This window comes from Eleginops maclovinus, chromosome 3 (genome assembly GCF_036324505.1).
Source record: "Eleginops maclovinus isolate JMC-PN-2008 ecotype Puerto Natales chromosome 3, JC_Emac_rtc_rv5, whole genome shotgun sequence".
Lineage (NCBI taxonomy): Eukaryota > Metazoa > Chordata > Actinopteri > Perciformes > Eleginopidae > Eleginops > Eleginops maclovinus.
The window spans coordinates 7,521,905-8,604,482 of record NC_086351.1 but is presented as its reverse complement, the minus strand read 5'-3'; the positions used below and the strand labels follow the sequence as shown (position 1 = coordinate 8,604,482).

At 40.0% G+C, this 1,082,578-nt stretch overlaps 50 protein-coding genes, 5 long non-coding RNA genes and 1 other non-coding gene across 86 annotated transcripts in view; 34 read left to right on the top strand and 22 right to left on the bottom strand.

Moving 5' to 3' along the window:
- The first annotated feature begins 42,764 nt into the window (after positions 1-42,764).
- LOC134861410 (uncharacterized) lies at positions 42,765-97,492 on the top strand. The gene is made up of 4 exons (XR_010165407.1): positions 42,765-42,825; positions 50,326-50,438; positions 77,513-77,666; positions 97,265-97,492. It is a non-coding gene; the product is annotated as an uncharacterized LOC134861410 (long non-coding RNA).
- Positions 97,493-107,778: 10,286 nt separating this feature from the next.
- Positions 107,779-141,169, bottom strand: LOC134861832 (inactive phospholipase C-like protein 2). Its single transcript, XM_063879366.1, has 7 exons — positions 140,868-141,169; positions 139,972-140,413; positions 123,000-125,483; positions 121,730-121,933; positions 118,079-118,154; positions 112,988-113,097; positions 107,779-111,460 (listed from the first exon to the last, which is right to left on the bottom strand). Exons 2-7 carry the CDS (start codon positions 140,218-140,220, stop codon positions 111,257-111,259), a joined length of 3,327 nt encoding a protein of 1,108 aa, XP_063735436.1. The 5' UTR covers positions 140,221-140,413; positions 140,868-141,169; the 3' UTR covers positions 107,779-111,256.
- A 4,382-nt stretch (positions 141,170-145,551) lies between these two features.
- Positions 145,552-148,280, bottom strand: LOC134862157 (cysteine-rich venom protein pseudecin). Its single transcript, XM_063879898.1, has 6 exons — positions 148,175-148,280; positions 147,903-147,993; positions 147,425-147,567; positions 146,459-146,547; positions 146,213-146,295; positions 145,552-146,100 (listed from the first exon to the last, which is right to left on the bottom strand). The coding sequence occupies exons 1-6, from the start codon at positions 148,184-148,186 to the stop codon at positions 145,964-145,966; spliced, it is 555 nt and encodes a 184-aa protein (XP_063735968.1). The 5' UTR covers positions 148,187-148,280; the 3' UTR covers positions 145,552-145,963.
- A 6,379-nt stretch (positions 148,281-154,659) lies between these two features.
- LOC134861893 (raftlin-like) lies at positions 154,660-241,739 on the top strand. Of its 2 annotated transcripts, none has more exons than XM_063879477.1 (10): positions 154,660-155,106; positions 165,119-165,291; positions 191,462-191,639; positions 200,009-200,117; positions 203,377-203,854; positions 210,261-210,464; positions 218,095-218,213; positions 231,571-231,674; positions 235,951-236,026; positions 236,780-241,739. In XM_063879477.1, the coding sequence occupies exons 2-10, from the start codon at positions 165,153-165,155 to the stop codon at positions 237,443-237,445; spliced, it is 2,073 nt and encodes a 690-aa protein (XP_063735547.1). In that variant the 5' UTR covers positions 154,660-155,106; positions 165,119-165,152; the 3' UTR covers positions 237,446-241,739. The 2 variants fall into 2 exon arrangements, with proteins under 2 accessions (XP_063735547.1, XP_063735546.1); XM_063879476.1 differs by having other exon boundaries at positions 154,661-155,106; positions 165,119-165,300.
- A 3,525-nt stretch (positions 241,740-245,264) lies between these two features.
- On the bottom strand, positions 245,265-248,920 carry LOC134861986 (vitelline membrane outer layer protein 1 homolog). Its single transcript, XM_063879632.1, has 4 exons — positions 248,680-248,920; positions 248,144-248,256; positions 247,263-247,569; positions 245,265-245,359 (listed from the first exon to the last, which is right to left on the bottom strand). The coding sequence occupies exons 1-4, from the start codon at positions 248,887-248,889 to the stop codon at positions 245,357-245,359; spliced, it is 633 nt and encodes a 210-aa protein (XP_063735702.1). The 5' UTR covers positions 248,890-248,920; the 3' UTR covers positions 245,265-245,356.
- Positions 248,921-252,017: 3,097 nt separating this feature from the next.
- On the bottom strand, positions 252,018-264,322 carry brd2b (bromodomain containing 2b). Of its 4 annotated transcripts, none has more exons than XM_063878745.1 (12): positions 264,194-264,322; positions 260,742-261,030; positions 260,451-260,600; positions 259,419-259,563; positions 259,090-259,250; positions 258,332-258,829; positions 257,738-257,866; positions 257,353-257,598; positions 256,985-257,244; positions 256,476-256,792; positions 255,053-255,187; positions 252,018-254,876 (listed from the first exon to the last, which is right to left on the bottom strand). In XM_063878745.1, exons 1-12 carry the CDS (start codon positions 264,223-264,225, stop codon positions 254,746-254,748), a joined length of 2,493 nt encoding a protein of 830 aa, XP_063734815.1. In that variant the 5' UTR covers positions 264,226-264,322; the 3' UTR covers positions 252,018-254,745. The 4 variants fall into 4 exon arrangements, with proteins under 4 accessions (XP_063734815.1, XP_063734817.1, XP_063734816.1 ...); XM_063878747.1 differs by having other exon boundaries at positions 257,365-257,598; XM_063878746.1 differs by having other exon boundaries at positions 260,463-260,600.
- A 282-nt stretch (positions 264,323-264,604) lies between these two features.
- On the bottom strand, positions 264,605-272,991 carry tap1 (transporter 1, ATP-binding cassette, sub-family B (MDR/TAP)). Of its 2 annotated transcripts, none has more exons than XM_063878750.1 (13): positions 272,585-272,991; positions 271,730-272,062; positions 270,662-270,890; positions 270,240-270,354; positions 269,977-270,107; positions 268,618-268,823; positions 268,316-268,513; positions 267,886-268,014; positions 267,604-267,798; positions 267,326-267,499; positions 266,536-266,695; positions 265,752-265,888; positions 264,605-265,662 (listed from the first exon to the last, which is right to left on the bottom strand). In XM_063878750.1, the coding sequence occupies exons 2-13, from the start codon at positions 272,048-272,050 to the stop codon at positions 265,453-265,455; spliced, it is 2,205 nt and encodes a 734-aa protein (XP_063734820.1). In that variant the 5' UTR covers positions 272,051-272,062; positions 272,585-272,991; the 3' UTR covers positions 264,605-265,452. The 2 variants fall into 2 exon arrangements, with proteins under 2 accessions (XP_063734820.1, XP_063734819.1); XM_063878749.1 differs by having other exon boundaries at positions 272,652-272,990.
- Positions 272,992-274,508: 1,517 nt separating this feature from the next.
- notchl (notch receptor, like) lies at positions 274,509-289,492 on the top strand. Its single transcript, XM_063880187.1, has 16 exons — positions 274,509-274,734; positions 275,118-275,219; positions 275,302-275,442; positions 275,989-276,607; positions 276,946-277,859; positions 278,260-278,619; positions 279,816-279,960; positions 280,608-280,940; positions 281,643-281,863; positions 282,131-282,455; positions 283,234-283,409; positions 284,125-284,186; positions 284,412-284,535; positions 285,737-285,834; positions 286,305-286,636; positions 287,185-289,492. The coding sequence occupies exons 6-16, from the start codon at positions 278,568-278,570 to the stop codon at positions 287,687-287,689; spliced, it is 2,373 nt and encodes a 790-aa protein (XP_063736257.1). The 5' UTR covers positions 274,509-274,734; positions 275,118-275,219; positions 275,302-275,442; positions 275,989-276,607; positions 276,946-277,859; positions 278,260-278,567; the 3' UTR covers positions 287,690-289,492.
- Positions 289,390-290,623, bottom strand: her7 (hairy and enhancer of split related-7). The gene is made up of 3 exons (XM_063880188.1): positions 290,516-290,623; positions 290,310-290,396; positions 289,390-290,198 (listed from the first exon to the last, which is right to left on the bottom strand). Exons 1-3 carry the CDS (start codon positions 290,558-290,560, stop codon positions 289,674-289,676), a joined length of 657 nt encoding a protein of 218 aa, XP_063736258.1. The 5' UTR covers positions 290,561-290,623; the 3' UTR covers positions 289,390-289,673.
- A 4,416-nt stretch (positions 290,624-295,039) lies between these two features.
- LOC134861619 (transcription factor HES-2-like) lies at positions 295,040-297,099 on the bottom strand. Its single transcript, XM_063878950.1, has 3 exons — positions 296,732-297,099; positions 296,443-296,538; positions 295,040-296,155 (listed from the first exon to the last, which is right to left on the bottom strand). The coding sequence occupies exons 1-3, from the start codon at positions 296,774-296,776 to the stop codon at positions 295,628-295,630; spliced, it is 669 nt and encodes a 222-aa protein (XP_063735020.1). The 5' UTR covers positions 296,777-297,099; the 3' UTR covers positions 295,040-295,627.
- Positions 297,100-298,969: 1,870 nt separating this feature from the next.
- Positions 298,970-305,664, bottom strand: pbx2 (pre-B-cell leukemia homeobox 2). Of its 2 annotated transcripts, XM_063878945.1 has the most exons (8): positions 305,158-305,660; positions 304,429-304,502; positions 302,952-303,196; positions 302,186-302,376; positions 301,548-301,683; positions 301,117-301,258; positions 300,460-300,554; positions 298,970-299,743 (listed from the first exon to the last, which is right to left on the bottom strand). In XM_063878945.1, the coding sequence occupies exons 1-8, from the start codon at positions 305,391-305,393 to the stop codon at positions 299,663-299,665; spliced, it is 1,200 nt and encodes a 399-aa protein (XP_063735015.1). In that variant the 5' UTR covers positions 305,394-305,660; the 3' UTR covers positions 298,970-299,662. The 2 variants fall into 2 exon arrangements, with proteins under 2 accessions (XP_063735015.1, XP_063735016.1); XM_063878946.1 differs by lacking the exon at positions 300,460-300,554 and having other exon boundaries at positions 305,158-305,664.
- A 213-nt stretch (positions 305,665-305,877) lies between these two features.
- Positions 305,878-308,818, top strand: LOC134861618 (G-protein-signaling modulator 1). Of its 2 annotated transcripts, none has more exons than XM_063878949.1 (5): positions 305,878-306,289; positions 306,597-307,148; positions 307,409-307,574; positions 307,762-308,003; positions 308,159-308,818. In XM_063878949.1, exons 2-5 carry the CDS (start codon positions 306,705-306,707, stop codon positions 308,297-308,299), a joined length of 993 nt encoding a protein of 330 aa, XP_063735019.1. In that variant the 5' UTR covers positions 305,878-306,289; positions 306,597-306,704; the 3' UTR covers positions 308,300-308,818. The 2 variants fall into 2 exon arrangements, with proteins under 2 accessions (XP_063735019.1, XP_063735018.1); XM_063878948.1 differs by having other exon boundaries at positions 305,879-306,289; positions 306,660-307,148.
- A 1,742-nt stretch (positions 308,819-310,560) lies between these two features.
- dnase2 (deoxyribonuclease II, lysosomal) lies at positions 310,561-317,452 on the top strand. The gene is made up of 7 exons (XM_063878645.1): positions 310,561-310,701; positions 311,444-311,541; positions 311,682-311,853; positions 312,700-312,802; positions 313,254-313,418; positions 315,680-315,898; positions 316,107-317,452. Exons 1-7 carry the CDS (start codon positions 310,672-310,674, stop codon positions 316,475-316,477), a joined length of 1,158 nt encoding a protein of 385 aa, XP_063734715.1. The 5' UTR covers positions 310,561-310,671; the 3' UTR covers positions 316,478-317,452.
- A 174-nt stretch (positions 317,453-317,626) lies between these two features.
- Positions 317,627-344,348, bottom strand: rgl2 (ral guanine nucleotide dissociation stimulator-like 2). 2 transcript variants are annotated; one of them, XM_063878639.1, is made up of 20 exons: positions 344,116-344,348; positions 342,154-342,320; positions 332,189-332,236; positions 331,677-331,760; positions 331,432-331,598; positions 329,958-330,014; positions 328,800-328,996; positions 328,041-328,150; positions 327,145-327,360; positions 326,045-326,148; positions 325,009-325,093; positions 323,155-323,214; positions 322,164-322,250; positions 322,018-322,050; positions 321,510-321,631; positions 321,317-321,403; positions 321,060-321,153; positions 320,695-320,919; positions 320,365-320,479; positions 317,627-319,676 (listed from the first exon to the last, which is right to left on the bottom strand). In XM_063878639.1, exons 2-20 carry the CDS (start codon positions 342,310-342,312, stop codon positions 319,495-319,497), a joined length of 2,232 nt encoding a protein of 743 aa, XP_063734709.1. In that variant the 5' UTR covers positions 342,313-342,320; positions 344,116-344,348; the 3' UTR covers positions 317,627-319,494. The 2 variants fall into 2 exon arrangements, with proteins under 2 accessions (XP_063734709.1, XP_063734710.1); XM_063878640.1 differs by lacking the exons at positions 342,154-342,320; positions 344,116-344,348 and adding an exon at positions 335,488-335,717.
- On the top strand, positions 331,059-362,905 carry phf1 (PHD finger protein 1). Of its 3 annotated transcripts, none has more exons than XM_063878641.1 (15): positions 331,059-331,618; positions 348,665-348,743; positions 348,884-348,965; positions 349,598-349,684; positions 350,583-350,677; positions 351,202-351,350; positions 351,876-351,971; positions 353,594-353,662; positions 354,000-354,123; positions 354,651-354,718; positions 355,216-355,347; positions 357,062-357,140; positions 358,679-358,794; positions 359,375-359,461; positions 359,894-362,905. In XM_063878641.1, exons 2-15 carry the CDS (start codon positions 348,666-348,668, stop codon positions 360,321-360,323), a joined length of 1,692 nt encoding a protein of 563 aa, XP_063734711.1. In that variant the 5' UTR covers positions 331,059-331,618; position 348,665; the 3' UTR covers positions 360,324-362,905. The 3 variants fall into 3 exon arrangements, with proteins under 3 accessions (XP_063734711.1, XP_063734713.1, XP_063734714.1); XM_063878643.1 differs by having other exon boundaries at positions 359,375-359,474; positions 359,894-360,136; XM_063878644.1 differs by lacking the exon at positions 359,894-362,905 and having other exon boundaries at positions 359,375-359,789.
- Positions 362,906-365,842: 2,937 nt separating this feature from the next.
- On the top strand, positions 365,843-483,041 carry syngap1b (synaptic Ras GTPase activating protein 1b). The gene is made up of 22 exons (XM_063879613.1): positions 365,843-365,949; positions 366,800-366,905; positions 396,284-396,624; positions 409,891-409,996; positions 444,723-445,207; positions 448,436-448,557; positions 453,399-453,552; positions 453,852-453,950; positions 456,017-456,256; positions 457,439-457,774; positions 457,898-458,042; positions 458,671-458,815; positions 458,962-459,198; positions 459,639-459,840; positions 460,601-460,803; positions 461,009-461,210; positions 461,589-462,182; positions 462,346-462,777; positions 463,096-463,269; positions 463,635-463,846; positions 469,004-469,076; positions 477,565-483,041. Exons 2-22 carry the CDS (start codon positions 366,884-366,886, stop codon positions 477,907-477,909), a joined length of 4,869 nt encoding a protein of 1,622 aa, XP_063735683.1. The 5' UTR covers positions 365,843-365,949; positions 366,800-366,883; the 3' UTR covers positions 477,910-483,041.
- A 1,608-nt stretch (positions 483,042-484,649) lies between these two features.
- On the top strand, positions 484,650-505,166 carry smg5 (SMG5 nonsense mediated mRNA decay factor). Its single transcript, XM_063879826.1, has 22 exons — positions 484,650-485,056; positions 485,717-485,815; positions 490,429-490,552; positions 491,555-491,711; positions 492,616-492,705; positions 493,005-493,094; positions 495,838-495,916; positions 495,994-496,119; positions 496,865-496,933; positions 497,360-497,586; positions 497,682-497,819; positions 498,089-498,997; positions 499,098-499,267; positions 499,350-499,425; positions 499,975-500,150; positions 500,676-500,834; positions 501,532-501,591; positions 502,070-502,229; positions 502,875-502,965; positions 503,130-503,204; positions 503,319-503,457; positions 503,789-505,166. The coding sequence occupies exons 1-22, from the start codon at positions 484,992-484,994 to the stop codon at positions 503,870-503,872; spliced, it is 3,363 nt and encodes a 1,120-aa protein (XP_063735896.1). The 5' UTR covers positions 484,650-484,991; the 3' UTR covers positions 503,873-505,166.
- A 540-nt stretch (positions 505,167-505,706) lies between these two features.
- paqr6 (progestin and adipoQ receptor family member VI) lies at positions 505,707-525,068 on the top strand. 3 transcript variants are annotated; one of them, XM_063879492.1, is made up of 8 exons: positions 505,707-505,921; positions 514,083-514,354; positions 515,968-516,095; positions 516,824-517,029; positions 518,719-518,845; positions 519,317-519,413; positions 519,728-519,872; positions 522,068-525,068. In XM_063879492.1, exons 1-8 carry the CDS (start codon positions 505,861-505,863, stop codon positions 522,331-522,333), a joined length of 1,302 nt encoding a protein of 433 aa, XP_063735562.1. In that variant the 5' UTR covers positions 505,707-505,860; the 3' UTR covers positions 522,334-525,068. The 3 variants fall into 3 exon arrangements, with proteins under 3 accessions (XP_063735562.1, XP_063735565.1, XP_063735564.1); XM_063879495.1 differs by lacking the exon at positions 505,707-505,921 and adding an exon at positions 506,226-506,395; XM_063879494.1 differs by lacking the exon at positions 505,707-505,921 and adding an exon at positions 508,250-508,420.
- A 3,132-nt stretch (positions 525,069-528,200) lies between these two features.
- Positions 528,201-553,617, bottom strand: ntrk1 (neurotrophic tyrosine kinase, receptor, type 1). Of its 2 annotated transcripts, none has more exons than XM_063879491.1 (17): positions 553,427-553,617; positions 549,037-549,111; positions 547,989-548,060; positions 544,966-545,034; positions 544,018-544,172; positions 543,332-543,477; positions 542,438-542,576; positions 539,665-539,997; positions 539,408-539,422; positions 539,056-539,114; positions 538,860-538,962; positions 537,498-537,653; positions 537,091-537,221; positions 536,273-536,445; positions 531,550-531,790; positions 531,063-531,221; positions 528,201-528,386 (listed from the first exon to the last, which is right to left on the bottom strand). In XM_063879491.1, the coding sequence occupies exons 1-17, from the start codon at positions 553,615-553,617 to the stop codon at positions 528,201-528,203; spliced, it is 2,403 nt and encodes an 800-aa protein (XP_063735561.1). The 2 variants fall into 2 exon arrangements, with proteins under 2 accessions (XP_063735561.1, XP_063735560.1); XM_063879490.1 differs by lacking the exon at positions 539,408-539,422 and adding an exon at positions 539,219-539,236.
- Positions 553,618-564,731: 11,114 nt separating this feature from the next.
- On the top strand, positions 564,732-564,803 carry trnae-uuc (transfer RNA glutamic acid (anticodon UUC)). The gene has a single exon. It is a non-coding gene; the product is annotated as a tRNA-Glu (tRNA).
- A 14,046-nt stretch (positions 564,804-578,849) lies between these two features.
- On the bottom strand, positions 578,850-581,139 carry LOC134861924 (uncharacterized). The gene is made up of 3 exons (XR_010165446.1): positions 581,118-581,139; positions 580,307-580,933; positions 578,850-579,551 (listed from the first exon to the last, which is right to left on the bottom strand). It is a non-coding gene; the product is annotated as an uncharacterized LOC134861924 (long non-coding RNA).
- A 4,036-nt stretch (positions 581,140-585,175) lies between these two features.
- Positions 585,176-589,379, top strand: rbm8a (RNA binding motif protein 8A). Its single transcript, XM_063879534.1, is given in 7 exon segments — positions 585,176-585,332; positions 585,879-585,938; positions 586,408-586,485; positions 586,912-587,048; positions 588,314-588,431; positions 588,434-588,450; positions 588,914-589,379. Coding segments are annotated over 7 exon segments (576 nt in total). The 5' UTR covers positions 585,176-585,265; the 3' UTR covers positions 589,013-589,379.
- Positions 589,380-589,721: 342 nt separating this feature from the next.
- On the top strand, positions 589,722-625,199 carry otud7b (OTU deubiquitinase 7B). Of its 2 annotated transcripts, none has more exons than XM_063879458.1 (12): positions 589,722-589,939; positions 607,919-608,163; positions 609,248-609,418; positions 610,175-610,405; positions 610,740-610,841; positions 611,580-611,707; positions 614,053-614,159; positions 614,634-614,761; positions 616,021-616,176; positions 616,910-617,024; positions 618,386-618,464; positions 619,704-625,199. In XM_063879458.1, the coding sequence occupies exons 2-12, from the start codon at positions 608,079-608,081 to the stop codon at positions 621,204-621,206; spliced, it is 2,805 nt and encodes a 934-aa protein (XP_063735528.1). In that variant the 5' UTR covers positions 589,722-589,939; positions 607,919-608,078; the 3' UTR covers positions 621,207-625,199. The 2 variants fall into 2 exon arrangements, with proteins under 2 accessions (XP_063735528.1, XP_063735527.1); XM_063879457.1 differs by having other exon boundaries at positions 616,907-617,024.
- A 2,042-nt stretch (positions 625,200-627,241) lies between these two features.
- On the top strand, positions 627,242-658,524 carry mtmr11 (myotubularin related protein 11). Its single transcript, XM_063879795.1, has 17 exons — positions 627,242-627,731; positions 635,887-635,956; positions 641,396-641,532; positions 641,640-641,709; positions 642,807-642,946; positions 643,569-643,653; positions 645,760-645,907; positions 646,424-646,511; positions 647,325-647,413; positions 648,527-648,654; positions 649,834-649,912; positions 650,249-650,319; positions 652,492-652,664; positions 652,890-653,060; positions 653,284-653,502; positions 654,391-654,708; positions 656,434-658,524. Exons 1-17 carry the CDS (start codon positions 627,675-627,677, stop codon positions 656,899-656,901), a joined length of 2,511 nt encoding a protein of 836 aa, XP_063735865.1. The 5' UTR covers positions 627,242-627,674; the 3' UTR covers positions 656,902-658,524.
- LOC134862095 (uncharacterized) lies at positions 652,205-653,470 on the bottom strand. Its single transcript, XR_010165465.1, has 3 exons — positions 653,306-653,470; positions 652,863-653,071; positions 652,205-652,636 (listed from the first exon to the last, which is right to left on the bottom strand). It is a non-coding gene; the product is annotated as an uncharacterized LOC134862095 (long non-coding RNA).
- Positions 658,525-665,262: 6,738 nt separating the features above from the next.
- Positions 665,263-711,627, top strand: sv2a (synaptic vesicle glycoprotein 2A). Its single transcript, XM_063880192.1, has 13 exons — positions 665,263-665,408; positions 690,705-691,491; positions 698,900-699,080; positions 699,877-700,028; positions 700,613-700,746; positions 701,312-701,401; positions 701,969-702,076; positions 702,317-702,405; positions 702,970-703,134; positions 703,511-703,644; positions 706,094-706,300; positions 706,793-706,952; positions 707,844-711,627. The coding sequence occupies exons 2-13, from the start codon at positions 690,882-690,884 to the stop codon at positions 708,025-708,027; spliced, it is 2,214 nt and encodes a 737-aa protein (XP_063736262.1). The 5' UTR covers positions 665,263-665,408; positions 690,705-690,881; the 3' UTR covers positions 708,028-711,627.
- An 83-nt stretch (positions 711,628-711,710) lies between these two features.
- Positions 711,711-740,985, top strand: bola1 (bolA family member 1). Of its 4 annotated transcripts, none has more exons than XM_063880435.1 (3): positions 711,711-711,821; positions 712,868-713,406; positions 740,965-740,985. In XM_063880435.1, exon 2 carries the CDS (start codon positions 712,891-712,893, stop codon positions 713,389-713,391), a length of 501 nt encoding a protein of 166 aa, XP_063736505.1. In that variant the 5' UTR covers positions 711,711-711,821; positions 712,868-712,890; the 3' UTR covers positions 713,392-713,406; positions 740,965-740,985. The 4 variants fall into 4 exon arrangements, with proteins under 4 accessions (XP_063736505.1, XP_063736503.1, XP_063736504.1 ...); XM_063880433.1 differs by lacking the exon at positions 740,965-740,985 and adding an exon at positions 716,023-716,278; XM_063880434.1 differs by lacking the exon at positions 740,965-740,985 and adding an exon at positions 716,010-716,032.
- Positions 740,986-746,292: 5,307 nt separating this feature from the next.
- On the top strand, positions 746,293-766,071 carry nr2f5 (nuclear receptor subfamily 2, group F, member 5). Of its 2 annotated transcripts, none has more exons than XM_063879276.1 (4): positions 746,293-747,457; positions 758,006-758,286; positions 759,584-759,830; positions 763,771-766,071. In XM_063879276.1, exons 1-4 carry the CDS (start codon positions 747,094-747,096, stop codon positions 764,088-764,090), a joined length of 1,212 nt encoding a protein of 403 aa, XP_063735346.1. In that variant the 5' UTR covers positions 746,293-747,093; the 3' UTR covers positions 764,091-766,071. The 2 variants fall into 2 exon arrangements, with proteins under 2 accessions (XP_063735346.1, XP_063735345.1); XM_063879275.1 differs by having other exon boundaries at positions 746,293-747,469.
- Positions 766,072-796,173: 30,102 nt separating this feature from the next.
- il21r.1 (interleukin 21 receptor, tandem duplicate 1) lies at positions 796,174-804,583 on the top strand. Its single transcript, XM_063879274.1, has 9 exons — positions 796,174-796,578; positions 796,918-797,034; positions 797,292-797,400; positions 797,928-798,112; positions 798,658-798,791; positions 798,904-799,093; positions 799,236-799,314; positions 800,167-800,260; positions 803,033-804,583. The coding sequence occupies exons 2-9, from the start codon at positions 796,974-796,976 to the stop codon at positions 803,774-803,776; spliced, it is 1,596 nt and encodes a 531-aa protein (XP_063735344.1). The 5' UTR covers positions 796,174-796,578; positions 796,918-796,973; the 3' UTR covers positions 803,777-804,583.
- A 2,772-nt stretch (positions 804,584-807,355) lies between these two features.
- LOC134861510 (interleukin-4 receptor subunit alpha-like) lies at positions 807,356-812,051 on the top strand. The gene is made up of 9 exons (XM_063878771.1): positions 807,356-807,435; positions 807,925-808,018; positions 808,519-808,639; positions 808,751-808,923; positions 809,150-809,301; positions 809,385-809,553; positions 809,805-809,913; positions 810,049-810,121; positions 810,932-812,051. Exons 2-9 carry the CDS (start codon positions 807,949-807,951, stop codon positions 811,406-811,408), a joined length of 1,344 nt encoding a protein of 447 aa, XP_063734841.1. The 5' UTR covers positions 807,356-807,435; positions 807,925-807,948; the 3' UTR covers positions 811,409-812,051.
- A 176-nt stretch (positions 812,052-812,227) lies between these two features.
- Positions 812,228-815,558, top strand: LOC134861511 (uncharacterized). The gene is made up of 4 exons (XM_063878772.1): positions 812,228-812,809; positions 813,235-813,534; positions 813,936-814,026; positions 814,653-815,558. The coding sequence occupies exons 1-4, from the start codon at positions 812,437-812,439 to the stop codon at positions 815,134-815,136; spliced, it is 1,248 nt and encodes a 415-aa protein (XP_063734842.1). The 5' UTR covers positions 812,228-812,436; the 3' UTR covers positions 815,137-815,558.
- A 120-nt stretch (positions 815,559-815,678) lies between these two features.
- Positions 815,679-826,014, bottom strand: LOC134861513 (uncharacterized). Its single transcript, XR_010165418.1, has 4 exons — positions 825,804-826,014; positions 819,632-819,699; positions 818,672-818,803; positions 815,679-816,644 (listed from the first exon to the last, which is right to left on the bottom strand). It is a non-coding gene; the product is annotated as an uncharacterized LOC134861513 (long non-coding RNA).
- LOC134861512 (protein rapunzel-like) lies at positions 817,419-824,010 on the top strand. Of its 2 annotated transcripts, XM_063878773.1 has the most exons (4): positions 817,419-817,434; positions 818,318-818,396; positions 821,038-821,129; positions 821,688-824,010. In XM_063878773.1, the coding sequence occupies exon 4, from the start codon at positions 821,734-821,736 to the stop codon at positions 822,415-822,417; it is 684 nt and encodes a 227-aa protein (XP_063734843.1). In that variant the 5' UTR covers positions 817,419-817,434; positions 818,318-818,396; positions 821,038-821,129; positions 821,688-821,733; the 3' UTR covers positions 822,418-824,010. The 2 variants fall into 2 exon arrangements, with proteins under 2 accessions (XP_063734843.1, XP_063734844.1); XM_063878774.1 differs by lacking the exon at positions 817,419-817,434 and having other exon boundaries at positions 818,199-818,396; positions 821,704-824,010.
- Positions 826,015-826,150: 136 nt separating the features above from the next.
- On the top strand, positions 826,151-830,277 carry LOC134861486 (protein rapunzel-like). 3 transcript variants are annotated; one of them, XM_063878720.1, is made up of 3 exons: positions 826,151-826,326; positions 827,556-828,052; positions 828,178-830,277. In XM_063878720.1, exons 2-3 carry the CDS (start codon positions 827,559-827,561, stop codon positions 828,866-828,868), a joined length of 1,185 nt encoding a protein of 394 aa, XP_063734790.1. In that variant the 5' UTR covers positions 826,151-826,326; positions 827,556-827,558; the 3' UTR covers positions 828,869-830,277. The 3 variants fall into 3 exon arrangements, with proteins under 3 accessions (XP_063734790.1, XP_063734789.1, XP_063734791.1); XM_063878719.1 differs by having other exon boundaries at positions 826,169-826,326; positions 827,515-828,052; XM_063878721.1 differs by lacking the exon at positions 826,151-826,326 and adding an exon at positions 826,346-826,930 and having other exon boundaries at positions 827,515-828,052.
- LOC134861487 (uncharacterized) lies at positions 828,114-833,488 on the bottom strand. The gene is made up of 3 exons (XR_010165414.1): positions 833,374-833,488; positions 828,542-828,822; positions 828,114-828,418 (listed from the first exon to the last, which is right to left on the bottom strand). It is a non-coding gene; the product is annotated as an uncharacterized LOC134861487 (long non-coding RNA).
- A 7,630-nt stretch (positions 833,489-841,118) lies between these two features.
- Positions 841,119-845,437, top strand: rpz5 (rapunzel 5). Its single transcript, XM_063880363.1, has 2 exons — positions 841,119-841,219; positions 842,865-845,437. The coding sequence occupies exon 2, from the start codon at positions 842,932-842,934 to the stop codon at positions 844,111-844,113; it is 1,182 nt and encodes a 393-aa protein (XP_063736433.1). The 5' UTR covers positions 841,119-841,219; positions 842,865-842,931; the 3' UTR covers positions 844,114-845,437.
- Positions 845,438-845,639: 202 nt separating this feature from the next.
- On the top strand, positions 845,640-851,676 carry rpz4 (rapunzel 4). Its single transcript, XM_063880364.1, has 3 exons — positions 845,640-845,799; positions 848,871-848,933; positions 849,108-851,676. The coding sequence occupies exon 3, from the start codon at positions 849,125-849,127 to the stop codon at positions 850,298-850,300; it is 1,176 nt and encodes a 391-aa protein (XP_063736434.1). The 5' UTR covers positions 845,640-845,799; positions 848,871-848,933; positions 849,108-849,124; the 3' UTR covers positions 850,301-851,676.
- A 5,349-nt stretch (positions 851,677-857,025) lies between these two features.
- LOC134861834 (membrane-spanning 4-domains subfamily A member 5-like) lies at positions 857,026-862,454 on the bottom strand. Of its 2 annotated transcripts, none has more exons than XM_063879369.1 (7): positions 862,237-862,454; positions 861,293-861,487; positions 859,315-859,419; positions 858,777-858,833; positions 858,315-858,512; positions 857,663-857,785; positions 857,026-857,491 (listed from the first exon to the last, which is right to left on the bottom strand). In XM_063879369.1, exons 2-7 carry the CDS (start codon positions 861,467-861,469, stop codon positions 857,429-857,431), a joined length of 723 nt encoding a protein of 240 aa, XP_063735439.1. In that variant the 5' UTR covers positions 861,470-861,487; positions 862,237-862,454; the 3' UTR covers positions 857,026-857,428. The 2 variants fall into 2 exon arrangements, with proteins under 2 accessions (XP_063735439.1, XP_063735440.1); XM_063879370.1 differs by having other exon boundaries at positions 857,672-857,785.
- A 656-nt stretch (positions 862,455-863,110) lies between these two features.
- LOC134861833 (1-phosphatidylinositol phosphodiesterase-like) lies at positions 863,111-864,594 on the bottom strand. Its single transcript, XM_063879368.1, has 3 exons — positions 864,469-864,594; positions 864,252-864,312; positions 863,111-864,144 (listed from the first exon to the last, which is right to left on the bottom strand). The coding sequence occupies exons 2-3, from the start codon at positions 864,293-864,295 to the stop codon at positions 863,298-863,300; spliced, it is 891 nt and encodes a 296-aa protein (XP_063735438.1). The 5' UTR covers positions 864,296-864,312; positions 864,469-864,594; the 3' UTR covers positions 863,111-863,297.
- Positions 864,595-865,636: 1,042 nt separating this feature from the next.
- ubqln4 (ubiquilin 4) lies at positions 865,637-870,402 on the top strand. Its single transcript, XM_063879097.1, has 7 exons — positions 865,637-865,840; positions 866,746-866,897; positions 866,974-867,116; positions 867,275-867,537; positions 868,250-868,365; positions 868,655-868,808; positions 869,261-870,402. The coding sequence occupies exons 1-7, from the start codon at positions 865,637-865,639 to the stop codon at positions 869,399-869,401; spliced, it is 1,173 nt and encodes a 390-aa protein (XP_063735167.1). The 3' UTR covers positions 869,402-870,402.
- A 545-nt stretch (positions 870,403-870,947) lies between these two features.
- Positions 870,948-873,435, top strand: lamtor2 (late endosomal/lysosomal adaptor, MAPK and MTOR activator 2). Its single transcript, XM_063879315.1, has 4 exons — positions 870,948-871,176; positions 871,897-872,059; positions 872,136-872,225; positions 872,860-873,435. The coding sequence occupies exons 1-4, from the start codon at positions 871,109-871,111 to the stop codon at positions 872,914-872,916; spliced, it is 378 nt and encodes a 125-aa protein (XP_063735385.1). The 5' UTR covers positions 870,948-871,108; the 3' UTR covers positions 872,917-873,435.
- Positions 873,436-874,657: 1,222 nt separating this feature from the next.
- Positions 874,658-884,517, top strand: rab25b (RAB25, member RAS oncogene family b). The gene is made up of 5 exons (XM_063879406.1): positions 874,658-874,968; positions 880,840-881,035; positions 882,554-882,747; positions 883,112-883,192; positions 883,697-884,517. Exons 1-5 carry the CDS (start codon positions 874,932-874,934, stop codon positions 883,813-883,815), a joined length of 627 nt encoding a protein of 208 aa, XP_063735476.1. The 5' UTR covers positions 874,658-874,931; the 3' UTR covers positions 883,816-884,517.
- Positions 884,518-886,330: 1,813 nt separating this feature from the next.
- rab11al (RAB11a, member RAS oncogene family, like) lies at positions 886,331-896,134 on the top strand. Its single transcript, XM_063879679.1, has 5 exons — positions 886,331-886,668; positions 890,164-890,359; positions 891,147-891,340; positions 892,684-892,764; positions 894,386-896,134. The coding sequence occupies exons 1-5, from the start codon at positions 886,629-886,631 to the stop codon at positions 894,523-894,525; spliced, it is 651 nt and encodes a 216-aa protein (XP_063735749.1). The 5' UTR covers positions 886,331-886,628; the 3' UTR covers positions 894,526-896,134.
- A 262-nt stretch (positions 896,135-896,396) lies between these two features.
- On the bottom strand, positions 896,397-908,484 carry mex3a (mex-3 RNA binding family member A). The gene is made up of 2 exons (XM_063879678.1): positions 908,056-908,484; positions 896,397-905,020 (listed from the first exon to the last, which is right to left on the bottom strand). Exons 1-2 carry the CDS (start codon positions 908,474-908,476, stop codon positions 903,873-903,875), a joined length of 1,569 nt encoding a protein of 522 aa, XP_063735748.1. The 5' UTR covers positions 908,477-908,484; the 3' UTR covers positions 896,397-903,872.
- Positions 908,485-918,861: 10,377 nt separating this feature from the next.
- On the top strand, positions 918,862-945,510 carry LOC134861350 (lamin-A-like). Its single transcript, XM_063878477.1, is given in 15 exon segments — positions 918,862-919,007; positions 919,499-919,624; positions 921,415-921,793; positions 937,706-937,862; positions 938,808-938,933; positions 939,526-939,696; positions 939,966-940,091; positions 940,336-940,556; positions 940,980-941,103; positions 941,105-941,308; positions 941,621-941,728; positions 942,092-942,211; positions 942,301-942,360; positions 942,449-942,619; positions 943,263-945,510. Coding segments are annotated over 13 exon segments (1,959 nt in total). The 5' UTR covers positions 918,862-919,007; positions 919,499-919,624; positions 921,415-921,458; the 3' UTR covers positions 943,299-945,510.
- Positions 945,511-945,565: 55 nt separating this feature from the next.
- pear1 (platelet endothelial aggregation receptor 1) lies at positions 945,566-986,237 on the bottom strand. Its single transcript, XM_063878476.1, has 23 exons — positions 986,052-986,237; positions 966,992-967,102; positions 966,062-966,163; positions 965,863-965,963; positions 962,368-962,460; positions 958,013-958,259; positions 956,804-956,906; positions 956,306-956,442; positions 955,500-955,712; positions 954,974-955,148; positions 954,697-954,817; positions 954,373-954,536; positions 953,563-953,665; positions 952,471-952,623; positions 951,871-952,002; positions 951,605-951,736; positions 950,922-951,044; positions 950,491-950,709; positions 950,103-950,212; positions 949,729-949,855; positions 948,951-949,013; positions 948,485-948,676; positions 945,566-946,968 (listed from the first exon to the last, which is right to left on the bottom strand). The coding sequence occupies exons 2-23, from the start codon at positions 967,096-967,098 to the stop codon at positions 946,829-946,831; spliced, it is 3,057 nt and encodes a 1,018-aa protein (XP_063734546.1). The 5' UTR covers positions 967,099-967,102; positions 986,052-986,237; the 3' UTR covers positions 945,566-946,828.
- A 3,238-nt stretch (positions 986,238-989,475) lies between these two features.
- Positions 989,476-993,503, top strand: gpatch4 (G patch domain containing 4). Its single transcript, XM_063879178.1, is given in 9 exon segments — positions 989,476-989,658; positions 990,403-990,478; positions 990,566-990,639; positions 990,756-990,848; positions 991,215-991,331; positions 991,630-991,757; positions 991,953-992,003; positions 992,116-992,698; positions 992,700-993,503. Coding segments are annotated over 8 exon segments (1,305 nt in total). The 5' UTR covers positions 989,476-989,658; the 3' UTR covers positions 992,883-993,503.
- Positions 993,504-993,598: 95 nt separating this feature from the next.
- Positions 993,599-998,190, bottom strand: LOC134861744 (early activation antigen CD69-like). 2 transcript variants are annotated; one of them, XM_063879182.1, is made up of 7 exons: positions 998,036-998,190; positions 997,517-997,582; positions 997,073-997,174; positions 996,271-996,465; positions 995,721-995,875; positions 995,420-995,538; positions 993,599-994,905 (listed from the first exon to the last, which is right to left on the bottom strand). In XM_063879182.1, the coding sequence occupies exons 1-7, from the start codon at positions 998,094-998,096 to the stop codon at positions 994,758-994,760; spliced, it is 846 nt and encodes a 281-aa protein (XP_063735252.1). In that variant the 5' UTR covers positions 998,097-998,190; the 3' UTR covers positions 993,599-994,757. The 2 variants fall into 2 exon arrangements, with proteins under 2 accessions (XP_063735252.1, XP_063735253.1); XM_063879183.1 differs by having other exon boundaries at positions 997,073-997,171; positions 998,036-998,181.
- A 1,706-nt stretch (positions 998,191-999,896) lies between these two features.
- Positions 999,897-1,003,398, bottom strand: LOC134861743 (CD209 antigen-like). 2 transcript variants are annotated; one of them, XM_063879180.1, is made up of 7 exons: positions 1,003,245-1,003,398; positions 1,002,901-1,002,984; positions 1,002,715-1,002,819; positions 1,002,439-1,002,633; positions 1,001,302-1,001,462; positions 1,000,871-1,000,983; positions 999,897-1,000,276 (listed from the first exon to the last, which is right to left on the bottom strand). In XM_063879180.1, the coding sequence occupies exons 1-7, from the start codon at positions 1,003,303-1,003,305 to the stop codon at positions 1,000,138-1,000,140; spliced, it is 858 nt and encodes a 285-aa protein (XP_063735250.1). In that variant the 5' UTR covers positions 1,003,306-1,003,398; the 3' UTR covers positions 999,897-1,000,137. The 2 variants fall into 2 exon arrangements, with proteins under 2 accessions (XP_063735250.1, XP_063735251.1); XM_063879181.1 differs by lacking the exon at positions 1,002,901-1,002,984 and having other exon boundaries at positions 1,003,245-1,003,390.
- Positions 1,003,399-1,004,727: 1,329 nt separating this feature from the next.
- On the top strand, positions 1,004,728-1,008,906 carry LOC134861745 (tetraspanin-13-like). The gene is made up of 6 exons (XM_063879184.1): positions 1,004,728-1,004,974; positions 1,006,695-1,006,862; positions 1,007,037-1,007,117; positions 1,007,332-1,007,445; positions 1,007,543-1,007,659; positions 1,007,792-1,008,906. The coding sequence occupies exons 1-6, from the start codon at positions 1,004,912-1,004,914 to the stop codon at positions 1,007,864-1,007,866; spliced, it is 618 nt and encodes a 205-aa protein (XP_063735254.1). The 5' UTR covers positions 1,004,728-1,004,911; the 3' UTR covers positions 1,007,867-1,008,906.
- A 1,610-nt stretch (positions 1,008,907-1,010,516) lies between these two features.
- On the bottom strand, positions 1,010,517-1,023,943 carry bag6 (BCL2 associated athanogene 6). 5 transcript variants are annotated; one of them, XM_063879175.1, is made up of 25 exons: positions 1,023,195-1,023,943; positions 1,021,849-1,021,936; positions 1,021,633-1,021,750; positions 1,021,238-1,021,452; positions 1,020,716-1,020,787; positions 1,020,514-1,020,636; positions 1,020,234-1,020,430; positions 1,019,875-1,020,007; positions 1,019,160-1,019,360; positions 1,018,855-1,019,077; positions 1,018,532-1,018,582; positions 1,017,944-1,018,296; positions 1,017,783-1,017,855; positions 1,016,938-1,017,194; positions 1,014,461-1,014,722; positions 1,014,185-1,014,354; positions 1,013,908-1,013,961; positions 1,013,513-1,013,621; positions 1,013,162-1,013,286; positions 1,012,813-1,012,947; positions 1,012,485-1,012,541; positions 1,012,150-1,012,374; positions 1,011,475-1,011,582; positions 1,011,237-1,011,383; positions 1,010,517-1,011,096 (listed from the first exon to the last, which is right to left on the bottom strand). In XM_063879175.1, the coding sequence occupies exons 1-25, from the start codon at positions 1,023,203-1,023,205 to the stop codon at positions 1,011,001-1,011,003; spliced, it is 3,603 nt and encodes a 1,200-aa protein (XP_063735245.1). In that variant the 5' UTR covers positions 1,023,206-1,023,943; the 3' UTR covers positions 1,010,517-1,011,000. The 5 variants fall into 5 exon arrangements, with proteins under 5 accessions (XP_063735245.1, XP_063735247.1, XP_063735242.1 ...); XM_063879177.1 differs by having other exon boundaries at positions 1,016,938-1,017,275; positions 1,018,987-1,019,077; XM_063879172.1 differs by having other exon boundaries at positions 1,016,938-1,017,275; positions 1,023,195-1,023,942.
- Positions 1,023,351-1,025,017, top strand: glrx3 (glutaredoxin 3). Its single transcript, XM_063879179.1, is given in 2 exon segments — positions 1,023,351-1,023,808; positions 1,023,810-1,025,017. Coding segments are annotated over 2 exon segments (978 nt in total). The 5' UTR covers positions 1,023,351-1,023,406; the 3' UTR covers positions 1,024,386-1,025,017.
- A 1,733-nt stretch (positions 1,025,018-1,026,750) lies between these two features.
- Positions 1,026,751-1,030,095, top strand: apom (apolipoprotein M). The gene is given in 8 exon segments (XM_063878671.1): positions 1,026,751-1,026,955; positions 1,027,577-1,027,621; positions 1,027,623-1,027,717; positions 1,028,077-1,028,147; positions 1,029,091-1,029,225; positions 1,029,683-1,029,781; positions 1,029,876-1,029,902; positions 1,030,008-1,030,095. Coding segments are annotated over 7 exon segments (573 nt in total). The 5' UTR covers positions 1,026,751-1,026,841; the 3' UTR covers positions 1,029,890-1,029,902; positions 1,030,008-1,030,095.
- A 7,832-nt stretch (positions 1,030,096-1,037,927) lies between these two features.
- Positions 1,037,928-1,043,620, top strand: LOC134862129 (uncharacterized). Its single transcript, XM_063879863.1, has 6 exons — positions 1,037,928-1,038,070; positions 1,039,714-1,039,831; positions 1,040,624-1,040,675; positions 1,040,828-1,040,860; positions 1,041,000-1,041,032; positions 1,042,692-1,043,620. The coding sequence occupies exons 1-6, from the start codon at positions 1,038,036-1,038,038 to the stop codon at positions 1,043,051-1,043,053; spliced, it is 633 nt and encodes a 210-aa protein (XP_063735933.1). The 5' UTR covers positions 1,037,928-1,038,035; the 3' UTR covers positions 1,043,054-1,043,620.
- A 14,119-nt stretch (positions 1,043,621-1,057,739) lies between these two features.
- On the top strand, positions 1,057,740-1,059,598 carry tnfb (tumor necrosis factor b (TNF superfamily, member 2)). The gene is made up of 4 exons (XM_063878538.1): positions 1,057,740-1,058,026; positions 1,058,142-1,058,196; positions 1,058,311-1,058,370; positions 1,058,663-1,059,598. The coding sequence occupies exons 1-4, from the start codon at positions 1,057,838-1,057,840 to the stop codon at positions 1,059,118-1,059,120; spliced, it is 762 nt and encodes a 253-aa protein (XP_063734608.1). The 5' UTR covers positions 1,057,740-1,057,837; the 3' UTR covers positions 1,059,121-1,059,598.
- Positions 1,059,599-1,060,694: 1,096 nt separating this feature from the next.
- The window catches only part of gabbr1a (gamma-aminobutyric acid (GABA) B receptor, 1a), a 61,397-nt gene continuing 39,513 nt past the window's right edge, over positions 1,060,695-1,082,578 (bottom strand). For all 3 annotated transcript variants that reach the window (XM_063878234.1, XM_063878233.1, XM_063878235.1), the window contains 10 exons: positions 1,082,090-1,082,167; positions 1,077,172-1,077,322; positions 1,074,026-1,074,158; positions 1,072,123-1,072,239; positions 1,070,608-1,070,718; positions 1,068,220-1,068,313; positions 1,066,568-1,066,695; positions 1,064,421-1,064,549; positions 1,063,259-1,063,402; positions 1,060,695-1,062,755 (listed from right to left, as the gene is read on the bottom strand). In XM_063878234.1, the coding sequence (XP_063734304.1) occupies positions 1,062,471-1,062,755; positions 1,063,259-1,063,402; positions 1,064,421-1,064,549; positions 1,066,568-1,066,695; positions 1,068,220-1,068,313; positions 1,070,608-1,070,718; positions 1,072,123-1,072,239; positions 1,074,026-1,074,158; positions 1,077,172-1,077,322; positions 1,082,090-1,082,167 (1,370 nt within the window). In that variant the 3' untranslated portion in view covers positions 1,060,695-1,062,470. The remainder of the gene's footprint in view (positions 1,062,756-1,063,258; positions 1,063,403-1,064,420; positions 1,064,550-1,066,567; positions 1,066,696-1,068,219; positions 1,068,314-1,070,607; positions 1,070,719-1,072,122; positions 1,072,240-1,074,025; positions 1,074,159-1,077,171; positions 1,077,323-1,082,089; positions 1,082,168-1,082,578) is intronic.

Sequence of the window (1,082,578 nt, the reverse complement as noted above, 5' to 3'; positions counted from 1 at the left end):
ACAATAAAACATTTCCTGCAGCTGTGATGCAGGACAGATGTAGGACCTCTGCAGCAGTGGCTGCTTCTCTACTGATATTGTGAGAGTTGTGAATTGTTCGTTGCTGCATAAAACCACACAAGGTCAGAGTTTCAGTTATGATCATGGATTAATTGTTCTATTTATAAAGAGAAAACGAATGACCTTGCTTCACTGTATATCAACAGCATCAGCGATGGCTCTGGCTCCTGCTTTGACGTATGTTAAACTGGGAGGCATGACACACTGAAGATAAAACATACGCATCTATGTAACTGTTTCCAAGCAATACTAAAGCCTCCATATCAGGGGTCTGTCTGTGTCTTTGGCCCGGCTGTTCTCGTTCCCCGCACAATGAAATTACGCCATGGCAAACATCGTCTCATGGAGGCAGATTCAAGGCCCATTTATTTGAGATAGCTTTTAGTGTAATTCAATAAAGACTTTTTTACTCATTTATTTCCATGGTGAAATTCATGCTGAGGAAAACCAGGGCTGTATTTCCCTCATTAGCAGTAATAATAACCATAATAACAATAATGGCATTAAAAAGCAATCATTTGAAAGATCCTGCCGTCAATGTCAGTCTCAGAGAAAATATAGATGGGTGCTGGACATTATTTTTTGGTACTTACGGGATGCAATTTAGCAAAAGCTTTATTATTAAAGCACCCATTAATGAATTACACATATCAGACAAAGTACTCTGCGTATCAGAAGCTGTATCAAAACAAGATTTTTACATTTTGCTAAAACATTTTGTTTTGTTCGGGTTTCACAGGTTTGAAGTTTTGCCAAGATAAGAAATTAGAGAGAAAAACTGGAGTGAAATAAAGGACCTAATAACGGCACATGAAGAGGAGAGGTAGTGTAGTTATGAAAAGGAGGTAAGCAGGAGTGAGGAGAAAGGGGATTGAGTAGACAGCGGAGATCCACTTTCACATCCATTTTCCACCACTGGAGGCCAACAGGCTATCAAGATGGCGCTGCAGCTTACAGACGAAAACTTGGTTCTCCTTCTGATCTGCGGAGCAAGCACAGCCTCCCCGAATGCCCTGCAAAAATAAATATTTGAATATTCTCCGGCACTGCTAAACCAGCTTAAATTGGATCATTTTATTTTGCCGCTTGCCCTTGCCAAAATGCCAAAAGAGTGTGGGTCTTGGCGAGCCTTTCGCGCCCAGGCATGCCACCCCCCCCAGGCCCTGCCCACCCTCTGCACTATCAGCTGACACAGAGTCTGCCCCCGGGCCACCTCCTTTCTCCTCGGCCACACTCCTGCTGTGTGAGCTGGCACACCGAGCCCACACAGACACCGGTCTGAACCGGCCATGCGTCCAGAGCGTACCAGCATCATCAGCATCAGGTGACTCTGTCATCTTGGCCATCAAAAAAGAAAAAAAGGGGAGGATGTGCTGCGTCCTCATCTGGCCTGAAAAAGAGTTTCAACACTGGTTACTGAGGGTGGACTAATGTGATGAAGATGCTTGAGTGTCTAAAGAGTGATGTAAAAAAATTGCCATTTTCCTGAAAAGGGGGAATTTAACACTTCCTCAATTCAAACAAACTTGCTTAATATATATATATATATATATATATATATATATATATATATATATATATATATATATATATATATATAAATAAATAGTGTTTGTCACCTTAGACCAAAAAAATTCCACAAAAATCACAAGAAATGTGCTAGGCTCAGATATTTTAAGAACACTGTGAAAACATTTACTTTTCTTGAAAACAGGTAAGAAAATTCACCTTTTTTAAAGAAAAACTTAGTCCGTTTATTTTCTATCCTTGGACTAAAACCAAAAATGAATTCCAATGTGTAGGGGTCTGTTTATCCAATGTAAGCCAAACTGTTGCACTACGGGACTTGAAGCTTCATTACTACAAACACACACTCCGTCACATTGTAATCTTTCAAAGATTCCCACACACACCGTCCTGCTTCTGTGCATTCTCACTATGCATTCTGTATTGATCCACATCTGAAAATAATCCCCAGTAAATGCACACTTTCCTCCCGTTTGAGCAACATCTTAAAGAAACTACAGTGACCAACTGCTTTGGGAAATGTATTTTTCCTTTTTCTAACGTTACATTTTAAAGATATATACGTCTTCAGTAGAAACAACTTGTTTTTAATTGGATTTGTTCACCATTCCACTCAGTCCTTGATTTCCATTCATTTCTCTACATTATGCACATTTTGAAAACCATCAAAGTGAATGTAATGTTTGCTTTGTCTTTTTTTCACAAACAATGATTTCACGATCCCAATGTTTAAAAAAAAAAAAAAATCCACAACATTTTTGAAGAGTCTATTTGATGAATACAATAAAGGGAAACTAACAGATGCCAGGGATTGAGGAAATTGTTTAAGCGTTGCACAAAGTTGAAAGTTAGTTGTGGTGAAAGATATACAAATGACAAATCATGCATTACCCCCTGGTGTGATGGTTTGTTTTTAATTGATTCTTAAAGTGAAAACTTTGACTCATTCAAACTCTCTTGCTGAGTTCAGAGTCTGTCGGAGCCCGGCTGGCCTTCGGGCAGATCTTCAACAATCAGCAGCTCACTGTCTGCCCTGAGCACTGAACGTATTTGCTGTACTGCTGCAAGTGTAAATTAGGTATCGGAGCCGAAACTGTTTTACTGAAGCTCTCGTCTCAGTCGCTGCATTTCAGAGTGGATTACAGCTCTGCACACAGTGAGAAGTGCTCAGACTGAGATGAGAAAAATGCTCAAAGTGAAACAACTGGCTGCTGTATTGTTACTTTGCTCCGACATTACATTTGTAAGTTAATTCACTCTTATTTTTATTCTGAAGTTTGCCCACAACTTCTGGGAAATGTGTGGCCTGCACCTGCATGATTAATATTTAATGTGGCTGATTTGGAAGTAAAAATCGCCATGCCCTTTAATTACTTGGGTCAGTTCAAACTTATATTTATTGCTGCTTTTTTCCAGATATTCACTCTTTTTTGTGTACAACTCATCAAACTGCTTTCATCAGTTGTCTATAATTGCCTCATTAGAGATCTCGTAATTATAGTGATCAAGGACTCTTCCATACATATCAGAACAAGAAAAAACAAACATTTTCTCCACTTTGCAAAGGCGGTTTACTAGATTAATGGCGCTCTTCAGCTCATACAGTGTACATACAGTACTGTGATGTATGTAGCCGGTGCTCATCTCCTTTAAAAGGCTGTGTGTTGAACAACTCTAACCTTGTGAGCCATCTGGCTTCATTAGGCTCAAATGTCTTTCTTCTTCCGATCTAGCAATCCTTTTTGAAACTGAATAGAGCTTCCAAGATCCTGATGGCTGGTGAGGTTACAACACGTCTGATGTGGTCTGGATGTACGATACAAGTCTTTCTTCACAACCTCGAGGTGTTGGATTTAGACTGGCCATCAATTAGGGCCACACAGTTTAAAGTGTGAATTGAATGATAGTGTCCCATTTTTTAGAAAACCAGATTCACATAAATTGACAGCTGAACATAATTTATGCAAATATTTGATTATTTAATTTTGTTTCATGTTTGTATTCCTTGCCGCTTGTGATTTACACTATTTCTTATCTGATCCAGACAGTTTTTGGAATTTGGATGAGACAACCAATTTACTTAGACCTTTTACATAGTTGTAGTATATTAATTACAATATGTATTGTCAGGAGATTGGGTCATTTCATCAAAAACAAATTACCCAGCTTGATAAAATGAAAAAGCATCTTAGAATTTTTAACCTTAACAGGTTTCTTCATGCTGTTTGAATACCCAATGCAAGGGACTGTTTGTAGGTTTGTGGAGTGACTCTGGTTCGTGTAGACTTTGGTGCTGGCAATGACCTGGCTAACAAAGATTCAGTGTTAAAATTGAAGTCGCCAGCACAGACTGTAACATGATCTTTGTTTTCTAACCTACAGCATAGTCTTAAAAGTAAAGTAACATAAGGTAAGGTTGATCACCTCGTTGGTTAGCATTGCTAGCATCGTTGCTAATAACGGTTACAGTACACTGTGGATTGCAGAAGAGCTTTGGCAATTTTTCCTCAAAAATAGAAGCATTTCCTCAGGTAATAGACTGTATGATTTGACTGTACAAAAATACATGTATTGTTTTAATTTGTGATAATATCTTGCACTGTAAAGAGTAAGAGGTGTTGTGATGAAAACCAATATTTTACAGTGCGGGATATGAATACTGGGTAATTTCAATGTCATAAAACAGGGGGGAGTGGGAGGTAATGAATATTACACCGTCTGCTCTGTCCAGCCCCAACCCCCTTCTGTCCCTCTCTCTCTCCCTCTCTCTCGCAGCTGTAGTTTCCTCGGGGCAACTGGCTAACCAGATCAGGTGCTAAATTCACTAATTGAATAATTTCACTGGGCTCCACAATGGGCCCCTTTGAAAAGCGCCTGCTCTTTGTGTCTGTCCTCGAGTGACTGAAAGTGGTACAGCCTTTTAAATGGAAGAGTAATGTAGCGCTGCTGCAGTGAAGTAAATGCACTGCGATGAAGCTTTCTGTTGCAGTGTTTTTTAACAGGACCAGCCGCAAAGTATCCTCACCCTCAAGTGTATTGGATATCAATGAGAATCCTTTCACAGCACAGTGTGTTAAAGCTGATCTGTTGAGATTGGATATTTGCCTTTTGTAATCCCTGGATTGACTTAAAAAGTCTGTAATACACTGAAAACGAAACGTTGATTTTAATTAAATGAATTATTTCAACAGATTTCACATAACTGTATTGGGTTGAAGTTGAAAGCAATATTAACAATTGAATCTTATATTTTTGTATTTAAACCTAATATAATTTTTTTCAACTTACCTAATACAGTTATCTGAAATCTAATTTTAAGCTTATTCGTCTTAAAAAAATCACCTATAGAGTTGATTATGATGATAATATACAACAAAATATCACCAGACTTTTTCTTAATCGTTAGGATTGACCTCATGACCTTGATTCTTCGAATACAGATGACCCCAACACACGTTTCTGCAATACTATATTCACTTTATTGGAACATGTGACCACTCAAGACAGCCATTTTGCAAACAGTATTTCAGCTCTACATACTGTATATCCCTGCCTTAGTTTTAATTTTCAGTATTGTACTCTCATTAAATTAACCCCTGTTAGCTACATGTGAGGGTTAAGAATAGACAAAACTATATGACATGGTCATGTCAAAAACGTTATTGTTTATTATTCATCTCACTTTGGATTTGAAATCCACTCACACCCATATTCCCTCCACAACCTTCTGCTGCTCTATCCAATCCATTCCTCCTGTGATGCTTTTACACTGTAACAGATATAACCTGAGGCTAAGAGGACAACAGGAAATGCTTTTTCTGATCCTATAGTTAGCTAAGATCACTAAGATTCACACCTAAATGTCTTGGTGTGCATACACAGTAACGGTTCTGACAGCCTGATGCACCAGGACATAGAAACAAACTAGTGTCTATGGTCATCTTTTAAAATCTGCTAGACATTGCCACCTATTGCCACATTTCTGGATAACTCGTGGTTATTTTACACAGGACAAATATCTTTCTTTTGAACTTTTTCAGCAATTATTGGCAGAAATGTGAAGTTTCCTTGAACTTTGACACTTTAACATTCATCGTCCTCTGGAGACATATAGAACTTGTGAGTTAAGAGGCAAACATTTTTTCAAATTCATATAAATTAATTGCAGAAGTTTAAAATCCTCCCAAGTGTTCTCAGGAGTTAATCGCAGGAAGTCAGTTTTCGCTGAACGCTGCTTGCCCTGCTGAATTCTTGTCTGAGATGCATCCAAAACTCTGAGCTCCTTCATAACTTTCTGTCTACTTCTAACTTATCTTTTGCAAATTTGCAGCCGAAGAGACTCGTGGTCATAGATCTCTTCATACAATCCATCTAAAACATGTATCGGTCTTTGGCACCCTGCTGGCCACTACTCACACAGATTTGTTTTTCCCCAATTCCCAAAGTTTAGCACGTCCCTTACTGCTCCAACCAGACCGGTTGAAATTAAATGTCTCTTCTCTTCTATTTTCTCAACTTGGGACAATATTTTGCTACTTTAGATTGACCTCTTTGATCCCTTCCTTTGTGTTGGAACCAAGATTATAGGAGCGGGGCGATGAAGGGGAAGAGAAGCTGCCAAGTGACTGTCTGACGTGCTGCCTTTCCTGGGCTGCTCAAGCCTGAAAACTCGCCGTGCCATCCCCACTTCGGCCCAAGCCAGTCTATATGACTTATGGAGTTTGGGCCCCTCCACTGCCAATCCCACTTAGAGTGCAGTTTTCTGATAAACAAAAGCACATTCAAGCTTTAGCTTCTCATTTCACACTATGTGCTTTGGCTGGAGGCAATGCTTTCCTGGAGCCCCTGGCCTAGAGTCCAAAGAACGGCTCCAGTTGGCTTTCCTTTTTTTTTTAAGGGGGGGGGGTGGGGGGCAAGACGCCACATGTGGAGGATTAGGCCCAATTTTTCATCCTCCACGCTCTCTGCTCGCCCTCTACAACCAGAGCCATCACTGTTCCCGGTGAGCTGGTGAACCAGGCCCATGGACATGTTCATGTGTACGTAAGCTTTTTATTTCTACCTCCAACACGCACCTGACTCTCTCTCGATCTCTGTCCCACCCCATATCCCCCCCTCCGGCTCTTTTAGCCGTGCACAGGGATTGCAAACATGAACACACAATCTCCCTCTTTCTGTCCGCTCTCTCTTTCGCAGCTCGGATTTAAACTTTTAGTTTTGCGGGGGCGCGAATATCCCCGGCTATTGTCGGAGGAAGTGCTCCTGACTTTGACAAAAGCTGTACAGTTGTGGTTCTGAATATTCCTACAGTAAAGTTTGCGGGGTAAGCTGAAACCGTGACACAGTTTTAATTCCATAAATTGTCCTCATTGTGTATTTGTAGATTTTCACAAACACCCGTGCTTCTGAAATCTGGCAACCATATCATACATCAGCAGTGTACATATGGTGCTTCAATGGAGGAACCTGAGCCATTGACTGCAAATGTATTCCATTTCAGAAGTGTATAGCTTGAATACACTTAACCTGTTAAATGTGAAGGGTGCAGCAGATGGATCGAAGGATGAGAATAAGGTAAACATGATACTTAATGCTCTTTCTAATAGAATTGTCTGGGATCAGATCTGAAGGCGAGTGGCACCCATCAAGGCCCTTTGTCTCCAGCTCAGCAGAGATACCAGAGCGGTTATTAGTGATGCGTGTGAAACGCTAGCCGAGGCGCGTGATGACCCAGGGGCCTTGCCTGTTTCAGGGAACAGATGTGCCACCCACTCGCAACAGTTGTACCCTATACCACAACGGCCTTGTGGGAGACAGCGGGCTTGCTGCGGACTGAAGATGATACCTCACTTAACTAGCTCCCATGTTGGCTGCAGGGGAGGGTGCATCTCTCTGAGACGAGGGAGAGGGAGAGGAAGGGAAAACAGGGAGGGGGTGAACAGCACACATATTTACAAGATCAATATTTACCCAAAATTCTTCTCCGGAGCCAACACCTGCTGCATCTTTGTGTAAAGTCGAGAAGTTTCCGAAATGAAATCGGCTGATCTCTCTTGAAGATTTCATTAACTCCCCTCCCAATATGAACTTGGAAACTTGATCAAGTTATCAAGGCATTAAAGTCTGCGGTAGATTTTTCTCCCAGCTTGTAATTTTTTACTCAGACAGCTCATTAAAGCAAATACAGCTAATAATGAACATTTTAAAGGCTCCTAGTACAGACTAATTTTCTTTATTATTTCTTAATCCTTAATGAAGAGTTTCATTTACACCATGCTTATAGAGAAATCATGCATTTCAATGTACTGGAAGTTAATTCATTCCCTTGTAATGCAATAGTTAGTTTTAATTGCTTTTTAATGTATTCGGTTGACTGTAATATTGCAGAAAACAAACTTTGTGTTGCATTCATTTCATTTCCATTTTGGATTCCCCGACATTATTTCATAATCTTTAATGGCTCACTATGATATGCTTCATATATGCTGGCTTCCCTTCGCAGTTTACTGCTCCCTATTTAAAGAGCAGAGCGACGGAAACACGCTGCATTATGATAATTCTGTAAAACTCTGAAATATTATTCTTTAATAAAAGGATGTTTTAACTCACAGCTTGCTGTCAGATCAAGGCAGAGATATGTGTTGTGAGTGTTGGCACTGACAGGAATGAACTGTGACACCTAAATCAACAACTCGCAGAAGGACTTTGCCCCCAAATTCATTTGTCAATAGATTGAGTCAATATGGGTTGATCTGTGTGCAGCTCCTCAGCCTTCTGTCTATCCGTCAACACACAGAGGACAGTGTCTGGCTAGACGTCTGGCCATTAACTGCATTATCTGTGCGTCTGTTGTGTAAATGCATCAAAAATCAGCTGCAGTTTTTAAAATATTTTTCCTTGCCTATCTTGATGAAACCAGCGTCCCACTTGTTTGAGTGAATGAAACCCAATACGACATAAATGGCGTCCAAATTCAGTCTTTATAAGTGAGGTCTCGACTGATTTAATTATACTAAGTGGTAGGAAGCCACATGCGCCATCAAATATTAAAGTGGTAATCTGTGACAGTGTTGTTTTTGTTTTCACTCCGTCTCTAGTGTGGCATTCGCTGCTGCACAAACTTTACCTGTCAATCGAACATAGGAGGGGCGTTGACGTTATTTAACTGTGGATGTTATATTAAGGTCAGATTTGCCGCCAGAGGTGCTTTATTTTTTCTGTGACGGCAAAGCCAGTCCATCCACGTTCTGCGTAGCTGGTCACCTTTGAAACTTCCCCAGCCATTTGACGGGATGTTTCACCCTTTTGTCCCCTTCATGTAGCAACGTGTGGAGGTGTTTTTGCAGGTGATTTTTCATCTTTTCTTCTAAGTGCAAGACATGAGATTGACACCAAGAGCTGTGCCATCGGTCTTGTTCTTCTTTGAGGTTTGCAGTACACGAAATGGGCTGGAACCACAACTTTTGTTCCTGAAAACATAATGAATGACTTTCTTGCATGACATAAAGTATACTTGCACCGCACTCTGCCTTTGCCAGTGTCTGCACTAGGAACTGTGCCCTACCTCCCAGAGAACTAAGAACAAATGTACTTTTTTTTTTTTTTTACCTCTATCCTACAGCGGTATGGCCGTTCGTAAGTGCAATCTAGAGTTTCAAACAATTGCAATCTTGCCTAGTGGTTTTTGTTAGGTTAGGGTTGCTCAGGCGCTTTCAAAAATAATCATACTCAAATACTGATTGTACAAACAGTTTTTTCATTGACTTAAATAATGAGGTTTTTTTATTGGCAATTATATTTGTTTACTGTAAATACATCACAGGCTATAAATTAAAGGTGAGTTATATTTAGAAATGTATAGAACTAATTGTAGTCCTATACTTCCTTTAGATGTTATTATTAGCTATTTATTTGCAATTTAGTAATTTATCCAATAATCTATTGAGAGAGAATTATTTGGCACTAGTTATTGTGATTTTCAAGCAAAAACTGGCAACATGTTCCAGTTAATAACTCGTCTGTATTTGCTCCCTTTTATTTAACTAAAATGACTAAGTATGTTTGACTTTTATATAGTTGGTTAAACAAAATAATTAATGGAATCATTTTGTATTTGATGTTATTGTGAGAGTTTTTGTGATTTTTGCCAATTTTCTTCACCTTTTAACATTTTTGCCAACTTTTTATTCCAAAAAAACATCTAAGCATAATATAGTGACTAAAATGCCCCAGTTTTTTTGTGTCTTACCTACACGGTACACATAGTACCGTGTTCAAGCAATGGTGAATCTCACAGATATAAAGCCAGGCCACTGAAAAGACGATAAACTGGATGTTTTGAACGACAAGCACCACCAAAACACCGTTCACATTTGAGACAATAAATCATTAGTAACAACCATGGCATCTCTTTCCCTCTCATCCTTTCCGCTCCCCCCCTACCCTCTTAATGCCAATCAGAGCAAGATGGGAAGATTCTTTCCAACTCTTGAGATCCAGCATGTGTTTCTCCCAGAGGGGAAAAATTAATTCCTCCTCCTCCTCGGCATCCTCCTCCTCCCTTTTCTCCGCCAAGGTGCAGCGTGCTCCCTCTCTTTTTCTCTCCCCATCTGAAAGAATACAAGAGAATGAGAACCTCTCCTGAGGGGATCCAGCTTATATAGTATTTCATCCGCATTTAAATCCTCTGATAAATGCGAATGTGAATGCTTTAGTGGGGAACTTGCGAAATAAAGAGAGATTATTTTCTGGAGATACTAATATTAGTCTTTTGGCATGGGGTAGAGTGAATACGACACCCGAGCGTGGGGAAGTCTATTGATGGTGATTTAATCTAGTGTAAGCATTGCTCGTTGTCAAAAGACTGGAATAAAACGAAGAGGAATCTGGGTTGTTTTTTTATTTACATACCTGTGAGAATGATGATCCATTCAAATAGATGACTTATCAGGCCAGAACAGAACCTCCCTCTCCCCACAGGCGATGAAGAGGAAGAAAAATAAGTTAAGTCTTGCATTATTCTGCCTGAGAGCCGTTATATTGCGAGCTTTTGTTGGCAGGATGTCTATATATCTCCATATACTGCACAGCACAACTTTTTAACTACCTTTAGTTGGCGTTTCGTAACAAGTATCCCATTGTTCCATCCTGTTGTACTGTAAGTTTTAAGTTCTTCAGGAATCTATGTCTCCTGTTTTCTGATCATCCAGGTACCGAGCATCACTTTTTCTTTCCTACTCCCATGCGAGGAAAAGCAGCAAACTAATCCTTAAGACACCCATAATAATCTATGTACTTATTATGTGCTCATTGTTCCCCAGGACTGACATTTCTAGCAGCTTCTGTACGAAGAGACGTGCAGGTTTTCGTCACAAATATTCCTTTCAGGATCCGTTAGGCCTTGCTTGTCATGTGGATGAAAAGGAATCGCGGGGATTTTTGTGCTTGCCCTTAATCCCCCTAACTGATGCTGGGAGTGCAAATCAAATCCAATTATAGGCAATGTGGGCCTTCAGCCTCTTTGAGGAACGATATTGGAGACTCTGATGGTTATCTAATGTTTTTTTTCCCCCTCTACTTTGAAATAACCTGCAGTCAGTGAGGTCATGGGAGTAGATCTGATATCTCACAGGACCCCACTTGAGATGTTTTATCATTTTCCACTTCCTGCCATTTGTTTCTCTTTTTATATAAAGAGTATTAGACCACCAAAGGGTTTTCCATGACAAAAGAAGCACTCCTATAGTAAATAAAAGGTTCTTCTTCTTCACATTCACATATCATCATTTTCATCATTTTTCACTTGCAGGTTATTTTCTAAGTTGGTGGTTTAAGCGGACAGTGGTGGAAAAAGTATTCAACTTGTAAACCTAAGTAAAAGTAACAATACAACATGGTGAAAATACTCAATTGCTAGATAACTAAGTATCATTTGGATCAATATTGTGAATGTATAAAGCTGTACTTTAGTGTTGTAGTAACTTCATGGGTAGTTTAATATAAAAAAGAATCCCATTTTTAATCTGGTATGTTTGAAATTAATGTAATCTAAAAAGCTAGAGCTGTTAAAAACGATTGTTTAAAAAATGTACAAGAAGACATACTTTTATTTATTATAGGGGAGTGAAGTACCTCAACATTGTAGATGTGCTTCCCACTTCTGGTTGCCAAGATGTTAAATATGCTCATTTGTGATTGGACTTTTGTTGATTTCAGTCTATTTAATCACTTCAACCATATCATACAACAATCAAACCAGAGATTATCCATTCATCTGCCAGGGCCATGAACAAGAGACTGTGTCGTGTTGTATGAGTCACTGGGCAGCATCCTGCAGGTTTGTGAAACCAGCAGCGAGTAAATCAGGGTGTCACTGAATATTGAACAACCTTAACCTTGAAGAATTAAGGTCAAAAATCAAACTACAACTTGATCTAAAAAGAAGAAATCTTTAGGGTGAAAAGTCCCGATAGGGCCTGAAATAATGTTTTTGGATTCACACAAACTCCTATCTTTCTTAATCCTAGCTTTGGAGAGCATGGTAAGAAGGTCCCTGTTGAAACAAATCTACACAATTACAAAATATCTCAAACTAAATAAACTAAGATTATTCAAATCCCTTGTGGTGTAATCGCACCCAAGTGCCACCATGTAATCTCAACTGAACGTGTTGTGCATTCATCTGCCTCTTTCTCACCGTGTCTCCCAGACATCATGTAAATAACCCTTCCTGTGGTGTGGAACGGTGTAAACTTCAGAATTTGCTGCTTATTTTTGTTCATTAAAATATTAATCACAGATTAAGCCCCTTAATACCCAATGGATTGCCATTTTAGAAAACAAATACAATAGTTCCCCCACTCTTTTCTTTGCAGAAACCTCCTGGCATCTCAGGAATCAGCCGCATGTTTCGGTGCTGAAAGAAAGACAGGAAAGGATAGAACTGTAATCCCTATCAATGCACTTTAGAAACCACCTTCTTGCTAAAATGTGTGACTAATGGGCACAAATCTGCGGCTTTAGAAGCTGTCAGCGAGGACTGCCTAGGCCGTTGTTCCACTATTCACCGCATAAACGTAATAAACCAGTCCCGTTTGTTTTTGCCATTGCTCAAGCCTTTTTGTCTCTGCTCAGAGCAAATGTACCTTGAGGTCTTGTGTAGGGTTTCTCTTTTCAAGCTACAGCTCTTCTTTTTTTGCTTTCCTCCTCCCGCCCGGTCTGTGTGCTGCTTCGTGGTGCCGTAATGACATTAAAACACGAACACTTAAAGGGCTTTTGGTGAGAGCGGCATTGTCTGCTGTGAAGGCTTCCAAAAAGAGGCTTTTATTTTGTGGTGGGATTTAATGCCAGTGTGTGTTACCTGATAACATTAAGGCAGTGCAGGGAAGCAGGAATATTCCCTGACTGGCAAAGCTTCAAGAATATTGACCACCAACAGAATTGCAGCTGATGTGGCCATGTATATTCATGTGCTCAGAACGGCCTGATTATAGCTATTACAGAATTACATCCGAGACAGCAAAATTCATTAGCCTTGATTTTTCTTTATCTAGTGTCAGTGTGCAGGGGTGACTTACAGGAGCTGTGCTAGAAGGTGTAGCTGTATTTTCTCAGCCCGGTGCACAAGGAAAGTGTGAAAACACATGTCAATTTCTCGGTTTCTTACAGCTTCTTCTTTGCAATAGAATAATATGTATTTTGTGATAGCTTTAGTGTACGACTTGTAAACGGTGAGGCCTCAAACACCAATACTGAATAAATCCCAAAAGTTCCTCCAAAGTATATCCAGTTTTTTTTTTTGTTCCCGGCAGGTGAGATTTTGTGGATCCAAATCAATTTATGTTGTTGTTCTCGCAATGGCGGTTAAATACACTTTGGGAAATGAAGTGAATGAAACCTATAAAATGAAGTTTGCTTCCAGCTGAATAGTTAATTCAGTGCATCCAGAAAAAAAAAAAAATCTCTTTTTCCCTCCCCTCGCTGCCGTATGTGAGGGAGAAATAATGACAGTGTTTCGGCGTTGTTTGATCATCCTTAGCAAATTTGAATGCCAAATTTGTTTTGCAGGTGTTGCTCATGGAATAATTGAGCTGCATAATGTGGATAAGGTGTTGCTACCATACTACACTTAATACGCATTTTAAGCACCAAAACAGCTCCAGCCGGTACAGGAGCCTGAAGTCATTACAAGTTTAGTTTTGGAGGCAAAAAATTGATTTTACTAGGGACAAAGTTTGTCTTTATAAGAGAAAACAAGACTTTGATATGACCTATCTAAACTTAGTAGCCTAACCTCTTTTATAAAACATGACATTGTAACTAAGAACATTGTCTTCTATATCACACATTTTGCAGTAGAATAATCAGCATAACTTAGCGATTTTTTGTTTATATCATAAAGGATGAAATACTCACATTATCCACAACAGGAAGTCAGAAAAATTAGCTTGAACACACTTTCACTTCCTTCTCTGTGACTGACAGCCTACCTGAACCTATCAGAACAACTGTTACGTGATAAACCCCACCCATCGTGTACACCAGGGAAATAAAATAAATGCAAAAAAAAAATCCAGTCTCTTTCTGAACAAGGTCTGGCTTGCAGTGTGAACATAGCTAGTAGACTGCTGAGTGACTTCACCACAGCTTACAGTAGTATAGGTATAGTGGAGATATGTACACAGCAGAATCAGTCTGCTCCGGTGTCTTGGGTGCACTGTGCTCCTCCTCTTGTCTTCCCAGGCAGAAGCTCTATAAACACACTGAGCCACATGTAAATACACACAAGTGCACATGCACGCACACACTCAAGACAATAGCTATTACCATGCACACCTGGGTTCCCGCCTGCGCCATCCTCCTAATATCTTTTAAATCTTCACATAAGGTATGCCTTCCATAGGGCTTACAATACCATTTGCTCTAATAAATTCTTTTGGCAGCGCTGAGTGCAAGCTGCTTCTCCAAGGCCCCAGGAGGAACATGGAGAAGAGCAGGAAGGGAGAGGCAGTGCAAAATATGAGGATAAATAGTGGGGAATCCTCCAGGACCCCAGCCCTGGTAATCAACATTCTTCCAACTGGAAACATTTTCCAATTCTTCATCTTCATTTAGCTTCCTTACCTAGTAATTCTAAGCAGCGGGCAGCAATAATTTGCACTGACGCCTGAATCGAAAAAGCAGGAAGGTTCCAAATTGAAGGTTTTTGGAAGGATAAAAGGGAGTAGAGGTACATAAAAAAAGACACAAGGAAAAGAGCGATTGTGATAAGCAAATGAAATTAATGACAGCGAGTGTTTGTCTAGTCAAGAAGGGAAGGAGCACGGTGTCGGGTACCATGTTAAACACTCCTCACATGGTAAAGTAGCTAATCCAGGCTCCCTCCATCTCAAGCCTCTGTGTGATTACAGCGAACAGTCTCCTCATCGTGAACGCCGTAGAGCAGAGCGGCGGCCCTAGTTACCTCTCCAACAAGAGGCTCATTAAGAGCAAGAGAGAGTCAGGCAAAGAGAGAGAGAGAGATAGAGAAGAAGGGAGGGGAGGAAAAAACGATTTTTAAGTGTTGACTAATAGAAGAGCTCCAAGGTATTTATTTCTTATTGTTTCACTGCAAAGTCATTATGCCACACTGGAGGTTCTTCTTTCTGCTCCCCAGCAGAGAGCAAAAGTGAAGTACAGAGGGTGTGTGTGTGTGTGTGTGTGTGTGTGTGTGTGTGTGTGTGTGTGTGTGTGTGTGTGTGTGTGTGTGTGTGTTTCACCCTCCTTCACTCCTACTCTACTTAAAGAGAGGAGGCGATGGCTTGAGGCGAGCCTGGATTTCCAACTCTGAGATGCACTTCTATTGTGGCTCTTTGCTGCTGCAGCACATGAACTGTCACTTGCTACGTTAAATTATAGATTGCCTCTTCTAATTCCCAGCCTGATATTTTTGGCAATGGGCAGGAACATGCGGACAGGCAGCATCTGTTAGAACCACCGATGAAGGCCAAAAAATCTCTTTCTCTGCACCCCTTCGTCACCTGCTCTGACAATGGCCGCTTCACCTGATGTCCTGCAACCCTCAGAGGAAACTGCATATTATCTTTCTCAAACACAAAAATTAATTCCTGAAGGAGAGAATAGTTTTATCTTCGTTAAAAAAGCAATTTAAAGAAACATTTTTTATCGTTTTTTTTTTTACCAACTTTGACATTTCATTATTCTCTAACTTAACACCAGCTGCCTGATTGAGCTTCAGCTCCCCTGCTGAAAATATTTCCAGGTTAAATAGTTTAATGGTAATTATAGTAAAGCAACACCATCAAATCTAATATTACATCGACTAAATACAGTTTTATCAGTTCTCAATTGTCTTAACAATAGTTTAATTGTTAGCTCGGCCGCCCACACACTAGTTGGGCAAAGACAAAACCCACTAATGGCTCAGCAAAGAAGAAGATGAATAAAATTAAAAGACACCTGCACACCTCTTCTTCTCTATTTGAATAGATTGCTTTGTTAATTTTGGAAGCAAGTTCAGTCATTACAGAGAACACCTACTGTCCCCTAAGCTTCAGTTTAAAGCATTTAAACATTTATCAGCACAATAGCCTATTCAATTACACTGATAACAAATGCAAAGTAGTGCATCTGTTGCTTCAAACTTTTGAAATATCTTATTCCTTGCTCAAAAAAATGAAACTTGACATTATGGAAGGAATGCTGAAACTTAATCTGAATTAATTTCCTTCAGTATAAGCCTGAGTCTGCTGTCATTAATCAGTCTGTTAATAGTGTGTGCAGTTAATTGTGGAGAGGCGCCCTCGACTGCAATAATCACTTTGACTTTTTAGAGCATCGAAGCCAAAGGTCAAAGGTGTGTCTGAGGATAAACATAGCGAGGGGTTTGGGAAAGACGTGAATACTCAGAGAAAACAGCATCGTGATGCATGATGGGAAAGGGTTGCCTATAGTTACAATATTCTTTTTGACTTGAATATATTTGAATATATCAAATACAAACAACAAGTCGTTTATGTCATCCCAATTAAAACAGGGTCAAAGTTGATTCTTAAAAGTGCAAAAAATGTGCCATATTTCACAGTGTTCTACTTATTTTGTACATTCAATATTTACACACACTTTTAATTCTTACAAAGATACACTTTTAATTAAATTCCACAAAAATGTCAGCTGTATTTTTACTTTCATACAAGTCAAAGCACTTCAAATAATTCCCCAGTTTACTTTAATTTGCTTAACGTACCTGATGGGTGGAGTTAACCAAGACGATATGGAACTTTGATGATCTCTGCCGTGTAGCTGCAGCCGAGAAACAAGAATTAAGGAGGGGGAAAAAAACTGAAAAATAAAATAAAACAGGAGTCAGGACAAATGCGTGCAGCCGCTAAATTCAAGGCATGTTTAGTAGAAGGGATATGTGGGAAGACTGGGTGACAGCATGAATAACTTACATGCATGGATTGACTTACAGTTGCTGTTACATATGGTACAATATTCATTGCTCACTAAAATATACATTACTAAATGTAAAGAGGTGTATTACATTTTTAATGCACAATAACGATTAAGAAATGTCCTTTAAAAAGTGCATTAAAAACCATTAGCAAAAAAATGATGTTTGAATTTAATTGAAAGTGAGTTTTAAATACAGAAAAAAATGTGCCACTTGTCTTTTTGCACTCAATTTTGCACTTGTCCTCTACACATTTTGGCTCTTAGAATATGTCCTGCTTCTCCATAAAGAGAAAACTGGTTTACACAGACTGTCTCGCTGAGTTTCAGGAGATATTCGTTTGCCTCCTTCCTCTGAGCATAATAAATCTGTGCATCCTCTGGTTTGTTACACGACACCTCCTGGTAGAGACCGAGGGTGCAGCTCAGAGTCACACACTCACACGGTATGAGCTGCTGTGTGTGCATGTGTGCTTGTATTTGTGAATGTGTGAGGGTCCATGTGTGTACATATGCTGGCAATGTCTGTTTGTATCTTTAAGAGGGATAGAACAAGGCAGTGTGTGTTTGAAGAAGCGTGTGTGAGTGTGTGTGCATACATACATACCCCCACTTAGGAAAGCCAACCACCCTCAGTGTCTCCAATGGCTTAGGGCCCTTTTTCTCTCTCCCATGGGGGCCTTCGATTGAAGCCAGAATTCCTCCACGTGTGTGTGTGTGTGTGTCTGTGTTTGTTTGCGTGCGCGAGAGTGTCGGCCTCGCTAGGATTGCATTAGACAAAAGAGACGCACTTGCCAGCAGCTGTGGTGAAGACAGCAGCATCCCCACCCCACCTAAAGCCCCCCATTGGTTCTTCCTTCCACTCCCAGCCTCCCTCGGTCCATATAGGCAACTGGATCGGCGATGGCGTTCGCTCAGGAGAAGAAAGGCCCCTCGGGAGGCTGGAAAGTGAATAAAGGAACACGCAGAAAGGGAAAATAAGCGTTTTTCATGCTTTTTTGTGTTTAATGCCATTTCCAAAAATAATGTGGGCCTCAGAAAACAGAAGGTAAAGATTTATAAGAAAAAACACACATACACATACGTGTCCGCACGCAGATACACACAGCACATACACAAAATGCCAGTTTGGGGTGGGTTGTTGTGAATACCTGATTCTTCCCCCTCTTTTTTTTCTCCTCATCTCCCTTTAAAAATCTGCAAATCCATTTGCTAAACAGCTGCACCTCTGTAGTGCACAGATAACAACCTGGGCCAGACTGGCTTTGCGGCAGCGAGTGGAGGCAGATAGGCCCAAATCTCTGGCCCTTTTTTCAAAAATGCTAATGACGAAGGAACCACTTCCCTGGCCAAAAAAAAAAAAAAAAAAGAAGAGAGATGGAAAGAGAGGGAGTGAGGCAGAGAGAAGGCTCTTGTAGATCTGTCAATTGCTATTTTGACAGATATTTGCTTGTAAGTACACACAACACTTGTTCCCTGTGTCTTATCTGGTGCTGTGCAGAACACTGACCTACATTACATCAAGCACAATATGATGCACAAACATGCTCTGTTCAATAGCCTGCTTTTTTTCTGTTGTTGTTGTTTGTTTTATTTTTCTCACTCCCCCTTCTCTCTCTTTTTCACCTTAAAAACAGATGGATTCAAATGAAATGGCTGCAAATCCTATGAACAGAAGGTATTCTTTCTCAAATAAAACCTTGTGGCTTAAAGGGAGAATCTTCAGACCATCTCCGGATGTTTGATTGCTCCTCAAAGGCCTCAGCAACTGCACTCAGTGGAGGAGAGTAAATATTGGAAATATTGCCACAGCTGCTCGTTCACTCCGTCTCTATCTCTCCCTCTCTGCCTCCAAACATTCTCATTGACACACACTCACCCAACACATGCAAACAATGGCACAGAATGCATCCTGGATAGATAATTATTTTATTACCACGTTACAGGTAATTATTTTTTTCAGACCAGCTTCTTCCAGAGGGGTCAGAGGTCAGCAGCCCTGGAGCTGGAAGAACTTAAGTGTCTCACTGAAACACAATTCAGTAAAATGGACGATTTCCAACATTTTAAATGTAGGTGCATTAGTTGACAGATTGGCAATCTAATCACCAGGGGCTGCATTATATAAACTACGCATTTCTTTATTTGTTTGGCAACCATGGAAGTGTGAGTTATTACATGATTTAAAACTTTATAATTATTCAAGAATTGAGACTTTGAAGAAAACAAAGCAATACAAGGTCCAACTTACTTTTTGTTTATAAAGCTCTCAACAACATCCTTGTGACTTCGTCAGCCAATGGCATCACTGAGCGGTTACCACATTATGTGACGTATAGAAATACAGTTACTGCGTTGAGACGTTGGAAGCTTTAAATGAACCCTCACGCTTAAGAAATCTGCAGATGCCAGTCTACAATAGTAGATGTTAAAATGTTATCCAGAGAGAAAAATCTGATTGCTAGTCTTTAATTGTCATTAACTAAAGCAGTGGTTCTCAACTGGCCTCAGGACCAACCTTTTCCTTCGTCAATAAATCACGACCAAAAGTTTTGAACCACTGCAGTATAGCACATATTTTATGTATGAAATAAAAAGACAGACATGGAGCCAACACAGACAGACAGCAGTGCTCAAAATCGTTTCTGGTCTCCAACATTTCCAGTAGAACGGCTACTGCACGCGCAGCATTAGGCATTTTGGCCTTTAAAATAAAAGTTTGACCTTTTCCGTGACTTCTCTTTTGTTTTTCACTTGCATAACTGCGACCCACTCAAAATAGTTTGGGTCGCGACCCACCAGTTGAGAAGCACTGAACTAAAGCATACAAATCTGAGAGGATGACTTGACCTATGAATACTTAACAGATGCCCTTTTAGATTTATTTTTTATCTCATGAGGCTGTTTCAACTTCCTTGGATTGGCCTCAGGTTGATTAGCTTGATTTGTAACACCTGTGCCAGTTGGTATAAATGGCGCCCATGTGACTGTTGTTTTTATCCTGAAGAAAGCTGTTGGCGGAAATGGCAATCTTCACAAGTTGAAATGATTGAATCAGAGCTATGAGTCTTTCTTCAGGCACAGCGTTGTGTTGGACTTGAAGAATGGATTACATATTTGACAGGTCTGACCACTACAAACATTTTGAAGTTGACCATAAAGTCAATATATGACCAGATAAAGGCCGACTTATCAATTCTCCAATTCCATTTCTATCTTAAAACAGTTGATTGATCTGACCAAAATGTCACAAGCCAGTTAGGATTTGACATGGTATTATTAAATTGCAAGTATATCTGGTCAAGTCTGTTGTTTTAACAGCAGCGGGATGCAAGAAGATTTAATGTCTCTCAAGAAAAATTAGCATTTTCGTCTTTAGGTGCATTACTACCACCTTCTCGTGTTAAATGATGGCAATGTTGCTGATTAGTGAGTATCAGTTTATATGAAATGATCAAATGAAAAGGTACATGGTAAAAGTGTGTGTTTTTTCAATTAAAACTCCTAAATGTTCTTACAAAAAATAACACGAAACAGAAATCAAAGAGGACTCAAATATGTATCTTGTTGTACTAATAGTTAACTTTTGCATCAAGGAATAAAACATGTTAGCCAAGTAAAGCCACTGAACAGAAAACCAATAATTTACTATTTATAAATTGAACAAATAACTCGCTTGGAAGATTAATAACAATGTGACCACGCGATCATCCATAACCAGCTATTATTTCCCATCAGTTGAAGTTTTAATCCTCGAAAAGATAATAACATGTTCTCTTTTCACTGTAATTGTCATTTCACTTAATTGTGTTTTGATATATTGTAGAATGTATAGCTTATTCACGCCCCCCGATCCATCTTGCATAATTAGATTATTTGTCTTTCTTTAGATTCGAAGGCCTTTGGGATTTGACCCTACTTTATTTTGATTGGCAGGTGTGTTTCAAGGCAGCAGAAGTGGGAGGTTCGCCCCTGCAAGGCCCCAAGAAAGGTGTGTGTTTGTGTCTATATCAGAGTGTGCATGCAAGTCTGCTTAGGTTTCATATAAAGTTTGTTTAGAGGCTTAAAGGTGAAAACAGGAAGCATTTTAAACTCACTGAGTATGAAAACTTCAGTAAAATTAGCCCTTATAGCACCTCCCTAGGGAGGCGCCCAGGTGGCATCCTCCCTAGGTGCCCGAACCACCTCAACTGGCTCCTTTCAACGCGAAGGAGCAGCGGTTCTACTCCGAGTCCCTCCCGGATGACTGAACTTCTCACCTTATCCCTAAGGGAGATGCCAGCCAATCCCATTTCGGCCGCTTGTATCCGCGATCTCGTTCTTTCGGTCATGACCCATCCTTCATGACCATAGGTGAGGGTAGGAACGAAGATGGCCCGGTAGACAGAGAGCTTTGCCTTCTGGCTCAGCTCTCTTTTTGTCACAACGGTGCGGTAAAGCGACTGCAGTACCGCTCCCGCTGCTCCGATTCTCCGGCCCATCTCACGCTCCATTGTTCCCTCACTCGAGAACAAGACCCCGAGATACTTGAACTCCTTCACTTGGGGTAAGGCTTCATTCCCTACCTGGAGTGGACAATCCATCGGTTTCCTGCTGAGAACCATGGCCTCAGATTTGGAGGTGCTGATCCTCATCCCAGCCGCTTCACACTCGGCCGCGAACCGATCCAGTAGTGCTGAAGGTCACAGACCGATGAAGTCATTAGGACCACATCATCTGCAAAAAGCAGTGGTGCAATCCTTAGCCCACCAAACTGCAAACCCCCTCCCCCCCTATCACAAACAGGATTGGTGACAAAGCACAGCCCTGGCGGAGGCCAACCCTCACCTGAAATCGGTCCGACGTGCTGCCGAGAACCCGGACACAGCTCTCGCTTTGAGAGTACAGAGATTGGATGGCCCTGAGCAGAGACCCCCTCACCCCATACTCCCGCAGCACCTCCCACAGTATCTCCCTGGGAACCCGGTCATACGCCTTCTCCAAATCCACAAAGCACATGAACGGATGAGCGTACTCCCAGGCCCCCTCTACGATCCTTGTGAGAGTGAAAAGCTGGTCCGTCGTTCCACGAGCAGGACGAAAACCGCATTGTTCCTCTTCAATCTGAGGTTCGACAATCGGCCGGACCCTCCTTTCCAGCACCTTAGAGTAAACTTTCCCGGGGATGCTGAGTAATGTGATGCCTCTGTAATTGGCACACACCCTCTGATCCCCCTTTTTAAAGAGAGGAACCACCACCCCGGTCTGCCACTCCTTCGGTACTGTTTCCGACTTCCACGCAATGTTGATGAGACGTGTCAACCATGACAGTCCCTCAACACCCAGAGCCTTCAGAATTTCTGGGCGGATCTCATCCACCCCCGGGGCTTTGCCACTGTGGAGCTGTTTAACTACCTCAGTGACTTCCCCCCGTGAGATTGGAATTGATCCCCCTTCATACTCCAGCTCCGCCTCTAACATAGAGTGCGGAGTTGTCGGATTCAGGAGTTCCTCAAAGTGTTCCTTCCACCGCCCTAACACACTATCAGTTGAGGTCAACAGCGCCCCATCCTTACTGTACACAGCTTGGATGATACCCTGCTTCCCCCTCCTGATGTGTCGGACGGTTTTCCAGAACAACTTTGGTGCCGACCGAAAGTCCTTCTCCATGGCTTCTCCGAACTTCTCCCACACCCGCTGCTTTGCCTCGGCCACGGCTGAGGCTGCTGCCCTTCGGGCCTGTCGATACCTTGCAACTGCGTCAGGAGTACCCAGGGATAACATATCCCGGAAGGCCTCCTTCTTCAGTCGGACGGCTTCCCTGACCACCGGTGTCCACCACGAGGTTCGAGGGTTACCGCCCCTTGAGGCACCTAAGACCTTGAGACCACAGCTCCCTGCCGCAGCTTCGGCAATAGAGGCTTTGAACACCGCCCACTCTGGTTCAATGTCCCCAGCCTCCACAGGGATGCCTGAAAAGCTCCGCCGGAGGTGTGAGTTGAAGGCCTCCTGGACATGGGACTCCTCCAGACGTTCCCAGTTCACCCGCACTACACGTTTGGGCTTACCAGGTCTGTCCAGAGGCTTCCCCCGCCACTCAACCCAACTCACCACCAGATGGTGATCAGTTGACAACTCCGCCCCTCTCTTCACCCGAGTGTCCAAAACATGCGGCCTCAGGTCCGATGATACGATAACAAAATCGATCATGGACCTTCTGCCTAGGGTGCTCTGGTACCACGTACACTTATGAGCATCCTTATGTTCGAACATGGTGTTTGTTATGGCCAATCCATGACTAGCACAGAAGTCCAGTAGCAAACCACCACTCCGGTTCAGATCAGGGGGGCCGTTCCTCCCAATCACGCCCCTCCAAGTGTCTCCATCATTGCCTACGTGTGCGTTGAAGTCTCCCAGCAAGACTAAGGAGTCCCCTTCAGGAGCCCCATACAGGACTTCTTTCAGGGTCTCCAAGAAGGCCGAATACTCTGAACTGCTGTTTGGTGCATAAGCACACACAACAGTCAGAGTTTTCCCCCCCATGACCCGCAGGCGTAGGGAGGCGACCCTCTCGTCCACTGGGGTAAACTCCAACAAAGCGGCACTCAACCGGGGGCTTGTGAGTATCCCCACACCCGCTCGGCGCCTCACACCTTGGGCAACTCCGGAGAAGAATAGAGTCCAACCTCTATCCAGAAGTAAGGTTCCAGAGCCGACGCTGTGCGTAGAGGTGAGCCCCACCAGATCCAACTGGTAACGCTCCACCTCCCGCACAAGCTCCGGCTCCTTCCCCCCCAGAGAGGTGACATTCCACGTCCCCAAAGCCAGCTTCTGTCGCCTGAGTCTGGTCCGTCGAGACCCTCTGCTTTCACTGCCACCCTTCTGGCAGCGCACCCGACCCCATCGTTGTTTCCCGTAGGTGGGGGGCCCGTGGGACGGAGAAGCGGAGGTGTTGCCCACGTTGCTTTTTCGGGCTGTGCCCGGCCGGGCTCCGTGGCAAGCCCGGCCACCAGACGCTCGCTGACGAGTCCTCCTTCTGGGCCTGGCTCCAGAAGGGGACCCCGGGCTTCCTCCGGGCCGGGTATCCGACCGGGAGTCTTTTTGAACTCTTCTCTTTGCCAACCCTCAAAAGGAATAAAAATGTTAATAGGAAAGTAGTGTTAACTTGGACTGAGTCTTAATGTAGCCTAAGTGCACTTTTTCACCCAAAACTTGCAGAATATGCTGTATGATTGTACAATATTACCTCCTTTTCTGTTTTAAATGTTTATATGAATCAGCCTTATCACGTAATCCACAAAAGAACATGTAAAAAAGCGCGGTGCTGGCTTCATTCAGTACAATAGGCCTTAATGCTGCATTCTAGAGAGGCCGTTGCCGTGTGCAGCCCAGAGAAAGCAGGCAAGACAGAGTAAACAGTTTGTTCCTGTGAACAGCTCGATGCCAATCAGCGATTAATGAGGCGATGCTGGAACCACCGGCTGAGAGAAGTTAAACTGAGCTGAATTAAGGAGCAATATCATCCCTCATGCAGGTGCTCGCCGAACGAATAACTGCTTTAATTACTGTTATTCAATCATTTGCTTTTTTTCCTGCCGCATCCAAATACCACTCTGGTATTATCTCTTTTTCTTGTCAATTTACAAATGCCTATCAGAGACATCCTACCTACATGTTTTGCTCACAGCGCTCAAGCATATGTGACCCCTCAGAGAAAAAAAAAAAAGCAAGCATCTCGCCGTCTTGAAGTGCGTATTGTAGAAGAAAGAAAAGCTGAATAGCAAGGTGCAGTTTGCAGAGTCCCTCTGTTTGAATGGGTCCTTATCTTGGTTTACATACTCAGGGTGGAGAGGTTTGTGGGTGCCTTTGATGGGAAACATCTGTGTGTGATATGGGGGCTCGTCAGAGATGGGGGAGGAAAAAGTAGGCGTCTTTGCACCTGCTTCGGTACACTGCTCCACAATGCTTATTATTTCTGCTGGTGGTGCCTCACGTTGTTTGTGCCGCCACAGACTGTCAACATGAGGTGTATTATATACTTTACACGGAGAATACAATGCTTGTCAACTTTAATGGCATGTGTAAATAGTATATCAATGTCAAAGTCAGTTCTAAATGGTAAATGTACTGCATATATATACTGTAGCAGGTAAAGAGTTTGATGAGCTTTGAAAGTTATTCAGCATACAGCATATCTTTATCTATTTATGTGTGCATATGTAACAGTATCCACCTATTGCTCAAGTAACACATTTGCACTTTGTAAATACCAAGAAAACATCTTCTTTAATTCAGCATCTGCTCAGTCCAGCTGATGATCACCAAGGTGTGAAAACCATGCAAGATTGACAGTTTAGTAATACATACAGTACGCCAATACCAATCTGAGCTATTATTAAACGTCACTGTCGATACATTAAACCAAAGCTGCTAATTGACCATACTTGTACTGACATACTGTAACCTTGCATCTTTTGCCCCATCAAAACTGCCATCATTTGTATTCTTTCCTGGGAGAAAAAGCTTTGAAACACCATTAAATCATTGTTATTGTCATCAAATCTGTTAGTAAATTGAAAAAAAGGGACAAAGTTGGTCATAGAAAGAAATTCATTGTGGCGATGTAGATGTATAATTTCAGCTTCTCTAAACTGGTAGGGGGCAGGTCTAGTAATTTTATACTGGTAATTAAAGTTATAATTACCAGTAAGAATTTTAATATTTATACAATGATTAATAATAACAGAAAAAATATTCTGGTGCAGAAGCTCAACATTTATTCACAATTGTTAAAACAATTATTTGGTACATAAAATAATTTAATTACATTTACATCAAATTACCTCGATCGGGGCACCAACCTGAACGCGGGAACGACAGCACAATAATGTAAATTATCCTAGCCTGTCAATTTGGAACATTTATTAATAATTGAATTAATAAATCTGAACATTACACAGACCTTATTTTTATTCCGAGGATAACAGATGCGAAATCACAATATTTACAATATCGAAATAGAGTTAGCTTTGTTTGCTTTGCAGGCAAGTCCCTTGGTTATAGATCAGCTACGATGTTAAGAGTGTTGATGCTGTAATGCTTTGTGTAGCCGCTGCATGCACAATATTTGTTCGTATAGACTCATAGTCCATTCAGTAGGCTGTAAAGACCTCTCATATCCCAAACATACACAACCGGCATCAAATCGCTAACAGATAAAGTTAGCATGTCGCTAATGAACATACTGAAGAATTTTTGCCATAGAGCTTAAAGGAGAATGGCAGGAGGACTTGTCTCTTTCAAGTGGCCAGGAACTTTTTGCCCATTTATCTTAACAACTTTACAAGGTGATAATATGTCATTATATCTATAGCTTGTTGTGCTTCCCCCAAGTGGCCAAAAAATGTATTAAAACAGCTTTGAAAAGATAATCGGGCTGAGTCAAAGAATGCTACAACCACAGCTATCAACCAAAGAAATGAGAACGGGAAAGCTTAAAACGTTCCTCCGTTTTTCGCTTTTGGTTGATTTGGTCAATAGTTTGTGCTTTAAAGGGTTTGGGATATACATTTTCTTATATGAATTGTGAACCCAGCAGTCCCAGTGTTTCTATGGTTACTCACAGCCTTGAGCACTGATTTATAAGAGCAATTTTAGCATGCTTTAACTGTCAGGTTTAACCCAATTAAGGTATTAGGACACAAACAACTTTATGTCAACCAATTAGAAGCAAGTGTTGTGGATGGCAAAGTTATTTATTTAAGACTGAAGTAGTTACTGCTTAGCCTTATGTAAACAATGTGAGCAAACTCTTTATCTCTGTGTTAATACGTTGACCTTTTTGACGTGGAGAGAAAATTAATGCGGCCTGCAGTCTCTGGGGAGAGCAGGGGAGGCAGCCGGAGCACAATGGCACTGTAGGATTTGAGGGGATTGACACAAAACAAACGAGGTGATTTCCCTTAGAGTCAGAGGAGGGATCTGTCTCTGTAGAGCTGCACACTGACAAGTGCCGGTCCCCGGGGACGACAAATAGAGATGTTACCGCTCCACAGGGAAACAGGCGGCATCCCTTCTTTCATGTTACTAAACATTCGACACATTGAGCAAAGGAAGGATGAATCTGAATAAACTGAAAGGCATATTTTATTTTGTGTTCAACATGGTGTCATAAAAAAAAAAAAAGATTTCAGATTGACAATTACATCAGATACAAAGTTGTTGAAGGTGTATTTTTCAGTTGGAGGGAAATATTGATTATACAATTTGTTTTGAATATTTTTTAATTATTTATCCAATATTTACCAAATTTTTACCCAGGCTTTAATGGGGCAACTTCATTGGTTCTTCATCATAGGGCTGTAAGTGGCATGAAATTAAAAGACACCATATACACCACATATATTTTCGGAGGTTATTTCTGTGAAAATGTCACAACGATCAATTTGTTAAGGCCGCATTTGTGTGATGTATTCACCAAACTGCAGCCAGAGGAAACTATGTAAATGTTTAATCCCAAGAAATCATGCACTGTGACATTATGACATGGCAGACAGCATGCCCATGATTGTTTACTTGGCTTGTGATGCCTCATAAGGAGAACAAACATCATGGTTTCATTGGACAGAACTCGCCTCTTTAGTTTGTTCAGTCACTTCCTGAAGGTAGGAAGTTTAATATATCCAACACCAAAATGTAATCTAGTTAAAAAGAGAAATCATTAGTGACTCAGCTGGTTGACGATGCTCTCCTTTGCCGGTGCCCCACTCTGCACTTTAAACTGATACATTTAAAGCTGGTGAATTTGTGCCTTCAGCATCCATCAGCATCCATCAATTCAACACTTGATTGACGCAGTCTGGATCTAACTGGTTTCCTCCTGAGCTGGCAACAGAGTCGTTCTCTGTGACGTGATCTGTCTTTTTGAGACCCTGCCGATTTTCCTTTTGGCCTCCAGCCCAACAACACACCCTCCCAAGTGGGCAGGTGACACGCCCAGCTCTCTCACCAGGGCGTCAACGTGACTCTGAGAAACAAAGCCCTCTGACTCCTTTATCCCCCCCGGAGAATATCTTTCTGTTTCTCTTCTCTGTAGCTGAGCACCTTCCTGTGTGATCCACAGACAATCAGACAATGGCTTCCCCTGATGTTGTCAGTACATCTTGTTCTGTCTTGGCAACATCCATCTGTAGACATTTTTCATTGTTGCTTTCTTCTATTGTTTAAGGTCAATTTTGCAAAATGAATGTTTATTCTTTTCCTTACTGAAAATTGAAAAACTATTTATTGCCTCATTTTGTAACTTTTTTATGATGATGGCTTGTTTGTTGAAAATAATTTAAATGTACAATGAAGAGTCTTTTTTTCTCAAATCATAAATGCTATTTAGAAAATGTCATCTTTTCTTTAATGCTTCGTTGGATGACTTGATGGCTGGTGCTTGAATTTAGCAAGTCTCTTGGCAACAATGCTTAATCTTGACAACTTCCAATGAACGCAAATGTGTATTTAACAGAATCTTTGTCGAGAACAAAACATCACTAATATTCTGGGAAAACAAACATGTTTGATCTGAGCATGAAGTTGCAGTTCACTTTTTAAATATCAACTTTCTAAAGTCTCCTTCTGTTTGTTTGAGCTTTACTTTTTTACCATTATATCTGTGCAGACTTTGACACGGGGCAAAGTTTCTTGTGCTCTCCTTAAATCTTAGTTTAAGACACGTACAGTACCTCAAGCATGACTTTGTCATATCAAAGTAGTTTGGAAGATCATCGTAGTCCAATATGCAAGTTCCACGTGATTGGAGACGTAAAAACATCCTGGTACACTTCAATATAGTGTGAACATGTGTGTGTCCAACAGTTAAGATTGGTTATTTAACCTTTTTGTGGAGAACATATATATGACACATACAGTATATGAATGTACTAATTAATTACTTGATGCAAAGAAAAAACTGAAACAGACAGCTATTACTTTGAATCATTAAAGAGACACACACTCCCACAGTTGCCCATCGGACAAAGACAGGGTTTTTCCACCAAGGCATTTCTACGGTCAGTTTAAGAGCGTTTCTAAACCATTTTTGTTGATCCTCTGCAGAAGCGCTGGCACTCGGCTTGGTTCAAATTGGGCACTAACTTTTTGCCAGGCCAGCACCAATAGCCCCCACATACAGCATATCCAGCCCCATTGGTCTTCAACCTTCCAAAGTTATCCCACAAAGTAAGCTTCAACACAGTGCTGCTGTGCTGCGAATGCATTGGGCTGGTCGATCATCACTCTGTATTGGACAGTCATCTCTCTATGCCTGCGAGTAGTACCCTCTACAATAGGAGAATTTGCAGCAGCATTTGTGGAAAGGCAGCGATGTATGCCAGATATTGACATCATTCATGTTTTTTTCGGTGCTATACAAGTTAAACCAACTCAAGAACCACACAAGCACAAGTTGGGAATTTTAATGGACATATTTTAAGTGAAAAAGGGTCAGGAGAGGGACAATTTTAGAACCACTGTGAGAAAATTAGGTTGATTTTACTTTGATATAAAAGTGTTACAGTTCATCCCACAAAAACTGTTTCAAATTATTTGCCAGGGAAGCAGCTGTGGGTTTTGTCTATTGGTGAAAGTCCAGATTAAAGCTTTTGTTTTGCGGTTTTGTAGCTCAGTGGCTCAGGGAGAGGATTATTCATTTCATCAATAGTGAGTGAACCTTTTCAGATCACAAACATTATTGTAGATTTTCTTATTTTAGGGTTAGTGTTTTTGTTCCAAAATGAAATCCAACCAGTCGCTTAAATAATCTGTCTTTAATTCATTTTACATTTATGCTTTATTTTGCCAATTATGTTTATAGTTTTTTAGAAAAAAATGTTTTTTTTATTCATCCGGAAAGCTTGTATTAATCGGTACGTGCCTGTGGGTTTACTGACCATGTTTATACTGTAGTCTTTGACCATTTACTTGACCAAATGAAATATTAAAATGTAAACATTATTATTTAGACGAGTGTAAACAATCAATGTACTGCACTTGTAGCCATCAAATTCAAATCCTATTGACTCTTATATTGTATTTTATATATTTTTTACAGAAATGTATTTGTCTTCCAGTCATTTACATCAATAAAACATTGGAATAATTTGATACCAAATGGCTGCTACCCTTATCAAATAGGAATTAGACAGTCTTGCAGCATCTGGAATCCTTATTGTTGCGTTTTTACTGTCCGTGTGCTGCAGACTAATGGTTCCATAGCACAAGGCATCGCTGCTGCTCGAGCATCAGCGTTGAGCAGAGTAATGGGTCCATAGGAGGACAGGAATGAGTCCGGGCCACTGCATGCTGGAGGCCCAGCAGTCTTCCTCATTCTGAAGAGCAGTGTTGCACAAGCCTGCTGAGAGTACAGTGCCATTACAGCTCCCACAAACATGTGGAGACAGGGGCTCCTCATTTAGCCAAACGATCACTTAGCTCCAAAGCTGCAATGAGACGCCGCAGCCCGTGGAGAGCAAGAAGTGTTTGAGGAGTTATTCAAACATTTGCAAAGCCAATAACTCCACCAAATCTACCAGGATGCCTCATATTTACATTCAATTCTCCAAACCCTCCCCCACAAAAACAATAACATGGCATTTAAAAAAAAAATTAGCCCTAAATAACGTAATGGCATCCTCTTTGAATCTCGGTTGGTGTCAGGTTCACACATTAAGCAGAGTGGGTTATAGATGGAACTTTATTAAATGTAATTGTGCTGATGATGGAAAAAGTGTTTGGCAGGCATTATGGAGTAAAATGCAGAGATTATGAACTGAAAAATGTCTATTAAATATGAGAACCCATGGAGCAGTCGATCACCCACAGGAGGTAATCTGTAGATGTTCTTCAAGTGCCTGTTTTGATTAACTCTCAACAGAGACCACTGGTTCTGTCATTATATCTTTAATTAAACATACTTGGATTCTTTTGTCCTGTCATGTGATTGTGAACAAAAAGATAACAACACAAATACTGCTGCAATGAGCTTCACATAGTAAAATACCAAACAGAATCACCAGGAAGCTTAAGATAACTGATGCCATAACAGTATAATTGGCTGTTATATGGCTGATTAGAATTGTTTCCCATTACAAATCCTTAGTTGTTTTTAAAGAAACAGATATTAAAACAAACATGGTAGACATTAATCTGATTACAGAAGATGCAGCATGTCAAAAAATGCACAATAACTTAATTTCCATGTCAAAAGAACTGAGCTTCCAATGTTTAATAATAAATCCTCCTGGAAATGACTCAGTTTCAGTTACAGTTTCCCCACTAGATGATGACGCAAAAGTGAACTATTCGAAAAATATGCCGCAATATTATGATTGTGGTCTACACTTAAAGGAAGAATCTGTTGAGGACAAATGCAAAAATAATATGATGAGACAGGAAATTATGCTTTATTTAAGTCGTACTTACTTAATTAATGACTTTTGCCTCTTGACTTATTTTGTAATAAGTTGCAGTGGTATGTAATACATTGTATAATGTCAAAAAACATATTCATTATATCAACAAAGCAACATTTTTGCTAATAACATTTAATGGATTTTGTCTTTTAAGATAAAACTTGGGTCATAGATTTAGAAACCTCTCTGTTAAACTGAAATTAACTTGTCCCAGTGTTGTTGAATATTTGACATTTGCTTTGGTTCTCTGTGCTCACAGGTTATTTTTGTCTTACATTATTTTCCCACATTGTTGTGTTTTTTTTAAACCTTACTGTGACACCTCAAATGAATTTTTCTGTGGCCTAGATTTCCCAATTGGGATACTGTGCAGGAAAATACTATTTATACTACATGTGTTTCTAAAATAATCTCTTAGAAAGACAGGAGGACATGTTTTTGTTCCTAAATGGATACGCTTTTGAAGATGTGCTACCAGCAGATCTTACGTATGTTGAAATATTTCTGGAATTAAATTGTGATTTGTTTTCCATTGTGGGCTCTGTGATTCATACAATAAATGTATATTTGTTTCCTTTAAATAACATGTTTTCTTGATTTGTTTGTGTTCTACAGTAGAATAATATTATGCTATGGTATCATGAGTCTTATTTAAGGAGGGCTTGGGTAGGGCACTCTAGGGTGAGGGATAGGGTTAGGTCTAGTGTCGATTTTGGACTTGGCTCATTATAAAGCATAATGCATGCCAAAGCCCCAGCCAGTGAAAATTAGTCAAACTTGACTATTGTGGTAGCCATAGTTGATTGTAAAACATAAACATGTTATTTGTTGTGATTCGCATGGTGTGTTTAGGTGTTTCCATCAATGCCAAACATGTAAATGTGGTCTGTCCGAACTTCTTATACTTTTCTGTTAAAACTGGTTGGCAATACGTTGATATTGGTCTTGTTTGGATTGCTGAGGAAACGTTGTAACAGCTTTTATAACTGACAGAAAGGGTGCATAAAAAAACTAAGATATACACTGGTAGAAGCAGCCAGTATGTATTACACCGTAAAAAAAAAATCCATCCTGCAAATTCTCACCAGTGTGAGTGTGTGTTTGGAAAGCATGGAAGTGTGCAAAGGAGGTAGGGTTGGGTCTCCAGCAGTATTGAACCAGCGCATCAAAAAGAGTACCAAACAGCTGGGAAGTCTCAGCAACTAAACAAGATCACTTGTGTACGAGAGTAAAAACAGACAGTGAGTACTGCATCCAAAGGCACCATCATAATGAAGCTTCCCAAAATGGCGGCTGTGAGGCGACCAGAAGCAGAGTAAAAAAACATCTATTAGGCTAGTAATTGCAGCACGATTAGCAGACGTTCTGTTTGGCATGGTTTTAGGTTTTTCTGCAGAGTTTGGAAGAAATATACCTACTGGTGCCTCCTGATACAATAGAGCTGCCTGGGCGGCCATACATCCTGCATGTCTTACTCCCTCTTCCCCTCTTTTTCTCTCTCTCTCCACCCACCCCCTTGGGTCGCTCCCTCTATCAATCCTTCCCCCTCCTCTGCCTGTCTGGACTGGGACCAGCTGGCTTCATTAGGGGCCTCCTCCATTCCACATTGCCTGGTTTTGTCTGTTGCACATTTTTCGACTGTTTTATCTTAAGCGCTGTCCATCCCTGGACCCTCACACATATTTTCTTGGCATTTCTGCAGCCGCACAACTGGCTTCTAATGAAACAATCCATGTGTCCGTTGTACAGCTTTTCTTTTTTTAATTAATCTTTGTGTCTGCCACCTCTTTTTTCATTTTTTGGATCCTCATTGTTTGCAATCATTGGGAGTGAATGAATTTTAATGGCTTGAGAGAACTGCTCTTGGATTGTGAGGCCTTAGTTTAAAAGAACATCCAAAGACTAACATTACCTGTGCATTTTTAACTTTGATGTCCAATACAGTCAAAAGATGCAGTTAAAATATAATTATTATATATAATTATCCCAAAATACTATAAAACTGTTTAAAAGGCATTTCTATATCTACAAGCCTTTATAAAAATATCTCTAAATCCACAAAAGTCTCTTAAAAGCTCCCATTCTAGGATGAGAAGCCAAAGCCAGTATTTTCTGTCACTGTGTTTCTGTTTGACTGAGCTCTCTGGTTGGATGAAACCCTTCCTTGATAGATACAGTGACTTACTCACCCTGCTTTTTCCAGTTTGTCATTATTTGGTTTGGAGGGATAACAGGACTGGTGACTAGACTGCAGATGGTTCTGTTGATTGTTTCTTGATAGGGTAAGGTTGATAGGCAGATGGCATGAGGAATAGGCTAAGTTTTCATTGTTTAAGCCTTAAGTATAATTTTCTTGTAAAACTCTTGCTGACAAAATAAACACCAACAGGACTCAAGAACACTTGGATGCTCTCCTGCCCTTAGGCCTCCCTAAACACAGACTTTTCCTCATAAATGATTACTGATAAGCTGATGCTCTTTTGACATCATTACATCTGGACATTTATTTGCACTTAGTTGATGCAAGTGAGGCCAAATGATGTATCCACCAGGGTTTTTGGGCAGAACTCCTGTGATTAGCCAGTGCAACAGTAGTATAGATTTGACAAGCATATATTCAAAAAATGATATGTTCTAGGTTTAGCAATCAAGCCGCTATAGTCCATTTTCTAATCAACATCCCTTAACAATGGATCACAAGACTACTGGTGTGTGAAAGTTGTCGCTTGTAACAAACCGAAGATAATTATCACATGGCTTTCAGTTCATATTTTAATAACATGACCCATAACTTTTCAGTGAAAAAGCTCTTATAAACAGACCTTACACCTACATGGTCCAGCATTTAGCAGCTGAAGAAACCAATATTTTTTTGAGTTTGTTGAGACCATAACCATATCTAGAATGAAAAATGGACGTACAACTGCAGGTGGCAATAAAAACACTTGCCACACAAACCTAAAAGGTGATAATATGTCTGTTGTTTTACAGTATCGCCCAAAATTGTGTTTTTGCAGGTTTAAAATGGAGAGTTTAGATTCAAAGTTGGAAATGGTTGTGTATGGACATGTTTCTTGATTTAGCATAGCACCCTATCCTCTTCTTTTGCAGACTCTGTTTTAATTCCCATAACTTCTAGAGATCTTTCTCATTTGAACGTAAACATACAAAGTTGTGTGGGAGGTTAAGAATGTATTTATAACTATAGGAGGTTGCTGTTGGCTTAATGTTAGGATCAGGGTAGAAAGCGGTTTATAACTCCTTGTTAAAATTGGCCTGGCGATGGAGCGTACATGCAGACAACATTTTTACAACCTAGGCCAAATAACAAAAAAAGAAATACATACAATAAATATGTGGTTTAATGCTGAATAACCATGATCTTAACATCAAAAAGCTAATGTGTTCAATGTTTGTGTGGTGATTACCAGAACAAACATCTGATGCAGGTCAAACAAAAAACAAATGAACAACACATTTACCTTATAATGGACACAGCTTTCTCTCTGGATCTATTTTTGTTTGCTTTGCTTCTTGCATGAGGCTTCTTGGTGGAAAGATTTAATCTGATTCTTTATTTATGGTGTGTCATTATTTATTTATTTGATTATTTTGTAAATTATTTATCTATTGAATTATTAATTCTTCTTCATGACTTTTCCTTCCATTATTCATGACTTAATTTGAGATTATTGCATCAAGATGCGGCATTGTTGCAGTGTTGGGTCGCCTTTTCACATCAAGTCAGACAAGGATATTAAATCTACCTCTCAGGCTATTTTACATTGAAGTGAAAGAAGTAGAAAAATGATCCTGAAAGCTTGCTATTAACATACAAACTGTCGTCACGCTAGAAATAGGAGGAAGGATTAGTTCCATGACAAACACTGAAACACCCTTTGATTGAACTTCTTAAGACAAGAGCTGTAGCAGAAACATCAGTATGTTCTACAGTGGATACAGAAATGGGAAACAAATGTGGAGGAAGCTTGTTTTAGTGTAGAGGTGTCAAACATATGGCTCAAGGGTCAGAAACAACTCGGTAGAGGTTCCAATCTGGCCGCCTACATGACTTTGCAAAGTGTGAAAATTGGACTTTTCCTATTTTTCAATATGGGGTTGCACTGTCCTAATAAGAGTAGCAGGCCCTTTGCTGGATACACTATTATAGATCCCAAGTACTCATCAGCCTTTGGGACATAAAACGTGTAGAGGTTACTGTTAATGCGGGAGTGGCCAGTGGTAAAGCTTGGACGCAGATTGGGGGGTTATGTCATCACAGCTAAACTGGTGGTCGTCATAGTAATTGCGTCAACAAAACTGGTTCTGGTTCCTTGAGTTTTTGCTAATTGCATCAAACTTTCATTAGACTCCTTTGATAAACTATGCAGGCTTCAGTTATGATCTTAAACCCTTATGAATGAGCCATCCTGGATTGAGATCAAACATGTCATAAATATGATGATCTTATCAGAGATTCACTGCATTTATTCACTCGGTATGTACATCCATTAACTCTTTGCTTCTGCTCTATTTTTATGTAAATCTCTAATCTTTGTGAACCACAACATTACCACGCAGTATAAATAGATTCTATTCAGCAGATTTTTAATCCACAGATGAAACAGAGAGAAGAATGAAGTCATCTGGGTGCTTTATACGCTATTGTGGGAGCATTATTTTAATAGGGACATAGAAACTTTTCACACTTACTCTTAGTTCTATTAGTTGCTCTACAGTAAATCTTCACAATATGGAGGCGTATGTCAGTGTTGCACACACAAGTGAGTTTTGAGAAAAGCGTTGACAAAAAAGACCTTTAAAATGTAAATAAAAGAGTGTGTGCTTTTACGAAAGCAAATCGATTTTCTTGCTTCTTATGTAAATGTAAATAATCAAAATGTTGTGGGCTCTGTTGCTTTATCAATCAGTTCTTGAATAGCGCTCTGAAAAGACATCCTGAACACTGATAACATAATCTCTGTATCAAAGAATACATTTATTCTTTGGGAGCTCGTACATTTTAAAAGCCCAGTGTTTTGCTGTGCGAGTTATTGACAGTTCAATTCATATCAGTCGACATCTCCTAAGCGCTTCATGCCGGATCAAGACTGCCGTGTTATCTGAATTGGAAGTGGGAAACTAAAGGAACCTGTCATGTTGCATTCAGAGGGAAGAGGTGTGTGCATCAGTGTCTGAGGTATGTGCTGCAGAGATAACAGTCCCATAGCGGCACACTAGGGCAACAGGAATATTCCTCTTCATCACTGCAGCTCTGCCACTAGTACTGTGACACAGATAATAACTGTTTGTGTGCAGCACATCTCAAAGCAGCATCATCCTCTTAAAAGCTCTCAGGAGCCGGTCTGTTCTCCTGCATTACTGTGTGTGGGATATAAGGTTGTCAAGTATGTTTTTATCAGAAAGTTCAACAAACAACAGTTTACCTACTTCAGGGCAAAGGTTAAGTAAAAGGATGAATCCTAAAAACTAAAAATACACAATACAAATTAGAAAAAATAAATTCATTCTATGAACTGCAAGCTTATACATTTCTTTCTCTTACTAAGTTTATAAATTAGACAAATAGTTTGAAAGTTAGATCTGAGTTAATAAAGAAGTTGTTTTAGTCATAACAAAATACAGAGAGCATGCACCATATACAACCAACATACAACCAATTCAATTTACAAATGTAATCCAATAAAACTACTTTGAATCTACTTCAGTCCTTTCTTTTTGCACTTGGTATTTGCGTTTATAAAGTCTTTTGTGTAAAATGTCAAAAAATGCTACCATCAAGTTGTGGTTTTTAAAATCGCGCTATAAAAAAGTAGCTTTTTATTGTAGCGATAATATAAATGATTGCTGATATTAAAGTAAGGGAGTATTATGAATTCAAGCTTGTTTATTCTCCTTGGTGATAGGTTACAAAAATGCAGAACATTTAGGTTTTTATCTAAAGTCATTATATTGACAATACATTTCTTAGGAATAATGCACTATCTGTAGTGTAACATGGAATTGTGCCTATTCAAAAACGGTTGTGCACATAATGTTTTTAACCCATTTGATAGGCAGTAGTGCATCAGGAGTATTGATAAAGAGGTGTGGGTTTTGCATTTTGTGTCTAAGAAATATAACCCTTGACAATACTGTTTCAAATAAGGAAATTGTTACCTTGTGTAAATTAAACTGAAATAAGCTTTTTTATGTCCAAAATTTAGATTTCCTATTGTAGCGCCCCCATAAGGCTAATTAAGACCATATTTTTAATGGGGAAATGATTTAACATTCATATGGCAAACAATGTTTCAAACATCTCCATCTTCAAGGAATTGTGCATTCAATGTAAAAAGAGATCCTACCTCTGTTAATAAATGCAGCACAGGTAGACTGACACACTTGTTCTCAAGGGGCTCTTTATGAGTGACAGGGGACTCAGGCTCTGGGGTCCAAACACCCCTCACACCCACTTCACATACGAGCCTCATGTGCTTTGTATGAATGCATGTCATTTCACAAACATCTGCCTTAATGAGGCTTCCCCCACACTTCTCCCCTCAAACTTGTGATTGACTTGACTATAAAAAGTAGATGAAACTGTAAATCATGAGATGTATTGTAAAATGTACTTCTGTCTTCCCGTGCGCCGTAATGAAGCAGTCATTATGATTATTTTATAGGACTGAAGTTTTTAAAAACTACAAGAATGCATTACTCTGCATAATGAACAGATGTTGTGGCAACAAGCACATACATTATGCATAAAAAATTATTTCAATTTTGATTGTAGACGCTGATTTATTGAGACAAGTCTAGCTTACAACAGTAATGGATTTAGGATGTGCTTTTGTTGTGTTATTTCCATAATTAATAATAGGGAGGCACAACATTATATATGCTTTGTATTCATAAAGATGAGAGGGCTTGAGTTATAACAGATAAAATACTGCTTGCTGAACTTTAAAACGACACCAGATTAATTATACATAAAAACTAAACTCTTTTGAATGAAAAATAAGAGAAAATTCCCGTAATGCCATCCTGCTTGTTGTCTGTGTCTTGATATGTTGAAAAGAAAGAGAATAACTCATGCAGATAAAATAAAACGAAGTAAGGAAGATAATTACCACGGCATGATGCACTGTACTGCACAATGACTCAAAAGGAAGCCAGGCTGGTTCATGTACTATATCTTTATACTTCCCTGTCAACATAAGGAAACACTTGACTGAATGGAAATACAGTGAGAGAGCAGATGTATCCTACTCTGGCTAAGTGTAGGTTGAATATTTTCAAATGCTTAGATGTTAAGATTTAGACATAAACTGTATGTAGTCTTTGTGTTGGCCGTTAACAGAAGTCATCTACATGTGGACTACCCTGTCTGTATCCTCTGTATATGGTAATTAACTATTTGGTCACTGATCTTTTATAAGAATATAGATTAGTAGTTTATTTTGAGTTCATTTCACAAACTGTAAAACTTAAAGTAGTCTCTTTATTATGTATATATGAAAGCTGGAAATAAAAAGCATTATTTACTGCTGCTCAGTAAGTAAAATAAATATAGCATATAGTTCTTATCTATTTTAGGAAATCACTTTTTTTGATGTTGGTACCTCTTCTTATGTAATATAAACGTCCTCAGTAGGATAAAATAACAGTTGATGAGAGTATGTTAGGGGCTTGGCCTGGGAACTGGAAGGTCACCAGTTCAAGTCCCCGAAAGACCAAGTGCCACCGTGGTGTCCCTGAGCAAGACACTGGTTACCTACACTGCTCCCCGGGCGCCTTACATAATGGCAGCCCACTGCTCCTAACACTAGGATGGGTCAAATGCAGAGACCGCATTTCGTTGTCCTAGTAGGCTACCTTTACTCTGTGCAATGACAATAAAGTTGAATCTTTTATCTATAACGCAGCATACACACGGTTCCGTTGCGTTGACGCTTGCCGGTGGGCGTGTCTGGCGCTTGGGGTTAACGCGACCAACAACCAATCACATTAATCTCCCGCCCCGGAAACACAAACACGCGCTTTGATTGGCTAGCGCTTGTGCTGGGATATTTGCATACGCGGGTTTGATTGGGTGTCGCTTCCGTCGACGCTTGAAAAAGTTGAACTTTTCTCGACTTTCTCTGTGCCCGATCCGTTCCCCCCCCCGGTTGCACATGCGTGTAATGACGTAAGCAGAAACTCAACGTTTTCCTGCCCAATTCGTACCACGCATGTCTACATTTTACGGTACTTGACGGCAGCCAGTTAATTTACCTAACCGGAAACATCTGGTAGTTCATAGAAACTGTCTGGATATAGAGTTTATTGCTTGATATTGGCGATCGAAAACAGTTTGTTAATGATACAGTGAAAACACATGGGCTTAGTAATATTACATGCAATATTGATCTGATGGGAGTATGTGTGCCAGTTTAAAATGACATGGTAATTAATGCAGAAATTAAAGGAATATGGATCCAGCCCGTTTGTTTTTTCAAGTTATTTAATTTTTTTAATTGGCTACTGCGTGGCAAGCTCAATCGAACGGTGTCTGTCTACAGGAAATCAACTTGATTCCGATGATGTTCCACATAAAGCGTTGCAACCTGGTGGTCGTAGCGGGTGATGATGCTGTACTCACGCGAGAATAAGCAACGTAAAAAAACTTGCATGCGTGGAACGGATCGGGTATTGTCGTAAAAGAGGTTCATATCTACGCATGCGCTGTTTTCGCGCATGTGCAGCCGGGGGGGAACGGATCGGGCACTAGTGAGCACCGGAGCCAAAGCGAAGCAACGGAACCACAATGCAGTTCGGCAACGCTTGACGTCACCCCATTCAAATTGAATGGGAAGGTGCGTCAAGCGTCAACACAACGGAACCGTGTGGACGGGCCGTAAGGGAGTTTTGAAAGTTTTGAGAAATATTGAAATACAGCTAGGAAGATGATGCCTTATAGTGTTGGACAGCATCGGCTTGATTTGATAAAAGCTTATGCTCTTTTATGATCGAAATTGTTATACCAAAACATTCCTTTACTAGTTTCTTCTCTGAATCAACATTTTTGACCAACAGTGCTGAATTTCTAAATGCTAAGAATATTCAATCCACATTTAAAATCTTAATTAAAAACACGAATTTAAGCATTGTATCTATCAACTGAGAGGGGACAGCGATGACTGGCTAGTATCCAATTTTGAATGGAAGTGATATCAGGCTGATAAATAATGCTTAAATGTGCTTTAAATGATGATATCTGATGTTCCTGAGCTTTTAATATGTGGTGCACAAATGATGAATTGCATTATTTGAATGGCACAACTGTAATAGGGGAACAACTTGCCTTACTATAATGTTTATTTATTTATTTTTTTAAACATTTCAGTTGTCACTGCATCGCTGCTGGACACTCAGATGCAGATGTCTTCCAGACGGAGCATAACCTGGTGGAACAAGTCCAAGGTCTGGTACGCAAGAAGGTACATGAAGTGGGACCGCGTTTGGCTCCACACAGTAGAATTAATGATTTGAAGACACATAGTTGGTGAATAATTGATTCCAGCCCCGAGGATGGTTAGGAGCTGAATAAAAGACTAATAAATCATTTGTGGTGCTGCCAGTTGTCACTTTCAATTATTTCTGGGTTTGTGATAAACTGCTGCACCTGCCAGCTGCTGGTCCCACGATTCCTTGGAGCAGAAAGTGACGACTTTACCCAAACTTTGCTCTGCTATACCTCATACAAACATCTACCCTTAAGCAGGCACAGTGTGAAAAAAGAATGGCTGAAATAGAGCGTAAGGTATACTAATCAAAACCCATTTTTACAATGGCATAATAGGGCATGGTATTAAAATGGGCGCTATATTAATCTCACTTTCAGGTTCATATTTGTATTTTTTTTAAACATATTTTTGACTTGACTCGAGTGATCACTTTTTTCTGTCCATAATTGTGTTTCTGATTAGCCTCTTATTATTTGAAAAACATTCCCCTGTAGCAGCTGCATTTAAACACTTTTCAAAAGTATTCGTAATAAAGATGTTTAGAAGATTTTATGTGCCATTGACAGAATTGGAGAATTTAAGTATATGCAAAACTGGATGAGATAAGAAAATAAGGCACAATAGTTTCACATTTCACATGTTGTGATGTTGTCGTTCCTTTTCTCTGTCTGTCCTTCTTGATTGATTGACTGACTGGCAGATGGATGGAAGCAGATTGATTGATTGATTGAGCGGTTTTAAGAGCTTGCTGTAATGAAAATGTGATAATCTTTTAAATAAATAAATAAAATCAGGTCTGTCAAACCCTCCCACATTTGACAAGTATAAATCTCACTGATTAACACCGTTGTACATTCACATTTCACTTGCTGTTTATTTGAATATAACAGATTGCACATTGTAGCATTATGAGAATGTGTCTCAAGGTGTAAAGATGTCTTTTTAATTCGCTGCTGCTGCAACACATTGCCATTGTTAACATATGTGGGTCTTGTAAAAAATGCTTGTGTTTTGTCACTTGTTTAAATGAGCCTAATGCACAATGTACTACATGGAAGACCTTGTCAAGTGAATAATTACAGTTACGGATCACAAGCTATTGCGGTCCTTCTCCCGGGAGCGAGGCTTGTCGAGGTAAACTAGGTGTAGAGCTGTTCATGCTGTTTGAATGAGGACTTTTAAAAAACCCTCAATTGTGCAAACAAATGTTTCTATCCTGAAAGTAATTTGATCAACGCTAGTCTCTAATACTTATTCCACATGTGGCTAGTGCAATCTGGGAACAATCAGTGATTTATAATTACAATCAGTGGTTAGGGATTTTATTCTTACTCGCTTTTGAACAAACTTTTGATTCAAACTCATTCCTCGAAATACTGTGTGAAATACTCTCAGACTATACGTTTTATTTCACTGTAGTAAATAAATGTGTCAGTGCTTCCACATTGAAATATAACTATACATATAGGTTAACCTGCACAACTAAAGAATAAAACTGCCCTGTCATAAAGCCTATAATGTACGGTTCCTTATTGTCATGAAGGTTTTAATTACTTTTTATGTTTCAATGTTAGTGTCATAGTAAGTACAAGTAGCATTAAACTATCAATGTAATTCAGTGCATAGTATTGTTTTATGGAGATATAGAGTTACAAAATCGATGTACATTTTGTGAAGTTGAGCTCCTTAGCTCTAATGTTGGGAGGTGAGTCTTTCAGCCAGGCATATCTGAGGACACCTTTCTCACTGGAAATAGCCACTTGTTACACCTGCAGGCAAAGAACTGATTGGCACTTCCTTGTTTGTGACAGCGTTAAAAGACCAAGCCCTGAAGCTAGGTGAGTCATAGCTGAACTGTTTGTACATTTTCTGTGCTGTAAATATAAACTGAAAGTGAAGTGCTATTTACTGCTTTGCAAAATATTTCTCTTTAGGTTTTTTTTTTTTAAGTATTTTTTCCCCCCTTTACACTAATTGTTAAGATATGATCAACAAATCCCATGTTGAGTAATCCTAAAAAAATTGTAATTTGTGTCTCAACTTTAATATTCACCCAACTTAAAACACCAACAAGCCATACAGTTAGACTAGGGTTTGGTGTTACTTAATTACATTGAACTTTAGTGTTGTTATTTACTTGTTAAGTAAACCACACTAAAAAATATCCTCCTGCTAAATAAGATACCCTCACCAATGCAGCAATTGTGTATAAATCTTCAGGTACAGTAAAAGTCCACCCCAGAAAAAGCACCTTTTCTTCCAATTTGTGTTTCCTCCTATCATAAGTGTTAGTGTCTAGCGGTTTTAACAACTTATCTCTTTTAGTTATATGAAAAAAACGCATATATGACTTTGGACTTAGTGCATAACAAGGAAGTCAGACTATGTTAAGAGATGGACTGTCATCATTATATATAATTTCAGGGGATTGTTGATATACAGACTACTGTAAATGGAACATGTCTAGAGAAAACACCAGATTTATCTTATATGAATTATACGCTCTGTTTCGTCAACATGTGGCAAAAAATATGTGTGTGCAACTACTCTCCTTTCAGCATTTGTGGTGAAGCTCCTGTTGAGTAATTGCTATTTTGGTTGTATAGCGAAGTGATAGCATTGCATTTGACAGTTGATAGAGAGCAGGGAAGCGTTAAGTAGACAGTGGTGGAGTGTGGTCCATCTGTGAGGGGGAACAGAGAGCTGAGGCAGAGTGTGAGGCAGCCCCTCAGGGCCTCCAGGCAACTCAAACAGCATTAGGAAGAGGTGTCCCTGCCTTTACTGCAGCTTTCACGCCTCACTCCTCTTCCAACGCAAATCAGAGGCAACACAAGTTATCCATTTGGGATACTGAGTCGATATGGAGATAAAGCCTGCACTTATGAGCCATGGTCATCAAAAAGATCAGCAAGGGACCCACTGCCTGTTTATCTGTCTCTAACATTAATGTGAGCAGTTGTCGCTGCAGGTAGCATGAAATATTAAAAGGATAACCTCGTTTTGCTAACTGACCAGAGCAAAGTTGTCACATGTGTCCTCAGGTTGTGTAAGGCCTCTGACTTATTGATTGTCTTCTCTTTGAATGTTTACAGTCTGGATATATGATTCAAAATCTCCGCTACGGGTCTTGTTTCTCAACTTAATAACGTAGTTAAGCTCTTTATATCGTTTGTTTAAGGATGGATTTTTTATTTTTAGCAACTGCACATCAGCAGTTTATGAGGTTTTGTTTTTTAAGTATTAGGTTTTAATTGTTTGTGCTGTTTCTCACGTGTGCAAGTAACCAGTGACTCAGCCTGTCCCCATGAAAGCACAGTTTTAGTCAATGTAGATAAATAGAGGGACGGATAGCGCTAATGTAAAAGTAAGAACATTGAATATATTTAAAATGATTTGTTGACATTTTGGGATATACACTTTTTTGCCAAAGGTTAAAAGTATTACCACTCTCTTGTTTGTTCACTAAATATGACGCTTAAGCAATAAGATGGTAGCTTAGCTTATCATAGAATTGAAAGCATGGGGAAATGTCAAACTTGATTTAAAGGATTTTAAAAAATAGAACCTCCAAAGTTTATTAATAAACATAGTATATGTTTTTCCTTTTGATCAGAAAACCAAAGTCTAAAATGTCGAACTGTTCCTTTTAAAGAACTTTAAAGAACCTGTACGATATTTATTTCGAATAGGCCCCAAAATCTAATGTAGAAATAAAAAAAGAAAATAATAATTTAAATGTACGTTCAACCAGAACAAATGCACTATGTGACCTTAGAGACAAATGCAGAGGGTAATGATATGACATCAGTAATACATAACAGTAAACCTTACAGCACCGAGGGGTACAGAAAGAAATGAGGTTGCAGGATGTTGTATTTGTTGATATTGTCAGATTGTGAATATGGCTCAAAATGCTGATGGTAGATTTGATATATACCACGGGTTTACATGGCAGGCTAAAAAGCCAAACCTTTTTGAAGGGCACTTTCTTACCCTCTGTAGAAGTTGGAGGCACGTGATGTGATTCACAGCGTTCACTGCTGGCAGAAGATCATCAGCGCTTCGAGCTGCCAGCCACGTGACTGGCTGGGAAGCGTTGACGGGGCTGATGGTTTTGGAGTGAGTGGCAGCTGAGGCAGGTAAGATGGAGGGGCTGTGAGTAGAGTAAGCAAAATGGGGGGGGGGGGGGGTGTTTTGGGGGAGGCGTTGGTGGGCAGTGGTTTGGGATGTGTGAGGAACAACAGCGTTGCTCCTGTGCGTCTGCTCCCTGACACTTCCCTAATCTGATAACGGATGAGGACAGGTTGCCTTCGCTGTACCTGGCAAGTACCTTCCCCAACCTGCACAGGCGGATTTCGGCGGATAAGGCCAGGCTTGGCAAATGCTAGCATCCTCTGGAGAATAGTTAAAGGGTGATTAATCATTGTTTAGGCGAGGAATGTGCGGGGAAGAATGGGAAAGCGGCGTTTCACACCTCTGAAGCAATTAATCCCTGTGATCTCTACCAGGTTTGTCTTGTAGATAAGTCAGGATACAAAACTGTTCCTAATTTATCAACCCACTCATGGCATCCAGCATAAAACACACAATTTATTTCCAATCATTTATAGTCAAATTTTAAAAAGAGTGACTTTGCCACATCCAAGAGTGCCTTATATTAGCTTCATATAAACTAAGTACCCCAGATTACAATGGGAATCTTGTTTTATTGTGCACATCTGGTGGAGTCACAATGCATTTTCACATTCGCTGTCTGAATTTTTGAGTGATTGTGGCATAAATCATTTTGCTAATCAGAAACATAAGTGACATGAAGGCATCTCCCCTCTTGGAACAAAGGAACAACATATGGCTCTAAAAGCACTCAGGTCTTTTATTTCCAAGGTATATAACCTGTGCATAAACCAATATTATTGAACTAATTTGCATTTTTCTTTCATTCTGGGCTCTTTTTCAGAACTCATATCTTTGCAGATGACTTCAATAATGGATAAAAAAAAGCATTTCTTCCTCGTTATATATTTGATGCTCAACTTGAGTGCAGTTAAGCAAAACATAAGACTCGGCTCAATGGTTTGTTGCAAGGTGAATTATGGCAACGTACTCTGTGATTTGAAGTAAACATAGACCAGCGCAGGCATGATAGCTTTATGTAAATATGTGAGCCACCACGAGAAGTAGAGTTCCTCCCTCTAATAAACTGCATTAACAGATGAACCAAAAACGACACTGATATGACAAGATGAATTCCTTTATTATGAGTGGGTTCTCTCTGGATATCTCTGCATTGCTTCCAAATCGTATTTGCCTCCTAAAACGGGAGGGGGGGGGGGGAACACATTCCTGCCAATAATAGTAAAATGGCTCCTGTTTTAATTGCATCATTACGTACCCAATATCAGCAGCCTGCCTGCCAATATCAATATTGCCATAACATGGGTGGAATATAGATGACCCAGGGTATGCGTGGGTCTTCCATGAGTGCCTCCATGCCAGACTCATCCCAATGCCCGCTGTGCAGGGAATGGGAATGTAGGCCGGATAGCAGCTCGTCTTTCTAATGTCCCCCCGTATTCCCTTAATTGCTGACGGATCTTGTTTGTATTTTGATGGCGGCTTGGAATCTGTGGTTGCTACACATAGGAATTGATAGGCCTTGAGGGAAACATCATGTTACCCACTATGTGTGTGTGTGTATGTCTGCGTGTCCGTATCTATCTGTGTGTCTACATCTGTTGGTCTGCACGTGCAAAGATCAAGTCTATTGTAAAATCAAGAGGCGGAGGGCTTTGCATAATATATTCGTACATTAGGATGATGTAACTAATATAAATGGTGGTCAGGTGGGTCAAGTAGGCTGCATGACTATACACTGAGCAGATGTTTAACTGATGGTGGGAACACACAGGTTTTTCTAAACATGCTTTTATTCGCGTGCAGAAACAGCAAACACTTCTATAGACCTGAGTAAAAATAAAGGCTGTTTTGCATTTCTAATCCAGCAACACTGCACATATGGCACGGCAGAAAACTTAACAATTAGTTACTGCTTTGATGAAGGAAAATTACATCTTGTAGGTCCCACTTCGAATGCACTTCACATATTCATATTAATGCATTCAGGACTGGAGAGTGAAAGATAATTTTCCTGTTTAAATATTTTATTCTAGTTTAAAACTTAACCCGTAATTAGAGCTCCCTAATGGCAAGAGCATCCAGTTTGTCCGTTTTAATTAGATTGTTGTTATGTATCTTTGTGTCATATAGTTTTGATGCTACCAGATGGTGCAATGGTTGGTGTCTGGGCAGGAATGGGTGATGATTTATTTACCTGCACTCTGTTAGTAAGATCCGTTCTTACATTATTCTTCCTCTGTAGCTTATGACAGAATGTGACATGGTAAGATGTTCAATAGATACATGAAGCTTTCTGTAAGCATAGAACAATTATTTTCATTATTAAGGATTTTCCCACTCAAATATTTCAAATATTGTAAAATTGAAATAGTATAAAAAAAACTGAAAATGGTCTTATTGAAAAAGACGAATTGTGTATTCTTGCTTGAAATATTCTTTAAACTTTTAAATATCAAAACCATTACAGATTTGTTAACCATAATAATTTTAGCTCTAAAAATGTATTCAAGACCTAACATATTATATATATATATATATATATATATATGTATATATATATATATGTATATATATATTCATCCTGCAATCCCTGTGTGCTTTAACGCAGCATGGTGTTCAATGTGGTTGCAACTGGCAGGATGCCCCCTCTGAAGCAACACTGCACAGTGAGGTGCAGTTTTTGGATTAATTAAAAATGAGGGCTGTTAACGTGGTTCTAAGACTTGAAAACAAAGAAAAAATGTCTTGATTGATATAAAATACTAAATAAATAGTAAACACTATTATCTTAAGTTCTTTTTTAATTTAAATTCAACTTTATATCTATATATTGTAACTAAAACAGAGACCCACTCATAGAAACATTGCAACATCATAGTACTGGAGGTCAAAACTCATCAGGGTACATAATGTACTGAATAACTGGCTGAGCAGCATTCTGATGTTTCTTTGGTATTACCTTTGATACATATAACAAGAGTCATATAAAACTATTTATTGGTGTAACAAAGTTTATTTGAAATGGTACACTCTCACAATATCATAATGAAGATAACTACATGGTGCAGCTTTTGTTTCCTTTGGGGTGGGGGGGGGGGGGGGGATTTGTAACAAACATATTAACATTTGAAGCTTTCACAAAGCAGTGATTTATTTTTGCAGCATGAGTGACCTGAGCGAGAGTCAAACTCAACCTGGCAGCGTTGATGTGATGCTCTACTAGGAAGGGCACATACACTTCACGCACTGCTGAACTTTTGACCTTTTTAACACTCTGTCAACAACTACATGAGACGTGAGTTTTCATTCAAAGTTTAGTCATGTTTGCATTTGTGTCGGGCTGTTTTGTTGCACCGGTTTGACTCTGGGCTGTATATTTGGCTGGCTGTTATTTGTTTTGTCTCCTGATGATGGGGGCCTGTGATTGATGGACGAGGTCCAGGACATCTCCGATCGACAGCTGTTGATAGCTCTGAAATCGAGAGCAGCAGTCGGAGCGTAACAATGAGCTCATTGCGCTCTTGGCTTGGTCGCCAGCCCAGCAAACCCCAGCACTAGGGGGACTTCATGAATTTCAACTGGGGCCACAAATGTGAGTGCAAATGAAAATTGTGCTGGGGTGAAGGGAAAGGGACTAAACGAGGAATACAGCCCTGATTATCTAGAATTAAAAGAAAGAATAAAAATTCAATACGTCACGTGAGCAGCACATTTTCCTTGAACACAAACATAATTGTGTTTCTTGCATGTTATAAAGCTTAAAGGACAATTTCCACTGAAAGACTTGGTACTTAAATTCAGGAAAACTATAAGCTTAAAAATGGGAGTACACTTAAGTGTTTCCTCATCAAATCAAAAGGTCCATAGCTTTCAGTGATAATTTGTGTGTGGGGCTTGCTCTGGTCTGTAGTGAAACAGGTGATGGTTGTGACTGTCGTGGGAAGGCCTGTTAGCAGTGACATGCAAGGAAGGAGTTTTATTAAAGAAATTCCTCACGTTGATGGAAAGCCTCATTCTAGTGACACGAGCACATTGTCAATCACAACTCAACAATAACATGCATACAGGCTGCAGTGATTCTGATTTATTAATTTGGTGGCTATTGTTGGAATTTGTCCTGTTTGCAGCGATGAAACCGAAAGAAAGTAGCTCGCAGCAGATAGTGTGTTATCCAATGTATGCACTGTAGGTTAATGGAAAAGGTGAAGGAGTAAATGTAAGAATTAAGTATTGCTCCATATTGTGTTTTGTCTTATAGCCACCCATACTTCATTTTAATTGGGCAGCATCATGCTGTAATAAGCTGTGGTTGCATGGGTTTGATGCCCGAGCCCTCTGAGGTTACCAAAGCACCGGCACCACATCTGAGCTCAAATTAGCATTCTGGGCAAGCATAACTCCCCAAGCTTAATTAAGGTAAATTCAACATTGTAGTTCATCATCGGGTTTTATACAATCTTAAAACCAGTTGCGCTTGTTTGGCAGCTGTTTATTTCTTATATTAAAAAAGAAAACATTACACTGTAGATGATTTGGCATCACAGGATTTTGAATTTGAGCCCTCTATTATGGGAAATCTGGGTTTGTGCAATGATTAAATGCTTAATAAAAAATTCATTGTTGTTGCCAACATCTGTATTGTACGGGCTAACGGCTCACTGGAGTGTGCGAGACTTGTAAAGTTTCCAAACGCGCTGCCGAGAACCCTGGAAAGTTCACCTAAGAGTTTGCCTTCCTCATTACCAAGCTACTTCTGTGTCTGCGATTAGACTGAGAACATCTTTAATTGCTTTAAAATCTGAATGCATGATAAGAATGGATTAATTTGATTTTGCTGTTCCTACAAGTAGCAGATGGTTTATGTCTTCAGAATGCTCATGTTGTAAAATGAGATCCCCAGCTTGTCTCTGATTGGTCACTGTTAATGAAGCATGCTGGGCTGATTATTGATTTAGAAAATGAGGACGACACAAGTATAGTGTGTGTTGCTGTGATAAATTAAAGACAAGCTTTGTTTTATGGTTGACAGACAGACACGTACCTTAAATAACACAAAATATTTGATTTTCCATTCAGGTGTTCTCTGGCCCGTCAAAGTAATTTTATTGTTTATTTTAAAACAGGCACTTTTATAGTTGCCACTAACAAGCAGATGGTCGACTTGACTTATTTGTGTTTTGTGTTTCTGAATGACCGATCAGATGCATGATGGGAAATGCAATGAGCTGCTTGTCAGGGAAGAGACAATTCACGGGAGAGGCCCCACGAAAGCTGTATACATTCCCAATTTACTCGCATCTCTGCGGTTTTTAAGGTTAGTAATTTTTTTTGTATTATTATTGGCTGTTGCGAGAGCAGCTGTTCCCCAGCCTCTTCCCGAATTACCATCCACACACTGACAGACAGGCAGCTGATGGGGAAACTCACTGCGTGCATGAGGTGATCCAATTCAGCAATGAAACTAATGTGCTGCATCAAGGGGGATATGTGGCGGCCCTGGAGGAAGAGGAGGAGTCAAAGGTTCAAACACAGTCTCGGGAGGAGCTTGGACTGATGAACATGGATGTAGTTTTGTTGTGCCAGTTCCTGCCTTTATTATCTATCTATCTATCTATCTATCTATCTATCTATCTATCTATCTATCTATCTATCTATCTATCTATCTATCTATCTATCTATCTATCTATCTATCTATCTATCTATCTATCTATCTATCTATCTATCTATCCATCCCCCATCCCCCATCCCCCATCACCCGTCACCCGTCACCCGTCACCCGTCACCCATCACCCATCACCCATCACCCATCCACCATCCACCATCCATCCAGCCATCCATCCATCCATTACATTATGTATTCATTTTGCCACACTACCTTCTTGTTTTTGCAGCAGATTCCAAACTTTCAGTCTTCCGCTCTGTGGAGTTTTAAGAAAAAAAAAACACACAAATACATTTTTTTATGTTTGTAGGAAATATGAAGGGCGGGTACAAAATAATGGACACATCTCATTACTATAACACAAAAAATAAGTATTTTGTTATGTTAGGGGGTCATCAGCTATTAAACATAATTATAGACAGTCTATGTGGACCATGAGGGTATTTTGGCATTGAGGGTCTGAGGGAGTACAAGCAATGGAGAAGTAAGCCAAAATCAATTAAACACTAACAATACATTCCTGACAAGTAAATGTACACATCCATCCAATATTGTTCTGTATTAATTTTAAAGGAGCCCTACAGTCATGTACTGTTGTCATAAAGTGACACAGCTTGAACATATTTGCTGTTATAACTGTAACTGCATCTATCCTGTGATCCTGATCAGCCACTGGTGGAAGAGGTTATCTAATACTAAAGTGAACTGAGGAAGGAGGATGATTTGAGTACTTGCATTATTCACAAAGTAGCATCAGTGGATTCCATTCAAAATCTCCCACTGTGCTCCGTTTCCAGACATGCAGGCCTGAAGTTTGTCCAGCGCAGTGAGCTCCTTTGAGCATAACAACAAAGTGGTCATTGCTTATTTGCTGCTGAGGTCTTATGTTCATGTCTACTTCTATTGACATGCAGTGCAAACATTTATAATTACCTTTAGCTCTTTGATATCAGCCTGCCTTGAATAACCTGCTGTGGCGTTTTACCACCTGTTACTAATCGCTCTGTGAATTCGTCACGGCACCGGCAATGATTCAAACCAACACTGGGCTCCCCACAAGACACTCCAGGAAACGTAGCAACCGGCGGCAGTGCAGCATTCAGACAGCCAGGGGAGCGACTTCATGGATTTTTTGCATCATTAACTATTTATGAGTTGCCACTTCATGTTATTTACACTGGACTGATGGTAATGCTGTTCAGAGCTCAAACGCCATGCAGGGTCCCCGTTGGGGTGGAGGGTGCGGGGGGAGGCGAAGGCATGTGCGATCTGTTAAATATTGTACGGAAACGCCACCTGCAGCTGCGAACGAGGCGCAGGGTAAAAAGGGCGACTTGGGGGCAACTCTTGGGGGACAATGAAACTCAGCAGACTGCAGTGCATGCAGACAGGGCACATTGTGACTATATAATGTATAAGTCAAAGCCCTACCACAAGCCACAAGGAATATTCAGTTGACCTGGTTTATCTTTAGCTTTAACCCACAAGAGCTGATTGCATCACCATTTGCAGTAAATGTGTCATAGCTGAAGATAGATTATGCATCATCTACTTCTGCACTTGAAGTAAGATTCAAGTCTGGGGAGCTGCTAGTTTTCTATCTAATCTATCTATCTATTTGAATGTCAGACAAAGAATGGTTAGGATCTCGCATATCTGTTTTTAATGGCGTATGTACCTGACTGGATATTCATGTCTCTCCCTTACTCTCTCTTTGAAATTGAAAGGCAAATAAACAATATGTGCAAATGTATCAACAATATACGTGTCAAAATCGGTTTTGCAACATGGCATGCAAACTGTAAATAAAACACTTGGAATGTCCAATCAGACAAACAGCTGTCACACACTCAGTGCAGATGCTCAAAGAGAAACGACTGGACCTGTCAGAGCTAAATGTAGGTACTGAAGTTGAGTTATTCTTCAACCACTTCAAAGAAAAGTCAAGCAGCACGTACAAAAAACAAAAACACTACATTTCAGTTGATATGATGAGCAACGGCGTCCTTGGATTTGTGTCAAAACTGTTGCTTCGAACACTGAGGGACTTCTTGTTGCCAGGAAACATTTGATATGATTTTTTCAATTTTGTGATAACTGCTGGGAGTGTTGCCCATCTACAATGTTTTAGTTTATCAGCACCCCGAGGCTTTTATATAGTTTGCCAGGAGGGATATCATCTTTGTTACTGTAGGAGTTTCATTAGGTCCCTGTATGTGGTTGTCTGGTTTGTCTCTTGCTTTAGTTTTAATCAACAATTTTCTGCTCATTCGCTTCCCATTTGTTACCATAGTTGTATTGGATGATAACTTTAACTTTTCAAATTCCTCCAAAAGATAGAAATGTGTTTGGTTGTTTAATAACATATCTGATCTTGTTGTTTTACTGGGGTTCAATTTGAATTTTTAATTTTTGTTGTCCGTATTCACACACAAACTCAGTATTTTTCATAATGGTCATTACTGAAAACCATCAGCTAGCTATGCAAATATAACTGTAGTTAAAGACTGAATTGTGAATATTTTGTGGGCATTATTACATTCATGTGACAGTAAATATCAACCCATATTTATACAATTGAAGATCATATTGGATGTTGCATTATATATCTGATACCAAGGTTCAATCCAGGAGGTAATGCTCCCTTTAAATCTGACTCTTAATCAGCTACATGCTCCTCTATGTTTACCAGCTCGTCTTTAATTGTGTCTGTCTTCTGTTTGGTACACAATTAGGTAGTTTACAGTTGGTTTCAGAGCATTTTGGCTGAAAAAAAACAACTCACTACTGTGGGCAATAACATCTCTATGAGAGCTGTACTCAAACACTGTGAAGGTGCAGGCCGGACAGATTAACAATGAGTTGAAACTCACTGAGCTTTTTAAAGCCGAGGGGAGCTGCAGATGCGGATAATAATCCTCTGAAGGATTATCACCAGGAGCAAACCCTGTCACATCGTCATTTGATACAATGTTATCATAAAAATATTGATTGCAGCTGCTTTTATTAAAATAGATATTCCCGTTTTGTCCAGTCTCTACAAATACAAAAACCAGTAAGCTGTAGCCTTATAAACGTCTCAATAGCTGTACCCAACACCAAGATCATCAGGCTTTTTTAATGGTGCGCAAGTGTGTAGACTGAGTCTTTTTAAAATGGGTTTCTGTTTGCAGAGGAATTAGTGTTTTCTTTAAAACGACATATTGTAATTTCACAAGTCCAGGTTTTGCTGGAGGGTGAATTTGTTCCACGCATAAATGTGTTGCTTATTAAAAAGATACACAGCATCCTCAATGATCAGCAGCGTCATGCTAGGTCTGAGTCACTTCCCATCAAATTTATAGAGATGAATGCAGAACACGGTGTCTTCTATCCAAACATCCCATGCTTGTATCCACTCGTACTCACCTGCATCCTCTTGATAATGTTGCCTTCACTGCCTATGAGGGCCTTGATGTTGGCTCATTAAATACCCTTTTCAGCCAGTTATTTATCCTCCTTTAGCTCACAGTTTGGAGCCATGCATGAATACTGCCTGGGTCTCACCCATGGAGCTAAAGCAGCGTAGAGTTGTTCATGATCCCCTCATTTCCCCATTGCTATCATCTAAATAACATAAAACAGGCTGTAATTTGACCAGTGTGATTTGGGCTGGTGCTCTTTTGCAACAAAAACCCAGAGCCATTGTAGTGTGATGTTGACCGCCTAATCCAGCGCCACACAGAATTCCCTTTGAACTTGTCTGATTGCGAGTCTAATTTTTATTAAGTAAGAGCACACCATAAACAGTCTTTGGAGCACACATTATTTGTGGCAGTCACTGAAGCTTCAAGGAGTCGTTGTGACTAGCGGAGCCCAAGGGCTCAAATTACAAACTCTTTCCACTAGCACGGCTATAATTAGCCCGAAATTAACAAGAAATGTGTGCTTTAGTTTAATTATTCAAAACAATTATTTCGCTTGTAAAGCTTAGATCAAATTGTTGTTTTAAATGCACTTTTAAAAAAATGTTCAATGTCAAATGGAGAGGCTTTTGATCTTTCGGTTGCTTTTGACTGAAAGGACCTGAAATACGTTCAGACTCAAAATAAGTGCTGAACGTCTTGTGAGGAGAAACTGTTACACTGCAGTGTTAAGGTGTTATTGAACGGAAAGCAAATTGCCTGGTGACATTAGGCATAGTTATGGAGCAAGCACACACTGGACAAATGTGTGTAGAGTTTTTTGAACCTCGTCAAGATGCGCCTTGGCAATCAGTTATGTATTTACACATCCAGCAAACACAAAGCAGCGTAAGCATTATTAATGTTTGTTTTTCTTCTTTCAAAGACTACTTTGGTCTGCTTTGGACCGCTAAAAATACAAGTCTTTAATAAGTGCTCTCTTCTTCTGGGACGTTTGTGTCAGGGTACTCTTTTGAGTAGTTTTGCATTTTAATTCCTAATAAAATCTAATTAAATCCTATTGTAGTTGTCATCTACTGATGAAAATGGGCCTTCTGTGAGGTACAAAGAGTGAGCCAAATCACTCTATGAGCTAATAATGAACACTAATATTACTTATTTCCCATTAGAGTTGTTGTGGCTGTCTGCTGAGTTTTTGTCATTGTTGGTGAATAAAATGATTCATGGTGACTAATGTGCTAAGTGTCAAATCCAATGCATTGATTGCAAGGGGAATAATCAAACACGACATTGTGTATTTGGCGAGGGCATATTTGTGGAAGTTCACCATTTATTAACAACATGAAGGACCCGAGGCAATGAGGTAATCTGTTTTTTTGCACTCTAAATGCAGAATGTGTGTTAAATCCATTTTTAAATAAAAACAAGGCGGGGGAGAGAACAGCGCCCAGATTCTAATGCGACTAGATTGACAGACAGATAAAAGGGATACAGTAATACAATGACGGCATGACAATCTTGCTACGCATTTTATGGTGACGAATAATCAAAAATCCTTTTATCAATGACACATCAAGGAGTATTTAGTTTATGCTTCAGTTAATCCTATTGACTATTTTGTGATTTCTCTCCCTCTTACTTGTTCCAATGTGCTATATTTATCTCATAAATACTGGGTATTTTGGCTTGACAAATTGCTATACAGGCACAATCCTATTAAGGGATGCGGTGTTGTGTTCCCTGCCAGTGACATTCTGTTAGGGTGTTGCATTAGACACTATGACTACTGTACTATGTTGTCATTAGTGGATAATAACAGCATTTTGTATTTTTAGATAGTTCTTTCACCATATCACTATTTTTCATTATCCCCTAACAAAAGCCCGATGCAGACTTTTGTTGTTCTAATGTGCCACCAGATCCCTTTCATCAATCAATCAATTAATTAATCTTTATTTATCCAGCACTTTACTGAAACAAGGCATCTAAGCCGTGGCAGAGTCTCTTACAAGAGACAAATGAGCAGTGAAAACCGTACATTTAAATCAAAGAAGACACGTGTATCAAAGAGCCAGTTAGACTCAATTAATAATCCTTAATTAGAAGGAAATGCTTAACAGTTTTAAATAGATGGTGTGCAAAAAGCACATTTGAAACCCTAAAAACATCATCAGACCAACGTGCCACCTGCATTTCACTTCCAGCTCCCTCCCTCATGTTTAAATTGGTCACAGAAAGTGGAAGGATGCAGCTGCAGGTGGTTTTGAAGTTGTTGTGGGTAGAAATAAACATCTTGTAAGCTTAAAAACCAGCCCTGTTGTCCTTGTTATGGCCGATCCAGTCTTTGAGAACAATGTTTGACTTGTGACTCACTTGTTTTTTTCGGGGAAACAGTGTTAAAAGGGGGAGACCAAGGGGAGGATAATGCCTAATAGATCTGCAAGCTGGAGTCTAACCTGCGTACTGGGCAGCGCATGCCAAAAATGGGCCACCAGCTCACTGCATCACTTGATTTAGACCTATCCGGGTAATGTCTTTTGTAAAGTGCACATATTTGTCCCCTCATATGTTCGGTTCACAGAATTCCTCCGTATTGATAATTCATTTTTTAGACCTTTTTGATTCAAACTCTTTTGCCTTGTTGTTTGTCTCGACTGCACCCCTTACAGTTAATATGAATGAACACAATGAGCCATTTGTTGTTTTATTGTTGTATTTATATTGTCACTACCTTGACAGGCGGTAGCCTCTGCCTGGCAAGAGGCGCAAAGGAAGTCCTGGAGAGCATTACTGAGTGACGTGAATTGTGATAAATTATCGGTCAATAATTCAGCATGTGTGTCAGATAGAGTATATTAACACGACCACCTGGCGTTGCCTGAATAGAGTTTTCACTATAGGGAGTAAATAAATAATACCGTTTTTTTTTTTACCCTGCGATTTAATACCATTAAATATTCAGCTATTTGGATGATCAAATTTGCTGCTAAATTACAGCTCTCCTGTTGATAGGACTGGGAGGAGAGGTGGCCAACGGGTGCTGCAGTGGGAACCCAGCCAGAGAGAGAAACATCACACACACACACACACACACACACACACACTATCAGACACCCATAAGCACGTCTGTGTGAGCTAAAGTGACGCACACATACATACGCAATTTGTATAGTTACACACTCGCACAAGCAGAGGCTCACAAACACATAAACACACACAGCCCCAGGTGGCACATGCTGGCATACACCGCCTTACCTGATGATGCTGTATGCATCAATGAGCGCATCTGAAATAATGCAATGTTTACCCGAAGAGGGATGGTTGGAGTTTAGATTCTGTCTGAATTTTTAACATAGAGAGAGAGGATTATTTGATAAATAATATATGTAAATACATTCACAACCATCATGTGTTTTCCCATTATACAATATAATACAGTGCTGTGACAAGTCTCATTTCTCCAGGATCTGCCCTCTGACAGACTGGTGCAGTTATTACTATTAACCACTGTTGGAGTCATCAGCAAAAAAAAAAAATTGGCATCCCTAAGCTTGATATGAGAATTGGTAAGCAAAATGAGAAATGAAGCAATTAGAGAGGTTCACATACATTATTTAGCGCTCATTAGCTTCCTGTGACACTGTAGGCTCCACACCAATGAAAAGTGTTGGCCGGGCTCAGGCAATTAGTAAAATTAGTGGCACAGGATTTGGCGTTGATTCAGGCCACATGGCCCAGAAGATACCAGACTGGTGTCAGTCGTGTAATTTATAACTTTGCACATGAAATAATAGGTTTGAAAAATCACTGGGGCTACCAGTGTGTCAACCTGTATTATCCAGGCAACAAGGGTTGTCCGTTGGACAGAGTGAACAGCAGAAGCTTCCTCTGATTTCTAGGGGAGTGCACGGTGCAGTCGGCCATTTTGTGTCTCTTTGAGAAAAATAGGGGACAGAGGTCCAAGCGGATGGTAATTAGCAGTCTGGGTTGTGTTTGTTTTCATTTTGTGCATGTTTGTGCTGATAAAGTTTGACTTGCCAAAAATCCCAGTCCCGTGCTGGATTCCGCTCAAGCTGTTCCCCAGCATCCTTCAGGAACGATGGGAAATCTTGTACACTGCCACTGGTCACAGCACAAACAGACGGTGGTAATCAGTGATTAGTGGACATGTTACAGTATACAGAGATAAGCCCACACCCCAACCCTTCAATCTGAATCAATAGCAGCACATGAAATACATAAAATGTACATGTTTGGGGGCAGATATTCTGCGATTAACTGGCAAAATAAGCACTTAGGGTTTGTGGAAATCTATTTATGTAACTTAAATTGTGCAAGAAAATTAGCATAAACATCAAAAGGAATACAACATAAATAAATGGTTTTACTGGTCGGAACACACTGTGCTGAAGAAGTAGAAAGCCAATGTTGTTAAAACAGGCAATTTAACAACACAGTTTTGATCCCTTTTGGTTTTGAGCTTAAGGTCTGCAGCCAGCTTCAAATGACTGAAGGTCCACATCAACACCAGAGCAAAGCTAAATAACATTTTGCAGCCTCTTTACCATTACGGGGAAAAAAGGAAGGCAGAGAACAAGCAAACCAAATAAACAGGTGTTGTGTGCTTTAGAAAAAGCTAATGCTAACGTGTTCTGGAATAGAGAGGCATAATTATACTGTGCTGGATTATGGAAAACATTGTGCATGTTAATTACACCAGGTATGCTCATTGATTTTCTGTTATAATACTTAAATGTGTCATTAATAATTCATTTTCCTGCCAGCCCATTCCATTTTTCATGCACCTGTGTTGTTGATGTGAATGACGCTGTGTCATTGCTGATGATGGCTCTGTAGTTCATCACAGAAAGTAATTTTCTGCACTGACACCTACTTATTTGTCTTTTATGAGCCACTGACAATGTCCATATTGTAAGGAACGATTCTCCACTCACACACAGACCATGAACCGTTTTTTTTTTTTACTGTCTGAAGAGGCTTTTATTTGTCTTTTGCGCTAATAGGGTAGTTGTTGAAGATTAGGGTATGGATAAATAGAATAGGGGATTGTCATTGTCAATAAAACTATAAAACATTTGCCAGTTCTTGTGAATCTCTCTGGCCAAAAGGCGTTAATTTAAGGGTTGAGTTCCCTGAGCTGCTGCTGCTTCCACAACTCTGGACCTGATTCTTTGCTTACTGATTCTCTCTAAGCTCAGCGTTTCATGAAAACTAATTCCCTTGTTCTCGTCTTTTAAGAGCACCCGTCCCTCTCCTGTCATTTTAAAGCAACGCATTCCTCAAGGAGTGAATCTGTCAAACAATAGTAGAGCGATGAGCACGACAAGCAAACAAACCCAGAAACAACAACAGCAGCGGCCACAGGCACAATCAAGTTTGTCCTTGAATTTCCACACCTGTGAGCGCTGAACGTGGCAGGGCCATTTGTGAATTGGAGGGAACGCGACATGTTTGTCCAGCATCAACTCGGCAGCGTGTTTATCCCCTCGTTTTTCCAGCATTGTTTGTCTTTTCTTTGTGGCGCTGAAATGCTCAAATTGAATTTTTCAGATGTTGGTTCCCTGGAGGTGTGCGCTTCTCGGCAGGTGTCTGCGGGAAAAGCGAAAAGGGAAGGGGAGAGGAAGAGGGACTGGAAGAAAGATAAAGAGGGAAAAAAAAAGGCAGAAAGAGAAGATAGAGCACGAGCAAGAGAGATCTCCCACTCATTCTCCGATGTGGATTTGAATTTATGCCGAAGTGCTTCATCTACCATATATGCTCTTTAGCAATGTAAATGCATGCTGATGAACTTGGATCTTGCAACAATATGGCACATGTTTCTTATGCCGCATAAACTTTTTCACAATTAGTTGTTTGGCAGAAGATGATAAACTATACAGAACTCCTGTGAGCAACATCCAAGTTACGGAAGTTTAGAACAAACACGCTTTTTTTTTCACTCCCTGAGGTACTTCACTCTGACAAGCTAAATCCTGCTAAAAAGCATGACACAAAGTGCTGTTTCCCTGGAATAATAATTCCATTTTCCTTATTTTATTTTCAAATCAATTAGCTAACCTTGAGATGAGCTTTACTGCTGATAAGTGCTGTACAGTAATACTCAATCCCCCCTCTGCTTTGAAAGAGGCTTCCTCTCCAGGCACTGAATAGCATATAATAGATATTGAACTGTAAATTTGAATTGAAAGCTCGGGTCATTGTGCCTCATTGACTTTCGACCACAAAAACCAAATGATGTCTTAGTTGAGAGAAATATATCAAAGGATATCAACAATTACGAGTCATAAACACGCCTGGAGACGTGCCTGGCGGGCGTATAGCAGCGGGAATTAGCATGTTGAGCTGATAAATATGCATGTAAAGACGCTCCCAGGGGAATAACACGCATGTGATTGATAGCTTTAGAATTGAAGGATGTGTAAATTCCTTTTATTCTGGGGGTTGTGCTGTTGTACCGCCGAAATACATAGCACTTGTTAAAAGTTTTACCAACTTTATAATCCTTAATGCCACATCTGTTTGCTGTCTTTATAGCGCCTGTAAAACGTCATTAAATTATTACCACCAGCTGGCCTCATTGCACAATAACCTCACTTATCTGTTATTCTCTGGGAATACTTTTGATTTATAGACCCTCTTAGAATAAATGATATTTTATACATATGTATATATAAATAAACAAGCGGAAATGTGTTCTCTTAAATAATTCATGAGTTGTACTTTGAATAAGTTACTTAGTAGAAGTTTTTTTTTCTTTCCCAGCATGTATAAAAGAGTTGTTTGTGGCAGATACAGAATGAAAGACAAGGCTGGACAGGTTTATCTACTGGGAATAATCTAAACCTAAAATAGTATACCTAATCACATGTTGGTGCCTATGTACAAGATTTTTAAGAATGATGAACACGGTTTGCACATTTTAAAATTCTGTATGTAATTAATTCTCATTATCACCATATTATTTTGGGTGTAACTAAACATGTAGTCAAACAGCTTTTCTGAAGTTGTTGAATCTTTAGTGAAATTATAACTCTGATAAAAACTGTTTTAAATAAAAGAAAAACACAGAAATAAACAGTCAGTTTTCAATACTGCTTCAAATCAACGCCTCATAACTCAACTCTAAAGAATTCCAGCACCCCCTAATGTCAATGTGAAGCTACTGAAATTACACCTCCAAAAATGGACAAACTGACAGGCATCATTTCAGCACACAAGTTCTCAGAGAAAAGCAGAAAAATCTGAAATAATATCCACACAAACAAATGCAGCTCAGGTAGAGGGGTGATCTCTGTGGCTATGCTGGTGCTTATAAATAGCACTCGCCCTGGAGTAGCAATAAAGGCTGTTTGCGTAGCTGCTATATGTTTAGTATGTAATGATATATTATTGCTCTAGGTAGTGGGAGCATGTCCTATGTGCTCGGTCCTCTTGGGTATAATTGCTTCAGAAGAGATAAACTGAGCAGAAAGGGGGGAGGAGGGGTTGAAAGACTGGGGAAAAAGACAAGATATTAAAGATTAATAAGGTGTGTGTGTGTGTGTGTGCGTGCGTGCGTGTGTGTGTGTGTGTGTGTGTGTGTGTGTGTGCGTGTGCGTGTGCGTGTGCGCGTAAAGCTGTAACTCTCAAGAGTGATTCTTTTCATTTAGCTAGTTTTTTATTTCCCATTGTACTTATTTTTTGTTCATTTTGAATTTCAGACTATTTGTAGAGACCCTCAAAGGCCTTGTTGGTGCCGCTGTGTGACCGTGCTTTTTTAACCGATTTCAAGTTATACCTGTCAATCAACACAGACGAACTGCAGGACGCAATGGTACATTTATTTTGTGTGTTTCCATTGCTTGATTGCATTGCATTGAGACCATTAATAATAAGTTGTCATGAAAACATACATTTAATATTTCCCATCTTTTTTTACGATTGAATAAGAACTATTTTTTTTTTTTTTATCAGAATGGTGTGATTTCTATAGAAAACTGGGGAAAAAAGTTGCACAATTTAACGAAGGGACAAACCTCTAACTGCTTTACTCTTGACAATTAGCTGACTTTGTGCTTGTACTGTGGCTAATTGCAATGAAACACACATATTAAGTAATCTAACACTCCAAATGTCCACAAGCATTGTCTCTCAGATGTTATAAATGAGCTACACTTTTGTTGTTTTTATAACAGATTTACTTTAAGTCTAGCTTGAAGTTACTTTTTTATATGCATATTTACAAATATAACCATTTTCAATGCAAGAAAATATTGTGTGGATGAGCTTTATGGAAGCTTATTGCTTTAAACTCTAATTAAAAAAGTAAAATAAAACATATAGGATATTCACATGCACACACACAGACATACACATACACACACACACACACACACACACATACACACACACACACACACACACACACACACACACACACACACACACACACACACACACACACACACACACACACTGAGAGTATCAGTGTGAAGCTCAGAATAAAGGATTCTGTGAATTTGGCCAGGTTTCCGTGTCAGAAGCAGTCTGTATGTACGTTTGTGTTCGCAGGCTTTAGAAGGCTCTTTTTTCACACCCTGCTGTTTTCCCCTGATAATTTAATGTCCATATTCTTCTCTTCAGGCATTAAAACCCTCTGAAGTTCATTCTCTCTTTGTTCTCTATGAGGCTGCACAGTGGGGCTGGGAAACACACACCACACTCCGTAGGTCCTCTGTTGTAATGCCTACTGAGTAACCAACCAATTACCAAGTTCAAACACGCAGCTATCACTCTGTTTTGCTGCTATCCTCTGATTTGGCCAGTGTTTGTACCAGACTTTTTTCCTCATTCTTTTCAAAATGAGCTTCTAATGGAGATGGATGTTGATGACGGCATGTTACTTGTTCTCAGAAATGATGATGCAAATCTTCAAACTTTAAATTCCTACTTGAATATTGACAGCAAATGTATGTTGACAGCATAGTGGAATTGTCGAATAGAGTAAAACTTGACTTCTGTAAGCCACAAATGCTCTATAGTGTGTATGCAGGACTGTGGGACTTGCTTACATAGATATAGATGAAATACAAAAAGATAGAGCACATGTTCCAAACGACTTTCCACTAAAGAAAATCTTTTGAGCATGTGGCTTTACATGAATGTGTCTCTCTTCTTCACAAAAATCACGTACATTAATGTTAAAAACTAAATCCGGTTGGACTGTTCTTAGATTCAAAGGCCTTTTATTTGCAGTGTGCTACACAACACCGAAGAAAACCATGAGAGAAAACCTTTTTGAAGTATGCACTTGATGACTACCATCATAATGGAATAAATTGGCAGCATCTTGATGTCCATTTCTCACAATTCACCCAATAGCTGGAAAATTGTAGTGTGGCTGATAACATGTTTCACACAGGGAATTTAAATAAAGGTCAGGTCAACAACATTTTCAGTACAGAGAGCTTAAGTTGTTCAAAAAAGAATGCTGATCCCCAGATAGTTCAGTCCATTGTCCCCTTCAACGCGTTCACTTGCTCAACAACAACACAGGCCTTTCCCTGAGTGCAGCAGGTTTTTTCTTCTTCTTCTGTGTGGTGAAAATGTGCATTTTGTGTGAGAAGGCGGCTCATGATTTCCCTAGTGAACCCGTATGGCCTGTAGAGATCTACCTGTCAGCACACCTGAGCACCTCAGCACAACCCAGCCTTTCTTGCTGACTTCGCCGCCTCTGTTTACAGAGACGAGACATGAAAAATGCAACAGAGGTCTTCGTCATCCGGTGTGTTGGGGTCAGGGGAAATCACCTTAGCCAAGACTGTGTAGTGCCAGCATCTTTGACAGGGTAATGTTATTTTTAAAAATGGCTTCCTCACACAGTGAATGATTTGTCTCAGGAAGTACATTTGACTATTTTTTTATGCAGAAAGCGCAAAAGATGGATTACAGGAAAATCAGGCAGCACTGAATAGACCATTGATTTGATAAAGCCGGGTTTGAGTGCTTATAAAACTATGTTGACAGCCCCAGGGAGTGTGACAGCATCTTCAATTAACAATTGATGGTTATAAGAACATCCGTCTGTAAGTTATTCATGATTTCTTATGCCAGTTGTTGTCATAAATCCATATGTATGCCAGTTAATAGATTTCCGCTGCTGTATGACAAGATGTTTCCTTCTCAATCTGACCCTACCATATGCCAAAAAATGTCTCTTTTGTCCATATTCACTGTCTAATTACTGCATATCCAGGCTGGTTTTCTTTTGTTTAGAAGAACCTGTGAAGAAAAATGACCATGAATTGATCGCAGAAAATATTAACTACCTTCAAAGCTTACATGAGTTGAAAATATTAGAAGATTATGAGATAAGTACTACAGTAGCTATAGTAATATTGTGTGGGACTTGGGTTTATGAAACCATTAAAAAAATCATAGAGACATTTACATAGCTATGTTTTAGCTAAGAACTGGGATATCGTGTTAAATGTACACTGTCCCTCATCCACAGCTAGCTTCTGTCCTTTGTCATAATAACATTGATATAATAAAGCCATAAGCCAAAGTGTGCCCGTAGCACAAAGTACAAGGATGCTGAACTCAACTAGGATCTTTAAATAAATGGATCACTCTGTAATTGTACTTTGACCACATGATTTATATTTACACACATTATTGCATATACTTCTACAACGTATCACTCACTCATAGATGGATAATAAGTAGTTTTCTTGACTGTTTCTCAGTTATTAGTATACATTAGTGTTAATATTTTGAATAAAACTGGATTTGATCTGAAAAATCTTCTCTGCCGGAATAGCTGATCTATCACGTTTTGACCTATTCATTTTGAGGTGACTAAGGTGTGAGAAAAGATAAAATGGCAAACAATTGAACTGGAAATGGAGCAAGCTAATTCCACTCAGTGAAATGGATTTGTGATTGCAACAAGACCAAAGCAAACTTTCTCTTAAAATGGACTTTGTAGCATATATCAGGTTGTTTTCTTTAGTGTTAGTCTTTGTATGGTCAGCTACTGGTGACCCTTGGGATAAGATTTGTTGTACCTTTATCCAGTGGTTTTGCTGCAATCTTAGTATTTTTGACTAAGATTCTGAAAGTGTAATTCAGATGCAAGTTTCCCACCACCATGACACAAAGAAGATCATATTTATCTCTCACTGGAACCTGAAGAGACAAACGAGCCGTGCCAAGTGAAACACAGATTAACATGCTGTCGTGTTTGCAAGTTCATACGATGACAGAAGGGTGGACGCATTTGATGCCCCCCATCCTTCACTACACCCACCGAGCCGCATATTAACTACATCTCCTGCCACTGCCAGCGTATTGATTCATCACCCCCCACCTCTTTTTCTCTATTCTTAGGGACAAAATGTCACAACATGAGCATTTTACTATTTAGTGTGAAATAATAAGGAATAAACCACAGTCACCTCGCACGTTATTAAAGCATCAAGTTCACATATTTCAGTTTACACTTTATTAACTTGAAAACTGTGATGTGTGGCGGACAGGTGTGAATATTAAAACAAAGGAAAAATGAGTGAATAAGTAGATGTGTGGCTTTGTTGCTATACTGAGCTGTAATGTAAATCAACACAGAGTAGGAATTATGCTCTTTCAAAATTATAAACAGATCTACAATTGTCATGGATTTCCGACATGTTTCCAGTTCATTATATTACATTTATATAACACCTTTATCCAAAGCAATGTAAAATGATTACATTCAATCATGAAGAAACAAACTCATAACCTGAATAGCAAAAGTTAAGTGAGAATAGAATATTATAATTCAAGAAAAGACCTCTGTTGAAAATACCATGTGAGGTCAATACAAATGTTCCGGTAATGCGTTGGATAGGATTTTTAAAAAACTTTTCCTACATCAAAAAAACTAACTAAAGGCAGAGTCAAAAAATGTACTATAAATGATGAACAGCATGCCGTTAACCTTGCCATGAAACCTATAGTGTCCCCCACCGACATTCTGTACAAACTCCTTACTCCAAATTAAAATGGCAATGGATACAAATTTTGTTTAAACTGAAAATGGATAATTGTTTTCAAAGTCTTCATTGAGGAAAATAGATCTGGTTTTCCTCGTGACAGCGGCACCAACAATAATACACCTCGTTGGGAGATGTTGAAAAGTCATCTCTCTCCACGTTTAGCTTTTTTTTTGTTGCTAAAAAGACCTATGAGGAATTTGAAGAAAACGAAACCTCATTAACTATGTCTGAAAATATTTTAAAAATCAGACAGCATTTTACCTAGCTTAAATTAGTGAAAGCTAATACCCTCAGATAGCAACGGTTGTCATTTCAACCTCTAATATCGACAGTTGCCAGCAAGATATTAGAAGTCTCTACATTTTATCTTTATTTTGTTAAACCAAAAAGCGATTGTAAAAAAATGACTTAAGCCGCCTTTGACATGATCAGCAGTAAATCCATACATTTTTTCCTATTGAAGCTATATCTTTAGCACCTCTCAATATGGCTACCAAGTGCTGCGCTCCAATTTCAATGTATTGAACTTTCCCGCGATGTATCCTCAAGCGGCACAGGCAAGAAGGGCAGTTAACCATTAAACACAGCAGTCTAGCTGCTTTCACCGCAAGGCTTCGGCCCTTACTTAACGGTGATAAAAAAAACTTTCAACGGTAAATAAAGTAAAGTGCATCATTATGTGAGAATGTAAGGCTCAACAGTAGCAGTAGGCTTAGTGTTTCATTCAATGTCTAATTTGTATCCACACAAAAACGTTTTCAATCAGAGTCTTTAAATGTGTGAATCGTTGAACAACAGAAACGTTTTTCTTTCCATGTCTTTATTGTGAATTGATTTAACCTTTTGTAAAAGAATATCAACTAATACATGTAATTGAGATGTCTTGCCTTGTGTTCAAGTATTTCACGTGGATTTTTGCTTTGAACAAATATGATCTAAAAAGACTAGAATTGGAGGCATTTAGTGTTATATGACAGGTCACATGCTGGTGATTACCCTCATCAGATCATATGAAATGGACCTTCCCACAGTCTGTTATGATATTATCCCATGTCAGCTCCACTTATCTTCAACTAACAGTCATATTATTGCTTGCATGAGGACTCAGTAGTTGTGACAGGCAGAGGTCATGGAGATGTTTACAGTAAAGTTTTCTAAACCGTCTGAAATATCACTTAATACAATACAAAAGTATTTACTTCAAAGCTGAAGTTTATTGTCTGCATTTATACAAACATCCCTTTTAAAATTATTTAGTTAGCAAGTTACCTGGCCTAACAAACAGGCTTTATTGCACCAGGAAGCTTTTTTCTCTCTGAGAGAAGCAGCATTACCAACTTTCCAAACCGGGTGTAAAAACTAGAGCATGACAGCTGCATTTAAATATGAAATAGCTGCAGATTTGGTTTCAGACACCTTGTACTGTGTGCAAACAAAGCCACCGTTTCCACCAGAGAAAAGAGAATGCATTTAAAGCACCTCTTTGTCGTTGTTCAGAACTGTGTTCCCTTTGTTTCCATTTGTCTCTTTTTAGGGGGAAAGAATGGGATGAAATATTTTTAAACGGTAATTACCTGGCTGGGATCCGACATGCAGGGATTAATGGGTGACTGCGGAGCACCAGGTTCGGCAGTGTGTTGGAAGGTAAGGGGGTGTGTGGGTGTGTGTGATGGAGTAGCGGTGGTGGTGGTTGTGGCAGTGGCAGGGGGGTGCCGAATACGGAGAACCAAAGACTGGCAGAATTCTGCTGCAAGTGTCTTTTCTTTATCCAAGCTCAAGTCACTGCTTCACGCCAAGTCCGTCACAAATGAACAAGACAGATTTAGCTCTCCCGCCTCATCCCACTCCCTCCAAATCCATTTGCTAAACGTCTGTTTTCATGCCTCCTGAAACAATATTGTTACATGTTTGGGGTTATTTTTACCTTCTTCGCTCTGGCCCACTCTGTCGCACAAGTCGAATTTCTACAGAGGAGTTAAGCAAATCTGTAATCGTGCATTGTTCCAAACCCTTGTTTGGCATGTAATTGACAATCGCAAGCAATTTCTGATCAATTCATATCACCACAAAGCACTCGAAACTGCCTCCTAGGCCAAGCTCACATCGCTGAAGTCAAAGAATGATGCAGTGCACTTTGTGCTCAGAACTCAATTAAGCATGTCCTTGGAGTACAATATCTCTGGATTCTTTAAGTCGTTTGGATAGCGCAGAGAGGCGATGAGGTGCTCTTACAGATGGTGTGCGACTCAGACTGTAATTAAACAGATCAGTGTTTAATACACAGTCTGATATCCAGCAGCAGTGCAGCCAAATCTCTGTGGGAAGAACTTCCTGAGGTTCTCGGGAGGTTCTCAAGGTCGCTGAAGTCACTGCAGTTGCTACAGAAGTTATTTGCTCTTTGCTCTGAGGAGCCACAGCTACGTTACTTGAAAGTAATGTTGTTTGTTACAGCCGTGAGTTGGGTGAACCAAGAAATGTAATATTTATTGTATCAACTGTGTTCGAGCATCCTGATTCCAGTGTGTTTTGACATTACTGTCATTCAAAATCTAAATCTAAATCTCTGTGGTTTGTACAATAACCTTGTGGAGATTTGTTTTGTGGAATGCAGAGCCATATATCTGCAATAACCTTTTTAAATAAAGGTTGCAAAGGTTAGAAAAAATGTTTCTGTTTAATGGGGCGAAGCCTGCGAGCTAGTTCAGGCAGTCAACTCGAGCACCAATGATACCTTCGCACACAACGCCCCCTGCCGCTCTTAAAACCAACCAAATACAGCGTCCTTTATTAGCCACACTATTTAAGCTACCAGATCTGCCTCCATCCGCATGGCTCATGCTGCTCTGCTGCTACTTTACGTTGCTGCCGTTTACCTGCCCCACCACCACCTCAGTGAGCCACCTCTGGTGTGACACCTTAAAGCTGATAGGCAGAGACACAAAAAGATGTATGGGTACACAGCACTTCAGTTAAATACTGAAAAGTTGAAAGGTGCCGATTAATGAGAAAGATTGTGTTTACTTATCAAATCAAAGTGTATCACTTTTAAATATTAATGGATTTCTTTTAAGATATAAAGAAGATATGACTAAAGTCAAAGTCCAAGTTTGGTACAGCTTTAAATCTAAGGTTGACGTCTTTCAATTTAAAAGTTGTTTTGTCTGTCAAAGGTGAATTAGATCATGAGGGATGTTAGTTCGAGTAAAAACTGATAAAAGCATTTTCCGGTAAATGCCTATAGAGTGAAAGATGCACTTAAAAAATCAAGGCTGTAGCTAAATGTCTTTTTCTCTTTTATTCCAAGCTAATGAATCAAAGTCGTTAATAATTTTACGATGTTTTTTTATCATTTTTGCTTGGATTTTTGGTTTTCTTGGCAGAGTTTGAAAAGACCAGACAAAGCTGCTGAACAGAAGGAAATCAAAGCACATTTGGTTGGACCGTTAAGACGTGTGAAATTGTCATTTGAACAGAGTCCAGGAGAAGTTTCAAGGTTCCTGAATTCTTCGTTAAATCTTTTGAATGCAACTGTTCAGTGGTTTTTATATATCAGTTGCATTTAATAGTTCATCATGTGTTCCTTTTACTTAATCAAAATATATTTGTTAGTGCTTAATAACCTCCAAGGGCCAAAAAGCAGGTTTTAGTAATACAAAGTAGTGCAAGTTTTTATTTTCTTTGTCAATAAAAACTACTGTTGTTCATCACAGAAGCAGGATAAATATTCTGGATTTATATCGGGTGATAAAGCAGCAAGTCTCATAACATGCTCCAATAACCTACCTGCTCTAATTACAACAGCAATCATAAAATGTCAGAAGGAAAAGCAATATAAACAAAGCATAACATTCAAGGCAACAACATTGCACTGATTAATATAGCAGCAATGATGTTTGTAGTCATTCCTGTATTAAGTGTAGATGCCCTAGTAAGAAAAACAACATAAAAAAGTTGTACACTAAATTTCCAAAGTGTTTTTACTTCCTGTATCAATCTATACAATTTGAAACACGACGCTTCGTTAATGACAACAAACAACTAATGACAAAGTGATTAATTCCGACAATGGAAAAGACTGTTACAATAGAGGAGACACATTTTCTTGTGAGCAGATTATGTTGTTATCTGACAGTCTGGATGATAAGATCACACTGTAGCCTTAAGAAATAATATGTTTCAGGCAGGGTGAACAAGATCAGCATTTATGTGATCGGTGCCAATTGCCAGAATGAATCTAATAGGCTGATAATCCCGCGTCTCACTGCTGGCGAAACCAATCTTTTTGCGATAAGGAGCTCACATTTAGGGCTGATCAGCTGCATCGTCACATTGGACCAGAACGTGAAAATATCTCCCATTAAGATCTGAAAACAACAAGGAGAAGCCAGGAAACCGAAGAGAACACGGGAGATGTGCTGATACACTCGAGGAGTGATAACATCTACGCCTGCTTTGAGCTGTTAAGGCACTTTTTTTGTCACGTCTTACTGTCAACATGATGTTTTGTCAACATGAATTTTAAAAAAGTGGTTGAAAAAGCATTCAGATTGGTACTTGTGTAAAAGTGCAAGTACCACTCTATAAAAATACAGAATTTCAAGTAAAAGTACTGCATCAACAATGGTACTTAAGTCAACGTAAAAAAGTATTTATATTTATTGAACTGTATGCTTTCCTGTACAAAAACCAAATGAACAAATGAATTAATTTGATTTTTTTTAACTTGACTCACTTTTTGTAAAGCAGGATTTGACCTAAAATTCACCCTAAACTGTGAAATCCTTTTGATAAATTCAAAATGAAACCAGCCACTAGACTGGGACTTGCTGGTTTTCAGTCTAACAACCGGTAATTCTTTCCTCCAATTTAATTGTGTGCATTTCCTTTTACAGTATTTATATAATATGTCCTACTGTATTGTACATTATACTGGAGTATACTGTATTATTATTCCCTGGTAAGATGTTTATTAGTTGGTTTTATATTTTGTATTATTAATCTATATCTGAAAAGTAGCTAGTAACTAAAGATATCAAGTAAGTTGGAAATACTCACGTGAAGTACAAGTACCTGAAAATTGTGCTGGAGTACAGTACTTAAGCCAGGTAAATGTACTTATAGTTACCTTCCACCACTGTAAAATGGTGTATACTATATAGTATCATATTCTATCAAGGCACTGCTGCGGTTTAATTCAACTTGATAAACAACACATTAATCACATTTATAGATTCATGTTTTCTCTTCCCTTGGTATCTTCAGGTTCACTTTCACATGTGTTTACATTGCTGACCCTTATTTGACATTTTCTTTGATATGATCAAACAGAGCAGCTTCCTCCTTCCCTTTCTCCTTCTCCATTATGGAAAAAATTATTAACATCTGCTGCACAGACATCAGGAGAAGTCATGCATGCCTTAATGGCCCCTTGTTTAGTCATTTATGGGTAAGCATGTCATTATTTCAGGATTTATGATCAAACAGATAGAGAATGCATTCTCCCGGAGTTTCACCTAGCAATTATTTATTTTGATTTTTATGGCAACAAAGTTTCCTATCCTCCCTCACTATCCAATTAATGCTGATGATCAAGCATGTCTTAGTGCTTTAGCTTTTGTTTTTATCTGCGTTTATGTCCTTTGATGGAATGATGGATCATTTTGTGATGAGCCTGTTATGGAAAAAGCTTAAAGGGAAATATACAGTATATCCAAGGACAGCCAAATAAGTAAGTGATGAACTTAAATCAAACCATGTTTAAGTATATTTCAAGGTCTTGTTTTATGCTTAATTTAAAAGTTTACTCCAGTGACTAAAAAGCATTATTTTCTCTTTAACTCTTAGTGTTTGTTTTTCTTTGTTATATCTGCAACCTAAACTGTATTTATTATTCATCTTAAAACAACCAGGTATTTTTTTATTTTCTTGACCTCTAACTGCAGAAACAATATGCAATAAATATTAGTATATACTATGTAGTATTAGCACAAAGTATGGGTTTTGTAGTTTGTTTACTTCAGTCATTTACAGGCACTTATTCAAAGGTGCCAAATTCATATTTAAAAATTACTAAATATACAGCATGAAGAGAGGCCATCCTGAGGTGACATTAGCAAGCAGCAGGTTAGTGATATGTACCTTTCTCCTCACACACATGCATGCCCATACTTACACCCACGCACACTCACCACACTAGCACAAATTCCTGCAGTCACGGCATCTTGCACAAACTATTCCTGACATTTTGCCCCTCTGCCTGGAGCAGCCCCGAGGAGCCTTCCTCAGATCAAGGTCATCACATCACTCAGCGTCCCTGAAGCTGCAGCTAGAACAGTCAATGAATGTTGTAAGGCCTACAAAAACAGCCCTTACATCTACATATGACAAGTTTCGCTCCAAAATGAGAGCTGACATGAAGTGCACCTGCTGCTTCATGATGATCGATAGCACAACATCTAAAACAAATGACTCTAGGTTTTCTCAGTGGACGAAATAGGACTATTTTCATACATTTTGTCTGCAGATCTGTTGGCTCTAATCATTAACGTGTTTATTTCTGATTCCAAAATTCACCCAGAATTTTTGAAATGCCTTCCTCAAATTTTCTTTGGCAAGTTTCAAAGCAGAAAGCCTCTCTCTGACTCTTACTGAAATGAGGATGCACAGAGGGTGTGTGGGGGGTTTCGTCGCAAAAGCCACCATCTGGTGTCAGCGCGTGGTGTTGCTCACCATGACCAATTGTGTCATTAGATTATTGAATAATTAGAGGAGGGATCATGTCTACCCAGAGAACATGGCTTTCAAGAGTATTAGTGTGTGTTTGTGTGACTGAGGTCTTGATCAGAAAGAGCGGCATTATATCTGCACAAATATGTTGGGGGGTGTTAAACTCTGAGGAAAGTTTGAGAGGAACAGACACATGCAGCATTCATTAACTCAAAATGACACAATTTGTTAGAGTAGGTGTAATGCTTTTTTTTTTTAGAACATTTATGTGGTATAACCCTTAATATGAGAATCTAAATCCCAGTTTCCCTGTATAGTCCTCTTATATCTCAGTGAATACAGTGTCCCTGTTAAGTCGACGGAGGACTTTCAATGAGTCTTACGTTGCTCTGGGCGGTAAGGACTATTTTATTAATGAAGGCTGCACTTTGTCTCAGGTAAAATCGTCTCCAAAACGTCAAGGGAATGCATTTGAAGCCACCCACTGCTACAACACCAGGCTGAGTGGGTTTTCACCCACTTTAGATCATACATTTAATTGTTTAACTTTAGGAAACTCTGGTTTTGGATTTGTCTTTGTAGCCAGGTGGGACAGCATGATGAGAAACAGGATATGTATGAAAGCCAAAACTATTCCAAAGAACATTAGAATAGCCTAGGTAGGAGGTTCTCAGATTTAACTGAGTCAGCCACAGATTTAGGATCAAAGAGACACCAAAATCAGATATCCGCCATCTAAAAAAAAGTGACATCTTTAGCAGCTTGATGAAATGCATGTTGGAATTAAAATAAAGCACATTATGGTCTACTATTAATGTTACGTGTGGTCCTTGGACAATCGGTTTCCACATATTAAAATCTGCAGGCTTGTGGGAACCGGGCTGAACTGGAATATTAATTTGGGCCTGGAAATAACATCTGTGACTTGTGTTTACACATCCCCCAAGCAAGCATCAGGTTAAAAGAAAGCATCAGTTTGTATTCAAATTGAATCCTATCAGTAAACACTACAACACTGAGTTTTTAAAACAGTTAGTTTCAATAACTATACACAGTATGCAGTTCTTAATATTGTACTACTTTTTAACCAGTCCAAGTAGATACAAAATAAAAACATAGATGCATCAGACTTGCTCAAAGCAATTATTCTAATTCTTATTCATAAAAACATTTCAATAGGCTGCATCCTTTTTCTTTGGTCACCCATAGGGATCTCCATACCAGGAGTGGGGGTTAATTTCGCAAACAAAGATGGCGGACGGAAAAAACCAGCAGAAGCTTGGCAACCGTTCACAACGCTCCTGACATCGATATTGTGAATTTGTGTATCTTCACTAAGAAGTGGAGACATTTATCTCTGAACACCAGCTGAGGTACACATCATTGCACCTGCACATTTTATCAACCGCTCCCTTTATATTTAGCGTGCTACCATTAATGTTTTGACCTGGAATCAAGAGATAAAACATCGGGATGAAACCTTCACAACTTTCATTGCATTTGCATGGATTTGAGCTGAGACTTGAGAGGCAAGCTGCAACTGTTTGGGAAAGTGCTAGCTAAGTTACCTGATGGATGGATGAGCTGCTAGACAGACTTGAGGTATGTTAACTGAACATTGTATTTATTAAATCAAAGAACAACTTCAGAAAATGCAAAGTCTCTCCTAGTGTCAGCTTATGTTAATCAGATGATAATGTTCACCTGGCTGTCAAATGTTAATATAGTCTAATAAAAATCGCCTCGCCAAACCTGTATGTTGTTCACAAAGTGTTTTTTGCTGATGCTGTTTTAGAGAGGTGTTGATTCATTTTAAGTTTATTAGAGGCTGTTACATAATCTGTGGTTTTATTGAAATTTGCTGCTTCATACAGCTACCTTAATAATTAGTATACATTAGTATTGCTGAAGTTAGTGGAAGCACCTCCCAATATACAATAATGCAATATGAAACGAATGCTGAACGAAATACTAATGCTGGGTGTACGCTAATACTCAGTCTGCCATATACTTGAGAAGTTCTTTAAATGGTTTATAATTGGCTGTTATTGGCACTGTGGCTGGTACTAATGTAACTGTTTGCTTCTATAACTATCACTACATATGGTTACACAAGTCAGGATAACAATAGTCATCTTTTATGTAGTAATGTAGTAATGTAGTAATGATTTTGTTATAATAGCCGTTATTATGAAAAATGTACATCGAGAAGAGAAGAACATCATACTGAATGTATGGTTGTAACACTCAAGCATATTTAGGCTTGAATGAAAACTTGGAAAACGAAATAGAAAAGATAGCCATATTGCCTTGTGATGGCTCAGTGCACTAGTTTGAAAGTTTTTTCTGCTCGGATTTTAAATTCACAGTTGACAGTTGGTGGTTTTTGTTGTTATCGTTGATGTTTTGTTGCACCTGCCAATCAGGAAATAATGCAGACAACGCAGTGACCTTTTTGTTTATTTCTGATGTGGTTTTTAGCAAAAGCAGCGCACAAGACCCGGTTTATACTGAGAAGAATTCAAACACCCTGCCATTCATTGGACAGGAAGTCTCACAGTTCATCATCTGTGTTGTTACCTCAGGGTTTGGTGTATTTGTGAGGTTTTGCCCTTCACTATTTCTGTTTGAACAAGTACAACAACATTTACTACAAATTTCTCCTTAAAGTTCAAAATTAAACAAAAACAACACGCATGTTTGTATTGTGTCGTGTCATTCATGTCTTGCAGCCTTGGATAGTGACATTCCTGTCATGTGCTCAGCTTTTTTTTTTATCACACCAGTTTATTTAAAATAGTGAATTGAAGTGGCAGGTCCAATGTCTGTTATTTTGTCATCCGTGCCGCCCTGAGAAGCATTTGACAGGCTCTCTGACTCCTAGTCACACGGGTTTTATGGCGTTTCAAGCCTCTCGTTGAAATGATTTATGTGGCTGGCACAGATGTTGCTCAGATCCTGATTTTTCATTCAATTACCGAATCTATCTTGCTGTTTTAATTATGGCTATGAAAAGTCCCATATCCCTCCTCTTCAGCTGCACTCCTCAGCCCGTATTAAGGCCCTGAGATAATGTGGCCATCCATGCTGCTGTCAGGCACTCCTTCCTCTTCCCTTTATTCTTTCTGTTGGTTATTCTTTAGGGAAGAGGTAGTTGTGAGGTTGTGCTGATTAGATTATGGGTCACACATGCAATACCAAAATGTGATATAGTAATATATTGCATTTCAGACAGAGCTTTCAATGTTGTGTATCTGTCGTTTTGGGAAAGTTTTAATGCCACATGAATTCAATTATGAACAGAGGAATGTCCACTTACTGTTGTGATGTCTTTCCCAAAAAAGAAACATTGAAACAACTATTTCCAATTTTTTTTCCTGCTATTTTGTTGTGTATTTTACAGCAAGTCAAACATTTAGAAAGTTAACTAAACTGGTGACAAAGCTGATTTAGTGCAGCATTATTAACGATTATTAATTGTTATTAATATTACCTTATATTGTACAGTACACAGACATTTGACATTCTTTAATGTTGTGTAAGTAATTGAAAAACACGTTGTAGCATTTTCTTTTTAAATTGGAAAAGTGTAGGCCAAGTTGTATAGAAAAAATATGCTAAGGTACTGTAGTAGTTTCTTAATATTGGGCAATGTTTGCCCTTGAATTTCACACCTGATTTATTACACCAAGCTTTATGTATATTGAATATGCAAACAGACATAACAGCATTTAGAAAAATGTACTTGTACTCTGGAAGATTGGGGATTGTTCAGCAAAATCATATTGTCAGTATTCATCTCTAATATTTAAGTGTCACTCATTTTGTTTTTAAATTATGTGTTACTTTCTCCAGACAGAGGCAAATTAATTTAGATGCAAATCTCATTTATTTCTTTTCGAAGTTCGTAACACTGCACCCTGTGTCATTTTCGCTTTTGCTTCTTTGAAATGATATTCAAACGTCCACAGAGCATTGCTCTTGACAGTCAAATGCCAGCTTGTGTGGCATAACAAGATCTTAAACTGACTTAAGTTAACTTATCTTAAGTTGATAAGATGGTTAACAAGATGCACATCCTCAGTTCTCGGAAGTGCACACCAGCAGCCGTAGTGGTGCTGCACTCTTCTGAAGCTCTCCTGGGTCCTCGGGGTATCAGCTTGGAGACACACTCTACCTGTTTTGTTTTTTTCTCTGAGGTTTTGTTTTTCCTGCTTAAGTGGCTGAGCTCTTTTCCACGCTTCCAGCAGACCTCATGCATTTTTATTGCCATCTGGAGAATACCAACAGGTCTTAACAAGGGGGCCCTTGTTGTAAAAACTGCTTACCGTGGAGACCGACTCAACTCCACTCATTTGACTGGCTCTGACCTAGTGTGTGTTTGATGTCACTCTGTTAATGTGTTCATTTTTATTTTAGTTTTATTAGCAGAAAGAACAGAGAGAAAGAGTGATTGTTAATATATGCATTATTACATTTTGTTTGTGTATGAATAAAAAGCAAGAACGAATAATTCTTGTCTCGTGCCTCCTCCCTCCCCTCCCCTTCCCTTTCCCAGGAGCTACAGAGTTTGATGGGCCGTCCCAGACGCCGGTTGACATTTTGTCCCCAGTCCGACCGGATGCCGCATAAAAAATTCAATCAGGCGAGAAGCCAGGAGGAATACCGTCTCCCCCCACCCTCAGCGAGTGCCTCTCAGCGGGGAGTGCAAGGTGAGCAGAACTTGAGCTTGTCATGGCTGCACGCCTCTGACAAACATAAGTAGATGCTAATGGCAAAATCGTGACAGAGCAGAGTCCCACCACCATATGGCTAATTGCCACAACAATATCTTCTGTGTTATTAATCACGTTTTCATAGTGTGCCATGATAATTGGAATAATTAGGAGGGGAACAGGCACTGGGATGCGTCTGCAACATCCGCCGCCTGGTTAAAAAGAAAAATACAAACCCTGCAAAACTGTGTCTCCTTCCCTGCCTTGTCCCCAATGTTTGGTCCTCCCTTCTGCCCCTAAGCACTCTAATTCACCTTCTTCCCCTTTCTTTTGCCTCATGCTTCGACGTTTTATTCGTCTCTTCTTACTCTCTCAGTCCCTCAGCCTTCTTTACCTCACTAATCGCTCTCCAGCTCCCCATCTCCCCATCTTGTTTACAGTTTTGCGGTGAAAAATGAAGTTTATAATTAATGAATACAGTGACGTGGGGACCTTGGCTGTGAGTAGTTGTGGGGGCATTTCAGGGAGCTGAATGAGGCCACATGCCCCACTGAGTCTGAACAATGAGTGTTTGGGGTTAACCCTTTGTGGGCTAGGCCGTTGCTTTGTCAGCAGTTTTTGTACAGTAGTGTTAGTTGTAACTTTGTGAACCAGTTTGCTGCTTTGTCTTTAAATGTAGTGGAAAGTATTGTAGAGCGAGTCATATCGAAGAGCTTTATTGGATAGAAATGTGTGTGCAAATGTTACTTAATGAGCTAAAAAATATTTCAAAATAGAGAAATTGTATGAAATCACACTGGTTCTGTAGTCAGATATCAGACCTTCAAAATATAATGAGCACTCCTCGAGCACTTCTTTATTAAGTCCTGTGGGCTCTGATTTACCATTCAGCAATCCTCTCTGCTGTTCAGCCTATAAATCTCCCTGTTTATCCAGGAGCAACCTTAACGGCTCAGCGAAAGCCCAGGCATTTTGAAAAACTATCTTTATTGATTCCGACAGCGAGTCAATCAATAGGACATCTGTAGCATTAGTGGGCTAGTTCAGATGTCTGGGATCCCTCTGCCAAAACAGTCAATGAGAGTGATCCAACTTTTCTGGCAAGTCCTAATGACGATGTCTTTCCTTGACCTCCATCTGAAAAATAATGAGCAGACAGAGAGGTACAGAGACAGAGATCATCAGTAGGAGTAGGAAGGAGTAATCATAGATGAGCAAAGGGAGTCAATAAGGTTAAATGTATCCTGCATGAGTGATCATGGCAGTGAACTATGATCTCACTATTTTATATTAGTTTCACCTAATGGGAAGAAATAGGTGCATCCCCTCGAGTTTATAAGCACCACAGTCGTCTATGGCTCTGTTCCCAAACTAACTCAAACATGGGGCGGCGTGCACTAGATCTTTTCTCACCCACGTCTGTCGGAAAGCATTGATTAGAGAAATGAATAGTCACAGGCATGTGATTTGCACCTTTGGGCTGTACTTGACTAATAACCAGTTTATTGTAAGAGCGCAGTCACTTAAAATCACCTTGATAATAAAGGGGATTGTGGGGAAATATTCGTATCACTTACTTACTACTTGTGAAATTCCTTTTTTACTAAAGAGCAGTCTTGAAAGTATTTTTTGGGAAAGTTAGACAAGGTTCACAGAATCACTTGTTCTATATTAACATTTCAATGTTTTCTCTAATCACTCCAAGGGTCTCCATAATGACTAGACTTTCCATTTAAGCAATTATCCTCTCTAGGGCACCCTGTTAACACCATTCACACCTCCCTCAGTATCGCTTATCAACACTTTATATGACACTGCCAAAGACCAAGCTATTTTTTCACTCCCCACTTCCCACTCATTCAGTTCTCTTTTTCACAGTTCGTCCTCTTTCTACAGCACTCTCTCCCTCTGTCATACTTCTACATGTAGCTTACATGCATGCAAACATACTCATTCGCATGCACATTTAGGCACAGATGCTCGACCCTCACCAGTCTCTGTTCTAAACATACTTTCCTGTCCATATTCCAAGCTTATCAATATCTACCACAGCATTGGATGATAACATTTGAATATCTCCTCATAACTGAACTATGAAACATCAACAGCTTCCCTGAGGCTCCTAATGGGTAACACTGATCATAGGACATGTTTATTGGATGCTAACGAATGATCATTGTTCCCTTTATTCAGATTTGTCTTCTTTCATCTCTTCAAAGATAATCAGAACAAAATCACTGAATTCTTCTGAATAATAAAACAATGCTACAGCTTTCAGTCATGACTACCAGTTTAAATTATTTCAAATTCTCGTAAGCCCTGCAGCAATGTTCCATGTACACGTTTTATGTAAAGGGAAATGCATTCTGCACATTTGTTATAGCTCAAGGATCATCACAATGAGTAACACCTGTAAAAATGACATGTGTTTATAGACAAGGAAACTCCACGGTACACTTTTAAGCTGTAGAATATATGATCAGTTTTTAAGAAGGGTTATCTTGCTATGAACCTTGACACACAGTATGAGGACTCAAATGCACAACCCAGAGGCAAAATGTTGGTAAAGAAAAATAATATTTACTGAAAAAATCACTATATCAGAGGATACAAAAAAGGTCTAAAGAAAAGCACTTACATGGAGGGGAACAAACTGAGTCTATAGTCTACAAGAAAAACTAATTTCTATAACAAGAGAGCTTGGTACACTTGGCTTCATGCGGACAAACAAGACAAACTATCAACTATCAACAATTTATACATGAGGTAAGTGGGCACAGGTGGAAACAATCAGGGGCGGGGCAGACGCTGACGATGATCGGAGGAGACACAAAGGCAGGAAGTAAAGGGGCCTGAAATGGGAGGTTAGGTAGGTACAAAATAAAACAGGAAGTGGATGAACATGAATAACTAAACTAACATGAAACAAGAACATGACAATCACAAACATGACTAGCACAATTGACGGGACACTACATATCTTTAGCCTGTTAATAGCAGTGCGTGTTACCTCATTTTCAGATGCCGTTACTTGTGAGCTGAATACAAGTTAAGTTAAGTTCCGGCTAAAACCAAACTTTTGGATATTAAACTTCTGAATTGGATTTAGTTTCCCCACTTTGTTACCTGTTGAACTTTAGTTTTTTGTCCCTCATTCTTAGGTTCAGCAAACTCAGGTTATCTAAAACAACCTAATTATTTGAGCCTCTTCAGCATCTGCTTGCAAGAAATGTTTATGGCCTGACTGCAACTCCAATCTGTCACACGGACATCAAATACTCTGTGACGTTATCTGTTTATAGTTGTCTTACAGACGTGTGTGATATATGCTGAATAGGCGAGAAAGAATTATGGTTCTCGCGTAGAATCAGGAGGAGGAGCCCAGGTCGCTCTTCTACCCCCCACGTTGTCATTTCAGACAGTTATGGACCCAGAAACGGCAAAAAGCATCTGCTCCTCTGACCATAAAGCCCTGAGCCGAGCCCTTAATTGTTCCTGTGCAGAGAGGGAATTATCTCTACCCAGGCCCTTTGACGGGGGGACGAGATGAGGAAGGAAGAGGAGGGGCATGAGGGGATGTGTGGATGGACACAAAATGGCAGTATGGATGGCGAGGTGTGGGCAGATTTTGGCACTGCTACCTGAGGGAGTGGGCGGCAGGTTGAGAAGTCTCCCTCATCACAGCTTCTCCGAAAGCAGAAGACTTCAGACTGAAACTGGGTCATGACTAAAATCAGGGGGCTGTGTATGGATTTCAACGTGTTGTGTGTAGGCTGGCACTTTGCAGATTTATATTTTTATATTTTAAAACCTTAGCTTATTCAGGATATTGCTATTTAGATTAGCATCGTTAGACTAGAATAGCTCCGTGTCTTGGCCATGGAAGATGCTTTTTTTTTGTGATTGGTTGTGAGGTTGTATATCAGGAAACCTTAAACAAGTTTTCGGTTATTCGGATTTAAATATTTGGTGATTTATTTTATCAAACAACCGACGTTTTAGTGCTTATCGGGATTCAATTTTCACTCCTCCCTAAAACTTTTAAATTACCACTAATACTCACCAATACAATACCATTGGAATTTCTACCAATGATTTTGTTACTACTGCTATCACCACTGTTAAAACTGTAGAGACTGCTGCTAGAGCTGCTGCTGTAACTGCTACTGCTTGTCAAGGCTGAAACGAGCACTGTTCTCTTATCTTAAACAACTTGGTGCAAGCCCTTTCCATCAAAGGCATCCAAAAGACGCCAAGACCGAGTGTCTGTGTGTCCCCCTCTCTCTCTCTCATCTCTAGAGGTGAGCTCTAGGTTGCTCCCCATATTAGTTTGCTTTCCACTTAATGAGGCGGTGAAGCATGAAGGTCCAAGCACTCCTAAATGCCGCGTTCATTAAACCAATGGTGCTTAATGATGACGGCAAAGGCACCCGCAACCCGGCGGCTCCTACTGAGGGCAGCCATTAGCGTTAGAGGCAGCCAGCTGGGGGGAGACAGTCGCACGGGGGGAGGGAACTGTCAGATGTCAACAACACTGTAACAAGGACGCCTAGCCCCCGGTAAATGGCAGCAGCAGAGACAGTGAAAGATACAAAAACTTCTATAAAGTTTGGTGATACAGTATATGATCAGTTAAAGTGAAACATACAGACATGATGATAAAGATGGATACCTTAAACTTTGTCAGTACTGTGTTCAAATCAGGCTTGATTGATTTACTCACTCATGAATACAATTGCTTTGCAACAATATCCTGCACACGTTGTACCAAAGTTTCATTACTTTGTTGTTGTTTTATTAGATTATCTGTTCCAATGTGTCTTGATGGACATTTGAAAAGTAATGGCTCCACTAAAAATCCATTATTTGTAGAGCTGCAACATTTAAGATGCCAATTATTTTCATAAATGATTTAATAATTCTTAAAGCTATAACATGTCAGATAATAAAGAGAATCCATCACTAGTGAACAGAATTAATGTCATTCTGAATCAATTCTTTTACTTTATATAGTATTTTTTAGTAAATAAGTGAAGCTAAGTATATTTACATTTTTGTGATATTTAAATGTTGGTATTTTAATATGCCACATTTTCTCAGCTTTTGCTCTGTTACATTACCAGTCCGACTCCCTTATTGCTGCAGTTGCCTCTTTTCTCTTTTTCAGACAGAGATTTAGTGCTGAAGTACTCCATCAAAGGTACTTCATGAGGTTTTTAACAAAAGCCTTCTGGAAAGGAGAAGTCCACTCTTCAGTCCAATGCTCCGCTCTGTCTTCTGCTCAACACTGTGTGTGGCTATTTCACTGCATAAATAAAGCAAGCATGCACGCACACACAAATGAGTGCATGCGCTCATGTGAACACACACACATACACAAATAAACTGCCTGTGATTTCCATGCAGCCCTCAGAGGACACACTAATGTATCCAAATATATTTACAACAGATGTTGCATTTTATTTTTCATGATAAAAACCCATTTCAGAAAATTTACTTCATAATGGGCAGAGCAAGAGTTTCTCTTCTCTCTCTCTTTCTTTTCTATCTTCTTCTGAGGCCTCTCTTATGTAAAGTGAGAGAAGTGCACCACCTAATGGTGGCAAATGTCTCCCCTGTCAAACTTTCATTTTGCAGAATACAGTTTTAGGAGATAGTGAGTATTCTTCCACTTAAACTGACATTTGCACCATATGATTCATCTATTGAAAATCCTGTGTGCAGTTCAAAAGCCATCTCTTGACTCAGACTGCTGCAATGACTGCATGCTTTGTGCACTGAATGCTGTTGATTGACAGCTTACAGAAAAAGGAGTTGAGTAGTCGTCACTGTGCAGAAAAGTAAAAAATATGCTTTAAAAAAAGTCACATTTTTGATTCATTATCATTTGTCCTGTGGATTAAGAAGTATGAAAGTGGAAATTGTTCATCTTGAGCCTCAGGGCTCATACACACATCCTCTGATGTCTTGAACAACAGCACCCAGATATATACACATTAAAAAAAAAACTAAAACATGTAAAAGCAAATGATTGATTATCAATAAATTATTGATTTACATAAGTTGTTGTCAAATGGATATTTTGTGGATTGACTTATTGAATAAATATTTCATCTACTACACATAAAAAGTTCATTAACATGTTGCCTATATTGTCTCTCTACAAACAGACATATTCTGAAGCATCTTGACCCAATAACAAGCTTTCTTCACATTTTGGAGAAACTATAAAACATACGTTTATTATTTTAATGGCGAAAAGGTTGAAATTCCCAGTTGTATCTGTGAATATATAACATTTTCATTTAAATCGTTTCAAAGTTGTCTTTAATATTCCTTAACTTTGGGCAGATTTCACATGGAATATTGTGTATCCTATTAAAGGGAAATGAAAATGTGTAAAACAGGACTCTTACTCACTGTTAACTATGCTACTTCATAGTTTCTAGCACTTGAGTGGGAGGCTGGTGAGAGGGGAAGATGGAGAACCAGAGGGAAAGAAATGGGCGCAACTGTGGAGGACAAATGGGGAAAAAACTTGAGAGGGCTTGAGCATAAGAAGAGGAGGAGATGAGGAGGATTAGGTGAGGCAGGGGACAAGAGGCGCTCTCCCTCTCAGCCAGCCGGATAGATGGGGAGCAAAAGAGTGACGAGAGAAAAAGCAAGAGGAGGAGGGAGGGCGTAGCAAAAGAGCTGGAGAGACTGTGAGTGTGTGTGAGGGCTAAGTGAGGCCTTTATAAATGAAAGCAGATGCCTGGCATTATGAACTTGTCGGGTCGCAGATGGGGATGGCGATGATGGAGCACTTGACTCCCCGGATGGTTATCACTCACTCTCCTCCTCTTGCCTCTCAACTGCCTTCCCTAGTGCTCCGAGGGTTAGAGGGAGAAAAAAAGGGAGAAACAAAATAAGATATAAAGAAGAAAGAGAGAATATCTGTAGAGTGCAAGAAATAAGAGGACAAGAAGGTGGACTTTACAGTGAGTGATGAGTAGGCCTATTTAAATAAAGACTATAAATACAGTATAAAGAGAAAAGCTTCAAGTATTTCTCCTTCCTTTTCCTTCTTTGATTGATCTCAGCGTCGGTGTGCTGTGATTGATTAGATTGCCTGCGGAACATCATCCCGCTAACTAGTCGCTGCGAGAAGGGTGTTTGTCACTGCCATTGATCTTCTTGTAAATGAAGTGTTCCATTTCCAGTGCATTTTATTGTTAAATGCAGTTCATTAGCTACTCTGAGATTTATGGCCGTGTCTCCTCTCTTAGGGCAGGAAGAAGAGGAGAGAGGCTGGAAAGAGACAAGGGGGGGGGGGAGAGATGAGAGAGTTGAAGGGGAGCAGGGCAGAGACGAGTGTTGATGCTATAAAGCTGCTGCAGACTTGATAAATATGATCTAAGTTTGCCAAGAGATGAGAGATAATGACGGTGAAGAGGAACTGACACACTGAGCTTCCTGCTATACTGTAGTTATCTTTCTTGTCATCACTGTGGGGAACTTTGGCACAAGCCTTTATAAATAGGCTACTCTTAGTTCTCACAAGTTTGTATTAGTAGTTTTAGAAAAAGAGGACATATCTATGATGTATATATTTGCTAATACGTTGATCTTTTTCTTAACAGGGTTGGATGAAATATGGAAAAAGATTTTGCAGTAGTGTGGTTAGTTTTATGGTGGCCAAACTGTTTGCCATGAATCACATTGCCGTCCTGCTGAAGATTGTCGGTTGAAAATGAACGTAGTGAGGTGTTTTTTTAGTAGAAAATTAGGGGGATAATGCTGCTCTGTCACTCTGAAACAGAATTGAACAACCATGACAGACCAAACATGTTTCTGAGGTCCCCAAATAACTTTAAAACATTTTGCTTTCACAAAGGTCCTGCTAGTGGAAAATGTGGATCTCTGGAAGATGATGTGGAGCGCTGTTTGCCTCTAAAGACTGCTTTCAGTATTAAACGTTTTACTTAATTTAAATGACTGGGAAAAATTAAGAGCTGTTATTTCTTGCAATAGGGGAGACTCATCAATCTTATAAGGTTTAAGAACAAGCACAATCCATCTCTCCAAGTTGAGCAGTAAAAAGAATCTATACCAAGGCCGTTAAGAAGACATATCCCCTGAGCACTAGCAACGTTATGTCCTGTAGGCCATTTCAAAGAACTCACTGCAACCCCTTTACACTCAAATACCCCAAAAATATGTGTGATCTGTAGCTTGCTGGTTCAGATCCCTTGACCAGTAGCGCAGATCAGAGCAGGCAAAGTAAATGAGCAACCCTCCGCTCTCAGCAATTATCCCACACGTGCCATTGATCAAGGCACTTACTCGAAAGCTCAAGGCTCCAATCACTTCCGCTGAGCTGCTGAGCAGCCAGCAGAAGAGGCTGTGGCTGCACTGGGCAGCTCCCAGGTGTGAAGCCGGGCATCTCTCTGAAATGACCAATCTTCGGCTAATATTTGCTGATCAGAAAGGTTGATCTTGCCTAAACCAATATTTGCTTATGAAGAATCAACTTGACTTAACTTCGTGGGTTATATAATAGGGCTTCAACAGAGAGCACAATGTGTTTCTCACCTGTTTCTCTTTTCCCACATGTGAAGGATTACATCAGAATTTGAAGTAGTTTGTAATGGATAGTGATGAGTCTTGAAACACAGTGAAAATAGCAACATTTTTGTTTGAAATTGACTCATCTCCATTGCTCAGTTGGTCATTTTTCTCTGCATCCCCTATATTGTATCTCTCGTAACAGAACATTAGAAAGGTTTTTACTTGTGCTTTGCTCTTGACGTAGAATTTGCAGTTCGACTGGGCCTTGTTTCTGGTTAATCTCTGCTTGTTAGAGTTTCTGGAGAGCCAGACCACACCACTGTTTGCCTGTCAAACAGTCTGCAAGAGCAAGGCAATTACAAAAGCAAACTTTGCTCACTCTCTTTGGTCATAGTGGAAAAGAAGCAGTCTGTGTATGTGCACTTGTGTGTTTGGTCCTGTACAAACCACTGAGTGAAATGTGATCAAGTCTGCAATAGGCCGCGTTGTTTGTTCTATACTTTAATCTAATACAACATCATCGTGCGTAATTCCTTACTGACTTTCACTACCACGCAGGTCAGGGGTTTTTCTAGAAAAATATATTATTAGGGCGCTGATCTTGTATACAAGATATATCAATTTTCGCGAGAGCATGACGCCAGTATACAAGATGGGGCCACTGACGTAAACAACAACGTGACGTCGGAGCTCCGTAAAAACAAATCTGTCTTTGCCGTCTGGCGGTTAATTTGACACTTTTTGATTTTCATATTTTTGGAGTCATTTTACAGTTTTTGATGAACAGAAATATTGTTCTTTGGCATCACTTAAATAAATTGTCATGTTGGAATGGGGGCTCATGCCGAAAGTAGGCTACGAGGGCGCAGCGCCCCTGCTACACGGTTTAGGTGCAGGTGTACTGGTGGAACCTCTTATTTGTGAAGACTTTTGAACCTTTTTTTAAATTACAATTAGTCAATAATGGCCCTAAGTAACGTATCTAGATTCAAAACATGCAGATGTAGCCGGAGCAGCAGGGATTGTATCAGTTAGACACCTTATGACATTCAGGAGTTGTTGCTTGTTGCTTTACAGTGGTTTTGATTTTTTATTCCATCCTTTTCTTTTATACAGTTTATTAGATACATTTTATAAAAAGCTGTTGTATACCATTGGTAGAAGCAGGCTGTTGTATGTCAACACTAATGGTTTGTTTTAACTTAATGCTTAGGTTCTTGTCATTTTTCCTGCAAAATACTTTGTCAAAAGTAGTGCCCTATTGTAACCATTAAGAGTCACAGGAGTACCTAACATGACATTTGTTTACTGATTTATTGACTCCATAAGCCACCAGAAGGACTGCTTAGTATATTAAAATTCAAAAGAATAACTGCATTTGATAATAAATGCCAAGGCGACACTACTTTCAGCAGCGTCAACTTTACTTTAAACATTAATCGACTGGAAACAAAGGGTTGTTTTTGTCTTTTTAAGAGGTGGTATTAGGCACAGTGGTGCAGTTTCTCAAGACAAGCTGACAGCGCTAAGGTTAGCCCGGCATTTTCATGAGTTATGATGCTTTTTGTGGGCTGTTGACAAAACCAGGAGGGACAATAGATCAACCGAAATGGCAAAGATATCTCAGGAATGATAACAAGAGAACATTTCTGAGAATAGTAACTACCTTAAAGGGAAAGAAGACATAGCCCAATAAGAACAATTTAGATACTGTGTATGTGAAACATTCATATTTCAGATTATTTCACAAATAAAACATAGGGTGTGTTACAGGGGAAATATATTTATATAGATGTTGTTGTCTAAGTACAAACACGAGTGAGCATCATCAGTGAATGATTTGCATTTTAGAGCAAGACTTTGTTCACTCTGCTCACAGATCAGAATGAAACCATCAACAGGAAAGGTTCCTTTCTTATTGCATAAATGGCCTTGAGCAAGGCAGTGCATTTTGAATTACTCTTGTAACCATTATCAATACGAATTCAGGCTTTGGGTTGACACAGCAATTACCAGAGACCAAAACTGATAAACATGTAGAAGATATATATGTATTGACCTTTATATATTTTACAATCAACACCTGAACATAAAGTGAACAGTGAATATTAGAACCCAATAGCATTATCAACACCTTTTGTCTCACCTGAAGAAGTAACTCACAAGACTTGTGTTTGTTTTTGGTTGCAAGCTACAAGGTGTTGGGGCTAGGTGTTGATTGCTGTCATGTTTTTGCACTGCAGTTCCCCAGATATAACCTGTCAGTCAAAGAGTTAGGTGTGCTGATTGTTAGAGGTCTGCTGGCATACTGTGGGAAAGACAAAGCGTTCATGAACTGGCTTTAACAAAAGGCAGAAGAAAATAACGATACAATCTGTATGATAATGCATTCTTGCACGCATATTATTTGCTTAAATTGGGAGATGCTTCCTTCCTGAGTTAAGATTATTTAAAGTCTAGATAACAATGACAAAACATCTGAAAGAAAGTCAAATATTGAACTCCTGAGTCTGGCAAAATGTCACGTCATACTATTTCAATGATCCAATCATTTCCCTGGCTGATAAAGTGGTAAAAAAATAGTTAAACTACATGTTCAGTAAAAAATATACAATAGGTATCTTTCTAGTTGAAGATAATCCTACATTGCGAACAACAAATAAGTTACTGTAACCAAATTCATCTGAGTTATAACAATACTTTTTTCTTGGTAATACTTATTTCTGGTACAACCTAAACTGAAAACTGAAAAGAAAAACTAGAAGGTCGAACTCACTGAGTTTTATCTTCATTAAGCGAAATCTTTGTCAGTTTTGCAGAGTTGGTTTCTTCAACTCCATTTCCTCTCTGATAACAAATGAGCTTACAGCGTCACAGTGTAAACCTGCTACCAGTGGCGACGCCAGGACCCTGAGTTGTTTCTCATCCATATTCAATCCCTCTGAATTGGGGACTGTGACATATGGTTGGTACTCACGCTACATCTCCCCCTCCTCTGTACGAGAGATACAAATTCAGAATTGGATTTAACACTTCAATTCCCCACTGACCAACAAGGCTAACACAATTACTATGCTGGATGTGAATCACACACACACACACACACACACACACACACACACACACACACACACACACACACACACACACACACACACACACACACACACACACACACACACACACACACACACACACACAAATGTACACATGCACATTGGTGTAATCCAATTAGAACACAGCTAGTGTTTATGCTGGTTCGTGCAGAACAGCATGTGTGTTAGTGGCAGTTTATCAGAATTCAAATCTTAACCTAAACTATATTTAACACAAGGACAATTAAATTAGACTTAGAATGACTAAACTGAAATCCAGAAAAGGGTAGATTTACACAATTATTGACACTTTGCAACTTACTACATATCTAACAATTTCAGGATTAGTGGTCAATAGCCAAACTTGACCTCTGACCTTTCTCTCATGGTATTGCCGTAGACTGTTCATATAAAGGGTATTAAACAATTATAAACAGGGACTGGAAGTAAACTTTATGTAGCTTTATATTTTTAGTAGCTTAGATTGTACTGTCATTTATTTAGTCCAGTCTTCCACTGACATAGCCCTAGCCTCATTGTATTCCCAGTTTGTTTAGATCCATTAAAGTTTTAGCAGATTTCTCCTCTGCAGCATAAGTAATATCAATAAAAAACAAGCTCAAGTCTTGGATGCTAACAAGATATACGGGCTACTTTTACACGAGACAACAATATGCATGTCTTAACTATTAATTATGAACAGATGTTATGCAGTTTGTGCATCACAGTTCTCTTTATGTCCTCGAGGAGGTTGATGGAAACCTGCATGTGGTTAGAAGCATTTTTCCCCTCAGAGATAATCAGTGAGGGATACCAGAAGGATCGATATTGTCTAAAAATCGATCTTTGGAAGTTGGTGTCCATGAGGCAACAGCGAACAGGGATCGACATAAACAGAGAATGTGCTGATTTAGTGCATTTAACTGCCTGTGCTGTTTATATTCTCTTCAGTTCATCTTATGTTAATCCCCTTGGCAGCAATTGTTTTACAGGAGAATATAGCACCAAATCTACCGGGAAAGTGTAAAATGACAAACTTCCCATTGCACACACAGTTTAATAGCCTAGGCTGTTTGATGTATGGCCAGTAAAAAGTGCGTCCAGTTCAGTTCCCTGCTGAGTAATAAAAGTCACACTTAATTCATGCCTAAAAGTCACTGCGGAGCATCAGCGAGGACGCTGTTTAGGAAATCTGCCACCGAAGCATCAGCTTAGGTTTCACAACATTACATCACCTGTCGTAATTGATCCGCTTGTTTGGGCTCATTTCATACCTGCATGGAAGTGCTGATGAAGACGCCCTCCCCCCCAGGTGTGTGTGTGTGTGTGTGTGTGTGTGTGTGTGTGTGTGTGTGTGTGTGTGTGTGTGTGTGTGTGTGTGTGTGTGTGTGTGTGTGTGTGTGTGTGTGTGTGTGTGTGTGTGTGTGTGTGTGTGTGTGTGTGTGTGTGTGTGTGTGTGTGTGTGTGTGTGTGTGTGTGTGTGTGTGTGTGTAGGGAAGCAGGTATTAGCCCTGACAGATCGCACTGTTAATTGCTAATTGTGTTTCTCATTAGGCGCAGGGGTGACAGGTGTTGTTAAAGTGTTGTGAGTTCTTTCGGCACTCTCCCATGAATTGTGCTTGCTCCCTGCGCACCATATTGCCGATCCGCTTGCTAATGGTTCCCCCGAGAACTCCCATCAGCCCCTGGGCTCGGTGCAGCTAGGGGTCGCTTTTAGATACTGTGTATCAGCAACAGCCGCATTGGGAGGTCTCCAAACAGAGAGCTTTGACAACTAACACGTCCTTTCATCAGTCAGTATAATACTGTGTATGCACCTACGATATAAGTGTATTTGTTCTATATGTATTAACGTACCAAGCACACAAAGTTACATAAATCAGGAATATCTTTGTGTCATGGGTGTGGTCTTGGATCTAGAAAGGTCAAATACAGTAAGTCAGCTGAATCTGTGTGCGTTAGAGCCAACAATTAAATATGTCTCAGGCTAACGGAAAAAACCTAAACCAATGTCTGCATACACTTTTCTGTTTGAACCAAGGTTGGTAGATGTAGAGCTGCCACGATTACCCATATTATTAATTGGTTAAATAATCGCAAAATATTTTGATAATCAATCAATCAATCGTCTGAGTCATTTTCATTCAGAAATTGGAGAAAATGCTTGTTTCAGCATCTCAAATATGGAGCGTTCCTGCTTTGTTTTTTCTACATAGTATTAAAGTGAAAGTCTTTGCTCTTTGGACTGACAAACACCTTGGACGTTGAGGAAATTTGGCTGACATTTTTCACTCTTTTCTGACAATGTATAGACCAAAGATAAATAATCTGAAAAGAATTGCTTTTTTAACTTATAATTGACTAAAATAAACATTTGTTGCAGCCCTAGTTAGATGTTCATAATATACCCGAATATGGCAGCAATACATTAAATAAATAAATAGGACCTACATTAAAATTGCTGTGTCACAGTGGAAGATGTACTTGTTTGTACAGGTTATTTGTCTGAATTTGGAGAATTGAGATAATAATATTCAGACAGCTTTTGTGGGATTAAAGCAGACTTAAAATAACACTCCGGGTCACTTCCATTTCCTGTGTACTTTTGTTTAAAACATGTTGGATGTCCTTTAGACAACATTTACTTCCACAGTACAAGACAGAGAGGATTTTAATGTAAGACGTGTCGCATTCATATTTAAAACTACACTCAGCCAGTTGAGCACAGCAGGTCAATAATCCCAGAGCCGAGTCGTGAACGCACTGGGGACACTGAAATATGAAAACGTGTGCTGTTTTATTGTATGTGGTAATTGCATGTTAGACCATCAGTGAGGACACAAATGGTGCCTTGGTAAAAGGGCTGATCTGTATTTTGAGGAAGGATAATGGGCTTCGGCCTCATTTTTGCTAGATTGCTGTAAAAACATTTGCACTTGCAATTTCTGCGTTCATCAGTGGGGAAAAAAAGGTATTTAGCCCAAAAGAACAAACAATGAGTTGATTGGATGTCTCTCTCTCTCTTTCTTGTATCCATTCACATACAGCAGCTTATGCCTGATTCACTCATTTCAACAATTGGGCATGAATGGACTATAGTCATCATTCACCTTTTCCCACCTGAGCAGTGTCACTTGCTCAGGGATTAAGTATCTTGTCCAGGATACATCAACATGTTGACTGTACGGACTGGGATTGAACCCACAACCTTCTGGTTGAAAGACAGCCACACTCCTTCGCAGCCACAGTCACCCTTTGGAGGGTGTATTGCTCTGATGATGTTTGGTTCAAATTATTTATCAATGTGGGGGGCTAACAAAGCCAGTGTTAAACCTTCCAACAGTTTGCAGACATTTAAAAGCTGTTAGATATTTAGGAGGTCTCTCGATGATTAGGTCAGTATTTTTCTGAGCCTGACCACAATAGCCAGTGAAAGAGATGAGTCAGAGCAGCTGACAGAGACATTCTGGCCTTTGAAGCTAATGTTTGTCAGCATGCAGCTATAATATTTTATCTCAACTCCAGTTCCCACTGAAGAAAAGACAACCCCTGTTGACCAATCCAGATTTGTTTGGCCTTCTTCCTTAGTTTTTTGTCAATGCAAAGCTTTACATGAAGTTGTTGCATCACATCAATCCGTTCTGCTTTCCTATTGGATCAAGGAAAACATTTGCCCCCCCAATAACGGTAATATTAATAATGCAGTATGTGATGTGCCATTATTTTGCCAATTTTCTAATATGATCATATTTTAGATTTAAAAAAAAATACTGAATAGTTAGCTTAGGCCTTTTAACAAAATCCCCATCACTTACATGGTGTGACTTGCTTGAAGTGAATATATCTGCACTTTCCTTGTCGTTTGGAGTTTGATTGTCTACGTTTTTTTCACTTATTGTAAGTCGCTTTAGATAGAAGCATCAGCCAAATGAAGCATCTGTGAAGTTTCTCAGGGTGTGCCTTGTTCAACCAGAGTTCAAAGTCAGAGCCCAGTTTACAGTGTTTGTATCATGTGAATTCAACAACACGTTACTTAAATATAAAACAATATCAACTGTGACATATGTATAATTGGTAGACTCTGGCCTTTTTATTTCTCAGAAACTTTCCAATTAAAAATAATAATCCTACAAGAATTACCAATTTACACAATAATGCTTTACACAGTGATGACAATTTCCAAATATATTACAAATATATGAATACTTTCATTATACTTTGGCAACTGTGTTACTAAAAAACTTATATAGAGACCAGCATATGTTTATATTAGTTTATGTAATACAATATTCAGCACTGGGGGTTAAACGTTTCGGTAATTATTATTGCAAAGACCCTTGTGTACCTGCTTGGCATGCTGCTTTTCCGTGTTGTCACTGGCTACTAATTACAGCGTAGGCCTCTGGACAGCCGATTTTGAGAGCGACACGTCCCCATGGTGGCACCTGTCTGTCCCTCACCGCTGCTATTAGCTCAGCGTAAGCTCCACTTGGCAGCCATTATTAGCCTGGGTATTAACGTGGAGCTGACGCACACTGATACCTGCATGAGACTGATGCCCTAATGAGCACCTGTCACAGCACCCATGTGTACGTTCGTTGTCCTGGAGGCTTGTGGGGACGTGCTGCAGCCCAGAGGGCTAATGATAATAATTCCTCCTCCAAAGACTGTTGGGTCCCTGCTCATGCAGCCATGTTTACAGTCAACTACCTTTGGGTTCCTGAGCCCTGTTAGGGGTGCTCAAGGGACAGGTGACATTTACAGTGGAGTTCAAAATATAACAAAAAACACAAGACTACATTTTATACAAATTAAAGTCAGATAAAATTGTATTCAGTTTTCTAAAATACACTCAAACATAAACTTTTCTTGTCAGTAAGCTTTTTAATGACCTTTAAAGGGTCAAATTCTACATATAAGTGTTGTAATGTTTACAACCCAGTGTCCCAAATGTGCCCTCTGCCCCATCATTCTGCATCCTCTTTATATTTTCCTCTCAGTCATCTTCCTGTTCCTTTAACCTTTCCCTTTGACCTTTGCTAATGTGTCTGTTTCACGTGTCTTCTTTTCCGCTACATTAGCAACTGCACCATTGAGAGCACACACACAACGCCCCACCATCTCCCAACTGGAGGTGAGCTCACGTCTCTGGGGATCTTTTTATTTTCCAGCACACACAGCAGATCCGTCCAGCTCCAATTAGCTCATTATCTACGCTAACAACTTCACCAACAACCTATGCACTGGTTGACTGACTGAGTGACGTGCAGCCAAGCTTTATTTTTTAAACTCAATCCAAGCGGAGGCTACGAGGGACGTCACATGGGAGCAGCTGGTCTCTTTAGTGCCTGGCTTTATGAATGAGTATTCACTTAAATACACCAGTATCTGCCGACAAAGTTAGAACATTAGAGTATAAATCCACACGATGAAGAAATATAAAAATAACTGCCTGATGTGAATATAACATACCATCTGCTTTATCTAATAGATTTTTTTTCTTATTAACTCTCTAGGTTAATAACCTGCTAATTCCACACTGTCTTAGTGTATTCAATTATAATTACAAGATATGATGAACATATGTGAAATGAAACACCTCGATATGAAGTTTGAGTATAGGGGCCTTAACATAAAGTTTTGACTTTATATATACAGTGGGGCAAAAAAGTATTTAGTCAGCCACCAATTGTGCAAGTTCTCCCATTTAAAAAGATGAGAGAGGCCTGTAGTTGTTATCATAGGTATACCTCAACTATGAGAGACAGAATGAGAAAAAAAAATCCAGGAAATCACATTGTAGGATTTTTAATGAATATATTTTCAAATGATTGTGGAAAATAAGTATTTGGTCAATAACAAAAGTGCATCTCAATACTTTGTTATATACCCTTTGTTGGCAATGACAGAGGTCAAACGTTTTCTGTAAGTGTTCACAAGGTTTCCACACACTGTTGCTGGTATTTTGGCCCATTCCTCCATGCAGATCTCCTCTAAAGCAGTGATGTTTTGGGGCTGTCGCTGGGCAACACGGACTTTCAACTCCCTCCAAAGATTTTCTATGGGGTTGAGATCTGGAGACTGGCTAGGCCACTCCAGGACCTTGAAATGCTTCTTACGAAGCCACTCCTTCGTTGCCCTGGCGGTGTGTTTGGGGTCATTGTCATGCTGAAAGACCCAGCCACGCTTCATCTTCAGTGCCCTTGCTGATGGAAGGAGGTTTTCACTCAAAATCTCACGATACATGGCCCCATTCATTCTTTCCTTTACACGGATCAGTCGTCCTGGTCCCTTTGCAGAAAAACAGCCCCAAAGCATGATGTTTCCACCCCCATGCTTCACAGTAGGTATGGTGTTCTTTGGATGCCACTCTGCATTCTTTCTCCTCCAAACACGACGAGTTGAGTTTTTACCAAAAAGTTCGATTTTGGTTTCATCTGACCATATGACATTCTCCCAATCCTCTTCTGGATCATCCAAATGCCCTCTAGCAAACTTCAGACGGGCCTGGACATGTACTGGCTTAAGCAGGGGGACACGTCTGGAACTGCAGGATTTAAGTCCCTGGCGGCGTAGTGTGTTACTGATGGTAGCCTCTGTTACTTTGGTCCCAGCTCTCTGCAGGGCATTCACTAGGTCCCCCCGTGTGGTTCTGGGATTTTTGCTCACCGTTCTTGTGATCATTTTGACCCCACGGGGTGAGATCTTGCGTGGAGCCCCAGATCGAGGGAGATTAGCAGTGGTCTTGTATGTCTTCCATTTTCTAATAATTGCTCCCACAGTTGATTTCTTCACACCAAGCTGCTTACCTATTGCAGATTCAGTTTTCCCAGCCTGGTGCAGGTCTCCAATTTTGTCTCTGGTCTCCTTTAACAGCTCTTTGGTCTTGGCCATAGTGGAGTTTGGAGTATGACTGTTTGAGGTTGTGGACAGGTGTCTTTTGTACTGATAACGAGTTCAAAAAGGTGCCATTAATACAGGTAACGAGTGGAGGACAGAGGAGCCTCTTAAAGAAGAAGTTACAGGTCTGTGAGAGCCAGAAATCTTGCTTGTTTGTAGGTGACCAAATACTTATTTTACCGAGGAATTTACCAATTAATTCATTAAAAATCCTACAATGTGATTTCCTGGATTTTTTTTTCTCATTCTGTCTCTCATAGTTGAGGTATACCTATGATAAAAATTACAGGCCTCTCTCATCTTTTTAAATGGGAGAACTTGCACAATTGGTGGCTGACTAAATACTTTTTTGCCCCACTGTAATTCACACATCTAACATTTTAGAGACTTCATGTATTATACAGACAATTTACAAGCTAAACACCACCTATCACTAACCAAATGTCCTAAAAACTAAACTAGTCAAACCCTAACTACTAAATGGTCCAAAACATGTATTTCATCAGTCTAAACATTGGTTTAAAATACTTAAGACATAACAAAACAAGGCATATTTATTTTAAAAAAAGACAAACACATTTTTATATTGATTCCATATCTTGTCTGGCACAGGGGAATCAATCTCTCATAAACATTAACACTATCCATTGTGCAATATATTTAAAACACAGACTATGATAACAGATTTGAATATCATTTGCCAAGGACAATTATAAACATTTGAGATGAAGTACTTAAAATAGTAATCTTTCATTAAAAGCATCAGAAAATAATGTTAAACACACAGCACATGCCTCTTAAAGTAAAATACAAATGTGTAGAAAACTATTTCGAAAAATGGCCCATGTCAAAAATGAAACCATGTCCTTTTGCATAGACAAAATTTCCCAAAAAACTGTGCTGATGCAGCTTCCGTTTTGTAGTTTTTGTCTTGTGTCTTTTCTCCTTACCTTGACCTGTCAATGAATTGTCATAACAGTCTCAGAACGGGATTCAGAAACAATGTTAATGTTTAAGCTTTTAAATAATACTAGATTTTTTACTTTGCAGAGGCAGTAGTGGTGACACTGATCCTGACATGAGCACCGCTGTTGTCCTGTACAAGGTTTGCTCCCCCCCTCAGTGTCATGAGCCCTCAGAGAGCAGTGGCTGGTGTGAATGCAGCGCTCTCATGATGGCATGTGACAGCAGATCCCTGAGCAAAGGCTGAAGTGTCCACACACATCGTTGCCCCTGTCATACACACAAGAGAGCAGTTACACCACACAACCAGTCAGCTGGGAGTGTGTTTGTGTGTGTGTGTGTGTGTGTGTGTGTGTGTGTGTGTGTGTGTGTGTGTGTGTGTGTGTGTGTGTGTGTGTGTGTGTGTGTGTGCGCCTTACTAGAGGCTTGAAGTTTCACAATTTAAATGAACTTGACGTGCATATTATGCTCACTAATACCACAATAATGCTCAAACTGTTGACAAGGCAGCGTCCCTTGCCAACAGCCTGTTAATTTTTGTATCCATTGACAGAACATCGATTCACAGTAATTCTAATAACTGCATAATTGATATTTATGAAGCAAAATGCAACAAAAAAGATGCTACATTTCTGTGTTGTATTTGTTTATAGATTGCCATGTAAATACCTCCGCGGTTTAGGATTGCGGTGTGGTAAGAAAAGCTATTCAAAGTTCATTTTTTACCTTTTTGAGACACTACATTAATTGCTTTTTGAAAAAATAATAAACCAATGAATCAATAATGCCAAACTCATGATATACTTCATGGATATACAGTATACTGTAATCCAGATTTGACTCAATGTCAAACGCTTTACTGGTTATTTGATGAACTGCAGTTGGACTTGAACTGAACTATTTCCATTTTTCAATACCAATTTTATAAAAATCCATTTGAACAAAAGAAATGACAATAGTACACAATGCGGTACAAATCTATTTATTTTGAACTCCTTAAAAAACACACACCTAAGCCCCATCTCTGGGAGTAAAGCAGGGTTTTTCCTGAATGCTTATCCAACAACATCCAATATTATAATATCTACAAGCATGCTGCATTTCTATTGGCTAAATTACTTAATTTGTATTCAAAGTTGGCATTTGAATGCATTTTTTTAACATTTTATATAAAGAAAGCAACTAGTTTGATGTTTAAATGTATTGAAGTTCAGTACCCAGCCATCATTTGCAAGGCCATAGATTCATTCTGTCAAAGGTGCATGTAAATCTTGCTGTATTTCACAAATAAGTTCATTTTGCAATATTTATTGACCTTTATAACAGTTAAACCCATGATGAGATGCAAATAAGACAGTAATAAGTGTTGTTGCACATCATTTTATATGTGCTTGAAACATAATGTAGAAAACATAGATGCAGCATCTGTGATGTCCCAGATAATCGGGGAGGTTTTGAAGTCTGGATTTGCGATCATCACTTGCTGCCATCTTGGCAGTTACTGAAGCCAGTAAATTCAAATGTTGGCAAAAAGCAGGAAGCCATGATGGAGCTGAGGGGGATGAGCAAGTGGAAACTATCACAACTGAGTATCATAGGCTGAGAGACATGTCAATCAAGCAAACACACTATTGTACTTATTATTATTATTACACCTCAGTAAATACCTAAACCTGTGTGTACTACTATGTTATATGTTGTGTGTCAATTTTTACTTGCACATTTGGAGTATGGGGATACGCAATTTCAATCATCTGTGTAATTACTTGCACTAATTGCATGGTCTGATCGACAATAAAGTTCACTTTGACTTTGACTTTGAAACTCATCCCTCCTTGAATTTCTATATTTTTTTATCAGAGATTTTTTTAAATTGACACCTGGACACATCTGGAATTAACCATTGGCATAATGTTGTCAATACAAATAAATGAATTACATGGACCAATTCATATTATTCAAATCAGAAATGTTACTTATGTATATATTTAACAGTTCGATGAATTGCTGGATGAACATTTTATATTGGTTCCCAGAAGATGATTCAAAATGCCTGATGTGTTTCTCTGAATGTTCCTTAAGCGCCACCTTGAGGTTGACATTTAATGGTTTTATTGAAAGAGATTTTAACAAAGCTACTGGATGGATTCATTTTATATTAAGTTCAAACAACCATGTTCCCCTCAGGGTGAACTTATGGAATATAAATAGTACAATCCTTAAGTTCTACTAGTTGTGTTCATAAAGATGTTAACAAAATGCATTGCTGTAGACTCATAGTCTGGTTGACTTTTAAGTAAAAGTCAATCAATTTTGACACTTCCTGAAGGCAGTTTGGTTTAAACATCTGCCGGTACAATTAAGTAATTTGCTTTCATTTATGTGTTTGTCTCTGAAATGTTTAATGCCGACAGCACCAAGTTTGTCTTTTCACTTTGTAAGGCCTACAATCACTACCAACATAGTTCTGACACTAATCAGCTCTTTCTAAATGATGGTTTGTGCAGAGATGTTCTGGTTTCTAATGTTTCCTCCTCCTTGTTTTTTTTCTGACCTCACGTGCCATTCATCACATCAGTCCACAGCTAGCTGAGGTTTCCTCCTCCTCTGCCCGCCACCAAACAACAGTCCATCTAGATTCAATTCCTCTCCTTCCAGCAAACACTGTTTAAACAACCTGGTAAACATGTCTGTCTTCATTCATTACCCTGCTTCTCATCATGATCAAGCCTCCCGATTTAATGAGGCAAATAGATATTTCTGTGGTGATTGTCTCGCTCTCCCACAAAGTATTAAGACTATTAAATGGACACATCTGTTTTTAATTAGGAGCTAAAGTCACCTCGACGCTGCCTTCCATGTTAATGGACTCAGAGTCCATCAAGGCTCCCTCAGCCTGACAAACAATGCTGCACAGTGTGGTTAGTAGTAAACAAAGGGCCAATGATGAGATACATGAGCTATCTCCACTCCAGACAAAAGATGAGATACAACCTTCAAGTATTAACGTAATTTAAAATATCTATTTGTCATATTTATGGATGATATTCAATAACACAGTATCTAGTTGTTTTAGTAGAAATAAGGTTGTAGGAGGCTGAAGATTTGTGAGATTTGACACCACAGCAGCAGATGTTCCTGAATCAGTCATGAAATCTGCAGTGAGGCTGTCCAATCAGAGCACTATTATTGCCCTTCTACCTCTGGAGACTTTAATTCATTCAATAAATACACTCGAAGCTGAAATACTTTAGCAGGGTTTGACTGAAAAGATAATCAACAAATTCCTCTCTTGTGGATAAAGATTTATACAAGACAAAAGATCTCATATTTTTTGTTTTAGTCAAACTAATTACAAGAATTGCACATTGTAGTAAAAGATCATCTCTCAGAGGAGTGATGGTTGAAGAGTTTCACAGTAAAAAGTTGCAATTCCCAGTTTATGCATGTTTGCATAATGAAAACCAGCATGTTTAAAATGTCTAAAGGTGTCACTGAGCTGCGGGAGCTTCAACATGTTTTACTCCCCACATGCCTCACTACTTCTCAGTATTTAAATTCAGCATTTCATAGTAAAGCCTCATTCCTGACTTGTGTAGTTTATTTATTTATTTTAAGAAAGTGCCATATGCTCATAACGCCACTATAGTTTTTCCACACGGAGGGGAGCTGCAGTGCATTGTGGGAGCAGGTTACTGAGTTCCCATGGCATGGTGGAAAAAGGAAGTGGGCAGGTGTGATACTCCTGGCAGATCCCAGCAGAATAAGTCATGATTAGATGGAAAACTCATGAGGACCTTCAGGGGACGAAGACTGAGGTGTGGAGTATCTGAGCTCGCCCTGCCATCTAGTGGAAAACATAAATATGTTCGCCTTTAAATGCAGATCATATAGTTTATTCAGTTCTTATTACAGTTATTTTTATAGGCCTTTTTTGGCTCCCATTAGACCCACAGATGAAGCATATTCTCTTTGAGGACACTGTTCCATAGGCCATGAGAAACATTTTAGATTGAAATATAAGATGATATGACTCTGTCATTATGTGTTCCTTTTTCTCTGTCATATCTTTCTGTCATGTCTGTGTGAAGTTTTACATTGTGTGGCTGACCCTTTCTTGGGAGTGGTAGAGAGTTGCACCTCATGTTGTGTCGATGTTCCCTTAGACCAGGAACATAACAAAGATAACTTTGAGAAATTAATATAAAGGTATTATGATGATCCGTACTGTAGGCTACCTGTACTGCAGACATGTGACTGCATCTGAAATGTGCTGACGATAGTCCTTGCTTGCGTGGATACCGCAAACATTAAACATTAAAGCAGTTCATGGCTTTATTTAGAATAGGAAATGCTGTGTGGACAGGGCGTAGTTGATGTGAGCAGCTATGCAGGAGCATCTGAGACACCCTCTTTCACCACCAGGTGGCAGTATATGACCACTTTAAAATAAATACTTCAATAAATGAAAATCTGCTGTACTGGAGGGTATATATAGTATATACATATATACGTGTCTCTACGATAACACAATACTGTTCTTTGTTTATGATGATATTAAGTAGAAGTTTTGAAGTAAAAACTTTGAATATCTTGATCATAACTACATAAATAAATCCCTTATCATGACTGACATGTCATTCTCATGATTCATTGCTAAATCACTGCACCTTACAAAGCTCTATGATTGCAATGCTTAACAGGTAAAAATGCTTGTGTTTACAGTTAATATGAGTACACAAAATACATCTTTGTTCTTGGTTCTTTGGATTAGAATTATCAGCGACAGAAAGCTCAAAAAGTGTGATTAGTACACCGTTGAGTATGCGGTTGAGATAATGGCTGATGGGCCTTCAGCCATATTGTTTGTCTTTTGTGCAAACACAATTTTGTAAATTTCCCCTTTTTCTCTCTCTTTACAAATGGTTATTGTATCACACTGTTTCCCTTCTCTTCCTGATTCCCCTCTCTGTTTTTTCCCTTCAAAACAATGGATCATAACTCAGACAGGAACCAGCTGCTTTGGCAATTACATTAATATCTGTCCCAGACTGTATTGGTTGGCCGACCACTCTAATCAAGTCAAAGGAAGCGAGGCTATCCCTCTTCGTAACGGATAGCTCACCCTTAATATGCTTTGAATCAGAATGGATGTCATTCCTTTGCCATTAGCGCTATAGTGTACAATGCTCCTCTTAACCATTGCATCCTGGAAAGGCAAGCATTATGGTTTCAGAAAAGTCAACAGTTCAGGCACTGCCAACGTGTCCCTGAGCAAGCGTTACATCAGCTGCTGTCACTTCACGTACTTTAGTGACTTTATTGTTTGAGAAAAAGGCACCATTGTGGTAGAGAGAAGTATAGTCGGAGTTTGTTTGGGGAGCTGGCGAGGGGAAGCAAAATTCTAACTGAGCAGTTATGGCATGACTCCAAACAGATCCACACTGTTCAATGGCAAGAACAAGTCGTTATTGTGTCACACTCTGAGAAATACAGCGAGCTGCAGTGTGACATTGTCCGTGACACCAGGTCATTCAGCACTACTTCCTTCATGAAACCCCTGCCAGCTTTTTTAACAGCAGCACTGTTCAGATGCATGGTGATTATTCCAAAGCAACAATTCCATAGGAAAGTTTGGGATTTATTTTTGGACAAAAGACATCAAACTATCCCAAATGTAAAGATAAAATCTCATTCATTCTTTTCCCAAGATTGATATAAGAAGATACATATCAGTTTTGTTGTTGCATTGAGAACAAAGCTGAAGCGTTTGGGTCTTTTGCCTTGTTTTGTATAAAGCTGGGCGTGATGGCTAGCCTGGCTATCGCTAAAGTTAGAAAAGTATGGCCACAGTATCAGCACATTTCAATAACACAAATATACATGCTCTATTTCTAATGTTTGATCCTTACACAGACTAATTGTGGATTTAAGTTATGATCTGTACCTATTTATTGGTAGGACCAATGAAAAAACATTAAAGATTTACTGGGATCAGCTTCTTAAATATGGTCTTTCACATCGTCATTACATTTTCTTTTTTTCTTTGGACTGACAAAACATTTAAAATCTCATGGCAGATTTGGGAATTTATACCTGATATTTTTCTGTATTTTCTGCCATTTATACTAAACTCTTGGAGTCAACGGACTAATGATGAAAATAAAGCTGAAACAAACAGTCAATTGTATTATTGTTTATTTGACTGATATTGGTGAAATAAGTATGACAAATGTGTCCAATTAGATATCTTCAAGTCCTTTTTTTGTAGAGCTAATAACGTGAAACCCAAAGATTTTAATATTTCTTTGTAGAGAACTGCCCATATAAGCTTGAAAAAATAATCGATTATCACAGTTTCTGTTGATTAACTAATCAAACAACTCTTTCACAAATTCTGATAATATCAATAAGAAACATAATCTGCATTGATCCATTTAAAATGCTTTATCTAAAATCATTAAATTTCAGTTTAAACTCTGAACCTCTCTCTAAAGACCATGGCTATAACCAAATACTGTAAAAACCATAAAACTGTGGCAGATAAATATGTAACCGTCTGCTAATTTAGTGTTTACAACCTGAAACATTGGTCGGTCAAACTGAAGCTGTTCAATGTCCATTGACAACATTATATATAACCCTCCTGCTCCAGCACAAGTTGCCTTGTTAAACACTTCATGGTTTAACAAGTCAACTTGTAAAACAGAGTGCCCTGATGGCTATTGGCGATATAAATGTTCCTTTCAAGTATCTCTTATGGTAAGCGTGCCAAACAGTATCTCATCCTTCCATCCGAGAGGAAAGCGTGTTATTGGCTGCTTTGTTATCCACGCCGGCTGCCCAATTTCTAACACATTCCTTGTTTGCTCAGAAAGAAAAAGAGGTCTGTCTTTGAGCTTTAAGAAGAGCCCTACATCTGCATTTAGCTATGCTCCTCTGAGCACTGCCGTTATGCCTCTGCAGTCTCTCCTTTATTGCTGAGTGGGGCTCATGACTCGGTCATGATCATGGCAACGCTCAACCTGCGGAAACGGCTCTAAGTGCTGCTGAAGAGCAACCACTTGCTTTCCACAAAGGCGAAAGACGGTGCTCTGGGACAGGCAGTTTAGTGACTAGCGGTGCATGAAATATTTGCAAAGAAAATATATGAAGGATAGTAGAAAAGGTAACTCTGCAACAGTGTGTGTTGATGTAGGCCAGGCCTGGATGCCTCAAGGTGAAGATACTCAAGCAGAAGGCAGCGTAGAGATGTAGAATTATGCCATATTCTTTGGTTACTTGGTTGGTGTGATGTCCAGTGAAAGACTCGGTTGGATGACTTTTGGCTCAATGCTTCCGATAAAAAACCTTTTCCCCACTGATCGGAAAAATAATTTTGGACTATAAACCATAATACATTGATTCACTTAACCATTTGACAGCGGCATTAATTCTTGACTGAACCTAAGGATTGGTTCCTTGATGTGAGTTTTTGATTTATCACTTGAATTATAAGAGGCCAAATGCCAATCACAATTTCAACAGTCCCAAATCCAAATCTTTTCAGTTTACAGTCATGCAAGTTACAGCTGCATATCATCATATTTGCTGAATCCAGCAAATATTAACTATTAAAGTATTTGTGTTTTGTCATCTTAAGGCTTTGGACTGATTGTTGGGTAAAACATTTTTTGGGGGGATTCCACGTGTAGGCCGTGGGATCATGTGGTCATATTTCCTTAATAAGTGACTAGACACAATCTTCAGTTTACAACACTGAAAATATAATGTCCGGAGCTGCCTTCATTCATGGGGAGATGTAGCTCATGCTATATTTTTCCATTGTTTTGACTGTAAACCTTGCAGGGCACCAACAACACTGTACACTTTCACACACACACACACACACACACACACACACACACACACACACACACACACACGCGCACACACACTATGGGCTCGGATGTAATTTCAAACTCGATTGAGGAGGCCAGGTGCTGGGCCACATTTCTGAAATGAGAGTGATGCGTTCTGTGTAAGGAACCAAGGGTGGATCAATAACCTGAGCAAACGAGTTAAGAAGAGGAGAAGAGGAACCAAGGTGTTACAGACAAAGTAATGTAGGTTGAGTGTGATGCATTCACTAACCTTTACTCCATTTGGGACCTCATTTGTAAAAGGTATCTGGAGGCTGCCATGGTGTGTAGACTCTGTTTGGCTGCAGTGAACTCAACCAGCAGCGGTGACCCACACTGTGCTGCCAGCGCTGGAGTTACCACAGGAGGCTCTGACATCGGCTTGGATGATCTGAACAGAAAGCATCTTCACTGAGGGCATGCGCTGCACAGCCTTCTGTTTTACACGCTGTCCAAACATTTCCTGCACAGCTAGTCTGAGTGCCACCGCTCTGCTGTAAACACGAAGATGATGATTTAAGTTCAGACACGACGCTCACGACCAGACTCATCCATCCGTCCATCCATTCATCGTCTGCGCACTGCCGCTGTTTACTTCTGGGAAACTGTGCCGAAGAGGAGGCCTGTCTGCTGTCTGCTGTCTGTGACGGCTGATTCATTCCAGACGATGTTTACTGTCAAAGCACCCCAGAATAAATCTCGTACTTTTTGCAAGCCCGACTCCTCTACAAGTGTAGAACTCAAGCCTTTAAGCTGTCTACCTTCCTGCATTACAAACGTTTTACTTAAGTGTATGTTTTCAAATTTTAACAGCCACTTAAATTATACCTTAGATTTTAAACAAAGATCAGGGGAACAACCTCCCTGAAAGAGATTAACAGTTTGGCTTTTCATTTAATTCAGTTTTATGTTATTCAATCCCATGTTTTTATAGTTCTGTTGTTATTTAGGTCAAAGCTAATTCCTTGTATGTGTAAACTTACTTGGTAATAAAACTGGTTATGTTTTGTGATTGTGATTTGTTTATCACAAATTCTCTCTGTCTGTAGATTGAAATAGAATATTGGTTGTTTATTATTTGTTACATATATATATGTACCTTTATTTCACTTACAGTTTACTAAACTAAACCTGCCCTTTTGCCATGTCCCCGACAAGTGTTTGGACAAATCCATTTCAGTTTTTCTGTAGTCTTGATGGTGGTCTGGTAACATTAGAAAGACACCTGCAGTAATGACATTATAGAACAGTGTTTAATGATTTGTGACAAGAGCAATCTATAGCATGAAAGGTGCAAACAGAAACCCTTTAATTCAAACTCAGCTAGTAAAATCCATTTCAGTAAATCCACAGTCCCCTTACAGTATGGCTTGTAAAAAAGCTCTTTAAAGAGAGCATTAGAGGGCCATTCTGGTCAGTTTACATGTTCTCTACACGCATTTAGCTAATTGCCGAGCCGTCTGTTGAGGCAGTAGAGCAGCAGGAACAGTCTTATGTTTTATGTTTGCATGGCTTATCAGTGAGGGATAGGACAGGTAGGCTTTTAACTTTTGATAAAGAGAGTTCATAAAGGTTATCTTTTTTATTGAATACTTCGCCTGCCATTCGATTACAAAAATGTATTTGAAGAATTCAATTATTATTTTAAAAAACTCTTTTTATTCATAGGTTATTATTTTTATGTACAAATCCATAATCTTAGATCCACAGTCAAATCTTTGAAACGTAAATCTGGATAAAAATGAAATGATGATCGAGCATTTGAAGGCCCTTAAACGAAATGTACTCCGCGTCTCGTTGTGCAAAAAAAGTGTATGCATGCTGGCCAGTAACTACACAGCTGGCATATTCATAAAACGGTGCCTGCTTTTGCCTGTTACCTCTGCGTGTTGGTGAGTGTGTTGGAGTGTGTGCGTGCTGGAGGCTGATCCAGCTGAACAAGCTAAAGCCTTATTTCCCCAGGCTCTCTGCTCTACTCAACACACAGGGAGCTGATCAATACTGATGCATGCACTCCTCCAGCATTGGAAACACTGCTGAGAGAAAGGAATAGGTTTATTGTATTTATCCTTAGAAATAAATAAGAATTATTCAAGTGTCCGTGCAGCAAACGTGACTAATACATACATATCCTACAGTATTCTCCAGTCCATGCTACTATCCTTGGGCAACATTTAGCATTTTTTTGCACTGCGCTGCAATGTATAATTTGAGAGAGACCTGGAATAAAAGCTGCAGAAGATTGAGCTTTAATTTTCTGCATTATGTGCACATATAAGCCAATGTTAGATATGGCCTCCTGGAGGGAAAGAACCATGATGAAATATTGCATTGAGCTAAGATTGACATTTAACCCAAGAGTGATTTTGTTCTTTCAGGAAGAGCAAGTGAATAGGAAATAAAGTGCTGCAGTGAATCACTTTTCATAGCTGCCTACAATGGGGAAGTACAGTATATGAATGTCCAGTGCTGAGGGAGGTCAGTCCAACACGTAGACTATAGGGTCCAACATGGTGCAGCCTGGAGGAGCCTCGAGGTCCGGTAGAGCATCGACCGAAGCAGGGAGGATTTCACGGACTCAACTATTTCTCAGTAAAAACCTCTTCCAATTCAGTAGAGCAACATCTGATTGGTCAGCACAAGCTGTAAATACACAAACAGCATTCATGATAAACAGTTGAATTAGAAAAGACACACATATCTATCCAACATTGTTTATTTCGAAGGTTCTATTTTTCAGACTTTATGGATGAAGATGTGAGACTGGATTACAGTTGAAATGCTTTGATCCTCTCATCAACAAGTAGAAATAAGTTGAGTGGCACAGCACGGACAGTCAGAGATAACATTTGTCGCCTTCTCAGTGGTCATGTGACCTGTAGGTGGGGACGGATTAAAACCAAAAAGCATTGTGAGCACTAAGGGGCAAAATAAGAAGTATAAAATATGGTTGGGTTTCATTTAACAGTCATAATGCTGATTATTATTGTCCTTTTGGATATTCAAAAGTGAACTCAGGTTGTTGATTTCTTGCTGGTGATCAATATGTTGACTTCAGTCATGTTAAGCACACGCCCACCAATATCTATGGAAATATTTAAGGCAACACTTGGACTCAAGTTATCCTAAAAAATTACGTTTTAATGCTAGACTTAAAGTAGGCTTTAAACTGAGTATTTACTAGCATGTTATTGTGTTAAGTGTTAAAGCTTAGGGCGGATGTTTTTATATTGCAACAAATTAAACTTCGAATGCATTATTACAAACAACCTAATCTAACCACCTACGTATCACTAGTTCAGGCAGCTACAGTGCACATCTGTCAATAACAAAATGCCATTTGGATTAGTTTTCAATTAAATACATACTACGTACAAACACAGGCTTTACATTATTTTACAGAAAGTCACTTTAATTTAAAGCTGCAAAAATGGCCCTCATATTATTCCCTATCTCTTTGTCCTGGTTTTGCAAAACCACATACCTTCAGTTCCCAGTTTATTAGGAACATCTGTCTAGAAATAATATATTCTTATACAACAGCCCTACAATAAATCCTCCAAGAAGATTATGGTTTGAAGTATTTCTCCAAACTGTTTCAGAAATATGTTGAATTAAATTTATGAATATTTTGGAGGACATAGTTTGTTGTCCATGACATTTTTTAGGGCTTATAAGTGAAGATTCTAATATTTTGCCTGCCTTCATTGATATGTACGTGGACCAAATATTGGAAACACCTTTTCAGTAAAATGATTAACTAGCTGCACAACCAATAAGAATTACAATCTGATGGTAGCACGTTTTTTCTTTGTCAGAAGAAATGTATACCTTTTAGTAGGCATCATTTTCTTGAGATTTGAAATAAAAGACAGACTTCTGGACTGTTTAATAAATAGCAAGCAAGAGCACTAATGAAGCAACATTTAAGTAAACCCTTAACTCTCCCTTCATACTGAGGAACTGATGCAGACGTTTAGTTAGCATTAATGTGGCTCACAGGGTGTGTCAGATAGTATTTTGTCCCAAGGAATGGATATGAAGCTATTATTACTCTGAAGTTCATATCCTTCTAAACCATCTTCAACAAACCTGAGTTAACATTCTCACAAAGGGTTAAAGTGTTGCAAGTCAGACAGGAACCACTTCCGATCCGCACTAACAACAAGATGAAAGGTAGCGAAGCAAGACATCTGGATTGACATTTTTAAATGCACAATTAAAGTTGTGTGTACAGTAGCTCCCGTTCAGTGGCCATGTAGACAAATGAAAATGTGAAAACACATTTACCATTATGATCTTAATGATTACAAGTGATCAAGGGAATTTGTTGGTTTTTTAACCTGATTTCCTGGTTTGGGGTTTTAAATGATAAATGTTGGGAGCACACCTTTTATAGTTTGCACACTTCCAAAAGTACATGTTTTGACATAATACTGAGGGGCAAATATGTATTGCAGCTGCTCATAGCACTATTGCACATTATTTTATTTGCACCTGCAAGTGTCTTAAGTTCCAAATTAAAATCAACAGAGAAGTCTTGTGGCAATAAAGAAGAAATCATTTACACCTTATTGAACTTTTAGATGTAATTTCAAAGATGACATATAGGGGAGCTCTATTCATTTCTTTTTCATTAAAACAGCTGTCATTGCCTCCTGTTAATGCATCCCAGAATAAATGAGTTTAAGCTTGGCTACAAACACTTAGTGGAAAGTCTGGGAGTGACTACCACCGTGTCTCTGAAGACAATGGTCATTTTAATTTAGCTGTGAGATGTAGATTTGTGCTAAAGTCTGCATATTACCTGTGAACACATGCATATAGCACCAGAGCAACCCAAAAGCTACTTGTTTGGCTGCGCAGTTTGTGCAGATGCAAGCCAGGCAATCCTTTCGTTAATTCCCCCCCCTTCAAAACATTTGAGTTGATTTTTTCTCAAACTCTTTCAGTTTTGTGAAATGGGAGGACCGTGGCCGAAAAATAAAGGCCAAATAATTAAAGACGATAAAAGGCTGAAGTAGGAAAATGTGTCAGGGTCCAAACTGTTTTCGGGTCCATGTTATCATCACCCAGTCGTGGTTCCTCTTCATGCAGTCGCTGGTTGATGACACTTCGCTGTTTGCACCTAGCAGAAGAAGCTGAGGTCACTTTTCTTCAGTGACAACCCTCGTTATGTACACACCGATTAATGTCTTCTTTTTCCACAGACAAATTCATATATCTTTTATAAAATAAATCTTATATTTCCAAGTATACAATAATAAAATGACGCACTGCAGAAACAAATGGGAACAGGAAACTATATATATACACATAAATGTGACTATTTTGGCAGACAGGAACATGGACAGTATTGTAAACAGCTCTTTACTCTCATTCACAACGTTTGCGTCCACTTTTGTCCTTAACTACTTTCGCTCCCTTTGTCCTTTTACATTCATATTTCCAAAAAAATTGTGCTTTAAGAAATCTCTTATAGTTATCCAACGGCTCTTTTCTTTTTTTGTTTCCTCGGGTAACACCCTGGTCCGTTGAGTAGAAGTGCAGTCTCTGAACAGTAGGTCAAAGTCTTGAATGGTCACGTAGCTGGTAGTTTATTCGCCTTCCCAGGAAATGTGAGTCAGTGACAGAGAAATGACGGGAGCGCAACAAACTAATGAATCAGGGCTTTAGATGAAGAAGTTGGTGAGTCTGGGGTGGAGTTAAGATATTTGTCTGGCACTATGATCATCCTCAGCATTTCTACACGTGTCCCTTTCCACATCTCCCCAGTATCGGGTTTTTGCTGGATCTTTTGGTATCTATATGCTTTTGCACTTAATGGCTAGGCAGCATCACATGTTTCATACTTTTCCAGCTTTCAGGACAGCTCCCTCACATATTAAGACGTAGAAATAATCACAGTCATTTTTCAAACCTGTCCAAACCTTCTGTGATCTGAACTTGGGAAGGATTTTTGTCCTGGAGCAGTTGTGGCATTTTATTGATGATTACAAGGCTGAGAAGTTACAGCTGTGCTTGCGATACAGGAATGTACAAGATGGAATGTGGAAAAAACACTGTTGTTTGTAGAGCGATGATGCTGCAGAATGCTAACAGAGAGAGCAAGAGCTTTGGGTTTGGAGCTCAGGAGGCAGGAACAGTAGAAGTCTGAGCAGAACAGGATTGTGGGTCTTTAGCTTTCCCCATCAGTGAGCTCCTGCTCTGCCGTGGCCTTCTCAGGAATGGCCTCCAGGCTGCGTCTGCTCTTGGACTCGGAGCCGGAGGAGCCTCCCGCCGGTGCGCCTTTACTCAGGTTACAGGTGAGTGCAGAGTAGTGGATCTGCCGCAGGTTCTCCTGGACTTCACTCTGGGCGTGCTTCAGGAGGTCTGCCTGACCCTGGTGGGTGGGGATCACAGATCAAAGAGTTAGAGCAGCTTTTCAAAGTAACCCTAACACTCGAATTTCCCCACAGGGATTAATAAAGCTACATCTGATCTTGTACACATGTTTGTAGCTGCTCGTCCTGAAGATAAAAATGTCATAAAGGATTCCATATTTACTGACATAATACTCTCGTTCTTATGTATGTATAAACACCTACATCTATATTTTGGCAGAATTAAATGCCTTCACACTGACGTGAAGGTCATAGCAGCACAAGGTACGTACAGTGAGAGGTCATACATCTCTCAATCATTACTGTCATGCAAAAATCTGTTATCAATAAACCATAAACAACAAACCAGTTCCTATTTTCTGAGGGGATTATTCTCATTCTAGATCAGTATATAAAAAAGTTTAAACAAAAACAGAGAAGGAACACTCACAACACAACCATTATGGGATCAGCCTCTCATAAAAGAAATTATGAATATCACGCAAAGTACTTAACCTGAAGCATCGAAGCAAATACTAATTAAAAACAGTCCAAATGTCTTATCATCCTATGCTTGTGCTCTGTCATTAGAAAAAGAGCAGCAGATTTTTGATCTAGAATTGCTGAAAACCTTATCACTGAATTCCCAGGCAATTTATTTCTGTGTTTCTAACCAGGTGCCAAATATCACAAGCGCTGTGGATATTCCAGGCACACCTGCATGAAGGCATAATGAGCATCTACACAATGGACACCTCGATCTGAATCACAAGAAGCTCGTTGAAGCCGGCCTTGTTGTGTAGCTCATACATGAAAATGGTCTTTGAACTCTTTTTGTATTGAGTTTAAAGCTTTGATGGATAGCTGCCGTTTTGTAAGCTTCAAGAGCTTCAGTCAATAACCTAATGTACTTTTAGTAGTCAAGAAAAATCTCAAGTCTTTAAGTAGTATGGCTGCCAACAATAAGATCCATATAAGCAAAGCACCAGATTACACATTGACAGAAAATGCAGCATGCACAAAGAATAACACGTACTTGCCTGACTCAACTCAATTGCCCGGGGACAAAGTATAAATTATAGCTGAGCTACTCGTGTGGTAATCTTAATTAACACGTGCAAATGCCATATATAAATATGCAGGAGGTCATTCATCAATAATTACCCCTTGTGTTGGCTGTGGAGGTTGAAACAATTGGTGTGGTGTTTCAGAGCGGCTTAGACTAGGGACTCACCAGTCCTAAAAGAGAGGCGTAATATTGCCTCCCGATAGAAATAATTACAATATTTATGAATTTGATAAGTTATCATGATCTTTTTTGTGTGGCACTAATGTGTGTGTGTGAAGCTTACATAAGTGTCTTAAAGTACATTTTAAACATTTGTTTAAGACACTTATCTTACATTTAAAACACCTTTTTGGACTAAAACGCCACATGTACATAGATATGTAGCATTTCAAAGAGAATGGCAGCTAGTAGCAGTAAAACCCAGACTACACAAGGTTGGGGTCTTTAGTGTCCTGCCTGCTGCGGAGGAGAATCTCACCTTTAGCACGGTGATGTTCCAGGTGAAGCTCTCCACCGCCTTGTGCAGCTTCCTGCCCTTCAGCCCCTCCTTCACAGCTAAGTCATGGAGGTTCTCGTGAAACTCCATCGCTGCGAGAAAGAGACAGATGAGAACGAGTCAGACTTTTTGTGGCAGTTTTGTGAAACAGAAGAGCAGCCTGAAGTCTGGGAGCTATGACTGGGTGCTAGGCCTGTTGTCACTGTGAGGAAACACATTAGAGCTAAAGTCAGTCGCATTGCTGTCACCATTTCACAGTGTGCTGCCGCAGCAGAAGGGTAAGAGTATGTGGAAGTACAGTATAGAGATCCTCTGGCTGTGGAGGAGGATTCCTCTCGTTACAGTACAGCTGCAGGGTGATAAAGGATCGCGGTGTGCATCTTAGCTCCGACTGAAGTGCACATTTCTGAACAATTTGAGGAGGAAACCTGAGGATTGGAAGGACGACATAAAGAAATAAAACTGTACAAGCACCTGCTATCAAAATCTTAATATTTTTTTAAGCAACCCTTAAAAAAACAGGCAGAGGAAGTGGGCAAGTGACAGTTATAAGATAGCTTACAAAGTACCGCACATCCTGTTTCTCTCAGGACTCCTATGTGCTTTTTTGTTGCATTAATTTTCATTGCCTTGTCACTGATAACCAGGAACAGTTTGGCGAGCATGTGTGACCTCTGTCAGTAACACCTCACTTCAACATCATAACTCTATATCCCAGAGTGGAATGTTACTGGATGGTAGGCAGAGTAGCACATCCCAGCGAGGTGTTGATGGGATTTTAAGGGACAGGAGTGAATTGGTAAAAAAAAAAAGAAAGATAGCAAAAAGGCATGATAAAACAAAGGCAGAGAACAAAAGACTAGTTGAAGGAAGCAGGCAGGCAGGATGAGAGGGAAAAGAAAGCGCCCCGGAAACCCAGAGGAGCGCTGCAGCGTAGGCAGACAGACATGACGTTCTTTCACTGTGGATTAGCATCAAGGCATGGAACAGAGGACGGATTTGTCTCCTGAGGAGTTTTCCCACCTCCTGTCTCCGCCTCTGCATGACTGAGTCTAAGTAAGGACATCTTTAATGTTGAGTTGGCCTTTACAGTGCAGCGCTGACACTGCAGCAACAGGCAAGCAGCCTGTGAGGTAAATAAAGCGGAGAGGAGTCCCTACTACACACACCACCCCATCACTGCGTAATGACAGAAATTCCAAGCAAGAATGCCTACATCACCGCCCAAAGCGCTTGTATCAGCTGGAGTCAGCCCTGGCCCCTGTCCTGTTGCCATGGAAACGCAGCGTGCACATAACCCCCCCTCGTGTGGAGTCGCCATTATAGGCGTGGGGTTGGGCTGCCTACGAGCCCCTCAGCTGAGTCTGCCGGCAGAGCTCAGGCGTGAATACAACCTCCAACACCTGATACAAATCTACTGACACATCCATCAGCTTCTGACATCACACCCGCACTCCGTCCACTTCCTGTGCTCCAAACAACATGCCACACTTCTCTCCTCAATTTCAGGCTGCCATCCCTGTAACGAAAGAGCTGCCGCTGCTGCTGTGCACATGGACCATGACTGTGCTGTAGAAGGTGCACACACACGCACGCACGCACGCACGCACACACACACACACACACACGTTGCCAAGCAACATTTTATGGAGTCTGGCAGGCAAGAAAGAAAGAAAGAAATGGGGAAGCTCATTCTCAGCAAGCATTTCAGATTCTGATCTCTGAAGTAATGCTGCAAGATGACAACTGTACATAGAGGCAGCGCTCACAACATGAAACAGCTACAGTATAAAGAGGAGGGGGGTGACCTGAATTATCAGATATAGAATACTGAGGGGAGAGATAGATAGATTATTTAAAAAATAACACCTATGGCTTTGTCTTAATGATTTTAATGATAAACTAGTATGTTGGTTATTTTTCCAATTAACCAGTCATTTAGTCTATGAAACGTATGTTTTTTTTAAGTAGTGCTAAACCTAAAAACCTTCAATTTCGATTCAACAACTCATTGACTAAAGGAACACAATCGATCCTGATGTGCAATAAAGGGACATTATATGCTCTGTAATTAACATACAGTCTATGTTACTGACTTTTTCAAATGAACCTAACCTGTATGTATTGATACATAAATGCCGGTCCTTAACAAACAAGAGTTTACTTTTTTGACATTTTTATGATGATGTTTACATCTTATGACTTTTGGGTTTGCTTACCAGTTAAAGTTTGTGATGCATACCATTTACATATTTATATTTCTGTCCTTGTGTACATTTGGTTATCTAACATTATGATAGATATTAGAGAGATATTTTATTGCTTGTATTTTGCTTGTTCCTCGTTATACTACCACCACTGCAGAATAATTTCCATCGGTATGAATAGAGTTCTAAGTCCTTTATCGCTCTTATTTTGTTCAAGATCATATACTGTACAATACAGCAAGAGAAGAAACCCTTACATTGCGAAGCTGAAACCAGCTAACCAACTACAACTAGATTAATATTAAATCGGTTGTTCAATAGTCTCAGTCATTATGTTAACCATAATATAAAGCACCATCCAGGTGGCGAGTTAGCCCAAAGTGTTTCACCAAACAGAATGAAACCAAAAAGTTAAATCCACTTTAAAGGGTACTTTAACATATCTGACACAGTATTGGCCCTTTGCTTTGTCCTCTGCAGAATGTCACTGAAAAGCCACACCATTATTTTGCAGTTGGCATTTAAGAACATCTTCTGTACTGATCGTGTTAGTCTGCAGCAGGTTCAGCCCTCCATCTGCCATGAATGCTAATTGGGACTTAAAGTGAAAGTCGGGGGTGGGAAGTGACATCCATCTTTAAGCAGCAAACACCTGACTGTGATCTCTGACTCTATCTTTGTGTCAGTGTATTTTCTGAGGGCAACATATCCGAGCTGCAGAGATGGGTTACTCACAACTTTAAAAGCTGCTTCTGCGAATGTTCCACTTGCTGTAAAGAGGGAATTGGGTTTGCACTGACCCAGTTCTACACAACAGACGAACAGGAAACCATGATTGCACTGAAATACCAACAAACAAGAGCAAGCGAACACACACACACACACACACACACACACACACACACACACACACACACACACACACACACACACACACACACACACACACACACACACACACACACACACACACACACACACACACACACACACACACACACACACACACACACACACACACACACACACACACACACACACACACACACACACACAGTCTATTGGTATGGGAAATATATCAATGAAGAAGTCCATCAGTTGTGTCCCAGTTTGCAATTGTTGTTGACGGTTCTCCTCCTGATATTATATCATCGTATATAAATGCTGCTTTGAGACCAAACCCCCACAATGCTTCTGTGGAAGTTTTCAAAACTATTTTTTTCACAATAAGGAATCATTCCCTTCGACAAGATGTTTATCAATCCGGGCTAGGACTCACTGTGTAAAAGTACTGTTACATAAACTCCTGTTGGGTAAAATGCACTCATGAACTCATGAACTCATTAAAACGACATCATCTGTCCTCAAACAGGACATTACTGACAATGAAAGGCCATTTTGATAAGGACAATTTCAGATAACGAGGAAGGACGTAGAAAAAGACGGCAGAATGTCTGGCAGACCTTTACTTAAGGTTTATATACTATTTTAAGAGTGACTTGTACAAGTACCATGGAGGATGAGCAACAGGCAGCACAAGAGGTGGCAATAACAACATGCGCATGTGCTCTATAAATCAAGCAATGTGTAATATTTATATGTTGTGCCAACACATTTGCACACTGCATATTTGAAACTGGTGGCACAACAGCTGGTTTTCTTTAAAATAGAATGAGAAAAATGCTGACAAAGGCTGTAAAGATGAACATGGGGAATGTTGTAAGACTAGTACAAGGCACTCATTTCATACACAAGCCATTTCAAATTGCCCACACTACAGCCAAATCTAAACCAAAAAGAATATGGTTCAAATATAATCCCAGTGGCAAAGATGTGAGCAGAGCTTTTTGGGATCTTCCTGTTGCCAGGAAGCCCTACATCACAGAACATGTTTTCCCAAACCACTGGCTGGTAATTGTTAAGGGGTGGAAGGTGAAAACACAGAGGAAAAAACAGCTCAACGCCTTTGAACCATTGCATTGGTTAGAAGACACAGTCCTCCTCTCTGATGTGCCAGGACAATAGAAACTGAATATTTTATAAGTCCATCCATCAGGAAAACAATAAAGCAGAGCCGTGGTAATGATGGTCCGTCTTTCCCCCGCTCCAACCTCACTTAGCTCTCCCAGCCGGCTCACTCAGGGATAAATTAGCTTTCAATGCTACATTTTTGGAATTCAAGTCCAGACAGTGCTGCATTAAAAATAGAATTAATGTCAACAAAGAAATTCTTCTCATTAACAGGTTCAACCCATAGATCTGTAAAGACAGCAAAACCTGTTACATAGTAAAAATATTGCAAAATAAAGACAACATTAGCACAGCACACGTGTCTGTTATTTGACCGCATCATATGCTAATGTATATCCTCTAAACACTGTCTGTATATATATTTTTTTATCTAGCATTGCTTTATCTGATGAGCTGCCAACCTAACTCCGGGTGCATTAAGTCATTTGGTTACAATCGGCTAGAAAGCTAGGTCTGTATAAACACATTAAAAACACTTAGAGGAGTATAGAAGGACTGCCATCTGGTCGCCTTGATGTTGTCCAGATCCCATCTCTGAGCCCTAAACACACCTTGTAATTAGAATACAGCACAGAGGCTGTTACTGGTGTGAATTAAACACCCCTGTCTAAACCGCAGCTTTTCAAAGAGAAGCAGTGACAGGACCACGTACTTGAACCCGATTCAAATGGTAATTCCACTCTTGTGCAAATAAGCAAAATCAGTTCTATCAGATTTCACTGAGTGATCTGTGTGGTGTGGCTTCAGAGAGATGGGTGGGGCCATTATGCAACGTTCAGGAGTGTTCTAATGTCAAAGGAGATAAACATCTTAAAGGTTACTGCACATCTCTTACCTGCTTTTTGGGTTTGTAGAATTCTGTCATACAGCCCCTCAAAATTCTCCAGCAGAGTCTTGCTGGTCTGGATCACCTGAAAGGAGACAAGATATATTGTTTTACTTTGCCTTTTTATTTCCACATCAGAAAAAACTGGCATCCCACAAGACAGCAGGGAGCAGTCTCCGTCTGGTGGCCGGGTGTTTCTCTCCAGGGAGGGCCCAGGAAAACAAGCTGTTATTACAGGCTCGTCAGTGGGCGGGGTCGCTGAATTGCATTTTTTAGAACCAAAATTAGAGGGACGGAGACATAAGCAATTAGGGTGTTTTTCAAAAGTCACTCATTTTTTCAACGCTTGTCTCGTTTTCAGGACATAAGAATGTCATTTACGGCGACATTTAAAAAAATATCTCTTTAATAAAAAAGGCAGATCATCAAGGTCATATGAAGAGAAGGTGAAGGTAAACATGAAGCAGGACACCACCGTGTTATCTGTGAAATTGCAGCTATGAAAGATGCAAAGTTTAGCTCCTGTGGTAGGCCCAGCTTTAATTGAGTACACACACTCTGCTGACCTGCAGATTGTTAAAAGTCTCAGGGTGGCCTTTAAGGCAGACTCGAAGATTTTTGGAATTAATTTCCATATTAAAATGCCAACACCACACCTGCCCCACACAACAGCTCAGCAGTGTTTCACAAGGTTAATGATGCTTATGTAGAGTGTCACAGACAGAGGTAAATAAGTGTAAGGTATAAGGAGAGTCTGACCGACCATCTGGGTCTTTCCCTTACTATCTTTAAAAAAAAGTGTTATGTTATTTTGTGCATGTTGGGCACTGGGGCCTAAGTGTATCCAGGGCTGCTGTACTTGTAGGCTCCCTAAGTGACTTAAGTGCACATCGTGGTCATGTCATAAAGCAAGGCAGCTCTGCTCCCCTGACAAGACAGAGAAAGAATGGAAAGAAAACACAGCTTAGTTTAACAAAGTCCCTCTGGAAAAAAGAGCAGTGACCAACATCTTGCCCCTGAGATCGATCACTGGAGCTAGCCAGCGAGAGGAAATAGAGAGAGTGGGGTGATAGATGGGGGTGTCAGGAACAGAAGAAAGGTGGAATACTATTTTAGAAAGAAAGATGAACACGTTTTATTAAGAAACGCCCTCAGCATTAATCCTCTAGACCATTTAGTTTAAATAAACACCTGGTGATGTATAAGTTTTGTCATTATTTGAATAAGACTGAAACCAACAATTATAGTGTGTATACCCTAATATAGCTCAGTTCTCATTGCCATAGAGCTCCATAGTTATTTAAAAACTATTAAATGAGCCCCAGTGTTGCACTGGTTTACGTGTTCCTTCATTACCATTAGCATTGGTACTGTGGTTTATTTTGAGACAATCCCAGAAACTCTATCCTGCTGCTGGTGATAGTCACAGAGCACCTAACACACACACTAGCTATCCCTATTTGAAAGGAACAACGCACAGCTGTTGAAAATGAATTACTGAGTGTTTTTCATTTGTGCCAAAGCCAGGGTGAGGAAACTACGAAATCTGATACAGATTTGTTGTTGTGCTTTAAATGTTTCCTGCAGTAAGTTCATATGATAACCTCCACCACTACATTACTATATATCTGTTTATGTTCTTAAGACAAAAATAAACAAGCAGCCTTTTTTTGGCATTATCACAAGTATTCCATCCCATTATCATGTGCTGTAGGGAGAACAGAGTTTCTAAAAAAACCCATGTAGTAAATCACCATGTGACAGTGAAGGCAGTACTGACTTAATTATTCTGGCTATTTTGTGTCACTCCGCAGCTGCAGTTGCGGCACTTAGAGCTGTCGCACACGCTGTGATTACTTCCCCCATGGGAGAAGAAATTACCATCTTGGTGGCAGAGACAGCATCACAGAAGTATTTAAAGACCCGGTCTAAAGGTAGGTGTGTGGACTGTGCACACCCCCTCTGCACACTAAAGCCCATCATCTGTTAGTGCTACATTATGTTTATTTCTATTATTATATTTATTACTTCCCACATTTTGCATAGATGCAAATGGTCATTTGATTTAAAAGGTGAGGTAAGTTTAGCAATCCAGTTATGCAAATGATGATAACACATAGTTATGTTAAGTTTTAATATATCCACAAGGTTCATAGAAAAAATGATATCCCCTTCCTTTCAGATAAAACCAAGACTAACACACAGGCTTTATATTCCCTCGGTTCAGTTTTTAAGAGACAGTGCATGCGCAACTCATCTCTATTTACAGGCTGTGCCCTCAGTTCATCTGCTGTGAACAAAAACAGAAATCAGAGCATATTATCTAAGACCACAAGCTGGCATCATGCTCATCCCTCTACTTTTTTTCCCGAAGCACACAAATGAGCAGGGATTGAGACCTAGATTCTATTTTTGCCAACTAGGAAGCAAAAGCCTGGTTACTCCCAGTGGTGAATTTTGACACAGAGCCTGGATTCCTAATTGCACTGTTCCATACATTATTTGCAACTCTTTGGCTCTCCTCCTTTGGATTCATGCCTCTGTATTTTCCTCCCCCCCTGCAGCTGTGCAACTTCCTACTCCGTCTCCTTACGGTCAGGGCCTGCAGTTTCACATCAATTAAGCCCTTGTTTTTAATTTATTAGATTTTGTTCCCCAAACACTCGTCATTTTCTCCTTTCTTCTCTCTAACTTAATTTTCCTGGCAATCTTTCCATCAGCCCCAATTAACTAGCCCTCTAATCTCAAGTCTGAGTCCAGCAGAGGGGTTACTTTAATATGTCTGCGTAATTTTCGGGATATTTATCTCTCAGTCCAAAGGGGTGTGCTATAAGAACTAACACAGTTGGGGGCAGATAGCACTTTATCCATGCATTGTTTCCATTACAATGTCAATTTCATGTGAAATTTCTATCAATTGTTTTCACTTCTGTTTTTTACTTTGACTATAAAACTGAATAGCATCTGTTTACAATTAGAAAACTACATAGACTTTTGTAATTAGCTCCACCGTAATTGAATCTAAACATTTGAAGCCTCACTCAGAACTCGCACTTGGAGCTTAGGTTCCACATATGTGCATACATCTACAAATTGTGGACTCACACTGTGGCCCTTGTATATCAATGGTTCAGTACCAATAAACACTAAACCAGGGCTTAATAAATATTCTCAGAGCATAATGTTACAGCCAAAAAGATGGAGATCCATCTGATAAAATATTCTCTTGTTACTGGAAGCAAAATTAATCAAAAGGAGTTCACTTGTTGCTCTACTTATGCCACTGGATTTTTCCAGGTCATGTAAGCCTTGAGCTTGAAATAATGATGTGAAGTCTTGCTAATAATGTGCTGAAAATCAATGGAAAACAACAGGATGTGTTCAGGGAAATGCTGTTGTCTCAGAATAGCCTCAATTGCAGGTTGTATAACTTGTGAACATTGATTTTATTACTTAACAGAGCACCCCCCCCCCCCCCCCCATTAGGGCCAGTAAAGCCAAGGCATTGATTTAATAGAAGTTGGAACTTGTTTTCTAGGCAAGTCTTTTTTTGCTTTAAATATGAAGCACAAAAGGGGGGACTAAATCCATTGACAAATGTTCAGCCTACTTCTTCCCCCTTCAACACTTTAAGAACAATTTCGTCAGGCAACTACTCACCATGTCATAGGTAGTGACAACTTTCTTGAGAACCTCTGGTAGCAGACCTTGGGGCTCCAAGTTGGGGTATTGTTCAGCGAGGTTGAACAACAGAATGGGGCTGTTGTCGGTTCCAGTGAGTCGAGGGGAAAGGGCCAAGATGCACTGCTTCAGGTTAGCCACCGCTGAAAGGCCACACAGCTCTTTAAAGGACACAATGGCATTCTGCACAAAGAAGAGAAAAATGAAAGGCTTGCCAATATACTGATTAATAATACTGGCATGCCAAGCAACACATACTTCTGATTATATAACGTTAAGTTAAGGTAAGGAGTTAATATTCCACATTGTTCAAATCTGGTATTGATCTGTGTTAAAGGTGTAACCCAAGAGTAGCCAGAGGAAGTGCCACTCATTACCTGTGAGAACTTTTATGTTGGCACTTGTGAGTTACTCATAAACACTCAATCCTTTTGGACTGTATCACACGGAAGTCTCAACCTTCCTGTGAAAGCACACATTTAAATCCTGCATAAACAACCGCAGGGACCAACTGGGACAGTGCAGTCAAAATGTGCTACAGCCTCAAGGCCAGTGGCTTGTTATGACACAATGACTGCAATGTAAACACAGCTACTAAAATAAATCCTAATACAGCCTGAAGAAACACAACATGGGACCAACCACAGAGTGTTACGACACTCCAGTACAGCATTTTCAGTACAAGTTTTTTCAGATTCTTCAAATGCTAATTCAAGACAACAAATATGACTTGTGACACCGTTTTCAGGATCCCTGTCTTGGCAAAGAAAGACAAAAAAAAAAGGGTTGGGATAATATTTGTGAAGATTAGAAGCTATTTAAAAAACAGAAGGTGCTTTATTTAAAACATATCACCAGCTTGTGGTATTTCAAAATCATACCAGACTCTACCATTCAAAAAGGATGATCATAATTGTCCCTCAACGTTCGCCCTGCATTTGTTTTTACTATTGGCTAAAGCATAAGGATTAAATCACGTCTGACTCAGTCAAGCTTGGTGGTTTTCTTGTTTTTCTTTCCAGAGTGGGTTCCATTTTTAGATGTTCAAGACTCTTTGTAGTTGGTCTGGTTATAATCTATTCTTGACTTGGGGTTACATTTCCTTCAGTCTACCCTTGACCACAAAAAACAAACCCATGCTGGAAGATGGACGGAAAAAAATACAATAACTGTTAGCTCACTGGTGCCAATTCAGAGGACACTAGAGAATATAATTGGCATTTAATGGAGTTTGCTTTTAATTTCTTACCTGCATGTTTTCTCTGAGATCTGTTGCCTCCCTTAGAGGCAGCATGACTGTTTTGAAGACATCATCCAGAGCCTTGATCAATAGCACTCTCATGCTGGCATACTCTCTACTCTTCTTGCCCTTTCGTACAGACAGTCCCCTTTTGTGTGGTTTGCCGCCTCCTCTTCGATTGGTTATGGCCACATGAACAAACAACAAGGTGTGTTGCAAAACCTCCCCTGTCAGAGACTGCAGAGGTACATGGCGAAAACCTGGCTGGAGACACTCAAAGGGGATGGTGTATTGGCCGATAAATTCATCACCAATATAGTCGTCATCTAGCACCACAAAGCGCACCATTGCGAGCTCAGGGAGATTTATCTGAAACTCAAAGCTTTCATCAAACAGAGGGTTGTCCCCATTCTGATTGACCGTTTTAGTCCTTTGTTCAGCACAGTCAGCAGGAATGCCGTGTATTTCCACATACACATAGGGGTCCACTACATCTCCTTTGGCACCTGAGCCTTTGGGTTTAGGGAAGTTTTGTCCACTGATGATCTTGATGTGCAAGAGCTGTGGAGAAACACCAGGCACTGAATCTTTAGTGTTGGCACTAAAATATGACACATGCTCTCTCATGATGGCTGGACGCAGCACATAGCCACAGTTCCCATTCTGACGGAACCAGCCTATGTTTAAATCCATCATCAGTCCAGGAGTCTGGTAGTTCATTGCCACAATCTGGCAACCACACTTCCAGAAATCCTGTGGATTCATGTTGCTGGAGTCAATCCGCATTGGGCTAGGGTAAACTCGTGCAAGATACTTCTTGTTGTAGTTAACAAAGTCGCCAGGGAGGTCACTGGCGCAGCGACTGGCAAAGACTTCATTGAAAGAGCAAAGCTCCCATTGCTTCTGGTTCTGGAAAGATGTTGGGAAGTCCTTGAACTCCACAGACTTACACAAAGTCACCAGATCAGAGAGGTCCTTTGACAGCTGGAAATGTTTGGGTGCAATAGTCTGTTGTTCTGCAGACTCTATGCTTATTCTTTGAGACATCTCTGCACCCTCGTCCTCATCTGTGACCTCACCTTCTGAAGCAGTGCAGTTCGTGCTCAACTTTTTACCCTTCAGCAGGATCTTACCCTTCAGTTCTGATGGAGAGGGAAGGTAACAGTCCTCAGGTTTTGGAGGGTCTAGGTGGATCTTGTCACCAAGAATCTTCTTTAGGTGCTGAAACATGACTCTCTGCTGCTTTAAGGAGCAATGGTTTTCTAAACACAGTAGCAGTGGAAACTCAGATGCAACAAAGGCATACTTGTTGATGACGTCAACGACACTGCGAAAAACGATCTGTGAAGTCATTGTGTGACCAGTGTAAATAACAGGTTCGTTATCAGGCCCGTCCCACACATCCAGCTCTACACTGCGGCAGCCCATCTTGAGGGCACGGATGTACCCTGTCACATCAGAAGGACCTCTGAACTGATCTTCTATCAGATACGTGTTGTGGGATGCATTAATGTAATAGTGGGACAGAGGCTGTTTCATGTCTTGGCACACTGTTTTCTGTTCAGGGTCAAATAGATGGCACTCTGGAGACATAAGATAGTTGGTAAACCCATCAAGAGAAAGCCAACCCTTGAGCTGGCCTTCTTTGGACGGTTCATATTTCTGAATTACCTCTAAGCTGGTGTCTTCACTGACTTGTGCCATACCCTGCTCAGCCTCCAGAAATATCATTAGGTCTTTGGTATCCAGAAATTCTTTGTTACTAGAGAACTGAACAAAGAGAAAATAAATTTCTGGTCTGGTGCAAAGATCATGAAAGACCTCAATGAACTCGTCTTTTGTCACATCAGAACCTGCTTTGTCCTTAGCTTTATGAAGCTCCTTGAACTTCAGTTCTATTTTCAAATTTTTAAGTCCCGGGCTTAACTTTTTGACTAACTGCAGAGCAGCACATATCGTTATATGTTTGCTGTTGTTACTGCCTGCCTCATCAAAAAGTTCACCGAGCCAAGATGAGCGCATGTTGTTCTGACTGCTCTCTATCATATTTAAGGTGTGTTTCCCATAGGAGATCAGGTACCGCAGCCCTGTTACCCAAATGTTGGCTACATCTGCAGTGTTTGCCACCAAGTCCAGTGACTCATAGTTCTCCCCAAAAATAATTGAGAAGGCACAGTCCTCTGAAATCTGATCATAGGTTCCATTAGTTCTAAAAGTGTCTGTATTTTTTCCCGTTCGCACTTCTTTGATGGATTTTACATCAATTTTGGCCTTTTCTGATTCTTTCTTCGAGGGCTCCCATCTCAAAGACTGCATGTCAGCATCAAGGAGAAAGTAGCGGTGGTAGATGCGGGAATTGGAACGCACTTTCTTTAGCTCAGAGCCATCCACCATTGCGTTGATGCAGTCGCTAGCACTGCTAATTTTCTTCTCTGTGGGCATGCTGCTGAATGATACAGTCTTCTTTCTTTCTTTACGTTGTTTTGAGCCATCCTGCAGAGAAGCAGAACAAGGGGCATAAATACAAAGACTTCTGTAGATACTGAACGATAAAACAGAATATTGATTTTAAAAAAACAAGCACTACTAACAAGAAATACATTGAGTAAAAACCTAGAAAACTAGTATTTTACACTCCAAAGTAAAGAAACATAATGCATATCTGTTCAACTGTATAGAGGCATATATGTATTGCTTGCTTAAAATTAAACAAGGTGAAGAAGAGTTTTCCCCCCCAACAGTCCAACATTTAGAATTAACAATAATGTTTTTTGTTACGTTCAAACACATCCTGAAGGTGGAAATTGCACTATAATAAGAATGTATATTTACTCCGGTACTGAACTACTACATAAGTGCATTAAGATGCTTATTATTTTATTAGCCAATGAGCCAGAAATAGTATTCTTTCTTCCTGGTTCCTCTTTAAATAGTTCCTGAGCAGAATCACAGCAACACAATTGTAAGGTGACTTAAGGTACCTGTCACAGTACATTATGGAGATACAACACAAAATCTCCCTCAGGAAAGTTTTGCCAACACTAATCCAGTCATCTATTCCACAGCCTCTACATTTCTAATTTGCTTTATGAACACTGCAATTTTCTGCAACCGGTTCTTCAGCACAAGAACATAATTTTCTATTTTCACCAGTGAAAACCAAACCAATGCGTATCATCGTGTTGGAGTTTAGTGGCACTACTTGATCTTACATTTCCTGTCGGGTTTAATGAAACCACAAAACCATCCCAACCTCTTCTGTAATCAAACTGAGATGTGCACACCTCACATACAGAACAAACTCTTGAACATGGTGAAGGAAAGATGGGCATATAAATCAAATTCGATCTAATAATAGGAATGAGGGGTTATGTGTGGGATTGATGTGTCTTTATCTTCATGTCTATAAATGCACATAGAAGCACACCTCCTCCATCTAACGTCTCTCCATCTTCCTCCGTGTACTTCTCCCATTTAGCTTACAATGTTATTAAGAAACTCCTACTGATGTGACAGTGTGGCTGTCATTTTTCACAGGACCAGCATTTTTTAAATTTAAAGCAGTTTCATCATAATAGATTGTGTTTTTGCTCTTGCGTGTATGCTTACGGTTTACTCTATTGTCCCAAACTTCCATGGCTCAGCAGTTGCTCTTAGACACACACACGGGGATTAACAGAGCTTCATCATGTATAAATTTGTTTGTAATTGGACAAGATGTAGCATAATATAATTTATATAGACCCAAAGTCAGCAGCAGAAGCCTGTCAATGGGCAACACTTAGATTACAAAAGACCAAACAATATTACGTATGATTTCTATAAAATAGTGAGTCATAATAAATCCCATCTGTGCGCTAGAGAATTAAAAAAAACACAGACTGGCACATTTACTCTGATTGGTAGGATCTTCCACAATCTCTTAGGAGAGTTCATTATAAAAAAGGGAAGCATTAATGCGTGACTGCAGATAATCCTTATGATCTGAGGAAGAATGTGAACATATGTTGGCTCACTGATAGTCTGTTTCCGGCTGTATTTATTACAAGGGCCGCCATGCCAGGCATTTGCCTCAGGATTTCCCTTTGCTCCCTTAACCTAAACTAGAAAACAATGCTGTCCACACCCGTCTCTGTGTTAGCATGTGTTATTATTTCCTTAGGACATGTTTCTTATGCAATAGTCCCTTCCTGTCTCTGGAGGAAGCCAGACAGTCCAGGGTGTTCTTCTTCTATTGTGTATTTCATTAGTCCTTAAATGGTTCTTTAAAAGATGCGATCCCCATCATAAGGTTTTCTATTTTTAGTTTGATCAGATATTTCCTTTAAAAGGTTAGGCTTAGCTACATATTCTACCAGACATAAATATTACAAATCTCAGTTCATCTGTGTTTCTTGATATCCAACAATAAACAATATCTTCAAAGCGAAACATCATCAAGATGTTTTGTATTAGCGAGTCCATAGCACAGGACACAAAAGGGAATACCAGGTAATGGCAGGTAGCACAGCGTCAATTGAGAAATGCATCTTTGATACAAGGTTGCTGTATTCTAGCAATATTAGGGGTGATTATTTTCAATGATTTATGGAACTGCCTTGCAAAGGGTCAGGAACTTTGCAAGGAAAGATAAGCTTGGATCTCAATTTGAATGTTAATGTGTGCTTTATGTAGTGAACGTCCTAGGGGGAAGTGACATTCAACCTCAATACTTGTGCATAAGCCTATTTAATTGAATTCTAACCAGGCTTTATTTCTTTTCTTTTTTTTATTCCCTTTATTTTCACTTAAGTTCCGTACCTTTTCGCTAATCTTCATACAAATTTTCCACCTTGAATATTATAGAAAATCTTTTAAATAAAATTCCAAAAGCCAAAAATTACAGCAACAGTAAGTAGAGGCAAAATCATTGATATTCCTAAACACTCTATCTAATTCCCACTTGATTTGTCACCACCATTTTATGTTAACAATGAATTTAACTAGTGATATTTTTTATACAATGTTTGGGGTAAAAGCGTATTTCTTTGGATGTTGAGACTGTGGCTTTTTCATTCCCTATTATATTTTTATTTTTAGTAAAATTCAGAAAAGAAAACACAAATTGTAAGCAGAATATGTCAGTCAGAATAACTTCAAAATAAAAGGAAACTGTTTCTTAGTAGAGAGATAATAACAAGGCTTTTCCCATTAATACATGTATGCCCTTATACAATTATGCAAAGGATGCTTGGTGTTGGGGTGATTGAATGAGTAAATGAGACAGAAGGTGAGTCAGAGAGAAGCAAACAAAAGAAGAGACAATGCAAAAGCAAGAGAGTAAGTATGACAGAGTGTGTCCAACTGCTCACAGATCCCATAGGAATCTTAATCCCCTAATGGACTAAATCCCATATTTCTTTCTGGCTCAGTGAGCAGTTATGGATTGTCTGTACAACTGAGAATATCAGAAGGGCCCCATTACGCTCTGCTCCACTGTTCTACATCCCCAACATAAAGAAACAATCACCTACAGACCAGCATTGGCTTCAGTTCATAATAACCTGAATCTATTCAATGAGAATAATTGAATTAGAAAGCAGATGTAATAAAGGAATCAGGCTAGTAGACGCTATTGTTAGCCTAACATACATTTCTATTGTTTGTAGGCCTACTGCCACTACTGGTGTTTCTGAACACCTATTATTGATAAATTATTAAGGCCTGTTGGAGGACATGCTACATCCATGTTATACAACTATTCTGCAAGGCAAATGTTATTTTTGGAATAGGAAACAAACACAGGATTTACCATATCCTGTTGCATAAACTAAACACTGATATGAAGAGTCAGATGCTGAATCATTTTCTCTGGATAACGCTGGATTAGACCCAAGAGTGCATGAAAGTCTCCTCCACTACCCACCAAGCAAGCTGAGGCAACAGCATGGTTACCTAAGCAGCTCATACATATCCCACAGCTCTAACAGTGGGATGTGTACCTTTTTTTAGGACTCGAGTTCACCTAAGAAACTCAAAAGGACTGACAAAGCTAGTCAACATTACAAATCTGTTGGCCTGAAGATGTTCTCATACATTAAACCTGTAATGCATATTTAACACTGACAGAAACTGCAGCATGTTTGATAAGGTTTTCATACTGATACAGTTGTTGATGGTTAACCAACACCTTTACTTATAATAATACAAATAAAACATACCACAATGTGTCAAATTACAGTACGTCATCTTGTATTGTTACAATTACATAGAAGATTTGGAGGCTTAATTGCATTTTTTACAAAACATATTCAATTAATGTACTTTTATTCTGTTTGAAAGGGTAAATGCTTAATAAAGGTTCATGCATAAATCAGTCAGAACCTTACAGTGAAATAATCCAAAATAAAACATGTGGCTATAAATGATTGATCCATTGATTAAAAACTAGCCAACATGTTACAATTTGGATCAAGCACTTGGAACGTATTATTTTCTTTGTGTATAAGAATAAATACGAAGGATTTGGCCTACAATGTTCAGTCTACCTATGCCTTTCATTTGTCATGATTACTATCAGCTTCAAATTAATTGTCAGGTAGATCCAAAACAGGCGCTACTCATTTCTTCCCTAGTTGCATCATCATTAAACAATAATGTGTTAATACAACCTGATGTGTTCAACAGGCCGAGGAGGCTGAGATGAAAATACATTGAATGTGTGTCGAAAAAAGGAGTTAGGGTAACACAGTGACAGGACGAGCTGTGGGGGAACAACTAAAGCTAGAAGAAAATGAGTCAAAAGTGAAAAAATGTTTGTTTTTTAAATGGTGACAGATAGGAAGAGGAAATAAATGATTTGAAAGCTTGCCCTCTAGAAAATGCTTTTCAGATATGAGATAAGGGTCACATTCTGTTGTGTAAACTCTTCAAATAATGTGACAGTCACTTTGCAGACACTGCAACAACGGTAACACCACTAAACCACAATAGCAAAAATAACTGCAAAACTATTTGAATTTCTCATATTAACTGTTTTTTCGCTTTCTGTATCTTGAATTAGTACTGTAAAAGTCCTTTTATGACCTGGGATGGGTTCTTTTTTATGAAGTGAGGATACTATTAAAATAACAGCCAAAGCAGTCAAAATACTGTATCAAGTCATTGTTCAAATAGCCTTAGATATTCCAGTTAAAAGCTCAGTGTTTGGTTCAAATAAGCCTAGGGAGACTTTTTGGTCACTGTCAGCAATGCAGAGTCAGGAGCTTACACCTGGTGAAGGCTCAGCTGCTTCTGTTCTGCTCCATATGAGGTCAGTCGTTGGTCAAATGAAGTGTGAAGAAGGTGACTACCTTGGGACTCAAATTTTAAAGCTCTACCATTTCTTGAACAAACATAAATGCAAGTCACATGTCTTTTTTTGGTACATTGTGGTTGTGATTTAAAGTCATCTGCCAATAGGTTTCAATGAAGCGACCGATGATGTTTTCCCTACAGGTTTTGACTTAACATTGTTTTGGGTTTATTATCTGGATATAATGTTTTTTATTCTTACTTACTCTTGTATAATTCTAATGGTAATTGGTGTTCAGAGCATGTGTTAAATGTGAGTTAGCTTGATGTAGATTGATGTAACGGACAAATGGACTCATCACTTTTTATGTTTTAGGAGGAAACGCAACCAAAAATGAGAAATGTAACATTTCAAGTCAGCTCCAAGGCAAGACAATTAAAACATGTAGGTCTATGTTATTTTTTATTCAATTAATTTGGTCGAGTATATGCCTGTAATGAAACGCTCACAGGGAGTCTCTATCAATCAACGAACACACGGTTTAAACGTGTAATACACATATCCAGCTGGACATTTTTTGGATTTAAACAGCTGTTAATGCAGATACTGCTTCACTTAACATGACAAAATAGACCAAAAGCTTCAAAACAGGCAGAGTCTCTGTGGGATGAAGGCTCATTTAAAAGCATGGAAGTGAAGCTGTTCTGTAGATGTCCAAAAAGCCTCTAAAATGCTCCCACTGGGAGTTAGTAGTAGGCTACAGCTGCATTAAAAAAAAAAATTGCTGCCTTCAGTGACTGGATTGTCTGACCTCTAAATAACATTTCCTAAAGCTGGAAACCAAAGACTTAACTGAGAGGAGCAGAAAGTATTTCTGCTAAATTATAACTTCAACAAGCATTTCTGTCAGTATTTAAGCTCTGATAAATGACACCATTACCCAGAGTACAATCACCTTAGTTGTTCTCAGTTCATTGTTCACCATCATTTTCTCTCTGGAGCTATTCTGAGATTTACATCATCAGCACTTAGTTTTTAGGCTCTAGGATTTGGGAGAGAGACTAATGTTTTCAAGTCATGATTGTGCCATTATCCACAGCTACACAAATCAATTGGTCCAAAAAGTACCGTATTTTCCGGACTACAAGGCGCACCTGAATATTAGCCGCACAAGCTAAAATTAGGGGGAAATCCTGTTTCGTTCATACATTAGCTGCACCGGACTATAAGCCGCAGGGTTCAAAGCTTGTGCAAAAAGTAGCGGCTTATAGTCCGGAAATGACGGTACTCGTCTTGCTCTTGCTAATCTAGTCTCTTTTTCAAACTAACTCGTACGGCACTACTTTGCCTGGCGGACGGACATGTGACCAACATACCACTCTTTTCCCCTGTGACTGTGTGTCTGATCACATGCCCTTCCGCCAGGCAAATTAGTGCCGTACAACAGTGGAACAAACCAAAACAAAACCTCTTACGATATCACAAAAATCATGAAAAATCCATAGAAAAGCCGCACCGGACTATAAGCCGCAGGGTTCAAAATTACGGTAATATGAACAGAACATTTCTACAGGGGTGAGGCTTTTCTTAAGTTGCCGACTGTGACATATGCCTGAAAAGCATAAAGCCCAGCATTGTATGTTATTATGAGGACAGGCTGAGCTATCTATGGAATTACATAACACGTACCCAGACAACATGTTAATTACCACTGCTAAAAGGTCATGTTTGTCTTGGTTTGTCTGTCGGTCTGTCTGTAGAAAGATTACAGAAAAACTATTGGAAGGTTTTTCATAAAACTTGGTAAAAGGGGGAAATTATGGACCTTTTGAAAATTGTGAAATCTCTGTGAAGTTAACACAATTAACCTTGCAGATGTAGTCTTTGAGAAATTGTACACGTCCAGATTGGTGTATTAATCTGCTCTCAGATTGACAGGGACAAATCAAACGAAGGTCTTTGTCTCATTCATAAACTGCAGAAGGGCACAGAAAGGAACAATAATAACTCACACATCTTCTAATTAACACAGCATTAAAGTGTTTGCACACTACAACACTCACACACACAAAATCAATCAAACTGAACTTCGATAAACATAAATAGGAACGGTTTACCCACTTATTGATAGGTGCAATGTAACAGCGGTGAGGCACAGTGACCACTAATTAATTATTTAATCCGGTCAGACTGCATTGAATGCATTTACAAATGAAACTGCAATTGATGAAAAATGATCGTAATCACATTCAGATCAGATCTCAGATCTCAAAATGAGAATCAGAATCTGATGAAGGCAGAGAGAACACTGGCATGCATCCAAAGCTCTGCCTGCACTCTGAGTCAAATTAATATTAGCTGCCAATTTCGTCAGGATTTTCCCAGCCAACATAGTTACAGTGACAACACAGCGTTGCTGAAACATTCTAGGAGTCTCTTCAAGTTAAAAAGACATGCAAGACAATGCTGAGGCAGTCTTGCCTTGCTGACAGACAACACAATACCAATTCGAATGATAATACACAGCCCCAATTTAGTTGCAGTTACATTTTATCACATTAGGGGCGGTGGTGGCGAAGTCCATAGGGGCTTGGCCTGGGAACTGGAAGGTCACCAGTTCAAGTCCCCGAAAGACCAAGTGCCACCGTGGTGTCCCTGAGCAAGACACTGGTTACCTACACTGCTCCCCGGGCGCCGTACATAATGGCAGCCCACTGCTCCTAACACTAGGATGGGTCAAATGCAGAGACCGCATTTCGTTGTCCTAGTACTTGTACTCTGTGCAATGACAATAAAGTTGAATCTTCTTCATCTTCATCTTCATTACTTGCAAACAAAACTACATTTTTGCCTGACGTCAGTCTGTGTTTCTTCCATCCAACAAAGCATTTGTAAAGTCAATAACAGTTAAATTACAACAAAAAAAGTGCAGTATTTTTAATAAACATGCATTTGAGGAGTTACATTAAGACTTGCATTGCCTCTATAATATAACTATATTCACATCTCATCAGGAGCAGCCTCGATTTGAATGTTTTTATGATGAACACTTTTTCTTTGATTTATTGATTATTACAATACAATTTTAATTAAACTCCTTTCCAGAGGCATGGAGCCACCTCTCCCATTAATGCGGCAGAACTGTAATCACTGCCAAGTCATTGGAGCTACTCTTGAAATACCTGGGTGAGGCAAGCAGCACCTAAATCACTGACTGAACAAGCAGTTAGTCGTGTTGATCACTGCTCCTGTGAATCGCCTTCCTTAAACACATAAAGCCAAGAAGAGTGAACCTGAGACAGCAACAGGACACTGCACCACAGATGGCTGTAAAAAATATCCATAATAAATAACCACATCAACTGTAGTGGTGGTATTGGGTTGGGCAACTTGATAACACATATGCATGCACGATTCATTGCTCAAAGATAGTTTTGGTTAAGCAACTATTTGTGGTTGGTAGGCTAAATGAGGGTTGGGAAGTCCATAACTATGCTTAAGTGGCGGTTTGTAGAGTGACATTATGAATGATTAATATGACAATGCTTGGCAAGATCAACATTTCCATTACCACTTTCTAAATTCCCTCTCACTTCCATTAAAGACAGTGTGCAGTACACGTGAAGAGAGACGCTAAGTCTGAGTACTATACCATATAATAGATTTTCCTAGCTTTAATTGTATATTTTTTTAAACAAGACATGCAATGGTTCCATTTTTTTCAATTAGAGTAGGTTCTTACATGTACTACAAATGTACCGTATCATATAAAAGGAAAGTCGTTTTTTTTTTTTACCACTATGCAAACCTTCTAAAATATGACATAGAATGTACAAATGGCTTATAATCTGAAAAAGGTAAACAGTTAAAAAGAGAGTCAATGTTTCTTCAAGGCAAAGTTACCAAAAGAACTAACGACAGTTTTTCGCTTATAACAAATACACAATGACTTTTAATATAGCTTTGCTCCTCATCAGCAGTACAGGGGTTCATCTCTTAAAAAACAATTAAAAGGTTGAATTGGACTTAAAAATACTGCTGTACTAACAGGCATGTTTCACATAATTAACATCTGATGCAAATTCAGTGTAAACTTCCACTTACCTCAACAGATAGGCCTAAAAGGCTGCTACCGTTTTCTGGATAGCACAAACCAAGCTCGTCTATATAATTCTCACAGAAATCACACTTTGCATGCTGAACAGTTACTGAGTCTGACTAAATGTTATGATACAATATAATGATTCCCAAGGAGAAACTTGTCTTGGACTTGCGGCACTGCTGGTCCACCATAATTAACACCATATGGTTTTTTTTCCTTTTAACAGGGTGATATCACTAAGTGAGTGTGTTTCCCTCTGTGGCTCTGTGTAACAAGTGTTATTTACCGAGCAATGAAAAGATCCTCTTTCTTCGAAAGGATCTGAGGTGAGACCTGAAGTGGAAAGAATTGTAGCCATTGGCTCATTATTTTTTCGCCCACTTGACACCCACTTCAGCATGGTAACAACTCACTGGTGGAGGCAGAGTTTTAAATAAGTAAACCCCTTAGTCCTAATTTCTCAGTTCTGCAACATTTTCTATTGTTATCCATGGGCTCGGCATGTCCCAAAAAGTCATTACTTTGCCAAAGTAAAGAACTTCAATACATTAGGGGGTGAAAGGCAAAGACGCAGTGAATTTGGGGATATATTTAAAATAACAAGGGTTTGAAATATTCTATGTAAAGAGGTTTGGTAGGGTGTGTGCAGATTTTGGGTGGAGTATCACATTAAGTTCCCTATTCAGAAACCATGAAATTTAAAGATCTGCAAAAGTGCTATTTTGCCAACCATGGACTGCAAGCTTCACTTTTTTTTTTGCAACAGTGCACATAGTTTTTCTGTTTCGACCTGCTAGTTTCAAGTTGCCAATAGCTTGTACCAACTCACCACAAACATAGTCCTAAAACACTCCCGTCACTAAATATGTTCAACAGACATGTTCAAAGAAGCCAGGTTAATGTTCACTGTTATTAAGGCTGTCACTATGAGAATGTGGTTGGTGTTGCCCCGACCACATCCTCCCATCTTTTTTGTAGAGAAGCAGTTAAACAAGAACTGAGGGCTCTGACTGACAGTATGAAACATGATGCCTTGTTAACACTGGTCCAACCCGTCACATCCCCACAGCCCAACATTCAATCACTTATAGCTGTCAAAAGTTTTAAAAAAAACAACTGCATGCAGACAAGGGCAAGTCTGGCTGCATACTTGATTTCCCTGATAGCAGTCGGAAAGGAAAGAGTACAGACTCTGTCGGGAGGAGGGCCTGAAGGACGGACGGTGGTGGTTGCTAGGTTCTAACTAACGACTCGGAAGAAGCTTGACTAGAGCGAGTGAAGCTAAAACATCTAAAACTTATAATTTTCATTCAGAGTGGGAGGAGGATTATTTTTTCGTGTATTCGAATGCCAAGTCCATCTGTCTTATCTGCAATGCAAATGTGGCTTTACCAAAGAAAGGACATTTGGAGCGGCATTTCAAGACGGTCCACAAGAGCTACGATACAAACTTCCCAGCTAAATCACCACTGCGCGCCCGAAAAGTCAAGGAATTGAAAAGTCAGCTAGCAGCACAACAGTCCATTTTTACCAGGCCCAATACCACGAGTAAGGCTGCAACCATAGCTTCTTATCGTGTATGTCGTGTTCTTGCAAAAGGAAAGAAATCTTTCAAGGATGGTGAAATTGTGAAGCGTTCATGGAAGCCGCAGATGCGCTTTTTGCCGATTAAAAAAATCGAAAGGAGATTGTGTCTGCTATTCAGGATGTGCAGCTATCAAGAAATTCTGCTACACGGCGATGCGAGGGAATGGCAGAGGATGTTGAACAGCAATTGAGGAATGATATTGACACATGTGAGTGTTTTTCTCTGCAATTCGATGAATCCACTGATGCTGTGGATGTGGCTCAGGTTTGTGTGTTCATTAGAATGGTTTTCGGCAATATGAGTGTAAAAGAAGAGCTGCTGACCATTTTGCCTCTGAAAGGGCACACAAGAGGCACAGATTTTTTTCAGGTTTTTATGGAATTCGTTCGTAAGAGCAAGTTGCCCCTCTTCAAACTCATCTCCATTACAACCGATGGGGCTATCAGCAATGATTGGACGTACTGCTGGGTTCATTGGATTGTGCAAACAGTCTGAATCTTTCCCGGATTTCCTGAATTACCATTGTATAATTCACCAGCAAGGGTTGTGCGGGAAGATTGTAAATTTGAAAGACGTGATGGATGTGGCTAACAAGATTGCCTGTTCGGGCCAGGAGTCTGCAGAGGCGATTATTCTGTGCGGAACTGGGGGAGACCGGTGCACAGAACTGCTGCTGCACACAGACGAAAGGTGGCTCAGCAGAGGTACATTTCTGGAATGGTTTTCTGAATTGTTGCCCGAAATTAAAGAATTTCTGAAACGTTCAAACCATGCTGAATATGCACAGCTAGAAGACAGTCAGTGGCTCTTGGATTTAGCCTTTCTTACTGATCTGACTGACAAGCTCAATAACTTGAATCTAGAGCTGCAGGGTAAGAACAAACACATCATCAACATGATCAGCTCCGTGAACACCTTTAAAAGCAAGTTACAGCTGCTATCAAGCAGGTTGCAACAGTGTGATCTGCGGAACTTTCTACACATGGACACAGAACTTCAGGGCAAAGACTGTGCAGAGCTTGAGAGTGCACGTTATGATGATCAAGTGCAAAGCATCTTGTCAGAATTTGACAGGCGCTTTACTGACTTTGCATCCATTGAGCCTGTTGTCAGTTTTCTCAGTTTTCCATTTGGGGAAAATATAGATGTGGATTGTATAACGTCCAAAGTGGCATCACTCTTCAACCTGGATAGCGGTGCCATTGAGCATGAGATCCTCACACTAAATAATGACATTGAGCTCAAATCAAGAGCTACACCTGACACAAATGTCCAATTCTGGAATCTAATGCAGAAAGAGAAGTACCCCAACCTCAGACCAACTGCAAAGAATTTGACTGCACTTTTTGGATCAACATATTTGTGTGAGTCTGCCTTTTCACATAACAAATCATTAAGTCAAAATACAGATCCACCATGACTGATGACCACCTTGCGGCCTGCTTACGGCTGGCACTCAGCTCCTACTGTCCGGACTATGAGAGACTAGTTTCCTCCTCTCAGTGCCAGAAGTCCCACTGAAGTAGATAACCACTTTTCCAACTTAAATTAGGCATTGTATTAATTGGGTTGTATGTTGTTGTGTTGTTACGGGCCAGTCCTAGGCCTACAACGTACATTTACTTCAATAAATGTATTATTATTGTTAAAACTTGATCTTTGTGTCAGAAAATTGTGTTATTATATAGGTGCACAATTAATTGTGGCTACGCTATGGCTTTCGATATGGCTTAGTAGATCTCGACACACTATCAACTTTAAAAGTAGATCTTGGTTCAAAAAAGGTTGGGCACCCCTGTCTTAGAGTTAACTTAACATGACATTAATTTATGGCTTCAACCAATCGGAAGTCTCTGCTGTGACTCACTTGCTGTGTATTTGTGTGTGCTGTGTTGCTAAAGAAACCCCAGAAAATCCTTTAAAGCTGACTTGTGCACTTCACTTTTTTCTAATGTCCTGTCATAAAGGCTTTGATTGTCGTAATATGGCACTTATTTAAATCTAAATCATTGGGCATTTTAAAATGAGTTCTTGCCTGCATGGATACCCGGGCACTAGACAACCATGAAAGGGTTTTCGTGTTTTATAAAGAAGCCTTTCGTTGTTTCCTCTTTCAAAAAAAAATGATTTGAGTTTAATCCCAAATGTCCTCAAAAAGGAGAGAACAATCTAAATCTATTGTTCAAATAAGCCTTCACATGTTTCCACAGTCTATTGCTCACAGAAGTGAACACATCATTGAAACAAATCACACTCAAATGGCCTGGGAACTGAGACAGCTTCTTGTGTATCGAGGGATTACTTGGAACGTTACAAGATAGAAATGTCAATATAACCCCATCAATCTCCAGGCAGAGGGCACATCTAAGTTCAGCACCTACAAGGTGCCAAGAATGTGTTGCCAGTAATACCTGCTGATGAAACGGTGTGCAGCTGAGCCCCGTCCACTGCCAGAGACTGTACCAAAAGCTGGCAAATCTCTCTAAAACATCAATACCTAATAATCGTCTTGATTGCGCACATGGTAAATTATTAAAGCCACCAACTTCCCTTAAACACACCAGACTTTGCATATTGAAAAGTGCTACTCGAGAAATTCCTTACGCTCATGCATTTAAATTTTAACTGGGCCTAAAGGGAATAAAATTCCTGAGTCTGACTACTAATTTACTGACCTCTAAACGCCAAATGCAAACAACATCAAATAAGAGGTGTCCACTTCTGACATCTCTTTCAGGATAGGATTGCTATACTACGGTTATGTTCTGTGGGGAGAGACTAGAGTAATGGTGAAGATAATTTAAAGATTAATCTTTAGTTTAGTCAAACAAAGACACTTCTCTTCACCTTTTTCAAACGTATTCCTTTACAAGTACATGGCTGACATGACAGCCAAAGCAGTAGAGGCTGTGACCGTATAGTATAGTGTTGCTGACATGATCTACAGACGGTGTTTCAAAGGCTTTCAACATACAGTAGATCGATGCAATGCAAGGAAGTGTCGTCATCTTTGTAAAACCTCAAGCAGTACAGCCAACGTTCCCACCAGTGAGAGGAGTAAAGTAAAGTGCATATTCACAAATCAGACTAACCAAATAGTCTAAAAACATTAACCTGTTAAAAGGTGTGTTGGTTATTTGTATACTCCTCTGAAACAGTTATGCAAAACACCCAGGATCAGCACCTGGAGCAGGTTAAGCCTGGAGTGGCTGTCAGGGATATTCTTTAGTTTGCTAGGTTTCTTTTTTTATGTTACAAATTAGATTTGTATCACGCTAACAGTATGCAACACAAACAATGTTAAGGCAGACCCTATCAATAAATCTGTGCAAATGTTAAGTCAAGATACAGAACATTTAGGAGCCCTGCATAATCATGTATTACCAGTAGTCAGTGTCAGTATCATGCTACATTGCTGCAGTACTGAACAGACTGAACTGTAAGTTTACAGATATGGTATGGTATTCACTGTCTTTGCTGTTGAATTGTCTTTGAAAACATTATTCGTGTGTGCAGTCTTTATTTAAAAATATATCTGAAAAATGTCTGTTTTAGCATCTGTATTATTGCTATAATTGACATTTAAACCACATGCTTCTTACTGTCTTCTCACTGCATTACTATTCTACATCTCTGCTGCTACTACATTTCTCCCTTCTGGAAACAATAAAGAGAATCCCATCTTATCCTGTCTTTACAGGCATGTACACAAAGCTACATTACTGGCATCATATACGAAGAAGTTCTGCTGTACTTCTGTGCAAAATATTGACACAAAGTACAGGATGTGCTTCTGGTGTTCACATTACCGGCCTCTATTGTGAAAACCACATTGAACTGAAATGTAACGTGTAACCATGTTATAGGCGAGGTTAATAACAAGCAGCAAAAGAAGATTAATTGAAATAGAGCAAGGGGGTTTGGATTGTCTCTCCCAACATACATGTCCGGTGTAGATGTGCAAGCTAGCTTACCATAATGAATGACAAAACCCGGAGACTTAAACTTCAATGTTTACCTTGATAATGCTGCTCCTGCGTGGTATTTCTGATTTGCCATCCAATCCCACAGAGGTGTTGGCGGTTTCCCCGGCTTGGTTGCCAGGTGCGACGATGGATCCTGAACCGACCATATTTTCTGATATCCCACAATCTCCATTCAAGACGGACACTTCGCAATGCGTCTTCCCAGCTGCTTCGTCGCTGGGCACGGCCGTATCCTCAAGATTCAATGGAGGCAGGCGGCCGTCCTCCCCAAACTCCGCCATAGGCACTTCGAGCACACACACAGGCACACAAGCTGCTGGGTAGCAAAGCCTTATGATTCGCTTTACTCCAATTTCCTGCGTTGCGTATTGCCCTGTTTTAACATTTGCACGCGATTATTCTGCCATATCATCTCTCGGTGCTCATATCTGTCAGGTTCCTACAGACAGAGGGGCTTGCTCCGTGCACTGTGCTCTGTAAAGAGAAACCCCGGTGATTAGCATAATTAAGCAGCATGACATTAGTAACAGAAGATATTCACAGCAATTCAGCGCTGTGAAGCCATACGAAGGAGAAGCGTTCACATGTTGTGTTCACTGAAAGCGGATGTAAACTTGAGTCAGTGAACGATGTCAATGTAAATGCAGCACGATACAACGCATACACCCGACGTGCTTTACTATGTGTTCAGGCTTTGAAGCATTTTTCAATAAGTTTCCCGTTTGTAGCACACTTCAACCGTGTTCACTCCACAGAGCAATCCATTGTTTTGCTTTAAACCGTTGTAAACCCAACCTCTTCAGTATGGCAGCAATCCGTAACGTTAAGAAAAATAATATTAAAAGCATGTTAAGTTATCAGTTCAGTCAACTCTGCAACACAACTCACGATTAGCCTACTGTAACACACGGAATATGTTTGTACTTGCCTTGTTTCTCCATGGGCTGGACGGTCTTCATAAGTTGTTGCAGCAACTAAGCAAACAGACTGACTGCCGTTTGCTGTCTATGTGCTGAGCTAGGAAGCTAACTCGCTAGCTAGCTCTGTGAAGTTAGTTTTCCAAGCCAAAATATAAGTCCATTCAAAACAACCCTGTGTTGTTACCCTGGTTTCGCAAACGGAGTAATTCCCTCCCCCATCAGTCAATCTCAACAGTGAAAAAGAAAAACGACACTTTGCATAATACGTTACATCTCCATAAACTAAACCGTCGCTTAGAGACTCGTAACTAAGGAACACAGTTGTGTATGTCTCGTGAACGCGCGGCGCAACACCCAAAACAGGCTGTGTTGTCAATCAAACCTAATTTTTTTTTTTTGCCGACTGACAAGAAACGCCCCTTTACTTTCTGCAATACAAATAAACCCGGATACCGAGTTCAACATTTCGCGTGCATTCATTGTGGTATCTTAATATATACCTGTAACTGTGTTAATATACATTTTGATCGTATTGGCATAGGGAAGGTGGTGTAAAGTAGCTAAGTAGATTTACTCAAGTACTGTGTTTAAGCACAGTTTTGAGGGACTTGTACTTTACTTCAGTATTTAAATGTGTTGCTTTCTATACTAAAAATCAGAGTAAATCGTGTACTTTTACTTGACTACATGTATACGTTAAATTACTTTGCAGATTTGGATTAATGATGTGAAATACAAACACTTACATAAGACTTAAATTGCACCTGGAATACAATGCACAGGCTACTCTGCAGCATACAAAGTGGGTAAAACTAGCTTCAAGGTTTCAAGGTTTCAAGGTTTTATTTGTCATATGCACAGCAGATACAGCGTATATGTTGGCAATGAAAATCTTATGTCGCGTGCTCCTCCAACAACTCCACATACATGGTGCAAATAAGATAAATAAAATAGTGCAAAAAGAGAGAAGAATATTTACAATAACAACAATAAAGATTTGAGGATGTGAAATATATACATATGTGGAATACATTGAAAGTATTTAAACACTTTACACTGTTGAATGAGGAGGTATGGGCAGATGCATATATTGTGTATAGCAGATGTATATGGCAGATATGTATAATATATAGATATGTGTACTATAAACAGATATGTATGGCAGATGTGTATAATATATATATATATATATATATATGTATGTGTGTACTATAAAAAGATGTGAGTAGACATTCACACAGCTCAGGAGTTCAGCAGTCTTATAGCCTGTGGTATAAAACTGTCTCTGAGTCTGGTGGTCTTGGTCCGGATGCTGCGGTACCGTCTGCCAGACGGCAGCAGACAGAACAGATTGTTGCTGGGGTGATTGGGGTCCTTTAATATCCTACCGGCCTTCTTCCTACACCGCTGGGTGTAGAGGTCCTCCATGGATGGCAGCTCCGTCCTGGTGATGTGCTGAGCAGTTTTCACCACCCTCTGTAGAGTCTTACGGTTGAGGGCGGTGCAACTGCCATGCCAGGCGGTGATGCAGCCAGTCAGGATACTCTCGATGGTGCACCTGTAGAAGTTGCAGAGTATCCTGGAGTCCATGTTGAACTTCCGCAGCCTGCAGAGGAAGAAGGGCCGCTGTCGAGCCGTCTTGGATATGACCCTGGTGTGATGTGTCCATGTCAGGTCCTCACTGATGTTTACCCCGAGGAACCTGAAGCTGCTGACTCTCTCCACAGGAGTCCCGTCGATGGTGATGGGTGTGTGTGCCTCTCTCTGCCTCTTCCTGTAGTCCACAATCAGCTCCTTTGTTTTGCTGACGTTGAGATGGAGGTTGTTGTCCTGGCAACAAGATGTCAGGGCTCTGACCTCCTCTCTGTACGCCGTCTCGTCGCCGTCTGTGATCAGGCCGATGACGGTCGTGTCGTCAGCAAACTTGATGATGGTGTTGGAGCTGTGTGTGGCCACGCAGTCGTGCGTGAACAGGGAGTAGAGGAGAGGGCTGAGCACACAACCCTGAGGGGCTCCGGTGTTGAGGGTCAAGGTGGAGGATGTGATGTTCAGGTGGAGGATGTGATGTTCCTTTGCTGCACCTTTACCAGCTTTGATAACACTTTAATGCATCAATAATTATAAACAAAATATATAATACTCTGAAAAGGGCACATTTGAATAATGACTACTTTTAGTTTTGGTACTTTAAGTTTATGTTGATGCTAATACTGTTGTACATCCTACACATAGTTTTACATAAGTACAAGATCTGAGTACTTCTTCCATTGGGGTTTCTTGATAGGTGTGTGTTTCTTTGTATACATTTTGATCATATAGGGACAGGTGGCTTTAGCATATGAACCAATACCATAGCATTCAGTTAAAAATAGTTTGCAATCCGTGTTAGTGGGACTTTTAAATGCATAGGCTACATCAAAAAAATAAAAATCATACAGCACACAACTAAAAAGAAAAACTTCAAAACAGTCTTAACGTGAATACATGTTACAAACAGCAAAGAAGTCAACAAGAAAATGCATTCAAAACAACACAAAAGTCAACATGAAGAGGAATATACATAAAAAAATATCACATTATCCAATAAGAACAACATTTCAAAACATAAAAGATGTTTATTTTGAAACATTTCTGAATATGCTCAAAATTAAAGCCTAATTGACAATAGTTATATTAGTAAAAGGCAGATCACAGAAAAAAGATCTTCTTCTTGCTCTTGAACAGAACAAGAAGGAAAGTTATACTGAAAGCGCTAATGGGTTAAAACGCAGACCTCACTGGGTCTAAACCATGGGGGTAAACCAATATACGGCCTAATTAAAGGCTTTATATACAACTTTACTTCTTTTCTGCATTTAGTGGCTGTAGAACATCTCCTTTTTTGTATTATTAATAGTGTTGCTTTTGATGTAAGCTTTACTTAGAGCCTACTTATGACATCTCTCAAGGACAGCCTTTATCTCTTAGAAGGGCTCATGTGACATTTCAGTTTCCAGTCACATTGTGTCAGGTCTTCCTCTTTATGTAGAAAGTGCTTTGAGATGATTTACCAACATCCATGGTGGAGTAATATCCTTCTCTTAAAAACTGCCTCTTGTGCTCTTTTTGTGCACATTAACCTATGTGACCGAAAAGAGTTATAACATCAAGTATCAATTCTTAAAGATGGCTTTGAAGTATTAGCCACACATGGTAGAACACATATCCTAGATGTAGTTCATATAGCCTATACTATATCCTCTTGTATTGGAGACAGAGAGAGTTAGTGATGAGGCATAACATTGTTCTACATGATTTAATGCATGTTATTCATAGACCACTGGTTCAGATGAAGGCAGATACACTAAACACTAAGGAGGGGAAAAAGCAGGATGTATGGGGAGCTGTACAACAGAGCCATCTGCTGGTCTACAAGTGGTGTTGATGCTTTTTTGTTTTTGAACAGTGCAACTATTCCTAAAAGGATGTGTATATCCTTTTTGAAAAAATAACTGCCAAAGTTGATCTTTTTAGCCAAATGTCATTATCTAGGCCTTTTCATCATTAAGCATTGTCCAATTTTGACAGTTGGCCTATGTCGTTGTTAAAATGTAAACTAGAGTGATTTTCTGAGGCCCGAAGAAGTTTGCTTAACCAATAATTCTCTAGAAAAAAAGGCACATTTGTTTTTGCTGTTCCTGTTTCTCCAGTCCTGTTAGCTATATTGCAACCCAACAGATGTACTGTGTCATACAAAGCGTTGCAGAGTTCGTGGCCCCCAGGCTTTTGACCATGAGACCATTAATTTATTCAACGTTAATATTTAAAGAAATCACATTTCAGTCTTGACAAAACAAAAATGCTGCAAAAGTTGCAGTGCTGTGATGATAGTTTCCCCTCTTGCATTCATGCATAAGTAATGTGTATTATATCAACATGTATGAAACTAGCTGTATAACTTTGTTTCATACTGAAGCCAATAGCACAGAATATCAACAACATTTATCATTTTAGTTGTTGAATTGAAATTCTTCCAAGGGGGCAGAATAAGCCATCTTGAAAATGTAAGATGGCAAAACATTTAGAGATTTCAATCCATGTCTCTTGCTCCAGAATGTCTTATCTTTGGTGTCACTTATTATAATGTTCAAAATGGGATATAGTACAGAAGTAGTGTGTGTGATTAGGGCCCAAGAAATGTCTTTGCAGTAGTTTGAAAGTGCAAAATGTATATATAATATCATTTGATATGGGAATATCACTCTTGACATTCATATCAACCAACTGTCAATTGTCTGTTGAACTTCACTGAGCAACTTCACCATTAAAAATATGTTACTGTTGGCTGCTGCAAAAGTGAATAGGCAACTTTACCACAGCACTGGTTGCCCTAACCTAATCCCTGTTAGAGCATTGCTGTTGTTCGGATCAGCAGATGTATGTTTTTCTTTGGCCACTTGGTGGCAGTGCAACAATCTTTAACATTAAGTTATTGTCAGTTTATAAAGTTGACTTGTTAAACATGATCCCAAGTAATTGTCTATTTACACAATCAGCTCACAAGGAGAAGCATGAGCAGTCATTGCAAATCGTGAAGCTTTTTGGACTGACACTGTTGATGTAACTATAAACTAAATTGTCAACTAAATCATTTATAGGTTTCACTTTAATTAACCAGAACGAACAACATACATTGACTTAAATAGCCTTTATTGTATGATTATTTGTATGATTCATATTCTTGATACATATTATCTTGAGCTTGGGTGGATTAATAGTTAAATTATATTTTCTGCTTGAGCTGACACATTTTTGCAAATTTTAATGTTAACACCAAAGTACAAGATATGACAAACTTCAAGGTTGTGGAGGTTAATTAAAATACAACAAAAGAATAGTTTGGATACTTCTGATAAAGAATCTGTAGGCGTTATATTTTAAACCCCTCCTAAAACAATCTCAAACTTAATGCAATCAGAGCAAACTATATTTTTTCTTGTGTCATTAATATATCATCATAAGCTTGAATGGATTATACGTAAAGTAGAATGCTTTGTAGACAGATAATCAATAAAGATGTAATTGATCTGAACATTTTGAGGACTGCAGATTCAAGGGCTGATCTTTAGGCGATTGGAATGATTTCAGTGGTACATTCGCATGCAGCTGGACACCAGGCTTTCACCAACACATTGGTGCATCCAAACAATTTTTTCAAGGTTGGACAGTTGATGTATTTGTTGATGAAAGGGCATGGGTTGGCTGTAATGAAACAATTATATGTTAGCTCATTGTCTTCTTTTTTTTTTTAGTAGATGATATTTTTTATACAAAGAACCCAGAGTGTATATTTGTCATAGCATGTTTTACTTACTGCAGAGTTTGTCTACACAGTCATTGGGACAGGAATCACACGTGGGTCCCTCTTTATAAGGTGACCAAGTCCTGAAGTTTCCTCTGTTGAACAAATGATTAACAGTTGTTTACCCAACTTCAAGCCATTCAGTAATACATAGACATTTAGTCTTTTTTTCCACCACCGTTAAGCTCTCTCCAGAAATCACATGCATAGCAAAGTCTAGAGTTTTATGGGTATGAAAGGTAAATGAGGATTACATACGCTCGGTAATAATGGCAAGCATAGAAATAGATGCTGTTGCGGCACAATTTCACGCCACAGCCAATTTTGTAGGAGCTGCTCCACACCACCTGACAACAAAAATAAAAAAAGGGACTGTCTTCAGTGGCACTCTAATAAGGAAAATCTTAAACAGTGATGCCTATTGTTTGTTCAAACAGGGCAATGACTTGTTTTGTATAATTTTGATTTTGATTTTTATTGTTGTGTGGTTGTATTTATCGTGACAGTTTAAAATTGGACATGAAAGAAAATGGCTATTTGTTTTTAGCTGAAATACAAACATACATTTTCTGTCAATGGTGGAACACAACAAAATGCTATCTTTAATTTGAGGGGTGAAACCAGAATTGGTCACATTTATTTGTACAGATAATTCACCATAAAATGTTTATTGTTTAAGGAACAAAAAAAGACTCTTCAAAAGCTATGATCCAAAAGAAACGGTCAATCTGTCATGAATCCTTATTGAGCCCTTAATCTATCAAACTTCTTTCCTATTCTCTCAGATTTGGTCTCTACCAACTCCTCAGGCAAAGGTCTAGATTTTCAGCTGCAAAATTCTCTAATTTGGTGAATTGCCTTTTTCTCTAAAAGCAGCTCCCTCTTTTCTAGCTACAAATGACACATAAGATGTCTGAGAATCTAACGAAACTGTACAATTGTGGGATGAAAAAACTAAAAAAAAAGTGGGCAGAAAGACTCTAAAACTCTTTCCTGAGCTCATGGGAACTACAAAGTCTGAGGATAATTCTCTCAAGATAAATCAATATTACATTAAACTTTAACAATGGGTATTACTCCAATATTAAAAATAATGAATTAAAAGTAGTCATCCAATAACAAAGTAGCATCATTAAAAGTGATGGCATTGCTGCTGACACAAGGTCACAATGTAGGCCTACTTTATCATCTGCTATTAGCTTTGTCAACACATTGCTGTGTTACCTGTGTGTAGTGACCAACAGTTTTGCCGTTGGTGGAGCCATGTGGATACAGGTAGCGTGAAACTTCAGAATGCCAGGCTTTGATGACGTCAGTCCACGGGTAAGGTTTGGAAGCATAGTACAGATTCTCACCTAATTCATATCCTGCTCGTTGGTGGGAACACATGGCAGCACTGATTAATGGGTGTATGCAAACACACAGTTTTAATTTCCACGTCCCAGTAGATGAAGAAATGTATGTAAAACAGGGTTCATTAAAAGACCTATTGATGATAACATATCCTATTCCAGATAGTTCGTTATTAAAAGAAAGACGGCAGATAGCATAATGTTCACTGTGATTGATAATCAATCACAAGGTCATTTGGGTCAAAGAGAACCTTTAAACGGATGCACATCTGAGGTATTATTTAAGGTCCTGGCATATGTGGAGCAAGATAAGAAGAAACACTTAAAGAATAAAGGAAGAAAAAATATACCATTAATCATGCGGGTGCTGGGTGCTCCATGAGCCAGATCACATTGGTCAACCCATGCCTGAGCACTGGCTGCTACCTGGTCATCATAGCTCTGTATGAGAGAAAAAAAACAAGATCAATATTTTAGTTTCAGGACACCCACAAACATAATTGTGCTGAAGAACTCACCTATTTTTTTTTCATTCACACAAACAAGGGAAAACAAAAGCTTAGATTTATTAGCGAATATTATCTGAGACACTTTGATTGTGTGAGAACAAAGAGGGACTGACCATTTGCAGCATGTCAGAAGCAGTAGGCTCAACTGCTCTCCTTAATTGATTGTGATAGTTAACGATCTCAGCCTGAACTGCTGTGTTGTCTGGGCAAATGTCTGCACACACAGAGAGACACATATACTGAAAACCAATGTGTAAACAACAGATTAACGATAATACATTGGTATTTACTCTGTTTGCTTAATATCTAGGCTATGACTCACACATATCCTGGTTTAATGATTCTGAAATGGCTTGACATTACAAAAGAATAGAGAGGGTTTTACCAAATCCTTTAATCGTATTGGGAGACTTATTGGCATGGTCTCGGTTTATACTGGAAAATGAAATAGCTCTTCAAACACGCCTGATGGTGTTTACATTGTGCTTACCTTGCTGTGGATGCACCACGGTACAGAAAGGTTCATTTGGAAAGGGGAAAAAAAGGAGATAAAGAAAGAAGAATTGAGAAGAAAAAGTCAGATCCTTTTGTGAATCACAATTTGAATTAACTCATGAAGGGCAAAGAAGGGCACTGGAATGTATTATATTAACTTAATCAAAACTTTACTTTACCTAAATGTATAGCTTCAAAAAACAATCAGAGCCATGGAGTTTGAAGTGCAGTGTCAATCACCACTTATGCACTCAAATCAAACTGTCAAACAGCAGCACTGATCAAACAGGAACCAATATTCCGTCACTGTATTGCCAATTTCTCTCCTCAACTGATTTCAGAAATAAATATACTGTAGGTGTACCATTTATGTGTAAAAAAAAAAGAAGTGTCATCCAGACAGCGGGCAGGGTTATCAACTTTGGTAGGCGCCTCAAAGTAGTTTCTTATTATATGTTCATGTAAAAGCTTATTCTGAAAACTACACCACAATATGTGTGTCTAAAATATACTCAAGAAACTACTCCAGTTGAGTTTTAGCACTTAAAAACTGTTGTACTGAAGTACTGTACCTGAGTAAATCATCTGCATTACATAATGTAGAACCATTCTCTATAACGTTCATACTTATTATATTTACCACTTACATTCACATTGCATGCTGAGTGCACTGCAGAGTGCGTCACGGTCAAGGTGTAAATCAGGAACACAAACATTTTCCTAGGAAAAAGAAAGATTTAGTAAGATAAAGTAGGATTGCAGAAAAATACTTCCTGTCACATGTTTAGGAAAAACAGTTTTATTATGTATTATAAAATTAGAATAAATTACTTTTTAAAGTTTAATTGATTCCACTTTGAAACAGAATAATAGTTATTATTATACGAAGAAAAACAACTAAAATAAAGTTTACACAAATATCATGATGTGTAAATGACAGGTTCTTCCCTTTATTGCTTGATATTTTGAAGATAAAAATCAATTTTTATCTTCAAAAGTTAGAAAAAAAGGCTGAAAGATATGTTACCTTCGAAGTGTGGACCTTACCTGCTCTTGGGTATTCATGAGATGGAGGTGAGTTTACACTTTCCTCTCCCTCCTTTTATATATCCAGCTTGGTTGCCAACTATAGTCTTAGATATAACACATTCCCCTCTGGCTGCTAATGATGCAGGAGTACCAGGGCTTTACACAATTGATGCTGGACAAAAACAAGTCTTTCATGCAGGACTGAAGAGGCTTTTTCTTTAAACTAGTGCAACACACAGAGTAAACAAGGAATTGTTTATCCCAAGGGTGTAGTACAGTGGTTCAAGTTTGCACTGCATAGAACAGAAAAGTGTCTGAGGTAAAGGTAAATAAAAGAAAAGGAGCATTTGTAGATTACAAAAAAAAGATCCGTGTGGTCCTGTATGTACATGGATTAAAGTCATACGGCTCATATGGGCTAGAGACGCACCCATTATTTGCTTTGGCACAAAATGCAGTATATCAAAAAGGTATAAGACTGTAAAAACGTTTCAAATCATGATATGCCAACTTAGACTTATCTTGAAGGAGATTTATAAGGTAACATCGGATAAAGAAAAAAAAAGGTTTTCATGATTTGTGATTGCCATTATGGGTTATAATAACCTTTAATAACATCCAAAGAAATAAAGACTTAACTGCAGTCCACAAAATATGATTATCACCAGGAGAGCAAAGAGCACTGATTATATTAATAAACAATATCTCAAAGATGATGTGTTCTGAATTAAGCGGATAATACTGCACTGGAAGACTACAATAAAGAGATTGTGTATCGCGTTCATCTAAATTACAGTCATCCAAAAAATTTGTAATACCCATTTTGGAATTCAAAAGTCATTACAGTGCATGCAGAATTAATTAATTATTGTATTTTATAGCATTTCCAGGAAGTTTAAGGTGTTGGTGTAGTTTATCTGTAGATTCATTTGTAAAAAATGACCTGTGATGCTCACATTGGTAGAAACTGTGCGAACAAAGCCATTTTGTTATCTTTGGCGAAACCTTGCACATTCATATCTGTTGACTCTTGGTTAATTGTCTTAATACACACTAACCATTATAATGCTATCACCTCTTTGCTTAATGCATACTTGTGTCATTAGACAGTACAATGGGCAGCTGGAGTCAAACAGTCTCCGTGGTCAAAAACAAGTTTTACTTGGAGCACGCTTACCTTTGAAGTCTTAATTTAATAGAGAGATTCCTTTGAAACATATTAGGTTAATTGTCTTCCACCAACGATAGCATGCCATTCCTTTATGAAGATGTTTTGTATGGATCAATAAAAACACTGACTAGGTGCTGGAGATGGAGACAATGAACTGTACATAACTGCATGGCAACAGGCATAAAAATAGAAATTGCCACTTCTCGAGACAAATGGCAAACATGGCTTAGAATGAAGATTTTTGATAAAGCTACAAGGTTTGAGAAGTGAGCTCCACATAAGCCGTAAACTAACATTACAATAGAAAAGGCAAACCACAGTCAATTTGTCCTGAAGTGTCAACAGTGTCAAATGTCTGCAGTGATCGATCTCATGGGTGTAGTTCTTCATGTACCACTGGCATTGTATACATTTGGATATGTTTTTCCTTGAACTATAACTCTTCCCATTAGGTGAGAATAAAGGCAGACCATTTGGAGTAATAGCCGCCATTATAGAGCAGAATGCTAGAGAACCCTGAGTGCAGTTACAGGCGGACACCCCGTGCTGAACACTGACAGCCTAATGTACGTGGCTCTGTGGAAATTATGCGAGAAAGGTTGAAGTCTTTTGTTGGAAATATGTTCTCGTTCGCCCCTGTTGCTTTACTCAGATGTCTAATCAGCGGATAAAAGAAAAAAACTTCTGAATGAATGCCCACTGCCAAAAAGTCCATACGGCCGTCTGGTTCTATTGAAAAGCATTCGAATGGTACAAGAAGTGCATACACTTGTACTGAAATTTTAAAGTAGCTTTAGTAGCTTCATTCTTTAATTATAAGTATGTAAGGTAGTATTTTTTATAACACATAAGACTATAAGACTTGGCACTTCAGCACAGAAAGCTATTGAGCTTTATTAGTTTTTTTCCATTATTCAGGCATTTCGGGCAAATACATATAAATATTTGTAATTTCGAATGTTCGTTTATTCAACAGAGCCAGGAATTACAAAATTAAACCAAAAGGGTATTTATTTTTTCTGTAGACCCTGGACACAAGTTACTGTACATACCGTCATTATCTCAAATGATTACTGTAAACTCAAAAGGTATTGAAATATGATAGACTATATAAGGATACAAGCAATTAGAAAACAGGGACTTTAACATTAAGTACCGTATAGGACGTTATCTGGTTCTAAATCCAATAGAAGTACATTTACTTCTGAGTGGACTATTTACACTACACTGGATCTATGGAACAATAAAGCAAAGCCACAAAGGAAGATTCTCGCCATTTAAAGACTTACTTTCCATTACAAACACTGGGGGGCACTGTCACATCTCTAGTCACCACGAAGACAGCTGAGGTCCAATGACAGAACCCATCTGTGATCTTTGTATAACATTTTAAATATAAAGATGCTGTGATTGAACAATGTAAACAATGTTTACAGCAGATCCAGGAGCATCATTTTGGGATGTGCCTTGTTCCAATCACACTCCCGTCCAAACAGCTGTCTTTCTGCAGCCTCAGACACTTATGAAAGACTGATCATTCAACAAACACAGAATGCACAACCACTATGCATGGCTTTCCATATTTACATTTGTCTCACATTATTTGTCACATTGTCCACCAAGTCACAAAACATTAAAAAAACACCTTATTTGGCCATAAACAAAAACGTGTTGAAGTGTGAGATTTGAGGATGACATCACGTCTGTCATTTTACAACATTTGCATGTTGTATACAATTTGGCATGTTTTTATAACTACTGGCATATCGGCAATTGTACTGTGGGTGATCATTAGTGTCATTCAGGCCTCAGCTCCGGGACGGCATCAGCATCTGTTAAATCTCGCTCTGTTTAAAGGGATGGAAAAGCAGTCAAGCAACCCGGTACCAATTTCACTTTCTTCTACTCTTTAAAACTGACACTGAGGTCTCTCCACGGGTGTTTCAAAGATATTATTTGCCAGAACTACCCTTTTTCATGTTAAGGTGATCTAATGCTAAAATATGCCCTTCCAAAATCTGATGGAAATTGCCCAGATCTAGATACACGTGGGCAGTTTCCACTTATGCTTCCAGAAAGAGTGATTAAAGCTTAATGGGGCTCCTGATGTGACAGCAAACAGAATTAAGAAATATCCGTCTTAAAAGAGACCTATCATTAATTTGGGGCCTGGAGATTCACATAGCAACATCTGAGCGACACAATAAGGGCTCTCCTTGAAAAGGCAGTTATGACTGTGGCAAATGAGCAAGTGAATCCCCCACTAGGCTAAAAAAGGTTTTGAGAAGAGCCCAATGTCATGAGTACATTTGTGTAAAAGACTAATAATTCTGATGACAGTATGTGAGGCACTTTATCAGTAATTATGGAAAACTCATCAAAAGACAAGTCCCCCCTTGTCTCTCTTGTTATTCAGCTGCATTACTCATATGTGTTGTTTCGTAAACAAAACAGTTTCTCAATAGCTAGCAAGGCTAAAAGAGTCACACTGTAAAAGATGCTCATTCAGCACCTTTAACTTACCAAAACAAAAACATCTTCATCATTTTGTCGTTGTAACAAAAAGGCTAAAAAAAAAAGCTGCATCATGATAAGATTCAAACTAGATGTGTTGCGTTCAGTACTCAAATTAAGGTACAACTGTTCAGTTAACTTCTGTTAGATGGACTAGCAAATAATCTCCACTATGTTCACTAGCTGGTTGCTAAGTTTAATAGTCAGAAAGGTGGTTCTTGTCAGGTGGTTTACGTTGTATTTATCAGACCTTTTCTGCTGAAAACGGCTGCCTTCATGTGGCTTACAACAAAACCAAAACTAACTAAAACTAAACCAAAACAATAACCTGAAAGACAGTAAAACCCCAGATTTGGGTTATAAATTTGACTATACGCCATCCCTTTTCGATTCATGTAGTCTTGTGATCCATTCTTAATATAAAAATATTGATTGTAGCTGTAGAAAGGCTGATACATATTCAACAATCAAAACAGTCATTGAATTCTGTGCAACACAGTCAGCACTAAACACCCAACCTGGGTCAAACCATAAAGTATTTTAGTGTGTCCATCAATAGATTCTAAGCATTGCAAAGAGTTAATGACAGTGACCGGATTTCAGCAGTGATGCGGATGTGTGCTTGCCTCGAGCGAGGATGCTCTGTAAGGACATGGATCTCAGCTGTTGTTGTCTTAAGCAGTAGTAGTTGTTGAGTAGGAAATCACAGTTTGTGTAACAGAAAACTCACCAGAGTGGTGGTCCCTCGTACAAACTGGCTTAAATAATAAATACAGAGCTATAGGGGGTCCTGACCTGGACATTTTAAATATGTATTACCACGACAGAGCAGTGAAATACAGAGGATTACACACACAAAACACACCCACACACATCTGTAACTCTTTACTCTTTTCATCACCAGGTTCGAAAAACACCATTCACAAAGCATGCACGTGTGTGTGTGTGTGTGTGTGTGTGTGTGTGTGTGTGTGTGTGTGTGTGTGTGTGTGTGTGTGTGTGTGTGTGTGTGTGTGTAGTGTTCATTGACTATGTGGCACAGCATTCTTCTGCTTTCTTTCTACTTCTCTCTATTTCTCTCTCAAACAAACTATTGATTTGTATTTCTGTCCGCCCCATCTTTCTTTAAGTCCTTCACTCCCTAAACAACACCCGTCACCCTTCCTCCCCTCCTCCTCCTTCTACCTCCTCTCTGTAACTCTGGTATTTCCCAGCGAAGCCCCCTCCTCACCTCCCCTCTTTTCTACCCCCTCCTCTCCTCAGATGGATTCTTCAGTCAGCCGAGTGGAACTGGTGCGGCTGCTGGAGAGATAGGCAGAGAGGCAGAGAGGCTGTGCTGAACAGACGCTGGGTCAGAGCGCTCAGTTGCTTCAGACAATCACAGGGGAGCGACAGAAAGACACAGGAAAAGACCGAGACCACATAGAAAGACAGATTTAAAAGAGAGAAAAGGGAGGGAGACAGGGGAGGGAGGTAAATATGTGACAGGATGTGGTTTCCCTGAGCTTGCAGAACATCGGTACACAGGCATACTTTGAGCATGACCTAAACACACCGAGCTTACAAGTGTGTTTTAGCTCCGTTTGCTGGCGAGGGGGAAGAAGAAGAAAACCGATGGAATTGCTGCTGCTGTGCCTGTAGACACTCTGGTTTGTCTGCTGTGTGCCGGAGGATTGTGTTTCCTTAAAGCCATTCAGCTCCACAGCAGTCAGCTCATCTGACAGGATCTGAACCAATTCTCCCTCCAAGTAGAATGCGTTTCTCTGCTGGAAGCTCTCCTCAAGTTGCTGTCTTCGTTCCCAAGCAGTGAACTTTTCAACAAGATTTGTGAAACAGGTAAGTTTGCTTCCTGTTTGTCAGAGCCTTAAACATGTGTATGAATTTGAACTTGGGGACAGATGTGTAACCGTACGCTCGCTTGACTCTCTGGACAGCAGCCACTATAAACTTTGAGTGCATGTTGGCAATTGTTTACCACAGAGAGTTGAGTTTATTAGAAGATGCCGCAAGCCACATGTAATGCTTCTGAGCCGTGAGTTAGAATACAAGCCCGCAATCCACTGCTAACACACAGACACACAGACACCACACAGACACACACACACACACACACACACACACACACACACACACACACACACACACACACACACACACACACACACACACACACACACACACACACACACACACACACACACACACACACACACACACACACACACACACACACACACATTCACGTGCTCCCAAGCAATCTCTGGCTATTCATCATGCACATCAGTAGGTCTGCTTGTTTTGAAGTCACATGCGTGATGGACGGTGCAGAGTGGGGCAGAGAATGCCAAAAATGTCTACCTGGATCCAATCATAGACCCTGACATTGTTTCAATATGTGTCCGGCTTACAGTATCACACCACTCCCACTGGTGAGGAGAGAGCGAGGGGAGTGTGTGATTTGTACTGTAGCTACTGTACTGTACTGTACTGAAGCGTATGGGTTTTCCTGTGTGTGTTTGAATGTGTACAGCATGTGTGCTTTATCCGTGTCTGTCTGTAGTGGATGTTTACATGCTGGGACTCCAGTGCATGAGTTCACCCAAGCATGCGTGCATTAACGAGAGAAGGAGGTTTAAAGGGAAAAACAAGTTGAGCGATGGCAGGAGGTGAAGGAAGGGCGGGGGAATGTCAGGGAGGAGGAAGACGAGGGCATGAGAGAGAGGAAAAGCCTGGGGAAGAGGGTAAAATGTGTGTGTGTGTGTGTGTGTGTGTGTGTGTGTGTGTGTGTGTGTGTGTGTGTGTGTGTGTGTGTGTGTGTGTGTGTGTGTGTGTGTGTGTGTGTGTGTGTGTGTGTGTGTGTGTGAGAGAGAGAAAGTGAGTGAGTGAGCCCAGTCTGACTGAACCACTGTTAATTAGTTCCAGCTGGTGAGCTGTGGAGCGTCGGGCTGCGATAACTCTGCTGTGGTGTTGGGTCAGGAGTTGCCTCTGTTTCAGTTTGTCTGCTGTCTCACACACAAACACATACACCCACATGTACAATTTATATGTACATGCACACACAAACACACATATACATAAAAATAAATATACAGAGATAAACACACATCCAGAGACATTACAAAAGGTTACCTAAAAGGCAAACAGCATATGGGCAGCAACACAAACACTGATACATGATTTGCTCAAACTCCCGCACACACAAAGAAAAGCATAACATTAACAAAAAAACACACATTTATGGAGGCTCACAAACATGTTAAACAAAAAGTCACCAGCAAAACATACAAGATGCAAATAAAAACACAACCACACAATATTAGAGTCAACACGTCGCTGACAAAAGCCTACTGTTAACACATTGCTAAGGGGAAAACAGCCCTGTGCTGTAAATGTGAATATGTGTAACATGGAGTTAACACATGCATAACCACACGTGAGTATGCATACATGCTACATATTCACATGACATGAGCGGACACAAGCACGCACGCACGCACGCACACACACACACACACACACACACACACACACACACACACACACACACACACACACACACACACACACACACACACACACACACACACACACACACACACACACACACACACACACAGGCACACACTCAACCCCACATAGCTGTATCCTACACTGGCTGCTTGAAATGTGGAAGTGATTGTGGTTTGGCCTCGCTACGCTCCAGAGTCATGTCGAAAAGGGAATCATAACACAGGGCAAAGGGTTAAGAAACCATTACCTTAAAGGGCAAATTCACTCATTTTCTCAGTCCTATGTTGCCATTGAACTATTTTGGGTTTTATTTGCTCTGGTTTGAGATAGTGTTATTGGAGATGTATAATGGCAACCAAATTCAATAGGGGTTAATGGAATTTCACTTCCATCAGTCAACCTCAGAAAAAGGCCTGCTAGGCATAGTGACCAAAATCAATTTATAATAAGTTATTAACCTTTACAAATGTAGACCTAGTGTGCTAAGCCTTTACGTTATGGTTTATTAATAATAAGAAGGGAAAATTACTTCCTAATGTTTGGTGGGAAGCTCATGTACCTTTATTAAGGATGTACTAGCATTTACAGAGATATTACAGTGACTCATTGCTGGGCTTGTAATAGGTTGGGGGGCCTACCACAAACCTGAAGCAACAGAGGGAAAAATATCTTGACTTTTAGTCTGTAGGATGCTTTGAGCTACACAATCACTACTACCTACACACCCCATGATGCAACTCAATGGCATCTTGGGTCTTTCTGACTCAAAAACACCCATTCATTCAAGTCACAGACATCTGGTTTCTTAACAATTGTTTTTGCAGGCTGAGTAATCTTTATGACTATTAAACTGAATTATTTGTACTCCTTTACTGGAGATTAATTACTAATTACAACTACAGTAGGCAATGCTTTATTTTTTTCATAGTTATAGCTACTGTACGAAGTGTCTGAAAACAGCCTGACTCATTTTCGTTTCGATTTTCCTTTTTTTCGGTTTATCTTTATACGCAGCTTGTGTTGATTTTCTTTCGCTCCAGTCTTTTAGCAAACACGTATTTTAATCAACTTGTGTTTGCTATCTGATCTGAGCCCAGAGAATCCCCCTGTGAGGTGTGAAATTTGATTAAGGTAATTGGCAAGCGTTCGATGGTGTAAACCATAAAGTGTACTCTTCACTGAGGATGTACAGACACCCAAAGACAGACACACAAAATATCAAAACATTTTAGGGTGCATCTAATTGAAAGGTAGTTATTTTTAAACCATCTTAATCTCATTCTACTCTCATTTGGTGCAGTGCCTGCTGGATACCGGAGAAACATTTGTACATGCTTCTCATTTGGGACATGAAATACAAACATATTAAGAGTTATATTTTGAAATAACATGCTTTAGGTTGACTTAAGTTAAGGTGGTTTTTCCACCGAAAATCGTAACAAAAAGTACAAACATTAGATAATGACAAAATATATGTCTTTGGTTAGCAGAAATGTCTGTATTTAAGAGATATACAGGGTTTAACTTCAGGTTCTTTATATAGTTTGGTGCCTATTGGATAGAAAATCCAGATTTTGGAGTGAAAAACTTTTGTTTTGGCATCATTATTGGCAGTAATATCAACTGTGGGCAGTAAACATGGCTGAATGACACTGTAGATAAGGCGTGAGTTTTGCAGTTCTCATGACAGGGTGTCATCATGAGTCCAGCCTTCGCTGAAAGTCTCACATCTTTTCCCTCTATAATTTTCAGTTATAAGATGTCCCGCAAAGACTATTTCCTCTCAATCCCGTGCTAGGTGACAGTTATCATGCTTTTGAAAATACTTAGTGATTCAAGCCTCTGGCAATGCCCTAGAATTAAGACGGCATATTAGGAGAAATGTTCCGGGCAAGACAGAAAACAAAAGAGCCGATATTCAGCAGGTTGTGTAGTAGCTTAGCAAAGAAAAGAACCCCCCCCCCCGTGATATTTCTATAAGGCAAATTGACTCCTGTTGTAATGGGTGGTCAGGAAAATTGCAGCAGTATTGATTTGGTAATGTTCAACACGGACATGTCGATAGGGTGTCTGAAAACCGAGGAACTTGGCTTTGGCTGGCTTTAATAAAAAGTGACCTGCCTGGAGCAAATTCACAGAATGCAATGAGTCACTCACAGAAAATCTCTTGATATCCCTCAGTGTTTAAAGAAGAATTACAAAAAGGGCAATCACTTGCTTTCCTAAATGTTTTTCTTTGTGTTTTTTTGGCTGTAGCTTGAAAACATCCAACACCATCTTTGTGCAAGTCGGGTTGAGATCATGTTTTGCTTTTCACTTGTGACAAATCCAAGCTTGGATAGATTTTGCATAACAAATCAGACTCAGGACAGTCAAAGACATGCATAGAGGAGAGGAGGTGAACAGGATGACACGAATGTTTGCTCCTGCACATGGAGGAGGAGAAAAGAGAAGCATGTCCTGGTGATGAGGAAGGGTGTGATCTTATAGTGACCAGAAAGGGAGAAAAAAATGGAGAAACTGACAATGAAAGAGGGAGACGTCGAGAAAGATTGGTGCTTATTATTCTCCCCAGAAAGGAATAGTCATAGAGGGGTTGGTTCCCATGGCAATAGCTCTGTCGATGTGTGTATGTGTGTGTATGGACTGTAATCGGCCTTGAGACTACATGGAGATGAGGTTGGCCGAGGCCATTGCGAAGCGCCGAGCCACCCGGAGCCTTGAAACGGCGGAGAATCTCAGACAGATATTATTGTTTACTCGCCTGTTCTCTCCAACTCACACATCACAACCTCATCTTCAATTCTTTTTGCACTTACATATCGTCCTTGGGCATTCAAAGCAACAACAAAAAAATTCAGCGAGTTGAAAAAGCAATTCCACCTTTGCACCAGTGGCCTCCTTGTTGGCAGCATGCATGATGTGGGGACGTCTCCCAAAAACTAATGTTAAGCTTTTCTGTGGCACCTTCAATGTTTCAGGGCCCCTCACATAATGTATTCACATATGTTAATGAAAGCTTTGTGTCATAAAGTTTTCTACAGAATGGTATTAATTGAAGATATTGATCAGTGTACAAAGATGTAAAAACTTAACTTAAGATCTTAAGATCAGCTACTTATTGCATGGTATAGTAGTGCAATTACTCTTTATAAGTTAGAGAAATTATTAAAACAATGATGCTACAGTTCCCATGCTTGTTTATTACCCAACCTTCTATTGGGGGTGTACTGTTATCACATAGAGACTTAAAGGACAACTCCTCTAAGATAAAATGCTTCCTGCACAGCAGCATGTTAAAACAAGACACTGCATATAATGTGAAGAATAAAGAGTAGAAAATAAAATTCCCATTCATTCTCTCCCTATGATATGGAGGCTCTGGAAAGTTTGTAGTTTCCCCCGTTGTGGAAGACTGATAGACATAGTCAGCACCCATTCATACATGCTGAGGATTTCAACAGTGACCCAGTTTCATAGGGAAAGTCCACCTAAAATGCATTGTCATCATGTGTTTGAGGGGGAGCACATTTTGTCCTGAATTATATAACTATATAACATTGATTTTTTTAGGGCATTATATCTTAACAACAGATTGCATAAAAGGGAAATGTAAAGGACACACGAAATACAATTTATATACCTTTACATACCCATAGGTACGTCTCTTTAAACGACTGGGTTATCACTAAAGGTTACAGCATTAACATCCTGCCTAAGTGTCCATTGTTTTTCTCCCTCTCTTGGGTCCCTCTTTTTTCCATCCTCTCTGTCCCACTTAGACAAGGATTCAAGTTGTTAAGGCTGAGGGGAGGACAAAGGGAACAGTGGGGGATTTCCAATATTTCAGAGGGTTAGTGAGGATATTTGGAACAGTCATCACGCTACTGTATATATTGGCTTTGTTTCCATTGACAATACCTCAAAATAGGTTGTTTGTGCTTTTTACAGGAAACAACACGTGAGCATTTTATGATCTGTAAGCTACATGTGATGTTTAGCCTGTATTAACGCAAGGTAAAGTAAGCACGTTGGTAAGCATGTTGATGCCTACGTGTATCACCAGTGCAGATATTGCCCCCAATAGACTAAAAAGTTAAAAATCCTTGTCTGTGTGTTTTGCTTGTATCCGTGAAACGTAGCATCCATATATCTGTACTTTTTATACATAATATAATATGTGACGTCCATGATCAATTATTTCTGAGTGAGCTGATTAAAGAAGATAAGGTTCAGTAATGTGAAAGGCCCATATAGTGATGGCTGATTAATCACATTGGAAGTTACTAAAACTGTCACATTAGTTACATGTCAGTACATGTTTTAAAACAGTTCTTACTTGGTTTATAAAAAAAGCAGACGGAACACAGAAGATCCATTTAGTCTGAAATAATCTTAGCTTTGAGCGCCCTTTATTCCTCACAACAGTAGAAGGATATTGAACCAGCAGTATCCACCACCAAGCGCAGCCTTGCTTGCACACCACTTTACATGTCAGATTAAAAAGATCAAAAGTCAGAAAAGGGAAAAGAGGGTGAGGGGAGATAAAGCATGAGAGGGAGAGAGCGGGCTTAAAAGGGAGACTATATGGAGAAGAACACAAGAACACAGTGTCCTAATTAATGTCCTCCTCCATTAATCCACTCTGAAGCTTCCCATGCTGCTGGGTTTGATCTCAGCAATGTTGCTATCAAAGCCTTTTAACATGGCCTTGTAATATGGGGGAGATCTCAGTCAGACAGCATTACAATCATTCAGTGCAGTTGCTCCTTGTTGTCGATGCTGTGATGTCTGTATGTGCAAATATCAGGAAGGGTTTTGTAAATGATCATTTACAATAAAAAGGCACCAAAGGTCCATTTTCTCATTTGAATAATATTATTCGCATGACCACATAATGTGAAGGCTATCAAGTGTAGCGAAGTCTGCAGAACTACATGGCCTTTTAGTGTCCTTTAGCTCACTATTCTGGTTGGAATAAGGAAGGGAAATGTGCTCTTACCAATAAAAAAAAACTAATTCACACCGCTTTCATTAAGTCGTTTGTGGCAGCAACTGGGGCCTGTTTCCAGAGAGAAAAGCTCAGTTGAACAGACTACATGCTAACTGTCTTGCACAAAACCAGCTTAGTCAGAAACTAGCTAGTGTAGATTTGGCTTCTAAATAGTCTAGCATTTCCCTCACGAGCTGATGGAGACCAAAATAGAGCTAATGTTTCCTAACGTTGTTCAATTTCTTCTGGAGATGTAAATTACCAACTTTTAGTCATAGCAAAGGTTGCAATAGCAACTTCATAAAGTAAAAATATGGCCTGTTGTTGTGATTTGCAGCTAGCAGAATTTTCTTTCTGCTTGGATTGGACAAAAAACAATTGTTTCTGTTTTAATGTTTTACATTTCCTGGAATGATCCTGATCATTGGACATTCAAATTTTTGCTGACTGACAGATAGAAAATATGGCCCTCCCTTCTGTTGCTGTTCACATTCAGCAAAAAAAAAACAAAGTGCTGTGGGATGTTTTGGTTGCAAGGGCCAAAGCTAAGTGCATCCAAGCTACAACAAAGCATTTAAAAGTCAATCTCGGCTCAGATGAGAGAATCCTATCGAATAAAACCTCTTATCAAATAAAAAGCTCAAAATACCATTAGCTAGAGACAAAAGATAGAACAAAACGGTAGGAAGATCGTTGCTAATTCAGCAAAAGGGAAATCAATGGTTCCCTTCCTGTTTTTTTTGTCTGTCTACCCTGTCAATGATCCCTGACTCCCTGCCTGTCAATCTCCAAAAGAAAAGGGTGTACAGGAAGTGAGGTGTGGGGGCTTTAACTGCCCAAGGCTCCTACCTCGAAGGAGAGGTTTTGAGGCAAGAAACAGCGACTCAAAAAATCATAAACACCTCACATTTCCTCTGTCAGTTTAGGTCTAAAAATACTCTGGTTCGCCTTCGCCTCACATCTCCTCCTTCCTGGTCTCAAGGAGCTATGCAAATACAAGCCCCCCCCCCCCCATTTTTTTCCTCATCCACTTTGTTTTCTTTCCATACCCCCTCCCTCATAGCCCCTGAATCCTATTGTTCTGACTACATCTCCTCTAGCTCTTGCAGCCTACATGACAGAGCCTCGTCTTCCCTTGTGTTGTTCCTTCTCTCTCCAGGGTAAGGGGAAAACGATAAAAGCTATTTACAAGTAACTGTAGGCAACAGTGGGAAACCAAGACTTGGAAAAATTCAAGCTTCTTTCTTGCCCTGTTTTCTTTGATGGCAGAGCCATTTGTGATGCTGTGCGATGAACTGCAGCACAGCGCGCAACAGTCCTGAGTGACAATTTAAGGGGGGACTATAGAGCTTTTAGGGACTTCGAATATGCCATCTTCTGCAGATTACGTTTAGCTTTTTTGCTATGAAAACAAAAGTAAGACATCAGTCATGCTCGGCACATGCAGAGAGGCAAAGACACAACCCGTCAGCACATCTCATAAACATGTATAAACCATTTAGTAGGCTTCAGAAGTTTAAAACAGAGAGGTTTGAAGCACACAGGACTCACAGTGTGTTCTGGTATTAATCACAAGTCCATCAGCCTCTTGGTCCATTTCAGGGAGCTGTTCTGAGGCTTGTAGAGATATGATTGTGATACACTTTCAGATTCATAAAGCCCAACAAAGACATCCATGTAAGTGCCACTGGAAACACCAGCTTTCATGACAACCGTAATAAATCTCCTGCCTCATCTTTCTCTCTCCGTTCTCCCTCGGCGTGTGTTGATCACCCATTTTCTATTCAACTGACTCTAATTGCGAGCTCCTTTTTTCTCTCCAGACTCTACTTGCCATGCATTACCCACTGCCCCCCCCCCCCCCACCCTTTTTTCCGCCATACAATCTCCAACCCGGCCACCCTTATTTCCTCTCCCTCCCTTGATTGATTCTCACCTTTCCCATTCTTGCCGTTCACCTCATTAACAGAGCCCCCGTCTGCTCGTTTCCTATTTCGTCCCTGACTCCTTCCTATAACCCAACCCCCCGCCTCTCTTCACTTCCTGTCCTGTCTCTGAAGCGAAGGCCGGCTCGGATTCATAGTTTGCAGCCAAGGCCATGTGATGTTCTGTAATTAGTAGAGAGCATAATAGAGAGTGTTCCTCATCAGTTGAGGTGGAAGGGGGAGGGGAGGGGAGGGCACCACCGCCATCTATCAATCCATCCATCCACCCATGCTTGAGTTTAATCAGTGGCACACAATAGGATGTCACCTGCTCCTGGATGCAGTTGCTAGAGAGGGGCAGTGATGCTGTCACAAACCATTTGGGGTGAAGCGGCGTCCATGGCACCGGCTCTTTAAGGCCTCCTCTTCCTCCACGGTTGTCTTTGCTCATTTGGTCTCCCTGGGAACGAGGGAACCTGTGAAATCAAGCTCATTTATTTGTGTTTATTTATTTATTAAAATACGTTCATCCAGCATGTTCTTCTTTATTGGTTTTCCGTCTAAGTCCCTGAGGAATCATGGATAATAAAGTGCTTGAATGTTTGCTTTCCTATGTGTGTGTTTGTGTGTGTATGTGTGTGCACAGTATGTCCCAAAGAGGTTAATCTTGCCCTCAAACAGTCATACCCAGTGGAGGAACGTAAATAAGCTTTTAGTCTCTAGTTGTGAGACACTTGTCCCTTCAATTATTGTTTTTTTTACATTTTCTATTTATTTATTTTTCCTTCACTTTCATACATTTATTTTACATCTTTAGATACTTGTCACTTTGACAAAAATACAAGACTTGACATAAAGACATCAGATCCATTGCAACAAGCAGCCTACTTTTTGTTTTATTTAACCCCAGAATTGCTCTCATTAAAATGTCTACAGTATTGAAGTGTGTGGGGGACGTTTTGGATAAGAGTGTCTGCTAAAAGATATAATGTAATATAACATTCTCTTTCAATTATTGGCTTTCATTCATTTTGGGACATGGTATTATTGATAAAAATTGAATATCATGGTTCAGACGACGATGATTATTAAGATTATTCTATAAAGTTTGGTTATTATGCTCTTGGTCAATACTAATGCAATGCAGATTTGTTGTTTACTGTGAAGATTGACACACCTCAAGCTTCAATACTCTGTTCATTTTCCTAACATAAAGATGTGAATGGAGACCTTTGGTTGCAAGGGATTGAAAAAAAAAAAAGAAAAAGCATTCATGCATCTCCAAAAAAGTACTTATTTCTATTATCTTTGTTAAGCCAAACAGACACCCTAATGCATGTGCACTTTTCCGCTCTGCTACACACAAAGACACACAAGTGACAATGAAACACTGTCTCAGTCTGTTGTGTCTGGTTGGCAGGGTCCGTGCAGAGAGAGACACACACAGTGGAGTCATGGGCTGCGGACTGCGAAAGATGAAGCCAATGTCGGAGGAGAACAGTCCTGGGAAGATTTATTCCACACTGAAGAGACCACAGGTGGAGACTAAGGTGGGCGTGGCCTATACCTACCGCTACCTGGACTTCCTCATTGGTAAAGACGGTAAGACTTGGATTTTTATCTATTGCTTGAAACTGACCTCTGGTTATGACAGGAAATGCAGCAAATTTATATATTGATATCTTTCACCATGAATCTTTAAAACACTTTTTAATTTCTATTACACATAAAGTATAACCAACCCCGACTCCTCAAAAAATTACAACTAAACTGCAATTTTAATTATGTATCAAAGGAAGCTTTGGTTTTTTCCGGATTGCAAACATTTTTATTTTGGTTTTAAACAGAAAACAAACACCAAACTTCCTGGTTGAAAGTCCTGGGTTTTTTAACCCATCAAACCCAACCCCCTCCATGCTCATGCTATCTAACGCTTTGAATGTAATGTAACCCAGGAGAAATAACATATCCCCTGAAATGTACAAGCTTTGTTGTATGAGAATGAATTTTTCAGGAGCCCATGTTTGTAAAGTTCAGCACTACAAGCCTGAAATCTCGGCACAGCAATAGTAGCTACTGATCAGTGATCCCCACAGCGTCATTTTGCAGATATGTTATGGCCGTTTTGTCCTGGGAAGTCATAAAAATCTAAAATATGGCTTGTTCTGAAATGATACGTATAGCTCAAGGCTTCTGCCATTTTGCAGCATCATGCCTCAGCCTGATAAAAAGGCAGCACGCCTCACAAGTTTTCCAAGGGGCTGATCTGCACTGCGGTCTCCAACTTTCTGTGCTGTGTGTAGTATTTTACTGGATAATGCTACCTCCAGGGTGATTAATCTCTGTACACTCCCTCCTGAAAATGCCATTATACCTGTGTGTCCCCAGTATAAAACCATTAAACAGATGCAGAGGAAATCTATCACTCATGTATATGGAACAACAGCACGCAAGCTGAAACTTTCATAAGGATTTTCTTGTCATGATGGAGTGTTAATTAGCGCCTCCCTGTATACAAGACACGGTTGCAATTTATTTTCTCACAATTAGTCAGTCATGCCTTCACATTGTGCTAATTATATAGAAATGTGCAGCTTAATCCAAGGCAAACATCATGACGCTGGCCATAAATTATGTATAGCACCAAATCGAACCAACTAGCAGGAGAGGCAAATACATTTAAGGGTGGCCTGCTACGTAGAGAGTGTTCCTTCATGGTTACAGGTTTGATCTTTAATGTTTTAGCTTGTTTCAGTGTGTGTCGGGTTGCGGAAGTACTGACCAGCCTGGTGAGCTGAAAACATGTAAACAAGTTGTATTAACTATAAAAATATGGCTAAATGAATCTAAGGTTGCCTGTGCTTCACATGAAAATATGGAAGTGAATCACTTTCCTTATGAAGATAGCATCCCTTCACTAGCACACACACGCACAAAAACAAACTGACCCGGTAGAGCCACCCCCCTTTTTTCCTTTACTCATATGAGGTGTTTATGAGATGAGAGGTGATTGTTGTTTCCTGAGATACAAAGACCCAAAGTAATGGTTCATGGTCTTTGTGTGTGTGTGTGTGTGTGTGTGTGTGTGTGTGTGTGTGTGTGTGTGTGTGTGTGTGTGTGTGTGTGTGTGTGTGTGTGTGTGTGTGTGTGTGTTGGGGGGGTTGTTTTTTGATGTTCTCTCTTAGATTTAGACATCTGAAGAGGTGGTTAAGTTACATTAGGTTACAAACGGATTTCCAAAACTTTTGAAACTACTTGTAAAAAGGTCATTGTTGAGGTCACTGCTTGTTTCTGCAGCCCCTGAGTTTCCCAATTGTAGGTTCAAGATATGTAAGCAATGTGCATGTACTCACACGTAAATTTGGGAAAATGTGCATGGCTGACATGTTCTACTTAGCTAGCCCGCTTATGAAGAAGACTCTCTTTGTCTTCTTCCACTGCTGGGCATACCACTCGTTTTTCGCACACGTCACTGCTTTAAGTTTGCTCCCATGACATTTTGCAGCTTGAAATTCATTACCAAAACAAAGAAAGAGAAAAAAACAAGTCATATTTAAAGAGTAATCCAATTCTATTATTTGACAATTAGAAAGATAACGTTCTGTTTGCAATAATCAGAAATATTGTGCTTACACTGATTATAATCAAATTACTGACTGCCTGTAAGCCGTCCTTCTCAGCAGGACATTGTCAAATATATTGATTTACAAAGAAGAGGGTAACGTCCTCAGCGACTTCTACACATATTTTGCAGCTTAGCCGACAGACATTAGCATCGGGGTTAGGGTCAAGGTAAATGTAAGGTCAGATGTAGAGTTAGGATTAGATTAAGGATAAATATATAATGGAGGTCATTAGGGTGAGCAAATGGGGAATTAATGAGCTCAGGGACGACCCTGTGTGTGTTTGTGTGTGCGCTCTAGGAGTCAGGGTGCTATATATAGTCATCACTCTGTTATTTCTGCTTATGACAGTTATAGCTGCAATGATGGTGGTTGGGTGGGGATTTGGTGGTGGTGGGAGGGTGCTGTGGGGGAGGAAGGGGGATGGTACTGGAAGCCGGGAGATGTAGTGCGCGCCGTGTTCGCCCTGACAGTTGATTAGTCTCCATTAGTTTGTCAGGCTGACTAGACTGGATGGATGAAGGAGCCGGGGAACGTGGGCGTCTGGGGGCCAGGCTTTTCCTTCCTCCCTCGTATGGGACAGTGTACGGATGCCTCCCTTTTGTCTAAGTGTGTGTGTGTGTGTGTGTGTGTGTGTGTGTGTGTGTGTGTGTGTGTGTGTGTGTGTGTGTGTGTGTGTCTGGCTCACAGCCACATTATTATCTTCAAGTATTTTCTATAATGTTGGGGGTGGTACTTACTGTAATCAGTTTCCTCTTACTGTCTCTCTGTCACTGTCAGTACGCCTTTGTCTATGATTTTCTGTTGTTCATCTCGTAAAATATGTGCATTTGTGTGTGTGTGTGTGTGTGTGTGTGTGTGTGTGTGTGTGTGTGTGTGTGTGTGTGTGTGTGTGTGTGTGTGTGTGTGTGTGTGTGTGTGTGTGTGTGTGTGTGTGTGTGTGTGTGTGTGTTTCCCATAGGAGCACATTAAGTTTGAGAAATCTGGAGTCTAGTCATTGCAGCCCCAGTGGCTTAATAATTTCACTGCATCAGCAGATTTTTTAGGTTAAAGGTTAGCGTGTTACTCATGGCTGTAATTACCTTGTACCAGGTATGTAAGTGTAGGTAATGATTCATGTGCCTGGCCTTTTTCTACAGGAAACATATCAAATATTTAAGACACAGTCAAGGATTATGAATATGAAAATAGTCTCTGGTAGAACTGTTGGTGGTGCACATAAATTGAGATATTTAGAGTGCTCCCAAAATCAGGGATAAGCGTTTCCTTGGGAAATGACTTGCTTCTACAACTGGAAAAGTACAGATACTTACTTACAGACAAAAATAGTGAACTGCGTTAGTAAAAAAATGACCTTTTTCCTCAAATCATTCCTTAAAAGCTTTACTTCTAATCAGAAAACTTATTTTCAATTGTGGTTCTTCACCAACCAATTACTGTCAATTCCACATGTAGAACCAGCAGCGGGCAGAAATCACTCTTTTCTTTGGCTGTTCAGCTTAAACGAGTCAGTGCTAGTTGGGTTGGTGTGACTCTGACTTTCAACTAGCTTTTTTTCTTCTCCTTCACCTGTCAATCAGGAATAATGCAGGAATGTGTGTGTGATGCATGTCCTAATGTTAAAAAAATCTAATAACTGATCAAAATGTTACAACATAGTGCTACTAGTGGTCAGAAATCCACTTTGTACCTAAAAATAGAGACTTTTCAAGTTACTTAAAAAAATAACAACATTTTTGTCTTACAAATAAACAGAAATATTGATAAAAACTAAACTAAATACCCTATGGAAAACCAACTCGGTATAATATTACTCATGGTGGCTTTTGTTTTATCTTCATGACCTTGTTTTTATCGACCTTGCTTTTAACTTTCTTATCCTATATTGTATATTGCTTTCATGTCTTGACAATCAGATAAGGCACAAGCCATCTTCATATCACATTCAATAGAATTATTGTCACATTAAATCATATTAAAAAGGAACAAGTAATAGAAATAGATTTGTCAATTACTTTGTACAGTGATGAGACACGCTAAAAGACAGGTGTTTGTTTGAACCTGTTTTCCTGTAGGCATCATCAAGAACAATTACACTGTCATATGAAAACAGAAGAAAGGAAATTGTTTTTTGCTAATACAGGAATCATAACTGTCACTTTCCAATCTTGCATAAGAAAAGAAAATCTTTCTTAAAAAAGTTAATGTAGCAGCAGGAAAATGTTCTGCCTCAGCGTTTTAAACTGGGAACAAATGAAGGCTGACTTCATGCTTCCCCTTCACCTTTCTCTTCTTGAGAAATAAGCCCTCATGATGTTGAGTTCACTTCAGCATGACTACTGCACTGTGAATAATGTTTGTAATAATTTCTTGCCATAGTGTTGGATCATAGCTTTCTGCAACTGCCACCTCAATGGACCTGCAGGCTATTATAACCAGCCAACGAATGTACAAAAATAACAGCTTTCACTGCAGAAATAGTGATGAAAGGCAGAGTAAATCGGTTCAAAGCTGTTGGTAATAAACCTCCTCTGCACCTAATATCAGCATCAGCCCACCAATGAGTTGTTTCCTTATGTTACCGTATCATTGTGAAACACACAGTTAGCTTCATGGTCACTCTGCTACCATTTATCCAGCTCTAAAAGGACTGCAGAAAAATAAAACCGAGAGTCTGTTTGGTATTGAGATCATGACCCTACAGGGAGCTGAGAGAGCACCTTACTGTTGCTGTGTTAGATGGTGTGGGAAAAAGTAATTTTGTCGTAAACACAGCCACAACAGACTCTGGGATGTATGGCATGAATCTTATTTACCAAAATGTGATTTTAAAATGTTAAAATAGTCACAAGAAATTAAAAATGTGCTTATTGCATCATGTCTTCCCTAGCGAGCAGATTTGGGAATACTGGAAATATAAAGATCTCGCCCTTTAAATGAAAGCTGGTGAGCTGACATGTAAAGCCTCCACACACACACTGAGGCCCAGACACACACCGTTTGATATCATCTCAGGAGCTAGACACATCATTTATATGCAAAACCCCCAGAGCCCCAAGTCCCCTTGTTAATATGAGCTGTAGCAGTGGCAGGCAGGTGAGTGACACGCAGGAGCAGCCTTTCCCCCGTCACTCCACTCAGATACAAGACCGAGCTGCAGGAGAGGTCAGCAAGAACGCCGCACGCTGGAGTGGCTTTCTGAGGCAAGATTAGTCCTTGGATGGCGGGGGAGCCGGGATTTATCCCCTGGCTACTCAGCTTGAGAGGTGGAATTGAATCGCAGTTATTGAAGGGGAGAATGACATTGAAGACTGAATTCACGGTCATCTGGTTTTTACATTATATTTCCATTATATTCCTGCTGCCCAGGGTGTGGCTGCGCAGCTCAAATCACAACATGATTGTAAATTAGATGCAGACAGAAGTGAGTTGAATTGGAAATGTGTTTCTGATGGTGTGAGAAATCAAAAATGGGCAAGCGGTGATTATATATTGGAAAATAGTGAATTAATAACCCAGACCTCCTTGGAACAGGCAGGTCTTTGCAAACAGATAAAGGTTTTCAATGTGATTACCATTACATTGTGGGGTATTTAAGAAATGTGCATGAAATATGCATCAGCAGCCATACAGGCTTGTGTTGAGGCTTCTTGTTTCTGCATCTTCCTCTATACACGGCTGGAGGCATACTAAGTGGATGCTACTTGTATTGTTTTGAGGCAGTCAGGCAGCAAAATGCCAAGCCATCGTTTGCTGAGACAAAGATGTCAGAGCAGCATTTTAGGCGTGTGACAGAGCAAGGGCTCAGCAGGTTCCATTCGTTAAGCTTCAAACGGCTGCAAATGCTGACAAAGTTTTCAGAAACAGGAAACGCAGATTTCTGCTTGGTTCCTTCCTCTTTCTTCCTCACTGCCTGTCTCTCACTCTGCAGTATGTTTAAGACGAGCTCTCCTTGTAATGCTTCACACTCAATACAGACTATTTCCTGTGTCTGAAGGCTTTGTTATTGCAGTTAACTGAACTCAGTTTCCAGTATGCGGTATGTGTGTGTTTATTTTTATGGTGTTGCGGCAAATGCAATTTCCCTAGCTTTAGAAAAATATTCCCCTTATGATTTGATTCAGGCTCTTCAGGCCTGCACGATGAGTTTGTAAAAGGGGATGTGGGAAATATGAGATGGAGGGTCAGAGGGTGAGAAAAACAAAAATATAAATAAAGCAAACTAAAAAAATAGATTCGGGAAATTTTAAAGTTTGCCAAGGGCCCTTCGATTTTAATCTAGGATCTTAAAGAATCCTGAAATTACAGTCATGGCTGATCTCTCTGCACGACCTTGTCATCAAACATCTCACTGCTTTGACAAAATAACACATCAGAAGGCTCTATGGGTTTTATTTTTGAGATATGGATTCTGCATGTGGGTGGGGAAGCTGCGCGCGTCATTAGATGAGTAAGTGTGAGTGTCTTGAAGAGAGAGGAAATGAAGGGAGAAAGATAGAAACCAAGATAGAGCTAGGGCTTGTATGTACACATGTATTTTGATGAAATGTCTTTTAAGTCTCAGACCTCTGTGTCTGCGTGTGTGTTGGTTTGTCTTGTGTTTAAGTGCGTTTGTCCACTGCTGCGTTTTATCCAGCCTGCCTGCTTATTGCCTCTTCTAACGTGGCCTCTGCTATTTTCCTGCCTGCCTGACAGACAATACGCCCAAGCGCCCCCTCAAAGCTTTATTGGCTCTTATTGCCATCTCACTCGATCCAATATGCCAGTATTGATTGTGTTGAAATGCAATCAGGGTCTCCACAGCAGAGGAGCAAACAATCTAAATTTAACAAAACACCTCCGCTGGCCTTCATCCCGGCCCTGATGGCACCTCCCGAAGAGGATCAAATGTATTTATGTGTGTATAGAAAATAGAGGATCCTCCACGCGATCACAGCTATTGTTAGATGCTCTCTTAAGAGGCCTGTGAGGCCGCACAAGCAGAATGTGCAGGAAGTGACCTCATCTTTGACCTAACTTCCTGGCAAGTGGGCGTTTACAGCCTGTTGTCAATGCAAAATATGTTTTGGGATTCAAAGTCAGATCTCAGAAGTCAGTGAGCAGACAAAGTCATAGGCTTAAACTTATGCTAAACTAACCAGTGAAAACTCAAATACAGTGCTGATGTTTGTTGACCATGAAAAGGCTTGATTTGAGCTTAAGGAAAATGCATACTTAGCATTTATTAAGCTGTTGGGAACTTATTTTTTCACAGCACATAGAGGAACAATGTGATCTTTCAAATCATCAAAAGTTGAGTTATGAGTTTTCTCCCAATAGCGATAAGTATTTTAGCACAATGACATTCTCAATATTTTCATACTTATTCTTGAGGGACAGAATGCTGCGAACACCGTGAATAAAAACTATTGTTTGTCAGCTTGATAATGAAATTCAGAGCTGCTTCCTCACCGCTCAAAGTCTTGTATTGCACATTCTGTAAAACTCAGTGTTCTTTTCAAATCAATTTACACACAGGTAAGAGAAGCTACATTTTTTCATAAAGTGAAAGAGATTTTTTTTAAATGCCATGAATTCATTTTGGGGAAACATGTCGCTACCTGAGACTCAGCAATTACCAAAAAAACAAAAATGTTCTGTCCTCAAAAAACAGCAGCCTTGTAAGCAAGGATGAATGATAATATTATTATTAACCAGTTTGCTTTCCACTTTGTTTTAAAGGTCTCATCAATCATTATGTTAGAAAAGGTGTCATTTTTGGGAAGCAATTAACTGAAAAAAAAATGAAAGTCTTCAGTTTTCCAGTATAATAGACTCTGACAACAAGACAAAGGTTTGCCTTGATGAGGTTTAGTGCATGCGCAGGAGCGTTTCCATTAAGACTGGAGATAACACAACACTGCTTATGTGTGGTATTGGCTTTGCAGGCTGTAGCCTCAGTAGGGACCACTACATATTTAATAGAGGAGTTGGATAAAAATGTAATTAAGAGGCACTGCGTTCTGCATCTCTCAAATTGGCACTTAATGATAACTAGTGAATGATTCCTGTATTGATTGGAGATCCAAAGCAGAATTTGCAACCTCTTTCACTTAATTATCTTTTTTCTCCTTTTAAAATGTTGGCCCCTTCAGTCTAAGTTGTGTTGGACCTCCTTCTCAGATGAGAGACCATCCAGTCCTATATCCAGTCCTTTTGCAGACAGTTTGGTTGTGTTTTTCCTCTTTCCAAATCTATTCCCACTCCCATTAAACAGCTCCAGAGGAGACGTCCAGAGCTTCTGAAGTTATCTGAAACCCTCCCACCACTCTGGACATGTTAGAGAGTTAAGAAATAAGGCATTCTTGAAACACACATTTGAAGTTTAATCTTGTTAGTTAAAAAAAAGACAGAATCAGTGTTCCTCCTTCTGCTGGAAAATTTCCCCGACCAAGAAAGCACATTTTCAGTGAAGCCCACAGAACTCACTGTGCCTATAGGTTACATTTTTGGTTTATTTAGGTTTATTTGACAGATGGGGTAAGAAATTTGTGGAAACAACAAAGTCTGTTGAGCAAAGTTGAATTGACTCTCTCGGAAGGTCGGTTGATGAAAGCAGCATCTTCAGGCAGCACTGCGAGTCATGCTTCAGCAGGCTGTGTATACTGTGGCCCTGCAGACCTTTAATGTGATTTCATTCATGGGAGCATGGACTAACAATCTGCCCGAAGCCATCATAAAAAAAAACAGGAATGGAGACGCTTCAAACCTGCTTGTGTTTTCAACCCATCACATCAAGGGGTAGCATTCAAAAAATAGCGTGCTGATTGGGGTCAATTTGTGTGCACGTTACAGTTTGATTGCACTTGCACCCACGTGGGATGCAGAGAGCGGTTTGTCGGCGTGATGAATTTGCAGTTGTGGCGGGGTGGTGAGGTGAATATCTAGAGTATTAAAGTTTAATAAAAAGGGGGACCGACAACGCCACCTGGGGACTTGCACCCCAAGATATAAACCTTCAAAGATGTGGGCATAAGTTCGTACTGAGGGGCAGAGACGTGTTTTGTACAGAAAATAAACTTCTATTAATTATGAATAAAACAACAAAAGGAGCTAAGGAAGAGGATGCTAAAAAGAGAAAATACAAAGTCATCACGTTGTAAACAATAGTACAGTTTAATATCTTTATTACTAACAAAAGGTTTTAAAATCTTTATGTAAAAGCTGACATTTAAATCAAAACAGAAAAATAAACTAAACCTCGGTGAGATGAGGCCAGTTAACGGGGTCGCATACTACTTTGTGACACTCGGGTGCAACCAAATACTCACAGGTGCAGTCACAGCAAACCAGTCACAGCAAGTAGGTCACTCATTCGTGCTCCCCGGTGATCTCCACCACAGCAAACAGTGATACGGACTAGCCCTCCCCATATACTGGCACTCAGCTTGAATAGCAAACTAAGACTAAAAACTAAACCTAAACAAACAAGAAAATCCCAGCTGGCAAAAGGAACTAAACTAAACAAAACCAAAGTAACTATACAAAACTAAACTAAACAGCAATGAATAAAACAGCAATAAACAAAACAGCAATAAACAAAACAGCAGCAGGTAAACCACCATAGGAAGTCAGCAGACAACTGTAAGGAAATATAAGCAAGTCAGTACAAAGAGACAATAACTTGTTGTCAACATGTGGTCAAAGACAGCCTACCTGCACCACCGACCATGAGGACAGGGCCATGGGGAAGGATGATTGCAGCAGGTGCCATTTATACTCTCTCTAATTAGGGGGAGTGGTTCGGGGAGGAGTCAGGCCCTGAGCTGCTTTTCCCAGCACCCAGCTACACAGTCGTGGAAGAGAGATGAAGGGAAAGCAATCAGAGTTCACCGTCCCCCGCTGCAACGTGATGGCATAATTCTCTATTGTTCTGTGACGAGAAGTGATGGCTCCCTGATAGGTAGAGTTTATACTCTGTGATGATACAGTATGTGTAAACACACTGTGCAGAAATCTGTCACCTGCTGAGCAATTAAAGTGCACTGGTCACTTACATGCAGAGTAGCATATTTGAGAAAATGTGCGTGGGAATAAAAGCTAAACTCTGCCACGTCAAATGACCAGAATTCTAAAAAATTTAAAATGCAAAATAATGACTTTTGAGTCTGCTTTATAAACCAGTTTGCAGTTGTAGTCCTGCTGCTGAAAACAAAACATGATGGCTTTCTAAATTAGGCAGTCAGTGCCTTCTTTCTTGTTCTATTGTTATAAACATAGACAGAATACTGAGGCAGGTGTTAGGGAGGCACAGTAGGGAGTTAATGATGAAATAGATACCGCGCATGTGCACCCCCTCCGTCATGATTACGCATCAGTCTCATATTTCCCTCAGATGTCTGGCTCTCTTAGGATCCACCATTGTTTCCAAAGAGTCAAATGACAGTTATGTGATGGAGGTTTGTATGAACAGAGGCCACCTGTTGCTCTGCAGGGTCTCCCATCTGCTGAGAGATTAAGGTTGCGGGTGCGGAGGCCGTCTCTAATTTTACTTAATTACTTCTGAAGAGACTGGGTGATGAATTAACATTGTATCTATTATCATGCGTTCAGTCTCCTATTCCCTATGCCTCTCTAGTGCCCCCCAGAGCAACTCTCAACTTTCTAAAAGCATCCATCCATTCTCTTCAACTTCAAAGTCGGAATCAGGATTAGATGATGCATTGTTGTGCTTGTACCTAAGCCTAAATCGATTTATTTCTTAAAAGTATGGCCATTAGCTTATGATGCTGACTTGATTCTTAGTTAAAACCTTGAGTCCTCGCAACCTTTTTGTTTCAAATGGGAGGAAACCGCCACATCTTTGTGTTTCATTCTCAATTCCAAAGCGTTAAGTGTCAAACATCTGGATAGAGAATTTAATCTGACAAAACTGGATTCTTTAAATTCCGTGTCTCGTTATAAACAAAGAAGAACCCGATTTGTAATAGGACGGCATGTTTTTGCAGTAACATTACCACATGTTTTAATGAGGAACAGCTATCGTATTTGTTGGCATATCAAAAGACCATCTGCTGGTTGATTTCTACATCAACTGCTGCACACTACAAGAGCATTTGGCTAGTTTGCAACATAAATGTAATGCAATAATGGATTTGGGTTAGTCTAAATAACAGGGAAACCCACAATATGTCATGGTCAAAGCCTAGTCTGCAAGCTTGAAGATGTGGAATAAAAGTAGAAGATAATCCTTCCTGAGCTTAGTCTTGGCTGCTGTTTAGTGACTTCAGGCAGAACAGGCCCAGATCCTTCACTTGAAACTGCTCTGCAACAAACAGGTCACCAGAGCCCTTCCACAGTTTCACAGTCAAGAGCAATTTGCAAGCCTGAAACCATTTCACGCTTTGTTGTTATTTTTAGGTCGACGCTTCATCTTGTAAGTGTAAGTGTGGAACAGGCTGGCTAACAGTTGGTTGGTGAAACATATTAAGTGTTACATTGAGGGTTGAGGGCTTTGATATCATTTTCTTTGGCGCTTTTTAGTACTCTAAGTAGGTCTGAAGTATTTGTAAAACATACATATTTATGCATATTTAGACTGATATTGTTATTGTTAATGATATAGGAGGGAATAAGTATGTTAGCTTTTTTTTTTTAGCTATCATCTTTAGATTTTTTGCAAGGATTCGTGCCACACGTCAATTTTCTGTAGAATCCAGTTTTACATCTCAGCAGCACAACAATACTTTATTTAAAATATTTGGAGACATATTTTGCGCTTACTAAAAATATTGTTCCTCGTGCAATATTAATATTACACAACCCCTTATTCAAATTTTAATTAAATCAATATAAATTGTTCATAATAAACACTCTGCTCCCTTTCCCCTAGCAGTCTATCAATGGTTGTTTTACTTTAAGGATGCATTGTTCAGTCTTGAGATGTCCAGTTGTTACTGCCAAAATGTCACCAGGTTTTGGCACAACCCAGGTATCTCATCATTTATTTGACAGAAATAACATGGACCGTTAATAAACTCCTATTTCTAATTCCACATCATTCTTTCTAAGGAAACTATTTTTTTTAAGTCTCAGTATCCCAATGCCGTAAAGTCTGGAAAAGAAAGGAATGTGACAGGTGAGCTCCTACTTGAACATGTCCCCAAATGTTTCCTTGAATCTAGATCACAACACATCCAGCTGTTGATGTCCCAAAGCTACCTTTGACACTCCCGATCACAACCACGCTCGCCTTCACTCGACACTGTCAGTGAACTTCTCCGACCTAGATAGTTTGGACAAGCTTCCTGCTAGCAGGGTATCAGAAGTGACATCCCGGGTCCTTCTCCCGTCAGGGTTCCAGGAGTTATTGAAGAGGCAAGCATAGCTCTCACTGAAGGCTTTTCAAAAGGCAAACTGGAGGAATGTCAAGGGCTTTGGGTTGAGTGGTTTTAAGCATGTGTATGTGTACAGATCTGCATTGCTTAGTTTTTTTTTCGTGCCTGTGTTGGCTTTAAGCACATATGCAAACCCTAATATGCACACGATTACATTACTGTACAGGAACACAGTGATGATGACAGTTACCATACAGTTAATGGACTACAGTAATGGACTTAAACAGATCTGAGTATGTGTAATTTACTTTTATGCTGCATTATACATCCACTCCACAACATTTATGTCAGCTATAGTTACTGCTCATGCTCTCCCCATGGAGACACACATTTCTAGGCTACGTCTTCCTGATAATACCCAAGTACTTATAACGTACTTTCAGACAGACAGACATTGTTTCAAGTGTAAACAAACACAATGGCACCAGTGCTACTAAGGACAGCAAGGTTGAGGAGAGAAACGATGCCATGAATGTTAACAGCTGATTGTTTGTAAGTTGATAATGGATTAACATTTTTTAATTAGCCACTCATGTCTGGTGAGACGAAAAAACACGCAGGTGTTAATGTCAGTGATTTCTCAGTTTGATTTTCTGGTATTCGCCAAAACAGTTTATGATGTTGCTGAGCTGAAGTTGCTGTTATTTTGCTCACCATTTCATCTAAAGCTACAAGTTTGTCTATTTAGCTATGTGACGACTTGAAAGTAGGATAGAAGCAACATGTGGTCTGAAGCACGGGTTAATAGTAGGACTGAAGGAAAGTGCCTCTGTCTAAAAGCCTCTTTATTTGTAATGGATGAGATTTACATTTTGGTTTACCACTTTCATTATAGACCTAAATATTTCTTGCTAACAGGCACACCTGCCATAAGCACCGCCATTTTAAATAATCAGGTATAGCATTTTACAGTGACATTTTATAAAGCTCTCTGATTAGATTTTTCAGACACTGGTTGCTGTCTTCAGGGTAGAGCAAATTATGCACCACGATCACGGCACAAAGCATGTAATAGCAGACCTACGGTGCCACCAAAACATCCGAAGTCTGTCAGATCTGAATCATCGCACAACCCCATGTTTGAAAATTCAAATGTGTGCTCTTCTGCTATGCTAATGGTGGAACCCCAACCCCACCCCCACCCCCCCCCCCCCCCACCCCAATCAAGCCGACATGTCTCGGCAATAAACGCTTCAAAAGTGATTTCAAACCGGAGGCTAATGTCAGGGTGTACTGTATGGAAAAAGCCTGCAACTTGTTGTTAGCAGAGAACAGGAAGTTAAAGTGGTGTGCGGCGACTGAGAAAGCGCTGTTGGAACGCAGCAGTGGAGCCATCGTGGGCTTTGATCAACAACCTGCTCATTTACCACAGCTTGTCTCTCAAGCGGCGTCTCCAGGCAACTGAGGGCTGTCAGCGGAGGAGGTGGCGTCGAGGACAAAACGCACTCTGGGGGCCTCCTGTCAGCCTGAAGACTGGTGATGGAGCCACACTTTAATGCCTGAGAGAAAGCGAGAGAGAGAAAGAAAAACTGGAATAAATATTTGGACCTTTTCTTTTTTATTGTATATATAAACCTTCTTTCTGGCTGATCAAATTACCAGTAGTTTTCCCCTATCGAGTCATTTGGTGCCTTTTGATTTAACCATTCGCCTTCAAAATGCAGCGCCCCATTCATTTAGTGAGGGGAGCAATAGATGAATTTGGTTTACTTTCCTCCCCATCTCCACTAAAAGCTTCCGCCGGGGCTCTGGACACAGATTAAGAGATGCATATGAATTTAGAGGCAGCCTTAAATGCTCTGTCTAGACAAAAATAACTAATTGAATTAGCATTTCGCTGGCCATCCAGGCTATTTGTTTTTATCTTTATTTGCCCAGAAAAAACACTCTGCTTAGTACTTCTATTCAGGAACGCCCTTCACACTAGCTCAGTTACGGACATTAAGACCTGGTAGATGCCCAATGCAACCACAGTCTGGTGCCAGTCAGCAGCTCCATCTGAGCCGTCGGCCGTTAAGCACCTTGCTCAAGGGCATCTTAACAGGAGTTGTTGAAGGAGCAAAGAAGTGTGTCTGATTCGCTTCCCGCGTCCAGATTTTCTTCGGTCCTACGGTCACGAGTTTGCTTTTTGAAATTTTGCCTCAGGCCAGATGCTACACCAATTTTCCAGTTCCCATTTCCCTCCTGTTTTTTCCACTCTCAACCAGTCCTTTTGTGCCCATTACCCTAATGGTAAGCTGAGAGTGTAAATGTCAAACACTGCAAAAGTAGGGATTTAGAGAGGGAGAGCAAATTTTGATGTAGTCTTTACACATTTGTCAAGTAGTTTATGTCACATTTACACCAGAACACATCTGAGAAATTAGAGGCCTGCTCTCTAAAAGGAAATCATAATTATATCCAGTTTTAAGAGAAACACTTCAGAGTATATTAAAAGGTCATATATATCTATCCACAGCTCAATTTCTTCATTCTGTCAATGATTTGTTCTAAATCAGGGGTCCTTTTCTTGAATGTCAGACTCATATTAAAATCAATACTATGCCTACTCTGAAAACATGATTATTTTTATGTTTGTTGTTTAGTGACGCTCAGGGTTGAAGCTGTTTATTAAAAGCACTGGGATTCAACCCCTGGCAGCACTTCAGTCCAACATTATTAGCGCAGCAAGTGTCAACATGTCCGCTCGCAGCATCTGGGAAATGTACAGGAGCAGACTGTTCTGCTCTACATGCAGGTGTGATCCCATCGGTCTCAGTGTTACCGTGAGAAATTGAGGTGGGAGAGCGCAGGAGGTGTGAAGGCACAGAGCAAGTGTGTATGAGAAACCTTGCTCTATAATATCATTTCACTGTATAACTGTACTCAAATGTACATTATTTGTTTTGTTGATATTATGCATCCAAATGTTTCTCTACATGGTAGAGATGAGGGATAAGCAAGATACAGCAATACAAAGAAGGGGAAAGAAATTGAGCGATCTATACACTTAGATGTGTGTCCAAAAACAGCCCTGTGCTGCATGGGCGTTTCAAGGCAGTGAAATATAATCCAGTAATGCTTTTTGGGTAATAAGAGAACTTGAAAGCATACTGTTCCACAAAGCACTGCACAGGGGTTTATGGGTTTAAGAGGCATGTCTTTAAAACTATGGAAAGTTATCACAGTGACACCTTTATCATCTGTTTTCGATGATAGAGTATGAAACTGAATAAATACCCTGTTAAATAATACATTTAAACTCTTTTGCAGGAAACTCTGCATACAGTTTAAACATGGCCAGTGTGAGTGATTTAGTGAGTGAGTGTAGTCATATCTTATCTAACGGCTTGTTGGGTAATTCAGTCTCTGTCTAAAGTATGTCCGGAGGAGCAGATACATTTTTATTTCTATCAATATATCGTTCCATAGAGACTGCTTAGTGTCTCATATATCACGTGTTCAACATGTGTATATGCTACCCGAAGCACATTTAAGCATAAATGTCAGTATATTCTGTCCCTTGATACAGGAGTTGATATTAAACAGTGTGCCTTGTTAACAGGAAACCAGCTGTTTAAAGAAGAGGTTATCACAGAGAGGGCAGAGGTTCATGCAGCTGAAAATCAGAAGAGTAACTGTGCTGTCTGTCCATCTCTTGACCATATGGTAACTGTGATGCAGTTTGTGAAATGAAGAAGCTTAACATTTTTGCTACAGTAACTCTTAAATTGTTTCAATGTGGACATGGATCTTTTTAAAAACCCTGTGGATACATCCATTTCATACATAAAGAGATTTGCCAGATTTATCAGGCTTAGTGTGAATGTAGACTGAGGAACCAAACAAGAAACTGAGTGAGTGAGTAAGTACAACTGTTAGGTGGATGTGGCAAGTCCAAGTGTGTGCGCATCAATGAGTGAACGAGTAATTAACATATAGGTCAAAGGGAATGAAGTGAATACAGTGTGTGTGTGTGTGTGTGTGTGTGTGTGTGTGTGTGTGTGTGTGTGTGTGTGTGTGTGTGTGTGTGTGTGTGTGTGTGTGTGTGTGTGTGTGTGTGTGTGTGTGTGTGTGTGTGTGTGTGAGTGAGAGTGAGAGTGAGAGAAAAGGAGGGAGGCACCAGCAGGCCCAGTGACTTCCCAGTGACTCATTAGGTGGGTAATTAAGGCACAAAGCTTCGGCCCTAGGGCTCCACCGAGCTGCACTCTGAGCCCCGACTGCTAATGACGCCGTCCTGCACCCTCAGAGAGATGGAGGCAGGGGAGGGAGAGTGAAACAAAGATATAGGCGGAGAGACATAGATTAGTCCACAGAGTAAGTGCTCCGACTGCTCCTCGCAGAGACTTGAAAAGACGAAGGGGTCGATACTGTTCACACCCTGCTGGGAAATAATGGACAGTAAACTCTGTTTCTATTTGCAGTAATGTAGAGTTCACTCGCTTTTGTAACCTAAACAACAATGGTTACAAAGAGATGCTGATAGATGTTTGAGGTTATCTAAGTGTGTAAACTAAATGACATACACTGGATTGTCTTACCTGTTAGTGAAATAATTTAAAAACTCCGTTTGTCTGGCTCACCAAGTGCTAATTCCTAACTGGTCTTTTTTCCTTAAACATAGCTATCATTATATAATAATGACATACATGATAAAAAAATATACATTTATAATAAATAACAAAAGCAATTGTTTTGATAATGACTTTACTACCCAGTGGATTTCAGCCTTGCGACTAACTTGCCATAACATTATGATATCTGAATAATCAGAATCAGGATGTGAAAAGTTATGACTTTCCCATCAGCCTCAGCTTTGTGTTTTACACTGATTGGAAAATGTTAGCATCCTAACGTTATAAACATAAAGAGTAAACATACCAAACAATACTATTTGAGCATTATCGTTGTGAGCATGTTAGCATTATAGTCAAAGCATTACCATCCCTATAGCCTTATTAAGTATGGATGTAAACGTATACTCTTGTTACACTTTGAACTACTTGGGATTTAGTTTTTGTAGGTTAAACGACTTTGACTCTTGGCAGAAGAAAAACAACTATTATTAAACAAAAGTAACTCAATAACCACATATCCTTTTAACCATTATAGCACATTTTTGACCAACGGATATCTTGGCTGACTCGTTTTTTTTTTCTTTTGACCATCACACCAGCACAAACACCTTGTCCTTGCATGTCCACTGTCTTGACACTGAGGAGAAGAGATTAGAGAAAAATACAGAAAATGACTCTCACATGTAGAGGCAGAGAAAGAGGTTCAAAGCACAGGAGACCCTTAAAAGATTTTGCTCTTCCTTACACAGTGCAGGGAATAAATGGAGGGGTTTTTTTTTGGAGGGGGTTGGCGGTAGCAGAGAGCAGTAGTGGTAAAAGTGAGACCGAGAGAAGGAGAGTTGAAGAGAGGAGGGCAGATTCCCCGCAGAGAGCAGAGGCAGAAAAGAGGCTAAATGTGCTGAGGAGCTGAGCAGAGAAACTTCCCCTTCCTGTGGCAAAGGGGTGAGAGGAGCTGAGGGAAAAGAGAGGAGAAAAATAAAGGAGATGATGGGAGGACAGAGGAGTTACTGGCATTTCCATTTTGAGCCTGTATGAAGGCTAATGACTTGAGGCGTGCTGCTGAGACCGAGCGAGGGTCCTGCAGGTGGTCCTCACAGGAGTGGAGAGCTCCTGAGGAGACTAAGGCCATTTTAATTGGACACTGAATAACGATATGACTACTTCACAGAGAGAATACAGGGGTGGTGCTTTCAATTCCAAAAGGCCAATTACAGCATATTCATGTTGCATTGCTTTTATCAAGACCTTAGGAAGGTGCACAGGCTTGTGTTTGGTTTTCATTCCTGATGGGTTTAAATATAATTTTTTCTATGGGATATACTTTGTGGCTTTGCAGAGTGATCACATAGGGAAACAAAACAATTACAAGGTATTAATTTAGGGATTATAAAGAGCCATCAACAATTGGCGTGGGTCTAATGCTCCAATGTGTTGCTATAACCAGGGGCATCATAGGTAAAGGGAAAGGAGGACTGACTACCCAGCCACCAATGAAGAGCTGTGTAGAACTCAATTAAATCGGCTAAATACATATCTTTGAAAACATTTTTGAATGAATATTTTAGATCAAACTAAATGTTGAGAGTCTTTGGGCTCCGTCTCACCCCTTCAAGCAGACACAAAATGGTGTAGTCTGCCCCCTGAGTCGAGTGACTGGTGAGGCTGCCTGGAGCAATAACCTTGTACACTTTTTATGTCTTTCCCAAAGGAAGGGAAATCTGATTTTTGGTCTACCACTAGAAGTCATTGCAGAAGCAATCATTTGACATTAAGGTCTCGCAGTAAAGACAGTTCAACTTTGGGGAATCTTTGCCAGTAAGCTAGCATGACCGATCTGCCGATTTACCTCAATCTCCAGATTCTACAACATTTGTGTTCCTCTCTTAAAAAACTATTTGAGATTGCAAACCTCTTCAAAAGACAGTAAGGACTAGGTCCTAGGTTCAAGTCTCTGAGCGGAGGACCCAGGTTCGAATCGGACCTGGGTCGTAGTGAAGATGTTGGCCGGAAACGGATACAATGAGCTAACAACGCTGAAACGCTGTATAGAGCTGAGGGGTACTGGGGAATTGTTTATGAAGAAATATTGATCAGAACTTATAAGTGAAGCTAAACATTGCTGTATCTCAAAATTATAATTAAGTACAATTAAGGATTTGACTAAATCTACATTTTTCATTTCAAGTTCTCTTCTGCCGTACCAAAGATACATTCCTTCTGTCTCCAGTGGCCCAGCAGCAGCTTCTTACTACGTATGTGAAGGGAACTAAAAACACTTTGTCCTGTACGATGCTGTGCACCAGAACACGTTGACTGTTAATTGAGCCATTAGCAAGAACAAACAATACTTAATTACAATAAGGTGAGGCAATATCACTGACAGAGATGTGGTGGATAGGAGCAGCAGAATCAGAAATCACTTGCAGCGGGTGGGTAATATATGCCGGGGCTATTTTCTACTCAATGCAAATGTGGTCGAACCATTTCTCCCAGAGGCGGTGCATGGCGCGTGTGTGTGCAGAGCCTTGGCGCTCCAATCTTTCAGCTTATTAATTTCATATTTACTCATTTATTTTTAAATGTGTTGAGTGATGGAAATGCGGTAGACTGCAGCTCAGAGGTGCTTACATGGCAGATGGGTTTAAAAGGGGAAGTGAGCTAGTGTCAGAGGCAAGATTTTCAATTCAAAGTTGAGGGATATTTTTCTTTTATTATTCATGGGGAGTGGGAATTATCCAAAGAAGGTTGACTCAAATGGCGTCCTACTGTGCTCCTAATACAATACAAACTCTACCCTAGATCAGTTTGGGCAGAAATGGCCTTCTTACCAGTATACTGACATCATTAAGACAGGAGACTTGAATGGCAAAAACTTGCTTCCGAATTTTTTCTTGATGCATAGCTACCTCAAATGCCCAACAGTTCGGGATTTGAGATGCATCCTACAGTAGGTGACGTTACAGTGACTTTTGCCGTCAAGTTATTTCAACTTAAGGCATTCAAGGCCCACAACCGCAAAGCACTCTGCAATGCAAACGCAGCGAGAAAAATGCTTCAATCTCACAGCCATAATAATGAAAATAAATGCCGCCTCCAGCTGCTAAAACGCACTCTGTCTGATCGGGCCCGGAGGAAGAATTGTTCCTGAGGTGGTTTAGGGAGCACTACAGCCAGATGCAAAGTACATTTAGATGCAAGTCAGTAAGTAAGGCACATACAGGGTTTAGATCATAACCCATTCACGCAAGTCATCTGTGTCAGTTGCTGGCTAAGTCTATAAATGTTAGAGAAAAGTCATCCAAAATGACAAAATGACTCTTCTTCTGTTTGTGTTCCTTATTCTTCTTCTACTTTATCTCCTTGCTTTCCTGTTTTCTTATTCTACCAAATAGTATAACTATTATTATTCAATATGAATCATTATCTTGATTTCCTGCTCTCTGTGTCTATTGAATAATATTTGGATTCCACCCAGATATGAGACACATGAAGTGAGAGAGACGCTTTTAATTCCCAGTGCTGAGTCAGATAGATATGTGTGCCCATGCGTGGAAGGTCAGCATTACAGAAACTGAACGGGTGGTTGTTATTTATTCTGCTCCTTAGATGAACTCTTTCATGCATGCATATTCAATTTTCGTGTTTACATCTTCACTCTGAATCAAATGCAAATCTGGGCAAGGATTGTTCCCACACACACCCTCCCTCCTTCTGCCCTGAAACACACACACACACACACACACACAACCACAATCTGTCTGTCCCTACTGTTTTCCCACTGCATATGTAGACCATGTAAATTGCCTTACTTAACAAATAAATTACCTGGTTTTCCCCAAAAAACATTTTTTAGTTTCGGGGTATTACACAACTATATTCTTATCTATATTATTAAAGTTTTGCAGCTACTTAATGAAATGGTTAAATCTGATGATCCATTGTTAAGAAAACATCTTACCACAAGCTCCATGTAGTAGCTTTTCACAGTATATTCGTCAAAAGTTTTGAGTTTGCTTAGTTTAATGAAATTGTAAATCTTCAAATGTTAATCTTTCCTCCCAGAGCACTTCAAGCACTTCGAGTCCATGTTGGCTTCAAAGCTTAGATTCCCTCTTGACCTTGAAGACATCCCCATTTTCTGACGAAGATCATGTTATTTGATCAAAAGCTTCACAACGGCTGTTGAAAAGACCTTGTGTTGAGATTGTTTTTCTGTTTCCAAAGTCAGTGAACATTAAACCTTAATCTAAATGTTGATCTGATAAATAAATCCACAAAGAAGCAGACAATGGATGTTTTTAGAGTGAAAAAGGCAGAACACTTTTGTCACATTTGAGAGTCAAGGGGACTAAAAAGACATCACTCTACTGTATCTCAACAGCAATCAGCATTTTATCTAAATTTATAGAAGGTTGTGTTGTTTACTTTAAATGGTACTAACTGTAAAATGACCAGGCTTTGAATTTAAAAAGAGATGCTTGAAATTTATACAGCTTAAAAGTTATTCTGACCCCTGTCTTGTCATGCAGCATGGACAGAAAGCATCTGATGTTTCCATTAACCCCAGACTAAGCCATCACTCCCACATCATTTCATACAACCATACCACACTTTTGTTTCCCCCTCTGTGTTTAATGGCAATGTCTGTTTGACAGCTCTGAACAATTTTCCATAAACCAATTTGTTAGTTGTCAGAAGCAACCTTTTTTTCCTCATTATTTGTCAAGAAGTGTTTTGTTTCTGGGGGTTTAGGGACCTTCTCTGTAGATATGAGAAAGCATTCTCTTCCATGGTAAACAAAAAGACAGAGTGAAGTAATTGGCTGCCAGTTTGCCATGTAAGGTTTCCCAGATTGCCTGTGTGATTGACCACTGACTCCTTCAAAGGGTTTAATATTTGCAGTATGAAACATCAACCCTGACGCATGCATACAGCAGTTATATGGCAGCTCATTTGCTCTCATCCACGCAAACAAAGAGATTCTTTGTGGACTATGACCCTGTATTGCAGGGCATAGTTAACATTCGAACAACAGAACGAGATTTACAAAAACCAAGCACTGGGCAACACTTGCTTGGGGATAGTATGATAAATAAAACGTGGTCTGATCTAATAAATGTAGACCCTGTGTATTTAAAGGCCTCTGGATGAGATTATTAGCTGCTCACACAGCGATTAAAGCCAACTTAAGAAGTCGCCAGCGGCTGTGTTCCCACTGCCTAATTGAAACCATTCCTTATTTACTCATCTCCACTAAGGGGATCAGAGAGCAAGCAAAGACAGTTTCATTTTCCATTTAATATTTACCGCCTTGTGAACTAGCGCACATGCAATATGATCCCTCTGGGGGGAGGACAGGGTGTTCATGTCGCACCAAAAGGAAGGGGGAAGGAAATAAAAAACAAATTGCAGATCACAGAGGGATTAATTCCATTTCTAAAGGCAGCCAGCGGTGGAGGAAGGGGGGGAAATGAGGAAGGAGGAGCTGGGGGGGGGGGGGCTATTTCTTTGTGTCAATTCCTCCACGCCTTTTAACTTCTAAAGCTCCAGCATTGTGGTGCAGTAGGACAGAGTGTGATTGAGAAATTTGGAGGAGTATTTTTAGCCAAAGCACTCCCTTGCCCCGAGGGGACAGTATATGATTTTTTCCCTTCTCTTGCTTCTTTCGTGGTTTCACAATGAACCTCTGGATTTGAGCCCGGGAGGAAGAGTTGGGATCCGAACTGAATCAGTTCTCGAGCTACATCACAGAAGCTTCCTTCTGATTGGCGCTAGCAGGCTTTTTCCAGAAATCCCTTCTGCAGTCCTGATGATGTGGTGAAGCACACTGAAAGCACACCACATCATTGTGTTGTACAGCCTGCAAGGGATGGCTGAACAATGTCACACATGTGAGCTTTAGTCAAATCTGTCTACCAGAGGAAGTGCGGCTTGTTGAGGTGTAAAGGAGTGACAGATTCAATGCAAATGGATTAAAGTAATCTCATTCTGAAAGAATGACAGTGGTAATCAATTATGGATATTGAAAAGACAGAAATCTGATTAAATATAAAACCTGAAGTTTCCTTTTTTTACATCTCAAGGACATTTGAAGAGAAGTCTGTATATACGCAGTAGGCAATATACGCATTGACGCTATACTGTATGTACAGAGTATGCTTGCACTGTGTTTGTGCAACAGCTCAGTATCTGATTTTAAAACTCTATGAACTCCAATTTGTTCAGTTTTGGTTCTTTTAGAAACTCAACATTTTCCTTTATTTCTATTTGTTTATTTCTTTGGGTTATAGAGCATCACATTATTCAATTTTGTAGCTCCAGCTGAAATGTTCAACACACAAAATGTATGATGCCAATTTGCATATGTTCATTCCACGTGCATACAAGCATTGACTTTAACTATAATCATGCTACCTCTGGAAATAGAGCCCTGAATTGGATTTGATGGAAATGCAATATTTTCTTGGATTCCAGCTGTCTTGAGGCTGATATGCTGCATATGATAATGCTTCCAATACAACAAATTCAAATGTATAATGTATTTTGGCACATCCGCAATCATACCGAGTACATGTGCAAAAATGCGCTTGGCTTCTTAGATAAATAATGTATGGGATGCGACTATGAATGTAAAGACATGAAGCAAAATCCACATTAGAGCCTCAAAAAGCATGTGGAATTATACATTAGCAGCACATTATGCGCTGTTCAATAAATCACTCATTATTATATTAGAACAACAGATCCACACATGACTATCACAGTAACACAAGAGCTTGTTAGCTTTGTGTGCAGTGGCCAATGGTAATAAATGCAGCAGATGTTATGCAGAGCTCCTTTACACATTTTAACACGACTTTGACATCAAACAAGCAAGCAGTGTGTGAGAGCATGCTGTTGGTGTCAGGAGTTTAAATGTCTGTGACTGACCTCAATTTAGCCTCTTTTGCCCTCGTGTTCGCATCGTGGGAAAAACAAACTGATGTGTGTATGGAATGAAAAACACTATTTTACAGTACTCATAATTATGATCTTTTTTTAAAACAGTACAATGACAGTCCCATATCCAATAAGAACATGGAAGTTGGAGTCATGACCTGCAGAATAAATAGGAAACAGATATCATACACATAGTATGCACTTCATTTGGATTTTAAATATTGAGTATTCTGTATCCAAATACACATAAATATATCATTCCAGCCTTGTCATGCACAATACTGCTATGATTAGAAAATCTTGTTAGTTTCGCCGACTCTACCTGAGACCATACAAGCAGCTCTCTCTCTCCCTCTCCAATTGAACTTGTGTACCCTGACTTTTCCCATGGATTTAAATGTTGCGTTCTGTATAGTCTCATTGACTCTAATTAGCCATAGCGGCGTTTCCCACGTCTTGTGACAGCTCGTTCCGACAACCAGACCTCCGCTCCCACTCTCCCTCCCTCCTCTGCTGTCCTCTCCCTAGTCTCTCGTTTTGCATCCAGCTCTTTGTGTTGGCGCTCTCCCACATGCCCCAGCTGTTTGGCCTGTAGTAAATGTCGCTGTGTACAGCGCACTGCTGGGATCCCAGCCGTCATGCATCCGGGGTCAGGCACCATCTCTCAGCTGTCCCTCTGTTTGGACCTCTCTGTTGTTCCTTCCTCTATATTTCCTATCCATCCTCCTCTCCTTCCCGCTATCAACCTCTCCATTTACTAATCTAATTGCTCCTACTCCTGAACTTGAACCACTCTTCCCTCCCGAACTCATTACCATTCATCCTGATTGGCCGATGTTGCCTGACAGAAGCTGCGTGTGGCTTTTTGTAACGCAGCTGGTTGCTCCATGAAAAGCAGTCACCAGCGGCCGTCTGCTGCAGGTTTTCTTCCCTCAGGGAGGTGCAGGGAGGTGGCAAGGAGAAAATAATGCTGAGAAAGAGCTTTGTGCAGCACTATGTCCAAAACTTCATTTTTATTAAACAGCTGGCCACTCACTGATAGCACTGTATTAATGTCATGTCCCTGTCTGCTGCTCATGGACAGTTACGTTGAGCTGATAGGGAATCAAAGCAAGTGTCAGAATACAGAGAGCTGCCGTGATACTGAAGCAATCAGCTCTGATTGGATTTTGAGCCACTCTTATTAACTCCCAGATTGAGGGGATGGAGCGAAAACGTGATACTAATTGCCAAAACAAATTGCGACTGAATCGGTGTTGGTATCTGAATTGCAAATCTTCGTGGCCTTTGTATTGTTTTTGATTTTTTGTGAAGCAGTTTTCCTTTAGTTTTCTGTTTTTGTGCAGTTTGGGAACATGTCAAGCTGTAAGAGGTCCTTTCTCCAAAAATAAAGAAATCCAACATTAATTAAATGGTACAAATCAAAAAGAGGCTAACTGCTGTGAAAAATAACTACCATTTAGGTAATTGCATAGAGTGGCAGAAATAGTCCAGATACTAAGAACTGCAGGGGAACAGTTTTTTCCTTTCATCAGTTTACTTTAGAGTTACCTGAATTTATTCAATGCATTTCATATTTCTTGCATAGCTGTATGAAAAATGGAACAACTTAATAGGTGCTAAATTGTTGTCAATTTTTTTTTTGTAAATTTCACATTACAGGTGCAACAGGGAAGGAATACATTACATACACCGACAGGACAGAATTAAAGCCTTCAATAGAGCCTATAGTGCAAAAGTTACTTGGATACAAGAAGGCAGGAGAGTGGCTGGTATATACCGTATATACCGTAGTAGGAATGGCTGATTGGCAAATGGATGAAAAGAATTAGGGCATCGGGTTGACAGGTGGGGATTGAGAAGGTGTAGAAAGGCCTATGTTCGGGCAGGGGGTAGAGGGAGGTTGTGAGGATGAAGAGGAAGAAAAGCTGACAGGGAAAGAGACATTACATTGACAAGAGAAATGACATTCATTTTAAAAAACTAACTTTGCCAGTTACCAGGGATTTGTACTGCTTTTAAACATAAATGTGTCTTTTTCCTGCAAAATATCTTCTGTTTTAACCAAGGTGATTGTTTTGGTGTCTCTGCAGTGATTTGTTTGGAATAAAATAATAGTAAGAACATGTATAAGATTGAGCATTACCACCAAAATCAGAAGGCGAGGAACTGCCAATTGGACTTACAGCAATCAGCACCTAGCAGCAAAGATGTTTCAACGTACAAATTATTTTGTCTAACGTATTCGTTGCCCTTCGTTTTCTTTCAGGTGGGACGTCCACACTTCGTCTTTCTTCGGTGAGGGAGTTGCCAGGTCAGCTGCAGGAGCTTTACCAGCAGGGCTTTGTTCTTGCATCCGTTCACCCGTTCATCCACCCCTGTGGTCCAGAGTCCAACAGCCCCCAGCACCAGCTCTACAGGGCCATACTGATACGACTCAACGACGGGTAAGAGCCACATGAGAGGGATTTTCTTTACCATTAAATGTGTAATTATCTGACATGGGAAATAAGGGTCAAAGGGGTCAAAACATCAGCCTTAGCTAACGGAAACTCAAAAATCCACTTACAGTTTCTGCAGAAAATGTAGTTGTTCAAGGTTTGAAATAATGAGTAATGCATAGCATTATAAGAAAAGCCTTTCCGTTACGCTGCCAGCTCAAAGAAGATTAAAGCCACGTAAAGTAGTCCATATACTAGTACTTTAGGCTAATTATTTTTGTCCTTTACAGGAATATACTGAAAAGTACTGTTATATTTAAAAAAGGTGAAGATAAATGTCCTCTTCCACAAGTTAAAATAAAAGCTGTCTTCTACATTTTTAGGCCTCACTATCACCAGTGGGATGAAAGGTTGAGACAATTTAAGTTAAAAGGCACTGATGTTTTTTACTAAACAAATACGTGGGCTGGCCCGGAGGAAATCATCTTTCAGAGGCGTCACACTTCTTAGCTACACCTCTTTTATCACAAAATAATGCAGCCATTATAGTCACTTAAGAAAAAATGTTAAGATTGCTAATGCACCTTAATTGCTGTAATTATGCAGAAAAACACTTGATGGGAATCAGATTTTTCTTTGTTCTCATGTGATGAATGGTACAAAATTGGTAGGTGGTAAATGACATAAGGGTTTATATCATTATACATGTTTACGGCTCCTGTTTTATGTCTTTTTTGTTCGGGGTGTGGGATACATTCATGCAGAAAGATTTCCATGATGGCAACCAACTAAAAGCAAACAGTGTAGTTGCATTTATTATCAGTTGTACAACCGTTCTGTGTTGCTTCAGTATCGACACCAGAGCATCACAACATCTGTTTGTGGCTCGGCGAGCTGTCCTGTGGGCATCTGAGTTTGGACTTGAGTCAGCAATAATCTCAATCCTCCATCTCCAGTCCTTTTAATGTTGAAGCCAAAACCGGTTGCATGGCCCAAAATCACCACCACCCCCTACATCTGCCCTCCAGCCCTGTTTACGAGCCCCTCTGTCCTGGGAAATATGGGGGTGGGCGCACGTTATAGTCAGGGCATGACGCCAGAGAGCAGCTCCAAGGGTGGTTGAAGGGCATATAGGAGGAGTGATGGACGTTGGAGGTGGCTTTTGTCTGGCCAAAATCCTTTAAACATCTTTTTTTAAATCTCTGTATGTAAGCAGAAAAACTGTTGTATCTTTGGGGAAAATCCATCCTTTGTTTTAAATAGGTCCGAAAGCCCCAGGGGTCATGAAACCTGAACATCGTATTCACACCCACATACCGTAAAGTCAAAAACATGACAATCAAAAAGGTGGAAGCTAGGTGAAGAATTTCTTGAAATATTTTCCCTGGCAGGAGTGACATGCAGGAGGGAGTCCCAGTGGCTACTCTGTCTGGTTCTGAAGTCCAGCGAAGATCCAGGCCTGTTTACCAAAACACTGCAGGGCATAGATGTGTCTGAATGTGTCTGAGGTTGTGTGTGTGCTGTGTGTGAGTGTTTTATGAGCTACACATACTAACTCTTTATGGGCTTACATTTGTCTATGTGCATATAGTGTGTAGCTTTATTGTTCAGGATAAATCTCCTCACTCTCTGCTGTTCTTGAGCAGAATCCACCACAGATTCCTCTCAGTTTAAAATACATTTCTGAAAGCTGACAAACCATTTGAGTCATTTTTTCACTGCTGAGCTAAAGCACAACACCGCTGGTACTAATCTACATTGACATTTGAGTCATTAAGCTAACGCTTTCACCCACAGCGACAACATAATAACTGCAGAAAAACCAATACCCCGATATAACATGCAACCAAGAGTAAGGAGTGTAATAATCAGAGCCGCTGTGCCCTGACAGTTCTGCTGCAACCGCATACTGATCAGTTAAGAAAAACGAAACCGGGGACCAAATCTGAAGCACAGATACTAAAGGATAAGTCCTTGTCGCAGAGGCTCTTCTCTTCTGGTCTCTCTCCAGCTGTCTAATGCAATAAACCTGAATAATATATAACTAAAAACTAAAGAGACTTACTCTGCAAGAGCTTTGTTGTTCTTGTCTTCAGAAACAATCATGAATAGAGGATCAATAATATAATTGGGAATGGAGAAGGAGAATGACAAATGGGACTCCAGTGAAAAAATGGATTTAAGATACATTTAACAGTAAACAATTATCTACAGAAAACCATCAAGGTGACAAAATACATGTACAAATAATACAATCCAAGAAAAACAAATTGGAAGCCAAGTCATTAATTGGTTTGTGCAAATGTATGCTGATGATAATTTAAATTTGTAAGTGCGGTGAGAGGCTCCAAAAATGTTGTCCTGAGGAAAAACTGCTTTGAGGTTGGTGCCAACTGTTTAACGTGCCTCTTTCTTTCCCCTCATCCCTCTTTGTGTTTGTTGGAGATATCAGGACTTGTTTTCCTCCCTCCCGATGAAAGCATTCACAGATTTTTCTTGTCATACAGTATGTGAAACATCATCCACTGTCTGAGATAATTCATCACAGCAAACATGACAATTTAATTTGAGTTTGTGAAACTTTGTTTTATCATTTTACTGTTATTTTGTGCAGTGGTGCAAGGGGTTATGATAAGCCTTGCTTACTGAAAATCACCTGACAGCCGCACACGCCAACTGCTAACACAATTTGTCAAACTTATTGCTGTACAGTCCTACTCCTCAAATAGATCCTCACATCTGAATCCTCTTTGTTTATCAAGGTTGTGTTTATTTCAAAAATAAATGTTTCACTAAAAAGACAAATGTTACAAGGTCGTCAGTAAGAAGTCATGTTTCCATTAAGATAACGACAAAAAAATGTTTGTCAGTTCCTTCCTTAACACAAAAATGCTTTCCTTTGCTCACTTTGGTTAAGGTATGGTGTAGTTAAGGCAAATTAAATTGCTTGGTTAAGGTTAGGGGAAAGATTTTAATCATGTTTTAATTGTTAATCAGAAAATGTACCCATAATCGGAAACTGCTAAATATTTTATCAGCTCAGCATTAGTGGCGCATGCAAATGTGTTTTAAAGTCAGATAACTCTTACTGAAACACCCCCCTGGGAGCTGTCGTTGACTTATTATCAAAGAAGCTGATGTTATTAACGCAGTTGTTCATCCTTTATACTACTGATTCAATCAGGTTGGTTTGAAGCCCATCCATGCCTTTGAACAGCCAGTAACATACCAATGTCTGTTCGTGACTTGCTGCCGGACATAACTCCTATTAAGTTGCACACATATTTCTTAAATGCCCATAAAAACAAGCAACCTTAAGTCATGTACTGTGGGGTGAAAACATGGCAACCGGCCACGTTTTAGAAGGTCATTTATTTAAAATGCATGGCATCTTATCTGCCCTCCCTTCCTGCAGATTGTGGCCATTAGTAATCACCTCCCATGCTGTTGTGCAAAACACCTCAGGTTCACTTTCTGCATGCGCAGACATTCAGTCCAGCAGCACTTCTCTGCTGCAAATCTGCACAACGGATATATTGATTCAGTATGAAAAGGTGACAGCTGAATGGACTGCATCTCTCTTTAAAAAAAAAGCATGCCTGATTTGATCTGGAGAAAAGACACCATGAGGGGGGAGAAAGGAAGAAAGGAAATTCACAGCTGGAGCGTAAAAGAAGTAAAGAGAGAAAGACAGAAAGAGACTGAATGGGACAAAAAGAGGGATATTGAGTCAAAAGGGCAGAGTTTTCTACCATCCTTTGATGGCCCTGGCCGAAAGCGGGGCCTGGGCTTTATCTCCAGCGCCTGTCACCGTGGAGACAGCTGCTCACATCAGCACCAGCCCAGGGGAATCCAAATCTCCACCGGGGGAAATGAAGGAAGTGAAAAATGAGAAACCAAAAAAGCAGAGCATCTCTTTTCCAGTTTCCTTTACTGTCAGACCCAGAATCAAAAGAAGAAGAAGACAGGGAGGGTGTTGGATGGGAATACAGTGAATGGGATTGAAAAGCATGACAGCGAGCAGCCATTCATCCGTCGCTCCAAAGAGAACAGCTTTTTCAGCTGCTCTGAAAACAAAGCAAAAGTCAAGGTAGAGGAACCAGTGGCGAACATCAGCTGTATAGGCGTCTTTATAAAGCATGCTCAGTATAGCTGAGGACACAATCACAGTCATGTCTCTGCAGCATTAGCCTCAGTGTGAAAAGCTCAGCTAACAAGGCTCTGCACATGGAAGAGGTGACGCAGCAATAACCCAGCGCACAGTCAGGAAGTACACAGAGGTTGTGTACATACAGCGTGTCATCTGTAAATGTCTGCTTAAGTGGGTTATAACTTTAGAAAATGTGAAGGCAATTTGTCACCGGCAGAAACCACATCCCAGCTACAACCTGCTGCGGGAAACAAAAAGAAAAAAAACCCTGCAATGCAGACAGGATGGATTGGACCGTTTGGAAATTTAAAATGTCAACTGTCAAATTTGCCCGTGTTCAATTTGATTGCAATGAAATAGGGTTACAGTTCAGCAGACAATGTCTGATGGGATATATTCATCATTATTGGGTAATTGCAAGAAGCTACCGTGTGCTCAGGCAGAGAAAGAGGGATTGAAAGAGGGAGAGGGGTTGAGACGGGGGAGAAAGGTGGAGAGTGTGAGAGGGAGGTGGAGGTAGAGGAAAATAAAGAGGTACGGCCTAAAAACCATTAGAGGGGATTCGCTCCGGTGCAACTATTCACAAATGTGTGAAAATTTGACATTCGGAGAGGTGTGCTCCATTATTAAAGCTCTGCGGCGACACAGTGCTAAACATGGGTTCAGTTGCTCCCTGACTGTGTCGTCATAGCAATAGATGGGCGGCGGGTGATGGAGGTAGGTTATTCAACTGTGCTCCTGAAGCAGAAAGAACGGGAGTGATTTCACATTTTCACTGAATACTATGTGGAAATGGTTTTATTCAGCCTTGACTTTCTTTCTGTAGAAAGCTTTTATTGTATACAGCCATTCAAATCCTCTCAAGCAATTTCCTAAAAGAGGCGGCATTAAAGTAATACCTTAGAAATATTTTACTTAATGCATACTTTGCTGCTCTCTTTCAAGGATCATTTTTAAGCAATTTGTAACCTGGATTCTAGTTTTTGGAAAAACAGTCCTGTGCTCAATAAAGGATGGATTTATGATTTAAAGTCCAATGCAAGTTATTAAAGCCTCAAAATGCGGACAATGCAGTGTTAATTGTGTTTTAGCAACACAAAATGATGTGGATCTATGGATAGCGATTGGTCGATCCACTACTCTGATCCAGACCCTCATATCTCAAAGACTTCAGAATGGATGACCATTACATTTCATCAATTTCCATTTTTGATTGAAATATCATGACAACTATTGCAATAATTGACTAGCTGGTGGCAGTCAACCAAGTTGTTTACCCTGGATATATGTAGCAATTTCCCAGCAATAAATGCAATAGTTTTCGCTTATTAAGTTAAATATCTCCACAACTACTAAAAGCATTGGTGCAGCTTTTCATTATCTCCAGATGATGCATCCGAATGACTTTGGTTATCCCTCGATTTTTCAATGTGCATAATCAGCTGGCCGAAAATATACTTTGTTAAGTATTTTAGTTTATGATCAACAACCATAAACAGTAAAACTAATGACAATCCCATCAGCCTCTCTTTACTTAGTATTTGCAGGTAAAAATGTTAACATGCTAAACCAAAACTAGTGAACATGATTAGTATTACAAGTTCAAATTGAATTGGCGTTTAGCGTTGGTGTTGCTTGTGTGGCTGTAGACCCAAAACTGGATATTGTTTTTTATTTAATATCTCAAGTAAGTCGGGTCCTAATTGTTGCAGTTAAAGTCTCAGTATCTTCCATAAAGTTGGTATAGTAAGTTTTAATAGTGGCTATGCCTGAGCAGACAAATTAAAAGAGCTAAAACTTACAGAACCACCAAAGAAATAAAACGTTAATTGCCACAAATGGGGACCATCTCTAATTAAAAAGTAGGTTAATTGTTCCTCAGTGTGCAAGCTTGTGAGGTATCACTGTTAAACAAACAAAGGCTAAAGTTATTGTCAACATTTTTTACCGTTTGACTTCCACTGGAAAACAACAAAATGTCAACACAACCCCTTTTCATACCCCAGTGAACACTGCATAATTGGAAACCGCACATACAAATGTTGTAGCCACTATCCTGCTGAAACAACTCCCAAAGCAAGCCGTTAACAGGTAATTCACAATTAGCTAACATGTGACCATTCAGCTCCGGTGGGAGAAATTAGTCCAACACAAGATGTTCCACAGCGAAACAAAGCATGTGACCCATCTGTGGGGCAGACAAGGGAAAGGAAGGGGGAGGGGGTTTAGCAGGTGTATTTACCCAGTAGGGAGCTCCAGGTAGGTGGGCAAGCAGGCAGGCAGGCGTTTGACACCCATCTAACCACGTGAGACCTCAGAGGTTGACAGCCAGTGCTGCACGCTGCATGAAAAGTCATTGCTTCCCACAGAGAAGATGGACTGCAGGTGATGCAGCTGCTATTTTTAACCAGAGGCCTCCCTCCAGGACTGAGTGCAGCGTATGAATTGTTGGTCCCTCTCTGCTGCTATAACTGCAGTATAGTCTGTTTGTATTCAGGGCTTTTGACAGCCCAAATTAAATCAAATCACAGTGCTTAAGGGTCAGTCCTTGATTTCTCATTTTGGTGATTTGTGGTTACCTTTAATTATCACCATAAAAACAAGGTATATCATTCCTTTAATCTGCCTCTCAACACACAAGAGCAGCAGCGCTTAGTACAGTATCCAAAACATGTTGTGTAAGGTCTATCATGCAGGAATAATCATTTATAATGTAAGAAAGAAAAGCAAATAGTTTGCTCTTAAGAACTCTACATATATCATGTTGGCTGTCTGTATCGCTCTGTGTTGTTCACTGAAGATTTCCCTGGAGCACAAAACTGGTAGGTTGTGATCTCTGTCGCAACCAATGAGGGATATCCACCTTTTTTGACAGTGCCACCAGGCTTCTGCCATCGTGCCTTTGAATGTTATGACGCTGGGAAAAAAAGAGAGGCAGCTCTCAGCACGTTGTAATAAATGTTTCACAGAGCGTGTGAAGTTTGTGCTTAACGAGTCAGTCGGCCCAGTTTCTGCTCCCCTGTGTGCTGCGACAGCGATATGTGCAATAGTGACGGGTGTCAGTGACAGTAGAGCAGACGTGTTGTGTTTATTTGGATGACATAAGCGGGGTGCATTGGTTATGCGATGTAGTCTTACAGAAATACTAAGGCTGGGGCCTAGCCTACAGCTTGTTGGCTTAGCTTAGCAAAAAGGATGGAAAAAAGGTGGTTAACAGCAAGCTAGGCCCTGCAATGTACAAAAATAGAAACATTAAAAAAAATACCCCAAACTATATTGTGTAAAGTGCAACATATGAACTGGTTTGCTACTAACTTCCCTAACGTTACTTATAATTGATACATTAGACAGCTCAATCTGCATCCAATGGGGGGCATGTCAGAAACATTTCTGTGGTAAAGCATTACGGACACACAGAGGCACGGACACGCACACAGTGACATATATCTGCACTCAGAGGGAAGTCTTTTGCATGAACTGTGACAGCCTTTAACACACACAGCAGCATGCACGCATGCATCTTTTACCCTCCAGAACATCAGGAGTCCTTGTAGAGCCAGAGCCCTGGCAGAGCACACACACAACCACACACACACCTACTGTATATGCACAAGACTCTGAAGCACACTGAGGAAAAGGGCGTGTGTAGCGTCTTTCCCTTGTGAACAGGATGAGAAGCAGGGAGGTGGGAGCCGGGGTATTTGTCTCCTCAGGGCTGACTCTGGGATTTCCTCCAGAGGACAGAATAGGAAAATACAACATTTTATAAATAGATTCTCCCCCTCTCAAAATACAGATATGGCCTCAGCAGGGAGGTCTGGGGGGGGGGGGGGGGGGGGGGGGCGAGATTTGCATTGAATCTCCTGATTTCTGTGCTCTGCATGTGTTCTCTTTCATCCATGAGGATCTTTGTCTCACTTACTCTAAGTGTTTTATTGTATTTTTCTTTGCCTCCCACAGGGAAACAAAACCATTAACAAAGCTTCTGGATGCTTTGTAATTTGTTGATAGGGGGTTATTTTTGTATTATAGATTTGGTGTCAGCCAGTGGATGTTTGATAGCTGTAATATTTTAACACAGTTTTCTGTGTATGAGCATGTGAGTGAATGCATGGGTACCCTTATGTGTCGTTGTCCAGCAGGCTGGCTGTCTGAAAGGCTGAAACTCATTGTCCTCTCACCCCCCCCCCCACCCCCCCCCCCACCCCCACTGTGGCTCCTGCAGGGTGGAAAGGAGCCAGCCTGTCTGCCCACCATACAAACTACAGCTGGAAGAGTGTCTATCCGCGGAGCAGGTGCCCACCCCAGAGCTCATCCAGGGCTACGTCAAGAAGGTAGGGATGCTTTACAAATGCCAAGCTGAACGGTTTGTCTGGTGGTGCCCAGCTGGAAGAAGGGATGCAGCGAGGAAGGGAGGGAGCACGAGATAGGGAGGGATGAATAAAGATGCATAAACCAGCATCAAATACTCAGTCAGAGATCCAAGGCACACTTAAGTGCATGTGAAGAAAATCCAAAAACCAGAATATAAACTCAGTCTACTACCAAATGAATTTGTTCAGCCCGTCACGGTGTGTGAAGGTTCAGAGAACACAATGTTTGTATGTTTACAACCGTACTTTAGTGAATAAACCACGTGGCTCAACCTGCTTGCGAGCATGCGGCTGTCGGGCTGGAGGCTTTAAACTGCAGCCTGTCACACAATGCTTTGAGGCAGTTGCCAATGAAGAACACGATGTTGGAGGAGGGACAATAAAAGAGATGTATTTTTTCCAACGTAATTGCAGCTTCAAGCGATAACAAAGGAAACACAGGGGTGGTGCTGATGTGTGTACTTCAGGATTTGTCAGGTATGAATTAGTGGGAACTTTAAAACTTTGATTATAATGCAGTTGCTCTATTATGAGTCATGTCAACAGGCTTCCACGACTACTGCACGTTTATGCTACTTCTCATATCCAAAGACACCAAGAAACAGATAATTTTGCAATGCTGCAGTTTACCATGAGTCTTATTCAGGATGTAAGCAATACACTAAAATCCATGTTTTCTTGGTTCAAGGCTGATGTTAATTAGCAAACCAAATAGCGTAACATTTCTGCAGTCTCTATACTGTAAATGAAAGCAGCCAACAGGAGCAGGAATCACATTCACTGATCTGATAATGAATTGGCTCTCCAGCTGTTATGAATGCGCTGCTGTACAAAGCGTGCTTGAAATAGCACTTCAGATGATATATACGAACACACCCGGGTCTTTTGTGAGCTGGTAATGCTGCGTCATCGTGATTCAAATCAACCCCCCTGCTTAATCTGTATATTACCGACCGTTGTAGGCCTTTGAAGTCTTGATCCTGAACCTTTCTGTACATTTTGCCCTTCGATTAGTCATGCAGCCGGAGTCCTGTAGGACCTCATTACTGTTGGTTATCATTTTAATCTTTCGAGCCGCTACAGGCTTGCTGAAGCAGGAGGTGGAGGATGCCATGCTAGAAATCTATTAAAAAGGGAAGTGGACATGGATGAGCGGTAGAGGATTGAGCAGAGAAGTCCATTCCCTTCATCCCCTTTGTTTGCTACTATGTTCCCCCCTCTTCATCTCTTTCTCTTATTTCTACCTTTTCGTCTACTCATTGTCTCAATCTCTGTTGTTATCCCTCTGCCTCCCTTTCCCTCATCTCCCCTCGATCTATCTCTCTCTAGGCTTTTCATCTTGACCTTCAGACACCTCCTCCTGGTGCCACTTTAATAACTTACTGGGGAAAGAGGAAATGTGGTCTCAAGTCAAAATTGAAATGGGTTTTTCACTGCAGGCTGTTGATATTCTGGTGGCAGAATAGGGGAAGCTGCTCCCAGAATATTTTTCATTAAGTTTGCACTCTGCATCTTTTCTGTTAATGAAGAGAAACGATGCGAGGCAAAGTTTCCGTTTTGACCTCAAAACCTCATTTTCTTGACCTGAGGTGGTCTCATCTAAACCAGTAGGACGTCTGTTCGTTTAGATTAAGAGGTTTAGTGGAATTTTGCGTTGGCAGTAGAATTTAGTTGATTTTGTCACATATTCTGAATTAATACTGCCCTTTTATTGTTCAGTTAGCTAGAAACTCAGATATATAGTTAAATACAGTGCAGTATGTATTCAGTTATTTTATGGCAGCTCTATTATTTGTTCAATAGATGATTAAAGCAATTGTTGAATTAATAATCTCAAGACTAACTCATTTATCCAGCAGGTTATTTACTGAATTCTTCTCAAAATCAAATTGTCTCTTTTGACTCCGGGTTTACATATTCTGTGATTCATTCCCATGTGTAACTCTTATATAATACAGTACTTTTGTGGTTTATCTGAAGTCTTTTTATGATATTGGACTGTTGAAAATATGAAAAAGGAGATCTAATCTGATGGTTCTACTTTGTCAAACATAGGATTTGATAAAATTATAATGATAGTGGTACTAAAAATCTATTCAATCATTACGACGCACTATGGGAATCTACTTTGCGATCAACAGCAGCAACATTAGACAGTCAGAGCCATTCATCTCTCACTCTGACTGCCTGCATAACCATTAAATGAGATACAACAGTTCCCTTTTATCTCAGCAATTCCATTTCAACATATTGGTACGGAGAATATGATGTGGAAGCACCCAGAGAGCGTTCACTGATATTAAACAATATGGCTGGAAACAATGTGACTGTTTTCCAATTTAATTTCATAGTGAATAACCTGCGATTTGATTTGATTCTCTTCCTCACTGTGGCTCGAGACAGAGACGGGCACCGCCTTTGCTTGGGGGGGTGGGGGGGCTGGCGTGTGGAGGGCTGCAGAAATGGAGAATGGCATCATTAACATTGTCTGACAGTTAGTTAAAGTTTCAATCTCGCTCCGTGGCAGAATCCCAATATTGGTATAAAATGCCAGATGACAAAAAAGAGACAGAAAGAAAGTGGAGTGCTGGATTTGTGATGTGGCCCGTGCCTGACTAGGGTTGTGCCCGCTCCAATTTAATCAACAACAGAATGATTGGAGAAGCTGCTTGGACGAAAAGAATCAGAGGATGGTTAACAAAAAAAAAAGATCCAAAGGATGCCAATGACTATGACAACTATTGTGGGGCGAAAACAATTCATTTTTAGATAAATACTCTCAAACTAATTCTGAAAGTCTGGTTTCAGTTTGGGTCTTGGGAAATAACTTGTTGTATATGTTCTGCTCCATGCTGTTCTTGTTTCACAAACAAAATCTCCAATAGTACATGCATTTAAGTCAAAGGACGCAAGTAATGAATAGTTTATTCATTGGTTGGTCCGACGGTGACGATCATTATTGCAGATCATTAGTCATTTAGTTTGTACATTTTTTGCCCATCACAGCCTCTCAGAGCACATGGTGACATGTTCAAATAGCTTTTGTTTCCAGGGAACAGTCCTAAACCCATTATAATCAATTGACTATCAAACTGTACAGCATACATACATCCAATAGGTGTTTCATCTCTCATGAAATCAGGAATCAGTGAATGCCAAGCAGCAGCATTGACATACCTTCATCATCCTAACTCTAGTTTTTTGTTCATGCTTCCAACAGCAGATCCATGATGCTGCTGACCAAGGGGTGATGTTCGTAGGATTTGTCCAGGAACCGTATGGGGCCCCATGTACCAGGATCCGAGAACCAGACACCCCGTCCCTTTCCCTGCACTCAAGCCCCAGCTCTGTGCTCGGTTCCCTGGGCAGCCGCAGCCTTTCAAACCCCTCAAGCCCCAGAAACCACACAGCACCTGGAGCTCAAGCTGACAAAGAGGGAAATGAGGAGGCTTCATGCAAAGCTGTGGAAGGAGCTCCAAGTGGGGAGAAGATTCAAAGTGACAACACTCGGAACCATTCAGGGAGCGGGGTGGAGGGCAGTCAGGGCGAGGTCTCCTCTGTGGCGTCTCCAGTATCAGAGGGAGATCTGGAGCACAGTGAGGAGCTGACGGTGGAGGAGTCGCCGTGTCACAATAATAACCAAGATGCTGTCAGAGAAGCAAAGGAGCGGCTGAGATATCGCCAACGGAGAGGCAATGGTAAGTGTCTCTGTGGTTGCCATCATACAATCAAACTATAGAGGTAAATGATGTGTTAAGCAAGAAAAACGTAGATTAGGACCATAAAGCTCTGAGAAAAATGAATTATTCCGGGCAAAGAGCGCGGTAACAGTAGGTGAAGGACATAATGAGGTATGTGTGGATTCTTTATCTTGTATGGGGTGATAGAAAGCCATGGAAACATGTTATCTGCTGAAGTTCCACTGAATGTTGAAGAAATAAAGATACAAAGTATCGGGAGACAAATATGAAGAAAATACGTACCTACATATACAAGGATATAGACATATACAAGTACCGGTAATACTTTATTACACAAATTCAGCACCATGACAAAGGTTATTTGTTCTTCCTTTTTTGCTATTCAAAAAGCCATTGCGCATATTAATATTTACTGTCCACTGAAAAAATAACAATTGCAGCAATTGTACATTGCAAACATCGAACTGTCCCATTTCTCAATTTGTGGCCATATAAAACCCAAAGCATTGGTATAGCTAAATATGACATGGGAGTAAATAAATCTGCTACCTTGTTACTTGGGGGAACAGATCTTTTAAAAGAATATTAAACTAATAAGCCCAACAAGGGCCCTGTAATTAAATGTTGACATTTAAAAACTTTACAAAGCTTTTAAACTCGACAAGACTCTTGAGTGCAGATGACACAGACCTGCTGCACAGCGATCCCTACAAATTGCACAGGAAGGCCCGATGAGGGATGATAATTAAAGGTCAAACTGTGAAAGGCTCAATGTTAATGAAGGAGCCTGGTTTCTGCAACATTTATGGACATAAGCTAAATGTGGTTTTAGCATGTACATTAGTTGGTGCAAATTAGTTAGTTTTTGTGTCATGTTGCTCGCTAATCACAACGCATCTGATACAAGAGCAGCAGAAGCAGTCTGGGGTTAAATCCTCCTTTGATAACTGTAGTCTCACATTCACAGCTATTTAAACTGACAGCTTGTAATCTTTAGCCAATATCTCTCTAGATGTGTGTAGATTTTTAGTGTTGGTTTCATTTGGAGCCATAGCTTTTGGCTGTTTAACTAAAGCACAGCGTGGCACCGTAGATCCCTCTTGAAACACTTGGCAACTGCGGAGGTGTCATTTTTTGCTTTTACCTCAACAATGTGCTGCCTTGGGATATAATCCCCTATATCCGTTACACAAAAAGGAATCGTCTTATAGCTGTGATGCATACAAATTCACACTTAGCCGATGAAGCTTAATCTGTGAAATTCACCACAACAGTTTGGCGGGTTTTTTCGGAAACTGCACATCTCATGCGTAGTTACACTTCACCGAGTCATTTTTCTGCAGGAACACTGGCAAAATTAGGATAGACACTTGGATTGACAGATGGAGACACCCACCACTAACACCTCCCTCCTACTGTCTCTCCTCCTCTCACCAAACCTATTTGTGATACGTGTCAGTGCAATGTGCAAACTGTGCATTAGACACACATCCCAGTGGGAGTGTTAACATTTGTGTGTTTCTGTGTACATACTGTATATTTCTATGTACAGTGTACAAAGTGATTAGGTTCAGAGCACCTAAGACTGTGTGTTGCATAATTAATGTACTCTTTGGTGTGCAGAGCACATACTTCGATTAAGTATGTGTCTTTATGTATATGTGTGCAGTACCACAAACTTGGCATCACAGCAGACCACAGCCCACTGGTCCATCTGGGCCTCCCTACAGTACATTTTGCAGTGAGATAATCCCCCACTGCCTCGTCCTCTACCTCCCTCAGATTCACAGCTCTCTCTCTACCCCCACCTTCATCCCCCTGAATCCCTGCGACAACGCCAGCAGCACTGGTGTAGCAGCCAGAAGGGGTGGTAGGGGAGCCTGCCAAGCTCCCATGTCCCTCTCTACTAATGCCCAGTCTGCCACGAAGGCCCAAGAGTCTCAGCTACTGCTGGCTTGTCCTCGCTAATCCTCAGATCTCGAGGTGAGCGCCATGCAAGTGTTGGCGGTAGAGCTGGCGAAAGTCTGTGGCTTTATGATGGAAAGATGATCACCATCCCAGAGTCTGGAGCTCCGGATAGAAACTGAGCCTATAAGTTTAAAGACTCAAATGCTTGGAAGGTTTAAAGAAAAGGGATTCTGCTTCAAGACAGAACGGAAAGTATAACACGGTAGCGACAGCTGTACTATTATGTCTGGATAAGAGGAAATACGGCTAATTTGCATGAGCAAAAACGTTTTGTAGGGAATTAAATGCCACCTGGAATGTTTTTTATGAGCATAGGGGTGAAAAATAATATTTTATCATAATTAATTTCTTTCCCAGCCTTACCCTTTCCCAGTGATTTCTATGCATTACATGAAAGTCACATGATCAAACTGAAAAAAAGAGAATATTGATGCGTAATCAACATTTTAGCAAGCCTATGTTCAATTGCCTAAGATAAGATATCCACTTCTGATTGGTTGAGGTTCTTGTCATTATATTTGTTTATCAAAGCTATGAACAAAGATAACAAGCTTTAAAGGGAACATCAAAAACTGAAGCAAAGAGAATGAATTAAGAGCTTTATTGCAGGTGTAATCCTAATGAGATTTCAGACTGAAATCATCTCGTCAATGTCCAGAGGGAGTCATAAGAGTGGCTCGGTTTTCCCCTGAGATCAGTGTTATCTTTGCTCTGATGGGATCAGTGTCCAGCTTCTCAGATTAGAGAAACAGACGTTGAATTGATGACAAATCATGTTTGAAAACCACACTGCTAAGATCTGTTAGAGGGTTAATGTCGCCAACCGCCGGCATCAGATAAGCCTTTGACACAAAATGCCTTCAATGTCTTCACCACACTCATGCGCCCACATGCTTTTTACCTGGACTGCTAGCAACAACAAGTCGTATTGCTTCAGAGACTTTATGAATGGCTTAGATTATTTGAGTGAAACTTTTTGGTGTGCCTGTGTCTGTAATGCGCAAGTATAGCTATAAATGTTACATTATTAAAGTAAATGACCAAGACTCTTTCTGGCTTTTAAAATGTGTAAGCTGTCAACACAGTCAACAAAAACAAAAGAGACTGCAGTATTATTACCACTGTTTGTTAAAATATCACCTCATCATCACAAAGCAAATCTCTGTTTTGTGTAATTAATACAAGAGTGTTGGCTTGTGTCTTTCACACTGTACCTTAAGGGGACACATCTTGGTGAGACATTTTAAATATTGAAAGAAGTTAAAACAGTTCTTAAAGATAACAGATAACCTAATTGTAATATCCTTATACACAGGTAGTATCCCCTTCTGCAGTCTGCACTGATTCTCTCGTGGGAATTATGAGATGTGTTGAAGTATCTCAAGCTTGTCAGAGTCACAGTGAACATGCGACTGTGGGTCACTGGTTTAAGTCCTGGCTGGTTAATCATAGCAAGGAAGTGATGAGGCATGCAATTCATTCATGAATTCTGAGCATTCTCATTTTGTATGATGCAATGTTTTATTGAAGCTTTGCAGAAACAAGTCAATCACAGCCCACCCTCACAGAAAACAGCATGTATCTGAATGCGCTGACTTCACATTGAGTCAGTTTGCTATAGGGCTGTACCTGAATCAAGATTTGTAAAATACTGCAGCAAAAGGAAAGGAAGGAAGAAAAAAAAAACAGGCAGTGGTTTGATTGACAAATGTGAGTCGACTCGAGTGCTTCTCGACTGACTATTTGAATCATACACGTTTAGAGGGCAGCCCTACAGATTTCTATCAAAATGATTTCTGAAATACTTGAGAATGCCGAGTGAAAGCACGACTCCAGTTTGACTGTTATCCTGCAGTCCAGAGTAATGGATATCAGCAAGACAGAATTTTTCATGACTACCTAAAAATATCATAAGATGGTCCTCCGATCTTTTGGTACTACCCTCTACCATTTTGCCCCGCATGCTGAAGTTCCCCTAAGGAAAGGTACTTAATCCCGCTGATGCTTCAGTATACAGTATCTCCTGTGAACAGAGTGCAACTGAAAAGATGATTGCACACCCAGAGAGTCTTTACTGAGCAAATAAAGGTTGGAATATTATCTACCTACCGCTCCATCTGAATTACAGTTGCCTCGGTGCCATAATCATAGCATAATTACACTTGAATGAAATATGATGCATGGAAAAATCTTAGAAAGACATGTAATATTGTGAGAGAAACAGGGGCTAAGCAGCATGTTTATGGCTTGTGGCTGTCATTTTATGTCAAGCTGTTATAAATGTGACCTCTCTCCATAACAGTCCCATCAGCATCAATGTAATCATCATTCTCAAATATGGTTTGATGTTGTTATTTATCTAATTACACAGTGATTACATGAAGATGCAGATTTGCTGTATTTTTAAACCTGTGATTATACATGGCAATTTTTGAAAAAGCTTTTTTTTTCTTTATGACCTGCCTGTAGCTCACCGACACAGAAAGGATTCATGAGTCAAACCATTGAGATATATCATTCTAGGCTTGTGCACATAAACTGTAAACCACTTTATACGATAAAGATTGCAAGTTAATCATTCACAGTGAGGAAACATGTTGTTTTGGCAAGTCGGAGGCATGTTGAATGGGAAGCCATTTTGATGTTGTGTGTTGTCCAAGAATAGTTTGGCATATTGTGTTCGCTGTAACATGGGTAACATAGGGATGGAAAAAGGGAGCGTGTGTGAATATTGTGCATCGATTCAACTTTTCTCAAGAGTGACAAATGACAAGATTTGGGGAATTTTGAGGCCAGCTGTCACATCAGTCAGACGAGACGGATAAGAAATGCTTCTAAATGATTCATTCTTCCTGGGTGTCTGCCCGATGGATGGCTGGACGGAAGGACCAAAGCGATTGGGCCATGACTCCCCCTACCACCACACACACGTCAAAGTGTGTGGGTGTGTTGTGTGTGTGTGTGTGTGTGTGTAGGTTGATGGGTGGGTGAAAGTGCCGCGCATTCTGCTCGTCCATCTGGCTCACTTGTGGAATGACCGTCCGACATTTGCATTCTAAAGAAAGGGGAAAACATGAGCTGACTTGATTTAATTTGCTTTCTGCCCAACATCGAACTCTGCTCACATCTCACGTTTTTTCAAAGGCAAGTCTGAGCAAATATTTCACTCACTCACATCCCAACAAATAAAACTCTTTTCACTTTGATCGTACGATAGGAGCAGTGACACGCATACTATTGGCAACTTTCCAAGCCTGTTTCCCCCTCATGAGACCCACTGCATTATGTATATTTCTGCTTGATGTAAACAACAGCTAGCTGGAGAGCTTTTAATGCATTATTCAAGGTTATACTATAAAGTAACTCAGTCACAATGAAATGGTCCCTTTTAGGGTCTGCAACAGCACTGCAGGAAAACAAAAGGAATACGAGGATTACTTGTAGAATTAATATATTCAAATTGCTTTTAAATCCCTTCACGTTTGTTGTTTTAAAAAGAACCAAGTGAAACAAATGAGTCGCAGCCTTGGAAAAAGATGTTCAAGGTATTGTCAGTCCAGCTCAGGGCAACAAAAGGCCAGGTTGAACTGTTGACCGTTGCATGATAATGATGTTGAGGTTTGTATCATAGCACCTTTTTTTCCTGCACTCATGGGCATAGAATACTTTGGAAATTAAAATGTTGAAAACTGTTGAATCCAACACATACATCAATAAATTATACAAGTCCTTTAACAGAGTTTACCCATACATTAGTTTGTTGCTATCAGTTTAAGCAATTTAAGTGTCTTGCAGTGTATAATGTCAATGGAAATGCTGCTTTTTTTAAGGCCACTTTCTTTAGCTCATTTCAGTTACTAAGGGTCCTTGGATAGGAAGAGAAAATCAAACTGGTTGGATACCAGAAAACACAAAATGTGTGTTTTGCTGTTAACTAAGAACCGCGTGGCCAACTTTTCTTGGCCAAAAAGCCTTTTGACTGTCCTCACATTGGCTGAGTTTGTTGGTTTGCTCCTCTCAAAGGAAATAAATGTCCTTCCAGTTGGTTTTGACCAGTTAGATCAAAATGTGGTTAGGATTTTAAAAAGAACAAGAAAGTAAGTTATCCCAAATCAACACGTTTTAAAGAAGTAGTTCATAACTAAATACTGCAGATGGTTGTTTGCATGGCAACAAAAGTTATATATTTCAAACCCGAACCCGGTCTCAGCCAACCGTTTACTGGGCTATTTCTTATATCTTCTGGCAGCTGCAGAGGGAAATTGCTCCAGCAGACGTTGCCAAATTGCACTTTGGATTGGGGCCAAAAGATGGCAGTAATTCAATAATCATGTAGTAAAATGTGGGACTTCCACAGAGGTTACATCTGTATTGTCACAACCTATACTGAGTAAAATGAATGTAAGAGTTTTTATTTTCTGTTGTGTCTTAACAGGGGTGGAACTGCTGGCTCTGTATAACCACCCGCCGGTCAGAGAGGGCCAGCTGAAGTACTACACTGTCAAGGTGCCACTGCGGGTGCAAAACTGTGATGAGGGGATCAAAGGCGTGGAGGCGAACTGGCTGGACCACATGACGCAGCACTTCAACAATGGAGCCTCACTGGTCGATGGATACTTCCACCTGGGCAATACAAATGGTAAGCCGCATGACTCAATGTTACTGCATATCATAGACTTTTCAGTGGAAAAATATGTGGGACAAAATATCTCAGGAGGAATAAACTAAAAGTGCAATTTTAATATCCTCACATGCTGTTGTAGGTTCCACTTCACACACTATCCAGAAACATTAGAATAAGACGTTTGTTACGTTCAAACAAAACAAATAACACAATGTAGTTTAAGTAGTTCAATTAATATTTAAAAAGTGCCATAACCTTTGGTTTTGGTTTGTTACATTTTCTACAATTGTTCCTCTACAGGTACTCTTTTTAGTGAAAACCTTCAACATCGAGCAGAGACCAAATTAATGCCAACATCTATTAGATAAAAAGTATTTGGCAGGTAACGATGCACCTTGGCCAATGTGGCATTAATTATGCATTAGCTGGTATTTATCTTCCACCGGGGAAACAATCTGATCATATTTTACAAACATCTACAGGATAGCAGGATTATGAGTTTGAGTTTAGGCTTTAAATTAAACGAATGAAAAAGCCAGCAGATAGGACACCATGGCATTCATGTTTATGACAGATAAACTGGAACGCTAGAGACATAAGCCGGAACAAATGCTCTGCTGCATTGCAGTTATTAAAAGATCGGATGAAGGTAACTTCTTATATGTTGCCAACGTCAAAAATATGTTTTTCAAAATGTCTTTACATACTACATCGACTGTTGTAATTTCTTGGGTCCTAAACGAAAATTAGAAAACGTTCAAAAGAGTGGTTTTCATCAGTCTGCTGTGCAGCCTTTCTGTGTATAGGATCCTTTAGAAGCTGGAGTTCATGGAGCTGTCTGTTAGTCATTCTTAAACTATTTCTCGTTTGGGTTTCCGTCTTCCATCAGACCCCGGCGGCTCTGTGCTTCTCTCTGACACTGGAGAAATCAGCCATCCAGAGTAAATAAGAGTCATAATTCATTAATCTGGGAAACTGAACGCCTCAGCAACTCTGAAACACAGATAATTAACCTGATAACAAATTAGTGCCTCCTTGCATATTTTATGTCCTGAGAATAGAGTGATGAAGTGTATTATTATGATTCAATTTTATTCTGTCCTATATGCTGCTAAGATATGAGTCTCTTGAACAGTAAAATGACTGAGTAGGATTGAAAGCTGCATTATAAACTGCTTCTGCCTTCCCTAACTTAAAGGACTGAACTCAGCCCTCAGCTTTAGCTCAGACACTTTAGAAAACAGACAACTTTACCGAGGTGAATGCTGTACTTTGTGGATTTTTGGTCTCTTGTGAGTAGCTGGCAGTATGACATCAAAGCAGCATCCCGTTTGTTGTTAGCAGCTAATTACATCAAACAGTCGCGCAGCTTGGGTTTAGAATCAGTATCCATTCTTGCCGTTTCCATATTTAGCAGCTTCTTTGAGACAAGCTTCTGAATTCATGATGAGACACTCGACACGATACAGGAGACCATCTCAACCTCATAAACATCAAGGACATGTTTGACAGAAAAACAGCACGCTAAAGGGAACGGACTGACAGAAACACACGCATGCAGTCAGATGGATGATCGCAGTGACAGTGTCAGCATTGTTTTTAGATACAGAGCAAAGCAGCGCGCTTCAGCTTTCATCTACTGACGGATACACACGCAGTCTAATGAGTACACTGATTGTTTTTTTCGAAGACTGACCTCCTTCTGCCTTATTTTTCTAAAAAACCTTTATCCTGTTGGACTTGTACTGTTTTTAAACCATTTATCCATGAGTCAGGCAGGCAGAAGCAGTGTTTCATAATAGATGATAACTGTCTTTCGGAGAGTCGGTCAGTCCACCACTTTGGTCCACACTTAAATATCTCAATGGCTGTCATGCCATGAAGTTCAGTGCAGATATAAATTGTGTCAAAAGGGTGAATCCGACTGACTTTGGTCGTCCTCTGACATTTTGAACGCACCACTAGGGTGTTGACATTCTGGGATGGAGTTAAATGTCTCTACATCTATTGGATCGATAGCCATGAAACTCAGTACAGATATTCACATTGCCCTCAAGGAAAAATGTTATATCTTTTTTTATCAGAACATCACTTTTTGTATTGATAAAACATCAACCAAATATCTGCAAAAGTCATGAAATTACTGCCAAGTAGGTTCACACACACAAGGAATTCTCTTTGGTGTGTATGGTGCAGTATCGCAGCCTTAGTTGTGCGTTTTATTTAGTGCAAATGTTAGCTAATGTTAGCATGCTAACTTTCTAACATAAAATGATGAACATGGCAAAAATGTACCTGTAAAACATCAGCATTTTGGCATCGTCAATGGGAGTATGTTCAAATGCTGACGTGCGCATTTAACTCGAAGCATCATCTTCAAAGCTAAAGTGCAGCTTCACTGATCTGGTAGCATGGCTGTAGACTCTTAGTCTTGTCACCTGATGTGTTGCTTCAATTTTTATTATATCTGGGAGTTGGCAGGTACAGCTTCAAACCTCTAACAAAAACAGTCTCTGAAGTGCCTTGTTCACAGCAAAATTGCCTCAAGGATGACAGATCTAAGAAATGCATGTCCTTGTTGAAACCCCAGACTCAAGTAAAAATCCTGCAAACCTGCCTGATGGGAAAGATTTAAGCCGTTTTAATGCTTTGTAATCTGAGATGGGTTATAACATTTTAAATACAGATTTACCATCAGTGATCCACCCATAAAGAGCAAAGATATACTGTATAGTCCATTGCATTGCACTGTGATTCAACAACAACCATTAAAGAAATCCATAAACAAATACCCATAAGTGTATTGTTATCCAAAGTCAATCATCATTATGTAGTTAATTGAAATTAATTTCCCATGTAGCTCTGTGCATCTTATGCCTCGATTCCAAATAGTCACATGATTTATAGTTAACTTGGCAGCACTCAAAGAGCAGCTTGCACTGCATTATGGAAGGGAGAAGGGAGAATGTGACTGACTGGCCAATATATAGAATTCCTTTCTTTTAAACGGGCAATATTTTATTATAAGTCGTGATATATCAGTAAATTAGCCTCATATAAATTGGTTTATTGTCCTGAATTGTTTTCTGCTTCGGCATAATTTTATTTCGCTAATCTTTATGCTCTCGGACATTGTAATTGGATTAGTTGGCAACATTAAGTGGATTTGTTCACCTTTTGAAGACTTTTTAAGCCCTAAATATCCCATTGCATGTATTGCAAGTAGCATGAAACTGATTTGAAAAAAAGATATGATTATTACTCTGATAGAAGAATAATACATCTGAGTTTTGATTTTGTCCAGAGAGATGCAAATTAAAAAATGCACCATGTCCCCATGCTCCTTCTAAAGATGGGTTTCCGTGATGAAGCTGAATGATCACACTGTTTGCATACATGTGTTTGGACACTTACATGTTGTAAGTCCTTTTCTCACCAGGCAGGTTTGTTGCAGTGAGTGGAGATTGCGCCCGAGCCACAGGGTAGCTTATTACAGCAATATTGAATTTACAGATCCTAAGGTGCACACAGGCCCCAGTGTCATAAGACACACATTAAACATTCATACAAGCCGTGGCACTGCCAGCAAACACGCACAACAGGCGTACATGCAGCCCTACTTACTTTTGAAAAAAGGTTCACACATACACCCATTTTCAACACTAAAATACACACAAGTTCACACTGCCTCCCTGGAGTTGGGAGCAGGGTGGGGGGTTGAGTTTGTTTACTGAAAAACTGACAGTAATGGTGTTGACGGGTAGTTTGCTTTTGTTACTGGTATAGCTTAAGCTATCTCCAGAGCCACAATGAGGATTTGAAGCCCAGTTGTGAGACATTGAGCTATTCATATGCACGGCAGTCAGCCTTCACTGCTTTCTAAATTTGGGAAATGCCAATGGAGGGAGAAAAAGAGGGAGAGAGAGAGAGAGCAAGAGAGATACAGCGCATATGAAATATTTTTTCTGTGAAGAAAAAATAAACCAGAGAAGGGAAAACATGAGACAAAAGTTGATGAGAGGGGGAATTAAAACGCATTTTTGTATAGTTGCAGTTAGGTGTATACAGGTTTTGAAATGACAGCATGTGTCTCTTACACCTCTCAGTTGCAGTCAAAAGACAGGTTCTCCTAGCACTGGGAGCTCAAAACCATGCAGTTTAGTGTATTTGGGCACATGAGCAAATGCATTCAGGTGGTTACACTTCTCATGAGCTTGGAAAATGTTGTTGTGGTTTCAGCCAGATCAACTACAGGACTCACTGGTGGGGCTAAAAATGAGCATCCATTAACACACAAATGTGTTAAATAGCAAAGTAGATCATGATCGCAGGCTTTAATGAAGCCATGAAGTAATTTTCACTGTGGAGTGAAAAGGTGCCATTTATTTATTTATTGGGTTTGTTTATAAGCACCGGGATAATCATTACACATCAGTACCTCAGCAGGCACAAGTCCAACAAAGGTTTTTTTTTAAACTGAAAGACAGTCATCTAGGGAAGGAACTCTTTAGACAAGAAACATTTTCTTTAAAAACTTCAATGCTTGATTCCCAGTGCATGTGCTTTGAGGTTGGATGGAGGATAAATCCCTCTCCCTCAACTTCACAGAGCGTCTTGGTGTAACTTAGTATAGAACGGAAATTAATGAATTATTAAAATCTATTAAAATGCTTGCCCAGCTGAAGTTTGCCAACCCTCTGTATTTAGAATAAAGCAAAAAAATGAAACATAACCGATCCTTCATTCCTTCTATACCAGCTAAAGTCTGCCCGGTAACCCACAGGTACCACCTGCCAGCTGCTAAACCTTTGGCTCTGCTGGGAAGAGCCACATCCAATCCAAAGACACACAGACACACGTTAGACATCCTCGTCTCTTTTTCTCTCTGTCCCTCCGTCTGGATGTCCACTCACCCAGTTTGAAATATAGATGAGCTGTCAGCAGCCTGTCTCAAGCTTGGCACACATGTTTAAATCATGTCAGCAGTCATGACCTTGGGCAGGGTCACTTTCGGGCCTCGGCAGCAGGCAGCTCGACTTAAACACACATACAGTGAATGGTGAGAGCGCATGGACATATATGTTTTGTTTCTGAAACTCAAAAGATATATGTCATGTCCAAGACCAGAAACACAAAGCACTAGAACGATGCCAAAAATAATATTATAAAATATCAGTGCAGAATTCCTTTTCCTTCTTGTCCTTTTGTATTTTTTCTTTACAGTACAATTCCTAACTACAAAAAGTGTGTCATGGTAACACAAACTCAATGGTTGTTAAAAGGACCACAGCATTGTTTTTGCGAGCTTTTATTAGCTTCTGTTGGGATGATCAATTAATGTTGAAGTCATCTTTCTAAAATTTGATTTCATGATGGGTTTGGGACACCTTGAGCTTTTGAAAAACATGATGATTTTCATTTAGTTTCAAAGAAAAATAATCTGTAGATTTATTGATCATGAAAAAAATGAGTTGCAACTCAAGTTGTTTTAACATGTAATTCTGAGGCCACAGTGACTTTAAACACTTATACACAGCTTGAAGAGAACAACTTCCTATATACTTTCTCTGCCATTTCCATGAATATCAGGAAGAAAATGATTCCAAACTTACTTGATATGTGCAGCCAGAGCTACATTTGACATCCAAACACCCACACACTAAAGACTACCACCAAAGCAACACTTTAAGTTTCAGTCTCTGTCTGTCAGCACTGTTGTTGATCCCCTCTTCTGTCATTTGAGTGCTGATTTCAGCTGCTGGGTGTCACTGGGTGTCACCGGGTGTCATTAGCTGTCACCCTGCAACTCCAGCTATCTCTCCCCCTCCGTTTGCTTCGGTGGCTTTCATTCCCATCGCTGTCACTTTTAGAGTAACTTTATTTGCATGCTTTGCCCTTTGACCTTGAGTGCGTGAGTCACGGGGGATGAAGAGCAATTTTACTGAGGGCGCGCAGTGGTTTTTGCAAGTGTAAACAACTTATTCTCAGTCGGCCCGCTGGCTGCTCGACTCAGCTCTCAGTCAATAGGCGCAAGATAATGTTTATTCGTGCACGCAACCGGTGCATTCCCCTGATGCACTCAACGCCCCCAGCAACCAACTCCTCATCCACTCCCCTCGTTCTCCCTCTTTCACTCTCCTCCGCTCAGCCTCTGTCTGCATTATCACCAGAGACAAGCTGCTCCCTCTAGAGCAGCGAGACAGAAACCCTGTGTCGATCTCACCTGAATGATCCCTGTGGCGCCGACACAGAACCGATGGTGGGCCTATGCGCCTCACATTTTCCGTAAAGACTTCTTTCCAATTATATGCGACGGGCTGACGAATGAGACCAAGACGCATTGGACTCCAGGAGGATGAGGGTGGTGGAGGGAGCAGAGAAAGAGAAAGGCAAGCAGGTGGTTGGGCTGAACAACGACAATGTCTGTATTTGAGAGAGTACATGTCTTCATTTGGGCATGCACAGGTCCTAAATAGGTTTTCAGGGAGGGGGAATAAAAAGGGGCCCGTCGTCCCCACATTCTATCTTTCCTACTGTCTTGCTCACTCCCTTCCTACCTTTCCATCTTTCTCCATCGAGCTCTCCAGCTGCCTCTCATCCCCCTGTTATTAGGGTCCAGTAATGAAATGTGGAGTGTCTCGTATTGGTGCCTGGGCCCCGGCAAACTGCATTAGTGTGTAAACGGTGTGGGAGTAATGAGAAAGCACTCAGGCCAGCCGGGAAGACTGGACCACGGTATTGTGTGTGTGTGTGTGTGTGTGTGTGTGTGTGTGTGTGTGTGTGTGTGTGTGTGTGAGTGTGTGTGTGTGTGTGTGTGTGTGTGTGTGTGTGTGTGTGTGTGTGTGTGTGTGTGTGTGTGTGTGTGTGTGTGTGTGTGTGTGTGTGTGTGTGTGTGTGTGTGTGTGTGTGTGTGTGCATCAAATGAATAACAAGAGACGTTTGGTGGAGCGGGAGCCCGGCTCATGGGGGCCGGAGCGGTGTTTCTGTTTCGGATGCCAATCCTGCGATTGTTAGCTTCGAACAGAAGAGAAGCTTAGAAAATCTATTTTGTCAGGAGCACACAATCTCACTAGCGGCCTCAAGCATCAACGTCAATGTCCTGATGTGGCTAACTTAATTCAAACCTTTTTAAGGTGAGTTATGCGGGCTTAGCAAAAGGAGTTATGCTTTAATGCCTTACGGACAGACTTCATTAAATCAGTGGCTACATTTTTCCATCGCTAAATCATTTTTTTAAAGCGGTCTCAGTCCGGCCCCCCTCGATTCTATCAGCAATTGCATTCACCTTGCTTCCCAGCTGTAATTAGCCTTTGTTTAGCTGTCAAGCATGAAAACCAGCAGAGCTCTGAAAACCACTGAGGAAGAGCATAATGTCTCCTCTTCTTCTTTACCATCCCAGAAGGGGAATACCTACTCCTTTTTTAACAATCTCTCCTTACATAATATATAAGTGCACATTGCTCATACAAATGGGCCACACTACTGGCTATGTAATAAAGGGTTGTGTGTGAATGTGGCTGAGTTATTTCATTCCATTTCCTCTGGCCTGAAGGGCATAAAAAGGAGCCGCAGATACAACACAGACACGCTCCATCCAGTAAATACTCTTTTCACGGATTGATTATTTTTTTCTTTGTCTCTGCAGATATGCTGCCTAAGGCTGTGGAAAGTGTCTTCATTTTCCAGGAGGCGAGCGAGAGCGAACCAAACTCGACCACCCAGACATTCGATGCCATCGTGGTGGAGCAGTGGACCGTCATTAACGTGAGTGGAGAATGTTTCTCTTCCTTTAAGTGTCACAGGTTTTGTGCTTATGTTTTAAAAGGTTGCATAACACCAAATTAATGTTTCCAAGCTATCTTTGCTAAGAAGCTTAATATCCACGAAACAAAATATAGCACGATTATACACTTTTAGGTCATGGTTTTACGTCAAATGTCAATGTATCGTTTCAATACATGCATGCATTTTACTTATTCGATGAAAGGGAGGAAAGTATGGAAAGAAGAATAACGAGTGCAGATTTTAACATTTTAACACTAAATGGTTTGATGAGAATCAAAATGACCACAGGCTGTGCCCTTGCAGTCATGACATCCAAACCAAAATGAACACGAACATGGTAGATTTAGAAATGATGTGTCGAACAGCACTCTTCAACATATAAAAAAAAACAAATGAGGGAATATATTTTAGGGAAATGAAGGTTTATTCCTCAAACAGAGATGCAGAGGATTAGTTAATAGATACCAAGGGCCCTTGAAGGTGTTATGACATTTTGTACTAGGCTTTTTCTTTAATTCATCACCATTCAAAATCATATTGATATTGTGGCATTCAACAATATATTAAATCCACATTGACCAGCCCTGTTTAGGGCACAAAGCTTCTGAAAAAGCCTGATCCTCTGGCGTTGAAATCAGTTGTCACTCAGATATTGTGCCCTACACCCCCTCCTCACTCTACAGCCAACCTTTTCTCCAACAACCCCAAAGGCAAATCTGACAAATCTCAATTTATGGGACATGTGTCGCGGTCGCTTGTCTTATCAGGAGCAAACAAGCCCTTATCTGCCCGCCGATTAGTGTCTCTCCTCAGCATAAGTTCCAAGTTGAAAATTGATTTCTGTCTAGAGTTGAAGGGTTTGCAGCCATTTCTGTGCCTTTCATCTGTGTGTGTGTGTGTGTGTGTGTGTGTGTGTGTGTGTGTGTGTGTGTGTGTGTGTGTGTGTGTGTGTGTGTGTGTGTGTGTGTGTGTGTGTGTGTGTGTGTGTGTGTGTATACATGTGTGTGTGTATGCAGCTGTATGTGCTTGTGTGGGTGAGTTTGGATTTGTTGGTATGTATGTGTTTGCAGATGCTATCTCTGTAATTGAATTTAGACTTTTTTGAGGCCTGTGGCTGTCCAAGTGTGAAAGGAGACTTTTGTCCCCCAAATGTTGCTCTCTGATTGTCCAGCCCAGTGCTGATGGCCGCGTATACCAATAAAAACACTCCTGCAGCCATCACCCGGCAGCAGAGCCTACCCTCCTCTGAGATGAAGTGTAATACAGTTACAGCTTAATGGATTTCAAGGCTTCCTCAGAATAGTCAACAGTGAACAACACCGAACCTAAACCCAGTGTTCCAGGAGATCCAATCAACTCTTCCACTGGGACTTTATCAGAAACTGTTTCACCAAAGCAATCAGCACCATGCCAAATCAGATTGACAACCCACTCTTTCACAAAGGGCCATCAGGGCCTCACATCATCCCCATTCATTGTCATGACTGCCTAAAATTGATATGCAAAGTGTCTTCACTGCTCATTATTGTCTCAGTGCCAGGATAATTAGAATGAAAAATAAGGCAGGATATTGATTGTGGGTAAGGGTGTATTCTTCTTCTTTATATACGTCATCTTCTTTTCCCCCTAGTGCTTATTGTTTTATTTTTCCAAACATCTGACAGGCGATTGGATGAATGAAGCTCAGAGAAGAAGAGGAACACAAGCCGTTTCACTCAGGGCAAGCAATCATTTATATTGTCATTAAGTAGAAGTGTATCATCTCAGTGATGGCGTCTGTTCATCACTGAAGGATAACTTCTTTTTTTTTTTAATTGTTCCATTTATAAATGAGGAACAACTAATCAGAGGATTTGCATGTAAAAAAGCTTTCGAGTTTCTAATGGCATCAGATCTACAGGTGTTCACAAAACAGCAGAGTGGTGATGAGATGCAGCGTATCAGATTACTACTGAATATGGATGCATATGACTATTTCAAATACTGATTTCTAAAGTTATTCAACTATTTTACATAATATGTGGCATGTGGAAGCTAGAGAAGTTTGAAAAGGCATCTTATACTGAGTGGCGGAGTCATGAAAAAGAATTTAACTCAATTTTTGCTTTTTGATGAGTTGTAGGAGTCGGATAATTCATTACATTTTCCAAGTAAATAGTGAGGTCGAAAATAAGAAGCTTCCATAAAAAAAATAGGTAATTTAGAGTTTTAGTTCATTATTTTCAGTTGTACTGTGATAGGAGACAGAAATCATTTTTTAAAGTATAATGATAAATAGCCAACAAATGTGAAATGAGTAAAAAGCACACAAAAGGTGAGAAAAATGTGAAAGATAAAAACAACTCAAATAATATTGTGAAACTGACAAACTAAGATGCAAGTTCTATGGAAATGCTTTGTACTAAATGACAGCAGAGCACAGCACAAAAACCAAATGACGAGCAACAGAGACAGTTTAAGTACAGGAGGTTCAATTTGTAAAAAGCCTGCAAAATATTCTGCATAAAAATGCCATCAGTGCCAAAGAGCCGAAATAGACATTACATGTAGCTGTATCATAAAAAAATGACATATTTTTAACAGATGTTCTGAAAACATCCGAAAGTGCAGCCTGTGCCTGAACATGACAATGACCTGAATAGGAGCAACCATATGGATGGTGGTGAAGTGCTCCAAATGAATAACTCATCGAGGGTCTCTGCTATGAAACAGCAATTAGGACCAGCTTCATGTCTCTCGTGTCCTGTGGGAAAATCAATACAGGAGCTGCCGTGAAACTAATGTACTGAGAGCCCTCTTTCCTATCGCAGAGTTTTAAAAGGAGTAATAAACAAACAAAGCATGTCCTCCTTCAGACCTCAGCTAGGGTTGGTCTTAAAATGTTTGTTTGCCATGTGCTGCTGCTGCAGGATTCTTTATTTATCAGGAGGCGCAAAGTGCATTAGCAGGACGGTTTGTTTCAGTTTCTATGTATCTAGATAAAATAGCAAAGGAGCATAAACTTCCATGTGCGTTTTATTAAAAGATGAACTGATATTCACCTGAGCACAGCTGACGTCTATGAGGAGTCTGATGCTTCTAGGAAGCTTCTCTTCCTCTCTTTTCTACCTTCCATATTTTGTGTATAAAAAGGTAACCATTATCCACTTAAACACTGCCAGACGCAGTAGTTATGGCAAATCAATGTTGTGCAACAAGCGGTATTTCTAATTCTCAAGATCATAATAAAATATTATATATTATATACATGTCATGCTTAAAAGGGGGTTTGATTTTGCACAGGCATAGAGAATGGACTTCACACACATCCTGTACTATCCATCCATCCATCCATCTTCTCCCGCTTTTCCGTCAGGGTCGCGGAGGTAACAGCTCCAGCAGAGAGCCCCAAACTTTCCTTTCCCTGGCCACATCAACCAGCTCTGACTGGGGGATTCCAAGGCGCTCCCAGGCCAGCGAGGAGATATAATCCCTCCACCTAGTCCTAGGTCTACCCCTCGGTCTCTTCCCAGCTGGACGTGCCTGGAACACCTCCCTAGGGAGGCGCCCAGGTGGCATCCTCACTAGGTGCCCGAACCACCTCAACTGGCTCCTTTCAACGCGAAGGAGCAGCGGTTCTACTCCGAGTCCCTCCCGGATGACTGAACTTCTCACCTTATCCCTAAGGGAGATGCCAGCCACCCTGCGGAGAAATCCCATTTCGGACGCTTGTATCCGCGATCTCGTTCTTTCGGTCATGACCCATCCTTCATGACCATAGGTGAGGGTAGGAACAAAGATGGCCCGGTAGACAGAGAGCTTTGCCTTCTGGCTCAGCTCTCTTTTCGTCACAACGGTGCGGTAAAGCGACTGCAGTACCGCTCCCGCTGCTCCGATTCTCCGGCCCATCTCACGCTCCATTGTTCCCTCACTCGAGAACAAGACCCAGAGATACTTGAACTCCTTCACTTGGGGTAAGGCTTCATTCCCTACCTCGACTGGACAGTCCATCGGTTTCCTGCTGAGAACCATGGCCTCAGATTTGGAGGTGCTGATCCTCATCCCAGCCGCTTCACACTCGGCCGCGAACCGATCCAGTGAGTGCTGAAGGTCACAGACCGATGAAGCCATTATGACCACATCATCTGCAAAAAGCAGTGGTGCAATCCTTAGCCCACCGAACTGCAAACCCCCTCCCCCACGACTACGCCTCGAAATCCTGTCCATGAATATCACAAACAGGATTGGTGACAAAGCGCAGCCCTGGCGGAGGCCAACCCTCACCGGAAATCGGTCCGACGTGCTGCCGAGGACCCGGACACAGCTCTCGCTTTGAGAGTACAGAGATTGGATGGCCCTGAGCAGAGACCCCCTCACCCTATACTCCCGCAGCACCTCCCACAGTATCTCCCTGGGAACCCGGTCATACGCCTTCTCCAAATCCACAAAGCACATGTAGACCGGATGAGCATACTCCCAGGCCCCCTCCAGGATCCTTGCGAGAGTGAAAAGATGGTCCGTCGTTCCACGACCAGGACGAAAACCGCATTGTTCCTCTTGAATCTGAGGTTCGACAATCGGCCGGACCCTCCTTTCCAGCACCTTAGAGTAAACCTTCCCGGGGAGGCTGAGTAATGTGAAGCCTCTGTAATTGGCACACACCCTCTGATCCCCCTTTTTAAAGAGAGGCACCACCCCGGTCTGCCACTCCTTCGGTACTGTTTCCGACTTCCACGCAATGTTGATGAGACGTGTCAACCATGACAGTCCCTCAACACCCAGAGCCTTCAGCATTTCTGGGCGGATCTCATCCACCCCTGGGGCTTTGCCACTGTGGAGCTGTTTAACTACCTCAGTGACTTCCCCCCGTGAGATTGGAATTGATCCCCCTTCATACTCCAGCTCCGCCTCTAGCATAGAGTGCGGAGTTGTCGGATTCAGGAGTTCCTCAAAGTGTTCCTTCCACCGCCCTAACACACTATCAGTTGAGGTCAACAGCGCCCCATCCTTACTGTACACAGCTTGGATGGTACCCTGCTTCCCCCTCCTGAGGTGTCGGACGGTTTTCCAGAACAACTTTGGTGCCGACCGAAAGTCCTTCTCCATGGCTTCTCCGAACTTCTCCCACACCCGCTGCTTTGCCTCGGCCACGGCTGAGGCTGCTGCCCTTCGGGCCTGTCGATACCTTGCACCTGCGTCAGGAGTACCCAGGGATAACATATCCCGGAAGGCCTCCTTCTTCAGTTGGACGGCTTCCCTGACCACCGGTGTCCACCACGAGGTTCGAGGGTTACCGCCCCTTGAGGCACCTAAGACCTTGAGACCACAGCTCCCTGCCGCAGCTTCGGCAATAGAGGCTTTGAACACCGCCCACTCTGGTTCAATGTCCCCAGCCTCCACAGGGATGCCTGAAAAGCTCCGCCGGAGGTGTGAGTTGAAGGCCTCCTGGACATGGGACTCCTCCAGACGTTCCCAGTTCACCCGCACTACACGTTTGGGCTTACCAGGTCTGTCCAGAGGCTTCCACCACGCCACTCGACCCAACTCACCACCAGATGGTGATCAGTTGACAACTCCGCCCCTCTCTTCACCCGAGTGTCCAAAACATGCGGCCTCAGGTCCGATGATACAATAACAAAATCGATCATGGACCTTCTGCCTAGGGTGCTCTGGTACCACGTACACTTATGAGCATCCTTATGTTCGAACATGGTGTTTGTTATGGCCAATCCATGACTAGCACAGAAGTCCAGTAGCAAACCACCACTCCGGTTCAGATCAGGGGGGCCGTTCCTCCCAATCACGCCCCTCCAAGTGTCTCCATCATTGCCCACGTGTGCGTTGAAGTCTCCCAGCAAGACTAAGGAGTCCCCTTCAGGAGCCCCATACAGGACTTCTTTCAGGGTCTCCAAGAAGGCCGAATACTCTGAACTGCTGTTTGGTGCATAAGCACACACAACAGTCAGAGTTTTCCCCCCCATGACCCGCAGGCGTAGGGAGGCGACCCTCTCGTCCACTGGGGTAAACTCCAACAAAGCGGCACTCAACCGGGGGCTTGTGAGTATCCCCACACCCGCTCGGCGCCTTACACCTTGGGCAACTCCGGAGAAGAATATAGTCCAACCCTTATCCAGAGGTAAGGTTCCAGAGCCGACGCTGTGCGTAGAGGTGAGCCCCACCAGATCCAACTGGTAACGCTCCACCTCCCGCACAAGCTCCGGCTCCTTCCCCCCCAGAGAGGTGACATTCCACGTCCCCAAAGCCAGCTTCTGTCGCCTGAGTCTGGTCCGTCGAGACCCCCTGCTTTCACTGCCACCCTTCTGGCCGCGCACCCGACCCCATCGTTGTTTCCCGTAGGTGGTGGGCCCGCGGGACGGAGAAGCGGAGGTGTTGCCCACGTTGCTTTTTCGGGCTGTGCCCGGCCGGGCTCCGTGGCAAGCCCGGCCACCAGACGCTCGCTGACGAGTCCTCCTTCTGGGCCTGGCTCCAGAAGGGGACCCCGGGCTTCCTCCGGGCCGGGTATCCTCGCTTCGAATTGTGTTATTATTGAGAAAAAAATCGTAGGTATTTTTTGAGGAACAATTAATCTGTTAATGATATGTAGCTATTTAATTGTTGTTTTTTTCCTGTCCTTATATTGTAATCATCCTGTACTAATGAACATATAATTAATGAATTAATTAATATATATTTATAAAATAACTGCAAGAAAAGGATTGAAGTACTATTTGCATACAGAAACTCCCTGGTAACCACAAGAAAAGCATTGTTTAGGGGCAGAGTCATAAGAGTTTATGCTCACTAAATGATTTAAAGTTGAACTAACTGCTTAAATTTGTGTGATGAATAGGACCTAAAGGTAGCTTACTAATAAGCTTTTAATGCTTCCCAACTTTTACAACTTTTTGAGCATTGAGTCAGGCTTGCTCACGCCTTGATCTTGACAACTTGTAACCCAAAACACCAACCAGAAAATTCAAAAGGAGAGTTTAGAGAGTGTGTGTCAACTCCTGCCAAAAGACACCCTGCAAGTAAATGTCGGTGGAGTTCAAATTTAAGAAATGGCAGTCCAAAGTCAAAGCAAGTGGAAAGGAGCTTAACAGCGCTGACATTGTTGTCACTCATTCCAAGAATTCACTTGCATGCGTGGCTTTGAAGAGCGGCACGTCACAGTCGACCAGAAACTAAAGAAATGGGATTAAGACCTCACATCTCAGCATTGGTATGGCAGGGAGGACGCTTTGAAGAAATAGTTTAAGACACATACAAGAACACCTCCGCTCCATCACACACACGTGAACACCTCCTGTCCTGAAATCAAGTTCACACAAAAGCTACCTGGTCTTCCTCTAGCTTCACCAGAATCACTTCAGGGGTTGATGCAGAGAACACAGGAAGTAGATTTGTAGATTTTTTGTAACTGACATCAAGCGTGCATTATCCATAACGTACAGTATATTTTTTCTCATGTGCTCTGTGCCTGGGCATGCAGCGGCCTGCTTGTTGTGCAGAGAGCTGATCGTTAAAGTTTATCGCCTGTCCATGATATCTCTATCTTCTCTGACTGAGGTGAAAGGAGAGGTGACCTAGAAAGGAGAGCAATTTGCACTGTCTCACCGCAAGTGAGAGATCACGCCCACTCTATCAGACAATGTGACGATGGGGCAATGATAGATCCGGGGGGGAGGAAGTGGCTTTGGTTTGTAGGGTGTAGTTGTTTTTGTAGTAGAGTTTGAGGAACAAATAATTACATGTATGTTACAGAATAGAGGATAAACAGTTGTAGTTGTGTTTTTTGTAAAACTTTGAGTATTTTAATTTTATGCTCCTACTTTAAACTTCGCTACAGAGGGAAATATTACCCTACATTCATAAACTGCTCTTTTTCTTCAAAAAAGGTTTTCAAGATTTTACATTATAAAAAACTATTATAAGAAACGCTAATGATTGATCACCTTTTGGCTTTTGACCCATAACAGAGAAGCAATGTCCAGTTCGGGGTATTAGTGATATTATAGAAGGTAGCTGTGATGTTCTGATGTTTATCTGGGGAAAGGGAGACCCCTAGTGGTGACTCCTAACGTAATGTTTATCTTATACTATCAGTCTTGCCGTAGTTTGATGATGCATGGTGAAGCAAATGGTCACATATTTTTGTCTTTTGACCTTGGTTGGCCAGAAAACACGTTTGCCTGTAGGTACGGACTCATACAGTTATGTTGACATTGAGTTTAAAGATTACCAGTAATGAAAACCTTTGTTAATGAAAGTTTGTTCGATTTTGATCGTATATGCAAACCTCTAGCATCGTAATGGAATTTCCCATATAAGCTAACAAATATGTTGCTTTACGGTTTAAACAGTCAATACAACAATATTGTTCTTGAACAACGTCTGTAAGCGAATGAAATACTGAGAGGTGTATTCTTTTATCTTTTTTAGTTTTACAGTGCTTCCTGGGTAAAGTTTGGAAAGGATACAAGCAAATTAAAGTAGTAGCTAAGTAAATTATAGTTGAAGCATTAAAAAAGGTTTGAGATCTTTCAGTAAAAAAATAAGCACAGATTATATTAATACACATTTCTAGCATTTTCTCTGGGGGACGGTAGAAGACGGCATATACTTCAAAAACAATATCATAATTTAAAACAATTTATTTGAGTTAAAGTGCCAATTTTCTGCAGCAGAAGTGCTTTCACTTTAAATGCTTTGAGTGCATTTGGATGATTATACTAATGTACTTGTTTTGGTAGTTTTTATTAATAGAGTATCAGATTGCGGTAATGCTGCTCAAACGTAAGTAAAAGGCCTGAGTTAACTCTTCCAACACTGCCTAGCATTAGTGTCATTGAGGTCCTCAGTTAAAGGCTTGAAATACGAACCAGGCTAAAGAGACATAAACAAAAAAACAGTGTGACGACAACCAAACAAACTGTCTAAGGAGGCAGATGTGAGACCAAAATGAGGCTAACATGACAGAGAAACTGGCTTGTCTTAATCTATTGTTCCTCTCTTCTCTAAAGTAGGTTGTGGTTAAAAGTCAGCTCACTAGCTGTCAGGCTAATTTAACAAAGCCATAAAAAAAAAACAGAGAAGCAGAGAGAAACTCTGGGCTCTCCTGACAGAATTTAGCTCTGGGCTTTTTGTTTTTATAAATAAATTGTGCTGCTTCTTTAAAATGTGTCTTCTCCAAAACCCCCATTTTGAGTCATCAGTTTCCATCATCAAATACTAACATTTTTCTTCTCCTTGCAAAAGCACATGATAACAGCCACAGTAATATCGGCATGACTGACTACCCCATCATGTGTTATCAGGCTGCATAGTTTATTCTCGACTCAAAAGCAAATTACTACTTTGAAAAGTCTAAAGTTTGTAAGCACTTTGCATGGCTTTATTTGCTGTATTACTTTTGCACCAATGCAACTTCAAGCAGAGAAAAGGTCCCTTGATGGTGCATAGCTGTCCTCTGGATGGTATTTTTAGAACCTGTGAAACAAAGAACACCTCTGGAACAGCTACAAATTGGATCGTATGGGGGGATTTCTCTCACTTACACCTACAAATTCAGTTTCAAAGGTTGAAGAATGAACTTACAGTCTACATTCTTACCAGCTCACATGGACAAGAAGTCCTCATGGTACCCATAACATTTTTCATTTGACCACCTGGAATTAAAACCATGTGGTTTCGATTGCAAGCTCCAGAACAGTTACCAAATGAACCTTGGACTGGGATTGTTTGGTCAAGCTGGTTATCCTTTTGTTTGAGCCAATATTAGATGTGAGGCATTGCTCATTTCTTGTCAGATGTTACATTTATGAAATTGTGCAAGTTTTATTATTTTCTATCTCGAATGAAACAGCCAGTCCCACTTAGAAAAAGGTTATATTGCAATGCTTTAAAAAAGATTGAATGAAGAGTTTCTGTTGCTGTGACAACGCTCCAGGTTGAGCGAGGCCGTCAGGAACAGTATCTGAACACCATTTTTTAAAAGGTATTTGCTTCATCATTACTGGGCTCTGTCTGCAAAATCTGTTGACCCCTGTCGTCTGCAAAACCACAGATATATTCAGAGAAGGTGCAGAACAGATGTATGGTTTGTTATGTCTACCTTTCAGATTCCTAGGAGTGGGTTTAAAGAAAAACAATATACTGCTGTTATTATTAAACTAACTCTCTAAATGCAATCTGAACTCCAGTTGACCTGCAGCTGCCAAACACTGGATAACATATTTCCATCTGTGTGAGTGGCTTAGCATCAACATCTCAGAGATAAGAAGTGGGTTATTGCCTGAGCAGTTGTAGTTGCAGCTACAATCAACAGCAGGGAAAATACTTACAGTGAAAGTCACTGACATGTTCTCCTCTTCCTGCTGAGATGCCTTCAATCAAGGTGTTTAGAGCTCGCTGAGCCAAGGTACAAATGTGTTCATCAGTGTGACGAAATGATCTCCACTAAAACCTGGTTTCAATTTATAGTAGCTTTACCTGAACTGGTTACACTACACCTTTACTCTCTCTTCTTACCGTGTGAGCCTTCTTTATAGTCACACAGATAACATCGAAGACAAAGATGGCGCTGAGATTACTTTGTTTTTTAGGCTCAGAGGTTGCCGCAATAGTGCCGATGCAGCGAGGTGGCCCTGCATAATAAGTCAGGGAGAGAGGGGAGCGAGACTCCGGGGACTGTGATTAACTCTCACCTACCCCAAAGAACAGCAAGCCATTACAGAAAAATTATTTCTCAATTTTCTTTCCGGGCAGGCTTTGAAACAGAGCCTGTATCTGGGAGTGGTTCCAACATAAACCTAAGAAAATTGTAGATGCGCCGCTCCCTGTAGGAACTTACAAAGTAATGCTTGTGTAAATAATGTCTGGAGCAGTGTCTCGTATTCTAACGATTAGCTCTTTGCAACCTACAACTTGATACGTGACTGCTTCTGGTCAGTTTGTGCACGTTTTGTCCTCCTGGTCAATAAGGATCTGTGGAAGAAAAACGAGGCGTTGTGCGGTGAAGTGGGTTTAAGTGTTTTCACTTGACGTCTGTCTCATGGCAGACAATGAGCACTGCATGCTGATCAGTCTCTCTTTCTCAGAAATGCTCTGCCTGTATGACTACCCACTGGACCCTGATGCACACTTAGTAGAGGTAATATTAGTAGGAGAGTACTGTAGTCATGGTGTTATTCATAGCTGTAGAAGTGGATCTCAAGGGAAAGAAGTAGATGCCGTTTTACTTTTTTGCATCTTGCAGGAGAATTGTCTGTCAGTCATTTAAATGGTAGCAGTTGTAGTGGCATGTGCAGAAGTAGTTTTTGTCACGACGCTACTGCTATGTAGATTTAGAATCTAGCAGTTAAAACGAAGTGGGGCTGAGAACAACCTTTTTTTTCCCCCTCAGTTAGCCAATTAGTTATTTAATTAAAATAAATGTCAATTGGTGTTTCCCGAAGCCCTAAAAGACATACTTAGATGTGCTGTTTTGTCCAAAACTCAAAAGGTAAAAGTCTACTGTCCTGAGCAACACAACAAATAACAAACACTCCGATTAAAGAAGCTAGATCAGGGATTTTTGTCAAATAATTAGCAATGATTTAAGTAACAACTAATGGATTAATCTTTGAGGCTCTAAAATAAAGGTATTAGTATAAGAAGGAGTTGTTTTATTCGTGGTAGTGACAGTTGTAACCGTTATCTATACTGTAATACGCTGACTGTAGTACAAGTTGAATAAGCATTACCTTATGAACATCGTGGTAGAAGCAATATTACTTGTAGTATTAGTAGCAGTAGTGTAGTAATATAGTTGTCAATGTAGCAGTACATATTTTTGTAATTTAACTGGTCATATTGTCTGAATTGCAGTACTCATAGAAGTGGTTGCTTATGCCAGTAGATACTGATACTTGATACAGTTGTGGTAGTAGTTATAAACATGTTCTAAATAAATTCATACAGAAAAATCTTTAGGAAAGCTACTACTTATGTTCAGTGGTTACCGGAGCATGAAGAAATGTATGTTGAAACCTTTTCTTCAGAACTGGTAAGATAACGCACAAACAAACAACCTGATTACCACAACAATAGCTTTTCTGGGCTTTTATGTTTCCTACACAAAGAGATAAAAAGAGGTCATGGTCCTACTTTGCTTTTGTATTTCACTCTGAAGTCTTTATGCGTCACCTGATTTTTACGACTCTGGTGGTGTGGCTCCTTCAGGGACAAAAGGAAACTGTGATAGAGGCTAATAAAAGCGGGTGTAAAGTATATTCACATGAATACCTCGCCTGGTGAGACTTTAATTAGACTACATTTTCGCAGTTCACAGTACAGTGAAGGCTAACGTGGCATGTGTAGGTTTGATGTATTCTCAATTCTCTGTTCTTGTACAGTTGATCAGTGCACTATGAATAGTCTTTGTGAAGTTCTGTATTCACGTTCACTGCCTCCCTGACTCATATCACTACTCAAACTGCATATCATAACGTCTTCAATTTATGTAAAAAAGGTAACGGCCCAAATGCTGAGAGTTTTATTCACTCTTTCAAATGACACAGTCCATAGGTTTCAGGGAACGTTCTGGAGAACATTGAGCCGTCCCTCGAGTGAGGTATTTCATTAACTGGAAGCTCAGCTGTGTGTGAGTGCAAGTGCATATGTTTTTGTAGATGAGTGCAATCTGACTGGCACGCGTTGAGGTTTCTCATTTTTGACAGGTGCATTACATGGTGTGAATGTCAAACCACACGCACACAAACAGGGTGTGCGTTCGTGTGTGTTCTCTTACTCATATGTGTATTTCAGTTTGAATTACTAACAGGCTCATTGTCCCCAAGTCAAAATAAGCATATTCATGTTTGTATTTCGTCCCTTCGTGATTAAACGCTTTTAAATGGTTACTACAAAATGAGCAGTTTCACATGAGCAGTCTATTTGCTCAAGGAATTACTGTGCTGACAAATGTCTGTCATGAATAGAGATGGCTGCCGTGCAGAGTCATGGCAACAAGGGAGTTTCGGCAGCAGTTGATTTATGTCTCAGTTTTTAATCTTTCCTGTGTACATTGCTTATGAAATATCCTCTCCATCTGCACACATTCAAAGCATTAAAGCAATCACATCTGAGAGGCAAGTTTTTTTTAAAGATGAGATTTAAAGTGAAGCTGACAGCGACTGATTACATCTCATACCTTGTTGCATCACCGCTGTAATCAGAGTAGCGAATGCTCTCTGCTACATAACATGCATACGTACTGTTCATTATGCAGCATACGTGGTGTTTAAAGGGATAAGCGTGTGGATTATGTACAGGTTTCAGATTGCGTGTTGTAATGGACATATTGTTTTCTCCACAGGGTTTGCAGGTGAAGGCAGATTATGTTCCTCTGCTACAGTCCCTGGCCTCGTATGGATGGAGGCTCACCTGTGTGCTGCCAACTCCTGTTATCAAGACCAACAGGTATTGACACTTATCGGACTAATAAATGGGGCATTAGGTAATCTATGACCTTTAACGACCCTTGTTGGCATTCAGAAGAAACTGCTTTGACATCCACCACAAGCCTTTGCGTTAGCTTTCTGTAATTTAACAGTAAAAAGTATTCGGAACACACAGCTGATCTCCATTTAGCTAATCATGTGATTTATTAAACCAATTAGCTGCGCCACTGATGATTTATGCGTCTCCTAGGGACTGAATACTAATGTACAAATGTACAAATGTACTTGGTATTTTTTTATCTGTGACTAATTAAGATAATCTTATTTATAAAACTGTCCAACCTGGTTATATCTTATATAGCGTATCATACTTATTCTGTCAATAGTGACTATATTATACTGTCTATACACCTCTTAAGTATATCCAATATTTATACTTCTGTTTAAAGTGTGAATACGCATTATTACGGTTCATACTGTATATATCTAGCATATTTATACCTCATTGCACCCATACTTTACATATATGACACTGCACTTTGCTGAGTCTCTTGCACCTCTGGTTAGATGCTAACTGCACTTCTTTGTCCCAGTTCTTGTACTTCAATATAATTAAGTTGAATCCAAATTGATCTAAACTTAAAATAAACATGTAAATATGATTTTAAATGTAAAGAAAAAAGGAAATGTAAATCAATAATAGATTACAGTGAGAGATTCAGTTCTCCTTGCAGTTGTATTTATTGTAGGTCTACAGTCGTTGAGTAAATGTGTTTTATAATGTTCGAGCTCTGCTCCTGAATAATTTAAAAACCCACTGGAGGATCCCAAAAGTGCACTGTCACCAAGCTTAAAAAACAAGACAATTCTGAGTTCATAAAAATTGTTTCTGTGACACAGGTTTGTAACATCTCTCCATCACTGCAGTGTTAACAAATAATGCACATAGTTTGTTGTTGTTTGGTTGTTGGGAGATAGCTCTGAGATTCTCACAAGTTCTATAAAGTTTTTCTTAAGAAATGTGCAGCTGAAAACTCTGCCTTTTGTGAAAAGTTATCATAAAACTTGAGATCCAGGGATTTTATAAACTTTAAGAAGACGCTAGGAACTGTATATGCCACAGTATGAAAAAAAATGTGTATTCGTTATGAAAAGACACGTTATCTGTTGAAGTTATTGTTCAAAGAAATACGGCTTCTAGAAGAAATTGACCTAAATCTGTGCCAATTTAGGCTAATCTGTGAGCCGAGCAGCAGCAGCAGCTGCGAGGGTTTAAAAGCAGCAGCTCTGACTGTTGGTGGAAAAATCTCTTGCTTCAAATGTAACGGTTCCTCAGCTTAGCCTGTGCTGACTCATCACTCATGGCTGCTAAATGAGTGTACATCCGCTTTTGGTCAAAGGCTTTGCGTGTTCTTCAGGTTCCCCGCAGAGCTTGACTTCAAGACACAATTTATTCTTCATGTTGATAATGTACCGCACAAGTCAAATAGCTCATCCCAGTACGCTTAAGTCTCATCAAACCAGTCTTAGGAAAAGACTGAAATACCTTCTTAACTTATAAGCAATCTATTCTAATATAAGTTTTTCAAGCAAGTAAAGCCAAACACACACAATCAGCCAAACAGTTACTCAGCATGTTGTAAAAGCAACACATTAGCCCAAGGTAGCTCACTGCTAGCTTAGTTAGTACAGTAGTAAACAACTAATAATATTGAATTCCACTAAAAAAATTAACTAACAGCTTTTTTATTAAATGGTTCATGTAGATAATACACCAGCAAGAACATGTGGGGTTGAGAAAAAAGACTACAAGTGACAACACTTGCTTGTTCACAGATCCAACAACATGTCTGACCGCAGGAGGCCAATCGTGCACAAATTGGACCATTTGTAAATTCTGAGCGCTTTTGTAAAATGCTGTTCAATTATTTGGAGAGAGTCACAATCTCAGAGCAGCAGAACATTTTGCACTTTGTTGAGGAAGACAATAAAAGAGAATATTTGAAAGATTCTTTTAGCTAGCTAAAGTAATGAGATTACATTTTAAAGTACTCCTACCGTAAGCTTTAGCCTTTGTTTTCTAATTGATTTTCCTTGGTATATTGTTACAGTAGATTTATAGTTGTGTCAAACTGACAAAGTATTCGCATCTGACCAAATACTGTTTGGTCGGCTCCCACCTCAGCTGGTCATGTTTGCTGCTCTTTCATAGCATAGCTGATTAATTACCTCTCTATTTTCATCCTTTGTTTCCTTTTCTACTTCCCCCTTCCATTTTCTCTCAAAATGGCAAAACACAACATCACAACATTGCTAATTAATCAGAGTCGGCCTAGATATAGTACAAGACGGAGCTTATTTCTCTGCCTTCGAAACATTTTGTGGCAAAATAATTGTTGATGATCTATTTCAGATTAGCAAAACTCATTACACTTGTTTTTGTGCTGTTGATTCCTTCAATTTTTTAAATAGCAAATCTGCAAATGCACGCTTTTTGTAGTCTGAGGGGTTTGCAGACGGCACTTCATCTGGAGGGGTCGGATAAGTGTCAGTGATCTCAGCCGCGTCTGAAATTAATGCTAACTGGTTCTCAGCGGCTTCTCTCCATAACATTAATTCATGTAGTTGTCTTCGAGCATTCATTTCGGTTCACCGCATTCAATTAATGAAGATGGTAATTACATTTTAGAGCCATTAACTACAGTAACTGTGAATTTCTCTACATTATTGTCGAACAGGAGAACATACAACATGTAAACAACCAGGTTTGCACATTAGTTCATTGTGCAGACCTGTGTCTAAAGACTATAACAGGGATCAGCATCTACATTACAGAGTCTTAATCTTAGTCTTTCTTGAAGAATGGTGGGCATTTTCGAGCACAGTATTTGATTTTACAGGTTTTTTTTATTATAAACTAGTCAGTTTGCAGTAAACTTCTCCCTAAAGATGGATGCCAACAGGTACACTTATTCATAAATAGACACAGGCCATTTCTGTTCCATAAGGCTTCAATGTTATAATAGTGCGGCTGACAATGACATCCCAAAGTAGATTCAGTAAAGGACTGTAATTTTCGAAGACATCCACTCTTCTCTAGCTTAATGGGCTTGGGCTTTTGCCGGGAACTCCAGTTAGCTTTTAAGGAAGCCGTCCAGCATTCTTGACAGCCTAGAAAATAGCTTATGGATAAATGGTAGAAGGAAGGAGGTAATGGAAAAAAGAAGTTGAGGTGGGCTTTGGATGGTTAAGATAGTAAGCCCTTCTGCTAGAGGAGTCTCAAGTCCATTTGATGTTGAGAAAGGGAAGATTTGTAGCAGGCTTTTAAGGTTCTGCAGCGATCATAAAGCTGCCATCTGTCCTCATGTGCAGGGCTGAGCTGGCAGCTTAACTTTAGACAGCACCTAACCTTTTGTGAGTATGTGTCTTTGCACGCGTGTGCATGTGTTATTGAACTTGTGTCAGATAACAGCACAGGACAACATATCTCATTTTAAGCCATGTCCAATAATGGCAAGAGATAAATAGAAGGAATGAAGCAGAAACAAACAATAAAACTGTCAAAAATCCCAGGAGATGAAAGCTGAGAGGCAAAAGTAAGCAGCTAGTTTGAGAGAGAAAACTGAAATATTAAAGAGGTTGTGAATGACAAAGATACAGACATAGGAGTAGGAGAGAGAGCGTGAGAGACAGGAAGCCCGCTCAGAAATGAATCTGCATCCTGCCACAATTAATCTGTCAGTGTGAGTACTTGTGCAGATTATTCTCCTCTGAACACAGAAATGTGACATGTTCATAGGATGGAGGATTATCTTTGGGGAATTGAAGAAAAGAGAAGAAATACATGTTCTAAGAAGTTCAAGGTTTTCACAAATTGCACTCAGACATTCGAGCGAACTTCTAAATACGCCTCAGTGCATGTGAAAAATCCATTTCCTTGCAAGACTGAAACATAAGGGGGGAAAAGACACTGACTGATGATAGCAGTGAAGAGGTTGGGCCACAAATGTGAGCCTTTATCCTAAACTGTCAGATAGGAGTGTGACGCATGAATGGTTGCCAGCATCATTTGGCTATCTTGATGGAGGACAGAAAGAGTGTTGATCAATCTATGTTATTTTGGGATTTAAGCCTAACTCAAATGATTTATGCATATTTATCTTGGAGTTCTGCAACATTTTTTAACCAAAGCATCTCATAAATTATGAAGTGTTTTGTCAGACGTGAGAAAAGCTCATTTAAAATAATATGGGTAAAGCTAACATTCCCTTTCTGTCTCTGTCCTAATCTTTCAGTGATGGAAGTCTGTCCACCAAACAGATCGTGTTTCTGCAGAGACCCGTCTTGGGCCGAAAGAGGAGGGAACCCAAGGTACACAACCTCACATTCCTCTCTGTATTTCTTTGCTAATGTGTATACAGGGTCTCCCACCACCAGTCTTTCTGTCACGTGCTTAAAATACATCCAAGGCCTTTTATTACTTTGGATAACACAGTTGTTTTTGGTTTTAAGTTTCCAAATACACAAAACAAACTCCGACTCCCTTTCTGTTTGAGATACTGAGAACACCTCAGCAACAGCGGATGTGTTGTTTGTAGATAATACTTTCTTCACGACTCTGAATAGTGATGATAAACTCTAAAGTTGACCTTTTTTCCACTGCGAAATAAACCCATGTTGAAGCTTTCTGTGACCCGAATTTAAACTGCCATCACAAAAACAAATTAAAAAGGCCTTTAGACTCAGGGAATTGCTAGCGTTAACCAGATTTTCTTGTCCGTTTCTTTTTTGCACTCTATCTCAGTACTCTATGTCCCTGCAGTGTGTTGAACCCTGCAGAAGTTGTTAGAGTAATTGAGGATATATTGCATTACATTTTTTCTTGGTTTGTTTGGTCAGATTGAAGGCCTGGGGGCCACAATAACTCCCCTAAAAATGGCCTCAATTTCCTTCCCGGCATCAATGAGACTCATTTGAATTAGCTCGTTGTCCCAGTGCAATATTAGATTCACGTTGATCTATTCTTAATTAAGCTTTGTGCCCAAAAGCATGTTTAAGAGTTGCAAGTCATTCCACTGACATGCTAATACGTCACATACGTTAATATTGTTTTGCTTGTTTCAGAAATTGATCTTCAAGCCTCGAAGCAAGTCCAACAAGAACTGCATCAAAGAAACAGCAAAGAATAAGAAGAAGAAGAAAACTAAAACCGAAAAAGATGCAGAGGATCCCAAGATACTTGATAACACAGAAAATGTGGAGAAAGAGGAACAAAGCAGTAGGGAGGAAACAGAGAACGCAGCAGATGTAGAGGCAGCAAGAGAAAGCGAGACATCGAAAGAAAGGGAGGTGAGGATTGAGGAAGATGAAATGATCGATGGGATTGAAATCAGCATAGAGACTTTTGAAAACAAAGCTGGAGGAGCAGAGACAGAGGACAAAGATGGACAAAACATCACAGAAGAAGAGGGAGAAGAAAAAATAGCACTGGATGGAGAGGGATCAAATGAGAAGGGAGAGCCTTTAGAAGAGAGAGAGATCCATGAAGTGACGGAAAGCGTTGCGACTGTTGAAACAAAGAGCGAGACCAAAGAAAAGGTGGATGCGAGCGTAGCAGAAGTTGTGATTGAAAATGGGGTGGAGACGGATGAGGAGAAAGACGAGGGCCAAGAGATAGTGATGAAACATAAGACAGAGGAACCAGCAGGCATGGATGTCATTGCCAAGGAAATTGTGGCAGATTCAATGGCCACACCATCTAATCAAAGCTCAGAGGAGACTCAAGAGTAGCCCCAAGTAGTCCAAGTCAAGGTTTTTCCCCACCCTACCTCTTAACTTCTACATCTTAAGGACTGGTTCACAGTGTTGTCCCTGATCCATGTAAAAGGGGCTTCGATCCCCATCGCTGCATCATTCTCCAAACCATCTTTATTAGACAATTCCCCGCAACCTGCCATAGTGTAGCTACAGAGCAGATATCAGCTCTACTGTATAACCACACATACTGAATGTACATAATACAGGAGATGTTGGTGCAGTATAGTGAACGTAGAGTCAATGTAATACCTAGCAGAAGAATCAACAGTTTGATCAGTTTTGACACGTTTTCCTGCAACCAAAGAAAAATGAGAAATTGTTTAAATGCCTGGTCGCATCAGAATCTGAAAAAGCAAAATGGATTTCCTTTCAATGAAATCACGTTTAGCTAGTTGGTTTGTTTGTCAAGAAGAACAACAAATTGTTGGATTTATCCCCTTCAACACAATGTTGACCAATAGTAAGCTCTCCTAACACTGTTCAACTTTAAGGGAACAGAGACTTGGAGACTATAAATAAATAATAAAAGAAAGAAAAGAGCAGTCAGATCAAAAAAAAAAGATAGGAGAGTTATTGAAACGTATATTAGTCCTGCCAGTAGTCCTACAGACCCACACATTTTGCAAAGTTATGTGGATAAATTAGACTGACACTTTCTGATGTGGCCAGCGCTTGAGGGGAGTAGGGAAAGTTACATGATTCTCATTGTTATGTAAAATGCAGAGTTGGACACAGACCGGTCTAATAAAGGGTTTAATATACAAACCTAAAGAAGATCAATGATTGTGGATAGAGAAAAGTTCTCTGGCAGTAAAACATAAAGTCAAATAGTTGTACAAAGATATAGCACCTGTTACAAGAGGTACATGTACTGAGCAGCTTTCTCGCAGTTTGTGAAGAAAAGTCAGCTCCGAAATCTATGAGACAGAATATTGACAGGTCACAAAGTCCCAAATCCACAGGACTGACCGTTTGAAAGAAGGTCTGCTCAGAAAAGCATCCTTATGCAACCATATACTGCACCACCATTTCCATTTCCTTAGTTCTGTGCAGCATAGTAAGTTGTTGGAGGGAACTTGTAGGAGAGCGCTGGTAGAGGTGATGGGAAAGGCATTTGTTGCGAAAGGCAATCCAAAGTAGGGTGAAGAGATAATTGTTTACGCTAAGCTCAAAGCCGTCAAGTGCTTCAAAGAGAGCCGATAATCACTCTTTGGTGTGGTGCGCTAAGCTCACCTTGCATACAGAATGTTCCATATTCAACGCCGAGTCAGATAAGGATGTGAAATTCAGCTGAATGTTTGCAGCTCGGGGGCAGAACTCATATTTTGATGCACCTAGTTGGCTTTCATATACAGGAAGTTGCATTTGTTACATTACATTTCCAGCCAATGACCACAAACAAAAGCTCTTGTCAGTAGGGAGACATGGTTCAAATGTTTGGTCAGCACAGAGCATAGCCTTGTTGTTCACTGAGACCAAAACTGAAGATTGAGAGGGAAATTGAGACAGACGTTGAGAGCCTAATATAAAGACCTGAGTATAAGAGAGTCAAATAAAAGAAATGTATAGGCTCATCTAAAGTAACGGCTGTTTGCGTTCCACATTCCCCGTTGAGATTTCCTTTATTATTTTCACCCCCAACTCTTTAAGCACCTCTTTCCAGACATAATTTCTGACAATAACCAAGTCATAATGTGCTGTTTCATGGCATCGTGTAGCTTTCCATTTTAAAAAGAGGATGGGGCGATGTGAAAAGGAGGGAGGAAGGTGTGGCGCAGAGCTCTCATTAGCTCACTAATGGATTTAGTCAGTGGGGTATCTATCAGGAATCATGAATTTATAATTGAGGTCACTTATTGGGGGATGTATTGACAGCAAAACACCTCAACATGTCAAACAAATAGCCTTCAGATTTAATGGTGATGTCATAGGGAATCATTTGCACTGAAGGGGAGGAATTTTTGTTAAAAAATGTCAAATTTTGCAAAGAAATTACACACTTTAACTACCTGCTGTCCAGCTTCACACAGACTATATTTGTCATCATTTGGATTTTTTGTCTTATGAGAAGAGTTGATACTTCGGACAAGAAAAATGTCTCCCTTTTGGAGATAAAACTCTTCAATTACACACAAGTAAGATTGATTACGCTGAATAAGTGCTCTCTTCAATAAATCCAACCGCCGCTGAGATTTTCTTCAATGTAAAATGGCAAGTGATTTTGTGTAGAATAGAATATAAAAACTGTGACCAGCTTAGCCTTATTACTACACTGTAAATGCCCCACAATCTGCTTTTTAGATATGTCTTTTAGAGGCACAATGGTGACTTAAGTGTTATATGTTGGTTATAGTCAAACAGGAAAGATTTGCTACCGTCAGTGTTGGTATTTTGAAGCCGTTGTTCCCTCTTTTATTACTGGAATTCAGAATGAGGGGATAAAAGATTTGAAGTGTTTGTCTATATGAAGGTAATATGTTTTGGAGTTATTTTTAAGATGTTTTGAACTCTTTTTTATAATTGTGAATGTTCTTTTTTGAGTCTAGAGATTTTATTGTAGGCTTTGTGTTGCCTCTGCTGTTGCGCTAAAGCTTGCTAAAATGTATTACTGGCTGACGCTCTGAGCTACCTCCTGAGGGCTGTGGTTTGTGTTAAAACCAAGGGGTCGCCGTGTGCGTAACCCACAGAAACATATGCTCCTTGTCCTCTCGCCCTCCACTATGACGGAGTCCAGACCCATGAGTGAGATCGCTAATAGCAGCAAAGTCAAGGGCCATATGTGAGCCAGAATGGATCTTTCCACATCTGTACACAGGAGTTTGCACGAACACATGACAAATAACCACTCTGATAATATTGAAATATATCAAGTCATACTATAATATCCTCTGTGGTATTTTTCTTTTCTTTTTTACTTAATTCTCCAAGCTGCTTTTAGCTTTCGGCTGTTTCAGCTTTAATACGCACTTATTGTATTCAAGAAAATATGTTATGCTCCCTCTTGCAACAGAGCTAATGGGGAGCAAATAAGACTCAGCTCAAATTGTGACAAAAATGAATTATGAAAGGCAATACCAAAAGACGCCTTTTGATAGCTGTCGAGATCATTATGAATAACATTATCTTAGAAATATCCCCAGTGAATCCTGGTCAACTTATTCTATCAGATTTAATACATTTCTTCATTTCGCCCAGCGTCAAGATAGACATTTTTACTGTCATCTATCTGTTTTAAAGATATGAATTACTTTCAGTATTCTCGCCTTGCCACTTTATTTTTTCAAATCGTAAAACTGTGACATGTATTCCCCTTTGGTATTCGGTGAAAACAGACAAATCATATTCCACTTCATCTACAAGAACAGGGTTTGGAAAATCAGTTAAGCGGCGAGGTGATCTCATGTGACATGACTGTGTTTTTAACTCCCACGACATTCCGGTTGGACATCCGAAAACACGGATGATCGTAACCTTGACAAAAGTTACAACCGATCCTGTATCCGCCTGTCCTACCTGAGGCTGCAGCCTTCAGGGCCCCTTGTCTGCCTGATAAGGGCTGATTGGTGGCAGTTCAGTCTAACCTCTGACATGAGTACACTCCAGGGACTGTGGGTAATAGTGATTTTTTTTTCTTGGTATAGAGGAAAACACAGATAGGGAGAGAAAAGCGAGGCAGGATCTTACACTCCATCAGTTAAATGATGCTGAACCATGTTAAAGTTGGCCGTCCGTGAAAAGAGGGAGACCTTTGACTAATGTTAGACTTTAAAATACATTTGCAGCTCTCTGCCCATTTGTGTAAAAGAAAAAAAAAAGTGATATACAGTTTCCTGTCTTCTATCAGCATAATTGTCTCTGAGCCTCAATAGTGCCGCGGGTGCAATCGTTCTTGGTAACGCTGTTTAGAAAAAATACAACGTAATGGTTCATTTCCTGTGTGCTACTATGATGTGAAAATGGCAAAGTAGAAATGACAGAACATGATACAATAGGATGCCGTCATTTTTTTCCCTGTGTTGTCACGTTAGCTTGCTCACAGCCTCTGGAAAATGTATTCTTAGGTTTTTGTCTCTGATGTGTTTTTATCACCTCGCTGCCATCTTGAATGTTGAGTATCTTTGATCATGTGCTGTTGTCACTTGCATAGCAGTGTTTGCTATCAAGGAAGAAAAAAGTATTCTTTATCTTTGCTATCCTGAGTATGTCCACATTCCTATTGTTCATGACATCTGTACAATTTGTATATTATAAAATGATTTATATTTAATGTGTACAAGTGTCTTTGTTTCTTTGTGTCAAAGGGAATACAGGTTATGCCTGTTGAAGCACCTAATTGAGGCACAGCAAAGCATTTTAAGGAAAGATTTGACTTGTGAACTCATAACCATTTCATTTTTCCAGTTAGAGGTCAAACATTAAACGCATTCCTCCTGCAATCAGCATTAAAGTCACATCCATTCAATTCAGTCAAAGTGTAATAATCAATATCAGGTAAAAAAAAATAGAACTTACTTCAATTACTTTGGAGTAGATTATTCTTGCAGAAAACTTTGATACTTTTCCTACATCTGGAATTAGGATGCTTGTTTGCTACACAGTCAGGTAAAACAAAATAAGTATTATCTGTTCTTGTACGTAACATTAAATAATTCATATTGTTCTATTTTTTATCTAAACTGACTACATAGCTGACTTCTCAGTCTGGGGGATACTCACAATACAGCGACTTATATTACAGAAAATAAACATCTGAAAACAAAGAGGATTTCAGACTTTGAGAATCTGCAGAATCAAGAAACCTGTGTAATTAACCATCAAAAAAATAGGTTATCTGTTCCAGCTGCACACAAGGACAGCAAATGCTGCCCTTGGATAAATACTTAAAGATGAAATGAAGACTTCAATACACTGAAAACAATGAAAGTACAAAATGGCCAAGATGATTGTTTGAATCTGCTTTTTTACCTTCATTATTGTGGGAACCTTAACGTAGATCAACTTTATAGTTATTACACCCAAACATGACAGCAATACCATTACCAAACTGTCACTCATGCATCAATATTTCACATAAAAACCGTAGCCATGATAACAACCCTACGGTGTTTTATAAACAGAAGTGTATTTACTGTTGAGTCAACACAGCCGGTGTTATCTATAAGTCATGAGCTGGCAGCCCAGGCGAGCTTTAGGTCATTAAAGTAGAGCTTTGCCTTCAACCAAAGCCACACACACCGAATCCATTCTGGTCACTACATGAAGCGTTAATTGCTCTGGAGGCAGATTGTAGACCATTGGCGAGATGCTACGATGGTCAGAAACCCATTGAGCCTGTAGTTGATCATGACCCGGGGCGTTACATCCATGAGGTTCCACACTGGGAACCAGATGCAAAGGTAGGCTACAACTTGCTGAGGTTGCAGCGTGTTTTGAATTATAAAGTTCATATTGAGAGTCAAAGAAATGTGGTTTTCATGATTGTGGTACAGGATGCCATAACAGCATTTATTGATGCTGATTGAATGCAGGTCTTAGCCTTCATGCCCAGAGGGCCACTGTGGTTCACTGAGAGGTGGAGCTGCAAGGCTGTGCCAGGTGTTCAACGTAGAATTAATTGATCCAGAATGCAAAACACACACAAAATCCATCTAAGATTTGTTGTATTGGATGTGTGCCGTCATAACAAGTATTTTTAGTGAGTTGTGGGTAAAAACTCCATTTGACGCAGCACTGCCATCTAGTGACTGACCTCATATGTAGGGAAATAGACCTCAGAATACACAGGACTCTTATAAATCCAATCTATAATTTATCAAATAAAATGCCCAAAAAGTTTAAATGGGACATTTGGGAGTAAAAAGTACATTTAGCCTACAAATGTTTTGCTCATGTAATCCTAGCACGAGGTTAACTTCCCAAACCAATAATACAATCAATATCCGATAATGAAGCAAATGCACAGGCTTGGAACTTACGATCAATTATGAACACACAAGCGCCTTCTCAAGAAGGCCTATAGCTTTAACCAGAAAAGACACAAAACAGCAATCATTATCGGGCTAAATAAATAATGATCAGTAAAATAAAATCAGCTGAGACAGCACAGAGATGAATGCTAAACAAGCGCCACAGTGACTGCATTCAGAAACAACATGAGCACACAGTTTGTGCACAATGCTGCAACAAACACACAATGCTACGTTTCAAGCAACGCAGTGGCTTTCCACTCACCACCGTCTGAACGTCATTCCGCGGGTCATGTACACTACGAAGTCCAGTTAAACTTCGCTGCTCCTTCATTTTAATCCACAGTTTCAACTCTGCAGGTAGCCATCTGGGTTATTGCAACAAACAACATGCATGTTAGAATGTAGCATGTAAGCTAGGCCCAGGATGCACCTGTGTGGGTGTGTTCGGTATCCTGCTCGGATAATGCATTGAACCAGTGATAAATACAAAATCTAACTTTTTTTTGACTATGCAAAATGTACAATTATGCTAACCTTAACTCATATTGACACACTTTTTAAAAATATTGAATTATTTTGTTTCACTCATACAGTGGCCTGACTGTTTGGGGTTATACTCGGTAACTGTTGTGACTTATAATTAAACAAATTATTATTATTATTATTATTATTATTATTATTATTATTATTATTATTATTATTATTATTATGAGAAATACTTAAGAAAAATGTGCCCAGTATTTTTAAATTGTATATATTATATTCGATGCCTTGGGCTTTACTTAATGCACATAATCCGCCTGACATAAAAAGCCTGACATTTGTGATATCTTTGGAAAATGTCTGATTTCCCTCCAATTTAAATCAAAGTTTGTCGTCTTTAAATACGTTTTAGATCGACCAAATGTGTTTGTAATGACACCAATGAATTGATGAAGTTGTTTTTTTTTCAAGAACAATCAAACGATTTGAAGATGACACTTAGAGCTCAACATGCCTTTCTCTGTTCTTTTTAGCAAAAACAATGATTGTGAGATGCATTTTTATTTGTATCTTCTAACACAGCTGTTTTTCTTGTCAATCCTCCTCCTGCTGATATTCGTACATCTGTTTTTTCCAAGCAGACAAACGAAAGCACTTGAACATCTAACTCCAATAAGTACACTTTGAACTTAAATATGAGGTCAGCATGAGTGTATTCATTACCATAACAGAGAGACTCTCTGTGTCAAAGACTATAATCACTGCGTGACTTGCAGAATCTTATGAAAACCATTACCAGTGTTTGATAACGTCCTCCAGTTCCCTCCCCACACACTCTGTGGTAGCAGATTAACTACCCACCGATTAATTAACACAATTACCTCTGTGTGTGCCAATCGTTGTCTTATCAACCTTTCTCAGGCCTTCAACTGTAAATTAATTAATATCCCCTCTCTTGTCATTTCTTAATTACCCAAGTTCCAGCAGGAATTATGGGAAAGGCCTGTGTCAGCGGCTCTGTTTTGTGTTCATGCTTATAATGACTTTGCTGTGAGCTCATTGGTTCATTAGACAGGATATGAAAACATGCTGATGAGAGGTGATCAGTGGATGACATGATGTATAAAGAGGCTCTTCTGAGGAGGGGTTAAATTGAAGCAGAACTCCTTAATCTTTCTGTTGTTCCTGCTGAAGGTGACACTGGACTTCGTTTAGAGCTGGATGTTAAATAACAAATAACTCTCAGTTTATCAAATAACATCCTAAACTTTGATCTCAGACTTATTTGAGTGTTTAAAAAAGAAGTAACTGACATTTAATCATTAAAGAGACAGCAGCAATTCCAATAAACGTTTTATTATTCATCAGCTTTGAGGGCGTTGGAGACGGACTGGATCAAACTGCTCCAACCTGCTTGATGTTAATTTGCTGTTCACTGTCAACAAAAAACACACAACACAAGTTCATGAACAGCAATAAAACAATTCTTACAATTCAATCATTTCATATAAGACCTTAACCTCACAAATGCCAAAATAATCTAATACCGATCATTAAGTAGCCTTTCGGTACCTTTAAGCCAACATTGCATCTCAAAACACATTAGGGTTAAGGTACTGTGTTAAGAGTATAGGGTTATACTTCTTGGTTGCAGAACCTCCAAAACATTCAGGTAATTTAGGTGTGGTTTAGTGTCATTCATTATCTGGAAAAAATAGTTTCACTTGCAAAAGTAAACCAGAATAATTTCACATAAAATCCTTCTGTACACTCTATGTATGCGTCATTAACCACTCAGTCTTTTAATTTGTTTTAACCCTTTGATAGACAAGCTATGTTCTAAGGGACAACATGGGTCAAAAATGACCCGTATTGACATACAATGTACGGCTGAGGGTTTCTTTGCCATATTTTTAGAAATCAATGTATTTAATCATTTACTATTACAAGTATTCATTAAATATCTTGTTTTTGATTAATATAAGTCATTATTTCCATTCTCCCTTTCTCAATTTATGAACTAAAACCGTTTTTGTATCACTACATCAGGTTTACACACATGGGTCAAAAATGGCCCATGTATGCCAAGTGTGATAAAAATGAAAAATAACATGCTATAATAATAATTTGTTAAACATAATTGATTGAGCAGTGATTTGGACAAAGAACCTTTGATTTGTAAATGTTTTCAGTTAGGAACATGTTTACTGTGGAATGCTTTTACTGGCATGACAAGCCTGATGAATAGATGCCATGCATTGTACCCATGAAATCAGGGTATTGTGTTGTCAAGTTGGTGTAAGCATGGAATGTGGTAACATCCAGCACATTGGGCCACCTCCGTGTACTCCACGTACATGTGTAGGTGCAAACCAACTGATCCATTGTGCCTACTCCTGATTTTGTTTTGTTTTAGAACTGGATCACTTCTGGTTTCTTCTTCACACTGTTGTCATCTGCCAATGCTCTGTCATCATGCATGGTGCTCAGGAGGCCTTCCCTTTCTTCGGCACATAGCTCACTATGGTCATGTTGCCACTGAACCCATATTCTGAGCTATGCTTCTCCCTCTATTTGGAGGGTCAAGAAATCAAAATATTATGTACAGTTATCTTTCACAAGATATTAAATAGATTGTTAAGATAAAAGTAGTACAAAATAACACTTTACAGAGTAAAATGTGCAAACGCATCCTGTTGAGTTGTGACATGTAAAAAGTAGACCAAAATAAACATGTTCCTAACTGCAAACATTTACAAATCAAATGTTTTTGGTCCAAATCACTGCTCAATTATGTTTAACAAATGTATTATTATAGTATGTATTTTTTTCATTTTTATCACACTTGGCACACATGGGTCATCTTTGACCCATGTGTGTAAACCTGATGTAGTAATACAAAAACAGTTTTAGTTCATAAATTAAAAAAGGGAGAATGAAAGTAATGATTTATGTTAATCAAAAACAAGATATTCAATGAATAATTGTAATATTACATGATTAAATACATTGATTTCCAAAAATATAGCAAAGAAACCCTCAGCATTTATGAAACAACATTGTAGGTCATAGGGTCATTTTGACCCAACGTTGTCCCTAGGTAGTGATACAAAAGTGATTTTTATTGAAAAAGTAAGAAATGGAAAATGAAAATAAAACTTTGTGATGATCAAAAACAAGTTAACTTAGGAATACCTGGAATTCTGAATTATTAAAGTAATTAGTTGCAAAGATATTTACAATTAAAACTCACTCGGGTCACTTTTGACCCATGTTGTGTATCAAAGGATTAATGTACATTAAAGCAATTTTATGTATATTAATATATAAAGAATTACCTGCTGAGGCTTGGCACAGCAATGGAAGCGCACGTCATTGAGGCTGGAGTCATCCAGGCCATACTGGTATTCCTCCATCTTGGTCTCGATGCCACAGATTCCTCCCTCGCGACACTCGTCGCTCCAGGAACCGTACTCTCCCCAGTCCATGCCCATGCCCTCCAGCAGTGGGTTGCTGCTGCAGCGGAACTTGATGTTATTGATAGCCGTGTCGTCACCAAACAGACCCTGGTGGGGCTCCACGCGGATCTGGAAAGACATGAGCATGCCCTTGGGGCAGTACTGGGGAGGGGACCAGTCACCAAAGCTGTGCAGGAGAGGAGAAAATATAAGACAAGGATGGGGGGAACATGCCAGGACGAGATCCAATGTGAAGACTGGAAACTCTGGAGGAAAGTGGAGACATCTGAACATAATTTGGAGTCCTGGAAAAAATGCTTTTTATTTCCACTGTGAACATGATGGGTTACTGCCAGCTGCAGTCTACTTTATTTATCTAATTCCTATTTAAACTTTGTAATACAGCCAGGTTACTCCTACTTAGATCAAACATCTCTTTTACAAGATGGATCTGGCCCCAGAGTTAATAAGTAATGAACTAAAACATAAGGCAGTAGGAATGAGGCATTTTTTTTATCTAATCCCCAAAGACTTTGTTTTCTTTTTCTTTTCTTTTTTTTGGGGGGGGGGGGGGTGTTGGTCTAATGTAATAATTTGCTGGATTATGTATAATTAAGGTGCAAATTTATTTTTCCTTTGTAAATGAATTTGTACTATGTTTTAATGTGACGCATTTAGACGAAATCTATAAACCAGCAATGTATTAACACAACAGCAGATTTGTAAATAATTGCATTATTAAATGATTTCCAGTTACTCACTAGCCAGTGTGGGATTCGATAGAGTACAGGAAGCTTCGGTTCTCGTCTTGGGCGCAGATGAGACGGATCCCATTCAGAGCGGTGTCATCAGCAACGTACTGATTAGACTCCACCTGAGGAAACAGAAACAGTTCCCATCTCTTGATAAACCTGCTGGTTCAGGTGACACAGCTGCCAAATCTCGTGGAAAAGTTCATGTCAGGTAAAGGTGTAGATTATTTTGTAGTCTATGTAGATAAGTGGTGGTTAGTATCTGAAGTATCAGATTCTTTCCCCCTTAAGGGATACGTTTACATCAAGTATTAATCTTAAAAATATGTGTACATGCCCATTGGTATTTTTATGCTGTGTTTATTATCTTGTGCTTGCTGTGAAAATATATTTTCTTAATGCAACGCCAATCAGAGATAGGCAGCGAAGATGCATGTTTCTTTCAATGTCCTTTTAGATGTTCTCTCTTTGACCTCAGCCTGTAGTGTACAATGATCCACAGTTTGTTTCTTTGCCTTTCTACTTAAATGTAAGAGTGTCTTTACCCTGAGACTGAAGCCGACTGCGAAGAACTTCTCAGGACACATCTCGGGCCAGGTCCAGTTTCCAAACTGCTCTCCGTTGGGCACCACCAGCAGAGACCTGTACTGTCTGCCGGTAAAGGCCGTGCCAGCTCGCTGCAGGAAGTTCTTCTCCTCACAAAACCCACTGGACAACATAGCCAGCATGGCCACGATGGTGAAAAGACTTGCCATGTTGACAGCAATGATTTAGTGTTTCACTCTGAAATGCCAACTAACAAGTACCGAGGGTTCAGGCTCAAAGCTCTTATAGCTCCCCAGTGATTTCTAAAATAGACCACTCGTATCAGGTTGAATCATTTACCGAGTGGCGTGGGATTGAACAGCTGGTGTTGGAGAAAGAAGTTTTTTTTCTCACTGTTAGTTCAAAGACAGTCTCTGCTGGGCTCCTAGGAATTCATTCAACTTTTACATTTCAACATGCAGTGAATTCAATGGGAGTTTGACATTAAAACGCCACAAAAACCTTTAACAAAAGTGATCCCTGGTGTAAGGTTCAGCAGCAACAGAACCTTTTAAAGTTAAAAAAAAAAAGTATATCAATTGATGTTACAATGACTATTGTCCAAAAAAAATCATAGTTTATAGCTTGAGAAGAGCAGTAACAGTAAATAAAAAATAATAAGACAGGTTTATTTTGTCTTGCAGGGATACATGCAGATATCAAACCTTATCTGAGATATCGATTTTCACAGAAATAAAGAAAACAGTCTTATTCTGGGTTTTGCTATGTCACGGTAAAACGTAAGTGGTAAAGTACAAGACAATGAGTGTTTGTTCAAGGTGAAACGGTTATTCTAAGCGACAGGTCTGACATCTTTATCCTTATCATAACACAATGTTGGAGCAATTTGTGGCGTTTTATTTTCAAAGGACAACATGTCAGATTAGTCCTTGGTTAATAAAAATGATAATGGAGGAGCTCTGCCATGTTCAGTCATAAACAATTGCGTGTCATCTTCCCACAATGCAATCTTTTCTCCTTCAACAGTTAGGTCAGGCTTTTTGAGAGGAACTATTTTGTACGCTGAAGGTGTCACAAGCTTTAATTATTAAGGTTGCAACAAAGTGAGAAGAGAGAGAACTTTATTACGTGTTACTTTGTTACACACTGTTTAATAATTCTGAGGGATGACTTGGAACTGTTTGTCCTTGGTTGCCACAGTGGAAACTTGCAAAACCATCAAAAAAGAGAGGGTTTTGCAAGTTTCCACTGTCTAGCAGGGAAAACAATGAACAAGGTACAAAAGAAGAGCTAAGGGTTTCATAATATGAACACTAACACCAACACACCTCTTCTTCCAAGCCCCAGTAAGCTGCTCCACCAGGGGCTGCAGTGAAGCCGATAAAGAAGAAGATGATCCCCACAGTCATCTTCATGTCTTTAGGATCCAGTGAAACTGTGTCTAAGTGAAACAATGACAATAAGCACTTTTAGTCAGCGATCCTGGGCCAGGAATCAAATATTGTAAAGTAACAGGAAGCTAAAGTAAGCCCAATCTAAAAGCCAATATACTTTTAGAGTGAGAGGTGTGATTTTAAGTAAGTTTAGATTCTCAAGCCTTTGCTTTCCCATACTGTCACACTTTTCCATCCATTAAAAAATCTCAGATGTCGGCTGTTTACTGAAGCTCTTAAAACTTATGTGACTCAGACTGAGTAATGGATCTGGTAGTAGAAATGTGGACTCAAAGGCATTCTCTGGGAAAGAGAGACACAAGGTAAAGAAGTCGCCAACAGTCAGCCAATCAGCAAAGGCAAACAATTCCAAAAAGGGGGAGCAGGGAAAAGAACAGGCAAGCAGCCAAACAAAAACAGCAGCTGGAACACTACGGCTTCACAGGGCACAATAGACAACCTGGCAGAGAGTAGGTGCTGCCTGGCTGGCATTAAGGACTACTGATGGTATGAGTAGTGAAGAATGAATGGATGAGTAGTAGCTGAGCAGATGGGTGGTGAGGTCAGGTGATGTGGAAATATAGGAATGACACACCAGAGACAGCTGGACAGGAAAACAACAGCAGATATTGAAAGTAACATTTGCACAGGGGGGAATGTCTGAGGCTGAAGGGAGGCAGAGACCTCAAGACAACTAACCAAATGATCACCATCACAGCCATCATGCTGTGTTCATGTTATATCAGTTATCATAATTATTAGTTTCCCAATTACATATATTGATATATTTTCAGCTAAATTAATCTTTAACTTACTTTATTACAGGTTTGGTCTCCTTTTGGAAATTCATTCCACTCATTTGCGTGTGGGACATTGAAAAAACGAGTTGAAAATGAACCTTACTGTTTTTACGGTAACAGCATCTACATTTCATCACTTTCAGAGCATATTTTTTCTTCCTGACTAATCCTTACCCCACTCCTCCTCCACCTCCAGGTTCTCTCTCAGGCCGCTGTATTCCCCCTTCAGCTCTCCTCTCTTCTGGGTATGAGCTTTAGGTAAGAGTGAACCTGGAAGCTCCAGTCCCTGTTGGCCAGGATCTGTAGATGACACATCTGTGGTGACCTCGACCTGGTCTCTCAGCCAGATCACCCTCACTTCCTGAAGAAAAAAACACACAATGCATTCACCGCCTCCCGCAATCTGCTGGCTCGGTCTTGATGGACCTTGACAACCGTAAGGCACTGGAGTGTAGAAGTGATTACAGAAAAAAATTAGCTGAATGACCTGCTGGGTGTAGAGCGAGTCAGGGGCTCAACAGTTTTCTTTAAGCCATTTAATTAAAGAATAGGGGGTATTATTTCAATAAAGCTAATTAAGCCCATAAAGTGGCGATGCTGGGCCTTTAATATCCTACTTAAAAACCTCCTTCAGTAGAAACAAAGAGTAGAGAGTTGAAATAATAATAATAGTGATACAAATAATACTTCATTTCTTCCATTTCCCAACCCTGACTGTTATAATGGGCCGAGTTGATTATGCCTAATACTCCAAATCTAAGGTACTTTCCAACCCGAGCAGATGTCATATATGGTGAAAAGCTTCTGGTTAAATAGGTTTTTTACCATGTAGACCACAGACAGTCTGTGATGTTGTCACCGTACTCACACTCAGATAACACCTGATATAAATAGCTCCCTGTTTAGAGAGGCAAGTGTGACTCTTTACTGGTGGCTTTTGTCAGCTCCAGAGACAGAATTATTTGGATCATTCTTCAAAAACGTACCTTGAATACATTTTGGAAGACAAATAACCAGCTGCACTGTGTACAGTTTTATTGCCATGTTGCATTTCATATTGTCTGCACAGCAAAATCAGCAGGTTTCACTGCCTGCCAAAATGACACCACTGTGAGATGATTTCCTGTTCAAACAAACCCGATCACTGCCTTTAACTCCTCGAAAACACTGAAGACACATGCGACTCCAATTTTGACATGAGTGACTGCTGACACCTAGTGGACGAAAATCGTAACTAGAATACGTGTGCCCCTGTCAGGAGAAATGGGACACACCTTTTTCACCTAAAATACCAAGTTTACAGGGGTTCACTTGCCTTTTAAAAGCTATGGAAGGCCCTAATAGATCTATATCATATCGTACTTCAGTATAATCCTCTGTCTTTAGATGAAATTGTGAAGCAGTAATGTAGTTAAAAAGAACAACATTTTTTTTTTAAATGAGGGGTTGTGTGCTCGTGACTTTCATTAATGCTCAATGTGGTTAAATGAATCGCTTCTGTAATAGCTTTGTTGCTTATTTAATCCGAACAACAGTTATTGAAGGATATAAAATATACATTATAAAACATTCTGGTAATCTTCACAAATGAGAAATTTAAAATAAATAATGATCACCTCTATTGATTCCCGGAAAAAGTCAGTGTTTTTTCTACAGAAGAGAATGTTTTAATAAACACACTTGTCAAAGGAAAGGTATGCTTCTGAGAGGCAGCGATGCTCCTGTGAACTCTCTTCAGTAAACAACTAAGACTGGAATGAGAAATAACAGTGTGTAAAAAGGAAACAACATAACTGAAAAGAAAACAAGGACAGAACAGCAGAAATACAGTAAGTTGTGCAACAGCAAATACAGTTTAAGTATATACAAGCATATATTCTTTTAGTGGACATTCAACAACAGCTTCAACTATGCATGGGGCTTTAAGGACTTTGATGTCTCTTTATAGGAAACGTGTGCCGTTACTTATTCAACAACACTGGTTCCAGTAAGTGCTGAGTAGCCAAAAGATTTATTTAAGAAACTCTCACTGAGCGTTTAAGTGCTACAGATGTCTTCTGGAAACAGCAATGCAATACTTCACATGTTCAGGAGACTCATGTGGAAATTAGAAACCTGCACTACAATCAGATAACATTCAGGAGCCTGTGTTCAGCTATTAGGAAATAGATACACACTTAGTGCTGCGTACCTGGACTCACATTCAGGTTCAGGTCCGGACTCAAGTCCAGATGTTCAGGTTCAGGTCCGGACTTATTGAACCCATGGCTTGTGTGAGTAACTAAAGTGAACTTATTGTATTCTAACCCTTACACTTCGCAGTATCTAGCGGCAGTTTCGTCACATGATCCCACACCTTACTGGATTTAAAGCCCCGCGGCATTGTGTTTACATGACCCGTGGCGCCGTAGACCAAACAAATGAGTTAGACACTACCAAATATCTAATATGGCGACCACAGCAGCCCACGCTGTCCACTATGTCTAAGCCAACCACATCGCTAGCTTCCCTTGACGTCACACAGATCTGGCGAGCAGTTGCGATATTTTGCAAGACTTCGTGAGTTCAGTAATGGCCGCCATATCTGAAGCCGACACAATGTTTTTCGTCTTTTCTCAGCGCAAATTTCTCGATCTATGGAAGGTTTTAGATGGTTTAGAATAAAAAGGATAATATAAGTGCTAGTTTTTCTGCGAGTCCAAGTACCGGTTTCCGACATTCCGGTTTTAACCGGACTTGAACCGAAACTTTTTACAAGTCCAGTACCAGTTCGGAGTACCGGTACGCAGCACTATACACACTTCAATTACAGTTTGACATAATGAAGAGCAATGTGGAGAACAGTGAAGAGCTGATTTCAAATACTGAAGACAGGATCAACTAGTTCTATATTAAGACTAGTCATTCCTACCATGGCTGGAGGACTATCAGATTGTTAGTGCTGCAATCAAAATCATTACCAACTGAATGAGTATGTTACGTTATTGCAAACTTTGAAACTACAGTTAAGTTAATTCCTTTCTATCCTGTAACATGAACCCAATTTACTTTCAAAAACATGAACATGCATAAAAACATACAGCAGCTAAAAGCTCAATGTCAAACTGATGTTTAACTTCAAGAGCAATGTGTGTAAACACAAGAGTAATGATTCAGAACTCAAACCAGAATCATACTTTGTCCTGAAAATGTCAGATACAAGAGGTTTGTTTTTCCTTACGAGCTCCCGAGAAGGAATCTTAGAGCTCCTTAATAATATATTATTTTATCCAAATAATGGAAGTATTATAAACAACCTAGATGACTAGGGATTGCTATTAAAATCAAGTGGAACAGAAGGCCAGATGTTAGAAAAGCAAGGTTTGAGACCAAAAAGATTGCTTGTTCAAATTCCAGTAATGTCTCAGGAAATGGGGGTCAAGAAAACAAATAAATAAACAAACACTCTTCCTTTCCCTCTTCACAGAGGACACAGCGAAAGGACAGCCAAAGCAGATTTGGAGTAAGGCCAATCTTTCCACATCGTCTTTTTTAATCTATTTCCCTCTTTGGGGGATCACCATAAAATTCTTCTTTATAAAAGAAACATACATTTGTACAAATATTTACAAAGGGTAGGAGGGGGAAACCAAGGCATTTAGAGTCTGGGTTCTACGATTATCCACAGAGACGTTGTTCCTCATCCCTCATTCCCACATTCAAAGTCACTCAGAGTGTTTTTCTATGGTGTTTAATATCTCAGCCCACTACCATTTCAGGGTTTGTAGTGACCTGGGCCAGCCCAAGTCCCTGAGTTATTAGCATTTTTCTCTGTTAGCCAGTGCCAAGGATCTCAACCAGAGTCTGAATCACTGGTGTCTGAGGATGAGGAGGAGGAGGAAGAGGAGGAGGAGTCAGAGCTGGAGCTGCTGCCGCTGAGGCGTGCGGGCTGAGTGTTGGTCTCCACAGCGCTGGGCTTCTCCACTGAGGACAGAACAATAAGTAGGAGTTAATAAATACTGATGGACCAGGTAGAGCTTTTAATGTAGCCTCTAAAATATCTAATGAAAACACACAATGATCAAGAAACAGATTACATCTCACATAAACATGTACTTCTAGAAGACAGTCACACACAGAGTATGGATGGGAGTGCTCACCTTTAGGTTTTGTTGGTTTCTTGACAGAGTTGAGTTGCCCACTGACGTCCTGCAGCCTCCTCTCCAGCTCCCTCCTCTTCTCCAGAGTCAGCTCCTCTTTAGACATGGCAACACCTCCTTTCTTTCCTGTTGAAACTGAAAAGAAAAGACGACAACGTTGTGACAGACCTGTGAGAAATGCAGAGTATTGGTGTAAAGAGTGTTAGTGGAAGCAGAGAAGTCTTGGAAGGAACTCTATGTTAAAGTCAAAGAAAGATAAGTAATGGAAAAAATCAAAACGTGTTCTACCTTAACGCTAACCCTTGATATCGGGTTTATTAGTCTGTGAGAAGATGAGCATTCTGCATGCTCTGCATTGTACATTTTTTGCGATGAATGTAGCCTGCTTGAATCTTTTTTCATCTTTTGTTTAGCTGCTTCATGCTCATGCCTGCCAACTCAGGTTATATTTAAAAATTGTAAAAATTGGTTTTCTTTTATTGGTTGTTTAAATGGATAATCTTCAATCATGAGTGGTTGCTAACTCAAGTGCGACACCCAATTTGAGAATTAACAGGTACGGTGTAAAACTTAAAGGTCCCCTATTATGCAAAATGCACGTCAAAAATATGTGTGTGTGTCCGGTGTGTAAGGAGACTCACAAAGTGTCAGAAAATAAAACCCTCTCTCTTTTCCTCCTTACCCACATCTCTAAAAACGGGGGTACAAACGAGCTGATCCAGATTTGCTTCGGTTATGACATCGTATCGGAAATGCAGGCTGGCTTAACATTGAACTCCTGGGAATGTGCTCCTGGAATAATGCTTGATGTGGTTTAGAACATAATATGGGGTTTAATCACGGCAGCGTTTAGCTGAGTTTCTCCGTTAGAAACTTCTCTCTTCAGACAGAGAGATCATGCATGATGCTGCAAAGGGGCGTGACCAGCTACAGCTCAAATTTGGAGCAACAGTCACAGAACCAGCACTTCAGGAACAGGGCTGAAATAGAGGGGTATGAGGCATGCTACAATGGGTGCTCTATTTGGTATTTTGAGCAAAAAACCTCACAGACAAGTTTTCTATAGATATTATCCTACATTATAGTGTTGAAATATAGCATAATAGGAGACCTTTAATATAAAACTGTTTGAATATTTTAATGCTCAGCCATGGTCAGTTATTATGGACTGGCTTACAGCTATGCCTTACAAAGCTGCATTGATTCATAGGAGTGATGTAGCTAACCAATCACATTATTCTAGAAGTTTATTTATGTCCCAGTATTTTTCCTTTGCATCACTTTGAAATCATTTTGACAGCTGCATCATGCGCTACATATTGATTAACTCTGGTGGTAACACGTACTGCTAATAACTTATCAAAGCTAAATATAAGACATTGCTGAAAAAAAGACATTCTGTTATTTGATTGGCTTCCTTTACCTAGTTCACCGTAAGGCTTACGGGGCTTCTTCCTCAGACAGGTCATGACGTAGCGCTCCAGCTCCTTCAGTGTCGACGGCTTCAGTGTTTCAAAGTCTATCTCGATCTCCTCGGGGTTGGTGTCCCTCAGGGAAGGCTCCCTGGACTGAATGATGTGGACCACACGACCCAGCTTCTCTCCTGGCAGCTTGTTGATGTCGAGGCTCAGCTGGCGCTTCTCGTCGTAGGACATGGGCACAAACTCCTCCTCTTCCTCAGAGTCGTAGTGCGGCAGCATGGATGTGGGCGGTGGGGGGTAGAAGGGCTTCTTTGTGGGCCTGCAGAATGAAGAGAGGCATACAGTACAGTCAGGACAAAAGCCCATTATTATGAGCTGCTTGACTTTCTGAATACGTAATGAAATATAAAAGATCGCCTGTTTATAACAGTAGCTTAAAAACAGTTTGAAGTGAAAATGTGATACAGATTGATGGCTTTTCTATAGGACGGGTCATTATTTTACTACTGACTTGCTATTCTTGTTACTCTTCTTCCCCTGGCTCTTCTTTGGCTGGGAGCCACCTGTTTTGGCAGACTTGCTTTTCAGGATCTTGCCAGGCATTTTCCATTCCTCAGAGCCAGCTCTGCTTCTTTCAGTTCGACTTCTCTTCTCCAGCTTCTTCTTTTTCTTCTTCTCCTTCTCCTTCTTTTCTTTCTTCTCTTTCTTCTTCTTGGCCTTAATGATGGGGCCTTGAGAGAGGGCGGCGAGCTGCTCGTGCATGGCTCTGAGCTGAAACATCATTAGAGACAATCATCATCAATGGGAACCAGTTTGTTTCCACATACAATATGTTGTAGTAGAGAGACCTGGGTCACTAACCAATACTAGAGGACTTACTTGTGTGCACACCTGATTCTGTAACTCAGCCAAGCGATGTGCTCGCACTTCTTCACAGTCGGAATTGGGGCTGCTCTCGCTCTCTTCACTCTCACTGCTGGGCTCGCTCTCTGAAGTGGACGATGATGAGGACGAGGAGGAAGAAGAAGAGGACGACGACGATGTTGGATTGCCACTGATTGACATGGCTGAGTGATCCATATGTGGTACATCTGGCATCTTGGCAAATCGGAACTCAAACACATCCTGGAGCACACAAACAAAAAAAGGATAAGAAAGGGCTGGAAATAAACAATCAACCGTCAAAGAGGAGGGGTTTTCAGTCTGCTGCACTTTTAGTTCAGGTCTGATTATTTGAAAAGTAGAATTGGACAGATAAGCTCACCTGCAGTTTCCGTGCCATGCCTACAACATCATGGTCGGGGGGGTTGTACTTGTAGCAGTTGGAGAACATGAGTCGTACATCGCTAGCAAACTGTTGAGCGTCTCTGTATTCCCGACAGTCCATCTTCCGCTGATGAAGAGACAGACAGTTTTAGAGCTTCCACCATATCTTTAGGATGTTTTTCCAGATGTTATCAGTTTATTATTTCTTAAAAATAATTGCCAATTTACAAAACATAACACATTTTTTTATTGAAAGATCTGACACGACATACATTTATTGTAGGAGCTTTACTGATGTTTTTATTTGTAAGGCTGTTCTTATACAACATCCTACAGAAAGTACAGGAAGTTAAACTTGTTCTGTGCACAGGACTTTTTCAAACAAAGGGCCCCTTTAGTCCCTACTAGTCTTATAAAAAAATGTTTTCATATGTTGAAATTCAGTGATTGTATGCTTTGTTTAGTATTTAGTCATTTTGTCGGTAGCCATGTTAATTTAAGTGCTTCCTGGTCTTCAGACAGACAGATTTTGAATCTCTATGAGTGTTTATCTTCTGGTAAAGTAAAAGTGAAATGCCTGTTTGGAAGTCACCTTGATGGAGCTGAGGTCCATGGGACACTTAATGATGTCATGATAGTCATGAAGTCCCAGTGCAGCTGCGTCCACAGGGGTGTAGAAAGGCCAGGCGTACGCTGCATGTTTCTTAGACAAGATGTCCTTCAGCAGCCCGCTGCAGTACCTCAGCTGGGGGCTCAGCTTGCCCTTCTTCAAGGGCTGAGCCTGAACAGAATCGGGCAGGTCCTTCTTGGGGGGTTTGATGGGGCGTCCACTGCCCACTCTGCGTCCACTGCCTGCCATCATTGGCTGCAGCAGGACGGGACCTCCAGGGCTCCTGACCAGGCCCATCCCAGGCGGGGTCTCCAGGCTCATGCCCCCCATGGAGGAGATGGAGTGCATGGAGGTGTCGTGGACCTGGCCCCCGTGGCCTCCTTTCCCCAAACCCACCATGTGTGTTGCTCCCGACATGCCCACAGTCAATCCCATGGTGGAGGGGGTGGTGGTGTCTGCCTTACGTTTGACACCTTTTTTCTAGGAATAAATATGGGGAAGTCACAATCCTGAGGTTTAAGTCCATCTTCATCGAGTGCCTTTTAAGTTACCTATACAACATGTCCCAGCAGCCCCGTCAGCAACCCCTCCCTACACATTTGTGTTTTTTCTAGACAACGTAAACTGAATATGCAAAACCCAGACTTCCTGGTCTCGGTTGTCACTCATTGTGTCATGTAGAGAAAACCAGTTCATTGACTTTCAGCAATAACTAAGCTCATTAACAGAGTTTATTGTACCTTGGTTGTGGGCTGTGTTAGCGGCAGGCTCATGATGTTGGCAGGGGGGAGGCTTTTGGGTAGCACAGTCTGGGGAGAATTGGCCAGCATGGACTCCCCAGTGTCCGACGAAGAAGGGGAGTAGGCTGACTGGGACACTGCCGGGACCTGCTGAGCCCTCGCTGGTAAGAGACAAACATTCAACTTTAGTGATGGGACCCAGAATGAAAAGGTATGTCCAAACAGTTCAGAGAAAGCCCAATATCACTGGGGACATACATGATCCTAATGTTGCTTCTTATATGAATGCTACGAAAGAAACTGTTTCAAAATCTGCGTTAGAAACTCACAGTTAGATTTGCGACCTCCTCCCCGGCTGTTCTTGCTCCGAGGGGTTGGAGGAGGCAGCTCAACCTCTTCCTCGGGCATCTGGGCCACCTTCTGGAGGAAGATCTTCTCTAAGGGCTGGGCCATCAGCACAATGTCGTCTGTCGGCTACCCAAGGAAACAATATATAAAAACATTAGCACACTAAAAAGAAGCCTTCACAGTGAAAAAAACAGTTTTTTATTTCTTGGAACAGGTTTTTGTAATGATGTACAATTCCTTTACAGACTGAAAACCAAAACTCAACACCAAAAATACCAAACATTTGCTTGGAAAATGTCCTATTTTCTTGCAACTTATTCTGGAATTTGACATAGTTTCTTATACGTAATTGAATAACAAAGGTAAAAACTGTGATATATGGATGAAAAAGATCTGTTTAAATGATCTGAATCAACCCTAGCTGCAAAGAAAGTATCAACTGCTCTTTTGGATTAGTTACAACAACAATTATTACAACCAAAGGACGGATAGTTTACTCTATATGGAAGCTTTATTAAAGAAAAAACAATCAACATCGTAAATAAATATCTCTGGTGTTCATCTGGGGTTTAGTACATCTCAAGAAAAGTTGTCTTATTTGTAAAAAAAACAAGTAGAGGATCTCCACTAAATCTTAAGAGGCAGCAACATGAGGATGCTGATGTCATTAGTTTCTTTGTCAACTTAGCATTTTCATTTTCATTGCATAACAAGTTACATGCAGTATATGCAGGTCAGCACAGGTAACGTTATGACATAGGATAGCGTCCGAGACAAGTTTCTGTTTGCAAAGTGTTGAACTTTTCTCATGGGACATAAAGAGGTGTGAAATGGCTCTCTCAGAATCTTAAGTAATTATCCGGGTCTGCTCCTGGACCTGGATCATCAAAAAATAAAGGTTTTCTTTGGTCCGTTGAAACTAGGATATGTTACAACTTCTTTGAGTTTATCTACAATCCTTTAGTATCCCTGGTCTGGGTAAGGTTCACATGTAATATAATATGTGTTTTTACCTTATAACCTACCTTGTTGTAGATGTAGCAGTTGGTGAACATTGTGTTGAAGTCCTGTATGCACTCACTAGCACTGCGATAGTAATTGTTCTCCAGGCGCTTTTTGATAGTTCCCATATCCATGGGTTGTTTGATAATTTTATGGTAATCCTTAAAAAGCATAATGACAAAGAAATGTTATTAAACAAAAATGATGGAGCATTTGAACATGGGCTATTTGACCAAATCAGAGACATCAATAAAACTTGACAAATAGAAAGTGAATTTCGGATGGGCTTGGATTCAACTCACTGGCAGGTTAAGCCTGAAGGCATCCACCGGCTCGTGGAAAGGCCAAGCAAACTGATGCCTCCACAGTGACTTCATCAGGGTCTTCTGGAGAAACTGCAGCTGGTTGGTCATGCGGCTTGGCCGGCTAGGATCCTTCACTGGAGGCTGTGGGGGGGCAGGAGGACCTTGGGGCATCGTGTGCGGCAAAGACGGGCTCTCAAAGTCTTCGTACAGCAGGGAGGGCTTACGAATGCGTTTGCCCGAACTACTGTGTTGGTCCATCCCGCCGCCGGACAACCCAACCAGGGAGCTGCAGGGGGGGGGACACACAAAGAGGATGGGGAAAAGATGGAACAACCGAAAAAAAACCTGCAAGACCTAAGATGCTACCTCACATCAAAGTTAGATTGCAATTACAAACATCATATCACAAAAAAAGGAGAACAGTGAAAACATATTTAAGAGGAAAGAAAAAGATATAGGTCAAAAGCAAGAATGTTCAGCTAGTGAAAGAAATTGCACTTTTAAGTTCAAAGTACGACTTTTGTTAACTTCATTGATTCACAGTCCCCCTCTCCCATGAATGCATACGCTCATGGAAAAAGTGCATTGTCAAAAAGTGCAGCCTTTAAATGCTTTATTCCAATGAGCCATGACAACTGAATATGGCTCTGTCCTCCCAGTCAGCGATCTGTCATCTAGGAAACTAAGATTCTATCGATAGGCTGCTACTATTAGCACAGACATGGGAACAACCAAAGCATGGCCCCTCACTCAAAACGTCCTTTTTTTGGCTCTTAAATACATAAATCATGGGGAAATTATGGGATTTAGCACAGTATTCGAAACAAACAATAGGTAGGGAGTCACATCTTTGTTAGTCCCTGGCTTTCATGCTCTGTGAGATTAGGCCTATTTTTCTTTTTATTATTTGTAAACTGCAATGATGCACAAGGTTACTGCACGACCACAACTAAATACTAATGTCAATAAAAATTCAAAAAAAGCTAATAAATAATTAATATCTAACACACAAATGCTTAAGATACTTCTTTAAAACATGGCCTAATAAGCAGGGCACTTTGGGTTCAAATCTCAACCCTGCTCTTTACGGCATAATCCTTTTTTTCCTCCTATTTACAAAAGAATGAATGTCAGGGATACTCAAGCCAATGCCCTTGATGTGAGGCACTACAGCCCAATCCAGCTGCTCAGTACTCGCACAGTTAGCATTAAGAATGTGTAGAATTTAAAAAGGACATGTTTCCCAAAAAGAATTAAAGAATTTAAGTTATAGAAATGAGACTCAAAAGCTCTACTAATCAGTTATCTTCAGACTTAGCTGTGGTTCAACACAACTACACGATATATTCCAAATAGACACAAAAAGTCTCTCTGTCTATGAAGTTAGATGAGGCCACCATAAACCCTATTGTTCCATTTTTCTTCTTCCTCTTTCCAGAGCACATGAACCAGATTTAGACAAAGTTAAATCTCACACAGAGTTCAGGACACACACTTGCCCCACTGACACACAAGCTGTGGCAAAGCCTGCGAGTGGATTTTCTACATCATTCAGAATGTCAGCAACACAAGGAAAGGCTGCACCTGCATTAGCATTTAGAAAACCATGAGCCACTGTGTTTTGAAAACATAAAATATAAACTTTCAGTCAAACATTCATTTATTTAAGCTTTTCAGATTAGTTATCAAGTATTATGTAATTGTGACTTAATCTAAATAATAGTGATTTATTCGTTTTTCCTTGATATTTTACTGGAATGGCGTATAAAATCTTAATCACTGTAATAATTAAACTGTAGCTATATTTGGCTCTTTTTTTTATAGGTGTTACAGGTAAACATGTTTTGACTCTTCTGTGTCTGCACAGTAAAGATAATAGCTCTTCAAAATAATTGTTTTACATATAACTTACAACAAAATAAAAGCTCAATAACGTGGCTTGGATACCAACAAAAAGTATATACTTGATTATTTAAAAAAAAGGTCTGGCAAACATGTGTCAGTGTTAAATCACACACACATGATACTAAGTAAGTAAACATTTGCAATTACTAAAAATAAATTTAAATTAAGTTATTGCTGTAGAAAATGATTGTTCCATGGGAATTCACTTTAGAGGCAGATCTTTTGCACACTTTATGTTTGGTAGTTGTGCACTGCATGAGCAGGACCTTGTAGATGTTCTTGACTCCTACTGGAAACACACAACAATGTTTCCCGCCTTCAGGGTGTTGTGGTTATACAGAAGGGTTGGCTGAGCAAATGCAATGTTATTTGTGTTATAAAAAACGTATATAGTCTGTTAATGACAACTGAGCCACGTGACAGTTGACCTGAAATACAATTTTTCCACATCAATAATCCTCTTTGGTCATCAAATCTAATAATGATAAGTAAATAGCTGTTCACTTTTTTGATTTCCTTTATAAATGCAGTCTATAACATCATGCGTTGAAAATAACCGTACTGCATGAATCCAAACGTCTTAATATATGATATAAACTACGTTTTTCTTATTAATTACTTAACATTTACAGATGCAGGTGACTAATGTGGCTTTGTGTTTTCAAACTGCATTGCATGAACGTATATGTTTACTTAAATTCCTTATTCATCTCACAATAGAGCTAAAAAGCATCGTTGTTTTAAATCAAAACAAAGAAATGTCAGACACTTGGTTTTACGATTCAACAGCTGGTGATCGCGTGGTTCGGACGCCCCGCCCTCACTGTTTGTAAACACTGCCTCACAATGACAGAAACGAATAATGGGAAGAGGTTTAATGTCAAATCAAGAACACGAGAGCTTTATAATGCTCTAGGAAAGGTTACATTGTTATTCTCTCAGTCGATCCCACTCATTTCTCCACAGCATACATACGTTATAGCACCGGCACAGGAGCTATGAAGCTAACCAAACAGCACTGCCTGACAAATCGGTCCATATGGGGCTGCTACATTTTGTAATAGTATAATATATATCTAGTAAGCATTTGGTAGACAGTATATAGTTCCAGTTATGTTGTGAGATAGTCACATGAGCTGTGGGATTAGCTTTTGCAGGGTGTCTGAGAGATGAATGACCCAACTGACAGAAAGCCGGGCGGGGAACCAGCCGGTGGGGCTGCAGCTGTCACCTGCTTTCCTTTATGCGAGCTCACTATAGAATATAAAAGCTAGAAGATAAAGGCTGCACGTAAAGCGCATACACATTTAGTTGCAATTACGTAAAGAAGTCATGTTTTGATAGTCTGCTATTAAAGCTAGCTAAACAAGGCAGCCTACTGAGGCAACCGTTTGCTGACAAGCTAGCGTTCTTATCGAGAGGCTAACGGTAATTAACGTAGCTAATGTTAAATGATGCACTCAAAGCTAACGTAACGTATCTTTCAAGACGTTTATATCGTTTGATTTCACAAAGGTGTGGACAACAATTACAGCACGCTTTACCTGTCGTGATGCGGGTTGACGGCCGCTTCCATTGGCCTGTAGGCGGGTGTTATTACAGTCCAATTTTTCCACCACTGTTTACGCTGCACTTCCACTGATACACCACTAAACAACGCCGCAATGAAATGGCGACCTATCGCTTCCGCTTGAACCTATATAAACCCTCCGCGTGGCAGTGTTGCGTATTTCCTGTCACGTTACGAGTGCTTCTGCACTCCTATTGGCTGTAATCAGACGTCTATCAAACAACACACGCCCTGCTTCTTCATAGTCGGTACATCTTGTACTCCGTCATTTTTGAAGCGTTGAAAACAAAGCAGCGTGAATCCATTCAGGTTATACATTATGGCTTCAAAGTGTTTACGATTACGATTTTACTTATACAAATGAACGTCCTTTAGTCTGCAGGGATTGGTGAAATCATAATTTATTTTTTTTACAATTTATCACATACTATCATGTTTGCATTAGGACCAACAGGATCAGATGAACTTACAAAGAAACAGAAACAGAAATAAAGTTAACGTTCTAGCCATACTTTGGAAATCATTTTCTTCAATTTTGCATATCATTAAACTTTTGTTGCATTTTTGCCATTGCCCATGACTAGTCCATAAAGAATTTCCTTAAAATGTTTTTTTAAAATAACATATCTTAAAGTTATGTCAAGTCATAAAGCTTCAGAATAAATACAAAATAAAAATAAAATCAGCAGTAGTTTGAGGGCCATATACAAAATAAGCCCTTTTAGCCATGTATTATAATGTTAGAAACAAAAAAGTTCAAGCTGTAATAATTCATTCTGATAGTAATGCAGGAAAAGCTATCAAACACTTTGATAAAAAAAACAAAAAACAAGGAGGAATATAAAAAACATAAACATTAAAATCCCATCATTTAGAAACACACCATCTTAAATCTCTATGATCTAATCTATTTGATCTGTTCTACATCTATTTGCAGCAAGAAAAAAAGTGTGTGTGAAGCAAACTAGTGTGTAATTGTCATAAACTATCTTCAAGATGATTCCCATTTACACCCATATTGGCATATAGCAACTTCACCTTCAAAAGTGCATGAAGTAGGGAAATATCCCTAATAGGCAAATACTCACAACACTTGTATGTATGGATGTAATCAATTTTGACTCTTCGTGTCTGGATTTTTAACCAGCAACTTTCAGGTAACACATCTGCTTTTTCTGAATTGAGGCCAACCCCTGCACGCACGTATCACTGAGCATCATTCTTCACCTCTTCTTAACGGTGAAAGCCCATATTCTGCTTTCTCAACAGTTCAGCATAGAGGCCGCCTTTTCCCACCAGCTCATCATGACTGCCCTCCTCCTTCAGCTTACCATTGTCCAGGACAAATATATGATTGGCCTTCTCTACAACACTCATCCTGTTGGATATCAACAGCACAGTGCAGTTGTCGGTTTGGTTTAAAGACTCAACAGCTTTCTTCACCTGTTGAGTACAATAATGACTTTGTGTTACATGAAGAACGCTGGTTAATATGAGCAAAATGAATGAAACTCAGAGTAAGAATTTCCAACCTGATGTTCATTCTCTGTGTCCAAGTCACTGGTGGCGTTGTCCAGGATCAGGATTTTGGGACGTCTGATTAAAGCTCTGGCAATCGCAATGCGTTGCTTCTGTCCTCCAGAAACCTGGCCTCCCTTCTCCCCAGCATCTGTGCAACACAAGGGCATGCTGTTATTGTGTTTATGTACATCGTTGGGGAGCAGTGCATTTTTTATTGCATGGGGGAAAACCAAGTTGTACTGTTGGTTAAATGATCACTTTCTCATTTTCAGATTCATACTTGTTTCGGGTCTCTAATAGAGCATGTTTACATGCTTAAGTGCTAAAACATACTCTTACAGTATGTCTGAATATACCTTTATTATCCTTTACTTTTGAACCACGTTTTCTAATTATTTCCAGTAGTATATATCAATAACAGAAAATAAATGGATGCATTACCTGATTTAAATTTGAAACGGATTTAAGTTATTATGAGTTTTTGCCAAACTTGATACAGTGATCTAGCTACATACTGCAGCTGTCAGTAATAATGTTAATGAAATTGAAAACCTTTTGTTAATATCCAAGCTCGTTTTTGAAGGCAACCTAATTATAGGTGTTCAATACCTGCAGATAATCTGGTACCAAGACAACTTGTTAGTTAAAAAAAAATGTTTTCTACTACTAAGAAGCTATAGATCATTCTATAAAAAAATATATATATTTGTTTTTAATTCCAGGAAGTAAAGAGAACAAATTGGAAGAGTTACCCCTCAGGATTTCATGCTAATGGTTTATATTTGTGGCTCTGACCTGTGTCGTATCCACTTGACAGCTCCGTGATGAAGTCGTGGGCACTGGCCAGCTTGGCCGCTCTGTACATATCCTCATCAGAGGCATCCTCGTAGCCATACTTGATGTTCTCCCGCACAGAGCGGGCAAACAGCACACAATCTTGGCTCACCACAGCAATCTATAAACAAAAAGGATGCAAAGGAAACGTCAGTGGTTATGTAGCTATTGCAGAGTGATTTACAATGAGCATAACAAAAATGTGACAAAAAAAAGGCAAAAAGTGCTACCAAGTGCTCTTATGATATTCCTGTTACAAAAATACCAAGGTGCAAAGCAGTGAATGTGAAGAGACATTTGGAAGAATCTGAGGAAAAACTTTAGCTGATCCAATTATGTATTGTAATCTTGAATTTTTGTTTCAGCTTCCAGGCTGTATCTAATTATGTCCTTTTTCAATTAATGTCCATTAAAAAAGTGCAGTAATTACGCTTATTGACTTTCTTTAGAATGTGGATATTTCTGCAAACATCCCTAAATATCCCCAAAGGAAGTTCTCAAAAGACTTAATTACTGAATGCAGTCTTTACTGTTTGAATATGGTGTTTGTGAAAAAAAGACATCTCAACGCATTCCGCAAACTACATAGGAATAGGTTCTAAGAAACATTGATCCATAGCGTCCCTGGATGAAACACATCAGGGTTCCTGTAAGTTTTCTGTTATTGAGCTCACTGTATGTCAAATTAGACAATTTCAGCTATGTACTTAAAATATTCTAATACAAATTGGTCCTTCCTGTGGCAACCCACGTTGTCATGTAGGTACTGGTCTTTGTAGTTTGTCAGTGGTTTCCCATCCAATAGGATCTCCCCTGCTTGGGGCTGGTAGAATCTCTCCAACAGCTTGACGCAAGTGGACTTCCCCGATCTGTTGAGCCCAACGATGGCAGTGACTTTGCCTGGCTTTATATCCAGAGAAACTTCCTGGTAGATGAGAGGAATAGGATGAATTTCAAAAGGCTAGTATCCAGTATGTAATTGTAGTCAATGTAAAAATAAATGCACAAGAGTTAAACATACATACATACCTTGAGCACAGGATTGCCATTGTCTGTACTCCCGGGATAGGAAAATGTGACTTTTTTGAACTGAATGTGTCCCTGAAGATCTTCAGGGCTCAAAGTGCCATTTGGTGGTAATTGAGGGTTGCGATCTAAATATTCAAAGATTTTCTCAGATGCACCAATGGCCTTCCTCACTGCCGGGTAATAATGCATGACAGCCTGAAAGAGAGGTGGTAGAATGAGGCACTTTTTAATTGAAAAGTCATTTACATTTTCATTCAAGCTTTATGTTGGCCTGTAGCTTACCTCTACAGCAGAGGCAAACTGCAGCTCATAGAGGACGTACGACACCAAGTCTCCACTGCTGACGTCCCCCTTGGTCACAAGGATCCCTCCATAGTACAGAATGCACACCTTCAGGGCCAGGGTCGTCATCTGGGAGAACATTTCAAATTGATCACACATTTAAGGTACTGCACTTAATTGTAATTAATATACTTCAATGAAGACAAAGCTCAAAATCACTAGCCATTGCATGATAAAAATGTCTAAACTAGTGGAGGTTCAAAGAATATTTATCAGTTTTCTTCCAAAGGTTCTTCGTGTTTTCATTGCAATTTTAGCATATGAGCATGGTATCATATTTTGCTACATTCTAAATTAACCCACCCTCTACTAACAGACAAATTTGTGCTCAGAAATTGTTGTACACAACCCATATCAGAATTCAACTCACACTATTAGCCCAGGTAGAGGTTGCATAGGCCACTGCTTCCTTTTTGTTGAGGGAGTAGGTATCCTCTAGCCGCTGTCTGTACCTCTCTGTCTCTCCATCTTCATTGGCAAAGCTCCTCACCGTCTTCATGTTGGAGAAAGTCTCAGTGGCAACCTGGTTGGCCTTAGCAAGTGACTCCTGAACCTGTGCAGCAATAGTCTGTAACATGGATAAATCAAAATGACACGTTAAGTATTTATACATCAAAACAGTGGACTAATTGTTGCAGCTCTAATTGAGACATATCAGGAAGTCGGCTTTACCTGGTGAAAGTGTCCAGTGAGTTTGGGTATGACCCAGATGATAGGCAGTCCCATACAGGTAAGCAGAGACATTTTCCATGACTGGCTCACCATGAAGAACATGAGGAAGCCAAAACGCGCCGTGTACCACATTACAAGACTTAGTTTCTCGCTCAGTGCCTCGCTCATGTCGTTTGTATCAGTGGTAACCCGGGACACTAGTTCACCTGAGAAAATAATGTATTATTGATTCTACCCAGCCAGCGCAAATTTAGTCAAGTATATCTATAAGGAAATTCATTACAAAAAAAAAAAATGGGCTTGGCTTCGATAAAAAAAAAAAGTGTGTAGCATAAGTGAAATAAATAGATTAATTAATTATGACTGATTGTATACAGAACTTTTTCCTTAAAGGTCCCCTATAATGCTTTTCTGGTTATAACCGATTTTTCTTGTGTTATGTAGCATTTTCGCCTTTTTCCATTTTTTTCTTCCGGGGGCGACATTGACGACACTACATCTGGAGACCAATTGGCAAGTTGGCACGCCCATATCTACAGACCAATAGGCACACCCTCTGCCAACCGACCATTTACTGTTGGAAGGCTGAAATGTCAAGAAAGTACAATGCCCTGAATGTGAGGGGAAACGTCATCTGCTTGCCTTACCAAAGGCAGTACCACGAAAAAGTCAGTGGTTGAAATGTATTTTTAACACTGTTCCTTCAACTGTCCAACATACTGTACTGTGTGCCCGGAATTTCACGGACGACAGCTTCAAAAACCTTGCACAGGTTGATGCCGATATGCAAAGCGTGCAGTACTGAAGGACGAGGCTGTTCCTACTTTGTTTCAGTTCTAACATTAAATCTGAAATGTAAGAGCGACATAAAAAATTAAAACTTTCCAGTGTGAAACCGCCTGCTCCAATATACTTTGGGACGGTGGATCAGGTCCATCACGTTGGTCTGTGTCACTTTCAGGATCAGACTCCGGTTCAAACAGTATATGGCTGTACCGCCGTCATAAACTGATGCTCAGCTGTAACGGGAAGGCTGGGAAAGCACTCTGCCTCTCTGGTTGTTGACCAATCAGAACAGAGTGTGCAAGTTGACCAATCAGAACACACTAGGCTCATAGGGGGGGGGGGGGGGGGGGGGGCAGGAGCTCCGACAAGGTGTTAGGACAGAGAGTGAATAGAGATGCTATACAGAGATGCTGTATGAGAAAATCAATGTGTTTTTGGAACATTGACCAATGTACATCTATTCTAGCACATCTCAACAATGGAAATATGACCAGTAAAAACGGCTGCAATATGGGACCTTTAAAGATTACTTTCTGCTGAGTTAGCCATATATACAGGACTCGCATGATTTACCTGTTGAAGTTGCCTCAAAGAAAGCAATATCCTGTTTCAGCACAGCCTTGAAGACGGCCCCCTGCACTGAGGTGTGTATGAGGCTCATGGTGACGTTGTACATGAGGTCACATACAAACTCAAGCACAGCACTGAAACATAGTACAGACAAAATATACAATAGTACTTAATACCTCTGCTTTCACAAAAAAATCTAAATCATGTTCAGGTACTACACAAACTTGGAACTGGTAAAAAATAATGTGGTAAAAAGATTGCATTACCTGACAATAGTCATAAGTGTCATGACTGTGATGGCCTCTGTGAATGCATCCGGTAATTCTTCATTTATGATCCAGTCCGCCACACGACCAGTGTATTTAGGGATTGCCATCTCACCTGCGGATAGAAATTCACATCAAATAAGTTTAATTTAACTTATAGACAAAACTTTCAATCTGAAATATGTAAGTAATGTCATTCCAAGTTTCACAATTTTAATTGAAAAACACGAATGCCTTAATAGCTGTTCTTATAAAATGCCTCGATGCTGAACTAATTGCTTTTCGACGACTTTGTCTCTAAATAGTGAGTGAATCTTCAAAAAACTCAAGAAAACTAAAGGACATAATTCTGAATGTTGCAGTTGTATGAGAACACTTCATATAAATGATCAACGACAAGCACTTCATTTAAAGTGTCCTACCATAAGAAGAGAGGACCACAAGAATCAGCACAGAAACAAAGCGCCTGAGATAGGGACGCATGTATCCAATCAGCCTCTTCAGAGGGTCAGAGGTGTCTTCTTTTGGCTTCTCAGATGGCGCCTTCTTCATCAGAGAGGAGATGGATTGACCACATGAGAGCAAAAGTGATGACACATATCGACTCCAGTAAAGCCATGCCACTGCCGTCACAAGATAACCCTGTAACACCTGCAAAATTAAATACAGGTTCAATACACAAACCAGAAAAGTATTTGTGGAAATACAATACCTTTTAATGCCTCAAATGAATCTGACAGAAATTGGGATAAAGCAAAAACAACATTTATAGAATCGAGGATTTATCATTCTCTTCAGACTTGTTTGGTTTTGGTTTCAGTCTTGTAGCTGCTGACATGGTTGTAACAGAAGGATGGCAGGTAACAATAGAGGAAGGGACAAGTTTATTAAGGAGAAAAGAATAAGCAACTAACCCTAACTTTTACAACATTTATTATAGCTATACACATCATTTGATGAGATTATCACATTTATCTACAATCCTAATCTGCAAAGTACCCATTTTATATAGCTATCAGACACATGCATTAGAGCAAACAGTACAATATTTCCCTCTAAAATACTGTTGAGTAGAAGTATACATTTACATAAAATAGAAATATTCAGGTAAAGTACAGATAGCTCACAGTAGTGCTTAGTCACATCGCAACAAAAGCATCTACCCACTCGCCATCTCTGCCAAGTGGCCTTGAGTAAAGCACTTGAACCACCTTCATATAGTCAATTTTAAGACATCCATGTTTGTATTTTGTTCAAGTTTAAATTGGGTTACAAAACCCTTAGCTGCTTATCTGAAAGTCTAGAGAGTTGTCTATCAGCCCGCCAACACACACACAGTGGCTAGGGAGCAATGCATCATGGGCCCTGCACTAGGATTGTCACCCCCGCAGCAACATAAGGTATTAAGAAGTGCCTGCTATTATATGGATGTTATCCCTCCTGCAACAAACACATCAACATAACAAAAACAGCTAAATACAGCTACCCACCCTTTCCCAGGAGTGCCACCCCCACACTTCCTCCAAGGTAGGCTGATCTAGAGCCCAGAGAAGAGTGATGTACACAGGGAAGTGGAAGCAAAGGACCGCTAAGCTCTGAATCCCCTCGAAGCTCCACATCCACGCCAGGCTTCCAGGGGAGGTAAGGGTGAAGAGGGCGAGGAGGCAAGCCCTGGCCAACCCTCCTCCCCACAGGGTGATCAACGGATGGGAGAGCAGGGGAGATGACAAATGGGCCAAGCGGATGGCGTGCACCACACACACATCCAGGCACAAGAAGAGTGCAGGGGTGAAGTAGCTCATTTTTTGCATAACGCACAGGTTCTGAAAATAAAACGGACAGAGGGGAGGGTTAGTTACTGTGTATTCATGCTGTCAGGTTTCCCTAGTGGGACAGAAGTCACACAAAAAACATTCACAAATACACAGCAACAAAATGACATGTGTAGACACTATGTGCTGGATGGAGGGTGCTGAAATGCATGGAATTAATAATTGTATTTAATGTGTTTTGTACATGAGGTAGCTCGATTAGGCAGTAATAAAGCATTCTTGTTTTCATATTGACAGTTAAGATCATGCTGTGTTTAATTGCTGACATTTCAGCCATTCCAACCATTTGATAAAGTATAAAAACTAAGACAAAAAAGGTATCTTGTATGTCCTTCGTAGTAAGAATCTACTTCCGTTTGGCAGCAGCTAGTGTGCTGCATAAAGTCACTTTCGTTTTCATTCACACTGCGGATTTCTTTGAAACGATTCAGCAGTAACCCCAAGTCAAACCAATCCTCATAACTACAACATTGCTATGTAGTATTATTAAGTCAAACTGTAAAGTATGCTTACTTGGATATGGCAACGCTTGATAGCTCAGTTTAGCTGCTAGCATTACAGCTGTTTATATTCTACTTACATTCCCTTTCGACCAACCAAGTTTGATGTCACGGTTAGATATTATCCTGAGGACGGAACCCGATATTTATCTAACAAACTAAGGTTAGTTTGGAGTAAGACTCAACAGCCTGCTACTCCAAACTTCGACCGAGCTGATCTGTGTTTAACTGAAACCGAAAGTAACAACTTATATCGTTTTACAGCGGAAAGTCCCTTGTATGTCTGCCAAAGTCACGGACGACGATAACCACTGACAACATGTCCTTTGCTTATATGACGTTTGGTATTTATTCCAAGCCATGTCTTCAAAAACTGTAGTAAAAAGCAGCAATGTGTGTAGCACGCTGTACAGTGTAATAGTTACATGATACGCTTGGTGTGAACCCTGAATATGTGCTATCACAAACAGTCCAGCAGCGATACCATGTGGCAAGAATATGTAACTGCCACAGCTTTACAAATTTGGTCCTGGAATATGTGTTATTACACCACATTTCAAAAGTTTAAATTGAATAGCCTTCTAAAATGAATTGATTCATTGGTTTAGGAATAACACTTTGATTTTGAGTGTCTTTTTTAAGGTTCATTTTCATGTTGCCTTGATGCAAAAGAATGTGTTCAATGGAATAATAAAGATGTAACATTAAGTTTACAGAGTGCTATAAAAGTTGTGTTAATAGATATCCCATTTATTTCACTTGTCTATTTATTGCAATACAGTTTTGTGTGCTTATGTAAACGTATACTTAATGTCAAACTTTCCATATACATTTGGTTTAAATTAAAATATGATTATTCGCCCATCCAATGTAATAAGGGCTAGTTGACTTTCTATTTGATGCTGTTAGCCTCACTTGTTTTCCCGGACATGTATTTTAAGGTTTTATAAAGCTACATATATCTGTCTGCCTATGGTTATTATACGAACATTTATCAAGATTTTTGGGACACATTTAACTGATTTATGTGCAATAATTTAAACTACAAAAAAACTATTGACGGGATTTAGACCTGAGACTTTTGCTGTCCCTGCGGCTGTGTGTCTGAGGACAGTTGCTTGCTTTGTCTGGTTGGTTATTCTTGTCATGTTTTGTAACCCATTAAGACAACTGAGGGGAATGAAGCCCCAGCAGAAACTTTGAACTTCCTGATAGCTTCCTTCCTTCCTTCTGCTTTCATGTTCGAAAGATAGGATGAGCAAAGCTATGTATACAATCACTTTTTTAGGCTGCCTGTCTAAAACCCCTATAAATCACTTACATGTTTCCTTTCATGTATTTTTAAAACCCAATTTACATTTTTGACAGTTCCTTTCTGAGAGGAAAACTATTTTACTTACATAGATCATTTAAATGTAAGTTCTCTTATATGAGCTGTTAGTGGTTCCAAATTGCAGGACCTTACCTTTAGACTAATGGAGTATTTTTGGAGTAGTTGATTTTTGATTTTTACATAAACAATCTGCATAATTCATACTTTTCATACTTCTTATTTACTTGGGATACTAAGATAAGACAAAATAAGATAAGACAAGATAAGATAAAATAAGATAAGATAAGAAAAGATAGGGAATTGTTGTTCCAGAGTTACAAAAATATAATAAACACAGCAGCATTATAATAAAACTGCACACTAACAGTGCAGTAAAAAAAAAAGGCTAATTAAATAACTACATAAACATGGACGGTACAATAATTAATGACTAAAACACTGCCTTACTCTTGAATAAATAAGAAACATTATTATTAATAATAATATTATGATTATTATACAATTGCTGTTTTTGTGGTTATTGTGTTTTATTTTTTACATTTTATTTTACGTTTTGTATGTTGCTCAATGAGTGAATTAAATAACTTGTATTTACACCGAAAGCCAGTGCGCATGCTCGGACATGGCAGCTGCCATTGGGAAGCTCCACAGAGCTCCCAGTAATGATACTACTTATTTAGAGAAATAAAACGTGCGTTTGCTGAACTGACAGATGTCGTGTTTCACTGTCAGAACCATGAAGGAGTAAAACCTCGGCAGCGGGAGAGATTGTGATCTAATCTGGATGGAACCGACGGGTCTACGAGACGTTTTCAAATGTATAAACATATGTAAGCAAAGCCGATAATGTGTCATTTTTAAAGTACTGTCTGTAGTTTGGCATGCAAGCAGAGTTGCTAGGATTTAGCTGCGCATTAAGTTAGCTAAACATGTACTATGAACATTATTACAGGCGTTTCGACTTACCTTTCGAGGAATCAGGCCTGCAACGCCTACTTCTACGTACTACTAAAACATCTGGATTAAGACACATGGCTTTGTTGTCAACAGTAAAACATGCACAAGCAGTGTTTTTAAATTGCTTTAAGGAGTCTCAATGTATAAGCAGGTTAATGCTAATTACTGATGGTGGATTGTAGGAGCAGGACACGTTTTTTTAAAAATGTTTTGCTTAACCAATAAAACTCCCAACATCCTTTTTCTTGTGTTTTAGCCATTGCAGCAATGGAGGATATTGGTTTCCATCCCAAAGCCATCAGTGATGTCCCTGTTACCAGAGTCACTGAGACTTTTGGGCTGCACCACATCCCAGCAGGTCAGTACTAGCTCAGAATAGGAAGCAAAGCAGTGAATTGCATGTCTTAAGTAGATTTATGTGCATGTTCTGTTTCATCAAGATCGTCTGCACATCACGGATGCTCGCAGGAAATCTGACGCCTACAAAGATGGTTCATCCAGAAAAAGGTCCCACTCAGTAATGAAAGCAGAGCCACAGATGATCCCACAGTTTCCTCTACAGATTGTGGTTGCTGACACTAGTAAGTAACAGTATGGGGAAGTTGTGTTTGCAGTGGGTTTTTCCAGTCTGCAGATGTATAAAAAGGATGATTCAATCTTGTTTAAGTTGTCAGCATTCATCTGTAAATTGTAGCCATGTGTATTTGGAAGCAGAGTTGTTTATGCAAGTTGCTCTGATATTTGCTATATAATGGTACTCATCCTAACTGATGACCCCTTTTATATTAGTATTTGTAATACTGTTAACATGATTTTATCCTTGTACTGTATGTTTTGGTTTTGCTCTCACTATTTTGAGTTCCTGTAAAGTGGTTAACTCCAATTTATTAACAGAAACCAATGTCAAAAAACTGGAATATATACTGTTTGTTTATCTGGAATATATAAATATTATCAAGCTTATAAAAAACATGCTCACAAGCTCACAAAACCATCTCACTTGCAATGATATTGTCAATTTTGTGATGATAAACCAACGAAAACATTTCCAACTGAAGTTAATTTACAATCTCAACTTTCAACAAATAACCTTTTTTTATTGCATTTTTCATTACTCCTTACTGCAGCCAAAAAAGGAAACACTAGTATGGATAAGTCAAAAGCCAGGCAGGCGAAAGCTCAATACCAAATTTTCTGATCCATCCAAGTGGAAGCAAAACGAGCAGAAACAGCTGAGGATGGAGGGTAAATCATATGTGAGCAAACGCAAAAAAGATGGCGAGTTCGTAATAAAACAGCCAAGATCAATCGGACCACGATGCACCTCAAATGCATGTAAAAAGGCATCAAATCGACTTTGTAATGAAATCAACGAGGAAGCCAGGAAGAAAGTGTTTGACAAATTCTGGCAGCACATGAACTGGGCTCAGAGAAAACTGTATGTAACAGAACAAGTGGACCGCGACCCCGTGGAAAGATCTCGGGCCGTTGGAATGCAGTCGAGAAGATCAGTTTCTCTGCGTTACCACTTGATGTTGGATGGAAAAAGGCAACAAGTGTGTAAAAACATGTTCCTGTCCACTCTGGGGATAGGCGAGTGGTCTGTGCTCAACTGGACACAGAAAGAAGAACTAACAAACAATGAATCAAATGAAGAGAAATTAGAGAAGAGCCAGACTGTCCCTCAGTGCCCACAACAGAACCTTGCTCCTCCTGCAGTCAATAATTCTGCAGAAGTTTCCCAGGGTGAGTAATTGTTCTCGCTTTTTAGCTACTTTCTAAAGACAATTGTAGGTCTGAATCATTTAGTGAGTTACCGATTAGGCAACTAACACAATATCGATGCATCAAATAAAGCCAAAATGCTAAAGATTTGCTGCTTCCTGTTTTTCAAATGTTAGGATTTTCTCTGATATATATCATTGTCATACTCATAAACCGATAATTACAATAATTGTAATAATTCACACTGCCCTACTGAGAAAAATATAAGTAAGTAAGTGCTATTAAAAGTTTTTAGTGAGCACTGTAGTTTATCACAGTATAACCTCACGCTGTTAACAACATTTCTCTGTTTTTTGCAGAACAAGTGAATGCCGCTGACAGAGACAGGCAGCCAGAACCAGAGGGGTCAGACAGAAAGAAATCCAGAGTTGCAAAGCCGCTAACGTGGAAGCAGAATCGACAGAAGCAACTCAGGATGGAGGGCAAACCGTACATCAGCAAACGAAAGAAAGACGGCACCACCATAACTAAAGGTCAGAGGACAATAGGATCGAGATGCTCGTCCACTGCGTGCAAAAGGGCATCCAACCGCTTCTGTGCTGACTTCAGTGAAGAAGGGAGGAACCAGCTGTTCACTAGTTTTTGGCAGTGTATGACGTGGCCTCAGAGAAAGGTCTATGTGTCCAGGTTAGTCGACTGCGACCCGGTGGAAAGAACACGAGCACCGTGGACTCAGTCGAGAAGGTCTGTCTCGATGCGATATCATTTGATATCCGACGGCGACAGAAAACAAGTTTGCAAAAAGATGTTCCTCTCCACTTTGGGGATTGGAGAGTGGTCAGTGCTTAACTGGGCACATCATATAGCCCAACAGGACAATTCAGAGCAAATAACTAAGCAACAAACTCAAAGGAAATCCCGTAAAGCGTCTGAGCATATAATCCTGAATGAGTTCCTTCAGAGTTTACCAAAAGTTCCCTCATACTGTTGTGGGACGTCTGTCTCCAAACTGTATCTGGAGCCGGTTTTCTCAAACATGTCTGAGGTGTACAGGCACTATTACAACCACTGCTCAGAGAGGAAGACCACAGCGCTCTCTCGGCAGGTGTTCTGCGCTGTATTTAAAAAGATGGATTTGAGGTTGTGTGAATCCAAAAGGGATCAAGGCTGTTCGTTCGGTGCGACTGGTAATTTGTTTAATGAGCTCTGGGAGGAATACTGCTTGGAGAGAGGAGGGCCACATCCAGAGAAAGCTTGTGATCCAGTAGAGAAGGTACATTAATATACAGATATACACATTTTGGGAAGAGCAATACCAAGACTTTGCCAAAATGACTTGACTGATCTCACATTTTATCAAATCATTATGAGCATAGACTGTTGTTGCTTTTTCAAAGCCCAATCCAGTCTCCATGCAGCTGAGCCGTTGTTTCACTGTTTCAATTCAAATTATTTGTTTTATTTATTTCACTCTATGCTTCAGACATAAAGAGTAGTTAAACATAAAAAAATGTGTAGCCCTGTAGCTTCTACTCATTGAAATAACGGCTCCTCTGACAGCTCACATACCCTGTAGTGTGTGTTTTTTTTCAAGTTGAAACACAGTAAGAGCTACAAATCTCATGCATACACATACACGTACGGTCATCAACCTCCTATTCTTCTCCACACAGTGGCAGGAAGTTGTCCAGATATCCGCAGGGCCTCTGAAAAAAAGGCGAGTGAACAAAGTGGGCTGGGTGGTGGTGTTGGAAGGTGTTGGTGGTGGCGGCTGTGATGGGAATGAGCAGCTTTACTCCGAGTTAACTGTTGGTTGTGAACAGCAGGACTGCAGCTACACCACAGAGCTACAGATTAACAACAGTGTAAAACGCTGCGGGTCAGAGGAAGAAGATCAGAGGCAGGTTAGCAAACAGCTGGACTGGACTGCTGGTTCTCTGAGCGGAGGAGAAAAGGCCCGCAGCTGCTGAACAACCTGAAGATGTTTGTCCTGAGGACGTTTGTTCTGCTGGGACTGAGCTGGATATCTCAAGGTGAGTTTGCCACCCTATTCTCAACTAACTCCATACTCAAAAGTCTCACCTGTTCAAAGTTGTTTACCGATACCTAATCTGGTGGATGAAGTGTGCAGGTAGAAGTCTGATGACCAATGACTGATTCAACAAAAATGTCGTAGACTCTCTGAACTGGATTTCATAAATTTTATTGAGAATTTTGCATCTTAAGCTCATGTGATTTACAATACAATATAAAGCCCTTTATTTGTAAAATACTGATATAAAACTTAAGTAATCATCTTTCCCCAGATGCATTGTTATTATTATTACTAATAATAATAATAATTATTATTAGTTTTATCATTATTATTATTATCATTATTATTATTATTATTATTATGTATTAGTTTTATATTATTAATGTAGAAAATGATTTGAATTTACTTTCAGATTATTCTTATAGGTTGTTCTGAAGGACTATTTAAAAAGTATCTTTATAATAACTTATTTTTCTATTCCTCCCACACCGGGAAAGCTCTCTTTGATAGTCAAGTGGAACAAAAGTGTTAAACACTCAACGTGTCTAATTTCAGCTCTATTGTTTGTACTTTTTTTTCTGCTATGATTTTCTGCTCCCGCACACACCTGCCAGCCCATTGTCCAACTCCATCACATTCCTCATTGCCACAGTAACAACCTTTAACCTTTATCAAGTCCCGGCCCACTCCATTTCCTGTTGCTATTCGCTTCTCCTTGAAACTTCCTGTTTATGTCGGGCCCATTTCCTGTTTCCTTTAACGGTCCATATCAGGACCCACCTCTCATGGCTTGACCTGCATTGTTTTGAGTAGTGGCTAATGCTCTGAGACAATGTGTTTCTTAATGTGTGGGTCAGCTGGTCCTGCGATAAAACACTTAGCGATAACAGTTTGTGTCGTTAAATGAAACTGCAAGACCTCACGATATCATCTAAAAAAAAATATTTGCCAAGTGTGCACATCTGTGATTATGGGAGTTATGTTGTTTGCTTTCGACATATCTAAAAATACTCTCCTGCATTTAAAAAAAGACATGTTTGTTTAATTAAATGACAAGACACTGAAAACAGTCATAGTTAGTCATCTACAAATACATCTTATTTTAATTTCTATCCCCTATTGAAAGATAAGAACGATCATGATTATTGTACAACATTGTTGACTCTTGCTACTCATCAGTGTTTGTCTCCACAGCTGCGTCTGGTGATCCGTGGGGTCAGTGTCCTGTCAACAGAAAGTGTAAAGACAAGTTTGGAGACGGGTCATGTGACAGAGAGTGTATGGAGCCTGAGTGTCTCAAAGACGGCTTCGACTGCCTGAAGGATCGTGGACACTGCAAGTAAAACATGTTTGTTGTCATTATTACTGTTAGAGAACCATCAAAACGCTTTTTACTGGGAATGTTATAAGTTACAAAATGTTCAGTTTTCATTTGCTTATTGGTGCCATCTATGGCTGTCCTTTACAATGATTATTTGTTGGTTTATGCAATGTATATTCAGTCTCTTTTTCCTAGCTTTTATCATTATATGAGACCTTTTTTCACATAAATCATGTTTAAGGATCTTTTTTATTCAATAAGGACTCAACTCGATCATTTTTTTTACAATGATTATTATTATCAATAGTAGCCTAATATTAATTCCGTTGTGTTTATGGTCCTGATCAGTTCACTTGTGAAAATACAAAAGGAAATGGTTAATCAATAAATCAGTTTATTTTGGTACAATTATTCAAAATAGCAACTTAAAACAAACATTAGTAAAAGAAACATGTGACCATTATGAGTCACTTATTCCCTGTTCTGGCTTTTTTTGTTCTTGAGAACTACATTTAATTCTTTATCTAGGAATAGTTAACAGCCAAATCTTACAGACTTTGTTGAAGCTGCCAAGTTGTCAAATATTTTGTCAAATCTCTCACTGGGTCTTTTTAAATATTAATAATAAACTTAATTTCTTTATCCCTCCTTATAATGGTTTTCAGTCCGGGTCATATCCAGTACTGTCGCGATCACTACGCCAACTCCCACTGCGAGCAGGGCTGTGACAGCGCCCCCTGTGGATGGGATGGCAGCGACTGCTTCAAACACGAGAGATCTTTGTGGGCCAAAGGCACCGTGGTCCTTCACGCCAACTTCCCACAACAACGTGGGGCCTTCTCCAACAGCTCCCTGCTCTGGGCGCTCAGTGTCCTCCTCCAGTCGCCATTAACACTGAGAGGGTCCGCCCCCCTCGCTGCTAACAGGAACTTGTTTGACATTGACCCTAATAAGCTCTCCAACCTACTGACTCAGGCTCCTGTGGCTGATGCTGATGGGTAGGTACCAAATTAACTGTCAAAAATTGTGAGTTTGATTGTGTTTTAACCAGTGGAAACATTGACATGGCCAAGACAGCGTTAAACAATACAAATTCAAGGGTTTCAAGGTTTTATTTGTCATATGCACAGCATATACAATGTATATTTTGGCAATGAAAATATTATATCCCTCGCTCCTCCAACAACTCAACATACATGGTGCAAATAAGATAAATAAAATAGTGCAAAAAGAGAGAAGAATGGAATTCAGGTGGAAAATAGAGGAATAATAATTAACAAGTTTACAATTACATTAATAAAAGCAACAAACAAAACAAAAATAAAAGTGGCCCAAGCAAAGAACCTTGGGGAACACCGTTGAACCATCCTATATTTATTTATACTGTGTGAATCCATTTTGCAAGAAATTATATGAGCATTACTTCTGATTGATTATTCTAATCATTTTTGGAAGGAGAGTGTAGCGATTTCTCAAATGGTAAACGTCTTTCAAATCATTATTTTAATGTTAGTACAACTACGAGATAAAAAAAGAAGTTTTCAGCGAAAACAGAACACAAAAAAAGACTCAATCCGTTGGAAAAGACATCAGTGTGCAAAACATCAGATACTATAGGTTTAAATTTGTAATGGTTATATAACTATCAACAAAGCTATTGTCTTGAACCTGCTCTTTCCTTTTCTCTCACTCTTTCCTAGCTCCCTCCTTTTCCTCCAAGTGGACAACAGGCCATGCTCCCGTCTGTCCTCTACCTGTTTCCCCTATGCCACAGAGGCAGCCAGTTTCCTGCGTGCCGTAATGTTGCGAAAGCCGAGCTTGTTCCCCACCCTACCAGAGCTGAAAGCCGTCATCAGTATAAGAGGTGTCCAAGAGGAAATAGGAAGCAGAGAGAAGAAAGTGGTTAAAGAGGAAGTCAAAGGTAGGCTCACGGGTCCTGTCCTCCCCACACACACGCACACCCATCAAGCTTTGAATGTCATCCAAAAAAAACACTATAAACAACTTTCCGTTTCCAGTGCGTAATTGTGATGAGTGTGTTCTTTGGAAAATGTAGGATCACTGTGAGAATATGACTTCCTACCAGATGTTATTAAGTATTATGGTTAGTAGGATCACAAACTGATATTTAAGTATTCAGTATCTTGATGTATTTTGCTGCTTTGTTTTCAATTTTTTCTTCTCAAAGAGCCGACCCCGACATGGCTGTGGGCTGTAATTGCTGTAGCGATTGGCCTGCTGCTGGTGCTGGCCCTAGCGTTGTTTCTGGTGGTGAGGAAGGTGAGGCAGCGCCGAGCGGAGAGGGAAGGCGGTAACAGGGTAACACACCGGTCGACACTCACAGACAATGACCAAAAACCCAAGGCCTTGTCCCCGCATGGATCCCACCAGGAGCAGAGGTTGAGATCCAGCAGAGAGAAAGAGAAGGTCAGCTTGAGGAAGAAGAAGAAAGCGAAGGAAGCTGAGAAAAAAAGAAGGAGGGAGCCGCTGGGGGAGGATGCCATTCGAATGCGGTAAGACAAACTGCTTTGAAAATATCAGAGGAAGTTTTGTCTGCTGGAGGGATGATGTCATGTAGACAAATACGGTGAAGTCTAAAACAAGTAGGAGGTCATCCTGTGTTGAAAATGCCGAATACCCGTTTTCCTGCTAATCAGTTAGAAATCACCTTCATCCTGTAATTATTGCTTAACACTTCACATGGTATTCACAGCAATTGGTTTCCATCCCAATTTGCTGAAACAATTAGTCAATTAATCAATTATTCGTTTAATCGTAAACAGGTTTAAGAGCATTTTGTTTATGACTGCTGGTCATACAAACCAAGGATGAGGATGTTATCTTGGATGTCAGCGTATGGGCAATTTTGTTCTATTAGTTCATCCAAAAAATAATGAACTGATTAGTTGAGCCAGAAACCTATTGCAAGTTATAACCCCTTCTCTCGGTTTCTTTCCTGTATGCTTTATTCATTTAAACAATGGCAACAATTGCAAAAAATAATATTTTAAAAGAAAATACATTTTTGGGCCCCATTCTCTCAGGGTCATGGAACAATAGCTCTCTGTAATTCCTGCTGTACTCCAGAGTCCATTTCCTCAAAGGCTATCAATCAACACATGCATGTTGTATGAAAACATACCCTGAAATGGCAAGACTCTATTGTACTTTGGGTTTTTTTCAGAGCTTATGGGTGACTCATAATCAGAATAATAAGAAAAGAAAAAAACACAGTTTTGCTGTTAGCATTTTTTAAATGTCATTTATCATAATTGTACTTTTGGTTTCCAGACCTCTCAAAAGGGACCAGGATATAGGAAGTGACACAGATTTTACCCAGAGCTCCATGGAAGACATCAACGCGAGATGCTCCAGGCGACAGGAAGACGCCCCCATCTATGACCATAGGAGCCAGGAGCAGAAACACTACCGGCCGGGAACATCGCAGCCCCGCAGACCTGTGCAACGTAAAGTTTAACCTCAATTGGTTTAAAACAGTTAGTCCTGGCCCCGGCCGTGGCGCAACTGCCTGGGGCACCTGCACCGTAGGCCGGCGAACACATAGTCCTTCATTCTTACTTTTACACATCTGGGAATGTGATTTTATTATTTGCCAACATTGTATATCCCATACCACGATATACTTACATGGAGGAAGAGACACTCCACTACTTCTAATTCTTTGCCTGCACTTCCTTTATTCTGTTTTCTACATTCAAATATCTTTTCATGCATTATTCATTATTTGTTATTTTCTGGCTTTTGATTTTGGATTGGTTTCACTTGTATAATAAGGGCTGTGTAAATAACACCTCTTTATTTACCTCTTTATTATACCTGTGTATTGTTATTTGCCTACTTGAAAATGAGCTGCGGTACATACCAGAAACAGTAATCATTAATAATTATTTGCAGCACTCTTAACTAATTATTAAATCTCACTATTTTGTCACCACAGTTAACGCTGTATTTCAGCATAAATTAAGTGTCAAACTCTGACTTGCTTTGTTCAACACATTTTGATAAATAAATCCACAGGAGTAAACTAGGGAGTCAATGTAGACATTATATTCCCAACCACGTGGTGTAGGGCTTTGTAAGTAGAACAGGACTTATACTGCCACATCCTTCAACTTATCAGAGTTGGAGATCCACCTTTAATAATTCTTTGTTCTCCCTCAGCTCCACCTAGAGGATGGGAGAGAAACGCCATCCCTCCCCCTCTGCTCAGTCCTCCTCAGCAGGTTTGTTTTAACCTTTCATTCAATTGATTTTATCCATATCACGAGGAGTCCAATGGTTATTTGGGACTTTAGCTATTGGTGATGTACTTGTTTAATCTCCTTTGCACATCTTAATGTAAGTCCAGACTATTAAGTGTAGGCATATGTGACATATACATTATGTGTATACTGTACCAATTATATAATATATATAATATAACAATCATGGTTCTGTTGTGTTGGCAGTCTGCAGAATGGTGTGGTCCGGACGGTTCGGTTGTTCTGATCCGAGCGGTGCGTAGCGGGCTGGACAGAGTCGTTCTGGAGCTGCTGCGAGCAGGAGTGCCCGTAAACAACACTGATCATACCGGTAATGCATCTGTGTCACAAATACTCATACTAATTTACATGAACTCACCCCAAAATGTCAAAGAGCATTTGCATGTAGTTTTTTGTACCCTGTTTAAACCTTATTGGAGTAGGAGCAATATAAAGCATAAATGTTCACTTATTCTGTCGAAGTTACAGTTTACAGGGAAATTAACATCATTCACCTTAAAAGAAAAGGATTAAAGGACAATAAATATGTGCAAATACAATTCAATGTTCCTGTTTTATCATTATCCACAATGTTATGTCGTCACATTTAGTAGCCTAGATTGAATAATTCTATCAGTAGTATTTAGATGTTTCTCGACCTTTTATTTCATAATCTCATGGGGTCAATCTAACTATAATCAAAAACAGTCCACCTTGTGCCTGGGGACCTGATAACAATTGAATGTTTTGTATGGAGACAAATGTCTACACAGCCGTTAAAGCCATGAGAGCCATGATCACTAAAAAACAGAAATTGCTACTCATGGTGAAAGGTATACTGGAAGGTAGAACCATTAATCTTCTTATGACATTGAAAATACATTTTGAGAAGTTCACATTCAAATTAAATGTTGAAATCGTTATGTCTGGACCAAAGACTGAAAAAATATACCAACCGTTATTGCAAAATGTAGACACCGCTAGCTTGGCTAATAAACGGACCTGTCCACCTGCGATATAATGGATCCAATGCATGAATGGGTTTATACATGTAGAGCTCTTGAGCAGGCCATTATTTTCTGACACCTGTTCACTGAGGGGCTGAGTAACTGGTGTAACTTACCCCGTCTCTCTCACATCCTCTCTTTGTGTCCCTCCTCTCCCGTCCTGTGCTCATCTCTCCACGGCTTCCATCTCTTCCTTCTCCAGATCCCCTTCTGCCCTCTGACTCTGAACAAAGTTAACGTACTCGAGTGCTAAAACTCGGGTTGATGGACGTATTAACTTTGTTGCTGATCTTGCTTTTGCAGTCTCTTTGTTTCTCTGTCTTGCGCTGTCTTACTTACCTGTCTTTCTTCCCGTCTCTGTCATCTATATCTCACTTCAGCTAAGATCATTTCTTTCTACACCCCTCCATTCTGCCTCTCCTCACCATCTCGGGCTCGACTCTGTTGTGTAATGGTTGTTCATTGGCTGACTTACTCCCTCCCTTCTTCCCCCTGACTCCCCTCCGCTCACACTGTCTCTCTCAGGGAGATCAGCCCTGCACTGGGCGTGCTCAGTGAACCACCTCTCCCTCACAAGGACCCTCATCCGTTACGGGTCCGCTGTGGACCTGCAAGACAACAAGGTGAGTTCTGATTTTCTTGATCAGAGGTTATCAAAGAAGAAGAAGAGAAGATGAACCTTTATTAAAGAGGAATCATCCATTTGTAGCAAACACATCTGTTTATAGACCACATATGCAAATATTTATACTGCATTTTATTCTACTTCACAGTTTACATTCTGTTTTAAATCACTTATTTGTAATTTACATATATATATTTGACTCATTTTACGTGCACCCTTTTGTCACTTGCACTATTTTTACTCGACTATTTTATTTCTTTTGATTTCATAGGTATACATATTTGAAGGAGCCTGGGTTTTAAACTTTCTTTTTTCCAGAAACAACAATGTAACTGTTGTGCATATGACAATAAAGCCTTTAAATCCTTTGAATCTGACATCTTTAAAACCCTATAAGTGGACTGTGTTTGATTTATTTCCTCCAAACATAAAAGAAATATCTTGTTTTTGTGATTATATCTCATGTAGGGCGAGACGGCGCTCTTCCTCTCTGCCATCCATGGTTGCTATGATACGGCCAGACTCCTCCTCCTACACGGTGCCAACCTTGAGCTGCGCGATCGTAGAGGGCGTCGTCCGATCGACGTGGCCAGAGAGGGCATTCATCACCAGGTCCTGGAGCTCCTATTGGCTCACCAGATTCAAAGAGGGCCTGTTCCTGTGGACGCGACTAATGAAATGCTGTGGGAGGAGCGCACTCTGATGTACTCGCCGTGGGTCGGATCACAGGGCATACCTGGAAGAAGTGCTTCCTTCTCCGGGATCATAGCGCATCGAGATATGACCCCACCTCCACAGAAGTAAGGTTTCCATCTGAAATGCTTTTGATAATGTTCCACCACATAAGCCAGTGAGAAATGTACCATTAGAGCTAAATGACAAGTGGATTAATCAACTAGTCCATAAACAGAAATATGTTTAGCAGCTATAAGATTATCAGTTTTTGCAAATATTAGCCAAATACTGTACCTAAACATCACATAATACCTTTTATTTGCTGTTGGCATTAAATAGATATTGCACACTTGTGTTTGAAATAAGGTGTGTGGGTATCAAGTACTATAACAAAATAAGTGACAAATCAGATAAACTTCAGTTCACAAAAACTTCCTAATTACTTAAGAGAAATAATTCTGTAAAGTGCAAATTTAGGTTTTATACAGAGTTGGAATATTGTCCTAATGCAGTCACTGTTCTGGAAATGCTTAAATGGTGGTGAGTACAAGTTGAAAATGTTTACCCTTTCTTCTCGAGACAGACCCTGAACAGAAAATCAGTCTTTTACCATCTAAACTTCTCTTTGACTGTGTGGCGGTGTAACTTTGTGATGGTTTTCTTGTCTTGCCAGTGATTGGTCGATGGGCCGGGTGCAGTACCCCTCTCCTCAGCACTGGCGACCACAGCTCAATCAATCAGCAACAGCGCTGGTCCCTCCAAGAATCATGGGCCGCTCTCCTCGGCCAATCAGCACCTTACAAGAGGTGACCTCAGAAGACGAGGATCGTGATAGGAACCAGGAAGTCCCCAGAGCTGCAACACCTCACTTCCTGTCACCCCAGCCTGCGCCTCGGCAACGTTCCTTTTCCTGCACGCAGCATGCATTGCAGCGTCGCTCCAGTGGCCACCAGCCAGAGCCCAATTACATTATCGTTACAGACAGAACAGCCAATGAGCCCGTAGAAAGAGTTGTTGTTTCACCACCCACAAATGTTGCCAACCAATCAGATCGCCCGCCCGTAAACGGTGACAATCCCAGAAGAGCAGAGCAACCAGCGGTAGGTTCAACAAATCCAGAGCAGAAATCCAGAGGTGAGAGGTTAAACAACGCTGACTCCACACAAACAGCCTTGTAGACAACCCAGATACACATCCTGCTGCCTTTCCATTCAGCCCCTTAGAAAAGCATTGAAGATAATGACAATGAAGTAGTATTGACAAAGAGGCACTGAGTTTTAGTTTGGTATTTGGTGTATTTTGTGCCATCAAGGAGACCTGGAAGAGACCGCAATCTGCAGGGAGTCCAACCTTTATTTACTCTTGTAAATTTATGACTTTATTATCCAATATGCAACTGTTGGGTATCGTCTGAATGATTTGCTTGTTCGATTACTTTTCATTCCTGTCAAACTAATACACAGCAGCACTTCTTACTTAAATCACCACCCCAGTTTTCACTCGGCCTTGTTTAAATTATTATTATTACATTTTTTACTAGGGAGGAGGACTTTGTTTTTTGTAAATATTATGTTACAAGAGCTGTCAAATAGGTAATAAAAACATTTCTGAGATGAAAACCAGTCAAACGCAATGAACATCAATGAGAATGCAACTTCTTGGGAATCTTGCTGACAAATGTTGTAATATGTACATATTGTCTTTACATCAAACAGGTTGTATTTTTATTATTGCAAAGATAGTCAAAAAGAATCATGGGCGTGGTTGCACAAGAATGTGAGACCTATGCTGATGCATGCAATAAAGACTTTCCATGCACATTTAAAAAAAAATTGTTGTCAGAACGTAATTTAACTTTAATCATACAGTTATCATCTAACCCTTAGCCAACCCTTACTCAGCCTAAGTGTTTTTCTCAGTTTGAATGACATTAGCAACTCATTTTTTGAAATAACTTATACATTCATACATAACCTTAGGGTTAAACATTTGGTACGTAGGGAAAAAAGTTTTTTTAATTCATTTTTTGTTTACACGTTTTTCATTTAAAATATACTAAGTGGTGATGTATATATATATTAAGTTCGATAATATATAGAACAAGAGACAAACGGGACCTAAAAATGATTAAACAGCAAATTATATAAGGCTGTAATTGGACCAGACCTTTGTACCAAATGTTTTAGATAAAGAGACGTCAAACTCTTTCCCGTGGGAAAAGAGGAAACGGCACTGCGTTTACAGCTTTACTACGTGTTAAAACTGATACATGTCTGCAGAGGGTTGCACATAGAGGAGACACTTCCCACGTTCCCACGCGCATTGACGTTTGAAATGCAAATGAGTTTGAACCCGAATGAAAACTTCGTTGTATGAAAAACTAAAAACTGCTTTACGCATGCTAAAATACCTCCATTTTTACGCCGTCAATAGCAACTCCGGCCAGAAAAGTGATTTATATTCTAAATTAAACCTCTATTTAAACGTTCAAAACATTTTGAGCACTAACTGTGTATTTTCAAGCTAGAAATATGACATTAGGCACGGGAATGTCCCATTTTACGCAATATGTCAATTCCTTTACCTTTAATGAAAAATGTTTTTAGCTATAATTTTAAGATATACATATAATTTTAATGGAATGGAAGGCTTTATTATCTTACATGTATGCATTTCATTTTCATAATGTTTGACGACGTGTATGCATATTAGTTTTTTTCAAAGTAAAGGATCGAGGATCGAACTTATTACATTGTGTGAAACGTCACCGCATGGCGCCTTTCACCGTCACGTGTGGCAGCATCAGTCCACACTTATGCTTATGCTCCTCAGGGCACGTGCCAGCAAAATCAATTCACACATACGCATTGTTTAATGATTTTTTTTGTTTATTCGCAAATGACAAATAAAATAAATTAAGGTGCAAAAACGCTTATCAATATGACACAGTTATTAGCCTCAAAGACTATAGCAGCACTTGGTGTGATAACAATACATGTACAGTACATATTGCCAGACATAACAGATTGCAGGATTTCGTGTTGGATACATTGCACTGAAAACTTCCTTAGAAGTCGAATTAACAACACTTGTTCTTTTATAAATATTAACCGGCCTGTTAGAGTCATTTAAAGTTCAGTTTTTGGAGTGACTTCTTGTGGATCAGGGCCAGGGCCTCCACAGTGACTGGCTGGCTGTGATGCTCTGAGACGGGCTCTGTTTGCTCGCTGGACTCGCCACTTTGCGGGGCTGATGGGGAGTCGTTGGAGAGCAATGTGATTCTCCGAGGGTCTGAACACAACTGAGCACAGTGGGGGCAGTTGTGCGCATCCTGTGCCCGGACCTGTGTATCAGCATGCGAAGAATAGACGTCGAGGAGTTTCTGAGAGAGTTGGACGAGCAGCAGACTTCGGTTCTTCTTGGGACGCCTGTAGAATCAGAGTCTAAACTGGAAACGCGAGCAGCAAGAGATGCATCCAGTGCTGCTCCAAGCCAACGCCCTTTCCCATCAGGTCCAAGGAAACGAGAAGCTGTCTGTAGGCAGGCGGAGAAACCGTCCTGGTAGGAGTGTTTCTGGCCTCCGGCAACATCTCCAACTCTCGTCTTTTCTCTTTCAGCAGTGTTCTGGAGAAACAGCACCGTGTGCTCGAGTATCTCAGCTTTCTCTACTCTGCGCTGAGATGCTTCCTTGGAAAGAAAAAAAAAAACCAAGTTAATAAACAGTCTCTCAGACACTTTGAAAATGCATTTAATCCCAAAAAAGAGAAAAAAGTGTTCCGGACAGTTTGTGGGTCTTACCTGTTGTTGCAGTAAAAGTGTCTTCAGGCTCTCCAGACTGCGGTTCATTCTCTCTCTTCGACGTCTTTCCACCTGAGGTTTGAGATTCTGAGAAGCAAAAAACAGATACAATTGATCAATGAATGAAATACAACTGATAGTTAAAATACTTACAAATAGAGCTTGGAGATTACATTTTTCTTTAAAAAGCATGAAAGATTAAGTACCTTTCTGTCGAACTTCGCGTCCTCTGATTCGTGAATCAATTTCATGATGGTAGGTTATTCCACGATCTGGTTACAGGAGTTCGATCGATGTTTCAGTCAAAGCGGAATGTGCCCACTGACCCACAGCTCGAGCTTTTATGCCATATGATATGTGGGCGTGGCTTTAGGCTCCACCCACCATATTTGGTCACAGACTATTTCCCCCCCAGTTTTTTACACCTTAACGAAGCCACTACACTACATTTTACAAAGTCGTTAATGTCTGTAAAAACATTCCCCTTTAAAAGTGAAAGACTAATTTTGTTGTGACTCTTTTTGCTGTAGTTTGACAGTGTGCTTCAGTTCAATTAAAAGTTATGAGCTGGAAATATCAGTGGAAAAAGCTATGCTATTATTGTTAAAACATCAAAATAATATGTTAAATGTTTTTAGTTATGTTCTACTTTAAACATTTATGTATTATTTGTGTTAATACATTTTGATATGTCTCTTAAAATGACTGCAGAATGAACAGGCGCCTAAAGACTCTTCACACAGACTCACTTCACAGGCACGTGCAGCTATACCCCGCTGTGAGCGCCACGCGCATGTGTAAGGTGTTACCAGCTCGTGTGACACATTTAACATATATGTGTGAAGGCAACAAGCATCCGCCAGAACAGCGTGAAGCCCAGACAAACGACTGTGGGTGACTTCTCACGCCCTTATTATGGACAGCCAAACGAGACATGTCCCCAGGCCTATACTGTCAGAAACAAATCCAAAAATATAGGGAGTAATCGAAAACTTTCTGGATAAGGGCTCTTTAAGGACTCACTAATGATTGAAGTTCTCATAAATTCTCTAAAGCTTCACCAGGAAATGTTTGATGGCGTGCGTAAAATCCTCTCGTTTATGCATTGCTTTCTGTAACAGTTAATTCTTGGTTGTGTATTAAAAAATGTCAAATATTGCAGTTCAAAGTTAAATATATCTTACTGTATTCAAAATATGTTTGAAAAATATGCAAACATCCCCAAGTCGCCTGAAAATAGCGTCTACGTATTGTGCGTAAAGGTGCCTTTTACGCACGGCTGGCTCTACAAATACGTGTGAAATAATACGATTAAAACCAAATGGTACATTTGATGATCACATTCTGAGAAGCAACTCGTGGGAACCCGAAAGCCACTTCTCCCCCAGGCACGCTTTGTTATGATGTATCGATTCTCACACGTAATAAAGTAAGAATACAGCACCGTGCCCAAGTTTCCCATGAGAGGGAGCTAAAGGAGCTTTTCTCACCATTTATAAAATTATTGAAAGTGTGTCGGTGTGGACAGTCTACCACAAACAGTAAACACAAAATAATCATGTCCTTGTGTCATCAGTTGTTGTATCGTCTAAGAACTGATGTATTTTCAAGTAAATTACATGTTGTCCATTGAGCTCAAGAGACAACCACAGTATGCGTAAACTACAGACTTTACGTATATTCCAATTAATGTAATTGATTACGACACACGACAAAACCATTTTTGACTCCTGTCAGATACTTTAACAGTTATTCAGATCGTCCCGTGTGCTTGTGGGAAACTGAATGTCACCTCTCTTCCAGCACACTCTGCGAATGAGGTATCAGTTTTAACAGGTAATAAAGTTAACATTTGAGAAAGATTTGGGGACATTTTCCCACCGCCACACTTATCCAACATTTGCGTCTGAGTGTTGACTTGTGGAAAAAAGGACATTCGTATTTATTATGACTTGGTGTGAGGCACATGTGCCCATTTGCCTAACTCTCCCTACAGCAAGATAATGTTTGTCTTCAAGCACATTGCAATAGCAGGCAATATTGCAGCGATGGCACCACGATCCTTAATTTAAGAAAAAATACCACAACGACAAGATAAATATACTCCATTACAGGTAAAATACCTGCATTCCAAACAATACTCAAGTAGAAGTATAAAGACATCAGAAAATGGACCCAAATTATAGAAAGTAGAAGCACTCGTTCAGTAGTTCCCATTGTGACTCATATTATATAAGACATAAGAGATCTTTTATAATAATGCAGTAATTTGAAAGCAACATTTAACTGTTGAATTTGCTCGAAATGTAAAGCTGCTCTTAATTTGAGGTCCAGTAACTTTCAGCATGGAGTAATAAGTACAAATTAATTCAATAAAGCTATTATATCGTAAGTAAAACAAATGCCTATTCAAGTAGAGCCTCAAACCATGTGCCTTTGTTATTTAGTGAACTTTGCCATTCATTAAACCCTTTTGAAACACACAGCAAGCAGCGAGAGCAACACGCGACCACTTCACACTTATTCGAACACGCGCCAGCTGAAAAAAACAGCTCACTGAATGCCTTACCAACACAACTGTAACAGGCTACAACAATTTCTAAAAATGTATATATAAGTTTGTACATTACAGAACATCTCAGTAGTTTGTCCCGTCAACATAAAAAGACAAAAATAATCAAGAAATATGTTTGTGTTTTCTAAACTCAATATACGATGCTCCTGAGGTGGGACGTTATCAGCTTCAATATGTCTGACACGTGCCTTCATTCAGAAAGACAGACGAATATACATTTCGATTAAACTTAAAAATATCCTTGTGATAAATCACTGAAATAACACAATAAAAAAACGACCATTAAGGGCACAAACCAATATAATCTGTAATCCTCACTAAACGTCACAATTGAACTCAGCAGTGGACTCCTGCTGCCTTTTATTGTAATCATTGAGTCAAAATGCGTAAATGTAGCGCCATAAATTGTCTTTGTTAATGGAAAGCAACAGTTACCTTTGTTCACAAGAAACCACTACACCATGTTATTGTTACAGCAAATAGAGGTCAGCTGAAAAGAGGCATAAAACATTATAGTGAAATAACTACAAAATGAGTGCTATTCACTGAAACTGAGGCAGAGCTCGGCTAAAATCAGCTCAATTTATAGGTGTGAAAGATGTAAAATCACAGGGCAACGTTACTGCGTAATTTGCATTTGAGTGACCAGCGTGTGTAAGCGTGTGCCTGGGAACCTAAAAGCTCGCAGAACTCCACACACTTATTTAATGATGTACTTATACTAACAGATAATAAAAGTGCAAATGGGCGCCCTCTTTCTTCCCATGAGAAGAAGCGTGGAAAGTGTCTCCCACGCTGACTTACATCGGATCAGTGACACCAAGCAAGTAAAACGTGGCCATAAAATAATAATAACACTCACAGAAATGAATCAAAGTGCATTTTCAGTTCGCTTTGTTAACTTAAAGAACCAATAAAACCTCCTCTAAAATTTGTATTTGTGTCAAGATCTCCCATCAGTTTAACCAAGTAAAAAAGACGGGTTTTTTTTTTTCTTTCGCCATTTAACATAAATGCTGGACTACCACAGGAATGCTCAACAGACAAGTGATACATTTATCTGCGTAACCGGGTATTCGACCAATTTCTCTCTCGCTCATTTTCTTTATTTTTCAGGGGAAAATCAACCAGACAAATGTTTCCTGATTGTGACATAACTTCAAAGGGTCGCAGGAGGTGTTAAGACACGTTTTGTTTCCTGTGATGTGACACCAGACACGCGTAGGAAACAAATGTCCTCTGAGCAGCTGGGGACGAAGTAGGTGCGAAAATGAATGCTAATTACAATGAAAACAAGCGTGGACGTGGGCTGGGGGGATTCCCAGATAATTTGACTTAATCTGGTAAAGACTATGCTAACGAAGTTCAGTTTAAACTAAGACTGTAGTAGTAGTGCTTGATGGGAAGCAGTGGAATTTAGTGCTGTAGCTCAGGGACTCTGAATGTACAGCCAATGGCATATAGTTATAGTATATGTCATTATATAAGAATTTATATAACAACTAACTGTACTTTAAGGAGCAGATAAGCAGTTAAATCAGACTTCTTCAAGAACAGTTTATATACTGAGGTACACAGAATTAGCCAATCTTGTTTGGGGGTTGTAGAGTAAAGTGAGTTATGAATACTACTGGGATTTTCAATCATTTAACCTCATTCTAACACTATAGAAACAAATTCCCAAATTGGCATCAATAAAGTAATTTTATCTATCTATATCTATAGGAATGTAATGTAAATAGATGAAGACTCCTTGCTGGAAAAGCAGCAAAAGTGTTTCTGTAGCGTTATTAATCAGTATGACAGAGACTTTGCAGTTACATGCAATGTTTTATAATAGGTTACATCTTTTTATATTCTTTCTGGTGGCAAATCTTTAACACGGACTGGCTATATTAGCTTTTTTTATTCATGGATTTAATCCTATAAAGGCTTAAAACTAAGTGAATGGTGTGTGAGCAGGGCTATCGTTTGATGTCTTTGAAGTGAAAACTGCTACTGAAGTTGATCACCTCTTGGCCAGACTTCACACCTGGGGGATGTAGCTCTGCAGGAGGCCACGCTTCACACCTCCAGCCGACTAAAAAGGGCTGTCAATGTCAGCACAAACAAAGGGCCTTCAGTAGCTTTGGAAAAAAATCTGACACCATTTTTATATTTTAAGAGACGTTTTTTTATTATAAAAAGAAATACTGCTCACCATAGGGAGGCATCCACAATAAATTAGTGTGCAAAATAGGCAAGTCATATATTAAACAGAATATAAGTTATGTTGTTGACATGTTTCCTTAATGTCAGCAGACTTCATGGCACACAGGTGAGTGTGAGGGGTTACATTGCCTCGAACCCTGGGGTTCCACATCTGGAAATGTAGAGGATGGACATTCGATCCTTATCCACTGTCTGAAATCTGGACAGTGGCTGCATCAGAGGATTTGAGGGTATGAAGGAGGGCAGATGCATAATGATACTCACATCTGAACATTGTCTTCACCACAGCAGGTTTCTGATAAAGCTCAGGTGTGTTCCATTCTGAGAAAATCAGTGTGCCTGCCCACTGACTAATACAGCACATGCATTAATGAGTATTCACTTTTTTTTTAAAGGCTTTTCGCTTTTAGTTAAACACCAACAACGCAATCAGATGACTAGAGGCCAGTGTTCACAACATTACAATGCAAATGTTCTTTCAATAGCACTATAGTTTACAGCTGACAGAGTTTCAGAGTCCACTGCTTGTTGGTCAGGGCCATGGTCTCCACAAACTCTGGCTGAGAGGGCTGCTCTGGGACAAGTTATGTTTGCCAGCTTGACTCTCCATGCTGATCTCAAGCTGATTTAGTCTCTGAGCCTGTTGGGGAAACCTCTGCTGGACTGGAAGTAGGTATGGATGAGTAACACTGTGGCATTGTGTATGCAGTCTGTGCTTAGACTTTTGTTTCAGCATCTTAAGAATGGTCTTTGTGTGCGGTAGAGAGCTGGAGCAGCAGGCTTCAGTTGTCCTTTGAACACCTGCAGAATCAGAGTCTGAGTGGCAAAAACAAGCAGCAAGAGATGCATCCGGTGCTGCTCCAAGCAACAGGCCTTTCCCTTCAGGTCCCAGGAACAGAGCTGCATTCTGCAGGCAGGTAGAAAAGCCTTCTTGGAAGGACTGTTTCTGGCCACCTCCAGCAGCAGTAGCTTTCGTCTTGTTTCTTCGGGTGGTGTTCTGGAGGAAAAGCACTGAGTGCTCGAGTATCTCAGCTTTCTCAACTCTGCGCTGAATCCCATCCTGCAAGAAAAAATACGAGTTAGTCTTTTGTCAGTAAGAGGCCTGAACAGTACAATGTTGCAACAATTCAACCCTTTTTTCTCAACCTAAATAAATATATTTTTAACAGTATACAAATGTTGAAATGTGCCCGGATCCCTTTAATACATCCTCACATTTGACCAGTTACTTTTTCTGATTGTTTAAGATCCATACAATGAATGCTACATTTTTTTATAAAAAGGAGACCAAATTATCTCTTTTCACAAGCTATAAAAGTTCACTCAGAAGTTTTATGGATTTCTTACTGGTTGTGGTTGGTCTTGAAGCAACATGGTCCTCAGATGCTCCAGACTGCTGTTCATTCTCTCCCTTCGGCGTTTCTCCACTTGAGATTTTATCACCTAAAAGAAAAAAAGTGGGGATTAACCAAATGTACATTTTTGGAAGATTCAGTTTCAAATAGTTTTCTTGTCAGCTTTTCAATGACAATTCTGTAGTTTTAACCACATTAATATATGAGTGTGACTTTTACAAAGTGGGCCAACTCGTTTTTAGAAACAGGATTTATAACATGCATTGAGATGTATTTCTTACCTTTCTTTCGTGTGGTGTATCCATCGTTTCCTGAAGTAGTTTCATAATAGCCAGTGGTCCAGTGAGCTCTTGTTATCCTGTGCTGTCAGTTCTTCAACTGATCAGGCAATGTGGCCGGTGTCGTGTCCTACCGCTTTTTAACCTTCTCATCCCTCAGGCTCCTCCCTCTACCGTAACACATTTTTACAACCCAACCCCTCCCCTCAACTCCTCGATCTCACCCTTTTATTGCCAGTAGGCCCACTCTAATTTGAATAAATTGGACTTTTCTTACATGTTCATATTTGGAAAAAAATCAGTCTGTGCAAAAACAAGACACACGGCTATGAACCGTTACACACGCTCAGAACCGTGCGTAAGAAGCTATGCGTAAAATCACTATCAGAAATCCTTTAATCATCCCAAAACGGAGACATTTACAAAATTAGCAGATCTTAGATTGTTCATTGAAACATGTAATGTAACAGAACATGTAAATTAATATTTTTTTCTGGGCTGGTAAGGATGTTTCCTGTAACCATTTATTGTTAGTGTAGAGTTTGTAGCTGTTGTACTTTAATTTCAAACCCCTTAAACAATATGTCCATGGATTGTTCTTGTAATATTACTAGCCAAATACGAAGAGACTTGGAAGCAGCTGCGCGTAAAAGGGAGCGTGTAAACCATTTGTGTACCATATGAGGTGCGAGTGACTGGATAAGTTGGCACTTCTATCCATCTGTTCATCTGGTGTATTAATGTACCCAAAGCTGCAACCTTTTCTGAGCAAGACGACTGATGGCATATTAAACAATGATAGTCTACATCATTTGTGTAAATCATTAATTACACGTGGCTCACAAACATCACTTTTAAGGTGTTTTGTTCCTGCTGAAAAAGTCGTGTCTTTATTTCTTTCTTCCTTATTGTTCCCTTCTACGAACTGTGCGCTCACTTACGGCGAGTGCCAACACCTTTCCATTCACACTTGACGCCTTTGCATTTGTTAGTCAGACTGCAGGCTGAAGGTGTAACAATGGTGATCATTTTGCATTCACACCGCCATGTTACAATAGACCACGCGTGCCATTTGGGCAGCCGTCTCGTGCTGGTGCAACTTTTAGCGCCACAGTTGTTCCACATTTGCTCGAGGAAACTCTTTGAAGATGACAATGCGACCGTGGGAAAGATGAAAGGGGGTGACGACGCACACGTGGCACTTCTTGATTAAGTGGTGTGAGCCCGGGAGATGTAGATGAATTAACAGCTTTGATTGCATTATAGCTTGGGGCACATGAGTCCTGCAGTAACTCAACACGCAGCCCAAACACACCCCATCTGAGCTTCACCGTTAAAGTTTCAGGTTTTTCTCTTAACTAATTTATAATAAGCTGTTGCCTATATGTAATGCGCCTGTATTACTTTCTGCAATATGTAGTATGTTTTATTTGTCAGATGGTCAACTCTGAATATAAAAATATTCTTTTATTTATAAAATAGTTTATTTTCCACTTTTTGTTGTATTTCTAATAACGTGGAATACTTTGTTTGCTGCTGCAACGAAAACATTACCCAATTTGGGATTAATAAAGTATATCTTAACTTGTGTGTTTATTTTTATGGTATTTTATCATATTTTTAGGTGTGGCTTTAGGTCTTACCAGGGAAAACCAAAGTGTTTTTTAACTCATTTACACTTCTTTATTGTGTTGAACACTACCCTTGTTAAATAAACAAACAAAAAGTACATTACTTAAGGACTGTGCACCATATCAGCACATTCTACACTGTTAAAATGAATGTTTGACTCAATCTGATCTGACAGTGCAGGAATATTAGGCAATCATGCACTTGGCTGATTTTGTACATAAGTGATACAAATTCCACAATAGTTTTAGGAAATGTAATTAGTATCTTAGTCATTTGGGCAGTTACCCGCTTTACCCAGGTGATGGTACAACCTTGAGGCAATAAACTGGACAATACAATAACATGTTGTGCAGTTTTCGTTTTACCTACCTCGTAAATATAACGCAACTTTCAGAGAAAACTGTCCATGAGATCTGAGGATTATACAATCTATTCACCTCCAATGTATTTGGGGAAACATTTTTTTAAAACTGGGAAAATCAAACCAAAACGGTTGGCATTACTGGATACATCTAGGAGGAAACATTAGGTCTCTATGAGTCAACCAACCTTTTGTACTGGCCTTGAAGCTTTTTGACTCCAAATATCTCTGGACCAATCACCATCTGGTTGTGAATACAGAGAGTCTTTATTGTAAAAGAGGTAGAGAGAATACAGGTGTTTCACTGTACAGAAAAAAGACAGCACTGCTGATATACCCATTCAAACAATTGATATGGAGTCACACACGCCTCACTCATTTTACAGGGACACATAAGCCCGGTAGAAAACAAACAAACAAAACAGAGAAACAAACACACTAAATCTTTGGATTTTTCTCTATTGTCCTCTCATTCACTAAATGCATTCTCTCTTTTTCTGAGCGGTTAAAATGATAATAGTTGTAGCATTAATAATAAAACGGCAATAATATTAATAATAACGATATAGTGTGATAAAAACGATGATAATGCTGTCCCCACCCCCCGATCCTTCCCAACCTCTAACACACACCTCAGTAACATTTACCAAGAGGTGGAGAACAAACCCTTCACCCTGATAATAAAACCACACCTGCATGCACACAGCACACACACATTTGTCACTCTACCATCCGTGCGCTCAGCTAATCATACAAACATAATAATGACCCACACTGAGCGGTAAGAAAAGAATAAAATACAACGTACATTTAAAATAATCAAACCAAACAAACAATGTACAAAAACTACTGCAGCCAAGTGGGAAGTGTACGATCATTCTATCTGTCTTTTCTGCCGTCAATCTTCCGTCGCTGTCATTCTGTGCCAGTGGGCCGGGTCCTCAGTCGGAGTTGTCTGAGTGGTCGCTGTGGGGCGAGGCGCCAGGCGGGGGCGAATTTCGACCGTTCCAGTTCCCGTTAGCCTGGGAAATAGAGAGAAAAACAAAGAGGCAAACAAAGTGTCAGCGGACAACATGGACCTTATGTCTGCTTTGCACTTTTGCCATTGTGTCATCTTTCAGCACGTCACTTGGTTATTTCTGGCATCTGAACCAACAAGGGTGCATAATTAGTGCATCTATTCGACATAATCTCCAGATGTCTTTTTTTCTGGCTAGCTTCTGTCACAGTTTATGTGGGGGAATGAAATAAATGTAGGATAGAATCAAATGTGTTTGATGTGCATTTTGTGGGAACTGTCTGAAACCATAAGTGCAAAAGAGGGTACAAAGAAACACAAAAAGCTAAATTGGACTAATGGATATTGAAATTCCAAACCTATATTATCAACACAATATATGTGTGTTATTAACTTGATTTGAATGTTTATTTATCATGGTTATCCATAAAAGTATATTGCTAGATCTATTATTGGACAAATTACAATAAAAGACCAAAACCAACATTGGTTTCTTCCCTCTCGTGTGTGTGTGTGTGTGTGTGTGTATGTCTTTATGAAGAAACACGCAGTGCAACAGTGGCGGTCATTGATGCGTCTTTGATATCTTTTCAGCAAATGAAGCTCTTTGAAATAGAGGAATATTTTTTATGTTTCATTTGATTTATTGACGGAAATCAAATATCCCCAGCCTCATCATTTAAATCTTTTTTTGAAACTACTGCTAGAGGTATAAAGTACCTGCACTCCCATTTGGTAACCGGCCTGATCGCCATTCACAGGGGGAACTCCCAAAAATAAGTCAGCTGACCCGGACAGAGAGAAGGATCCAGATCCTAAAGGTAGACAACAGGACCTTAGAAACAGTTGCTGTGTAGAGGTAGCAGTTTAGGGTGGAACACTATGACTATGTGGTTATGGGTATAATGGTTTTCTATATTGTGGGTTTAAATACTGCCTTTAAATGTGAAGTCTCAGGATGTCTTATAAAACAGAACACAGACCTAAAACATAAAGAAATGTAAGATGAGCTCTTTATAAAGCCACAGTTTGCAGCCTGTACAGCTTAAGAAGAAAGAGGCTGTATCTTACTGCTTAAGTTGTCACATTATGATTCATACAAGTCGGTAGCCAACAAAACTGTGGCAGGGAAAGTGAGTCTAGCAGTCACAGAGCAGGTAAATTACTGGAAAAAAACATAAATTCACTGTGTGCTTGCTCAATGTCTGACAACAAGAAACGTTTTCGATTTCCTGAGCCTCAGGTTATACATTGTGTTAAGGTTAGCCATATGATTGACACGTTCTGGTACAGGGACAAAGGGAGGCAGAGAGGAAAAATGTGGATATGCTTTAAAGCGCAGCAGCTGCATACTGTAGCTCTGGTTGATTTTAGTACCTGTGGAGTTAGGAGTGTGCGGGGAATCGTTGCCCTGCCTGCCCACCAAGGCTGTTTTCATGGCATAAAGGTTTGCCTCTTCTTGGAACTTGCCAATGTTTTTCTTGTAGCGGATTCTTTTGTTGCCAAACCAGTTGGACACCTGGCAGTAGATATAAACAAATCAAAGGTCAGTGTTCTCTTTAAATGAAAATGATCAATCCTGAGCAGTAGCATTTTAACACATACATGCTAATGCAAGTTGTAATTGACGAATCACAAACAAGGTGTCTTTAAGCTTGAGAATAGAAAACCTGAAACTTGTTTTTCACCAACACTGAAACTCCATTACAGACCGCTTTAACACTAAACATTAAATGTCATCCCTAGATGGATTCAAAAAAACACACACCCTCAACCTTTCTAAACATGATCCTCAACGTCATGTTTACCTGAGAGACGGTGATTCCACATGATTTGGCAAGTTCCTCTTTGGCTTCTTCACTGGGGTAGGGGTTGGACAGGTGGGAGTAGAAATACTCGTTCAGGCCCTCTGTGGCCTGTTTGCTGAAGTTGCGCCTCTTGCGCCTGATGAGACAAAAAACAGGCATATTATTTAATCGTTCAACTGTTATTTATACTCGAGAGAACTTTGAGGGCTACCCTCATTTACGGTGACAGTAAGTCAATTACAAAAATAAAGAAAAAAGTTAAACAAGAATGAGAGAAGAGGTCACACATTTATGATAACCCTAAATAACTATTCAAATGTATTCGATTACGTTAGTCGAAACATTTCTTATATAAATATTTGTTTGAAACAAAAACATTTCTCAAGTTAGGACATGCTATGTTGTGTTATGAAAAAATACTCTGTACTATTTACATGTTTTCTGCACAGATACTCATTTGCCATTTGAGACCATAATAACTGTTGAGTATTGAAGCTGCCTACAGTTACTGTTTTTCAAAAATGTAAACGTGCAACCTTTTCAGATCCATAGTGCAAGCCTTCAGGGTTGAGTACATGAAGCTCAAAAGATTTCATTGCAGTATTCCTTTAAAAAAGACAGGAACCATATACGCCTACCTGGCATCAAGAAAGCGGGACCTCAGGATCATGACTGCCTCACAAGTGCTCTGCTTCAGCTGGGTCTGGATGGTGCTAAACTTGCGGTGGATGATGCCCACCATGCGCTCAATCTCTCGCGGAGTCACGGGCCGCGTACGGGACTGCTCTCTCAGCAGATTCATCACATGGGTGGTGAACTCCGTGCATGCCTACATTGGGGGTGCATTAGACAAACTCATGATTTCATATGAGCAATCAAATGTGCCTTGCTTGTAGGTAAGCATGTATAAGCATGTAATGGCATAATTACTAAAGATCATAGCTTAACTGTTCCCCTGGTAAATTGAATGACTCATAAGGCATCTCTTTACAACCTTACTGTAGAAGGGTTGTTATTCGTCTCACACTCACAACAGGACATTTAAACAATTTATAGAAGGTTTTTATTTGTGGCGTAAGAGTAATGTACTGTATGTTGCTGATGAGTATCATTACAATAGTGGATTTAACAACACATCTAAACAATGTTTAGGCTTTGGTCTAGGTTGGAATGTGTATTACTCTAATAAAATAAATGCCTCCTTTCATACAGTAATATGTCAATTATAGCTGGTGTGTTTTGATCTGCAACATAAGGAGATAAGTGTTTTCCCCAGGAAATAAAATGTCTCTGACTGAACTCTAGACCTAACATGCCAATGAATTACGCTTCTGACGAGCAGCTTTAGTGCTGGTATGCGTGTACGGGCAGTGTGAGGGATGGTCTCCTGTTGTTACACGGTACCTGCTCATACTTCTCCAACTCGGTGTGGTAGATACCGCGAATCTGGCTCAACTTGGTTTTGTAGTCAGAGTGCTCGAGCGAGCTGTCAGGTGACATCCCTCCTGAGCTTGTGGCCGCAGACACAGCAGCAGCAGCTCCTCCTCCCTTTTCCGGCCCCGCCACACCTTCTGCCAACAGCATGTTGTCCAATCGCACCAGCTGAGGATCCTGAGGCTCGTCCTCCTGGGCATTCCTCATTGAGAGGCCTGCCAATAAGACAAATGTCAATTGGCTTTGTAAGATGAAATACCAACAGAAGACTGTATCAACTTGTGGTTAAGTTTTGCACAGTCTAGCCTGTGCAACTCATGCATTTCATATTTGGAACTTGTAGGTCAGAGTTGTTTTTTTCCATTTTTTTCTAGCAATTGAACTAGGTCAACCAATAGAAGCACTGACGCGCTTTGTTTGGAAGTGCAAAAGCCATTTCTAAATCATGATGTGCCATCACCTTAATTTGTTCAGAGTATACTTATGTCTTGTTTACAATTATCCCTTTACTCAATATCCACTTATTAGCCACATTAAATCATGTTTTGGGGGGCTGAATGCAGGACCATGATGCCCAGGTCAAATCAAATATCACTGCAACTTGAAAGTGTCAATGAAAGTTTTTTTAAATGTTTTATGTTAGATTGAAAAACAAAAGATAAGTAAGAAGGAACTTTATTTATCACTGTGGGGAAATTCAGGAATTTAAAGTAGCAACAAGTTCAGAGTGATAAACAGCACAGCACAGTACACATTCACGCAAGGTAAAAAATAAAAATACAAAAATTAATAGTAACTGTTGAAACAAAATATCACGGTAAAACTTTGATCATTTGAATGAAAATAGAGCTCCCGAAAAAAAAAATGATTTGGATTGTTGGATATATTTACATAAGTGTCCGGATGTGAGTGCAGGTTAAAGTATTAAGTGCAGGTGTTATGTATGTACAGTACTGGTTACTTTTACGGGTTAAAAAATATATATAATGAAATAAGCTTTTGTAGCATGCATAATAATATCTACCAGCACTTCTACCCCACTTATTGCAATGTAAAATTCACTTTCGCAAGTACTGTACAGTTAGAAAAACGAACCAGCAACATAATAGTATAGCCTTGTAGGTATCGTGTGTTTCTATTTCCAACTGCTTTACATTGTCTCTGTTTTAACACCATATTGTATTTTAGCTAATAGCTGCCTTATTACATGTATCATGCTCTAGGTTTTTTTGCTCTAGAGTTACAACCTGCATGAAATCCATTGTGTGTTATTATGTGGTTTTCTATGATTGTATTGGCTTCCGATGACACACTGTCAACACAGTCTAATAACGCTGCAACGAACCATAATCCCTGTATAGCAAAACTCAGCACGGCGGGTTTGTAATTAAATGCATTATGAGCGCAACTGACAACATCAAAACTCTTTTTTAGGAAATAACGTTACCTGTTTTTTCCTTGATCTCGCAAAGGACGCTGAATAAAGCAGGTTTCATTCTGTGACAATTAAGTGCATGTTTCCTGTGCAGAAAGAAAAGAGCGTCACTTATTGCTAACGTTAGCATAATAAACTAAATGCAAACAGAAGTATAGTGACGATATGCAAATTGACCAAAACAAAAACACAACATATCACCAACTACGTTAGCCTTACCTTGGCTAATTTAGCAAACGTTAGCTTCTGTCAAGCTAAGAGCTATGGAGGCAAATGTTCACCGGCAATGTCTGTATGCGAAAACCAGTAATTTAGGTAATATTATAATTTTTGTTTCACACAAGTGGGTCTTAACAACGACATAGTTGACAGTTTGAACATTTGCATCAGCGCTTACCTGTGAGCTACCTAATGTAGCTTCAGCTAGTTAGCATAGCAAGCTAACAAAAGCTAACCGAACGCTTGAGACCATCCCTGCTAAATATAGCTTTTGTTAGTGACAGTAACGAAACTATTAACATTTCTGTTTAAAATAATAATATATCCAAACACGTTTTAACAAAATAAACTTTCTTTTCGTAAGCTACCGTTTGCTTCTTAGTTAGCTCCTGGCTAAATTATCTAAACAATGCATTGAAGTTCAGGAAACTTTGTCACTGCTAGTCGGCAAAACAAAAACAAAAAGACGGCTGCAGTATCGACACACTTTAACATGAATAAAATAAACAAGCGTTCACTAACTTTGCTTGGGCTTCGTCCAAACTTTGGTCGGTAATGGTCATTATTTGTTGCAGTATGTCACCAATATCTCTGCGGTTTTCATGTCCATTTTCTGTACCCTCGAGGGCCGGGTCATCGGACCGGTGCTGCGAAGGTTGGTGAACCGAATTGAGTGCATGCATCCCGGGGTGGCCACTCATGCCGAGTCCCCGGCCGCTTGAGGGCCCGTTGCCAGTCAGAGGCTGCTGCTGTAACATCTTCAGCGACGCACAGTGGCGACGACTGCTGCCCGACTGTGCTCACAGACACACAACACTGCTTGATCCGAGGCATCAGACAAAGCAGGGTCCCCTAGCGAGAGACAGGAAAAGGTACAAGCCATGTCTACACAGTGCACTGCATGTGGTAGGCAGTGCGTTTCTGAGGCAGTAACGCTGCTGAGTTTTCACAACAAAACTTATGCACTCACTGCTTTTTCAGGAAAAAAATAAGTATGCGTGTCAGGGAATTACATGAGTTTTAAAATGCAGATAAAGTGCACCAGTGTCATCCTATGCACGTATCAACAGAGACATTCAACTATTTTTTATTTGTCTGGCATGACTTGATCACTCAGAGAAGCTTCTCTCACTTGCTGGAGTCTACTTCTCGTTTTAGTTGCACGTCAACAGGATATGAGCCAAAACCACATCAGTGTCAGAAGAGCTGCGCGCCTGTCTCAACAAGTTGCAGTTGGGTCTGTCATAATCAAATGAGCTGCACTTAAAGCGGCAGCTTCTGACAGCTTAAAGTTTCTCTCAAATGTGGATAATAACATTTGCTCGGACCATACCTAGCCTCATCAAATGCATGACCTGGGTTCCTCCTGTGTTTGACACCTATTTTTACAATAGCATGGCGTGTCAGATAGGCTACGGGCCAAATAAATAAGGGTGGGCTGTGGTAAGAGGAACAGGAAGAGAGGAGTCGAGAAAGAGAAGGTAGCACGGCAGGCAGAAAGGGTGAGAGCTTGTCACTTCGACATGCGAAACTCTTCTTAGCAAGTTTTTTTTTTCTTTTAAAAATATATTGATAAGACAAGCCAAACATGCGTTGGTCCGCCCTATGGGGATATCAGGAGATGATGCTTTGAAAAGACAAGTTTAAATCAAAGGTAAGAATGAATTTACTGAATTGATTTCCTACTGAATTTTTCAGACAGAACAACAAGAATTACTTTTGGCAAAATTTCAGACATTAATCGACAACAAGAAGTTGTGATTTCATGTAATCATGTTGTCACACTAAGTCACAAAGGAATATATGTCTTGCTGTTGGATTTTCGGCTTAAACATCTGTAGTCAACATGCTACAACTTGCCAAACTGGTTCCTCATACATTTCTTAGCAAGGAAAAGACACAGCTTCAGTTTTCCTTTCTCCATTCTAAGTTACTCTGTATTTGATATGTTTCATTTGCAGTAATAACAATGGGGTCATCAAAGTCTTCGACCTAACCATTGTTTTGTGTATCTTCTTGTCAAGGGGTTGACATTGAGATTATTGGACTGCACAAACATCAAAGTTGAAATGGCTGAAGAAGGGTTGTTGGAACGTCTTGTCATCACTGAAGAGGAAGATATGGCTGAAAGTGTTGTTGACAAAGAAGCAGCGACTAGTTCTGCTGTCATCCTTCAGAGCTGCAGTGGCGAGTCGATTCTGAAAGAGGAAGAGGAACACAGCAAAGCGGGCAAGAACGAAGAAAATATAACAAGTAAAATGTGTTTAGAAGAGAAGACTGTTTTTGTAACTAAAGAAGAAAAACCAAAGAACCTGAATGATGGACAAAACACGGGTGACATTGAGAGTGAAGGTCAGACACATGTGGTGATGAGGAATAATAAAATACCGGGTAAACCAAGTGACACAGAGGATGAAAATGTCACTCAGAATGACTCAGTGGACGTAAACAGGTTAAATGTCTCGGAAAAACAACGCTTAGGTATACCAAACCAAGAGGAGGATCCAACAAAGGTTTTTATGCTTTTATTATTTTACTTTGACTTCATTATATGCCATGAGATTACTTTCATTTTCAGCAAGTCTTTGTTTGTTCATGTTCTTGACAACTAGGCTCCATGTAGAGAAAAACTCATGGTGGAAACAGCATCGTTTTTTAACATAGCATGTGGGAGTACGTAGGAGTTGAGGGATTTAGTTTGCTGTGCCAACAAACAGTCTGATGCTTTCTCCCTCCTTCTTGCTTTCTATTCTACCTACCTGTGTTTTCTCAGGCTCATAGGTTAACCCCCGACTTCCCAGAGGCACTGTACGAGCTGCTCTTTACCCTTCAGGAGGGGAGACGTCTCAATGACCAGCGCTGCTCCTTCAGGCTGGAGGGTGGGATGAGAAGGAGGAGATGCCACTCTGAGCCCAGCACCAACAGGCCAGCCAACCGAGGTGGGAGTGTGCTTTAAAAACCCCTACTCTGCTTTACAGTGTTACAGTGACAAAACTGGTGCAGCCAATAAATTTGTTTCTATGTCATAATGCTGACTCATGTTGTCTGAGATGAAACAACATGAAACAACTTTTGGAACCTATGCAAATACCATGTTTCTTGACTGCTTCTCACTTTTATCCACAGTGGTTTTTTCCTCCATGACTTCATTGCAGAAAGAAGAGTTTTTTGATCTGTTGGCCACCGCTCAAGCTCGCCGGCTCGATGACCAGAGGGCACAGCTTGAAAAGTCTCAACCACCAAAATCAAAAGCCAGAGGTTTCCGGGGCAGCATAAGGCAACTCTCTTTTGCAAGAAGGCCAGCCCCTGCGCCAGCGCCCGTACCCGTGCCCAAAGAGGATCTCTATAATATGATTCTCACGACACAAGTGAGTCATTTGTAACTTATTTGATACAATGCTTTTATAATGATTTGAAGAATTGTGAGCTTTGTTTCATGGAAAAACCTGTCATGCCAACTTCAGGGGGAAATATTTCAACATTATTTCAGGCATTTACTTTCCTTCTTATTTTCCAACCTTAGGCCCAGGGCAGGCTGGAGGATCAGCGCAGCAGGGCTCCTGGTCCAATGGACGATGATGATTTTTTCTCCCTGCTGCTGAGGGTCCAGGGGGGACGCATGGACGAGCAGAGGACTGAACTACCGGGCCTACTACAAGCCTAAGATGGAAAACAAAAAACTGTAGGGCTGCAGTAGAAGCCACACAGTGTTGTAGCTTTGTTTGTTGAATTTCTGTTAAAACAAGTATTTTTTCAACCCCAATGATGCTTTTTGATAGTGTTGGTCAGAGTTAAAGCTGTTGAGATAGTAGCAAGGAACGCTAATGTTTGAGCAACAGAGCTTTTAACATTACTTGATGGATGTTATTGAAAAGATTGTTATGTTTACTGCTAGTTAGCTATTGCTTTCTTTTCTGGTAAAAAGGACCAGAAGAGATTCCCTCTTATCTTGCTAACAGTTTTATTTTATTGAGTGTCTGAGAAGGGTGGTTGGATGATTATGTGTGTGTTGCTGTTCCTTTTGTGGAGGAGGCAGTCAACTGATATCTATTGTTTTTCCTTATTTGTACAGTAGGCATTAAACACACCATGGAGGGTGTTGAGGACATAGCTCCAAGGCCAAACTGTGCTTGACTGTATATGGATGATTGTGCTCGAGAAAATAAAGACAATTTCTAGCAGAGTCATTTGGATTTATCCATTTATTCAATATGTCTAAAATGTTGTCAGGAGAAAAGGAGATGTAACACGCTCTAATGATATCCCCTTATCATTATTTTAACATTTGAGCACACGGTAATTCCCTGTAAGCCTATATTTGCAGGCATTTTAGCACGAACAAGGGTGTGTAAAAACATGTTGAACAATTGTCCTCATTATTCATTCCCTTGCTAGGTCACATTCCCACAAACTTGTGATATGGTCTAATCTTTTTCAAACATCCTGTAGGGTGTAAATCAAACTTCTCATAGAAAAATACCTGGTAGTGATTATAGAACAATCGAGGAAGAGATAAAGGTGTTAATGTCTCACAGAATGGATTAACTGAATGCAGGTGTTATCTCAAAGTTCCTTAATGTTGTCATTTTTATTGACGATCTGAATATTAACTTATAAAACTTGTCTGATATGATTTCAATACTACCCGTAATAATCCAAGGCCACACTTTGTCAGCAGCAAGAAGTAGCCTCTTGAAAACCTGTGACCTTCCCTAATGCAAGTTTAGTCCACTCCACTCAGAGCGAAAGGTTTCTGAGGAAGTCCTGACTGTTCTGCACCAGTGAGGGAAGCGGAGACAGCAGAATGCTCTGTCACTTCCTCAAACAGAACACAAATATAGATACGTTATAGCAACACTCTAATCAACACTGATACTTGAAATACAATTAACAGGTGAAAACATATTCAAGTTAATTAGCGGAACAAAAACACTGTTATGTTTTCTTGTTGAATCTTGAAATATATATAGAGATGCTCTTGTCATTAATTGATCCACACACATTTCCTATGTAAGGTCAGAAGTCAGAATATATAATCTTAATACAATTGTAATGTTCCTATCAGGCAACCTGCTTTTCTGAACATCTGCTCCAAATGATCAAGTCAAATAAAGAGAGAGAAACATTTCAAACAAAGAAGAGGAACAAGAGTGGAGAATTATAAGAATGCCATGTAACAAAAAAATAGCCACACAAAATTGTGAAAGAGTCAAACAGGAACAACCAACAACCAATTATATTAAAGGTTAACTTTTAATATAGAGTAGGCAAAATAGGGTTGGTCAATACATTGTTTGATTTGTCCAACTTTACCGTGGAGTTTTACTGTCACTTGCATACAGAGTTTCCTAGGCTTATCCACAATGCAGAGACCAAAGGGAAAGGGAGAAAACAGTAAATGTCTCATTGACTGTGAATAACAATGTTTACATTTATCAAGTATTCTTAAGTGCCATCCTTTTTAAAATCAAATCATATCAAATACATAGAAAATCAACTTTAGAATTCAGCTGGTTAAATATCTTGCTTAGAGCTGTTGTTTTATGAGAAAGTAAATTATGTTTTTTTTATGGTGTTAGTAAAAAACATGATGTCTATGTTGAATCTATGCATATCACTCCCCTTTCGAGGGTTGTAGTTCACTTTTATTTTTGTATTTATTTGCTAAATAACTTTGTTCTCGCCACATTGTCTTCTCAGCCCCGCCCATTTAGTGACGTCACAGAGCACTTGACTGAAACCAAGGACGTTTATAGAAGATTTAAAGACTTTAACAAATAAGTTAACAGCATTTAAAACTGTGTTTGTTTTGTTGTCAGTGGTAATTTCTTACACTTTATTCTCTTACATGTAAAACGTCCTAGTTGTTGTGTCTTTCTGTTGTAGTTCAAGAAGCCTGTCGCTTTAATGACGTCACTGTCTCATCCCATCTTTTGTTGTTCCCTAGATGTGGGCGAAAATGAAACTTGCTCAGAAATGTGGAACTACAGTAGCTACAAGTTTGTGCAGAAAACACGAAAGTAACACATTGAGGACATGATTGAGGACATACACGCTGAGCCAAAGGTGGGTAAAAGTGTTTAAATTAATCTTTACCTTCCTTCCGTGTTTACTACCAAGCTCAACGATTCTAACTTGCTGTGATTTACTTTATACTCTCCCTTCAGTTTTCCGGCTCAGTTTTAGCGTCTGTTAATAAAGTGTTTATTCTCTTCCAAATGTGTTTGCTAATGATATTGCTGACAAGCAGTTACTACATTAAATCAAGTAGGCTACTAGCATGCCACTTTCTACTCGGAGAGAAGTCATGTACTTTTCACTCCACTACATGTATATCTTTATTTACTTTGATGCTTCACGTTATTGATACTAAATGCAGTCCAACAAATACACGCAGTATTATTCGAAAATATGCTTTTAAGTAGTATTTAAAAGTACAGATACTTCACCAGCTGCAACATTTAAGTTAATAAGTATTTATACATATTGTATAGTAGGCTATAGCTATAATATGCAGAAATGGTTCATTCCTTAAGTATCTACCTGGTGAGTATGACTCCAAATAACAATGTTTTTTGTAATATCTTCACTGTTGTATTGGTACCTTTTATTAAGTTGTATACCTGAGTAGTTCCTCGTTTTTGGAATGAGGCACAAAGTCTAACGCCATAGTTCCTAGAAACTCCTTTAGCCAAAGTACTGCAGCAATATAAAACCCAGTTACAGGGGTTCTGACAATATTTTAGAAACAGTAAAACACATTTTCTGTATATACAGTATGTAATTGTAAAGTCTATTTTCTTCTCAGATGCTTCTGTTCCTATCCCTGCTGATCTTCTGTGTGCCTTCAGGGGGCGACACCTCACCAATCACCTGCTACAATGACAAAGGAGATGCTGTTGATTGGTAAATCACTGACAACAGTGCTGCACAAGACAAGCTTCTACAAATACACTATGATGTTTTTTCATAATAAAGCTTTCATATCAGTTTAATGTCGAATTGCTTCATCTATATCATTTATTATGTCTTGTTCTCTGTGCTAGGTTCTATTTGTACAAGCTGCCTAAAGAACATGGCAAGAAATCTCCCCAGAAGGGTGATCTGTATATACTGCTAGACAAAGGGAGTGAAGGCTGGACTAACGGGAAGGGGACAGTGAACGATACCACGGGCGCTTTGGGCAGGACTGTTGGACAACTGTACTCAAAAGGGGAGGTCTGTTTCCATCAGGCTCTTTTTATCTGTAACAAAACTGGAACAAATACTTAATCCAACAATAGTAGACTTACTGAGAGCTGGGGTATGTTTTTTGGGAAGTCAGTATCATTCTACATGTCAGGCAGAGTTATTATACAGTTTTCACTTCCTTATAATTCATGATTTTAATATATGTATGATTATTATAAAATTGAAATTCCAAAGTCACATTTTTGTAATGACAGATAGGACTTCACATGTTATCTAAAAGCTGTCTAAAATGCAAAATATATCCTGTTAATAGTACAAATTCATCCTAGTATTTGTTAGATAGATTGTATTAATTCTATAAATGACAGTTACTGACAAGTAAATGAGTTTTGGTATTACAGTCATATTAAATATAGCATAGTGGTTTTATACCTTACTATCAATATAAGATTTCTTTACATATACCTTTCTTAAATGTCCACAATATAACTAAATTCAGCTCAAGCTATATCAGTAGTAAACACTTATTGTTTAACATTTATTTTTTTGCTGCTTCTAATGTTTAAATGCAGACCTAAGAATTCGTAGTTTGATAGACAACTTTTAAAATGCTTTGAGTCTTCAATAACCACTTGACATAGTTAGATCAAACCTGGAAACCCTAGAAAGAGAACTGAGAGTTCTTCATTTATATACACTCTGTTAACAGGTGTGAAAAGATAAAATAATAGTTTTGCATTATCGTACAAAACATATGATTGTATACCTTACTTATCTCAACATTGTTATGTTATTTATCTAGTTTTGTAGATGTGTTTGTGTTTCTTGTGTTTGGTGTGTGTTCAAGATAACAAGAAAACTCTCTCTCCACAGAACACAGAGGTAGCATACATCCTTTACAATGACCAGAAGCCATCTGAGGACCTTGGTGACGGATGGGTTGACAACAGTGGGAGTGGAGGGGGGCACACAAAAGGTGAACACCAGAGCGGTCCAGCTCCAGGACTTCATATAATCTGCAAGAGATTTGAATTGATACTCAAAATCATTCATAATTCTGTCAAAGAAAAATATCAGCCTATCGCAACACTGTATATAAGATGTATACATTTGAAGCTTCACATATATTCATATTATACACCATATTATAGTCCATATGTCAATACAGTACATTACTTCTTGTATAACAGAATGGGGAAAACATCTTCTATGTGGGAGAATGCAATGAAATAATGACAAAGTGAAAGGTTTCACTGCTAGTGATGAAGCCACAGATAATTCTGATCTGAAACTGAAACTTTTTTCCGTTAATATGTAGAGTTATAAGATAAATGAGCTTAGTTCAGATTCGCTTGTTTTGATTTGTGTATCAACTATAACCACATGGATCATTTGCTGCTGATCATTTTAATATCTTTTCTCCTCAGGTGTTGTCCTGATGGATAAAAATCAGGGCTTCTGGTTGGTCCACAGCACCCCTCACTTCCCCCCTGTTCGGCAGGAGGGACAGTTTTATTACCCCAGCAGCGGTGTGAACAACGGGCAAAACTTCCTCTGCGTTACGTACCCTCTCAAGCACTTCCAGACCATTGGTAAGACTGGAGGTCTGCCATGAGGCTGTATGGCTAAGGCAGAAGTAGTATAAAAAGCACTTAACTCTAGTGATGATAGTACTAAATCACAATAACAGTATGAGAGCTGGGAGCTAATATAGATTAATTCTCCATCTTCTACTTTTGCTAGCTACTGCTATTATATATTAATGAACAATTTTAAATTAAGAATGAATTCCTTTTAAAAACTCATATCTGTCAATCCATTACATCTACATTGGTGAGAATGATCCTTTTCTCTGCAAAATAGATCACAGATTCCCAATGTTGCAGCTTCTAGAATGATAATATTTTGTAGCAAAGTCTGCACGACAACAAATAAGATTATGCTGATATGTTCTGAGTTATTATTTAAGTTACATTCAAGTTATCATTTCAGCCAATCATGTAATCCCCTGCCAATATAGCAGCAGTTCTTCCATAAAGACAAAGTCTACTAAACCTATAATGATGTATAATGCGTCTGGGAGTTTCTCTATATGTTGATAAGTGCATTACTCGGCCTTCAAGAGCAGGTTGCTGAATATAAGTTTCCTTTAAGGGTCTAAATGTGGTTTATAAGTCTTTAACAAGAATGTTCTTCCTTAATTATTTCATAGCGATTTCATTTAATTCTCTCTCATTTCAAAAGGGATTTCTTAAGTCATTATTCTGCTCACCCCGGTGCTTTATAATCCAGTCAGGTATTGACACAACCACAACAAGATAATGCAGATCTAGGATAATCAGCGTAAACAGGTGTCATCACCGCGCTGCCTGTGCAGCTCCCTGTCAGACTCAGAAGTTGGCAGCGTTGCTATGGCAGTACCCTGGGGTAATTTAATTAGATTGAAGTATGTTACCATAGAGATACCGGCCCTCACACTGCGGCATATATTTGCTCTATCACATTTTCTGCCTCTCCAGCTGAGAAGCCGAGTGACCGTGTCCGGGGTGATGTGCATACAGGTGTTGCGTTTCATTTTAAAGCACCTTGAAGCAGGAATCTGCACATTAATGAGCTGGAATTGAATTCAGATTATAACTAAACTACTGTTCACCAAGTTCATAAATAAAAGCTCTCCAATGTGTTAGACCAGTATGTGGTCAGAAAAATTAGCTTGATAATTATTTAATTAGCCTAATTACTGATTTGATTTGTACAACTACTTATGTTTACCACATACAGTTAGTGCTGAATCAAAGAGCGTATCAGCCAGTTGATGTAATCTGCACTAACAACGATTTTAAGGCAGCATGATTAATTATTTCAAGGCAGCATAACAACAATGTCAGTGTGAGGACGTACTTTGGCTCAGCCTCAACAAGCTAACATGCTAATGTTTAGCATTTATTACCATGTTAATCTTCATAGTCCAGCATTGTTAGCATTACAACTTTTAACAAAAAGCAGCTGAGGATGAAAGAAATGTAAGCAGTTTAGAGAATATTTGGGCAAACATCAAAGTATTGGATTAATTGAAAATGTAAATTAAACAAAATGTTATTATGATCTTCCTAAGGGGTCACAATCAGAGATCCATTGTTAGTCCCACAGCCGGGAAATTTACATTTGTAACAGCAAAAGTGGCATAGAAAGTAAAAAAAAAAGGCATGCAAATAACACAGAATAAGCGAACAACCGTCAATCTCAGGGTGACCCTAGATGAGAAATCAGTGTATAACTGAAGACATTAAGATTTGTGTTGTGGGCACCATGAATATTTCTGCAGAACTTTAAAATGAATACAAATAATCCCTCTAAGGAGTCACCTTGGACTCTGAGAAGTTTGACGATCATTTAAAAAAAATATTAACTGACTATTTAATTATAGAATGAACAATGAGTCTATGCCTCTGATGATAAGGCAGTCTATATATGTAATGGATTAGTTGATCAATAATAAAGATTAGAGGGAAAATGTGTATTGTTTAAGTGGAACAATGTGCTTATTTTAATACACCTTTGTTTTAAAAAGTAGATTTAGATCAAGGATGGTTGAAAGAAGGACAAGGAAACATCCAAATTACTAACATTTTAAAAACACGTTTTTTTTTGGTGGTGCAAAGAGTGAGGTCCTGATTCAGTATCTATAATTGGATTATATGTGTCTGTGCACAGTGTAGTAGGGAAAATAATTGATCCCCCTCTGCACCAACATCACCAGGATAGTGCTGTTCATTTACTGGACCTAACAAATAAAGTGCCTACAGTGCCATTAGCAACGTTTGCCTCAAATCTAATTTGTTTTGCACCACAGGAGAGCAGCTTCAGATCAATCAGCCTAATGTGTACGACTGCGACGTCCCCCAGTCCCTGGCGTCCCTGGTGCCTGCTCTGGCTGCTCTCTGTGAGAAGAAGCATCCGTCTGTTCACATCTTTCCACACATCAAACCTGTATCCAATCGCAGCGTGACTCTGACCTCAAAGGATGGCACCAACTTCATCAGCTTTGCCAAAGGAGCTTCTTTTGACAACGGTACGACTTTGGAGAGCTAAATAAGTTCTAAAGTTTGTGTCAGCTTTAACTTTTGAGTTTTTTCACAGGAACAAATTGGCCAATATGAGCATGTTACATTGTAATTTATGATAAAAGTTCTTCCTTTACTTTATTAACACCATTTTATGTCACAAAATGACTGTTTAAAGATAAAAATCATGTTAAAATCGATCCTCCCTCTCTGCAGACCTGTACCACTCCTGGGTGGCCCCCAGCCTCCAGTCAGATCTCCTGGTCCAGTTCTGGATTCGCTCCAGAGGCATCCTCCCCTCCAACTGCTCATTAGGCTGGAAGGTCTTGGACATCACGCTCATCAACCCAGGCCAGACATTCACCTTCAAGAACAGCCAGGACCACTCTAAGTGGGCTGTCAGCACCAAGGCGGCCGGGTCAGGGTCCGGAGGAGGCTGGGTGTGTGTGGGAGACATAAACCGGAACAAGGCGGAGGAGAAGCGAGGCGGCGGCACGGTGTGTCTGCAGGACCCGGTGGTGTGGAAGGCTTACAGGACGGCGGCGCTGAAGTGTCAGGGTTGTGGAGGGGGAACGGGCCAGTGTTGACAGGCTGCTAGAGCATGATGGGATACCTGGGCCTGAGGAGAGGGTCAACACGCATAATATGATACCCGGTATGTGGGGTTTTCATGTGGGTTTGTTTGCACATATTTCTTTAATATTTGATGAAATTTGAATTGTTGATCTTTTCTACAATCATACACGCTTTTTTTTACGGTAAGCTGTGTATTTTTTGGAGCTTGTACCACCAAAATTAGAGGGCCCAAAACTGATCCACATTTGGCAGGAAATGGTGTGTTCATGTGGGACTGCATCACTCAAAGTAAGAGGCTGATTAAAGTTTTTGGTACCTTTTTTTTTTAACGGCACATAAAGCATTTTACTTCCAAATGATCAATGGATGTTATTAAGGGCTGTTACATCCTCCTCTTCAAACTAAAAGCATTCAGAACAATGCTGGAGGAGGACAAATAGTTAAATCCGACTGGAAGCGGAGGGCTTCATGGGAAATGTGGTGTTAATTTACATAAAAACCTCAAAGTGCTACTTCAAATGAATGCATCTTGATCAAAGATCTTAAACACTGCCATGTGTTCTTTAAATTAAACTGAAGTGACATTACTGAGCTGTTACACTGCAGATAGGGGCGACCTCTTTTTTCTTTCAAACAGTGTAGTTGATTTGTGGGAATGTTCTCAGGGATTGTCAAGCTTTGCAGGTTGAAAATGCATTTTATAGAATTTTACATTTTACAACAATTTCGTCTTATTATTTTCACATTCAGCATTAATTGATATTTTCCAAAATAATTAAACTACTGACACTGACAACATTCAGGTATAAGGAATGCTTTAATACTTTTTCTTTCATGAATGCTCGTCTTATTAGCTAGGTTGGTATGAGTGTTTATGAATGAAGTGCTTATCTGACATATCCAGAACTCTGTTTCTACATACATTCCTTGTTTATGCTTGAAGGTGAAGTTGCTGGCTTGAATCTGAATAAAACAACTAAAACAGAGTTCTATTTGTGGCAAATGTACATTATTTTGCTTGTTTCCCTTTATACCCCATTATATACAAATAAAGTGTCTATTTCACAGGCAGCTATTCTTATATGCATGGGATACTGAGCAGCATTATGTCTGTATTGAACGTGGGATGTTTTACAGCACATCAGTCAGAAGCATTGAAATTCATAGAAAAGTAGATTTATTACCACAAAAATAGGACATCCTGCATGTAGTGCATAAATAGCTTTGATGTGAAACTGCACAGCACTGAGGTGGCTGCGTTTCCTTCACGTACACTGTATACATTATAAAGCAAACACGGGAAAGAGGAGCATCCTGTGGAGAAAGGCACTGAAACAATCAGTAGCATAGCATCATGCTAGCACACGTCATCTATTATTACCCAGAATCCTCTACCTGGTCCGCCATGCTCATGCCTCAGCCAGTTAGGAGGCCTCACCAGCACTGAGCAGATACAACCAGAGGTCACAGATGCTTTAAACCTACACGGAAGGTCACATGTTCATTTAAAACATGAAAGTGGTGCAGAGGCTTTGTACTGTATGTCAACAGTACTGAAGCTGCGTCCTGCAGAGCTGGGTACAAATGTGCATTATGCTCTGTTGAGACCTATGCAAACGTATGAAGGGTTGTCTTTAGATTTTCCTTACAATTCTTCCTCATGGTTTTGGGACAGCAGTGAGGAACTGAAGCAAAGCCACAAGCTTTAAAAGTGCTGCGAGGTTGTTTTTTAAAGCTGCAATAATCAATGTCAAGGTCATCATATTTTTTAAGACAAGCCATGACTTCTATTGAGTTGCCTAACAGTTGCTTAATTATGCAACAAGCTGAAGAGGAAGTGTTTATCTGGAGTTGTATTTCTGTCAGATTGATAAAATAAGTGCTTATCACTCTCCTTTAAGGGGTAGTTTTGTTTAAAACAACTCCTGAGGAAAACATATCTGGCTCTTTAGCTGACATTCTTTCACCAGCAAATCTCTAACTTTGTGTGTCTGCTGCCGACAGGTGGCATTCAGCGGGGTAACCTCATTTTTTTTGTTGTTTGTTGAAAACAGCTGAGGCTGGAAACAGGGTTGATATCAGCTGGGGGATCACCATGAAGTAACTTTCCGTGTCGCTAAACATGTTGCTTAAATAGGACACAACATTTTACAGAGCCGCAGTCGATCATTCTTTTTAGGTTAATGAAGCAGCTCTGTTCACATACAAACACATAATAAAAGTGTTCAAATAAAATAGAGGGATTAATGCAGCTTTAAGTTGAAATAAACATCTGTATGAATCATGGATGAATCTTGCAGGCTCTTGATGCATTTTTTCTTGATGAATCAGACAATTTGGACACATGGACCTGAAGCTCATCGCCAGTGTAAACACAATGTTAACATCATTCAGACGTACAAAATATATAAATATGTACAAAACATATATACGTCTCATTTGAAAAGGTCCAGTGTTTTTGCTACAATGGTTCACTCTCACTGTCTTTCCTCATGTGTGCTGTTAACCCAAACCCCGTCTGACAGGCTCTATAGATTTCATCATGCTTCTTCCCACACAGTCTCCTAAATCCTTCATCAGCATCTCAGGTGTTTACAGACGTTCTGACCAATTAAATGCTCTTTTTTACATCTTAAAGCTTCACTCACAACTGAGGCACACAACAACAAGGGATTTCCGGATTGCGGATGTAAGCAATTAAAACAGATCTTATTCATTGAGTTGGAATGACAAATATGCATCAAAAGTGTCCCTGACGGGGACTCTAGAGCCAGCACCAAAAGCACTCAGATAAAGGCTTCCATTGCTCTTTCTCTTGGTGTAAAACGATGCATACTGTTTGGAGAAGAGGTGACTGACACAGTTCTTCAGCAGCAGATTCAGACTTGGTCCTGGTCTTGGTATTTTGGTAGAAAAAGCTTGGTAGGAGGATGGGGGGGAAAGGCATGGGTGAAAGGCCACATTTACTGTTTGTGAGGAGAAAAAACCCATCACTGTGGACAAAGACGGGTTGAGGAAAAGTCTGAGGTCAAAACAGTGTCCGGACCAGTCGCCTCCCCTTGGCCTTGATTCGAGGAAATGTAGCGCTCGTCTCCGTGCTGAGTGGCGATGAGCCCAGAGGAGTGTTCCCGCCTTTCCTCCTCAAAAGGAAGTCAACACTAGATGATGTCATGGCATAGAAGACGTTTCCTGTAGCAGGGATGACCAGCTCTGTGTTTAGAAAAGAAGAGAGAGAAATAAATGGAAACAAACGACAGATTCAATAAAGCTTCTCCAAAGCTGCGCCTGAGCTACACTTAAAACCGCAAGTTAACCAAAGTTATAGATACTAAAAGTAGAAATCCAATTATCAAGAGGATCTCATTTTGTGTCCATTTTGATAACCACCTACCACAGTACCAGATACCTCTTTGATTTGATATCGTCCTTTTAAAAAATTAAATAAACTTCTACTTAGTTTATTTGACAATGGTTTACGTATCTGCTATTTGTATTTTACTTATTATATTTGTCACTTTATCCAATTCCACTGTATCACTTTATTTAGTTTATACTTGTTTTATTTTTACATATGCTGCTAAATTGCACAGTGCGTATTGTTGTATATTGTATATACCTACGTATTAACTGTAATTTTACAGCAATTTCCCTCGGGATAAATAAAGCTTCTTGAATCTTGAATTGTGTTTTTATTATTAATAAGATGAGCCTGACTTTGTTATTTTTTAGTATGCCAGTCTATTTTCTTTCATTTATGTGCACTCTACTTTTGCTGTTGTACTAATGTAAATATCCCCGTTGCGGAACAAATAAAGGAATTCAGAAACTAGTCCGCAAAATACAATGTGCATTTCCAATAGGCGTTGTTTTTCTGGACTGGAAACATATGTTTTAATACCTTTCCCTTCAGGAAGAAGTTGGATCAGCTCATATCTGGACGTCTGTTTGGGGTCCTGACTGTGCTTCTCTAAGGCAGAGCTGATCACGGTGTGTGTCTTGTCATTGCTGGTGACCTGAGGGGACAGAGGAGGACAACAATGACACTGGGACAGCTTGATTTGCACTAATGATATCCTGGCTCCATTCAATCCGGGGATCTGATCCTGATGACTATCATTACGGGATCTTTGCAGATAAGAAGAAAGGCCCTAAGTACAGCATGTCGAAAGATAATTTGGGACCAGAGCATTCTCATTACAGCTGTTAATGAAATGGGTTGAAAAAGTACCAGTATGCTTCGGTATAAGTTTCCATCGTGCAGGTCCATCCGTATCCTGATGATTCGCATATCTGGCCCCGACCCTTGGATGTTGTATGTGGGGTTGTTGCCGCAGGAGACCGATCGGCGGTGTGATTTCGTGGGAGTGGTTGGGGTCAACGTGGCAGGGGTGGACTCATTGGCTGAAGACGACGTGTCAACATCCAGACAGGACACAGACGGAGACCTCATATGCTGCAATCAAAATAACAGCAATGGTGCAGATGATAACTAAAGGGTTTTTCTAGTATAACTTCCAAGTTCAGTAAACAGCGTTTTAAAAGATTAAGGCAAAGCGGAACAGAGTGACTCCTGCATATGTAAAGCTATATTACCTTTGTGAGTTTTGAGAGCAGATGGTTGACAGGGGAGGGAAAGTCAAAGAGGCTGTCACTGTCAGCAGTCAGGCTGCTCCGAGAGTTACTCAGGCTGAAAAACCCGAGAAAATACTTTCAAATTAGGGTTGTGATTATAGCTTTATAGATTATAGATTTGTGTATAATAATCGAATCCGAAGAATGCCAGAAAAAATTATTAAAAAATGCAAATAATGTAAATGTGGTATTATCGAGTATAAAGGAACTCTGCTTACTCTGGGCACTGTGTGATGATGACTGTGGGAGTGAGGCCACGGGGGCTGGGCTCACCAGGGGTTTCAATCTCACTGGAGAGTCTGTAACTGATAACCAAGATGGAATATTTTTAACATGTCATCCTGCTAGAAAATACAAATGAATGTTTTTAACAGATTTGTTCAAACAGAATACACAGGAATATGTATTTACCTCTCCTCCTCTGTCAGTGCTGGGACACTCTGATACCACTGAGTGAAGGCCTCGTCAGTGCTGAAAACACAGTTTTTGCAGGAAGACTGCAGGAGACGGATTTGAGCCAAAACTTCAAATTCCTGTTAACAAAGAAGAAGATCACCACTCCATTAAGTGCCTCCTTCTTAATAACTTTCTCCCTCAGATATTTATTTATTTGTTTATTCCACACATGGCAGTTATTTTAAAACAAAACATGTACACTTAACACAAATGTTATAGCACATGGTGGAAAGGAAGCAGGGAGAAGAACATCTTATTTAGCCCCTAAAAAATGAAATAACCATAAAAAAAGTAATATTCTGTCAGTCACAGTTGCTTACAAATACCTGTTACCTCTATTCTAAAATATGCCATGCATCTCGTTTTTTTTACAGTGTCACATGATTTTTCAATGATATTGCAGAAACAGAACATTAGTCAAGAACAACAGCTCAACCTCTCTCACAACGATTGCATCACCTACCCTTCTCCTTTTGTCAAAGTTGATGTAGCCGTTCTGTAAAGGGAGAGACAGGATGTGTTACGTCAGTTTGAGAATTGTAAAATACTGAACAACTGCCGAGGGGGTTATAACCAACTTTCCCTTTAGTAGAGATAGGGGCAACTTACATCCAGCCTGTCTTTGACTGCAGTGTCCAACATAGTGAGGTCAGTGAGGAAGATGCCCAGGTAGGGCACAGTGCCCTGGGCATTAGACTGAACAAAAAACAAAGACAAGTGTTTCATCAGTTCCCGAGAGGTTTCTATTCACTTTGTCACGAGCCCACCCAGCGAAGGATTACAAAGCGGCGGCCTGCAGCTATTTTTTCAAACAATGGCTCAGGATTCAGCACATCACACACACGACAGCCCTCTGTTCCACTCTGCTGCTGCATGCCCTCTCCATCAAACCTCTATAACACCCCCCCCCCGCTTAACAAAAGTGACATCAGTATCAATGTTTGAATGTAGCCTTTTGTAGAAAACTGTGATTTTAAGTACTTACTGTTTTTCACAACTATGTTTTCAATGCTCTCATGCCTGTGACATACCAAACCCATACGTTTGAATATCGGTGAAAGGCCCTTGAAACTACAACTGATTACAATTTCAACTTCAGAACATTTTTTCAAAATATCTAATATCCCATTTTGTCCCCTAACTTTTACAATACTAATGACACTTTTGCAGGGTCTTACATCATTCATAAATGTTCCAAGGTCTCCCATAAAGGCCTGTGGTGGTGTATAACCCTTCAGGCTAAAACAATTGTTATGCACACGAGGCGTGGGCTGGAAAGTTACTGAAAATAGTTTTTTAAAATTTGCTTTAAGATCTGATGCGTGAGGCAAAGTTGAGGTCATTTTTTATTTACTCTTCTGTGATTGAATCTACCGGACGTGTCACTGTGATCTGACACTCCACTGAGAATAGTTTACAAATGTTTAACTGCGTATAGCTGCGTGTCTCAAGACACTTATTTCAGCCATATACACCCTGGCGCTTCTGAGCTATGCATCAATCTTTGGTTTTTAGTGTTAGAGTTCATTTCCTAATGTTCAACCCTGTCTACTAAAAAGCTGAATCCTTTCACATGAGGCTGTCTTTCAACTCTACTTACCCGATTAAAATGTTTGTTGTTGAGCCTGTTGTCGAGGTTGGCGAACTTGGATGTGCCCTCCTGAAACACAAACGCAAGGAATATATTCAAAGTTAATTTTTGACCTTGGAATCAATTGTTGAGAGAACAGCATCACCACAAAGTCTTTTTAGCATCTGTTCTGTTACTAAAAAATATACTCAACCATAAATGAACCATTAAAATAAAAATAACACAATCTAGTCCTGCTGTATGGATCCGTCTTAATAATGCGTTATATTATTTCATCAAATTCTTCAATGACAGTGTTGTGTATTATTTCTTTCCCTAAACTTTAGTAAGTCTTTTATGAGTCTGAATCATTCATCTTACTCTGTCTGCTTGTGGTAGTCATTTTTAGACAAGCTGAGAGATAAAGGGAAGCAAGTCGCTGTGCTGTGAAAAATCAAAGAAGGCGATGGTGTTTTCTGGCATCAAAGCTCGTAGTGAAGCTTTCAAAATGAAAGCATATGTTTGGATGAATTCCTTTGGGGGCATCATGGGTGAAATCGCAACTAATGCAAAAGTATTGATGCCCGCATTGCACCATCACAGCAAATCAAAACACAACTAATCCTGTCAACTTCCTCTGCCACAGTGCAAACTAAATATAATATACGTCTTCAGATGGGTGTCTCACACTCAAATGGAAGTGCTGACAGAATAAGGGCAGTTCTACTCAACCAGATTAGACTGGTTTGGTTCCTGGTCTGTTAAAGCAGTCATATATCTCTACTGAGTGTTGTTTTCAGCCGAGGAGAAGGCTTGGCTTCAGTTTGAGCGGATTTAACAAAGTGGTCCAGTAGTGGCTCTTGACAGACACATTAATAAATGTCTCATACTGCTGTTTAAATTATGGGATGTGTGTCAGCAGGATGTGAGATGTAAGTGAAGAGGAGTCGCATGGTTTTTCAGATGCTTGACAGATGTCATTGTGTGCTTGCAGTAAGCATGTGTGTTGCTTTTAGCCAGGCTAACTGCATAACTCTAGGCATAGCGTTTGTCGTCAGTTCACCACTTTGGCCCGGACTGAAATATCCTAACTATTATTAGATGGGTTCAGATGATGTTGTACATATATTCATGGTTCAAAACTAATGATATACCCACTAACCTTTGTACTAATAAGCAAACCAAGCTAACACACTAAAGTAAGATAGTTAACTTAATATATATTATACTTTCTTAACATTGGTGTGTTGGCCCCGCCATTGTTTACATTATTATTAGCTTACAGTTTTAAGTACAGCATTACACAGCTTCTTTTTTCCTGTTTCCACGCGGATTAGTTCATACAATAAACAGTCATTTGTAAAATCAGGTTGTCAACTGGGATTATGTTGTATTACGACTGATAGCTGAACAAAAAAGTCCAAAACATAGATCTGCGTACAGTAAACGGTGTCCTTCTTTCTGTGCAATACACTACTGATTTAGGAGTTGCATATCGTACACACAGGTTTAGACTACAAGTGTTAATAGTGGGGGTGGGAAGTATTTTTAAAGACAGCAGCCAAGAGCAACACAGATCCTAGTGACAACAGGCCTCAAACAAATCCAAGACATCAGAACATTTGTTGTAATCTGACTGCTTCTTCAGCTTTTAAGCAACCAGTACGTTTTTACCAACACACAAGTGGTCAAATGACAAGAAGTCCATAAAACACGTAATCAGACTCAAACCTTTCGCTTTTAAGTAAAATAAAAGAAGGTCTGAATGGTTTGATGCTGCGTCCTGACTCGGCTAGAAACAAGCCACTACGTGCCATAAAAAAAGATGAAGTTACAGTATATAACATTTCCATTGTGACTGTTTTTGACGAGACAGAAACTTACCTCCTTGAGGAGTTCTCTGCTTTGCGAGTAGTTGTCCTTTTCTGAGAAGATCTCTGACAGCTCCTCGTACCTCCTCACCGCCTCCCTGTCGAGTGACCAACACAGTGAATTTAAGATTTCATTCATATGTCAAATTTATAAGACAATAAAGAAATTTAGCAGAAACTCAGTTTAAATAGTCTGCAAAATCAAGTGCTTTTAAACAGAAACTGATTCTGGGCTGATGCCCTGACAGAAAATGAGTGTGGTTTATGTTGAGAAGACAACACTGCTGAAGCGGCAATTTCTGAGACATTCTTGTTCTACTACGTCTTCATAAAGTTCACTTCAGAGTTATTTACAAGGTTGACTTGGTGTATAATAAATAAAAGTGACTGGAGGGAAACCTCCTGAAGTGTTGTTTTAAGCTTGAAGAAACTGCCTCCCAGGTCCCAACTACACAACACATTCACAGTTAATATAAACCTTAATATGCAGGGCAGCTTTTTTTAATTGAAAATCTGTATTTTAATACATGATCAAAGACATAACACATTCTTAGCATCTGAAAAAATAACTACACCACATACAGTACATCACATAAAGACGACGGTCAGCTTTAAAATATAATCTCTATATCTGGGCTTAAATTCAAGCACCACACTATATCTGGGCTTATTTTGATTCATTTAGAAATTGTCAGAACGTCAGAAAACAATGGTTTTGTGCATTCGTGAGCCAAAAACAAAAAAACTGATAAGTACTGATTTTTGTATAAGCCTGAAAAAAGAGCAATGCTCCAAAGTAATAAGGTTTAAATTATTACTAATAGATTAGTTATATAGATCATTTAGCTCTACACTATATACATTGTTTTAATGATACTATATAATGTGTTTTTTGTTTAGTTTCTATCTTGATGTCTCATGCTTCTTTGTGTTTTCTTTGTCTTCTGATATATTGATACCTGAACATGTAATCTATAGATTTTTCTTCATCTTTTAATAATTTCTAAATCATTAAATGAGTAAAAACTGAATGTTGTTCAGCTGCACACCTGTCAGTTTCCTGCCACGTCTTCCTCAGCCGGTGGATGGGATTACTCTGCAGGGCGGACACGATGGCATACAGCGAGGAGAAGTTCTTCCTGGCTCGACACTCCTGTTGAAAGCACACACAGATGAACGCACTCATTTGCATGCACACACTCACTACACACACTCACTCACACTGTAACTGAGAACACCTGTGGTGTGGGTCTGGCTGGTATTGAGTTACTGTGTCAGCCTGAGGAGCTGAATAATGCATACTGCTAAAGAGGTTTGTCCCAAAAGAACCCTGCAGTGTGCTTAGGATGCCACTTTGGCAGCAAACCAGTGATACCTCGCTTTGCCAGAGAGGATGTTGGAGTGTGTGTGTATGTGATGACAAATGCAGTTTCACACAGGAATACTGGAGAGAAGCAGTGCTTTATTCACAGGCAAAGATGCTTGGAGAGGAATACAATTTCTCATGAACTCTTTAATATTTTAAAATAAACCGATTGTTGTGCACAATATCCACAAAGCTGTTACAGAACCCAGCAAATCCACATTAATCTTCTACTATTCTGTCATTTTAAGCAGATTCAAAGCTTTACTTTTTGCCTTAAGGTCATACATTTCTAGTATGAAACAACTGGTCATGCTGAGAACATTTCCTATTTTATTTCCTGAAGGTGAACTAGAAACTACAAGTCAAAAAAAGTTGCTGATTTTTTACATTCTTTCTTCTTGTTTTCAGCAAAAACTTCTGCAAAATGCAGTCAGATAGTTTGTTATTTGCTGACGCTCTGTCATGAAACCGACCATACATGTGTTTTCAATCTTGTGTTCTGCTCGCAGATATTAAAGTGAAACTCCAGAATACAGTCAGAGAAGAAATCAAGCTGACTGTGAACTTGTAATGGTATGTACATAGTCATGGCTGAAAATAAGATTATGGTTACGGGATTAAGGGGGGTTTATTGAAGAAAAATGCACAGTTGAGGATTTTGAAAGACTTGCAACCCCAGCTGACATACTGTTAACAATTTCATTTCAAGATCAGCAACATTTCAGTTTTTAATTCTAGCTTGTGAAAATGGCATGAAATACTTTTTTTTTTTTTCACACTGACCTCTGCCACGCTGATCCATTTCTCCAGCAGTCGGGCTCTCTGTTGGCTGCGCAGATTTGTGGGCCAAAGGCTGGATGCTAAAACTGCATTGGCCAGCTTGTTGAACTGTCGTATGGTGGCCCGGACGGACCAACAAACGCCTTCCCTCCCCTTCTTGTCCCTCTGAGACCACAGTGAACCGAGACAGTGGTACGGGACAAGACGGACAAACAGCTCCTGATAAGAGACAGCAAGTAGATCAATAAACACCAGCCTGTTTATCACATCAATCCCTGTGACCCGTTCTGTGAGGTCTGTCTGCTTAGATTTCTTGCTGACAGTTTGGGTTTACGTGGGTGGCACATTTTTTGTTTGTGTTTGCAACCACGGTGGCTCATGTTTCTTTACTTTAATTCTGTGTTTTCTAAACAAGTTCTGTTGCTGGTGTGAGCAGCAAGATCGCCAAATAATTGACAACAGATGGAGAGGAAATACAGGAGGACACATTTTAATGTATCCATATCAGATGATCAAAGTTCATCATAACACAAACCAGGATAGAGCAAAAGGCCAATTATGATGGAGGAAAACAGACTGAATTATATCATCAATAATGACTGCAAAGCAGAGATAAGTAGCATGCAAAAATAGTCTGTAAATGTCCAAATAAACCAAACAATACACAATAATTCAAATTATACATCAAGCACATGAGTATAGAGAGATTAGGATGAGAAAACCCTGACGCATCATGTTGGCTAACATATTAGTGAGATCCTTATGTAAATAAAAATGTAAGCAAATCCAGCGGGCAATATAGGGATCAGCTAAATGTACTAGATAATTCCCATATCAATATATCAGGTATCATTGGTTGATATTTTGATCAGTCAGAAACATGTTATAAGAGGACTCACAGTCTCTATTTTGGTGAGCTGCTCAGCGATCACTGCTGCAGGAAATCCAAGGATGCATGTGGGTTCAAACTTGGAGGCGTCAGGAGGATGGCTGGGGAAACCGGTCTGATCTGCAAAGAGTGAAGCTGTTCAATAAAATGGAGTGGATTAAGAGTACAACAAAAACCTGTTTGTGGGCCCCAGCTGTTTGTATTTTAAGAGTTGCTGTTGCTCTGATCCGTCACAGTGTGCAGTCTGGCTAATGGTGACTTTCTACTGATAACAGCTTAGTAATCTACGGAACACCAGAAGATACTGGGTAAATATGTAATTTAAATGTGAAAATGTGTTTGTTATTGAGCGATAATGAGCTACTTCACTCATGACCTCGAGGTTGCAGGATGAGAAAACAAGATTAAGAGTAAGTGTATATGAACCTGTACAAGTAAGACGTGTCAGACTCAGCAGTGCTATGTGCAAAATGCCAACCCTAGCATGCCAACAACCTCTCAATAACTATACTAACATGCTGATGTTTAGCATCTATATTGTTAACTATGTTCGGCATTATGTAAAAATGGAGTCACATGTTGGATTTAGTTAAGCAGTTTTGTCTCTTTTTTTAAAGAAAGGAAACCACAACCAGCCCATGTTGTAATTTGTTGTCTTTTGCAGCCCCAGTTTGGGATTTTCACTGAGCAGACAAGCATATTTCTACATGAAAACCTCCTCTTGAAAGGTATTAACTGGTGTCATGTGAATCCCAGTTAAGTTACAGACCTTTATGGGAGTCAGGGAGCAGGGCTTTCTCGCTGAGCTCCTCTGCGATCCGGAGGAGGCGAGCACGGAGGTCGGCTGCAGATGAGGAGTCCTGAGGGAAAAGGGGAGCGAGGCGCAGCAGGCGAGACGGCTCCCCCAAACTCTTAAAGTCTTCAGGATACTCAGAGAGCCACATGCTGAACACTGTACACACCGCTCTGCAGGAATGAAGAGAGAAGAAATGATTTTGAGGGCTGGGGGGAATGCAATTCTGAAAATGTATAGGTTAACATAAGAAACATAATAATCTTTTGTTTTTAAGCCTTGATCTCCAGACAGTTCAGAGTTCTAAAAACAAAAAGGTTCTTTATAGCACTGACTCGATAAATCAGGTCATCAGCAAAGGAAAGAAACATCTTCAAATCAATCCGAGAGTTTTTTTAAAGAAAAAATATCTGTGTTTGTTTTAAACTCTGAATGCCAGAGGCCGAAAAACAAGCTGTTGCAGATTGGAATTGATTGAATATATTGATATTGAGGTTGCCAAGAAAATCACAATCTTGAGGGGTTTAAAGAAGATAAGCAGCTTAGAGATAAAGCTATCATTAAGTGGATATACTGTAAGATAAAGATTGTGTGGGTTCTTACAGTCTATGTTAAACATCTCTAAAGTAGTTTACATAACTGTTAACAATCCTTTGCATTTCCTGTTGCTGGTTTTAGTTTTAGTGTCTTCTGTTGATGTTTTTTTTTTTATTTAAATAGGTCATTTAAAAAAGGGTATTAAGAAAATAAGGAGAAGCTACTTTCACATAGCTTAAGTTGTTAGAAGATGTACTTGTACTAGGCGGTGGTGGCAAAGTCCATAGGGGCTTGGCCTGGGAACTGGAAGGTCACCAGTGTGCCACCGTGGTGTCCCTGAGCAAGACACTGGTTACCTACACTGCTCCCCGGGCGCCGTACATAATGGCAGCCCACTGCTCCTAACACTAGGATGGGTCAAATGCAGAGACCGCATCTCGTTGTCCTAGTACTTGTACTCTGTGCAATGACAATAAAGTTTAATCTTTACTTCTGGCAGAGGTAGCTCCACACTTATATTTAAGCTTGCACACATCAACACACAGCATGTCACAGTAAACGTGGCAAAAAGATTTTGGGTAGCCTTCATAAGCTCACCTGTTGAAGGAATGTCTTATCTGACTCCTCTCAGTTCCCCCAGGTGGGTTCTCCAATCTGTAAGTGAAGCAGAAGATGAAAAGGGTGAAACATAAATAATATTCAGCTTCAAATGTGCACATCTGCTATGTCATAAATAATGCTTTGTGATACATTTATTTATGGCTGGTTTTCCTCAAGTTGCTTTTTATCCAAGGCATTATCATGATGTTCACAGGTAACACTGCCAGAAATCGAGTCTCTCCTGTGTGTAGCTTCTTAGGAAAAACATTCCCAACAGCTGTTTCATACAAATGCGTCCATTATTTAATATAGACTTTATAAAAGAATGAGCCTTCACGAGCATTTTGCAGAATTATCTTGCAGTTATTTTAAAGTGACACACTGGTGCTTCCTCAACTGTGGAAGTGTCTCTAAATGAAATTAAACAATTAATCTAGCTACTGCTGTTTAAAATGGAGCTTGACAAATTGCAAAGCTAAACTAACATCTGTTTATTTTGTGTACATTGGAAATTAAATGAACAGTGGATTGATCACCCAGTTTGCAGACTCTAATGTAACCATTTATCTGTGCTATTAAGCAGTGTAACTCCAACTCTTATTCGAATACGGTAAAACTGAAATCGTAAACATCCTGCTTAGAATCTGCATGTTTGCATTTTCACAGTGAGCAAGCGAGCATGGTAGTTTTAATCACATAGCACAGAGCACCTAGCATGGCTGTCGACTTGTGCTGTTTATAAGTAACAAGTATTTAAGACATGTTTGGTGCTCATTTATAAGCTAAGTTACACTCACTTAGCCAAAATGGTAAATATAAAACATTACACTTGATAAAATTGTTAGCATTGTCATAGGGAATTCCCATTCCCCTTTGTTAGCATGTTGACATTGGCCCTAATTCTGGAGTTGCTAGCATGGCTGTAGATTGTCATTCTTATATGTTTTCCCAGTTTAGCAAAGAGAGGTGTAAGCAGAGTCAATTCACAATTTATTTGTTTAACCAACCTCCAACTGGACTAAATGTATGACCACGCCTACCGTGCGCTTATCAACAGTGCCGACTGCGCATGTCCGGTTTCGTTCCACGCTACTGTCAGGTAAGTGGCGTACGCACTTCTAGCCCCTAAGTTGCCCTATAACCTCTGGTTTTCCCGTAACAAGAAGACAATGTCAACAAACTTTTAGTTGGTTCGACGAGAGTTTGCTTCAGGATATTTCCCTTTGCGATCGTTATTAACATAAACAATAATTCGTCTTTAAAGGAATACAGAGACACTTCTTCTGGCTACCAACGTAACGTCGAGTGCGGGTGGGTCATTGCGCATGCGTAGAACCGAGTGCTCCCTGACGCGCAACTTGGAAAGTTATTTCGCCCGTCTTTTATAAAAACTCTCCCCGAAACCGATATTATTTTACCAGAAAAAAAACAACACACCGTAGAGAGATGATATTTGTTTAAACTACCCTACCTGTCAGTGAGGATGTCCAGCACTCTGCCCGGGGAGGTGAAGGATCGATAGGTGGAGAGGAAGATTGTGATGAAGGAGGAGTCTCCGAAAGAAAAGGAGTGAAGGAGGTGGAGCACCAGCTTCTCTTCTGTCCCTGCTTTTACACACTGGGAGCGAGAAACCGCTGACTGGAGGAAGAAATAATAAAGTAAGTTAAATGTGACAACAAATAAGATACTTGCCTCAATTAGTCACGCTTGACTCACCGTCACGCTGTTGGGGGTGCCATGCTGCTGTTTCACCACCACTGTGTATATCACTCCATCCTCCTCTTCTTCAACCACAGTGGACTGTAGAGCAATGAAACCAGATTAAAGCACTGTTCTTGTGTTTCAAAAAGTGTATTAATTAATAGTGGATTCTTGTAAGGATATTGGAATTGGGAGGAATGAATTGTTTGGGTCAATATTTAGTTTTTAAAAATAAAAGTGCTGGTACTGATTCCACATACTAAATGTAGTCATGCCCTTTAACTGAACTGCATAGACTTACACCATGAAAAGTATAATCTGTTCTACATCAGACACACAATATCTATGTAGAAAAGAGAATAAAATAAAGCTGCTTTGAACTCATTTCTAACCCACTACATTGAGCTCTAATGATCCCGTTTTGGCCTGGGGGGAAAGTCCCTGACACAGTTACCCACACTTGTACTGGCTCACAGGCATATTATGTTGTACATGTTACATGCACAACACGCATGGGCCTTACTTACCAGATCCAGAGGACAGTACCAGGTGGTCTTCATTGGTGAGGGATCTCCCTAAAGAAGAAAATGAAGAAAAAAAAAGATTTGGTGCCAAACAAGTAAATCTGCAGTAAAGCAACACATCATATAATCATTAAGTGTATAGCCTGAGGCTGTGATTGTGAGTGTCTGGTCTGTGACCTTTTCATATGAAGGCTTACTGATCCTGACCCCCCCATAGACTGCATCACGTTATGACTTACATGGTACAATGATGCAGAAAGTACAAAAACATGTTAGAATATCAATAGACATGATGAAAGCTGTGATGAGAAAACACTTAATTTAGCAGGTGGATACATGTGCATCACTAATGTGTCTTTTGACAAAGCTGCATAATGCTAAGCTTCCAAAGTCCAAAAAGATTTATACATTGATTTTGTGAACAAAAGAGAATAAATACAGGACTGTGTTGGCTCTGTATGCACAAGATGCAAAGATTCTGAATTTGAATTATAGTCTTATCAAATCCCACATACTGCATGTCCAGCATTTATAAACCATAACAACTTTCACATAATTTCAGATATTATATTCAACATATTAAACATTAGTTGAATACATAATCCAACATTAAGCTGCAGAGTTTAAATGATGCATTCGATAAAAAAAGATCTCTAGATTATCTCCGAATTTACTTGTTGGTGCAAGCCATTAGTTATCAATCACACATAGACCAGAAAACTCCCCAGACTACGCAATTATGAGTGAAATGGATGCTAATTCATAACAATCACTCGTACATGATTAAGTGTTGCTTAAAATGAAACCTTCGTGCAGCCGTAGACATTTCAACGCGCTGTGGAAAAGTACAATGATTAAGAATTTGTCTTGGCAGTATTAGTGCCCAGTCTTAACTACCACTATGTTGACAGTGACACGCGCACTTCTTGGATCCTGAGGCTTAAGTCATGTAGCAGCCAGTGACTCATAGCACTTTAATAGTAAGAAGAAGTGTGAGACGTACAGTAGCACTGCAGAGACATTTCAATAATGCCAAAACAGCCACAGAGACAAAGCCAGAGGCCACAAACCTGCTTTTGCTGTCATTTTTAGCGACATAGGTTGAATATATCTTTAAAGCCTGGTGATGGTGAATGTATTTAGTTGAGGTCTGTATAATTAAGTAAAATTTACACTATTTTCGTAAGTATTCATATACAACTTTATAACTCTACTTCTCTATATTTCATAGACAAATAGGGTACTTATTAATACTTTTCCTTATATCATTTATCTTTAACTTTTCAAAGAAAATTAAATGAAACGAAGCACATAACTTGCTTCTGAAATACAACATTTTGTTTAGAAAAACAGCAGTTCCTTTACCTGTTATGCCTGTGACTTCTTAGAAAAACAGTGTGTGATGTTTTAATTGTCCATGAATTATAAGCATTTCTTTCAAGGATACATTTTCCCTCTAGTGTTTCTGAGTTTCAGAAATCAGCTTTTGTGTTTCTCAGCTGATACAGGCATGTTTTTACTCAAATAGTTCAAGTTATTTGATGTAGTTGTTTTCTTGTGTTGTTTCTTACTCTAACAGAGCTGTCAACAAATTTCAGAATAAGACGGTACGGTGAAATAGTCAGTTTAGCATAGGAAGGTTCCTAACGGAGCGAAATGACCCGGAAGTACCCAAGTGGCCGCCATGATAAGAGCTGTTCAAATTATCTAGATGGTAGGAAAGGAGATTTGAAACTCTCTAACCTCCTTTAGCTTAGGAAACACTGGACCTTCCTTTGCGAAAGTAAAGGAGAAAACGCGGTCCCACAATGCCTTGCGGCCACAACATTTGCCATGACATGACATTCGGTTTATCAAGCAGTTTAAAACGTATATGCCGTAACTTGCTAAAGTGCTTTGTTTTGAACGTTCAACAACACTGTATTAATCGAAAGGAGAAATATGAATGTTAGGCCTACTTTTTTACTGAAATGATCAAAGTCCACATTTCAGTGTTTACTGAGCTGTGTGGGGTTTCTTAAACATTTTAAAACATGTTTGAATTGTGATATACAAAGCCTATAAACATAGGTTAAGGCATAACTTGTTTATAATAAACACATTTGTATTTATTTTTAAATGTTCATATAATCATACGTATTGGGATTCATGTGGGTTAGTACGTGTGGACCAGAGGGTAAGGGGGCCAAACATAAGTTTCACTTCCCTTTTTTATTTCAATTCCAACCTTGCTAACAAAGAATATATGTCTCACTGTTGTCCCTGTTCCTAACCACCTGTTTTTCTACCTACTATCGCGGTTTGCGGTGCAAAGTCTCTAGATGCGCTTTCCCCCTCATCAGACGCACATTAATAACGTCCGCTGGCGCATCATAAATACGTCGGGTAGTGTAAGTGCAGTCGGATTCTCAAAGCACCGCAGCCTCTTTTCCTAAGTCCTTTTGAATTCTCCTGTCCACTGTTCCTTAACCCCGTGACCTTTCACGCAAAGGTCAAGGAATAGTAGATAGGAATAGACGATAGGAGCTGATTTTTTGACAATTCGACCGTACCCAGAGTCTTGTTTTGTGAGTGGTCGGAGGTGGGTGTGGCTACTCCTCTTGTTTACATCAAAATTACCGATGCATTTTAGAAATCCATCAATCACTATCGCGTTACACATCTGCTGGCAGTGACACGTTCGCATCGGTGACTTTTTCCATCATATAAAATGCATGAGCAAGACACAGTGTGAAGTCAAACTGGTTGTCTGGCATAAGGTTCCAGCTGTTCGTACAATGTCGTGAGTCAACAGTTTTATTGATGACATGAGCAACACCTTGGAAACTACACCCTAAGGACAACATTGTATAAACCATTCTGACTGATAAACCTCCTCTCATAAAAAGGAAAACTCATGACCTGACCCGTTTCATTTTCCTTTATGTAGCCAATGCTGAAATGTAAGCTCATGCAAAGTCAGAGTCACAGAATGAGCCAAGGAACATATTCATACAGAAAGCAGAAGAACCATCTTCTATCCTCTTGTGGTGTCATTAGCTGTTATAATAAGCGTTTGTTTGCCCCTATTAGCCTATTTCAAAGTACCTTGGCTTGACTTGGTCGAAGGTCAAAACTCCAAGCAGGCGCTCCTTTCATTCAAAAAGGATCCTACTGCACTCTTTAATCCGTGTATCAAACCTGTTTTTCTACCTACTATCGTGGTTTGCTTCTACACAAATCTGCATGCAACTCTGTCTTTAGCATGAAATCATCCCAAGCACTAAAAAACTGAAGGAAAAAAAAATGGTCACCACAGTTACCTTTCCCTCTGCAAGTCCAGACAGGTAGCAATCCCTAACCTTCCTGGAAATCTTCAGGAGCAAGGCACGAATCGAATTTTCATTCTCTCCATTTTCTCTCATCTGTTGCTCCCTCTCCGTTCTCGCTCTCTTTCTGAATTCGACCGCCGTTTTTTTTATCCGTCAGTTGATCTAGATTTGTGTGTTTTATATCTTTACTGTTTGCCTCTCAACGCCTTGTGGCTCTATACCACAAAGACACACCTGAAGCAGGAGTTAAGTCCCGCCCCCGCTAGCCTGCATCACCTAGGCACACCCATTAAACACACACACACACACACACACACACACACACACACACACACACACACACACACACACACACACACACACACACACACACACACACACACACACACACACAGATAGATAGATAGGGATACGTTGGTGTTGATAGCACAACAGTCATTTTCAGTGAGTTGCTTTTACACCCATGGTAAGAAAATTGCTCACACATTGCAGACCCCCATCAATACACACACACACACACACACACACACACACACACACACACACACACACACACACACACACACACACACACAACCCTGAAGCTATTTCCAGAACAATACCCCCTCTCTTTGAGTCTCTCTCCTGCTCTCTTTGTCTTTCTATATGACCTTCCCATACAGATAAACCAGTTTGACTGAGTATCCTGTTCAATACAACACAAAGCAAAACAACCATACACTGAGAATGCTTCATACTGTACTTTATTCTAAAGCCTGGCATGCTTTTTGAGACGAAGAGGCTTGTAGTCTTTAAAGGTAATACATGTTCAGATGGCCACTGACCAACCAGGAAGCAAGCTGTGTTTATTTAAGGGGCTAATGACATTGCAGAGTGATGTTAACTAGGTTTAGACTTTCACAGCGCTGTGTGTGTCTGTTGCAACTGCAAATTAGGTTGTATTGAACTGTGAACGTCTAACAACACAAACGTTGCTAAAACCAAAACAATGTGCTTAAAGCGCTAAAATGATCAATGGAGCTGAGAGGAATTGCAGAGTCTGGGGATAATTCCTAAACCTTGTGCAATGTGCAACACTTTCATTATGATGGTCATTTAACCCGTTGTTTGCTGAAAGTACAGCGTTATGTACAATAGAGCTGCCATCCTCGAGATGAATGTGTACTTAACTAAAGTAAAACTTGACCTAAAGTGCTTGTAGGAATATGCTTGTAGCATAAAATGTGTGAAAAATAATTAAATAAAAACCCCAGAAAATATTGTATTGTTCAAACTACACCACGAGCAGTAAATAACTGGTACTCCCAATTAGTCATCCTAAAAATCTAGACCACACACAAAGTGAATTGTATCTAAATTGTCTGACATCACCAGCTCCAGTTATTATACTCCTTAGCTTTATTTATTTTAAAAACGTATATAAACTTGTTGATGCAATGGACAATTAAAAGTTCAACGCCATTTCCTTGACTTAAAATTAAACACATGTTCGAAACTAACAGTTACCGCAAAGAACTGGTATGACATAACACAGATCTTTTGTATAGTAAGAGTGTAGAAAATAACAAAATTAAAACCTGATTCTGCTATATCGGAGTTACACGGAGAAACACAGGTAACATGTAGTGTGATTAACATCCATTAAAGAGTCTTGCTGAGATAAAGACTTGTTAAAGAGGCTTAAAATATAGGTTATTTATATGAAATGGTTAAAGGTTTCCCTCCAATGCACATGTCTTACGGCTCGTAAAGGTGTGAACATTATTTAAAGCTTTCACTGCTCACTTTTCTGTCATTTAGCACTTTAGTGCAGTGATCCTGCGGGCCTTTATATCACAATCACAAAGAAAAACGTGCGCTTTGCTCTGTTTCCTTATTCCAGAAAGAACTGATGAGATACTTGAGATTAAAGTGTTTTCAGTGGAGTGTCGATTGAGATTGCCTTTTGAAACCAGACTGAATCTGGGTCAGAGGAACGAGCCTTTCTGTGAAGGAACTTTTCAAAGCGTAATAGATGTATGTAATTTGGAATTCAGCTGCCTCGTAGGCTGGTAGATAAGCATCATGATTATAGGGGTGGGTGGCATGATGGGTTATGGTGCGTGAAAAAGAACTCTGCAGCTGTTATTTAGTTGTTTTCAGGTATTATCAAAACCAATATTGATTTTTTCCCACATGTACCATTGTTGTTGCTATATGTGCAACTTTGTTTATGTTCTTTTCAAAGATAGGATCTTGTCTCAAGGCCCTAAGCTCCCCTTTTTTTTCTTCCCACCCCCAGCAGCATACAGGAAGTACATAATAAGTGGAGACAAACACAGGAAGCAGGACGTGCTGTCGTGTTGTGAAGCTGTTTTTTTCCCCCTCTCCTTCTATCACAAGCCGAGGCTGCGTCAACCTCTCCTGAACCACTTGGCCAGTTATTGGACGGCTCCAGAAAAGCACCGGGCAGGAAGCAGATTCTCCATTTTCACCTCCTGGTCTCAGAAACAACCAGCTCTAATCTTTAACTTAAATAAATCCATATACAGTGGTATGCAAAAGTTTGGGCACCCCTTAGGAAAACCACTGCATCAGTTTGTCACTTGCTGAGCTTTTGAAGCAGCAACTTCATTTTAACATGTTATACCTTATGGTAACAGAAACATCTCAGTAGTGAAATAACTTTTATTGGTCAAACAGAAACATGTTTATGTGCATTCAAACAAAAATAGGCATGTGCATAAATTTGGGCACCCCTAAGAAATAATTCCATTAATATTTAGTATTGCCTCCTTTTGCTGCAATAACGGCCTGTAGACGCCTCCTGTAGCCACAGACAAGTCCCTTAAGCCTGGCAGGTGGTATTTTGGCCCATTCTTCCACACAAAACGTCTCCAGTTCAGTCAGGTTTCTTGGCCTCCGTGCATGGACAGCCTTCTTCAAATAAATCCATACATTTTCAATGATGTTAAGGTCTGGGGACTGGGATGGCCATTCCAGAACATTGTACCTGTGCTTCTGCATGAATTCCTTGGTGGATTTTGATCGGTGCTTAGGATCATTGTCCTGCTGAAAAATCCAACCCCGGCGTAGCTTCAACTTTGTGACTGACTCTAGAACATTCTTGTCAAGAATCTCCTGGTACTGTAAGGAATTCATGTGGCCCTCAACTTTAACAAGTTTTCCAGTACCTGTGCTAGCCACACAGCCCCATAACATGATAGATCCTCCACCAAATTTTACAGTGGGCAACAAGTTCTTTTCATTGAATGCAGTGTGTTTTTTTCGCCATGCATACCTGTTCATGTTATGACCAAATAACTCAATCTTGGTCTCATCTGACCACAGTATTTTGTTCCAAAATGCTTCTGGCTTGTCCAGATGTGCTTTTGCATACCTCATGCGACTCTTCTTGTGATTAACACTCAGGAAAGGCTTTTTGCACATCACCCTTCCAATGAGCTCTTCCTGGTGCAAAGTACGCTGGATTGTGGAACGGTGAACAACTACACCATCAGCAGCCAGATGTTGTTGTAGTTCTCTGGAGGTGGTCTGTGGCTTCTCTGTGACCATTTTCACCATCCTTCGCCTGTGCCTTTCCCCTATTTTTGTCGGCCTACCACATCTTTCCTTCACACGGACTGTTCCTGTGGCCTTCCATTTCACAACTACGTTTCTGACTGTGGAGACAGACAGTTTAAACCTGTCAGATAATTTTTTGTACCCTTCTCCTAATTTATAATGTTGGATTATCTTAGCTTTCAGGTCAGTGGAGAGTTGTTTTGAGGTCCCCATCTTGCCACTCCCTAAGAAAGAACCTAGGCCAGGCACAGCCAGCTATTACCTATGTTAAATAGCCTTTTTCATGATTGGTTCCACCTGTCTTTGTAATTGAAGGTCTAATGAGCTAATCAAAGCAATTTTGTGCAGCAACCTGTCAGCTATAAATCCGTACAGGTGTTGAAATGAATGCTATTTATAAGGGTGCCCAAACTTTTGCACATCCCATTTTTTGCATTTTATTTTATTATAATAAAACTATGTAATGCTACCCTAAGAATTTTGGTCTGGAAAACACTAAAACGTCTACATCTTTGTAGGAAAACAAATGTTGTTGCTGTGATCTTCTATTATAAAGGAAAAGCAAATTGTCATGAAATCTCAGAGGGGTGCCCAAACTTTTGCATACCACTGTACCTGGGCTTCTGCGCTTTGGATTTGAACAAATACACACACTGCAGCAGACCTTATTTAAAACCCTACACAAGTACTCCCACTGAACAGGGGGTCATAAATACATCTTCTGAAGCTTTATTTAAAGATAACCATTGTTTTTTTGGAGTGTTCCACAACCCCGACCCTTCCTTCCTATCTTTCTCTCTGCTCCTCTTCTCTCGCTTTCATCTATGTTTCCCTTGGTGCCCCGTTATCTACTCTCTTTCAAGTAATTGGTGGCATTCAGGTCAAAGCTGTTCTATTCCCCTTAAAGGAAAAATCCTGCCTTGGATACGATTACTCAGATATCATCAGTCTGTGATGTTCTGCAAGTTAATTTGTAGGGAATAGTTGACTTGATCTGGCTCATCAGATTCTACTTCAGTGAGTCATTTTCACAAAAATCTCCAGATAACGGGCATTAACTTGTTCCAGTCAGTCAAAGTTGTGTTTATAGGAGCATGCAGTAGGTAGCTATCTAGGCAAAGTATATGGACACCAAATCATAACACCCATTAGTGAAGATATTATTCCTAAAGGACATTAGTGTCACAGGGCACTTAAGCACCAGTGCACTCCAAATCAACGTTGCGTCTCTCAATCAAAAGAAAGGTCTCAAAATCATCTCTTAACGGTGTAAAGAGGTCATTTTAAAAGGGCTTCTCTAGTCTTTGCAACCACTAAAAGCTTTTTTTTACACAAATGTCAGCATTAACACACCATACAAGGTGCCACCCGCTCATCAGGAGTGTTTTACATACAGACACACTGTTGGCCATGCAACTTGGAAGCTATTGGTTATAATGGCCATAGGGGCCAGTTAGGACAAAACCATTATAATGAACAGGTCTATTAAGGCAACATCTATATCAAAATCTTGCTGCTTAATTGTTGAATATTTTTTATACAATTCAGTTTTCTTCACCAAGCAGAAAAAATGGGATAAGTACAATCATCAATTGTATTATCATCTACTATCTGTATTAACAAGTACTTGTTTCAGGCTTGATTTCCGTCTCAATCAATACATTTGAAGCTGAAAACGCTGTTTCTTTCACCTAGAAGCCCCATTGTTCACTCGAGGTTTTCACTTCTAGCATTCTGACTCACACATCCAAGTTTCCCTCATTAAAGAATCAGCAAGTGGCCATATCGGATTCCACTCGACAGCCTGTCCTTGGAGACAGCCTGTGATACTGGATACTGTTTATAGGGAGAGCAGGTGTACACCGCATCCACCGGCCAAACCCCCACATACATTATTAACTGTTGTGGTCCAGCAGCCGCCTTGTGACACAAGCACGGAGGAAGTCTGCTTATTCGGAAAGAGAGTGAGGGTAATTTCTGTTTTTAGCTGCGAGGTGTTTCTCTAAGCCCTCTGTGAAGTAAAACCAAAGAGCCATGTGCAGGTCATGTGCGGTTGGGGCAAGAGAGTTGGTCAGTAGGTCATCATGACTCAGAGAACATGTATTACAAATACGGCTTTTGTTGAGGTCTTAAGTGAACCACATGTGCAGGGGAGAAGAGATCCTTTTTTCAGCTATAGATATACCTGATTAAAACTTTGCAATATAAGTCTTCAAAGTTCTCTAGAGCTAATGTCTCATAATATCTCTACAAACTGTGTGAAGCTGGACCATATAAGAGCTTCTGATAACCTCACTTTTGAGTCACTAAACATTAACAGAGGTGAAAGATCGTGGGAAATTAGCCTCTGCCATGAACCTTTTAACTTCCTCGACTTTTAGTTTAACTTAAATCCATTCTACAGATGTTATCCCAGTGTCTGTTAAAACACACTATTAGAAGAGTGGAGAAAATATGTCTTAAAGAAATTACACTTAAACAGGTCAAAGTTTCTACAGCCTGGCTGCTTTGTGAGCTAAATACCGACATCAACATGCTAATGCTAGGTTGGTTTGATGTTTACCATTGTCAACATGTACATTTGCTAATTAGAACTAAAGGCAAAGCACTGCCGAAGCTGTCGGGATTGTAGTTTTGCAGATGTTAAGAAATATTAGATGTTTGGCTTGATGTTTGCACTAAAGGAGTTTATTCGGTACACACTATCTCTATCTCTTTTCTTTTTTTCTGTCTCTATCACACTGGTTTCAGTCCCTCAGGGTCTGAAACCAGCGGACCGCATCTGCTGTTTGTAGAAGATACTGGTAGTGGAGCTCAGCGTGTGCTGTTTCACAGAGAACCGTCCTAATAGCTGTTAGCAGTGTTTACCAGGAGAGCCATAAGAAATAAAAAGTCCTCTTAATCCCCTAGCAGTGCCGTCGCATCACTTTATTATGTGAACAGAAGAAAAACTAATAAAGAAGGCAGGAGATTGTCTGTACTCAAACAGCACAGAGCAAAGCTGTGACAAAAAAACTTCATATCACTTTCTGTTAGACACTCAAGTGACAAAATGATGGATGTCTTTCACTGAGGCGAAAGGAAAACACTCACCTGTGAAGTTTCCAAGTCATCGCTGCCGCTGCCTCTCCTTGATTGGCTGCTCGGGGTGACGCTGTCAGAGAGTAAGGGCCGGTAGCCAATGAGAGGCACGTCGCTTGACTCCACCCCTGGCAGGTCATAACCACCTGTTCGCAGGTTACGGGGGAGCATGGTGCCAGCTGCCAAAGACAGGGAGGACATTAGAGAATAAGTACTTCATGCTCTCTTAGGCAGACGTTCAGGTTAACATCTTGAGCGTTTGTCGGAAGTGATAAAATGAATGTGTGTGCATGATAGTACAAAGTATTTATCATTCTAGATAGTTTTATAGGTATAGAGAGCAGGAAATCACTTTAGCCTTTTATTTTTAAGTACTGCTATTGGTTTAAACCTTGCAGAATGGTTAACTGTCCAAAATATAGCTCTGATTTATTGCAATTATTTAATTTATTGCCAGGTCTGCTCCTGTCTTCAGGGTTAAAATGAATCATAACGAAGCTTTCATACACAAGTTTTATGCACCCATACCTGACACAAATATCTGCTCCAACTTTCAGTTTTAAATTCAGCCTTTAAATTGTTCTGTTAGTCAATGCATTTTATTGAATAATCTTTAAATTAACTATGAATGTTTGTTTTTTCCAATCATATAGCATATTTCTGTATTCTGTTTTATTGTAGTCTTCTTAAATGCTATGCTGTGTTTCTATACTAGATTGCTAAGTGTTGACACAAAGGTAGAAAAGATGGATTTTCTAGTCTCTTAAAAAAAAATTATACATTCCAATAAATGTCCATGCCCTGTTTGTAACTCACTAATGATTCTGAACCTCTTAAGATCAACACTGGAAGCCTTGACAGGCACAGTAACACAACCTTTGAGTGCAAGTCCATGACATTTTAAATGTACGAACACACTACAGTAAGTTAATGGCAGCCATAGCGTGGTTCATTTGTTTAACACATTCATTGTGCCCCACAGCAGGTCAGGATTTGCATAGCAACCCCTCCTTCCATTTCCCTTTCCTTGCTTTGGTATTTGGACGACCATGAAGATAGACATCTAGTCAACACTGGTTCAGGAAGAGAGGTGTAGGAGGGGGAAAGATAGCGAGGTTGATACAGTATAAGTGCTATGGAAATGAGACCTATAGGTTCAATAAAGGTGCGTTGAGGTTTATTTTGTTTTTCCTCTCCAGCATAGCGTGCAGAATGGCTGTCAGGTGGCTGCTGTGTTTAAAAGTGCACATAATCAATCACCTACAGTGCCTTCTGACACGTCCATCCTGGAGAAAATGTCCTTTCGTGACCCCTTAGCAGCTCTTTGCACCTCTGGATAAGAAACAACAGGGGCCAAAAAGCCTCAAGTGTAATATAGAAATGTGCTGGCACTCCCAGCTTTCCATTGTGCTTTTGTCTCTGACTCCTGCAGCTCTGTAGACTGTATATAAAACTCCCATTTATAATATTGCATAAGAAACTTGTCTGCATGTGATGGGAGGGAAAGACAGATCTGCAGGTAGAAAAAGTCATAAACAGTACAGTTTATATCCTGACCAACGGTCATACAGAGTTCTGAATGCCTGCTATTCACAGGCTCTGACCAAAGCAAACAACAAACATATGACTGAGGTGTACACACACACATACTGTTAGCTGTAACTAGGTTACAGTTAAGTTTCAGCCCAGAATGCTCCTTTCAATAATACTGCCATAGGATGCTGGGGTTATAGTTATGCTAAGTCCTAAAGATAGCTTCTGTCACAGTAGCTGTATGATGTAATTAAAGCCTGACAGTGTGAGGGCTGTAAAAGTTTGTACCTGCTGACACTCCTAATAAAACACACAAGGTTGACAGATGGTGATATGTGCTTCCTATATGAATCACTCAATGACATGAAGGGAATTTAAACAAACGCAGAACAATTAAGCGAATAGAGGAAGAGACATGAAGGAAGCTGTAATTCAACTTACTTATAGCTAAGTGTCATTCGTAGGATGTGTGTAATCCGACGATGGTCAACTGGATTCAGGCAGCATCGGGTGACCGCTGCTGCTGGATCGGTGGCCGGCTCAGCTGAGGAGAGTCGCGCCCATCTGCCACCGTCACCGCCGACAACGACTAGGGTCTCCGTTCCCGCACCCTCACTCTCTCTCCCCTCTATCAGTGACCTCGCACCGCTCTTGTGTCCAGCCTTCAGCAGCTGATAGCGCACTTTGAACAAGCTGTAAACTCCCTCTCTCTTCCCACTCCCCCCCCCCCGCCCCCTTTCTGACGTTGCAGTTCCTGTATGTTGTGCTCACAGCGCTTTGGCAACAGCACCGTCTCTCTGGGTGGTGCACCATGTGAGGATACTGTAGCCTACAGCAGACCGCCTTTAACGCACTTATCCTATGAGGAAATGTGTCCTCACTAATCGAAGAGAAAAAGATTCGCTGCAAGACACGGAAGTATTTCCGCACAGACGGCTCGCGCGCACGCACGCACGTAGCGTTTAGGTTACACACGCGCTCTTGTATTGCCAATGAGAGTTCCTAAAGCTGTAACTTCCTCGCATCGTCTAACCTTATCCTGACTTCACCACAAACATTGCCGAGGTTATTTATAACTTTAGTTGAATAAAATTGGTTCATGCTTTATGTGTATCCAACCCATCTTCACTTCATTTCTTCTTCACTTATATTACTCTCTTGTAAAAAATAAAAGGGATAAACCGACATCCTAAATATTTAATATGACCTACATACTTAAAGTTCGTCACAAATACAGTGTGGAAAACAATAATATTGGCTCAATTACATTTTTAGGTAGGCGTAATTGTCCTTTACTTGAGTATTCCTATTTTTGTTTTTTACCTACTTATCCATGTTCTGCGGCCCCTCAGTTAAAAAACAACAAGTGCAAATATGCCCTCTTGGATGCCAATACAGATAATGTAAACACTTTGTATTTTTTAATTCATCATGCTTGAAACACACATTTGGCTACTTTTAGACCGCTTACTTTGTGTGTGTGCCCCTCATGAGTCTCATGATATCTCATGTCACTGATCCACATCATGCTTAACCCTCCTTTGATTAATTGACTGATGCTCTTATCACTGGGGGACAGACATGCCGAAGGACTAACTGGTTAGACATGTTGCTGTGACTCCACTTTTAGGCAATTATGAATGGGACTGTCTGTAACCGAAAGGCCAACCACCCCCTCCCCCCTCTGATTACCCCAGGCATCATGTGACGGTGATGACCATGTGCATCATTTTTAGGATAGATAAATAGAAATGTTATTTGTCTCCATAGGGAAGTTGTAGCACAATTGCAAGGTATCAATCAAAACAAACATTAACTGAAGCCAGCAAAGACGCTTCGCACCGGTTCAACCTTTTTTGACATCAAACTGGTTTCTAACCTTTTTAACTTGCGACTCTTTAAGCCAAGCACTGCCTTGTGACCTCTGATCACATTGCACAAGGAATGAGAAGTTCAAAAGTGATGCTGATCCTTTCATTTGAGAAGGCTTTAAGGCCCTGAGGAGGTGCAACTCTCAAGTATTTTGAGAGGAAACAAAAACTATTTATGATGCCCTTAGCAAGTCCTGACCAGTAGTTGCAGTAGTGGAAGAAGAACTCAAATCTTACCGAAGTGTAGAGCTACTCAAAAGAAGTACGAAGTCCTTCATTTCAATCGTGTAAAAATCCATAAAAATAACCTTAAAGTACCAAAACTATAACTTTTTGCATAATGGCCTATTTCTGAATAATATGTATTATATTACTGAAATATAGTCCATGTTGTTAGCAGCACTAATGTTGCACTATTTGAATCCATAAATATATTGCATAATTAATTAGTTGCTTTAAGTTCAATAATAATGTTCCTAATCTGCAAAGTAACAAGAAATGTATGTGTCAAATAAATGTAGTGGGAATAAAAACACTGCCTTCGTAAAAGTAAGTTGTCCTCATTTATAAATCCTCATATAAAGTAGCTAGATAGAAGAATCGAGGATGAAACCCTCTTTATTAGTCACATACATGCACACAGCAGAGCACACACAGTGAAATGTGTCCTCTGCATTTAACCCATCCTAGTACTAGGAGCAGTGGGCAGCTATTGTGCAGCGCCCGGGGAGCAATGGGGAGGGGGGATTGGAAGTGTCCGGTGCCTTGCTCAAGGGCACCACAGCCAACCCTAACCCTAACCCTGACATTTTCGGTCTTTGGGATGAAGTATAGCAAATTGTACTTAAGTATTGTGAGTACTTGAATAAAAGCACATAGTTACATTCCACCACTGCATCTGATGCAGTTTGGGAACTATAACATCATGTCATGTTATTTTACTTCTGTCTCAACCCAATGACCCTGAACATCCCCAGACTGATTAGAGTTTCTGTCCTGGTATTTGCGCGCCACCTGGTGGTTTGATTTGGGAATTGGCACTTCACCACTTGTTAATCGGCCAGGGGCCATTTTGAACCGCACCGTGTTACCAAACGCTTGACTGGTGTGAGTAATGTGTAAGGCAACAATAAACAAGAACAGACACATAAAATAAATAAACCAAAACTTGCCTGCAGCCAAAGCGTGTTTAAATAAACGTATCTGTGAGTATAATCGACTGTTCATTACGCTCAATGAATTATTGTTAATAACGTGGCTATGATTCTCTCAAATAAGTGTTGGCTTTGTCTTTCATTTTGCAATACACTTTCTGTGATTATTGATTCAACGTGGTGCATGTTTGGTTTACGATGATCCATGACTTTAGATGGTTTATCCAGGGCCATACTTAAACAATATTTTCCATCCCACGTTTAAGTATACATTCCGGATGTCTTGTGAGTGGAGGTGACTCTAGGGGACACATCTGTCCTGCGGATGTGGTATTTGTCGGAACATAACTGAAGCAAAGGGCTATTTATAATTAAAAATGTTAAATATATGTATTCAAAACAATATAGGCACATTAGTAAGCTCATTATGCCTGTACATCTGCTTTGATATTTGTGTTATTTTAGACATAAGCTATATCAAAAGAGATTGTATAAAGTGACATTTCCTCAAAACACAGCAACCACACCTCCTAAATTCCTTGAGGAAAGACATAAATATGAATAAAGGCACGTTGAAGAGTTTGGCGCTTCTTGCTCGAGACTCTCAGTTTGAAAACTTTTCTCCACGGGTCTCCTAAACTTGGCTGAATGCTCTTGTTACAGCTCAATTAATGAGGCGGATAAACTCATTAATTGGCCACTTAATTGGCCCCTGTCGCTGCGCGCGCTGCTTCCTTTGGTTTTTAGCGCACCGCCATGCCTCCCCCCTGCCGCCAGACATCACAATCCCACCTTGTCAGAACGATTTAGGGTCAGTGTCTCAGACGGGAAGGTGCTCTCGCCGCGGACCCCCCCTCCCACTCCACCTCTGGATCCCCCTTTATCAGTATCTCCCTCCCACTCTATCTCGGTGTTTTATGTCTGCGTCACAACAAGTCGGTGGAGAGCGCGAGGCAGGGATGATGGCGTCTCTGGCGGCTTGATTCCGGTGCTGCTCCAACAAACCAGCCTTAATAGCATCAATAGGTGGAGGCGGAGAGGGGGAGAGGAGGGCTAAAGCAACGGGAACATGACGAAACGGCATCGCGGAGGACGGACAAACTAGGCTGAGAGACGGACGGACAGTCAGTCGCCTTCCCCCCAGCTCATCCCCCTCCTCCTCGCTGACGGCTTGACTGACACACACACTCACGGGCGCTTGGCACAGACAGGGACATACATGCACATCCTCCACTTTTTGCAAACACGCAGGGCTGCGCATCCAAACGGGCAGTAATTGGGCAGCGGAGATCCACAGCTCATGAGGGCATTTCATGTCCAGCCTGCCCAGGAATCACTGTGACCCCGACGGAAAGGAGTTCGACTTGACAGGTACCCTTCACCGGCACCAGCTCACTGTGCAATTTGCCTGATTTCCCTTTGATTCACAAAAGGCTACATGCACTGTTGTGTATCCTGCGTCTGTCTTGAGTGCATGCACTGGAACAAATGCTTGAGCAGAGATAATGCCTGCACAGTCATTTCATGCATCTATTCAAGTTTTTAAGATGTTGAAGGAGAAGAAGAAGAAAAGTGCCTGGCAGATGCTTCAAGTAGCTGCACAGTGATCTTTGCTCATTCAATCAAACTGTATTGCAGCAGTCATCATGCAGTGTTTTTTCTGTGTGTGTGTTTCATGTGTGCAGTAATCATTTGTCTTGCTCTCGGGTTGTGTACTCACTCTCATCTTTCACTGTGGTGGATACAGTCTGTCGCTATGCTCTGATCTAAAAGGAAGAGGAGGGGGTGGGGGGATTTTAACCCCTTTGCACCGAAGCCCGCCTGTCTGAGAGCCAGCCGTAACGCCGGGCCATAAACCCCTCTGTCAGCAATGGCAGCAAAGTATTCAGCGAATAAATCGGATTTCCATTTCACATGAGCCCTGCTCTCTCTCCCCCTCTCTACCCTCTCTGTCTCTCTCCTCAGGATGGGGGGAGTAAGTGAAGGAGATGATGTGTTGGCTCGATGGAGTGATGGACTACTGTACCTCGGCAATGTGAAAAGAGTAAGTGCGTGTGGGAGTGCATGTGTGTGTGGCAGAGAGACTTTTCAGTGTGTGTCAGTGAGTGTGTTCACCTGGATTCTGAAAAGACTTCCATTTAGTTTTCTCAATTATTCCCCGCTTACCTGCTATCTTCCTCTCAGGTAGATGGAGTCAAGCAATGTTGTCTGGTGAGATTCGAGGACAACTCGGAGTTCTGGGTGCTGAGAAAGGACATTCACTCGTGTAAGAATAAGTTTCCTTTTTTCACTCCCTCTCTCCTCATCTGCAAGAGTTAAATAGCTTTCAGCTGGAAGCACTTTAGGTGATAAGATGTGGTTTCTGAATGCACAGATGCTCAGCTGAACTAAAGGTGGTTGTTTTCACTTTCAAACTGCATGAGGAGTTGTATAAATACCTTTTCAGATTCTGTCACATTTTGAGATTACATTTTGTATCATTTTATATCCTGTATTTTAGGATCTCAGAATTTTCAATCCAAGAAAAATGGAGAAAAACATGTTAGAGGCACATTCTAGGTTATGATGCTCAGTATACTCATCTGGGCAAGTTGTAATTGTAATTAGTCTATTTATTAATTTATTAGACTAATGACTCTTAAGGGAGATGGTGCCCCCACTCCACCTTACATCGAGTGAAGGGGGAAGTTGGATACTTGTCAGGACCAAGCTGAATATCCGCCCGTCAAATGAAGTGAAATCTGAAAGGGTGCAGGAGACACTGAAATCAATGAGGTGGCAAGGATGTGAATCAATATACATAAATTAATGCCGTTTACGGCTCTCTCTCTGTCTTCCTCTTTCACATTTACTTCCTCCCCTCCCCTGCCTCTCTCTGTCTTTCCCTGTTTGCTTCAGTCGCTGCTGGAGTGGAAGAAGTTTGCTGTATTTGTGACGCTCCGCCTCTTAAAGAACCCCTCATAAATTGTCTTAAATGTCGCCACGGTAAGGAAACACGCCTCATCATACGCTGTCAAATTCTGGTTCTCCAACAGTTCTTGCACTGACCTTGAAGATTTGACACAGTATTGTAAATAATAGTGTTGCAGATATTTAAAAAAACACACAGAAAACCATACATCGTAAATGATGGATTTGAGTTGTTGCACCTGTATCCTTGCTAGAATGAAAATGAATCAGATGCCTGAAGACGTAGAGCTTATGTCATAGACTTAAACAAGATGTCTTTACTTGGGCTTATTTCCAATATTAATATCCACTCCCATAATATTTTAGCACATAATAAAACTCCACATTAAATTACAGTATATGTCTTATTTGTTTTTTGTCTGTTTCTTAAAATCTGCTCTTTCTCCCTTATTGGAATATCCAGGATCTATGATCATGCAAATATTGTGAATTTAAAAGTTTTAACTACTTAACACAAAATGTCTCTCACTTTGTGGTAACTTCCACACAGCTCTGGCTTCCAAACAGCTTTAAACTTAGGTTTATAGTGATAAATAAAATGTGATAACAATCATCTGGTGTCAAACTCTGCACAAGCCTCATTCTGCATAGTAAAGTTAAAACACAAAGTGCGAATGACGAAATAAGTTGAATTGAAAGTGGCAAGAAGCAGCAGAATCAGTAAAGGGCAGCACGCTTTACTATCATTTCTTCGTCGCACTGTCAGACTAACAGGTGTGATAACAATTAGTCTGTTTTGAGGAAAAAGCAGACAAAAACACTGCCTTCTTCCAGAAACTATAGTTAAATGTTTTGCATGCCCTGAAACAAACCAGCGAAGCGCTAAACGTTGAGCTTCTCTGCCATTATTGTCACTCCGACTGTCAGTCTTGTAAACACAAATTAAACGCTCTGCCTCTTCCTCCCATTACAGGTTATCATCCAGAGTGCCACACGCCAACCATCGAACCGGAAGCTGAAAGCGATTCGTGGATATGTCGGCAATGTGTCTTTGCAGTTGCAACCAAGGTCAGGCTGCTAATCTCTCCGTCTCACACTCTGGGGAAACGACATTCAGTGTGTAATATGGGAGAAATCCAGTCAAATATATTGGACTTTGCTGCCACTATACTGTTGTGTACAGCGGAAAATGGGTTTATCCGAGGCAAAAGCACACTGATTCCCTCAGTATTGACTTCAATATTAGATGTTCTACATTGTGTCCAAGAAATTGTGAAGAATCAATAGTGGCGAAGCTGAAAAACTATGTTGAAGTTGAGACAAGTACATTTAAAGTCAATCAATCACATGTGCTCCAGTTCTGTAGATACGAGATGAGAAAGCACCCGGTTAATTGTCAATCGGTCAATGTCCATATCTCATTGTCCAGACTTCCGCTGTTTCGGACACTATCTCTCACGGCTGACCTACAATAAAACGAGACGGATTGCCTTCTTCCCTCCGAATGTGATCTGTCTCCCTCGCTGCTCTAACATGACAGTGATTTGAAGGGTCACAGACCAATCAGTGCTGTCCTTAAATTGTGTTTTCAGAGAGGCGGGGCGCTCAAACGGGGACGTTTCGCCCGGCTCATGCAATTTATGAAACTCCGACTTCCCTACCAGCTGTCGTCTTTAGACTGGGACCAGCAGCATCTGACCAATCAGCAACAGTGCTACTGCTACTGTGCCGGACCTGGAGAGTGAGTGACACTGCAGAGGCCAGTTTGAGAATGAATGAACAGTTCATGTGTTATCTCAGTCAAAGTTATTTTCTGACTTATTTACAAATTGCATACAGCATATCGGACACGTGTCAACTGTAATAGCAGATTTTGAGTTGACTGTCTCAAAATGATATGAGATTTCTACTTCATCAGTTTACTGTCAGGTAAACTGTCGATCAAACAATGTACCACACTAAACTTTTTGATACAATTGCTGTGTTTTTGCTCCTAATGTTGCACTATTTTTCTTATGTGTCAAAACCTGACTACCTGAAACATTAATAAGTATAAAACAAACCCCCAAGGGGCATGTCTCTGAGTAGTGGGATCCAATGGGAGTTTACACCTGAACACACATTTCAGCTCAAAAAATGTGAACTGTCAGCTGCAGCCATCAGGCTTCTTTCTAGCCTCAATTATACATATAATGTCTGGTGACAGACACATCCATTCCTTCATGTGTTGAAAGTCTGCTGATATTCTCCTGTTGTTGGCCTGCAGGTGGAACCTGAAGATGTTACAGTGTGGAAGCTGTGGTCAGTGGTTCCACGAGGCCTGCACACAGTGTCTGACCAAGCCGCTGCTGTATGGCGACAGGTGCGTTACCAAGCATTCAACAATAGGATTTCTTAATATTCTGAATTATACATTCTGTGATTAATTAATTAATTTGACCTTACATTCCGAGTGTGTAACTTCTCAAATGCACTCAGAAACAAGCTTGAATCTTTTGCTGTTTTTTTAAAAGCAGATTTGAATAGTACGGGGTCAAAATAAAGCCTTTTTATAATAATAATAATAGAATGATGGTAAATTGATAAAATGAATTCCCTTTAAATAAGATTTAATTGAACATATTTGAAATAAGAAAAAGTTAAGAGAAATAAAAGATGAGAAACGGTTTTACTGAAATTTCTGTCCACATAAATGTGGATACTGATATTGCTTTGATGGGTCAATATTAGCTGACACTGTCATGCTGATATAAATTAGTGAGGCTCTGATGGGACTTCTCCGTATACCCAGTTTACGTTGATCAGAATATTTTTTGGGGTCGAACGCTCACCGTATGTTGACTTTGCACGATATTCAGGTTAAACTGAGCAGAAACATCCCTTTTCAAACTAAGTAAATGATACAAACATATTGTTTGCCCTTTCAAATAATTAGTCTAATGTGTATTTGATAAAATGTTTTAATCTATAAAATCTCATACAATGTGAGAGGGGTCACGTCTTCAATGTGTCAATGTTGTCCAACCAACAAGATATTCTGTTTAAAATGATATAAAACAGACGAGCAGCACACTCGTCTGAGCAGTAGATTCCAGTCTGATTAAGATATTCAGATGTTGTCGTCTACATGACAGCTTCACTTGTCACCTAACTACCTTAATTAGCTGTAGACTAAATTGTTAGCGTGCATGCTAATGTATTCACTGACTTGTGCTCCTTACACACTCCGAGCAAAGGGACATTGACAGACAGCAGAGCAGACATATCACCTCTCTGGTAGTTGTTCAGATTGGATGTCGGGAAGGATATGCAAGATGCTGATCGCGGTGCAGTCTGATAGGCTGCATCTCATGCATGTAATAAAATGTATCCATCCATTAAGTCATTATTGTCATTAACCATCTGTGTTAGCCCACTGGGTCCTACACCCTCCCTGACACCTTGTTATTGCCGAACCTGTCTGAGGGGGGGAGAAAAGGAGGGATTAGATTTAGATTGACAGTCGGGGAGAGCGAGGCCGGATTGGTACAACATCTGCTGAGCAGGTGATGGAGGAAGAGTGAAGACTGAGCTCACAGTTGGAATAGTAAGCATGTGCTGCCGTCATACCGTGTCTGCGCTTCATCTTTCCCAATGACCTTCACACAAACACATGCATATAGAAGGACAGGCGCACACATTGTTGTGTTGGTGTGAGTTTCAGGGTCACTCAGAAAAGCATGTTATCATAGTGAAACTAATACACCTGTCTGTTTATTTTTAGTTCAGACTGATTTATATGACAAAATATCTGTAAAGGAGTGACTTATATAAACAGCAAGGAAAGTAAAAGTGGGAAAAAAATCACAATGAAGCACAACATGATAAGAAGTCTGCACCAAAGATGAAAGCAGCTTCTGTGTGAAATATACACTTTTCTTTGGAAGCACAAAATCACATGACGCTAATGTTCTTCTTTGTTTTCCCCCATGTGTGTGTTTCAAGGTTTTATCAGTTCCAGTGCTCAGTATGTACAAAGGGACCAGAGACCATTCAGAGACTACCCATGACCTGGTGATGTTAACCATATCTTTATTGAAATGCTTGCAACAAATTAAAAAAAACGCTACAATTTCACGCAGTGTTTCTTTGACAGTCATTTAAAACATACTTTATTCAAATTTCAAGCAATTACTATTTGTTTAAGTATATTTCACATCTAGTTTGAATTGTGTTTATTAGAATAATAACAATCTAATAGAAATGTGGTATATCAGTCCAGGCTCTAAAACGCAAACATTCTGAAAGAATTTGTTATTATATTAATTATTATTCTATATATTATTATCTGTTTGGTATCTTACATTTTTCTTATTATCCAATTCTGTTTTTCTTTTTTTTTGATATACAGGATGGATTTGGCTCATTTAGTGCTCTACCATCTCTCGCTGTGCTGCAAGAGGAAATACTTTGATTTTGACCATGAAATACTGTCCTTCACCAATGAGAATTGGGACTCCTTGCTCCTAGGCGCGGTATTGATATTTCCACGTTTAAGCACCATGATGAAATGATGTGAAATGCTGCCAGCCTTTTTTTGCTTTTGAGCCTTAAAGCCTATTAACGCCATTAAAGCAAAACTTTAAAGTAAAAAAAAAAAAGGATGACCTCTACGTCAGCTTAAAGGGAGTTAAAAAACTGCCTATGACATTGTTTTTATGAGCTAGATTATTCTGACCAGCATCTGCATCATAGACACGTTTGAGTACTCTACCTAGAGTGCTAATACTCAAATGTGTGATATCACCAAGTTAAAATTCTAAAGTTGCTCCATAGAGAATAAGCAGGAGGATAAAATATCTAAATCTTCTACACATTTTTTTGTCCTCTCATCACAAGGCTACATCGTTTTTAAGTTGCAACAAGTAGTTATATATAAATCAACGATATTGCTGTCAGCGACTGCAAACTAAAAATATTCTATGTATTAAAGGTTTTCTGTCTGATGGCTGTCTACGGTGTAAACACAGCTTTTGATTTTTCATCCCTGTCTGTCCTCCAGCTCTCTGACACGCCAAGGCAAGACCGCTGTCACAATCTCCTCAACGCTCTGAACTCCCACAAGGACAGGTAAGTCATCGCACATGATGGGAAGAATAAACACCGACCACACATGACTGGGTTTTCGAGTAGCTCTCCATGGACAGAGGGTTCTTCTTAACGCTCCTTGATTTGGAACCTAGTACATGCAGGGTCAAATCTATGACTGAATAAAAAGGATTTGCCAATTAGACCAGATGAAATTGAACACTTTTTGGTGCTTACTTTGTAGAAGAAGACACAACTAGTTGTCATACAATCACATTAGCCAGTGTTAATTGCTTTTAGTTGGTTTTCATTAAACTTTGCAAACAAGGTCTGCTTTAATTATGTTTATGTAATGCAAAGTCACTGACTTTGAAATGTTCATGAGTCTACTTTTTCATTAGGAGAATAATTAAATTTTTAACACAGCGTTAAATTCAGTTTGGGCATCAAAGAGGAATCATGAAAAAAACACACATTAAGTGTTGGTATATTTTAAGAACAACAGACTCTAGAAGCTGTTTCTTTAATGTCGCCTGCAGGTTTGTCTCTGGAAAAGAGATAAAGAAGAAGAAGTGTCTTTTTGGGCTTCAGGTCCGAGCCCCGCCTCCTCTGACGTCTGATTCGTCGCCCCTCATCACGGACCCACCTATCAACATCACGCACCGGAGAAGGTCGGTGTAAGGACAGCGCCTCTCTTTTCAGCTCTTATCTCAATAACAGCTCTCGGCTTCCCACAGGGCGTATAGTCATTACGCATGAACAATTCACATGCAAATCAAAGGGCTGCAGTTTTCATAAGGCAGCAAAAGTATCAGTGTCTTAATATTCCGTAAAAGGAAAGTTACGCCTTGCTGTGTGCTTACGTTTGTACATCCAGAAGTGTGTGTGTGTGTGTCCTCTAACTTGCGGATTTTCATAGAGACATTTTTCATTTTAAATAATTGTGAGCTTTTAGCCGGGGCTTACTCAAACTGAATTACAATGGAATAATTAGCAGAGAAGCAGGGAACAAAAATCCTATTATTCGAGTCTCTGAAACACAAGTATACCATTGTCTTACATGGAAACAATATTCATATCTCCAGTCATTTATCTTGTAGTTCCCTTTGCTCATCTAAATAGCGCCGCACTGTTAGTTTCCTGTAGTCAGCAAGACACCCTTCTTGGTTGGCATCGCTTCACCTCTCTTTCTTACATAAATGTAAGATGTTTAGTTCAATTCGAGTGAAGTCAGTTTTTCCTCCTTCCAAATGGATGATGTTTAACCGCCCACATGAGGCAACAGCTATTAGTTTATTCATTTTCCAGAGTTATTCGCTGTCTAAATGTATATTTTGAGAATCAGGCTCACACTGCTGACATATAAACCTATGTTCTCTTAAATATTGTTGAGAATGTAATATACAAATCATTTCAAGGTGTTTGCACTGTCAACAGCTGGCACCAATTTGTAGTGGTGTGTTGCTTTTTGCTTGGTCAGTTTCTCAATCCTGAATTCTTTTACAGTTTGATCCAGACTAAATTAAGTTTTATGTCAGGATTTTTTAAATTCAGGGTATTCAATCTTACAGAGGCTGAACCGACACTACATGAGCTTTATGTTTTCTCCTCGCCTTAGGTCAAATGATCACTATTTGAAACAAAACACTGGAAACAGATTCTCTTTGAATTTGCTACTGAATATATCTCATTATCTCTTTTTTCTAAGGTTGGAGCTCATTGGACAGCTGACAGTGCAAAAGTACATGGCACGTCATAGGGAAAGAGAGGGGCTTATGACTTGCAACAAAAGTCCTGAGCTGGAGTCAAACCCACAACATTTATTTTTATGTTGCAAGCCATGTAACCATTCCAAATTATTACCAAAGTGCTCCAATTACCATGCAATTTGCTGAAAATACGTATGTCACTGCATGGATATATCCTTTTGATCTAAATCACTCTTTGGTCCTTCTTTAGCTTGGCCCCCAGGAAAACATATGCATTTAAATCCCTAATACCTGCATGATTGCAAAATTCATTTCATTCAGCGTTCTCTAATTGGACATTGTAATGGACATTTCAGCCTCTAGGGGCCACCTCGGGGGTTTTAGACGACAAGTCTTCTTCGGCGGAGACAAGCTGCAAGAGACACTTTTCATTTCAAGCAGAAGAAAAAATAATTATATTCTTTCCGTGGATTTCCAGCTCCCTGCTGATGGTCTTATATGTAAAATATTTGACTAATATAATGCATCAAAATCGTTCAACATGTCTCCTCACTGCTGTCATATTTCAAACTAGGCTTCTATGGAGACACAATTATAAACTACACATTGCACATTGGGACTGAATGCGTGTGTTTATGCTTGTATTTTAATTTATGTGTGTTTTTGTTCTCTTCAGCCCGTTGTCACTACCCTGCCAGAGGAGAGTGGGGGGGCCCGAGTCGCGTAAATCAAAGCGTCGCATCATGGAGACACAGGTCAGTGCCTCTGTCTCCAGATCAGGGCGAGGAGGGAGGTCTGGGCCACAAAAGCTCTCTGATTATTTTTTTGATGCATCCAGGTAAACAGCTCTGTGCGATCCAAATAACCCGTCAGTCAGACTGTGATGCAGGTTCATTTCGCAGTCTAAATCAGTCCGCGTGTCTTTTAACACCCTGCACACCTCAGTGATTCAGTATTTTCCCTCTCTTCTTTGCTTCACTTTAATGCCTGCTGATGCTCTAATGTCTATGGTTAGAGTAAAGGTGGCATGTGAGAGATGAAGTCCTGTGCGTTTGGCTCCGTTAAAATGTATAATTTAATACAAACCTGGCTGCACAAAAACCCACTCATGTATTTCATCCACATCTGCAGTTGAGTACCACATTTATCATGTTCATCAAACCCAATTCCCAGCGGATCACACTGGCACAGTCATCATTGCGTTTTACTATTACTGTTACTATTTATACACGGCATTCCTGACTGTGAACGCTCATTGTGTCCTCCTAAACAACACTCTGATCCATGCATGTGCACATATACTAATCCTGGAACAATGCTCTCCACAGAGCTCTCGTTTTCATTCTTGCACATCCAGGCTACCATTGTGCCTCTCTGATTGATGCTAATCTCTGTCCGTCTTGGAGGAGCAGGTTTGTTGTCATGGGGGAAGTGAGATGGGAAGGAATGCTGATATGTATAGACTGGGATCACTTCCAAGTGCACTTTGCAGTCGATTACAGTTTGGCCAGGTGGCGCAGGCACCTCGGCAGTGCATCATTGACAGAGCACATCCATTTAAAGGCACAGACGTCGACAAAGGCCACTGAATAATAATCAGTCGTCCTAATAGCAATGCTAGTGAAGGGAGTGATAATGGTCCAAGTGTTGTGCCATATGTCACAGTCCAGCAGTAAGATATGCAACATCCCCCAAGACAACGTTTCCAGTGATTGATTGCTCTGATGATGCTCTTATGTTTTTAGTTTTCATGGATCATGAGTCTGTCAACACCCAGCTCCATGGGATGAGCTACTGCTACAGATGATGTGTTCCATTGATGCGTTGTTGTCAAGTACTATGCTTTAACTATGCCAAGTTTAGTATACATACATACACATTCGGTTTATTACATTGCTGTTATTATTTCCTATAATGTCGGGTGGAGATGCCACTTTTTAAGCCCTTGAAGGCTTTTTAGGCAATTCTCATATTCATATCATATTCATATTCATATTCTCGTATTCATATTCTCGTACTCGCTTGCACATTATACATTTTATCTTTTTAAAAGTATATATATGTGCAAAGAAATAAAGAGACTCACATTCAATAATGCTATTAGTGTATTTCTATATTCATATCTGCCTCAAGGCCACGCAGGAACAATAACACAATGCATATCAACTCAGTTTTAAAATGTTTTCAGCGTTCTATAACTTTATGAAGTAGGTCTGAGCATGGAGCTATCAGAGCTGTTGTCAATCCTGTAAGTTGGCATGCGCAAACCGATCTCTGTGTCTCCTGTGCTCAGGTTTGTCCCCCACCAGTTGCTGCCAACCCCATTGAGCTGCTGCCATGTTGCCAGGGATACATGGGAGGGGCCAGCCTTTACAACTCCAGGAAGTCAGAGGAGGAGCTTAGTTTAAGGTAAATGGGGTTTTATTTACAATTTCCCAATTTGGTTTATGAATTGATGCTCTGTTATGAGAAGCATTAACATGTCAGGTTGCTTGAAAGTGTAATTCAACAGAAAACCCAAATATAATCTACCACAGCCCAGTACTGGTAGCACCCCTTCATCACCCATCTTTCCTTTTGTAGAAAATATTTTCAAATAACACTTTTGACAGCAGATTTTTTTTCGATTGTCATTTTTCAGTCACATGTTGAAAATAAACAAAACTCTTCTACCCTGACCATTTCAGAAGTCAGATTTCACAGAAGCTTAGAAGAAAATAACCTTTTTGATTTATTATCTCATTTTATATTGCTTAATGACTCTACAGTCTCATACAGCATGCTGTTGATTTAGTAAATTATGGTCACATTAAGACTAAAATAGACTTTAAAGGATCGTTGACTTTAGGATTTTACTCCTTGTGAGTGACAGGTCTACTTTCACCTTTTCACAGTTCAGTTATTTGGAACCAAACCTTTGAATGAACCTTTGTTAGATTTACGTTGCAAAGCAAGTGCTGTCTTCAACAACTGTGCATCTTTCCCACAGCTCTCCTCCCAAGCGGATGTATGCCCTCTACCACACCACGTACAATGGAAATTCGTCACTCTCCAGGAGTCTTCATCACTACAACAGGTTCTACTCGTCTGTTAGCCTAATTTCTTCATCATCCTCACACTCAGTTGATTACATACAGTACACATCCAGCAACCAGGGAGAAACATCAGCATTTATTCTCAATTATTTGTCTTTCCACCTAATTCTCTGTGTTCAGTCCCTCCTTTATGTCATTTGATCTATTCTTTTAATAAAACATATTGATTGGCGCAGCTTAAAGTCATTTTTCCTTGCAACATATTAAGTCTACTTCATGTTTATAGTGATGACAAATAGATCAGGCTGTACACATTTCAAGACTAGTAACTTACAACAGTATATTTGTGGCAAACCTAAAAACATTCCAATAAAAATATGGTATTGCGTTATGTTTCCTTATCTGAATTAGAAGGGGAACTACACCTAGAGGATTCAGTCCCTGTTCCTGACTCCTGTCATCTCTTTTCCTAGCGCGGAGGACACCTGCAGAGTACCGCCACCTTGCTATCCTTACCCCCTCAACTCCAATGGCAGCCTTCACCACCACCCCTACCAGCATCAAAACAACCACCAACACAACCACCAAAACCACCACCAACACAACAACCAGCAACACAACCACCAACACAGCAACCAGCACAGCCACCAACACCAGCCTGGACAGAAGCAGGTGGAGCCGGTCATCCTACGTGACATGCCCCCATACCAGGCGGACTTGGGCGGAGGTGGTGGCGTAGGTGGAGGAGGAGGTGGAGCAGGGGGGGTTGTAGTTGGTGGTGCAGACGGGACAGTGGCCAGGAGCTGGGGAGGAGGGGAGGCAGTGAGGATTTTGGCGAGGCGCGTCACACCAGACGGGAAGGTGCAGTACCTTGTGGAGTGGGAGAACGTGAATCTGTACTGACACACAGAGAGTAAACACGAGACGCAGTGACTGTTTTGCCACAGGAATACTCTCTATGTGATACATGGCAGTGTTTGAAGTACAAACAAAACTAAAAAAGGACAAAAAAAATCTCTACACGTTGCAAATCCAGGTTGCTCTCATAGGATCACCTATTCTACAGCATTATAAATCACTACTCGTTACTAAATGTCCCTTTTTGCTAGTGTTTCTCTGATATTTGTACTGTTAACTTTGGAATATGCCTTTGCATTTATCATGTTTAACGGTGATGAGGGAAGACATTTAAACCTCTGGAGAATTTGTGAATGTGGAAATCAAGAAGAGAATATCTTTAATTGTAGTCAAAATTTGGATATACCTCACGGGATAAGCAACAGTTTAGTACAAGAAATTAAAAGAATTACTGCTTTTTCTTTGCTTTATGTGAAATAGTGGATATTTTCAGTGTTTCTATTGCTATACCTTTATGGGAATACACACCCTACTTTGCATTAAACTATAATCATTGAAATGCTGATTTTAAGACCAAATTTAGTCGAGAACTCTTCTGAATGATTCTCATCACCAAATGAATGATTAGTGGGTACTTTAAATGTGGAGAAAATTGAAGATTTAACTCCTTTGTTCTTTTTTAATTGTTTTATTTAACAACTTGCCACAGCATTTGATATGGATCTCGGGCTTGAGCAAGTGACAAAAGCCAGTAGAAAACACCAACTCGTGGATAAATGGCTCATTCAAAAACTGAGGGTTAATGTTAAAGAAAATTAGCCCGGAAAAATAAACGTTGATGAATTATCCATCATCAGTTAGAGGCATGACGACAGATGGGTGGTGGCTCATGACAAAAAGCAGTGACCTTTTATTTGCCATATGGTAGTTTAATGCCTTGCTTAAAGGCACATTTAAAGCGATGGTTAATCCCAGCCCGGCTTCATTAACAACAAATTATCTGGAGGTTTTTATATTATTTCCTCATCACCGTATGTTAATAAGAGATTGTATACATGTTATTACGGGGTTACTTATTTTTTTTGTTAGATTTTGTTACATTATTTACATTTAGACTACTGTACGTATTAGATATAGGAGCCTCAAGAGGGCTTTTGTTTTATAGATAGAATTATATATTCACAATATATTGCTATGAATAACTTACTTTTATTTTTTTGACGTGGTTGCATAGTGCCTAAATGGGTTGTGTACCTGCCGATTGATCTGCTGACCTTGGTCGACCAATCAGCCGAGAGATAGATGAACGAGGCCATATTGCTACTAAACAAGAGGATGGCTCTTTCTCAGCTGACAGATACGACTTCATGGGTAAACAAGGACCAGTTACGTAGTTGAGTCGTTTCTTTTTATCAGAACAGGACTGTGATGTTACTGTACATTCCAAACAAACAAACAAACGAACAACTGAAGTCATCAGAATGGAGATTATTTTCAAAGATTGCGTTCCTTTGTCTTGCTTTTTATGGGTGTTGAGTGTTATAATGATCAGCTAAAGGTCAAGTTCAGGTCCAGGTTTAGTTCGTAGGGCGTTCAGTCCTTGCGTTCAAAGTAACAGTACAGGTAAAGGAGACACTGACAGGCCCGACTCCTAACTCAAACCCATAGTTTCTTCCAGGGTTTATAACAGTCTATAATTGAAAAGGTACAACCTGACACTTAAGTACAAATTCATAAGTCAAAGCCTGACTTCTGCTCAGATGTGCTTACAGAGGCAAATGAGGTGCTGAAGTTGGATTTTACAGGTTACATAAATCTAGAATACTGTGGTGCAAGTTTCAGAGTTTATATTTTATACAGAGGTTTATTTCTGGATCTGCTCAATAAAACTTACACAACATATATATTTCAGTTTTATCTTTCAGGAAAGACTATTACAGGTTTGGTTGAAAAAGCAAAACATGCATTAAGCATTTGTACTGTTATAGTCAAACCAATGCAAAACTCAGATTTTATTTAAATGTCGACCTCTCTGTTAAACTAGTGCACATTTCAGGACCGTGAAATGATGTTGATTGCAACGTTCATCCTCCTCAGTGACTATTTGACTGTAGTTTATTAGGAAGGGGTGTGTTGAACCTCTCTAGGCGAAGGTGATGAATGTATTTGTGTGTTTTCTATGGTATGTCTATACCCGTCAAGTGCTTGTTCTAGGTTGTACTCGAGGTGGAACCCAACCCGATTTGTTAAAAACAAAAAAAGGGAGGATGTAAAAACATGAACATTGAGGAACATCATTTACTTTGGTAGAGGTAGTCTTCTTTTTCTGATTTGTAGTAAAGTCCAGGTTCAGTTTGATGTATTTTTGGATAAATTACGTTTGTTCATGTATACTCTGCGTTCACACCTACTATGTAAAATGAATAATAAAAAACGTTTCACCTCACGAAAAGTGTATTTTTAATCACCAGGTAAAACAGGGTATCATTATCTCTATAGTTGTATTATACACAGTCCACTTATTCCTTTCAATTTTCAACAGTACTATAATTTGAGCCAAGCACAAACCAGGAGCGTGAACTATAACTTAACAAGGAAGGGAAGAAATGTTTGTAGTATAAATGAAGATAGGGTTAGCAGAAAATGATCAAAATACACCATAACTTTCAAATAATTCAAACAAATTAAGCAAGACTACATAAACCCCTTCAGTTGATACTGTATGTCAAAAGGCAGAACAACTTCACACAATAAAGCTCCTGTTTGGCCTTTGGATAAGAATTTGTGTCAACTCAAGGACCATCTCTTTTTTTTTCTTGGATTTGAACCACATTTCCTGGTCTTCATCAGTGTATGGAAGTGAATCAGTCACCACATGTCATGTCACATGTGATCACTTGATGACACCATGAGATGCAGTCAAATTGTTCAGAAAAGGAGCAAGGTGCTCGAGCTAGCACGCACCTTGATAGGCAGATTTTTTAAATTGCCAATGTCATCAATTATATCATTTGCAGGGTTTTCAAGCAAAGCTGATCATGTGACTCAAACCTGCAAATTACACTCTCTTAAAACGATGAACCTAATAACTTAGCTTGTTTGAAGAAGGATGTATGTATTTCTAAAGTGTAAAATGTAATTCTATTTTTATTTGTATCTTGATTTCATGATTTTTACATGTAGAAGCATCTTAGGTCAATTAATACTGTTGTTTCTGTTTATTAATGAATATAAGAGGGTTTTTATTGTTGTTTTTCAATAAATCTTTTTTTTTAGCTGTTCTTAAATTCCCTCATAAGGACATACTATGGTTTGTCTGATTAGTATTAAAGTCACTCGTTATTAACCAAAAGATGAATTATCGGCTCTAAGATTATCTCTAAAGCACTACTTAAACATGCTATACATTATTAGCCTATTGTTCTGGAGATCATCACAGAGCAGACAGTTCTTCTCTGTTCAGTTCTTCTGAAAAAAAGGTGAGCTTTTTACCTTGAAGGCAGCCTTAGACTGAGGCTGTCTGTATTTTCTCATTGATCATATCCACTGTGGGTGGTAATCAAACAATGTTGGTGAGAATCCCTCTAAATGAATCTGATGGGGATGATAAATTACATCACAGCCAAATGTGTCCAGTGGGAAAGATTAACTGCTTTTTGTTGGCAGAAAATGTACTTCTGCTGCCAATATGAAAGACAGATGTTTATTTTGTGTTTGTGCCAGTTACAATGAGGTTTCAAGATAAATGGAAGTGCTTTGGATTAATGAATCCAAAGATAAATACTGGGTCAATCCTGAGAAATGTTTTATTTTCAGAAATGAGAAGCAGTAACAATTGATATGTTCTTATCCCACCATTGCAGCTGTTAAGTGTAGTTGTGTTTAAAGCTTTTTGAGGAAAGTTACTTTGTTTTTTTTCCAATGGCACTTCAACATGCATCCCCAATCACATTTCAAGGCTAAAAAAAAAAGATAAAATTAACGATATATTCAAATATATTTTCAGTTGGACAATTTTGAGGCTGTGGTTCTCCACCAAACTGTTGTCCATCATGGATAACCCCATCCACCCTCTCCACCTGCAGCTGGACAGACAGCGGAGCTCCTTCTCCAACAGACTGCTACAGCTCCGCTGTCACAAGGACAGGCACAGGAGAACATCCCTGCCCACTGCAATAACCCTGTACAATAATTCTGGCAGACAACTCACTGCTCCATAGCTTCTCTTGTGAACTGGACTTAACATGGACTCCTTCACACTTAACATCATACATTTACATTATACTGATTATTGCCTTATTTGTATATTTCTCAGTTTTATTCATTTTCATTCATTTTATTTTTTATGTTTTGGTTCTAATTATTTGTTATTTGTTTTGCTTCTTTTTGTATTTCGCTGCTGCTATGAACATGTTTTCCCAGTTTGAGATAAATAAAGTAATTCTGATTCTGATCTGTTAGCTGCTTTGTTTTTAGGCTTCTTGCATTGAGCATGCTGTTATTTTTGGAGACTTCAACAATACGGAGCCATTGTTAATTTAATTATTACGGCTGTTATTTTCCTAATATGAAAAGTGTCAGGTACACAGGTGTGTGAAATTATGAATTTAATAAACACAAAGTAAACTGTTTAGATCAGTATAACACATGTACATTTGATCATTTTGTTATTTTCAGTTGAGTACAGTCCTTTCTTTTATATATTTGGAAAGCTGCAGAAATAGTGTCCACATGACAGTGGGTGAGTGGTGTGGATATAAAAGCAGCTCGTTTCCTGCTGTTCCGTGCTCAAAAAGTTGTCACCCTTTAACTGGAAAGTTTTGCAGCTGCTAGTGTTGACCAGAAGGTGGCGGTCATACCTCAACATTTAAACCAGAGTCAGGTGCTGCACTGTGCTGCTTTCAAATGTCTCTCTGAAGCAATGGGGTGCATGAGGGATGATAGCTTAGACCTGCTCATGTGTTTTTTACAACATGACTCGGATTTGTTTTGGGGTTTTGAAGTCAACAGACGGAAAAGTGCCATATATATTTGGATCAGGAATATAAGGGATGCGAGATGCGTGTCAAAGATGCAAGTACCTGTACCACCAAGCTTTTGCCTGTTACGTTAAACTAGTTAAATTAAGCCAAAGTTGTCTAGCTATGGTTAAATGATGAATACAGTAGGTTTATTACAACTGAAGTGAATTCATCTTACTTATGACAGGTAGATTAAACAGGCACCAATGATTGCTGATAGGTTCTGATTACGTTTGTTTTAAAATTCCACAACTTTCAACCTTTATATACCGTCTATGTCTATGACAACCTTGACGTCCAGTAAACGCACTCCCACTTTCACTAGACGTGTTTAGCCAAATACTCTGGTCGTTCATATGTTTACATCTCATAGCTACTAGCTTAACTTGTAAAGTTGTTATTGCTACCATGTTACCTGAAAGCACCATACTCCTTCTCAGGGCGCCATTTTGGCTCTGCAGTTTCTCACTTTATGCAGTTCCTCTGTTTAGTCATGTGCGTCTCAAATCCAGCGTCGCATGTTTGCCTTTATGAACACAAGTCAACCAACGTGTTTGTACTCCAGTAGAATCCAACTTTAAAGTTTTAAACAATCATTATCACTTCCGGATGCTGTCAACAGTAGTCAGCAGTTAGAATGTTTTCAACAGGTATGTAAGGCAAAGTTTTAAGACCCAAACGTTAGGTGTTGTTCATGTATTAACCCATATTTAATCACCTGTAGTAATGAAAAGACTCAATAGTATTGTCAGGGACGCAAAAGTATTGCTTAAATTTGATTTAATTGTGGATAAATGAAGGCTAATTAAATCTTACATTTTAAAAAGGAACCTTATAGGTATTTGCAATAGAGTCAGTAAATCATGGTATGTTAAACTGTAAAGCTATCTTTTGGGGACACACACACACACACACACACACACACACACACACACACACACACACACACACACACACACACACACACACACACACACGCGTAGCCTCAAGCAGTACAATGAATTTACACTCACTGCAACATTTTCATAATATCCTTTTTCCAAAGAGCAGATCACATAATGTAAAATGCATAGGCTAAAGAGAGGTTATAGATATTGGTAATCGTGCGCTCTCACACACGCACGCACGCACACACACACACACACACACACACACACACACACACACACACACACACACACACACACACACACACACACACACACGTTGTGCTCGATCGTCCACCCACTTCTCTCTCTCTCTTTCTCTCTCTCTCTCTCTCTCTCTCTCTCTCTCGTTTCACCCTCACACCTTAACAGCAGCGTGCAAATAAACACACACGCACACACACACACACGCACACACATATTTCTGCATCCTGTATTTTTTTATTCACCGGGAACCGAGCGCTTTATAAGCGGTCGTGGATTATGATGCTAATTTTTATAGCAGCGGAATATTGGCCTCTCTTTCGGCTTCAACTGTGAATAGCACTATATCGCATTATTTTTTATCTTTCAGATTTATTTATAATTTGGTTCTCCGTTACTTCTGAGCACCGAGGGACCGCCGAGACGCAAAGCCTACGTTCAATGCCGTTGGAACATGTCCTATGTTCCCTTTCAAGGTAAGACACAACATATTTTATATTGTTTGTCATCCACTGCATTTTTCTATTCTGTCCTCCTCCCCCGTTTCTCTCCATCCTCTCTCTCTTTCACTCTCCTTTTCTCTCTCTCTGTCCCTCTCTTATCCCTCTGTCTCTATGGCACTATCATATGCAATAGGCATATCTAAAGGCACCGTAGCCGACAGGTACATAGAAATAGCCTAGAGATACCCACACACTGACACGAAAGCACACACACACACACACACACACACACACACACACACACACACACACACACACACACACACACACACACACACACACACACACACACACACACGGATCCGGCACAGCGTGTGTCCGTTTAGACCTGGGCATGCGGCAATTATAGTATTGTAATAAGGTATGCATGTGTGCTGGTGTCACGGTTTACTCTTCAAATGCATTCCTCCATGTCTTTGCAGCCTTACGGTTGATGGTGAAAAAAATGCTGTAATATGCATAAAATGTTCCCATAATAATCCTCTGGTGTTGTTGGGTTCAGACTCATAAGGAGTTTATAGGCACTCGTTAATATTCGTCCAATGTGGTATCTCTATTATGAAGTTATATGCTGCCTTTATCACACTTAATGTTTTTTTTAATGTTTGGTGTAAAATGCTAATAATGTTCTTATAGGCACTGTCGGTGTAGTACAAGGAGATTAGAACATGTAATACTTAACCATCTCTTATGAAATATTGCTGCTTCTGTAGTGTAGTATCTTGTAAAATATATTGGTGATTTTGTCAATAGCCTGAATGGACTGTGTCCTGCCTCCTGTGTGCAAAAACTTCGACCCACTAAAATATTTAGATGACCAGAATGAGAGGCTACTTCATTCTTGCTGGTCTTTTATTCCCCCATACTCGAGTGTGAGTGGGTGAAAGGCGCTTCAGTGTACGGTAAAGGCAGATCCCCCTTGGTATCATTGCACTGCAACTGTGACTAATGCTATATGTGAGCAGGCGTGCTGCAGTGAGCTGCCTCAAATCTAGCCAGTCAAAACGCTCAATTTGCAGTGTGTGTGTGTGCTCAGAGGGGCTAATTTGAAAAAAGCGAAGTCTTCAAACGTGATGGTCAGAGTGAGACGGGGATGAGATTGAACGGCCAGCGCAAAGTTTGGAGGAACCGTGAAGGATTGGGGGTGTCGTGTGAGTACCTGTTATGTCAAAAACTGTAGGGACGAGGAGGAGGAACTTGATATACGGACGTGTGTGTGTGTGTGTGTTTTTTGTAGTCACGGAGAGAGTGGAGGTGTGCGGCATGTGACTGTGACAGGCATACACTCACAGACCTGTAACCCCTTGTAGAACAATATGGGTGCCACCAAAATGGAGACTAATCTCAACCAAAATAAAAAGCTCTACTCTCCTGGATTCAACTATGACCCTGGAGTCATCATCTGAGCTGCACATGAAAAGAGAGAGCACATTTGCCTGCTCGGATCCTTTTAACTCAGATTTTTGTATTCGCTCAGAGCAAAGCAGATAATGGCCAAAATTCCCTCTTGTGAAAGTGCAGCTATAGAAGTTGGTTGCATAATGTTGGTGAGATACTCTGTGTGTGTGTGTGTGTGTGTGTGTGTGTGTGTGTGTGTGTGTGTGTGTGTGTGTGTGTGTGTGTGTGTGTGTGTGTGTGTGTGTGTGTGTGTGTGTGTGCGTGTGTGTGTGTATGCAAGCCCACTCTGGGAGTCATTGCCAGGAAATTGTGAGCACAGTGCTGCACCTTCAAAACCTGCCAGCGATGGCACTGAATTCTCTTTCTGTGTGATCGCACACTGCTGTTTCATTTTAGACATTGTTGTCGGAGCTAAGCATTGTTTAGTCACATTCAATTTGGTATAACTGAGGATTCATGCGATAACTGGATCATAAGGCATATCAGTATGAGCAGGTTTTATGGTTTTAACTTCATAAATGTGTCGGTAGTATCAATATTGTACCATTGTACCAAATGACACCTGTAAACCTACTTAGTTTCTATGCCTTTTATCTTGTGTATTATTTATTTTGTAAAGTAAAGAAGTTAACATATGTCGCCTTAAATGTATTTTAAAGAAAAGCGAAATTGTAAGAATTTGCTCTGTTTCTTACTTTTATATCTTTAACTGAATCTCTTTTGGCTTTTGAACTTTAATTGAGCAAGACAATCCATTTAAAGACAACACCATGGGTTTTGGGAATTTTCAAAGCATTAACCAGATTAATAATCAATTATTAAAGCAGTCTTCAGTTGCACCCTTATGTATTTTGGCAAACCACCTGAATACACTATCCATCTCCCCTGTCCACCTATACATTACAAGCTCCATGGTTACTCAAAGTGATTATGTAACACAGTGTGATATTTATGCCGCACAGTGACTCAACATCTACAGATAAAATATGTGGTAAGTTGGCTGATATTAGTGTGAAATTGATTTGTGATGAGGGTATGGATACACATGACGGGTGAGGGGTGGGAGAGAAAGACCCTCAGCGATCTTGCAGTTGTATTTGAGCTCACATTGACGAGTGTGTTAAGCTAATGTAGCAGGCAAGCCATTTGCAGTCATGCCAAGTACCGGCTCACATGAACAGGCAGTTAGTGGGAGGCAGGCAGCAGCAGCAGCAGAAGCAGCAGCAGCAGCAGCAGCAGCAGCAGCAGCAGCAACAGCAGCAGCAGCAGCAGAGATGGGCCTTCCTATCTTGGCTAAATCTTTTTCCTCCCTCGTTCGCTCTCTTAAACTCACACCTCCTTTTAGTCTATCTCTTTTTTCTTTCCTCTCTCTCTCCTGCACTGTCAACCCCCCCTCATGCTGAACCACCCACCCACACACACATACTACACACACGCATGCTCTTCTACCCCCTCACTGCCTCTTCAATGTCTCCCTCTCTTCCCTTCACTACAATGGCTATATCCATGAGTGCAGATGGACACTATGGAAGCAAGCTGCCAGCCGCTGAGCTATCCCTGGCCTTGTCGATTTTACAGTAGTTTGATACAGCAGCTCCTGTCAGGCATGGCCATAGTTAAAGAGACAGCACACCACCAATGCACTGCAGCACTCCTCTACTCCCTCCTTCTCGTTCCCTCTCTTTCTCCTTCTCTCATGTGACATAAGGGACTGTCTTACACCCCTCCACTACTCAGGCTCTGCCAAGAACCATCATCTGTTAGGCTATTACTGTACTGCAAGCATGAGATTCATCTAGCCCTGTGCACTAGATGATCTGTCAAAAGAGAAAGCCCATTCATTCTCCAGTGGGGTGCTGAGTGTACTGGAGATGCGTTTGCGGTGGCTTTTTTGGAGTGTTCTGTAGCACAGGCAGCAGAGACGACCATTGATGAGCATTTGGGAGAAGTGATTTGCTTTTAATCACACATGTAGGGCTGAATTCTCCAGCCGGAGAGCTTCCCGACTGGTGTTGACAGATCTTTAGTGATCCAATGTTTCGCAAATCAAAGAACCCCCTGCCCAAGTTCATGGACGATTTACATTTGCCGGGCGAATCCCCTCTAGATGTGGTGAAGTCAGCACTTTTAAATGTCAAACAAGACTGTGCATTCAGCTTTTCAAGAATCCCTAAAGCTTTCTGGGCAAGGACGTGCAATGATGTCAAGATATTGAGGAAATTTAACTCCACAGCCATTATTCTGGCCTGCAGATAGGAGGTCAAAAAACGTTCAACAGGCTGACAACTTAATGCGCTCACACAGTATTTTATATTTTCATCAGCTTGTTCAAGGATCTAATAAATATGCACACAGGGTGGTACGTAGCGGTCGCTTTTTCAAAGGCATATTATCTAGCAGACATTTCAAGGTCTTTGATACCCCGGAGGTCAATCAATAGCTAACCTTGGCAGCATTCAATATGTCTGTATTACACCAGGGACTGGGACCATGTTGACCCATTGATAATCTAACAAGTGTAAGTACTGAGGCCCCGGGTGAGATGTTAACATAATGTGACATTTTATCGGAGATGCATTCTTCATCAAAGTTAGGGCCTTAGACCATTGGGCCCAATAATATAGTAAGTCATCTGCATAGAGTGTAAGGTAAGCTGCTCACAAGCTTGCAGACTCAAGAATTTCTTGCTTGGTGTGTGTTCATAGAAGGCTCTGAATAGTTCATCTTTGGCAAAGAATAAATGAATCCTTAGTGCAGATGTGTCGTCACTCCACTGTCTTTTGTTCAGTTTCATTAGATTAACTATTCGTGACTCGTAAGCTGATTGTCGTCTCTTTTTGTCTTCCTATCTGTTGCCCAAATTATATTTTGTTAAGTATACCAGGACCCTTATCCTCGAAGAGCCTTTAGTGCTTTAGTGATATTAGGGGAATCTGCATGGGGGCCGCTAAAACTGAGTCGCTTGGAGGAGTGGCTTTTTAGATTCAGCTACACTTTGGGTGGGTGGGTATTCAATTCTGGTGCAAAGCCAGAGTGGAATGACTCAATAAGAGAGGGAGAGAGAGAGAGAGAATGCCTTGGCTTTTGATTGATCTTGTCAGGATTCACTCACGGCAAAAAGGTCATGATGAGCTGCCTCCTCTCTCCTGCACCAATCAGTGGGCTGCCAATCCGGGATAATGATCTCCCTCTGGATATGGTTGGCTCATAAGGTTTGCGGCCATGATGTCATCCAATCCCTTGGATGCCCGTGATTCAGAGCTGTGATGTTTTAGCAAAGTACTCTAGGCGATGTGAGAAGTTACAGTACATATGTCAGTAGTATGAGTCATGGCGGGACCGGTGGATGGAGTATTTCTTTGTATTAATTCACAGCATGAAGGGATTTTAGTAGTCCATTCTGTTGAATGCTCTCGCAATTATACTTGCAGATTGAAATTATTAAATTGTAAAATAATATTTTGTCCATTGATTTACTACAGTTATTCCTTTGCAAAAGTATTGGAATTAAGGTGTCACATTCCATTGAAAATGACAAGAAACTCACATTTTATTTCACATCACGTGTGCTATAGCTGAGTAGCCTTTATGTTCAATAATAATGTGCATAATTGAAAGTATAAACCGTACACAGGGGGGATTCTTTCCTTTCCTTTGACATGTTAACTCAAAGTAGTACATTTCATTACCTTTATTTAAATTAGCCCGGAAGAAGCTCGAGGGCCAGTAAAAATAAGAGCTACTACCACAGGCTGTAAAATAATGGCCTCTGAAATTATAAGAAAAAATCATTTCTGTGCACTGAAGCCTGAAGCTGGATTAAACATCAGTATCAGGCTATCAATCTCTGAGTGAGGAATACAGCGCTCACTGCTCAGACTTGTATTTGGCATGCTACAACACACTGAACCTCACTGCACTGTTGGGGGTTATAATCAGGCACCTGTAGAGCCATTCATTTCAGACATTTTCTATTTTTGCCTCTTTGTGTTTGTGCATACTGTATGTTTGCCTATATGAGTGTTGTATTAGTTTAGTGTTTTACATTTTGCATTTGCAGTGCATGTTTGGGTTGTCTGAGGCTGACATGCTGCAGTCTCTTTCAGCTCAGTGGAGAGGAGCGGTCATATCAGGTCATGGAAATTTTGTTTGGTACCAGTTTGGATGAGCCAAGCCTCTATTCAACTCACCTGACCTCCACATGACAATGGGAGTCTTCACGATACACTATTCCACAAATTAGGAACATTTATTTTTGGCCATATTATCACAACTGTTTTGACACTCATGATTATGTTGTGAAAAACAGTATTTGATGTATGTCTTTCTAGCAGCATGATATTCCACCTCTGTCCCCTTAAACATTTTGATTTGTCATCAAATACAAAAGCTGTGAACAGCTGTATTCTGGAAAATACAGCATTTTTGTAACAGCGAAGAGGCACTTTTGGGAACAATGCCATGGCTAAGTGTAAAAAGTTGGGTGTGACGGATCAAATAATTTCCTTAGAGAATAGGGCAAACCTCACTTTAAAAGGATTGCCATCTTTAGGAAATGTCACCGTCATTCAGCGAGCATGTCCTGTATAAATTCTGGGAGAAATTTGTTTTGTGAGAAAGGGGTGTAATGTGAATAGCTTGCTCTCTCTGTTTTAGATCATTGTAGATTGAAAATGATTTGACAGTGATTTCAGACATTTAGCAGCAATTGATTGATTAAGAAAAATCTGCAAAAAGAAATGAGAATTTGATGTAATTTGCAGCCCCATTTACTCCTGCATTACTCCTGCATGCATCTTATATCCATACATGTAATAGTTGACTGTAAAAAGCTATTCCACTGCACTCGATGTGGTCATGAATGTACCGCCACAGCTTTGGTTTCGTGGTTAACACTTTCGCCTCACAGCGAGAAGACCCCGGTTTGATCCTTGGCTCTTCCTGTGCGGAGCGTGCACGTTTGTGTGGGTTTTCTCTTGTTTCCCTCCCACATTGCAAAGATGTGCAAGTCAGGCAGAGTGGAGATTCCAAATTGCCTGTAGGTATGAATGTGAGCGTGAGTGGATGTCTGCCTTGCTGAGTTCAACCTGTGATGCTCTGGCGACCTGCCCGGTGTCCTGCCATCCGCCCAGTGCATGCTGGGATAGGCTGTAGCCCCAGGTGTGCCAAAAAAGGATTTAGTGGGACGAGATATTGAATGAATAAATCAATAATCAAATGCGTCATTCTTTGTATTAGATCAGATAAAGCTTTAAAGTATATAATGAGATTGTTTTAGATGTAAAAAAACGACGAGACTTTCTACTTTTCTCTGTTTGTGCTCTTCCAAACATTCCCTTATTCCAGCCTTTAACCTGGTATCATTTTTTTTTGTGTGTATGTTATGTGCCAGTAAATTGAATTTCTTAGCGCTTTGGATTAATGGTTATACAGAAAAGATTTTTGAAGATGTCATGTCCAACACAGTGTTCATTTAAATTTGATGAATTGATCAATTAAGAAGGTAGTCAGCTGATAAATTGATCCTGAATGTAATCTTTAGTTGCAGCCCTAAACCATTTTCTGTTAGCATGCGCTATAGTGATATGCGCTGTGGCTATAAGTTTGAAGTAGCAGTCATAGTGCACGATAAACAAAAATACAGCAGAGCTAAATAACACCAGAAAAATCAAACACGTGGGGAACTAGCTGCTTCTTCAATGTAGATGTTGGCTCCAGATCAGTATCATTCAATTTAAGTGATAAAAAAATATCTAAAAAAGGTGAAAAGGTTGAAAACTATCATAGGAAGGAAGCAGGAAGCTGCGTAAAGCTCAGATCAACACTTATACTATGTTTTCTTCTGTTGTGTAGTATAATCGTTGCAAACTTATTAACATGGTAGCTCAATGACGCAAGTTTATACTGTGAATAGATCGTTTTGGTTTGCGAGTTTAAATGTAAGACCACAAAATATATTTGGGGATAAATTTGAATGTGAATGACCTTTTCTAAAGGTCCTCATTCAACATGAGCTGAAGGTATACTAACTATAACTTATGACCTACCCTGGCCTTTGTGAAGGAACAAACATTATTTATTATTTATGATTAATAGTTTTCTAAATGGATTTAATCCTAATTTTCTGTTAGATATCTGACTAAGGTATTTCCATCATATGTTTTTTTTACAGTAAAAATAACATGTAGGTTGCATTGAATGTAGATTTGAGATAGTTTGTTTCCTGAGAGTTGCACAAGAATTGAAATGTTCTCCATTATTTTTCTCCGTGTGTCATGTGTGGGCAAGTGTGTTTGTGCCTCTGTGTGTGTTTATTGATACCATTTGTGTAGTAATATGTGTGTAGTGGTGTTTTGCCTCCACTCAAAGGACCTCATAAAGGTTAGCAGGCTCGCTCAACACCTGATGGTAAATTTAACCTCCTTTTCACACACAGTCCCACACACCATTTGAGTATTTTTCTACTGTCAGACCATATTCAGGCATGTTTCCGTACTGAGGAGCTGTGCCATTGTTTAATATTAGTGATCAGAATGAGTGGTGGATGTGATGACAGTGTTGTAAGGAAGTTTTGGATGTCTTGTTTTTAAGCTTCAACCAGTCGAGCGTTCCAGAGTAGTGATGAGTCTTCCTGGACAGGATTGAATAACAAATTGTAAGACTGTTGTTTGTGATTAATGGCACTGTCAGACATGTAGAAATGGATGGTGCTGAGAGAAGGCTAGTAGGGTGCCAAAACCACACTTTTAATTTGGGGTTCACACTTCCCTCTCACATTTAAATTTAGAAATGGCAAACTTCAGTCAAGAGCATTCAATATTTACCTTTGCCAGTTAAGAGCAGAAGGAAATAAATGGTCCCATCCAAAGAGCATGGCACAGAAGAGGCAATTTTTTTGCAATAAAGTATATATGTTCTTTAGTAATCCAGAGGAGTATGATTAACCCACTGCTCCTATTGTTAAAATGTTTGTAAGTGTTAAGATTTCTGTAGACCACCAGACTCAGGGACAGTTTATACTACAGGCTATAAGACTGCTGAACTCCTGAGCTCTGTGAATGTCTACTCACATCTGTTTATAGTACACATATCTATATATTATACATATCTGTTTCTACGTAATATATGCATCTGTCTATACCTCCTCATACAACAGTGTAAAGTATTTAAATTACTGTACAGTGTATTTAAATCATTTCAATTTATTCTACACATGTATATATTTTACATCTTTATTGCTGTTGTTGTTGTTGTATATATTTTCTTGTCTAATTTTTGCATTATCGTATTTATCTTTTTTGCACTATGCATGTTGAGTTGTTGGAGGAGCCTGGGATATAAGATTTCCATTGCCAACATATACGTTGTATATGCTGTGCATATGACAAATAAAACCTTTGAACCTTGAACCTCTCACAGATGAACATGGAGCACCTTGTGCATCTCTTTCTGAGAGGTCCGAAGTTGCATCTAATGAGCTGCTCTCTCTTGCACTATTTGCACACACAGTGTTGTGCAAACGACATTACCAACGTTTTCTAACTGCTCCCAGCTCCAGCACACACTGGCATTATTTATGGATGAAAGGTTGCCTTGCAGATACTACAATCCAAGTGGTTTGCCACCACGTCATGACCCCCAGGTTCTGCAGCCTGGCTTTATGTAGCACATGCAATGTAGTGGAAAATGAACATATGACAGAAGTACTGTGCGCTAGGTTGCTTTCTCTCACCGGATAGAACATGTCTGTGCTCAAAACGCTCAAACGAAACTATACATGGCACAAGCAGTTCTTCAAGGAGGAATATTAGATCTGTGGTGTAAATAACATATAGATGATGTAGTGTCGAACAGTGGTGATTTTAGAATGATGTCTTGCAGTGCTAACATACTGTTCAGTCAGCATTTTACACCTTGCCTAACACTGCTATAGCTTCATGTGGCTTTATTAATTACCCTTTTACTTCAAGGTCTGGCAGAGGTCTAACACACAAGGGTAGATTCAAAACATGTTCAATTATAAATATAGTGGCTTAGGAATTTAAAAAAACTGTATAACTTCAGTAGCAGTATGTGTTTTTTTGGGATTCTTGATCTGACACCGGAAAACAGAGGTTTGATTAGCATTGATCTTCAGTTCATCAGTCTGTGTCCAGCTCTTGTTTGCCTGTCTGTTTTCATAAGCAGTCACTGCAGGGTACTGTCACTTTAGCTAAAAAAAAAAGTGCTATGATAACAGGACTCTATTGTCTTACTGTTTTAATCAAAGAAAGGGTTTGTGTGTGATCTTTAAAGTGATGTCATCACCTCACCCTCTGCAACAAAAAGTGGAGATGAGACTTGGAGCTTATATATGGTAGGGAAACCCGGAAGAGCTGAATGATGAATGCCAAGCTGTCCCCCAAAGACAGAGCATGCACTTAGTACAGACGCAGTAATCTCCCAGCATTGGCTCTTTCTTGGATTGTCGTAATGCAAAACAAAGCAGGAAATGACAAGAAAGTGGGAACCAGTGAATATGGAGTTCTTCACTCTGCTGGGGTTTGAATCTCCCAATTTATGAGTAAATGTTTATTTTTCCAGGGAAGGTTTGCTGAGCTTGCCCCGCCTGCTCCTTTTAAGCAGCCCGCCCCCCGTTTCTCATTCTTATAGTAACTCATTCAGACATTTTGGAGATGCATCATGTATTCCTCAGGTGATCACTGGGAATGGGTTTAGCTGTCTTGCCTGCTTCATGATTGTTAAAGATAGGAAGACATCTACCACTCATGATACCAACTAAGACTTTTTTCTAGCAGACTCACAGATTTGAGCCATCAAATCTTTCTGTCACAAGCATACTTCTTAGACCCTACAGGGAGCTTTTGCGCGTTTACTTAACTTGCCATGAATTTGGAGTGAAGATCTGCATTAATGGCATCTGGCAGGAATGGCTGCTGTGCAAGGGAAGCCCGCTGCTTATGTCGTGTTGGTGGTGAACGCTGATGTGCTTCCATTGGAGGTAAATGTCTGTTTGTATTAGTGACAGAACGTGTGGCCTCAGGTTAGCTCTCTGGGAGTGGGCAGTGACATCATTTCATAGTGTCTTACATCATTAAGAACCGTGATCGGGACGAATAAACGAGTTTGCAGTGACACGTGTCTGTGTTCACATAAACACACCTCCGGGGTATATTAGTCAGAAACGCATGTATTGCTGAATTAACTTCATTACACTTTAATTCCGCTATATTATGATGATAAAACAATCATCAGCAGCCTCCTCTGGCTTTATGGAGCTTTGTAGCGTGTTTCATATGCAGGCAGACACAGTTAGCAACTAGCTGGTGAACATCAAGAAGCATATAAAGCAATATACACTGCCTGGCCAAAAAAAAGGTCACACACTCTAATATTCGTTGGACCGCTTTTAGCTTTGATTAGGGCATGCATTCGCTGTGGCATCGTTTCCACAAGCTTCTGCAATGTCACAACATTTATTTCTGTTTTGCATTAATTTTTCGCCAAGATCTTTTATTGATGACGGGAGATTTGGAACACTGCAAAGTCTTCTCCAGCACATTCCAAAGATTCTCAATCGGGTTCAGGTCTGGACTCTGTGGTGGCCAATCCATGTGTGAAAATGATATCTCGTGCTCCCTGAACCACTCTTTCACAATTTAAGCCCGATGGATCCTGGCATTGTTATCTTAGACATGCCTGTGCCATCAGGGAAGAAAAAATCCATTGATGGAATAACCTGGTCATTCAGTATATTCAGGGAGTCAGCTGACCTCATTGTTTGGGCACATAACATTTCTGAACCTAGACCAGACCAACTGCAGCAACCCCAGATCATAGCACTGCCCCCACAGGCTTGTGTCCTTTTTTTGGCCGGGCAGTGTATTTCCTCATGAGATGGGAAACCAAGAAAAAAACAATAACATTGACCAGGTGACAAGGAATATCCCACTCCAATAAATATGAATGTTGATCCATGATACTGAATGTTTAAATAAGCAACTGTCTGCTAACATGTTCACAACTTCAAACACGATGATATATCAATGTTGTGCTCACAACTTGTTTCCCTAAAAAACATTACATTTTAAAACAAATGTTTTAAATGTATTTCAACTTTAAAAATCTTTGTTGAAAAGAATGATGTTGGCGAAAACAAAGGTTGTATGTTTTACATTCATTCATTGCATTGAACACACACGCATACACACACATGTACGAATAAGAGGATGTGTGCAAAGAAACCCTTTCAATCCTCCGGGTGCACAAAAAAAAGACTGCTTAAAGCAACAACTGGAGAGAAATGATTTGTGAGTGCAATGACACAAACAAACAAACATGGGGCTTTTTTTATGAATATTTCCTGAGATGATACAAATGCCCTCACACTGTTTCTCTAATTAAAAATAGCAGGTCATGAATTGCAGTACTTATGCAAAGGTGGCTGCAGAGGACCTCCTTTCTTTAGCTTTAGCATTTGTGGTGAACTTTACATTGTGCTACTCTTTACCCATTCATAACTCTGTGTGTGTGTGTGTGTGTGTGTGTGTGTGTGTGTGTGTGTGTGTGTGTGTGTGTGTGTGTGTGTGTGTGTGTGTGTGTGTGTGTGTGTGTGTGTGTGTGTGTGTGTGTGTGTGTGTGTGTGTGTGTGTGTGTGTGTGTGTGTGTGTGTGTGTGTGTGTGTGTGTGTGTGTGTTCGTGCTTGTGTGTGTGCCAATACCTGTGTGTTTGAAAATGTCAAAGTATCTCATGTAGTTTTTTTTGATTGTTTGCTTGTGAATGTGTGCTCATGTGTCAATTCCCCTGGGTATACTGTATGCGAGTGAATGTTCATTTTGTGTAGAAAACAGGAACACCTGCTCTTTCCGTACCAGATGAATCACCTGACCCCTTATTAATTTCATCTGCTACAACAAATTTACCTCAACAATGACAGAGTGTGGATGAAGTAGAGGAGACAGGTTGAAGCTCAGCGTAGGAAGGCGCTCCTAATATTTCAACCCCTCTGTGTTGTGTGTGTGTTTGTGTGTGTATCCTTGTGCATGTGTGGTTCATGCATCATGTACTTGCTGAAAAGGGAGCTGTGAAGAATGAGCGAATGTGTTATTCCCGCTGGAAGATGTGTGTGTGTGTGTGAAAACATATTTTTGTCTCATACACCAATGGTTCGGAAGGCCCCGTAGTTAATGGAGTTTGCAAGCTTGTGCACCGATGAACCTTTATGGGAAGTGACAGTGCAGTGATGGTGTGCCATGTAGTCATGAATATCTAAGAGTTGTGGAGTGGAAGCGGCCGTGTTTAGTGTCTTTTAAAGTTCTCCGGGTCTTAGTAGACATGGTTTTCTGTTGTTGTGAAAGGGGGTCTTTGGATCACTTCACCTCGCTGCAACCTCCTTTTGGGCCTCTTTAGAATCACAGCCCTGTTCACACTGCTAGAGGGATTAAAGGAGATGGATTTCTATCATAATTATTGTCTTCACATTTTTGTCATCTAAAGAAAAATATGTATACATTTGCTGTTGAGTAAAACCATGACACTTGATTGGCTACGTTTGAAGCTTGGATGAACTTTGGAATTTATATCCCACAAATGTACCTTATGTCTGGTAAAAAAGTGGAATATGACCACATGTTTGACCATAAATGATTAGGGCTATATTGTCCATTCATTTTGTATTGCCAACTGATCATTTGCTCCATTTTTTTATACATAAATGGCAAACATCCCATAGTACCAGCTTCTCAATGGTATACCTTTTTTTATTTTTAGTCATGGCAATCAGATGTATTTTTTTTTAGGTGGGAAGTTTCCAGAATTATCTGGCATTTTAAAAATCAAACAAATTATCAAAAACTAATCAGCAGATAACTTGATAGTTGTAATAGCCAGTGAGTGAAGCCCTGATGCCATGAGTCAAAGTAATGAATTCCTTTTACGGCAAAGAGTGACTGGCATACACTTCTACAAGTGAGGCCGTTTCAGTCCCCTTCTATTAAGTGTCTTATTCCCCCATCGTCAGGCAGAGAATCTTCTTTCTTTCTCTGCTGAAGTTTGATCATGCCTTTCATTGTTTATGATTTCTTGCTTTCTGGTTTGATCGGATAGCTCCTTAGAGCCTTACACTCTCTCTACAGTTTAAGATAACGCCAAGGGTTTAAACTTTGGTCTCAATGCTCGGTTAACCAAGCAACCATCAGCTGTTCACCATCAAAAATAAACCAACCTAACATAAAGGAAACTTTTGTCTCAATATCAAAGATTGTACAAGGGAGGTCTGACAGTACACAGAGGCACGAAGCATTAGCATGTCGTTTTTTAAGCTTCCTGGTATACAAAAACTGCTATACCTCAGCGCAGCAGCCTGAATGACATAGTTATCAATTTGACATCAATTCTGCTCAAATGAATACACTTTACAATGCTCAGTAAGCACCCGGTATACAGGCAGCCAATCCCCACACAATAATAAGTGCAGGTGCACTTTGTTCAGAATGATAAGTACATTTAATCAGGTCCATCCACATTTCGACTCATGGGATCAACATGTTGGTGGAATTAATGCTATCTACAGAGTCTGTGTGTGAAGAGCATCCTGAACACAGTGTGCAGCTCTTATCTGAAGCATCCTGCCAGGGAAGAAATGCTGGCTGCGCACTCAGCTGAGAGATGGGCCAGGTGGAGCAAACCATATCAGTCTTATGGTCCTCATCGCTCTGCTGCCAAACAAATGCCGGCCTGATGGATATGGCTTTCTGAACGATGATACACATATTTCTAAAGTGAAACTGCAAATCAGGTGATATGTTGATAGTTTCTTCTTAAGCCTGTGTGAAATTAAAGTCTGATTTGCTAAGAAAGGAGCTAATTATGCAAGCAGAGATTCCAACCGATGTCTAGGCAGATTTCTCAGCGAAGGAGGGGCTTAAAGAGCTTAAAGGGCTTGGAAATTTCCAAGCTCAGAATAAAGAGTGTAGTAATGTTGCAGCGAGAAAAACTAATAAAATCAGGGTTATGCTAAATTAAACTGTATAAACAAATAGTTATATTTTATAAATTGCTATAATTTAGTAAAAAATATGTTGTTTTGTTTTACAAATGATGCAACAGGAGTTAGAGTTAGCTAAATAGAAATGTTATTCAATGGCAAAAATGGTGTACAGGTGGCGCGACTGGCTGGGGCACCTGCACCGTACGCTGGCGACCCGGTGTTCGATTCCCGACCCGTGGTCCTTTCCAGATCCCACCACGACTCTCTCTCCCACTTTTCTGTCCCTCTCCACTGTCCTATCCGATTAAAGGCAAAAAGCCCCCAAAAATATCTTTTAAAAAATGGTGTACAGGTGAGAGCGATATCAGCGTCAGCTATCAAAAGAGCATTTTAAATTAACAAGTTCATTTCAAAGGCACACCTTCCTGTCTGTTCTTTGTTTATTGTTCATTTATGTTGTTTGTTTACAGTGGTCAGGTGGCCTGATCTTGTGTACTTTATGGCGTTTATCACTATACTCTTTTGAGTATACTTGTTTGCGTATGAGCTCACTCAGGGCAGCCCGACTAACAGTTTTTGTTCTCGTTGTTTCTGCAGCGTCATTGAAATATATAGATTACAGCTTGACCACTGTCCTTTCAGGTTTTTCCACCCTAAAATAACCTATAAATTACACGTTAATGACAACGACATGTTGACTGCTCGGGCTGGGACCGAACCTACTACCTTCTGGTTGAAAGACGACCGCACTTCCTCGCAGCCACAGTCACCCAAGGTGTGGTGTTGGTCCTCATCCTTAACAAATGATATTCTTCTTAGGCTCCAAGACAGTATTTATACTTGGGGTTGCTAAACCTCCATTGAACCCCGACTAATGAAATTATTTTCTTGCAGTTTTGCACTTCCTTAGAGCGTAATAATTTCCTTGTAAAACAAAATATTACTTCTATAAAACATGAGGTATGCATTTGAAAAGCCACGAGCAAACATAACTGGTCAAAGAAAATAAATCATAATGTATGCAATACACAGTTTCTGTATAGTATAGTAATTAAACTAGATTGTTAAAGGATACAGGACAAGCTTTTGGTTTATGCATTGATAAGGGCATGAAGAATAAAGATGAACAGAAATGGTGTCAACACACTTCGCAGATTAACAATTATTTTACAGATTTTACAGCTAATCTGCATGATGTATGGCCTTCTGCACTGCTGGTTCACTAAATGTATGTGACATGGGCTTTAGTCATTAAAGGAAGGTAACTGATGACTAATGGTGGTACTGGTAACATATCTGGCACTTTTCCTTCTCACACTTTATTTGACTTATGCTAAAGTTGCTCATCATAATGTACTTTGGCGTTAGATATCGAGGTTTCTTATCTTTTCCATTTAGTTTGTTTTTCTTCTGTGGTCTGTCTGCCAGATGTTTTGTCAGATGCTGCTGGGGCAACCTGAGTTAAGATGTTATGAGTAAGAAGTTTCAGAGACAACCCTTTGGGTAATAAGACAATGACACAGTTCCTAGTCTATCTCTGGATTGAGGACAGATGACTATAATTGTTCTTTATCTCTTAGGGACAGCTTGGCTCGACCCGCTTTCAATCAGCATGGTGACACCGAAGAGAAACAAAAACACACCGGGGTCAGGGCACCGGGAGCATGACTTGCAAGTGCTGCTACTCTAACACAGCTATGTTTCAACTCAGCTTAGCTTAATGTCCTGCTTAGTAATTATCAAGGAAAATAAAGTATGACTTGCTGTACATTGACAGCTATCATCATCAAATATACACAGTCAAACGGTTAATTTGGTACAACAGGTGAAAAGTAGTTACTCATACATGCAAAGACTAAATGAGGACATAGAAACGACCACAACTCAGTGTGAGGTCAACCTTCAAACTACAGAAAGTACATTGCAGTGACACATGCAGTGTATGCATCACTGTTCACTATTAAATGCAACTACCTTGCCTCTGTAGAAATCATGTGTAAATTGTGTTAGCCAGCATAGCTCTTAGTGAATTTGATAGTTTTATACACAGTAAAGGCGTACTCGAGGACCTCAATGCAAAAATAATTGGGGTCTCTTTTCCTGAATCATTGTCACAAAGTTTGATAAATGGGTCAACTTGCTGGCACACACGGCAAAGCAACTTTTAATGTCTTTTATGGTGCCATATTTATTCTGCACTCAGTAATACAGTGGGAATAGTATGCATATGTTATCAGCAGTGGTGATAGGAGCTCAATACACCAAAGCAATCTGAAGCTTTAATTATTGGAGGTTTAGAATATCTGGTGCCGTTAATCAATTACCATGAGAGAGGAGATAACGTATCGGCTAACTGTACCATGCCTGTGTCCGAGGCAAACCCAGTGTAAGTAATGGCTCAATAATTTTAGTGGAGAAGCCAAACATAACCAGTGATAGTTTAGAGAAAGTTGGCATCCTGACATCAAAGGTACTGTCAGGCAGGTGCTTTTTTTTAATGGCATCTGCAGGTGACAACAACAAAGACAGTTATTTTGTCTTAAAGCTACCTTAGATACTTGTTTTTCACTTTGGTATTTTGTATTTCGATGCTGTAAACTTCTTAAATATAGAAATAAATGATAAATATAGAACAATTTTTACCCCACTATTTAAAAAAGAAATATTATTTTTTAAGAGCCAAAATACTTCCTTCACAACTGAAGCACACACACACACACACACACACACACACACACACACACACACACACACACACACACACACACACACACACACACACACACACACACACACACACACACAATTTTGGCAGGAAATGGGAGCAGTTTTTGTTGATAGATTCTGTGAAAAAGTAGGATTTTAATTCCCTGAATCAAATCCCAATGGACACTGAAAAAAAACGGAAAGTGAAATGTTCTTCTTCTTTTGTGCTTTGGATTTTAGAAAGTACGTTAGGTTTTATTTTCTTTGCCAATTTGTTGTGGCCTCCAGTTAAGCTCTGCAGAAATGTTGATATCACTGAAAAGCATGATTGAGCATTTCCGTTGTTTAAGGGGCTTCAACGGAAACTTTGAGTGCCAGCTGCAAATAAGTGCTGTTATAATAAGTACATTGTGTACCACGTCTCGGCAGTGTTCCTGAAACTAATTTAAATTAGACATCAGACAGTAGAGATAGTTGTCACTGAACATAAAACATGTTCAAACGAACAACCTAAATGCACAAAGGTACGTGGTATTACTTTATATAACCTTGTTAGTCCATTTGAGCTCACTAAAACACACACACACACACACACACACTTGGGGCTCTCTTTCTCCCTATTCATCTTTATTTTCTCCTCTCAGCACATTGAATATCACCTTCACAGTAAGGTGGAGCGTAAGGCAGGGCTGCACTCCTGAATGGAGCAGCAGAGAGGGATATGGCCAGCCGCTAATTTCCTGCCTATGGTGTTTATTTATTCACACCCTGAGTGACAGGGCCTTACAGAGCAACCTGGAGAGTTTCTTCTGAATCCTGTCAGACTGTTTAGAGCAAAATGCAGGAGAGAAAAGATCTAAAGTCTGACTGAGATAAAAAAGATGGTGGACTGGGGTGTAAGGGGAGAGAACATTAGAGGGAGGGAGTGTTAGAGCAGAAATCACAAGGTGTGTGAGGGAGAGAGTGTGTTAGAGATGAATTGGGCAGAGCTTCCATCAAACCAGTTTTTGTGCATCAAAAAACCCTGAAAAAGCTCTGATTTAAAAAAAAAGTTTTTGTAAGATAACGATAAATACAATTGATGTGAATGACTCGATTACGACACAGCTTGGGTTGGATAACTCACATTGTGTTGTTCAGTGTAGGCAAATAACAGTATAAGAAAACCCTGGACACTCTGAAGACTTCACACCCTTGTTCACCGTGACCGAACAGAAATATCTGAATCTTTTCCCTTGAATGGGATGCTTATTTTGTTTTTCACGACCATAAGCTGCTAGAATTTGTACTATGTGTTTTGTAGCTTTTATGATCTTGGATATGGAATACATCGGATACAATAGATTATTAAAAGGAACATTTTTCATTGTCAGGCAGGAAATTCTTCAGCAACTCACATTTTAAATCTGTGACATTTTTAAAAGTTTGCAAGAAGATATTTACTTGACATTTTGATAGAGACATTGGTGAAATGAGAGAGCTACAGTCATGGTTAAAAGACATTAGGTAATGATGGAGGGATTGGAACATAGAACGAGGGAGGGAGTGCGAGGCACAGAGAGATGTGGGAGTAAGTGTAAGCGAGTGGGAGACTGAGAGCGAGCCAGAGAGCAGCAGAGAGGGAGACTGAGAGAGGAGGCTATTGTACAGATACAACAGGCAAACTCAGTTTTGCTATTGGCTGAAGCCTGAATGATCTCAAGCTGCTCCTGTCATTCATCTCCATTTGCTTGCGAGTTCAGTCCTAGCCATTCAAAATCCTGGGGGAAATCCTCACCACATTAAAATGTTTAAGAAAAATAGTCTTTAACATGGACTTTTCTTTTAATTTCAAAAGTGATACAATCAGATTTATGCAAGAAAATGCGAATGAATGACAGGGACATTGGATAGTGGTGCTTCTACCGGCCGCAGTTGTCATTCCACACAGGCTACAGAGATGGATCAAAACCAAAGAACTTAAGACAATAGTTGAACAGATGGACTCATTTGTATTTATTGTTTATTGTGTAGATATTTTTAGCAATGTGTTATCCCAACATGTGGGCCTATGTCAAACACTTGTTCAGATAAAGAACGCTAAGACCACATTTAAGTAAAGGAGAGATAAGACTTTAAGTGAGGTAGGTAGATTTGAATATAGATTCAGAGAAGCAGAGAAAAACATCACAGAGATCTAGAAATAAAAATAGCAGAGTGTGAGAGAAGGTGGAGGAGTGAGAGGGAACAGGAGAGAGATGAATGGGAGAAATGTGATTCTAGGACAGATGATTTAGTTTTTTAAATCCCAGATAGAGGAATATAGAAGATGAAAGGATGACAGTGTAAACAAAAATGGAGCTGGGGAGGACACAGAGATGGAGATAAAAGGTTTACAGAGGGAAGACCTCATCCAGGAAGGAGTCATAGAGGAAGCCGGAGTGCGAAGGGGTGGGGGGTCTGAGAAACAGATGGGAAGAAGGAGGAGGGGAGATATGGATGGGAAATGAGAGGGGGGTTTTCGAGAAGAGGCTGCCAGGAGTTAGTATCATAGTTGGACTTCATTTGGATTCACGGCGGGATTATGGCCACACCGACCCCCCTCCCTCTTTAGACATATTGCATTTTGTCCTCTGTCCTGAGGTCAGTTCATGTGTGGAATGGCGCTATCATCTACAATATATCTGTTCAATTTTTTCCATTTAAATAAAACACTCTCATACCACATGTGAGTTGAATTTGTTGACGCTGTAATCCCTTTCCTCTCAGAACTAGCTGTGGCATCACTCATCCCTCATAGCGTGACTCCAAATATAAAAGTTCACCTAAGGCTAAAATAAGGGTTCAGCTTCCTGAGTCCTTCCCGGATTGGGTTTTTTTTTAGTCCGTTTTAAATATTCTCTCTTTGATTCCTTGTGAAAACCTGCTGCCTACCAGGGGTTAGAGTGAGGGAGTGAAAGAGCAGGGTTGTAAAACTAATGTTTTGTCTCTCTGACTCAGAGAGGGGACACCTTTTGGCTGTTTTTTAATTTTGTTCTGAAGGCGCTCTTTCACCACACTGAAAACTGGCTTTACCAACATTTTGAAGTCAGGGAATATATCTACCAGGAAAGTGATCTGGGATTCCCCAATCATGTAAGCACTAGATTCATTGGGAGGAAATCCACATGGGCTCCTTCTGCATCAGAGACGCAGCTGCACCTCACAGAGAGGAGGAGAGGAGTAGAGGAGATAAACTCTGAAGCCTCAAGTCCATCACGCGTCACATTGCTATGGATGAAGCAACTTCAAATGATGGTCGATAGATGATTTTTAACCATCAAAATGACGGACGGCCTTAAGAATTCTCTGTCTTTGGACTTAGACAGACAATATTTACAACTCTCCTATCCTAATAATCCCTCATATTTTGAGCAGCTCTCTTTTAATTCTTCACAAAACTTCTTCTTACCTTCTTATGTTGACAACTAAGTCCAACACCATGAACCCCCATGAAGCCGGACTGTGTAAAAGGGTGCATTGTTGTACTTTTTTACATTACCCTTTTATAAGAGTGGGTTTCGCCACACCAATTGTATAGCACAAGTATAAAATGTTTTCATTCAGATGTTATTTAATGACTCTGAGCGTATGAACTACATAGTTTTCAGCATACTCCGACATCTACTGTTGCTTTAGGAATGCATCGCTTCAAGCCATTTTGGAGAGAGGAGTGATAACAGTGTCCAGGTATACTCCTAACATACGAGAGCATTGTGTTAAGACCAACTTCTAATGAACTCCAAACCTATCCTAGATGCAGCTACTATAGCAGCTGAGTGTAAAGGCAGATTAATTCCATCGGAGTGATCAATTGATGGTATACGTGTTACCTTTAGATGTGTTTGACAACGTCGCAGAGCTTGGATTACTGCATGCATCCTCAGTGCCAACTTACGCTCACAGTGTGTGTGTGTGTATATAGTTAAAGATGGAAAGAGAAAAGGAGAGGGGGGAGGGATAGAGAGACAGAAAGAGAGAGAGAGAGTAAGAGAGTGAGAGGGAGGTACAAGTCAGTATTTCATGGATGGCTGTGTTGCTATGGGAACAAGATGTGGGCTCCCTATTCCCAAAAATGTGTCCTCCTTCCTTCCTCCCTTCCTTCCCTCTTTCCCTCTCTCATCACTTCATAAATTCTCTTCGTCCACAGCATCTACACCTCTCTCCTCCTCTTTCCCCCGATCAAATCCCACCACATGCCTCCTCTCTTTCTCTCCCCGTCTCTCTCTCACCCTCTCCTCTGTCATCCATCCTTTACCCGCCCACTCATTCACCTCTCTCTCTCTCTCTCTCTCTCTCTCTCTCTCGCTGCCCAATCCCTCCTCTCCTCTGCTTCACTCTTGCCCGGTTTTCCCTATCCGTCCTCCCCTTTCTGTCTCTCTCTCGCTCCGTATCCCTCCTTTTCCCTGTCTCTCTCTCTGATCCCTCTGTCTCTTTAACACTCACTTATATTCTATTCTTTTCTCGGTTGTCATGGCAATAGGCTGGGGGCGTGAGGGAGCGAGCGCGAGCAAGCGAGCGGGAGAGTGGGTGTTTCGGAAGTGACATCTCTTGGGCAGTAACCTTGTTTCCTGTGTGGTGGAGTTGGGGGCGGATTCAAGGCGCTAGCAGCGCAGCAACAGTGACGCCGTGTGGACGCTTTGGGTGAGCAATGGGGAACCCGGGACGCGCAGCGTGAGGGCTGGGTGAATGATCTGATAGGTGAGGATACTCTCCCCCCCCTCTACCACTCTCTACCTTCCTCTGTCACACACAAATACACATAAACACACACACACACACACACACACACACACACACACACACACACACACACACACACACACACACACACACACACACACACACACACACAGTTACCCCCATCGTCCTCCGCCTCAACATCCCTCCTTCACGGTTGAAGTGGACTCTCTGTGGTAGGTGAAATTAAAAAAAGAGATCAAAGCTTTTGCCTGGATCCATGCAGTAGTAGTGGAAAGAGTACTATGTTTTTGTTTTTTACATATCATTTCTCGTGGGTTTCACACAGACACCACTACACAAGTCTTCCATATATACTGACAGAAACCTGCATTTCTTGGTATTATGACTAGTGATAAGGGAAGAGTTTATCGAGCTGTTTTTTTGCTGGAAACACCTGCCTGCTTCTGGACATGAAGTTTTTTTTAGCAGAAATGCAAGCTGTTAAACCAAAACAATAGACATTAAAGGATATATGCGCTGATCTAATGCACCTGATTGATAGTAGCTCCAAAACGTACATTATAAAGAAGTTTGGGTATTGCTGTTCATCTTAATTCAGTCATTGTATAAGGCATCATTTTACCTTGCATAGAAATGAGTGAAATTGTTGTTACAAATATACAGATGTAGTGTTTTGTGATTGGATGGTTGTGAAGTTGGTAAATCTGTGTTGGTCCTTCACTATGACAGATTCCTCCTACATTTCACATAGTGTACACATTTGATCCATTGTCACTAGGAAAATGTTTGTAAAGAGGTGTATAAAATGTAGATTTAAATTGTGTACGTGCCGATGCAAGGCATTTTAGCTCATATAACACAGCTTGTGTGGAGCTAACATTCATTAATTTACTGTAAGGCCCATTTTGACACACCCATTGCCTCACACAAAAATTCCCAGCCATTGGAATGGAAGACTGACAGTAGTCAGACCGCCTTTTTTAAGTTGTTGAAAAATATTTCTTATTATATCTGTCCTCAGGCTCCTATAATATGAGAGATGGCAGCGTCACTCTGTTTCTGATTTGGATCATTCCTCTCAAATAGTGGGAAGGAATGTTCTGCTGCTTGTGACGTGTACAGTTACGGTACCATGCTCCACAGAGTATTACACTCCAGCGATAGTACATTTCAGTTAAGATAGAGATAAAGACACTTCCTTCACTTCCTAATTGACTGGTACAGCGGATAGGTGTACTGTAAATGTCCGGCAAATGTCATTATTTATTTAGTTTATTGTAAAATTTGGTTTGTTGTTTGCCTAAATAGGGCGGTGGTGGCAAAGTCCATAGGGACTTGGCTTGGGAAATGGAAGGTCGATTCAAGTCCCTAAAAGACCAAGTGCTACCGAAGTGTCCCTACCTTGCTCCCCGGACGCCGTACATAATCGCAGCCCACTGCTCCTAACACTAGGATGGTGAAATGCAGGATGTAAAGTTCCCCTCTGTGGGACGATTACAGGTATATTGTAATTCTAACTCTAAATAGCTTAGCAAAAATGGTCTTAACATATAAAATTGCCATCTTGTGCTTGTTTGCCTGCGCCAATGATGAGTTGCAGTTGACATTAATGTTTGTCCAAAATGTCATCAGCGCACCATTGATTGAGATCGATGTGAAGGCTGAATTTGAAGATAGGTGTTGTCCGATGAAGGGCGACAAATGTAGAGGGGTACGATGTAGGAAGAAGCCATTTACTCAACCATTGACCCCCCTTAATCTTATCAATCCGTGGGAATGTTTTTGCCAAATTTGAGGAAAATCCCGCCTGGAGTTCCTGAAACGTAGTGTTCTCAAGAGCTTGGACGTACTTAGACAACCGAAAGCAGGACAATAGGTAGACGGACTTGTGGACCACCCTTAAAAAACATGATACCTCCGGCCACGTCTACTGATGGCACAGAGGCTTAAAAACAACCTAGCCTTTATAATGTGATCATTAAAATGACATTAAGTGATCAGCGGTAACTGCAGCAACACAGATACAACTTATCTCCTACTTAGGTCTGACACCGCCTCCGACTCCACCAGTACCCCTGAGTGATGGCAGCCAGTAATTGGCACAAATGAAGTCACATTCTCACAATAGAGATACCTAATTAAAACAGAGATCCAACAGAAATGTCTGGTAGAGGTAGTATCTTGATGCAAAATGCTGTAATGACACTGTTTGCTGTCATTTTCTTGGCTGAGCAATTGGTCGCTGGTTGATTGCTCATTAAAGCGTACAATGCTTCATCTTTGAGCTGTTTGGGGACGAGTTGCAGGGGGGAGGTGGTGAGATTGTGAACACTGAATTGCTGAGGCTTGGTATTGAGTTTTGGAAGCAGGAGGTCTCGCCACCCTGTGAGGTAATCGTTGAGTAATTGCTATTGATCAACAAGCCTATCAACCCCCAAATATATATTTAGGTAATTTTGTGCTTTGGAGCAGTACAATTATACTGATTACCTTTTAATGAACCAACGCCTCATTTCATAATGAAGATTGTTATTATTTGCTGTGCTGCATGGTCATGCTAGTCCACCAATATGGTTAAAACTAATGTAAGCTTAATAGGTTGGAGTTTCTCCTTCGCAGCATAGTAGAAGTTGACGGCATGACCAATGTGCTTGTTCAGCAAAAGCCTTGTACTTCTGAGCCTCTGTGACCCCCCTCCTGACACTTGACATCCCCCCTTGACTCAGCATTGACAGCAGCCTACTGTACTGCACATATGCACCACTCTGACTCACAGCTTGTCAAATTCCAGAGCTGCATCTATTCTCACTACCTTCCATATATTCATACTTGGCAACAAAAAAAAAACTGCTGGTTTCTGTTGGTGTGTTTTCCAGTGATCCGTTGTGAAGACGATAATGTTTGATACTGGTGCAGCTGAGGTCACAGTAATGACATGTGCACAGTGTGGTGCTTTTCTTGCCTAGAAAGTAAGACGCTCTGCTTCGCCATGCTTTCAGGAGTACATTATCTGCCCCGGGCGACCCAGGGATATTGCAAGCTTTATTTTTAGCGCTGCTTTGGAGCTCAGCGATGTGTATAAATCAACATTAGGTCAGTCGGGTTCCAGTAATGACAACGTTGACTAAGGCTGACCAGTCATCCGATTGGTGCATGGGACTCTTCTTTGTAAACTGCTAAGGATGGCAGAAAAATGTAAAGAGCCCACGGAGAGGGAAGGAGAGAGAGGAATAAAGGCAGAGCGAGGGAAACAGGGAGCCAAGCGTGGAGAGTGAATGAAGGATGGAGTGAGGTAGCGGAAGATGAGGGAAAAAAAGAGGCATCTCAGCATTTTTGCTCGTGCCAAATCGTTACTGTAAAGTATATGTGTACCCTGTACGTAAGTACGTACGGACGGACAGACAGAAGAATGAGTCGGCTCATTGAAATTCTGTTCACTGCGCTTCACAGGCCCTTAATAGGCAGCCTCGGGGGTGGAGAGGTAGGCCTACTGTAGAGTAGTGCAGATTGGGCTGTGGATGACTCACGCTGCTATCCTCCAGTGAATATCTCAGCATCATGACTTTGCTCTGCACACTCACAGAGTTTGGATTCAAGGGCTGAGGAGCTTTTTGGAGGAAGGGATAGCATGCCACACAGCGCTTAATCTGAAACCCTGTGATGGTGACCAACAATCCATAGTGCACTTACTCAGCATCTATCACATCTGCTTTTACAGTCGGCACACACACACACACACACACACACACACACACACACACACACACACACACACACACACACACACACACACACACACACACACACACACACACACACACACACACACACACACACACACACACACGTATCCACAATGAAGAAGGTATAAAACTCGACAGTGATGGATCACCATAACTGCCAGTCCCCTCCTAATGAAAATATATGTATACGCTCACAACTAGAGCATTTAGTTTGATGCAAGCTATAACACATTTACAATTTCCCATTGCAACTAAAATAGTTTGCCATGTAGGCTTTGAAGATAACATTTTCCAACAACCCACTGTGCAACATAACAGCTCAGAGCATATTAATAGAGTGTAAAGCCTTGTACCCTAAAATGCTTTTTCAGCTGTTTTTTCATGGCCGTGACAGAAATTGTGATGAGACGCATCCATTCCAGTCATAATCTCGACAATATATCACAAAACATTCTACTGTATGTATTTCCTTTTTTGTGAGTGTCCTGGCTTATCCATCTAGATGTCACCAATTTAGATAACATCAAATAAGATGGACACATATCTCAGTGTTCAGTATTCCCAGGAAGGAAATACACACTTAAGTTTGAAATATCCATTTATTTATTTACATAGAAAGGGTGAAGCTGACATTTATAAAATATTGTGGGCTCTCAAAGTTTCAGGTATTGAGTGAGAGAAAGTGGGATTAGTGCTACAACAATTAATCATTTAGTCAATTGGAAGAACATTAATCAGCATTTTAGCACTTTTCAGGAAAAAGCCAAACAATGAATGGAACCAGATTTTTAAATGTGAGAAATAGGTGGTGTTTAGGGTCCTAGATTAAAGGTTATGGACTATTTAGGGGTTTGAGACCTTTTGTTTGACCAAGACATAATATTTAATGACATCACCGTATGGCCTAGGATATTTTAATGTACATGTTTCTCAGTTTTTAAAAATTTTATTTACCCAAAGATTGGAAAACATGATATAATGAATTTGTAGTTGCAGCCCTAAACACCCAGGATGACCCAGGGAAGGTGTTCTACAAAAAACATACAGTATATAGGCTGTTATATCGTCCTAAAAGATTCAGTCTTACCCAGATAAATGTTTTTCGACTCTCTTTTAAAATTGCGCAGACACAAAGACAGAGTCTATCATGACGCTTTTATACACCATAATTATGCCCCATATTCACTGCTTTGAGATTTTGTCCCCCTAATAGTTCATATAATTTTTTACAACATGCACAACAGAAAAGATGAATCTGTATACATGCCAGTTTTTGTGACTGGACAAAAGGGCAGCTGGGTGTTTAGCGTGATTATCCCACATCACAAAAACATCATCCATTTGTCTGCCATTAAGCAAAACACCAAACCTCTCCCTTCCTCAGTGAGATGAAAATGAGGTGAGAATCATAAACCGGCTTTACATGCTTCACTCCTTTCCATTTCTGAAATCACCGATATTAATTAGCCGTGCTTGTTTAGGAGCTCATCTATATTTAAGCAGCTCGGTCCATCATTCAAAAAGGAACTTGAAAGATCACCTCAGTTCACCACAATTAGACCATTTCCTGTTGTGGTTTAATGCTCTGGCTGAGGACGTCAACTGTCTGGAAGAATCTAAGAAGTGACGATGCAGTAACATAATCGGTTATGACATGCAGGAGTGTTGCATTCTGGGTTAAAAGTGACTGTTTCTGGCTTATTATAAAGGGTGGAAGTGCAGAGGATCAGTCAGTCACCATATCAAATAGGGGGTCAAAGAAACATCAGTTCTCTCTCCTTGACTTAAAGTATGTGTTCCAGCCTTTTAGTACACCCTGCAGATGTTGCATGTTTGAATTTGGCTTTTCATTGGTGCATGAGGTGTGAGTTCTCCTGGGGGGAACATTACTGAGACTGACATACACATACTACAACCTTTCCTAACTCTTTTACCCAAAGCTTAATTCTTAAATCACGTTTTTCCTTTCTTAACTTGGTGAGATCACTTGTTTTCAGTGCAAGTTATTTCATGAATCTCCCTCTGGCCCAGAACATGTATTCTTAATGTTGGTGGAGAGGTGATTTTTCCTTAAATCTGGGAGATTTTGTAATCCTTTTTTGATATTAAATAAAGTGTTACGCCAATAGGATTGATTCAGCCCCAGTTCCCAGCTATCTTCCACTGGACTGTGTCTGAAAGAGTGGATAGTCTATGAACTCAAGCATCAGACAGGATAGTGAAAGAACTGCCTCAAGACGTTTGCTTTTGTATTCGTAGCTGAAAACTATAAAATGCTCAGTGGCCTATTCTGAAGCTGATGTCAGAGATGCTGCTGTTGTTTTTCGCTTCATGGAAAATAAATAAAAATATCTGAAGCTTAACCAGGGATGATAAAATGGGAGTCTTAAAACGAGGGAGAGGAAAAGCAATGTCTATATATTTACAACAGATGCTTTAATAAAGGCCATTTAGAATTGTAAAATTCACAGAGAAAGAGGATTGTGACCTAAAGAAAAGTGCACACAAATACAGTTAACATGAATCACATTGTGTGACTAGTAAAAGCTTGGCCTGAGCTATGATTCTGTGCCTATGTCCTGTTTCCTTAAATTAAAACATAAGTTAAAGCAGTTCAATAAGGCCAGGAAACTCTGACAGCAGCGAAGACACAAAAGACTTAGTACCTCATTTACCAAAGGTCTTTAGCCACACATTTTCCACTAAAGAACTGAAATAGCTACTTTGGGGTAAAAAATCCATATTAATGTCTCCAATGCTGTGTGGATTCTTAGGTTATCCAAGAAAGATGCCCCCCCCCCCCCCCCCCCCCGTATACTGTTAAACATATTTTTGTACCCCCACAGAGAAGATTACAGTTAAGTCTGTCTGCAGGATATCTCAGGAACCTCAACACAGATTCCTGTTAATTTTGGTGGACAGGACAGCCCCGGACGAAGGAACAGATGATTAGATTTTGGTTGTGAGCCGGATCTAGGACTTCTTCAATTAGACAATTATAATCCATCAGCAGTTTTTTAAACAGTAACAGAGATGGACACTCAATTTCACATTGCAAAGGGTGTGTTGGCAGGGTCCCTCACAGGTCCGTTCTCGAAATAAATAAATGTCAAAGAAAGAAGAAAGAATCTGGAGTGTTTCCAAAAATATCTTTGCTTTCTCAGCCCTGTAGCGCTTGGGTCAGAAAACGTGGGCAAGCTAAAGATACATTTCCCTTTCTAATAGAGATGATCAACAGTTTATAAAAGTTAACTAGTTTGATATGTTTAATAACATTTTACCCTTTTTGAAAGATTAGCCTATTATTTGTTAATGTTTTTTTATTGCACAAAGTAAGAGAAACTCTATTTCTTTAAGTTTGGTTAATGTGCATAAAGTTGTGGTTATGTGTTTGCCTTAACAAAGCGACGCTAGCTGTTTCCCTGTTCCCAGTACAAGATAAGCAAAGCTAAGCTAAGCTAAGCTAATTGTTTCCTGGGTATGACTTGCTGCTTTATTTAGGTATCCCTCCAGTTTCTAAGGCCTCTTTAGTCTTTTCTTAGTGAATCTCAACAAGTCAAGCTATATAAATTGAATTGAATCAGGTTTGTTGTGCATAGTCTTGTTATAACTGATGACGTCTTTCAAGCTGACCTATCAAAAACACTCTGATGACACCTGACACTGAGGTTATGAGGACAGACGTGTGTCGCAGCATCGCAGCCCTCCTACACATGATCCTTACTGACCTTATCTTTCCCCCCTCTCTCTCCTTTTTCTCCCTTCTTTCCCCCTCCTCCTTCTCTCCCTTCCAGATGCAAGGTGTGCCGTCCCCCCCTCCTATCATCATCACCATCATCGCTCCCAAGCCCACTCCTTCCACGCTCCCTCGTACGACCGTCCCGTTCACGAACGTCCCAACTACGACCGTCCGCCCCTCAACCGTCCTTCCTTCAACCGTCCCTCGTTCAACCGTCCCTCGTTCAACCGTCCTTCTTTCGACCGCCCATCGTTCGACCCTCCCTCGTACAAACTTCCCTCGCAAGAGCGTCCCATCTACGAGCGCCCCTCACACGACCGTTCATCCCACGACCGCTGGAACCCCCATCTCAGTGTGAGCCCCGGAAATCAGAGCTACATGTTGGACCAGGAGGAGGTATGCAACCGACACACCAGGAATACACTGATACTGATTTTGCACCAGTCGAAAAAATAGAGCATTAGTATTAGGCTAGTTATTATTTATCATGTGAGAAATAAAATGACCATTTACACTGAAGGTGAACTAGACTTAACAATCTAATGTAAAAGTACATTATATTTGACTTATGTCTTGAAAAAATGAAGGTGAAAAAAAACAATTCCAATTCCAATTTGATCTGTTCCGAAGTTTTTTTTAAACCATGTATTTGTGACCCATTTTTGGATGTCTTCTTTAAAAACCCATCGGCTTGGTGCTGAGTTCCATAGAAAAGGGTGAGAGAGATAAAGTTTCCCTTTAAAGTGTCCTGACTTAGTGTTGAACACACCTTGTTGGCATTAAATATAGAAAGCATCTCTACATGTCAGTGTTGCACCTTGCAGTTGGACATGTCAATAAGTTATTCAATTAAAAGAAGATTATGAAAAGCAGATTGAAAGCGTTTTAGAGTCTACTTATTCCTTACTAGCTTTATATAAATACATCTTAATGTATATTTTCTTACTTATTAGACAGAACACAAAAGGGCCAGTAAACACATACTGTACATGTGGATGAAAATGCTTTCGTAAAAGCAGTGCTCTTCGGCGTGCATTTCTCTGGGGAATGATTTAGCAGTTGTTCTGTTCTTTAGCTGTTTTAACACATTCAATCTTATGCTGTTAAACCCACAGAATATACATGAAAAAATGTAATATTTATATATATCTATATACTTTTGTTCTAAAGTTTGTGTATGGATGTCCTAAACACAGTATCTCTAAACCTGCTTCTGATTGAGAGTAGAATCTCCTCCTGTTCCCTAGGCCAGGAGAGGGTACTGTTCTTCAACTTTCATACATTGTCCTTTGCAAAAAACTATTTCCACACACCTATTATTATTAAGAGAGGATTGAAGATTCATAACACCACTTTAAAATCCATAGGGCACTTCGCCAAAATTAGCAAGCTTGTTATTAGATCACATTTATGCTGGAATACATTTGTTTCACTTTATAGAAGTCCAACAGGTTCGGCCATCTGGTGTTTATTATTTTACTGTGTTTTACTTTGCTTATCTGCCTCACTGTTGTAAATATTTCCTGTCCGATGTTCTTCATATATCATACATTCCGTCCTTGTGCAGAGTGTTTGATTCAAGCCCTGTGCTGAGTCAAATTCCTACAGTATGTTCAGCTATGTTGGCGAGTCAATATAATGAATCATCATGTGGCCGGTCAAAGCTCACGGGTGGCGACTTTACTGTAGAGTGTGTGCACGGCTGCCAATAGCGTTTCAGCTTGTCATCACTCAGAGGAATAGAGCACGCTTTGATCCCGACGAGGGACCTTTATGGCTCTGGAGGGATTCAATGGAGAGCCCAGTTCAATTAATCTGAGCCCTATCCCTGTCTAATTGTGCCAATAAGGCAGCAGCTGTGAATGGATCTGCAGCAGGACTGACGTGCTGATAGCCGTCACCTCGGCGACGGCGAGAGGCTTTAAATATTCATGCCTGTCACTCACCTCAAGCAGAGCTGGTGTCTCTCTCTCTCTCTCACACACACACACACACACACACACACACACACACACACACACACACACACACACACACACACACACACACACACACACACACACACACACACACACACACACACACACACTTGCCCTTCAATTTACTTCCATTTGTTTTAGATGGCTTCAGTGGCTCTGCAAAAAAGAAAAGCAATCATTCTGTACGTTTCCGTAACGGAGATACGGAGAATCAGAGGAGGACCTTGTTCTTTTTTTCTCACCATTGTTGCTGCTTCCTGCACATTTTGATATGAACCTTTGATATCACCTCTATGATTTTCTGTTTGTTTATGTGCTTGGCATCTGAGGTCAGCATCACCTATCCAATCCCCCTCTCCCCCTGTCTCTATTTGTTTCCCTCTCCTCTCTTCCTTCCCTCTTCTCAATTCTGTTTTGATGCCCTACATTGATCCATCTCTCTTACCTTTTGTCCTCTTCTTTCTCCCCCTGTTGCCTCCTATCGCTCACCTCTTTTTATAAAATCCATCTGTGCTTTAATCTCTTCCCTCTCACTCCCTCCTTCCTTCTGTCTCCATAGTCATTGCAACCACATGTCTTTCATCCCTCTCCATATATCTTACGCTCCCCTCTATCTTTCTTTCACAGTTCCCCCCCCCTTTTTTTTTTTTACCCTTGCTCTTTCACCTCATCCACTCTCTCCCGCCTTCCTCCCACCCTCTCTCTGGGGTGACTGGCAGGAGTCTTTGGCTCTCCCACATGCCACCTGTCTCTGTGCTCCTCACAGCTCCATTCACTTGCTTTATCTTCCTATTTTTTATGAATGATGGCCATCATAAAGACGCAGTTGAAGCGTCCTCCTGGTGAGCTGAGATGTCGCTTTGGGAAACAAGCCTTCTTTGTTGTTTTGAAATGTGTCACTTGTAAATTTCTGTTAATCCTGCGCCTGTGTAGCTCCTGGGGAGATGGGTTTGCTGAACTGTTTCTTCGTGATGGAGCGGAGGCACCTCATAGGGATAGAAAGGGATAAAACCCTCCCTGACATGGCTCATTATAATTGCCAAAGATAATGGATTCGCAGACAAGATGTGTTGTCTGAGTGGCACGTTTTGACACTGTGCATCCAGGGCAAAATACCCCTGAAAGTTCAGGAAACGCCTGTGAAATTAAAATGACGTGGCAAAACATGCGCCTATAATTACAGTGCCCTCTTTTGTCTTTTTGTACTCAGAAGTAAACGTGACTTCTTATGCTATCCTTCTTGTGCCTCTGCATTATTTGTGATTGGCAGGATATTCTTGCCAGTGCAGCCCAACCAAGAAAAATGGAAATGTTTCACTTGGAAAACGAGCGAGCCTGTAGCAGACGAACATGTCACATTGTGTTACTCTATTGTGTGATCATATATTAGGATTAGAAGGTAAAATATGTTTATGGTACAAATGGATGCAAAGCAACACCTCTAAAATTAGCATAGAGTTGAATCAAGACTTCTGTAATGCAGTGAGAATATAAATGTTGCATTGTATGGTTCAGAAAGTTACTTGTTTATGCAGAAATCATGAATGAGATTACATGAAAGTGTTTTTTGGCCACCCTTATGCCGTGTGTCCACCAAGGCGTTTTTTCCTGGACCGGCGTGTTTTTTCAATGGTTTTCAAAGGGAGCGAGGCGTTAAAAAAACGCCGGCAGTTGACGGGCGCTGAGCGCTAAAAAAAACCGCCAAGCCGCATGCCCGCGGGCGTTTTTTTTTTTACGTCGGCTAGCTGAAAAAAACGCCAGGGTGCCGCGCTTCACGAGTTGAAAAATGTTCAACTTTTGGAAAGACGCTACAGTCGTCAATGTCACTTTCTACCCCACCGTCCAATCACAGTGGAGGAGGGGCGGGACAAGTACACACCGCGGTAATAACGTCACGTCGCAACAATGGAGGAAAAAATGATTCTGTTGCTCTCGGAGTATCCCACTCTGTTTGATATGGCGTCTGCAGATTACCACAACGCAAATCTTAAAAACCATGCTTGAAGCAACGTGTCATTCGCCATGGGTCTACCAGGTAAGATATAGATATAGATATAATATATAATAATAGTTAAAGAAAGTAATGAGTATAGCAATAATATATATAATATCCGCCAATTCTGAGCAAAAGTGCACCACAAAACTGACAGCGAAATCAGAACTGCGAATATTCCGTATCATAGCAACCAAAACGCCGGCGCTGGGCGCTTTCAGAATAACGCCGGCGTTTAAACGCCTTGGTGGACACACGGCCTTAGAACTACGAATACTACCATGTCCATGTGTCATGAATATTTTCATTTAATAATCAATATTCTTTAGCGAAATATGCTCATACATTGTGATATCATCAACAAAAGGAAAGAGAAGCTGAACTGCAAAAATTTTTCTTATTGATTAATCCAAAATGCCAAACAGTCATTGCTTCAGCCTTTCACTTGTGAGCTTCACCTGCATTTCTGTATGTTTTTTGGTAGTAAAATAAATACAGTTGGGCTGATTGTTGGACAAAACTAGTAATTTTCACTATTTATACGACATTTTATAGACCAAATAATAATTTCAAATGCAGAAAATGCCGCCAGATAGCTCAGTGGTTAGAGCTGGTGGCCTATATACCTAGACCCCTGCTAAATCAGAATCGGATTACTTTAACATTTACATTGTAACAGCAAAAGTGAAGATAGTGACAAAAAAAAAGAAGTAAAATAAAACACTATTAGATAAAAGGGCATGCACAAAAAATATAAAATTAGAAAAAAATGTAAAGTAATTCAAATCTACAAGTTATATTTTAAGTAGATTCTGCTAATATACAAATTGTATATAAGTGTTATTGCACAACAGTGGTGTCATAGTCTTGTTTAGTTTATTATTGCACACATTGGTGTCTTAATTTGAAGTTGTGTGAGTGTGGGGGTCTACATGGGGGCCATGCTGGTTGTAAAATCAGACCGCAAGCCAGTTCGAGTCCTGTGCCTCCACCTTTCAACTCTGAGAATCTGTAATATAGGCCCTCTCTGGGCGCAAAAAAATAAAATCATGTTAAATCATGTGTTGCATAGTGAGCTGCAGTTCACTAATGCTTTCATAATGATAACTTAAAAGTTATGCTCAGATTGACTGATCATTGATAATAGTTTGACTTTGGCCCCATTATGTAATAACTGGTTCATATTTCATTTATTTTTACACATTTAAAGACATTTGTAGTAGTGGATTGAATAAAGCAGGCTGGTTGTTGACTTCCTCTCTAACATGACCACTCGGGAAAAATCTGGCTTTCTTTGAGTCTTTTAAAGAATCCCTTAAAAAATTACTCGCAATTTCCTCAATACTGAATCTCTCTGCAGGCTGCTCTGCCTCTTTGTGTCCTGTAGGGGGAGAGAGAGGGCTGGCAGTGATTGCTGCCTGCCAGCCTCTCCTCCTCCTCCTCCTCCTCCTCCTCCTCCTCCTCTTCTCGTCTCACATTAATCTGAGGTGACAGAGCTTCATATTCCACCGCCCCGCACCAGTGCCCTTTCCCCCAAGTCATGCGTTCGAGCTGTGCTAACCCCAACTGTGCCAGTGGTACAAAAAGAAAAAGACAGAGGGGGGCACAGACCTTGTTTGTAAGTGTTAGACAGAGCTGAGAAATACCCACTCTAGAACAAACTGAGAAGAAGTACTCTAGTAATTCAAAGTAAATACATTTACACTTGAGTGCTTTTTCCTCCTTAGGAAAAGCTGTGCATGTTGATGGTCCCTTTTTTGGTACTGAATATGGAAGCTTCAGTGTGTGAGCCGGTCTGCAAACAAGCCATGGCACCTTGTGGCTTTAGCCTGTAGGTCCTGTTGTCACAGTGCATGAAGAGCGACTGCGAACTGCGTATGTTTGCTTATGACCCTGGAGTATGGCGAGCCGTTTGAGTATTTATTCCATATCCTTGATATCAGACGGCAGTTGCCTACACTAGTTGGCTCTTTGACAGCACTTGTTAGATATTTGGTCACACTAGTTTGGCACTTTGTTTTACTAGTTGAACAAAACATTTTACTAGTCATTATTTTTCAGCAACTAGTGGCACTTTTGTCCAACTAGTTCCTATAAGCCTTACAAGTGACGCCAGGAGCTGCACTAGTAGCTCTAAAGTCCCAACGTGTAAGCTTTTTGACGAACTAGTGACCCTCTGACCGTACTAGTGACGCATAACGTCTTACTAGTAAACTAGTAAGCTGCAAAAACTCTGACATGTTAACTAGTTACGAAAAAGAAGCAGAAAATTGGAGAACTAGTTAACTAGTGGCATACATTTTTCTGCACTACTTAACTAGTAACACCCAAAATCACTCACTAGTTAACTAGTAAAGGCAAAAGGTTCACTAGTTAACTAGTTGACGGCTCTTTTGACCTTACTAGTTAACTAGTGAGTGATTTTGGGTGTTACTAGTTAAGTAGTGCAGAAAAATGTATGCCACTAGTTAACTAGTTCGCCAATTTTCTGCTTCTTTTTTGTAACTAGTTAACATGTCAGAGTTTTTGCAGCACACTAGTTAACTAGTAAGACGTTAAGCCTCACTAGTACAGTCAGAGGGCCACTAGTTTGTCTAAAAGCTTACACGTTGGGACTAAAGTGCGACTAGTGAAGCTCCTGGCGTCACTTGTAAGGCTTATGTAGGAACTAGTTGGACAAAAGTGCCACTAGTTGCTGAAAAATAATAACTAGTAAAATGTTTTGTTCAACTAGTAAAACCAAGTGCCAAACTAGTGTGACCAAATATCTAACAAGTTCTGTCAAAGAGCCAACTAGTGTAGGTAACTGCCGTCTGATATCAAGGATATGGAATAAATACTCAAACGGCTTGCCATACTGGAGAGCACATTCAGGTGGCTGTTGCGTGGGAGTCACAGGGATTAATTATGTAATAAGTGTAGGTGTGCAGTGGCTGTCAGGAAAGAAGAGAGAGGTTGATTGTTTTAGCGAGAAGGCTGACCTGAACCCCTTAGGCAATGTTAACAAAAAAGTCTTGGTATTTGAGTAACTACTACATGCCATTTGAATGCAAGATGTCACTCACTCAGAAACAAAACGTTTTTTTCAAAGGTCATCTTGTACGAACAAGGGTTTAAATGGCTTTTATCTCATCGTTTTGATTAATTTGCCTACTGCTGTGGATAGTGTACCGTTTTTCTCCCCTCCCATACCTTGGAGGCACCTAGACAAAGAGGAAAACTAAGGCTAATTTGTCTCCTGCCAACTTACCAGGAGCAACTCCCGGATATCGATGACCTTAAAAGCAATCCTCCGCCATTTATCAGTTTTATTAAGAACAATTGTTTTTGACTGAATCTGTCTCTGTGGTGTGGGGACACTTATGGGTGGTTTGAGCTTTTCCAAGAAAACGTTAAAAACCTACTCAACATTTACACTCTTAGTATGTATTTGATGGTCTTTTTCACTACAGCCTACAGTAAAGAATATGTTGATTTGCATTAAAGAAGCAAGATGTTTGTTTTCTGTAACCAAGTAATGATTAGTCATGCTTGGCATGCATTTTAGCTACTCATTCTTAGCGGTAAACAAATCACACCCAATTCCCAGTTTAAGTTTAATTTAAGTTTCCTGCTTATAATGCTGGTTACATCAGCATTTTCTGTGTCTTCATATCAATTAAAGGCCAACATGGTACCGTCTGTGTTAAAGAATTGTATTTTTGATCCTTTTCAACACCTCCTGGATGTATTGAAGACAAATACAAAGACATTGTATCTGCTTTTACCGGTTCTTAGCAAACTACATCACCTTTTTCCCCCTTATACTGTTTATGGAAATATAAAGTTAGAACTGTGTTTATCAAATGTAGCAAATTACCCTTTATTGGTTCATTGGGGAAAGGCCACAAATGGTCAAAATGTCAGCCCTGTTGGCCTCTTCTCAGTGTGTGTGCTAGTGGAGATGTGTAATTATGTGAGTGTGATCACTGTGTGTTCAATGACTCAGTAGCCAGTGCCTGAGGTCAGGAGAAGGAGGAACATCTGTCCATGAAAGGATGGTACAGACGCTCTGAAGGACGAATCGTGCTTTTGGCCAACTCGGCCACCTATCATGATGCAGGGAAGTGTGTGTGTGTGTGTGTGTGTGTGTGTGTGTGTGTGTGTGTGTGTGTGTGTGTGTGTGTGTGTGTGTGTGTGTGTGTGTGTGTGTGTGTGTGTGTGTGTGTGTGTGTGTGTGTGTGTGTGTCCGTATGTATGTGTGTCTGTCTGTATGCTGAGGTGAAAGATATTCCTGTCTTTGCACAGGTGCACAGCCACATTTTTGTTATTGCCTCTGTGTGTGACCTTATACAGGTTGATGCATTTGTTTGTGTGTCTGTGCTTTTGTGTGTTGAGCCAGAGTTAGACCGCCAGCAGGGTTTGATTACTGCCCCGTTAAGAAATAATGGATTGCATCGTTTTCGTGCACATTACACACTATATTTCTGGAAAATACACACTCTGTCTGTTCTCTTTCTTTCTCTCCCAGAGTTGTACTTTCTCACACACACTCACACAGTGTCCCACCATATTCCCCTGCTCCTCACAGCTGGGCCTAAGGAAGCAGTAGTGACATATGGGCAAGCCAGCCTGCAGCATCGCTCAACTCAACCTGCCAAGCTGAACAAAAACACCCTCCTCTCTCTCCAGATCAATGGCACTCCCTTCCCTGCCTCCCAGCCCCCTTCCTCCCTCTATCGCCATCTCTTCCTCTCAGCTTCCCTCTTCCAATACCACAATCCCCTCATCTATATCTTTCTCTCCATGCCAGGACAGGCTTCAGTGTGGCACGGTTGTTTTCTTATGACTCAAATTTGAAAATCATGTTACTTTTTATTATCCTGATTGTTGAAATTCTCATCAGGAATGGATCGATTTCAGCACTGCTCATCACAATAGTCATCATGGCCGCTTGAATCCATCTGGCATACAATTTAAAAATCTAATTGGATGAAATTGATTGCAGCGCCACTCGTTTCAACCGTCCCCAAACATGGTCACAAATGAAAAAGTAAAAACTGCAGATATTCTACCACTTCAAAGTGTTGTAATTCACTCTTTTGGATATGATCACTCATTAATTCACCCTAATTACAAAAATGTAGGGATTTCTGCTTATGTGTTACCAAAGTAAAGTGTCGGTGTGCTGTGTGTTACAGTGTATCTTATGTACGTTGTAGTCTGGAGGATACCATTTTGTTTTGGTGTCTTCGCTTCCTCCAGCTGGATTTGATCATTTAGGTTGTTGAAACCTTAAGTCTTTCAAGGAATGTTCCTAAAACGTACCTTTAACTGTTTATGATTTTTTTTTTTTTTTATCATCTGCTGTGCTTTCTGTAAACATAAAATATGAGACCCGAGACCAGCCACTCACCAGTGTAGTGGTAATGGTACAATTTAGTTTTACAATTTACTCTATCTGGTTCATCTCATCTCTCTCTATATATCAGACGGCTTTTCAAGTTTGGCCATTAGGAACACACACAAACGTTTGAAGCGTACCCTCACCTGAAGAATAGTCAGTAGTTCGTTCTGTATGGTGAGGTGTAATAGAGGTTGCAGCTTTTATGTGGTACCATACCAAGCCTTTGAAAAGTAGTGTATTTGAGTTACGTGTACTGTGTTGTAAATGAAAGGGTTTCTTTAAATCTATGTGTGAGGTGTACAGAGTGCCATCTGAAGTGGTTAAAAGTCAGTGAGCTGGCCTAATGCGGCCTCTCTGTGGGTGATGGGTGCTGGCCTGCCAGCTCATTGTGCCCACTCATGGTCGTGACACAAGACAAATCAAAGACTGCCACATGCAGAGTAAAATAGGCCTCCAGGTGTTTCCCCCCCGCTGTAAGTACACGTGGGATGCTTATTGGAGGGGATTGAAGTGTCAGGGTGGGGTAAGGAGTTATTCTTGCTCAATAAGTCATGTTGTCAGTGATGAATTACACTGGGCAGGGCAGCAGTAGGGGGGAGTATGAGTGGGCTTGTACTTCAAGTTCAAGTAGATATGATTAAGGAAAATTACCATATTTAGCTCCTTGTAATTAGGTGGTATTGGTATCTAGATGGCTTGTCAAGTGTTTAACTGTTTAAGACTCGTAGATTTGAGATAACTTGAGCCGTAAGTGTTACAGATTATGGTAGGAAATACTAGTTTGCAACCTCTTATTTTGATTTTAATACACGAAGAGAAGAATCGAAGGTGTTGGTATTCCTCTGCTTACAAAACACCTATTTTGCAACCTTCTCTCAAGTCTTACTGTAGATGAAAGGGAACCCATTTGTCTCTTCTGGATTCCATGGCAACAGCTGAAAATCTAGAGTGAGAGAAGCATTACTTTAACCCTGGTGAAAATCACCACTATCCCTTCAATAACCACGAAACCATTCAGTGTGATTACCTGGGTTCTGAGTTTGCTACTCCTCCGTACTCTCCTCCCTAATATTTTCATGTAGTCAGAGCTGGCACAGTGCTTAATCATGTGTTATGAAACCACATTGCTTATTACGTACATTTAGGAACACTATAAAGAAACATGGTCGCAATAAAGCTTTAGTATGCAACTGTGGCTTTATGTGCGTTCCTGATCAATGAAGAGCTGGTTGAATGTGAAGTTAATTCAGGTTTACTGTTACGCATTGGCGCTAAAGTATATTCCATCAGTCGCGCAGAGTGCTCGGCCACTCTCAGACGGTGCTTTTTTTAACATTAATCTGACAAAGAGAATGAAATGAGGCTTACAGAAAAGACTTGAATGAAAATTGAAGCAGGATGGACTAAGAAGGCTTGAATTTAGATGAGTGTTTTTTTATTTAGTTTTGAATCATTTCACGGAAGATGAATCATGGTGGCATACAGAATTATTGTAATTGTATGGAAATGACTTTCGACAAATAATAAAAAGTAATTTTAATACATTTTATAGAGGATTAAACGCAAACGTTGCCAACATTTAACATTAATATATCATCCTCTAACTAGCACTACAATCCTTTTGAATCTTCCTCTGTATACAATAAATGATTGAAGCTTAGTTTTATCATGCAGATGTAGACATTTTATTCAGGATTGAACTAGAGGCCAGACAGATCACAAAAAAACTTGATACATGGCAAAATCTTCTCACTGTGTCTTCACAACTGGGAACACATTAGCATACACGCTCTGTGCATTCTCAAACTGGACTCATAAAGAAAGTATGCAGCTTGATATATTTTTCATAAAGCAGTTTGTACTGTAATCTCATCACAACAAGCAATATGTTGGTCCCAGGGAAGCACTGCATTACAATGTAGTTTTGTGCACTTTGGTTGCACAAGCAGCAAAGTGGAGAGTAATCATGGAGGCCGTTGATTTATGGTGCTTGTCCCTGATTAAGTTGGATGTATGGACTCGTATAAAGAGCATCCTGATGCTGTGATGTGAGGAATCTTCTGCTTTGCTGGTCTAACTAGATTACGTGTGTGTGTTCATGTGTCCGATGTGATACAGCTGTAGCGTGGCAGCGGTACAATATTAGTAGCTTGAAGTGGAGCAGTGTCTGCATTAAATTTTCATGTACTCCTCTCGCTTTGATAGACACACATATGAACGTACAAACAAAAGCAAACACACACACACACACACACACACACACACACACACACACACACACACACACACACACACACACACACACACACACTCCAATGTGTTTTCATATTAACAGAGGACCTTTTAGAGTGAGTGGCACTCGGCTGTCTTGTGGGACATATGGCTCAGTGTGACCTGCCAGTGTCCTTCACTGTTGTTGGCTTCTCCCCAAAGCCCCCGGGCTGCACAGCTCTCTGCAGTTAGCCCCACCTTGTAACACTGGCAGTCTGTGTTCACACCAGCGCTTTTATGTTCCGATGTTGCATTGCTGTTAGCCGCTAGTCTCAATAGGACACACTCAGAGGCACAGCGGCGTTGTATCAGAACACAAACATGACCGATATCATTTCCGCAGACACCTTGACTTTATGAGAGGAAGGACGATAAAGTTCATGATAGTGACTGCAATTCACTTTCCAAGGATTCCTCTATTATCCATCGTTGAAACAAGCACTTTAAATCCATAATTCTGCATTTGTCAAGGCTGATATAATTGAGAAAAACGTCTACAACAATCAGCAAGACGTATTCTATACACTCTTATCAAATTTATGCATCTGCTAAATCTGAAAACTGACAAAGAGATGTATATTTTTATAACATTTTGCACGCCTCATTTAAAAACATTAGGCAAAGGGAAAATGTAAGAATAAAACAATAATAACTCAAAAAAACATTATACATGTAGTTAGGGAGTTTCTCTGCCACACCGTCCCGTCTGCCTGAAATGCCTCGATTGGACTTCTTTATTGAATTACGTAACACAGTGAAATCACTATGCAACACTTGCGCTTCTATTGGCTAGCGTACCAACACATTAGATGTGATAGGCTAAGTGGCGGGACATTTCTAAGAGGTTGAACAATCACAGTGGAGCTGGTTTCAGACAGAGGGTGAAAAGAGGCGATGCAGCACAGGCAGTATAGAAATATGAATCTGAAAATTGGCATAATATGGCCCCTTTAAAGGTAGACTATGGCTAAGTTGTATGACATAGCATTCGAATTACAGCTGCCTGATATAGCTGCAGAAAGCGGGTAAGCTAAAAGAGATTAAAACTCTTTGTACCCTCCAGCTTCTCAGCCCTAGACTAATTGTGTTCTAATACAACAGCCTAGCGTTCATCCATCAGTCACATAATCCCAAGTCAGTTATTTTGAAAGAAAACTCATAATGAATTTCTGCAGTCTTTTTTATTTGTTGTGTATTTCTTGGTGTTCTGGGGCCCAGTGCCAACGAAGAACTAGCGTTGTTGGTCGGTCGAGATTTATAGCTCTGTACTTTACAGTGTTTGATGTATTTTGTGAGTGTGACTGGATTTCAAAAGTACCAGTGTTTGTGATTAGTGTGGCACATTGTCCCATTTATCCTCCCTCAAGCCTTACTTTTATGAATTCAGGGACTGTGGGGCCAAATGTAGTGGAGCTGTGAATTGTGGGTTTATTTTTCTATATATATTGTTTTTTTCTTTGATTTCAATTTCCAGTTCCTCCAAATTGGATTTAATGTATTACACAATGAACTACTGTGGATGTGAATCCTACCTTTGTGTCTTACCATATAAGCCATTCTTGCTTTTACTTTAGTTTAATGATGTGCTACGACTTTAAAGAATAGGATATTACTGCTAGCCTGTGGGTTGCATGGTACTCCACATTAACCTTGAATACATTTCTTGGATGAATTAGATCTACTTGGTTGCCGTTGGTAGTTTCTTTATTTAAAGGTTTTATCAGTTCATTCATGGTGTTGCAATCATTACTGGCATCTACTGTTTTGTACATCCCTTTGGCAATTGTTTGTTTTCAACTATTACAATTATTCCACTCTATTTTGAAAAAGCAAATTTCTGGCCTTTTCCAATGCTGTGATAAATTTAACTGCAGCTGTTTTCTACAGAACTGTGATTATATTTCAGGCACATTGTGAACACTGGCTTCTAAAATGCTACAAAGAGAAGTGTAAAGAGCCACAGTGTGTTCATATTCTGTACAGTGCTGCAGGAGTGTTTTTTTGTGTTCTGACCTTGTGCTCTCTCTATGCAGGTACACCCTTTGCTGATGCGCGAGAGGCGCTCAGAGTCTCACAGGAACAAGCTGCTGCGGCGGACAGTCAGCGTTCCTGTTGAGGGACGGCACCATCCCGAGATGGGTGAGCGAACAAACCTTTTAATAGCCTTTCTGTAGTTTAAAATTGTTCTAATAAGGTGTTAATCAATGTCCAATCAACATTTTTTGGTCTCACTTAAAAACATATAACAAATCCAGTGGCGAACCATCAGGACCCTCTCTAAGATATTCAAAAAATATATATTTAAAAATATTTGAAAATAAAATATTTTTTAATGTATTTTTAAAAAATATTCTTTGTTATATTTTTCATTGTTTTTTTACCAAAATAACTTGATTTAATTGTATTTGAAATAAATTCTTTGAATCTGCCTATTCAGTTTCTGTGGAATGTGAAGGGTTAAATGAAGAAGCTCCTTTGGCCTTCTCTGGAGTTACTGGGAAGACAAGAGGTGATTGGTGGTTCCAGCTATTAGTGAACAGATGGCCCAGCAATAGTAACGCAACGAGAGAGTAATGTCAAATGACAGTACAATTGACCAGTCATATCTTTCCGTTAAATGGGTGGGCTTTATTACCGCGGACTTTATGAAAAGTTCCGCCCGCTGTCAAACTGGTGGAAAAGTAGCTAGTTAGCCTCAGAGCTAACGTCAATTAGATGAGAGTAACACATGCATAATATCCGGCCTAAATTACGGCTCCTCCCACTTTTTAGGGAAAACAACGCTGTCATTTGAATAGCGGTAAATAGCCTACAAATGCTGAAGTTTCACAAATGTAAGAAAACGTGGATTTTTGTATCTTCAAGGAGTTTTGAGAAGCATTTTAATACCAGCAGTTACACGCGATACAACTGGATGAGAGGATCGACAAGGGTAGGCCAAAGTTATTTTCAATGTAGGCCGCCGTGCCGACGTAATTCATTCTGCCTATAAATCAGGGGCGGCTGGCCCATAGGGGGCGATAGTGCACCGCCCTCCTTAAGCCAAACGAAAAAAAAAAAAAAAAGAAAAAAAAGAGAGAAAAGAGTTTATTTTGCCGGTTTAAGTCTTAATAGTATAGTCCAAACAGCAGCCTGAATATCGCTGCGACAATCAGCAGCCTGGATGTCACTGTCCAACCAGTAGCCCCGCCCCCTTGGGGCGATATCAGTCAGATTGAAAATCGCCCCAGGCGCTCTCATAGACTTACATGTTGAGACTCGTTTTTTCAAAAATCGAACGATACAATGCATTTCTATGGGCTCCGGGGGGGCTTGCCCTAACGTGATTTCGTCATACGCAGTTACGCACTGATGCGTGCTCGGACGTACAGCGCGCGCGTCTGGCGGAGACCGCCGATTCGGATGATTCAATGGAATATGTTCTGGAAAATTTTGATTAATTACAGTTTTGATTATAGTATAATTTGATTTGATTATTGCTATGGCATCCATGATGGCTATAAATTGTAGACTGTGCTAAAAGTGATTTCAAGGGCAAACTATTAGATGACAAACTATCTGTTAATGTGTGTTTTATTGTGGAACCAAATGTATTGTATATTTTATGTCTGGGGTTGCATCTAGTGGTTGAAAACCAAATTAAACAATGAGATGTGACACTGTAAAGCTGGCTATCTGACTTTTATTTATTATTATTTTACCCATTGAATGGGTCATCTTAGCCATCATCACAACTTTTGCCCCCCCTGAGAAATTTGTCAGGAGCCGCCACTGCTATAAATGTATCCCAAAATTAATGATATTTGTTGAATTAGCTGTGCCGGTTTAACAAAATTGCCTGTGTTGTTTTCCAAAATGCAAGGATCGCTGTCCATTGCTACCTGGCTGTGGGCACCTTGTCATGATAGGTGTTCATATAAATTGTGTTTTGTGTGGTAGAGGGTGGCTGTCATCATGCGTTTTGCACCCCGGGACGTTGTTTCAATATGTCGCTGAAGTACACGCAGCTTGTGTGATGATATGATCATTTGTATTTGTAAATAAAACTTTTGCTTAATAAATAACTCGTTTTTTTGTAATCACTCTTTCTGTCTCTGTTGCATTGATAAGGCTCGATTAGCGTCTTAAGACTATAGTTTTTTTGACGAGGGAAGGGGGGGTCAGAGGGCATAGGTATACAAGTCAGCGCTCGCCACTGATCAAATCCAATTAAATGACTTCAAAACCTGTCTTTATGGATCAGCTCGACATAATTTAACCTAATCCTCCTTCTTGTCCATTTTGATTTGAAAGATCATTATCAGCTGTATTATTTTAGGTTGGTTTGCTTATAATAATAGAATAGTTGCATAGCAACGGCAATGATGTAAAGCTCTTTGCATCTTTAAGCCTTTACTCTGTGTGTTACTAGCAACGCTCAGCGCTTCACCCTGCATCTGAGCGGAGATAAAAGCAACTCATCTGGGCTGAAGGCAGATGTTTTCTTTCTGCCAGATTTCTCCCAGCTATTCCTTTGAGGTGATGGGTGATTTATCTTGCTTTGAGATGAAATTCATGTATTGATACCTTGATTATCATGATTATCTACTGAGTTCTCTGTCTTTTTGTTTCTTCCTCTATTTATTGAAGTTTTATTTTTGCAGTCTGCTTTTTCTCACTCTTCTTTTTCCTCTCTGTGTTTATATTGCTTTATTTTCCATTCAAATTCAGCTTGGGGTCTGAACCTGACCCTCTGATAGCTGCCTTCCTCTGTTTGTTTTGCCTGACTCAGTCTCTCTGGGCCCTCTACAAATGTCCCGCTCAGTTTCTCCCGCTTCCTTCACCCTCCACCTCTCTGTCTCATTCAGCTATTTTAGGGGCCTCCCCTGCGACGTCCCCGTCCATGATTCTGCTGTTGTTGCCACCTCAACAGTTGTGCTGATTCAACCGGATAAATATTTCTCTCAGTTTCCAGTGGCTTTCTGACCTTGAAGCAGTCAAACGATGACACATCAGTTGACATGCTCACAACGTTTTGACATATGCTGACATAGCAATGCCAGTTCATATTGCTCATGTGTAAGCGTATTGAAAACATATCCGCATATGTTATCATGCAACGCTACAGGCTATAATGCACTGACACCATTGTGGACCATCTGTTAGCAAACAAGATTAAAGCATTCCAGAAATAAGGATTGATCATCTCCATAAAAAAGTAAATGGAGGTTATTAAAAGTCCACAATTAGATTTTAAATCTAAGTCACACAAACAATTAGCCTAGCTGAAAAGGTTCAGTGACAATAATAAACAATCTTAGGCTAAATACAGACACCAATTTGAAGGGAGCACACAAAACCAACAGCAACCAAGCTTTTATTTGGCCTGCCAATAAATAACTAACATAAATTAAATTAATATGTTTAATCGTGACAGCTCAAGTGACTTATTAGTGCGTTTTAGCCTTGAAGCAGCTGTATATGTCCGTCGTTATATAGGTAATTCAATTCAGTATGCATTAAGAGTATTCACATACTTTGCCTCTAAACTACTGAACACATTTTGGGAACGTTGAGGACCACATTCATTCCTTCCCAGAATTATAAATGAATTGTGTCCTTCACAAAATTGGAAGACGCAACCTTGCTTTCATTAATAGATCAAAATATTCGGTCCGTTCAGAATGTTTTCCCATTCTGAGTGTAGATTAATCTGCAGCTGCAGCAGCTCCCAAACATTCATCCATGTGTTTGTGACAAAATTAATACGCCAACCTTGATTCATTATTCATCAGCGGGTAAAAGCCTGCATTTTTCACAAGATATTGATGAATAGAGACATTTGACAACAATCCCAGCTGGATGCCTGATGTAGGGACACACTCAGATAGAAGATATTAGGCTCCGCATTCGATATGTGACTAGTCAAACACATAATGCCTCAATAGGTTTTTCACTCAACTGTTGCTGTCATAACACATGAAGCGATGCAGATGCATTCATTTCCCTCTTCTTTCACCTCTTTGTGCCTTTAAGGTTCACTTAGACATTTTCGGTCCAGGAGCCAATTAACACATAATGAAGACATTCACTTGGCCGTTAATTACAGTGCAGAATAAGCATTTTATGCACATATGAGGGGTAATTCGATGTTCATGATTTTGACAGGGGCTATGACTTTTCTTAACCAAACAAAATAATGTTTGTTTCATATTCAGTAGCAATCTAATACGAATATATTCTATTACAAAATGACTTAATAATGACTTATCGTTTTGCACGACTGTTTCAAAAATGTTACATTAAATCTGATTGTGTTTCAGTTTAGGTTTACAATGCAATATTTATATGAGGGAGGATAATTGGCTCATATTTATTTAAATTGTTTAATGCTTCAATATTTTAAAGTTAATCAGTACATATTGTATGGAAGCCCTGAGTGGAAAGTATGTGTTGACTGACAAAACGTTTTTGCCAGCTTTTAACATATTAAAGAACGTTTTTGTTCACTTTATTAAACCTACACTTAGTGTATAGGTAAGTGCGACGCTAACGTTTTACTGTAGGACTGTCAAAGAAGCTCTCTGTTGCCTCGGGTTGTTCACAGAGAATAGCCTGTTCATCAAGCTGAAAAAAACAGTTTTACATGTTGACGTTAGCAATATATTTAAAGTTTACAGTAACGTGAATTTGTCGGACAATTGAAACAGCACAACGATGTGTCTGGGTGCACAAAAAAGTGACAGATGTCCTTTTAAAACTACCTGGAGATTCAATGAGGTAGTTATAGATGTCTGAATATGACGCCGCTTGCCATTGAGTCGGGTCATTTCTTCACTCGTCCGACGGCAGATTGAATGGAAATCGATCCCCTATTGATTTCATTAACCATATATCGAGCCAGAACATTGATCTCCAATGATGTCATGTGATTGTTTGCCTGACTGGCCATTGTAACCAGGCTCCTTGTAGATAAAGAAATCCACGGTTTTCTTAAATTTGAGATCGATTGGCAAAAACTTTAGAACTCAGGTTTGCCGCTATTCAGATGACAGCAAGTGTTTTCTCCCCAAAAGGGGAGTGGCCTTGCATAGAGGGAACGAACCCAGATGCCTTGCTGTCATCTATATCAGAACGCCTGAGAGAAAACTATTTAGAAAAACAGACTAAGAGAAAATGGCTCACCAGTATTGTATTTCCTCACTTGCTTCCCAGCACTACTGAAATACCGTGATAAAAGGTGACAGTAATGTCATCTCTTTAAACTGGTAATATGGCCAACAGAATTGTAATGTGAGGATTTTGACAACTGAATGTGAGTTTAGGACACTTTCCAGCTAAATCCCATAACATTGTGAGACAAAACGTCCTTCATATTTCAATATGAAGTTGTTGTACTTAGATGCACAGTGGGCAAACACGAAGAAAGCATTCACATTCCCCCCCTCTCTGCCTCATTAACCTTTCCAGAACCCGATGTGATAATCCCCATTAATGAATATGGCCTTTAATGTTTTGTGTTCAAATTGTAAATTGACTTCATCTGAGTCTTCTCTGTTATTATAGGAACCTTATTATCTGAATGACTTAGCCACAGGGAGAAAAAGTACACGCACTACAAAAGCTGATTGGTTGTTAACTCCAGCTGAATACTTTTTCAGGAACAGTGGTTTGAACATACGTGACTCTCCTTCAGTTCGTCCTTGTAGTTCTCACTTATTCCTCCAGCCACCTCAGCTTAGCACACAATTGTGATAAAGCGACTCAGCAATTGTTCCAGTGCTCTTTAGAAAGTGTGACCTTCATGCAACATTTTAGCAGTGTATTTCAGCGCGGATGCTGCATTCAGGGCCTCTTCTTTTTCAGTGTCTGCTGCTCGTAGAATTTATTCCAGATATAAATAATACAGCATCAGCATGGATAGGAGATGTTGAGCCTCCTCCTAACCCTATACTGTCATTCTCCAAATGTTGCACTTTTTATTCCGTCTCACCACACCGCCTTTAACCCTGTTCGCTCACCATCCCACTCCTCTCCCCACTCAACAAGCACTGCAGGCTACATCTTCCCTCCCAAAAAGACGAGGATAAAACAACGAAGACGTATCACAAAAGAAAAAAAGGTGTTAGACTTTCTACTGTTTTAGTGTTGATATATTCATCATGAGTCATTCCAATCTGTCAACTCAGGAGGAGTTAAACAAAAGATTACAGATAATTCTGTCTGCCTCATTTCAGGGTCTGTGTTTTCAGGCAAGCTTTTCTGTTCATATTTAAAGTCAACAAAACATCTGCCTTGTTGGAGGAAGTAAAAAGCTACCACATTGCACTTGTTGCCAGATTCAATTCACGGCTTATACACATTTTGAATTTTGTTCACCAGAATAGGTGCAGGCATGGGGCTAAGCATATTTGTTTTGTAATATACTGTATTATGTTTATAATAGCAACATTGTGAAATATTACTTAATACAACTATCACAAAAGCACATTTCAGTTCAAAAGCCCTCTGTTGAGTCACAACTGTCCCATAAAGACATCCTCAGTTAATAGTTACAGTTATTTCTGATAAATTACAGTATTAAGATTATTAAACTATGTGTCTGTGCTCCAGAAAGTGGAAGCATATATCTGTATTGAACCAAATGCAAGTGGAGCCAATCCAGCACTCTTCTTCTTTATCGACTGTCCTACATCCCACATTGATCATTATTTTGCCAAAATACGCCTAAAGACTCTGTCTGAGCTCTGTAGCTAAGAGAAGGTCAATAACCCAACTTGAACTAGTGTTATTTGCACTTGTTGTGGAGTTGCAAACCAGACATACTGAAGAATGAATGGCCAGCGTCTAAATGTGTTATACTGATTTGAGAATGTTTCGCAGCTTGATGTATGGATGTTTCAGTCGTACTTTCACTCTGTGATAAACTTGTCTTCACTGGAATCAATTTAAAGAAAGGAAAATTCAAACTTGCAACCCTACAGAGGTGAACATTTGATCATTTCAATTATTCCTGAAGATTCACTTTGCGCATGGAAGTGCAGAGATGTTTTCATGGAAGAAGCATGCCCTTCATCTCCATGTCTTTTGAGGTATTACGTATTATGAAATCTAAATGCCACTCATCCTATTTCCCATCTGTCAGTATGGCTTCTAACCTGATAGAAGTCATGCTGCTGTACTTTGACCGTTATTTCCCTTCTATATTTCTGTTTTCATGTGATTACATGAGTGAGCCTAGCATACATGTAGACTCAAAATTGATTTTGGGCGTTTTGCTACAGTTGACCTTTTGAGTCTGTGATGTAGTAAAATCTACCCCAACGGTGCAATTCTTGCCTTGTTCCATCATCATTAGAAAGAAAACCTGAGCTCAGCCTGCTGCTGAGGATTTTAAGGGTCTTAGTGACGGTTGGCAAGCTGTCAGGCTCTAAGTGGTGAATTCTATTCCAATTCTGACCAATCTCCAAAAACGTGATTTATTTATTAAGTAGGTCCAGAAAAAAGGCACAAAGGGACATTTTTGAAAGACATTATACTTCCTTTTTAGCATAGCTGTATGAGAAAGAAATCTGGATTAGACATTAATTCACAGTCTATCGCTTCGTGATACTGTATAGACCGGCATAATGAGCTTCCTAAGTGTGCTGAGCTCAAAGATAAGAGTTCATTTAAAGTGTGATGACAATAGAAGCGTTTTGAGCCAGTGCACCAGTGTTACTTTGCAGGGTGACAGTTTATAAACCTTGGGATTCAGCCCTTGGGAAAAGTGACGATCTTGCCTTAAGAATCTCGGGCTTGAGTTTAGAGAGCTTTGCTGAATCGTCTGCCTGTCTTGCCTTTGGAACTGTGAATGAATACAAATGTTTTTGCTATCCCGTGGTGTTTGGCTTTTGATGGACGTGGACCTCCTGAAAACGAGGGCAGCACTTTTGCAAAGTTGCATTTTTCGCTGGGTTGGATCGATAAACTGTGGAAGTTACGCTGCACTTGGGTAAACTGTTTTATATGTACTGAATGTTTCACTGAGTTGCACATTTAAGGTTTTGCAAATAGAGGCTCATTATCAGGCTGTAAATCATAGAGATTTGTTGCTTGGAAGGTGTTGCCATTAACCCGTACTTTGCGTAGGTGTGTGTGTGTGTGTAGGCATAATTTCAAGAAGATTTCATTTTGGTTTTATGACCGGTGTAGTGTAAAAGGGCCATAATAACTTTATTTGTGGCTTGTATTTACTAGGGAATAACAGCTTATCTTAAAAGTACTCCAAAAAAAGTGACATTAAATTGCTAGGAATTTAATATTAATGTAAATGCTTCATAGGATGCAAGATGAAGCACTGAGAACCTGCTGACCGGTTTGGTGGATTGCCTTTACATTGCGGAAAAACATAATGGTCCACGAAGGATGAATCCTAATAAGTGTATTCATCTGATCTGACCTTTCCTCACATTTGACGTTTTAAACTTAATGTTTCAACAATTATTGGATGGATTGCCATGGCATTTGGTTCAGACATTAATGTTCTACCTAAGGATGATTTAAAATAATTTTGTCTTTTCCTCTTCTGCCATCATCAGGTTCAATGACCAAATCTCTGTAAACCAAAGCCAATCAGTGTGTTTGGTGCTTATGAGCAGGTGTTAGCATGCCATAACTGCATATATAAATGTTATACCTGCTTATCAGATTGTTAGCATTTTGACGTTATCAACTAGCTTTGTGCTGAGTAAAGCTTGACAGAGCTGTTTGCTGCGTTATACTTTCTTTGCTTTCCCTTTATATATAAATGAAAATAATAACACCTGAGCTCACAGCTCACCTTATGCCTACAGACACGTTGAGTGTTTGTTGTTTGATTGTAACCAGGACTTGTGTGATTGTTGCCACAGGTACTGTAGAGTTCAGTCTTTTCAAGTGCACATGAAGCTATAGGTAACCTTTTCCAGGGCTGGAGAGGAAAATATGGCTTTACTTTAGATGTTATTCTTCTTGGCTGTGGAAAACATTACTGAACAGCTCTGTTCACCTGAGCATGAAAGCCTTAAACTCTGAAAAAAATACAGAAAAGCAGAACATTGCGACGGCAGTGCTTTACATTTGAACTTCCAAGGTCCTTCTGAGTTAAGAGGAACGAGTCTGTTGCACAGGAGATATTAGTCCTCCTCCGGTGATTGGGTGGGTGGTTACAGTCAGTCAGATGGAGCGATATCAAGTTTTTCTGACATTATTAGAAAATGGCTTAAAATGAAAACTGAAATTCCAGAGTGAATCTTCTCACCACCTGGCTGACAATCAGATCTCCCTCTCTTCTTTTATGAATATGTTTGCTCACAGCTGGCATTTTGAGCTGATATGACAGGGCACTTTTAACAACACCATGCATTAGAGTTTTTATGCAAAGCGGTATGTAAATGGGACGATTATGCAACATGAAATGTCTCTCTGAGTGATATACCCCGTGGGCTGGTGTGATATAACGGACAGCTATATTATCATAACTTAATAACATGCACAAAGTGAAAAAATAGCGAGAGAAAGCAAGCAAACCTGTCCTTGGTTTGAATGACAGCTGGCCAATCGCTCAGCACACACGAGGGTCTTTAGCTCTCCGACTACACTCCAGTTCTTTGTCAGCTTCAGGTGTGGTAGTCAGCTTACAAGCGCACACTCAGAGCACCCTGCCAGCTCTCGAGTCCATGGGGACTTCTTCTATCTGCCATGTAACGATGAGAGGATTTAAAGCCTCCGTGAAAGGGTCGCTCACCAAACACTACCCCTTTTCAAGGTGTTAGAAACAGATGATTTCAGACCAGTGAAACTGTCTTCCCTAAGTGTTTGATGTGCTTAGGCTGCATACACCATTAGTGTAAAGTATCCATATATCTATATAGTATCTGCATTCATTAGTTTACTTTAAATCTTCCAGGATGTGGCTCTATGGCTTTGGAGCTGAGAGATGCTGACAGTTTCTTCGCATGACTTTGCATTGATCTCGAAGTATACCTGCAAACTCAATGATCAATGAAATAGTGACGATCAACACCAACGGTTCTCCACCAGGACTGTACTATAGCATTTGCAAAGGGGTTATGAGAAAAAAAACAAATTTGGAATTGTTAAATAAAACATGTCCACTTAAAGGTCCCCTATTATGCAAAATACACTTTTTGCTGTCTTTTCTACATAAATACAGTCCCTGGTGTGTAAGGAGACTCACAAAGTGTCAGAAAATACAGCCCACTCTCTTTTCCTCCTTACCCACATCTCTAAAAACGGGGGTACAAACGAGCTGATCCAGATTTGCTGCCGATATGACGTCATTTGAATGAAAGGGAAAGTTACGGAATCAGCACTTTCGAAAACGGGGAAAGATACATTTTTCAATGAATAATTATCAAACACAGTTTCTTGCCGCACTTTCAATGTTGCCATGTTTCAAGTACAATTGTATCATAACTAATAGGAATGATTTAAGATACAAGCCGTAATCAACCAGAACTAGCCTTAAAATCCAGATGATGATGTAGAAAGACCAAGAACTGTATTCATACAATTATTTTTGTATTTGTTGTGCTACTACTTTCCAGTTGAAATAAAAAATGGTAATGGCTTCATGGCACTCGCAGTCATGCATACATCAAATCAGACAGAGACAGACAGCCTGCACATACGCCACATCAAACCACATCCTCTCATTTCACAATGTCCCCTGGGGTGACATTATGGAGATCTGGCACATCAGGATTCATTCTTCTGGGAAATAAACGGCTTCACACAGCTGGTTAATACGTTTAAAATCCCCTTGGACTAGAACTACTCAGCATCAAACACTCACTAGTATCACCTCCAGACAAGGTGGCAGTTATTTCCTCACTGCAGTTTCCTTATTTTTTTTCAGTTTTAGCTCAGTGACACACTGCTTCACACAGAGTTACACACATTCACACCTGGCAGCTGCCCGAATCAGCTGATCTTTACTATTGGGCCCTTCACAGCTCTTCAGCCAGAGTTTTTTGGTGATGTGCTACGTTAAGGATCATTAGATAGTAGTAGATGCAGGTGTGAGTGTGTTTAACTCACTGCCCTATTCTTTACCCAAATGTTCTTGCTTTTCTATGCATTCAAACCTAGAGTGCATGTTAGCTTATTTTGAGTTAGAGATCTAAGTGCAGTGCTAGAAAAGTATCTGAAGAGGTCTGAAATGGGTACTTGCCATATCATAGAGCCTCTCCCCTGACTCTGGATACCGCTTTAGCCCACATATTACCAACACATAAAGCCAGGTAGTTGTTAGTTTTTCTGTCGTACAGTAACATTTTGCATGCTGCTGTTCCCCATCAGTCCAACACATTAAACTCATTAAAAAAACGGTATATTCTAAATCATAGTCAAAAAAATTGTAAATGATGTAATATGTAACAACAGCTTTGTTTACAAATTGCATGAAATGTACTCGAGCTCATTAGTGTGTCTTGCACTAAAATGAATTTACAAGATAAACACACACTAGCCTGACAGGAAAGAGAACAACCGACTTGTTTGGTTGATTTGGTGAATTTAACTCTTTTGGTAACACAGTCAAAACTTCAATTTCAGTCCACAGTTGACCCGATGTGGTCCCACATGAACACCGTTTAAACTGTAGAGAAGAATTGGACACTCATCAAGAAAAAATGGTTTGTAAAATTGAGCTTTAAGAATTGAGGCCTACATAAAAACCAGGAAATTTCTCTAACCTTTGGCTTCATGTGAACTCCCAGCGATGCATCAGCCACCCAGGTGTGAATCATGAATAGCGTGATAGAAGCTGCAATGCTAACGCTCTTAGGCACAGAAAAGGAGATGTAGAGATGCACAAAGAAACCGAGGTGCTACAGCCTCGACAGAGCTGCTGGCGAGTTGGCAATACATCCGGCTTGACAAAAGAGTAAAAATAGATGTGGTAGCATTGGAGAAATAGACAGGAAAAAGTGATCAGTATGACGACAACTGTTACAGCATATCTCGCTTTACAGAGTTTGTGAATGGAGACATTACTGCCAGCTCTGTGACAGAAAGGCATTCGGGTTGGTGTAGACATTAGGTGGACTGTCCCCTCAGCCAAGAAACCCAGATATTTAAGAGTGGAATAATCGGCTGCCAAGTTTTAAATCGTGTCTCTTCCTGAGTGTCATCTTATCCCATTTGTTATTTTAATGGTATATTAATGTGAAATCCACTGTGCCAACTTTAGAGCCAATCTCCAAAACACTCTTCAATTTGGAAGAATAATTACTGGAATGATCAAGCATCTCTCAAGGATTTACTTATAATCAAATATATCTAATAGATATCGACAAAATGTCCCCCATGTTTTGAAGACCAGATCTAACTTTATTACGTAAATGCTTTCTGGTTGATACTAAACATTGTTCTGCCAGTATGTCACCAAAGGAAACTTTGTTGTGTTAATTACAATGCGATAAAGTGATGTAGATTAAATAAGTGCACGGCTCAGAGCTTCACCGAGGGACTCTGATGAGGGAGTGTTTTATATGTAGTAAGCTGTAAAAAACAGACGCCGTAAGGGGAGGAAACTGGAAGTTAAAGTAAAAGCACTTACACATGTGGACACAAACACCCCATCTGCAAATGTGCTGTATTTGGAAATGTTCTTAGCTGCTTTAACTTTCCCTGTGGCCTTAAAAAGGAGCTGAACCTACATTGACTAATCTTACGAGTTCTAAAATTGCACCAGGAAAAACAAGTTCAATTCATTTGAGGTATTACGTACATTGAATAAGAAACTGTTCAATCAAACTGGCCTACATTAGTTTTTAGATTAGTTTGAATTTTATTTTATAAAACATTTACATTTTTCAGTTCGAAGTGTCAGTACTCCTTTTGACAGGATGACCTTCCAGCTGTGGATTCTGCTGTTGGAGACGCTTTTGCACTTGTCTCAGTACAAAGACAACATGCAAGACTGCTCCCAGTGACCTAGTTAAATTATGGAGTGAATGTAGGGAGCACGTCCTGGATTCTATAATAACTTTCATAAAAGTTTTCCACATTTTTCAGTATATTCAAAAGAGACAGCTAAGTCTCTGAATCAAACCGACAAAGCAGGCTTTATCATAAGTGTTTTCTTTTTCTTACAAAAATATGGGGCTATGGACAGATTCAACTCAATTCAATTTGAGTATTTAAGATGAGGATATGTTGCCCCAGCAAACAAAATAATGAAGACAAATGAAATTCCAAATACTGACAAGGATAACAGTAACTTACTGGTGTTCATTTTTTTTGTTTAATCATTTCTAATTGGCATACCAGGCAGGCAGTTTCAACTGTGAGATATTATGAACTGTCAGAGTGAAACACTTATCAGCCGCATCACAAATCATGCCCTACGGTGGTCTTACATTTTGAAGGGATCATTTAGGAATGAAAAAAAACAATGGGAAATAAATGCCGCATCACGTATTGGCTCAGCTAGGATTTTATATTTTCCTTGTAGGCAAATCGGCTTCTCTTCGTTATCTGAAACAGGTGTTTGCAGCCTGTGGTGACAGAGTCGAACACCTGGAAATAGTTTTGAAGAGTGTACAGCAGAACTAAGGTTCCTCCTGATATTAAGCCATATCTGACTACACAAAGACTATTCAAACGTACATAAACTGTACCGCAAAACACCGTTCTATTTTTCTCCCCTTTGCTCTTCTCTATTCCATTAGAACATTTTGAAGAACATTTATCATGCATAAAAGAGAACAGTTTTCTGACCTGATTTTCGTTTATTCTGGTGACCTCAAAGGCTGTTTATGTACTAAAATGTCTTCATCCTGCTGTGACTGCACACTTTGAATGCACACCGTATTGATGTTTTGTATATACCTTATCAAACTCCTGCAGATGAATCCTGGTTATTCTGGGTCAGAAAAACAGCTGTGTATTGCACTTTTCATTTTTTAGAATACTCAAAATGCTGCTGGACACAAATTCAAACTAATCACTGTGGGCTTTTGTATACTTAACTATTCCTGTGAAGTATTTTAACTAAGTCTCTGGCATCAAAAAGGAGGCAGCTGCCTAGTTACACCTGGCTTTAGCTGCACTGTAGAAAGTTTCCTCACTCTGCATAACGAGCGGACCAACCCTGTGTCAATTCCAGGGCAGTCTGCCAGAGAAATAAGTCGACTAGCTACTTATTCCGAGCAGAGAAAATTATCTCCAGTCCAGCAGTTATTAGAATCAGTTAGCTGTGCTCAGAGAAGTGTCTTAAGACCGTGATTCTGAGATTGTCTGCAAGCCTTTTCAGAGTAGTCGGTGCTACAGAAGAATACAGAGGTGCCTTCTTATTGCCTTTAAATTATTTGTGAATTAATGAGATAAATACGATCTTTCCGCCATATTGTGAAAAAAGTGTTCTTTAAATTTGGATTTGACAAACATTAAAGTGAACCAACGGTATTTCAATGCCGTTTATTCTTTTGATTGATTTATCACGGAGATTTCATCTGAGTGTAAAATGAAGCAGTCTTTGTAAGTGGCGTTCTTTGCGTTCACAATAGAACAGATTAAACATTAGAAAACTCTGAGGAATGAACTTGATAACATCTGCAGCCGTCTTCAGTTCTCACATAAATCCAATTGTATCTCAATGACAAATACTCCCCCCTTCATCTCCTTGCACCTAGTGGTGTGTGATATTAGTCTGCATCTCCCTTTCACTCTCTTCCCTGGCGATCTGTGTGTGTGTGTGTGTGTGTGTGTGTGTGTGTGTGTGTGTGTGTGTGTGTGTGTGTGTGTGTGTGTGTGTGTGTGTGTGTGTGTGTGTGTGTGTGTTACCATTAGGCTTTTCAGTTTTTACTCAACAGCTTTTTAATTGAATATCTGCGCACAGCAGTGTAATGCAGCTTTGGAAGAGAAAGTCTGGGGGCGGAAAGAGGAAGGGAGGAGCTAGAGGAGGAAGAAAAGGGAGTATTAAGAGAGAGAAAGAGTGTAGATTTTAGACAGCACGTAAGAGACACGTGTATTGGCCTGACAACACCAGCTCTGTGTCTCGCTGTCACCTCCAGGCTCTGCTGTTCTATGCTGATGCACAAAGTCTTCTTCACCCTGGAGTAAGAAGTGACTGTGTGTGTATGTGTGTGTTTGCTCAATCCCTCAACAGAAACCCAAGTTTAGTGCTCATTTCTAGAAGCACATTTGCTTTTGGTATGTGATGCATTGTACATTTTCCATGCGTCACAAGTTAGTTTTCTTGCTTGGCAGAGTTGTGGTGTCAGTGAAGCTCCGTGAGTCTGAGCCATGTCTTTAAATAGTGTCTGCACGACAGTGTTCCTACAATCGGTTATTTTTTCCAATATGTATACATGTGTAGGTGGGTGTGACAAAGCTGGCAATATGTTAATGTGTATGTAGGTGCTTAGACATTGTGTGCGTGTGTTTCTTGAGGAAATCTCAAATGGAAGAAGACCTTGTTTGTGCTTCACACCTCGTGATAAACATTCTTTGTCTCGCAGAAAACAAACTTAATAAGGATCTCTGTATCCTTGCACTCTAGACTTTAATCTGGGAGGATGTCATGTGATCAGTTAAGATGCATGTTTGACCAAAACCAAACAGCAGACTTAAATGTAATGTTATGTGTTGAAGAAACCTTTTAATCTGCATTATTTCCATTCATTTTCAGCTAAGACTTAGTTGCACCCAGGACAACGTCAAGTTTTGCTTCTTATTCTCCATCCTTAAGTTTTCCATGAACTCTTGGACTCTATTTTCTTACACCCAATATAATATGGATGAAAGTCAGCAAGGGACATATTAACAATGACTTTACCAAGGTATATTGTCAAATCAGCCCATAAAACTGAGCTGCCAGCCTTGTATTTGAACTGATGATTTCACTCAACCGTCCATGTCAGAGTGCAGCATTGCATCTCTTCCTCGAAGAAATTGTTATCCGCTTTACAACTTGGGAAATGACTTCCCACAAGGACGTACCTGACGATTGCCTTGGCTCTGTTGGATCTGATAGTCTCCTCTTCAAATCCTTCCACATCCTCTGGCACAGCAAAAGTTGGCAAGGCTTTGATGATTCACAAATGACTTTGCAATAACTGGATGGTGGAAAACAAGGACTGCAGGGATTCGCGGTGATTGTGTGGGTGGTCAGTGCTCCATTGGCAGGTGGCAGTCTTTTAAAGGTTAAAAATGTGGGCTTATATTTGGAAATGTTCAGATGTGTGTGTGCAGATAGGCAGAAGGAATCAACATATCAAATTCAGGGCCTTAAAATTGAAAAACAGTGACTATGTTTGGTGTGTGGATGGCTGACCTGGTCCAGATATGGCAGCATTTGATTAGGTCATAAATTATTGATATATTAACATAGTTGTATGGCAGTCAATTTAATAGCACTTTAAAATATGTCTGTAAAAATCAAAGAATGTCAAACTGCTGGTGGTGATAGAGGTAGCATCAGGGGATTACCAGAGTCAACAGGCTTCATCCTCTGGAAACCATGAATATCTGTACCAAATTTTAGGACTACTAATCCACTAATAGCTATAGATATTCCTGTCCAGAACAAAGTGGTCGATAGATCAGGAAAAAGAAAAGCTTTGATGCTATTCTGGTAGAGTGCCGCCATGTTGGATTGAGCATTGACGTCACTGTCTGAATTACACATTTTATTTTCTACAAATACGATATTATTTGTAACCAATCCTCTCCAGCTCTGGATGCTACCTCCTCGATCAGAGTGTCTTTTCCGGCCTGATAAAGGTTAAAAGAAAAAATGACCCATGTTTTAATGCCAGCCTATCCCACACTGGCATCCTCTACACCTCATTCTCATGCTGCATTGGCACTAGGCCCTGCCAGGTGGCAGTGTGCACATGTCTGGTACTGTCCTCCTTGTTCAACCATCCATCATCCCGTCACAAAATACAACACTTTCTCTGTGGCGCTTCGTACAATAAAACACTCGGCCACCCTCCCATCTTTCCATTTTCTCCTGCAGCCCTTCAGGGGTCTGGCTGTCACAGTATGTTTCCTGTTACAACTCTTCTAGTTCTTCCTCTGCTGTCAGCCCAACACCCCGTTATCTATTCATCTGAAACACGGAGGCTGACAGAAGCTGCTGTCTGCTCTGCAGTGGTTCCACTTGAGTCGGAGGGTGGTGGAACTTGGTCAAATCTGACTAGAGGGGGGTCTGGTAGACATGACAGTTTGAGACCCATCACACTGTCACATATGACCTGTGATGAAAGCAATAGTTCCTTGGGTTGTTAGTACATGACAAATGGGATTTGTGAGAATTTGTCCATAAGAAGTTATGATAAATCCTTTTTTCTCGTAGAATAAAGGCTATTTGCAGCCATGGCTACATTGGCGCGGGGATTGGAATCTCGTGTTGGCCAGGTAAACATCAGTGCAGGTATTATTTTACCCTTTTAATTCATCTCTGCTAAGATGTTTTGGATGTGTTCAGTTCGGTTCGTTGGATATTTTAGACGCTAATATAAAGTGTTCCTTCACCTCAGCTAAATGTTTGTCATAAATGGCCATAGCAGATAAATGATACAAAAAAAATCTGGTTATTTCTCCACTTCAAATATTCCAGCTTGATAATAATGTCTTATGCGTTCTTGTTTTATATTTGTTCAACTAATTCTCAGTGTCCTCTTGTGTGCACAGTGCAGCAATTAACCCACCATAGACTTTTGGAGGTAAGAAGGGCAAACCAGGGATACATGACAATAGCAAGAACTCTGAAATCTCTCCCTGAGACACACTGAGAGTCTCTTATACGGTAATGATTTCTAATAATTCACTTTAAATACACAAAAGCAGACTTAAGAAAACCCACCTTTCAGCTCTGAATCTACAGAAGGGAATGGACTCAAAGATATAATGAAGAAATCAAAGCTAACAAGATACTCAACCATAAGCATAGTCATAATGTAATAGGCTACTGAGATGCTGTCAGTTTGAATGTTTTACATAGATCTGTAAATTCCCATTTGAAAGATTTATTCCGCTGATGTTCTTAATGGTTCTCTACATACAATGTCTGTTGTGTAATGTAACAATGCCTTGGGTTTATGCTCTTTAGTTGTTATTATTCTAATTTGTTTTAGAAAGTATTTTTTACTCCATGGCAGATGATTCCAAATATTGTGATATCCATGAGCCTCAGGTTTCTTTTCCAGGTATAAGTCAGGTATGCAAATCAGATCTGTAGCAGCGTTAGAACGCTTTTTACATACAACTGCAAACACAACATGGCAGCCTTTGGAAGCCATTAGCTCAGTTATTTCTTACCAACATGCTTTTGGGAGTCTTTTGACTTCTGTGTGCTCATTCTGTCCATCATTAGCTTAATTAACGTTAAGGGTTGGTTTAGTTTGTCCAAAGTGTCAAACCAACACGTTGTGGTTTTCTGTGAGTTGATGTGTGGGACTAACTCTCTCTGGGGCAGTGACTAACTGGAGTCATGTCCCACCATGATGTGGCCAGGCAAGAAAATGTAAGACAAAGTATACCAGCCTTCTAAAAGTGCCTGCTGGAGTGGCAATTGTGATGTAACTCAGCTTCAAAGTTTCTATCTATATAGTTGTGTGTCCTTAATTTTTGATAAAAGAACCAGCTGCTTTCTAACACAGTTGCCCAACATTTATACTAATGATTCATGCCCATTTAAGCCTTGGAAGTGCTTCAACTACCAGCCACCTTACATTGTGTTCAGTCAAAAAGAAAGGAACTTTTATTTCCAGAATCTTAGATGCCCGGATTGATTCCTTTCACTCTGATACCTGACGTCTTGCTACAGAACACTTGGGCAGGGTGGATGTTTGTCTTGCACCTTTTGCTGCTAATCTAAAAGCCTGTTACAGTGTCTTACTGAGAGCTGTACAGGAGTATAACACGATACAATTAATGCTTATGGATTTGCTTACATATGGATTTCAGTTATGAATTTGTGCATTCACTGGAGCTGCACGGGCTTTAAAATTAAATACTGCTTTCAGGCAAATTGCACATAAAGCAATCGAAAAGTGTTAAAAAGGAGAAGGTGAGAATTGGCTGCAGGGACTCACGTAGCAACGCCGCATTAGAAGAAGCAGCAAGAAGAAAAAGCGACAGATGAGAGGAGAGGACAGAAAAGGCAGGCAGAGGAGAGGAAAAGATTACTACCATAGTACATCAGGCTTAGCTTCACATCCTTAATGGTAACCATGGAAATAATTATAGAGCAGACAGACAGACTGTGTAAGAGAGAACGAGAGAGGGAGGGAGTCAGCGCTACAGAGAAAGGGTGGGAGAGAAGAGACAACGGGAGAGGAAGGGAAAGAAAACAACGGGGGGTAAAGTAGCTAAAATGTTTGTTGGAATCCCTACAACCCTGTTTCTACACACTGGTGATAGGGGACTATTTGAAGATGGCATGAGCGATGTGGGGGAGGTTAAACATTCGGAAAGTCAGTTTCACTAGCTACTGACAGAAGCTGCAGTGGAGGGAATTGTATGTTGAAAACAGGCATTAATAAAGATATCCACCATCTGCACAGAGGTCATTTTAGTTTGATCCATATTTATATCTTAACAGCAGTAAGGGACTCTGGTGCGGAGAGTACAGCAAGAGTACAGTGACATAATATGACGATGGTTAAAAAAAGTTGCTTCAAACCCACAGTTGTCATGGAAACAGATCTAAGATACCCTTTACCCCTCTGGAAGTGCTGATTGCTTATCATTGCTGAAAGCCCAATCAATGGCAATGTTTTACGTGTACTTGATGTCACTTGCACTTTTATAATAAGTCAGATACTGCCCACACTCAGATGTATAAATATTTGGAACATTTACATAATTGCTTGCATTAGTTAGCTATTATATGGGTTTCTGAGCATGTGAGCATGTGGGAAATGATCCTGGATCATGCAAAGCTTGGGTATAGAAATTAGCATTCTCATTTTTAATTTTGATCGGTCATGATTCGCCCGTGGGTGGGTGTGTGTGTGTGTTTGTGTGTAACAGCATGCATGGGCAGGTGGTACACTCTGGGCTCTGTGGATATTGTATGGGTAATGACATGCTTGCATGCTTCCCACACGTTTCCCCCTGGCACTGTACTTGATACTTTGCTGTGTGTGTGCACATGTGCGTGACTGTAGAAGGTGGCAGGGAAACAGAAAGAGGTGAGCAGCACCGCGGAAAACAAGGAGAGGAAGAATTTGAGGGGGAAAAAGTGATGAGGGCTCCTTTTGGGCTTAAAATTACTCAGGTCCCAGTGGGGATGCAGCCAGCCAAACCCCTCTCAAATATCAATCTCTCTCTCACACACACTCTCTCTCACTCTCACTCTCTCTCTCTCTCTCTCTCTCTCTCTCTCTCTCTCTCTCTCTCTCTCTCTCTCTCTCTCTCCCCCCTCCTGTTCCTACACACTACTCAAAATACAGAGATAGAGGGAGAGGGGAGAGAGCTACCGAGAGAGAGAGAGAGAGAGAGCTTGAAGCGCAGGGCATCGGTGCGCTGCTGCTCCCTCCCTACACTGTAGTGCTGTCCACCTGCACAGGATTATCTCCGTCCAGGCAGGAGACACTACAACATCCACAACTGCCAGGTGGATTACTTGAGGATAAACGGCCGTTTGGTGGGAAGGAGGACGGACTAAGTTTCCATTATCATATCCGGTTTTTTTCTAAGTACTGTCTGTCAGTTACTGGCGCAGAGTGTCAGCTTGTATCCATTTATCCGTTTTTAGAATACTTGTGGTGATTGCTTGTTTCTTTGCCACTCCACCGACTCACTCCGATTTGTCTGTCTTTCCAAAATGCTCTGGGTTTTTGGTTCTGGTCCGCTCATTTGCGTCTGCATTTAAACATTTTCCCGTTTTTTATTCCTCCTGTTTGCTCGCTCACTGCTCCGCGGAAGGGGTCCGATCGGGAAGAAAAGGCGCAGTGGACAGCGAGGAGCGCGTCTTCTCAACCTTTACATTGGCGTACATACATAGAGGCGGACCTATTCTGCACAGCTCCTTCACGCACTCACGCGCATGGGCATGCACGCTCACATGCACGTTCACACACACACGAATGCTAGCCACGCAGCTCTTTCCCTTCTACGTGCATATAGCTTTTGTTTACAATTAAACTCCAGAGTTTTTTTTTTGTCCAAAGCAGAAACGCGTTCACTTTCCACCCATCCATTCTTGCCAAGTTTATTTTCACACACAAGACGGACACCCACTAAGGAAACCATCGCAGAAACATTCCCATCTAAAAGATGAGAGAAATTGGCCTCAGCGGATCTTCCGTCGGTCACCGGAGTCGCGAGTGCAGGGTCGGGGCGGAGTGCACCGGGGAGAGAGGACAGGGAGAGGCCGGGGAGGAGGAGCTCTCAGGCGGACTGCCCGCCGCGAAACAGCCGCTGCTGCCGGTGCTCCAGAAGCAGGCTGCTGCTGCCGGGGGGAGGCGGGGGGAGGATGAACAGTGCCTCAGTGTAAAATTATAACACTCAGCTGGCTTTGGGAGTGTTTGTTTTGCTGTCGTTTTACTTCTCTCTAATTAGTCTGAAGATGCAAGATAACGAACAGTGGCTTACTTAATAACTGTCACCCTTTCTCTTATCATCGTGGCACTTTTGGGTCACCTATAAGGTAAATTAAGGCTTGCAGTTTTATATTTACCTGTGCAGTACCTTTTGTAAGGACATCCTCCCACCTACAGGCCACGTACAACAGTTTAACTGTGTGTATGATAACTTTTTCTTAATAGTGTTTGTAGTCAGATTTAGTGCTGGAAAAATATTAATAATATATCTATAATGTTTGTATAGGGACTTCTAGTGTGTCTGTGGCGCTCAGTAGTGAGTTTATGGTCCCCATATTGCACTTGATGGTATTTTTTATCTCTCTAATATTACTAACCTATTATATTTATTTAACACATTATATATAAATATATCGTTTATAATTTTATGTGAGATTTGTATAGTATTGTACTTACATCTACTATAAGCCAATACAGTTCTTTATCTATTATTCTTTAAGATTTATTGTAAGATATCCAAAAACCTTGAAGAGCCCTGTTTCCAGGTGCCTTGGTAGGGAAGGCTAGCTGTTTATTATTTATTCATATACCTATTTATCTATAAAATATTTAGAGGTCATGGATTGAAGGCCAACATTCATCCATTTGCAATATGGAAGTGTGCTGCTGGGCTTTTGTAGTAGAGTCAATTTCACTGGCTTTGTTGAAGTTATTGTCCTATTTTCTGTTGATGTAATTTACTGCTGGCTATTTTAGCAATATTTCCTTGTTGGAACTTGAACCTGGCCTTAAAAACCCTCCAGAGGATGGTCACCTGCTCATCAGACACTCAGACAAACACATGTTGGCAAGTGCCGTTTGCAGATACACTAACACGCTCAGTTATTTATAGACGTTAAAATCACTGTGTGCTTTTGGAGTATCAATTCAGAACAAGCGTCGATGCTGGGTGGAATGTAACACAAACTACGGATCTGCTGCAGTTTCAAACATACACCGACACTCATTGGAATACAGACTGAAGTCAGTGAAGGCACCTCCAGTTTTCAGCTCACTGTGGGGTCATATAAACTGGAAACCCAGAGACATTTTTCTTGGAAAGTCCGGACACAAAGCACAAGCCCCACCTGATCTAGGTAGGACATATTGTCTTCTTACTTGACCTTCATTCCCCTAAATCCATATATTTGAATCCAACTCATGTCATCCGATGTATGCATGTTTAAATGTTGGTAAAAAAAGGATTGAATATGTTGTCTCTGACTCTTAAGCTCCAGTTTTCGAATTACAGGAATGAAAATTACGCTGGCGTTGGTTACGTTTAACTGTGTTTCTGCCTTTCTTTCCAACAGTCATGATTTCTAAGTGAGTGTATCATATTCACTGACATATATTTTATTCTAGGATTACATTAATTTGAAATTCACTGTGTCCATGTGCTTGAATAGCTTTAAATATACTTCTAATCCTCACCTACTTTGCACCCATTGGTCGCATGGTGACATCACTTCTCTCTTTGTGTTTCTGTGGGTTTTTCGTCAAGCTCAAGAGCACAAATAGTCCACTGCGTACCATCTGCTGTTTCCTCACATGCAATGTGATATTCGAGTGAAAGCTCTGCATAAAACAGCATTCATGTGGCTGATTCAATGATGGATAGCTCAGTTAATTTTTGTGAGTGTTATAACAACTCTCTACCAAAGCTAAAAGCTACATTAAAGATTAAAACTCTTCATAATCCTACACCTGTTATGTGCCCCTTTGAGCATTACTGAGTAGCTCAGTTAGGTGCAGGAGCGCTGTTTGATTTCAGGGTTTAAGTGTCTGGTGGCTCCAGAAGTCTTTGTGTTGCACTGTGGGGAGAAACACACGTACAGTAAATCATTGTTACTTCGAGAAGCATTAGCCAGGTAAATCAGATCAGACTCTACTCTCCTCTCTGTGGTCTAAAAATCCAATATTTCCCAATGTGAAACAAAAGCTTGATCCAAAATTAGACCTTTCATTTCTTTGCGATGACGCTTGCTCCTCTTCTATTCGGCAGGCAATTGATTGACGGCTCAGAATAAAGCTCTGCAGCTCAAATGTTTACCTCGTATGCATCACAACATTAACGTTGCAAGAAAAATGTCACTATCAATATCATCCAGAAGCTGCCATTATTTTACTAGTTTTTCTTAACCCGGAATGAGAATGACTTTTGCCTGATTCATATAAAATATCAACTTATAAAGATCTACTTACAAAGTACATAGTGGCTTATGAAATTCAAATATAATTTTCCAGGCAGCCCTGCTTTGAAACATCAAAAGATTGTCCAGGATTTTGGTGGTCTGCCAACTTGGCTCTTACTGTTCATGTAGAGTAGAGAAACTTCTGATCAGCAGTCAAAATGTGTCATGATTGGGCTGCTCACTGATGCCTGTTTCTCACTCATTTTTTGAGCTACAGTAACTATTAGAAACCCCATAATCTCACTGTACATTTGAGTATGATTGTATGTTTTGTGCTCTCAGCTGTTGTGTAACATTCACACACTAGAGACGTGTTTATGTAACAATGACTTCATCTCTATTTTAGACTTTCTTATATGGTTCCTCCAGTCAGGGTTTTCATGGCATGCATGTATATTTTGTAGTGCTGTAGTTGTTAGTTGATCTTTTCACTGGGTAAAGGGGCTTGCTTCTGTTCCATTCGCTTCTATAACTTAATGCAAGTGTGTTTTAATGGATTATTTACTACATTGTAAGGTAAATTGGCATCCGGCAACTACTCCCCAGGAAGAGTGGGGGGAAATGAAGTCATTTTCTTTGCAGTTGCCAATCCTTGGTTTTTACAACTTCAGGGTCTGTCACATAATGACTAACATTTGGAAATAGGTTGCTGTTGATGTACAGATCTGTTTTGTTTTTTTCTTAAATAGTACTTAGTTAAATATTTTCTAAAAATGGGAAAGAGTAAATCACCAGGTCAAGAGTTTGTTTTTTTCCTGTTAATTTTGCCTCTTGACAGTCGAGCAATTTTGGCTCCGTGCGCCACTGAGCAGCATTAATAGGAATGAACAGTGTCCTGCCTCCAATGCTGGGTCCAGTTATCTTCAAACAACTATGTGCAGGAACTGCAATTACAAGTTGAAGTCTCCTTGAAAAAATGAGTCTAATGTGTCCGTTTCCATGAGTCTACACAACATTCAAAGTGGGTCCCTCCTCTGACGCTAAAAAGCACTAGCCTGCAAGTTTAGCAACCTTTAGTTTCTCCAGACATACAATCTGTGTCCAGACACTAGAATTTAGTTTATCCTGCATCTCCGACTCACAAAACACAGATTACGGTGTCAGCCAGGGCCGAGCAGTGCCCCGGGGAAGAAGAGGCTGCAGAGTAATAGCTGAATGCCGAGGCAGAGCGAAGGGCAGAGCAATTCCCAGAAATGTCCCGAACAAAGTAAAGTGAAAAGGTAAAATACAGGCAGATATTAAATATTGACATTATACTATCAATATTTAAGGAATTATGTATAGCTCCATTTCTTTATTAAATATTAATACTGCTTATAATAATATTTATACCATAAAGCCTTTTTATACAAAAATATGCTTATTTAAGTTTTGTTTTATAAATGAACCACCCTTATGTATACCCCCTGCAGTACTCCAAAGTTCCCCTAGGGGTACATGTTTTCCCATCTGAAAAACACTGGTTTAAGTTTTGTGAAATTATGTTTATGAGGGGTTCTAAAAACCTTAATATTAATGAAAGTATAACAACTAATTATAGTCCATCACCTAACGAACGGTGTATAGAAGGTACCATTGAGAAAGCCTCTGTCCTAATGCTGGATTTCTAAGTTATTAGTATGGGATTTTGTAAATTAGTTGTTTTTACTTCTTGAACTTATTTCTTGTTTCATTTTTGCACTGTATCCTACACTTAATAGCATCTTTCAATGGACCCTCCCTGCCTGCTGAACACCCACAACTTTCAGACTCCACACATGACAGTTTGTAACGCAGGTTCTCTGTTGAAAGTCGGAAAACTGAAATTGAAATGTTTAGAAAGATCCCTCGGAGCCACAGAATTCATTATACAACTGAAATGATGAGTAAAATGTAACCGGTGGAGTGCACCTGTCATTTATTCAGCAAAAAGGCCAAATATTTGCTGTTTCAAGCTCTTCGAATAACGTGCCAATGTTCCTGCTTTATATAAGAGTATAGTGGTCCTCGTCCAAATTAAATTGTAACAGATTTGTGATGACCATTTTTCACAGATATTTTGTATACTGAGTGATTACTCATCATCATTAAAATAACAGATAAATCAAAAATGACAAGGCCTGTTAGTTGCGGCTGTATTTATATGCATTACCATCAAAAGCCTTTCACTAAAACTAATATGGCATCTCAGCAAATAAATCCTGACACAGTTAACTTGTAAAATCTGTCATCACATTTGTCCTTCATAGAAACACACCATAGCTGTTAGCACACATTCCATTAGCAAATTGTTCAGAATGCAGAATAGACTTTGATAGAGGGGTCAAGGTTTGCAGAAAAACCCTGCTGTGTTGCTGCAGCTCTTTAGAGGTTTGAATCTTTGCACATTATCTGTGTTTAAAATCATCTCTGTGCCTGTGTTTCAACAACCGGGCACATTTTCCTCTTTTGGATCCGTTTGAACAGCCACTGCAGAGCTTTTATCAGCTCAGCGAGTGACCAAGACTCTGCCAGATAATGTTTGAAAAATATTATCACTACAAAAGGTTTTCTGTATGTATCTACTGTAGGGAGTGAAACCCTAAGGTGTAGTGCATTGCTTTACCTGCTGGGTAGTTATACATCAAATTATGTAATGAGAGGAACACAGGAGAGGCTGCATTGCATCTGTAGTCACAGTTCATGGATCAAAAGCAAACAGGGAGCCAAACAGCGTTCTATCATAACAAAGGCAAACATACAAAAAGCCCTGAGCGTTTCGGCGCTATTAAGACACCCACTCCCACTCCAGCCTCCATCTCTGGCTCTTGTACTCCATCCCTCTGTCATTCAGACTCCCCCTTCCTCAGTGCAACTCCCCCTCATCCTCCCTTTCTCTTGTTGCTGCTCCCCGTTATGCATTTCCTCCATTTCACTCTGTTCTTTATTTTTTCCACTCTCCATCTCGCTTTTCTATCTTCACTGCATAAAGTCTTGCTCTTGCGCTGTCCCTGCTACTCCTACACAAACACTTACCCACCAACCCTACACACACACACACACACACACACACACACATACACACACACACACACACACACACACACACACACACACACAGTGTTCCTTTTTCAGTTTTTTTAACCAACCTCTTACTCATGTGTGTCTACATCCCTGCCTCCCACTCTTTTAACTATGTCTCTCTCTCAGTTCTCTCAGAGGGTCTAAGCTGGAAGCGATTGCCACCCACACATTCCCTCTTCAGCGTTCTGCTTGACATCAGATTTACATTCACAATGAGCAAGCGCAGCATTTCACATGTTGCCTAGCACATGGCTATTCAGACAAACATGTGAACACATAAACCTGTGGTCTGCACACATGAATACTCCTGCCTTTACCGTGTATGTAAGATGTAGGTAATGTTTTCTGCGTGTACCTGCTGATCCTATGCTGGGCTGATAAACCAGTAAACCAGTTTGTCTGAGCACTTCGCTCTGTGTCGTAAGATTTTGAATCGAATATTGCATTTTGTTTTTTTAAATTCTGGTTTGACAGAAGAAGCAATGGAACTATTTCACCTTGGGCTCTGAAAAATATATTAATTTATTACCTTTTCTTACAATTTACGAGCAAATCTTTTCATACAGCGTACGGAGCATTAATATAGCAACCCATTTTTTTTTTAACAAAATAGCTATGTTAACCAAAAAGAATGCAAAAATGTCCCAAATTGGGATCAATAAAGTACCTATCCATCCATCCATCCATCCATCCATCCATCCATCCATCCATCCATCCATCCATCCATCCATCCATCCATCCATCCATCCATCCATCCATCCATCCATCCATCCATCCATCCATCCATACATCCATCCATCCATACATCCATACATACATACAAGAAGTTGCCAAAAACAAGACTTTTGTTTGTTTGCTGAACTATGTGCCATTCGTTTGGAATCACACTGGAGTGGGAAATAGTGGACAAGATCCGCAGTGTAGGGACGGATAATGCTCTGAATGTGATAGCGGCACCAACAATACTACTATTTCAGCATTTCCCCATTTGTAGCACACTATGCTGCGGTGAATCAGTGCTTTATCTAAGTGTTGGTAAACTGACGTTCGTCTAATACATGTGATTAATCACAAATTATTATTGTGGTTAACACGATTCAATTTGTATTTGATTGACACTATAAATAAGCTACTTTTGGACACAGCCATTATCTGTTATAACGTCTCATGTTAGTGCTAAGTGGAAATCGAGTCTCTGTGAGTACAGTGATCTGATCAGTTCGGTTTGTAACACAAGATTTGGCGAGACACTTTCCCCCTTCTTTCATCATGGATTAAATTCTGGATAGACTTGCACCTGGCCATCTTTCCAGACATTTCAACACCGTGATAGTGATAATAAGGAACTTGAACCATGTTATTTCAGCACATGGATGATTCATTAAGAAGCTAAATAAAAGAGACAAGCATGTCTACCGGCCGCATGACCCCAGCCAGACCGAATCACAACCTCCTGTGACAGGATGATACCTCAGCACGGCTGCATATTTCAAGTCCGCTTTTCAAGCTGTTACATCATCTCCAAACAGTAGGTTCATAATTGCAATTTAAAAGAGGTATTAACAGGTCTGCAGATGTCTCCACGCTTTGCATGGGGGTCTTCTTTATTCTTGTTGTATGGCATGTTGTAAACTGAAAGGTAAGGTACTTCAGGCGATAAAAAAGAAAAAACGGTTTCTATGGCAACAAAATACAGAGCCTTGGTCAAAAAGAGAGTGAGCGAGGAGTAGATTCAAACAGACCCGTCCAGACTTTTTTTGTTGCAGATTGGGGCTTTTGTCACACTTTAATACACCATTAAAGTGAGAATGCAGGAGTTCGAAAAAAGACAATGACCATGGCTTTAATTTCGGTTTAATTTGTCACACCGCTCAATAGCCCTGGTAACTCCACCCATCTCACATTCTGCCATTTGCATAAAAACTGTGGATCAGATAATTTATACAGTGATTCTGAATGGGTTTTTGCACACGCTGCCACCCACATTTCTCCACCCGCGCATGTTAAGTGTAAAAAGTGGCAGGTATGGTGTATTATGTTTGGGCAGTGAATTTTGGTCTCTGTTCAAGTTGAAGAATACCATTTTCCAAAAATGAGACAAACACTCTCAGCATTGACTCTTACCAAATGATAGATAATGCAGCCTGGGGTGTAACTCCAGGTGCATAATAACAATTGCAGGCATTTAAACCTGTGGAGGAGCTTTATTCTGGGTGAAAATCAAAACAGGCTTTTAGCAAGTAACTGTTTATTTCCACCTTTTCTATGATGGCGAAAAGTGACAATATTCTTTCAAATAAATAGAAAGTAACTTAATGCTTTTTGTTGACATACAGCAAAACCCGAAAGGATTTCATTTAAGCCATTTTCTTTCGGAGGTATCTAAAGAGAGAAGATTTCAGCAGGTGTTTAGGAGCAGAAGTTATTAGATGAGCATTATGTTTTGATTCAATCACATTTTGTTACACCCAATCCTAAAGACACACTTCTGATGTATCCGTTAATTAGTTCTCTGCTTGTTGCTTGGCAAACATTAAAACACATTTTTACATTTTTACAAAATGATGTTAATTGAAGATCCACTTACTAGTTGTCAGGGGCTTTCAACCATAACAATCTTCACAGCAGATCAATCTTTTATTGTTTAGAGCAGGGGTCTCCAAACAATTTCCACTGAGGAACACATACATAAAGACACATGAAGGGCTGGGCTTTTTTTCTACTCTTTAATTTGCCCTACTTTTTGTTTGTTTCATTTGTTTTCTGTCTGTCCTCACAACATGGGAAGTGGCCTTGGGTCCATTGAAAGACGCTATATAAATTAAATCTATTCTATCTATTATTATTATTATTATTATTATGTATTCTGCCTCATAAGTTCATTTCATTCATAACAGGCTGTGGTGGCAAAGTCCATAGGGTGTTGGCCTGGGAACTGGAAGGTCACCAGTTCAAGTCCCCGAAAGACCAAGTGCCACCGTGGTGTCCCTGAGCAAGACACTGGTTACCTACACTGCTCCCCGGGCGCCGTACATAATGGCAGCCCACTGCTCCTAACACTAGGATGGGTCAAATGCAGAGACCGCATTTCGTTGTCCTAGTACTTGTACTCTGTGCAATGACAATAAAGTTGAATCTTCATCTTCTTCATCTTTCTTCATTTATAAATTAGCTAAATAAAGCAAATTTAGGTACATTTGGCTTGATACTTGAATATGCTTTAAGAAAAAACAACCTACATCTCAGCTCCCCATAGGGTTTCATTTATTTTGTAACAACAAGTATTGGCAGCTCATTCCTTAAAACAGAAGCCTCAGATTGCTTATAACAAGGGGGATGAGATTAGTTAAAAAATGTTTTCAACTTTAATTGTCTGAATTTATTAAAGAATGTGAGCTTATCCACACGTGAATACTGTGTAATATATGTTGACATACAATATAAGACATCTCAAGTTTCGTGTGTGGGGAATATTCCATTATACTTTAGAATTTGCTAGTTTGGACACCCGTAGTTTAGAGGGATCATATCTTACTACCTTACTTGTGTCTAAAAATGGATGAATAATATACTCTACCATGTTATGTTGTAGTTAGTGAATTGTAAAAAAAAAAAAAAAGCATAAAGATAAAGGCATTTTGTGAGCGGGATGGCTCAAACAAAAGGTAAGAGACGGAAGCGTTCGGGGTTGGGCAAAAACAACAGCGTTTGTTGTTCGAGAAATGTGCACACAACAGCCAGCTCCGCGGTATTTTTAGGACGGGCAAGGCCAGGACGGGGTGTGTCGTCTTCCCAGGACCCAGCCTACTGCAAGACCGATCAGAACCAGGTTACCAACATGCTTTATATTAAATGCCTGATTACCTGATTCCGATCAGCTGTCTGGTCTCCGGCCGAGCCACTCCCCTCACCCCAGCAGCCGGCGCTCTAACCACACCCGGCTGCCACACATTTGTTTTAGGGGAATAGCTGACAAAGGTCCACATTTTTATTGCATATAGTCATTTTAATGCAGAAAGGTTAAATGCTTGAGGGAGCAGCTCTGTGGCAAGAGAAAGGATTAGTATGCCCCCTTCAGATCTCCACCTCATGTGAGACTAGATACAGATGAATCTGAATGAAAGCAGACAATGTTCTCACTGGGAAAGTTTAGAAATATAATGTCTTTGAGTTCAAACTGCATTTAAATCCCAACACTGCTTCCAAGTCTCTTTGGAGATTAGGAAAGTAAACGCTTACATGGTGCAGGGGATTCTTGCTCAGCAATTTCTGAATAAAAATATAATGTGAACACAAACTGCCACACAAAAAGTGGCTTTGTATAAATTTCATGCTTAATAAAACAGTTTATCACTTTTGAATAGTAATTGTGATCGAGTCTTGTTTTGCTGGTAACGGTTCACTCGATAATTTAACATTCACATTCATAACTTTGTTTTCCATTTGCTATTTAATGAATTTATCCCCCCGGTTATTACTGCATGACAGCCCCAGTATCATTTCAAGATGATTCTGAGATTCCAGTTTAGGTTTCAATATTTGATATGTTTGTGGCCTATGCTTTTTATTTCTTTAAGAGATACTACACATTTTTGATGTGGCACACCTAAAGAGCAGCCACCCCACAATAAACTAGTTTTAAAAAACAGACGGTTGAACTCTGAATCTGTCAGATTTTAGGGGCCAGTCATAGTGGGGAGTCAACACAAAACAAACCCTAAAGAAAAAAGGAGTTCAGTCAGACGACTCGTGTTTAAAAGTTTTATTAACAGCAGCATATAGTTTGAGTTTGGCATCTAGGCTCCGGCCTAATCACTCCCCGCAAATTGTTTTTACATAGAACATTGAGGAGTGATGATTAAACAACTATTCCTCTGAGCCTACAGATGGATGCTGGGATTTTGGTGGGGCAGAAAAGCAGCAGCAGCATTAGCGAGGCATAAGAGAGAGATGGAAAGTCTTGCTTGTTTGGTTAGTTGTATGAGGGGCTAAGGCATGTCACATGTACTGTATGTGTATCATTTGTGTTTGAGTTGACTGCCTGAAGTAGCTTTCAGGCTTCATTTTCTTTTTGTAGTACACAGTTTCCACCCTTCAGGGGAAAAGAACAAGAGCTGCAACTACATGAAGCAGACAAAAACTTGCTTGATTTCCAACAAAAATCCTGACCCAAAGAAACCCTCCATTGAAGGATGTAATACAACTCCTGCTCTCACTGAATCTCATGACTCAAAATTGGCACCCAAAGAAGAGGTTTGCTTAAAAGGGGTGTGGCGTTATTACCCCGAAGGCTTTGGATGGTACACTTACTGCTTTTTGTTTTTCAGATCTCAATTTATTCTAAAATACTCTTTTTTTTTTTACCCTAATACACATTCGGGTTGAGTGTACCACCATTCTCTGTCTGGCACAATCGGCTCCTCCAGGAGAAACTAATTAGTTTGGGAAACAATATATTCTGAAGTTAATCTGGATATCACTGTTCTGAGGCCTTTTAATTGAGATGGCTGCAGTTATGATGCATACATAATGCTGGCATAACCTCCAGTTGTAGAGGGCAGCACCCATGATAACTGCTCCTAATTAACACTTCTTGCAGAGTAACAAACACCTAATAAACTGGGAGTAGTACTGTGAGAGAGAGAGGGCTGCCACACTAGATACATTCTGAATATTATCTCAACATTTCCGGAACTGAAACTCTCTCAGTTAAAGAATATCAATTCCTAGAACAATTTAGCCCATCAGTAGCATGGTGTTCTTGATAATGTACCTGGAACTGTATAGTTGTCTTTCATTTTGTCTCAATCTTCCTGAAAGCATAGGTTTAAATATTCAAAGGAGAAAATTGCCATTATGCAACACCAATCACAAAACGCAATTTGCAGGTGATTAAGATGTCTTCCTATTCTCCAAATTATGATTAACTGTTAAAGGTGCTTTTTAAACCTTTTAACGGAACTAGATGTTGAGTTTCCTCCCTCTGATTTGTCAGTTACCTTTTCATTTTTGATCCCTGCTCTCTCAGATTTAATTTAGAAGACTCGTCCACCAGTCAGTCATCTGCAGAGTTTGATTCGGTAGCTTTTAAACTGCAGATTTTTGCAAAAACACATATCTGGGTGACAAACATCTTCATGGTCATCTTTTTCCCTTTTTGTGTGGGTTAAAGAAAATATAAGGATTGCAGACAGGCAGGCAGGCGTGAGGTGAAATAAATGTGCTATTTGGACAGGCAAATGAAGGAGTAGAACGATAGGGGGGGACGAGGATAAAAGAGAAATTCAGCGGCAGGTAATGTGGAAAATGGAGGGTTCGAGATGCCACAAATGTCTGAAGGGTGAGGAAGCGAGAGGACGGTATGAAAAGACGAGAGGGTGCAAGGAGGAGAACGGATAGGAGAGAAAGAGAGCAGAGATATCAGGGGCTGAAGAGACGAGAGGAATAAATGCACTATTTGAATTATGTAAAATAGTTGCGTGGGAGAGAAGAGGTGTGTGGTGTGTGTTTGGTGTGTCTCTGAGTATTAGTGTGACTGTGTGACAGGCTGAGAGAGGGAGAAGGCAAAGGAAAAAGCAGAGACAGACAACATGAGGACAGGCTGCAATGCTGAAAGAAATTCAGCATTAAACAAAAATTAAGAACAAACAAGCAAATATGTACCAACTTGTATTTTATGTGAGGGTTATAATGCTGTAGGCTTCTTTGATAGGGACATGCCAAGAAAAAAGGAAAAAAACAAGGAAAGGAAGACATGAATATGAAACGGGGGGAAAAACAGGATGTGCAGAAATGTGAAATACTCTTTGATATCATCCTCCTGTTTGGAGACAATAAAAAAGATTGGAATAAATAATGGTCACCCAGGCTTTGTAAGACAAGGGACTATTGCGTCTTCATCTGGTGGAAACGGTAAACAAGCTGTTGACTTTACATATTCTAGTTTAATCGTGTTTGTACTTCTTATTTGTAGCTGCGTGGCTGTAGGGATGGAAATCAGTTTGTCTGAGATTTCAGAGAACTGTTACTATTATGATATTTTGCCTGGTGTGCAGTTACATTTCGTGCAGACACCATGACACCCGAGGATGATTTAGCAGTCCTCCTTTTTTCATTTAACTCCACCAGCCGTTCAAATGTTCCACTTGTGAAATATAGCAGCTAGATTTGTAAAAGGGTTTTTGTACAACCACGGTTCCAAGACGATTCAGAGCATTTAAAAAATCTTCCACATGCAAGAAATTACTCTGGGTTTTAGCCCTTCCTCTAAAGACACGTGGTAGATCCTTTAATAATTTGTGTGGATCAATTTCATAGAGGCAGTGATGTATTATATGGTCAAACTATTTATTGATCTGTAGACGCACCATGAGATTTGGTATTTTACTCTGTGGATCACGAGGGCCATTTCTACTCTTTCTTTTGTTCCCTGGCTGTCGGAAATGTCACTCTCCTCATGCAAGGCATGTATTAGACTTTCCCTTAAGGATATTTGCAGTTCAGCCGAGTTAAAACAGGCGTCTTATATTTGGCTTCCTTTGTTTTTCTACGTTTATCCTCACATTGTCATCCATCATGCGTAAGGACACAAGTTTATGTGACTCCTGGTCCCTTCCCTCTCCCCTCGCCTCAACATACAGGCTCTTAACGTTCGCTCATCTGATGTCCAGACAGCAAATCTATCTCTCAATAGTCTCTCGCCCACTTCGTCAACCTCTCCCCCTCCACACAGATGAAGGTGTATTACAGTTCATGAGTCCATGCAGCAGCGCTGGTGGACGGGTGCGAACGAGGATGGTATATTTATGTTTCGCTCACCTTTGACCTCTATCTTTCTCTCATTTTCTTTCCTGCCTCTTCATTCCTTCAGGCAGACTGTCACTAACAGCTCTGCCGAAGCTGTTTATTTCCACTATGGCAAGTCTTTCTCTCCTCTCATCCTCTCACTATAGCTTTGTCTCGGCGCTGTAATTTCTTGTTCTGCTCGCATTGTACCTTCAGATGATTCCCTTCCCCTGATATTTAGTCTTACCTGTCGACTTTTTCTCTTTCTGTGTCTTTTAGATCATCGAGCCCGGCGGAAGAGCATAGCCACTGGGAAGCAGCCCAGCATGGAGATCCCTCCCAGTGCCCCAATTCAACCCTTCCGACAATCCGTGAGTAACCCTCCCTGTTCCCGGCCTCGCTCGCTGCCCCCGACCCTATCTCTCTCCCTCCTCCCGTCTCCCGCCCTGGGCCCGCCACACTCCTGTTGTCGCAGGGCCAGCGGGACCCCGCCTTACCCTTTCCCCCTCTCCCTGGCTGTCGCCCCATCACATACCCTTGACCGGCAGAAGCAGAAAAAGGGCTCCAAAAAAGGGCCGGGCACGCCCCCCTTGCCCCGCTCGCTGCCCATCTCCCTGTGCTCCTCCCTATCCCTCACTCTGCCCCACTCGCCTGCCTCCTTGTCCTCTACCTCCCCCTTTTTGTACTGGGGCGGAGACTGGAGGGCTGCCAGTTCGAGTCCAGTGGCAGGAGGGACGTTTATTTCACCACTGCCCCCCGTTGAGGTATGTGACACAACTGTGGCTGAAGCAGAGACACTGGCCACAGCATCTATGACGCCTGTAGCATGGAAACATCTCACTCCTCTCACTCGTGTCTCTGAAGTCTGTGTTATTAGAACAGTATACCAGAATGGGTATTACCTGGGTGTTAGCTAGTTTTAGTTGCTCCTTAAAAGCTTCTTTTAAAAACAAAGTTGTATACTATATATTCTATCAGTATAAATAATTATATTTATCATTATTTTAGTTATTTTTATGTATTGCTTAAAATAAACTAAAGGTAAATCAGACCTGAGATTCACTTTGATAAAATGCACACCTAATTAAAAGCCTGCTAATAGAATGTCCTCCTATGGGAATAAATAATAACCAATAATTACCTATAATGGGAGGAAAACCTATAAATAGTTAACTATGTCCTGAATTGACTTGTAGTAAATTGGTTAAAACCCGCAAAACACATGGTATGATTCTTTAATGTCACCAAAAGAGGAGTAATATTTTGTTTCACTGTTACACCTGGGATCACTGTGTCTCTGTTTTGTACTGGAGACAACTTCAGTAAGAGGAACTGGCAGCGAAACATATTCTGTCTGTGGACGGAAATAATCTGTTTACTGTTTTATTCATAGCAACAGAAACCCAATCCCAACTTTTCAAACGTGCATATCAAAGGGCTTAAAGGATAGATTGGTGTCTTATTGCGTTTGTGCAAGTGGTCCGTGTTACCCATCTCCTTCCTATTATTTCTGCTGGTGTTTGCACTTTAGATGGAAATAGCAGGACTTGTTTTTCTCTCTTACCAGGAAACTATTTGCAGCCCATTCACTGTTGCAGTATGAGAAACTGCACAAGCCAGATAATCCATTAGCGTAAACGTGAAGCCCAGTTTGGCTTTTGGCTCAAAGTTTTTGTTTTTCATTAATATTTCATAGTGGCTAAGATGAGTGTTCTCATATCAATATTTCAGCTTCTCTCAGATTCAACGAGCAAGCCTAAAGTGTGGGACAAGTGTCGCAGTTTGACCTGGCTGACACTTACAGGCACAAAGATGTATATCTTGGCTAAGAAATAAATATAAAAAACCCATTACCTGACACAGAGTTGTAGTGGTACCTGCATACCTCAACCTCTTGGCAGCTGCCATGTACCTCCTTAAAAATAACCAGACATTTTTATCACTGCATTTTGCAGATCAATAATATTACCTGCTTTAATGTAAGCTGTGGCTGCAAGAGACTCATTTGATACTAAAATTACTCCATCACAAGGGAAAGTCTTTCATAGAATCGATTAAGTATATAATTAGCAGTTTATAGGAAAATTGTACTTACAAAATCAAAAGTAAATACACTTATAATATTTGAAGTAGCCCCTGTGAGTGTTTCAGTATTTAACTCTGCTTTGTAGGGCTGAACTAACTGTTATTGTCTTTATGAATTCATCTGCATATTATATACAGTATAATAAATGTATTAGAGTAAAACACTAAGTAGGGTAGGAGTATACATTTGTGAAATAAAGTGCTACAGTAAATGTACTTTTTTGCAACCCCCCTTCTAAATGGACACAGAAACATATAGGGTTAAAGCACTAAATTACACTTCTATTCTTCTTCAAACTGAAGTGAATCAGAGTGACATTGTGCATGCAAACGAAGCCACTGAACATACATTCCCACTTATCTCTATTACCTCATTTTATACTATATCTCTCTTTTATGTATGTCTTCCTCTCTATCGCTTGCTCTTTTTGTCCCCCTCTGTCTTGAATTCTTTGACTTTTTGAGACTTAAAGTGTCAGACGAAGCGGCTAATCTAATCAGATTTGGTCATGCGGGCTATTATCTTGGAACCAGCAGATGGAGCCAAGTCTTTAGTCATATCCTCAAGACAGGCATCAAAGCAGTTTGACTCATGACAGATGATGAGGTGTCATTTCCCCTGCAGCCATCCCCAACACTGGACAATGCTGTTATCCTTTAGATGTAGGAATGATGTTGCTTATGGGTCTTCAGGATTAACCTGTAAATGAATACATGACTTGTCACAATTTTACAGTACATATTTCACGTGATTTGGGCTTTAAAGTTATTTACACAGCCATGAGTTCAAGCTTTGACCTAAAAACACACCTCCATATCAAATCATATCAAAACAGGAGAAAAATGCTATGAAAATTAAAAACACTGTTCTGAAAGGTGTTAAATATGCAGTTACGCCACAGTTGTGACATAACAGCTCAAGGATTCTGGTTGTCATCGTAACAGAAAACGCTTTCTGGGACTGGGGAGTCTTTTCAGGAGATCTGCATTCAGGAAAATAATCACAGCCAGAGCAAAAGATTCTTGCCACACATTTAACAGAGGTCAAATAATGCCTTCTACAGTTAGTGATAGATAAATCTGAGCCATCTTACAAAACTAAAATCAAACTGAACACTACTCTGCTACACCTTTAAAGACATACTTTGGCTGCTTCTGCTCTCTCAATCCCTGGTACGTGCAAAAACAAGTTTAGTCAGAGTTCAGAGTTGTGCTGCTTCTCCTCGCTTCAGCAGAAAATTAAAAAGCCTGCAACCTAATTTTAGTCGTATTGAACGCAAGTCTTTGTTAATTTGGAAGAAAATGAAAAAAATATGTTGTGTTTCGCAAATTTATCATACATGTACGCACCAAAATACCTCTCAGTGAGTATTGGGATTCATTCTTAGTAATTTGTTACCTTATCAATGAACAATATCCTGCTAACCAGTGTCTTATGATTGTGTTTCTGATGCACTGACATGTACTGTAGAGCTCATTTTTCTTGGACTGTATGGCTCAGCACTGCCCACCACAGGATCTGTTACCACACTGCAGTTCAATGTGACAAATTGACATGTGTGGGTGTTTGATTTGTTGTTGATCATAAATGTATCTTGTGCTTTCCCCTGTCATGCATCATGTATTTCATTTGTGTGTGTCTTCATTTGGTTTTGGTGTCACCTAAATATGTTCTACACAAACCACACTGCCTCCATGGGAAACATTTTATATTTTACAATCAATCTTCCTCCTTATATCATCCCTCACTCTCTCTTCACATCTCATCCCATCATCTCCAACTCACGCCGACCACTTCTTCTTCTTCTTCTTCTTCTTCTCTGTAACTTTGCCCCCATGCACGTCTTCCCTTTCCCCCTCCATCTGTCTTGTCCATGTTGTTGCTCCCCTCCTCCTTCCACCTCCAGAGCTTTCTCAGCAGAAGGTTGAAGGGCTCGATCAAGAGGGCTAAGAGTCAGCCCAAACTGGACCGAACCAGCAGTTTCCGCCACATGATCCTCCCCCGCTTCCGCAGTGCCGACCAAGACAGGTCAGTGAATGAGCGAGTGAGAGTGATGTCGGACATTCATATGTGGATTAATTCATAGTGTCAGGCAGTGTTTGGCTGCTAATCTGCAAACATTGTGCGGTGGCATTTATGTATGAAAGCTAATTTTTGTGTTTTTCTCCCAGCCTGTTTGTGTTAATGCTTTGGCCTCACAAAACAATTGACTAATTCTACAATATAAAGCTTTGTTTAGAATTAAAAAGGAAGTTTGGTTGGGAGCATAACCTATTCAGCAGAAATTAAACAGTGTAAACGAATTCAGATTGGACACAATGTGAGTTTTGTTAGACAACTGATATCCATCTATCCATCTATCCATCTCTAAACCTCCCTATATTTATCTTGTCTCTCGAAATTGTTGTTTATTTGTCACTCAGTGTCACATACAATTAAAACACTCGGCACCATCGCTGTTTCTCTGCCGGGTGAAGCAAAAACATCCCCTCTTTCTCCATGGCAACCAGTAGACAGCCATATGGCGGCTGTACAGACCATAATGAGTCAGTGGGAGATTTGCTTAATTATACCTCCTCTGTATCTCATACATAGTTGCAGCAGCACCAGCATTCTTCAGGCACAGCACCGCAAGAGTCAGATTTAGTTTAGCAGAAGTTTGTTCTAAAGAAATAATTTGAAGGGGAAAACAATGTTATATCAGTATGACATTTGAAGTAATGTTTTAGAATAACTTTAGTGCTGTTTAAGACAGCAACCTTGTGTGTTATTTCAACATTTTATGAACTTATTTCATTAGAGTTTTAGGGAGTTATAAGAGAAATAAATGAGGAAGGCTGCTTTTTAACCTAAACTAGCCTGGTTAACAGTTCTTCAATAAAATAGGTGTCTTGGGTGCAATCCAATAGCTCAACTATTAGAGCAAATGCCATGTACTAAAGGCTTGTGCCCTTTCCACAGCAGCACTCCTTTGATGTTGCCCTCTCTCCCTCTACTCCTTTCCCATCTATATTAAGCTGCACTTTTGAAACAGATTTTATATTTATAGTATTTTTTTCTGTGGCTGAAATAATGATACATTTCTCATTGAATCAATACTGAAAAATCCCAGTTTTCTGTATTCCCTAAACTCCAATGTGACAAAATGGGCAACTGTGGCCGCGAGGGGGTGCGCTCGTCTTTCAGCCAGAAGGTTGTTGGCTCGATCACAGCATCATGTCAACATGACGATGTGTCCTTGGGCAAGATACTTAAAAATATAATACCCGAGTTGCTCATGATGGCCAACAGTGTGTGAATGTGTATTAATGCTAGCTTCTCTAGTCCAAGGCTAGTCCTCATGAATGGGGTGTGAATGGGCTAATGGCACGTAGTATGCAAAAGCGATTTGAGAGGTCGAAAAGACCTGATGAAGTCCCCTATAAGTTCAGTTAATTTATATCTCTTTCTCTGACGATAAACTTGCTTAAGAAGACCACCCACTCATCACAATTGAGGAGTTGGGCGATATAACTTTTAAAACATATTCTAAATGACTTAATAGATTGTCAAAATAATTGGCAATTTATTTTCTGCCAGTCGCCAAATGAATTAACCCACAAGAAGTTCTAACCTTTATTTTGTTAGTTTAGTGCATTTACAGTATAAGATCCCGCTGAACAGCTACAGCCAGGACAAACGTCCAATGTGAACAAGGTCATGTTGATGATCTAAACACAGGGCGGCCGAGCACTCAACAGAGCGCTAAAACCTCACCTGAGCCAGGTTTCTGCCAGGGTGCGTCTACACATGATTTATTCACTTGAGAAGGTTGTAGGTGTCTATTATCCACGGCCAGTCTGAGAAAACACTGAACAGACAGAAAAGTCAAGAGCCGAGGTTGAAGTCGGGGGTTGTTTACCATTTTCACATCTCCTGCTTTAGCCTGGATGTTCCCTGTCAGGCATGACGGTGAACATTGGCAGCTTTGATCGTTATTATTCTCTTTGTTTATCTTTATTTATCCAGGGAGAGTTTTGCACATAACGCTGCTTTTTTCAGCTTGGATATAAATTCATGCAGCCATAAACACGCATCTGAGTTTCCACACAGGCTGTACAACAGTGATATATATTTTTCCACATATTCTCTATGAAGATATCTTTCAATTGATTGCCCATGCAAACACCCAATGGGTCTCAGAGTTACCCTCCTTTACCTACTGTAGATACATTAATATTCTCTGTATCCTAGCCTGTTACTGACTGAGATGTCCTGTGGTGACCTAAATGCAATTCAAAGTACTTCCTGTAGTGGAGGCTATAATGCTCTATTCACTGTTTTATTTAGAAGATTACTCACATTTTTTACCTTTAAAACATCACAAAATAATACAATTTACCAGTCATACCTTTTTTCATGAACCTTAAATAAAACCAAACCAATCATCTGAAATCATATATAATAGAAAAGTAGCTACTCCTTTCATTTGAGATGTTAGAACCTGAACAGCTTTGTTACTTCTGCTTAATAAATGATCAAAATGCTCATCCATTATGAACATTTTTGCTGATTTACTATCTGTATCAATTATTTGGATACTTTTTTATCCAGTTATTCGCATTACATTATATTGTTTATAATCATTTAGTTTATGCATTTGGGAAAAACTAAGTGAAGAAGGTCCATCACGAGTTTTAAAAAGCCCAAATTGACGTCTTCAACTGCCTGCTTTGTTGGACTAACAGCCAATAAATCAAAGCTATTCAATTTTAAATGATTTTAAAAAGGGGAAAGCAGAATATCCTCTGTTTTTAGAGAAGAAGCATAATGTGGAACATTTAGTGCTTGATTTCAAATGCTTAGAAACATTTTGCAGATTCATTTTCTGCCATGGGACTAAATGATACATTTACAGCCATAGTGGTGTACTTCAGTTACATGTCTTTGAATCAGACGTATTCTGCTTTCATTCACTGCAGTGAAGCACACAACTATATTTTAAATCTGAAGAATTGTATCTGCTTATTGTTGCCAGTCTATCATCAGTGGTGTTTAGGTGGTTCTCTTAGATTTGAGGTTTATCAGTGGTGAGTAGTGGAATAGGATTTGTGTGTGTGTGTGTGTGTGTGTGTGTGTGTGTGTGTGTGTGTGTGTGTGTGTGTGTGTGTGTGTGTGTGTGTGTGTGTGTGTGTGTGTGTGTGTGTGTGTGTGTGTGTGTGTGTGTGTGTGTGTGTGTGTGTGTGTGTGTGTGTGTGTGTGTGTGTGTGTGTGTGTGTGTGTGTGTGTGTCTTTTCATGTTTGACTCTTCCTGCACTTCAGCTCCCCACTGAGACCTTCCATAGAACTTCCTTTACCTCCAGCGCTCTTGCTCTCATCTCAGTCCCTTTCTCCACCTCTCTTCCCTTCTCCTTCTTCTCTTTAATCCACGCTCTCACTTTCTTCCTCTCCAAAGGATCCACTGTTTACATAATCAAAGTGATTTCCTCTGAGAGGTCTTCTCTCTCTCTATCCCTTCACCCCTACCTCTCATAGTCATTCCTTCTCTCACATCCTCTCATGACCTCCCCCACTCTTTCTCTTTTCTCCTCTGTATTCCCCCTCAATCTGACTCATTCCTTTGGGTCTATTTTTATCTATCTCCCTCTCTCTCTTCCCCCTGGTCCCCTACATGTAATCAGTGCACTGTTGATGAACGTTACGATTGAATGTAGACAAAAGCAATGCGAGCGCAGCTGAGAGTCGGACGCAGCACGGAGGACATGCAGTTTATTTTCTTTCTTTCCTTTTTTCTTTATTTCCATCCTCTATTTTCTTCTCTGAGGGACTTCGTTCAAACCTGACCATCCCTCCTGGCGCCCTGGTTGGACTCACTGTGTCATCATACGTTTGTTTTAGTGATCGTCTGTTGTCTGTAATTTTACATCCCTTCGTGCGTGCTTGAGTGTGGGAGAAAGTGTGTAGGTGAGCATGATGGAGGGGCTTTAGCGGAAACCTTGTTTACTTATGGGTTTCAGGATTAATGTACTCTCTTGAAATATTGTGTGGAGAGTTGATGTTTTGCCTGGATGGGAAAGGCTGGATATATCTGTTAAGACAGTTATGTAACAACAAACTAACATTAAGAGCTCTGCTTTCATTCTGCCGCCAGTCATCTTTATTTATTGGTTTATCAAACTGCCGAAAATAGACAAAACTGTGCCAAATGATAAAGGAAACATCTTTTCGATTGGGTGTAACTGCTGACATGAAAGGAGTAATTATTTACATTTCAGGTTATAATGAGCATTTCAGTCACTGTGTTGAGACTTCTTTCTACTGAATTTTCTTCAAAGTTATTCTAATGAACCTCTTGCTGTTAGAGATTTGATCAGTCTGTTCACTTTAAAAAGCTAGCTGTTAAATCATTACCCATGGATAGTTTCAACATTTTCATTAATTTTCTGAAGTGTCTTATTTGCCTCTTAGCAATACAAGGTTAATGCTAAAGCTTTGAGCAATCACTTGCTTTCCATGTGCAGACTGCAGTATGAAGAGCAGACACTTTTACCATGTTATATAAGGAATATATTTTGTGTTATACATCGTATCCATCATTGCAAACAGACACTCCTTGCGTTAGCAGCTGAGTGTCTTTTCTTTGGCCTTTTTATTTGTTCAACATACTCTGCAGCGCCTTTATGCCTGTGTGTCAGTGCACAAAGATACATATGAAATAGAGGGTAGTTTTGTTCAACAAAGGTTCTAAAGAATCATAGAGAGTATAGTTAAGACTTATGTTTCTAATAAACAAACAAGGCAGTTTCTTGTACACTGAACTGAAATATAATGCAACCTTTAATAAAAGATCTCCGCCTCCTCACATCTAACCACAACTATCACTCCTCCAGGACCCGTTTGATGCAGAGCTTCAAAGAGTCCCACTCCCATGAGTCCTTGCTGTCCCCCAGCAGCGCTGCCGAGGCGCTGGATCTCACCCTGGACGAGGACGCTGTTATCAAACCTGTCCACTCGAGCATCCTGGGACAAGAGTACTGCTTTGAGGTGAGCTGCACGGTGTGGACAAACAGCTGTCACACCCCCAGTGTACAGAGCAAGTGACAGTGATGTTAAAGAGACTGAATTGAAAATATTACATGTGAAGAATGAAAGGACATTGAAATGAGCCCTAATCCCAAAATAATTTGCTGTAGGAGTCTGTCAGCTTTTCCCATCATTTTTCCATTAGTGCAACATGACAGAGGTTGAGAGTGACTACAAGACATTATTTTGGCGCTTTAGCTGCAGTCTCCATAGTTACTAATGGCTGTGGTTGTTGAACTTACCATTGGCTATAACCTCAGGTGACTACGGCATCGGGAACCAAGTGCTTTGCGTGTCGCTCAGCTGCAGAGAGAGACAAATGGATCGAGAACCTGCAGAGAGCTGTCAAGCCCAACAAGGTGAGGGGAGAGAAAGGGATGCGGTAGAGGAAGAAAAAAAGGATGATCCCTCTGTCTGTGTGTCTCTCTCTCTCCTCCCCGTCTCCCGTTGTTGTCTGTTTTCAATAAGAGCGCACCGCTTCATTTCTCTGTGTGAACTCCATCCTCGTGTCTGTGTGTGTCTGTGTTGAACAATTTAGTCACTTTTCCACACAGAAATATTAAAGCTGCACAGGGTAATGTTGCAGGGTGGCAATTGCTGTTATTTGGATAAAACTTTGATATCCACAAATCAGGTAATGTGAGGTCAGTAAATTGCACACAGCAGGATCATGTTCACCAACCCAGCATGTCTGTGACGCCTAAAACTGAAGTACACTGAAGGAACAAGAGCCAATAGATTGAATTCTAATGAGTCCAGGTTATTGCTCACTGTGGGCCTAATGCAAGAACCACTGTGGCACTCATCTGGATAAACGTTTATTCAAGCCAATTTTGTCCAGTTTGGATCACTCGTAAAAAAAGGGTTGTGGAGGAGAATATGAAAATGTTCTTGCATATGGCCTAATGTCAGTTACATCAGATCATGGTTAATCACTCAAGATGGGATGCAGCTCTACTGTATGATGTTAGGGGTATTTGGGAGTATTTTCACATAAAAAACGCTCTCCTGGTGCAGCTTTAAGGTACTGTGGGTTTATATCCATCCTCACAGCTTAAATAAAATAAAATCTCAGCACTTCATATCGGCTCAAAATCCAACAACTTAATATTCAACTATTTACTTAGTAGAATTGTCCTATAACTCCCCTCTCTGTTGATATGAAAAATGTGAACACACATGCAAGATATGAAGCTTTGATGGCAAACAGGCAGTAAGAGTTATTAAGCCAGTCTGAGATGAAACATCGCCCGAGCCGAATGCCTCGGCCAGATGCTCGGGCCGCGGGGGTGCTGGCTGAGTCATGGAGCTCCAAGGACTCCACACGGGGGCTCACTCCAAAAATCATCGCCCTCCTACCCCTAAACAACATGCGATGTGCATCTCAGACCAGATGCATCTTCAGAGATAAGACTCACTGCGGAGAGAAAGATTATCATTATGCTTCTTAACTTCCTGGAGCCCTTTTAAATCCCTGTTTGAGGTTTAAGTGTTTGTTCTACAAAAAGGAGAGATGCCACTTCTGACTGTTTTCATGTTTGACTAGTTTTTTTTGGGTAGTAAAATCAAGATCTGAGTGAAGATGTAACATAATATCAGAGCAGAGGACTCGAGCCCATGCTGTTGTTGCTGCACTGTATGTGCACTAGCAAACTGAGCCACCAGATGCCCAGCGCATTCCAAGTCAGACGTTTAAAATTAATTGTGCCTTGTGTTTGGCGCTGATTATCAAAGAGCTTACAAATGAAGAACTTAAGAACTGTGGATATAGAACTGTGGTGCTCAAATATTGAGTCCTCTAAATTAGGACTTCAATATTCTGCAGAAAAAACAGGGGCTAACAATAATGGCATTTAAGCCTAGCTGAAAGGACTCAGAAACATCAGTCTGCAATCAACACGGCACTCTCTCCTCGCATGGGGGAAGTCAAATATAGCTTGGGCTTTGTGATCATGATTAAGAAGTGTAGTTGTCTACAGAAACATTACCATCATTGTTTGTCCCTCGTCTTTTCCGCACATGTGCATTGTCTCATTTGTGTTTTTCTGCTTTTTAATGGATCCATTTTTCCAGCCTTTAAAACCACTCACCTTCTCCCATCTTTCAGTTTCTTTCTTTCTGTGTCCCTGTCATGCTGTCATCTGCCTCTGTATTCAATCCTGACTTGAAAGCAATTTATCAAGTACATCCTCCACAGTAGCTCGACCACCATGTCACCAGCTATTTCTCTCCTGTCATTTGCTCCTGCAGGCCTGACCTGCTGTCACCCTTTATTCACAGACGCTGTCTCAGTTTTCATACCTCTGATCTTTTTTCTTTGCTGTTTGTCATGTTTTCCCCTGCATTGTATCGTCTTCTCTTGTAAAGCTTTTTAATGACAGAAGATGCTCTCGACCTCATTTGACCCGACTTCATCTCCTCGCAGGACAACAGCCGGAGGGTGGACAATGTGCTCAAACTGTGGATCATCGAGGCCCGCGAGCTTCCAGCCAAGAAACGCTACTACTGCGAACTATGTCTGGACGACATGCTGTACGCACGCACCACCAGCAAACCCCGCACCGATACCGTTTTCTGGGGCGAGCACTTTGAGTTCAACAACCTGCCAGCTGTCCGCAACCTACGCCTTCATCTATACAAGGAGACAGACAAGAAGAGACGCAAGGTGACACATAGATATCAACATGGAGGTCTGATATGACAGAAGCACTCAAGTGATATTTGGGTTATTTTAGCATTTTGTTGCCTAAAGATGTGCAATTTTAAAGGAGTACATTTATTCAATTATTCAAATATACCTACAAAAAGAATGCTTAAGTGGAAGAAATTGAAAATGCTCACAATAAATTTTATTCTATGATAGGGAGAAAACAATTTGACAGATAAATAGGCACTTGTAATGATTAACCTGCAGGAATGAATCACCATTATCTGAAGATCCCTTCAGTGTCACAGTCTGAGCTCATTATTTAGCTTTCCTACCTGTATCCTTACAACTTTACCACAACTTCTCAACACCAAACGACAGACACAGTTGGCCCACTAGCTGGTGGAGCATTTAGAGGCAATATACCAGATATTTCCCTCAGGAGTTAGTTGATACCAAAAACCACAAAAATAAGCAGTTTGGCTCATTAGAGCATCAATTCGACAAAAACCAGAGATGAAAAAATGACATACTGTGAAGAGTGAACATTATGCTAAAGAGCTACATTGTCATTCAGTTGTCTTATAATGAAATAGCCTGTAGCAAAATGGGGTCTTGTCTGCGGTGGCTCTGCTTTTATCTTTGTCATTTGCTTAAATAGCCTTATAACAAAATAATGCAACGTCCATAGTTTGTGTTGGAGGGAAACAGGAGTGTCTTCAAACTGCACTGACTCTGTGTAAAAGCACAGGGCCGGACCTGAAGAATGAAAATCCAGAAACAATCTTAAATGATGAAAAATAATAGATTAAATGCCGTGGATTTACTTTAACCATACCATTGTCATTTACTATTTGGCAGTAAAAAAATCTATTTAAAAAAAGATGTTTGCCCCTCAGTTTCTGTCACTTTAAGAAATAAATTAAAGTGAGTGAAAAATAGGGTAATTCCTTTTTCTCAATTTAGTACAAGAGTACCAATACCATAGCTAAATAAATGTATTTCTAGCTTCAAACGACACACCGGGGATCCAGTGTTAGTTTCTTCTCATTGTTTATTCAGTGCAGAATCTTGAAATTAACTTTTTCGACATTCAAGATTTTCATTTTAATACACTTATAAGATTAATAGACTAAATTCAGCTTTATGAGAAACTACTTGAAACACGCTTTTCTATATCTACTCTTTTTTTGCTCAAAGGAAAAGAGCACATACTTAGGACTCGTCAGCATCCCCATCTCAAGCATCACTGGACGTCAGTTTGTGGAGCAGTGGTACCCAGTAATCCAGCCCAGCGTCCTCACAAAGGGAGCCGGTGGCGGGGGCGGGAAGATCATCAACGCATCCCTACGCCTCAAATCACGCTTCCAGACCATGAACATCCTGCCCATGGAACTGTACAAGGAGTTTGCAGAGTACGTCACCAATAACTACCGCACCCTGTGTGCAGTGCTGGAGCCCGTGCTGAGTGTCAAGAGCAAAGAGGAAGTGGCCTGTGCATTGGTGCATATACTGCAGAGCACAGGAAAAGCTAAGGTAGGGGCTCCTCTCTGTGACTTATCGGTATGTGAAGCTGTGTAAAGCTGTTTTAGTCCTTTATTTCTGCTGTAAACATTGTGTATAAGAAAGAACAATAATTGCGTTTTTCTTGTTCTTCAGGACTTCCTGTCAGACATGGCGATGTGCGAGGTAGACAGATTCATCGACCGAGAACACCTTATCTTCAGAGAGAACACTCTGGCCACCAAAGCCATAGAAGAGTACCTCAAACTGATCGGACATAAGTACCTCAAGGACGCTATAGGTGAGCCATGCCAGTGAAGCACATGCAGTTGAGTAAGTCATGGTATAAACTGGGAAATATTACATTTTGAAATGGATTTAAAATTCAGGAGAAAAGTTTTTGGAAAGACAAAACTTTTAATTAAAGGAGAAATCTTCCCTTAGATTCTGTTTCTCTCAGTCTTCCTCCATTCTCTTGCTTATGGGGCATTTTAGATTTTCCCATCTTACCCACAGAATAATATTTTGTTATATCTTTGCACTGAGTTTGACAATATACTGAATTATTATTAGCCAAGTAAAGTAAAGTCTGTGGAAAAGCTCACAGACATCCTTAAAGAGAGAGAATTACATTAAATATAATGTTCTCATTAGTTTTGTGTCGTTAATGAATGTTCTTTTTATGAGCATGTAAAAAAACTTGATCATAACATTGTCATTTTCAACCACTATATTCAACCACCACTTTGAACTCAAGTAGTTCCCCGTCCAACATTAAGCATTTTCCTTTATTTCGGTTAATCACTTTCTACTCTAATTTAAATCTAATTAAACTTATGTTATTGCCTGTGCTATCTGCATTAACAAAGCTGAAATCTCCTACACTGTTTATACAATTCCACCAGTCACTAATGAAATATAATTTGTAGGGGAGTTCATAAGGGCCTTGTATGAGTCAGAGGAAAATTGCGAAGTGGACCCCATGAGAACCCCACCCTCTGTGCTCCCCGACCACCAAGCCAATCTCCGAATGTGCTGTGAACTAGCACTCTGCAAGATCTTTAACTCCCATTGGTAAGTAGCTATGCATGCTTGTTTCGAGTTTGTCCTTTCCTCTCTGCCTTTTAAAAAATGCATGAGATTTCAGGTTCTTTTACAGGGGACAAAAAAAAACCTCTGAATGTCTACTGAGTCTGACCTTCAGTATTTCCCCTTCGCAGTGTTTTCCCTCGAGAGCTAAAGGAAGTGTTTGCCTCATGGAGAGTGCGTTGTGCTGAAAGAGGTCGGGAAGACATCGCTGACCGTCTCATCAGTGGTTCCCTCTTCTTGCGCTTCCTGTGTCCTGCCATCATGTCCCCATCGCTCTTCAACCTCACCCAGGAGTATCCCGATGAACAGACGTCTCGTACACTCACCCTTATCGCCAAAGTGGTGCAAAACCTGGCTAACTTCTCCAAGTCAGTTTCATTTCTCTTTATCTACATCCTTTAGTGTAGTACTGTCAGTGCACAGTCACTGTTTTTCTTTCATTCTGAACCAATTAAAAGAAGCGTGTTTGTTCCCAATGTGATAAATATGCATAGCTTTAGTTAAAAAGGCTAGCACATTTTCAGTCATATTGTTCAAAAGATGATCAAAATTCTCCATGCTTTAAAATCATAGAAACACAATTGTATTTGAGTATATACAAATATAGGTCTCAACAAATGGCAGTCGATATATAACGGACATTTATGTGTGAGAAACAGTGTTTCAGTTTAAGAGCTATCCGAAATTGTGGTTCCAGTTGACATTTAATTTCACCGTCATGTGTTGCTCTGTCACCTCCCTATCTACTCGCTCTAACCCTCCATCGGCTTATCTCCTTACTGCCCTTTCCTTCCTTTCCCACTTGCAGGTTTGGCAATAAAGAAGAGTACATGTGTTTCATGAATGAGTTTTTAGAGACGGAGTGGGGCTCCATGCAGCAGTTTCTGTATGAGATCTCCAACCTGGACAGTGTGAGCAATGCGGGCGGCTTTGAGGGATACATCGACCTGGGCAGGGAGCTGTCCATACTGCACAGTCTCCTCTGGGATGTCATCGCTCAGCTCAGCAAGGTAAACCCAATCATGGCATCATCTCCTGCATTATACAACAATACAGCAATTTCCAACTGTTATTGTGTCCAAAATAAGACATGTCATTTGTAAAACAATTAAAGACCATAGTAATAACATTATTTATGTAACATTTAAACGTTTTTGTCCCTTTTTTGCTTTTAGATTTCTCCTCTTTTTACACAAGATTTCACTAAGGTCTTTATCAAAACTTGAGTTTTTCTATCAATTATTCATTGTTATTATTTAGTAATACTGTTGTATTGTAAACGTTACTTGATATATAGGGATAAGGCACCTACATTTAAATGGGAATAAACAATAGCTACATGTGATAGTGCAAAATTCAAACCCACCAGTAATTACATTCTAAATTACATACATTTCCATAGATGAGTTAAAACCTCTCCAACAACAGATGTCTTATTCATTCTATAGCTTTTACATTGAATAACATTATGTTGTACAGTTTGTCATGGTTTTGTGTCGACCCCTTGTACATCCCTTCAGGTTTTATAACAGTGAGGTCAAACCAAAGCAAACTCAGACACAATATTTAATTGCAGGAATTGTCACCTTAAACCTAAAGCCTTAATCATTTTAGTTAACAGTAAGTCTTTAATCAGGCTTGAGCCCTCATTAACTTATGTGAAATTGGACATATGGCATTTTAATTAAAGAAAACTAACATTGAATTAAAAATATTAATGTTTTAATTCCACATCAAAACTCAGTAAAACTGTTTTTTCTTGAACCGCAGGATGCCATCATCAAACTGGGTCCCTTACCCCGCCTCCTGAATGACATCAGTATGGCCTTGCGTAACCCTCACCTCCAGAGGCAGCCCAGCCATCAGACAGACAGGGTGGTGGAGCGGCAGGCAGACAGGCTGCTGTCCCGGCCCAGCTTCAACAGGGGCATCTCGTCCGAGTTCCAAACTGTCATGATGAGGGATCTGAATAGGTAGGCTGCAGCGGACTCTAGGTACAAACCTCACCATTGTCTGTGGTTAAACACTAGCAATCAACATCAATAATATATCTTAAAATAATTGACGAATGTATTATCGTAGATCAACTAGTCGTTCAATCAACAAGTTGTTCCTTCCCTAACAGCTCCTAGTCTCTATCTTCAGCTATTGTTGGCCTTACTGACTGCTGTTCTCCAGCTCTATAGATATCACTCGCTTGCCTTCCCCCACCTCCACCGGAGGGGTCATGCCATCCCGCTCCCAGATAAATTTCCAGGACCGTGACCACCTCCATCGAGTGCCCTCCAAAGACATGTTTTACGTATCCCGTCCTCCCTTGGCCCGATCCAGCCCGGCCTACTGCACAAGCAGCTCGGACATCACAGAACCAGACCCTAAGGTGAGTTTTTAACACGTAGACATGGGGACTCATCATCCCATTCGCTAGGTCTATTTTTATCAAAGTGAGGTCAGTATAACGTGCATGTTAGTCAGACTTGTTAGAATCTGCCATCGTGTGATCGAGGCTGTAGTATATCATGACATCTGCTTTTTTTCCACTGATTCACCACGCAACTCATCATAACGGTATTTCCTGGGAAATACTTTGAGGCAATCCGATATCCAGGCCTCGCGGTAAAAACACCCCGCACCACCCTCACCCATATCATCCGTGGCCACGTAACATACATAGTATTAGGAGGCACAAAGGCCTCTCATATCCCTTATAAATTAGGTTTTCAGTGTCAATAAAAGCGTATCTATGATGGACCTCCAGGATTCCCGAATGAACAGCGTGTCTAACCTGCAGTCGGTGGACATGCTCAACTCCTCCCAGGCCTCCATCGCCGGCATGGGCAGCTTCGGGGGGCTGAGCAGCGGAGGCGGTGGCGGCCTGGGGTCCGGCCTGAGCAGCCAGCTGCGGGCCGGTGGGAGGTTGTCAGCTGGCTCTGGCGGCTCCAGCATGTCCGGCGGCCTCCGGCTGAGCCAGCTGAGCCAGATGGGCAACACCACCGACTCGCTATCCCAGCAGCAGCAACAGCAGGCCGCCGCCATGCGCTACCCGCTTTCCTTCCAGAATCCCCTCTTTCATCTGGCGACTGCTGATGGGCCCCAACAGCAACAGCTCCACCATCAGCACAGCCGGGCTCCACCGCCAGCGCCCCTGCTCCTGACCCCAGAGCCCGATCCCTCTCACCCGACCTACATGCCACAGTTCGCCCATGGGGGGTTCTCTCGCAGCGAGGACCTGTCTACCCTCAGGACCAGGGACGGTCACCTGGGCCAACCCAGCATCATCCACTCACACAGCTACAGCGACGACTACAGCAGGGCTGACTACGGACGCAGGCAGATGTCCATGCATGTGCAGGTACATGTATGTTGTATTCTGCTGTCTTAAAGCCGCTGGGTGTAGATTTGTATGTCTCTGTGATTGGCTCCCAAACTACACAAAAATAGCACCAACTACCTTCAAAAAGAACTGCATCACAAATCAAAATGCCAACTTAATATTTACTATTTTTATTCCTAAGGATAACCTCCAACCACAACAACAAATGATGGGTATGGCCAACCAGACAGGAACCTCCCACTCCTCCCTGGCCGCCACGCCCCCATCCACAGTCCAACCCGTGCGTCAGAGTTCTGTCGCCCCGCCTCCCACCCAGCGCGTCAGGTCCCAGACGTCGCATCAGCTGTCCGTCAGTGCAGCTGCTGCACCTGCTGCTCTGGCAAAGACACGGCCACCGAGCGGGAATCTCCTCCAGTCGCCGGAGACGGGCTACGCCGGCCGGCAGCACGGGCCACGGCAGCTGTCTGTCAAAGACAACACCGCCCCGGGTCTGCCCCACCAGCAGAGCTCTGTCAGGGAGAACCAGAGTCCGCAGGGAACCACCAGTCAGAGTGCTCAACAGTCACCACAGCAGCAGTCTCAGCACCTGCTCAAACCCACCATGAGCAAACAGGTAACACCTGCAAGCTCTCATTGCATTTGTATTCTCTTCGAGTGCTCAAGTTTATCTACCAGCACCTGTGCTCGTGTTTTTTTCTTAACAATATTTGTAACCAATTTTCCCCTTGGTTTATAAAAGCATTCCTGGTACTGATTCTGAAGATGAGTGAAAATAGCACTAACAATGTCAGGAATAAGGGCTGGAGTTCCACCAAGCTTCATCTCAAATGAATAAACTCATGCAACTGCAGATCAATCTCTTGTTGTGACCTGACCTTGTCTACAGAAGAACTCATGTTCTCATATTGAGTGTGTTGGCCTTTCTTCCCAGGGCTCCCAGACTCCATCCACTCTCAATCCCCCGACCCCAGCCAATGAACGAACAGTGGCCTGGGTCTCCAACATGCCTCATCTGTCGGCTGATATTGAAAGTTCGCGGATTGACCGTGAAGAGTTCAAACTGAAGGAGTACTCAAAGAGCATGGATGAGTCACGCATGGACAGGGTAGGTATCATTCTAAAGTTTCAGAACTGCCCTTTACATTCATATAACTTTTTTCCTTGCTTTGAGGAACATTGAGTCCTGTCTATCATTGCTGAGCAGATGGCACTCAGATTTGGTCTTAACACAGACATCGAGAGGTCACAATGTGGGAAACAGCCATCAGCCAAGTGTTCAAATGTTGTTCAGTGGTTTATTCACTGTATATATCAGACTCATCGTTTTGAAAACTTGTAGGTGGTTTCCTACTTTACAGTGTGTCTTTTTAACACTTTCACTTTTAAATCCACTAGCCATGGAGATATCAATGTCAGTCAACACTAACCCAGTTTATTTGTTCCTAATTTTCCATTCTCTCCATACCTCAGGTAAAGGAGTACGAGGAGGAGATCAACTCCCTGAAGGGCCGCCTGATGATGTCCCACCAAAAGCTGGAGGAGTACGAGCGGAGGCTCCTCACGCAGGAGCAGCAGACCAATAAGATCCTCCTACAGTACCAAAATCGACTCGATGACAGTGAGAGGAAGCTACGGCAACAACAAGTGGAGAAAGACTCCCAAATTAAAGGAATAATTAGCAGGTAAATGGAGGCTGTTGTTGGGATGGAGGGCAAAAGACAGCTCAGACATTATGTGGTCTTTTATAGGGCGGCCATTTGCGGGCTGCATTGACTTTATCTTTGTATATTTTCCTTCGTTGAATACACTTTGAGTTTTCTTCCCGAATTGTGTGGGAAAAGGGACATATTTTCTCAGATAAAGCATGCTTGCATTAATTAAAATGCATTCTCTGCTTCTGAGGGGTAAGTGGCTGCAGAAGTCTTTGGTTGATGCACTACAACCTTAGCTTATTGGATTCTATTTAACAAGAGCGAAACACAGACTTGAAGCTGCAATGTTTTTTTCCTGAAATATTTATATTGCTTACTGGAATATAACTCTATTTACAGGGGCTGTTATCTTGCAGAGAATATTGGAGAGTAGGAGATTGTTGCAGTTTCATTAAGTACTACAGCCCTGGGAGCAAGGCAAGGTGCTGTACTGTATATTGGAGCCAGAGCTGCAGACATGTAATGAGTGACAAATTAAATGAGAGACTATTATAAAGGGAGGCAGCGATCTATATCTTCAGAGATAAGCGTGCAGAGCATGTTCCCTTGGCGGCTGGGCCTTTACAACTGAGTTAAAGTGGTCATAGGAGTCTGATTGTCCTTTAAGCTCTGGTAGTAGTAAATATGCCATCATAACATACTTTACTTGTTATTCTAGAGCATCCTATTTGAATCACTTTGGAGACTTCCAGCTGAGTCCTAATATTATTGCGTGCTTGCAATTTTGGAGCTCTCTCTTAAGATGTTATTGATCCAAGAAACATCAGTAGTTGATGGGAGAAGAGTGGAATACAGTTTGTATCTCATTTGTGTTCACGCACAATAAAGGTCTGCTGCGTTTCAAAGGATTCCTTGAGCTAGTGTGTGTGTGACAACTAAATTAGTTTTGCCGATGTTTTTTTGCAGAGAGAGTTCAGATGGAAAGGCTGTGTAAAGAGAATACAGTATGTTCTTGTTCGCATCTTATAATAGTCTGTGGTCCGCAACCAAAGGGTGGATATCTGTGAGAATATTGCCACTTCTAATCCACTCCAGGAAAGAAGACTTCAAATGAAGACAGAGACAGTCCTGCTCGTCTTTTATGGGAAAACATCTTTAACGCTATAACCTTGTATATAAAACCTTTCAAAGCACCGTCCCATATTTCTGTGCTGCTGCACTGATCATCAGCATTTTTAATGAATGCAACTTTGAAATGGATCTCGGGATCATTTAAGATGATTCAAGCTATCCTGATGTTCAATTGAATCCTACAAGATTGCACTGTAAAAGCACAAGAGGGTGAAATTTGTAAACTTCATAAACATGTGTGTACTTTTTAAAGCAACACATTGTTTTGGACCTTCAGGCACAGGACTATGGAAGACCATGGTTTAATATTAGCTCTTCCATTTTAATCAAGGTGAACCATGTTCACTAAAGGACTGCTGACGTATCTTTCTATCTTTCTGGGGACGCTTCTCTCTTTTCTCGTTTACATAAATACGATGTAATACGAAGAGGGGAGAAAGACACAAACAATGATAACGTACAAGCCTGAAGGCATAACAAATATGCCACTTCATAGAGAAACTTTATCAGAGCACTTAGAGCCGAACCTGTTTATTGCTCCTCTGGAGTATAAACGTAAAGCAAATACAGTAAATCTGCTGCACTCGTAGAGCATTGTGTGCAGGAAAATGATATCTCCGAGACATGCACTTGTATCCTGTGTGACTTTTATTATCTGACCACACAAGGATGAATTAAGTAGCAGATCTGGATGCTTCCAAGTCAGTTTTACTCACAATTCACTGAGCCAGACCATATCATTGAATGCATTAAGACTTGCATTATCTGGATTTTAGTTTTAACGCATGTATGAGCAGAAAAAGTGGAAGCCAAGAAACACGGTCAGGCCATGGAACGCCAACATCTTACTGAAATGACAAGGGTATCCAAAGCCTTATGATATATTTTAGCTTAATTAATGCATATGTTATATTTTCACATTCAAATACATTATGCCGATGCAAATGCCAGCTCAGGTTCTGCTAAAGGAGCTTAAGCGATGCTGAATTCATGGCTCTTATGTCAACATTTCTTTATCTGCAGAACTAAAACACTTAACATTGTGTTTGAAGAGATTTTCGTTCAGAGAAGCCTTAATGTTCTGTGTGTAAACTGTACTTCAAGCTCAGTGCCAATCTATCAAAAGGCCAGATACTCTTTCCGTTCTTCATTTAAACCAAAGCCAAATATATCGTTTTCAGTTACGCTAGGTTAAATCCACAAAACACTGAATCCACTTTACCTGTAGCACTTTTATCTATATATTTTTCCTATTAGTTGGCTACAGGCTCACCTATTATTATTTTTGCAAGAACATTTGAACAAATACAAATATAAATGATTTATCTTCCCTAAACTGTGAACTGATAGACAGATGTATTTAGGGGAACAAATAGAAATGGTCTTATTTGCACCTGTCATAGTAATAATGTATTTTTAACTATAATCCAGAGCATATTAAAGTTTGTGATGCAAGAGCCATAACAATAATGATATATCAAATATATATAAATTCTATTGAGAGTGAGATTATAACTATTTTAACTTGCAATAGCTAACTTTTTAGCGGGCGAAGCGCAATAATAGATATAATATATACAGGTGCTGTCTGTGCAAATGCACATGCAGGATCCTGCTGAGCTATATTCTATGAATCTTGTGTACATAAAAAAAAAAAACGTAACTTCCTGCCAAAATATTTTACCAGGTGCCATTCACAGTATCTAAACCGACAAAATAAAGACCTGGAATACTGTCACATGCAAAGTACCACAGAGACAACATGACAACAATGACGTGACTCTTTGACAACAGTATGTTCAGCAAAGTGTGTTCCTAAGTTCTCAACTTGTTTTGGCTTCTCTGTACGGTGTTTGTGAATTTATCTGCATCTAAAATGAGCGCCTGCATTGGATATTATTTATTAATTAAAGCGCAAAACGATTTCCTTATACCTGTTTTATTTGCTGTATATGCTTAGTATGCCTTTTGACTTTCAGTCCGTCATTGGTGGTGTCCAGTGACATGGTGAATCAGAATAGTTGTTTAAGAGAGTTAGACAGTACTGTCATTTACCTTATGCAGTTACATATTATCATTATTAAAAAGGCAACTATATTATTTTATTTTTCCCTCTTCAGAGATCTAGATAATATTCTGTTGTCAGTATATCCGCCTCTCTTTTGTAGCAAGAATATATTGATAGGCTGTATAGATTGTACTACGGCAACTACTTGTGTTTTAAATCTTGCAAATGAATTCATAGTGGTGATGAGTTTTGGCTTGATGTGTGTGTGATCAATATCGGTCTGATTGACATGGCTTGTAGCAACAGCCAAGGGTTTATAGTCACTTTTATACAGACCTGTGTCAAATAGTTGCAAGTAATTCTTCGTTGAATTTAACGAAATGGTTCGCGGGGGGGGTGGGGTGGGGTGGGGGGGGGTTCTGCTGCATGAAAACCAATCAAATGTTGAGAGGTAAGTTTTCAAAGAAACATACTTTATGTTGCACTTGTTGGCAAAGAGAGAGAAAGTATTTGCAGCTGCTTTTTGATCCAGGTCTGATGTTGCTTTTCATTGACATTGCATCCACTTTACATCCTATCTGACGCCTTTGTCTCTTGCCTTTTTTCTCTGTAGCAAAATATTCAGACATTGTGACCTCATGTTGGTAGATACACACATTGTTTTGACTACATGTACGACTTGACCTCAGAAGCACACTACTTGAAGTACAACTGGATATAAAACGCTCAACTCTTTTTTTTGTAACACGTCACCCACATGAATCATTGTCTGCCTCTTGAAGTCATGTCAAAATCTTAATGCTGTATACCCATGTTACATTCCATTTTTTTTGGGACAGTGCTTATATTTCTGTGTGTGCTTACAGTATGATTGATTATTTTCTTTTCCTATATCTCTTCTTTTGTAAAATAACTCAACACTGTACATTATTTATGGAATAAAACATCCAAACACTTGTTTGTTTGAAACTTCACCTGTGGATTTTCGTTCTTTATTGTCAAACATATGCTTCTCTGTGTTCTGATTAAAACGATATAAATGTGCTGAAAAAAGGAGTTAAGTGACACATTACGACTTGATTACTGGTACTTTGATTCTGCAGTGAACCATGTATGGCAAATAAAAGTTGCTGTCAACTATATGATTGACTTGATGGCGTATTGAACATTTGAGGACGACATTTTCTGGTAATTAATCCCAGATAAATTAACATAAAGTCACTCCTTCGTGCAGTATTACGATCAGATAATCCAGCAAGTTTATTTCAGTCGATAAATTGTAAGGATGTTTTTCAGCTCCTGCAACATCTTGTAAACACACTGGAAGTCATGGAGGCATCCCAATGAAATCATGTGAAGAAGGGTTCATTTATTCACACTTCTATGTGGCATTTATCACCACCATAGCAATACTCACAGTTTACCCAGTTGGATGTGTGAGAAATATCCTTAAATGACCCTTGTTGGAGTAATTCCCTGGCACTTGGAGCTTGGAAACCGGCATTGTCTACTTGCTCATGAAAGTAAGCTAGCTCATATTTGCGAGTGTTTGAAATGATTAGCCAAAGGATTTCTCCACTAATGCCTTGGTCAGTTCATATTACATAAATTGGGCAATTCCCTTGGGATGATCAGGATCTGTTACTGAAGCGTTCACTTCACATAACCAAGTTTAATTGTCCACAGTTGGCCTTAATTGCGCTTTGAAAACACCTTAAATCGGGCAAAAAGTGCTTTGATGAATCCCATGGGCGGAGGAAGAAAAAAAAAACAGCTCCTCCACTGAAAATTGGCAGTGCCTGAAAAACATGGCCTTGGCCTTGCTGCTCATCATTTTCATGGGCTTGAAAAGAGATTTCTCTATCAGATTTGGGTTCCAGATTTGAGATACAGGTAACCAACATCTTATCACTGTGGTGTTGAGACAGATGATGGAGATGCACCTGCTCAACTTCTTGTTAAGTACCATCTTCGATTCATAATACTCCCTCTCTTTCTGTCAACCCTCCCCCCCTTCCCCCCTTTCTCTCTCTTTATCTGCTTCCAAGACTCATGGCTGTGGAGGATGAGTTAAGGGGAGGACCCGTGATTGAGCCAAAAACCAGGATTTTCCCTGATCAGGTCTGTGAGACTGCTTCTTCTCTCGTACGATGGCCCGTGCTATCTTCCCTGCTGTCCCCCTCCACCTCTCTTTTCCCCCCTGCTTCTGTTGTATTCTTTCGTCTGCTGTGTGTTTGTGGTCCCTCTGATTGCCTTACCCTGTTCCTGACCTGTCCCTGTGTTTGGGCTTTGATTGCCCTTTGTCTACCAACATACCTGGGAGCTTTGAAGATCAGAGTGTTGCTGTTTGCATTCCTCGGCTCAAGCTATCAAGATGTAGCTGGGTTTGTGAGCATATCTGGGTCTGTGGTGATGTTTCTGTGAAATGTTTCTGCCGAGCATGTCGGGGTTGAAACTCCCTAAAGCTGTTTCGCACATAATGTAGAACCAGACTCACGCTCAGCTTATTGAACAGCTGAGCTACCAAATGCTGCGTGGTTGTGGTGCTGTTGTTTCTTCAGGAGCTTCAGTCTTTGGTGCTTTTCATTTCATGCTCTCAACCAGCCCCATTTCTTATCCTGTCAATGTGAAGTAGCTCACCTCCAAGCATGACTCATGCTGTAAATATAGTGTGTGCGTTAGAAAATATATACAGTGTATGTAGTATTTATATATATGCATTTTTGTTTGAGGAATAATGCTAAGAATAGAAGAGGCAATGTGAGCCCACTCATGCTCAGAGTTTTGGACATTAATCCAGATCAGTTTCTTTTTAATTAAACCCAGACACTCTCATATTCACACTGCAATAATTCCTTTTCCTTCTTGATGATTGTCCCCAGCAGTGGTAGAAGCAGTACTCGGATTTCTTACTTTAATAAAAGCAGTAAAAGTCATTCATTTAAAGTTTTGGAAAAGTCTTATATTTTTCAAGTACCAAAAGTTCTCATTATGCAGAATAGTTCATTTGAGGATATTGCATTGTATATTATTGGATTTTTATTAAGTTAATATGAAGTTGGATAGTTTGCAAATACAGCCTTATCTCAGCCTTTATGAATGAATCATAGTTTATTTGTGGAGAGATTAGTTATTTTCTTTAGGGAATGTTTTTTTACATAAAGAAATTATACTCAACTGATGCCATGTGATGGGTATTCTCATAAATAGGTTCATGTGACACAATTTAATGCGAAATCTTAGCCTTTATAAAGCTTTTTTCAACAAAAACAATTCCCACACATAGTTTGTCAAAGTGTTGAATCAATCACCCAACTTGCTTTACTCCATTCGGTCGTTATTCCGAATCTATCTGTGGGACAATTTACCCCATGACAAATCAAAGAAAAGCTTCATGGTGAATTTCTAGTCATTCATTAAAAGGGGGGGACTTTGTAAAACATGCCAAGAGGAAAGAGAGCTACTCATGGTCGTTATTACACCCAATGAAACACTTTTATATTCTGAGAAATCCCATAAGGCTTTATACTTATACTAAAATGTATATGAATATATATTTCACATTAGAAATGGAGTTCTCACCATTGCAGAGTAGTTTCCAGGATTCTGACTAAGTCTGAAAGGAACCATTACTCTGAGCGATAAAGGGTTACACCAGCATTTAGCTGCAACATATGGCTTTATATCTACCAGAGACAATTTAAGCTCCAACTCAGCCTTGACAAAATGTTTATTGGATTAAAGAAGAGCACACTGCGAGCAGCACCCTGCTTAACATTCAAACTGTGGTGAGGTTATCTGCAAGCTGCAGGGCACTTTCAGTGTGTTGCAGGAGGAATATACAACTCCTACATTTACAGAGCCCTTAATTCCAACATTTCTAAACCCAAAAAGGGATTTTCCTTTAGTCAAGACATCTGTTCTATGTTTTTACCATTTGTAGGATACTTTAACATGGTGTGCTTCTATTGAAAGGGAAAACAACTCAACAAAGGACATCTTTTCAGGACAATCTACATAACTGCGGTTTAAAAGAATAGAAAACCCCTAATACTCAGATGTAAACATATACGCAGTAATGTTATTTTACTCATTACAGCCATGCTAGCAGCTTTGCTAAGTGACATTTTCTAATTAGCATTAAACACAAAGTAAAGCTAAGGCTGATGGGAATAGCATAGCCAATAGTTTTGCAGGTATTTATTCATAAACCAAAGTAGTTGTCTTGGTGATCATCTACATAAGTGATCCTTAGAGGGAACATTGATACCTGAACAAAGTTTCAAGGCTGTTATCTGTCCAAAATGTGTCTCAGTAATTCTCTTAAAACCCCAACGTTGACACGTCATTGTCATGGTTGCTCTAGTCTAGGGGGAAATGTTGAGTACATCTTCCTGGGACCTTGAATGTCTCTACCAAATCTCATTACAATCCATCTAAAAGTGAGTTGCTTTAAAAAAAAAGTATGCAGCACAGGGCTGTTGAATTATTTGCATTCTGTTGTGGAAATGTTTGTGTTACTCACTTAGTCTACAACGTTGATATTCAGGAAGAAATGAGATCTCCCTTAAAGCAACATGCAGCTCTCAAAACAGATGGTGCTTTCAATGAGAGTATGTATTTTAGCTTCAGGGCCTCGTGTTCATAAACCACAGCATTTAAGACGAGCAGACAGTTGAGTCCAGCGTGATGACACTTGGCTTTATTAGGGGAGACTGGAGCTCTGAGAGAGGGAACAATACATGAATAGGGAGTGAGAGGAGAGAGGCATGATGCCATTTTATCCTTGGGCCACTGCTACTAGCTTCCAAAGCAGCAGCCCACACTTAATTAGAGCTCACATTATAACACCGGTGCAGGATGCCCTAATTTTTCCCACAACAGCATCCTGTTAAACATACACTGCAAAAAAGGTCCTTCCTTCCAGAGATTCTGAGATTTCACAACTAATATAAGTAGGACAAGAATGCATTAGTGACTGCAGTATAAGTATACAAAAGCCTGTGTCAGCAACAAATAAGAAAACCACTGCCAAATATTATAAACGGGCGTCTTGCTGTCAAGCGAGACATTTTGTACTACAAGTGAGAGCATTGCAACAGTGAAGTGTACATTCAGAAAGCTGCACAGTACTTTTTAAAGGAGTTTCAGTCGTCAGCAGCATCATCCCTACCCTTACACCATCAGTACTGCTAGTCATAGGAACCTTATTATCCTATAATAATTTCATGTACATTTTCACAAAGATTGATGAATGTAGTTTATTGCTTATGTATTAATTATTTAAATACACTCATCAATATGACTCGGCTCATCTGGTCATGTTAGTTGGTCAATTGGTTGTTAGTTGGTGTTTTTATTACTGTTGGTACAGACTTCAAAAAAATGCAATCTTAATACAACATTTAAAAACTTATGACAGCTTTATTGTCCCTTTCTGTCATCCTTTGACTGGTATGACTTCAGAAAAAAGTATATAAATGTATATATTATTTAACTTACGTTTTGTTGCTGTTCAATTATTCATTTCTAGAAGCTTCCTTTAGTTTTTGCTTAACTTTGTGGGCTTTATTTTGAGCGGCAGGTATCAGTGAGTAGTATGTTAAGAGGAAACGGCCTTCTGAGCTTGCAGTTGCATCTATCATATCAATGTTTCATTCTTTTAAGAGTTGATTGCACATTGTTTTACTGGTGCTTTTTGTTGCTACTTCTTGAAAAGTGGTCATTTGCGAGTGAGAGTGGGTTGTGATTAGTGTTAACTAAGAAAATCCTATTCTCTGTGTTTTAGGACATTGTGTGTTGGTGCAAATATAATTATGGGTTTTTCAAGTGTGTATATATTTATCTTCATGTAGTAGGTGATTGCATGTTTGCATGAGCATGTTATTGTACGCTTCTGAACCAGGAAACTTCCAAGATACAGCTTTCCGAAATGTAGGGGATTTCTCAGCTGCTTTCCGATGCAGATGTCTCTTAATGCACGCTTTAACGCCTTTTTCTTTCTTATCCTGAGCATGATTTCTGATAATAATACAACGCATGGCAAGCTGCTTTAACGCTTTCAGGCTGCTGGGTTGTCTGATAATGTTTCGGATGAATGGTTGCCACAATGTACGCTGAATTGTGCGTTTGTAAACATTTTAATGTATTTCTATGTCCTTGTTGTTGTCATTTTTCATTTTACATTGTGTATGTATTGGTTTGGATGGCTGTAGTTTCCTCAGCTTCCTTCTTCTGCCTCCTGCTTTCAATCCTCCCTTCCTCTCCTTTCCTTTCCTCCTATGTTGATGAGATACGGTGATTTCTCTTAGGGGAGGCGTCAATCCATCCTAGTGCAGCCCCGTCTTGCGCCTGTCCCACCCCGAATAACCAGGTAATAAAAACCGGCAAACTCTCACTCTTCATCCATAACCTGCTGCCTCTGTTCCTCTTCTACTGTTCTCTATGTACGTCCCTGTCCATACGCAGCATCTTGTGAACTCACTGAAAGCCAACACACTGACAGGCCCACTCACATTCCCATTTATCTTTCAGAAATATGAGGCCTGTCACAGAGTGTTTAGACAGTGGTTGCTTGAAGGATTGTGTTGAACAGTGACAACAAAACATTTCAAATATTAAAACCTGCACTAAGAAGATTGACCGTGGAAGCTGTTCATCTGAAATAACTTTAGCAGTCATAAATCATGTAATGCAATGTAAGAATGCAGCACCAAGCTGACTGATCACTTTTTATTCCACAAAGTGCGGAGACGGCAAACCATTCCAAGCTAGCTTAGTTAGCTAACAACTTAGCATAGTTACGGTTACAGTGAAAACCCTCTTGTTTTGTTCTGAAGCTATTTCCGGCGCCTACAGATGAAGAAATCTAATTTATTCTTTCTGTATACAATGTAACATGACTCACAGTTGGGACCCTTGAATTGCTTGAATCAACATGACAATCTGTTGAGTCATCCTGGCAAAAGATTAACAATTTATTCCATGCACATCTTGCCTAATGAATCTTTGAAGCATCTTCTTTATAATGATGGAAGTGCCATGATCGTTCTCTTCACCACTCAAAAACATTTTTTGGTTTTTGTTTTACTAAACAGGAAAAATGTGGTGGGATGCTTTGGTTTTGTTGTAACCCTCTCACCACAGTAACTTGCCTTCTTGTTGTCATTGTTTATCATCTGAGACAGACTTTGAAAAGGGAGTTTATTTGAATTATATCACATGAATGAGGTAGCTTGTCCCTTTATTTTGACCAATGAGCATATTATGACATGCCTTTGTGGAAATTTCGGACAGTTCCTCAGCAGCTTCGACCGTTAAAATGTCTTTTTCAAAAATATTAAACATCAAATGTTTTGTGTGTGACTGTTGCAGCCCTCTGCAAGTGAAAATGCCAACACACACACACACACACACACACACACACACACACACACACACACACACACACACACACACACACACACACACACACACACACACACACACACCAACATTATTTCAGCCATTGATTCTCGTGTGATACCCTTCCTGTCAATCTTTGTAATGCAGAAAAATACAACACATTTTTTGATGATGGCATTTGCAAATATTGAGCTTAGATTGTCAGGGCATTTAAGGCTTTCCCTTGCTTAACTTTTAATTCACTAATAGCCCTAAAAAAACAACACTCAACTGAACATCCTTTTAATTTAATGTATTACCATTGATGTACAGTAAACACAGGAAGCAAATACTCTCTGTTTCAATGAAAGCCCAATGAAAGCCCAATGAAAGCCCAATGAAAGCCCAACGTTAATCTTTAACTATTCATTTTCTTTCAAGCAGCCACGTTACAAAAAAATCTGAATTTTAAAGAGGAATCCCACATGTTTTATGTTTACATAGACTTCTGTCCAGATTTATGAACAAAAAATAAGACATCAAATTTGACTATTTGGGTCTTTTAACCGTACCAGTAAATCTGTCTAGAAGTCTCCAAAGTGTTGTGTGAATTCTCTTTTATAATGGGTTTTATTCCCCTCACACACTTACATTTCCATTGAGTTTTTCATCACTTCCCAGCACAGCCTCAGATAAAGAATGTCAATTATGGGAAATCTCCGTATCTGACCCGATCCTTCCCTGAAGAACACTGATTATTGTGCACATGGTTTTGTGTTTTCTCTTTCTTTCAGTGAGTCTGTGTTTCTGGTATTTACGTGTTTGTGTATGTATTTGGCACCTGAGCACACTTTTGTTTGAATGGTGGCGTTGCCATTTGTACGTCTGGGGTTGAGTGAGATGCTAACAATACGTTGGTTTCTTTTTATTTTGCACCAGAGTTAGAGCACTATAGTCCTCTTAAGCCATACTAGTTTTATTTTCCTCGCCATATAAAAGTTGATCAAACCAAAACTTTCACATGTGGAAGAGAGGAAGATTTACAGATTGCTTTAGACATCCACGATTCAAATTGATTGGAGATTGGAGGAGATGGGTAAGAACCTGTGTGTATGATACTGTATCTGCATCATTACAATACACCTAACATTTCAGTTCTCCACTAAGTGTTTTGTGTTTCTGTCTCCAGTACCCCCAATTTTCATTAGCATAAAATACACTCACACCAAGCTGTAATTGAATGCACCAAGTAATCAAACACTGCAGCCCACAGAGAGTGGAGCGAGTTTGGTAAGTTTTTAAAAGGATGTCAGTTAACATTTTGCCATGTCTTTGTTCAGCTGCTTGTTTTTCTTGAATTTAATAGACATGTGTAATGGTCTACATATGGATATTAAACGGCACTGTTGGTTGTGTTTGAGAGTAATGAAGTGTTAGTGGAGTCATGTTACTGGCATCCTGTAACTGTCTGTAACCAAAGCAGATACTGTAGCTGTTCATAGCACCAGTTAGCGGCTGAAAATGTTTTCATCCATTTTGGTTCTGATTGAGAAGAGAAAAAGGCCCTCTAATTCACATCAGATTTTGGGGGTATTTTTTTTCTTTCTTTTTAACTTTTTTATGTCTTTTTTTTTCAAGTGAAATGGAAACACCTTTCACTCACAATGGACATACCCATCAGACATAGCTTATCCAGTGATAATTTGCCTTTGATTCATTTTCTATACTGGCTACAGACCAAACACTCCTTTCTACTTCCTGTCTTTTCCCTCTGAAGCACCTCATTCCATTACATGATACAGTATTTCATACTTCCTGTATGTTAGCATTACAGTGATATATAATGTCACGCATATTTTCCAATGTTCTGAGTTGAATAACTGCGCACATTTATCCACGCTTTTTTTTTTATGGCTATGCACTTGAGCCTCTGTAATTATGTCTAGACACCTCACAGCAAAAGTGCCAGGCAAGATAAATCAAGTGCAATTATTTGAAGAGGTTCTACCAGAGGTCTGATGGTAAAACTGTGATTTTCAGCTTTTAAAATGCATCTATATTGAAATCATCTTGCAGTAACTCTTGGATACGTTAAGTACAGTTTTAAATAGAGTCCTCATAGATGTCTATGGGCACAATAACCCAATTGTTTTCTCTTCCCACTGCTCCCACACAGACGTCAGTGAACAAGACTGGGAGTGAAGGCTGGCAAACAGACCTTGATATACACTAATAATGAAACTAGTCTTGCATTGCTGTTATTCTGCACCTACGTTGGTAAGAAAAGACGGCAAAACCAAACTTTGACTTATTCACTAATCAAAAGCTCCAACCCAGGATGAACACTAATGCAACAGCTCATTGCTTTGCCGTCAATGAGTTTGGGTTGGACTCTCGGTTGGTGAATTTCACAGGTTTGGATTTCCTGCCAGGCTTAAGGATGCACCTTTGATCTTGCTTTATTGAACTTGGCGCTGAGTTAGTTGCGGCTTAAACGTTGTTTTGCATGATTTCAGTAGCAGGCTGTTGCTAGCTATGCTGTTAAGATATTTAAAGAAGCCATAATTATAGAGTTTTTCTATAGTCTTTCAGCAACCCAATCTCGCATATCAAGTTGTTATTGAACATGATATGTTCTCAATGACACTTTACTTTTTCTCACACCCGATAAACACTCCTGGCTACTCATCCAAAGAGGATCAGGACCCTTTGACCTCAAGAATTTTAATTCCCCTTCATCCCTTCTTTCCCTGTGACCTTTTTCCTGTGCTGCCATTTCTATATGTGTACGTCATGCATCAACTTCGTAACTCATTTGACTCTCTTCTCTCTCTGTCTGTCTGTCTTTCTTTCTCTCCGTGTGATTCTTCCAATCCCTTATCACTTGTCTTTTATTTTCTAATTCCTCCCTACTTTGCTTCTGACATTGCTTTTTCATGTACTCATCAAACCGGTTCGTTGTATTCCTCTATGTTTGATGTTTTCCCACTTCCACACAATACGATCACATTCTTTTCTGGTGATTTTCCTCCTTGTCCTTTTCCAATCTTTATCTACTATTCTTACGTCCTCCTACACTCTGTGATTTTTCCCTCTTCATGTCACGTTATCTGCCTTGATTGGACATCTCCTTTACAACTCCTCACATCCCTCCAACCGCTCTCCTACGACCATCTCTCCCTGCTCCCACTCCTCTTTCCCCTCCCCTCTCTCTCTATTTCGCCAGGAAAACCAGCTTTCCTCCCTGGGTTCAGCAGACCCCGGTGTGAGAACTGAAGGTGGAGGGGGAGGTGGAGGTGGAGGAGGAGGAGGAGGAGCGCTAAACGACGAACAAGGCCTCCAAGTTTCTTCCTCGGGCATTTCCTCTGACAGCTCGCCCCACAATGGAGTCCTCCCCCAAACTGTAAACCCTCCCTCTCTGCCCACTCCTCATCAACATCCTAGTCAGAATGGAGAGCTCCCTGGCAACCAAACATCCTCCCCCATGACAACCTCACAGGCAACTGGAACCACGGCAACAGCAACTACAGTCATAGCAGAAGAAGGGGGAGTAGGTCAAACACAACACTGAGCCAAATCAGAGAGAGGTGACACACAGCTGCCCTCGCCTTTTCCCCATTTAGACAATTTAAACCAATGCCCTGAAAATTATCCACTGTAGATATTCTTATTCCCGTGGCAAGAGAGAGAAGAAAAAGTGTGCAGGAGACGAGTCGTAATCATACAGTTACTGTACAGTGCATATCACATGAACACACAACACAAAGGGCTCTTCACTGGACACTTGTTCTCTTGATGCTCACATGGAGCTTCAGTAAGTATCGGTCTTGCAGGACAAGATAACGATACCTTATCACGTAACTCTTAGAATTTGTCAAACAAAGCTTTTGACATACAAGTCGAGATGTGAACACCTGCTCTGTGCACTCATTGCCCGGCTGTGGCTTCATGAGAAATTAATACATGTAAACAACAAGCACTATAGAATGTCTTGCAACCCAAAGACTTCATAGTAGCCATTAGCAAGTGCTATAAGCTAGCTTATAGTAGCCCTTGACTCCCGTGGATGTAGTAGGTGCGTTAATTTTACCTATCCTGAACACGCCAGGCTGCAAATTGTGTAGGTAGAGATGTGGTAGTCTGGCTTTCTTAGTGCCTTTGAGTGTTTTTCAACAGGGTTTTCCAATAGAGATCTGATACAGAGGTAACAGATGGAGATACAAGTTAGCTTTGCTAGTAACAGGATTGATCTTTGGGCTGAAAACTGAGAGTCAAAGTCACAAGATCAAGCGTCTTAGAGGTTTGAGTGACGGAAGACTTTTTGGGGAACTTTTTTTGGGACTTCTTGTTTTTTTTGGACTGAGCTTTTGCAATTTTTCTCTTCTCAATCTCAGAACCGATATGTGATAAACTGGTGCTAAACAGAAACAAATGGTGCCATTTTCCAGGTCAAATGTTTGTGTCTGCCATAGCACTGCCTCTTTCATGATTCACTCACTGTCTTTTCTCTCTTTCTCTCTCCTGCGATTTGTCTTTGACAGGACTTTAATGCTCCAGTATGTCTTCTATGTGTCTTTGTCTTTGTTTTTTGTGCATCCTGTTGTGTTCTTATGTCCAAAGGGATTGTCTGGGTTTCCATATCTGTGTTTTAGAAGCGCACTCCTCCAATCTCTGGTTTTATTCACAGTTAATGAAAGCAGCTCCAGGCTCAAATTTGATGGATTATCTATTGAGCGGGTTATTTCATATTTGTAAAGACCCAGCCCCAAAGTGCTCAATTTTCACAGAGAACTAATACTATTAACATTGAATGAAGTTCCTTTGAATGAAATGGATGAATGACGTTTTAAGGTTATTTTCTGTTAATAAGTGTTGGTCCATTGTTTTCATATAAAGAACATAAACGGTGCCATTTATATTAGTATAGTATCTAAAACATTATTAAGTACATTAAAACATTTAAAAAGAAAAAAATTCAGAGCTTTCACCAAAACTAATTATGCAGCTTAATCATTGTCTCCTTGGGTTTTGATTTAGGTTACATTTATCAGCTTTTATTACACACAATGCCACTGTTGCATGATACTATTATCTTGTGTGAAAAGACCATTTCAACCATTTAGGTTTGCCTGCCATGAAGTGCCTGGGATACATATATTGAGCATCCTTTGGCCAGTAGACTAGCTAGTCATCGACCAAATGTACATAATAATGCCTTGCTTAAGAAAATAAGACATCAATATATAGCACCCCTGATGCTTGAAATAACGTATTTATTTGTGTAGTTTCCATAATATGAAGTTTAAAACAAAAGAGTGGCATCTATTTCTAAAACCGTTTTATAACAGCATTCAATTAAAAGACGTTCAGAGTACATTTTAAGATTAATGTATGATGTGTTGATGAAATGAACTCTTCAGTTGTCATGTGTCAAATGCTTAAAACCCAAGTCTTTGAAATGTTTGTATTGTGTTTCCATATTGCTTCATTTTGTGTATGAACTGTCTGTTGTAAGTTTTGTCTCGATGTAAACTTGTTTTTGTCCTTGTAGCCTCGCACACTGGTGTCACTCTAAAACAACTCAGCTTGTTTAAACGTGCAGGTTGAAGAGTTGAAGAGTCTCACATCAGCTTTGTGCCAGCCATTTTTTTTTTCTTCACTTTTAGGGTGAACAAACTACTTTTCAGTGTCAGAGATCAGCGCTAGCACTTTGTAGGCAAATGCTAGTGGATTAGCTTAAATTCATACTCTCAATGAATGTTTAACTGTTGAACCACAAAATGTTAATAATGCTAGCAGGGGAAGATTGTCTTCTATTTAGACAGCTCGTAGGGCTACTTTTTCTTGTGAAATTACTTGTGTGTAAAGAATGTTGGATTTAAAAGCGCTCTAGGTTTGAACGTCACTATCTTTTCAGAGATGTGAGATTATCCGTGATTGAGAAATTAACATTGCTGTGAAAATACCTCAGTGACTCAGGTAAACAAGCAGTTGCCTCAGAGCTGAACACAAAAACTATATAAAAGAGATGAGTCCAGCTTTGGAAAGACTGCCACCATGCAGATACTCGGTCTCAAGCTATGCTTCAATAGCACCTGATCAAGCACCCTCCCCCGTTTCTTCTCTCTCTCTGTCTACCCTTTTTTTCTCCCCCCAGCCACTCTCAAAGCTTCATGGAGGACAATGTGGAACGTAAATGGCTGATGCACCATCGGCAGTCCGCAGGGTGGCATAGCCAAATGTCCAGAGCCCTCTCTCGTGACGCGATTGGCTGACAAAGGGAGAACTTGGGGCATTGGTCCCATTCTCTTTGCTCAAAGGATGGTGCAGAGCCCCAGCGGACCATGTAAGGAAATGCTGGGTTTTTTCTTTTTTTTTTTTTTACTTTACTTGGGCTCTCTCTCTCTCTGATTTGATAACAAGATTTTTTAAATGTGTTTGACGCCTCGGGTTGGATCTACAATTCACTTTTAAAAGGTAGGCTGGACACATATTGGTGTTTGTTAGCCTGCCGAGCATGCAAAGAACAGCTATGCAGTCTGATCAAGCAAAACGGAGGAACACAAATGCCAAGGAAGGCGTGTTGCCCAAAAATGAGAGAGAGGGGAGGTGTATTATGGGTATGATGTATTTCAAAGGTGCTTGACTTCTCTTCAAATTCAGTCAAAGCTGATTTACTTTCAGAGCATTTATTTATCTCAATCTCTCTCTCTCTTATAGTCTTTTCAAATTACCCTTTGACTCCTCTTCATCTACTCACTCTTTATCTATGAAGGATTCTCAAAGCATTATTTAACCACTTCATTTTTATTCCGATTTAGACACACTTGGTCTCTTTCTTTATTCATAGTTTTCCGTTGGATCTCTTTCCGACTTTGAGTTTAGATGAAACTAAATATGCACAGCCTAATACAACAAATGAAACTGCTTCAGAACAAAACTCTTGCTTCAATGAAGACTTTGAAAAACCGGACAGAATGTTATTATTTATATTTCTATGATATTGCTTATTCTTACAATAGTATTTAAAAAGAACTCTTCGTCAGAAATCTTCCGGAGCAGATATTTATTTCTTGATAAAGATAGATGCCTCTATCTAATGGAAGTTCATAAATAATCCATTTTATATGAAGCAAGTATTCTTACTCAGACAATCTTGTGGAGAGTATCGTTGCCCTAAAGGACTGTGAAGAAAGGGACAAACTTGTGTTTTACCTACTCCCCTCGCAGCAGTTTGCACGTTGCTGTGACCTGTGCCCCCCCACCCGCCTTCCTGTTGGTTATAATCATTCGAAACAAAAAAAGAAAAAGTGGACGGATGTTTCTCGCCCAACAATCGCCATGGAGCTCTCCATTTACGGACGATGTGAAAGTCTTCGATGAGGACATTCTTATTGTTTTGTACTCCACTTTCAAATATCTGTCTGTAGAGTTTAACCGAGCAGAGGATGAAATCTTGGTTTCAGTGTGGCCTCATTTTTGCAGTCAAATTGCTGTAAAACTCCCCATTCATTTCAATGGATGGACCCCATTGACACCGGTCTGAGTTGAAATCCCTGCCACTCGCACTTATGACTGAACCGACGACAGAGAGAGATATGTTAGAGGTCCTGCTGAAACGAGTGAATGTGTTTGTACAAAAGTGTGTGTACTGGCTAAATCTTTGTGTATATACTGGATAAATGTGTATATATGGTATGTCTATGTGTATATACAGTTTGTTTCTATATGCAGAGTGTACAGTTATTTTTCCTCTAATGTTTCTCTCTCTTTCTATGACTAGGTCTTCTCAAGTCACCAATACTGAGGCATGGAAAGGTTTTTAAATGTACTGAGCTATCAGAGGCACTTAGGGCACAGACTTAGAATACCAGCCAGGTCTGTCACTTAGTTGCATTCTTAAAGCTCTCACACAAGAAGTTACTCACATAATCTTAAGCTTGCACTCATTTTCTGACCAACTCAAAAGCTTTTCTAAGTAGATTTGGGTGACCAAGCAATGTTTGTACATATATAGACTAAGACAATTTTTCCAGAGACCTCCATCTGCATTTCTTTGAAAATTCTCGACCTGTTTTGAGTTCTTACGTATCTGACTTTCACTTTAGGTTCCTATGGTATATGTTTGCAACGGTTGTCATTCAGAGTTATATATTTATTCCGACAACCCTTATATATTTCTTGAAATTTTGTTCCCCAAATTCTGCCTTTCATGGAGCCCTCTAACCTTTCGTTAAGATTTGGTTAGACTGGCAAAACCTTCCATGAAAGTATACTGTCATTACCTAACACTGCTTGTTTTTGTATAGGTCCTTACTAAATAAGTGTGCCTCCCCCCTTATACTCTAACTAACCATAGCTCCATTTAATCCTCTGGTCACTCATCTTCATACCCCTTGACAAGCCATAGCCCCCCCCCACCCCCACCCCCCCAAAAAAACTCCTCTATTGTTGTTTTGACAGGACAGACATTTGGGGATTTTGTGTATATTAATGGAAGAGTGGTGTTGAAGAGTGTATTGCAGTTGTATATGGATTTGTTATGAATGTGGATATTCTGATATCATTGAATTATTATTGTAATAATGATAATAATTATTGCCACTTTGATTTTGTTGATTGATTAAGATGCCATTGTTCCTTCTTTTTTTTTTTTTGGAATACACCGGAAATTATATTTTTCGGGTGGGTGAATCTGGAGATAGAAATACGTAAATAAATAAATAAACAAATAATTAAATTCTTAACCTGTTGTGGAAATGTGTGTTCTGTTCCTTAATGCAATAACATTTGAAGTGTCTGTCCATTCCAGATTATTGCTGACAATAGTCTCTATTTTTGGTATTATCAACAAGTCACAAGAACACCAATGTTGTCCAAAAACTGTTAAAAACACATCAATAATTCAAACAGTTACAATAGGCGATATGTTACCGTGACTTTGGTTATCAAGCCATGACAATAGTCCCAAACATTTGCACCATTCCTCCTGTTTGAATAACATAACATTCACAGCATGCACACCTTTATATCAAGATTGTGACATATAAAGAAAATCAAACAAATATGTCTACACTTCTAGATAAAAGTGAGGGTATTGATCTGCTTTAATGTCTGCAATAAAATAATGATTTCTTTCGATTGCAATCTGATGGCAGACCAAAGTACTTGCTCATCTGGGTCAGATATATTTGGCTTACATAGCAGGACTGTGATTCCTCTCTTGAGGTGAGCAGAGCAGATCATTTCTTCACACCCTCTCCAGCTGAGTTGCTTAGAGCGAGGATGGCATGCAGGCAGGATCTCAGAACTGGGGACTAGACTGGATATAGCAAGTTTGTAATTATCCTCGTCCACCTACACTTAATCGCTTGCATTTCCTTAGTGTGTTGGCACCTTCTGAGTTCGGACTGAACAGGAAAAAAATTGCATAATGGAGGAGAAATTACATGGTTCATAAGAGTTTTGAGTTTAAACCTGAACATGCTCAAGCCTCTAGCATAAAATACATTCATATAATATTTCTGCATGGTTAAACTCTGAATAATATTGATGAAAGTGAAATAGAGTTTAGATTTTCTGTATCAAACTATGTACCTATAAAACGTGATAAATTTGCATTGAATAATTTATCCTAATAACATCTTTTTATCAAACGTAACTTCAACCTTAGTTAATAAATGAATAAAAATCTCCCTAACTGAACTTTAAAAAATACAAATAAATGACACATTAATATAAATCTCGAAATGCCATTTATTTGGAACTTTTACTTACAGTAGCCTTCATAGGGATGTTAAAACAACTATGATCTTTATAGACCTCTACTGGCAACCAAGAGAAACTACAACAACAGAGTTTACAGTCGCTATGGTCGCTATGCAATGGAGGGAAATCGTTATTTTTAATAATAACAGAAATGTGCAAATAATCGAAATATGAATGCAAATATAATGAGAAGTTGAAAGCAATTGATGTTGTTTGTGACACAACCACAATAATATTTGCATATACATACAGTAAAGTAATGCATGCAAGTATGTATTGCAAAATTACAAAACAGTGATATGACTCCAAAATGGGCAATTTTGCAATGAGCATTGCTTCTATTGTCAATAACACTTTTAGATTTGTACAGTGGTAATGTTACTTTTCTCAATATTTCCTGCACCATTTATTTTCTAAAAATGTCTAATATCCTCTGGCAAAGGAAACATTTTGATCACGATATTCGGAAATGGGGGCATCAGTATACAACCTGGCAACCCCTGAGTGCGATCTGTACTCTCGCGATATTCAGGCGGTCACTGCCTGAGGAATAATGGCCGCCTTCGTAGCAATGGCTGGAATGGGGAACAACACAAGAGACATATCAGAGCGTTTTAGCTGACCAGGAAGACCCCAAATCACCAGGCACCCCCCCCCTACCCGGTTTTCATAACGAATGGGTAGAGGGGGTCTTGCCAAAGGACACAAGAAACGAAAGAGACTCGGAGGGAAAGAGAGGAAAGCTAACCTTGATAGCTAGCGCTAGCTGGTTGTCACTGCCGGGGGAACAAACCCGAGTATCCGTGACAACTGCGTGTCTGAACGACTGGAGGAAGCGGGAGCAGCTGCTGGAGCTAGTGATCAAACCACTGGGTGCTTGCTAACATGAGTGGACCGGGGCAGGACAGCGAGCCCGAGGCGAAAGTCCTTCTCATCAAGCGGCTTTACAGGTAATATTAAGATGCAGAGGCCGTTTTGCGTTTAGCTAACTGGGTTGCTAATTGAACGTTATAGTGCTGGTTAATTTAGCGCTAGCCCATCATGTTTGCTACCACAATAAAGGGTCCATGATCTATTCTTCCATTCCGCATCATGTCTGTACAATAAGAAGCCCAACTTCAGATACATTGACCGGGCACTCATCATGCTGTGTGTAGCTTGTGTTAGCTGCATTTGTCATTGTTTCACTTCTGTATGTATCCATCTAATTAAGTAAAGCAAAAGAAGATACATATGCAATAACATGAAACATTGCAAAGATGGGATGTTAAAACCCTGATTACTTGTTAAGGACACCCACCTAACATTGAAATTAAACACAGCTACCCGTATGCTTGCCATTAGTTGACATGGATGAAATCATACCTTATTTACATAGAACTGTACTTTGTGAACACATCGATCCATCAACAGATCTGGTGTTACAATGAAACTGTGAAAGGCAATAGGAAGCAACTAAAAACATTTAATTACAAAAGTACCTCCCTAGTGTGCTTAGTACAGAGAAATGAAACAGAAAGTATGTTTGCTAGCTTTACTACCGGCACTGTCCCAGCTTCAGTCTTGTCATTATACTAACTAATATTCTCTATTTGCCCAATGGTTCCCAGGGCTGTGGTGGAGTCTGTGCACAAGCTGGATGTCATCATCGGGAGCAAAGCATCCTACAGAGAGGTCTTCAAGCCGGAGAACATCAGCCTTCGCAACAAGTGTGTACATCTGTCTAAGCAGCATTGTGTGTCAAAGGAGGCAGAAGTTAAATTTAAACATCTGGCCAGTTGTTCTGAACATAATTATGATTTTAAACCACTTGCACAGCTCAACTCCAGTTCATTTAGCTAAAAAGACTTAATTTCTAGGATGCTGTGTTAAATTGGGCATGACTATATTCCCCCTAGAGCATATCTGTGAGATTATAGACCCTGATCAGACCTGATATTTTGAATCCAAATTCTGTCCAAATCCAGTTCCCATTAGAAACATGTCTAATGTATCTTAACTGACCACATAAGCTTCAAGATTTAATTTAAATCTAAGTGTGAGGAGTTGTGATCTCAGCATACAATGAACTTAAAAGAGAAAGTGGAATTTGGAGTTAAATGTGAGGAAGTTTCTTGACTGTGTTTACTCCACACAGACAGCGAGACAGAGGAGATGGTATCTTGTTTGGACCTGTGACTGCATTAGGAACCAACATGCACTCTTAAGAATGACTTTCTATCAGGGCTGCATTCAGAGCCTAAGCGGCTGGCTGGTTAAGTAATTAAGCAGAACATTAATTGTCAACGACTTAGCTAATCAGCTAATTGCGTTTTTCAAGGAAAGCTGCCAAACCGTTGCTAATTCCAGTGCCTTATTGTGATTATTTGGTTTTAGTTTTTTATATAATTTTGGACTGAATATCTGTAGAATATGGACTGTATTGGAAGTCATATTTTGGTTTTATTACCGTTTTTATGGCATTTTGTAGACAAAGCGTATCATCACTTATCAAGAATATAGTTGTATGATTCAGCGTTTGTTGCATGCGCATTTATATTACAATACTAGGGCTTGTGCATCTCTGAATACCGGCCACCAGCATGTGGAAGTGATCAGATTCCTTTTTCCAAATTTTCAGTTCACACACGAGTCATCATTTGTACTTCACTTGCATATGAGATCATTTGTCTCCCTAGTGCAAGGTGAGGCTTTTTATTGTTCTTGAGTATTATATAATCTTCTTCGGCTTTGAAGGAGCAAGCAGAGAAGCACCTCATCGAGAAGGACATAATGAGAGATACTGCGTGCACTTGGCTAACTATTATCAGAATCTTGTCATTGCCCACACACAAAGGGGAGTAAGATTTCACAATATTCTTGTGAACAACTCGGACTTCTTAAACAGTTTTCACGGACCATATGAGTCACAGAAAGGGAAAGGCATGCTTACACTGCGCTTACATTTTCATTATTGATTTATTTACAGACTATTAACTCGATTAATCATTAAAAAAATGTTAACCAATCAAGCATGTATCCCTTAAGGGTTTTTAAGTCAAGCATTGCCCAACCTGTTGTTGTGAAACTAGGTTGACTCATTGGTCCACTTGTCAAACCGGTGACCCAACCACCTCCCTGTAGTGCTGGGCGGTATGGCCAAAAATGTATATCACGGTATTTTTAAAAATTTTAACGGTTTCACGGTATATGGCGGTATTTTTTTTTTCATGCATAATCAGCTGTTCACAGCATTTTCTACTGGTTGAGAACGGAATTACTGCAGTAGATAGACTTAGGATGGTCTTATGTTCTGTCATGAATACTGTAGAATAACTCCACACTAGTAAAGGTTCGCATGGCCCCAGAAAATGATGCTGTTTACAAAGAAGAGCTACTCATGATTCTATTGAAGTAAGGAATTGGAATGCAAAGACAATTGCAGTCAAAATAGAGAACTTTTACTGTGCAAATTTCAAACATCTTTATAAAAAATCAATACAAAACAATTGTGCAACTTAAAATAATTATACTTCTGTATTATGTTTGAGGTATATTCACATTCAAATAAATAGTAAAACAAAGTGAACTGAACAGCGTGCAAAGGTAACTGGCATAATAAATACAAAAAGGTGTGCAACTTGCATTGGTTCCCAGGTACTGTATTCAAGTAAATTAGAAAAGAATTGACTTGAATTGCTTTGAGGACGTCAAACAAACAAAATAGCCAAATAAAATGATGCAACTTGCATAAGTTATAACTTCCTTCAAAAGTATTGCTTCAAAACCAGTATTGAACATATAAAATAAATATATAGTGCAACTTAGCTCACAGGATTATCCTGTATAATGCAAACAATAATCACACATTTCAGCATTTACAAATTTTGAGCCAGGAAAACCAGACGGTCCACAGCATCTGGTTTGAGTGCAGCCCTGTGGCAAGTGACAATATTGCCACCAGTGCTAAACACTCTCTCAGATGGAGCACTGGTGGCAGGGATGCATAAATACTGCCGAGCAAGCTTGGCAATCCGAGGGAAATTTGTCTGATGGCATCTCCACCAGTCCAGCGGGTCTGCATCACTGTCAACCTCTGTGGTCTGTAAGTAGACGGTCAGCTCCATTTTAACGCTTTCCTCTTCTGACACAGTGCTGCTGCTGCTGCTGCTGGTGGTGCTGGTGCTCTGCCTTTTGAAAAAGCTGGCCAAAGTCTTTTTTCTTTTTTCCTCAGGAGCAGGAACAGGCTCTGCCTCTGCTGCTGCTGCTGCTGCCCCAGCAGCCCCTGAGAGAGTGTCCTGTTGAGCCTGTACTAGTGACACTATTTCTCTGGTTGCTCTGCGTAGAACCTGCTCCACCTTTTCTTTGTCCATATACTTGGTTCTAAACCGTGGATCGAGAAGAGACGCAATGTCAAGCAGGTCATCTGTGTCCTCATCAGCATACTTTTCATTCAAGTAGGCAAGAATGTTTCTCTTCACATCCTTCGTCAGCTGATTATCACTCTCTTCCTCTGCCAGAATGGATGTGTTGAAGAGACTGAGCACTGGCTTGAGGTAGGAGACACTGACATATTTCTCTCCTGATAAGGCATCTGTAAAGTCCTGGAGTGGGCTCAACACCTTGTTGACAGCCTCTAGGACATCCACATCTTGCCAGTGAAGGACCAAGTGCCTTGATTTTTTGTCATCTTTTAGAACCTGACTAATGGCCCTCTCTTGTTCAAGTACTCTTTGAATCATCATTTGACGTGATCCCCACCTGGTAGGCGTCTCAGTTGTGAGCACATGCTTTGGAAGGCCCAGATCATTCTGAACCATGGCCAGGTCCCTCCTTTTCTTCCACGAGTATGAGAAGGCTGACACAATTTTTTTGCAGACACCTACTGCTCGTTGAATGCGGTCGTCTTTCACACCTCTCTCTGTAAAAACAACAAATAATTATATTAGTTCACTTATCCTGATGTTAATTAAAACATTGATTTTACTTTAGCCCCTAACCAATTTATTACATTTAACCCACATACAACAAGTTGAAAATAATCAAGTTAATAACAATAATAATAATGATGATGATGATTATAAGGGATAACAGAAAACTCCTTTTTAATATAATTTTAAAGCTATCAATTATAGTTCACTATTAATATCATAATTATTGCTTACCTATGGCTAGGTGAAGCCTGTGACCAAAGCACTGGAGTCTTGTCCAATGGTTCAGCTCGATGGCCTTCTTGATGTTGGCTCCATTGTCTGTTGTGATGGCCACTAGCTTCTGTTCTGAAAGCCCCCAGGAATCAAGTGCCTCTTGTAGGCCTGCTGCAAGTAACTCTCCAGTATGGTCATCAGGAAAGTAACTGGTTTGCAAGCAATGGCTTTCCAACACCCACTCGTCACTTATGAAGTGTACTGTAAGACTAAGGTATGGATCCATAGTCCGACTGGACCACATATCTGTCGTTGCTGCAAAGTGCTTGACGGTCGCTAGGTCTGTTTCCAGCTTAGCTCTGTGCTTTTGGTATAAGTTGGGGATAGCTACTTGGCTAAAATATTTTCTGCTCGGTATTTCATACCTAGGATCCAGCGTGTGGATCATCTTCGTGAAGCCTTACTTTTCGACAGTACTCAGCGGAACCATGTCTTTGGCTATGTGGATAGTGATCGAATTTGTGATCTCGACCCACCGTTTGCTCTTTTTATCGTAGGCAGTCCCTCTAGCAAACGCGTCTCGAAGTGTCATTTGGCTAGACTTTTCTTTAGCTTTCCCCGTGTTACCTGCTGATGTGGAGGGTGCTGACCTTAGCTTCATGCATTCTTGATATTCCACGACATGCTTGCGGCTTAGGTGGTGGAGCAAATTGCTCGTGTTGCCGCCTCCGGCGACAACTTTAGCCCGACAACACTTGCATAAAATGGATGTTTGGTCGACGTCGGATTTTTTAAAACCAAAAAACTTCCAAACAACAGACACGGCTCCTTTTTTTGGCACAAGTTCTTCTGTGTCAGCATGTTATGCAGCGTCGATTTCCAAACTTTCCATGGTTATCCTATCCATTCACAGTTACGTTACTCCACTCCACGTTACACCACTCCAGTCACTGTTTACCTCCCCTCGCAGTCGCACCATGCGTGATTAGATGCGCAACAGTGAAAAGGGTCCTGACTGAAACAGTGTCGATCGGCACAGCGTTCCGAACGTTGTGTAATCAAATGCACCGGTATGGCGGTTTATTACAAATTCATATCATAACGAAAATATAAACCGGTATTCGGTGCGAACCGGTATACCGCCCAGCACTACCTCCCTGGCTTATGCATGTGTGTGCTGCTTTCTGTGTTTTCAGGCTGAGGGAGCTCTGTGTGAAGCTGATGTTTCTCCATCCTGTCGACTACGGGCGTAAAGCTGAGGAGCTGCTCTGGAGGAAGGTCTACTATGAGGTCATCCAGGTTATCAAGACCAACAAGAAGGTAACTGGCTCTGTAGCAGTGTGTAAAAAAAACCCTCCTGGCATGTGTCAACCCAGACAGTTTTCTGTTGTTATCCAGCATGACTTCCTGGCTGCCACTTAAAGGTCAGCTCTACCATTACATCTGCCATTCTGTGGTCACTGGTGCGTAGCATACAAATAGCGTGTTCCTTATATGCATGGAGGGTTTCAATGGAAATCAAACTTCTAAAATACCTTTTGGCACATTGCTTTGAAATTGGACCAACACCCTGAAAACCATCCCAAATGATTGCCCTTATCAAAAGTAGCCAGGTCATTCCTGTACCGTACCAAGTGTGTGATTCAGAGGCTTGTGAACTGATATGTTTAAAATGACGTACGTCAAAAGCAGTTCTAGTAATTTGTACCTACTTTTGTAAGTAAAAAAGTATCTTCTTGAAGTGGAACTCCACCAATTTGATCTAAAAAAAAGTCAGTTTACTGGTTTTTGTGTAGTACTAGTGTTTAAGCAGTGCTTTGGTCAACTGCAGGTTATTCGTTGGAACTCTTATTCATGTAAGTTAGCGTAGAAATACAAGTTTGAAAATGGAAAGAAATGTCTGCCGGTGTTTGGATGTAGACGACTCTTCCTCTCTGCTTTAGGTTAGTGGCTCGAGGCTGTGTTGATCACTGTTGGTTTGTTTGTAGATTCAAATGTGTTTCACTATCATTGAGTATTATGTGGGTAATACTGGCATCCTGTTTTGACAAGGAAGAGAAATGAATGGCAAAGATATGATTCATCTGTTTTCCTTCTGAGTCAAACAATATGCTATACAGTGGAGTAGTCTTATGAAGCTCATTCATTAGCATGCCAGTTTTTATTTTGCAATGGTTTGCAATATATTTTAGTTTTCCATGCTTTTGGGCCTTTTTGATGCTCATTGTTAACTGTTTTAAAACTTAGATCCTGATTAAAATTGTTGTTGTGGTCTATAATATCTTGCTTGCTGTCCTTTCTTTTTCGTTTCCTCCCCTGTAGCACATCCACAGCCGCAGCGCTCTTGAGTGCGCCTACCGTACACACCTGATCGCCGGCGTGGGTTTCTACCAGCACCTGCTGCTTTACATCCAGTCACACTACCAGCTGGAGCTGCAGGACTGCATCGACTGGACCCACGTCACGGACCCACTGATAGGTGAGACACTGATTCATGCACAGACACTGACATAAAACATGCAAGCAGCTAAATAAAAATGAAAAGCAATACTTTTTTAGAAGCCTGAATGCTTTATAGGCTTTTCACAGAACAATAATGGCAGATTTCTATTTAGCTGCTTTGTATTTTGTATGCTGGTTCACTTAAATGACTTACTAGAACACTTATTAGAATATAACTGAGCAACAGTTAACTCGTCCTTTTTCTACTGTAACAGCTTGACATGCTTTTCTCTTTCTTGTTTGTGATTTACTTATCTATCTAAATCCACTGGCTAAGATCTTATTATGTTACCATCTTTGCAAATCAAATGTATAATAAACTCTGAAAGGACTCACTCTAAGTTGACAGCTGGTATTATGTACTTTCACACTCCGGATAAAGAATGGAGTGATCACACCACTGCGTTACGACCAGATGCTAATGTCTCCATTGTCTGAATATAGTCTTATCAGATGCAAAGCAGACACATGGGTGGAGAAATGCCAAGTCAGAGTATTGTCGGTAAAGATGAACTGAAGCAGGTGCAGGGGTCACCATAGTTTGTGGTATACTAATCCTTTTCCTCAGAAGCCATCAGACAACAGGGGCTAACAGGGGGAAATGTAAATGTCCCGTCTTCCGGCATGAAGTGAAAGTTTATCTAATCTGTGATCTGCTTTGCCGCCTAAAACAGAAGCACTTGTGGACTTTAACACCCCGGTGACGGAGAAACAGTACTTTAAGCAATGTCTCTGTTCCTATTGTATGGACTCTCTAAACTGTGGCTTTCCAGTGATTTGAGCTGGTCCTTTTTACATAACTCAAAGTCATTTTGGGTGGGTGCATCAGCTAAATGCTTGAAATGAAGGGGGGGAAAACATTGTGTAATTTTTCCTCTCAGGTCGAAAGAAACCAGTGTCAGCCACCCCCAAGGAGATGGAGTGGGCACAGATGGCCTGTCATCGCTGTCTGGTCTACCTTGGAGATCTAGGTAACAACATGATAATAGAGTATGCAATTACTTCTCCTTTTTCCCCAGCTTGTAACGCTGTGAGGCAGCATGTGTGTGTCATTCAGCGTGGGAAAAATTGGCTTAGCTATAGATTTGAAGAGAAGCTGTTTGGTTAATTTAGCCCCACGTGATACAGAGATATATGTATTAAAATACGCCGCAGCTGAAATGGGATTATAGAAGTGATTCAGTGTACATTTGCATATTTTAGCCTGAGTTTTATCCTTTTGTTAACATTTGTTATAACTTTATTCCTGTTAATAATGTGTCCTCTGCAGCCCGGTATCAGAATGAACTTGCTGGAGTGGAGGCTGAGCAGCTGGCAGAACGGTTTTACCATCAGGCGCTGTCTGTCATGCCACACGTGGGTGAGTGACTGCAATGTAACCATTTTTTTTTTTAAACAAATCTCCTGCTGTTGGTCAGGAAAAAACGTGGTACATTTTCTGGCCTCTGAGAGTGACAGGAATAGCGTTTTGAAAAAGCTTTGGAAATGCTTTCATAAGTAACATTTCTTTTAGTAGTCAAAATAAGTATGGCGTCTCATTGTTCAATAAAAAACAACAGCAATTAGAGAAGGATGCTTACAAATATGAATTCTCTTCATAATAGCGTTGTGGGGGAAAGTGGCGTTTAGATTTCAGTGAATTATGTGTTCAAACTCAATAAGATTGTCTTTCTTGGCTTCCTTTGTGAGAGTTGTATCCAAACAGCATCTGCAAAATGAAGTTTGAATCAGCAGCTGTTAGCTTAGCTTAGCCTAAAGACTTAAAAACAGAGAGAAATTGCGAACTTGCCTCCGTCCAAAAGGTAACAGCATCCGCTTATCAGCACCTCCACAGCTCACTGACACATGTCTTGTTTGTTTGATTTGTTCAAAAATGACAATTCGTCACTTTACAGGATGTGTGCCAGACATTTGTTTGGCCCAAGAGCAGTAACTTCCCCGCTGGTTCTATACAGCCCCGGAAAAAATTAAGAGGCCACTCCACATTTTTCTTAAATCTTTATCTCTCCACGCATGGCAGCCAGTCCGGTGTCTGTAGAATTTCAACACGGAGAAAAATTGTCAGTGGTTTATAGAATACAAAATCATTTAACTCAAAGACACACTTATAAATAATAAAACAAGACAAACTGATAATGCTGAAGTGGTCTCTTGATTTTTCCGGGGCTGTATGATGTAATATTACTGAGTCATTTTTACAATTCGTAAAACTAAGCAAAGGAGCATGTGACCCAACAAGCTTTATACAGTGGGGCAAAAAAGTATTTAGTCAGCCACCAATTGTGCAAGTTCTCCCATTTAAAAAGATGAGAGAGGCCTGTAGTTTTTATCATAGGTATACCTCAACTATGAGAGACAGAATGAGAAAAAAAAATCCAGGAAATCACATTGTAGGATTTTTAATGAATTTATTTTCAAATTATTGTGGAAAATAAGTATTTGGTCAATAACAAAAGTTCATCTCAATACTTTGTTATATACCCTTTGTTGGCAATGACAGAGGTCAAACGTTTTCTGTAAGTCTTCACAAGGTTTTCACACACTGTTGCTGGTATTTTGGCCCATTCCTCCATGCAGATCTCCTCTAAAGCAGTGATTTTTTGGGGCTGTCGCTGGGCAACACGGACTTTCAACTCCCTCCAAAGATTTTCTATGGGGTTGAGATCTGGAGACTGGCTAGGCCACTCCAGGACCTTGAAATGCTTCTTACTAAGCCACTCCTTCGTTGCCCTGGCGGTGTGTTTGGGATCATTGTCATGCTGAAAGACCCAGCCACGCTTCATCTTCAGTGCCCTTGATGATGGAAGGAGGTTTTCACTCAAAATCTCACGATACATGGCCCCATTCATTCTTTCCTTTACACGGATCAGTCGTCCTGGTCCCTTTGCAGAAAAACAGCCCCAAAGCATGATGTTTCCACCCCCATGCTTCACAGTAGGTATGGTGTTCTTTGGATGCAACTCTGCATTCTTTCTCCTCCAAACACGACGAGTTGAGTTTTTACCAAAAAGTTCTATTTTGGTTTCATCTGACCATATGACATTCTCCCAATCCTCTTCTGGATCATCCAAATGCCCTCTAGCAAACTTCAGACGGGCCTGGACATGTACTGGCTTAAGCAGGGGGACACGTCTGGAACTGCAGGATTTAAGTCCCTGGCGGCGTAGTGTGTTACTGATGGTAGCCTCTGTTACTTTGGTCCCAGCTCTCTGCAGGTCATTCACTAGGTCCCCCCGTGTGGTTCTGGCATTTTTGCTCACCGTTCTTGTGATCATTTTGACCCCACGGGGTGAGATCTTGCGTGGAGCCCCAGATGGAGGGAGATTAGCAGTGGTCTTGTATGTCTTCCATTTTCTAATAATTGCTCCCACAGTTGATTTCTTCACACCAAGCTGCTTACCTATTGCAGATTCAGTTTTCCCAGCCTGGTGCAGGTCTACAATTTTGTCTCTGGTCTCCTTTGACAGCTCTTTGGTCTTGGCCATAGTGGAGTTTGGAGTATGACTGTTTGAGGTTGTGGACAGGTGTCTTTTATACTGATAACGAGTTCAAAAAGGTGCCATTAATACAGGTAACGAGTGGAGGACAGAGGAGCCTCTTAAAGAAGAAGTTACAGGTCTGTGAGAGCCAGAAATCTTGCTTGTTTGTAGGTGACCAAATACTTATTTTACCGAGGAATTTACCAATTAATTCATTACAAATCCTACAATGTGATTTCCTGGATTTTCTTTTCTCATTCTGTCTCTCATAGTTGAAGTATACCTATGATAAAAATTACAGGCCTCTCTCATCTTTTTAAATGGGAGAACTTGCACAATTGGTGGCTGACTAAATACTTTTTTGCCCCACTGTATGTGCTTGTAGTTTAAATGTATGCTTTAGTGGGATTGCTGATTTATTTGTCTCCTTCATTTGAACTATTTGTACTCCATGCTACTTTTCTCCTGAAGGAATGCCTAAGGTCCTCAACATTACATATTATTACAAAATGGTAATCCTAACTAATGGCACTGCATCATTTTTTTGGCATGTATTGTCTCTTATTTGTTTGTCAGTCTACACATCATGCAGCTGTTGGCTTACTTTCCCTCATCTGTCTCCAGGAATGCCTTTCAACCAGCTGGGCACACTGGCTGGGAGCAAGTTCTACAACGTTGAAGCAACCTACTACTACCTACGCTGGTGAGCAACGCCTCGTGTGATGTTAACCTTTGAAATGCAACATAACAAAAGTCTTACCATATGTTTCAATGTGCCAGTATCCAATCAGAATCCCCCTTTGAAGGCGCCTATGGCAACCTGAAGCGCCTGTTTGACAAGGCTGCCAAGATGTACCACCAAGTGAAGAAGCAGGAAATGAAGAAGCTGTCTCCATCTCGACAAAGGTGAGGATTTAAAAACAAATCTGAAAGCCCACCCGACACATAAAAAAAAATTACGTCCAGAGTGGGAACATTTCTGTTATTTAGGAAAACACGAGCCCAGTCTGGACAGCAGTGGTGTTAGTAATGGTTTTCACTGGCTGGCCTGGTTAAAATAAGACTCAAATTAAATATTTTCACTTCACTGATCAGACACTGCAGAGTCATTTTAGTCCCAATTGCCATCTGGGGGATTCACATGATTACCAACTTGCTTGCCCGCCGTTTGAATCACAAACACGCTCTTACCAGTGTTTGGATGAGCTGCATCTCCCTGCAGATGGGATTAGATAATTGATGATCCCTGAGGGGAAAGGAGATTGTTGAAGCAAGAAAAGAAAAATTGAGTAACACCAATCAGTAGGAATGAAAGTCCAATGAAGCATGTAATAAAAGTATTTCAAGAGATAAAGCCTGGAGTGTTCAATAAATAAACTAATGTTGTCAGGTTGATATGTATGGGCAAATAAAAGTAACACATTCTTTTGCTATGTACTTGAAAACAAGGCTGTTTGTGTGAACAGTAGTTACTTCCCCTGCTTCCAGTATTTAAGCTGAGGGCTCAAATCTGTTGCTTGGATCGTTTTACTACAGGTGCAGGTGCCGTTAAAGCATGAGCAGTAAATGGAAACTTGATTGATGAATTTGATTTAGAGCATTTGTTAGAGAAATGTGTTATTAACATTTTTGCTGTGACTATTTTCTGCAGATCTAAAGACATTAAGCACCTCCTGGTGAGCTTCATGTACCTCCAGAGCCTGCTGCAGCCCAAGAACAGGTGAGTGCTTGTGAGGTCACTTATCTTTCTCCACTGAACCGGTCCACTTTGGGAATAAGGCTCCGGCCTTAATTATTTCTAATCGTTAGACTTTTTCTTGGTATGTTAAGACTACATGAACACAGTTTGTTTAGCATTTTCATACTTATAATCAAATGAATCTATCTATAGTGATGTCAGATATTTGGATTTAGTACAATTGGACAGAGATTAACAGTGTACTTCCTGAAGAAAAGGTAAAACCAGAGGAAATAGTGTATCCTGAGGAAATATGTACAGCAAAAATGAGCATATGCTGATACCTGGTCACCTGACTTGCTACAGTGTTCTAATCATTATCCATGGACGATTCCCTGTCAGATTGTGTGCAGTGTATTTTCAGTGCATTGGTTTTATCGTGATGCTTCCTCTCCTCTGTGTCTGTAGCCTCATGGAGACGGAGCTGACGTCGCTCTGCCAGTCGGTGCTGGAGGACTTCAACCTGGTGCTGTTCTACCTGCCGCCTCCGCCACATGCCGGTGCTCACCAACCCCCCATCGAGGAAGAGGAGGAGCAGCAGCTGGCGGACAGCTCCTGCCCCATACTGCCCGACAGCCTCGTCTTCAAGATGGTGGTCACCTGTCTGATGGTGGTGCACAGCCTGAAGAGGGGAGGTTAGTGTGGTTGTTATACTGCCATAGGAAACGCTCTCTTCTGGCAGTTATCTTTAAAAATGGAAGTTCTGACAAATGTCGTTTTGCGTCTTCAGGATCGAAGCAGTACAGTGCTTCCATAGCTTTCACTCTGGCGCTGTTCTCCCATCTGGTGAACCACGTCAACATCCGGCTGCAGGCTGAGCTGGAGGAAGGGGAGAGCCAGGTGCCACCACTTCACACTGACGTCCCAGGTGAGAGGGGAAATCTCCATATCTAAAAAAGGGAAAGGAACAACATTCAGCTTCAAGTTAGTTAAGACCAGTGTCTGACACATAGATCAATGCATCAAATCCCCATGGATGTGTTGTCATTTGCAACATTATTTAGGATTTATGAAACTGTAATCTTTGGGGTAAACTACAAGTATTTGTGAAGTCAAAAGCAATGTCAAGCTTTACACATCTTTAACAATTAACGTGAATGAATACAAACTGGCAGTCAATTTTCTTTTGTTTCACAGATGACCTGGAGATGAGGGATGTGTCAGCTCCAGCGACAGAGGGGAAGCCTCTGCAGAACGGCTCCCTGGAGCAAGAAGATGAGGAGGAGGAGGCGAAGGAGGAAGACGGCTCTGAGAGGGTGGGTGCCAAAAAGCCTTGCAGCGTGGAGGAACAGCGCAAGGTGGAGGAAGAGAAACAGAGACAAAAGAAGAAGTACACCCGCCTCTCCAGGCTGCGCCGACGCCGCTGCGCTCGCAAGGACACTCGAGGAGAGGATGAAAGCGACCTGAGCGAGGGCTTCGAGAGCGAAGAGGATGAAGATGAGGAGGACGAGAGGAGACGGCGCGCTGATTCAACAGGGGCAACCACGACAGGAACCCCGGTCAATCCTCCAGCCGTCAGGAAGGAGACAAAGAGAGGGGAGGAGGGCGTGTGGGGGAGTGGCTCGGAGGAAGAGGAGGAGGAAGGGGGGACGGCGTTTGATGTGGAGACCGACTCGGACATGAACAGCCAGGAGTCTCGCTCAGACCTGGAAGACATTGAAGACACAGAAAGCTCGGACCACTTGGAGGGTCAGGCGCGGGAACACCAGGACGAAGAGGAAGATGAAGAGCAACCCAAGGAAGAAGGAGGTGGGGACAGGGACGGGGATACGCCTCCAGCCACCAACGGCCCTCTGACGCCGAGTGACTCCAGCATCAGCAGCAACCTGCAGGCCATGTCCTCGCAGCTCTTCCAGGCAAAGCGCTGCTTCCGCCTGGCGCCGACCTTCAGCAACATGCTGCTGCGACCTCAAGCCTCATCCTCCCCGGGCATTCCCACCCCCACCGAGGTCTCTGCTCCCCCCTCCCAAGAGACACCCCCTCCTCCTGGGGATTTACCCTGCGATATCAACCCCGGAACGGCCAACGGAACCACCACGGAAAATGGTAATGTTTTGCCTCATTTTTTAAGTGATGTGTCTTTGTCTGCGTTTTGTTTCCAGTTTCTCCAACTTGTCTTTTATGTTTATTACCGCGTCACCTCTAGACTTGGACTCGGATACAGAAGGCAGCCAACACAGTACTCAATCCTTACCGAGTGAGAAAACCCTCTTAGAGAAGCTGGAGATTCTGACCAATCAGGGGTTGATACAGGTGGTCAAGGTGTTTGTCGATTGGCTGAGGACAAACACAGACATTATCCTCATGTGTGCACAGGTGAGGGGCAGAATGTCTTGTTTTTGTTTTTACATATAACACATTCGTCAGAGTAAATCTAACAACCTGGTTCCTTCTGCAGAGTTCTCAAAGCCTGTGGAACCGACTGTCTGTCCTGCTCAACCTACTACCAGATGGCAGCAAGATGCTCGAGGCTGGTGAGTTACGACATAAACATTTATACTCCTGTGTAGCTCCGCAGGCGCAGGATAGCACATCAGTATCTTAGTTTTTATTCCGACTGGCTCCAAAAGTGTCTTTTAGATACTAGGTGAAGACATCACATACACCAGTCATTCAAATAAGTGTATTTCACGAGAGTAGTAAAAAGTCCAGTCCAGATAAAGACAATACAACTTTCATCATTTCAATATTATCGTGTGTGGATTTGTGGTGAATCATTTCAATAAATCATTATGTGTGTTTAGTTAAGATTAAAAGCAAATGTAAAATACAAGTTTGATGCAGTTTGGTGGTGTGATGTATTTATGATTTCTTATGAGCATTGTGATTTTGATTTTGTCCATATCCCACAGCTCTTATTTTACCGCTGTACTGTGTGTTCTAACTTAATAAACAGTGATAATGCCCACTGCTGTCTCTGTGTTTATCACACACTGATGACTGTGCTCTAATTCAACAGCTCATGTATTTATTTATGTATTTATTTGTGTGTGTGTGTGTGTGTGTGTGTGTGTGTGTTGCAGAGCTGGGTCTGAGTGCCGAGGTGACGGAGCTGTTAAATGAGTGTGAGCAGCCCGGCTTGATCCAGAGTCTGCTTCTGCCCGAGGATTTGGCCCTGCGACACCTGCCCGCTCTGAACGCAGCTCACCGCCGGCTCGACTTCACTCACCGGAACCCCTCCCTCAGCTCCCTTCAGGAGGTACACACACACAGACACACACTTGATTCATTTTACAGATGTTCAGTGATGGTTGAAAACACAAAAAAAGCTTCAGCTCCAACATGCCAAATAAAGATATTAATATGTTGCCTTTTGTGTTGCCTTTTTCTTCTAAGCCAAGTTTGCAAATATATTTAAAAGGTCATTCTCAAAGAAAGTCCGATATAATTGTCCATTATTTTTATAATCACTGACATTTCAGGATAAACTTTACTCAGAATCCTAACCTAAGCATGGCAGAAGGACAACAATTGCCACTTTTTTACATTTATTACAGAAAGTGATTAGAGACCATTTAAACCTTTGGATATGTGATATGCCAATCTTACCCCAACATTGAAACAGTATTGAGTTAACACACACACATAGGGCCTTGGTTACACGATAAACCAAAATGTTGTACTTTGAGTAAAACATTTTTTTAAGTTACTTTGTCCTGCACAATATTTCATGATCAAACAATACAGAGGCTTTGAAGCATTTTCTCCTCCCTCTTTCCTCCAGTGTGTGGTGCGAGTGTGTTGCATTCGCAGTTTTGGCCACTTCCTGACGAATCTTCAGGGCAACGTGCTGCACTTCAACCCAGAGGCGGGCATCTTCACGAGCATCAGCCAATCTGAGCAGGATAATCTGGTGCAGCAGGCAAAGGCCCAGAACCGAATGGTGAGTGACATTCAAACAGAGGGGGTCTGCGTTCAGTCCACTCGCATTACTGTGTGCGGTTCGTACAGGGAAAATGTTTCTGTTCTTTTTATGCAACTGTTGGACTCAATACTAGGGCTGAACGATTAATTGCATTTGCGATAATACCGCGATATGACAAAACAAGATTTTCCAACCGCAAAGGCTGCGATTTGACTGGTCACGTGATCTGGTCACGTGACTTGCGAAGCCGAGCAGGCAGGGAAAGAAGTCAACGCTGCGCTTGAACCTGTTGCACAATGGCCTCAGGCTCGTCAGAAGAGTGCACGGCTGGAAGTTTGGTACCAAAGAGGGGCGGCACGTGAGTTGTGTGGAATTATTTTGGCTTTAAAAAGGAAGATGCTGCGCAACGTCAGGTATTGTGCAGAACGTGCCTCGCTGCTGTTGCTACCTCACGAGGTTCACGATTGTAATCACGATTGATTTATTGCTTGTGTTTGTTGAAAAATACATGAAAAGAGGACCTTGAAAAAATAATCGCATATTAAATCGCAATTGCAATATTGAGGAAAAATCGCAATTAGATTATTTTCCAAAATCGTTCAGCCCTACTCAATACATGTTGGATTAATGAACTGACACCAAAATGTTTTTTAACTTCCAATCAAAGCAAATATTCCTTTCTAACGCCAACTCTCCTGACTCTTTATTTGTCTAGGCGGAAGAGGAGGCTCGTCGAAATCGCTTGATGAGGGATATGGCCCAGCTTCGACTACAGGTTTTTAATATTGTCACTCTTTCCACTGACTGATTAGCCTGTCTGTGTTTCCCTTTGAAATCTGAGCAGTTATACAGCATAGATACACTCTGTGCTGATACAGTCAGTACTGACAAAAGAGCAGAGTTCCTAGTCAGAGAGAAACTGTATTCACTTTTCTTTATGAATGGTAAGAATTACAGTTTCTATAAAAACCTTTATATTGAGTTAAAGATCTAATTTGTGAGGAACAATATTAGTTAAAAGGCCATGGTTCAGGTGACATGAACATGAACCAGCTGAAGTCCAAATCATTCTGAACCTTAAATGGATGTATCTGATTGAGGTTGAGCAAACCATAAAGGAACCCTGATAAAGAAAACAAACTACATTTTTGTGAGCATACAGTAAACCCCACACATGCATCCTACATTAATCCACTGTATTACATCAATCACTCATAATCAGCTGTTGTATTTGTTCCTGTCTGTCCCTGCAGTTGGAGGTGTCGCAGCTAGAGGGCAGCCTCCAGCAGCCTAAGGCTCAGTCCTCCATGTCTCCCTACCTGGTGCCAGACACAGCTGCTCTCTGCCAGCATCTGAACCTCATCCGGCAGCTGGCCGGCAGTGGCTGCTTCATCATCATCATCCCGAGGACAGGTCAGTGCCCCCAGCCGCACCTGTGTGTGTGTGTGTGTGTGTGTGTGTGTGTGTGTGTGTGTGTGTGTGTGTGTGTGTGTGTGTGTGTGTGTGTGTGTGTGTGTGTGTGTGTGTGTGTGTGTGTGTGTGTGTGTGTGTTCGTTCAGCCCCTGTGTGTAGCATAACAAACAAGGTAGATAGTGGAGATTCAGGGATTTGCTTTGATGCATTTCGTGATCTCTGACTTTACTGCCGAGAGGGGAAAAAATGCCGAATTTATTACAGGACTTTATTTTCCATTCACGTAACTCTAATTCAATATCTTTCAACAGGGTCTCTGCAGGTTATTAATGGAAAATAGCAGGTCATTTAATCTATTAATCATTATTAGATGGATTTTGTCATTTTTCTTCATTTTCTTGGGCACTCGATCATCAACCATAATAAGCTATTCTGACATTTTACATTTTAAACAAGTTCTTGATTAAGAAAAAGTTTCAGCCTTAAACATCAAGTCACTGCTGATGTGACAGCTGTGCTTTAGTGACTTAATATACAGAATGTACCAAGCTGCTATCCAGCCGTGCAAAGATGATAAACAAACAACAACGAATGTGCCGGGTTTAAACATTCGACCTTGGCAATTCATCTGCTTCTGTGTTGCAGTGATTGATGGGCTCGACAGGCTGAAGAAGGAAAATGCCGGTGCAAGGGACGGCATCCGCTTCTTGGAATCTGAATTTCGCAAAGGAAACAGGTGGGTGTTTATATTATATATGTAAGGTTACTAATGGAAACCCTTGCTGGGCTTTTCAGAATTAGATGTTGATGGATTTCCTAGTACATGTTAAAACCTCACTTTTACCTGATAAAGTTCAACTTCAACAATCTGTTTAACCTGTAAACCTCATCCTTCTGTAGGTACATACGCTGCCAGAAGGAGTCTGGAAAAAGTTTTGAAAGAGATAAACTGAAACGTCAGGATATCGAAGCCTGGTAAACCTTGCCCCTCTTCTACATTTACCTATGTTTGATTCGTATTATACTCGAGACTGGATGAGTGTGACTTCTTTTCTGATTGGTCCTCCTTTTTTTTCTTCTTTTCTCTAGGCAATTATACAAGATGGTGGACAGTTGTCGTCAGCTCACAGTCTCCCAGAGCAACGGAGATGAAGACACAGCTGGCATGGTGACCATTCTCACTGACCATCAGGTGGAAGAGCTTTGCACCCGGTCAGCAGCGATGAAGGTCAGTCACTCATCTTATTGTGTTGCGTTTCAGACACTCAGGAAGTTGACATTTTTCAACACAACTTATCAAATCTGTATGGTGTTTTTAAGTTTCTGCTCTATTTCTGCTACAGTGGGTCTAATTTAACTAACACTGCTCTTGTTTTTAACCTAGTTTCATCTTGTTTTATAAAGCAAAAAGGACACACCTTTTGCTTTTTAGTTTGTAGCCATTCGATTTCACACACTTTGTATTCTTTCAACTCTCTTTTCAAAAACATTTGCATAATGAGAATGGGTTTTATCGCTCATTTTTTGCATACATTTGAATGCCGTTTTTTTTTTTTCAGGCGGCGATCCAGGCCGCAGGCTCGGCGGGGATGGAGCTGAAGAACATCGTGGAGTTTTACCGGCAGTGGAAGGAGATTGGCTGAGAGTTTTAATGGGGGCAGCTGTCGGCGCTGCGAACAGCTGATCGATCACAACACTCGCTCCCTCTCTCTCTCCCACTCTTTTGCTCTGTGTGTATCTGCGTCTCCGAAGGCAAAAACCAACTCAAAAGAAAGTTGAATCGAAGGAAAGAGTTTAAGCTTAGAGGGGTGGAAAAGTTAAAACAGTGGAGTAATAAAAAAAAAAAAAGAGAAATGCGGGCGAACTGGCGCTGTAAGGAAGAGCAGATCTCCCACCTCCCAATCCTAAACATAAAGAGTGGTGCGGGGTGCGGAAACGGTGGGGGAACGCTACACAACTTTTTAAGTGCCCCTGGTTCACACCCTAACCAGGAATACACTGTATATGTTAGCAAACAAGTACATACGTGTCGAGAGAGAAACCGCACCACACATAAACACATTCATGCTCAGATGAATCCATATAGATGTTTAGAGCAGTGGTATGGGTTTTTTGTTCCCTCCTTCCCTTTCCCTTCAGTCTTTATTTGAGAAAACAGGGTAAAGAATGTGCGAGTATGGTATGGCTGCGTTGATGTGGGAAGCCGAGGGTGTATGAAGACAACTTTAAGACAGAGAAAACACTCTGTCCACCTGACACCTGAGGCCCCAGCCCAACAAAACAAACCAAGCGTCTCATAGCTCATAGGCCTCTAGGAAAGCTTGTGGACGACAAATGTTTACTTCTCTGAGATCGGCTTTTTTTCCTATGTGGCTTTTTTTTATTTTAATTTGGTTTTGTTTTTCTTTATTTGCGGTGTTCTTTGTGACCAGTGACTTATGTATTGTGCTATCTCTGTATGAGAAGAGGAAAGAGAGAAAAAACAAGACAGGCTTTCCCTGTTAAAGGTTTTAATTTGGATTTTATTTTTGTACCCAAATGATGTTCTTTATTTTGCTTTTTGTAAGCTACATCTGAATGAGATACGCAAGAATGTTTAAGGGAAGGGAAGGGGTTGTTGTCGTGTTGATCCACTGAACAAATCCTTCAGTAATGAAATTAACCTATAACCCAGAATATATTTATCAAGGTGTCATGTTAGAGGGAGCAGCTGATTAACCTCATGTTGTAGCTAGCCATTGAGGAAGCCCGGAGGAGAGAGGCCCCGCTGACTCTCCCAGAGGACTGTGGGTTGTGTTTGGACCCCTATAAACTCCTAAAATGTATCCCATCTACATCACCATTTCCATAGTGACTGTCCCATCATGCACAGTGCAAAAGAAAACCAGTATATGTGTCTGGCCATGCATTGAACAATAAAAAGAAACTTGTATAAGATGATGACTCCTCTTCTTACAATTCCTCACTGCCATTCAATTAATTGCTGTCGAAAAAAATAAGCATTCGAGAAATTGAGTTTACTTTTCATGAACCGTACTTGGCCTCTGAAAATAGTTGTGTAATTACTTTAAAGAGAGATCAAATGTCATGTCAGTAGAGCAACACATGGGGCTGTATTGGAGAAGAATTGTCGTTTCATTCAGGGTGTGGGGGGACATGAAATACAATCCAGGAAGTCCTCAGTTGTCAAAACAATGCTCAGAGGTTTCAAAATGACACCTGAAACCTCACAATTCCTCGTGAAGTCTCTCTAGGGACTTATCTCAAACTAGGCCTCCATGTGCCTTTCTTTCAGATTTTCCTCTTGTGTCCCTCTCTAGTCCGGGCCCCATGCCCACCACTGACCGTGCACACAGAATAAATAACCAATCCCCTTGCAGCAGGGTCAGTCCACTCCGACAGAAGACGGCTGGCATTGGGACTGGCCTCCTTTTTTTTTGTTAGGGGGGTTGGGAAACCTCACTGACCCAAGGCAATCCTCTTTCTGTGAGCCCATGAAGCTGTGGTGCTATAGAGACTTCAGAGTGGACGGATTGGGCTGCAGGGACCAACATGAGAAGTATAAACATAAAAAACGCCCATTAGTTAAATTTATTACTTTAGTTAAAAGTTCCTGTGATCTGTTTGAGAAATGTCCATGCAGGGGTCTGTGCTCGCAGTGGGGAAATGCCTCGCCTGTCTAGAGTTTATGTGTAAGTAACCTCTTGGTTTTTGGTGTTTTGGGAATGTTTGGACTCCACATATGCTCCTTGTTAACCATTGCATTGCATACATTCTCTCTCCTCTTCATTCAGAGCCTAATGCCATGCATGTTTGCACCTATGTTATTGATCCTGTAGCTCTTGCCCTCTGCATTCCCTTCCTGACAGTGAAAAATAAGCTTCTTTTTTTTGTCTTTTGCCACATCCAATGGAAAAAAGTCTCTGCCCTGAGGGTGGGCTTTCAACATTGGGGGCTGCAGCAGTGTTTTATTCGGTTACTGCAGGAATGTGCAGAGGAAGAGAGGGGGGCTGTTCAGGGCAATAGGGACAAGGCCCGACTCTGGAATGACTATGGACCTATAACTGCTTTTACTCCCTAAAAAGTATTTCGTTACATATTTTTCAACGTGGGTTATCCATTCATCTGAGCCTACAATGATCTCATTGGGCACTTAAAGCTGAAAGGTCAGACCGGGTTTCTGGGTTGCTGCTGTCATCTGCAATATTTGGCAATGGTTTCTTTTATTATACAAATTGGGACCCAGTGTTTTGTCTTTCTGTAAACTCTTTTGTTTGTAAGGTCACTCCCCTTACTGTTTAAGAGACTCTGGAGGTTTTTTCTTGTAAGACACTCCCATTTATTAGGAACTTCCATGTTTTAGGAACTGAACGCCCCAAACCTGTGTGAATATCTCTCCCATGTTTTCTTACTTGCTTTCAGTTTTTGAACATCCTGGGTCCAGATTTGTGTATTCTTTTTGTTATTAATAATATTTGACTTGTGGATATATTTGAATTTCTCACGTTTTTTATTTATTTATTTAGGCTCCATCTTCATCTTAAATTATTGTCTTTTGTAATTCTGGGATTTTGAGCTTTGCAAATAACATTAAAGGTACTTAATGTTCTTTAAGACAATTTGAGGTGAACATTACTTATTACTGCATTTTCTGCTTCTTTACTTCTTCTACTCCATCATGATTTACAGAAAAAAATAGTGTTTGTTTTTCACTTCACTAGGTTTATTTGATCAGATTTTAAATAATGGCATTGCTCTAAATTGAATTAGGCTGCTTTTGCTGATGATACCTTTATTTGGCTTGGATGAGTTTGGATTTATTACTACTCTTAATTAACTGAAGTATGGTTCCACCACTGGTATTTGCTGAGGTTTCCTATCTTGAAGCCCAACCACTCCTATATTTAAATTAACTTCAGGAACATTGAGTCATGGTAGATAACTGCATGGAGAGGTGTGGTGCTTACCTCTGCCACACTAAATCGAGTTTCTATCTTCAATTTGATATTTATTTGTAGCTGATGATCAATCAATGGGTTCCTCCAACATCAAGTTCATACCGTTTTGTGAATTTGTTAGGAAGCTAAAGTGTTTGTTTTGTCCCTCCTCAAATCCAAAGAAGTCACAAAACACTTTCGCAGAAATGATAAAGGATAAAAAAGTTGTTTTGACAAAAACTAAATGTTTTTCCTAAAACAAGTACAACAGGATGTCCTTCCTCATTCAAAGAAAGGAGGGTCCCCACAGGCTCAAATAAAACCACTCAAAATCATGTAGAAATAAGTCCAAGGCAACTGGACTTGTGAACAATTGTGGTTGACTGACATGCTGGCCATGTTATTCAGGTCATCCCTGTCATGTTGCATTACCTAGGGTGGTTTAATGCACATTTTTGCATTATATTTTGTAATTTCGATGCCCAATATTTGTGTACTTTTATTCAAAGTAACTAAAGGTATCAAATATATAGCCTACAATTCAACAATGAAGTACAAAACCCCATAAAATGACTTGCATAATACTCTTTTATGGTTCTAGTTAATTTAAGGTATTTTATAGTGTATGGCCATTCTGCAAAATGAGTAGCCTATTTTAACAACTATTTATACATACAATATACTTTCTCTGAAGTAAAATCCTGATATTTATAAGTTTTAATTATAGAAGAGTATTTTCGTACCATGTGGTAGAAATGACTATTTTAATGTTTTCAAAAATAAAAATATATGAGTAGCCCACTTATTTCACCCTACCTGGCTATTAGCCTTAGCACAGATGCGAAGGAAAAATCTAGGAAAGCTAATCAATAAAATCCCCTAACATAAACAAAGACAGCTCTGGTGTCAGAGATTCTTCGTGTTAGCTCGGTTTTATCAAATGAACATGTTGACATCTTTCCACATTCACCGCTTTCTGGTGTTGTGACTACTGACTAACTAGGCGTGGGACGCATGGCTTGTGTTGTTGTTACTCCAGTTATCCACGTGAGCGTCGAGCAGCGCTTCCTACTGGCTCGCGGGAAACAAGAGGAGTGAAAGAGTGTGTGAAGCCTTGAGTGTTACAAAACCGAGAGAGGACAGAAGACGATCTGCAGAGGCTCTCAAACACGTCAATAGCTTTGAGCGTTTTTACGATTTTAACACAGACACGCGTGGAGGCATCCTTTAACCTCCGCATGCCCGAGGGTCGCGGTAAGTCGAGAAAGTATTTGTGTGAGCAAGACGCCAACAGAATGTGTTTCCTCGCTGTTCACCGTCCCTTTGTTGAGGCGAAGTTTAGCTGCCTTCAGTAGAAGCTGCTGCTTGTCTCCTCGCTGTCTTCTTGAGCTGCTGTTGCAACACCACACCTAGTGTGTTCCAGGAATCCCTGGAAATGTGTATTTAATTAGTAAAAAGGCAGAGGAAATGGAAAAGAAAAACCCGCATGGGGTTGATGGTTGAGAGACTACAGTGTTTTGCTGAAGGTTTGCTCTGGAGATGTGTCCACTTGGAAATGTTCAGTTTCTTTGGTGATGTTTTGGATTTTTAGAAACAGATTCCACATGGACTTTAACTCCTCTTTTCCTTTTTACATTTAAACAGTGCACAAGGGAATGTGTCTTTTTAGTTTTACCACCTTCTAGAGTTGCATCCTGTTTTATTTTTTCGATCATTAACCAATGTGATCTACTATTTTGATCATCAATTAAGGGACTAACAGTCATTTGTCATGCTCAAATGTCCAAAACTACCTATTTTTAGCTTCTCAAATGTGAGGATTTCCAACTTTTTTATGAGTTGTAACCACTTTTTTATAGTTACAATTATTATAATTGGAGTTTTGGCTGGACAAAAATAGACATTTGAAGATTCTGGGAAATTTACATTGATATTGTTTACCATTTTCTGACATGGTAGCCTATAGATAACATTTCGTTTATTTGAGGAAGTTCACAGTAATGAAAATAATCATTAGTTGCAATCTAATTTTATAAAGCAACATATATTTATTGTGTTGTTTTCTTTCACTGCAGCTAACAAACCTAGGCTATAGGTTGAGTTGTCTAGCATGCGAGGGAAAACTGGAAATTCTTGTTTGCACATGATGTACACAATGTGTTCAAAGTCAGGTACTGCAGCAGAGGAATGAGAGGGTATAGGTTACAACATGTGCTCAGGTCGCCACAACACACACGCGCACCGATACACACACACTCCAGTCTTATCTCTCATCCTTTAATGTATGACCTCATATTTAATTAGCAATGACATGAAACCGGTTTCTGTTTGACATTGTGTTCCTTTTTTCTGTGGAGCACAGTCGCAGGCGATTCAGAGCACGCTCATTGATGACTTGAAATGTTAGCTAGTGTTGAGAAATTATTCTTTTTCCTCAACAGCTCCAAGTTTTTCAAGATGCTCTCTCAGAAGGGTTTTGATGTTGCAATGAGAGTGACAGTTTACTCTTTGTTCCAGCAGTTGTCCATGTGATGTGAGAACATAATGTTACGTAACGTTGTACATTCCTTTAATGTGTAACCCCAAGGTGTCAAATACTAAAAGTAAGCTCAAACACTGTCAGACAGAAGAAGTGCTTTGTGCTAATAGAGGAGAATTGAAAGCTGCTGATTCAAGGATTGTTTTTCATAGTGTTTAATTTAGTCTATTAAATGTCAGAAAGTTGTGAATACCCAAGATGAACTCTTCAAATATCCTATTTTGTTTTTATAAAAACCTAAAGATCTTCACTTTTCACTGTTGCAGAGAGTGAAGCAGCAGATCCTCCGCAGCTAAAATAAATAATCGATAAACAGAAAATTATGTAAATCACTCAACTTATTTCATTTTAAGGTAAAATGCCATAAAAAAAAATCACTCAAACATGTATACACACGCTTACAGTACAGCACTAATCTTCTTTAAAAAAAACAATCACATCAATACAAATCTGTCTTTTGCTTTGTTTTTTTTCCTATGTGGATGTTGCCCGATTAGGCATCCTGTTTGGGTGGTTCCTGAAAACGATTCTGGGAAATAATTCACAACATCATGACCCACAATTGACATGAATGATGCATTAATATTCAGTGGAAACTCAATTATAAACTGTATGTGCGGATGTTTTTTTGTTCTGAGTGTTTTAGCGGGACAGTGGGATGCTCTATAGGGTGTGCTGCAGAACGAGAACATGTTGTACAAGGCTCGTGTGTCTGTGTCTGTGTGGGCAACATGCTGTCTTGCAATAGCCTTCCTATTGTCAGTCTTTGGACAATAAAGAAGTCCATTGAGAAAGGTCCTGTGACGACATCACGAGTGAGTGGGAAATAAATAAAGTTGTCTAGAAGAACAAAAAAAGGAAGGAGCTGTTGTTGGGGTCGTGTCAGAGTTACAGGACGTTCAGGTGTCAACGGCAACCTGGAGGTGAATGCAGAACTTTTCCTGGTCACTGTTTGCTTATGAGCAGTTGGAGGTAATGCCTGTCATGTAACACAAGACTGGCATTCCTCTTGTTTGCTGAGTAAACAAAGTAGTGGCACTTTGCAAACACTGAAAGCCACAACTAGCAACACAACTGAATCTCCAACTACACTGTCAGCTGTCAGGTTGCATTGTGGGTAATGTATGTGCCATGTGTTTGTCAAGGAATATTATGGAATGAAAGATATGATATCAGTGATCATCCTGCATCCATTTTTTTTACATGTGCTAAATCAGTAAAGAAGAATTATAAGACAATGTGTGTTTCCTTCTACTTCAGCAAATTGGGTTGGAAATAAAATGACAATGACTTTGTGCTGACATTCAGCTATAAAGAAATAGTTAGCCATTTTAGAAAATGTGGCAGTTAGAGAAGAAGTTTGAGTTCCTGGGTATTTATCTGATGTGGATTTAGACACCTACCTACTCCTCATATTCATTGCATCATTTCCAATCCAATAAATCAGAGCCAACACAAATAAATATCACTATTTTAATACTTGTCAGTGCGTTGTGCTTAGCCAACACTTATTGTGAAATACAATGTGTGAAGCAGATGGACAGTTTTTACCTCAGGGATAGTGGAGGGGTCCAACAATGTGTAATGTCAAAACAGACATCCCGGAATGACTCCCCTTAAACACTTTTTAGTTTCACTTTGACATGACTTTCTTAGAAGTACTGGACAGTTTTTCTTTTCTTAAAATGTCCATGAAACCAAAGTGAACTTCTTACGGCTGATGTTATCGTGTTGCAGGAGGATGCTTGCAAGATTTAATTAACCACTTAAACCAAAAGCCCTTGCCCTGGCCAAGTTGGGGAGGATCTAAATAGGGAAAACACATTTTTTAACTTCAGATTGTTAAGCCTGTCTTAAAGGTCTGTGTCAGGCAGCCTCGATTTGTATCTATCCCAGCACGAGTCCATGTGTTTTTATATCATGTCGAGCAGAGGGCTTGGTGAGCAGGATGACCTCAGAAAGCAGGAGATGGTGAAAAGGAGTGTGTTTTTGGACTCTGCATGCATGAATGATGTTTCACGTCTACATGGAAATGTAAGAGCTGATTTTCAAAAGTCAGATGTGTTTATTTCACCACATACTGTCTGTTTGTCTCGTGATAATGGTGAGTCAAGGCGTAACGCAAAACTTCTAATTTCAGAGCTAAAAAAAAACACTCACTCTTTCTTTCTTTTTTGAATGAGCTGCATGTCGTGCTGAAGTTCCTGTTGTAGTCCTGAACTTGAAGCTCTGACTAAATGCTGTTGTGGCATTGAATGCTTGTTGGACAGCATGGCAGGACACATACTTCCTGGGTCACCAAGGTCTAAGGAGCGTCTCTTTATGTCAATGCTCAAGATGTTATTTGCCTCAAGTCCACAAACAATGTGTCTAATGTCCCAAATGACAATTACTTTGAGTGGTTTGGCTTCTTTAAAGGCTGCATTCTGATTCCTAAAGTCCATTTTTTACTTTTCATGGCCAGTAATTACCTAATCTGCGTAGATTTTGCATGCATCAATGTTACTGTCAGATCTTGGAACAGCTATTCAAATCATTGGTGCCACCTGATCTGAATCCAAATGAAGTGAACCCAGTGGCTTTTCGTGGCTATTGTCAGTGACACAAGCTTTGGGTTTGTGTGTGTGCGTGTGTGTGTGGTTTAGTGTGCTGCTCAGATAATATCCAGCCGTGATGAATGCAGGATCTGTACCAGTGTGCATGCATGTCAGCGTTCAGAATATTTTGCCTCCATGGCAGGATACTGTGTGTGAGAGTGTGAGCAGCCTCATTTCCATCCAGTGCAGTGTGTAACAGTCATCCGTTGGCCCCTGTACTCCCAACGCTTTAGCCCGCACAAAGCTCACTTTGTCACAGCTACCAGGCCGGGGCCTGCAGCTGGGCTGGAGTAAGCAGAGGCCGCCTCGTGTTGCACCCCCTCTGCAGGAGAGGAGCGCCTCAAAGTGTGAGCTGTAATGACAGGAGCCTGTCAGGTCCTTGGGAAATAACTAAACTCTGACACACAGGCAGGTCAATAACAACACGGATTAGAGTCTGAATCCAGCTCAGTGTTTTAGTTTAAGAAGGAGAAGTGACTATTTATGTCTCCTCAAGACCAGCATTACTCTTCAGGTCGTGTATAGCCTTTATATTGAAGAAAATATATATTGTGTGTGTGCTTTGTATAGTTTCCATAAGTACCATATTGTTTCAAATTAATATAGCCCTTTACATACATAAAAAACAAAACACCAACTGCTTTACAAACTTATAAAATAAAAAGACACTTATTTAAACTTTTGCTCTGGATGCAAAACTATTTCTGACTTAAGGCTCATTTTGCTTCATGTTAACACTGTCTTCTAAAAACATCCTCTATGCTCCTTATTAATTTACACCTTTTTAAAAATGACTGGATTGAAATGAACTATATAATATATGTCTTTAGGCTTGCCTTCATTAAAGGCCATTGCAGTGTGACAATGTCAGGCATTCTTCAAACTGATGTCTTGGTATGTCTGACGCGCAGACACAATAAGAGATTGTCCTCGGTGTCGGCTCCAGTCAACACACACACCACTCTCCAGAATCTGTCATATTAACATAGCAATGCTGATGTAATATTTGCTGCCTGACTATCATTGCAAAGACAAACCTAAAACAACTTTTCCCGTCAGTGACTTAATTTTGTTTTTAACCATTATGGAAAAATCTGAAGGCCGTTGATCCTCCTTGTTGTGTCTCTGCTCATCTTTTATCTCAATGCCCTTTATAAATGCATGCTGTAAATTATTCAGTTTGTACATTATTTTTTTTTAAAAACTGCAACTCAGTCTTCATTCATTTGTATTGAAAATACACAACATCTTGTTTATTTTGGAAATTATTATATTTAATGATAAATTTGCTTCTATCCAAATGTTAGCCTTTTTAAAAAACGATTTTTAAAGCTGCATTCGAAAAACAGATGCTTTGTAACGTAAGAAAAAGTACATTTCGTCAAGCCTTTTCCTATTTACGGAAACATGACTTTGAGCACCATCATTTTTTTTCAAACAGCTATCAAACCATGAGGAAACATTTTCAAAATTGTACAAAACAGACTCCAAATGTATATGCCTATGTTTAATAATCTTTAAAGAAAGGATGATGTCAGACAACAAGAAAGCCCTACACATTTCTCTGGGGCAACGAACGACCATCAAACCCATATCTGGCGTCCTCGGGGACCAGCGAGTGACACGGGGCCGCGGTCGATCTCTATAGTATTCACAAGCCTGAAAATGTAAAGCTGATAGAAAATAATCTTAAAATGGATCCTGAACCTGATGTGGAGAAATCAAAGTGTGGTTCTGTTGTGCCGGTGTCTCATTGTGTGTTTGCTGTTTGTCTCTGCAGTGTTCCCGGTGTGGCGGGGGATAGGGGTCGGTGCTGGCGTCGGTGGCAGGTGGATACAGGGCTGGGGCCGCTGCTTGCAATGGGAGCCTGACAGTCCAGGACAAGGGGCCCGGATCCCGGTGTTTGACTACCCTGTGTGGGTCGTCCTCTGTCGGGGGGGACGCGCCAGGCTCAGGGAGGTCTGTCAGAGAGGGAGGGGGGCCATCAGACTGCCCACAGATATGCTCAGCATCAAGCTCCCCCAGCTCTTCGACATCCACCAGATCCCCAAGGTAATGGGGGAAATGCACAACATTTCCAAGGTTCAGGTTGCTTTATGCTGCTGGTGAAAGACCTGCAGTGCTTCTCAGTTCAGTAACCCACCATCACTGATGATATCAACAGGTTGGGTATGAACACACGCTAGTGCTTGAAACTCTATTAACAATAAGTGTTGTTTTTACCAAGTTTGTTTATTTTAAAACCGTAAATATCTTGTATTTTTATTTTGACTGATCTTGTGATAGGATTCATGGTATTGGAGGGAAGAACTACTGAATCATTGTCATTAAAAAAGGAACAAATGATTGTGGTCTGTTTTCTTAAAGTCCATATGTAGGGGATAGCTCAGCAGCATCATACTACTTATCTAATAAAAGTGTTTTCATTTTCTTTAACACGTATTGTACATCCTTTGATGTATATATTACAGTTGCCCATATGGCATTTTTGAAGAATCCAATTAAATGCGCACCCCTAACAAGATTTTAGTCTTGATTGTAAGAAAGTGGCACATCCTGTTTTTGATGGGAAGGATCCACAATCGTCCTCTTCTTCTTCCGTTCTTCGTCTGAAACCACAAACATCGTACCTCCCCTGTGGTTTTATAACATTAAAAAATGATTTGCTGATCCTCAAAGCCATAACAAATGTACATGCATGAGATTAAACATCCACGCCTTGGTAAGAGTGATTTGTGGTAGGAATTTGTGGCGGAGCTCCCGTCCTTGAGGAGGCAGAGCCCTGCAGTTCAAGCATCTGCGTTGGCAGGCTTCCACCACACTGTACCTTATCTGATGAGCGGTCAACGCTATCGTGGTTCTACATCACAATATCCAGGGAACAGTCTTAGTGTCAAGTGCTGAAATATGTGTCCTTGAGTTTGTGTTTGCCCCCCTTTTTTGTGTCTCTTTGCTGTTTTTTTTACGTCTGTTATTCAAAACAAATCCATGTTGCTGTGTGAAAGCGTTCCAGAGGAAGTTAGTACAACTGTAGCTTTGCCGACAGCAAAAGGAGACTCGTATCTAAAGTCAAGATAGGTGGAACAACATATTTGATGTGGCAGTCAGTGATAAATTAGGAAGACAAATATTTAATTTAGAACATTTCTTAAAGGGCCAGAGTTGCGACATACAGTGTATGTTAAAGTAGATCTTATCTTAATGTACCACAATCATGTTTGAAACACAACGTCTAGAAGAATACATTATTTAGAATGATTATCATTAAGATGCGAGGCATAGTTTCTAAGATCTAAAATTCTCTACCACGAAGAGGTTGTAAACTTGTCAGATTTCCTTTTGTTGGGAAAATATTTACGTTGTTGTCATATTTGATTATCTTCCTTTTAGCACATCCAACAAGAAGTGTTGCTACACAAATGAAGGTTTTGGTGGTTTTAGCTAAATATTTCTTGGATGTTTTTTCATTTCTCACTATTATTCATAAAAATATTATGCAACCCGAGGCTACAAATATAGACTAGGACCGCTGCACTGAAGCGTCCTCTGTAAGCACTGAAAATGTGTTTTTTGACAGGACTTAGGAAACAGTGAGGAGTTCCTCTGTACGGAGATCAGCAGACTCGGTGTGTTTGCTCATCAGGAGTGTGTGTGTTGTTCCTCAGGTGTTCAGGGAAGACAGCATCATCTCTGGATACCGTCACCCCCACAGCTCAGCGCTGGACTGCATCCTCAGCAGCTTCCATATGAACAACGAGACGGTCAACATCTGGACCCACTTCCTGCCGACATGGTGAGTGCAACTTCCTCGAAATCTGTGTTTGTTTTTTGAAGATTTGCCTTGCTGCGTCAAACAGCTAATATTAGACAATGACCTCAACATCAACATTCATTACAGTACTCAACCTGGTCCAAAATATAATTATATTTCATTACAAAAAGCCATAAATAACATGTATTTCTGTATCTTGTAATTAAAAAGTGTTGGGTTGTGTAAAGCTGATGCAGATTCATTCTGTTCTGAAATTGTATCCTCACTGTTGATTGCATTTATTGTAAGTGGCTTTGGATGAAAAGCGTCTGCTTAATCAAATGTAATGTGGCATACAACCACATTTACTCAAAAAATGTACATGAAATGATTATTTTTTAATAAACCAGGTAGTGACTAGTTGTATTCAAGACCAAGACTTTAATCCTTTCTACAGCTGTGAAAACATGGAAGAGTTTGTAAGGATCAGCAGAAGTAGGAGGAGTATCTGTGATCCGTCAAATCCTTCATATTGCTGGAGGGAAAATAAGCACGTGGCTAAAATGTATCCTCAAGGTCTTTGAGAAAGGCGGGAAATACAAGAAGCAGGATCCTCAAACTATAATAAGCCTGAATCCAAACAAACGGCAGACTGAGATCAGGATGTCAAATAAGTCCAAGCATAACAGCCCTGAAGTGCTGGATAGAGGGACAGAGGAAGAGGTGATTGTTGGAGGAGATTCTGAAATAAGACAAACTGGTGTTTGCAGGTACTTCCTGTGGCGTTTCTTTGCGCTCTGCTCCACTATGAACTTCCTGACGGACAGCTACACCTGGCCGCTGCTGGTGTACATGCTGCTCATCTGCATTTACCCCTTCACCTCCAGCTGTGCACACACCTTCAGCACCATGTCCCCAGAGTCCCGCCACATCTGCTACTTCTTTGACTACGGAGCGCTCAGCCTCTACAGTCTGGGTAAGAATTCAGACACATTGAGGAATCCTGAAAATACAAGGTTTGGTGCATTTTTTTTTTTTGCAGAACTCATATGTGACTATCTTGAGTTCTCATCTTTTTGTTGAGTTGAGTACTATTGTAAGTATAGTTCAAAGTAATCAAGGTTTATTCTGAATACTACAGAATTAGGTGGGACAAACAAACCTGAAAATCCAAATGAAAAATGCTTGTTTTTTTCAACTTAGTTTCTAATCTCCTTATTTAAACCCAATGACATCTCGTTCTATGATGAAAGATGGCTGCTGTTTTTCTTGTCCCCAGGTAAAAAGTGTGGTATATAAACGCTTGTAGATTACACGCATGATGAGTGAAATGATCGTGAAGTCACCACCTGTCTGTATTGCTGACCATCTTAAGAATACAACCTGCAGAATAGAACAGAACCATAAACATTTAAAACTACAGTGAAGAGGAACACTACTGGTCCATTGGGCCGCAAATATCCTATTAACATTGCTTTAATTAGCATTTGAGACAAGAAGTTTGCAATAATATTTACATAAAACCTGGCGTGTAACTGTTTTGTAGTAATCATTTTCATTTCAGAAGCACTGATAAGACCTCTTTTAGGGAGATTTAATGTGTTATTTACCTTGCAAATGACATAGCCTAACATTCAGAGCAATGTTGTTTCTATCTGCGTTTTTGCCTTGCCTCACAATCAATTATCTGATGAATAATATTTCCCTGACACAGCGCAAAAGCCTTTACAGCGCACTTTGAGATATATGTGTCTTGTAAGAATTCTGAGCTTCTTTCACATGTTTTTAAAAATGATGAACATGCAAGACAGGTTTACTGTCTGTCCTTGTGTTTTTCAAGGTGATACTCCTGTATCTACTCTCTATGTATACAGTATGTTCTTTAATGAAGAAATGTCTTAATGATCCAAGCACCGATAGACCTGCAGTCAAACATTATCTCAGGCTTCCCCAGTTCCCTTTACAGTGCTTTGTTCCCCTGCTGATCCTTAATCACAAAGCCTCTTAGTACCCAGATTTACCCAGTTTAAAACGTTCAAAAGTCCTTATGGGTTTTCTCCAGTTTTTTTCTCCCTGCACGGTTAGGGAGAGTTTACAGTTAGAGGTTGTACATTAAATCACTCTGCACTCCTATTTATAGAAGGGGGTGATAGCTGCACTACTTTTAAAATGATTTTTTAATGGTTTTAGTACACCGAAAGGGGTCAGGTGTGCAAATCCTTGCTCGAAATTTTAAGTCAGTCACAATGATTAGATCTTGAAAGTCTCTACTTTGGCGACCTCTAGTGGTTGAATCAGAGAACACTCTGTAGCAGACTGCAGCATTTCCAATGTGATCAGCCCCGCCACAAGAAAACATTATCTACAAGCTCTGGTTTTAAATGCTCAAAAGTAAAAGTGTAAATATTTCAATGCATGCATTTCTGTTTTTTTTACTTTATTTTCTTCATCTCCTATCCTCACTCTTCTTACATTCTTAGTACATGTTTTCAGTGTTGTGTTAAAACGCTCATTGTCCAAAGTTTGTAAAATACATAGTGTTACATGATTTTAAAGTAAAAAGTTGGTGCAGAAGATGTAGGAAACTAAACGTCGTACAAAGACCTCGCAGGCCAACTTCAGTTCCCATATTTTGACTTTTTCAATATCCTGTGTTCGTGTTCAGGTTGTGCCATAAGCTACGGGCATTATGCCATGCCAGACTGCTGGGTGAACACCTGGCTCCATCAACACTTTGCCCCCATCGCCATTGGAAACACTGTGTTGTGCACCAGTCTGTCGTGCTACTCCAGGTAAGAGGTCGCTGTGCCTCAGGCTAAGGATGTAAAACACATTTTTCTAGGTCTTACATTTGTGAGAGCCTTGCTTTCAGGAGTTTGGTAAGATCCATTAGATGTTCTCAAGATAGTTATGGAGAATGAATAATAGGCCTAGAGGCTAAACAGATAGATAGATGACCTCTCTGCAACGGCACTTGATTTATAAATGTGACTTTAAAAGGGTTTTAGTGTTTCTGTCAGACTTTGGCTGCCAGGATAAACTTAAACTCTCCACTGCAACACACATTCAATTATTTTAGACTCAGTAGCTCTTTATCTTAAATGGTCTGTCATGTTGTGTACTTGAAGCTTATAACATCTTATAGTAGATTTCTCTTTGGGGTCACCACAGGGTAGTTAGTATGTTTTATCTTTTCATTTCTGTATGTGTGTATCCTTTTTGCTACCTTTTTAGATAATAACATCCTCTGCGTGTCTCCGCAGGTTCCTGGAGCTGCAGTTCCCACAGAGGAGTAAAGTCTTGAGGACGGGAGCGTTTGTCCTTCCCTTTATGTTTGACACTGTACCTCTGTTTTACAGGGTGAGTGTCTTCGGGTCTGCTCTCACTCGCATATTATAACAGTGTAGACCTACTGTGTGCACGCTGGCACAGAATGTGTAGATTTATGTATTTGTGTCATGATGCAAGTGCTACGGGCTGATTAGTGTCACGCTTTAATACTTTGAACAATGCTGAAATTCATTCCTCCTAATCAATGTTATAATTTGGACATTTCTGATGTTTTCAAAAAGTATTTTATCTTCTTGATTTTTTTTATTGTAAGACTTAAAATAAATATGTTGCTCTTGAGGTGTTTTTCTAAATATTTTACCTGTCTGTTTTTCTGCGTGTAGATCCTTCTCTGCTGCGGGGGAAACTGCCTCCCTAGCGAGGCCCTGTCCAGTCACTGTTACCACCTCCTCTTCGCCTTCCTCACCTGTTTCCTGTTTACCTCACACTTCCCAGAGAGGTTGGCCCCAGGGCGCTTCGACTACTTTGGTATGTCCTCCACGGTGTTGTTGTGGGCTGTCAGTGGCCTGTTGGGCTTTGCACAGCATGTACTAATAAGAACTTCAAAATGTTGATGACCCGGTTGAGGAAAAAGGATAAAGGTCTATTTAAGATGCTGTATCTCAAGTTTCTACCTTTTTAAATGTGGTTGAGTAAACTTCAAGATCTGAAAGGTTGAGAATAAGCTGAGATTTAGAGGAAAAAAAGAAGCAGGCAGCCTTTTTCTTTTATGAGCGGTTCGCCTTTTTCTGTTCTTTAATGTTCTCCCTGCTTACTGCTGGACACTACAGACACTGACTTTTATTTGAAGGAGTGTTAACTTGCCAAACAAACTTTTTTAGTCTGTTTCTTTACTCAGTGGGAAGTTAACGCTTACAAGGTTTTAAACTTAGTTTTTTGTTGTATAAAATCTTCTGCACCTGTGGTTCACTCGCTTCAGTGCAAAGGCAGAGCTGCTGCGTTTCATACTGATTGTGCAAAAATGGGAGAACCAGTGGGTTGGTTTGCTTCTGTCCTTGGAAAGAGAAGTTAAAACACAGTCTAACATCTAAAAAGGCACTTCATTATTATTCATTTAGGTAATTGGAAAAACAATTTAGGTTCTCAGTATCATAAATGGCTCTCGCTAAAGGTTTTATAGCAGGGTTCTACTAAAATGACATTTTTTCCATTGAGTCGCTGTCCTCTTTGTGTATCAGTGTCCGTCTGTTTGTTAACCTTTTAAAACAAGTAGCTCTTCAAAATAATGCATCGATAAACAAAACCTGCCATGAATAATTCAATCATCAAATGAATGAATGATGCATCAAATATAGTCTTTATCAGAATATTAAATTATTAATGGTTTGATCCGCAAGTGATATCTTAATGTTGTGGTGATCTGACTATAGTAAAGCATTTCCCTACGGTTGCATTGTATAAACTGTTTTAATGCATCGTACTAAATGATGTGAGCGCAGCCAGGGGATGTATTATAATAACCTGTTTGATTTGAGATTCCGTGTACTATTATAAATGGCAAAGAAAATCATCACATTTGGAGTGGAATGTTTTGCATTTTTGTTTTGAAATGACTAAAATGATGAATCAATTATCAGAAGAGATGCCGTGTGATGTTGAATAAATGTTGCAGCTCATGCTGAGATAAATACAGATAATTCCACTTGGTTATATCAGTTCAGAAAGCCATCATTCTTCAGAGAAAACAATGTATTATGAAGCCATAAAATATCAGTAAATATTTTAAAAATACCCATGACAAGGTGAGCTCTTTTTAAATATCTTGCTTTGTGCATCCAGCACAAACAGAAAGAAATACAGTTTGAAATCATTGGAAAATTGAGAAGGGCACAAAATGTTGCACTGAATGGATAATAAAACCTTATTTGTTCCATGGGGAACTGGCTTTGTAGGGAGACCACAAAAGAAAATCAAATGTAGACTAAAATAACCTGAAAACATGAACATCATTAAATATCATAAGAAAGCATCATTTGTGAAATGGATTAAGGACCTCTCGTGCATTTTTAAAAAGAAAAAAAAATGGAGCAGCTGAATTTAGCATGGGATAGAGGATGCAACGCTTCTGTTAGTTTGCATCTTTGGCTTACTATACCTGGAGGTGAGAGTGCAGAGGATCTGCTATAGTCTCTGTTGCTGAATTCAAAAACCATCACCCGAGAGTATATACTCCAACACAACCAGAACTCTGCCCGTCCGAGACCACACCCGCTCCCGAGACCACATCACCCCCGTCCTTCAAACCCTTGCTCCCCGTCGGTCAACTAATACATTTCAAAATCCTCCTCCTAAGCCACAAAGCCCTCAACAACCAGGCCCCCTTCTCCCTCACTGATCTGCTCCAACAATCTCCTTCGTATCCTCACTCGAAAGCACCCAACCTGGGGTGATTTTCATCGCTGCCCCCACCCTATGGAGATCACTCCCAAAACAAATCAGAGACCGCTGACCAAAACTCACCTTTTTTGAATACCTTTAATGTGTGATGCACGCCCTGTCCTTGTTTTTAAATGTGTTTTTTTGGTCTACTTAAATTAGACTTTTCATCATACATTGTTTGCTCATGGCAGTTCAAAGATGAACCATTTATCCATCCACAACTTTTTAAATCTTCATCCCTACCTGGTTGTTTCCTATAAGTCTCGTCTTCCCTCCCCACACAGGCCACAGCCACCAGCTCTTCCACATCAGCGCTGTGGTGGGCACCCACTTCCAGATGGAGGGTGTGATGGCGGACATGGCCTCGCGGCGGACGTGGCTCCTGGCCCACGGAGCCATGCCTTCCTTCCTGGGGACCATCGGGGTGCTGGTCGCCAGCCTCGTCCTCAACCTGGGCATCATCGGCATTTTCAGCGCCCCGTTGCTGTGGAAAACCTGCCACACCTCCAACCAGCCTCGCACATCCGCCTGCGAGTGCAAGGAGAAGTGAGGTCGGCGTTTCCTCACAGAACGTCCGAGGTCCGGGCCGTTTGTCTGTGCAGCGTTTGAGATGACTAACAATCACCGTAGTGCTCGACTAACACCAAGATAAAGACTTTGGTGCATCAGGCCCAGTGCTCGAAGTATTTCTCTAACACTCTTATATCTGAAGAATTCCTGTGTTCACTCAGCAGCTGAGGACCCAGTCGCCTTTATTGGAGCCTTTTTTCTGATGCTACATTAAGCTCGTATGTGAGAATACATGTCTAATGTGTACAAAATGATTATTTATTTTTAAGCTTCCTCAATGTGCATCTAAAAAGGCTCTGGGTTGAAGGACGCATGCTGAGAAGTGCCTTATTGTAGACCCAAACTTCAATTTCAATGTTTACAGTTCATCACTAAAAGTATATTTCACATTTCAAACTGGAAGCGTCTAATGTCGCAGGGATGTTTTTCTGAATTACTGATTATTTTTGTTGTATGTACGAGGCCAGATGCTCGTTTTACGTTATTGAAAATATTCTTTGTCACTGGAGTTCTTGGTGAGTGTGGTTGTTCTGTGTTTTAAAGCAGTCTTTCGGCTTTACATAATATGATGCAGATTGTGGTGCCGGCTCTTATACATCCACCTATATTTTTCACTCTGCAGGGCTGGGAATGGATTTGCAGATCATGTGGTTCCTTTTTTTCTGATTGCCTGCCTTTTATAATGAACCCCACAATCCACCCTAAAAAAAATCTTACAGCGTGGCGTTGATTAAAAGACAGGTACCTTTTTTAGAACGGTACATTACCATGGCAACACTATAGTGGCCTCATGCCCCCTGAAGGTCTTGAATGGCACCATTTCACTTGTTCTTCCATCACATCGCATAAGATCTGCTCCGAACATTTATCACCAAAGCGCTGAAATTCAGCATTTGCATATTTCCATTACAGTCATTGTCCAACACTTGAGGTTAATAACTTAAAGTTAATAATTAAAAGATATGTAAAGAGGATTTTTAGTCAGATTGCAGATTAACAAACTAGTGTCACTCCTTTTTATTACATTTACCAATAATAATTATATATTTAAAAAATGTAGTTTATTTAGTAACTGAACAGGAATTTGGCATAGATCTACGGTACAATAAATAAAGTAACTAAAGTTTAAAAATGTAGAGAGATTATTGTATTGGGTTAACAAGTTTAGGCATCTTATTTTTTTTGGTAAATTTATTCGAGCTAAAATTAGTTTCTCCAGTTTCTTAAATGTAAAATCTGTGTTTCTTTTTTATGCTTATTTTTTTACCTCAGTAGTAAATGTAATATCATTAGCGTCTGGCCTTCTTAGACAGTTTGCATTTTCTTTCTGTATTTTATAGACAAAAGGTTAGTTGGTGTAAAACACATTGCACAAAATTCAGAAAATTGTGGTCAAATTTTAGGTTTTTTCACTTTTATTTTTCACGTTTTAAGAAAATAAAATGTCAGGGACTTAAATCATGTAAATTAGATAAATAATTATGTTAGGCTTTAATGGGATGGGGTTGTAGCACTAGGTACAGTTTTCAACAAAGCTCCTCTTACTTGACATATTTGGAAGGCTCATCTGTATAAAACAGGTTGTATAGCTTGTATGGCACACATTTACACTTAATACCACTAGTAACACCAGTAGTTCAAACACACAACTCACAGAAAGCACGTAGCTAACACACGCTCACACGTCTTATAGCTGTGTTGGTATAGATTTTTACAAGAGGGTTAATGTATGTGATATTATGGGATGAGGTGTAAGACAGGTCCGTGTTGGATGCAGAAGTAGGAATGTGGGACACGGTGAATGTGTAGATTCACACACACGCACACAAGAACACACACTTTGAATTACAGCAGGGGAGATGTTTTCAAGGTTAGTGTGTATAAATATCATGTCAGCCTTTGTTGCAGACAAAACAGAGCAGTATTTGCCCTCAATGCCAGCAACTCTTTTTGTTTTATCTCCACCCCTTGCCCACCTTTTGATCGATATTTTATTTTCTCGACAGTCATCATCTTACAGCGTTCCTCGGTTTGACCCTGTTGATTCTTGGAATTGCATCATTACGGGCTTCTGTGGTGGTACTTTGCCATCGACCCAAAAATAGTTTGGAATTTCTGAGCTGCTGCTGTTGTTTTTGCTTCTGTCATCTCACTCAGTCTCTGCCGTTTGGTGCTTGCACTGTTTTCAGCAGTTTGACGGTTATGAAGCTCGAAGATGCTTCAACATCAAAAATGTCGATGCTGATGTCGTCTTTTTCTCAATTACATTTTTACATTTAGCCTGAAAAGTATCTGTTCTGAGCCCAGAAATTCTCCAGACCACACCACTGTATCTGCTGTTTTTATGGTAAACTTGTTGGTTTACTCTTCAATGGACAGACAGATTCAGGTTGTAATTATCAGGAAAACTGGGCACTCTTCTTGTGACGACTTTTTAAAAACAAATACAGCGTGTTGAAGGATGCTCGAATATGTGTAATGGAGAGAAAAGATGAGTGCTTAGTCAAACATTTGATACAGGAATTCAAAACAGGGTTTGACGGATTCAAAGGTGCCTTTTTCATTTTGTTTCATTTTGTTCCTTGTCTGTTTTTAAAAAAAACAACAAACTACTCATATGTATAAATATGTATGTGTTTTTTCCTGTGTTCAATGTGTACGTTTTTTGTTCTACTAGACTTATGTAATAAATTAAGCTTTTTGTAAGTGTACAAATTCTCACTGGAATAATTTGAAGGGTCTTTAAAACAGATTGAATGTATTTCTTTACATTCATAGCATGTTCTCAATAGGAATGTCTTAAACGTAAAGCTTAGCTGACATACTTAATCATTAGTATATTAACTATAGAACACAATATCAATTTTTAGTGACCACCAATAATTGTTTTCAATATTGATTATTGTTTAGTCTACAAATTGCCCCAAAAAAGGTGTGTGTGTGTGTGTGTGTGTGTGTGTGTGTGTGTGTGTGTGTGTGTGTGTGTGTGTGTGTGTGTGTGTGTGTGTGTGTGTGTGTGTGTGTGTGTGTGTGTGTGTGTGTGTGTGTGTGTGTGTGTGTGTGTGTGTGTGTGTGTGTGTGTGTGTGTGTGTGTGTGTGTGTGTGTGTGTGTGTGTGTGTGTGTGTGTGTGTGTGTGTGTGTGTGTGTGTGTGTGTGTGTGTGTGTGTGTGTGTGTGTGTGTACCCAGCAGAGGGCAGAACACGACAGTGAGAGTGTTCGAGCGGCGGATTGCTACTATCCGCTGATCTGCTTTTATCCCAAAGAAAATGTGATGCCGTGTTGCAACAGTGTGATTTATCTGCAGAAAACCTGACTTGAAAAAAATATGTTGTACAAAATCCAGATTTTGTACAACATACATAACTACATAAGATTCTTCGACTGTTCCCAGTAAAAGTGCCAGGCAGCCTTGAACTGTGGGTGTTCTGAGTTTATACATGATAAGGGCAGATCACTGCAGGAAAACTTAATGTTATTCTACAAAATTAAAATGATGTCTTACTCCTCACTTAAGATTATCCATATTGGTGAAAGCTGCAGGATGCACTCATTGTAAATACAAGGACAGTCACTTACAATAAAAGTCATGTCTGCTACTCATATCTGTATGATGTTGAATAGATGGGTCTGCTTTGGTGTAACTAAATAGTTTCAACATTTTGTGAAGGAGTTCTTTTCCTACCAAGTCGCCATGTTTAATGCCTTGCAGTATTGATATTGAAGCATACAGAGTGGTTTATTAATAGCAGGACACAGACCAAAATTAATCTGCATTGACATTATCATAAAAGGAATAATTACCATAAAAAATCAATGCCCTGCATACATGCATTATACAATGAGGTGGAAGATTAAAAAGGAAAGTTTCCCACTGCAAAGCTCTAATAGGGGTTCCATTTTGAAAATGGCCCCATTTCCAGCTCTTATTATAGTCATATCCCATATCAAACCAGGCTGGATACTCGAGTGCTTATTAAAAAGGTCCATTCTGAAACCAGAAATGGAGCCCTTAAGGATAACGGGGACAAACACTACAGAGTATACTAATCCTATCTGGCCCAGAATCTGCTTGTAGACACTATAAGAAACAATAAGCCAGACACGAGTCCTCCAAGTGTTTCCCCCCCCCCAGCACACCGGAGAGAAAGAGACAGAGAAAGGGATGATAGCATTACTCACAATCCATTACCACTCCCTGGAGACGCTCTGCATACAGAGTGGTGGAGGGAGGGAGGAGGTGAAGATGAGGAGGGGGTTGGTGGTGTGAGGTAGAGTGAAGGGTTTGGGTTGGGGTTTGTTTGCTGGAGGCCCGGCGGTAAGGCAATATGAAACTTGATTATTCCTTTTCAATAACCGTCTGCTGAGGAACCCGTGGAGACGTCACAGGTTGCTGATTAGTTCGTCAAAAATAATAGAAGGTTTTTGAATGGCCTTGTTAAGAGGTCTAACTTTAAACTACAGACCGCCGCCCAAGCCATTGTTCGCTCTGAAGCACACCATAAGGATGAATGGATTAATGCAGAGGGATGTTCCTCCCCAGCCTGCAGACATCTTTTTGTATCAAGTTTGTTTATTTTTAAGGGCAGACAATATACAAAGTGCTGGAGTAACAATACATGAAGATATAGTTTCTTACACATTAATACTGAGTATGTACATTTATCATTTACACTTAAAGGCATCCCAGAGGTTTGTATAGACTCAAGTCTTTCCCCCTCTAAGCGTCTCCTTTGGTTGAATTTAAACTTTAATTTTTTCCAATGAGGTGGCCCCACCTACTGTCTCTGTTTCAGTGCCATCTGTCCCCCTCCTCCTGGAGTTTCACTCACTTTAATCCATCTGTTGCCTCTGAAACCATCTCAGCGTGTCCCCTCCACACCATCTTGCCCCCGTACTGAATTTCACTGCAGTGCTTTGATTTTGAAGGTCGCTACAGTAGCATGTTGAACATCCCTAATTTGTACAAAAGCCTCTCCTGAGTGTCGAAGGCGGACCACAGGTCAGGCCGTTGTTCTTTGGAAGTATTTTTGTTCATTTTTGACAGGAGAACCGACAGAATTAAATGTAAACACACACTTTCACTGCTAATATATGACATTTTGTTCTTAAAAAATACTCATATGATACACTGGATTTGACGGAAATAATTAACAAGCTGTTGAAGGTTTTGATTGTACAATTTTGATATCTTATATACATTTACTGATTGCCTTTAAGTTACCTTTCATATCAAAACCTATCCAAAAAACAGCGACTACACTGTACAACGGACTGTCTACTGTATGCCCTAATCTGAAAAATTGCTTTTCACTTTTGACTCGTGAGGTGAAGTGCCCTCTCTTGTAATCATCTGTTTCATTTTCTAATTGCGTTTCGACAAGTATCGCTTGTAGAGTTGTATAGAATGAACCCTGGCTCAGATCAGAGCCAAAATCCCCCAACAAGCCATCATCTGATATCCCAGCAACTTAAAGCCCATATACAGTTACCTCAACAATTATCCATGCATGTCCCTCCATATGGCAGATTCCTCTTGAGATAAACATTAAACACTTTGGTAAACATTTGACAGGTTTCCAGAGAATGAGGGGGCAGTAAACAGGGTTTGGGGTTAAGCCGGGGTGAGGCGTAACTAAGGAGGAAAGTTCACTGTAGATGTTTTCTCCATCAGGCATCAATCTGTATATGGAGCAACTGCAACATATTTTTTAAACTCAAACCAAGAGGAACCTGTTTAAAGAAAGGACCTCCTGGATAGAGAAATGAAATTAAAGGAAGAAGTTGTAGGGCTCAAATGAAAAACTCCCCAGCCTCTGAGCTCCGCTCTCTGATTGTTTCTTGGCCCTTTAGCCCAGGATATCCAGGTAAACGGGTGGGTTCTTGACCAGGGCCAGCAGGCGGCTGTGGATGTCCTTGATTACCATCCTCTGCTGGGGCTCTCTCTGCCAGCAGCCCTGCATCAGCAGGTACACCTCCTTGGGGCAGGTACGCGGCCTTTCCAGCTCCCGTCCCTGCGTGATGCATTCAATGGCCTGTAGTTTTTGGAAATAAGAAAAAATAACTGAATATTAAAAATAAATATTGTGTTTTTATCCTCAATTACCCAGGGAAAAACAATCGAGAGTGTGAGTGTTCAAATAAAATGAAAATCACTTGACATACTTCTGGTAATTTCTGACAAAAGGGTCAATTTTTTGGCAATTGATCCACTGGGGACTATGAATGATTCAATGTAATGTGCAGCACATTTTTATAATAATTGCTGAGACACTTCAATAAGTCAATTTCCTGATTATCACCACAGTTATTGCACATTTTGTTCCAATCCATTGATGTTTAGTTATTTCATAGGAAAAAGCTCACACTTTGACCTTCTAGGGGTGATATCTTTAAATTCTGCTAAAATACATTCAGTAACTGTTCCATCAAGGATAAACATTTTGTTTTTTAACTAACAGAAACGTTTTGGCTCTACAACCTTCAAATCTACAGTTTTACAGACATGTGTCCATTAGCGCAGACCTCGGGGATAAATGAGAGCAGCCAAAATATGAATAACCTCCGGCACAAACACTAATGGCTCTGATGACTGATTGAGTTCACACGCTCTTGCTGCTCATAGTGAATAAATCACTGCTAAGCATAAGAGAGAGGTTTAGCCGCGCTCTCCATTTGAAGGGTTACTGACTCAATCTCTCCCTATTGTTAACCTTGGCCTGATACAATGAGCAGAAGAGGCCTGTCAGCAATGAGCCAATTCACAGCAAAATGGCCCGTCAGTCAGCCTCTCTGCTCAACACAAAGACTCACATCAGCAGCCCCAAATGGCCGCTGTCGCCACACATGCACAGATAGTATTTTGGGATGATTTATCTCTGCCACGGCGTGTTTAGGCAACATGATGATTTTACCTACCCCTTCATTGGCCGAGACAGATTAGGTTAACAAGGTTAAAGCTCATTGGCCCTGGGCAAAAATGAGAGCCAATGAGATTAGCATTGAGTGCTAGGGAAAGTGATCTACCCTTCTCTGGAAAGGAGAGAGGGTTTGGGCCTGTAATAGCACCGCTGTGGTCGCAATGGAGTCCCACTTCTTGGTGCTCGAGCTGCAAAGGCTAGACTGAACTCCCCGTAATTACTATGAATTTATTGATTACTTTAGGACTGTACAGTGGAGGAAAAACTTCAGTAGCATATGCTCTCAAGAATCCACCACTGTAGTGAAAATGCTTTGTTGTGCATGTCTTCAATGCACCAAAACATTTCAGGCAGCTATTTACAAAATGAATAAAAATAAGGTTTTATTTTTTTAATAACGTTTTTAAGTAGATTTCAAGAGGCTATAGCAATCATCTTAATACCAACATCCTATTTCAGTCAGACAACTCACGTTTGAAATGTTTATTAGAAGCAGCACAGTTTGAGTTTGGGCCTCATCACTCCACAAATGTACATACAGTAGAACATTTAGGAGTGGTGATTAAATAACTATTCCCCCGAGCCCACAGGTGGATTATGGGTGGATGCTGGGATGGAAGCTGGGTTGGTGGTGGGGCAGGTTTAGTTGGTTGTAAGAGTGGCAAGGGGCGTTACGTGTATATGCGTCATTGGTGCTCGAGTTGACTGCCTGAACTAGCTTGCAGACTTCGCCCATTTGTTAAATGGCTGTCCTTGGGATAAGAATAGTTTAGCATACTAACTTAAAAGGTCCGACTATCAACGCATCTAATGCTCACCGATTAACAAGTTGTATCTGTTTATTTGGATTTCATATTTTAGTTTTACTGAGAATCACGAAGACTATTTCAAGCATCAGCTTCATGTGTCAGTGAGCTAGTTTTCAATTGCTATGCTAGCTTGTCTGCTACTGTAGAAGGTTAATAAGATTTGTACAGCGAGAGGAGAAAGTAAAAAATCTGAAGAAAATATAATTCCTCTGTAGGTAAATCCATAATGTTTGCAAGTCAATTGTCCAGTTTACCAAGGCCCAAAATCAATACAAGAAAATATTTATCTAATAGTTACTCGGATAGTTTCACTTTCATTGTTGAGGTCTGGAGATCAAATTCAATTACCCCACGCCAAACTAAATTGTGAAGTTTGACTGGAAATCCGAGCACACGGTGTCAAGTTAAAACTCAACAGTGAAATATTAAACTGTGTTCACAGAGAAAGCACTCCGTCATCCATCAACCAGGGTGGAACCACTATCCTTTCCACCGGCCTCTCAAATAAGAAATGTAGTTTGATGATGTTCTATTGCTGGTCTTCTGGTTTTAAAGTGCCATTTGAGTGCTGTTTTATCTTCAGAACAATGCCTCTCAACACTATGTTCAGTCTTACCAAAGTATGCCTACATTAGGACGGTCAATGACAAAAAACGCACATGTGGAATTTTATGGATATGGACGAAACCAAGTTGCAAGAGAAAGAAAGTTAAATATGTAAAGAAATGTTGGATAACTGAAGACCTTGAACATTAAAACCATCTGCAAAGCCAGATACCACTTAAGGTAAGTAAGAAAAACATATATTGTTTAATTTGGGTGAGCTGACACTTTGTATTCGGTGTCCTTTTGTGATAGAAATAAACAAAACCTATTCAAATGTTTCCTGGCATCAGGAAAGACCAAATTATTTGGCAGTAGCTTGTTAGGTCTCTGTTTTATTGACTATCAAAAATGACGATTCACTTTCCGTCCCACCCACCTCACTGTTGGACAGCTGGTACCAGGGCTGTTTGCCGTAGGTGAAGATCTCCCACAGGACAACACCGAAGCTCCAGATGTCGCTCTCCGTGGTGAACTTCCGGTACATGATGCTCTCCGGCGGCATCCAGCGGATAGGCAGCATCGTACGTCCGCCCACCTGAGGAGGACAGATGAGGGAATGTAAGACATTCAAATCTTGAAGAGTTATGATTCATTTTCAGCCTTGAACTATCTATAACTAGCAGCTTGAATGTGAGGCGGACAACCTGAACAATAAGGGTTTATACATCCCAAATAGCTTCAATACTTTGCATTTTACTTCAAAGAGAATGAACCCAAAGACACCAAGAGAAAAACTACTTGCAAGGCCAAACATTAGGGCTGTGTGAGAAATGAAGTTCTTGTATTATACTCTGGCTGAACTGGCACTTTGAGTAACTCCTAACAAAACTCAAGTCGTATCTTTTTCTTTTCCAGGCACTCACTCGGTAGTAATCTGTGCTGTAGATGTCTCGGGACATGCCAAAGTCTCCAATTTTGACCACCAGGCCCTCCCCCACCAGACAGTTGCGGGTGGCCAGGTCACGGTGGACAAAGTGCAGCGATGCCAAGTAGACCATGCCCGAGGCGATCTGAGCAGCGATGTGCAGCATCTGAGGAAGAGTGAGCTGACCCAGCGGGGGCATCTTGGTCTCCTCCAGGATACAAGCGTCAGGGCCGTGAGCTCTGCAGGTGACACACGACAGACATGTGAGTTTTTGATCATTTTTAGTCTTTTAGATGATTTGAATATATATTTTGGGCTTTATTAAACATGACAGAAAAGGAGATGGACATTAAACCCAGGCAGGGGTAAAATAAGTATTTAGATCAACAACCCTAATACAAATGGCCTTCGAGTATCAAAGTAAATGTAGTTCTTGAGAGAAATGGCTTCTGTGAGTGACTTAATGCCATAAATATATTGTATATATTACATTATGCATAAGCAGCATTTCAATGTTCTGTAAAAAGCTGGTCGAGGTGTAGGTAGTTTTGAGTACTATAATAAAGTCATGTAGTTTTTTTTAGTTGTACCTTCAGGATAAATCTGAAGCGTTGTGAAATGATTAAGTAGTATGTAGCAAAGAAGAATGTTTTGCTACAAAAAGTTGTTTTCTTATTTTTCCTTCACTTTCTTTTAAAACTTTTGATATTCTCTAGATAATCTGACCTCTTAGGGGTCTGAAACTGTTGTTTAAATTAAGTCATTAGAGAGGTTTAGAAGGAAAAAGTCGCTTTGATTTAAAAAACAACAGAAATGGAAACAAGCAAAGGACTAAAGACCAAACCACTCGTTTAATCTAGAGAAGAAGTACCTCAAAACTGTTCTAAAGTACAGTTCTTCAGTACATTTGCTTGCATGAGTGGACCAGAGTGTAGTAGTTTTATTTTTTGCAAATATACTGCTTTACGTATGGTCTTATCTAGCACCATTTGCATTAGGTTATTACATTGTTTCAAGGTCAGTTACATTGGTTTGAGACTTAGCAATCACTGCAATGATCTTTATGTCTATAAGCAGTATAACCCTATATTTATATTCCCTAATTGAGTGACTTTTCTTTTTTGGAGGACTCAGCTTGTTTAAAATGTGCCATTGATTTTAGAAAACTTCTCAGGTAAGAAAAGTTTATTCTCATGTTCATTTCAAGATGTTTTTCTTTTTACTACTACTAGATGACAAAATATTTTCCTTATTGGTTTTCTTTTCTACACTGCAGCCGAACCCATGACTTTTGTCCAATGTAAAGTGAACTGTATGAACACACATATTTCCATTTGTAAGGAGCAGAACACGCTGGCCTCTGCTATTCTTCTCTGTTTCTATTGATTTATCAAATGCTGGGATTGGGCTCCCAGTATGTTTTCAGCTGTGGCATCAACCTTGAGTGACCTGAAGGACAATGACCTCAGCATGCAATCTGCAGATTGAAGATTTCTGACATATATGAGCTCTTGGGATCATTGCAGTCCTAGTCGGCATGACCCGGCCACAATAAAGCCATTTAATAGAAACCATAAGGCTTGTAATACGCCTTCAATTGATTTGCAATAATGCAATTCGGAGATGCAGAGCCCATTGACTCTCACTCGTTCCTCTGTTGATCATAAACACCCACTCTCACGTCAAACTCAGCCTAAATGAGCAAATCACAGATGATGTGTCCCCATCCATCCTAATATCTCTCCTCTCCACTTTGTCCCCTCCTTACAAAGGAAGTTGTCTATACAATCACTATTAGTTTAAAAGGCAGGTGGCAGAGTGGGAAAGCAGCTGCATTGTGGGGCCCTTGGACATTTCACCCATTCTGTCTGCTGGAAATGCGATTTCCATCCATTGGTGAACATATATCTCAGGCAGAATCTGTCTTTCATGCGTGTGTTTGTGTGTTTTCATTCCCAATCTGTCTCCTGGGGAGGACACCTGGCACACAGCATGCACTGCGTCTGCTCTCACAATTTAGTCCCATACTTTCCCAGGTGCCAAGTGAGCTCTGATAGGTCAACACTGTCTCAGTTCTCAGGGACTCCTTCAGCTCCCTCCAGAGGTTTATACACTTTTTAGACAACTATTCAACAGATTTAAATAACACATTTGAATCTCTTCTGTCACTGTGTTATTAGAAACCACTACTGTAGTAATCACATCTTGTCTATTTCTTCCTAAGGGCTGAATCTGAATATTTAAAGCATTTATTAGACTTCAAATAAAAACCTGCAATGCACTCTGTTTAGTATTATCACGGAAGATAGAAATAACATATTTGCCCCTTGCCTTGACACACAAACAAGAGGTGTGCCAGCTAGTGGCGGCCCGTCCATTTAAGCAGATGAAGCGATGCTTAATAAAAAAATTCACAAAAACGAATAACGTCACGTGGACGTGTTTCTGTTATATTTAACAATTCATTACTTGCTTGTGCTGCTGTGTATTGCATAGACAAACTGACAAAGTAAGCTGTACAAACAGTGGCTCTCACAGGCCAAATTGCAATACACAATTAAGCGCCGCTTCAAGATGTTAAGCGTTTGGCTGGCGGTCAATGGGACCATATCTAATTTTTTGATTGGTCAATTCACCTTTTGAGGCGTTGTCGTTAAGCGCCGTTTCACCGCTTTGAATCAATTGGGTGCGTCCTTGCGCGTTTATATAAGATGATTGACAAATAGGTGTAGGTCTGACAAGTAACATTGTTCATCACCACCAACTCTCTGTATACTGTATGTGTCTCCGTGTTAGTGCTATGCTGTGCTAACGTTTACAGAGAGTACAACATCAACGTCAGATTTCGGAGAAGGCCTTGCCTTCAGCAAACTTCAACGACGAGGTCGACAGGATTAACAGGATTGGCTCTAATGAGTAAGACTGACATTAATACGGAGAAAGTTGGAGGGAGTTGACAGACAAAACAGGGAGAGTTTCATTGTAAGGTAGGCTAAGTTTCATTCTTTTAACGAGAGCTTGTAGGGGTAACGTTACTGTTAGAAACAAGATACACACTTGCTTCTGTAACGTTATAGATCTGATCAACGTTTATTATTTCTTTCAAAATGCTTTAAAATCCATGGATGATAGACATTCTTCATTGGGTTCAGTACTAGCAAGCTAGCTAGGTAGCTAGCTGGCATCTGACTAATCTAAAACAGAGTGAAAACGTGCGGCTGAGGTTAACTTAAAACTACGGCAAAATGAGAGCCAAATCGTGTTCTTTTGGCTGGAGCAGCGCTTTAAAGTACCATAAAGTAGGCTAAGTTATAAGATAATGTTCCAATCAACCGATTTCTTTTCAAACGTGACTTGCTTAGTTGGGTTTTGTTTACTAGTGGCAACGGTTGCTAAGGAAAGAAAAGTGATGCAGGCAGTAGCTTTTCTGCACTTTGAAACTGTTGGGTGTTTGCAGCTAAAAGTGTTAGGATGTTTCACCTTACAGCAATAATATACCTAAATATTACTTGTTTAATTGTAAATAGTTTGTAAATATCCGAATTGAAGGGGGACATTTCTTCTACGTTTTGTAGTATGAGATTTATTTCTGGTGTTTGACTTTTGCTTTGTGGTAGGTCAAGTTCATTCCACTCAAAATAGGTATTCTCCTGTTGTTACTTATTGTTACTTTGGCCTATCCCGGTCCTTTAGTTTTCTTATTGAATAACCCCAGTTGGCAATACATTTAAGTAATTTTATTAATCTTAGTTTGTTTGGTACTGCTGAGGCATGAGAATGTAATAGGCTACTGTTTATGTCCCCCAAACCCCAGACAGGGACATAGCCCAAGTTAAAATTCCAGTATTTTCCACAGCCATTTGACAATTATCAGTAGGAGCATGGTCATGTAATGCTTGAATGCAGTAATATGTGATACCTTCAATCTGTTGAAGTATCTCATAATTTTTCAAGTCTCAATTTGTTTTTCCAAAATTCACCAGAAGTCACCATTTAAGGGTTTCATTTTCAAAAATGTCCTACGGTGGGGCATGTCCCCTGTCTGCAACTTTGTGCTGCATACTTTATTTTAACCACCAGCCGCCACTGCCAGCTACCCAATGAAACTCTCAGTCTGATTTAACAAAACTAAGCGCTTAGAAGACAGTGTTAGGTTGTGAGTTAAGCTACTTTTTTTTTTACCAGTTAAGTCAGTGTATGGATGATTCTTACATTTGTCTTTATTATCAACAATTAAAGTATATTTTAGGACATTGATTCATATCTTCTCCTTTTTTGCCGTTTTATATTGTTTTTTGTATATTTTGTCTAAAAGCCTTTGTGCCTTTTTTAAGGGGCTTGTTGAAAAGCGCTATATACTTTCCTTACCTAATGTTTTGATTATTCTCTCATTAATTAATAAATAGTTAGAATCAAATCACACAATATCCTGAAGCCCAATGAAAAATATTTGAATTGCTTTTTAATTTCAAAGACATGCAGTTTAGTTTCATAGAAGATTCTAAAGAATATTCAATAATCAAATTTACAAAGATCGACACTTGACATTTTTGCAATTCATCAACATTAATAAAACTTGTGGATTCATTTTTTGGAAATCAGTATGTTTCAACTCTTTTATGAATAGATAAAGGAATAATTTCCCATCTAACTGCTTGATAAACTTTGTGTGTAATGTATTTCTTCTCTTCCTTGGCATCATGAGCAGCTCCACTACGTACCTAAGAAATCGGTTGAGGTCTCCGTGCCTCATGTATTCAAACACCATGGCCAGCGGCTCTCCGTCCGTGCACACGCCGTAGAATCGCACAATGTGCTGGTGTTGGAGCACCGTCAGAAGCTCCGCCTCCCTCTGGAAGTCCTGCCGGGTGGACTCGTTGGCGTCCTTGAGGGTCTTTAACCACACAACATGAAGATTAAGGTTACTTAGCATTTAAAAAAAGCAAAACGTTCTAAATGAACTGTGTTCAAAGTAACCGAAAAAAGTAAAAGTCAATTTTGTGAAACATAAAAGTAAAGTCGCTGTTATAGAGCTCTATGAGGTATTCCTTCATTGGACCCAGAATACGCTCCTGCTTATGAGTGATGATGTGTTGCAATAAAAGCAAAGTCTGATTAATGGCAAGATAAATCTTTGCAGAGTCAGATTCATTGTCTCATTTTTATCCACTGCGGTTTGCATTAACCTGTTGTAACGTGAGCTGTGTATTAAACCAGCTGACTGTCCTCTACAAAGACATCTCACTCTGAAACCGCAGGATGTTATTTCAGTGCATGGAGGATTTAAGTTTGAATGCAGTGTATTTACCCTTGATGATGTGGTATCAAATAGCAGATATTTGGGAGAGCAGACAGGAAGAGGGAGTTGGGGATAACATACAAAACGTGTCCCGAGCTGGACTCCCCAAAACGTTACTTGTTGCAGTTCATACAGATAAAACTGTTTTTCTGTTTTGGTTTATGGTTGGAGGGAATAAAACTACAGTAATAGTGTAAGTAAAGTTGACATAATGAAGAATAACGGTGTGAATTTACTCACCTTGATGGCCACCAGCATCTTGTCACTGTCGGGGCTGAGATGCGCACACTCTGCCAGGTAGACCTTCCCAAACGCTCCCTCACCTAGCTCCCACTTCAACACAATGTCCTGTCGTTTAATATGCTGGACACCTGATCATGAAGTAAAGAAAATGTTAGAGAATCTGTGTGAAATGGTGTTTGTTTGCACCAAAATGTTACAACTTTAGTGCTATAGTTTACTTTACTTCCCTAATGAAATCCATTTTGTGAAACCTAATAAAAAAACGAACCCAAACCTAAAAAAAACAGACAATGTTAAAACACTGCAAATGAAAAAGTGTTTGGCGTCAATAATAACAACAATCAAGACACTGAGATGTAATTATATTTCGGGGAATGAGCAGATTTTAGTTCAGTAACACTCACACATGTCTTTCTCCTTGATGATCCCACAGAAGTACTGTGGGTTTTCTACAAAGCTGGATAAACCAGAGTCTTCATCTGAGGAAGGCGGGCTGGTTCCAAAGTTCATAAAACGAAGCGACACGGCCAGATCATCCCCAGTGCCCAAAACTGATGAACCTAAGGAAATGGGGAGGGATGCAAACAAGCCAAACTGAGTGATATGTAACATCTAATCAGACTCCAACCACTTGTGATTGCATTGGCCATCAAATGAAAATTCAGAGCTCATTTTTTCCCCCTTAGAGGAATTGACGCTCTCCACTAGCTAGTCTGCACATTTACTGATGCCATGGTGACAGATGATGACGAGCTCTAATAATCACCATCATCAACCATGCAGCAATCAGGACACATTGAAGTGAAAAAAGGGGAAGGAAGCCTGAATGGTTAGCAACCCCCGACTACAGTGCGTATTAAAAGCCAAACAAGTGGGGCCCAAATTGTAAAACCCACTCAGCAAGGCAAACCACAGAACCCCTAGAGTCCAACACGGTAGAAAATGGAACAACAAAGAGAGAGCACAGAAGCGATGGAGGGAAGGAAAGAGAGAGCAGGGTCCACTTAGGCAATCAGGCCCACTTAGGCACTTTGTGAGTGAGAAGGGTAGATGTATGTGTGTGTAGGGGAGGTTGGGTCCGAGTGGAGCTTTATCACGTCTAGCTGTTCCTCCATCCATCCGTCCATCCATCCATCAATCCATCCATCTTCTTTAATGGCCACCACCACGTGGCGGTGGCCAAGGGAGGTTTCTGCCGCCGCTCTCATGCAGTAATTAAGGCACTTTAGCCCGGCCGACACAGCGGCACACAGCTCAGTGGAAGTCCTATATTAGTCTGACTATCCTGCACATTACCTTCTGAGAGCCTGAAAGAACAATCTACGATTTGAAACAATAATTCGGCAGAACGTTTCAATATGGCTCATTGCAGTTTGCATTTCATGCCTTGAGATTGAGGTTCTGTGCTGACACAATGTCGCTGGTACAGGTATCATTTTAACTCCAAACATGTTGTTAGAAAGTTATCTTGAAGGCACAGGTGAAACTTTCAGTGGTTCCTGATTCTTGCTGAAGATTTTACTGTTGTTTCCTGTTCCTGTTTCCTGCTTTTGTATTTATGCTATGCTAAGCTAATACACTTCTGTCCCTAGCTCTTTGTTAGCACTAAGGTGAAATCCTCCTATATAAAAAGAATGAATTTTACCTTCATATTCAGCGCAAAAAAAGAAGAAAAATGAGCTTAAATATAAATGAGTCATTCAATCATCTAGCTGCTATATCACACATGCAGTAAATTAGTTTCAGTGATTGTGATTTTTACTTACGGTGGATCCCAAACTTGGAATGCTGACCGCACTTGTTGATAACCAAAACCATGACGAGAAGAAAAATGCAGGCAAACGCAGCGAGGCTCACAGCCACCAACACCTGTTCAAACAAAGACAGATTTATTTGCCACACTAACTAAAATCCCAGCGAGTTATTACATTTGTTTTTGGGAATAACGACGCGCAGACGTACCACAAACACGCGACTCTCCGAGTTCTCTGTGACGTCCATGTCTGATTTGTTTGTCGGTGCTGAAGGGAAGACATTAAGATTTGTTAAAAAAAGAATTACTCAGGATATATGTCACGTTAAGTGCATGCAGTATTTCTACGATGAAGAATAAAAAAATACTTACTTGGAACGACATCAGGGACTAGCATGAGGGAACAAGAACACAAACATCATCAATGAGTACACAAACTTCGTTCATATTGATTGTTTTGAAGTATTTAACATTTTTACACACATACACATGAATGGGCAGTGATTTCTAAGAGCTTATCATTACTTCAATAACTTAATATATACTTTTATCTTCAAAGACAGACTGGTTCAGGAGCTACGTATCATTAATTGATTAATTATGAAGTCCTTCCTGATTTGTCCCTCACTCGTTGCTTTCTAGCAAGCATTTTGTGGACCGTTTTATAAAGTGTTGCAAAAAATTAAGCTATTGTTCCAAGTGGCAGTGTTAAAAAAATAATTTTCAGATTCTTCTTTCTGCTGCCCTAATGGCTTCCTTGGCTCATAATGCTCAGAGAAAAAACATCCTGCCACTCCCAAACTGTTTCAGGAACTCACCTGGAATTATCCCCTCAGGATCTGAATGGTCGAAGGGGTTTTCCATGAACAGCCCCTCAGCTGTGGCCTCATCCCTCCCCAGATGGTTCTGCACGATCAGAGTGTAAAAACCGTTGTTGATGTGGGTGGGTTTGTTGAGGAAGAGACACCCGTGTTTCACTGATCCGTCACCCAGATCGGGGATAAGCTGGGTGTATGTGTATGTGCTCATTCTCAGTTCCCTGTCATTGTTGCGCCAAGTGATATTTGGTTCAGGATTTCCATCCACAGCAAAGGGGAAACACCAGTGGTGCTGCGGCTCAGCGTCCTTCAGGAAGATGATTTTGGCTGGAACTGTTGAGATACCAGATTTGGGAGTTTGGTAGTGGTTAGAGAAGTAGGAGATTGGGAATGTGAAAGTGTTTACCGATTAAATACTCCTGACTGTGTACTTCTAAACTGGAAGTCAATTAAGAAAGTAGAGACTATAATGGTTCCATAAATTTGCTCCTTATCTTTTTGATTCGAAAATGATACCACGCTTGTGTCTGGGTGGTAAATAGGAAGTGACAGTATCTTAGCTTAGCATAAACACTATAAACGGGGATATAGAGTACAGCCTGGCTCTGTCAAAGGGTAGAAGAAAAATCCCCAAATGAATCTGCAGCTATTTAAATGGTTTATTTAGTTTTAAAATACATTCTCTGGTTTTAACTTCTCCAATGAGATGATTTTCTGCTTTGCTCTTACAGAAAAGGTCCAGGAAACATCACTATTTATGTAAGAGTAACCACATGATTAATCGATTGAGAAATAATCAACACAACTTTTATTATATGCCATGAAATCTTATTTTCTAGTGTAACAAATAACCAATACTGACAAATGATTAGTAGTGAGTAGTAGTAGTTGGGTATAAAGCACAACATGTTTGTGAAGTACATGAACAAAGGTAGCATTACATGGAAAAACTCAAAAGAGTAGAAGTTCTGAATACTAAAAACTGTACATAAGGACAGCACATATGTACTAAATGCACTTTGACATTTTAAATGACTGTTTTTTGCTTGTAAATGAGTCAACTCATCATTACGGAGGTGCTCGTTTAAATGCGCAAGCCTGAGATTTAATGCTTAATGTGCATCATAATCATGTGTAACATAAAGTCAGAGGTCGGTGAAGTGCCCTATAGGATCCTCTCTGAGTTTCCATGAATCAATGTTCTCCATCTGTACTGCAAACCTGTGCTGACCTGCTATTAATAATGAATCCAGGTCGTTGTTGCGCCCCCGACCACAAAAGCTACCTGGAAGCTTTGCTGGATGTGAAGTTACAGGAAATGGCCTCTTTTAGATCGAACACGACTCTCAAGTGCAGAGACCCCTTATGCCAGCCTCATACACACTGACAAGGGTGCTGCTCTTAACCCATGACCCAGCCTCTCAAAGTGCTGTGCTAAGGGGATACTGAGGCATTTGTCTTTTATTATCCAGACCTCGCTGGATTCTGTTGCTGAGTGAAAATTAGCGCAGTTAATCATTTTTAAATAATCATCCATTTAATAAACTTACACAAGGTATTTCACTGCAGGGGTTAAAATGAAGGCTGAAATGATGTTTAACGTCGTCACTGAAGAACTAGACACCAAGAAATTATTTGAGAAAATACACAAAATTATTCCTAGCATCCCTCCAGGCACACTCCTTGTTAACTGGAACCTTTGCATACAAAATATTACCTTTGTCATTGTGTATGTTGATAAAACGTGCACTCTGAATCCACCTTTTAACGTTAAAGTAAAAAAGAAAAATATAACATTGCAAAAAACATGTTTTAGAAAAGCTCTTCTATGAAAGGGAAGCCACACGGGCACCATGAATCAATGGCACAGAGAGCCACTCAGCAGTAAACACCCACTGTTCTGGGAGGTAATTAAGAGTAATTAAAGGGCTAGCGGTTAACGAGTGTCCGTCCACCAGGGGGGCTGATGTTGATAGATTAGCTGCACTAACGCATTTACAGACTGCCAATCACTGCGGATGAAGCGGTTTTCCGGTGTAGGAGGGAAAAGTCCATTAGCACAGGCTCAAATCAGATCTTAGCACGGGTTATCAGCCCATTTTCCTGACGTTCATTATCTGTCCCTTGATGCTCGTGCATTTGGCTTCAGCTGAATAGGCGCCCTCGCTCTTTTTGGCTTTATTTTCTAATGAGTGTCACTGTGTTGGTGATATATGATATTGTTTAGGGCAGTATTTTTTCAGTAATGTATCGCTAATGCATCTGACTCTGTTTTGTGTGGGGCCGCTGGGTGCTGTCATTCCTCGGTGTTGCTCAACTTCCAGATGCACTAATGCATCTGAAGAAAACAACAGTAAACCTCCTGGGTCAAGCTGCAACTGTAACTTAGAAGTACGAGGTGAAAGAGTTCTTTAAGAGCAAGGAGAGGTAAGTTCACTGTCTTTTGTCCTCTCATCGTATCCCCTGCATTAAATGACTAGCCTTACCTGCAGCACTTCACTCATATTATTTTAACACTTCTCACCAGTCCCCAGAGTGAGTGGCAGATGACAAAGAGCTCCATTAGAAGCGTGGTGGGTACATACTCGTATTTGTAGAGGGGGCATTTAGAAGAAAATCAGTGCAGTGCTTTTTTCTATTCTTTGGCTGTCCACCCTGCCTGCACTAGAAAAAAAATTGCCCGTGTGTTCTCGCCCTAACCTCCATTAAGCCCGACGACTTGTATTGAGCCCGTGAGCTTTCAAAAGTGTGGTTTTATTTTGCAGGCACTTACACTCAATGTCCAATGGCACCATCTCCTCCCCGGGCCCAGCTTGGTTCTCGGCCTCACAAGTTAGGTTGTGCAGGTTGTCATCGGAAGAAACGTTGGTGAGGAAAAGGACCAGCTCTAACGTGGAGCCCCAGATTCTCTCCTGTTAGCAGCAGACGGCACAGAAAAAAGAGCAGAGGAGGTTAATGCAGCCCGGTCACAACAACATATGGATCACTTAGAGGTATACAGGTTAGAGGGATGAAATGGGATCCAATTTTCTACATTTACTGAAGATCAATAGAATACAGAACCCAACTGAACCTTTTTTATTCAGGTTTAAGCTACAGTTTATCTAAATAGCTCACAACACAGCGAGACCGTGAAAGAGTCAAACAATTATTAAATAAATACAACTTTTATAAATTCTACACACAGACATGTCAGCCTGGACAAATACAGCCACAAGCAGACAGGCAGAGTTAAAAGCAAGTGTGTATTTTAGAGTTAAACCTTACAAGCATCAAGAGAGGTCAAATAGACGAGGGAAAGGAATAACTTACATTTCGGGTAAGACACTTACAAAACAGGAAATCCTAAATCTAGAGACAAACTAGGGATCTCAGGTGTTTGACAGTATTTATTTAGGGACAGGAGTTCACAATTGTGTACAGTACAAGGGCCAATTTGTGCTTATAGGACATTAAAGGTACGTTTTTTACTAAAGCAGAGCCCAAAGGCACAATTCAAAAATGTGCCTTAAAGCGCTTTAGAACACTTTCTATCCTCAGACCATTGATTTGTATCAGGAAAATCTATGAAAAAAAACTTCAAACTGGAAGAGAGACAGAGAGCCATCCTATTTTCAGTACTTGTTAATATCTTTATGAAACAAACATATATTGAAAGGTTTATTACCTGAGTGAAGAAGTGAGAGCGGAGATTGTCAGTTTGCCATCTCACGCTGGGCGTGGGACTTCCTGTCACTTGACACGCAAACGTCAGGTTGCCTCCTTCTTTAATTTTTGAGTCTTTGAAGGAAACAATAGTCACCTCGGGTAGACCTGAGAGGAGCAGAGGAGAGTGAACACAGGTGGCTAATGTGTCGGTACAACGCAGTGTGAGGAGCCATAGGTTTTTTTTGCAGCTGTTCAGAGAAACTCTCCCCTATGTTTCCTGGCAACAAGATGTTCCTGCTTAATGTGATTAAAACAACAATGCTGAATTTCTTCTCTGCATTTCACTGTTGCCCCGCTTGTTAAAGGAATTCATTTGCAGAATAACAACAAATGGTTATTTATTATTCTTTATCTAGTTTCAAATATTGATTGCACCAAATAAGAGAGAATATGTAGAAGATAAAACAACATATTTTTGACATCCATTAAGATATAGAAAAATTGGAAAAAATAGCTATATTCTCCACAATAGTGCAACTTTAATTGAATTACCTAATTAAACTCCTTAAAAATATCATCTCTTACTTCCCCTTCATTGAAAAATCCAGAATCTAAAATATGAACACTGTATTGTTGTATTTGATCCATGCTTTACACATTTTACTGTAGACGTGCATTACATGCAACATATCAGATATTACTCACTGCAGTTGTCTATCACCAAGGAGTTGAGGGGTACTTCTTGATGATTGGAGTAACAAGACAACATCTGGTTGTCCAGGTCTCCACGTTCATTATGCTGCCACTGCTGGAGCCAGTGGAGGTCACATGAGCAAATGAAGGGGTTGTCCCTCAAAACCCTGAAGAGAAAGAAAGAAAATGAGCTCACCTGGAAAAAACTTACAAATTGTATCCCCACTTGTTGAAAAAAAATTATAATAATAATACAAATTGTATTCCCTTTAATTCTCTGACAAGAACACACAAGGTAGACAAGAGCATCAACCTTCAATTTAAATTAAAATGAAATTCAATTTCAAGAGAAAAACTTTTACTTTACTTCATTTAATACTTGTTTAACCTTTTATGCTCACTGTATTGTGTTACCACATAAGAGTTGCTCTCTCCTTTTTTGAACTAATATCAATATTAGAATATGTATTTTTTGATAGTTTATAAATCTTTGAAGAATTTCACCTTTAGATAAAAACGAATTGTCTAACCCTGTTATTTTAAATAATAACCTTTGACCTAATACTCTTCCCCGATTAGCTCAAAAGAACGTGTCAATATTTTGCTAGCAAGACTCAATTAATAACTAAAGATGCAAAGCAAAACGTTTTTAAGATTATGCATCACAATTTAAACATTTAATACCTTAAAAAAATGTTTCTTAATGTCAGCCATTGACATTAAGAGTAATTTATTGCAACAAAACTGATGGACACATTTAGTAAAATACACTGTTGCCAACAGACAACTAAGAACCAAGACGTAGGCTCCTGCTTGGCTGAATATAATTATTTTATCTGTTGATGTGCAGCCTAATGAGTGACATTATTTCTTCTTGAAAGCCAACTTCTTAGGCATGGGTCTTACTGAGCAAGAGAGATGGAGAGAGAAAGAGGGGAGTGTGAATGAAAAGAAACTCACAGGTTGAGCAGTGGTAGAAAATGAAACACCCTCCAGGAGATGTGTTCCAGGGAGTTTGATGCCAGGTTCCTATGAAACAAAGAGAAAGCACACATTTGTAATGCTGGTTTTTGGCTGAACATTATGTAACATAACGGTAATTAAACCTATTGTGTGCCTGTTTGCTCTGGCTGAATAGTTAGCATTAGAGTAAAGAACCACCCGCAGAGAATAAGGGAGTACCTTGAATGTGTTCCTGCCACAGGAAACATCTTTTGAGAAATCAACAAAACTATTCTCAGCCTAAAAGAAAGAAAAGTTAAAGTAGAAGTATTGTTTTTATTGTTTGTAATCTAGTCCTGTTCTGCAGTTGAGTCATGCTGTGATTTGATTGATCACTTTTAGAGCAATGCTTACCTGCTTGGAATTACTCTCAGTGGAAAACGTTAATGCATCCAAATGGGTTCTGATCAATTACCTTGGCAAGTATTTCACACCAGCCAGGAGCCACATTCACAAACACCTCCGGCACACCTCTCTCAGGCTATGCTTAGTGTTCAGTAAATAAGGTGATTAGTCCAGAGTCACAAACACTTCTCGGAGGAAGGAAGCATCTCGGCTACAGAATTGCATTTAGCAGAAAGGTTTCCCATTTATTGTTGACATTTTACTATTTCTATGCATTGAATAAATACTGAGAGTTTCAAGCCATGTGAGCTTTGGAGCTCTCAGTCAGTCCGTCCACTACTATAGTTCAGATGGAAATATCTAAATGGCTATTATGTGGATTAATATTGAGTTTTGAATCAGTGTTTTCCCAGTCTGAGATTAATAAAGTAATTCTTAACATTAATGGTCCCCAGAGAATGAATCATGGTTTTGGTGATCCCCTGACTTCCTTATAGTACCAATAGAAGTTGGCCATTATTGACTTTTAGTGAAATATTTGCCTTTCAACCATGTTGAGACATTCATGGAGGATGTACCATAGTGGTTTTGGTTATCCAGAAACATTTTGATATTGACATTTGTTGTTTTTACATGAAATATCTTTTTTTTGCCATCAAAAACACATAGCTTACCCACTCAGGATAAATTATAAAGACTTTGGAGATCCTAAATGTTTTTACTTTTGTGCCGTAATCATATCCTGATTCTTGAATTGTCGAATACTTTCAGTTTAGTTTATGACTAAATACCTGCTAAGCTATTGTCTCTATGAGTAGCCATAGTTGTAGTTCTTTTCTTTAGCTAATTTGAAAATGTTAGAAACCCAGCATGACAAACTAGGACATTTTGTAAATAGTATAAATGCTTCACATTAGCATGTTAGCGATGTGCTCATGCTACAACGCAGTGCCTAAGTAAACTAATATGATGGGCTTTAGCTAATTTTTCAAAACATTTGAATTCAAACATTCATAATGTAATCATACCTCTAAAACGATGTATGTGAAGCAATCATTTTGATCCTGTGATGGAGGAATGCTACTGTGCGTATCTTTTTACCAATCCTCTCAGGGCACTAACATGTCATCACAGTGGCTCTCAAATGATCCTCAGACAGCCAAAGAAGCCAGGCTGTAAATAAACCTCCCTCAGAAGATGACAAATAGCCACACTGGGGAGCACGCACATGGAAGCCAATACATATTCACTCTGGCAGGGGCAAGGGTTCAATTATTTGTTTTCCTTGCTCCCAAAAGTTCATGTCAGATGGGTTAGCCATTGGGGCTTATCCATTACCAGCTCGATTCCTGCCTGGGCCCACAGGGGGAGAGCACAGCCGGGAATAGCAGCTCAATTTCTTTTTGCCATTTTTAAGGACAGGATTTTAGACAATTGAGTAAGGATTGTGGGGAAGACAAGCGAACAAAGAGAAAGGAAAAGCAGTTCAAGATAGCCTCCTGCTTAGTCTGGTTATAGTCTGTCCCTCTTAATCTCAGAAATTCATCCGTCACGCAGAAGCCCCTGTACTTCACCCAATCCGGCCTACCCTCTCCCCCTACAGTGAAGTATTGATTAAGTGATAATGGACCCTTAGTGGAGTGTATTTATTATGCATCAGTTGTCGATAATCCGCCAAACTGAGCGAGTAAAAGGTGACTGGTGGATGTCTTCTCCAATTTCTCGAGCTCACCCCACCTACCTCACCTCCTCCACCACCACCCCCCCCATATCTGGTCCTCGTAACCCGTCTGTCTTTTAGATAAACAACATCAGACATGTTGCACTGCACGCGCTCAGTGAAACGATGAGGACAAGATGGTGGCGATAAGGGTCAGCTGCTGATGAATAGACAGAGATGATTGTTCCAGTCGATAAGTCTTCATGGTATTATTTATTGTTGGGCCTGGATTGAGAGGCCAAACAGATCAGACATGTAATGACTGACCCAATTTACTGGGTGTGACTTTGACATATAAGTGAAAAGTTTGCAATTTAAATACCTAGCTTTATGTTTCTTTTCTAGATGATTGAAAAGCAGGTAGTGAATCTTGAATCTATATTTACCATCAAACAAAAATAATATTATTTTATGATACAGCATGTTGAAGCCTTCTGAACACTTTGGAAACTAAGAAGACATCTACCAGTTACCTTGTACTTTTGGCTACAAAGGAACATTAAGTAAATTGACAATTTTGAAACCTTACAATATAACATTTTTAAATATTCCTTTTAGAGAAACTGAAATCAATTGTGAATAACACTAATTCAACTTGTAAACATGTATAATGGGATCAAATGTCAAAAAACCTCCTTAATATCAATTCGGAAAGGATTAAAATAAATGCAATTTGTGGTTTCAGTATCCTAAATTAGCTCACAGATTTACCAGATCTGTGGATGAGTAATACAACTATTTGATCAAGTGTCTGAGTCACCGTGTGCTTTTGAGAACTGTTGCTCTCTCATTATCTGACGTGCAACATTAAAGGGTTTGCTGAACACTGACTGACAGCGACAAATAGGCTGACCCACATACAGGTCAGAACATGACACAGGGAAGACAATCCTTTTGTATTGACGAGGACACTTACACATACTGCAGCTTGAGGTTGAATTGGAAGGCATTGAAAGAGATGAGCCTCAGCTTACATGATGTGACCGTGCTGGAGAGGGAGAAAAAGCACAATGATCATTAAAACACTATCTGCGCATGAAGCATTACAACTCAGAAACACTGAAACGTGTGTGTGTGATAAATAAAAGCAGGAGTTGCATTATTGTCACATTTAATAAATCTGCTAATATTTTCTTTTTCGTTTTTGATTAAAATACTCCCTGTTTGAGAGACCGAAATCTGTCAATTTTAGGTATTTCTACTTAAAAAAAGGGCTTTGGTCAAGGCCATTTGGTTCTACTTCGGGGAAAACTCATTTCCACAGCGTACGATGACATTTTGGACAATAGTATGCTCCCAAATTTTAGGAGAACCCTAAACCCCTCCTGAAAGAGTGCTAGCTTACCATCCGAACTGTAACCAGGCCTTGAAAGACAAGCCTTGGATTTCTACACGCTGATTGTGTATATAATTAACATTTTGGGGGGTTGTTTAAGCCTTTCCATAACCATATAGTCTTGGGAGTAGATTCAAATGCCTCATATAAGGTAGCCACTCATCTTGGATTGACTATCAGTCTGACAACGATTTAGCATCTGAGAATAACAAAATTAAAAAAGTTATATTGTCGGCCAAAAACTGATGAGTTTCTGAAAATGTATGAAGGCAAATGCCACAGACTGTTTTCCTGCATTCAACCAAAGCTGGCTCAAAGTTCATAGGCTAGTGCTACTGAAGAGTACAAATAGAAAACAAAATTCTTACAAATACCAAAATGTGTCTGCCCAACAACAGCAACTCTGGGTTCAGTGTCTTCCTCATGGACACTGGATATATGAAGGATAATGAAATGCCAATCTTGTGAATAAAGGTAGACCCACTCTACCTCCTGAGCCACAGCCTCCACAAATCTTTTTTCTCAGTATGCTACAATAAAACAGTATTGTGTTAGTATAAACACATGCACTCATGACCACATGTCTTTTTCTTACAGTAAATTGTATTAGTTGTAAGAAAATACATACAGGTTTTTCAGTTCTCTGTAGTTAACGAGATCAATCTCTGTTATATTCTCCAGGGCGTCTTGGTTTTCAATGTAACTGGTGAGCAAAAGATGAGAGGGAAAGAGAGAGAGTTACAAGGTAAATGCATACATTTGTTAAGACGTTCAGCCTTATGTTGTAGATAATCAATTCAAACCAAACTACATGAAGGTAACAGAAGGAAAAGAAAGCACATTAATTCGTTTTTTTTAACCAGAGACATGCAAAGACAATCATCATTTGTGTTCATCAATTAGGACATTTCTACCAACCAATTAAAGGAGACAATCAAATAATAATTTGACATTTTTACAAAGCAGTTACTGTATGTACCAAGAACATCAAAAAGGCTGTCCATTTTTACACAAAGAACACATAGAAATGCCTTTTGAAGGACATTTAAGACTTAACACTGAAAGCAACAAAGAGGATACACTTGAATTGGAGTCACCTGTGTAACATTTGTCTCAATAATGACTAACTAATTACAGAACCCATTAATTTATCTGTTTATAGACATTATAGTGAGAGCAGGGAGAAAGAACAGGAAAGAAGGAGATGGGAACAAACACATTGGAGGGAGTTTTTCTCCAAATTCAACCCCAATGACATGGCTGACCTCCCTGACACCCACTGAACAAACAGATAACAAAACAAGATGTAATTTCCATGGACCCGCAAACCACACAGCTTATATAAGAACTTCATCTACTGCTCATGTGGAAAAAGAATAGCGCCTTAAGAGATTGCCGGGTAGACAAGGCTGATGGGAAAGACTTCTCAATGAGTAATTTTCCACTTTTCCAGACATAGCCTTCCTCAGAATAACTAGTGAGCTGTAGATCAATTCAGCACTCAACACAAGGCCAGCCATCTCTTTTCATGGGATGTTTGAATAGATGGCTTGATCGGACCTAAAAAGGATTTTGCTGGAGCAAACTGTCCAACATATTCTCTGCGTTGTCCATTTATCTCAGGAGGACTCTCAATTTATCTACGTGAATGTATTAAGCTCTCTCATGAACATATGATAATATCCTTTGGGCAGCATTCCTTTTTAAAAGGATTAACAAAGATATCATTATTTCCAGGAGACTGCCTTCAAAAGGCCCCATTGGAGGATAATTGAAAAAGTATAATATTAAATGATGAGTGTATTCAATGTATTATGTGCATCAACGTTATATTAAAACATTTACCTCTTTACGGAAAATTAAATAAGAATCAAGCACTTTAAGGTTAGTTTGTTGGAATCTAAACTGAAGGGAAAATCAACCAACCAACTGTAGCATGTTTTACAAAATTGCAAAAACGATTTATTGTCTGAATAACACTTTTTTGTTTGAAATGATGATCCATCCATCCATCATCATCCATCCATCCATCCATCCATCCATCCATCCATCCATCCATCCATCCATCCATCCATCCATCCATCCATCCATCCATCCATCCATCCATCCATCCATCCATCCATCCATCCATCCATCCATCCATCCATCCATCCATCCATCCATCCATCCATCCATCCATCCATCCATAATATGACTACAATTTCAATAAAAGCATCAAATGTTGCTCCTAATATGCTGCTAGTTCGACAGATTTTCCACAGCAATGATTATCAGTTTATAGTTCTCTGTGAAATCCTACTAATATTTGCAATATGAATTAGAGCTGTGATAAAATGTAATCAATAGTGAAGTGTTTTCCTCTGAAATGTAGTAAAGTAAAATAATTGGTTGGCTCTGATGAATAGATAGAAGTATATGATCTATGGGGGCACCCCCTTTGCCATACAGTACTGTATGTGCCAATTATTTGAATATAGATTTTTTCCCATGGTTTTATAGTGTTCAGTGCATATGCCAAAAAATACCTGCAGTAATTTCTAGTTGATGACAGCCACTTTCAGCATGTGGCGTTGTTTCAACCTCCCAGTTCCCTGTTTGTCGGCTGCAACACACAAACCTTTTTATTCCTGTCTGATTGTCCCACACAGCAATAATGTGATTACAGGGCAGGTGGGCCCAGGATCACCCATCGCCCTTACTTATTGGATTGAGCCAAGTAGGTTGTATATCATCTATTGTTCCCGGGTGGAGGCATTGACTGGCAATTCACAAAATTGAATTTATAACTCAGCATATGATGAATTTTGGCCCCTGTTCCACAGTTAATGGCCCCTTGTTTGTTCTGCGTATCGGCTGTATTGCCTCGCGCAGCCAATACAGAGAAGTGTTGTTGTTTGCTGGCATGTACAGCACCGCGGTAAACAGAAGCCGAGAATGGTCCGCTTACTTATTGATTGAACGGTTTAGAGAGAATGTTGAGCCTCACCCTGAGCTCTACGAAACATGTTTAGCTGCAGGTACAAGGAAATACCTCTGAGATAAGAGAGAGAGAGAGGGGAGGAAAAGAGAGGAGAAGGAGGGGGAAGGGGAGGAAAAGAGGAGAAGTATGGCATATCAGTGAATAGAGGCAGAAAGCAGCAGTAAATTGACTTGCTCCACCGAAATAGCATTTCACAAATGTAGTTCCTTCTTAACAAGTGCTAATTGCTCAGATCTGGGGAAAGGAACAAAGAGAGAACAGCGTGGTGGTGAGGAGAGTGACATTTACTTTTCCATGTAGAAACTGATGGTGGGTTGCATAATAATACAGCAGCCGTCTTTAAATCACAGGTGGTCAGTTTCTACTTCCTTTTTCATACAAAGTTTTAAAAAGTAAAATAACAGTCATCTGCTGCTGTAGCAGTGTGAGTTGTCTCAGTTCATCTGAGCACTAACTGTAGTTTTATTCAAATACATCCAGGGATTGCCTTTCCATAAATATGTGACAATCAAAAGTGTGGCATGTATGGCTGTAAATAACAACCTACATCAAACTGTCCTCCAGCATCAAGTGTCCATCACAAGCCGTCTTTTCTATTTCTTCTCTTGAGCACCAGTTGAACCACATCAAAGGAACACAGATTAGGTCGGAACAACCTCGACCCAGGTCAGCTGATCTTTTATCAGAAGTGGAATGTACATTTGAGCCTTAAAAATTGATACAACACTGTCTACAACCAATCATATCTCAGATTACAGCTTGCTGGTCTGTACCATGGATAAAGCATGGCGGTCAATGTGCATGAAGTAATGATGTGATAACCTCCAGAACATCGTACACATATTTCTTGTCCTGTGGTCGAGTTAAGGACTGGGATTTGTTAACACTGACTTTTAATCTTCAAATGCTTACATCTAAGGATGCTTTGAAGTATTTGTTGGAAGTACATTTTGTCAAATACAAACAGCAGGCAGCAGTAGGAAGGTTCAAACTGAAGTCAACAGAATAACATGTTGATGTACTGAATGCGCACTCTTTTAAATGAGTTTCATTAAAAGAAGAGTCAGATCTTAAACTCAAACAAACATGCAGCTCTCATCACAAAAAAAACCAAACTCTTGTGAAGTTTTCTACTATACTGCAGAAGTCACTAGTACCATGATCCTTTAAAGACTCCCGAGGCCATATTTTGAGGCACAATGGATAATAGGACATCAGTTCCCGTCACTCTGCGGCAGTTATTGTCAGTAGCAATCCATAATGGATTTCCAATGACCAGTGTCCAAATTACTGCCATGCTAATGCATCTGAAACAGCAGTAAATTTACTTTATCAATCAGTTTCTGGATTTGGCCAAGAACAAACTCTCTTTACTCTCAACAGAGCAAAAATCTGACTCCAACAACAAGCAATAAATCACGCCTTGCATATCGCCCATTGTGATCTTGAGGTACCATTCTGATGTTTGGCTCTTGCACTTGGTTAGAAATCATAATTCTCTCTTGCTGAATACAAATTGACAAACGCTAAAAAACTAACTCTTCTCATGATATGAAACACACCAAATAATGTAGCTAAAAAAGTGACTAATGAGAAAGAAATAAATACCCACAAAGAAAACCATCAACCATAAGCATGCAAGCTCTTGTTAGTCTCAATCCCAGCATTAGAAAGCAACTTTATTGCTCTAACTTGAATGACATAGTCAGAGTTACACCTTCATTTATATGACTCATAGATTCATTTATTAGATGACTATATTTGAAACACCTGGACTAGATTAACAAACAATGGTACAACGCCAATCATTACCAGCAAACATTGACCTAGATTAGAACTGCAGATAAGGTATTACACCAGTTGCAGATCCATAAAAAAACAAAACACTGCCATTGAGAAACTCAAAACTATGTCAGCTCCAACCCAGAGTGACAACATGAGTACAAACAGAGAAAATCCATCTTGGCAAACCCACAATATCAAGGCAACTCATGCTGATTTTGTGGCACTTGCAGCGCAGGTGGCACATCATACTCACATCTCTGTCACATTCTCGCTCTCTTGTAATGCCAGTGCCGGGATGCTGGTGATACCATTGGGTTCCAGGCACTGCAGCATGGCGAAGGAACACCTGCAAGCCGCCGGGCAGCCTCCCAAAGCAGGCGCCGGTGCCAGGCTGAGCAGGGCGAGCACCAGGGGAAGTGCCAGGGGAAAGGGTGCCACAGCCATGCTCAAAGAGGATCTTCTCAGCCCCAGAGAAGAGCTTTGGCAGCTGTAGTTGGAGTTAGTGTCTGTGTGTTTCACCTAATGAAGAGTCAGCGAAGAGAGATGACGAGCTTTCACACACTGAGGCTCTTCTCTTGGCTCTCTGGCAGAGTGGAAATCCCAGCTGCTCAGGGTCTGGTGCTGAGCCACAGCTGTACTGAGCAGCAGGAGGGGCAGGCAGGCAGTCAGGCAGGCAGGCAAGGGGCCTCTGGGGACATGGTGGTAGTGGGCTGCAGCCTCTCTCTCTATCCCTCTCTCCTCCACGATGAAGGGAGGGGCAAGATAACAGAGGCCAGAGTCACCAGACACCTCCGAAAGCGAGAGGGGGATAAGGGAGGGGTTGGGGTTAAGGGTGTGTGGTGATGATGATGAGAGAAGGAGATGGGATATGGTGATGGAGATCTCATCTGCCCCCCATGGGTGAGAGATCTGCGGTCCTGCCAGCAGCTCAAGGTGCAAACAGAGCCAAGAAGTCAGGGCTCTTGGGTGCCTGTATGCATGCAGCGGCACTCACACAGACGCCACTATAGAAACATCTTGCCGGATGAATGGATGGATGTTTCTGTACTTGTAGAATTGATTGTTTGTAGGTTGGTGATTGTTGGGGCTCAGGAGGTCACGGATGAATTTAATGGCTGTGGGAAAGTGGTTAGGGGTTGGGAAACATTGTATCTACAATAAGCTGTTTTGTAACAGCGTGAACTCCCAGCAGGATTTATTGGAACTGAAAGCAAGAGACTATAGGTCTCCGAGCTGTTGTTTTTCTTCATAGAGTGTGTAGCACTTTGCATTTTTCTTAGTGTGATCCTAAAAAGGACTCAGAAAACTCTCCAATACTTTGCTGTGGAACTTCACCATTATCTTTAGCTATAGACTTGACAAAAACAAAGTGGTTTTTCAAATAGAATAATCTCAAAATGTAAGGCTTGAATGCTCCTCAGCTTTATTTTTTAAATTATATAAAGTTACCAAGTCCACGTCTTTGCTACATAAACTGCTACCAGCATAAACCAACCAAATCTTTGACTAACTGTCATTTAGTTGTCATGGAGTTCTATAAAGTCAAAGGGATGTTTAAGTGTATTCAGCGTCTAAGTAAAACTAGACTAGACTAAAACTAGAATACACTTGTAGAGTCCAGGTTCTCAAAGTTAAGAGTTGTGAAAGTTAGAGATGTCACCGACTGCTAGACCCTCCAGGGGCAGCTAGAAACTGCAAGGCAAGGGTCTATTGAAAGAGTCCCAGAAATAAACTTTGTACAGTAAAAATCTGGTAAATGTTGTTAATCAATCTGCTTAGTTTTTTTTGTTCTTTCACTTCTATTATTTTAATAGAATCATACCTTATCACTCATGTCAATTGCCATCAATCAATGTAATTAATCAACACAAGCAGCAAGTCAACCTCCCTCCATTAAACCATTACACCCATCGGAAAGAAATTCACATAAACAGATTTTTTAAACGTTTCTGAATTCAAGTTGTATCAATATAAAATGCTTGTTTTGTCCCAAAGACAGTCCTATGCCCAAGAAACAACAAATCCAAAACATTTGAGCAGATTTGAAAAATGTTTGAACAATTCAGGCCAATTCAGTCGACCTATGACCCCATGAACTTAGTTTTATAAAAGTGTGTGTGAAATGAATGCATAGGGAAATGCAAGTTGGTGGACAGTGCAGACGAGATTTCATCTCCACTTCTTGCATCGATGCGAAATTGGGAAGTAGCTCGACCAAAACAGGATGCTTGATTAATACATCACAGCAAATCATTGGGTTATTGACTGAAACTTTCTGGAGGTACAATCGGAAGTTATGGCATTTATGAAAAGGGAAATGAAATGTCACGTAGCCTCTTATTCGCGGTAAAAGCCAATCACTTGATCCGTAGCCTTGGTTGACCTCATGCTTACTAACCATGGTTGTCCATTTAGGGATTGTAAAGAAGGTAGATATGATTTCTAGATTTTAGAAAAGTAGTGTTATCCTCGATTGATAGGGTAACAAAAAAGTCACTCTAAATAAAAAATGTATCCTTGAGACAGGAGCCAGAGTGAGAAGCCTTATTCTTCAAATCCAGACAGCCTATATAAAAAAGAGCTATAGGAAACATAGGAAAGGAATAGCTTTTTCTGATTTGCTGAATAATTGTGTTAGATTGCCTTGGAAGACATTCAAATGGCATCACCGATTTACTGCTGTAAGCTTCTGCATTCCTCACTGAAGTAAACTAGGGAAGCTGTCCATCACACATGCTCTTTACATGAGCCGAGCCGTTACGACCGATGGTACAAATATTGTGCCCCACCCCCATTGCTCTTAGTCCCTCTTCACATGAGTAAGGTCATAGTGTCCCGACCACAATTACTGGCTATAAGCTGAATGGACATTTTTGCTGCCGTCGTCAGGATTATCTGGTGGCTTAATTACTGTTCCTTTTACGCCCCCATTTTTCTTGGTCTTAGCTCAGCAAATAGTTTAGAGGGACAAGGAGCTTATTCGCAGGAGAAGTGTTTGAGAGCTCAGGCAGAAGATGAAAACTGAACGGGAAGCATTTCTACAACATAATGAAATGTAACCTCGCAATGGATGTTCTCTGCACATATTGTATTTTTTTTACAGTACCTCAATACCAGGTTTATATGGCACTTAACTGTGAATACTGCATATGCTTACAGATTATTACAAGTGGTTTCATTTCAGGTTTACAAGTCTGGAACCATGAGTCCGTGCATGAGTGTCTCCATTGTGCACCGACAGGAGTTGCACACTTAGTATATGCTTACTGTTGAGAGTCAACCACTTTGTGTTTGCCTATTTTAATATTCTTTTTTTCCCTCCAGTTTTCCCACAGTGACGTGACCTGCCTTTCACCTGAATAGGACATCAACTTAAATCGATTTATTTCCGTTTTCAGGAAAACTGCAGCCCAATCATTTGCTATAAGTAATATTTAACTCAAAAATCTGCTCGTAGGAGGGAAACACAATCAGTCCTGATAAAACAATAACCAATTAGACTTATTCTACCAATTAAAAGTAATCTACATGTATTCAACAGACACATCATCATCATCATCATCATCATCAGCTTCCTCAAGAGGTCCTTGTTAACTTTATAGAATAGAAAACACAGATTTAAATATGCCTTTTCTAAACAATGGGTGATTATGAGATGGCATATGAAGAGTTTAAGTAGATGAGACATCCAACAGCCTGTTTTTACATGATGATACAAAACAGGAAACTAAAAAGTTCCGCTTCCCAACCTTGTATGTTTAAGTACACAACATTTTTGGGGGAGCAAACCTTAATGTATTTCAGTGAATATATGTGTAAAAGATGCAGTTTGTTGAATCATGACTGGCAGTTTACTTAATATATTTTTTGCCTTATTTCAATCCACACAATTCATTTACAGAAGCCAGGTCACAATTTAACCTAATCAAATCATTAGGTAGAATAGTGGAAATCTGACTGATAATAATGGCCTTATTTCTCTCTGGGTATTTAATTTGATTACTGTTTCATGCATTATGGTGATTGATGGTCATAGAAAGGGTTAATTGCGACACTTGGCTTTTGAATCAATCTCCCCCTGTCAGGTCAAAGATAAATACACTGGTTAGGAGTCCACTCACATCCACTGCATCCTGTGTTATGGACTTGACTACGTTACCAGCCATATCGCTAGCATTGGTCCCTAACTTCCTCTCTATATCTCCCTCTGGAACACACACACACACACACACACACACACACACACACACACACACACACACACACACACACACACACACACACACACACACACACACACACACACACACACACACACACACACACACACACACACAAAATCAATCTATACATTGCGATGAAAGGATAAGGCAGCAGATCCCATGAAAACAAAAGCCTGAGATAGCCTCTTCCTCTGTAACATAGAGCTGCATTGTTGTCTAAAAACTATTAAAAACACATCACTGTTGCTCTGAGTGACATGTTCCTTCATTATCACGAACATGGGCAATGTATCTGTTCAGTAGATCCCACATACACTGTCCTGCTGCTGTAACATGAAATGAAATGTGTGATTTCCTCCATTTTTGGTGATATTTGTCATTTGATTTTGCTTAATTAGCCACGCTACTCTGTAGAAATGTATGAACAATTTCTCTTTGATCACTTCATGGCATGAAACTTTTTACAGAACACATTTAAGGCAGTGTCTCTGTTAGTTTGTAGGGAATATATCTGAGCCGCCTGAACACACGTGGGGGATTAAACAGGTGCAGAGAGGAAGAGTCTGCGCGAGACTGCCCTACTGTCAGACCCTTAAACAATAATCAATCAATTTCATATTTATGCCGAGCATCTGAAAGGGAGAAAGAATGGAGGACAGAGAGAGAGAGAGAGGGAGAGAGAGAGAGGGTAACAAGAGAATGAGCGGGTGAGTAAAAGCTCTTTTGGACCAAGTACAAGGAAAGGCTTTTACACTTAAAGTGGTAAATGCACATAGCTGCTATGTCTGTAGTTAGGCTGTGTTGCTTCTGGCTGCAGTTTATTAACTGTATTGAGTCCTGTGTACAGAACACTCATGTTATTATGTCTTTTATTACATTGGCGCTCTTTTCATTGTTTTAAAAAATAAACCACATGAACCATAATACCACAATATAAATGAAACAACACATTGGATGGTCACAGATGTTTTTCAGTTCCCTCATCTCCTCTCAAGGTTCTTTCCTTGGTGATTACATTACATGATGTGTCCATTTGTCCATTTTCCGATTACTTCATAGATGTTTTTAAAACAGTTGTGAATAAATTTCCTTCAGAGAAATACAAATTTGAACTTCGACAATGCTTTGACAATTGGGAAACATAATTTGCTAATAGAGGTTTTGTGATTTGATCGAAGGTTTTTTAAACAAAACCTTACCATTTCTGAAAAACGCAAAGTAATGACCCTGTGTTAGTTGGTCTTGAAGTTGTTTTTTAATATTGTGTCTGCATTGAAAGTGTGTGGCCCTCTAAATAATAATGACACATTTTTTCTCTTTGTATTGTGTTTTCAGCTAAATAATTATAACGTTTAGAGGCCCTGTGTTGTTGTTGAAGTTCCCTTATCCACTGTCCTACAGACGGCAATAATATACCAAGAAACGCGGCAGCAAGTTCAGAGACGAAGAAGACTGCCAGCAAGTAAAGAATGGGGTAAACCACGCAGGCTTCAAATGTTTTCAAAATCTCTTTACAAATTGAGATGATAATAATCCTTGAACCAGACAATCCTGAGGCGAAGGCAGGATACCTTAAAACTAAATATTCTGCATCAAGTATTGAGGTGAAAAATGAGAATTTTCATCCAATAAACAAGCCACTTTAGGTTCATTTATCATCTGAAGCGAGAGCACTGGCAGTAATGAGAACCCTAACAAACCTGTGAAAAGCTGGAGGATGGCAAAACGTATTCCAAGTCCTGAGCCGTGTCTCACATTTACATCGATTCCATTTCATGATTTCAGCATTTTTCTCAGGAGCCACAAGATGGCATTACGTTTTTCTATTGTGACTGTTGCATTATTTCATGTACACATACAATCAATATGCTACTTTTGTGTATGTCTATACATCTCATATAAAAAGCAAGTGTAGCTCCAAAAAACCAAACAAAAACAAGTTAGCAAATATAAAATATAGCCTGTTGCAGCTCTGAAACTCAATCTAGTAAACTATTAACCTTCACACACTCAGGTTTGGAGATTTCTGAAGGAGTGGGTGGCCTGAGATCAGAGACGTATAGGCCAGATCGTGTTAACACCATAAGTTTATCTAAGGAGCTCAACAGGAGCACATGTCTACTGTTTCCTATCAGATGAGGTGCTGTTCAGTACAAGCTGACGGAACAAGATACAGAGAGGGGACAGTGTGTAAGCCAAAACATGCTACACTGTCTTTATCTACAGATCTGGACATCACAGCCCCAAACCCCTCGTCAGACAAAATCCTCTCCTCCCTGATCGATACACCACCAAACAAAACAACGGTGTTGGGTGTAGCCGTCTCAAATTCTTCCTTGCTTCTCTTTTTTTTTTCTTCCATCACCCACCCCTAACCCATCTTATTTTCCATTTTCTTCTGCGGCTGGATCGTCAACACCCAGCCAGCCACGAGTGTGTGTGTATGTGTGTGTGTGTGTTAGTTAGGTTGTTTGTAGATTTGTTTTTCGGTGAGCACACACGCATTCAGCCATCTCTGTATGCTCTTACTGTATACAAAGCTTATTTCAGCCTTAATTGCCCAACTTATATGTGTGTACATGCTTGTGTGTAATCGTGTATGAGAATCTTAGCCTTGAAACGTGCGAGCATGCTTGTGTGCCTGCCTGAGTGTGTGTGTGTGTGTGTGTGTGTGTGTGCATGCACATCACAGGGGTAAACCTAGGATCAATATGTTCGAGTAGGCTAAGGTAGAAGTTTTCTGTGTGTGTGTGTGTGTGTGTGTGTGTGTGTGTGTGTGTGTGTGTGTGTGTGTGTGTGTGTGTGTGTGTGTGTGTGTGTGTGCTTGTGTGTGTTTGTGTGTGTGTGTGTGTGTGTGTGTGTGTGTAACCTGATCTGCCCATCTCAGCCCCTCATTAGTAGCTGGTCTGTGGACACCAGAGGCCTCCGAGGCTCATGCAGATGAGCAGAAACCCAAGGAGCTGTGGTGTGAGCTGCTACGCGATACAGCATCAGTTAGCTCAGGAGCTATCACACGAAAAACAATGTCTCTCTTCTTTCTCTCTGTCCCTTTTCTTTCCATGTTTCTGTTTTTCTAGTACTGTCCATCCAGCTTACAGCCTTAAATACAAACAACCTTTCTGGCTCTATACCTTTCCCGGCAGCACCATGTGTTTTCCCCTATTTTTTACTCCATATAGTAGTCTTATATTCAAAGTACTGAGCCTTTACTGTCAAACTATGACACTAGTATATGTGATGCTGATATTACATTTCAACCCCTCCCCCCCCCCCCTGAAAACCACTTGATTTATTTAAAGCAAGATTCATTTAATTTGTACTCTACTTTATTTCCAATATATCCACAATTATGTTTCCTGTTGCAATGACGATGCTGAACACCTTACTTACAGTAAACAGGATGCTTGTGTGAGGCTGACAGCTGCAAAAAAGCTTCTGGTAATTACAAATGGGAGAAAGCACTAATGTGCTACTGATTATGTGTGTCAGAAAAAAGGTCAGAAATAGTTGATTTAAAGACTAAATGTGTCCTTAAAGGCTAAATTGTAGCCGTTTTATTATATCTGAAATTGAAATCTAAATGTAACAGCATGTAATATTTAAAGCATTGAAAGAATCAAAAGAATAGAAATGTTATTGGGAACTGCTGATCTGAAGTTTTCATTTTTCATTTCTTGTAGTGAAACACTATTAAGCAATAATGCCAGATCAGACAGGCAAAATCTGAAAGTTAAAATGTAAAACAAAATGAAAGTTAAATAAAGGAATATATACCTAGAAAATAAGAAAAAGAGATAACCAATTGTAGAAGTTTTTCTTCTTCTGTCCCTCTCCCTCCCAGCAGCGATGTCTCCAGCTCATATCCATGTTTATAAAGAGCTGCTCTCCATTATCCTAATTGAAAAATGAGAGTAAAGTGCCACTTTATCCACAATACACTGCAGTAACCCCCTCTATTCATCTTGTGCACTGCAGTTCACCCCGAGGCAGAAAAGATGACGCTTCAGTATGGCTGCTAAGAGGGGATAAAGTAAAGTATAGAGAACTGTCTGTTGTAGGTAAAATCATGCATCAGGAAAACACATGCAGAACATTAAAAAAAAGAAAACACAAACCCACGTACAAACAAAAAACTTTACAAAACAGCCAACATTGCTTGTACTATGAACATTGAAGCAATTTTGCGACAAATTCTACATCCAGGTCGGGTCATTATAAAGAGGTTTGTGGAAAAATGCTTTCTGCAGCTCTGGGAAAACACGGCGGGAACATTATCATCATGTACCGCTTTCATTCTGTGATGCCGCCAGTTATTAGTGGAAAATAAAGTACAAATACAACATAACATCCAGCACAGCGGTACAACTGATGGAGAAAAACAGCAGCACTCAGAGGTGATTAACAGCACTTTTGTATTTAGACTTTAACAAGACAAAAGTCTGATAATCAGCGATGTGATGGAAGTGTACTGTGATAATGTGTTATGCTACAAAACCATGTGTAAAGTTTTCGTCTTAATGATTTCACCATAACTTTGAGTCTGGTTAGTCTTTTCTTGTGAATTACTTCCATTATACCAGGAAAGAACCATTATTAACCACGGTACCTTCAGCGATAGGATGAAATCACAACAGCTAAAAAGTTGCTCAAGGTTTTATTATAATGATATTATTTCATGTTCAGACTCGGACTCATCTCAATGACTCAACTTTCCCACATTTGTCTTAAACGTTTATGTCTTTGAGACACGGAGCACTTGTTTGAGGACAATCTTGCGGTGCCTTGGATCTTTGTAGTTGTAATTAAATAATTAAAAGCAAGTACATATCCAATCTTTTGTCTGCACGTTGAATATAATGGTATGTTGGCAGCGTCATGCAGACTGCAATTTCTTTTAGCATCATCTCTCAAGTGCACTTTGCCTTTGTGTTGCAGTTAAAGGAGAAACTGAATTCCTACTTTTAGAACTTTTCAAATTGCCTCGGTATTTTTTTGTTTCTACTGAAAAAACTAAATATCCACCCCTCCTTCCACATATTAACTCAACACTATAGAGACTAAACATATCATTTAAAATCATGAAATGGAAGCTGTAATCCAAGGCAAAATGTTCTTAATGCAGTGACATCACTCATCACTATTGTCAATGTTTCTTTAGCACAACCATCACTATAAGAGCTACATCAACCTTCTAAGAATGAACTAAATAATGTACGTGGGAAGGTATTCATTTGTTTTGTTTTTCAGACACATACTGGCTAAGTTTGGAGGTTTGTTCTGGAAGCATTGAGACAATTTTCCTAGTGAGCAGTGTCAAAATGTACATGTTATTCACCATAATTCTCCAGCATTTAACAGATTACTTTCTGGGGTGCATTTTTGTGGTAAATGCATTGGGAGAGCTCTCAGATTAAACTGTGCTTTTTAACATACTGAAGAGAGAACTAGCCTTTTAAATCCCTTGCTTTTCCTTAAAATAATAAATAAAAGTTGTATTGCAGTTCATTTCGACAACAGAAATACTTCACATCAGAACACAGCTTGTTTCTTTTGCTGCATTGAAACAACACGTTGGCTGTATTTCATTCTGTCACTTGTTAGATGAGCTCTGAACAAAAAGCTGTCGGCGACCGCTGAGTGTCGACTTGGCACGACTGACTGCTGCTCTGTGATCTGAATGTCAGCTGAGCTGTTAGCGGCACGAGGAGGAGCCAGTGCAGCTCTTTCAAAGTCAAGCAGAACCCCAGAGAGTGAAGCGCAATGGCTTTGATAACTTAGTGTATAACTGTGCATGTGTGAATTTGTTTTTGTGAAGTATTATGTCCGCATGTATAGCACAAGAACACTTTATTTGATTAGACAGCTTCCCTTGCTCTCTTTGTGAGATCGTGATACTTGGATCAGAATCATTTTATTCAATGAATGCATTTTGACTTGCAATTTTAAGGCAATTGCAAAGGAGGCCATTCAAAGTCTGAGCCCAAGGTTTCCATCCAACAGACATCCAAAAATACATATTTATCAGGAGGGGTTGGTCATCAAAAAGAACCAGAGAAATGCTTTTCTGAGGCAATTTCAATCAGAAAACCACTAACACAATTTGGAACGAAGACATTGTACTTCTCACACCATTATTAGTTACCACCAGTTCACAGTAAGACAACGCAGGTAATGTGGCAAATACTGCCAATTTCATTCACCATGCTGGGTGGATTTTCTGTTCATGGTAATTGACTGAATGCAGTTGCTTCAGGGGAAACCCACTGTACTAGTGTTGGCCCAATTAAAGTTGACTTGGGAGTAACAACTGATTGGACCAACTTCAACAGCAACAGTTTCTGCCTGGTAATTTGCTTTCCATTCAGAGTTAGTTATTCACATGTCGATGTATTTTAGAGACATTAGCTCTTGTGACACAACTCTGGACAATCTGCAACACAGATTAGCTTTGAAGGAGCAAAACAAAACAATGAGTCTACAGCTATGCTAACATCACCATGATACCAATTGCGATGCTACTACTTACTATCTTGCACTCAACACAAAATATAACTGAGGAAAGAACAGTAATATTGTACTGATTTAATTTTTACCAGATGAAGGCACAAGGTCAAGGCATTTAAGCAATAATACATTTATTTACAACTACAGGTTTTTGTCACCGTTATCAGTACGGTAATTTGCAACTAAGGTAATTGGAGAGAGACTGTCTGACTGACTGCTGGATAATGATTTAATTAGTGAGTTTACTGACTCACAACACAACCAACAACCTGCGGCAAAATCTGAATTTATTAACCAGATGTATCCCTTTGTTTAATGGCTGTCCTGGCAGAGACTTGCCCCGGTCCCATTGGATTACAGAAGGACGGTCCTGTGTGGAGGATATAAAGCTGCCATTTCAGCAGGATGGTCGGGGATCGGTCACCATACTGGTAGAGGTGGCCCACTAGAGGCTGGCCAGTAATTACACTCAATTGATAGAGGACGGTTTCTCTGTCAAAGGATCAGTGACACACACGTAACACAGAAAATAATACATTTTACCCTCACAAGCTTTACACAAAAGTAAAGAGGGATTGTGTCATGAGATAAGAGAGGCTGTTGAATTAAGCTCACTTCCAAACCAGTTGGATATCATCAGCAAAGTGGTGCAAGGTGCGGTGGAGTGGTTTGGACAAAAGCCAACCACCACAAGATCCTGCCCAAAACCTGCAGAGTCTCTGTCCGCTGTCTGTCATACGTGACATCTCAGCTTCTTTAGGTCACCCTGCGTAAGGCTTTGTATTAGCAAAAATCCTCCCATGCATATGATGATGGCAAGGTTACATTTTGTCCCATATGGTCTAGCGGTTAGGATTCCTGATTTTCACCCAGGTGGCCTAGGTTCAACTCCTGGTATGGGAATAAGAGTCGATGTGAAAAGTGTGTGGGGAAAGCTGGTTGCAGTTAAAATAGATTTTAAAAATTGCATTAAATCGTCTGACAAATGTTGATACAATAGTAAATAAAAGATGCAAAGACAGCTAATTCATCTTTAGAAATGGTCCAATCATAGTGTGTTGCATGTGTCCATATTTGTTGGCTAGTATTTCAGTAACCAAGTTAGTGTAGTAGGTGGGGCTTTAGGATCCAGGTTTAGGTGATGGCAGATGAGGAAGTGGGAACAGGTGTGTTGGTGGGAGGAGCTTAGGTAAGAAAAGGCCAAGCTGCAAGACTATTGGGCCTCTTTGTCTCTCATTTCTGCTTTAAGGCACACACTGAGATTTAGGGTAAGATACATGCAGGAAATTTTACATGGTGTATGTGATATCAGACAGGACATTTTTTATCTCAATGTCCTTGTTTCAGGAAAGCTTATTAAATATTGACATCCGTACGCCGATATGTGGTCATTTAAACAACATTAGGCTGCCAAATTGTCACGTCATTTCAATACATACGACCCTCGGCGTTATTTAAAGGTAGTAATCTGCCCAGATAAGGTGACATTTCTTGTGTTTGCCATGAAATGTTACACTATATGTACTAAATAATAGTTGATAGTCATTTTGTTTGCATGGTGACTGTTTGGCCTGAGATTTTCTTAGAAGACGCACCCCTATTGCTGCCTAGCTTGTGTGAACTTAAATATTTGTTTAGAAAAGTAAATCAGGTTTATTTTAACTGAGAGGTTTGCGTTGATGACATGTCATTGTCTCTTGAATTCCAGTCAAGTGCAGATTTCTATCTTTAAAAAATATATATTATTATTATTAATAATGCTGCCTGCTTTTTAGGACCACTAAAGCTTATCCACCTGTCCATCTGGTTTCCTGGTAGCAGCCAGTTAATGCCCTGGGGACCTTTACATGAGCTGTGGCACCTGGGTTTGCAGTTGGTGTGAGTGGCGGAAGCTTGTCTGTCTTTGTGCAACACTGTGCTGCCCCCTCTGACTGTCCTTATCCTTTTTATTTTGTAAGAAACATACACAGCAGTTGCACTGGTAATTGATGTATTTATTTAGAACTAGCAGCTTGATATCTCCTTAAGGTGGGAAATCACTCTTGAACAGCAGAGATTAGATTTAAACCCTTTCAAAGATATGGAAGACATAACAATGCTCTCAATCTGTAAAGTGATGGCATTTAGGCAGATGTAGGTGACTTTTACATAAATGTTCATTATGGCGTCTTTCAGTCATTACCTGGTCTCATTGCAAAAGGAAAACTACTTTTTTGACTGATATGAAGAGGAAAGATGAAAAAAGATTCTTTGCCAGTTTTTTTCATTTTTATTGAACGCTCCAAAATCACAGTGGGAAGCTCTAAGTGAAATCTGCTCAGTGCAATCTGACTATAATGAGCTCGTGTTTATTGTAACCCACATCATAACCCCTTTATCATGCAGGTTACCATCTAATTAACATTTAATTCTTAACCACTAATGAAATGGAAAGCTTTGATTTTCACTAAATTTGATTGTGACTCATTCAAAATTTCAAATGAAATGACTGTGGGTTTTCCAGTACAGTTCTGTATATAAACTATAGCTTACTTTAGTTTGAATTTTGATTTGGTTATAGCGCAACACAGTAATGTGCTGTTAATAAATATGGTACTGTAATAGTGCAAATAAGATATTTTACCATAATTTGATGAATGTTTTAAGTGCATTTCTAAATGTAGGGCTGAATCCTAATCTAAACATTGTATAGGAGCTATTCTATCTAAGTTTGTTTTTTTTTGCAAATGGGCAGTTGCTCCGTGAATAAGAAAATCATATGTTTCAAATGACCAACAGTGGCAAACGCCTCCAACTCGGCTTCCCCATCCATTGATTTTCAGAAGAATAATCTAGCAGCCATGTGTCTTATCTCTTCTGGTGTCACGTTTTCATGTTTACCCGATGCATATTAACCTCCGGTGGCATCAGTCCAAACTGGGGTTGTGACCTGATTGACCCATCCGGCTTCTGTGGGTCCGAACAGAACAGACAGAGTCCCAGAGCCTCAGACAGACAGATCAATGCCAGGCTCAGGCCATCATTGATCAGCGGACAAAGATAGCATCATTAATCTCAGGAGCACCTACATGCGTTTGTGAAGGCTGGAAATGATATGGTATCATCCAAATCCTATGCTTAAATGTGCTGCAAGTAAGACTTTTAGAACCCTAATTAATGACAAAATGTGTGAAGAGGGTTTGTGAAGTTGTCGATCAATACAGCTACTCAAAGGCTACGAAAACCTCCTTTCTTACCTCCGAACAAAACCTCCTCATCCTAACCCACATCTACACGGACCCCTCAAATTCTCTCAAAAGAGCATGCTGTTCTTAAAAGCAAATCTATTTCTCCAGCACAAAAGAGTAGTGTGTGGAAAACGGTACAAAACAGACCTGGCACTGTAATATTTTTCAAGTTGAGCTGATGGCTGATCAAATAAATCATGCCCTTATTTGCATCTCATCCTGTATAGTTTTAAGAAATGTTCTGCCTGTCTACATTATTTTCATTTTTAACAATAATATGCTGTATTTCTTCAACTGACAATCATTTCCAGATATATTTTTCCCTGCTCTGTACTTTACATTGTGTGGACCATTTTCAAATGAATGCTGTACAGAAGGGCTTGAGCCTTACGCTGCAGCCGTCTACACACAAATACTATAATGTTGCCATCTTTTCTATGCATTTAACCGTACCTTGAGGTTGTGTATTCGGAGTTGTATTCCTCTTCTTTACAAACTCTGAATGAGGCTTGTTTGCCTTCCGTTTAACCTTTCCAACGCTCACCACTCTTGTTGAAACTCCTCCAGTATCTGTTGTAGGAAAATCAGGGTAACTCCAAAAGTTCATATCAAGTTCTTCTTGACAAAAACTGTTTAACGTAGTTCCATCTTTTTAGTTTTAGCTTCTTTTCATTCAGTCTGTGATTTTGATGTGACTGTATTAAACGTTTGCATTTTGAGTGTCCAATAGCTTAACAGCCACTGCTGCTGCTCCAAATTCTGGCAGTGTACACGGTGGTCTAGATGTAATTTATTTTTGAGAGGGCTAAAATATTCAAACCACTGGTATATCAAAGAAAGACAATATTCTTATGAAATATGACTTTATTATTTTAACTACAACAGCCCTATTTATTGTAAACTAAAGGCCAGTAATATTGAACTTACCGAATCATTATATTGCATTAACCTAGCCAAACTGTATTGCCATTGTTTTAGACTGAGTTTAAAGTACTCAGATCCTTTACTTAATTGGAAGTAGAAATACTATTGTCTTTAATCGTCTAAACATTTAAGTAGAAGTATATAAAGATTATCAGTATAATGTACCCAATATTCAATTATTATTATTCAAATATACTTTTTACAGCATTATATTAATATAGGATATTTTTTTTACCCTGTTCCGATCAATAACAATTATGTATTCATGTAATTTTTATGTTCATGTTTGTCAAATTAACACAGTTTAGATACTTCTTAAGGTACTTGGTAGGTTATTGGTACAGTACTGCATTACATCATATAAGGATATCATAAGTTTGCATGTTACTGAGTGTTAACTAAATGTAAATTGTAAAAGATACAGTACTTGCCTGCAGAATGTAGTTGAGTAAAAGTATCTGTAGCATAAAATGGAAATACTTAAGTAAAGTGTCAAAATAGTGTTTCAGTAAAATACTTGAGTAAATGCACTTGCTACATTTCACCTCGTAGAAGTCTCAGAAAACAAGGCAACTAAGGAGAGATTTTTAGGATGTAAATGTAATAAATAAGAAGGAGAAAAGGTATTTATTTTAGTTGTATATCACAGTTGATGTGCAAAAATCACCAAATGCAAAGAAAAAATGATGAACGTAAGTGGTTCAAATAAAAATAAAGGAGCAGGCAACCGATTTTGAGCTGTGCGTTTTATTCTTACACATAAAACATGTTAATAGATGTTTTTTTTTGACAGAAATGTTCTAAAATGGACATGATGTTTGATATCTTGATAAATGTGGTAGAATGTATCGCTGTTCTTTCATTTCACTGTAGTGTGAACTTCACTAGAGAACATTCAGGAGCTGTGAAGAGCCGCGAGTAGGACAGAGAATAAAGACAGAGCTGTGGGAGAGCAGGAAACATGAAGGGATTGTGATGAAGAGCATTAGGAACAAAAGAAAGGTGCTAGAAAAGAGTCAAAGGAGAATAGAGAAATGGAGGACAGTGATGTGTTTGTGTGTGAGTGAATGAATGAAACAAAATTGAGAAGAAAAGGGAGAAAGAAAGAAGTCCACGAGAAGGAGAAACAGCAGGAGGAGAGAACGACAGAGGGAGGGAGGGATGATGATTTGTGGCTCTCTCCAGTGTGCTAGCGTTACAGGAATGGCCCTCCAGGGCAGCATGAAAAGCCTCTTGATTGTTAGGAGTGGTAACTGGAGCCCCCAGCTCCTTGCCCTGATAGATTTATTTACATTTCAGCGCCTGGACCCCACTCAGAAAAAAATGATATGAGGCAGCAGGGGCATCAATATTTTGTAGTAGCGATGATCCTCTGTTGCCTAACCCCCCACTCTTTTGTTTCATGACGATGACTTAATGCTGCTTGTGATGCTGCTTGTTGCTCGGGCGGTCATTGGATGGGATGGACACAATTGGTTTACTGGACAATATATCCCTGGTGTACAGTGCTGTACAAGAATGCCTCTAGAGATTTTTTTTTTTTAATGGCTGAGGGTCTGAGTCTTTCTTTCTGTAATTAACTTTAACTAACACTTAATCAATTGCCATTTCATGAACATGATTGCATTATCACATCTTATTGAGCACAGTACTGCACTTCTCAGTTGCTATGATTACTTTCAAGTCATTCCAAATGACAAGCCTGTCACTTAGTTTTAAAAGGCTTTAGACATTTGTGCCGAACCCCTGCTGTGCCAAAATATTAGACACAACGTGTAATATAAAATTTAAAGTGGCCCTCAAGGTTTTAATTTCGGCCAACTATGTAATTATCGCAAATCAGCCAGTGAATGCCACACGTTCTCTCAGCTTTGTGCCTGCATCTCTGCAAATGTTAACCTTTTATAGGTGTTTGTTCATACTGACAAAGACTTAATAACAAAACAGTTTAAGTGTCAAATGAATGATTTACCAAAACAGTTGCTGCCTTGCTTAAGATTAAGTTTGAGAATATCAGTAACTCTTAAATGATAAGACATCAAATCCCTCTTGCTCACACTTTCCATGCGGTCAGGGGAAAAGGTCCACACGCAGTTCAACCTCTAAAACCTCAGGGCTCTTGCCTGGTTAGAGGTTAGCAGCGCCGACTTATTCACAGTGAGGGCAAAAACTGGAAAAGGATGTAGTTAGGGTTAGAATAAAATAATTAAATAGCCAAGGCTAAACTGTATGGTATGTTGAGCTAAATGGTTGTCTTGAATTGTAACAGGTTCCCAATATGTTCATAGTCCAACTGTGTGTATATATATATATATATATATATATATATAATACTGGTTTATTTTTATTTCAATTTCTACTTCTTTACGTTTATACTTTTGATTAGTTTATTTCCTATTTTTTTACTTATGCAATGACTAGTATTGTATGATGCTGCTGCAACACAAACATTTCCCAGTCTGCGATTAATAAAGTAATTCTTATCTTATCAATATGCTCTTAACATGCTGGTGTTTAAGCGTATATCATCATGTAGTTTACCATTTGCTCTTTAGCACTGAACAGCTGAGGCTCATGGAACATCATTAATTTTTTTAAACATTTGGACATAAAGAAAAATATAAATCACAAATTGAACTGTTGACGTGATGTTTTTAAAGAAATATTAGGAGATGAGCAAAATCCCACCTCTGGGAAAATGGATATGGGTTTCATTGCAATCAATCAAATGAGTTGTTGAGATATTTACGTGTAGTTTGCTGGTATGGCTTAAATGGAAAGCTGAACCCACTCATAGGTTTACCAGGAACAGCAGATTCAAACTGTATAATATTAATTTAACTGAAACATAAAAATGTGGACTGTGTAATTTTAAAATGTTGCAAATGTGGAAAATAAAGTAATTGAACTGCCTTTTGATAAAAGTATGTGAGGACAATAACAGCAAATAATTTCCTTGAGGAACAATAAAAGGCACAAGCCCAGACTGAACAGAGACATCATTCTGAATTATGGTGCCATACAATTACCCCCTTGCAAATTGTTTGCCAATAAGAGCAGCTACTAAAGCCAACATTATGACTTAGATGGTTATGAGTTTATTAGATGGCACATGGAAATCTTATTAAATTGTAGGGGTGTTTTCAAAGTAGAAGTCAAAGTAGTTTTATTTTCGACCAGTTTTTTTGGCAGAATGTCTTGAAACAACACGCTTTGCATATAAACCTTTCCTCATTCTAAGCTTGAAAACAGTGTCAAAATACTTTAAGGACCGCTTCACATTACTTCTTTACTTTGCTGTACTTTTAATGTCAAACCGTTTTTACATTTAGGTAATGATATTTTTTTTCTAATTAAGAAACCTGAGTCCTTATAACACTGCTAATGCCGAAGCTTTTAATGCCGAAGCTTTTAATGTTTCAGCGTGACCGCCCCACTGACCTAGTGGTTTTCTGCTCATAATGTCATTTATTAATTTAGAAAAAAGGTTTTGCTTTATCTTCATGTTGCAAAATAATTCATGCTCAAGCTTTAACAGCTTGTGTCTTGTAATGAGAGTGATTTCCCAACAGAAAGAGGCATCAGAAGCTCTGGACAGCCAGCAGATATCCACAGGCAGACGGCCCTCAGTCTTAAGTGGAAGAACAGCAGCCTCTCTCCCATTTAGGATAGTGGGCTATTTAGCCTGACAGCCATTAAATATGAATTAAAAACCACACAGGCCTCTTTGCCTTCGAAAATGTCATTACATATCTTTATGGCGGCCGATTGTTGAATAAGCAGTTTGCAGTGCTCCCCTGGGGGCAAGGCTGGGGATGGGAGTGGAGTGGAGTGAAGTGGATGCACCGAGGGGAAGGGAGGGAGGGAGGAAGAAACAGGGGTGGTCAGATGAGTGCTGGAGTGGAGAGATGGCAGGATGGGATAGTGGGACAGATGGGTGGAGGAGCGAGGAGGAGTAAGAGGTTGAGTGGAAGGACAGCGGAACGAAAACAGAATGGGGAGGAGGGGTGGACAGCCACGTGTGGAGGTGAGGCATGGAGGATGGAGAGAGCAGTGGAGGAATAACGAATAGGCCTGTCTCTTGTAACGGATGAGGCCTAATAGCAGCTGAAATGGAATCTACATTACAGGTCCTAAATGAGTGCAGTACTTCAGGGGCTGGGCCTCGGAAAGGAGCAAATAAAAAGCGGCGGCTTGAAGTGGTGCTTCAGTTTCTCTCCAGCAGATGAGGGAGATGTGTATGGGGGGAAATGAGATTGAAGGGGAAGGGGAGTACTTCAGAGGGATACTGGCCTTCTTAGTATTTTCAGGGTTGATAGAAATGTCTCAAAAGGTCAGCATGTGCTCCATTGCTCAGTGATTTAGGCATAGCCAGGAAGCCCAAACCGCCAGGCAGTTATTATTAAAATTGTTATGGGTTTTGTTAAATAGATAAAGACTTTTCCACTGTCTTTTTGTTTTCCTTTAAGACAGCTAATTTCACTTAAAAAAAGAGGTTGATATATATTTAATACCCCCCTAACAAGTTTATTAAACAGAAAATAATGCTTTAGATTGTCAAAAGAAAGGGAAAACATCACATGAAATGGTTTACTCAATTTTAAAACGCTACTTAAGTTATGTGAGAATAATATAAGAGTGTTTGAACTGACATCTGATGGAAACTAACAAAGTATAACAATTAGCATTATAATCAAAATGTTCAAAGAAGGAATAAGATTAGATGCATGATGCATACAATTGAATATAAACTGACTTTGACCTTTTTAAGATATTGGATTTCCCAAGATCATAGGTACATTTAACATTTTGAAACTGAATACACCCACAATATATTTTGCTTCCTTAAAAATCCCGATGATAGCACTCTTATTATTCTATCAGATTTTTTAAATGAAACAAAAATGAATGAAAAGAAAAAAATGGATTCTTGCTCCAAGTTCACTTCTTGTCTAACTTGCTAACAGTCATAACGTTTTGTCCTTCACCTCAGCTTGAACAGTGAGACAAGATGAGCAGTGAAACGAACAAAAATAACACTGGAAAGTGTTATCAGTTAGCTAGCTCAATAGCTAATTAGCCTGCTAGGCAAGAGTTATCAGTGAGTTAGCAAGCTAGCTCATTAGTCAGCTATAGCATTTTTTAACTTACCTGCTAAAAAATGTGTCCATTTGAATGCTGGTGTCATCCATTCTCTTTGTTACCACTGCAAACAACATGTTGTACTGTATGTCCATTTGTTGTAGATTACAGAATTGTTTACCCTTTCGGTAACTTCCTTGCTGGAGCTAAACCTGCCAGTATCAGATCCTCCAGCAGCAGAGAGGTAAAGGAGCATTCCAGATACTTCTCCAAGACATTTCTTTCTTTCTTTCTTTCTTTCTTTCTTTCTTTCTTTCTTTCTTCTTTCTTTCTTTCTTTCTTTCTTTCTTTCTTTTATTCAATGATCTGCCTTTAGCTATCCTTTAACTTGGAAATCCTTCATGGTTGAGGAATATTGATGTGCTTTGTTGTATTGTGTTGAACTCGTCATGTGCTATATATATGTTTCTTTTTTTGGTCTTTATTCTAAATGGATTTGTTTATATTTTAGTGTGTGTTTGCTTAGTTGTTTCATATGTTGTTTGATAACATTTAAATGTGGCTTGCATCTTAAAAAGAGTGGGAGTGTACATTTCATCAAAGCCTGCATACAAGGCTTTTAATATATTGTAGTCTTCTACTCGTCCATATAGTCGTATAGATTGACACAGTTTCCATTGATGTATCATTATCTGGATGATTGGATTTGACAGGTGGACGCATGGATGGAGGTTGAGGGACACATGGCAGCAGATATATTGACATATGTAAGAATGGATGGATAGACGAAGAAATGAACAGACAGATGGAGAAGCAGACAGGCTGCCAGACCATGTGATTGGTCAATACATCGCTCCGTCTGAAATATAATCTAACGCTATCAGGTTTTCCCAAGACGTCTTCAAAAACAAAAAAGGCCCCCAACGTATTTATCCAATACAGACATGTAGCAACCGTTATATGTTTAATACGGACATAGCTTTTTTCATGTCCAAGACTACCCTAACTATTTTTGCTAGTTTCTTATAATAAAAAAAAGCTCATTCCTTCCTATTCAGTTCAATCCCCCCTCATGTTCGGAACAGCAACTGCAATATTTCGGTCGAGCGTCTACACACAGAGGTGCACAGCTTCACTTACTCCCTCCTTTACCCTGCATCACTCTATTTTGTGAGTGTGTGTATGTGTGCTTTCACTCCTGTCAGTCCACTTAAGGGCCTTTGGTTTCAGAGGAGGCCATTGTATTTCCTCCATCACCTAGCAACCATCACCAAGGCCGGCACTCCATTGTTGCGGAGGCTGAGCACCTGAATTGCCTGCTGCCTGTTTCTACTTTTCAAAATTGTACTGTAATTTCACAAAGTGGTGTTTCAGCATTAGAGAGAGAGGGAGAGGGAGAGAGAGAGAGAGAGAGAGAGAGAGAGAGACGACAGTGCCCGAAATTGGAGGTCTATGAAAATGGGGGGAAGCTTCATTTTGGTGGTCTTACATCAGGAGCTGTGCAAATTTGCAAAAGCCACACAAAACAGTGGAGAAACAAAGACATACAGAGCATATATTGTACATTCAGCAAAATAAAAACAGACACTTTACAACAATTTTTTGTGTGTGTGTGGGTGTGTGTGGGTGTGTGTGTTTGTGTGGGTGTGTGTGTGTGTGTGTGTGTGTGTGTGTGTGTGTGTGTGTGCGTGTGTCTTCAAAGAGTGGAGAGGGAGAGCATAGAAGTGGAGAAGCAGAGAGAGAGAAAAAAGGAGAAAATGGGAAAAATATGAACAAAACAACATGTAGTGGGCGGGACTTGAGTGTTGAAAAGGTTTGTGGGATAGATTTTTCTCAGTGACGTCACTTTTACACAGTTTACTTGAATAGCACCTGTGTGCATGGGGGCTGTCTGTCTGTCAGTTCTGAGTAAAAACATAACCCATGCTAGCAAAAATATATCTATCAGTGTTCACCACTGGCCATTGGAGACAGACTCTGGCTTTTTTTCCTCAGAGGCCAACATCGTCTATGCTGTCTTCTCCCTTATTTTCTCAACACTTATTATTTTAGCATCTTTTCCGCCAGGCTATGAAAAATATGTTTCTTTAAAAACCTTTTTTGTAGATTCAAGTGAGTTTAATTTGATCTTTTTTCTTATAAAGACTTCGCTCTTTTTTTGCGCCTGCAATCGACGCCCTTGTGGATGACCCCAGGTGCCCAATTCAGAAATGGTAAGTGGCAACAATTTTACCTTCAGAAAAATCAGTGTGTCTCTCATTATATCGCAGTTATTTTCTTTGTTTCGACTGAGATAAACCGATAAAATATGTATCGCCTTTGTATATTTCAACATTTGTTTTCTCTGCTTATCCAAAAACACATTTCCCCTATATTTGATAAATGTCTTTCCATTATTTGTCAATGTCAGCCACTTTCTCTTATTGATTTTCAGTTGTGCAATTGGTCCCTTCTGTCTCTACATGCCTGCATTTAACATGAAACTGCGAATGGATAGTGAAAAGTCTGGTTATTCAGAAAATCATTTCAAATATGCACATTTAAATAAAAAAAACCTATGCAAACACTCTGTTATTGAACAACATGCATTCCTAAACCAGACATGCACACTATACTGACATTCCTTAAATGTGTGCACACACAAATACAAGCAAAATCACACACACACTCCTAGATCAGGTTTCATTGTGTCTGTGCTGTCCACACACACGGTTGTCTGCATAGAGGCTCTAATGAGACGGCAGCAGTGTTGGTTGACATGCTATCAAGTTTCAGAAAATACTCACAGCATCTTCCGCGTTTATGTTCAGGATTCACATATAGGAATCAGTTTAACACAATGAAATTCTACATGTGAATGTCCAAATAATTACACAGTTGTTCTTTTTGCAAGTGGCAGAAATCAATGAGATAATTTGTCGACTTGTTCACTGCAACATGTCTCCTTGTCTGTAAAACTGTATGTGTCCATCACTGTTACATGTGTCCAGCTAGAACATTAACAAAATGGCAAAGTGCCAGGGAGAAACAACTGACTGTAAGTCTTGGCTCAAAAGCTGACTTCAGATGTCCAAAACGCTTTTATCAATGTTAAATTATTGATCATTATTGACAACGTAACGACCTTACCTGGAACCTGTAGACTTGATAATGTGGAATTAAGTGCAGTACATGCAAGCAAGAGAAATGTTAAATGAATGCAGTACTTTCAGCTAGGGGGTTGGGAAAGCAAAGGAAGATTGTATATTGAATGAAAAAATATGTTACCCCTATATGTAAAATAAGAACTGTTGCAAACTCCCATAGTTTATTCCTATTGATCAATTGAATTGGTAGGAAATGTTTATCTCATTAAAAAATCCATTATTTATTTTATTTTTCTATAATTGTATTTTTTTACGATTGATTTTTGATCAATTGTTTGGTCTGCTAAAGAAAAAGTATGAAAAGCCAAGGGCAGGTTCAAATATTTGTTATTTTCCTCAAAACTTCAGTCCTAAAACCAAAAATAAGAAAAGCAGCCAACTTTCAGAGAGGAAATTGGAATCAAATTCTTAGCATTTTTCTGTTTCAAAACATAAATCACTAAACTACTTCATGAATACTACTTTTAACTTGCACCAGTAAACATGGTTCAAACCTCCTTTTGGACTGAAAGTATCATCTGTATAAACTTTCTTAAAGATCAAATTGGATGAAGGAGTTTATAAATATTATTTTAGAAGAGCGTTAAAAATCTGAAAGTGAAGAGGATATTAACATTCTCACTGCATCTTTTCTGTTTACCATCCATCTACTTTATTGCAGTAGCTTCGCTGACTGACAGCTGAATCAAACTGACACTGAACTGATTAACACTGACGTCAGTACATAAAAGTACAGCACACTGACTGAGAGAAAGCCTTTCAGCCTTTATTTTCTCTCTGTTTCAGTGTGCAGGGCTATCACTGGTTGTACCGACCCTCGGATCACAATGTGTCCTGAAAGATAACTCTGATACCAACCCATGACTTGGCCTTGTCCATCCTCCAGAACACTCTGGACCCCTCCACAGGTTCACACAAAACTGTTTGTTCCATGTTTCAAGGTAGAGAAACTGCATGTGCACGTTCATTAGATATAAGTGTATATGTTTAATAACACAATGTAGAGGCAAAATTGAACTAAATATTCAACATAGGTAAATACAGATGCAAGCAATGAATTTATAATTCCTGCTTTCAAATTTGAAAACCAGTTGATAGAACATGATGAAAGAGTCTCACAGAGATAATTGCAGCGGTAATCTGTCCCAAAAGTGTTTTTCTCTTAAGCATGAGTTTGAGCACTTTTACAGATTGTTTCTTGACAGGCTGCCAACTGATTCATTTAATCTCACAAGGAGAAGGCCGCTCAGGACTGCCAGTTCTTCTTCCGTGAAAAACATCCCTCGGCCTTCAGCTACAGGGTTTCAGAGTGCTGAAGAAAGTTTGGTTTGAAGGAGAGCCGCGGGGGTTTTTGTCAAAAGCTTCTTCAGCCCTCCCTCTATAGGATCTGACATTAGCTCAAGGAGGCCACCTTGAGTATGACGCAAATAGCTTGACAACAGAACAGGAAGGAGACTCAGTGACAACACAGTAGTGTGAATAAAACTGTAGTTAAATTACTGCATACTATTGAGAAAGCTAATATACCATATACTGTTCCCGTTAATGATCTCATTGTTGAATTTCACTTTTTAAATTAACAGATATTAACAGATAGAATTAATTTAGGAAAAATACTACTCAGTTATTTGACTGCCTTCATCGTCTGAGAGATTACGTCCATAGCAGCATGGAAGACTAGTGATTTTGTTGTTTTGTGGTTAAGCTGACAACAAGTCATTGTCTTCCTCACTGCTTTGAGACAGAAGCCCAAATACATCCATGTCTGTTTAATTTCTTTCAAAATGTAACACTGAGCTCTAATCTTCCCTTTGGGCGGTTTCATAATTAAACATCAAGTGCTCCAGTTACCTTATCAAAAAGATGAGTGGCAATTACACCCTGACGTGTTATTGTGCAGAACAGACTAAACTGGGTAAAATCACAATTTATCTCAGGGGAGAAGTAGCACAATCTGTTTGAAAATCTTATATAAAAAATATTTAAAGGCACAGTTTGTTAAACAGTAGTCTTGAAAAATGTGTTTAACCTTTTAGCTTTTTTTCACAGGGAAATAAATGGCCCAGATATGAATCTCATTTATTAATAGAATGCAAATACTTTAGAGTTATTGGTAGATAAATAACGGACCATTATGTTTAGTTTAGAGTGACCTTTCTCCAATTAATGTTCATTTAAATTATATTGGTTCACGTCTGCAGTGTTTGCCATCATGTTTTTCTTTCCGTTCTGTGTGGTTCAGATGGCATACAGAAGAAGTGAATTTGTACCGGTAAGAAACACAAATGTTCTTATTTTCAAAAGAATATTTTCAAATATGCCAAATTAACTTACAATTACCTTTTGTTAGGATTTTTCTGTTACCAGAAATTGGATGAAACTGTAAATAAGGTATTTCAGAAAGACTAAAGAACCTGATGTAATCTGTGTCCAATTTTTCTAAATAGCAAATAACCATACAAGTGTTGCTGTTGGTAATCTGCCTATTTTTTTTACCTTTTATTCATTTTCCAAAAGTTTAATAAAAACAGACTTATACATTGTACAATGTGTCCTGGTTATTATTCTGATTGTTTATAAGGTTGATTATTGGCCTTAAGTCAATACATCCATTATTCTTGGGTTGATCTCAACCTGATGTTATCCACGCTGTAAACTAGCCTCCAACCTACTTGACAGCTCTTTCAGAATATTGAACCATGAATGATGGAAAACATCAATGACCCAAAGGTTAGAGGTAATGTTGATATCGACCTACACTTCAATGAGTAACTCTCATCAGATTCTGCTTCAATATATTTCATTTCATCGATTACTTGCCCTTTGGCTTTTCATACATTCATCTCTGTGTTCGGAATTTCAGTATGAACTCATATAAGCAAAATAAAGAGTAAGTCATGATGACTTAAAAAAACGCTTTAATGATGACATTCAAGGATTACATCTCAGACAATTATAAGGGAACAACATGACAGACAAAGACCAGTGCAGTGCTTCGAAAAAGACCAAAAAGCTGGATCAAACCATGACAAGCTTTGCTATGAAGGAGCCGGGCCTTGGTCAGCTGCTGCGCAAACGTCCCCATCTGAGGCTTGGTCTGGGCATAGAAGTTGTCCGACGGAGGCTTGATCTAGGAGTTTAAGTTATCGTTCGTGGGCTACATCTGATCCTCAAAGATTCCGATGATGGGTTGGAGCTGCTCAGGCAGGTTTGCGGTCTGGAACATCTCAATCAGAGGCTGGAGCACTGACTCGGACTCCTTCAAATAAGCCCTGTGGAAGGTAGAAGACACACCAGCCTTCTGTTAATTACTGCTGACGACTTTTGTATTTGAATAAAGAAAAATAAACTAAAACTGCCTAAAAATGGTTCTGTGTGACTCTTAAAGAATATCGTAAAATAAAAATAGCTGTGATTGAGTACTGATGGCTTCATTCAGGACGTATCATCTTGTATTATTTATGCATGTATTTAGTCTAGGTTATAGGTCACAGTAATGTGGGTATCTGTCTTAAACAACAACAACCCATTTATTATCCAAAGATGTGGTTAGCTTTGAGCCTCATGTTTTGCAGGTAATTTGCCATCATTAATTGCCACAGTTGACTAAAACTGATGAGCACGCAAGTCATTTTAAATCATGGAATTTGTATTAATTTAATTGAATTGAAGCAAATACAATTTTCTATATTTTAAAATTCAAATACATAAACTTTATATATTTATAAATGTGTTTGTAGTTAAAAAAGGTGTACAAATGTTTTGAAGAAAAATAAGCCCTTTTGGAACTTCCATATGACATTTTGGCCATATTGTTCTGAAACTAATTTAGCTGTAATACATATAACCTTTTTGTTGGTCTATTCCTTATCCAACCTGTGGCTTACACAGTGGGAAACAGCTGGATTTCAAAATTGAAAGCAGATTTAAACTAACAACATCCCGAAAAGATGGAAAAATACCATTTTGTTCATAAAACAATCATAAAAAAACAGAATGAATTTCAAACAGGTGGATAAAACTTTACTGGGCAGCGTTGTTTTCCTTGAGAGCATTCGCCCTCTCCTTCAAGCTCTTGGTGGCGCAGCTGAGGATGGTGGACATTTCAGTCAGGAGCTTTTTGAATTGTTCTGAATCATCCGGGTGGCGTCACGCTTCACCAGTGACCGTGCTTCAGTGCCCGTGAACACAAATGTACTCTTATTTATCTAAATCCTCTGTATTTGATATAGAATTACAGACTTTGGGACTTGAGGATAGTTAAAACATGAACAGCAATGCTATCAATTCAGGAGATGGAAGGATGAAAACTCAATACACAAACACACGACTTGTTGATCATCAATCGTTGATGATCAAAAATTTGGTAGAGCCGTTAAAACTTTTTCCAGTTTGGTGGATTTTTTAGATTTTTGAAAACTGACATGGTCCTCTTTGGGTTCAGAAAGGTCTAAACTTTTTTTTATAAGAAGTTCATTGCATACAGTATATTCTAAATGTCTTGGTTGCAAAGCCACATTTTTAATTTTGTATATATGTTATCTTTCAAATACGTTTAAAAATGTTTTAGTCAGTGAAAATGGGTCAACAGCCAGCACAGCGACAAGAGCAGCAACAATGGAACATGTCATGGCTGTAGACGAGGAAGATCAACCTGGAGAAAGTTAAAGGATATGTAGATGAGACTTAAAGTCTCATAGATCTCACTTATAGGCTCAGAAAATACAATAAGTCTGAAATATAGACCAGAAAATGTGTTTCCCTCAAACTTGAACAAAACATTTCTGTTTACAGCCATGAAAAGGAAAAGAAACAACAAAGTGAAGCAAGAGACATACCTTAACTCCTGGGGTTCTTAACCTAACTGTGACTTCTGTCAGAGAGTCAGAGGCTTTTATAGTTCCTGATGGTGAGTTTATCAAAGCTAAACAAAATGTTATCGCTGCCAAAAGTGAGCTGACAAGACAAGTGCAATCTTTATCCGGGGTTAACCTTAAAGCTTGATAGCCGTCGCAAGAAAGAATCCACTTTGTGTGCGGTGACTTCACAAATCCTTTGTTTTTAAGCACATTTACTGAAGAACTGTATTTATTGAATATTATTTTGGGTTACTTTTCTTGAGTATTTCCAGAAAATATAACTAGTTCTCATTCATTGTTTCTCTACAACACTTATTGAGTTCTGGTTACTGGTTAGGTCCAAATATAATGTACTGTTATAAATATATAAAGTTATAAAGTTGTGAAATATATAGGCTTACTTCAACCAGCTTAAAGGGCTCAGCATCAGCAATAGCAATCCAGAAATATGATATACTGTAGTTCTTACAGGAATAATTCTTCCTGCACTTTTTAAACTGTAACTACTTTTTGGAACATTTTGAGGCCAGTATTTTAATTGTAGGCTTTGCCAAATAATGAAAGCGAAGGCAACAAATGGTTTGCTTAAGATGTATTTTCTATTATGTTTTTCATTTTGGTCAAAGTAATGTTTTGTGTGTTGTATTTTCTTTTCAGTCATAGGTCTATACATTATACAGCATTTCATTTCATAATTTGAGAGAGTTGCTCAGCTCTACTGACAGAGCACTCTGTCAGCAGTTTCCCCTATACTGCTTATCTACAGCAGGTTGAGGAGCTCCTGATATGATGTGTCCCTTATGTCATCAAATAGATACATTTATCTTGCATACGTGTGCATATAATTTTTCATCCTTTTAGCATGTTCTGTGTGGGAACATAATTTCTCTTCATCACGATCACACTGAGAAGATTCACTAGAAACCGATCTCGATGTGATCAGCCCCCAACAGCAATGTTGGACAGTCTGCAATGTAACTATGGTAACCTACCTATCCATTTGTTTATATTTCTCTTGATGCTGTACTTCCTTTGTTTGGGAACAATTAGTCTTATAGCAAGATAACAAAGAAATATCTCCTCTGCTACCTGTGCCATCTTTCATTCTACCTTTCAAAGCATACTGATCAGTGAAAATGTCCAGGCAGCAGCTTCAAACTGCCAAACCAGTGTTTGACCGCAGCGTTCATGTAAAAACAAACCAATGAAAGGTGGTGAAATAAAACTAGGTTAATGAAAATGTTTGTTTGATCACATTAATATTGATTTAGAAAGACAAAAACAGATATTCTGTCATAAAAAAGATACATCACATTTCCCACTGTTTGATGGATTCATGTCACATGGTCATGATAATACACAAGAATGATGTGGAGTGTCATGCTTAAAGGCTTTTCAGCATCAAATACAAGTGCAGATCAGCTAAATTTTAGCAGCTAAAAATGTTCCCAAAACATTTAGTATAGAGCAGTACATCAAGGAGGATACATAAGGACACTGCCACCACCATGTTTCACTGTAGGCACCATGCATTTTTCTTTGTATACCTCACCTTTGCGACGCCATACAGTTTTGATGCCATCAGTTCCAAAAACATTTATCTTGGTCTCATCACTCCAGAGTATAGAGTCCCAGTAGTCTTCATCTTTGTCAGCATGGACACTGGCAAACTAGGCAGGCTTTTTTGTGCCTGGGCTTTAGGAGAGGCTTCCTTCGTGGACGGCACCCATGCATGCCATTCCTCTGCAGTGTACGCCGTATTGTGTCACGGAAAACAGTCACCCAAGTTTGGCTTTCTACTTTTTTAGATAACTGCAGTGAACTTGCATACCGGTTTTCTTCGAACCCTTCTCATCAGAAGACGCTCCCGTCGAGGTGTTCACTTCCGTGGACGACCTTGACGTCTCTGTGAGATGGTTGCAGTTCCATCTTTTTAAAGTTTTTATACCACTTTTGCTACAGTATTCTGACTGAAAAGTAAAGCTTTGCTGATCTTCTTGTAGCCTTCACCTTTGCGGTGTAAAGAAATAATTTTCTTATGACATTTCTCTTCCTTGTAGTGCCATTGCTAACAACATGAAATGGGAAGGAGTTTTTTTTAAGTAACACCCTTTCATAGTCAACTGTCTGCTGGACGCCTGTGTAAGGAATAATTCGACTCACCTGTGTTTGATTATTGTTAAATTAGACATTTGTAGTCTAAAATGTAGCTTTGCTCCAGAGACTTTCAGTGGGGTGTACTCATTTTTGCATCGCCCTTTTTTGAGTAAAACTGAAAAATGTGTAATCTAAGTTATATTATTAACCTTACCTTCATGTTATAAGTTAAACAGATGTTATATAAAACTTAGTCTTGTCAACATTTTGGAAATTGTTTTTGTGTTCATTGAGATATTGTGTAAAATGTTACTTTTCGAAGGGGGTGTACTCATTTACGCTGAGCACTGTAAGTATAAACATATTGTTTTAATGAAAAACAAATGAATTCATTTAGTACTATATTACTTTACACCAGCACGATTTTGTTGTGTTCAAATGACACAATCAAAATATTTGATCTAACATGATTTTTTTTACATGGAATATAGGTGGCATGATAAGATCATGTTCATCGAATGATTTTGAGTGTATTCATTAAATGAATTGGGATAATTGACAAATTGAATCATTGTTGTTTTAATTTCTTTATTTTGGGTCAGATTAAATGTGGTTATCTACAGTATATGAATGTCTTTTCTTTTGACCTTAAGTGAAACCACCATATGACATAAATGTTAAATAAACATCCTAACTCTCTAGTCGATCATTGTCTCACTCTGACCACTGATAGACTTCTCATCTCTGAACACGTGATTTTATTTATTGTGGTTTTGTTTTGCAATGGCAACAGGTAAAAGCGAGCGGCCAACAGGTGCTTCTTTTCTATAAGCTCCAGTGTCTCTTCTTTTGAAATTTTAGGGAGGGGACCCGTCTAAAGGGTAACATTGTTAGATTGGTCATTTTTAAGTGAAAAGCCCTGCCACCCTGTGTTTGAACCACATTTTCAACAGTCAAAATGAACTTTAAGAAATCCACTATCCTGAAACGGTTCTACCTCACTCAGGCGCAACTCTAAACAACCAACCAGGACATTCATAAAAAAATACTCTCAAAACCTCAGCTTTTTAAAGTCTGTAGAACATGATATGACACATATTTTGGAATTAGCCTACAGTTTTGTTTGGAGATTAAATTACATTATGTGTCAGTTTACACAGCACATTTCCAGGACATATTCACTTTGCGTTTTAAGGTAGCCTACAACACGTTTGTCAATCTTCCCTGTACTGAAATTTACCACCAGATGGTGATAAAATTACAGAACTTCTTTACTCAACATGCAGCTTCAGAACATGAAACAAGAGTATGTCTCGGTGCATAAGAACCCTCTACTGGCAATGTTAAATATGGTAACAATATGTAAAACTTTGAAGGTTCAACCACAAGGGGTGGTAGATTGATGCAGATCCCTAACTTAAGTTAAAGTGTTTGTAGCACACTGTAAAAAAATCTGTTAAAAGTAACAGTTTTACATTGAAAATGTTTGCCAAGGTAAAAGTGTGTATGTTTAATCTGAATAAAAAAAAACTGTAATGTATAAAATGTATCCTGTGTCTATTATAGCCCACTACTATGAATTAAATCATTTGATTACTTATGAGCAATGTAGAAGTAGGATTGTACTTTTGGCAGTGATGGAGCTCTTTGTGGATTTATCAAACGACTATTTTTTTACATATATTCTACTGTAATGCAATATAGAATTCCCCTTAAATATGTTATAGTAGAAGGAGTTTGTCATTGGATTGTATGTAACGTTGGATTGATGTGTGTTTTTATTTTATTTTTTTAACTTGCATCTGTTGTACATTTCTGATTTATGTTTATGCCAATTTAGTGTTTAGATTTGAAAGTGTGGTTGTCGGTATTACAAGCAGTCAAGCTGAAATAAATATGAATGTACTGCTACATTACTTTAATTTACTTATTGGCTTACCTGGCAACCTCGTGGGGCAACATCCGCCGACCTGTTTCGTCTTTTTACGTACGCGCCTGAAGTACGAACACATCACAAACACACAGACATCATGGCGGACGTGTTGGATCTTCATGAAGCGGGAGGCGAGGACTTTCCTATGGATGAGGATGGTGATGGTAATATTATTATTTTACACCATTTAGATCAGACGCTCCACAACACCGCCATTCAAACAATCTGTAAATTGTGAGGTTTACTTTAAAATGGAAGTAGATGGGAATGCTACGAAGTACAAACGCTGACTGCGTGGTGGAAGGCCTAAGAAATGCTAATAAGCTAATATGAAGCTAACAACGCACTGGAGGTTCATTCAAACATTGTTTTTTTAGATAGCTAGATAATCATTTTTGCAAAAGGTCCCTTTCACAAACCACGTTCCTTCAAAAGTGGGTTAACAATATTTTTTTATATGCCTAAAGATACAGTTTAATCTCACGTAGCGTGTTTTTAGCCAACGATAGCACGCTGTTTATGTCTTTCAAAACTTTAGCTAAAGGCTAATGGTAGGATGCACTGATACAACGTATTAGGGCTTATAGTCATACATTGCAACATCCTTATAACCTGTTTGGTTTTGCCTTGATGTAAACTACACACATTCTATCAGTAGAGTTTGCATGTCGTATCAGTAACTCAACTTCAATTTACATTTTCTTTTTCAGAGAGCATCCACAAGTTAAAGGAGAAGGCCAAGAAGAGGAAAGGACGAGGCTTTGGCTCAGGTGAGTTACCATTGTTTGGGCTTTATGGTTTCTTCTGAGTTATCCCTTCATTTCCTTTGTTCTTGATATAACTAACATTGTAAGATATTAAAATGGGCTTTCCTCATTTAAACTCGCAGAAGAACAAAGGGTAATAGACGTTTCAAATGCAGTTTAATGATAGAAAAATGTCTTCCCTGCAAGTTTAAGAGCCTAGGTTTCAATTAGTTTATTGTCATCAGGCCTTAAGCTATACGTTGTAATCTTATCATATTGACCTAGAGAAACCAACATTGAACATTTGACCTTTTTGAAAAAAACATTGTTTAGAACATAACATCCCTTGAAAGGTCAAATTGGTGTTTCACATTAAGACTATCTTGGGCAGAGAAACAGAGATATTCTCCTGATAGCTCCGTCTTCAGTAATTTCATACCGTTTGTTAGGTCAGTCATCAGTGCTTGATATTTTTATCTGTTGCTGTTTCCAGAGGAAGGAGCCAGATCCAGAATCAAAGAAGACTATGATACTGTGGAGCAGGACGGGGACGAGCCAGGCCCTCAGAGATGTAAGTGCCACTGTGGTTTATCAAGTTGCTCTCACATTTTTTTGTTCTTTTCTAAACGTAAGCAATTCATAACATTTCACAAAACAAATGTTTGAAATCTTTTTTTTGTCTCCAGTTTGTAGCTACCCTAAAATCCCATTTACATCATATTTGTTTTAAATGCTTTGAAACATGTCTGCACATTCAAAACGATCTAGATTTACACAATTTGTCTGATCACACGTTGGAACTGTTCGTTCAGCTAGCAGGATATTATACGTGTTGCTCGTTATTTTGAGAAATGTTTATGGTTTTATATTATTCAAAACAAGCAATGACAAACATTAAGTACATCATAGAATATAGGTAGAGAGCAGCTTGATCAACAAGTTTACAAAAAAGTAAAACAGACAGTTAAATGCTTATTCTTGTTTTGTTTTGTTGCAGCTGTGGAGGGCTGGATCCTGTTCGTGACAGGTGTACATGAAGAGGCCACAGAGGAAGACATCCATGACAAGTTTTCAGAGTTTGGAGAAATCAAAAACCTGCATTTAAACCTTGACCGCAGAACAGGCTACCTCAAGGTGAGACGGATAACCATTCATGTTTCTCGGCCACTTGCTTTCACCAACTTATGTTGTACGTAAACTTTTATGGGAAGTACAACCTTCATTTAAACAATCCAATAGATGTTCAACTTTGATGTTTATCTACTGAGCAAATTAAGTCAGTGAAAGCATTTAATACACACCCATTGTTGTCTTCATTTAAAAAGGCGTTTTCCTGACTTGCTATGAGGACAACAGCCCATTGGATAGATAATATAATTTAAGATGGCTTAATTATATTTTATTTACTTGTTTGGTACACACCCTCTTCCTGTGAGGAGATTGCGCGAATAAAAGACTGATTCGATTATCCTTCATTAAGAGGGAAAAATCACTTGAATTTTCATCGAACTTTTAAATGAGAAACAATTATTCTTAGTTTTCTAAACTGTTCCAATATTGCCCTGCAACTCTATGTCAGCACGACTGTGTTACTTGACCGTTTATGGTGACACTGCAAGTCATTGTACGACAACTTTGACTAATACATAATCTACCCAAAAAAATGACTTGGCTGAAATGACACTATATAAGTCACCTCAGTCAGGAAAAGAACTGCCCAATTTCCCTTAACCACACTTATTTTTGCCCAAATTATGAATCAATTCCAAATGAAAAGAAAGTCATTGCATGCATACTGTTAATACGGTTCATTTAAAAAAGAACAGATTAAATCACAATAACTCGTGTTTCGTTTCCATTATTCGGGGCTGGTGTTGGGCATTATTTTACACTCTACGAAATCCAAACCCTTTTATGTCAAGCAGATTTGCTTTCTCAATGTAAGTGAACCTTGTTGTCACAGCCATTTGCTATTTGTGATTCGGTACCGTAATAACTTTATTGTTTATTAGTTTTAATTACTGGGTTTAGCAAACATGAATGCTGTATGTTTAGCTCAAGAAGACAGTGACCCTTTTTGTTTTCTTGCTGTACAATATGCTTCACCTGTCCTCTAATCCACAAGATGGCAGCAATGTTTCAAATATGAAGTGAGAACAAATTGTCTTGAAATTGCATTACAAGCTGTTTCAAGACTTAATATATGTTTTGATATTGGCCAATCTTTTGTGCCAATCTCAACATGTTTAAGATATGTGACTCCACACTGGTTCCGATTAGAAGTTCACATTAAATGACCAGTCACCATGTGTTGTGAATTTAAATGTCAAGTGTTGCTGAATACCCACTCATGCCATAAACATGCAATAACTCGCATGCTCTCCTGATGACTGTTCTAGGGATATGCACTGGTGGAGTATGAGACATACAAAGAGGCCCAGGCAGCAATGGAAGGGCTCAATGCTCAGGACATGATGGGCCAGCCTATCAGTGTTGACTGGGGTTTTGTCAGAGGGCCCCCCAAGAACAAGAGGAGGTGAGGGTGTTGTGTTTATTTATTGTTGTGTTTCTCCATGGTGACAGTAACTTCCAGGACCCTAAAGAGTGTTTTAACATTTATGTTTCTTTGTCAATCTGCATTTTTGAAAGATTACTGTTATACGGTCATTGTTGCCCTATTTCATGATCAAGCATTTGAATTTGTCTTCTGTTGTCTAACCCTTGCTGTTTGCAAAGTCTGACAATTTAGCTATCTGGATAAAAGTAGGATTCATGGCTCAAAAGCTTCTATTAGCTTTGAATGTTTGTTTCCTAGTTTATGGACGTCTTTACACCTATAAAATAAATAAATACATGGCCTTCTTGTTGTTACAGTTATAGAAATGTGATTTATGATGCTGTCAGATGTTTTGCATTCATTTATCCAGTGTGTTTGTTAAAAGAGACCCCTATACTTTAAATCATTTCACAATAACTGAACTCTTTTTTTATTTTCACAGGACTGGTGGACGGAGACGCAGCAGAAGTCCGGACAGGAGACGTCGTTGAGTTTGGCGGTTGTTATTGGTGTGTCTGTCACTTTGACAGGCACTTTATAATCCTCATCTTCTCATAAGAAACAGTTTTTTTTTGTACGATATTTTTGAGTAACAGTTGTATGGCATCTAGTTGTGCACATTTCAAATACTGGGTTTAGAAATTTCTCCGAAGAGATGAATAACAAAATCATAAGTTGGCTTAAAAGCAGCATTTTCTTTTTTTTGTAAATTGCTTATGCTACTTTACAATTCAACAAAGGGTATCCATTCAGCTGTCTGTGAAACTATAATTTAACTTTCAACAACTGGCATGTATTGCATTATTATCAATTACTCAAAATGTTGTATACATTTTCTCAATGTTGCATTCATAATGTTGTGTATTGTTTTTATATAACTTGGGGAACATTAAACTTTTTAAAAGGTACATGTGTGTCCGGTTGTGTTTTATTTAGCACTGCGAATGACGTTTGGTTTACATCATCCTCGATGACCTCACCCGGGCAGTGGTGCCGCCCCTGCTATAGTGTAAACCCCAAAGCACCTGTCACTCTGGGCTATCAATGCCACACTCATAGGCCACTTGCACAAAACCTCTTGCCCTTTATTTTTCTACAGCCAATTGGCAAGCGCATGTTTTGTTCTCTCGTTCTCATTTGGTGTTTACTCTATCGGGGAACATCAGTCAAAGACTCCGAGAATGGCCATTGGTTCTTATTAATGTCAATGAAATGGACTCTACGTTCTGATTGGCTGGATCGTTGTGGGGGGCGGGTACTATTCTTCGGTTGACGTTGTTGTTGTAAGTGGTAGAGAAATTACTTTGTCGGCGGTGGTCCGGTTTGGGATTTAACACGTAGTTCCATCTATGAAGATGTTAAAAAGTTAGGAATTGCTCGTCTTGGAAAGGTGTATGGTATTCACAAGTGGGCACTTGCTGGAAAACTAAATGGGACGATGAGAAAAACATCTGCGAGGCCGTTGAAGGTAAGCAGTAAAGGGATACTCCAGCACTAGCGTCAACGTTAGCTAACGCTAGCTGCTGATTAGCCAGGCTTGAAGTAGCCACTTGCTAGCCAAACGTTGCGGTTTACATACTGATAAACAATAAACATGTATTTACAATGCAAATGAATGCATTCGCAGAGCAGCTCCTAAAGGAGAGAATACAAAGACTATTAGGTGAGAATAAAGTTATTTGGCTGAGTGTAAACGATGCATGAACCCCATGCGTTTGAACGCCTCAAATGCGTTTATGTAAGCATGTGTATTGTTCGTTGATATTCTGTTTCGAAGAATACTCGTAGTCATGGAAGCTCTTTTAGAGTCAACAGTTAGGACATCATCTGGAGCATGGATATGCATCTGTTTACTAAGCAGGTTGACGAACAGAATTGGTTGCTGAACATTACATTAGCTTTACGAGCTGTCAACTAAAGCTTTGCAGGTTAAATACTGCCATTAAAGTTGTATATCGGTTGTGTTTTTTTAACCTCTAAAATGAACTTAAATTGTGCAGGCTAGCTTTCAAATTGCGGGCAGTCACGATTTAGATTATCTAAGCCCTGTTCTTATTTAAGGTACCTTTGTGATGTAACATTCACTTAAAGCACAAGCTTAGAGAAAATTGTTGGAGGTTACTGTATACGTTGACGTTCATTTCCTAACCTCTGACCAAAATAACCGGTTTCATTAAGCTAAAGTGGCTAACCTGATCGAGTGAGTCAAGGCAGCAGCGCACGGCATTTTTTCCCGAACCTTGCTGCCAGATATGTGACTGTACTGCCTGAGCTGGCTGGTCATTCAGTTCATTTGTTTCCGTGCTGGTTTTGAAACCAGGACTTGTGTTATTTGCCGTAATTTCCTACAACACCACGGCGAGAGAGTGTTGCGTTACACTTTGCCTTGAATTATTCAGGACTTGTATTTGTCGTTTCTTTTGTTTGCTAGGACACCAGGACAGACAATCAACACAAAAAGTAGGACAGAGGTACACAAGTTCTGCACTGCACTTGGCCCACAGGGACTCTTTATGTTGTTAAAAAGCCATATCCTGTTGGTCATACAGGCAGCAGTAAGTAGGGACTTCCACTTACAGGGTTGGTGGTATTTAAAGAAGATAGGTATTGTGTTGTAGGAAAATAAAATACACCCATCCCCACCACCTGTACTCTTTCTTCCTCATGTTCGAAATGCAGCCAACACGACTGACTGTCTGACAGTTATAAAGAAAACAGTTGATCAGTAGGAGTAGAAGTGTCAAAAGTTAGAATGAACAGCCAAATGCAAGTACATTTTAGGGTGTAAATGACATGTTTAATCAACAGGATATTTGCCACAAAGTGAGCACAAACAAGATTCCTATTTGATTGAATTCAGGGGCCTGCGATCAATATGAAAAGGCCTATTACTTACTTAAAAGCAACTAAAATAGGATTTGAAATTGACATTTTAACCAGGCCTTCCACACTGCTCATGTTAAAGCACTGTTTGAATGTTTAGAAAGGAAGTGCACTTGGACATAAATGTCAAAATAAAGGCCAATATAAAAAATGATATATACCGTAGATGATTTGACTTTGCATCGATGAGTGCTGATCATTAAATCAATAAATGGATGTCATATTGATGTATTGTTACACCCCTAGTAAATATGGCTATGGTAGGTTTGCCTGATCTACATGCGTTTATCCTATTTTATTGGATCTTTGCATACCAGTCCGGGATCCACAATGCACCGTCGTTAGAAGATAACACACATTTTTTATTCGGATGCTCTGCCTATTTCAAGGTGTGTGAGGTGGCACCGTCAGGATGCATTATACAAGTACTCAACACTTCAAGGAACATATTGATGCTAGCAGTGCAGAGAGCACCTCGGGCAAGTATTTTAAGTAGTCGGGTGTAGCATCCTTCCCGATTGCAATTCAGATTCTTCTTGCAGTCGACAGCAAAGACACAGTTTATCTGCTTTGTAAATGATAGGAGCTGGGTTATGAATGCTTGAATGGCTTTATCTGCGCAACACAGCCGGTCAATACTTTCATTCACAAGCAGCTGTCAGTGGCACAGAACAAGGCAGAATACATTTTTCAATCCTTTGTTGGACTTTGATTTTCTTAGAACCATTTGAATTTTGATGATCCAAATGGAAATGTGCGGTTTGCAGTTTGCGGCTTATCATGCAGAGATCTCCAACAGTATTCAAATGGGCTGCCGTAAGCACTTCACTGTAGCATCTGCTTAAAATGGTCCCGATGAGAGTGGTGAAATGTTTTCACTTTTATCTTAAATTATCAGTAAAATATGCACTTTTAATCCCTGAGAACTGTCATTTTGTCATCGATATGCTAGACCTGGCGGCAATCAGATGAATGGCACACTGTTTTGATGTGACGCATAGCAAAGTCATATTTTGACTACACAATGGAGGGTAGAGCGGCAAGGAAGCTCAGTTTTTAGTTTCACAAGAAGACAGTTAGTTTAACTTGGAAAACATGTTTTGTCTGGAGTATTTCTCAAAGGTTTTGGGTTACTCTATGAACTATCTCTCAAATCCCTAATATATTTAACATGGATCTTGTTAAGAGTTTATGTGCAGGACGGCTGCTTTAGTGTACAGTGTTTCCCACGGGGACCATGCTGCTTCAGCAACACAGAGAGGGCATGAAAATTTAAATTTGTCTCTTGCCGGGGTCCCCCAAACAGCTGCTCACTAAGTGTATATACAGTGTGTGTGTGTGCGTGTCAGGAACCCAGGGTATGTTTCAGAGCCGGGCCCATTTGGCCTTGGAGGTATTCCCGAAGGATTTCTCAAACACAGTCAGATTAATAAGTAAGTAGATGAGTGCTTCTTCAGGTTAGTAGGGCAAACGCATGACTTTTGTTCCAAGTGCTCATGTTTCACTCAATTCTTTTGAGCTTACATGTTCAGACTAGAACAGGCAATAAATATAGATTAGCCCCTGCTTTTTCATAGGACGCCTTGCAGCTTTCAGTGTAATATTATAATCATATTTCTTTTATAGCACTTACTGAAAAAAGAGTGCTTTACATAGTAATCAAAGAACACATAACAACATGGCAATAACGGTACCAGATGCACCTCCAGGCAAAACTTGGAATAAAAACACAAGGATGGCGGTGCGATTAAAGCATGTTTTAGGCTTGGATTTAAAAGAAGGCACTTTGTCAAGATGAGGAAATGACGTATAATGAAACTCACATCCATACAGTACCCATGCACCTTATCTTAATCGGCGCCGCTCACAGAGACAGAAGCAGGATGTGATACGAAAGAGAAAACTACCTCCGTCCCCACAGTGCCACAGTGAGACGGGGATCAATAGGTGGCTTGTCTCCGAGAGGCCTCTGTGTCCAGACTGCAACTCATAAAACTCCTTTTGATCCCCACCTTCCCCAGCATGCCTGTTTGCCTGCCAGTCTTGTGACACAGCAGCCAGTCAGTGCTCAGGGCTGTTTGTGTCAGGGTGGAGAGACCTAGAACTGAGGCATGTACCTGGGGTGCCAACAGCTGCTTGACTTAGAACACCATGTTGTGGATAGTCAGCCTGCGCTGAATGCTTGGGGATTAAATTGAGATCATTCACACAGTTATTATTACATTAGAAGTGACTGTAAAGTAGGGTGGAACGCTTATGTGAGGAAAGCTATAGCCTTCTGAGCAGCCATAATCCCATGCAGCATGAGACGCCACTCCCACAAGAGAAGCTTTGGTAATGAGAGCTAGCTGTATCGCTTACTTTATGCTCTCACAGTAGATACAGCTGTTACAGTACATCATTAAAGAGATTAAATGACCATAGCAAAAACGCCTGCTAAGGTTGATCATTTAAAGTTGCATGTGGCATTGTCCGTTGTGTCCGTCATACACCTGATGGGACATACATTCCTCAATGTTATTTGTCAGCTGCTCTATATTGTCACGTTAAGGTAATATGTTCCCTTGTTCTTAAATAATTTAGCCGTTTTTCATTAATGCTTGGCAGTAGAGATGGGCAATTTGTCCTAAGATAATATCCAGATATGAAAGAGTAGTTCTGTAATACCAATATTTTAAATACTATGATAAGATCTCTGAAAAATGTAATGTCTTGTTGGTTGTTTTGGCGTAAAAACTCTGCACTATCTTTACGTAATGCTTGGATTGCTTTGTATTTATCGTGGTCATTTCTCCTCTTGTTACATTCCAACAGGGTTTGCTGTAACTCTTATTAGAATTCCTTTGGTTGCAATGTTGCTTTAGAAAATGATTGTTGCTGCTTTGTGTAATCATATCACGAGAAGACACATTGTTATCACGTGAGATTAAACCCGATAATATCTTGACCGATAATCAATCAATCAACTTTATTTATAAAGCCCTTTAAAAACAGCCGCAGCTGAAACAAAGTGCTGCACATGGATAAAAACACAAAACACAAAAACAATATAAAAACAACAATAAAAAATCAATAACAATATCAAAACAACAAGACCAATGAAAACAAAAACAGAAACATAGACTCATGCTGGGTTAAAAGCCAAGGAATAGAAAAGGGTTTTAAGACGAGTTTTAAAAATGGGCAGTGAAGGGGCTTGTCTAATGATAACACATGGTATGCCACTAAACCTGCAGGTGATTTGGCCTCTTGGGACATGTACCCAACAATGAGCCACTACAGAACCTCTATTACTGCTGAATCTTACCTAATGTGACTGATATTTGTCTGAAACTCATCCTGAGAACTTAGTAGCTCAGTACTGTGCGCAAGCTGATGGATTTGATGACGTATTGGCTTGTATTGGCACCTGTCAGATAGCCAAAGTCTTCCCACATTGTTCAAGATTAGGGATGGGAATCGAGAACCGGTTCCTGTTGAGAACCGGTTCCTTGTGTTTCAATTCCATGGAACCGTTTGGCAGCTCGTTAAACGATTCTCTTATAGATTCCAGACCGCACGGTTTATGTAACGTTATTTACGCAGCAAGGTACACACGAATGATTCAGTAAGCCCAGCTTGACGTGGCGTAGTTGCTTGGTTACGCAGGTGACGCTCGTGATACTTTTTACAAGTCTGAAATGGCACCCCTAAGGTTAAAACGGTCCAAAGTGTGGCTTCATTTCACATTACATAAGGATGGCAACAGGGCGTTTTGCAACCACTGCAAATTGTTGATAACATCGGCGGGAATACTTCAAATATGCATAAACATCTGCGCACACAACACGGGATAAACTTTAACGAGTGTCGCGTTTTTGATGCCCTTCGGAGTGACAGCAGCCAAGCTTCTACGACCACCGTGACCTTGGGGGCTAACACCGAAGGCAACTCTGGTGGTAAGTAGCTATCCCACTGACTAATCCTTAATGTGATTCCTAGTAAATTATGTACCACGCCATTTCTGGAAATAAACCCATTTCCTACCTCTCCTTGGGGTAATTAAGGGAGTTTATGTTTCTGGTTAATCAAGCCGTTCCTTGCTAGCATGTTTAATTAGCTTACTTGATGGCAAGGCATCCGTAGTTCTAGGGAAGAATTCTAGCTGTTGCTATGTAGCTAATGAAACATGCTAGTAAGTTGCGCCGCCGATTCAGGGAGCCAGAGAAAGGTGACGCTCATTTATTTAAATCAAAGGGAGGTGGGAAATTAGTTTATTTCCCGAAATTGCTTTTTCATCAAACAAATGCCTTCTTCGTTAGATTTAGAACAAGATGATGACCGGGACGAGACGGGTAGTCTGGCTGACTCAGAGGCTAGCAGCACTTGCTCCCGTTTACCTCTGGCTTCTATTTTCGTCGAGGCAGGCAGAAATAAAATGTCCCAGGCAAAGGTAGAAGAATGTCACCGGGCAGTTACCAAATTTGTTGTTAAGGGTTTGCACCCATTTTCTACAGTAGACGCCCCTGAATTTCGGTAGGTGAATGTGAGGTTGTTGTCAGATTATCAAATGTCAGATTAGAATAGAATAGAATAGAATATTTTCACAGCCCCGTCTTTCCCTGGCTCAGAAGGTGGATCAGGAAATCCAGTTCTACAAAAGCCTGCCCTCCATCCCCTGCAGGGATAGCGCCGCACTGTGGTGGTGGAACAAGCAGGATACGCTGCCCTTGCTATCTGGACTGGCTGAAAACTACCTCTGTGTGCAGGCTTCCTCCACCCCATCTGAGAGGGTGTTCTCCACGGCTGGAGACACCATAAGCCCCGAAAGATCCCGTATCCTTCCAGAAAAAGCAGATATGCTCATATTTCTGCAAAAGAACTGTTAATTTTCCCTACTACTACTTGAGTGCACACACACACACACTCACACTCACACTCACACTCACACTCACACACACACAAACACACACACACACACACACACACACACACACACACACACACACACACTGTGCTTGTGATTACATTGTTCTTGTAATTACATGATTCAGTATTTGTTATTTGTTGTTATTTGTTACATTTTCTTGTACAGAAAAGCAGATATGTTCATCTGCAAAAGAACTGTTAATTTTTTTTACACACACACACACACACACACACACACACACACACACACACACACTACTTGAGTGCACGCACACACACACACACACACACACACACACACACACACACACACACACACACACACACACACACACACACACACACACACACACTTGTTATTAGAGATTAATAAGTAACTGTCACAATAGAATATTTTTCATTAAAACAAAGATAAATGTTACATCAAACTGTTTATTCTCCTTTTTCCCCCAAATTGGAATCGATAAGAGAATCGATAAGGAATTGAATCGTTTCACAGAATCGATAAGGGAATCGGAATCGTAAAAATCTTATCAATTCCCATCCCTATTCAAGATGTTTATTTTCACTCCGGTTACACAAGTACAATCATGTGAAATACTTGGGAGGCTCCATTAAAGAAAAACAATATTTATAAAAAGACATCTAAAATACTATAAGACACAATTAGACACATTTAAATGACTTAGTAATGTATACATACAAATTGATTGTATACGTAATAATTGATTCATTTGGATGCATATTGCACCCTTTAGGTAGTACTGTTTGATCACAGCAGTGGAGCAGGTGAATAATCAGAATCAGAGTCAGATTTGGGATGGGAACAGGGTTTAGATGCTGCTTCAGCCTGTGGGGGAAATTGTAGTTTCCTGCGCAGACTAGAAGACATCCGTCTCTCACTGCCCTGTTGATCCGGGACAGCAGGAGTAATCCCACACACAGCCCTAATGAGGAGCCTGTCACCCATGATGACATCACACAGGGAGTGACGTGGAGCTGCCCGCTGCGTTCAGGGCCCCGCAGCCCGTGGGGATTCACATGAGCATTAGTGCGGCGCGCCTGCAGAGGCTGGTGCCGGTTCAGCCACTGGCTTTACATCTAGCCTGGTTGGCTTCACATTCAGGCTGACTTAGCAGGAAGAGATGCTGAATCTGAGTCCGTCTGGAGATGCAAGTCTTTGCTTCATGTGTGTCGCAGATCAAAGCTTTTTCCAAGCTACTGTCTCGCTTGAAGCCCTCTTATTTTGTCTTGCATGAGTGGAACAAATCAAGTTCTGCAACAGCAAAGCCTAAGGTCCAAGTTAGTGTCCAATAAATGTCTCATAATCCTCGAGGGTTCAAATGCAAATTAAAGCAGTCGTCCTCTCGCTTGCAAAATTTGAATTATGTAATAATAAGCTCAATGTTTGAACAGCAAACAAAATGAATATTTTGTTTTAATGTACCTTTGAACAGAACGTCTATATTTAAACATCTACTACATGAAAAAGTGGACCAAATTAAACAGAAATCATGTATTGCCATAGCTTTTGTCCTTCAGTATGAGAACCATATACACATTTGAGTATTTGAATCATCTTAGTTATTATGCAGAGTCATACTTCATATTTATTAGTCACAGTATCCCCACCCTTTGCTCATAAATAAGTGGGCAATACTCCCATGGATGCAGAGGCTTGTATTTCTTCACCAAGTCTAGAAATCAATATATAGGCCGCCGGGGCTGAATGAGGACCTGCACAGACTCTGGACTTTAGGTTGGCAGCTTTCTGAACCAACACAGAATGTTCATCAAGATTCCTCTCTGTCCGTCCGGCTGTCCTTCAGAGGCGGAGCAACACGCTGCACTGGATGCTCTCCGCAGCAGTCACTCATTTCTTGTTTTGAGTTTCTTTTTTTGCACACCTCTCAAACAGTAATGCATTGAAAGCAGATTAGATTCCACTTCCGCCTCTCACTTGAGTATCAGAGACTCTCGTTACATTTTCTGCTGTTTCAGGTGTCAACTGCACAGACCCTGGGCACAATGTAACGCGGTCTGTGTGTGGAATGCGGGAATGGCACTTATGCTCCCCTATAGCCCTCTCCACAGCCGCCTGCTTTATGCGGCAGTTAATTAGCACTCCTTCACTGGTGCTTACTGGGCCTGACTGCAGGGACACACCTCGGTACAAACTAGGAACCTCTGAGGCCAGCTTTAATGTCCCTCCTAATAAACTAACACAACAGAACATCAGAAAGGAAGAACATAGGGCTGAAAGAAAGATATAACAATTGATATCACAAGTATTATGCAGAATTGTCTTATTGAGAAATTATATTTACACTATATATTAAAAATGACACGGTTACATCAGGGGAGGATGTGGCACAGTGGGATAGTGCGCTGATCTTCTATCCCCACTGCAGTCAGCATGTCGTTGTGTCCTTATGCAAGAAACGTCACCCCAAACTGCTCCTGTGGGGATTGCAACAGTTAGTTGCTTTGGATAAAAGTGACATGTAATGTAACATGACGTTACTCTAAAATCTGTCTAGTCATTATTTAGGAAGTTTGACAAAACAAAATCCTGTGATATCAAAACTCATATCTAAACACAGAATAGAAGACGGAATAACGCAATTTTGGATGTATAATTTTCCATTTAGAGCCTCTCAAAAACTATGAAATGAAATATCTCTTTAGGATTTCAATCTTTAGAGAGGACAGGTAATAGTATAGTTTTTCTTATAATTTAAAAATGTTTTTTCAAGCAGAATCAAAGAGACTATGAACCAGAAACAACCAGCTGCTCCCTCAGATGAGAGGCATCCAATGCGAGACCTATTTATGTGTTCAGCAAAGAGTGGTTCTGCTGTATCCGTATGTAGAAGCAGACTTCTGTAGAACAGAATAAAGTGGTGTAAAATGCAATTCTCAACCACACTATAATGTGAGTGTTTGGCTGCTCTGCTGTATTTTAGAGAACTAATTGAATCGTCTGCTACATGCTGCTCCATGACATCAGCTCTCAGACACTTTGATAAACACTGGAGCTCAGAAGCTAATGCTGCCAATTTCAGCTGGCTGCACATGACTGTGGTCCAGTGGATATCAATCCACATTAAACTAAAGGGAAGCACTATAAAGCACTCTGATGTCTTCCACTGAATAGTCTATACTTCCCAAACCCAATTTACGCCTTGTCACATAAACTCTGGGCCGACTGGAAGATGAGTTTACGTCACCGCGAACCTCACTGTAGCACATCCTGTTTGTGAACGTGTGCCCGCCCTAACTGTACTTTCTGTTCAGAACAGTGAGGCCTCAAGGATACAATTATCTGTTTTGTCAATCACTTGGGTGTCACGCTTTAAGAGGACACATGATGTCACCGGTATATGATTGTCGTTTATCAAGGCATTAGGCGTTCACCGGGGGCGTTTTGTTCCTGTACGTGTTTTAAATGTTGCTTGTTGTTGAACTTTGCACTGTGCAATCTTTCTATGTTTAAACTGTGATTATGAGCACATTATTTTTAGACCATCTCAAACAGGAGGTTGCTCTAATTCTGGCAACTAAGAGATTAGGGGGTGCTTCTCTGTATGCATTGCTACTGTAATCATGCTTACACAGTTGTTCTTATATGCTAAGAGCCAGCAGTCTTGTGTCTTACTATAAACAATAGTAATAATAGAGTCGAATCACTGTGGATGTGTTCTTTTCTTATTTTGGTCAGATAAAGTTGCAGTAGCGTCGTCATTAGGTTCAAAGCTGCTGCAAAACGAGTTCAAGGCATATTTTAGCTCCATACACTCAAACAATAAAACCGAGGTCAAGCACGTTATCTGTAAGCAGATCTTGTTTTCCCCACCTTGTTTTGCCTTGAGCTCTCATGGAGGAAAAATGCAGGCTGTTGAGTTCACATGGATCAGGTTTGGATGTTTCTGAGCCAGCAAACAAGACAGTGAGGCCGCGAGAGGGATGTTCGACTTGGCAAATTTTTGTGTGATGACTGGACAGCTTTTGGACTGGACCGGCTCGAGTGGCATGGCCTCCGAGAGGGCAGGCATGGTGTGGAATCTCTGACATCAGCTGTGTCTGCATTCAGTCGGGTGTTATCTTACACATTACACACACACAGACGCCCACAGCTGGTGGTCAAGCCTCCATCGCGGCTGGAATGCGCTCGCTGTTCATTATCGTAATAATAATATCGCTGCTGAAGCTATTTTCTGAAACCTGTACCTTGTAAGGAGCCCTTTTGTTTTGTTATTTCTTGGTTTTGCTAGACATTTCTTACAGTGTAGTCTGAGGCAAGTGTTGAAAAGATAATTAATGTCCTTATTTGGGAAGAAGATAACCAGTCAGAGCTGCAGCTGCGTCGCTCCACGAAATACAAAAGCTCTCTTGGATTCAACTGAAGAAGGATTTTCTTACGCCAATGGACTTGAAGCGGCCAACTAGCTGCAATAATTCACACGTCAACAGAAGCTGTGGGTGCTCTGTTTTTGCTGCAGTTCAGTGGGTTGTATTGATTTTTCTCCAATGACCGGCTTACTAGTATATTTCCTTTTTGTCCAGGGAAATGGTCACACTCCAATTTACTGTATTGATTTACAGATGTAAACCAAGAGCAACTGAAAACGACAGCCCCCTCCCTCAATGCTGAGTGGGTAGAATTAGTGAGGCAGCGAAAAGAACAGGAAGTCATATCTAGCAGCGCTATGCTTTCACGTAAAGGTGAACTTTCGCTCTATGGTCAAAATATAACTGTTAATAAATCCATGTATTTGAACGTTCAATAGAGGCAGAGCATTGACTCGCTTACACCAACCCCTCTCTCTGCAGTGGCCTTGTCTGAGCCCCAGGGGGTATTCACAATGCACTGCTTATCGTATGCTTTATGCAAGCCTTTGAAAATACATGTGCCTCCGTTTCACTGTTCTATACCATCCAGGCGCCCTTGAAGAGGACTGATGTTGCAGAAAATGACAAAAATTGGCTGAGATATTTTCTGTCTTTTCTTCCCAGGCAGAGCCATTTTTCTTGGCCATAAAAGGTATATTTATTATGTATTTTTGTGAGCGTCAGTAAACAGAGCATTGCCTATCCCTATTGAATTAGATTACGCTATACCAAGCAAGGATTCTGCATCGCTGTGCTCTGCTGTCCAAGGCTGTATGGTCCACTGATTATTTTTCAGCCCTTTTGCATTATATATCAAGTGGGACTGGTGCAGTGCATCCTACTGCATTCTTCCTAGTGTGTGTGCAGCAGTGCTTTGGTACTGATCCGTTCAGTTGAGAGAAACTGTGGAAGAACTGGGTAAAGGGCTTGGTTTCCCTTCATTCCTCAGCCAGGCAGCGATCAGCCTTCTTCCCAGCTGTAGCTCTTGATGTTATGTAATGAGTCAGCCCGGGCTCAGTCAGTAACCAGATTACACCCCTCTGCAGATAAAGGCGGCTGAAGGACAGCCATCTCGCCACACCTTTGTTTTCTTCCTCTCTCTTCAGTAGTAGGGTGTTTACTAGGATTGATTGTTCACAGCAAACCGAGCCTTAAAGAAAAGCTTTGTGTTGCTGAGAAATTAAAAAGGAAGCATTGGCTTAGCTCACCACAGTAATTTTGTATGCATGTGACTGCGGTTTTAAAGTCAATAAGCTACGCCTATCGCAGATACTTCAAGAATTCAGGCTGACAGCTCTGATGCTTCAGACTGATTGAGACAGGAGTGCATCAATCATGTGGAGATTTCAGTCGCTCCAAACCCCCCTCGTTAATTTGCATTAAACCAACTGAGGCTGGATTTTTGCTGTGGATATTTGAGATTTCTTGGTCTGATAGTACTTATTTTTTAGAAGCCTATAGCATAAACAAATATCCTTATCTTAATAGGGAATCTCTAAGACCGTTTTTTTCAATGATTTGTGACAAAGATACGTAACAACACGGTTGAGTTTAAAAGTCAATCTCCTCAACTCACAATTGATTTTATCGTCAATCATCTGTTTGATTATTCTCTCCATCATTGATTAGGTAATCCTCAGTGGTATTGTATCGTGCGCAATTCAAAGATGTAGAGTTTACTGCCAGGGAAACCAGAAAATATTGAGATTTAGAAAGCTGGAATCAGACAAATTTGACTTTAAATGACTCAAAATGATTAACAAACTAGCCAAATAGTTTTGGATTAATTTAGTAGTTGAAAAAATCTAAAATTAATCTCTGCAGCTGCACTTGTCAGTGCAGTAATGTAAACAATCCCTGTATGGGAGACAATCCTTCTGAATTCACCTAATTTGGAACATCTGTACGGCAATTTCTAGTAACTCATTGGTCGACATATACACTGCTTAAATCAATCTGCAGCAAGCTGATATTTTTGGATGGATTGGCTTAATTCTCGAACTCCTTGTGCTCTCCAAAGCTTTTGATTTCCATCCCAGCATCAGTAGAGTGGTGACAGAGCCCTGTGGGCCCCCGCTTATCACTCACTACACCAGCCACACTGCCCTCCCCTGTTTGCTTACATTATGCCCTTTATCTCATTACTCATATGGTTGTGTGAGGCTGACAGGGTGTGTTACTCTCGCTGAGATCACAGGAAGGGTTTTTGTGATTGAACAAAAATAGAACCGACACATTTATAGACGTGGTCATACATCATGTCCGGACCATTAAAGGGAAACACAACAACTCAGCCGGCCTCATTTCGTAATCTCCCCAAAAACTGCTCTGAGGGTAGAATAAGTGTCAGGCTGGGGGTCATTGTCAAGTATCTATTCAGCTGCAGTCTACTTCTCTTCTTCCTGAACTTTTCCCTCTTATTTGTCCCATCTTTAGCTTCTCTAATGCATGACAAAGCATTTGGAGCCCTTTCGCACATTGTAGGCTAAAGGCCTAGTCTTCCTGTATTGCGCTTTGTGTGTTACACGTTTTATTGTTTGCTTCTCCCCTTATGTTTCTTATCTTGGTTTATCAGTGGGTAATGGCCTCACCCCTGGCTGATAACAACACATTGAACCAACACGGCTTCATCCCATCTGGACGGTTTAACAACAAAGACAATGACAACAAATGGGGCAATTAGAGCAGGTTAGGGCGATCACAACTGAAACAACGACATAGTCTAAAACAACTAAAAAGTGACGAGTTTTGGCAGGCTAATGACAAAGCATCAATAGAAACAGAATCCTTATATAAATAGTAATAGTGTTGAGTAATGACAGCAGAGTGTTTTCCCTTTGTGTTTATTTCTTTAGCTTTCATATAACATGATAAACTGGCTGATTTAGTTTTTGTTAAAATAAAAATCCGACATGTGGGTTTTGATTCAGAACGAGGCTAGCTTTGCAAGTCATATCTAAAAATGTCTTGTTTGTGTTTTACTGCATGGTTACATAGCTGTGTCAGCTGTTCCAGCATTCAGCATGGGAGTTTCTGACACGTCTCTTTTCCTCAACAATCCTTCATCTTGGTAAAGCATTTGCCATTTTAGCTTAGTCTAGGGCTGTATTGAATGTCTTTTTAAACACCTTTCAACCCTCTCGTATGGTTTCACAAATGTAGCCTTGAATTCCTGTTATGTACAACATAGAAATGTTGTTTTGCTGTGGATATATAAATGTGCAAATTATGGTCCTCCGATTGCAGCAAACAAAAGAGCAATTTTTGCGTAATATTTTGAAAAAGAAGAATATCTTTCAGGCCATTATGATGACATTTAAATTGCTCAACGCAGAATGAAAGGTGAAAAATGACTCTTGTTTGCGCTCTTTATCTCTGGATAGATACCCATGTTTGTTGAATAGCCTTGGAAAATGACGATGCCTCTAAACTCAAGCTAGTTCCTCTTTGATCAGTCAGCAGCAGCCGTTTCTCCAGTCATGAACAAAGCTCACATCTCAAAATCTGAACACACGCATTCCACTGGAAGACTGTGAACATGTGCTTCTTCATAAATGATCTGAGGGCTAGCAAAACAAACTTGTGTTCCCAGTCCCGGCGGTGAATTGACCCTCTCAGCCCACCGTGGGGTTGGCGCAGTGGGCAGCGGTGACCTCTCTGTCTCTCTCAGTGATCCAGGCCATTCTCCCAGCCTTAGCTCAGCACCCACGTGTTGTCAGCAGCTCCTGTTACGTAAGCCCTCCTGCCAGACAAAAGCTCAGCCATCCTAGACTCAAATCACTGACTGCCCCATGTTGGCAGCAACACTGTAAATGTTAGCCAGTGATCCACATAGCATCTTTCTTGTATAGATTTTATTTTAATAGATAAATAAGGAAGTGAGATTTTGACAGCATAAAAAATAATGTAGAATGTGTTTTTTTTATCTCCATGTGGCATAGGCATGAGATTTGAGGTGAAGATTGGCTTTATTGTAATTTCCCTACACTACCTCTTTTCATCTGTTGAAGCACTGAACCTGTAGCCTCCCACATCATCACTGTTGTCATAATGTCATGCTATAAAACGGTTTTAATGACCGTTCGTTCTGATACATAGTAGGAAGTAACCGCACGTAGCAGCCACCTAACAACCTTATTTTTCTCTGGGCGTACAGAGGATTAATTGAACATTTTATAAAAAAGGTTTAATGATATAATGAGGTCTCACGGGGCACATTCTGGCCATTTCTCAAAAACAATTCCTTTTCTGTGTTTTGAAGGAGAGCTGTGTGACATTATATCAAACGCATCAGAGTGGGTTCACAGGAATGGCTGATGTTACAGGCCCACAGTGACACAGCCAGCCTTTTGTTGCTCTGTCGGTACTTTCTGTCCACTTCCATTCACTTTCATCGCCCTTAAACAGTGCCTTGTGTTGTCACTGCCAGGATTTGTTGCCAATAGACCAAACAACAGAATAATGAGACCAAAAAATCATATTTATGGATGGCTTCACTTGGAAGACTGAGATCCAGTATAGAGACTGGATTTAGCTAAAGCCATTGGACGAATGTTCCCGATTTCTCTCCTAATATAAGTAGTTAATAATTCTTGATCCTTAACTCCAAAGCCGTGTGTCATGCAACCTGCATGCAACACAGGTCAGTTGAACGTTAACTATGTGCATTTAATAGAATGTTATTTCCATTTACACTTTTGGCTCTCAACAATATAACATCAAGTGCCAATTTTCATTTTGCACTGATTCCCTCTGGTTAGTTTTGTGTTTTGAATCCACCACACTGTTATTCTGTACTGTGTTCCACTGGTTGGCATGTCAGGGACAGCCCTTCAGGATCCCGGTGCTAGCTCTAGGTTCGCTTAGAAATATTGCTTTTTTGCTGCACTTAACTTTGAAGTACAACATGTTCTTTCAAAGTGCAGGATATATTTAATGGTAACTCGGGCGTGTCATTACTTTAAATTGAACACTGCTACTGGTGTTTACTTGGAGGCTCTGGTAAAAGTAAATAAATAAAATACCAAAGTTGACCCTTGCTCAGTTTTTGCAGTGCACCTCGAAGGGTCCAATCACACAAGCCTATATTTGACGTGATACCTATTAAGAGTGTTTGTTTGAGAATCTTTTTTTTGTCTAAGAACAAACTGGACTTCTAGGACGAGTTCAAATCTTCTTCAGGCACCTATTCAGCACTCTCAATCCAAAATGCAACCCTGTTGTCAGAACATGGCCATACCTCTGTGTTTAACTGTATGGGGTCTATGTCTTTAATAGTCCTATTGTTTTAATGGTTAAATGGCCCCCTTGTCCCATCTTTAAGTGGTTCTGTATGCGATCACTAGACCTGGATATCGCCTAATTGACAGGAATGTGAGGAGACCCTGCAGAGGAGGCTGCTGAATGCCTGACTAGAAATACTCTGCTGGCTGAGAAAGGCCTATTCTGCTAACGTCTGTTCCTCCCCTGCGTGCTAGTGTGGCTTTCACTGTAATAATGATTGAGGAACTGGGGGAGGTAGGCAGAGCACAAAGCAAGACAAGGATGGAGAGGTGTAAGAAGAGTAAACTCGTGACTCATCAGGCGCAGTGGAGCGGGTGCACTGAGTCAGAGATGAAGCAGGAACACTGGGTGGTGGATGAGCCATGGGACGGATGGGAATAGATGACTGTAGGTAGATCCAAAAAAAAAAAGGACCAGGCAAAGATTGGACCAGGCAGTTGAAAAGCAGCATGATGACTGGATAGTTTTCTGATTGTTCACAGGCATGTTTTCATTAGAATACCAAGAGATCATTTTCATTTATCCTACTATGACTTCATGTTGGATTTAAATCCCTTTATTGGTTTGATAAATTCTGCCCCGTCATATTCTTCAAAACTCTAAAGTTGCAGCTCTAATAGGATGGGTGTTATTTGCTTTTTGACCTGCATGTGTTAGTGAAGTATATTGTATACACCTACTTGATGTTGAATTGCTGTGAAAAGGATGATAATGCAGCAAAGTGCTTAGGAAGAACAAAGAGAACATGCTTTTAACTGTCCGAATGTGCTTCAAAGCGCTGCTGAGAAAGCGTATGCTCACTCAGAATCATTTTCCAAATACAGGCTTTTCGTTTTAGCTTGGCACCAAAAGTACCTCTTTTAGCCAGAGCTACTTTGAAGCAAGCCTTTTGTCTGGACGTGCATCGATTGCCCTTTAAATCCTTTGTGTCAACGGCCCATTGGTGCTGACTCCTTTTTTTCTCTCAGTCTTGATAATGTTTCTGTATTGATTCCACCGTCCAACTGATGCTGCTCCTCAGGATCGGCCATTGAAATTCGAAGAGTAAAAAGTCTAAAAGTGGTCTCTGTGAAGGAGTACTGTTCCCTCGTATCTCACTGGACTTTAACATGAATTTGACATTGAGGTCTTATGACTTGAAATATACATGGTTCTATACTTTAATAAAGACAAGATAAGAATGACTTTATTAATCCCAGGCTGGGAAATGTTTGTGTTGCAGCAGCATAATACAATACAAGGCATAGAAAATAATAGAAAAAAAATAGAAAAATAAGAAATAACAATCCTAAAGTATGAACATCTCAAAGAAGAAATAGAAATACAAAATAAAATAACAAATATTAACATTTTAAAACGATTTAGAGGAATTATAATGAATAAAAATCCCCAATTTTTGCATTTTATATCGACATTAGATTATGAAGCGAATATCTCCAATTGTCTGTGGAACTGACTTTATCCTGGCAGTTTGCTGAATACTTCACTTTCTTTCTCTGTGTTTCTGCTCAGACCCTTCCTGAACTCTTTCTCTGGCAGAATTAAACTTGTCTGTTTACATATTCAACAGTTCATATCTGAAGGCGTCAATCATGCACTTTGGTAGTACCAAGTACACATCTGAAAGAAAATAAATGAATTGAGACAATATATCCTGAGTTTATAACAGCGTGTTATAAAAGGAAGTGTCCACAACAACCGGATGGAGACTGAGAGCTCGCAGTAAAATCTCCCACATGACAAACACCACGCGCCTGACAGCAGCATGTTGTTTGACTTTAAATATGTTTCAATGCTAATCCACGCAAACCGCTTTTGAGACCTGTTCACTTTGTGTGCCACAGAGTGACTGAAGAGGTGTCGATTTGAAAAGGAACCAGGTCACAGTGTGCCTGTCCTTCACTGCTGCCAACGTTCTCACTCACTTCTGATGACTTAATACCTGCAGGTTTTTTAAATCTATCCTCTTTTCTCTTCTCAGGTGTGGCAGATTGAATAGCACACGGCAGAGGAGCTCCCCCCACCCCCTCGCCCCCTTCCCCTGCTGCCCCGTCAGGAAGAGCAGAGTCCTTGTTTGTTTATTTTGTTTCTATTTTTTTTCTGCTTTGATAAAACCCGCAACCTGGTGAATTCATGATCACATGACCGTGGATATGGACGCAGTCCTATCCGACTTTGTCCGTTCCACTGGAGCTGAACCAGGATTGGCCAGAGATCTGCTAGAGGGTAAGCATTTCATTATACAAAAACAAAATATCACTGGTCAAAAGAACATCGGGAAAAGTTTTGTAAAAAATGTCCTCAAGGCTGGACTGAATGTCATTGTTTTACATTCTGAGAGATTTATGAATGAATATCTTTCTTAATGTTTTTTATGATGTCCTTATCCTAAATTATTAATTATTAATTATTTCGGTTATATCAATGTATTTTATGGTTGTTATGGATGCAAAGTAGCTGCAGTAAAAGTGATGTATTATTGGATAGGTTTGGATCATGCATGTTGGTAGCAATTCAACACAGCCACCACTGTAGTCTAATAACAGCGGTGTCTGCGTTGTGTATAGATGAGACTGCAGTCAGCATGCCGTTTGAGACCATCTCCGTTTATTCCAGTAGTAACACTGATGACAGATGAACCCAATTCAGCATCAAATATGCCCTCACAGTTCGGCTTCTGTACAAATGAAATACAAGAGGAATCATTAAGCATGCAAACATGTTCACAGCTTCAACCAACATGTTTTCGAAAACAGTGCAGCTTACTTCTCCCGCGAACACATCAACAAAAAGGGGAGAAGAGAAGTGAGGGACACAATATAAAGGGGGCAAGTCCCCACAAAAATAAACATCTGGGAACAGAGACTGAAATTAGGATGTTCCGCCCATCAGGGATGTGTGAACTTGACAGCTGGTTCAGAGCAGCCGACAAATTGACCGATGTCTAAGTCGGTGCGTCCGGCTTGTTGCTGTTAATGAGACATCATACACTACCAGAGGCAAGGTATATCTGGAGTCAGCAGGACTCCTGTTGCCTAGCAGCACCACCAGTTGCAGATAAGAGAACGGTTTAAAAATATAATGTAATGCAGTGAACGGCATCAAGCCAGCGAGGCGTGCTCTAAATTCTGATATTTACCCATGTAAAGGAATGTGCCAGTGGCCTGTACATGAGATAAGTCAGTTTATGGCGGCTCTGACCGGTTATATATTTAAACTCTTTAGGTAGGTGTCATTTGCTCGACACAAGACTCAGGTTGTCACGCTGGACCCAGTGCCGCTGACAGATGTTCTTCCTCTCTGTCTGTAGGCAAGAACTGGGATTTCACCGCTGCCCTCAGTGACTTTGAACAGCTACGACAGGTGCATGCTGGGAACCTGACGTATTCACTCACAGAGGACAGGACGTATCTGCAACCCGAAAAGGAGATGGCCAGGGTAGGGCGGCCAATACTCCACCGCCAGGATGAGGTGGTGCAAGGTGAGGCAACTTACATGTTTTTAGTATAGTAGTATAACCAGTTTAAAAGTGCTGAGATCAGGGAGGAATGTTGAGGGAGGATGCACGCTGGTTCAACGCGGCAAAAACAGGCTCAGAAAATCATCACCGTGTTAAGGAAGTTACTCCCTAAAATGCAATGGTTAAACATTTGAACACTTTTTGAATACTTTTCTAACATATATATTTTAAACTGGATTTGTAGCCCTAAAAACAACATGGCCAGCCACCTTGGCATGGTCCACTGCTCCAGTTGCTCAGAGCACTTCACATTGATTTATTTAGCAGACAAGAGGCGGTGCATTTTTAAAGTGGAGAACCAATTATAAACAACAATGAAACATATTAGCGCATACTGCCGATGAATAAAGGAGCTCCTTTAAAACGTCCTACCTCTGATGGTGTTGCACTAAACATTCTTTGAGAGCTTTGCTGACTCTCAAATAATGCTTGTCTTGCCAAAAAAGATAAAAAAGCAACAGATTAAATCATTTGTTTTGCCTTTATTTCTTTTCTTATTGAACAAATGGATGTAACACCGTTTTGTTACCACCAACATTTTGATTTGTAACTAATTTAATTATATTTGTTATGCATATGCGACTCTAAAGGATAACCCATATATACATTTTCTGATTTAATTAAGTTACTTCCCAACACTGATCAGGAGTAACTAATACATAAAAAAAAGAAATCGTATTTACCACCTGCTTTCCCCACCCTCTCATTGTGTACTAGCTGCTACAGAAAAGCGTCTGTCGAGGGGAATTTCCCACGCCAGTTCAACCATCGTGTCCCTGGCGCGCTCTCACGTCTCGAGCACTGGAGGGAGCAGCACTGAGCCGCTCCTGGACACGCCCCTGTGCACTTTCCAACTACCAGACCTCACCGTGTACCGGGACGACTTCCGGGGCTTCATTGAGAGGGACCTCATCGAGCAGTCCATGATGGTGGCCTTGGAGCATGCTGGTGAGAGGAACTGCAACTTGAGATTTTGAGGATTTGGGTGCGATGCCTGTTGTTTTAAAGACATAGATACAGAGTTACTACAATGAACGATAAACTGTGAATTCAGATCCATGTAAAGCTTTGATATTAGCATATATTGGATAGTCCTGTCTGTACACATCAAATTGTTAAATTAATCTATGCAAAATAACATTCACTTCAAATAAACTTGTTTGACTCTTTTAATCTGGAAACTCTTTCCATCTGGAAGTACTACAGCAATTGTTTTTGAATTAATACTGTTCCATTTTTGTTTTACAATCGAGTAGGCTAAGTTTTTATTGTTTGCCTGCAGGGCGACTAAACTGGTGGACCAAAGTGGTTTCAAACTGTCAGAATCTGCTGCCGCTGGCAACGAGCGGAGATGGAAACTGCCTGTTACACGCCGCGTCGCTCGGTGAGTATCGCAGACCTTTTTAAACAAGACTACAGCGCAGTTTCACACTCCATTAGCATTCACTGAGGGAGCTTGATTGATGCTTTAAGCACTAATTGCATTTTACAATGTTGCAGTGCACGTTCACTCCGTAGCTCACTCAGCCCCTCAGCAGAAAATGAATAACATCCTAACCCATGCATAGTCTTTGTTAAAGCCATTGTTGTTCTCCTGAGTAGTAGATGTAATATTCATGTGCTTAATGTGGGCTTTAAAGAGGGTTATAGGGTTAAATTACAGGGTTAAAGTGGCATGAATATTCTGCTTTAACTTAGTATAAAGTAAATATTGATTACACAATGTAATGGCTATAACAATACCGTCACCGCCGGCATTACATTTGTCTCCCTCGCTTTCAATATGTAATTCTGTCTGCTACCGGGTACACTCTCCTGGGAAAATGAAGCCTCCATTTAGTTGACAAAGCTTTAGGAGACAAAATATAGAGCTACTTGTGCAGTGATTTCTAACTCTCTTCCAATGCAAGTAAAAAGGACGAGCTCCAAAAGTATCAAAAACCTCAGTAACGCCATATACCCCGATTTGCATATTATTGACATCATCGTGCAGCGCGGGGGAGAGGGAGAGAATCTGTGCTTGGATCCCTCTGAGCACTATTGGGAATCCAAATAAAGCTCTTAATGTCAACAAAACAATTCTACACAACGTTTTGATTGTTTGATTGTTTTTTTGGTGCAGGTATGTGGGGTTTTCATGACCGGGACCTGATGCTGCGGAAGTCCCTGTATGCGCTGATGGATCACGGGTTGGAGCGAGAGGCACTGAAGCGCAGGTGGAGGTGGCAGCAGACCCAGCAGAACAAAGAGGTCTGTTGTAGAGGCTGCACATTTCTCCAGGGCACGTTTGTAACTCCGTGATGACTTTATGAGGGCAGGGCTAGTCTGGAGAAGCTGGTGACCTCCAGAACGCTGTTTTACTTGAACAAGATATACAGGCACAACGGACAAGTAAAGAGCTTTTTTAAATGCTTCCTATACCAGCATGCCGTGCCAGCAGCTGCTCGCAGGGCTGCAGGAGACCATTTCAAATGTCAAGTGGCAACAGCTCACTGTGGTTTGTTTCGTTTTCTGTGTTCCATGTAATCCCAGCTGATCCAAAACAGTGGAAACAATAACAGAGACAGGCAGGAGAGCATGAGGCTGCTGGAGTGATTTCAGTAACTGTGCATACTGACCATAGCCTAGATTAAAGACAAAATACTGGGTCACTTGGTGTACTGGTCGCATGAAGTCAGTTGCTTCATGCCTTAAAGAATTCTGTAGCAGAATGCAAATACTTATAGCTGTAGATATTGTCAGGTGTATGAAGAAATTTCAGTTATATCCTTCAAAGGTTGTGCTTTAGCATGACTGTTACATTACATGTAAACAGAAAGCTATGCAACCACTTTGTTCCCTACACAACCTCTAGAACGTTTACAGTAATTAAGATTTTGATGTCTTTGTTAAAAATCTGTGAATTCAGTCATTTGTGTTGCTGACATGATAGTTAGTAGTGGGGTTGTGCTGTGTTACATATTGTTGAGGGGCTTTTTTTCTATACATTTTAATATCAATGACAGAGGCCAACTCCCAATGTAATCCAGTCTAGTGCAAAACAATAAATACGACCTCAATGAAATACTGTATACTCAAACACCTCAAAAATACTTTATTGTAGAACATTTGTAATGGATTGCATTGATTGTACAGCTTAACCTTATAAAGTAGCCACCGACTGCTGTAACAACAAAGCGTTTAAAGTTTTGCACTATAAGTTTGACTGGGTTTAAATGTTTTTTACGTATAATTAAAACTGCATTTAACAATCAATTTAACACCAATTATTGACAACATGCTAAAGTTATCATACACACACTGTGATTTTAAGATTGCGTTATCATAACCCTAGTGTATTATCTGAAAGTGCCTGTATCTCCACCTTTATTGGTACTGTTTATCAGAGCCCAGGGGAGAGACTGGTGGAGTTGTGGATGCACTGCACTTCAACACTCTGCAAAGGCAAAACAAAGATTTCTAGAGCCTTTTTTCTTTCCAGAACCAAATGCCTCCTCTCCCCCTGAAAGCGTAGCAGCACACTGAGTAGGTTTTCTAAAGTGGTTGCAGGCAGCGTGCAGACACCCACAGAGGAGATGCCAGACGGATGACTACTTGATGTTCTTCAACAGTTACCACAGAGGTGTCTTTAAGAAAATCACTTAAACCAAAAATTGCTCCAGTGGAGCTGCACGGTGGCTGTGCTGGGACGCGTTCTCGTCTGAATGTATTGCTTAGGTCAATAAGGACATTTATATTTTGAAAAGAATGTTAATCCGCTGAACCCCACCACCCATAAAATTAAAGTGTGTGTGACGAACGCCTCTGTCAGGGAAACTGACCAAATCTCAAAGTAGTTTTATTCCATCCAAGTCACTTTGTTCTACATGTTTCATTTAAAACGTACCCACATCCTTTAAAAAACATCACATTCTGCGTTCCTCAGCGCAACTGGGAGCCATGAACGACTCGGCTGAGACAGACAGTCACTTAACAAGAATTCAGTGAAACTGCAACTGCACTTAAGGCTGTTTACCCAAAGCAGAGGAGAGGACAAGAGAGCTTATAATTAGAGGTTGTAAAAATGTAAATAGTTCAATATCAATAGCATTCTCAGCCCCTTTTTTCTCCCAATATTGAAAATACTTGTGGGTACTTTGAAGAAAAATCAATAGATATTTATTCAAAATTTAGCAAAATAAAAGGTCCCTGATTAAAATTCTGTACTTCCTAACTTACTTGTTTTCATCCTGGCATTAGAACTGCACTACATAAATGTTATGTTCTCCTTTCTTCCGGCCATGACTCTGAGGTGCAGGACTTAGATTCAGACTACACTATAGTGAGTCAAATGTGACAGAATGAAAGAATTCTGTGAAAGTTAATGATGACTGAACAGTTTCCTTCTTTCCTTAAATGGAGGTTAAAACTGATAATGATGAAGGTGTTGTTGCTACTGTGTGAGTGACAGAGAGGATTGAAAAGGCTCTATTTAAATGTATTTCCTCAATTGTTAGCATGTACCTTTGTGGTAAGAGGCCATAACGTCAGTGCATGCTTTTGTGACATTTGACACTCCCTCTCTAAATGTGTGTGTGTCCTTCCTTTCTCCTCAGTCTGGTCTGGTGTACACGGAGGAGGAGTGGCAGAAAGAGTGGAATGAACTGTTGAAGCTCGCCTCCAGTGAGCCGCGAATACACTACAGCACCAACGGCACCAATGGGTAAGGCATGGCTCGGACAATGCAGGGCCTGTTAACCAGACGCACACTTAGTCACACTCATGTTTTTATTCATGAACAAACAACTGCGCTCACACTCTGAACTGAGTGACTGGCCCTCATTTTAGTCAATCTGCTATTTATTGTAACAATATAAGTTCAGAGGGTTAGATATACTGTCAGAACTCCACTGTACGAACTCTAAGTGTTAATGTGGTTTCACTTTCATATGTTTATAATAATAATAATACATTTATTTGATAAGTGCTTTTACAGGCCACTTTCAAGAGGTAATAAAAAAGACAAAAAACAATAAATAAAGTAAAAGTCACATTAAAATCGAGCAAATATGAATGTGGCAGAACAAAAAGTTTGTATTACTCCAGAGAAAGCCATCCAAACCTTGATTTTCTCTGGTTTTGCAACAGTATATTAAATTGTGGTTCTGTTGACCAAGTGCCATGTTGTTGTCTTCAGGGTGGAGTCCTCAGATGAACCGGTGTACGAGAGTTTGGAGGAGTTTCACGTCTTTGTCTTGGCCCACGTCCTCAGGCGACCCATTGTGGTGGTGGCGGACACCATGCTGAGGGACTCTGGAGGAGAGGGTAAATATGCCCAGAGCCTCACAATGCTAATCCGTCATGTTGTTGATTTCATAATAATTCTCATACTACTCCCCCTCTTTGTTTTATAACATAAATCTTTGTCAAATGCAGAGTTTACAGTAAAAGTGACAGAAAACCACGAGGAATAGTTTTCAGTGTCTGGTTATCCTGATTAAAAGTCCCTTATTATGCAAAATGCACTTTTTGCTGTCTTTCCTGCATAAATATGTGTCCCTGGTGTGTAAGGAGACTCACAAAGTGTCCGAAAATAAAACCCTCTCTCTTTTCCTGCTTACACACATCTCTAAAAACGGGGGTACAAATGAGCTGATCCGGATTTGCTTCGGTTATGATGTCATAACCGGAATGTCCGCTGGCTTCACATTGAACTCCGGGCAACGTCCCGCCCGCGTGACACGTCCCAACGTATCGCTGCAATATACAGTCGCGAGCTGAATCCCCTCCGCAGCACCTCTGTGTGTCTGTGTATTCAGCAGGATGTCTGCAGGAGGGACTTAGAGTTGTGTTATATATAATACATATAATGTCTCTGTTCTAGTGGTAAACACTGAGAAGTGTTTCTGAAATAATGCTTGATGTGGTTTGGAACATAATATGGTGTTTAATCACGGCAGCATTTAGCTGAGTATCTTCTGGTAGAAAACGTTCACAGAGGAGAGAGAGCTGCATGGCGCTCCAAAGGGGCATGGCCAGCTTCAGCTCAAATTTAAAGCGACAGTCACAGAATCAGCACTTCACGAACAGGGCTGAAATAGAGGGGGATGAGGCATGGCTACAATGGGGGATCTGTTTGGTTCTTTGAGCAAAACACTTCACAGACATGTTTTGTATAGATATTGCCCTACAATATGTTGTTCAAATATACCATAATAGGAGACCTTTAAGTTGACCCTAACCCATCTGACATCTCCAGCATGGTAAAACGAACAAACGATGAACTAATGCTAACAGCTGGAGCTGAGCTAACAGCTTTAATAGTTCATATTCTGTTAATTCCCTTTGCACTGTTGAGACATATTAATGATTTTCTGATACCAGAGGTGACAACAGTCTTGTTGTAGCATTAATGCAGCATTGATAATGAGGTGACAGTTGGAATCAGATATAAACAAACCTACAACTAGTGAAAAAGTGATTTAATTTATTGATAGAGGTGATAGCTTGTTTTATTTTTAGCTCAAACTGTGCTGCGGTCATGTTTTTTCCTGACGGTTAATGCCCTTGTTTCTCTTCCCTAGCCTTTGCCCCCATCCCATTTGGAGGCATCTACCTACCGCTGGAGGTGCCAGCTGCCAAGTGCCACCGCTCGCCCCTCGTCCTGGCGTACGACCAGGCGCATTTCTCTGCCCTCGTCTCCATGGAGCAGAGGGACGGCTCCAAAGATCAAAGTAAAGGTCAGCATCATTCATATTTATTATCATCCATGTGTTTTTTTTCCAGCCTCCTAGGAAGCAGTTGAAATATTATATCATCACAGAGAGATTACAGAGATACAATTGAGCTTCTTCTGCAAATATGCGTAGGGGTTTAGAGTTTTCTAAAAAGGTACTAGCACCCACTTTACAGCTTGATGAGTCATTCTTTTTTCTTTAGTAGTTTATTTAAGAATGGTGACTAATAGCTGTTACGCTTTTGAGTATATCCAGAGATCTCTCCAGCTCAACAACACACAAGCAAATGATCTCCTCCCTGAGTTAAGGTTTAAGAATATTTAGATGCCAGTTCCACCACTTAAGTCGCAGATTTGTAGTTAAAGTGCTTCTTTTGATTGTGATACTATACGCTCCGAATAACTGTTTTGCTAATGCAGCTAATGCTAATATAATGCTCTTTTATTTTCCTCTCACCCTACAAGAGTTATTTTGTGGAGAAACACTGAGCAAGTGTTGTGCACAGATGAACTTTATCCTTAAACTTCAGGACATTGCCCAGACGTTGTATTGTGTACCAGTCTAAAAATAACCCGTGGACCGTCCAAAGGCAACATTGGTCAGACATTCCAGACTAAATGTTCAAACAGAAAGTGAACGAATTGATTGCTCTCAGAAGTATTCCTGTCTTCAGGATTTAAAAGTTTTATCTAAGAATACTCCCACCCCCCCACCCCCCACCCCTCTCTATCAGCAGTTGTGATCCCTCTCACTGACTCGGAGCACAAAATGCTGCCTCTGCACTTCGCTGTGGATCCTGGGAAAGATTGGGAGTGGGGCAAGGATGACACAGACAACGTGATGCTGGCAAGGTATGTTCTCCAAAACATCTGGACAAAATGAGTTGTTCAGACGGGCTTTTAAGAATCACAAATGAGTACGTCCTTATTGACAGCTGTCCCCTCAGCCCAGTGTGTCAGTGTGTAGGGATTGACCCCTGACTTGGGATTAGTGACACTTGGTGCCAGTGACAATAAGATTAGCTCTAAATACCTTCTATGCATGGAACGGGGAAGCAGCGCAAAAATAGCAGCCCGGTAAAAATAACCATCCAGCGTATTTACGTCACGGATGACTGTGGATGTCTTACTCAGACTGGACGGTGGACAGAGATGACATTATAAAAGTGTCTCTTTATATTGTTTGAAAAAGGTCATTGGCTTGTGCAGGGCATGATGCACAACAGCAAGATGCTTCAGTGCTGTCAACTGTAGTATTCAGAGCCACTCTACCAGCCAATGTTAAGCAGCAGCACGCAAATCAATTTGTTTTTATTACCCGTCTACATTAAAAAAGAGGATCTTCATCAGGGCTGTCAAACTCAATTTTAGATAATGGGCCACACACTATAGCCTAATATGATCTCAAGTAGGCCAGGCCAGTATAACCATTACATAATGACCTATAAATAACAACACCTTGAAATTGGCCCCTTCTCATAGTGTGAAGAACTACATCTGAAGGTTTACATTTAATGAACAATCAAGTACTAAACGGATGACGAACAGCCTGAAATGTGTAGCTGATCTCTGGACTAAAACCTGACTGCTGTGTTCTCAAACCGGCCAACTGTTTATTCACCTTCTCCTCTGTCCTCAGTTGCTATGATGACTCTGATAGAGATATTATGTTCCTTGAGCGCTAAAAGGGGGATGTACACACCAAGCACAATGGCTTCGAATTTAACTATGTGAAATAGGAGCTGATACATTTTTCATGGAACACATGACCACTCCACTTCTCAATCAAACATGTTTTCCACCATGAACAGTAGCCTTCTTTTCTCATATCCAGCATAGGGCCTGCTCATCTTCTTAGGACAGTGTGACCCCCGGTGGACAAATAGGAATAGCAACGCATTTTTGGGAAAACTAAAATGATCCACTCATATTTATTAATAATTATAGTTTACAAAGTTAGAAACCTTAACCATTATCCCAAGGATTAGTGTTGTTTATTTATAATAGAGAAAGCTTGTGTGTACATCGCAGTATGACATTTTCTCTGGTTACACATTTAAGATCCAGCTCCTGACGGTTTTCCAATACTTTCTGACAGAAAGAACATTATATAATGGCATCATTTACTTCCTAAACGTCAACATAATTAGATTTCCCATAGTGACCACACTGAACCGCTCACTGATTTGTTTTTCTCTCCCTCCTTCACCCAGTGTGGCTCTTTCTTTGGAGGCCAAGCTCCAGATGTTGCACACGTACATGACGGTCACCTGGCTGCCCCTGCCCTGTGAGGTAAACAAACAGTCCACACATCCATTGCTGCAGCCAGTTATATGTTTTTATTATTATTTTTGAACACTGGCTGGCATAATGTTGAAACGGGGTATTTCAGTGACCTCACTGGTACAGGTGTGAGTGATTTGATCTGTGATGAGCAGTTTCTTAGTTTTAAATTAAACCGTTTTTCAAGCACTTTCTTCGTCGTCATTGGCGAGCGCAACTAGTAAATCACAGCTTAGCAATCCTTCTGTCCTATTCAGTGGCAATAGTCACCACATCCATCCTGAGTCATGTTAACTCCTCTACAGCATGGAGGTTTATTAAGTCCGCCATCAGGAGTTATTCCCACAACTTTAATTTGACAAACTGGCTTTGCTTAAACTTATTTTGCCATGGCAGTCAAGATAAATCAGAGAAAATAAAGACAAGTCAATTATGTTCTAACTATCCATGAAGGCTGGGTGAAGATCAAGACTAATTCTGTATCCTACCAGCCAAATTGAATTTCGAAAGTAAAAGGAAACCACAAGTGGTAATCTCATTATCAAACAGACGCCAAAGCTGCTGGCAGGCGCTTGTGGTTAGTGTTAATTTCCCACACTCATTACAAACAAGAGGCCGTATTTTTTCCTTTTCCATCAGCCCAGCTGTCCCCTGACTGCTGTACACTGCGCTTGTGAAAACAAAGTACACTGGGCCATTCAGGTCATTAAGTCATGCCATGAGACGCAGTGACAAAGCTCCTCTTGTGTGCCACATGCTTGAAGGAACACGTTAATAGCAGTTTCATGCTTAAGCTGCAGCGAGCCTGTAATACACTTTAATTTAAGAGGATTGTTCTGATTGGAAATGCTACCATAAGGGTGGCTGTGTGGTGGCCATTGTTGCTGAGAGACTCTGTAACTGCTTCGTGTTTTCAGAGCAGTGTGTCATCGTGTAGGTCATGCCTTTTCCAAATGCAGCAGTGTTTATTTTAGAGCTTCCTTAGCATGTTTGTAGATATGGAAAGACATTTGGAAACTGAGTCATTTGCATGGGTCTGCAAAAGAAACCGCTCTATGAATCATTGTTTTCACATCCTTTTCTCCCCTGTACCTGAGGGGCTTGTGCCTGTACTGCTAGAGTTTTGGGGGGGATTTCTTACACATATATTATATATTTTTTGTGATTTGGTCAGCAGATTATGGCCTGATGTACATTTGACTGCAGTATTTCTCACTAGCTTGTGTTTTCTGCTATGTTTACTTGCAGCAAGCCCCTCTGGCCCAGCCAGAGTCTCCCACAGCATCGGCTGGAGAGGATGCCCGAACGCCTCCGGACTCAGGGGAGTCAGACAAGGAGTCAGTCAGCAGCAGCTCCAACGGCAACGGGGACACAACCACAGGATCAACGGCCAATGGAGGAGGGACATTGGCCAAGAACAGCTCCTCTTCCTCATCAAGTTCCTCCAGCAGTGGATCTGCTGGGGCCGGGACAGGAACAGTGGGGAAGGACAAATCCAAGAAGGACAAGGAGAAGGACAAAGACAAGGACAAAGACAAGAAAAGGGCAGACTCTGTAGCCAATAAACTTGGCAGTTTTGGAAAAAGTCTGGGCAGCAAGTTAAAAAAGAATGTGGGCGGTCTGATGACGGGAAAGAACGCCGGAGCTGGAGTCACCAAGCAGGACGCTGTGGAGAAGAAGAAGGGCTCGTTTAGGGGGAGGAAGGGCAGCAAGGATAGCTCGCCTTCGGCCCATGTCTCAGAGGATTCTGGGAAAGGCTCCCCCTCCTCAGGTAGCGAGCGTCTCAACGGAACAGGAAGCAGTATGAGCAGCAGCGGGGGGAGCAGTACTGAGGGCGAACACTACAAATACAGCGCTGATGTCAAGGTCAGCCTGGGCATCCTGCGAGCCGCCATGCAGGGTGAGAGGAAACTCATCTTCGCCAGCCTTCTCACGACCAGCAACCGGCAGCCCTTCCAGGAGGAGATGATCCAGCGGTACCTTGCAGATGCAGAGGAGCGCTTTCGGGCCGAGCAGGAACAACAGCGGCGTGACGCAGAGAGGAAGGGCGTAACCAATGGCATCCCACCGCCTAAGAAGGAGCTGGTTGTCGGTACAGAGCTAACATACCGGCCTTATGAGGCCAAAGAGGAGCTGCCGGAGAACTCATCACCTTCCTTTAACCCTCTCAAGGCCTCTCCATTGACCTCCTCTATTTACTCTGGTGTTGTGCCCATCCCCCGGCCCTCCTTCATAGATCAGCCCCCTGCCGCAGCACCCCTTACCCAGCACCTTCATATGCACAGCTACATGGACACCAGGCGCCAACTAGCTGGTGGCTCCCCGGCCACCTCCTATCCCGGCCTCCCCTCTTACGCCACCCTTCCCCGGCACTGCCCTGCAACGCAGGCCCCCTCCCATCCCCAGTTCAATAATTCACAAGGCCCGGCCTCCCTGAGTCCGTCTCGCCTCGTACCCTCATATCCCCCTGAGTTTGACCCGCCGGATTACCCCGGGTCTGAGCCTGCTGGTGGGAGTTACACCAACGGCTTCCGGGACATGCGCTCCAACTTAGACTCTCGGAGTGGGCAGCCCCCAGTCAGACACTACTCGCTGGGCAGCGCCGGTGGTCTGGCCAGCCTGCAGTCCAGCCGCTGTCGGACAGCCAGCTGCACCTACTACGGACACCCCGAGACGGGCAACTACTGCTCCTACTGCTACCGGGAGGAGCTGAAGAAGAGGGAGCCCGAAGCAGCCATCCACAGGTTCTGAACTGACCGTTGCTATGGCTGGAATTTGACGAGTGGCCTTTTCAGTTTAAATTAAAAAAGATATAATGGCTGGGGCAGATCAGCCTCTGAATGGACAAGAGAAAGGCACAACCAGCTCCCTCCTCCTTCTTCTTTTTTTTTTTTATAGCTGTGTCACTTCCTGTTGGAATAGACGACCTCAGAGAGTGGCGTACAGTCGGCACGACTTCAGAGTAAACAGGGTGGATTCTGGGTGCTGGGGTCACATGTTAGACCATAGATTAAATGAACTGCACTTCTGTTACATTTTGCTGTGGCTCTTATGCAGGCGTGTGTGTGTGTGTGTGTGTGTGTGTGTGTGTGTGTGTGTGTGTGTGTGTGTGTGTGTGTGTGTGTGTGTGTGTGTGTGTGTGTGTGTGTGTGTGTGTGTGTGTGTGTGTGTGTGTGTGTGTGTGTGTGTGTGTGTGTGTGTGTGTGTGTGTGTGTGTGTGTGAGCTGCAGGCTCTCCTCCTTTATCAGTTTAACGCCTTGCTTCTGTCTCCTCCTGGTGGAGAGAATGTATATGGCAGGCACCATACATAACACTCATCAACACACAGATACAGTACATAAACACATATACACTAAGTCAGACTCACACTACTTCACACACACAGAGATGCAAGCACAAACAGAAAAGGCACGAGTCTCTCCTCTCCATTTTGTGATATGTAATAATGTTTGTATTGGTTAATTAAGGGATGTTTGAGCATTTGGAAGTCACAGCTGTCTGTGGTGACTTCAGTGTTATACAAATTGACACTACTGTTACTAGATGCTTGCGTCATATGTACCTCGGGAAACAGCAGAATGAATCCTTGTCGATTTGCTTTTTCGTCAATCCCCATTTGCATAATGCACATTTTAAGTACCGTGCAATGCTAATGATGAAGCGTTCTGTGGGCTGCTGTGGTGCTAATGTTTCAGAATGCAAACACAGAAATGTCCATGCATTAAAGACACTTGCTCTCTCCACTGTTAACCTTTTGGCAGAACACTATACATATAGCTTTAAATTGGATTATTAAGATGTCAATTTATTGAAGTTTGGATGCAATTGGTTACAATTTTAAGAAGGCATGGTTGAAGGATGACTACATCGACATAGCACTACGATAAGAAACTGTTCCCAAAGCCTGATCCAGAGTATTTCATATGTTACAATGTTGCTCCTTCTGCGTTGGGTCTTCCTCATTCTGTTCCAATAGTTGGCTTTGAGGTATTTGCTTATTGTTGCTAGCACAGGCATGCAATAATACACACACTAAAAGTCTACAAAAACACTACAAATGTCAAAATGTCACATCCAGCGCAACAGTTTTTGAAGACAACATGCTTAGGGGCTGGGTAGTATATGGATATCATATCGATATCGTGACATAGGAATAGATATCATCTTGGATTTAGAAAATTGGAATCGTGCATAGTCAACCCTTGAGAAGGAGATGATACAGAAAATGTTACTTCTGAAATTAGAATTTCTTTGTATCGCCCAGCCCTGCCTGCCAAGGTAAAATATTAAAATGAAACACATTTCAATATTTTGGGGGATTTCAAGCAAATTAACCTTATTTCTTAAACAAGTGACAGACACTTGCTCAGAAGCAGTGAACATTTCTGCAGATGTGACAATTGTCTCTGATTTCTGTTTGCATGATGCAAAGGGATCCATTTACTATTGTTGGATGTTGATACTCAATAACATGCACATTGTACTGACAAATTATGGTAACAAGTTATGAGCATTGGTATTTCAGCTGTTGAAATGCCAGTGCTCTGGTGTTTGTATTTCCTGATCACACAAAAGGTCATACCTTCATGCTGTCCTTTCTAATGGGACATGTTAACGCTGATTGGTTTGGTCACCGCACTGCAAATTCTGACGTTCTACTGAAGGCCGTTTCTTTCATTTCTGGCATTCGTCCCGCCAATTCCAGTCGCGTATTGTCTTTTTGCACAAATTCAAGCACTTTCCTGATGTCCATAGATACAAAACTTTTTACTGTTTTTGAAGTAGCCCGACTGTTTGACCGTTGTCCATCTCTGCAAACACTGCCACCTCTGTTCACGGGGAAATCAGGGGCGCAGGCCAGGAGGGTTTCTCTGACAGATTCAGTTAATATAGAGCTACAGCATTTTGGTGCCAGCGTCACCATCTAACTCAGTTTCCTAGTTGCCTTTTTCAGCATTTGTCCTCGTGGCATCACAACCCTGTTTGTACGTACACAGACATCAAATATCCACTGCTTGCTTTTTGCCTGCAGTCTTTACTACTACTGCCCCAAAAAATGTAACAACTTACAATTGTTTTTGCAGTGTGTTCTAGCTTTTGAGATAATGCCATTATCTTTTTCAGTTAGGCACATCAACTAGTTGATACCGGCTGATGTTCTGTCTTCCTTATTTTAATATTATTTGGTTGTAATAATGTCAGAATGACTTCTTAAATACTTGTGATTATTCCCCTATAAGAGCCATGTTGAGGACTTTCTTTTGAGGCAGTGTAACTCTTGCTCTACTCTTGTTGATCGAATCTGTTCTTTGGCATCAAGTCTAGAAAAGCACAATTTAGTATGCAATTCACTGCCTTGCCCAGCTGAGGGCACTCTTGTTTTGTTTTCCTCTTAACTTAGTGTTTTGGAGCTTACTCTGGCTACCTAAACTATAAACAAACATAACCAAAATACTAGAAAACATGTTCAGTAGTGTTAATTTAACACTATGTAACACTATATTACAATTTGTTCTATGTTGCTAAAACTGTTCAAAGAAGAAGGGAGTTTTTTTGCTGTGCACTAAAAGAAACACTAGAGTTTTCATGACAATAAAACACTTAAAAAATGCTGTTCCCCCAAAAAACATGTGCATTTGCTGTGTTTATCTGTGTTGACATGTGTCCGTGCACTAGCATTTTTCATTTAGACAAGACCCATCAAGTGTTCAGGTGATGCCTGTTTTTAAAAAGTGTGCAAACTCTCTTTACCTCCCTCCAAAGTAATAATGAGCTTACAAAACCATTTTTATTTTTTGCAATGAAACAGATGCCTCACATACATGTAAGACATCAGACTCTACAGGCTGCAAACACTTTTTTGTATTTAAGAAAAAAACAATGAGAGGTTGTATAAATATGTTCCACGTTATTTTTGTAAGCCCAAAGTTTTACAGTGTTTATAAAAGGGTAAGAATGTATACTGTTGGATAGTGAAACAGGTATGGATGATAAGCTTGTTAGAGCCTGAGTTTGACAGAAAGTGACATTTTGGCTGTCGAAGGCGACTTAAAGACGAGTCTCTTCGAGGCTATCTCATTGCAAACTAATTTCCTCAATGCAGACCTAACAAAACACCATTTGAGAATATATATTTATAGTGAGATTTTTTAATAGGTTTCCTTGTGGAATGTTTAGTTGCGACACTTTAGGATGTTCTTTCTCACATGGCTAATTGTCTAGCAGTATTTGTTTGTTGCTTTTTTGATTTGTACATTTGTTTACTTTTTTTCTACAGCCACCAATTCGTGCTATGCTAAAACATGACAGCAGCGTTCTTGTTGACCCAGCTCGTTTCCTCCCAACCAGAAGAGAAATGGCTCAGAATTAGTTTTGCAACACAGCTGACCGGATATATTTTTATATATTGTACAACACTGTATTTTCTGTGTGAACAGAATATCCATCATCAGTGACATTAACATGGAATACTTCGAGTTGCATGGGACTGGAACTGTTGCATGTAAATGGCGATCCATTTTTACCAAATTTGTGCATTATTTTAACTTTCAGTTGTCCTGGTTTCTTGATCTGTTTTTATTGTTTTGATGTTTTCTTTTTTTTTAAGAGGAGAGCCCTAAGGCTGTGTGACAGTGCAATCTGGATAGAAAGAACATCAGATTTTATGTTAGGTTATTATTATTATTTTAATTATTCATTTTTTTTGCACCGTTTGAATAAATTCTCATTGTATTTCAAAAATGGCTTCGCTTCCTCTCTTTTCTTTTGAAATTATGAAAAGTAACTGAATATGGGGTTGTATTCTTACATAAATATAATTGGTTATTACATGTAATGACATAAAGAGGATTCAAAAAGTATTACAACGTTTATCCATACATAAAGTCTCAGCACTAGGCTAAAATATTTTTGATTACGAGCCTGAATTTTTTTTCATTGACAGAAAATAGTCAACATTACCTACAATATCTTTTGATAATTGACCATTACATAAAGTTTCAGTCTTAAAAGGGCAAACACTTCCTGCCTCTGAACTGCATTTTATTTTCTTATTTGATAGGAAACTGAATATCTGTGTTCGACAAAACGAAGCGATTTGAAGAAGTGATACAGTTTTCAACTCTTTATAGACTTTATAAAATAACTGACAAATGATTAAAACAAATCTTTAAATGGCAGCCTTACTTGGAATAGGCTAAGTTGTACATTTCTTTATGTATAAAGCCAAGACTCATTATAGGGTTTTTAAGGTTTTCTGGTAGTTGTGTGAGACCTCTAATACCAGAAACCTCACGGGTTACTGTCAACAAGTTCTCACCAGAGATACAGGGGCTGCAGAGACAACAGAATGGAAACAAACAGATCAGACATTTATTTTATTGTTTATACTTACAAGTGTTTCTTAGTATTTATTGTTATCTGTTTCATACTGTATTAACCTAACCTTGTTGCATTATACATCGTCGAATAACTCCAGCTCAGATGATGCAAGGTCCTGTGTCTGGGACTGTTTTATGTATTAGAGAAATCGGAGACCCTTATGTAATATTGAACAGTTTCCCATGTGGTAAAAAATCCAGACATCTCTCTATTATAGTTCACAAGGACGCCGTCTCTCCACCTGTTTAGAAGGGCAGACTGTTTCGCAGGATTATTACATCTTTTCCTGTTCTCTCTGGAAAGTATTTCTTCTGAATTGGCCCCCTGTATTTGTCTGGACGAGAGTTATTGGTGTATTTTTCCACAGTTTTGGATGAGAGAGGGAAGGATACCTTCCCTACACGGATCACCTAAAAGAACCAGGTACTTCTGGAAAAAAAGAGGCTTTATGTAAATATACAGTACAGGATTCTTTTACAGGTTTTTTGCAAGCTAAGAAGTTGAAGAGTTATTCATAAAAAATGTTATCTTGAATGTTATTAGAGAACCAAGTCTAATAAGAACCATTTTAAACAAAGACATTGTTATCATGCATGTGAACCAAAGACATGTGTAAAAAAGCAATGAGGAAACAAAGCACACATTAAAAACACAAGCTTGGACATTTTGAGTTTAGGAAGTCTAACTTGAAATAATAATTATACAAATTGAATACCTGTAGAGCTCTATAAATGCAATAGCCAAAGGAAGTAAGATGAAAGATTAAACTTTATTGTCATTGCACAGAGTACAAGTACTGGGTCAACGAAATGCGGTCTCTGCATTTGACCCATCCTAGTGTTAGGAGCAGTGGGCTGCCATTATGTACGGCGCCCGGGGAGCAGTGTAGGTAACCAGTGTCTTGCTCAGGGACACCACGGTGGCACTTGGTCTTTCGGGGACTGGTGACCTTCCAGTTCCCAGGCCAAACCCCTATGGACTTTGCCACCACCGCCCAAATACATCTACCTCCTGAATGATACATCTACTTCACATTTAAGAGAGAAAGATTGTTATTTGATTGGTTATTTATTAATTATTATTACACATAGTTACGTAAAGATTCCTATTACAGTAATGGGTGGACTAACTAGGAGTAGCAGCCAGTATTCATACAAACAGAACATATTGCACATAAATGTTGTTGTACTACTGTGATGTAATTACTTTTAAGATACTAACCAATTATTTTCAGAATAACTGGCATAATTGGAGGGAGTTTCTAGGAATAATAATGACTTTTTTTCTCATCATATTGGCCGCCATAGAGTTGGATCCAGCTCATACTTTCTTTTCGGCTCCCTGACGTGCTGGCCCTTTAAGAAGCTCCACCGCTGCACTTGGTTTTTTTTCTACCATCTCAGTGTTTCACTATGGCGAATGGATAAACAAACAGAGCCCAATGGGTAGGAAAGCAGCAGTAACGGTGAACACATCTGCCCTTTAGTGACTAACACCGGTCCGGTGACTGGTGGAGGGTTTTTCTGCAGGGTGTGCTCTCGGGACACGGATGCTGTCAGTGCGAATAGAAATGAAAAGAGCGAAAATAGTTTGCCTGTTCTCCACACTGAGCACCTCGGCTTTAGCAGCCGATGATACAGGCTAAGCGTTACTGGACTCCGGACCCTTTCTTCTCCTTCTCTCTTCTCTGGGCTAAAAATGGAAAGAGCAGGACACTAACTTACACATTAGCGTCAGATATCACGCAGCTGTTGTAATTTAGTTTTTACTTCAGTCAGTTTTATTTCGCTCGTATTTTTTTTTTTTGTTCTCATTAAGTCGAGTTGATCTCCCTTGAAAATGTTGACAGGATCCAAAACCACCTTCAAAGTGAGACAAATGCTCCCAGATATCAAGGTAAGGCGACGTTAAATGAACTCACTGACGCTAACTATATTAGCTCTCTTTAATGACAGATTTGTAACAGCATTAACACATATACTTAAAATATACTGACACGTACGCTGAGCTATATTTGGGAATCCCTCTCATGCTTTTTATTTGGTTGACTGATTCAAAGCAGATGTCTATTTTAAGTTTTTGTTTATGAAAATGACTGGTTTTTATGCAGTTTAATAGCATTTGAACTCTTAATTTTTGCATATATTGTCGTTTGGGACTTTCCACTGTAGTAAAATCTCTAATATAAAGAATCCATGAAATTTCATTTTAAGTTTGATTGTGATTTTTTTTCTAGTTTATATTTTATACAATTAGTTCACGAGTCAATTTTTCCTTCCCAGTACTACAAATGATCACCATTCTGCATGAGATGATTATACAGCAGAGGACAGGAAGCAGGAAACACTGACTATCATTCATCTTGCAGAGCTGTACATTCAGATAGACTGCAGACAGGCTGGATTAAGAAACCTGCAGTCCTGTTTTAAAGTCTGCTGTTTCCTTCCTTCTGGAGATGCATAGTAACTGTAAGAGTAGCCTACATCATGTCGCAGGCTTTGGCTTCATGTCTTATTAAAGGCCAGTGAAGTGGTGGTGAATCTTAATCACTTCTCGTGGCAGGGGGTTTTCCTCATATGGGATTAAGTTGTTTTACATCAGACAAATGGTCCAGACAATCATCTTCCCTGTGCAGTGAACAGTTGTAGCCTGTCTCAGCTGCTTTAATTGCCTTGGATGGCTTTGAAAGGTCACATGGTGTTATAATGAATTGCTTTGAAATGCAGAAGATGAATCCCTGCATTTTGAATGATCAGTAAGATGCTGACCCAGTTTCGGCACACCTGAGAGGATAGAGGTTAGAAGGACTCATTAGTTTGATAGACAACACAGAGAAATGTGTACACACAGTATGGAAGTGTTCAGAGTTTCTCACTCCTTTTGGGAGTCTCTTGGCTCCGTCTTTGTGTTGCCTGGCTTTTTGTCTCTCGCTGGTTATTTTCAGCAGCCGCAGGGGGAAACGGTAACAGATGCCTCTTTTCTCTGCCCTCGGGCGAGGCTTGCATGTGGAGTGCGGGGTGAGCACTGTGAAACATCTGGCTGTCGTCATGGAGACAGCAGTAAAGAGGTAGAGGAGTTTTGAATTTGATTACCTCAAAAGAGACACAGAAATCATCACAGCCCCCCAGTAATGGAATCCCATGTGTCCAAGTATGAGAATGTGGATGAGAATAACAATTGGAAATGCAGAGTAGCAGGCTGTGTGGATTATATGCACAGGCCACCTACACACTCTTGTGGGTTTCACTAACATGAGCCTGTTCTGAGACTGCTTTTAGAAAACCAAATCCAAAACTGGGATGAATTTGGACCAGATGGCTTTGCTGTTTGCAATTACTCATTAATCAGCTCTTCCTTAATCGTGGTTTAATATCCAAGTCATTTTGGATGGCATAAATTATAATCAGGCTGCAATTAATTAACATTTTTTGAACATCATTACATTTGCGGGTCACTTGATTATTCACTTAACAATTTAGTTTAACAAATAGTCAGAAAGAATATAAAAAATGCCCATCGCTCCGAAGCTGAAGGACACATCTTCAACGTGCTTGATTTGAGCCATAGGTATTAATGTCTTTTGACAGAGAAAAGCAGCAAATTGTCACATTTTGAAGCTTCAATGTTGAAATGTTTGGCATTATAAGAAGGAATGATAACTTCATCAGTACACACATGCTACATAAGGATGCTCAGTCCTGCATCTTGCCAGTATTGGGCTTATTCAGGCTATTTTTGGCTGCGCCTATCCCCTTGACTTCCCTCTATCTACATCTTACAGCCAGCTTTGAAGAAGTCAGCATGAAAGGCCTGCAGCACAAAGCTCCACAGAAGCAAAATATGCCAGAGGAGGGATCATCTGAGCTCTGTGCAGAGTGGCTGAAGATCCAAGCCTGATAGGAGCAGGCCAAAGCAGAACAGTCACCCACGCCCGCTCCCATAGGACCCAGACTTCACATTCACTGCCAGCCCCCGAGCAGCAGAGGCTCCCACTGTTTAAACAGAGCACAACAATGGGCTCTTCTTAATGGCAGAGCAGATTTATGTTCCCGTTAGAGGTGTATCGATCTGGCATTGGGGGATAATTAACCAGAAGCTCTATTCACTTGTGAACGGGCTGAGAGGCTAGGTCCTTTGTCTGTTTCGAGTGTATACAGTATAACAGTACTGATAATCTCACTCGTGGGACCTTAGCTGTCAGAGTGGAGGTGACTTCAAACAACATTTCATACAGAAAACTTGTGATTATGAGGCAATATCAAGCATTAGATTTTCACTTAAACTGTTTAGCTGACTGTGGCAGCGGCAATGATGTGCTGTTAGTGAGTATGTAAGAGGCTTAGAGACTGTGCTTCAGAGGAAAAAATGTTGCTGTTGAGAGACACGCTGCATGCTGTTGACATGAGATGATTTATTCACAGGATGGTCTGTCTGATGAGGAAACCCCCTAGTCCTTCAAAACAAAAATCCCAGACAGTGATATGTCAGGGCTCCAATGACAGCCGGTATACTGATTGATGAAACATTCTAATAGAGGGTGATTTGTGAATGCTGGCTAATGGAAACAGGTCAGTTAGTTGCATTGGTACTTTTTTATATTGAGGATTTCTAAATTTCCCATTGCTTTATAAATAAAGGCTGTACATATTGCAATGTTGGTCAGGTAGTCTGGATGAATTGCTTTAAAACATGGTATAGTTACTCATGGTCCCTAGAGGAAGAATCCTAATGAGTTTGGCGACCCACTGACTTTTCACCTATAGGGCAACGAGGATGTGTGGACCAGTATTGGAAAGATTGCCTGAAATTTGGTAAGACATAACAGATTCACTCAGGAAGTATTTCATAACTAGAGATGTACTGATAACATATTTCCACAACTGAGTCCTTTTATTTTGGATCTCAACATATTCACATTAACCTAGATCTAGATTTCAAATCTGACATGAAATGACCTCTGAATGTTATTGTACTTTGTCGTCAGTATATTTACAAAGTGCAGTGCGTCCTAAATGCAAGATGTAATGGTGACCATGATCAACATTATACCGGCTAAACATCAGTTAGCATGATAGCTTGATAACCTGTACCGTATTTTAGAATAAATCAAGGTAAAGGTTATCATAAAGGTTAGTTGGTTGGATAACAGTTTACAGTGTGTAATGTATTTGCTTCAATGCAATAATATCATAAACTATGAACTTAAGACTTCAAGATAACATCCAGGCATGATTTATTGCAAACTGCAGGCTCTTGGGCGTGTTTGTTAGCATTGCTGTGCATAAATACAGCCTCACATAGCCTTTAGCATGACTGTTGACCTCCTATCCGGGTTTATTTGTCTTTGTTCCCTCTTTAATGACATACCATTACACACAAATATGTAATTCTCTGCCACCACTGTACAGCAAGGACAGGAGGAGATAATGAAGACTCAAATATGTAATGTATTTGTAAATAATTCAGTAGGGATACCGTTAAAAGAGCCAGTAATTATCTGCTTGTTGAGTATCTACAAGTCCACACTGGTGTTGCAATTAAGAAAGGATAAGAATGAAGACACTGCCCTTATTATTCCCTTGATGCCCAGCTTTCATGTAAAGTTTAAGGAAAAAAAATGCTTCAGGAGCTGTGCTAATTGAGGGAGGCTTTAGCTGAGAAATGGTTTAAAAGCAGGGTTTATGTCGTGTGATGCACAAATTATCTCATTAAATATTAACTGTATGAACTCCCAATGCATGAATCATTTATTGATATTTCCCCCTATATGTCAGAATCTGTTTCTTTCCCTTTACTGTGTGTTTTTCACATTGAAACCAAAAAACGTAGCTTTTGCTGTAATGCAGTCTCTTATACATTAGAGTAGGTAGTATATTTCCACAGATGCTTGTTACACTGTGAGCTACTGATTATATTCAAGGCAGTTATTTTCTCCTTTAACTCTGCCCTCGGGGTTTTAGATTCCATGCAATAATAAAGCTAATGCCCACTCTGTTTCTATCATAGCAATTTAAATACAGCACATCCTTGCAGGTTTGCTTCTAGAGGGAAGAAAGCCACAATGATTGGAAAATGATGACATTTCCCAGTCCACTTGATATCGTTGGACAAAACAATCTCATGTTATTCTTTCTGGAACAAGAGGAAACAATTCAAAGTGTGCCCCATTTAGAAAAACTGCCTCATATCCTCTTTTTACTTCTGAGCCAGCTCACAATGTGATATGACTGTCCCCATTCATGTGAGAGAATAAAAGCAGAGTACAGTGAAGAGTAAAGCTAATGTGTATTTTACAAGCCCCAGAGCAGAGCATATGTCTCCACAAGAAGCTTTTTAAAAACACTCTAAACAACCGATGCTAAAGGTTCACAGTGTGTTTTGGTACGACACAGAAAGTATCCATAATTCAGTTTGCTTTTTGTCATTTAAAATCCTATCGTTTAGACTGTTAAAATGCAACTTAGCTAGGTATGTGTCACAAGAGTTTACATAGAACAACTGTCATTACCTCATTGTTTGCGGTTGTCCACCACTTAAAATTAGATTTGAAGAGATTATTATTTCCTTATTATTATCGCTCTTGAATTCCCATGTGCTCTCCTTCCTTGTGACTTTGGCTTGTTGTTTGAGAATAAAGAAGAATGTTCCAGACCAGGGAACAAGCACAATTACTGCCGAAGTCTGGCCGCAGTAGCAATGGGAAGCCATGAGCAATGGAAAGTGCAATAATCCTTGGCCCCTGTCCCTGAGGATGAAGGGAAGGGAACAGAGGAGGGCAAAAGTGGGGCAGAATGGCAGCATGGGGGAAAAAGAGGCAATGAAAGTAATAAATTGGGGACGCTGAAGCCACACAATTTAAGCAAAAGTGTTATGTCAGCTAAACACTGCTCTGGAAATGTGGTTTTTAAATAATATACTAACTACACTAAGAGATGAGGCAGCCTTACTTCTGCCTAGACATTATCTCATTCCAATTTTCCTTATCTCCGTTGCCTATTTCACCCTTCTGTGCAAAATTTGCAAGTGATGGAGAAATGCCTGGATTTTACCCATGAATGCATTTGCTGTTTATATTTCTGTCACATTTATTGTGTCTACAAATCACATTTTGGCTTGTTAAAGCAAAGGAGTTCCAGTCATATCAGCCTTTATCACATTATGTACATAGCTCAGTCTGCAGTAAGGTGCCAGCAGTACCTCACCTTGTGTAATGCAGTGTAGTGTATTCATTCGGCTAGAGCCTGAGGCCTGAGTTTGTCACGCTTGACAACCTTCAGGGGACTTATCTAAGACGCAAGATTTATGAAAGAAATCCAAAAAAAGATCTGAATAGCCTCTGATGTTCTTCAAAGGGGATAAAGAATTCAGCTGTGGGTGTTGATGCGGAGACTGAAGTAAAGCATAATAAATGTTGAAGCCAGATGAAAAAAAGATGAACAATGCTTTGGCAAGCAGAAGCTAACTCTCTTCAAATTTTACTGTTGTGTTTTTCTGCAGCGGTTTTTGCAGTTTGCCTTTGAATTTGGTCAGTAAAATTGGTAGAACTATAACCATATTTAAATGTGTGTCAGGAAGAAGTCCATGCTGTTGGCTAAAAGTTGTTGCGTTACAGATGTTGGCAGTTTTCAGTAGTGGAAAGGAACAGCGAAACAGAGCAAACTTGCCCATATGACATTAATTAGCGCTCATATGTGGATTAATTAAAACCATCTTTGTTTTTATTGTCGTGATCATGGCTCACATCTCCCTAGTTAAATAATCATCAAATTATTATGGCTTTCTATTCATTTCTTTGTATACACTTTAATTATTTTACTATTCATTTAGAAAAAAATATGGTAAAAGTGAGCTGGTTGAATAATGGTTCACAGTATGTAACGTATTCGCTTCATATGCAATGATATCAGAAACTGGCGACCTAAGACTTCAAGATAACATCCAGATATGATTAGTTGCAAACTGCAGACTCTTGGGTGTTTGGTAAAGTCACAGCCTTCACATACAAAGAAAACATCCAGCTATGAATACATGTGATTTTACTACCTTTTCAAGGAGCAAAGGTCGTCTTTGTTAAATGTTTTTTTTTATGGGGGCCCACAAGCTTAAGAGTCTCAGGTTTTCACGAGACGGCTGCTCTCACAGAATCCACCACGCTGCAGAACTGTTAGCATAGCTCTGGCGACTCAGTAGATTCATTGTTATTGTTCACACATCCTTGCTGACTCCGATACATACCGGTGCTTTGTGATATGGCTGGTGCTGCTAATAAAACAATGATTAATACTTTCATTGTGAGGGAAACTAGGCTCTACAATGTATAGCTTTCCTTAATGTCAACTCGGCACTTTTAACTCTATTTCTGTGCCGCTAAAAAGATTGTTTTCCACCTGCATAACCACCCTGCTCTCCCACATTGCAGGCCACGGCATATTATGGGACTTGAAGCCGTTAAAAGTAAATGGCCTTCACAAGGGGGGGGGGGTTAGTAGCAAAGTTAAGTGGAAGCATATGTGCTAGTAAGTTCACAGCCTGATTACAGAAACCTCTGTGGCTGTGTGGGGTTGGATTTTTGCTTTTAAAACAGACCCGAGTATATGTGAGACTTCACGACTACTGTAGAGAAAGCAGGAACAGACAACAAGATGGAAGCTCAGTATCATGGAGCATTGCGGGGTTGGCTTTGTCTTTGAATTTGAGTCCATTAAGACAAGCATTGCGAGAAGCAGACACAACTTACATTTAGTCAACAATACCTAAGGGGACAAGGCTCTGTCCTTTGTTAAGTGAGTTCTGTATAGGCTATTTCGACGCTTTTAAAGAGTCTGGTGTTATAAATGGATAACACTTTCGAATGAAAACTCTTTTCTTTGTCTTTCAAGGCAAGGCAAGTTTATTTATGTAGCACATTTCAACACAAGGCATTTCAAAGTGCTTTACAAAAATGAAAGACAATAAGAGCATTAAAACAGGCATTTAGAAACAGTCATTTAAAAGCAGAGAGAATAAAATAAACATAAAACACTGGTTCATGGATGCAAGTTACAGTGCAGTGTGAGATATGAAGAGTTCGATTAAGAGCAGCAGCAAAGAAAAAAGTCCGCTGCTTCACTTTTCAATGTACTATATGCCACTTCAATTAAAGGTGCCATATAATGGAAAACTGTATTTATCTTGGCATAGTTGAATAAGGAGAGTTCGGTTCATTGAACTGACATACCGTGAACCTCAAACACCATTGTTTCCTCCTTCACTTGCAAATCATGAATATGCATATCACAGCGGTAAAACGGGCAAATTACAACAATCCCTGTGTGTTACGTCACACACGGTAGTCCAGCCCCAACATTTGCATACACCAGCTGCTGGAAACACTAGCTAACGCTAACACTTACCACTCCGTAACGTTGCACTCCAATCTCCGACCAACTGGCTGTTCTTCAAATTCATCGTTTCCTCCTCCGATAAAGGCTCAAACATGTAAGGTTGGATGCCAATAGCCTCCATGGTTCATCTCTCACAGTTTCGCGAACTTCACTTACTTCTGTGGGCTCTGAGGCAACCATGGATTGCTCCTTGTAAGCCAGCCAATCAGAGCAGAGCTCGTCCTAATTATTTAAATGAGCCCCCAAATAAGGCAATTCAGCTTGTTTCATTCTAGGACCAAATCATAGGGTTGTAAAGTGGTCTGTAAAACCGCATCCGGACATTTTTTGGATCAACCAAAGTTGTATACCTTCTTCATCAGAGAACAATTTAAAATACCAGATAGATGCTTTCCATGGCACCTTTTAAAGAAAGGATTTTCAACTTTGGCACTTGCCCTTTTGGTTTCTTTAGATGCAGAGTATCTTTGCCATTTTATGTTTGTCTGTTATATTTAATGCTACAGCTTTTCTTAAGACTCATTTTCTCGTCCAACTCACAGCAAGAAAGTTCTCATATATCACTGTTACAGACAGACTTTCCATTACAGACAGATGTGTGTAAAATAAAGGCTGAATAAGCCAATAATTATCAAGCAATGCTCATGTTTGTTCTGATTTTCCAACAGGAGAGGATGCTGAGTCAGAGTGGGGTGAGCGCAAGGAGTCGAGATGTGCTTGGTCTCCGCTGCCTACCAGGTAGGATTTTGCTTTAGAAACTTACTTTAGAAACATCTACCATGTTTATGTTTTTTGTGTGCATGTTTAACGAGCATTGTTACCGTGATCAGTTCACTTCTTGCGTCCTAAACTTCTACTTTTGAAAAAACAACACCAACTCTCATCTTGAATAACTGAAGACTGATTCCAGATACTGTAACAATAACAGTATCTGGAGACAAGACTGCATAGAGTAATAAATAATCAAGCACTTCACAACACGAAGTCCAACTGACAACTGCCATGCTGCTCCAGGATCAGAGGAAATATCCACATCGAGGCAGAAAGCTGCAGCTGCTCTCTTTGTTCTCTCTGGTTGGAAACTTGTAGCCACACCTGGAGCAGGAATGTCACAGCAGGTGCTTTACCTTTGAGATGGGAAAAGATCTGAAGGGAAAGAGCTAATCTGAACACAAAAGGGGAAGGGGAGCCTCCTTGAATATTTGTTTGGCTATGGTGAAAAGATTGTACCGATTAATTACTTAATGAACTCTGCTCACATGCAGGATACTGGAAAAAAACTGACATTGCGTTATTGACGTGTTTGAGTTAATTTTCCTCACTTCACATATGATAAATGTGGGATCATTGCATGTGTTGCTGATGCCTCCTCAGATGTTAACAAAATGTCATTAAAATCAGCAGAAAATTGACAATTTTTTCATGTGTGTGACTCAAGATGAGAAGTAAAGAACCTTAATTTATAGTTGCCGCAGAATGTAATAACTTGCTTTAAGCAGCACCAGCACAAATTACAAGGAGCTGCATGCAGGCAGTGTTTCATTTCTGTTTACCCACCAATTAGTTTCCTTCTTATAGATTCCGCTGCTCTCAAAAGACATGCGCCCCTTCTGAAAAGAGAGTTCAGACAGCCAGTTCAGCCAGAGGTCAAACCCTCTTAACCCGTGGGATAAGCTTCTGGATGGAGCAAGAGCACAGAAGATCTCTGCTGCAGTCTGAGTTATCTCATCGTCGTGTGTCAGCAACATCCTGCAGCAGCTGATCTTTTAACGCTGCATATCAGCAGTTACTCAGAGCACTTTTCAGCAGTTTAAGCATAAATGAGGGTGGGGGCGTGTTAGAGAGGACTTTATGAGGTAGGGAGATGCTGCCTTGGCATTGCAGTCTCAGCCTGCCTCTCTTTGACTGCTATCTCCTGCATTCTTACTTTTTTGAAGTAAAACATTACATTTTTCGCCCCAGTTGTTCTCTGTTTTTGCATTGTATCTCCTGACTTTTACACAAACACACACACACTTCCTTCCTTCCGTTCACATAGTCAGCTTAATTTGTTTTCCAGCAGTGTGTCTTTTCATCTAATGCTTTTCAGACTCTTCTGGTCCTTTTCAACACCCACAAGGAGATCCTATTCTTAGCTGCTAACATTTCCCTGTGAAATGTCGACTGTCTTTACTTGTTTTTGCCCTGCTGGCTTTCAACTTCACCTCCCTCTCCAACACCTTCTTGCTGTTCCCTTAGCACTCTCTTTCTTTTCTTTCTCTCTTTCCCTTCCTTCCTTCCAGGCAGATTAAAAACCCAGCTGTCTTTAATCAGGAGTGAGTAGAAGAAACGTGTATCGGCGGCACTGTTTTCTCTTTTACCATTAAGACCTTTATTAGCTCCTCTGTGAGCTAACATTTCTTGCCATTACTCTTCATTTTGGACTTTTTTTTTCTAAATTGGTCCAGGTTTTCAGGCAGGGAAATCTATCCGTTGGCTTTGTGCACGCTCTGAAAAGAAAGTGTTGAGACAATTTGTGAGAACAAGTTCACTTTGAGACACAAAGGAGTCGCAAGTCAGCTTTGCCCCACCGAGGGAAAGGGCTCACGTTGCACCTGTGGACTCTCTCGCTTTCTCTCTGGGGCACATACTCTGTAAAAAAGGATGGATAATTTGTCCATCATGTGGACAAATCAATGGCCTTTTTTTTGTCTCATATCCTGCTCTGGTGCTGTTGTATTAGATTAACTTATCAGGCTTAATAAAAGGGCCTGTCCCAAGCTTGATCCACTGACCACAAGAAAAGCACAGAACTCAATCCTAAATATGTCTGCAGAAGTTGTCCCGTCGTCCCAGTAGTTAACGGGCAGTGCTCGGTGTCCACGGTATTCTCATGTGACACCGGGACACAGGACCGCAGAAACCGAGCCGGCCTGCGGGAGGGCAAGCGGGTCAGGACAGCTCCGACAGCCATAGGTAGATCATGTACCTTTTTTCAATGCTGCGGGTGGGGGAGGGGGTATACTGTCCATTCACACACAATGCCAAGAGTCCAGGACCCCCTTCAGAGCCACTTCACAATCCCTCTTTCTCCATAGTCTTATGTTACTGTGGGATTAAAAGGCTGTCCATCAGCTTTTAAACCTCGCTGATTGATGGACAAGAGACAAGAGAATCGACGTTTGTACACTTGGGTTTCGATCTTGATATTGAAAATGGTATTAAATTCTCTCTATTTGGATTTTGAATGGATTTCTGATCATTTGTCTGGAGATAACGTAGCAGCAAATACAGTTTACCATGAATATGTAAGAGCAATTCTACAGAGACTGGCTTAGTGGAGGGTAAAGTTGGACATTTATTATAGCTATTACATGGCAAGCTAACCAAACATGATCTACATTTCGAAATGGCTGTCACTGTTTGTGGAAGTTGCCTTACTTGAGGGTAAGTGGTTTTGAATTCTGTGTATTAAAATAAGTAACTGGAACTGGAAATTTTGTGCTTTGTCAAATGAAATTATAGACAGGAGGCAGGACTTCCCTCTTTGTCACTTACACCACTGTATCTCTAAATTGAAACCAAAGCAACCTATTCCTGATCTGTATTTGGCTCTCAAATGGATCGAGAAGGGAAAACATTTAGCTCTGCGTGCATCCTGTCTGTAAATGGGGAACAAATGTGGATTAAACAAATAACACACAGACAGTGAACATGTGGTCCAGATCTCGCTCAGCTGTATTTTCTCAGGCTGATTCTTCAGGTCCCTCCCTACTTACGTTCAAGTCAGTGACCACAACGTCAACAGAAGCAGCTGAAACATTAAAGGGTTATTTATGCCTGATAGTAAGTAAAGCAAACACTTGAACAATTCCTTTAAAGTGTGTGCAGTCTATACTTAAAACAACAACTAAACTAGGTCTTCGTAAGTGCTCACAGACTTTCTCAGTATTTCAATTTAACTCATTTTATTTACTCTTTCAAAAGTCAGGTTCAAATTGCGGTGGCATAGGAAACTCTATTATTGCAATACTTTTAATTAAAGCCAGGGCCTGCTGGGTTTCACTGTACAAAACTTTGTGTGGCAGCTTTTTCCCGGCAGCGTCTCTTGCTTTATTCACCCTTCCTCTGCTCCCCAGTTGGTCAAAATCCAACCAGTTTAATTTTGCTGAGCTGTCAGCTCTGTAATGCCGTCAGATGTGGATGTAACTTCAATCTGAAAAGCTGTCACTGGCCATTAATACATATTCAGCAAACAGGGAATCTTAACTCTGCTGTATGACATGTTCAATATCCCTTTGTGTCCTAATCATGGTTTCTGCTGTTTTTGATAACTGTAATCCTGCTAACCGTGGGCCCAAAGTAGAAGGCATGTACTAAACAAATAGGATATCCATAAACATCACACACATCAGTGGCACACGCAGGGTCAGGGACAAGACCAAGACTATAAAATGTTAATAAAGTGCATTGAAACTGCGCTAGGGCAGCATAAAGTGTTATACTCCGTGAAGCTCTGCAGGAAGCACATAAATTATTTTGTTTGATTAATGCTCAACACTCGTAAACACTGGGCTGAACCACCTGCTAACACTGACTTCTTAAATCTAACCAAAGAGTGAAAACAGGCCCTGTGCTCCCTGTCTCCCCCCCCTGTCTCTCAAATCTGGCTACAGGAATGTTTTGGACTCTGTTGCACCCCGGGGAGACATTAAAAGGAGGCACGGAAAGCCACAGATTGTCCTTTGCAAGACAAACTCTCAACAAGGGTTCACTTGTGTTCACCGCCCTGCTAAGCATCTTAAATCTCTGTGTGTGCGTGTGTGTGTGGGGGGGGGGGGGTTAGGTTTAGCCGGGGATAAGGTTTTTAGGAGTGGTTTTGGAGAATAATTATAGGACACACACTAAGATTTAAACTGTGCAATTAGCAAATGATGGTGTTCGGAGTCAGGCCTCCTCTTGTCCTTTCCGTCCCAGCATAAATGAGTGTTTTCTGTGCTGTGGTACTCACCAACACCTTCTTCTAGCTCAAAAGCAAGAATAAGAACTGTCATTTAGTTTTAGGCAGAGCTAGTTCTTTCCACATTTTGTGGAATTTTGTGTTTCCTCAAAATGTTTTTTCAGTTACGATGAACCAGCACATCTTTTTCACAGTGGAGTGAATTTGAATCTTTTTAGGGAATATCAAAACATGTTTGCCTTGCCAAAAACTCTCGTCGTGCGGACAAAAAGCCTTTTTCTCCACGTCTGCTCTATCCCGGATCCTGTTGCCATGGAAACCCACGTTCTAGCTGGCAAAGGCTTTGTGTACCTGCAGGAGACTGTTAAAAATGTGCTGTCTCACTGCTGTGTGTCTGTGTGTGGGTGTGTGGGTGTTTGGGGGGGGGGGGGGGGGGGGGGGGTGTTTTGATGAAGCTTTTTTCCTTTTTTTTTCTACTTGGAGATTGTTTACCCACATCTGTGTTTGTGTGCAAGATCATTTTCTCTGTGAAAAGTTTGTTTTTGGGAGCCTTTGTGGTTGACTTTCCTTTGTTTCTCCAACCTTTCCCTCTCTAATTAGAAATTATGAGGATCCATCACTGGGACTGTAACAGAATCAGCAGATTTCTACTAAAGCAGACATAAATTACATATTTTATTACATAGGTTTTTCAAAGTTTCAGTGCTCATGCAAAAAACAAATATCATTCCAGTTTAATGAAGTCAAAATAATACATTACATTATAACATTTCTCATAAATTATCCTCTGAATTTATGTATTATGCCATGTGGATTTCAGTCAGGAGTTATGAGGGTTATGATATCACGCTGTTCAACTACATTGTGAATTTTCCCAAAAATGTGGTAATTCACTCACTTTTTTTTTTTACCACCAAACGAAGTTGGTGTAATTTAATTCAGAACATGGTTACCTGATCCATGAGATAATGTTTTTTGTTGTTCTTCCTGCTCCCCCCTGCCCATCGTCAGTGGCCTGAGGACATGCAACAATAAGCAACAGTTTGACCTTTGTGCTTAAGGTGTTTGTTACACCCAGTCCCAGTGGCTCACTCAGTAGACTTCCATGCTGCTGTTTCTCTCTCTGTAAACTTCCTGTTATGTATCCTCCTTAGAAGTCCCCACCTATACACATACTCAGTTACACAAGTTCATCAGACACATCCAAATCAAGCACTCACATCTTTTGTCCCCACCAGGCGAGTGTGTTCTTCAGCGGGCTGTTATGGTGAGGAAGAAGCTCAGTGCCAGGGAGGGAAGAGGATGGGTGTCTGGGACCCTTTTCTGTACCCACTTCAGAGTGGCCTTCGTGCCCCAGGACAGCCCCAAACCTGATGTGAGTCCCTCTGAACAGCTGTGCTTAAATCATTGTTATTGTTGTTCAAAGGATGACAGTGGAAACACCTTTTTATTTTAATCACTAACTCTTAATTCCTGATGCAGGACAATGCAGACCCAGTGCTTTTAGGAGATCATGATGTGGCTCTGGCGTCCATCGAGAAGGTTGTGGTTGGTAAGTAATACCTCATGCCCACATTTGTCATGACTACCATTTTAATTGATGCAATGAGTGGACATTTATTTTTATGACAAGTACTGTTTTTATGACATTTGGGACATTCCCTGTTTGTGTCCAATCACAGACTAGTATAATGCCTTAGTAACATGCATGCAGTCAAAGGGATTTTTTTTTGTGAGGTTGTATGAAGTACAGACAGAGAACCAAGCAATGTACCGCTGTGGAAAGGGGGCACATCAGTATCAGTTTGAGTGTACGCTATATTTGGAATATTGTACTGCTTTCCTCTTCTGTCAGACAGTGTTTCCAAAGCAATAATTTGTCCTCTGCAAATACTTTTTTGACAAAAACAGTCGTTTGACTTTGCAGATCTTCCCTGCCTCGCATACTTTGTTAATGTCTAATTTTATTGAATCTGAAACAAACTAAACAAAAGTCACACAATAACACAAACTCACCAATCAAAGCAGCAACTTATGTGTTATGCAAAGTAATTATTGCTTTTGTGGAGAGAGACGGTTCCTTTTACTATCCCTTTTAATGCTACAGCTTAAAGGTACACTATTCTGTGATGAACACAAATCTGACACGTAGCAGACTGTAGTCTGTTTGATATATTTTCTGAGATTTGTTGACTTTATCATTTAAATGGCTTGTATCCAAACCGGGATTAATCTAATGTGCTCAGTCTTAAAGAATATGCAGCACCTGTAGTTACCTTGGTAGGAGGAAAGGTTTATTACCACAGCAAATGTGTTGTTAAAAACAACCAGTACCAATAAAGACTACTATACAGAAAAACCTAGTTAAAACCTTAAGGATTATAAAGTGGCACAATAGAGTGTTTTTTCAAGTTTTAAAAGCAATTCTCTGAGATCATTTCTACAATAGAGTTATGCAAAATAAGAAGTTTAAAATGTTTTTGAATGTGCAGGTTTTGAGCTCAGTTGTAAAGTTATTTTGAGTGAAGCCCTAAAGGTCTAACCTACACACTGTAAGTATGTATGTAACCTAAACTCAAGGGTTATTTGGCTCTGCTCCCACTTGTCTACTTAATGTTTAATTAAGCTCCCCCCCCTCCTGTGTTGCAGTGGGCCCGAACCGGACCAAGCTGGTGACCCCGAACTCCTCTCTGAAGTTCACTCCAGAGGAGCTGGTGCTTTACTGCAGGGACCTGCGGGTCGTCTGCTTCCTGTTTGACCGCCTCACTCCTGACGCACAAGTCTTAGAGGTGTGTGTGTGTGTGTGTGTGTGTGTGTGTGTGTGTGTGTGTGTGTGTGTGTGTGTGTGTGTGTGTGTGTATGTGTGTATGTGTATGTGTATGTGTATGTGTATGTGTATGTGTATGTGTATGTGTGTGTGTGTGTGTGTGTGTGTGTGTGTGTGTGTGTGTGTGTGTGTGTGCGCGTGCGCGTGTGCGTGTGCATACATATCCTGATTTTAGAAATGTGCTGATCTCACTTTAAGGATGACTAGATCTAGAACAAGAAGTATGTGCATCCAAAAACAATAATAAGCAGACAACCAGATCTTTTACAGCCTTCAAATGAGTTGATTTAGATTTGTTTTATGCAGTTTTACATTTTTCAAAGGGCAGCTCTTGCACTTCTAATTTGTGTATTTCAGGTATGACTTGTTTTAAGATATTTCTAAATTTTTCTGGATATTTTGTGTGTCAGATTGGATTCAAGGCTCTAGGTTACTGTCATACTGTTCATCAGTCATTTCAGAGACTAAATACTTCTGTGTAGAGAAGTTGATCTGTGTCTTTCGTCAATGATCTGACTCGGCAGCGATTTGAAAGCTGATGACCTTTGTCATGCTGATGGGCTCACTTTGGTTTCCCTCCTCAGATAACCTACACCATCGCCAAGACCTACCAGCCTCCTAAACCAGGCTCGGTCTTATCTTTCCAGAACGCTGCTCTTGGGAGTGTAGGTGAGTAGTAGTTTATTGTTTGAGCGCTCATGTATACAACCATCTATTCCCTCACTGGCACTGATACAAGACCTCATTTGTCTATCAGTCCGTCTATCATCCTACAGCTGTGTTCAGTTCCCAAACACATTGATACTGAAGTATAGCTCACAGACTTTCGGTTTTACATCAGTGTTTTGGTATGTATTTGACTCAGGATAATAATTATAATAATGATCATCAAAAGGGGGGTGTTTGCTGTATGTGTGTGATCTTGATATACTGGCAGACGTCCTTTTTACTGTAGATTGTGTAATTCGGAACTAGACCAAATAATCTCAATAATTCCCCAAATACCGTTAAACTCCAAAAAATGAAAAAATTAACCTCCTCTATTCCTGTCCAGGCTCAGTAAAGATATATACCGACATCTTTTCGTCCTAAAGGCATACATATGAGGTTATTTAGAAGATGTCAATACAAGATTTGTCATAGTTATTAACGACTGTGATGTTATACCTTTTATATACATTTATTTTAAGAATTTGTGGCTCTGTAAAATAGGTAAATGTATATTTTAGTGACCTAAAAATGATAAATGTTTCCACATATCAATACTTGTCTCTAATACAGCAGGTAATGTGATTTATGTTGGTGATATTATTGAGAACATCCCCAAAATACACTTGGGGAAATTCCATATTTGTTGTTTTACCCCCTTAGTGAGATCTTTGCCCCTTTTCTAACGCCGTATCTGTGTATTTCTTTAGATGTTAATGGCATGAAACTAATGTTTGCCTCTATTCATATCTCACTGTGATGAATATTCAAAGAAATAACGGCTGACTGAATGTGAGAAGCGAATGCCCACATGAATCAGAAACGCAGCATGAACCTGTTAGTCATGTGATGTTCTTGCTTATTAAAACCTTAAGGATTTTATCTCTTCCTTGAGTCTGTTCTCACCTTGACCTCCACTGACTGTAGCTCCAGGGACAGAATGTACCCAAAAATCACTGTTCACAGTCATCCACACATGACTTCAACTCATCTATTTTAGTTTCTGTCCGTTCCACTTTCTGAGTCTGATGTTCCAACTCTTAAGAATGGAGACAATATTACAAATAGAGGCTTCTGTTCAGAGCAGAATGACAGTCAAAGCTGATATCTTCTCTAGTCTACAAAACCATGCCCAGTGGTGAGTGGTTTTTAAAGCGAAGCGCTATAAAACCTCCAAGGTCAGATTTTGACAGTGATTGGACGCCTCCATTTGTGAAGATTAAACCACCATGATTAAATGTAATCGTATGCCATCAGAGCCAAGGAATTAAATTCAGTCTCAGCAGAATTAGACACACTTTCGCATAAAGAATAAAAGCTGTTATACATATCCCTGGTCTGTTTACCTCAACCGTATAGAGTAACATGAGCCTGTCTGCACGATGCATTATGCTACAGTATGTTGAAGCTACGGCAGGCTGACCAGGCTGTGGATGACTGTCAGCTCTTGGATAAATAATGCAAGCCCCCCCCCCCCCCCCCCTCTGTACAAGTCTCTAGATGACCCACAGCTCAACTCTGCCCCGGGGGTCAAGTGTGTCCGGTGTGTGGTCAGTGTGTCGAGGACATCACTTAAGATTGGGACTTAACCAAAAATTGCTCCAGTGCCACCGACATAATATTTCTGAAATGTTTGTATAGAGTAGTTGAAATGATTCTGAATGAATTTGACATAATTTTACTATTTTAATGTCTCCTTTTAATATAAATTGAGTTAGGAGGAAAGGGAGCAATGGCTCAGACTCAATATGTAAAGAGGCAATTCACATTCGCATTCGGCTGAATATTCCGGTGAAGAAATTTCAAATCTTTAAATTGGACAAGAAGGCAAAAGACATATTTCCCTATGACCTAAATTCAATTAATCACCTCTTCCAGTCATACACTAATGCACTATTGGTAAATAGTGAGTTCTTAATTCCTGTCTTTAAATAGAAAGAAAGGACACAATATCTTCATATTCTGTGTATGTTCTTTTTACATAAAGTGTCATGATTATGAACACAATATTTGCACACTGACATTTTAAGATATTAATAAGATGTTCGAATCACTTTCTTTCTACAGAAATGAAGCAGTTCCTAAGCAACCGTCGCCGTAACACCGAGATGAACTGGTTTGAGTCTGCTTCAGACTGGGATCAGGAGCTGGAGAGGTGCGGGGCCACGGGCTGGAGGGTCAGCTCAGTCAACGACCGCTTCGAGATGTCCACCAGGTAAAAACACTCCTCAGATGTAAGGTAACTTTGCGTGTGATGAATTTTGAAATCCAAGTCTAATTACAGCATATAATGCTTTACAAGTTTTCTTGAGTATTCATTTACGTGTGGGTTGTAAACTGTATTTGAACATGCATAAACAATATCTATATTTCAATATTTCACTATCCACTATTATATTTGACTATCCCCTTAGTCATACCTCCTACTCAGGGTGGGATTGCATCTAACAGCCATTGTCTTTTTTTAATCTTTTTGTTGGAATTGGTGAATACATCTGCCTGCAAGTAACCTTGACAGGAGAACGTTTGGAAAGCAATCTTTTTCAAAACATGTAGGAAGCTGAATGGCAAGGCTAAACTCTTACAAGAAACACAAATAATAGCACTTAGTGTGTTCAAATGAAGCGTTCTATAAAGTCAATACAGAGCATCTCGCCTGTCTCCCATTGCTGCTATCACCCTGCAGTTTATACTCTCTCAATAAACCTGTGTATTCTCTGTCTCCTTACAGCCTGCCGAGGTCCATCGTGGTTCCACAGAAGGTGTTAGACACTGAGCTGAAGAAAAGCTTCGCCCACTTCAATGAAGGACGCATCCCTGTGAGTGCGCTTAGTTATAATAAAGATTCAGTTCCAATCTGCCAACACTCACTTAAGATTGGTTCATTAATGCATGAGTTGAAGTGTTAATCCTGTGGTATATTATTTATGTCATGGCATTTATAATAAATAAAAACCTATAGTTGTTTTATTTTATACTGATTTTAAATATTGTTCTAATGGTCCTTGCCTTTATACTGCATATACACTCTCAAAAACCTAACACGTTCTATAAATGCAGTGCTTACAAAGACATTACAGTTGCTTCAGGAGTTCAACATTCTGGAGATCAAAGCCCATTTTCAGTGTATAAGATAGATAGATAGATAGAATCGGAGGATGAAACCCTCTTATTAGTCACATACATGCACACAGCAGAGCACACACAGTGAAATTGGTCCTCTGCATTTAACCCATCCTAGTACTAGGAGCAGTGGGCAGCTATCGTGCAGCGCCCGGGGGGGTATAACAAACCGTGCTGCCATAAAATAAATAACATTTGTAATTAAAAGCTCACACAAACATGCTGAATGGCCCTAATGATCCTCTCAACTTTAAATGTGAACAACATTACGAGTGTAACATTGGATTTGAATGTTTTGAGAAGGCGGTGCTTTTTCAAATGTTTGAACCATAAACTAGTAATTATAATAGAACAACATTTAAAGAGCAGTCAGCATTTCATATTTATTTCCCCTTGTCATTAACATTCCTGTGAAGCAAATTACACATGCAGTTACTGTAGTGCCTTGAGTGATTTGAACTGCGTGGAACGTGTTATTAAAGAGTGTGACTTTTCTTTTTATGTTGCAGCGCTGGTGTTGGCGACACCCTCGAGGCAGCGATCTACTGCGAATGGCAAGTTTCCAGAACAACATCTACCACGAGAAAGACGACATAAGGTGTGTGTTCGATGCTTTCAACAAATCGAAGTGGTTAGCAGACTCGGTGTAGGCACTACACATTGAAATGAGTTTCTAGAGGATTTTTCCGTAATCTTGACTGTAGGCTGTAACCATCACAAGACAAAGCATGGGTTAGACTAAACTAATAACAGGGTTGAGGCTGCTGTAGGAAACTTTTTTGTGTTAAGAGGGCAGCAGAGTTGACTGTGTACAGTTTATTATTTCAATCTGCATGGCTCGATATAGAAGAGTATCACATTGTGCTTCTTTTAAGCTACCAGTGTGACAACAAGATGTCATTTATAGGTTCGACTCAGCTCCGTCACCTCATCAGAAATGTATATTCTCTGATACTTTGAGAGAAAAGTATTTACTCTGCAACTGAACCACTTTATTTAGCATTAAGCTAATTTAATCACCCTGTAGAGAAGTTGCAGCTTTATGTTTGATTTTTATCTGAACACAGGAAACAGATTGCAGAAATGGTCTTCACTCATTTATCAGCCGACCACAGCATGTAGAGCAAACTGTTAAAGAAGCTTGAGACTGCAGTTTTAAAAGCCACAAAATACAGCAAGGCAAGTTTAAAGCACGTTGAAGACCTAATTAAAGGACTTTACACAAGTATAGACATATCAAACAAACACAACAGAGAAGCAAATAAACAATATAGAAGTGCAAAACTCTTTGTAAATCACATTTCTTAGACTCCATTCAAAGACAAATGACTTTGGCCGACCTCAAATATTTTGTAAATGTATGCAGACCAGCGCTGAATAGAAACTGAAAGCTGCTACCGTGAGTTTTGTTCTCACAGATCTAGATGACTTGTAACAGAGCAGATTATCAAACATGCATTCTGGCCATAAACAATCCAAGTTGAAGTCAGAATAGCTCAACTGGCACTAGTGATTTTTTACAACAGGAGCCGACTCATCCAATTACTTCTCCAGTGTGCTCTGTTAGATTTTTAAAGGCATTTCACTTAAAGGCTGTTTTCAAAGTTATCAATTAAAAAGCCACAGAGAAGCTTACTTGGCAGCTTGTTAACAGAGTAGCTTGTTGCAGATGTGCGCGTGTGTGTTAACAGCTGGATGTGCTGTTCTGTAGGAACCTGGAGATGATCCTGTTTGGCTGCCAGTCTTCTCTGTGCGTGGTGGTGGAGCTGGACGAGGAGCTTCCCTCGCCTGCGGATATCCAGCTGGCACACAGCCGCCTGCGCGCCCTCTGTCTCGGAGGTGGGGATAAGACATGTACACACACACACTACACCTGAGCAAACATGTATTCACACACAGCACAAAAGGACCACAAGCATATAAAGAAATGTGACGAATGAAGCATCCACATCTGTCACTGGTTACACAAACCTCCGTCACGTCAGCAAGGCGATCCAAAACGTCCCATAAAATAAAAAAAAGTATTCTATTACGATCTATGAGGCTATGCATTTCTGATTATAGTCATAAACATTCATAATGCTTCAAAACAATCATCAAAACACATTATAACGCATTCTATAATGACATAATGTTAAGTATCAAAAGACTTCATAATGAAAATCATCAGTTTTCCATCAGCAAATTAGGGACTTCAATTTTTCTTTTGAATTGTTAAAAAATAAATACATTTTACAACATTTTGTGTGTTATTGGATAACCTGAATAATTCCCCCCCCCAACTTTGATCACTTGTAGAAACTTATAATCAACTAATAATGAATTTTACTACTATGAGAATTGTAAAAGTGAGGATCTTTGCAAAACCTGTCTTATAAAAATGATGATACTTTAACTTCTAAGCTCGAAACTCGAACAGTGGCAGCTCAAAACAGGCTTTGTGCGATGGCCTTTATTTTTGTTTTTGTCATGTTTGCACGCACAGCACATTCCATGGTTGAGTAAACAGAGAGGTAACAGAGCTCAGGGTCATCTACAACTACTGGCCCTGGAACTGAAATGCTGACCTGTCTCTCACACACTCTGTTTTCCCTCACAAACAATGTGTTAAGGTCACTGATTTGTCACGGTTCAAACACTTGTCAGCTCAGGGTTTTGTCTTTTGTGGGTGAGTGCTTCACAACTCAGAGGATTGTCCTGTAAAAACATCCAATGTATTTGGTCCGTTTACTGGCAGTGGACTCAACAGCAAGAAAAGGAAATGCACTTAAAGGATTGTTTGAAAAGCTAATTTGACATTGTGTGGATTTTACATGTGGGGTCCCATTCAAGATGTGGATGATTTATTAGAAAAGAAAATTCACACCAATATTAAAGTTAAAGCCTCAACAAATACTTCTCCATCAGTAACAACTAGACTGAGTTTTTGTTACAATTTCTTAAAAAGATTTTAAAGAAACATAAATTATATTAATTTATAATTTGTATCTTTATATCTTTTCTTGTTTTGGCTTCTAGATATCTCCACATCTGTGTCTGTGCCTGATGACAAATGGTTATCTACCCTGGAAAGCACCCACTGGCTCGACTACACCAGGTAACCCTTCTGATTGGCTCGCCTGGCCTGATCAGGTTCTTTCTACCCATAGTCAAACATGTGCTTTTAGATTGTTAACATTTCCAGTCTTCAAAATCCTTCCACTAAGAGATAACATCCAAAATATTAACTTTATGATCACTGATATATGTTTTAAATGCATTATCCTAGATGAGGAAACCCCCAAGAAGTGCCTCCTATATAAATATTTTTTACTCAATAGGAACATTTATGTATTTGTATAACTATAACTATATTTGCGACGTGTTTACTGTGTTAGTAACTGAAAGGGGATAAAGGGGATTTGATATTATCCACCTGCCTGTCTGTCTCCAGATCCTGTCTGAGGAAAGCCTCAGAGGTAGCCTGCCTGCTTCGCGGCGGTCACCTGACTGTGGCACTGCAAGGTGAGTGACGTGACTCAGACCACGTCTCATATTATTCAATCCATTCATTATTCACTCGCTCTCATTAATCCCACATTAGGGCTTACCCTGAAGAAGCTATATACTGACGACAAGCACACTCCACTGAGCCTGCATGCACACTCTCAATAGGCCTCCGTACAACAACAGGCTTTTAGAGACATGGTAACGACAGGCAGGTTTATCTCGAGACTATTGGTCCAATTTGTCAACTTTTAACACAAAGGAAATAGAAATGATGCAAGTTATTCCTCACTTCCATATGTACTACACATTTTCGCCCTACCATAGCATCGGTCTAAGGGTTTCATACAAATTATTTTTATTTGTAAGACTGTCTGTCCGGCAGAGTTGTATTACAGTAAATGGTGTGGGTGCTTGGTTTGATGGTTTGGGTTGCTCCCTGGCCCTAATTTTAAGAAGTAATATCAGTTTTAATTATAAGTATCACAGCAGGTGTTTGTGAACTAATCGCCCACATAACTAGGTGTAGTGGTCCGGCCTTGCTATTCAAGCTTTAGGAGAAGGTAGGGGATTTGATAAACTGCCCCCTGGCTACAAACACTGGCTCATGTTAGATAATTTCTCTGGTGGGGAAGGAGACATAGCTTCTGTGCTGCCACCCTCCTGTACGTATGTATAGCTTGGCTCATCTGCTCACATAGCGCTGGTTCTGGCACCAAACTTTGGGAAAGGGGTTTGATTTCCCTCTTTTTTCTGGTGTTGCAGTGTTGGAGTTTACGTCTTAGAACAACAGGGTCACCTCAATGTGACTGTGTGTTTACACAAGGAAAATGCTGACTGTTGTTTGTTGTGAAGTAGAGGTGTCAACTGATCACCAGCTGGAAGTGAGATGGATCAGGTGACAGGGAAAGCTACTGGACAGGTACGGCTAACACAAGTGTGCCATGAGAGGGACCTCAGTGTGTCTGGCTGGGGCTTCTCTCCACAAGGCTTTTACTTCCTCTAGTTATAACCTCCAGATTAAATGTGTTATTGTTGTCCTGTCACTACTTAGACTACCAAGAATACCAACATTTTGCAGTTCTCCCTAGAGTCCATGTTATGACTGATTGAACAGACATGAGGCTGTTGTTGTTTTCCAATCTGGATGCCTGTGGTTTATTCGTAAACAGCAAGAGAGACACACCCAACACTTCTTACGCAAACAATGGCCATTTTCAGCTGGGGATGTTTACAACTTGCTGCTGGTGTTTGACTTCTCTCTGAAACTCTGCAGCTGTAAGTGACTTAACATCAGGCGTTTACGACTCCTCTGCAGCCGAGAGGTTCATATATCAGTCGTGCTCTTAAGTCTTCCTCGTTGCAGCAGGAGCAGCCGTAAATATCCCACTGCAGTAATGACTCACTGCGCTAGCAAACTTCGTCTCTCAGAAGGCCTCTTCCTCTTCTATTGTGTCCAGCTCTGGGTCTTTTCTCTTAGTGTTCATCATCATTTATTTGCAAGCTGTCCAATCAATATTTTCTTTGTCTATACTAAACCATTATAGTGATGACAGTGGATAGAGGAGGTTTACTACAATCTCTCTAAATGCGAACATGATCATTAAAAGAATTAAGAATTCATTAATGCGACAAATTTCAAAATGTTCTTTTACATGTCACACAGAAAACACATTAGGAATATCTATTACTAAGTATGTAAACTGTACTTTAAGGGGTGTGGGACAGAGTGAATAGAGGTAATTGGTTTAGAAAGGGGGGAACAAAGGATAATGGAAAATAATTTTGTGGGTTTTTTTATCCTTTTTTATTGTTTAACTTAAATAAAGTATGGACATTTAAATAGGTTTATGTAATTGATGTATAGTACTTTGAAAACAGTCCTTTTTTACATTTATTTTCACTGAATTTAAAAGAAAAACACATTCAGAATAATATAAAAGCAATATGGTGCTTTGTGTACAACATGTTATTTCATATCCGCTAACTGTATAAGCCACAAACTGCCCACTAATGATGTATGACATTTACCGAAGACATAAAGAAAAAGTGCTACATGGTAAATGGAGTCATATTACCCAAATACTACAAACAACAGTCTCGTCTTTAGCAGATTGGTTATATTTATAGGAATATATAAGAATTCCTATGACCTTTTTCAGCGTGTGCTCCTCTGTTTTGACGTTGCAGAAGCGGACGACCGGGACATGGGCTGCATTGTGTCCAGCCTGGTGCAGGTGATGTGTGACCCCCACTGTCGGACCCAGCACGGTTTCCAGAGCCTCGTGCAGAAGGAGTGGGTGATGTCCGGCCACCGCTTCTACAGCCGCATCAACTATCACCGCGACAACGACAAGGAGGAGGTGAGGGGTCGAGCTAAATATCTGTCACACTATGATATCTTGTATACTTACTGTAATAGAAAATGTTCAGTTTTAACCAAGTCCCCTCGAATACAACAACCAGATGTTGAATTGTGATTTTATTTTCCCTTATAAAGCCCCATGTTACTGTAGTTTTGAGAGACGCTAAAGATAAACAAATAAAGTTGACCTACTTACCGCCTTCCCTTCCCTCTGTGCCTGCAGGCTCCAGTCTTCCTGCTCTTCCTGGACTGTGTTTGGCAGCTCTTGTCCCAGTATCCCTCTCGCTTCCAGCTGACAGGTGACTTCCTGTTGGCGTTGCACGACAGCATCCACCTGCCACTCTTCTCCAGCTTCCTGGCCAACTGCCAGCGGGAGAGATGCAAACGCTCTCAGGTAATGGACACCTGAGAGGGGCTTTAGTATTTTGGTAACTCTATGATGTCATCTTTTATCACAGATCATTTTTAAGTTATCAAAATAGGATTTGTGCAGACCCTTCTGGAAGATATGTTTAAACGAATTCCCAAATAATACATCGGGTACCATTTAGAATATGTGAGAATTGGTGCAGCGTAAGAATATATAACATTTGAAAAGCTTATCCTTCCCTCCCCAGAACCCCGGGCAGTCCTACACACCAGTGAATGGCTGGAGGGATGTGCTTCATCCGGATTCTTCCTCCGACCCCTCGGACCCTCCTCTGCCCTCAGTGTGGGACTGGTCGCTGCAGTACAGCAGGCACAGACGAAACCGCTTCACCCAACCCGTGCCCCCCATCCCTCCTCTCCAACCGCTTCTCAATGGAAACCTCAACACCAACCCAGACACACACAGGGTAGGGCGGCCAACATATTCACGATGCAACACTCCCTCTAGTGGCCATGGGGGGAGCTTTAGTTTAACAGTGGCTCACACCAGAGAGCATTTTGAGCTTCTTTGCAGCTTTTGACTGAAAAAAATAATGCTATATCTAGACAAAGAATAAATGTCTTTTAGTATTTTTACTATGATATTACTAGAAAACAATATTATATAAACATATTTTTTCAAACAAAACATTTTCACTGACGAATAAGAAGACAGGACACTGCACTGGTCCTTTGTGAGTTTGGACTATTTTGCTTCCAGTATTCCTTTTCTTTCAGACTTGTTGATAGAAGTATCCACTTTAAGGTGTTTATTTTATCACACTTTGTCTTTGTGTGTGTGTAGATGCTTATACATTTTAAGAATAGGATAATAATAATTGTATTCATTTACTGAAAGTAGCACATTTATTAAAAGAAGGCCTCATTTACACATTTACATCATTTAATATAACTAAAACTATTACACAAAAATAATTGTTTTAATCTAAGTTATCTACTGGGGAAGATACTCCACTGCACCCTCTAGTGTCAGGCATAAAACATGTATCCAATTAAAATGGTCTCCTTTGGACCAGGCTGCCTATACTGTTGATTTAATCATGTTATTTCATGGATTGATTGCCCATCTTTGGATACAGAGAGTTTAGATCAGTGAAATAATGAATTACAGCTTTTACTTTTGAATTAATACCTACAGTAAATTGCGTTGCAGTCAAAGCACACGGTTGAGACTCACAGTACACATCATCACCTCTTTACTGTAAATTAAAGATAAAAAATGCATTCTTTTTGCAGGGGTCTGATAGTTAAAGTTTTTACTGATCGTATCTTCTTCTCTCTCGTCTGCCTACCAGCTGACCGACACCATCCCCGGCTCGGTGTTCCTCCTCTCTCGGGGCACCTTCTCATGTCCTGCTAACCTGCTTCCCTGGCGCAGCGGCAGTTCAGGCGTTTACAAGAAGAGCCACCGGAGGGCGGCGTCCTCTGAGAACGTGCCCGGCCTGGAGAGGCTGCTGAAGGCCTGGGCAGTGGCCGAGTTTCCCCAAGGCCTCACTTCCACCTCCGGACCTCAGGGACCAGTGGACCCCTATGAGCCCTTACTGCCCCTCCTCATGGGGCCCTGCATGGGCCTGTGGAGGGAGTGCTACCTCCGGGGAGCGCTCCATGCTCAGGTACGATGGAAGTGTCTCTTAGGGGGAAAATAGGAAAATTGAAATATGGATGATGGTGAATCAGCAAGCTTCCATATACTTCTTTAGATAAAACTTACCATTAGCATAAGGAATTCAAAGAGCCCCCCCCATTTTCCTTAAAGCAGTTTAAAAATATAGATCTGAAAGGTTTATAAGTTTGTGAGTGATAAGTAAAAGGCTAATTTAACATCACCCGCATGCATTAAAAGCCAAATATAAATTACAGAACCATCAGACAGGCAGTACTACCACTGTTGGTAATGTTGTACACTGGTTACAACTATTCCCTAAACTGACCCCTTTAACTGTCCGTTGTCTATTTTTCACATTTGTCATCTCTTCTGTGTTGCATCCTCTCACATTATGACGGCTTGTTCATGACATGACGTTGTCTCTTTGAGGTGTAAATTAGTTTGAGCTAACTCCCATCATTGACGTGCTACAGCCTTTGTGACCTCTGTGCAGCAGCAGCGCGTCAATCAGTTTCCCCATGGTGATTTCGAGGATAGTTGGAGGAGTGTGTGGGGAGCTGCAGAGGAAGCCTATCAAACCGCTTGAATATAAACTCAGGTTAACCCTTCAGAGAGATAAGAGTAAAATCTGTTCATCTGTGTAATTGAAGTGCTACACCTACAATTTCACACATCATTTAAAGTGCCCACAAAGGCCAAACAAAAAAAATCCCCCTTCTCTCTTATTTTCTCTGTTCAGACACAATACATCTTTTCATTCAGACATCACTGAGCATTTGTGCACAGCTCAGCTCTAAAACAAACAATTTAGTTCCAGTACTGAGAGAAATGTAACAACAACAAATCCAAGTCTTGTTAGATGGGTTGTTGTTTTGATGCTTTTTCACAGTTGTTTCAAAGTCTTGACACCGCTACTGTAAATATCTCTCATGTATTATGCATTTCAGCACAACAAAACCACTTACTGCAGTATCAACAGTTACTATACACTGTAACAATAAAGGCAATAATTGAGACTAGATTAACAGGCCTAACTTTTAAACTCATACATTACGATATCAAAAAATGTTAAAGGATAAGAAAGATTATGTTTTGTGATTAATTAGTTAGTTTTTCCCTTTTTATACCTACCTATCCTATCATGGCTCTTAACTACAAGCACATTTGTTCCTGCTGAAGACGTGAATCTTCACAATTGTGTATATAATTTACTTTTTAAAGTTTTTTTAAAGCTACATACTTTTCCTAGAACAGCCAGGCCTTGTTTTACTGCTAACTGTTACTCAAACATCAGTAGAATTTTCTTCAGTGATGACTTAAAGGGGCAGTTTACTACAGTAATACATATCGTTGCTCTAATGTGTAGTGCTATTTAACAACAATCTAAACGACCGCGCAGATGTCTTGCTTCCCTCAAATGTAATTGAATTTGAAAGCACAAGTATTGTGCAAAATAATTACATTAGTGAAACCAGCATTGATTTTTTTTCTAGAAATCATGATCCCGTTACATAAGATAATCCACAGAGCTTGTTGTGAGCAGCTTCATGTAGGAACAATTGTCTTTCTAAAGAACTCAAACCAAATGATGTAGATGGATAAACATCACAACAAACAATAGGAAAAGTATGCATTTTGATGTGATCTGTTTCATTGATGGGGAAGCTTAAATAACTTAAGTACGTGACCATCTCCTTTAAGAGATATTAACCATGTAGCTTTCCATCCTCAGGCGTTCTCCCACCCCATCTCAGCAAACCACCCCCACCCTGTGGAGCGTCTGGCCCAGGAGGTGCAGCAGCTCAAAGACAAGCTGGCACAGGTGTCGACTGGAACGGATCTTAACCCCCCGACCAAGATGGCAGAGCCCAGACGCACGGACACCAACCTGAACCAAAACACAAACAACGGCACCTTCCTTTTCCCGGCATCGAGGCCTCAGGGCATGGCGAACCCCAGAGCGGCGCCCCCTCCTACCTCCACCAACCACCAGACCTCCCATGGCCCTCCGCCCGCCTCAGCTGCACCGTCCAGGCCCGGCCAGAGAGACAATGGCGGCAGCAACAAACACACCTTCCTGTTTGGGCACTCTTCTGTAGCAGAGGCCCGCCCTGATCCGCGCTATTACCCAGCACCCCAAAACGCCAAGCTGCCTAAGAGCAACGGGATACAGAGCGTCCCTCCCCACGACCGACTATAAGCAGATCACCTGCTGGATATAAATATGTGTTTCCTGTCAAACCATATTCAATTAACCATACACATTAAGGTGGAACACAGTGCAGAAGGTATACAAATAATCACTGCAAGATCTCTTTAATCTCCTACTTATCGTCTGTACTGTATTCAATGTGACAACTGTTTTGTATACTTGTACAGAAAATCTCAACCTTCAATATTCCAGCTATTAAATATTAGAAGAAGCAAATAAAAAGGGCTGAAGGTGCTGAACAACGTGTAACAGCAGAACTTCAGAAGCACATCTAGCTGTGTCTTGAAAAGCAGGACATGAAACATTTTGTAGACATCATGTCACCCTGCGAGAAACAGAGAGCTTGTAGTTTCCATTTTTAACTTCTTATCCAAAGAGGGACACAGATAACGTTGTGATAAGACACATTTTAAGGGCACTTTGACAGGATGTGAGACTACAAGTCTCCAGAAGACTCACAAGAAACTCTCTAGATCCTTATTAGATTTTGTCTTGCTAATGTGCAAAATGACATGTTTTTGTATCTTAGCTTCAAATAGAAAAGTAGAATACTGTTTGACCAATGATGATTTTTGAAACAGTCATATTTTTAACTGCAGGCTCTGTGGCCGGTGACTTTAATTTGGAATTTAGGGCATGAGAGCTATTTTGGTACAGCTGTCATATCTCTCCACTTGCTTTCATGCTTGGGTGCAGTGAGAGTGTTGTTAGCCTGGATGTGTCTTATATGATTTCAGGGCTTTAGTTATATAACCTTATCTAAACTCTATCTTTATTTTCAAGTATTTTTTAATATGATCTGTCACCTTGACATCTTACATGTAAATAAGTGTGATTTCTTTTTTTAATGGTTTTTAACCAAATGTAGTATTATTGTGAGAATTTCTCCATCCTTTGGTGGTGGAATTGAAGAACTCGAACATTATTCTGCCTTTTGAATTCTGTACCTTGAGAAGGTACCAGTGTTGAAAGCAAGGGAAGCTCATTTCTTCCTGTGTTTACTTTTAATGTTATATCTTTTTTTCTCCTGCCTGGAGCTGTATTAGTATGCAGCCACCATTTAGGTCAAGGACTTGTCTAACTGTATTAAAGCACAGAGGGAAGTATCGCCTGCGCCTTTAAATCCAAAAAGGGTTTTGTTTGCGTGATGTGGGAGTCCAGTGCACTGACGTCATTCCCGCAGACAGATGAAAGTGTTTGAAAAAAAGCATTTATTTTCCCCCTTCATTTTATTTTGTGCAGGATGACAGTTGTCAGGTGTATGACTGATGCTGATCTTCTCTCATGTCAAAAGGTACATCACTTGATAGCACTCTGAATTATTAAATTGTTGTAAATATTCATCACATCAATATCAAGGCACATTGATATCAGATACAATTTCAGGTCTTTCCAGGTGTGATGCCAACGCATTCGCTCGTCTTCCATGGAGAGAAAACAAAGTTGGTTCTGTCGCATGGAACATATAATTTGATCTTCTTCTACACCTTTCGGTCTGTGTCGTTGTATAATTTAATGTTTTTGGTACGAACATCAGTTAAATTTGCCAGATGTACATATTTTTTGTATCAGCATGTTTTGATCCTGATATAATAAAAAGTGTTATCAGTTCATGATCTCTCCACTGTGTTCACAATGTGAGCTACAAAAACACACAAATCCTTTCTCATTCACAGCTCACAAACTTTATTTTCTTAACAAAATAAATATTTACATATGATTTGTAACACTTAAAAAGTAGCATAGCACTGTACATGTAATTTAAAATTCAACCGCCTTGCATGATATGTATAGTCAGAATAAAACAGTTTGAGAATCATGTGCAAAATGCTCAATACTTTCAAAGGTAATGTACAAAGTAAAAACGTTGAATATTCAAAATATCTACTGCACAGTTTAGTCGCCCCAGTTTGGTTAAGTCTGTCCAGTTTCCAACGTTATGGTCAGTAAAATCAAAACCAGGGTTTTTACACAGAAGGAGGCACAGAACATTTGTATCTGGCTTATGTTGTTTCACACAAAACCAAACTATTAGACTTTTTAAAATTGTGATGACATGCTTGTTTTAACCATGTTTTAGATGCATTTTGGCACTTTAAACCTATGGATGTAAGTTTTGTGCATTCTCACATGTAACACCTGATACTCACAGGAGACTAAAGTAAAGTGACCGTTAGTTGCAGTCCATATCAACACATAGCTCTCATGGCAGTGGCAGCGCATTTCAAATCAACCGGCTGAAGAAACACAAATGTTTTAATCATCTCTCCCATTAAAGAAATTCAACTTCACCCCGACCTACTCCCATGCTCCTTCCCTGTACATTGCTCCTGCTGCAGGATGCCATCAGGCCCGTAGAAGTACCCGGAGGAGGATGGGCAGGGGCCCCCCAGCTGCCGGATGGACTTGCACATGGGGCAGGGGTACTCGGACAGGCCCTCGATATCTTCGAAGGCCAGGTTGACGATCTGGTCGCAGCAGGGGTCGCAGTAGAGGTGTCCGCAGGAGAGGCGCTTCAGGCGGGCCTCGTAGGAGATGCAGCACTGGCAGTGCGGCACGTCGGGGCCCAGAGACAGGGAGCCGGTCAGGGAGCTGCTCTCCAGACTGCCAGCCTGACTGGAGCCCTGCTTAGTGGGAGACCTAAGGGGGACAGTCAGGACGAGAAGGACAAAAGAGTCACACATTGTAGAGTGGAAACAATGACTCGACAAAATGAATGGTTGGTGAATGGATAAGCTGTTGAAACCGTTGTTTTTAAAGCAAAAATATCATATGTTGTCTGGTTCCGGCTTCTCATAGGAGAGTATATTCTGCTTTACACTGTTTTATATCATTATTTATATCAGGGAAATGGGGTATATATTTTAAACAATACCATCACAAAATGTCCCTTTTGGATCTCTTTGAGTAACTCCATGAGTTTGAAAAATATGTCAACAGCCATAAACAGCTGTGTGCTCTTAGAAATACAATGTAATATAAATCAGGCTATGAACAAAACCCTCAGTCAAAGCCTTCAGTATAAAGATAGTTTTGTGTATGTTAATGCTAGGGAAATGGGGATTTCTGGCTCAGAAAACAGCAAGGAAAATAAATAAACCCAATTGTTACTCGAAATGTTAGTTTGAAACAGTATAACGTGTATCCATGCTATTCTAAAGGGCAGATTAGCTTGAAATCTAAAGCAAGCCAAACTGGGGCTTAACTAAAGATATGTTCATTATTGATTAACCTTAACGTTATTTTCTTGACTTATTGCGTCATTTTATGATCTGCAAAATAGCAAGTGACAAGTCTATTGAAGCTGTCAACTTAAGTCTGGGTTTGAGCAGCAAAGCCTCACATTATATACACTGGCACCAGGGGGTTTGACATTTGTGTAGGTAAAATGACTTAATAGCATTAAATCAATGACCAAACTAGAAGCCAATCGTCTGCCTTCCTTGAACCAAACCTTAGAAACATGAGACAGCAGTTGTGCTTGAGACACGTGGGAACAAAGTGGCATCAGGCTTTACCTGTGCACACACAAAAAACAGATTCAATGTTGTGTGCAGATTTGTTCCAGTGAATAAATAACTGGTAAAACTAGACCTGAGCTGCCCTCAGTTAGGGTGGAGCTGGGTGATTGTGCAATAATTTCAACTGTGGAGGTGTTTCTGCCTGCATTTATCTGTCTTTAATTCGAGACTTTGTGTTTCTTTTAAAAAAAACATTTCATAATAAAAGGAACACATAAATAAACACAAGGGATGGTGTTGAAAGGCTTTTAACATAATACACATAACATCAGGCAGGCAGTGGCTGAATGACTAATGCCATTAAGTTAATTGAGTAATTGTATAAATTAATGGATGCCAATTTTTCAAAGAGACTGTATGTTCTGTGTCAGACTTGGACTCAGGAACGGTCTGCTACACGTCTGTTGCAGCTCATTAAAAGGTGCGGTGGGTATAATTATGGAAAATGAACCTTGTGTTGCCTGAAGCCTTATTAGCCATGTTCTTCAAATGATAGTAGATGGAGCTCAGGGTTCCTATGATGTTAATATTTCTGGATTTGACAATATTTTCAGATGCATTCAGAAAACAATGCCTCATAAAACCTGTTGCTATAACAACTGCGAAGGGAAGGTCGATATTTATCCTTATTTATTTTAATATATTTCTGCCTGATTTGTAATTAAATCATGTCACATATCAAATCCCCCCTCAGTTATTGAGCCTTGCCCTTTGCAGCTTGGATTACACCAGTACTATAATCCCGAGTATCAAATGATTATTTTCAACCTTTAAATATAGCTTACAAGCACATGTATGGGTAAAATGAATCCACAGGAGATTGGTTAAGATGCCTAATGAAGTCCTTACTGGTGGCCACGGACCCACACAGCTGTACTCTCAGAATGAATCAGGATTTTTAGGTTATTTCCGGTGAAATATAGGTAGATCACTCACTTTGACGACGATGAATCTTTAAAGCAGTCGAAGCTGAGAGCTGCTAAGATCCTCCACAGCAGATCCATGCCGGCTCCTATCATGGTAAAACCGAAAAAAAATCATCGACCTGGTTTGTGGCGAGCGTCATAATTAAAGAGAAAAGTAAAGACAGAAAGCACGACACCACCCGTCTCTGTTGTCCGTAAATTCAGAACAGCACCACGAAAAAAAACCGATCCTGTACCGACACACTCCCACGCTATGTTTTTAAATATACGAATGAGAAGGATGTGCCATCATCATCATCTGCAGGCATTTGAATGGAGGTAAACAAAGCGTCTGTGCCTGTCCTCTTGCTCAGCAGCTCTCACAGTGACCTCAGGGAGGCACTGCTGAGAGCCTCATTAGCATCAATCACAGAGACCAATGGAGCAGCACTCTGAAATGACATCAAAACATCCGCTGATAGGAGAGTTAATGTCAAACCAAGGTACTGTGAATGTTTACCACAACCACAACAAATAAATAACCTCACCAACACCTCGGGTTTAATCATGTTTAGAAGTGAGTTGCATGATTATAGGTTGTTGACACTCATTTTCAATTTGTATATTATTGTGTGTCAATTTAACATTTTAGTGAACGCCATTTTCCCCAGAATTGCCCACCTTTCCTGTATTTGGATTATTTATGTATTTTTATTTTAATGAAGAAATATAAGTTAAAATGTTTATTTTTAAGAGGGTTTTATTTTATTCTATAGGCCTGTCCCTATTTTGTTAAATATATATATTAAGTATCATAAAGAGGTCTCTACCTAAGCATATTTAAAAATCAAAAACCTATTTCCATTCTTCTAATAAATAAATACTATATAAACAAATACAAAAAACGTTTATTTTTCGTATTTAATATTCATTTCATATGTTCATGTCCTCTTTGTTTCTGTTATAAGCTACTCTCAGTCATATCATTCAAACCTGCATGTTAGAAAATATAATGTTACTTATTTAAAACGTTTTAAACCAAATACTAAAGAAGTCAAGTACGATTATTTCTCTATATTTAATAACTATTTTTTAAAGTTTTTAAATAAATGTAATATAATACTGAGTATAGTATAATATGACAGTTTACATTGTAAGCACAACAGGATGTAACCATCAGATGGCAACAAACTACAAGTTTGAGAGTCTATAAACCTTTTTTTCCATTGGGGACAAATAATAATAATGTTCATTATCAACACAGTATCCTACAGTAAGCTCTCAAAGGATTGCAAATATTTGACTGACATTGAATGCGTCATAGAGATGAATGAGTCACATTGGATCATGGTTAATACTGCAATATTTAACTATGGACACAAGATGAGATATTAAGATGTTGAACATGTACCTTTTAGGTAGTCTTACATAAAGTGTTTATTTGCTGCTGAGTTATTACATTACATTTACAGCAGCAGATAAGGCCTGAGAGAGGCACGCTATCAAACCGGCGTATTGTGTCCAGGAAATGTCATCCTGTTTGGAAATTAAATTGTGTGTCAACCAGGCATGACCAATTGCTTTTTGTCATGGCAGGTAAAGAGGACACAGCTGCAGACACACTGTTTCTGGGAGTGTATTTTGGTTTGTGTAGGTGATGATGTGGATAGTCAGGGCTTCAGCCAGGCAGCTGCCGGTGCTGCGGGGAAATGTGATTATCTATGTTGATCTCTGAAACATTTCCAACAGGTTCCTCTACAGGGCAAGAGATGGAGAGCCTTGCCTATCTTCCATTTTCTACCATGCACAATGTCACGTGATTATGCGGCTCACTGACAAAAACACATGTGTCTGTCAGTTTAACTTATCTGTACTTCTTAATATTACGTTTTTTTAAGTAATTATTTTTGTCTAAACTCTTTACAGGCATCGAATGGCAGGCTTAGTTAAGGAAACGTGAATAAGTAGTGAAATACTAAGCTAGATATTGTTTTTGATGTTTAATTTTGAACAGCGTGGGTAGAAGCTCTGCTCTTGCCTTGATGTCAAATTCAATCACAGCAGTTGTTTGTATCTGGATCTGAAGCTACAAGGGTGTCAACATGACTGCCAGGATAATGTCAAGGGAAACAAAGCAGAAAATGATTGACTGCAAAGTGCTCAAAACCATTGGAACCTTTTAGTATTTTTGTTAAAACCAATGCAAACCCTCTATAATATACTTTCTGTGTCTCATAGACATCTAATTGTCAGTTCATCTTGAAGACAATATATAATTTTACTGCGAGGTGGAGTAGTTTTTCTCTTTTGCAAGTTATTTTAAACAGGCCTACTATGTTACAAGTAAAGTACTTCATTCAAAACCTTCCTTATAATAAAGTACATGAATACCGGCAAAATTTTTACTTAAATGACTAAAAACACTCATTTTGAATGAGAATGGTGCATATAACATCAATAATGTCGCATCTGTTAAATGTTTAGTTAAATCATTTTATTTTATTGACTGTTGGGTAGCTTAAACTATAACAAAACATCATCATTGATAATTTATATTAACATGGGAGAGTAAGTCTAGTCAACAAGTAACTCATTTTGTCAGGGAAATGAAGGAGAGAGAAAACTACAACATATGCCTCTGAGGTGCAGTAAGGTAAAAGTGGAAAGAAGCAAAACGTTATCAAATTACTAAAGTAAAGTTTGAGTACCCTGCAGCTTTTGAAATAGGGTAAAGCAAATGCATCTTCCCCCACCAATATTGTGTCCTTTCGTCACTTAAACAGCACTCTGCTTAATCTCTCCTCACACAGTCACACAGAGGTGGACAGAGGATGGAGGTGCTGCATGGAGCCTGCAGATAGCAGCTGATCAATAGATGGCCCAGACAGACAAAAGCAGCTGAAAACCTGAAGGGACATGAAAGGCATCATCTGATGTGGAGACAATCAAACGACAGCTGGACTGTCAGGAGGCTTTAAACACGTAAGTGGTCATGAAAGAAGGTCATTTTGTTTGGGACCAATCAGAGATGTTAATTTCCTAAGAGGAAAAAGAAAAGCATTTATGTTTTTTTTCTAGAAGGCATGAGATAAGGATTCTTACATCCCATACATTTTAAAATAGTTGTGTATGTGTGTAAGCAGTTCCTAAATATAAGACATGTGGCAATTTATAGTGGAAAACTGATCTATTTGTATAATCCTTATTAAAAGAGCCCAGAAATACAATTGTCTGGTTGCTTTTGGTGAATTGAAAGTATCTGATTGTATAGAATAAACAAATAATATTTTAACATTTTGTACCAAATGAAAGCAATTGGGTTAAATCTGAATATTGGCAGACTTTGTGATAAAGGATGGACTTTAGTTATATGAAATTTGTTATATTAATTGTTTTTGGAACTTTTTACTGTTTATTTTCAGACTTCATTGCCGTATTATAGGATCATATGTCATTTCTATCTCATGGTTTAAGTATATAGTGTCAGAAAGTCAGACAATTAAAAGGATGTCAGTTGTTTTCCACTGGGGGCATCCTTGTCATTTGTATTCTCTTCCTAACATGGCCAATTATAGGCACGAGCCAAGGCACGTGCAGGGAGAGGCTCGTCTTGCACAGTTCATTGCACCAACCATTTGGTGCATATGGAGCCAATGACAGTCCAACTGAGGTACACTGATCACGAACGTGGAGATCACGGTTCCCACCTGGTTGTGTGGACACTCTTTAAAGTGTGACCTTGTAACATTTCGCCTCACCAATAATAAAAACATTTAGAAGGAAAAATAAATCGCCTTCATCGTCTCAGGTTTCATCCACCAGCTGCAAACCCCCCTCTTCTTTTGGAGAGGTGGTGTCTGCTGGAGGAGGAGGAGGGGGCGGTGTCTCTGTCCAAGAGGGATGCTGTGTAGTAAGTGAAGGGGGCGGAGGGGAGGAGGGTGCAGCTCTCCGCTACTACGTCAGTGCACATCACAGGACCCTTTTGCTTCAGGTACTCGGGGTGACTCCCTGCACGGAAAAAACGCGAATCCCGGTCACCCTAAAAAACGCTGACCTTCCCACCAACAAGGTAAGAAACGGTATAATGGTGCGTAAATGTGCAATTTACCTCAATCTTCCCTTTTAATGCATTAATTACCCTCATTTCCTCGTTTCGTGCTGTTTTTGACCGTCCATCCGGGTGCAAGATAGCAGGAAGATTTACATGTGTTTTTGATGCAACTCGATATTTACCTAAAAAAACGAGTTCTAAGGCCTGAACTGCGCGACAGAATGACCCCTAAAGATGTACCCGAAGTGAATCAAGGAATAAGTCGAAATATGGATTTGAAAATGTACGCTTTTTGTTTAAAATTAGCGTTCAGGCAACATTTCACATTTTTTATTGCGGATTTTTGGTGAAATGCGCCTTGGTTCTTCTTGCTGAGGGGTCTTGTGCGTGAACAGCGATCATCATCCATCCCAGCACAGAGATTTCTCTGTGTGGAGGAGGGAAGGGTAGGAGGTCCGGATAATTGTGTTTTAATGTCATTAAACAGGACATTGTGTCCAACTTCCTGTCATCGATTTAGATTGTTTTGTCTAATTGGGGATGGTTTTGGCACCGATGCCCTTGTCACTCTATAGAGCTCCTGCGGTCACGTGACTTTTGGTTGGGAGCCACCATTTTGGCAGTCAACATGACCACCGGTGCCAGTGTTTTCTTACCGAGCGAGTATACTTCTCATTTTAATTCAAGTGAAATTCGGCTTTATAGTACAAAATTAGAGAGATTAAATATAAGCGACCCATATAATTCACCCGGTGTGCTTTTCAAGAGCATAACCTCCTGCTCTGAAGACGATGTACCCGACTTGCGCTACGCAGACATCCACAGCTATCTTGTAAGCTTTCCATCAGTGTACTCAGGAGACTCCCTCAGAGCGTACAAAAGCTTGGAGGCTTACAAATGGTGTCAGTCCGGCTTCGTAAACAACATTCAACTGTGGAGTCTTACATCCAAAAACTTCGGCATCATCACTGCAAGGGTAAGTATTAAATTATTCCAGTTTGATAGGCAGTGTCACGTTAGCATTGTTTGTTTATTAGCTTGGCTAGCTACGGAAGTGTCACGTTAGCATGTTTTTTAGCTTGGATAGCTACTGCAGTGCATCTGTAACTTGCTAGTTTGTATTTTTGATCGTACTCAACCAAAGTGGCTGGCTGCCTTCTGTTAAAAACCTCCAGTCTCGTTTTATGTCTCCTCTTCTCTGGAGATGGAAGGTAATCGAAAATTGAGGGGATAAAATCCGGACTCAACGGATTATCACTCTTTCTCCCTACAAAATAAGAAGGAATATTTCAACACGGGTTTGTTTACCACTAGCTTGCTACAAGCTAACTTGCTAACTGGCTAGGCTGCGCCAGAGCCACACTTGTTGAGTTAAAAAGGGACATCACAGTGTCCGTTAGCTATAATAACTGGGTGCTACTTCTTAAATTAAACTAATTAAATTTAATTAAACTGACCAGAAACTTTTTGTAGCATTGTACTGTATTCCTTCACCCACCTGATATGAAGTGATCACTGCATAAGCGAAAGCCAACGGCCGGGGGGTCCCATCTTTCAGTCTTTTTCTGAAGGCTCCTGGCTCTTTTAATCGCTCCAATCCACTTCTCCCTCCTCTCCGCGTCTTTAGGAATGCGATAATACGATACACCTTTCTTTTTCCCACGCCTATTTGTGCAACCTGGTGCACAGCAGTTATCCACCATCCTTGACAGTCTGCCAGTGCCTGTCAATTTACTGCCGCGATGACTGCCAAAATGGCTGCCCCTGTCGTATCTCGTCACGTGACCAGCATATATGACATCACCTGCAGGAGCTCTATAGCCTCTTCCGCCTTCCCTCTCCAGTACACTTATTTCTGTCTTAACCCCTCGTTTCCTTACATTGTAATAAGTGCACTCCTGCTTCTGTGTTGTTAACTGTATTTGTGTAATATCACTGAAAGCTCAGGGAAAGGGTCAGTGAAGCTGGTACCCTCTCCTGCGTCGTGCGCCAAAATGACCTTGTAGAAACCCAGTGGGGGGAATATGATGGAGAAGAGTGATAGGCTATTTTTCCCCCTCTGCTTCCCTGTGTGGTGATGCTTTGCGGTTGTTTTATTTAGCGAGGGGTGCTGAAACGACGTTGCCCAAAGAGGCAGGGTGGTTGATGATGTGAGAGCCCTTTGACTCTTGTTTGAGTCATGAATAAAGAGAAAAGGGAAGTAGCTGTTGGAAAATGACATATGGCATGGATTTATGGTCTATTCCGTGTTTGGAGTTGGTTACAAATTGGCATGTCTTGTCCCTGTGGGAGCCATGATTTCAGCTCAGGCTTGTCTGAGCTATTTATGCATCCAACCCACATGGGGGGTGGCAGAGAGGGGAGCAGCCATAGTGTTGAAAACCTGCAGGAATACTGACATCCCTCTTTAAAAAAAGGTACAATGATGGTCTGTGATTGCAGACCTGACACACATTCAGCCTCATAATAAGCTGGTATGAGGCTGCATGTTCACTAAAACTGCTGTTGCCAGTTTTGTTTAACCTGGGTTTTTTTGGGGTCTGGTTCTTGACTTTGATTGGCACTGATCTCTTCTTAAGATTACAGTTTTAGTTTGTTTGTGTTGCTGTTCTTCAGTGTTGGTTGCATATGCAAACTATACCCCTCAATATTTCTTCTACACCTGTGCAGTGTTGTGCTTGGATGGATCCTTTGGAGATGCATGTTTTAGTGCAGAATGAGAACATGCATGTAGAAAGGGATCCCCAAACCTTCTTTCTGTAACAGTACAAATCATTATATATATATAAATATGTGTGTACGTTTTGACAAAATGAATCCCAGTGAAGCTGCCTCTTTACAAACAGCAATATCGGTTGTTCATGGAAGGTTTGGAAGGTAGGTTGGTAGACTCCTACTTATCTTATGTTATTCTTGATAAAGAGAGGAATGTCTCAGAAAAAGTTGCTTTTTATAAAAATAGAATCTTTGTTTTTGAATTAAAAGTAACATTTAATTATCGGGATATTAAAGTTGAACTGTCTGCTCTTCTTTAATGCAGATACTGGTAAAGATTGCCACAAAGGGCAAACCTAAACTCTAAATACTACTTTTAGAGGTGCTTCTGCAACTTAACTTTTTTGCTAATTTATTAAATATCAACTCACTCAAAATGTGTTTTCTTATGTATATGCTATTTAAAGATTTGACATTGGCTGTATGTATTTGTGCAAAGTCTATCACTGGAGATACGATAGTTTTCACACATCTTAACTGATAGTTAAGCCTATCACGTACAATGTGTTGGCGCACTAACCAATAGAAACCCAAGTGTTACAAGGTGATGTCACTATGTTACAGAAGTAAACAAAGGAGGGATTGTGTAGTAGAGAAACTCCCTTAGCTCAGCATCACCAAGCATAACAAAGCAGAGTGATTTGAAATCAGGGTTGAAGCTGTTCACACAGTGTAACAGGATCTCCACCTGAATGCAGGAGGTGCTGAGGGAGCTGCTCTGTGTGGTTTTCTCATGTTCTGCTTGCTGCCCCTGCTGATTGGGCCGCGCTCCGTTTTCTCCACAGAGATTAGCCCTGTCACAAGTTACAACTCGCCTCTCCCCGCAGCTGGGAGCAGTGTAGCCCAATACATTAAAAACCACAGGTTACAGTGCAGCAGAGCACGGACATCTTCCTCAAACACCCCATCCGGGTGTTGTCAGCATCACCAATTAGCACAGCTGCTTCAACATCGGTGCTTCAAGGAAACGCCGGCTTATTTGTGCTGCTTGGTTTTTCCAGACAGATCTGTTTTTGGCTGGTGACGCTGCTGCTGAAACGTTACCCATCTGCTAAAGATTTACTGCGAAGCTGAGAGAAAATCGATGGGCTTTTCCGTTGGTCTCCAGATTGGTGGGTCGAAGCAGCGATTAGTGTCAAGCACATAGCTCTCCATTAACAACTGACAGTGCAGTTGTCTCTTATACAGAGGAGAGGAGGTGTCTTCTTTAACAGATGCATATTATTCATATCCATTGGCCCTGTGTGTTGTAATACATTTTATATTTGTGAATCCTGTTGTTACACTGATTCATTAAGTACCGAACCTTCCTTATCATTTAAAGGAGAGGAGCTTTTATGTAGGCTTTAACTGTAATCTCCTAAGGTTCCTGGTATAAGCTATTTGAGCAAATAGAGATGACGTTCAACTGGTACACCTCTGATTATTTACCATTCATTTATACATTTTCTTCTCTTACCAAAATGTTTTTTTAGAGACTTATAAATGCTGTTTCTGTGTTATATTAATCTTTAGTTTTTAATTAAGAGAAAGTAAAAAATACAGTACATAAGATATCCAAAGACCAAATAATTAGTTAAATAAGATCTGTTAGCTATTCAAATCAACTATATTTACTATGTTACTATTTACTATTTCTCTCTGATATTCTATTTGACAGTTGGGAGTTGGAAAATGTACTATACAGTTTCACATTATTGCCTCTTATTTCCCCTGAGATTATCACTTAATCACAAAGTCCTCTCAATAATCCTTTTAGGGGATCATTATCAATTCATAAAACCTGTGAAATGAAGCACCTCCTTTTCTCAACCTCACTATTCCAAAGACGAGATGTTCTGTAGTTTGACCTGAGCGGGGTGATGAGATGAAACACTCCTCAGTTCAGGCAGAAACACAAACAGCTTTGATGCACAAAGAAGCAAGAGCAAACTTGTAGTGACAACAATTACATTCAAACAACCGTAAAAAAAACATCACATCCAGTGTTCACTGAGAGAGAAGAGCATCTGTGGAGAGGAAGTGGTTTCTGCACAGTTTGGTCTACATTTCTCCAGTGTTTTGGAAGGATTCACTTTCTTTTGGAAGTATTGTTTGTTTGTTTGTAGTGCTAAATTCAGTATTACACACAGCATGTTCACCTGACTTGAATATCTTGGGGCCATTTTCTTTTTTTCACAATAAATGTGTTTCTTTCAAGATACTTTGGAGGTGCTTTAGCCTTTCGGTTTTCTGTTACTTCATACTTCGACTCTACTACATCTCAATGGCAGTGTTTTCTACTTTTTACATCTCTGACATCTCTAGTTACTTTTTAAGATTACAAATGTCATTCCTTCAAGTGAAATAGTGATTTGGGAACAATTAAAAAAATCCAAACTATTAAGTGTTGAGTAAAATCTCATATGTCTTGAACTGAATTCACAATTTGAAAACCATCTTTTATCATTTGCAAAGTGTCAACAATTGTCAGAAATCTGAAAAGCTGTGAGCTTAAAAGTTCACTTTATATAGATCTATGGTTCTCACAGGACAGCAACGCTACAAACATATGATAAACTTATAGAACAGGATGTACAGTAGTAAATAAAGCATTTAAAAATCAGCACAACCCTAAGCTTGCAGTGATATAAGGTGACACACACATTAATTTTTGAAATCAGGACTTTGTCTTTTAGTGGACTGTTTTCACAGTACATGGTATTGGTACTTCTTCCACCACTGGTGATTTGTCAGTTCTCAGCAGCTCAGTTTTTTTAACAACAATTTAAGTATCACAGTTTGAGATGACTGCCGACCATGCTAATGAACCTTAGAAACGGGCACTGATGTGAGCTGTGTGTACGTGCTGTTACACACTCACACGCTGTATTGTTTGTACAGTTTTCCCTGCCGTGCTGCAGGTTTTGAGTTGCCCTCAGTCTGACTCCTCTTTAGTCCATTTTGCACTGAGCAAACCAAAATGGATGCAGAGTGCTGACGTCACAGTGTTTGACACGGTGTTGCTAGCCGCCTCGGTGGCACCAGGGTGACGGTGCACAGTGAGAGAGGGGCAAAGGGGAACAATAACATGACTCATGTTAGGCTGCAGATTCTCCCAAAGGGGACTCTGCAGCTGGGGAGGAGCTATGACCCAGAGAGCCTAACAACCAATCATCAGCCCCTCCTCCTCTCAGGCTGCTGTTATCTCCTCGGCCTGGATGGGCCTGGAGCCGTACAGGAATATGGTAAAACTGTCACTTCCTGTGTGACTCTGATGTCACACTGTGGTTGGTGCATAGGAGCAGGAGCCAGGCCGAGGCTGCTGTGAGTTTTTATTTTATCACACCCATTCGTCACTGCTGAGGGCCTAGTCAACTCAAGCACCTCTGCCCTGTGGCCAGAAAACAAGACATGAATAATTGACCCTTCACACAGCTTCAGGAGGACTTCCTTGGAGCTCAAACCAGAGCAGTGGATACAGAGGCCTTGGTTGGGTCAAAATGATGAGTTAAAGTGTGTGTGTGTGTGTGTGTGTGTGTGTGTGTGTGTGTGTGTGTGTGTGTGTGTGTGTGTGTGTGTGTGTGTGTGTGTGTGTGTGTGTGTGTGTGTGTGTGTGTGTGTGTGTGTGTGTGTGTGTGTGTGTGTGTGTGTGTGTGTGTATGTGTATGTATGTGTATGTGTATGTGTGTGTGTGCTACCGACCTCACCCTGCTTCCATATTTAATGCACTAAAATTCCAATAATTAAAGGTTACTTTTAATGCAAAAACAAAGTTTATGGAAGTATTTTAAATTGCTCACCTAAAGCTACTTTTTCTGGGACATTTCTCGTTTTATCAAGACTTAGAGTCTACTACAGACTATCCATGAACTTCCATGAACTGCACGTGTTAAACGACTACAGTTTATCACAGCTATTAAATGTTTCCGCAGTGTGTACATCCTCCTACAGTAAATGTTATACATGTACACAAACTACTTTGGCGAGCTGATCAGAAATGAGCATTTACGCGGCTAAGTGTAATCTCCTGTGGTATGAACAAGCTTTATTATGAGCGTAGGTGTTTGTTGACTGAGTCTTATGGGGGGAGATCTTCAAACAGAGCAAGCGCGTGGGCTATGCTGACCCTACCCAGAATGCAACCCATTATGCGCCCATGAGAGCAGAAAAGACTCTCCAACCGAGATCTCAGTGGCCATTTAGTGGATTGATCATTAAAACAAAGTCAGATTTGTATTGGTGTGCGCTGCAGGGCTTTTTTATGTGCAGTTCAGCGGGCTATGAGGAATAATTATATAGAAAGACATTTTTTAATTTGTTCTCCAGTGGAGTTTCTGAAAAAATGCCCCTATGACAGCGTACAGGTTATGACACAGATCATATTGATGTCTGCAGAAGTGCTGGAGTTTAGTTTTATTGATTTATAAAGCACTGGCCTCGACTTCATCTCTCACTTGCATGGTTGCAGTGTTTGCTTTCTTGCGGTGCGAGGAGTTTTCTAAAATGACAAATCCACCTTAGACACCAACTCCATTGATACACTGCCCAAGATTTGTATTTCCAACCTGTACCTTGGAAAATAAATATCCAATTTAAGCGTTTCAGGAATGAACTCATCACATTTCATTCACGGTCCAAGCTTACTCTTGATCAGGATCGCACTGAGCCTCGGGGGGGCTGAGCTATCAGACTACAAAAATACTCTGCTTGTGTCATAACGACAAATCAAAGATGTCAAGAGAAATGAATTCAGCGCCACAAGACATTACCAGCCATCTGCAGCTCCCAGCATTCACCACTGACCTAATCATCGCCACCTATCACACACTCTATCTCGCTCTCACAAAGACACACACACACACACACACACACACACACACACACACACACACACACACACACACACACACACACACACACACACACACACACACACACACTGCATTTAACTCTTACTTTTGCACACATGCATTTCTCTTTGGCAGACACATTTATCTTCACACACATTTATAACACTCACAGAGAAAGACTATTATTACTCACGCTTTTCTCTGTCACTCACGCCAAGTGCAGCATCTGTGCCGTGAAAATGAGCGTCAATATTAATTTCGGAGTGTGAATATGTGAACGAAAGTGGAGAAAAGACTGCAGCAGTAACACCAAAACTGCAATTTAGACACAGTATGAGTCCTGTAGTACTAAAATGTCAAAGTTTATATTTCCTGCTATCTTCATGAATTCAGTTTTTGTAAACATTTAATTCATTGTAACATTAACCTTTGATTTAATTCATACAAGTCGAAAACTTTATTGTTATGAAGATAGATTTGATACATTGTACTTTTGAATATGGTTGCCATATCATAATGCATGTTAAAACTGAAACAGAAACAGTAAGATTACATTTTGTTTTTATAAAGAAATAACAATTTGAAGTCATTTTATATCTAATAACTGTTTTACGTGTGATCAAGAGATGATTAGGTAAACTGTTCGTTAGCTGCAGCCCCAGTAGAGAGTGATGTTATGCATGAAGTAACGTGTTAATGTTGAAGGTGTGTTATTCTGCGTCGTGATGAAAAATTAGGTTATATTTGGAGACAGGAATGACTCATCCCGGCTGCAAACCTTAGAGCTGTTAATTAGATGCAACTTTAATCGAACGCGAGAAATTGATATGTAAAACAATTCGCCTCCGGCTCTGAGAGCTCCGGTAACTTCAAACGCTTTTTCAACTTTCAGCGGCTTGAAGTAGAAAATGTATTGCTTGTTCTCATCAGCTCCGTTATTTATGAAATTACAGTAAATACATCGTGACAATGACAAACCTGCCAATGCCATTTTTTATCTGTTGCTCTGTTGAAAAGGCTTTTCAACTACACTGTTTAACCCGCTGCGGTGCGTTCTTGCCAATAATCTCATTTAATTTTGACTCTATCCGAGCAGCAGCCTTTCATTTTTGTTTCCCTTACAGCAGTCTTTCTTCACAGCACTGTAGTTGAATATAAATACAGTTTGGACTCTAAAACGTAATGTAATACTCTGCATTGGGATTGTTTGTCTTAGTGTGATGCTGTGTGTTGCTTTAATCCTGTGTTAATGGAATTTTGTCCTCTCAGGGGCAGCGTTATGTTAAAACCATATTGAATAGAAATGATGAATGTGTTAAACATGTAGCAGACACAGAGTAACACTAGCACCTACTTTTAGTTGTGTTTTTACCAATCTAAAGAACTTAAGTCCAATATTTATTGAGCTCTGTTTCTGATCTCCAAAAACGTTAAATATCTATCTCTCTAGCTGCTTAGTTCTCAACTATGATGCGTTCACGGGTTTATCAATGATGCTTGCTGAAGAAGTGGTTACTGAGAGCGATAATAATGGACCAAAACCGTAAAGTTGTGATCTAGAAAAAAGCAAAGAGCTGAAAAAGATAAAATGCTTCGTAGAGTTCAGGGAAACTACAGTTGCATGATGTTTCTCAGTGTGTTAATCACTATGAGCCTCACCTTGATCATAAAAGTAGACATTTGTCCTATTGTTAATATAACAATATTAGTAACACACGCCACAAAGACCATGGTCATGATGTGACTTATAAAGAATTATACGTTTCTTAATGATGCTCCTGACGTATAAACTAGAGGGTTGACTGATAAAATACATCATAGATACCTATAATCACCTATTTACACATCAACATTTAACTGTAGTAGGCACTCATGGCATGCTACAGTAAAATAGTCCACACAGTATCATAAGTTAGTACTGTTTGTGTAAGGTTAAGTACATATTGATGCATCCCTGATTGCCCTCATAACGCACTATAGATTTAGTGTGCATGGAACGCGTTACAGACTTATTGATGAGTGAAGCATTTATTGAATTGGGTCGAGATTATTTACGAATTATGCTGAACACTGTATTCTCAAAAAATGTGTCGGTCTTGACTTCATTTAATTGGACTTTGACTTTATTCTGTGCAAACCAAATATTTCTCAGCTGTAGCATATCAGTTTAATGTCCAGTTTTTTTTAGATGCTACAACAACACCTGGGCCTTTGATAGTTTCACTTTGTGCTCCACATTGCACAACCTATCCCCACCAGTTGTAATGAGGTCAAAGTAAAGTGTGCAGCAGGTGGACCAGATCAAAGTCTCAGCAGTCATGTGGATATGAGTAGTGGTATTAGACTAATATACTAAGAGATGACGTGACAACACCACAATGTGGACATAATAGTCAAATACATTGATAAAGTGCAGCCTCATGATTCATCTGTGCCCTTTTACATCTTATTTTGCTATCAGGAAGAAAAATAAATCAGAGAAAAAGATAGCAAATGTGAACCTCAGGATGTCAAGAAATACATTTTGCTGTGATTGTGATGAGATTTCCTCAAAGCTGGTTTATTCTGAGAGCGTTTCAGTGTGGTGTGTAGTATAAGGGCGATGGTCGTGATGCTCTATAAGAACTGTTCACTGGTTTCCTCCTCCTCATCCATCTTCTAGGAGCCCTAAACGCTTGTCTTTTCCCCAGCCAAAAAGCTGTCTGCTGCTAATCGAGTCTTGCATTTCTACTAAATAAAATGTCCCGCTCCTATAATTGAGTGCCAAGGCCTGATGTGAAAGGGGAAAATCATGCTCGGCAGTTCAGCAGATGCTTTTAACGTTTGAGTTTTAGTTCAGTAAAGAGTAAGTGTTAAATGCTCAGGGCTTTCAGCGAGAGTTATGAATGGCCGTTATGGGCTGGTGCTGAAAGAGCTGCCTTGTCAGAGCTGGACTAATGAGGTTATCACTCCTCTAGTGGCAGCTGGAGATCTGTAGTGCTCCTCTGGACGTGAATAGCTGAGATATTGAGCGACTATTCACTTATAATATTCCCCATGCGCTGCTCTACTGCAGACCGAGACCATGTTGTACATCAATAAAGTTTACAGTAAAAACATCCGTCGAGATTCACTCATTATTCACAGCCACAGCTCTGGGCTCTCTGTTAGAGTATATGTAAAATATAATGCCAGATTAAATGGCAGAAAACACCTCCTAGTGCTGGTTTTAAAAAAAAAGGTACAGTTCACCAAATAATAAATATATACCAATATTCTTCTTAGTGCTTCAATTTGAGATGCAGCAGAACTATCAATGGCAGATATCTTCAAATCTCAAACCCTTTTTTATGATAATGGCACGTAACAAAGCATTTATACTTTGGTCTCAGCAAACTCCTGAAGAAATAAGTGTCTCTTTGCCAGCTTTACTGAATGAACTGAATGGCGCTGAATGAACCAGCAAGTTGCTAACTTTGTCTCCTTTGCTGTTCCAAGTGGTAAATGTACATTTGGTCTATCTGAGAACTGGTGGCAGCTTTTTGGAAACAACATTGATGAAAATGAAGTCAGAAAAATCAGCTGAAAGACATGAGAGCCCACCAGAGCTAAGGTGTTTCCCCTCCTCATTAGACATGGTCATTTGATATATAGTGAACATAAAATATCGGAAAGTGCAACTTTAAGTGCAGACAAACCATCTCCCTGGTCCTGAGATTATTCGGTGCAGCTTGGACTCACAACGTAGTGTATAGCTCCAAGATGTCATGATTCATTTATCTCCCATGTGTTTCCCTGCCATCTTTTGTTAGCATGCTTTCAGCAGGCCACAATGTATGGTGTGTGTGTGTGTGTGTGTGTGTGTGTGTGTGTGTGTGTGTGTGTGTGTGTGTGTGTGTGTGTGTGTGTGTGTGTGTGTGTGTGTGTGTGTGTGTGTGTGTGTGTGTGTGTGTGTGTGTGTGGTCCCTCTGGCATATTCTCTTGCTCACTAAAATGAAAATGGGATTACATAATTAAGTCTTTCATCGGTGGCAAACGACAGCCTGGGTTTTCTCTCGGTCCCTCCCTGCGACCGTTAATTTATTATCAATTTCCACTTCATTACAGATGCCAGAGTAGTTTGGAGAAGTGCTTTGTTTCACAATAACGCTTTATATTGCAAGCTTATCAATTTTCTATTTACTCCAATTTAGCTTTCAGTGAGGGCCAGTTGCATACAAAGACTTACAATATGTATATTTAAATTGTGTAGTGATATTTTTTGGACTGCAGTCCCAGCTGCATGGTAACATAAGCACACATTTGCAGGTATTTGTTATTCATTGGCAAAGATACCATCAACTCCCGCTCTCTTTTCTCAGTATCTCAAGCTTGTAAAAGGTCAATCAGATGGTGATGGGCGCCCTCGCTGCATCAAGAGTCTCCTTGTACAAAGGTCGTGACCATGGTGACGAAGTAGGATCATCCAATCATCTGACTCCTCAGTGATAGATGGAAAATTGATTGAGTCCCTCTGCAGACATTATTGTAGAGGACTCCAGCTGTATAGTGTCTAAACTAAATATAATACGGATATATTGTCAGCCTCTGCACCAAACAAACTGTAGCACAAGGATAAAGGGACAAGAAACCACATGTATGTTTTGCAGAGTTAAAATGACTTGCTTATATTTGTGTTGCCTCTTTTAGACTGTGCTTTGAATATATAGAATAAGCCCCAGTAGGTAAGAGTTAAATAATACACTGCCTGGCCAAAGAAAAGGTCACACACTCTAATATTCGTTGGACCGCTTTTAGCTTTGATTACGGCATGCATTCGCTGCTGCATTGTTTCCACAAGCTTCTGCAATGTTTCCACAAGCTTCTGCAATGTCACAACATTTATTTCAGTCCAGAGTTGCATTCATTTAGTTGTTTATCTTGTATTGATGACGGGAGATTCGGACCACTGCGGAAAGACTTCTCCAGCACATCCCAAAGATTCTCAATCGGGTTCAGGTCTGGACTCTGTGGTGGCCAATCCATGTGTGAAAATGATGTCTCATGCTCCCTGAACCACTCTTTCACAATTTGAGCCCGATGGATCCTGGCACTGTCATCTTGGAACATGCCCGTGCCATCAGGGAAGAAAAAATCCATTGATGGAATAACCTGGTCCTTCAGTATATTCAGGTAGTCAGCTGACCTCATTCTTTGGGCACATAACGTTGCTGAACCTAGACCAGACCAACTGCAGCAACCCCAGATCATAGCACTGCCCCCCACAGGCTTGTGACCTTTTTTTTGGCCGGGCAGTGTAGCTGCCCAGCAAATGAAAAGCAAATAATTTAGACTGTTTTTCATTTAGATAGAGCACTACCAACATCCATCATTGATTCTGCCTTTAGTATGCAAGAAATTCAAATTCTTATCTCAAGGTGTTAGTGCACAATGACAATTATATAAATAAGGAAAATAAGCAGCTTTGCAGGTGGTAGACCTCCCTGTGTGAATGGATGAGACTTTTTGGATTAAAAGTAAGTAAGTAAATACAGCAATCTTTGATATCATAAAGAATATTATTGCACACAAACAGACCATTATTTCTAGGACTAAATATGCATCTAACAGAGGGAGTCATTGTCACGGTGAACGCCCCTTTTTCGTCGTCGGTGAGTCAAGCGGAACTAATTATCACTCGCATGGGAACACTCGAGCAGGAAAAGAAGACGCACGCAGTTCCGGCTTAATATCTGTTTAAAAAGACAAACGTCAGTAAAGCACGAGGAGAGTAAGAGGCGGCATCTCATCGAGCTCTTCCGAAGTTGTGCTGAATCTGGTACCGATTATTCAAAGACTGAACAGACAGCCGGTTTTTCACCTGTACTGTCTGGGCTACAAAAGGAATAAATCGGATAAAGATACAAGAAGCCTGGTCATTGAGTGAAACCCAGTTAAAACATTCAGAATTGGTGCCTCCCTATCAAGTGGGGGTTAAGCACAGCCAAAAAAAGACGGAACACTTGACAGTGAAAAACCGCCTCGAGCTGGTTGAAGAGGCTCCTAGCAAGCCAGGCTACAGCTTCTGCAGTTGGGCACACACGTGCAACTAAGTCAGCGGAGTCTACGCCCACCTGCAACTAAGTCAGCGGAGTCTACGCCCACCTGCAACTGAGTCCGCGCCCACCTGCAACTGAGTCCACGCCCACAGCTTTCCAAGTTCGTTTCCAAAGCCCAAAATGGAGTCAAAGTCTCTGCAGCAGTTAAAGAAGGAGAGAACGACTGCCAAACAGCGGTTTTCCCGACTGGCAAACTCACTACTGAAGTCTTGCAAGAAAATGTCGGCGGAAGAACTGGTGGAAGCCTTCAGCAAGGTCGCACTCGAGGCTGACCGGGTGATGGAGGCAAATGAGGAGGTGGAAATTTCCTGGACTGAGGAAGAAGCGCAGGCCAAAGAGGACGTAAGTGCAGACATTAAGAAGACATCAGATGAATGTGAAGAAAAACTTGAGGAGGTGGAGCAGGCTGTCCAGAGGGTTCTATGGGGAAGTTTTGGCAACCCTGAACTGTCCCTGGCACTGGGGGCAGCTGAAAGGGAGTGTGAGCGGATGCAGAAAAAGGAATCTGGCCTGAAATTGGAGGTATATGAATTAATGCTTAGTAACCTTGAGGGGCTGGTGAGAGCAGGAAAAGAAGCCATCCGCAAATGGACTCGCTGGGTCCCAGATGAAGAGCGGCCTGACTTCCAGCAGCGCATGAGGCGTGTGGAAGGTTGGCTGCTTGACTTGATTTCAGAGAAAGCCACCCTGTTACAGGCGAAGCTGGAGAATGATGGGTCCCCAGGAAAAGAGCCACGTCGGACACCTGCTATCAAATTGAAGCCAACAGTACTCCCGCAGTTTGATGGAAATAAGCGAAACTTCTACCTCTGGAAGAAGGAATGGGAGGCACTCCAAAAGCAAGGGGAACCTACCGGCTCCCGGGAGGTAAGGAAATTCCAGCTGTTGGATAGCCTTGAGGAAAAGGTAGCGAGGGACCTTCGCCTGTCAACATATGGAACGGCGGATGAAATCTTTCGCGTCCTTGAAAACCGGTTTGGAAATAAAACAGCAATTGCCCTGGAAATTGTTGAAGAGTTGCAGGCACTGCCACCGGTGAAAAGCTACCAACCCAGGCAGATCGTGGACTTGATCCAGGTTGTTGAAAAAGCCTTGTATGACCTCAGCGCGTTGGGAAACACGGGCGCCTTGAAAAATCCTCTCGTCACAAAGTCCCTGGAGAGCAAGCTGCCTGAAAGCTTAAAGAAGGAGTGGCTGGTCTATGTATCAAAAGGGAAGGAAGACGTATCACCTGAAGACAGGTTCGACATGCTCCTTGGTTTTCTGAAAAGTCAGGAGAAGATTTATGAGCAATTGGATCAATTAAGGGATGATCCCAGCAAGAGAGAGGCAAGAATCCCACAAAAGCACGCCCGAACAAAGTCCACCAACTCCTCAAGCTCCCAAGCATCTTGTGTTGTCTGTGGAGATAGAGGCCACGGGAGGAAGCTGTATTACTGCAAGAAGTTCAAAGAGCTCAGAGTGGCAGAAAAGAAAGAAGCAGTTAAGGAACTTGGTGCTTGTGGGAGGTGTCTCGAGGTTCACGGCAATGATGCAGAGTGCAAGACCACCTTTTTGTGTAAAAGCGAGGGGTGTAAGGACACTCAAGGCCCACGTCATCACTATTACCTCTGTTCCAAGGCTGGAAGAGAAAGAGATGGGCTGAGGAAGTTGAGGCCGAGCCCTGCAAGAGGCGAATTGAAAAAGTACACAGAGACCCAGGAAGAGTTCCTGACAAGCCTGGCCCCCGACTTGGCTCAGCGGTGTCGAAATGTGTTCTGTAATTCGGTCTCAAAAACATTCAGTTCAGTCATGGCGGAGAATGGTATTGATGAGTTCCCAGTCATAATGATGATCCTCGAAGTCACTGCAAATGCTGGGCAGAAGCTTGGGACCCTGATAGACTTGGCATCCGACACCAATTACATCACTCACGAGGCTGCTTGGGAGCTGAACTTGCAGAGTGAGGATGTCACGCTCATAGTCCATGGAGTTGGCGGGATGCAAGTAACAGTTGAGACCAAGCGGTATCTACTGAAAATCCGGGTCACAACTTCAAAGGGAACTTTGAGATCCCACCAGCTTGTGTGTTATGGGCTGAATAGCATCGCAGAAGTAAATCGGCACGTGCCACCCAAGAGACTGCAAAAAATATTTCCTGACGTTCCCCTCCATAAACTGGTCCGTCCCACTAAAATCAAGCTCCTCATCAGCCAAAAAGAAGGCCAGCTCATCCCTCAGAAGGTGCGCTCCGTTGGTGACCTTGTCTTGTGGGATGGTCCCCTTGGGACGACAGTGGGTGGTTCTCATCCAGACCTTTTGGAAGATGTTACAATCACGGCCCATGGCTCCAGAACTCATTTTGCACGCTCCATGCGGACAGCAGCTGCAGAGTATAAGGAAATCATCTGTAAAGGCTCACTTGAACAGCCTCCACTCACCCAAGCCACTACGTGTGCGGCCAGCAAAGACTTCCTGGACTGGTGGAGGTGGGACAGGATTGGGGCTGCCTGTGAGCCCAGGTGCGGCGGCTGTAGATGTGGACATTGTCAACCTGGGGGGAAAGAGATGACCATTTCTGAGGAGCGGGAGCTGGAGCAAATAAAGAGTGGGTTGACGTATGTAACCGGAGATCGTCACAGTGAGAAGCCACATTGGCATGCGAAATATCCCTGGATAGAGGATCCAGTAACATTGCCCAACAATAGGAGGGCTGTCGAAGCAACATTCATGAGGACTGAAAAGGCGATTACGAGGGTCAACATCGGAGATAAGCCGGCAGGCTGCATCGCACAAGTCGCCATGCGTGAGACGGCGAATCTGCCAATGTTCAACCACCTTGCAGACGAGCGCCGTGTGCTGGAACAAGACGCCTATGTCGATGATGTCCTGACTTCGCACAACGACCCGAGTCAGCTCAAGCAAATAACAGCTAATGTCGAAAAGATCCTGGAAGCCGGCGGATTCTACATGAAGCCGTGGGTCTACTCTGGCCAAAGTGGGAGGCCAGGACACAGAGACCTGGAGAGGAAAGAACCCTCAGTGATGGTCCTTCCAAACCAACTCTCCGAAGAGAACAATAAAGCTCTGGGTCTTGGGTATGACCCAGAGAGTGACAAACTTCGCATGATGGTGGCTGTGAACTTCTCTAAAAAGAAAAAGAAAATGAGATTGGGAGAAAACCTGTTGCAAGATGAAGTAAGGGCACGGGTGCCAAATCCACTCACTCGTAGAGAGCTCCTAAGTCAAGTCTCTGGACTGTACGATCCCCTTGGTCTTGTGACGCCTGTCAAGCAGAAGGGAGCCATCTTGGTGAGGAGAGCTTTCCAAGAAGCAAAGGGCAAATATAGTCCATCAGAAAATACATGGGACGTACCTTTGTCTGAGGGCCTCCGGGAAGATGCCGTCTGCCTCTTTGAGGACTATGCTGAGCTCGGTCGGGTGAGTTTCGTCAGAGCCTTGACACCTCCTGACCCATCCGCTGAGCCCTGCGGTATCACATTCTCCGATGGTAGTGAGCGCTCGTACGGCGCTGTGTTGTACCTGCGGTGGAAATTGCCACAAGACGTGACCATACGGCTAGTTAAATCCAAAGCCAGGCTGACGCCGTTAGACCATAAGGGGGACGCTGTCAAGGCTGAAGTTTGTGGAGCTGTCTACGCTGCCCGTCTGAAGAAGTATTTCCAGAAGCACTGCAGAATTTGTGTGGAGAGGTGGTACCACCTGGTTGATAGCCAGACAGTCCTGGGGGCTATCCAACGCGAAAGCTACGGCTACCAGACGTTCTTCGCAAATAGAATTGGGGAAATTCAAGGCAGCACGAACGTCCAAGACTGGTGGTGGATTCCTGGCCCACTCAACATAGCGGATATTATTTCCAGAGGGGCAAGCCCCAGAGAGTTGGATGAAGGCACAGAGTGGCAGCTGGGTCCTAAGTTCTTAAGTCTCCCAGAGAGTGAGTGGCCAGTGAAGTCCGCCAAGGATGTTGCTGCCGAAGCGAGAGAGAACCTCACACGCATCCAAAAGAAGGCTTTTGTTGCTGCCCTTACCCGGGCTGGAGCAAAGCAGGAGCCCAAGCAGGAGTCAAGGCAGGAGCCCAAGCAGGATCCAACTTCGACCTCCGCGGATCTGCATAGGCCACCAGCCGAGGTTGCAGCTTCAAGCCTGTTGGATATCAAGCGGTTCAGTAGCCTAACACGACTAATGAAGTCACTAGCGCTGGTCTGGGGGGCGGCAAAGAAGTTTCTTCATTGCAGAGCCAGGGGAAGACCAAAGTGGGAGGCAGTCCCATTGGTTGGCATCATCACTGCGGCCGAGAGGGAGGACTCATTCCGAGATCTGTGTTTAGCAGCACAAGAAGGAGTTACCTTCCCCAGCACCACAACAGACCGGCTGGTTGTGTACAAGGATGGAGCTAGTGGGCTGTTACTGTGTGGAGGCCGAATACAGTATTTCAAAGAAGACTGCTTGGCTGTTCCACTGGTTCCTTTCGACACCTGGCTAGGAACTCTACTGGCACGCCAAAGTCATCAGGAAGGTCATGAAGGGGTTGCCGGGACTCTGTTAAGGATGCGGCAAAAGGCTTGGGTCATCCAAGGTAGAAGGCTGGCCCAGAAAGTTGTCAACCAGTGCATCCACTGCAGGAAGGCAAGAGCTCAAGTATGCCAACAAGTCATGGGTGATCTGCCAGTAGAAAGGTCAAGACCTGCTGCGCCATTCCAGTTTATATCTGTTGACTTGTTTGGACCATACCTGGTGAGAGATGACATCAAAAAAAGAGTATCTATGAAAGTATGGGGGGTCGTCTTTTGCTGCATGGCGAGCCGGGCTCTGCACATAGATCTCGCCAGTAGTCTGTCCACAGAGAGCTTTCTAATGGCCTATCAGAGATTCGCTGCCATCAGGGGCCACCCCCTCAAGGTTTGGTCAGACCCTGGGACCAATTTTGTTGGTGCAAGATCTTTGCTGGAGGACTTGTACACCTTTCTGCAAAGCCAAGACACAGCAAGCCTGGAGGAGTATGCTGTAAAAAATGGGACAAGCTGGACATGGAAAGTGCTCCCCGCTGATTCACCACATCGAAACGGAGCTGCTGAAGCTGCCGTAAGGATTGCCAAGAGAGCACTTCAAAGTTTGGGCAAGACGGCAAGCCTTACTTTCAATGAGTTCCTGACAGCCCTCCAGTTGGCAGCTAACCTGGCTAATGAGCGGCCCATTGACGCAAGAATCCAGAGTCGAGAGGACCGCATTGAGTATGTAACACCAAACTCGCTTCTCTTAGGACGAGCATCTCCCAGTGGTGACGTGAAGTCCTTCAGCTTTAACAACTACCCCTACAAGCGCCTTCGTGAAATTCAAACCCAGGTGAATGAGTTTTGGAAAGCGTGGAGCCAGCTTGCTGGCCCAAGTCTCTTCATTAGAACCAAATGGCACACCACAGAAAGAAATGTCAGCGTTGGGGATGTTGTGTGGCTTTGCGATCAGAACGCTCTACGGGGTCATTTTAGGCTCGGCAGAGTCGTCACTGTAGCTCCCGACTCAAAGGACATCGTGAGAGATGTTGAGATTCTTGTCACACCAAGCAACTGTGCCTCCGTTCAGCATCAAAGGCCAGCGACCAAGTCCTCAGAGAGGTCAGAGAAGTCAAATGGGGTGGTATTGTGAAGAGATGTCAGACGGCTGGTAGTCCTTCTCCCTGTAGAAGAGCAGAATCCTCACTGTTTAGGTTCACCTTAAAGTTTGCAACCTATCTGTCCAAGTACAAAAAGGTTGAGTGGGAGGTGTCACGGTGAACGCCCCTTTTTCGTCGTCGGTGAGTCAAGCGGAACTAATTATCACTCGCATGGGAACACTCGAGCAGGAAAAGAAGACGCACGCAGTTCCGGCTTAATATCTGTTTAAAAAGACAAACGTCAGTAAAGCACGAGGAGAGTAAGAGGCGGCATCTCATCGAGCTCTTCCGAAGTTGTGCTGAATCTGGTACCGATTATTCAAAGACTGAACAGACAGCCGGTTTTTCACCTGTACTGTCTGGGCTACAAAAGGAATAAATCGGATAAAGATACAAGAAGCCTGGTCATTGAGTGAAACCCAGTTAAAACATTCAGAATTGGTGCCTCCCTATCAAGTGGGGGTTAAGCACAGCCAAAAAAAGACGGAACACTTGACAGTCATAATGTTATCAGCACAACACACACAGTTATCTTGCCCTCCACCTGTTCTCCATCTCCAACATCAACATTATGTATTTTTTATGGGAGTGGTGCAGGCTGGGTAAATGTCAAAACTGATAAAGATACAATTCAAACTTGTTGATCATACAGTATTCCCTGGCTGCAGCTGTCATCCAAAATGAATTCTTCTTCTTTCACTGAATAGTATTTTCAGTGTGTAGCCAGCTCTCTGTGCAGCCTGCATAAAGGTTTAAACATTTTTGAAACACAACACATCGTGCCGACTTTTCCCTCCTTTTCAACGTATTTATGAAAACTGCAACCAAGGTCATTTCCTCTTTTCCACCACACACCTTATGTTTAATTCATCCGTGTGCACTGCAAGTTTACTCAACCACAGTCTGCTGACATTAGTCAACATGACAGAGTGAAATATTATCTGCTGGTGATATTGCTTTACATCTACTGAAGGGATGGTGGATTTAAAGCGCAGACTCTGAGTTTATCACTTGCTGCTTTCTTGACAGTTTGTTTTTTAGCCGTGAAATCCAATTTTCTGCTGCAGGGTGGAGCTGAGAGGAGTGAGTTAGTACTGCCGTCATGACTTTCACAGTCTTTAATATATTCTTAATGGAGCAATCACTCTCCAAAATGCTTCAAAGATGTAGATTAGAGGAGGGAAGTCAGGTTTGAACTCTTTAACTGGAGAAAACAACTAACAAATCCTCTCTGTTTTGAAGGGAGATGCATTTTCTTTTTCCACTTGCATAACATTGTGAATATGTGTGTCTATTCTTTCATGCATGATGGTAAACTTGAAATCTTATGATTATGGCATTTTGGTAACAAAAGACATCAAATTGTCATATTGGTCTGTAGAAAATAACAATGTGCATGATCCAAATTTCCCTGATACATTATAGATGAAAAAATGAATCAGTTCTTTGAACAAAACAAATATTAAAGTAAGAACTTGTCAAGTCCTAAATATATATCTGAAAAGTATCTGCCCGAATTCACTGCACAGGTCTAAATGTGTGTGTTGCAACATGCATATATATTTTTACATTTGTTTGGGGACTGAATAACCAAACAACAGACTGACTTAACAGCAGCTGGACATGTGAGTCAAAGCTGAGCTACTAAAACAAAACAACTAGTATGACTATGTAGCATTTATTCATCATAATCCATTACAAATGCCACATTTGTTAACACAAAGATGCAAGTGAAAACTAAAATGAGCAAATGATGGGATGAGATCCAGGCTGGTGACAAAGCACCAAATGTTTTTCACAACATTTGCTGATGATGTGATGTGCTTGCCTGTCCAAGTGAGAAACTGTAAAAAAAAAAAAAAAAAGGAGCTGCCGTTTTTTGGGTCTTAAATCGAGCACAGAATGAAAGATAAACAGATAAAATAATGGACATGTTGTTGAGTTATGTGCGACTAGAGCTCAACCTGAAAGCAACACTGCTGTCCAAATCTATACAGATCCTGAGGGATGTTTGAGAGGCTGTTAATCCATATAAATGATTAATTGACAAATATTTTGTATAGTATTTGGATAGAACAGAGCTATTTAGAGAGGAATATAACAAGACTTGACCTAAAGGCACTGCCACTGATACTCCAGTCACTGATGCACACCATGTTGATTGATTCAGCCCTGGGTGTTCCTGTAGTTCAGCCTGAAGTGTTTCTGTTTTGACCCCCAATGATGCAGCTCAGCAACCTTTAAACTTTCTTCCTGCCTGAAGTAATAAAATCAACATCAATCGAACATGGTGCTGTGGTGGTTCTGATGTATGGTGTACTGGTTCTTATCTTACGCCTGTGGGGAGATCAAGGGTGTTCAGCTAGGCTATGAACCAGCCTTACCTTGTCTGTTGCACACCACATTTTGGCCCGTGTGGTAGTTCAAAAACTGTCTCGTTTTTGGAGCAGATTTATTGTATATCAAATATTATTTCATCATCTAGGAAAGTTAGGAATGAGAGGAGATGGTTTCTTAAAGTCAAGGCTGTCATCAATACGCATTATATACTGTTAAAAACTATATAAGAGTAGATGTTTATTCTGTAATTTGTGTATTTATTGTATTATTCTGTCCACATCCTTACATCATAAGGAAGGGGATCTACAGTAAACTCCATCCCTCCTTCCTCAGTTTCAGTTTCAGATGCATTCAGCGAGTATGTTCTTAGAAACTCACTCGTCCCAGCAGACCTCCAGGCTGTGTCTGTTCAACCCCCCCCCCCCCGAGAGGCTACAAGGGAAGCATTCAAAGGTTTCCTCCCTCCTGTCTGCTCCCCTCCTCAGCCTTTTCTGAAAAACATCTGCTGCATTTAATTTGCCATAACAAAGTTATCATACACAAATAGTTATTCAAATAGTAGATTTCAATGAACAGGAACGTCGATAATAAAGATTTTTCCATTAATTGGCACTTGGCAATTGACACTGTAATGTAACAACGCCTTTCCATTGTACCAGATACTAATTACATGGCTCATTGATGTATTGATCATTACACTGCAGAGCGTCCTGATCGCTTCCTATACATCCAGACAGCAATAAATACAAAGCACTGGGGGCATTATGTTTGCCAAAATGTAATTGAGTGACTCAGAAAAAACTGGATGTTGCCCCTTCAACACCTTCTTCACCCTGTTATTACTGCAGTGGACTGAGGGAGAGTATACTTTAAACTCTGCATTGCCATCCATTTTACTTTCAAATATTTTTAAATGAGAGGTTTAGCGTAATTTCTGTCACCTATTGTCTGCTACTTGATAGTGTTTGGCTAAGTACGGGTGGGCCTGGGTTTCTTAGATTAACGGGAGGAAATAATGATGACTTAAAAAATTAATTATAGACAAGCAATTTATCTTTTCTTCATTAACTTTCAGTGACAATGGGTGTATAACGGGACATGAAATATTACATACCAAATAAGTATGTTTTTTGTTGCTTTAAAGTCATAACAGATGTAGCACTTCAGCAGACAGTGTTTGGTGGTGCTGTTACCTTTGCTCAAAAGCTGTTCTGCAGTACATTGAGCCAGTGTTTGTGTTGTTGCGTGTTGCCAGCCCCCTCAGGCTGAACCTCATGTCTCTCCCCCCCATACTGATGCTCTCTTAAAGAGACTGTGGGAAGATACAAGAATGACTTGTTGTGTTTTCTACAGCTGCAGTCGTTTCCGCAGAGACTTCGCTCTCTGGGCGCACATCATCTCTGCTGGGTCTCAGGAGCACAAACATGCTAGACATGCTTTTAAAGTAAAGCTAGTTTTCTCCCTTCAATATTCAGTGTGTAATTGAATCCGAAACATAGTGGATGGCTACTCTTGCTTGATATTTGTTTACATGTCAACAAGCATCATTGAACACAACAGCTGTGCTTACAGCTCGCAAGCAAAGGGCAATGTATTTGGCCATTCTGTATCCTCTGCAGGTCATGCAAGACTGATCACTTGCAGGTCCACTACACAGATTAAAAACACTGCTCAAGTTACAGCATCACTCATGTTGAATCTTTTAGGGTAAAATATACTGTATTTCTGGCTGAAAGTTTTGCCCTTTTTAAAAAAAATAAAGCTGCATAAACTCTAAGACATTGTTAATACTTGGTGTTGAAATTCATACTGTAATACATACAGTACTAGGGTTAGGGTATATTCTCTGGATTTGGGCATTTTATCTGTATAGTATATGTTATAAGAAGTGTAAGGTAATATTAATATGCTATCAAATTGTGATATGTTTAGCTTTACTGTAGTAAAACTCAAAAACACTATTATTTTTAAGCTACCCAGCTGCCAATTTAGCCTGATTTATTAACCAAGAGGTTCTGAGTATGAGTAAACTACAATCCATGAAACACACATGTTAAGATGTTTGTTTAGCTTTTTCTTTTGTATTCTTGTTCAGTTAGAAAAGCTTGGGTAGCATCACAGCGGCAGAAATGTCATGGAAAAGATAAGGGTGGCCCGCTGATAGATTCAGTTGACAGCTGTTCTTTATTTTTCTCTTCTCAACTTTAAGAGTACAAAGATAATGGAGGCAGGAAATTGAAAGGAGTGATGGAGGTGGACGTGTGATAGTGCATGAGGGGGGAGGATGATGATGGATGAGTAGAAGAAAGGATATTTTGTGCATAATGGACCAAGAAGAATAGTATGTGACAAAATGATCTTCTATATTTTATGCATTAGTTTGTTAGTTTCCTGTCAAAAAGGTTTAATTGCTTTGATCTGTTTCTGACAAATACTAAAACACACTTCAAAAATGTCCCTTCTGATGTTTGTTCTGACAACCATACAGTAATAAATTACTTCACAGCAATAAATGTTATGATTGAACATTAGCTTCAAGTCACAGATTCAAATCACAAGAAGCGGGCGCTCTACCGTTGTTGTGTATGTTGATAATCTGCAGACGCCAATCCAATTCCTTCTTTTCATCCCTCTTTAAGCTAACCAACCTAGCTTTAAACACCTCATGCTTAAGATGTGGAATACATATTTCACCCTATAGAAGAAACACAAGATCACGGCATGCCTCAGTGATGTAATACTGCTGATTCGTCGTCTTCTTATTTATAGACAAATGCATTTTCCATCATTTTGACTACCTACGTTGTAAATTTATTATCTCTTTAATTTACAAACACCATCTATTGCACGTCTGTCCGTCCTGGGGGAGGGATCCCTCCTTTCTTGTTCTCCCCAAGGTTTCTTCCATTTCCCCCGTAAACTGTGGTGTTTCTTTGGAAGTTTTTCCTAATCCAATGTGAGGGTCCAAGGAAAGAGGGTTCCGTATTTATATTCTGTACACTGTAAAGTCCACTGAGACAAATGTAAAATGTGTGATATTGAGCTATATTAATACACTTTGATTGATTGCTGCTTCTTTATATTTAAACTTTGTCAAACAGAACTTTGAGTTGACCAGCACTGAAATCCAATCCCTTGGAGTTATTCGGTATTGGACTTATTGGTAAACTGGATTGTGTTGGTGCAAACCTAACACAAGTGTACTCAGCAGGACGTTCAGCCTAACAGCAGTAGCACTTTCTCAATCCATTGACCTTTACTGCGCCATGTAGTATTGAAGCCATGCTTGTTATTCACAGATGTCTGTGTCACAGCATGGATCCATTATATGTTGGCTCTGTGGTGTGCCACGATGTAAATGCCACAGAGCGATTAGTGCTGCGCTGAGGAGAGAGCTGTTCAGTCAATATAGGTCACTGAGCTCCAAGATTCATGTCAGCACCTTAAAGCTGTCATGTCTTTTTTCCCACCATTAGTGCTGAGCTAGATAATATAAATGCCAATGGTCCTTCAGTGCAAATTGCCTCTGATCTACATTGTTGAAAAAGGTGCTTACAATGGATGTTTCTGCCTCACATGCGCTACTCTGCCAATGTGATCAATCACACTAACACAAACCCTTTTCTTTGCTTTTCCACAGGATTTATTACCCATCCGCAGGCTGGCCAGAGTCCCCCAGCAGCAGTGCAGGAGCAGGGAGCTGTCCGCGGTGCTGAATTCATCAGACACAGAAATCCACATTGCAACCTCATGTGCCTGGGCCGCTCCTGATAGCTCCCATTCCTAGCAGCAACTGACCAACACCTCCACATCCAAGATGGACGACGACGGGCGTTACAGAGACGGCCGCTCAGACTTTGTCCGAGGCGCCAAGGACATTGCCAAAGTGGCCAAGAAACAGGTCGGCAAGAAGATGGGGCGTGGCGCGGACAAAATGGCCGACGAATACACCAAGCGCTCCTATAAACGCTTTGAGGAGGAAGATGATGATGACGACTACGGCGGTATGCCAAGCAACGACGACGGATACTATCGCAATGACAGCCGCGCCAATGACGATGAAGGTCACAGCGACTCCACTGAAGGTCACGATGAGGACGATGAGATCTACGAAGGGGAGTACCAGGGCATCCCCAGAGCCGACTCGGGAAAGGCGGGCAGTGTGGATGGCGTCGCGGCCGCCCAGGCAGGGCAGTTCAGAGATATGTCGGCCTATGAGGCCGAGAGGAGGAAAGACCAGGAGGAGCTGGCCGAGCAGTACGAGGCCATCCTGCAGGAGTGCGGCCACGGGAAGTTCCAGTGGACGCTCTACTTCGTGCTGGGGCTGGCGCTGATGGCGGACGGCGTGGAGATCTTTGTGGTCGGCTTCGTGCTTCCCAGCGCAGAGAAGGACATGTGTCTGTCTGAGCCCAACAAGGGCATGCTGGGTAAGATTTCCAGATATCTTTATTCCAAAAATAATAACACTAAGACAAAAAATTAAAAAGGAGAAGGCGTGAGAAGCAGGAGGGATTCAATACTCCACCTGTTTTGCCACTTTTACAAAATGACAGGAGGACAGGGGCCAGATAACAAACAGAAAATAGTATTTATGAGATCAAATGAATAAACAATCAACTGCCCATAACTCATCTGTCTTGGAAATTATTTATTCTAAGACACTGATTTATTAAACAAGATTATTTTAATTGAGTTCAAGGATTGTGCTTCACACATCAGATATTCAACTGCAGTTATTAGCTGCAACTGCATTTTAGTTTAGCAATTAGGACCAATCAAAATCATGACTGTGGAATGGGGAGATACAGGGGATGCCATATGTAAAGGGAGGGCAGGCCATGGGCTGCTAATTCCAGCTTTAATTTTTATATTAAAATAAAATAAAATAAATGGTCGGGGGAGCGCTCGTAATTTGAGTATCACTGTTATAGTCATAAGCACATGATAACTTTAGAGTACAACTTGTGTTTCTGTCCACTGAGCCACTCATCTGCTGTCTTCTGTGCCCTTTCTCTGTTTATTTTTATCTTAGTGCCTCCTTTGGGAGTTTATGCCACCGCTTCACATTTTATCTCTGTCTTATCTTAGCGGGAACCTTTGCAGTTTATCCCCCAGTAATTGGTTTTCTTCAGCCTCGTTGGCAGAAGCACTACAGCTATTTAAGATTCAACTGCCCGTGCAGCCCTTGAACAGCGGCAGAATTTTAATCGAACTCACAGCCTCTCGCCTCTCCGCTTCAGTGAGTGTGTGTGTGGTTCAGGTTGTAAAGGTGATTGTGGGCACAGTTTATGTTTCCTAAAATGCACATGTGCTCAATGTTTTAGTATGTTGCCCACTACATGTCATACAGACAAAGACCATGTGATAGATTCATTTCTTGATGTAAAAGATTTTACGTCTGGAATTAATTTGATTTTAGTTGTTAATGTGGTTCAGAGAGCCCTATATGCATGAATCTGACATGCTCCTATACCCCTGTTACTGCCTGGTCTATAGACGTATTTGGAATCCAGACTGATGATTATTTTAGGGGGTTTAGAAGAAGACAAGGTTTCTTCAACCCTTTGATTAGGAAGAATTTGTTGATACAGAGCACAGTCTTTATTTTCTGCTCTTGCATTCATCAGTGAGGTGAGATATGTGCGTGTTCATGTAGCTTTAGCTCCAGTTATCCTGTCTGGCCTTTGTAACTATTGTGCAGTGTTCACTCTATTAGAACACTGTACGCGCAGATATACACACACAGATCTACACAGGCACACACAAGCATGCACACAGTACATTTGACCTCCATTTTAATCCGCTACTGGGTTGTGTGATTTTTCCCATGGTGAATGAACAGCACAAGGTGTGGTTTGCAGTGCTGACATCTACAGTGACCAACCTGTCAGTCTGTCTAGTACTATAGATCAACATAAAGATGTGTGTCATCATACTCCTAATGTGTGTGTCTTTGCATTGCAGAGGCGGGGTACAAAAAAGTAAAAGCAGCTGCATGATAAACAAGTGCACTGTTGAAAAGTCTTGCAATAAATGTCCTTTAAGAAAGGAAACAATGCATGAAGCAAATAAATAAATACAACACAAATGAAAATATTCCTGTAGCCCCCAGATTAAACAGTGTTGTTAGAATTAAGCACTATAAAACGGAAAGACTCAAATGTACCTTTCGTTATTTTAAGTAAATACACTGAGTTGCTTCTAACATTTCAATCTCTCTCGACTGTCAATGATTCCATCCCCTCTTCCTGTTACGCAACAAGCCTGACTCATGCTAGAGAGCCTCCTTTGCTCATGCCTCTCTGCATCCCATGTTTCCTAGTGTCCTCTCCCCCAACCCCCGTCCTCACCCTCTTCTTCTACACACGGTCAAAACAGCTTCTTCTTCTGCCTTCACAGTGCCAGCCAATCATGTATTGTGTGTGACAGAAAGCGCCTGCACATGTGTGAGGGGTAATCGCCTGCAGAATATTAACTCCCTTGCAGCAGAAAGATTTCAGATACACCCAGAGAGAAAGATTCAGAGGGAACACATCACTGCTAGTTTCTTTGTTAGATACATTGTTAGTACATATCCTCGATCCCATATTCATTTTATGTTTCCACCAGCGCAGAAATATGGAAATGGAAATCAGTACAGGCAGAGTGAGGCTCTGAAATGGCAGCAGTGATGCCTGTGGTGCAGCGTTTTTGCACAGTGATGAGCTAGAGGAGACACTTTCACAGCAGCAGAGAAGCACAGAGGAGTTGTCATTGATTCGTCCTTGTTGGGAAGCTGCAGAGGTTGCAGCTGCAGTGTTGTTGGTTTGCCATCATTGGAAAAAAAAAAGTGGGGGTTTATTACATGCAGCAGCTCTTACATTGCTTTCTAAATAAATATACAGCCCCGGGAAAAAAAAGAGACCACTTCAGCATTACCAGTTTCTCTTGTTTTATTGTTTTTATTTATCTTTGAGTTAAATTGTTTTTTAAATGTATTATTGTATTCTATGAACTACTGGCAATTTTTCTCTGTGTTGGAATTCAACACACACTGGAATGTCTGCCATACATGTAGAGATAAAGATTTAAGAAAAAATTGGAGTGGTCTTTTAATTTATTCTACGACTGTATGTGTACGTATAAAAATACATGTGCCCCCTATACTGTATACCCAATATTTTTGGGTTGGTGGAAAATGAAACATATAACAATGTTACCTATAAGTTGAAGACATCTTTGAATACACACAGACGCAAAGTAGGAGATTCTTTTTATTGTCTTTCAATAAATGTCCAACTTTATTCTGGGAAATGTTGAGGTTTCTCTTTGAATGTTAAACCTGTCTTAAGTCAGTGGCATTTATTACCTTGAATGGCCCTAATATGCCATTATGTACATATGGCCCCATAAAACCAAATTATAAACGGAGATAGACAGGATGTGAATGTGAGTGAAGGACAACCTGTGTCTGTTTTATACATTGGCACCTGTTGGAGATGCTGTCAGAGGAAAAAATAAGAATGTGTTTGATTGAAATTATTCTACCTCTATAATAGATGCATTAAATTACACACAAAGCACAGATTCTGTCTTTACAATGAGTATGAAACAACTGAGTGTTGCTCCACTATGTTTTATTAAACTGAATCTCATTTAGCTGTTGTTTTTATCCAACTTGACTTACAATATTAGCGATAAACCATGAAGATACAAACTCAAAAAAGCAAGAAACAAAGAGGTACATTACAGGTATTAAATAAGCCAGATCGTTGTTAGCGCTGGTGCATTTTTGAGTCAAACAAGCTAAACCTTGCTGGAGTACTCCTTGTGCAAAACGGCACTCTAGGTATGCAGTTAGTTTCAAAAGATGTTTCCACCATTTGAAGTTGTTTTGGTTTGTTATGAAATTTGAATTCACATCCCACATTAAGCACTCACTGTCAAAGGGTGAGGCTGCTGCTGTAAAGCAATTAAAAGTAATGTATTTCAGCTTTCACTGGTTAGCAGTGGGGAGTGCAATGGCTGACTGGCCACGTCAACTGATGAGGGACTGCATCCTCCTCTGGTGCTGAAGAGCCTCGGCCCCCGGCTCATTCAAAACGCCCTGTGCACTCAGGCAGAAAGGGAAAACCGGCTATTAATAGTGCCCCCCCACTTGCCCTGCCCCCTCCCTAACTTGTGTACACAGACACACAACCCTCCAGTGGCACACGCTCTTCTTTCCATGTTCATGCACACACACACTACCCTGGAGCCTTTGGGAGCTCTGTCACCGCGCAGACCGGCCACTTCCTCCTCCTCCTCCTCCTCTTCCTCTTTCTCTTTTCCCCCCTGCTCTCTCTCTCTCCTTCACTCTTTATACTCCCTTCCCCCCACTTCCTCTCCAGAGTGATGAGGTGCTCAGCTGTCTAAAGACTTCTGCTTCTCTTCTCTCCTGTGCTATCACTCCTCAACCCATCTCTCCTGAATACTTCTCATTGTTCCCAGCTCCTCTGATTTCCTTTTATTTATATATATATATATATATATATATTTGTATTGCATATCATGTGAGTTATTGAAAAAGACAGAACAAAAGTTTAATTATCGACTGGAAGTCATTGTAAAAAAATAAGAAATACAGACAAACCTCAGGGGCTTAAAGAGCATTGGATAAAAGAATGATTTACATGATCTAAGGTTGGAATTGTTGAATGAATAAAACATGATACAATATGTTTTAAAAATGCAGAGAACTGATGAGAATAGTGATCGTATCAAACCTTGTTTTGGCTTTTGAAACTCCTTGTTGCTGTTTTTTCAAAATTGAAAATGCCAAATATACTGTGCTCTCAGAGAAATTAGCTGCTCGATATTTCAGAGTACTGTAGCAGATGTGAACAGTTGCTTATTCACACATTAAGCAGTTACAACATGAAATGAATGTTCATTTTGTTGGTCATTTATTTTTGCTTCTAGAACGAGGTTATAAAGATAGGACATCTATGCTTCTTTGGCTATCTTATCCTCTACTCAAAACACCATAATCCACTCAGCAACAGTTGAAAACTCAATGTTTAAGTCATTTTTGCTACAACTTCCAATCAATTATTTAGCCTCATTGCCGACATTGGAATTTTTTTAAAATAGTGTCAAATGCAGCTGCTTACAAGTCACAGAGATAGGCAGACTTGATGTGACTACAGAGGGGGTAGAGAGGGCAGATATTGATCCATCGAGTGTTGATAAGGGTGAAAGATCAGCACAGACCCTGAGACTTTGAGAATTGATTGCATGTCCTGTCATATTCACTGTTTGTGTCTTCCCGTCTGTCTGTCCTTCTACCTCGAAGCTGCTGCATTGCGGCGACGGCTGTTGAGTTCTTGTTGCCTCTCTGAGCTGCATTTTCAGGAGAAACAGCTCACAGTGGTCTCTCGGCCCTGCCAGGCAAAAACATGCAAATAAGCACACACACACACACACACACACACACACACACACACACACACACACACACACACACACACACACACACACACACACACACACACACACCACCCACGTACTGTACAGACAGAATAGAAGTAAACAAAACCTCAAAACATGGGAATAATGACACAAATTCTCAGCAAAACACACAGGCCAATTTCTACGTTGTTCCTTAGAAACATGCACACAAAGAATCCTCTGCATTCAATCTAACAGGAGACTGAAAGTCACCTTCTTCCCCAATTTACCTATGCAGTGTTTACACAGAAATAGGCATGCAGACAGATGGAGGGAATGAGTCACAACACACTGCTATCAATGCATCAAAGGTCTTTTCATAATAAAAGGAAACCCCTCTTCATATTATCCTGAATCAGGAATATCTTTCTGCAGTTCTAAACTAAGCTTTCTCTCCCTTTAATATTATAATTCTAGCAAAAGACTTTGTCCGACTTGATCCTCCCAGCAGTAAGCTTGTTAGACTGTGTGATAGATGATCTTAGCTGACCAAACAGATCAGTTAAAAGCTCATGTGGGCGTCTTCTTATGTATTTTTGCTTACATTACACAACCCTTAATGGGTTATCCATCTGGTTCATTCACACCATTTAGCACTGTGAAGCCAGGCTTGATTCTGTGTATTTTGCAGCAAACCCTATCGGCTGTTGTGTGATAAGGGTTAGGGTTAGGATACACAAGTTGTGCCTTAAGAAAGAACAAGCTACAGGAAGCTGGTCACAACAACCAAATAAGCTTTCACATGTAGAGTGAGGCATATCTCAGTCCTGAAACAACAAATGTTACAGGATCTGATTGTGTGACCCAGCGTTGTTGGATGTACAATAATTACCCTATTAGTACGACTGCAAATCTGTCGTTCCCTGCTGCTTGTTGCTTGTTTGACGAGAGTTTGCTTAAAAGATTGATTTGAATGCACCAGTAAGCTGAGATATGTATTTAAATACCTTTATGGAATTTAAATGTATGGCTTTTTTCTTGTGATTATGACTTTTTTTTGCAACATTTTGAAAAAGAAAACGCCACAAAACTAGTTAATATTGCAAAGGAAAGATAAAAAATTCATCAGATTTTGTAAAACATCATGCTTGACAAATATAACTTGGTATGTTTTCATGTAATTAACTGACGGATGTTCACTTTTGGTTTTACAAGTGATACTAACATCCATGTTGCCTTCAAAATGAAGCTCCTCTGTTAATTGTAGACCTTCGAAAACAACAGTTGAAAAAACAATCTACAATCAGTTGAGAAGGTTGAAAGCTTTAGAACAAATGGACCTTATCAATTGCCAATTGAATGCCTACAGTCATGAGGTTGTAGAATTTCACTGGTGCAAGTTGTTAAATTGATCTAAAAATCAACAAAATCGACTCCAATTTCCTTACCTGGTTAATTGTCCAATCAGAATGGCGTATTGGACATAGGGTTGAGTGGACATACTGTAGATGCCTGTGTGCTGTGTTGTTTGGTTGCCCTATTTAATAAAGGATAATAAAGCATGTATTCCAAGCTTTTTACATACATACAACTGAGGGGTGACAATTTGAACGCAGATGTCAAGGCCAGGCAGCAAACAATGACCCTGTCCTTGTTTTCATTCTGTGGCATCTCCCCCATAACTCGTGTCACTGCAGGCTCAGGGAGTATGGAGACTGTTGACAGGATGTCAATAAGGCAGGGATCTCAAGCGAGGTGTGTGTGTGTGTGTGTGTGTGTGTGTGTGTGTGTGTGTGTGTGTGTGTGTGTGTGTGTGTGTGTGTGTGTGTGTGTGTGTGTGTGTGTGTGTGTGTGTGTGTGTGTGTGTGTGTGTGTGTGTGTGTGTGTGTGTGTGTGTGTGTGTGTGTGTGTGTGTGTGTGTGTGTGTGTGTGTGTGTGTGTGTGTGTGTGTGTGTGTGTGGGTTAGCACCTCATATCACAAGCCTTGGTTGATTGCATCTTCAAGTCGTGCAAAATGCTGCATCAATACTTCTAACTGGATCATAGAGACCACTATTTTAACCTATTTTACTTGATTTTCAGATATTTCTGTTGTTGTTCTCCAGGATCTGCAGCATGTACGAGCACAATTGTGTATGAGCCTATCTTGTTTCTGATTATTATGGTGCACTTCTCTCTGTTTTGTGCTCTATTCAAAATCAGTTGTCCAATTAGGCTGCCAAAAAAGCTAATTTACTGGACAGTGGAAATCTAATGACAGCGGGTGGAAGGGATACCAATGAGTTTTCTGATGAATAATAACTCATTATCATGCCCTTTGTCTCTTCACTTCCTCATTATCTTGTCTTATCACTCCCCTGCCATTACCCTCCTATTCATATCCACCATCTCCTCCCAATTTCTTTCTTTCCCTCTTCCTGCCTCCAGGTCTGATTGTGTACCTGGGGATGATGGTCGGGGCCTTTGTGTGGGGCGGCCTTGCTGATCGGATTGGCAGACGGCAGACGCTGCTCATCTCCCTCTCCATCAACAGCGTGTTTGCCTTCTTCTCGTCCTTCATGCAGGGTTACGTCTCCTTCCTCTTCTGCCGCCTGGCCTCTGGTGTGGGGTAAGAAGGCAGATGAGTCACACAGAGCTGCGGTTAGGTGTCACCACTGTGGCACATCAGCTGATTTGACAAGTGGTCAGAGGATAGATAAAAAATACAAAACTCATATTGGTTTTTAGGAAATCCACCATCAGTCTTGGTCTTGCTTGTGTGCAACTTTGCAATTCAAGAACGACACTATAGGCAAACACATCCTGTTCTTCATTTGTGGTCAACTTTGATAGTTCGGCTATTGCTTCCATTACAACATGGTGGTTATGGATAGTGTTGTCATTTGCGCGGTTTTGAACTTTAACCTCTTTCTAAATGAAGTCATGGTATAAAAAATCTCTGCCCCTGTTTGATTGCAGAGCTCTGAGTCATATTCCTGGCATCCTTTCCAATCCGACTATAGAGGCTGAAATTGGTGCTTTTGATTGGAGTCATCCATTATTGGTCCTTTTTAAGGCTTAATCTTAATTCTTATTCAACAACAAGGCTGCTAAATGTCCTCCCTGTTATCTTAAAAAACACACTTTTGTAATGTATTGTGTTTAATGTACTTCCTTTTCATCCTCCTTCCCTATTTTGTTTTTGATTTCACTCTTTTTTCATAGCAAAATGACCGTATTTATATTCTATCAATATTCGCAACCGTTTAAAGAAAGATTGTCTTTTCTTATTAATTTTTCTTCGCCGGCATTTCTCCTCTCTTATCTCACCTATTATTTGTTTCTGCTCCCTATGGATCCCCTGTCTTGCTCTTCTATTAATTGTTTTCCCCTTTTTAATTCCTGCTTCTCTCTTCACTCCACAGTATTGGCGGCTCCATCCCCATCGTGTTTTCCTACTACTCTGAGTTCCTGGCCCAGGAAAAGCGAGGAGAGCATCTGAGTTGGCTCTGCATGTTCTGGATGATCGGGGGTATCTACGCCTCCGCCATGGCCTGGGCCATCATCCCACACTACGGTGAGAAAAACAGACGAATCACAGGCAGGGAATCAAGGTCCAAGGCAATATGTCTGCCCGATAGTAAATGTGTCAGTTAGATAAGATATTTTAACTATTTTCTGTGGAAGTGCCATTTACATTAGAAAGAATGGAAAATAATACATTAACAAGAGCAGCCTACTGTAGTTCATTTTGATTTTGAGGTCAAATGAAAACATGTTACATTACCACATTAAAATATCCCAAAAGGACTAGACCTTTGTCATATATTTCGTTTAGTTGTGTATATTATATCTCAAATGTTTACAACAGTTATCAAACCTAGAGAATTCAGTGGTTTTAAGAAAGGTTTCAAATAAGATGTGTCAGCGTTCAGGTTAATAAAGCTTGCAGCCACATTCGTTGTCCTCAATAATGCCTTGTAGAAATGAGTAATTATTTTATTTAACATACTCACATGTAACGGTTTTGAGAACAAATAATTTTTGCAGATTAAGGAAATACACAGACCAGACCATTACAGTAGGAATAGAGTAAGTTTCCTGTGCACACAATTCAAGTCTTGCCTCTCACACCTCCCCTCTCTTACTCCCCTCTTTTAGGCTGGAGTTTCCAGATGGGCTCGGCCTACCAGTTCCACAGCTGGCGAGTCTTTGTGTTGGTGTGTGCCTTCCCCTCCGTGGCTGCCATCTCCGCCCTCACCACCATGCCCGAGAGCCCCCGCTTCTTCCTGGAGGTAAGCCTGTCAGCTCCCTCCACACTCAGTCTTTGTTTAGCAGGTTATTTTAATACAATTTCACTTGATGAATGCATAAACAATATTGAGAACTGAAACGTCTGGAAACTTGCAAAGTGGAAGATGCTGTGGTGCAGACAAAGTGCTGCTTGCACACTTTTCCAGAATATTTTGAGTAGATAAATATGTGCATATATACATGCTGGAGCAGGATAAACAGCAAGGCACTGTAAGAAACGTAAATTACTGCTGAAGGTTTGTGTCTCTATTCAGTTTATTTGAAATATTGACAAACATTAAAAAAGGAAACTAGAGACAAAGCAACATTTTAGCCGGGAGTTAGATCAGAAGATTGACTACTACTCTTCAGCCATGTTTATGACTGTGGTTCAATATCAATCTTTGAACATTAAATTATAAACATGTCAATGTAGAGGCAAAAAATTCAAATATGATCCTGAAAATAAGCATAATAAGGCCCCTTAAAACCCTAATTTCCAGGGGGAGTACAGTACACCATGAGGGATTACTAACATGTTAATGTTCTTGTTTTTTTCTCTACCAGAATGGGAAACACGACGAGGCGTGGATGATTCTGAAGCAGGTCCATGACACCAACATGAGGGCCAAGGGATACCCAGAGAGGGTGTTCTCTGTAAGTCACACTCAATGCTTTACACCTTTGTCTGTATGCAGGAGAAAACGTGTTCACACAGTGCACGTGGGTCTGGCTGCAGCAGGTTTCGAGGTCTTTGCTGCATAAAATTTGCATATTAATGAATTTAAAACCGATTTTCTTTAAGCTACTCTTAAAGCTTCAAGCCACACCGTTCACATTAATGCTTAACTGAAATACGGGGAGCAAATGCTTTATTACGTCTTCTTACCACACTAATGAGCATAATTATAATCTCTGTTTAATAAAACATAATGTTCATGGTGAGAAATTAGGCGGATCAGGTGACTGATTATTATTAAGTGGAGCCTTTTTCTGTGTTGGGGTAGTGTGACTTGGGAGAGCAGATTTGAAAAATGCCAAAACTAATGATTTTGTGATTTATATCTTATTGTACTTGCAGAGTCAAAGTAAATTACATCATTTATAACACCAGACTGCAAGATATGTTAATCTATAAGGTCTCTGACTGACTATCGTTCCATTTAATGCAAGAAATGTTTGTCAAATCTCGCTATATTGAAAAGGTTCTGCTGTTGCTTCCAGGTGACCACCATCAAAACAGTGAAGCAGATGGATGACCTGGTGACCCTGGGAGACGGTGCCGCCTGGCATGAGAAATGGAGGATTAAGCTCACTTCACTTTTCCATCAGGTGACAGTTTGGTTTTTATTTGACTGTTTTCCTATTTAGCAATATTAACTGTAACACACTGTACTAGGATTATTTTTAAACGTTTTAAACATCGTATTTATTAACAGCGCTTTTTTTATCTCTCAGTTTTTGCTGCAGTGACTTTATTTGCTTTAAGCGTTGAAAAGGATCTGGAACAAGGGGACCATTTCTATTATTATGACTTTTTCTCACTGTGTTTCTCTCCGTGTCTTCCCTCAGGTGTGGTCTAATTTCCTGACTGTTTTCTCCCCTGAATACCGACGCACCACCTACATGATGATGGCCGTGTGGTTCTCTATGTCCTTCAGGTAAGATGAGCTTAAAGACCTGTTCACCCCTACAGATTGTTGTGGGTCTCATTGAGATGTACAGTACAGTACACACTACCCAGTGACATGTATGTATTTGCTGCTTAAGTAATATCGTTGTTGTGTGTTAGCAGACAAGAAGTTCTCATTTGTCCAACATTACCTCCATACCAAATCACATGGTTACATTACAATACTGCTAGTACACAAGAGTTCCTCTCCTAATTGGTTAGAATAAAATAATAAACAACAGAGAAGCAAAACAAATAAGATAGAAATGTACTGTCATAGTTTTTATTTCCTGTATTTTAGGAATAACACATTGTAAAAATACTGCATTACAATAGAAATCGTACACATTTATGAGTACCACAAAAACCAAAGCCTTAAAAGAAACAATAAAAGTTAGTAATTGAGTGTGTCCTTTTCCTGGGAATATCCTTGCATGCAGTGACAATAGAGGCTTCATCTTTTTTCAAAGCCCTGTAAGGTTGTTTTTTCTTGTGACAGCAGTGCTCTCATTTTCTCTCTGCCCTCCTCCCTCTCCCTCTTTTCCTCGTGAAGCTACTACGGGCTGACAGTGTGGTTCCCCGACATGATCAAGTACCTGCAGAAGCAGGAGTACGCCTCACGCACTAAGTTTTTTGCCAAGGAGAAAGTAGAACATGTCACCTTTAACTTCACCCTGGAAAACCAGGTCCACCGCCAAGGAGAGTACTTCAACGACAAGTGAGTTTGCTAAATTCTCTCATTTGTGTTGAAATTGTGGAATGAGGAAAGAGTCATTTTGAATTAGGTTACATGATAGTCAGGTAACTTTTATTCCAATAGTATTACAGTTGAATTAACTCCAACTTGGATGATAACCAGCCAGATAAGAATATGAATGAGGCTACAGCAATATGCTTTATTCTGAACATTGCTTTGATTTCTTGATTGTTTTTTAACACATTTTGAGGTGTTCTTTTACCTTGCCTTTTCAACCTGAACTCTCCATGTGATTTGAATTTAAAAAGACTCTCAATCTCGTTTGTTTCCCATCATCCCTCACTCCATGCTCCATCTACTTGTTGTTTCCTTGCCTCAATTTCTCGATTTTCATCAGGTTTATGAACCTGAAAATGAGATCCATGGTGTTTGAAGACTCGCTGTTTGAGGAGTGTTACTTTGAAGACATCACCTCCAGCAACACCTTCTTCAAAAACTGCACCTTCATTGCCACCCTCTTCTACAACACAGGTAAGATACACTCACACTAACACTCGCATCACTCACACCTAAACAAGTGAAGGTGCATCTAAAATTGTATTATTTATCCAACAAATGATGAACAAACGTGTAAATCCTTCTACAACATACAGTTTAGAAATAATTGGAATCCTATCTGATGCACAAATGAGTGGAAGATATACTGTGTGGGTGTAGTGCCATGCAGAAAGAAAGAGCTACTTCAAACAAAGAGAGGAAAACAGAAGACCGGCTTTCTGCGGGGAGAGGTGACGGAGTTTGGGAATTAGGTACAAAGAGAGTCACCACAATTGCAATAAATGAAATCACTAAGTTGATCGGGGTGGATTGTCATTTTGCTAAATTATATCCACTATATCTCAGAGGTAGATTTTTATTTATCCTGCATAACCATCCTATTTAATTGAACGGCCTTTTGTAATATTAAATATGCTCCACTTTTTACCAGCTACAAAAGTAGATAATGCATTGCAATGCACATCAATTCATCAATGATCATAAACAAATATGATAAAAAATATTCTTAAATGAGCCAATCTGCATAATGATCACTGTAATTTGGTACCTTAAGTATATTTTGCTGATGTTGGTACTTGCTGATTTGATGCTGAAACAAAAGTCAATTTTGATTATTTGACTATACTACTTTTTCTAAAGTATATTAGTACCTGAGTACCCTTCTTATTTCACCACTGACTGCAATTTAATTTAGTCTTGCTACTATTAATACGATGACGTTGACATCTTTTAATATTTGGCTCTAGCAGATGCAGTATGTTCCTTTCCTTCCCTTGATGTGTGAAAGAGCAGCAAAATCTACTCCAACTCTAAATGGCTCAATTACTGTCTTTTTTCCCTCCACTGGCTGACTGGCACTACACTAAATGCAGCAGTGCAGAGCTGCGATATCTCCTAGCAACCCAGGCCAAATCCTCCATTACTTCTGCTTTAAAATTGCAGAGCTGCCTCCCTTCTCCAACTGTCAGATGGATTTTTCTGAACTCTAATGACAGAAAAAGGATGTCAGATGTAGAAAGCCAGTGGGGATGGACTGTATCTTTTGTACAATTTAGAAAAAGGACACTGTCAGCCATAGACTCAGCTGCTGTATTCACACATGCAAACACAAGCTATATCAGCTAGGCTTGCTCTCTTTGCTGTTGTTTGCAGTCTTAACACACGTCAAGCAATCACTCACAGCTGTTATCAGTGCCGTCCAGGGGCTCCTCACTAGAATAGTAATTAAAAACTTGTTTGCTTATTAAAGTTCAACCGCTCTTTGGGCTCCCTGCTCAGAACTTAATGCTGTCTGATAGTTGCCATAGTGTACCTTATTGTCACACTGTGGCATGATGGGAACAAACCACATGATGTCTGCAGATGTGCAGGTGTTACATCATGTATGTCTGAATGTACTCAGCCACAGCTTAATGAACAATTTATAAAGTTACAGTTAAGTCATTGGGAGATCTAGTTCATGTTTATCTTTACTGCAAACGTTAACGCTGCATTTGATTAGTCCACTCTTAGTCACGTCTCTGCCAATTTTAGAAATTGGAGAATGCTTTACAATGTGCAGCGTGACACTCTGCACAGAAACCCAGCAGGAAACTATTGGCAGACCAACCAAGGAGGAAAACCATAATATACACTTTTTACAGCCAATAGCAGTAGTGCGTTATACAGTCTAATTATATTATAATGTTTAAGGATATAAACTGTTCCCAAAAAGCAGTTATCATATGTTTTCAAAGCCTACACAATGAAGACTTGCATTCAGTGCGTTAGCTTTACTTTGATAAGGTCTTAGTGCGAGAGAAAGGGAGACATCCGGACGATTTAAACGGAGAGATTGAAAAGCTCTTGACCCAGAGCCATCACAGCCTGTTAGCAGAGTCAAAAGAAATAGAAACAGTAATTCCCAAAGCTAGAGTTGCAGCTGCTTATGTTATCATCAAAGTAGCTGTTGTGTCCCTGGCACAAACAAGTGCTGCTAATGTTGTCATTTTCACCCAGGCAAGACTTGTTTGGTTTTCCTCCAGGGCACAAGCAGGAATTGCTTGTTCTTTTTGCATGGCGCAAACAACAATTGTGGATTTCTCTTCCATGAACACTGAAGAAACTGCACCTGTCTGAATTCAGGCTAGAGCAGTATCGTCAACTCAGTTGAACTTAGCCCAAGAAATACTTGGATATTTTCCATCCATGGCACAGGCAAGAATTGCTCCATTCTTGTCCATGGTACATGCTAGAATTTATCAGTTTTTGTCCAGCTGCAGGTGTTTCACATTCAAACCCTTCACAGGTAGGGATTTAAAATGTCCTACATTATAGAACATTAATCTTTTCCCCCCCATCCTATCAACAAGTTAACTATTCGTCCCCCCACTCTGCTCCGTTCCTTTCTCCTCCTTATCCCCTCCACCTTCTTTCTCCTCAGATCTCTTCAAGTATAGGTTGGTCAACAGCAAGCTCATCAACAGCACTTTCCTGCACAACAAAGAGGGCTGCCTGCTTAGTGACGTGAGCGATGAGAACAATGCCTACATGGTCTACTTTGTCAGTTTCCTGGGCACTTTGGCTGTGTTGCCAGGCAACATCGTCTCCGCGCTGCTCATGGACAAGATCGGACGGCTGAGGATGCTAGGTAATAGGATCGCCTGGCCACATTACTCAGCATCTTGTGTATCCAAGAAAAGAAATGTGTATCAATTTGTGTGTTAGCTTGACTTGTTGATGAATACTTGAAGATTCAAAAAACATATTAAATTGCATGATAACAATGTATGATGAATAAAAGTTAAATCACATGATGATAAACATGCTATGGAGTAGGCACAATCATTTAAACAATAAATAGGCTACAGTGAAGTATAACAATTGTTAAATTGAAAAAAGAAACAAACAAATAAATATACAGTTCAATGATTTTGAATAAATTCCAACAAGATCTGAAATAAGGCCTTCGTAGTTGTAGCAGAGACTTCAATGCCTTTGCAGATGATTTTATTTATGAGTAATCTTCAAAAGGTACACTTTTACAAATATTCAGTTGATAGGCAAAGCAGGATTTCCCTTAGTTTATATTAATACACTCTTTCCGTCCACCTTTCTTTTTCTCCCTTTTGTCTACCTCCAGCGGGCTCCAGTGTGATCTCTTGCATCAGCTGTTTCTTCCTATCCTTTGGCAACAGCGAATCAGCCATGATTGCTCTGCTGTGCCTGTTCGGAGGAATCAGCATTGCTTCCTGGAATGCGTTGGATGTGCTGACTGTCGAACTCTACCCCTCTGACAAGAGGTAGGCAATTTAGGCATGCCCTGAAATCTCCTTGACACCACAAAGACACGATCAGCCGTGCTGAATGACGCGTTTAATGATGTCAGACGAGTTGCCCTGCAATGATTGGTTGGCTTGAAGGGATGGCTGACATTGTGGGGTGAAACCATTGGTGGGGCATGAGATGTGAAGCACTTTTCTGTCTTGTTGCCACCTAATAATGGCTTTAGTATGATGTGTTCTCAGTGCAATGCAACCCTGATGCAACATAATGTATAAGAAAACATGTGTATAGTGTGGAACACAATTGAAGCATTTTACCAATGCAATAAGATGTAGCTTTTGTTCCCCCTGTAGTCAGAGGGGACAGCTTTTTAGTTTTTATTTTAGAAGATGTAGCTCCACCTTGTGGTTATATACAGTCCATACCGCCTTTATAGTGAATAAAGTGGTAGTGCAAATAACACTAGACTGTTAGATTTAGACTTAAGCTATTATTTCTCTATTTGACATACAGGGTAAAAATACACTTTCCCTTATTCCGTAATTTGCCTGCTTTTTTCTTCAGATGTTTTTTATCTCGTTGAAGGGAAATTCCCTACAAATTCACAATATTTCTCTTCACTTTTCGTGCTATTTTTCACACTAGATTGTTTTCTTGTGAAACATATCTATTGGCTGTAGAAACATTTGCCATCCTCCAATATATTGAAACTAGTTGTGTTGCTCAGTGTGCCAAAATAATACGTAAAAAATATATACATTTTACATAACTGCAACTCACTACCCACTACTCTAACTACTACCACTAAACACTCTAGTATTCTAGGATTGTAATAAAACGTGTCGAACTGTCCCTTTTCACTATATCATTAAACAACAGACTGTAACCTGCCTCCTTTGTTTTCTCAGATGTACAGCGTTTGGATTCCTCAACGCCCTCTGTAAATTAGCGGCTGTTTTAGGGATAAGCATCTTCACTTCGTTCGTTGGTATCACCAAGGCAGTGCCCATCCTCTTTGCCTCGGGGGCGCTGGCGGCGGGAAGTTTTCTGGCCCTCAAACTACCGGAGACGCGAGGTCAGGTGCTGCAATAGTGTGGCGCTTCAACTTTCCCAGAGGGGGGGCAGAATAGTTTTCACAACACTGTGAATGAACAGCTCGAGAGCCCTCTAAATCCTTCTCTCTAACCCCTCCAAATGATAGAATAAAGTTTGTACACATAACACAATGCAAAAGAGCGATGCTGATCTGCTGTAAATATTTAGGATTTGGTTTTATTTGATAGTAAAGACGTGAGAAATCATTAGATTGGTCCAATAAATGTTGAGGCCATATTGCTCATAATTGGTGCCATGGCAAAAGTAATAATAACTTGTTCAGTGAGAGCATGACATCTATTTTCACTGGATTATTATATTTTATTTAGATATACCCCACCCCCCAAATATAAGTACTCACACCTGGGGTTGGAGGTCAGGGGATGGGGGTTCTTGATAATGAGCCATGCAAATAGACTGACCACTAGCCATTGTTACAGAGTTCTCTGTAGTCACCTCCATTCAACTTACTTGTCAAGTCTTGACTACTTTGCCATTGTTGGACATCAAAAATGCCTTGATTTGAAGCATTTTTGACTTTGCAGGGTAAAACCAAGACAAAGTTCTTGGCTTGCTCTAAAAACAAAAACCTGTCCTCTTTTTTTGATCTCTAGAGGTTTTTTGTGTTGGTGTACAGACTTACTGCCATTTGATAGATTATAGAACATTCCAGGTTTGTTTTTGTTGTCAGAATGTGACAAAGAGAAAAATCAAGCCTCTTTTTTCCCTTTAAAACATTGTTTCTTATCACCTTCAAACAATCATGAGATCAATTAAATCAGTTGATGGATATGTTTTCCATGCCAGGTTAAAATGGAGTGCTGTCATGATTTCATCACATAATTATGTTGTTTTTCAAAATGTACATTTAAAGCACAACCATTTGCCAGTGTGAATGTCCAGAACATTTTCTTGACTTGATGAAAATGTTCAGAATCTCACATTCAATCACACTGTATATCCCTTGTAAGAAATGCCTTTTGAGTACCAGTCCTTCCAGGCTTACGTTATGTTTGTGTCTTATAATATAGGCCTATGTTTTTGGGGGTGTTATGCATGTCACAAAGTACGTATGCACATTTATGAAAATTGAGAGTACATCATGTAAAGGGCACTAATAAGGACAAGTTGCATTTGCTCACTGGTCAGTCCGGTTTAAGTCGGGGTCATATATTTTATTTGTTGGTAGCAGTAATATAAAGGTTTATAACCACTTATCAAATTCTTTCCAGAGCACACTCCATAGGAAGTTCTTAAAAATTAAATATTTATTTATTACCTTAAATCAGTGGGAAAAACCACAGGTAATGTCAAGGGAGAAAAAACACAAAATGGCTTCACTTTAAGTTCTGATGGTTTCAGTGCAGGTGTGTAAGAAACAACAGATAAACTATAATGTAATTGTTTGTGTGAACTGAATGTTTGTATAAATGTGAGCGTGCTTTTTAGTGCAATATTGAACGTATGTGCAATATTGAGATTTTATTTAATTTGTTGTCTTCTACCCTTTCATGTTTCACAAACACTATTCTGATTTGTACAATTGTGTGGGGTTGCTGTCTTATAAGGATAACTGATCATGGTGTGATAACATGCTGGACTTAACCTGTTTTTCTAATAAGACTGGCTGAAAGATAGTATTTCAATTGTTGTAAAATATTGCTCCAAAAGTTTAAAAAGAAAGGCAACATGCAGCAGAATTGTTGTGTTTTAAATTTCCCTAATTTGGGAGTTCCTTGGGGCACAAAACATGTTAAACAGTAAAGGTTAACTGCAGTTGAAAATTATTTTTGGGCTGCTGAGGGTATGGATTTGGAGTGCACTGGGACCCTGTGTTTACTTGTGCTTTATTATACAGATGTAGCTTGATATAACATGAGATTCACCATAGAGAACTCACTGCCAAGGGCTGATTGTCATACATCCCACATTGGTAACAGCACAAAGTGTTGGCAACAATTGCCATATTCCCCTGATTTACAAAAAGCACTGATGATATGTTCACAATTGCATGGTGTAAGAAAAAATAATCATTAACAAATTAGATTAACAACAAATAAAACGTTTCCAAACTGCCATTTTGTAGGATAGCAGCCATACGTAGATGCAAGACAGTTGAGTAAATAGACAACCCATTGCACTAAATGTACATTCTCGTACATGCACAATTGTAAATGCCTCAAGATCTTTAAGACACAATCTAATGCAGCCTTGCTAGAGATTTAATGAAGAACAAGGTTAGCGTTTAGCAAGAGCACAAAGACCAAAACCTACCAGATGATAAGATTGTGAACATAAGTGCAGTTGTGAACATGAAGTGCTTCGAGCTTTGACAACATGCCCCTTACATTTCACTCCCTTATCTTACACTGATCACACATTTCACATGAGTATGCCATGAGTATCTCCTCTCTTAATTATTGCCAAATATTTTCTATGGCCTGAGTTTACACATTATACCATCAATTCTCTGTTATAGATATAAATATATGTAAATAAAAATACTTATAATGTAACTAATAAGATTGCTCTTCAAACATTTGGACCCCTGGAAACGTACTGCAGTAAAATGTAAAAAAACTCAAATAACTTGAAGTATCATGGTAGGTGATCTGCTTTTCAAAAATGATGGCTACCGAAGCCATAATGGCCAACAAGTAAAAACATTTGCCCAAATTCCCTCCTTAAAGCACATTGATAGTATATAAACGCACATTAAATGCAAATTGTAAAGGGTAAGAGTCAGAAGTCCTATCCTCTGTATGTTGTCCCGTATCATCCCTACAATTTAAGAGCAACGATGTCAAGATAACTGTTGTATTTGTTCAACATTGGATGCTGTTTAAGCGCTAACCTTTCTCAGTGACTCAGTTCAGGCTCCCGCCAAGTTAAAAATGTCTCTCGTAGATACATATCTTAGCTTATGTTACAGGGTTTTTTGTATAATTAACTTGCCTGTGCAACAGTCAGTCGTGAGTGCAAGAAGTTAACAAAGCAATAAGTGTTTGGGTATTTGTTTCTTATTCTCTTCTTTGAGCTATTGGGAATTGGAGAACACTACTATATGCTGGCCTTGTCCACTAAAATGCGTGTGTTGGCTTAATAATGACACAGGACTTAACAGCTAACCACCTTGTGTACTCTCTAAAACAACCCTAAGTCTTGAGGCTTTTGTCAATAAGATTGCAATGCCATTAATTAAATGTAACAAAGAATTTATCACCTTTGTCATTATACTGTGCTGTAGAAACTGTAGTTGATTGTTTGTAAGTATAGAAACCGTTTGTGGAACCATGAATATAAAAAAATATATATAAAAAAGAAGTGTAAATGAACAATGCTGTATGTTGTCTTTGATTTTGTGTATTTTGTAAATGAGAATGAAATATAAGTAAATACATCAATGTTAAATAACGGTTATGAATCATAGTTAGCCTAAATGTGACAACATCAGTTCTGTTTAAAGGTGAGTGAGATTTTTTCTTATATTTTATCATCGTTGATTTTTGATTGGGTTTGCACTATGCTGTGCAACTGACCCTTTGGAATCACAATGGATTACAAAGAACCATGAAATAAACAAAAAGTATAAAAAGTCGATCTTTGTCAAGCCTTTATGTCTGTGGTTTTGCAATTATAATAGACTCCACAAAGTGTTAAAAGATGCGGCTGCCTTCAATGCTGCTACAGGACTACAAAGGTTTTTTAAAAACTACACAACCCAGCGTTCTAGCACTTCCGGTGAGTGTTGCGTCACGGTATCCAGAGTCGTAACTGACTTCACTAGCAAGGTGAGTAGTTCGCAAAAAACACACTAAACTTTATCTACAAGACTAGATCAAATGTATAAATAAACACAGACCTTTATATAATCGTTTATGGAACAGTTCCGTTTAAATACGCTGATACATACGTTTGATCTTACGTATTGTGTAATGTTTATTATGAGAGCTAACGGCTAATGCTAACAACAAGAACAACAAACAAGAATGAATTAAGCTACCTCGCTATCACCAACACTGACATTTAAAGGCATTCAAAGACGTGTCACCAGTTTATGAATTACCATTGCAGTTGTATGTGACGAGATGTATTCTGTTATTCATTCGAGTTGTTGTACCATTGCGTTACCATATCTTGAGAGATTTCTCCGTGGCATTGAAAGCTCTGGTACACGCTTTGATCTGTCCCCATCATAAACGGACACTTTAGTGCTAGCTTCACCTGTACAATCTGTGCAAAAAAGAGTGGCCACTAACATGTATCATTATTTCTATCAGGTATAATAATATAAAACAATCATCTCAATTTGAGAAGCTGAACTGAGAAAATGTTTGCTCTAATTCAATTATCAAAGATACATTTTCTGTAGCTTGGTGTAGCTGCTTTTTATTTTATTTCAGATTGCATTAAATCAATGCCATTATGATTGATATGCACTGGCTAAGTTGGAAAACAGGATGACGTAGAATAAAACCACAGTCAGTCAAGTTGGAATTAAACTCACAATGGCGTTTATCTAAATGTCAGCCACCTGCAAAATAAGGTTGGACAGCAGATTGCTGTTCTTTTTTACACGGTCAATGGGATGAAGCATTTCTGACTACTAATATACTCCTTAAGGTGACAGAGGTTAATGTATGAAAGGGCTGCAGGTGAGTTAGGATTATACATGTGATAATCAAACTTAGTATCTCCTTAATCTATTTCCTATTCTTACATTTTGGGTATGTATGCCATGTACCAAGCCGTGACCAGTGCAACACCTCATACAACAAATATCTTTCTGGTCATTAAATCACACATCTTCTGTATTCATACCCATCTTGCTTCATAGGTGGTCTCTTGCCACAGCCTCTGATGCTTCCTGCTGTCCTCCGCTGTGTTCGGCCCATCTCTTCCAGCCTTGCCTTAAGCCGGCCTCTGGCCCACTTCAGACCACACATGGATCCAGACCCAAACCGACCCGTAGAGAGGTCTATCAGAACCAAACTGACCGACCAACTTAAGCCGGACCATTTGGAGGTCCACAATGAAAGCCACATGCATGCCGTGCCCCCCGGCTCTGAATCCCATTTCCGTGTCCTGGTTGTCAGCTCCCTGTTTGAGGGCCTGCCATTGATAAAGCGCCACCGTCTGGTTAATGAGGCTCTGAAGGAAGAGTTGAGCAGCTGCGTTCATGCACTGGCTATCCAGGCAAAGACTCCTGAGCAGTGGGGGAGTAATCCCTCTGTGGCCAAAAGTCCACCTTGCATGGGGGGCTCGAAGGGAGATCACACAGTGGAGGAGAAGCTGAAGGCCGGGCGGAGTGAGAGTTGGACTCATGAAGCTGTTGAACTGAACTGTGATGAAGAGAGGTGAATGCTGCACTCGAAGGTACAAAGATAAATGTCATAATGGAATGACAGTCAGTGTTGTATTGCAGATTTCAACACAAATATTTGTTTCTATGGTTATTCTATCGTAATAAAATATAAATTGTAAACATCCGATCAGACGTATCTGTTTTAAGAGGTTAAATCTGTGTGCATCAAAAAAAACATGCAGGTCGCCGTGGCTTATTTCGGAAGGTATTAGTGCTAAAAGTTTAGCAAAATCCTATTTTACTAATGTTGGATAGTGAGTTATTAGATTAGTTTCTAAATTTCTAAATTCCTAAAGCCTCATGAAATTGACATGTAATGCTTGTGCTTGGGAGTTTAATGTCAGTACCGCATGCTTGACACACGAGGGCAGTCTGTGCTCATGTTAAGTGACTAACTGGATCGGGCAAATTGGTTGAATAAGAGGTGTCTTATTATTCAGCTGTAACTCACAGGTTTAAGTCAGTTTTCATTTTCTTATCACGGTATTACATGAAGTCTTACTAAAAACACAATTGAGTGATAAAAGGAGTTACCCGTGGGACTAACGTGTGAGAAATTCGGCCACCAAATATATTTTATAAAGCTAAAAAAATCCAAATTCAATATAATTTTTTTTCCCACAGACATAGGGGACAAAACATTTATAACATTCATATGTAATACATTGGGACAAAGGTTTTGATATTATTATCCTAAAATAATATAAATTTCTCAAATATATGAAGTGTTTTATTATTAATCAGCTCATAAACACATTTCTTAACAAGCCAGAAGACAAAAGTACAACATGTTCAGTAGTTTGTGCTTGTTCTCGGAATGACAAACTCTTTTCTGCGTATGTACGTACGTGTCTGTTTGTGTGTGTGGGTGGGCGTCTATTTTTGTCTTAGGGTTGTATATGTCACCGTGAAGGTCTTCTTGTCCTTCTTTCAAACCATGATGACGGCCAAAAATCACTGTGCAAACCTGAGGGCGACAAGACAAAAAAACTATGTAAAAAAAAAAAAAAAGATTTCTGGGAATCTTGAAAAAAAACAAAGATCCTTTACCCCGAAGATCATACATCTGTCAGATGAATTTCCTCCATAAAACGTTTTTAAGAACAAGTCCATATTTGACAAGAATGACGCGGCACCAAACTCGCGCCGCAGGGTCAAAGTAAAGTTTTAATGCTTTGCTGCAAAAGCTATTCAAAGTTATTGTTAGCTCATAAAGACAGGCCTTCAGTGGAATGCGGTGTCACCTCAAGGTAATGCGTGTCGTCTTCTACAATCATCCTCCGCCTGGAATTGACAGCCTGTCAAGCCTCACAAAAGGCCGCGGTGAGGAGGGTGAACAACTGGTGTCACTGGTTTGGAAAGAGGAAAACGGTAACACAACCACTTTATGACCCCTGCTCGCCCATTAGAGCCAGGCCTTAGGGGGCAAGAGGCAAGGTCGGGCTGTGGGAGAAAGCAATAAGCTGGGCTGTTCTGCCCGGGGTCTCGCAGACTGTCTCTGCACATAAGATTTACGTGTCACAATTCCAGGTGCTGTTATGATGGAGAGGGAAAAGACGTCAAGTCGTCAAGGGTGATGAGGTGGAGTGCAGAGACTTGTCTTGCACTTAAAAGGCTGTGCTGTTTTACATGTGTGAGTAGTACATCATGTATTTAGACTGGCAGTTATACAGCCAAATAACAGGGTCGCTCGGGTCACATTTGTAGATTGGGATTTGTTTGGGCCAGAGGTGGATTTGTTAAGTGCTCTAATTGAGTTTTCCTTCATGAAGTTTTCCTGTTTTTAGTGTGCTTCACTTCAATTGATGCTGACGACATTATCTGCGCAAATACTTTTGGAAAGAAACGAAGCAATTCAAGCGTAGCCTACAGCTCTGCAATTAAAGTGTAATCAGTAGAAAGGTCCACTTAGGTTTGTTTTTGTACCTGTTTGGGCAGTCTGTGAGGAACATTGGTCACTCTTATAGTTTATATTGGCCATTTTAAAAGTGCTGCTTCCTTTCACCAGTGATCTTCCACTGCAGTACTTTAGAGTTAATAGTTTAAGTACTTGTTTATAATTATGTAATTGTAGTACTCTGCACTCTATTGATTTCTTATGCAGGGGTGGTTGTTATTTTAAGAGTGTCAGTGTTCTAAAAATAAGTAGTTTTAGTTATAAAATGCCAATTTTTTTAATGTATTAATGTTTAATTGCATACATACACAAAACTGATACAAGTATGTTCATTTTTAATCTATCATTTTCTTTCCATAATGTATTGACACGTTTATAAATGGTGTTGGTTTAAAACTTTTTTTCATTTTGAAGCTAACCAGTGGTGGACGAAGTACTCAAGTCTTCTATGCAAGTAAAAGTACAGATACAAGAAATACTCCATTACGTGCAAAAACTGTATGCCAGATTTAACTATTTTACTAGCAGTTCTGCAGATGAAACAACGGACAATTAATGTAAGTTGATTTAAAACGACTATAAAATAAATATTAATAAGCCACATTTATTTTGACATTGCATTTACAGTTTCATGGAGTTGATGGTTTTAACTTTATTGTTAGGATATGCTTTTATTTATCTACTGATCCTGAATTTTCCCACTCTCAACTCATCGAGATTTAATTTACAGTAGACGTACACCAAACCCCTCTCCACCATGTCCAGTCTGCACTGGTGATGGATCTGTCGCCGGCCCTGGGTCTGGTCCATATGGCCTGGTGGGTGCAGCAGGTCAGTGGGATCCCACCTTGGCAGCGCTGCTCCTGCGTCAGAGCCCCAGGACAGATGGTGCCAGGCTGGGCTGAGACTTTGGGCAGGGAAGGGTTCCCGCGATGAACAGCCACTGATTTACGCCATGGCTCCGGACCGAGGGCAGGGGTGCGGGGGGGTCCTTCTGCGCAGCTGACCCCTGCAGGGTCATCTATCGGGAGGGGGAGGAGGTGGTACAAATGGGTGTCTGAGAAAGGGTGGTTTGGTCATCCCAGGGGACTTCATCCTGATGTCAGCTGTAGGATCTGTGCAGCATGTGTAGGAAGAGCAGCCTGTTAAACACATTTCATTTAAAAGCCACCCTAGAAACAACAATCATTACTTTTACTGTCTCAAGGCAAGGGCGCTTCAGCCAATACCACTGTTTTTTATGCATTGCTCAATATTGAAATTTATGTTTTTGGGACAATGCTTGATTTGCATTACCAATTAAAACCAAAAAGTAAATTATCAACTCAAAATGTTGTATTGTGATATTTATGAGTTAAACATGTTGAACATTTCATCTGTACGCTTTTTTTCCCTTGCTACTGAATCTCCAATTCAGTAGCACTTACACCAACCTTTCCAGTTTCATTCCTAACCATATTCTTAAGTCTTTTACAGAGGGCTTTGTCAATATATATCATTCATAGCCTAGTTTTTATAACCTTTTATTCCTAAAAATGTGTTGGAAATAGGTTTTTTTATGGCTATTGACAGTAACTTGGATTTGAGGTTGTACAAAGCCATTAAACTCTTTGACTCTAGTATGTCAAAATGTTCATTGTTCATGCCATTATATATTTACTAAGATAAAAGTTCATTTCCATATTCAAACATAACATTTCAGAAAATATGTTTTATGGTGATGTATTCGTTACACATTTTACCATATTCAACCACAGGGTCTTCCCCCCCCATAATGCTAAATCAAATTTCATTGCACAATATCATTGGTGTGTCATAAAGAAAAACTATGAAAAGTAAAACGGTCTCTGTGATATTTAAATAGTGACTACTACATGTTGCTCTCTGTTGTAGGCAGCTCAAATCCATCACTACTAGTTAAAGTTCATTAATGTAAGAATGGCTTTTAAATGCTCCCACGCTGATCCTGTGATTTATCTTTAGCGGATTTTGTAGTAGAAAGAGACACAGAGTTGAATTTAAGGTGATGGTAATAGGCTATTAAGGCATTTTAATTGGGAAACCCCCCCTTGGCAAACTCTCTCTCACACCACACCGCAAACTAATGAAATCAGTGAATAGCCAGCTTGAAAGGGAAGGACAAAAGCAGAGATAGGGAGAAGACAATATCCTTGTGTGGGAGAATTAGTTACACTCAGTAGTCTAAGTATTCAAAGCGCTCTGCAAAAAAAAGGGAGGGGGGGGGGACTAGAGAGGGATTAAGAGAAAAGTCCACACAGGTGGGTTTCTGGGAGGGAGGAGGGGTCACATGACAGGACGTTACCTCGTTTGATAAACAACAGCCGGGGCGCACAGGAAGGAGGTATTTTATAGGCGGTATTAACTGCTTCACCACATCAGGTATTCATTATGGTAAATCTCCCAGGTGTGCTCTACATGCAACTAAAGTCAAACATCTTAGGAGGTTGGGTTTGATGCAAAACCATTTAGACTAATACATATTTGCTGTGGACAGTTGGGTGGGAACTGGCAAGGACCTCACAAATGGATTCCAAATCACAACTGAATTATTAATGATGAGTAGAGATGTTTTCTTTATTTCTTCAAGCTTTTGTAACAGATGAACCAGCTCGACAGGCACAATTTGAAATACAAAATCATTGGTAGACCTCTGCAGCTTTTATTTAAAGACATTGCATTAAAAGTGGATTTACTGCAGTAAAAAAAAGTGGGAAATAGGATAAAAGATAGATAGCAAGCTTTACTTTTAAAAATATAATTTGAAACTATTTAACAACATATTTCACTTTAATTGATACATTTAATTGATTTGTAAAATACTGAGTCAATACGTCAATACAATCCTAGAGCAATACAATCTTTAAAGTCACAAATAGTAAAACAAAAGTTTTAAGATCAATAACAACATTACTCTTTCTTTCACAACTCCAAAAATTCCCTGAACACACACCCAGTCATCAGACAGCCCCTTTGCAGATCTGGTGATCCTGTGTGTTTCCCCAAATTACCAAAAAGAAAAGAGACACCACTGACAAAGTTTGTGACAGATCAGCTGACAGCGCAGATGAAAAGTTAATTGTCAAAGAAAGTAACATCTGTGTCTTCACTGATGTGTGACAGCCTTTTTTGTTAATGCGTTTTTTTGTTCCTCTTGTGCGGCTCAGTCAATCACATGATCACAGCAGTAAGTCATGAGAGTTTTTTCCTGGGGGTGTTAAGGCATAGGGCTGGTTAGGCTGGTTTTCGGGCCAGAGTGCACAGGCCAAGGCCTTAGTCCTAAGCCGTACACACTCAGTCACTGACACGCTGCTCCCTCTCCTCCAGGGCACTAACCAGAGGAGTGTGCATGTCAGGACAGATGGGTCACAGATAAGGCTCTTCAAGGCCTTCTTTCTGTGATCCCACTCCCACTAGCTTTGAACCTGTGCCTCATATTGTACCTTCCCTCGCTCCACTCACTTTCAATCACATCTGTGCAACCTATGACTGTTTGCAAACTTACTTTGCCTTTAACACTTAATATGTAATGTTATGCCACTAGGCCCATAGAGTCTCTCAATCCAAACAATATCAGAAGATGGAGTTTGGTGAAGCGAAGTATTGTGTGTGATCATGAGGGTTGTTGTCCTTATCAGCATTGCCGTCATTGCAGTCAGTTTCTCTCGGTGCATATTCCTCAAGTGTTCATCTTTGAGGAAGAGTGTACTAAAAGATTGCACTAGGAGCTGAATTATCTGCAATGACCTCCCCCTCTTTAATGAAATGGACCTGGTGAAGCTCATGAAACCTACAGTTACAGCATAGTTGTTGGCAATACAAATCTGATGTACCAGGCTCCACCAACAGTGAAACATGCTATATACTTAAGACATAAAAATGAAAGAAGTGAAAAAAGAGTGCTAGAGTGATTCAAATAAAATGCAGGAATATTGCTCTGATAACCTTAGTCAGACATCCCACGACCCGTTCAAAATACATGTTTTAAAAGATCTTTAAAATGTATTAAAACTAATGCAGCTTTAAACTGGATTAACATTTCTGTAGGTTAGAAACTTGATGGAAACAACATGCATAATGTGAGTGCCCAACTCACCAAAATATCTAGTCGTTTTTAGACATTTTAATGCTTAAATGTGACATGCTATACCTCATGTAGCTACTTTCTCCTCGTAAACTTATTTTGACCTCTTATTCACTTTCATTCAGCATTTTAAACAGCCCTCTCTTGGTATAATGAAGGCCCAGATTCTTCCCTCGGCCTCTCTCTGGCTCCCAGTTGCTCACGTATGAACCCTGACACATGACTTTCTCTGCCTCCCTTTTCCTTCCTTCTTTAGCACTGATTCTCAACGAGGATTACATTCACTTAACCCCGTGGAGCACTCAACACCCTATATGATCATGTTTATATCTCAAGCACAGCCTGAAGTCATTAACATATTACCATATTATGTTATTGCTTCTCCCCCTGGGTATTGCTCAGTGCTGATGTTTTTAGTCAAGAGGTTGTAAGTTATTCAAACACCACTGTTTAGAATATTTTGCAGTATTTGAATGAAAGCCAGCACATAGGAACACGCAGCACAGCCATGAATCATATGATATTCACATAGCTGCTTTTATAGTCCCTGCAGAAAGACCCAGCCACACTCATAAACTCCCACTACGACATGTTTATCATCATAAAACCAAAGGGAGAGTTAACAGAGATTGAGCACATTTATGGCTCAGCTTCAAATATCATAAAAAAAGAATTGATTAGCACCAGGTTTTTCTCCTGCAGGAAGTGGTGTCACTTTGCACCTGCTGAACCCAAGGTTTAGATGACATACATAAATGTTTGTGCTGGTTATTATTTCTCATTTTGTAGAGATGATAGTGGGGGTCACAATACTGTATATATTGTATTCGTCTGCCACTATAGTCCAGACTGAAGTAATTTAACAACTATTGGATGGATTGCTGTGAAATTTGTTCCAGGTATTCATGGTTCCTAGATAATTAATCCGAGTGACTTTAGTGATCCAATTACTTCCTCTTGCTCCACCATGAGGCAGCCATTTGCGGTTTGTGGTTACTGTTGGATCGGTCATTATAACATTTGCTAAAAACGTGTTGATGTTCCTCTGAAATTGTAATGAAACATTAGCTCATGACCAAATAACTGCAAAAACAATGACATTAACACCAGTGTAGCTTCACATTGTGTTCATTGATAATTAGCTAATTTTAGCATGCTAATATGTTGAACCCGAACCCCCAGTAGTACGCTGCAATTGAAGCCAATGTTCATGGTGGCAAACCAAATTATAATTAGGTTATTACCGTTTGTCCATTTATGTTATCGCTTTGAGAATTCGGGATATGTTTTTCTACCCAACATTTAAAGTTTTTTGTTTTCATGCACCACTGATCCGATTTCATAGGAATAAACTTGGGCCCAGTCTCTAATGCTGTATCCACATCTCAACATCAGTGATTTAACTAAATGTAAAAGTGTTCCATGTGCGCCCTAAACATCAGTATGTGAGCATGCTTTGTTGTGGTGTCTTGTTTCACTTTTTTCAAACATCAAGCTACTGGTAACGAGCACTGTTGTATTGATTGGATCCCAGTCACTTCTAAAGGATGATTCATTGGTGCCGACTGTAGGGCGTCTTTGAGTCCTATATTAACCCATACGTGATATTGTTGAAGCTGCAATTTGGGTCAAAAGGGGTCAGCCATACGCAAGGCCGGTAAACGTTGGGTTAATCTTAGCTCTTCCAGATGTACCAGCCAACTCAATGGATCTGCGAAGGCTCCACTCGGACTTCCACAAAACGTGATCTATTGTTCATCTGTCAGCGGCGCCGTGATATATTCTATCCTACACTCGTGGACAAAACATACCCCGGCGATTATACAAGCGGGGCCATTCGCCCTGCAACAACGCCAGCCCGGTGACTGTGGACACCAGGCAGCTTGACCCCGGGGTCTCGCACGCCTTTATTTCCACTGACCTCTGTTTCTTTTACCCCCCACTGAACCTAAAACCTCTGTCCTTCCAGCTCCCCCTCATCTCCCTGCCTTCTTCTCCCACACACTCTTCACACACATACAAATAAAGAAATGGGCCCCCTTCAGTTTATTTTATTAGCACTTTGAAACCCGGGCCTTTTACAGGGTAGTGGAGGGAGAAAAAAATAATAGGTAGGGGCTTTAATTAGGAGAGTTATTAGGGCTCAAATAAAACAACGGGGTCAGAGAGAAGCGCTGGGTCAATTGGGAGTGTGTGGGCTTTGATATGAGGACTTTGTCATCTTTGGATTCAACACTCATATCCTCTGAAAAGTACAAAGCTTAGGGTTACTCTGAAGAGCTTAGTCGTTGTGCAAGGAAGTGCACACTTTCCCTGTTTGGAGTGGCCGGAACAATGTCTTTATGAATTAAGGGCTTGGATATTGGGCCGATACTGAGCCAGATACATTTTTAATGGTCCGGGCAATTCGTTGCCGCATTAAAAGGTTTAGACTTGAATAATAATAATAATAATAATAATAATAATAATAATAATAATAATAAATGACAATTCCATTAATAAGAAATACGTTATCCATGTATTTATTTGTTATATTAAGTTTGACAACATTTGTAAAGCAATGTTTAAGCCAATCTTGATCTTCCTTACACATAAAATAATGATCCAACTCACTTCAACACAGTGAGGCACACAGCCTTTTAATGACACCCTGGTATTTGATCAGTGCTGTATCTTCCCATACCGAAGCCAAGGTTTTAGACTGAAAAAGTCAGATCCATCCATCCCTATTTTAGACCTGATGGCACTTTCTACTATCTAATAGTTTACATTGCAGTAGGATGCATTCGTGCCACATGAGAACAAAATGTACAGCTGTGTGTTTGTGTATACATATGTGTTTGTTTAGTGCCAGGTGTGCCATCCCCTTCCTTTGTGATCAGCCCAACTGAGGATTGTGACAGGGAAGCCCCCTGCAATTTCCTTTACTCAACTCTTTACCGACTTCCGACTCAGTCATACCTCAGCGTACGATTCCCTTCTGTCCTCCTTCTCGTGTTCCCTCTCCTCCACTTCCCCTCTTCCTCTGGTCCTGTGTAGCCGCTCCCTTCGGCTTTCTCGTTGTTTACAAAACACACCAACTGCCTCCTCTTCCTCCTCCTCCCTCTTCTTTCACTCCCGCACATGCATGTCTTTGTTTGCGCTCATCTGAGTAGAAAATGCTTTCCAACCACTGGCGGGGCTGCAGTGTGAGACAGGAGGCCTTAAGTGGTGCTCGCCGGGGGGAGAAACAAGAGGCTCTGGATGCCGCTGAGTGCTGCAGCCGCTCCATCAAACTCCTCTGGCGGTGTAGAGGGGTGAGGGAGGGTGAGAAAGTATGAGGAAAAGGAGGGGAATCCCTAGAGCTTGGCACAAAGAGCGACTGAACGGTGGGGTCTTTCGCAGCAGGATTGCTCCTTTTGGCTGATTTACTGATTTGTATTTAATTATCATACTGACCCACAAAAGGCAAACCGTCCTGATCATTTGAAATAGAAATTCTATGTGTAATTCTTCAAATTAATGTACCTCTCTATAATTATGTCCTTTGTTCAGGGACTGCATGTGTTTTCAAGGGAAGTCATCTCAATATAAGTTGCCTAAAAGTGGTAGCCCTCCACATGTGAAAACACATGAGAGATCCCGAGATTTGGATTAAAAATAACAAACAGAAGGGCTGGAGAGCGAGGGCAATGCATTTCCCAGAATTCAGGAAGCAGTCAAAAACAATATTTGGCACAAAGGGGATTAAACCTTTATCTCTTAACGTCAGCATCAGTCACAGTCGAAAGCCACCGAGCCCCGCAGAGGGAGAAAGCAACAGACAGATGTGTGGCACAGATGTGTATGTGTGCTTATGAGGGAGAGCGTGCTGCTGGGTAAGATGTAGGTATTATAAGTGGCTTGCTCCGGGATGACCAAGTAGGTCAAGAGAATCAAGGCTGGAGTGAACGGGCTCACAAAGCTGTGTGGGGAAGGTCAAGCGTGAAATCCCTCCCTCCTTGCCGCTGTGACCCCCCAGGGAGGAGATGTGGACAAGCAGTAGGTTGTAGTAGAGTGTAGTAAAGACATGGGCATAATATGTGGCATTTGAAGCTACAGTATGAGTACATAAAAGGCCTATTTGTTGGTGAAAACTGAAACCGTTTGGATGAAACAACCACCTGTACACTTACACCAAGAAAACTCAAACAGGTAAAACATTGAGTAAAATACTTTTTCTATAAAACAACATCAACAAAGCAGTTTTAGTTTTATGTGGATTTGATTTTTAAAAGACAATGATTTAAGGTATTTTTTATGAATGTTTCGAGGTTGTTTCGAGAAACTAGCGTTTGCCTGAGCATGCAAACTCCAGCCTTGTTAACAGCCTGACCTCGGGCTCAGAAACACATTTGTCAAATAAATTTGGGATTGGTTCAGTGAACTTCCCAACACCCTGAGGAAAGTTTCTGATGTCCAAGCCGAGGCTGTATGAGTGCTTGCAGTTTAATGAGCTCTCAGTGTGGGCATCTCTTGTTATAAGGTAGTTTAATTGCAGTCATCAGGTGTTTTTCTGAGGATACGACTATAAAACTGACCACATGTTCAGGAAGAAATGCATTTATGCGCAGCAGGTACATCTAATGGTGCACAGATGCTACTCAGTGTATGCATGCATGTGTGTGTTTGGCTGTTTAGGATTGTCCATGTGTGACTACTCATGTCCATTTAAGTATTTGCAATGTGTGTACATACTGGTATAGTGCTTGCAGTGTCAGTAATTTGTGTGTGCCTTGATTTATTTGAACAATGAAGTGTATATTGCTAGATTGTGAAATATCCTCCACCTGGTTAATATCCTGACCCATCAAAAGCTGTGTTGACTATTAACCTACCACGTTTATGCATTACTTACAAAGTGGCCAAACCAGTTTTCTCATTTAATGTCTTTGAGGCTTTAAACATGTCTCTGCTAAAGGTAAATAAATACTTTACATGTTTTATATTGAAGTAATAAGAACATCTTTTGGGTTGTTAAAATACCCCTTGACTGAATGAACCATACGACCAAACTAGGACCATAATACATTAATTAAACCATTTGTAAACTTTATTTAATGGTTTTAGCCACATTTAAAATGTTAGAAGTAGGGATCCTTCACATCATAACAACATGATTACTGACCTTATGATAACAAATAAAGTTACAACGTATACACACCTTACCAAAAAAAGATCCATTATAAGAAAGTAGTACCAACATTTGAGCTGCGTGATTTGTGTGTGTGTGTGTGTGTGTGTGTGTGTGTGTGTGTGTGTGTGTGTGTGTGTGTGTGTGTGTGTGTGTGTGTGTGTGTGTGTGTGTGTGTGTGTGTGTGTGTGTGTGTGTGTGCACGTGTGTGTGTCTTTGTGTGAGAAAGTGAAAGATTCCTACATGTGCGCCCTGCAGTCTGATGGCTCATCCGGTCACACCCCGTCGCCTTCATGTCACTGCAGCACAGCTACTGCTTTTTCTCGCCCTCTCTCCACCTCAACGCCCGGCAGCAGCGGCGACACCCCCATCTCCACTCCCCCTGCACTTCCGTTCCTCTTTCTCCAAACACTTAGAGTGTCTTATTAATTTTAGCGTTGATGCCAATTATTCACATTCTTGATCAGCTGGCTGATCACTTTCTTTTCTTCAAGTCTTTTTAAAAGAATGGGAGACACACACACACACACAGACACACACACAGACACACACACACACACACACACACACACACACACACACACACACACACACACACACACACACACACACACACACACACTTTTGTGTCACAATAGAGACCTAGAGACTCCAACATAGTTGAATCCGTTGTCTATCATGCAAGCATATTTAACCTTTTCTCTCATGTGCTGCCTACAATAATTGATGAATCTGATTAACCTCTTTTGATCAATGAGAATAAATGATGTACAATCTGGGGACTGTACAGGAAAAATAGAAAATGACGCTTGTGGAGCCATTGTGACTGATTAGCTGGCTGTCTAGCAGGTTAGTCATTAGCTTACAAGCTACAGTAGTTAACACATAGACCTTGGGCAGATAATCGCTTTTTTCAGTTTCTTTTTTTAAATCCACACTTAACTACAATCCTCCTCATTTTTGAGTCAGTGGCTATGTTTTACTGTATCTGTATTATCATCTGGCAGCTGTTTTTCTGTATGAAACCCTGATGTACGGTTATTTGTTCAATGGAATTAGCTCATTTGTATTTAGACCCACCCTTGTTTTTCCAGGATAGGGCCTCTGTAATACCTAACAAAGGAAATAACTACTCAGGATTAAATGAAATCATGACTTAAAGTCAGAATCAGGAAGTATACATTGTGACTGTGCAGGGCGGGAAAAATTACAGCACAACTGAACAAAAAATAAAGACTTCAATGAATCATTGTCATTAATAAACAACTGAAAACGTACCTCCTCTTTGCCTGCTTGAGGTAATTAAGCTGCAACACGCCTAATTACTAAACTGGCCTCTTTTACAATGATACATCATCATCATCACAAAGACAGACAATACATGCGAGCAGAGAGATTGATTTCCCTTGTGAGGAAAGGTGTTGCTCTGCTTCGGGCTCAGATAATCAATGACCAGTGAACTATTTTAGCTTTTGATTGACAGCTTGTAAGTGATGACTTAGAGGTTTCCTTTAACACGCTGTCCAGGAGAATAATGCTGCTGTCATGGAAGAATGTCTTAGTGAGTTTTTGGTGTTTTCCCTTTCTTGAATTTAAAGTTTGGGTTGCTCTTAAAGTGTTGAGTGTCCCGTTGGGTTTTTGGATGGCTTTGAATTTATTATAAGAGAGGAGAAGTTTCTTATATGTCAACAGCCTGTGTGCTCCAATGTGAATATTTAGCAGGATTTCAGAAACTGTAGATGCTTAAAGGTTGGAGTACAGGTTTCCAAATCCACTTTTCTCCAATTTCTGTCATGTGCATACCTGACGAGAAGATTCTTTGACATTATGTTACAAACGATTCTGTCAAACAGTGTTTGAGGAGACCTTAATGCAATGCTTAACTGACACCTGCCAACCAAGTATTTGCTGCGCCATAAGTTGTTATTTAATTAAATTGTCTTCTTTGTGAATGAATACAATGTGGGTGGAAGGCAAAACAAAAGTGCCCAGTCAGATTCAAACAGAGGGACGTATCAGTTACGACTTAAGACCAGCTGGTACGATGTGTCCTCCGAACACTTCTGAAAGAAAATGTTTATGGCTGTTTTTCCCATCACCCCACTTAAAGGCTGCTGTCATAAAGAGATTGCAGGAAAGCAGTTTCTGGATATTTTGTTCAACAACAAAAAAGAGTGAATATTGTTTAAAGGAAAAACGTTATTAATGATGACAGACAGTATGCAAGCGAAAGTACACTTTTATTCCAAAAAACTAAAATGATCAAACATCTCCCCTTTTTTGGGAAATATTTGTGGCACAAACTGTTATTGAAACACAACCATCTGCGAGATTTAGCTTTAGGAATGGCATATACTACTTTTTGGATATTCAACAGCTCACAATCTGAATTACAGTACTCACATGGACGAGCAGCTTGAAGGCAGTTAAATATTAAAATTGAAGCAATATGCATGTATTTTGGAACTGATGAGCGTAAATATAGATAAATAAGACTTGGATTAAACTTCACAAGTTGTGCAAGAGTTTGTAAAGTGATGTTTTTATTTAGTAGTGCTGTTGTTAATCTTGGCCTCCGTTAACTTCAATTCGTCCTTTAGGAACACTACTTGAGTAAATGTACTTTTTTCCCCTCTCCATGTGCATACAGTCCGTTTGAGAGTGAAAGTGTGTATATGTGTATTATAGAGCGGGAGGCGGGCTTGTTGGTGTAGGGGGTCAGCGGGCAGAAAGACGGTGGGCCGAGCCAGGAGCCGCAGTCCCTCCCGGGGGTCAGGGCAGAGAGGATGAAACCTGTCATTAGGGAGGTGAGGGGAAGAAAGCTCTCAGCGGGGGAGGGCATTGTCCTGGGGGCGGGCGGGTGGGATGGCTCTTTAGTGCCTCAAATAACACGGCCCCCGGCGGCCATTGTCACGGAGTGAAAGGTCCCAATGGGGGGGTCACAGGGGTGAGGGGGCAATTCTGAGCATTGGTCAGTGGGAGAAAGGAGTCTGTGGGTGAGGATGGTGAGTGAGTCAGGGGAGGTGGGGGGGCTTTTATACAGTTGTTTTCCTCTTCTTTGTTGACAGCTCATCCAGAACTTGGTTCCTCCTGAAACCTCAATGGATTCATCGTGTGTGTGTGTGTGTGTGTGTGTGTGTGTGTGTGTGTGTGTGTGTGTGTGTGTGTGTGTGTGTGTGTGTGTGTGTGTGTGTGTGTGTGTGTGTGTGTGTGTGTGTGTGTGTGTGTGTGTGTGTGTGTGTGTGTGTGATTTGAAATCACACCTCAGATATTTTTGTCATGCATCATTTCTGTCTCTTTTGTCTTTGCATGCAGAATGCACGTTAGCAGGTTTCTGTGTGTGTTTCCTCGCCCTGCAGTGGGGGTGTATGAGTGTGCAGGTTGAATAGCAAAGGTTGACATCTATGCCGGAGCTCAGTGCAGAGTCAGGACCTTTCACTCGTACGAAGTGTTTTAAGGGGATGGGTCACACAGATAATGGGGAACCCGAGAGAAAAGACCAAAGACCAAAGCATCCCTCTTTACTGGAGGTCGTGGACAGAGCCTTTGACGGCCTGTCACTCCTCTGAGCACCGCACAACAACTAGGACACAATATATCTCCATGACAGCTTAAGTTAGAAATTGAATTTGCAAGCGATACAGCTGCAGGTTTAGGAATAGTAAGAAAGTGTGCGTGCATAGAGTTTTTGAGTAATACATAGATTACTACATTTTATTTATTAATTGTTAAAAAATATATAATTTCTTTGTAGTAAATAGTTCATTTCTGACATGAAAACTTAAATTATAATGTAAAATGCAGACAAAACATTGATTGCAGCTGTTTTTTTAAGACAAAAGTACCTATTAATATCTCAGTTTTTTTATTGTAATACTGCATTTTTACTCTTCATTAAAACAAAACTGAAAAGTACTATTTTTAAACACTTTATTCAAACAACATGCAATCCTGCTAACTCTGTTTGGACTAAAGGATCTGGCTCTTTGCTAATGATGTATACTTTACTTTATACGCCAAAGCTGTTCCCACAGCCAGAGCAGCTAATAAACTGATAAACTGGACCAATTACTGACTCCATTAGAGGGCTTTCATCCAATCCCAATGCACTGATGACTTTAGAGGGCCAATAAAACTGCTAGGTTGTGACCTTAACGTTAAGGGACCTTAACAGAACGAGAGGGGACAGACAGGGGTCAACAACATCTCACACTTGTCAGACCCCAGTGTGAAAGTGTGTTTACATCTCTTTTCTGCATCAATACTGTTGGCAGTGAGGAAAATTGAATTGTCAAAATGTAAGAAAGGGAAATGAAACATATAAAAGTAAATGAACCGTTTTGTTCATTTTAATTTGTATCCATTTTATTGTGGATTCATTCAGTTTTTCACTTTGCATTTTGACCTTTTAGTTTCTACTAACCGTTTTTGATATTTAGTATTTATATAAAAAACATGTATGTCTGAAAGATGGGTTCTTTGCTTTGGGATCAATATTCAGGCTTTTAGGGCTATTTCAGGTTCACAGTGCAGGTTATATTTGTCTGTGTATATAAGTGCCCCGTTGTGGCAATGGAGTACATAAAAAACGATATGCTTGTTTGATTAAACAAATAGTGAAGAACTATTCAGGAGAACCCGATGCTTATTTCTTTATTACAACTCTGAAATATTTCAAGAACAGCTCGAGTCAAGTCAAATCAAAATGTTGAAAAGCCACAAACTTAACACATTTTAAACATTTTGTTTACAGTTTTAAAAGGACAGGAAAAGCAAAAGAAAAGGAGTGAGGCAGCAGTTTGTTAAATTGTGTATTGCAGGTTTTTACATTGTGTATTGAAGACATAAAGGGCTACATTAGGGAAGTGAAGAAATTAGCAACAGGCCTCATTGAGAGGCCCAAAACTGTTACAACCCGCATTGGAGGGAAAAATAGTGACGAGGAGGAGGAGGAGGAGGAGGAGGAGGAGAAGGAGGAGGAGGAGGAGGAGGAGGAGGAGGAGGAGGAGGAGGAGGAGGAGGCTGGCCTAATCACTTTCCCTGCTGACTTCACAGGAGGGAGGGAGGTAAAGATCACAGCTCCACCAGCACATTGCAGCCGTCCTCCTCTCCTCCCTCTTCTCCTCCCGGCCTTTTGAAGGAACGCCCGGGGTGCCTGCTTCCCTCCCTTGGCCCGCTGGGCTATTGAAGGAGTGATGGATGGCTTCATAAGGAGACAAGATCCATCTCTCATTCACCAAATCTCTCCGTCTTTAAACGACTCATTCATTTTCTGTCTTTCTCGCCATCTCCTTTCTGAAGTCAGTGATAACAGAACCCACTTTTTCTTTTATGCTTCATCTAATTTTGATGGTCCCCTTCGATCTTTCTCTTTCTTTCTTTCTTTCTTTCTTTCTTTCTTTCTTTCTTTCTTTCTTTCTTTCTTTCTTTCTTTCTTTCTTTCTTTCTTTCGTTCTCCCGGATGGAGGAATGTTTCCCTCTCTGTCTCGTTCCCTCACTCTTTCCGCCTGAGGCTTGGGACAGATGTGAAGGCCTTCCTTTCCCAGCATTCCCTTGGGATAGTATGGACAGGTCTTAACACCCTCTTGCAGGAGGGGGGAGGGTGAGGGGGGTGGCAGTTTGTTGTCCGAAGGGTCACGTATTGGGAGTCAAGTGATGCATAAGTAATGCTTTGTTTGGACTGATCTGGGGGAAGGAATTTACTGGATTTGCCTGTAATTGGGTTATTTTCCTTTGAAACGGCTCATGAAACAAAGATCGGGGAGGGGAAAAAGGTCAATGCATCATGGGAACTATTATTATAGTTGGTCAGAAACTTACAAATGTACAATGATGCATCAATCAATGCAAAACGATAAAACTGTAAATCAAATAAGTATACAATTTCAAAAGAGTAACCCTGTTATTGGGAGAATTCAGGTACGAACGTGCGGTAAATTCAATGTAATGTAAAGAGAAGAGGCTGATAAAATTAAATCCTTTATTTTTTTGTGTGGAGTGTCTGGATTGACACCTATAAATCTTAATTTCACAAAAAAACTCATGCTTTACTCTGCATACTTTGTTTTTCCTTTTCTGTTCAAATTCTTCTTAGTGCACACGCACACATGTTTTTATGCATGCAGCTGAACTACCCTGTACACTAAGCCGAACAACTTCACAATGTTTAACATTTCTCTGTTTGTTTGCCAATGAAGGGATTCAGTTAATGTGGCATTAAAAAGAAGCTGTCACGGCAGACTCGCTGCTGTGATCAGCTGAGAATCCATCATACAGTGAGGGAGGTACTATCCACAGAGGAAACAAAAATACTAGGAAAGGACCTGGTTTTGGAAAAGGGATCAATAAGGTTAACTAAATGTAATTTATTTGCATTGGAGCTGTATAGTACTGCCTTACCTGCTTATCTGTTCAGCTCTTATGATGATTCGATAATGCGTGCTTGATAAAGTGCACAGAAAACCAAAGAGATGTATTATTTGATCCACTGGGATGTTACATCATTATATAATTGATGCATTTTTCAGAAAAGTTTGCCTAGGATGTCTTTTAATTCTTTCTTTGAAGAAGAACTTTTTATTTTACCTAAGTTTGTGTTTACAAGCTGAGCCAAAAAGTAAAATCTAGGCAGGTGACTTAATTTACACATCACAAAGTCTGTGTACAAGTATCAAGCATGTACCTTCCCGGTGCTCGGAGCAGGCTGCTGGTTATCCTCCTCTTCCTCCTCAGGCTGCTGGAGTGACAGCACACTGTGGCCGTGCTTTGAGGAGCCATTCAGACCTCGCGGCCTCGGAAGCACAGGCGTGAAAATTGGCTACATTTAATCAGGCACGGTGGAGGATTTAGAGAAAAGGATCAAGAGAGCTTTGTCTAAATGGATTGGCTACAGTTTAGGGGTCCACCATCAAGTTATACCTAGTTAAAAGCACATCACTCGCTAACAATATAACTCAAACCACATGGCACCTCCCTGAAATGGACCCGCTTGGATCTTTATTCCACATTTTGAAATGGAAAATATGTTAGTTCTAAAAATGAAGTTGCAAGGTATGTCTACTGTGTCTCTGATTTATGACTACTGGAAAGGACACGTTAAACTCATAGACACTTTGATGGTAAAGCTTCATTGTTTTCTTGTTAGCTCTTTATGATTTGTATAGTGGTTTCCAAAATCAAAATACTTGAATACAACCATATCTAGAACCAAATACCATTAAACATAACTTTAACTTTTGTAAAATATGTTAAAAAAAACAAAGCTGTTCTATATTTTTTCTAAGTTATGATTCGGCGACCAAATTTGTGCAGTTAGACTAAAAGATGATCTTGATAGATTCTTCGGTCAATCATTTCATCCATGTTCAAAAAACAGAAAATTAGGAAATAAATCATCTTTTGTGCGTTGGAGGTACATCAAATGACTCACACACACAGTGGGACAATTCTTTCCATCTCTGTACATTAGAATTTCAAGCTTACGGCCATGGCAATTTTTACCAATACAGTAAAGCCATACAAGACGGAGGCGACATTCAGAAAAGGGCCAGTGCAGTCAAACAAAGCACTAAATCAAGTGGCTTGACACATGCTCACAGACAGTTTGCCGTTTGTCACAGCGCCTGAATGGAACTAAAAGCAAAGTTGTGGACGCATCGGGCTGATCGGCATTGCTCAGATACTGCACAAGAGGCCTTTTCAGACAGCTGCAACACTGATTACATTGTGTGAAGGCCAATCAAAGGGGAAAATGACGAGAGCAGTCATGCCGGACACACACAATGCACAAATGGCAGTGGTCAGATGGTGGAGGAGAGAGAGATTATAGAGATGGATTTTGGGCTACAGGGTCACATATATGGGAAACTTTCACAGTAAGCATACAGTACATCACGTAAACAGCTTTGTTATACCGAAGTAAGTTTGATTCCATATGTTGAACAAAATACTGGAGCTTCTTTTGTTGAATGGCCATCGGCTTACAAGTGCAAGCAAATGAACAGAGTTGAGCTGTGTTTGATTTCATGAAAAAAACGTTCATTTAGAATATGTTCATGCAACTATGTTAGATTATCACATTTAGTCTAAACAGATCAAACATCTTCAGATAGTTGCGATAAATATTGCAACCTGAACAACTACTGATGACTATATCCATCCCATAAGTTACTTACTCAAAGTTGTAGCTCTTATGATGGTTGCTTTTTTCTTCTTTTTTTTAACAAAATGAAGAAATTTTAAAGGGACAGTTCACCAATTTACTGCCATTGGTGTGTTTCAGTTGGGGGGAAATGGCCAAACTGTTCCTTCCTGTAGGTTGTGCAATGGTCAACGCTTTGAACACACCGTTAACTTTGTAAACATAAAGAGATGCACGTGTTTAGGTTGAGGAATAGATCACTGTTAAGACAAAATAGGTACATTTGTCAAGCAACAAACATACTGCACTTAATTTAGATAACTAGCTTACAATAAGTAAACATATTAAGTTTTGGTTTCACAGGGCAGATAAACAGCTCTTTCTTGGCTGACATGTCTCAAAGTCTGGACAAATAAAACTAAACAAAAGTGAGAAATGGATGTAGAGCCCAGATAAAAACAACCCTTATTGCCGCTAACAAGAAAGTTACATCTGCCCGAGCTCCAAGTTTAGTACAGATGGGTATTTGGAGGCAGGTGAGACTCCAAACACAGAGGAAATGTTATTTACAGAGACGTAAAATACACTCGACACCACGTAAACACAGAGTCAGGGGGCAAATGACAGAAACACATGGCCCTGACACTCTACTTGCTTCTCTCTGAAGTATCTTCCTCTCTGTTGATGAGACCAATGATGATGCTGGTATTGATAGCCAAGTACATGCTGTTCACTAAAACATCACAATCTCTCAGTTGTATCTTTGCTATGTGAACGATGTAATGACGGGATTGTTAAAAAAGTCAGTATTCCATTTATTCGTTGCACACACTGTCTGCTACCTACATATCAAGCATCATTTTGATTATGTGCCTCAGAGAAACCCAAAAGAGTGTTTTTGCCTCAAATGCATCCCAAATGGAAATCAGTGTGTGTGTCTGCCATGTTTGTGTGTGTGTGTGCGTGCCCGTTCATGTGTGGGAGGGCTGCTAGAACAGGGGATTTTTTGTGTCGGGGAAGAGAGAGGCTTGGGCACTTCATCTTCTCTTGTGTGCACTGCCAAAAAGGGCAGAGGTCAAAAGTCAGGGCGATTGGAGAATTCCGCGCTGCATGCCGACAGATCGGGTTTCAAGCGTGGGGGAGGGTCGTGGATCGCCCTAGAGGGATAGGTGCTTGCGCATGTGTTTGTGTGCGTATATGCATATATACATGTAGGTGCTGTGAGCGTGCGTGTGCATGTGATGGGCCTGCGTGTGCAAAAATATGTGTTTATGTGTGAGCTTGTTCGGGCAGCCCTTTTTTTAAAACATCTTTTTGCAGCTTTAGTGCTCAGAGCATTTGGAACTTTCTCTTGATGTTTACTGCTTTGTGGGAGTCATTTGGAGGAGACTCGCCCATCATAAGGCAACAGCTAAACTCCCCTGACCTCAATGTCACATCGTCCGCAGTTGAAAGACATCTATTCCAAAAATGCTTTAGATCCATTTTGGACCGTTTGTCAGACAGGAGCTTTGAAACCTGTCAATTGTAAAAACCGAATTGTTTCTCTTATCAAATAACTTGTGTAAGATCACTTCTGTTGTATGGCTTGTCTTATTTTCCGTGTTGTTTTTTGAAAACTGAGTCATTCTTGTTGGATGTGACACTTTGATTGCTCAGATTATACTGTATTCTGTCTAATGACAACAAAGTATGTTTAAGTATGGCTAAGGGATCAAAGCCCTCCTTAACTGAGCAGGATAAGAGAAGATAGATCTCAGCCATGAATGCTGAAGAGTATGTCCCTGTTGTTTTAGTGCCCGAAATGGCTTAACGGTCTCACAAAGACTGCACAAATCATGTATCAAACAATGGTTCAAACCGTTTCATTTAAAAATGTTTCAGAAAGCTGCATTCTTACTAGTAATTAGAAACTTTAAGAGTGATCACCGACTAAGCTGTCTCTTCATAACCAACAAAAACCTTTTAACAACTTACTTGGTAAGAGTTTAAACTGTCGACTCAGCCGCAATCAATCCGGGGAGACACATCCTGGGTTTAAACATTTAGCAGAAGGTTCAGTCATTCAAATGGTTTCAGATGCAAAGGAGTACAGACCTCAGCGACTAGCAGTTCCCTTTGTGGCCTTTGTAACTGATCATTAACGAACATGTGCTCCGGGCCTCCGCTGGCTCCCGGGGAGCCCGGACTGATAACCACAGCTGTGTTTCTATTGTGCTTACCCGCGGTGCCGAAAAATAACACAACACCCCAGCTCTGGCTATGTGCTGGAATTTATTGTATTTACTTTCCAAAGCGTAAAGAACCAAAGGTTGAAACAAATCTGCAGTTGGTCCGGCAAGTAGGAAACATTGAGGATAACGAGAGCTTTTGTAAAACTGAAAAACAGGGAGTGATTTATGTTGGTGTGACTAGGGGTTTCTTTAGGGATGATGATGTTACATGAAAACTGAAGAGGCTAAAGGAGAGGTCGTGTGAACAGAACTGAGACATTTAACTGTAAAAGACAGATATTCAATTAAAGCCTTGATCTTGGGACATGTCTTGTAGATATTTGTTTATTATATCAGAACCTTTGAGATTTTAGATACATTTATAAAACACACTTTTACACTTTTTGATTCTGGAGCTCCTTGCAGCAGATCTATGAACTCCCTAAAAACGAAAATGCTATACATTACAATAAAAGCTCTTTGTCAGCTGTTTCAATGTGACAAAGAAAACTGCGCAGCTCCCTCATGACGCTGGCTTTGACTTATACCCTGCCTCACAATATGTGTATTGTGAAATTATGCCTTTGGCACTTTGCGGTTTTTGTGGTTTTTGCGGTGGGCAGAGGAAGTGCCATACTTTGACTGTGCACAAGCAGATCCAGAACAATTAATCCTCTCTCTGTGCCCTTCGTTTTTTTTTAGGGGAGAAATTGGGGTCAAAGAATCTGTTAAATCACACAGAAAAAGTATTGTATGCGAGTGTATGCAAATTCATTTAACCCCATAACAAGCCAGCTAGTGGGCATCACTCATTACAAACTCAGGCTTGTGCAGCCAAATATGTTTTATGAACAAATTCATATTTCAGTTTACTGACAATCTCAATGTTTTGGGGAAAATGTCTATAAAACGATGCACAGGAAATTCAATCTAATTAAATATTTATATTAAATTGAAAGGTGCAGCCACAAAAAAACATAACTTGAGTCTTGATTTTAACAAATGTTTTGTATTATATCGCTAAACCTCAATGAAGAGTTGGAAACTAATTCACAATATACGTCAGACAGTCCGACAGTGTAGAGGGAAAATAGTTTTACAACCTTAACCTAAGGTATGCTCATACTTAATATTGGCACAAACATCTGCACACTTGCATGAATATACAAATGTTCACTAGAAAATAAGATGGTGACCTTACAAAAAGAAGAAGAGGTCCTTTGTTTGTGGTATTTAGCTGAACAAAGAGAACTTTTTTTTAAATGATGTGTTTGAATAAAAAAAAATTGCTGCAAGAGCTTTAAAATGTTGCTCTTTTAGTTCATGCGTAGTTGTAGTGAGTGTGTGGACACGCCCAACGGAGTCGGCCCTTGCAGCCACACGGATGCAGCAAGAGTTAACTAGGCTTTACTGGAAAATGGTACTCCTGTGATTCAAAATCAAAGCAACAGTGGCCAATATATACTAACTATTGGTGCATGAAATAAACCAAGTTTCACATTTCTTGATCTCACATTTCCCATATACTGGAACAAAATATGATCTTTAATTGGACCTACCCTGCTTGTAAAATGCTTTTATCTTTCAAAATCCACACCCATGGACTATAAGACAGTTTTCTTTTGTAAATGAGGCTTTATTCAAAACTATTTCAGACTTTAGAAAGCTCCTCCAGAGCCACAGAAGACTTTACACAACTGTTTTCACAGGCTCAGTATTACTCAACAGGGCCAGTAAAATTACCTTAAAGTGCAAGAGACCCAGAGCCCTTTTAAAGGGGAAACAGTATGTTAGGGGGTTTTAAATTCTGCAAACAGTATTGCAACAAAAACAAAAAGTAAACACACTGGAACATATTTACGAATGTGCTTAATGTCCATTTGTTTTTGTTCAAATGTATTTATATGACATTGAATATCAAATTTTCCACCAGTTTGACACTCCTAACACTAGCAGGAACATTGTTTCGAAGCTACTACTACTCACACCAGCACCTGTGCTCATGTTCAAAAGCATGGACATGTTACTCGCACACTCCTGACTTCCTTTACCTCTTCCTGTTCATGGGGAAGTTGTCACTTTAAAAGCCCCTGTCCACTCAAGTCTTTTAATAGTATCAGATCCTTTACTGCCCCTTTCATGCTCTGCTCTATTTTTTTTCTTTTTTTTTGGACATGGCCAGGGATCATGAAAGAGTGCAAACGAGTCATTGATGGATCCGATGGAACAGTGTAAACGTTGGGCTTGACCTCCTCCCTTCCTCCACTCCCCGGCTGTTTGAGCAGAGTGTTCGGATCAGGACCGACTCTCAGGCCCTAATGGAGGCAACTCATTTCGAAGCTGGCTCGTATCTTTGATGCCTTCCCCGTTAACAAAGCGTCCTTTCTATGACTGGGTAAGAATTGGCCAGCAGGGTTCCTGCGAGAGGGGAAATGTAAACGGGGGATTAGCTGGACTAATGGCCCCAACTTGTCATTGATGTTAATTAGCGTTAATTAGGACCCCTTCATTTAGCCGGTTGGACTGAAAGGCGGAGGCGAGCTGCTGGTGTTTTTGCAAATTTCCTGGCTCATGTTTGTGCACAAATTCTCATGCACACTTTTTTCACACTCTCACACACAAGCAAGAGCTCTCTCGTTAATTTCAGCGTCTTGTTGTTGCTAGTACTCGTACGCTGACGGGTTCCTTCTGTTTGTTCTTTGCTCGTTGTCGGAGACCATTTGCTCTCCCCCCACAATGGCTCCCTTTCACTGGGTTTGATCTTTGCAGCTATTCAGCCTCCTCTTTTCTAGTGGTCAAGAGAAGAAACCACCATTTCACCTCAACTCTTTGCACAGCCTTTAAGCCAGCCTTACCCCCTCCCCCTGCCCATGTGTATGCTTGTGAATCCACTGATCCAGCGGGAATGACAGTGGTAGGATTTGGGAACTTTTGCTTCCAAGGTTCCTCCACTGAGACATAATCGGCCACTTTGTTGTGTCGGTTAACCCCGTATTGTCCTGGAGGCCCCTTAAAGCTCTGATGCCATTTAGCCTGCTAGTATCTCCCCCTCTATGCTTGTGGTGACAGCTTTGTGCAATATGTACATATGCAAACACACACACACACACACACACACACACACACACACACACACACACACACACACACACACACACACACACACACACACACACACACACACACACATTTAGGAAACGTGTGACCCATACACATGCACACAAAACACAGAGAGGGCATGTCCTGCACGCTACCTGAGCCTTGTTTTTACTTTGACATGCACGGCCACCCCTTCCACTGGGCTCACTCTCAGGCTTGCTGTCCCAGCAGGATTCAGTGGTGTGAAATGGGGGGCCCACAGCTTGCTGCTGGTGGGAGTTAAGAGAGAAGAAGGGGGGAAGAAAATGCTTCTTTCTGGCCAACACCTGGTATCACTTTATTAACCCTCGGCTGTCTTGACCCCTGAGAGCCAAGGAACAGCAGGGCCAAAGGGGGCCGCAAGGGAGTGAGAGGTGAGGGGTGGAAGAGGAGAAGGGGTGCAAGGGGTGTATGGACGTCACCGCGCAGCCTTTGAAGGGGGAAGCAATGCCCCCACATAGGAGCCCCCGCGATGACTTTACCAGTACTGTGACCCCCCTTGACCCTGACACCCCCCCTCTGCAGCTGCTGGTTCCCATTGGCCCACCATGGGCCGCTGTGGCGAAGGGGAAGAAGGAATGAACGGAGGGAAGGAGAGCAAAGGAAAGAAGGGAGAAGGACGGGGAGCAGCAAGAAGGGGGCCATGCAAAAGGTCAACTGTTGGTCAGAGGTTTTTATTGGGAGTGCTGAAGGGAGGGAGCGGGAGTGGGAGTATGCGTTAAAGACCACCGTCTGAGATTTTAACTGCAGGGAGGGGAATTTGGCCTTTTTCCACCCCTACACACGTTTAGCAGTTAGAGGACAGGCTCTGAGTAGACCTGTATGCTAGCGGCCAAACACTAAAGTACAGAGAAGTTAAGTGAAGGGACGCCCCTGGGCACTGCAGGGTCATTGCAACTTCAACAGCTTCAGTGAATGATTTTGGGGACTGCTTGTTGACGGGTGCTGCACAGCAACCAGACAGAAAAGTTGAGAGAATAACCTGACGTCACACTCAGGGTATTGAAGATCTCTTGGGTCATGTAATTACCGTTGGATGGTAGGCCTGTGGAAATTCCATCACAGAGACGTCATACTGGAGGATTAGCGCTGATCCAATCAGAGGTTACGATCAGTCCAAGGCAACTCTGAAAACCCTATATGAGCCTCTGATTAGTTGCTGGCACTGTTGATAGGGATTCATGATCCACAAATAGAACCTGTAGGAAAGAGTTAGCCCCTTTGACCTTTCATTAAAATCACCGTCAAGATGCTTGCTGATGAGTTGTTAATCTCACCTGTAATTTAGACAACTGATGCACGTTTACAGACGACGATAGGGGAGCTTTGACAAGTCAATATAATTAATAAATGTTCTGATAGTTATAGTTGGAAATGATGCAAAGGGGACTGGTTACTTATTTGGTTCAACCATCAGTCGATATTCAAACACCCCCTTTGCTCAAAAAGTGTATTTTGTTTTTGTTACTTAATTTGATCTGTGTCCTGCACTGTGCAGAGTGTCTGACACTAAAAAGTTGCTTCATCTGTTGAAGGAGGAAAGTGTGTTTGTACTCGCCTTAAATCTGAGTTTAAGACGGGGATGTACAAGCGTAGTTTTTGGTTCAGTATGCAACTTACACAGGTGTGATGCAGAAAGTTGAAACCTCCAGCTCAAATATGCTGAGAATGAACTTTTCTATGATGTAGGAGACATTTTGTGTGTTCAACTTTTGAAAAAAAAACCAATCTTCTTTACATTACTATACACATTCATATTGGGATTGTTAAGCAGGGAAATATGTGTCGATGTGATTTCAGAAGTTTAACTGATTTGAATTGAAACACATTTGTGTGATTTAGCAGGCGCCTTGTTCAAATCACTCAGGAGCCACTTGGACACGAATGAAAACGACCCTCACTATCTCCAGTCCCTCTTCACTGAACTCCCTTGTTGCCTAATTTTTTACTGGCCTCCTTATCACAACCTGAAAGTGCACAAAGATGACATCTGTCTGAAGACACAAGTCCTCTCAGATACACAGTAATGGCCATGTCGAGTTTCTCTCTGCCAGAGAATGTGTTACAGGCTCTCTCTGGGTCGTGTTGGGCAGTCGTCCAGACTTCAGTCCACAACCAGGAAGACATTGTGAAAAACAAGGTTATCTCCTGACTCAACCCCTGCAGTGCAGAGTCAACACCGCTCTGCTGCGGCTCGCCTCGACCGGCGTGTCACAAGGGCTCAGCCTTCAGCCAGGGTCCAGAGGTTAATTTATTGCCTGATCGCATGACCGCAGTTCGGAGTAAAAATGGCAGTAAAGGTTACATTATGACGTCGAAGGAAGGGTGGAGAATCAGAGTATACTCCACTTGGTTAAGTGCATTGGTCACAGTCTGAACGCCTCATGGTTTATATGTCAGGCCTGCTTGACAACCACTGACCAAGCAGGACAGTATGTCTGCAGACGGACGGACAGACGGACAGACGGACAGACGGACAGACGGACAGACGGACAGACGGACAGACGGACAGACGGACAGACGGACAGACGGACAGACGGACAGACGGACAGACAGACAGACAGACAGACAGACAGACAGACAGACAGACAGACAGACAGACAGACAGACAGACAGACAGACAGACAGACAGATAATCATTAGTTAACTTTTTTTTTTTACTGGAAATTATGCATCAATACTGTATAGAATAAAAGATGAAAAGTAGCATACATGAATCAATACAATATTGGCATGGTAAATATCCCTTACCCTAACCATTCCCCACCACTTGGAAGATAGATAAATAGATAGAGAGATAGATAGATAGAGAGATAGATAGAGAGATTTCAGATTAGATTAGATATATGTTCCCTCTTTCTCTCTCTGTACCTCTTACTCTCTGTCTCCTTTCATCCTTTTTTCTCTGTCTCTCTTTCTCTCTGTAGGCATCTTTTTATGGAACTGACATTCCTGGAGTGGTCGAAACAGAAGCCCTTGTTTAGAGGCGAAACCCTCCCACCCTATCCCCTTTTTTCATCTTCCTAGTTTTGGAGCCCTGGGTCAAAGGTCGAGACCCCCTCCAGCTTCAGAGACATGTCAGGTCAGGCAAGCCACATAGCATTCCCTGTATAGCCCCCACCACCCCACCCTGCCCCCCCTTCACCCCAGCAAAAGGCCCGCTGCCGCTTAACAGCGACAAACCCCCTTACACAAGAGGTGTGAGTGTATGAGTAAGGGCTGAGTAAGCGTGTGTGTGACATTTTGAGAGATAGTGAGTACTAGCAATCACTTGAGGATTTTACGTTGCTGAAGGTGGTTCTTGAGATGACTCTATGTTCTGAGTATGAACAAGCAAGATTGAAACACAGAATGAGATCTGGTACCTTGATCGTTAAACATGTAATTTAATATTATCCAAGAAGCTGTTTGCAAATATAGTCATTTGAACTTTTGAAAGACTGGCTGATAGATTTCCCACAGTAAAACTGTTAAATAATAAATATAATCCACTTCCTGGAAATTGTGTTTAGTGTTATGACACTGTGATGAATCTAAATGGCAAAAGCAAATAAGCATAAGATGCTGGGTTGTAATAATAAATTGGTGATGTGTATTGATGATGTTTGTTTTTTTTACATCTGGGAATATTTTCCTGTGTGAAATGATAAATCAAAGTTTCATCTGTCAGGATTGTAAGCTATGGTTTGCTGCCATTGTGAAACTCACGCAAGCACATTAAGGAAATAATGCAAAAATAGGAAATAAATGCCATAAATTAAAGTGTAGCTGAATTAAAACTGTCAGGAAGCAATTAGGAAAACACCATAATTTCTCCAAATGGGGGCCAAAGTTGAACAGATAGCAAAATACGTGTTAAATGAAAATAACCAATTTTGGGAGTGTATCGCTGCCAAATGTTAAAGGTCACCAGACTCAGCGGGGCCTTCACTCGTGTCCTCTTTGCTTAGTCAGCAGATGCAACCAGCTCCACAATCCCACAAGAATCGACATGAGAAATGGGTTTGAGATGCACAAACAGGGCTGAGATGTAGTGCAGAGAAAATGGTGACCCCGTCCAGCAGATAAACAAATAACTAAATAAATCCTGGGGACACTGGGGGTGAGGGAAGCTACCCCCGAGGGGGTCAGAGCAGGAACAGATAAATCTCCCTTAAAGACGCCATGCCTCTCCACAGTTAACCTCTTAATCAACCCCAATCGGCCAAAGGAAACTGTGCTGACTTTAAAAAAACTTCATCATCTGTATCTGCAGTGAGTAAACACCCTCGCACATTTGCACAGTGTGACTGTAAGTGCATGAATGTGGGGTCATCAACTCCTGCATTATGACACTGTAATGCCATACAAAAAGTCCCTAAAGTTTATCATCAGTGTGTCTGAATAAGATTAAGATGATGAAACTTAAGTTACACGCCATTCACTTATTCACATGATTTATTTTTTGCACACTCACATTACTTGGTAAGCTACAATGTACTTCTTCCTTGTCTGTCCATTAGCGAGCCTCTCCAGAGCAGCTCATCAGCGCTTAACCTCCTGTGAGCACAAAAGCACCCAGATACGATCTGTTCACGGGTCATGCAAGACACGGGCAGCAGACGTACGACCTCTTAACAAACATGTCATTCTTAGCTTTGAATTTCTATTTCGGTAGCAGGTTACATACCTGCTCGCTTGATGCCTCCTTTCCTCAATGGGATCATATTTAGCAAGCAGAGCATTGCATTGTGGGCTCTGGTGTTGTCAGGCCGTCCATAAATTAACAAGCAAACCGGTGGCCTCTGCATTTCCTAGGCCATCCGGTGTGGTCATGTTTACCACCCCCTGCCCCTGCCCTGACACCCTCGTGTGTCAGTGCCTCACAGCACCAGTAGGTCCAGCCATCCATCACTGAGAAACACAAACTGGCAAGCTATTCTGTGCATTTGTTTAACTTACTTTTAGGTATGATAGTGCAAAGTTCACTGTGATTGGATGGTTCAAGGTGCAGCAGCTGAATCAGTGACAGAAATGATTTTGCATTCTTTTTCTACCTTCTTCTCATAGCTTGATCTCAAAACAAATCTGCATGATATTTTAAACTTTAATATGTTTGTTTTTTACTTGTGAAAAATAAGTTTGTAATCAAAGGCCGCAAAAGTCTATGAGGAAGACATTTTCATAGTGCAGTGTTAAGAAATACTTGTGAAAATAACAGTGGTGTAAACTCAGTAAGTACTTTTACTCAAGTAGGAGGTGCTTATCTAAGTATGTAATGTATGTCTACCCGTATGCTACTTTATACCTCTACATCTCAGAGGCACATTTTGAAGGCTATTTTTTATGATTATCTGAAAGCTTTAGTTACTTTTCACATTACAGTTTTTGTCCTCTTCCTGTCCAGTGATAAATTGAAAGATTATTTGTCCCTAGCTGGGTTCTGAAAGGGATCAAACTGAAGCTAAATAAACAATTAAAAAACCCTCTTGGATCCGCTGGAAAATGTGTCATCAGAAAGCTGAAAATAGGACGGTTTTTCTGGGCTCATTCAAATTAGAGGATTTTATAGAATATTATGCATTGCTGATTAAACTACCTAGCATACAAAGCGTAATTCAAACTAGTACAACCCTTTATTATTATTATTATTATTATTAAAAACACTAAAACCGGAGAGATGTTTCTACAGCTTTTACTTTCTTGAAACTGATTTATCCATACCTTTATCTTAGTTAGTAAAGGGTGTGAATAGTTCTCCCATCACAACAAATAACCAAAAATACCCTCAAACGTTATTGTGTGGTTCTGTCTAAATGCAGCTGCGGGGAGATTTCACAAATGCCATTTGATTTGAACTTTTTACGAGTTTTAAAAAGAGCAAGAGCTTTACTTCTTAAAGAAAACAGATTGACCTGATCACATACAATAGTAAACCTGAGGTTGATCCTCATTTAATTAACCCCTTTCTGGTGAAATTCATCATAAGCCTCAGCTGTATAGAATTACACTCTAATTATTGTACCCCAAACCCTGAGGTGCCCTTGGCCACTGGCCTACAGCTCGTGGAATCTACTAATAGCGAGTCACGGGGCTAATTGGTAGACAGGTAAGGTTACATGTGACAGCAATTAAGCCGCGCGCAGGGCCAACCTCATGGCCTCGGGCAAGAACCGCGCTGCACTCAGGACCCCTGAGTAGGGTTTTGTCTTTTAGCGCTTTCTTTCCTTTTGCAAGAAGCAGATTTGGGAATTAGCCTACAGTTCCTCTTTTTTTTGTCTTTAGATAGATTAAATTAACAGGATGTAAATGTACTGTTGTTTCGTAATTCGGCTGCTCTTGCTCTAGGTATATAAATATAGCCTCAAAATAAATCCTTATTTATCTGCCGTTTATCCTGTTTATTTAATTGTATAATGATTAGTTATATTATGTTACGAGCAATGGTAAGTGTCACGAAGTTTGTTTTGGCATTGACATGTAACGTAATCATTTGAAAAATATATTTGTTATTTATTACGGAGTTCTTGGGAATAGGTGCGGAAAAGTCCGAATTGATAGATAGATAGATAGATAGATAGATAGATAGATAGATAGATAGATAGATAGATAGATGGATATGGATAGATGGATAGATAATGTATGCATGTCCTTAAGAGAGGAAGTGTGAGAGCGTGTCTAAACACATTATCGCTTTTCAAACCCCGGTCCCATGCAGCACCGGGGCGGTGATGGGACACTCGCCCCTGGCAGCGGTGTTGTTGGAATTACCTTCACATGACAAATCAAGCCCCGATCTGGGAAAATAATCAGGTCCCCGCTGCTCTCGGTGTGGAAAGAAACCCATTAGAGAACAACACTGTCACTGTTAATTACCGCAACAGCCTTTTGTGCGCTGCCAGAGACTGTATAACACAACAAAACGACAAAATCAACACTTTCCCGACTGGTAAACGATTTAGGGAGTTTTATGGCTTGGTGAGAAGTTTGGCACCTTTTTTTAAAATTCTTTTTGCAGAACTGAGAGGAGTATTTCTGGAACATACAACATATTAATCTACTATTCTTTAAGATTGTTTTTTAGTTAACTTGTTGGCATATTTAAGGTGGAATATGTAAAGGTCTAGGTGGGGTTAAAAACATTTTGTTGATACCCAGTATGTTAGAAAACATCTGTGGGATTACATGCACAGACAGCTGCTCAAGATTGATGGCAAGGCAATGCTGCATGGTAGATAAAACGGTTGGTAAACCGTGACCTTCAGTCGCTGATCAGAGGGCAAAACAATAAACAACATGACATTATATTTTCAGAGAAAACATTTTATTTCATGTCAGAAAATACCCTTAAAATACCTGGGAACCAGACAACCAGTGCCTACATATAATTTCTTATACCGGGAAGACATGTTTAGACCTATGCAAATGCTTTAAATAATAATGCATTCACAGCAACAGTTTAATCTACAAATATGTTAAATTGCTTTGTTCAAACTCTTAACATAAACCTATTTCTTATTAAACAAGCTGTAAAATGCAATTATTGTTCATTTCAACTATCACTTAAATATACATATAATCTGCATGTTCACGGGAGGTTTCCATACCCCACTTGTGTAAGGTACATATTGGACCAGGAGTATCCTCCAAATTAGTCAAGTCATAAACAAAGTACAAAGCTTAGACTGAGAATTAAGGTAAAAAGAGAGAAACTTTCCTCCTTCAGCTGTAATTGTCTTCCTGTCTTCATCACAGTGAAGGTAAAAGATGTAATTAAATAACAATGCGAGTGAAGAGGAACTTTGAATCCCTTCTCCCTTTATTATAAGTATGTACATTATCCCTTAAAACGATAGATTAAATATACAAGTAAACAAGTAAAGTAGAACACATACACAGCAAGAATAGTTTCCAGAACTTTTTAACTTTACAAACGTATTTAAATTACAAACTAACAACATGTTTATTGCACCGCTAAACAAACAAGATGCAGCACATTGTATTTTCAATGGGACACTTTAAAGTACTTGTATCACAACAACCGCGCCTGTCAGTCAAACCCATCCTAATCGACCGCTGTCCAATCAGAAAAGCTCCTTACTTTTTTAACAGACATTTGGGGCCAATCACTGCAGACCTTTTATGTCTCACCTCTCCCGCTGAGGGGAGGGGATACTTCCTTATTTGGTACTTATGACCTAATATGGAGCGCCGCCAGGGGGTCAGCCGTACGAGGCAGCCTGCTAGTGACACTTTCCCCCAAATTGTAGCTTTGCCTCTCGGAGATTGGACGGGCAGTCGAAAGCTGACGGGATACACTCGAGCGGCAAACACTGCTGTGCACGTAAAGTGTCTCCCTGTTAAAGCTGTTCTACCACACGGACGATCACCGAGGATATTTAGGCTGCGTGTTGGGTAAATAAAGATCAGACGTTGCTTCTTCAAAAAACCCACAGCGGCGCGCAAGAGGAGCAGGGATTGCCTTTTACGAGTCATATTATCTCCAAGAGCTTGCTGGGACTAAATAAATCTCTAAACAACATGAATTGCGGTCAGTCTGGGGGAAGAATTTCTCTTGCGTGAATCGAAACGCAGAACGCTATTGATCGGAGGACAGACTGGAGCGACTGGAGGGGAAACATTGTTGTCCGTTAATATTCGCCCCTCTTTCAAGTTGTATAAGCGAAGAAGAAGTAAGATAAGATTTTGTTTTTAACAGCCAACACGCTGACTCTATGGACTGAGTTTTCCGAGAGGTTGCACTCTGAAGAACCAACAACGTGTTTATGGATTGCTGGGCAGCGAGGAGCCCCGGGAGTTGTAGGCTACGCTGTTATGCATCGATCATGTTGATACCTCGCTGTTGCTGTGAACTTTGATTAGATGTTTGCGGGAACAACTCAGTAAGTCAGATAAACCATTTAAATAAATACACTCAGATAAGCTCAGATTGACCTCTGGAGGAAGTGGGAAGAGCCTTTTCGCCCTTCCTCGTTTTTTTTCTCTCCCAAGACGTCAGCAGGATCTCAGTCTCTCCTTCTGTGATTTAAACAAAGAGCAAAGTGTTTGGGGATAGCATGGCAATGGTAGTAAACCAGTGGCCAGAGAACATTTCTGCAGATCCGGGGTCTCAGCTCCAGATATGCCAGGAGCCCGGCGGGGCACCGGGGACCCCCAACGGTTCCACTCCGGGGAACGACACACTTTCCGGGGACAAAATCCCCAACGTGGACTGCATGGTGTGCGGGGACAAGTCCAGTGGGAAGCATTACGGTCAGTTCACCTGCGAGGGATGCAAAAGCTTCTTTAAGCGCTCGGTGAGGCGAAACCTCTCGTACACCTGTCGGGGGAACCGAGACTGTCCAATCGACCAGCATCACCGGAACCAGTGCCAGTACTGCCGCCTGAAGAAGTGCCTGAAAGTCGGCATGAGAAGAGAGGGTAAGACCATAGGTGTGTGAAGGTTGTCAAGTGAGGCATGCGTTTACTTATCGTATTTCTGTTTGAAGTTGTGCGTAATGTTGCTCACTGTAAAATATAAATCTTAACAGGCCATTAAGTCTGCAAATCAGCTGTAAAATATTTTACTGTTTTAAAAACAAGTTAACTCTTCAAACAGGCGTAAGCCTCAAGTGCTGTTTCACTTCTATTGATTTGATTTAAACACAACATATTTGACACAAAGTTAAGATCATCATGTGTAGCATTTAAGAAAGCTGTAAAACTAGAACAGGTTGTTTGGAAGCCTTTAATTTGGCCAGGTTGACATTTTTGCATCGCACATTTAAGATCAAACATGACACTGATTTGTCCTCTCACTTTTCAAAAGTGCCATGGAGATATGTGCGTAAAATACGCACTGTGAAGCCTGTTGTTCCAATGTGCTACACAGTTTATATGCACTGTTGTTATTCTGAGTGAATAATCACTCACCACCTGCGGCATACACAATGCTTATTTCACATTCATTTACCAAATCTAAACCATTCACCCTGGTGCGCTGTGTTCTGTGTGAAATCCCTCTTTTGTCCCTCCGTTTTAATTATGCTGTTTGTTCACCGACACCCAGAGCCGCTATAAGAGGATGCCGCTACATTTGTTGTATTGTGTTGGATTAACAACGGGTCAGTTAATGCCAAAAGGGAGAAGTGGAAACGTGTTGGTGGAGGACAGCGCTTCCCCTTATTGTCTTTCAGCAGCGCCGTGCCATTCATGAGAAATGGTATGGTGCAAATTGCAAAATGTTTTCAACAAATGGAGCCACATTTATTTCTCTAAACATCTGTTTGCAGCTTTACTAATGGGTTCTATTTTACGTTTGTTAATTCACTTTAAAATACTTGATTCTGGCCATCAATACTTCATATAGAGAGACAAGCTGCTGATTTAAAAGCTATATTTTGGCTGTAGAAATACTGAATCTTTTTGGAATATTTTCGGGAAATTATGAAAATAGCCAACAGCAGCATACAAACCGCTTACTATCACACACTCTAACACAGGTGTTAAAGGGCAAAAATGCTTTAACCGTTTTGTGAGTGCAAAAAAAAGTGTGATTTACCCACTCATCTTCAAAAATCTTTCATGAAGATGTCACACAACACCCCGTTTATTTCCCTCTCAGATGACACTGTTATGTCAGCAGCAGCATCTCGGTACCCCTCGACAGGGTCGCTATTGATGAAGGACAGATAGTGTCTCACACCGACCCTTGCCGCTCTTTGTTATCCGCCTGAGCCAAACACAGACGCTGGAAAAGCCCGTGTTTTCCTTACAGCCTGAGATGAGATGATCCCTCAAGGGTTCCCGCTCACTATGCCTCTCGGGCTGTGTGTGTGTGTGTGTTTGTGTGTCAGTGTGGGTGTGCACTGTACAACCAGTCTCACCTCCTGTAAAATAGCCCAAGCCACACCGACTCGGTCATGCTTCTTTCATTTGAATGAACCCGTGTAAATCGCCTGCCTCGCTGCAGAAAACGTCTTATTCAGTGTAGTAATGAGACCTGAAATGCAAAGTTAACTTTTAACAGGCGAAACCCAGATTTTTTTATTTTTGCAAATCATCTCTGCTATGTCTTATTTTGGAAATAAATATATACACATTCAATTACATAGATGAAAAGTTTTGTTAAAAATGCGATCTTTCAGACTCAACAAAAACTGCATGTTGCTCATGAGATTTAAGAGATCTTATTCGCCTTAAGAAACGCATGAAAAGGAAACGTTTTGCTTTTCAAAATAAGATAACATTACGATGCTTTGATGCACTCCTAAAAAGTATTCTCCCTTACACTAATTTAGTGTCTTTAAATATGTTTTTTTTTTTTTTTTTAAGAAGATCAGTTACAACTTTCAAATCAGTTTTAGGATAATTAAAACTTTCTAGATTTTAATACAAAAAGAAAAATGATGTTTTAAAACTAATTTTCTGCTTTGTATCTCTTACTGCAGTGCTCTGTTGTAGTTGGGGTAAAAGGCTCAAATGTAGAGCAGGTCATTTCACATTGGCTGAGCTCATCTATTGGTGCATTCGAGGTCAACAGGATTAAACTGTGTCCTTAAAATCCTCTTTGTAGGCTGACTTCTGTTTATCAGCATTCATTTATCTACTTGTATGAACATTTTTTAAGGATACATTAACCATCTGTCAAATTGTCAAAACGTAATGTGTTGTCATAGTTATTTTTTGTTAAATGAGAAGCTAAGAAATAATAAGTCATTACTCAAATTGTGCATGAATTAAGTAAGTCACAGATCCTTTAAGTATTTAATATTGACTCCCATGTTTTAGTTAAGGAAAAGTCACAACTAAACCACATTTTAATATTTGTGTTAACATATATGCAACAAATATTGGAAACAAAATCCTGGCCTCTTTATTTCATGGTAACATATACAGTAAATGAAACACTGCTGCATCCTAGAATTCAAAGATTGAGGGTGTCAACTGAGAAGTTACCAGACTGTTAAAGCACACTGGCCTCCATCCCCAGAGGTCTTACATAAGTTATGTTTCATCTGCATTATTCAACGGGTTCAACTAAGGTTGTCAAGGGAAGCAGTGTTTATTCACATATGATCTGGGTGCAATATGCATTGGATATTTCCGATTTCACATTTCCAGCAATATGCAAAATTCTTGGAAAGATAGTGTTGAAATATAGCAGGAACTCACAAGTGAAAATGCATGTTTGCTGAGCTGAAGGAGTTTGACATGTTATTAATCATTTAAAACCTTTTTACTTTTTCAGAGCATATGGGTCATAATGTGCGTCACATCCTGAGTACGAAAAGTATAAGGGGAAAGTGCTGGTGAATAGGAGAGGTTATGGGATATATTTAGAACAATTTGAATGTGGTGAATGGATTTATTTACAAAATAAGGTTGATAAGCTTTTTGCATAGCAGAACCCTGATCACCAAAAACCAGTTTGATACTGGTTATGAAAAATTACAGCATGGTTTGAGATCACTCACCCTGCTGCATGATTTCTCTGTTGGGACTGATTTCATATTTAGTTTCCTGGGAAGACATGCTAAAAGTTTCATGACTGGACCTTGTCGAATGTAGAAGTTCCTTAGTTTCAAGTGAGTGTTTCTGTTTTTTCCCCCAAAGGAAGATATTTAACCTCTCTGCAGACTGCTGTGTGGATCATAATATCATTTGTTGGAGATGTTTTATCGGGAGCACCTTTCAGCACCATGGCAGCAAACATTTCCGTGCTGGCCTCAGTGGGAATCAAACCTTGGCAGCATTAGTGTCATTGTCTCACCACACAGCTACACTGAACCTCGTCTTGTTTCTCAGTCAGCACAGTTTCTAGGTTGAATAGGAAGCGGGGAGGCAAAGAAAATCAGCATGACAGTTCCTTTGAGCTGGAGTTAATGTTTTAATGTTGAAGCAAAGACAAGGTACTGACTTCACCGACAGAAAGTCAGGTGTGCTAGTACTTTGATTAATGCATGCAATTATTATCTCAACTTGTTGTGGGTCTTTAATCCATCGATGGGATTGTAACTTTAAAAATGTTGTCTTGCTTTATTACCTTTTTTAAAACATGTGACTAGAAGCCTTTTTCAAGTGTCGAATGTTAAAATAATTTAACATGATTACTTTTCCATTTGGATTACCTCAATGTACAATTTCCAAACTTCCAGAGAAAAGATATATCCATACAAATACTTTTAGTTAAACTTAAAACATAACTTAATAATGTAACCTTAGAAATTACAATGGGGAAATTAGTTTTTTTAGCAACACAAATGTGTCTTCTGCTCAGTGTATTTCGTAAAGCCATGTTCTCAAAATTGATGTCGTGTCCTTGGATGATGACAGCAATTTTCACAACTGGAAGGCATGACTTCCACTCTTTTTTGATCTCATTTCCTTCCTTAAATACAAAATGATGGCATCATTTTTACCCAGTAAAATAATTGTATTACATTAAAGTCTATTGTGTGAGTCTAATAGATGTGTAATCTGATTACATCTTTGTTTTCTGTTACTGTTTGAGGCATACACCTGGGCAGCTGTGAGCACACCACATACCTGCAGACACAAGATGTTAGTGATAGTAAATAACTTAAACATTTGTATCATAGCCTAACACAGATAAAACATTCACATTCGCTGCTGTCTCCTCTGACCCATATCGCGCTCTGACAAAACACCAGCAGCAGCAAAAATATATAGGTCAACCCAAACTAACACATTGATAACATGTCAAAGTCCAAATGTGTGAACATGCCTGTGCCTCTGCAGTGAGTAAATAGTTCACTAAAGTCTAACAGGCAGCGTGTATTGACTAATCCATATACTCCACAATGGGCAATTTAACACCAAAACACTGCAGCCTAGCCTCTTGTGGCTCTGAAAGCCTTTACATATCTCAGTCATTCAGATATTGTCAAATTCAAATACTTAACCCCTGTCAGCATACTCACAGTCATTATCACAGGCGTCTCAGAGGAAAATGGCTCCCATTCACAAAACTGCTCACCTCCATTAAAGTGACACACCAAAGTCGGTGGCATTATCTCCAAGGCTAGCTTCAATATTAAATAATGGATGAGTGATGCTGTTTTTAATGCTTTTGTACACATCAAGGTAAAGAAGCTTCTCATTGCAATACAACACATAATGACCTCTTCCCTTCTAAGCTTATGCCTCTTTCTGTATCACTAATGTGACTAGAGTAATGTGACCCTCTCAGGTGCATTCAGTCAATCACTAAACTGACTCTGGACTGTTTTGCTTAAGACTTAAGTAGCTCAGCCTGTTTTTGTGTGTCACTCGGGTCACTTGTATTGACACACACACACTCAAGAAAGAGGCAAATAATTGTTCAGAAACGTTAAACCTCTACGAGGTTTCTGCTTCAGTCTGGCGGACAGCCATTCTTTAGTATAGCGCTGTGGGGGAAACTGCACATTTATAATTTAGGCTTTTAGTTGATGATCTTATGTATGCTCAGTGAGTGGGAGTGCAGCAGTAGAGAGGACAGAAATAGATGCACCAATACATTTTCCTATTTGGATTAATATAATTATTCTGGCATTTATAGAGGTATGGGATAGTGGCCAGACATGTTTTTTGGGCACCTCACAGACCACAGGGACATCATGAAATTATACCATACTGTATATTATAATGTATTGTCCTTTCTGGTTAAATTTGGGATAAATATAATAAAACAAATGTTTCCCATCTTATCTTATTCTTAAAAAATAAAGTAAAGGTAGTTTCAGCCCAAAATTCGGTTTGAAGTCAGGTTTCAAAGCTCAAAAAATAATAATATCCTGTAGGTAAATAACAAATAAAGCCAGGGAGCTGAGAGGGGGATTACCTCCAAGGACAATATGTGTTATGCAATGACTAAACTCACAAAAAAATACATAAACGTCTAACCTGCTGTGGCCCACAGTGTGTTGAAGAAAGAGAAGGGGGTTTGTGAAAGTGTAAATATAGGGATAGTGTGAATCAGAGTCACAGAGGCTGAATTTGGTTTACTAATTAATTCAAGAACTGCATCATCAAAGTCTAAGAGAGAGATGGAGGCAACTGCATTCACACACAGCAAAGCAACTTCCTCACGCAACCTCCTCTGCCCTCCATGTCTCTGTCTCTCTCTGTCTGCGTCACTGTTCTCCCTCTCTTCCTGCACTGCCTCCGGTTTTTTCGGCACTCGCGTTGTGTTGTGTCTCACATTGTATCGCTGCATACCGCTGCTCTTTCATGTTCAACACACAACTGAGTTAGACATCTTTCAGTGTGCAGTTAAATTGTTAGGAAGGTTTGGTTAGCTGGGTAGTAAAGTTTTTTTGAGCAACACTTTTATTATAATACATATTGATTTAGCTATATCCTCCTTCTATTTTATAATGGTGGGTTCCTTTAGTGGGATGCAACAATAAGCAATTTTTTTTTGTTGCTTCTCCTATACTGGACTGCCACACATTCGGTGTGTTACACGTAGATACACAGGCAAGCATCACTTTTTTCTTCGCAACTATTTTTACACACATTGCAACAGTAGCTGTTAAGCTTCTGTAATTGATTTTCTGTTTACCACTTGGGGGCAGCGGAAATGAGATGTAAAAACAACACTGACATATTATCTCTTTAAGAAATTGATATGGGGTCTTGTTTGAGAACAGTTGCTTCTTTAGACATACAGCTTTTGCTTTTCATCAACTTAATTATCTGGCTCGTTAGTTTTTAAATGCTCCAGCATCTTTAACAGCCTGGTTCACACTTTGTCTGTCCGTTTGTTATTTTCTGGGCATGTCGTGTACCGTGAGCGTAGTGAGAGTTAGAGTCGAACAGTAAGTTTCAATGGCTTAAAAACCTTATCAAGGAGCTTAAATACACTCAAAAAACTCTGTCCAGTTGTTATGTCATACATGTTAAACAAAACCAAAGTTGATATCAGATTTGACAGAGAACTGTTTCTATGCTGAACACAACTAGTGTGTGGTTGATGTTTAACAAGAAAACAAAAAGGAAGTTCTGGCAATATGAAATGTTCTTTCAAACTAACAGAAAGGAACGTTCACTTGCACAATAGTATGCTTTGAACCACGGAGTCGTCAGACCGCGTGAAGGAACAGTATCTGAACATATAAAAACCCTTTTAAAGAAACTATTGAATCCTATTAACAGTGCAGTGACCCCTAAAGCAGTGTTACCCCACCCAATGGCATCACAGAGTTTGATTGACAGATTTTAGACATTTAAAAAATCAGGTATTCATAAAATATGTGCTTGTTTTTACTGCTCCCTTACGTCACGTTGTTTGCCTCATTATCTCTAACTCTCTACTGGTTTACACATTAGCTCCTCTCTGCCTCCTATCTGACTCTCTTTGGGAGCTTTGCCCTGCAGGTCAGAGTTCAGAGCCAAAATAAAAACTGGGAGAGTCACAGGGATATTACCTTGGTGTCACATCACACAAAGCCCTTTGATACATATCACACCTATGTGCATTTACACAGGCTTGTGCAGTGACACACATATAGGCCCTGAAAAAAATACAACCAGGTATTTTTATGTTTTTTTTGTTTGCAGAGTTTATTAAGATTGTAATCCTCTTTTAAAGATATACTAAAACATATGCATACTCAGAAATTAGGTGTGGCAAGATGTGATGTGAAGAGGCAGGCACAGGTTCATCCAGGAACATTTATTTCTCGCTCGCCAATGGAAGCTTTAGAAATGGAAAAACCTACTTATTAAATGCAACCATCAGACAGAGCCAAATCTATAATGCGTCTGTGTTTCCCCAGCACTGCGACCTTTTAGTCAGAATGTTGATAGGCCTTAATTGTATTTAGCTGCTGTAATTCCACTAACAGTCTGACCCAGAGGCTAATCCAGGGCAGCCAGGCAGCGAACTGTGCACTCTGCCAGCTGCCATTTGCTGAAGTGGCATTTTAAAAGTCGCAGCTGAAATGTCCCATGGTACCTCTGTTTGTGTGCATCCCTCCTCATCTAACTCATTCTCCTGCCCTCATTTTATAACCCTCCTACATACACGTGATGCTGTTTTGTTTTGGGTTTTAGGGATTTGCTGGGCTTTGTCTGCCCTCAATCTGGTGTATTACTTACAGTAGAAGGCAGTCGACAAGCCCCCAGTTAGATGGAAGTTTAAATAAGTAAATCAGTACCAGGTCAAGTGTTTGCTAATTGTAGAACATTTTCCTACTTTACCTTGCAGATCATGGAAGTTGCTGGTCTACTGCTGGCTCATGCTTTCAGTATTTTTGTGTGATTTTGATTAGTTTAGGTTCACCAAAGTCAAATATACAAACCTATAGACTAACCAATCGAGGTAGCAGTAGTTCAGCGTTTCCTGTGCTTTGTAAAATCACACTTTCCGGCAAGGCGGTGCAACAATTATAAATACAGCGTTCACTTGAACTTATTTTCAGTTGATATCTTTTTTTGTTCGTACTCCTATAGGCAATACACTGACTTGACAACCCCACTTCAAACGATCCAAATTATCCCTCTAGCAGTTCAAGCTTTTCCCCCCTCTTGTTTTCTGATGACAAATTAAATCAAGCTAAGCTACAGTGCACCCCAATTAAAAAACAGGAAACAGCTTATGGCAGACACCCAAATGTGACTTTATACCCCCCCCCCTCCACCATTAATTCTCTATCTCTGACCCTGCTTTCCTTTTTGTCTTATCCTCAGGCATCTGTTTCTCAGTAATGTCATTTCTGTCTCTCTTGCTGCCCTCCTCTTTGCCAAGACACGACATCTCTCTGTCTCTACACTTGTCTGTCTTCCTCTATTAATTTAGACCTTTCCAAAAATCTCCCCTCTCTCTCTTTCTTTTTCTCTCTGCTCCTTCGTGTCATCCAGCCGGCTGTAGGCGAGGAAAAACAGAGAGTTATGTGTCTGAGTCAGAGCTACTCAAGTGCTCTGCCCCTCAGCCACGAGTGACCTCCACAATGAGGCTTTTGAAAAGTCAAGTGGATCAAGTAGATTCGCCACCATCTGCAGGATTAACCACTAATCAATATGAAAGCAGATTAATAGCTATGAATTCGCGTAGCAGCAAGGAAGCCAGGTCCCAACAGGTCATGGAATTTTTGGAACGTCATTTAATGTTGAACAATTTGATTGAGAGATATAAAAGTGATGCAGGAGGAGTTTTTACAACTATGAGATTTGTAGGTCATAAGATTGCTCTGAATTAGATACGGGGAATCAGAGAAGAGCCTGTCAAGGTACTCCTCTAAGGGAACAACAACAGAATTGATCCTTTCAGCATTGCCCGTGAATAACAAAGTCCAGAGGCCTGAGGAGTGGTGAAAAGAGGGAGTAAGGTTATGGTGATTTCCATGTAGGGAGAAGTTCAGGGACTCCTTTCTTATAAGTTCCAATATGTTCAGGACTTCCTTAACACATGCATTTTTACTAAAACCTTTAAGACGTTTTATTTGTGGCTTGATTTAGAGGACTTGTTGAGTGAACACTCTAGGATGCACCCCAGAGTGACTGGAAACGTATCTCATCAGGTCGACTTTGTTAAAATTGCACGGCCTTACTCGGACTACTTTCCCCCCTGCTACTCAAGGCAGTGTTACATATTCTTTTGTTTGTGAAATCCTGCAAAGACAGACACGTGCGGCTAATCTGACAGCCTTCCTTTGCAAGGCGAGATGAGAGCTGCGGGAGTGCGAGTGACAAGGAATGTCCCATTGTGCGAAAACATCTTTGTGACAGGCAACACCTCTTCATAGCTCCGCACAGTGCTGTTTGCTCAAGGAGATCACATTCTTGTCCGGGAACACACAGACTGACACAAGTTAACTCGGAAAACTGGTAGTTAGAGGTCAACACCTTTTGTACAGAGGTATTTTTTCAGCTCAGAGGACAGGCTAGAATTAAAGGCATTTTTATAACGCCCGTGAGTGATTTGACCTCTCGTTTTTCAGACGGTGCGTTCAATTGACACAGCTGCTGCATGTGAGGTGACAGGTGATGCAGAGTTGAAAAGCATTTTCCGAGCCCCTCCTTCCTTTAATTTTCACCCCTCTCTCCACCGCCTGCTTCCACCTGTCTCTTTATGTAAACCACCGCTCTCTATCTGAAGCCTCATCTCAGGCTATATTCAAATACATTGAACTCCACACCTCTCCACTCTATTCCCTCAATCTCTGTTTTTCTCACTTTTTCTCCCCTTATCCCACCATTTCACCCTTTTACCTAATTTTCCCCCTCACATGTTCCCCCCTCCCCTTTGCATTCTCATTGCCACTCCCCCCTATATCTCACGGTGTAACAGTAGATGGAGTTATTAGTCAGACAGTGGGGATGACTGAACAGGTGTTTTCCAAATGGGCCTTTGAGCACTCGCCGCATCATCATTGCAGCACGGGGGGGGTAGGAGAGCTTGGCCTCTGTGTGCCCTTTTCGCCTAAGGCTGAGCCATTTGCCAGCATAGGGAGGGGAGGGGGCAGTATGTTATCGTATGTATTCATGTGTGTATGCATATGTGGGTGTGTAACATATGTAGGTGTGAAACAGTGTTATATCTTTACCAGCTGCTGCTTGTCATTACTCATTGATGCACTACAGCAGCGCAGAATGGCCTTGACCTGGCCACTTTCCACCCCGCTACTCAAAAGACGAGCGCTGACATATTTAGGAGTCAGAGAAATGTTCCCCTTCTCCACACTTTTTGCCCCTTTGACCCTATTCTACAAACCCCCCAGCAAACACATTAGACATACCCAATTTCACTCTTTCTTTTTTGTCTTTGTCTCCTTTACTTTCAGTTTTTCCGTCAGGCTTTTAAGTTTTACTAATTTTACATGTAGGCTGTGTAAGCTTACAGATATTTAAAGGTCTGTTAAAAGTCTTTACTGCGATGAAGACAAAATATAAACTCTGTAAAAATGTTGCCTATTCTTTTATTCAATATTCTGATTTATGCTGCTGGAGTCTCAATTTCATGGTTTTTTTTCCCCCCATCAGCTGTGCAGCGAGGACGCACATCAAACTCCCAGACCAGCCCGGGGCAGTACCTGACCAATGGCACTGACCCGTACAACGGACAGCCTTACCTTTCCGGCTTCATCTCTCTGTTGCTGCGCGCTGAACCTTACCCCACCTCTCGCTACGGGGCCCAGTGCATGCAGGGAAACAACCTGATGGGCATTGAGAACATCTGTGAGCTGGCGGCCAGGCTGCTCTTCAGTGCCGTGGAGTGGGCCAAGAACATCCCCTTCTTCCCCGACCTGCAGCTCATGGATCAGGTGAGAATTTACACTAAAATATCCGATCAGCAACGTTGAAGGAATTATTTGATCTGTTGCAAAGATACTCTTCCTATCAACTCACTCATGTTATATGTAATTTGTATGATTAATAAACATATTCTGTATCACACCCTCTCAAGCACTTTCAAAATGATAACAATAGATTTTAAAATTTTCCTTATCTGTGAATCACCATCACTCAGTGTTACATAAAAATAATTCTGTTTGGTTATTATTCACTCACGGCAGGAACAGGCCTGGTGTCAGTGCTCCTCTTGTAGATTTACACCAGCTGTAAATTCCTGGCACGGAAAGAATCGCCTGACCTATAAATATTCACGCGCACCTTGGGCAGACATAGTCATCACAAATATGTCATTCTGTACCTGCACCACATCTTATCATTAACGTCATGTCAACATGTAGTATGCATCGGCCCCGTCTCGAATTGTACAAGTAGCTTGTGCTTTATATAAAACCATTTTGTATGAATATTTTCAATCTTAAAAAATAAAACTACAGCTGATGCTCACACGTGTCTTGTAACTATACTGCTTCTAAAGTTATCAGCCTATCAGGGTAAAAAAAAAAATGTAAACGCTGTTAAAGAAGACAACTTACTAATAGCAATTAACCATCATTTTAAGTTCTGCTACTAAGGTGGGTCATTTTGGTTAAATTAAATTAAGATGAATATGTTTATATATCAAAAGACGCATCACATCCTCTTGTAGCTTTATGATGAACGTTTCATTACATTCATTGGTCCTTACAATCAGTTTTTGACAGTTTGACACTCTGTAATCTTTGTGCAACATGCCTGATTTGTTTATGCTTCCTCCTTCCTTCAGTTATTGAATATATTACGCGTTTCAACATCATGTGCATGAATAGAGCTCCTGTTGTCTGGCTGGTTAGCATTTCCTCTTTTAATAATGTGACCAAATTCTGACCTGGTCAGGATTATTAGATGTTTAGTGCATTTCGTGTCTGGCTCCACTCTTAACATTAGCGCTATTGAATTACAGTTTGACACGTTCCAATGATAGGTGGAAGTGCTGCTTGAAGTATGCAAATCATGAGCACTTGCCAAACCTGATACAACTTTTACACATCATTCCTGTTAGATACATTTTGATTGTTTGAATCCAGTTAACAATCCTTAAGTATTTGGAATCATTATCTTGTCCCCATTACGTCCATATTCAGGATTATTTTTTTTAAATTTGGTTTTAAGTTTCTCAAATCCAGATCTGTCAACCACATCTAATTTTATCTCAATCTGATTTCCTAGGTGGCTCTATTGCGTATGTCTTGGAGCGAGCTCTTCGTCCTCAACGCTGCCCAGTGCTCCATGCCGCTCCACGTGGCCCCTCTACTGGCAGCAGCAGGCCTGCATGCATCGCCCATGTCAGCAGAGCGCGTGGTGGCCTTCATGGATCACATCCGTGTCTTCCAGGAGCAGGTGGAGAAGCTGAAGGCCCTGCAGGTCGACACGGCTGAATATTCCTGCCTCAAGTCCATCGTGCTCTTCACGTCTGGTGAGTTTCATTAAAGCTTAATAAAAACAGTGAAAGACACAGAGCAGCTGCGTAAAATGTCAATTGTGACTCGTCTCTGTGAAACAGGATTTGACTAGCAGTGGATGGCTCCAGAGTGGGTAATAGAAAATTTAGAAAGGATTGGAAATTCATAACCTCAAAATGTCAAATGTATGGCGTTTCTGCTTTCTAAGCTTTTAAATGATGCACATTGAAACATTTGAAGAGGAAGAGACAGGAATCTTGCAAGATGGTTGAGGATGATTAGGATATGAAATACATCAACAAATGAAATTAATATGAAACCGCGTTGAAATCAATATCATGTGGATTAAAAATGTAACACAAATAGATGTATTCATTGTAAACTTAATCAATTACTGTCAAGATGCATTGATCTTTACTCTCCTTTGTGGTTAGATTCTGATTAAAAACACAACATAACATATCCTCTCTTGTTAGTGACTTTACTCATACTCAGGCAGAAGGGAAGTCATTTGCAGGTTAGTGTGCTGACATTCAATGGCACAAAAATGTCCCGTTAATTGGTTTTAATCATTCTGACAGGGACAGGTAATCACAGGGTATGGAACAACATGCAAACAGCATTTAAATATGTTACCGGTATAGAAATGAAGAACTTCAAAGGAAACTTCAAGTTGTTACATCTCATGCAAAGGTGTTGCTGTTGTTTGGATACATGAAAATGTTGTCAGCTGTTGATACAAGCTTCAAAAAGATTTAGGCTCAAGCTAATTGATAAAACATAATAGTGGTGAGCATCTATAGCTTCCAAAATGTGTGTAGATGAGGCTTTGATGCCAAAATTATTTAAAACCCATCTTATGTCTGCTTTTTAAGAAGCCATTTCACATAAATGCAGTCAGTGATGTGACTAATCCATGTGTAAAAAGCTGACTAATTACCAGCATTACTGTGAACTTAAAAAGACAATTAGAGATTCTAGAGACTAAATTCCAATCTGTGATTTTACATTTAAACTTTTGCTTGATAAGTTAACCACAGAATAAGAGCTTTTTAGTGTGAAGAAACCTTTCTTCCCTCTGCTGAGTTGGAATCCAGTGTGACGCATGAAGCTGGCTTCAACTTTACTTAACCGCAACCTTTTCACCTCGCTGAGCCTGACCGAAGCGTGACCTCTAATGCTGCAGCAGATATTGTCTCGTTGGCTCCATATGTAAATGCTGCTGCTACAGCCTTCCCACTAGTCAGCCATGGTCTTTGCCCTCCATGAATTTCTCTGTAATTTGATCGCTCTCTCATAATCTAAAGAACCGCTACTGACCCTGTGCGTAGGTGCATCACTTAATTCACTTTTTCGCTGTTGGAGTTAACCATAAGCTTTTACCTTTGTATTTATCCTGGAGTCATCCTTCGCTGAGCTTTAATTCGTCTGCCCATTTAATACAAAAACATTTTGTGGGAAAGACTGATAGACAAATACATTATACATATATCATTATATATTTCTATATATTTCTATATAAAAACATAAAGGCTGATCCATTATTTGTATACTACACACTTGCTTGAATTCTTAAATCCATTTTTCGGACCTCCTAATAAAATGGAAACGAGCAGACCATGATCTGTGAAGTTGCTTCACTGTGATATTTGTTCAAGGTTCTTAATTTTTTGATGATTATGGACATTTCCTACAATATTTAAACAATTATCAGGGCGACCTTATGACAAAGAAAATACTTTTGTGCCATAGATTGGTCTATTTATGGCCATTGCCCCCAAAGATCATTAAAAAAGTCAGGGGTCTTGAGCCTCACCCCCTCACTGTGTCAATGCATGCGTTTCCCACTGAGCTACACATGAGACTAAATCAAAATACAATGGTGTTACATCTTGAGGAAACTCATGGCATTGTTTTCATACTGCTTACATACAAACCCAGTTGAGGTTTATCCCAACAGTCACTGCACTCCAGTGCCAGCCAAAATACTGTCACTTCTGGGATACTTCAATGAGAGATCATGCTTTGTGACCCAGGGGGAAACGGATGGTGAAGAAGCCAACACTGAGAAGCCCCTCTTTGCATGGCTTGTCAGATTAACTGTGTTTGTACCTAACGTCACTCCTCCGTGTATGTGGGTGTCTGTGGGTCCAGAGCTCCCCTCTCTTCCTTGCTTTCATCAGCCATCCTTCACGATCTCATCTATTATTGAAACCAGTCATCCACCCCTCCTCCCTACACTCCCCGAACCCCACCCCAAGCCCAGCCCAGGCCCTGGGACCCCTGCCCCCACCACGGGAGTTGAATTATGTATGGTGGGTTTCAGTGAGACGGAGGATTCGCAACAGCCACGGCCATGACCTACATAACCCCTGTAGCCCTGAGCATCCCATGTGACTAGTCTGTGTGCGGGCAGATGTACCCACATACACATCATAAAAAACTGCAAATGACTCGCCAAAAGAAGACGATACATTTAGCGAAACGTGCAGATAATAGCAGAACATTGAGTTTAATGGAAACAGACATGCGCACTCTCACACTAGATAGACCTGTTCATAAACCTGACTCCTGCAGACCTGGTGCAATGAGCTAACAAGCTGAGACAAACACCAATAAACCCTCACCTCCCTCTGAGTCCCTCCCTTCACTTCCCCTGTGAAGCCCAGTCCCATCAATGCACATCAGACAACGGGCATCTCAGTGCTGCCACCCTGATCCCTCACCCCCATTGACCCGGTGTGTGCCCAAGGATCAGACAAAAGAAAATGCCACTTGGCGTGTAAGGGCGCCCACAGAGCTGTCGCTTCGGCACGCGAGGTGGTTTCAGTCCCACAGACAGCTTTACTAATCCCAGCCAGGCAGGGAATGCTTTGTCACGCAGGACCCAAAATGGCGGCCCAGCAAAAAAAGCAATTCAGCTGGCCCCCAAGTGGAGGGAAATACAGCTGAAGTGGGGGCAATTATAGCAGCCGCTGGGAGTGAGTCGAGGTTGACACGCTTGATTAAAATATGACATAAATTAAATGTTTTGTTGTATGGAACCCACCAGGGTTTAAACAGGGGGCAGATCAAAGTGTGAGACGACAAAGGGGACCTACGATGCAAGGTGACAGGTTAAAACCTACGGGCCAGCACTTTCAGACCGAAAGAACGCTCTTGAGGAGAAATTTCCCACATTGAAATCCTGTCCTCCACATGAGGGTTCACTCAGGGGGCAGAGTCAGAGAGCACTCCCCCTGAATGTACAGTATGTGGCATAGTACAGTGAAATGTGTCTTTGTTTTGAGTTCACACATCGTGACCTCTTTTGCTTAATCCCCCGTGCTCTCCCCTACACACAGAGGGTGCGAAAAGTACTGCGCAGTGTTACACACTCTATCCGTTGTGTGAGACTCTTACCAAGGCAGGGGCCATCGAGAGGAGGTGTGAGGAGGCGGGGGGCAGAACATGACCTCCAGCTGCGGGGAACGGGACTTTGTAGTGTGCTGTGAACACAGACCACAGGAGTGTATCAGATACGCATCTCTGCAGTGACAACCTCAATTTGCTCAAGTTTGAGAAAGATTTTCTATGACTTGAGGAATTTAAGCTGAATAAAGAAACAAAAAACGTCAGCTCTTTATTACATTTGATAACCCCTCTGCTACAGCATTTATGTCATATAATCAACACAATTCAAATCAGGTCAAGACTTCAAATTGAGCCTCCCAGTTATATTACACTAGATAAAAATACAATTCTCGCATATTCAACCCCCAGTGACACAGAATGTCAACTTGAAAACGTGATTGTTATTAGGAACAAAATAAACGTCACACCTGGCAATTGATCATTAGGATTTTTTCATTTTACGTGTTTTTATTGCATATTATGTTTCCTTTCTTGCAGGGTGATTCATACACTATAATGACTCTCTTTGATAACTATTTATATTCTCTTCCTTTCCTCTAGATGCAATGGGGCTGTCAGACGTTGCGCATGTAGAGAGCATCCAGGAAAAGTCCCAGTGTGCCCTGGAGGAGTATGTAAGGAACCAGTACCCGAGCCAGCCGAACCGCTTCGGACGCCTCCTCCTCCGCCTGCCCTCCCTGCGCATCGTCTCTTCTCCAGTCATTGAGCAGCTGTTTTTCGTCCGGTTGGTAGGCAAGACACCCATCGAGACACTGCTCCGCGACATGCTGCTCTCAGGCTCCAGCTACAACTGGCCGTACATGCCCACCGTCCAGCGCGACCGGCCCATCTCCCTCCACTACAACGAGAATGGGCCCTGAGGAAGATGGACGGGAAAAGCTGCGGGAGAAATCAGGCTGAACGTCTATCAAACTGGTCATCCATCCATCCATCCATCCATCCATTCTTCGCGTTCAACTTCCTCTCCCAGAGGAAGCACCTCCCTCACCATTCCGCTTAAAAAACCCAGACTGACGATACCATCCGTTTCCTGGTTCCTCAAGCCAGCCAATCATTCATGGCCATTGCAGAGACTTGACGGCCCCTCAGCCAATAGTGCAGGCTACATTTGAGATGTGGCACAAGATGGACAAGTTGGTAGAACAGGTTATTGCGCAGTTCACTAGCAGGTCTGATGGACTCACTTCAGATGTCACTTGTCTCAAACCCCATGAGAATGGGGGCAGCAAAAGACAGCTTTACTGTTGGTGCCTCAGTATGGTGAATACTGAGCAAGGGCTTTGCCAATGGGACTCTACAACCAAGAGCACAAGGCCTATGTATATTCACCAATTTTTGAAAAGAAAGCCTGAAGCCATTAAAAAAAAAGACAAATGCCAAAATGTCTTGGACTTTTGCAGAGGACATGTTTTATTGTGTGTGTTTGTATTAGCACTGTTTGTATGGAGAGAAAAACTCATGATTGTGTCCATATGTACAGTATATCGTTGATTCATAGGCATCTATAGCATATTAGAGTTCAATGGGAAAAGCTCAGGTTCAAAGGGTGGGTAGACAGACAGACAGACACAGACAGACAGACAGACAGACACAGACAGACACAGACAGACAGACAGACAGACAGACAGACAGACAGACAGACAGACAGACAGACAGACAGACAGACAGACAGACAGACAGACAGACAGACAGACAGACAGACAGACATGCCAATATCAGTACAAGAACAAAAAGACAAACACAGTAAACATTTACACTTATCAGCAGCCTTTGCCAAAGCTGACAATGCATATTCTTTGCATTTGTGGTAGTGTTGGTGATGAATATTGCATTTTCTGTTTGTTTATAATTTGAATATATAATTGTTTTGGGTCTCAGGGGGAAAGAAGGTGTTTGTAAAAAAGAAAATATACAAATAAAAGCTTATAGGCACTTGCATTGTAAACTAGTCAGAACCAACACTTATTCACTCCTGTAAAATCACAGCACTGGTAGATTCTTGCTACCCATTCGATTGATCCACCTTTTTCATAATTCAAAAGGCCTATTGAAACTCCTTACATGTTGTTATCGCAGGAGTGACACAACTTCTCCTCATTATTGTTTTATTTTCATGATTGTCAATAGTGGTCCCCGGGGGGGAGCATTTTACAAAACTAAACTAGCTGTACTTGTCTTAGAACAAAGATTTTGTCACTGAGCATTTATGTTATGACTGTGCCATAATCTCTCGTTACCTGTTATAACAGGTATTATGTCCTGTCAGGGGAGGAAATGAACTCACATGATGTTAAAATTGATTAATTTGCACATTAAGTCAAAGCAAAGTGATGCAAAATGCAGATATTTTTTAATGCATCAATAGAGAGAAACGACAGTCCTGCTTTAATATCATCAGCACTTTCATTTTTCAGACCTCATGCAAGTTCTTTTCCTCGTCTTGATGAAATTCTCATGTAGGGAAAAACCCCTTGTCTCATGTCATTTGAGCTTATCGTAACGATACCGTAGAGAACAGTATCACTAACCTCTGAAAACCTCAGTCTATGTTACAATATTATCCCAGTTGGACTTATGACTGTGACTTAGTTTAGGACTATTTTAGTTTTTTTTTTTTCTCTTCCCTTTGGTGGAAGCAAGTTTGTTTTGACAACCTGTCTCACATTTCCAACATGACACTGTGGTATCAACTTTGGCATTGGAAAAGCCATTTGGGACCTGAGAACGCTATCTGTTGATAAATGAATTAACAGAAAAAATCTATGAGTTTGTTTTATCTGCTCTACTTTTGTTTGGAAATATGGATTATCCATTAATTGAAATAAAATACTGTTGTTCACAGTGCGTTTTCTGTTGTCTTTTAATATCATGTGTTCTAAACGGCACATACAATTACTACTTTAGCCTGGTCTGAGATAGATTGTTTGGTGCCTAAATGCACCTTTGGAGTTGTAGTTATATTCTCCTATGAAGTTTTTCTGTTCATACGGTAGGTGTAACTTTTAATCCAACAACCAGATATTTTCTTATTTAGATGTACTTATGTACCGATGATTCAAGAGTTTTATATCCACCTAAACCAAGGAAGTTATGTGAAATGAGCTCTGAAGATATTCATGTCGACGGAGGTGACTGCACTCAATTGACACTCTGTAGGAGATCAGTGTTAATTGTTAACAATAAAAAGAAGAACATTTACAAAAATATCAAACAGAATATTGAAGGTTTGGTGCAGGTTTTTGGTGCAGTAAAAAAAATCTACATTACAAGGTTAATTTATTCATTATATTACAAAACAGGGATGCACAGAAATGTAAGTTGTAGCTCCTTCACACACACACACACACACACACACACACACACACACACACACACACACACACACACACACACACACACAACATCAATGCATATTTCAATTAAAATATGATTAATAAAATAAAACAAGTAAAATAGTTATTTGTGCACCCATCATAAAATGTATACCCAAATGAAACACACCTAAAATTTGAACAGGTGCATTCTGGGTATAGCTAAAATACTAAGCAAGCATGCTCATGGGGGATTCTCCAATGGAAGTTTGCAGTTTGCATTCACTCAGAAATACTTTATGAGGAGTGCAGTGTGACAGAGGATGATTGGACATACTAGTACAAACAAGACGAGCACGAATGACGTTCAGACACGTGAGTACAACAACTAACATCGAGTGTGTGTTTGCATATGTTTGGGTGCAACCCTCTTTTTGCTGTAATGTGCATGTTTAAGGACTGTAGCTGTTGCCGTGTTTACATCTCTTTGTCAGTTGTCTTGGTGTATTTATTCTGCAGCTGAAATGGCAGGTTATGACAATAATGCAGCTTTATGCGTGCTCTGTTTATGCCTGAGGGTTTTCTCTTCTTTTGGATTGTTGTGTGGCTGTACAGAGATAGGTGTTTTGATTTGGTTAATTGATTATCAAGTGTAATGTATGCACAAGCAAATACCCATTAATTCAAAATGAATGCATTGTTGGTTTGTGGTTTGGCAGTGTTGAACAAAGTCTACCACCCTACCTCCAGTACTGAACTAAAGACAAATGTGTAACATTCTTGTAACGTCCTATTTATAACCCCCCCCCCCCCCCCCCCAACGCATGCTGGGATGCGGCCTGAGTGTTGATACAGGCCAGCTTGGTGCATGACAGAAAGTAAGCAAACATTCAACTGGGTGTGTGTGTGTGTGTGTGTGTGTGTGTGTGTGTGTGATGGGGAGACACAGAGAGAGAAAGAACACACATGGTCTTTGACCCTGGGTTCAAGGTGTGTGTGTGTGTGTGTGTGTGTGTGTGTGTGTGTGTGTGTGTGTGTGTGTGTGTGTGTGTGTGTGTGTGTGTGTGTGTGTGAGAGAGAGAGAGAAAGGGGTAGGGAAGTCAACATTATTAAGAGTCAAAATGCACCAACCTGCTCTTGTCTAGATCCCTGTCTTTAATTCTATTTGGTCCCTTTCTGAATGTTACTGAGAGCTACCAGCACACACCCCCCCCCCCCCCCCCCCCCCCCCACACACACACACACACACACACACACACACACACACACACACACACACAACCTACTTCCCCCACATGGTAACCTTGTGCCCCTTACACCAAGCCTCCCCTCCTCCAACTACCTCCCCCAATCCCTCAATTCCCACCCTCGATCTTACCCGCCCACCGCCATCACGCCTCCCTGTGTGTGTGTTTGTGTGTGTGTGTGTGTGTGTGTGTGTGTGTGTGTGTGTGTGTGTGTGTGTGTGTGTGTGTGTGTGTGTGTGTGTGTGTGTGTGTGTGTGTATGTATGAAGAGTAGCCGATTGACTTATGCCTTCATTTCTGAGCTGTCACTCCTGGCCAAACACCATGACCCCTCAACCTCCATTTTGGAGGCGCACATTTTTTTCTTTCCTTCAGCGTATGAATATAAAAAACACATGTGGCCCAGAGGTGTGTGTGTGTGTGTGTGTGTGTGTGTGTGTGTGTGTGTGTGTGTGTGTGTGTGTGTGTGTGTGTGTGTGTGTGTGTGTGCACATGTTTATGTGTACAGGTAAATCAAACTGACACAGCTCCTTTGAATGGCAGGAGCTGAATTACTTTTGCACTTCAATTTTGCCCACCTGCCATTTATGGCAAACACCGGGCTCAGCATAAACCATAAAAACCAAATATGTTGCTTCAAGATACAAATCAGAGCCTGTAAATATCAGAACCAGGTGCAGCAATTACAGGGCAATCCTGTGTGGGTAAATTACTTTGCATATGAGATGTATGTGGTTATTGTTGTAGGTTTACATTATATAATATTAAAGGTAAGGATTTCTTACTTTGATGGCAGTCTTTATTTTGAATCCAACAGTTTACAGATGGAAGAAAAAACACAATAATACCACACACTTGGTTGAAAAGTTATGGTAGCTTACGTGTCAGATCAGGGGCCCTGTGTGCTCAGGTTCCTGCAGTGGATCGAGTTTTATCAGACTTTATTCTACTTTTAAGTATTTCTTTGTTCTGATGTTTTTAAGAGTAACTCAGTCGGTTTCATTTTGTGCTTCTTTCCCTGTTTCTCTACACAAGCATATTCTCAGTAAGAACGCTCTATAAACTACAATGATCAGTATCTTCTTGTGCCAAAAAAACACAACAATTTTTAAGTTGCATGGGGACAGAAAATCTCTGTCAAAGTTTCAAAAAATACCTGGATAAATGTATGTCAGCCCTTTCACAATTGAACCTGATGTCCCAGTCTAAAGGCTCTAGATACCCCAAAATCAGAAATAATATATCCATAGTAGCCAAAGCTACATTCAAATATTTCTTTCTTATACACTTATACACTTCTTGTATTTTTCGGGGTTGTCTAGGTGTTGTCTTTATTTCTAAATGAATGACTCATTTTTAAGTCCATATTTTTCCTCCCATGCCACAAGAGAGCTTCACCAAATCAAGTGAGGGTCATTTAGGTTGCAACGCAGTGCTATGATGCACACATTTACACATGCAGGACAGAAACAATGCGTCCGTCTGGGCCGTCTGTAGGTCGGCTACCATACCAATCAGGTCCCAGCCAGAGGTCGAAATGACAAACACAATAAGGCAGCAGATTCATCACCCTGTGTGCTCTGACAGTAATTGTCCTGGGTCCATGTCACAGTCCCCCTGTTAAAAAATAACAAGGGATGCTCTTCTGACAGAGATGACATCGGAGCCAGTCACATGCATTTAAGCTAGACACCTCCTCTATTTGTTATGACACACTTTCAATTTAGCAAAAGGGCCCCACAGAAGATGAACAGTTACCTACGTGGGAGAAGGGAGACCTGTGAAAGCAGGTCACTGTGTGTAATTTAGAATTGGGTGAAGGAAGCGAGACAAGTGATGGGATTTTGTTTAATAAAAAGGCATCTTTTGTCTTGTTGATAAATGTCAATGTTGGCAGTACAAGGGCGAGCTAGACGTCTATCTCTGGGGGATACCGCAGTCCAGATCGATAGGTGGGATGTCAGATTGAATTGAGGTCACTCTTTGTCTCCCGAAAGAGGTCCCACTTACTGACTCACCATCAAAATGTAGCGGGGTATTAAGTGAAGGGAGGGTGTGAAGGGGGAGGAGGCCGGACAGTTTGTCCCGCTGACCCTTGTCTTGTCAGAACAGAGAGGCTTTCTGTTCTGCAACATGTTCATCCTCAGTTATACTGAGACACTGTGTACGGTTTGACACTGACGCTGGTGTTTGAAGGATCAATAACCTAATGAGATGTGATCAGGCTGTTGTTATTAAGTTCTATGTAAATGTTAAACAGACTGACCATATAATCTATCTGCTCGTTTCGAAAAGAAAAAATGCACATTTGTGAGCGTGTATACGGTGGCAGGTCCCTGCAATCACAGCAGTCTCTGGCTTTAACAACTAGACGATGATTCAATGACTTCTCACTGCATAGAGTACATTTTTCTAATCAATGCTGCACTATCACTAGCAGCTGTGTTTAGGTCTAACGTTCCATAACTGAGCTGTGATGTTATTCGCTCTTATCGCTGTTATAGTGTAATTATATTTAGATATCTTTGTGGGAAGTTGTTGGAGACCAGACAAAATCTAAAAGGAAAGTGATTACTGGACTTTGTCAGGTTGCCGGAAAAACGACTCCAAACACAAGCTAATAACGATCACCGTGTAAATGCTGACACTTCTGCCATTTCCACTCCATGAGGTGGTAATAGGTTATGACAGTGTTTACAACTTCGAGCGAAAATCAGTTATTCTATTCTATTATAAACAGAATACTTGTCTATTTTTGAATAAAAGGGGTGTTTTCTAGCTTGTGAAATGCGATGGCTTCAATTAAGTAGTCATTTTCATATCTTAAAAAACACTCAGAGTTATTCTTTATCTCTCCACGACTTCAACAACCCAGAATGTTTATTATAGCATGACAAATGTGACTAAAAATCTCATCCACCAGTGTGGGTATTGCATATTGTTTATGAAAACAAGACAAAGTTCATTTTGAATTTCATTAATTTCTCTTGGTTTTCGTTTCTCTGTGTGATGATTTATACTTGAATGCATGACAAAAGAGCCATAACTGAAAGACTTTAGTGAGCACGCCTGTTGACACTTGATAGAGCATTACTTCTCCAAAGCTAATATTATAATGAATTGGGTCTGTGTCTACGTGTGTGGCCCACCATCGGACTGTTTGTGAAGATGTCCCAAAAGCAATACCCCCTACTCCAGAATCAACAGACCCCTATTTAGCATTCCCAGATCCCCTGAAATGAAACGTTCATTTTTCCATAACTATCATCTCCGGCAAAGCATTGCGAGGGAATTGGATCTGTCTCGGCGCAGCCTCCCTCTCCTCAGATCTCATCAAGCCTGGGTTGGAGTCACCCCTCTCCCACGGAAATTGCTCTGAACGGCAGGAAAATGCACATCATTGAGGTGCAGACCAAAAATGGTATTGGCCCCCTTTCGCATACAGACCCAACCCCCCTCCAGCGTTCCTCTTATAAATCCTTAAAGAGGGCCGCGACTCCAATGTATGGCAACACCATCAATATTGATGTGGGAGAAAGTTCTTCCAAAGCCGCCTCAGTCACAGAACATTAATATTGATAGTGTTGTGCACCAGTCTGGACGCTCTAAAATGGTAATGGCATCCGGGCTGAGGGTTAGAGGCCAATATCATTGCTGCATATGGACATGGCTGTTTAGCTGCAAGTAGGACAGGAGGCCATGCCAATTTTCTTGTCCTCCTGTCAACCTGACAAACCTAAGCAAGGCACGACTGGGGTCACTGACAAACTTTGACTCTGACTTCATTTGATTTGCTTCTTCTAATGAACTTTGAACAAGACATTCCCAGTGAGATTAAGGATGCTTTTCAAGGGGACAACCCAAATATACCACCAGGAATCATGGGTCTTACCTGTGGCAAGGTGTGTCTTTTCAGCCATGGTTAGCGGATGGAAATGTTAGTCTTTCTTGCAACCATCGATATATAGCTGCATATTGTGTTTGTTGCTAACTAGCATATGTTAGCAAACATTTAACTTGTGTGTTAAATGTGTTAAACACAAAGTCATTATCTGTTTTTAGGTTTATGTAAGAAATGAACACATAAAATGTTTCTAAATGATTTGGTTTAATTTCATGTTGTTGATTGTGTTATTGGAAATGGAAGACCAAGTGATTTTGGAGCTTGACACATATTAGAGACTAAAACTCACAATTATCTTTCTTTTGTTTTAACCACTCTTCCCCTTTGTTCGTCTTCTGTGACATTCAGTTGCTGCAGTGCCCCTTTAAGAGCATACGATGGCAAGAGACCAGATTTATCTCTTTTTGTATGATTTTAATGAACCTTATATAATTGGCAGTTTAAACATGTCCTTCATGTGCAGGTGACTTTGATGCATTAACCAGCGGCGAACAGTACAGCGTGTAGCATGCGTTTTAAGAGCAACCGTCAGCCATAATGATATCATGGCTCTGTCGCCCTGGTGTCCTCTGCTTGTGCAAACATATTACACTGAGGCAGTTTTCTGGGTCAGTAAGTTAAATATTTCAGATGGTTTATTTTTAGCACCGTCTGTTTCCACTTTGTGTATGTGCTGCATGTTGTGTGTGTGTATGTGTGCATCCCTCTCAATCTGCGATAACTGCAGGCTGCATTTGACCCACTAAGTTATCTTCACATTCCCCCGGGTCTAATCAATTGAGTGTTGTGTGCAGAAGGGGGCCATTATAATTGCTTACAACTGACTGTTAACACATCCAACAACATACAGGATAAGTATGGGCTATTTTGACAATGGAAGTAATTTATTCCTTATTGTAATGTCAGTTTTACCCACAAACCATCAGTTAGGCTTCACTGTGTGCTTGTTTCAATTAAGCCACATTTTAGCTGCAACTGTTAACTGATCAATGAGCCATTAAAACCCTCAAAACACTATACAGTTCCTAAGGGAGATGCCTGGGTATCAAAAGCAAATTAATTATCTATTTTACAACTTTATAAGGTTACTTGAACCAAATCCATTTAATGTTAACATAATCGTCTAGTACAGTAGTTTGAATATTCGCTGTGATGAAGCAATCGGAAAACTAAATCACATTAGATCACTTGTACATGGCATTGAATTGTCTGGGTGCAAAGAGGGCACAGTAATTGCTGCAGAGATGAGTAGTCATTGAACTGTGAAAAGCAGGCAAGGTTTCCACAGATTATGAGAAGCAGAATGATTGGAAACTGCCCAGGGGCAAAGGTCCCATGATAGTTTTTGACCTTACAACATATGTGGAATCAATGCAGGGCTCTGTTGTTGACCTTAGCCTTTCTCTGAAACACATACCGCTGCTCTGTTTCGTAAAAACAGCGCTCCAGTATCAATGCTCATCCCCTGCTTTGTTATTTCTCTTTTCTCTTATTTCAACTCACCCAGACTTTTTTTCAGGCTCTCTGGATTTGAGAATACTGTCCATAGAATAGAATCCGTATTTACAAACTTATCTCGAATCTTGAAGTGTAAATGAAAATGTTTTATTTGTTACCATAGTAAAGATGGCAGATTAAAAATACTCACACAAGTCTTGCCAAGCAATTTGTTTCATAAACTGAACAAGATTTCTTAGAAATAAAACAGGCTATTGCCTTCATAATTGCATACATGTGAGCTGCCTGCTCTTGTGATAAGCTCACCGTGAAAGTCCTGTTTTGTTTGGAGCCCATGTGGCAATATGATTATACTGCATATTAGTATCAGGGCTTAGATGAAAGCACATGTCTTCACTTTTCCTTTTATCAAAGTGTAACAAATACAAACTCCCTCTGACTCTTGTTGTCCTGGCACTTCCACTGTCAGCATGTGAAGCTATTCAAAGCCTAAACGAAGTGGATCCATACCAGCCACCTCGCTCAAAACCCCAGTGATAAAGGCTTATGAACACACACCATACAGAGAATAAAGATACTTCATCTTGAAAGCTCTGCTTCAGAAGAAGTCTATCCTGTCACTTCATCTGTAAACGGGCTTGCAGCCATTCCAGGCGCTGCCACAGGGCCCCATTGTGCCTCTGCCAAGCTGTGACAGGGCCCCATCCAACTTCTCACCTGCAGCATTGTCCGCCGGAGAGCTCAGTGCAGAGTAATTGGGAGCCCAGATTCCAGGACAAGTTTCTTTTTGTCCATTTTGTGGGAATCATTGACCCGGACGTGTGAGGTCACAGCTGTGGTAATTGGTGCTGTGTGATGCAGCTGTGTGTGTATCTGTGTATGTGTGTGTACAGTACAATCTTTAAACATTTGTTTTGAATTACACTGGTTGTGAATGGAAAGTATTAGCACTGCGTGTTCTCCTGTTGCAGGCTAGTGTTTGTGCCTACTCGGTCCCTGAGATACAAAGGCATGAGTTCTAAAACTGAGCGCCTTTGTTCAACCACTCAAAGAAAAGTTAGTGCACTGAGTACAACACAATCACAGCTTTATCTATCGAGAAGTGGTAACAATCAGTATTCAGACTATGAGAAATAGCACTCTGTGATAAGGGGGAGATCAAAACTCAGCTTGCCTCTTGGCTAAACTGCTTCCTCTGCACATACAGATTGTCTCTCTGCATGAAGCAACATTCACAGCAGTGGCACTCTGGATTAAGGTTAGGAGTATAAATAAACTGGAAAACTGCAGGACACACTCAAAACTATTCCCCATAAACTGGGAACAGAGAATGTCAACATGGATTCTGAGAGGTGCTTTGCTTATTCAGCTGTTGTTTGCTGTTCCTCTTCAAATGTATAATAGGCCTACCCTAAAAACAATCACGGTATGCATAACTGTCTTCCTTTTTTTTCCGATATGGTTGTTGCTGCAATCATTTTATGGATGTATCCAGCCTTTCTTATGTTGGTGCATTTTTACATTCAACATCAGGGTGTGAATTATTCTGTTAGCTGTGTGATCCGTGGACTTGAGTTACACGATTTGATTACTAAAGACACCTGAAGACAAAGTCAAAAACACTCGCAAATCCACTTGGTGTTCATCAACAATGACTCGTTTCTTCACTTGGACATGCTCCATTTGACCTACAAACACTTGATACATTCCCCTTAAGCCTAAAGATTAAAAAGTATGTTATTCAAAAAGTGTGCCAAGAATTAATTAATATTCGTGAATCAATTAAAGCTAACACTATTCATTTCCAGCTAGTTGACACTTAACTCCCTAGATCCAGTTTGTTTGAACCCCCCTGACATCATACAATCTACTTGCAGGAGAGAACTATACAATATACATAGTAAGAAAAAACGTTAAGAACTCAAATCGAATTATAACTACAGTGGTCAAGAAAAAAATGTGGGTGAATGCAAGACACAATCCAAAATGGCTTATCTTTAGCTTAAGGTTTCGTACTCGACATGGGACTTGCATATCTTGACTTAAGAATGTTAAAACAATGATTTGCTACAACGTTTGACATGCACTACAGAAAACCTGACTTCATAGTGCTACAAATGGTCATAAATTCAGTAAGCAATTCAAACTTTTTGGCAAAAATATTTTAATTATTGTGATAAAATCAAATGAATCTGGCCTCCCCCCTCTGATAAAGATATATTAAAGTTAATAAAAGATAATTAAATGGTATTTATAGCTCTTTATCTTATTCAATGTTTTTCCTTAGAGGAATCATGCTGAATCTGAGAGTGATAAGAGGTCAATGCAAATAATAACACAATGTTATTAGAGTCTTGAAAGAATGGACATGTGTATGCCTATGTGGTTGGATGTATTGACAGAATAATTAAATCAAAGGATGTATTTTGACATTGGTAACTTCTGGACCTGGAAACGGTGACCTCCATTTGGCCCTAGAGGTGAAACCCCATCCCAGGTCATCACAGCCTGAACCCCGACTGACCACCTGTCAGTCTGCACAACGCCTGGGAGTCCTCTGCCTGCTGTCATTTCTACTGTCACAGCCCCGGGACGCCGCCACCTGTCATGACCTCAGGGTCCACTCACTGTAATGCAATAGTCGCTAACAGTGTAGGACTGAGGCATCAATGTTGGAGGATTTAGCAGTTTAAAGCCAGTTAAATTTTGCTCTAGCTCTCTAGTAGTGCAGCATGATCCGTCCAAAATCCCTTATTGGGAGACAGAGACATGATTTCCCAGACCTAGACTAATCCTCTTTACAATATGGGACCTGGTTTTAACAAACGGACTTGGCTCACGTCTGGGCCAATTTACAAAGTTCAGACCCAGGTCATTGCCATCAATCGAGCTCTACTAAAAATAAATGAAGGGAATCGTTTGAAATAAGAAATAAAAAGCATCAAATTGCCATGTCAAATTCATAATGATATTTCCATTTCAAGTGGTTTTCAACAGGTTAAGGAAGGCTTTTTTGGGAAACATGGATTAAAATGACAAACCATGGATAATCTAAAAGGCATAAGGAAAATGGACATATTTTCCTACTAATCCCTTTTTTTCTCCTAAGGACCAGGGACCCCAAACCATTTACTCTTCTGAAAAGAAGAGAAATCAGAATTGGTCAGATCATTATTACATCAATGGTCAACTTTCAAAGATCACAATAGAATTTCTGCTTCAAAGAAAAAAGGCTAATTGTGGTTACTTGTCAATGATTGTTCTCACAACATGTTAAAGTAGAACAAATTGAAGTATTAAACTATAATTATAATATAATAATAATGTTTTGAGTTTTGTAAGTGTACATTCACAGTAGAACATTTCAAGAGATTTAGTATACACAATATTACAACAGTAACATTTCCTGTATACAAACTTCCGAAACAGACTTTATAGTGTTAGTGTATGATATAAAAGTGGGAGACAGTGTCAGTCTATGATCAACACAGGGTCTCACAGCCATTCCTCCAGGGACAGCTCTGTGACCTTTTCACATACGATGTGTGTGGCGGCACAAGTAACACGACTTGTTCTGGCAGAACTCTGTGATGCCCTCCAGGCTGGACACCAGCATGTGGTCCATATGTGACACACACACACACACACACACACACACACACACACACACACACACACACACACACACACACACACACACACACACACACACACACACACACACACACACACACACCCGTCCCTGTGACCTCTCGTTGACACCCTGTGACCTTACAGGAGGGCAGAATTAATGCAGAGATATGAAACAGCAAGGAGTCAATTAGAACTACTCCTTTTATCTTTTTAACCAACATAATTGTGTCTCTAAAATACAAAAAGCTTTATTTGAACAATACTGAGGGACTCATTTAAATCTATCTGTGTCTGGACAAGCATCAGTGTGATTAAAGGGTGTGATACAGACCAGACTGACCTCTCAACAACCTTTATAATAAGCTTAGAAGCAGTGTTTACCAACATGAGTGAAAACCTCTCTGCACTTCAATCCACTGTGTCTGAAGTTACAGTCCGGCATTTTTAATTCTTTTTCAGATGGACAGTTTCCTCATATATTGTTTTTCCTGTTGCAAAAAACTTGTTCTCCTGTAGCATTATTTCCGTTAATAAATAAGGTTAAACATTTGACTGCATTGTGACCACTCTTAAGTGTATTTCTATAGTAAGTAGTGTGTCCATTTATGTTCAGTCCTATTTCTTTTTTTTGTCTTGTGGTTAATCTTATTTAAATGTATTTTTGCAATGCACAATATGTTAAACACTTTGAATTGGCTCTGTGTCATTACAAAAACAGATAAGCCTTTAAAAGTTAAGGTCCATTTACTAATGGATCCTTATCAATACTTTGTTTTAACAAGATACATAAAACTGGACAGATAGACATTTGTTTATATCGTTTTTTAATAGTTGAACTTCCTGTAGTCAATCTTTGACTTTGAGAAAAGCTGCCATTCACAGCATTTCTGCTACATTATCCAAATCCCTTCATTATTTTCAGAAGCGCTTCAAAGAGCTTAACACTGAATTCACACATTGTTTCTTTGAGCTCTGACAGGCCAGCCTTTAATCAGCTGATGCCAATGTGATGTAGACTGCCATTCAACAGTCCATACAGCTTTATGCCTAATGAAGAAGCTCCATTCTTTGTGAAAGACGTAGTGATGGTTTGATAGTTGAATCCTTTTTTAAAGTATTTGTTATGAAACTAACAAGCAGTTTGTGGCGTTTGGAATATGATTGTTTTCATATAGCTATCATTCAGCAAGTGACAAACTGAACAGAGTACTGGCACTGCTGACCCCCAGCTGCCTGGGTGGGGGCAGGAGGGTGCCTGTCCTGAACAGCTCCTTGGTGTGAATGTGTGTAAAGGTATAACTGATGTGTTTTTAAAATATAAATAAGCATGCAAGCTCGTAAAGCTGCTCTCAGGATAAAGGAAAGAATATTCAACACTTACAACTGACTTACCATTTCCTTTCAAAGTCCATTTGTAGAAATACAGACTTCCCCTCGTGGCTTTTTTCTACCTCGCATTGTACCTGAGGGATATGAATAAGTCATTAGAGGAAAGTCTTCATTTCGTCAACCAGCTGAATGGGAAACTGGGGTTACTCTCCAGCTCAAAGAGGAAGTGTGGGGGTTGTTTAGCTCCCTCCTAAGAGGAGCCATTTGATGTGTTTCTGTTGCCGTAAATATTTATTTTGCTTAGTGTGTGAGGTCTGTCAGATATAAAGAGGAGAGAACATGCAAGTATTAAAGTTTTCACGCATTTAGAGGGATCTTTTTTGGTTTAAAATATTGATGTTTACCGATTATTTATTTTTAATGCATTTCTACTGTACGGCATAAACTGGGGCATGATGGGGGGGGGGGGGGGGGTGAGAATATAGAATTTCCATCTGTATATATGGAAAGGGGGATTCAGTATTAATGCAGACATATTAGATTTGGGAGGGAGGCTCAACAGACTTCAAATTTTCTGAAAGAAAAGTCCTAGAAGATTAGGAGGACATTTGGTAAGTTTAACACCTTATTAATTAATGTAATTTTGCATTAAAAAAAAACCTTTCAAAGTGCTGTTCTCAGCCTCTCAAAAATGGTGATTTCTTTAATTGTATTCTGAATTCATAATATTAACCTGAATACTTTTTGGTTTCTGTTTGACAATACGTCACTTTTTAGGACATTCAACTTAAACCAAACCATACATTTTATTAATAACAACAATAATGGCCCCGGCCGTGGCGCGACTGGCTGGGGCACCTGCACCGTATGCCAGCGAGCTGGGTTCGATTCCCGACCCGTGGTCCTTTCCCGATCCCACCCCGACTCTCTCTCCCACTATCCTGTCACTCTCCACTGTCCTATCCAATTAAAGGCAAAAAGCCCCCAAAGAATATTTGAAAAATAAAAATAACAACAATAATCATTAGTAGTCACTGTAATGTTGACATCTAAGTGACTGTAAGGGTAAAGCTTCCAAAAATATCTTCATGAAAAAATAATATTTCTTTGTACATGGGGCTGCATCTTCTCCTGCAGTCTTAAACTGAATGAGTAAAATCCTTTGTACCAACAGGTTTTAAGGCAGGGAAAAACAGGAAATGCCCTTGTTGTTTATTTTTGCTAACCTCAGCCATTATCACCCCTCCCTCCTCTCTCCGTCTGTCTGTCAGCTGAGCACAAGACAGAACCAGGATGATAATGGTTAGTGGTGACCGGTCCCTGACCCCTCTGTGCATTCTGCTGTGCCCTTCTGGGTGTGCCACAGTGGGGGTAGTTAAAGAGCTGCCACAACCTCTGTCATGTCTGGTGGGCTGTTATGTTAAATGCACAAAAGCGTGTGCGTCTTTTTCTGTGTCGTTGTGTACACATGCCACACCTTTAGGTTGTTACTTTTTTCTACATGATTGCACAGCTCTGTGGATTAGCATGTGCCCGCTGTACAGTAAAGGTATGTAGGGCAAAGGGCAAGGTGAACATGCATGTTCAGAGGGTGTGTGTGTGTGTGTGTGTGTGTGTGTGTGTGTGTGTGTGTGTGTGTGTGTGTGTGCGTGCATGCGCGCGCATGTGCACACATTTCACACCAGTAGAATTGGATTTGTTTACGCCACAGCGATGATGGAATTATCTGTGTGTAACTCTGGTAAGGTGTGTGTGCGTTGTTGGGAAGTTTGGGATGTTTTTGTGTGTGTGTGTGTGTGTGTGTGTGTGTGTGTGTGTGTGTGTGTGTGTGTGTGTGTGTGTGTGTGTGTTTGAGCATCATCCCATGGCTCACAGCTCCCAGGGAGATCTGTGACCGAAGATCCTCAAGTTTAGAGTTCATCTTCAGTTCATAGAGAGGTTCATCTGGCGGTCAGCGGGCCACTGTTAGAGCAGCTTCATTCTCCCTCTCTCTCTCTCTCTGCTCTTACTCTCTCATACCAACCCCCCCCACGCATACACCCACACACACTCTCCCTTTCTTTATATACTGCTCTCTATTTTACTCAAATTCTTCCCCTCTCTGTTTCTCTCAGCTGATCTTTTGCCTTCTGTTTGATCCAGGTTGTGGGCAGTCAGGTGGCAAAATACAAAAACAAGACCCTGTATTATTCTTTTGTGCTTTTTATTCTAGCGTTCATATTTCTTTCTTAGCCTGGATTAAACCAAATGGACAAAATGATTATGGAAATGTCACTTAATTTGGCAAATATAAGAATTGAGTAAAAACAGAACTGTAATATGTTGTGGAACATGTCATACATATGTTACAGAATAGATATTGTATTCAATTACATTTATTGTGTATATAACCACAAATACATATAATAGCAGGAGAAAAAAAGCTCGCAGTTAGTTGCAAACTGAAATGATGTGCAGCTGTTAGTACTTAACTGCCTGTTGCTGAAATAGTTTTGTTAATTTGAGCCTTTTTGTTGCATATGTTTTTTCTCTGATTTGCCCTATTTCAGTACATATGGCAAACAGCTTGTCACCAAAAGCCCAAATTTGATTTGTTGGCTTCAATTGACTCAACATTAATTCATTATTTTTTTCAGGTCATTTATCCACATCTTATAAATAAACCTGAAAGCTTTTGTTTTTGTTTTTTATGATTGGAATTTTGATGAGGACATGCAGTCCTCTTTCTGCTTGACTAGCGTGTGCCGTGAGCCTGATGACCATTATGGCTGCTAAAATTTAATCAGAAACCCCTTTGTCTCTCAATACAGGAAAACGATGACCTATTTCAGCAGCTGACCTCAAACAAAGTGGTGCAGAGAGTGTCTGGACTCGATTTGAGAGCCTTATTTGTGGGCAGTGCCTCGCAAAGTGGCCGACCTGACCTGGCTGACAAAATTAAAACCGAATCACGTTTAAATGCTGTGAAATTTAAAATTCCATAGAGGCGCACACTGTCTAACACACTTTATTTAACTTTATGAGATTGCATTATGAGAGGTAGTATTTTCATGGTATAAATCTAATGCCGAACACCACAAGCACCAGTTTGTGTGTTTTCCTACAAATATTGAGTTATTCGATTCATGTTTATACAATCTGTCTTACATTATGCACTGTAAAACTAATTGCTTAATGTACAATGAACAGCATTATTATTTCCCAGCAGCTGTTTCCTGTTTGGTTAAATGCTGCTAGCTCAAAACGAAAGAATAAAGGTAGGGCTTTTTAAAAGATTTATTTTAGAAAATCTCCAACAAATTATTGAGGCACTTTAATTGACCAGATGTTTCTGCGTGTATATCAGATAAATGAATGAACTCCATTTGAATGTTAAGATTTGGGAGATTAACTATCAATTTCCTGATGTTTTATGAGTCATTATGTCCTGTTTGTTTTTGTTGTAGTTCTTTGACAGAATGACCTACCCTATGTTGCTGTTGGCTGAATTTTATCACCAGCCATGTGGTTGAAGATGAAAATCCCCAGTGGAAGAACAACTCAATAAGTAACTGCTACAGTAAGTACTAAAGTGAAATGTTTTTGTTCCAGTTTCACCAAATCACTGCCAATGTCACGGCGGACTTTGCCGTGATATGCAGTGTGCGTTTGCTCGCTGTGTTCACCCCTCATGCCTTCATCCCCGTGCCTGTCTGCTCTGATGAGGCGCAGCTTGTTAAGCCAGCCCATTGGCTTTGATCCAAGATGGATAATTCCAGATTCAAGAGGTTAGAGGCAGGGTAAGAATTTACCACATGATACAGCCAGGATGTGACACAGTACAAAACAAACCAATCACACGTTATTGGCTTAGTTAAGAAGAGACGCTTCGACTCCCAATATGTTGCACTGTCTGAGTTATTGGTAACAATGTGGACAGTATAAAAGGGTGTACTGTATATTCTAAAGCATGATATATCCCATGAGAATTGTGTCAATCACACATCATAAACACACTATGTAATGTATTGATATTTAATCTTTCTGCAGCTGATAATGATTTTATGTTTTATCATCATTTTGTTCTGGGTCATATGCTCATCCACAAACCACCCAAAAATAATTCATTAAGTTTCAGCAATTAGTTTTTTGTTTTATATTTCCCCCAAGGCTATAACAGTTTATTTTATGACTCTCTGCTATTGCTTGCTGATAGTGTTGAATAACGTTGGGACTTAAATTGATAAAATTGTGTTGAGCTTTTTCAATTGGTATCTTGTCTTTTTGCTTTTTAGTTACATTCACCATTTGAAGCCAGTGAATTAGTGGCTCACTTTAAATAAAAAGTGTGGTACTTTTTGAACAATGGACAATTTAGTTTGGAGTAGAGTGTAAGGGGTTGTGGGTAGACTGGGTGGACTCATGTAATTTTAATTTTGAGGATGAACTTTTCAAACAGCACACTCATACAGAATCATTAAAGTAGTTTATCCACAGGGATATATCGGAAGTTATAACTATGAGTGACTCTATGCAGAGGCAGCTTTTTGCATAGTTGGACCAAACTATGGGCTCAGCAATGGCACCTGGTGATGAAACCATCTTATCAGAACACAAGCTCTGCTGCTTCTGCTCTTTGGCTCCCGCCACGATATCGTATTGCTGAGTCTCACTTTGCATGAGAAATCGAAGTGCAATCCCGTTCTTTATGGCCACTGCCTGCGACCTTTGTCAACCCAGCGAATTAACCTAGAGGCGTATCAGCCACGCTGGCCCTTTTTCTCCCAGAGCCTGTCCTATTAACTGAGTGAGGAGCACGGTGCGGGTCACACTTAAGTAACCTTATCTTGTAATTGGGTTCAAGGTTAAGTGACCCTGGAGCACGGAGGTCCGGGGGTTAAGGTCACAATGTCAGGCAGAAGGGGGAGCTTTTAATCACTGATGGGGCTGGAAATCAAGGTCCGGGCTTCTGCTATCTGGCTAGGCCAGACCCACCCACCCCCCAGCGTCATCCACATCCCACATGAAGCTGTCCGTGTATGCTGGAACAAGGTGGGGTTATGGGGGTCGAATGGAGCAGTTGCCAGGCAACCATTATTAAAGCCAAGGTCTTGCAAGCTTTTAACCTTAGCACAAATCGATATAGATGGCAATTGGGCTAATATTCATCGAGCAGATGGGAAAATTAGGCGCAAGTCTGCTTGCTGGAGATAGAGGAGAGGAGCACTGCTGGTATAACGGTCGCAGCATCACTCAGACTACTCCATGAATGTATGCTCAGTGAGAGGAGGCTCTGAATACTGAGGAAAGGATGACAGGGAAATAGCTGTGACAGGCTATTTAATGAAGCACGATTGGTCAGACCGTTATTCCTCTCCTGAGAAAGCCTTCTTCTATTCATCATGCATATCACTTTTTCTCTAATCACTTCACCTGTCCTCTTTTCATCTCAGGCGTTCCTGCCTATAGCCTATGATCTTTTCCTTCTTTCCTTTCATTTCTCCCTCTTCTAAATCTCATCTTTCTCAAAGCATTATTTGTTTTTTTGTGTCAAATCCATCTTTTTTGTTTTAACCCAGTTAAAGCTTTACTAAAGATAAGTGAAGGTTTTATTGGTGAATAAAAACAAGATGAATAGTTTTAAATTTTTCCTTAGTAAAAAAACATCCCAGCGTTTCATGCAAAAGAGCAATCTTTTAATTTCTCACCACTGCCCTACCTTCCCCCCTTCTTCCCCTTCTCTCCCTCCCTGCCTTTTTAGAGAGGGAGATGGATGACCACTGGTGGAGGAGTTCAGGCAGCATGAACCATAGACCTATCCATTGCCAAGGGCGAGGAAATAGCCCAGATTAAAGAGCTTGTAAATAATGGCCCATAAACATCTGCCTGTTAGCCTGGCCAATCCATCTCAGTCTCCCATCTGGTCCTCTCTTTCTCTCGCGCTCTCCCGCTTTTGATTTCCTCATTGCGAACGGTCCACAGGGCAAATGCATCATCAGACCAAAGTCAGTCATATTCCAACACAAACAAACGGCGGAGATTGACCCCCAGGTCGTGTACAGTTCAAATCCCCACCAGTCAATGCACCCATGACTCAATCCAAAGACAACAAAGGAAAGCATTAGCTTTGTTTTCTTTCCCTGGGCTTCCTTCCATTTTTAAGAGCCTCAGTGTATATTGCTTTGTTGGATTAGCATAAGGCAAAAGTGAGTTTATGTGCATATTCACGTACAAACACAGCCATGAATACCCCTAATTATTGATGCATTATTACAGTCCGCCCTTCTGAGTCGAGCCTTCATGGGGCTCTTGTTAGCGTCGTCACAGCCCCTCCCTAATTAGTGATTAGGCGTTGTTAATGTCGGGTTCCCAACATCTGCTCTGGTCACTTGCACTCCCTCAGATCTCCTGTGAATAGACCTCTGGCCCTGATATTAAGCACCTCAGTCGTGGCCTGACTGCAGGTGGCAAATTAAACTGAACAAAGGGCCGATTGCAGGCAGACTGAGGCTGAACTCTGGCCAACAAGCCTCCTGTCCTCTAAATACTTTTATTTCATATTAAGTTATCGATGAAAATACAAAGGTGTAGATTAAAGGGAAGTATGTGTGATTAAAATGTGCATGCAAAGTAAAACCTATAACTGCTGTCTTAATGTGCATGCTCATAATGTATGCAGTTATGTGCTTACCTTGGCAAAGCAGGTCTTGGTGTCTGTAGGGAGAGGTTTGGAAGTAATTGTTATTTGCTACGCATGCCAAATTGAAAATGAGTGAAATGCAAGCTCAGAGAACCATCAAATAATGTATTGATCCCATTGTACTTCTTAATTGTAGAAGTAGCAATCTCGGCCATTTTTGTAATAGCTCAGCAGTCAGTGACCACTAACAAGTGACTCGGTGCTACATGTCATGTAGACCAAGCATCAACTCTGTTTTTTTCCCCCCGGAAAAACAGATATCTAAGGGTAAATCAAGACCTAAGACCAGAATCAGCCCCAGGTTAAAACAACACATGGGGTTGTGTTGGTGGTGGTGTGTTGCTTCGAATACCAGAAAGATCGGAAATGTGATCCAGAAAACACAAATCGAATAACTTATTCAATCCACCTATCTGAATTTTCCATGTCTTCTCAGATGCCAATATCCTGCACGGCATTTTTTTATTAACAGTAAACAGCATCAGAGATGTTTAATGTCTGGGGCAACAGATTTGCACTTTTACATTCACACATACAGCTCCTCTTTAACATAAAGATTAGTTCTTGGTTGAAGTGTGAAATGGAATTGATCTTACTTTGATAAAGTGTGTGTGTTTGCAATTAAAACTGGACTAAATATAAGAATTCATTTCATGATTTTGAAATTCCCACAACCCTGTTGACACCTAAAAGGTTGATCTACAATAGATATAACAAAATGTCACGGTTGAGAAATGTTAATGGTCAAACAGCTGCCTGTTTTGTGAAAAGTTTTATTGAGGACTTGACTGAAATGATGAATTTTAGCTCCAAAAAAAGGTGACAAACTGTTTTTTGGAGTCTGTTCAGAGATGGCAGTCACTCATCATTCCTCTCAGTGACACTCAATGTCAAAATAGATAGCACACACAGGCCTCAACAAGAAGTAGAGGCAGGTAAGTAGATTTTCCAGGCAGCGACTAAAGCTTCATGATCTCACATCACTGAGAGGGACACTGGCCTTCACTTCCTAAATGAGCCCTCTAACCTCACACTGTCAACATGAGTGATATACCATCTTAGCACTGGATCTCACTCAAGGTAAGGTGTCCAATGATGGCACCTTATGTGTCTTGCTTTTATGCATCTTTAAATTGCACCATATTCTTCTCTAGATTGTTTTACGTTTTTTAGGTCGTCAAATTTTTCATTCTGAAACATTTTCCCTCAAAATCACTATTCCCCTCGCTTACGTTTTTTAAGATGGCATCACCTTCAATTTATGAGCTGCCATTTTTGACCTAGTAAGTGACCCCACACTTTAAACACATTCCAATGGAGCCAGCACATTTATTTGGCAGATAAATCATTGCTTACCAAATGCCGTCGGTGTGCAAGGTCAAAGTTGTGAAAGGGGATAAAAATGAGATCACAGAGATAGTGGGTCGAGCTGTGTGCCAACATCAGTGTCCCTTGAGTTGGTGCCTACATACAATTTACATAGAGATTTGAGGCACCCATTGGTTGCATGCATTAAAGAAATGCAACCCTGGCCCGGACAAGAACATATATATTTTTTTATTTACCGCCAAGAACTTGAGCTTTTTGCCATTATCTGCGGCATCACAAGTAGAGTATTGTTAAGGCAGGGGCAAAGATTGTAGATTCAGTTAATAAAAAATGTAATGTTGATTGTGGATATCAGACATGAACTCCCAACTACTTTGATTCACCACATAAAGGGCACACTACAACTACAACATATGGAAAACTCCACACAGAAGGCCCTTTCCTGACAGCGAGTATATGTACAAGACTTATGATGCCCCAAGTCCTGATAGCCTTTAGGTTTAAGATGCTGACCTATACATTAAGTGTAATGCTACCTGTTTGAGTACAGTAAGGGAACATAGTTGCATGTTATCCCCTCTCTTTCTCTCCCATCATTACGAAGAACAGTGTGCACTTGTGGATCAATAGTTAGATGACAGTTGCCGCTATAACATCAACATTTCCCTCTGATGACTGAATTAGTCACCTTGTCATCAGCATTTACTTTTCTTCCTTCTTCGTTGGGTGTTGTGGATATTTGATCCAAACCTGGCACTAATAATCAGTAATAATGATTATCTTCCAAAAAATGACAAAAGTGTAAAAGCAATACAGACCCTCAAACATTTTATAGGTGGAAGCAACACAGAATATACAACTGGGGGATATTAATGTATGTTTGATAGTTAATTTCTCTTTGTACCCACAGGTCCGACCACAAAGATGAATCAAATGAAATGTGCAGCCACCTCCTCTAATTCTTCATGGGTGGCAGTTTAAGAGCGGCTCACCAGGGGATGCTAATTTGATTTGTCTGACCAATCATCCAATAGGGCGGCTTATCCGTGACCTCTGAAACTGTGAGTTTTCCAGTTGGCTGATCAGGGCGAGAACCTTCACTTGACCCTTCTCAGCCTGTATGGTAATGTCATTTAGCAAGGGGCGGGGCACTGATCAGGGAAAAGATGTTGAGTACAGCATGGGCTCAAGGCCAGTCGCCTCCTTTCATCTTATCATTGAAAATATCTAACGTGGGTTCATGAAAAAAAGTAGCAGATTGAATTTTGAATAAAAAACTTTTGCTCTGTATTACTTTGAAAATATTTATGCGTCGCTGTGCAAAATCAGCAATAGCTGTTACCATGTAGGTGCATGTATACATTATGCATGAGTCACACACCTCTCACGAAAAAAAGGGTGGGTTATGTGAGAGTAGATGGTTTAATTATTGGTGGCATGGCTAATCCACACCATGAAATAAGAACTCTTAGTGTTGTTATCATTAAAAAAAGAAGCCGATTTATTCTAATAAAGGATCTGATATATGAGCCCTTTAATGAACCGTTGTGCTGCGTTCACTTTGTGGTGGAAAAAGTTGGCTTATTCCCATTTCTTACTTAAGTACAATAAAGAAATATAACAGTGTCGACTACATTTGCTTTACAGTTTTAAAACATTTGAACCATTTCTTGAGTAAAAGTGTACAAATGTATTAGCATCAAATTATGCCTTATGTACCGAACGTTAAAGTGGGCTACTCATTATGCAATAGGGACCATTTCAGAACAAAAGTCGGGCTAACAATAAATAAACAATACTGCAGGGTGGTTTAATTTACACCAACATGTATATCAATGTATTTATAAAATACTCAAGAACTCTACCTTAAAATTGTAAGTTCAGTAGTTAAGGTACAGCTATTTTCTAGCACTACGTCTATCCATCTTTCCAGCAAAAGGAATACACATGCAAACATGTGCTAGAAGATGTGGATAATCCCATGCCAGATATCGTCAATAATAGCAGTTAGACAGTAAAAAGGATTTCCTGGTCAGACTCCAAAGCCCTGTGAAAGCATGCGGGGCTTTGCATGGAAGTGCTGCGTCAGAGCACTGGAGCTCAATTAGCTACTGTTGTGGGCAGGGGCGCAGGGCGAGTAGAGGTCCAAATCCTCTCTTGCAGGCCCAGCTGGGGGATTAAGAATGGTTCCTGTCCTGTGGCTGACCTCTTCAAAGCCTGCGCAGATGTCCTGATCCCCCTTCACATACCCACCGATCCAACCAACACACACTCAGACCCCCCCTCTTCTCAAACCCTCTCTTGACCCCTCAACCAAAACAAAGCACTCAGGTGACATTTCTTATCAAAAGAGCACTCACCCACTCTTTGAATTGGTATCTCTGGTATCTCATCTCCTCTGCACTACATCTTTCTTTCTCTTTCTCGGCCCCTCTATCTTCCCTCTGCTCCTGAGAGGGCTACCTCCTGTCCTTTGACACCGAGCATGGTCAGATTTCTGAATGACCTTAGCATGGAAATTAGCCTGTCACTCTCAATGCTCTGCCGCCCTTTGGTTGCTGTGGGTTTTCAAATAGGAAACCAAGGTCAAGAGGCGCCGGCAACAACACTGAGTGGGAGATTTTGAATGACACATCTAAATCAAAATAGGAAATAAACACTTTATATGGAGATTGCTGAAAGGTCCTCTGAGGTTGGTGGTGGTCCTCGGAGGTTGTGACCCTTTTTTAAAGAGCTTTAAGTCATGTCTTGGTCAAAGTAATGGCCACCCAAATGGAGCTTCATTTAAGGCTGAAAGGGGCACGAGGGACAATGAATGGATTAAATCACTCTAGGGGGCACAATCCAAGATTACTTTCAATCAGTAAAGACCCTCACATATCTTCTGAGAATAATCCAAATGTGAGATTAGGTGTTGGGATAATTATTTTCTCTATTAGTACCTTCTTTGGTAGGCTTAGGCTTTACGTTTGTCCCAGGAAGATGAGATTGTCTTTTCTTCATCAGAGAAACAACTCATAGTGTGAACAAATATTTAGGTTCCTAAAAAAATACATACCTTTGTTGGTTTTAGACTTCTGTATTCTACAAATGATGAAAGTGAAAACAAAATAGCAACTCGGTGGAGTGTTCACCTGTGTCTCATTGATGATAGTCTTTGCTGGCTTCTTTTTATGTAAATGTTATACTTGAGTTCAGTAAGCAATACTACATAATGAGGTGTCTGCAGATAACAGTTTGGTCTCCGATAAGGTAAGTTTACAATTACTTTTCGAGGAAACATTTATATTTTTATAAAAACATTTTTATTTTCATTTACATCGAGAACACTTTCACTAAACCAAAAAACTCAATTTATTTTACCTACACTTAACCACGTTTGTTTTGTGTTTTACAACATGATCACATGCTTGATACTGTAACACAATCAGTGAGAGAATATGTTTTTACTTGTATAGGGAACATATTTTTGTAACATACAGGTGGCATATACAGGGTAATGGATGATGCAATGCAAATAAACACAACAAATAGCAGAAAGACATTTGTCAAAACAATGTCAGCAGGATTATGGAAAATCGCATATTTCATATAACTTGGTGGATGTCGTAGCACAGGCCAAGGTAGAGCCCATCGCATTTTGGAGAGGATCCAATTTAAGTGATGGTTAGATGCATTGTTTTTCCCTTAAGGGAATGGCCTGGGTGAAGGTCTGCATTCTCCAAGTGCCTTTGTATTTATGGCAGTTTAACAGTATGAGTTGGCCTACCTGTTAGTACTTGTAGCATGTTATGCTATGGATATCTGTGGTTTCTTTGTTCAATGATTAACAATGTCTAGTAGGATAAGGATGTTTCTTATGGTCATCAGAACAAGTGCCTCTCTGTTTTATCAAAACATCTGCTCCCCATCTTCTGCTCATCCTAAAATCTATCCATCTTTAGTTTTTGCTGTCACTTCTACATTCATCCCCTCCACCACTTCATCCCTCCATCCCTGAACTCTTCCTCATTCCTTCCATCTCTCCCTCCCCTCCGTCATTACCCCCCACCTCAGCGCAAGGCTGTCAGAGTTTTAGGGATCCAGTGAGCTGTGAAATCGCACAAATTGCTGTTGCTTTGCGTCTGGCCTCGCAACAGAGGGGGGAGATAGACAGAGACAGAGAAAGAGAAAAAAGAGAGAGAGAGATTTTATGCTTCAACACTTCTGAACCTGAATGTCCCCCCCTTCTCGCTGCCCCTTCCTCCCCTTATTCACTCAGACGTGGACAAGCACACGCACAGCTGCAAGACTGCATATCTACCCACTACAACCAAAATACTCCCCCCCCCCCCCCCCCCACACACACACACCCTCAACTTCTTCATCCCCACAATCACCACCACCTCTGAACATGTGACCGCACCACCGCCCTCGCCACCCTCACAGTAAAGACACCTCCACCACTTTGCTTCACTGTGCGGGTCACTTCACAGAACAACTCCACGAGAGCCTGCAGCCCTCGAGAGGGATAAAACCCCTTCTCAACCTGCGGAGAGCTGTTTCAGCCACCTCTACTAAAGAGCAAAGCCCCCCCACCCCCAACACTACACCGCACCCGCTAGGAACACCCTCGGAGATATGACAAAAAACTGGCTAAAGGTCACAAGCGTACATGTTGTAACTGTTTGTGCACTCTTAATAATTAATGTTTTTCCTCTTCTATTGTTCACCACAAACTAACAAGTAGGTGACACAGTGTGGATTATTGCATAACTTCTACTGGACTACTGTGTCACCTGACATTTCTCAAACTTCTCAAATTTTAAAGCAATTGATTTTTTTGTAAATGGTGAATTTTCTTGCATATTTACCTATGCTAAGAAGTTATCTTTTTGTTTCAGTTTGTTGGTTTGTTTGTTTTTTTCCGGATCTGCTTGCTTACTCCAAGTGCCAAGTACAGCAAAACTTAAATTCATCCCTTGACATAAATTCCTGTTGTGTCTTTGGGTCAAATGCATTGATGCATGATGCAAACAGATGAAGAGATGTGTTACTCCATTCGAAAGCACATGTATTCAAGCAGGAATTACCAACTCCCACAAGGCTGCCACACTGAAATGTTTTTTTTGCCATCTATACTGCCCTCTAAAGGAACAAGCTACCTACTGTCAACAATGATATGCTCTGCAGAGCAGCACTCCACAACTCAAGTTGTAATATTTGAATTTCATTCTCTGTTTGAAGTATTTTGCAGAACACTTTTACATAAAGAATAGAATAGAAGAATCCACACATCAAAAAAACTAAATCTTATGTCCAGATTTTGGTAATTTTAGTTGCAGACTTACTAATATACATTTTACGTATTGTTGTGCGATTGCTGGGTAAAAACAATACATACTGCAGTCAAAGACCAACTCTGCTCAGTATGTTGGTGTCACAAACATATTTTTAAGACATCATGTACCACCATTTATTTATCTGTTTTACCTGTAGGCCTACAGGTGGTGCAATGGCAGTTAACTAGAAGGTGCAAAGAGTAGTAAAGTCTGACGTTTCTATTTCAGGAAAATATTTTTAGTTGTAAATATTTATAGCCCAAAATAGCTAAAAATTTAGCCTAGTTTTGGGGTTATTGTGAAGTGAATGTATGACTAGAAATCATTCTTCATCTACAGAGAGTATGTTTGTTTTTTCACGCACGTACACGTTATTGTAAGTGGCTTCTTAAGCTGCACCACTGAACCGAGTTAGATTTAATGCCTTTAATTATTCTCATTCCCACAATGAGAGAAAAGGCAATACATTTGTGTGTGTAGCTGGGTGCTGGGAAAAGCAGCTCAGGGCCTGACTCCTCCCCGAACCACTCCCACTAATTAGAGAGAGTATAAATGGCACCTGCTGCAATCATCCTTCCCCATGGCCCTGTCCTCATGGTCGGTGGTGCAGTTGTCTGCTGACTTCCTATGGTGGTTTACCTGCTGCTGTTTTGTTCATTGCTGTTTAGTTTAGTTTTGTATAGTTACTTTGGTTTTGTTTAGTTTAGTTCCTTTTGCCAGCTGGGATTTTCTTGTTTGTTTAGGTTTAGTTTTTAGTCTTAGTTTGCTATTCAAGCTGAGTGCCAGTATATGGGGAGGGCTAGTCCATATCACTGTTTGCTGTGGTGGAGATCACCGGGGAGCACGAATGAGTGACCTACTTGCTGTGACTGGTTTGCTGTGACTGCACCTGTGAGTATTTGGTTGCACCCGAGTGTCACAAAGTAGTATGCGAACCCATTAACTGGCCTCATCTCACCGAGGTTTAGTTTATTTTTCTGTTTTGATTTAAATGTCAGCTTTTACATAAAGATTTTAAAACCTTTTGTTAGTAATAAAGATATTAAACTGTACTATTGTTTACAACGTGATGACTTTGTATTTTCTCTTTTTAGCATCCTCTTCTTAGCTTCTTTTGTTGTTTTATTCATAATTAATAGAAGTTTCTTTTCTGTACAAAACACGTCTCTGCCCCTCAGTACGAACTTGTGCCCAAATCTTTGAAGGTTTATATCTTGGGGTGCAAGTCCCCAGGTGGCGTTGTCGGTCCCCCTTTTATTAAACTTTAATACTCTAGATTTTCACCTCACCACCCCTGCCACATCACAAACCTTTTCTTTGAGGTTTGAGTTGAACAAAGTATACAAATGGTTTACTGCTTTAAACTTCCTGCATTTCAATTTAAACTAAAAAATAATTAAAGGTTTATTCCATTGTGTTTCCTTTAGATCAAGTTCATTTTGGAAACATTTCTGAATGAAGTTGCACATTCTTTCAGTTGATAAATATCTGCACAAGCGATCTGCTTTTTCCCCCCTTCACATTAAATAGGCTGCAACACAAGGCGGTAATTTAAAAAAAGGCATCCTGATTTGCTGTAACCAGTGACAAAGGTTAACTTTTAACTACGTCCTGTAAGATCAGTCCCTCAAATGCTCTTAGTAACAGACGCTTAAGTCAGGAAATCACTGCTTCCTGTGCAATGGCCCTTTAAACTGTAAGTATTTTTATCAAAATCGTATTACATCAGTATTGAAAAGTAACTAAGTAGGCCTTTGTATATTCAACCAAATGCTGCATTTAAGTACTTTTTATTTTATGTTATGGTACACCAGCCTAGGCCTACTTTATACTCAATATCGTTTTTCCTCCACTACACACATTCATCTTGTAACTTTAATTAGGATTTATCAGATTCAGATTAACTCAAAATATATTAACTCCACCTTTTAACACCCAACACTAATAACATGTACAGTAATCCATGAAAAATCTATTATTATAACATACTTAATTATTAAATGGGTAATTCTGAATAATGAGTCGGCCTACTTTTACTTTTTGTATTTATAGTAGCCTATATTTTGATGCTGATACTTTTGTAGGCTAACTACAGTTACGATTTAAATGCAGGACTGTGGAATTGCTACCTTTACTCTAAAGTAGGTCTACTTCTGCCACTTTATTTTATGAACATTTTGTATAATAGGAATCCATCGTCGAAGGTGCGGTTAGGATCATACTTTAAAAAAAAAGCAAAATGGCAAAATAAACATTTATAGCTCCCATAATATACTTTTTGTTTAAACAAGAGGGGAATAACTAACACCGCTGCGATTATGGGGAGATAATGACCATCCTGGTCCAAAGTTACAGGGGGAGTGCCAAATCCGGCAGCAATAACATCAGCTCTGCCAGATTTATAAGACCTCCTGCCATTTTATACACCATGAATTAACTTGTTTACTTAAACTACAGAGAAATAACCAACACCAGGGTGATTTTGGTAAGATTATGAAAACTTACCCTTGAAGGCACAACATTACAGAACGGCACAAGGGGTTGCTGTTTTGAGTGCAGTAAAAGTGGCCATTAAAACTGTAGAGGACTGTGATGGATTTACTGTCTTAATGTGATCCATTTATAATCGAGTCTCAACCCACAGTCTATTGTATATTAAAACTATATATTTTTTTAAAGAGATGATTCAGATATCTGAGATTCTGATCAAGAGAGACCACAATGTAAAAAGGAAACGAGCAGACTTCATCACAGAGTCCCCCAGTAAGAAAGCTTCAGTAACTTTGTGCTTCAGCTCATTCCTGTTACTGAATGAATGTAATTAGGATTCAACAGCATTTGTTTTCTTTTGCCAATACTAATATTTTCATAAATATTAACCGGAAACGTATAGAAGAATCCCCCAGATACATATATCGCATTATCTTGTAACGGGAAGCACCGTTGAATATATGTATTTTTTATTTGAGAAATATTTCATCTTCATTGTTATTTTAATGGGATGAGCCGCCTCGCACATCATCAAAACAACTGTGGAGAAGATTCAAATACCACAATCCCATGCTAATTTCCACCACCAATTTCCATCTTTTGTTATTGTTTCGATTAAGAGACCCATAGGGGCAAGAAACTCACCTACATATTGTGTGTTTAGGGCTTTATTGCTGGAGTAATACAATAGAAACTGTGGAATACTGTGAGTAAGATCCGCTTCTCATCAGATGTTGATCGCTGTTGACATCCAATCTTTGCAGAAAGGCTGTTGGCCCACTCCCACATCGCAGAAAGACAAGGTTCTCTCTTTGTTCAGAAACATCTTTCTCTCTCTGTACCTTGAAACAGAAACACCTCAATCAGAGTGCAACGATGGCACACTTAGCACTCATGTCTCCAGCCCTTTGGTTAAAGATTAGTTACCATGGGACAGAATCTAAAGAACTAAGGTATTGTAACTTACACACCATATTTCTGTTTTCTAGGAGCTATATCTGAACATTTCCTCATTTGTAAAGTACAATGTGACATTCAACATGTGTTGCCATCTGCTTATACTCACACAGGAAATGAGCAACCATGACAGAAACTGATTCCTCCTGCTTTAAAACAAGGCCTCAAAATATGGTGTTGGCAGAAGACTGTCGGGTTATATCTGCACTCTTTATCTGCCTGCACTTGTGTTTAATGTTGTGGACACCCGTGTTTTCTACCTCGTATTTTAGATGTCTCAAAAGTTACAAATAATAGTGTTTAAAGAACCACAATTCATTGAATGTTATTTAGTTTGGAGCATGTTCTACAGTTTGTAGAACTACATCATAACAAGAAGAAGAACTGCAGCAGGTGAAAAATAAACCTCAAATACAACGACCTCTCTTGGCAGTGAAGCGTTTGTACAACATTTAGTTTTAGATTGTTTAGAGTGCACAAAGACTCTCCACAAAGCTAGAATATAATGACCTTACAAGCCAGTGTTACAAAATACTATGAAATACTACAGGATGACATGCAGTTACTTTATTAATTTGCAAGGGGAAGTTTATCCTCTCCATTTGACTCATTCGAACCTGCAGTCACAGAACAGTGAGGTTCTAAATCCTCAAATGTTTGGCATTTGTTTTTGTAAAATAATCTCAACAACTGATTGATTATTAAAATAGTTGCAAGTTGTATTTCTGTTGATCACATACTGATTAATGGTCTAACAGTTGCAGCTTTGCAGTGCAGCACCTGGAGGTCAATACAAGTTTTAAAGCCATTTCCTTGTTCTGCAGTGACAGTAAAAGCTACACGAGTATTTATTGTTCAGATTATTCTAATCGTGTTTAAGAGCTACAAGTGCTATGCTGTGTTTAATTTTGTATTAGTCAAATGGCATTTTGCTTTGACTAATACTGCTGCCGTGACATTAAGTGAGACATGTCTGCACACCTACCTTTGAATACCACAATTGCCCACCAATTGTAAAAAAGTAATTGTGTGTCCTAGTTAAGATGGCATTTTAAATACACATAGAAAAGGTTTTTAATACTTTAAATCCTGTTGGAAACCAAGTCCAGTATTAAATGATTTAGGTTAATAATATGTAGAGGCATTTGAAATATTAAAACTAAGCTCTTAGTGGCTTTACAGCATGATAGTGACTCATTTAGCTTCAAACGACTGCTGAAACCCCCTGATTAGGGTCTTCAAAGCGTATCAAAGAACATCTATGGTGTTGGTATTCAGAATCATCTCAGTACTGAAACATATCTGAGTACTGAAATATGTATTAGTTATGTTTTGAGAAAAAGGTCAAACATATTTCAACAAATGGGTGCCTTTGTTATGATTAATGCAGTTAATGAAAGTCTGTTACTGTTGAAGTAAAATATCTCCATATTTCTGAATTTTTTATAGAAGATAATGTCAGTTTCCTGTTGACTTTTTTTCTGGTTAGCTTTTGCATATTCATAGCAGCGTGGAAGTGGTGGGAAGGATCTACATAAACAACACTCAATTGGTCTGAAACCACATCCTTCGTCACGACACCAATGATGATGCCTTTACAGTGACACTGACATTGTTCCATGAAACATTCACACAGACTCAAGCGTGTCAGTGACTCAGTTGCTGAACGTTTTGGTGGAAGGATAAATTAGGTAAGATATGGTTGATTTGTCATTTTTATTGAACATGAGGATGAAGAATAGTGAAAGAAATGTGTTATTTAATAAGATTTTCAGCTGGTTTTAGAGATGATTTATTTATTCGCTTTTAATTCTGACCGGTCAATGTCGATGCTTTTTAATGAATATATTCAATTATTGATTTTAATGCTAATGATGTTTTTGTAGGCAGATTTTTAGCCGTTTGTGAATTAGATAATTAACTAACCTTTGTCTCAAACTAGCAACGAAACCCACAGAAAGACTACATGTATTTTCTTTAAAGTTTAATGTTCTTTACTACACATTACTAACAAGTTTGTCCATATTTAGTTTCAGATGCTGTTTTATTCTGTCTAACCAGCGGCTGATAACAGTGGATTTTCCCCATGGCTCTTAAACACCTGCTCTTATTGTTGCTGTGGATCTTCAATTTGTTTCCTCATGTTGGTAAGTTGCCTTAATTGGTATCTTTCTCATGTATTGATATTGTCCTCAAAATAATGTTGTACATTTAGAATCAACTTATTATTTTACTCTTCTTCATGGTGTTTGGCTTGATGTTGCGCCCTTGGCCAACTTTTCATTGAAAAATAGTTTCTGTAGTTCAGTCAGATTTCCTTGAAAGACAAGTAATTAAAACGCATGTCGAGCATCTATTTTATATATAGTAAATGCAATAATCACTTACCACACTTTATTTGCAGTCACATCTTTGTGCAATGTCAGCTGCACAACAGACTTTGTGGTCTCACTGAACTGTTCCTGCTTGGGTTCTTTGCCGCCATCCGCTGTCCTTCTCAGTGTCAACTGCAGGTACAGTACAGGGTGTTAAGGGTGGTTGATGATTATGATTCATGTTGGTGCATTTAAAGTTTGTAGATTTATTGAAGCACTACTATATTTTACCAGATGATAGTCTGAGAAAGCGCTGTTCATTTTACCCTCTGATATACATACATATAGTACACTATTTGTAAAGCGACCTTGGGTACCATGAAAGGCGCTATATACGTTTAAGTTATTATTATTATTATTATTATTATTATTATTATTATTATTATTATTATTATTATTATATTGTGCTCTTAGTAATATTCATGACATTTAGATTAATCCTATGACATCACTTGTTAAGTTCCTTGCTTTGGTTTGATGGAAACACTTCAGGGTGTGGAAACTTTTTTTTTTATTCATGAGGTCTAAGATCATTTAATTACTTGTGAAAATAATAATCTGATTGATTGATTGATTGATTGATTGATAATGATTTACAGGAAGTATGACCTTGAGCAATGCTCTGGGAGCTTTACTGAATATAACACACTGTTTATCTGTTGCAGTTATTACCAGAATCTGTTTCATGGCAGCTGTGAAGTCAAACCCCCTCAGTCATGGTGCGTAGTGCATTCGGAGCAGTTTGAGGAAATTACATACCTTGAAACTTACTGTACCACGACAGTCAGTCAACAGGGTGTTGATCGAGTTTTAGTGAATGCCAGTGAGCCGTGGGGACTGGGTTATGTGGGTAAGTTAAAAACACTATGTGATTTGAAGTTTCAGTGTTTGTCATTTCGCTGAACAGATAAGAGGATAACACAGAATTAAATAAAGGTCACAGCATTTACATACCGTATGACGTGTTTAATGACGTGTACACAAGGACGAGTTGGAAATACTTGTAGCAGGAGAATTATTTACAAATGTAAGACATTTTTAAATATGTCTTATATATATATGATAAATATGTTGATATTTAAAACATATCTGAAACACAATCTCTCCTGTTGAATACAGCCACCTCTTTAAAGCTTTCCTTTTTATTAATATCCATTCAAACTTTTCTTCTGGTTTGTTCAACAGTTTAGAAAATGTAGACAATCGCACTTTCCAACCCCTTACAATTGCTGTTTGGCAGCAAACGCCCTACCACATACATATACATTACCCTCGAGAATAAACCAAACGATAATAAAAATGCTCAGCTGCCACTTCTCATGTAGAGATGCTTGGCAAATATACATTTTTCATTTAGTAATATTCCCTTTTCCTCTTTGGTCTTAACTTTAACAGTGAAACCTCAAAGACCTATCGATGTCCAAGTGAGAAATACTGATGGATTCTACAACATCACCTGGGACCACATCAACACTGTAGACTGTCTCATATACAGGGTGTGCGTGAGAGAGAGCAAGAACTTGTCAAAGGTAATATGTGGGCAAAAAACCCACAACAAAACAAAAACAAGAGGCTGTCTATTATTGTCCCTGCTGAAGACACTTATCCAAAGCTATTCTGTTTTGTATTCCCTTCTAACAGGATCCAGTATATTCCATTTCAGGGGTACAAAACAGACTGATCCTGTTGGACAGTGAGAAGCTCCAAGCACATGTGAATTACACTGTGGATGTTCAGGCCAAAATGTGTCCTGATTATATTTATATGGGTCCTTGGAGCGAGTGGAGTTCCAGTGCAGAATGGACAACTACAGGAACTTCAGAGATTAAAGGTAGAAGAACCTTTAAAATAAAACATGTGTCTCACAACAATCATTCACATGATGAAGCTTCATCATATATATATTTCAGAACGTGTGAAAATAGTTCAGTGTAATCATATGTCTGTTTTTAAAGATGATGTGTCCCTTACAGGAATTAATGGGCATTGGTGGTACATCTCCCTGCCTGTCATTCTTGTCCTTCTTGTGTTGCTGGGTTATTCCAAGAAATTGTGAGTAATGTAAACACTGAGTACTGTACATTATCATTACAGAAATACAAAGTGTGTTAGAGGTAAACTGAATCAACACATTAAATCTGCAGTCACTATGCAATAAATGAACTGAGCGAAGACAAATGAAATGTATTCATAAGGTCACAACACTTTGTCTTCCAGTAAATGATTAGCAAAGCCTTTCTCTGCTTCGATCAACATGTTCCTGGCATCACCTCCCACATATAGAGAAACCACCGCTGTGCTTCATGTACTGCAACACTTTGCACCGAAATGGCTAGCAGACATAGGAAGTCATGCATCGAATCAGAGAGCTGAAAACACATAACAGTGAAAAAATAAATGAACTTTCAATTCAATTTTAAGTTCGTTGCCATCTACCGGTATTATAGAGGCTAATTTAGGATGATGTAATCTGTGAACAATAATTCAATTTTGGTTCTGCTTTAATACACTGCTTACATAAGCTATTTGCAGTTTATCTAATTAGTTGCAGCAATACAGGCGTCCCCATACGTTTGCAGACGTGATATTTAGATTTAGCATTGGTTTCAAGGATTTTAGAGGGATGTTGATTGACATTAAGCTAATTTTAGAGGCAGCACTTTAATGCTGAATTTAAGAAATGTTAACATCTATCTTTTCAATTTATATTTAAACTTTAGGACTTTGCATTGCTCTGGAGTTTTGGGGAAATGTTTGGATCACACAAGCTAGATATAGTCCTAGCTAGACACCACTTGAATCTGCCCTCTGTCATAACCTGCTTCTGCACAGCTCACGTACTGAAAACTAAATTAGCTCATCAGAAGTGAAAGAAATTCATGAATAATTTCATATTTGTTTCAGGTGGTGGAAGAAAAAACTCCAGAGGATTTTATACATCCCCAAAGCAGATGAGTTTTTCAAGCCTCTCGACTTCAGCCATGGAGGGAACTTCAAGGTAAGAGAAAACAAAACTAACTGGACTTTGTGTGTAGTTTCCAAAAATACCCAGCAGGTGTTGCCCTCGAGGGGCTTTTAGCACATCTGGACCCCGCTTGATGGGACTTTCCCTTGACTTCAAATATGCCTTCTTAGTTTCAATGACTCAGTGTGCAGGGGCTTCAAGAGGCCATCCGTTTTCATGCTGTGGGTAGATATTTGTATAACACAGCCTGTTCCACCCCAATGGAAAATACCCCCGGTACATTCTGTAAGTCTAAAAAAAGGCCTGTTTTTCACCTGCTAGGGGCGGAGGGGGTGAATTAAGTATATATTTGTTTTTGTTAAGCTTGCTGATGTTGTAATTGTTATTTTTTCCATCTCCTTTTTTAAATGTTTCCCTACTACACGTACGTTTTTGATTCAACCTTACTATTTAAGACAAACACGCATTGCTCATTGCATGTGTTAGTGTTATTTCACTCAGTTACATCTAACCTGAATCATTTTTTCTACAAAAAAGAAACTTTTTACAAAATTCAGCCATTCATACGGAGATGTGGTCATGGTGGTATCATCCTGTGTCTTAATATTTGGAAGTAACTTTTAGGTAATCTTTTCCTGGTATTACAAATCTATAATATATGCACACCTGTATATTGAACTCATCAGACAGTTTAGGTTTAGTGAAAATAAAAACAAATGCCTCTATTGTCTCCTGTTTCATCATCATGTCCATATATGATTAATTGAGTTGTGTTTAAATACTATATCTTTATCATTGCTCCTGTGTAAGATCTGTGTGCAGTTACAAGCAGTGGTCAGCAGAATGCGCTACTGCAGCAAATAGCAAAAGAAGCATGCTAGAGGGGAAGTACTGAAAGTGAGAGGAAGTGAGGAAAATAAATTGTTCTTTTTTTATCAAGCAATGCTTTCCTGTAGCCTTTCAAAGTTGCTTAACTGACTTGATGAGGAAAATGTTATGCTTTAATTTGATTAAATGTAGAATACTTTGTCCTGCAAGGGGTAGGGCAAGCTTGTTTAAAACACAAAGACAATTAATGAATGTACATATATTAATAATTATAATATAGTAACATGCTTATAGAACAAGAGGTTGACATGAGATAATGTCTGTGGAACAGAGGCCCTGTATGTCCGAAAGGGCAAGTATGTAAAATTCAATTTTTACACTGACTGGATTCTTTTACATTGGCTGTTCATATGTGTACGCCTTTTTGAGGAATAAAAAATGAAATGAGACCATTTTAAAAGGAATAAGATGTTGACAGTAATCTGCAGTCTACTCGGCCCTAATGATTGGACCTAAATATTCCAAAGTACTCCACAACTCAAATTCATTTATACTTTTCCACCATTCCCCCATCATACAGAGTGATTCTTTAATTACAGATAGTGTGCTACAATGGGAATATTGCACTTACATTTTAATTTAGCTAAATGCCACTTAAACATCATCCTAAATCTCCTGCAAAAATCTGTGGCTGTGTAACTAACAGTGAAACATCATGTCTGCAGTATGTAGTGCTTTGTTACAGGTTTGAAGTTCTCCAAGTTCCCTTTTCACTTTTCAACGAGCTGTATGTGTGTGTGTGTATATATATATACTCTCTCTTTATCAAATCTTCAATATCTCTGCACAAAACTGAACTCGCTCTTTGGTTCGAGTTCGACTCAGTCTTGTGGTGCAGACTGCTTACATTGCAGAGATGCTGTTGAGCGCTGTACCTTCAGGATGTGGTGGCTTTTGCATAAGAAAACTGATTCATCCTTATCTGGTCATCACCTAGCTGAATGGAGACTTTATATGGCTGCAGAAGGAACAGAACAGAGTTGTGGGTAGAGTCGCATAAAATATACATTAGTCAGAATTACAATGTTACTTACAGTATTACTTAACTGATGGCCGAACATAAAAATCTTCTCATAATGGAGTGAACCATTGCAGTTTGTCCATATGTTCACATTTTCTTTGACTACTGGACAGACTTCTGTTTGATGCTTCAAATATAAATATATTCAGTGCAAATTAAGAAAGATGTATTATTATAAAAGCTGTGTATAACCAAGACAAAAGTTCCGACACTCAGACACTGACTGATGTACGTCATGTCTGGACCAGCATATATAAAACTTCACGATAATATGTTAAAGTTCTGTGGGTCCTGCTGAACACTGTGCAATCATCATTTAATAAACACATGTAGGTACTTGCCCGGGTTTCCCACACTTCAAAACATAAGTGATTAGATAAGGACTAGGTTATTTCCATTAATGAGGTATAAAAATGCCCTCATGCACTTTTGGCCAAGTTTTTTTTATCAAAGTGCTGTGTGTAATTTCCTTTCTTGCAGAGAGATTGAAGGGAAGATCAATACCATTCTCGTGCCTCTATGATGTAAATGAAGCTGCAGCTAATTAGCCTAGCTTAAAGATCCCCTTCATATAAAAAAAAAGAGATGTTCACAAACACATCACATTATTCTGATGGGCAGATCCGACCATTTCCCTAAACCAGATCACAGAGAGACAAAGTTTTATAGCATAGTGAAAGTTTTGACAGCCAAAATGGTTAGTTTTTGAATGTAGTTTCCTTCCATACCTTCAAAAATATCCCACTAGATACTATTACTCATGTAATGTCAGCTCACAGTGGCAAGCTAACAAACAACAACAACTAATTAAACAAATAAAATATGCAAACTACACTCACTATGATTCATCAGCTGGACCTTGATTCTCTAAATGTATGTTTTATTTTCTGTTGCAGGAGTGGGTGAAACCTATATTCAGAGAGTGTGATTACGTGATGATCAACTCTAATGCTCAGATGATTGGTGAGACGCAGCACAAAGTCCTTCAATGGAACAACGAGAAGCAAAGTAACAGCGAGGGCAACGGGATGGATGGAGGTGTTGATCTCTTCCACGCGTTGCAGCCTCGCAGCGGCTCAATGCTGTTCTTCCAGGACGGTGGCAGTTCACAGGGCGCTGGTCACTCCACCGGACATGTATCCATCCATACCGTAACCCTCTCTGGAGGAGAAGAGTTTGAGGAGGAAGTGGTGTCACAGAGCTCTGTCAACACCTACAGAAGTTTCCAAGATAGAGAAAATGTTGGTTCTTTTGAGGGTGACAACAGAGATCACTCTCGATATGCTTTAGAAGAACCTCATAGGCGAAGTGGAATATCCAATGACTTATTAGCGGAAAATAGAAACTTTCAGCCGCCTGCACAGATTATTGAACAAGAGAGGGTATCACTGGACTCGTTCGCCTCGAACGAGCACTCAGAAGATGGCTACCCTCACATGGACCTAGACACTATTGACAGTGGATTTGGAGAGTGCAGCAGCCCTGGAGCCTCAGACTCAAAGATGTTAGAGCAGATCAACTCTGAACTATGTCATGATCACAAAAGCTCCAATTCTAACTATGTAAAACAGTGGATGATATGTGGCCCTATACAAGAAGGCTCCAGCAACTCAGAGAATGAACTTTTCGAAACACCGTGATTTTTCTGCTCATTTACTTAAATGTTTTCAGTATCCTTGGCGATGCATTCATTTGAAAGGCTATGTCCCTGTGTAAATTGGATGTTATAACAGTGTAATGTGGTGTAATATAGGAGTAATATTGGTAACACATGGATGTAATATGGGTCTTATAACAGTGTAATACGGGTGCAATAACTATGTAACATGGCTATAACATGGGTACAGTAAGGGTGTAATATGGGTGTTACTATGATGTAACATGGGTTTATTAATCGAGTAATATGGTCATAATACAGGTGTATTAATGGTGTCATAGGGGTATATCCATGTGTAATATGGGTGTAATTAGAGTGTAATATGGAATGCAATGAAGACAATAGCAATAATCTTCAAAAATGTTGAGTGCCCATTTAAAAGATGGACATAATTGTTGATATTTCCATAAAATACACTTTGATTTTAAGTTAATCGGCAGTATCGGCTCAGCATTTACTTCTGTATATACTATTCCTCATAGTTAGTTGTGAACTTTGTTCTATGTATATACTGTATTTTATAAAATAAAAAGAAACCTCCAAGGAACATGAGACATGGATGAAGTTGGAGAGAGAGCAGCAACTTTAGATTAAGATCAGCTTTTATTCATCCCCGAAAGGTGAAATTCTTAAAGTATCTGAAGTATGCTCACATAAAAATATATATATTTTCCAGTTTGAAATGATATTCAGATCATTCCATCAATTAGTGGTTAATTACTTAAAGACTGAAAAATAAAATGAATGAAAAATGTAAACTCCCAAACACAATAAACTGATTTTCACCTTGTTTTGTTTGCATCATTTAAAGTTATATTTTGCCTTTTTATATATATATATAAAAACATTCCACATTCATAAGATGCCTGTTGCTTTCATTCATAGTGCTGGAGGAAATGTTGTGTTAAGTCTATCACTGTGTAAAGGATATTGATTTTCTCATGGTCTTGCACGCTTCGTTCACCAGCATGCTGCCTTATCAAGATTTCTGATAATGTCAGTTTTTCTCGCACATGCATTTTCTCTCAAACCACTGTAACCATTCGTCCTGTTATTTTTGCAACTTCTGTAAAAAGAGCAAACTTGTAGCAAATAATTATTATCTGTAAAACACAAGATTATTATTTCTCTGGCCTTTACCCCGTCTATCAGACGGAAGAGGAAAAACAATAGCTCTGACAATCTATTCTTGAGCCTAAAGTTACAAAGATAATGTGTGCTTATTTGTTGTTGTGTTTATTACCAAATGTCATGGTTCCGATGTTACTGCACAAACACTATGGTGCTGTATTTTCTTAATTCTACTCGGGAAAGATTATTATTTATTATAGGCCACTGTAGTTGGTATGACATAGCATAGGTGTATTTAAGAGTTTGAAGCATTCAGTTCTGATTAACATGTAACTGATCATATCTAACAGTGTAAGGTATTATTTCCTACTGAAATGCCTCTTACTGGTTGTTGTAGTGGGAGGGGGAACTGTTGCTCATTTATTTTCCAAGTCCCTGACAGCTTATGGTCTCAGAGTTTTGATTGTTGTTGAAATACAAGATTTTTCTATACCTTACACCACTCTTCCTGCAATTGTCTATACTTATAACCAAAGCCGTATATTGATCTGTCGTGGAAATTCCACACTTAATCACCTTCTGGTAAGAAAAGAACATATCTACAAGCTTAAATTCAAAGTTGTGTTATTTAATAAAGAGTAGAGCATTTAACAGAATCAGTTCCAGCTGGAGGCCAAATAACCTGCACAACCAATGTCGTACAAGGATTTGACCCCTAAAAAACAACTAGATTCTTAAAGGTAAGGAAGAAGGGGAACAGCCAATCAAATTCTAAATTACAGGGTATTGGAAAACATCTGGCCAGAGGGACAAACTGCATACAAGGCAATTTACACTACAGTGATGTAAATGTTGGCTAGACGGCCGAAAACGTGCATAAATGGGGCGAAGCCTGCGAGCTAGTTCAGGCAGTCAACTCAAGCACCAATGATACATTCGCACATAACGCCCTTCGTCACACTTGCAACCAAACAAACAATAGTCTCCTAATCTGGCGCTCTATTTAAGCTGTTGGATCTGCCTACCTCTGCCTCGCTAATGCTGCTGCTGCTACTGCTGTTTCCATGCTGCTAATGTGCTTACCTCACTGTGGGAAAAAGTCTAAGGAAGAAACTGTTGTGACATAATATATAATTAAACGAGACTTATTATAAATTCCTACGATAGATCAATATACGGCTCTGGTTAAACGACCTTCTGACCCAATGAATAATGTTCTTTCATCAGTTAAATCTATATTAAGAGTTTTAAAAAAAACAGGGACATTGTCAGAGGTAAGAAAAACAATTTTGGATAGGTTTAGGAAAAGATAAGTTAAGCTCCAAATACTTATATGTGACCGCTGCTGATACTTGTCTTTTTGAATATGTCATGCTCCAGCTTCTGACTTTGTGGTGAACTAATGTCTAAAACTGCACATGTCTCATTCTTCACAGTAAAGGTCAAACATACTCAATAAGCAAAACACTTGAACATTAAATGATTATATACTGAATTTATGTAAAAAATAGCATTGTGGAAATTATAATGTTGAAATGCAGATACATTTTAATGGTCAGATCTGGAATTAATATGCAAAGATTTAGACTTTACTTTGATTTTCTGTATGAAACTTTGACATCTGTCATATAACTGTACATCTCAGCCCTATTAAGCTGGAGAAAATGACATCCACTCAATATCTTAAATCATTTGGGCCGACACAGAGAGATATGATCCGTTGCGAATTAGTCAATACATTATTTGCTTATTATGTTACCAATGGAAAGCATATAGATTTAGAGAAAATAATGGGGCCCATAAGCAACCCATGGGGTGCACCATAAGAGAGTGTCACATGGAGAAAATTAAACTATCAAGTTCAGTGTACTGAGTAAATGTCTGTGTCCATGTACAAAAGGTTTGTATGATCATGGTTATGTTTTATAAAGTGTATGATTGCCGTAAACAATTCTATTCTTTGGCACAGTAATATCGGTCCAGTTGTTATTGCAGAGGGAGCATGGCCTTTCCATAAATTCCTCGAGTTTTCTATTTCTTTAAAGAGTAAATAATGAGTTGTTTCTTTTATTTTTTGGTATTATTTTTGTGTTTTTCATTTCTTCTATGTACGGTGTTTTGTCCGTATATGTAGGTGATAGAATAAGGAATTAATTGACACTGACTGAATTAATGATCACTGACTGGTTTGTTGAGTATTATATCGGTTATATTCTGAGCAGTACACAATTTAGTGACCATTCTTTCCTTCAACAAAACAACACATTTTGACATTGGTGGGGGGCTTGATCACAAAAAAAACCTTAATTCATAGAAATTTTCAATGACTAATAAAATCAAGTCAACAAAAGGACACAAAAAACATTTTAAATCATATTAGTAAACTGTGGCTGGGCTACAAAAAAAGTTTCACTAGCATTATGATCAAAAGCAAGAGCATGTGCCCAAACCCAAAAAGAAAAAAAGATACTGTGTCATAGACTTCCTGTGATGGCACCGGTGATAAGGTGAACCTCAGTTCCACCACTCATTCACCGTCAGAGACATCAACACGTCAGGACATCCCCCAAGGTAATAGAACTTTTCCATTCTTTATACATCATAGAGCACATGGCAAATTTGACATTTCTTAAATAAATGTTAACTTGAGGTATAATATTCTTTTGTAAATTAGTTTTATTTAATCACATGTGTATACAGAGAGATACATTGCTACTAATGTTGGTGTATTGTGACTGTGAGGTAATGCGGTCATTTTTCAACCAGAAGGTTGTGGGTTCAAACTCCGATTTGCTCCCGATGGCATGGACAATGGTGCATAAATGTGTGTGAAAGGTAGTTCTAGAGCAAAAGTGTACTGCTCTGTATGAATGGGTGGGAATGGGGTGAATGACATGTAGTATGTAAAGCACTTTGAGGGGTCGAAAAGACTGGATAAAGCACTATATAAGTACAAGTCCATTTACCATTTACTGGAATGATACATTACTTGTTTTAATGATACTGATAACACATTCAAAGAAGACACTATAATAACACATGTTTAATTCATATTCAAAGTGTGATACTTCAATCAATGGAGACATGAAGTGTCTGCAGCTGCTGTTCCTGTGTTGGTGCTCCAACATCCTGACTGTGACCAGCTGCATCAGAGGTACCGCTCACCTGTCTGGACACTTAGATGTTTTATATTGTGGGAAATGATTTAATAATGCAGTGTATAGGCAAATTAGGGGATTTATCATAGTTATCATGGTTTAGATCTCTGTGGCATTTACCCTCTGAATCTGATAGTGTCATGTAAAACTAGAACAAAATAATGAAAATGATCCAATAATGGACAAAGCTTTTTTTGTGTGGAAAAGGTTTGCTTTTAATTCTATCCTATGAATAACAGAACAGATAATAATTAAGTCCATACCCATAAAATAATCATAAAAGCAAAAAAGAAATTGCTAAAAGAAGATCAAATCCAACTGATACGAACAGCATGTAATATAAAATCATATAAAACTGACTTTTTTCAAGTAAGGATTTGTTTTTGTGTAAGTGAATTAATTATGTGGCTCTATTGTACATGTGTGTTATGGCACACAGTTGCGTTACCAAAATGTGCAGGGCAATAATCTTTTCTTATCTTTTTCGTTTGTGTAGTTGATGGATACTCATGTGTGAGTGCCTATTGGAATTCAATTACTTGTGATGTCAACATCACTGGTATTCCTGTGGGACAGACAAACACCATCTTCAACCTGACATTCACTGAAATAGATGGGTAATTGTACTTCTTGCAGGATAATATGGATAAATGGAAAATGTTCCATTCTTTTCACAGAAACTAATGTTATGCCATATACATTATAATGGTCTGTTGTTGTTTTTGAAGGGATGGGATGACTTACCACTGTCCACTTGTTGGGGGGAATCACACTTTCAGTTGTGTCTGCAATGTAACTAAGGACTCAGAGGATGTTAACAGTGTTGTTTCCTATAACATAACACTTTGTCTCGAATCTGACTGTCATTGTTTAACAGAAGCATTTCATCCATCACACAACAGTAAGTATGAGTTTATTGTAACGTATAACTGATGTTAGAGTGACTTATATGTGCGTTGGTGCCTTATTTCAAACATGCCTGCGTCCTATTAGAAGATTACAGAACATATTAAGAAACTAGGATATTTACAAAGTAGTATTAGGGAGAGATACCAAACAACAAATAATAATGTTGCAAAATGGGTTGTATATGTTGGAAATATTCACATAAATGTGTTTGTAATCAGTTCAGCTGACACCACCGCATAAACCTGAGGTCCAACAAACAACAGAGACTATTAACATCACCTGGACAAGTGGGTATGAAAATCACAATTACATCGAAAAAATCCTTGAATTCATCCTCCTACTTCAAAGATCTCAAAGCACTGAGAGCAATGTAAGTCATAAATAATACTTTGCTTTTTGTTTTGATATATCTAAACATGATTCATTTGTTTGATTGTTTTAACCCTTCCCCAGGTCTTTCATACTTCTTCAAAAACGACTTATGTATCGATACCAAGGTCTAGACTTAAACCAGATGCTACATATTGCATTAAACTGAAATCTAAAATAGATCACTTTTCATACAATGGAATTTGGAGTAAATGGAGTCCATCAACATGCTGGAAAACTGAAGCAGAAGAAGGTGACATGACACTTTTTCAGTATCTCAAAGGTTTTTCAGCACTGACTGTCACTGATATTCAGATCATTTATATGTTTTAAGTATGCTGTTAGCTTTATTGCACTGTGTGTATGTTTTATGAATAACTTGAGTCAGAGTTTCAAAGATCTGTATCAACACCTTTGTAGAATAATGCAAAAATAATCACCAGCCATCTAATACACTTACAGTCATCGTTGTAGTATGACTCACTGATTCTGTATTATTTCAAGACACTTTCTCAGAACAAGACAACACATTATTCATTTTGATCAAATCTCTGGTCCCGGTGTGTGTGGCGGTTGGAGTCATGCTGTTTTTATTCTACAGCCCCACTGCAAGGTAATCTATCTACACTTTGAAATGACGGGGAAATGACAATTCAAGATCATCATAATCGACAAAATGTGCTCTTCATAGTGGTTGCTATGACATGGATATAATCAATCTAACCTTTTTTTGTGATTTGCATGACAGGATGAAGATAAAAACATTGTCCCACACACCATCACCAGCCTCTTTCTTTCAACTACATGGAGGCAATCTCCAGGTAAGGTGCTAAAGCAATTTTTTAATGACAACATTAACAACAGCCTCTACCTTAGGTATGAAGTGTAGTCCAGAAGTCTGTTGGTATTATTACATTGAATACAATTTTACCACAGAGGAAATAGTCTTACAATTCAGTGGTCAGAAATACTTGGAAACAAAATTAAACAAAGACAAAGAAATAACAAGACATAAGTTATACATTTGGCCATTTCTTTACTCAATTGCAGTGTTTGTCAAAGAAATGTACAAGGAAACGTCACAGAGAATGCCCACACACTTCCTGTTTATTAAAAGAGCGTGTGTAATAATTTGTGAGGTATGGCGTCTTTAAAAAGTCCATAGGGAAGTAAATGTCTCTGTGAGGCTGTAGATACAGCAGCGCTTTAAAATGCTAATTTCAGAATGTTGCACTTCCCTGCTCAAAGTGAAAATGCTAACATGCAGGTGATTGACAGCTACCCTGGTCATCTTAGTTGTTTGTGTTTACTTGCTAACACTAAACACAATATCAGACCAATGCAATTGATTTTATTTATCTTACATACACCCAAGCTGTCAATAAAATAGATCAGGATTTTGACCTGGATGAAAAGTCAGGGGATCATTAGGAATTTTTACTGTTTGAATATGTAAACCAAATATCATAGCACAGGCAGAGGCTGAGATATTAAAGTGGTGGGGAAAAATATCAGCTCAAACGATCCAATGTATCAATGGAGAATATGTAATTGTAACTCCGCATGTAGCATGTTTCAGTGAGAATGACTTCATCACACCTAATGTATCTCCATGCTTCTGATTTTTTTAGGAATGGCTTTCACCTAAAGGCAAATTTGTGTTAGCATACAGAACTGAGGAGATTTTGACAACCGATGATGTGATTGTTGTGCCGAAACCCATTACAAAGGAGCCAGAGGAGAACGTTGACTTCCACGACCCTACAATACATCTGACCTTCACTCAGTGTCAAACCTCCTATGTTGGTTTACCCGGTATACATGAGGCCTCCCCTCCTTTAACTATGATCTGTCCAGGGAACACGTCTTACACCCAGCTCCCTTCCTCTGTGTGGGGGGTTGGCATTGGAGGGATAGAAGTTGCCTCCTCTCCACCTGAAGATTTCCTAAACATCAGCTTTGCAGACTCTGGCTGTGAAGATCCGACTCAGAGCCCAGAGTGCAGTTTACCAAACAGTCCTGTGAAGAACATCCCACCACTTTGTAGTGATTACTGCGTTCTCAACAAAACAGAAAAAGGCTTTGCTCCTGTTTTAGTCTCCAGATGAAACAGCAAATTGTTGATGCTGATTTCCTTGCAAGATGATGAGAACTAAAAATAAGAAATGTTCTTGTCGGAGAAACCAAATGTGTCTGACTACAATGGCTTTATATTGCATTGCAGGAAAAGGTCATTATCAGTCTTGATGCTTGTGTGCGTACACATTTACTCTAGTGTTGCAGGTATGTGTATGTTTTTATGGCTTGAATTTCCTGCAACATAGATGACCCAGTTGAATGTTATTGTTTTATATATCTCCCTCTGCCTTGGCTTACTTACATATGTTACACTTGACACATTAGCAATACTGATCACAGAATGTAAGGACTTGAATGTGCATGATTTTACCAACAGATTTCTGACTGTAAATGTTTTTATTTGCATGTGATTTTATTTTATCTTCACCTGTTAAAGAAAATAAATGAGGAGAATAAAATACAAATGTATTTCCTGGAAGAGGCCAGTGTATACTGTTTGAAGATATAATATATCTTTTTGGAGATCAATAAATAATAATCTCAATTAGTATATTTATCAGTATTTCTGGAGGAGCTTATATTGCATAATGTCTTTTTGATAATTGCTGGAGGGTGACCTTACATTTCTGAGTTATTCTGTTGATTGTTTGGTGCATGTAATGCAAGACACATGGGAAGTTGTACCCTTATGTTGAACAATGATTCAATTATCAATTAATTAAGCTAGTCAGATGAGTCAATACGTGTATGTGTTGATACCAATATTGTTCACTAATAAGGCTCTAATGCCAGTATGAGCAGTCATACGACCCACCAGGGGGCGCTGTGAGTGACTGCGCTTGTGACGATGCAGGAAGCAAACCTGCAAGTGTTGTGTTGCAGTTTCAACGTTAGCTAAAGACACTTCTGTTGTGTTAACGCTTGCAAACAGCATTTAAATTTAGAGTTAAATGTTACTTTATTGCTTTTAGGGATCGTTTGTCTGCGGTGTCTCAGTGACTCGGCATCTGATCATCTTTGACGCTCTCCAGACAGCTTTGCGAACCTGATTGTGACGATGAATTTGAACAAAAACAAGACTTTGCACCCACACATGCACGATGAAGAAGCTCTTGTAGTGGAAAACGCCATCAGGCTTGCCGTGGACTCGATAATAAACGTGCTGTACGGTGTCAACAGCGCCAGGGCTCGGGAGTACCAGCGGACGGTGGCCGACAGGGACAAACAGATCCAGCGGCTGCAGGGCAGGTTGACGGAGATCGAGCAGGAGCTACAGGTGTTTCAAACACAGGGATGCACCTGCCAGGTGTATGCAAAAGAGCACAGCTTCATGGGATCTCAGACCTCCGGTGAACCACAGAGGGGAGAGCAGAGCTGCAGCCACACTGAGATGAGAGCAGAGCAGCAGGAGTGTGACATCAGCATCGCTTGTAAGTAAACGTAAAGTTCATATCAGGGTATTACAGCAACACCAAAGAGGGAAGAAGTACTCAGATATTGTACTCAAGTATAGGAATACTCTTTACTTGAAGTCGATGGGTCAAATGACATGGACGCTATTACGTCAATGCTTAATAAGAAAATATGTGCCACTGACGACACATTTAGAGCGAGAGTTATAATGTGAGCTAAACTGAGTAAGAAGAAGACGACCTAAAACTAACACCAGCACAGTAATTTCCCAAAATTACGTTTTTCTGACTTAACTTCTCAAGTATACAAGTTTAATTGTGGTTGTGGTGTTGTTATGATTGTTTATTCACATCCTTGGCTTGAAACCTACTTTGTTTGAGAACTGTGTTTAGCTCCAGATAGTATTTTAAAATATAAACAATATGGCTGTTTTTCTTCACAGTGGGTATTTTTGCAAGACCCCCCTTACACCTGTCCTCCCAAAGCCACGAGTCAGCTGTTCCATCTTCCCCCTGCAGAGTGGGTCTGGAACCGTCCTTCACCCCGCAACCCTCCGCGTCCTCAGGTTTATTCGATGCAGCTAGGAATCTGCCTACATCTCCCAACAGCTTCGTCATAAAAGAGGAGCCGTGTGATATCGACACAGTTTTAATCAAGTGGGAAATGAGCGAAGAGAATTTCGAGGAGCATCAGGCGAGCACAGGGAGTCCAGCTCAAGACAATGAAGGCCCAACTGAAGAAGGTAAGAGTATCCTACCTTTAATTCCTTTTAAACCTGAAAATTCACAACATTACATTAACAAAATGATCTCTCAATTCAAAGTTGTTCTATGTTGTATGTTCCTGAAGCTTAATTTAAACTATCACATTGTTGTTTAATAGGGAAAGCACATAGTTATTTAATAGTCAAAACTCCTCACTATTGCATTAGAGAAGTTGGGCTTATTGTAAGGAACAAAAAATATATGTTTAACAAAGTGGCTTTTTAAAAACTGTATTTTATTTTAATTCTGCAATGGATTATTTTCAAACAAGACCCAGCTCTGTGTATCATTCTTAAAGAAGACAAAATGTGGCTAAATCCTGTCATTGTCAGTAGTGTTGTACGACTAAGAAATTGTGTATTCCTTTTTATCCCTTAAGACAAAATGGAGAACACAGAAAAAAGAACCTTCAGGGAGAAACCTCATGCAGACCCAGGAGGACATTGCAACCTTCACGAAGAAGACCTCAGGTTAGTTCATTCATACAGATTACCCAAATTAATGTGTGATGCTTGCCCTTTTTTTTTACCTCTTTAAGAAAAAGTCCCCCCAAGTCCATGTATTTGTTTCCCTTTGGATAACTAACCATTAAAACACAGTTTTTCAATTGTATGAAACTTTTGTTGTTGGAATCTGTTCTTAATAGTTAATAGTTTGACTTTTTTAAATCATCATGTCATCAACTGTGGCAACTGAGGACTATTTTCAATACTGAAACATTTTATTAATCATTTATTCAAACACTTTCTCATCTCAATTTCTAATTTCTTTTTTATTTCAATGTAACTTTATATATTGTGTATTTATTGGGCATTTTTGCCTCTATTAGTAACTTAATTGAATAACTTAAATGACGGCACCATTGTCACAGTTACCGATTTGTTTTCTGTTTAACCACTAATTGGATATTTGACTAATCTTTTACCTTTATTAAAACGTAGCCTCAATTAACCAGAATGCAATGCAGTCGGTAGGCCTGAAATTAGAACATTCCAAAAACAAACAAAAATAAGAATTGATTAGATGATATGTTATGTCACATAACAGGCTGGATAATGGTGAAAAACTAATGTGTGATCTTTGCTGACCTCCTCAGGAACAAAAAGCAGGACCTGCTAACATCCGAGCGGCAGGAGGAGGCTCAAAGACTGAAGAGGGCTGCCTGGAGAGCAGCTTCAAGGCGCTACTATGCCCGAAAAATAGCCCGCCAGCAGGCAAACCCTTCAAGCTTAGGCCCCTTCCCCCTACAGCGCAACTTTCCCCCTACACGGTTACCCCCATTCCCCCCACGGTCTGGCCCCTTCCCGCACATTACCGACACCCGGTATTCCCAGCCGATGTCTTTCAAGGATAAGAGGAGGAGGCCGCTGATCTCTGAGTTATCTGAAGAGTCTCAGTCACTGCAGAAGGAGGCCTGGAGAACCTCGTCCAGGAGGTACTATGTTCGAAAAAATGCTGACCACCAGACAGAGCCCACCCAGTACCCACAACTGCTTCAGAACACTGAGTCATCCAGAGAAACACTGGGACCCAGCAGAGGGGGATCCCACTCTAACAGTGGCGGCATAATGTGCAGCTGATTGATTCGTTTTCTATTCTACATATCTAAATATTCGTTTCATTTTGTTATGTAAAAATACAATTTGTTATGGTTTGTACTGATGTTGATGTTGGTCTCAGGTCTTCTGATATTATTCAAATATTGTGCACTCGAGTGTTTAAAATCATTAATTTGTGTTTTTCTTCATAGTTTATTTCTGCTAATAACCCTAAAAACAACACTGCATTTATATGACTTTGATTCAAATTGATCACCCTTTTATTATTTGCCTTCATTGTTGCATGCCTGTGGGAAAGTCTAACTGCAAGCTAAGATTAAATGACTCTATTCCTGGCTGATGTAAAGCTTTTCTACCGTATTATTCTGTAAAAGCATCTGCATTAATACAGCGCCCCTGGAGTCAAACATCTGTAACTACAATAAAGGTAGAGCTCAAATGTTGTGCTCAACATTTCTGTGTAAATTATTTTAAAAAGCAATAACCAGTAAAAACAAATACTGGAAAACTTGTATTTTCCCTTTTTTAAAACATGTTAAATAACAAAAATAAAATAAATGCAATTGTTGTATAGTCTTTTAATAACAGGCTGTAAAGTACTTCGAAAAGACATTTCAATTACTTTATCTCTAATTATGGCATACTTCACTGGCTTTTTTAGGATTTCTTAATGAATAATCAGAGAAATATCAGAAAACAACACAAAGTATAGTGTCGAAAGAGGTGGGGGGGGAAAATCACTTTACAGTATTGCTTAAAATGTCATAGTATAGTGGGTCAAATTTTAAAAAATAATTAAGGGAAAGTATCTCAAAACAATTGAAATAGTTGAACAGTGATAAAATAGCATGTTGAATTAGTATATTAGTTTGTCAAAAACATCATGAAAAGCACAAAGTATAGTATGTCACAACATTTCATTGAACATATTTGTCAACTATATGAAGAAAAATAGTCTCAATAGTTTTTCGAAGGTCTAGTTTATTGAAAAATTAATAGTATAGCATGTCAAAAATAATTGAACAATATATACAGTATGTACAAAAATACTATACTGTATTATTTTAAAACATTTATTTTTTACATATTATACCATTACTTATTTTCCACAATCGTTGCAATAATAATGCAACAGCTTCTGGCAACATGGCTTCTTAAGATTAAACATCAAACAAAATGACCCCTGAGTAAATGAAACTTTATCTGTAGTTTGTTCTGGAAATTCTGCTAGAAAAGACAAACAAGATTATAATGTATTCTTATTTTAAAATATTCACACATTTAAGGAAACCAGACAATATGAGGCTTGTTTGGTATCAAATACAACAATACAGTATGCTCAGTGCTATATCTTAAATAAAAAAATAGTTCATTTAAAGCCCACATGCTGAACAGCTACAATATATAAACATTTATAACATGGTTATATATGTATTTGTACCCACACCTCTGTGTATCCTGTGCTGAATACACTCACTGGCCTGCAGAGATCATGATTGATGTCATCGAAGCGCTGCACCTGCCACCAACTGAAAAAAAACAAACAGATCATCTTACAACAGAAGCTGTTTGTCACCAACCTGAACATTAGGAATTTTGACCGCCAACCAACGCACAGCTGATGTTGCACAAGTGCGGTTATTACAGCAACATATAGGATCTGTGAGTAGGTTATTCATCGCACTTCAGTTTGAAATGTGATCTGAAACAGCTGCACAATGAGGACAGGCGTGCGTCCGGCTGGAGCTCCGGCTGTGTGAGTGTATTGAATGATGAGCTACACATGCGCCTGTTTTTTCAAAAGATCCGAGTGTAAGTTGTGGTAATTTCTGAGCAGATAACAAGGTCTTTGTCATTTCTAACGGAATACACTCACCATTCATTTCTATGTTTTCCTCCAATACAAGCATAGCGAGGACAGGGCTTCCCTTGTGTTGCTGTTGCCTGAGGCTTGGAGAGACAGTGGGGGATACGGGGTCTTTAAACTGCTGGAGGCTCAGGTCTGGACACGCAACGAGGCAGACGCCCATCATATTTGTGGCTACGTGTTGTTCTAATACACGACGTAAACATCACAGACATCAGCTAGGATCAGGGTTGTCCTTTAACGCTGGCAGCTGCCAACACAATTTGCATAGAGGTTTATTTAGGGCAAAACAGCTTCAACCGTCGTCATCGTCATCCCCCACACAAGAATCCACTGGATATTTCTGCATGTTTTTTCGTGTATGGAGCTTTTATTATTTTGTGCTACAGGACTACTGCTTGTTCAGGTTTGGATAAAGGACCAGACTAAGGCTACGTTTGCGCACTGAATGGGTGCGTTTGTAGCTCAGGTTTTGCCTCTTTAGATGCTACTGTTGGTCCAATAGAAGACAATAACAATCGTTGAGGCTATGTTGTAGTACTGCTAGTATTAACACAAATATATTTAAGTAGTTCAATTTTAAACAAGTTAAAGTATTTACTTTATAGTCTGTAATGCTAGCTGCGCTATTTGGTACATTCGACTCGTTGCAGTTAACTCTTAACTGAACTTTATATTCCAAAATATTTGAGTGTAGCGTTCGATTTTTTTATACAATTTGTAAGATTTAAACAAAATTGTTGTTATAATTACCTTTTAGGTCGGAAAGACTTCAATTTGTTTTCATCCTGGAACCTTTAAGGGCTCTATGTGCCTTTGGATGCACCTGTGCACTTTTGGAGAAGTCCATTTGGTACAAAGCGCTCCCTTCGGCTGGTTGGATTCTACGCTCATGAAAATATTTTTCTTCCTGTTTTTTTGGTCCAGTTTACAAGAAAAGAGTCAATTTGACTCATAAATACAACCAATTGACTATTTGTAGGCTCTACAAGATGCCAAGGGGCTTGGCAAACGCACAAAAGGCAACAAAATGCGCCTGAGAGTTTAGCTGAGCACTAACTAACAATCGCCCTTCAGTATCAGCTGTATAACTACTGGATGGACCATATTAAGTGGAAAACATAGGGGTGGGACATGGTGTATTTGAGGAGTGGGTTTTGCTGTTTAATGCCATTGACATGCCATTTTAAAATTTTAAAATGGAGAATATTTCTATTAGGGTCCAAAATGTCATTTTTCTGGGTTTTGGGGTCATTCTGGGCTCTTACAAATGATTTAAGTTCAATGTGATCACCCCTACATGTTCAACATACATGGAAGTGTCCTTTTTTGCAGGGATTGCTGGGAAGAAGAAGGAGGCTGTCGAGGTAGAGTCTTTGGAGAGGGAGGTGTAGCCATAGACACTCTCAAAAAGGTAAGAAATCCTCTCTTCTGCTGAGTCTAATGCTGCCCAATGTTGGCTTAGAGGCAGATGGAGGCTATATACTCCATATTTAGATGAAGAAAGTGAGGTTTTCAGATATATTTTGGTGTATAGGTTCTGTTATAGATCAGGGTGGGTCAGGGCAGTATGGTGTGCATTGAGAATGAAACATGGAGGCACGGCTAGGGGGAGCCATAGCTGGGCAGGGAGGCAGCTGCCTGGGCCTGAGCTGTTAGGAGAGAGGCTGTTTTATTTGTCTTACTTACAAAACAGAAGAACTCCGGAAGATACTTCATTGTTGAATGCTAGTCTCATTAATATAGTTATTGTTTGAACTGCAGTAGCCTCAAGGGTGTACACTTCCTTAGAAGTGTCAGAACTGCCAAACAGGCTGTGATCTGTAAAAAGAGAGAAAACTGTCATTTGACTTGAAGAAGTGACAGGAAATCATTCAAATAAGAAATGAAAACATAAAATATGCACTTTAGGAACGACTTAAAAAGAATATAATGTGTAAATGTGGATTAGCCTAGCATTGGTGCTATCTTAGAAAACATTCAAGATGGCCACTCCACTACAGGGAATCAGGTGAGAGCTGCCTGTCACTTCCTGATTAGACAGACTTTGTTTTGTTTACATATAGTCCAATGTTTCTCCCCAGATATAGCTGTAACCTTATGTTACCTTATAGGTGGTTTATGCATAAACGCACAAAATTGTTGAAATAGTGCAACACTTTAGGCCAAGTCTTTCTAAATGCATGTGGGTGTGATGTGAAAGTGAGTTCAATAAAAAGGCCTTGTGGCTGCAGATCAGTCATTGGTTAACCCATGAAGACCTCTAATATGTTTTGTTTATTTACCCTTTATTAATATCATCTTACTTAATTATAAAGGTCAATATGATTAAACATGAATCCTCAACAGTCTTCAGATTATTAAAAAATGGCACAAATGAATCAAGCTGACTGTCAAGACATGTCTTTGGAGGTGAAGATTACAATTAAACTTCATTTATTTTGCACAAAGGGTTAATAATTTAATGCAGATTAATATGAAGCTGCAGGAAGCTGTCAAATTCACCGAAAGCCCTCCCATGTTTGATATAGTCCAAATAATATTATCCAGTACTTTCAAACAATATCACTGAATATCACCTAACACCAAAAGTAGGATTATCTTTTAAGAAATGTCTGTCAAATAAACTGTAATTAACCCTTTCATTACCTGCATCTCCTCCTGCAGTTTGCCGTCATCTGGTGAGACATGGAGTGCTCTCTGTTGTAGATCATCCTCTGTGAAAACAAGGACACAGTTCTAGAAATGAAACACATTTGAATATAATTTTATCATAGTTTTGTAGTTCTCAAAACACCAACTATCAAGTAAATAACTCTTCATCGGCAGTCATTATAGAACAAAGCAAAACAATACATATTTATGGTCAGAGCAGACATCTTTCAACACAAATACTGAGAGGATGTAGTTTATGATAGGACATCATTGAGCACAAGTTTTATTTCAAGACGCATCTTACAACATTTTATAACATTAGTTACGTGTAGTTTTCCACAGTGTTTGAATAAGACCAACATTTGCCTAATTTTTGGTTGGATTTGTGCATTCAAATATATATTTTTTGTAGTAAATCAGAATCTAAAGGGTTAAATCCTGCTTCTGAGCGTCACTTCTTTCAGTCCACAGTGATGGTGCTGAAATCAGAGCTAGGACGTTATGGCTGTTTAGTCGTTATAGGTAGATTACTGACCCCTCTGGTCAACACAGGTATTTTAGGCAGGGATTCTATAAAAACAAAACAGAAACAGACACTAGTCACCTCAGTAGTGTGTTTCTGTCTCTGGTCATGTTTGAATATGCTCAGCCGTGTGGTCATCATGTGTGTTTTTAATATCTGTGTGACTATTTTGTAATCTCAGACTACATGTGTCTGTAGTACCAGAGCACACAGCCGAGCCGTTTCTGAGGTGTAAGATAACAGAGTACTTCACTCAAACACTCTTTTCTCTTGCAGTGCTCTGAGTTCATGAACCACAGTTACCTCTGTGGCTAATGTCACTGTGTTTGTAGGAAAACATACCCCTGTACAATCCTGTGTTTACACAAGTGTCAGGTGTAAACAGGGTGTTAGCTACTGCTCCCTCCTCTAGCCTTCAGCAGCTCAGATAGAGTTGACTTAAAACATCCAAGTCCTTCCTCTAATCTTGCTTGGAGTCATGTTACATTTCTGTACAGTATTCATTGTTATGTAATAAACAAGTCCTACGGCTCAGTCTACTGTAGCATATTTGTTTTTCCAGAGAACTGCTGCAGCTCTCGGTCCCGCCCATTATCTCCTTTAGCTCGCTGCTGCTGCTGAGGAGCTATCAGCTCAGCCCATAGAAACACACAGAGAGCAGCCTGGTGCTGAAAGGCTCCAGTGCTGAATAAAGCTCCGTCACACTAAAGAGGAGAGGCTGTTAACTCCTTCACTGCTGAAAGCTGCTTACCAGCAAGGGAGAAAATCTGTTCACTTCCTGGTTTCATAGAGACCCAGTGAGCCAAAATCCAATGTGTTGGATATATTTGAATCATGTGAGTCTTGTGTTTGAATCTTTGTCTGTCTTTTGTTTCAGGAATCACCCTTATAAGGACCAGTGTCCCTTCTTACTGTAACAACGGCAAGACCAGAATCCAGTGCTAGCCTAAGCAGAAGAAGATATTTGATGTAAGATGCTCCAACTTCTCCAACAGTTAAAAATCAAAACATTTTCACTACCATTTGTTTTCAATGGTAACATTTTTAGTCAAACTGCCATGAAATGCTTATTTACTATGCGTCTGTCTAAGAAGTATGAAAAGAACTCAGTCTGAAAGTAACTGGAAGAATCCGTTACTAATTATTATAAAGTGTTCATTTACTTTCCTCTATGAATCGGATAAATACAATTGTCAAGAATTTGGAATCATCATTGATTGAAAACATTTATATCTCCCATAAATACAAACTTCTTTCAAACACAACATCTACAGTTAATAACAAAGGCTTCCTGTTAAAATAAGTCTAGCATTAAACTCTTTAGGGTTGTAAAAACCTCCATTTAGAGCAACACAAATTGCTTGAGTAGCACTGATAAAATGAAAGCTCATGTGGCTCTTAAATAGGAAACTTAATGCAAGTATGTATAAACAACAAGGAGCCTTGTTTTGATGAATGTGGCTGTAGCATCCTAAAACCACCGGTTATGATAAACTGTGATCTTTTTTTCTCCCACATTTTCCACAGACTCATCTGCACACAGACATCTCCACATCTGCACCGCAAGGACAACATGATGGACGAGGATATCATCGAGGACCATGCTAAGCTGAAGCAGGGCCTGGTCAAAGTGCTCCAGTGTGTGGCCACTATCTCTTCAGCAGCAGCTGTGGTCAACCCCATTTTTGGCGTGGCGGGTTCCCTGATCCGGGTGGTGCTGCACCACGTTGACGACGAGGACATCCGCACCCTGAAGCGTGAGTTCGGCTCAGTCAACCGAGCGCTGGATGAGCTCTCGCAGAAAAACCGCAACGCGCTGATGCAGATCAAGAAAGAAACACTGGACGGCCAGTACTGCCGTGTGGAGGAGAACCTGAAGAACCAGTTCAGGAAATTCATGGAGATGGTGGAGGCGCGGCCGGAGCACCGCGAACGCAAGAAGTGCGACTTCGAAGACAGCTATTCCAATGACTTGGGAGACCAGAACCTGCACACGCTCTACGACGGCGTGGTGGGCAAACCGAAGCTCTTCAGCAGACCCATCCTGGAAGTCTACCTGAAGCACTCGCTACGCGACCGTCGCACGATGGAGCACCTCTGCAAACGCCTCACATGTCTGTTCTGCATCGGCCTCATTGCACTCATGGGATACGCTGCCGTCATCGGAGACGACGAGGAGGGCCTGACCGAGGAGTGGGCCGAGAAGATGGAGCACGTGCAAGAGAAGATGCAGGAGGCTCTGAGCATGTGCACTTGAAGAAGAACAAGCTGCTGTTCCTTCGTATTCAGGAATCGCATGTCCAAATTCCCTGTGTAACTCTTTCCTCTTAGCTTTTTTCTCTCCCAGTAAGCACTTTTCTGAACATCTACTTCACTGCTTGACAACCCAGTGATAAAAAGCAACAATAGGCCTCATTCTTTGCTAAGTTTGATGAGTCCAAACTTTGCTCTTCCGGTCGCACCATGTATGTTCTGTCCAGGTTAAGCACTACAGTGGTTTTAATTGATTGACAACACTAAGATAAATAGGACATGAGAGCATTATAACTAATCATAAATCTACTTTGAAAGCTAAATGATTAGCATTGTAGTGACAGATTTATATCACGCAAGATATCACTGACATCTATAACTCAGTCTTTAACATAAATGTACGTAGATTCAGTTTGTTGTATTGCGATGCATCCCCGCATTATGTACTTTCTTTTGTTTTACACTACATGTTGTTTCGAATTGACAACTAGCCTGGCCATGCAAGTTTAGAGAGGAACAGGAAACAAGCTTCATTACAATGTTACTCCACTAGAGGGCCTCATGTCAGATCCTCAAAGTGATATAAGGCTACATCATCTGTTGAGATGTCTTATAAAGACAGGTTGAGCTATCAATCAAGTTATAACATAAAAAGCAAAAAAAAACATGGAACAAATATTTCCTGCGCTATGAATGTAACTACAGATATGAAATCATTTAATCATTATCAAGCACTACAAATGATCATACTAGTTCTGCAACATACCAAAACATGTGCCACAGATTGTTTGTTTTCCATGCATGCTGTGACTACCCATAACTGATTCATATTTGTTTTTTACTTTCTAAATGGGGTATTGTAGGAAAGTTGAAGTCCCTGGATGAATCCTTCCACTGTTTAATTATCTGTAACATGTGCAAGAGGTGCACCAAGTAGGGTTGTAACATATAGATACAATTATAAATGGGTTGTTCTTTGCTGTACATCCAAATTGACCCTATATATACGATTGAATATCCATTATTTGAGGCATTTTATATTTTATACAAAGGTAAGATTTATTTTCTCTTCTCATTTACTTCCTCATATGACCAGGAGTGCCTACATTTGCAAGTTTTGTATTTTTGTTTTAATCATTTAGTGTGCAGCACTAGTTATGAATGGTTTATACACTACAGTTCATATGTCAAAGTTGTGGTTAAAGTCCTTTTTGTAAGTGTGTGTCTATTTTATTTGTTTGTTTTAGCAACGGCTGTTATCTACAGTTCCAGGTGGGTCAATTTAACGTCAATGTAAAAAACTATATCTGAATATCATCATGTTTCTCAAACTTTACTCCTTTTTACTCTCATCACTTCAACACATAACTCCTAAAGTGGTTTATTGTTCTGTGGCTTTGCCCCGACTCTCATTTTTACAACAGATTCCGTATACGCAACGTGAACACAGTCAGAATGCTGTCGATATGGAGGACCATATGAGAACCTCAAGGCTTTTTTGAAATGCCATATTTGTGAATATGTTGCCTTTTTTTGTTATGAATCTTTGATGCCTGGTTGTATATGTACCACTATAAATAAACACGAGTGAATAATACTGATCTCGAGTCATCATTTATTTAAGGTTTGCCCTCACAGTGGCTGACCTCAACCCCACCCCACTCTGGGATTAACTGAAACACCAGCTGAGAGCAAATATTATACATAGCGTTTGAGTATGTATTTAGTCATATAGTATATTTAGCTAAATCTTATTCTAATGAATGTGCTCAAAAACAAAGATATGTTACAAGTACGGGTACGAAAAAAATATACCTATATTTTAATACTATTGTGTACAAAATATCCTAGTTTTTCAATCGAAAATATAGTGGAATATAAACATAAATATTAGTCTTTTTTTCGTCAGACTTACACAGTACAACAAGTATAAACCTCCTGCACTGATGAAAAAAAAAAGGTTTATGGAGAAACCCAAAAAAGTGAAATGAAAATGCAGAACATTGCGATTAAATGCCAAACAATTGTTAAAAGGTGTAAACTAGGTTTTGATTTAGGGTTTTCTTTTTCTTTTTTTGCATTCACTTTCATTTAAATGTGTCTTCCTCTCAATGTAAACATTTTAAGGGGTTTGCACTTTATTTTATTTGCCCAAACTCTAGCCTCGTTGGTTTCTGGAAAATCTGAGAAATTCATTAATATCAAGTGTATATAATTTGGGATAAAATGTCTACTAAGGACTAAGAAGTGACGTAAAAGGGACGTAAATGTGCAGTTTTCTAATGTGTACACAAGAGGGCGTGAGTACTTCGCTTGCTCCACCATTACACCTGTATCCACTGAACTCCCCGAGGGCCCTCAGGAATGAAGCATCACACTCTGCGTCTCAAAACTGACAATCTATCAAAGGCTACGCCCTTCCTAAGGCCAGCACTATAACACAATCAGAATTAATTAATAAGGAGGATCAAAGAAGGAGCTAAGCCTTTGCTTCAGGTGAAGTAAATGGGCACATGGCCTAGGTTAAAGCCTCTGGAATGGCCCTCATGTACTATCTTTTTTTCCAGCTGAACCGGTTGGACTAACAGCTTAGAGTTGGGGAACCGAAACAAGAAAATGTGCATTGCAGGCGTTTGAAATGCAGATTACTGAGAAACAAAGATTTAAGGTGCTTATACCTTCCCTCAGACTGAGTGATGAGTGTCTCTAACGCCACAAGCGCACGTAGTCTACCATGTGATGGGAATCATTTCTTTCTCCATGACACGAGCTTGTTTGTGAGAATCCATTTCGATCTGAAGAAAAACATTTCAATCGTTTTTTTAATTCAATTTTAAAGTGTATCGCTTAATTTTCCAAGACATATTCATAGATGGCGTGAGTCTCTTCGTGGTTTGGAAAAGAAACGATTTGCGTAATGATTTTATTGTTGTTAAGGGAGGTTCAGATTCGGCTCTCACAGGGCGCGTCGTGTGCGTGCAGATGAGGTGATGTGAGGTTTTATGTCATACCCTGTAAATTCTTTGACTAATAAATAAAAATACTAAACTATTTTTTAACTTCGACTTAAATTGAACATTATCGATTACTTTATACAACCTGACGTACTGATTGTATGTATTCCAAATCTGGGTGGAGAGGTGGCACACATCTTTAGTTATAAATAAACACTGTGGTTGACATTGACACATCCCTGCACATTAACATCTCCGTTAATATGATATATCAGATCCTGAATTCAAACGTGTATTTCACACCACAGCTGTGTGTAGAGCACATCCATGTATGATTTGAGATGCAGTCATTGTAAATATAAAAAACACAAAAACATCAAATTGTCGTATTTACACAATCTAAAGACAAAATAACAATAGTTTCTCGATGTCTTACCTGAAGTTGGGATCCTTTTTACATGCAACTACAGCTGAGGCGCAATATAGGGTTGAGACCAAGGGCGCAAGAGACCTCTTAGGCAAAATCCATCTGAAAAATGTTGGAAATGATGAAGAGCAAAACATATTAAAATGCTGATGTTGTTGAGAGGAGACTGAATCCTCCTTTCGTGCTCACATGGAGACTGAGAAGAAAATGGAACCGACCACATAATTTTCACCACAGTTTGCGCCTGTCTCTCTCTCTTTCTCTCTCTCTCTCTCTCTCTCTCTCTCTCCTTTTCTCTCTCAAGGTCTCCTCTCTCCCCCTTCTCTCTCTCTCTCTCTCTCTCTCTCTCTCTTTTGCAGACATTCAGTGCGCATTTATTCTTCCTCTCTGGATTCAGTTTTGGACCCCTCTCGAGCTCCACAGTGAATGAGAGAAACGTGGGAATTTTCCCAGACTTGAAGGAAAAAAACTATTTATTTGCAGCTGTTGTTGCTCATCGGGCGTTAAGGAGCAGCATAGCCGTTTCATTCAGGTACAGAACAACGCTCTTATTATAGGAATTTGATGAATGTCTTTATCTTCCACCCAAGGGGTAAATGTGCTTTAAGGTGTGCCTGATGCTCTCAGGGGATTTGTGCGTAAAAATACCTGCAGTTGCGCATTCTTTCCGTGCGCATGACAGTTAAACAGGGTGCCGTTTGGACACATGACAAACCTTTTGAGGATTTTCTTTATAAAGCAATTTCTTTTTTTAACTGACTTGAGGATTTCAAATGGTCGTTATTTGTTCTTCTTCAATATAAATATAGTATAGAAATAGTGTTGTTTTAAAACGAATGAACACAATTGATGATCATTTGTTGAGGAGTTAGGTGACGCAGCATCTGGAGACAATTATCAGACAAACATCTGAACAGCGAGGATGTCATTTATGGATGTCAGGTAGTTAGTAGGAAGATAAAAGAGGATTTTAAACTATGGTTTGGCCTTGCTCTGAAATGAGTCACACGCAGACCCAAGGGTATTTATGTTATTTTCTCATCCAGGACCCCATTTTGTTTATATGACATCATTACCTGCAATCTTCTGGGTGGGTTGGGAATATCCATCACCATGTCACAGCTGAGAGGGTCAAGGTAAAGATATGTTAATGCTTTAAATGTTCTCCATTTGAGGCTGACATTACAGTTACTTTCATATTTTGGACATTTCCCAAAATAGTCCAAAATACATTTAATTTATCATCACATGATGAAGAAAAGCAGCAAATCCCCACATTAGAGGAGCAGCAAGCACAGTCTTGACATATTGACTAATTATTTCAGCTGAAGTCACGGAATAACTTTTCACCACTGTATTTTATAACTTTGATAATAAAGAGGAAAGCTTTTTCATACTAGTGTGTGCTTTATGGGCAATGATCTCCTATACTGGAGGAAATTAGTCTTTGAAAATCATGGCATTTCTCTTATATTTGGTATTTACTTTTAGTAAGTTGCTCTGTTACACAATTGTAGTATTTTTTATTTGGCCTTTTATTTGAACTGTTGGTGCAATAGACGCTAAAAGAGGCACAGTAAGCAGTTATTAGATAAAAACAATCTGAGATATTTACAGGGAAAATAGTACTTGCGTTTAATTGCTCACAACATACTGTCTTGTTCATGAACAAACAGGATAAGACTCCAATTTTGTCACAAACTTTTTCTTTCTTCACAAGGTAAGACATCTGAAGCCAGATTTTGTCCCTCTGTGTCTCAGACCATGAACAGTCCTCTGGAGAGGGTTGTGGCCCAAAAGAAGGAGGCCATCGAGGCGGTGATGGACATGTTTGAGAAAGGGGCCGAGGTGTTGGCCAGCGCTGTGGGTGAGCTCTTCCCGCTCTGTGAGGCTGCTGCGCCGGTCCTCCGTCTGGCCTTAGACAATGTCCTCAGCAAAGAGGTCTTCTACGTTAAGGAGCAATTCCTGACGGTGAGGAACAAGCTTGACGTGCTCTCCACACAACTGGAAGACATCGACTGTGAGATCAAGAAGGGGAGACTGGATTCCCAGTACTTCTCTGTGGAAGAGAACATTAGGAACCAGTTTCGTAAGTATATGGACATCTTGGAGGCAAAACCACAGTTCAGGGAGGTGAAGACCAGACTTTTTGTGGAGCATTTTGCCAAAACTGGAGGAGAGAAGAACCTGTTTGTGCTGTATGATGCTCTGATGGGGACAAACAGCTTTGGCGAATCCATTTTAGAGTTAGTGGAAAGGTACATAGTTATATTTTATGCAGTTTTGGATTAATTGCGGTTCTTATCTTCGCCTATTGACACTAAAGGTTTCTCTGGATTGGAGAACCATAAAACATACATGTAAATGGTTCTTTGTTTTCCAGGTATGTAGCGAGGAACCGTCGTCTCCTGGAAGATTTCTGTGTCCGGATGAAGGAGCTCATCTGTTTGGGCCTGATCGCTCTGCTGGGCCACTGTGCCTTAACCCAGCGCCAAGAGGAAGAAGACGACAAAATCCAAGAGTGGAACAGCAAAATTCAAGAAGTAGAGACCAGGATGAAGACAACCATCGAGTCATGCATTGCTGCTTTCCCCGAGCAAGCAAAATTAGACGCCAAACACCTCCTGCAAGAGAAGAAAGACGATAATCTGCAAGATACAACTCAGCAGCTTCTTGAGTTCTTGGTCAAGAAGTATGATTGGGTTAGCTGGTCTGTGCGGCTCATCAACCACTCAGGAAGCACCTACCGGAACTGGAGAGCAGGGGAGCATTTCCACCACGTGGCGGGGCAGAACTGGTTCGAAGTGCTGCAGGTGAACAACATCAACCTGGTGGTGTCATACAGCACCAAACCACAGCCGGTGCCTCGGGACTGCATCCAGCAGGTGATGGAGGGCCAGGGGAAGAAGGGGAACGCCCCGGCGGTGGTGGAAGTGTTGGAGAAGCAGCTGTGTGGGTTTGTTGTTCACGCAGTCAGTCGCCACAAGGAGTCCGCAGCTGCGTGGAGCTTCCCAGAAGACTGTCACTACTGGGAAAGGCACAAGAATGTGGCAGTGTGTGTGCACTCAGAGTAAAGTTGTAAGGGTATGAACAGCAGAGAAGGGAGGATTACTACAAGATGATTATCGAAGCAAAAATATAAAGATATAATCCGTAGACATTTTTGGGGAAAAAAGCTATTTCTGTTGTCAGTCTGATTAATCCTTGACCTTGTTCATTGTGCATTTGGCTTTTTTTGACCAATTAATTACATTTATTTGTGTGTGTAGCAGGACAGGGAGACACACTTTAAAATGAATTAACATGAGTGTATTTACGTACTGTATCATAGGTGTGTTGTTAACAGAATATCAATATTTAATCATGGTTATCAATACATATTACTGACCTTGTTGACCTGGTGTACACATAAATACCTTTCTCTTACGAACTTATATCCTCATGTTTGCAAACACTAATAAAAATAACATCATATCAATGCAGTGTGTTGTTTACATTTTAAATTGGGTAAAAGCTGCACTGGTTCCCTCTCAGAAACAATTGCATTTAAGATTTGAGCTTTTTGGGTTGCGTCAACTCTTTATACAGTAGATATTTAAAATGAAGACATTTTATTTTAACGTATTTTATGTTGTAGCTGTTTGAATATGAACTGCTTGCATGTTAGAGCTGTGTTGCTTTGTATCTATTTGTAAATTATGAGTCACTAACCACTTATATAATAATGGAGGAGTGTCTATGCTTTTACCTCAGCTGCATACAGTAATAATCCAGTCTCCAGTGAGAAATGGCTTCTGCACCTACAGCTTTAAAGAGATGGTTTTGCTGAGGCTGCATCTACAGAGCCGTGCTCCCATTTTGTCTCTGCTGAGCAGGCTGGCCTACATAACTCTGAAGAGGGGGGGGGGGGGGGGGGGCAGAGGTGACTTTTTCAGGCGTGAAAACCAAGAGGCTTGGAGTTTGGCACCGGAGACTCCACAATGTGCCTTGTGTTTTAAACACATTCAAACCCCTCAAACCAAAACTACCAGACTTCACTGGTTGACAATGCTGTGCCTCAAGTGATGTAATGGACGAGAAGTGATTTCATCTGCGAGATTCTCCATTTGTGCTTTTCATATTTGTAACACTTGGAGTTAAATGATAAATTATTTGTTGTTTTTCATTTATCTGCCAAATGTGGTTGTTTTATATTTATGAATTATGTTTGATTTACTTCCATGTGTGAGGCATTTCTCTTTTCTCATCACATCATGCGAGCACTAACAACTCACATTCTTTGGGGATTATTTGATCAAACTACTGTGACTTTGTGATTTTATTTCAAGTTCACCAAAACATTTTCCCCCAAAAAGAGAAATTTATCACAACAAACAAAGTATTTATTAATATAAAAATGTCATGTATTCTTACTTAAACCACATCAGCTTCATTATTCAAATGATATGATGTCAATCAGTGCATGGTCAATGTTTACCATAATCTTTCGCTGCCATATGTCATGTAATGACTAAATGCATAGTAAACAAATGTGTAAACAAGTATAATCTAATAAATGTCTCATTTCTTGTTCAGATGTGATTTACGCAGCACTGTTAGCATCGGTGGCCAGTAAAACATGGCAGTGCACCCTCAGCAACAGGCACTCCAACTAATTTAATTGATATTTACACGCAAGTCAGCATTTCCGGACCGCAGCGCCGGTTTGATAGTCTATGAAAAACCTTTGGCTGAGCTAATATCCTGCAGACGAGCAGCAAAGTGCTGGGTTTAGCAGGATGGTATCAGTCATAATGTCTGGTGCAGGTGCAGAGCATTTCATATCTCTGTGGATCTAGAGGGTATTTAGCTGCTTGTGAATCTAGCCTGTCAGAATCCATCAAGTGCTATCTGTAATACACAGCACAGTGCAGGAGGAAGTGAGTCGACTCAGAGAGGTTTCTATGTCTGCAGTAGAAAACAGCTGCTAGTGGGAAGACAAGGTTGTTGTGGATAGAAAATATTATATATAATATAATTCAAGTCAAAATGATTGGTTAGATTTTTGATTTGTAAACTATATATCCAATAAATACACTACAAGCATCACTTAAGCTCAGTATACTCACATAATGTATATCATTTATTTCCAAAAAGTCAAACCCCTGGTAAAATGTTAAATTCTCATTTTGATGCTTTGTATTATACAGGGATTTGGTATGGGAACTACAATTTCAAATTCATGCCACGTGGGAAAACATTCACGAAATGATATAAAATGTTTGAATAAACCTGTATCTATTTTATTCGTTTCCAGCATTGTCACAAAAAAATAAGGGACTGTATTAAAGTGATATGAGTTAAACAGTGGTGTAAACACCCTGGAGATAAAAAAGAAACAAACTCTTGAGACCTGACTGGTTTTGTCACTCATCATTGTTTAATCCTAATCAAATATGCTAGAGTACAAAACCAAAACAAAGCAAAATGCGTCACTGTCAAAATACTCGGACTGTAACTCACCCCAGTGCACCTGCTAGCTTGTTGGCACAAAGCCTTTTTATAATTAGAAATCCCAGACAGGTGACTAACATACTTCAACCACCTTTGATATATCAGTACTCTAGTCCTACGCTTAAAAACAGAAAAAGTGGAGCAGACAGACGGATGGGTGTGCCAGACAGCGACGGCTCAAACACAACAGAACCAGTCCGAGAGCACAGACCACTGACATGTTGCAACACAACATCACAAACAAAACTCACTTGTGTCATGACACTATGTCTGTTCACTTATCTATTTACACTTTATTTTAATATAACTGACACTAATCTCTTGAATTTGTATCTTTGAATCCAATCTGAAGGGTATATTTGGATGCTTAATTCTACATTACCACAAAAAGCGTTAAATATTCCAAAGCTTTGTCTCCTGTGTAGAGCAGTGGCTGCCTGTTCTGTAAGCCACTGGATTCATTAGTGGTTGTGTGGGCTTTGCCTAGGTAACAACTATTGATCCGAGAGGCTCTTCCCCTGCATAAAAGGCTTTGGCTGTGGTAGCCCGTCAATCCTGACTGTCATTAAGGGAAGACAAAAGCATCCGTTTACTGACAAGATCGACTGCATCCATCTTGTGCCACAGGAGCAAGAGTTAGCTTGTTTTGTGGTTAAGAGAAGGTTAAAGAAAGCTTTTCTAAATAAAAGGGAGATCTGGTGTGGGACTGGTAACAGGGGTGTTTTGCATACAGAGGGCGCTATCAACATACAGATGCAAAAGCCATTATTTTTTAAATGTTGCTGTGAGCCTTGTTGGTAAGTATTTAGTATTTGATGTTGAGCGCGAGTATTTCTGCCTAGATCAATAATTCAAAATATGCAATTCTGCATTGCCTTGGGTTGTTTTAGGTTTGTGGGTTAAAGGATTACCTCTGCTTTATCCTAAGGCTTCAATTCACAGTTAGAAAGTAAAGTAATCGCAGTGTAACATGAGACTGCTGAGCTTTACGAAGGAAGCAGGTACAGATGGTCCCCTTTTCTCTGAAGGGACTTTCATACTTTAAAGAAGGAACTATGACATTAAAGCAAAATCCTTCATGGTGTAATTCTGGGAAAAAAAACATACTGAATATGTCTCTGCTGGAGAAAAAAGGACTTTCAGTTCCCAAAACATTTTCTAACATGTCTAAATGCTTTCATTTCCATCAAGCGGAATCTCCTCATCTCCAAAAGGAGATAGAAAGCCAATATCAATATTTCATAAACAAATGAAACCCTGGATGGAGGCTAGCATCAGAGTGGCCCGGGAGGGGAGAGCCGATCAATGATAGGATAGCTCTGTCCGCCTCTGTCTGCCAATCCACAGGCCCATGCAGGATAATGCTATTACCCATCAGTCCGAGTGGACCATCGACCAGCCTGCTGCTCTTTGAGCGGACTAATTCAATAAAAAACATTAAAACATTTGTTCAGTGACACATTCGCTGCAGGTCCGAGCCCAGGAATCAGGACGGACGACCCTGCCTGACTGAAGATTGTTGTAGACATGCAGCAGAGGTTCCCAAACTGTAAAGACCCCTTACACGATAGAGATTATACCTGGGTCCCCCCTCATGTATGGCATTGAAACGGTTTCTTTATATTGAAGTTTAGGAACTGAGAATATACGAGTTAGAACAATTCATATCCTCATCACAATTACTCAGAAAAGCATGAAAATGGTCTTCTCCCTGAGCACTCTTCCCACGGTGTGTTGTGTGGCACTTTTCTACAATATTGTGTTGTGTAGTAAAAGTATGATACTTTAATCTATAACAGTAGAACTATCTTACCATTGAAACCCTCAAATTCAAGTAAGGTTCAGTTCTTCAGTAAAAGTATTTGTTTACTTTCCCCCCTCTTTTTAGCAACTGTTAGCCACTATTAGCTTTCTGCATTTTAGTCAGGGTTAATCCGGTCAAATAACACTATAAAACTAGCTTAAAGCTGACATTATCGCAATGTAAATCAGATGAGGTCTAACAGTTTTGAAAAAATAACTTCTCAAGCGAAACAGGGAAGAAAGTGGTCGTGCTTTCTGAATTGTGTTTGAATTATTGTTTTACCTTTTTAAGATGCAACCAGGCGTCACATGGTCAGAGATGTTAAGAGTGGTTTGCTGCTACTTCAACCAGACGCCGCTGCTTAAATAACCAAAGAACTGAAATGTGAACAGCTCCTTGTTCTGTTTTACAGACAAAGTGACTAAACACTCTTTATGTACAAAACAAAATGGCTGATTGTTTGTCAATTATCCAATCAGAACTGGATTCAGACAGCGGGCCTCTACAGGAAGCAGGAACCCCTGAAACAAAGACCTTTCAAAATAAAAGCACCCCATAAAGTGTACCAAGTACCACACAGTCACAATACAGTATATGATAATAGAAACAAGAAAAGTTTTAATTGAAATGGATAGAAACAATAGAAAAAAGAGCTTTGAAGGGCCGGTCAGAAAATAGGCAATTTTGATTCATCCTGTTTCAATATTTAGCCTGGTTGTAAACATTATACTTATTCGATTGTATTACACTCTTCCAGTTACATGGAGTGCTTTAACCATCAGGAGTAAATCAAGTTTAGCATGGGTTATCCGAGTGGGAATACAGTTTTAAATCAGCACCACCTTTACCAACTGCAACATTAAACTGTGGCTAAAACATAATAAAAGTAACTATTATGAAATGGGTGTTCCTGCATAATGACTCAGTTTACTTGTACTTTTAAATGAAAGGGTATTTCTATACTGCTGTAGTGATGCTTTTAAAAGTAAAAGATCTGAGTTCTTTGTTTTAATTAATACAGTACATGTAGGACCTTCATGTGTCTGAATACAATGCAATATATTGAATATAATGCCTTGGAAATCCATCTGTCAGTAAAGATTTTAAGTGGAAATCCACCAAGTGGTAAACACGTGCCTTGGCCATCTGCAGTGCCTTAAACTTTCCCTCATGTTTTCCAACAATTTCCTTTTCTCCTCCAATGCCATCACCATCTGGCTTCCCTCTGCAAGGCCCCATGTTGTCTCACACAGACCCACCTCCCAACGCACACAAACAGCGAGATTCCTCTCTCTCCATTTTCAGCAGGTCGTCAGCCCAAGAATATTAATCTGTGTTTTTGTTCACCCTGACCTTCACCTTCGTTTTTTCTCATTTGTAGTCTAGCAGCTCTCTGTCTGTCTGTCTGTCTGTCTGTCTGTCTGTCTGTCTGTCTGTCTGTCTGTCTGTCTGTCTGTCTGTCTGTCTGTCTGTCTGTCTGTCTGTCTGTCTGTCTGTCTGTCTGTCTGTCTGTCTGTCTGTCTGTCTGTCTGTCTGTCTGTCTATGCATATCTTAATGAGTTAATAAGTAAAAGACTGAGAGTTTGAGGAGATCTTTTGCTGGTTCAATCTGGTAAGTGAAAGCAGCAGAAACGCACACTTCCTTTGTTTTCATCAGTAACATAAACTAGGTTAGACTAGTTGTGTTACACCAACAGGGGAGAGGTGAAGTTGTGGATAAAGACCCCAAGGGAGTGGAAAGTAAACCGTGAGAAAGAGGAAATGAATGAGAGGAGAACCAGGAAATACCATGTCACTGAGAGTCATTGCCTTCAGTGGGTTAATCCCCCACAGTCTGCATCAAATCCTCATGAGAACATTAACAAATACAAAGGATCAGATGCAGGAGCACACTGTAAAGGCCCAGGGCAAATACTCACATGGGCCCCCAAAGAATCTGAACTGTATCTGTCCTGTCCAAGTTCTTATCGCAATTTATTTTACAGGTCATCTGTCATTGCATTTATGATGCATTTTCCCTCAAAATGAAAAAGCTCTCTTTCACCTATAAAAACTATACGACTTTCACCTATTCGACTAACTTATTATCATCTTCTGTCCTTTGTTACACAAAACTGAAATGTAATACACCAGTGATCTTTGTTTTGTGTTGTAATTACATTTTAAAACCAATGTCACAATGAAAAACATTTAATTCAGACAGACTAAAAAAAGAATGGGAAATAATTGTCATTTAACAACTGATTTTCACAGTTAATGTGTTCAATGAAACCAAATATACTTTGTTTCGCTGTTGGATTTGTTTTAGGCACTTACAAATCTCCCATATTTCCTCATCAATATTTCCTATATTATTTGCCTTTGGCCCTCACTAACAGTTCAAGCAGAGCTGACGTTTGTTCAGTAGACCTTGATTGTATAGCAGCCATGTTTAAAGTTGAGGCAGCAGTAGACTCTGTTTAAAACACCTTTTAGGAATACCCAAAGGAAGACTTGAAGTATTATACCCAGAAGGATATCAAAGCTTAACAACAAACTGACTGAAGATAAAATACATTCAGCAGCAAAAGGATGTTCTTTGAAGTTGCTGAAAGACACTATTGAAGTTTCCCATGTTGTTTTGCAAGCTGGCTGCCTTTATAACAAATATGAACATTTGAGTGAATTTGAAGTGTTGGTGACATCTGAAGTTGTTGTCAAAGAAAATGTTGGTGTCTAGTTTCAAAGTTGCAACTCCTGAATCAGATTTTTTAAATTTGCATTCCTGTGTAGGAGTCCACTCTGTAACTAACTGTGCGGTTTCCTGAAGGAGCAACGGTATAGTTTTAGGAGTGGGCCACGAGGGATGACGATGTGTGACCTCAACATTCAGGGAGGCTCCGGGCGAGATTCTCCCCTGAAGGCATAACAATAACCCAGGCTTATTTCTCTGTATCAAACATCTTAGTGAATTACAGATGAAATTACACATTGATTTGCTTCGTTATGTTCTATCCACTGCATCCATTTCTCTTTTTTGATCCAGCAGTCTTCACAGTTCATATGATGATATGCCTTGTCTCTCTGAATAACTGTAGGCTACTTGATGGAGCTGATTCCTCTAAGACGGACATGAGGTCACAGACATACATTTTATTGCGGAAATGAACTTAGCTAAAATAAAATATGATTAAGTTTGTAAATACAGTTGGATAATATGGATGTTCAGCCTTTTTTGGAAGGTTCCGGTAAATCATCCATCCATCCATCCATCTTCTCCCGCTTATCCGTCATGTTCGCAGGTAACAGCTCAAGCAGAGAGCCCCAAACTTCTCTTTCCCTGGCCACATCAGCCAGCTCTGACTGGGGGATTCCAAGGCGCGCACAGGCCAGCGAAGAGATATAATTCCTCCACCTGATCCTAGGTCTACCCCTTGGTCTCTTCCCAGCTGGACGTGCCTGGAACACCTCCTTAGGGAGGCGCGCAGGTGGCATCCTCACTAGGTGCCCGAACCACCTCAACTGGCTCCTTTCAACGCGAAGGAGCAGCGGTTCTACTCCCAGTCCCTCTAGGATGACTGGACTTCTCAGCTTATCCCTAAGGGAGATGCCAGCCACCCTGCGGAGAAATCCCATTTCGGCCGCTTGTATCCGCAAATGTCTGCCAGGAGAAGTAAATGGATTTCCAATTTACATGGAGCTTGTAGGTGGTTTGACTCACTTGTGTAAGGGCAAAGATGGACTCGGGGGTGAATTTGCTTGCAATCAATAACCTGCCTTCTCCCAGGCTCTGAACCTTTATCTGTTTCCTCAGATCTAACTGGAGTTTGTATTGATCTGTGTGAGTGACAGATGGGCGGTCTGCTGGCCTTTCGCTGCTGCAGTCCCTGTTGTGCATACAGATCGTTGATGCGTGACTCAGACTGATCAAAGTTCAGTCGTGGTATGGATTACGAGTAAACTGTACACAGCAACAAGCTAAGGAAAAGCTATGAAGAGATAAGTGTCGGTCCATGATACTGTAAATGTAACAATAACAGTTAACATGATGATTATTAGGAAAGCATTTGCTGTATGTAAAATAGTTTCTGACTTTTACCCTGTAAAATCATTCAATATCTTCCTTTAAAAGTTCCTTCTTAATCATTCACAACTTTAAACTGTAAATCCACAGCTCAAGTTACAGCAGTAGATAAGCTATGAACAGTCAGCCAAGAGGAACTGATAGCAGTCCTGTCACTTCTTTTTTCCATGAAATCGTCCTTGAAATGAGCAAAGGAAGCACTTTCCCTCAGTCGCTTGCCCTCCCTTGACTTCTCTAGAACAAGTGATGTTGAAGTCTGTGACCACCGCCATGTTTTCTGTGACCTGGAAACATCTGTAAGGGGGGAATACCAACATTACTCAGAATAGACACATCTGAAACCAAAAGTGTTGAAATACAGTATTTCCAGACATTCTGGGCCTGTTCACTTACTCATAGTAATATCCCTGAATGACAAGGTTAGACACAAAGAAGAACTGAAATTTCAGTGTTAGTATGAGGTATTGGTTAGCTGAGGAAATATAAACTATATATTAGAAATTGGACACATTCATGCATGGTCTGCAGAAGATCAAGGTTAATGACTGTTGATCCCCTGACATTCAGCTAATTTAAATTTACAGTTTTTAGACACATTTCGCTGTTAGTTAAGTGCAAAAGAATTTGGTTCAGACAATCACATTCACCTCAGGATGAATTGTAATAATTGTGGGTAACCATTAACTATTCTCAGGTGTCTGCTTTTGCCTTAAGGCCCCGTTTACACCTGGTGTCAACATGCCCGGGCAATGCTGTGCTTACGCTAGCAGTAGGTGACCTTTAAACTTGACAGGTGGATTTTCCTTTTAAATGTTTCCAGCGTTTACTCATGACAACTCTGATCACAATTTCAGTCAAATGTGTTCTGAATCCATCCCACTACCATATATAAACAACATTGACAGATCACTATTTAATCCCAGGTAATAATACTTTGTTTTGCATATTAAATGTCTCCTTGATGCTGATATTTAATTAATGAGTTGTAACATCCCGACCCTGTGATGCCTGCAATGTTAACCTTCACCAAATGTCCCAGTGGAGCAGCGACGACAGAAATATGTTCATTAAATATTCCCAACCTCAAAAGGGAAAAGATTATAGAGATTTACTCTTTGAAGACACATTTTGGACAAACTGAAGAGGTATTCATCCTTCCAAAATTATAAAATGATATCCACACGCAGCAGTGATGCTATCTCATCAGTTTGCTAAACAATGTTTACACCTCAGCAATTCTTCATCAGGATTTCGTTTTTTCAAATTGCATGAAGTTCCTGTGAACACACCCCTTACTTCTATTAAGCAGTTTCTAGGGAGCTATTAATAGATGACGATTTGGGCATGCACCAACTTTGTATCTGCTATTGCCTCTGGCAGTATCCCACATCCATCAAAAAAGGAGTTTTATTTTCAACGTTCAGCCGTATGCAGAGTAACTATCAACATTGCCCACCTTTATTTTCCCACGGGAATCAAATCCTGCATGACTGGTACTTAATCCCATCTTTCCCAATAACTTTCTCTCTATGAAGCAATATTTCACTGCACTGAATACTGAGAGAACATTTCTGTAAGCACATACTGTATATCTTTCTGGTGTGTGTTACAACAGCATCGTAATTGTTTTGCAGTGACTGTTTAGAAAACAGTGTACTTACCGCCAAAGAAAATTAAAAAGGGTGTACAGTTTGTTCAATTGAGTAATTGGCATTTTATCCTTGTCTAGGCAGGTCATCAACATTTTTCATGGCTTTGTTTAAAGCTCTGCCAAAATGAAGTCTTGTATTTCAGGCTTAGCATCTTTATTTTCTTTTGTGAAGATCTGCCCTGTGAAAATGTCTCTGTATCCCTTAGTATGAAAAGGCTTTTATTATCTTAGCTTATTAATAATGCAAATATCCTCTTATATGTAAGTGCTTTCCCTTGGGTCTCAATTAGTGTCATTGACGTTTTCAAACTCTGACCATTCCCAGAAAAAGCTATGTATGCTCTGTGGTAGGATGAGCCACCGGGGGCTTTTCCTGTGAACTGAGGAGACATCTTGTGGTGAGGGGGATACACTAGCCATTGGACAGGGTCAAAAAGATAAAACAGGGTCAATAGCTTCCTCAGAACAGAAAGTCATTTATCATTTCAGCTTTCAGACACTGACAAGAAAGATGGCACAACCTGTGGGCCTGAATACTGTAAATGGATTTAAAGATAAACCTGTATTTAAAAGCTAACAAGCTTGTTTTCCTTATTTTTAGAGAAAGGAGACTCATGATGCAGCTGAAATTCATGGATAATTTCATGACTGATTAGATGAATCTCATGACGTTTTACTACCTTGTGTCTTTCATGAAAACAGTAATCAGAAATGAACGGAAGTTACACCAGGACATCTTATTATTATACTTAAAGGCATGTTCTTTTAATTAAATTAGGGATTTTGTTCGGAAATGAAGATCCTGATACTTAGAAAATTAATGCAAACTCTATCCCATTAATTTAAAGCAGTAAAAAGAGGAAAACAATACCTCCAAGCAATTCTAGATTACACAAAATCATGACAGACATGAGTTCAGCTTGCCCAACATGCTGAGTGTATGCATGCTGAGTAAAGCCAGACAAAAGAGCGGAAGGCACTCAAACTCTTTCCTCAGCTGGATGTCATTATCGCAAATATTTCACCCATGTTTCCACCTGGTGAGCATGAAACAACGAAGGCAAAACTTTTCTACAAATTCAACACGTTTTCCATTGATGCCTTTTCAGAGCTTGTAAAGACTGTGTTGTTTGTTTGGTTCAAAGCTGTGTGTGTTTTGCAGATCATTTTTACTGCCAATATAAAGAAATTGAACTCTCTAGAAAGATTCTGGGAAACAAACACACAACATAACTCCGGAGAGGAAGAAAGATCCTCCCTACTGAGTGATGTTACGCTTAGGCCTTTACAGTGTGTGTATGCCAGCGTCGGCCTGTACCACCCATCACGCCACATACTGTTGAGTCCCTGCGAAAGCTAAGTTCTACTTTCTGATGGTTACAAGTGTGAGATCTGACAGAGAGACGACACAGGAACAAGGCGGTGGCGAACGTGCTCGCCTAACCCTCTTCTGCCCGGCTGACCAGTATCAATTTGCTGCACACATCCTTCCCTCCTCTTCCTGTTCCCGCCTCTTTATGGTCCATTTAAGGGGACAGTTGACAGTGACATCGGTCTGCATTATAAAGCACAAAGGTTTTGAGTGAGCTCTGACTGTCATGGTGTGTACTGGAAAACACAGACTGTCTTTCACTGGGCGGCACTGTGACTGACTGAGCGCTGCCCCTGCAGGGTAAATGTCATCCTTTTTGAATCCAGCAACCAATAGCTTAGCATCACTAATTATCAATTTCAGAGTGAAGTAGGTCAGCATTTAATAAAGAATGACTTCAAAAACGATCTTAGCCTGTTAAATAATGGTTTATTTAGGGCACTAACTTCTTGTGAATCCCAACTTGTTGCAAACAGAGGAAGCAGAATTTGTCTTTTGAGCATGCATAGTGTCACAGAAGTTAGAGGACCTACTGCAGTGGCCATGGCAACCTTGTTCAAGCCACAACAAGAGGGGTTTTGTCCTCGAGGGCTGCTCTGGTGAACCCTACTGCACTGCTCTCCTTTTTATATTTATTCTCACTCTTTGTCTGTCTGTCTCTCTCTTCTACACACACATACACAAACATGCACACACACAGAAACCAGTCTTCCTTTTTTCCCGTAGTTTTCCCAGGGTGCATGGTGTCCCTGCATGGTGGAGTGTTTACGGGATGTTATCTGTGTCAGTGCCGGCCCCCCATCCCTCTGAGTGGGTTTTCTGAGGAATGCTGAAATGGGATGGAAGAGATCCAAAGGGGGAGTGACGAGAGAGAGACAGGCAGACACTGGGAGAGAAAGGGAGAGAGAGGGAGGGAGGGAGGGAGGGAGGGAGAGAGAGAGGTAGGGAGTCTATATATACATCCCAAGGAGGCTGGTGCTCACAGGCACAACTGGACTACTGGATAACTGGACTGTAGCCCACTGGTTATTAAGCTAAAAAGGTGAGTTTTTCCTTTTGTATGCCCTAATTCTTTGTTCAGCATCTCCATCATCAACTTTTATGACTTTGCCATCATTTTTAATTTCCAATTTAAAGTTAAAAAGGGTTGGGAAAAGAAAGAGAGACTAGGAAAGCAAGAAAAAAGCAAGAGAGAAAGGAGGAAACCAAAAAATAATTAAACAACTAAATATTTACTGAGTTTTGTTTAGCTTTCTCTCACCACTATTAAAACTGGCTTTTATTTGAAGCTTTGAAGAACTGAATTTGACTTTTTTTCTGTACAAAGTCTTGTATTTCCTTAAAAGTTAAATGTTTTAGGAAAAAACTGTTATTTCTAGGATAAAATCTAAGTGACGTTCAAGAGGTGGGAATGAATCCTTTGGAGGATGAGGTCTAGCTAAGGCTCTGCGTATGTGGTTTTCTATTTCTGATCTGTAGCTCCATAGCAAAGCATATCACATTGAAAAGGGAGACCAGTGTTTGATCAAGTGCTGTGTAGGACTCGCCTTTTTTCCTTTCACAAAAATATATTTAACTTTTTGTGCTAAAAGAAGACAAACTTTATTCCTTTTTTGACTTAACAAGTGAAAATATTTTCAAACACAAACCAAGATAATTACTCAGTAAGTATTTTTATTTCACTGTTATTTGTTTTTCATTTAAATTAGAATGGAATTGACTTATTTTATATGATTACAAGTTTCATTTTAAACATTGCACTTTTTTCTTTATTGTACATAGAAATGTAGAAACATTATAAAAGCACTGATGGTATGTTGCTCAATAAATTAGATGTAATGATTGTAGTGATAGGACAGGCTGTAAAATAACACCACTGATCTCATCACTGCAGCAATTATTGGTGAGCCTTTTTTCTGTGGTTACAAATGTAAACCTGTGTTTGTATCTTGTTCTTCATACCATAACCTCTTGTATGTGTTTGATATTTATTACAGGGATGTGCTTATTAGGGAAGTGTGATTGCTTTATTGAACAAGAGCAGTGGAGGGGATTTTTGACCTGGGTGTGCCTTTCTCTAAACTGGATTTTGGCTTCAGAGAATGAGAGATTAGTTAGATCATCTTTCTTGTGTATTTTACATTGAACATCATACTGTCGTTACCAAAGTAAAACACCCTCTTTTACCATGTTGTGAACATCTGTGTTTGCTTTGGGACTTGGCTATTGTTAGAGCAGTAAAAAAAGGCCATCCCAAAGGACCAGTTCTGCACTGTTGCACAATAATGACATCATAATTCATGAGTAAACTCACCATGTTTGATATTTGTTCTGAATTGCCATCCATGTGTATCTCATTTGTGTACTTTCATTAGCTTTTTTTGATAGCCTATGTGTCAATGACACCAAGGCTTAAAAACGAGTCCCTATCATTAGCCGAGGCTCTGAGGGCGCGGCATGAAACTGGATGCCTACATGTGCAGACATGACCTGCCGTTTACTTTATGATAGGGTTTTGTTTTCTCAGGAAAAAGGCCCTGTGAGAAAAAAATGACTTATTGTCAGCTGATTACCATTGCATTGCCAATTCTAACTGAAAGAAAAAAAAGGAGTGCGTTATTTTCTTTCTGAAATGTCTTCACACTATAATGAACTTTACAAGGGTTTCATGTTTCTTTTTTTTTCAGACACAAGCAAAGCCTCTGGAAGTGGAAACCATTTTAAATTAGTAGGTGTGAAATACATAAAACAAAGATGAACAGTGTGGCAGATTGGCTCGTCAAGAACAGGGACAAGATTGAGAAAGGTGTGGAGATCATGGGGCAAGCCTCTGAGGTGCTTGCTGCCACTGTTGGCCAGCTTCACCCCATCTTAGAGGCCGTGTTCATGGCTTCAGCCGAGATACTCAGCAACCCGGACAGCAAAGAGGCTCGCTATCTGACTCAGCAGTTCGAAATGGTCAACCAGCAACTTGAAGGAATCCAGGGTGAGATCGATCAAATTGCCCTGGAGCTGCAGAAGACGTCAATGAACAAGCAGAACTTCGATCGTGAGGCGCAGATGCTCAGCCAGTATGAAAAGTTCCAGGACTTTGTCAACGCCAAGCCTAAGTTCAAAGAGAAGAAGATGGAGAAATTCATCAGCCATTACGAGAACACAGATGCTGACTTGAACCTGGACGCCCTCTACAATGCCGTCATTGGGGAAAGCACCGCAGGAGACCCAATGCTGGAGACAGTAGTTGCCATAGAGCAGAGAAGCAGAAGGGCAGTTGAGGATTTCTGCGCCCGGCTGAAAAAGCTTTTTGTGGTTGGCATTATTGCCGTCATGGGCCATTCTGCCCTCAAGGAAGGGGTGGTGGGGGAGGACATGGTGAAGAAGTGGCAGGGACGGATGGAGGATGTGGAAAAACGAATGAAAGCGGCTGTGGATGAGTGTACAGAGAACTTTGCCGATCAAGCCAAAATGGACATGGAGCACAAGCTTTTGGAGAGTCCCGGCTCTGTCAACCAGGACTTCACCAAATCCCTTCTGGATTCGCTCGTTAAGAAATACGACTGGGTGAACTGGTCCGTCAGGGCCTTCAGCAACAGGGAGCGCATTTTCTTTTTCAACTGGCTAGCAGGAAAGAAATGCCATGGTAGTGGAGGAGCCAACTGGTTTGACATTTTGACCAAGACCAAGATCAAAGTGGTGGTCTCTTTCTGTGTTGACCCCAAGCCCATTAACAAGAGCCAGATCCAGGAGCAGATTGAGAGTCAGAAGATGAAGTGGGACATGATGGCAGTGGCTCTGGCGTTGAACAAGAGCTTCCCCAACTGCCTTGTCCATGCTGTCAGCCATTACAAAGAGGTGGTGCAGTCCAACAACTTCCATGAGGACTGTTACTACTATGGGAAACACAAAAGGGCCTTCCTGTGTATCCACTCTGAGTAGCCTCACAGCAAAACATAGAGTGTAGGCCCATACAGGAAAAAAACAAGCTACATATAAATTCATGAATGTCTTTACTAGAGACCTGAAAATTTCTCAATTAAATATAGAAATGGATTCATAAATATTGTCTGTGTTGATGCATAATCTGCCCGGTTTCTGGAATGTGATTCATTGTCTTACTTGTATGCATTTTTTAAATTTTACATAAATCTTTTCAGGGCTTTATATCTCCATGCCAGCTTTGACTTAATATCATAACATTTGATTCTATCCCTCATTTGATACTAGGATTGGGCAATATGACAAAATTAGTCAAATAGCTTCAAGAAACTTTGAGGTTATTGCATTGATTCATTCCATTGAGGGCAATATTGTAAAGTAATTAGCAGGACTACTCTATGTCGTTATTTGATTTGTATTTGATTTTCTTTTGCATTAATGTGATGCAGTGCCTACATTATACAGTCAGACAGTTTATCATTTGCTTTTGAAAGCTGTAGAGTAAGTGAATTGAATTGGTGGGGTTTTGTCAACTTTTGATTCTGATGTCAAAAATGATCTTTGAAACTCAAAATGTAAAGGAATTATTTTACATCCTGGGAAAAACACTCACTTCTCGCCAAGAGTAAAATAACAAGATTGATACCACTGTCCAGACGACTGTGGTATCTGTAAAATAAAAGACTAAAGCCAGGACGCAAGTAGCTCAAATTAGCATAAAGATTTGAAACAGGAAGTGTAGAAATGATAATTTACAGAATATCTACAGGATTATTTCTTGGTGGGTACAGTGACTTCCTGGATCTTGACAAAACACCTCCTGTAAAGCGGCAAAGTTCAGTTCTGGTCGGATTAAACAAATGAGATATGACCTTTGGATTAGCAATAGCTGCCTCAAGACTTTATGCTAAGATAAAATCAATGTCCCCTGGCTGGAGATTGAGCATACAGATATGTTAATGGTATTTTTTCTTCTCATCTAACTCTTTCATATGGTCAGAAGAATCAGAACAGGGAATTTAAACTTGATTTGAGATTATTTTTGTTATTTTTTTGTTTCCACATTTTCCAGAATGTGCACCATCTAGGCATATACTTTATATCACAAATAAATGAATGACATTTACTACAGTTATGGATTATACTGATATCACCTACTCCTAGATATAAATGTGTATAAAATGAAATCAATTTACATTTTCTTGCCGCTTTCAGTGCAATACATTGCTGCAGGGCAAACGTCCAAGATCTGTATTCTACAATCACTTAATCAAGACACTTGTGTATATTTGACTTTGATTTGTAATAAACAAAAAGATATGAATGGTTTTGTCATCATTGGTCATTATTACTCTGTTATTTTAAAGTACTTAAAAACGTTATTGAAAAATCATGACTGACATTGTTCTGTTGTGTTTCTTAGCTACTCAGAACTAATCTCCTTCAACAGTAATGCTTTATTACCATGCCATTGTTTACCTAATGGGTGGAGGTAGATTTGCAATAATATGGCTACATCAACAACCTTTTATGCTCACAACTTCTTTCTCTTTGCCTCCACCACCGAAGTTTTTTTTCTTTCTTTCTGGGTGTGCCTCTCCTCTGTAACTTGAGAGGCACATGACCAATAGGAAGACAAACAAAGTCTGGAAGTTGTGTGTGTATTTCTTCCGCAAACTTTTTAAGGTGAGTCCATTTCTGTTCAAAATGCTTCATAGTTGACAGGCTTATATAGGTTAACGGTGATGGTAGTGCTAAAACACTTTAATATAAAATGATCGATTCAGCTTCATTGACTCCATTTCAGACTCTCGTTACATAATGGAGCTTTTCCCCCCTTCTTTGACACTCTGGAGTGTCGTTAAAAAACGTCCAATGAGCGTATTTTGTCAACGTAGCTTCGTTTTAATAAAGCGAAGTGGGTCATTAGTTAAGTCGGCACTTTTTAATGCAGTTTAAACAAAAAAAGTTTCGATTTTATGGGCGTTGGTTGCCAGATCTGGTGCCACCACTTCACTTTTTACAGGAAGTGTCAAACTTACAAGGCGTTATCTACTTGTGTTGCGCGCTGTAACAAAAAAACAACTTATCTGTGGTGTTAACGTGCGATGTTTGTTTGGCACTCTGTCCCTCGGCTGTAAAATGATACAATTAGAGGCCTTGTACACGGACTGATCGATACTTTTCCATTAAGAGAGCGCATTAACAGAGCGCTTAGCTCGTCTCTCAGTGGCCAGACTGAGCGGTCAGCTGAGGGTTTGGTCATCTGTTCAGAGGAAGCTCTGCCACATAACATAAATGAAACATGATTCATCTCAGCCCTTTAAGAGACATCATGTGTTTCTGTTTGAAGTAGATACACTCAGATACACTTCGGTAGGCTATACCTTGTTTTGAATCATTATAACAATTGCTGCTATAGCCTTATAATACACAATTTAAATATATTGCAGATTCTACCTTTTATTTATTTAAATAAAGCAAACGCCACACTGTGATTGTTACAGTCCAACATTCAGAATGTTACTTAAACTCATAAGTACTTTCAGCTTCAGTTAATGTAGCTGTAAATGTTTGTCAATGTACTTGGGGTATAAAAAGTAAAAACTGTAAATGACCAGATCACAAATTCATCAATGTCGAGTATGTTACGATAGTCGGTCAATGTTGAGCTATTTTAAAATGTATTTACATTTGTAGTCCAGTGGTTTCCAAACTTAAAGGTCATAAATGATTCGGAGGTGTCTGGAGATGATTAATGGGGAAGGGAAGACAAATTAAAAAACTTAGCTCTTCTAAACAAATCTGCTTTTTTTTGACTTTTCTGTAATCTTTATCTTTTTTTGTAAAATACATTTATCCATTTGGTCTTTGAACAGTTATTAAGTCCATGAAACACAACAAGGGGCCAAAAGAAAGAACATATTTTATTATATGAAAACCTAATCTGAAATGTATTTTTACTAACATAACTCAAATAAATGCAGTGGAATAAAGAGCAGCTTATTTAGTACAGTTTAAAATAAAATGGAAATAAACAGGTACCTCAAATAGTCAGTAAAGCACTCCTGTGTATCACTTAATGTAAGTGAAATAGTGAAAAAAAACAGACTTGTTATTCTTCTCTGTACCTGGCATTCATACTGTATCCTCTTTGGAGAGAGTTGCACTCCCAGCTCTCTGTCTCTGAAAATGTGATTTCTTCTAACTCTTCTGTGTTTGAATTGTGTATGGGTGCTTCACATGCACTCAGACTGCAGTTACACTGTTACACGACCCCTGGGACCCTGAGAGAGAGATAGAGAACATCAGTAGAAAACAGGAATCACAATTTTAGCACGGTCAAATCAAATAAGATACAGCAGCTGTAAATGTTCCAACATCCTGCCTGGATTTCCTGTTCGGTTGTCAAGTGTTACAAGGAAATTATGTAGATATGACATACCAGTGTTTTACTTTTTCCACAGTTTTGTGATTCAGGTGTTTAATGCATCAGGTTGACAAATGAGTGCCATCTTCTTTCTGCAATCTTGTGCAGTCTAGCGAGATAAACCCCACAGAGCAGACCTCAGCAGAGAGACAACAAGCTGACAGATTATTTTCCATTGTCTTGTTGCCGTGGTTACTTGCTGAGTTTCACTGGAAAACGCACCCTTGCCCAGCAAGTTTAACCTCTTACACTTAATCACTTCCCACGCCTGCTGCTCTATTATTGACTGGGCTGCAGCACTGCTGCTTCGCCTTTAGCCACAAATATTTTATTTAACTGAACACGAGCTGTGAAGGCCAGAAACCTGAATATGAATGTGATGCCAGCTTCATCACTTTGAGCTGTTGTATAGACAGTGATTGTGAGACTGAGTATGTGGTCATTATTTTGCAGAAAAGTTACACATTACCAGTGGAGCAAAAAGGGGATATGTCTGAACATGCCTAGAAAGTCCATCTTGGTTGCTGTTAGTCAGCCTTTCCTGGCCTTGAAAAAACTATGTGTATTTAACAGAATTTTCCAAATCCATTGGCCCTCTTGTTTTTCAAGTGTTAGCTTAAGTGCACAGCAGGAATTAGTTTCCATTATATTAATAATACTTAGCATATGTACTTACTTCTTAATCATTGGTATTTTTGTGTGAGTATAAATGATTTACCACCTGAGTGAAAATGACTTATTTACAGACAGATTTAGAGCAGGCTCCCATGCAGCCATATTCAAGATATAGATATGAGAGTGGGCTTGATTTGCTCATTTAACTTTAGGCAATAAAACAAACAAGTATATTTCCAAAAAACTAATTCTTCAAGCACAACAAGCTCTTTGTAGACCTTGAAGTTTTTTGGACAGTCTGACAAAAAGTTTGGGGAGATAATGGGATTCATTATTTCAGGCACAAGCTTTAGTGTTTTCCAGACATTTTCTTAATGTTTACTTTCATTGCATGCTGACTTTATCAAAGGTGAGCTTAAACTAAAACTAAAACATTAAAACTGCTCCATCCTGACACATTTCAAAGTCACACGGTACTGAAAGAAATGGTCATTTGCTTGTTGAAGTTAAAGTTACTTATCTAAATCCCACAATGTAAACTTTTAATGAAACTTCTTGATTTTCCAAGAGTACGTACACACACAGATAACACACACCTTACTGGCCCTTCGTCACTGCTGAATTCCCTCTGCATTGTTGACTCATTGCTCACTGGGTGTGGCTAGCCGCCAGCACTGAAGCTCACTTGGCTGTTTCTCTCTTTCCTTATCAGTTTTGCTGTGTTGTAAGACGAGCAAAGGAGCAGGCCACAGTCCAACCACACTGAAACAAAATTGTAAGTAAATCAAGAAAAACCCTAAATTATTTTCTGTCTGTAAAAGTAAAATGTCTGATACTTCTGCCTCATTTGTGTTCAGTGTGTTACCTGTATGTTTGGTTAAAAGAGGTTTCCGTGCCTAAATATCACACCAGACAGTTTTTAACCATGTCAATATTTGTCTCTTGTCAGAATCAGTCTCAGCTAAGATGGCAAGCCAGCTACAGCAGCTTGTAGCGGAAAGGAAGGATATGGTGGAGACCGTGATGGAAGTGTTTGAACACGGAGCTGAAATGGTGGCCAGTATCGCAGGCGACCTTTTCCCCATTTTCTCCATCGCTGCTCCAATTGTTAAGCTGGCTCTGGACAATGTGGAAAGCAAAGAGGCTGTGTTCATGAAGGAGCAGTTTCAGAAGGTGCGAGATCGTCTGGAGGTGATATCGGAGGAGATTCAGCAGATCAACGATGAGATCAAGAAGAGCGGATTAGATGCTGTGTATTTCCCAATAGAGGAAAACCTCACTAACCAGTTCAGGAAGTACATGGACATCCTCAACGCCAAACCCAAGTTCAGGGAGGTCAAGAAGAAGCTTTTCCTTGATCATTTCGCCAAGACCGGCGGTGACAAAAACCTTATCACCCTCTACAACTCTGTCACAGGAGATAACTTCTCTGGGGAATCTGTGCTGGAGATCACCCTGAACTACGAGGAAAAAAGTCGCCGGCCGGTGGAGGACTTCTGCGCCAGACTGAAGAAGCTCTTCTGCATCGGGCTCATCGCACTTCTGGGCCACGCCGCTCTGAAGGGATACGACGAGGAGGATGCACTTCTGAAAGAATGGGGCGAGAAGATGAAGACTGTCCAGACCAAAATGAATGCCGTGATCGAAGACTGCATCGTCAGCTTCCCCAAACAGGCTGAGAGCGATTGCCGTCGTCTGGTCCGTGATGAGTCAAACTTAACCAACCAGCAGCTAGCAGAGGCCATCATAAAGAAACTGAAGAAGAAGTATGACTGGGTGGGCTGGTCCGTGAGGGTATTCAAGTCCCCTTCAGGCTTGTTCGCCAACAAGAAGGATTACCACTGCCCGACAGGGAAGAGCCGCTTCCAGGTCCCTTTATCAGACGAGAAACTCAACGTCTGGGTGTCCTACAGTTCCTCGCCCGAGCCTGTGGACAAAGATCACATCCAGCAGCTGATCCAGACTCAGAAGAAAGTCACGACAGTGAGTGTAGCCGAGGTCCTGTTTGAGAAGTTGCCCGGCTCCTGCGTGGTCCACACGGTCAAAACCAGCAAAGACCTGGCCTGCTCCTGGAGCTTCTCAGATGAGCTGCACTACTGGGAGGAGCACAAAAACTTCTACGTCGCCGTCCACTCGGCCTAAGGTTTTAGACACTGATTAAGACTCTCAATAGTCAGTCATTGCTGGGATTGTAGGTTACTTCATATTAACATGGATATGACAGTCTCTGCCTGGCCTTAACAGTGAAATACTACAGAGTATGTGCCTTAATTGAATCGCTCTAATAACCTTATTGTTTACTGAAGTATTCTCTTTTTCAAATGTGTAGTGCTGATGGTTTCGTCCATCATCTCAAGTCAAAGTTTGCCTTAGTTGGGGTTTTCAATCGGGATCGAACAATACAAACCCTCTGAACCTTGAAATTATTAAATGGGGGAAAAAATAGAAAAAGCTCAGAGAGGATCCCTCTTCCATATCACTTTCACAATCCAGACACTAGATTATTTTACTAAGAATAATGACCTTTTCAAACCCATACACCTGTGTTTTGTTTATTTATCACAACTGACAGAAGAGCTCATCCCCTTTCTTTAGACTGTATTATATCCCAGTTCTCTTTTTGTTATTAATTTGTCAAACGTGTAATGAAATAAAGTTGACAGTTGGTAAGAATTTTGGCAAAACTGTTTTTTAATGTCAACTTATTTCAGAGGTTGTTTTGTGCTGGGGGAAGTTGTTGACCTAGAATCCTGCTGTCATGCAGAGATTATGCGTTGCTGGTAGTGATAAGCATTGACCTCGCCTTCTTCAGTATATACACACCAAGGCTGTGTGAGAAAAATGTCAGAAACCTTAATATGGATTTCAGTCCTACTCGTCTGATTACAAATAACCCTCGTTACAAGAGACAACGCCACGAACAACATTAACTGTGGTGAACTCATGAAAACTTTATTTACACACCCTGTTCCGGAAATGATGAGGCTTAGTGACAGCAATACTTTGTTTACGTACAGATGCCTAGCGTAGCTGTTCTTGAGATACTTGGGCGGTTGTGCAACAAAAACTTGAAAGCCGCAGATCTTTTTGCTCAAGGGTGGATGATTTACTGAATTATAGGAATACACATTTACATTTTGGACAATGTAAATATTGGGTTTGGACTCTTTAGCTTTTTCTAGAGATTTGCATCAACATGTTTATAACCACGATTTCAACACTATGCTTGGAGACACCACTGATTTTTTCTAATTGTTGCACATTATTTGTTTTACATTTTTTCTGTAATATGTGTGTTTCTCCTTTGTTGTTGTTTTTTCTGATCACAAATAAATGTTTTCCAACATTTGGCCAACACATGCCCTGTATTTACTGTAGTATTGTTGATTTTCTATTTTTTATACTATTTCTTTTTCCATACAGTTTATTCAAGTTATCAGACTCTTATATTGAAATTCCTGTTGGTACACCAAAGCAATGAATGTAATACATCTTCCAAATAAACTCATTTGTTTGTATGTTTTTTGTGATTTACTTGCTGTTTGTCAGACTGTCACACAATCTGTTGACTTTGAAAATACAAGCACATTTTACTTGTTTTATCTTTGGATAATAGGTCATGGTTTTGTGGTGATGCTAAAAGTAAATAAGACTGAAGTTGCCATCTTTGTGCAACGTTTTTTAGGAGATGCACAATTACAACAGTTTGGGTTGCTAGAATTGCTGGTTACTCTTTTCCAAATGTGTGTGCTGTGCATACATTACACTATTAGAGTTTTAGCTTTTTTATGTATAATTTTATTGACTTTTGAAAGCAAAATATCCCAATTTTAGCATAAGTACAACATTACATTTTGAGCTTTCATTGAGTGAGAGACTTAACACCCAGCAGTGCAGAAATCTAAAAGCTCAGTAAAAAAAGAGAAAAAGAATATGGTGGTTAGCCTGGAAACACCCTTAGTGCTCTATAATTATGTGGTTGTGGTTTTTCTATATTCAGTGCATGAAGACTCATGGCCCTGCCATACATCACACAGGCGGGTCAAGTGCCTCAGCAGAAATGAACAAGTGCAGAGGAAAACATGTGGCTCAAAGAGTGTTGTCTACATGTATTTTTACTGGCATTCCTTGGATTTAAACTGTATGCACAAGGAAATGACATGTATAATACAGGAAGTATAAAACTAGATTTAAATGTGTAAGACTTTCATTTTAATATTGTAACTTCGAGAGACCTGCCTTGGCAAGGTCACCAGCTCCTGTAGATCTTATCACTTAATCCTCTATAAAGGCAGACAGTGAAATCAATATATTTGCCAGAAATATGTAAACAGCTTCATCGCAAAAAGGAAAAAAAGTATTGCATTTTGAAATGATGATCTCTCCTGTTCATCAGAAATAACTGGTCATATACATGCTAAAGAGATGTTGGTCCACTCTCCAACTAAACCCAGGCCTGGCAGTCTGCAAGTGTGAGAGGTTTCAAGACAGATAACACGTTAGCCATGGAGAAAAAAACAAAAACGTTTATCTTGTCTTTTCTTACTTGTGATTTATTGGATTGTTCCAGTTCTTTAGGCCTCGGATATTCAAATTATTGGAGAAGGTGAACATGTTATTTGCTTGAAATGCTAAGCTCATGGAAATATACAAGCTTTGAGAAGGGGTTGGAAATGGTTTAGAATTTGTAATATTGTTCTCTCTGTATCTACTCCTACACATTTTTGTGTCAAGGTGGTTAAAACAAATATATACAGCTAGTCATAACCGAGTCTCAATGGACTCCAAAGAGATTAGAAAATGTTTGTTTTGTTAAAGAAGGAAAGAGAAGGACTGTGCTACCGTGAAATAATCCCGATATACCCTGAAAGAAATGCAATCTATGCAGAATGAATGTGAAGTTAAAGCTTGGATGAACCCAAAGAAGAGGTGGGATTTTTCTAGTGTCAGCAGGAAATTTGTCATAAGTTTGGGGCTAATATCGTCTTTCATGTCAGGAAAAATACTCCACGTACCAAATCTAGCTTGTCCTTGTTTTCTGGATACCTGTTTGCTAATGGAAAAAGACTGAAAAGGAAGGAATTCAGCAACTTTGGGAAAAAGACGTACAGAAAATAAGCCTAGAAATGTATCAATATTCACAAACACTGACAATATGGTAACACTTTAAAATATTCTGCGTCTATTTTAAATCTGCAGTTATATTTGGGACATTTGTTAGAAGTGGACAAGAGATAATCCCCCTTAAATTGATGTGAATAACTTTTAACAGTTGCTTTCTTCCAGTAGATACAGAGCAGAATATGCATTAATTTGAAGTCTCTCATGTTTTTGTCTTTTAGCTCAGTGTTGGGTTTCCACCTTCTTCTGATAAAAATATCTTACTCTATGTTCACCAGGTAGTCGCTAACTGTGACTCTCTTCTGTTTGGTGCTAGGCAGGTAGCACATAACTGGTTTTAAGACAAACAAATATCCAACAATGACAACATGAGAGTGGTGAGAGAGAAGGAATTGGTAGTTTTGAATTGACATGATTTCATACCTCGACCTCAGACTACAAACTACAAAACTGTGACTCTATATGACCTCTCTGTAGGAGTAAAACAATACAATTTTACTAATAGAGTCATACGTGTTCCAGTTTTTGGCTTGGCCCTTCAGCTCTGTTCTCCATCAGTATGGAAAGGCTGCTTCAGGCGGGTTCCCATGTACGCCAGGTGGGTAAAGAGGGGATGCTGACACAAAACAGTCGAATAGGGGACGTGATGCTTTTAATTAGAATAACTCTTCATTGAATATGATTTGGCCACACAGCCTTGCATTGAGCCCGGCCCATCAGGTGACCTCAGGAACGCAGAAAAACATCACGCGGCAATGGAACGATTCGCCCGCTTTTCAGGAATACATTGTGCTATCACCACAGTGTAAACAACTCTGCTCAAATATAGTCTCAATGGAAATAGCAGTCATTTTGGTAAAAAAAAAAAAAAAAAAAAAAAAAAGGTCACATATTTTAATAAGGTGGTGCAAGTAATATGGAGTGAAGGAGGGGCTAGTTTTCTGACAGACATCATATACTTAGGAAACCTGAATGCAGCTTACTCAAAGATTATGAAACAGATATGTTTAGTTTCTATCGGGAGGCACCAGAAATAGTGTGTCGATGCTAAACAAGGTGAAGGGGACTTCAAAGAAAACCCAATGAAGTTAGTGAGTCTCTAGTATTCTCCCACGTGGGACCCGTGTTTGAAACTTTGATCCTCTTTGAAGGACTACTTTGCCTACTACTTCTGTAACCTCAATTTTAACTTCCAGCAGCAGAAGGGTTGGGATTCATTATTTAAATTCAAAAGACATTATTGACCAATAAATGAATTTACCACGTGTAATGTTTTAAAATGTATGTCACAATGGATACTGTCTTTCAACTGCAAACCAAATCTAAATACGGGTACAAATAAATGGCCTGAACCTGAACATAACTGTTGTATAGTTGTATTATCTTGTACCAGAGTAGCTTTCTTAAGTATGCATTGTTTGTAAAGAATTCCCTTTGTGGATATATCAATAAAATGTAAAACAAACATTTATTAGAAGTAATCACAAAAACAAATGTATGTGTAACTTATCAATACAGTTTTTGTGCTAATGTTGCTTAACAGTGTAAAAGTGTAGTATAAGCTGAGAGCTAAAGTGAATAATGCTACTTCTGACAGCCCAAAAATGAAACGCTGATTTGATTAACATATAGTTTGAGAGAAGCATTATGGAATATGCTGGAGGACACAGTGATTATACATTTAACAGTGTCTCTTCACAATGTGAAAAGGGTTCATTCATATTTGATCACATCAGCATTTGTCCGTAGCCCTATGGAGCATGTTAGCGTTTTTCTGCTCCTTGTTTTTGGGTTTTAGGTCATAACATGTGTGTGTTTGGTGTGCTGTCCCCAAGTGGCCAGAAATCAATTGCTTCAGGTTTAATGTTATTGATTGATGGCAATTCTTTAATTATGAACATATTATGACTTTGGCTTCTGTATCAACAATGAGAACCAGAAAGAATTTGTGCTAAAAAAAACCACAAACCTCTTGCTCTATAATCTCTGTCATCAAACACCATGTTTTCACTTGTGGCCCCTTCCCTACTTTACTACTTGACGTTACTTTGATCTTCTTTACTCACATACCAGCGTTTGGGCAGGACCCAACAAGCTTGTGTGGCCCTGCTGTCTGACTAAGTGTCACAGAAAGTCCTCTACTATCTAGCATTAAAGGGGTATCACACGTCTGGTATTGTTTTCAAAATGTAACCTGAGGCGTCTATTCAGATCCTTTAACACCTCTTTCCTTTTTTAACATTGTATGAACATTTACTCCAATGTCTGTTATGATATATAATCACAAACCTTACACCAGAACAAACTATGCAAAGTCTTAAGCAATCATCTCCACCTCTTTAGTATTTACAATTACTCTTAACTGGTTTCCCGCCCATTACGCAGCATACCAAAAGTTTACCAAAAAAAGCAGCTTTGATTTTATCGGAGCAGTTAATCCCACAGTTGTGTTTCAGTAATGTGACCAACATTTAAACCATATTGATCTTAACCAGCACTTCTTACTTCTTATGCAAACAGAGACGTCTCGCTCAGAGCAGGGCTTACTTTTATAGTAATACTAATAACACCTTTGACAGCTTTTAAAAAAAATAGGGCTCATGAAAGAATCTGATGTGATGCACATCATTTCTATAACGTGTTATTCAAGACCATTTCACGTAAAACATTCACACATAGGCATTTTGTTTTTGTACATTTCACACATTATGTTGGCAGATTTGTATGTAAGAAATCTCACGTGAAAACAAGATTTTCACTTGTATTATCTAATGTGAAACAGCCTTTCTCACATGAAGTATTCCCAGGTGTATGCATGTGAGGTATTTGAACAGTTTAAATGAGAGATACAGTGTGCTATTTCCCATGAAAGGGTTGTATTTCATGTATGAAAACATGAATTTCACATGAACTTTAAAGTGAGGAACTTTGAGGGTTATGAGTCTGCTCAAGGGAATCTAAGGGGTGGTACTAAGCGTGTTACATTGTTTAATGTTCCTGCTAATTTATGGATGATATCTGCCTCCAATCCTTGATATTGGCACAGGGTACGACACCTTTAAACACATTACGTAGTGGTATTACACCTCATCATTCAGGATTTATGATACATGAAAAAACACAGACATACCTGTGGCTCTGCCTTAAGCCACTCTGTTTGTATCTGAGTTGTGTAAACAGAAACCAACATGAATCAACAGGTAAATTCCAGGCACCTGCTGCAATTTACATTAGAAACAGAGTGCAGTTGGCGCATTACAGCACTGGGCCACAGACCTATATTATCAATGTAATTTGCAACTCTGTAATCCCTGTTCCATTCTCAAAACATGAAACAGGGAACATGCACATTGAATTAAACACCCAGCAGGCAATATACAGGTATGTGAATTTAGAGGAATACCACCACCTACTGGCAAACCGTGTAGTCACAGGTTGGGCTGAGAGGCTTGGTAATAGTTGTGCTTTATGTCCTTTGAGTTTGTAAATTACTGCTGACACTGTAAAAGTGGGATATTATTTACATTTAGTGTGCAAGGATGGCATGTTAAATTAATTACAAATAAAAAGCAAGTGACAATAGCTCAAAGTGGAATATAATGACCTTTTCAAATGATATCTATAGTAATCTCCTTAACTTCACACTTTAGTCATCTTTACTTTTTGTATTGAAAGACCACAACTAATTATTAAACTCCTTCAATATCTCAGAGGAGTTTAATATAAGTACACAATAAAACTACAACAACAGAGCAAGTGTTTTTATAGTGATACTCAACAGTTTCGATTACATCATTTTTTTTAACATGACTTAATATTGCAAAATAGCAAAGAAAACCTTTCAGTATATCAATTTCACACATGCACCTCCCATTTACCTCCAAACAAGCTAAGGCACCTTATTCAATAGAAATCATAATCAACTGCAACAGCTTTAAAACATTTACACAGAAGAAATAGACAGAAAAAGCATATTATCTAAAATACTAAAAATAAGTGCAAACCTTTTTTAAACAAAACATGTAGGAAATTATCCAGAAGATTGGCAGCGAAGGGACCAGATGAGTTTGATTAAATCATTACAGAAAATTCAATCAATTGTTTGATTATAATACCTGGTGACTGACAGCAAAAAGCAGGATTCTTCAGCTAGACCTCGGGGTAGCCAGGGTTTTCCACCAGAAGGGGTTTGTACTGTTCAGGTTCCTCAATCTTGTAAAAAAATAAAGATATTATCAGGAAGACTGAAAAAAAATTGCAGACATAATCAAATCTTGAAATGTTTCCAACCTTAAGGCCACATTCAAACAACTCATAAAGAAAAGTAGTACTGAATATTATTTTCTCAGTTCTGACAGTAAGATGTTATTCTGCAGACCATACCATCCCTACCTCCTTGTCCCTTGTCTTCAGAGCCTTGATCCCCAGAACGACGGAGCTGATGGCGACGCAGAGCTCCAGGACTGAGAGGACAATCATCATACCGTTCAAGCTCCTCAGCAGCATCTGGTGGGACACAAGCTTTCTTTAATACATCAAAACACATTTGCTTGTTATATTCAGATATAATGACATTAACTCTCTGTCCATTAACATACAAACTACGCATTACCACAAGTCATTAGGACATCTGGTTATTTACTAAGGGCATAATAATAATAAACCACAATAACATGCATTTAAATCCCAATTAACGGTGATCACAATTTTTCCGTTTTTGACGTGATTTTTCCTTCCAAATCAAAAGTTGAAAATCACAAAATGTAAACAGTTAATGATTATATAAAATCAGAGAAAGCTGCAAATCTTCACATTTCAGAAGCTAAAACCACCTCATGTTGGACATTTTCATTTGATAAATTACTATCAAAAATTAATTAAAGTTCATAAAACTAATTATTCATGTAATCATTTCATCCCTGGTTTTTCTTAATTAGTTTATCCTAAGTGAAGCCTGTTGTAAACAGTTGTGAATGGCGATCATTCATGGTAACTTTTACGACAATATCCGATAAAATACATTTTCCACACTCACCAAAGCCAGGTTTTTGGCTGCCACGCATTTTTCCTTCATTATTTCATCCCCAGAAGATGAAGAGGTACTATGATGGTAACCATAATCATCCTCACACATCCACCACAGCCAAATGTCTGCCATACTGATGCTGTAGAGTGTGATGGCTGTAATGGCAAAACCAACTCCTGCTAGATTCAGAATAACATTGACGATGACCTTGAAAGAAACACACAAAAACACAGCATGACAAAAATGCTCATCAAGTTCAAAAGCCTCCGACTTTCTCCCACATAACAGCTTGGAACACTGCTCCTAAATAATGCTCTGTCCAAAACAATGTAGGTACTGTATATGCTCAAAATGGTGCATGTGCCAAATACAAAAGCCATTTAATTTGTCTTTAGGTATATAAATATAAATTATAATAAAAGTAAATTCTGTTAAGATGACAAGAAGATGTTATAAAGCTGACATACTCACCAGACATGGACTGGGGTACTTCTCAGACAACATTGAAATGATGCCAAACAACATGAACTAAAGACAGAAAAAAACGAAACACATTTTTAAATTACAGTTTTTCTAGAGTCTTTAACTGGTTCACCAGCGTTTTTAACACCAAGAGGGGATATCATCCTCATCTGGTGTTTACAGTGAACTTCTACTAGATAGGAGATAGATGATCTGCTTCTTATCATTTGAGAACCAAGAGAATAAAGATGTTTAATAACAAAACACACTTGTGTTTAGGCAGAAGTCTCTAATATATTCAAAACACAGCACAATACAGAAGTGATTGGTTTGAGCTGATTCATTCATTTTTGCTTGTACTGGACTTGGACAGATATTTGATTCTGAATCTGAAAAAAAAAACTCCAGGTGGATTTTCTTCGAATCAAATAAACAACCCAAATAAAATTACACTTTATTTTATTACATTTTGTAAGAAACTTACTGTTGGGCTTTGGTTATTACACAAATAACAATTAAAAAATCATTTAAGATTTGCTTTGCTTACCAATGGTCCCAACCAAAAGGGAAACCAGTCAATGCTCCGCATGCGAGCAAAACAAAAGATCACACCAATGCCGATGTTGAACAACCCAACCATAATTTGCAGAGTCTGTGGAGAAGAAAAAACCTAGCATGAACCACAAACATCTGTACAGGACAACAACAAATCCCAGGTCACTATATGGGGCACAACTGTTACTCTCTTAATACCAGTGACGTGCGGTGAAGTTCATGGCTGGTGAGGCACTGACGTCATCACAATCAGATTTGAACTGGACTCACTAGCACCCACTGCCATGAGGCAGGAGAACTGCGTGCCTCACCTAGTCTCTCTTCGCAGCGGTTTTGCTCAGCTCAAGAGACACGTTACAGACATACAGTTGACAAAAAACACTGTATATTATATACACCAGCTAAAGTATGGAAATTAGTTAATATAGCCAGAGTGTTTGAACATTTTAATAGCGACATACAGACAGACAGCAGTTACAGTCTCACTGTATAGCATGTCAGCAGGTTGGTGCCTCACCGAGCAGCCGTTCTCAGTGTTTGAACGTGAATATGAAAATTCAGCGATTTTGGATCAAAATAATGTAAAACTGGTGAAATTAAAAGGAAAATAACTTTATAATACAAACAACTGGATAAATATGATCATTACATTTATTTCTTCATTTTACTTTTCATGTTGACAGGTGAGGCACGGCCTCACCTGCCTCCCCTCATCCGCACGTCACTGCTTAATACACTGCCTGGCCAAAAAAAGGTCACACACTCTTAATATTTCGTTGGACCGCCTTTAGCTTTGATTACAGCAGGTATTCACGGTGGCATCGTTTCCACAAGCTTCTGCAATGTCACGCATTTATTTCAGTCCAGAGTTGCATTCATTTTTCGCCAAGATCTTTTATTGATGACGGGAGATTCGGACCACTTTGCAAAGTCTTCTCCAGCACATCCCAAAGATTCTCAATCGGGTTCAGGTCTGGACTCTGTGGTGGCCAATCCATGTGTGAAAATGATGTCTCATGCTCCCTGAAACACTCTTTCACAATTTGAGCCCGATGGATCCTGGCACTGTCATCTCAGGGCACCTGGGCCCGGTGCCCTGTAGCTACTTAAAGTCTCCCTGCCACACTAACTCTCTTGCTCTGCTCCTCTCTGCTCTTTCCCGCAGGCACCAGGTTTTGGTTTGGTATACTGTTACTTTAGCTGTTCTACTTTGTACATCTCAACACCCTCACACATACACGTCCATGCAACCCTCACCCTGCACTTACACTACTGATACCACTGACGTCCACACCTCATCCTTTACTTATTTGTGCACTTCTTTAATTTGACTTACTTTAATAAAAATATCTTTTGTTACCATTGACATGGTGTGTCTCTCCTTTGTTGTGGCCTTTTTGAGCCAGGTCATAACAAGTCCCAATCCCTTTAGTTCCCTTCACATTGTGCTTGTGGAAATGCTCTTACTTTCACTATTAAACATAGCCGTGAGTTCTACTGTTGTTTTTCTACCGTTTGATTTCACCAAACGTTTAAGTGATCGCCGATCACGATCCACATTCCGTCCTCGAAGATGATGTTTCCCGACTGTCCTTCCAGTTTTTAATAATGCATTGGACAGATCTTAACCCAATTGTAGTAGTTTCAGCAATCTCCTTAGATGTTTTCTCTGCTTGATGCATGCCAATAACTTGACCCTTCTGAAACAGATTAACATCTTTTCCACGACCACAGGATATGTCTTTCGACATGACTGTTTAACAAATGAGAAGCTACTCACTGCATCATTTAGGGTTAAATAACTTGTTGCCAGTTGAAACATAATCACCCATGCAGTAATTATCCAATGGGAGGCTCTTACCTATCTGCTTAGTTAAATCCAGGTGGTGACCCTTTTTTTAACCGGGCAGTGTAGTTACACTGTGTTATTTTGTTTGCATTTATGGCAAGACAAGGTACAAATAACTCACCCCCAGTACTGTCTGAGAAGTTCTCTGGATCCTCCTCATGTGCTGGGACACGGAGCAGCACATGGGGTTGAAGCACAGGCTTTTGAGGATTTGGCACAGAGGAGGAAAAACACTTTGGGTGTCAGAGCTCAGAGTGATTACAGTTCTGCCCTCAGACTTGGTGATTGTGACAGCCATCCTGCCTGCTCCTGTAGACTGAAAGAAACAAAGAGAACTTTTAATTTGTTTTTATACAGTGTTTTTCTCAGACACATTTGTGTGAAAATTGCCACTTTGCCTGTAAATCCAGCATTTCTGAAAGTATTTACCAGGTTTGTATAACCCTTACTTTTTCAAATGGGGCTGCTAAAGTTTAAACTGTATGTGCAGAGCAGTTTCCACTATAGGGCATACCTTTTATAGTAATATATATAATAAACACAAAATAAAGAAAACTGTTTTCCTTTTGTGACATTTTGTACTTTTGGATTAGGTGTGAAACAAATTCATGCAAAAACAATGAAGTCACAATCGAAGTTATCAGTTAGAGAAAGTTATTTGCATAATCCTGTGTCTTATTTACTCAGGTACTGTAATGTGATATATTGTAGGTATGCTTCCAGGTACCTTTGGCCACATAGAGGATATTGCCACATAGAGGATATTGCAAATCCATAATTGAAGAAAAAGTAAGCAAGTTGTACTCATTTGAACAACAAATCTCCCTCATTTCATCAGGTTACGTGTAATTGTTATCGTTCACTACCGTGCTGACATGCGTGTTTTCTTTTAACCGTGAAATATGAATCATTGACGTCATCCACTTGATATACTGATTGCTGTAAATGTAAGGGTTTACTTAAGTAGCAGTACACGACCATATACATAATAAGGATTGGCTAAAATGTAACTAAGTTAGACTTCGATATATAGCCTACTGAATCAAACATGGCAGAAGCACTTACCTGCTTTTATGGTTAAAAATCTATCGAGTTCTTTTCAGCTGAAGAAATGTGGCTGGTAGTTGCGCAGTTATTTTTTAGGAAAGCGGAAGGGAGGGATAGAGAGAGAGAGAGAGAGAGAGAGAGAGAGAGAGAGAGAGAGAGAGAGAGAGAGAGAGAGAGACAGAGAGACAGAGAGGGAGAGAGAGAGAGACAGAGAGAGAGAGAGAGAGACAGAGAGACAGAGAGAGAGAGAGAGAGAGAGAGAGAGAGAGAGAGAGAGAGAGAGAGAGACAGAGAGAGAGAGAGAGAGAGACAGAGACAGAGAGGGAGAGAGAGAGAGAGTTCCCAGAAGTAACGCCCTTCACTGGGAGCAAGTGTAACCCTTTGCTGCTCACACACAAAGTTACTTATTGGCGTGATTTTAATTTACTACTTCAACGATTTAAAACAATGTCAAAGAGGCACTGACATTTCTGTTGCCAAAAATTCAGAAGTCCAAAGTCAACCAGCACACCCAAACACCTCTTTTCTTTCATGTTCATTTACCTGTCATTATATTACATATTGTTTGTCTGACTATAGATATTATCTAAATCCAGGACAACTTGCACCGTCAGGTAAATTCAAAGCGGAGAAATCCCTTTTCTGGTATTTGGTTATTGGTATTTATTTTGTGGCATACAAATTGTTAATTAAAAGACACTGAATCAGTCAAACAAACTTGTTAGCATTTGAATATGATACGTTTACCTGTAAAGGTATTGATTTTGACATTTAACTATTAATACGTTTACCTATGATTAAATATCTATGTATTTATTTCAATGCTGCACCTATAACACATGAAGACAGCATTGGAGTTAGGTGAAATGTAACAACATGAAGCAACACAAGCTCAAGATCAATGAGAAAGCAATATCATTTTATTTATTGTAGGCATATTTATGGCCACAAGATGCAATTACAAACGAAACAAGCAGAGTATCACTTCACAGATTACTTTATGTATTTCCAGATACTTCGGCTACATAAGAATGTGTACAGTAGGTATGAATGAAAGACATCTGTGAATCATTGTATTATTACCAAAAGTTTAAATTGATAACAGTTTGAATGAGGTCAATGCCGGGGAAGTCCATGGCAATTATGCCAAAGCATGGTCTGGGTTTATTAGGGTAAAACTGTCTCAGGTATTGATTGAGCCATGGGTTTACCTTCTCAGCGACTCGCTTTGGAGTCAGAAACATCCCCCAGAAAGTACCAAAGCCTGAGCCACTACTGTCAGTCAAAATAGCATTATCACCCCCACAAGCTTCAGTGGCTTGGTTCAGCTGCTTAATTATTTCATTCTCTTTATTTTTAAAATCGCTAACCTCATTGTAATGCTTTCCATCTGTATCTATGAGGGGAATTCCCAGAGTGAAGGTGCTCTTTTGCAAAAAGACAATTTTCCCCCTGACTTGACCCATATTTGGCATTGCAGTGTTCACCCACACATGCTGGTCGCTACCAATTAGACTCTGCACCATTTCATTCACAGTTTTCTTCTCAAAAGACTCTGGTTGGACTCTAATGAGCACAGCTTCACTCTTAAACTCTGACAGGAAGGCTTGGACAGTGTCAATTACATCCCTGAGAGTGATGTGTTGGTAAATCACCCCATGCATGACGCAGAGGGTGTCACCCAGTCCAAATACTTTGAGGTCTAAAAAACGAATGCCAGCTCTTAGTTGATCCTTCAGGGACCAAGCCTGGTGTTTAGCCTCTGGACCTCCATACAGGGCCATGCTGTCATGGGCACCAGGAAAGGTGAGGAGAGAGAGGGTGCGGAAATCCTCAATGCCCGCCATCCATGGAATATTATATGACCCCGGGAGTATGAGGTTTGCATTGTCATTGAGGAACTGATCATTTCCATGGCAGAAAATACTGAGGGTTTAGAAGAAAAAAATGTATACTCACATGCCACAAAATTGCAGCCTTAAAACAATGTATCTGTTGTGGTGTTTTACTTGCAGAAGGTTCAATATACTCACGTGACAGACATCAATATGAACTGGAAAAGCAGGCCAGACTTCATTCTTGCAGAAATGCAATCTAGTAAATAATGCGTAAAATAGAAATGATGCATTCATCACACTAAAATCAATCACAGAATTAAAACATGCATTGATAAATTACTCATTAATTATCCAAGGTAAGCTTTCACTTGGAAGATTTTACTAACAGCATCAGGTGAATTTGGTACTGTACCTTACAGCCAGGAGGAATTTACAGCAAACCAATCCAATGGTCAGAATGTGGACGGCTCAACTAAACATCCCTGCCTTATATTGCGTAGTTATCTGCAAAATTGTAGGTGTGGACTACAAATATCAGGTAAGTAATCCAGGCTGATTGTTCTTGATGTCAGACATACAAATATGTTTCTACTGATTGTGGTGTTGTTTGTTTTCAAGGGTGTTTTAGAACGGGAGATCCTATAGAATAATTGATAAAGATTAGCTTTTATCTTTAATAGGAATTATCTTGAATGCTAGCAGCCACACCAATGCAATACTAAGATAATGACTCAACTATAATCTTGACGAGATGACTGAGGACATTGTTGAGAGTCTGCCAGCATAATTGAATACTATCTTATCAATAAGTGGAACAGGAAAGAAGTGAAATGTTGCTTTGGATTACACTTAATGCGTCTAATATATGAAAGCAGTGGTGAAATGTAACGTTGTACATTTAATCAAATACTGTACTTTCTGCATACAAGACATAAGCTTTAAAAAATATAATGTTTTGTTGTATAAACATAACGTCTAACAATTACAGATGAAATAATAGGTTCAGGCTTATATATATTTTTTAGAAAAATCAGAAAAGTAACAGGGTCCATTTTTCGTTATGAACCATTTTAACTTTTAATTCTTAGAAGAAGTACATTTTCCATTTCACAATTTAGAACACGTATAACATTTTAGTTAATGATCTTTATTTGCACTCATAAAATCAGGACATGTTGATGACTGCACTTTCTATCGGTATTGTACATTCACACACATTCATTGGCCATTAGGCCTACAGGTATCATTTTTTTATCATTTAAATTGTATTTTAAAGTGTTGTTGTTTTTTTATGGCTTCATTTTCATTCTTACCAGTTTGCCACTTTTTCTTATGTCTTCACCTACCTACCTTATTTTAAACACTTACGGAATCAGATTTTTATGTAAATAAACTTGCCTTGTGACCATAGACCATAATAAGCTTGTTAAAGAGTATTTGCAGGCAATATTATTTCTACTTAAGTTTACATCTAAATAGTTATACTTGGAAAACATCTAAGTAACAAGAAAAGTATTTCATTTTCTTTATGATTTAATAAATATATCCCAAATATGCAAAGGTGTTTATTTTGAAGACCGATGGGTGGCGGCTTCAACTGCACCGGAAGTAACACAGAAGAAGAAGCAGTAGTAAAGATGGCTGACAATAGCAACACAGATCGCACGGAGGATGACAACATGGAGAACACTGTTGCTTCGGGAGGATCTATGATGGTGATCACTGTCAAAACCCCCAATGGAAAAGAGGAAATTTCGATATCGGAGGACTCTTCTGTCTCACAGGTATCAGGACTTTTAAATAACCGGGCTGCTGAAATCATGCACCCGTCATCACGCGTTTCCTCGTAGACATCAGAGGAAAGGTCAAAACGTATTTTTAATTAGCTGTCCAGCAGCGAGTTACGTTATAAAATGTATATTCGTGGTCTCAAAATGTTTTCTGTATTACTATAATATATATATTTAAAATCCTGGTGCGAAATAAACGTTTAAATATTTCCTACGACGGTCGACCTGCGTATGATTAGCAGATAATAGCTAACCATATTTGGCTAATTTCGACACTGACGTCATATAACATCTTCTTCGTCTAACGTTGAAACTGCAGTGAAACCAGTCATTGTTTAGTTTGGTATGAAGCGATAACGGGTTCACGTTATTTTGCATTAGCTCAATGACATGGAGCTGGGTGTGGTGCTGTTGACCAACATTACTAAATAAGTTAAATACTGACAGTGGTATAAATTAACTATGTACATTTACTCAGGTGCTGTACTCAAGTACCACTTTTATGGACTTGTACTGCAATTGAGTATTTCAATTGTTTTATTCTTTGTACTTCTACCCTTCTACTATTCAGTGGTAAATCGTAATTACTACACTTAAATAAATACACTTACATAAATACAACTTAAATAAGACTTAAGTTACACCTGGAGTAAATTAATAAGCTATAAAAACTTGCTCCACCAGCTCTGATAACACTTGAATGCCTCAATACTTTAAAGCAAAACATTTTATATATATATAACTAGATTTTGAAAAAGCACCCCCCTTCAAAACAGGGCCACATGTTACATTATAATGGAGGACCCTGTTGATATTATTTTAAACTCAAATATCAAGAAACTTTCTTTTAGGGACTGAAGAGGGGTTGCTCACTTGCTTTTTTTCCCCCATTTGCCCAGTTCAAACAGGAGGTATCCAAAAAGTTTGAGGCCCAGCAGGACCAGCTGGTGTTGATATTTGCTGGAAAGATTCTGAAGGATGGCGATCCTTTAAAGCAGCACGGTATCAAAGACGGGTTAACTGTTCATCTTGTCATCAAGACTGCCCCAAAGTAAGTAGAATTTGTGTGCAGGTGACAAAGCTAACACACGGTGAACGTTTTATTAATGTTTGCTTTCTTTCCAAAGATCAACAGGTGATGGCCCATCTCAGACAAGTTCCAGTTATGGAAACCCTCCAAGTTACAGCAGCATTACCTCAAACCCCACTGTAGCAGACAGAGCAGAAGGTGGAATGAATCCAACGCCAACACAAACTGCTAATCCTATGGGTAAAATTTGTAAATGTAGAAATGTAAAAACACATTTGAGAAGACCAAGCAAAGTAATAAAATCCTATGGCAAAATATTATTTTTAGCCAAGTTCCTATAGTCAACAGGTTTGTAATCCTGCAAGTATGTAATCTCCAGCTTTACTCCTCCTTCTCAGGTGGACTCGGGGACCTGTCTGGCTTGTTGGGTCTGGGCATGGGTTCATCCAGCTTCATGGAGATGCAGCAGCAGGTGCAGAGTCAGCTGATGTCCAACCCACAGATGTTGACGCAGATGATGGGCAACCCCATGGTCCAAAACATGATGTCCAACCCAGACCTGATGAGACAGATGTTAGCAGGCAATCCTCAGATGCAGCATCTCATGGACAGTAACCCGGACGTCTCCAGCATGTTCAACAACCCTGAGCTTATGAGACGGGTCAGTGCGGAGCCCTAAAACATAGATTTATAAATAATACATCTTGTGTTAAAAGTTGTAGTCGTCAGGCAGTCTAAACTCTATAAACAGATGCTGCTTTCAGATGTAGAAGCTGAATGTAATGGCACAAAATGTTGGTGTCTCTTTAAAGATGATGTATGCCCTTTTTTTCACTCTCTGACTGTAAATGTTCTCAGATTTGCAGTCTGTTTTTGATCACATTAGTTTCCTCTGATCTTCTCTGTCATGGATTCAATCTTTGATGTCCATGATTAATTGCTTCCACATATCGGTGATTAGTGAAAAATGTAATTTAGAGTTGGTTTTATTCACATTTTTTTCAAAAAATACAATTCCGGCTACAACTAGATCAGGTGAAATGTGCTGGGGTTAAGAGTTAAATCCAAAGCCCAGTGAGACATTAGTTGTTGCCTGGCATGCATCTTCCTTGGCTCTTACAGTGTTTGTTTATGTCGTTTGAAATATTTTGTCCCTGGACAGATCTTATAGTGTTGCAATGATGCAAGAGATGATGCGTAACCAGGTCTGGCTGCTTGGTAACCTTAAGAACATCCCCAGGGTTTATAATGCTCTATGGAGAGTCTATGCATACATCCAAATTGCTATCTGTGTGAAAAATATATAAAAATGATCATCTGTGAGGACTTTGTTGGGTTTCGTGTTGACTTGTGCCATGTTTGTTGTTGAACAGATTCAGAGTCCCGAGACACTGTCTATGCTGACCAACCCCAGAGCCATGCAGGCCCTCACCCAGATCCAACAGGGCCTGCAGACCTTGCAGACAGAAGCCCCAGGGTTCCTGTCCAGGTAAGACCTTAATGCTCTTAATCCGATAATTTAGCCCTGTATAATTGTCTTAATCTGGTACAATGACTTCTGTAATTTAAATCATGACAAGGAAAAATACATGGTATTCAGTTGGTCTAAATCTGATCCTGCACTGCAACACTAGATGCCGCCAAATCCTACAAACTGTTGTTTTAGAAGTTGGTCATTATTTGTAGTGGTTATTTCAAGTCATGGTATATTTCCCTGAAAATAAAAGGGAATTGTCACAGTTTTCTGGGTTGTTGACCTTTTTCTTCTCCTCTTTTAGATTGTCTCCTGGAGGCCTCACAGTTCCTCCAGGCACAGGGGGCAGCATCCCCCGAGTGACCCCTCAGTCTCCTGCCATGACAACAGCATCCAATCCCTCTCAGCAACAGCTCATGCAGCAGATGTTACAGATGTTCTCAGAGGGCGGGCCATCAGTATGTTTCATCTAATTGCCTAAAAGTGTTCTGTTTTCCTAAATCAGAGCAACACGAATATTCCATTCCCATAGGTTTTGTGTTTTTTCTCTGGTCAGCCATTTTAAAGCAACAATATGTAGGTATTTTAACAATTCAGCACCTCTACAGTAACAGATAACCTGTATATCACTTATACATCGCTGTGGAAAATATGGACTGCTGTAACAATATATTTATTATGATTACATTACATAACAAGTTATCTGAAACAAGCAAGCTGACAACTATAATTACAGAACAGTGAGTGAAAGTGGTGGGAGTAAGTGTAGTTAGTTTTTGCACGTTTTTGTATAAGCATACAGAATAATATGAGAACATCTCTTCACTCACTAAATCCTGTATTTTCAATAAAATGATCACCTCTGTAAATAAGCAGCAACTGACCTCACGCATCCTCTCCTTCCTCACAGCTTCAGGGCCCAGAGGATCGGTTCCGGCACCAGCTAGAGCAGCTCAACACCATGGGCTTCGTTGACCGCGCAGCCAACCTGCAGGCACTCACCGCTACAGGAGGGGACCTCAACGCTGCTATCGAGAGACTTATAAATTAACTCTGTTTATTCTGCGGTTGAGGGTGGAGAAGTGTGAGAGTTAGGGGCTGGCCCGGTAGATTAATAGTAAATACATGAAAACGGTCCTACTTTATAGGCTGACCTAACAACCTCATAGACACAGTTGTAAATCATAGTCAGAGAGTTTGAAGGATGTCGTTGGTTTATAACAGGATTTTTGATGTTAAAATGCCGTGGCAGCGCTGCTACTGTAAAATGATGCCACTACTATCACTGCCGCGACCAATGAGTTATTCCTGCCAGTGCAGCGGGACATGATTTCTGACATTAAAAGTGCTCATTGAGTAAAATCTGCATGAGGTTACCAAGAAATATGATTATGTAATTTTAAAAGATTATGATTGGGTAGTAATATAAAGAGATTTGATTGAGGATGTTGTTGCAGTAGGTTGGGTGATGGTCTGAGCTGGTTTACACATTTTTTTTGACATTCTTGACTGGTATTTATTTAAATATCTCTTCATTAAGGCTGTTTTTACCCTGACATGTTCTTCTATTTTCCCCAAAAACATTGTCAGTGCTGAATCTTGTTTGAAATGTTTGTTAGTGAACGTTTTCAGGAGGACCAAAAGTGTGTAAAATGAGCATTTGGATAAGGGTTGGAAAATGTAACAATATAGAAGGGAGAGGAAAGAGATGTTTCAAATGGTAGAGATTTTGCAATATTATGATGTAAGCATACCTTTAATATCTCTGGCTATATTGCCAATAGTGATGCCATACTGTGATTTGGGGTTCATAGGTTTATTTTTTAACATGAATTCTTCGGGGTTTTTTCGTTTGCAGGATGGTCCAAAAGAGCAGTTTACATTTGGTTGTTTTCATCTAAAAATAATTCTAAAATATACATTTCAGAATCAATATATCCTGCCTTAAGATTACATAAACTTTGACCACACCACCCACTGTTAGTAAAGACCTTGCCATGTGATTTCCTGTCAACTAACTATTTAAAACTAAATAAACTTTCATCCATTAAACATTTCTTTTGTTCAAAAATATAAAATGGTATCTCAGAGAAGTGTTGTTGTCCTGAGGAATGATACAGTGCTACATGTTGAGGATGTATTAACTTAAGGTAGAGCTGTAACTATCAGTCATTGTTGTAGTTAGTTATTGATCTGCAAGTTCAAATCTGTCCATATTTTTCCATTTAAGGTTACCAAACTAGGAAAGCCCTCATCCCGCCTTCTGTAACGCTAGTCTTATCAATAAAGACTCTGAGAGGTTATTGAAGTCTGTCTCGAAGGGGATATCTTGTCATTCCAACGGTATCTATCATTAAGTGTCTTTGACCAGAAGTGGGCTTTTATTTTGAAATGACCTCTTAGCTCTCCGCAACGCCCCTCGCTCCAAAGATCCTCTGGCCATTTAGCTAAGTAAAGAGCAAAAACAACAAGGACTAGTCTTCTAAAAAATTGTTTTTGAAAGTACAGGGACATAGACAGATTACTCAAACTGAATTTCAGCTCTTGTCTTGAGTAAATAAACTTGGCACATTTTGCTGAAGTATAAAGTAAATCCCGTCGATGCCCACAATTCCCACAATGCATTGAGAACATAACCGGAAATGGAAAGGGGCAGTCAGCTGACTGTGTGTTGATCAGTTTTTGACACTTTAAACACAGTTGTTTAGTCATTTAAGAATTTAAGGTTGCATTATTACATGTTTGAGGGTTGCTAGCTATGTTGCGACCAAAGGCATTAACGCAGGTTCTCAGTCAGGCGAACACAAACGGAGTCCAGAGCACACTGTGAGTACGTTTAGCTAGCTAGCAATATGCTAGCCACATGCTACTTACTAAAGGAGCTCATTTAGTTTATTAACATTATACAAGCGTATAGTCAATATATCAAGAGTTTGCTAGTGTTACATGTTACATTGATAAACAGATAATGCCACCATAACAGGTAAAACCATATTAGTTATAAACCAATATGTAGTTTTCAGTAGTGAATGTTTGCTTTGTTATATTTAAGCATCTCTGTGTGAAATGTAGGGCTGTAAGTTGCTATAATATGAAGTTAACGATTTCAATTTATTCCAATTCAAAAGATGTTGAGTTAAATATCACATCACAAATAAAAACATAACATTGCTTCAGATAAGGAGCTGGAGGGTATGTATTGCTTTTTAAAAAGATTTTATATGATCAATACATTTCCTTATCAGTTTTTTGTGATCTATCAGTTTCAAGGTTTCAGGTTTAGTCATATGTACAGCATATACAACGTATATGTTGGCAATGAAAATCTTATATCCCATGCTCCTCCAACAACTCAACATACATGGTGCAGATAAGATAAACAAAATAGTGCAAAAAGAGAGAAGATTCACTTTCAAGTTCCACGTTGGATAGCTTGATATAGATATTTTGAATTAAATCTATACACTGAGTCTATGGTAAAGCTTATTCACATGTTTGTCTTCTTGATACTGAAACTTTCAACTCCTCAACTCACTTTTTCTCCAGCTTACTGAATAATGAAGGATCACTCCTGGCTTACTCAGGGTATGGAGACACTGATGCACGGGTGACAGCTGCCATTGCTAGCAACATCTGGGCAGCCTATGACAAGAACGGCCACCAAGCCTTTAACGAAGACAAACTCAAATTCATTCTCATGGATTGTATGGTAAGAATTATTTGTAGGTATGTGGTGAATTTTTGTGTTATAGGAACTATTTTTCACTTACTGTTTTGTGTGTCAGGAGGGGAGAGTGGCCATCACCCGGGTTGCCAACCTGCTACTGTGCATGTACGCCAAAGAGACAGTGGGTTTTGGAATGCTTAAAGCCAAGGTGAGTTTTTCAGCAGTCAATGCCGACGTCACATTATGGTTCCCTATATAACCAATGTCCTGCCTTTACTACCATGGAATTAGTTGTACTTGCCAATATCATCCCTGTGAAGGGATACGTTTTGTAGGGCATTTTCCAGCTTTGTTGAAGGTCCTCTTCCTCCATCATGTCATTGTTAATAAAAGATAAATTCAGTAGACATTTATTGTGGTTATGTATGTGACAATGTGCTACTAGTCACAACAGGAACTGTTTGGTTGACAAAGCACTGTTACAACTTAGTGGACTGCACTGTTACCGTCCCGCAGGACTTAAAGGAACAGTTCACCCATACATCTAAAAAAACATATCCATGATAAATTCTTTTGACCTAATTTTGGCATTTTATATATTAGGGATTTGGTATTGTTTTTTTTTATACAATTGCTGAAAGCAGATCAGTTTTGCACAAGAGCAGTAGGAAATAACAACATGTAGCATCAATCCGTTTCAGTATTTAGCTGGCAGCAATTTAACTCTCAACTTTGGCAAAACTACCACAACACATAAAGCAATGGCTTAAAATATTTCAGCATTACTCGACGCTCTGAATGCAGCCTTTAACCAAATAGTTCTGTGTATGTTGTGTTTACAGGCAGAAGCCCTTGTGCTGTACCTGGAGGAACCACTAACACAAGTAGCAGCATCATAGTGGACATGTGACTGAAGCGCTGCCTCTTGCCTATGTGGGCCTGGGAGAAAAAACATCATGTGACCCAGGCATTTCATGGCGTACTGTAACATTCTGTGTACATGCATATCTATATCTATCAGTGTTTGTGGGAGTGTGTATGGGAGTGATGGGGGGTTAATGTATTTATAATCTTGGTATTGAGACTATAAACTTGTATAGTTTCTATTGATTTGCCCAGCTTTATTACTCTCGTGTTCATCTAATTGTCTGTTCTGAAAGTTCTCATGAATTGTTAATAGCAAGTCTAAGTGTACAACTGCTGAAAAGATGCAAGATCAACTGTTGATTCATTAATGCGTAGGTTAAGCTCAGACATGCCGGGTACAACTAAGCGGAACATCATATGTTTTGAACCCTGTCAGTGAAGTGAAATGATTTCTGGGAACTTTCTTAACAATATCTGTCAGATAAAATGCAGTTGAGTTCATTACGTTTTGTTTCAAAGCTTTCAAATAAAAAAACGTTTGGTTTCATATATTAACGGTTACATTTTGTTTGTATTCTCTGCACTGGGGCTTGTTGTGAGTGGACTACTCTTTGGGATTACTTCAAAACTATAGTATCAGGTCTACCTGGATTTTAAAATAATGATTTTAAAGTAGACAAAGTTTTCTATAGTACAAATGAATTTTAACAGGTTTCACTTTCAACATGGCAACATTTTTAGGCACACATAAATTCACCAATAAAGAACCAAAAGGCTTTCGTTTTTATAAAGCTTAAAGGCACGGAACATAGACATTTTAAACTCCTACAGTTTGAGAGACCTTGACCTCTTTGGCAAAGGGAAACTGGAGGGACATGAAAGATGGCTGATTAAATGAATCAAAATATCAGGTCTTATAAAAAAAAACAAAACAATACATGTACAGGACCTTGTTCAGTGATACTCAATCAACCATACTCTGACAAAAATGATTCTCTATGGGAACTCGTTTTGTGATTAAAATGTTAATTAAGGCAGTGATTTCCAGTTATTAAGTACATTTATTCAAGTACTGTACTTCAGAAAAGTTTTGAGGGACTTGTACTTTACTCGAGTATTTCTCTATTTTTGCTATAAAAAAAATCTACCCCACTACAACTCAGAGTAAATTGTGTACTTTAATTTCATTACATTTATTTTGTACCTTTAGTTACTTTGCCGAAATTGATTCATGATGTGATATAAAATCAACTCTTAAATAAGACTTTAGTTACACATAGAGTAACATGCACAAGATACCCTGCAGCACACAAAGTAATTAAAACTAGCTGCACCTTTACCAGCTTTGATAAACACATGAGTGCATCAATAATTATGATAAAAACGTATTACATATTCTGAAATGGGCCAATCTGCATAAGGAGTACTTTTGGTATATTTTGATGATACCTTTGTACCTTTAATTAAGTAACATTTCAAATGCATGACTTTGTAACAGAGTATTACTACGCTCTTGCACTTCTACTTTTACTTAAGTGCACAATCTGAGTAATTTTCCCACCTCTGCATACTGGTTTATGCTGGGATTCCTGGTAGTGATGAAGCACTACACTTGCTTCCTGCTTCCTGGATGCAGTAATGTCATCGGTCCAGCAGGAGGCGCCTGGCAGTCCTCAGCTTTACCTGCTGCTCACCCCACCTGTCCAACCTGCCTGCAAGAAGCCACGCCCCCTAAGCTGCTCCCCCCGCCACTCCCTGACAGGAGCCCCGCCTGCTGCAGCACAACAACCTGGATACATTCAGCATGTCTTGTTCAAACAAGCCTGCTTTATATTAACTCAGATAGGGAAGGGTAGCGAAGGACAGGAAACTGGCGACTGGCATTCATGTGTTGAAACATTTCTGCAGCTATTTTTCCTTCCTGAAGATTGAGGATCTAAGTGGCAGGCTGCGGTGAAAGCCAGTGTCGTCTTACATCCTGCAGGAGTGTGTGAGTGCTGGAGACACGGCAGTAAACTGAGGGGTGGTAACACTGAATGGACAGAATATGGGGTCAGATGAGGCTTACAACTTTGTCTTTAAGGGTGAGTACATGCTCTCCTGCTTACTGGATTCAAACCCTAGATGCATCCCTACAGTTTGAAGGGTTTTATATTATGTGGTGTTCCTTTGTCCTTTAAAACATACTTCCTTGTTTATGATTAACCAGGCTTTTCTAGGCTAGGAACAGGGATACGTGTGGTGTGGTTGCAAAATGCAATAGATATTTATGATATTCATATTTATTAACAACATCTGTGTAATAAAACAACACATGTTCAAACACAGATAAAACATCTGAACTTATCTGTATATTAACAGTTCAGTCAGCTAATAAGATATTGTATGTTGATGTTTGGCAAGTTTTAAGGTGAGTTTCATTACTAAAAAGTTGAATCATACTACAATCACATTGCAGGTTCACCACTTTTCTCTCTGGGAGAACATGTTAAGCATGCATAGTACACTGCTTTTGTTGAAACCAGGATGTGTGGTTGTACTTAAAATCCTGTTTATTTTCAGCATTACATGCAGAACAATGGTGTATCATAGAGTGCCTGGTTCAAAACCCTGTGTCACATCAAAAAGACATAGTTCATCACACGTCAAACATAACACATCCAGTATGTAATAGTGTGAGGTTTAAATTATGCTCTGTTCTTTGAAAAGAAGCAGCTGCTCCCACTCACTTGATTCATTCTGCAATAAACCTTCATAACACTATAATCATTTCTTATATGCAGCTTATTAAGGTACCAGATGGCCCTTAGCAGATGTAAGTGAACGTCATTCAGAGAGAGGTGATTTGGTTCAGGTGGTTTGACATTTTGGTACAAACTGCCATGCTGATAAAAGACACTGCAGGTGAATGCATGAAATCCTAAGTAACAGTATCCAAAACATTGAACAGCATCACATTCACTGGTCCCACTGCAATATTAGCAATAGCTTTAAATCATACATAAAATACTCAGAGCTTGATTTCATTTCCTGTCTGTATTGTCAAAGCTATCAAAACTGTTGGCAGAAATTGCAAATTATATATATTTTTTATTGTAAAGCTGCACTGATTAGATGAATCATCTTTAAGTTGATAGACAGAGTTGATAGACAGAAATAAATGTGTCCAACTATTTTGTTTAATAGTGCAAACATGGTACAATATGCCTCCCAAGAATGTATATTACATATTAAGCTGAATCACTTTGGGACATTTATAGACATAACCTTGGACTTGGATGGATGTGTTTCACTATTAGCTGACATTTTAATGACCAAACAATTAATCAATCAATCTAAAAGCAATTGGCAGATGTTTTGCGTTATTCTGTCTCAGAGTAGATGATTAGCCTGTGGTTGAGTTGCAGCTCCTAATGGGGCTGAACAGTCCAATTCTCGAGTGGCAGGCCCTGCAGGTGTAGTCTGCACCTGGTGATCATGACAATTATCTCTCAACCCTGGTTAGAAAAGTATGGGGAATTACAGTCAATACAACACCCTTTATTCTGATTTAGTTACAAAGGAACAACAAATATAACTTGATATTTCAAAACTTTGGGAAACATGCTTATTTGCTGTTTTACTGAATGTACACAAGAGGATAGATGGTTATGTATGTACAGAAAATATAAAGCGGCAGTTTAGTTTAACTTCACATCAAAACTAGAAGCTTAGTGAAACCATGTGCCTGGCTCTATCCAACGATGGCAAAATCCACCTTCTTGCACCGTTAAAGATTGCTACTAATTAACACATTATTTCCCATTGGTTTAACCTGTGCAAAGACTAAAGTGTTAAATTAACAATTTGTGCCTGTAGAGAGCCTTACCATTTATGTGCAGGACAGTGCTGTTTACCCCAGTCTCCAGTCTTTGCTAAGCTAAGCTAACTGCCTGTGGGTTGTGGAGTCTTATATTTATCATACAGGTGGTTTTGATTTTCTCTAGTTCACAAAAAACAAAATAAGCATTGCCTATTACCCAAACTAATATACTGTTGTATAACTCGGATGCAGTAACGGTGGAGCTGAAAACTGAAAAGGAATTTTTCACAAACAGATTGTCATCACTAAATAAAATCACTCACCGTTGCAGTGTGTGATATTTTATCTGGCAGGTTTTCATTCCACCCAGTTCAGAGAAACTAATCGGTAAAATCTGATTTCATGAAGTTTCCTGGAAAGTAAGCATACGTGCTCTTGCCATACCGTACATGGGTACATCGCGGAAGTAGTTTAAGTATTGTTACGTCACGACAACTAAAGTGAATCAGCTGTCAAAATTACAATTAAAGACGTAACATTTTGCAGAAGTTAAAATATATCAAATAAAATTACATTATGGCATGCACAGTAGTGGCAGAATGAATAAAGTAATGTAAACAGGTATATAGTAAGTGCATATTAATATTCAGATGTAATAAACATACATAGTGACGTACAGTAAACAGTTGGAAAATATTAAATAAAAGCAGGCCTATACAAAGGTTAAGTGGCAGTGATGCAGTAGATAAGGATGCTGCCGGAGTGACTTTATTTTATGCAAGGGATTTTGAATTTTGCCCCAAAAGTTCAACATTTGTATTAAATTAGATAACTGGGCATATACAATAAAGGATAAGAAACATGCTCCTGTACAATCATGAATATTTTAAAAACTCAAATATATGTTCATATTGTCTCATATTAGGAGGCATGAAACCTTGTTGTACTCCTTATTCAAATTTCCACCAGAATTTCAGGGCAGTTCTGTTAGAATAACTGTCCTAAAGGTCATTAAAATAAAAACAAAAGGAATAACCCTCATTGCGCTGCATCAAGTTTTTCCCAGTTTTCACAGAATCAACAAACCAGGCTTGAAGACCTCTTCTCCTGCATCCCCATAGAAACCAGTGGTTGGTATTGTTTGCTTAAGAAGTTACTGAGTAGTGGAGGAGAGGAGGGGGAGAGCAGGCTTTCTCACCTCACCCACTAAGACAAAGAGCGGTAGTGGTCTGGCCGCAGAGTGAACAATTACCTAAAACAAGCAAAAGTAGAACAACTTGTAAAACATTCTTTGCCAACTTCAGTCTTCAGGTTAGACACTGTAAATCAAGCACTGGGTCAGAGTCAAGTGAGAAGGTGATCAGGAAAAACACAGGCACATTTTGCATCTGTTAGTCTATGACAGGTGAATAGTAAACTAGTGATGTGTTGTTTATTTTTAAGGACTTTTCTGTTCAGGACGGCTTGGAAAGTTGAAGTCAAAGTTCATTTTGGACTGTGGAAAGGAAAAACGGTTAAGAAGACTCACTATGAGGTCAATTCATTTACTGTTCTGGCGCTTTAACTCAGATAACATGACCTTCATCAGTAAAATTGATCAAGATAATGTGTTTGAAAGCCTGTAAACATTATGATGGGTCTTGTTGTAAGATTGCTCTCAGACACAAATGTGTTCAGGGAATTTACAACCAGTTCAGATTCTCCATTCATTCCAATGGATATTATTCTATTGGATGTTATTTTTTCTAGGATTTGTAGATATGTATATGTAGAGATGTATGTTTGTGTAAATTTTGTATATATTTTTGTATCTTGGGTGTAATATTGAGCTGTTTTTGGCTATTTTTTGCTGTAACAAATGAAAATTTCCCCTCTGTGGGACGAATAAAGGGATTCTGATCTTGATTCTGTATATTAGCTTTTCTGAGTAGTTATAACAAGGTAGATACAATAAACAAATGCAATATGTTTTTGAAGCTTCACTTTATTCACTGATATGATAAAACTAGTCATGATAAATGAATAGACTCATGTTTTTTATTGAAATCCCGTAAGGCTATGTATGTATTCAAATTTTTAGTTAGGGGTTTTGTTTTCACACTGAAAAATGAAGATCACATTAAGAATATAAAAAAACTTTGAAGACTATTTCTTTTTAAGTGCATTCAGAGTATAAATCCACCGTTACAATATTTTTTTTTGTGTTATAATTGGGTTGTGTAAAACAAACAACATTTTGAGCAAATAATCCATTACTAGTAAGAGCTTGGGTTTGAAATCACGAAAGTAAAAGTACAGAACGCTGTTAGTTAGTCTGAAGCAAATGTACTTTTAGTGCAGAATATGTAAGAATCAATTAGCAACACTCCTAGGTCAAAGAAAACCTGTGTGGCTCACTAATTAACATGTTATAGCTTATTTGTTTTATCTGTATCAAGGAAAAATGTCTGGTCTAATTTAGCATAAACACTTGAAACAGATAGCCTCACCCTGTTTAATTCCAAAAGCTTGTGACAAAAAACTCCCAGGTAAACCTTATTTTAACCATTTGCACAGGGATGGACAAGGTCTTTCCCTGTGCTTCCAGCAACATGGTTAATGTACAATATTGATAGTTGTGTCACTAATCTATAAAGAAAATAAACCATATTTTCCAGAATGTCTCCCAAAACCCATCACACCCTAATTCCATACTTAATGGCTGTGTGAGGTGTCACAAGAAGTTGGATTATTATCTCTTAGTTCACAAGCTCACACCCTGAGCCATAAGCTGTGACTGTGTTGAATTCAGTTGTGCAGTGATCCCAGTGCTATGTTTTCACAGTGTGGTCATATTTTCCCATTCTGTGCCAATTAGGCCAAGCCTTTTTTTCTTTTTCAGTCAGTCACTAACAACTGAAACCCAAACGATAGTCACTGAGATGCACAGAGGGGGAGTCTGTGTTATTTCCTGTCCTGTTTACCCAGTAGGTCGGTTCCACTGACCAAGATAAAAGGCAGTGACAGCATAACCTGTTCTGCCTGATTTGGTATCACCTTACACTTGCAGAGACTGTGTTTTATTTATTGAAACAAAGGTTTACTTGTGAGAGGATTTTTCTCCTTAAAGGTTTTCAGTCTTTCCAAGGGGGTATGTCCTCCCCCTTTAGGAAAGTTGATAAAGGTTATGCTAAAATAGGTTTGTAGTAAAACATCAATAACTCACACCACAAGTGAGGCATGACTGATAGTTGTGCTGCATAGCTTCAACGATACTCTTAGCCAACTTAAAAGAAATTAAAGGCAAATGTAGACATCCCTGGTGAAAGAAAACTACATGCAATCTTAAAAATATCGATTGTAAGATCCACATCTCTGCCCCAGCGAGTGAAGGTTTTAATCTTGCTTGTATTCCACTTCCTCTACTTGGCATCTTCACTCTTCAGTGTGAAAAGAAAAAAATAAACCAAACAAAAATCACAGTTTTTTAGAATTGGCATCTCACCAGTGCATGCTGGGATAGCCTAAAGCCCCACATGATCCTCGGTTATCTCCTTACAAATCAATAATCTGGTGTATTCTCTTTCAGGCCAGCAAACCACACGGTTCCCCATATTTTACTCAACATGTCTTCTCATTGCATTATTTGCGCTGCATGATTAAAACCATTAACCTATTTACAATGAGGGTGTGGTGCTGTTTGTTATTAAATAGGGCATGGTGTAATCATCCCCAGTTTGAGACAGGTAAGAATGAGGATTTATGGTACAACAATCAGACATGCCTATACTAAAGGCTTCCAATATAAAAAGACTGTAGAGGAGGAATGGGACGTACAAAATTGGCTCTATAAGTTAGTCTCTTTTATCAAAGATATACTAGGTTAAGTATGCCACAACCAAACTATATTCAAGAGAGATACTCTAGGTTTAAATCTTTTACTTTTTATATGTACAAGTACTGTTCTGTTTATTAGTTTATTGGTACTGTTGATATACTGTATATTTGCTGTTTACTTTATTTGATTTTTAATCAAATGTAATACTCTTCTTTATGCTGCTGTGACAAAAATAATGTCCCAAATTGGGCCCAATAAAAAAATATCTTATCCTATCAAACCCAAATATCTCAAAAAGAAACGACTTGTGTTCACTCTGTCTTCTATCCTCCACAGTGGTTCTAATAGGAGAATCTGGTGTAGGGAAGAGCAATTTGCTGTCCCGCTTCACCAAAAACGAGTTTAACCATGACAGTCGAACAACCATCGGGGTGGAGTTCAGCACGCGCACGGTGCAGCTCAACAGCTTCACCATCAAGGCCCAGATTTGGGACACGGCCGGGCTGGAGCGATACCGGGCCATTACTTCCGCGTGAGTGTCAAGACCCCTCACAGCTTTCGTAAATCCATTATTGTGTACAGGTTTACTCCTTCACACACACACACTCTAAATAATAAGTGTTTTATTTTTTAAAACATCATCATGTCTGTGTATTGTTGCCCAAATCTGAGTCCGATAGCCCCTTATTTATGCTGTAACATGTTTTGTGGTTGCATTATTTTCACGATATTGCTGTCAGTAAAGTAATCAACAATTGTTCATAATTAACAATTCATTTTAGATTTTTCAAGATTACAAATAAACAGGAAAAAAACAAAGAAAGAAAATGATAATTACATATATTATAACAAATAACAACAACCAATTCTTCTATTAGCAGCGTTAGTATGTAGAACACAATGCCTTTAAGCCCCATTTTGGCTGTGTGGCAAACAGGTACTGCAGAAACAAAATGGAATTTTAATCTAAATAAGCTACAGCCAGTTAGCTTATGTTAGCTTAGTTTGAAGACTGAAAACCAGTCTAGGTATAGCCACAGACATCATTGGCTTAATTCTTGGAAACAATAGGCTGATGCAGCAGGGAGTTACTTAAGGTTTTAATTAATGCAACTTTCAGTAACAAGGTATACATTTCCCTTACATGTTTAGTCAGTAGGCCTACTAAAGTAGCATACATGTATGTTGTGCTAGCAGATGCACTTCTTTGAAAATTGCACTTCTTAAGAAGCAAGTCTACCGATATTAAAAGCAGTTGTGTTTGTTTAAAATCAAAATTTCCAGTTGCTTTCTTGCTCCATGACTGTTGTGCAACCTGCGTGTCTGCATCCTAAGGTGGTGCTTTTAGTGGCCAAAATACCTGTAAGAAAAGGCGTTGATCTTTAGTTTCCTCATGTATTACCTGAAAAACAGCCTGCACATTCTTGTCTCCTGCACAGATATGTCTTCTGTCAGGCACAATTGTGTCCCAAAATCTAACTGGGTAGGCCAGAGACCTTTGTTTAAATACTTAGCCCTGAGCGGGTCTCTGCTCTAAGGATGCTCCAGATTCACTCCTTTAAAAAAGAAATTAAACTAAAAGGATTAACAGTGTGGAAACTGGTTTTAAAACAATAGTACCATGTCAATGCTGTTAAGACATGGAAAAATCTGAGGATATGCTACGCTACCGGATTAGCTCTTTTTTGGCAGCTTGGCTTTTTGGAGTAATTACTTACCGACTTATTCCAGAGCGCAAATTGTCACTCCCATGGAATTTCCCATTTGTGCTGTAACAAGCAGCTAAAACCTATTAAAGCAGAATTAATTATATTGCTAGAAGAAGGGATCAGAGATGTAATTGTAAAGGAATTATTTGATTGGTTCGTGACTTTAGAGCAGTAGTCAGTCATTACATATTCTAAGTTGACAGCAGGAGAAACTACTCTTCTCAGTGAAGAAAGAACTTTGCTTGAATCTGCCATTATGTCTGTCTTTAACTGCATAACAGACACAAATATACCTAAATGTCCCATGAGGAGTAACTGTAAAGTTGATCTCCTCTGAACAGTTACTACAGAGGAGCTGTGGGAGCCCTGCTGGTCTATGACATCACCAAACACCTCACCTATGAGAGCGTGGAGCGCTGGCTAAAGGAGCTGTACGACCATGCTGACCCGCACATTGTGGTCATGCTAGTGGGCAACAAGAGTGACCTGGATTCAGAGAGATCTGTACCCACCAACGAGGCTAAGGACTATGCAGGTAAAAGGTGTTACCTCTGTGATGAAATTCACTGCATTGTAATTGTATTTTCATTGTTCACAATTAGCTTTTGGAAACTGAATTCATATTGATTCTAGAGAATGTAAATGTGTCTTCTAATCAAACTACAAAAGTTTTCAATTCAAGTCAAATTCCCATTGGTGACTCTAAATTCCCCCTTTGTTGATTCTCATTGTCAAATAAAGAGAGAAAGAGAAGAGGACTAGTGATGCCCCGAAATCCCCAATTTCTTTGAGGATAATACATTAAATATCAACAGTGAAATGTTGCAGTTTGGACAGTAGTTTGACACTAGACAGACAATAACAATGACAATCTGACATTGCTTATTCTTGTTATCTAGAAAAGAATGGTCTTTTGTTTCTGGAGACATCTGCTCTGGAGTCAACTAACGTGGAGGCAGCCTTCAACGATGTCCTACAAGGTAATTTGCTTCAATGTATTTAACTTTTTCCGACTCTGTTACGCATATGTTTGGTTCATGTCCGAATCTGCAGAAGTAGAAAGCGAGCCATATTATTCTACCTTGAATGTCTTTCTCTCTCTCTCTTGACCCACCTAAGACATGTGAAATCATGAACTGGATGCACATTTCTTCTCAAACGTGCCAGAAAAGTGCTCTCCCTATGACCTTAAATTTACCCTTGGATGCATACCTACATTTTCTTAGCTCAAGTAGGTTTGGTCTAGGTCTAGAAAAGGTCAAGATAAATTTCCTTTGGTAGCCAGATGATTCACTGCCTTAGGTACAAACAATTTGAGGTTGGTTATCGATAACTTTTACCAATACATTTTTGTAGGATCCTGAAGGTCTGGCTTTTTTATAGTATCATCTGACTTTTTTTCCTCTCAAAGCTTAAGAACCTGGCCACATATTTCTATTCTAGCCTATTGCAAATGTATAATTAATGTCTTTTTTCTGCCACAGAGATTCAAAGGAAGGTGAGCAGTAAGGAAGTGGTCCGGGGCTCCATCAGTGCTGTGTCCTTGAACAGCACCTTAGCAGAAAACACAGACGAGAAGAAGCCCTGCTGCAGGAACATCTGACCACAATTTCCTCCAGGAGTCCAGGGGTAAGTGGGTGACTTCCAGCCAACAAACCTGCGTAAAATATCAACGAGAGGCGGGGACACAATAACTGCGTGTGCCTAAATGAATGGTCCTGGCTTAGGAGATGCTGCTTTGAAATGACTGATTTACATGTTTTACGAGCTGTGTGATGTATTCAAAAGATGATTGTGAATGACGTATGGAGACAACATCAATCCTTGAAGAGTCTCTGCTGACTATTGAACAAGGTCAAAAGTAAAATACTTAATCATGTTACCTGCAAAATTATATATTTATATAATCCATGCGCAGAATTGGACAAACCCAAACACTAATATCGTAAATGTCAATTACACATGACTGTTTTATGTTTGTCTGCTGGAGACACTATTAGTCTTGGGCTGCGGGCGAATTGTCAACAATAATGGGACGGCAGTATCCCTGTACCTTTGGTAAAGAATGGTCCGGTGTACTCTATGCGAAGGTAAATAAGACAGGAAGGGTTGTAGCACCTTTACTTAACAATTAGGGAATTCAACCAACTCTTATCAGTGCTGCCACTTCCAGGTCATTTTGATCAGTCAGGAACGTTCACAAGCAAAAAAGACTATTGGACTGTAGCCTTGCTGTCACTGCTGTGTGTGTGCTTCAGCTTATGATTAAGGATGAGTGTTGAGAAATAAATAATTTATAAAGACAGCTGGATAACTGTGTTTTATTTGTGTCTCATCACAAGAGAAAGGTATTTTTCCTAGAAGACATTTTGACCTGTATAAATCGGGAAATAATACAAAATAATGATCAGCTGAAATCCATTCAGCTTTAGTTTCAGAGTCATGGTATTAAGCAGATCACTATCAGTGTCATGAGTGACTGGAAAAACTAAAACAGATCAATGTTAGATTCATAAGTAACATGTACTTTTTTTACTGTGACAATTCAAAGTGTCTGTTGTAATTGAGGCCCTTACAATTCAAGAAATTATCAAATAAAGAAATTACAATTTACTACATGATTTCATTCAAGTGAAATTATAGTTTTCAATGTTTGTGGTTAAGTATTGAACCATATTGGCCCATGGTCTTTTTCTAATCCAGACCCTTTTAAACAGATTTACATGAAATGCTGCAGCAAATGTTCATAACCTTAAAGGAACTCAATAATGAGGTATATAAATTCTGTAGACTATTAAAATGCAAAGATGTTCAAATTAAAAATGAATTAAGTAGCATCTTCGTTTGACAGATTGGGTCAGGGGTAAGCAACCTTTTCAAGCTTGATATTTATGTTTCCTCTGACTGTGCTGCGATAATTAACTGGCCCAATTAATGTTGGTAAACTCTTTCAGAGTTTTGATGCATGTATTTAATGAGAGTGCACAGATCTCTTTATAGGGCTTAGGAGACAATGGTGTACTTTTTTTCCCCTTTCTGCTGCAAATGTAACAGTTAATCCATACCATCTTTATAGGAATTTGTGGATTAATCTGATAAGAGAGCGAGAGAATAGGAGTTGAACCAATATGATGTGATCTTTTACAGAAATATTCCTAATATCCCAAGTAGAACATTTGGGAAATACTGGAAACTGTCCAACAATGTACCATTTTGGGGTAGACTATGTCATATTATTCACTTTAAGTAAAAAAACAATTTATTAGATATATAATTAATGACTCTGCAACTTACATTCAAACATAAATAAACACTTGCAATACTCAATCTTTTATTGTATACTGGCAAATAATGTTGTTTTACAGGCACGTAAGTATAAAATAATATGTTGGAATCATCTTTACTTATAGCCGAAAACCAACAGACAATCGGTTAGTATCAAGTAGATTATAACAAAGAAAAGCATCAAATCCTCACAATTGAAAAGGTGGAACTAGTAAATATTGTGCCTGTTTACTCTAATTGATATGCTTATAGATTATTGCTTTACATTTGTTTTTCTTCATTCTAGGCATATTAACGCTGATGACTTAACACTTCTCTAGCAAATACAGTTGGAAACTAACCTAATGGCCACTTCATACACGTAATATTTATTGGAATGGACTGCATTCAAATGCACTGTCACTGAGATATAAATGGGCCTTGGGATGGGAAAAATAAAATACAGTTAACAATGTTTTACAACTGAGATCTCTGAACCCCTAAACAGTAATTCATAGATGCCCAGTTTTTTTTACATTTACACAGCACAATAGGGAATGTAATACACATACATTGAATCTGTACTTGAAGGCTGCAGTGACATGTGTTAAAGAGAGGTATTTGTGATACCACTGTTTGCCAGATGGGCCTTGCTGCTGTTGCTGCTGCTAATTAACCTGAAGCTCGATATTACCTGTTGAGGCTTGGGGCCGCATACGTCATCCAAGTAAACGAACAGCAGCCAAATGAAGACCGACAGCACAAAGAACCAATCACAAAGACGTTAGTGACAGGTGTCGATCAGCTATTGACCATTAGGAGCGACCGAGGGGCGGGACTAAGAAACTGACGTTACGTCGCAGCCCCGGTAATGGCAAGTGACAGAGGGTGAGGAAGAGAAGTAGAAACTTTTCAGGTACTAGTTGCTGTTGGTTGTTTGTATGCTTGATAACAACAACAGTGTTACGTTCTTGTACTTATACCGTGTTTTAGCGTTTGTGTCGTCTGAGTGAGAATTGACCGTCTTCCGTGTGAGGCTAACTAACGTTAAAACCGCGACGGTGGTCTGTCGGTCACGAAGTGAGCTGAGGTACACCAGAAGTTTGTTCGACTTCGAGTTAAATACGTAGAGACGCCGAAGAAAAATAAGCCATGACAAACAGAGAAGACGAATATGACTATCTTTTTAAAGGTGAGTAGCTGTTTTATTTAAAGCTAAGTTAGCTAAACTTCGACATCAAACCTTCACCTGTGAGCTACTGTCATCTGATGCCGAGTAGTTGGATGTGTTTTAACCCGCATGCCTAACAACAAGGTGTAATACGACATAGGACCGAGACACGAAGGCACCTGCTGTTAGCTTTTCCTTTGGCTGAAGACATACATTAAGACAGTCGTTCAACCATAGTATTACAACATACTGTACAGGCAGTTTATAAGTACGCTTATTTATTAAGCAGCATCTGCAGTGGAGTTATCATCTTGCAGGCCGATGATGCAATCATGTTGGGATGCGCTAATGGTCAACAAGGGGGTCCTAATCTGTGGCAGGACGACAAATCAGAACAGCCTCCATCAAGACTTTCTTATTGATTGAGTGGAGTTTGGTCCATTAGTTTCATGCCTGAGGACTTCAGGTTATACTTGTTATTATAATCCACATTCAGGTTTTGGCACTTAGACAAACCCATCTGTTGCCTGCTCAAATGGTTGCACCACCTTAAATCTGCTAATGAAATATTGAGGTTGAAAATGAGTTTTCCAAGTAACATTTAGAAAAATACACTTCACAATGAAAATATAGGGCACAACTCAACCAAACTCAACAATCGATCAACCTAACTTGGTCTAAACTCTAATACTTTTATCAATGTGCTATAACAAACATTGCAAACCTCTTTTATACATATCAATACGTTCTAGGTGACTAGTTATCCTTTAACAGTCTTGATGTTATGCAGAACCTTCTCCTATAATGTGTCATATTTTGTAAATTATACTGTATACAGGGGGTGGAGGTGGTCATTGTTCCCATATTGATGTTATCTAGTGCAAACCTTAGTTCATAGATGTACCTTGTCACAAGCAAAGGGGAAATGAAGTGCTCTTGTTCTGTTCAAATATAGAACACCCAACAAGCATGTCAAACTGGAATTACCTGCATGAAGTGTGTGTCCCTCTGTGTGTGAGTGGGTGTGTGTGTGGCCACTGAGAAGCTCTGTCTGAGTATAGCGAAAATGAGATTTACTCACTCACTCTCCGATAAAATGACATTACCTCTGGTGACCAAATGTCAAATTTATCTCAATCATGTGCTGCAGTGCAAGGGCACGATAAGGTATTGGCCGCCCTTCAGTCTAAAGCTTGAACCAGGCAAGAGCTAACATTATTGTTAAGTCTCCCCTTTGTTCCTACAACAAATCTTTTGTCACTGTTAGATAGCATGAGTCAAGTTTGGTGAGCTGTTAGTGAGTCACCTAAACCTTTCCCTACTGATCGAGACATCAGCGCCTGTACTCATCCCTCTGTCCTGCTGAGGCATTCCTCTTCTTTGTTCTGCTCATGTTCATTTCAGTGACGGGTATGAGCCTAAACTGTGGGTAAAGTTCAAGGTGATGTCTATAAATATCTTGTTTTGTCAATCCAGACATATTAAGTTAAACATGGTATAATGCAGAGAGGAAACAGGAAATCTAAATACGTTTTACTAATTATTTCTGCTCTGATTTGTATGCTAACTTATTGCCCTCTTGTCTTTCTCCCTAATAATAATAATAATAATAATAATAATTATTATTATTATTATTATTATTATTATTATTATTATTATTAGGGAGAAAGACAATTCATTTTTTATTATTATTATTTGGATTAAAACCAAATATTTCTACCTAACTCAAGTTTATTTTAAAGCCATCTGCTCTTTTACATAAATATACAAAATATATTTGAAATGTTTTTTAAATGCGGCAATATCGGAACTTCAAAAATATCCTACTTTCAAGGAAGGTATTGTATTTTAGGATTGCCAGCCCTATCCAGTATTATAATTAATTTAATTTAATTGCTTTAATTTAGCATGCATTGCAACACGAAATTGGACCTTAAATGGTTATCTTTTACTCCATTTACAGGGATTCGGGAGGTATCTATATTTCAATGAATCCAACTGAACTGCCAGACAGGCTCAGATACCCAGATTAATTTAGTCTACTCTTCATTTACTACCTTCAGAGAGTTGCAAGTTAGGCCACATCACTGGGTGCAGTGTTGTATAGAGATGTCGTATCTCATCAGCTCAGGAATTCACACCCAACAATAGGGAGTGAATGGGTGTGAAAGGTAGCCATGATATTACCTGTCTGATGGCAGAGGAACTAGAAATGGTTGCATGATGATTTTTGTCCTCCGCCCAAAATCTTTTGTCTCTGATGAAATGGAGAATTGCAGTGTTGCCTTTTCAGTCTCATAGGAGAGCCACAGTGTTGGTTTATGTCATCCCCATAGGTTACACATACTTTCTGATAAATACTTTGATTATTTCGAAGACTCAATAAGCCAGCACTTTAATGTGAACAGGTTTCTGCTTGTGCCTGTTACACCATAGTACCACAGATAACCTTTAACATAGATTTCCCCTTTAGAATAAGAGATGTTGCTGAAACTCAAGTGTGGACACAGTGGTCGGTTTGTTAATGCAGTTACAACATTCCATAACTATTTCCTATTTCATAATAGCGGGGCGTTGTGCTGCTGCTGCTGGGGAGATGGTGTGTGTTCCTTTTGACACACTGACTCACCTGACCGTTGCAGAAGTAATTTTCTGACGAACACTCACCCGCATAACGCCTATTTAAGTAGGCCTACATTTTAGGTGTGAATCCAATCGATGAGTCTACACCATGAGCATTAAAGGAACACTCTTCACCCCATGCACAGCACTGCTTGTTAACCAGAGCAAGGCCCTTTGTTTTAAACAGTAGTCATGCAGCTTTATGCTTAAGAATGACAAAAAGATGGCTGTATTCACTTAAGCAGTTTAGCTTTGTGGGTGGGAATAGGTTTAGTGCTCAGTTTTAGTACAGAGATTTAGATTTGTTTTATTATCAACAACAGCCTCTAAAACAGCAGGACCACTTTACTTCTACATATCTATGGATGCTTAATGTAGGTCAAATATGTCTTGAGTTATATAAAGTGTTCTAATACATCTTTTTTACGTGATCACAGTCAGATTAGACGGGTAAAATCTACAGCGAATCACTGTTTTCACCTTTGCTCAGTCTGAGGGTACTTCTGAAAAAAGAGCAGGTGGTTTTATTTTTAATACTCAGTGGGAGTCCCCTGAGTTTCTGCTCTACCTTGGCTGTGAGCCACACACATGCGTCACTGACGAGACAGACCATCTAGTAAAAAATGAAAATCAAATTGAATTTAAATAAATCAACCCACATTGTTCAGTGTAACTTCTCTATGTTTTAATGAGCTGTTACCTCAAAGGTCTAGCACACAGTTGCTGTTAAAGCTGCAACCCTGAAGTATTAGATTGTTTTGTACCAATCAGTCCAAAGAGTTTCCAATTAAATTTCATAAAGGTTAAAAAGAACTTCTATTAGCAGGTTGAGTCCACAATGTACTGATGATGATTGTTCCTCTTTCTACGTCCAAAACCCATTTTCCCCTTTAGTGGTGCTGATTGGAGATTCAGGTGTAGGGAAGAGTAACCTGCTGTCCCGATTCACCCGAAATGAGTTCAACCTTGAGAGCAAGAGCACCATCGGGGTGGAGTTTGCCACGCGCAGTATCCAGGTAGAAGGCAAGACCATCAAGGCTCAGATCTGGGACACAGCTGGACAGGAGCGGTATCGAGCTATCACTTCTGCGTGAGTACATTACATCATTAAACCTTGCTTTGTTGAAGCACCATTGCTCACAGAATCCGTCCACATTTAGGCAGATATACCCACTTCACACAAGTACAAAATAATGGCACTTTTAATAGATTGAGTCTCACATGAAGACAAACATAGCTCTATAAGCAGCGGGGAACATAAGCATGTTATACATCTACATGAAGCACAGGAACTTTAGAGAGCCTCTTTTGCTTCCTCATGCATGTGCATTGTGTTATTCACCGTCACGTGTGGCTGCATTATGAAGGGCTGGGGCTGTAGGTTAAGGGTTATAAACTTCCTCTCAAGTGTCATCCTCCATCTATGAAATCAATTCAGAATCAACATTCATTAAACAGTAAGAAAGAGATGAAGTGATTAACAGTACAATTGCAGCCTTTTGCTTTGGGACAGGAAGTGTCTTGTTGATCACAGTTTCCTCATCTCAATCTAGTTCCCGTCCCAAAGTGTGTAATTTTATAAGTTGTCTGCGCTCATGTGGTAACCAGCCCTGAGGCATACTGCTTTAAACACCCACAGTTATTGAGGAAGCAGACAAGCAAGCTCCACCAGTCCTAAATAATATGGGTAATGTCAGACAATGTTCAGCTTGATGTTGTCTGCAGTGTTTTCAGCCGTACTGTTTTAATTTCCAGCTTCGAAGCTGGCCGTGCCCATGTTACACACCTGCAAAGATTTCTGAAATCTACAGGCTGGGACAAGAACAAGTTTGCTTTTTGCAATTCATATTAAGTTGAGCTCCTCTTGGATTGTCCAGGTACTACCGTGGAGCAGTGGGAGCTCTCTTGGTTTACGACATCGCCAAGCACCTGACGTATGAAAATGCTGAGCGTTGGCTGAAGGAGCTGCAGGACCATGCAGACAGCAACATAGTCATCATGCTGGTGGGCAACAAAAGTGATCTCCGCCACCTCAGGGCGGTGCCAACAGAGGAAGCCAAGGCCCTAGCAGGTATTGTTTATGTGTTGTTGCTTAAGTTAGGACTCTGCTTCAATAGATGATTGTCAAGTTAGAGCTGTGGTAATGATCATAGGTGGATTAACCCAAAGCTGCTTTAATTAGGTTCTTAAAGGGACAGTACACCCAAAATACACATTCCTCTTACCCGTAGTGCTTTTTTTTAATCAAATGTGGGGATATAAGCTGTAGAAATGTCTGCTTTCTCTTGACTATACGGGCAATTAATCATGGACGAGAGGCTAACCCGAGCTTCAACAGCTCAATAGAGGAGGAAATTGTTAATGTTTACTACCTCTAGCACCAGCCTCTCGTCCATGATTAGATGCAATTCCCTCTGCTTGGTGTTATCGTTTGAAAACGTGAAACGTTAAAATGCGTGCGTATCAGTAAATGAGTGCTTTTACCTTTGACAGAGGTTGGTTTGGTTGGGTTGTGCTGTTTTTTTAATACAGTCTAGTGTGATCATTACCAGAGGGAATACCCATGTTAGAAATGTTTGCACCTTGATACTTTAATGCATATTTAAGAATAAGCCTACAAAATGCCCTTGGCTTGAATGTTGAGGAAAGTAAAACATGAGGTTAAAACTACTGAATTTGAATGAATTGAAATGTTATATTTATCCTGGCCCTTGGAGAATTTCAAGGCTTTGTTTCAGGTTTATATTTTACAGCTTGTAGTAACCCTGACACACTATTATTTTAGAGAATTTGGGCCACGTGTTTACTTGACCTTGAGTATATGGGTTTGTGTCTGATTCACATCTGACTGGTAAATGACTCTTGGCAGGACTGCCTTTAAGAATGTCAAATACATGAGCCCTGATGATCCAGTTAAGATTTAAGGAATCGATTCTTATTGTTAGATTAATGAATGTATGTACTTGTCAGTGCTTTGTGTTTGAGCTGATTTGTTTGTCCGTACCGTGAATGGAGTTACTGATGGCTAATTTACATACAGACCATGTGGTGGTTATGCAAAGTGTCTTGGCTTGCAATGTTAATTAGCAATCCGTTTTTGACTTTCTAACTGTATTATTTACTTTTTGTGATCACAATGTAAACCATGATATTCTATACATCCTCTCTTTGTGAGGTACATCATTGTGTAACTTTACTTTACACAGCAGACCAGTCAGTTTTATAATTACAAAGCAGTTTTATATTGTGCAATCAAACAGGAGGGTTCTAGGGAGAACCCTGGAGTGAGCGAATTATGCAGCAGAAATCAATCCCTGAATCAGTGCAGTGTTAATGCCAGTAACACCTCAACTCAGTGGTAGATTGGAATGCCAAAAATAATGACATAACATTATGTGCATGTTTGTTTTACAGAGAAGCATGGCTTGTCCTTCCTTGAGACGTCAGCGTTAGACTCATCTAATGTGGAGCTGGCTTTTCAGACAATCCTCACAGGTGAGTTTTGTGTTTAGTTCTTGCATTTTCTTTTTTTGTGTTTGAAGAAAAATCGAAAGAGCTTTTTTATCCTGAAGGGCACTGCTGTCTGAAGTTCCTAACACATCTACTAACAATGCTCTGCATATACATTTCATTTGTCTAATAGTGTTTAATTTCCACCCAGACTGCGATGGTTTACATAACAACACCCATCATCGGCCACTAGATGGCAGCAAAACCCATTTTATCATGCAGTCTGAGGTGCAAAATATAAGTAATTGAAACAAAGAAAGACAACTAAGCCAATCAGCGTGGTGAGAGCTGGTATGTAGTCAAATTATCAGAAACGAGGAGTGGTCTTTGTTTGTGGTCACAAATCCACTTCAACCTACGACACCAAATCTTTTCAACAAAAACATTCTTATGCTGGTCCTTGGATATATTTCTCTGGTAAATGTCTTTTGAGCAGTGTCCTCAGGAGGCATATAGCCACACTAATAAGTGCATTTGAGGTTGGAGATTTGGTGGCATGGAGGAAAAAGCTATTGTAGAGACATCCCCTGGAGTGCCTAAAGGGGCAATTCAACAGTGAGTGGTGCTTCCGCTTCAATTGCTCCAGGGGCTGTTATTCTGCATATATGCGCCACTTTGTATGTTTGTATTCTGTTTCTGCAACATGCTCAATTCCCAGACACCTCTGCTCGAGCCGTTTCAGACATTTTGCCCACAACACAACTTTACCAGTCATTTAGAATTCATAAAAACTTCAAACCATTAAGCCTCATTGAGCTAATGTAGCTAATTAGCTCATCAGGGATGGAGAAGAGGAAGTTAGCAGTGCAGCATTAAAAGCTGAACTTAAGACCCAGTGGGGCAGAGAAGAGATGCTGCCGACTTGTCGTCGATCAGAGGGGGTCTTCCTGCTGGATTATATAGGTGCAGCAGCTGGTGCTGTGTGGGGTCCGTAGTAATGACTCATAGTTTCACCACCTGACGTGTCACATCACAGTCAGCCAGAAGTCTTGTTTTGCTTTAAACCTTCCTGCCGCACAAGCAGTTTTTATTTCAAGACAGTTTTGTTCCACATCTGGCTGTACTTTAGAGTTAAAGCGGCAGTATGCAACAGGAAGCGAAACGGCTGTTGGCACTAGTCCATTTCTCCTCTCTCAGGTTTATCAACTGACCACCCAAATGGCATCTTGGCCTAAAGGAAATTAACTAAAAACTAAAAGGTTGTTGCTAGTTAAAATATGAAATCAAACTTAAGTTCATTCTTGCATTGAAACACTACCGTCTACTAAACCTTTTTGTATTTTCTTACAAGCCTGAGCATGCAGGGTCACGGAGCAGATCCCACAGCATACGATATTTATTCAAGCACTGCAATTTTAATTTAAACTGTATCGCAGATCGCAGCATTGGGGAATGCCTGAAATTAGACTTTTTGGTTCTGCCACATGACATAACGATGCCAGTTTAGGATGGAAAGAATCCTCCGCTGCTGCCAGGAGTCTGGATAGAACAGTTGTTGCTCGGTTTTGCCATGCTGTTTGTCCTTATCACAATATGTCCCACTGTTGGCTGGATTTATCGGCATGTAAACGTTACTCATTCTCTTTTACGCTTCTCCCCATCACAGCCATCTACAACATCGTGTCACAAAGGCAGATGTCAGGGCGAAGCGACTCAGACTTCTCACCGGCCTCCAACGTAGTGCCCATCACGGTCGAGCCCACCCAAAACTCATCCAGTAAGGGCGTCTGCTGCCAGAGCAACTGAGACCTCACCACTCACCTCCTCCTTCACCTCCAGGCAATGGGAGAAAGACATAGACAGACAGCTGGACAGGGAGAGACAGGGAGTGATTTTCACACAAGGAGACTTGTACTGAGTTTGTCTATTGTCTGATTAATAAAGAAGAAGAGGGGGACCAATGATGAAGGGTTAGTAAAGAAGTTTAGACAAGGGGTGTGGTGTGGGAGGGAAAGTATCAATGGAAAGAAAACGAGTGGGATGCCTCGTGCCCAGTGCATTAAGCTTTTGAAAGAGGTACATGATCAGAACTGATTCACTATAAAATGAAAAATGTAACACATTACGAGATCCTCTTTGTGTCTTTGAAAGCTTTCCTCTCTTTTGAAAGCTCTATTTACAAGCCAGTAAACGCTGTCTCTCAGTTTTCCACAACCAGGATATTGGGCAATAAAAATCCACATCCAAAAGACTGAACTGCAACCCCTCTGTCGCCACAGTCATTCCCAATTTCCTAAATGTTTAATATTTAGAAATTAACGTCCTGTACCATATTTATTGAACACTATATTAAGGTTTTGGTTGGGTTTTCAATTGAACACTATTTGGTTTAGATTTTCTGTACTGATCGCTTTGCAACAAAGGAAACTGTCTCACTTTTTTATGCTACATCATATCTCTGTGTGAAGAAGGGCAAATGTCAAATGGAGGAACAAAGGCTTATAGGCATTTTTCCTGAATGCACACACTGGAATTTGGAAGTTGGCTACTTCTATGTGTGTTTCACCAGGCCAATAACATCCCTTCCTACCAGTGACATGTCATTTATTTTTGATTGCTTTTGATCTTGCTTTGGAAGGCTTTCCTGCTCTGCGCACATGTTGTACTCTACAGATGAGTCATGCTCTTGCAGCCTTCCCATCACACAGAGTTAACGCTGTGCAAAGCCTGCATCGCTAGTGAACGGGTTAACTGCACAAGGTGGTGATGGCTCTTCCTATGACTTTATCACCCCTGCCCTGAACCTTTGGGTGTAGTGGGAGAGGTTATGAAAAATGGTTTAAAAGCGTGGACAGCCCTTTGCTGCTGCTGCTTCTGCCGCCTGCTTGCTGGGATAGATAGATAGATGGGTGTAGGGATAATGTTTCAGGAGATGAGGTAGTGAGGGCACTCAGCCCTCCCCTGCTCCTGTGGTCTCTGATGTACCCGACATGGCTTGTTTTACTGTAAGTGAAATCCTCCACTGCCTGCTACCTACTCCTCTGTCTATCTCTCTACACTGTATGTAACTGGAACAGGACCCTGCCCTCCGGGATCTCCCTGAGGTCTGCCCTCACTCTCACTTTCTATATTTCCTGTGGAGGGGTGGGGGTTGTATTCAGGAGCAAATTTTGGGTTTGTTAGTTTCTAATAGTTTAATAGATGAGGAAGGCTGGTTGTGTTGGGAGGGGCTTGATTAAATCCAAAGGTTATGCACACAGATGGTGTTTATCCTGGTTATGTGTTTCCACATCAACACACTTCTGTTGACTTCACAGGTCTTAAACTGGGTGGTGTAGGTTAGGGCTTTTTAAACATTTATTCTAATATATGTATATTTGGACTGCATATGTATAAATAAATCTCATTTGTTATAGCCTGCCTCTTCTCATGTCTCTTTAAGATGTTTGTAAACGGTAAAGGCTGCAAGTAGCTGACATTTTTATTAATGAATCTGCTTGAAGGCAGACTTAATGTATCTTTTATATAATAATGAATGTCCATGGTAAATTAATAGAATGTTGCTTTAAAATTATAGTTTCTCCGACCATCAGCAGGCAAATATCAATAATAACCATCATGAAAAGAACAATTTAGACAATAAAATGCCCTCTTTAAACAAAGAAATACAAACGATGTTCATTGGAGATCATTTCATTTTTGTTTTATTAGAAACATTTACAATACATCTTGAATCTTGGAAAAATAACAAAGAACCAGAACTAACATGGCGCAGATACAATAATAATAATAAAAATGTTTCCAAAAAATGTAATTCACAAAAAAACATGTGCTATAACAAATAAACCTGCAATATCACATGCCGTGTAAAGGCATGGCATACTGTAACAGAGTTCAAAGACTTCTTTTTTTTTTCCACCCATCAAAGTTGACGGCCACTGAGGGCCACATTATCAAACCCTCTTTCACTGTTCACAGAGAAACCAGAAACTAACGCCAGCTGATGCTGGCCCAAAAACTAATGCACTACGACCACTATTAGACCGGTATGAAACACCTCTACTGTGCTGGAAAATTTGGAAACGCTACCAAAGACAAACTGTCAGACTGTATCGGCCTCTTTGGAAAAAGTTGCAAGTTTCACCAGCAAGTGCCACTTCAGTCCCCATCCTTTACATGCAGCAGAAAATGTGCCATTGTAGTGTTTTTGTCAAGTCTTTTTAGGTGTATCTACACAAACTGGGAACTTCAAGTTAATTCAGATGAGGTGCGGACATTCTTTCATCACTCACAGGTAACTGAGAGTACAAAATCCAACTTCGATGTGGGGACTGAAATAGTTTCTTTGCCTGGTTTCAAACTCATGTCAACTTTCCAGTTTCCAAAGAGACTCCAACTATGAAAATCTACAGAGGAGAAACAGCCCAAGTGCACTGATGTTAAGAGATAACCCAGGACTTGCACCATTTCTCCTTTCTAAGTGACCATACAACATACATGCAAGCTAGTACGGTAATGAACATGTTATCTGTGTGTTTGTGTGCATCTAGATATGTAGATCTACTACACAGTGCGCTGTTGTTCTCTCATGGATGTCTTTGTCACATTTCACCTAATTAACACATTAGGGAAAGTCTCTCATAAAGGCTCTGTCCCCATCGATCACAGAACTGAGTAGTAGATGTAGAAAATGTATGAATGAAAATGTGTACAAATTGTGTCGCCCGTTGGCAGAGGGTCACATCTGCCTCATTCATTCCAAGCATTGCAGTCGTAACATGTTTCAAACATTTGATAAGTAAAAGCGAGGTTAGATTACAGAGGAAATGAGTTATGCGTTTCAGTCAGTAACATGGGGTTAGTCGAAGGGGAAAAGGGGTAACAGCAAGCAGCACTGCACAAAGAATGCTGATGCAGGAAAAATATATAATTGAGGCACAAAATTGATGCTCTGTGACTAAAATATCTCCAAATTCTAAAAAATATTATATTATTTTCTGTAATTATTCCATTGTTAATGCACTGATGTTAAGAGTAGTGCACGTCTGAAGTTAAAATTTCAGCCATGGGAAACTCTCGTTCCAGTCACTTCATTTAGCAGGAAGTATGTGGAAAAGGCGAGCCTCCATAACTTTCATAAATAAAACTTCTAAACTTCTTTTCTCATTTTACTCGTTATTAGAAACTGACCTCCCTGTGTTTAGAAATATATTAACTTCTCGTCATTCTTAATTAAAAAACAAAATGTCTTGAGGTTACTCATAAATATGTTTCTCATTTTTTTTACTTTTCATAAATAACATCCAGATACTGACTTCTTTTCCTCTGCTTTCTACGAAATAATAACCCATGTTAGCAAAATAGATTTGAGAAACTGTAATATGTTTTTTTTTTATTCATTTTGAGTTACTTTCTATAAATGTATGTGGAAGAACTCAAATATAGTCTACGTTGTCGCAAATTCTTTCCAAAAAACAAACAAAAACTTAAAGCTCACTAGGAAATTTATAAAACGATAAGCATAAGGAGTGCATTGAGTTGAGTGGTCTTTTTTTTTTTTTTTGTTACATTCAAATGCATTACTTGCTCAATGTGTGATTTTGACAGGTTGGTACAATTGCTTAAGTGCATCCATTGAAAATAAGGATTTCCTATCACTCCTTAAAAGGGATTCTACATAAATGCATAAAGACCTTTTCATATCAAGAGAAGAAAAACATCAACATTTTCTACCATTACTATAATAGTAAGCTTAATACAATATCGTAAATAATACTAACAAGAACTTAACAAATCAAATGTCACTGAGTCACCCACCCCTTTGTTGCTCGACTGAATTAAAAAAGTATTTCATACTGGGTGAGTTAGACAAATGAAACTTACACCATATTCTTAAGAATCATACTTAAACTTTATGTATCAATTAGTTAAACTACATGGTAAATATATGATTTTAAACCGATGTTTACTTTAAGGTCTTAAAGCTGTTTATACACTTCAGGTATCAGGCTGATGAATTATTTATGTGATCTTAACTTTTTTCTGCTAAATCTTACCTATTTTGCTATATTTTGCTAACATGCAGTTAAACTCAAGGATACAGTTAAACGGCTCTCAAACAATATTAAATAAACCTGCGGTGTTGTTTTGATCTCACTGTCGCCTTACGGTTTACTCTAAGGGTCTTAAAAATGAGGAATCCAGCCTGAATTTTCAATGGCTTGTAATTGTCAAAACAAATCCTTTTTAGTTTACTTTTTTAAAATATTAAATGTCCCTTTTTATCTGAAATTCATCAGATCAGGCAAGTTTTTCAGAAAGATTAAGACATTCCCATGACTGTTATTCTCCCACTAACCTAACCATGACAATAGAAAACTACTCACTGGACTTTAAGAGCCAGGATGTGCTTTAAGCTGATATCTTTGGGGAGAAGTAAGTCTGTTACGGGCGCCTCTGTAGTATTAAACTAATCTTACAGCACTGAAACATGATATGCCTTCATTTCACTGATATCGATTTAGTTGGCCTCTAAGACTTGTGGGTAAACAGAGTTGTTCTAGCTATGAGATTATTTCTTAATAACCCTGATTTGATAAAGTTTTTGAAGCTAAAATAAGTTAACTCAACTAATAACTTGTCCTCTCCTTGTGTTTTGTTCTTTGGCTATGTCTGACCTTTTTATAAAAAAAAAGAAAATACAAATGAAAGGTGCAAAACTAGTATAAAATAGAGCCATAAAAAAGAAACTCCTATGTAAACAGAAATAATTGTAAGATTGCTATAAGTAACACGTCTGCCCCTGTATGTGACATTAGATAATGAGGGTAAAAAATAAAAGCTCTTCACATGGACATCATGATATCATGTTGTCTTACCCTCTCCTCACGGCTGCATTATTTGACCAAAACCTTCAAGACACCAGTCTGTCATACGCAAAGTCACCAGCTCCTGCTTTTTAACAAACAGGACAGACCTTGGTGCTTATGCTCTGGTCTTGTTGTTTGTTTACACTTCAAAGATCACTTTTACAGCACAGTGAGATTTCCTCTAAGTCACAGCAAATTTCAGTTTCATCGTCTCAGAAGGAGCAATCCTTAAGTTTGTCTCGCCTGCCCTTTGTTTTAATTGATTTGAAAAAGACTTAAGACCCTGATAAACACAAAAAAAAGATTACTTTTACTGAAACTTTTAGTAATTAATTAGATCTCTGTTTCTACACTGGCATTTATCCATAACGAATTGTAAGCAGATATTATACAGAAACGTTATTTCCCTAATAATCAAGGTCAATTTCTGGATAGAATATTATTTAAAGGACTGAGTAAGCAGACTCCTCCACTTTATAGTCCTATTATTGCTTTCATCCTAATATACATAGAAGCGGATTTATTCATCAGGGGTTATTACACATACTTTTTATTCCAGTTTTTATTTGAGATTTGATTTATACATCAGCGGCTTTATAAAGGATATTCATTATTACAGTTTATAGGAGTGTCTGGTTAATTTCCATCTATATATTTGGATGAAATACTAAGTTGATCAGTTTAAATAATATTTCTTAAATGTATGGATCTATCTAATATACTATTATAGTCAAAAAGGATGATGGGACGCATATATAAAAGATTTACTCTCCCTAAAATCAGAGACATTTTGAAATTCTTTATGCTGAAACAATGACAATGACACCCTCAGCTTGAAAAAATAATCCAAACCTCACTTTTAGCAGGCCTTTGTCTGGATGTTCATAACTGGTACACACAATGTATTTACATAGATGCTCAGAGTGCTTTCCCATAAAATACAATACTTATTAACTTATACAGCGTCTAAACAGGGAGAATCTCCAATAAGCCCTCTCTTCACTAAACCAGTGCAAAACTCAACCAAGTCATCAGCATTGACTAAATGGATGAGAGGTCTCCCAAATAACCACTATTACTACTGTAGTATTAAGAATAACAAGAACCACCATAATACAAAAAATGATAGGGAATCCTTATGTGCATGTCTTTCAAATCCTATGAAATGTATTTCACCATCAGTGGTCGGTTTGGTATTATTCAATGTTTTTGTGATAAGGTGCTTTACTCTATATTTTAAGTAAAGTGTTAAAGAGCCTAATTTCCTGAATCCTTCTAATCCCCACCCAAGCAGTTTGATTCACATTCTTTTCTCTAAAAATAAGTACTTTAAAAGTTGTTTTAGGGGAAGATACTATCAAAGTCCAAAGTTGCTACCTTGTATGCCAAAGCAATGGCAATCTTTTAATAAAAAATATTAAGGCAGAAATCAAAATAACAAAAATACAAAAGTTCAAAGAACAGTGTCATACTGCCTTGAATTTCACGATGAAAGCTTAGGCCAAACCACTGTGCAATTTCTCCATCCATAAAAATCATAACTATTATTTCTACATCTGATAGATTTCAGAGTACTTTCAGCAAGTACGGTGCTTTCCCTGCAGGCCACACGTAATGCGAGGGGTCTGCTTTATATGTTTGTTTTTCCCCAAAAAAGGAGAGGCCTTTGTGTGGAAGACACAATCTGTAATTGTCAATAATTTTGAGACAGAAGCCGAGTTGAATTGTTCTCCTGTACAACGCAAGAGATGCTCCCTGGAATCACCACGAGGGACAAACACTGAAAACTCGCAGCAGGACTTCAATGGTCAATAAAATTGGAAGATCTGCACAGTTAACATTTTTTAAGAGCATACTTCTCTCTTTCCTCAGCCAAAATGAATCCCCCCCTATCATTCAACAGCTTTAATCCCTACCCCCCCTCTGCTCTTCTCTAGCCCTCTGAAATCCCCAGGCTGGGGCTAAGGCAGACGCAGAGGGTGTGTAATTTGATTCAGCATGAGTGCTGGTTAAATGGGGCGTTTCCTCTGCTTTCCTGTCAATTACAATTGTCTGATTTTATTCTCGAAAGCTCAGAGCGAAGGGGGGTGCTGCCATAGGCTGAAGCCCGGGTGTCCAAAGTGAAGGAGCAGCTGCAGGATGTCCCATACAGTAGCACGCTGACACGATCTGCACTGCGCTGTCACACAACAGGTCCCAATCCAAATTTCAGGGCGGTGCTTTTAAAGAGTGAAGGGGGCGTTAATGCTGCACCCATTGGGGAAATCATTATATATGTTCATTTTCATAATTTGGAAAGAGTAAACTAACACTGAAAACAGGTAACTGGGGTATCCCCTGATAATTGTAGATAATTTATTTCTACCCTAAGCCTCCATTCATTTCACAGGCGCTGCCAAATTCAGCTAGTGTCTTTCAAATTTTGTGTGTGTGTGTTTAGGGACAAAAGAGGCCCCCTACTCCCCAGTAGGGATAGCTCAGAGCAGCAGAAAAGGAGAGGAAAGAGGGGAGGAAGGGGCAAGAGGGAGTGGAAGGAGGGGGTCCCAATCGCCCAGCTGCATCCAGACCATCCTGCCCCCTCTGTGCTTGTAACAGTGGGGCGGGGCGGTAAAGGGCTCACTGCGGGACCCTGTCTTACCACTCATACAGCTCCAGAGTCCCCACACGGTCCGCACCTGGACCAATCCATTTGCCTAATTATGAATGAGTAGATCCAGGCCGTGTCCGAGCACTCTGCAGCCCACGCTGCTACCGAACGCAGACAATACGCCCCGCTCAGAAAGGCCTTCGAAAGCAAACGATCAAACTGTAAGCACGGGGAGACATAAAAGCCACTCCCAAAGAAAGGAGAGAAAGAAAGGGGGCTAGGCGAGACCTCCAACTCGGGGTCACAGCTACAGTGTGCCGTGAAACACCTGCTCCTGTACAGCTTTGCTAATTACAGGGGGGGGAGACAGCTGGACCCTCAGAGCTCGCACACAATGCTGTTATTATTGCGGACGTGGAGTGAGGATTACTGATTTGGGACTCTGTATTTTACAGTGTCAACTATTTTAATCTGCTGCTGATTTAGGAAGCGTTTTGCAGTTCGACTCGGCTTCTGTCCACACACTAATTTTCCTCTTTATTTACGGTGCACACCTCAGAGAAATGCTTGTTGACTGGGGCTCTTGCTGTGTCCTATATTGCTCAGCGACTGTGGCCAAATGACCACACGAGACAATAAAGCGCGGTTAAGGTGGCTTTGAAACACGTCCATTGGGGAGATAGATATGGAGTACTAGCCAACTGGATAAATTCCAAGGCTTTCGGCCTCACAAATTAAATCAGTGCTTAAAGCCAACTGAGGAACCACATGCTTTTCAAGTGCCACGAGGAGCAAGCATTACTGAATCTTTACAACAACCTGCAGTGACCAAAGTGTAATCAATGGCTACTGAAAAGAAAATGTTGCTGATACTTCATACAACTTTCATCTATCTCTGTGAATGATGGTGCTAGTAAAATGTTGCTTATTACCATAAATAAATGACGTAATGTCCTATGTCCATTTCACATCAATCTGGTTTCTAAGACTTTAAGGTACAAGTATGAAATAAGAGGGCCGTCTTTTGTTTTCTTGTAGAGATTACATGGCTTTGACTTGGACCAATCTATTAACGTTTTCATTTTGTTAAATTAATATCATTTTGGACCAATTATATCAAACCACAATCACAGTAAAAAGTAAAAGGCTGAATCTACCTTCACATCAGCTCCTGGAATTTCAAGGTATGATTGAAATCCTATTTTAGACCAAGATGATTGTAAGGTGCAATGAAAATTCAGTTTTTTTCTCCTTCTAATAACAACATTGACTTTCTGGGTCAGTCAGGTGCAGATTGGGTACCTCAACAATCATCTTCTTCCTTCCATATAAACCCACTTCATGGTAAAATAAAAAATTTGAATAATAAAATGTTCACATTACTGTCTACCTCTGCCTACACTGAGATTCATGAATGAAAAACAGCAGCAGTCAAAAAACTGAAAATGCAAGGTACTATACTTCTCTTATAAACAAAACTTTTATAAAATATATATGCATATATATATATAAAAGAAAAACTTAAAAATATTTCTTATACTTTTTAGTAAAGCAAGCAGTGCCTTCTAAAATATCTGCTTGATTGTTTGTAAATTTTCTGAAAAACAAAAATGTGTATCATAATAATAATCATAATAACAGTAAATAATTATTGAACAAACACTGACAAAACCAATGATAAAAACTGATGTGGTTCCTTAAGAGAATATTCGGATGGCCTGTGTGACCTGGGTGTGGCACACTGGGCACTCCGGGTGGTTGAGCTCACAGATTCGGATGGCACACTCCATGCAGAAGAGGTTATGGCCACAGGGCACCAAGGCAGCCGTCACTTTGCTTTCAAAGCAGGTCATGCAGTCCCGCACAATGGCCGGTGGCGAGTCCGGCACTGGCAGACGGCCTGGGAAACCCTCGCCAGCTGAGGTGGGCTCACTGTGGGCCCGGCGGGCCTGGGCATGAGGTGAGCCGGACACGGGCACAATGCTGGTGACTGAGTTGTTGTTGTTTCCACCTCCGCAAGACTCGGATAAGCCAGGGGAGAGTCTGGTCAGGGGGAGCGGGAGGCCTCCGAAGCTCTTGGAGCGCTGCTGGGCGTAGAAGGCCACCTGTTTGGGGTAGTCAGGGTCGCCCCAGCTCTGGGTACTCTCTGAACCAAAATAAGAGCAGGGCTTTTCTCCGGAGCTGGAGAAGTTGCTCTTATTGTAGATTCCCACTCCGTCACCTCCTCCTCCTACCCCTCCAACCATGGCCTCCGAGAAGTTCTGGCGGTAGCTGCTGGCGAGAGGCTTGCGCTGGCCCCCCTGCAGCCCCCACACCTGCTGTAGCCGGCTCTCCAGACCGCTGCTGCTGCCTGACGGGCTGCTCCCACCATTCGGCCCCAGACAGTCATTCTCATTATTGTGGTCATGCAGGCCTCCTGTTCGGAAGGCAATGTGTGCTTCAATCTCCTCGCGGGCCCGCTCGGCGTTGCTTGGCGACCCTGTGATTTCAAAGACAGGGTCGCGGTCCCGACTGGGAGTGACGATGTAAGTGCAGGTTTGCTGCTGGATGCGCTTGATGGTGGAGCCTTTAGGCCCCACTACCAGCCCCACGACGCGGTATGGCACTCTCACCTGAATGGTGGTCTGACCTGGCAAAGGTGTGGGCGGGGAGCCGCTAAAGGACACTCCAAGCTTGTTGCGGGAAGCCCGGAGCATGGAGAAGTGCTCTGCAGCAGAGATGATTTCACGGCGGGCCAGGGCAACATCCTCCTTCCGGCCAGTGATTAAGAACACCGGCTCCTCTCCTCTAACGGGGGTTTTGATGTAGGTGTTGGTCTTGGCCCGCAGGGCTTTGATCTTGCAACCTGCAGAGTCAACAACATACATTTTAAAATAGGTAAATATGATACATCAGTTAGATAGCTTGTCTAACAAATCAAGTTAACACTTTGCTATCAACCTTGGCTAACAGATATTTTTTAAATGTTGATTTATTCACCAATTATGACCAGTTTACCTTAATATGTTGCAGCTTTTTTCTGGCAAAGGATACACCGAGTAATTACCATGATTTATGAGGTTTCCAGCACTTAAGCATTAATGCACTTATTTATTAGCTCTGAATAAAGACACACATCTTTCGAAGAGATATTTGGGTGGTGCAGAAGTATTTCCCAGAATCGACATAGTTGTTTTGATACACATGCAATCACTTCCTGACCTCTCCTTGAACCTTTTGACAATACAGTCATCCCACATATGCTTTGTTTTAGGGCCATTTATGGCTCAATGTCTATTTAGTGCTTTTAAGGGAGAGTCTCTATGTGAGAGAAAGCAGGTTAATGGTATTTCATGCGAATTAACTGACACTGTAATGGGACAAAAGAGGATGCAGTAAATCTGTATTTATTTAAGGAAACATGGTGAGTCTCTGTTTGTATTACAATCCATGAAGGCTGCATCCAGCATCACTCCGGTTCAGTTTTCATTCAGAAATTTAGCCAGCTCCCTCATTAATACTTCCACATTTATTGACCACTTCTTGTCTCTGCCGAGTCTTAAAGAGACCGATGCATCTCTTTGGACAAACAAGATCCATTAGACATCTATTCAGTGAACAAATCTGAGCTCATCTTACCAGACTCCAGGTGCTTCATATTTCACAGCACATCATTGCATTTCCTATCTGAAAATCACAGCAGCAGGTAACAAAAGGTTCAAAGAGACCTTAAGTTGAAGATGAATGTCGCTCTAATGCTACCTAATAGCTCCACTTTTTCTAGGAACACTCACTTCTCAGGGAGCAGAGGTACGGACAGAGGGATGGTGATGCTCTGAAGGTTTAGTATTGCTCATACCCAAAATCCGAAAATGCCCTTTGTGTCCATTGCCTGGTATTAGGCTAATAGACCTTATCCTGCCAGGGATCAAAGAGGGACTGCTAAATTCCTTTTCCTCAAACGACATTGCACCTTTTAATTAGTCCAAATTAATGTCTCAATTTAATAATTATGGACAACCAAAAAAGGCAACGATTAACTCAACAATACTAGAAATTTAGGTCACTAGAGTCAACATTTATTTTGCAACTGTTGAACTGTGAATGTGATTCAAAATGAAGCCCTTGATTTGAGGAGCACCAGAAAAATGCATCCTGGGGAATCACTGCCTTTGACTTTGACAGGAGAAAACAATCATAGCAAACCCTTTCTTCATGGCAAGATGCTACATTTGCCAGATTTACTAGTCATGCTGTGATGTATGGAGCCGAAGACAAGGGGGTGTGTACGCAGCACCAACTAACGAAGGGCCTGAATCAAAAGCAGCTCATCTCAAATCCTCCAAAATCAGCACTTCTTCCCGGTCAAGTCAAAGGAGTCTTCTCGCTGCACTTGTCCTCACTGGACCCACCCTTCGGCTGTCTTCAGTTACCCCATTAAAATTACAATCTTACACTTCAGAGTAAAAACAAGAGCCGCAATGAGGGACAAGGGGCACTTAACAGCACAAACTAAATCCACATTACAACCGAAGAAGCAAGAAAGGGGAGTAAAAATAAGCAATCTGGACTCATCTGAGCCCTCTGTGACATTATTCGAGACCTGTTTGTTTTCGTTGCAAGATAAATCAGGATTTGCTAAAGGTACCTTACCCACCCTTTGTACTTCTCTCAGTCCAACCCCCTATTTCTCCCTTTCCTGACAGACAACCATGTGGTATTGAGAGTGTGCAGTGAAGTGGGGCTCATGAGGAGCCCCTTGTGTTGAGCTCCAAGGCGTGACTCCCATTCAGCTTTTAGATGCTATACTGCCCTTCCGTCCCAATCGTTGTTGTTTTCTGCCCCTCTCACCCATGGGTTCATCGCAACAATGGGTGCAGCCACACAAACATCACCACCTAACTCCAATTCCAACTTAGGTTCAAGCTTTTTAGCAGCACCCTTGTGCAAAAATATGGAACTTGGGCTCAGTGAAAATCTGTTCAAACATCTGTTTTGGGGTTTTTTCCAAAGACTCACAATTCCTAGAGCAACTTATCGCTGAGTCACCCTTTAAGGCCATCCCGTGTGCCGAGCAGCAACACAGTCTTAATGCGCCCCTCCCCTCAACCCTCGACTTTCACACCTTTGTTTGACAGCTGCTGTCATTCAACTTCAGGTCTTTGTTCAATAAAAAACCTCCACTTGTAAGAAAAACGACCAAAAACCTATAACGTGATTGAACCTTACAACTCCCCTCAATTGAGAATAACAACAACAAAAAACAAGTGGAGCACGCTTGCTCTATTGTCCAATTGTGTCACTGGGGCAGTGCGCAACATAAACAACGAGCTGAATACATTTCTGATAGAGGCCACACATATTCCACCAATCAGACTAAATGTGTAATATTTGGTTATTTTCCGAGCCATTAACTCAAAGTAAAAGACATTCCTCTCCTCGCCAGCAGCACGTTGCCCTTTTGAACAGTCTGGCGCGTCTCAGACGACAAAGGAAGTGCTCTCCGTGCTCCAGTGTGTGTCTGTGCGCTGACATTGATGGCGTGGATGTAGAATAATTCGCCCAGGAGGGGACGGGGCTCTCTCCTACCTCTGTGCAAAAATCACTCAAAAGCAATAAATAAACACATAGCAGCGACCGACTTGTTCTAATGAGTGTAATGATGAGTACACGAGAACTTGCTAGCAGGAAAAAGTGGGAGGCTGATGTCTCGGGGGAGTACAAAAAAACACGCGAGCACACACACACACACCACTCCCTTTTCTTTGTCAAATAACACCAGGTAACAGTTAGTGAACAAAAAACAAAGCACACAGGAAACCACGGCGGGGATAATGCAGCACTGTTAGAGGGATAAAAGCACAAGTTTGGAGGGAAATAATTTGCAAGCCAGCGGTTTACCTTGTCTCCCCACTATTTCGGCCACATGTTCAGAGCTGGGCACTGGGACGCATTCTGTTATGTTGCAGCCTCGTCCTTTCGTCTCACTTGAGGAGCTCTCGTACAGGGCGCACAACTTGCTCTTCCCTTGCAGGATCGCCGTGTCCCCGCCACCTCCGACGTTGTTGGTGTGGTTGTGGTGGTTGTTGTTATTGTTACTCCGGTCCTGTACTCCTGTTGTTGGGGCTCCGCTGCCGTCCTCGCCTTCCCCGAGCCCCAGCAGAGACAACTGGCCCAGCGCGACCCTGAGGGCACGGGAGTCGTCTTCCTCCTCGTCGGGCGGCACCAGGAGACCTTCGCCTCCGAAGCCGGAGCCAGCCAGATCCCCGGCATAGCCCCCATTTTTCTCCATGATCCCTGCTAGAACCAGCAGGCTAGGCATGGCTAACAAAAGAGTGTGTGAGACAAAGACAGGGGAAAGAGACTGGAGAAACAGCACCCGTGCCGCCTCCTCCTCGCCCCCTCCTCCTTCCAATTCCCCCCTTTGCGCTAGTCCCTCCCATAGACCAGCCCCCTCTCTCTCTATCCGCCAGACTTTCAGTACAGTAGTCTCTCTCCGAGCTCCAGGCAAACGGGACACAAGGCCGTCTGCACGATAGATGGGGCGGGCGAAGTGTTGCTCCACCCAGTCTGGTTTACACAGCTCCCCTCCTCGCCGAGACAAAACGAGCCGCCCTCCCGTTGTACCATTCCGTCTCAAGTTCCCCAGCTCATGGCATCCCAAACCGAGCAGCCCTCACGTCTCCTATAGAAAAGAAGAAAACACTTCACCGTTTACAGCCCGCGCCATTGCAGACTCGTTCATAGCCCTAGCGGCAGTGTAGCCTGAAAACCACATGTAGGTGACTTATGTAAGAATAGACATTTAGGATGTAAACAGTTGCGTATGAAAAGGTGCATGTTCGGTGCGCACATGGTCCTCTGCTGCTGCTGCTGCTGAAAAAAAGACAACTTTATCAGTAAGGGATAAAAACGTGCATCTCCTTATTTTTAAAGGGGGAGCGTGGACCATCTGACATGATTTTTTTGGGAGTAAAGGAGTTTGGTACATTTTGGGGGGGTCCGCCCACCTCTATGAAGCTGTGCTTTGCGGCAGGTCACCGCGTTGTTGTCTTCAGCGCCGTTGCGCATGAGGATGTTATGTATAGGAGTGAAATAGGGTGTCTGGGGGGGGGGGGGGGGCGACTGTATACGCGGAGGAGAGGAGAAAGGGAGTTGTCAGACAGGCGTTGCAGACCCTATGCAGCGGGGGAATATCAGAAAAGCCCTCGCACATTTCCCGTTAAAAAAAAAAACAAGGGTTTGCAGCAGCCCCGTGAACAAAGAACCGCGCCGCTCGCGTATAGACTCCCCAAGATGTCCTCGACAGAAACCACGCCTGACGGCATGGTTGTAGTACAACACAAAGACCTAAACTGCAGTAATGAAGATAGTATTATTATTGAATGAAAAAATGTATATATTAATACAAATATTACATTTAGTCACACCCTTTCCCTTTTAAGAGATGTATTAGGTTTCAAACAGGTAGCAAAGTACCAAAACTTCCCTTCATTTGAATAACATTCTGTAAATTTAGATTTATCTACAGTTAATAGTAAAAAAGAAAAGTGGGAGCATTTCTCATATGACATCATTATTTTCTGAGTGAGTTTTAAATTATAATTACACTTGGGTCACCACCCTAAATAAAGCTTTCAGGAAACATTGGACCTGGTCTATTAATTGCCACGCACTGCTGAGCAACAACTGATGTCCATGTTTTCAGCTTTCTCAAAGTGTCATTCTAACTCAAGATAAGCCTATCATCCCCATCTGTGCATATGCATGGTGGGATATATAGCAAGTATGTGTTGCATAAGGCTTCCTGAATGACAAGGCGAACTCGGGGGATGTTTCAGAAAACATTAGATGCTTTACTGCTTCTCCGTTTGTTTGTTTTAATTTCTCAACCCCTAGAAAACAGATAGGTTTACATTTATATACGTGAAACACTATGGTTGATATCTAAAATGCAGTTTGAGAAAATATCTGTTAAATCCCATGTGTTTCCCCGTGTTCCCAAGGGATGTTTTAAATTCACTCTGTAGATACTTGTGCAGTTTAACCCCATCTAATTAAAGTCAATTTATTACTCCCCTTCATGTGTGGTGTTTCCCTTGCACCTTAACTGGGTTACAACTATAATGACAAAAACAAACACATACACAGTCTACCATTTTGGAATATATGAAAGACTGAGCATGGAATGTGACTCTTTTAGAGAAATCAGCATGAATATATTAGCATTTTTTAGTGAGAACGACTTCTGCCTTTTAATAACACAGAATGGAGCAACAATATAATGATACATTTTCCAGGTTTGATTATAAAAAAAAAGTGTTGTAATAAGATGGCACCAGAAAGATAGAGCAGGTGTATTTACATTGATAATCAGAGTCTAGACTCACTCTCTGGGTGCCAATCAGGGAAGGGTTCATTCCCTAAGGGTGTGCTGCAGATGAGAACTCACAGGGAGAGTCCTGGTGTGAGTCCAGGATTAAAACCTCCACACTCCAACCAATAACAAGCATCAAATAATAATAAAAAACCAGCAGCAGGAGGATTGCGTGATGTATGAAGAGCCAGAGGGGGGGCTCAGGCGGTCTTGCCCCCAATCCCCACCCTATAGTAGAAAAGCCAGAGGATTGGGTGAGAGCATGGTTAGGACGGGACGAGCAGCCTCTCAGTGCTGCAGCCAGTATGGCAGTGTGTCCAGGAGGTCGTCTGGATTTCCATTAAAAGGGGTCTGCTGGGAGTCCAGAGCCCCAATCAATAGAAAGCATGGATCTGGGATAGTGCCCCCCCCCCCCCCCCCCTCTGCCTGGATGTGTGAGTCTGGTGTGGCCTGATGCTGTTGTACCACATAACCTTTGTGACCATGAACTAAACCGTCTGCGCGCTGTGAATGGACCGCAGCAGGTCTGCTTTTCATTCACTGTCTATAGCTGTGGGCTACAATTGTCATTTGTACACTTGTGTTTCTCAGTGCATTTGTGTGTGTGTGTGTGTAAGCTGCAGGATACATGTGAAACCCAGAGTGCTGAGGTCATGTTACTTGCACATAAAAAAACCCTCAATGATCTTGACCATCTGGTCGTCACACCAGTGCTGTTTCTCTTTTCCCCCTGTTGAAAGGCTAACTGGCATCTTTGGGGACACGCTGTGGTTTACTGTGCCGCAGAGACACACACCATCCTCTTTGTCCAGGAGCCCGTGCAAATATCCCTTTCACCTATATGGACAGTATCTGTCTCTCACGAGGACAGGCTTAATAGGCTGTAAAGACACGTTTAAGAATCCCTAAAGGACATCCCTTTGACTTCCATGGCCAGATGTCCTTTTCAATACTTTTGTGGTGCCCCGCTGTCTCTTGAATGAGGCTTCTGCGAGCACAAAGGGACATGTTGGCTAAGCACCACGTGCTGATGCCATAGTGAGTAGGCTCGCAGGGATGATGTAAGACCACATGCAAATGATACCACATCTTGTGCTTAAAAGCTGACGAGAGCCCTGAAGTTGATCAGCTGACCAGATAACACTAAATCCAGAGGCCACTTTGTGTGTGGGGTTTTCCCTCCTCTACTGTTGTTCTTCTTTTATTTGGTTGCTTATTTATGTTTGCTTTTATTGGTTGTAAGCTAGGGCAGCAGTAACAGACGTTCTTACAGACAGACTGCACATAATCATGATACAATAAAACAAAATACAAAACAAACAAACAAAGGTTAAATAAAAGAGATGAAAAATCAGATTTAGAGAGGAAGTACAACTGAAATGAAAATAACCCCTCACACGTAGAGCGTTTCTTTCTCAGGTTTCTCTTCCTGCAGGTTGACCCTCATGCAGGAACCCTGATGAAGAGGCCTTTTCATCACCAACCCTGTTCCATCTTTGCGGTACGTCAGCAAGAATCTCTACGCTAAGCTCTACTTTCAAAATCAAAATAGTGATGTTCAAAGTGTATGTTAATCTTACAGAAGTTAAACTCCGATAGGGTATACTTTTTCATTTTTACAATGCTTTACGATTTGCTCAGTGAGCAGTGTGACCCATGAGTACACTTACTCCTGTTTGTCTGTGTGAGTGAGACAGCTCAATGGGCTGCCTTATCTCCATCTTTGGCCGTATGTTAGGGCTACAAATATGTTTTCATTGTTGATTAATCCATTAGTCTTTTTCATAAGACAGTTCAACATTTGATCCTTTGAAATTGTGAAAAATGCTCATTTCCAGAGCCCAACGTTATATGGAAATTGCTTGTTTTTTCCCGATAAATGGTCCCTGGGATTTTATATTTTTAATGATATGATAAAGAAACAAATGGTATAGCTTCAGACAAGAGAAGCTAGTACCAAATTTACATAACGTTAAATTAAAATTATGAAAATCACTGTTGATACAATTTTGTGATTGTTATTTATTGTTTCTTTGGTTTAACAAGCATTTCTGTAGCATTCGTCACCTGCAGTGAAATACTGACATGCATATGAAGCACACACACACACACACACACACACACACACACACACACACACACACACACACACACACACACACACACACACACACACACACACACACACACACACACACACACACACACACACACATACACACAAACATTTACCTCACCCTCTAACAACAAACACACACTCTCTGTCTCTCTCTCACACACACACACACACACACACACACACACACACACACACACACACACACACACACACACACACACACACACACCCACCACACACACACACACACACACACACACACTGGGGTGTTGTGATTGGAAAGGCTGGTGTCAGTTGGGAATATGAGTCAGGTAGTATGACTTCATTGCTTTTTACAGGGTATTAGGTCATCTCTCTCACTGTCTCTCCCCCTCCTCCTCCCCTCTCCATCTCTGTAATCACATTGATGCTGTACAGCCAGTGACACGCCTAGTGATGAGTAAGGCTCACCTCACCTCCTGCTTCCAGTATGGTGGTGATCTCACACACGTCACTGACAGCTTTGAACTCAAGAGTCGTGCTATGTTGTGGCTTGAATCTTTACATTCATTTGTGTTATTTGCAGACAATGTGCCCGTTGATTTGGACATTGATTTTACTTTACACAATGAAATATTGCATTTTTGTATTCTACTTGGTCAGTATCACACTTTTAAATTACTGTCTTGGTCACATTTGAATTATGTAAATGCTGTCACTGAATTCAGATGGCTTGCTGGAAATAAATGCCCCCCACACCTGATTGCATACGAAGCCGCTTTAATTCACTTTTAAATTCAGTTGTGTTTATATCAGATAACATACCAAGTAGAAAAGCTTTATCTAGATCATATATCCCACATGTATTACTTCATACATTTTTAAGACGATGCCGATTTGTACCAAAGCATCAACACATTATTTGTATTGTAAGGTGGATCATGCAATAATTTCAGGTTACAGATGGCAAACTGATAGTGTCCTGAGGTGCAGTTTTAGTACCAAAGTCAAGACCATCGCAGCACATTCTCTTGGCTTGTTTTCTCGGAGATCTTCATACCTCCAAGTGACGTACAGTCCTGCTCCATCATTTATGAACATTATGAATGTAAACAAGCCATTTACAGCTCAGTAACAAGGGCCATGTAAAATTCATGTTCAGCTCTTACATAATGATAAGCACATCAGAAAAGAGCTCTGTGAATGATCTCCAGGAGCATACTTCAGTTTTTTTTTATTTGTTTGTGTTTACAATGAGTTTAGGATCATAGGGAATTAAACTGACTGCCCTATTCAACTTGGCCATCTGTACAGCTCGATAGTGGCAGCCATGCTGGTATAGCTGCCTTGAGGAATAGTTGTATGGTGCTTTCCTGGAAGGCCAGTTTAATTAGATAATCAATTTAAGGGAAACCCAGCTCAGGTCACTATATCAATCATTGCCAAAGTAGTGACCATGTGGATTGATAACAGGTATCTGAATTGTGATGTAAAATTTCATGAGTTTTCTGTATAATTCAGATACTCCAAGGTCCATGTACATACTCCAAAAGAAATGTACTCATTATGCAGAAGGGCCCATTTCAGAGTTAAATAAATATATATTCGCCTATACTACTAGATTTTAATTAGCGATGCATTAATGTGTTCATTACTTTTGAATTAATTAATACATTGCTGTGTTGCTCATCCTATAGTTAACGAGTAACAAAAGCTGTTACAGAAATGTAGTGGAGTAAAAATGACAGTATTTACATTGGGAATGTAGTGTAGTAAAGTATGACAATGCATAAAAAGGTAATACCAAAGTTAAAGAAAAAAACATTCATATAGCTATATGTTTTTGTGAGTTTATTTTCATTTTCTTTCATATTTTTTATTTATTTATTCAATTTTTCGTGCTCTGATAAACCTGTCCAGTTGAGCGTGAGTAATGGCCGCCAGGTGGCGCCGGCAGGCTGCATTGTAATTAGCTGAAGATTGGCAGTCTAATCAGGTGTGTTGATTTGCAGGTGGTTGCTGACTGCTGGCTGCCTGCTCGGCTCACAGGAGTTCAGCCTGACCGATTTGTTCAAAGAAAAACCAGCCCAGAGGATGATATCATGATTAACTCGGCTGTCGACATTTTGAAAGGTCAATATAAACGTCGGAAAAGACGGGACGTGTTTTAAACAACCGCAGAAAAGCGTTTCCAAAAAGAGACGGTAAGAGTCTTGAGTTAATATATGTCGCAGTGTAAATATCTCCAGAAGTAGTTTATATGTTGTGTTTGGGGGCATTGGTTTGGAAAGGAGTCGGGCAGACAGGGTGATGAACTAACTCGTGAACTCAATGACCGATTTGGAGGCAAAGGTTTCCATTCAGTGTGTCAGCCAGTGGAGGGCGCTTAGTATCCTCTGTGTGTGTGAATGAGTGCATATGTCAATCAGACAGCAGCATGGCCGACAGGGGGCGAAAGAGAGGCAGAGCCTGAGAGAAAGCGCTGCAGCATTATTCATGAGCAGAACACCACAGGGACAGACAACCACAAGGTGGAAGAAGTATTCATATGCATTTAAGTAAAATTACACAGAGGTGGGAGGAGTACTCATATCTTGTGCGTCAGTAAAAGTACAGAGTGTAAGAATACACTGTTACAAGTAAAAACCCTGCATTGCAAATGTTACTCAAGTAAAAATACAAAAGTATTAGCATCAAACTATACTTTGAAGTACCAAAAGTAAAATGACTCATTATGCTTATTTGCCCATTTCAGAAAATTTGAAATGATATGTTTTGATTTTAATTATTGATGCATTAATACTGCATACAGACAATACATGGATTACACAGTTCACCTCTGAATTGTAGGGGTTGGAAAAGCAATTGAAATACTTAATTAAAGTGTAATGTAGTAAATGTCCTTACTTACTTTACACCACTGCTTATAAAACACTGATAATACTTTGCGTGAGTTAAAATCCTATATGTAACCCTCTGTTGAACTTTGCATGACCCTTATAGCAGAACACCTCCATATAAAGTAAGTAATTATTTTCAGCAAAATGTACATAACATTTAAAAAGTTGTTGGACTCATTGTGCAGTAGCTATAATGTTCCTTGTCAGTGTTTTAACTGTTACATATTATGTTTTTGGATTGGTATTCTGAATAATTGTGTATGTTACATTTAACGGCCGCAGGTGTCTAGTGTTGTTTAATTAAACTACTTTATGCTGTTTGGTAGTTTACCCGACAACAATGAATCATTGTCTATATTCCTGTAAGATCAATTTTGCTGCAGAATAAGCTATCTAGCAGTTTATGAAGATTAGATTTGCACAACCCTAAACTTGCATAATTCAAAAGTAATATTAAACAAATCAATCACATTATTAGTAGAATCTACTTCAAATTTAACTTTTGAAGAACCTTTGACTTGACTAATGCACACAAGGAGAACAAATTATGAAGTACAACCATATTTAATATATAGATCTTATTTTATACAGTTTGGTGGTTGAATAATTTATAAGCTTGAAAAAATAGTTTTTTAAATCTTCCTCTGAAAGTAAATCTAGCTATCGAATAAATACAGCAGTAGAAAAAGTACAGTATTTCATCTCACAAATGCAGTAAGGTAGCAGTACAGTAACATGTAATACAAATGTTTAAGTGAAGAAAAACTATATCATTGTTGTAATATTTAAAATAAGAAACACTTCTGTATGTTTATTTTGACCGAATCACTAATAGATATTTGGAAAAACATATTTGATAAAACAAAAGATGTTGATCCACTGCAACATCACACACTCTAAAGCCAAAGTAGGTGAGGATTGTTCCATACAGTTTCCTCAATTTCCTCCAGGGACAGTCACTTCCTCGTTTTGCTGATTGAACTAAACAGACACGTTTTGGATGATTTACATCTGTTTATAGACGCACCCAAGAAAGAAGGTCCCTCATTAAGATAACACAGTTGGTTCACAGCAATATTTTGTCCTCATCATCATGAACAATATGAGGAACTATACAAAATAATTTACATAAGACTAAATTATGAGTGATGATGTTGAGAATAATTTGCATTATAGGCAAAACAAAGACATAAAGCAACGTCTTTTTAATCATATAGTGCATGGTGTATGTGTGAAAATGCACAGAATATGAAGCTAATATTTAACTTTACTTTTAAAAGCAAACTTGATTTTGAAATCCAACCAACAGACTCTTGTGCACTTGACATTGATATGTAAACTGTCTCTTTTAATCAATGATTAATACGAAGGTCTTTTGAACAGCAGAGATAACAAAGTGAGAGACTGCCTTACGATCCTAGCTGCTGCTGACATACAAAGCACACTGAAGGACAGTCAGTGTGTTTCTATGTAACCAACTGTGGTCGATTGTCAAATGATAGATGAATGCTTCTGTGAACTGTTAATGGTACAAATGAGTAATCTGTCTTTAGCTGCGTTATCTGAAAACTTATCAAGATCTGAGATATCCTGTATATCGGTTCAAGAAAGGCCGCGAGAAAAGGAAATGAGGGAGGAAAGTGAAGCTGTTCCTCAGGTTTTAAACTGGAATGGGTGGACTGTTTATAGTAGCCTATTGCTATCCTATTGTTTCCTCCTGCCCCAAAATATTCTCATGCTGAAATCCTTCCTTGTCGTTGCACATTTTGTCCCAGGAGAGCAGCCAGTCAGTGGCTCATAATGGAGAAATAAAGCCTTTACATTGCACAATGGGCGCGCCTTGTTTTTTGCTGCCCTTTTGGAATGCTGCGAGGGCAGAGAGAAAAAGAAGAGTGAAACAAGTCAGGAGGGAGCTGCCTGCTAACACATTGTTCAGTACTCGTCTCGTGTATGTAGTTGCATCACAGTCTTTCATGCCTGCTCCTGTCTTCCCACTTGATGAGCGACTGGATTTGGGATTCATCCAAGTCTGGAGGCTAAAGACCTGAATGCATAGTTAATAGATCATAAAAAGAAGTGCTTTGTTTTTTAAAATTTGCCTCATCTTCTCCTTTTTTAAAGGAGCATTCAAATATAATTTCAACTTGTTTTTTGTATCTATTTCAAACCCCCTTTTGGTTGTCATGTCCTGTTTCAACCGATGAATGTAGGACAGTTGTATTAGTAGAGATCCAACTGTTAGAAATGCATAGCTGTAGATTATGTAAAATGTACAGCTGAATTGAAAAGCTGTTGAACAGAAAAAAAACCTAGATAATTTTATGCTTTTTTCCCCGTTTTATTGCAAGCTGAATATGTATGGGTTGGGGACGTCTTGTTGGGTTCTGAGGAATTGTGTTCAAACAAAGATTTTTAAAAGATAAAATTATGGGCCCCCATCAAAATCGTATAATATTGCCTTCAGGGATTTGTGTGTTTTTCCCCTTGTAGCTTAAGAGTGATCCATTAAAATTGCACACTTACAAGTGGTAAGGCCAAGAGTCCTTGTCTTCAAATTCTAATAAACATGAATTCATTATTGCAGTCTTGTTCAATCATCTGGGAAACATATCAATTACTGCCCCTTTGTGCTGCAGAGATCTAGCTTGCATTGCTAAGCATTTCTGTTTCATCATGTTGAATACATTTGTGATGTGACGCAGATTTGATTATTATTGCTTCACACTGATGGCACAAGAAGAGCTCAGAAAGTTTGCACAGTTGTAGAAAAACTTGTTCAAGAGAGTTGCTTAAACTGCCAGCCGGGGCATTCTTGTCTTTGTGTGACTTCCATGGAAACACAAAAACTTAAACTGGAAGGAAAAAGAAAGAGGGAGAGTTAGAGAGGAAGAGAGGCGGTGCTGAACAAGTGAGCTGTTTGTGTAGGGATGTGTGAGTCAGAGAGGCCGCTTCAGAGGCTGACGGCTCCTTTCCACTGGAAGGCCACACTGCCGCCAGGATACTCCCTTAGCCACTGGACCTGCCCCATGCCCAAAACAGAGACGCTGTCTTGCCCCTTGTTTAAACACACACACACACACACACACACACACACACACACACACACACACACACACACACACACACACACACACACACACACACACACACACGTAACACACAAATAGACTAACCTCCATTTCCATGGTGAGAAGATTCATACACACACAGGACACGTCTTTTCCCCCTACATCAGAACTTGATTGGACCTGTGACTCCATTAACTCCACCCCGAGGAAATAAGTATAAGACCAGAATCAACTTGGTTTGAGTGTCAGACCTTTAGACCTTCAAGATGACTTTTGGGGATTATTCTGTCACTCCCTGGGAATATAACACAAAACGTCTGGGGACTTTTTCCTCCCTGGATTCAGTGGACGAGATTGCTGAAAGATTATTTTTCTGCCATGGATAAAAATAAACACAACGCCGCTATAAGGTGAACAATGATTTCCATGTAGTTTGTACTTGTTTTATTACTTTGAGATGTGGGTTTTTGGGTCCCACATCACCTCTGCTGCTGACTGTATTCTTTTTTCTGATGAAAGTGAAACTGAATTCCTTCCACCATGTATTTGCTTTTGAGTTGGCTATCAAAGCTGTTTTTAAGCCAAATTGTGCAAAGAATGTGTTTATCATAGCAGCAGGGTGGAGCAGGGTGAAATCCACACATTCACACACTTTTACCCACCTGGGAGCTGTTCGGTATCATCACTGTCGCTGCGATTTATTGACAGACCACTTGCAGCAGTCGCTGAGGTCAGTGTGTCTGCGAGGGCTCTGTCTGAGTGAAATGAGAAAGGGAAAGATAGCGCCAGTGCAGGGAGAGATAAAGCTCAGCAGCTGCTTTGTGTGTGCACACCATAAGCACACACACTCTGTGTCGTCTAACTCCTCCTTGCTCTCTTGTGCTCCCTCCCTCTCCGGCAGTAGGTACATTTGCAGTGAGCGACAGCTAGGAGAACAGTTCAGGGCACGAGCCAAAGGCGCACACACCAACTAACAGAGAGCAGGACTGCATTTTTCTACGGATCCTCTTCTCTACGCACCTCTCGGGTATGGCACACACACTCACAACAGCTCACACACACTCAAACCAGCAGATACACTTCTAGAAAGATCCTGCTCTTTCACTTTTAGTCCCTTCAGTAGGCTGAAGTCTAGAGGTTTCCACACAGCCGAGGTAAGGTTAAGAAGGTTTAATCAGATATGTTTCCCTGTGAGATTATTTGTGTTTGCTTCAAAGTTAAATAGTGTAGGTGTGTGTATATAATAATATAGTTCAAAGTTAATTAGGAATAGCTTTGTAACTTTAAAAAGTTGTAGCTCATTTTACTGCTGTCAGAGAAGAGTGGAACATCAGACAGCACCTGTTAACACTTGCTGCATTTTGGGAGCGTGAGTGGATGCTTCATTTATTCAGATTTAGTCCAGAGAGCACTTATGAGTGTATGGGCTGGCGCCTGTGGGCGTGTGCACACATCATGCATGTGTGCGCCATTCCACCCACATGGCTGTGAATGTCCTGGTGCGCACTTTGGGTAATGGCCAGTGTATAGATGGATGGCAAAGCCCACCCACTGCTAAACCAATTTGAAGTAGGTTTTCCCGCCGTTAAGTGAAAAAGTGCTTTTGGTTGTGAGTGGATAGCTGCTGAGAAATAAGATGGAGTTTGAAAGTCACACCTGTTGAGTCTACAGTAGTAGTAGATACTTACAATACTAAAACATGTATTAATATTGTTGAAGTCCTTATCCCTAATTGCTCTGCTCTGCAGGGCTTTTCAGATTTGTATGAATGTATTGCTTTTCTCATTCAGTGATTCAGAGCTTGAAGTGTTCTTACAGTTGCCATTTTGGAAGCATAGTTTTTTGAAGGTTTGATTTGAAAGGATCATTTTCTATTTTGCCCATTCTTTTTCAAAATACCCCAACATGTTTTAGTTAATTCATCTGTAAGTGAAATCTGAAGCAGATGTAAGTCCTTATCTGGGCATATTGTAGCATTTGTTGATGGTATGAGTCAACACTTTGTAATTTCGATGGGTGCTGGTAGTAGTGGGTGTTTATATCACTGGATAATGCTGGGAAAGTAATAAAAAGCTTCTTTTTGTGTGCGATTGCCTCCATTTTACCCCAAAGTCTGTGGAGAGCAGAGAAGGAGGGGCATGTTTTAATTAATTAAGCATTCCTGGGTACGGTAATTACGAAAGAGTTTTATTTGCCTTGTGAGTGAGCCGAGGGTACGGGTCGATGTTCGTAGGAAATGTATGTTTACTCAGGAGTGAAGTGCACAAAGTGGCGTAACTGCTCCTACAACAATTTAATGGAACTGGAGGAGAACTTGAGGCATATGTTATGACAGTGTGTCACACTTTGCAGTGGACACAACAGTGTGAGTAACGGACGCTATCAGGAGCACTCAACAGGAAAACCGTTGCTCCTGCTTCTGCGAGATAAGGGGGGTTTTTGCATCCAAATAATCTGAAGTGTTAAAAAACGAGAACCAAGGAAAACAAATTGCATCTGTGTGAACAAGCCCTGCCTTTGCAAATACTTTTAGCCCACCACACTTCAAGTACAGAGGAGGGTTCGTATGACGTTTTATAGATGTGGAAAAATGATGCTGGAATACATAATCATGCTGATCTGTGAGTAGAGCCAGGGAAGGAGGCTGCCCTGACGGGATCAGGGCTACGCAACTGGAACATTTCTTCACTTTCAACTCCTTTTTAAAGTTTGAAGTGTGATTCAACACAGGATTTTTGTGCAATGCATTCCTAGTGAAGGTACAGTAGCTCAGATGGTTTTCATTAACTCCGCCTCCTTCCCCTTCGTCCCCCACAGCCAGTGACTCACACCTCTGCACCTCTTGCTGAGCCATTATCACCATGGAAACCCCAAGCCAGAAACGCACCAGCCGAGGTGCCTCCTCCCCGACCCGCATCACCAGGCTGCAGGAGAAGGAGGACATGATCAACCTCAATGACCGGCTGGCCGTCTACATCGACAAGGTGCGCTCGCTGGAGTCGGAGAACGCCGGTCTGCGACTGCGCATCAATGATTCAGAAAGCTGTGTTACCCGGGAAATGTCGGGCATTAAGGCGGCCTACGAGGCGGAGCTGGCCGACGCCCGCAAAACCCTGGACCAGGTGGCCAAGGAGCGAGCACGCATGCAGCTGGAGCTGAGCAAGATCAGGGAGGAGTACAAGGACCTCAAAGCCAGGTAGGAGGAGCATCTGGGGGTGGGGTTTAAAAGGGAGTGGCTTTGTTACAATAGTGATGTCACAAAGGGGTTGTGTACAAGATCATATATTATAGGCCCACATAACATTTTGCTTTATAAAAAATGCAATCGATTAATTCCTTTTTTTGCAATGCATTGGGATAAAACATTAATAACAAAACCTTCATTCAGTTGCACTTCAACGTCAGCAGAACCATAACAAATTGCAGTATTAAAATGACATTTAGTTGCTGTTGTCTGGTTACTCTGTGTGGGATTTCCCTGCCTCTTTGGAAACTGATCTCACAGTAACTTGATCTTGTTCCTGTCTCACTGGTGAATGAGAAGAATATGCTTTTCACATAATGGGCAAGTACGTTTACTTTGTAGCACAGTACAAAATGAAGGATAAGATAAAGCTGCAATAGCACAATGATAATGACGGTATCAATGTTATTACAGTATGGCATACTGTACACATTCTTCTTGCGTTTGAGTTTCTTTTTTTTAGAATGAGCATTATTCTAAATGTTCCAGAGCCATCAACATTTCAGCATAGAGTTTTCTTAAGTGTTTCCAAAACCTTTCATCGTATTGCTTACTTCAGTCAGAGTGATTGAACTTGTGGATCTGAATGTTGTAATTTTACATTTTTGTGCCGTTGCGCCTCCAGCTCAAACCTGTTGTTACAACTGAGGTGGTGCAGCACACACATTTTTGAGCAGAAATGCAGTGAAGAGTGCGCAGCCAAACATAACATTAGCATCGTAGAATACATTCCAGGTCGATTACTTGGTCTGACTTGTCAGTTATGTTGCATTTAGGGCCGATGGATGTTGAAAATGACACACCTCCAGGCCAACGGGCTACACCTTTAACACATAACCTGTGAAGGTACAATAACTACCCTGATGACAGAATGTCTTTCATTACAGTGTGTGACACAACTGGGCTGCAACAAACTATAAAGTATGTGATGACATTTCACAATATCAGCACTATGGACAGGAGCTTAGAATAAACATCTGTGTTTGAATGAACTTATATTGTTTGCATGCTGCCAGGTGTTCACAGATTGCAGTGGATCCAGAAACTTGTGGACTAGTGACATATTTGAAAATAGAAACTTGGAAGGCAGACTCTGCCAAAACTATAAGTGAAAAATATTTTTTGCAGCCCCCCCCCTTGACTTTGATCTGCTCCAAAATGATTGTTTGTGTTCTTCCTTGGCCCATGCCACATCCTTTCCACCAAGACAATTGAGTTTTTCTCGTACTCCTACTGACCAACAGACATGGAAACTGAAGCCTCCCTGGCAGTGGTAATAATAATTATTTCACAACAATTTTAGTGGCACAGAAGTCAAGTCAGTTAAGGTAAGCACAATGCTTTGAGATAATATCTAACCAAGAAAATGTCACATGCAAGTCACATAAAAGTGACCTGGCACTTGTGTGGCAGGTAACAAATAATAACTGCCGGTGTTGCAGCATTAAGAGCATGCGATTAATATTCCTACTTTCACTTCTTTTGTACCTTGCCTCTGGCCCGGTATGCTGTCAGTGTTTTCCTCTGCTTTGATTGAGCTTGGGTTAATGTGTGCTGTAGACCTCAGCCAGTAGAGGCGGTTAAAGAATGTGTCATGGTCTTGGCAAAGTGCACCTTGGGTAAGAGGAGTCTGAGAAAACTAAAAGCTATTACCACTCCTACAGTATATTTGACATCTGACTACATGTGCTCCTTTACAGCTTTTGTAGCACAGAGATTCCTTGCCTTTATTCCTCATATTTTCAGTGTTGTAACAGTGAATGCACAGAGCAGGGAGGGATTCGCCCAATTAGTGCCATTGTGTTCTCCTCACTGAGGTGACATTATTATTGAATGTGACCTGTTAAGCATGTCCTTGTTCATGTACACACAACTCAATGGGTGTGGCTCAGCACTAGATGTGGAATGAGGAATACAAATGTAAAAGGTCAGCAGGAAATTTGATGATGCTCGTTTCTGCCATGGGCCTGTCCCAAGTTCATCAATCTGTGGTCTGTACATTTGCACAAAGTGTGTGTGTGTGTGTGTCCTGAGTTTTGAGAGAGCAGTTTTATTATATTTTCTATTCACTTCCATAAAATCCCAAATGTCAATGTAATTCTCAACCAACTTGAAAAAAGAGAAGCACAGACAACTTCTGCTGCATTATTGTTTCTAAAAAAAGAAAAATTCTTCTGACGCATGTTTGGTGGAAAAGGGATCACTCAACCCAGCCTGTTCCGGCTTTATCTGTTGTACAGTTTGTTTAGTGTTTGGTTGCCATAGAGCTCTGAAAGTCTCTGCTCGGCTGTGTGATCATGTGGTGACTCAGAGGTTTTTTTCATGGGCTCTGGAATGGGCTGACTGTGGACTCACTGTAACAAGAAGTGAGGTTTATAAATACCCACTGTGTGACGGGCTGCTTTTACCGGCCGCTGAGCTGAGCTTCAGCAGAATGCAGCACAACAAACACTCACAATATGTTGACTTTTCGTTGGTGTCCTTGGTTATTGCTCTCATGTTTGACAGAAAATCAGCAACAGGTGTGCAGCTCAGTTGACTGGACACAACTGTTTAGCCCAAAGGCATGACTCCAGGTCCCTTCACATACTTCCTTGTATGCGGAACTACTACCGGGAACACATGCTGTCCCCCCCAGCAAAATACACATGACTTGGCAAAAGCAGGTGAGGGTGGAATATGTTGCAGTAAAATGAAGTCTAGAGTTAAAACACTTTACTGAGCTCAACAACATGAGCCCTGAGCCACAGCACGAGTTACAGAACTATTTTCACAGGTTTTTCTAAGACCTTCAACTCCTCTTTCCCTTTACTACTTACATATTGCTTCTGGCTGGTGTCTTGTACACAGACCAACCTCCAGCTGTGCTGCTGGCTGTGAAACAGGAGCCTGGAGGGTAAATTGTCTGCTCAGTGTCACTGGCGGTACTCGTTCTCTATTACAGCTCCACCCAGGCAAATGACCACAGCGTTAACAGGATACACATGGAGATTTCAGTTATTGTTTACAAAATATGTATGCCTATATGTGAACAAAATAGCTGCTTCACTGCTTCCAGCTTCTTAAATACACACATTTACTGATTCTTTTAGTGCTTTTTGATATTAAACTAAAATATTTTTTGTGAAGCCATTTGAATAAGTCAACAACATGTTAATATCTGTGGTACACGTTTGTCTGTGTTCCTGCTACACGCTGTCTCAATTCAAAAGTGTGCGCCTGTTTTCTTAGTAAGTTACTAAACCTTGAACTGCTCCTTTGGGTCAAAGTCTGTCTGATAAGTGTAATATAAAGTTCTGGAGCATGGAGTTGCTACACATGAGACATGGGAGAGCTGGAACTTGTGACACAGTGCTTGCCTAACCAATTCTGAAGATTTCTAACCCAGTCCCATGTATTTAGCTGGTTCTGAGCGAAATAATCAACATTCTGCATAACAAGATAAAACAGCCAAAGCACTATAACACATCTTTCAGCTGACAGCAACAGGCAGGAATATGGAGACAAAAAACGGAGAGCACTGCACCCTAAGGTCGCAGGCCTGTGCTCAGCGAGGGAAGTAAAAACTGATAAGCTAGGTCAAAGTTATGGACCTGGGGTAATTCTTTCCTCAACAATAAGGATCCTACTCCACTGTAGGGATTGAAAGTAAACCGCCATACCCTTTTCTGCATCAGATCTACTTTGAATACTTAAGGGAAGGGATTTACCTTTCGTCTGCCCAACCTGTCTGCACAGTGTGGTTCGGGGTGCGGCTGCAGGAAAATGCAGCTCTCAGACATTTGGTTGCAGCGCGTCATTTGAAACAATGGTGTTTTTTTATGTAAACTGTTTGAATAGGTGCTGTGGTAGACACAATGTGGTGTAACGTGTCCAGGAGCAGCTAAAACACAGAAAGCTACACTGTACTGTTGTTGTTCAGTATTCAGAGAGACTATCGGAGGACACAGCAGGAAGTGCTCTTATCTCACTGCACATTCCCATTTCCTTTCTTTGGAATATTTTTCTTTCCATAGAATAAGACCTATATATTGTTGCAGTATAGATAGCTCATCATCACGCACACTTTAATTGTTTATTATCTCATAAACTACATTTCCTCATAATAGACCATTCAGATGTAAAGCTGAATTTTCAGGTGTTACAATATCTTGGGATTTACACTGACATTTGCACTGACATTTGCACTGACATTATAAAAAAACACACTCACACTCTAAGCAACGCATACAATGAAATAGACAAAAGCCTGAAATATTTAGCCAACCATGTGAGAGAAAAGTGGAACTAAAATGAAGGAAGTGGTGGCAGAGGCGTCATTAGAAGTGGTCTTGTATAAAGGTAAGGTTTTTGTGTTCAACTTTAAATGCGTTGCTGAGGTGACACATCCGTACTCTTATAGGGCCAGTTGTAGATAACAGCAGGACTCATTCAAGATTGTTGAGATAACATTTTTGCCTTCAAAGTCTTTTCCTAAAATGGACAAGAACAAGCCTGCACTGCACTTCTGACCGTGCTGTCGAGGCTTTCAAATGCCTCGTCTGTTTCGTTCAAGAGTCTGGTGGCAACAGATTCCACATTAATTCTGTCTTTTATTTCTTGTTCAATTGGGACAGAACATCTGACGGCATTTGAGACTGTCAAAGTACTTGAGCATCTCAGGCTCTGCATTACAAAAGTGTTATACTTCAACAAGAACGATTCGTATCACTATTTCTTTACTGCAAGATGACATCTTCAAATTGCCTTGTATTGTCTAACCAACAGTCCAAAACCTTAAGAGATATAACTACTAAAAAACAGCATGTTTTTACCATTTTAGAAGCTGTAACCAGAGAGATTATTTGCCCCCCCTTCCCAGAAAAGAAAGACTCGAAAGGTAAAATATTTACAGATTCTTTTTTTGCTGAAAGCTCTTAAATAATGAGTACGTTGTTATAGCTTTGGTCGCAATTATGGCACTTTCAACTGTATACACCTTCCTTAAACCTCTAAAAGACTAATAATGCAGACTTGGGGTGACTGTAACATGCTTTTAATAGGTAAGAGTGAGTCAAATAAAAAACATACTTCCTGATATTTCATTCTTAAATGTCAAACACCCACATTCACACTCAATTAATTGAATTGACTCCATCACCATAAAACAATGCCAGCAGCCATTACAAAACATATCCTCTTGTCTTTAATAGTTACTGCACCAATAGACCTTTTTTATAAAGGCAGGCATTTTCACTTGTCATTACAGAAACGCTTAGGTGGAACTAATTCAATGAACAATGGATTAACCCCCCCAAAAAATGTCCCAGTAAGTCATGGCAGTGAGACAACATGCACAATACCCGGAGCCTGCAACTGCTTTCATTAAAGTTATTAATCACTCCAGAATGACATCAAAATGTCTGCTGGGAAAATCGTCTATCTTTCTCTAATCAGTCTTATTGTAGATTGCACCCTCTCAGGTTTAAATGTGGAACTAAATAAAACTCGAAAGCTCAGCGTCATGAGTCCCGCTCCCCAAGGCCAGAGACAGGCTGCGAACCACCGTCAGCCACCAGCGGAAGATTTCATCGTGCTGCTGAACGTCTTCCCTCATGCCGTTTGATCTCACGTCTCCTCTGTTGTTGAAGCTGCCTCGAGGGGGAAACCCTGTGTTCCCGTACGATGATCTCAGCTTGTATTATGTGACAGCAGACAATTGTGTGTCACATCAAGTCCTGCCATGGCAGATAAGAACGCAGTGAAGAGCCCGTAATTCTGGGTGTTTTCCAGCAGGGATGTAAATGGGAACAATCTTAGCATCACAATATTAGAAACACTAACCTGTAAAAAGTATCTGTTTAAAATTACATTAATAATCATTTTTAGTGCTTTAAATATCAGAGTGATACAGAATTGAGACCCAACATTAATCAAAGAGATGCAAGAATATTTCTTTAATGAATTTGTACATAAAACAGAAGGGATTTAATGAATCTAAAGGAGAAATGCACGTTTTTTTTGTCCACAATGTGATAAATAAGTGATAAGATTAATGTAAATATGAACAGTTTGGGGCTGTAATGGATGAATTGTGGGATTACTTTGATTAAATGTTTTGCACCTGGCCAAAGTAATTGCAGTTTTGATATTGTCATAATTATGACAATCTTTAAAATACGCTTAACTTTTCAAATTAAACTTAGACGAGGCAATCCATTTACTTTATATTTTAAGATATAAACCTTTTTTATTTCACCACAGATCAGATATAAATATATATTACCACATTGTTTGCCTCTGCTCTGTCTTACATTTGAATGTTTTAATCAGGCTCTAATTTTGCCCTTTTATGACAGCAAGCTGTATATGTTTGCAAGTCACTGAGGATTCTCACAGTAATCTGGAAAATGTTAATTCACCACGATCTTATTGTGAGTGTTTTTTTTTCCCGATCCCCAATAACATCCCGTATTGTTACTGGTTATGCAGGTGTGGCTCTCTGGTTTGTTGACTGTTGGTTTTCTTGGCCCCTAACAGAATACTTTGTAATGACAAGCAGCTGTGGCATGCCTGTAAACGAGCTGAATGGCTGCTGTATGGAGCCGTCTCTGTTGGGTTTATTGGTGTGCGAGTAATGAAAGCCGGTCTTGGACCTCAGCGGACCAGAACTTGGTACCAAGCAGGGTTTTTGGTAGGCTGCTGTGAGTGTGTGTGTGTGTGTGTGTGTGGAGTTTATTTAATTATAGTTTCCATAGAGCCTTCAGAGTCAGCAAAGCCCTCGATGACTCACTCGCACATGGACTAACTGGGTAAATCACTTTAAGATGGTGGGACTCCAGACTCTCTTGCTCACTCTCTTTCTCTGGCTCACTCTTTCAGCCCAGACCAGCCGATTGATGGAGGGGGCGAGGTTTGGTGCATTGTAGCCTAACTAATTCACTCTGACAATAATTTAAGTTGAATGATGTTTGGAGCAGTTCTACTATATAATCTAAACAGGGCACTGAGTTTTTGAGGGAGCTCTTTCAACAGTGAATAAATCCGACGCTTTTCAGATGTTCTGCATTTACTCTTGTTTGTTAGGACAGAGGAAATGTGATTAGGGGCCAAGTTTTCACTTCTTGATGTGGCTCCTCATCAGTTACAGTTTGCTTTACTTTGGTGAAATAATTGGACATGCTGATTAATTTAAAATCTATATCACCTTGTGAGCAGTGCACCTCTGTTATTTTTACAGTTGTGTAAACATGTGCACAACTGAAGCTGATTAATTTTTTTTAAAAGCAGTGTGTACACACACACACTCACTCTCTAACACCTCCTGTGGCTCAGCAAGTACTAGGGAAAAAAATGCTTGCTTGTGGCATGATGGGTGGGGTTTGCATAGAGAATAGGACACAGTGGAGAGTTTTAACAATCACAGGAAATTAGACAGTGTCATTTTCAGAGTTTTACAACTCGCCTCCCTTCATTTTCCCGATGCAAACTTGCCTTTTGCATCAGTGAGCTCTCCTGCATTTCCTGTATGCTGCGCCTGTTGCGTGAGAGCACCCGATCGCCAGGCTCTACCCACAACCAGATCTTGGTTATACTCCAAACAACAAATCCTTTTTTTTCTCCCTCATGTGCAAGCAAAAGCGTAAGAATGCTGACCAGAGCTCATCACAGTCCTATAAACCTCCACATGGGTTTTGTTTAGCTCAAAGCTAACATTATCAGCACTCTTTCTACTCATGGAGTTCTCATACTAACTCAGTGCAGCTGGAAACAGTCCCGGCACCTCATTGTTGGGGAGGCTAGAAAATAATCTGTTAATGAGTGATCAGTTATGGTGGTGATACAATGGGGAGATTTCTTGTTAATGCAAATTACAATCGGACTCCAGGATGCAAATGGAGACACACCCGAATCTCAACTATGTGGATTGCTAACTGAGGTACAAGAGATGGTTCATGTTTCATTGTGATCTATTTGGATTTGTTCAAAAGGATTTCATATCTGATCCAGATTTCTTTTTGAGAACTGGTAACACGTAGTGGGCATAGTAACCATTAACACTTCTTATCTTGACTTTTGCTCATTTCAAGACACTAAAACGAAAAGTGAAATAAGTGAAGAGGCTTATTCTTAAGGCCTTGCCTTGTTCCTATCATTGCAGCTTATCTGATTCAGTACCCGTAAAAAAAGACTATAAACTAACACAAAGAACTGGAACGTTGCTGACTTACTCAGATGAATAATCAACTGATCATGAAGGGAGGAACAAGGGCTGTCTCAGGTCACACTTTTCTAAGGTGGGACACCATTCTCTTTCATCAGTTGTTGACTGACGCTGTGTTTGAGGAACTGCATTAACAAATGCAAATTGGCGCAGGCATGAATGACACAAAGAGTACATATGCTTCTTTTCAGTTGACTCAGTTTGTTTTGGAGAAAGCTGAAACCGAACGATGAGTTTGACATGAGAGAACATTGCAATTCCTCTCTCTGTCCCTTCCCTCTGTGGCTTTTCGCGTCAGAAGTCTGCTGCCTGAAATCAGACACGGTCGACATTTGCTCGGCTTTAGGACTGGAAAACACTGGCGACTCTGTTCCCATCTGCCACATGTGGATGTGTACGGGTGGCCCCTGGCAGAGGCTGCATTGTTGTTGGTTTCTTGTGATTTATAACACACACACACACACACACACACACACACACACACACACACACACACACACACACACACACACACACACACACACACACACAATCCCTGATATTGTGTTCCGTATCCCTTAAGAGACACAGGAAACAGTCATGTGCCAGCCTGTAATGTTTATTTTACTGCGATTTCTTTGGGAGGGTGTTGCACAACTCATTTGGAACAGCCCCGAAGAAATTCCTTGCAGGACTGAATGGCTTTCACATGATCGTTTTGCTATCTGTTTGACATCCTGGGTGATTTACCTCATGTCTTTACCTGCTGTATTGCAGATGTACTTTAATTTAGTCAGATTTTATTTAATCTGCAAAGATTATTTATTGTTGAATTAGATAAACCGTGTGGTTATTTGTGATACCAAACATTTACTTTATATTACTGTAAATAAATGTGTACAAAAAAGTCAATGAAATAAAAATGTGTTCTTGAATTATTTTGATTATAGTCATAATCCTGGTTTTCTCATAAAAGAGACGTTGGAATTAGTCACAGAAATACTGATATAAATTCATTTGGGAACTTATTTATTACCACTATGAATAATTGAAAGAAAAGAAATTGCAAAATGATATGAAAATGTAGTTGAAGCCTGTGTCAAAGAATGTGCTTTATTGTAATGGTCACTTAATTCTATTCAACAGTACTCGACTCTACTGCAGCATGTTTCTCCTGGTGCCAGGTCTATTTCTGGGCCCTTGCGTTTGTTTACTGAACACCCATTATTCATCCACCTTCCCCTTAGTCACCTTTTCCCTCAAGTGTTAAAGTCACATAAAGCCACTTTGTGAAGGTTTAAACTAAACGTAGACAGGGTGGAAAAAGGAAAGAGGGCCTATTCTTGGAAAAGGGAACATTTTTCGACAATCTAAAGGGGACTTTGGGAGAACCCCTTCTTCTCTCGAGAGAGTTTGAGCAGTGAGTCATCGGGGAAACCCCACCCACACGTGCCCACACATGCTTGCCAGACAGGGTGTGTGTGTGGGTGTGTGTTTACATAGTAACATACAATATGGATCACGGACACTCACACCGCATGTCTGACAGTTATTTGTATAGCACTAGAGGAAATGAGCGAGGTGCCGAATTGTTTGCAGCTATAGCAACCTCTTATACAGAGGAACTGGTTGAAACACACGCAGGGGAAAAAACTTTGGTGGGTGAAATGAATGAGAAGCCCCCCCCCCTCCTCCTGCTCCACTACGGCTTTAGCAGATGTGCTCATGTACAAAGTGCTGACCCCCTCTACTGCTCCAGGGGGGCCAAGCACAGGCTGCAGCTCCCAGGTGCCGGTGTGTGCATGTTGGTTTCTCTATCCCTTGCAGCTACTTTATTTTCCCCCTGTTACCGTCAAAGAGGGGAACAAGTTGTTTAGCTTTCCTTAAAACCAAACAGAATATAAAAAATCTCACTTATCTCTAGTCACTAACCATAAAACCTATTCTATTTGCCCAATTTTTCTGCCACCACTGTAAGTACATTTTATTTAAATTCTGTCCAAAACAAAGGATGTTTCCAAAAACAACAGGAAAATCTCTTCTTCTCATACCCTTGATAAACCAGGCAGTATGCCATCAGCTCATCGCTATGAAAACTGTTGACAGTGAGGTCTGTGAATTATCCAGGGTAATGTGGACATTGTTTCTGGAAAGAGATGTTAAATTACATTTACAAATGAAAACAATTGCCATTCAGCTCAATTATACCAGGGTAGCAGCAGAAATCTCAGGACTATTATCCCAAAGAGTGGGTAAAAAACATTCCATCTCGATCGGTTAGGAGATGAAGACAGAAATATGTTTTATTCTGAATTTTAAACTAGATCAAATGCAGCCAATAGCCGACAGAATAATAGTCTAAGTGACCCTCAGTAGTAAGAGTGTGTATTTTGTTTGCTTAGCTGGAAAAAAACGGGGGAGGCTTCAGTGCAAAGCTAATATGATGAGGTGTTTCAAATGTATAGGTCTGCTGAGTGGCCTTATATTAAAAAAATCAAAGATTCAAAGGCTTTATTATTAATTACTACAGCTTAGTTTTGGCAATGAAAATATTAAGAGGCAGGCTCTCCAACAGTGCAACAGACAATCTCAAGACAAAATATGTAAAATATTGCCGTAGAAATAATGCTGCTGCAGCGAGGTTGCAGAAGTGAGAAGAATTATATAAATAACAAGATATCAGAACAAGATAATTCAGCACACAGTTCTAACTTGAGAGATTTACCGTAATATAAACCAGGAGTATTACATAAATTATAAACATACAAATGGTGTTAATGTTCAAAATGATACATGAAAAAATGTGATGCTTTTTTCTTTCCTTTTTAATTTATTTTTGTATCTGTTCTTATGTTTCTAATGCTGAGTAACTCCTGTGTTTGGTTTAGGAGTTATAGGTTGTACTTTCCTACAGAAGGGTACAAAAGCACTATCCTGAGGTATTTTGAAAATGGGCACAGAAAAGTAGACACTTTTTAAAATTTATTCCATTGCGTCCACAGCGCGGTTGTATCGGCATACTAGCAGGCCTGGTAACAAGGCCTTGGTTGACACGGTAACGGCATCGCAAAACAAGGGGGGGTTAGTAGGGTTTTTTTTTTCACTCCACCAGGCGGGGTTCGTTTCTCCTTACTGGGCCGGACAAAGATAGCTGTGAGTCATCCATGAGGCTGGGAGCCGAGCCAACGCATTCCTCCTCCTTCTCCTCCTCCTCCTCCTCCTCCTCCTCAGATTTCTCGTCTCTATTATTCCCCCTCTTTCCCTTTCTGTTTTTGTCTGTTTTTTTTCTCGCATTTCCATTTCACACTCCCCCCTCCACCAGCCTCTCCTCTCCCCCATCGCACACTGACTCCATCCAAAAGCTCCCATTTTGTCTTTGTGCCTTAAAATATGTCATTTATTCCATTTGCTCTGTAACAAATTGCATTAACGAGCACTAATATCGAAGCTTAAAAATAATTACATTTTTTGTGAATCTTTGTTTTGTTTTTTTTACTTAATTGTGTAGACTCCTGTGCGTGGGATGAAAGTAGAAAACTAGTCTGCCTTGTTTTACCTGCAACCGATTTCCCTTATCTTGATGAAACAGGCTTCTTTTTTTTGGGCTTTATTTACCTAATTTCCCAAATGTAACCTGCGTTTGTTTGCTCATGTGTTGGCTCGCAGCCATTCTCAGTACCAAATTTGTTAGCCTCATTCTGACTGTGTATTGTTTTGTAAATATCAAGTGTGATTGTTAAAAATGAACTGCAGTGTCTCCCCACATGTGCTCAGAGTACAAGCTGTGAGGCGCTGATGTAAACATAAAATCTGAGTATATTTATGCTGAGGCTCTCTAATTACACCCTTCATACTGAATTATATAAACAAATAGTCCCAAGCAGACGCCTACATGAAGAACTCACACGTTATGTAAATAGTATATAAGAATAAAACCTGCGCAGAGACATACATGGACATTTTCAGTATGCATCTGCACACACATATACAGTACACGAATGCACTTAACGCACATGGTGGTGTACACGGTGTTTGCAGCCAGCACTCCCACATAGTGCAGAACAGACTCAAACATGCACAAACACACCCACATTCACACATGCACTTGAGAGAAACACAAACACAAAGGTTTTCCACCGTCGTTCAGTTATCTTCAGACTCTGTTCTAATCCAACTTCCAGCAGCAGCATTTTAGAGGTGCCAGAAACAAACACAAGATGTTTAGTACAGTACAGTCTATAGAACAGGCTTTGTGTTTCTGACATTGAACTGAAGCCACAGTTGTTGTTGTTGTTGTTGTTGTTGTTGTGTTTCCATCCACTATTCAGATGATTTTAACAGGATAGTAAAACCATTTAAACAGTGAAAATATATCTGGTCATTTCATCATCACATGTTTTGATCAATTTGGATTTTTGCTAGCAGAGGAAGCACGAATGCTCGAAAGCAAGAACTGGGGTCGCTTGACGGTCAGAACATGTACGTCAAGCTTTGTTGGGAAATTGATAGGAAAAAATAATTATAAATTGTAAACTCACCCTATCTACATTTAAAAAATATCTGAGGTTCTTCCTGTGATATTAATTTGCAGCTGGCTTTTTAATGCTCCTGTAATGTCATGTGTTAACCCAATCAGGCCTCTTAACGTGAAGTGTTCCAAACTATTGGATGGGTACAAGCCCTCGGTACAAATTGTAAAAACTTAAGTGAGGTTTTTACCTACTTACCGGTAACCATGTCGTATTTGTGTATACAGAGAACACAAACACTCAAGCTGGATGTGAATTTACCAAACCCACTTCCCTCCATTAATTCAGTGCTAGAGCTGATCTACTGGGCCTATTAGCACTAATGAGCAGCAGCCACCTCCACACACATTCTTCTGCCTGCAGACTGACACTTTCATTGAAAAATGCATTAAAATCAGACAGTGTTATACAGTTTCAACTAATATTTATCACTCATAAGTGAATGAGAGTAAATAGTTGTTTACACATTACTAATGCATTTACAACCATGGTAAATAAAATCAAAACACATTGCTCTTTGTCTCAGAACTGGTGGATTTGGGGTTTATTATTAAAGTGTATAATGTGTTAATGAGAGATATTGTCGCAAACTTAAATTGTTGCACAATAACTGCAGCAGTCTTGAGAAATGTAAACACCTAGAGAATTTTACAAGCCTGACCCAAACTGGAGCTGTATTTTATATTTATAGCCACAAGATAATGCTCTTTAAAGTGTTTTTACACCAGTAACTATGTGTCATTTTACCCCAGTTACTAATCTGTCCTGTAGGTATTTTGAGACTGATTGATGTTCATACATGATCATATGGTGCGCCTGTGTTAAAAGGCTCAATTCATTGCATGTTAAAGAATGTGTGTGTTCTTCACACGTAGTAATCTCAAGTGTTGGCACACCTGGGGTGTTAAAAGTGACATTGTTGAGCGTCTTTATGAGTAAAACATGTTGATTTCATGTGGATTCCTGCAAGTCTTCAGTGTGTAGTTATGCCTTCAGTAAAAAGGGGTATTTTTATGTTATTCAGCCTACAGTCATAGCTTTAATGGAGTTGTAAATAATAACTATAATCAATACAACTCAACAGCACCACAAACTGCAGCCTCAGAAATGACGGTAACGTTGAATCAACACGTCAACAATCTCAACAAGAAATAGTATTTTTCCCCTACTAGTGAAGGTGTTTATAAATATGAAAGGTTACGTTGCTGTAAAGGAAATGAATGCATGAACATCTGGTCCAGACATCTGGTCACTGAAATTTGGTCAAGGTCTCTGGAAAAGGTCATGTTGAGTTACTGTAGACTTCTCTTTAGTTTCCACACTGTTAGGTACATTTATCAAAGAGCAATGCAGTGTAATACAATGAGGGTGTACTAAATATGAGAAACTCACTATGAAACACAATGTATTTTACCTCTGAAACCATTTGGGTAAAAACTGAGCACTGTAATCTTCATAAACGACAGATTTATTGTTTTAACTTGGTGTTGTATCCCTATGATACAGGTACTGAATGCAGGAAGTCATTACAGGAAGTTATTATGTGTTTCCATATGTTTGTCCATGTGCGTGTGTTTATCCATGTGTTTGGGCGGCCATGATGGTGATTTTGATTTGGACTCACTCAAACACTGAGCTGTGCCTCCTCTTTTCTTTTTCTTTTTGTAATGCTTTGAATCTGAACAATGAGCAGTCTGGGAGGCTTTTATATAATTACCCATTCAAGTTCTCTAGGCTTGATTGTACATCTGTTAAACATCACGGATATGTTTTCCCTGGATTTCATTTTAGACTTTTTTTTGCAGGACATAAAAGACTCATTCATATTTTTTCCATTTACTTTCTGTTTCTCCCTAAAGCAGTCAGCCACTTTATCTTGTCCCTTTTGTATCGACCATTTGAGGAAGCACAGTTGCATTTTTCGAGCTCCTCTTATGGGTGTTTATTGAATGCAGTCATAGATAAATTGTTGTATCGTAAACCCATAAATAATAGTTTCACTTCTGAGGTGAATTGATAATGGACCTTACGTTTTGTTGTAAATCATGTTTGCGCTGTGGAGTAACTTTATAAGTGGAGTTTGTGCTTAGTATCTGTAGCTCGCTCTGCCTCTTATTGTTACGCTGGGCACTCTCTCACACGGCTGGCAATGACCGCAGGACTCTGAGGTCTGTGTGGGCAGCCTGGAAGCCATCTCCCCCTGGCAGATGGCCGTTATTAGTGACAATAAAGGCTAGCCTACAGGGCCAGATAGAATAAGAGGGAGTCCATTTCTTTCTTGGCTGTGCATGAGCCATCTATACTGCTTACAACCTCTCTCTCTCCCCTCTGCTCTTTATCCTTTCCTGGGAATATATCGTTTTTTCCATAGCTGTTTCCAAGATATTTATTTCCAACCAGAACTTTAAATTGGATCCTGTAGAGAGGTTAGAGCAGAGGCGTGGCCCACTTGTTCTAACACATGCGCGTCAAACAGCAATTCTCTTTAGGCAACGTGGGTTCCCTCGAGGTAGAGTTTAATGAGCACTCTTCGGTACAGCAGTCTAATAACGGCATGATGATGTGTTCCCATCAACGGGACAACTGCTGCACTGCACTGTACAATGGCAGTTTGTGTCGTCCAGAACGTCTGTCACTGCAGCACACTTATCAGGTTTCACTTTGAGCGGACACAAAATATTTCATCATTAGTATTATGATTGACTTAGCTCATATAATACTTTAATGGAAGATAAACCGGACTCAAAGTTACTAAAGAAATGCATTAACTGGGTGAAGAGAATTGATTTTATCATTTAACCCTCACAGAAAATGACTTTGTGCATTCATGACACAAACACATTGCTACAAAGGCAGCTTTTTTTGTAAAGCATCTTACAAGAACCAGCTGTTCGCTGTAATTTACAGAAAAAAGGAAATGCTTTAGAATAAGGTAATCTTAGATGTAATGCCACCTACTTACAGTTATCAGCTAGAGATGTAGACCAACATGAGTTACACAGCTCCAAAGAGGCCAAATGGTGTCAAAGAAAATGGTCTTAAATACACAGACAAGCCTTATCGCCAGAGAACAAGAAGAGCTCACCGCCACACATGACATGTCACATACAGTATTGAAGGGAAGGTGAACTGACATTTCTCGTGTTTCTACAGGAACGCTAAGAAGGAGTCTGACCTTGAGGCGGCTCTGATCAGGCTGAGGGATTTGGAGGCCCTGCTGAACTCTAAAGAAGCCTCCCTCTCCACGGCCATGGGGGAGAAGCGGACCCTGGAGGCGGAGTTGAAGGACCTCAAGGCCCAGCTGGCCAAGGTAAAAAGATCGGTATTATAATTGAAGCCTTGCATGGTTGTTGTTGTTGGCAGAGGGAGCATGCTCTCAGGGTCAAAGGAAAGGCAAAACCTGTTCAGAAAGCATGGAGAGATATCAGAAATGCCATTTTTTTTACGAGTGTTTTTATTTATTTTGTAACTACACTAATATCAGGAAGATTTCAGCTGACACAGGGCATCTTCTCTATTGCATCCACACAATTCATACGTTCAATTTAATTCAGGGGCCTCTAATCGAGTTTAGAATAAATCATTGTCCATGTCCATTTAGCATATTTATATAAACTCAGCTGACCTTTTAAATGGAAAGAATCTTCAATAAAACAAAGAGAGAAAAGAAAAATGCCCTGTTTACTAAAGTGTTACATTTGTCATCTTTAGGTGCAAATATTTTCTAGAGTTTAGATGCAAGACTAGCCATGTGCATTTCTAAATGAAATCGAATCCGAATGACCATTTATCAATGATTTTGGATAACTGAATCAATCCATATCGCTGGATTTTATTATCCCCAATAAACATCCCCCTAAATTGAGATCATAGAAAAATCGTCTTGATTTACATTAAAACAAACATTCTGTAAACCAATAAAACAACAATCAGCAAAGCTGCAGTGACTGATGTTTCTTGAGTGCAGAAATCTCAGATGGGAGTGGTCATTTTTTGTAAACACTCCAGGCAGTTGATTGTGAATGAGGACAAGGTGGCGAGGCAGACAAGGTTGCTTTCCCTGCTGTTTGTTTTATCAATGAAGTTCACCTTAGGACTGACGTAGATACAGTTGTGACTCTGCTTCATCTACTGGCCACAATCAGGAACTACAAGTAGTCCTGGGCTTAGTTTAATAATAAAAAAAAACTGCATCCATTAAAGAACATTTCTCTTTCTTTCTCCCCTCCCACCTCCTTCTCTCCTTCCCTCCCAGTTGGACGGCAGCTTAGCCGATGCCAAGAGGCAGCTTCAGGATGAGATGCTGAGGAGAGTGGACGCCGAGAACCGCCTGCAGACCGTGAAGGAGGAACTGGAGTTCCAGAAGAACATCTTCAACGAGGTTCCTACTCTTCACCTCAACTTTTCTATTTTTATTCAGCCGTCTTCTGTCCTACTTTTCATCTTTTCCACAGGATATTGATTCCCTTCCCAACCTCCTGCATGTTTGTTTTGCATTTCCCCCTCAGATATGTCTCCTCTCTTGTTTCTCACCTCTCCTTTTATTTTATTCCAAGTTTATTTTCACATACATAATAAAACACAGTATAAGTAGAAAGATATATACAAATTGTAAAGTATAAAAATTGATTTTAATTCTTGCTGTCATTGGAGTCATCATTTTGACTAGCTACAGTGATAATAACTTGGAGTTGCTTTAAGGTCATCCGTGATGTGGATTCCTCTGCCTTAGCGCTGTACTTGAAAACAAATAATTACTCCACAGCAACTTACTTATCAATGCAATGACGTTTATTGACCATAACAGGTTTTCTACAGGCAGGAGTCTCTTATATTTTTCATTGCCTGAAACAGAATAAGCCGCACATCAATATAAAATGTCCCAATTTGAGTAGTCTCATTACTAGAGTAAATCCCAATTCACAGTAATTGCCCTTGAGACTGATGACCTCTCCACCCCTCTGTGTCTGTAGGAGCGGCGTGAGTCCGAGCGTCGCTACAGTTCTCGCATGACTGAGGTGGTCAGCGGGCGGCAGCAGGAGTTTGAGAGTAAGCTGGCCATCGCCTTGATGGAGATGAGAGCCCAACACGAGGAGCAGCTCGCCCTCTACAAGGAGGAGGTGGAGAAGACCTACAACTCAAAGGTACGACTGGACACTGCATTAGACATGGCTCTGGCGCCACCTAGAGTCAAATAAAGGCTGATACTCTCTATTAGTGGTACTCGCAAATTAATGAGCTGCTCATTGGTCATTTATATACAGAGGTTCAAGTATTCCTTTAAATGATGACAGTCCCTTGAAAAACGGGGGCACACGATTCTGAGTGTATTTCAAACGGCACAGTTTTAGCCGGTTGTTCAGGGGAGGGAGCCAACACTGCTATCTGACTTTACCTTTTCTCCGTCTGTCAGCTGGAGAATGCCCGTCACTCCGCCGACAGGAACAGCCATTTGTTGGGAACCAGTCATGAAGAGCTGCAGCAGTCCCGAGTTCGAATTGAGGGCATGTCAGGCCAGCTCATCATGCTGCAGAAACAGGTATTCCCAAACACACACACACACACACACACACACACACACACACACACACACACACACACACACACACACACACACACACACATTGTTTTGTGGATGACTGTGCACCATTGACTATTATAACGTTCAGCTTCACCTGGCTCATCAAGCAGACCCACATTGTGTGTGCTGTTACAAGTAGTGTACTGACTGCCTAATTATTTGTAATTTACTAACCTTTCTGTGTGTCTTCTGTCGGAATCAGCTGTCAGCGAGCGAGGCCAAGGTGCGGGAGCTGGAGGAGGCGATGTCGAGGGAGCGGGATCTGATGCGGCGGCGACTGGATGATAAAGAGCGGGAGGTTTCTGAAATCCGTAGTCGACTCCAGCTGCAGCTCGAGGAGTACCAGGAGCTACTGGACATCAAACTGGCCCTGGACATGGAGATTAATGCTTACAGGAAGCTGCTGGAGGGAGAGGAGGCGAGGTGAGGTTCTTAAGCCTCTTTTTATGTGAAGACAGTGTCTCGAGAATCAGGTCCAGGCTTCAGCCAGAGTTTTACTTTCACGCTTGTGTTAATCGATATCACAGTAAACTAAAAGTGAACAACGTACAGGCTCAGGGAAAGCAATCACAGGCAGGCAGAGAACTGTTACTAAGAATGGTTTTAAAGTAGCAGCAATGTGAAAATGCAGTTCTGACGCTTTTCCTACAGTTGCTGCTGCAGTAACAAAAGGTCAGTTTTGCCTTTTAAAAATGTAGCTTCAAGCACTGGAGAAGCTTGGTTATATAATCTGAGTCCCAGGGCAGTAAGCAAGAGATAGATACAGTATATAAAGGCTCTACCAACAGTGATTCTGTACACTGCTTTGGTCCAAACATTAGAACCTCTTGTTTTCCTTTTCCTCAGGCTGAGTCTCTCACCCGGCACTACACCCACCGCCAAGGTCACAGTGACACGGTCCTCTGGCTCCTCCCACAGCAAGATCAGCCGTGCGCTCCAACCTTCCGGCCTCGTGGCTGCCACCGGCACCTGCCTCCAGCAGCCGCAACTCCTCCGGAACAGCCACTGCCAAGAAGCGCCGCCTCAATGACAACGACAGCGAGACCTCCAGCATGGTTGGAGGCTCTGTGACCAAGACTCGCATTAGCCAGAACGCCTCAGCCAGCGGCCGCGTCACAGTGGACGAAGTCGACCTGGAGGGCAAGTTCATCCGTCTCAGCAACAAGGCCGACGAGGTTAGTGGCTCCATCCATCAGCTGGATTTTCAAACCCTTTAACCTGGTTTTATTTGATTTCATGCCACTCAGACTGCCATAGAAAAAGCTGGTAACTTTTTTTAAGACTGACTATATAATATACTTCTTTTTAATTGCATAATAAACCAATTAATGGTTAAAATTTGCATTCTGGTATCACTTTTGAAGCCAGAATATTCTAAGGATTGTTGTGTTTATCAGTACAATTTTCATGTATAAAAACTTTAATTAAATCTTTGATTTTTAATGGTTTGTTCTGTCACCTATCCCTCTTCTCATTTCCTTCCACAGGATCAATCTCTGGCTAACTGGCAGGTGAAGAGAGTAGTAGGTAGCACCAACCCCATCATCTACAAGTTTCCCCACAAGTTCACTCTGAAGGCCGGAGGAACTGTCACTGTAAGTTGCACCAAATTCTCTAGATTGGTCTGTTGATTTGTCCATGCTTGATTTGCCGTGAAACAAGCCTTTTGACCATGAGGAGTATTACTGAGGAAAATGTATAATGAGTGGGTCCCTATTTTGTCTGTACAAATTAGTGCTAATGTTCTGATCAATAGATGGCAGTAATGCATCAAGAAAAGTATCAAAATGCTAACTTGCAGGGAAGAAGACGGCAAACTTCTGAACATTGATTGATTTGTTAACAAGTATTTGGTTTAGAAAATGTTAGATTTGGTAATAAATGTATTTAAACTTGGACAGAAGTAAAAAAAAAAAAACTCTTCCCAATCACAATCTCTTGACCTTTGACATTCGTAGATCTGGGCAGCCTCTGGAGGAGGAACCCACAACCCCCCCACTGACCTGGTGTGGAAGAACCAGAGCTCCTGGGGCGCCGGCGACCTCCTGCAGACTATCCTTATCAACGCCAACGGAGAGGTCCGACTTCACCTGAATTGATTTGAGCTTGTCTTATGTTCTTTTTTCCTACAACAAATTCATGTTTTTATCTCTTTACTCACCATCAGGAAATGGCCATGAGGAAGGTCACACGCACCCTGTTCCACGAGGATGAAGACGATGACATGGTAAGTGCCTCTTCTGTAAACTCCTGCAGCTTGTCTTTGTGGAGCCGCAGTGAGAAGGAACTCCTCTGTTGTGTATCACCCCCTGCAGGGAGCTCACAGCACGAGCGGGGGAGACAATGAGTACAACCTGCGGAGCCGCACGGTGATCTGCGACTCCTGCGGGCAGACGGCGGACCGCCCAGGTGGATGTGGCAGCGGGGGTCTACCTGAAGGCCTCGGGGGACATACCTTTTTCATGGGGGGGAACGAGCCCAGAAAGGTACCATTACTGGCATAAAGCAGACTATGACTCTACTATAGTTCATGATAAAATATGACATTTGATGATTTTATCACTGGTTACAATAATTGAGTGAATTAAGCCAATAATCCCAGGTCGTTAAAGTGAACTACTTAATAAAAAGTCTTGTGTCTGACCCTCTCATTCTATAATTAATTTAAAATGATTTTTCCAGAAAGTTTCAGCAAAACAACAAATATGTCAGTGTCGGTTGTTCAGCCAACCTACTGTTCATTGGGTTGGCTGAACAACAACAATGACACATGCCAGCATTAGATTATTTCAAGGTGTACTGATAAACAGCTTTTGGTATTTTTGAATTCTCGACAATCAGAATCAAATTATATAATTATTTTTGGGTGATCAGGTATCACAGTTCAGTTTGAAAGTCATGGATCTGTAAAACAAAGCAGCCTTTATTTAAAACTGTTCTTAAATCATCTTAATAACTTGCATTAATGTTTAACCACTGAATAACAAAATCAGGCAATGCATTTAATGTGTATGTTGATTATATTGTATTTTGGTTTATTAGGAAAAAAGTAATTACTTTAGACATTTCATGGAACAGCTGACCTTAACATCTCCACATTTAACATCACAACTCCTCTTCCTCCTCCAGGGCCGTGCAAAGCCGGAGAACTGCTCCGTCATGTAAAAGCCAGACACCACCTCACCTTGAACCCACCACCTCCTGCAGCTCATAGAGGAGAAGACCATATTTTCCTCAATTGGGTTGTTCGTCTTTATTTTTTATATGATGTTATTTTTTGTATTAATCTAAATCTGCAGGTTAGGATTGCTTTATGGTTTTCGGGGGAAAGGGCACAGGGTTTTCATATTCAGCTTTTAATTTTGTATTTCAAGTTATGTTATTGCATGTGTGCTGCGCTTAATGCTTGTCTTGCTCTTGTTTTTGCACATTCTCACACACTACAACACACTCTACAACACACACTACAACACACACACACACACACACAGCTCCATTGACCAGTGCTTGCGCTTTGATCCCAGTCGGGGTTTCACATTTAATGGGCATGCTGTCAACTCTCAACACGCACAGCTAGTGAACCCTGTCAGGAATAAGTCTCAGCCATACAGACCATAGGAAATTAATCCTGTGGGTTTTTTTTTTTATCATGTTTATCTGCCATCAAATCAGTTCAAATCTTATTTGAGATGTTGTTTACAATGACATTTGCTTGTTTGTCTTTTTTGAACCAGTGATTTGATGTGTTAACATGCTATAGATATACATAAAGGTTTGTTTCTGTTTTGATAAACGTGATGAAAACTCTGCAAAGAAAGCCAAAGTACTGTAAGCTCAGGATGTTCTGCTTTTTGTTTAGCTTTAGACAAACATGTCCAAGTAGTTTTTTTTATATGGATTCAGATCATAGGATGCGCTGTTATGTGCACAGAGAAAATAATTATTTGAGAGGAATATTTTTTTTCCTGCAAGTCGAAGCTCAAACCCAGAGCTGTATTTCATTATGTTTTTGAACATTTGTGGAAAATAAGGAATTATTGTTTGCTGGACAAGATGAATGTACCCAGTTAAATGTGTATCTTGGTATGATATACATGTTTACCTTATTAATCCAAAGAGGTTCAGGAAAAGAGGTACTTGTGCCATACATACAGTATATATTGGTGAGCTTATTCAACCAAATGAAAATTATTCTAACAGAAAGCTGTTGCTGCTATTTTCAGAGTGCAACACTAATTTTTTGAGACATTTGAACAAGCTTTTTTACAGATATAAAAACAACAAATGTGCCTTTTTTAAGAGGACAGAGAACGACAATCACTGTTCTTTCGGCTTTCTATCACGGTCTTGTGACTGTCAGCTGTCTGATTTGTGATGCTCATAAAAACTGGTCAAAAGGGCTTTTTTTTTTCCTTTCCTGTAAGCTTACTGGCTTTGCAAATCCCCGTGCATGATTTTGGGATTTGAATAGGATTGTGGGGTTTCTATACTCTGTTGCTTCATGCACTGCTTTTATTGAAGGTCTCGCCAAATAAGCACAACAGGACATTTGTACTGTTGTCTGGCAGCTTAAGCCATTTATACTTCAGTGAAAAGCATATCAAAGCATTTAAGGAAAATACTTGATAGCTGTTTTTTTTATGTTTTATTTTGAATTGGACTTAATAGATGGTATTTTTGCCTCATTAGATCCTTTTTTACCTTAATAAGATGCCTGATTTTGTAACTATGATCCCAAAAGTGCCTTTAAAGGTCCATAACAATCGTTAAAGAAGTGGACAGATCCAAAGATGACACAGATTTATATCTAACAAAGAGATAGTATTTATCGTATATGCAAATAGGGTATGAATATAATTACTATATGTTTTTGTGAAAAATATGCAGCTATTAAGTGAAACATCCCACTCAGAAAGATCTTAAGGGTTTGGTTCAGGGTTTTTCAGAGGCCTGTCTGACCAGATAAATGTTCCTTTATAATGCTCTATTTTTAGTGTGTTCTCATTAGAAACAGACAGCTGCTCTTAAACATTTATACGCAATGTTAGTTCAAGTTAATGAACAACCAAGACACTAACAGATTCAAACCACAGATTGTGTGAAAATCTTGAAAGGCCTTTGTGAAACCCTGAACCCTCCCTCTGAAAGTCCTCATTGAAGCCTCATGAGTCTTTTGAAGGACTTGAGGATTAAAATGTTACCCAAAGGGATTTCTTGTTAGGAGCCTTTAATGCCAAAGTTGTAATTAGCTTGAAGTAGAATTTCACAACGATGCTGTCCAACACTATGGAAAAGCCATTCAGTCGATGCAATCCTGTTTTTGTTTTCTGTTTGCTTTTTTTAAAATAATGCTGAGTAAAATTGTTTTTCCCAGTGACTGACTGTTGTAGTTATTTCCTTTTATATACAAATGCCATTTACAGTAACACCACTGAAAAGTGCAGCCATTTTTATTTACACTATATACACATGTTTCCATGGTTACATTCAAAAATATATGTTCATACGTAGAAAAAAGGCCGTAGCTCTACTCGAAACTATAGCAAAACACATTTTGGGAAAAATGTAGACGCAATACAAACAAAAGCACAAGAAAAAAAAGTATTTTCGTTGAGCCGGCTCTTTAAATACCAGGCAAAAACAAACATTGCTGTAGCGCACTTCAATGACTTCCAAAATGCTGCTTCGATTTGGCTTGCAATTCCCTGTTTGATGTTTTTTTCCTCAACATAAACAGTGTTTCTTTCTGCCCATGGCGAGTTTTCCATATCTACAACTAAGCAAATGTGTGTGAACGATGCTCACAAACGCCTTAAACCATCCTAAAATAGGGCTGTTTGTTTACATTAGTGTGATCCCAACAATATATTCCATTGGATATTTACAATAGTTTTCATCTGGCAGCAGCAATATGTGAGCCACATTTGTTGAAACAAACAAGGAGCACGTTTTGTTTGATGAGATTACAACAAAAAAGATGCTCTCTTGGCAACAAAACTTTGGTTAAACAACCTGACTTCTCAAGATTCCTAAAACCTGAATATGACAGATAAAACAAAGTTAAAATAATGTGTCTCAGACCAGAGACTGGCAGTATATTTTGCAGAACGCATTTTTCCCATGAGCAAAACAAAAACAAGTCCAGCTGTGTGTTGAATTCATACAAAGCTTCTTGTGGAAATAAAAGGATTCTAAATACAACCACAAAAAAATAAAGACTTTAAAATGTCAAAAATACGGGGCCTTTAGATCATGCACACACCAGCTGATCAGTAGCAAGCAATTTGTGTGGGGAACTTCATTTACAGCATGTTTACATGAGTTCAAAAACAAAAATCATTCCCATGTTGCATTTAACCATGAAATCTTCTGGTGTATTTTTCCCATGGGAGGTGAATGCAGCTGACGTCGCCACAGTTCAGCCTCCGTCACCGCAGCCCGCTGGCTCCACTGTCTGGATGACAAGTCTGTCACGGTGAAGCAAGTACTCCTTCAGCCCACAGGGGGGCAGTGTGGAGTCAGCAGGGGGGCGTCCACACTCAACAACAGTTTCTCAGCCTATAGGCGCTGCTCTGTGGGTGGTCTGCAGCTCTGATTATCAGACAGAAGCGTAAAAGTTTGCTCCTTCTTAGCAAGCACACACCTGAAACCTTCCCAAAGTGAGAGGGGGGAAACAGCCTCTGATGCTGGGACTATCACTGAGGTGATCTCCTGGGGGAGGGGGGGCGGCGGACAGGTGGCAGGTCGTAGTGTCCCGGGATGTGGCTGTTCACCGGGAGGTCATAGTGGCTCTGGGGGTCCTCGTGTGGAGCGTGACCGAGGGAACTCTGACGCTCTGGGGGGTAAAAAAAAAAGGTGTTATGTCCTTTTAGTCAAATCTATATTATTCATACAATGTATAATAACAGCATGCTTTTTTGTATAATAACAGCATGCTTTTTTTTTTTTTGCCTTGCTTCTGATAAGGAAAAACTATCTCTACTAGGACAGAGTATGCTGTCTGTACAGAATGGACCCACATTAGTGATCTGATCTGCAAATCAGTTCGGTCCCACCCTGCTGCAGTCGAAATGTCCTTGAGCAAAATACCCTGATGTCTTCCCGTAGGCACGTCTACAGTATTCTGTGTACATAAATTGCTTTGGATTAAAGCTAAACAATATGTAATGTCTTAAGGCAAATATCCCTCCTCTAATTCCATTGCATATTCCTTTTTTGAATGCCTCATCTGCTAACAATATTTAAGATTTTTTGGATTGGTCTTAAGGAAAATGTTGACTTGAATGGTCTGAAATTACCAAATATAGAATAGAAACTAATGGTAACAAGAGGTGAGTAACCTGTGAAAATGGTTATTTTGTGGGTGTAGTATTCCTTAAATGTGTACGTTTTTCTATCATGAATAATTTCTTTCTTCTGTTTTCAGTAGAGCGAGAGTAAAAACAGGTGTTGATGGAGGGGAGTGTTATTTTCCTCACCCAAATAGTCCTAGACTACAGAGGATCCACATTTGTGATATTCCACTTCACTAGAGGAAAAAACACTAACATTGATCCAATATTTCCATGAATCTGTCATTTCCTGTCCTCCGACAGAGCGTGTCCCATCATCATTTATTAGTCTGCCTTCATCTTGATGTATTACTGATGTCTACAATAAAATGCAGGACTAACAAAAGAACCCCCGCCTTCCTGCTCTTCCCCTTCCCAGTAAAGAGTTGTTAATTTATCAGCCTAAACCCATCCTCCCCATCTGAGTACAAATCCTGAACTCAGTTTGACTGATCCTAACTCTTTTATTTAAGATGTGATCATTATTTGAGGTCTCAGCTTTCTCAGGTGGGTCGACACACGTGTGTTGATTCAGATTCTCAATTTTTGGACTCTTTATTCTGTTCCACTATTGATTAATTAGTCAATCAAATTTGGCAACTATTTTAATAATTCTGGAAGCAAAGTTCCCGCAAAATGCCAAACATTCTCTTAATCCAGCTTCCAAAGTGTTATAATATGCATGCTTTCCTAAATCTCTAGTTCTAGTTTCAATTTTGAATCTCTTGTGATTTTGATAAAACTAACTTCTATATTGCTCTACTCTTTGTCATCTCTGTTAAACTTCATACGTTTAAATATCCTTCTTTATAAACCAATCCTAGTTGTGTACCTCTTGTGTGATTGGCTCACAAGACAAATTGTAATGCAATGTGCAAATTGACTTCCTAACAACCTAATCTCCTTACACTGAAGATGGTGGAGTGGATTTAATTCACACCGGTTGAAGTATTATCGACAGTTTTGCAAAGGAGTAAAACTGTCAATGCATTGCTGAAGTTGGTCTAGAGTGATGCTCACCTCTGCGTAAGGTGGCGGTGTTGAAGGGCGGGCTGATCTCAGTGTACGCTCGCTCTCTGGGCATGGCGGACTTCATCTCCATGTAACTGCTCTCGGGGGGGCAGAAGGGTAAGCCCGGCAGGTCTTTGATGGTAGCATAAGGATTCTCGCTGTTCAGAGAACTGCTGCTCGCTGCCACCGCGTCTTTCAGCTCTGTCACCACAGAGGTTACATAAAGAGGGAAGTTAAAACACATCTGAAGTGCACAGAGAGTCTGAAACAGCGGGATCAAGGTCATTTTATAGTCTGTACATTTAACCATAGGTGTGAACAAACATACTCATAATCTTACATTTCTGTGACTTGTACCCACGTATATGTCACATAATGCTCTCATACTTTTGTTCTATCCTGTTGCTGTAACAGCTTTGGTATGCCTTTTTCTTTAGGTAATTGGAAAAAGGGTGACAATAAGGTGATAAACTACCTTTGTTGTAATATTTTCCGAGGCTGGCACTGTAGCTGTAGCTCCGATCGATTCCAAAAGCTCCTGTAAACAATAAAAGAAAAAGCTGGCATCCTCATTTTTCATTAATGGCAAACTAATCCAAAGCAGATTATCTGCCCTGGAAACTTACAAAATCAATAGCAGGTGAGTGAATGCTGTCAATGCAATTATCACTTTTTATTGTTGCTTTTATAGTCTTATTTCAAATGTGCATTGTTGATTTAATTGTGCCCAAAATAAATGTATTGCTCCATAAAGTTTGATGGATGAAAACTTACTAGGTTTTCTCCTTAGCTGTTTCTGCATGTCTCTGCCCTGAATTTACACTGAATCTGTTACATCTGGGGAAGTGTTTTCAATCATATAGGATATTTTTATGTTATATTCTGCTGCTGTTCAATCTCTATAAGAAATATTATATTTATTTTAACACAAACAAATGTAGTGTAGTATGTCCCAGTACTAAAAGTTAAGGTACTCTTAATCACTAAGCTTTCCACTGACACTCAGAAGGAGAAAATACTTGTAGGTGGTTAGCAGGAGATTATATTAGCAGTAATATAACATTTTTACAGATTAGGTTTTACATCGCTGTGGTCAGGAGGTCAGGAAACCAATTCCTTACGTTTATTATCTTGTTAATGTTAATCCATTCATTTCATTTTACTTTACCACTCCAGGTCAATCTGCATTATGTGTCTCCCCTAAATGGATAAAGTGGCTGATCCTAAATGTGAATCACCCATTGCAGACGGACCTGAGTCTTTGCGAGGCTCGTGGTGTTTCCAGTCTGCAGGAAGAGTGGCGTTGCTCTCAACCCCAAACAGGCCCCGTCTCTCCCTCTCCATGTTTTTCACACTGCAGAACAGCTGGTTATTGGTGTTCTGTATGACACACAGAATAGGAAAATAATCAGAAATGCAAAGGAAACACCAAGATAAAATATGCTTTTGACATAAAAGCTGAAAGCGCTGTGACATGCTAGGTCAGCATCTGATGATTTATGATTTCATGGCCCTGAAAACACAGCCTGCTGGATAAATTACACGTCTCCCAGTGCTGCACTATAACACTCGGAAATGTCCTTAAGGTTCAGATCACTGCACTGATGTGAACAGAGGAGACATTCACCTTGATGGTGCGGTCGTGGTTGTTGGGGAGGTGCGGCAGTGGAGGCCTGTTCTGGCTCAGCGTGTGGTAGCTGGGGTTTGAGTAGTAGTGGTGGTAACTGTGAGGAACATCTGTGAGGCCAAAAGAAACACATGGATAACGTCTGCTGCAAATAAATTACCTCAAGGTCAATAAAAAGCATCTCTGTGGATCCTAATAACAAGAACACATGAGTGAGATAAAACTGACACCACATCATGAACAAGAACTAAAATAATCCTACCTAAAGAGCATTTGTCTCTTATGCAAAGTCTGGCAGAACCCAAAGGAAGCGATTGTGGAATAATCGTTGTATTGGTAATTTTACTGAAGAAAAACGTAGTACTTCCACCACGACATATTGACGTACCTGGAACGGCGTACTCAGAGTTGATGGTGCGGCTGGTGGAGAAGGACACAGTGGGCGTGTTGTTCTGCTTGTCCTTCTGCCTGCGGCGGTAGAGCAGCAGCAGAGCCAGCAGCAGCACCACCAGAATGACGAGCACCACAATGCCGCTAATCGCTCCCCACGAATCCCGCTCACCAGGAGGAAAAGGCACCATGACGCTCCCAGACAGCACAGAAGTGTCTGTAAATGGAAGTGGAACGTTAAATAGAGTCCAGCAGCCTTTAATAACTTTCAACGTCAAAGTTGGAGCAAGAGCAGCCAAGACTTGAAGTTGTTTTCCTCTACTCCTTAGGAAAAAGGTTGGCTTTGATTTGAGTACATTGGCAAAAAAGGAGAATCAAAATGAATCAATAGGCTCCTATATTCATGGGAGAACCTGTTTGTATGTATACCTTGTTTGCAGTCATCTTCTTCACTTTCACACACACAGTTTCCTGTGTATCGGTCACAGATAAACTTGCTGGGACAGGAGCAGGTCTGAGTGCAGAAAGGACCAAAACGACCGGCACTGCAGGCTGGAAAACAACAAGATACACATCAAATCCATGCATTAGACCCATGTAACAAACTATGGTCAAAGGAATTGAGGCTAATATTGAATACAGTAAGATTTTTTTTATTTGATCCTATGTCATCTTTAAGTCATATTGAATTGTAAAGCTGATTAGTCGATCAAGACTTTTTAACCAACAAATTAACCAACAACAAACTTAATCGATTCATTCTCAGGAATCTTCTCATCTTATCCAAAAAAAAAAGGATTTTATGCAAGCAATTTAAATACATCAACTTGGCCTGTAGAATTATCTTTATTTTTTACATCTTACAGAGAAAATAATCATCAATTGGATCAATTATAAATATTTTTGAAAAAACATTTACACTTAACAGGGCAAATAAGGCATCTGTCAATATGTTGGGGGAAAAGTTGCTTTTGCACCCTTTGTATCAGTAAGTTAATAACAGTTAAGGTCCAGCAATTGGCTGTCTCAGCAGTCACATTTCATGTTAGTCTTTGTAACATTTTCTCCAAAGAAATCTCCTTTTTCTACTTGCTGAATGAAGTTGCACTCACGTATGGAGCAGTCGGTAGCAGCCCATCCAGGCAAACATTCACAGTGACCGTCCCGGTGGTCGCATGTGGAGTTGTTGGCACAGTTAACACACACCTCAGTGCACTGTTTGCCATAGTATCCAGCTGTACAAACTGTAAAACACAGTGTGTTATATAAAAATCACATGCATTAACGAGATTGAATGCAGGAGATTTCAGTCACATCTAGGTGCTTATGTATTAAAGGATTTGGCCGTGGATGGATCATTATTGGTGTTAATCCTAACCTTGATCACAGTTGGGCCCAGTGTATCCTGGGAGGCAGTCACACTCTCCTGTCACATGGTGGCAGCGGTACGAATGGCCACAGGAGGGGCAGGACATGCCGCACTGCTCTCCATACATACCAGCTCTGCATTCTGGGAGAAAAACAGATAAAGAGTGAGGCATGGCAGATGTTGCACACTAACGGTAAATGGCATGCATTTATACGGTGCTTTTCCAGCCTTTACTACCACTGAAATCAATTTACAACAACACAAGTCAGCATTTGTCCATTCACACACATTCAATCAGAGTCAGAGGATGCCATACAAGACAGAGCAGCGGTCCACCAATCAGAAGGTCATTGTTCGAGCCCCAACCCCTGCAGGCAACATGTTGAAGTGACCATGGGCAAGATATTGCACCAAAATGTGTTCCGGATGGCATTGCCATAGATGTTAATGTGTGTGAGTGTTTATTACTTCTAAAGAGTAGGGGACATTTTGTATGGAAACCTCAGCCTTTGTATGAATGTGTGTGTATAATGACTTGAAAAGTGCTATATAAATGCAGTCAATCCAGTACTGTTCTAGTTTAGATCAGATTTTAGCAATAACACTCACTGTTCTGACAGGTGACTCCCCAGTAGCCAGGACGGCACACACACGCTCCAGTTTCTCTCAAGCATGTGTCACTATTGGGGCAATGCTTGTGACAGGTCTGGTTACAGTGGCGCCCCCACAGGCCCTCTGAACACGGCTCATTACAGCGAGAACCTTGAGGAGAAGAAAAATGAGTGAACTGAAAAACAGAGCAGGCCCCCTGTGTTATTTTCATATCCAAGTAAAACTGGATACACCACAATGGACATATACTCCATGCAAATCCTGCATCTGCCATACATATCTGTATCTGCCATACATATCTGCCATATACATCTGTTATACGTAATATATGCATCTGTCCATACCTCCTCATTCAACAGTGTAAAGTATTTAAATACTTTCAATGTATTCCACATATGTATATATTTCCCATCATCAAATCTTTATTGTTGTTATTGTAAATATTCTTCTCTCTTTTGCACTATTTTATTTATCTTATTTGCACCATGTATGTTGAGTTGTTGGAGGAGCATGGGATATAAGATTTGCATTGCCAACATATACGTTGTATATGCTGTGCATATGACAAATAAAACCTTGAAACCATAAATTAACTTCAATAAGAGCAAGCTAATATTTGTAAAATATACTATATAATGGAAAAAAAAGTTGCATTTTCCTTTCAGAGTTTTAAGTATTTATACAAAAATCTGAACATTGTGTTAACTTTATACTGGCTGATGTACAATAAGTATGATTGTCTTCCATCTACAAAGACAGTGGTTTCTATTTCATTATAAATGTGAAAATCAACAGATAAGTTATTATCTATTTGTATTCCCTTATTAGTTATCTTTTATTCACAAGGTAGTTGCAACAAAGACTGATTTTGTAGGCTTGTAAATGTCCCCGCTGTGGGATTTCAGATTCTGATTCAAAGACCTTAAAATGTTTTACGACTCTTTGACTATATTCTTTTCCAATTTATGCTACTTTATACTTATACTCTACTTCATTTAGGGAGGAAAAACTGTACTTTTTACTTATATGTGAAGTTGAGTGGTACCAAAGCCAAGCTGGCAGCGACACCAGGAGGACGTCATCACTTACCCCACCAGCCTGGCAGACAGCGGCACTCCCCGGTGGTAGCTTGGCAGCCGTCATCATGAACACAATCACACCTCTTCAGGCAGCCTGGCCCAAACGTGCCCATCTGCACATGTGAGCAAATGCCAACGGGCAAAGAATCGTCAGGGGAATCTCTTCAACATTCGGCCAGCTCAGTCAGAGTCAGACAAAATACTACACTGGCAATGTGTCGCTGTGTAGACAGCCTGGTGGTTGGCTGCGCAGAGACAGGAGGGGCACGCGGCCAAAACACAGACGGAAGCATTCAGAGGGTGAAGTAAGCGATGAAAAGCTGGACGACATTTCTCCTGACTGTCCAATCAGAACTGACATGTTCTGATTCATTTTGGCCCTTATGATTTGTGTATTAAGTCTTATCAAAGATAGCAGTTGATTTGTCCACTCAGCTTTACATAGAATAAACATATAATGCTTTTTCTTATCAGTATTATTTTACAGAGCAGCCTGGGTTTACACGCAAGGCTTTTTTACACCATGATTTTTACTTATTTTTCTATTTCTTTTACATTCAATTAATGTTATGTTAGTATTCCAATGCACACTTTACTATGCATGTACATCGTGGTTTTATTTTGGTTTTCTTGAATTATTCATCTTTTGTCATTGTATTCAAGTTTACTGTTATTGTCTCCTCAAAGGCAAACATTTTAATACAAAATGCCTCAAAAAGAACCAGTTATTTCTCTGGTTTAAGATTATCTGATGGATCTCACATCTTTAACTTTGTAAACAAATGGATCAAGTTATAAAGCCTCATATCAAAGCATTTACCGGGCACGGTTGGTCACAGTGCGGCCCCCTCCACCCGGCTGTGCAGGCACAGGATCCATCTGCAGGATTACATTTTGCCCCGTTGGCGCAATGGCAGGTGGCGTTGCATCCTGGGCCCCAGGTCCCCTCAGAGCAGGGGGTGGAGCAGTCCGGCCCTCGCCAGCCTGCGGACAAACAAAGGAGCGTCAACCATGTGTGATAAAGTGATTTCAACAACTTTGCTCCCTCAATTATGCAAATTCAATCAATAGGTGAAGCATTGACTGTCAAGCAATCAAACATGTGTTCTTTAACAGTGACCAAATCTCTGTGTATATTCTTTACCCTCTTTGCAGAAGCAAGCCCCGTCAATTGCCGAGCAGTCGACAAAGTTTTCACAGGAGCACTCCAGTGTGCAGTTCTTGCCATAGGTGCCACTCTTACATGGACTCTCACAGTGAACCCCCTGCAATAATAACAAAGATTAACTTTAGGTTAACGGGTAACATCGACACACAATACAAAAAGATCATTAGAGCTGAGCACAGAAAAGGAATACAACATCTAATACCTTCGCTATACACTAATTCCTAACTAAATCATGCTAAACTGCATCACTCACCATATACCCGGGGGTACAGTGACATTGTCCAGTGGCGCTATCACACACCCCTCCATTAACACACAGACACGGCTCCAGGCAGCCATGGCCGTAGAAACCATGAGCGCAGGTCTCATTACAGAAGAGTCCTGCCCAGCCTGGCTGACATGTGCATTCTCCTTTCATGGGGTGGCAACTGGACAAAGAATTTGAGATAAATAAGATTAAACTTCCACATAAATACAAAGAAAGAGTGAGAAAGGTCTAACTAGTCAGTAGCTGCACGGCTAAATGCTTTTATCATGCATACAGTACATGTAGGTGGGGAAAAGTGTTGTATAGATAAAGAAGAAAACATTATTTTTAGAAAAGTGTTATGCTTATTTTACCAGTTTCATTCTCATCATTTAAACCAGAGGAAACATATATTGAGGTACACTGTGGTTTCGCTTAACCAAGATTGGATTATGTCTGCTTCCCAGAGTAGCACTGCCTCAGATTCATGTTTGAAAAGCTTAATCCCCTGTTTCCGACAACATCCGCTCACCTGAGAGTGTGTTTCTCTTGGCAGAGGCATGTGCGTTCACAGTGCATGCCGTATTTTCCGGGTGGACACATCCTGTCCCTGCAGTGTGGACCGCTGAAGCCTGGCTCACAAAGGCAGGCTCCATCGATGTTGTAGCAGCGCGCCCCGTTAGCACAGTCACACACACCTTTACAGTCCTGACCATAGGAGCCTGCAGTACACTCCTCGTTACACCTGAGGGCAAGAACACAGAGAGTTATATTGATACACAGAGCACCTGGACAAAATGTTTACTTTTGCATACACTTGCCATCTTAAAGGGGACATATCATGAAACTCGTGCACAACTGGAGTGCCTACCAACGCATAAGCTATAAAACAACTCAACCCTTTCAGCCTTTATATACTGCATCAGACAGTACACATGGGATTTAATAACCATTCAGATTCCATCCCTTTTAAAATGTCACATGTGGGCTCACCAGAACATACTGCTCCCCATATATGAGTATTTCCATCCACGTCTTGAGAACTACCTTTACAAATTTGCTCACAAATTATACAGAGCAGTGCTTGAAAAAGGAGTGGAGCTTAATGAGACGGGGAAGATTGGGCCAGAAGGGGATAACCAGCATTCAGACTGAATCGCTAGTCAACATGTTATAGTTGAAAACCAAAATATAAAGTATGAGTCCGAAAACGAGCATGATATTTCCCCTTTAAGACTGTTTGAGGTTTTGTTTTTTCACTGTCCCTTGAACAGACCTATAAAAACACTACCCTTTGCATGAGAATATTCAAAAGCAGCCACAAAAAATCCCACTCACCTGTTACCAGTGAAACCTTGAGCACACTGACACTGTCCAGTTTCAGGGTCACATTTGCCCCTGTTGTGGCAGAGACACTCGTTTGCACAGTTTTGTCCAAACCGTCCCTCTGAACATCGCTCTGTGCAAACTGCACCCTGTAGAGTAAAAAAACATTGAGGCAAAATGAAATGCCAAGAAAAGGCGGATGCATCATTGCACAACTGGAATGAGACACCGTCATTGCAACCTTACAATTTATGGTTACTCTGAAAAAAATTGTTTATTTTTCTCTCTGGTTTCACAATCATGTCTCCTGTCATGAATGTTTTCCAAAAACAAAGTAAGCGGATTTTCACATTAGTGAAAAACCATGCATCTGCATGTCCCCTGAGATGACAGGTTGCTTTCAAAGTGTCTTAAATATGGAAATGTACATGAGGCCAGTTCAAAATCTGGCAACCTCCACGGATTACATAATGTTTGGTGTCAGTGCAAAGCTTTAAAGTAGAGACGTACCGTCCATCCAGGGGGGCAATCGCAGATCCCTTTGCCTTTACAGATACCTCCATTCTGGCAGGGGCATCGTGCCTGGCATTTCCTGGGACACGCCTTCTCACAGCTGGGGGACAGGATAGAGACGATGCTTAATAACAGCTTAATGGACCACTTTATTCGAAAAACACTCCATATGTCCTCATGAGACATTCCTGAAGACTGAGGTAAATGTTTTCCTCTACAGCGAAAATGAACCAAAAACGTTTTTCAGAGTTTTTGTCTGAAGTACAATTAGGTTATTATACTTGACCTAGAATTACTTTTATACTCATACTTTTCTTTGCAGATAGATAATGATGCATTGTTATAGAATTGAATTATAGGTTATGAGATAGGGATCACAAGCCCTGATCTCTGTGATTAATAACCAATATTTGCCTTCAATTCACACTTGGGATACTATATTCTTTAATACTTCCTTGATGTGAAATGATATGGACAGATTTTAAATATATGCAACTTATCAACACGTTCCATCCAGTAATCATTGTTGCAAACCCATTCTTATTTAAAGTGATGTGTTCAAACTGGCAGTACAAGAGTTTCCACTCATATTTAGTAGGGAAGATTTTTTTATTGTATACTCATCCTCAGGGGCATCTAAAGAACAGGCGTAACAGATGACTTTTGGATTATAGTGAAGTACGTAAGGGCCTTTTTTCCCATCTTAAAGTTGTGGAAACAAATGATTTGCTAAAGACTGGCAGATCTGTGTCTGACAAACCTCAAAAGAAAATCTAGATTGAAAAACTCAATGAGGTATCAAGTGTCTCTTAAATCAAATAGCAAACCGGGCATCCTCAAAAGATGGCTCATACAAGAAGGGATATTCATTCAATTTCATGTTACATTTGCGGCATGACTTGGCAAATGTATTGGCTGCTGACTTTAAAAAACTGTAAACCTGCTTTGATACCATACTTTTATTAACTGTAAATAATAATATGCATGTTTTCTACATTATCTACGTTTTAGAAATCTTAAAACTGAAGAGGGGAACCATTTCAAAATACCAATATTTATTATGGAGTAAGGGAAAAACCCTTAAAACCCCAATAATGTTTTTTCAGTCATTACTTTGGCCCTATAAACAAGATGAGTAGAGCATTTCATAATAAATCTTCCACTATGCAATGCTCCTATCGTGTGTGTATATTGTTGTGCACTCACAATGTCCCGGTGAAGTTGTCCCGGCATAAACACTCTCCGGTTTCCTTATCGCAGGATCCACCGCTCCCACACTTGCACCTCTGCAGACAGCCCTTCCCGAAGGTGCCTGCAGGACAGGACTCCTCGCAGTAGCGTCCTATAAACCCCGGGAGACACTGACACGTCCCCTTGCCGGGATGGCAGAGAGCTTTGTTCTCACACTTGCATTGCTGACCGCAGCCTGGACCCCAGTGTTTGTCATCACACGCTGAAAGGACACAAGAACAACTGTTATTGTTATTTATTATTGACAAGAACATTGATCCTGACTGCTTAATTCCTAAACATAACATTGGCAACTCCTTGCTTTTTTTATTATTTGAACTCAGAAATTTGAAGTAAAACAGCCTCCCTCGTTCTGACAGAGGAGGTTTTCACTTTGACTGCCAACATTTTCCAACGATTCAAACCAGTCAGTTTAATGCACCTCCTACTCTAAACATTGAGTCATCTTGCTCTGCAATGCTGGAAATGGAAAAAAAAAATAAAACACTGAAGCAAAATAAGATTACTCCTGATTATTATAACATGCATACAGAGCCTGTACTGTAGGATCATTTTGTCTATTTTGCCTTTATTTCTAATTCAATCTTCTTCCCCTACACTGTGGTGTACACTGACACATATGATGTCATGAAAAACAGATATACAGAGACTCATCTTGTTAAATTAGACAAAATAGAGAGGAAAACCAGAAGAGAAACAAGAGGAAGAGTGCTTTTGGATGACATAAAACCCTGACTCCTCGACACATTATCTCCATCATGCTTCCACATCTAAATCTCGCCCTTCAGCCCAGGAGTTTTATATTTCCAACACATTACTAAGAATTGGCAGGACAATTTGCATGGAGCTCAGAAGATAGACGAGTTTTAAATGGTTAATTTTACAGAAGCCTGAGGATCGTCTCCGGTGGGGTAAATATTCAGCAGAGATTCACACAAGGTTTGGATTTCATATAACTATGAAGAGATCTCAGTCCACTGGGTCGCGTCATGTGCACCCTGATTGGTCACGGGTGCATTCTTCAAATATCTCATCAATATGTTTTTAAGTCTTGGATATTTGACATCATGGAGTAAATGTGATATCCAATTGCACTGACGTAACACATGGATGAGCGGGAGATTAAAAACAATTTCATGCTGACCGCTGTGAACCTTCTTTGTTAGAAGTAGAACTGAACTACACGTCCATGCTCCACGTTTACCACCCCCCCCCCCCTACCCTCTACTGCACATATGCCCGGCCACAGCTTTGAAAAGTACAAGGACTGCTTTGACAATAATTACACAGACGGTAGAGCAGAGCCAAATTTGGCCTGGAGCAAAGAACGCCGCCATGGATTATAAGTTTTGTTTATTGCACTAACGTGGAGCAGGACCCTTGCCTCTTTTGTTTAAATAAATCATACCTTTACTTGTTCAGTGCGGGCATTGGAGAGGGGCTATACTGGATTATGTCGCATTGACTAATGAGAAACTCAGCTGGAGCAGCGGTGGTGTTTACACAGTCTGCAGGACAGCGGGGCAGATTTACTTAAAGGGTCTGCAGGAGGGTCGGCGTAAGAACTGAGAGGCTGGAGCATCCAGACAGTAATGAATGAGTGGGTGAAAACAACCCGATTGGACATGTTACTTTTGAGCAACCAGCTGGAGAGTCAAAGCCACTCAGTGACGAAAACACTTCCCATGTGTTTGTTTATCTGCATGTAAACATAAATCCTCATCTCTAAGAGTGTTGCTGAGTTTGTTTACACCCAACTCGGGTGGTTAATGTGTTTTCAGAAGAAAAAAATTGTAATATTTGTTGAAAATCACGACAGCAATAGATAAATCAAATGCTGGGGGGGAAACAAGGAAAATACTGTCAGTGTTGTCAACTTTTGGAGGTAGTGCTACCTGCTTTTATTGGGAAAGGGTTGGGAATACTAGGCGGGTTTTTTAGCTTAGTCCTGCTGTTTCCTCCAATGTAACCTACCCAAGATTAAGTGTAATTAATCAACCCAACATTGCCAGAATTTTGACATTTGAAAACACAGAAGCATTTGAGGCCAATTTTCTTTTAAGCATTTGCATCTGTGTATAATCACTCAGAAATCTATTGCATGTTTGATTACATCATCACAATGACACACAGTGTTACGACTTCACAGAATCAGGGAACTTGTGCGTTCAGGTTCACACTGAGACTTCCTAAATATTAAACAATGTCATTGATGGGGATAATATACTGTAGATATGCACCATTCAGATCCTCTACAGTTACCTCTACAGTGAAACAGTATCTCTAATAATGTGTGCATGTAATCCCACTGATTGACACGCACTTCAGAACTGGCATCTCTTAAATATCATTTATCAGGAATGCACACTGGTATGGTGGGAACATTCTTCTTTTTCCCCTGACAGTTGTCCAAGCAGTGGTTAGAGTTCTGCTTGCGCACAAAATCCACTTAATCTTCTGAATATCTAAACAACCTTCGCTGCAGGTTTTTCATTCCAGCTCTTTGCGTCTATCTTTTAAAATGTCCTCTGGAAACAGGGTTTACGTAAAGCTTTAAATACTTCACATTTGACATTTTGTAACTCCCACTGAACCACATTCTTCCTTTTCATCATTGTCATAACCACCGTATTCCCATTTTTCATTCTGTTCCCAAGGCTCCTCTCTTTCTATCAGTGAAATGTAACTGAGCACCCTTAAGTAGTTGGATAGAAGAACTTCTTACTTTACTACATTTTTCTGACCACATTTTTTAACAGGTTTTAATGTGCTTTCTGTCCTGTGAAAAACATATGTTTTCTAAATTTGATGATTTGGAATTTTTCAATGGTTCTCAGGCTAAATAAAACAACTATTTAAAACATCTTTTAGATTAGCTGGATCTTTAATCTCTACAGCAGTAAATTGACACTGTGAACATTGTACTTGTGATACTTAAAGAATAGTATATTGATAACACTTGTTTTTCTTCTATGGTTTGAATGCAGGGCTTTACTTATAGAGACATTTTTTTTATTCTGGTAATTGCACTTTGTCTAAGGATATGAATACTTCTTTCATTTTAAGGTATCATACCAAAAATATTGCGTTTGCTTTTCCTCCCCTTTTCTTTTCTCCACATTTAAGGGCAAACAAAAAGTGTTCAGTATGAAAACCTCAGTCCCCCTCTCCTCTTTCCCATATTTAGATAGCTCAACACACAGGCATCCAGGAAGTGTCAGGGCTCATTCGGCCAAAAAGAATCCATTGTAGGACGATAAAGTCGAGCCAAGGCTGAAAAGAGGAGGAGGAGGAGGGGAGGAGGAGGAGGAGGAGGAAGAAGAAAGGAAGAGTGAAAGCAAAGAAGAGATTTTAAGTGAGGGTTAGAGGAAGGAGGGAGTGTAAGAAGAGACGTGGAGAACCGGGCCATGCAAGAAAGAGAGGGGTAACATTTTCCATTTCCCCTTCCCATCATCCCCCTGTCAGGACATCAACCGCTACCCGTTAAAGGCTATGATTCCTTCTCTCTGCAGAGGAATAGAGGGGGAAATGGAGGAGGGCTGTGTACTATTGACCCAGCTGACTGCAAAGAAACAGGCTGAAGTTAGTGGAAAACTTCATTACAGAGAGGGGGACAGCATATGTGGTTCTGGTTTCACACTCCATGTTGTTTTGACGATTAAATCAGTTGGATTTCAGTCAGGACAAACTAGGTTTGACTCACTGTTTTGAGTTGGGGCCTTAAATAACAATTATATAACCAGTTTTGCTGACTTCAGTTTGTTAAAAGAAGACATAATGAGTAGAAGCAGATGGTTTAATGTCTCTGTCTTAACTTTTATTTGAACTGTAGTAACTTTCAGTTTATCAGAGTATTAAACTCAGAACCAATTGCTTTTAGGGTGCTGTTACAGCACCCTAAAAGTTTGTTTGAAGTTTCACTTGCTATATACTTGATTATTTATGCGTATGACTTAAGAGTACTTCTCGATTATTTATTATTTTGAATAGTAACTGAGAGGTGGTGGTGCAGCTCCTTCTGGTCTAGTAAACCGTTTTTTGGACTGAGGCTGACATTAATGACTCATTGCTGGGGATGCGGTAATGCTCCCTTGCTGTTTCCATTGGAAAGGCCTTCTGTGTGTGTGAAGTGATGTATGTGAAGCCGTTTGATTAATGGCCTGTTGTCGTTTTCTGTTGTGTGTCAAGTTTATTTCTGTGTGCACCTGAAAAGACAGAAGGGGGGAGAAAGAGAGAAAGTGATGGGCGAAAAAGAAAACAACAGCGAGAGTGAGGAAATGTCTGAGCGAGGGGAAAAGGCTTATTCATACCACTGGAACAGTCGTCGCCTCGCCAGCCGCCCTCACACTGGCAACGATCTGGAGCGACACATCGACCGTGGACACATTCTTTGGTGCAGCGAGCTGTGGATGAGAAACACACTTTATAACAGACCTGGCTTTGTGGAGAAAAGTCCATACAACCATGTATGCCACGTGTGTGTGTGTGTGTGTGTGTGTGTGTGTGTGTGTGTGTGTGTGTGTGTGTGTGTGTGTGTGTGTGTGTGTGTGTGTGTGTGTGTGTGTGTGTGTGTGTGTATCTGAGAGTAAAGATCAGACTTTAGGACTGGGCTACCACACTTTTCTTTGGTCAGATGAACCCCACAGATCAATATCATGAGTTCAATCCTGGAATTGCTTTTGTTTAGATTCATTTTCTCCCCCTCCAAAATACCAAATAAATAGTGTCCATGCTCTCTAGAACAAGCCATTCAATGATCTGATTATATGCCTTGTAAAAGAAGTGGACAGCTTTTGGCTTTGAACAAGTGAAGCCAATACAGAAATGTCCAGGAGGGAACGACTCCACTGTTTGCAAAAGTAAGTCTGATAGTATAAAAGTCTATGAGAAAATGATCACTTCACATATTATTCGGTAAACAATTCCCTTCCTTTTTGTAAATGATAGTCACAATCAGAGCAAAATAGACGCCGGGTATGCTTTAGGGTGCGGTTATGTTGTGATTGACATGTCGCTGACACCGCAACTTATCAGTCAGCTGAGAGTGAGCAGCAATATGGTGGAGCAGAGATGGCACATATTTAGGCCACCATGGGATCCCTCGACAAAAAGCAGTAGGATTTCCCTACTGGATTTTGGTATATTAAAATAAGCTTTATGGCAAACACACATTAGTAGTACTGAACATTTTGTTCAGCAGGATTATTTCCACATATTAATCCCACTTTGTGATTTTTGAAGCGTAAATTCGATGGGCAGGAATGAAAAGCTAAAGTAATGCTATTTACAAACTACATTACGGCTGTGTATCACCATCGCTAAGCTAACCATTTTTAGCAACCACCTTATTATAACACATTGAAGCTTCTGACATTCACAAGTGAAGTATTTACCACAGACCTTATATCAGGCTCCTAACCACAGACACATAAAAAAAAAACATCGACTTCGGATGAGGGAACCGAAAGTGCTAAAATGCTAAGTCATTTCTGGGTTTTAGGACTCATTACAGCTTCACTCGCTCCGTAGCTTCACGCTCCCATCAAATATATATGGCATTTGATATAAAAGAATGCTACGGAAATGATGATTAATATTTCAAATGTGTTTGTCTATTCAATTAAAAATCTATTCAACTCAATTTTGTTCCAGCCCACAATAAACAGAATGAAGCTGCCATCTCGACAGCTTCAACACACAGTTGAAAGCACCAGTGTTCATATTGACAAGGAGCCTCTTAGAGAGTCTTTGAGTAGCGTTTTTGTTTTTCTTTTCAATAAGCAATAATTAAACTGATTACTTTCTCCTTTAGTTGCAGGTGTGTTCACACTGGAGCCTGGAAATGTGGGGATCTAAGAAAATGCTAACATGTCATCAAATAAAGGAGGTTAGCATAATTGTATCTAATTATATGTATTTAGAAAATAGGGAAACACTGTACATTGTATAGGAGGAGTCATAGATGACACACTGGGAGGAGAGATATTTCAATTAGAAAACTTAAAGTAGCAATCTGTGGGCTCCAATCTTTGCTTTTCTGATGTCAGTCAGTAAAATCTAAGGCTTTTGTGTTTGGCTCCAAGAGAAAAACTCCACACAGCATTCATGAGACCGCTGTGAACGTTGGCGCAACAATAAGCCACCAAAATGTGTATATTCTCTGCTGAACAAAATAACATTTATCTCCAAAATGTCAGTTATTCAAGTACAAAGCACGGAAACCTTGTTATTACCATCCTGCACTTCTGAGCTCATCCAGTGATGTACGAGAGAGTTTGCAAAGCTAAGGTAGAATTTCCTAAACCATGGAGCCATGTGGGGTTTCCCTTTATTTATATATGTCACCGCTGATTGTCAGCAATAACAGTGTGTCAAACAAAACTGTTGACAGCTGCATCAGTTTGGTATTTTCAGACGCCAAAAATGAATCTGTTGTTTATTTTAAATAGTGCACCCATACATTTATTGTAAAAAAAAGCTGCCTAAAATTGGACTTTAGGTTAGTGTACTCAAAGTTAAGTTTAGGATTGAAGTTATAGGTTAATGATTAATTAAATTACATAAAAAGTTTGTGATATCAAAGAAACTGAGGTAAAATCAACATGTAGAAATATTTTTCACCTTCAAACATATTACATATATTTATGAATTTACCTAAAACGTTAAAGTACATTTGTTTCCAACATGTCCCCAAGAGTTGATTATATAAATCAAAAAAATCAGTAGAAACTAAACCAAGCCATGATAAATATCCATATCAAAACACTCAAAAATACATTTAAAAAAAGGATGAATTGTGTAATGTCTCGTTTTAGAATGTAACTTTACTCCATAAATACAGCTCCAAAGATACCACTTCAAATGTTTCTGAAATCTTTATCTCTACATGTATGGCAGCCATTCCAGTGTTTGTTGAATTCCAACAAAGATAACTATTGTCAGCAGTTTATAGAATATAATAAAACAAAACTAAAATAATTGAACTCAAAGACAAACCTATAAATAATAAAACCAGAGAAAATGATAATGCTGAAGTGGTCTCTTAATTTTGGGGGGCTGTAGGTCTTGATCAATGATTTAAAGTCCCTTGTGTTTGGTACAACATAACTGTATTTCATTCAAGGCTTCAGCTCTGTTTACATATTTTACTGAGGCTTTGAGTGTTTGTCAATTGAGGATTGTGTTCACATGATGCCGTTTCTGTTGTTCTTCTCTAAGCTGCACGTGCAGCCATGTCACAACTTTTAAATCCATCAGTACCAGATGCTTAGTTGATGAAATATTAGTTGCTGAATTATGTGGAATCCTTGAACTGAAATAAAATGTGAAAATTATGAGGAGGGTGTTTTATGGTGTCAGCAACACACATTTTAGTTTAGTTCAAATTCCAGCTTGTAAAGCCAATATCAGCATGAAAAGCCCCAGAGGGAACCGAACCCATAATTGTGGTAATTCCAGCATCATGTGCAACTCATATTGACTTTGCATGTTGCATGGAAAAAACAGACTAAAAAGAAATGTTAGTATTGTGCATGATTACTGCCAGTATTATTCATCCAACATCAGGTAACTCTGTTTGTTCATGGTCTCTTCCACATGAGCACCTAAAACTCGACTGTGCAATACTGGGTTTTAACGGTAAACCTGCGAATGGATTAATTTATCTCCTATAAACCATGAAGACAAAATAAGCTTCTCAAGGAGTTGCAACACTCTTAAATGCTCCTTTTTTAAATCTGCTTCATGAATAAGTAAATAAATCATACAGCTGAGTGTATTGTTTAGAGTTTCACATCGTTACTTACGGACACATTTGTCTCTGCTCTCGTAATAGCCTGGGCAGCACTGGTATCTCTTGCGGTAGTCTGTCTTCACCGCCTGCCTGTAGGCTGTCTTGTAGGTAATCCTGAAAGAATAACACAGTCAGACAGGACGCTTTGACCCTCCACTGACAGGAAAAGGAAGTGAAAATGAACAGGAAATAAGTCATTACGCTGCTCCTACCTGTGGCGCAGGCATCTGTAGGAGGTCCGAGGGTCGGAGCACGGCTCCTGAGTCACCTGGTCGTAAGGATGCGAGTAGGACTCTTTCACTGAGGTGGTGAAGCTGAAAAGCAGGGACAACAAACTTTAAAACATTCCCAGTATAAGATATAAAAAAAGTTACCTTGATCTAAAAGTTTAAGTTTTGAACTTTTTGAAATTTTTAATGTGAATTATGTGACGGGGGGGATTTTAGGCCATGTTAGCAATGGAGATGTCAGGCATCCGGTCCACCAATTTGATTAAGACTGAAATAATTCAACACCTTGATGATAGATTGACAACTGTACATGGCCCTGCAAAAAATGAATACATACATTGATACAGTTAGTCATCAGAAAGGCTTCTATTAAAACATCTGTGATATAATTAGTCAGTTTTGGCAAACATGTCAAACGTTTTGTGTTTCCAGCTTCTCAAATGTGAAGACTTGATTATTTTCTGGAAAGTAAACTGACTGTTTGAGTTAGGATATGATGGTCAAATAAAATCAGCATTCTCAATACTCTCCTACAATCCTATTTTCTGACATTTACTACATAAAGCAATTCATGGCTTGATTGAGGATTTATTTTGTGGATGGTGCAGCCCTCTATCAGTCGCATTTTCTTAACTTAATACATACTGCATGTTATTTTTTGAATTTATTACATGTAAAATGTAATGTTAGCATAGATTAAAATAAAAACCCCATCAGTGCTACTAAAACATAGCAATGGATTCATCTGAAAAGCTGCATATCACGGGTTGTCTAATAGCAATGGCCCTAGTGATTTGGGTCCAGTTAAAATGACAAAATAAATATTCAAAAGTATTTTGAGAAAAAATGTTGTATATTTGATATAAAAACAGTGACCTTTTTTTTTGTTTGACAAAGTCAAACAGGCCTCACCTCTCCCACATGCTGCACACATTCGGGTCTCTTGGGTTCAGAGAGTAGGTCAGACCAATCAGAAAGCTCAAAAGCAGCAGGACGGCCGAGCTCTGCAGAGTCTCCATGGTCCTGTGGGAAGAAAAGACAGACATTTACAAAGGGATGGAAAAACCCAAACATTTCAGCAAGGATGGCAGAGGGCCATAACATATTTATTTTGTTAGACAGGGAAACTAAACTGAAGGTGGGGACAGTAAAAGCAACATGTGTACAATGCAAAGCAATGTGGTTCTGCAACTTGTACCATTTGTTTAGGCTGTGCTGAAGAGGTGATGTTAAAAGAAATGTAATTTTGAGTTGTTTTATTTACTGCGGGATAAAGTTGATCAGATTGAAACACAGCATTAACCCTAACCCTCGCACTCACTGTGGAAAATGTTGCACACCCAAAATGGAAAAATATAAAAAGAGTTCCAGTCCTGCTCTGTATTAGACATTTACATCCATTGTTTTTGTTTACTATAATTAACATTTCACAGCGTGGCGGAGAGACTAAATGAAATCTGTTTCTCGGTACCAATAAACTGCGGTTAAGGTTTTAGCCTGTGATTGTAAAAGAGTTTGTTAAACACTCAGCAGAGGTGAGGCAAAGAGCCAGACTTGAAGCGTAATGCCGTCTGCTCCCCGCTGAGCTCAACACCGCCTCAACATGGTACATAAAACACAGAAGACGTTGGGGAAGAGTGAGATCGGGAGTACAAAACAAAACGAGAGAGAGTCAAGAAATCTGACTCCCAACTCGGTCCTGACCCCTATCAATCAGTGCTGCAGCGAGGCCTCCACGCTCCTCTGCTGTCCCCGCCACACTCCTGCAGCATCTGGATCTGATCAGTGCGTCGGCCCCAGAGAGCGCCTCGGCACGGGGACCCTGTTGGGCTCTCAGGGAGCAGAAGGGAGGCTATTTTCCCCCCTTTCCAATATTTCATAGAAATGAACAGAAGTTCAGCAGGTCAGTATTGTAAGCCCTCTGGTGAAAGCATCGTGGGAATGCAACAACTTTCTAGAAAACGGGATCGTAATGTTGACATAGTATTAGTCAAGCTTGTTCTTCTGTTTTCTCCACACGCCCCGTCTGACAGAATGAATGTACCGAAACTTCTCATGTCATCTACTCGTGGCCCTAGAGAGATTTGTGATATGTTGGGATAGTGGCATCGCAGCAACCAATAAAAGATTATCCTCTTCATGGATAAATGTCTCAGATCTAAGGGATAACAACACATGTCTCCTTTCCTTTGAAACTTAGAGCCTACCTTAGTTTTAAGTTTTATAAAACTAGGTATAGTTTTAGTTTATAAGTTATGTTTGGTGACTTAATTTGGTACACATTTGATAAGATCTTGGTCAAGGTTTAGTAAGAGAAACTTTCACTCGATGGTAAATGACTGAAAAAAGGATGTATGAGTAAGAAGTTACTGGAAGTACTAACTACCACATTGTTTTAATGTCAAACAGCTTCTAGCCCTTTGTCCTTCCTGTCATCTTTTCCTTCTGGTGTAACATACCTTGTTAACTTTTCATGCACATATTTGCATACTAAGTCACAGAATTGGGGGAAAATTTCCCCTGATGAGGAAAAGATTTGCCTGTGGCTTGGTGAATAATGCATGCCTCTAATAGTTCCAAGGTCAGCGGTTCAATTCCCATTGGAGCCATTTCGTGTGTGTTTACAAAATGCGTTTTATCATTATCGTGGACGATAAAAAACTGTCTGAATAAGGATTATTTGATGTGTTAGTAGAAACAGATCTCCATAAACACCTCTGCAGTCAATCAGACGCTCATTTAATAGAATTACATCCATGTTAACTCTGTCCAGTGGCTGGTTATCACTGCTGGAGGTTTGGCATGGTGAGGGCAGCATAAATCAGAGTGACTGCACAGATCTTCTGCTTCTGATAAACTGCCTCATACTACTCTCCTACTCTGTCAGGAGGTAATTCACCCGCTGGCACAAATGCTAACGCCTCAGAAAACTGTGCCACAAAAACAGAATTTTATGAGAACAGGCATATGGCTTTTGTTAAGAGGAGTCATCAACTTCACCAGCCTCTTCATTGGACTATGGGTAAATATATTTCATTACCTTCTTTTTGTTTTAATTGTGCTTCATTAGAGCAAGGCTTCAAACCGCATTGGGAATTCTTAAATGCTGAGAAAGAGAGCTTAATGACTGCAGCCGGAGTTGTTTTGAAGTCGAGCTCAGACGTTGTTTGCATTGCAAGTTTGGGTTACCTACAGAAGAGTTGAGGGGAGGCAGGTAGACGTCTGGAGCTCCAGGTGGTAGTATCATCATCTGGAAACTGGACCCTTAATGGGGCTACCCTGTTTTAGTGGAATAAAGGAGTTCAGACACTTTAAGAATGTAGTTTTACCCAAACTCCTCATCGACTGTGGACTGATTGATTCCTTTCCTTTCCTCCTTCTCACATAATAGCTGTCCACTCATTACATTCAGGCCTAAGCTATCATTATTTCCTTTGAATTTTTTCCAAACTGCAGCTCTGAACCCTTTCACTTGGACAAGCTTGGTTATGAAGCGGAAAAGCACGAGTAGCATGATGTATTGCAACAGTTTTCCCATTCATTTTTTGTATTCAGCTAACGTGTTGTTGTACTTTATGCACCTTCATACTTCACATCCTCTGATCAAAGACTGGACAGAGTTCAGTGAAGAGCAACAAGGGTAGAGGTTGCTCCAACATACAGTATTTAGATCTTTGTAATAAAACAGAACAGTCAATCTCATCCAGTGCAGAGAGACTTTCATGTGGCTCTATAAACAAGTATAAAATAGACAAAATGCCACACACAGGAAAATGTGAATGTGCACTCATCCCACACATAACGTCACCATGAATGCACATGCACACTCCCGCACCCAATACACAGTTTGTAACTGTAACGGCTGATCATGTGTTTCATGTTCTGGCGACATTACACACACATATCAAATGAGTCCCATACGTTGAATCGAGTTCAGAGAGAGACTATATTTAGTAACTAAGGACATTTTGCTAATTCAATGAGCGTCTCTTGACTGACTCATTCTGACACGGGCCAAAGCAGCCTCCCACTCTTACCAACGGAGGAATGCTGTGAGCTGTTAAAGGCCTTGAAATGCTCTTAACAGAACCGCATAGGGGCTTCAAGTGAAAACAAAGCCCAAATGAAAACAGATGCCTTGGTTTTATATTAATCCTGCTAGACACTCGTACCCATGTTATTACCATATTCTACTTCAATCAAGAGCCCTTCAGGACACATAAGCGCTGACAACTAGAACATTATTTTTGATTCCATTTTATGCAAGAGAGCCATTTTCTTGACAGACATATATTCCCATCAGACTGCATGTTCTCTTTAGTCAAACACTCAGAACAGAGCCCTCAACCACATAGAAACAGGACCTTATTATCAAATGTGATTATCAATATATAGCTTGACAATTTGGGAAAAATTAGACCAGAAGATTGAAACCACTATCATGTCTGTCCATTACAAATTAAGTGTGTGACTGGAAGCAGAGGGAAACAGCAAGCCTGGTTCGGTCCAAGGGAAGTAAAATCTGCAAATATTAGCATCTCTAATGTTTATTTAATAACATTCGCAGTGCTAATTGAGTTAGAAAATATTAGTCACACACTGGAAAGGAAAGCATGATGTAGGAAAATGGATGGAAAAACATTGGCTCTGGTATTGAGTAAGACAGCAAGAGAGAAAGAGGGACAGACCTGCCAAATACAAGTTCATTTTTATGTCGAAATGCTCTGATGTCAGTCAAACAGAAATTACACAACGTCTTCTTCTTCAGTTTTCATGGCTGTTTCTGAGCTTCTCTTGGCATTTGGGATGTCGGTATGCTCTTCCAGAATCAATTACATAAAAACCTTTGATGTCTTTATTCTGTGCAACTCCATCAAGAGTCAGTGGAATACAAAAGAGAAACAACATAGTGAAATATCACAGACTTTTCTGAGTTATGAGACACGTTCCAACAGGTGAAAGTGTGTCTTAGAAAGGTGAATCAAACTGCAGATTATTTATGTCTTGTTTCATACTAACCTGGTGAATAGTCACTATAATATCTGCACAAATCCCCACTATAGTTTAATTTAAATTCAAATTAAAAGATTTAAAAGATATCATGATAAGGTAATTAAAAAACCATGGCAGGTGTAGAGCAGAAAGCATATTTTCCACTGAGAGAGCACAATAGAAAACAAATCTAAAGCTGGTTGTATAATCTTAAATAAGATGCATTCAACTATAAATAAGAAACATTAAAGGATTACTTCTGGGAAATGCTTTCAAAATAAAATCAAGAAGCTTGGAAAGCTGTTTAAATATAGGCAGGTGTTCTTTATGAAGTTGTATTTTAAATATGATATACATTTCCTGCAGTTTGTCATAGCAGTGCAAAAAGAAAAGTGAACCATCAAGCAATGGAAGTAATCTGAATACATTTTTGGAGATTGCTCATTACAGTTTTTATGCAGTAAGAGACAGTTTCAAAATAAAAGTGGCTTGCCCAATCTATCAGCAGACAGCAGAGGGAGTGATTTAATTTACTAGTGGATCCCAAAGGGAGGGATATGAAGTGGTTAAACCCACATGTAATGCTAATAAAACAATGAGAGAGCAGGAATTAAGGATCATTGCTCTTGTATCAGCTTTACTCCCAAGTGGTCTGCCCACCCAAAGTGAGCGCTCTACAAATAAATCTAATTAAGCTCCCTGAGACACAAGCATAGCAAGCCCTCTAAAGGGTCCTTGACATGAAAACTAAATGAGAAAAATTGTTTTGAGCATTATAGATTGGCAAAACATCCTACAACCGACAAAGAAAGGAGGAAAAAAGAACAAAAATCAACTCAATTGTTTCCTGGCAACACGAGGGTCAAACTGCTCATGATTAAAGCATTGCTGTGCACCATTACACTTAAAAATGGGCCTTTAACGTTGCGGTGTGTATAGCAGACTTAAGGAGATTTAAATGATCAGCCTCTGATTGTGATCATCTCTGGTATCAAAAAAAAAAAGCCTCCACGGGAGAGATGAGTTTTGCATCACAAATTTACAGTTCAGCTCTAGGAAAAACAAATCTATAAAACTGCACGAGGGCAAAAACAGACAGAAACTGGAATATATTAGCTTCCATGTGACACACCGACCACAGTCCCCTCTCTCTGACTCCCCCTCCTCTCCATCCCACCCTCCAGTAAATCAGAGTTACTGTAAACTGAAAATAAAACCCATAATCCTTTGCATCTGGCTTCTCTTCTTGGCGCGTAGGAACGGTTCTGCTTCTAGACCGCAGTGAGGCTGGCACAATGTCACTTCTATGCCTCATGTTGGGTGGGTTCGCAGAGACCCTTAGCAACAAACTGTGGACTCAGAGGAACAATTACATGCCACACCCAAATACACACATTTAACTTCAAAAAACACACCCACGTATTTCACATATTAATTTGCCACATTATCCACCGTAAATCCAGAGAAAAATCCCAACTCCTACATCAACACGATTCCCTCTGTTGACAGTAAAGACATTGTGTACGGTAAAAGGTGGTACTCTGCCACAGAAGCTGAACCCCCACAGTGGAAAAAGCTTTTGAGTTGAAAACTCTTGGCAGCTTAAGTGCCGATGATGGTTCTGGGGGGAGTTGCGTGACAAAAGGATGATCTAGCGAGAGTGGAGAGGGAGGCATTGCACAGGTCTTGGATGGCTGAATTTTGCTGAGTGAGATCTGCAGTGTGTGTTATCTGCAAGACTGGAGAAAGTGAGGATTCCTAAACTTTTGACCTCTTAAAGATCCGTCACTGCAACAGTGCATACCTTGTTAATGTCTCTTTATTCAGTTTCCTTTCTCAGGTAGATTGATAGTCTTATTTTGCAACTGTATCTTTGAATTATGTCTGCAGATCTGTCCCACACTTTAGATTTTCCAGTAATAACATGGAAATACATTATTTAGATCCTTTTGAACAAAAGACTTCTTACAAACAGGCTCTTAAATACAACGACAGATGCTTTGTGCAGCCTGCCAATCTGTCCTTGTGTTCAAGTCATTTTAAAGCTCTGTTTAATTAGGGGAGTTGCAATGGAAAAACTAATGAAATCACCTCAAGTCAACTATATTTCATTTCTACGGCAAAGTTAGACCAGCTTTCACTTGGCACTCAGTCTTTGCGGTCTGGGATCCTTTATTTAACTGAGGAAAACAGGAAACAGTATGTCCCCCCCCATCTTTCCTAGTTTAGGTCCCAGGGGAACCAATGACAGATTCATCTGCAGCAGTTCTCAGGTCAGTGAGCTGTCTTTAACCTGTACTTTATTGTCCCATCATATCACCTTGCAGAAGCCAATAAAAACAAGCTTAACACATACAATCTACTGACAATTATACAAAAAATGTATACATATATGTACAAGCCAGAAAACGTGGCCATCAAAATAACAAAATGTGTACATGTGTGTGTGTGTGTGTGTGTGTGTGTGTGTGTGTGTGTGTGTGTGTGTGTGTGTGTGTGTGTGTGTGTGTGTGTATGTGAACGTGTGTCTGTGCTCATGTGACTTCATCTGTCCCCACGGTGATGGAGAGCAGAGTCTGTGGATGGCAGTGGTTGTGGTGATAAGGTCACCATGGTAACGCAGTTGTTTTGGAGAGCATGAGAACATCAACATGAGTCGAGCTGAGGTCAGCCGCTGAACGACTCCTATCTGCAACGAGTGGAAACTGCACAAACATTGATAGGACTTGATTGGGAGAAAAAAGTTCTGTTGTGTAATACTGAAATACTTTCTGGGCTGAAAAAAACCTTTTTAGATTCACAAAACCAGTATCAGACAAGCAGCACAGATTTCTGAGTGGAGTGTGAGAGCCCTACGAAATGTACGTTATTTGTTTTGGCATCTTGTACCACAACTATCAGATAGAACAACTATTTAACTTTGAAAGGATATTAAAACATTGTTTGGTAGTATATTAATATGACTCAAATAATGATAAAATACTCCGCCGTGATCAAACCTTTCAAATTTACCAAATGTTCCACAAATACCGGTGGTTAAAAGCTTCATTTTTAACTATTTTTGCACTTTTGTGAATTACCAATTACTTTTAGAACATTGTGTTTTCTACTAATTGTACTGCATAAGTATATGAGACATATTTAAATGCGCACTAACTAGGTTTTCCCTTGACTGTGGTGTATTATACAGGTTTTTGTGAATGTAAATGGTCTGCAAAGGCTTGAATCACAAAGTTCCCTCCCAACATTTGTCTCCCACACACTTCCCCCCTGCCATTGGACATCTTTTGATTAATTCTGTTACATAGTGACATCACTTTTCAACCCTCTCGCCTCTATTGGTAAACACTCCCACACATTGTACATGATATGCTAAAGAGAGGGACATTTCTAAGCAGTTGAGCAATCACAACAGAGCTAACCAATCAGTGCAGACTGGGCTCTGGTTTCAGACAGAGGGTGGACAGAGGGGCTGCAGCACAGGCAGTATGAGAAAAATAAAGACCTGATGGAACAGTAGGGCATGTAGACATGTCAGAGAAGAGGCACAAAATATGAAACCTGACAATGACAATAAAAGGGCCTTTTTAACATTACAGAACAGTGAAACTGCGGAGGCACTTAAATTAAAACAACTGATGTAACAGTTTTTGGGGCCGTTGATGAGAAAGCAAATAAATTATCCTTTTTTTCTTCACTCACGAAATGTTGTCTTTGTGCAGATGTGTGTGATCTGATGTGGTTTACATTGAATTTCTCTTTATTTTTTTATTGAGCTGGGCTTCTCGCCAGTTGGCGGCCTTTGCGCTCCCTGTTGCATTTCTCCAACACGTTTGAGGCTCGTGCGCTCTCCTACACAGACCCACAGTGCAAACTGCTGCTCAGTCCTCCACACTCCCAACCAAAACCACAGGCAGGATGGCTGTGGCTTCAATGGTCAGAGAGAGCAGAGGATCCACAAAAACAAACTCAAACACAGAGACGCTGTAATAAATACAACCGTTCACCTCTACGGAGCAGAATAAACAAAAACACAGACTCAAACACCTTGGATTGAGATTGTGTCTGGTCTCTTCAAACAAGTGATTTTTATTAACCTTAGTGAGCGAAAATGGTGGAAAACCCAAAATGGAGGCCCTGGCTGAGGTTTCAGGGGGACATGACCATACAGAGCTGTAATTATATGTGCTGTAATGCTCTGTGGATCACACTGGCGCAGAGACACATAGAGTCCTTGTAAAAGAAACAGCCTTTTCCACAAGCCGTGACCAGAAAACATAGCTTTGCATTGTAAACTCTCACAGTAAGGACCCAGGCGAAAAACCTCTCAGTCCACAACATTAGAAGGCCGCAGCTCTTTAGAAATGTAAGTGGTGTTTCTGAACTAAAATATGTGTAAGTCTGTCACGTGAAACATCTGCGTCCATAGTGTGGCTTTGTGAGCGAAGGATAACATGCAAACTTGTGAATGTCAAGTATACTGTAATTAGAAGCAAATTAGCTCTTGACACAAGGTAAGACAAAAAAAAAGTCAAAGTCATTTTTTAATAGTAGAACTTTAGACGGAACCAGATTATGTCATATAGCATTTCATTTTATTTTTCTATCTATTTACTCGTCCTATTATGCTTTATCTTCAAGTGTAGCAGATTCCCCCTTGTACCCCTAATGACAATAAAGTGATATAAAGATACAGGAACTGTTATATAATGTATGCACAGGCGAAATACAGATTGAGGCGTCCTAAAAGAAACACCTAAATCCAGTTTGGAACAACAGCTAATACTATTTGCACCTAACAACAGAGTAAATTGCACACAGGATTTGTGTGATAAACATATTGAACAAATGCCTGTACATTTATAGTAGGGGAATGTCAGTGGATAACCAAAATGAGGAGGCAACATCGTCTGTAAACCAAGAATGTCTGTAAAAAAAAAAGGTTGTGCAAATCCACCAAGCAGATGTTAAGAGATTTCACAGGTTAAGTGAAAAATGTAACCAGCTGGTGGCACTAAGTGAAAAGTCAGAAGACCCTCAAAGTCATGGCACCATGAATGTTTGTACAAAATTGCATTGCAATCAATCTTGTCGTTCTTTAGATATTTTTAGTCTGAACCAAAGTGGTCTATTAATGGACATTATTATCCCTAGAGCCAACGTGGCCTAAAATAAGAGCCAAGTTGTAATGAACTGCATGTTTCCCAGAATGAAAAACACATTGAAGACATAAGAACACAATCATTTCAAACTTCACTGAATCATGTTTTAATTACTTGGAAATATCTCTGCCACGTGATTTCTATACGCAGGATATTTTTAATGGCAGTGATGCTCGATTGATCAGCAGGAATGTCCTGTGTGCCATTGTTTCAGCGGTTTTCACCAACGAGTTGTTGATTCAGACGCACACTTCCTCCTCATCTCTTCCTGTGCTTCCCTATCCAACTAACTCTCTGCTGTCATTCAGGAAGCTCTCCTCTCTCTGGCTATTAATGTGTGAGTCAAGTAATTCTCCTAAATGTAAACTCATTGTATGATTTTTTTAATAATGCGATGGTGCTTGTAGTCTGAAATAGTGCTTTGATGTTGTTTTATTACTTCCTAATCCCAAAATGTGTTTATTTAGTTATGGTATTGAATAAACCTCAAATCAATGAACTAATCTATTAACTAATAAATCATTGCAGAACTCACTTTAATCTAGCCTAATAATAAGTAGTGTGTTTTGAATCTCCACAAATATAATAAATATAAAACATTTTTAAAAAATGGTTTGCTATTTCAAGAAATGCATCTTTATCTTAGCACTAAATTAAAACTTCAACTTAAATCAAACCTGTTCACGTTCCGGTTATTTAGTGGTACCCGTAGGTAGATTTAGGTTGCAGATAAAGAGACAAGGGGTCCATCCTCAGCTACATTCTAAAACAACACAGATAAATCTCTCATAAAAGTACCGACTGCTCCGTCACATCTAAAATCATTTTAAAAACAGTAACACTAGTACAAACATGGGCATTCGAAGTTAATGAATAAATAGGCACCTGTGGGACACTGCTACTCCTTTGTGCAATATCTGCCGGAATAAAGCTGTTTTTATATCGCTTTCTTCCACACTTTAGGAGCAGGATTTCGGCAGCAGCATTTCTTTAAATGTTTCATTCAACAAACCAGTCGTTCTTAATGACACGTTTGACCCCTGTGGTGTTTTGGTCATTATCCTTTTAACACATCAGAGCATTATGCTTATTTCCCACCATGACAAGTAAATCTCTTTGATACGAAATGTTCGCCGACTATGCTCTCAAAACAAAGTATTTCTGTCTATTCTGTCGGGGTCAGAAAGTTGTGGGAAACACTTCTTTATAAGAAAGATTAATAATAAACGTTATGCTCTGTGTCTTCAGCTGATCTTCCCATGATAAAACTATGCAGAGGCTAACACTCTTTTGTCCATATGAATTAGAACATACAGTTCCCTCAACATAAACAGAACGGGGCCACGAGGTCAAGAGCGTTGACATCTTCAGAGGAGTTTAAGAAAACAGAAACAACCTCGACTGAACTCTTGCAATAATAGTGTTAGTGTCTCTGAAATCGTTAAATATTTGTAAGGAGAAACTAGAATGAGCTCCTCAGGGTTTAATGTCTTCGCCAAAAAAAATAACATTTCCCAATGTCCGCCCAAATATTGTTACTTGATCATTATATCCGATTAGCATTACCATTAACAGACGTACTGACAGGCCAACGGACGGGCAACAAAAAAACATAATGCCTCTGGCCTTGGGTGTTACCAATCAGAAAAGTTGTTAATTATTTTCAGCCACCAACTGACTATTAATTTGGGTGCAATACCGCTTTTTTTTTTGCTGTCCTTTCTCTTGGAAATGTATTGATCTTTACTCAGCATTAGACTGTTTACTTCCAGATCCTAATAGCATATTGTGACACTGCATTGGCAATGTATTTTCCCATGTATACAAACCTGTACAAACCTCTGTCCTATACAGTATGGTTTATAGAGGTAATTAGTAGCTGTAACTCTACATTTTAAAATACAATAAAGACCTATCTCTTTCATTTGGGCCAACTTTACTGATATTATTGTTCCTGTTTTATTGTATTGTGATCAAACTCTTTCTGCTTCATTTTTATAACTTGTTTTCTACTTATTAAATGATTATGTCTTTCTGCATCTCATCTTGTTTTGTTAAGCATTTTAGGCCGCATCCTTTCATGACAGGTGCTATACAATTAAAGTTGCTATTATTATCAAAGTAATTATTACATTTACTGGTTTTAAAGTTGTAGCGTAGTAGGGGGGACCATTATGATCTAAATCAGCCGGTCACACTGTTGAACTGGGTGAACACCATACGCTGCCTGCTACTGTTATTATTTTAGCATAAGAAATATGTATTATCAGCAGATAAAACTGTCCCTCTTAAATGTGAACTGACCTCCATTTGAGTTACATTCGCTAGAAACTAAAATATCCATCTGTTAGTAAAATAACTTTCAAAGGTTTTCTTTTTTTAAGGATTTCTGTTTTCAAACTGAGGGAGTAGACGGAGCAGGGAATCTCAGACAGTATTTAGATACGGACAAACACATTGTTGGTTTTGTGGTTTGCATATTTGTTGACAATAACAACAGATAAACAAGAACACTAGACTCATCCTTCAAGTCTATCACTGAAAAGCAGAGAATTGTTCAGTCACACTATGATTATAGATTGACTGCCTTGTGCAAGGACTCGTATATATTAAAAGCTCTAGGGTGTCATATATGCATAGTGCACATCTGGATGTACTTAAAGTTTGGGGACGAATGCAAAAACAATCAGAATCTATTTCACAGCTTTGCTGAGCTTCACAGCCTGTCCTTCACACACAGGTCGGTCACCGCTGTGCACTTCTCCAATCGCTTGTTTGACTTGTAGTTTCTTACGAGGGGAAACAGGCGATCAGACAGCAGTCACCAAAGAGAAACACTGAAACAGCGCATGAAGCCAAAACTGCCAAGTCATCACAATACTCTGTATCGCACATCAACATAAACACAGATGTGCACACAGAGACTTTGCCTGTTCCCTGTACCTCACCACACACACAGGCACCCTGCTTTTTCTTTCCATTATGACCTTTGTTTTTGGCTGAAGACCGTGCAGATTGCTTACTCCTGCGGTTTTGACCCTGGTGGTGGGGGAGCTGCTATACAAACTCGGTTGGAGAGGTGTGAAATCAAAGCCCATCTGCTTTGGGGAAAAACCCACCACGAGCACAGAAGCTGAATTTCCCTGTAAAACCCAATTATAAACGTTGTGAATTGTATAAGGCCTACTGTATGAAAACAGTTTTGTTGATATGTGTTTTGTAAAATATGGGCTAAGTGGGGGGTCTATGGCGACGGAGGAGATTATGTTGATCCCTCCTAATGTCTGCGGCGTCTGAATAATATCACAGGAAGCATTATCCTTTACTGAGACACAATGTCTTCGAGCGACGTATTTCATACTGCGGATATCTTTCCCATGCAATAGCTTTAATGTGAGTCTTTGAGTCATGGTTGTATGAAAGAAGGGGCAATTTACAGTAAAAGGCTTTAACCACGCCGCATCTGGTTTCGATTAAGACAACACTTCTGATGTGACTCGATGGCAGCTTTTTTTTCTCTCTCTCTCTCTCTTTGCAGCTGCTACAAGCTGCAAGCTGGGAACCATTTGGAGCTGGTTTGGCCATTTTTTCTGTTGTTGTTGATGATGTTTTTCTGCCAATTGTATTCAGGATAAATGTATAGTACCATTTATTCTACAAGGTTATATATTTAGTGATAAACCAAAGACTGAAAAAGTGTTGCTGCCTTTAGGATGGTACAGCCATCATGCAAGGAGAACAGGAGTTGCACACTGGGAGACAGATGTGCATTTACAAGTAATGCCATGTGGTCAAGCATCTGTTGTAACAGAGGTAGATGTCCAGGAAAGGCTTGGCAAAACATGAACACAACAAGCAGGTAGAGTTCAACAGCTAACGTTATCAGTTATTATCTCTATTGGCTTTCCTTCTCCATCTCTATTTCCAGGAAGTCAGTCTGGGCCAGTAAATTCCTAAAAGTTAAACCCCATTGATTTACAGGCCTACCTCAGGCATATGGTGTGCTGCCTTTCTGGAGGACACCTCCAGTGGAAACCTGCAGCTTATTACAGCGTTCATTTTAGAGCCTTTTCTTTTCTTTTTTTGGCCCCAAAAAAGCTCCTTCCCCCTCCCTCTCTACAGATGGGCCTCATCCTAAAAGCATCTGGACCTTAAAGCCTTATTTTCTTCACTCAAAAACTGCAGCCACGTGTGCTACCCTGAAGGTGAACCCTCCGAGATGTTCCTGTACTTAGTCTTATCCTCCATGCTTTTCCGAGCAGTGACACTTGACTGTTTCAAACCCCACAGGTGGGGCCATTAATTCACTTCATTGGAGCGCCTCGTGGCTAAAAAAGATGAAAGTAGGCGCTGCAGAATGTGCTCAAACTAATTGAAAGCCCTGGCATGGTCATCTGCATTGTGCAACTTATTAGTCTCTGGGGGCTTTTTGGTATGACACCTGTATGTCTGGCCAATACAACAGGAAGCTGGAGGGCATAGAGGAGACAAGAGCCAGAAATGAGCCGCCACACAGGACATCCTGGGCAACACTGTGGGAGGGAGAGCTTCCAGGGGCCTGTCATCTTGTTTGGGTATGATTTTCTAACTCAAAGAAACCAAGTGAAGGGGAAACTGTTAACAACTTTTATTTTTCTGGATACCCAGAGGTAAACAAAATCAGTGGGAAACAAAGCAGGTCTTCTGTGAGTCATGGACATATATTGTTTTATCCCAGTGAGGCTTCTTCCAGCTTCTAAGAAAAACTAGAAATGTAAAGTAGTTGACAGTTAATTAGCAAGAAAGCAATTTATGTATTAACGCTTTGCATGAGCAAGTTACCACTGATTATATTGTCACACTTTATTCGCAATGTATTTTAGGACAACATGCTTTTCTCATTATTTTTTAATTGGCAACAACTCCCTGGTTCATTTTCATCTGTTTGCAACTAAATGTGTATCTCTTAACAAAATCAGCTGTCCCCACAGTCCCTCAGGTCCATGCTCATGTCTTCAATCATCTTTACACCACGTGGCACCAGGGGAATGAGAACTAGGACAAACAATAGGAAGCCGATAGGAAACATCTTGCATGTACATCCAGGTCTGCATTTCAACAGTTTTTTCCTCTGACATGTAAACAGAAGAGAGAATAAAAGGGGCATAAGAGGAAAAGTCCTTGAACGGTGCCCCACACTGTCTTTACTGCTCACACTTTTTTCCAAAAGCAAAAACTTTTTCTGGCTTCTGAATCCCTTATTTTCCAAACAGAGCTTGTGTTGTTTTGATTAATGTGACAAATTGTCAAAATCTGTCATCATGCCTTTCGTGAGCCTAGGTTTGTCTTTCAAAAGTGGCCTGGAAAAAAATAATTAAAAAATAAAATAGGTCCTCTCATAAAATGCAAGATGGACGACTTTGGGAGTCTTAGCTTAATACAGCTGGTGGAGTGGATCTGGGTATGAGTTCAAGAAAAACATCAAGAGTTCTAGCAGTCCATGTGCGCCTGCTGCCAAGCATGACACAAAGGCCATTTGTTTTTCACATGCAAAGCTCACATCTTGACTGGTAAACTTGTGATATTTCATTGCATAACCCATTAAATAAACGTACAGTGCTCCATCTGCACAACCAATTTTGCTTGGGAAAATATTAAAACCAAATTAAAATCATTTTAATCAGAGAGACGAAAACAAAAACTAAGGATCCCTTTGGGGCTTGCATCTGGAGCTGTATTTCCTCTAATTCTACGTCTCAGGTTTCGCTTGGTTCCAGTCATCCTGCATAGACACCGCAGTGAGACATAGACACCAGTCGAAGCCCTGAAATCTTAATGAACAATGTCTCCACTTCTGCTCCACCCACCACCCCCAAACGCCACCCACCAACCACCAACATAAGCAACTTCAGGAAAGACCCTCACCACAGTACAAGTAGTCTGTGGTCACTTCATCAAGCCGCTGTAGGCTCCTCCTTCTGTTCCAGCCCAAACCCCCCGACCTCTGTTTTTTACGGTTCGTTATTTGAGCCAGAGCCCAATGAAACTGAACATGTTCCACGGCCAGAGCAGAGCGAGCGACCCAAATCCCCCGAGTTGGAAGGCTGCAGTCCAATATGCTCCAAATTACTTGCACGGCTGCAGCACACATGGGGTTGAAAGGCTTATATAAACCTGTGGCAGGAATATTCAACCCATGTCACCTTCTTTCGAATTCCCTGTGCTCTTTGTCTTTTTCATCACGACTTTTAGCATCAAAAATAGAAACGTGCCGAGTAGAAAAAGGTCATTTTTTACACCTCTTTAACTTTCATAAGGAAAGCTTGGTTACTGATGTAACAATGTGGGTGGTGTTTTAACAGGATTTACACTGACATGCAACATGCTACACAAAAATACTCAGTGTAGCACTTTAAACCATAGGAAAACAGTTCCCCCCACAATGAGAATTACAATGCAGAAACCTGACAACAATTACTAAAATATAGCCATCAAAAAAAAAGAAGGAAGAAAGGAAAGGTACCCCCAGACAAGAGATTTATGGCTGCCTCTGCATCTAACAGTTTCATCCATAAAGATCTATATGCTACTTGCTGCTGCGGTGCACCTGCCATAATCTCATCATGCAGCTAAATAGAGCCTGTCTGTGGTTTAGTTCATCAGCGATTCAAGGTGGCAAGTTAGAAAAAGTTGAGATGTGTTTAGGAATAAACCCAAAATACAGCTGAGGCTGATACCAATGTTTGAAATTGGATAAACTCTGGTATTTTTCTTGATGATGGCAGTTGTTGAAAGGTTTCCAATTCATCCAGGGGGTTGTATGAGTGCTAAATTCAATGGCAAGCTATCCTATTGTTGTCTGTCATTTTGCTTAAAAACTTAAAGATGTCAAACTCAAAGCGGTGTAGAAAATAGGCACAAGATTCATGAATGTCATTAGGTTTTATCTTCCGGGAACCATGAATGTCAAACTCTATTGTAAAAGTTGAGATATAACGTTGTATTAGTGAAAAGATCACCAAAGTTAGTAGGATTCATCCTCTGGGAGCCATGAATGTCTGTACAACGACTCATGGCTGTCCATTAAATAAATATATTGAGACATTTCACTCTGGACCAACCAAGACTCTCTCTCAAGCAAAGCTCTGCAAGAACTGCAGTTTAAAGTACACAGGTAATTCTATAGCACAGAGTCTGTGCTTCAAAGTACAACACAACACTGTTATCACACTTAAGTCACACGAATGGTGTGTGGCCATCGTGTATAAACTTGTCAAGTAAAAATATATAGCCTTCAAAAGACAACATGCAGAAACGGTGTGTGTTCCCTGTGTGGTGTCACAATACATTTTGAAAACGTCCAGACACTGGAGCATCAAATTAACACTAATGCCTCCTACATCAGTTCTACTTTCTTTTTTATTTCTACCACATCTCATTGTGTCTATGGCCAGTGTCATCTCCAACAAAAACATATCTAATAGCTCGAGACCTCTGCTGGACAAACAGATGGTAAGTGATCCAGATCTCCAGCTGTCAGACTGGACACGGGTTAGTGGTTTGAGCAGACCAAAAGAAAAAGGGTCACCACTCTTTTACCAATGATAGCTGAAACAGTCTGGAGGAGGACAGCCACTTTTTAAGGGGGAGATAATATTTCTTACTAATGAGTATCTCATACAGTGTGAGGACACTAAAGTAAAACAAAGATGGTTTCAGGGAGGCACGGTTTTGTGTTCTCACGTGCAGAAATCAACTAATGAAACCAATGAGGATACACAAATTTAAAAATGTTATGGTAAGTTTCAGAATACTTGAAGAAGGACAAAGGCAAGTCTGAAGTCAGAGAGACTTCCTGGCCATTTTGTTTGCCAGAGCAGATGTGAGTTCAGTAGTCCAAAGCAGGTGGCTGAGATTTGCTCTGATAGTTAATCATATATTGCCTTCCTTAAAGAAGTTTTTATGCCAGGATCTCTTTAATCACAAAGCTTTCAATCATAAGTCACAGACAATAAGTTTTAAAGTGAAATGATGCTGAATTTACAGGCTGATTTTACACCTCTACTGAGGAAAATAAGTCACGCTTCGATGCAGAGCAGTTTATTTCATAGCTCTAAATGTTCAGAGTCTTAAGGCTGTAGAAGTTGAAGTCGAAACATCAACACATGATTATGAACAAGCCAGTTATGTGCAGTTGGTTTTTTTGTGGGGGGGGAGCAGGTGGAATTGCCTTTTACCTTATCTCAAAATCTATTACTGCTTTCTGAAACAGCTTAAGTCAAAATGTGGATGCAATCAGTTTATGAAAGCACTTCTATTAAATCGCAACCCCTTTCTTCAGAGGATCCTTACATATCAGTCTTGACCACAACCAGGCGAATGCATTAGAACTACAACAACTCACTGGAGCCTCTCAACTCTGCAGAGAAAAGGGGGGGGGGGGGGGGGGAACACTTTATCTCCATCTGCTTCACCTGATTAACTTCACTGACAGGACATGAAAGTTGAGTCACACCATCACACACAGGATGTCAAGCAGTTGTTTGGGTTGGAGCCATCTCACCGTCACGTTTCATTGGCTTGAGTCACAGCTCCTCTGTGACCAGAACCCAAACCAGGTGATTAATCCAGCAATTGTATAGAGACTGAACATCAAAATAAAATACAACAGACAAGAAGAAGATCGTAATGAGGAAACAGCAAACCTACTCCCAGCAACTTCCTCTGTAAAGAACTGATAGAGGAGACATGCCAGAGAAGCACAGATTTTCTGAGTCGTATGATAGTAGCTGGAGAAGTTTTCAAAGCAGAGTCAGAGATGCCAAAAAGCTCAGTCAGCCAGACAAAATACAACAAGTGCACAAAGCCGTGACACAATGCCAGAAGTTTATTTGAGCAAGTGGTTAAATTCACTCACTGACTTTTAAGTGGTGACTAATAATCAAACATGTTTAATAGACAGTTTTATTGATAGTGTGACCTTATGATCAATGAAGCAACAGAAAAAAACAAACCGTGTTGAGAAATCTTTCGAACAATGGAAATTGAAATGTGGTCTACACACTTTCACAACAGTGTTAGAAAGAAAACTTATATTTTTGTAATTCATCTTGAGAAGTTACTTTACTATATCCATTTCACAAAAATATTTCTTCTCCTCAACATTTTTTTACAGACATATTTAATGTGAAGCTTTGCAAAATATGACATAACATGCAAAAATGTTTTCTTTAATATATAAAATGAGTACCTAACGTTGTATAAAGTAGGCTACTTCACTTTTGCTCAATCTCAGCCATCTTCCAAATGTAAAGCCTTTCTAAGTGATCAGTTACAATGAAACAGTATTACAATTATTATATACATAATGCTGAATTCTATAATATATGCCAGTAAGCTGCGGTTCAAAAATCCAAATATACGAGCTACCATATTTTAACAAATGACGTATAGTCTTTTTATAGAGCTTGAACCATTTAGGAGGATATTAATGCCAGATTTCTCAAAATGTGCCAAGCTTACGCATTGTGGCAAATTTAGCCCAAAGTAAATTAAAATATCACTCACAAAAGTTAAAATAAACTCACTAGTTACTCTTTAAAATGGTATATTTTAGGATTTTCGGGGGATTCTGCTACATGCGTGCCTTATTTCCAATAACACCCATACAGTAGGCGAAAGAATACCGAGTTTGAAATACATCTGATTATCCATGAACGTAACATCGTAACTTTCTTTAAAATATATATTTAGCTTACAAATAAATCGCCAAAGTCTCCGTGTAAATCACCCCATTAAGTTTCGTTTTGTTTCGAATAATTGACAGCAAATGTACTCACCTTTACGGCCAAGGACTCCCGGATGGTATGCCTCTTATATCGCAGTTAAAAAACAACTTCCAAACACGAAATGGAGATGAAAAAGGGCGTTTGTCTTTAAGGGCACTTAGAAATATCTTCAAGCGGTGTAAACATTTGGGAAAGTGTATAAAGAGAGAAAGAGACCAGTTGCATCCAATGGGGGAGGGTCCTGAAGTGGAGCCAAAGAAGCTGGAAAAACTGTGACAGCGAGGGGACTGGGGGAGGAGGGGAGGAGAGGAGAGAAAAGAGGAGGGATGGGTAGAGAGTATATTTAAGGAGTTCAATGAGGTGATTCATTCAGTGTGTTTGTCCTGTTCAGGCCTGCAAACTCTGATGTTTGATGATAGATAGATAGATAGATAGATAGATAGATAGATAGATAGATAGATAGATAGATAGATAGATAGATAGATAGATAGATAGATAGATAGATAGATAGATAGATAGATAGATAGATAGATAGATAGATAGATAGAGATAGATAGATAGATAGATAGATAGATAGATAGATAGATAGATAGATAGATAGATAGATAGATAGATAGATAGATAGATAGATAGATAGATAGATAGATAGATAGATAGATAGATAGATAGATAGATAGATAGATAGATAGAGAGTGTCATGATGACAGTGGAATTGATCTTCTTTACTACATGATTGGGTATATTGTTATTGAAGTCAAGCCAGTGGAAAACATCTGCAACCAATTACATATTGTTAGTCCTCTAATTTTGTCCGTGATTTTAACTCATAACAAGCACACTAATAACCAAATACAATAATTAGTAAGTTATATATATATATATACACACACATATTTGATTAAAATCATGTGGAAACCTGAACTTTATTCTGCTGCTAAACCACCCTCCTTCTTCTGGGAAGGTTTTCCACATAATTCTGGCTGCAGGGATTTGCTTCAGCTCCGACACAAGAGCATTTGTGAGTAGAGCCACTGATGTCGGGTGATACACTTCGTTCATCTTAATGGTGTTTGAAGAGATTTATGCGGGTCAGTCTATTATTTTGACGACTAATTTCGACATTTGGACCTTAAGAGTGTCATGCATGAAAAGTAGAAAAACATTTTTTGCCAAACTGCTCTGCTAAAATTAGGATGTAGCTACGTTGTCGCCTAAAATTCTAAAGCATGAAGAGTTACTTGAATTGGAACTAATCTTTCTTTATGTTTCTTCCAAGTTCTCTTTCTGTCTCACAGACAAACGTTTTGTATGGACAGCTGTGTAAAAACCTCCTTTTAGACAACTGTCTGTCAGCCTTCTCAGCAGGAGCTGGAGGGCTTCCTCTTAAACAGTAGGCCAGCCACGATAACGGACGGGTGCCCTCTCTCCCCTGCTGAGAGGTGACACAGATAAACAACTCATGGATGGAAGCCTGGTGGAGCAAACATCCTCTCTGCACGGAAACCAAGAACAGGGGGAAATGCAATTGTTTCCTGCAGGCCACATTGGGGCTCTGCAGCAGTCCCATGCTGAGCACACAGAGAGAAGGTTTCATCATAACATGTTTTTAAAAAGTTCTGTGAACAACCCTGGATGTGATTTTCTATTACACCTAAGGTTCATCACAAACAAACAACATTTCATCTAAAATCAAAGGGATTTTGAATGATAATAAAAATGTATGTTGTAATGACTTGTTTTTTTTTTCTCTCTCAGCAGAGAGCCTGAACCTGTTTTAAGTTGGATATGATAATATCTGTAGAAGTAAAGGCCTTTGCCCAGGACTCATAGAGGGAGATCCTGAATCCGGCAGGCCCTTTCTTAAATAATGTATCCATCAGATGTGTTGTGAAAAGAGATGAGTGCAGCCACTTAATCAGTTTTTCTTCCTCGTGAAAATATGAATTTAGTAAAACTCTCTGTGGTACACCTTTTTTTTTAGCGTAAGTCTTTCTTAAAAAATGATGATGTGTATAGAGCTACACTTTTCTGGTGTGAAACACTGCCATCTACTGACATCCTGGTGTTTTATGTCTCCTCTATCCGATCTACAACTGGGACAGTCATTAAAAACACATGCTGTGCAGCCAAACATGTTTTAAAACCTGCAAAGCTCCTATGCAGGTTTTGAAACTCCAGTGGAGATCCAAACATTTTCAAAATAACAGGATGAAGATTGGGGAAATGTGTGTCAAATAGTGCACAATACATATAGATAATACCATTGGATGTAAGTAATACATTAAAAACTTTGACTATTCCACTCAGTGTAAATATCAAAGAGCATCAATGAAGAGCTGGAATAAGCTGATAAATAATGTATATGTGAAACAGGAAGACGGGGAATGAGATTATTTTTCAAACCTTAAACAGAAACAGATTAAAAAAGCAATGAAGAACCATCCTCACTAGGCTAACCACATTGGTGGAAAAAAAGCATAATGCCTAATTATAAGTATTAATAACAGTGTAAAAATAGTATGTGAGAAGTCTTTCATCAAATACCTTGCCTAAGCAGAAGAACAACACCAAATGAGTACTTTTTCCTTTGACCGTATATTTTGATGATAATTATTATGCAGACTTTATGTATTTAGGTAAATGCAGGACTATTAATAGAGTAGGCTATGACGATCTGAGAATCTAACCCGTTATTGTTCAAGCACTGGTTTTACTATAGTGTAAGCTGGCGATATTATAAAACTTAAAGAATCATATGAAAGCTTTAAATGTCACTTTTTTCGGATTTAATTTAGTTTTTTCTTTGTGAGACACGTGGGCTAATAGTTCTACCCCTCGATGACACAGAGAAGATCTCTCTGATGTCCCAGCCCATACTGGAATCTCAGGAAATGAGAAAGCTGATAAATTAGCTAAAGCAGCTGTAAAAAAGGATAATGTGGAAGTAACATTACATCTGTCTAAGGCTGAGGGGAAATGTCTTGTGTGGAGGGGGATCATGATCCAGTGGCAACAATTATGGGAGAGAGAGACTAAAGGAAGACATTTGTTCTCATTGAATGGAAGAGTGAGTGAGGCAAAACCTTGTGGAGGGATGAGAAGGAAGGGACAGGTTACTATTGCTAGAATGAGAATTGGTCATACATTATTGAATAGTACTCTTTTTATCATAGGGAAACATCAAGATGGAATGTGTGATGAATGTCAACAACCCGAGATAGTGCCTCATGTGCTTATACATTGTAGGAGATACAGCAGGGAAAGGAAGGAGTTACCTAGAGACATTGAGAGAATTGGGTCTAGAAGAGATTGCAGTTAAAGGCATTTTAAATTTGGGATCAAGTGGGAGGTGTTGTTTTTTAAAGTATTTATCAGACACTGGACTAATTAAAAGAATATGAAGAGATGACTTAAATTATCCTGAAGGTGGCAGCAATGCAACAATTTGGATGCCAGCTGCCATAAAAAAACCACCGAAGAAGAAGAAGAAGAAGAAGACGGAGAAGAAGAAAAACAGGGCGGGAGCAACAGTGACGCATTTCCGGTATCATGTCAGCCTTCTGCTGAACCCTCATGGCTGAAGCTGCCGTTTTTAAATTTTTGTTTTTTCTCTTTATAGTTTAAATGATATAGTTTTAAGGAAATAGCAAGAAGAGAGGTATGTCGTGGTATTATTCCTAACATATTCGCGTTGTGTGTTAAACGCAAGAGGACGAAAGGCTGTTAGTACGAGCAACATGTATGTTGGCTTGTGTTAGGTGTGAAAATCAAGTCAAAGAAAACAGACCTAATGTTTATTAATAACAAATGGTTACTTACTGAATGAGAGTGTAGTTCACATGGCAGTAAACATTGTGAATAAACCGATAACTTGACTGTTTGGATAAAGTGTTTTTTACAGAGAAGCGTTTTTATTTGAATGGTTAGTTACAGTAACAGCATTTGGTATAATACACTTACTACCCAAACACTAGTAGGACATAGCATTATGTGATTGAGGAAGTTTTCTAAACTTATATTACATTTTAAGTACTTAAGCCACTGTCAAAATACCTCATGACAGTCTAGGACTGCATTAAAACCTACCTGAAGTAAAAGTATGTTGATATTATCCGGAAAATGTACTTAAAGTATGATAAGTAAAAGTTACTTAAGTCATTCTGTGATAAAATGTTCCTTATCAATTGGTCAGTATATGATGTTGGAATAATATTAAGGCTGCATGTGTGTATGGCCTTTTACTGCTGCAGATGCTTAAGGTTGCACCAACCTAACTAAATAGTGCGTTGTAGTTTAGTCGACAGAAATGTATTGTATGTTTTAGATCATTATATGTATGGATTGCACTGTCCTGTGAGAAACACATTTCTGAAACTCCTCCAACAAACTTTCCTTTTTACAGATGGCAGATGTACCAGATAAAAGTCGTGCCTTAAAGTTTGCAGAGAAGCAGCTCCTGCGTCATGGCTGGGAACAGGGTAAGATACGCTGATCTCTTCTGTGTAAATATTGAAATATGTCAGACTCTGTTGCAGATTTCTAATTCAGTCCACTCTTACGCTCAGGTAAAGGACTGGGGCGAGCTGAGAACGGCATATCAGAAGCTATCAGGGTCAAAGTGAAATGTGGAAAAGGAGGGGTGAGTGACATTTAGTTTCATGCAGCGTTGTTTATCTCATCAAATCAACCACTGGTTTGGTCCATGATGAAGGAAGCTGTTTTTATGTCGACTCACATGGTGCTCTTTTCTACCAGGTCGGTCATAAGGAAGGGGAGCAGTTCACCTTCCACTGGTGGGATCATGTCTTCAACAAAGCCTCGGCCAGCCTGCAGGTGGAGTCTGATCAGGTAAGTCCTACTTTACATATTCAAACAATCACCTGTACGAAGAACAACATCAAGGTAGTGAGTGATGTATTCTTGCTATATTTTAAACTTGATTCAAGGGAATTTTCAGCATTTTAAATAATACCTTGATGGCACAATAACAAATAAAGCCAGGAAAGTTTGGGCTGGTGGTTTGACTACCTTTCAGTCCTCCCTCTGCACCACTGGGTGAAGCAGAAGTTAGCATTTAATCTGAGTTTTTCAAAGTCTTTCAACTAAAGTTGGATTTCTTCAGCAGCTAATTACTTCCTAATTTCTTGTTCATTTGTTAAATTAGCTGGATTAATGTTTGACCGAGTAAAGTCAAGTGTTTTCTGTGCTATACAGGATGGTATCAAGTTGAAGAAAACTGTTGAGGAAGATGAAGACGTGGGGATGATCTCCAATAAGAAGCCACGAAAAGCCACGCTAGCAAGAGACAAACTTTATGGATGCTTTGTCAAGGTAATTATTATTTTTCTTGTTTATTTGCTGAAAAATCACTGGTAATTGATACTTGATCCCGAGGGCACATGGGAATAACATACATAGAAAATACTTCAATGAATTCATTGTTAGTTTTGATGTCTTCATGGAATTTGTTGACAACAACAATAATCGAACATCACCTGACTTTGCCTAAACTGTTACAAACATGCTGAATTTAACAGACAAAAACTGTTATGGTGCATCCCTATGTGACTGGTTCTGGTACAAATTGACATTGACTGTCTTTGTTTTTATGTGCGTGATTTTCTCTCAGTCATCCACGCTGGTATCTGGTCAGGAACAGCCAGAGCCGAAACCGAAGCCGAATTCCTCCAGCTCAGACGACAGCAGCAGCTCAGACGAGGAGGACGACCAGAAGTTGGATCTCTCCAGCACCACGAAGTAAGAACTTCCTCTGATGCAGCCTTTGATGACATTTATCATTATTTTTTATCACAGTCAACATGACCTCATGTCATTTCTTTACAAGCAATCAGGTTTTATTTACTGTGTGATGTTATTATTTATTTGCAAAAGGATGAAGTAAATGTTTTTTTAAGTGCTATACAACTTAACGTGTTAATTGTTACTCGACAGGCTTTCTGATGCTGATCTAATGAAAGCTTGTGGAGGACGCACGGCTCACAAGTAAGTTCATTCAAAATAATATAAACCAAGTAATATTTCAGGATACATCAAGTTAATAATCATGATGAATCTCATCTCTAAAGCATTTTGTATCTCTGTTTTTTTTTTTCAGAGGAGCCAGGCATGGCTTGACAATGAGCGCCAAGTTGGCCAGACTAGAGCAGCAGGAGGCCGAGTTCATGGCTAAGTGGGGCAACAAGAGCCAACCAACAAGTGCTCCCCCTGTCTGTGTTACACCGACTCCACCGACCTCCCAGTCAGCTGAGAAGCAGGGGGAGGCAGTGGACTTTCACAGAGAAAAGAAGAACTCCACTGAGAGTGCTCAAGAGCCAAACGATGTAGGGGTGTCTGAAAGTACTGAAACAGATGTTAAACCCAAAAAGAAAAAGAAGAAAAAGAGAGCCACTGAGGACACTGAGAAAATAACGGATACAGTTTCAACTAAAGCGGATGTGATCTGTGCAGAAAACAGGGAAGCAGAACTTTCTCCAAAGAGGAAACATAAAAAAAAGAGAAAGAATGCAGAGCAAAATGAAGACACGTCTTCACCTGCAGCAGCAGAGGTCGAGAGTCCAGAGGAGGCTGCTGAGATGCACACTGACGTAAAAGTGAAGAAGAAGAAAAATAAGAAATCTTCCAAACAACACAGAGAAGCTGCTGAGAAAGAGGAGGGTCACGATACAGAGGACTGCGCGCAAAAAAACCACAAAAAAGAAAAGGGCTGCAGATTTATTTGAGGAAGCTGAAGTAAAGGAGGAAGAAGCTGAAGTAAAGCAGAAAAGAAAAAAGTGCAAAAAGGACACCTCACCTGTAGATGACAATACAAACGAGGAGGAACTTCCCCTAAAGAAGAACAAAAAGAAGAAGTCAAAAGTGTAGTAATCAAACGTTTGGACATTGATAGCTACTTGTCTAGCTATTTTGGGGATGTTGGCTTACCCTTGTATCCGGTATGGGTACTCATGTGCCAAACATTGACTTTATAGAGGCTTCCGGATTTGATTTGAGAAAATCTGACTTGAAACCAGATAATGACCTCCATCAGGATTGTATGCAAATAGGTTTTTCAATCAATATTGTCTAATGAATGTATGCCTCCCTGTTCCAAAAATAACTGAGCATATAAGGTAAATGTAGTAATTTGCTGATGATGCAGACTTTGTAAGACTGTTGATTTTAAACATGAAATGTGTTAATCTGACTCAGTCTGGTCTTTTAGTTTGATGCTACAGGTCAATTATTTGAAGAGTCAGTGCTCTGCTAAGACACGCAGTGTTTCAGTCCAGCGTTTCCAACAGGTGTGGATGTGTGTGTTAGATGGGACAAAAAAGTAATAGTAAGCTGCCTGTGTTGACCACTATGTAAAATATGCATTTGGTTGAAAATGTATATGAAATGTAAGGAATACACTGTCATTTTATGCAACACGTATTCCTTCTTCGTAATGGTGTTTGACAAGTGTGTCATTATTCTATTGACAAAATAAAGTACACAGATGAAGCTTCTTGTGTTCCAATTAAATGAAAATATTTCAAACTAAACAACTTTTTCATTTTTTTGATCAACTGGACTAAAATAAGAAGTGATACAAGCCATAATTTACTTTATTTAATGTGATAATTTACATCTTTATCAAATCTGAGTTACACCTGATTACATAAATTATAAATATGGACAAAAATGAAGTTTGAGAGGGGAATGAGGTAATTTGTCAACAGAGTACTTCCACTAGTGATCCATATCATACTGCTAAATTGAAGATGGGGAACTGTAGGGACAAGGAGAAGTAGATAAATGATAGTAAAGGTTGCAATAAAAAGTGAATGAAAAAGCATAGCAGCCAGATTGAACAGACTGACTGATACAACAGAAGTAACAAAACAAACTTTAATACCGAAATATACAACAATTTAAAACATTGAGGATGATGAAAGGGCATCAATGTAAAAAAGAAATACACTTGTTTTGCATAAGACATTTTGTGACCTGTAACACAGAACGTTTGAGAGCACAACATGCAGCAAGACGACCACAGGAACAAAAATGAGTTGAGTCAGCCTTCAAGTGTTTGGTGAAGACATTAGAGAAGTTTAAAGCAGTCATAGAAAGCAACACTTGTTCCATCCAACTTTATTCTTCTAAGTTAAGGTACTACATTTAATAGCATGTTGTTATTACTGTAGAAAACAATAGAGGTGTTCTGTTGATTGATTGGTGATTAAAGTTTCCCTTTACATTGTGAAATATTTTCCCCATTGTAAATAAATAGTATACAGATTTTGATTTCTCCTTAAAGCGTTAAAACAACCAACAAAGAAGTGGTTTGTCATTAAGATCTCCAAGTTTATTACTTTGACGTTCAGTCAGCGTAGACATCTGTTCAGAAGCACATCAAAGCTAACGAAATAGATGTTGAACCTGATTGCTTTTTGAAACAGTGGTGCAGGTTTATGATAATAGTAAATCATACATTTAGGAACGTTAACACTGTTCTTTTTAATATTGTAAATCCTGCACATGTTGCACATTTCTGCTCCATGCTACCTCTTTGTCCAATCAGCATAACTCTCCTTTTTATATTATAGTTTATAATATTATATTACATTTTACTGCACTCCGTTTCCTACGTAACTATATTTTGCATAAACATTGTCCTAATGTTTCATTTGTTGCAATAGTCTTAGCTTTGGTTACATATTCTTCTTTCTGTGTCTCTGTCTGCACCACTTATACCAAAGCAAATCCCAGCATTAACTAGTTGGACCTTATGAGAACGTTGCTCTCACAGATGAATTTGTTTTGCATCACACAGTTTGCTGGATCCCAGCTGGCTGTCAGATTCCTCCCGGGGATCATCAGTCCACAGCAACCTGATTGACCGAGACTCTCCCTTATCCAGTACCTTCAAACACACAACATGGATATCAGTACCTTTATTACTAGTACTGCCAGTCAAGGAGGAAGTATTTAGAACCTTTAAATAAGCGAAAATAATAATAACAAACTATAGAAATGTTACAAGTCCTGCATTGGAAATGGTAATTAGGTAAAAGTATGTAAGTTTAATCTGGAAAATGTAATTAGAGATTAAAACTAAAAATGCCCCCTATAACCTCTTGTGTATTATTATTTTCTTTAAATCATAAAAAAAAATTAAGTCGGAACCAGACGTTATGTTGCTTTAAAAAGTCTCTAACAAACAAAGTGTTTCTCTCCTATTTCTGTAATGTAACTGATGTATTCATTGACATTTTTTTCTTTTGTAATATTTCTATATTTGCTCTTATTTGACATTTTAATTTGTCTTACTATACACCAACGCACCTTTCTTGTATGTGTAAACCTAAGTGGTGTTGAATCTGATACACTGCCTTGCTTTTCTGAACAACCTTTTATATGTTTCAAATCTCTCTTACCCTAGAGTGTCATTACGTCCATCAATCCAAACCCAGTCTTTGTTTTCTTTTTTACGTAACCCGAGCCAGTATCCATGATAATTGTCGAAGTAATACTCTGTGTGATTACTGATGAATTCCTGTAAGTCGTACAGAGAGAGATCTTCAGAAGCATGCACAATTGCAGATTCAAACACTTCCCAGTTGCATTTTGGATTTAAATATACATTTTAAGTTGTATTGCTAGGTCTGAATATTCATGTTGTTTGTAAGTTTCAATTGAACCACGAATACAAACTTGATTTACTCCTACTCTGCTCACCTGTTCATGCAGACTATCGATAACAACCAGATCTGCAGCTATGTTTCTGCAATACTTCTGGCTGGCTTGCCATGTCTTCCAAGGAGATTTCTCATTGTAAAACAGGTAGCACTTCTCCTCAAACTGAATCCAGTCTTTCAGACACGGCTGACAGACTGCATTCATGAAAAAAAGGAACAAGTTCAAATCTGTTCTCTTAATGACACACAAACAAAAACACAGATATAGAAAACTGAAAATGCTATGCTCATAAAAAAGTGTAATGATTGTGCTCTCTGTTGCAGCTTCACTTTCTATAAAAAAAATCACAGTTGTTTTCAAATCCTCTCTGTCAACTCGACAATCTAATGAAAACTACTATATATTTGTTGCTGGTACAAACTTCAAGTCAACAGCTGTCTTGAATTGCATAGGAGAATATTATGATACATCCAGGGCCATTGTACTCTTCATCATCCTTGCGTTCTTTTAAAACAAATGGGTTTTTGCAATAAGCTTATACTTTTAGATGAATAACTACCGGTGCGTCAGCAGAGCAAGATATACTTACCTTTATCCGGGCAGTAGTCGTGAACTGGAAAGCTGTTAAACCCCAGGATGATTGACAGCGTCCAGTTCAGGTTGTATGTGACTCTGTTCAGATGCTCCATCTCTAGCTCTAAAATGTTTCTCTCCTTAATCAGCTGCTCATTTTCTGCTGCGAGTTCGCTGAGGTTTGCTTTCTGCTCAATCATTACCACACTGACTGTGAGGAGAATGAGAAGGACACATCAAACACTCAGACGAAAAAAGCAAAACAACAGTGGTGCATTTCCTGTCATGAAAGAAGCCTTATTTTCCATAATGATATTTTAGTCTGATTTTGTACCCGACTTCCTTTCCATCTTGTATAATCATTTAAGATCATATAAAACACATCAAAAATTCAAAAGCTTTATTGCCATATGCACTGTTAACCAGTTAAGGCTTTGAAAATGAATGTCTTGACATAGGGTCGTACAACAATGCAAATAAGGGATAAAAATACATAAAATAGTGCAAGAGAAATGATGGTGCAAGGAAAAGGCAGCAATAAGAAAAATGCAACGTATAAAACAGAATGTAAAATGCAATACTGTACAGTAGAATAAATATTGTGTAATGTAGTAATATATGAAGATGTAGATAAGTGTATTAGCTCAAACTAACCAATCAAACTCAAAATACAGACTGACATTTAAACAGCAGCAGGCACAGGTCCTGAACTCACATGACATAGCAATACAAAACCACACTGACTCATCTGGTCTAAATAAAATGAAAGCTGCTTTCACTATTCATTGAGAGTGACTCTGTGTTGACATGAAACTCACAGTAGATGATGGCCCCGATGCTCGCCACCAGGAGGACACACAGTATCCCCAAACACACCGCCAGCAAATGAAAGTGAGAGCATGCAGCTGCTTCACCATCTGCTTTTAATGAGACAAAATCACACTTCAATCACAATTGTAATTATAACCAAGTGATTCATAACAGCATGATTATGGTTGCACAGAAAACACATTCGTCATTTTGCATGGTGATACACTGTGCGATTAAATGATACATCAATATGTAAACACTTAGATTTTTATACAGAACCAATCAACATCAATTTTTCAATGACAAAATGCTACAAACAGGACAAATGTTGCTTTATTTCTTTAGCAAGTTTAAAACATTTGACTTTACAAGTAAGTAAAGAATAGTTTATGGTCTACTAGATTGTCAAACTGACTGTAGCTGATCAAATAAAAACTGTTTTTATATCTTACTTGGTACAGTAGAAGCAGCCCCCGACGGTTTTACTTCGGAATAAATTGTTGGGTCCTCTTTTTTTTCTGGACCACAGAATCAACAACATGAGGACACAAAGAAACAACTGGATTAATATTAACGATTCTTCACACTGATTCAATAAAATCTCCTAAAGAGTTAATAAAGTCAAAGCACTTTCTGTGGATAATTGATGTCAATGACCATTCCAAGTGTTATAGGGACATTTAAAGAGGTCAATTATTATATATTATATTTTTCAGTAGTGTTGGTGCTGCACGTAAAACAGTTTTCTCTATCAAATCAGAATGGATGGCAGGATTAAGTTGGTATTATTTGAAAATGATAGAAGATGCATTTGGTGCTTGTGTCACTTTCACATTCCTGCAGCAACACCATGGAGAAAACAAATTACTTGAAATTGTGATGTTGATAAAAGTAAATCAAATTGTTATGTACGATAATGTGCATCATTGAAGTGAAAGCTTGCAAACAAGTGAAAAGCAACAGTCCCTTACCTTTTGGAGCTGCACCAACATCTTTAAAAACAACCGTAGAATAATGTATTTCTTCCTCCATCCTTAAAAGTCATAGATCAACATATGGTTCAGAGAATGAGAGGGAGTGTGTCTGATAACATTTTCAAACCAACGATTAACAAAGGAGAGGTTCCTCTTCCCCCTTACACTGTGTATATTGCAACCTAGGAGTTTTTGTCTGTATTGTGTGTTTTCAGAAGTACGTCTTCTGCGGTTTCTACCAAACGTAAGCACTGTTGCGATAGAAGAGGTTTACACATTTAAATGATATGTTGTATGTTAACCTTTTAACCTATCATGTTCATTTCTGGCAGGTAAACTCCCATCTGTTTTTTGTAACTGATAATCAGGGTTACAATACACATCAGTGATAAGATAAAATCACATTTTGTCACCATGCTATTACAAAAGAGACGGCTTGCGAATGTCTGCGTTTTTGATGTTGTCAACTTCTTTCCTCCCATGTCTGTAGCAAACTCTTCCCAACATCGATAAATAGATAGATAGATAGATAGATAGATAGATAGATAGATAGATAGATAGATAGATAGATAGATAGATAGATAGATAGATAGATAGATAGATAGATAGATAGATAGATAGATAGATAGATAGATAGATAGATAGATAGATAGATAGATAGATAGATAGATAGATAGATAGATAGATAGATAGATAGATAGATAGATCTCAGCAGTAGCCTACATCATTTGTTTCTACGGACTACATTAATATGATTGCTCAGAATCATCGGTAGAAAGTATACACAAGTTTTATACATGAGTGTTCTACATAAGTACATATTTGTACTGTGAATTAAGTGTTTCCATGTAATGCTACTTTATACTTATACTCCTCTACATTCCAAAGACGAATAACATTATTTAACACTCCCAGTTACTTTGTACGAATAAAAACACATGATATGTTGATATGGTATAATGCAGCACTGACAAAGCACTAAAATGCTCTTAAATGTATAAAAATAGGATAACATTATAACCATAATTATACAATACTGTGAAAAGATTCAGTAAGTCTTCAAGTACTTTTACCTTTGATACTTTAAGTATATTGTGATACTATTACTTTTGTACTTTTGCTTATAAGTACACTTTTGAAATTACGACGTTCACTTATAATGGAGTATTTTAGGACCATATTGAGTGCTCCTTCCAACACTGCTCAGAAGTTTCGTAGGGCACTGTAGTGTTGGGTAAACATTACTCAAACAGCGGCAAACTGTGCATTTGTTGGGCATTATTTTCAGCAGTGGATGAATACACATTTGTCTGCAGTTCTTTTGATAGCCCCACAATAAACTACAGTGCCCATTTTCCAAGTACTAAAAGACCAAAGCGACCGAGTGCAACACAGTGGCTCATTCATGTGTCTATGGTTCATTAGTTCATATATCAATGGAGCTCTATGACACTGTTTGAAATGATAAACCAATCATTGTTGAGGGTCATTTTATGGTTATTCATAGACAATGATAAACAAATAGAAAACAAGACTTCCTTCCTTTTAAACTAGAGGTATTTTATTCTGAGGCAATGTTCAGTTTTTCTTGACATTTTTTGGACATGTGTTTATTAAAATATGAATTCAATGTGTACTAGATTGAATTATATTGTTTCTACTCCTTTCAATACAGTCCAGCACAACAACACATCTCATTAATATCAGCTCAATGCCTCATACAGTGTACCCTGAACATGAGTTAACATTGCATTAGCTTGTACAAGTGTACGTAATACAGTGGCCGACAAGTAGACAAGATGTATAGGAGAATTAACATGTTGTAACACATACACCGTATGAAGTAAAACAATAGATATTGGAAGGATAGTCTTTATTGAGTTTCCTTTAATATAAATACATACATATATTGAAGCATACCATATACAACTCAAAGGTGATGGTGTACTGTAGGATTTGTAGAACAGGCAATAAGTTACAAGAAGTAAAGACAGTAAGGAAAAAAAACAACTGGAAAAACACTACGAGTCAGCTTTGAGAAGAAGACATAGAAGATGTATTGAATGTTAAATAACCTATTCGGGTAATGCAGACAAAGCCTAATCTTGTTTGACCAAAGCTCTTGTTTCACAGATCCAGCGGTTCTTCATTGTACAGCCTGCCTTTCTCCAGTTAACTGCTTGCTTCTGAGTCAGAACACAATTCATTCTGTTGTTAGGTGGTTGTGGACTCCAGAACCTGGTGAAGGAAAAAGATCACAATATCAATGTACATGACAATGTTTTTATAAATACATTTGTTCGCTTTTCTTGATTTGGGGGGAGTGGATCATCGGGAACTGGGGCTGAGGCCTAGGCGTTTGCACAAAAGTCGAGAAAGGCTATATATTTGAATTTATTGACTGACTAGAATAAACGTTTTACATAAAGGGAGTTTGGGATATCTCTTTGCAGCATTCCAAAAAATCTGAAAAAAAACGTCAACAAAATCATACTAAGCTATGTTTTTTATACAGTGTTTTATAAATCAGGTTATCAATGACATGATAAAACAGTCTTAAAAACAATCATAACATCATTTGCCTTTTGTTTTCATGCCTTAACTTTTATACTGTGTTGAAGCGCTTGTGCTTCATCCCTCTTGCTTTATTTGGCAAGGTTTTTGTCTTTGGTGTTACTGAAGGAGACTGACATGTTGAAAGGTGTTTCTCCAAACAAAGTTCAAATTGCAGCACACAGGGTAAAAGGCTGCCAACCTGGTCGGGTTTGTAATAAAGACATGTGTCTCAATCACTGTGCTGATGATTTTCTGCATCTGTTTTTGTGTGCTTACGTCACAGTGAGGTTGCGTCCATCCACCCACGTCCAAATGTCCATCTTGCTCAAGCCGATCCAAAATCCATGCTTTTCATCATTATAGTACTGTATGTGGTTATTGATGAATTCCTGGAGGTTGTTGTCAATATAGAAAATAAAATGTAAATCACAAGTAAAAAAATCCAAATGAAAACACAGAAACAGCAAAAAGGAAGATTAACAAACATACGGACAGGAGGAGCTAGAATTCAGCTAGCTGTGAGGCCTACAATGGGTGGGATTTTTACTTTTTTAGAATAATATAACACTTTACTTTTCCTGCATAATACATTCTTCAACAATATCTTCTTTTGTGTCTTTTTCTGTTGTTTTATGTGGTTACACCAAGTACAGTATTTCAATTTCTGCCTATGAAAACAGAGAAGGAGATGCTCATATCGTTCTTGCCTGTTCCTCCAGGCTCTCGATCACCACCAGATCTGCATGCATGTTTTGGCAATCACTGCGGCTATCATACCAACTCTTCCAACTGGAGGAGTAAATATGTGATGTAAACAGGTAACAGTTTGACTGAAACAGCACCCAGCCTTCCAGGCAAGGTTTACATGCTGTTGGACAAGAGACAACACAAACATAATCATAATCATTTTCTAATACATGTAAAATATGTATCATCCATCCCTCTCTTAAGTAACTTGGTAGATGAGCGATGACAAACATCCAAACAGACCCTTGAAGTACTTAAAATAACATTATGTATTTAAATGGTACAAATACTGCATCCTTAAATAGTCCACAACAACCTTGCCTATGTATCATTATTAGCAAATAGTACGGTAGTTAAAGCAAGACAAATAAAAGTGGACATTGTGCAGTGTATGTAATATGCAATATGTTTCCTGTGAGTGTTTTATAATATATACTGTATGTGGTTTTTGAATAAGAATTACTGAATTCTTGGGTATGTTGCATTTGACTCTTGTAGATAAAGTTGTGCTTATTTGAATAACTTTATATATTAGTCTGTAGTATATTATTTTAAATCCTCATATGTTTGTAGCAATGATGTCCTCTTTGAACTATGTGTGTCTAAAAAGGAAACTTTTAATTAAAAACTAATCTGGGAAACAACTTTTTATACCTGTTTAAAGGTTTGTGTACATCAGCCAATAATTTTGAATGAGACTTTTCTGAAACCATAAAGGAGCACTACATCCTTCAGTCACAAACATTTAAAGGGGACATATGATGCAGATTTCAGGTTCATAACTTTATGTTGTGCCTCGGCTGTGATGTGTTTAAATGCGTTCATGTTCAAAAAGGTCTTTATTTTTATCCTACTGCCTCTGCTGCAGCACCTCTTTTCGAGGGTTACATAGTGATATCATTATGTTAAGGAAGAAAATAGTCCAATGGAGGCTTTCATCTATAAAATCACTTAAACTGTCAGACACTTTCGATCGAGTAAAAAGTATTTTGCTTTCAGAGGTACTGGAGTCAAAGTGACATAAGTAAAGCACAAATACCTGAAACATGTACTTGAATTGAGTTAACCCCTTTCACCAATGAGACCTTGTTTTTTACCTTTGTTTGGGCATCGTGTATTCACAGCAAATTCCTGATGCTCCATGATGACTCCGAGGGTCCAGTTGAGTTTGTCTATCTCTCTGGTCAGCTCTTCTCTCCTTTTCTCCAAATCCATCATTCCTGTCCGCAGCTGCAGATTCTGTTCCGTTAAGTTGTCTTTTTCGCTGTACTGGTATGACATGACTGTGTTGACTGCATTAAGAGAGGGAACGGTTACCTTTGCACTCTCTTGTTGTTTTAGATCAATTAAACCAGGAAATCAGACAGACTTACAGTGGATACTGACGGTGATGAAGGTCGACAGCAAGATGACACAAATAATCCCCAAAACTGCTGCCACCAGATGAAGCCAGGAACCTGGAGCTTTCTTTTCCTTTTCTAGGAGGAACAGAAACAAATTAATTCATTATAATAATTCATAGCAAATCATTGTCATTCTTTTTTGTATCCATAAAAAACCTGGTATGGCAGGATTCGCATCCAACACTTGCTTATCCCTTGTCTTCACCTCATCATAGATTGTTTCCATGTCGTTTGGTTTTTCTGCAAAAAGCAAAACAGTTTAAAGGAAATGAAAACTTTAAGTACTTAGATGAGTGATTTTTGAAACTCGCTTCCCTGTCTGCAGTGTGGCTTCTTTACATCTAACTCTGCATTTTCTTCACTGAAATACAGCAAAAACCGTACTGGAGGAGTGCAGTACCCTCAAATATGTGCTTACAGTGTGTATTAGAGTACAAATGAGTTGGGAAGACCGAATATGTATAGGTCAAAGTTCAACAGTATCAAAATGTATGACTCACCGGGAGCAGAAATACCCTTAGTCTTGAAAGTCACCGTAATGTAATTCAGTTCTTCTTCCATTAGCTCATCAGGTCACCTCACCTCAAAGAGTAACACCATGGCAGCAGTTTAAATGCAGCTTATTATGAGTGCACTTTGGTTTAAAACAAAAGGAAACCCACTGGGGGATTACACGTCATGCACTTCTTCTTTTTGCAGGATATGGTAAGACTGAGAAAGTGAGGTTTTTTTTTTTTTTTACGGAAACACATTTCATCATATATTGAGCAAAGGCCATCACTGGTCTTATTGTTACGCATGTTAACAAACTAACAAAATATGAGGACATTTTTTTTTGTAATTTTTGACACACCAGGTTGCTGTTATTTTGTTTTAAACGTGCTTTTTCATTCTCAGCATGTTGAAATAATACGCTGTTTTTTTGGTTTGAATGTGGAAACAGACTTCATTTCTGTATTGAATGTCTCTATCCATAACCTGTCTTTTATCATTTTAGTTTTTTATGCAAAGTACGATGCTCTTACTACTTTTGAAATCTTGAACTCTGAACTTGAATTGAGTAAAAAAAGAAAAACATGGACAAACATGGGGTTTTCCTCTTTCTGCACATCACTTGAGCTAGTGACCTTGTTGATTCATGATATCAAATATTATTTGGTTACCCCAGGTTAATATGGTATTTCATTTAAAACGTTATGCAATCTTCATTTATTTCGCAAATTAAACAGAAATGTATTGTGAGCACTGAAATTGCTATTTTAATTGAATGACCGGCGCCAGCTCCACCATTAATCAATCAAATCTTTCTCTGTTAAAAATAAAGTAAAGATCAGCATAATTAAGTAAAATACATGACAGATATATTCAATCATCAATAGACAGAGTTGACATTTTTACCTAATACGTTGTAACACTGTTTGTCCAGCAGATGACGATCAAAGACTCTTTTTACACACAACTTCCACTTCCACACTAAAGTGTTCAATAAGGGATGTGTTGGTGAATCTTTATAGTTTTTACTTCAAGTGGTGTAATGAAAAATGCGATTGACTATTGCCTATGAGTATGGTCAACTGGAAACCAAACCCAGAAACTAGTAAAGATGACCCGTGCAGACTGGTGGTGTGCAATTCAGTACTTTTCCCAGTACATCGACTACGTCTATGAAGATTTGGCAGCATTCACCAAAACCCAAACCAGTTGCATAAGAGTCATACTGTAAAATTTAAAATGGATTGCAATTTAAAAAAGTCTAAATTGCAAGATGTTTTTTTTAAACCGTAAAAATGTGGAAAATCACAATCCAATTAAAGATGTAAACACACTTTTAAATTGTGAAGTGAAGAAGAGTAGGATCAAAAGATAAATAGATCTTAGAAATCCTTTTCCTACAGTGACCTACTGATCTGAGTTAAACATATCTCTCTATAGAAAAACAATCTTCTGCATGAGGAGATGACTCAGGTGTGATAAAGGCGACTGACCAATCAGCGAGCAGGATTTTTTTTCAGGAAACGTTCCCTGGTTTCCCACAGCAGGCAAAAAACCACAAGGAGCCGGAGAGCCTCGAGACTGACAGCTTTTCCTTCAAAACCTGGAAGAAGTACAAATATATCAATATACTGTTCAATATTTATATCTTGAAGGGCTGTAGTGGCGAGCAGAGATGGTTTGCGGAGGATACATTTGCACCAAGAACGCACTCTGCGCTCTCAATATACTTTATATCGTAAGTAAGAATACTGCTGTTGAACCGATGGGGATTTAATGCTTTAAATATCAACACGTGTTTATGCTTTTGTCATGACTTGAATTAGATACCTGTTATATAATAATATAATTACCTAAAGAGATCTTAAAGTTTATTTTGTGAGCAGTTTCCTTGTTTGGGAAGCAGGCAGGTGTTTGTGGTAAATGATTAATCACAGAGTCGGTGTAGCTACTGGTGGCTTTAACCAGACAGGAACATAAATGCTTCATCATAAATAAATGTAGGCCTATACATTCTTATTACGAAACCTTCATATATCTCTGAGCAACATCTCTAATCAAAACAACAACAATGTAGCTATTTCAACAACACGAAAAACAATTACATTTAAATTCATATATGAATATATTTCAATTAGATTAGATCCATTAGATGGATTTGGTTATTGGATATCCATAATAGTAGTATAGAACTAAAAGGAAATGCTATGTAAATGTAATGTTATTGCACTATGTTCAGTTTCCTTGATAAGCAGGTCTGACATAGCAGATCATTTTTAATTTGCATCTTTAAAACAGGGAGCACAGTCAAGGTAAAGGACCACATCATTAACATTTGTTCAACAACGATTAAAAACATAATTGTTTATACAAAATATCCAAAAGAAGTAAAAAGTTTCAGGGTAAAGCTTATTCAGCTCGTAGGCTGAATAAAGGAAAGAAAGCCTTTATGTTGCCTGAGGGTCCAAATATTTTATTAGAAAACTAAAACTGAAAATGTTGGGAGACTTGCATAGACCGTTCTATATTTGTAAACACACATTGATTTTTACCTCAACAAACACACCTTCAACCAGCTGGTATACATCATCAATCCTCCACATGACGTACAATCAAACTTCCCTTTTATTGGCTCAGTATTATACAACAAGCCTCTGTGTGCAGACATGCAAAAGGCCTCATCATATCTCCTAAGACGCTGTTTGTTAGTTATTTGTGTCTATTTGAAGTACTATGTATTAGTTCATATCTCTTTGTGGTTTTGTGTCTCTTTTTGGGGCTGAAATTGTTCTTATGCCGATTATTTTCTGGATTTTTTGATTAATTGATGTCTATAAAACGTCAGAAAATTGTGAAAGATGTCCATTGCAGTGTCCTAAAATTCCAAGTTGTTGTTTTGTCAGTCCAGATATCCACAAGATATTTATTAATATACTATAAAAAAGAGAAAAGCAGAAGATCGACCCAATGTTAGAGGCTAAAAACAACCTATCCTGTGATTTTGGCATAAAAAAGAAATTCCTTTTTGATGTTATTTTTTATACTGCTTGAGTAATTGATTAGTGGACTAATCATTACAACGCTTTTCTATTTGTAGTCATTTTGTGTCTTTGTAGTTATCTCTATCTGTGGTTTTGTGTCTACGCAGCTGTTTTGCATCTCTGTGTTGTCATTTAATGTTTCGTTGTGGTCATTTTGATTCTCTTTTAAGGTTGGTATGTGTCTCTTTTGGTATTATTGAAGGCCAGTCGGCCTCCTGACATGTTGTGCCCCTGATCTGGTTTTAGAGCTCTTAATGTCTTTCATGTTTGTAAAGCACTTTGAATTGCCTTGTGTTGAAAGATGCTATATGAATAAACTTGCCTTGCATTGCCTTGCCTTGGTCTTGTGCCCTTTAGGCCCCTTCATTAATCCTACATGTTCCTTCTTCTCTCAACATTGTTATTTTTCCTCCTCAGTTGGTGAGTCTGCTGCTGGTCGGAGTGGCAGGTTGGGGGAAATGGTTTGACCTGGTTTCCAGCATCAGAGTGGTGGCGGGGGTCATTGGCGTTGGGGTCTTCCTGTTCCTGGTTGCCTTTGTGGGGCTGTGCGGCGCCCTGAAGCACCACCAGGTCCTGCTCTTCTTCGTATCCTTTGTTTTGTTTGTTTGTTTGAGCACAAGAAGTCACATCAGACCTCAAATAGTTGTGCGCCAAAGGAGAATGAATGTAAATAACCCTAAAATATGTTTTGCTCTTCTGTTAAGCTTGTGTTAAGGCTGTTTTCATGTTCCTATAAAAATCTTCCTAAACTTGCTTCAGTACATGATGGTCCTGTTCATAGTGTTTGTCGGGCAGTTTTCTGTGTCCTGTGCTTGTCTGGCCCTGAATAAAGACCAACAGGTATGTTCATTTTGTCTACATACATTTCTATAATAAAGTTATGTTGGCCTATTAATGTAGCCTCCCTCAGAAACACTAATACTGGCACACATGTTGAGTGAAATGTATTTAAATTATGAATCCAGGGTCGTTCATATCAACCCTTTTGATATTTTCTTATGCTTTTAATTAAATAAATAAAGAGACAACCAGACTGTGTGCTTTTGATTTACAGAACCGTCTGCTGGAAGCTGGATGGAACAAATCCGAGACGACTCAAAAGGACGTAGAGAAATCACTCGGCTGTTGTGGCTTCTCCTTTCCTCCCATCAATGGCTCATGTGCTGCTGTAAGTAAATCCAACTGGAATACATTTTCCCTATTTTCCATAACAATAGGATCTTGAACTTTATGATCATTAATGAATTGTCTGTAACTTATACCAGACATGCTTTGCTATCAACCCTGAGACTTGTGAAACGTGCTCCAGTACCATACAGCAGTATGCCGGAGAGGTACTAAGGTTTGTTGGTGGTATCGGACTCTTCTTCAGCTTTACAGAGGTCAGTAAATGTCCTAGCAACAAATCATTTGGTGTGAAGTGGGTGCTGATGTAGCAATTTAGATACATTTTGCTGGGTTTATCGTAATATGCCAAAAACTTGCCACTAACACTCATTTATCTTTTCTTTCAGATCCTTGGTGTTTGGCTCGCTCACAGATTCAGAAATATCAAAGATCCTCGATCAAATCCTGGAGCCTTTCTATAACCACTCGCATATAGTTAATAAACCAAAAATTGAATAATTGTTGTTCCTCCTAACTTTGAAAATCAAACTTATAAGGACATTTGTATTTAGTTGGACTAAGTTTTGACCATTATAGGATAATGGTAAAATGTAGAAACACAAGTAAAGAAAATGCCTTGTTAGCTACACCTCGTCTTTGTAAAGATTTCTCACAGATGATATTATTACCTGCTTCCTTTTTATTTCATTGAAATGATGCATTTGTTGCTTTGAATATTGTGTTTCTTTGGAGAAGTTGTTGGACATAAAGGGTGAAATTTAACGTGTCCACTTTCTTGCATTTGATGCAACTATCTTGTCTGTAATGTAAATATGACACCTAGCAGCAGCAGCAGCAGCAGCTTAGTTTAGTTTAGCATAAAGACTGAAGCAAGGGGAACAGATAGCCTCAGTCTTAAGGTAACAAACTCCACCAGAACCTCTGAAGCTCATGTTGACTCTTTTTTGTATAATCCATACAAAACAAAAGAGTTTGTTTGATTTCATGGAGGATTAGATGCCAGACAATTTCTTTCCTGAGAGGAAAATATATCAACCACAGGCTAGCTTTTTCTCTTGCTTCCATTCTTAATGCTAAGCTAACTGACTTTATATTGTAATAATCTTTTAATCTAATTACTGGCAAATATGGGTAACGCCATGAATGTTAAACTCATTCTAAAGCATCACCTCTTTAATTCTAATCTCTCTCGTAAAGAAAGAGTTTAACAGCAGCTGTGTAGGTTCACTGCACACACACACCTTATGCAAATAAACTGCAGGTTAGCACCATCATGGCTGGGTGACTGTGCTCACCACTCCTAGGGATTATCTTAAAATGGATGAACACTCTTCACTGTGTTTTGCAGACAGTGGATTTTGGTGTTGGATGTCTTAAGATAACATTTAACTCGAACCTTGACAAAATCATGCTTGTTTTCTATGTATATTTATTGCTATATGGTCCCTATTTGAAACGCATCTAAACATTATATATTCCTACTAAATCATGTTTGATCATATTAATTGTCTCATTTTCTTTCATTGTCCAAAGATAAACATGCAGAGTTGCAGTTCACATATGGAAAAAGGTTATGCTTAGCTTGTCAGATTAGGGCTGATAAAGAGCAGTGTTTTCACTTGGGAGTAGGAAACTTTGTGCCACATGACCGGCCCACATTACCAAACAGGATGCCAACCAGGAACTGTTTTCGCTTTTAGATTCGTCTGAATAACTTAACAGGCAGTCTAACCTGTTCAGTGGTGACAGCTTCAGTACTGCCATTGTAAAATAAGGTCCTTGTGTGCACACCGTGTAATTACCTGTGTTTTATATTTAGATTCATCTATTCATTACATAAAGAGATCCTTCAGTAATAGCATTCATTGGCAAGGCACTGACGTAAACTATTTAAATAATCCAACACGTTTGTGGTAGAGGAGGCTTTTGATGTATTGAAGTCACCTTCATCTCAAGAAAATACATTTGTATTCCTTGTGTTCTTTATCTCCTTTAACATGATCAAAGCACTTTGTTTTGCATCAAACTCATGTGTCTTTGCTATATTTGATCCTTGGAATATAAAGCAATCTCTTGTCAAAACATGAACCTCTGTAACATTCAGCTGAACACTTCAAAGTCTTACAGTTTGAAAGGCCTTGAATATGCTTTTCTTCTGCAGCTGTGTTTTGGATGGTGTCTGAAGCATGTCCAGCTTTTATAACAATGTCAACTGAAATTGTCTTCAGGGATCTTTGCTGAAATGAGTGCAAGTCAGATATTTATTTATTGTACAAGAATGAAGACATTACTGCACATCATCTTGTCTTCAAACTTCTGCAAAGTTGTTTTTCTTATGATGTGTGTGCTGGATCTGGGAAGCAAGTATTTTTCTCAGATCAAGCGATCTGCATTTGTCAGCTTGAGAGGAAACTTGGTAAACCCCAAAAAAGTTTAATCTGGTTCTCATGCCTTAGGGCTGCGGACATTTGATCAAACAATTGTATTCCTGTGCAAGATGCTGAATGACCGTTCTGGGACTCTTACACAGAGGTCCTTTCTTGTATTAGAGCTGAAGAAACACTCATTTTTCAGTCAATTTAATGTATTGCAGGATAAAAATCAGAGCCTGTCCCTATTCCCAAGTAGTGAATAGTAACTTTACTACGCACATAACTCAAGTTTGGTTAATTAATTACAATTTAGTACAAAGATAAACTTGTTGGTGCTCTCTGGTGGACAAACTGTGTCACAACAAGTTTTCAATTACGATCTTTAAATCCTATAAATGAAATGATCTTTCTTGGCATTTGTGCAGTGTTGCTCAACTAGGCTCCTATATTGTACTTTCTACTTTACTGCACTTGTGTTAAACATATTTTTGACTTTGCAGTTTAATATTCATACAAAATAGGAAAAAAATAAATGATATATTAATGCTGCCCTGTGTTATATAAAGTGATGTCCACCGTTACCTGCTGCAACATTAAAGTGATTATAACGCATCAATAATTACAATCTAATATTATTTATATGCTGAAATGGTTTGTTATTCGAGTACACCACCGCATTTGTGTGCTGCAAGTTCTTGTTCCTTAACCTCAGAGCAGATAAGACTCAAGAAGAACACTCTTGTGTTGTATCAAGATTTTTATTAAGCTTACTGTACATTCATGTAGCAAACACCTAGTTCGTCACATGAAAGTATACCCTTGCGTTTGAGAGTATTGACAGGAAGGCTAAAGTCCACTAAACAATTAGAATTCAGGCTCCATATAAACAAAGCAACACAAGGATATGTGGGCAAAGAGGACATACAGACAGAAGTAGTAGAAGACAGAAGTGACATAATTTAGTCAACTTAATTCTGAAACGTTTTTCACAAGGAATATTCTCTCAGCAAAGTTGGACCAGAATAAACAAGAAGAAATAAATAGGCACTGGGAGAAGGAGTCACATTAGCATGAGGCAATTAATCAAGAGAGCTGCTAACTGCTTAAAAAGCCATACCGACAGTTTTAGGGGGCGAAGCTGCAGTGAGTGGAAGTCGAATGAAAATCTGAGAAAAATAATAAAAAGGAAAGCGGCTTGCGGGTTTCATATAATTTGGACTTGATTATGAGTCTGATAAGAACGCTCTGTGTGCGTTAGGGGAATGCTGAGGGTTGAAATCTGGGTCTTCCCTCACTCGTTTCTTGATGTCTGCTTTAACCTAAGTGGAAAAATATAAGATTCTGATTATTATCAATTCCCAGCTAAAACTATGAAAAAAAGAAGTCAAAGCAGCAGCCATCTTTAGCCTAAATGACGTGCAGTGCCGTTTGTTATAGTTATCATGCAAAGTTCAGTTACCTGTTCTGCATACGCTTCCCTCAGCTCCTGGGTCTCCAGATCCTCCTGTAAGCTCTCAGCAGAGGTGATGGGCTTCACTCCTGCTGTCCTGGCTGCTTGGCTCACCGCGTCAGAGAGGGAGAGGAGGCTTCCACCACTCAGTCCTGTCTGAACACACAGAGACAAACAGACAACTTAAAGATGGTAAGCACACGTGACATTCGTACCAAACAAGTAAAGTTCCGACTGATCGGATTACCTTCCTGCGTTTAGCTGGCATGCCGTGCAGATATGCGTCAGACAGTGGGGGCTGAGCCTTCATCTTCCTCTGGGTCATCATGTCACACCTGATGATGGGCACCCATTCCTACAGCACAAAGTAATGGATATAAATTGATGGGTCACGTTTCAAAACCTCTTTCTGTTCCTCCGCAGTTGCAGAATGGAAATAAAAAAGGACATTTTAACTTAAAAAAGACAAACTGTTTAAATGTTTGTAAAAAAAAGTAATGATTCATAGATTTAGAGGTCACAACATCCGGTGTGGACACAGTGACAAGAACACATGGCTTAAATGTGGACATGTGAGTAATGCATGACGACTGACTTGCAAACATTTGAACTTCTCTGCTCAGGATAAGGAAAATATTAATGAGTCAGTATGAAGTGTGCATTAGCCTGAGCTTATGTGGTGTGAGGGGCTGAGCTGTATTTTCCAATTCTGGTGGGTTTTTTTCCCTTTGTATTACCATAAGCAATGTTCCATTTCTTTTTGTACAAATCTACAACTTCAGTATGAACCGTTTTTAGTGGGACTTCCTGCAGAAATGTTCCTGTATCAGCAGTTGGTACGCAGGAAGCAGGGCGGTGCCACCACAGAACATGTAGTCATGAAAACAAACAAAAGAGAAATGTAAAAACAGAAATCTCTTACAGGTGGAACAGAGGCTGCCCAGGCCTCAGACTCTCGAGCAGACTCCTCGCTGCCTCCCTCAGCTCCCGCCGCTGCCATGTCGCCACCTAATGGTGCGGCTCCTCCTGAGGCCCCCAGGTCTCCAGGCAACACCCTGGTTTCCCGTGACGATGCCCTTGTGTCGTGTGACACGTTCATGGCCTCCTCTGCTGTAGTGGCTGCAGCTGGAGAGAGGGTGTCCCCGATCTTTGGAAGTGGAGAACAAACCAAATGAGGGAACTAAAGGGAGGAGCAGTAACTTACACATTAACTGAGATCATTTGGAAAAAAAGACATTTCAAACACAACATGCTTACCGTTGCACTTTGTGCTCGTTCAGGCTCTTGTGTGCCAGTTGCAGAAGACGTATCTCTCTTTGAAAGAATGTCATACAATATTTATTAGCCTTTTCTGTGCAAAGTAACAGGATATGGAATAGCCATCAGATAAGAGGGATTGCTTCTGTCTCTACAATGTGTTTGGCCAAAAACTGACACAGTTTAAGTGTAAAACTCAGACCAAATGTACAAAAAAGCAGATCAAGTTAACGTACATTTGGCTTGTGGGTTTGATTTCTTCTCCAGTTGCTGATGTAAAAAGAAAAATGAATACAAAAAATGTTTTCTTTAAAGGCTGCTCCCTCACCTGTGTGTGCACTATGTAGTTCTGGATCTGCTCCTGTGTGATGGGGATGTGCTCCAGAATCACCTGCAGCCTCATCGTCATCATGCTGGTCATCCAGTTAACTAGGCTGGGGCTGATGTCACTGGACATCCTCCGCTGGAACAAGAGAAAAATCAAGCGTTGACGTTACAGGTTCACCTCTTTATGATCCTTCTGTATTTTGTATTTACTTAAAAAGTCTTAGTAGCATCAACACATTTGCACAAAGCACTAAACTTAAAATCCTTTGCCAAACATGCTGAATTCAGTTTGAGTAAGCCTACTGAACTGAGAGCAGAAACAAGCAGTCAGTGAGAGATTGAATACTGACTATTCGGTGGTTGATGACTGCGGTGAGGGCTCTCTGGTCTCCTCTCAGGCAGTGCAGGTTGAGAGCCAGACACTCAAACAGCGCCTGGTTACACATCTGTAGCAGCCGGGGCCCAAATGAGTCATCTGGATAAAAACACATTGATATTTATTGGCAACAAAATGCATTCCTACAAGACCTACAGTGACAGAATAATAGTACTTGAGCTCCTGTCATTACTCCTGATAAATACTGTTACTTTTACTGCTGCAACCTAATGTTAAAAACAAATAGTTGCTAAACAGGAGCCACAGGATCTATGAATAAACCAAACCACTTATAACAACTTCACTGTTCATTGGTAAAGTTTACCTGTGCAGCGCAGGATGTGTGTGGCAATGTGCATCAGCTGCTGTCTGAAGAAGGACATGTTGGTCTGAGTGGCATCGACACCCTCCAACACTGTGACTGAAGACTCTCTCTGTGGGAGTTAAATAAAAAGATTGTCAACACATTCACTAAAATGTCAGCTGAAATGTTAGAGCACCTCACTAACTAATATTAGAAGTATAATAACAATTTCCCGATATTTTTTGTGTCAGCTGAGCTCACTTAGAACAATGTTTTCCTGCTTTTGTTCGTTTCTTTGTAATCACCACCATGTGTGATAGTGAACTCATTTAGCTGACAAAATACAATTAGACTCTGATCCCAGCATTAAATCATATAAGGTTCTGTATTTTAGTGAGTAGACATCAAGGACTTACAAAGCTCTCACTGATATACTCCTCCAGTTCGTTGACAAGACTGTCAGCCGCAGCCTGGGGGACAGAAACGGAGGGCGTGAGGAAAGCAACACAGTGCATGTAGGGAGAAGACAACAATCAATCAGTTACCGGTCAGTCACACCAAGGGTTAAAAAAGACCAACCATCAAACACAGGACCAATAATGAAACTAAATAAGCTCTGTCTACGTATAACTCCTCTTGTATGTAATGGAAAAGAAAAACTATTTTCTTTTCAAACTGGCGAGTGTTTCTTACAGCAATGTTCTCATCGGTGGGCTCCCTGCCGTTGAGGTAGTTCTGCGTGAAGAACTGGGACAGCTGAGGCTGGATGCGGCCGAGGGGCTGGTGCTGACCATGAAGCAGCATTACCAGGTCTGACATGGTGAACGTCTGGCACACCAACATCAGCAGCTCTCCAAAAAATCCTGGGAAATGACATAAGAAGCTGAGGTTAGATTTACTTTCTGATCCCTTTTGATCCCTTTTGATCCCTTTTGATCACTTAATATACGTGAAATGTTTGTTCTGTACCGGTGGGATCCTCAGGACTGATGAAAATGTTGGTGGCCTGGGACAGCCTCTGCATGAACTGGGCGATGCTCTCCGTGTCGTTCTGAGCCTGGCCCAGAGAGCCCATCATGGTGCTCAGCACGCCGCGCACGATGCCGGTGAACAGCTCCGGGTTGAGGGCTTCGGCTCCCGCTGCTGCAGGGTTGGGCTGGGGAACGGGCCCCGCGGCAGGAGCGGGAGTGGTGCCGGAGGGAGGAGGGGGAGGAACAAAGACGGGTTGGGCCTAGAAATTATATTTAAGAAAAACGTGTTAAAATTAATCAATGCTCACTTTACTTGATGTTAATTGCCTTCTTTAAATGGAAAGCCCAACATTCATATTTTTGGAAGAATTTAAATAATCCTCGTTGGAAAACATACAATCAAAATATATACAGTGGGGCAAAAAAGTATTTAGTCAGCCACCAATAGTGCAAGTTCTCCCATTTAAAAAGATGAGAGATGCCTGTAATTTTCATCATAGGTACACTTCAACTATGAGAGGCAGAATGGGGGAAACAATCCAGGAAATCACATTGTAGGATTTTTAATGAATTAATTGGTAAATTCCTCTGTAAAATAAGTATTTGGTCACCTACAAACAAGCAAGATTTCTGGCTCTCACAGACCTGTAACTTCTTCTTTAAGAGGCTCCTCTATCCTCCACTCGTTACCTGTATTAATGGCACCTTTTTGAACTCGTTATCAGTATAAAAGACACCTGTCCACAACCTCAAACAGTCATACTCCAAACTCCACTATGGCCAAGACCAAAGAGCTGTCAAAGGAGACCAGAGACTAAATTGTAGACCTGCACCAGGCTGGGAAAACTGAATCTGCAATAGGTAAGCAGCTTGGTGTGAAGAAATCAACTGTGGGAGCAATTATTAGAAAATGGAAGACATACAAGACCACTGCTAATCTCCCTCGATCTGGGGCTCCACGCAAGATCTCACCCCGTGGGGTCAAAATGATCACAAGAACGGTGAGCAAAAATCCCAGAACCACACGGGGGGACCTAGTGAATGACCTGCAGAGAGCTGGGACCAAAGTAACAGAGGCTACCATCAGTAACACACTACGCCGCCAGGGACTTAAATCCTGCAGTTCCAGACGTGTCCCCCTGCTTAAGCCAGTACATGTCCAGGCCCGTCTGAAGTTTGCTAGAGGGCATTTGGATGATCCAGAAGAGGATTGGGAGAATGTCATATGGTCAGATGAAACCAAAATAGAACTTTTTGGTAAAAACTCAACTCGTCGTGTTTGGAGGAGAAAGAATGCAGAGTTGCATCCAAAGAACACCATACCTACAGTGAAGCATGGGGGTGGAAACATCATGCTTTGGGGCTGTTTTTCTGCAAAGGGACCAGGACGACTGATCCGTATAAAGCAAAGAATGAATGGGGCCATGTATCGTGAGATTTTGAGTGAAAACCTCCTTCCATCAGCAAGGGCACTGAAGATGAAGCGTGGCTGGGTCTTTCAGCATGACAATGATCCCAAACACACCGCCAGGGCAACGAAGGAGTGGCTTCGTAAGAAGCATTTCAAGTCCTGGAGTGGCCTAGCCAGTCTCCAGATCTCAACCCCATAGAAAATCTTTGGAGGGAGTTGAAAGTCAGTGTTGCCCAGCGACAGCCCCAAAACATCAGTGCTTTAGAGGAGATCTGCATTGAGGAATGGGCCAAAATACCAGCAACAGTGTGTGAAAACCTTGTGAAGACTTACAGAAAACGTTTGACCTCTGTCATTGCCAACAAAGGGTATATAACAAGAAGAAGAAGAAGACATACTTTTATTAAATACTCTGTTGTGTTGACACACATTAAACACAGAGGATATACATGCACAAACACAGAGGAAATACATGCACACACAACCACATGCAGAGGAGAGGTGGCAGAGCAGAGAGGCGCCAAGGGAGCAGATAGAGGTTAGGTGCCTTGCTCAAGGGCACCTCGGCAGTGGCTTAGGAGGAGAACTGGCACCTCTCCAGCTACCAGCTCACTCCATATTTTGTTTTGGTCCGATAGGGACGTGAACCGGCGACCCTTCGGTCCCAAGACCAAGTCCCTACTGACTGAGCCACTACCGCCCAAACTGAGCCACTGCCGCCCTGACTGAGCCACTGAAGCCCAACAAAGTATTGAGATGAACTTTAGTTATTGACCAAATACTTATTTTCCACAATAATTTGAAAATAAATTCTTTAAAAATCCTACAATGTGATTTTCTGGATTTTTTTTTTGAGAACTTGCACAATTGGTGGCTGACTAAATACTTTTTTGCCACACTGTATCTTGTTTATCAATTCAGCTCTGTAGCTGATATGACATTTTAAACGATTCACTTGTTGCAGATGATCTGTTTGCAGGTAATACAGGACTACAATAATGATATGCAAGTTCAGGTTTAATTTAAGTCTAAAGGGCACTCAGGTCAAAGACTCAAACACTGACCTGCTGCATGAACTCACTCACTCCCTGGATGAAGGCCGGGACACCAGATGTGGTGACAGTGATTGAAGGCGCTCCTACAGGGCCCACACCGGCACCACCGGCCACCCCGAGCAGAGAACCCAGCAGCTGGCTGAGGTCAGGGGGCATCTCCTGGGAGTGTGGGTCACTGGCGTTGGTCTCAGATTGGCTCGGCTGACTTGACGTGTTTGCGGTGGGAGGAGTAGGACCCGAGTTGGAGAAAGAAAAGGAGGAGGAGGCTGAGGAGGTTTGAGAGGAGGAAGAAAAGGAGGATGAGGAGGATGTGGATGTGGAGGAGGAGGAAGTGACTGTTTGACCAGCTGTAAAAAAACAGATGGATTTATTGATAGCAATCTTCAAACCAATCGTTCAATGGCACAATGAGTAGGGTTTGTTGGTTGCGTTTTAAAAAAGAAAAATATAAAATTGTGCCAATCCACGTTTACCCTGTTTTAGAAGAACAATTTAGAATCTCATCTCCTGCACCATGTCCACCAATTTCAGAGAGGAAGTTACATTTTTATTGAGGTTGATGCCCAAATCGTCCCCAAGAAAAGAGAAAATAGAGCAGGGTCTCTGCAGAATCAGAGACTGGCACACATTCTGTGGTTCATATGATGTAAAGGGATTCCTTTTGTCTATATGTTTTATTTTTGCATTGTTGGAAAACCCTACTCATTGTGCCTTTAAGCTACCCTAACCACAAAAACAAATGCTACAAATTACAAGTTCATGGTTCATTAGGTATAATGTGTTCATTGTAACTTTAAGCTATCGTCACTACAGAAAGATGCTGTGAAGAGAGACTCAATTTAAAAAACGCTTACCCATTTGTCCTGGCAGCAAAAGCTGTCCAACCAGTCCACTAATCATCTGGTTGAGAGCAGCTGGGTTGAAAGCCTGTGGATCAAGATTTTTGAATTAGTCTCAAATGTTTATCTTTCTGAAAATCAGCAACGACAAGCGAATCACAAAAAATCATCTTCACCTGTCCTGGCTGCTGGCCCGGCATGGCAGCCCTCACATTGATGGTGGTTCCTCGAGCGCCAAAGGCTGGAGGGGGCATGTTGGGTGCAAAGGGGGGACGGGTGAAAACAACCCTGGCCTGGGGCTGGGGGCCACCATGTGGGGGTGGCGGGGGAGCAGTAGGTGTGGTTGTGGGTGTGTTAGGACCCGTGGTGGTAGTTGAGGAGTTGGCTGTGGAGTTGTATCCAGGGGGAGTGGGCTGGGGGGGGACTGGATGTCCAGTAGCAGCGGCAGTGGCGGCGCTGGTAGCTACGGCAGCCGCATACTGGCTTATCTGTTGCATCAGATTCCGCATAAAGTCAGGGGGGAGGGCACCTGAGGGGGAAAACAGATATCAATTCATAAGACATTTGTTTGTTACCACAGAATATTGTTATCTGAAGTCTCAAAAAGAAGGATCAATTTCAGATCCAAACAAATATACAGTATGTAATTGAACTTGTTGGGAAGTTTAAAATAAAACCAGTAACCTGGAATTTTGAAAAGGCTTTACACGAAAGGACTATTTTAAATAAAATGAAGGATGTCAAATATATTTATTGGCCTTTACCTGGTTGTCCCGGCATTTGCTGTCCAGCTGCCCCAGGGTTTCCTCCTTGGCCTGCACATACACAGAAAAACCACAAAAGAAGTTTGAACTATTTGTACAATACTACCAGTACTATGTTACGGAAGAGCTTTGGCTTTAGCTTTGAAACATCATGAAAAAAAATGTGTGCATTAAAACAGATGCGTTCAATGTTCCTCTCTTCCTGTGACTCTGATAGGGGCAGCAGTGTGTGGTATGTCTAATGAAATAACTCTAACGCACTGTTGCCCAGCAATAAGCCACACAAACAATATTCAATCAGTGGCAGGTAGGGGAGAACACACCATCCGTGTTCATCTGCATCATGACCACCGGGACTGCCTGGTGGCTGATCCTGATGACACGGGGGCCAGCCTGTCCCGGTCCAGCCTGCTGATTGGACGGGGAAGTCTGTGATGGAGGAATTTGTCCAGGACCTGCCTGCTCCGATTGGCTACCCGACTGGGTGGGCGGTGCCTGTCCGTCAGTGCTGTTACTCGCAGCTGTCACCGTGGCACCCAGGTTCATCTGTCGGTGGCAATGCAAGCACAGTCAGTCTCCTAACATTCAAGTGAAGCATGGATAATAACATGGGCTTCATTTCCCTTACCTGCACAGGGATGTGGTGGTGACCAGCTCCAGGCATGTTGACTGGGGTGGCATAGTGGGAAAATGGCCGGACCACATGCAGGTGGCGGGGCACAGGGTTCATGAGGTTCAATCGCAGGTCACTGAGGGCCACAAGGGCGTTACCAAGGAGACGGAGACACTCCCACGTCATGATGAGAGTGCGCTGGTCCTCCTCTCTTTCCTGTCACAGAAAACGAACCATCTTAGGCAACATCTTTAATTATATAATCTAAAATTAGTTACACCAGAAAAATAAAGATTGGTTCCTAGGTCTTTTCATACGATACATACTGTATGGGGGTAACATCAGCAGATGGGTAACTTAGCTTAGCACAAAGACTGTAAACAAAGGGAACCAGCTCGCCTAATATTATTATTATTATTATAATTATTATTATGTACTATAAGTATTGTTTGATTTTGAATGTATCAAGATATCTACACAAAATCTTACCAACTGCTGATTCAGTCCATACAACTGCTATTATCGGGGACAAAATCATTTGATTGCTTTAACAACAGCAACAACATTTTGTTGTTATAATCCTATTAATACTAAATAATTACTTAATATTAAAGTTTTTTCTGCCCTTGAACTATTATGAATTAACAACTGGCAATATGGATGTCCAGACATCCCTTTGAAATGCATTAGTAAACTTAAACATCATATTATTTGGCTGATTGAATCTTACTGTGTTATTGTTGTATTCTGCGTTGGTGGCCGTCTCCAGGATGGTGTGAGCTCTCTGAATGAAAGGCTGCAGTCTCTCCTCCACCCTGCGCAGCTCAGACAACATCTCTGCCAACTCAGCTGGGCTGGGGTGACTAGAGCAAGAGAAGAGTACAGAGCTGATTAAAATCAAAACAAACAATATTTACACTTTGTATATTGAACGATATATACTATACATAGACAGATACAACGAGTTTTGGTTTGTTTCAATATAACTATTAGAAGAAGTAGTGGCTCCTGCAGTTCAGGAAATGTAAGACATTGTTTCTATGCTGAATGATATTTATGTGAATCTGGGAGAGAGAAAATAATTCTCACTGGGGTCCAGGTTGGGGTGTTGGTCCCTCGGGTTGTGCTGATGTGGTGGGTGGAGGCGGGGGGGTTGTTGGAGGTGGGGAGGTGTCCATGGGCTGGGCAGAAGGGGAGGGAGTAGAGGTGGTAGATGAAGATGAAGGAGGAGGGGGCGCAGCAGCAGAAGTCGTCTCTGTTTGGGTGGATGAGTCGCTTGGCCGAGTCTGAAAAGAGGAAGGCAATTTTTATTAATAATAAGATTTCTCTGGAGCTTTGCTATTTAAGTAATGTGAGCGTTGAGCCTCACCTCCATCCTTTGGATGACCTCATTGATGTCCCTCAGCAGGTTCTCGGCCAGCACCAGCCTCAGCCGAGGCTCACTCTGCACGGGTTGGTCCATATCAATGTGCACATTCACGGACCCATTGCTCTGAAATAGAAGAAGGTATAAATAAACAAAACAAAGAATAATGTAATTTGGGTTTGTATGCTGCCATTTGGCATCTCACCCCAGTGCTGGTTGTGACTCTGGCATTCCTGGCATTCTCTCCCATACCAGACACCATCTGCTGAACAGACATCTAAAGGAGTAGAAAAACCTTTGTAAACAAGACTTGAAATGCAAGACCAATTTCTGAGATGAATTGAAACATAATAACTAAGCTTGTTGTTTCTCAAGCTGTTGTTTATCATACTGATGTGTACTGTTTTTGTCAGAAATCATTGGGAGAAATGTTGACTTTGTAATTGTTTTGTTCTATGGTGGAATTTGTACAATATTCTTTAAAAATACAGCATTATGATTATGATAAATATTGAAATAGTATGTATATTAAAATATTAGTGTGGGACTCTTGGGGGACAATTGAAAAATTGAGAGTGCTACAAATGTCTCGTAAGCTCACTTTTTACTAACTCCTCTGGAACCACAAAAGGCTTTATACCTTCGTAAACGCACTTTGATGTATGAAATAGATGTGATTCATTTTTAGTGCACTAACAACCTTAACCAAGTGACCAGGCAGACCTACCTGTATCTGCTGGGGATCCATGATGTTGACAGGAAGGTTGAAGGTGCCAAGCATTACGTAGCTGTTAGCATTGCGATCATGTGGAGGCACTTGTGACGTTCCCTGGGAGGAAGAGGAGGGTCCGCTGTCGGCTGAAGTGCCTCCTGACCCTGAGCCAGGCTGGGAGGGTGGAGGTGGCGCACGTTCCACCAGATGTATCACCTTGCCATCCACATCTGGGTGAACAACAGAGACATATGGATTATCTGTACATACATTATGGTGGGTTGACTTCAAATTGTTTCAAGACACCAGAGAAATTCTTGGGGAATTCTGAATTGCACACAATAACTTTGGGTATATGAATATTGATGGACAAAATATAATACAATTCACAGAACACATTGATTACTTACTGTAGTCTGCCAGAGTCCTTTCATCCTGTAAGACTCTGCCCTGGTAGATCAACCTCTGTTTGTCCACAGGGATACCCACTGAGGGGGCAATGTGCTCCTTAAACTCTTTCACTGTCAACTATAAGAACATGGTACACACTTGAGTCAGACTTCCGCAATCAAAAAATAAAAACGTGAATTAATTCCAGAGTTCGCAACAGGAACAGAATAACTTACCTGAGCACCAACAGTGTAGGTTCTGCTTTGGGAGTCTAGTGTTTTGACGGTCACCTCTATGTCTGCAGTTTGTTCCTCCATGGTGTTCCTGTAGCATAAAATAATGTTCCGGTTATTTAAGCCAAACTGATATTTATATCTAAACAACAACTCCTTTCTTTAAGAACCCCATTGATCAGTTTTTAAAGAATAGTGACCGAGAATAGACAGGAGATGTTACAGTTGGAAAATGAGCTTGTGTGAAACTGTGTTATTGAGAATGTATTTTTAAATTACCTAAAAATATCTTTTCAGATGCCTGTATTTAGTGTATGTAATGTATTACAATGTATTGGTGGTAGTTAGCTCACCCATATAAAGGCCCAACAAAATAGTTATATTGTAATCTGATTAGCCTAACATTAACATTTTTAACATATAATTCTACAACAGTTAAACAGTCACATTGTCACAGTCATTCCCAATTAGTCTGTCTTTTTGATCTACAGACTAATCAAGAGTTTAAAGAAAATAACAAAACAATTGCAATTATAATTCATTTTCAAATGCTTGTCATTTTAACATGCATTTAATATCCTGTAAATGTCTTGAAGTACTGTATAAATAAAGTTCACACAAGCCTTTGTCAGTATAACGTTTGAGGATTTGTCTTAACTCCTGGTCGAAACAAATAGATGGAAGAAATGTTTGTATATAATAACTACAGGTATTAAATAAATGTAGAGGAGTAAAAGTACACAATGAACCTCTGAATTGTAGTGGGGTAAAAGTACAAAGTAGCAAAACATTGAAATACTCCAGTAAAGTACAAATACCTCAAAATTGTACTTAAATCAGTACTTGAGAAAATCTACAGTTATTTTACACCAACGCAACTGGCAAATTGTCGCGCTCTTCATATCAGTGAAAATAACACCACCCACACAATACATTTGTTTAAGTAACTTAAGCCATGTCTAATTCTAGTACTAAACACCAGAGGCTTAGCAGCTACCGTTAGCTAAATGTACTTGCTAGGTAGCATAATAAATAATGTTAGTTTACTATCAGCTCTTACGGTAACGCTAGCTAAGTTAGCGTAGGTTGTATGTATTCCCCCAAGCCTTTCAACGACACTGCTGCTTACATTTTAACACCAAATCAACAGTGACATGTAACGCCAACAGTCATGACGAACATCGTTAATAGCTGCCGTTAGTTAGCATCGGCTTGGTAGCAGGATTAGCATAGCTTAACCTAGAAACGTTGGCAACGAAGCTAACTATGGCCAGCGTTAGAAAGGAGGCTAAGCTAATGCTAACTACGTGAAACATTACAACAATCATACATCAGAGACGATCACGTACTTTCTTTTCATAAAGACTGTGGTGTGATGTTTCGCAGTTACCTTTTAAGACACACTATCCTTTCAACTTATCCAGTGTATGCAGCTCTTTCTTATCATCAAATAACATGCAAATGACTTCCGAGTACAAGCTCTGGTACTTGCCAGAAGCTACCAGGCTGCACGGATGTGACGTTGGGGCGACACCGGAAGCGCAGCAAATAGGAAGGAAAAATGGCGAATCTCGTGGAAGCGACAACAAATCAGCAGTTTGAAGATTTCTTAGCCAAAGCTGGAAAATGCCTAACTGTGGTGCATTTCCAGGCGGCATGGGCTCCTCAGTGCGGCCAAATGAACGAAGTGATGGCCGTGCTGGCGAAGGAACATACGCACACCACGTTTGTGAAACTGGAAGCGGAGACGGTCCCGGAGATGTCGGAGAAGTACGAAATCGCTTCTGTGCCCACTTTCCTTTTCTTCAAGGGAGGGGAGAAAGTAGACCGCCTGGACGGGGCCCATGCTCCGGAGCTGACCAAGAAGGTAGAGCGCCTGGCAGTCACCGGTAGTGCTGCTGCAGATGTGGAAAGTGGCCCTACGGACCTGAACCAGCGGCTCAAGAAGCTGATTAACGCAGGCGCCCTGCATGCTCTTCATGAAAGGATCCTCGCAGGAGCCCCGCTGCGGCTTCAGCCGGCAGATAGTTGGCCTGCTTAAGGAGCACAATATCCAGTTCAGCAGCTTTGACATCCTGTCCGATGAGGAGGTCCGACAGGCACTGAAAACCTACTCAAACTGGCCCACCTACCCTCAGCTGTATGCGAATGGAGAGTTGGTGGGAGGGCTGGATATAGTGAAGGAGCTGGCTGAGTCTGGAGAGCTCGAGAACACCTGTCCAAAGGCTGTCACCCTGGAGCACCGTCTGAAAACCATCATCAACCAGAGCCCAGTCATGCTGTTCATGAAGGGCAACAAGGAGGCTGCGAAATGCGGCTTCAGCAGGCAGACACTGGAGATTATGAACGACACCGGGGTAGATTTTAACACATTTGATATTCTGCAGGATGAAGAGGTGCGTCAGGGGCTCAAGACCTATTCTAACTGGCCAACCTACCCCCAGCTCTACGTGAAAGGAGATCTGATCGGAGGTTTAGACATACTCAAGGAGCTGAAGGAGAGTGGAGAGCTGGTGTCAGTGCTGAAGGGGGAATCCTAGATGGAGTTGCTATGCCATCTGCAAGGGGGGAACAACTAGCCACTGCACATGCCCAGCATTGGCCCTGTGTCAGTGATGTAATATCACACAGAGGGCCAAAAAATGAATGAATGAATCAATTAATGAAAAATAAATATTAGATTTAATAATCAAATTGTTTCACATATAACCAAATCTGTTGTAGAATTTGGATAAGTTTAAGTTCTACTTAAGGCCCAAACTGAAAGTGCAGTTAATCATTATTGACTTTGGGTTTTCAAAAAATGTTTAAAGTGAAAGTTAAGCAATCCCTGTGATTTTGCATAATTGTACAAATCCCTGTCTGACTTAAGGTAAATGCACTGAGAACAGCCTACTTTAGAACATATTGTCTGCTATTTGTTTTTAGGTTACAGCTATCCTTACAGTATTCAGATCCTCACACAAGAGTAGATTTATATTTAATGAAGCATTATTCACCCAGCCTCTGACTTTTATGCCATCCTGTCCACACTTATTTTACCTGAAAGATAAACTATGTTGAACTACATCCAATATCACTCTGGTTTAAACACTTGGAATGAACTCTAGGTGGCACATAATTATACTTCATCAATACCATTATGAATAAAAGAATTAAGAAAAACCTTTAAGATGTGCGGTTGTTTTTTGTGCTACTTCTATTATCTAGATCACATGCTTAAAGTGTCACTGTACAATCAAAGGACAACCAAACACATCTCGAAAACAGGAATACAACAAAGCCTTTACTAACGTGTCATTCATTTTCATGTATAACGATAAATGCAGCATACACAATTACCAGCTCTAATATGACAGCCATTAAATTCAAAATGTGCAGGAAGTGAACAACAAAGCACAGGTAACAAATAATCACAATAGAAAAGCTTTTTCTTCTAAACCATCTAAGGTCATACTTCTGTGTACATATTTTAGTTTGTAATCAGGAGAAAAACAGGTTTTCATGCTCAGCTGACATAAAAATACATTCCAAATGTAGGTGTGCAAGACTAAGAGCAGGGGTGTCCAAACTACGGCCCGGGGGCCAAATGCGGCCCGCAGGCCATTTTGAATCGGCCCTCTGCAAATTCGAAAAGTATAATGGAATATGGCCCACAAATTAAACTTTTGCTTGTCTTATATTGTACTTCTCAAATATATTTGTTAACATATATTACACAGTATTCAGGTGTTAATGAGTCCAATTTTCAAATAAATTTAGTCATTTAAAATGTAAAACATTTTCTAACAAATCTGAGTTGATAAAAAAAGCCCAATAACTTATTTCTATAATAAGCTTGAAATGTAACCTTCATATTTACTCTTATTATCAGCAATCTGAGGCTTCTGTTTTATTAAATGAGCTGCCAACAAAATAAATGAAACCCTAAAGAGAGATGGGATATAGGCTGTTTTTTCCTTAAAGCATTTTCAAGTATTGCGCATTATTCACCTACATTTGATTTGTTTTGCTAACTTATAACTTAACTTATGAGGCAATATTCACCTCTATAAGTGGCCCAGCTCTTCGTATATTTTTTTGTATGTGGCCCTCGGTGAAAAAAGTTTGAAGAAAAACAGTTTCCTATATTCTAGGAAAACTGTATGACATCAAAATGTGTTTCCTCAGGTGTAGTCTGTGGGACAAGCTAGTTGTTTGACACCACATTATTGAAGTATTGGTAAAACTACATTGAAACATCATCAGACATAGTTACATCGTAATAATATTTATTAGAGATGATCGTAGGTTGAATCAAAACATAGATTTAATAGAGTGGCTCAGTTAATAGGGGCTTGCTGGGAATCGTAGGTTTAAGTCCTTGAACAGACCTAAAAAAAAATGTGTCAGCAAATCTGTTTCTCAAAACCTGATAAGGAAAGAAAAAACAAGATGATAAAAGCACAGTTGGCTTCGACCAAAAAGTTAATGATTCCTAGTAGATGTATGCCGACAGAGTCAGACTTATTTATTCAGGACATTCTCAAACAAACATGTTAGCAATGTTTGTTTTTTTGTATATTTGGAAAAGGATATGAGGCTGTAGCATGTTATTTTTCTTGCCAATAGTAATACACTTCTTTAATTTACAGTTGCTTTTTTGAAGTGATATAAAAGAAACCGCTTCCTCCTGAATATGTTGGTGACTTAGTCTTTGTGAGGAGTTTTTTTTGTGAGTTTCTCCTTTAAGTATGTTTTAAAACATGCTTGCTTAGTGAAGGAATTATTAACTTCACTATAAATGTGTTTTTGAAAGCCAGAGGGACAGAGACACCCAATATTTCACCCATGTATCACCTTTTCTGAAGATCAGGGGTAATACAGCGCTACATGTTAATCATTCACCTACACCCACTCTCCTTTTAGACCTGTTGCCACAAATAAATAGTGCCCTGAGGAGAAACAGACATTTTGATCGGGTTGATTGTCACGTATTAACTCTGATTTTGCAAATATGTTGGTTACAGTGTTATCATATTTTCTGTGTTCATATGGCTTGTTGTATCACGCCTTTGTTCCTTGCTCGGTTCCTGAACAGTTGCGTGCCCACACTGTCAACCATCAGCAGGTGAGAAACAAAATATAAAGATATTCTGTTTATCAAAGTGTATAAGCTACTCATATGAGAAAGGTCAAACTTTTGGTTTATGTCAGTGCCTTTTTGTTTAGGATTACTTTCCAAGGAAACCGATTTTTAAGAGAGTTATTTGAGACGTAAGCTATTTTAATGTTAGTCTTAAGATATGTGTGTATAAAAAGGGTTTACACATGCTTAAAATAAAATTCAAGGACTTTCCAGGCCCAATAAATAGTGTGAGACACGGATCACGGTTAGTTATTGTTACAAATTTACAGAAGATCCCTGAACACATTTTTTTTTTAAAAGGCTTGAATGTTTCAACACTTATCAATTGTGCTGTGTCACTGTGATGGCTCACTTTTTTGCATTTGTAAATTTAGCAATGGGGACTTTCCTACAGTACAAGTAAAAAACAGCACCCTTGTTTATAAATGTCTATTTTTAAAAACCTTCATTTTTTTCTCACTTCAAATTCAGAAATTATCCAAGATTTCAACGACCTGAAGGCACCATTGAATAATTAATGAAATGGGATTTTCTGCAGATACATTACTAAGATAAATACACCCCACACTGTCATGCCAACTTCTGGGTCTCCTTCTCTTTCAGTTTCTGGGAAAATGGTTCCTTAAAGCAACAGTCGGTCGGAGAGAGGACTGACATCCTGAAGTTCAAAGATCTGGACAGCATGTGGATCTCCATGGAGGAGCCGGTCAATGACACACTGCTGGTGACTGGAAAGATGCGCATGTGAGGGGAGAAGAGCAATACACACATTATCTTATAGTGAATAAATATCAGCAAAAACAAGAAGATGTTTCTCAACCCATCATTTGATAAAAAGATCAAATAATTCTCAAAACTAATATGAAATGAGGAAATACTATACAGCAATATTGAGGTGAAAATGCTTTACAACGTGTAAACAGGACAGAATAAAAACAGCACATCATAAATACACACCAGAATTACGGAAGTGACTTGGTGAAACTGTAAAATGTGTGAAAGTGTGTTTGAAAAAAGGAAAGTTTATCTTGTGTTAATCTTATGATGTCATTTTTTGATGAAATATAAAACTGCTACCTGCTTAATTTTTCATCTTTTTTTAGAGGAGATGATTGCATTACACAGACCTGGACGTATCATATATTTCCTGACAGAGATGATGTTGTACTGGAAGGTAAAAACCCCATTTGCATTCACAGATACAAAATCAAAACCCTCACACATGCACAGTGAACTGAAGGGATCAACAGGCACTGAAGACAGAAGAGGCATTGCACAAGGGAATTTCTTGCCAATGTTAAAATAAATACAACTTCCTCTCAAAATATTAAAGGGATTTAATTTAGTATTTTTGTTCATGGCAGGGGGGAAAACCCATGAGCATCTCTGTAAAAGCAACTGTAACAAACTTGTCAAGTCTAATTATAAATATTCCTGTTTTACCATGTAGAACAAGTCGTATGGCAAAACAAATTACAATTCTATGCTCTAAACTGACTGGACAAAAAGCTACAACTTGACTAAGATTATTTACAAAATGTTTCATTTTTATGGTGAACTACATTCTGGCCTTTTGTACAAAAAAATATAATTCAACATGTGTATACCTAAAGTAGAAAGAACAGGAACTGGTTTGGTGGGCAAGGGTTTCACCTAACTCAGCACCACAAATCACCAGTTTCTAGTTTTTGTTTAGAGCTTCAGGATCAAGTAATATAACCAGAACCACCTCAAGACTTCATCCCCCAAATTGAAAACCCACAAAGAAACGCACCCTGGTGTTTTTAATAGTATTTTTTTAACTCAAATAGCATGTTTGGGAAAATACAAATATAGGATAGCTGAGTCTTGTAAATAGCTCAAGATGTTTGAAGCACTCATTATGTACTGTATGTCTAAGATTTATTTAAACATGTCTAAGCATATTTTCATAAGCTATTGTAAGTTATGTGAGTCACCTCCAACCAGGTGTGTGAGAGTTTGTACACGGATGTATTCAAGTTTCGCAATTGTTAAATGCAGCCCTCATTTACTTCAATTCATCTAAATTTTTCTAAATGTTTGGTTCATACTGATCACCTTTCTTGCCCTGCTGCTGCCTTCTTGTTTGGATGCAGGATTGCCGAAGCGGAGGACCCCCCTCTGGAGTGGCAAGTGGGCAAACTGCTCCGACTGCCTAATTATCCAGGAAGTAGAACCACCTCTAAAGGAGACAGACACGGAGGACTCCCTCAACAGATACCTGCTCCATAGTAAGACTATTCTTTAAGTTATTATAATACCAATTTTAGCCTTCTCCCCGACTATTAACTAATACTAAAGTTACAAACCCACTAAATAAGAAACAGTCTGTCCTGCATAATCTGTGTTTTATACTGTCCTACAAAAATATGATCAACCTTATTGATCCCCAGAGCGCAAATTCAGTATTGCAGAACAAAGACAGAAATAAGGAGGAAAGTATATTATAATACAAAAATAGACTACTGTTTATCAATTATTACTATATGTAGGAGGAATATAGCTGTCTGTCTTTCCACTTATCAATATTGTGTGCAATATTTAATCTTATATCCATTCATTTTGCAATAACTCATAGTGTCTGGTTTCCTATTATTCATTGTGTGAATTTTTCTGTTAGGTTAGTGGCCTTAAGTAAACCGTCAGCCCACGGCACCAAAACATTTAACCTTTGCTTCTTTTCTCCAGTGCGGCAGAGTGATAACAATCCTGAGGTGGTGAAAGCGTTTCAAAATAACCTGGCTTGTCATAACAAGTCCACAATTTTCATACTACCTCAAGAAAAAGGTTTGTCGTCATTTTATAAACAAGTTAAATTAAAGAAGATGCTTTTGGATCTAAACGTGTTACTTGAATATAACAATTCTATGTCCATTTACAGAGTTTTGCACCTAAATATTACAATCAGGTAGGCATGAATATTAAATCATTTTAAATCATTTTTCTTTACTTAACATGGGCTGTCCCTGTTGATTGAAATAACCATCTCTTGGTTTTACACAATGTCTTACAGGAGCCATGGACATCCTAAAGGACAATACCATTACTTCATCTTTTTCACTGTATAAGTGTGAAACAAATAAAGGAAAAGAAAAACATTGCTTAAGGAAACGTTGTATTTTATTACCTTCAGAATGACTACTAACATTAGAGCTGCAACGAGGTGTGAAATTAATCAATTAGTCCGAAGGAAAAATAATTATCCATCCATCCATCCATCCATCTTCTCCCGCTTATCTGTAAGGGTCGTGGAGGTAACAGCTCCAGCAGAGAGCCCCAAACTTCGCTTTCCCTGGCCACATCAACCAGCTCTGACTGGGGGATTCCAAGACGCTCCCAGGCCAGCGAAGAGATACAGTGGTATGCAAAAGTTTGGGCACCCCTCTGAGATTTCATGACAATTTGCTTTTCCTTTATAATAGAAGATCACAGCAACAACATTTGTTTTCCTACAAAGATGTAGACGTTTTAGTGTTTTCCAGACCAAAATTCTTAGGGTAGCATTACATAGTTTTATTATAATAAAATAAAATGCAAAAAATGGGATGTGCAAAAGTTTGGGCACCCTTATAAATAGCATTCATTTCAACACCTGTACGGATTTATAGCTGACAGGTTGCTGCACAAAATTGCTTTGATTAGCTCATTAGACCTTCAATTACAAAGACAGGTGGAACCAATCATGAAAAAGGCTATTTAACATAGGTAATAGCTGGCTGTGCCTGGCCTAGGTTCTTTCTTAGGGAGTGGCAAGATGGGGACCTCAAAACAACTCTCCACTGACCTGAAAGCTAAGATAATCCAACATTATAAATTAGGAGAAGGGTACAAAAAATTATCTGACAGGTTTAAACTGTCTGTCTCCACAGTCAGAAACGTAGTTGTGAAATGGAAGGCCACAGGAACAGTCCGTGTGAAGGAAAGATGTGGTAGGCCGACAAAAATAGGGGAAAGGCACAGGCGAAGGATGGTGAAAATGGTCACAGAGAAGCCACAGACCACCTCCAGAGAACTACAACAACATCTGGCTGCTGATGGTGTAGTTGTTCACCGTTCCACAATCCAGCGTACTTTGCACCAGGAAGAGCTCATTGGAAGGGTGATGTGCAAAAAGCCTTTCCTGAGTGTTAATCACAAGAAGAGTCGCATGAGGTATGCAAAAGCACATCTGGACAAGCCAGAAGCATTTTGGAACAAAATACTGTGGTCAGATGAGACCAAGATTGAGTTATTTGGTCATAACATGAACAGGTATGCATGGCGAAAAAAACACACTGCATTCAATGAAAAGAACTTGTTGCCCACTGTAAAATTTGGTGGAGGATCTATCATGTTATGGGGCTGTGTGGCTAGCACAGGTACTGGAAAACTTGTTAAAGTTGAGGGCCACATGAATTCCTTACAGTACCAGGAGATTCTTGACAAGAATGTTCTAGAGTCAGTCACAAAGTTGAAGCTACGCCGGGGTTGGATTTTTCAGCAGGACAATGATCCTAAGCACCGATCAAAATCCACCAAGGAATTCATGCAGAAGCACAGGTACAATGTTCTGGAATGGCCATCCCAGTCCCCAGACCTTAACATCATTGAAAATGTATGGATTTATTTGAAGAAGGCTGTCCATGCACGGAGGCCAAGAAACCTGACTGAACTGGAGACGTTTTGTGTGGAAGAATGGGCCAAAATACCACCTGCCAGGCTTAAGGGACTTGTCTGTGGCTACAGGAGGCGTCTACAGGCCGTTATTGCAGCAAAAGGAGGCAATACTAAATATTAATGGAATTATTTCTTAGGGGTGCCCAAATTTATGCACATGCCTATTTTTGTTTGAATGCACATAAACATGTTTCTGTTTGACCAATAAAAGTTATTTCACTACTGAGATGTTTCTGTTACCATAAGGTATAACATATGTTAAAATGAAGTTGCTGCTTCAAAAGCTCAGCAAGTGACAAACTGATGCAGTGGTTTTCCTAAGGGGTGCCCAAACTTTTGCATACCACTGTATAATCCCTCCACCTGGTCCTAGGTCTACCCCTCGGTCTCTTCCCAGCTGGACGTGCCTGGAACACCTCACTAGGGAGCAGTGGTGGCTGGTGGAGTTTTCTCCAGGGGGGGCTATAACTCCAAAATGTATTTTAAAAAAAGAAAAAAGCATGCATACATGTACTAAGGTATCAAACGAGTGTATTTACAGAAATGAAAACAACAAAAACAACATTATAGATAGATAGATAGAAGTGCAAAGAGAAACAAGTGCGATATATAGAGTATGTACAGTATATGCAGTTAAAAGTGATTATGTAAAGATAAGGGCAGTATAAAGAGGTGGGAATAATTGGCATAGTATAAACAGATGTAGTATGAACAAATATACAGATGTGCTATATTACTATACAGATGGCCAATATACATATATAATAAATATCTATCTATCTCTATATCTATCTATCTCTAGATATATCTCTTTATCTATATATTTAAATAATATATATCATATATAACATGGACAATACACATACTTTATGACAGAAGGCTGTGACGTCAGCCCCCGCCGCCAAATCCAGCTCAGGGCGCAGGAGAGGTGCGCCCTAACATCGTCCTATCGCTTGTATTGAAGAGGAGCTACTGCGCATGTACAACCTTTAACGAGAGTCTATGGGCAAAGCCCGTCTACGGAAAGCCCCTTCACTCTCTATTCACCCCCATTGTACCGAATTTGGCTGCAGTTCACCTAGGGGGCGATCGCGGGCGAGTGCAGAATACATGGACCCCTATGGAGCTAGGCGGCTAGCTACATCATTCTCCTAGCATATCGTCTACAAAATCCAAAATACTACTGTGGTTTCCGAGAGGTCGACAGGGATTTTTCGTCAAAAGTGGAATAATCTGGGGGTCATAGCCTTTTGTTTTCTTACAGGTTGGGCAGTTGCGACCCAGGTTCTGCTAGCATCTGGCTAATGAAAGCCGATTGGTCAATGAAGAACTCACGACTGGTTACGACCGAAGAATACGCTTTGTGGTACCTGTCCACAGAACATCAACAACGCCAAAGCCCGTCTACGGATTCAAGTCAATATTAAAAGTTCTCTGGTCCCACGGAGCCAAATCAGCTGCGATCGTATGCAGCTGTTGCTGCGAGGGAAAGGAAAGGGAAGGAGAGACACAAGGTGCCGTAAAGCAATTTATCACGCATGACGTCATCCGATTTACAAAAACCTAATTTTAGTCAAAATCAAGCGAATATAAAATACTAGCTATGTGTCGTTTGTGAGGATTATCCATTCCATGTTTAAAAAACTATAGCAGTGATTTAAAAAAAAATTATATCCAAAGAAATGTAGGAATCTATGGGTGGGGCTCCATAGGACCACATTCATTCTGCACTGGCCCACCAGCGCCCCCCAGGTGCAGTACCATACCGGAACGGTTTTGAGAGTGAACGTTCTCGTCAATATTAAAAGTTCTCTGCTATGGGCAAAGATTCCTGCGCCCCAGGGCGGAAATACGTCACCAATCAGACAATGTCAACAAACGAAACAACTTTACTCATCATTATCTATGAAATATTTATCTTGCACATCTAAAAAAATATATACATATATTTCGAAATATTTTTATTTTATTATTTCATTTTTATTTAATTTTTTTTATGTCTTATTCAAGGAAATGTGGTCAGAGGTGAGTGGTAGGGCGGCGCCCTAGCGCCCTCTGGCCAGCCGCCACTGCTAGGGAGGCGCCCAGGTGGCATCCTCACTAGGTGCCCGAACCAGCTCAACTGGCTCCTTTCAATGCGAAGGAGCAGCGGTTCTTCTCCGGCCCATCTCACACTCCATTGTTCCCTCACTCGAGAACAAGACCCCGAGATACTTGAACTCCTTCACTTGGGGTAAAAATAATTATCAACTATTTTTATAATTGCTTAAAAGTACTATGTTATTCAAAAATGTCAGGAAATTGCTGTTTTAATCTCTTATATATAGCAAAGGTCCTGCTTTTTATGTGTTTCATCATATAGAAATTAAATAATACATTAAATACCTTTTAAATTGATAGTTTTAGACATTACAGATATAACCCTGCACTGTAAGAAAGTAAGATGGATATTATCCATTGTTTCCGATGATTAACAGTTATTTAATTTATTGAGAAAATTAGCAGTAAATAAATGAAAATAATAATTAGTTGCAGCCATAACTAGCACTCTTCAAACATCAAATTATTGCATAATTTAGTTGGGTTTGTTTTATTTGTGGTTCCAAAAAATAGAATGCTACACAGAGGTGAAACCACCCATGGTATTGTTTTGATTGTTATCCTCCTATTATTCTTGTCACTTTCAGTCCAGAGAAGTCAGAAAAAAAACAAGAACACCTTTGTGGGTTTGTACTCACAACCACCCTGCCAAAAACCCCGGGGAATTACCATGATACTGCCGAACAGAAAAACCTGTTCACAAAACTTGAATTAAGGTGGCACCATTCTGATTGCACACTCAGATTTATATATAAATATATATAAACATTTTTTCCTAGAGTATGATCACAAATGTGAAGAAAGAAATGGTTCGAAAGGATTGTATTATAATACATAATTATTTGTCATATTTTGATAAGTGAATGTTTTGTTATCAACTGGGACAAATCTCTCTTACAAGAAGTGATTAGTGTATCTCAAAACAAACGGAAGGATGCCGGAATATGGCAGGAATATGTTTGTGTTTATGCTCCTGTTGTTGGTACATCAACTGTTTCCCTAGGCCAAACAAGCACAAAGCACGAAACGTCTTGGCTCTTTGAAAGGGGAACAAACCCAACTCTGCAACACTTGTATACAAGAGTACATGTGTTTTGTATACAAAGCACAGTAACTTAGTTACACAAAACATTTGTGAGATTTGAAATGCTTATTGATATCCCATCATCGACTTCCTCTTTCTAGTTTTTCTTTAATGGTCTTGACTTGGATAATACGCTAAACCAGTTAGCCAACTTATCCTACACCTTTACAACTCACAGTTTTGATCTGTCAATGTTTTGCTCAAGCACAAAATGAAATACAAATTCAGTATGTAAGAACACTTCTTGAGATGTAAATGTAAGAACACATACATATCTTTTTAAAGTTTAACTGCGGGACACAAGATGTTAACGTTTCCACATCACACTTGAATAAGATACAAATTGTTACGGGATTGGCTTCATGCTTATACCAACATATTTTAAAATCAGTTTCAAGGTGAGCAGGATGAAACCTTCGTTCTTCAGCAGATGAATATGAAAAAAGTCTTCTGGTGTCAAAATATGCACGAACATCATTCTGCAAACTGAAGGTCAAACTACCAAATGAAGTAACGGTAAACAAAGAACAACATTCAGCAGAGGTGAACTCCCTGATCCCAAACATGAATCTGAAACAGAAAAATAGAGGAAGTCTTATTTCCCTTATGGGTAAACCAGCATTAAATAAAAGGATTTACTTGGTAGATAATTATTAATACCGATTAATGTGGGCCAAGATGAGAGTCTTGGATTACCACCACAGTATTATGATGAGTGACAATACAGCATAGAACTGATTGTCAATCAAATTTAAAGAAAAAGTTGTTTCATTTTTAAGCTTTATATTATTTTCATGGTTTTATGTGAAAGCACATGTTTGTATCAGCAAACAAACACAATCAAGAACTACGTTCTGTGGGACTGAAAAGAGTGACAACATGTTTCATGTTTCACTTTCTATTCTCCCCTGCTACTGAAAATGTACTTTGCACTAAGTATTATTTGCACTAAAGACCGTGTCTAATATATGTATATAATACTTAGGTGTTTTTTTTGGTATACCCCTTTTTACTCACCCTTTTTTTTTTTCCTAGGCTCTTATCTTTTTTTATTTTTTGTTATGTTCTTGTTTATATTTGCACTGTGGGACTGCCAGAAACGGTATTTCAATTTTCTGTATGTATAACACATTTTGAAATTTTTACAATAAAGTGGACTTTGACCTGACTTTGACTTTGACTTGTTAGGGAGAGATACTTGAAATGCTGAGTCTCATAGCAAACAGTTCTTTATTTCCAACCACATTGACCACATTTTGTGTCCAATCTCAAAAGAATCAGATCTTTGTTTGACATCCAGTCAAACAATGACATATCCCAGTAAGTGGAGGTGCACGAGAAGAACAACTCATACCAGTGGTTTCATAAAACAGTTTAATATAACAGGCAAGATGGCCAGGGGACTTGTTGTTTGGAGAAGGGACAGCACCCTATAGTCAACATCTAGCCCACCTGTCTGTGAGGTTGCTTGTGTAGGTGTGCTGGTGCATATGTTAGTTTATTTGTGGGAGCTTGACACAGATATATAGGTGAAATTTGCATATGTTCTTAGAGAACATTGACTAGTTACTTGGGGATTCCCCATGCATTGAGAATGAAACCAAAAACAGGGAGAAAAAAATTGAAATGGAAAATTGACCATCTTACTCTCTGGCTCAACATAACCCAACCACAACTTTCACTACAGTTTTCAGAACAACAATTCTCCTCCTGATATTTACATTTGAAATACTGTTCCCATTTTCCCATTAACCCTTTCCAAACATGGGTTTTATCCGGTACCAGGTTGAGTGACAACCTGTTACTAAGGTTTAAGGCTACATTCTGAGCTCAATTATATCCAATATTTTACACCGAAAAATTAAATATTATGTTTTTTAAACAAATAGTCAGATTTAAACTTTCACTTCAATTTCACTATGAACCTTTGTAAAAGACAGAAAAGGGAGATCCTCATGGTAGCATTATTGGTTAGGACATGAAAAAGTGGTATTAAGACATCCCTACTCAACTCAACTTGTTACTTTATTACAGCTGCTTTAAGATTGTGGGTAAAAGTAAAATCTCCTATGGACCCTGAAGCAGTCTTCGCTTGCTGCAGTGCGTCCTTTGGTTTATTCCAACCTTTAATCAGTATTTCATATTTCCTAGAAATCACATTTACATTAAAATTAAGTTCTCACAATTACAATTACTGCCAAATTGTCCAGCAGTGGACAGTCAGTAGGGGCTTGGACTAGGGACTCGTAGGGTCGCCGGTTCAAGTCCCCGAACAGACTTGAAATATGGAAAGTTGACTGCTACCTGGAGAGGTCCCAGTTCACCTCCTAGGCCCTGCTGTGGTGCTCTTGAGCAAGGCACCGGACCCCATTGCTCCCCGGGCACTGCACAATAGCTGCCCACTGCTCCTAGTACTAGGATGGGTTAAATGCAGAGGACCAATTTCACTGTGTGTGCTCTGCTGTGTGCATGCATGTGACTAATAAAGAGGGTTTCATCCTCCGATTCAAATTAAACTATGTGTAACCAGTATAACAATCAGCCACAGGAAAACAATTATATTGGAGACTAAACTTTAAATCTACTACATGTTTAAACATAAGTTTAGCTGATACATATTCTTCGTTAGACATTGGGAAAATGGACTTTGGAGAGAGACATAATGAAGAAGCAGTGTGAAAGTAGAATGCATTTCCTCATCACACATCGAATTCAGATCAAATGCAGTGTGAAGAAAAAGCCCCTGCCATAGTTGTTTGGGTTAATGTGTTACAGTGACCTACAACTGTGGGAAATAAAAAATACACCCACATCTAACAGCAATGTATAGGTGAGGGGCTGCACTACACACTTTGAATGTCACGAAAATACAACACATCTTTACATTTTATTCAACATTTCACTGTTTAACAATCTGTTCTTACACATTTTACTCTTCTTTTTCAGGAATTTCAGGCATGATTTTTTTTCCTCACAAATTCCGTTAAGGTTTTACACCAGTTATTCAATACTGCTTTAGTTTGGCCCTGCATGCAGTACATTTTGCCAACTCAGAGTGGTGCCACCTACACCATAGCCTTCACTCAGTCCAACCACAACTCTCTCCACAGAGAGGGAAAAAAACTCCATCTGAAGTTCACAACATAGCCCATGTAAAAGGGAAAACCCTCACACCCTGAGACATGTCTCAGAGAGGAGCAGATGAATTTGGGCTTTGAGATTGCAACACACACCAGGTGAGTCAAGCTTTAATGAGTGCATTTAAACTCTGTTAAATGGGTGTCTATTAAAGATATTGTTTTACATTTCTAGATATTACTGAGTTTAATGATCATTATTAGTTGTAAAATATTGGGTATAATTAAATGTAGATAAGATCTTTACTATTTATTTTTAATTATTAACATTTTGAATTGTCTCAGTATAGCTGCACTATTTTCACCATGATCATAATAACAAGGGCAACCAAGTGTACTTAATTTGCACAGTGGGTCAGAAGTCAAAATCAGCATAATCAAACATATTTATCAACATTTATCACATTATTTGGATTTATTAAATGAATAATTAACCTAGTATTTATTAACCTTGAGACACTCAGTATAAATGAGGATGTGGTGAAGAACCACTCTGTAGATTAAGATGCTACTATCCTTTCAAGATTGTTTTCTCACCCTGCAGAACACACAGGCATAGTCAATAGTTTTATAAATCTATTTGTCAGCTGACAGTATATACATTAGTCATGGTAACTCAACTTCACCCATGACTGTTTAACAACTACAGGTCATAATACCTCATATACAGTGGAATGTGTAGCACAGCAATGTGCTTGGATCAGTATACAAAGTAGCTTTAAAGGTCTGGAGATTGAATGATATCCACTTGAAAACCAGTTGTATTTCAGCAGGCTCAGGTAACAGCCTCTAGTGTGTTTCAGTCACGGTCATTTCAAATATATAACCAAAACACAAACTATTCACTGACATGCATGACCAAAATAAAAACCACTGACACTGAGGTTAAATCCTTTGAGCCGATAGCACATGTACCCATAATACGACATGTGAAATACAGTTGAGGTACAACATCTGGGAGTTTAAAGACAGTACTTATTATTTTTTTAACCTGAGTTACAGTTTATAAAGTTTGACAAATATTCTATTGCGTCATGTTAATACTCACATATAGATTTATAGGGAACACAAGCAACAAGATTTCGATCAATTTCTCCAGCCAAATATACTTTAAGTATCACCAAAAAAGTACCCAGTATAGCATTATAGTGTAAAATGGTCTTTGTGATTCATTGATTATCCTGTATCTCATTGTTAGAGGTTAATACCGATGCATTGGTATTGGTAGAACTGCGAACAACTCACAGACATCTTGAATGTGACAATTGGTCAATTGTTTTTGGTAAGAGTTCACAAGCCAAAAACATTGGTTTAATCTTTAACAATTCATGTGTTTATAAGATCATATGTATGTGTTTTCTTCATGTTAAATCCTAATCCTGAAAAAAAAACTAGCAACTATAACTGTAAATTGAAATTAGTGGAGTAAAAACTACACGAGTCCTTCATTCATCAGTACTTCATTCTGAAATGTAGTGCAGTATAACGTAACATAAAATAAAAATACAAGGACCTGAAAAGTGTACATGAGTAAATGAAATGTTCAAACACTGCCTAATAGACTCTGTTATAAAAATGTCCCCAAATGTCTGTGATAAATATGATGAATAAAAAGAGGGTCCAATTTCCCTGTTGAATCTTCATGGAAGTAAATTACAATCCATCAAATGTATGTTTAAACTAATATATATATATATATATATATATGTATGTGTGTGTGTGTGTGTGTGTGTGTTTGACAGAATGGAGGGACATTCGGGGTCCTCTCATAAGTACCTGCAGGTGTGGTGCAGCGTCCTCACTGTGGCCATGGTGGTTATGGCTGCTTTTCTCATCTCAGTCAAACAAAAGTCAACTGGGGTAAGTACATCTGTCACAGGAGCAGGGAAAATTACATTTAAATATCTTATATTCGCTGCTCAGGGGTAGGATTTAGGTGTCATCTGTTACCTGACAGTTTATCTGCAACCTAATGCATCATGTTAGACTGCATAGTTTTCTCCTTGAAGATTTTATACAGTCTGTGACGTGATTATTTTTTGTAGTTTAATGCCATCACATGTGAAGCCATGTCTGCAGTGCGCTTATAAAATTCCACTCATGATGTCACATAAAAAAAGTAATGTTTTAATTATATCATAACTTTATTGAATTAACAAAAGAAGCCTTTCACTTTCTTTTTATGTTTTCAGAAAGCCAATCCTGGTTAATCTGTCTGTATTAAAACCTATTTGTTTTAAAAGTTAGGTGGGGAAAGTCCAGATTAACAGTATGTGCCTCTAGATGGCAGTAACAAGATCTATAAGCAGTTCAAAATATATGTTTGAAATAATGGTATGTGTCTCAGTGTAGTGCTTAAGATGTGAAACATATATATATGACACAACACATGTTCAGTATAACGGGAATATAGCATAATATTTTCAAGATAGATTAAAAGATGTCCTGTTCCTTCATTGGTTTATTGGATTCTTTAACGTTAGAAAACACCCACTGATCGTCTACCAAATGCGCATTTCCAGCCAAGTTTCTAGAAATTCAAATAGCAATAGATTTTCTGAAAACATATGGTCTGTATTTCTCTATTACCAGAGAGACAACACAGTAATAAGGATGATGATGATTTTTACGATGATGTTTTTTATTTTTTAGGAAGAAGTCTCTACAGTGAAACCAGATAATGCCAGTCCAATAAATCCAACAGGTAGGTGCCAAATTACCCCGTTCAGTTTAATAAAGTAACCTCAGATTATTGCAAAAAAAATGAAGATCTTATCATTATATTAATAACATTTAAAAAAAAATAAATCAAAATGTGAATGAATCTGGATTTAACAGAGAACTTTTCTTTTGCAGTCAACAGTATTGTGGCTCCATTCGGGTCAATAAGTAAGTATTCACAAACATATTTTCAAACTTACAACAACCTGATAGATATTATTGCTTTAACTCAAACATTTGATGTACTGTGTACTTTTCCACATTTATTGCATCATGGAATAACCCTATAAATGTTGTTATTTGTCAGGATCAACTCGCTCGTTCATCCAGTTAATCAAGGGTGAGTTCACTTCCTGTTGTGGTTAATATTCAGATTGATTTCATCCCTTCTTCTTGTGTGCTATATTTATGTGTTTTGATGATGATTATGAGATTTCCATGTTTATATTTTAGACAGCTGAAGCTACTGAGAGTAAGTTCCTACTTTACTCCAGTGTGTGGTCATATTCTAAATCCACTTGCTCAGAGATCATACATTTCTTTGATGACAAACATCTTCTAAAATCCTAATTCCTCTATTTTGCCTTTTTCTCTTTCGTTTTTTGTTTCTGTCCAAAAAGAGTTCAAGCAAAAAAAAAGAAGAGGGAAGTCATTGTGATTTATTTACAATGACAGCAAAAAAAAATCACCTTTCTATAGCATCAATATTCAGTGTCTGGTTAAACTTTAAAGATCGTGAACTTCCCTAATTTTACACAAACTTCAATGGTCACACAGAAAGCTGCTTTATAAAAAAAGAGAGAGTGATGACTTTTATCGCCTGAATACTCTATATCTCCACTGCCCAAAATTCAAAATGTATTTTTAGATCTTACTCACTTTTTACTGAACCTTCTTACTGTCACTGTTATTCTACATTACAAAAAAGCTCTCACACTTGACGCCTACAGTTGCGTAGTGCAACAAGTTCAGACACGCTCTCTGAAAGAAGCTGCAAGTCATTATGAGACATGTAGGAAGCCTTAAAGGAAGCAGAGGATGACACGCAGATTCAAGTTAAGCTTCTGCACCAGCGAGTAAATAATAACAACGTAACGCAGACGATTGGTTTCTGTGTATGATAATGGTCTGCTAAAGGCAAATAAAGGCAAAAATCCTAAAGGTCACTCAAGAGGGAGCAGACTGGGAATCTGAAAAGAGGTTCTGCAGTACAGGCATAATGTCAAAAATAACGATTTTTTTAACATTAAATCATGTAGTATGTCACAGTAGAGGCACAAAATACAAATATGAACCTGAAAATGAGCATAATAGGGTTCCCTTTAAGATTACAAATCCCTAGTAAAGCAATTTTTCTCAATCAGAGTTACAACAGTATTTGTAATTCTGTGTGTTTTTTGCTCTGGTTTAAAATGGCTGGGACTCAGTTGGAGAAAGGCGATGTAACCTGTTATGGCAATTGTTTGGACATTAAAAGTTATATTACTACCTTATCCACAAATTAACAGTCAAGTATACAGTGTACTTGCCAACTTTCTTTATGTGTACATCTACACACAATTAATCTGCATGTCTGTCTGAGATAGACATTACAGCCCTGTCATGTTTCCAGTCTCTTGCATTGTGTTCCTCCAACCACAGCATCTGTTTCCTCTGTTAAGGGGGTTCCTAAAACCTCAACAAACCCAAGGCAGAGCTGTAATGTGGGCTCAGCTAACCTACAGTATAATCACAGCCCAACACCAGACAGTTTGGCAGGGGATGCTTAATCTGACAAAATGGAAGGAAATGAGCCATTATAGAAGGATCAACTTAGTTTTAAGAGATGCCTTGATTGAAGTTGAGAGGAAAACGCTGAGGTGATTGTTTCAAATGGCTTTGGTTGAAAAAAAGATCTACAATCTGAGCCCAAAAGGTCTTAAGACTAACGTTTGATAGGTGTGGTTAACATTTTTGTAGAGCTAAGCAGCTGAAGAAATGTGAATCAAATCTCTTACAGATCCCCTGAAGGACTCTTGGAAAGACTCACCCCCCAGCAGTCGCTCCTCTTCCCTCTTCCTGAGAAATGACTCCATCCACTTCAAGGAGAGCAGCACCTACTTCATCTACGCTCAGGTCCACTTCAGGGACCTTGGGAAAAGACAAAATCAGACCAAATTTGTGTCTTTGCAAAGAAATCCCACGAATGGTAGAGGTCTCCTTGTATTGGTTCAGGGGACATTTCCGGAAACAACAGTCAGCTCCGTGTGGCTGGCTAAGATTGTAAGCCTCAGTGAGGGCGACAGTATCAGTTTAAACGTCACAGCAGAGTTTGGGACAGACAGCCAATTGACCTTCTGGGGAGCAATTCGTCTTTCTTAGCACTGCTGGTCTCAAAGATTTGTTCCGATATGAGAAAGAGTAATTTGGGGTTGGACTGGTATGTTTTAAGTAGGCCTTCATCTGAATGTACCCTGCCAATATTTTATGATATAAACGCAATTTAAGGCCAACAAGTAGTCAAGACCACAGGAATAGTGATATTTAACAGTCATGCAACACTAAAAACCTAAAAGCTTCCTCAGGCGGACTACTGGGTAAGCTTTAACACATTTAACTGATCAATTAAAATAAAAGTAAAGATAAATGCTCAAATTGTCATTTATCCTTTGATATTTGGACAAACATTTCATTTTACTGTGCCAGTCTAACCTTAAACTTGTCTCTACTTTTTGTCTATACTTTCAAGTATGCCAGGTTGTTCTCACTCTTGAAATTGTGTGGCGTTCTGTGGTCTTGTACATGTTTAAGCTATTTGGTTTTACGTATTTTAAATTGATTGTAAACTGTGACTGTCATGAGCATGAATGTTTTTTTCTCATATGTTTTTAATAATTTATGAAGTGGAATATCATATTTGTTGGGTTGATTTCAATGAGGAGAAGAATTGACGGGCAATAAAGTTAGTATTATTCTAATCTTTGAGTCAATTTGCTGACTTTTTCTTTGCACAGATGACCACATGGTGGTGCCATGTTCTGTGTAGCATGTATTTCCAACAATCACATAACATAGTCAAACAATATATTATTGTAGTAGATCGTTTTAAAACTTAAAACGATCTACTAACACATGCAATGGAGGATGAGAAACATCAAGAGCATTGTAAAATAAACCTGCCAACTAAAAAAGGGCGGCTAACACTGTACACACATATGGTACAGGACCATGTAAACTGTGATTAAGCATTGCATTCAGCAGACAGGAGCAACAGGTGCAGAACAGGAAGCCACATATTTTGTGCAACATTAGTCACACTGTTCCCCCACATCTACAGATGTATTTCAACTCAACTGACCTGCAATCAGACTCTTTGGCTGATTGCATTAAGTTTTCAAGTATTTAAGTGTTGGACAAATGCAACATTTTAACCTGAGATAGAGCTACATGTATATGATAATCAAAGAGCATATTACAATGCTCCTAAGTAAAATTTGAATCCATGCTCGGTAGCTTTTACTTAAGAAACCATGAACACACACTCATCTGCAAAACACAAGCTGACTTAATAGCTGAGAAGTCATTACACCCACTTTGTTGGCAATACTTTCAAAACAGGATTGACTTCCTATGACGTGATAGCAAACATTCCGTTGTGGGTGAGGCCTACACTTCCCCCGCCTTATCAGTGTGAACAGGGCCTGTGCAGGCAGATTAAGTTCAGGATTTAGAGCAGGCAGCATGATGACATCACATCCAACAGGTATCTTAGGCTACCTGCTCACACATTCCCCACAACACTTGCTCCTTTGTTCTCTACTGCCTTTGTAGTTCTGTAGGGATTGTTTGTCAGATTGTTCACCAGGGCCCTGATGACATTTTGAGTCTCACGTGTGTTTTTACGTGTGTGGTTCAGTCAGAATAAGACAATTTATAAAAACATGACCAAACATTCAAATATAAAACACGGAAAGAAGATAAGACAATTCTGATGGTAATGTGGTGTAGTGTGGTGTATTAAATCTGGAGATATATCAGGGCAGATACTCCCTGAGGTCAGAGGAAGGTTGGAAGAAGAGTGAAAAACAACATTAGAGGCGAAAGAACAGTTCATAGTGATAACTACAGTTAACATGACTAAAATGTGGTAAAAAGATACATAATTTCATTTTGAAGGTCATATAATGGTTAAAAACGTTAAAAGCATACTAGAATTCATGTTTTATATGATTTGGTACATGTTGATAAAAAGGTGTACTTCCCCTTTAAGACCGCATACATGCGCTAGATATTCTGTGGACAAGGAGAGCGTGCGGACAGTGCTTGAGAGCTGTGGAGGCAAACGGTTTTCTTACCTTCTTTTTAGTGAATAGTAAATAGTTACAACAAGTGTATTAGCCAGCCATATTTTTTTTAACCAATTATAACTTTGAAACCGAGTAATAAAACGGAGATTCCTATATTTTTCTTTATTACAACAACGTTTCTGAAGTGGACTTTTGTTGAACTGTACAGCTGGGCTAGCTATGGACACTGCCTGTGGAACGTAACTTCTTGCTAACAATAGACAACTGAGTAAAGCTTGAATTATACTTGTTTTAACAGCCCTTACGCTTACGTCTTGCGTTTATGTTAGTGACTCGAGGCGTTTATACTTCATTTTGCTTTGTCGGCGGTTGCGTGTGCTGCGTGGCGATTCCCCGCCAGGACAGTAGGTGGAGCAGTGGGTTTTTCCAAGGACGGGTTGTAGATATGCTCATACCGTCGGACCTCTTCTGACAGTCTCTCTTCCAGTGGATTCATGTTGTTGCTTCTTCTTCGTCGCTTTCTACCTTGACGTTCGAAAACAGCGGGGTTTTATTAGGGGATGAAACCGGAAAATGTGAACACGCCGCCGGACGTGATGTAGATAGTGGCTTGCGCCAGAGCTTACGTCTTGCGTCTTACGTAAAAGTTAGAAAATTGAGGTGACACACGCGAGCACGCAAGGGGGGGCTTGCAACCGCGCAAGGGCTTGCGATGCGTCTTGCGTTGCGTCTTTTTTCACCGACTATAAATCAAGTTTAAGCTATTGCAAGATTTCAAGACACTTCAAACCTCTACATTAGTAGGAAAACCTGCTAGACATTGGACAAGGAGCCTTGGAGAGGTTTGTGGAATAGATATTCCCAATTAGCCTACCGAGGCTGCATGTGACTCGTGAGTAGTTAGCTACGTGCTAGCTAGCAACTGAGAGTGGGGATCTCAACAAGGCTCGTCTGTGCTGCTTTGTGACTGTTGGTTAGCAAATGGGACCCGTATAATTACTGGAAGGACCGACTGCAAAGCAATCATGGCGGGGACAGGAACAGAAGAGACGGTAGGACTAACTGAGGAAAAGGAAAAGAGAGTTGTTAAACCAACACTTAAAGGATTGGAACATAAACTGCAAATGGAAATAACCTCAAGAAGAGCCATACTGGCCCAACTCACTAAGAGAAAGGACGAATTGCATGCTTTAATGGATGATGATGTAAATGTGGAAAACGTAGGAAAGGAACTGTTGACCAAATTTGAAGGACTGATAAAGGAATTCAGTGAAATAAATGTGCATGTTAAAGATTTATTCTGCCAGATGGGATCTGAAGAGAATATGAGCACAGATCAAAGGGATTGGTTTGAGCCAAGAAATAGCGAGCACATAGACTTTGTACAAGATGTGTGTGTATGGATACAGGCGGCTAAGCTACGCCAAGAGGAAGCTAAGAAGGCTAGTGATGAGATACAACCTGAAGATAGTGTGTCGGTCACATCCAAGAAATCTAAAAAAAATCTAAGTCTGTCAGCACTGCTTCAACAACATCGTCAGCTCGTTCTGAACGCTTAAAGGTAGAGTTGGAAAGAGCCGCTCTGTTAGCCAAGTCAGCTACATTGAAAAGAAAACAGGCTTTAGAAGAACACGAACTACAGCTCAAGGCTGAAAAGGAAGAGTTAGAGCTACAAGCCGGGCTCGCCGCGGCTGATGCGCAATTGGCCGTCTTAAGAAAATATGAAGGTTCAGAAGCGTCAGGCAGAACCAAAGGAAGTAGGGTGGATGTTCTTACATCTACTCCAGTGAAGCATGATGTCAGCCGCATTAAGAGTGATGTAGCCAACAGTGGCGGTCAGCATAGCCACACAATAAGAAGAGATGCAGGTGACAATGTGATACAAGCTCCTGTATACTCAGTGGACGATTCTGTGAATACAGATAACCTTGTTACCGTCATGCAACGCCAAAATGACATCACCGAAAGCCTAATAAAGCAACAGAAGCTCTCTACATTGCCACCACAGAGCATTCCTGTTTTCAAGGGAGATCCAGTAGAATATCGTCTCTTCATGAGGGCGTTTGAACATGGCGTAGAGAGTAAGACTGAAAATAGCAAAGACCGTCTGTACTATTCAGAGCAACACATGAATGGACAGCCTAATGACTTAGTGTAGCGTCCCCGTCTAAATGATGGTCGAACTCTCAAACTGATGGTTCATATTCCTTTATTTGCGAACCGTGATCCATTAAAGAACGCACCGTATGAACACACCGTAAGAGCTATAGACAAAAGAAAAATACAGTTACCTTTCCTTTTACTTAAATGAAATTATTTTTTAACTGCTTTTATCACATAACAATCATGTAAGTTTACTCCCCTTTTCTCTATTTTAATTAAAAGACAATCTCCAATGGAGTGCTGTATTACCATGAAATAAACAGTTTTTAACCTTAGCAGACCACACATAACACAGACAAAATACGTCCTGTTGCATTAATAAAACAACCAACGAGTTAGCTTAGCTCCATCTCACTTCAATACAGACCGACACGGCAGCTCGGCCAATGCTAATAGTAGCTACCGCTAACCAAAACACGTTCCATACATGAAACTATCAACGGCAACCAAACTCGAGCCGGGCATAAAACATAGCATGAAAGGGTAACTAAAACAAACCTTGTGCCCCTTATTAGCCAGGTGCTAGTGCGTTTCATGTATTTTCCTTTCTCTTTAGTTAGGCACACTTTTAGCATTGAAGCCACACTTTCCAACTGCCGTTAGAATCCGAAGCACCGGATGTTCATGAGGTCTCGGTTAGACGATTTCAAAATAAAAGCACTGAATATAAGGTCTGCTTAATATATAAGAAATAATGACCTGACCTTAACTAATGTTCAGAAACTAAATAAATAAACATAAAAACAACAAATGAAGTAATGTTCTAATCATATTAAAGGTCATTTACACTTAGTGCGCAGTTGCTTTCACATGGACCCAGAACAGGGCTATCCTGAAGCCAAGAGACTTCTGAAAGAACGCTTTGGTGATAAATACAAGATATCCATGGCTTACCTTGACAAGGCTTTAAACTGGCCTACCATAAAAACAGATGACACCAAGGCACTCGAATCATACACCCTCTTTCTCACAAGCTGCAGTAATGCAATGTCAGACCTCGAGTACTTAGATGAGATGGAAAATGCTGCTAACATGCGCACGATCATAGCAAAGCTTCCCTACAGGCTGAGAGAGAGAATCAGGAGTGTCGCCATAGACATTCAAAAAAGGCAAGATCGCCGGACAAAGTTCAAAGATGTAATAACGTTCGTCAACAGGCAGGCGGAAATGGCATCACACCCTGTGTTCGGTGAAATCCCAGGGCAAACAAAACGCCAGACAGACAGCAAGACAGAAAAGTCAAGTGGAAAGAAAAACATCACAACACTGGCCACCGAAGTAAAAGCACAGAAAGCCGAGATAGGTACTGGTGCCGGAAACAAGAAAACTCAGGAGAAGGGAACAAATGTGAACAAGGCCTTTAACAAACCCTGTATCCTCTGTCAGGGAGACCATACCATGGAACAATGCAAAAAACTTCAAAAAATGTTGCACAAGGAAAAGTTGGAGTTCCTCAAAAGCAAAGGACTTTGCTTCAGTTGTCTTACAGCAGGACACATGAGTAAGTTCTGTGAAGAAAAGAAGAGCTGTCAGATATGTTCAGCAACACACCCTACACTCCTACACATAAAACAGAAACCCAAAGACTCACCAAAGGAAGAGGCTTCACAGGGGGAGCCCAAGGACGAGTCTCCGAAGGAAGAGCAAACTGTAGTCAGCGGATTCGTGGATGCAGGGGACGCAAGCTCACAGACTGGGGCCAGGGGTACAGATAGTATCCTTGCCATCATTCCTGTGAGAGTAAAGGCAAAAAAAGGCAACAAGGTGCTGACTTGTTATGCATTCCTGGATCCAGGGAGTAATGCTTCCTTCTGCACTAACAAGCTGGCGAATGACCTTCACCTGCAAGGAAAAAATGTGAACATCCTACTTACCACCATGGGAGAACAAAAGGCAGTCTCCTGCAAAGCTGTACCAGACCTAGAAGTGAGCAGCTTAGAAGGCAATGACTTCATCGAGCTCACAGAGGTTTTTTCACAAAAGGTTATACCTGTGAGTAAAGAGAACATTCCAACTCAAGAAGACGTGGATAAGTGGCCACATCTGCAAGGTGTACGAATTCCTTCGATCAACGCAGATTTCGGTCTTCTGATTGGAACTGATGTGGCGAAAGCCTTGGAACCAGAAGAGGTAATCCGTAGCGTCAAAGATGGGCCGTATGCAGTACGCACAGCGCTAGGATGGACCGTAAACGGACCGCTGCGCGAGAACATTAGATTCAAGACATTTGTGGCAAACAGGGTTGCTACAATCCTACAAGCATCAAGAGTGGAGCAATGGAGCTACATGAACACTTAGTTAAATCCAGTGGATCACGCTTCCAGGGGGCAAAAGGCAAGCGTCTTCACGCAGAACAAAGTATGGATCTCAGGGCCTGCCTTCTTCAGCAAGCCAGAAAGGGAATGGCCAAACAAGCCTGATCATTTAGAGGAGTTTACAGTAGCAGATCCTGAGGTCAAGAAAGGCATACTCGTCAATGCTACAACAGTAGAAGAAAGCACAGATGCAATGCAACAACTAACAGAATACTTCTCTTCATGGATACGGCTAAAGAAAGCGGTGGCGTGGCTCACTCGAGTCAAAGGAACCCTGGTAAACCTGTCGAAGAAGAGAGGAGAAATGAATGGATTATACAAGGATCAAGAACAAGTGAACAAAGAAATGACAAGCTACAAGAGGGGTCTCAAACAGACTTATCTGACCGTGGACGATTTGCGACAAGCTGAGCTGGATATCATCCGCCACTTCCAGCAAAAGAAGTTCAGAGAAGAAATGTTTGCTCTTCAGAGAAAAGAGCCCGTCAAGTAAAGTAGTCGAATCTACAGACTGAATCCGCAACGTCGGAGGGAGGCTCGGTCGAGCATCCATGCCAGCCGAAGCCAAGCACCCAATGCTCCTGCCTAAAGACCATCGCGTGGCTGATCTGATTCTTCAGGATGCACATGAGCGGCTGGGACACAGTGGACGCAATCATGTCTTGTCTCATGTACGTCAAAGATACTGGATTATCAACGCTCCCTCAACAATCAGAAAAATGCTGTCTTGCTGTATTACCTGTCGAAGACAACATGGTGCACCAGGCACAGGTCTATTACCATGCCTTCAAATGATATGAATGATCTGGAAGCTCTCACCCCACAGCACTTGCTGCTACTGAAGACTCAACCCAACTTACCACCGGGTCTCTTCCGGAAAGATGACACCTACGCGCGTAAAAGATGGAGGCAAGTCCAGTATGTGAGCGACCTATTCTGGAAGCGCTGGACCAAGGAGTATCTGCCTCAACTCCAGAAAAGACAGAAATGGAACCATCCATCACGAAACTTCATCCCAGGAGATGTAGTCTTGATTGTCGACGAGTCAGCGCCTAGGGGATCCTGGCTGATGGGAAGGATCGTCAAGACTACGGAGGATGAGCATGGAATGGTCCGCAAAGTTCGAGTCAAGACAAAGACTAATGAGCTTGAGAGGCCGATAACGAAGCTCTGCTTACTTCAAGAAGCAGTATGAGAAGGACTGTTGTCACCTGAGTGTTACTCAGAAGAAAGATATTCTAAGAAAAAACGTTCTTCAGATAAGTTGTAATTGTTTCTACCCTGGAAAGCAATTAGGGGCCGGGTATGTAGAGGCGAAAGAACAGTTCATAGTGATAACTACAGTTAACATGACTAAAATGTGGTAAAAAGATACATCATTTCATTTTGAAGGTCATATAATGGTTAAAAACGTTAAAAGCATACTAGAATTCATGTTTTATATGATTTGGTACATGTTGATAAAAAGGTGTACTTCCCCTTTAAGACCGCATACATGCGCTAGATATTCTGTGGACAAGGAGAGCGTGCGGACAGTGCTTGAGAGCTGTGGAGGCAAACGGTTTTCTTACCTTCTTTTTAGTAAATAGTAAATAGTTACAACAAGTGTATTAGCCAGCCACATTTTTTTTAACCAATTATAACTTTGAAACCGAGTAATAAAACGGAGATTCCTATATTTTTCTTTATTACAACAACGTTTCTGAAGTGGACTTTTGTTGAACTGTACAGCTGGGCTAGCTATGGACACTGCCTGTGGAACGTAACCTCTTGCTAACAATAGACAACTGAGTAAGCTATTGCAAGATTCACACTTCAAACCTCTACATCTGAAATAGGTTAAAGATGCCCTAGGTCACCGAGTGGGGCATACAAAGTTATGGCCTAGGTGGTATAGTAAATCAGTTCATATGCAGTTGTTTACTCCCTGAGGTCATAGAGTGTGCAGAGAGTGATGTGGTACGACAGGAGGTTGTAGAACAAACCTCTGGACTACGTCAGAAGACCTCCAGGGATGAGTAAGACGAAGACTAACGTATAGATCACCTTATTTGGGTCCACATCCTCATAGAACATCGCATTTTGACACACCCCCACATTTCTCCTATAAAGTGTATGCACAAAGACTGTTCGGGGGACTTCCACAATTGGCTCTGGGAACCCCGCATCGCCCGTGTTGGTGTATGATACTATGCTGTTGTAATAAACCTTATTATATACAAGCTGGTGTCTCCGGAGACTTCTTCATCATCTTCACAAACATCGCTACAAGATATACTTCAGTAGCATTAATGATTGTATTAAATAATGCTGCATGTTAACCTTTTCATTTTTGTTCTTCAGAGAGCACTCCACAGCACTTTCTTAATAAGAAGGTTTTTAAAAACATTGTGTATTTGTGCAGGGCAGGTCCGGTGTGGTGTGTATCACATAGTTTACGTCCTAGTTTCCTAGTTCCTCACAAGTGTTGAAAGCTATAATTAAATATTTCTGGATTAACCTTTTATAGACAAACACTTTTTTTTATTACAGCAAAACTAAAAATGCTTTTTTGAAGGTGCGAATGTGACATTATATGCAGGGGTGATGACAATGTGCAAAGCCAACTGAGAGAAATGTGTTTTGTGATATTGGGCTATATGAATGAACTTTGATTGGAGTTGATTACTGAGATATGTTTATAAAGTAAAAGTAGGAAAATGTCAATGTAAAGATACTGCATTGTAGTTCAATTTCTATGCCTATATTGATATTTAAACTTAAGAAAATAAATAATACTCAGAAAATATAGTGTCCCTGTCAGTGTAATTCATTATATTTAGTTGCTATTACTAACACATTTATGTGAAGGCAACATTATATTATTGCAACTGACATAAAAAAGTCATTCACACGCTGGTGGGAAATGAAAGTGCACCAGCAGCAAGATGGAAACAAATCAACATTTTAATTAAAATGATACACAATTAACTAAAGATAGATCTCAGGATTTATTTAAAAAACAGCGTTTCAATCAAAACATCTCATATCATGTCATCAGCTTATTTAGAGGGTATGATATTAAAGGTTAAGATACAGATCGTGTGAAGACTGACACTTCCTTGTACGTGTCTCACGCTTCCTGCCTCATGCACGCAACCATTAGATGATATTACTTTTAATTAGCTATGTTTGTTGTGTGAAGGATGTGTTTGCATGCAGTGCTACAAAACGAGAGGAAAAACATCCATCATCACTTCCTCTGTCTTGTCTGTAACAATATTCCCAAATGTCAATCACCTGACTTTAATTCATAATGAAAGGATGTACTTCCTTAATTCTATTGTGTTTGTCTGTGTACTTATGTCTTGGCTTGCTTAATTTCGTCTTTCGTCAGCTGAACCAACTGTTCATCATATGATTTTGACATTTTTGTGAAAACAAGTATTGGACTGGAGAGAATTTCTCTTTTTAAACTGTAGATTTGATCAGTTTAGATCAAAGCTGTTATGTTTGAGTTATTGGTCTGACTTGGCTCTGACTTTTGGCTTTTACATTGTTGCAACAAAGTTAAAACTTGATGGCCAAAAAGAACGAGAGTAGGAGGAATCGACTGACAAAGATTTACATCTATGAAATGCAGGAATAAAACCCCTACAGATTAGAGAAGTGGACCTTGGACTGGAATGTTGCCTTTAAATCCCCCAGACACTGGGTAAAGCTGAGAACAAGTAGTAGTACTGCACACACTGCAAAGTCTGTCAGTCACTGTGACATGGTTTACCATGGTTATTGTTAGCTTCTTGATACCGAAATGTATCCTACAGTAAGTTACATAGCGCAGGGTTGCCAACTCCCATGCATCTGGCGTGTGACACACGCTTTCACTCTCAATCTCACGCTCTCACGCCAAAAAACAAAATGAACCGGCGATCGTTTTTAGTTGGTTATTTACAGTGTTGAGTTGACAGGCTGCTCAAGCTGTCGATCCAGTCTCTTCCCGCCCTCACCACTCTCAACAACCATGGGATACCCGTCTTGCGCATGCGCAGAATCCGTTTTAAAGCCAGGCTTTTCATCAGTCGACGGCGAACTTTACTGAAGGAAAGCTGGGTTTGCACAGTGCACTTATCGATATCGGTGAATATGTTTGAAAACATTTCCTTCAATACTAAGCAAAAATAAAATGACAGCTAAAACAAGTGGATTTTATTCTTACCTGCTTCAGGTGAACAGGACCACTACATGTCAAGTGAATGCTAATTTCAAAGCTGAAATCATGCTTATAGGGCAGCACAATCTTCAGGGCCGGGAATGATGTCCAGCCCATTTTCATATGTTGGTATCAATCCTTGAATGTGTGCACTTAAAAATAACCTTTCCATATACTTGAAATGATTGCCCAGTATTGATTATTTTAAAATATGTTTAGATATGTTCCCTGACCTTCAACATTAGCATGAATAGGCTACTGTATTATTACCAATAAGAAATAATAAGAGAAACTCTAAAAATAGGACCCAAATTGTTACAAATTATTATTACCCTTTTAAGGAAACTGTGGATCTTTGTCGGGTTTTTTTTTTTTTTGTATGACACAAGCTGTCGCAATTCAACCATGATGCATTCATATTGCATTTGATTTGGGCATATTTTGATTAAATAGTGCAAATTCTGCCTCTGGAAAGTAGTGGTTTTCTCATGCCTTCTTTCACACATGTAACATTTAAAACATATTGTGCAACAACGTTTTGATCTCCTCTAATCTTGTACTTATCTCAGGGGCACTTTCTCACATTAAACCAAACACATTTATTTCACTTAGTTAAATGAAATTGTTGGCACTGTAAACCTCTTTGTGTAGTTTGGGTATAGCTAATATTATGGTTGTGGCTAACGGATCCCAGATTCAGATAAGCACCTAATCTAATCTTTTGGTAAGATACAGAATGAAACAAGGAGTCAAACAGTGTACATTTGTGTAGGCATAGCGGAGATCTGTGCCAGACAGAAAATTGGCAGCGAAAGCCACTGTTCCTTTGTAGTGAAACCTCATTTTGGCGAAGGTTATTCCCTTACACAACCACATCTTGCACTGAGCCCACATACAGCAACACCGAATAAGGGATGATGAGAAGGAATCCAAAACCTTCTTGATGTGGCTTTTTTGTTTCTTCAAAAACAGCCACCTGTGATTGTGTCACCATACAAATGTGAAAATGAAACTTGAAAGCAGGATGCTGTTCGCCTACAACTGCTTCCTTTCTCCATTTCCTATCTCCTTTCACCCCTGTCCTCCTTTCGCTATTCTTTCTTAAATAGCTTCCTTCCTGCCCTGCTGTAATCTTCTTAGGAATTATGACTGATCTCAACGTCCCGATGACCGCATCCTTGGATTTCATGATGCAATCCAAGAGCAAAATCAGCAAAGAACAAAAGAGGGATTTTTTTCCCAGATATCACAGTTCAGTGTTGGGAATATGTCACCATGCGATTAGTAGAGGAATAAGGATTCAGGCTCACAGGGAAAGGAAAAGGGCACCCAGATATGAAGGCTCACACTGGGGAGGTTTAGTTACCAGTTGTATATTCCCCTGGCTCCATGAAAAGAGGTAATTGTCTTCTGACCAAATCCAGTGGGTGTTTGTGAGTTACATATTACAGATGACCTCTGACTGGGAAATTGGATGTTTTTGTCAGCTTTGAAGTTCAACAGAACACACAAATGATAGTGAATTGAGGTGGTAATTTCAGAGCACAGTCAGTCATAAATCATGATTATTTGTCGCTTTTTATTAATTTATAAACATTTCAGAGGGTTACATTTTTACCAAAGAAACATAGAACAAATATTAACAAGGAATGAGAACCGAGGGATACATGGCTTGGTTTGATGACTTTATGTCTATTGTCCTTTGATTTTCGCAGATCTTATCAGATGTTTTACTGTTCACATAACAATGTGTTATCCTCATAACTGCTGGCTACATACAGTATGTGCAATGTTATATACATTTGTCACACAGTCTTTTTAATGTATGCATGTGTTTATTGATGTGTCATATTTTATTGTGTCATATGTCTTTCCTTTCCTTTTCCTCATTACATTTATTCAATCGTTTTGGATAAACTTTGTGACTTAGACTTACTTGGCCTGTGATGGCATAAAAAACGCTGCGTGGAGGTTAATTTCTCTTGAGCGGGTGAAAAAGCACTATATAAAATGTTATTTATGTGTTGTCCATTTTGGTAAAACTAACATTGTCATGGGTGGGGAAAATAGGACCCAAATGCAGCAAAAAAGGGAAGCAAGTATGGGCTTTATTCCAAAAGCTGTTTTACAAAAATACAAAGTTTGGGAAAATCCAGGACGGGAAGAACACTGGACTTGACACATGAAGGACAATAGCGAACTGACAAGGAACACAATCGATAGCAGGACCCACAACAAAGACACAAATCACAACACAAGCCACAGGTGGGGAGGGGAGGAAGAAACACGAGGGCAACAGGTGACGACAATGAAACAATCAGACAGGAAAACCAAAAGACAGGAAGTAAAACTACACATGACATAATGGAGGGAAAACATTTCAAAAATATACAGGAAGCAGACACAAAACAAGGATCATCACAAACATGTTCCAGATATGAAAACATCCTTATTGTAAATCCTGGGAGTTTTTAGGAATTTGAACTTTTTGGAGCCAACCTGCAGACATTTCACAAATCAGTTCCTTCACAACATATTATTATTATTATTATTATTATTATTATTATTATTATTATTATTACTATTATTATTATTATTATTATTATTATTATTATTATTATATCAATACAATATACATAATCTTTTTAAACTTAGAAATCTCATATCTGGTGAAAATGCTATAGGTGGACAAAACAAAAGGAATCGAATGAATAATCAAGAGGTCGTGCATGAGTAAGCAGGAGGAAATGCAAATAGCAATGAGCTATTATGTGTGTGTGTGTGTGTGTGTGTGTGTGTGTGTGTGTGTGTGTGTGTGTGTGTGTGTGTGTGTGTGTGTGTCTGTCATGTTGTCGCCTTTGATGATGGTGAGGATGCTATCATTTTGCAATACCTTGTGGTCAGTTTGTGTTTGCATGTAGGAATGGAACAGTCTAATTGGAAGGTGTGATTTATCCACTTATTTCACACATGAGGAAAACACACACACACACACACACACACACACACACACACACACACACACACACACACACACAGTATTCATTCAAAGGGAAATTAAATGGGAATATCAATGAGCTGTTGCTAAAAATAAAAACGCAATGGAAAATGGATGTGTGTGATGACATGCCCTCACACTTGTGTTGTTGAGTTTTGCACAAAAGAAGTTAGGTGAGAAAGGGAAATGGGAAATCCAAGGCAGAGACAGTGGCCAATAAGGAGAAGTGTAAAAACCAGTTTGTCGAGTTGCATCACTCCGAGTTCTGAAACAGAAAGACAACAGTTGCCAAGTATCCCTTTTAAAACACTGTTCTCTTTAGTGATTGAGATAGATTTCAAAAGTATGAAGTCATACAAAATGTTGAGAAAAAACTAACTCTTGCAGTCTGACAATTAAGCTTTACATCCTATAATATTATACTTTGATTTATTCTATTATACAACAATCCTGTGTGTAATACACCATCTATTCAATGCGTATATGGTGCTTATGATTGCTCAAAAGGGTGGTTACAGTGCTGAAAACTAAATAAAAAACTAAATAAACAGGTGAGATGTTTACACAATCCACACATTTTTGTGGTCATCGAAAACATCTGGTCTGACCTCTTGTTGTCGGTGAGTCGGTGGATTTATGTGTAAGCCTCAGCAGTTACGGACAGCTAACATGTTGTGGGTGTCTACAGCCAGTAATGAGCTCAATATGTGTTTATGACTTTGTGTCTGTCTGTGTGTGTACAGTAGCCTATTTATGTTTGTGCATGGATAACTGTGTGTATGTGTATCAATGTGTGTGGTATAGCACTATGTAATTTTTTTAAACCTAAAAGTAGAGAACAACCACTTTCCCATCCTGAAACCACGACTCCCTTTGGCTTCAGCACTGGTAAACTCCACTCAGTGACTTTCCCTCCCGGTCTCATTTCTCTCCATAGCTCAGGCTGCTCCGCTGCTGCTGCTGCTGCTGCTGCTGCTGCTGCTGCTGCACTGTCTCCACTTACATTGTGACATCACTGGAGTTTCCCCACTGCACTGCCACAGCATAAATACTACAAGCTCTCTGGCAGAAATTCACTCTTAACACAATAGCAACACAAAGAGAGAAGTATCAACACAGAAGACATAGCATTCAGCAAAGTTGCTAGATTTGAGCTTTTCATTTAAACATTTAACATCAGGGATTTGTAATATGGTTGCCTACACATCTGCACCAAGTGACATGGAGATGGGTCTTGAGCAGAGGACAGTGGTTTTGGTAGAAAAGAAGTCCTCCACAGAGCGGATGTTGAAGTTGTCTGTGGCCCTTCTTGTCATGGCCCTTTGTGTAGGGGGTATCCTGGTGTTTGCTTGGTACTGGAGTGGAAGGCCAGAAGTAATGGTAAGGAATAGCTCCGTCTTCTTTGCATTTAACCTTTTTAAACCTTGTATTTTTACTGAAATGCACCTTTTGTGTTTATATTTTGTAATTCATTTGCCATTTTCTCTCCTTACAGACACAATCAGGCCAAACAGAAGCGCTGATCAACAAGGACACAGCAGAGAAAACAGGTGATTACATGCATGGGTGCTCATGTAGTTAAAATGCCAAAGGGGGTTTGTTAGGTATACTTGAGGCTTTATGGATTATTTCAGACAAGCTCATATTTGTCTTTCTCTCCTCAGATCCCCACACCACACTGAAGCGAATCAGCAGCAGAGCCAAGGCAGCCATCCATCTAGAAGGTGAGTCATGTCTTAGCTTCATTCAGTCCTCAGCAGACAATGAGTTTCATGATTTCAGCCTTCAAACAGTGTTCCTTCCTCTTTTGTAATATTTTTAGCTTCCTTATTTTATATATATATATATATATATATATAAGTATGATGGTCAGGTGGACTATAGGGAAGTTGTTGCACGAGTTATTCATTGGCTTCAATCAAATTCCTATTTTCTGTTAATAATTCAAAACCCTGTGAAAAGAACAACCAAAGTGTCTCCAGGCTTTAACAATGTGTCTTATTACTCTTCTATTAGGGATCTACGAAGAAGGCAACACTTTGAAAGACCAGTTGGAGTGGAGAAGCGGTCAAGGTCAAGCGTTCACTCAGGGCGGCTTTAAACTTGTGAACAACCAGATAGTAATCCCACATACAGGACTGTACTTCGTCTACAGCCAGGTGTCGTTCAGAGTGTCCTGCAGCGATGGCGACGAGGAGGGAGCGGAAAAACACCTCACACCTCTCAGCCACAGGATCTGGCGCTACTCTGACTCCGTAAGCAACGATGCCTCTCTGATGAGCGCCGTGAGGTCAGCGTGCCAAAACACTGCGCAGGAGGACAGCTACAGAGATGGACAGGGATGGTACAACGCCATATATCTGGGCGCAGTGTTTCAGCTGAACAAAGGAGACCGACTGTGGACCGAAACCAACCAGCTATCAGAGCTGGAGACCGACGAGGGACAGAATTTCTTTGGTGTGTTTGCACTTTGAAATGACTATTTGCTGTGATAGTACGATACAAAGCTCTGCACAGTGCCATTATGTTCTGGCATTTTCTTTTTACATTGTGTTTTTTTGTTTTTTTTATATTATTCATCTTCATGGTGATGTGAAACTGTTTAAATCTCAATGGAGATAAAGCTTTTAGCCGAACAGGCAGTGCAGAGTTTTTTCCAAATCCTATAAACTGTAACAGTTTGCAACATTATTTCTATTTTAGGCACTTTTTGTACTTTATTTATGCTGACCTGAGATTGTAGTAGGCTAGACTTTCTCTGCTGTACTGGATACAGACACAGATCTTCACTGAAGAGATTATGTTCAAGAGATTAAGTACAGAACTATTACCACTTACTACATGTTTGTATTTATTTGTATTTATTGTTATTTAAATTGTTGGGATTAGGTGTCCAAGACTGTATTTATATGTGTATGTGCACATGAATTTAATAAAAATCTAACAAGGAAATACTTACAGAAAAGATTACTCAGTTTTTGTAATTACAAAGTATGAAGTCATTTCCCAGAGATAATAAGAGGAACAACTCCAGCCAGCTAGGGCAGTAGCACACACGCACGCACGCACGCACGCACGCACGCACACACACACACACACACACACACACACACACACACACACACACACACAGACACACACACACACACACACACACACACACACACACACACACACACACACATTTGGCAAAAGCAGCTATGAAATTCCTCCACAGCCAGCAAATACTTCCTTTGTTAGATCAGACAAGTAGAGGGGAGTTTCCTACTTTTCTGTGCTGTTGCCGAGTGCTGTGTCAGGTGGAGGCCCACAGAAGCCTCAGCCCAGAGCGGGTTTTCCCCAATGACACCCTCCCACCAACCTCCCTCCCACACACAAGCTCCCTCCTCCATCACATCAGCAACCCCTGTCCCTCTATTACCACATACTTCATCTTCAGTCAGCTGGAAAGAAACATGACATGGATATGTGTGTGTGTGTGTGTGTGTGTGTGTGTGTGTGTGTGTGTGTGTGTGTGTGTGTGTGTGTGTGTGTGTGTATGTGTTGGAAGCATTTGTCTACTTTAGTGTCTTTTTATCCACAAACATCCACTTATTGTCTCAGTAACAACATTCCCACTAGCCTTTGCAACTAGTCCTTGTGCTGAAAACCTTTTCCAAGATTTGTTCATTGTTTTCTTCTTCAGGGTTTGTTTGCTCTTTGACTCAGGATGACCCGGTAAAAGATAATTAAGTTCCACAGACAAATAAATTCAACTCAACAGAGACTCTAAAGGTCATAGTGAGTTAGAAAAGAAGCAAATAAAAGGTGACATCTGGTGGATGATGTAATAAGGCTTTGCAATTCAAATTAATTGTGAAATTATAATCCAACACATAGGATCAAGTGTTTCCCAAGCTGAAAAAAGCTGAAAAAAAAAAATCCACAAAAATTTTAGTTTCAGTTTGACTTCACAGGGTACTTTTAGAAATGAACCCTGAACTTCCCTACTGTTCATGTATTTTCAGTGATGTGGAAAAAAAAGTATCACTGAAACACAAATACCCAATGAAAAAACAATGATTTTTATTTATGGTACCCATATATTTGCATACACATACTCTGAAATATAATAACATTTACGATCTTATATATAGTGAATACAAACATCCCCAAATCCATGTACATTGTCATATATGTGCAAGATAATAGAACAATTCCTAAATTATTTCTGCATTCATATGTTACACTATCTCATCCAGGTACTGCACAGTTAATACATATGGCCTATTTCATTCATTGATGTCCTCCTCCATACCCTGAGCTGAAATGTATTAGAATACCAGCAAACATGAAGTGGAATAACCATAGTTTGTTCAGTTTAAAGTGCGCACTGACATATATATTTTTAAAAATATTTGACAAAGTATTGTATTACCTGCTGATAAAGCTGTTCAGATATCATTGCTTTTATAAAATCTGGAAATAGCTCATGAATGAAATAGTACCTCCAGATTAACTGCTGAATAAATACAGTTTGTCACATAACTTTACGTACATCCTTCTTTGATACATTTATAATTTACCCGAAGGCAAAATGGGAAAAACATAAAATAAAATATAAACTCCATCCAGATTGTCTGTTATGGGAAAACGTAAAAAAAACACCCTCTAAAAAAAAAAGAAAAGGCTCACAAGAATAATGTGTATAAAAACTGTGCTTTCTCTGAATCCCCACAGAAATAGCCATCATAGAATCCCCACCTCTCACCGACTGCTGCTGGGAAGTATATAAATTGGCTTTCAGTTCCAGGAGGAAGAAAGTACAAACTATTCTTCTGGCATGTTGTAGTTTTTCCCAACAAAATGTGAGGATCAGCTGCATTGACTATGGCTGCAGCAGGGGGGGAGGGGTTATTTGATGGCTATGACGGTTCTTTAATGCTAAAAAGGTAAGACAAATCTCAAAAAATACAATGTAAACATCATCGCAAATGGCAAAACTATCAAAAGTTTCCCTAGACATGACAAAGCTTGGATCATTTCCTCCTTTGAAATTAGTTAATATTCAGCAAAGGACAGTTTTTTTTTTTGAGATGCAGTATTGTACTTAAATACACAGTCCTGACAACAGACATCCATACATGCCAATCTCTGAGGTCCTTTTCTAAATTATGGCTATTTAATAATGCACATCATCATCTTTCAGTGAAACCAGTATCTCAAGTGGTGGAGCTCAGCGGACTTTACAATCCTTTGTCCATTTGTAAATTTCATTTTTCCACAAGTCCCCTGAAAAGTAAACAAATAATTTAACAACACTCCATGACAAAACAGGTCAGATATTACAGAACAATATAAACCACTACTGTGTGTGCTTGCCTAGTCAACAAACCCGAGACACGAATGGTGGAGACGATATAACAAAGACACAAACGTTTCCTTTTAAGATCCTCGGCGAGGTGTCTCCACAACAGAACGAGATAACGAATGAGGGGGAGGAATGATTAAGAGACCTAACTGTTCACTTTGAAAAAAAGACCTCGAGTGCTGCTAGTCTGTACAGTCACAAGTGCCTCGTTGCTGGGTTGAACGCAGTGAGATCAAAACTGTGCGGACGGGTGTTACCTGCTCTCCCCGAAGCTGCCGAGTGTACAGCACTCCTGTGAACTTATTTGTGCTTCCACGCCGTATTTAAAACAGTGTCACAACACCGCTGTGCTTATCGCCCAAACAAGTGAAAGTCACAGTGTCTCATTGTGTTTTGTGTCCCCTGTGTGTGTGTGTGCATTGTGTGACTGTTTCCCCCCCCCCCCCTCCCGAAACCCCTCTCCCAGTGCCTCGCCTATTTATACAGCAGTGGGATTTGGCTGTTGTGACAGTGGTTGCGGCTCATCTTGCTGTCAGCCGGGTAAAGGTTGGAGGAGTTGGAGAAGGAAGGCGGGAGGGAGTGATTGTCCGTGGTGGGGTTGGGGTAGCCGGGCGGGGGCAGCAGAGACTTGGGGTCGGGCTGGGAGGAGGGCGGCGGGGCATTGTGGTTCTGATTCTGGCCAGAGGAGGGTCGGCGGCGGTTGCGTAAAGCCTGTCGCTCAGCCAGCTGGTTGCGGAGTGCGGATACTCTCTCTTCTTTCTGAGGACACAACGAGAGGAGAGGGACATTGTTGTGTTTCTTGTTGTGTAGCATTTTTAAGTTCAGTTCAGTTTGATGTGAACAATTATATTGACACTTTTAAGGACTTATAAAAAAGAAAATGATTATATTAAAGGCTGTACTTTAAGTCAAAAATCTGGAAAATACATCTTCTGAAACATAAGGGACCTGAGGAAATTCCAATCCTTTTACTTTTTTACAGTAATTTATTTGAGCTAGACTGTCATAATAACAATGAAAAAAAGAAGAATACTTTAAAACAGTTTTTAGTGTTGAAAGCAAATTATGGAAATACGTTATATTATCAAAAAAGACACACATGTATTACATTACATTATAAAGCTATGATGACAAAGGATACCTCATACCATAAACACATATTTATAAGTCACAATGTGACATGTTGTTCTTTTCCCTGTGTATAATAGGGAACAAAACATATGTTGCACGTTATATTTAATAACTGTCTGTAACGCCTTCACCTCCTGAATGATCTTCTGCAGCTCCCTGTTCTCTCTCTCCAGCTGCCGGGATTTCTCCTCGTCGTTGTTGTTGGTGGATGAGCCGGTCTTCAGAGTGTCCTGCTGCTCCGACTGCCACTCACCGCGGGTGATGAGACGCCGCATCTGCGCCGCCACAGGAACAGGAAGTCAATAAAAAAAACCAAGATAAGACTTGAGAGTACTGTTTGCTGAATGAATAATGCATCTCATAAATGTGTTTTAATATCTGCAGCCCTTGAAGCCAAGTCTCTCTCAATGGCTTGAAGGCTGAAGACGTTGTGGTTTAATAATGGGTCTTGTTTTGGTGCTTGGCTCTCACTGCGGTGTGGCTTCTGCACAGCCACACAATTAAACAGCGGTGTATTGTGATTTATTTATTTTTTTCATTGGATATTCTGTTGATGTAGTTGGACGTTCTATAGGTGGCACTCTTTCCTCGATCTGCACAGGCTGCAGCAGCGCTCATGTGAACAACCCAGCTCTTATTCTGTTTATTCCAAACAAATCATTGTAGCTGCTGCAAGACAATTAACACTTCTCACTTTGTTTTTGCCAACTCATTTCTTTTTCCTAACAACAAATATTGAATGCAGGCACACGTTCATAAAGTAATGTGAAATGCCACAGATTATAACCATAATGGTGAGATCACAGAAAGATTAAAAGATTAAGAGGAGAACTAACTTTGATAATTTCTATAATCTTTCTAACTTATTTAACTCTCTTCAATCACAGTCGCCTCACTGCTGGACCCTCCCTGTATCGCTCTTGTTTTTATTTGTCTTATTTTGTAGGTTTATACAGAGTACGGCCTTTTGATTGGATTATTCTATGTTCTACCCTTTGACTTTGATTCTCATTGTTAAACTGACATTGTTTACTTATATTATGAGCTATATCTATTAATACACATATGAAACACAAGGACCAATATTGCTTTGCATCCAAAATCAAAGAAGAGCTTGCAGACTGAACAAAGAGTGAGAGGTTTGTCCTTTTTATGCACAATGCAGTACAGGCCTCTTTCTCCCTAAAGAAACTGAGATTGGCAAGTTTTGACCTTTGGTTTTAGTGCAAAACGAGTGCTTTTTTTTTCTGTGTGCAACATTTCCTAAAAGGTGTCAGGGACCAGTCAGAGCACCTTGGGTACGAAAAGCACCACCAGAGTGATGTAGGCAGAGAAGACGACTGCTAGAGCAGCGAAGGCAAAGGAAGCGTCCTGCTGTGAAGTCAGGATCATGGTCACTGGAGCCGTGATCAGGCACAACACCTGCAGGAGGACAGAGAGAAACAGATGGAGAGAAACGAAAAGAAACAGGAGTTAACAAATAAAAGAAGAAAAGTGTGGTTAAAGTCGAGAGAACACATAAAAGCAGGGGAAGTGATAAGAGAGGAGGTGCAGAATGAAGAAGAGGAGAGTGAGAGAATGAGAAGGGAGGGAAATCACATCCATAAAAGCATTAGGCATCTGTTTATCATTCCGGGGAGGGCTCCCATGTGAAAACAGCATTAAAAAGTCATGACTGAAGTGGCTGCAGCGCGCTGACAATCACCACATTGTCATCTCATCAGAGCCTGGAGCTCACAGCTTAGCGAAGAGGAAGGAGGTCTCTCTACAGACGCCATTAACTATTGACATCATCATAAAACTGAGATGTGTATATCAGAACAGAAAATAATAACATTAGGCTTGTCTCACATTATGGAGCCATGTGATGAAATGAGCAAGCAAGCTGCAGTTAATGCTCTCATAAATAACCATGATTGATGGAGCCATGCCGAACCCTCTACTTGAAAGAGAAGGGAAGCTCCATCCTTTTATTTATAACTAAAGTATAAGCTGGTAGTTTGGATGTTCATTAAAATCGTATCTTTTTAAAAGTAAATCAAGGAGAGTGCAGGAAGATCTGGCAAAAAAAAAGCCTTTTTAAAAACAAATTAAAAATGGTTTGCTTGCTTTTGTTCAAAGCTGAAACCTCCTGTGGCAGTTAAAGTGTAAAGTAGATTTTACATCAATTACAAAGTTACCGTGTGTCAACAGTGTCAGGAAATGGCAGCGAGTTTTTGTCTTAAGTGGCTAAAGTGAACATAATAGCAGAGTAAAGTGCATCCTAGGTGCCGTTTAAGATGATTCACTTGCTATTAACAAAAGCTGAGAAATGGTTTGGACTGACAGCTGCGTTTTTTACCCCTGAACTTTAGTTGCTAAATCGGTACAATTTTAAACCTATTCCAACTAAACGGCAGTGAAAGCACCATGTGAATGCAATCTCTGCCGTCCACACACAATAATGACACATAACCCAAACTGCACGTCATTTTCTTCCCATAAATAAATGCTCAGCAAGGTACGCTCGAGTTTCATGAGATTGCAGCACTATAAAGGTTTAGTGTTACAAGTTTGTTTTGACTTTTTATTTCAACAGGTAGTCCTATTGAAAATAAGTCTAATTGCGTAAAAGGACACGAGGCGGACGTTCACAGGCACCATAAGCATCAACATGTATGGTTCATACATACAGCAGCTTGTTCTGGCAGTATTAGGATCTGGTGTCTAGGGATCCGCGTTTTTAGGGGATCAAAGCTCAACATGTGCTTGTGGGAAAGTTTGAATATTTGATATAAGCTTGTTTCTGTGTCTCCTGTTGCTCTAACCAATCATTAAACCAACATGTACATTCCTGTATTTTATACTAAATCCTTCATCTTTAATGTTCAGAACATCCCACAGGTTGTTTTTGGAGTCATAAACATTAGTACTGTATTTCGCCCACAGGGGACTTTATGTTGTGTGATTTATGAAGATGGATGCAAACGATGAATGTAGAAAAACCTATTTAAACTCAATTTTATCCTCATAGGATATATTTGAAAGTGTTGTTGTTTCATCTTCAGTCACTTATCTACTTAAAAAAGGAATACACATCACAAGCATTAAGGGGGCATTACGTTATCTATGAACTCCATTCATATAACAAAACAGACGCAACGAGACTAGCCCCTCGAGAACGAAGCTTTTAAGCTTGTGTATCTACAATATCCTAACACTGGTCTGTTTTGCTCTGAAATGAGCAGTAATGCAAAATAAAAGTGAGTCCCAGACAGAGTAATCATGGAGGCAATCGGATTGATTAACCCACCCACAGTTATACTACAGCCGTTTTATGCTATGGGGCATAAAAATCGTATTTATAGCCACGTTAAAGTTATTCATTGTGCTTTGAGCAGAAGGCAGCATCCAGAAACAGGACTTTAGGCGTGACGGTGTCATTTCTTTTTTGGACTCACAGCGACGTTGTATATAGCCATTCCCACGGCCCGATGGTCATTGATCTTTTCTGTGGAGACGGACTTGGTTTCGTAGGCCAGGAATATACCCAGGAGCAGCAGCAGCCCCTTGTAGCCGTAAACCACACCTACAAGAAGAAAGTAACAGAGAAACAACATGAATCATATATATACAATGATATGTGTAATGCAACTGAGGCAATATCTATAGGAAAAAGCAGTATGGTATGGAAACAAATAAAGGCTCAATAATGTGAGAATGCTTCCCTGAAAAAAAACAACATTCAATTTCGCTTACCATAACATTTTGTCTTTTAAATTGACAAAATGTTAGCCCTATTGGTCTCCATATAGGAAACCGTTATTACGGTAAGATCTTAACTGAGGTGAGGTTAAGCAACTAACATGACAAACAGCTGTTAGGACACAAGGGTGGGGGGATTCACAAAGTGTGTAGATAAAAACCACCATGAGCTGCGCATCATTTGACAGCGCTTTCTGCCCCATCTCAACTTCTGATTCCCCCCAAAATACGTTACTGTGTGAGAGAGCTGATAATAATACAGCACAAAACATAGCATTAAAGTTTTGGAGCTGAAGAGAAAAACTAATTTGTTGAATTTGTTTATATAAACTTATTTTCACTCATTTTTTTTAGAATACATGTTTGTTTTTTTTGTCTTATTTGGGCAGGTTAGTGACTGCAAAATCTGCTCTATTGTTTTTTTAATACAATTTTATTTATTTTTTTATATTTTGGACCAAGATGTTCATTAGCCAAGACAAATCTTTGAAGCAAAGAACATGTAATGCATGTTGCAGGATGAGGAGATAGATTTAGTCTTAATGAAACTTTAAGAAATCACAGAATAGAAAACCTGGAAGTTGACATGAACCCCCTTTGCTTCTGGCGAATGTTACATTGTGAACAGCTCAGTGTGGCCGTTGAGGGACTGAGTTTTGCAGAGAGGAAACCAAAAATGTACGTACAAAAGAAACTCAATTGCAAAAAGACAGAATGTCCTGAAAGCTAGTAAGACTGACAAGGAAAAGTGAAAGAGAGAAGAGGGGAATGAAAAGAGGACGTGTGACTGAGTAAGTTCAACATTTCTTCCCACTGTCCATTGTCTCCTTATACCGCCTGATATTAAAGCACCATCTTTTCTTCTCTGGGAAGGGAAATGCTATGGGGCAATGGCCCAGTTTGTGACCCACATTATTTGAATTTCAGCACCATTATAATTTCATAAGAGCTGCCACGCTAAAATAAGTCAGCAGAGAGACAGACAGGGAGAAAGAGGGACTGCGTGGGCCAACAAAAACAGAAGCAAAGAGACAAAAAAGAGGAGTCAAACTGAAGAAGGGTGGTTGGGGCTGAGGGAGGAGGCAGTGATTTGAGGCCTGTTTAATTCAGACTGAATGGTAGTGACGTGTGTGTGTGTGTGTGTGTGTGTGTGTGTGTGTGTGTGTGTGTGTGTGTGTGTGTGTGTGTGTGTGTGTGTGTGTGTGTGTGTGTGTGTGTGTGTGTGCATATGTGCCTGCATATGGCCATGTGTGTGACAAAGCTTATTCAAAACCAGAGCAGGGCAAAGAGTGATGAAGAGACAGATTGTGATATGAGAGAGTAAAAAAGAAAGAGAGACAACGCATACCCAGCCACGTGTTCATCTTCTCTGAGCTGCAGTGCTCCAGCAAGGGCTGAATCAGGACATCCAAATCTTCTTTAGGGGCCTCCTTAGTGAACTTCTACTCGCATGGCAGACAGAGGAAGAGGAGTAGAAGGATAAAGAGATGGAGAGAAAGAGAAATAAGAAACGATGACACAGCAGCTCTCTGGAGATGGAGGCAAAAATGCACAGTAACCTCGAGCACCAGTGACTGCACGAATGATCCCCTTGAGCAAATAGGTCTTTACCATATGTCAGAAATAAATGACTGAAAAAACTGAGTATTACATATCCAATAAATACGAAATATGGCTATTTAAATTCAAGATTTGACAGCACTGTGCAGACAGGGGCTAATGATGATGAATAGAGGCGACTCTTGTTCCTACAGAGGTTGACTGCACTTAATGACAGCAGACTTCATGCACATTAGTGTCTCGATGTTGTGTCTCATGTAGGTTTTAATAACATTCTGGACATGCCGTTTAAAGTTGAGCAGTATAACAGTATTAAGGTTTCTGTGTCTTAATCTTACAACATGTCAGCCACTTATTCATGTACTCATATAGCCACATAAAGTCTATTAGGGTTCTGGCAGTGCTTAAAGTAGCTTGTCCATCTGATCGCTGCTAATAGAAAAGAAGAGCCGAATATCTATAACAAACTGACTAAGCGCGAGTTAATCTGAACACAAAGGATCGAACTAGCTTTGAGGTTTATAAGATTGGGGCTTATCAGGGAAATCAGGATACTCATGCACATGGAAGCACTTGCATTGTAAGCCACCAAACAATGCAATCATGAGGTTTCCCCTTTGTTTGTACATATAAAAGGTATTCTGTGGAGTTTTGATCTACTAGTGGCAGAGTTGTTGGAGTGTACTGCAAAAGTGAATATAATAATACATAATGTAAAAAGTAGTTAAATGAAAATGTAAGAGGGCTGTAATCAGACACATTTCAGATGATCAACGCAGCTATATATGAATATTTCAAAGTTTAAAGACACTGTCTGTACTTATACATGTATAGTGTCACTTCTTTTGTCGAATACCCAGAGGATTACTGCTTGTTCCTGCAGGCTCAGCACTCAAGAGTGTTTCAGTATTTTCCTGCATATTGTTTTGTTTTCCAGAACAGCAACTTTACCCTTTAGGTTTACTCTCACCGCTCACATAGGGTCCCTTTGGGCTGCAGCTGTTTTCAGTGGAAAATGATCAGAATATCCATTGTACACTACATGATAAGAACCAAACAGGAGAGATTAAGTTTGGACACAAGCTGGTGGAATACGTGTAGAATTAAGGCAGCTAAATAGCCAGGTATTTGTATTAGAATTCTTTAAAGGTCACGTAATTATGCAAAATCCCCTTTTTCATGTGTTTTATACATAGATATGTGTCCCCTCTGATTTTGTCCTGATCCATCTATATAAAAAACGGTCTGAAAATGAGCTGATCAGATTGTGGCCACCTCGTGATGTCACAAAAAAATGTGGGTTGTGCAACCATTAGCCATTAACCAACCAAGATAACACCCGCCACCTTATCACCTGAATCTCCTCCTGGAGCACCATTCTGTTCTTTAAACCAATCACTTTGCAGAGGGGCATGGCCAGCCAGCAGCTCATTAGCATTTAAAGCTACAGACACAGAATCAGCACTTTAGAGAGGGCTGAAACAGAGGGGTGTATGGCATGCTACAATGCTTGACCTGTTTGGTATTTTGAGCCAAACACTGCAGAGACATGTTTTGTATATATCTGAGATCTATAATATATTTTCTAAAAAGAGTATAATAGGACACCTTTAGAAAACGTAATGAATCAGTTTTATAGCGTATGAAGGTCGATAACAGCAGTTGAAACTGAGTAAATATGCTGTAAAACATAAGTGTATGTTTCCTTCACTTTGAATTCTGAAAATGTGCGAGTGAGTCCCTTGATATATTGTTAAGGAAATATATTGATTCAAGTAGCTTAATAATTTCAGAAGAACTTTAAAAGATAAATGTTTAAAGAGGCAGGATGTTTCATTTTAATTCATTTAACATGTTTGTTCGGCTAGTGGATTTTGGTTTACAGTTCGTACCACAGGGTATCTTTAGCAGCGCTTACACTATTGAACACAAATCAATTTAATTATTCGGGTCATAAATGTCACATTTTTAGTGCTTCTGTCTGTCTGTGCTTTGTGATTTCCATCCTTGTTTTGGATTGTGCTCTTTGAGTGTAAGATGAATCAAAATGAAAGAACATTTCTACAAACGAGGCGCGGTGTCTCATTACTGCGCTATTGACTCATGACAACGGCTGCCCGGTCTGTGCAAACGGCCGGTGACACACAAATGATCTCATCTGTCTTTCGTACTCTACCTCCACCGTAATGTGCAGGGGATCCACAATCTGCCAGATCATGAGTGACAGGAAGTCGATAGCCAGCAGCACTCCAACTGTTGCGTAGAGTTTCCATGGCTCCAAGTGTTGCTATGAGCAAAGAAAACACACACATGAACACACACACACTGATACACAACAGTTATCACTTTCCAAGGGCATCACAAGTCAGTCCACAAACAAAGACAAACAACCAGGACGAATAATACGACAGGCGTCCTTGTGATTTCTGGATGACAGGGCGCGAATTGTCTTTCTGAATGTGTGCGTTAAAGTGTGTGTGTGTGTGTGTGTGTGTGTGTGTGTGTGTGTGTGTGTGTGTGTGTGTGTGTGTGTGTGTGTGTGTGTGTGTGTGTGTCAAAGTATATTTTAGGAGCAGTTTGTGTGTGTGTTTGTAGGAGACACACAGTGAGCTGCAGTGGCTATATTTGTGCTGCCACCTGAAATCGTCATTTATACAAACTTCAATGACACTGCTTTCACCTGGATGGTTTCCAAAGCGGCTGATATCAACTCTATTATTCTTAACTTAAGCTATAAGAGAAGCAATACAGCCGTAACCGAGAACAAGAAACCAAAATGAGCTCTGCTACTGCGACTCCCGCCTCTTTCTTTCAACAAATCTTTTTTCCTTTCCACCACGCTGGTTTACCCCCAGTACCTCCAACATAGTAACGGCCATTCAAGCGTGCAATGACTAAAACTGGAAATAAAATAAAGCAGAAAACACATTACACAGTCCCAGGCCTCATGAAAAATGATTGGAAAAGCGCTCTTTCTCCCTTCGATTTGTGAAAGTTCCTTTAAATAGTCATGCAGAGCTCTCTAGCAAATTGCCCTTCTGTGGACATGAAGAGAGTTGAAAGTCAACCCGATTCGTTGTGCTTTGGCTCAAATAATAAACCCCCCAAAGGTTGGATTTCTGCAAAGAACTTTAATACTCATCCATATTCATAAATATTCCATAAATGCCTTAATCTCTTATTCTTCTGATTAGGTCTTAGAAATTCCCACAACACATCACAGACTGGCAGTATCTTGCTGGCTCCAGGACACACTATCTTCAAGAGGAGGCATGCACACACACCCACAAACAACTCATACACCAGCAAGTAAATACATCTGATGATGTGGGTAGCGGGGGCCTGGTTTTGTCTGCCCCTAATCTGCATGGTTCTTTATGCATAAATGTTGCATGTGTGTAGAGACGCATGTGCATATTTTAAGTACAGTATCTATGTCAGTGTGTGTCCAACACTCATATCCCTGCACGCTCTCTACAACCCAGCAGAATTGAACGATGCCGAGCTGGCCTCTTAGAAGCTTATGTTACTGTAGGAAGCCTGCAAAGTTTTAAAGTTTTAACTTTTTTATCAGCCGGCGCCACACATGCTGCGCGGCCCGGCCTCCCTCTCCTATCCTTTCTCTGCTCTCCAGAGACCGCTGAGAGGCTTATCCGTCCCTCCCTCCCTCCTTCCCACACTTCCTCCTTACCTTCTTCTTCTCCTTCTTTTCTTCCTTCTTGGTGAAGAGGGTGTGGACCCACCAGATCTTGGTGAACATGCTGCCGTACGCCAGGCTGAATCCGAGGCCGAGGAGCCACAGGCGGAACTGGAGGAGGGTAGAGGAGGAGATCATTATAATTAAAAAATAACTTTATTCAAGGGTGTAGGTTTCAGAAATAGGAGCACCATTGAGGAACAAATGTTCTTTCTCTACAAACAACAATATAATATAATGTAATATAAATAATTCATAAAAACATTGGTTATTTTCCATATTACTAGTAAAATATATAAAGAATAATGTCAATGCACTAGTCCTTCTTTGAGTCGTGTTGATTTTCATTCATAGAAATGATTATGTTGTATTTGCTTTTTTGCTGCAAAGCGCTCTGTGCTTTATCGCCTTTAATTTAAGGAATGTTTTATTCAAGCATTCTCCGAAAGGGAAATATTTACTGTACGTTTACAAATATAGATCTCACTGCATTTTAAAATCCTAAAAACATGTAAAGGGAGTGCAGGTTGTTATCCCTGAGTAGTGTCTGCAGGTAGAGAAAGATGAATAGAGAAGGTGATACACGAAAAAGAGACTATTCATTTGAGGAAAGGGTGAGATTGCAGCAGAACAAAAAAAAAAAAGGCTTTCCAGAGCAGAGGGTCGGAGGCTGAGTGCAAGAGAGAAGCAGAACAAAGCCTGAGAGAGAATAACTGGACAGGGACAAAGAGCAGGGAAACGACAGAAATGGAAATCTCCCTCTCTCTTCCACAACAAAAAGGCTCAACACGGGTGACAGAGGAAGCACTCCCACTCCTCATTAGTGCTGGGATCCCTCCGCCTGAGCTATTCTGGCAGCCAACATATCATGTCTGTGCCACTGAATACCAAAATACGTTCAAATACCTGATATGATGAATGATATTAGCGTGTGCATGATCAAACTGCTGAAATAAGGTTTGCAGGTGTCTGCCTGCCACAGGCGGGAACAACCAGCCTGTCAGGGATCCGGAAAATCCTAAACGTGGGTTTGCAACAGTGCTGTACTAAAACTGACATATAACTGTAAAGGGCAATCTTTTGGGCCCCAAATAAGTCGAGCAATACTGCCGACACAATGTTAAATAAAGCAAAAAGGTACACTCTTAAAGACTGTCATATTCAACTTTGAGATGCTACGTGTTGATGCGAATGGACCAGCCTGTACAAATTCCTGCTGTGCATCCAAACATTGTGATAGTATTTTAGGATTAGTTGTGATGCCTCAATGCTCCCAGATATCAAATGAGTGAGTCTGAATTTTTGGGAAACATGTAAAAATGATGCACAGTAGATGTAGAATATTCCAGTCTGGTGGAAAAGTGCTGCCATAAAGACATTGCTTTCTTTGCAATTCACTCAGTGTGGACTTCACAAAGCCTTATTTAACTACATTAAACTCAATATTAACACAATGTGATACTGTCCCAAACTTTAAATGACAGCTACAATAAGACGAATACTTTATATTAAAGTCCTGAAGTCAACTGCAAGGGTATCTCAGTAATGTAATGAGGAAGGGGTTTGGGACTTTCCCCACTCAAATGGAACATTTCTATTTTCTAAATGTTAATGTAATCTCAGTTGGACTGGGTCGAGTTTGTATTCTGAGGAGTGCAATAAGACTAGTATTTGTTACTACTATTTTAAAGGTAAAGAAGAACAAATGGATAAAATAGTCAAAAATCGGAGTTGAATTTCTTCTAAGCTCATTTTCCTCCCGTTCTGTAATTACTGTTACTGTTTGGGTAAAAGCATCAAGTCAATGAAACCAATTATTTGCAGACAATATGCAGCCATACTCCTCATCCTGCCCTCTAGCTATTTTCTCCCTCTGTCTGTCTCTTTCTCCTGTTACCTGGCAGACGACGGGGAACTGAGATCTGTGGACGTGGTGACCATCAATCCCCAGCGGGAACACTGCAGCTAAAGCCATCATGCAGCCCACCGCTGTCATGTTGTTCAGGTACGGCTGTGAGTTCTGGATGTACCTGGAACAGTGACAGATTCACACATAACGACAGAAAAACAAACACATTCAGGGGGAAAAAAACACTGATAATTATAATTTCTTCTTAAAGGCATGATTGGTCAATTTCAAGATAAACAGAGGTTAATTGTGTGGGGGCCTTGCTGTCTGCTCATAGAAATGTCATCCATTGCTATTAATTTCTCTCACGTTGTTTTTCTTTTAAATTCATTTTTATCATCAGTATTTTCTAATTCAGACGGCGTGGAGAACAAAATACATCTCCTTGGATGTGGGATTAATAGTCATGTGTCTCATTAGTGGGGAAATACAAATGTCTTTCAACAAAAAGGTAGTGAATGTCAAAAAAAGAGATTTGTGAAACCGAATTTAACCGTTAAAGTGAATAAACTCTAGCCTACTCAAATAAGTCATTGTGAAAAACAATGGTTTGGTTCATTAGTAACAGTTGCTCCCACAATGCAATGCAGAAAGAAAATGCATGATCTTCTAAAAGCTGGGTGAATAATAATGAAGTAAATCTTTGTTGGATAAACTGATCCAAAAAGATCTTAGAAAACTAGAAGAAAATGTAACTTTACAAAAGTCTGTTGGTAAAGTTCCATTGTCACTGAAATTCCAAACTTGCAGTTAATGGACGTCTGATCAAACCTGTTTTGTCAAAGTTATTAGCTTAATTTCTCAGGAATATTAGTTACATTCTTCCACTGGTGACTTTTACCCAGTGTTTTATACATAGAGAAAACCTCAGTATTATAATACTCTCAAAAACTCCAGATTTCAGATTTGTGTGTTTTCATATTTTCTGCCCTTTATGATAACACCAAGCAAAGCAGCTGTCCTCTGGCCCTCAGCTCGAGCTCTTCCTGCACCAGTAGGTGTGTCTTCTTTCATCCTGCTGACCTGCCATTGTGTTGCCCAAGGCCACACTGCTTATTTATTGCACGGCAACACTATGTAGAGCCTGCATACAAACGCACATTAACATACACGCACACACGCACACTGGCCCCAGTCCAACCTTTTGATACCTCTGAAAAAACCTTTAATGCCGTTACATACCATGCATACTGTATGTGATGTTCAGTGCGCTGCAGGAGATATTTTGTCATGTGGAGTGCTGCTTTCTTCCGTTTTTTTGCACCATGTCTAGTGGTTGCTTTGAATCGGAGCTACTATTAGAAGAAGCTTTTTCTCTTGCATGTGCGTGTCTCTGGGAATTGAATATTTTTTAAATAAAATAAGTTCTCGTTTGATTATTTAGGACCAAAATCGGATGTTTGCTCTTCACTGTGAGATTTTCTGGGATCAAACTTTACTGTAGCTTCACTGGACACATCAGAACATCATATCAATCGGCATATTTATCAAATGGTTGATATTAATAGCGTTTTTATCAGACTTTAGCTTGTATTGAAATCCAAAAAGATGCTTTGATTATCAAAAAACAGTTTTCCATGAATCCTTAAGAGGAAACCAGAGAATTGAATATTTCTTCACAGATTTTCAGAGCATTTTTGGAAGTTTTCTAATAGTTTTTGCACATTTTGAGGCTGAAACTCTTCATAAAGCTCTGTAAAGCTAAAGGGAGCTGCAAATTCAGATGATCATTTTTTAACATTGCAATTTGATACAGCGCTATGATAAAAGGAAAATGTGATTGTGTTTTACTTTTCCTTGTTTTTAAAATTGAAATGATTATGTGATTATCTGTCTCTCCACAAGGCAGTTGGCAGGCAAAGTCTTTTTGTGAAAACAACTTACGGAATAAATTAGATTTGATTTGATCTGACTCATACTGTTTTGGCTGCTAAAATCAGCCCTCGTGAAACTGTTTTTGAAATATAATCAAAGCTGGAGGAAGGCCCGACTAGCACACCAAAGCCAGTCTTAGATCCCAAATGAAACAAACCTTTTCCAGCTTTATAAAAAACTCCTGATAAGCTCGTGGACTTGGGGGACTTTAAATCCCTTTGACCCCGGTCAAACACAAAAATACTTTGTTAAAAAGAAATCAGAGATATGCTGCGGCGGGTTCACAGATATATATTAAGCTTAGAGATCCGAGATGAAAAGGCAGTTTTTAAAAGAAGGTCTATTTGCATTTGGTCTTGGGCTATGCTTAAGCTGTGACAACGAATCCAGCTGCTAGATTGAAAAACGCCACACCCAAATCACCGCCTTTGTATTCACTGACCTCGAGACGCAGCGATGCCATTCAGCATTTACATTAACCCCAACAGAGGTGAGGATCTCTGTTGAACAGGTGAATTATTTGTTTGCACCCTACAAAAGCTCACATTAGCACATGGAGCCTCCACACCGATGGAGCAGCAGTGTGTTGTTACAGGATGTACTTCCCATTCACTGCTGCACAAACAGCCGACCCTGATGTAACAATGAAATATCTTTGACCTCTGAGGCCCCCACTTAGTTTATTTATCAATTTTCATTTTCTCAGCGTTTCAAAAAATCCTTTTAATGATGACCGCCTTTTTTGAAGGACATATTTATTTTCACGATTCCTCGAAGCAACAGACATGAAAGAACATGATAATAATATAAAGGGTGAATACTACAAAACAGTCTTTTCATTTTCAAAGCTTCTATTTTGTTCACCTTCATCTGTTGATATTTTCTCTGTGAATTGGTTAACCGTTTAGCCTACAAAACATCCAAAGTCAGTTTAAAATACTCATAAATTCCTAAAGCCCATCGCTTTATTAAATGTCTTGAACAGTTTAAAAGACAATTTTATTAAATGTATTAAATGTACTTTTTGTAAGACCAAGAAAAGCTGCTAAATCTCACATTTGCGAAGATAAAATCACTAAAATGTTTGGCCTTTTTGCTTAAAAATGGACAATTAATTGTTTCTGCAAATATTCCTTTTCTGTTGATTGACTAGAAAATGAATCGACTCGGTGATACAAGAATAATTCCAATGATGAGAGTATTTCAGGTCACCGTTGGCCTGTGATATAAAAAATGTAATTTCCTGTTTGTGAACTCACCGGACGTTTCCGTTGTAGATGTTGAAGGTCAGACAGACGATGCCGAGCAGGATGCCGAGGCCAGCGAAAACTGACACAGCTGCAAACAGTTTCTGAGACAAGTAGCGGTACTCTTCGATCACCACTGTCCGATCTGCCGGCGGTTCAGCACCTGAATGAAAAGAGAAATAATAAGTCTAAGCCTTTCAAGATTTTATGTATGCTCCGTTAATTAAGTATGATCATATTTACAGATACATCTTCTAAAAGCATGAAGTGGTTAAAAGTAGCTCCACTATACCACTGGAATAGTTCAGTAGATAACATACACATGAACACAGCCAGCGGGTTAGCTTCAGTGAATAAACTCCAAAACCTCCATGTGGGTCTGAAGCAGAGAAATGTGAAAAATACAGCCATGCCAACACTAATTTGGTTACTACAGTAAAGTTGTAAGCAAATAGAAACCTTTGGTGTTAATTAAGAGTAAAAAGTGTGTGTGTGTTTATATGAACTACCCCCTTAGTTATGCTTGAGCAGCTTTTGGATTCCTCAGCGAGGAGGGTTCAAAGAGTGGCAGATGGACAGGGAGCCTCGATTTACCCTCAACAGCCTCCAACTATCCGTCTGGCTAAATGTAGGACTGATTTGTGTGTCTGTGTGTGTGTGCGTCCCTGTGAGCACTCCTGAAGATGCCAATATGTACTGTGCCTGTATATACCGTCTGCACAATAAGCACCTATACAGTAAGCATGAATGCTCAAAAGTGAGTGCAGGGGAACATTTATGTGTGCGTACAATGTGATTAATTGTGTGTGTGTGAGAGAGAGAGAGAGAGAAATAGAGGGTGACAGAGTGTTTGTCTACATGTCAGGGGGGAAGAAGAGCAGGAGTGTCAGCACGGGGTGAAGCTGATGTGTCAGATGTCAGAGGGAAGTGTCAGGGTGTCATCCCCTCGGGGGTCGCAGTGTCAAACCAACACTCCCATCATGCTCTCTGTTTAGATCATTGTCACTGTCGTCACACCACTGTGGTGTGTGTGGTGTCAGCTGAGGTATGACCTTAATCCAATGGTTCTGCAGGAGTTGCATTTTAAACTTTATGAAAACCATTTTAATGCCTCATTGAAAGCAATTCAATATCAGTTTCAGGATCATGCTTGCCACCCTGAAACAGGTATTCAATTCAAGTCTGATGGAAAACCAGTCAGAAAGATATGACCTAGAATGATTAATAAGTACATCACATTTTTGAACGTTTCAGAGTATACTGTTTAAATTCCGTTTCCTCATTTATCATTTCCTATTCCACCCCCCGCTGCCTGAAACGCCTCCATTAGACTCCTTTGTTTACTTCCATAACATAATGACCTCACTATGTAACACTCGCCTTTCTATTGACCAGCGCTACAACACATTGTATGTGTAGACTAAGGGGCGGGACATCTATAAGCGGAAGACCAATCATAACAAAGCCGGTCAGCAAAACCAGTCAGAGCAGACTAGGCTCTGTTTTCAGACGGAGGGTGAAAAGAGGTTCTGCAGCACAGGCAGTACGAGAAAAATCTTTTTGAACATTAAAGCATGGACTGTTTTCAAAAAAGAGGCACAAAATAAATATGAACCTTAAAATGAGCACGATAGGGCCCCTTTAAGACTTTTCAAGACCTGCAGATACGCTGCATATACTTCAATGTAAGCGTTCCACACAAAGATGTTGTCTATGAAAATGTTTGGCCATCTGTGCATATTACAGCATATCTCCTATATAAGCAACATAAAAGCATTCACTTCCACGAATGTGCAGTGACCCAACTCACATATAGGTGTTTTAAAAAGGTAGCGTTAAGTGTGACGGATGCTGCCAGTGTTTTGAGAAAAACAGGAAAAGAGAGCACTTACTGTAAAGAGCCAAAATGAAGCTAGAATTTTCAAGTAATTCTCTAGAGGTAATAAGAAAATTATAACAATGCTCATAAAAAAAACATACAACCCTGCAACCACGATCAAACACGCAAGTCTGTCGTGTGGCTTCATGTTTTACATAAGGGCTTTGATATCTTTAAAAATAATCATTAGTTGAATATGTCTTTTTTTGCGGCCTTCATCAAAGCCCTTTTCCAACAAGCCATAACCCTCCCAGTGCACAACTGTTTCATAAATATCTCATCTTTTTTCTAAAGGCTTCAACCTTGCTATATCCGAATATGACTAAAAGCTGTGTTACTTAGTTTAATCTTATTTAAATTGCATTCTTTTTAATATCTCCTGTTTTATTTAATGTTATTGTTTCATTTTTTCCCCTTTGAATTCAGTTTCTTAACACAGAATTTAACATAAAGCACACTTTTATTACTATAATGATATGCATTAGAGAAAATACTATGCACTGAATATGTGAATGAATTAGTGCCCAGCATGAAACAGCATAACTAATGGCGCGTGTGTGTGCATGTGTGTGTGTGTGCATGTTTCCACTGTCCATTCAGTCGACGCGCAGCACTATTTAAACCCTCCTCCGAATCAGGACAGGGTGTTGCCATGGAGACCCAGCTCTATAACAGTTGCCACAGCGATTAGAAGAAGAGCTGAGCTGTAGTGGTTGTTAGGGCGACCGTGTATAGAGTGAGAAAGGGAGGCAAGAGAGGCGCCTGGTAAACACGCAGGCAAACAAGTGGCGGGGTTAAGTTGAGAAAGCCCCCTGTGCACTCCACCTTGTCAGCTTGGAGCAAATCCACCCCCCCCCCCCTGTCAAAAATATGTACCCCAACTGACTCTGAACCAGAAAGCAGGAAATGACTCAGTTCATCTCAACGGGTAGATGTCAGATGGATGTGTCTTTATTTGGTAAACAGACAAATCAAATAAAGCTCCAATGGAGGAAACGAGCAGTGGAGTAATGTATTAAGTACATTTACTCAAGCATTGTGATTAAGTACGATTTTGGGTACTTGTTCTTTACTTGACTATTTTTATTGTATGCTTCTATATACTACTGCACTTCAATTTGGCAGCCATTATTGTACTTTTTACTCCATTACATGTATTTGACAAATTAAGTTACTGTTTACCTGACAAATTAAGATAATTACTAGCTAATACAATACATAACATAATAATGAATATAATTATAGGTTTAGATGTGCAGCGGTGGAATATAATTAGAAGTACCTCTACCTTTACCAGCTGTGATGAACACCTTCACGCAGGAATGATGATACTCTATGACTTTTCTGTCTATATTTTATATTTATTTTTTACCGTCTTTTGAATGCTATTTTATTTCACTTTATTGTAATTACATAGCCTTGTTGTTATGCTGCTGCAACGAAAAACATTTCCCAAATTGGGATCAACAAAGTAATTCTATCTATCTAATTTAATATATATGATCGAAAATGGGCCATTTTGCAAAATAAGGACTTTTACTTTTGGTACTTGAGTACATTTTCATGTCATTACATTTGTATTTTTAGGTAAGACTTTAAATGCAGCACTTTTACTTGTAACAGAAGCAAGGCAACAAAACCTATCTCTGATAGGTAGGAGAGCCAGTCAGTTTCTCTCCAGCTGGTTTTAACTGGGCTAACACAGAGCCTGTCACGTTGAAACACGCTAACCTAGGGAGCTGGCAGCTGGCCTGCTGAAGGACATTTGCCTGTGTGCATACAGGTCACCGATCCCTCGCCACTGATGCTGACCTGGAATCACTACCTCTACTGGGTTATGTTAAAGCTTGGCAACCGATCGTTTCTTTAAAGGCCTAAAAAAAGGCGGCTCTCTACGGACAACTGAGGCGTACAGGATTGATTAGTGGCAAACTCTGTCAAGGCACAAGTATGTCACCTCTCCAGGGAGGGACAGACCAGTAAACAACCACAGAATTGGTCTCGGTGTCTGAGGAAAATCAGCAGTAAAAGGTTTTCACAGCAAACTAGAAAACAGGCAGCAAGAGCTAGAAGAGAAGGCTCTGGTTTGTGTGACTGGAGCTCCAGCTTGTATTTCAAAACAGAATGTCATAAAAGCAAACTCTTATTGTGGTTTGAGGCTCCAGGTGCAGAGGGAGAGGCTTGAGGCAAAGATGAAAAAAACAAGAGCAGTTGGGTGTTTTATAAACGAAGTGCAGTTTATCTATTTGACCCGTTGGCTTGTCCCACTTACCAACGCGGTCAGCAGTCGGTGCCGCAGCAGTGGCTGTGACACATAGCTCATGCAGGAAACTCTACTTGAATAACCTTAGCAAACAATTGCTGGAAATTTGCTCATACTTGCGTTCTTTCTCACTCATAAATCAGTCAAATCCAAGCCCACAGAAATGATCTATCCAAACGCATCTCTATTTCTTAGAGTGTGGCTTTCTGAGGATGTCATTATCTCCAATGTCCATCACAAATAAGCGTACATAAATCTGCTTGGAAATTGGAAACAAAAGGTGCTCCGTCTCAACCAGAACCTGGCTGAAAATCATCTCTTATTTCCATTTTTGTTAGTATTAAAGAAATCCAGTGATAGTTGTTAGTACATCCATGTGTACATTCCAAACTGCTACTGCTTACGGCTAATTCATCATACTTTCAAAGGTAAAAAAATGTTGTCTGCGGGTGAACCCACAACGTTAGACATTGAAAACTCCTGGTTTAGTCAAACCTAGCTGCTGCCGTGTTTGATAACCGAGCATCTTCTGCAGCAACACATGTTGAAGAGTGGGCGGCTCCCTTTGGGTGAGTATCAGCTTCCAAATAACTAGCTTCACCCAATCTAGTGGTTAGAAAAAAATCCTCCATGATTATATGTCTCTTACACAGACAGAAATCTAAATTAAGCCGCACCGAGGAGGTCTAATGTCACAGCACAAAAAATGTGACTCACAGCCTGACACACAGGATACGAACACAGACGCAGGAAGCTGGGTGAAGGCAGTGTCATGATATCCATCTTACCTATCCAAACATCATTGCCAAACCAGGAGAGATTCTTCTGAGAGCTGTCATAGTAACCGATCTTCTTGTAACTGCCTCCTAGATTAGGAAAAAAAGGAAAACAGAGTGAGAAAATGTGAAAGAAGGCTTAATTAGTATTGCTTGTGTAACTCATTTCTTTCCCTGGTTCATGATCCCTAAACACCTCGACAAAACTATTGCATTCATAAACCACTATTTAGGTAATATTGTATTATTTCTGTGCTTTCATATTAATGGTATGCATGGGTACGGAAAACACACACAATGGACTGAAAAGAAATGATGGATGAAAAGGTGCATAAATAAGGACAAACAAAGAAGTACCAAGGGGAGAAGAAGGAAAAAAGGAGCTTATGTGGCAGTCTTGACCAGGAATACTGATGAGGTCCCCCAGTGATTCAGGGATGCAAGTCAGGTCGTCTCATTGTGGATGTCAAATTACCTCGACACCACAACAGGAAATATGAG

Bases quoted from the DNA above. Each gene is read 5' to 3' on its own strand.
- LOC134861743 (XM_063879180.1), bottom strand. From the start codon at position 1,003,305: ATGGAAGAAGAACTGAATTACATTACGGTGACTTTCAAGACTAAGGGT. The intron at 1,001,463-1,002,438 runs GTAAAAAACAAG...CTTGTCCAACAG, and splicing joins TACACGATGCCCAAACAAAG to CATGTAAACCTTGCCTGGAA. The intron at 1,000,984-1,001,301 runs GCAAGAACGATA...AACAACCTCCAG, and splicing joins TCGAGAGCCTGGAGGAACAG to GAATTCATCAATAACCACAT.
- ntrk1 (XM_063879490.1), bottom strand. From the start codon at position 553,617: ATGGCTGTGGCACCCTTTCCCCTGGCACTTCCCCTGGTGCTCGCCCTG. The intron at 542,577-543,331 runs GTAATAAACCTT...TGCTGCTAACAG, and splicing joins GCTCTCACTTCTTCACTCAG to GAGAGAATCTGGGGCTCCAC. The intron at 537,222-537,497 runs GTGAGTGTTACT...CTTCATGATCAG, and splicing joins CATCAAGGAGAAAGACATGT to GTGTCCAGCATATTAAACGA.
- il21r.1 (XM_063879274.1), top strand. From the start codon at position 796,974: ATGGCTCTTAAACACCTGCTCTTATTGTTGCTGTGGATCTTCAATTTG. The intron at 798,792-798,903 runs GTAATATGTGGG...CCCTTCTAACAG, and splicing joins AGAGCAAGAACTTGTCAAAG to GATCCAGTATATTCCATTTC. The intron at 799,315-800,166 runs GTGAGTAATGTA...TATTTGTTTCAG, and splicing joins CTGGGTTATTCCAAGAAATT to GTGGTGGAAGAAAAAACTCC.
- LOC134862157 (XM_063879898.1), bottom strand. The intron at 146,296-146,458 runs GTATGTAATCCT...TTTGTTCAACAG, and splicing joins GCTTGCCATTATTACCGAGC to AGGAAACTTCAGGACTTGGT. The intron at 146,101-146,212 runs GTAAGTAAAACA...GTTTCATTACAG, and splicing joins CTGTGTAGACAAACTCTGCA to CCAACCCATGCCCTTTCATC.
- paqr6 (XM_063879492.1), top strand. From the start codon at position 505,861: ATGTCCATGCAGGGGTCTGTGCTCGCAGTGGGGAAATGCCTCGCCTGT. The intron at 514,355-515,967 runs GTAATGGGGGAA...GTTGTTCCTCAG, and splicing joins ACATCCACCAGATCCCCAAG to GTGTTCAGGGAAGACAGCAT. The intron at 518,846-519,316 runs GTAAGAGGTCGC...GTGTCTCCGCAG, and splicing joins AGTCTGTCGTGCTACTCCAG to GTTCCTGGAGCTGCAGTTCC.
- rpz5 (XM_063880363.1), top strand. From the start codon at position 842,932: ATGAACAGTGTGGCAGATTGGCTCGTCAAGAACAGGGACAAGATTGAG.
- LOC134861486 (XM_063878720.1), top strand. From the start codon at position 827,559: ATGAACAGTCCTCTGGAGAGGGTTGTGGCCCAAAAGAAGGAGGCCATC. The intron at 828,053-828,177 runs GTACATAGTTAT...TTTGTTTTCCAG, and splicing joins ATTTTAGAGTTAGTGGAAAG to GTATGTAGCGAGGAACCGTC.
- LOC134861618 (XM_063878949.1), top strand. From the start codon at position 306,705: ATGGCTGAAGAAGGGTTGTTGGAACGTCTTGTCATCACTGAAGAGGAA. The intron at 307,149-307,408 runs GTTTTTATGCTT...GTGTTTTCTCAG, and splicing joins AAGAGGAGGATCCAACAAAG to GCTCATAGGTTAACCCCCGA. The intron at 308,004-308,158 runs GTGAGTCATTTG...TTCCAACCTTAG, and splicing joins ATATGATTCTCACGACACAA to GCCCAGGGCAGGCTGGAGGA.
- LOC134861893 (XM_063879476.1), top strand. From the start codon at position 165,153: ATGGGCTGCGGACTGCGAAAGATGAAGCCAATGTCGGAGGAGAACAGT. The intron at 165,301-191,461 runs GTAAGACTTGGA...GTTTTCTTTCAG, and splicing joins CTTCCTCATTGGTAAAGACG to GTGGGACGTCCACACTTCGT. The intron at 200,118-203,376 runs GTAGGGATGCTT...TGCTTCCAACAG, and splicing joins TCCAGGGCTACGTCAAGAAG to CAGATCCATGATGCTGCTGA.
- pear1 (XM_063878476.1), bottom strand. From the start codon at position 967,098: ATGGAGACTCTGCAGAGCTCGGCCGTCCTGCTGCTTTTGAGCTTTCTG. The intron at 953,666-954,372 runs GTAAATGCTTTG...TCACATGTGCAG, and splicing joins ACTGTGACCAACCGTGCCCG to ATGGGCACGTTTGGGCCAGG. The intron at 950,213-950,490 runs GTACGTCAATAT...TTGGCCTCACAG, and splicing joins CTCTGAGTACGCCGTTCCAG to ATGTTCCTCACAGTTACCAC.
- rab25b (XM_063879406.1), top strand. From the start codon at position 874,932: ATGGGGTCAGATGAGGCTTACAACTTTGTCTTTAAGG. The intron at 874,969-880,839 runs GTGAGTACATGC...TATCCTCCACAG, and splicing joins TTACAACTTTGTCTTTAAGG to TGGTTCTAATAGGAGAATCT. The intron at 883,193-883,696 runs GTAATTTGCTTC...TTTCTGCCACAG, and splicing joins CTTCAACGATGTCCTACAAG to AGATTCAAAGGAAGGTGAGC.
- mtmr11 (XM_063879795.1), top strand. From the start codon at position 627,675: ATGTTGACAGGATCCAAAACCACCTTCAAAGTGAGACAAATGCTCCCA. The intron at 648,655-649,833 runs GTGGGGATAAGA...TTTGGCTTCTAG, and splicing joins GCGCGCCCTCTGTCTCGGAG to ATATCTCCACATCTGTGTCT. The intron at 652,665-652,889 runs GTGAGGGGTCGA...CTGTGCCTGCAG, and splicing joins GCGACAACGACAAGGAGGAG to GCTCCAGTCTTCCTGCTCTT.
- smg5 (XM_063879826.1), top strand. From the start codon at position 484,992: ATGAGTGGACCGGGGCAGGACAGCGAGCCCGAGGCGAAAGTCCTTCTC. The intron at 493,095-495,837 runs GTGAGTGACTGC...ATCTGTCTCCAG, and splicing joins GTCTGTCATGCCACACGTGG to GAATGCCTTTCAACCAGCTG. The intron at 496,934-497,359 runs GTGAGTGCTTGT...CTGTGTCTGTAG, and splicing joins CTGCTGCAGCCCAAGAACAG to CCTCATGGAGACGGAGCTGA.
- LOC134861745 (XM_063879184.1), top strand. From the start codon at position 1,004,912: ATGGTTTGCGGAGGATACATTTGCACCAAGAACGCACTCTGCGCTCTC. The intron at 1,007,118-1,007,331 runs GTATGTTCATTT...TTTGATTTACAG, and splicing joins CCCTGAATAAAGACCAACAG to AACCGTCTGCTGGAAGCTGG. The intron at 1,007,660-1,007,791 runs GTCAGTAAATGT...CTTTTCTTTCAG, and splicing joins TCTTCTTCAGCTTTACAGAG to ATCCTTGGTGTTTGGCTCGC.
- LOC134862129 (XM_063879863.1), top strand. From the start codon at position 1,038,036: ATGAATTTGGGCTTTGAGATTGCAACACACACCAG. The intron at 1,039,832-1,040,623 runs GTAAGTACATCT...TTTATTTTTTAG, and splicing joins TCAAACAAAAGTCAACTGGG to GAAGAAGTCTCTACAGTGAA. The intron at 1,040,861-1,040,999 runs GTAAGTATTCAC...GTTATTTGTCAG, and splicing joins GGCTCCATTCGGGTCAATAA to GATCAACTCGCTCGTTCATC.
- rgl2 (XM_063878639.1), bottom strand. From the start codon at position 342,312: ATGCTCCCCCGTAACCTGCGAACAGGTGGTTATGACCTGCCAGGGGTG. The intron at 327,361-328,040 runs GTGAGTCCTCTT...GTCTCTTATCAG, and splicing joins AGCTCACCAAAATAGAGACT to GAGCTGTTTGTCCGTCTTGT. The intron at 321,404-321,509 runs GTAAATACATAT...CTTGGTTATCAG, and splicing joins GCACTGACAGAGGAGGAGAG to TTACAGACTCTCCAGTGAGA.
- rpz4 (XM_063880364.1), top strand. From the start codon at position 849,125: ATGGCAAGCCAGCTACAGCAGCTTGTAGCGGAAAGGAAGGATATGGTG.
- sv2a (XM_063880192.1), top strand. From the start codon at position 690,882: ATGGACGACGACGGGCGTTACAGAGACGGCCGCTCAGACTTTGTCCGA. The intron at 700,029-700,612 runs GTGAGAAAAACA...CCCCTCTTTTAG, and splicing joins GGCCATCATCCCACACTACG to GCTGGAGTTTCCAGATGGGC. The intron at 706,301-706,792 runs GTAATAGGATCG...GTCTACCTCCAG, and splicing joins CGGACGGCTGAGGATGCTAG to CGGGCTCCAGTGTGATCTCT.
- nr2f5 (XM_063879275.1), top strand. From the start codon at position 747,094: ATGGCAATGGTAGTAAACCAGTGGCCAGAGAACATTTCTGCAGATCCG. The intron at 747,470-758,005 runs GTGTGTGAAGGT...TCCCCCCATCAG, and splicing joins AAGAGAGGGTAAGACCATAG to CTGTGCAGCGAGGACGCACA. The intron at 759,831-763,770 runs GTGAGTTTCATT...CCTTTCCTCTAG, and splicing joins CATCGTGCTCTTCACGTCTG to ATGCAATGGGGCTGTCAGAC.
- LOC134861512 (XM_063878773.1), top strand. From the start codon at position 821,734: ATGATGGACGAGGATATCATCGAGGACCATGCTAAGCTGAAGCAGGGC.
- mex3a (XM_063879678.1), bottom strand. From the start codon at position 908,476: ATGCCTAGCCTGCTGGTTCTAGCAGGGATCATGGAGAAAAATGGGGGC. The intron at 905,021-908,055 runs GTAAACCGCTGG...TTGACTCTGCAG, and splicing joins CGAAATAGTGGGGAGACAAG to GTTGCAAGATCAAAGCCCTG.
- bola1 (XM_063880435.1), top strand. From the start codon at position 712,891: ATGCTTCCTGCTGTCCTCCGCTGTGTTCGGCCCATCTCTTCCAGCCTT.
- dnase2 (XM_063878645.1), top strand. From the start codon at position 310,672: ATGATTGAGGACATACACGCTGAGCCAAAG. The intron at 310,702-311,443 runs GTGGGTAAAAGT...TTTTCTTCTCAG, and splicing joins ACATACACGCTGAGCCAAAG to ATGCTTCTGTTCCTATCCCT. The intron at 313,419-315,679 runs GTAAGACTGGAG...TTTGCACCACAG, and splicing joins CAAGCACTTCCAGACCATTG to GAGAGCAGCTTCAGATCAAT.
- ubqln4 (XM_063879097.1), top strand. From the start codon at position 865,637: ATGGGTGGCGGCTTCAACTGCACCGGAAGTAACACAGAAGAAGAAGCA. The intron at 865,841-866,745 runs GTATCAGGACTT...CCATTTGCCCAG, and splicing joins AGGACTCTTCTGTCTCACAG to TTCAAACAGGAGGTATCCAA. The intron at 868,366-868,654 runs GTAAGACCTTAA...CTCCTCTTTTAG, and splicing joins GCCCCAGGGTTCCTGTCCAG to ATTGTCTCCTGGAGGCCTCA.
- LOC134861833 (XM_063879368.1), bottom strand. From the start codon at position 864,295: ATGAAGTCTGGCCTGCTTTTCCAGTTCATATTGATGTCTGTCAC. The intron at 864,145-864,251 runs GTGAGTATATTG...CTAAACCCTCAG, and splicing joins TTCATATTGATGTCTGTCAC to TATTTTCTGCCATGGAAATG.
- rab11al (XM_063879679.1), top strand. From the start codon at position 886,629: ATGACAAACAGAGAAGACGAATATGACTATCTTTTTAAAG. The intron at 890,360-891,146 runs GTGAGTACATTA...TGGATTGTCCAG, and splicing joins TATCGAGCTATCACTTCTGC to GTACTACCGTGGAGCAGTGG. The intron at 892,765-894,385 runs GTGAGTTTTGTG...TCCCCATCACAG, and splicing joins TTTTCAGACAATCCTCACAG to CCATCTACAACATCGTGTCA.
- phf1 (XM_063878641.1), top strand. From the start codon at position 348,666: ATGGGGGGAGTAAGTGAAGGAGATGATGTGTTGGCTCGATGGAGTGAT. The intron at 354,719-355,215 runs GTAAGTCATCGC...TGTCGCCTGCAG, and splicing joins CTGAACTCCCACAAGGACAG to GTTTGTCTCTGGAAAAGAGA. The intron at 358,795-359,374 runs GTAAATGGGGTT...TCTTTCCCACAG, and splicing joins GAGGAGGAGCTTAGTTTAAG to CTCTCCTCCCAAGCGGATGT.
- tnfb (XM_063878538.1), top strand. From the start codon at position 1,057,838: ATGGTTGCCTACACATCTGCACCAAGTGACATGGAGATGGGTCTTGAG. The intron at 1,058,027-1,058,141 runs GTAAGGAATAGC...CTCTCCTTACAG, and splicing joins GTGGAAGGCCAGAAGTAATG to ACACAATCAGGCCAAACAGA. The intron at 1,058,371-1,058,662 runs GTGAGTCATGTC...CTCTTCTATTAG, and splicing joins GGCAGCCATCCATCTAGAAG to GGATCTACGAAGAAGGCAAC.
- LOC134861744 (XM_063879182.1), bottom strand. From the start codon at position 998,096: ATGGAGGAAGAAATACATTATTCTACGGTTGTTTTTAAAGATGTTGGT. The intron at 997,175-997,516 runs GTAAGATATAAA...TCTCATTAAAAG, and splicing joins GGCTGCTTCTACTGTACCAA to CAGATGGTGAAGCAGCTGCA. The intron at 995,539-995,720 runs GTGAGCAGAGTA...TACGACTTACAG, and splicing joins TCGATAGTCTGCATGAACAG to GAATTCATCAGTAATCACAC.
- notchl (XM_063880187.1), top strand. From the start codon at position 278,568: ATGTTTGTCCTGAGGACGTTTGTTCTGCTGGGACTGAGCTGGATATCT. The intron at 281,864-282,130 runs GTAGGCTCACGG...TTCTTCTCAAAG, and splicing joins GGTTAAAGAGGAAGTCAAAG to AGCCGACCCCGACATGGCTG. The intron at 284,187-284,411 runs GTTTGTTTTAAC...TTGTGTTGGCAG, and splicing joins TGCTCAGTCCTCCTCAGCAG to TCTGCAGAATGGTGTGGTCC.
- LOC134861986 (XM_063879632.1), bottom strand. From the start codon at position 248,889: ATGGCAAGTCTTTTCACCATCGTGGCCATGCTGGCTATGTTGTCCAGT. The intron at 248,257-248,679 runs GTAAAGACACTC...CTGTTTCCTCAG, and splicing joins CAGTCGGCTTCAGTCTCAGG to GTGGAGTCTAATCAGTACGT. The intron at 247,570-248,143 runs GTGAGTAACTGG...TCTCCTGCACAG, and splicing joins ATCGAATCCCACACTGGCTA to CTTTGGTGACTGGTCCCCTC.
- lamtor2 (XM_063879315.1), top strand. From the start codon at position 871,109: ATGTTGCGACCAAAGGCATTAACGCAGGTTCTCAGTCAGGCGAACACA. The intron at 871,177-871,896 runs GTGAGTACGTTT...CTTTTTCTCCAG, and splicing joins AACGGAGTCCAGAGCACACT to CTTACTGAATAATGAAGGAT. The intron at 872,060-872,135 runs GTAAGAATTATT...TTTGTGTGTCAG, and splicing joins TCATTCTCATGGATTGTATG to GAGGGGAGAGTGGCCATCAC.
- brd2b (XM_063878745.1), bottom strand. From the start codon at position 264,225: ATGGAAGCGGCCGTCAACCCGCATCACGACAG. The intron at 258,830-259,089 runs GTACAATAAACT...ATTTATTCCTAG, and splicing joins TAACACAGCCCACAACCAAG to AAAAAAGGTGTCAAACGTAA. The intron at 257,867-258,331 runs GTGACTTCCAAA...TCTCTTCATCAG, and splicing joins TGGACCTCAGCTCCATCAAG to CGGAAGATGGACTGTCGGGA.
- pbx2 (XM_063878945.1), bottom strand. From the start codon at position 305,393: ATGTTACAGCAGCAGCCTCTGACTGGCAACGGGCCCTCAAGCGGCCGG. The intron at 304,503-305,157 runs GTTAGTGAACGC...CTTTCTGCACAG, and splicing joins TTGGACGAAGCCCAAGCAAA to GAAACATGCACTTAATTGTC. The intron at 300,555-301,116 runs GTACTAAAATCA...GTCTACCTTTAG, and splicing joins GCACACTCCTAACTCCACAG to GATCTGGATCCTTCTCTCTG.
- bag6 (XM_063879172.1), bottom strand. The intron at 1,020,431-1,020,513 runs GTGAGGCTCAAC...TCCTCTTTTCAG, and splicing joins AGGTCATCCAAAGGATGGAG to ACTCGGCCAAGCGACTCATC. The intron at 1,011,583-1,012,149 runs GTAAGAGATTTC...TTTGTGCTGTAG, and splicing joins GGGCAGCCTCTGTTCCACCT to GAATGGGTGCCCATCATCAG.
- otud7b (XM_063879457.1), top strand. From the start codon at position 608,079: ATGACCGTGGATATGGACGCAGTCCTATCCGACTTTGTCCGTTCCACT. The intron at 608,164-609,247 runs GTAAGCATTTCA...CTCTGTCTGTAG, and splicing joins GGCCAGAGATCTGCTAGAGG to GCAAGAACTGGGATTTCACC. The intron at 609,419-610,174 runs GTGAGGCAACTT...ATTGTGTACTAG, and splicing joins CCAGGATGAGGTGGTGCAAG to CTGCTACAGAAAAGCGTCTG.
- LOC134861832 (XM_063879366.1), bottom strand. From the start codon at position 140,220: ATGGCGGAGTTTGGGGAGGACGGCCGCCTGCCTCCATTGAATCTTGAG. The intron at 125,484-139,971 runs GTAAACATTGAA...GCTTCTCTGCAG, and splicing joins GCAGGAGCAGCATTATCAAG to GATGGCTCAAAACAACGTAA. The intron at 113,098-118,078 runs GTAAGAGATGTG...TCTTTCTCGCAG, and splicing joins TCTACAAACCCAAAAAGCAG to CGATGGAGTTTCACGAGAAC.
- syngap1b (XM_063879613.1), top strand. From the start codon at position 366,884: ATGTCCTATGTTCCCTTTCAAG. The intron at 366,906-396,283 runs GTAAGACACAAC...TCTCCCTTCCAG, and splicing joins GTCCTATGTTCCCTTTCAAG to ATGCAAGGTGTGCCGTCCCC. The intron at 445,208-448,435 runs GTATGTGACACA...TTCCACCTCCAG, and splicing joins CACCACTGCCCCCCGTTGAG to AGCTTTCTCAGCAGAAGGTT.
- LOC134861619 (XM_063878950.1), bottom strand. From the start codon at position 296,776: ATGAAACTACTTCAGGAAACGATGGATACACCACACGAAAGAAAG. The intron at 296,539-296,731 runs GTAAGAAATACA...TTTTTCTTTTAG, and splicing joins ATACACCACACGAAAGAAAG to GTGATAAAATCTCAAGTGGA. The intron at 296,156-296,442 runs GTAAGAAATCCA...TTTTTCTTGCAG, and splicing joins TTCAAGACCAACCACAACCA to GATGGGATTCAGCGCAGAGT.
- her7 (XM_063880188.1), bottom strand. From the start codon at position 290,560: ATGAAATTGATTCACGAATCAGAGGACGCGAAGTTCGACAGAAAG. The intron at 290,397-290,515 runs GTACTTAATCTT...TTTGCTTCTCAG, and splicing joins ACGCGAAGTTCGACAGAAAG to AATCTCAAACCTCAGGTGGA. The intron at 290,199-290,309 runs GTAAGACCCACA...TTTCTTTCCAAG, and splicing joins CACTTTTACTGCAACAACAG to GAAGCATCTCAGCGCAGAGT.
- LOC134861510 (XM_063878771.1), top strand. From the start codon at position 807,949: ATGAAGTGTCTGCAGCTGCTGTTCCTGTGTTGGTGCTCCAACATCCTG. The intron at 808,640-808,750 runs GTAATTGTACTT...TTGTTTTTGAAG, and splicing joins ACATTCACTGAAATAGATGG to GGATGGGATGACTTACCACT. The intron at 809,914-810,048 runs GTAATCTATCTA...TTTGCATGACAG, and splicing joins TTCTACAGCCCCACTGCAAG to GATGAAGATAAAAACATTGT.
- LOC134861834 (XM_063879369.1), bottom strand. From the start codon at position 861,469: ATGGCTGTCACAATCACCAAGTCTGAGGGCAGAACTGTAATCACTCTG. The intron at 859,420-861,292 runs GTGAGTTATTTG...TCTTCTCCACAG, and splicing joins CTTCTCAGACAGTACTGGGG to ACTCTGCAAATTATGGTTGG. The intron at 858,834-859,314 runs GTAAGCAAAGCA...TTCTGTCTTTAG, and splicing joins CCTTTTGGTTGGGACCATTG to TTCATGTTGTTTGGCATCAT.
- LOC134861511 (XM_063878772.1), top strand. From the start codon at position 812,437: ATGAATTTGAACAAAAACAAGACTTTGCACCCACACATGCACGATGAA. The intron at 812,810-813,234 runs GTAAGTAAACGT...TTTTCTTCACAG, and splicing joins GTGTGACATCAGCATCGCTT to TGGGTATTTTTGCAAGACCC. The intron at 813,535-813,935 runs GTAAGAGTATCC...TTATCCCTTAAG, and splicing joins TGAAGGCCCAACTGAAGAAG to ACAAAATGGAGAACACAGAA.
- tap1 (XM_063878750.1), bottom strand. From the start codon at position 272,050: ATGCAAAAAATGAGCTACTTCACCCCTGCACTCTTCTTGTGCCTGGAT. The intron at 266,696-267,325 runs GTGGGTTGCCAC...TTTTGTTTATAG, and splicing joins ACCAGTACCTACATGACAAC to ATTGCTGTGGTGAGCCAAGA. The intron at 265,889-266,535 runs GTCAGAGCCACA...TGTGTTGCACAG, and splicing joins GTCAAGTGGATACGACACAG to ATGCTGGGGAGAAGGGAGGC.